At 40.8% G+C, this 1,153,433-nt stretch overlaps 1 protein-coding gene and 1 pseudogene across 3 annotated transcripts; both read left to right on the plus strand.

Moving 5' to 3' along the window:
• Window positions 1–13,900: 13,900 nt before the first annotated feature.
• Window positions 13,901–777,090, plus strand: grid1b (glutamate receptor, ionotropic, delta 1b). 3 transcript variants are annotated; one of them, XM_051667788.1, is made up of 17 exons: window positions 13,901–14,219; window positions 18,094–18,249; window positions 403,542–403,826; window positions 501,421–501,626; window positions 631,367–631,420; window positions 644,399–644,572; window positions 655,716–655,877; window positions 659,377–659,496; window positions 697,622–697,723; window positions 701,591–701,792; window positions 705,474–705,800; window positions 708,951–709,089; window positions 742,329–742,524; window positions 747,483–747,649; window positions 756,174–756,414; window positions 762,894–763,032; window positions 774,750–777,090. In XM_051667788.1, the coding sequence occupies exons 1-17, from the start codon at window positions 14,141–14,143 to the stop codon at window positions 775,139–775,141; spliced, it is 3,141 nt and encodes a 1,046-aa protein (XP_051523748.1). In that variant the 5' UTR covers window positions 13,901–14,140; the 3' UTR covers window positions 775,142–777,090. The 3 variants fall into 3 exon arrangements, with proteins under 3 accessions (XP_051523748.1, XP_051523749.1, XP_051523750.1); XM_051667789.1 differs by lacking the exon at window positions 762,894–763,032 and having other exon boundaries at window positions 756,174–756,429; XM_051667790.1 differs by lacking the exon at window positions 762,894–763,032.
• Window positions 777,091–949,685: 172,595 nt separating this feature from the next.
• Window positions 949,686–1,004,746, plus strand: LOC127422851 (uncharacterized; annotated as a pseudogene).
• The last annotated feature ends 148,687 nt before the right edge of the window (window positions 1,004,747–1,153,433 follow it).

Raw genomic sequence — 1,153,433 nt, forward strand, 5'->3', positions numbered from 1 at the left:
GGTGGTGTGTGGCTTGCCGTGAATGTCAGCTGGTGAACCCACCGGCCACCCCAAAAGCGCCATTGCACCCCCTTCTGCTGATCGAGGTCCCCTTCGAGATAATTGGCATGGACCTCGTTGGGCCATTAGAGCAGTCAACACGCGGACATAGCTTTGTATTGGTCCTAGTGGACTATGCAACACGTTATCTGGAAGCAGTGCCCCTGCGCAACATCTCAGCACACAGTGTTGCGGAGGCACTCTTCAAAATAATCTCCTGGGTGGGGATTCCGAAAGAAATCCTCACCAATCAGGGCACAACATTTATGTCACGGACACTACGCGAGCTTTACGAATTATTGGGCATTAAGTCAATTCGCACCAGCATTTACCATCCACAAACAGATGGCCTGGTGGAGCGATTTAATAAAACCCTTAAAAATATGATTCGTAAATTCGTGCACGAGGATGCTAGAAATTGGGACAAATGGCTCGATCCCCTCTTATTCGCAGTATGAGAGGTCCCGCAAGCCTCCACTGGGTTTTCCCTATTCGAGCTGCTGTATGGGCGGCGCCCGCACGGCGTGCTTGATGTCATACACGAAGCTTTGGAGGAGGGACCTACAGCCAGTAAGAATGAAATTCAATACATTCTTGATCTTAGAGCAAAACTCCATACCTTGGGGCAACTAACACAGGAGAATTTGCTCCAAGCTCAAGAACGACAGAGACGACTGTATAACAGGGGAACTCGGCTATGGGAATTTGTACCGGGAGATAAGGTACTCGTATTACTCCCCACATCAAGCTCCAAATTACTCGCCAAGTGGCAAGGACCCTTTGAGGTCACACGACGAGTGGGGGACCTTGATTATGAGATAAAGCGAACCGATAGAGGGGGTGCGTGTCAAATTTATCACCTCAACCTCCTGAAATTGTGGAGGGAGGTGGCCCCTGTGACGTTGGCTACGGTAGTTCCGGAGAGGGCGAAGCTTGGGCCAGAGGTAAACACAAAACACAATCACGTCACACCGGTCACTTGCGGAGACCACCTCTCACCATACCAACTCGCAGAGGTTTCCGAACTACAACAAGAATTCATAGATGTGTTTTCCCCTCTACTAGGTCGCACAAACCTTATCCAGCACCACATCGAGACCAAGCTGGGGGTGGTGGTACGTACCCTTCCCTACCGATTGCCCGAACATAAAAAAAAAAAAAATCCTTCCAATAGGAAGAATTGAATGCAATGCTCGATATGGGAGTAATAGAGGAATCACACAGCGACTGGTCCAGCCTGGTTGTTCTAGTTCCTAAGAGCGACGGGTCTGTAAAGTTCTGTGTGGATTATAGAAAAGTCAACGCGGTGTCTAAATTTGACGCATACCCAATGCCTCGTGTTGATGAGTTGCTCGATCGGTTGGGCACTGCTCGATTTTATTCGACACTGGATTTGACAAAGGATTATTGGCAGATCCCCTTGACACCAATTTCCTGTGAAAAAACAGCCTTTTCCAAGCCGTTTGGATTACACCAATTCCTGATGCTTCCGTTCGGTTTGTTTGGAGCCCCGGCTATGTTTAAGCGTCTCATGGACTGAATCCTCAAACCGCATTCGGCTTACGCCGCTGCCTACTTAGATGACATCGTAATTTACAGCAATGAATGGCAGCGGCAAATGCAGCATCTGAGGGTGGTTCTGAGATCGCTGAGATGAGCTTGACTCACAGCAAACCCCAAGACGTGCGCAATTGGGCAGGTGGAGGTAAGGTATCTGGGGTTCCACTTGGGCCATGGGCAGGTGTGTCCCCAAATTTTTGCGACCTGCCCAAGGCCCAAGACCAAAAAGGGGGTGAGACAGTTCCTGGGGCTGGCTGGCTATTATAGGAGATTCGTGCCTAATTATTTGGATGTCACCAGCCCGCTGTCTGATCTCACTAAAAAGGGAGCTCCAGACCCGGTCCAGTGGACGGAGCAGTGTAAACAGGCGTTCATGCGGGTTAAAGCCGCACTTTGCAGGGGGCCATTTACATTCACCCGATTTCTCTCTCCCATTTGTCTTGCAGATGGACACTTCAGACAGAGGGCTGGGGCCGTGCTCTTGCAGGTGGTGGAGGGGGAGGAGTGCCCAGTGCTGTACATTAGCCGCAAGCTCTCGCTGAGGGAGACTAAGTACAGCACTGTAGAAAAAGAGTGTCTCGCCATCAAGTGGGCGGTCCTCACTCTCTGGTACTACCTGTTAGGGTGGGCCTTCATCCTCTGCTCGGATCACACCCCACTCCTATGGCTCCACCGCATGAAGGATACCAACGCGTGGATCACCCATTGATATCTGGCTCCTCAGCCATTTAATTTCAAGGTGGTCCTCAGACTGATAGCGCAGATGGCTGTCGCCGTCTTCCTTTCCAGAATTGGGGGGGTTGGTAGACAGGCCGGATGTCTCCCCGGCCTGAGTCGGGTGGTGGGGATATGTGGCAGCAGGGACGTGGACAGGCATTCATCTGGAGAGAAAGAAAACGGTAAGCGGTCGCTTGCATCTGAGCTAGATTTTGTTTAACACCTGTTTCTAATTCCAGTAAGCATGGGGAGAGCAGCATATAAGCAGCCACGCCACCAGCAGAGAGAGAGAGAGAGAGTCTGGCACAAGGAAGGCCACAGTGCTCCTGAAGCTGCTACATTTAATCTGTTATGTTTGTGAAGCCGATGTGTTTAAGTTACTACGTGCCTGTGAAGCTAATGAGTTTAAGTCTATGTGCCTGTGAAGCCAACGAGTTTGTGGAGTTGTAAAGCATTGAAGTGGCCAATTAAAAGTCCTACCTGAGCCTGGAAAACCTGCTTCCCTGTGTTCTCTTTCCCTTCTGTTTGTGAGCTGTGTTACAGTGTGTAATCCAGAGAGGCTAGCAGTTAGCAAGCTAGCTTTGAAAGCATAGAGCCCGCCCTTGCTTCAGAGGTGTCTCCAAAGCCATGCCTCCTCTACCACACATGAACACACACACACACACAGAGCAGAGTTAATTCTGCTTTTAGCACACTCTTGATCCAGACGTTTTTTCATTGTAGAAGTTTCTAACGTGGTCTTTCTTTTCTTGTTTCCTTTTACTGGTAGTTCAGGAGGAACATATGGTAGCTGCGGTTCGCCTTCCATTCTCGCGCTCGCTCTGCACAGCGTCAAGGAACCCATGCTGATGATGTGTGATTGTCTGCGTGAACAAGTTGCGCAGCAGTATGCAAATATAGATTGACAGACAGGAAGGACATCCTATCATTACGTTTGGACCGAATGCAATGATTGGTCGATCATTTTTTAGTCCTGTCCCTTCCACAGAAGATATATATATATATATATATATATATATATATATATATATATATATATATATATATATATATATATATATATATATTACATTTAGACCACTTAAATTATTGATTGCTAACAGGATGTGAAGAGACTTTCAAGCAGCATAACAAAACAAAAAATTCTGGAAAAGATTGCACACCCTAGCTTTAAATGTGCTTACAAATATTTTGAAGACTGTGCTGCTACTCAAATTGGCATCAGTCAAACGTGTTGGGGATCTTCAGAACCTTTCGGTCAAAGACTCTTGTTTTAAGCTGGGACCTGGCATATCAAAAGCCGCTCTTAAGCCCAGAGAAAGTTCTGTGCCCAAAGTGCTGGCCACCCCCTTTAGGGCTTGTTGTTACCCTGTAAGCCTTCTATCTTCCTGCCTTTGAGTGGGATGAGGTTAAGAGACCGCATATGCTTTGCCCTGTGAGGGCATTAAGCATGTACATTGACCAAACATGTCAATTCAGGCTGTGTGAACAGCTCTTTTTATGCTTTGGAGGCCGTTTAAGGGGTTTGGCTGTCTCCAAGCAAAGAATTTCCCACTGGATTGTGGAGGCCATTGCGCTCGCGTATAAGTCACAATGCCCATAGTGTTAGGGCTCATTCTATTAGGAGCGTGGCTTCCTCCTGGGCATGGGCAAAGGACGTGTCCTTAGAGGACATCTGTCTGGCTGCAGGCTGGGCTTCCACTAACACCTTTGCCAGGTTTTATAACTTGGATGTTTCCTCCCTCCCTTCCCAGGTTTGGCTGTGAAGGATGATTTATTTATATCCATGTTTCACTACTCTGCCGGATTGTGTCATGGCATTACATTCATGGTCCATGACCGTTTTTATCTCTTCCTTTCCAACTATGTATGAAGTAGAGATTTCTGCAATGTTTCCCTACCCTGGATGGCTAGTGTTATTGCTTATGTTTACAGACAGGTTTTAACCATGCCATCCTCTCTTTTCTGCAACTTCATTGCAAAGAGTGTTATTTTCATTGGTCCATGTGGCATGGGGGGTGTGGTCATGTGTCGGTCTGCGGGAGAGGGAGAACGGTAAGGCTCGTCACCTAGGTTGTGAGTACTCTAACACTTCTCTCTCCCACACTGACGCTCTGGCGTGCCTTTTCAGGTCTCCCTCCATCATCACTATAATTAGAGACAGGTGTTAGAGTACTCTAACACCCAGGTGACAAGCCTTACCACTCTCCCGCAGACTGACACATGACCATGCCCTCCCATGCCACAGTCCACTACCTTATCGACTAGTGCCATTGAATCACATTCCGTTTTTTCTCTTCTCTTCCCACTTTGTGTAAAGCAAAGCAATTCATGCAGTGTTCCACTACCCAGACTGGCTAGTGGCATTGTTATACTATTAATATAAATGGTATATTTTTGTCACTCTTCCTTCCTGTTTTTCAATATGAAGGAGAGGTAATTTCAATGCCGTTTACTACCCTATTGTCTAGTAGGGATTGTCACATATGTGTAGATCAGTAGTACGCTGTTATGGTATATGGCTCCCACAGCGTCAGCTACTGATTTCTCGCTGTTAACGGACTAAGAGATGCACTATTCTGATTATGTGCCATTGTGCCTCAGCTTATATGCATGTGATATGTGTGCATAAGGGCTTAGTAATGAGGGCCACCTGCCAATACGTAATTGCCATGATTGAATAGGGTTTTAGAGATCGGTACTCCTGGGAGAAGCTCCCACAACTTCAGCTACTGATGCAGCATCTTGTTTGCTCCTCTTCAGGGAACCAAGGTTACATCAGACATTTTCCTAGTACTTGCTGCCATCTAGTGGAATGAACTAACACTTTTTGCAAGGACATAGAGCAAACAGAGCCTGAATCACAGGCTTTCAAAGACAGGATTTAAAAAATTATGTTCATCACAAGATTGTACACATACACAATATGTAATATATAAAGTGTGTAAGGTGAGATTTTAAATTTGGGTGTGAAAAACTGTAGGCAACAGACAAAATATGCAGCAGAGTTTAAAGCTTTTTTGTAATTTCTCAGCTTGACAGAGCCCATTTCCATTCACTGTATATGGAAAAGGTTAGAGTAAACATTCTACTAATTTTTTCCTTTTGTTTTTCAGCAAAGAAAAGTACTATGGGTTTCAAACAACATGAACGAGTAAATGATGACAGATTTTGTTTTTATGATTAAGATTTATGTTTTACGCTAACTTTAGGCCGAATCATTTTAACCTTTTAAAATCACCTTCAAAAATTAATTAGATTGAAGAATTTGTGATTTTGAGTCAGTGTTTATAAATACATATTGGATATAAAAATCACACAGACAGATAATGCCGACTTATTCATTATTTGCCCAGAGAGTGCTGACCTGTAGCAAATCTAAAGTCTTTCTTTTCTTATTGTTCTTTCTGCTTCAGTAACAGGATCTGTGTAGAGAGTAATAGACCCATCCGCTTGTATTCTTCTTCAAAGCACCAAACAAATTGTCAAGTTCTTTCATGCAGCAGGCACACTGATATGTCACAACTATTCCAGAGTCATTTTGAAGCTCATTTCATATTCTTCCCTGCATTCCCACCCAGCAGAACTTGGCAGGCAAGTCTTTGGATGATCGAACAACCACACTGCATAAGCTTAATTTAATTAAAGTGTTGAGGAGACAAAAAGAGTGTGCATATGTGAATGTCTGTTTAAAGGTAAAAATACTACACCACAGTGGATGACATGCTGCAGAAATGTACTGTACTACACTTAAACGGTGTAGTATTTTGTTGCATCATTTATAAAGGTCTGACAGGACGTCCGATTAGCAAAGCGGCCTGAGAAATGAAAAGAAAAACTGTTAAGAAGCTCTTAGTGAGTTGAAGCGTAAGAAGCCACGCACTACAGCCAGTGTTCATGATAAATATATTAAAATGTTAATGGAGATTTTAAAGTTATTAATCATCTCACACCAGTGGTTGCGTCAAATGTATTTTGTAACACTGTGAAGTTTTATGTGTTCAAGATCCAATAACTTTGCCTATATTCTTTCTTTCTGCCACTGTATCTTTCAGGTTTTTCTACAGAAGTGGTCCTTAGTGAATTTTATAATATGCATCAAGTGGCAATCCAATGCAGTAACAAAATTGCTTAGTGTACAAAATAAATAAAAACGTCATAAAAAGGACATGTTTTTAGTAATATGCATCATTTATTTATTTATTAACCATATTCATATTCATACAGTTTAGCATGTCACACAACCTGTTCCTTTTGGCATCTGCCTAATTAGTGACAGTATAAGGCTGATTCTAACAAAACCTGTCAAGAGATGTCCTGGTCCTCAAAATTAAAAGAAACAAATAAGAAATTACATTTTGCATATAGAAAATGAAGCCTATTTTTAGGGTGTGACGGAAAAACTCTCCCCTCCTGCTCGTCATCGCCGCATCGTCAAGGCCGTTCTTCAGCCAGGTCCACAACAGGGGTGGGCTGGAGAGAGGAGGGGCGCAGTGACTATCCCTGTTTGGCAGTGAAAGATGGAGAAAAAGAGAAAGACGGAGAGCACGGTTGAAGGACCTCAGGCAATCAAATGGCAGAGCAAGGATGTTTCAATATTACTTCGCAGAGGGTTTATTTAGATCATATGCACGTGAATTTACATAAATCATCTTTGGACTGGACTGGCATTTCCTTTTGCTGTTATTAGTTGCATTCACATGGTAGTTAATTCAATTGGGGAACTCTATTACCGGCCTTCTTGCCCCATATATTCAGACATTAATCACAATTAAGTTTATTTTTAGGATGTGACGGAACAACACTCCCCGTTCTTCAGCCAGGTCCACAACAAGAGTGGGCTGGAGAGAGGTGGGCGCAGTGACTATCCCTGTTTAGCAGTGGGTGAGAAGGGCGCACCTGATGTTAATACAGTCTCATTACATATTGTATGCTCCCTGTCACAAGGGCTATTAATATTTTTTGCATTGACATTATTTTCAAGACAGTTACGCACATTTAACCCCCCAATTTTTTATCACTGCAATGCAAAACAGATGGCCATTATGATATTGTAATCTTTTTTTTTTTTAAATGTAAAGTCTTTTTATAATCCCTTGATATTATTATTGCAATGATTAATATATAATAATAATAATAATAAAAAATTAAAAAAAAATCATTGTTCAAAAGCAAAAAAAAAAAAAAAAACAAACAAAAAAAAAAAAAAGCAAAAAATAAATAAATAATTATATATATATATATATATATATATATATATATATATATATATATATATATATATATAGCTGGTTGACATGATTACTGACAGCTGTTTCTCATTACAGTGATAGCGGAGAGACGCTTTAAAACCACTGAACACGCCAGAAGAGGGAGAGACATTGCGTGCCGAAGCTATTGAGCGTTTGTGAAAAACGTTTGTTTATTTTTGAGAGTGAATTAATGAACTGAGTGAACAAACCTGAAAAGAGTGCATCTGCTGCACATAATAAAGAGAGAAATAAAAGCGTTACCTAAAGCGTGTCACTGCTCCCCGTCTCCTCCTTCCCATAACCGAACCTGGAGTACAGTTACAACTACTTAAAAAATAAGAAATGGCAATGAGAGATACCAAACTTCTTTATAAAAAATGTACCCCAAAAATGTTATCCTTTTAATAAGATTTTTTTCTTTATAACAACATCAGGATGGATATACCACCCCGACCTTATACACCACAAAAATATCTAAATCAATATTAATTCAGAAATTTAAATAATCCTCATCATAGAGGAGGTGTATTCATGTCATTGTCTGTATGGATTGCATTTTTTATGTATTTCTGAATGATTTTTATGCAAAAAAATAGATAAAAAATGAGTGTCACCTCATTGACCCATTAATCACATGATTGACAATTTTAATGTCCCTAAAAGCTCTTGAAAAAAAGTGTCTTCTTACTTTCCCTCTGAAAAGGTTTGGCTTTGATTGTGATATTACGGCTCTTCAGTCCATTAGAAAAAATGAGTGAATTTATTGCCATAATGCAAATTATGCAAAGTGTAATTGTCGTTTTTTCAAGATTTCAGGTCCTGTATTTTCTAGATAATAGAATGAAAGACATAAATACATAGTGCAGCCATGCATTACAGTAACTGTGATTTTGTGGATCAACATCAAACAAATATAGTCCCTAACCACAAAGCTATCCCAAACCATATGAATGTAAATGAACCTGGCATGAATATCCCTGACTCTCAACTCATGACAGTTTTGTTGCATTCATATGGGCCAATAATCTCCTAAGAGCTGACATTTAAACAATACCCAATGCAACAGGTATGGTCACTGAAGCATACTAAATGCTCAGTGCTGATTGACACTCATTCAGATGATCTTTTACCCCAACAAAATAATTCATACAAGCTCAACATGCCATTCCATGCTTTCTCCATCAGTTTGGTTCAAATTATGGTGATTTGTGCATTCATCACTAAGCAGTGGCAGGAATTGTCACCCAGCATCATAGAGAGGCTTTGTGCCTCTTACAGTGCTGAGATTCATTGACAATGTGTGAGCAAGTTGTAATTTGTTTGGTGCAGATATGGAGCTCACAACACCCCGGTACCTTTCTAATTTAACACCTCTATGGTGTTCACTCTTGGAACAGTGACTAGGTTGACTTTTAAAATGAAAGGACAAGAAAGGAGGCTTATTCATGTGTTTGAAAAATAAAGTGAATTGAAAGAGAATTTGTGGTAACACTTAACACTAATAAGACTAATAAGTCATTTACAAATGCATTATAAATAAAATATTTGCAGTTATGACATCATGAATAAAAGGTAGACTTTCATACAATACATAATTTTACCTTATTTTATAAATACTACATAACAATTATCCAAAATTAGTAACCTATGAAAATGTACCTTAATGTAAAGTGGACACATATGAAGCATTTATTGAAAAGTTGCCAATATTAGAAACCTGTATACATAAAGTTCAGTATAGTTGAATGATCATCAGGCTTTATTATATGATATATTCTGTGAATGAGCATAAAGACATGAAAAGTGTTTTTGCAGAGGACTTTAGGTAACTAGGATTAGGTAAATTGGGACAGCACTCTAGTAGCACCATTCTTTTGACATCAACGTGACAAGGAAAGTGACAACACAAGTGAACCAAGACATTGCAGTCATGAATATAAACACAATGGCATAATCCCTACTTTAATATCATTATAATAATCTATTATTGATGCATTGTGACATAAATAATGAATCAGAGCATTTGTTTATGAACAAGTGTATTTATTAACGATTTATAACATGTAAGTTAAATGTAAGCTCAGTATTTGGCAATTATTACATGAAAGTTGCCCCCTTTTATCCATGTTGTTATCACTGAAATTCAACGATTTATAATGCATTTGTAAATGACTTATTATTCATTTATGAACCCCTTTATAAACATAAAAAGTGAACATTAACATAAAGTGCTACCAAATTTGTTTTGGGTGCCAAAAGCACAAGATATTGCCGATGTAAGACAATGTGGACTTAACTATAAATCTTTAGAATATATGAGAAAATATATGAAAAAAGCAATAATTTTTTCATTTCCAAGGATATTTGAAATTGCAAGTGATAGTTAATGCTGCAGTTGTCCATGGCCCCAATTACACTAGTATAATCCACTTCCCAGAGATGGAGAAAAAGAGAGCGACGGAGAGCATGGTTGAAGTACCTCAGACAATCAAATGGCAGAGCAAGGATGTTTCAATACTACCTTGCAGAGGGTTTATTTAGATCATATGCACATGAATTTACATAAATCATCTTTGGACTGGACTGGCATTTTCTTTTGCTGTTATTAGTTGCATTCACATGGTAGTTAATTCAATTGGGGAACTCTATTACAGGCCTTCATGCCTCATATATTCAGACATTAATCACAATGCTGTCACAGGTTGCATACACTGCCACAACAGCAGTGTGCAAACAGACAGACAGACTGAAAGTTGGACTGATCGATAGATACACAGATTTAAGGGCCACAGATGTATTTGGTAATTAAATAATACTGACAATTTATGTTAATGTTTTTGCCATGCTACAGCCGAAGATTTAAAAAGTCAAGTGTCAATAGGCCTATATATCCCTTTATGGTACAGTGTAGCCATATGGTAACAATTTATTTTCTTTCTCACTTTTCAGATAAACGACAACATAATGCATGGTTGGAAATGAGAGGGCAATTTTTAAATTAACCAATAATATGCTGTTTTTAAGGGACATTACATTTGATTTTTCATCTAAGTCTGTTTTTCCTACGGTCACCCTTACAGTGGAGACACCTGCTGAAGTGGTCCACAAATTGCTCTGTTAAACTGATTTCTGTAGGTTTTTTTTATTTTCAAAATCACGAATTATGCTTAAATTTTGAAAAGTTAATGTTATTAGGTGTTGTTGTTTTTGTTAACTGACTGACTTTATCTAACATGGTTTTACTGCAAATTTAGAAAATATGAACGTTGCCATATCACAAGTACCACAATGGAAAAATTGCTCTGTTTTTACAATGCAATTGCACTAATGCATTTTCTCATTGGGATATGTTCTATAGATAGTGGCATGGTATCAATTATATTATTTCATTTATTTGGAAATGTTCACCATAATATAATTACATTTATGCATAAACAGCACAGTTGTGATTTGTATTTCTTCTTTTTTAGACAAAAATTAACACGGCAATGTTTTGTGAAAAGGGCAAGAGTGCACAGTAACCTCTTCTGAATGACAACAGTGAGGAGACAGTAAAATGACAGATAATTTACTATTTATAAGAATTCAAGATAATGATACACTCAATAGTAGTTCCAAGTGTTTTTTTTACTAAATAATGTTTTTTTTTTTTTTTTCATAAAAACAAATGTGAAAAAATATTCAACTGTTAGAACAATGCGTACTATCATCTATTTTGTCATGGCACATAGTTTTTTAACATATGACTGGGGTCACTCAAGAAAGGGGGTTGTATTGTGAATGTATATATGCAGTGGCATCTCTAGCTTGTTCCAAACTGGAGTAAATATACAAATACTGTACATTCACACACACACACACACACACACACACACACACACATATATATATATATATATATATATATATATATGAATTGTATATATATATTGCAATAATCTGTTTCATTTTGAACTTTCTCCCTTAAAATGTGACCTCTGTTTACCTGATTGTTAGTAGCAGGGAGTGTAAAAAAAGCTGTTTGCATCCTTCAGATGTCTGTCTGATATCTGCAGCAACCACTTGTTACCTCAGTCCATCGACGGCGCACTTTCCTCTCCACAGCACAAACATCACAAATCTGCTACATGACAACATTTCTGATCTGCTATATAACATAACAACACGGATCTGCTAGATGTAGCCTATATAATATCTCACTGATCGGTTATATCGTATTTTATATCACGAACCTACAATATGATAAATAACATTACTGATCTTCTAATATCACCGATCTTTTGTGAATTTTAATCATTTCATTTCTGCTGAATCTACAGTAACTGCATTACGCAAGACCCTGCATTCCGTGCGATCAACATATACAGTAGCCTTCATGTCATGTCAAAAGCACAAGAGAATGTTAGCACTGCTGTTTATCTGTTTTTTTTTTTTTTTAACTGTATGTCACCATAAGCGTCACCCACAATGCAGAATTGAGCTCTTAAACATAATAATGCAATAATAAATTTCCTTTGATAGCTCCCATACAATCTCAGAGCATCTTTGTGACTTATTGTAAACATTACACGATAATACTGGTTTGTGCTGTATAGAAAAAACTATGCTGGATGGAGATGTGAATATGAGTGGGAAAGCGTCCAGTGCTTCTTCAGTCTTGATTGTAGACCATTGTAATTCTGCTCGTGACCGACAGAGCTGACGGGAGCTGTCCACCGGTGTGTGGTGCTGAAAGACTTCAAATACACTTAACCAAACAATTAAGGGACATTTCTGTTCTCATATTCAGCCGCAAGAAATATCCTTTAATTGTAAGAGTAAGAATATCATTTTTTTCCCCGTCTTTGTCGAAGGAGTCTTCAGTGACGTGTTTGTTTAAAGTCAACCCAATGCTGCTCATTTCTCCGCTTTACTTTCCCGTCTCCCCAAATGTTCCAAACACATTGTCTAACATTTGTTCTTATTGAAAAAGCACCTGGCTTTAGGTTATATAGCTACATTGCAATCTATCTATATAGTAAAAGGCATAAACAAGTGTCTTTTTACACTTGAAGTGAAAACGTGCAGTTGTTACCTTAAGGAATTATTTCTACCTGATCTGACTCTTTGAAATGACTTTCGTTGTTGTAATCCAAATTAATCAGGTTGATTCGGTCATATTAAATATTATTTTTTGAATTTAACCAATCGATGTACTATATGTTACCACATGAAAATCAAGTTTTTGTTACCTCACAAAGAAATTTTAGTCTTTACACTGAAAAGGCAGCCTGTGCAGTCAAATAACTACTTGAAAGGTGTGCACGGAGCATGCTGATATCATGCAGAAATCAGTATATCGTACACGCCTTTACCTTCTGGGACGGTCCTGTGCTTTTTATAATACAGAGTTTGTAACTGAACCCTTGTTCATAAGGAGATATTAGCCGTATGTCCATATTCCACGGGACTTCTGACAGCATCCCTCCGTCTCGCGCCGACTCCTGCTTTCCGCGCGCGCAGCGGGATTGACGCGTCCTCTTCTTGACATTGCACAGCGGTTAAGTGTACGTCTTCTATTAAAATAATCAATCATAATCGAGAATGAATCGAGACCACACCTTAAAAAAAAAAAAAAAAAAAAAAACGTTACCGGTTTGTTCTGTGCGCGAGGTGTCGGTGAACCAGCTTTCCACATTCCTCTCTCCACACTCGTTTAGCTCAGGTTTTCATATATGTCGTGTATACTGTTTATTAACTGCACTTCGTTGTCCAGGAAAGCCATTGATCAAAATCGAGAAACAAATCGACAGCACACTTGAACACTCGAAAGTAAGTTACCGGTTCGTTATGCGCGTGATGAGTCGGTGAACCGCCAGCTCTCCATATTCGTTTTTTTCACGTTTTCACTGGTGGATTATCTGTAATTATGGCTAGCTACATATATGTCTACTATCGTCCAGTAAACTTATCGATCAAAACCGAGAACGAGTCGAGACCACACTTGAACATTCGAAAGTAAGTTGCCGCTTCGTTCTGCGCGCGATGAATCTGTGGTGAGATTTCCGCATTCGCCTCTCCATTTTCGCTGTCCCCGTGTTTTCACGGCTAGAAATCTCTGTAAATATGTCGTTGGTGAAGCTTAACGTCCTCATGTATGTCTCGCGCCGCCGCCTGCCCTCTTCTCCGGCTTCGCGCCGAATTCAATCTCTATCCGCGTGCGCGCGTTCTCCCTCGCGCTCTCGAGGTTGCGCGCGCGCGCGCGGGCGTCCCTCCTCCGCAGTTTGGAGTTTGTGATGTGTCTCAGACTCCGCGAGCGCCGCGCGAGAGCGAGACCTGCGGAGAGAGAGCGCCGGATCCTGAATCGACCGTTACCCTCTAACAGGCGACCGTTTTCCCTGCTCTTCTTCTTCCCAATCCCCGCCGTATTCCTTGGCGTTATTCCTCACACGAGCGCTATCCTTCAACGCCGCCGCACTTATTTTCTTCCTCACAGGTGCATTTGTTCTCCTCTTGACGTACTTTTCTCACTCATTGGGAATTAACGGACATCTGAGGATCGTGTGGATGCGCGTGTTCAGAGGGACGCGGAGATGGAATTGCTGATAATATGTCTTTCTGTTGGGATATTGCAGTGCAGTTCGGTGGGAGCGGACTCCATCATTCACATCGGTAAGAGTGAGCTGTTCAAAGCCGTTCTTTGAGACCAAAATGAGAATGAGTGCGCCATTAATACTGAGGGACTGTGTTGTTGAGGTTGATGTGAAATAACCATTGTTTATGTCCATTGAAAATTTGCCATGCTCATCGGGCTGAATATCAATTGAGCAGACCACTTGTGATAACGTCCCTCTTGATCAAAACGGAGATTGCATTGACAGGTGCAGGGAGATGTCTAATCTAATCCCAGTCTGTGTAGGTTGATCTCAAGAAATGCCTAATTGTGTAAATCATACATTTCAGGTAAGTTGGAAAGCCAGGAGGCGTGTGTCATAAGGCAAAGTAAGCCAGTGTGTGTGTGGGTTTCTCTCCCCCTCCCATCCATAAGATTGAACTTTGTATGAAACGTGAGGGAAATCTTAATAAAGGATGCTGAAGTAAATAAATGACAAGAGGACAAATGCTCATTCTTAGCTATCCCAGGCTGTAAATGCCATTTTAACCAGTCCCCTTTGCATCTGCCAGACACCCTCTGCATTCAGATCATCTCCCCAAATGTGAAGAAAGAAATATTTGGGCTCCCTACAGCAGCAGAGAGGAGGGCTGATGGGGAGGAGGGTTGGCGCTCTGTTCAGTTGGCATGAAGGACTCCAATCCAAACCCTTGCAAATACATAAACCCAGTCACACATTGGAATCTGTCGTCCAGATAATGAAATTACAGCAAACAGGGAAATTCAACCCAAACAGGGTGTGCTTAACTTTACTAGACTTGCTTGCCATGTTGGCAAGTTTATTTGGCCTCCAACAAAATCTAACTGAATTTGACCAACAGAACTACCAGTCTTTTAAAAAATCTATATTATTATATCAGTCACATTGGATTGTGCTGGACTGAATCACAGCTCATGTATCTAACCCAAATAAGCTTTGACATATCAGAATAAATGATATTGGCGAGTCTTACCCAATCATTTGTCTGTGTTAGGTAGCTTGCTGCCTGGAAGGTTTATTAAGACCTTGTTAATGATTCAAGACAGTCAGAAATGCATGCACAGACAAGATCAGTCACCTCCTGACTATCACTCATTGAAATCATGTATATTTCAGATGTTCTGAACTGGTCAGAATGCAATATCTCAATGTCCAAAAATCTCACGGATACACACAAGAATGAATTAAATTGAATTAAAAAATCCACTTCCATCATCCAGTGCTTGACTTTTAGTGAAGACCTGACTGTTTCTGTGGCTGTGTAATAGGCAGGGCTCACAGGTGCACGATGTGAAATATCTAATGCCCACCTCTCCGGTGCCCAATACTTCCACTTTGTCACATCCACTCATGTTATCATCCAGACCAAATTCTGCTTCAAAGAGCAAAAGAAAAATAGGGCCGTCCTTGTGACGTGAAGTGATTTTCCGGGCAGTGTGGTGATTTACAGAGGCAATGGCCATCCAAAACTGGTAATTGGACAGCTAGTACAGGCAGTGTGACTCAGGGCGCCTCTCACTTGCAACTGGAATGAACAGATGTGACACCCTTATTTCGGCTAAATAAGACAAACACTGCAGCGATACATCAACCACATTCTACCTGTCTACCTGCCCATCCTATAGGCTGCACCTAACACAGGTAGAGAGGATGGGTCCTCTCAATTTCACTAATACCATTCCCAAATTTGATGTGTAAACATGCTTAGATAAATAAATTAATCTTATATACAGGTTCATGCAACTTGTTACACAACTTTCTTGTAAGTTGGTTTGATAAAAATGTTAATGTAACAATGTTTTTGACTCTTGTGCTACTTTTTTGTTCATCACTAAACTAAAAATGAAAATACTTTCATTTACTCACCCTCATGTTGTTTCAAATCTGTATGACTTTAACTCCAAAAAGGATGGGGAAAAAAAGGCACCAGAAAAGTAGTCCATAGTACTTATGAACCTAATTCCAAGTTTTACAGTATGTAGCCATATAATAGCTATGCATGAGGAACAGGCTAAACTTTGAGTATTTATTCACTAAAAATCTTGCCTTAAAAAAACCTGTGAGCTCCATGCACTTTCATTGTGTGGAAAATGTTACTATTAAATTTAATCTATTTAATTATTAAAAAACACATAGCAAATGCAATTCACACAAACCAGTCACTTGAATACAGCTTTTATACGATGAACATGTTTTCAATTTCTGAGTTCAAAGGGCTTAAGGTCAAAATTGTCATGTGGTCTAACCATCCGTCATGAAAAGCAGAATAAAAAAAAAGAAAAAAAAAAAGAAAAAGTTGTGCAGACAAATATTTTATTATAAGTATTTTTTTTTTTTAAATAAGCAAAAGGCAGTGAAACAATTGTATTTAAAAATATGATTAATACAAAAAAACAAAACAAATCAAAGTCATGTAGTGTAACAGACATGTATGTAGCCGTTTTGTTGTCATGTGACTAAAAAAACAAACAAAACCCTTTTAGACCCTCATGATGAATGTGTTTGAAAACAAATATATATATATATATATATATATATATATATATATATATATATATATATATATATATATATATATATATATATTGTAATATCATTTAAAAGTATAGTTCACCCAAAAGTGAAAATTGCCTCATCGTTTACTCACCCTCATGATATCCCAGATGTGTATGACTTTCTTCTGCTGAACACAAATGAAGATTTTTAGTAGAATAATTCAGCTCTGTAGGTCCATACAATACAAGTGAATGGTGGCCAGAACTTTGAAGCTCCAAATATCACATATGTCCATTTAAAAGTAATCCATACGACTCCAGTGGTTAAATCAATGTCCCCATAAGATATATGATAGGTGTGAGTGAGAAACACATTTTACTATAAATTCTCCTCCCTGCTCAGTTGATTTCCACTTTAACTTTCACTTTCACATTCTGCCACATTTTATAAGCAACACTTTAAATGAATGTTCCCTTCATTAAGGGGTTATAAAGGGGTTCATTAATGACTACTAAGTCATTTACAGATGCATTATAAATTATTTATATGCAGTTATAGCAACATGCATTAAAGGAATCCAAGGAATTATCCAATACTTGACAAATAGTTAGCATTTTAACTTAAGATGTTATAAATGTTTAATTAATACAATTATTCATGCTTACAGTATATAAATAAAAAACATAAAATGGTCTAATTCATTATTTATGTCACAATGCAGCAAAAATAGACACTTGTGTTGTCACTTTCCTTGTCACATTGATGTCAAAAGAATGGTGCTACTAGAGTGCTGTCCCAATTTACCTAATCCTAGTTACCTAAAGTCCTCTGCAAAAACACTTTTCATGTCTTTATGCTCATTCACAGAATATATCATATAATAAAGCCTGATGATCATTCAACTATACTGAACTTGATGTATACGGGTGTATAATATTGGCAGCTTTTCAATAAATGCTTCATATGTGTCCACTTTACATTAAGGTAAATATTCATAGGTTACTAATGTTAAATTAGTGTTATTTAGCATTTATAACATGATGTAAAATGGCTCACTATTTGGCAGGTATTGTATGAAAGTCCCCTTTTTTATGCATGTTGTTATAACCGCATATCAATTATTTATAATGCATTCGTAAATGAATGTTTTTTTCATTAATGAACCCCTTTATAATCCTTTAACAAAGGAAACGTTAATGTTAATAATTTCCATGTTATTTCCTGTATGCTATACCACATCTTGTTAAGATGAAATCCTTTTTAGATATATATTAATATAATATTGAACCTGAACAGATGGCATGAGTTAGTGAGTTTTCATTTGCCCTCAGTATGCAAACTAACCTCATTTTGGACACTCCATTAAGACCCAGATAACTATCTGCACATGCCCGCAGGTGCCATTTTTGAGGAGAATGCAGCTCGGGATGATGAGGTGTTTCAGTTGGCTATCTCTGACCTCAGCCTCAACGATGACATTTTGCAGAGCGAGAAAATAACCCACTCCATAAAATATATTGAACCCAACAACCCCTTTCAGGCAGTCCAGGAAGGTGAGTGAATCATCGTGTTCAGTCTCATAACTCTTGAACTGCATAATTCCCTGACGTCTGTGTGTTTGTGCTAAAAAATTTACATTCAACTTGTTATCTGGTGGTTTGAATAGCATTCGGTCTACTGCGTAATGCGATGGCAGCTAGACATCGATGTGAGGGAATGGCGTACAGTGCTGGGGTTTCTACTTTTATCCTGAGCATGCTAATGGTGACCAAGTGTGTCTCCAAAGTGAACATGTATTTGTTTCATGCTAGTATGAAAGGTGACATTTGGTTTCTAAGACTTCTACCTGAAGCTCCTCCACAGTCTACTGTCTTCTGTGAAAGAAGAGCTAGGTGGAGGTATTGAGTCAAGCTGGACTCAATAACAATTTTCCACATAATTGCAGTTGAGGATGAGTGCTCTGAAGCCTGAACTTTCCAAAAGATCATTTTGAAAAGCCAGGAGAAAGAGAATGTCTTTTCTGAATGGACTAATGGCAGTTAATGATGCTGGATTTGAAGAAGAAGATGATGATGATAACTTCCAATGAAAATATCCTCCATCGGAATATTCTGTGTTGGTTTTTTATATCTTATCCAGGAATCAGTCTAAGTGAGCTATTGACGTAGATGTAATCTATGCTGCCGTTTTATTTCTTCTTCATTTACCATTACTTGGACCTTTAACAAATAGTCTCTAATCATCTAGTGCTCTCTATTTTCTGCATTCAGTGTAATATGCCTCTTTCGGGTTGATTGGGTGAGGTTTTATTTCCCATATGTCCCCATATCAACCTAAAGAATAACACTAACACCCTTGTGACCTCACGAATGGCACAAGGGAACTTAACTCTCTTTAATACTGCTTGTGCTAACAGCAGGAATGAAACTTTCACAATATATGTTTGATTTCTTTCACGCATCAGTGGTGACACCAGGGATCAACCTTCATAAATATATCACTTATTATATGCAAAGAATGTCTGCCATTTGTTTCACATTCTCAGGGAAATAGAAACCTATATGTTTTACATAGTTTTGCTCATGGTAAAGAATATATCTAATCTATTATCTCACAAACAATTACCTTACCCTTTCTTACATACAGTACAGTAGTCATCAGCAGTGTTGGGTTGTATACCAATAACAAATTAATTAGTTATTGTAATCTAGTAAAAAAGTACTATTGTGCAGAAAAACAAAAACTCTTCTGTTAAAAGTGTTTGAGAAAGTAATGTAAAAGTAAAGTCATTAGTGTTATAATCAGTAATCTAATCAAAAATGTACAAAGTAATTTGTAGTGGATATTTTTTTATTTTTTTATTGAGTAACTTACCCAACATCAGCATAATTTGCCACATGATTGTATTAAAAAAGTGGTAAGAAAAGAATGAAATGGTGAAATCGTAAGAAATCATACGAGTTGGGTCGTACAAAAACAAACAACTTTTAGACCAACCAATCACATATGCTTCCCTCATCTCATTGTAAACCCTGAAATTTCCTTCCTTTCATGGTACACAAAACCTTAACCTTACATTAAAGTCTAACACCTAACACAGACCCTTAACATAATCATGTTAGTAATCCACGGAAGAAAGAGAAACTCCCAGATTTTGAACGCTCGTTTGTGCGATTTTTCCAAATTTGAACCCCAAACCCCATACCTAAACCTAACCATAAAGTCAAACCCCTAAGGATTACTTTAATTCAAAAATATGTTTTGTGTACTACAGAAGAAAGGAAATATCAATGTTAGGAAGGAGACGTGGGAAGCATATATGATTGGTTGGTCTATAAGTAGCTATCTTGTACAAATTGTCATGAGACTGTTGTTTTATCTTATAATTTCATATTAGATTAGAATTGTGGTTAATAAATCAAGATTTATGATCAGGCAGTCATTTATCTGCCTTCATCGTGTAAAGTTTCATCTTTCAGCAGTTCTTTTGGAAAGTGTCATGACAGTGGTGTTGTTGAAATGCAGTGTTGTGTGTAAATACCTCAGCGCTGTGATGCTGCGCTCTCTTGTCTGAATGCCTGTTGATTTAGGCACTGTGAATAGATTCCACACTATTCAAGTAAGCTGACGTTCTTTTTAGTGGTCACAGTTACCATCTCAAAACGGTAATAGTAGCCTGCATTGTGTGCTGGTTTGTGCTGGAGAAAAGCATTGGGACTCATTTTATTCAGCAGTAGAGAGACTTATTCATGCCTTGGTATAACTTATTCATGGTATGGTAAAGGGTGACTCACAAAACCTGTCAAAAACACTTCCAAAATCAAAAAAATATATATATATTGCTTAAAGAAAATTAGGCCTCTTTAGGATGATTTTTGCATTGAATTTTTCATTATTTTCATGACAATTAAGCATCCCCCCACCCCCCATGCCCCCCAGTTCACATTATGTGAAAAAAAATATATCCATTGCAGTATTAAATATACATATTATTACATCATGGTATTATTTGTCGTACTGCCTTTGATTTATGCTGATTTATTAAAGTGTTGCATTACAGTAATAAGAATCATCACTAATAATAATAGGAATTAATATTTTTTTTTTTAATTGTGCTTAGTCGGCATGAAAATAATTTCACAAACAAACAAAACAAAACAAACCTTAATGGTCATAAAATATGATGTGTGATTCACTCTATTACAGTAAAAATAGATGCTTGTTGTTCAATGAACATTTCATTAAAATTTGTGAAAATGAAAGGCAGTACCAAGGGAGTAATACTATGATGCTATGATACTATACATTTTTTACTTTACAAAAAAATATTATTTTGTTCACACTGTTGTAATGAGAATATTATAATCTTTTTAACATTGCGGTAATGAGAATTGGGGGTTGGGAGTATAACTAGGAACTTCTACCTTGGTACCTAAATTTTTTAGGTTGCGAGAGGACACCATATGCCTTGTTGAAAGTTTAAAAACCTTTCACAAAATGCATCATAAATTACAATAAGTGGTGCATATCATGGCCATGCATTAGCACCATGAATCTTTTTTCCTTTTGAATTTTTATTACTTACTGAGTGTTCCTTTCTAATTGACAAAAGTTTTCATGCTGTATCCTCAGGCTTTCATCTTACACTCTGTAGTAAGTGCAAAAATCTACTAAAGAAACTAATGGAGGTGTAATGAAACTCACTAGATGAATTCCAAGGGATCTTTTAGGGTGTATGAGGAGCTTTCACACTAGAGCTTTTGGTGCACACCCAACTCATTTCGCTGTTGGAATAAAAGCATTCATCAATAGCAAGTTAACTGCTTTTGATGACATGGCGTTTGTATCTATGCATGCCCCCGGTCAAACTTATTATAGTATAATGCAGTTCTCATAGATTCTTGTCTGTGATTAAATTGTCTTTGGAGAGCAGATTGCATTCTTCACATCTCTTGCAATGGATTCAGACCCAAGAGTGCAGTGGAGACCAATGGGGCAGCAGGAGAGGGGCGGAATCAAACTCACATTCAGATCCTCAAACCAAGTGTGAAAACAGCCTGGGATGTCAGGAAGGATTTGGAGATTTAGCTAAACTGCTCTCTCACACGAGAATGACACACTTAGCTGGGTGAAGACATGCAGTTCCACTCCAAATTCCCTAAATGAAGCAAGACCTTTGATTCATTGTAGCATAGCTGGTGTTTTCAAAATCTGTCTTTATTAGTTAATCACTAATTTCCCAATTTAGTCTCTTTTCCTCTCAGAAGACTCTTAATGAGGCATAATGAGATTTTAAATGGCACATGTGTGCAAGTAACAATTTGTCACAGCACTCCAAATGGTTTATTAGCGGAAAAGCCCGAGCATGGGTACATACATCTTTTTTCTCCCCAATTTGGAATGCCCAATTCCCAATGCTCTCTAAGTCCTTGTGGTGGCGTAGTGACTCGCCTCAATCTAGGTGGCAGAGGACGAATCTCAGTTGCCTCCACGTCTGAGACCGTCAATTCGCGCATCTTATCACGTGACTTGTTATGTGCGTTACCGTGGAAACATTGCACGTGTGGAGGCTTCACGCTATTCTCTGCGGCATCCATGCACAACTCACCACATGCCCCACCGAGAGCGAACCACATTATAGCGACCACGTGGAGGTTACTCCATATGACTCTAGCAAGCAACCGGGCCAATTTGGTTGCTTAGGAGACCTGGCTGGAGTCACTCAGCATGCCTTGGATTCAAACTCGCAACTCCAGGGGTGGTAGTCAGCGTCTTTACTTGCTGAGCTACCCAGGCTCCCCAGGTACATACATCTTTTGATTTGTTGTGTCATATTATCATAGGACTGTTAGAGTGTTAGTTTCATTATGCATGGCCTTCACCTTTGCTTTGTTTATTTACATAATTCAATTGATTGAATGGATTGTGGTTAATCTGGGACTGAGGAACACCTTTATTTTAATTCTAAAAAACATACTAACATACAATATACTCATTAGGGTTTGCACATCTACTCATTTTTACTAATCAGGTTGTTGTCTGGAAAAGTAGTTAACTAATCAGCGATTCAGTGTTTATGTTATGTAAGTGACTCACCAGACACTGTGCAGCATCAGCGGTCTGACGGCTAGCTGGAGAGTGTGTCCGCACAGCTGAGATGATGCGGGTGGGGAAACGAAAGCTTGTATGTTCCTACTGCTATCGCCGTTAAGAACAAGTGCAACTGAAATCATGTGATCCATGACTAGTCAGCTCAGGCCCAAAACTTTGAATGGTGGAAGAACTACAGTAATCAGCTAGTTGGTGCAACCACTAATACTCATGTGATCATTACAGACACAAAAAGTGACATGTAATGCCTTTAACCTTCTGGGGTCTGAGGGTGTTTTGGGCCCTGGAGAAGTTTTGTCATGCCTTGACATTTGTGCTTTTTTCAGTTGCTTAAAAACATATTAATGGCTAAAGTCTGATAACACTGTATTCAGCACAAACTGGGCTACAATAATATGTGAACAACATGTATTTACATGTTTGTATTTTTGAGAAAATAATGTTTATGCATGGTTTTTGAAAAGACAAAAATTGTAAGTCACTGAAATAAGGCCATATAACACATACTAAACATTTGTTCACAAGACTTTTGAGAACTGGATCTTGTAGTCTAGAGTTTTTGCTACAAATATATAAATGCTTTACTTAAAAACTTTAGACCTACACTACCGTTTAAAAGTATTAGATAGGTAATATTTTTAATGTTTTTAAAAGAAGTCTCTTCTGCTCACCAAGGCTGCATTTATTTGATCCAAAATACAGCAAAAACAGTGATATTGTGAAATATTTTTACAATTTAAAATAACTTTTCTATTTGAATATATAGTAAAATGCAATGTATTCCTGTGAACAAAGCTGAATTTTCAGCATCATTACTGCAGTCTTCAGTGTCACATGATCCTTCAGAAATCATTCTAATATGCTGATTTTCTAATATGGGCATATTTACAGCACATTTTACACATTTACACCTGAACAGATATTTGCAAGCACAAGCTTCGTTGATGATAATGAAGCAGCATAAACGTCATGGTTACTTGTGTAACCTCCATTCCCTGATGGAGGGAACGAGACGTTGTGTCGATGTAGTGACACTAGGGGTCACTCTTGGGAGCCCGAGACACCTCTGGTCTTTGATGAATGGCCAATGAAAATTGGCGAGTGGTATTTGCATGCCACTCCCCCGGACATACGGGTATAAAAGGAGCTGGTATGCAACCACTCATTCAGGTTTTATGCTGAGGAGCTGATATAAGGTCCGGCCATTTCAGCGGGTAGTTCAGCATTGTGGCAGGAGGGACACAACATCTCATTCCCTCCATCAGGGAACGGAGGTTACACAAGAAACCATGACGTTCCCTATCTGTCACTCACTCGATGTTGTGTCGATGTAGTGACACTAGGGGTCCCTATACGAAACGCCACAATTGGCTGAACTGTGTTACATGAACTGGTGGTGTGTGGTGGGCAGACTACTGTGTGCCTCATAGCCAGCACACCAGGTCGACACGTAACCTCCCCCAACATAGTTATGTGTCGAACGGCCCTTTTTGGGGACAAGTCAACAACCCAAGAGATAGAGACAGGCTTAACCCAGTCGTGGCCTCTTTTCCCCTTCCCTTTTTTCCACTCCCTAAAAAAGAAGGGGGATTATACGACTGGGCCGCCAGGTCTAGTCGGGGGGTGTCCCTCCCAAGGGGAAGACACAACGGAGACCACACCTCGCCCAAAGAGAGGGGGGGATATTTAAGTGGAAGGATACGTCACATGGTCTTTCCAACCGTGTGGAAAGTCTTCAAGGTAGATCCTGCCCAATGGGGGAGGAGTTACTACAAACATGGAGACTGGGGCAGAGGGGCTCTGCCCAAGGAAGACGCAGTTTGCAGACAGGGAAACGAATTAGTGGAAGATATATATATATATATATATATATATATATATATATATATATATATATATATATATATATATATATATCGCATGGGGTTAGCCTTACAGGGAACTGCCACATGCGGAGCACCTACCCCAGAACAGGACTCTTAGTTAGCACGTGTACTGGGCCGGCAGCGAATCTCTCCGAAAACTTGACTGCCACAGGGCTCGAAGGAAGTCAACCAGGGAACAAACTTGTGAACACTACTGGGAATTAATGGTGCAAGTCTTCAGCTCAAAAGGAGGTGGAAGGCACTATGTGCAAGCGATACACCCGGCCGGCTATCCTGGGCTTATTCGCTTGTGTTGCGTGCCACTACCTGGGACGAAACCGGTTCCACCAGGAGGTTGTAGAACCTTGCAAAGGTGTTGGGTGTTGCCCAGCCCGCTGCTCTGCAAATGTCTGTTAGAGAGGCACCTCTGGCCAGGGCCCAGGAAGCCGCTACACCCCTGGTAGAATGGGCTCATAGCCCTACCGGGGACGGCATGTACTGGGCGAGATATGCCATAGTTATGGCATCAGTGAGCCAGTAGGCGATCCTCTGCTTGGAGACAGCACTTCCTTTCCGCTGTGCACCAAAGCAGACAAAGAGCTGCTCGGGATTCTAAAGCTCTGTGTGCGATCCAAATAGATGCGTAAAGCGCACACCGGACACAGCAATGACAGGGCTGGGTCTGTCTCCTCCTGGGGCAGCGCTTGCAGGTTCACCACCAGGTCCCTAAAAGGGGTGGTGGGAACCTTGGGCACATAGCCCGGTCAGGGTCTCAGGATTACTTGAGAGTAACCCAGACCGAAATCCAGGCACATTTCGCTGACAGAGAACGCTTGCAGGTCACCTACCCTCTTGATGGAAGTGAGCGCAGTCAGGAGGGCAGTCTTCAAGGAGAGTGCCTTAAGCTTGGCTGACTGCAAAGGCTCAAAGTGGGCTCTCTGTAGACCCTGAAGAACTACAGAGTGGTCCGATGAGGGAACGAGGCGTGGTCTGGAGAGATTCAGCCACCTGGCGCCTCTTAGGAACCTGATGATCAGGTCGTGCTTCCCTAAGGACTTACCGTCGACTGCGTCATGGTGTGCTGCTATGGCAGCAACGTACACCTTCAAGGTGGAAGGAGACAGCCTCCCTTCCAACCTCTCCTGCAGGAAGGAAAGCACTGATCCGACTGCGCATCTCTGGGGGTCTTCGCATCGGGAAGAACACCACTTAGCGAACAGACGCCACTTAAAGGCATACAGGCGCCTCGTAGAGGAGGCCCTATCCTGAGTGATCATGTCTACCACCGCTTAGGTCTTCCGCGTCCCATCCAGGGGCCAGACATGGAGATTCCAGAGGTCTGGTCATGGGTGCCAGAGGGTGCCCTGTCCTGGAGAAAGAAAGTCCTTCCTCAGAGGATTTCGCCAGGGGGGAGCTGTCACGAGGAGCGTGAGGTCCAAGAACCACGTCTGGGTGGGCCAGTAGGGTGCTACCAGGACGACCTGCTCCTCGTCCTCCCTGACCTTGCACAGGGTCTGTGTAAGAAGGCTCACTGGGGAAACGCATATTTGCGTAGGCCAGGGGGCCAGCTGTGTGCCAGCACGTCTATGCCGAGGGGAGCCTCAGTGAGGGCGTACCAGAGTGTGCAGTGGGAGGATTCTTGGGAGGCAAACAGGTCCACCTGTGCCCGTCCGAATCGACTCCAAATCAGCTGGACCACCTGAGGGTGAAGTCTCCACTCTCCCCTGAGGGTAACCTGCCGTGACAGCGCGTCCACTGTAGTGTTGAGGTTGCCCGGGATGTGAGTGGCTCACAGCGACTTGAAGTGCTGCTGACTCCAGAGGAGGAGACGGCGGTCGAGTTGTGACATACAACGAGAGTGCAGACCGCCTTGGCGGTTGACATATGCTACCATTGCTGTGTTGTCTGTCCGAACTAACACATGCTTGCCCTGGATCAATGGCCAGAACCTCCGCAGGGCGAGCAGAATTGCCAACAACTCGAGGCAGTTGATGTGCCAATGCAGTCGCGGACCCAGCGGCTGCGTGCCCATTGCAAACAGCACCCCAACCCATTTTGGAGGCATCTGTCATGACCACGACGTGCCTGGAGACCAGTTCTAGATGAACACCTGCCCGTAGAAATGAGGGGTCGGTCCAAGGGCTGAAAAGACGGTGACAGACTGGCGTGATGACCACACGATGTGTCCCGTGGTGCCATGCCCATCTTGGGACTCGAGTCTGGTGCCAGTGCTGAAGCAGCTTCATATGCATCAACCCGAGCGGGGTGGCCATAGGAGCCCCTGAAAAAATTTCAGTGGAACCGCTGTTTTCTGTTTGAATGCCTTCAAACAGGCCATCACCGACTGGGTGCGCTCATTCGTAAGGCGCGCCATCAAGGAGACTGAGTCCAACTCCAAACCGAGAAAAGAAATGTTCTGAACCGGGAGGAGCTTGCTCTTTTCCCAGTTGACCTGAAGCCCTAGTTGGCTGAGGTGTGAGAGCACCAGGTTCCTGTGTGTGCACAACATGTCTTGAGAGTGAGCTAGGACTAGCTAGTTGAGAACGCAAATGCCCACCTCCCTTAACGGGGCAAGGGCAGCCTCTGCGACCTTCGTAAAGACACGAGGAGACAGGGACAGGTCGAAAGGGAGGACTTTGTACTGATATGCCTGACCCTCAAATGCAAACCGCAGGAAGGGTCTGTGTCGAGGAAGGATCGAAACGTGAAAGTACGCATCCTTCGGGTCTACCGCCGCGAACCAATCTTGATGCCGGACGCTCACCAGAATGCGTTTTTGCACCAACATCTTGAACAGGAGTCTGTGTAAAGCCCGGTTCAGTACTCGCAGGTCCAAGATTGGCCGCAACCCACCGCCTTTTTTCGGTACGATGAAGTAGGGGCTGTAAAACCCTTTCTTCATCTCGGCTGGAGAGACAGGCTCTATCGCGCCCTTCCGTAGGAGGGTAGCGATCTCCACGTGCAAGGTGGCAGGGTTTTCGCTCTTGACCAAGGTGAAATGAATACCGCTGAACCTGGGCGGGCACCTGGCGAACTGAATCGTGTAGCCGAGTCGGACGGTCCGGATCAGCCATCGTGATGGATTGGAAATCGCGAGCCACGCGTCCAAGTTCAGCGAAAGGGGGACCAAGGGGACAAAGTCGTCGGACGTACCGGCAGGTGGGGCCTCGCGGCGGGGCGGAGCTCGAGGTGCCACACCACGTTGTGGCCGTGCTGAGTCTAGGGACATCGAAGCACTTACCTGGCTCCTTGTGACCACCCCCGGAACAGCCTGGGACGGGGAAGGAAGAGGCCTGTCCTCGTAACCTGTGGAGACTGCCACATCGGGGGCGGTTGTGTGCCACAGCTGGGTGCTCAGGGGTGGAAAGGCCACCGCTGGAGCGCCAATCCTGCAAGAAAAAAACCCGTGGACAGTAGTCGTGGTGATGACTGTACACACCGGGTATGTGACCCAGGGAGGAAGGAAGCTGCTCTTTTACTGAACTGTTGGGTACCGCAGCCACTTCAAGCGAAATCAAACAAAATGGCAACAAAAGATTTTCCGCCTGACCCTCCTGGACCATTAGTGTGGCCATCGTCCACCCGATAGACCGCGCCGTGACCTTCGTCACTCGGAAAGCGAGGTCGGTCGCCGAGTGCAGTTCCTGCATCAAATCTGGGGCGGAGCCTACAGGGCTTGGACGGGAGCTTAGGGCGTCCACGCCAGGTGGCGGCGCTCTGCGGGCATAGGTGCACCGCGAGCACCTTATCCACCGGGGGAATCGCCATATAGCCTCTGGCCGCCCCACCATCGAGGGTAGTGAGAGCGGGGGAACTGCGGAATCGGGGCTGGGCAGTAAAAGTTGCCTCCCATGACTTCGTCAGCTCCTTGTGCACTTCCGGGAAGAATGGCACTGGAGCGGGGCGTGGCTGCTTTGAGCGGAGCTGCGAGCCCAGGAACAAATCATCAAGCCACAAGGGTTCAGGGGAGAGCTGAGGCTTCCACTCTAATGAAAGCAAGCCGCGACCGCAACGTTACCATGGACATGTTCTCGCAGTGAGAACATGAACCATACACAAACGCTGCCTCCATGTGGGTCGCGCCCAGACATGAAAGACAGTGATCATGACAATCCGAAGTTGAGAGATAACGACCGCAACCAGGAATAACACACAATTGGAAAGGCATCTTTAAAAAGACGCGTCTTTAAAAAGACGTTCCGTGTGTGCCACTCTTTTAGAGAAATATATACTCTTTTAGAGGAGGAAAAACTCTTTCAGAAAATATACTCTCTTGTTTTTCTGCCAAAGCGCCCAGGGGTGTTCCCTGCAGTGCACCAGTGCAGAGGAGGGAGAAGCCGCTGAAATGCGCCGTCAGATCCAGCAGAGGTGAATGAAGAGTAGTATTCAGTTCAATGAGCATGACCGTTCGGCTCCGAAGAGAAAATCTGAATGAGTGGTTGCATACCAGCTCCTTTTATACCCGTATGTCCAGGGGAGTGGCATGCAAATACCACTTGCCAATTTTCATTGGCCTTTTATCAAAGACCAGTGGTGTCTTGGGCTCCCAAGGGTGACCCCTAGTGTCACTACATTGACACAACGTCGAGTGAGTGACAGATAGGGAACACTAGTTAAAATATAATCTAAACATTCATATTATTTTTATATCACATTACATATCATATTTATATCATACAGCATACAATTTAAATACCTGTTTTAGCCGAAACAACAGTTAAATGTAACTAAAACTTGCCTATTAGGACATATTTCATATTTCATTACTCTGAATACTGGCTGGCAAGTCTGGAAATAGTCCAACTAGTAAAATATGTCCATGTTTATATAAAATAGCATGTCAACTAATGTAAGCAAAACTAAATGACTTACTCATCCGGAATTGTATCCTCGGCTGGATCAAATCGCTCTTCAAAATGTAAACATTCATCGTCAGAGTCCCGCTCTTCTTCTGAGGAAAATGTGAACTCTTCATCACTATCCAGTACCATCTGTAGAGCTTCCTCACCTGTGTAGCGTGCCATCTTCCAAACATGCAGAAAAGTGGATGAACTTGATGCTTTTTAAGGCAATGTTTGGGGCGTTTACCATTTGCATTGATCGTCTCATCACATTACCGTATGAATAGCGCGCTCTGCTGGTGGGTGTGATCACATTAGTGATAATGAGCTGAGCCAGGAGAAACTGTACATCGCTTTGTTTCATACAGATTACATTGCAGGAGAATATTTGTTTTAAATTTGAACTGAACCCATAAAACTCTATCAAGAAAAAACATCAAAAAACGCTTTTGATACATGCTAAGTCCCAGGAAAGGTGTATACAGGTCTGAGATCAGTACAAATATTGCCAAATTTTAATTTTGAGGACATTTAAATATATTTTATCCACGATTTACCTCCGTATGCCAGTGAGTCTGATGTGTGACCGCCGAGTGCACACGCCTACCGGTACATCACAGTTAACATCTCTCATTCAGAAGTTACACATATTTTTGCATTGTTTTCTGCTTAGATTTGGTCTAAATATTGCAAAACATCTGTGATGATCCATCTGTATGAATGTAAGAGCTGTTTTTAACTCATGACGAATACACAGAAAGCAACCGAAGCATATTAGTGTTTTACATATTAGTCTGGTGGTGTGAATAAAGTCTGTGCTTCATAATCTTATGGTGTGTTGTTTATTGACTAACATTATATACTTTAAAGATGTACTATAGATTCACATTATAGTGCTTTTTTATTGATTACAATGTGTTACAATTATGACACCTTTTATACAGTCTGGGTGTTATGAATAACATCGTCCTGTGCAAATTTCCAGTTTAATTGTATTCGAATCAGTGATGTTATAAATATAACTGACACGTGTACAGATAACTGACATGTCTAAATAAATGAACAAAGACCCCCAAGTGTTTTTTATCTGTGCTCTCCCCCTTCATTGCTGCTTGTTTGGGCGAAATGAAGCCGTGTCACTTAAAAGATAAAACTTTATTGAAAGAAAAATTACATTTTGGCTCTGGTAATTAAACAGTAGCGTCACCTTTTCAGATTTATAAATAGAAACAAATATTTTGCAGACTTTTGTCGCATCCCAGAGCGCAGCACAATGAAGGGATATGGAATTTTGGTCACAAACATGGCGGCGTGGTCATACAGTTACGTCACATGAAACAGGTCAATAGAGGATACTGGGACTAGTTCTTACACTTTTTAGTCCAGTAAATATTTCTCAGGGTAGGTTTTATTCTTTAAAGTCAATTTCTGCATAGCCACATACCCTAAAGTCTTGGCTACACAAAAGCTAATGAACATTTCCACCGATATTGTCCAGGAAAAAGATAAAAAATAATCAACCTGTGCTCAATGAATTGAGACAAGTTGCCCCAATAGTGGGGCATGTTGTCACACTACATGGGGTAAGTTGTCATGGTGGAACCTTTTATGTGAACTATAGGCCCTTTTCCACTGGTAGTACTAAAGCCTGTTTTAGGTACTTTCCCCAGGGACTAGTAATTTTCGTCGCTTTCACACCTAACCCTGTTGTTTAAACCATTAACTGATTAGGCAGCTGCCTACGTTTTTGGATGCAGCCAAAGCTCATGTAATACAGCTCTAACAAAAGTGTAATTCCGATCTAGGCGTCCTCCGTTGGTGTCGTTGATTTTGTTGTTGTTGTTTGTATTGAATTGCGCGTTCCAACCTTGTCAGAAGAGAAATGGTCGATACTAGATTACGTCACTACAATTGTAACTTTTGGCAATGCGAATGCAACAGGGGAAAAGTCTCCTTGGATGTTCCGTTCCTCATATGGAGTTCTCATCTAGAAAGTTACTAAAGGAAATACAAAATCTACACCTGCTTTAAACAGCTTTTCAACTAAAGTTTTGAACAAATTGATTAATGAAACTACAAAAAAGAAAAATATCAAAACATTGATTCGGCCAACAAATATTGTATTTGATGAATTGTATTTTTTCTTTCTTTCTTTCTTTTTTTTTTTTTACATTTAAAACACATTTGAAAACCTACCCTGATAAAAATGCGACAAAATGCCCCTACCTGACTGACACCTGAGGACTCATTTAAACCTTCTGGTAAAAATCTGCCTTCATAATATAGTTGAATCTTGCCTTAATGTATGCCAGTGTGGTTTGATTATGTTAGCTTATTTACCCAAGAGCTATAACAAAAATATGATAAAAGTGAAAATGTACTCTGGAGCTTAGAATTCACCAAAAAATATTCTAGTTTTAGGAAGGTTTTGAAACAGATCTTTTGAAACCAATGTACAAAACCTCTGCTAGAGAAAACACACATTTGCTCAACTGGATGTATGACTCCAAATGATATCATTACTGAGATATATCCTTTGTGACAACTAGCCTCAGTCTTCACTATAAGACAGCATGTACATGATTGCATGAATAACTGATATGCAATTCCATGTCACCATATATGTTTGGAGTCATGAGAGCATATAGTCATCATATACAACCACATCCAGGGATCTTTAGGAATGTGACATTAAGCATGCATTACACTATAAGTGCAGTTCTTTAAGCCTGCATAGTCTTATATAGATACCCATGTTGAAAAGCAAGAGGATAGTGTTTGTGATGTGTTTATTTTGGCCTCCCTGCTGTACTAATTCATGGTTCAGAGTCTGTGTCCATTAGGAGATGCTAATGCTAGAGGTATCAGAATGACCCACCGTATATTTTGGTCTGTACTGCTCAGGTTTAAGTCAATTTGTGTGCAGACGTCAGTATGAGTGTGTAGGATGAATCTAAATGAAGGGACACACACGCACGTGCGCACACACACACATATACGCACACACCTACATACATGCCCTTATTCTGAGCTGTGTGGGCAGAGAAGCAATCCTCCATTGACCGTACATTTTTAGGTTTTGTATTAAAAGAAAACACTTGGATGTCTGCTGGCCTTTTCTCTTAAATGAAGCTTACTGATGTTCCCTCATTCACTCCTGAACTAAACTGCCCTCTATGGGGTCTTAAATGCAGTTTCAACACAAATAAATTATGTTAATTACCTTGTTACCTGGGTCAGTCACCTGATTGCCAAATTGCACAGTGTTCCTGTAAAAACAACAATTTTGTCCATCCTGGGTAGCACCCTGTTTATTTCCAAGTAGAATGTTTTCATGCTTAACTGCGTTATTCAGGCTGAAACATAATTTTTCGATCATTTACAAATATTGCCTTCATTACTTGGCTCAGTTCTGTGTCTGAAAGCTGCCTGATTAAGATATTCATATTTGACACAAGAAGCTCTACACATGGGATCAGTCACTATTGAATGTGCAAGTAGAACATTTTCCTACATATACACTTTGGTTGGTTCTGGAAGAAAAATTCCTATCAAATAATTACATTTTAGAGATACCGACAGGATTAGGGTTAGGTTTTTGGAGTCAAGGTTTGGGGCTTGCACAACCTTCTTATCAACCTATCATTTCCCCCTTTGGTTTTAGGGTTAGGGTTAAGTGTGGGGTTAGGATTTGTCTTGGGTCTGTTTCTTTCACAGTATTGTTGTTTCAGAACCAACAAAATATGGGAAAAGTGAGTGCTACATACTATGATGGCCAAGCGTTGAAAAATTAAGGGGGGGTTGTGTCATCAGTTGAAAATGAAAGTAATTTCAGTGGCGGATCAACACTTTTTTTTTTTTTTTTTTTTTAATAACGTACACTGTTTAATCATGCATAATAAGACCAGATATGCGCATTAAAGAAAGTAAATAGGGTCAGTTTTGTTTTCATGTTGGCTTTGACTAAACTAAAGACATTGATGGATAGGATTTACAGTCAGTACAATAGAGCACAACAGTCTGGTTCTGGAAGTAAAAATGCCATTCATTTTTTTCACAGGTGAACTGATTATTAATGATAACTTACCTTTAAAGACAGACCATCTGAGGTTGTTAAATGATGGTATATGCTTCTGTTGAAGACATCAAATCATGTTATTTCATCTTCATTCTTTAAAAATCATGTTTAATTGTGGAATTCCTGCTTAAAAGTGCTGTAAGCGATTTTTTCATAGAAAGGTATGCAAAACATTTTACTACTCCTTGAAAGATATTAATGAAGTAAGTGTCTTGAGATATCTCACCGGTCTCTGTGACAGCTCTAGACTCTGTAAACAGCAAACAAAAATGTGTCCACAGGCCACGGTCTATGATGCTTTCTGCCTGTCAATCATTTGGCGCGTTCTCATAGTATTGAGGTTGCAGCGAATTATTGAGGCATAATGCCATTTTTATGCCATGTTATTCATAACAGTTGTCAGCTGAAGGCGCTATTTTGCTGCTGTTGTTTCTGACAACAGTTTCTGCTTTAATAAAGATAATTTGGTATCTTTGGAGTGCGGCGTTTTGGAAAAAAGATGTCGTGGCTTATCCAACGGCTCAGCTTGTGGAAGTTCTAGAATGGCTAAAATCACTTTCAGCACCTTAAATAACTACACTACCCATGATTCACCAATTGGAGAATTGCAGCAAACAAATTGCGGTGAAAGAGCTCTGCAGAGTCGCTCTCCCTACACTCTGAACTATGTATTTGTATATATCTGAATATTTTACATTACAACAAAAATATATTGTTTCTAACTTTAAATTAAACGTTTTATTTTTTTTTAATTTTTCAATTTTTGTTTTTGATTAGTTTTAAATCCCATTTACAATGCTTCATGGGATTGTAATTCATGCCCACATTAAAGATGGTAAGTACGCAGTCTTGTACCTTTGTCGTTTTGTCTGATTTTCAAATATTTGTTTGGTTAAATTGAACATTTTTAATGTTGTGATTCACCTCTGAGCTGGTTGATTTGGTTCATGGCTTACAACTATTTTATGAAGGATCTTATAAAATCACTTTGGAACAAATGAATGGGAAAAATACTTCCGGAAACATGACAGCTGAAAAAGTGGGTATTTCGCTCTACAGAGAACGAGATTAAAGACTTTACTCACTTGTTACTGTTATGTGGACAACAGTATCAAATGCAAAATGGTAAAATAGTAACCAAGAAATTGGCATAGGCCAGACCAGCTTCATACACTATATTGCCAAAAGTATTCGCTCACCTGCCTTTAGACGCATATGAACTTAAGTGACATCCCATTCTTAATCCATAGGGTTTAATATGACGTCGGCCCACCCTTTGCAGCTATAACAGCTTCAACTCTTCTGGGAAGGCTTTCCACAAGGTTTAGGAGTGTGTTTATGGGAATTTTTGACCATTCTTCCAGAAGCGCATTTGTGAGGCCAGACACTGATGTTGGACGAGAAGGCCTGGCTCACAGTCTTCGCTCAAATTCATCCCAAAGGTGCTCTATCGGGTTGAGGTCAGGACTGTGTGCAGGCCAGTCAAGTTCTTCCACACCAAACTCGCTCATCCATGTCTTTATGGACCTTGCTTTGTGCACTGGTGTGCAGTCATGTTGGAACAGGAAGCGGCCATCCCCAAACTGTTCCCACAAAGTTGGGAGCATGGAATTGTCCAAAATCTCTTGGTATGCTGAAGCATTCAGAGTTCCTTTCACTGGAACTAAGGGGCCAAGCCCAGCTCCTGAAAAACAACCCCACACCATAATCCCCCCTCCACCAAACTTCACAGTTGGCACAATGCAGTCAGACAAGTACCGTTCTCCTGGCAACCGCCAAACCCAGACTCGTCCATCAGATTGCCAGATGGAGAAGCGTGATTCGTCACTCCAGAGAACGCGTCTCCACTGCTCTAGAGTCCAGTGGCGGCGTGCTTTACACCACTGCATCCGAAGCTTTGCATTGCACTTGGTGATGTATGGCTTGGATGCAGCTGCTCGGCCATGGAAACCCATTCCATGAAGCTCTCTACGCACTGTTGAGCTAATCTGAAGGCCACATGAACTTTGGAGGTCTGTAGCGATTGACTCTGCAGAAAGTTGGCGACCTCTGCGCACTATGCGCCTCAGCATCCGCTGACCCCGCTCTGTCATTTTACGTGGCCTACCACTTCGTGGCTGAGTTGCTGTCATTCCCAATCGCTTCCACTTTGTTATAATACCACTGACAGTTGACTGTGGAATATTTAGTAGCGAGGAAATTTCACGACTGGACTTGTTGCACAGGTGGCATCCTATCACAGTACCACACTGGAATTCACTGAGCTCCTGAGAGCGGCCCATTCTTTCACAAATGTTTGTAGAAGCAGTCTGCATGCCTAGGTGCTTCATTTTATACACCTGTGGCCATGGAAGTGATTGGAACACCTGAATTCAGTTATTTGGATGGGTGAGCGAATACTTTTGGCAATATAGTGTATGTGTGAGCTCAGCATCGCTCTGTTCTTGATTTCTTTCCAAACATCAAATATCAGCGGAAATGCAGTGGCACAGTCAGTGCCGGCTGACACTTCCTGTGAAAGATGTCCATTGTATGAGAGAGGAAACAATGCGGGGGAATTAATCAGGCAACGAAGGCAACCCTGATCCATCTACTGCAGCTACAGTTTAAACAGCCAGAAGCATCACTGAGGAAGGGATAAACATTCTATAGTGCAAGCCTAGTCCTATCTGAAGGGAGATTTACTGCCGTGACTGTGCAGAGGATTCATCCATTAGCTGGGATGCTGCTTCTAAGCTGAGTCCCCGGGATAATTAATTTGCAAACTTTCCTCACTTTCCATTGCAGTACATCTAATGTAGGCTCTGATTAAAACTCATTCTGTGTGCAGTATGGCTTCATAATGGCATCGGCATGGTGTGAGATATTGGCCAGGCATGCCATCTGATAAAATCTTTAAATCAAACTCGGCTGTGAGTGACAGCTCCTGCACCGTGACCCTTGGAGACAAATGTAGGTTCTCATGTTGGTGGCACACTACAAAGTTTTAAGCCACAATTTTGAGCACTTCACAAATATTTGAATATTTGAAAGGCTCAGCTTTGAGATCATAGTTTGTGACTTGGCTTGGACTCAAGCTGAAAAAACAAATAATTTCTTCATTGACCAAGCTTCACTTGTTTCGCTCTTTGAATGGATGCATTGTTCAGCGTTCAGTTCAGAAAAAGCTTCAAATGTGTGTGGATGAAAAATACAATCTGTCTGAAGATAAGAACATTAATCAAGTCTGGACCTGTTTGATAGCAACCACTATAGCTGATTTATATCCAATAAAAATTATTATCAAAAACAACTAGTGACATTTAGAATGATGTGTTATCTGGACTGACTACTTTCCTGTATTAAGGTTATTGCTAAAAATTTATTCCAATTTGTGGGAAACAGTCAAACTGAGTATGTATGACTGAAGTTCAGGCATAAAACTCTAAATGGCGCAAGCTTATAGGTTCTTTGAACTTGTTATCTGTTAGCAAATCAGCTTGCACACATGTGACTTGTTAAGCCAATCGGCTCTTATGGTGTAAGCTGATAGGTCCTATGACATGTAATCAGCTAGCCCATAAACTTGTGTCTCTCTATTTGTCTAACATTTAAATGGCTCAGTCTTGCAGATAAGCTGGTTTCATTGCAGTGCACTGGGAGAGCTTTCTCTAAAAACCACCTCCACTGGTCTAGATCTGCTACATGGGGATTGTATGTATGTGTATTTGTGCAGCAGGATGTCCATGTGCTAAACGCAGTATGTCTTTGCATGTTCTAGCAGAAGCAATTCTCCGTACTTTCCCTGCAGCTACAGCAGCCTAGCAGATCTTGTCTACCAAGACCAATATACTATCAATATGTCATACCCACATTAACATGCTAAATCTTTCAGAGAGTTGTCATGACTGAACTATAATTATGTGCAAAAAAAACTGCAATAAGCAATAAGGAGGCTGGGCATTGCATATGGGATCAAAATCCCGTCAAAAGTATTGCAGTCATGGATCCAAAAATAATAAGTGTGACTCAAAAAATAATAATCACAAATAAAAAAATAATAAGCGCAGATCAAAATAATAAGTGCAAATACAAATAATTAGCGCAGATCAAAAAATAACAAGCATGAATCAAAAATATATAAACACATTTCAAATATGTTGCAAAAAAAAACAAACAAAAAAAAAAACATCAAAGTCATCAGATTTGCAAACAAAATCATGTTTTCCTTGGTTATTACTGTTTTTTTGTGCTCTCTGACAATTTTGTTCATATTTTCATCTTTATTTATTTTTTTGCAGCCAGTAACCTACAAACAAGGAAGTCTTAAATAATGCCTACACTGAAGACACAGCTGACTCGATACATGTGCTAATGGACTAATGGCCTACTCGGACAACACATTGTTTCCTAGAGCTGGCAGAAAATACTCAAAACAGACACAAGCAACGTATCTATCAACCACAAATTATATAATATTGAGCAGCAGCTGTCAGAGTTGCATTGGAGTGACATCACCTCCCCTCTTCCAGTGATTAGCTAGAGGAGGAGCTGTCGATCAAGAATTTGTGGACCAATAGGGACGCAAAACGCCCCCTGATTTACATGAAACTCTACTCACAAGTTTTGGAAAACCAAGCGCAGGACTTGGAAACAAAAGCAAAGAAAAATACAGTGTAAACGTACAAAAAAAAAAAAAAAGAAAAAAGAAAAGAAAATATTAGCAAAATTGTCAGAGAGCACAAAAAAAAAAGGAAAATATGATTTTGTTTGCAATTCTGATGATTAAATTTTTCTGTAGTTTTTCTTGCAGCATATTTTAAATGTGTTTATATATTTTTGATTCATGCTTGTTATTTTTTGATCTGCGCTAATTATTTTGATATGCGCTTTTTATTTATTTTTGCACTTATTTTTTTATCTCCACTTTTATTTTTTAAAACACGCATATTATTTTGATTCACGCTTATTATTTTTGGATCTGTGACCGCAATATTTTTGACGGGATTTTGATCCCATAGTTACAGCGATTTTCATTGGCATTTTTTTGTTTGTTTTTCTATGCATTCATTTCATTTCTTGTTACATTAATGAAGAAGCATGTCACTGAAATTGACATTTCTCAGAGCCACTGTAAGGATGCTCCATACTGGGAAGTGAACCTGGCGAGAGAGGTCCTTGGTCTGTTGCCTGTATCACCAAAACATCACCCTTTGTCCGTATATTAAATGTGACTGATGATACATAAGTCATTTGGAATACTTATTAAATATAACTTCTTTTAACTTCGGAGTGCTTAATACATCTTCTATATTGTTGGCTGGTTATATTTGGTTGATTTGTTTCATTATTGGTTAGTTTAGGCATATGGGTGGGTTTAGGTGTTCAAATATATCTGTATTATAGTGTAATGAAACAAAATGATTTTGACTGTATTTGAGACCTTGCCTGTTACATGTTTTATATAGTTGATAATTGGTTAGGTTTTGGAATGGGGTTGGATTAGGGGATCTAAAATATCAATATGATAGTATAATGTATAAAACAAAACTAATATAAGTATAATGAAACATTGCATTTCACAATAAATACGATGGTTGCCAAGCCAGTGACGAATGACAAGGAAATTTTCATTAATGCAGGCAAAAACTCGCTATGGTGAAGTATTCATCATAAGACTGCTCTGCTCTCGTGCATTTGCCAGTTTCAATTGCAATCGAGTTATGACCTTGTGATGCATTGCAACCTTTTAAACCTCCTAGTTTAGCTTTAGATTTAGCAGTAATAGAGTTATTGTTAAAACCCCATTAACCATGGTAAAATCACCATATGTTATTCATGGCCTGGAGTATAGCTTTTGGAAAATGACAGCAACAGCAATATTATAAAAAACACCAATGCTCAATAAACTATTAGCCTACTGTTATAAAAAAAATAATAATCACAATAATTCTTCCACCAAAGTAAAAGTAATATAGTTCCTTAGTTCTGCTTAAGTATGGAATTCAGCTGTTGTTACAGGTGTGCATACAACAACTATTTTTAAATCATTCTGATCAGTCAGTACTAACCGTCAGGTTTATAATATACTGTGTACTGCACCCACACAATACAGCACAAGCATAACATTTGGATGACCAGATGTCCCATTTTACCCAAACCAGTCCTGTATTTTAGACCATTTTCACATAGTTAAAATTAAGAGAAAATTTTGGAGAGCAATTTTGCTCTATTATCATTCCCATTTTCTATCTTCTTTTTTTCTACTTTGTGTCTGTGACCACACTGTGTGCTCATGTACTATATCATATGAATGAAGCGTTTTTAACCCATCTCATGCTGTGCTGCACAGGCTCAGCAGCAAGTGGAGGTGCTGAGGCAGTCGCTTCAGACATGACTCATGGCGATGACGTTGCTGCAGACAGTACTGCACTGCTAAATCACACTGGCCCACAGTTTGTTGTCTAGTTTGTCTTTCTCATTGCGTTGGTTGTACAGATACATAATCAAGGAATATCTTTTGGAAAGAGCAATTTGGAAGCAGTAAATCTGTTTGTCTCTCAGATAGATAATGGTCTAATGAGGTCCCTGGGCATCAGTGTTATCTTGTTAATTAAATTAAAGAAAGAAAAATCTAGAAAGAACTGATGTTTATAAAGAAGTCAAAGTATTTTGTAGATGTCTCCGATGAACACCTGTATAATGAACTTTACTAACGGGTTAATTACCTCACTCAAACACATCCTATACTGTATATGTGACATTTATCACTATATCCACAACATAAACATAATATTGCAACTTACATCTGCACAGACAATGAACAGGTGAACTTGAACCAAGTCATGCACTCGTCAGCATGTGTAACTTGCGCTGTGAATATGCTGTTTCCTTAAAAATGTGCTACACATACACCTAAACTCTTGAAATGTGAGGAATTCACAACAGAGTCATTTCAAAAGTATCTAATACTTCAGTATATTCATTATATGATACTATTTCTGGAGCTCCGGTTTTCAGGACAGTTTAATCTTTTATAGGTTGATATGTTTAAATAATTGTAAGTAGCTTATTTTATAATTTTGCAAAATATTGAGATACCTGGTTACAGTTACAGTTTTATTCATGTTTTTGTCATTTTGCACATGCACATAATAAATATTCACTAAAATATGTTACTTTTGTCAACAAAAATTCTTTGCCATTTTAGTCAGAATAAAACTGACTAAAATTGATAAATATGACATGATGAAATATTGACTGAATTTCAAAGGACATTTTTGAATAAAGGGTGATTTGGCTAAAAAAAATATTTGGAAACACTTGTTTTGGTAAGCTAACATTAAATAACCTAGTGGTTTAGCTCACACTCTTTACTAAGGATGAAATGATTAGTCAACGTTATCGACAACGCCGACAATAAAACAAATGTCGACAAAACATTTTGTGTCAAATAGTCGTTTGATCTCATTTAACGTACCATGAGATCATATGAAACTCTAATGATGAAGAGTGAGAGCAGCACTGCAGCTCATGCCTGACTGAGGAGAGGAAGAATTACACGGCTCACAGTCCAGACGCACTCGAAACTTTCCAAACAGCCTTGTAAATTGATGTAGATGGCAAAGTATGATGGAATTATAATGCAAAAATACAAAATAAGTAAATACAGAAGCAGTGTCAGAGCATCTAAAAATGAAACACCCTGATGTTATATCTCTAATGATTCCTTTATTGAAGTTCAAATAATAAGGAAGCGGGTCATGTACATAAACTCAGAAAATGGTATTTCTTTGTGCGGTCAGCTTTTATGTGTTGCGTGAAGTGACCCGATCTAAGGAGGAGAGACTGAATCTTCTCCTGGCTGATGAACACTCTGGCGCAGGGAAGCTCGTCCCTCATGCGCGTCTCCTACAGCTAGATTATAACGTCATGGCTCGAGACGTAGTGAATCATAAAATATGTGTTACGGTGCGTATCTTATCGTGAAGAAAATTGCCGACACGCAGCTTTATTAAGAAGAGAAAGTTTGTTTTTTGTGAGTTAAAGATGGATCGAAGTGTACGTAAAGGTGATAGTGTGGCCTTAGACCATTATACACTGCAACAACAATTTGTTTTATTTATTTTTTATATTAGTCTTTTTTGGCTTGTTTTACAATATAAATATCTAAAACTCATTTAAAACAAAGCACATTTACTTTAGGAACTATACTGCAGAAGTAAAATTGTTACCGAAAAATGCTGAATACAATATTTAATATTTTAAAATATCTAAAATTCCTTTTGAATTGAATACAAGTATATGTTTTCTTTACTGCACTGGCAGAAGTATGAACAATTGAAAAAACACACTTATATACAAATTACACTTACATATTCAAGGTACATTCTCTGACAGTATGTCTAAATATCTTAGATGTTGCTTCTCAAGTCAGTTTATCTTGTTTTAAGGATTTTTAGACCCTTAATATTTATTATCCATTTTAAATGGAAAACAAGACAAAAACACCTGATAACAATAGGACTTTTTGCAGTAACTTTTTACTGAATTAAAACTTTTTACCCTGTAATTCAGTGAGTCATTTAGAGGTATTTTAAAAAGATGATTTTTTTCGTCTTTATTGTTAGTAAGCACGTTTAATACAACCTTTAAGTCGGGGCACAAGCTGAATGTCGGTAAAGAGCTAATGATTAATCGTTGCAATAATCGCCCGAATAGTTGATAATCACGCAGTTGATAATCGTACTAATAATTGTTAGATTAGTCAATTATCAAAATAATGGTTAGTTGCAGCCCTACTCTTTACACACTAGCTTTTTTGGGAAATCTTTGTCCATGAAGGTTTGTAGGCCCCCTGGAAGTCTGAGACCACTGGCCCAGTCTATAATCAAGCAATGGTTGGACCTTGGATCAAACTTGCTCAATTTAGGTAATGTAGCCATTTTGAGTCAATGTTCTTTTAAGGAAGTAACACAGAAAACATGCTTGTACACATTTGTTTCATCGGATTTCCGTGTCTTCTTGCAAGTGCACTCAAAAGACCAGAGGGAAAGGAATCTCTGGCCCTTCCAGGAGGGCCTGTCAAGGTAAAGGGTCTCAAAGGGACCATAGCTTTTATTGAGAGCCTCTTCCTGATGATGTATTGTATGGTTCCACTCTGAACTAAACACTCTTATAAGTCAAGGGGGATACAACATCACCCCTGGGGTATGCCCCGCACAGCACAAAGATGCTCTTCCTCAAATAAGAAATGTGAAGTATCTTAAAGGACAGGTATTTTATCTTATTTCTCCTTATACACACATTACACATTATTTCTTGAGAAACACAGGAATTTGGAAAAATAGTCACAACAGCTTCACAAAAACATCCTTTGTGACACTTAATGTCAGATTATGTTAACACTATGGCTTCATTAGTCCTGGTACTTGCCAATGCTTACTCTACAATTAGCAGTTAAGAGGATATAGAGACAAAGCTGTAAGCATACATCCACATTTAGCTATAAATCTATGCAATCCATATAAATCTAAATAATCCATTTGTTTTGCATGTAGTCAATAGTGCAACCATATTACATTGAAGTGTGCTTTAGCTTCCATAATGGCTCATTCTTAGCTGGCTAGGCTAACTAGTTTGCAAACAAGTTTTCATTTACTTTTTAAGACTTAAAGATCTAGTGTGTCATTTTTGTGCGAACAGGGTTGGAGCGATTTAAATGTTCTTCCAAACAGATGAGGTTTTTAAGATGAATGCTGAATCAAGTTTTTAATCAACAAAACCGACCTCCCTACTCTTATCCTTAAACCTAAAGCTAACCGATAGTGCATTTGTCAACCTAACCATGGATGACTTAAGTTTTAAGCAAAGGAACAAATCCCCTTTTAAATTGTTCATTTAGGTCTATATTTTACTGTATCATAGTGCTATAATTTATTGTATTTATTTATTTATTTATTTTATTTTATTTTTTTTTTTGTATTGTTAATCCACCTCTTATGAGGGATGCACCATTTCTAATAAAACACTTTCAAATAGCCATATTTCATGGTTGCATAAGAGGGGACTTTTTATTTTCACTTTATTTTAACAATAATCATTTTCCAGAAAGACAAGGAATTATCTGAAAAATGTACACACTTTGTCATAACACTGCTTCTTTTTACATTATAAGAGACACATTTTTGATGATGCTGCATTTCAGTGCTGTGGCATGTCCATTATCTTTTAGAGGTTAAGTTTATACTAGGGCTGAAACGGATAGTCGACGTTATCGACAACGTTGACAATAAAAAAATTGTCGACAAACATTTTCGTTGTCGAATAGTCGTTTGATCTCATTTAACATAACATGATAATTAAACTCTAATGATGACATGCAAGAGCAGCACTGCAGTTTGTGCCTGACTGAAGAGAGGAAGAATTACACAGCTCTGAGTCCAGATGCACTCTAAACTTTCTAAACAGCTTCAGGTGATGTAGATCGCAAAGTATGAGGGAATTATACAAAAATACCAAATAAGTAAATGCAGAGGCACTCTTGTTGTGGGATAAGTGGAGCCGGAGCTCTTTAAAGGAAATACCCTGGCGTTACATCTTTAATGCAGTTATATTTAATGCGTTATAGCTTTATTAAAGTTCAAATAATACGGAAGCAGATCATGTAAATAACTACAAACTCCGAAACTGGCATTTCTCTGTGCGGTCAGCGCCTCTTCTATGAGTGTCCCGATCTAAGGGGGAGAGATTGAAATTGCACCCAGCTGATGCACACTTTGTCACAGGATGCTCATCCCTCGAGCGCACATGCTTAATGCAGCTAGATTATAACATGATGGCTCGCGACTTGCTGAATCATAATACTTGAGTCACTGTGCATTTCTTATCATGAAGAAAATTGGCAATACGCAGTTTTATTAATACGAGAGAGTTTGTTATTTTTGTGAGCTACAGATGGATTGAAGTGAACATAAAGGTGAGAGGGTGGTCTTTACCCAATTATACACTGCAACAAAATACGTTTTTGATTTGTTTTGGCTTGTTTTCCAATATATAATATCTAAAACATCCTTTAAAACAATGTACATTTACTTTAGCAGCTATACTGCAGAAGAAACAATTGTTATCTGAGAATGTTGAATATAATATTAAAAATACAAATATTTTAAAATCTCTAAAAATCCTTTTGAAAAATATGCATTCACCTAAGCAGCATATAAGATATTTAGACTTGCTTTTAGAGAATAGATCTTGAATAGAAGTATATTTTGTCTTTACTGCACTCGCAGAAGTATAACCAAGTGAAAAAATACACTTATATACAAAATACACTTATATTTGTTTATTGATTATTGATTATTTAAGATACATTCTCTTAAAGCACGTCTAAATACAGTATCTTATATGTTGCTTCTCAAGTAAATGTATCTTGTTTTAAGGATTTTTTGACAATTTTAAATGGAAAACAAGACAAAAACACTTGATAACAATAGGATATTTTGCAGTGAATTTTTTTTACTGAATTAAACTTAATCCCTTTAATTCAGTGAATGTCATGTAGAGGTATTTTTAAAAGATGATTTTGTCCTCTTTATTGTTAGTAAGCACATTTAATACAACCTTTTAAGTCGGGGCACAAGCTGAATAATCGGATAAGAGCTAATGATTAATCGTTGCAGTAATTGCTGAATAGTCAAATAATCGATCTAATAATCATTAGATTAATCGATTATCAAAATAATTGTTAGTTGCAGCCCTAGTTTATATCACTTAAAAAATATTGATTCAAATAAGTTTCTGTACAATGCTAACTTATGTCGATGTTAATTATGATGAACAGTTTTTTTCTTCTTTAAACACAGATAAAAATTTGCTAAAGACCTGACAGTTATGGACACTTCATTCTGATCAAATTAATATCATTGAGAGAATCACAAGCCTTCACCGCTTGTTCTATTAAGATGATGATTCAGATAGATCGCAATAGATTGCTTTGATCTGTGACTTGTTTCAAGCTACTGCATTTATAGCCAGCATTTGGGAATTCATTTTGATAAATTTTGCAATTTGCAATTTGAATTGTAATATGATAAACGTTGGATCAAATGTTGGACCATTTGTTCATCATACTTAACATACCTAACTGTCTTGTTGTTATTGGTGCCTGTGTTCACATGATGTTGATGACCATGTGCAATCTGGCACAAGTCAAATTTCTGAGAATGAAGTATCAATCAATCAATCTGATATTGCTGTGCTACTCAATGTGTTCCACAGTACAACCACTAGAGGGCGCAACTCGCTCGCACAGCGCTATCTGAAGCGATGAATGCAGAATATCATGTATATTTTAAAACGCAGCTATTGCGACTTAGTATTCGTGCAAGGCCATATTTCGATTTCAGTCTTATTTCAGTCCACAATGCTGCCTTGATGGATATCATACCAATGTCTCTGTCAAAGTCTGCAGGTTTCAGAGTGTTTCGGATGGTTTTCCCTTATCATGTAAGTGTGGATTTCACAACTATCATGTCCGTATCGACTGTTTTTCCTTTTTATGTGAAAACGATAATAAACAAAAAATAAATGTTACATGTTCTTATGAGTGCCAACCCTCCTACAATATGTGGCTAGTACTATTTACGGATTGTACATTTCAATTCAGAGAGATTTTACAAAATCTGTGGTCTCCCAAAAACTCAGGTCCATTTTAGTCATGTCCGTAATGCAGGTTATTTCCTGGTCTAAACTGGAAGAAAACTTGTGTAGGCTGAACATTTTCTGATGTCTGGACTCTATCTGCAGGTGTCCATGACTATACACACAAATGATTCAATATACTGATAATGAGTACTTTATATGTGAAGTTCAATTTTAATTTTTCACTGCAAATGTCAATTCTGTAATGCTGGAATTGCCAATATGGTATAGTAAAAGTGTTTAGATGTCATAAAAAAGCATTGTGTGAGGAACAGGGTGAAAAGTACGTGTTTATGAACTGATAATCTGCCATTTTACTCTTGATTTGTGATGAAGTGAATAAAAGTAATTGTTGTTGTAGCGCCTCTTGTGTTCATTTCACCAGGAAACTGACATTCTACATACGACGAGCCATGTAAAAATCACTTTCCAAAAATGTAGCTATAGTAACATGATTCAATGAGACCAGGGGTGCATTTCCCATACAGCTAGGTAACTCACTCCTTAACCAGCATAGTATGATGCATCGTTGGAGAAATTAACTAGCTAGTGATGACTTTTTCCCGAAACCGTAGTAACTGCAGTATGTTGCACATCCATCATTCGAACCATGTTGGTTCAACATAATAGAGCTGTCATTAATGACGATATGCAGGGGGTGGAGTAATAACTTCTGCGGATATTAAATCATAATAGCTCATTTACATGTACTGCAGAAAGCTATTTAATGTGTGAAAGCTGCTGAAGACATGAAAGCTGCATGCACTATGTAAACGTGACGGATGCATTGCGCTGCAATAGTGGGGTTTCCCTTTACATTAAACTTCAGGATTCCCCCGACACACTTGAGCACATACTCACATGCGCAATGCTTTAACATGGACACATAAGCCATGTTCTCCAACAAATGGAAACGTACCCCAGGTTGGATTCTGCACGTTAAACTGGGATAGGAGAAAGAATTTTGACATCCAAAAATGTACACTTTAACTACCCGGCTATTTTTCTTAGCACTCAAGTGCAGTGCTACATGTAATGTGTCAATGGTGTGATTTTCTTTATAGTTCTGTGTACTGCAAATGCTGATATTCATTGATTTACAGTCCCATGTCCTTTGCATGTAAAATCTGTTATTGTATTTGTTCTAAACTTGAGTTATTTGTAAGTGTGTTTGTTCAAGATATCTCTCAGATTCAAACAATCCTCTAGTATGTGCTCATTCAGAAAGATTTATGTAATACTGGTCCAGTACAAAGCAAACATGGCATATTTTGTGTGGGACGTTTTATGGCTGATAAGATTTTCATACATCTTGATTTAATTAAGAGCATTTTTTGAAAGAAGAACATCTTGACAAAATGTTAATACCATCTGTTTTCTGAGGGGGGGAAATCACTTTTTTGGGTTAATGCGAGAGTTTGAGAGGCCAGTTTGTGATGATATAATCATTTTGACTATCTGATGTCATTCTGTGATGAATGCATCAATCTTTTACACTGATCTCAGGTCAGTGATGTCTGGCCCGACGGGGAGCTGCTGAAACACTGCATGATACTAATAAGACATTTAATCACATTAGCATCACAGTAGATCTGGAAAACATATTGTGTGAAAAGTCACTCTGTTACCCGCTGTTTTAGTATCATGCCCTATGGTATTACCCTGATTTACCCATGCGAAGAATCCTCCTGCTAACATAATTAGCAGTGATACATAGTTTTCTCTCAGGGGCCGCGCGTTTATCGTATCTTAGTCCGATGAGCTGTATTTACTGATTCCTGCTATATACAGTATTGTCATGGTAGCTAAATGGTCAGTTATTTGCACAAGTTGTACTGGGCTTGAGGAGCGCTCAGAGAATAAATTATAAATCAGTCCCACCAGGATCTCACAGAATTTTGCAGCCTAAAATGACAGAAACAGCTTTTGTCAAAAATTGCAGGACCATTGAAATGAACTGCAATAAAGGTCAAATGTGATAAAAATGCTGAAAAAATAAATGGTGACCAGTTGCAGCTCATGCATTTAAACACATTTTATTCAAAAATTTTATTCTAAAATCTTGAGATTACCAAAAATGTTAAAATGGAGATGTTATGTATCAACTACCCATTTATGTATTCTCTTATCAACACAATACGGACAACGGTGATTCTTATTTTCAGGACACTTTAGCAGACACTTTTTAGCACATTTTATCCTTCAATTTTCATTACCATAAGGCATTTTAGTTTTGCAGTAAAAAAGATGCTGATGTACAACGATGTTTTATTTATTTTTTTTATTAAAAAAAGCAAAAATTAAAGGCATTACCAAGGAAGTACTGCTATGATGTATAAATATTTAACAAATTAAATAATACATATAATTTTTTCACATTGTGGTAATTAGTATTGGGGGGTAAAATTTGCGTAACTGTCATAAGAATAATCTCACAGCGTAAAAAATCGTAATGTCCTAAAAAATAGGCTTCATTTTCTGTATGAAAAGTAAAAATCCCATAAATTTTTTCCATAGGCAAATAAATTTTTGATTTGAATATTGCAATCGAGTTCCTTTACTCTCAAACTTTATATTTTTTTATATAAAATATAAATAATATATCATTTAACTTTATAACTTTAACAGTATATTTATGTATATTTCAAAATTTTAATATTTTGCAATAAACAGAATATATATTGTTTCTATACTTAAATTAAACTATTGATTTTAAGTTGGTAATTATATTTACATCATTTTTAATTTGATTACGTTGTTTGCAATGCTTCATGGGATTGTAGTTCACTCCCTCATTAATGACATTAAGTACACAGTCTTGTACATTTTTGTCCGATTGTAAAAAAACTTCTTTGCTTCAAATAAAATTTTGTAATGTTGTGATTCACCTCGGAGCTGGTTGGTTTCGCTTATGAATTATTTTAAGAAATCCCTGAATGGGAAAAATACTTCCGAAGCTAAAGTGGCTGAAAAAGGTGGTGGGTGCTGTTGCACTATCTTGTCTTCTCTGTGAAGGAAACATGTGATGCTGCCTTACAATTTAGACAACATTATGACCATACATGTGATGTCTAATGATTGAATAACTCGTACTTAACTCCTGTTCTTGTTCTGTTTTTATTAATCAAAAGAGATCTGCAAAAATATCAAATGCCTCAAGAAGTTTACTGGCTGATTAGGAATTTCCATAGCTGTTTTCTTTATTTCCTTGAATTGTTTTTTTTTTGGGGGGGGGGGGGTGGGGGGCGGGGGAGGGGGTGATTTTATTAATTGATTTTACCATCAATAATTTCTTTATTAAGGAACATCTTCAAGATAAGGCAATGATGTCTTCTTCAGACTGCATGACAAAGTGTCTAAGAATACCATGTGTTCTGTTACAGTAATTGTCAGGAAGTTGATAGTAATTAATGGGTAAGTTTGTTTGCTTAGTAGTTTGTCGCCCCCTACTGGCTGTTCTGAAGATAATCCCTTATAAGGTTCAGAATACCATGTGACTGATCAGATGATCAATAAGGAAGTTAGTGCTTTTCTGTCCAGCTCTGTACACATATAGCAGTGAACCAGCATCCATCTGCATTCATCTTTGGCCTTTGGTAGCTTTGTCAGTATGTTTTATTACAATTGTTTATACATCTTTAATAGATTTTTCTTCCCAATTTGGAATGCCCAATTCACAATGCGCTCTAAGTCCTTGTGGTGGCATAGTGACTTGCCTCAATAAGGGTGGCAGAGGACGAATCTCAGTTGCCTCCGCCTCTGAGACGTCAAGCCACGCATCTTATCACATGGCTTGTTGAGCACGTTACCACGGAGACATAGCGTGTGTGGAGGCTTCATGCTATTCTCCACGGCATCCACCACACGCCCCACCGAGAGTGAGAACCACATTATAGTGACCACGAGGAGGTTACCCCATGAGACTCTTCCCTCCCTAGCAACCAGGCCAATTTGATTGCTTATGAGACCTGGCTGGAGTCACTCAGCACGCCCTGGATTCAAACTCGCAACTCCAGGGGTTGTAGTCAGCATCTTTATTCGCTGAGTTACCCAGGCCCCAAGAATTCTTTAATAGCATTTGATTATTTTTCTAAGTATTCATAATTTATGCAGATAGTTGTGTATGTCAGCTAAATTCCCTCATTGGATTGCATAGGAGCTACAATGTGTTCCTTGTACTTCGTTGTTGCTCTCATTTGCTCCCCTATTTAATTTGTCATTAATAAGTAAAGGCAGTGTCTTTAAAGGTGCAATATGTAAAAAAATTATGTAATATGTGCCTTTTTTTGCCAACGTGTGAACGGCTTGTAACGCAACTTAAAAAATGAGCCCTTCCCAGACTTCCTAGGTTGCCTATTAAAGCCTGTAGACCAATTTTCATGCAAAGGGAGGGATCGCTTTTGACGGGAAAATCCAAAGGATGTGAAGTTTATGCGTGCTCCCAAGAGCCTTGGCCTCAGTAATAGCTTCTAACGTTGTCTTAGAGATGGAATCCAGCAAACTTCCGACTCCCAGCACAACACCGACTCCTACACAAACTCAGAGTAAGCCAAAAAACTAAAAAACAAACAAACAAAAAAAATTATCTACTGAATCCCGTCTGGCTAAGCAGGAACGTGATCATGGTTGAGCGAAAACTAGAGTGAACATCGGCAGGACATTTGATTCCTGGAGGGACCTTCATTCGGTTTTGGGGATCAAAACTGACCCTGAATTGCCGTTCTTCTTATTGGACAGGTAAGCTTACATAAATGCAAAGCATGTGAAATATAGTGCCATGAGGGTTGATCTGTGTAAATTTGATCTTGCCTGCACAGAAACTGTTATAAACAATGTTAATCTGTAATTATTCAGCACAGTAAACTACAATAACACATGAAATGAATGCTAGACAATGTTCAAGATAATGCAAAAAGACCCATTCATTAGTGTAAAGTAACTTGGTTAAATACAGAAAATATACACTACCGGTCAAAAGTTTTGAAACACTTGACTGAAATGTTTCTCATGATTTTAAAAATCATTTGATCTGAAGGCGTATGCTTAAATGTTTGAAATTAGTTTTGTAGACAAAAATATAATTGTGCCACCATATTAATTTATTTCATTATAAACTAAAATGTAATAAAAATAAAAATAAAAAGGTTTTGAAATTGATGACTTGGACCAAATAATAAAGAAAAGCAGCCAATAAGTGCCCAACATAGATGGAAACTCCTTCAATACTGTTTAAAAAGCATCCCAGGGTGATACCTCAAGAAGTTGGTTGAGAAAATGTCAAGAGTACATGTCTGCAAATTCTAGGCAAAGGGTGACTACTTTGAAGATGCTAAAATATAACACAGTTTTGATTTATTTTGGATTTTGTTTAGTCACAACATCATTCCCATAGTTCCATTTATGTTATTCCATAGTTTTGATGACTTTACTATTATTCTAAAATGTGAAGAAAAATTGTAATAAAGAATGAGTAAGTGTTTCAAAACTCTTGACCGGTAGTGTATACATTGTATTATTATAAAACAATAGCATATCGATATATGAAAATGACAGTTGTGATGAAATCACATCAATACTAAATTGTGTCAACATATTTATAATGTACAGTCCATTTTATAAACAGCTACTGTCATCATCCACCAAAGTTAGCTAACAGCTATTGATAAAGCTGGCTAGCTAGCTAACTCCGACATAGGCTATCGTATAAATGCAGTCGATGTATCATGCAAAGAAAAGTGATCGCATAGTCAGACCTATATCCACACTTTGTTTTAGCCCTGTTCCAGCACTCTATAGTCTCAAAGTTTGTAGTAAAACAATCATAACTGTGTAATTTTAATTATGCTACCTCATCTGTCAGCATGATGCTGGTGAATCACGTTGTCTCTTTGTACGTTACGTCATTGTTTTGGCCGATGCTCGCGTCCCTATGGAGTGTGTGCACGAGCGCGAGCACGAGCAACAGGTAGCTGGCTGCAGTTCACTTAACGGCCACAGGTGTCCTTAATAACAAGGGTTTCTGAATCTTACATATTGCACCTTTAAGAGTTAAATCTATCGTTTGGTAGTTTACAAAGACATTTGTTGAAGTATTTATTTCATGTATATGTTGTGAATGGAAATTCATATTGTTTTATTGTTTTTCTTTCTATTTCATAGTTTTACCCTGTCCTTATTAATCTTTGGAAAGAGACATTCTGTGTCTGTGAAGTCTTGATGAGGGTATAGTTTAGCTTGCTGTCAAAGTATACAGAGGACAGGACACCATGGCTCTCTGTAGGAGGCACTACACTTCCAATTATCAGCTACATGGTCTAACTAATAAACTGTGCAATTAAGCGGCAATTGTCTCATCATATCAGTGGGTAGCTATTACCTCCTTATACCAAGCTTTTAGCGAGCGCTCTGGCACAGTCCAGGAACATGGCGAAAACTCCTGTTGTAAAAATTATATTAATTATGAAGGGGGTACTGATGGAAAAGAAAGAGCAACCTGTAAGTTCACAAAACACATAAGATATCAAAGCATTTTAAGTGCCGGCGTGGTGTTGAATGATTCATTATCACTCTCTCTAATGCCTGTGTAGTTTCCTCATGTTTATGTCTTCCCTTTTCTCCCCTATTTATGTTAATTGTGCTGATTAGCATAGCAGAATGCCTAAAGCTAAGTCATTTGAGACGCCTCTCTTGATTTGATGATGAAAATCAAACTCCAAACTCACGAGCATGTTTTGACGCAGTGCTGCAGGGACTTCCCCTCGGCTGATTATACACTCACACTCGCAAACTACGTATTAGCAAACTGATGTTCAACCAGACAAACACAAATCCTGCATTGGGAATGTTGTAGTTCAATGAAATGATACGATCTTTGCATTTAGCCAGTCTCTCCACGAAATTACGTTAATTAATGCTTGTGCAGGGCAATTAATAATTTTTGACTCCTGGAATTACTGTGATATGGAACACAAGAGGTTGATTATTAGTAGATTTTTAATTTGATTGCAGCAAAAATGATTGGCTTTGACCTCACATGGTCTCAAAAGTTAAACATGAATGTTTGTCACTTAATTCAGACATCTTTCCTCCAGCTCCATCTGTCTTCACCCTGATTCAAGTACTCTACACATGTATAAAGTAGTATCACCCTGAGAACATGTAATTGCTTAGAGGTTCTGTGCTATGTATCAACTTTGTGAAAGTTCCTTGTGAGGAATAAAAATAGATAATTGATGACATAAGGAGAGTGTGCAGAGCTATAAAACTTGTGGAGTTTTGGCAAATCTGAGCACACCGAGTCATTGTTGAGATACACTATATTGCCAAAAGTATTCGCTCATCTGCCTTTAGACGCATATGAACTTAAGTGACATCCCATTCTTAATCCATAGGGTTTAATATGATGTCGGCCCACCCTTTGCACCTATAACAGCTTCAACTCTTCTGGGAAGGCTTTCCACAAGGTTTAGGAGTGTGTTTATGGGAATTTTTGACCATTCTTCCAGAAGCGCATTTGTGAGGTCAGACACTGATGTTGGACGAGAAGGCCTGGCTCGCAGTCTTCACTTTAATTCATCCCAAAGGTGCTCTATCGGGTTGAGGTCAGGACTCTGTGCCGGCCAGTCAAGTTCTTCCACACCAAACTCGCTCATTCATGTCTTTATGGACCTTGCTTTGTGCACTGGTGCGCAGTCATGTTGGAACAGGAAGGGGCCATCACTCCAGAGAACGCGTCTCCACTGCTCTAGAGTCCAGTGGCGGCGTGCTTTACACCACTGCATCCGACGCTTTGCATTGCACTTGGTGATGTATGGCTTGGATGCAGCTGCTCGGCCATGGAAACCCATTCCATGAAGCTCTCTACGCATTGTTCTTGAGCTAATCTGAAGGCCACATGAACTTTGGAGGTCTGTAGCGATTGACTCTGCAGAAAGTTGGCGACCTCTGCGCACTATGCGCCTCAGCATCCGCTGTGTCATTTTACGTGTCCTACCACTTCGTGGCTGAGTTGCTGTCATTCCCAATCGCTTCCACTTTGTTATAATACCACTGACAGTTGACTGTGGAATATTTAGTAGCGAGGAAATTTCACGACTGGACTTGTTGCACAGGTGGCATCCTATCACAGTACCACGCTGGAATTCATTGAGCTCCTGAGAGCGGCCCATTCTTTCACAAATGTTTGTAGAAGCAGTCTGCATGCCTAGGTGCTTCATTTTATACACCTGTGGCCATGGAAGTGATTGGAACACCTGAATTCAATTATTTGGATGGGTGAGCGAATACTTTTGGCAATATAGTGTATCTTCAGGAAATCTAGTGAATATTTTTTTATCTCTATTTAATATCATTGCTGTCCATGAGAAACAACTGAGATACTAAAAAAGATTGATAACACTTTACAGTAATGCTTTCTTTGTTAAAATGTTACGAAGGGGTTCGTTAATGATTAATAATTAATTTACAAATGCATTACAAATTATTTATAAGCAGTTATAACAACATGCATTAAAAGGAAGATTTATAGAGAGCCATTTTACCTCACATGATATAAATGCTTAATAACACTTTTTCAACATTAGTTACCCATGAAAATGTGCCTTAAAGTAAACAGCCTGTATGTAAAACATTTATAAACATAAGAAAACTATATACACATTGTTCAGTATGGTTTAATGGTCATCAGTCGTTATTATAAAATATATTCTGTGAATGAGCATGAGGAGCTGAAATGTGTTCTTGCAGTGGACTTTAGATAACTAGGACCAGGTAAGTTGGGACAGCATTCTTTTTACATTAATGTGACAAGGAAAGTGACAACACAACTGAATCAATACAATGAATATAAACACAGTAACATAATCCCTCTTTTTATTCTCACTGCATTGTAACATATATTAATCAAAAGTGCCCTAATTTATTATTTAAGTTTGAATAAGTGTATTTATTAAGCATTTATAACAAGTAAGTATTTGGAAAGTATTATATTAAAGTCAACCTTTATATTCATGTTGTTTAGCCGAATATAAGTGATTTATAATGCATGTGAAAATGACTTATTAGCCATTAATTAACCACTATGAAAAACCTTAACAAAGGTAGCATTACTGTCAAGTGTTACCATGAGATCTCATTTGTTATTTTTTTTATTATTTTTTATTTTTTTTTTACTAAGGGCATTTTACAATCAATTCCATCAGTATCAATATTCTACAACCATAACTTCAAGCAAGAAAAAAGATTTCACACAAGATTTGTACACTATAAGAAGCCAAACGCACAGTTATTTCTGCCTAGTTACTTTTGTTGATGTAACCTAATGTAGTGAGGTTGATTCATATTAAATAATATGTTTGACTTGAATAATAACAATACATTTAGATATTACTGCATAAAGCACATTTTTAGGTTAGCTGACTAAACATTGTTAGGACAGATTTCAATTTAAAGCCCACACTTGTGCACTACAATGATGTAGTACCTGATTTAAAGTTTTAATACAAAAATTAAATGCAGACTTTTTCCAAATTTGCTAATAGTTTGATGAGAGTAGTGTTGGCTTAAAGCACATATATTTATTACATGTTGTGTTAATCACAAAAGAGGGAGAAACTAATTCCTCCATGAGCCGCTTTCAAGAATAAAGATCACATTCATGCAAGGGAGAGAGAGAGAGAGAGCATGAATATTCATGTTAAGAATACTTGTTGAAACTGAAGACTCAACCCACGCACACGGATGCTCGAGTGGGGGAGGGTAAGGAAGAAAGACAGCGAGAGTTGAGAGAGACACCACAAATTAACATGCATTTTACACATAGATGTTAAACAAATCAATAGTCTATATGCAACGCTGTTATTTACTAGGTTTTCTCACAGTCGGGGCTATAGACTATTTGGAATTCAAGAATGCCTTTTATATTTCCATGCAGTTTAATTGAGGAAGCAAACACGATGCATAACTGTAAATCGAATTTAAATTTAAGGAAGTAGTACTGAAATGGAATGAAACAAAAAAGTACATGTAACTGCTGTATGAGGATGAGCGGATGGAGGTCAGACAGCTTCTGTCACTCTTTCAGTTGGTCTGACAGCAGCAAGGGATCCCGGGTACAGAAAGGTCTGCTGAACGCATTGGGACACAGCACACGACTAGACTACAGAACACAAAAGCCTTTTGAAACCTCAAATCACCTTTCACTGGAGGAAAAAAGAACAAAACTTCTCATAACTCTCATAGAAGCAAAACAACAAGAAAAAATGTGTTTAATCTAAACAATATAAAGTTTTAATCCTCTGGATTTTAAGGATTTTTTTAGCCTGATCTCGTGAATGTACATAGCTATCATTATGTAGCATTGTAAACATATTTATTTGTACTTATTTGTTGGATATACAGTACGCTAAAATGTAAAACATTTACATATTGACAGCATCTAACATCATATTTTTTAATGTATTTACAGTTTTTGAAATGTATTTATTTTTTTTTTTTCAAATCCTTTATATTATTAATACCAGAAAAGGCACATTTAGTATTAATTATTAAAGTATTAGTTTATCATTTTAAAGTTGGTCTAGGTTAAAGTAATATAATCCTCTGAAACGAGTCAAATATGGCACCAGAAATCACACAGAACAGAATGAAACAATGTCTAATTAGATAAATACGGCAACAGTGTAAAATAAATATGATGACATTTAATTATTCTGATTAATTATAAATACAATAAAATCAACTGATTTATTCCATTCATTCATTATTCATGTATTCGATATGGATTCTTAAATATTTTATGTCTTTAAAATTGTTCATATGTAAAATGCTTTATGTTTAAATGCTGTCAATACACGGTGATGGGTGGATTACTTGTGAATTGTAATTTGTACTGGTTAAAAATTGCATGACAAAAATGCAATCAATAGCGTAATCTCATAGATAACATTTTTGTGGTAATCTAATCTGATACTTTTGGATTACTTTCAACCTAGTTCCATTGTTTTTATGTCACATGCATTTGAGTAGGATAATCATTTTAACATAAAAGTACAAAGAGGAAGAAAATGTTTTCCATTCTTTATTACTAATAAAAAGAGCCTCACAAAAAGAGCTCCTTATGACATTTTAAAAGTGCATTAAACATTACATGAATGAAATAGACATTACATCTAACAGCAATGACAGTGCATGGCCAAAGTTTATAATTCAAAACACTGAGACATCAAGTTCATTTTAAGTACATAAAACAATAGCAGCATTACGAACATTAATCACCATAGAAGCAATAATATAAAACGATCATAAAATGAAAGAAGATTAATGAAAATAAAATAAACAGCAACAACGTTGTACTCTGAATACGAGTATTTTAATATGTAATTTAATAAAAACACTGAAACACTTTTAACCCTTACTGCTTACTGATAGTCCATTGCCTATTCAAAAGATGAGGTGCATATTTACTGTGCTTTGGGGTAAGAATATGATGATATTTATATGAATATTATCAATTATTTAACAATCTAGTGTTGCCTTGTTAATATGTAATCATGTAATCTATAAAAAAGTAACTGTAGTCCGAATACGAGTATTTTAATATGTAATTTAATATAATTACAAGTACTCAATTGTAGTAATATGATTACATAATCCTGATTATGTAATCCATATTACATAATCCAGATTACATGTAATCTATTACTACCCAGCACTGTTAATATTGTACATTTCAGTGTGTTTGCAAACGTAAGCAAATGCACGTTTGCTAGAACCATACTTTACATCAGAATACATCAGAATACTCATCAGATGTTGATTCATTAGAGATGGGATTTCAAGTTTTTAATGCACACACAACAACCAATGATAAGACGTGTGATTGCTACTTTTGATAGTTTGGAAGAACCGATCTGTCTTTGAATGATGCAGCGCAAAGAAATTAACCTGAAATCAGAAAATGTTAAGTGTGTTAGGAATTGCCATTTGCTTAGACAAGCAGTACTATATTACTTTTGCTCTTAACAAGGGTTGAAGATTTAAACAAACCCTTAACCCTAAGAAGTAGACTTTGGCATGTAATTCGTCCCATGCTGTTTGTGCTATGGACATGAGTGATACCTCAAACTGTGCATTTGAGAGGTTTTTAACCTGGCAGGTGAAAAAATATCCCATAGACTTACAATGAAGGAGAGACCCGAGCCAAATGTAGAGACCCGAATATTATAGACACTTGGGGTTGGACATTTTTGACTTGGGCTAGAAAGTAACCACCTAGTAACCACCCAGAACACCATAGCAACCAAACAGCAATGCCTTGGCAAACAAACCACCGACAACCCTAGCATCACGGTGTTGAGTTTTGCACTGGCGCACATTTTCAAAAATTGTAAATATCTAATTTGTTTTCTTCTTCACTGCGTAAGTATGTGGTGACCCAACAAATCAGATACTACTTCAGAAACTTGTATCGTTCTGAATGCAGTTTTTTTTTTTTCTGGTATCTTACAGAAGGCAATATTGATTTACATATACGCTGGTTTCTATACATTGTTGTTTTGTGTGGAATGTTATGTTAATTTTATACGTTTGTACAGAATATATTCACAAAATAAGAACCTTTGTAAATTTGCTTCAGTAGGGCACGAAAGGTCAAAGGGCCACAGAATGATATTTGTGCTTTAAGGAATAAGAAAAGAGAGTTTAAAGAGAATGAGAGAGTGAGATAGTTTGATTGGCATAGCTCACTGAGTGGGGAATTCACTAAGAATAAATGAATAATAAGGAATGACAATGACTAAACATAAAAAATACTCAGGACATAGTGCTGTTTCAGTGCTCATTGTGCCTCCTTACACTACACTGCGGGTGGTTACTGAATAAGATGCAAGTTTTTGCACTACACCACGTGCAAAAGTGGCAAAATTGAGTGAATTCACCTCTAAATCTTATGGACATTTCATTTGTAAAACAAAACAAAATATCAGATGTTACTGTATGCCGATCTGTTAACTTTCCAGAGAGCATTACCGAATGCTCAATCGAATTCTCTCAATTTATAATAGGCATTTGTACATCACATTGCAACTACAACACTATTATTTAAAACCCTCTGGAGTCTGAGGCATTTTTTGGATCCTGGAGATGTTTTGACATGCCCTGACATTTGTGCTTATTTCAGTTACTTACATCATATGAATTGCAAAAGTCTCATTACACTGTATTCAGCACAAATTGTTCTTCAATAATATGTGAGCAACACATATGTACACATTTGTATTTTTGAGAAAATAAAGTTTAAACATGTTGTAGCAAAGACTTTGCTTTTTTTCTAACCATGTTGTGAAAATCATCCTGTCCATTCATTCACATTAAACAGTAAATTGATTTAACTTTTGGAAGTCACCTTTTGTTTTAAAAAGGCTGTGTGCTAGGTAGGGTCAGTGGTCATGAATATTGATATATTTCACAACTAGTGTGATAATGGCCCACCCCCTAATGGGGCTATCAATGTGGAATGCCACTATGAGAAGGCTGAAGAAAGAATGTTTTCTCTTTTTTTATTTTATTTTATTGACAACATAGTTCACATTATTATTTATATAACTATTACTAACAATATAACTTTTTGTGAAATAGTGTAAATATTAGGGAAATCGTTAAATGGCATAATTTGTCAAATATTGCAAATAGGCTTGAGACAGGAAGATGCATTTAGAGAAACAAATTAAGGTAATGCTTGTTCACAATAAAACTTTAGAAAAGGGTGCGCCATTTCTAGTTCATTTCAATTATATTTGACATTTCATTACCTCTGAAGTATTACATAAAACAAATAAACCCCCATTTGATTGAAATAATATATTGGAATAATATATAGTATGGAATAAAAAATATGCTATTTAGTGTTTTGGGAGAAAATTAATGAGCATTTTACCATGTAGAGCCTTTTCCCCATTGTACCCTTTTATCACACAGTGCATAAACAATGAATTGATGAATAAATGACTAACTCAACAAAGTATATCCTCCGCTGGATCAAGTCGATATTTAAAATGCAAGAGTTTTCATCAAAGTCATCTTCTTCTGATGAAAATTGTAATTCTTCTTCACTGTTCAGGATCATCTGTAGAGCATCATTACGTATGTAGTGTGCAATCATTCAAAGGCGATAGAAAATCGATGAATCTGATGCAGCTTGATAACATTTTTACAGCATCATTACCATATGAATAACATACTCTGCGAATGGGCATGCCTGGACCATCGCTAATGAGCTGAGATGGAAAAACGTCCTGGTTACTTTCGTAACCTCCGTTCTCTGATGGAGGGAACGAGACGTTGTGTTGATGTAATGACACTAGAGGTCACTCTTGGGAGCCCCAAACACCTCTGCTTTTTTTGAAAAAAGGCCAGTGAGAATTGGCGAGTGGAATTTGCATGCCATACGGGTATAAAAGGAGCTGGTATGCAACCACTCATTCAGGTTTTGTGCTGAGGTCCCGGCCATTTCAGCGGGTAGTTCAGCATTGTGGCAAGAGGGACACAACGTCTCGTTCCCTCCATCAAGGAATGGAGGTTACGAAAGTAACCAAGATGTTCCCTGTCTGTCACTCACTCGACATTGTGTCAATGTAGTGACACTAGGGGTCCCTATACAAAATGAGAAAAGAGATGCCTTGAACCGGGGAGAGCTTGCTCGGTGGGGCGGAGGGGCGGAGCTCGAGGTGCCACGTCAAGGGGACTTGAGCCCCATGGCCGTGCTGAGTCCAGGGACATCGAAGCATTTACCTGGCTCCTGCCGCCCACCATAAGATTGGCTGAGGAGGAGGGAGGAGGAATCTCGTCCCCATAGTCCACTGGAACCAATCCCATGTGGGCGTGTTTGTGCCACAGCTGGGCGCACAGGGGCGGGGGGGTCTGTCGCTGGTGCTGGTGTTGTTACTGCCTGAGGATGCCCTTGGCAAAGAGCAGACAGGGTGCGGGGTCTTAAGCCGCACCGGGGCAGGATATGTTGTAAAACCTCCATCTGCTTCTTCACCGCCGAGAACAGCTGGGCAAAGTCCTCGACAGCGTCGCCAAACAGGCCAACCTGGGAAATGGGGGCGTCGAGGAACCGTGCCTTGTCTGCCTCTCCCATCTCAACCAAGTTGAGCCAAAGGTGGTGCTCCTGGATCACCAGGGTGGACATCGCCTGCCCGAGAGACCACGCCGTGACCTTTGTCGCCCGGAGAGCGAGGTCGGTCACCGAGAACAGTTCCTGCATAAATCCCGGGTCAGAACTACCCTTGTGCAGTTCTTTTAGCACCTTGGCTTGGTGTACTTGCAGGACAGCCATTGCGTGCAGGGCGGAGGCAGATTGTCCAGCGGCACCGCAGGCTCTAGCCGTCAGGGATGACGTAAACCTACAGGCCCTGGACGGGAGTTTCGGGTGCCCATGCCAGGTGGCGTAAGTGCACCGTGAGCGCCTTGTCCACTTGGGGGATCACCGAATACACCCTGGCCGCTCCGCTATCGAGGGTAGCGAGAGCGGGGGAGCTGAAAGACTGGGACCAGGCAGTAAAAGGTGCCTCCCATGATCTTGTCAGCTCCTCATGCACTTCCAGGAAGAAAGGAAGGGGAGGGGCATGGCCGTGGGCAGTGCCCCATGCCCAGGAACCGATCGTCAAGCCACAAGGTTTCAGGGGAGAGTGGAGGGTTCCACCCTAGCCCGATGCTCGTGGCCGCCCGGGAAAGCATGTCCATCATTTCTGCGTCGGCGTGAGACTGGGCGACCGTTCCCGAAGGAGGAAGCCGAGCCAAAGCCTCTGTGTCAGACTGGACGAGCCCGCTCCGATGCTGCGCCCAATAACTCATCATCTTCCGGAGCTCAGAACGAGAAGTCAAACTCGCGCTGAGACGAGCTGCTGGTCTCGTGCGAGAGCCCGATCGGGGCAAGCGAGCGTGCTAGGGAATGGGAGGTCCATGGGGGGGATACCCGGCGGAGGTGGTCCCATTGATGTCCCCAAATCGCCCCCAGTGCTAACCGACTCAGCCTCAAACCCGTAGTTAGAAGGACCGGTGCGGGGAGCCGCTGGGGTGGCTTTCTTATGAAAGCAAGCTGCGACCGCAATGTTGCCATGGTCATGGTCGCAATGAGGACATGACTCATCCCCAGACACGTAAGACAGCGATCGTGGCCATCAGAAGCGGAGAGATATTGACTGCAACCAGGAATAACACACAAACGGAAAGACATCTTTAAAAAGACGATCCGTGTGTGCCGCTCTTTTAAAAAGAAAATATACAATATACTCTTTTAGTTGTTTCTGCCGAAGCGCCCAGGGGCGTTCTCTGCACTCCACAGGTGCAGAGGGGGAGAAGCCGCTGAAATGCGCCATAGAATCCAGCAGATGAGGTGAATGAGATGAATTCAACTTCAATGAATAGAACCGCTCGGCTCCGAAGAGAAAATCTGAATGAGTGGTTGCATACCAGCTCCTTTTATATCCTTACGTCTGGGGGAGTGGCATGCAAATTCCACACGCCAATTCTCATTGGCCTTTTTTGATATGAACGGTAGTGTATATTTACATCATACTTTCTTAAAATATATTTGTTTGTGAAAGAAAGTAATATGAGTTTGATATGGCATGAAGGTGAGTAAATGAGAGTATGATCATTTTTGGGTAAACTATTGTTTTTAGCAGCACTGCAATATGCTCATATCATCAGTGGGTGAGTAAATTATTACTCAATTAATTTCTTCCTCTCAGTTTTACTGTAAGAACATATAATAGCAGAAAGACATTTTGTTGGAACTTTGAAGGGCACCAAATGATCCATAGGTTGAGTTTATTGCAGTCCAATGCTTTGCTTTCACTGAATGACTGTATGCAAAAGTGCCTCAGGTTATTATCAATGTTTTATGAGCAGACTCATGACACACTGCTGTCACACTTTAACACATATATCCTGAGCTGAGTCTTGAAATAAAAACAGCACTTATCTCATGATGAATTGACAAACAATCTAGTCAACAACAGGAAACCCGATACATACTTTTCTTGCAAACACTGAGATATCCTCAAATCACTTTAGTATGATGGCTTCAAGAGGTGTTATCCAGACCCACATGGAATCTGCACCTGCAGAATTCAGCAAAGAGCCTTGCAGAGCTCTGGTGACATTAAAAGACACTTACATGCTCAAGCTGAAGCCCCCGAACAGCAGGCCACAAGCTCGGGAGTCGATTTGGCCAGTGAGGTGAAGGAAATTCGGTGACAACTGATGAATGTGTCGGCAATGCTGACTTGGAGGATCTTGCTGCAATACGTTGATTGATCACGGCCATGGAGACAAAATTCACTGAGATGGTTACAAGAGTGGGGGATGTCAAGAAATGGATCGATTACCTGGAGTCATCGGAGAGGGAATTAGCTGCTAATCCGCTAGTGACCAAGGCAGATTTGGAGCACGTCTGGGAAAACTTGGAGGACTCGGAATAACGTCCAAATTGTTGGAATTACTGAGGGAGCAGAGGGTCAGAATATGGTGGAATTCCTGGACGGGCTCTTTCTGAGTCTGCTCGACATAACAAGCCATAAGCTGTAAATTGAGCAAGCTCACAGGGTTCCGGCTCAGTGATCCACTGAGGGAGACAGGCCCCAATCAATTCTGGCCAAAATTCTGAGATCATCCGATAAAGATCTTGTGTTACGCGAGGCGATGTGTAAAGGAAGGCTTTCTTGGAAGAACCACAACATTTTCTTGTTTCCAGACTTTGCAAATTCGACAAGAGAGAAACGTGATCGATTCAAGGAATGCAAGAAGCTCTTACATCAGTGAAAGGTCACTTTTGATGTTTCTGGCCAAATTGAGAATAGATGCTAAGGATGGCTGCAAAATATTTAGGAAACTGGGTGCCTTTTTTGTTTCTTTTTGTGCTGGTTTCACCTAGCGGCTGGAGTTTGTTTTGTGGATTAACACTCCTTCAGGACAGTGTTGTAGATGAATCTTCACGTTCTTTGTGTTTATGCCTCCTATTGGTTGGAGTTTGTTTCGTGGAGTATTTTTTACAAGTCATTGGAGTGATTGGGTCATTTGTTGCACTCATGTAGCAGTCGAATGGGCCAGCTCACTGAACATTCGTTTGACTGTCCAAGGAAACTGAACGGCTTTTTTTTTTTTTTTTTTTTTGCTGGTTCCGCTAGTGGCTGGAGTTTGTTTTGTGGAGGGACACATCTTCAGGAGAGTTATGTAGATGAATCTACACATTCTGTGTGTTTATTCTGCCTATTGGCTGGAGTTTGTTTTATAGATTATCTTCTGTTGTGTAATTCTGTCTCACAGAATGTATAGAGAAACACCAGACTTGAGCAATCCGATGGCAAAGTTGTCACGGGGGCTCTTGAAGGCGTACATGGACTATTTGAGTTTAGAGGGATGGATGCCAGTCAGTGCTGTCATGCACGTTAATGTGCACATTTTTCTTTTTTCTGTTTGTTTGGTTCGGGGGGAAGTTTGCAGTTTGATTGTTGCGCTAATGTTGGAATGTGGTCTTTATAATTTTATTTTTGATACACAATCTATTTTTTCTAGTATGTCAAAATGTCAAATGTTAATATGAGTGAATTGTCTCTCTCCATGTGGAATGTGAATGGGTTGGGGAACCCCATAAAAAGAAGGAAGGTTATTTCTTTTCTTAAATGTAAGAAATATGATATAGTGTTTCTTCAAGAAACGCATCTTTCTCCGCAGGAAGCTGAATAATTTGGGAAGATTTGGGGTGGACATGTTTTCTTTAATGCTGATGGAAGTAAGAGCAGGGAAGTCATTACACTGATAAGTAGGCATCTACAATTCAAATGTCTCAAACAGATTAAAGATAAATTAGGAAGAGTCATTATTCTTTTAGCTGAAATTCAGGGGCAAAGGTTGATTTTGGCTAATATTTATGCACCTAACACTGATGCTCAGGGCTTTTTTATAGATCTTGAAGGGATGTTGCAAGCTGCTGGCACCCCTCATGATATAATATTGGGAGGAGACTTTAATCTTTTGATGGACTCAATCCTCGATCATAGTGAAGAAAATGTGAGTAAGCCCCCTAGAGCAACATTGCTTCACAGGATGTGTAAAAATCTTGTTCTTACAGATATTTGGAGACTTTTAAACCCATCTGGTAGGGACTATACATTTTTTTCATTAGTCCATAAGATTTGTTCTAGAACAGATTTTTTTTTTTATATAACTAAGTCCCTCATATCATCTGTTGTCGATTGCTCAATTGGAAACATCTTGAGTTTAGAGGTGTTGCCACATATGGAGAAAAAGAAATCATATAGTTGGCGCTTTAATGTATCCCTTTTGTAAATTCTGAATTCCAACAAATGTTAAAGGCCAACTGGTCCTCGGTGTCCTCTGTGGGCATGGCTTGGGAGGCACTTAAGGCAGTATGCAATATGCCTCATTCACCAAAAAATCCAAAGCACGAGAACTCGTGGAGTTGTAAGGGAATATTAAAAGTGTCGAGACAGAGCTAAAGTGCCGAATGTCATCAAATGGCCTCAGAGAATTGACCCAATTGAAATACAGATATGATACTATTTTGTTGTGGAAGGTGGAGATTTGGCTATTCAAGGCAAGACAGTCATACTTTGAGTCGGGGGACAAAGCAGGGAAGCTTTTGGCTAGATATATGAAGCAGAGACAGTCTTTTTCTACCATCCCTCAGTGAAATCTGCTGGTGGTAAAATATTCACCTCGGCCATTGATATGAATAATGCTTTTAAAGAATTCTATTTTGATCTCTATTGTTCCAAGTCTTCGTCTACTGATGAAGATATTAGAAACTTTGTGGAACCATTAGAACTCCCTAAACTGATGACTGAGCAAAAAAAAAAATTATCTTGATTCTGAGATAACCCTGGAGGAGCTTGGTAATATAATTAAGCCAGATGGAAGAGATGTTTTTTAGATTTTATGCTACAAAACAGGCTCCAATTTTGTTAGAAGTTTATATGGAATCATTAAAGAATGGAAAGCTTCCACCAACCATGACACAAGCCCGGATTCTTAAAAAGGCCAAAGATCCAAGCCATTGTAAGAGTTACCGTCCAATTTCCCTGATCCACCTAGACATAAAAATATTTTTAAAATTCTGGCTAACCGATTAAGTAAAGTTATGACATCTCTTATACATATAGATCAGGTGGGGTTTATTCGGGGGCCGCAGATCTTCTGATAACATCAGGCGTTTTATCAATATCATGTGGTCAGTGGCGAATGATCAGACTCCGGTCACTGCCATCTCACTTGACGCCAAAAAGGCTTTTTATATGGAAGAATAGGATTATCTTTTTAAGATTTTTGAAATATATGGGTTCAGGAATACTTTTACTGGATGGATTAAGTTACTTTATAGACACCCAGTAGCGGAGGTACAAACAAATGGATTAATTTCAGATTATTTTACTCTGGATAGGGGCACTTGGCAGGGTTGCCCTCTTTCCCCATTATTGTTCTGTCTTGCCCTGGAACCATTAGCAGCCGCGATAAGAAGGGAAGATGATTTTCCAGGGGTGGTGGCAGGAGGTATGGCACATAAGTTTTTGCTTTACGCTGATATTTTATTGTTCGTCTCCGACCCCATTAGATCTATGCCTTGCCTCCACAGAATTATTAATTCCTTTTCTAAGTTCTAAGAGTCAATTGGTCTAAATCCGAAGCTTTGGCTCTGACAGCTTACTGCCCAGTAACGGCTTTTCAATTCATTATAAGTTCCTTCCACCTTCCAGTGGCTATAAGTTGATTCTGTATATATAATTCTGTTTGTTAAGTCTATTGTCTTTGTTGGAATCAATAACATTTTTTAATAAAAAAATAAATAAATAAATAAAGAGCCCTGCAGATTTCCACAGAATTTGTGTGCCAGTCATTCACAAAGTTTACATTCACCACACCCCTTGTTGTCCAAACCCATATGACTTTGTGTCGTCTGTGGCATAATGCATAAAAAGCATAATGAAATGGCTACAATAGCTTAGTTTAAGGGAAAATACCCAAATTTAAGTTCTTATTTGCTGAAAATATTTGATCTCATTTACACTTTTGCATATTGAAACTTTGCACATCAGGTTCAGTACTGTCCAATTTGGTGTCAAAACATATTTGATGTGCAAAAACTTGATGGGTAAATGATGACAGAATTTTCATTTTGGCATGAGCTATTTCTTAAAGGCAACATCTTTACACAAGCAAAGTGATGCTTTTGGCTCCCACAAAAATAAATAAGATAAACCTGTTAGCTGTCTATAACAGTTTGAATCATTATGCATGATTTTCATCTTCAGAGATTAGTGACTTTCAAAATGCATTATTTTTAACTGGGTAATTCCATCAATTTGGTGCCTTTTTGGCTTTGAAACTTTAATATGTATCGTTATGTTTAATCATTAACCTCCTGAGATCCGAGCGTCACTGCTTTGTGCATTTTCCATTTTCCATTTCCCTTTTTGATTTGTAACTATTAGCACCTAATAAACATGTAAAAAAAAAAAAAAAAAAAAAAGAAAACAACAACAATAATAATAATAATAATAATAATAATAATAATAATATATATATATATATATATATATATATATATATATATATATATATATATATATATATATATATATATATATATATATATAAGCAATATCACAAGAGCAAGAGTGCGATATGGCCCTACATCAGCACTGCTGTGATTCAGCTGCAGGCCGAGTGCCGTAGGTAATCACAGCAGTGCAGATTTAGGGCCATATCGCACGATTGCGAGTGTGATATTGCTTATATACAACAGATCAACAAACAAGAAAATAAAAAAGAGAGAAAGAAATTTAGGACTGTCATAAAAAATGCTCTTATGCATGGAACTACTATCTTACGCCACAGAGCAGGATGTGCTGTTGTAGTTCAAACGATGCGCTTACCTCCGGCATTCGAAAACGTCATGTTAGAATTGCCAACAAGGGCTTTGGCTGTTTCTAACAAGTTATGGCATTAATGAGGCAGGGAGTGTGTGTGTGTGAGTGAGATAGAGAGAGTGTGTGTGTGTGTGTGTGTGTGTGTGTGTGTGTGTGTGAGAGAGAGAGAGAGAGGGAAGGGAGAGAAAGAAAGCGAGAGCATGTGTGGTTACCAGTGTGTGCCATGACTCATATACTATTCAACAAACAAAGAAGCTAATATAAATGACATTTCAAACACGATGTAGTTTGATAATTATTTAATTCTTATTATTTATATATTGTTTATCCATCGATGAACAAGAAGTTAACAACTGACATTTTACACGCAATATGGTCAGGTATTTATTTTATTTTTCATATAGGCTATATATTTTCCATCCTTCAATAAACAAAAAGTTAACAGTTTAACTCATAAACAATATGGTCTGATAAGTATTATCGTTTTCGTTTATATTTTTCATTCAATAAGAATTTTTTTCTGAAAGCATTAGAAAAGTAACAAACATGCTGGCAGCTGGTGACAACAACCTAGTGTGTTTGCTGGTCCTTGTGACTGATTTATCCTTACCGGCCCATCGGATCTGTTTTACAATGCCTTTAAAAACATTGTTGGCAGGCGTGAATTCGGAGTCTTGCATTAAATTCCATCCATGGCTAAGAGGCTCATTGATGTGCCGATTCAAAGCACCCCACAGACTGAGGTAACTGCTAATGCCGTACATTTCTCCCTTACTCGTCCAAATTGACGCATAAAAAAATCTCGCAACACCGAGCTTAGTTGTGACTTTTCTGTGGTTTTGAGCTGTTTTTCATCTAACCAAGTTTTGAAACAATTCACAGCCCACAGTGTTTGCTGCACAGTGTTAGGTTCATGTTGGCTTTTCTCCAAGTTGTCTAAATCAGTAGATGTGACGGTTACAATTCTTGAAGTTTGTGCTGTTAAAGCCAGTTTCCCTCTGTCGTTTTTGTCGCCTGACAAGCTTTCGTAATTTAGGTCAAATGATATATTCTTTAAAAAAGTATCATTTGCCATGTCCGTTGAGGAAATCGATCAAAATCGCTGAGGAAAACTTTAATGTATCAAGTGTGGCGAGCCTCTTGTTTTCAAAGGTTAATGTGGCGGAGTGATACACACAGTAAAGCTTCCGAGAGTGCTGATGGTGTGAAACCATCAGTACTCATGGAATGTATCTCGTCCAATCAGATTCGAGGACCGGAACTAACTCTTGTATGTGTGTATGTGTGTGTATATATATATATATATATATATATATATATATATATATATATATATATATATATATATATATATATATATAGTGCAAATAGTTTTCCTAAAAATTGATGTCCACATATGTGGATGCAGACAGACCCTTGTCGATAAATTAGCCACTACATGATCTATGAATGATATCTAGCTAACATATTTGTACACTTATACTGATGATTTTATTTTTGTTCATTTAAAAATGACAGTTTTCCCTATATCTTCATATAACAGAGCAGACATGTTATGCTTGTGTGAACAATAAATCAAGGGACACACACAAAACACTTCACTATCATATGTTTATTTGCTATACAAATAAAAATTACTTTACATCAAACTTGGCATTGTTTTACATATAATGTACATACTTTTCAAGACAATTGTTTTATATTCTCTTAAAGATGTAGATTCCACACTACATGTACATACATGAATGTTTCTAGCTGCACTAGTTTATGTATTTAAAACACTGCAAATGCTGACGGCAGACTATCTGTACTTTCGGAACTGGCCATTAAATCTCTCTTCTGGCTGAAAATCATCTCCATAACTGCCAATTATTAATGCACCGAAAAGAACAGCACTAGAAAATAATCAAATAATGGCATTATTGAACAATGTCAAATCTGGAATAAAGTAGTGGGTTGGGTTGTCACGGCAGTACGGTCCACAGGGGCAGAGATTTTGGAAATGGAAAACTGCAAAGATGAAGGAGGAGAGGGGGTGTTGTGGTACTCCTACGCTAAATATGGGCTATTACAGCTCCTGGGGTTTTATTCAGTTATGCACAGTTTTGTATAATTTGTGGTTACAGGAGAATACTCTAGCAGCCGTAAGAAATGGCTGGATTGTTTTAGATAAATGACTAAATCAAAGATTTGAATCAAAGTTTCGTTTTGCACAAGTCAATTGAGAACACAACAAATAGCCCAAACTAGTTTAATTGCATTTCGGCATGTGTTTTTTATGGCTCATTGTTCTTTTGCCGGTATTGTAGTCAGATTGCGAGTGTTTGTGGGTGTGTTTTTGTGTCGGCGGGCAGATGTGTCTCATTCCCTCTGTGGCCCACTGGAAATAGTTTCCCTGTCTGTTGGCATCAAGCGGAACTAATTGTCTCTGCTGGACTTCTGCTGGAAAATCGATGCTGAGCTTTGCTTCAAGTCCCGATGCATTGCATTTGTCCCCATGAACACAAAGTTGCACAGCTTTAATTGTGTTATTTTAGAAGTGGAGTGATCAGGGTGCAGGAGTTGGACCTGGACTTTCTCAAGTCCTCTTGGCACAGGATGTGTACTTATGTCACCTAAACACTTAACTCTGGTGCCACTGTTGGCCTTGCTAGCATGCATTATTCTTACTCAGTGTCTTGTTAACTTCTCTTCGCATAGGCGTCTTGTTAATGCCACATGAGACTCGCAGTTAGGTCTACTGAGTTCACAAGTAATGACAATGAAGAAATCTTGATAGCGGAGTTTGCTGAAGCAAGCACCTTTATTACCATTGTTTAAATTTAGGGTTAGCGATTTGAACAAACCTCTTCCTCCAAGTATTACATTTCAGTGCATGGCTCGTAAAAAACAAAAACAAATAAAAACTGGCAAAAAATAAATGTTCAACCCTAAATGCCTAGTGTTGCATCTTGCTGTGCCAAATTTTCTCTCTTTTTCTGATACCAATTTGGTCAGCACCCTCATTGAGCTTTTTTGCCATTGGATGTGCGTGCTTTTGTTAATTTTTCTTAGTGCTGCAACTTTGCAATGTTTTCCCAAAACAAAATATGTATAAAAATAAAAATTTTCATAACAAGTGGCTTCCTAAAAACACTAAAAGTGCTTGGATGTATGATGTATGCTAAAGCACAAATTAAGTTGTGACTTAGATGTAACTGAGCGAAACAATGTACAATAATGTAGTCCAAATTTTATCAAGTGTGTTATACAAATCACCATTTGGTGTTCTACATATTCATGAGGCTGCATTACTGACATTATTTTTATGTTCAGACATACGCAAGAGCTTTGCATCCATACTATAGTGTTCTACATGATATGATAAATCCTCTTCTCATTGAGTCATCACTTTTTAAGAACTCCACATCCACTCCAACTAACAGATCTTGTCCATATCTTGCTGGTTTAGTGCACTATGGTATATTATGCTAAGAGATGTTAAGGGCCTTTTCGAACTTCCCATTCAGTTGTGTGTGTTTCAGGTAGCTGGTGATACAAACATAAATGAACCTGAGATTGGCAGACAAGCTGAGGAACACTGTAGGTGTTAGTGGGATGAATAAATGGATGTTGCACAAAGTTTGGGAGAGATACTCAGTAGCAATTTGGGCAAAGGCTTAGAGGGTTTTGAATACCCTCTTGCAGCGCCAATTCTTTTGTCTGTCAAACTAGGCCAGGGCATTAGATCTGCTCCTTAAAGACACTCTTTATGGCAAAACGAAAACACAAATCATTGTACAGGTCAATTGGACATTAAATCGGAAACATTTAATTGTTACTATTCTATGGAGCCCCTTAGAGGACAGGGCAGGATTTTTTTTTCTGAAATAGTTTAGCGTTCCCTCGCAATACATTTTCCATGGTTCTACTACAGTAACCATATTTTAGCTATGATATTCATAGTGAAACCATAGTGATAATACAGAAAAACAAAAACTATGATAATGAAATCATGATTTTGTGTTTAATAATATTGTGGTAACACTTTAAAATAAGGTTGCATTTATTAACATTAGTTAACAACATAAATTAACATGAACGACAATGAATAATACTTTTACATCATTTATTAATCTTGGTTAATGTTAATTTATAATATATATATTTCGTTGTTATTGATACCTAAAGCAGTTACTAATGTTAATAAAGATAACCTTATAATAAGGTGCTATCAATATTGTAGACTGTAGTAACCATAGTTTTTGGCCGAAAACCATGCTTTTAATACAGTATACTGTATCCATATAGTAACCATGGTTCCCTATCTGTCACTCACTCGACGTTGGTGTCGATGTAGTGACACTAGGGGTCACTCTTGGGAGCCCGAGACACCTCTGGTCTTTGATAAAAGGCCAATGAAAATTGGCGAGTGGTATTTGCATGCCACTCCCCCAAACATACGGGTATAAAAGGAGCTGGTATGCAACCACTCATTCAGATTTTCTCTTCGGAGCCGAATGGTCATGCTCACTGAGCTGAATACTACTGTTCATTCACCTCTGCTGGATCTGACGGCACATTTCAGCAGCTTCTCCCTCCTCTGCATTGGTGCACTGCAGAGAATGCCCCTGGGCGCTTCGGCAGAAAAACTAGAGAGTATATTTTCTGAAAGAGCATTTTTCCCCTCTAAAAGAGTATATATTTCTCTAAAAGAGCGCACACACGGAACGTCTTTTTAAAGACGCGTCTTTTTAAAGATGTCTTTCAGATTGTGTGTTATTCCTGGTTGTGCTCGTTATCTCTCGCCTTCTAACGGTCACGATCACTGTCTTTTGTGTCTGGGCACTGCTCACGCGGAGACAGCGTTCGTGGATGGTCATGTTCTCATTGCGAGAATATGTCCATGGCAACGTTGTGGTCGCGGCTCGCCTTCGTAAGAAAGCGAGCCACCCCAGAGGCTCCCGCCTCGGTCCTTTTACCCACGGGTTTGAGGCCAGCGCGGCTAGCACTGGGGGCGATTTGGGGACCCCAATGGGACCGCCTCCACCGGGTATCCCCCCGCGGACCTCCCATTCCCCAGCACGCTCGTCTGCCCCGATCGGGCTTCCGGGTGAGTCCGCCGGCTCGTCTCACGGCGAGTTCGACCTCTTATTCGGAGCTCGCGAAAGTGATGAGCTCTCGAGCGCAGCATCAGAGAGCAGGCTCGTCCAGTCGGAAGCCTCAGCTGGGCTCCTCCCTTCGGGGTCGATCACCCAGTCACAGGCTGATGCGGAGATGACGACATGCTTTCCCGGGCAGCCGCGAGCGTCGGTTAGAGTGGATTTCACCGCTCTTCCCTGAACCCTCGCGGCTCGGTGATTGGTTCCAGGGCTCGTGGCGCCGCTCAAAGCCACGCCCCGCCCTGTTCCTTTCTTCCCGGAAGTGCATGAAGAACTGACAAGGTCGCGGGAGGCACTTTTTACTGCCCGGTCCCGATCTTTTCAGCTTCCCCGCTCTCACTACCCTCGATGGTGGGGTGGCCAAGGGTTATTCGGAAAACCCCCGGTGGATAAAGGTGCTCGCGGTGCACCTATGCCCGCAGAGCGCAGCCACCTGGCACGGGTGCCCAAAGCCCCTGTCCAAGGCCTGTAGGTTTACGTCGTCTCTGACGGCCAAGTCCTACGGTGCCGCTGGACAAGCCGCCTCCGCCCTGCACGCCATGGCTCTCCTGCAAGTCCGCCAAGGCGCTAAAGGAATTGCACGAGGGTAGTTCCGCCCCGGGATTGATGCAGGAACTGCGCTCGCCAACCGACCTCGCTCTCTGAGCGACGGAGGTCACGGCGCGGTCTCTCGGGCGGACGATGGCCACACTAGTGGTCCAGGAGCGCCACCTTTGGCTCAACCTGGTCGAGATGGGTGAGGCCGACAAGACACGATTCCTTGCTGCCCCCATTTCCCTGGCGGGCCTATTCGGCGACACCGTCGAGGACTTTGCCCAGCAGTTCTCGATGGTAGAGCAGTAGATGGATGCTAGCCGGCATATCCTGCCCCGGCGTGGCTCAAGATCCCGCACCCCATCTACTCATCGCCAAGGGCGTCCCCCTGCGGTGACTGCACCGGCTCCACCGCAGCCCGCCCCTTCGGCCTGGCCCCGGCGTGGAGCCCACCACAGGAAGCAGACGCCACCCATCTCGCGGCCGCCCAGAACCCGTGAAAGGCTTCAAAGCGGCCTTGAGACAGGCGACCCAGGGACAACGAAACCCGCTGCTCTGGAGCTGGTAAGCAGATCTTCATCTTTTTGTTACCTTTTGCATTTAATTGCGCTGCATGCCCAAGTGGCTGCAGTACTCAAGAGCTCAGCAAGAGTGGTTTCCTTGTTCCCTGGGTCACGTATCCGATGTGTATGGCTGGCATCACGACCACCGTCCACCACTCCATTTGGCATATTGGTGCTCCAGCGGCGGTCTCCCGCCCTGAGCACCCAGCTGTGGCACAAATCCGCCCCCGATGTGACAGTCTCCACAGGTCACAAGGAGCCAGGTAAGTGCTTCGATGTCCTCGGACTCAGCACGGCCACGACGTGGTTTGGCACCTCGAGCTCCGCCCTGCCGCGAGGCCCCACCTGCCGGTACATCCGATGATGTTGTCCCTTTGGTCCCCTTTGCGCGGAACTTGGACGCATGGCTTGCGCCTTCCAGTCCATCACGAGGGCTGGTCCGGACCGTCCGACTCGGCTGCGCGATTCACTTCGCCAGCAATCCGCCCAGGTTCAGCGGTGTCCACTTCACCTTGGTGAAAGACGAAAACACTGCTACCTTGCGCGGAGATCGCTACCCTCCTACGGAAGGAAGCGATAGTACCTGTCCCTCCAGCCGAGATGAAGGAAGGGTTTTACAGCCCCTACTTCATTGTACCGAAAAAAGGCTGGGTTGCGGCCAATCTTGGACCTGTGAGTACTGAACCGGGCTTTACACAGACTCCCGTTCAAGATGCTGAGGCAAAGATGCATTCTAGCGAGCGTCCGGCATCAAGATTGGTTCGCGGTGGTAGACCCGAAGGATGCGTACTTTCACGTCTCGATCCTTTCTCGACACAGACTCTTCCTGCGGTTCGCGTTCGAGGGTCAGGCGTATCAGTACAAATCCTCCCTTTCGGCCTGTCCCTGTCTCCTCGCGTCTTTACAAATATCGCAGAGGCTGCCCTTGCCCCGTTAGGGGAGGTGGGCATTTGCATTCTCAACTATCTCGACGACTGGCTAATCTTAGCTCACTCTCGAGACGTGTTATGCGCACACAGGGACCTGGTGCTCTCACACCTCAGCCGACTAGGGCTTTGGGTCAACTGGGAAAAGAGCAAGCTCCTCCCGGTTCAGAGCATCTCTTTTCTCAGATTGGAGTTGGATTCAGTCTCCTTGACGGCGCACCTTACGAACGAGCGTGCCCAGTCGGTGCTGGCCTGTTTGAAGGCGTTCAAACAGAAAACAGCGGTTCCACTGAAACTTTTTCAGAGGCTCCTGGGGCATATGGCATCCTCGGCGGTGGCCACCCCGCTTGGGTTGATGCATATGAGGCCGCTTCAGCACTGGCTCCAGACTCGAGTCCCGAGATGGGCATGGCACCACGGGACACACCGCGTGGAAATTACGTCGGTCTGTCACCATCTTTTCAGCCCTTGGACCGACCTCTCATTTCTACGAGCAGGTGTTCCCCTAGAACTGGTCTCCAGGCGCGTCGTGGTCACGACAGACACCTCCAAAACGGGCTGGGGTGCTGTTGGCAATGGGCACGCAGCTGCCGGCCTCTGGACGGGTCCGTGGCTGCGTTGGCACATCAACTGCCTCGAGTTACTGGCAATTCTGCTCGCCCTGCGGAGGTTCCGGCCATTGATCCAGGGCAAGCACGTGCTAGTTCGGAGAGACAGCACGGCAGTGGTAGCATATGTCAACCGCCAAGGCGGTCTGCGCTCCCGCTGTATGTCACAACTCGCCCGCCGTCTCCTCCAACGGAGACAGCAGCACTGTCAAGTCGCTGCAAGCCACTCACATCCCGGGCAACCTCAACACTTCGGCGGACGCGCCGTCACAACAGGTTACCCTCAAGGGAGAGTGGAGACTCCACCTTCAGGTGGTCCAGCTGATTTGGATTCGATTCGACAGGCACAGGTGCACCTGTTCGCCTCCCAAGAATCCTCCCTACTGCCCGCTCTGGTACGCCCTGACTGAGGCCTTCCTCGGCATAGACGCGCTGGCACACAGCTGGTCCCCTGGCATTCGCAAATATGCGTTTTCCCCCAGTGAGCCTGCTTGCACAGACCCTGTGCAAGGTCAGGGAGGACGAGGAGAAGGTCGTCCTGGTAAGCACCCTCTGGCCCGCCCAGACGTGGTGCTCGGACCTCACGCTCCTCGCGACAGCTCCCCCTGGGCAAATTCCCCTGAGGTAGGACCTTCTTTCTCAGGGAAGGGGCACCATCCGGCACCCGCGCCCAGACCTCTGGAATCTCCATGTCTGGCCCCTGGACGGGATGCGGAAGACCTAAGCTGTCTCCCACCTGCGATGGTAGACACGTTCACTCAGGCTAGGGCTCCCTCTATGAGGCGCCTGTATGCCTTTAAGTGGCGTCTGTTCGCTAAGTGGTGTTCTTCCCGTCGGGAAGACCCCCAGAGGTGCGCAGTCAGATCAGTGCTTTCCTTCCTGCAAGAGAGGTTGGAAGGGAGGCTGAATCCCTCCAGGCCGTGCCTCGTTCCCTCATCGGACCTCTGTAGTTTTTCAGGGTCTACAGAGAGCCCCCTTTGAGCTTTGCAGTCAGCCGAGCTTAAGGCACTCTCCTTGAAGACTGCCCTCCTGACTGCGCTCACTTCCATCAAGAGGGTAGGTGACCTGCAAGCGTTCTCTGTCAGCAAAACGTGCCTGGAGTTCAGTCCGGGCTATTCTCACATGATCCTGAGACCCCCGACCGGGCTATGTGCCCAAGGTTCCCACCACTCCTTTTAGGGACCAGGTGGTGAACCTGCAAGCGCTGCCCCAGGAGGAGGCAGACCCAGCCCTGTCATTGCTGTGTCCGCTGCGCGCTTTACGCATCTATTTGGATCGCACGCAGAACTTTAGAGTCTCTGAGCAGCTCTTTGTCTGCTTTGGTGCACAGTGGAAAGGAAGCGCTGTCTCCAAGCAGAGGATCACCCACTGGCTCATTGATGCCATAACTATGGCATATCTCGCCCAAAACATGTCGCCCCCGGTAGGGCTACGAGCCCATTCTACCCGTGGTGTAGCGGCTTCTTGGGCCCTGGCCAGAGGTGCCTCTCTAACAGACATTTGCAGAGCAGTGGGCTGGGCAACACCCAACACCTTTGCAAGGTTCTACAACCTCCAGGTGGAACCGGTTTCGTCCCAGGTAATGGCACGCAACAAAGCGGATAAGCCTGGGATAGCCGGCCGGGTGTATTGCTTGCACATAGCGCCTTCCACCTCCTTTTGAGCTGAAGATGTGCACTGTTAATTCCCAGTAGTGTTCACAAAAGTTGTTCCCTGGTTGACTTCCTCCGAGCCCTGTGGCAGTCGAGTTTTCAGAGAGACTCGCTGCCGGCCCAGTACACGCGCTAACTAAGAGCCCGGTTCTGGTGTAGGTGCTCCGCATGTGGCGGTTCCCTGTAAGGCTAACCCCATGCGATCTATATCTTCCGCTAGTTCGTTTCCCTACTGGCAAACTGCGTCTTCCTTGGGCAAAGCCCCTCTGCCCCAGTCTCCATGTTGTAGTAACTCCTCCCCCATTGGGCAGGATCTACCTTGAAGGCTCTCCACATGGTTGGAAAGACCATGTGATGTATTCTTCCACTTAAATATCCCCCCTTCTCTTGGGGCGAGGTGTGGTCTCCGCTGTGTCCTCCCCTTGGGAGGGACACCCCCCGACTAGACCTGGCGGCCCAGTCAGATAATCCCCCTTCTTTTTTAGGGAGTGGAAAAAGAGAAGGGGAAAGAGGCCACGACTGGGTTAAGCCTGTCTCTATCTCTGGGTAGTCGACTTGTCCCCAAAAAGGGCCGTTCGACACTCATAACTGTGTTGGGGGAGGTTACGTGTCGACCTGGTGTGCTGGCTATGAGGCACACAGCAAGTCTGCCCACCACACACCGCCAGTTCACGTAACACAGTTCAGCCTTGTGGCATTTTGTATAGGGACCCCTAGTGTCACTACATCGACACCAACGTCGAGTGAGTGACAGATAGGGAACGTCATGGTTACTGGTGTAACCTCCGTTCCCTGATGGAGGGAACGAGACGTTGGTCCCTCCTGCCACAACGCTGAACTACCCGCTGAAATGGCCAGACCTTATATCGGCTCCTCAGCGTAAAACCTGAATAAGTGGTTACATACCAGCTCCTTTTATACCCGTATGTTCGGGGGAGTGGCATGCAAATACCACTCGCCAATTTTCATTGGCCTTTTATCAAAGACCAGAGGTGTCTCGGGCTCCCAAGAGTGACCCCTAGTGTCACTACATCGACACCAACGTCTCGTTCCCTCCATCAGGGAACGGAGGTTACACCAGTAACCATGACGTTTTACTATAGATTAACTATGGTTAATCTTGTGGTTACTATAGTTTTACTGTAATAAAATATAAAAAATAACCACAAATTTATGATTTTTTATTACCATAGTTTTTGTTTTCCTGTATTATTTCTATGGTTTTACTACAAATATCAAGGTTAAGATATGGTTACTGTAGTAAAACCATGGTAAATTTATTGTGATGGGCGCAAGAAGGCATCCAGGACGCGTTTGTGCTTAAAACAGCAAGATGCAGCAGATGAATGAAACCGAATGGTGTCTCCTTTTCAGAGTTGTAACTTGCCACCGCGTCTTTTATAAGCGGTGCAAGATACGTGGAAATGGTCAAAGACGTCTGTATAATGCATGTTTATATACAAACATAATTCAAAATATTCCAGATGGGTTCCCTTTGATGTTCAGGAATAGTTAGCCACACTAGGCCTGTCTGTAATGCTCTCTCTTAGTTTATAAACTGAAGCACCAGTAAGCGGGGCCAAGGATGCGATGATTTAAAGTGAGCGTTGATGTTTTTTCGCTTTAGAGGCGGTCACGAATTAATGGGCCCCTAGTGATGTAGGGAAGTAGAGAACAAGGCATTTCTGCAGCTTGGTTTCAATAAATACTTTTATTGCACTGAGGATTACATTTTGAGTCTGAAATCTACAGTATGTTTTTATACACACCTGGCCAAAAAAAAAATAATTAAAAAAAATAAAAATTGCATACTCTAATATTTGATCGGACCACCTTTAACCTTTGTAACGGCACGCTTTTGTCATGGCATTGTTTCGACAAACTTATCCAATGTCACAACATTTATTTCTCTGCAGAGTTGCATTTATTTTTGGCTGAGATCTCGTATTGATGACGGGATAGTCGAACCACTTCATAAAGTCTTCTATAGCACATCCCAAAGACTTTCAATGGGGTTAAGGTCAGGACTCTGTGGTGGCCAATTCATGTCTGAAAATGATTCCTCATGCTCCTTGAATCACTCTTTCACAATTTGAGCCTGATGAATCTTGGCATTGTCATCCTGGAATATGCCTGTGCCATCAGGGAAGAAAAAAATCCATTGATGGGATAACCTGGTCTTTCAGTACATTCAGGTAGTCAGCTGACTTCATTTTATTGCCGCATAATGTTGCTGAGACTAGACCTGAACAACTGAAGCAACCCCAGATAATAAGACTGCCTCCAGAGGCTTGTACAGTGGGCACTATGCATGATGGGTGCATTGCTTCATACACTTCCCTTCTTCCCTGACGTGCCCATCGCTTTGGAATAGGGTAAATCTGGACTGATCAGACCACATGACCTTTTTCCACTGCTCCACAGTCCAATCTTTATGCTCCTTAGCAAATTTAAGTAGTTTTTTTTTCCGATGAGCCTCACTAACAAGTGGCTTTCTTGTGGATTTTACAACTTTTTGATGTCAAGGACCCCAAAATATGATGATCCCTTTGCAAGGGACCCGTTTCTTAAAATATAAAGTTATATATATATATATTTTTTTTTTTTTTTTTTTTTATCGACATGTACTATGTGAAAAAATAGTAAGCATTATATAATAAAGACAACATGTTGTATGCTAAATTAAATAATTGCCTTTTATATTGTCATTGTACTAAAGCCAAAATAAATTATTCAAATATTGTCTGAAAAATCTTTACTTTTTATTCAGTTGAAACTGCAACTTTTTTCTACCCATAATTAATGTCACATTTTCAGTTCAGTTAAAATGTATGATTTATTTGTTGTCTTTAGAAATAATTCAGGAATTATTTGTATTTATTTATTTGACTTTTTTCTCTGAAATTTTCTGCGGATTCCTTATCAACAGTTTGAAAACCCTGTCTTAGACTGTGATCTGTTCAGTGACAAACAGATTTAACTCAACTACAGGGGCCAGATTCTTGAAACGTTCTTAAGAAGAAAATTCTTCTTAATTACCATTTTTTTTCTAAATTTAATTACGAATATTTTTTATTTATATAATATTTATTAAGTTCTTATCTTTTTTTTTTTTTTAAGATTGTAAGACTGTAACTTAGGAAGAATTCAAATTCTTGAAGAAAAAAAAAATCTTAAAAATTGTCTTTAAAGTTAGGATAACCTCACAGTTGTCTTGAAGATATTTCATGAATTTACTGGGTTGTTTCATGTTGAGTCAGAAGTGACAATGGGTTGTTTATGTGGAAATGTGATTTTAGAGCAAAACACGTTTTATGCTATTTTTATTTTCAGCTTTTAAACCATGTAAATGTTATCATGAAATTTATACAATAAATGTTTGAAGCTTCTTAATGTGGTGAACAATCACGCTGGTCATTTCAAATGGATGAGCTGCATATCTCTCTCTCTCTCTCTGCAATCTTTAGAGTCCATAGAAACAAAAGAATTATATCTTTAGAAAGCTGAAACAATTAAGGTTACTGCTGTTAAACTAACACATCTTGCACACTTCAAGGTGCTTGCTGCTTAAATGAAAGGTTAACAGACAGATATATTTATTGTTATGATTCACCAGTGCTGGAGTATTGAATTTGTTGTATTAGACAATTTCTACTTTTGAGGGAATGCGGTTCTAATTTCCACACGTGTACATCATATTTATCTGGGCGCTGATGCGTGATAAATGAACAGATTTTTTAAAGCGTCATATATAAAAAAAAAAAAAAAACTCAGAGACTCTCCTCTTTACAACCAAACAGGTTTCAATGAAAAAACTTAGAGATTTCTTACCAGAGGCACTTTTGTTGGTGCTGTAGGAGCACTTCAAGGAAATTGACTGCATGCTGTTGTGTCACGTAACTCGGTGCGGCAGAATTTTAACCCTTTAAATGACAGTCTAGAGTCTTGTGAACAGTATTCAGTCAGTTTTTATTCATTTAAATTTTGCATCGCGTAAAGCGAAGCTAAAATACAAGGTCCATGTATGTGGACCCGGGGTCGCACAAGGTTATATAAAAAAATGATGTTCTTAAGAAAATATTTGAAGAATTCACTAATTACACTTAGGAATATTCATACAAACAATCTTATTATTTATCCTAAGAACTTTCTTAATTTTTTTTAATAAGAACATTTTCATGAATTCAGCCCCAGATCCAGAAAAATAAAAACATAGTGAAACTATTTTATGATCCACATTTGGCTGGGCAATCAAAAAGCTCTGAAGCCATTTTTCTCCCTTTCATTTTATTTTTGTAGGGCAGTCATGTGTATTTGAGTTTTTTGCTTATCTTAGTTCAGCAGTGGATAGCCATCCTCTTATCTTGTGTTATAATTAAGAGAAATGCATAGATGAAATGCAATATAATCTCCATTAACCACTGGCCTGACAGAAGACTATTCACTGGATTGATGGACAGTCAGTATATGTTTGCGCATTATGATAGCAGCAGTGTTTGACAGGCTCTTTTATATTAACTTCTGTACCACCTTGTTTGCACACACCCATCCGGGGAATATGTATGCATTCAGGTGTGTGTGCTGCAGAGAGCTTCAGACAGATTAATTAACTCAGACTCATGGGATGGAGACTGGCCCAACTCACAATTACTGGCTGGATTCTAACCCTGCTCAATGGATGTATGTGGTTAATGTGAAATATGCCAGTGCCAATCTTAATAATGGTCACTTCTGTTGCCCCCTGGTTTGATTATACTCCAAAACAATGAACAATGAGATAGTTTGATGTGTTCTGGTTATTTTCTGAAGGTGGGTTAAGAAGAGCCCTACCTATGCTCATATATATATACCCTGGTTGGGTTAAGATTTTGATGACATGGCCAGGGCCACATTAATGCACAGGGGAAACGTTCAAGCCCTGGGGTACCTTAACACGGTCCTAAACAAAGTACACATATTTGATACTAGTAGGCCTATTATTGTTCTAACATTGCAACAAGACCTAATCAAATCCTACAAGGCAAATAACAATCAGGGTTTTTTTTTGTGTTCAATTATGCCATTAACCTGGCATTCACAATTTCAAAACACCCATTCAATATGGCCCAGCCAGAGTTTTTCTCGGGTCCAAAAAGCTCTTTGGTGGTGGCTGAGGTACACTGTCACCCACAAACTCAAAGTGGGTTGGTTAAATAAATGAAATTAATTACTAATTAACCTAATAACATATTTACATAATTGCATTTCATGTTTACATTGGAAATCTGGAATATTTTTTAATTTGACAGTTATTGTTGGAAAATCAAACTCAACTAACTTAATTTAAATAACACTTTATTTTTAAAAAGTTAGTTATAATATTCTGACTGTACCCATCAGTAGACCACTTTACTGTTGTTAATGTTTGTTTCCATCTAAAATATTTCTGTTAGTTTAATTTATTCTTCAGCTGTGTGACAGTAATCCGCTCCGATCTGATGTGCTATTGGAAATATCCTTTGAGTATTTCACTCACGTTCAAGTGTTCCCTATCTGTCACTCACTCGACGTTGTGTCGATGTAGTGACACTAGGGGTCACTCTTGGGAGTGACACCTCTGCTTTTTGAAAAAAGGCCAATGGGAATTGGTGAGTGGAATTTGCATGCCACTCCCCCGGACATACGGGTATAAAAGGAGCTGGTATGCAACCACTCATTCAGATTTTCTCTTCGGAGCCGATTGGTTCTATTCAGTGAGCTGAATTCATCTGCCAAGTTCATTCACCTCATCTGCTGGATTTATGCTGCATTTCAGCAGCTTCTCCCCCTCTGCACCTGTGGAGTGCAGAGAACGCCCCTGGGCGCTTCGGCAGAACAACAACAACAAAAAAAAGAGTATATTCTAAAAAAAGAGTATATTTTCACTTCTAAAAGAGCGGCACACACGGAATGTCTTTTTAAAGATGCCTTTCCGCTTGTGTGTTATTCCTGGTTGCGGTCGTTATCTCCTTGCTTCTGATGGCCACAATCGCTGTCTTACGTGTTACGGACTTCGTTCGTGGATGGGTCTTGTCCTCATTTCGAGAACATGACCATGGCAACGTTGCGGTCGCGGCTTGCCTTTGTAAGAAAGCAAGCCACCTCAGCGGCTCCACGCCTCGGTCCTTCTACCTACGGGTATGAGGCCATGTCGGTTGGCACTGGGGGCGATTTGGTGACTCCAATGGGACCACCTCCACCGGGTAACCCCCCACGGACCTCCCATTCCTCAGCACACTTCCTTACCCCAGTCAGGCTCTCGGATGAGACTGCCGGCTCGTCTCAGGGCGAGTTCGACCTCTTATTCGGGGCCCGGGAAGACGATGAGCTATCGAGCGCAGCATCGGAGAGTGGGCTTGTCCACTCCGATGCGGTGGCTTCGGCTGGGCTTCCCCCTTCGGTGAGGTCGCCCAGTCTCAGGCCGACGCGGAGATGACGGACATGCTTTCCCGGGCAGCCACGAGCGTCAGGCTAGAGTGGAACCCTCCACTTTCACCTGAAACCTCGTGGCTCACTGATTGGTTCCTGGGCCCAGAGTTCCGCTCATGGCCGCGCCCCGCCCCGGTTCCTTTCTTCCTGGAAGTTCCTTTTACTACCCGGTCCCGATCTTTCAGCTCCCCCTCTCTCACTACCCTCGATGGTGGGGCGGCCAAGGGGTATTCGGTGATCCCCCAGGTGGATAAGGAGCACCACCACCTGGCGTGGGCACCCGAAGCTCCCATCCAGGGCCTGTAGGTTTACGTCATCTCTGACGGCTAGGGCCTATGGTACCACTGGACAAGCCGCCTCCACCCTGCACGCCATGGCTCTCCTGCAGGTACACCAAGCCAAGGGGCTAAAAGAGCTGCACGAGGGTAGTTCTGACCCGGGATTGATGCAGGAACTGTGCAGGTGGCTCAACCTGGTCGACATGAGAGAGGCTGACAAGGCACGGTTCCTTGACACCCCCATCTCCCAGCTTGGCCTGTCTGGTGACACCATCGAGGACTTTGCCCAGCAGTTCTCGGCGGTGAAGCAGCAGACAGAGGCCATTCAACACTTCCTGCCCCGGCGTGGCTCACGACCCCGCACCCCGTCTGCTCGTCACCAAGGGCATCCTCCTGCAGCAACAGCACTGGCTCCGACACAGCCCGCCCCCACAGCCTCGACGTGGAGCCCACCGCAGGAAGCAGATGCCACCCGTCTCACGGCCGGCCGTCAAGAACCCTAGGAAGGCTTCAAAGTTCCCCTGAGATGGGCGACCCAGGGACGAGGAGACCCGCTTCTACGGAGCTGGTAAACAGACCACTCCATCCCCCGGTGGAGGGCCGGGAGGAGAATCTTTTGTTTCATCTTTCACCACATGCCCAAGAGGCTGCAGTACCCAAAACTTCAACAAAAGAGTGGTTTCCTTGTTCTCTGGGTCACATGTCAGGTGCGCATGGCCAGTGTCATGACCATCGTCCACCATCCCATTTTGGCAGGTTTGGCGCTCCAGTGGTGGACCTCCCCCCCCTGCGCACCCAGCTGTGGCACAAACACGCCCACATCGGGTTGGTTCCGATGGACTGCGGGGACGATGTTCCTCCTCCCCCCTCCTCGACCAATCTTATGGTGGGCGTCAGGAGCCAGGTAAGTGCTTCGATGTCTCTGGACTCAGCACGGCAACGGGGTTTGAGGCCCCTCGACATGGCGCCTCAGGCTCCACCCCACCGCGAGGCCCCACCCGCCGGTACATCCAACGTGATTATCCCCTTGGTCCCCCTCACCCGGAGTTAGGACGCGTGGCTCGCGCATTCCAACCCGCCGTAATGGCTGACCCAGACCGTCTGACTCAGCTATGCGATTCAGTTCACCAGGCGCCCGCCCAGGTTCAACAGCGTCCACTTCAACTCGGTGAAGGGTGAGAATGCCGCAACCTTGCGTGCGGAGATCGCTACCCTTCTATGGAAGGGTGCGATAGAGCCTGTCCTTCCAGCCGAGATGAAGGGGTTTTACAGCCCCTACTTCATTGTACCGAAGAAAGGCGGTGGGTTGCGGCCAATCTTGGACCTGCGAGTACTGAACCGGGCCTTGCACAGACTCCCATTCAAGATGCTGATGCAAAAACGCATTTTAGCGAGCATCCGGCATCAAGATTTGTTCGCGCCGGTAGACCTGAAGGATGCGTAATTCCATGTCTCGGTCTTACCTCGACACAGACCCTTCCTGAGGTTTACTTTCGAGGGTCAGGTGTACCAGTACAAGGTCCTCCCCTTCGGCCTCTCCTTGTCCCCTTGTGTCTTCACGAAGGTCGCAGAGGCAGCCCTTGCCCCGCTAAGGGAAGTGGGCATCCGCATCCTCAATTATCTCGACGACTGGCTAATCCTAGCTCATTCTCAGGATGTGTTGTGTGCGTACAGGTACCTGGTGCTCACGCACCTCAGCTGACTGGGGCTTCGGGTCAACTGGGAAAAGAGCAAGCTCTCCCCAGTTCAAAGCATCTCTTTTCTCAGCTTGGAGTTGGACTCGATCTCGATGACGGCGCGCCTCATGAACGAGTGTGCACAGTCAGTGCTGAACTGTCTGAAGGCGCTCAGACAGAAGACAGTGGTTCCTGGGGCATATGGCATCCTCAGCGATTGCCACACCACTCGGGTTGATGCATATGAGATCACTTCAGCAATGGCTTCAGACTCGAGTCCAGAAATGGGCATGGCGCCGCGGGACACATTGCGTGGTCATCACGCCGATCTGTCGCCGCATCTTCAGCCCTTGGACTGACCTTGCATTTCTGCAGGGTAGGGGATCCCCTAGAGCAGGTTTCCAGGCACGTCGTGGTTACGATGGACGCCTCCAAGACGGGCTGGGGCGCCATATGCAATGGGCACACAGCCGCCGGCTCCTGGACTGGCCTGCGGCTGTGTTGGCACATCAACTGCCTCGAGTTGTTAGCAGTACTGCTCGCCCTGTGGAGGTTCCGGCCATTGATCCAGGGCAAGCACGTGTTGGTCCGGACAGACAACACAATGGTAGCGTACATCAACCATCAAGGCAGTCTGCGCTCCCGTTGCATGTCACAACTTGACTCCTCTGGAGTCAGCAGTGCCTCAAGTCGCTACAAGCCACTCACATCCCGGGCGACCTCAAAATCGCAGCAGACGTGCTGTCACGACAGGTTACGCTCGGGTGAGAGTGGAGACTCCACCCCCAGGTGGTCCAGCTGATTTGGAGTCAATTCGGTCGAGCACAGATAGACCTGTTTGCTTCCAGGGAATCCTCCCACTGCCCGCTTTGGTACGCCCTGACCGAGGCACCCCTCGGTATAGATGCGCTGGCACACATCTGGCCCCCTGGACTACGCAAATACGCTTTTCCCCCAATAAGCCTACTTGCACAGACCCTGTGCAAGTTCCCGAAGGACCATTTGATGCTCATAAGAGTGTTGGGGGACGAGGCACACAGCGGTCTGCCCATCTTGCACCGCCAGTCCACATAACACAGTTCAGCTAGTTGTGGCGTTTTGTATAGGGACCCCTAGTGTCACTACATCGACACAACGTCGAGTGAGTGACAGATAGGGAACATCCTGGTTACTTTCGTAACCTCCGTTCCCTGATGGAGGGAACGAGACGTTGTGTCCCTCTTGCCACAACACCGAACTACCCGCTGAAATGGCCGGGACCTTGTCTCGGCTCCTCAGCACAAAACCTGAATGAGTGGTTGAATACCAGCTCCTTTTATACCCGTTTGTCCGGGGGAGTGGCATGCAAATTCCACTCGCCAATTCCCATTGGCCTTTTTTCAAAAAGCAGAGGTGTTTGGGGCTCCCAAGAGTGACCCCTAGTGTCACTACATCGACACAACGTCTCATTCTCTCCATCAGGGATCGGAGGTTACGAAAGTAACCAGGACATTTTGTTGTCCAAGAGAAAACATGGAGGACTCCAGTTTCATTCTTGTACATTACTTGGGGAGCTCTTATTTTGACATGATACAGAAACCCTCTTCTCTGCCATGTTGAAAGTTTACATCTGCTCCCATCTCAGAAACTTGTATCAGGTAGGCGCCCTGAGCATGTTTGATTACTCCCTCTGTCACGAATCACAGCTGTGAACGGCAGTAATTCTCAAACTGTTAGTTTAACTTTATTTCTCAGCTATAGTGTAGGAATAATCTGAGTGATCATTGACACTTGCACAGTGACTAACAACACAGTCTCTCTCAATGTCAACTCACTCATAAAAGACAGTCTATACTGTATATACATATATACAATATAAAGAAAGCATATTAATTGAAGTAATACATGGAATTTGCCCATTTTGATGAAAAACTAATGATAAACAAAAAAATTAGTAAGTTTGTAATATGCCAAGAATTTATTTCACATGTAAGCAAAATGGACATCATAACTGAAATATACACAAATGAATGTGAATCGAATCAGGAAATCTGTATTAATAACCAGTCCTATGCACTATATACCAAGTGTTCTGAAGCTGTACAATAGATGTGTGTGAAATCAGACAAAAACTGAAGTCACTGAATATCTTTCATTGCTACAATGTCTTTATGAAAGAACAACATCTGAACAACCTCTGGCTATGTAGATAGAGAGCAGAGCGAAATCCTTACAAATGTGTCCAGTGCACCATGCATGAACTCCTTGTTAGTGGTGCTGTTTAATTTTAAATCGTTTAAGTTCTTGTTGTAAGAAAGTATAAATCATCTGAAACTGATTAGTGCAGGAGTTCAAATCTCTAGGCTTTTCAAGATTGAGTCCTGCCTTGCAGTAAAAGAAATAAGAAACGGCCTTGTAGACTATTGAGGCTAGGACTTGGTAAAGCTTTAGCTTTATACGTCATTCAAAATTCCATATTCTCATTTCTTGACCCTGTTGTTGTATCTATTAGAGATTTTGGTTGAAATTCTAGCTTTTTGGCTAATATGGGGTTACTGTTGGTGACAGCTAAAGTATCCCTTGATGCCAGTTGCTGATATATCTAATAATTAGGCCTATCAACATGGAAGACAGATATGAAACCCGAATGAATAACTATGATAATATATATTATAATGTCTCTATTAAGGAATTAGCACCTGCCAAGGTCTTAGTTAGTATGGTAATCCTATTTTCTATACATGTATCAAGTTTCTGAATTCCCAGAGTTCTCATGATCATTGAAAACCTGGAAATATCCAGTGAATTTTAAAATGGTGTTTGCCAGGCCTTGGAAAGTAATGGAAATTCTTATAGTGAATTTACTAAATTTTTCTAGTTATCCTCTAAAATATTCCATTGGCTAAATCTAGGAAAACTTGCTCACAAGCCCTACTACCCTGCAAAGGTTAAACATAGTAACTACACATTTAGTCAAAATAGACCAGAATGAGGTCTCTTAAGCCCTATTCAGATGGGATTCATTTTCTAAAAGATGTTTGAGTTACAATTTGTATCACCTGATGTCAGAGATTTGATGTACTGATTCGGACGTGACTAGATGTGGGCGTTACAGAAGGCTGACCACATAATTTAGGTGATAAAATTAAACTTAAACTTTTTTTTTTTTAAATTAAACATTTAAACTTTATTAGTTTACATTTAAAATTACTTATCATTTAAAAAATAAAATGAAATAAAAAATAATTATTTAATGTATTGATTACATTTGTAATTTATTAATTATACATTATAAATAACTTATAAAAAAAAAAAAAAAAGCCTATTAAATTAACATTTCCATGAGTTTATAGAAGTGTCTGCTTGAAACAAACCCAATGAAATAAACAATACTTATCTGTGAATTATATATAATTATAACATTACTTAATTGAGCGGAGAAATTAAGGTGATTATCTTACCTGATGTTACAGTGGCCAGTTTTAGCAGTTTCCGTGATTTGTTAATTTTCTTTTCTTATTTTTTCGTCGGATGGCAAAAAAATCTGTATCCAAATTGAAAGTCGAGCAGCAGGCAGAAGATTGGCGTGCATAAGTACAATCTCAATGGTAGTTTGTGTAGGTCAAAATACATGAGGGGACGTGTTGTGAAAATTCAGTATCAGCAATCACAGACATTCGCATTCGGTTGGTATTAGATTTCTCAGAGCACCCTTTAGTTAGCCGAAAAACAGTAGGTAATTTTCTCTGAAATTTTTAAGGAGTTTGTGTGAGAAAAAGTCAGATTCGAACGGGATTGCAATCACAAAGTACGAATTTCCCTAACCTCCTCAGGGAAAACTAGTCCCGTCCGAATAGGGCACAGCCACAGGTGTGACAGGGTGTGCAAGTGCCACCCAAAACGTGAGCTTGCACATCCAAATGAAACTTCCCCAGTTAAGATATATTATGCACATTATGGAATATTTGGAGAATACACTTGTATAGGTATTGTAACACATCTTTACTCGTGATGATTATTTGCTCATAAAATGTTACAGTCCTTCACCATTAAGTTGTTAATTCTGTGACTCTGATACAGGACAGATTTCAGCAGTAAATGTTCCCGGTGAACAGATTATATGCACTATTATCATCTATTATCTATCTTGCATAATCTACGGTCTGTACTTAATGTCTGTTTGTTAGTTTGCATCAAGTCAGATATGATGTTATTCTTTATTCATTTTGGGTTTGTAATGTAATGTGCTAATGTAACATTAGTATTATGTTTCAGTTTATATTTACAGTCACACATATATCACACCTCCTTGTACTCCCTAAATGCAAATAATGTTCATATTCCCGTATAGTGCAGGTTGTCCTTCTATTTACAATTGTGTCTTTAGCATATTTTGGAAAATAATTATGAATCATTAAAAATAAATAAATAGTTGAATTAAATCATGACCAAATTATAGATTTCTTAACTAAATATTAACCCTATTATTTCATTATATTAACCGGCCAAAAAGCCATTATAGTCATTACAGTTAGTATAACATAACACAGGGCTAAAATGTAATTGTATTGTCCTTCAGTACTTGCACTCCCTGTATCCACTGGCACACCCCGTATGGATATTTATCACAATATACATTTCATACCATTAATGGGGAAGAAAATGGCAGTTTGTCAAACCTCAAAAATGAATGCAAACATAACTTGATTGTTTACAAGTAAACTCCACGGGGTATGCTACCTTTTAATTTGAAGTTCAAGAAGGAAATTTCTCCAGTTTCATAATCTTCAGCAAACGTTTGACTCCACTGAAAGACCTTCTTGTGATGATCCACACTCCAGCTCAGTAGGTGGCAGTAATGCACCATAAGTTGAATTGGCAACAGCTAAAAAACATCACAAGTAAAATGCTTTCTTTTCTATGTCAGAACAATTAGCGGAAGTGACAGCGCTATGGATCAAGAAAAAACGTTTAATTAAATAGTACATTAATCAACAGCAATGGTGTTGATGTCAGAGTTATTGTTGTGTTCAGTCAATAGCTGTATTGCATTGTCAGTGCTGTTACACAACAATATCATATTAGCCGGCTAGCTAGGTAATACTTTCTAACAGGCTGATTTAATTCAGTTAGTTAGTTGTGTGTATAACTTTGCCAAACTGCTTGCGTTTTTAGCTACACACACCTAATCCGATTGTCTATGTAGAACATAGGCTAAATATTGAAAATTACTCAAAAGTTTATCATCGATATTGAGGATTTTTTGTTTTTGATAAAAATTGATATTGTTTAATCACCCATGCCTGCTAGAAAGGTCATAGATAAGTCATGAAAATTCATTAGTCAAAAAGTGTGGGTACACTAAATGTAAATGTTCAAGCCACCCTTTTTACACATCGGATTTACATCAGATTCATAGTTAAGGTTCTATTCTTGGACAGCAGGTCAAGGCTTTGAGCCTACAGACTCTCCCTGATCTGATCCAGAGTCAGTGTTGTCTCAGCCTACGGTCATATCATCTCAATAATTGTCTCATTGTTTTCTCTCGCTCTGCTCTTTAGCTTAAGTCTACTGCCGAGTCACTGCAGACCATTCTATTCTCAGTCTCTGGGTCAGCAGCTGTGCTTGGCCTTTAAAACCAGCCCTGCCGAGCACCCAAATGTCAGCATACACACACCTCTTCTTCATGTATACGTGTGTGCTTGTTTGTAAGTGTGTGTTGAAGATTGATGCAGCTCACACAATCCTTACCATACCTGCAGATACTCTTTAAGCATTAATGCTAGTGTGCGCTGAGAGCAGGATATTCTGTTCTATAATCTCATTGATATCGAAGATAACATTGCTTTCAGAGTAGGAAATTAACACCCACCACCAGGAAAATGTGGGTACATTTTGGGCAGTGGTGGTTAATTTTGCCTTAGCTACCGGTCACTGTGGCAGGCAACCTGTAAAACGTCTCAGATTTGACAAGAAACGCTGTTGCTTAGTAAAAAAAAAAGACACATGTTTATTGAAGTAACATTTTATTTAGATTTGTAAGGTATCTGACTAAGAATAGATGAGAGAAAAGCTGGTAGTAGTGTTGCCACCCATGCCGTAAAATACGGGATCATCCTGTATTTAAACTGGTCCAGTGGCATCACTGCGAAATCATTAAAGATAATTGATTTAACCTTGATATTCATTGGGTAAGGGACCGTCTGAAAAGTCCTCACATTGTGCAAAAACGTACTAAAACAGTGGAGGGTGTGGTAAGGGACTGTCTGAAAACTTCAGCCAGCAGCATTTTGCTATTGTTGTGTTTTACCACCATGGGAACACGCACTAATGCTGCTCAGTGTCGGCAAAGTCTTTCTAGCAAGTCAGTCCACTGTCAGCCAAGTTTGGAACACTCCTGAGAAGCTATTTCCAGTCATGAAAGTGCAGCTTCTATCTATTTAAATGGGGAAAGACCGAAATCTCCAAAACGGTTGGTCAAGATTACGATCAAAGAAAATGTTTCAAATCAGCAGTAAAATCTGACAACACTGGTATCATAAATTGTGCTTCTTTCCCTCAAATTACGCTAAAAAACACTCTGAAGGGATTTTTAATGATTTCGTGCTTAAATGGCATACCCAAAAGCAAAGAGGGTCAATTGCAGGGTATACATTTTTAGATAACCTTTTAAAATTTGAAGAAAATATATTTTTATCACACTCAGAGACTCGACATGATACAACACTGCTGACAAAACACACAAAACGAGTGCTAAAAATTAATGTTTCCGTTATTATTCATGTTTGGCATTATACTTTTTAGATAGTAAGTATGGATGTTTATTAAATTAACTTCGGTGTTGTTTTCCCCCAAAAAATGTTGATAGTGTAAAACCAAAGATATATAATTTGGAACCATGGTTCCCAAGGTGGACTTTTATTTATCAGAGTGTCCAAAAACATCTCCAAACAAGTTTTATTGAATATTAAACAGACTAACTGGAAATTATAAATGCAAAAATCTATCTATCTATCTATCTATCTATCTATATATCTATCTATATATATATAAGAAATACCTAAACTTATATTAAATAAGTGCCACAAATTTCAGCTCTCATGGGACTCTTATTTCATCACTTAATAAAATGTGCGTCGAGTGCCCTCTTGTCTATATACTGTATGTGCGCTCTGGGTCTGCTGACCTCAGTGGGACATGTGGTTGTCCAAATATGGAATGTAACACTCTCTAGAGAGTCAGTGAGGATGATCTTGCACATCTATGATGTAAAGGATCGTGTTCCAGTGAATCGTTCCCAGAGAAACCGTCGCCATAGAGACGCCATTAGCAATAGCCACCATAGCTTATTACACTCTTTGACTAATATTTTAGGATCTACATATCGTATTACGTCGATTGTGGGCTTGTTTTATTCTGAGCTGTCTGATGTAATTTGTGATATACCACGTTTTATATCATGTTTAATTTTCATGAAGTTATAAACCAAAATGAGACGATAATTCTGTTTTCTCTGTTTATCAAATGTGCATTTTACATGCAAATACTCACTGTAGTTTGATCTCTGAGTGAAACAAATCTGCTCGTTATATTCTACTAATCAAGATCTTTCAAAAGATATATGATATATGGCTTTTTACTGATTCTAAATATGATTGTTGCGATCACAAATTTGAATGGAATGAAAATGGAACAGTTGTACTTTATCAGCGAATTTAAAAGCAGTATTTAAGAATTGTCAGTTCAGCTATATTTATTGTAACTGAGAGTCTAAGCTTTAAAACAACACCTATTTTGTGCAGATCAAGCAACTGGTTGTTGAGTAATATCATATATACATATGGTATTAGCTTCTTACACTCGGAGCGGCCCGGTACCGGCCCGTGAGGGGGCACTGATCACTAATTAATATTAATTAGTAATCAATGCCCCCTCTCGGGCCGATACCGAGCCGCTCCGAGTGTAAGAGGCTAACTTGCTTAGGGGTCGTTCAGACGAACGTGTTCTTGCATAAAAAAAGCTAGACACTACGCATAACATAACGCAGGGGTCGCAAGATGCACTTTTAAAAGGTATCGTTCTTTTTAACCTTTCACAGCATCTAAAAATGTGGCGCTCCTGCGCAAGACGCTGAAAAAACAGCTGGCTGCAATGCAACAGTCAAAGACATCCATCTAGTGCATGGTTATATGTAAAAACAATAGGAAAAGAGCACAGACGGACACAAAACCAGTTCTGTGTGACCAGCCCTTTGTGTAATGAGACACTGACAAGAGAGCAAGATGCAACGACCAAAGACCGCCAATGAGTCATCGTCTGTGCTTGGCACATATCTAAAATTAGAATGCACAGTTTTTGCATTTCAAAGTGCATTTTATTTTAAATTCAACAAATATTCAAATTTTACATTATAATTTGACAGCCTTAATGTTTGGTGGGCAAAAAGTTATTTCCAACCCTTATCATTTGCACTAACTATCTATTTATGGGGCTGATCCTGGTATAGTCTGATTGCGGAGATGTCATATAGGGCTATGACGATCAGTCCTTGAGCTCCTTCTGAAACATTCATGTTTGTGTGCCCTACTAAGGGTACCATGAGAGCTGGGTTTGTTGTACTGAAATACTGAACGTGCTTTTAGACTGCTGTGAAGAGTGGTTCATAGTGCAGTCTGTGATGAAGGCTGTCTCTAGTGTAGTTTTTTCAAACACTTGCTGATTTTGAGCAGCGGCACTTCTCACTGATCATAAATCCTTTTTTTATGTCATCTTTTTTTATGCGGTAGCAGTTTTTCAGTTTTGCTGGTGCCCCATTGGCTGGAGATTTCAAAAGTGTCAGAGTACGCACATACATCTTCAAACACTGCTGATATTTTATTCAACCCCACAATCCTGTGTGTACTGTACATTCAGCTGCAGTTTAGTGGTTGGATCTTGGATCAGTTTAGTGGTTGCCTTCTTCACCAATCTGAAACCATGTTTCCACCTAAGAAAAGGTGGTTCTGGGCTGTAAAAAAATGTCTCAACACCACTCCGTTAAACCTGCTGGTGTTCCACCAGGAACCAGTCCCAGTATTGCTCAGATGATGCTTTTCATTGCTCATAAGACTTAATGAATGGTTGTGTGACATTCAAGTATCAACTGTTGCACATTTTTCTCCTAAAATTCCTTCCGAGAAGATAGACACAAATGAGATAGTTGTTGACACACAGTAAGAGTGTAGAGCTATAGAATTAATCTTGGTAACAGTGTTTCCTACAGAATGCTGTTTTTGCACTGGAAGAGATAACATTTCATGTGCCATGATACTGTAGATTCTAAAGCGGTGCAGGAAACACTGGTGAATAGCATAGCTGAGATAATTTGAATTTTTAGAATTTGATAAGTAGTGTTTGGTTTCATATTGAAATCAAAATTTTTATTGCAGATGTTGGAATCTTGGCAATTTTGAGCACAGTTTGAGAGACATGTTGAGATCTATTCTGAAGCTCTATAGTGGAGACACATGTATGATTACTGGGGTCTCAAGGAGGGGTCTCATTTTGCTTTCCATGTCATCTAATTGCAGTCTTGGAGAAAGAGTTGATATATAAATGAGATCCCATATGTGTTTTTTTTTTCTGTCCTATGGTTGATAGGTCCAATGGATGTGTTTAGCGTAATAGTAGAGAGCATAATAGTTAAGAGTCTTGGCTTTTCAATATACAGATTGTAGGTTTGTTTCCAAGAAGTTGAGATTCAGAGGTTACTAAACTAGCAGTCCATTAACCGATTTTTTTGATTTTCAGGCATTAGCCTCATTTCCATAGAGCCCCACCAGCTCAACTCCATGCTGAGTTAACGTCCCTACAGACTACCGAGTCTGTTACCATGGCAATAACAATAGTGACCTCCAGGTGTAAGTACAATGCCATGGTTCAAAGGTGAATTTTGCAAAGAAGTTTGTCCAGAAGATGTAAAAGAAGAAGAAGAAGAAATACTTTACTTCTCCAGAAGAATGGCTTGCTTTGGGATGTGACTATGGAGCGTACAGATGGAGGACAGGCACATTGCATTGTTCTGAGAACATGGAAGAGGCCTCAAAGCAAAATAAATGCACACAAAACAACAGAGGCATAGGATTTAGATTGTCCACTGACATCCAATATGATGTAAAACCATTAATGAAAAAAAAAAAAAAAAAAGGCTTATTGGCATGCTGTGGTATGATCCAGCTGGGGCTGTCTTTCTGCATGATTGTATTACAGATAGATTAGTATTTCTGAGAAGGACACAACTCCTCAGCTCTGAAGTCTCAGTGTAAAAGTGTGTATGTGAGAGGAATTGAATTCATGCAGTAATTGTGTGTCAATGAAAGTGTGTATGTGTCCCAGAGAGAGAGAGAGAGAGAAAGAAGAATGGAACAGCTTGTGTTGCTGCTGGCCTCATGATTGTGGCTGTGCATATTGCAGTATGAAATATCTGAGAGGTGAAGTATGAGTAATCGAGACACTACTTCCCATCACTGATGATTCTGGGACTGTTTAGAAACTCTACAGTTGTGCCATCTGTTTTAATGCTGCGTTCCATTCAAAGTCAGATGTGGGATGTTCCTACTTGATATCTTTGACTTTTGACTATGAAGGTGTTGCATTTCACTATGCACAGAAGATGATGTATAAAGAAACACAATGACAGCGCTACCGTTAACTGGCAGGTGTTCGAATATAAACAATGAAGTCTACCTGCAACCAAATTGTGAAGGATTAATTATGCTATTCAATGCAGGTGTATGAATATCAACAGAGAAGCTCAAGTATACTTCTGTTTTTACGTGTACACTAGCATTTGCGTACAGGATGCATGACATAAATTTAGTCATCAGCAGGGTACGTAAGCACTGTATGTGTGCAGCCCGATTTTTCTAACTGCGCATCCCCTGTATGCATAGTCTGTGCATGCAGCTAGAATTATTTGCACTAATAAGTGGGTCCACACGGTTGCGAAGTAGTGCAAATAGACAAAGAAAATGCTGGTGAACAACAGGACATGAATGTGGAAAGAACAACAGTAAATGTGCTTATCAAGAATATGGGTGTGAGGGGGTCAGGAGAAAGCTGCATTTCACTACTAAAATCACGACTATATGACACAGACCCAACATATCAACTATTGGTAGAAATAATCGACTAGCCAACTAGTCAGTGCAGCGACTTTCCAAGTTGAATGGAATGTAGCGTAATTGTCTGTTATTTTTGTCTGCTCACTTTCTAGTATTTTAAAACCATGCATTCTTTTCTACTTTCACTGATTTTCTTATTCTCTATCTCACTCATTGCAATGTCTTGCAGTCCATCTTCAGTTTCCTAGCTCCCCCCTCTACAGTTATGGTATTTCAACACCCTGTTTGTCTACCCGCTCAGTTTTTGCCCTTTTAGATTATGATCAGTTAAGTCTCTTTGGTTGGTTTAGCTCCTCCTGACAAATACAATATTGGCCCCTCTGACATTCCCAATAGTCCCTGTGGCCACAGAGCCTTAAGCACTAAGCACGCAGATCTGCCTTTGGGTCATCCACTCTCCCATCGATTGATTCTGCCTGCTCCAGTAATCTGCTAGATGGCCGTGTTTACTGGGATTAACCTGTTGCCAAATGAACTGTAGAGGGAACACAGAGAGAATGGCACTCTATTCCATATAGAGATGGATTAAGGCTTTCAAAGTAATATAGAGCTTTTCATTGCAATGAAGACATTAGTCTATACTTGTATTTCTTTTAGTAGTGCTTGTAACCATTACTATTAATTTTGCTCATACCGGGAGTTAAGGATTTAAACAAGCCCCTAGCCCTAAGGCCAGAATCATACTTTATGCAAGTACGTGTTCGCAGATGTGAGCACTCGGACAGTGCATTGCCAATGGGTGTTACTGGTGAAAATGCTTAAGGTGTGTTCTTGCGTTAGTGTGGCGGAAACAAACATTCATACTCTAAGGGGCGATACTGAACTGGGTGTGTTATTATTCAGGTAAGCTGCTTAAAATGTATTGACTTTAACTTACTTGCTCCTCCATGACCTTAACCTCAAAGAGAAAACTCATTGTAGAAGCAAACAGTTCAAACTATTGTCCACTATTGCACCCATTGCAGTAACGTTGAGAATTTAACACATACTTGCATTGTGTTTTGAATTGCGGTCTTACACATTTTGCAAAGCAATGATGCACAAAATTGACCTTGCGTAGTTAGAAAAAAATGGGGCAGAAAATCCCCTTTTTCAAAGAGGAACCCGAGTCATATCTAGACCAGGATATTATAAAGACTCTGAGGTTGGGCTATTTAGACTTGGAATAGTATGCAAGCACCTTTCAAACACCCAGAACACCCTAGCAACCGCATAACAACACCCTGGCAACAAACCACAACACCTTAGCATTGTGGCGATGAATTTTGCACAGGCAAGCACCATTCACACGTTCTTTAGAAAAAGTAAAAATCTAGTTTACTTGTGCTATATGAAGCAGAGCTCATAACAGAAGAATACACCAGGAACAAGCATTATCATAGCAAGTGCCTCTTATTGCAACATTCACAATACCATAAGCATGACTGGAGACTATGATGCACTAGCGTCAGCAATCGAAAGAATAAGTCCATTAGTCCTAGAAGAACTTGTACTAAAAGCCTCATATCTACTAAAAAGAAATCTTAGCAAAGCAAAACTGCAATCCCAGAAATGAGCCTTAATGATGAAAGAATCCTTATGGAATGCATTACAATCACTCACACCTCCTAATCGCTGTGTAGAAAGTCCAATTTTGTATATCCAGAAAGTTGCCTGTAGCGGCATCATTTTCCTTGCAGAGACTCCTTATCTGCCAGTTAGCAGCATGAAGGTGAGGATGAAGGGAATGATGTGACATTTAGGTAAAGAGCAGCCATCACAGTAGGGAGCTTTTGGATAAAGACATATATAATACTAAAAATAGGTCAGATAATGATACAGGTATGAAGTGTGTGTCCTCACTAGTAAATTAGGGTGTGTGGAATGAAAGAGTTATGGGATAAGCCAAATTGTTTTTGAGTAGAGATATAATGGCTGTGATCTTCTCACCTTGATGCGTCAACCATTGAAGTAAACAGATCTTATGCTCAGGTCTTGATAATTAATTGGTGCTGGTGGAAGACTGCACCTCAATCCTTTGATGGAAGTGTCTTATTCCTCTGTTCTCCACCACCTCCTCTGCTTGTTTGTCTTGTTCTCCATCACTTGCGTCATCATTGTGTTCAGGCATGCAGGAAACGGCAGGCCACTTTTTGTCCACTCACTCAAATTTGGTTGGCTGATTTTAAAATATGTACCTCTGTTAGCTTAAATAAGAAACACATTTCTGATACAGGCTATAATTCACGATAGTTTTAGCCCCTGATATTATTTAAAACTGGTCAAAGTGCCTTTTTGGCCCACACTAAAAAAGGCAGATTTGAGTATCTTATCCATAGACTTACTAAATTTCCAGAGCAGCAGTGTTGCCAGATAAAATGTGCTTGTCCAGAGAGAGGAACATCGCCAGTGTTCAGTTTGTGGGGAATCAGAAAATGTTCGGTTCTAATGCTACCTTTACATGTTATCAGAGTTAAGCTACTTTCCACTTCTGAAGTCATAATTACAAATACTTGAACAATTAATTGAACAAAGTTCAAGTGCTTTGTTGTTGGAGAGAAAAGGAAACGTGGAGGTTCATTGTTTCATATTTCTTGGGGAACTCTTATTTTGACACAGTAATAAATGTTAGTCAGCTCGCTGGTGATGAAATTCTGGTCAAATACATGTTATTTTCTCTGTGTAAAAAATTTACAATATGCATTAAATGGTTACTGATATATGTAAATATATATGACTGAAATGGAAAGCGAAAACAAGGTAGCTGCATTTAGAAAAAACATTTACTACAGAAGCCATACTTTCCTCCACCATGTTAAAAGTGTGTCTCTTACCTCTGAACTTTGAATCAAATTATCTCACAGTTTCCCGGTCATAATACAACACAACAGTGCTTGCCCACTTTTTCAGCCATCCGTGATGGAAGTATTTTCCCCATTCATTTCCTTAGATTATTTATGAAATCCTGCATAAAAGAGTTGTAAGCCACGATCCAAACCTACCAGCTCCGAGGTGAATCACAAAATCACAAACTTTGTTTTGCAGCAAATAAGTATTCGAAAATAAGACATAAAGACAATGGTACAAGACTGTGTACTTACCTTCATTCATGAGGGCACAGACTACAATCCCATGAAGCACTGCAAATGATGTCATTGAATAAAAAACAATGGGAATATAAAAAAAACTATTGATTTTAGGTTGTTGATTATAAGTATAGAAACAATATATTTTACGTTTATTGCAAAATATTCTGATATGTACAAATATATAAGTAGTTTGAGGGTGAAGGGAGACTGGATTACGTCATTCACTGTGCGTCATGGGAGTGGGCGGTTGCTCCAAGACATGTTTTGCGGGTTTCATTGGACGCAGTTCTCTGATTGGTGGATATTTCTCTGCTGTACTATGGGTAATGTAGTTGTTTACCATGAATTCCGCTATAAAACACAATTCTTAATAAAGTTGAAATAATGCAGACAGATGGCTTCAACAGAAGCATATACCATTGATGAACAACCTTGTAGATCACGGTAGGTCTGTCTTTAAAGGTATATAAGTTATCATTGAAAATCAGTTCGTCTATGGGATATATGAATGGGATTTTTACTTCGGAACCAGACTGTTGCACTCTATTGTGACTTGAGGGTCCATTCATGTACAACTTCCAAGTAGAAAACTCGTATTTTCGATAGTTCCGATAGCATGTGAAGGCAGCATAAATCTCTACACATCTAACATAAAGCAAAGCAAACTTAACATTTCAGTTTGCATATTCTGGAAGCTATACATATGAAGGCCAAATATAAAGGATTTCATACTAATTTTTTCTCATGAATTTAGAGGAAAAAAAAGTGTCACTCAAATCACTGTTATTTCAGGAGAACTAACTTGATGAACTATGTAGAGAAATAGCCAATCATTGCGCCACCGACAATTTTAATTGTTTCAGTGATTTCATTTCATTTTGATTACCACACAGTACAAAAAAAAATTAACCCACTTAAATTGAAAACGTAAGCTTAGTTGCTGCCTTAATTTGTTGAAGAAGAAAAAAAAGCAGTCATATCTTTACTGCTCTTTTTAGACAACTTTGTATATACTTGTTGATGAAAAAAATCTTATTAAAACTTTGAAAACTCATAATATCCAGTAGATATGAGAGACATTATTGTGTCACATTAAATGGTTGCAAACAAAGATGCTATGATGATTTTTATTTAATTTTTTTACACTGCATTTCTAGTATCTTGATGTTAAATTGTTGACACTTCAGTTCATTCATTTCAGTTAACATCTGAGATAAGACCTACTACAGTAATGTAAAAATATCTGTGTAAATGTTAAATTGACTTGATACAGTATTGTATCTCAATGTCAAACCACATGTGGAACATCAGCAATGTAAGCGCAAGTTAATTAATATTCATGAGCTCAGCCTTCTCCATGTAGTGACATCACCCCATCACCCCATTGCTGACAGTCGTTGGCCTGACCCAACCCAGACCATTGCCTTGAATTAAACATACGCCATTTGTGAAGATTTTCACATCTCAACACAGATATAAGGATTCATTCCCCACATCTGTCCTGCCAGGCTTTTAGTAGAAATGTTAGCGTCTAGTGCCTGTGTGGGTCATGAACACTCACGGAAGATCAGAAAGTGGGCATAGAGATTTATTCTTTCAGCGTACATCATCCAGACTGGCAGAGTTTATCTGACTCATCCAGTTTGAAGTGCTTCATCCCTCCGCTACCCAAACTGAACCCAGTGGAAATTTAGCAATTAACTATCTTGTGGCCAATATCATCAGATGAAGAGGAGAGTTTGTACCGCAGCACTTCAGTTCAAAACGCTTACATAACAGCAAATCAGATCAGTAACAATGCTGAAGAGCATTCTATGGCTCATCCTTGTATCTCTGGAGAGCTCAACATTGATGTTCGGCTTGTGCAGTGCTGTTTCATCACATTTTATACAACACACTGATTCTTTTGACATAAGACAAAACAAAACATGTCCCACAACTTTACCTACAATTAGTTTTTAAAATAGCAATATTTTCACTGTTTAATTAATCAGAGATATTCACTAGAATGTTCTTAGCTAAAATTTTTATTTAATTTTCTCTTTATTTGATCAAATGTATGATATACATTACTGTGCAAAAGTCTTAGGCATATAAGATGTTTCACAAAAGCATTTGTCTTAAGATGGTTATTTATATCTTCAGCTTTAGTGTGTCAATAGGAAATATAAATGTTAAACTCACAAACATTACTTTTGCAAATAGAAAAGATTAGAATAGAAGAACAGGGAGCTCTGCAACAGATGTCATGGCCCCCACTGAACATCGTGTCAGTCTGAGATTACATATAGAGACAGAAGCAATTGAGACTTAAATAGATAGAAGAACTGTGGTGAATTCTCCAAGAAGCTTGAACATCCTATCTGCCAACAATCAAGAAAAACTGTGTCCAGGAGTACGTACAAGAATTGCTGCTGTTTTAAAGGCAAAGGTGGCCGCACCAAATATTGATTTAGCTTTTTTATGTTTACTGGACTTTGTATGACATTAAGTGATAAATGAAAACTATTTATGCCATTATTTTTGAAGACATCCTCACTATGCAACATTTTTCACAAGTGCCTAAAACTTTTGCACAGTACTATATTATCACTGGGTCACTACCCCTAAAACCGCCTGTCCTCAGATTATGCCTCAATACTTCATAAACACTGAATTGTATTTCACTTAAAATGTATGTTTTAAAGAAACATTACTGCTATGTCCTGACAGAAGGAAGGCTTTTTTTACAATGTACACTTCAAGGTTTTAGAGCTGTTGCCCTAAATTTTGTCAGCACCATCAGATATTTGAAATCAATGAAATCAGGAAAAAACAAAGCCTCTTTCCATATTTCAGCCTGATCTCACATAAAATTCGGCAAGTATGTACCGATTTTTATTTAGTCGAAATCGGTATACGTTGACGAATTTTAAAACACTGCCTCCAGAGGCTAAAGCAGTAGGTGTTTCAGAGCATATAAACAAGTGTGACATCCATTTATATCCAGGAGAGTTCACCAGAAGCCAGTTGTAAAAATAATTATTTTCAATTGAACAGGGTGTAAAACAGTGAAGAGAAATGTTTATTTTATTTAATCTACCCCCCATTAGTAGAGACAAAATGTAATGTTAGGGATAAAAATGCAACCTCCTTATCACGCATTTTATTGTTTATACAAACGTAATTACTTCCTCATTTGAATGGGGATTGAACTGTGGTCTCCCATGCAACTGACGCAATGCACTAACAATCATGCCACGAGGGAAATTAATAGTTGTTGAGCCGTTCCAAATATATCCGATGGGAGATAGGGCATGTCAATTAGTCGGCATACTGTTGCCGATCCTAAGGTACCTGAATTTTCGGAAACAGCATGCTGACTTCCCTTGTGATCATGTTGTATATTTCACCTGCTATGACATCAACAAGGAGTTTTTTTTTAAATATAATTTTAAATAATTGTCCTTATATTTTCTGTGTCACAGCCATTAATTAGTACGTCAACTCCATCACACAAATTGTAAAGATATTGTTTTGGTAGAAAATTTCCCTAATTAGATCCTGTTAGTAGCTAGTAGTGTTGGGTTTAATTCCACCTTAGTTGAGTCCAAGTCAAGTCTGAGTCTTAAAACAATCGAGTCTGAGTCGAGTCCGAGTCCAAAAGGATCCGAGTTGTCCATAACAGGCCAAGTCTGAGTCCGAATGATTCTGTTCATGAATCTGAATTAAAATTGTAACCGTGAACTCAACATCAATATTTTAAGCTTATTTTAACCTTCACAAATAAGAAAAACAATTTGTCAATATAAATGTAACAAAAACACCTCTGCTGCATTTCATATATAGATTAGATGATTAGTATCCTGCTGAACAGACTTCAAAGTGGTTTCTGAATAAAAGTCCTGACGTTTTGTTCTTTTCACATGATATTTAGTAATAGGTGAATATAGACTTCTCCCTTCACTTGTGGTCTTCATTGTATTTTCTGACATTTTTGCCATTGAAACGCAAGTGCCAGCTTTACAGGTAACACACAGAGGTTGCGCTACAAATATGTGACAGACTGAGTTGTACAATTTCCATCATGGACTATTTCATCCGTCAAATTAGCTTAAACATTCCTGATACATAGTAAATTTAATTTTGTCTCGATAAAGTCAACATTTTCAGTTAGAAATGACATTGTGAGTGTCAATGAGTCGGCATACTGTGTAAGGCTGATAAAACATGTTTTCCATTTAATAATTTGCAGAGTTTGCGAACATACTTTTAAAAATTTACTTATGTTATCGATGTTTCTGAATAAGAGCGGCAGAGAACGTCTGCCGATCTCTTTCCCACACACACATACAGCACACACGTGGGCGAGAAAGAGTTAAAAAAATACATTGAAATACTGCGTGCTGCCGTTCTCAGCCAGAATATTCACATGTAATTACATATCATCAGTTTTTAGGTTGACATGTGAAAACTAATGCAAAGTATCAAATACACAGAATGTATGACAGTAATAACTGTAGAGAGCACATCAATATATAGACAAAGTCAAATCCCGTACATTTAGAGGTATGCTTTTTTCAGGTCTGAAAAAGAGGACGTATGGTCACCGTTTGTTACCTTATTTTTTGTTTTTTTGTTTTTTAATTGCATCACAAATTCCATGGACATGGCTGGACTCTGAAAAAAATCCAGAGTCTGAAAGGCTCGAGTCCAAGTTAAGTCAGAGTAAAAATGCATCCAAGTCCCTGACAAGTCCAAGTCCATTAAAATTGGACTCGTGACGCAGACTCGAGTCCGGACTTGAGTACCCCGACTCTAGTAGCTAGCAACACCAGTAAAATAAAATGGCAACTGCATTTAATATATGTGTAATAAGCAAAATATGGATCAGACAGCAGTTATTAATAACCATATGAAGTGTTAAAAATACTTTTTGAGAAAATGTAAATGAGTGTTTAACAGAAGGTGTTTTAGGTCATGTAACTGGTCAAGATTTCTTTTTCATTTCATTTTTCCATGATTCTAATCACCTTTTTGTTTCTACAAATTAATTTTAAATGGTCTTGTGGTACTACAAATTCCGTGAGGTCTCTCAATTAATATGAGGTCACATAAGCTGCATGCATAACGATTATGAAAAGATTAGCAAAATGCTGTTTAAAACAGTTTTAGATGGAGTATTGCAGTGTTCAGTGTCCAGTTCCCTTCATCAATAGCAAGCCAAAAATGCATTCCTTTTAACTAATATTTTACTGGATATTATTTAGCTTTTGCATTGGTGTTGTTAAAGGACCAAAAAAAAAAAAGGTTTTTCTACTTAGGTCCTGAAAATATCATGAGATTTTTTATGATTAGCTACTTTAATCTAATAATGAAAGGAACTTTCACAACAGATGCGAAAAATCAAGACAAATTGTCAAAAAATGGCCCATGTACACCAAAAGCAACACTGTTGCACATTCACGCCTTTACAATAGGTGGCAAATTGTCAGGTGGCAAATAGGTGCTGATCGACAATCAGTTTTATAATTCTCACTGCTGGTTCAGGAATACTTCCTAAATCCATGTCAAAACAGCCTTCTGTGTTTTAGCACCACCAATTGCACTGGTTTTGCTAACTGCAGCGGCTATTGAGACATATTCCAAAGCTCAAATTTTAGTGGTCAGGGCATTTCATTGCTAGGCAAGGGAAAAAAAAAAAACAACTATTAACCAATTGTAAAAAATAATAATAATAATAATTGCGGCAAGAAATTGTAACAGAAATGTGTGTTTAGTGTAAAATATGTTTAAAAAAACACAATCAAGTTTTTTACAAGTGCCCACTGGAACCTGCTTATGTACCAATGTCTGGGAATCACTGGAGTAAAAGCATGTCACACCGCAGGAAGTACACCAAAATTATTTCATGTCAACTGACCACTTGTTGGTTAGAGTTCATCTTTTAGAAATGGGAAAACTAGAAAATAAAATTGGGAATGAGTCTGATATTGTGTTGCAGAAATGCTGTGTGGGGTGCAATTAGTTTCTTCTTAGTTCTTTACATAGCTCCTCAGGTGAGAGTGCTTTCTTCTTTGATTTCATAAGAAATGTCTGAAATTGGTCTCTACACAATACACTGCACAATTGCCACAATCATGATGATGCAGTTGGGAAATAAATTACTGGGCATTGGGAAACAGCACACAGAAGAGAGTGGAAAATCGATTTCTTTCTTGGATGTCCAGCAGCACAGAGAGAAACATGGTGCTGATGTCATCTGTCATTGCGGACACTGGGGTCACACTCGCAGGGGATTGTCATTTTAATAGACAAGCGTTCCTTGTCTGTCGCGGATCATTTATGTGGGCAAAGTGCAGCCATTACCACAGTAGAGGAAGTGGGCATGGCGGCATGGCGTTTAATACAATGCCCATGACAGCTTGCGGATGGCGAGTGGAAGCTGTCCTCTTTGGTCTGTCAAACGTACAGTACGTGATGGAACACACTCCACATGAACAAGCTGCCCTTTCAATGAGATCACACACACCTCTGGGTGCATCCGCCTCCTCTTAATGCATGTTTTGACATGGAGTTGTTGACGTTCCAGCGTGATTGAGGACTTGTCAAAATCATAGAAGTAATGAGCAGTCATCTCATCAGTCAGTGTTAAACTGAAGCCCTCAAGCCTGAACAGACCTGATTACCTTCCTTTCACCCCTTTTAACTTTAAGGAGATTCATTTAAATGGTTTCAATGCTAAGTTTTTTAGTCTGTATTTAAAATTGTTAACCAGGCTCTTATTGATTTTCATTTTTTTCAAAAGATACCTACACTGCCCTGCCCACTTGATTATGATGTTTACATGTGGTCCGTTCCATCCGTTCACTGACTATCCCATGAAAATAAAAAGTCATAAGCTACTGAAATAAGTAGGTCCAATATGATTGAATAGTATTACCTAGGTTGATACAATGAGTGCTTTGAGGAAGAACTAATCACTGGATGTGACAAAGTTTGTAAAGTTAGTTACATTAAATCTTACATTGAGTGTGATCAAATTGTGTGGTAGCTCAGCATTCCACTTGTGATTTAAAGGAGCGGGGTACAAGTCCTGAGGCCTGTACCATGAAGGTCGCTGAACGAACTCAGGGTTTCAGGATTGGTTTCAGGTTGACAAATTCAAACCAATCCAATCAGGCTTAATTGGTACCATGATGCAGCTCATCAACTTTCTCTGTCAACTCATGCTTCAATCCTGACTTCAAGAATAGATTACGCGCTCGTGCACATGAATGAGTGATGTTTGCAGCACACAACCAATCGTGTGAAAGAACGCAATAAGACATTTACACAACAAGAAAAAACAGCGGCTGCTAAGAGAGCTCAAGAGGACTGCTGCAAACAAATTCTTAATGTGATAAAAAAATATAAACTGCTGGTATATCAATGCGTAAGTGAATTTATATAGGCCCAAAACAAGAACACAGACTTATTAATTTTAAAAGCTTAATTTATTTAAAATATAAAAGTTTTTATATATATTTGAATTGAAAACTTTATTTTTAATAGTTTTGTATGATATATATAGGCTACTACTGATTACAAAATGAATAGAGACTATAAAGATGAATATTCTCCCTAAGTTTATTTTTCTTTTTAAAAATCTACCAGTTAGTATATAAAAAAGTGTTTTAGACAATGGAATAAATGACTTTGTAAATATATATGGGATAAAAGGAAACCTAGAATTAGTCTTAAAATTCTTAAGTTGTCAAAAAGGCTTGGAGGACTAGAATTCCCAAATTTAATAAATTATTATAAAGCTGCCCAAATTCAGCCTATATTGATTTGGATGAACAAATAATCAAAGTGAAATGGAGGAAGATGGAAATGTATCAAATGGGGGAACCTATTAGTATATCCCTGTTCCTACCCAAACAAAGCAACAATTTTAAATCATTAGATAATATTTGTTTTAATAGTACTTTTAGAATTTGGTTAGAAAAAAAATTAAGAAAGATATAGTTAATTTACAAGAAATTGCTAAAGATCCTGATTTCATGCCAAATAGATTAGATAATACATTGAAGTTTTGGGCAGATAGAGGTCTGAAAAGATATCAGTAACTGTTCACTGATAAAGGAGTGGATACCTTTTCAAACCTAGCAAAAAGTATGAGCTTCCAAATTCACAATGTTTTAATTATTTACAGGCGAGAAGATATTTATTAACAGAAGTTAAAGTTAAACAAATAAAAAAGGAAATGCATCCATTAATAAATTATATAATTGATATATACAATACAACTAATCCAATAAAAAATGTAGGAATTTTAAAGAGTGCTCTTGAAAGAGATATACAGGACACTCTGAATAAAATTATATGTAGGTGGGAGGATGAATTATCATATAATACATCTCAGTCCAGTGTTTGGGGGGAATATGCTTGGAAGATACAAATGTGATTTTTTTTTTATATAACACCTGTTATTCAAAGTAAATACAATAGCATGTATTACAGTCAAATTCTAAACGAGTGCTCTAAATTGACAACTTATTGGAATGAAGTGATTAGACAGGTTAATTTAATATTTAACTGCACAATAGAAATACATCCAGAAAACCTTATTTTGGGTAAAATGCCATTGTCCTTAAGAAATAAAACTGAACAAAATATATTTAGGGTATTCGGTATAGCAGCTTTGGAACAGATTACAAAAAAATTGGCTTAAATCAGAACTCCAACAATTTCAAAGATGGAGAGGAACACTTTCGGAAATATATCAAATGGAGAAAGTAACAATTAAAATTAATAATAAAAGTTTGGAATGTGAACATAAATGGGATTTGCTTAAAAAACATTATAAATTAATTTAGATAGATTGTTTCCTTCAGATTCTTGATTTTTGAACAAAATTAGTTATAATATGAGCTATGATGTCTTATCTCATTTTTTAAAAAACATTTAAAAAAAGGGAGGTGATGCTTTAACTTTCTTTCCACTTTATTTGAAATAAAATATAACATGTAAATGAATTAATTACACATGTTGTTTATAGAATATGTTTTGAATGGTTATTTGATATTGTTATTCAAAATAACATCGTGTTTTTTATTTTATTAAATGTTTTTATTTCTCTTTCTTGATGTACAATTTGTACCTTGTCTTTAGTAAAAAAATAAATACTTTATGCACCCCTTTCCATAGCAATACTGAGCTTTGAATTTTTTAAAAAACAATTATTTTTTGCAGGTATCATATTAATCCATCTTACTGGCTGTTTTATAGATAGTCTAATAGAGTATGTTTATATTTTCAAAGATATTTTTTTGCTATGGCTAAAAGATGGTAAATGAAAAGCAATTACATTTTAAATAAAATACAACACTTCATCTACTGAAAAACTACATTTAGATTCTCAAATAAATATTTTATCATGAAGAGTTGATTTTGTGGATTTCTAAGATTTTATTTGTAAAGTGTGCTTTAAGAGACACGGGGGAGTGACTTGATTGCGTCAGAGATGTCATTTTACTCAAAGATGATTGGTTCAGCATCTGTTAGCGATCTGTAATCCAGAACAAAACCTGCTATGGAGCAGCACCGAACACTGCTAAAAGATGACCAACTTTCATGGTATCTAAACCCTTGGGTTGAGACAAACTAAACTAAAACTTTCCTGGCTAGCCACCGAAACCGGCTTCATGGTACAGGCCACTGAAGAGCACGCAAGTCCACACGTGAGCCCAAAGTCTCATAGAAGCACCACAAAATGACGTGGTTGTGTTTTTATCTCACATTTGCTTTTCTGACAATATCAGTTAGGTTTAAGGTTTAGGGTAGGGAGGTTGGCTTTTTTTATTTAAAACTCGAAGCAGTAACCTAAAAAACTAAATTTCAGCGCCACACAGTGGACATTTCACCTTGGAACTGCTGCGATATGTTTAAGGAATCATGTCTTTTTGCAGAAATGTTTCCACAGTCACTTAATTGTCATGAAATCAGTCTGGGTCACAACTTTACAAATCCCATGAAGCATTGCAAAGGATGTAGTTGAATTAAAGCCAATACAAAAATATAAATCTGTTGATTTTAAGTTGCTTATTATAAGTATAGAAACACTATATTTTACATTTATTGCAAAATATTCAGATATATATAAGTAGTCATTTGGACATAAACTCAGCAAATAAAGAAACGTCCCTTTTTCAGGACACTGTATTTTAAAGATAATTTTGTAAAAATCCAAATAACTTTACAGATCTTTATTGTAAAAGGTTTAAACAATATTTTCCATGCTTGTTCAATGAACCATAAACAATTAATGAACACCCACCTGTGGAACGGTTGTTAAGACACTAACAGCTTACAGACGGTAGGCAATTAAGGTCACAGTTATAAAAACTTAGGACACTAAAGAGACCTTTCTACTGACTCTGAAAAACACCAAAAGAAAGATGCCCAGGGTCCCTGCTCATCTGCGTGAATGTGCCTTAGGCATGCTGCATGGAGGCTTGAGGACTGCAGATGTGGCCAGGGAAATAAATTGCAATGTCCGTACTGTGACACACCTAAGACAGCGCTACTGGGAGACAGGAGGGACAGCTGATTGTCCTCGCAGTGGCAGACCACGTGTAACAACACCTGCACAGGATCGGTACATCCGAATATCACATCTGTGGGACAGGTACAGGATGGCAACAACAACTGCCCGAGTTACACCAGCAATGCACGATTCCTCCATCAGTGCTCAGACTGTCCACAATAGGCTGAGAGAGGCTGGACTGAGGGATTGCAGGCCTGTTGTAAGGCAGGTCCTTACCAGACATCACCAGCAACAACATCGCCTATGGGCACAAACCCACCTTCGCTGGACCAGACAGGACTGGCAAAAAGTGCTCTTCACTGATGAGTCGCGGTTTTGTCTCACCAGGGGTGATGGTCGGACTCTGCGTTTATCGTCGAAGGAATGAGCGTTACACCAAGCCCTGTACTCTGGAGCTGGATCGATTTGGAGGTAGAGGGTCTGTCATGGTCTTGGTGGTGTGTCACAGCATCATCAGACTGAGCTTGTTGTCATTGTCATCTCAATGCTGTGCGTTACAGGTGTAGGGCTTTACTGGTTGTTTAGATCAGTGTTACTATCAGAAATAATTAATAATTATTTCTGTAGTTATTAATCAATATTTAAATTAATTAATTGGATCTAACTCATTAAAACCTCATATGGGACTCCAGTAAATGTAGTGTGCTACGTTTAGGAGCAAGTTTGGTTATTAGCAATAATTAATAATTATCAAAGATAATTATTAATTATAAAAATCAATAGAACATTGATGAGAATCAATGTTAGCTTTTTTAATCCTTTAAAATCAACACTTATCAAAGATAATCGTTAATTGTTAACATTGATGAAACATTAAATTTAACACTAGCTTATTGATCATTCAAATTCAATCAAAGATAATTATCAATTATCAAAAAAATCAATAGAATATTAATAAGGATTAACATTGACGGGGCACCACCCTGAAATCAGGGACTAATAACCGAATATTAAAACAGTCTCAATATTAGATTGTTTTCTTAGGAAAATCGGCATCCGAAGAATATCGATTTTCGGGAAAAAAAACAATGAATGAAGGTTTGAATCCGAGCACTGACATCCCGTCAGCATGAGACAGGTGTATGCAAAACAAACCAAAACACTTCTCTTTGTAATATAAACAAAGTTTATTTATGCAGTAATATCAATTAATAATCAATACAATGCAGTCAATAAACTTCCGACTTACAACTACAAACTAAACAGTGATATGATTAGATATGGAAATAAAATAATCCTATAACACATAAGGTGTGTGTGTGACAGTGTGTGTGTGTGTGTGTGTGTGTGTGTGTGTGTGTGTGTGTCAGTGTGGTTAGTGAGAGAGAGAGAGAGATTATTAAGTGACAGCCCGAAAGCTGATTTCGCGATAGCTGGAGATAAAGCAGCCGTGTTCATCACTCAGAGACGCGGTTTTACGAGCGGGGCTCGTAAAAGTCCCTTGTTATTTGACTCTTTAATGGATGAACTCAGTTGCTGTCTCACCCGCGATGGCGAAAATGCACAACAGTCCAATTTGGTTGGACCACAATACAGCAAAACAAATTCGTGATAATTAATACCCTGAGTATTAATAATTAGCGGACATGGCGGTCCGTAAACTGTACAAGCAATAACCTTGAAACACAAGAATAACACGCTATAATATTCTATCTCTGCCCAGACGTAAACCTCTTACTTGAATCGCATGAGGACACAGGTAGAATGTGTTTTCCTCCGTCCTTTAACTTTGACCAGGTTCCTTGAGGCTCGGGTGATGACGGGAGGCCGTTTCCTCCCTCTGTCGGCGGGCGGTACGGCTGTTGATTCTCGGCGGGCTGGCGGAGAACTCAGAAATGTCGACTTGATTGAAGATGGAAGAGAAATCTTTAATCTCTTCACTTCTGTAGGCCAATGGATGAAGATGCGAATTGCTCGGCGGTCTCCTTCGGATCCGTCAGAGTGTTCGGTTGAACACAGAGTAATCTCAACTCGTCCAGCGAGATGGAGATTGTATGGCTACAGTTTCAAGTCGGACATTACTTCCTTATGCCACGAGGCTGCACCGGAGAGCAGCAAAAAGCTACGTCCGTATTCGGTGAACTAAGTCGCTGGAAGCAACTCTGGAAGCATTTCAGAATTATTTGAAGTCCTGATGATGTTATGTTTGAGGGACGTTCTGTGGTGTGCCTCATCCAATAGGAGTTGAGAGCTCGATCCTTTAGAGGGCAAGGCTTCATGGATCTGTAGTCTGTTTTGGACTCCCTTTGTTTGATTTTGGCGTGATTTTTATCAGTAAAATTTACGACTTAGAAGGTGGGGGCTTGAGGAATGTTTTTATGACTGTTAGGCCTGCCTTTGTCTTCTGTCTGAACACATGAGGCCCAACACAGGGAAGACATCCTCCTCCCTTATGTGGTACCCTTCCTGCAGGCTCATCCTGAACTGATCCTCCAGCATGACAATGCCACCAGCCATACTTTTCATTCTGTGCATGATTTCTCTGCCATGGCCAGCGAAGAGCCCGGATCTCAATCCCATTGAGCACGTCTGGGACCTTTTGGATTGGAGGGTGAGGGCTAGGGCCATTCCCCTCAGAAATGTCAGGGAACTTGCAAGTGCCTTGGTAGGAGAGTGGGGTAACATCTCACAGCAAGAACTGGCAAATCTGGTGCAGTCCATGAGGAGGAGATGCACTGCAGTACTTAATGCAGCTGGTGGCCACACCAGATACCGACTGCTTCTTTTGATTTTGACCCCCACCCCTTTGTTCAGGGACACATTATTCCATTTCTGTTAGTCACATATCTGTGAAACTTGTTCAGTTTATGTCTTAGTTGTTGAATCTTTTTATGTTCATACAAATATTTACACATGTTAAGTTTACTGAAAATAAAAGCAGTTGAAATTGAGAGGACGTTTCTTTTTTTGCTGAGTTTATCTTTGTCGGGAGTGTCGTCGCTGCCGAGCTCTTTTGGTGTGATTCTCTGATTGGTAAATCCTTTCTCACAAAGTTGAAATAACAGGGACTCATATATACCATCGATTAACATCCTCAGAGCTCATGGTAGGTCTGTCTTTAAATGTTTATCAGTTATTGCTAATAATCAATTAATATAACGAGAAAATGAATGGGGTTTTACTACTATTGTGGTATCAAGGATATGCCTACCCCTAAATAGCATGTAAAAACAAAACAAACTGTTTTTACATATCAGTCGGATGGTCTCTTCCTGTCTAAGTGGGCTGTTCTTGGCCTAAATAAGCTGCAAAGTGAAACAGACTTTATCCCGATGGTCGAAGTCTAGTTACATGTGACATGATGAGTGCACCTCTGAGAGAAGACTCATCATGTGCTCCACACTGCAGAACTCTGCGAGATCTCTGGAGTCCTGTGTGATTTCAGTGATGGAGTAATTGTCTTCATCAGAGATGGATCACGCTGCATAGCTGGAGCTCAGCTGTAAAGTAAAGCAGGTGATAAATGTTGATCGAGTGCTTAACCTATGAGTGCCGTTTAACCTGGCCATGTGTGTTCAGGAAAGTAGTGTGCACTGACAGAGATAAAGAGACTTTGGGAACGAATTGCGTCAGCTGATAACATTCTATATTTACATGTACTGTTTGTATTTGTCAAAAATCAAAAGTTGCTAACTGCACACTGTTAAATTTGCATCCTAAAAATCCTGTTTGTATTTGTCCCCATGAGTAATTTATTCCACAACTGAAAGTGATAATAGAGGGATTGCTGAGATAAAGTAAGTAGTATTCAGCTGGTTAAGTGATCTCAACATTTTGGCTCCAGTGAGGTGACCCACTCCATGTAGAATAAAACAGCCTTTTCTATAGACCACTGATATAACTGGAGTCTTCTTATACATGTGGATATCATTTTAAACAAATGTCAAAAGTGCTATACATTGCTTTATGTATAAAGCATTCTCTCTAGTGCACCTTTAAGATATTAAAGTGTATAACTTACATACTGGAGAAGACAAAATAGTATCACATGCACAGCTCATACTTTGTCTGTGACCACACTGCAAAAGAGTTTGTAGATGACAGATGCAGTTCCTGCGAGATGCGAGAGAGCATTAACATGTCTTTCTGTGTGTGTGTGTGTGTGTGTGTGTGTGTGAGCAGCTTCAGACAAATAAACTGCAGTGAGCAGCGGTGTGGGGAGAAGCACAGCATGTGGGAAATGTAATTTGTGGTGCTGCTTTAATACGCGTGTGGGGCAGATGGGCCTGTGTTACTACATGTGATAAAAGATACAGTCACATGGGCATACAGTGAACAAGTGTAATCTAAATGAGACGCACAGAGCTGCATATCAGCATTTCTGCATTTTTCTTCAGCGAAAGAAAACACATTAAAGCACAAATTGATAGAACTGCTACTTGCGCACGGCTATTTTCATGACCTTTACAAATGACTGATTATGTATTGAGAAATGGAGATATTTGCCCTCTCTCTCTCTTTCTCTCTATCTGAGTGTGTGTGTGTGTGTGTGTACAGGTTTAAACTCCATTGTGGGGACCGTATGTCCCCACAAGGATAGTAAAACCTGAGATCACAGACATTGTGTGGACCACTGGAAATGGCTTAGTAAACATACTAAACGATGTTTTTTTGAAAATGTAAAAATGCAAAAAGGTTTAGGGGTAGGGGTAGGGGTAGGGTTAGGGGATAGAAATTATCATTAGATCTGTATAAATCCATAGAAGTCTATGGAAAGTCCCTATGATGAAATACAATGTGTGTGTGTGTGTGTGTGTGTGTGTGTGTGTGTGTGTGTGTGTGTGTGTGTGTGTGTGAATATGATTTATGGTACAACAATGATTACATGCACACTTTTTTTTTAATCATGGTGGGGAATTTCCATCGACTCTTTTTGTTGATATTTTCAATTTCCTACCCCTTAAACGAACCCTCACACAAGCCTTTCTCCATTTTTACAGTTTCATTAAGACATTATTTAGGTGCCTATTAAGCCGTTTTCTTCCATTAGCTGCTCCACAAATTGTAGGAGGAGAATCCTTTGTTTCATTTTTTGTCGCATGCCCAAGAGGCTGCAGTATCCAAAAGTTCGACAAAAGAGTGGTTTACTCGTTTCCTGGGTCACATGTCTGGTGCACACGGCCGTCGTCACGACCACCGTCCACTGTCCCATTTTTGCAGGTATGGCGCTCCAGCGGTGGACCCCCCGCCCCTGTGCGCCCAGCTGTGGCACAAATACGCCCACATGGGATTGGTTCTGGTGGATTATGGGGACGAGATTCCTCCTCCCCCCTCCTCGGCCAATCTTATGGTGGGTGGCAGGAGCCAGGTAAGTGCTTCGATGTCCCTGGATTCAGCACAGCTACAGGGCTTGAGTCCCCTCGACGTGGCACCTCGAGCTCTGCCCTGCCACGAGGCCCCACCTGCCGGTACGTCCGATGTTATCATTCCCTTGGTACCCCTCGCCCGGAGTTTCAGTAGCATCCGCTTCACCTCGGTGAAGGGCGAGAACGCCGCTACCTTGTGTGCGGAGATCGCGACCCTTCTGCTAAAGGGTGTGATAGAGCCTGTCCCTCCAGCCGAGATGAAGAAAGGGTTCTACAGCCCTTACTTCATCGTACCGAAGAAAGGCAGTGGGTTGCGACCAATCCTGGACCTGCGAGTACTGAACCGGGCTTTACACAGTCTCCCGTTCAAGATGCTGACGCAAAAACGCATTCTAGCAAGCATCCGCATTGGTTCACGGTGGTAGACCTGAAGGATGCGTACTTCCACGTCTCGGTCTTACCTCGACACAGACACTTCCTGCGGTTTGCCTTCGAAGGCCAGGCGTACCAGTACAAGGTTCACCCCTTCGGCCTGTCCTTGTCCCCTCACGTCTTCACGAAGGTCACAGAGGCAGCCCTTGCCCCGCTAAGGGAAGGGCATATCCGCATCCTCAACTATCTCGACGACTAGCTAATCCTAGCTCACTCTCGAGAGTTGTTGTGCGCACACAGGGACCTCGTGCTCCAGCACCTCAGCCGACTGGGGTTTCAGGTCAACTGGGAAAAGAGCAAGCTCTCCCCGGTTCAGAGCATCTCTTTTCTTGGTTTGGACAACGGTCTGCCCGTCACATACCGCCAGTTCACGTAACAGAGTTCAGATAGTTATGACGTTTTGCATAGGGACCCCTAGTGTCACTACATTGACACAACATCAAGTGAGTGACAGATAGGGAACGTCATGGTTACTTTCGTAACCTCCGTTCCTGATGGAGGGAATGAGACATTGTGTCTCTCTTGCCACAACACTGAACTACCCGCTGAAATGTCCGGGACCTGGTCTCGGCTCCTCACCACAAAACCTGAATGAGTGGTTGCATACCAGCTCCTTTTATACCCATATGTCCGGGGGAGTGGCATGCAAATTTCACTCGCCAATTCCCACTGGCCTTTTGTTAAAAAAAGCAGAGGTGTTTGGGGCTCCCAAGAGTGACCCCTAGTGTCACTACATCGACACAACGTCTCATTCCCTCCATCAGGGAAAGGAGGTTACAAAAGCAACCATGACGTTTTACTATCCATGTGGGGACAGTTGATCCATTTGCTCATATCCTGCTCAGAGGCATATATAAGTTTTTGTCTATTAAAATGCTCACATGGCATTTATGGTTCAAGTATGGGACACTGACAGACAGCTGATCCAACCAATCAAAGGTGCCAAAATATAGGTTTGCAGATTGCAGATAAAGATAAACTGCATTTTGTTGCACGCAAAATAGCTCACATACAAGAACATCACCTTATTTCTGTCATAAATATAGTTCAGTCATGTCAACTATCTGAAAGATTTAGCATGTTAATGTGAGTATGACATATTGATAGAATATTGGTCTTGCCGAACTAGATCTGCTACGATGCTGCTGCTGCAGAGAAACTATGTTGACTTGGTACTGCTAGAACATACACATACATATGGAGTTAGCATGTGGACATTCTGCTGCATAATGAGACAAAACTCAAGACATGCTGCATTGAGCATGTTACATGTTGCTGCACAAATAGACAAAAACAATCCCCATGTAGCAGATCTAGAGCAGTGGTGGTGGGTTTTAGAGAAAACTCTCGCAGAGCACTGCAATGAAACTGGCTTATCTACAAAACTACCTGCCACTGTAGCGAGTGACCTGTAAAACGTGACAAATGACAAGAAATGCCGTTAGACACAAATACGCACTTTTGAAGAAGCATTTTTAGATTATATTTTGAAGAACAGATGAAAGAAAAGCAGTCGATTTGTGTCTGATTCACGGTGTGTTCAGAGCTTTATTGCCATTTTGGCACTCACGCGCAGCATCTTGGGGAACACGCATATGACGAGTTCTCACTATTTCTTTTCTTTTTCAGTAATATGGGAACAATTGGCAAGAATAGTTATCTATGTGAATGCTGCATATGATCAGACCATCTCTGGATGCAATGGCATTAGGACTAAGTGGGAATTGTCATATCTGTCATAACATCAGAAATGATTCTTGAACAAGAAGTTTCTCTTTTGTGCTTGTCTACTCTTTAGCCTCCATTCGAATGTTGCAAAATTATCATTATGATAATAATAATAGCCTGGTATTATATGTTATATATTATATTCTAAAAAAACATGAAAAATCAAAGTGACTAGTAAAAAAAAGTGGCTGGTAAAATTGGTCATTCACACGCCACCTCTGTCCTGGGAAGTCCTGATTCTCCCTTGAGGGAGGCCTCGCTTCCAGGGCTCTACCTGGTCATTCCATCACCCATCCATTGAACCAAACATAGGCCTCCTGTAACTGAACCAACCCAAAGGACTTAAAAGAACTACACATGTCAAACAAAGCACACAATGCAAGAACAGACCTCCAGACTTTCTGTGAAATCGGGTGCTTTCTTTAATATAATTTGAGTAACCTGATTTCAAATCACGGCATACTAAAGGAGTTCTCTTTAAGAGCATTGCAGGAGTTTTCAAACTCCATCCTGTTGGACTTCTCTAAAGATGTCGGAGTCATCTCTTCAAAGCCCCGCCTGATCATTCCAGCACCTAACTATCTGGCATCTATGATCTTAAACAGAGGTCCAAAACATTGATGGAGCTGTGGTGATGTGGGGATGGCTGAGCAACGTCTGTGAAGAGTGAGACCGGGAGAGGAAGAATGGTAAGGATTTACACCTGGGAATTATCTGTAACAGCTGTTTTGTGTTACAGTGAAGAGCTGGAGAGAGATAAACGGCAGCCAGAGCGGCAGTTGGGAAGAGAGAGACCTGATGTTTAGAACTCTGCGGACGGCAGTATGACGTTGTGTTGCATGAACAAGAAGGACTTTATGTTGAATTAATAAGAAGCTAATGAGTTTTGTGTGCAGGCTGAAAAGCGACACAAAATAAAATCACCCTGAAGTGTGTAAGCTGGTTCCCACTTCCTCATTTTCTCTTAAACTGACCTGAGAGTGTTGCAGGAGCACAATCAGAACTTTCTACGGACCCAGACAAAGAACAAATGCAATGCAACGAAACACAAGTACAGCATATTACATATGGGTAACCATATTGCAAATCGAGGTATACTAAATTAAGTATTGAGGGTTCTCTGGGCATGGCCTATAGAATCATAAAGTTCAATTTTCTCTGTTACACATAATTTACATTCACCTTCTGTTACAGCTCACTCACCAACCTGTTTAGTTTTATGTTGTAGATTAGCAATAAAGCCTTGTTTGTATTCAAAGAGAATTTGACTGTGTATTTTATCAAATCATATTGGTCCCTAGAAATCTGTCAATCCTAAAAGCTGCATTGCTCATAAACCGTATTTAAATCTATTTGTGATATTATTTTCAACCACATTAAAAGTAGTATTACTATAAGAATTAATCCTACATGTCAATCAACTCATCGCTGGCCAAAGACTTTGATCAGACATAAACATGAATTATTTTAATATTCTCCAAATCAATCGTTAATCCCCTTATTGAGCTAAATTCTTCGCATTAGTGGTTGGAAAATGATGCAGACATAAGCTTAAAGCCATAAGCTAATCATTATATGAATTTCCTACATATAATTGGTGATGAATGCTGGCAGTTGTAAATATACCCTGTCACAAAGTCACTAATTCCCTACAACAGTTCCCCAACCTTGCAAATTATAAAAGACAACACGTCTGGCCAGACATGCACTTGCTACGCATTGTCATTTTTAATTACAGAAAATGTTAATATTGGCTGTATCAAGACAATATCAAATAGTACTTAAAGGAATATTCTGGGTTTAGTACAAGGTAATCTTAATCGACAGCATTTATTGGAGATTACCACCAAATTTTTTTTTTAGACTTATCCCTCATTTTTCTAAAATAAATAAATAAATAAATAAATAAAATAAAAAAATTGAGGCACTTAAAGTGAAAGTGAATGGGGCCCATTTATTGGAGGGTTTAAAACAAGTGTGTGACTTTCTTCTAAGACATTTCACTTGTGTTCTGCAGAATATCTCAGCTCTGTAGGTTAATACAATGCAAGTGAATGGTGGCCAGAACTATTACGCTGCCTTTATGTGCTTTTTGGAGCTTCAAAGTAATCCATAACACTCCAATGGTTTAATCCATGTCTTCAGAAGAAATATGTTGGGTGTTGGTGAGAAACATATCCATCTTTGACCTGCCCTCCTATGCACATTCATGAGAGCACAAAGTTCTTCTGTTTTTGGCAATTTGCTTTCTTCATTCATATCACCACCTACTGGGCAGGGAGGGATAAAGGAACAGAAAATAAGAAATAAATCATATTTGCATAACTTCCCAGTAGAAATAAATAAGAACAAAAAGGAAAACCTCTCGTGAATGCGCACAGGGCTCATTTGATGGGAATGCTAACAAACAGCTCTCTCCAGAAACCAGATCATGGGGTCTTTAAAACCATGTGAGACACATTACTGCAGGTCAGTGTTTAATTACTCCTGGCTCAACTCTTCATCACCGCTCACTGATCCTCTTAAATACCAGCACACTAAAGATGACTGAAGAGATATATGAGTGCTAGCACCTTTGAGTAACCCTTGAGAAAGACAAAGAGAGAAAGCCTGTGGATGGTATATGCTTTCATCTGAGAATGCCCAATTTACTTAAAATTCTCATTGAAATGAAGGCCATACGGTGCTTAACATACATTATATGGTATTGGCCCCATGCCAGTGAGTGTTTTGAGGTTGTGTGTGTTCTAACTGCTGTGGTCATGTGACACCCTCAAGGGTATCTCCGGGTTTAGGCTGCTGAAGTCAGCAAAGCTTTGCACAGCTTTAATGGACATCAGCGTACTTGAGCCTGATTTTATAACCGGAATGGCCCTGGAGGTGCTTTTTTTTGCCTCCATTTCTTTTCTTTTTTTTTTATTTGTCAGTTGTTATGCTTGTCAGTTAACTTACTGGATGATTGGTTTACCTATTGGCAGAGGATCTTACGGTAAGTGCAGTGAGGGGGGGCTGCATCTGGAAAAGCTACTTTTAAACTGTCATTTTCCAAGCTACAAACTGCTACCTAAATTACAGTTCAACCACCTTTTTATAAAAACAGAGTTAGCTCAACTACAAACTACTAAGTAGCTAACTATATCGAAGCTACAAATTAGTGCTGTGTGTTTTTTTTTTTTTTTTTTTTTTACAATATAGATAAAGAACTGCTTTCAATGGGTGCTTTGTTTAAACTGAGCTGAAAATGCTTCAAAAAGTGCTGTTTGTGTTTTTGGCTTTTTTACATTTCCCTCATGAATCCGTCAATGAATCAGGACAAACTCAGGATTTGACATAGATTATGATATTTGGATCACCGTCATTGTTATTGTGTCTGCTCTAATAATACCCAAGTACTCAGAAGTGACAGCAATGATCAATCATGAAAATAAAGCAATTATCGATAATGATCATGCGTGACAAAAAAATGTACTGAATATGACATTTTTGTAAATACACACAAAAATTTTAAACATTTGCCAGTGCATTTTATTTTGAATGCATTAAGTAACTTTTCCAATATAAATAGTCTGTTTGCATATTGAATATGTTATTTGTTATTATGTACTGTTTGTTGAGTAATAATTGAAAAGTAAAGACGTATACTGCATGTCTGATGGTAGTTTTCATTTTTATATGCCACATTTCTGACTTTAGAAGTGTAAAGTGTGAAGATGTGTATTCATCAACCTGTTACTTGTAGGACTAAATTAAAACTGGCTTTGTCAATAGTTCAGCAAGAACCTACATATGTTTCTTTGCTTTAAACCATAGATATCGCTTTATAAATTTTATTAACATTATTATTATTAAATTATAATGGATAACCGATTATTAAAATTGCAGCACTGCCCATTTCCACCTCTGAAAGCTGCTGCTCAAAAGAACCTGGATGCAACAGTAAATTTAATAAAAAATCAGATGATATTATTATTATTTTTTTTTTTTTTTTGCTGTCAGAGCAATACTAATTAAATAAGTATCATTTAATTTATACAGATAATCTTATAAACAACTAATAAAACTAGAAAATGGTATGTATACAGTATATATATATATATATATATATATATAGTTATAACGAGCAGTATTTTATATGTCGCTACAATGCAGAATGTGTAAAATGCATACTCAAATAATTTGGATAAACTTTTTTTAATCCAGTTCATGTACATTAACCATCTGAATGAACTGACATTTTATGTGCATTTGATTTTTGCTTTACTTCCACCAGCACAGTACAAACAACCAGTGATGTAGTGTTTTATCACACTACACCACTGCTTGTTGAAGATTGTAGCTCATTACTGGAAAAGCCACACTGTTCTTAAAGCTTTGTATGATTTATACATTTTAAAAAGTCATCTCTTTGTGAGGTTTAAGGTCATGCTTTATAAGGACAAAGCATCTCCTCCTGTAGCTGCTGCCATGATTTGAGAATAAAGGTGGCAGTTATTATTTTCCACCAGGGAGCTGTTTAATTGCTTGCAGCCAATGACTTTTACCTCCCGTATCCAACGGAAATATGCCAGAGTAGGGTACCTTCAAACACTGTCCTGAAGATATCATTCTCGTCAGATCAGTGAGGTTAAATCATCCTCTAAATCCGACCAGCATTCATCTCTTTGTAGCTGCCCTTTGCATTACCTGATGATAATATATCTTAATTATTGCATGGATAATTTTTTCAGATGATTGCATTCATACATTAGTAAAAAAAAAAAAAATGGAAAGGAAAGGAAAGGAAAGGAAAGGAGATGTTAACCAAGCAGGAACAATTGAAGTGTTGGAACCGAGTTGAGGAAGTTGGATATGGATGTAAATTGTACAAGTTTTGTCGTGTGTCATGTTTGGGGGTCAAGGCACCATTCAACACTAGCGTCAAGTGTTGCTTCGATTGCCACATGAGTAGCTCTGCAGATAATGTCTTGTTTTGATTTGACATTGCCCAGGTAAAGATACATCTTTTGAATTGCCTTGTAATCATTGGCTGCCACTTCAAGAGGTCAACGGCAATGGGTTAAGCGGTGAATTTTAGCGATTGACGGAAGTGCAACATGGTGCCAGGGGTAACGTTGAAGCTGATGCTTGACTCTGTACAGCTCAATGTATTCGGCAAAGCTGATGCAAGTCATGTAAGGGTTTCGTAACAGCCATTGCTTCTATAAAAAACGCAATTGTCTCTTTTAATCTAAAGATGGAATTCCCATTCCTACAGCTGTTGTATTGAGTGTTATGATCAATTCTCTCTTGTGCAGGGCATGTAAGTGACCATTAAATAAGTTTCTGCCCATGACAAGCATTTTAAAACAGTCACTTATGAGGTTCCATTTAAGTTAGGATGCAGTCTTGGAAGGCACTTGCCTTTGTAAACAACAGAGAGCGCGAAGCTCACTAGAGACTGAAACAGAGCATGTCACTGCCAAGCTAGTACATTCAAATTGAGCTTCCGAGCACTCCAGGTGCAGAGTATTGCACCACAGCAGGACAACCAAAATGTTTATTGTTACCACTCAGTTCTTTTTTCACAATTTAAAACACATTAGTAAACTGCTCCCCAGTGCCAGTCTCTTTGAAGGATCCTGGTAGGGAGTAGGTCAAGCAGTGGGCAAAAGGTTTTGGAGGGAAAGGGTCTAACAGCCGGTGGTGACAGATCTACAGTGCCATAATGAACAAGCTGTGTGTCCCGCATTCTTATCTGCAGCCGGCCCATTGGCCCGTGAAACGTGGATATGACCCAGCAAGCTGTGCTTCTTTATTAGCAGTGGTCTTTTTGCACAGCACAAACAACTTTAATACTCCCTGATATCACATCAACATCACATTTGTCAGCTTGCACGCGGCACACAGAGAGACGGATAGACGACAGTGATAAAGGGAGGGGGCATGTAAAACTGGATGGAGAGATACGAGGGTGTGTGGGGGATTTCAGCATATTAATCATGTGTTTTGTGCACCCCTCCATGATTTATTCATGACAACTACTCCTTCTTTCCATGTCTGCTGAGGAGATGAGGATACTACAGAGGACATCATGTATACTGCAGCGAACAGCAGTGTTCTGCAGTGGAGTAGTTTAATGTGAAGCACAAACTGTCTTCAGCCAGTATCCAGACCTGAGGGGAGAAATTAACTTAGCTCACCAGGCCTACATTTATCTAATGGTGACATTCATCTACTGCTCCTGTAAAACAACAGTTGAAGTGTTTTACATGTCCCAATGCCACCTTTTGCATGTAATGGCCCTTACAAAGAAGTTCTGGGGTACCATGGTACAGTAATGGTATCAAATACCAAGTGACTATGATTTTGCAAAGTTGAACATGTTCCAGTCAAACCTTAAAGCCAAAAGTATGCTTCGGTTTTCCATTTGCTGCTATATAATAAACGTTTTGTCATTCACATAATCCCATATTATGAAATTATGATTCCTATACAGGATGCCTATCGTCCTGTATTTTAGCAGCAAACTCTCAAGGGTGAACATCTAACGTATTGAAGGTATTTTGTCCCGCACTAAAGCAAAAAAATGCTCAAGGGCCCCCCAACCCCCAGTTGGATGTTGAAATGCTTAAGGGGACACCAAAGGAGACCCAAAAATGCTCAATTGTCCTGTAGTCACATGGCAAAAATTTGGCTACTCTGCCTGTGCCTGTCTTTGCGCATCTGTGAATGTGCATGGAATTAATGTACTAATCAAGTGAGGTGGAGTATCACAAAACGGTTAAACATGCCTTTGCAAGTTAAGGCTCACTTGAATCCATGAGAAACATAACAGCAGGTTAAAAAACTATATATATATATATATATATATAATATAGCCTAGGTTTAACCCTAATCCCAACCCTAACCATAACTCCAATTGATGGGATGTTTGGTTGATCCAAATGTTGTTCAATCCCCAACCCTAACTCCAACATTTAACCAAACTCTGCAAACTGACTGGTTGATAGGAATGTTGTTCCAATCCAGCAAGGATGTAGACTGAGGAGCAGGTCCTACTTGGTGAAATCACAGGAAGCAGTAATATCATGATACTTTGATATATACCATGGTTCTAAATTATTACCTATTATTAGTGAATGATTATGCATGAACAGTCATGTTACTTACATAGTACTCCAAGGTTCTTCAAAGAACACCATGGTACTACCATATTGCTTTTCCAGAAAATTAGTTTTTCCAATGATATATGTCTAAAAACATGGTAAGTGGCCTTACCTGCATCCGTGTACACAGGGGCTGTCAATTCCAGCTTTGGAGAATGGATCCCAATTGTGACTGGCACTGACAAATGAAAAAGTCATGCTTCAGGATTTGCCCTCTGCATTCAACTGCCACAAAAGGGCATTTGGGATTAAGCTCTGCATAAACATGTGTTCTATTTTCTTGCCTGCCCATGACTGTCTGCAATAAATTGGTCTTGACTCTTTCAATGACCCCTAGCTTGTCGGGACAGCTTTATGGACATCACTTTTAACTCCCCTTACATCCATTGTATTGGCATTTCTCTTGCGTTTGGACAGATGAATTTGAGTGGGTTGTGACTGTCAGGAGGGGGTCGCTCCCCAGATCCCAGAACAGTGACCCCAGCTCAGACTAGAGTGACTATTTGGCACTGGAGACAGAAATATTCTGAAAGAAAATACAAAGTGAGTTAAAGAAGTTGGTCAGTGGGCACTTAGTAGAGTTTTCACAATACTACAATTCAAATAGTACATACCAATGCCAGTGGAATTTCATGATTCTCGATGCTACTTTCAGTACCACAGTAAAAAAGAATACTAACACACTCAACTTTAAAAAGAGTTAAATATTAATATTTAAAATTTAAATTTGAAGACCCCATGATTTAAAAAAAAATAGAGTATTGTGACTTTGAGTCCATATCTGTTAGATTTGAGGCCATCTATATGTTGGTGAACCCCTAAACATTGATGAAATTCACATTTAGTCGATATGCATAGTCTTTTCTTCTAGAATAATGATGCAATATACAGTATAAAAAACACATCTTGTCCAATGAAATGCTCTCTAGAATAAGAATGTACCATCCCCCTTATAGACCAATCCTATTGTTTACAAAAATTTCAGCGTATGTGCAGTATGTGGTGGAAGAAAGCCAATAGGCTGTTGTGTTAGATTTGACAGATTAGACAGTTAAACCAAAGTATGACACAAAACCATCATAAATACACAAATATTCTTAGCTATACAATTATTATAATGAAATGAGTTAATAACAAACCTGCAATAATATTCTCTTTGTTTGTTTGCTGCAAAGCAGTAAGTTCAGTCCAGTCAGCTCTGTTGATGGCTTGATGCCACAGCCGTCTACGAGAACCCTCTAAATGGTTTTTCAACAACGGAATCTGATGAATGTTTACTGTTTGCGGAAGATTTCTGCCACCACTTCCATGTGTGATGTAAGCGGTGATGTTGCCAAAGGATTGGTCTATACCATCTGCAACTGACAAGCAAGTAGCATCACATGCGGCTGTGATGTACATAAACGCCTGTGCGTGAAATGCCGGGAACAACAGAAACCACTCTACATCGCCTTCATAGATCTCACTAAGGCCTTTGTCAGTGTCTCCTGTGACCTTCTCTGGAAAATCCTTGCTGACTTTGGGTGTCCTAAGAAGTTGATCACTATTCTGAAGCTTCTTCGTGAGGATATGACTGCAACTGTCGTGACAAGTAGAGGCTTTACGGATACTTTTGGCATCAACTCCGGAGTCAACAAGGATGTGTCATCACCCCAACGCTCTTCACTAACTTCATCTCGGCCATGATGTACATTGTCAAATCCAGACTTCCATCTGGCATTGACATTGAGAACAGGACAGATGGCCATCTGTTTAGACTCAGTTGTAGTAACCCTCTGGGGTCTGAGGGTGTTTTGGGCCCTGGAGAAATTTTGACATGCCTTGACATTTGTGCTTTTTTCAGTTGCTTAAAAACATATTAATGGCTAAAGTCTGATAACACTGTATTCAGCACAAACTGGGCTACAATAATATGTGAGCAACATGTATTTACATGTTTGTATTTTTGAGAAAATAACATTTATGCATGGTTTTCGAAAAAAATAAATTTTTAAGTCACTGAAATAAGGCCATATAACACATACTAAACATTTGTTCACAAGACTTTTGAGAACTGGATCTTGTAGTCTAGAGTTTTTGCTACAAATATATAAATGCTTTACTTAAAAACTTTAGACCTACACTACCGTTTAAAAGTATTAGATAGGTAATATTTTTAATGTTTTTAAAAGAAGTCTCTTCTGCTCACCAAGGCTGCATTTATTTGATCCAAAATACAGCAAAAACAGTGATATTGTGAAATATTTTTACAATATAAAATAACTGTTTTCTATTTGAATATATAGTAAAATGCATTTTATTCCTGTGATCAAAGCTGAATTTTTTTTTAGCATCATTACTGCAGTCTTCAGTGTCACATGATTCTTCAGAAATCATTCTAATATGCTGATTTTCTAATATTGGCATATTTACAGCACATTTTACACATTTACACCTGAACAGATATTTGCAAGCACAACCTTCATTGATGAAAACGAGGCAGCATAAACACTAGTTAAAATATAATCTAAACATTCATGTTATTTTTATATCATATTACATATCATATTTATATCATACAGCATACAATTTAAATACCTGCTTTAGCTGATACAACATTTAAATGTAACTAAAACTTGCCTATTAGGACATATTTCAAATTTCAATACTTTGAATACTAGCTGGCAAGACTGGAAATAGTCCAACTAGTAAAATATGTACGTTTATATAAAATAGCACGTCAACTAATGACTTACTCATTCGAAATTGTATCTTCGGCTGGATCAAGTCGCTCTTCAAACGTTCATCGTCAGAGTCCCGCTCTTCTTCTGAGGAAAATTTGAACTCTTCATCACTATCCAGGACCATCTGAAGAGCTTCCTCACCTGTGTAGCATGCCATCTTCCAAACATGCAGGAAAGTGAATGAATCTGATTGTTGAACGGCATTGTTGGGGGCGTTTACCATTTGCATTGATCGCCTCAGCACATTACCGTATGAATAGCGCGCTCTGCTTGTGGGTGGGGTCACATTAGCGATAATTAGCTGAGCCAGGAGAAACTGTACATCTCTTTAGTTTCATACAGATTACATTGCAGGTGAATATTTGTTTTAAATTTGAATTATTTTATTTTAAAGTAGACATTTTAAACTTTCTTTAGACATATGTTTCATGTTTGTCTGATAAGTATTCGCGGAGTTTCAGTTCATTTTTGTGACGTGTTTCAGAAAGATGCTCACAGAGACAGAGATGGCTGAAAGCGCACCCTGTTTATTTTCTTTATTTACAAAAGCACAAGGTTTTGTTGTTATTGTGAGTGTACACAAATAAAAGTAGACTCTTTATAGTCTCTAATGATGTCTTACACTTATCTGTATGCCCAAAAATGACGGAGTATTTTAAGTTGTTTCTGCTGTGGGGCCTGGGTAGCTCAGTGGTAAAATACGCTGGCTACCACCCCTGGAGTCCGCTAGTTCGCTAGTTCAAATCCCAGGGCGTGCTGAGTGACTCCAGCCAGGTCTCCTAAGCAACCAAATTGGCCCGGTTGCTAGGGAGGGTAGAGTCACATGGGGTAACCTCCTCGTGGTCGCTATAATGTGGTTTGTTCTCGGTGGGGTGCATGGTGAATTGAGCGTGGTTGCCGCGGTGGGTGGCGTGAAGCCTCCACACGCGCTATGTCTCCGTGGCAACGCGCTCAACAAGCCACGTGATAAGATGCGTGGGTTGACTGTCTCAGACGCGGAGGCAACTGGGATTCGTCCTCCACCACCCGGACTGAGGCGAATCACTACGCCACCACGAGGACTTAGAGTGCATTGTGAATTGGGCATTCCAAATTGGGAGGAAAAAGGGGAAAAATCCCCCCCCCCAAAAAAAAAGTTGTTTCCGCTGTTATGAGGAAAAAATCAAGCAGGACGCGCCGGCGCGTCTGTCGACATAAAATATGCTTGGCAGACCTTCAGTATGCTGATGATAACAGCATTATGTCCCTCAGTGAAGAAGCTCTCAGTGCTCTATGCATTCGACTTTGCAGAATGAAATGGGGCATCTCCATCAAACTGAATAAAACCAAGATCCTCGATCAACCAGCCCCAGTGATGAACAACCTACAACCACCTGTTATTGAGCTACAAAGCCAAATATTCAAAAATGTTAACAGCTTTGGCTACCTGGGAAGTTACCTCTCCTCTATGGCTGACATTGTGAGATAGAGCATCATCTGAAATGTGTGGCAGCAGCTTTTGGACGTCTAAGAGAAGCAAAATCCTTGTGTACAAGGCAGTTGTCTTGTCCACTCTTTTATATGGATCATATAAATTAGGTTTTCCTACAGGATTAGGTGTCACCTACAGACACCTTAACCATCTGGAAGGCTTCCACCAACGCTGTCTTCGCAACATTATGAAGATTTGCTGGGAAGACTACAGAACCAATGGCAGTGTCCTTGATGAAGCCAAGTCCACCAGAATCGAAGTGATCATCAAGAAAAATCATCTTCGCTGGGCAGGACACGTGCTCCGATTGGACGACTGTAGACTTCCAAAACAGGTCTTCTATGGTCAGCTCAAAGAAGGAAAACTATCAAGAGGAGGAAGCGCTACAAAGATGTCCTTAACCTTCTGGGGTCGACGGACGCGCCAGCGCATCCTGCAGGATTTTTTCCTCATAACAGCGGAAACAACTTAAAATACTCCGTCATTTTTGGGCATACAGATAAGTGTAAGACATCATTAGAGACTATAAAGGGTCTACTTTTATTTGTGTACACTCACAATAACAACAAAACCTTGTGCTTTTGTAAAATAAAGAAAAAAAACAGGGTGCGCTTTCAGCCATCTCTGTCTCCGTGAGCATCTTTCTGAAACGTCAAAAAAATGAACTGAAACTCCACGAATATTTATCGCATAAACATAATACATATGTCTAAAGAAAGCTTAAAATGTCTACTTTTAAATAAAACAATTCAAATTTAAAACAAATATTCTCCTGCAATGTAATCTGTATGAAACAAAGTGATGTACAGTTTCTCCTGGCTCAACTAATTATCCCTAATGTGACCCCACCCACAAGCAGAGCGCGCTATTCATACCGTAATGTGATGAGACGATCAATGCAAATGGTAAACGCCCCCAACAGTGCCTTAAAAAAACATCAAGTTCATCCACTTTTCTGTGTGTTTGGAAGATGGCATGCTACACAGGTGAGGAAGCTCTTCAGATGGTCCTGGATATTGATGAAGATTTCACATTTTCCTCAGAAGAAGAGCGGGAATCCGACAAGGAACATTTGCATTTTGAAGAGCGACTTGATCCAGCCGAGGATACAATTTCGGATGAGTAAGCCATTTAGTTTTACTTGCATATTAGTTGACATACTATTTTATATAAACATGTACATATTTTACTAGTTGGACTATTTCCAGACTTGCCAGCCAGGATTCAGAGTATTGAAATTTGAAATATGTCCTAATAGGCAAGTTTTAGTTACATTTAAATGTTGTATCAGCTAAAGCAGGTATTTAAATTGTATGCTGTATGATATAAATATGATATGTAATATGATATAAAAATAACATGAATGTTTAGATTATATTTTAACTAGTGTTTATGTTGCCTCGTTTTCATCAACGAAGGTTGTGCTTGCAAATATCTGTTTGGGTGTAAATATGTAAAATGTGCTGTAAATATGCCCATATTAGAAAATCAGCATATTAGAATGATTTCTGAAGGATCATGTGACACTGAAGACTGCAGTAATGATGCTGAAAATTCAGCTTTGTTCACAGGAATAAATTGCATTTTACAATATATTCAAATAGAAAAGTTATTTTATATTGTAAAAATATTTCACAATATCACTGTTTTTACTGTATTTTGGATCAAATAAATGCAGCCTTGGTGAGCAGAAGAGACTTCTTTTAAAAACATAAAAAAAACCTTACAGACCTAAAAACTTTTAAATGGTAGTGTAGGTCTAATGTATTTATGTAAAGAAAATGTATAGTCAGATTACTTTTAACTTAAACTTGATTTTTGTGAATAAGCTACAAACAATACATTCAATCATTAAGTCTCCTCACATTCATTCTCTCTCAGGGGAGGGGTCTTTGTCTCCTCAGGTGTGAATCACATCAATATTCATGATCATCCACGCCTCCTAGCATATGGCCTTTCTAACACTAAAAGTGTCTTACAAAAGTTAAATGACTATATTGTTTTGTATGAATGAGTGATCAGGATGGTTTTCACATCATTTTTGTAGCAAAAACTCTAGGCTACAAGATCCAGTTCTCAAAAGTCTTGCGAACAAATGTTTAGTATGTGTTATATGGCCTTATTTCAGTGACTTAAAATTTTTGTTTTTTCAAAAACCATGCATAAACGTTATTTTCTCAAAAATACAAACATGTACATACATGTTGTTCACATATTATTGTAGCCCAGTTTGTGCTGAATACAGTGTTATCAGACTTTAGCCATTAATATGTTTTTAAGCAACTGAAAAAAGCACAAATGCCAAGGCGTGTCAAAACTTCTCCAGGGCCCAAAACACCCTCAGACCCCAGAAGGTTAAAGCAACATTCAAGAGCAGCAATATCAGTGTTAACAGATTGGAAACACTCCCCAAGAGAGAAATACCTGGAGATCCCTCGTTCATCAAGGAGTGGAATACTTTGAATAACACAGGAGAAACAAGCGTAAGAAAAGAGAGCAAAAAGGAAAGTGCGAGCCCTTTTGCCTGCCAGCAAGATATGTGCAGCCAGGATTGGACTCATCAGCCATATCCGAACACATCAACAAAGCCAATGATGATGGAAGACAATCATCCTCAATCACAAGGGATAGCCAAGATAGACAGAGAGCTGTACATAAAGCCTACTAGCTATTTAAGGGCCTGTTTACACTTGGCCACTTCATGCATTTTCACTGATTGGATAGCTGTCCAATCATGAAAAGACCAGGTGTAAATGCCCTCCGAAACGCATTCAAGATGCATTTATTGGGCTATCATATGACAATGTATGAATATATTTTTATCTATTTCAGTACTGACTTGGTAATGAAATACCAGTATTTTTGACATCCCCAACATGTCAAAGATAGAGGCAACACTTAAAAGTCTTTAAAAGTGACTTTTAAAAGTCCTTTGCAAGTGATATCTGAATCATTTGCAGAGATTAGCTCTTATGAAAAGTTGGCTGAAAAATATGAAGTACATTTTCGAATTTTGTTCTGACCGTTAAGCTGCCTTTTGTTGACGCTTCAAACAAGTGATGCCCTTATCTTTTTTTGTCCTCTAAGGGTTCTATCTGAACTGCAAATGAAGTATAAGACATAAGTGATTGTGCGGCTGCTTATTAATTAATCCCTTGATAATTGGAAATCAGCAGCGATTCATCTTGAAAATAAAATATGATAACATAATTAGTGTCGTTGTGGTGAAATAGTCGAGCTCAGCATGTTGAGAGCATGAGCATCAGACAGGCGTGAAAGCTCACATCAATCACTGTTCCAAACTCCTCCATCAAACCCCTGCCCCATCACTCCTTATACCTGTCAACAGCTCCCACCGCTCATTAGTATAAATTATCACAAACACTCATTAATGAGGAGTGGGGGCATTGCTACTGTTTAGGTGGATTTCTGGGTGGTTGCTCAATCGCTCCCAAACTGCTGCCCATAATTCTCTGTCAGCTTTCTCTCCTCTTCAGCAACCCTTTGTTTTTTGACCTCTCACACACTTCTGTCTCGACAGTGTATTACTCTTGATCAACATTTTTCTGGTTTTCCATTGTTTACAAAGTGTGTCAGGCAGTTCTGTGAGGTAACAGTAGACCATCATTTTGATAAAAGGCTTTGTGTCCGGCATTTCTGAATAACCAGAGCAACATTTGAGATGCTATGCCGTTACATTATATTGATGATATTGTCTGAGCAAATTATGTATTTACATGGCAAAGTCAAATGACTTTTTTGATGTGCATCAATATTTCTATATAAATCCTATAGAAAAAATATTTGGTAAATGTGTTTCATAGTTTTATACATAGATTTTCCATCAAAATACTGTATATCCACCTCAAGTGAGCATATACGTTTTTTTAACAAGATTTTATTCACATATTGGTGTTTCCAACTTCTACTGACACAAGGCCACTGCTCCAAAATAATTTTTCTGATTATATGTTTTTTGATTCTACCAGTGGCCTTTCTCTGTTTTAGCATTATTTAAAACCCATTCAGTTGAAAATAAGAAATGCAAACAAACCTGCAGCCTTCTTTTTGGCTTTTATTGTCGTAGCCAGGACGTGATTAAAAAGTAGATTCCAAGGTGTTCTGGGTGGTTTTTACCACATTGCTAGGGCATTGCTAAGTGGTTGCTAGGGTGTTCTGGGTTTAGGGTTAGGTTAGTTGTTGCTTTCTGGCCCAAGTCAAAAACATCCACACTCAAGTATCTATGATATATTGGTGACTAAATATGGTTTAGGTTTAATGTAAATCTGTAGTATTTTTTAGCCTGCTTTAACGTCCAATCACTTAGAAAATAATAGCACTCCTCCTCAACAAATTGCATGGTTTGAGGGATCGTTCATGTCTGTAGCACAAACTACTTGGGATCAAATCACTAAACTTAAGTATAGGCATTAGTAAAAGTAATGCTTGCTTTAGCAAACTGCACTAAAAATTAGAAAAGTTTTCAGTTGTGCAGTACAAGCCATGAAATCTAGGCTGTTCATTGACTGCTGTTCACCTGATTCTCAGCAGCATCATAAAGACAGCATGTCACGGTCTCTGTCAGTCCGCTGGTTTGTTCCATTTGTGTTTATGTTCTCTTCATGTGTTTCTGGTGCCACAGGCTTGCGGAATCAACGGCACATGATCGTGACTTGTTTTGTGCCTATATTTACCCCACTCTGTTTTGTGTTCATTGCTAGATTGTTGTTGTTGTTGTGTGTTTAGTTCTCTCTCTCTCTCTCTGCCCTAGTCGGTCCTGTTGTGTGTTTTCTATATTGGTTGCCAGTCTTCGCTGTAGTGCCCGGATTGTGGTTACCATCCTGATGGTTGCATCACTCGCCTTGACACGTCACCTGAGTATTCCTCATTGGTCATCTCTCTACACTGGATCTGCTCTTCACACTACCACACTGCACACAAATCTACGAACACACTCCATCTCCACGCTGCAGTCGGTGCCGGGTCCTCTCATCACGCTTCGCCAGCTCTGCTGTGTTACATTTAATTAAGTCTGTTTCTTTGCCTCCGCACTTGGATCTCTGGTCTCATCTTTTGACACAGCATGCAAATAAAGAGAACAATTTAGTCACATTCACTAAAACCCAGTTGAGGAGGAAAAACAGGTGGTGAGAGCGTCTGTTTTTGAGCATATTGCTTTCAGTGAGAAAACTTTGCTGTCAATAGACTGAAACAAAGAGCATCGGAATTGTGTCTGTACTTTTATCTGCTTGTTACGTCTTTTATATTGTTGATAATTGGTTAGGTTTAGGAATGGAACTGGATTGGGGTCTAAAATATCTATATGATCTCATAACGTAACTACACTAATATATTTTTAAGGATAAAAAAAAAACATATAGCTGTTAAACATGCGATAACAGAGATCGAGAGTGATGTCTCCTTTATGAAACAGACGCTAGAGGGTGCTTTTGGCGTACGTAGATTGAAGGGCTGGTCTCTTGCACAAGTGGCTGTATTTGAGACCTCTGGAGTGAGAACGGGTTGAGGAATCAGTAAGAGAGATTTTGTGCTTTTGCTCTGAGATGGGCTGTGAGTGATGGAGTCAGGGCAGATAATCGAATTCAAATCCCCCTTTCCAGAAACAGCCAAGTGGATCCTAAACCGAGGCCGGTGGTCCCAAGCTAATCGCATTAAAAAACATCTCTTGACGGTTTATAATAGGTGTGTTGCTCAATGGGAACATAGCAGGTGTTTATCTGACATATTAATCTCAGTCTAAGTATCTCTCATGATATGAGGCACTGCTTGAGTGGATGGCTGCCTCCCACAAGATTTTCTTTCTTCCCATCCTCTGGAGTTTAGTTTCAATGTGGCTTTGTCACTGTCATTGTGCGCTTTACAGGCTAAATGTTTTCTTGATAAAATTATAAGATATGGGTTCCTCAAAGGCATAGACTGGTATCTTTCATTTTGTTCCATCTCTACACATTCTTAGCATTTCATGGAAAAATGATAGTCTCCCCAAGCAATTTACTTTTCTTGTCCTTGTTTCATCTAATCAGTTCTGCTTTATTGAATTTAATTACTTGAAGGTGAAGTGTGTAATTTCTGTGCTGCTAGCATCACCAAATGGAATTGTACATTTAATGATTGTTTTTTAACAACTTTCCCAGACACTCTGCCTGTCTGCCATTGGTTGATTACTCCAAAATCAAAAGAAACAAATGAGAAATTATATTTTGCCTATAGAAAATGAATTTTTAGGGCCATTAAGATATATATACACTACCGGTCAAAAGTTTTGAAACACTTGACTGAAATGTTTCTCATGATCTTAAAAATCTTTTGATCTGAAGGCGTGTGCTTAAATGTTTGAAATTAGTTTTGTAGACAAAAATATAATTGTGCCACCATATTAATTTATTTCATTATAAAACTAAAATGTAATAAAAAAAAGATTTTGAAATTGATGACTTGGACCAAATAATAATTTTGTTTAGTCAAAATTGGATTTTGTTTAGTCACAACATAATTCCCATAGTTCCATTTATGTTATTCCATAGTTTTGATGACTTTACTGAAAAAAATATAATAAAGAATGAGTAAGTGTTTCAAAACTTTTAACCAGTAGTGTGTGTGTGTGTGTGTGTGTGTGTGTGTGTGTGTGTGTGTGTGTGTGTGTGTGTATATATGTATATATATAGGTATTTATTTTTCATCATCATCATATTTATTATTTATTTTTTTACATTGTGACAATGCCCCCCCCCCCCCCCCAACCCCCCAACCCCCCATTCTCATAACTGCAATGCAATGCAATGCAAAAAAAATAAATTATGGATTATGTCAATTGTTAAGTACTTATACATCATAGTAGTTCTCCCTTGGTACTGCCTTTAATTTTCTCTGATTTTAATTAAGAAAGTATCTTTCACCACAGTATCTTTTTATTGTAATACAGTGAAAACATGATTGTGCTACAGCAATAAGAATTATTATTGAAAACAATAGGAATGGTAAAAGTAAAACATCCAGACATGTTATGGTATTGAGAATTGGGGGAGAAAAGTTTCCTGACCAAATTGTCACAATGCAAACAATGTCCTGTTCTCTCCTGGTAGCCCCCCTGGGGAACTTTTTTATTCCCAGATATTGTATTCTTTTTTTATTGATAGGACGTTGACAGAGGGTGACATGAGTATATGATGCAGGCCAGACTCAAACCTTCATTTTTTGGAGGAAAGCAGCCCATATTATATGTCTAGACCATGTGTGCTAACTATGCACCACAGCTTTGACAAGATAATAGCTTTAAAGCATCTGTAATAATCATAGTGTTGGAGATGTTTCTGTCCACCCATAATGTGCATGTGCAACAAAGCATAGGGATTACCCTAGGTTGTATGCTATTATTCATATATTTGTCCACAGGAACTAATCCACTGGGATTTGAGCTTAATGGCTTCACACTCAGTTTCTTTGTGTTTTTCTCACAAATTCAGTAAATACCCAGAGGACTGAAGCCTTAATCAACACTGTTACATCAATTACATACAGTTAATTATTGATCAAGTATTTAGCACATTATACAGGACTAGAATATTTTATATATTTACTCATTTTATGTGCCACTTAGAAAGCTTTACTGTTACTATCAGTGGTGTAGTCCTAACAAAAAAAGGTGGTTTACTATTGCCCAGTCCCTGTTCCTCTGACTCGGGATGTCTATTACTATAGATTGTACTTTAATGTTACTGTAGACTGTATAATCTACTTATAGAGAGAGGCGGAACTGCAACTCTGTACATATCGTAAATGGGTCATTCCTACAATTCGGTGACATTCCGGCTTTGGAACTTTTGAAAGATAAAACATAATTTTACAAGTTTCTTCGTGTTTCATCATTACAGGGACATGTTAAAGTTTGTATTAGTCATACTGGTCATGCTAAATTACTAAAAAAATCAGATCTCCTTCCAGTTAAATGGGCAGCTTCAGGGTGGACAATAATCTAGGAAACATATTTGTAAACTAATATTTATGGTTTTATTTCTGTTAATATAAATACTGTGTATTGAAATTTTAAATTATATTAATTTCCCATATATCTTCCCATAACAGGATGGACATGTTATGCTTGACCACATATGACTAACACCACAAAATAAAGGAAAACAGAAATAAAACAATAGAGTTATAAACTGTAAATAACTCAAAGTAATTTTTCAGAATGGGTGATGTACACCTCCAGTATGTGTGATGTCATTTCCTAACACATATCTTCAATGAAAGGTCATAGTATCATGACATAACAGGGTGGTCAATAAATCAAGGGACACACAAAAAACCTCCACTATCAGTGTTAAAATTACACATTTACCACAAATGAATACATGTTAGTGAGAGAATGAAACACTAAACTCTTAAATGTATGTGGGGAAAAATAGAAATCCAATGATTTTGCATTTAATTTTGTCAAAAATGTTTGACGTGCAGTTTTGGGGACATGAGGAAATTACACTGTGCAATAGAAAAGGATTTCAATTATTTAAAATTGAACTTTGAAGCCCAAAGAAGTGTGTAACATTTTAAAAAGTCTTTATTCTTTTTAACAAGCCTATCAAAATTGTAATCTGGTGAAATTAAACAATATAAATATAAATCTTATGTCTTAACTGTCACAGAATTGTAGGAATGACTCATATTTGCAGGCATTTTTTACATTGAAAAACAGCTCGGGCGGATGCAAAAATGTGTTCAGTGCGAACGTCCCCTACTAAACTTAAAATGAAAAATGCTTTAATACAATGACCAGGAAGAAGATTGGATTGTGGATTAGTGTTGTTGTTTTGGCAGTAAATAGTGTTTATCATAAGGGAAATGTAATAAAATCATGTTAAGTGTTTTAACTAAACCTGTACTTCTGTACTTGTATTTCGAATAAATGCAGTAATGCAGTTTTTCTTACCTCTCTCTCTCTTCCAGAACAAGCTCTGACATATGCAGTAAAATGTAATGGCATGTCATGAATAGGTGCGTTTACTGGTGTTTTAAAATCCCAATGGTGGGAAACAATTAACATGCACCCAATCGCAATATGATTTTGACAAAATGATGTTACTTCTGACAGAAAACACACGCTGATTGTCACTGATCATCCGTGTAAAGCAACATCAGATATCTCACACAACTCACGCAAAAAGTGTGTGTATATTTCAGATCCATTTCTCTCAATTTGTGAAACGTTCTTAGCTGTTTGGGTGTGACACTAAAATAAGGGACAAACGACATTGCGTATGGATTTCATACGGAACGCAATTTTTTCCCTTAATTACAGGATGATTCCTTATTTTACAGGACATTTGGCATATTACGTTCATAAATTTGACCTGATACTGCTTCAGCGTGAGGGTGACACTCTTCACTCACTGTCATAAATTCTCTCAGTCGATGATGGCGGCGACAACGGTTTTCAGGAACGGAGAATTGCATAATTCAAGTGATAATGCACCAGTTAAAGCAAAGAATCTCCAGTTTCACAAAACAGCATCCAATACAGTTAAAGGGAAACTAAAGACAGTAGATTATGGATTATGGAATAAAAGCCTTTTCACACGGGACATGGTGAGAGCTAAATCACCGCAAGTTTGTCACTTTTCTTTTTTTACAGTCAATGCGGTGCTCGCAATGCAGTTTCAGGTGCACATGTTGCCATGGCAACAGTCAGAAAGGACTTTATTTTGCCTGACTTGTCTATCTGTATACCGTTTTAAAAATGAAATATCGATGGAGGAGTAAATTTGTGTCCATATACAGTATTTGTAGGATACAATATCTAACCATGAACTGATTGAATAAAATGAAACCCTTATCTATTATGCAGCTGTCTCTCTTTAACATCTGGACTATATGATCTGCATGCAGACAAGATGCTACCTTCACTATATGCGTTCAACTATTACGCAATAAATTATTATTTATGGACAGCAAATGTGTTTGAAACTTAAGGGGAATTATGTAAAATAATTGTTGTGCATAGCCTAAGTAAGGCTCTTCTAGCCAAAATTGTATTATGGTTTTTAATATTATTACATCATTTTAATAGACGGCCTTAGAAATAATAGGCCTATACCCCTTGTGAGTACCTTGGGTTTTTGGCTTGTTGTAGCCTACCAGCAACGTGATTTTCTAAGACCAGGCTGGATTAACTGGCAACAATTTTAATACACTTTTGGTGTAGGCCTATTAGATTTACCTTTTTGATACAAAAAAGTTTAATAAAACAGATGATCAATTACTCATATGAACAATAAATGAATGGCTTATATGTAGGCAATAATTAAATAAATAAATAATCTGTCGATGCATTTAAAATAAATAAAGAACTGAACAGGGCATCGAATTTTAAACCTAGGCCTCACCACGTTAAAATGAAATGTGTTTTAAATGCCAGCTTTTTATAATCCGCAGAGAGAATTTTTTTCTTTAATTATTCATGAGATAATCAAAAAGAAAATACCAAGGTTCTGCCCAAAAATGCTCATAGTAAATAATACAAATATTCTTGATATTTCACAAAAAATTTGCGAAGAAATTATACAAGGAAAGGGAACGAGGACTTACAATTTTATAAAAAGAGAAGAACCCATTGACAAGAGAGTCGCTGCATTTAGTTAATAATTAAAAAAATAATGTATAAATATTTTTCAAGGTATTTTTTAAACAAAACATTTAAAAAACTGTATTTACTACTGTATTTAATTTTTTACAAAACCAAAATGTTTTCTTAGGGTTACTCCATTTGTCCTGATTTTTTTTTTTTTTTTGCCTTTCATAAAGTATCTGTTATTTTTAATAACTTCACTCACAGTCATGAGCGTCTAAATGGATCCTCTCTGTTTTATGGCCTTATCACATGACAACAAACTGGCTACCTACATGTTGTTTACACCACCTGACTTTGATTTGGTGGACAAAATAATTTAAATATGAATATTTAAAAATAAATGTTTCGCTGTCTATTTTTCAAGAAATAATAATAAAAGAATATTCCAAACTACTTATGCCAACATTTCTTTTTGAAAGAATTTCAGCTATTAAGGAGACTTTTTATTTAGTTAGTTAGTTAGTTAGTTATACTGTCTCTGGATGGTTACACCACTTAGACATTTTTTTTTACTTTAAGCCCGAGAATAAATATCAACGTGATTTTAAACTCAGAAACTGAAAACGTGTTCATAATAGTAGAGGTTTGTTGAAGTAACGGTTTAGTGTAAATAGCATGTTTTAATGTTTTTCAATAACTTAACAGATGTGGACAAATAAAAATTAGTATATGTTTCAAAACGGTCACTTATGAGGTTAGCTATCTATGTAGGCAGCTCACTAGGTATTGAAACAGAGTCCATGAATATTCCCAGAAAACCAAACGCTCATGAACTCGACAAACATCTCAAATAAAAACATGGTATCATCCACGTGTGTAAAGTTGCTTTGAGACAATTACAACTATGCAACTTGATACACAAATCAGTTTAAATCTGTGCGGTAAAATATAACCAGTGCGAATCAGCGGGGATCAGGCAATGCAATATGATCTCAATATTGTGAATCTTTTCTGTGTGGGGAAAAATTATGTATTGGGATACATTATGATTTATTAATATTTTATTGCACTGCTGTATATAAGTAAGACTTTCAAAAGATATTGCTTGCAAATTGCTTTACGCTGTAAATCAAAGTGAGTCTACATGCATGATTTGAATGCAAAGGGGTGTTCAGCTGTGCTATAATGCTGTACTTTTCATAATTAATAAATCCATCCAAGATGGATAGATTTCGGAATAATTTCAGAATAAAACACATTTAACAGACTTGAGAAGCAATGCATTTATATACTGTATACTTAAAATGTAAAAGCCTTGAAATATAAAATAATAATAATTAAAGATCAATACTTGGCATCAGTCTGTCAACTCTGAACAGGGACAAAAGTGTATTGCAATACTTTACAGTACTGTATTGATTACTTTCCCCAACACTACTAAATATGTCATATTTATGATGGATCCCAGACCTCTTATGACACATAATGGAAGAGTCATGCCATGTGATATTTTCTTTTTTTTATTTTAGTGATATTGAGAGGATGATCTGTACTCTGAGTGTGATGTGCAGAACTGCAGTGTAATTTCACTGTGAAGCAATGTGTCAGTTCACTGCACTGCTGTAGATACAGCTTAATTAAAAAAATGCATGCTCGTGCTTGTTTCGCTGCTTGGAACAACTGCATCCCCCAACTGACATACAGTACAAGTGAGGTGTAAATGCATATGTTAATTAATGCATAGATTTGAAGTGGTGTGCATTAGAGAGTGTGTGTATTGATGTTTATGCATTCATATGTGTGCAAATACTGTATAACATCCTGGTTACTTGTGTAACCTCCGTTCCCTGATGGAGGGAACGAGACGTTGTGTCGATGTAGTGACACTAGGGGTCACTCTTGGGAGCCCAAAACACCTCTGGTCTTTGATAAAAGACCAATGAAAATTGGCGAGTGGTATTTGCATACCACTCCCCCGGACATACGGGTATAAAAGGAGCTGGTATGCAACCACTCATTCAGGTTTTGTGCTGAGGAGCCGAGACGAGGTCCCAGCCATTTCAGCGCATAGTTCAGCATTGTGGCAGGAGGGACACAACGTCTCATTCCCTCCATCAGGGAACGGAGGTTACGCAAGTAACCAGGACGTTCCCTATCTGTCACTCACTCGACGTTGTGTCGATGTAGTGACACTAGTGGTCCCTATATGAAACGCCGCAACTGGCTGAAATGTGTTACGTGAACTGGCGCAGTGTGATGGGCAGACCACTGTGTGCCTTGTAGCCAGCGCACCAGGCCGACACGTAACCTCCCCCAATGCTGTTATGAATGTCGAACGGCCCTTTGGGGATAAGTCAACTGCCCAAAAGATAGAGACAGGCTAGCCCAGTCATGGCCTCTTATCCTCTTTTTTTTCTCCTCTCCCCCCCAAAAAAGAATTAACCGACTGGGGCCACCAGGTCTAGTCGGGGGGGGGGGGGTGTCACTCCCAAGGGGAAGATACCACGGAGACCACACCCCGCCCAGAGGGGGGGGGGGTATTTTGTGTGGAAATACGTCACATGGTCTTGCCAAGCTTTGTCGGAAGTATGTCATGTGGAGAAGTCCCATGGTAGGTCCTAACCTATGGGGGAGGAGTTTCTACAAGCATGGTGACTGGGGCAGAGGGGCCTCTGCCTAAGGAAGACGCAGTTTACCAACAGGGAAATGAATTAGCGGAAGATATATGTCGCATGGGGTTATCTACCGGGAACCACCACATGCGGAGCACCTACCCCAGTACAGGGCTTTGTTAGCACGTGTACTGAGCTGGCAGCGAGTTTCTCCGCAAACTCGTCTGCCACAGGGCTCGGAGGAAATCATCCAGGGAACACAGTTTGTGAACACTACTGGGAGTCAACAGCACACGTCTTAGCTCAGGGGAGGTGAAAGGTGCTATGCGCAAGCGATACACCTGGCCAGCTGTCCCGGACCTACCTGCTTGTGCGTGCCACTACATGGGACGAAACTGGTTCCACCCGGAGATTGTAGAACCTTGCAAAGGTGTTGGGTGTTGCCCAGCCCACTGCTCTTTAAATGTCTGTTAGAGAGGCGCCACTGGTCAAGGCCCAGGAGGCCGCTACACCCCTGGTAGAATGGGCTCGTAGCCCTGCCGGGGGCGGCACGTCCTGGGCATGATATGCCATTGTTATGGGCGGTCCTCTGCTTGGAGACAGCGCTTCCTTTCCACTGAAGTGGGCATCCGCATCCTCAACTATCTCGACGACTGGCTAATCCTAGCTCACTCTCGAGAGTTGCTGTGCGCATACAGGGACCTCGTGCTCTGGCACCCCAGCCAACTGGGGCTTCGGGTCAGCTGGGAAAAGAGCAAACTTTCCCCGGTTTAGAGCATCTCTTTTCTCGGTTTGGAGTTGGACTCAGTCTCGATGATGGTGCGCCTCACAAACGAGCACGCACAGTCAGTGCTGAACTGTCTGAAGACATTCAGATGGAGAACAGTGGTTCCATTGAAACTTTTTCAGAGGCTCCTGGGGCATATGGCATCCTCAACGGTGGCCACACCACTCGGGTTGATGCATCAGAGACCACTTCAGCACTGGCTTCAGACTCGAGTCCCGAGATGGACATGGCGCCGCGGGACACATCACGAGGCCATCATGCCAATCTGTTGCCGACTCTTCAGCCCTTGGACTGACATTGCATTTCTACGGGCAGGGGTTCCCCTAGAGCAGGTCTCCAGGCATGTCGTGGTTACAACAGATGCCTCCAAGACGGGCTGGGGCACCATATGCAATGGGCACACAGCCGCCGGCTCCTGTACTGGTCCACGGCTGTGTTGGCACACCAACTGCCTAGAGTTGTTGGCAGTTATGCTCGCCCTGCAGAGGTTTCGGCCATTGATCCAGGGCAAGCACGCGTTGGTCCGGACGGACAACACAGTGATGGTAGCGTATATCATCTGCCAAGGTTGTCTACGCTCCCATTGCATGTCACAACTCGCCCGCCATCTACTCCTCTGGAGTCAGCAGCACCTCAAGTCGCTACGAGCCACTCACATCCCGGGCGACCTCAACACCGCAGTGGACATGCTGTCACGTCAGGTTACCCTCAGGGGAGAGTGGAGGCTCCACTCTCAGGTGGTCCAGCTGATTTGGAGTTGATTTGGTTGAGCATAGGTAGACCTGTTTGCTTCCCGGGAATCCTCCCACTGCCCGCTTTGGTACGCCCTGACCGAGGCACCCCTCGGTATAGATGCACTGGCACACAGCTGGCCTCCTGGACTACGCAAATACGCATTTCCCCCAGTGAGCCTACTTGCACAGACCCTGTGCATGGTCAGGGAGGACGAGGAGCATGTCATCCTAGTACCACCCTACTGGCCCACCCAGATGTGGTTCTCGGATCTCACGCTCCTCGCGACAGCCCTCCCCAGCGAATTAATCTGGCACCCGCGACCAGACCTCTGGAATCTCCACGTCTGGCCCCTGGACGAGACGCGGAAGACCTAATTGGCCTACCACCCGTGGTGGTAGACACGATCACTCAGGCTAGGGCTCCCTCTACGAGGCGCCTGTATGCCTTGAAGTGGCGTCTGTTCTCTAAGTGGTGTTCTTCCCGACGCGAAGACCCCCAGAGATGTGCAGTCGGATCAGTGCTTTCCTTCCTGGAGGAGAGGCTGGAGGGGCGGCTGTCCCCCTCCACCCTGAAAGTGTATGTAGCCACCATTTCGGCTCATCACGATGCAGTAGATGGTAAGTATTTGGGGAAGCACGACTTGATCATCAGGTTCCTGAGAGGCGCTAGGAGGTTGAGTCCCTCCAGACCACGCCTCGTCCCCTCGTGGGACCTCTCTGTAGTCCTTCGGGGTCTACAGGGAGCTCCCTTTGAGTTTGGTCCGGGTTACTCTCCCCGACCAGGCTATGTGCCCAAGGTTCCCACAACCCCTTTTAGGGATCAGGTGGTGAACCTGCAAGCGCTGCCCCAGGAGGAGGCAGACCCAGCCTTGGTGTTGCTGTGTCCAGTGCGAGCTTTACGCATCTATTTGGATCGCACACAGAGCCTTAGAAGCTCCGAGCAGCTCTTTGTTTGCTTTGGTGGACAGCGGAAAGGAAGCGCTGTCTCCAAACAGAGGATCGCCCATTGGGTAATTGACGCCATCGCAATAGCATATCAGTCTCAGGATAAGCCACCCCCTGCGGGGTTACGAGCCCACTCTACCAGGAGTGTGGCGGCCTCCTGGGCCTTGGCCAGTGGCGCCTCTTTGGCAGACATCTGCAGAGCAGTGGGCTGGGCAACACCTTTGCGAGGTTCTACAATCTCCAGGTTGAGCCGGTCTCGTCCCGTGTATTGGCAGGCACAAGCAGGTAAGTTCTGTGTCAAACTGGCCGGGTGTACCGCTTGCGCATAGCACCTTTCCCCTCCCTTGAGGTGAAAACTTGTGCTCTTGACTCCCAGTCGTTTTCACAGACTGTGACCCCTGGATGACTTTCCTCCTTAGCTCTCTGGCAGTTGAGTTTGTGGAGAAACTCGCTGACCAGCCCAGTACGTGCGCTAATGAGACCCTGTACTGAGGTAGGTGCTCCACATGTGCTGGTTCCCTGAAGGCGAACCCATGTGATATCTTCCGCAAAATTGTTTCCCTGACGGAAAACTGTGTCTTCCGGGCCTCTGTAGAAACTCCTCCCCCTTCGGGTAGGACCTATCATGGGACCTCTCCACATGACATACTTCCAACAAGACTCGGTAAGACCATGTGATGTATTCCACTCAGAATACCCCCCCCCCCCTTTGGGCGGGGTGTGGTCTCTGCGGTGTCCCCCCAACGCAGACACTTATGGCTCACAGTCAGTTAACAAATTCCACTCTTTTTGGGGAGAAAAGAGAGGTGAAAAGAGGCTTCGGCTGGGCTAGCCTGTCCCTATAGTTGGGCAGCCGACTTGTTCCTAATGGACCATTCGATGCTCATAAGAGCATTGTGGGAGGTTACGTGATGGCCTGGTGCGCTGGCTATGAGGCACACAGCAGTCTGCCCGTCACACACCGCCAGTTCACGTAACACAGTTCAGCTAGTTTTGCCATTTTGTATTGGGACCCCTAGTGTCACTACATCGACACAAGCGTCGAGTGAGTGACGGATAGGGAACGTCCTGGTTACTTTCGTAACCTCCGTTCCCTGATGGAGGGAATGAGACGTTGTGTCCCTCTTGCCACAACGCTGAACTACCCGCTGAAATGGCCAGGACCTGGTCTTGGCTCCTCAGCACAAAACCTGAATGAGTGGTTGCATACCAGCTCCTTTTATACCTGTATGTCCGGGGGAGTGGCATGCAAATTCCACTCACCAATTGTGTTTGGGGCTCCCAAGAGTGACCCCTAGTGTCACTACATCGACACAATGTCTCATTTCCTCCATCAGGGAACGGAGGTTACGAAAGTAACCAGGATGTTTTTCACACAGATATTTCAGATAATATAGAAACTGTTGTATTGATCAAGTGCATCTAGCTCTGATACAGCTCAAGCCTTCATTGCTAATTCGAAAACATGATGTTAGAACTAGAAACAGAGGATGCGCTGCTTTTCGGCATAGAAGTAAAAAGGTTGTGTGTGTGTGTGTGTGTGTGCGAGTGCAAGCGTATGTGTGTGTGTGAGCGCGTGTGTAAGTGTGGGGGAGACAAGGGAGCATGAGGGCTCATTTTAATCGAAATTGAAATAAATGTAGGATATTTTAGACATTGTATGATGTTCTTAAACGATTTACTTTAACCAATGACTTTGTTTATATGGTTATTTAATAGTGGTAGCCTGTAGGGCTCTTTGAAATAACTGAAATCATTTGGCGAAGTGATATGGAACCATTATGCGGTCAAGACCTGGAACTACTGTATAACCGTGCGTTTCCTTGAAAAATAATTGCACACCTTAGAACGTCCATGATCCAGTCAGAATCAAGCATTTAACAGACCCGTGATATAAGCTACAGTAATGGCACACATTATGTTTTCTAGTCTTTTCCTCATCAGTGCTGTTTAGAATATCATGGCTGGCTGTCTGTAGTGCTTCAAAGTAGGGAATTCTTGGTCTAATTAAACTGTGCCACACTGTAGTGCCACACTTTAGTGTAATCCGCTTCACATGATCCCGTTAAGCCTAGTTTATGACGCGCCTCACAAGTGTGAGTCACGCTGTACAAATGGGAAGCGCATTTAGCACTTAAAAAAGCACTTTTGGGATAAACTATTAAACGTCTTATGGGGGATCTTTTTTTAACAGGTAAGAGCAGTATTCATTTTACCAGTGCCTAACAGTGCGAAGTGGTCATTTATCACAAAATCATGTAGGAATAGAGTCTGGAGTTCTGCTGGGTCCACTGTAGGTCCAGGGCCCTTAGAATCGTCCAAACCTTCCATGCATTACGGTGCCCCTGATAGATTGGCAGCTGAAAGATGATACATTTTGAAGTAAGTGAGTCTGTGTGACAAAAGTGCCTTTGGACACATCAGCAGTCATTAGGTGACAGTAAGTCTTTTCCACACTTGGGTTATGTGTATGCTGATTAGATTTTGGAGTGTGCCTGTAAATGCAAAACACAGAGCAAATGAAGCATACTTTACAAAGAAGAGTAAAGTATTCCCACCACCTCTGATACTATAAAAACTATAATCTCCTGTCACTCAACTCTAATTCTAATCCATGTGCTGTGAAGCTTCAGTTGGAGGATTAAAGGTAACAGTGACACCAGTGAAGGCCATGAGCTTGTGAGCTTTGTCTAATTAGCTTTCATTTGTCAGAGAACAGTGACTGAATGTGTGAAATGAATTTGTGAAAGCATTGATGTGTTTTACTTTAATGAGCCTGTTTTTAAAGAAATGTGCAAAAATTTGCACACACATGTCCCTTTTACACCTGGCATTAACATGCATTTCATACCTGGATAGTCTCTGGATTGTAATTTGCATTTCAATGCATCTCCAGTGTGATTGGATAATCGTTTGATCATAATAACTCACAAAACAATAGAAGTACCACTTAAATAGGCAATTCTCACGAAATCTGTCAAGAAAGGTAGTCATAATAAACTTTATCGATACCAAAAAATTAAATAAAAATAAAAATGAAATGATACTTTTGAAGCTTATTTTTAGGGTTAATAAAGGAATATTCCAGGTTCAATACAAGTTAAGTTCAATCGACAGCATTTGTGGCATAATGTTGATTACCTTAAAAATGAATTTCGACTCGTCCCTCCTTTTCTTTCAAAAAAGCACAAATCTGTGTTCCAGTGAGACACTTACAACTGAAGTCAATGGGGTCAATTTTTAGAGGGTTTAAAGGCAGAAATGTGAATCTTATAATTTTATAAAAACACTTGCATTAATTCTGTTAAAACTCATGTATTATTTGAGCTGTAAAGTTGTTTAAATAGTTGTTTTTTCGATCGTTTTAGGGTTTTAGTGTTTAGTAAATTAATTTTTGTGGTAATCAACATTATGCCACAGATGCTGACAATTGAGCTTAACTTGTATTGAACCCGGAATATTCCTTTACATTTTTTTGAACATTATGACATTATTTTCAAGACAGTTGCGCACATTTCACCACCCATTTCAAAGTACCACAATGCAAAGAAAGATCTCATTACCGCAAAATGTAAAAAAAAATATATTGTTTAAATTGTAAAGTATTTATACATCATAGTAGTACTCCCTTTGTGCTGCCTTTCATTTTCACTGATATTCATTTTAAAAATCATTATATATAACATTTTTATTTACAGTAAAAAATGACTGTGTTGCAGTTATGACAATCATTGAAAATAAAGTGAATTATAAAAGTCAAATGCCTTGATGCATTATGGTAATGATAATTGGAGGGTAAAATATGTTTAATTGTCATGTAAATAATGTCACAATACAAACACATTTTAATCACCCTAAAAATAGGCTTCATTTGCAATGAAAAGTATAATTTAATATTTTTTTAGTATTTTGTATATGACCAGGACATTATGTTGACAGGTTTCATAAACATCACCCACATCTGAGGTTGCTTTAACTGAAATTCTCTGTCATTTACTGAATTTTAAAAACATTGATGGATAATTCAAATGCTAAATGATAATAATAATAATAAAAAAAAGGTTATTTGGTCTATGGCATTTCTATACTTTGAGAACATTCCCAAAGTAAAGGATGCTAATAGGGATGAGAAGTGAAGAGAATGGGAGAAAAGAGTTTAAAAGCATCCCGGGAGAAAGAGTCTTGACATTACATGTGAAGTCCAGTGTATTATTCAAGGGATATTGTTCATTAAATCGGGTGACCAGATCAAAAGACTGCACTGTTTGTTGTCTTCGTCACATTGTGATAGTAGAATGGCCTCCTGAGACCCAGCAAAATGTTGTTTTGTTTAACGTCAATATAGTGTCTGGTGCATAGGAATCATATGACATATACAGTATATAGTAGAGGACACTGTCTATCATGTTAGTGTGTGGTTTTCCAAACTCTGGAATTATGGAGCATGTTATGTGGCCATTACATTCAAAAAGTCCCTCAAAGACTCATTCTTTCAAGAAAATCTAAAATAACAAGATGTGAGTGACATATTGCGATGTGCCCATGGGTTATGATACAACTTGTGAGTTCGGCTAATTATGTGTGAAGAAATAGATCTAATGTAGGTGTTAGCTCCTTGACTACATAACCTTCTAACCATTCGTCTGAGTAGTAGTGTACAATTTCCCTCTTCAGCGTGTCAATGAGGGGCAAGTGGAGCGCGGGGAAGGGTACTTTCGGTGGGGTGAGAGTTTTACACCCTTCAATTAGCCTCTGTGGGTTCGGATGACCTCTATGTTTTCTCCTGACAAAGACCCCCTGGCCCTCTTCAGAGACACCCACTCGCTGTGCTCTCCAGTGGAGGCTAGTGCTCTATCACACACTGAGGGAAAGGAATTGGAGCCTTTTTTTTACACTCTTAGTTAAAGCGTCACTCAAAAATTAATCATGTTTGAGATTTTTTACATGTACAACAAAACACTGGTAGCTATAAAAAATCAGCTCATTATAAAAACAGAAAAATCAAGAAAAATGTGTTTACCGTGTATCATTTACATTCCAAGAAAACTTCATTATCAGGTTTTTATCTGGTCTTCATGTCTAAACGTAAACAGAAATGGGTGATTCTTATGAAACTGGTCATGAAAATGTCCAGGTCATATAACCCCAAATCAATACAAAAGAAAAAAAAAATGCGTGTGTGTGTGTAATATATATATATATATATATATATATATATATATATATATATATATATATATATATATATATATATATATATATATATATATATACACACACACACACACACACACACATACAGGTGAAGTCAGAAGTTTACATACACTTAGGCTGAAGTCTTTAAAACTCATTTTTAACTACACAGATTTCATATTAGTAAACTATAGTTTTAGCAAGTCGTTTAGGACATTTACTTTGTGCATGACATGAGTAATTTTTCCAACAATTATTTACAGACAGATTGTTTCACTTTTAATTGACTATATCACAATTCCAGTGGGTCAGAAGTTTACATACACTAAGTTAACTGTACCTTTAAGCAGCTTGGAAAATTCCAGAAAATGATGTCAAGCCTTTAGGCAATTAGCCAGTTAGCGTCTGATAGGCTAATTGGCTAATCGGAGTCAATTGGAGGTGTACCTGTGGATGTATTTTAAGACCTACCTTAAAACTCAGTGCCTCTTTGATTAACATCATTGGAAAATCAAAAGAAATCAGCCAAGACATCAGAAAAAAATTGTGGACCTCCACAAGTCTGGTTCATCCTTGGGAGCAATTTCCAAATGCCTGAAGGTACCACATTCATCTGTACAAACAATAGTACACAAGTATAATCACCATGGGACCACACAGCCATCATACCGCTCAGGAAAGAAACGCATTCTGTCTCCTAGAGATGAGCATAGTTTGGTGCAAAAAGTGCAAATCAATCCCAGAACAACAGCAAAGGACCTTGTGAAGATGCTGGAGGAAACAGGTAGACAAGTATCTATATCCACAGTAAAATGAGTCCTATATCGACATAACCTGAAAAGCAGCTCAGCAAGGAAGAAGCCACTGCTCTAAAACCACCATAAAAAAGCCAGACTATAGTTTGCAAGTGCACATGGGGACAAAGATCTTACTTTTTGGAGAAATGTCCTCTGGTCTGCTGAAACAAAAATTGAACTGTTTGGCCATAACGACCATTGTTATATTTGGAGGAAAAAGGGTGAGGCTTGCAAGCCGAAGAATACCATCCCAACTGTGAAGCATGTGTATATATTGAAGCAACATCTCAAGACATCAGTCAGGAAGTTAAAGCTCGGTCACAAATGGGTCTTTCAAATGGACAATGACCCCAAGCATACCTCCAAAGTTGTGGAAAAATGGCTTAAGGATAACAAAGTCAAGATATTCGAGTGGTCATCACAAAGCCCTGACCTCAGTCCGATAGAAAATTTGTGGGCAGAACTGAAAGAGCATGTGTGAGCAAGGAGGACTACAAACCTGACTCAGTTACAGCAGTTCTGTCTGGAGGAATGGGCCAAAATTCCAGCAACTTATTGTAAGAAGCTTGTGGAAGGTGACCCAAAATGTTTGACCCAAGCTAAGCAATTTGGCAATGCTACCAAATACTAACAAAGTGTATGAAACTTCTGACCCACTGGGAATGTGATGAAAGAAATAGAAGCTGAAATAATTCATTCTCTCTACTATTATTCTGAAATTTCACATTCTTAAAATAAAGTAGTGATCCTAACTGACCTAAGACAGGGAATAATTTTTACGATTAAATGTCAGGAATTGTAAAAATTGAGTTTAAATGTATATATATATATATATATATATATATATATATATTTTTTTTTTTTTTTGTGATATTTTTAGGATACTTAAGCACATTCTCACTTCTGTCATGCATCTGGATGTTTTACTTTTACTATTCACATTGTTTTTAATGATGAGTCTTATTACTAAAACAGTCTTTTTTTTTTTTACTGTATTACAGTGAAAAAGATGCTATTGTACGTTTTTTTAATTATTATTATTCAAATCAACGAAAATGAAAGGCTAATTATTACCAGTGGAGTAATAATATGAAGTAAAAATAATTTACAATTTAAATGATATAGATAATTTTTATGTTGAGGTAAAAATATTATAATTACTGTCTTTTTTTTTCGCATTGTGATAAGAATTGTGGAGTAAAATGTCCATAACTGTCATGAAAATAATGTCACAATGTAAACAGTGTTAATGGGCCTAAAATAGGCTTTATGCAAAATCAAATTTTATTTTATTTTCATGCAACATATAATTTCGTATTTGTTTCTTTTGATTTTGAAGTAAAATAGGATCAAGACATTTTCTTTAACAGATTTCATGAGAATCAACCAGATACGCATACCCACTGGACTTCATTTATGAAACATGAGCAAGTGTAAAAACGTAATTCTGTCAATTCAGTGTTACAGTTTACATAGATACAAATGCTTGTGTTGCAGATTAACAGGGAGGAATAATAATAATAATAATAATAATAATAATAATAATAATAATAATAAATCGAATGCAACTATCAGCATAGATTTTTGCAGATAAGTTCTAAAAAACAACTATCACTTCACTTTTTTACTGTCACACAACCATATACACAAGTGCAATAGTGGGTGAATGTCTTGGGTGCAGTTCTGAGCAACATAGCAGTCATGACAGTGATGAGACATAGATGAGACATATACCAATTTACAATAAACAGATTTACACCTCACAATTTACATATCTAATATACACATAATTACACACAACACAATATACAAATAATAATATACAATGTACAGTATACAATACACACAATATAGAATACTCATTATACAACAAAAATAGTATATATAGTATATATAAAATATACAGTAGGTTGTATTGTACTGTATTGATATTCAGACTGTCGGTTGATAGTAAGTTGCCAGTGTGTTGTTAAGAGAGAATATAATTTAAGACAGTCCAGTGTGAGATAATAAGATTAATAAAGTGCAGTGCAGTGCTAAAATATCAGCACTGATTAATGGGTAAATCCAATATATCTGATTTCCAATTAAACCCTGAAAACATACTTTTATAGACCAGTCCCATTGTTTACAAACATTGCAGTGCATGTGCAGTAAGGCTACGTGCACATTAATCCGAAAACATTTTTTTAAAAAATTCATTTTCAATACGCTCTCTGTCCACACTGCCGTTTTGAAGCATTTTCCAAAATGTGCTCATCCACACTAAAATGTAAGAAAACTCTGTAATCCTTTTGTAGCCGTTCCATGTACGGTCTGAAAAGCGGTTGTCCTCATGTTTCGTCGCTGGACAGCAATTCCAAGTAAACTTTGCGTCACCTTTGAAAGAATGCAATGTGAAGGTTGTACAATGTCAGTGTCACTTTATTTATAAAGCACAACTAAAACAACAGCTGTTGACCAGTGTGCTGTTCATAATAAAATAAAAGTTATAACTCATCAAAAATACATAAATAAAATAAACAAAATAAACAATCCACAGCAATACACCTCTAGGGCGTAGAAAAAATGGCAAAAAAAGAACCAACACCTCACTGATTAAAAGCTTTCGCAAACAAATATGTTTTAAGTTGTGATTTAAAATTGGATATGGTCGATGCGGTTCTGATACTCACTGGAAGACCGTTCCAGAGTTTTGGGGCTGCTACTGAAAATGCTCGGTCCCCTCTTAAGTTTTAATCTGGTCCTTGGCACTACTAAAAGTCTCTGATTTGAAGATCTCAAAGATCTCCCTGAGCAATGTTCTGACAAGAGGTCTGTGGGATAGGATGGCGCCAGACCATTGAGAGATTTAAAGACCATTAATAGAACTTTAAATTCAATTCTATTGCGTACCGGCAGCCAGTATAGTGATATCAACTTTGGTGTGATATGTTCATACTTCTTAACTGCAGTTAGGAGTCTTGCTGCTGCGTTTTGCACCATTTGGAGCCTAGAAAGGGAAACTTGACTAATATCTGTGTAAAGTGAATTACAATAATTGAGCCAAGATGTGACAAAAGCATGGATAGTCCTCTCAAAGTTCTTAAAAGACAGGTCTTCATCTTTGCCAGCAATCTTAGTTGGAAAAAGCTGGATTTGACCACAGAACTGACTTGTTTGTCAAATTTCAGTGCACTATACATATAAACTCCCAAATTTTTACACGGTTTTACATATAGAGATAGATACCCAAAATCAATGTTAGATGTTTTTTGTGTCTCAGAGGGGCCAAATACTATCACCTCAGGCTTACTTTAATTTAAATTTAGAAAGTTTAAGGACAGCCAGGCCTTTAGATCAGATAGACAGTTTAGAAAAGTGTCTAAGCAATATGTCTTTTGTTTTAGCGGAAGATAGATTTGAGTATTGTCCGCATAACAATGAAACAAAATGTGAAAATAAAATCGGTGCCAGAATGGAACCCTGTAGAATTCCACAAGTAGGTGGTGCTACACTAGATGAGAATGCACCTATATTCATTGAGAATCTTCTGTTGTTAAGATAAGATTGGAACCACTTCAAAGCATTCCCTTGGATGCCTACACAACGTTCTAAACGAGAGAGCAGAACTGTGTGATCAATTGTGTCAAAAGCAGCACTTAGATCGAGGAGCACAAGCACTGAAAAATTACCAGAGTCCACAGTCAACATTACATCATTTAACACCTTACCCAGTGCAATCTCTGTAGAGTGGTGTCTTCTGAAGCCTGATTGAAACATTTCACAAATATCATTGTCTCACAAGAAATTGTAAAGTTGCTGAAAAACTGCCTTCTCCAGTATTTTTGAAATAAATGACAGTTTAGAGACAGGTCTAAAATTTGATAAAATAGCCGTTTAAGCAGTGGATGGACACAGGCATGTTTCAAATGATCAGGTACAATTCCTAATTCAAGACTTTTGTTGATAAAATCTAAAAGGTTAGTGCCAGTTGACTTAAAAAAACATCTTTAAAAAGCCTGGGAGGAATTACATCAAATGAAGAGCCAGTAGGCTTCAGCTTATTTACAATTTCCTGCAGAGAAGATAGATAAATCGCTGTAAATTGATTAAAAACCACATGACACATAGGCAGACCAGCCAGAACATAGGTGGAGGGTGTGATGTTAAGTCTTATGTCTCTTATTTTGTTATTAAAGAATTGCAGAAAACTATCACACAAAGCTGCTGATTCACGCTGAGGAAATACACTGACAGCTGGGTTTACTACCGCATTTATGGTATTGAAAAGAGTTCTAGGGTTATTGCAGTTCTTTACGATGAGATCCGCAAAGTATTTTGACTTTGCTGCTCTCATCGCCCGCTGTAATGTAGAAAGTGAGTTCCTTAAAAAGCACCTATTATTGTTTTTAAACGTGCCTAATTTTGTTTTAAAGGTCTCATACAATAGATTTACATGCATCCAAGGTCAAAAAACACTTTAATTTGCTCATTTAAATTGCAGCATTACCTTTTTTTTCCCAGTGTCAAAAACGACTCGTTCAATGATCCGTTCTAAAGGATTCATTCTAAACTCCTCCTTTCAGAGAGCCTACTCTGCTCTGATTGGTCAGATGTCCCAGTCTGTTGTGATTGGTCTACCGCTTAGTGTAGTGTTTGAAGGCGGGTCAAAGCTGTTCACGAGCGGCCAGTGAAGACCAGAGGCAGGTTTTTTGTTACCAAATTATGTAGATTAGTACAGGAAGTAAGTCTGGAATTACTAACGACTCGTTTCAGATGTTCAGAATCGGTTCTTTCTTTTGGGAGTCAATAACTCCATTTGTCGTGCACTTTGATTTTTGAAACTTTGCAGACTTTTTTACATTCACAAACAGCTATAGAACACACTACATGAAAGGTAATATTTGAAAAACCATAATATGTGCTCTTTAATATTTCATAGGAAACCTGAAGTTTATCTTTCTTCCATTTCCTTTCTGCTCGTCGACAGGCCTGTCTTAGAACCCATATGGTCTCGTTTAACCACGGTTCAGGCTTGGGTTTTTGATATTTAGCTTTGAAAGCAGCCACTTCATCTAAAATCGTTGTGCAGGCAGAGTTAAACCATCTGAGGTGCTCAACTGCATTTACATTTTGTAGATGTATCTCTGAATCTTTAATTGCCTTATTGAAAGCAGCAGAAAATTCCTTGCCAGTTGTGGATGTCAGAATTCTTGACCGGCGCCTGGGTTTAACAGCGTTATCCGTATATGATGTAAAAGGCACAGAAAACACGATAGACTTATTATCAGAAATGCCAAAATCTCCCAATTCCATATCATTGATGGATAGACCGTGGGTTAACACCAGGTCCAATGTATGTTCGTGTAGATGGGTCGGGCCTTTCACCCACTGTAATAAATCAAAGGACTCAATGAGACTGGTGAATTAGTTTGCTAATGAGTTTGATGGGCAGCACATATGAATGTTGAAATCTCAGAGAATTAACAGTTTATCAAAATTTGGAATGATAACCCCAAGAAAATGTGAAAATTTATTTATGAAGTCTTTATTGAATTTCGGAGGATGATAAATCACGGCGATCGCCACCGGCGTGTCCATTTCTAATTTCAGCAATTGCAGTTCAAAACTTTTTAAATCATCCGTCAATAGAGTATTACACATGAGATTATCTTTAAAAATAGAAACCAAACCTCCTCCCCGGACTGATGTACGTGGTGCATTCAGGTGGTAGAAGTTCAGAAAGCAGGCTCAAATCTCCAGTCGTGAGCCACGTTTCAGTAATACATAGTCCATCCAGACCTCATAAGGCAAAAAAGTCATTTACGATAAAAGTCTTATTTACCACTGATCTGGCGTTGATCAAAGCAATTTTCAGCTTCACCAAATCATCCGGCTCTTGTGGTGCCTGACTCAACGAGCGCAGGTATCGCATATCCGCACTGCCACGGCAAAAGCGGGGTGGTAGATATAAAAAAGTCTGGGCTGTTGTATCCTGACTAAGAGAAATATTCCAACCATACGATGGTTCCAGGAAACCCCAGCAGACAGTCCGAATTCCATTTTTCGTGCAATGGAATTTCACTCCCGCTGAGCCGCCGGGATCGATCTAATTTGACGGCTTTGCCACCTCGCTTTCCACGCCGTCTTCGACGCCTCCGCCTGGTGGTAACACACGGCCGGCGATGAAGAAGGGTGGGTATCGATTCAAGTAGGGGCAGGGGAATGTAATATGATCCTTGCTGAGCTTGGTTTAGAAACTGAAATTCGGTCGTGGCTTTAATGTCCAGAAGTGCTTGTTGATCATATACTAAAAGTGCCAGAACTCCTTGCCATAAGGTACTAATAAAACACATAAAAATAAATACAAAAGGGAGCAAACCAAGTAGCTGATGGCATGCCACAACCAACGGCACCATCTTGCTTGTATCCAATGTCCAGTGTGTGTGTACAAAGTAACATTTATCTTTAGCAATGCTCTCAAAGTGAATAACAGGTGCAATAACAGTGCTACAATGTAGACTACCATCTTGATTGTTTTAGGCTGAATGGATCACATGACATGACAACAAATACATCACTGTTTTCAGGTATCTCCATTTCCTCTGTCCACACTACAATGAGAAAACTGCGTTTTTCTCCACTTGGGAGAGCGTTTTTGAAAAGCTCAGTTTTTGCAGTCAAAAACGCCTTCTCAGTGTGGACGGAAGGCCAAAAAGCAGAGAAAAAGATGCGTTTTCAAACGAAAACGTATTAGTGTGGACATGACCTAAATGTTGGCAGAAACCTGACAAACTAGTGTATCAGATTTGATAGATTAGACAGCTAGCACTAGTTAACTCCTCTGAATATCACTAAAAGATGATAGAATAAAATTAGCCTTCAGGTTCAAAGTTAGCTAGGTGTGGGTACGCTATTGCTAGTAACACAGCTAGTTATAATCATCGATTAAACGAAAGTACGACACAAAGCATCAAAAAATACAGATATACTAATCTGTTTTTGCCATTGAGATTTTGAACGCCAACAGCGCAGAATGATATTTCAGTTAGCTTAACCAGACAATTTAAAGGTAACAGCTAACTTTTTGAAGACTGTCGGGTCAGCTAACTACAGGTTTGTTTTACTGTTCGTGCTGGTCTTTTTGCCACCACTCACATCTATGATGTAGACTGTGATGTGACTGATATTTTTTTTAAATGTATCAGTGTTTTATTGTACATGCAAAAATGTTAAATTATATATTTAGATTTTAAAATGTTACATCTGTAGTTGGGGTTGTTTTGATTGTGGTTACTTGTCACAGCAGCTGATGTACAGGGAAGTCTTTGATTATTATTGTCTTTTAGAAATATGTGAATTCATTTTGATGAATTCACAGTTTGTCAGTTTGTCTTTAGTACTTCAAAAAAAAAAAAAAATAAACTATTAGAAACACATTGTTGCTTCACATTTGTCAAAAACAAATAAATCAGCTTAGTGAATCAGCTACCAACAAGGCCCCTAAAACTTTAGTGAATGTCCATCTGCAGCTAATGCAAGTAAATAAAAGTTTTTATTCCCATTCTCTTTAATACCCACTTAATCTTGAAGTTTCTAAAGATCTTTATAGTCTGTTAGAGTTGCTGTTAAAATGTTTGTGTTCTAGCAAATCTTCTGTGAAGCTCATAACTGTTGCTATTAGTAAAGTGCTGCAGCGTTATGCTCGGCTGCTGTCTGATGAGAGTCCCCTCTCCTCCTCTCCATTATCGCCCCCAGTAGCGAAAGGCACCTTTGGGTCCCCTCTGTACTCCATCACACCACGAGGGGCTGTCCAAACATTTACACTGATCACCAGCAAGAACTGGACGTGTTCCTGGAGCAGAGGAGCCCTCTCCATTAATCAGCATTTTCTCCTCCTCTGAGGAGCAGGGTAGGGAGCAGTGGTCATATCCAAAAAGGCAAAGAGCAGAGCACCGTAATGAGAAAGGTTGGACATGACATGGACAGGCGAGGTGCAAGAGAGGCCAATGACTCCGAGATTTGTCCACCTCTCAAAATGATTTGCTGAAATAGAGGACATATGAATAAACATACAGAGGCTTTGTTTCAAAAACCCATTTACACGAAAAATAAATGGGTGTTTCTTCAACTTCCGGCACTTTTAGCACTGTGGATTTCTAAAAAGTAAAGTTGCGTTAAAAAAAAACTTCCACACCCATTGTTATTTTCTTTTTTTATTATTATTGTTTCATGTAATATAATCCATTTAAGATGGCGGACAGTAATAGACAAATGTAGATTATAAACAAACATATATTTAATTCAATTAAGAACGTTTTTGATAAACAATAGTTAAATCTAATTAAAAATGTCTATTTAACTCAATATTTGTCTGCGTGACAAATTTGTATGCTTTTTAGAGTATTGTGCTGATAGTTTTGCAACATGCTATTTCCAAACTCTATTGAAATCCATTGTGAGTCAAGTGCCCAGTGCACTTCACGTGAAGAGACCATTCCAAATTGACTCCAGTTAGGATGCTGCCTAAGGCCGGTTTAACATATCCTCTGTGAGCAGGGCGTCAGCGAATGCATGAGCGGCGCATTTTCATTTTGGCGCCCATGTTAACAGATTAGACCCTTCACATTGCAAGCGTGAGTTGTGAGGTAACGAGTTTCGGCACCAAGCCTATTTTTGCCATGCCGCTCATGCTGAACTCAGTCTCTCTGGGTGTAGCAGAAAACCAAAATAATAAAGAGATTATAGAAAAGACGCTAAAGCAAAAAAAACAATATTTAAACTGAACCTACTATACACTACAATGTGTAGGTTTGCATGCAAACAAATACAAAATAACTAAATAAAGGAAATAATAAATAAACTGCAGGACTTTTGCCTGTGTTGTATATGCTGTATAAAGTAGAGACCGACCGTAATGGGATTTTTGAGACCGATACCGATTTGAGGGGGACAATTCACTGATTACCGATACGGTGGCTGATATATTACATTTTTGAGCTGGAATGAAAACAGACCTTTTCTATGTGGATTTTTCACAGATTTTGCACCGATATGACTATGCAAAGAATCTTTGAATTTTTATCAAATAATATTTGACATTATTATTATACATTGTCAACAAATTCTAGAAATGAACACTGAGGAAATAAAGAATAAATAAAAATACAATAAATAGCTTAATAAACATCAGTACTGTATGTTTAGTATAAGTCAATTGCTGACCATTATAATAAAGAATAAATAAAAATAAAACAAATAGCTAAATAAACATCAGTATTACATTTTACATTTACATATTTTCATTTGGCAGATGCTTTTATCCAAAGCGACTTACAAAAGAGGAAAACATAAGCTAATCATCTTAAGGAGACCATATTACAAAGTTTCACTAGCATCAGAATAGCATTCAAAACAGATTAAAGTGCAACAACTGGTTAAGTGCTCATGGAAAAGATGTGTTTTTAACTGTTTTTTGAAGACAGAAAGTGAGTCAGCTTCACGGATGGAGTTGGGAAAGTCATTCCACCAACATGGTATGATGAAGCCGAAAGTCCGGTAAAGTGTTTTGGTGCTTCTTTGTGTTGGTACAACAAGGCGATGTTCCTTAGCCGACCGCAGGCTTCTAGTGGGCGCGTAGCTCTGTAGAAATGATTTTAGGTATGCTGGAGCAGACCCAGTAACTGTTTTGTAGGCCAGCATCAGAGACTTGAACTTGATACGTGCATCAACCGGCAGCCAGTGAAGAAAGACAAGGAGTGGAGTAACATGCACTCTCTTTGGTTCATTAAAGACAAGACGTGCTACTACATTCTGGCTCATCTGCAGGGATCTAATTGCACATGCAGGGAGGCCTGCAATGAGAGCATTACAGTAGTCCATTCTAATTATGACAAGTGATTGAACAAGAAGTTGTGTGGCATGTTCAGAGAGGAAGGGTCTTATATTTCTGATATTGTAGAGTGTAAATCTACATACATGATCTTGCAGTCTTTGAGACGTGGTCTGTGAAATTTAGTTTGTTATTGATGGTTACCCCTAGATTTCTGACCATTTTGGAATGTGTTACTGTAGTTGCACCCAGCTGCACGGTGATGTTGTGTTCAACAGCAGGGTTGGCTGGAAAGACAAGGATGTTCCTTCATCCAGGCCGAGATGTTTGCCAGGCAGGCAGAGATTCGAGCAGTCACTGTGGTGTCATTGGGCTGGAAAGACAAGTAGAGTTGCATGTCATCAGCGTAGCAATGGTAAGAGAAACCATGTGCCTGAATGATGGGTCCCAGTGATGTTGTGTATATAGAGAAGACAAGTGGCCCAAGCACTGAACCCTGAGGTACCCCAGTAAGTAGCTGATGTGGCTTGGACACCTCACCGCTCCAGGCTACCTTGAAGGACCTACCTGAGAGATAGGAATTAAACCAGTCAAGCACAGTTCCTGTGATGCCCAGTGAAGAGAGTGTGGAGAGTAAGATCTGATGGTTGACTGTGTCAAAGGCTGCAGAAAGGTCCGGTAGAATTAGGATGGATGATCTGGATTCAGCTTTCGCTCTCAGCGACTCGGTGACAGACAGCAGGGCAGTCTCGGTGGAGTGTCCACTTTTGAAGCCTGACTGATTGTTATCCAGCAGCTTGTTCTGTGAGAGATAGGCAGAGATTTGATTGAAAACTGCCCTTTCAAGTGTTTTTGCCATGAATGGGATGAAAGAGACTGGTCTGTAGTGTTCTATTTGTGTGGGGTTAAGTGCGGGTTTCTTCAGCAGCGGGGTTACTTGAGCCTGCAAAAAATTAGTGGGAAAAGTGCCTGTAAGTAGAGAAGTGTTAATTGTGTGAGTAAATGCAGGTAAGATGGATGGAGAGATGCCCTGGAGAAGGTGAGAAGGAATGGGGTCAAGGGAACAGGTGGTGGGGTGATTGGAGAGGAGGAGTTTAGAGACCTCAGTGTCAGTCAGAGGAGAGAACGTAGCTAGTTAGCTATAAGCTTGTTGTCACGGAGAGTAAAAGACGGATGTTGTTTATTTTACTTTCCAGCAGTGTGTCTCACCAACTAGGTAATAACAGCATGAAATCAACACTCAACAGACACAATCCACTACCGCACCGTTGTCTGCTGAGCTGCAAAAAGATGCTCTGATGTTTACCTTTCAATCTGCTACATTACTTACTGAACTGACAAACTATAGCTGGCTAACATAGCAAACAATAGCAAAGATAAACATGAGTGACATGGTTGTCAGGGACAGGGTTAACGTTATATTAGTAATATTGAAAAGGGAAAATGATGGGGTATTGTTTATTAACTTTCCAGTATGTATTTCACAAACTAGTTAGCAACTTACCATGAAGACACACAGCTTAACTCCGCCCTGTCTGCAAAGCCACCGTCAGGTCAGAGTCAGCTCTGTAAACGATGGAGTCGGAGCGTGCTCTGCTGGACAAACTACGCTATGACACCAATTCTAAAGCATTGTTTTCTGCATTATATTTTCTGAAAAAAAGTTTTCATATCACTGCATATCGGTAAACATATATGCTGATACCAATATATTGGTGAAAGTCTAATATCGTTCGGGCACTGGTATAAAGAAAGAGTTTAGAAGAGACTGGTATTAAAATGAATGGGATAAATTGGAATGCCAGCCTTACAGGTAAAAGAGCCAATCACCTTTTAGATAAAGACATCATCTGTCAAGCAACTCAAGAACGCACATGTGCATTAGCTGATCCAGCCTGAAAAGCGTTTTTAGCGTAATCTGAGGTAAAGCAGCACAATTCATGATACTATTGTTGTCAGATTTTTCTGCTGATTTTAAATATGTCCTTTGATCATAATCATGACCAATCATTTTGAAAATTTCAGTCTTTCCCCATTCAAGTAGATAGGAGCTGTACATTTGTGTTGCTTGTTTACAAATAATAAGCTGCCCAGCCTGCCCGAGAGTGTTCCAAAGATGACTACAGAGTGGACTGACTTGCCTTGAAAGGGGCTTTGATATATTAACTTGGGGTGAAACGATTAGTTGACATTATCGACAACGTCGACAATAAAACACTGTCACCAAAAAATAAAAAAATAATAAATAAATAAATAAAAAAAAAAAAAAGACTTCAAAAAGTCATTTGATCTCATTTACTCAGCAGCACTGCAGCTCGTGCCTGACTGAGGAGAAGACACAGCTCACAGTCCAGATGCACTCTAAACTTTCCAAAGAGCTTCAGGTGATGTAGATCACAAAGTATGAGTGAATTATACAAAAATACAAAATAACGTCATGGTTACTGGTGTAACCTCCGTTCCCTGATGGAGGGAACGAGACGTGTCAATGTAGTGACACTAGGGGTCACTCTTGGGAGCCCGAGACACCTCTGGTTGTTGATAAAAGGCCAATGAAAATTGGCGAGTGGTATTTGCATGCCACTCCCCCGGACATACGGGTATAAAAGGAGCTGGTATGCAACCACTCATTCAGGTTTTATGCTGAGGAGCCGATATAAGGTCCGGCCATTTCAGCGGGTATTTCAGCGTTGTGGTAGGAGGGACACAACGTATCGTTCCCTCCATCAAGTAATGGAGGTTACACCAGTAACCATGACGTTCCCTATCTGTCACTCACTCGACGTTGTGTCGATGTAGTGACACTAGGGGTCCCTATACAAAACGCCACAACTGGCTGAACTGTGTTACGTGAACTGGTGGTGTGTGGTGGGCAGACTGCTGTGTGCTTCATAGCCAGCACACCAGGTCAACACGTAATCTCCCCCAACATAGTTATGAGTGTCGAACGGCCCTTTTTGGGGACAAGTCGACTACCCAAAGATAGAGACAGGCTTAACCCAGTCGTGGCCTCTTTTCCCCTTCTCTTTTTCCACTCCCTAAAAAAGAAGGGGGATTATCCGACTGGGCCGCCAGGTCTAGTCGGGGGGTGTCCCTCCCAAGGGGAAGGCACTGCGGAGACCACACCTCACCCAAAGAGAGGGGGGGATATTTAAGTGGAAGAATACGTCACATGGTCTTTCCAACCGTGTGGAGAGCCTTCAAGGTAGATCCTGCCCAATGGGGGAGGAGTTACTACAAACCTGGAGATTGGGGCAGAGGGGCTCTGCCCAAGGAAGATGCAGTTTGCCAGCAGGGAAACGAACTAGCAGAAAATATGTAATCGCATGGGGTTAGCCTTACAGGGAACCGCCACATGCGGAGCACCTACCCCAGAACAGGGCACTTAGTTAGCACGTGTACTGGGCCGGCAGTGAGTCTCTCTGAAAACTCGACCGCCACAGGGCTCGGAGGAAGTCAACCAGGAAACAAAGTTTGTGAACACTACTGTGAATTAACGGCGCACGTCTTCAGCTCCAAGGGAGGTGGAAGGCGCTATGTGCAAGCGATACACCCGGCCAGATATCCCGGGCTTATCTGCTTGTGTTGCGTGCCACTACCTGGGATGAAACCGGTTCCACCTGGAGGTTGTAGAACTTTGCACAGGTGTTGGGTGTTGCCCAGCCCGCTGCTCTGCAAATGTCTGTTAGAGAGGCACCTCTGGCCAGGGCCCAAGAAGCCGCTACACCACAGGTAGAATGGGCTCGTAGCCCTACCGGGGGCGGCATGTTCTGGGCGAGATATGCCATAGTTATGGCGTCAACGAGCCAGTGGGCGATCCTCTGCTTGGAGACAGCGCTTCCTTTCCGCTGTGCACCAAAGCAGACAAAGAGCTGTTCAGAGATTCTAAAGCTCTGTGTGCGATCCAAATAGATGCGTAAAGCACGCACCGGACACAGCAATGACAGGGCTGGGTCTGCCTCCTCCTGGGGCAGAGCTTGCAGGTTCACCACCTGGTCTCTAAAAGGGGTGGTGGGAACCTTGGGCACATAGCCCGGTCGGGGTCTCAGGATCGCATGAAAGTAACCCGGACAGAACTCCAGGCACATTTCGCTGACAGAGAACGCTTGTAGATCACCTACCCTCTTGATGGAAGTGAGTGCAGTCAGGAGGGCAGTCTTCAAGGAGAGTGCCTTAAGCTCAGCTGACTGCAAAGGCTCAAAGGGGGCTCTCTGTAGACCTTGAAGAACTACGGAGAGATCCCATGAGGGAACGAGGTGCGGTCTGGAGGGATTCAGCCTCCTGGCTCCTCTTAGGAACCTGATGATCAGGTTGTGCTTCCCTAAGGACTTCGACTGCATTGTGGTGTGCTGCTATGGCGGCAACGTACACCTTCAAGGTGGAAAGGGACAGCCTCCCAACCTCTCCTGCAGGAAGGAAAGCACTGATCCGACTGCGCATCTCTGGGGGTCTTCGCATCGGGAAGAACACCACTTAGCGAAGAGACACCACTTAAAGGCATACAGGCACCTCATAGAGGGGGCCCTAGCCTGAGTGATTGTGTCTACCACCGCGGGTGTTAGACTGCTTAGGTCTTCTGCATCCCATCCAGGGACCAGACATGGAGATTCCAGAGGTCTGGGCATGGGTGACAGAGGGTGCCCCGTCCCTGAGAAAGAAGGTCCTTCCTCAGGGGAATTCGCCAGTGGGGAGCTGTCGTGAGGAGCGTGATGTCCAAGAACCATGTCTGGGTGGGCCAGTAGGGTGCTACCAGGATGACCTGCTCCTCTTCCTCCCTGACCTTGCACAGGGTCTGTGCAAGCAGGCTCACTGGGGGAAATGCATATTTGCGTAGGCCAGGGAGCCAGCTGTGTGCCAGCGCGTCTATGCCGAGGGGAGCCTCGGTGAGGGCATACCAGAGCGGGCAGTGGGAGGATTCTTGGGAGGTGAACAGGTCCACCTGTGCCCGTCCGAATCGACTCCAAATCAGATGGACCACCTGAGGGTGGAGTCTCCACTCTCCCCTGAGGGAAACCTGCCGTGACAGCGCGTCACTTGTAGTGTTGAGGTTGCCCAGGATGTGAGTGGCTCGCAGCGACTTGAAGTGCTGCTGACTCCGGAGGAGGAGACGGTGGGCGAGTTGTGACATACAGCGAGAGCGCAGACCGCCTTGGCGGTTGACATATGCTACCGCTGCCGTGCTGTCCATCCAAACTAACACATGCTTGCCCTGGATCAATGGCCGGAACCTCCGCAGGGCAAGCAGAATTGCCAATAACTCGAGGCAGTTGATGTGCCAATGCAGTCGCGGGCCCGTACAGAGGCCAGCAGCTGCGTGCCCACTGCAAACAGTGCCCCAGCCCGTTTTGGAGGCATCTGTCATGACCATGACGTGCCTGGAGACCAGTTCTAGAGGAACACCTGCTCATAGAAAAGAGAGGTCGGTCCAAGGGCTGACTAGACGGTGACAGACCGACGTAATGGCCACGCGGTGTGTCCCGTGGTGCCATGCCTGTCTCGGGACTTGAGTCTGGAGCCAGTGCTGAAGCGGCCTCATATGCATCAACCAGAGCGGGGTGGCCACCACCGAGGACGCCATATGCCCCAGGAGCCTCTGAAAAAGTTTCAGTGGAAACGCTGTTCCCTGTTTGAACGCCTTCAAACAGGCCAGCACCGACTGGGCACGCTCGTTCGTAAGGCGTGTCATCAAGGAGACTGAGTCCAACTCCAAACCGAGAAAAGAGATGCTCTGAACCGGGAGGAGCTTGCTCTTTTCCCAGTTGACCCGAAGCCCTAGTCAGCTGAGGTGTGAGAGCACCAGGTCCCTGTGTGCGCACAACACGTCTCGAGAGTGAGCTTGGATTAGCCAGTTGTCGAGATAGTTGAGAATGCGAAAAGACGCGAGGAGACAGGGACAGGCCAAAAGGGAGGACTTTGTACTGATATGCCTGACCCTCGAGTCGGGGCTGGGCAGTGAAAGGTGCCTCCCACAACTTCGTCAGCTCCTCATGCACTTTGTGGGAAGAATGGCACTGAGCAGTGCCGCGAGCCCAGAAACCAATCATCAAGCCGCGAGGGTTCAGGGGAGAGCGGAGGGTTCCACTCTAACCCGATGCTCGTGGCCGCCCGGGAAAGCATATCCGTCATTTCGGCATCGGCCTGTGACTGGGCGATCTTCCCCGAAGGGGGAAGCCCAGCTGAGGCTTCTGCATACGACTGGACAAGCCCACTCTCTGATGCTACGCTCGAGAGCTTATCATCTTCGGGAGCTCCGAACAAGAAGCCAGACTCACCGTGAGACGAGCCGGCGAACTCATCCGGAAGCCCGAATGGGGCAGATGAGCATGCTGGGGAATGGGAGGTCCGCGGGGGGATACCCGGCGGAGACGATCCCATTGGGGTCCCCAAATCACCCCCAGTGCTAGCCGCGCTGGCCTCATACCCATAAGTAGAAGGACCTTCTTACGAAAGCAAGCCGCGACCGCAACGTTGCCACGGTCATGTTCTCGCTGTGTGCGTCGTGCCCAGACACGAAAGACAGTGATCATGACCATCCGAAGTTGAGAGATAACGACCGCAACCAGGAATAACACACAATCGGAAAGGCATCTTTGAAAAGACGCGTCTTTAAAAAGACATTCCGTGTGTGCGCTCTTTTAGAGAAATATATACTCTTTTAGAGGGGAAAAATGCTCTTTCAGAAAATATACTCTCTAGTTTTTCTGCCGAAGCGCCCAGGGGCGTTCTCTGCAGTGCACCAGTGCAGAGGAGGGAGAAGCCGCTGAAATGTGCCGTCAGATCCAGCAGAGGTGAATGAACAGTGATATTCAGCTCAATGAGCATGACCGTTCAGCTCCGAAGAGAAAATCTGAATGAGTGGTTTCATACCAGCTCCTTTTATGCCCGTATGTCCAGGGGAGTGGCATGCAAACACCACTCGCCAATTTTCATTGGCCTTTTATCAAAGACCAGAGGTGTCTTGAGCTCCCAAGAGTGACCCCTAGTGTCACTACATCGACACAACGTCGAGTGAGTGACAGATAGGGAACTAAATACAGAAGCACTCCCATTGTCAAATAGAGCGGAGCCGGTGCTGCCGTTCCACTGAAGCAAAACTTGCATGTCAGAGTGTCTTTAAAGGAAACACCTCACTATTATATATTTAATGCATCCTTTATTAAAGTTCAAATAATAAGAAAGCAGGTCATGTAAATAAGTATAAACTCTGAAACTGGCATTTCCACTTCTATGAGTCGCGTGAAGTGACCCGATCTAAGGGGGAGAGATTGAAACTGCACCTGGCTGATGTACACTCTGGCATGGGCACGCTCGTCCCTCACACACGCGTGCTCCAGTTAGATTATAACGTGATGGCTCGCCATGAAGTGAATCATAATACATATGTGTTACAGTGTGTATCTTATTGTGAAGAAAACCGATATGCAGCTCTATTAAGAAGAGAGAGTTTGTTTTTTGAGAGTTAAAGATAGATCGATGTGAACAAAAAGGTGAGAGGGTGGTCTTCGCCAATTATCTAAACTGCAACTAAATACTTTTTTGATTTGTTTTTGTTTTGGCTTGTTTTCCAATATAAATATCTAAAACACATTTAAAATAAAGTACATTTACTTTAGCAGCTATACTGCAGAAGACAAATTTGTTATCTGAGAATATTTAATATAATATAAAATATTTAAATATTTAAAAATATTTAAAAATCCTTAAAACAAGATACATTTACCTGAAGCAACATATAATATTTAGACATTCTTTCAGAGGATAGATCTTGAATATAATTATATTTTGTCTTTACTGCATTGGCAGATGAATAAACAAGTGAAAAAATACACTTATATACAAAATTCACTTATATTTAAGATACATTCTCTGAAAGCAAGTCTAAATATATTATATGTTGTTTCTCAAGTAAATGTTTTGTGTTTTAAGGATTTTTAGATATTTTTAAATGGAAAACAAGACAAAACACTTGATTACAATATGATCTTTTGCAGTTAAATTTTTTACTGAATTAAACAGTAAAAGTCATTTTTCCCCTTTAATTCAATGAATGTCATTTAGAGGTATTTTTAAAAGATGATTTTGTCCTCTTTATTATTATTAAGCACGTTTAATACAACCTTTTAATTCAAGGTACAAGCTGAATAGTTGATTAAGAGCTAACGATTAATTGTTGCAATAATCAACCGAATAGTCAAATAATTGTTCTAATAATCATTTTCAATGATAACAATTATCAAAATAATCGTTAGTCGCAGCCCTAATATTAACCAATCATGACCAAGTATGCTGATAAACAAGTGCAAGTGACTGCCTGCCATTGCCGTAGGAACCTAGAAAAGAGGTGTGGCCAATGTGAAAGCCAAAACACGACGCGTTGCTCACTCCTCGATCACACCCTGCTCACAGAGTATGTGTGAATCTGCCATTAGAAGATAACCCAAGGTGCCCGTGTAGATAGTAGACTGCAAGGCAATTGCATGTTTTAGCACAGAGCCAGAGTTTGATGCATAGGGCTAACCTTTAGAGATACCAAAGCTATCTTCTCTTGAAATTAACCATTCGCCAAACTGTGTAGGATTTATTGTTTGAAATTAGTTAAAGCTTTGAGGCCTGTGAATACAATATGTCTGATTAATAGTTTGCTGTTCTGTTGCCCATTCTAATTAGCATGCCATTGCTGATTAACATAGCTTAACATGCTTGCATGAACTCACCCAATATGACAGTGCAGGGGCTCATTTCATACTAATTATAATAGTCTTGACTTGGCGCTTTGCACTCAGATGGATTGGTAATAGTGGCTCGCACTGACACACTACATGGCACACGATCCGTCCACCTGCACTACTTGGATCCCTTTCTTTGTTTTCTTCATAAGCCCCTTTGTAAGCATGCTGAACTGATTAAACATTGCTGCCTTCACATGCCAGCATGGCAAAGGAAGAACATCATCTGTTGGGTGTCATGTGACTTTTGAGGAAAAGACCTGTCTTCACGATTCTCAATAGTAAGACTTCACAAATGCATCGCCAGTTACAACGCATGCATCTGATTAGATGGCTGCCCTACATCTGTCTATGTGGAGATATGTGATGTGCCTTTTATTATATGGAAGGTGACAATGAGATGAAGTGGCATAAACAGAGCCAGGAGAGCTTTACTATGCTTCATCAAACTCTCTACATCAGTGGGATGTGTGTTTGAGGAAAGAGAGAGTGTCAACAATGCGTTGCATGTTCGCTCAAGCACTTCGCTGATGTAGCACAGATCATATTGATAGCTTAGAGTTACTGCAGATGAAACAATACATCATATTTAACCAGCAGTAATATGTTTACTCTCGCCATGCGACACACAAGCCTGAAGAAGAACAGTTAGCTTGCGCTTGCCAATTTATCGGTTTCTAAAGCATTATCTTTGACTGCTAAATAACAGCAGTGGCAGGGATTTTACAAATGAGAAAGAGGCAAATGGGGGGATTGACAGTATTCCATTAAAGAAATCAGAAAACAGGCACAAAGAGTTTCCATAATGATCCTCTGTGCACTCACGGCAAGCTCGCCAAAGCTCCCTTGAAGTGTGTAGTTATTGCCATAAACATCCATGCGCATATCATGAATGCATCTGCATGAATCTGCCGACAGCTCGTGTGGCTTTTAAGAAGGATGATGAAGTCCCTTATTTAGCTTATTTACTGAGTCAACCACACCGCGTCCTCCATCGCTCCAACAGCTGGGTGCCGATCTGCCCTCCCATGTGGGAGCAGAACCTGGATGCCACCGGGGAAGCCAATTAACCGCTCATAATCCATTACACACTTCTTACTTTTCTGTAGCTCACTGTGACATAAGCACCTCACTTCTTTATGTATGCCAGACTGGGACTCAACACAGGCCTGCAGTCTGTTCTTTGCAGTCTGTTTAAGCATCCAAGAAGAGGACATACTGTAGGCAGACTTTTCACATTTTCTGCGCTGATTATTGGGGGAACACCTGCAGAATTATACGGAATGGAGTTCTGGGGGTACATGTAGGAAATACATTCATTGTTGAACTACATCCCTATTTGGATGGGATTAGTTTTCCTGACATATGTCTGTGAAGTAACGTCTGTAATGTTTACTGTCAATATGTCTGTAGAAATGTCTAGGATAAACGTGTCTTCATCATTTACACGTTGTCTTCATGTCGAAGTAATTTATGTATTGGGAGATATGCATATGCTAGGCTAGCTACTGCAGAATAAATCTAAAATTGCCTCAAACCTTAATCCTTTGATTCAGGTGGTCTGGGTTTTCATATTGCATATCTTCAGGCTCTGTGTCTCAAAACAGCATCCAGGTGCGTGTGCATACTTCAAAAGAGTGTGAAAATACAGGGAAAACTCCCAGTTCTTATATGAGTTTGGGTAATATTCACCCTTACATCAATTTGCACGGGATTAGTATAATCTTGGTTTATTTTTACTGGGCATTTTATTGAAGGTAAAAAAAATAATAAGTGTAATATTCACCTATTTGGGAACATGCAGTGTGTGAAAAGTCAACAAAAAAAATTACAGAAAAGATTAAAATAAAATCATGGAAATGATTTGGTAATTATTACATTAACCTATGTCCCCATATAAAACTAATGCCGTCCAAAAAGGGCTTAATCACTACCAAATTTATTTGAGAAGTCTGTTATCTTAACTATAATCTATCAGATGTTTGCACACAGTGTTTAAGGAATACAGAGGTAATGCTGTCAATCACGTCATCACCGTTTCATTTATTGGCTGTTTGTTGCGAAGTCCCACCCAGTTTAGAGCTTGCCCAAACATCATTTAGAGAAGCCGAGCTTCCAGGCGCGACAAAGATACATTAATTGAAAGCCCAATGTCCAGTAAACAATCAAATAATTTTTTCAATGCAAATAGCATCCAAGAAGCTCCCATAGATGCCCAGAGACCTAAAATGACACGTTTAGAGCCTCTTGCCCAATCAACATTGATCTTTTGTGCCTTTGATTTGAAAGGTACCGGCATCTGCCATAGACTTCCATTAAAGCATGACTTCAATAGCACTCTATGGGCCTTGCATCCACTGAACAGTGTGTTGGAGATGCGTTACACATTTATTGACTAAAATATTGAAGAAATATAGATAATTCGTACATTTAAACATGCCAGTGCTGTATTTCTAAATACATTTCAGGGGAAGTCGTGCTTCCTATGTCAAATGCCACTGCTATTTAGGCACTGTTTAAAGCTACTTTTGTAGGTAATGCAGCCTTTCTAAAATCTTGCCAATAATTATGTAACAGTAATGTAATGCTGGTATATGTTCACATAATATAGATTATGGCGATAATCGCAAATAACAATAAATCTGAAAAAGCATTACCATTGGGATACATCAAGATGCTCTTGAGGGTAAACTTGACCATCAGCCTCCATGTCCTAGTCGAAAAACCTCCTTAAAATGCCAAGACACAAACTGCCATTGAGGTCAAGACCTATGCCTCTGCAAAACAAAAATGGGGTTTTCCCAATCAGGGATGGCCTTTTTACAACTGCTTTACATGATTTGCCTACTACATTGAGATTCCCTACTTTCACTGGAAAGTTTAGAAACACCCACTGCGGTTTTAAAAAGGCCAAAGATAGTAAAACACCCATTATTGTTCCACAGAGACCTATACTTCTTGAGTTCTGGCTTCTGGTATGGAATGCCCACTTTGCTCAAGGTTGTATAAATTGCTTATGAATAAAGTAAAAGTCCAACCCTTTACTCTGAAATTTGACACATTACGGAGGAAAACTTGCTTGAGCATGCTGTATCAAGTTGACCTTAAATCATTTGTTTAGTGTGAAAGCTAATTTAGTTAGAATGCATTGTTTAGAATGTATTGTTTGCACACTTAACAAAGGCCACATTTATGTAAATTGTGTTCACTGCATAGTAAATCTTATTCAGTTTCCCCAAATAAATGTCAATTTGCAAACTTGTTTAGGGAAGAAGTGGGGAAAAGAAGCAAGGGTAATTTTTCCACACTTGAGTAGCTTATTTCCATTGTAGCTAAAGGATTTCCACACCAGGCTAATTTGAAATATATCAAAGTGAGCCTACTGCAAGGAAACCAATTTCATTCACCTTTGCCGGCTCCCCGACAAATGTAGAAATGTTGCAGAGCTAAAAGTACTGTTCTATAATTGTGCTAATTTCAGTCATTGTCCTCTTAACCCTACACAGTTAATGCTGTAGAAGAACGTAAACTCTTCGTCTCCTTCCTAAATTCAAGTCAGTTAAACACAAGATACGGTATCTCTGTTCTGAAAATTAGTGAACTGCCTACCCTACCTGGACAGCATTTTAGAGCATCATAGGTAGCTAAGGAGCAAAATTATGCTGCCTTTTAAGATATCTCATTTTTGTCCAAATCTAAGGCAGCTTTGCATGTATATTTAATGAAAAAAGCAATCTCAGAATGTATTTCGACAATATAAATTAAAAAGAATACATCCAGGATGGTTAACAATTTGAGAGACACTGATATATCAGCCCAGCCATTTTTGGCCATTTTATGATTATTGTCATCGGCTGATGACCGTGTACACTTGGCAGATTAACAGACGTGTTAACTTTGTGTCAGTTACACAATCTACCAATAGATTTGTCAAAACTTAGAAGTATTTTTTAATTTTAAATTTGAGTAAATATTGTATAAAATAAGTGTTTGTTTTTATACATTTAATTTGCTTTTGTTACATTTTATTATCAATATGGGCATTTATATTGGCTATCGGCCATCCTGCACACTAGGTATCGGTATCGGCCATTGAAAAACACATATCAGTCGACCATTAGATTATAAACATATTTACACAGCAGTTCCAGCCCTCTAATCTGACAGTGTTCTAAAAGTTCAGGATTTATTTAGCAATAATTACCTGTCCATTATCCCTTACATATGGACAATTACACCCAATGTATTTTTCATCTCATTGGAATATCATGTTGTCATGTCCAGTCTCCCGTGCGGTTCACTTGAAGAGCGCTATTTGTATGGTGCACGGAGTTGCTGCCTTTGAAAAGCAATTTAAAAAAGTAATTAAAAGATTCAATTTAATTTAGAATGCAGCCTTACAAGGTAGCTGTCTATGTAGACAGTAGGCAGCAAGGCAGCTTACTAGGATTTGGAACAGAGCTGGTGTGTAATGTTCAAGGTTTTGAAGCTTTGCCAGATCTAATTGATCTGATGTCTTGAAACTCAAGCACAGTTTGAATTTTGGTCTTCCTTTGAGGCTGTAGCAAGTTACAGGAAGTTCATCAATTCTAGGGCTGCTGTAATTAGTTGAAGTGTCAGTGATCCATAGCAAGCAGAGTTTGTCATGTGTTCACACTTTCTAGTTGTTGAAATGGATGCACTTCTCTCTTTCTGTTGCTCTATGTACCTCTGAGGTTTTGGAGTCAAGTCTAATTTGTTTCTACAGTGAAATTGTGTTCGCTTGAGAGAACCGCATATCAGATTTGCAGTCAGTGAATAAATAATGGGTGACCCTGTTTGTCATTTTAGCTTCTCGCTGAATGTTAGACTGCTTTCTAGAATTCCTCAAAACCCAAATTTTGTATTTCATGCCATTACTATGAGCTGTTTAACAGCAAATCTTGGTTTGATACGTAGAAAATTCCCTAAAGCACATGTTATTTGGTACTTTTGGTAATTTTGGTTCAAACCCAATTTGAAATGGTTTTCCCTGCATAAGATATAGGCGTATTCACTTTTATAAAAATTGTATTCCATGTAGCCTGTTAAACTATATCCATATGATGTCAGATATTCATTTTCATACAAAATTCATTACAATAGAACCTACATTTAAAATTGTATTCCACATCTAACATTTAGCTGTCTGTCTGAATGTGACCTGTAACGTCCGATTTACCTCCATAGGTGTAGGAAAATGAACATCTACATTGACAGCGAAAACACCTGCATTTATTTTCGCCTGTAAGTGTCATGCAAAAACATTATTGGCTTGCAACTGAAAATGGATTTGAAGTTACTTAGTGTACTTAAGTGTACTTCCATGATTTAATTAAAAATGTTCTGTTCTGTACACCGCTAGTCCATCTTTATTTGTTCTTTATGCCTCTTTCTGTTCATTGTATCTAAAGCATACACACATATGCTTGAGTCCATGTGGTTGGTGTTGTCATGTTTTCAATTTCAATCCTGATAGCGGACTGGATTATTTTACAAACTATGAAAATGGTCTCAAGCACCATTATTCCCTCCAGTGGTCTGAAGAAGTGCAGAGGGGAAACTGTAGCTGCGTCCCAATTCTCATACTTCTGCTCTATTCTGCACCATTTCAGGGCCAGTGCTGCTTTATGACTACATCTTACACAGTGGTGGAAATGGCCGAGATTCACTGAGGGTACTCTTCGCCGAGAATGCATAAACTTTATTGAAAATAGTTGTAAAATTACAGTTAAGGCATTTATAATGTTTACAATTGTCTATTTCTTTTAAAATAAATGCTGTACTCTTCAAAATTTCTGTTCATTCAAGAATCCTCTACTTGCAGCAATGCATTAGGGCCTGTGAAGAGACTTTTTCTCAAATTAGAGACTCTGATGTATTTGTATTCTTGTTGTTTTGCATCTGGGTTGTCCACTTCTCTCTCTATGCCGGTTTGATCAAGTTTGTTTTATTCTTTCAGAACAGAAGTGCATGGAATATTTCTAAAAAGAGCAATAGATTTATGAATTTGAGGAGAAATTTGTTTCTTTGTGGTTATTTTTAAAACCGAAATTTGACTTGCAAATGTAAAGTAACTTATAAAAGAAATGCAAGTGTACTCTAAGACACTATATTGTGATTTCCACATTAAGTAGCACAGCCATTTTAACCGTTCTAATAAAAATAAATGTTACTTTAGTACTAAGTTTACACATGAAATTATTTTTTTAAGGATTATGACACATTTTCTTGGTAGACTGGAGTAATGAGAGCTGTAAATGGGGCTTTGCCATCATGGGTAAAAATTTAATTTGATTATAAATAAGAACATGAAACACTAATTTCAAACAGTAATAATAAATGGCAACATTTCTAATGTTTTGCTAGTATTTTTGATAAATGTAATGCATATGAGGTGAAGAGAAGCATCAAGTGTTTTTTTTTTTTTCAAAAACAAAAATATCTTTTGAATGGTGTTGTGTAATATAGAGGTATAATATAGATTATATACCTGAACACATCTTTTTTTCTTTAAAAAATAGCCAAATCTAATAGATATTTCCCTTCATTTTAATGAATGGGCATTTGCTGTCATCCACGCTAATACACATCCCTCAGCATTGTGCATGTGTGTGTCAAGACTGCAGAACAGACATTCTCGAAGAAGAATACTAATACAACCAGCTCAGCATTTATTTGTGCATTAAATTACACATACGGCATGATGTATTTACTTGTGGATGGTATTGTGAGCAAAGAAAACCATATATTTGTGCATTCTTCTGGTGCATGGATTTGTAAATTGAGCGCGTGTGGATCTGTTGCGTGCATGTGGGGATCGGTTGCCCATGGATTCCCAAGTGCATTTGTCGATCTATTGCGTGAATGTGTTCTGGCCACCCACAATAGTCAACATTGCACAACCACAGAAGCAGAAGATCCCACGCATTTAGGTGCTGAACCCTCAGAGCTTTCGTAGGCTATTGATTGGAGAAAAGTATCCAAATGTATCCAGTTTGAATGGTGGACCACCTCGAACTTAAATGGCTGAAGCGCCAGATACGAACGGGTGATCCGTGCAATGGCATTCTTCATGTGATGGAGCCATTAGAGCGGGGCATGGTCCGAACAGAGGGTGAAAGCCCATCCCAGGAGGTAGTAGCGAAGGGTGAGGACTGCCCACTTGATGGCTAGACACTCCTTCTCAATAGTGCTGTACCTCGCCTCTCTTGCCAAGAGCTTCCGACTGATGTACAGCACCGGGCGTTCCTCTCCCTCGACCAGCCGGGACAACACGGCTCCCAACCCCTTGTCCGACGTGTCGGTCTGTAACACTAAAGGGAGAGAGAAATCAGGAGAATGAAACCATTCGTTTAACCTCATAATCGACTTCCCCAACTCGCCGTGTGACCTCAAAGGGCCCTTGCCACTTTAAGAGTAATTTGGAGCTTGATGTGGGTAGTAATACAAGGACTTTATCTCCCTGTGTAAATTCCCGTTGCTGAGCTCCCCTGTTATACAGCCGGGACTGGCGTTCTTGAGCCTGTAGCAGATTCTCCTGTGATAGCTGCCCCAATGTGCAGAAGAATGTATTGAATTTCGTTTTTACTGTTTGAAGGTCCCTACTCCCAGTTTTCCCTCACGACGTCTAAGACACTGCAAGACTTACGATCATACAATAATTCAAATGGGGAGAACCCCGTGGAGGCTTGCTGGACCTCTCGAACTGCGAATTACAGGGGTTCAAGCCAATTATCCCAATTCCGAGCATCTTTGTGCATGAACTTACGAATAATATTTTTCAGGGTTTGATTAAACCGTTCGACCAAGCCGTCCGTATGCAGGTGGTACACGCTTGTCTGAATCTATTTAATACCCAATAATTCGTACAGCTCACATAGTGTACGTGACATGAAAGTAGTGCCTTGATCAGTGAGGATTCCTTTTGAAATCCCCACTCGGGAGATGATTCTGAAGAGTGTTTCCACAACACAACATTCTGAAATGTTGCGTAGAGGCACTGCTTCAGGATATCACATTGTGTAGTCCACCAGAACCAACACAAAGCGATGTCCGCATGCCACCAACTCTAATGGCCTGACGAGGTCCATACCAATTCTTTCTAAGTGGACCTTGATTAAAGGAAGCGGACACAAAGGCGCTCTTTGGGTGGCTGGCGGATTCACCAACTGACATTCACGGCATGCTGCACACCACCTGCGAACATCGCTGTGAGTGCCTGGCCAATAGAAATGGGCTATTAGACGGTTTAGTGTTTTTTCTCACCCTAAGTGACCCGCCATTGGATTATTATTAGCCGTTTGGAAAAGCATTTCCTGACGGCTCTTTGGTGTCAACAACTGGGTTGCATCTTCTTTTGTCTGAGCATCCTGCGTCACTCGATACAACCGATCATTTATAATTGAAAAGTATGGATATGAGAGTGCAACGTCTGGCTGAAGACGTTGACCATCAATCACTTTCACTTGGTCGAAGGTGTGTCTAAGGGTTTCGTCTTGCATTCCTGCAGGGAATCTTTTTAAGGACTGAGGAAGCCGAGACTTCCCCCTCCCTTATGTCATCCTGCCATGGATATGACGTAGACGGCCCTGGCTCCGCCTCCCCAGCCAGTACATCCCAAACCACACACTGAGATGCTTTTTTACAAGACCCCTCACACAAATTTCCCTCAATAAAGTGGTAAATGCTGGCCAATGCGTACCCATGATTAGCGGATGGGTGAGGCAGAGACTAACCACCGCCTCAACACTATGCTTTTGTCCCCGGAATATAATAGTTAGCATCACTACCGGATAACCGTGGATATCATCATGCACACACCACACCTTCACCATGTGACTAGAACCCAAAGCCTCATCTTGAACCAGGTATTGATGGATGGAGGTTTGGTTGCAACCCGAATCCACCGAGGTCTGGTATATACCCTATACCCTTATACCCTTAATACTCACAGGTATACGGTACAATCCTGCTCGATCGGGGGGCTGCCTGTGGAGCGTTGGGGACCCGAACCAATGTCCCTACCTCCATCACCGGGCATTGGTCCTGGAAATGCCTGGACTCCCCACAGCTCCAGAAAACCAGCCCAGAATTTCCACCCACACCTGCGTTGGCGGATTCACCGACCTGGTAACCTGCAGGTTGTGCAATCTCCGAAGCCGGGGAGCCAGTTTGGGAGGGGGAACTCCCTGTTTCCAGGGAGGGACAAGAGGAAGGGGAGGAGGGAGAGTGAGGGGAAACAGGAGAGAGAGAGAAAAAAGAGGATCTCGGGGCTCGCCGGCACCTGATTACGCCGTAATTACGCCACTGGACCCACTCCGCCGTCCCTCTCAGAAGCTGAACAATAAACTGCTCCAGTACTACCAGGTTGATCACAGCCCCAACTTTGTGTTGCTCCACCAACAACCACAGTTGGCAGGCGTCCCAGAGCTGTTGGGCGAAGGCAAATGGGAAGCCATGCTCGCCAAGGGTCAATGAGCGGATGCATTGGCGTTGTTGTTCTGGTGTCCGGCCAACCCATAGCAGGATGGCTTTCTGTAGATCAGCATACACCAGGAGGTTCTCTGCTGGTAACTGCTGCGCTGCGAGTTGGACCTCCCCGGACAACAGCGGTAATAAGCTGACCACCCACAGGGTGCTTGGCCAACTGCATGCGCCTGCCGTCCACTCAAAGAGCCCCAGGAAAGCCTCTGGATTGTCCTGGGGCCCATCTTGACCAGTGAAACATGGGCCGGGGTGGTTGCGGGGTCCGGGGTCGCTGGGGAAACCCCCTCTTGGGGTAGCAAGCTCCAGAGCACCTGCCGGTCCTCTGCTTGGGTCTGGAGGAGCATGATGACTGCTGCTCCTGCTCTGTGCACAGCTCGAGGAGGAGCTGATGCTGTGACTGGTGGATGCTGGCGAGAGTGTTAAAAATTTCTTCCAGAGGTGAGGCATCCATGGCGGCGTACTTCCTCCTTCAATCCCGGGTTTCGGCACCAGTGTAACAAATTCGTGATGGGGTGCAATGAGGAAGCAGGAGTCAGCGACACAAAAAAGTATTTATTTTTCAACAACAAAAAAACTTCACTCCATTAACATGCAGGGGAGAGAGAGCTACCACTCGTCTCTGTGGGTGAGTGGTAGCTCTCTCTCCCCTCATTGGCGTCTGGCTCGCCCTTTAATCCATCTCAACTCCCACTGCAATGACAAACTGCTGTTAGAGACAATCACTGACAGGTGATGATCCTTACTGTTCTCATCTCCCGATCTCACTCTCCATTCACAATGCCAGCGCTCAACCACGCCCCCACTTCCAATTACATTTACGTAAAGCAGCATGTATTACTATTCTGGTTTACTTTTGAAATGTGGTATTGTGGCCTCACTTATTTCCACTGTAGACTGGGTGTATTGCAGAAAGTGCAAAGGAATGTCCCAGATTACCCTCATTCACCACATATTTAAAGTTGTTCATTTTATTTTCATTAAATAAATAAATAAAAATCACAGTTCATAGAAATTACAAGACAAGGCTGACATGTTGACGCTGTTAAAGCCATCTATGGTTATACCAGCTGCTCACAATAACTTAAACTGTGATTGTTCGTTCTAACAAAACTAACAGAAAAAAAAAAACGAAGTTACATTTAGATAATTGTGTTGGATGATTTCAGAGCTGCAGGGCTTGAATGTGCTGGCACTGAATAAAATACTGAATTTAACAGGAAAGAGTAGAAAGTGACTGGAAATTTTGTATATTAAGAAATACTGCTTATTGCATGTAAGAAAACTGTCAAGAAATGCCCAGGTCATATTTCAGTGTTTTACAATTAAGAAACACCCCAGATATAAATATTTAAAAGAGTTAAAAGTTGTGCTGGATTTAATTCATGCTGATTTTAGCATTTGGGCAGGATTCCATAGTGTCATGACAAGATGAGTGTGAGATTTCCCTGCGCTACAGTAATAAGAATATTGAGGAAAATGCATTTAAGGTGCACTCAGTAGCATTTGTCAGTGTCATCTTGGACTTACATCTAGTGTCTTGGATGCAGCATCGTTTAAAATCAATAGTTTTCAGATTGTAGAAATTTAGTATTCACAGTCAGCCATGAATACTTTAATCAATGAGTGAAGGTGTCAATTAACAGGACGGTTACTGAGATTAATTGAGTAGTGTTCGGCTGGTCATGTGATTCTAACATGGCAGCCCCCATGTGTGGACCCTCTCCATGTACAATAAAACAGCTTTTATAAGGTTACTGACTAGAGTCTTCATTTTAATGTGAGTGCTGAGGATTTCCTACATATATTGCAAAATTACAATTCATGTCTTTGGGAGATAAACTTTTTTAATGATGAAAAATTACTGATACACATTTAATTTTCATTAAAAAAAAAGAATTTAGGGATTCTAACAACAGGCTTCATTTTCAAGTTCTAACTTTTGTTTTATTTTTTATTTTGAGGTGAAATATGACCCAAAAAAATGTATTTATGAGATTCACCCAAACAAGGCTCATGTTTGATTAAATGTATAAAAAATAACAGGTTAAAAAATGAATGCACTGAATCATGTCACTGACCCGTACGTAAAATCTGTTATAAGGAATGTTTCTACCATTGAAGCAATTCAAGCTTGGTGTAGCACCTTGATGTTTTAGTGAATCTGTGGCAGTATGGAGCAGTCAGTACAACTCCAGCTGTACAGACAACACGTCTAGTCAAACCAATGAGTGCAGACTTGTTCTTCCACAGATGCAAGCTCTTGTGCTCAAAGACAGCTGAAACAAGCGCAACACAATGCAGGTATCTTGAGACACGTTTTCCAAAGTTTCAGTCAACATTTAACTTGACACAGTGTCCTAAAACCACAGCACTTATGACCAGAGATGCTGAAAACTTGTAAGACACGATGCAAACAAAGTGTGATGCTCCAGAAGTGTCCGGCTGATGCATGCGTAAATAGACCAAAAATTAAAAATACAGCGCATACGGAAGTAGGCCAATAATAGAGAGATGTTCAATTATATGGAAATAAAACAAACTGTATTTAGATTTTTAAAGCCACTTTTTGTATGGACTATATGCTTTACTAGTCTGCTACCACAATGTATGTATATGATTTCATAAAGTTTTCATATAATGTGGAGTTTTGTGGCTTTTAGATTATGTCTGTTAGCTTTGAGACTATTTATATGCTAGTGTACTACTAAAAGTTGACAAAAAATACATTTTAGCTGATTATACATTTAAAATTCACAGTAATCTTTTCTGAGAAAACCAATCAAAAATATTGATGACTCATCTTGCACTTATGGGGTGTATCCACATATTTGTCCAATCAAATGCTCTCAACAAGGAGAATGTCCCTCCCCTAATAAACCTGCCTAATACCTTGGCTGTAATGTAAATAAGTCCAAACTCTTCGAAATGTGTTCTGCTAAAGACTGTCTATCTAATGAGGACATTTGATTCAGCAGAGACAACACAGCATTAAAGTCCACTGTTAAACACTCGTGTGTGTTGTACTTGCAGTACATCACCTGCACCACTCACCCCTGAATCTCTCTGAGAAGATTTATTTTTGTCTGTTTCTCACAGTTTAGTGACCATTATTGCTTTATCAATTTTACTGTAATGATTTGTTCGACCTCAGAGGTGAAGCCCAACTGCCTCGGGCCAGCTCAGTAGGTCACATTCATCTGTGTGAAGATATAAATAACCGATAAAAGAAAAATCAGATAAATTATGGATAGAGAGCTTGGTGTCCTCTTTTTATCACACCTCATTGCCGCGGTCACAACAGAGATAACACCTGGGTGAAACTCCCACCTATTCTGCTGTGTGACGGCCCACACTGGCACAACAGGGACAGATTTGCTATTTCCTCCAAATAAATGGACTTTAAACTGATGAATAGGAGAGGCTGAGTTTCATTGAGGTGTGCGGAAATGCACCATGACACGATAAAAAAACAAATTAGCATAAAGTGAAATGGAATAGAGTGAGTGAGGACGAATAAGACTGCATATTTTGATATCGTTTGACTGTCTGGTGGAACATGGAACATATCTCTTTTCCCCTCACTCAAAGAAAAACAAAAAGTATACCTGTTTGGAAATCTAACGTCTATCTATTAAAATTATATTTATTTATTTATTTAGGGGAAAGTGTTTTATATTCATACTCTCATAATAAAGCTTTGTTCTACCAAAAGAAAATATGTACCTTTTTTTTTGTTGTTGTTGAGAAAAACTCTATCTGGCTATCTGGTTGCTATGCGGTTTGGAGTGGCTTTAAGTGAATTGCTATGCGATTACTGGGGTATTATGGTTGGTTGCTAGGTGCTTGCTACAGTAGGTGGTTGCTTACTAACCCAAAAGTAAACCTGATCAAAAAGTTAAAAAAATAAACATTAATTATAATAATCACACATAGCACAGATATGATCAAGAAACTGCTTAACAAAATCACTTCTGTGAGATGCACGCTGAACAGCCGCTATTCTTAAAGAGACAGAACCGTTTTAGCACTTGTACAAATGAATGTAAACTTAATGTAAATACATGTAAATTGCACAAATTATTTCAAACAGTGACAGCTCATATCATTGTAATAAATGCAATTTCATGACATATTTATTGGTATTATTTAGATTTTGTTAATCTTTAAAAGCTAAAATGTGATGAAGATAATGATGACAAAAAATTTATAAAATAAAATAAACATTTTCATACTATATATATATATATATATACACACACACTACTGGTCAAAAGTTTTGAAACACTTGACTGAAATGTTTCTCATGATCTTAAAAATCATTTGATCTGAAGGCGTATGCTTAAATGTTTGAAATTAGTTTTGTAGACAAAAATATAATTGTGCCACCATATTAATTTATTTCATTATAAAACTAAAATTGTATTTAAAAAAAAAAAAAGTTTTTGAAATGGATGACTTAGACCAAATAATAAAGAAAAGCAGCCAATAAGTGCCCAACATAGATGGGAACTCCTTCAATACTGTTTAAAAAGCATCCCAGGGTGATACCTCAAGAAGTTGGTTGAGAAAATGTCAAGAGTACATGTCTGCAAATTCTAGGCAAAGGGTGACTACTTTGAAGATGCTCAAATATAACACAGTTTTGATTTATTTTGGATTTTGTTTAGTCACAACATCATTCCCATAGTTCCATTTATGTTATTCCATAGTTTTAATGATTTTACTATTATTCTAAAATGTGAAAAAAAATTATAATAAAGAATGAGTACGTGTTTCTAACTTTTGACCAGTAGTGTATATAGCATGTCAATTTTCCTTGCCGGTTACCTCTTTTATACATTTATTAATGGTCTGTTTCACTATGATGGAACATTTGCAATTAAGAGTTTCCAACTAGTAAATACCGTTTATGTCAACCGTAAAACAAATTGGAAATCCTGGATTTTCATTCAGTGATGTCTTTATGATCTATGTGTGTTCTACAGCGCTATGCATGCAGCAATTACACTGAAATAAAGCATTAATTGCATTACTTTCTATACAAAAATAAGACATTTAATATATTTAAATAACACAGTATGTGCAGTAAACTTGAAATGTTCAGAGAGTTTTGTTGTAATTGAAACATATGCTAAACAAACCAATAACATTAGTAGGTTAAACCAAGAACTTTAGAATTGGGGGTTTTGTAAATTATGGCCAAGATAGCCTTACTCTACATTCAGTTAATTATTAATTACTGTCTTATTCATGCTTAACTAGTGCATTATTGTGGACCCTTAAAATAAAGTGTTTTATATACATATATTTACAATGCAATGAATGTACTGCTCTTCTACTGTTAGTTTTCTCCTTTAGGTCAACTACTGTAATGGCGGAGCAATAGTTTAAAGGGAATCTTGCTCAGCAAATTAAAGTTAGTTAATCTGTTGAAATGTTTATTGCTAACTACCTGAATAATTAATAACACATGCAGTTTAATGTCAGACATTTAAAGGCAACTCTATCGCCCCCTTGAGTACTGTTGTTTGTTACAGTCACAGTAGCGAAATCAGAAGTGAAAGTGTTCTTTATTAATACATCATTGCACTATAATGCAGAAGAATACTGATTTTAAAATGGCAACAAAACAGGAATCAAGTAACGCTCATGCCATCTGTTGACTTTTACAACCCACGGCCCCTGCTGTACTCAAACATACACATGAAATGACTTTAAAATGTTTTAAGAATATTTTTTCAGAGGGATCTTATGCCATTACCATGACAAGCTTTGGCAAATCCAGTGATTAATTGGATTTGCAAATTTAAGCACTATTTTGTTTCCCGGAAGCCAAATAAAAACCTGTGGACCCTGATTCCTGAGAGTTCTGTTGCAGTTGGGCTATCAGATTGGAGCACAAGTACTTTCTATTTTTTGTGCAATACGCTGCAGACGGTCTGTGAATGGTTTAGATGAATGTGTGTTTAACATCACCAGGCATAATTTACACAATTTTGAAGTGATGATTAGGTCATCAGATATTTGTACCCTGAGCCTATAAAGCTTCTGTAAAATACGCTCATCACTAATGGATGTGCCGTGCACTCTGCTCTGGCTCCAGTTTGACATATTTTTAGGGGTGTAATGTACCAGTTTATGTCTCAGCACTATTGAGTGCACTGTTTGCCATAGTAAAAAAATACCCTTCCAGGATTTTATTCACACATAAACTGTGGAAGAACAGGAGATATATTGGTATATTGATAAAGTGTAGACGGTGCGAATGTCATGCTTTCACTTTTTATTATGGAACACATTAGTGGTCGACAGAAATTCGTTTTTTAATTGCTGATGCAGATATGATGAAGATGTACACTAACTGTCATAAGTTTGGACACACTTATGCATTCTTTTTATTATTATTATAATTAATATTTTCCACATTATAGAATAATAGTAAAGTATAATAATAATAATAATAATAATAATACATTATATAGTGACCACAAAATGTAAAAATGTAACAATTTGAGCTTTTTCAGAGGATCCACCATAGATCAGGGGTTTTCAAACATTTTAATGCTCAGGGCCCACAAATATGATGATCCTCTTGCAAGGGACCCCCCTCCTAAAATAAAGGCAACTATATATTTTCATGTTAACAGATCCTTTTATGCTATTTGTGAAAAATAGTAATCATGATATTATACACTCATCCAACGTCGCTTGTCATCCAGGGGCGACTCGAGCCCTGATGCTCATTAATACCCCTAAAAATGAAGATTCTGTCATAATTTACTCAACATGTCATTCCAATCCTGTTTGACTTTCTTTCGTGGAACACAAAAGATGTTCTGAGGAATGTTCGTGTCACTGTTTACCATACCATGCAATGGATAGTGATTTTTTTGCTCGCAAAATCCAAAAAGTATTTCCCCAAAAAAGCACCATAAAGATGTCCATATAATGTGCGTTACACCTGCAGTTGAGTAAATAATGACTGGCTGAACAATCCCTTTAAAGACACAACAATGTATTTGTATTTGTACAGACAGAATATGAGAGTAAATGTTCCTGGTTTTTCTTCATTATATACTTATCAGTGAACTGCAGAGGTGGTGAATGATGTGTATTTTTGCCAGTGTGTGTGTGTGTGAGGCAGTGAGAAACCCCTCAGTGTGTGTGTGTAAGTGTAGATACACCCCGAAACTTACAGGGTCAGCTAACTTTACACAGCATGAGTGATGTGTTTCAGTCCCTGCGGCATTCTGGCTGAATCGGTGAAAACATATGAGGGACTGAGGTTTAGAGATAGCAGCGTGAGGCAAGGGCACAGGCTTTGCACTGTGTTGTAATTCAGGGCAGTGGCGCTGTGGGCCTCGGAACGACAATCACACACATTATTCCAGTGAAGAGCTTAGTGATATGCTGTGGATAATAGCCCACACACAATATTGAAATAAACATATTTCAAGTCCTCTCTCTGGGTTGTGAGGTGTCACTTAACATCTGTTTGGACACAGTTGTTTGGAAATAAGGTTCCCCTACAGTCAATTTGCAACCAGCATTGTGGAAGCTCATTTGAAACGGTAGCTTCACAAGCTGCATACTACTTCTAATTGTAAAGTAGTTGAACTACATTCAATGTATCATTTTAGAAAATGAGTTAGTAACACTACAGGTTACTAAGAAACTGAAACTATTTAAGGGGACAACATCTGTGTAAAAAACTTTCTGCTATTCCAGCTTAATATGCAGATACAACTATAAGTAAGCCATTTGTAGGTTGATTACACTGAAAAGTGTAAACAGTGTGTCTCTGTGACACTTTCAAAACAGTCTTTTTAGCATCCCGACAAGCCTAACACAGCAACATTAGCTCAACCAATAGACCAATCCCATTGTTTACAGACATTGCAGAATATGCACAATAAGTGTTGGCAGAAAGATTTGACGGATTAGACAGCTAGCACTAGTTAACTCCTCTGAATATCATTAAAAGATGATATAGAATAAAATTAGCCTTCAGGTTCAAAGTTAGCTAGGTGTGGGTACACTATTGCTAGTAACACAGCTAGTTATAATCATCGATTAAACGAAAGCACGACACAAAGCCATCTTAAATACAGATATATTCTTAGCTATATATAATCGGTTTTTGCCATTGAGATTTTGAATGCCAACAGTGCAGAATGACATTTCAGTTAGCTTAACCAGACAATTTAAAGGTAACAGTTAACTTTTTGAAGACTGTCAGGTCAGCTAACTACAGGTTTGTTTTACTGTTCGTGCTGGTCTTTTTGCCACCACTTCCATCTGTGACATAGACTGTGACGTTGCCAAATTATTGGTCTATATCGTGAATTTGGGGTGGGGCTATCTGTTTTGGGCAGGGTTATCCAACCAATGGAAGACAGCAGGAGTGTTCGAGAAACCTGTTTGTAAACAGTCTTTATTTTTGCTATTCTGTTAGGTGATGCTAGTAGTGCAGAAATGACTCATTTCACCTTTTAATATGATACTAGATCATACTTTATACATTATATTGAACAGATATGTTTACACTAAAATACTGGAAAATACAAAATTTATATAAAAGTGTTTCTTTAACTTCTGACCATTTCCCATTTTCAGTTTTCTTTTTCAGTCACATTAAAACTGAATTGGACATTTTTTACCAGGCCTTTATCATTTATTTTTGGTACTTTGAAATGTCTTTTATATATAGATTTGACTGTTTTAGCCTTGTTCCAGACCCAGACTATCAATATTAAGGCTGAAGTATATCATTTCTGTGCCACCAAATGGAATTGCAAAAATAAAACTTTGCTTTCAAAACAGCTTTCTAAATACACCCCCCGCCTGCCATTGGTCAAACAAAGTGATAGTCCTGCCCCAAGCTCACGCCATTGGTTGAGTAACATTGTTGGGGCAGGTCTAAGTGGGTCGCTCAAAACAAACAGAGCAATGTTCATAGTGCCACAGAAAGACAGTGCTTAAAGTTTTTGAGAAAATTAACCTATGAATGGTTAACTAATTGTTGTCTCCGCATTTTAAGCTGGGATAGGATAAAGTGTTTTAACACTGAAAAAGTTATATACTTCAGCTTTAAGCTTTGAAAATCCATTATAAAAATAAAAATGATTACATGTGTAAAACTGTGATCATCTAAACAATGAGTGAAATAAACATAAATCATTTCAGTATTTATTGTGCGAAAAAATATCACTAAACATTTTTCAAAAATGATGACTATCCCACAGTTGTGGTATCATTTCCACCACACCAAACAATTTAGCCCCTAAAAAAGTTTGTTCAAAAGTAAGTGTACTTGTTAACCAAGTGGACAAAAGTGTCAGTGAAGAGCATGCTTGAGAGGAAACGTGAGACAAAACAAAGAAAAATCAAGGGAAATAGCACTTTTTAATGGCCATCAGTTCCAATTAAGCTGACAAACAAAATGTTAAAATATGATTTAATTGTGTGTATTTAGGATCAATTAAACACAAAACAGAATTTGTGATGTGCTGAAAATTAAACAAAAATGACAAATCTCTGCTGATGTATGTACATACTCTGTTGAACATTGTTAGTAGACAAATTACTGTAAATAAACTAGTGAAATTGTGAAAATATTTTAACGAGACTTTCTAGAAGTTCACAGTCCTAAAAATGCCTGAAGTTGAAGAAACACCCATAAATAAGTTGAAACATTGTTTGTTTTTTTTTTTTTTTTTTTTTATGTTATTCTGTCTGAGCAAACTGGTTCACTAAAAATAATTGAACTTCTTAACACTACACTTGAGAAAGAGAAATGTTTTTGTGAGTGTGTTAGTTTTAAGGGAGAATACAATGTGACAGCATTTAATAATGTTACACTGCTGCTTGAAAGCTAAATTATCTTGAAAAAGCTACTGTAATGCTCCTGAAAAACATAGTTAAAGGGTTAGTTCACCCAAAGATGAAAATTCTCTCATGATTTACTTATCTTTAAGCCATCCCAGATGTGTATGACTTTCCTTCTTCAGCAGAACTGAAATGAAGATTTTTATAAGCACATTTCAGCTCTTTTTGACCATAAAATGCAAGTAAACAGGTGCCATTAGACTGCTGGCTATTTGACGGTCCAAAAGTTATATTTAGGCATCATATAATTAATCCACACTGCTCCAGTCGATCAATTAATGTCTTGTAAAACAATAGGTTTGTGTAAGAAACAAATCAATAATTAAAACGTTTATAACTTTAAATCGTTACTTCTCAGCAAGCACTGTGATGCTGTTTGAAATGACCTAACTTTCACGTGACGTTCGTTCCTCTGTTGTAAACAAAGAGCGCGCTTCCGACTTCTCACGTGAATGCACCATGGCGCTTATGTCGACTGCTTTTTTTTAAAGTTAATAAAGTTTTAAGTAACGCTGCTACTTATAGTTACTCTCCAACACTTTTTGCCACAGTGAGCATCAGAGATTATGGTAGTGATGTAATCAGCTGTTCTGCATTATGCCTGACGTGGGATCTCTCTGTCTCTCGCCAGCGTGAATTACTGGCCGGTCAGATGTGGTCCTCCTCTTCCTTGCATTATTTAGACATCCTGATTAATCCTCATTTATCACTAGAATTTGGCTGTGGGAACATCTGCAACTTGGCCTTGAAACGTGATTCTTTAGTTCAAGCTGTGGTGCAGTTGTTAATGCATGCACTTGTGACATTTTGGACCAGGTTACTCATGGGAGTGGTGCAGGCTCAAGTCTGGCCTGCGACATTTTACTGATCCCATTCCCCCTCTAATACTTTCCAGTCACTCTCTACTATATCTGCCAAATAAAAGAGGCAAAGAATGTTGCATTGTTTTCTTCATTATAAGCAGTCTGTAAGCTTATAGCCATAAGGGAATGTAGGTTGAGATAAACACATGGTTTATTAAGATAATGTGCATTTTTCAGAGGGACTGGCAACTGGATGCCACATTTCCCTTTAGCAGATTGTTCCAAAATAGTCTTTTCTGCCTCCTGCTGTTTTCCTGGCCTAGTTGTTAAATTGGGATCAATGGGAATTGTACAATTGGGAAAACTGGAAATAGCAGCTCTTTTGAGATGTAAATGTTGGCCTGGCCTGGAGATGTCATCTATAAGGATCCAGAGACCCAGCTGGCATCAGAGGGCATTAGACAGATTTTCAGGAACAATTATCACATTATCGCTAAGTATGCCAATCAACTCTACAGCCATGGACAGAAAGGGAGTGATTGTGTTGGGGATAGTGTGAGCTATTTTGTGTATGTGAGAATAATAAAATATCAGTGGTAAGAAACCGATAATAGGCCTCATTCCATATAGATCAGTATAAGTGTATTTGTGCTGACAGCATATACAGTAGATGACTAAAGGTGTGGTCACACTAGACTTTGTGTTCTTTTTTTACTTCCTTTTATACACATAAAACAGACTGATATCACAGTGAATTCGGTAACAGTAGGTGGAAAGTTCTTCAGCCAATCTCGGTCTGTGCTTACCAAAGCTGGAAGTATTGTTGAACACTTTGGGTTAGGGTGTATGGTTAATAAAATGCATTCCTCTTCAATATTACATTATTTACAACTAAAAACAACTCGCTTTTGGCACCACTCTGGAGCTCACGTGTGCTCATACGTTCAACATATGAGCACATGTGAGCTCCAATTTTCAGAGAAGTATATAGCTGCTCTAAAAAAGGGATGGATTCCAAACTGCCATTAAAGATTACCATAACCTTAACTGTGAGTGGAATGGCACCCCCTTTTGGACTAACCCTGCCCTCTTCTGGGGTAATTTCACACTCTTTTGGAGATTCCACCCACATTTGGAGGTCTCCGGCCTGCAGCTATTCCAACTTGAGTTTTCCGGGGTAGACGTTCACAGAGTGGTGCCAAAAGCGTGTTGTTTTTAGTTGTAAATAATGTAATATTGAAGAGGAATGCATTTTATTAACCATACATCCTAACCCAAACCCCAAGCCTAAACCTAACCATAAGTGGAGTAAAAATGTCATCTAACACCATGTCCTAACCAGATGTGATGCGTCGGCATGACACGTGATAAAAGGTATCTTTTCCCTGTTAATCAGAGTTTTTGTCCATGACACATGACAAGCAACAGGGACAGGGATTTCTATTTTTGGAATGGCTACTATTTCTGTGAGGTCGCGCTGGCCAGCGCAGTAAACAAATGGGTCTAAATTATTCTTATTGCAGTATATTAAAGTCACCATCTCACTAGCTGGTTTACAATAACAGCCGAGGACGTCACAGTCACACACCTACCGAATGTTGTGCTTGAGGTCTCACTCTTTTCAGCCGGAGCTCTGTCTCACACACACACACACACACACACACACACACACACACACACACACACACACACAAATGCACACATGTTGGTGCAGCTATCATTATGAGGACTCTCCACAGACATAATGATTTTTACACTGTACGAACTATAGATTCTATCCCCTAACCCTAACCCTAACCCTACCCCTAAACCTAACCCTCATAAAAAACTTTCTCTCTAAATGATGTTTTAATTAAACATCATTTAGTATGTTTGTTGCTTTTTTTTAAGTGATGTATGTCCTTTAAGTGAAGAAATGTCCTCATAAACCACATTTATAGCATAATACCCTTGTAATTACCAGTTTGTAACCAAATTTATTTTCCTTGTAAACCACTTAAACTTGCCCACACATACACACACACACACACACACACACACATACACACACACACACACGCACACATACACACACTCACACAAACAGACATGCACAGACACATACACACATACATACACACACACACACACACACACACACATGTTGTTGCAGCTATCATTATGAGGACTCTCCATAGACATAATGATTTTATACTGTATGAACTATAAATTCTATCCCCTAACGCTAACCCTACCCCTAAACCTAACCCTTATAAAAAACACACATCTATACAAACTATAAATTCTATCCCCTAACCCTCACGAAAACCTTTTTGCATTTTTACATCGTTTAGTATGTTTTTAAAGCGATTTGAATTATGGGGACACTAGAAATGTCCTCATAAACCACATTTATAGCATAAATAAACCCTTGTATTTACCAGTTTGTAACCTAAAAAAAAGTCCTCATAAACCTCTTAAACCTGCCAACACACACTCACACACACTCACACACATACTCACACATACACTCACACACATGCATACACACACAGCAGAATGGGGTTGATGTCCACTGGAACATTCAGAAGAAACATGTCGACTTCCTGTCTGATTATGTTGGCATGGGAGAGTAGGTATGTATCTTTCGCTGTGTAGAAAATTTAAAGTTCCCTATCTGTCACTCACTCGACATTGTGTCGATGTAGTGACACTAGGGGTCACTCTTGGGAGCCCGAGACACCTCTGGTCTTTGATAAAAGGCCAATGAAAATTGGCGAGTGGTGTTTGCATGCCACTCCCCCGGACATACGGGTATAAAAGGAGCTGGTATGAAACCACTCATTCAGATTTTCTCTTCGGAGCCGAACGGTCATGCTCTCTGAGCTGAATTCCCACGACTGTTCTTTCACCTCTGCTGGATCTGACGGCGCATTTCAGCGGCTTCTCCCTCCTCTGCACTGGTGCACTGCAGAGAATGCCCCTGGGTGCTTCAGCAGAAATAAGAGTATATTTCTAAAAAAAAAGTATATTTCTCTAAAAGAGCGGCACACACGGAACGTCTTTTTAAAGACACGTCTTTTTAAAGATGCATTTCCTTTGTGTTATTCCTGGTTGCGCTCGTTATCTCTCGCCTTCTGACAGTCACGATCACTGTCTTTCGTGTCTGGGCACTGCTCACGCGGAGACAGTGTTCATGGATGGATCATGTACTCATTGCGAGGACATGTCCCTGGCAACGGTGCGGTCGTGGCTTGCCTTCGTAAGAAAGCAAGCCACCCCAGAGGCTCCCCGCCTCAGTCCTTTTACCCACGGGTATGAGGCCAGCACGGCTAGCACTGGGGGCGATTTGGGGACCCCAATGGGATCCATCCCCCGGTGGATAAAGGCGCTCGCGGTGCACCTATGCCCGCAGAGCACCGCCACCTGGCGCGGGTGCTCAAAGCCCCCGTCCAAGGCCTGTAGGTTTACATCGTCTCTGACGGCCAAGGCCTACGGTGCCGCTGGACAAGCCGCCTCCGCCCTGCACGCCATGGCCCTCCTGCAAGTCCACCAAGGCACTAAAGGAACTGCATGAGGGTAGTTCCGCCCCGGGATTGAGCACCTACCCCAGAACAGGGCTCTTAGTTAGCACATGTACTGGGCCGGCAGCGAGTCTCTCCGAAAACTCGACTGCCACAGGGCTTGGAGAAAGTCAACCAGGGAACATAGTTTGTGAAAACTACTGTTTGTAGTAACTCCTCCCCCATTGGGTAGGATCTACCTTGAGACTCTCCACATGGTCGTCAACCATGTGACGTATTTTTTCCGCTTAAATATCCCCTCCTCTCTTTGGGCTAGGTGTGGTCTCCGCGGTGTCCCCTCCTTGGGAGGGACACCCCCCCCGACTAGACCTGACGGCCCAGTCGGATAATCCCCTTTCTTTTTTAGGGAAGACTTAGAAAATCAGACATGAACATGACTTTAGTTTTGGTGGCTGTGCATCAAACATTTTGTTTAAAAGAATGAAAACTTCAATTAAGAAGAATGCATTGTTCGCAGTGTCACAGGAAACTGAAGTAGATGTAATATTTTAAAGACCCCATGAAGTTTTGTGGCTTTTAGTTCAGATCTTTTAGCTAACATCTTTTAGCTAACATGAGGCTAGTGTACTAATAAAAGTTGACAAAATACAGTTTTAGCAGATATATGCATTTAAAATTGACTGTCTTTCTCTTCCTGTAAAATGGATGAAAATATTGATGACTCATCCTGCACTAAGAATTAGCCACACACTTTCACAGATAAATCATACAGATTCATACGAGTTGGCTACATAGTATAAAATCGTGTCAGGTCATACAATTCGTAAGACTTTTGCAACAACCAATCAAGTGACTCTCCCTCGTCTCCTTCTAAATGTGACGATTACTTTCTTTGTCATTCAGAACATACTCTTTATCCTTCAAATCATCCTTACAGATGCTACTCTATGGTAAGGTTTAGATATAGGGTTTGGGTTAGGGCATACAATTAACAATCATGTACACAACATCCAACACGCAGAACTTTCGCTTACTTTCACATCCAGGTATTTTCACTTCTAGAATTTGTACAAATTCATACAAACGAACTTGTAATTTCATACGTTTTCAGCAACTCGCATGAGAGAGCCACTTAGAATTGAAGTGAATGGGGTCAGTCCATTAACATTTAAATATACACTTTTTTTTTTTTTTTGAAAAGATAGCCACAAGACATGCAATTATCTTAACATGTATAATCTTTGCGTCTTGTGAGGGTTGCACAATAATGGCGAAAAATGATAATCAAAATTTTTTGCTCATAATTTCAGGATTATTAATCACCATTATTCTGTCATTTGAGGGTTTTTTTAATTGAAAGAGTGTCTAAACATCACAGTTTGTCATGCGTTGTGGTCTTTGGTGACATCTGCTGGAATAAAAAAACAACAATTACATGAAATAACAACTATGGCCAGTAGATGGCTCCAGTTCTGCATGCATTGGATGATCTCTATAAGCCAGTGTTGTAACAAACTTAATTTCTAGATATTATCACAAGTTATAAAAACTATTTTTTGTCAAATTGTAGCATTTTTTCTAAACCACTTGTTTTGAAGTGTCAGATTTTGAAATGATGCTCCAATATGCGGTCAAACATAAAAATGCTGCCACAGTCAAATCTAATTTATGTCCTCATTAAAACAAAAAAAGTTCTTCAATGGGCCAGATGATGTTGATCTTTAAATCTAGTGATGTGCACATGTTTGTGTGATGGTTAGGTTTAGGGGTAAAGTTTGGAAATATCATTAGCCTGATATGAAATCAATGGAAGTCAATGAGAGATCACTAATATAATCACACAAACCTGTATGTGTGTGTTTGTGTGTTATGTATTGTGGATGTTTTATAGTCTCACCCCTTCATTGTTGTGTGGTTGTTTTCTGCATTGTGTCTGATTTATCGATTGTTTTTTGACATACAAATAAATCAATAAAAAAAACCATCTCTTTATTTTAGTATTTCCCATTCATTTCCTACGGCGGGTCAATTTTGATCCAAACACCACAAGTGTCACTTTTTTATGACCACTTACACTTATTGAATCAAGTCCAGATTTTTTGTATGTGTTCAGATAGCTAGTGGAGGAAAAGTCACCAGGTCTTGTTCCACTCAGATAAAGGATAATTGTTTTTTTTAAAAGAATCAAAATGAGTCAAAAATACCATGGACACCACTAGAAGGTTACATTCATATCCTCCACAATATGAATCTGCCGGTAGACTGTGGCTATATGCTTTGTTACAGCAATTGTGAAGCTGTGTTCATGATTTGCGTCAGTGCGTCAACGCCAGTGTCGAGCACCGCTTTGAACTCACCATGAAAAGCTTTTGCAGACAAACAGTGCTTCTGTGGTAATTATAATGAGCCTTACATAGGCTCAGAGATTCTTTTATTTACTGAGATAACAATCGCCCTGTCTCTATCATAGGAGAGAGCATAACAGTCAACTAGCGTGTTAAGACAGTATCGCCCATAGAATGTCTATGGGACCGCCGTGTTATGCTAATTTATGCTAAGCATGTAGGCTGGAAGAAGGGCTCTGGCACTGTTGCGTGTCTGTTTGTGGCATGTGCATCAGTGTAATGATGCATTAACGTGTTAATTCTGACAGCCCTAAAAAAATACAATTAAATTAAACAGCAGCTCTCATGTTGAGCAAGTAAATTATTTATTTTGACCAAAATTAAGTCATGTTTTGTCCATGCTTTGCTACCAATAGAAAGAGTTACTCTGTAGGATGTTTGCACTTGAGTTCTCTTTAAGAGATCCCTTTTAAATGATTAAATTATTACTTTTGGCGGAAACTGAAGGAAGAAGGTGTGTTGTTGTTTCTGTTAACAGCTTTGTGCTCCTCCTCCATACTGTACATGTTGAAATGCTCTCATCTCCTCCTCGCTCCATAAACCCACAGTGCCATTGTGTTACTTTAGATTTGTTTAAATCGTTTAATGGCCAAAAATATTTAAAATTGTCCAAATGTTCAACTGAAGTAAATATGGAGCGCTTTAAATATAACGCACGTTAGCTCAGATCACAACTGTTCTGTACAAAACGCATGTAATCAGAGCACGAGATGGAATTCATCTGATGTGTATCGAGCACAGACCTCTGCTCTGAGACCGCTGAAACACTGTATCATTAACCTTGTGTGTGTTTCGAGTGTGTCTAACACACTACATATCAGAACGTCGGACATATGAGACATGATTCTCATAGACATCAGCAGCTACATATTTCAGAGCGTGCTCATAAGTGAAATGGTGATTAGTCAGTAGTGAAGAAAGCGTGAAGTGTCAGTTGAGTTTAAATAGACTTGAAGAGCTTGTGATTTGGTATATTATCTGTAGACACAGCCTATAATGAAAATGAACAACAATTTGCAACTTTGCCTGGCTTATAATTTCATTAATATCGCCCTAGTCTTGTGGCTATACTTTTGAGAACAGTGTGCATTTTAAAGTTTATGGATCAGCCCCATTCACTTCCATTGAAAAGATGAATAAGAAAAAAAACAATAAAAAAAAACAGGAATGAGCTGAAATTAAGGTAATCAACATTATGCCACAAATGCTGTCAGTTGAACTTAACATATTGGCACTATCCATACTTAATAAATACCACATGCAGAGGTCTAGATATCAAACTTTTTACCCTCTGTCAAATCCCTATGACGAATGAACACATTATACTTATTTCAGAGGTGCTATTTTTGTCTGCAAGCTGTCTGCTATGCAATATTTAGCACCTTTGAAACATTGCAGTTGTTAACTAAAGCTGCTTTATGCTAAATAGAAGATTCTTAAAAGAATAAAACAGTTTTGTATATTAAAGCATCACAGTTCCATTTATTCTCACAGCACAATCTTTGTTTTACACAAGGCTTTGCAGAAATAAATCACTCTGCTGTCAAAGGGAATGCGAAACATTTGGTCTCCACTTATCTCTGGTGGATGAATAGGTTCGGCTCGTAAGTCACATTTGTGGAAAAAGCTTCAGAGATATCTGCAGATAACTGGAAAACATCTGTATCCGTATTTGTCTCTGATGTGCCATGCATAGTCAGTGGGAGAGTGCGGTTGTGTGACGGATCGCTCGGCTTGCTCTCAGTATGGCATGAAGAGCCACTGTTGGCATGGGTTCAGCCCTCCCAGGTGGCAAATGGAGGGTAATTGGTCCTGCCTGCTCTATTTTTAGTGCGAGTTTAAAGGAATACATTAATCAGACCACAGTCGTTTTGAGAGGAACTGTTTATATTATCATGCATTAGAGTTTAATCCATTAGTTCAATTTAGTCAATTTCTTTGCGCATTGTTCTCAAAATGACTACAATAATACTTCTGCGTAATAGCACAATTAGACTGGGACTGAATGCTAATACATAGTCAATTGCAGTGAAGTATTCCATCATCATATTTCGATCAGAGATGCTCTTCACCACAATGATGGCTGTTAGTGTTTTGTGTTAAGTTTGTACTAATCTCACCCTCATGCCATCCCAAATGTATATGACTTTCTCTCTTTTGCTGAACACAAACAAAAAATTTTAGAAGAATATCTCAGCTATGTAGGTCCATACAATGCAAGTGAATGGTGACCAAAAGTTTGAAGCTGCAACAATCACATAAAGGCAGCATAAAAGTAATCCACATGACTCCAGTGGTTAAATCTATATCTTCAGAAGAGATATGATAGGTGTGGGTGAGAAACAGATCAATATTTAAGTCCATTTTTCCTTTAAATCTACTTTCAAACAGTTCTCCATTGCGTGTTAATGAGAGGTCTTCTTTTGTTTTTCGGCAATTCATATTCTTTGTGCATATCGCCACCTACTGGGCTCTTATGCAAATATGATTTATTTATTCTTTTCCTTTCCTTTATCCCTCCCTTGTATTTCTTTCTCTTGCCTGCCCAGTAGGTGGCGATATGCACAAATAATGCAAAACGCTACAAAAAAGAAGAACTCGGCCCTCTCGAGAATGCACATATTAGGGCTGTTCATAGTGTGTATTTGTAGTAAAAAGGGATTTAAATATTGATCTGTTTCTCACCCACACCTATCATATCTCTTTTGAAGATATAGATTTAACCACTGGAGTCATGTGGATTACTTTTATGCTGCCTTTGTGATTTTTGGAGCTTCAGAGCTCTGGTCACCATTCATTTTTATTATTAGGACCTACAAAGCTATTCCTTTAAGCGCATTGGTTGATTGACAGGTGAGTAGGTGGCGTTTCGCTGCTGTTTAAACATATTCAGATGGGTGAGCATTTACACTACAAGCCCAATGCGGTCACATGTGTTTTCACAATGTGATTGATGTGGACAAATCTCAAAATGCTTTGGACCACGTTTACACCTGTCTTTAGAGTCGTCCTGAGTGGCCAAGATTTCATCAGCCGAAAGAAAAAGTCATTTCAGAGGCAGAGCTAGTTATTACATTGTGATTAAAGATTACAAAGACAAACATGGAACGTTGGAATACACTAAGACCAGGAACATGTAGCCTAAAAAGTCAATTTTGATTTCATGTTGACGTTAAGATAGTGGAGTACTCATGCACTTAGCTTTCATAAAACCTCTTTATTAAACACCCTACTTTTGTTGCAAATGTATGAGATCTGGAGCCATTATTTAAGATTTGTATGCATTATTAAGTGTCTCCTTTGTGCGTCTTTCAGTGGGCGACATTGCTGTAACGTACTGTGCTAAATCAAAGCCAGCTTCATCATACAGCTACACTAGGTCAACTTCATCACAGCGAGTAATACGTATAAAACATGCTACTTATGCATTTTATTGTTTCATACATTTACACAAGATAAAAGGGGTTAAATATGGGGTCTAATGAGACTAGCCTGACAGGTTACACAGTTGACTTGGTGTCAAAAGTGGGAGAAATCTGTCACCCTCATTAGTGGTCAAATGCATTATTTATGAGCACCCATTGTATGTCGAGGCTAGATTAGTCTCCGTCTGACATTTGGAGTCGACGTCAGACATCATCAATATTTATAAATGCTTGTAAATGACATCACATCATGTGCTACCACTTTTTGTAGACACGCCATCAGTAAAGTGTTTTTTAAAGTTGACTTAAAGCCAAAAACTGCTCAATAGCGCATGGCAAACACTGACTTACAATCATTGTACCACACTGGGACAAATTTCTACAGCATACGTCAAGAATGCTTAATGGTTTTCATAAATCATATTCTATCAGACACACCAGGGATTTATGCTCTCAGTCTCTTATTGTTTGCAGATATTACACTTAATATTTAAACATTTGTTCCATTTTGTTCAATTCTTACTCTTAAGCACGTTTGAAACCATTTCGTTTTGGCTGGAATTACTGCCACACATTATCTTCCTTTTCTTGAGCTGAGAAACATTTCATTTAAAGTAGTGAATTTATTGAATTATAATGTTCATTGTTCAAAGCGCCTCTCCGGTGGGTTTGTGAAAGTCTTCCACATATAATGGAGGGGAAGTATACGAGATATTGGGAATGTGGGAGCATGTGAAAGCTTATGAGGATGTAAGTTATTGATTTTTACACTATGATCCCAGTTAAAGCTGAAGTGCATAATTTCTGCACCACAAGTGGCATTAGACTGAAATTGCAAAAATAATGATTGGTTTCCCGAAGACTCCAGCCATCTTAAATTTGTTAGACAAAAGATAGCCACGCCCCAAATTCACACCATTGGTTGAGCCAATATGGCTGTGTTTGGCTGGTCAGTATGCTCAAATAAACAGAACAATGTTCTGGTAGCATTGTAGAGTTACAGTGTTTGGGTAAATGACATTTGTTGTCCTATTAAATTATTAAAAAATATATTACAAATGCAATTCACACACAACAATTACTTGAATCCACCTCTTCTGTGATGAACATGTTTTCAGTTACTGAGTTTTTTCTGAGGCTTAAAGTAAAAAAAAAGAAATGTGGTGTAACCTTCCGGACGCAATAAAATAAAAAAATAAAGGTCTCATTAAAAGCTGAAACTATTGAAAAAACAAAATATTGGCATGAGTCTCTTTTATTATTATTTCTTTTAAAATATAAGCCGTGAAACAATTTTATTTTAAAATAGAATTAACAAGTCATGTGGTGTAACTAACATGTAGGTACAGTAGTCATATGAAAAAAAAAAAAAAAAGAGCCCTTTGGACTCTCATAAAGGCTGATTTCTGCTTTTGCGTCGAATCTACGGCATATACTCTGCGTGCTGGCCAACGCGTTGGTTGTCATTTATAGTTCTGCGTCGTTCTGCGGTTACACAGCCAAAATGCAAACTATACATTCGTAAATAAACAAAAGCAATGTCATTTGTGGATACAAAAGTATTCATTAAATTATTGTAGCATAAAAAACGAGTTGAAAGTATGTGAACATGTTGAAATTTAGGTACATATGATTTATTATACATGTATAAATGAGAAAAATACTGTATGCTTGCTCTTGAGTCTCTTAAATAATAATAAATAAATATTTTGGCATACATTTGATTAATAACTATACCTCGCTTGTCTTTTTAAAGACTTTACAATACATATAGGCAATATAACCAACTCTTATCAGGTGCTTTTTAATTTGCTGACAAATTAGAATTGTTCCATTTCCATAACTTATGAAATATGATTATTTACTGTCAAACATACGGTCAAATCATCATGTAGATTGTATCACTCACACATCAAATTAATATCATGTAAAAGCCCGGATAAAAAAAAAAGCTTTTAGAGTTTATAAACTGTAAACAGATACATTTTGCTGCGTTTCACTTGTAACTTCATGAAAAACAAACAGAACATAGAAACAGCAGATGCTCCCGATTGAGACAATTGTTTTAATGGTCTCGAGTCCAAATACAATGTCATATGATGAATAGATATTAAAATAATCTAGGTAAAATTGGACGCTACCTCAGATATCGTTGTTATCATCCTGGGGGCGGTCTCTGGTTACAAAGTGCACCAATCACAGCTGTTGAGGTTTGTGTCGACAGAACGCTCAGTTAAATTTTTTAAGAGCTGCACATCAGCCTATGGCATAGGTTCGACGCAGGAGTATAAATCGGCCTTTACTGGGTGTGATATATTAAAAAAATATATCATTATTTTGTCATATCATTATAAACTTGTTGACATTTTTCATGAAAAGGAGCATTTTGTTCAGGTCAAATGGTGTAACCCTAAGAAAACATCTTTCTTGATATTCTTGACACAAAGATTCATGATATTTTCAAATGTAAAAATATTTTTTTAAAGAATAATGTTGTGAACACTCTCATGTCTTAAACATTTCTTTTTAATTTCACTGCATGATTATACCACATGACATCTTAAAAGTCAATATATTATTATTTATTTTATTTGTAAAAGCAAGGTTATACATGTTTCTAATTTTCTTTATCACTTCGGACAATCTTATATGTCAATGACCCATTTACACTTTTCAGATATGAATGGCTTACCTAAAGTTGTTTCTGCATATTACACTGGGAAAGTATTTTAGCACTGAAAAAAACATACAGTACATATGGTTTATGAGTGAATTGGAAAAATAAAATACAAAAAAATCTAATGGCAACTCAATATGACAATTTTTAACTGTTTTGGCCAGTGCATTTCTCTAGGTTTATTACATAAAGGAGTGTTCACACTGATAGTGGTTTGCAGCAAAAACAAACAAACAAACAAACCTAAAAAAAAAAAAAAAAAAAAACGTAAAAAAAAAAACCCATTATTTTTCAGTGGGAACTGCCGATTTTTGGTGACATTTGCGACAACAACCATTGGTGATGTGTCAAAGTTCATTTCAAACTTTGAGTTCAACTTTTTGTGTTCAACTGTAAGCAGCAATTACCAATGAGAGTGCAGACAGTGATCTGCTGCCTGATATGATGGATACTGCATTGAGTAGAAACTACTAACAACCAACATTACGGAAACTCTGCAACCTCTAGACCTCGATTAAATCGCTGTAAACACCCCCAGTAAACACCCCTGAAATGTTAAGAGCCTGGTCCTTTGGTGAGACAACTTTACAGAATCAGTTGTGATTTTAGACAGTGATGAATGTCTGTCCTGTGACTCCCTTTGAGAAACCCAGACAACACGCAAACCATTATTCCCATAAGAGTGCATTTGGAGAATGTTTTTAAGGGGATACCAAAGTTTCCGTCTCTGCAGCCATATGGCATGACAGTGACTTTGAAGTTGGTTTTGCTCAACTTGCATCCTCCAAATCAACCTCCCTGAGAAAGTTCACAAACCGTATGGAGATGAAACTTTGAGCACTCTCTGAGCAAATGGACACAATGAAGTAAATGTGGACTAATGTTTGCCTCTCAGCTATAATCAACTCTTTCACACAACAATTTTCCAAGCATCTAAAACGTCAACCTTAGGGGGGTGGGGGGGTGGTGCCTCGTGCCTCCTGCTGCCCCCCCGCAAGATGCCGCTCTGGGCAACTACACATGTCGCCCATGCCTAAATCTGCTACTGGTTTATGTAAATGAACTAGTTCACATAAATGATTCACTGATTCACTTGAGCCCCTCTCAGCCTTAAAAGAACTTTTTCTTTTTCTTTTTTTTTTTTTTTTTTAAGTCAAATGTTTAGTGTATTGCTGCTGTTTATCACTATATTTCGATTCAGTTTTATAAAGTATGGTGTTCACTAGTTTTATTAGTTTATATTAAGTATACATTTTAAGCTTGGGATCAATCACTTTTTTATGCATTGATAATCAGAAGATTTTATTTATCTTATAAAATATATTTATATATTTTAGAATATATCTCAAAAAAATTTCAGATATGTATAGGGCTGCTCGTTGCACAATAGTCTTTGTCTTTTCAAATATACTTCTCAACACAACTTTGGTAAAGTGTGAGGGGCAGTTTAAATTAAAAGGGGTTGTGTTCTAAAATTCCTAACAATTATTTTCTACAAAGATACGTACACACCGCAAACGGTCAGCGTCAAAATTCTCAAGTGCCATGGAGGGCAACTGCATAGCTTTCCATTAAATTTGACCCAAATCATTATCAAAGAACAAAGATTATTTACTCTAGCCATCAGTGGATGATATATTGTGTATATGTATCTTTCATATAGCCTACACAATGTATTTTCAGTTACAAGTATGTCTTTTTGCAGTTTGTCAGCTTGAATAGAAGACCTATTCAAAGCTACATACAGAGAAATTGCATAATAAATATTTATTCGTTCAGTTTGCACAGTTAAACCAGTTTCATACACTAACCTGCAAACTCATCAATGTCACTTTTTTAATTCTTAAAGAAGTACAAAAACCTTTGTAACTTTGGACTGCCATCTGCTGCGCTGCATCAGCTCGTCCTGTGTGTGTGTGTGTGTGTGTGTGTGTGTGTGATGTGTGTGTGTGTGTGTGATTGTGACCTCGACCGGCTTCAGTAAATAGTATATCACCCTCTTGTGGTCTCCCAGTGCTGTTAAACAGGCCATCTGACTGAACTGGAAAGCAAGCAACTTAGGCTTCTAGTTTAAATGTCAGCTGATTTTAATATATCCATGCCTCACAAATATACACTACCGGTCAAAAGTTTTGAAACACTTGACTGAAATGTTTCTCATGATCTTAAAAATCTTTTGATCTGAAGGCGTATGCTTAAATGTTTGAAATTAGTTTTGTAGACAAAAATATAATTGTGCCACCATATTAATTTATTTCATTATAAAACTAGTTTTGATGACTTTACTATTATTCTAAAATGTGAAAAAAAAGTGTTTCAAAACTTTTGACCGGTAGTGTATAGATAAAATAACGTGCCAATCAATTATCGATATTGTATGACATCCCTAATACATTTGTTCAATGTAATGTTTTCACCCTATTTGTTTAACTCTTACAAAAATTAACCATGGTTCTACTATAGTAATATTATAGTAACCATAACTCGAGTAAAAATTGTTTTACTACAACAATACTGTATTATCTTTATAGTATCCATAGTATTACTATGGTAATATTGTAGTAACCATGACTAGTATCCATGGTTAATTTTGTGGTTACTATGATTTTAATACAAACACCAAGGTTAAACTATGGTTACTGCAGTAAAATCATAGTTGATTTTTGTAATGGATGACAAATAAATATATAACTATCAGGTGATATTACTGAATTCTGCAATCAGAACAGTCAAAATATATTCAATAAAATCATCAGATTTATATTTATTTAAAATAATTTTCTTATTTAAATAGATTTAATGTAGTTAGATGCTTTTTGTTAGTGGCTTGCAGTGTAGCTAACTACTTTTTTAAAGATCATCATGACTATTTAACTACATTAAGCTATGAGTAGCTTATAGCTTACCAAACTACAGTTTCAAAATACTAAAATAGTGCAGTATTTTAGTATGCAATTTCAAAAAAAGCTACCTGGGAGAATAGCTAACTATCTCCACCCGGGAGACATACCCGACATCACTAACTGAATAAATTTCAAAAATTACTCCATTACTCTTAGTAATGTCTCCAGTCACTGCTGTTGCCTCAATGTCTCAGTGACTATGTTTACATGGACACCAGAAAGCGGCGTATTACGAAAAAGCAGCATTACTGTTTACATGCACTGTATAAGCGGTGTACTATTTACTCTCGTATACATGCGGCTTGGTGAGTAAGCAGCTTTCTCCACAGCAATGTCATTTCCCTGTGACACTTGTGTAAATAAAAAACATGGCATCCAAGGAAGACTTCACTATATTATTCCCCGTTGCTTCGCTTTATTTCCAGATATTCCAGAGGTGTTGCTTTGTTTTCTTAACTTTCTATCACGACCTGCAGCTGAATTGTTCTGCAATAGTGGGGTTTCCCTCTTACCTAAAACTCTGGGATTCCCCCAATGTAAGAGCCCATATATGCGAACGTAACGGAGCGTCGATATTTTACATTGGTGTGTATACATGTGTATAGTTTATATTGTATGTGCTTTTCCCACTGTACTCCCAGAAAGTTGAATTCTTTCTGCTTTATTGACTTTATTGTTGGGCTCCATCCTATGACATTTGTTCTCTGGTCTGTTCCACACACTCTTCAAAAATCTGTTAGAATAGCGCTTACATTTAAAGTCAGAAGTTTACATATACTTAGGTTGAAGTCATTAAAACTCATTTTTTAACCACTCCATAGACTTAATATTGGGAAACTATAGTTTTAGCAAGTCGTTTAGGACATCAGCTTGTATGACAAGTAATTATTCCAACAATTGTTTACAGACAGATTGTTTCACTTTTAATTGTCTATATCACAATTCCAGTGGGTCAGAAGTTTATTTACACTAAGATAACTGTGCCTTTAAGCAGCTTGGAAAATTCCAGAAAATTATGTCAAGCCTTTAGAACAGGGGTGTCAAACTCGGTTCCTGGGGGGCCACAGTCCAGCAGAGTTTAGCTCCAACCCTAATTAAACACACCTGAAGCAGCTAATCAAGGTCTTCAGGAGTGCTTGAAGATTACAAGGATGCATTTTGGAGCAGGGCTGGAACTAAACTCTGCAGGGCTGCGGCCCTCCAGGAACTGAGTTTGATACCCCTGCTTTAGACAATTAGACATTTAGCTTCTGTTCGGAGGTGTACTCAATTGGAGGTGTACCTGTGGATGTATTTTAAGGCCTACCTTCAAACTCAGTGCCTCTGTTTTTGACATCATGGGAAAATCAAAAGAAATTAGCCAAGATCTCAGAAAAAAAATTATGGACATCCACAAGTCTGGTTCATCCTTGGGAGCAATTCCCAAATGCCTGAAGGTACCACATTCATCTGTACAAACAATTGTATGCAAGTATAAACACCATGGAACCACGCAGCCATCATGCCACTCAGGAAGGAGATGCGTTCTGTCTCCTAGAGATGAACACAATTTGGTGCAAAAAGTGCAAATCAATCCCAGAACAACAGCAAAGGACCTTGTGAAGATGCTGGAGGAAACAGGTAGACAAGTATCTATATCCACAGTAAAATGAGTCCTATATCGACATAACCTGAAAAGCAGCTCAGCAAGGAAGAAGCCACTGCTCCAAAACTGCCATAAAAAAGCCAGACTACAGTCTGCATGTGCACATGGGGACAAATATCTTACTTTTTTGAGAAATGTCCTCTGGTCTGATGAAACAAAAATTTAACTGTTTGGCCATAATGACCATCGTTACGTTTGGAGGAAAAAGGGTGAGGTGAAGAACACCATCCCAACCGTGAAGCATGGGGGTGGCAGCATCATGTTGTGGGGGTGCTTTGCTGCAGGAGGGACTAGTACACTTGATAAAATAGATGGCATCATGAGGAAGGAAAATTATGTGGATATATTGAAGCAACATCTCATGACATCAGCCAGGAAGTTAAAGCTCGGTCGCAAATGGGTCTTCCAAATGGACAATGACCCCAAGCATACCTCCAAAGTTATGGCAAAATGGCATAAGGACAACAAAGTCAAGGTATTGGAGTGGCCATCACAAAGCCCTGACCTCAATCCGATAGAAAATTTGTGGGCAGATCTGAAAAAGCTTGTGCGAGCAAGGAGGCCTACAAACCTGACTCTGTTACACCAGTTCTGTCTGGAGGAATGGGCCAAAATTCCAGCAACTTATTGTAAGAAGCTTGTGGAAGGTGACCCAAAACATTTGACCCAAGTTAAACAATTTAAAGGCAATGCTACCAAATACTAACAAAGTGTATGTAAACTTCTGACCCATTGGGAATGTGATAAAATAAATATAAGCTGTAATAAATCATCCTCTCTACTATTATTATGACATTTCACATTCTTAAAATAAAGTAGTGATCCTAACTGACCTAAGTCAGGAAAAGTTTTCTACAATTAAATGTCAGGAGTTGTGAAAAACTGTGTTTAAATGTATTTGGCTAAGGTGTATGTAAACTTCTGACTTCAACTGTATGTGTTTACATGACCACATTAAGCTGCGTTCTCCAGGAGAATCCTGGGTGTTAAACCGCTTTCTCTTCATTTCTTAAATGGCATAAGGAAATTGACGTTCTTGTTGATATTTCAGAATGCCGCTTTCTACAAAAAACCTGGAATAAACCATTTTCTAAAGTGCATGTAAACATGGTCAGTGTGTCTGAGCTGTAGTCTTCTCCTGCAGTCTGTACAGCTAACCCATCATTCCTGCAGACACTGGCAGTGGTCACGCATGACGAGCCATATAGGTCTATAATGGCCCATTAAGAGGCATATTGTTGGGAACTAATGAGACCAGCTATTACTGATCAGCAACTCTCATATCGGACCATTTATCACTGTACGTCACTGCATATCTGTGAGGCTCAATGTTTAACTACAGGCTGTGTGGCTTTCTCAAGCAGAGTGATCCGATTAACATTTGATATTGAAAAGTGGTGTTGGTTTTTATGGAACTTTTCGTGATAATCTGTTACAGGGACAGTTTCACGCAGCTTTTTTCTGTACAACAACAGATAGTGACAGTGTATGTCAAGCTCCAAAAATGACAAAAAACACAATAAAAGCACCTTAAAAGTAGTGCATAAGACTCATGATCTATATTATGTCTTTTGAAGACATACTATATCTTTGTGTGAGGCGTAAACAGAAAATTGCTGATAATCTTCCCAGCTGCCGAAGCTCTGAAATGGACTACACATTGACAAGCCAAGCAAATATGTTTTGGTCAATAATGACTTCAATTTATGTCTGTTCCTCACACAAAGCTATCATATGCTTAAAAAGACTTGGAATACAGCACACAAGTCATATGGACTGCTTTATGATGCTTTATTTTGTAATTTTTTAGCTTGACGGGGTGGTCACTATAAACTATTATTTTATGGAAAAAAGCAGTTTGAAAAATCTTGTTATGAGGAGTAGTAATGAGGGTAAGTAAATGATGGGAGCATTTAAATTTCTTGGTGAACGATTTGTTCAAGTCAGATGCTCTGAGGAGAAAAGACACTTTCATCCAACTGTTTAATATAATTATAAACTGAGTTAGAGAAGAAATGGAATTTAAATGGCTAAATAGGAAGTTTAATAAAGAGTTCATATTGAGGATGGAATTCATCAGGAAGGCCTAGAGGAGTTTTGTTCCATTGTGTCCAGAAGGCTTTCCATGGTAAAAAACCGGTGAGAAGTGTTTGCTAAATTTCCATGGTTGAACTTTCTTAAACTTGTCCAGGTCTATTCAGGCACAAAATCAACAAGATGTACCACAATGGAATCCCGCTATATCTGCCTATTATATAATCTCTGTCTCAAAGTCTACTGTCCCTTGGTCACATTTTTATAATATATATATATATTTTTTTTTTATCACAGTGCAGAATTGCTTAGGGTACAGAGCAATAACTCAAAGGAGTTAAGTAGTTTATATTCGTGCTTATCATTTAATGAACTATTTTTCTGTGCACCTTGACAGTCGCCAACACAGACTCCAGTGACCTCCATCTACATTAAAGGCTTCTTTTTACTTTTGCGTGACCTTCTGTACTGCATACTTAATAAAATTTCTCTCCACTAATCAAAACAACTGCATGCAAATACATGTGTGTTTTAGAGCTGTATTAAATTAAGATGCGCTACCATCACCAACCATTTCACACTCTCCTCAGATGTAATTCTGATTAATTAAAAGCCATGGTTTGGTCCATTTCATATACATTTGCCTTTCCTGAAGGAAACTGCACCACAGTTTAAAGGAGTTTGTATGAGCAATAGTAGTAGTGATACTTGCCTTAGCATGAATGAGGAAACTGGGCTTATAGTTGCATTCAGACAGTCAGACAAACTGCGAAGACCATGCACTAGTATAGCAAACACAGCTATCGATCATGTCTGCAGAACTGACGTGGCCTTTTTTATAGACATAAACTTACCATGCCACAATTCTTTACTCTGCCTTCATCCTGCAAACACATGCAGTAATCAGATTTGTAACTCTCAGAACACTTATAAACAATTTCCAGATAAATCAAGACCATTCCACAGGGAGCCAGTGATCTCCAAAAATGGGCCCTAGTGTAGTTACACAGACGTTTGTTTTGCCCTTGCTGGCTGGGCTTCCTAATATGTTCAACTGCTGTAGTCTGTAAGTAAATCCACAAAAGCGCTTACTGCACAACATGCATGCCATAAATCACTTTCCATTTCGATGAGAAGCTTGTTGACTGTGCATAAATCAATCGCTTGCTTTAGAAAAGTACGTAGATTGCCATCGCCACTGCCGCAACAGAATGCTTCAATGCAGCATGCTAGAGCAGTGTGCTGCGTGCATGTGTCACATCTGAACAACGCATCTTAACATGCATGGCACATAATTGAAAGATCTTCTACAGTGTGCAGTCAGCAATTTGTAACTCTGCAGACGTTTAATGCTGGTTCAGTAGCGGCTTTTTTGCTAAGCATGCTCATTATTTATCTATTATAAAAACAGATTGCAATAAGCATGTCTGGTGTCACGATAATTTTTGGAACTCTGCAATTTTTCATTAACAATTTCCAGAATTATCTGAGGAGAATTTTATTGCTCAGAGGTTACTATTCATAGTTCAGGAGACTTAGTTCAGAGTTCTTATCAAAGATAATTTCATAACTTGAAAGAATTTTATGAGAAATGTTTGCGTTTTTGACATTAAAAATCTCTGACTTTTGATTGCAGACTTTGGTATCCTATTAAATCTAAGCACATGAGAGATTACTGAGATCTTTTTCTCAGGAAAAATCTGAGAAGCAGGAGGAGTCTCAGTTTGATCTACATTTAATCTCTTTGCTGTTCAGGAGAAACAGTTGAGAATTATAATAATTAAAGTGAAATAAAACTGCAAATAAGAAGGGCAATTTTAAAAAAAAAACTTTCAAAGACATAAAAAATACTCAGATTAATTTCCCTTTGGTACATAGCTTCTCCTATGAAACTGATACATTGTGAAGTTATGTGGGATATAATTGTTTGAAATTGTTTTAATTATGAATCTAAGAATCCAACACTAATCAATTTATGGTGTTGCTGTGTTCAAAGGAATGCTGAACATTTGTGAACATTTTTGATTTTCTTCTGCAGCTGTTGTCACTGTAGAGTAGGGATGTGCAAAACTACCCATTTTTATAATAGACAATCGTCGGTGTTAAGGATAATAATGTATAAGTAGGCTCTGTTATGTTCGCATGACCTCAGTAAGATGCCTTTTACAGGGATACAGTATATGGACGCTAAGTGCAGCACTCTAACATGGTAACTTATGGATATTCACAAATAAATAGGCTAAATAACTACAACATATTATTCCACAAAACTATCAAAGTAAAAAAAGAAATATGAAAGGCTCCAATACAGAGCGGCACAAAACCGTTTATGCACATCCTGAACACAGAATGTCACACTTCAATAGCCGCGTTTCCACTGTTGGGGCAAATGAGGACGTGCTAGTGTGTGCCAGGACCAGGACAGTCCCACTGTTACTTCCAGGGCTTCATCATGCCTCATCGGGGCCAGCGGCCAAGCGTTCTGGCCCGACGATTACCCTTGGGCCAAAGAAGGCCAAATGGGGATTGAGATGGGGTCAATGTCGAAGGCGGAGTTTCGCAGTCAGGTTTTCAGCACCAAGATACTCATTTCCCAATTTTTCATATCTAGCTACCTGCTTACTTCAACAGATCAATGGAGAATGGACAATTGTCAATACTGGTTAGTAGATGGAATCAGGGCTCTTCTGATTATTTGGGCTGATGAAAATGTGCAACGTCAGATCGGCAGCATCTGCGAAAATGAAGACTTGAATAAGTATAGCATGGTACAGGTTTAGAAAAAAAAAATTGCAGGCACAGTACAAATCCATGTTCATTTCGAGGGCTAGCTAGTCTCCAGAGTCTGATACCTCAGCTTGAGTATCCCTCTTGCTTGTGAAATGGGCAGGGTGTGTGTGACGTTGGCATTAAGGCGGCATATTAAGGGCAGACTTTAGGGCCACGCTGCGAGGCTATTGGCCCGATGGTGGAAATGCAGATCGATTTTGGTGGCTTGAGGTCCCAGGCTATTGGCTCCGGCTGACTAGTTGATAGACCTGGCTCGCACTGGCCCAATAGTGGTAAAGCAGCTAATTTAACTGGAGTGCTTCAGGGCGATCCTCACTGCACATTCAAAAGTGCAGAATTGCTAGATAATATTTCGGGTACACATCTAATTCATGACAGCAATCAGTTTAAACCTTTTTTACTGCAACTGTTTATTTAAGTAGTGTCAGACAGAATCAGCAAAAGATTTTAATTTCTCCACAAGACCTCACAAATACAGGAATATAACTCACAGCAGAGCAATTAACATCTGACAGTGATAGTCTTGAAATGTATTGTTGATTCGACACTTTGATTGCTGTAACAACAGTGCATAAAAAGACAAAACTTAAAGCATTAAAGAGAAGAAAGTTCTAGCAGAGGGTTTACTGTCCTGACTGTTATTCACTGTTAAACACAGCAAGCTATAATTACGCAGAAACACTCTCTAAGAAGTCAATTAATTTGAGAATTGCATCTACCATTTTTTATGTTTGTTTCTTGTTTGTGATCATAATAAAGAACTCATCAACAACATTAGAATGTTAAACAATAATAACTGATTCTATACTGAAACTTAAACATGTTCTGCATCACATTTATATGCACTACATATGTTTTACATTTACTTCTCATGCTTCTTAGAATTAGAGATTCAATCTGCCAGGCTTCTTTACTGTGCGGCTTGATCGTCTCAGCCCAGGTAAAGCAGATTGCTAATTGTATTCCACTGATGGTTTATGTGTAGTTTGGCAATCATCCATTGGATGAAGCTCATCTTGTGGGCCATTTAAAGTTTCTTGAGTCTTTAACAGACTACAACGAATTCTCTGAGCACTTGACCAGTCTCTGATCTGGAATGAATTTCTTCTAACACTGTTGCTTTTCTGCTCCATGTGTTTGCATCATCAACTCTCACTACATCCTGCTTAAAGAGAGGTGGGAGGATTTGGGCTGTTCTGTCATAATAACTCTTTTGTTTGTGTTTTAACAGCTCTTTTCTGTGCAACAGATACTTGTTTGGTTTGGTGTTAGCAAGATATGGAAGTGTGGTAAGTATCTTACAACCCATTAACAGTTCAGCTGGTGATTCACCACAGTCCAGTGGGGAGGCTCTGTAGCTTTGCAAAGCAAGGTAGGGATCTGAGCCATCATCCAAAGCTTTCTCAAGCAGTTGCTTGAGGATTTGAACTCCTTTTTCTGCTTTGCCATTTGCCTGTGCATACAATGGACTTTACGTTACATGCTGAAATTCATTTTGCCTCGCTAATTGCTGGAACTCCTTACAATTGTAACAAGGCCCATTGCCACTGACTACCGTTCTCGGAATCCCATGTCTGGCAAACAGTGACTTCATGTGGTGTATTGCATTACTAGCTGATGTGCTCACCAGTAAAGCCATTTCTGGGTAGTTGGAATAATGATCTATTACTAACAAATAGTCTTTTCCATTGAATGAAAGAGGTCAGTGCCAACTTTCTCCCAGGCTTCTGAAGTCTGATCAGCTATGATCATTGGTTCCTGAGCTTGCTTGTTTTGATATCTGAGGCATGTTTCACACCCGTTAACCATCTTATCAATATCAGTATTAATACCTGGCCAGTAGACTGCTTTTCTGGCTCTCCTTTTGCATTTTTCTATTCCCAAATGTCCTTCAAGGATCCTCTTAGGCATGTCAGAACACATGGACTCTGGGATGACAATTCTGTTCTTTCTAAGCAACAATCCATTGACAATAGACAGTTCTGAACATATGTGAAAGTACTGTGAACTTGAACCTCTTGGCCAGCCTTGCTGAATGTTGAAAATTACTGCCTGCAATGCAGCGTTTTTCGCAGTCTCATCAGCAATCTGTTTTGCTTTGTAGTCCAACACAGGTAAGGCAGCAGCTATTATATTCACATGTAAAGTGGCATCCTCTTCTGTAGAGCTCAGGTCACCCTGTGTGCTTTGTACAGGGGTACGAGAAAGTGCATCTTCTTGTACTAAATATTTGCCCGGTGTGTAAGCCATCTCAGTGTCGTAGTGCTGCAATTTCATCATGAGGTGCTGGATATGTGAAGAAATGTCATTCAGGTTTTGTTTTATTATGGTGATCAATGGCTTGTGATCTGTTTCAGCTATGAAAGTAGGTAAACCATAAATGTAGCTGTGCAATTTTTCACATCGAAATACTAAACCAAGACATTATTTTTCCATATGTGCATACCGGCATTCAGCATTAGTCATGGTCCTTGAAGCGTATGCCACGGGTTTCCATTCATCACCAACAGCTTGTAGAAGCACCGCACCTAACCCATCTTTTGAAGCATCTGTGGATATCTTCAGTGGTTTTGTTGACTCAAAGAATGCAAGTACAGGCGCTGTAGTCAACATCTCAATGTTCAGGTTAGTCCATTCTTTTTCATGTTTGGCAGTCCATGTAAACTCGTTGGTGTGCTGAAGTAACTTTCTGATCCATTCACACTCTGATTTCACCATTCTTTTTCTTGACACAGACCATTAAGTTGACCCAGTCCATTGGCTCTTCAACCTTATGGATCACACCCAATGCTGTCATCCTGTCCAACTCCTTCGCACAGCCTCAATTTAATTAAAATTCCTCAAATGTCATAATTTCTGTGATTTGAAGGCTTATTACGTCAAGTCAGTGCACACATATTCATACTGAGGTTCCTAAACAACAGATTAGGACCAGCACTGGCAGTGTGTGGTTTTCCACTAGGGGATTGGGAGTTTAGACCAGGAGTTTGGACCCCAGATATTTTAAAGGGTGGATTTAGGAATAGTAAAAGGGATACACATTTCCATGGTGTCCCAAATGGTCTCTCCACTAACAGCAGGACGATGTCCCAGCACAATGTCCATGATTTCGAACCATGGAAAGTTCTTCCTCTGGGCACCGCTTTGTCAATTGTGCATTTTAACGGATTTGTACTGTGCCTGCAATTTGAAATTTTTTCCCATACCTGTACCATTGTGCACTGGAAACACAACCTTACAAGTTCGTAATCTTGGTGCTGAAACGTCTGACCTGACTCAGCAAAACTCTGCCTTTAACACTGACCCCACCTCAATCCCCAGTTGGCCTTGTTTGGCCCAAGGGTAATTGGCAGGCCTAAGGTCATTGGCCGTTGGCCCCAAGGAGGCACGATGAAGCCCCGGAATGCACTAGCACGCCCTCATTTGGCCTGATAGTGGAAACATGGCTAATGCTAGAATTAAGGATTAGAGTTAGGATTTAAGATTTGGGGGGTTAGTTGTAGGAGGTATGGTGGATCTATTGGGTTTTTGGAGTGCTTCAGGCCAAGATAGGAGCTTACGTTTTAGACAATTAGTTCTTCATCTCCAAGGAAGTTAACACAAAATAAAGCCAATTTGGCCTTTTATGATGATTTGTTGTAGTACAACACCTGTTAAGAAAGTGAATGAAAGCTTGTTGCGGTGCAGGAAAAAATCTGCCCCTTCCATGTCCATATATTGAACAGAAACAATTAGGCGGAAATGGTAAAAGGAAGGTAAAATGGAGAAAAGAGGGAGTGGAGAGGATCTAGCAAAAAGAGAGGTGCACGGATTACCTGAGGGTTTACAAGATCAGTTCCTGAGCTAGAGCGGGATGCACGCTGTGTTTGGCTGGTGTTAACGCCAGAGTGAAGGGGTTATGCACCGCACTTCCTGATGCCGGCTGCAGAGTATTGTCATCTTCTAATGCTGAAGAGCGTTAGTAACAAATTCAGGTATTCGACTTGTGTCTGCTTCTCTGGAACCTCAAGCTCCCCTGGAATAGTTCCCCCTGCCATCCATGGTCAGTTGTACACACACACACACACACACACACGCACACACATTTTTTTTTTTTGTTTTGTTGGATGGTTTTATTTTGGAGTTGATACTTTTGAGTGAAAGGGACACTCGAAATCTGCCGATTTTGATTTAAAAATACAGGTGCAGGAGTCCAGCATCACCGATAGACTTTCATCTATATTTTTTTAATTTTTTTATTTATAACTATATTTTGTTGAACATTGTGATTTTGATTGTGTTATGGATGGGGTAAAAAAACTATATATCATATTGAACTGCATTCAGTTGTTTGTGATGTTTGAATTTTGTTTGGTATATGTAACTGGTGGTTTTTGTGAGCTATTCTTTAGGGTTTAAATTCTACCAGTTGACAGGCTTAGACCTGTCTGGCGCCCGAATTATTTTGTAATTATTTAAATTTCAAAGTTTATTCTGGTTTTCGTGCACGCTACTGTTACAAGCTTATGCTTTGCCATGTATTTCCATGATTTCACCTTCATAAAACTACATGGGGAACAGTTTATAGCAGCTGTTGCAATGAGGAAAGCCAGAGTACAATTCCTTAAAACCAAAAACGCAAGTCCATTACATTGTAGTTGTAGTAGTGTGCAGTGTGAAAGTCCGATGTTTTGAAAACACATATTAAAAGCTGAGAGTTGTTGGGTTGTGTATTAAAGTATAACACCCTGATAATTCTTTAATTTCTGTAGCTGTAAACAATGTACATAAAAGTTATTAAAGCAGGAATGAAGTATTAAACTCAGTATTACAGCAGGAACTCATTAATAAAAAGTCCAACAGCAAACAATATGCCTTTACCTGGCTAGAATAGTTTTCCTATGTTTTTGTGTGTATTTGTGTGTGTCACCAACATGAACACACGCAAAGTTGTTTCCGATAGTTTGTGTACCCTGGTATCAGTCACACTATTCGGACTCACAGACAAGTGCCATCAGATATTTTTGCATCGGCTCCAACATGTTGACTTTCCCCTTTGGCGTGACCGGAAGCGCGTTGTATCAGGAATAATCACATTCACAGAATCAGTGACAAGCATGATTCAGAAGTTGCATTTTTCCCTCTAACGTTCAATTTTTACTTCACTGATGGTTAGGTTTAGGATAGGGGTTTGGGTTGGGGGGTTCAGCTTATAAAATATTAATTCCTCTTTACTGTATTTCATTCTGTACAGCTGAAAACAATTCGCTTTTTGCGAACCTCTATTGACATTACACTAGGAAAATGGAGCTCACACGTGCCCATACACCCTACAATACTTACCGCTTTGGCCACCGGGGGCAATGTTTTCAATTTCGGTAAGCACAGACCGATTTTAGCTAAATAAAAGTCAACCTACTGTTTCCGATTTCACTGTGTGATCAGTCTGGTGTGTCATATGCATAATTTGTTTAGATGTAAAAATGCTTTTTATGCCTGGTGTATCTGAGTTTAATGTGAAGTGACAAAGTTGACACTTTCAAACATTGCATTGTTTCTTTGAGTGTTTCGACATCTGGCTCAACCAATGGCCTGAGTATGCGGGGTGGGGGTTTAGGTGTTTTGGGAGCCCTGTTTTACTAAAACTAGAAATAAAAAAATACTAGTACTAGAAATAACAGACTGCCGCTGTAACAAGTAGTAAGAGGCAGTTTTTTGTGTACATCAATACTGAAGTGTACTGAAGCGAACGAATGATGAGCTAAGATTGGGTCAGAGGAGGGCAGATCTATACTATTGTAGATAAGTGAGTCCTGTTAGAAGTTCAGACATGTTTCCAGTGAAGCCCAGTGCATCTTGTTTACTCCTTCATGGCAGCAGATCATCAGAGACAGGAAGTGAGGTTTTCTAGCCCAACCAATGGCTTGTGGGGCCATCAGGATTATGAAGGACTCTGATGGAGATCTAAAATTAACTCATCCCATCCACAAATCAATTGAGCATCAGTATTCATTAGACAGAGGGGCTCAAGAGAAGGGAAGATTGATGATCACGGCCCAGTGTGGAAGTAAGCGTGAGTGTCTAACATGATGAAAATGGAATAACCATGTTTCACTCCAATTCAAGAGGCAGCTGCCTTTCTCATATGAGTAGAGAAGAAGGGAGGAATTAGCTAGTATCTTTAGCCTTGTGTTGTTTCTAGAGTTGGGGTACTCGAGTCTGAGTCTAGAATCCAATTTTAATGGACTTGGACTTGTCACAGACTCGGATGCATTTTTACTCTGACTTGGACTCGGATTAGAACCTTTGGGACTCTGGATTTGGAGTCCAGCTGAGTTCATGGCATTTGTGACACAATGAAAAAAAAACAAAAAAACAAAACAAAATGAAACATAAATAAATGAACACATCTCTGTCTGCATGCAGCTGTAGCACCCCCTGATGTTGTAGATGTTTAAGCAAGCACACACACATAAGCACTCGCACAGTCAGACTCATCAGTCTCATCACGAGACTCATCACGCTTGAATGTTCCTACATAGTCTACTGCATAACATTGATTACCGAGGTGGCTGGCACTACAAAAACATAAAGAAAGGTATGTAGCCAATGTACTAGAAATTAAACAAGGCAGTTTCGAACGCGACAGGAACTGACAACTAGTAAAATTGCATGCACCATTTGTGCAGTCAAGATGGCGCTCGCATCGCAGTTTCATCGTGGTTAAGAACATTAAATAAAGAAATTAATTAAGTCAAGTCACCCACATCATGTCTTTCAGTTTACATATCAAAATAAAATAAAAAATCTGAAAAATACTATTAATATTGGGCTATGAAGTCTTTTTAGGAGTAATGTATCCACACATGTAGGCTTCAGTAGTCTTTGTGGTCCACTCAATGTTGTCAGCTTGAACTGGTCCATAATAGCTTGATGAATTAATGGTGTAACTTTTTAAGTAGTCTGAAAAAAATAAAATAGTTATTGCTAAAGCAGACAGCAACTCTAAACAGATAAACAACACCTATTTATTATTGATTTACTATTTTCAAAGCACTGACAAGCTGCTTAAAGTGTTCTTTTACAACATTTGTCCACCATTCACATTATCCAACTATGCACAATAAAATATTAGGATATTAGGAAATGTTTTGTTTATAATTTAATTATAGACTATAAAATCTATTATTCAATGGCAGATTTGTGTATGAAGCTAAAAATCATGTAACGAGTTGAATTTATAATAATTATAATTATAATTTTTCTTTATTTATCACACATTATACATTTGCACATATACAGTGAAATTCTTCTTTTTCACATATCCCAGCTAGGCTGGGGTCAGAGTGCAGGGTCAGCCATGATACGGTGCCCCTGGAGCAGATAGGGTTAAGGGCCTTGCTCAAGGGCCCAACAGTGGCATCTTGGCGGTGCTGGGGCTTGAACCCCCGACCTTCTGATCAGTAACCCAGAGCCTTAACTGCTGAGCTACCACTGCCGCAATTTAGTTGGTTATGACATTTTCATTTTTATTGTAAACCACTAAATGGACTCATTTACTCAGTTCATTTAGTCCGACCAATCACACAGCCAGAGCAAGAGTATACAAACAGCTGCTTACATCTATATGGCACTGAGAGTTTTCGGTATTTGGCCCTGCCCAATGCCAACAAATAGACCCATGCAAGTGAATCGGATCATCAGATGCAACTTTGCTGCAAAGCATTCGCCTTCATCAGAACATCTCTTCCATCTAAATCATCCGTTTTTCAATAGAAGCTGCTGCAGCAGCTCATTCGTTTTACAACATTGATGGCTACCACTTTAAGTGTTATTTTACTCTGTCTTTCCTCCTAATCTCTATTCGCCGAAGCAGATTATTGTGCGAAGCTGCTTCCGCAAACTGGCTGCTTCGGCACTGTATACATGTGAAAAAGCTCTCTACGACTGCTCATATGTTCTCTTATCTAAATTTCCCACCCGGAGTGGCCCACTGCATGAGCCCGCCCCCGCACTCCAACCTCTTATGCGCTGTATACATGTGAAACAGCTCCCTTCAATTGCTCATATGTTTGCTTATCTCAACTTTCCTCTTGGAGTGGTCTATCGCGCGAGCTTCCTCCTTGAACAGGCACCATTCCAGCTTCATGCCATTCGTGCTCCATAACAGCTTTATTCGAAAGCAAGAGAAACAAAGATTAACTATTTAATTCAACCACCATTTTAACCCACTCAGTGTTTTAATCTGGTTCTTCCGCACAGGTGATTCCTGTCAGCTTCATTACCTCGTCGTGCAGCTTGTTTATGGCGTGCTTTATTCAGCGATTTTGCTACTTCCAACATGACTATCACTATTGTTTCTCCCTCCAAAGTGCCCTTCGGAGTGTGATTTATTCCATTTGGAACACAGGGGCAATCATGCAACAAGCGAACTCCCTCCCAAATGACCGCTTCTCTAATTACAACATCTTTTCAAATCAGCACAGACATTTTAGCGTGAGCACGCTGCCGCAGCAGTACCCACTCCAACCATGCTACAGCTCACTACAGCTATATACAGCTTCTGTCCGAACAGACACAAGCCGAATGCGGCTCCGCAAGAGGCGGACTGTGTGCCGCGTCACAACTCATTCATAATCATTCCGCAAACATGTCTCGCCTCCTCACAACATCAGAGTTTGCCTTGCCACGCAGCCTGATAACCATGAAGCAAGCGATTCAACAAACTTCTACTTATCTTTAGACTATAACACAACTTTCCTCCCGCCCCGAATAAACGCTTCACGCAGGTAAACCATTAATTATTTTTATTCTTACAGACAAGTCTTCTCTAATTTTGCTTGAATCATTGGATTACAAACCTTTAACAAGTTTGATAATAGAACCTAATTGCTGCATGCCTTTAAAAGCGTTCAACTATCTGTCAATCTCATGCTCCACCCAAGTTTAAAAATAATGGGTTTAAATCAACGCTGGATGATTCGGCTTTACACTTTGCTTCATACTCACAATATTTAAGTTTTTCTGTAGAATTTATTATAGGTCATCAATCTAAAGTTCAAATGGCGCCCATATAGTATTTTTTAAATCCAACTCCCAGGCACAAACTCCAAATGATTTCATACGTCCTTGTCAAATAAGAATGTGATGAGGAGGAGGGCGGGGCCAGGCCGGGCCTCCAGTCTGGCTAATCAGCCGAGGAGAGGGATAAGTGCAGTGGAATGTGGCAGTTCGGGAGAGAGGAATAACCTGGTTCACCGGCGCCCAGATATGCTGTCGCCTGGCCCTCAGCCACTCCCCAACCTCTGGCGGACAACAGCCGCTCCTCCCCGGGCAGACCAGAGCAAGTGCTCCAATCCCTGGTGGATGGAATGACCCTCCACATTTTGGCGGGCAGTAGGGAGCCCCTCCGCCCCTGGCAGTGGCTCCACCGCTCCAGGCGGCCGGCAGTGAGCCCCTCACGGATGGTGGCCATTCCTCCGTATGACTCCTCTGTCCCCCGGAGGATGGCTGCGGCTGCTCCTTTGGGTTGGCTAGTAGTGGCGAGGACTCCACGACAACGCATCCCTCCTCCTTCCTTGGTTTCAGCACCAATGCAACAAGGTTACTAGCTTCATGGGAAAGGAGGAGGCAGGAACCGGCTGAACTATCAAAATAATAGTTTAATGAAAACTTTTAAAAAAAAGAGCACAAATGCACACACTGCAGCTGCGTGTGGCTCTCTCTCTCTCCCGAACTGCTGCATTCCGCTGCACTTATCCCTCTCCTTGGCTGATTAGCCCGATTGGGGGCCGGGCATGCATAGTCACAGCCCGGCCCTGCCCTCCTCCTCGTCACACTGACAAGTCATCCCATGACAATAATACATGAAGTCATGAAGTTACTCACCTCGCACTGGAAAACAAAGCACCAAACCATACGTTTAAGTTAAATAAACATCAGACAAAGGCATTTATCTGGATACGTTGTTTCAGGTGCCTTCTAATTTCTTGATAAACCAACCTTAAATGGCGTTGTATGTACGCACACACAAGCATGTTTCCTGACATTGCTTCACATATGTTCCTGACATTTAAACTAGCAATCAATTATGTACAGGTGTCCACAGACTCTATGTTTACCAAGTTACCATGTTTACCATTGGCTCAATACATCCCTAAGCAGCACAAACATGCTGTCCAGGTGCAGCAACTGCAGCGTCTCTCGGGCCGTGTGACTAAACATCCCACTACATCGCAAACAGCACAAACGTGCCGTCCAAGCGCCACAACTGTGGCGTCTTTCAGGCCATGTGACAAACTCCCATATACACTACAAAAATCTGCAATGCACCATCCAAGCATGCAGTCCAAGCACCGCAACTGTGGTGTCTTCGGGCCATGCGACAAACTCCCACTACACTGCAAAAAGCCACAACGCACTGTCCAAGTGTGCGCTGTCTTTGGTATTTAAAGATCTCATAATGATTGCAGACTAATGCGGTTGCTGCTCAAGCAAATATAAAATATTTTTCATATTTGAAGTCAGCTGCTGCGAGACGCACATGGACACATGAGAGTTTTAGGTCCTCGAACAGTGCGCAGAACAGCCCCACATTGTGCTGTTTCCCGCTAATTAACTATGTCTGTGTTAAATGGCCCTAATATTAGCAGTAGGCTTTTCCAGTGTTTTTGGATGTAGCATTTGCAGTCAAATTGTGAGATGTAACTTTTTAGAGAGTGCTAGTTACTACTATGAGTGTTGACTCATTTGTATGTATTTTCCCAAACCTGTTGGCAGATAGAGACTCAGAAAGAAATCTCAGTATAGACTATTATTTCTTTAGATGGGGATAATTTAAGAAAAAAACTAAACTAAATTGAAATGGACAAATTGAAAATTTTGTAGAAATAAAAACAAAATTAAAATTCAAAACAATAATAGCCCTGGTTGTAATGACTAATGCAGCTTTCACTTTCTTTAGTCTGTTTGTGGATGAGAGGACAAGCAAACATCTTAAAATCAATGCGTTTTCAAACTAAAATGGATTAGTGTGGACGTTCTGCCTCACATCTCTTTTTTGTTCCCCTGGAAGTGTTCTGTAAATGACAGGCTGTTGGGTGGGGTTGAAATATAAGAGGGCATGGTGAGCTCTACTGAAAAGGAATGTCATTTCAGAGACAGAGCAAGTTATATTTTGATGAAGGATTACAAAGCCAAACAGGTTTTTTTTTTTTTTTTTTCTATAATTTTTGTTTTGTTTTTTGGAATACCATTCACTAATGAATTGTGCACAATAAGACCAGGAACGTGTATTAAGAAAGTAAATAGGGTCAATTTTGATTTAATGTATATTTCTTTTCTTTTTTCTGTTCAGTGTTGCACCAAAATCAGTCTCTTTATTATTTATATTGCTTCTTAGAATATGCTATTGGCACATCTGACTTAATAAACCAAAAACACTTGCTATGTTGGCCGGGCTGCTTAACATGATTAAAAGGGCCCTCCAGTTTGATTAAAAAGACCCTCCAGTCTGACAGATTATTGAGCTATCTCACATCTTACCTACAGCATAGACACAAATCAGTATGCAAATCACATGCCTTTCTAAGATGTGAGCATATCATTACTTATTCACCATATTAGAGCATATTGTTTCGTTTTCGTCTACAGTGCACGCTCATTTTTGTGCAACAGGCGAACCTGCCACCCTGAAGGCAAATACTAATCAAGCGTGGCCACATTTCTGCCCACCAGTTTAGTTCAGCTATGCGAGTGGATTCTAACGTATTCCTGAAATTACACATTACAAAACACAAATTACCCCTGCCTGAGCTTTTTTTGTACGCCCTGAACCGCAAAACTGCTATTTTCAAATAAAAGTAAAAAAGAAATGACAAGGCTTTGTTTGTGTCTACGTAAGAGTACAAGAGTCAATGCTCAAGTGTTTTCTTTCACACAGACAGTGTCAACACCCTCACGATTCCCTGCAGACCCTGTTTTGGGGGCCAAATGAAGCGTGTTGCTATGGTAAATGTTTAATTTTTCATCTCAGGACTTCACTTGTGAACTGAATCCATTTTATTTCACAGTTCAGAGGAGAACACACACAGATGTAATGGGCTTGTTGTTAAATCTTTTTTGGTATGAAGCCAAAGTAAATGAATAAAGAAAATAGAAAATAAGGGAAAGAAAACAACAACAACATGCCAATAGAAACAGAAAAACAATCAAACTTTTTTTTTTAATCAAACTAATAATAATTTGCATACTACTCTTAAATTGGTGTGGATTACATTACATGCTTACTGTAGCTGAACATTTACAATATATGGATGCCTCATTTTGGTATATGGGTTATGCCAGTTATGCAGTACCTTTCAAGCTCTGTAACTTTCAAAAATGCTGTTGTTGTCATCTAAGGAATTATTTCTATAAAAACGTATGGCTTTTAGAAATACCGTATGTTCAGGTCAAGATCAGGCACTTCAGATTTTTTAAATGATAACTTATGTACACAATGGCTATGGGTCGTTCCTGCTATGTAGTACATTTTCATGTCTCCATCTAATGTCTTTATAATAGTGGATAAATACTGAACTCAAAATTTTATAAAGATGAAAATAATATGAGGCTGTTTTCTTTTTTTCACAATATCACAATAAGGTAAACATGTGGGTGAATTGTAATATTTTCAATCAATAATAACTTCTAACATGAAAAACTGGAAACTTTTTAAGAAATATTGCACTTTAATATAACACTTATAATTATAAATAAAACACTTTATTATAAGGTTCTATTTATTTCATTAGCTAATGTGTTAGGTATCATGAACTAACAATTAACAATCTTTTTCAACATTTGTTCATTTTAAGTTTATCTTAACTGATCAAAATATGTGAAAATAGTTTGTAGTCAGTTCATGTTAGTTCATAATGCACTAACTAATATTAAAATATACAACTTTTCATTTTAAAAATGTATGATTTTACTCTCTCTTATAGAATTGTTTTAAACATGTTGGGAATATTCCTTTAATTGGTAATCAATTTGTAAACGTTTTCCTGTGTCCTTAATATCACTTTCCATCATTTTTGGTGGGAAAACAACAGCACAAACATCAGTATTAGCAATGTATTTGATTATTCTTTGATGTTTTGTGGTATAAGTGTGTTTTTCTCACTTTAAAATAAGGCCAGTTAGCCACATGCTAGCATACTTTGCTAGCCTTAGTTAAATTTTTTATATTTACATAACATTTATACAACTACAATAAAACCATGACCACACACACACTGTTGTTCAGAATCAAAGTGCACCTCACAGATTATACCTTTACCTTCTCCTCCCTGCATGCATTTGTACTGCTTTGTCATTCTACACGCCCCGAGACATCGCAAAGAAATTGTTTTTTCTCCTGCTTTCATCCGACCTTCTTTTCTTTGTGAATTTGTGTACATATTAAATTTAGTGGAGACATTGTGAGGCATATTGTGCACTGGTGAATGACAGTCAAACCAGGGAACACTATTTTCCTGATATACAGATTAAATGAAAGAAAGCAAAAAGATGTTTTTAAATTAGCATATCAGAATCTTGATATAGTACAGCAGGACATGATGAGGAATTCATGTGTCCATATGGTTGATGTGGCATATGGATGGTTATTGTAGAGTTTATGTACACACAGAGTGTGTAAGACTGGAGGCATTCATTAAGTCCATTTTAAGGCAAATCAGGCAATTTTGGCAACACCCTTGCAGCTTTTTCCAATCATGCAACTACAACTCCAATCTACTTGAAAAGAGAAAATGTTGTCTGTAGAGATTAAAGTAAATGTTCACCCAAGAATGAAAATTTGCTGATAATTTACTCACCCTCAGGCCATCCAAGATGTATCTGAGTTTCTTTCTTCATCAAAACAGAATTTAAGACTTTTAGGATTTCATTTCAGGCCTCCTCCTCTAAACACTGCAAGTGAATGTCCTCCATTTTTTGATGGTCCAAAATGCATATTTAGGGTGCATCAAAATAATCCACACGAAAACAATATTTATATACTTTTTAACTACAAATGTTCGCTTCCATACAGCTCTGTGACATGACGCGCTTCCTGCCTCCTCCTCCACGTGACGCGTGACCTTACCAACGAGCTTACATCATCCATCTCATGAGCGCACGTCACAGAGATCTACGGAAGTGGATTGTTTTGATGCACTCTAAATATGCATTTTGGACAATCAGAAAATGGAGGACATTCACTTGCATTGTTTAGAGGAGGAGGCCTGAAAATAAATCCTAAAAGTCTTAAATTCGGAAGAAAGAAACTCAGATACATCTTGGATGGCCTGAGGGTGAATAAATTATCAGCAAATTTTCATTTTTGGGTGAACTATTCCTTTAAGGTTTAATAACATATTTCAAATGAGTAAAATCTGAGAACTATTGTAAATTCTGCTTTTTCAACTCAAACCATGATTAAAAGAGAAATTCAAAAAATATTTGAATCACACCCAACGATATGCCCAAATAATTCTGGGACTGTAGAGCATCGCTCCACCACTGTGATCCAGGCAAATCGGCTCTTTTAAAAGGCAAAAATCCCCTTGACTGCAAGACTGTGATATTTGCCCAATTAAAAAGGCAATTATAAAAGCAAATTAGAGCTGACTAGAATATGATCTACACTATATTGCCAAAAGTATTCGCTCACCCATCCAAATAATTGAATTCAGGTGTTCCAATCACTTCCATGGCCACAGGTGTATAAAATGAAGCACCTAGGCATGCAGACTGCTTCTACAAACATTTGTGAAAGAATGGGCCGCTCTCAGGAGCTCAGTGAATTCCAGCGTGGTACTGTGATAGGATGCCACCTGTGCAACAAGTCCAGTCGTGAAATTTCCTCGCTACTAAATAATCCACAGTCAACTGTCAGTGGTATTATAACAAAGTGGAAGTGATTGGGAATGACAGCAACTCAGCCATGAAGTGGTAGGCCACGTAAAATGACAGAGCGGGGTCAGCGGATGCTGAGGCGCATAGTGCGCAGAGGTCGCCAACTTTCTGCAGAGTCAATCGCTACAGACCTCCAAAGTTCATGTGGCCTTCAGATTAGCTCAAGAACAGTGCGTAGAGAGCGTCATGGAATGGGTTTCCATGGCCGAGCAGCTGCATCCAAGCCATACATCACCAAGTGCAATGCAAAGCGTCGGATGCAGTGGTGTAAAGCACGCCGCCACTGGACTCTAGAGCAGTGGAGACGCGTTCTCTGGAGTGACGAATCACGCTTCTCCATCTGGCAATCTGATGGACGAGTCTGGGTTTGGCAGTTGCCAGGAGAACGGTACTTGTCTGACTGCATTGTGCCAACTGTGAAGTTTGGTGGAGGGGGATTATGGTGTGGGGTTGTTTTTCAGGAGCTGGGCTTGGCCCCTTAGTTCCAGTGAAAGGAACTCTGAATGCTTCAGCATACCAAGAGATTTTGGACAATTCCATGCTCCCAACTTTGTGGGAACAGTTTGGGGATGGCCCCTTCCTGTTCCAACATGACTGCGCACCAGTGCACAAAGCAAGGTCCATAAAGACATGAATGAGCGAGTTTGGTGTGGAAGAACTTGACTGGCCTGCACAGAGTCCTGACCTCAACCCGATAGAGCAACTTTGGGATGAATTAGTGTGAAGACTGCGAGCCAGGCCTTTTCATCCAACATCAGTGTCTGACCTCACAAATGCGCTTCTGGAAGAATGGTCAAAAATTCTCATGAACACACTCCTAAACCTTGTGGAAAGCCTTCCCAGAAGAGTTGAAGCTGTTATAGCTGCAAAGGGTGGGCCGACGTCATATTAAACCCTATGGATTAAGAATGGGATGTCACTTAAGTTCATATGCGCCTAAAGGCAGATGAGCAAATACTTTTGGCAATATAGTGTGTAATAAGCTGGATTTACACCGAAAGGAGGTGTATTTTGGCTGAAGACGAATGACAAGAATGTAGTTTTTCAGGTTAGTCCAGCTAATGCACATGTAAGCAAATATAAAAAGCTGCCATATTAAGCATTGCTATTCTGACAAAAAAATTGTGTGTCATGCTCTTCTTGTTGAACTACAAGAACAAAAAAATATCACACATATTTTTTGACCTATCTCCTCCTCTTTATACTGTCTCTGGCATTCATCTGTGTTTGAAATGTGGAAAAGAGCTCATTTAATTAACACATCTTTTTATTGCAGTGCAGAGAAAACCCTTCACCAATCACACTTGTGCTGCCATCCGGGCTGTTGTCCAATCAGTGCTCCTCTACAGCTCAACAACCTCACACCCTCTTTCTAACATGTGGCACTATCATCACAGTGTTCTTTTTTAGGTTGTTTACAGGTGGCCAGATGTGTCGCTGTGTCCAATAGCAAGGGAGAAGCTTTGGAATTCAGAATTGACATATTCAGCTATGATCATCAGCTATGGGCAGTTAGCATGATTTAAAGGGGACACGACATGGGAAACATAAATGAGTTTGGTGTACTATGTAGATTTTCCACGGACCATTATTGATAATAGATTATAGCTTATTATGTCAGAATTATCAGCACTCACATACAGTATAATGCGAAAAAAATTATAGTTGATTAACGCATATTTTTTACTTAATATTATTAAATATATCAAACTATTATTACAATAAATGTCACATTTAGCTTGGTCGGTATTTAGCAGAGTGAATAAACTCCAGATGATGTTTCTCTGTCTGTCATTAGCTTGTGACTTGAGTCTTTTGAATTCATTCAGTAGATTAGTTTAGATTTGTTCATTTTTATATTTCGTTCAGTGACCATTTTTTAAAATCAGACATTTACGGAAACATCTTTTGATGAAGCACAGAGTCTAATTGTACTTTATTAAAATGTGTGTGTATACAAATCTACAAAGAGAAGTCAGCAGAGTGTTTAAGCATCATAGGCGTTTCCCCAGTAGCAGATTTAGGCATGGGCGACATGTGCCATTGCCCAGGGCGGCATCTTGCGGGGGCAGCGGCATCTTGCGGCATCATGAGGCACCCAGACAGAGCCCCCCCCAGTCAACAACTTTTGGGGTGTGGTGAAGCGGGTTTCACCCAAGGCACCATACAACCCCCCCGTCAACAACTTTGGGGGCGTGTTGAAGCTGGTTTTGCCCAGGGCGCCATACAAAAAATAAAATAAATAAATAAATAAATAAATAAATAAATATATATATATTACCCTAAAAATAATTATAAGTTTCAATTACATCCTGATGTCATAGTAATGTCATCAGTCACTTTTACTCATACTTCATCCAGCCACTTTTCTCTTTGTTAAATGAGATTACTGAACTAAATGACTGACATACCTCCTCTCCTTCAGCCGGTCAATTAAAGCTGATCCTTGCTTGTTCACGAGTTGTCTCGTTGAAACTTAAATGACCAACTAATTAAGTGAAGGGACGTGTTCGTTCAGTATGGTAAACCAATGATATGCTCCTTCACAGCCCATACGCCAATGCTATTGGCTCATGCTACAGTCAGTCTTTACAGGTGGGAAAAACCACCAAAGCAGTCTTGCGCTTCAAACTAGTGCAGTGCTGCCGCTTTTTACAGATCTCACAATGGGTGATCACATATTTACATGCTGATTACGAAGTCAGATTTTTAGGGGGGCTGAGATTAAATTTAGGGGGCTGAAGCCCTTCTAAATAGGTTCTAGCAACACCTATGCTTATAGACCAGAAATACAAGTGTTTGGCCTATGGATTGCTAATGTGTGGTCCTGTTGTACATATTTAATGTGTGCTCTTGTGTTAATGTGGAAGTAACAAACTTCGGTACTTCAGTTTAACTTTAAATTCCTCAACCAGATTTTCTCCAAACTGTTGCTCTACCACCTTAGAAGACAGTTTACGCTGTGTTGTATTATGAAAAACATTCTGATGCATTTCGTGAAATTGAGCTTGCATAGCTAGAAGCATCTGTGTTGACGTACTTGAATAGTTTCGGGCCTTAGACCATCAAGCCATTTAGATAGCGTTGATACCGATAAATCATGAGTACTTCTGAAGCTCTTAAACTGATTTATATACTGCACTTGCAGCACAAACCACCATAAATGTGATGATATAAATCTGCTAGTCAAATGCAGAAATTACTTTGAACACACTTATCTGCACAGATGCATAAATAGCCAAAAAAAAAAAAAAAAAAAAATGTCCAGGTCTTTGCTGTTTTCTTTTGTTTTTTTGTTTTTTGGCATGAGATCAGCTTTTAGAAAACATGCAAACAAGGCTTTGTTGATGACAGCTTTCTTTGTTGAGTGCAACTGATTTTCTTGTGTAATTTTCAACTCCCTGCTGCATTTGCCTCAACACCCTTGAATGACTTTCATATTGTTGATGGCACTCCACAGGACTCATCAGTGAAGGACAATAAACCCAAATAATAACAGCAAATTTGAGCCCACACACAACAATTTAATAATTTCTTGGGTTATTATGACTATCAAAGGCACTGCGATTTAAATGCCTTTTGCTCATTTTACCTTTTCTTCTACTTTCTCAACACAGCGAGCTTAGAAGATAGATTTATCTGCTTGCATAAAAGCCCCCTAGATTACACTATTTGTTATCACATCAAATTAAATCCATTGAAGCCAAGAAACACAATTCTGAGGCTAAATTACAATGTTTTCTTGTGATGGAAATGAACATGCAGTGGCCGTGGGGAAATACTTCACACCCAGAAACTGAGAGAGCTTCATGTTGAGTAGTAACTCATGCGTTATGACACAGTCAATGGGTTACTCCAGGATGAACTGACTCATAATATGTTGAAGGCAACTTGGTCAAGAGCTTTGAGGAGCTTTTCTTCTCTGTGAGACTGTTACCACAGGGAATGATAAGGTAAGCTATACAGAGGGGCTTTTTTACCCCCCCAATTCTCATTACCACAATGTGAAAAAAAATGATTTTATTTGTAAAGTATTTATACAACATAGCAGTACTCCCTTGATACTGCCTTTTATTTTTTTGCAAATTATATATATATATATATATATATATATATAAAAGAATAAAATAAAAAGGAATAAACATTTGAAAACAATGGGAATAGTAAAAGAATAACATCCGGACATGTTACGTTAATGAGAATTGGGGTGTAAAATGTGCTTACGTGTCCTAAAATTTTCACAATGCATAAACTCGTAATGGTCCAAAATTAAGGCTTCATTTGCTTTATTCACCATATAAATTAATATTTTTTTGTTTTGATTTGGGGTTAAATATGACCAGGACATTTTCTTGACAGGTTTCGTGAGAATCACCCAGGAGCTGTGCTTGCCTGATTGGAAAACAGCTATCTGGGGGTGTTGCCAAGATTATTACCAAGTGAACTGTCTTGTCTTAAGGGGACTTTGTCCACAATCAGTAATCTACTTCTTCCAAAGTTTATGAGTTTATATGAGGAAGACGTCTGTCTAAGTTCCCCTAATGGATTGTCCGTGTTCAAATCCTTTAGATGGACGTTATCAAGCTCTGCGCAGGGGGCGATCATCAAATGCTTCCCAGTAACTTTGGCTCGTGTGATTGCTATCGGTGCATTTAGCGCACAGCCAATCTCTCTTATCTCGGTGGAAGCACCAGGGAGCCAAAATGGCACCTCTCGTATTGACTACACACTGATGCTTGTGTTCTCCCTGACATTTTTCTCTCTCCTCCACAAACGCCATGGTGTCAACATGAGGATCTATCACAAGGACTTTTTCAATATTAGCCTTTGGTTTGCACCTTATGATGAGCCAGAACATGCTTCCATGGCTGATTGGTATGGGAGAGGTGATTGAATCAAGGGGATTTAACTGGCTTACGAAGCCATGCTGAAAGTACGAGTGGATGTTAAATAGCCCAGGCTGAAAGGTTCAACTTCCTTGCTCTCAATGGCCACAGCTCAGATTGTTGACAGTTAACCATAAATAAACACAGCAATACTTGGACAATTCCCAGGACTTTTCAAAGACACTGGCAACTGCTCAAGTCCAGATCAATGTACAAAATGCAGCGAGCGAGAGAGGCAGAGGATGGCAAATTTGAGATTATTAAGCACAAATCAATGTGCAACCACCCTTAATGACTCACTGAATTAAATGGCATGTATTTTTCTCATAAATGCAATGTTTTTAAAACGATTAGAGAGCCGACAACAGTCCAAAACCAGACAAAATGTTGTCGATTGAAGGACCTTGCTGGAGTCTCATTTACTGAGGTCATTCACACTTCTGCAAAGCATTTTGGATAATCACAGTAGGAAACATATTAGCGAGAGCATCAGATAACAGTTACAAGACTTCGGACCATTTGTAAAATAAATGAGGCATTTCGATTCCGTGGAAGGGTGTGCCAGCAAACTGTCAAACTTGCATATGATATTTAGGTTAGAATTTATTTTTTTAATAGAACTGTATTTTGTGTTACTGTACTGGCAAAAAAAAAAAAAAAAATCACTTATTTACTTGTTTATAGTCAAAACAAGTGATCAAATCTGCCAGTGCTGAAGAAGTAATCCAAAGTATTTATATTATGTTACTGACGATGAGTAAGTTACAAATTACATTTTACAGCATGTGTTCTGTAATCTGTAGTGGAATACATTTCAAAAGTAACTCTCTGAACCCTGATCATGGCTATCTGACGTCAAACAGGTTAAACTTGTGGTATCCATGTTTCTTGGGCAAGACTCAAAAAGTCGTTATGGCTATCATGGAAACACTTTGTGAATGCTTTATAAAGGGGTTCATTAATGACTAACAAATAGTTTACAAGTGCATCGTGAATAACTGATATGCAGTTCTAACAACATAAAAAGGGTATACTTGCCAAATAGTGAGCATTTTAACTTACATATTATAAATTCTTAATAATTACACTTATTCATACTTATATTAATCAAAAACATAAAATGCCCTGATTCATGTTTTGTTTTTGTTTTGTTTTTTTCACAATGCAGCAATATTAGAATATTACAGTTAGATTCTACTAATTCACAACATATATCATATAATAAAGCCATAAACTCACATAAACATTTTTTTCTGTATGCAATTTTTCAGACTCAAATTTAAAAGCTCACCATTCACAAAAAATGGTCTAATTTTTTTCAGAAATCCACCCAAATAATAAAAAGAAAGACTCTATATTATTCATAAATAATACTGAATGTGTTTATAATCTTATGCTAAACAAAGTTTTTTTTTTTTGTTTTTTTTTTGTTTTTTTGTCCTAACTTTATAAACATTTAATTTTGGTACTGTTCACTCTACCTCACTTTGAAAAGTCTCATTTTATTGCAGTAGATGGCAGAAAGCACTAGAAAAATATTTTTTTTCTCCATCACATTCCATCACAGTATACAGATCTGAAATGTAGGTGGCGCTCTAATTAATTTTGGCCCTCAAAGATGTGCTCGTCCATAGACATTCAGTTTAATTTTCAGTCCGCTGGCGGGCCCATCCGAGCAGAAAGTTTTAACTACCAAAAGAAAACCATGCTAACAAGAAAGTTAGTCATTTTTGTTTTATAGGTTTAACAAAGAGAAATTTGTATCTTTCCAAGTACACCTGGTTGGAAATCACTGATTTTAGGGATTCACTCCCACATTTAAATGTTTGTCACTCCCAAAACAGCAGTATGTATGTGCCGGTTAGGGAAGTCAAAACAGCATCTCTAGCAGTGTTGGGGGTAACACGATAAAAGTAATGCGCATTACGTAATCAGATAACTTTTTTTGAGTATCGAGAAACAGTAATGCAATATTTGTATTTTTATTTTAGACCATAATATCTGAGTTACTTTTTGAATAAAGTAACGCGTTGCATTTGTACACCTCTACTGTCCCTGTATTGCGAGAAATCAGGAGTAAAAGTGTGAAACTTCGGGAAGGAGACGTAGTGCATGATTGGCATTGTTGTTCTATAGAGTGTGAGGCCAGAGACTATTTAGCAGGAAGAGACGAGTCACTTCCATTTAAATGAATGGGAGAAATTGGAACACCCAACCAAGAAGCTCTAGCACCCAGCAGTCAATGGATTTAGAAAGGAAGTCCCACCTTGCAGGTAAAAGAGCCAATCTCCTTTTAGATACAATATCGCCTGTCAATCAACTCGCTATTGTGCATGCGCATTACATGTACATGTTACATAGAGTAATATGAGGTCAACATTCAGTTGAGTGAAGTGTGGTTGATTCATGTGTTAATACACACTACATTAAAAAAAAAAAAAAACAGTAAATGTGTTTAGGCAGAGGGATTATAAGACTAGTCTTCCACTGGCCACGACATGATACACATGGTGAAGTACTCGCTCAATTCACTGACTTATGCAGCTGAACTGCTCCGTGTTAGAGCTCCCTGTAACTGGGAGAATGGAATGAGAATAGCTGAATCTGGACCAGTGACTCCAAGCAAAGTTCTACATTGTTTGTGTATGCAGAGAAAATGTCTTAGTTTCTAAAATATTCTACATTTTTGTTTTATATAAACAAGTAGTTTGATTCATGAAACAAAATTTTTTTTATGACATTTTGGTAGCATTAAATGATTCCAAGTTGTATCAAAATGCACCTTTGAAGTTGTGGCGTCTGTACTTGAGTTCTGCACTGGCCTTAAAATGAAACCCGACCCGTAACAGAGACCGTGTGGCCCGGCCCGAACGATACCGTCAGATTTTAAGCCAGAACCCGAAATCGCTTACTATCTAATTTCTTCTCCTTGCAAGTACTGTTGCAATAGGCTATATTTTATGTAAGCATATAGGCAACATTCGTAACAGTACTAAAACAGTAAGCATACACAGTTTTAAGGCACAGCAGCTCCTTAGTACACTAGAGCAGAAGGGTAAAAAATGCATTGCCTTAGCGTTTATTTGCTGAAACTTCACTTGGTGCAGAACAATCTGGAATAATATGAAACACTGCAACAGTCCCCTCTATGCAGCCTGAACTGTTGAATCTTTGTGACAAATGCGCTAAAAACGCAGATCTAGATGCAGGGCAAAGAATGAAACAGAGCGCAAGTGTCTCAAAATGCATTTTTGAACTTGGCATGGTGTATAAAATATGCCAGTCCTGCACCAGACATTGAAGAAAAAGTGAGAAAGCGGTGCAAATGTCAAAGACATTTGTCCAGCATGTGTCTATACAATGGGAAAACAGAACAGACGTTCGCAAAAATAAATTTGGTGTGAACAGCCCCTAACTCGTCCGTTCGCGTGTCTGTGAGTGAGAGCGCATGTGTGAAACAAGTTCGGTAAGCCTGTTTATTTTTTCATTAATTACAAACCCAACACAAACCCGAAGTCCTACTTGAAAAAAAGTGACCCGAACCTGGCCCGAAACCCGTCTGGTTCTCAGGTCCCGTTGGGCATGGGTCGGATTGCAGACCTCTAGTCTGTACGCACCGTGGATCAACTCAAAACAAGCATTCACTGAGATGACTTAAGTGAAAAATAGTGTGCATGTTCCTTGAACATGATAGACTGGCATTCCCCACTGAATTTTATCCTGACTTCTGAAGAACATCTCAAGTTGACTCTGGCATTGTCAATGGGCACCGCATATGATGACATATATGATGCAGGTTCAAGTGTTGGACTTTGCTGCTTTAGGTAAGACATTGGTTATTCTTCATTATTAATATTGGCTGCCATGTTGATGGAAAAACAAATAATGCATATTCATGTTATTGATTCTTTATTATAAATATGATGTGAGGACCTACTTTCTAAATATCTATTTGTTTACTATGTTGTTTTGACATGAGACATTACAGGTCATGCTAGCTACTGTACAGCACTCTTGTATGGAATGCATGTCTTATTTGTATGGAATGCATAGCATAGCAGAAGAGAAAGTGGCTGTGAGAATAAAGTAATGCAAAAGTAACGTAACGCTTCACTTTTCATAAAACAATTACTTTTTAATTAAGTTACTTTTTTAAGGAGTAACACAATATTCTAACAAGTTATTTTTAAAAGTAACGTTACCCAACACTGAGTGCCGTGGGATTTCTCCTGAAGTCCACTATCATCTCCACTGTTTTAAGCATGTTCAGCTCAAGGATGTTGTGACCGCACCAGAGAGCCAGCTGATTAACCTCCCGTCTGCATGCAGACTCGTCACCATCGTGGATAAGGCTGATGACCGTGGTGTCATTTGCAGACTTCAGGTGCTTGACAGTGAGGTCTTTTGCAGTGCAGTCATTCGTGTACAGGGAAAAGAGCAGTGGAGAGAATGCATTGCTGAGGAGCATCAGTGAGGGTAATAGTGACGGTCCCAGATGTGAATTTGTCCAGTCTCACTAGTTGCTGCCTATCTGTCAGAAAGCTGGCGATCCATCGACAGATTGGGGTGGGCACAGAGAGCTGGGTCAGTTTGGTTAAGAGAAGATCAGGCATGATGGTATTGAAGGCTGAACTGAAGTCCACAAATAGGATCTTTGCATAAGTCTCAGGTCTGTCGAGGTGTTGCAGGATAACGCAGTCCCTTATTGACAGCATTATCCACAGACCTGTTTGCTCGGTAAGCAAACTGAAGGGGGTCCAGCAGGGGTCCAGTGATGTCCTTCAGGTAGGCCAAAACCAGTCTCTCAAACAACTTCATGACCACAGACGTGAGGGCGACAGGTCTGTAGTCATTAAGTCCTGTGATTTTGGTGTTTTTGGGGACCTTAATGATAGTGGAGCATTTGAAACAGCAGGGAACTTCACACTGCTCCAGTGATCTATTGAAGATCTGTGTGAAGATGGGGGCCAGTTGGTCAGCGCAGACTTTCCTACAGGCAGGTGAAACACCATCTGGGCCTGAAGAATTCCTAGTCTTTTTGTTTCCAAAATACCTGGCACACATCCTCCTCACAGACCAAAAGTGCAGATTGAGTTGCAGGAAGGGGGAGGAGGGGGGTTCCAGGAGGTGTGGGTGTTTGCACGCTTTTCTCTAGATTAAAAATATAAAAACTTGAAAAAAGTACTGGTCATCTTGGAACATTTTTCCTTATGTGTTTTCTAGGACTAATGCAGGTTTTTTGATGAGTGATGTTGCTGTTATTGTCCTGAACACTGAGTCCATGAAGGATGCAGAAGGTGTGCATTATTTTCCTTGTTGAAAATAATGAGAACTTTCTAGAAAAATTATTTTGTTTTTCAGCCTCCTGCAATGCAGTATCAAAATGAGACTTTTATAGTCAATAAGAGATATGTTTTGTTAGGCTTTAATTGCAAGATTACTTTAAAAACTGACTCAAGTTTTTACGTGAGGTATGGCACAGAGGTAGATATATTGAACTGAGCTCCAGAGGATATTTTAGAAGCCGCACAATAGCATGTTGGGATGATGACTGGATTTTGCTGGAGGTATTCATAGGAAAGCGTTTGCAGAAAGAGGTAGAAGCAGAGAGCGAGGGAAGGTGAACACTGCAGTGAAGTACTTCTTCTAAGTCTCTTAAAAGTGCTTATGGGAAAGGTAAACACTTTATTTTGTTCTGAGAGGTTGTAACGATCCGCTTCACTAGTGTAGCTACACGAGAAATAAAGGACTTTCCTACTGTGAATGAATGTTAAAATGTACAAAGAAGAAGACCAGACACAAGCAGTACGAAAAATCCAAGGTGTATTAAACATGTAAATACCATCAAACAAACAGTGATCACAACAATTACCAATACCGTACACAAAGTGTGTGTGTGTGTGTGTGTGTGTGTGTGTGTGTGTGTGTGTGTGTGTGAAGCTTTTCAAAGTCCCAGTGCACAATATATACAAGGTGAGTTAGTTTCGGTCTCACCGTAATGACAGTTTATGTCCAGGGAGCGCAAAATCCAACTAGCGCAGTGATGAATGTTCCTCTCAGTTAAGTAATCCAATACGAAAGAAAACTCCACAAAGAGACGAATAGAGTCCTTTATCCTTCAACTCGAATGTGCCAAACAATAATCCTACGAACATACGTAGAATCAATATCACTCATGAATGCAAACACCACTTGCCGCTTTACTGGCTTCTTTTATAACCTTGTTTAAGTAACGCAGGAACAAAACACCATATTAGGGCAAACAGACAATGACAGGAAAAAACTGTATAATTATGTTTACCACAAATGGACACATTTATCCATGGTTATACTAGTTAATCCCATTATGTGGCTTCACTGCAAGGTTATCTGCGGTTTTGTGATCTTTAACGTGCTCCATTTCACTTTGTTCAGACATATTCCTTCTTTTCCAGAGCTCTGTTGTATCCTGTGGGGATAGATAGTATTTCAATAATTGTGTTATTTCCATACACAATTCTCAAATAATATTTTATATTGCACACACAAATTAAATGGATTATTTTTAGGATACATTTTTAAGCTTTAAAGTGAGCCACTATCCTCTTCCAATATGTTGAGAAGACGGGATGTGATTCATTAAAACATCTCCTTTTGTGTTCCGCATAAGAAAAAAATGTCATACAGGTTTGTAACGACATAAGATGAGTAAATTTAAAAGTAAAACTTTCCCTTTAATTGAAATGCAGGACTCCCATTTCTACAGCTGCCATATTAAGTGTGCAGATTTCTTCCAATCAGTTTTCTACGAGTGGTCCATCTCTTCTTCCTATGAAATTTATTCACAGTAGAGCCATCTTTCATTTTTTAAGGGAATGACAATGGTTGAGATTGGTTATAATGTTGTTTAAAATGCTTTAGATCATTCAGCTGACGAAACAAACACACACACACACACACACAAAAACATCTTTCCAAGACATGTCTTTATTTCTTCAACTTTATTTAAAAAATAGACAAAAGATTCAGAAAACATAAGTTGTAGAAGATGTGGTCTAGGAGCTTTATAAAGCTATATACAGTGCATGTCATTAAATAAACCATAAGTTTATCTCTTACAGCCTCGTTTTCATTCATGTCAAAAATCAAATATGACAAAATGAATGGGATTTTTACTTCTGTAACCTGGCTGTTGTGCTCTATACAGATGATCTAGCAAAGAATCCTTGATATTGTCAGTCCTGGACACCCTCTCACCTCACCGCCATTTAATATTACCAGAATTTTTTGCCCTTCTAACATCAACGTCAATGTCAATAAGGAAAAGGAAGTAAAGCATGTCAGTGCATGAAGGGCATGCTTTCGTATCCACTATGAATGAATCTGATAGAGAAAACCTACTGGCAAGGAAAATTTGATCCCTGCTCCTGAAGTGAATTTATTACTTCACTGCTTTATATGCCATTCATAATCCAAATGTAATGAAATTACATCAACATATGATGGGAGAGCTCTGTTATGGGAAACAGTCATTTCAAAAACATAATACTTGGCTGGCGTACTCCGTCTGGGAAGAATTAGGACCGCTGCTCAAATAAAGGCCTTTAAAACAGACGTGTGTGTTCAACAAAAGGTGTGTGGATTCTGGAGAAGTGTTATCAATCACAGAATAAAATGAACAAGTTAATTAAAGCACTAATGTGCCAATGGATGTGATGCGATGCAAATGTCACCTTCAACAATAACTGCTCTCTAGAAGAAAGAAGAGGAAGAACAGAGAATAGATCAAGAGAGAGAGAGAGAGAGAGAGAGAGAGAGAGAGAGAGAGAGAGAGAGAGAGAGAGAGAGAGAGATCTGGTTTGTAACTAGAGTAACTAGAATTTAGGATCCTATAAAATCATTTGACTAGCATTGTTTTCTGTCCTGTGTTAATGTATTTTCTATTTAAACCTTTCATTTGGCCAGGACATATTTAAGAGCTTAAGCCTTCTTTTTTATTTATTTACTTTTAAAATATCCAATAGGATAAATCACTAGGCCTGAGTAAATATATTGATTCTCCAATGAATCTCGGTCTTCATTTGAATGATCCCAATATTGATTCTTACAATTCCAAGGTCAATCTTTTACTCTATATGCAACCCTCTACAATGCAAGTAAATTACTCGCATATGCGATCAAATTTCAAACTATGCATTTAAACTGATTCTCCACTGGTTGGTAAATGTTCAGATTTTATTCAGCAGTGATTGAGTAATATAGTGGAGAAGAAGTTCAACAGTGAGATCCTTTCATATATATATATATATATATATATATATATATATATATATAATATATATATATATACATTGTATATAGTGTATATACACAGATCAGCCACAACATTAAAACAATCTGCCTAATATCATTTAGGTCCCCCTTGTGCCACCAAAACAGCTCTGACCCATTGAGGAATGGACTCCACAAGACCTCTGAAGGTGTCCTGTGGTATCTGACACCAAGACGTTAGCAGCAGATACTTTAAGTCCTGTGAGGTGCGAGGTGGGGCCTCCATGGATCGGACTTGTTGGTCCAGCACATCCCATAGATGCTCAGTCGGATTGGGATTTGGGGAATTTGGAGGCCAAGTCAACACCTTGAACTCTTTGTCACGTCCTCAAGCCATTCCTGAACAATGTGTGCAGTGCGGCAGGGCGCATTATCCTGCTGAAAGAGGCCACTGCCATCACGGAATACCGTTGCCATGAAGGGGTATACGTAGTCTGCAACAATCTTTAGAACCCAAGGTTTCCCAGCATAACATTGCCCAGAGCATCACACTGCCTCTGTCGGCCTGCATTCTTCCCATAATGCATCCTACTGCCATCACTTCCCCAGGTAAATGACGCACATGTGCCCGGCTGTCCACATGATCTAAAAGAAAACGTGATTCATCAGACCAGGCCACCTTCTTCCATTGCTCTATGGTCCAGTTCTGACATTCACGTGCCCATTGTTGCCGCTTTCGGCGGTGGAGAGGGGTCAGCATGGGCACTCTGACTGGTCTGCGGCTAAGCATCAAGCTATAATGCACTGTGTGTTCTGACACCTTTCTATCATGGCCAGCATTACTTTTTTCAGCAATTTGTGCTACAGTAGCTCTTTTGTGGGATCAGACCAGATGGGCTAGCCTTCGCTCCTCGCGCGCATCAATGAGGCTTGGGCATTCACCGGTTGTCCTTTCTTGGACCACTTTTGGTAGGTAATAACCACTGCATACCGCGAACACCCCACAAGACCTGCTGTTTTGGAGATGAGCTGACCCTGTCGTCAAGCCATCACAATTTGGCCCTTGTCAAAGTCACTCAGATCGTTATGCTTGCCCATTTTTCCTGCTTCCAACACATGAAATTCAAGAACTGACTGTTCACTTGCTGCCTAATATATCCCACCCCTTGACAAGTGCCACTGTAACGAGATAACGAGATGTTATTCACTTCACCTGTCAGTGGTTTAATGTTGTGGCTGATCATGTGTATATATATGTATATATATATATATATATATATATATATATATATATATATATATATATACACATACATACACAGTATATACATTATATATACCTTTTCAAAAAAGCTAAAATGTGACAAACTTATGATAAAATACAATTTGTAAAATATATAGAAGTAAAAAGATATTTCCGTAGTGTACCAAGTTAGAAAATCCCCTGTATAATTAACAGCATTAATTTAAAATGTATTTCATATGTAAGCAAAACTGATATTACACATCACCGGAAACGCATCTAAATGGTCAAAAATGTCCATCCAGCACACGTTTTCATACACCAACAATTAAATATAGCACAGATGGGTGAAAGAACACATCCATGATGCATTTGTGCTCAAAACAAGAGGCAGCAGCTGAATGACAGAAAATAGCTTCTCCACTTCAGAGTTGTAACTTGACATGCTTCTTTTAAAGCGTCCGTGATATGTATCAAGTGGCCAAAGACGTCTGTCTGTGCATGTTTAAATACAGAAATAATTTATGGGTCCCCTTTGGTGTTCAGGAATAGTGAGGCCACAGTAGGCCTTGTTTGTCTTCCTCTCACTCTGAGTACGAACTGAGCACCAGTGGGCGGGGCCAAGCGTGCATTGATGTAAAATAGTCGTTAATGTTTTTTCGCTGTAGAAACGGTCATGAATTAATGAGCCCCCTAATGACGTAGGGTTGTCGCGGAAGTAGAGAACAAGGCATTTTTGCAGCTTGGTTTCAATAAATGCTTTTACTGCATTGGGGATTCAGTTCTGAAATTTTCAGTATGTTTTTATATTAGAAAGACCTCTTATTTATCAAAATATCAAGGAAAATTTGATTCCTCATGTCATGACCCCTTTAAATTGAGAGCATGTGAATTGGAATCGAAACGATTCTTAAAATCTGTGTCAATATCCAGCCCTATATGTCACAGCCATAAATCTACTTGTTAGTTGGTATTAGGGGGAGGGGCATTCTCATTCTAGAGTAGGATTGCGTGGTATACCGGTACTAACGAAATATCGCGATACCAAAAAATTTTAAACGGTATGATATCATCTTGTTGTTAATTCCAGTACCATTTTAAAGTATGCTGCCATTAGAAAAATGTAATGTAATGTGAGAGTTTTGAGATTAAATCAAAGACTATTTGAAAATAATAATAAAAAAGTTGCGATATGGCCAAGTGTGATCATTAAACAGCAGGAGGATGTCATTTAATGAAATAATATACAGTCACATGTGCACCACAGAACAAATAAGAGGCGCCGTCCTGTTCCGTCATCTCCTTCACACACACACTTAAGCAGGCGTGCACACAAACACCACTAATGCTTGATGTTCATGCAGTGTGTCCAAATAGTATCCATCTGTAGCCGCAGAACAGTATGTTTAGTGTATAATCAGTTGTGAACTCGCAAATTACCGTTTTCACCGTTGCAGCTCAGAGATTTCAGCTCACGAGTCGCGGGAAGCTTGATATAACAAACCCTTCACAAACAAGAAGACCTTCAAAGGTCTTTCAAAATAAAAGTCCCTCTAAAAGAAGCGCTCTATTCAACCGGATTCGTGAAATTGAAGACATTATGACAGAAAAAAAAAATATATATATATATACACACTATCGGTTAGAAGTTTTGAAACACTTGACTGAAATGTTTCTCATGATCTTAAAAATCTTTTGATCTGAAGGCGTATGCTTAAATGTTTGAAATTAGTTTTGTAGACAAAAATATAATTGTGCCACCATATTAATTTATTTCATTATAAAACTAAAATTTAATAAAAAAAAAAAAAAAGGTTTTGAAATGGATGACTTGGACCAAATAATAAAGAAAAGCAGCCAATAAGTGCCCAACATAGATGGGAACTCCTTCAATACTGTTTAAAAAGCATCCCAGGGTGATACCTCAAGAAGTTGGTTGAGAAAATGTCAAGAGTACATTTCTGCAAATTCTAGGCAAAGGGTGACTACTTTGAAGATGCTAAAATATAACACAGTTTTGATTTATTTTGGATTTTGTTTAGTCACAACATCATTCCCATAGTTCCATTTATGTTATTCCATAGTTTTGATGACTTTACTATTATTCTAAATGTGAAAACAATAATAATAATTATAATAAAGAATGAGAAAGTGTTTCAAAACTTTTGACCGGTAGTGTATATATATATATATATATATATATATATATATATATATATATATATATATATATATATATATATATTGCTGAAATATTATTACTGGCTCTATATTGTTGAAAATTACTATATTTTCATTGATTAAAGCTATACAGTATATATTTGATTAATCACAATTTAATCATAACATTTAATTAAAACATTTAACATGGAATCCAGAAGAATTAAAAAAGAAAAGGCATAATTAGTATCTATAAAACATTATGCAGTTCTTTTACTCAAGTAATGTTCTGTGTAATTTCATAACCAATATTTAAATTATATATATATATATATATATATATATATATATATATATTTTATGTGTTGCCTAAGTATCAAGTTAGTGTCGATTCAGAGGTACCAGGGCTGGTATCATACAGAAGCCAAAATTTTGATATCGGAGCAACCCTATTCTAGAGAGTCTTTGATTGGACAAAAATCTGTGTAGTGCACAATGATTCATCAATATTTTTTGTCTGTTTTTCCAGAAGAGAATTTGTTTGTATTTTCAATTTGTTTTCATAATAAGAGTAGCTTCTCATGCCACTTATCACCATGAGTATCATTGTAGCATGACAAAATGCTACATTGCTATTTTTGTGACATTGCATTTGCAACTTTACAGCCAACTGAACTGAAGCAATTATCCAATGTGCTTTGTCCAATCTCTCGTATGAAGCATTGGAAAGTCTGATTCCTTTTTGGTGAATCAGTTTGTTCAAGTGGTTCATTTCAGAATCAGAATCAGATGAGCTTTATTGCCAGGTATGCTTACAGGTACACATACAAGGAATTTGTCTTGGTGACAGAAGCTTCCAGTGCACAAACAATAAAACAAAAAAACATAGATATTAAAAAAATACAATAAAAATAAAAAGCGAATAGACAATATAAGTATATATAGAAATACACAATAAGACTATATATATATATATAAGGATGTTTATTTTATATATATATATATACACACACAGTAAGAGTATACACACACACACACACAAATATGTACAAATACAAATCTGTTATATACAGATAGTGCAAGGGAATGTAATGGCAAATGAGGTAGGATATGTTGGATAAATATAAATAGACTAAGTTGTGTATTGCACATAATTATTGCTCAATGGGGCAGTTTTAACTGTTCATGAGATGGATAGCCTGAGGGGAAAAAACTGTTCTTGTGCCTGATGGTTCTGGTGCTCAGTGCTCTGTAGCATCGGCCAGAAGGCAACAGTTCAAAGAGGTAGTGGGCTGGATGAGTGTGGTCTAGAGTGATTTTTCCAGCCCTTTTCCTCACTCTTGAAGTGTACAGTTCTTGAAGAGAGGGCAGGGTCAACCAATATGCCGATCAGCAGTCCTTTGTAGTCTTCTGATGTCCGATTTCGTATCTGAACCAAACCAGACAGCTACTGAAGTGCAGAGGACAGACTCAATGACTGCTGAGTAGAACTGTATCAGCAGTGCCTGTGGTAGGAAGTACAACCTCTGCTGGGCCTTTTTCACAGTGGAGTCAATGTGGGTCTCCCACTTCAGGTCCTGTGAGATGGTAGTGCCCAGGAACCTGAATGACTCCACTGCTGCCACAGTGCTGTTCAGAATGTTGAGCAGGGTCAATATTGGGGTGTTCCTCCTAAAGTCCACTATCATCTCCACTGTTTCAAGCATGTTCAGCTCCAGGTTGTTTTGACTGCACCAGACAATCAGCTGTTCAACCTCCCTTCTGTATGCAGACTCATCGTCATCCTGGATGAGTCTGATGACAGTAGCGTCATCTGCAAAATTCAGGAGTTTGACAGAGGGATCCTTGGCGGTGCAGTCATTTGGGTACAGGGAGAAGAGTAGTGGGGAGAGCACACATTCCTGGGGGCACCAGTGCTGATCGTACAGGTGCTGGAAGTGAATTTCCTCAATCTCACTAACTGCTGCCTATCTGTCAGAAAGCTGACAGACAGAGGTGGGAACAGAGAGTTGGTTTAATTTAGTCTGGACAATAGCTGGGATGATGGAGTTAAAAGATTAAATGAAGTCCACAAAAAGGATCCTTGCATATGTCCCTGGTCTGTCCAGATGTTGCAGGATATGATGTAATCCCATGTTGACTGTATCATCCACAGACCTGTTTGCTCGATAAGCAAATTGAAGGGGATCCAGAAAGGGTCCAGTGATGTCCTTCAGGTGGGCCAACACCAGTCTCTCAAATGATTTCATGACCACAGATGTCAGAGCAACAGGCTGTAGTCATTAAGTCCTGTAATTTTGGGTTTCTTTAAGACAGGGATAATGGTGGAGTGTTTGAAGCAGCAGGGAACTTCACACTGGTCCAGTGATCTGTTGAAGATCTGTGTGAAGATGGGGGCCAGCTGGTCAGCACAGAATTTTAGACAAGTGGGTGAAACACCGTCTGGGCCCTGTGCTTTCCTTGTGTTTTGTTTTCAGAAGCCCAGCACACATCCTCTTCGCAGATCTTAAGTGCAGGTTGAGTAGCAGAAGGGGGGAGGAGGGTGGTTGCAGGAGGTGTTGATGGTTGTGTGAAGGTCAGAGTGGGTGTGGGGTGTGAGACTGGGCTTTTCAAATCTACAGTAAAACACATTCAGGTCGTCAGCCAGTTGCTGATTCCCTACATTATTGGGGGATGGTGTCTTGTAGTTGGTAATGTCTTTCAGGCCACTCCACACTGATACAGGGTCGTTAGCTGAAAACTTATTGAAAACTCAGAGTAGCTTCTTTTAGCCACTCTTGTCAGTGTTTCTGCCTGATTGTACAAGATTTTATCCCCACTTCTGTAAGCATCCTCTTTGACCTGACAAGGTTGCCTCAGTTTTGCTGTAAACCATGGTTTGTCATTGTTGAATGTTAAATAAGTCCTAGTAGGAATGCACATATCCTTACAGAAACTGATATATGTCACAGTATCTGTGAGCTTGTCCAGACTGGTGTCTGCAGCTTCAAAAACACTCCAATCAGTGCAGTCAAAGCAGGCTTGTAGTTCCAGCTCTGCTTCATTGGTCCATCTTTTTACAGTCTTTAATACAGGTTTTGCTGATTATAGTTTCTGCCTGTAGGTCGGAAGAAGTTGAACCAGACAGTGATCAGAGAGTACCAAAGCTGCTCTAGGGACAGAGCGATATGCATCCTTTAATGTTGTGTAGCAGTGAGCCAGTATATTTCTGTCCGGTATGGCTTCACAAGGTTTCTGTGAAGCACAAGGCAGCAGAGTTTGAAAAGTCATTGTTTGTACGGGTGAGGAGGTGTAGTTTGGTCATTTTGTTAGGAAGAGAGCGGAGATTTGCTAGATGAATACTCTGCAGCGCTGCTCGAAAGTCACACTGGAGCTTGACAAGTGCGCCGGCTCGCTTCCCTCGCGTGCGTCTCATAGCGCGCTTAAACAACACAAATGTCAAGCAAAACATAGTCAAAACCAGGAAAAGATTTTCTGGTGTGTGCTGCCGAATGTTCAGCAGTTCGTCCCTGGTAAAACTGATTGGAAAAAAATAACTAATCACAGGACAAACAAACAAAAACAACAAAAGAATTGGAGAGCTCCACACCGAGGCTGCTATCTGCGGCACCATCTTAGCGGAATACGCTATTTCAGTTAGCCATTTGACAAAATAATTCACTCACCTACCCGAACATCAGTGCTGTTGTAGTGATATACAACATAACATTATACAATTTCTTACAATAATTTACATTTTTAAGGCTGCTGTTCATCACTATGTTTCTGATTCACTCAAAAAAATATTTCAGTCTGTTTTTAAGAATTATTCATTTCAATTGTATGACAAACTTCCATCAAAATGAATGGCTCCATCATCAAATGGTGTAGATATTATGAATTTAGAATAAATGAGAAGTATTTAATTAAAATTAATGAGGAGTATGAACCTTTAAACTTAGTAAACAAAGTTCATAATTTTTAAACAATATAGTCTGGTAAATATCAAAGGAACTACATTTTTTGGCATTAATTTTATTGTATACTTAGCAAAAGTAGCAAATGTTACACGTATGTAAATATTTAAAGCGTTTGTTTAAATCGTACTTTTTTTTACTTCTTTTTTTTTTTTTGAGTGCTATTGTATGATAAATAGTGTGTATATTGCCCCCATAGCTTCAAAGGAGTGCCGGCCCGTGTGTTTGTGAGGCCCTAGGCGAAATCATGAAAATGGGCCCCCTGGTGTGAAAATTGTCATAACTTTAAAACATCCATAGAACCACTGCAAATGTGATGAAAACACTTAAAAAGAAGAACTATACTATATAGCTCGGTAGATGACAAATAATGTGTCCAATAGCTTTTTTCCCCAACATGATGTTAGGTTAAAATGTACATGCAGGAATAAGGGAATATGTGTATTTTAGGTGCTGTGACAAGTCACTATTTTATCTTCTTATTTTGATCACCTTTCAACTTTTTTCTAGGAGTACAAATAAACCAATGTCTCAATTAATATGAGGTCATGGAAACTGCAAGTATGATAATTACTGGTTAACATATAACATTAGGTATAATTAACAAAGTATAGTACAATTTTCCAGCATTTATTTATCTTGTCTAATGTCAGTTTATAATATATATATATATATATATTATTGTTTGTTCATGTTAGTTCATATTGTATTTACTAATGTAAATCTTACAATTTGACTAGTATATATAGAAATTAACATTAACTAAGATTCATTGTTAGTTCATGTTAACTAACATACAGTAGTTAACTAATGTTAACAAATACAACCATAAATGTTACCCATTAAAGTAAAACAAAATAAGAAAATATTGCTTCAAATAGTTTTAAATAGTTTTAATAGTGTAGGACACGGCTGACAATGGTTGAAATTCAATTTCAACTACCCACATATGTGTAAATGTTTATTTAGAGCAACAAAATATAAACACAACACCTCGAAATATACATTTGTAAACAAATGTAAAGAATAAACACATAATGAGAGCAGAGATCTTTGCAGATAGGATGGTTTGGTTATTTTCCAAATTAATTACTCATATTTTCACTCTATGTGAGTTTTTTGCATCTTTATATAGGCAGTGTCTGAATTTCTTCCCCAGCAGATTATTCTTGAGAAAACGTGATAAGCCAAATGATTTGACTAGTGCTGTTTCTGCTATCCTTTACACAAAATAAGACTCAAATAGCCACAAAGCAACTATAGCTTATTTCCTGCGTATCTGTCAGGCGTGCATTATTCAGCAAGGTGTGCGATCTGTGTCTAGTAATACTGTTATAAAAACCACACTCCAGTTCCCAGCAATGCTTTGCATTATGAATAAATTATGCCGATTAGTGTGTACTGATTAGATTTACTGTCACAACCTTGGTCTCTCCTTTCTGTTGTGTTTGAGCACATGGCTCTGTTGTGTTTTCTATCTGCCATGTGCTCTCCTTACCCTGCCTGCTTATTTCCTCTTGCCACACCTCCTCTTTTAGTCCTTGTCATGTTGATTGTCTACACCTGTCCCTCATGTATGTTCCTCTATATACTGTGCCTTCTTCTTGTCTTTGTCAAATAATTTTGTTAGTAAGTTTGTTTGTTCCAGTTCTGTTCCTGGTCAGTCCTAGTTATTTGTCTTTATACTAGTTATGTTTTGGTTCCCTATCTGTCACTCACTCGACATTGTGTCGATGTAGTGACACTAGGGGTCACTCTTGGGAGCCCGAGACATCTCTTGTGTTTGATAAAAGGCCAATGAAAATTGGCGAGTGGAATTTGCATGCCACTCCCCCGGACATACGGGTATAAAAGGAGCTGGTATGCAACCACTCATTCAGATTTTCTCTTCAGAGCCGAACGGTCATGCTCACTGAGCTGAATTCCCACAACTGTTCATTGACCTCAGCTGGATCTGACGGCGCATTTCAGCAGCTTCTCCCCCCTCTGCACTGGTGCAATGCAGAGAATGCCCCTGGGCACTTCGGCAGAAATAAAAGAGTATATTTCTCTAAAAGAATATTTTCTCTAAAAGAGTATATTTCTCTAAAAGAGCGGCACACACGGAATGTCTTTTTAAAGACGTGTCTTTCTAAAGATGCTTTTCCGATTGTGTGTTATTCCTGGTTGCGCTCGTTATCTCTCGCCTTCTGATGGTCACGATCACTGTCTTTTGTGTCTGGGCACTGTTCACGCGGAGACAGCGTTAGTGGATGGTCATGTTCTCATTGCGAGGACATGTCCATGGCAACGATGCGGTTGCGGCACGCCTTCGTAAAAAAGCAAGCCACCCCAGAGGCTCCCCGCCTTGGTCCTTTTACCCACGGGTATGAGGCCAGCGCAGCTAGCACTGGGGGTGATTTGGGGACCCCAATGGGACCGCCTCCGCCGGGTATCCCCCCGCAGACCTCCCATTCCCCAGCACGCTTGTCTGCCCCGATCGGGCTTCCGGATGAGTCCACCGGCTCGTCTCACGGCGTGTTTGACCTCTTATTCGGAGCCCGCAAAAGTGATGAGCTCTCGAGCGCAGCATCAGAGAGCGGGCTAGTCCAGTCAGAAGCCTCAGCTGGGCTCCTCCCTTCGGGGACGACTGCCCAGTCACAGGCTGACGCGGAGATGACGACATGCTTTCCCGGGCAGCCGCGAGCGTCGGCTAGAGTGGAACCCTCTGCTCTTCCCTGAACCCTCACAGCTCGATGATTGGTTCCTGGGCTCACGGCGCCGCTCAAAGCCACACCCTGCCCCTGTTCCTTTCTTCCCGGAAGTGCATGAAGAGCTGACAAGGTCGTGGGAGGCACTTTTTACTGCCCGGTCCCAATCTTTTCAGCTTCCCCGCCCTCACTACCCTAGATGGTCAAGGGCTATTCGGCAATCTCCGGTGGATAAAGGCGCTCGCGGTGCACCTATGCCCGCAGAGCGCCGCCACCTGACGCGGGTGCCCAAAGCCCCCATCCAAGGCCTGTAGGTTTACGTCGTCTCTGACGGCCAAGGCCTACGGTGCTGCTGGACAAGCCGCCTCCGCCCTGCACGCCATGGCTCTACTGCAAGTCCGCCAAGGCGCTAAAGGAACTGCACGAGGGTAGTTTCGCCCCGGGATTGATGCAGGAACTGTGCTCGGTGACCGACCTCGCTCTCCGAGTGACGGAGGTCACGCCGTGGTCTCTCGGGCGGATGATGTTCACATTAGTGGTCCAGGAGCGCCACCTTTGGCTCAACCTGGTCGAGATGGGTGAGGCCGACAGGACACGATTCCTTGCTGCCCCCATCTCACAGGCTGGCCTATTCGGCAACACCGTCAATGACTTTGCCCAGCAGTTCTCGACGGTGGAGCAGTAGACGGATGCTAGCCGGCATATCCTGCCCCAATGCAGCTCAAGATCCCGCACTCCCCCTGCAGTGACACCCCTTCGGCCCGGCCCCTGTGTGGAGCCCACCGCAGGAAGCAGACGCCACCCATCTCATAGCCGTCCAGAACCCGTGAAAGGCTTCAAAGTGCCCTTGAGACGGGCGACACAGGGACGACGAAACCCGCTGCTCTAGAGCTGGTAAGCAGATCTCTCCATCTTTTTGTAACCTTTTGCATTTAATTGCGCTGCATGCCCAAGTGGCTGCAGTACTCAAGAGTTCAGCAAGAGCGGTTTCCTTGTTCCCTGGGTCACGTATCCGGTGTGCACGGCCGTCTTCATGACCACCGTCCACCACTCTATTTGGCAGGTTTGGCGCTCCAGCGGCAGTCTCCCGCACCTGAGCGCCCAGCTGTGGCACAAATCCGCCCCCGATGTGACAGTCTCCATGGGTCACGAGGACAAGCCTCTTCCTCCCCCGTCCCAGGCTGATCCGGGGGTGGTCACAAGGAGCCAGTTAAGTGCTTCGATGTCCTTAGACTCAGCACGGCCACGACGTGGTGTGGCACCTCGAGCTTCGCCCCGCTGCGAGGCCCCACCTGCCGGTACGTCCGATGACATTGTCCCTTTGGTCCCCCTTGCGCGGAACTTAGACGCGTGGCTTGCGCTTTCCAATCCGTTGCGATGGCTGGTCCAGACCATCTGACTCGGCTAAGCAATTCACTTCGCCGGGCATCCGCCCAGGTTCAGCGGTGTCCACTTCACCTTGGTGAAGGACGAAAACGCTGCTACCTTGCACAGAGATCGCTACCCTCCTACGGAAGGGTGCGATAGAACCTGTCCCTCCAGCCGAGATGAAGAAGGGGTTTTACATCCCCTACTTCATCGTACCGAAAAAAGGTGGTGGGTTGCGGCCAATCTTGGACCTGTGAGTACTGAACTAGGCTTTACACAGACTCCCGTTCAAGATGCTGATGCAAAAACGCATTCTGGCGAGCGTCCGGCATCAAGATTGGTTTGCGGCGGCAGACCTGAAGGATGCGTACTTCCACGTCTCGATCCTTCCTCGACACAGACCCTTCCTGCGGTTTGCGTTCAAGAGTCAGGCGTATCAGTACAAAATCCTCCCTTTCGGCCTGTCACTGTCTCCTCGCGTCTTTACGAAGGTCGCAGAGGCTGCCCTTGCCCCGTTAAGGGAGGTGGGCATTCACATTCTCAACTATATCGATGACTGGCTAATCCTAGCTCATTCTCGAGACATGTTGTGCGCACACAGGGACCTGGTGCTCTCACACCTCAGCCGACTAGGGCTTTGGGTCAACTGGAAAAAGAGCAAGCTCCTCCTGGTTCAAAGCATCTCTTTTCTCGGTTTGGAGTTAGACTCAGTCTCCTTGACGGCGCGCCTTACGAATGAGCGCGCCCAGTCGGTGCTGGCCCGTTTGAAGATGTCCAAATAGAAAACAGCGGTTCCACTGAAGCTTTTTCAGAGGCTCCTGGGGCATATGGCATCCTCGACGGTGGCCACCCCGCTCGGGTTGATGCATATGAGGCCGCTTCAGCACTGGCTCCAGACTCGAGTCCCGAGATGGGCATGACGCCACAGGACACATCGCGTGGTCATCACGTTGGTCTGTCACCGTCTTTTCAGCCCTTGAACCGACCTCTCTTTTCTACGGGCAGGCATTCCTCTAGAACTGGTCTCCAGGCGCGTCGTGGTCACGACAGACGCCTCCAAAACGGGCTGGGGCGCTGTCTGCAACGGGCACGCAGCCGCCGGCCTCTGGATGGGTCCGCGACTTCATTGGCACATCAACTGCCTCGAGTTGTTGGCAATTCTGCTCGCCCTGCGGAGGTTTCGGCCGTTGATCCAGGGCAAGCACGTGTTAGTTCAGACAGACAACACGACAACGGTAGCATATGTTAACCACCAAGGCTCTCCTCTGGAGTCAGCAGCACTTTAAGTCACTGCAAGCCACACACATCCCAGGCAACCTCAACACTACAGCGGACGTGCTGTCATGACAGGTTACCCTCAGGGGAGGGTGGAGACTCCACCCTCAGGTGGTCCAGCTGATTTGGAGTCCATTCGACAGGCACAGGTGCACCTGTTCGCCTCCCAAGAATCCTCCCCACTGCCCGCTCTAGTACGCCCTGACCAAGGCCCCCCTTGGCATAAACACGCTGGCACACAGCTGGCCCCCTGGCATGCGCAAATATTCATTTTCCCCCAGTGAGCCTACTTGCATAGACCCTGTTCAAGGTCAGGGAGGACGGGGAGCAGGTCGTCCTGGTAGCACCCTACTGGCCCTCCCAGGCGTGGTTCTCGGACCTCATGCTCCTCACGACAGCCCCCCCGGCGAATTCCCCTGAGGAAGGATCTTCTTTCTCAGGAACGGGGCACAATCTGGCACCTGCGACCAGACCTCTGGAACCACCTGCGGTGGTAGACACGATCACTCAGGCTAGGGCCCCCTCTACGAGGTGCCTGTATGCCTTTAAGTGGCGTCTGTTAACTAAGTTGTGTTCTTCCCGTAAGGAAGACCCCCAGAGATGCGCAGTCAGATCAGTGCTTTCCTTCCTGCAGGAGAGGTTGGAAGGGAGGCTGTCCCCTTCCACATTGAAGGTGTATGTTGCCACCATAGCAGCACACCACGACGCAGTTGACGGTAAGTCCTTAGGGAAGCACAACCTGATCAAGCTGAATCCCTCCAGACCGCACTTCGTTCCCTCATCGGACCCCTCTGTAGTTCTTCAGGGTCTACAGAGAGCCCTCTTTGAGCTTTTGCAGTCAGCCGAGCTTAAGACACTCTTCTTGAAGACTGCCCTCCTGACTGCGCTCACTTCCATCAAGAGGGTAGGTGACCTGCAAGCGTTCTCTGTCAGCAAAATGTGCCTGGAGTTCGGTCCGGGTTACTCTCACGTGATCCTGAGATCCCGACCGGGCTATGTGCCCAAGGTTCCCACCACCCCTTTAGGGAGCAGGTGGTGAACCTGCAAGCGCTGCCCCAGGAGGAGGCAGACCCAGCCCTGGCCAGGGGTGCCTCTCTAACAGACATTTGCAGAGCAGCGAGCTGGGCAACACCCAATACCTGTGCAAGGTTCTACAACCTCCGGGTGGAACCGGTTTCGTCCCAGGTAGTGGCACGCAACACAAGCGGATAAGCCCGGGATAGCCGGCCGGGTGTATCGCTTGCACATAGCGCCTTCCACCTCCTTTTGAGCTGAAGTTGTGCGCCATTAATTCCCAGTAGTGTTCACAAGTTTGTTCCCTGGTTGACTTCCTCCGAGCCCTGTGGCAGTCGAGTTTTCGGAGAGATTCGCTGCCGGCCCAGTACACGCGCTAACTAAGAGCCCTGTTCTGAGGTAGGTGCTCCGCATGTGGCGGTTCCCTGTAAGGCTAACCCCATGCGATATATATCTTCCGCCAATTCGTTTCCCTGTTGGCAAACTGCGTCTTCCTTGGGCAGAGCCCCTCTGCCCCAGTCTCCATGTTTGTAGTAACTCCTCCCCCATTGGGCAGGATCTACCTTAAAGACTCCCCACATGGTTGGAAAGACCATGTGACATATTTTTCCACTTAAATATCCCCCCCTCTCTGTGGGCGAGGTGTGGTCTCCGCTGTGTCTTCCCCTTGGGAGGGACACCCCCCGACTTGACCTGGCGGCCCAGTCAGATAATCCCCCTTCTTTTTTAGGGAGTGGAAAAAAAGAAGGGGAAAAGAGGCCACGACTGGGTTAAGCCTGTCTCTATCTTTTGGGTAGTCAACTAGTCCCCAAAAAGGACCGTTCAACACTCATAACTATGTTGGGGGAGGTTACGTGTCGACCTGGTGTGCTGGCTTGAGGCACACAGTAGTCTGCCCACCACACACCGCCAGTTCACGTAACACAGTTCAGCCAATTGTGGCGTTTCGTATAGGGACCCCTAGTGTCACTAAATCGACACAACGTCGAGTGAATGACAGATAGGGAACGTCATGGTTACTGGTGTAACCTCCGTTCCCTGATGGAGGGAACGAGATGTTGTGTCCCTCCTGCCACAACGCTGAACTATCCGCTGAAATGGCCGGACCTTATATCGGCTCCTCAGCATAAAACCTGAATGAGTGGTTGCATACCAGCTCCTTTTATACCCGTATGTCCGGGGGAGTGGCATGTAAATACCACTCGGCAATTTTCATTGGCCTTTTATCAAAGATCAGAGGTGTCTCGGGCTCCCAAGAGTGACCCCTAGTGTCACTACATCGACACAATGTCTCGTTCCCTCCATCAGGGAACGGAGGTTACACAAGTAACTATGATGTTTTCTCTCCCCCGTGAGAGTTTTGTGTTGCCTGTTTTTCTGATGTTTCAATAAACATATTTACTTTAACTCATTCCTGCGCTAACGTACCGTGAACTTTACTGCTTGCCGATTTTAGATATACTACTGTTATTTTATTTGTTGTAACTAAGTTATTTGTCTTTAATTCAGAGCTCGTTTTATACTTGATGTTGTTTTTAGTTTTCACCGTCATTGTGATTTGTATGTTAAATGATCAGGGCCATGCGCGTTACACTCTCTCCTGAAGTAAATGCGCAGTAGAAACCATTGGACTGCAGAGAATTTCTAAATAAAAGTCATCACTGTTAATCTTTTGATTTGTTCGTTTGTTCGTTTACACATGTTCGCGCCTTCGCGGGGCCCCCCCAGGCATGTCGGGGCCCTAGGCGGCCATCTGTTTTTGCCTGTAGGATGGGCCGGCCCTGATTAAATGTTGTTTGCTACTTTTAAAAGTAGTATAGCTAACTGCTTTTTTTAAATTTTACAGTTTCAAAGTAGTTTCCACAACTTTGATAGTTAGCAATGTTAGCCTCAAGCATTAGATATGGACAAGATTGAAATATGGACAGGAAAATATTTTCCCATTGGTGTAGGACAGCAGCTTGACTTCCATGCACAGTACATTTCATATGTCATCTGAGCTCATTTACTCATTTGTTTCTGCTCCAAATTGCATATTAATACATGCATTACTTTTTTTGTTGAGGTTCATGTCCTTCCAGTTAATTACATTACATTATGCTTATTTAGCATTAACAAGATTTTAGTCTTCAGAGTCCTCCCCCATGTCGACAAATGAACCAGAGATGTCCTCTCCAGGCAGTGCCTATTAATCCCAACCAATCAGCTCAAGGTCAGGAGAGGGCTGCTCCACTAATTAGAGCAAGGCTGGGGCTTTACTTATTTCAATGATCAAGCTTTCATTAAAGATTAAAAAAAAATGTGGATAATCATCTAGGAGCTTTATACATCAAGCATATCTTGAACATCAGGTTTTATACATGCCAACACGAGTGCATGCTTTATTTAAGCAAAAGGGTACTTTTGGACCCCATTCTATGTTTCATTTATTTAAAAAACAATATCTTTATTTACAATATCTTTCTCGTAAAGAAGGTGCTTGTTGAAAGCAGAAATGTGCCAAAAGTGTCATGTAAGCTACACTAATGGAAATCCAGGAGTAGTCAGTGAAGTTTGCCTACAGCTAATGGGTGATTTCTCAATCCAGTGACTCTCAAATGAAAGACTGACATTTTCTTTAGTTCTATATTCTTTCCTCCACCCAAGTACATCTTGCTTAATGTTATTTAAAAGCAAAGAGCTTATGGTCTTTTTTGTTGCTTTGCCTAGCAAATAGCAGAACCCAGCCATAAGTCTTTTGCTATAAAAGTTTATTCACTCTGATATAAGGCTATACCAACATTTTTTAATCACTAATACTGTTAAAAAGCAAGAGGTCAGGGTTTGGCTGGTTTGACCCTGCTGGTAGATGCTGTAACTACACCATTCTGCAGGAAAAATACATCTTTCTCCATTGACGGCCATTCAAAAGTAGCCCATATATATACTGTATATATATATATATATATACAGTATATATACACACACACAGTATGTATACAGTATATATACAGTACATATATAGCTATATAGATATATGCAGAGCCTAAACTCATAAAAAAGTAAATGGACTGTAACTGTGGTGACATTTTTGCAAAATTATATTATGTGGCTCCTTACACATATTGCGGCAGTTCCGAAGTGAAATGGAGTATTTTAAGGTTAATGTTCTATCGAGTTTTAAATCAACAAAACCCACCCCCCACCTTAAACCTAAACCTAACCGTGACATAAAAAGAAAATGTGAAAAAAAATAAATAAATAATAAATTCAACTCACATGTCAACCTGGGTACTCTTCAGGACTCTGTGTTTTGCATCGCAAGTGCAACACTATCAGTTAATCAATTTGATCGCACTCGAACAAGAGAGTCTGGTTAATGTGTAAATGTAGTTGGTTATGTAATGGAAACGCTAAAATGTAGCACCAAAAGTCCTGTGCTGTAGTAAAAGTGTTTAGATGTCATTTGATAGAATTGTTTGAGGAACTGGGCGAAAAGTGTTCATGAACTGATGATCTGCCATTTTACCTGTGATTTGTGTGAAAGTAAAAGTCATTGTTGTGGCACCTCTAGTGTTAATTTCAACAGGAAACTGTCACAATTCATACAATGAGCTTCATCAAAATCATTTTGCAAAAATGTAGGTATAGGAACAAATGCTAGAATGCTAATGGATAGCTTTCTTTAGTTTTATAGGCCTCCTTGGTAGAAAGACCAAAGTACCACAGCACCAATACTTTTAATACTACTGTTCTTGATTAAAAACTGTTACCTTTCAGGTCGGTCATTTCGATGCTGCATCAGTAGCTGACGTTATGGGAACTCCTCCCAGGAGTGACGATCTCTGAAGCCCTTTAAAATCACGGCAATCTATTGGCAGATGACGTTTGATGCGCCGCCCTGATGCGCACGTCATCGTGGGCATATAAACCAGAGCACAGCTTCATTTCATCAGAATCTTTCTTTTCAGGGTCGCAACGAGATCTCTCGTTCTCTGAGTGCTGAAATCTTCACTTCATCATTGAATCTGCACACATGAAAAGCAAGTGGACTATTTTCTATTTCCTGTCTGTGCACGACAAACAGCGTATCCTTTATAACTTCCAAATTTGATACGCAATTGCATTGGGATTGCTATTGCATTGTGATTGTTGTGTTTTATTAAGGGGAAAGCACATAAAAGAGTCGTTTTCTTAACTACATCTTTTTCAAGAAGTAGTTTCCCAAATGTTTTCCACCTTGTGAGTGATATACTGTATCCCTCTGTTTGACAGGCATGTGCATGTTTTATATAAGTGGTGCTCATTGAGACTGATTGGCTTCACTGTGATTGCACGAAACTCATGCCACTTTGCTCTCGGCTCGCTTTTGTTCTGAAAACCGAGCCACTCCTCTCTTCTTCTGCTATACTTCTTCTGTGGCTTTCAAGGAACCACACGAGGTAGGTGCACAAGGACAGGAATAAAGCTTGGATATTTGAGGAGGATATGTCGCTGACCCAGCCTTGCGTGACTTCTCCATATCAAGCGGCTTCGCCTGTTCAGTATGAGCACTGTTATCGCCTGGGCTGAGCGCACACTGGCACAGCACTCTCTGTGATTTATTGTGTTCATTGTGCGCATAACACCCGAAACACTACAAGGGAGGTACAGGAGGACAGGAATAGAGTGTGGATATTTGAGGAGGATTTGTCGCTAGCCCAGCATTTGAGTGCCTTCTCTCCTCCATATCAAGTGGCTTCGCCCATTTAGGATGAGCGCTGTTATCGCCTGGGCTGAGCCCACGCTGAAACAGCACTTGCTGAGATTTATTGTGTTCATTGTGTGCATGACAACAAGAAACGCTCTCGGCTGCATAACTTGTTCTGCATACTAGTTTGAAGTCCTGCTCTTCAGCTTGTCCCTGACTCTCTGCACATTTAAAAAAAAAATGTGTCAATGCAGGACTCACTCTTCTGAGGCTGAGCGGTGTCCATGTATTGAACTACCTCACTGATTGGTTACTTTTAGCACAATCCGAGGAACAAACATCAAGCACAGGGATCTGCTGCTTTCACATCTGCAGCATTTGGGCCTCAAAGTTATCTGGGCGGAAAGCGTAATGGTGCATGTCGGCAAGATAACTTAAGAATGAATCTTGACTCAGTGGCCAGGTTGGCGTGACTGACCAATAAATACACTCAATCTATACTCTGATGATTGATGAGTTCAAGCCGGGGGTAGCCTTACCACTGCGACAGCTCCAATTGGTTTGGGATTGACGGTCGCCAAAGGAAACAGCTGCTGAAAGCCCTCTGGGCTTATTACATATGAGGTCTCTCCAATGTTGGGTCAACACAGAGTCCCTCATTACATGTGGCGACATGGTCTCTCACATCACCTGGTGATGTACTATCTGTTAACCATGCTAGCTATGTGGAGAATGCTCACATTTCCCCCAAGAAAAAATACCATGTGGAGAGACCTGCTCAGCACCAAGTCACAGGTCAGAGCCCCTCAGTGAGGTGGCTATATGCCCTGAAATGGTGAGTTTCTGTTGACTGGTGTTCCTCCCAAGGTGAGGAACCAGCGCATTGCCCTGTGTGTACGATGCTTCACTTTTTGCAAGAGTGTTTGGATGCAGGACTCACGCCATCCACGCTCACAGTGAATGTCGCTGTTATTTGACAGGTCATGACCCTTTGGGCGATTTTGTCTGTGGGTAAGCACCTATAGGTCATAAAATTCTTTTGGGGAGCAAGACGGCTGAGACCCTCTCACCCTACTTCGGTATGGGACCTGTCGCTTGTGCTAAATGCGCTTAAGGTGTTCTCTATTCAAGCAGCTTTAGCGGGTAAGTTTGTGCATACTCTCTCTCTCACTTTGGCTTCAGTCAAACATGTTGGTTCATGAATCTTGCTTACAATTCAGACCTGGCTTGTAATGAGCTGTTCTCAAGCCTAGCAAGGTTTTGTGCCCCAAATTTTGGTCACTCCCTTTAGAGCTTAGGTGGTAACCTTTCATGTTTCTTCCCTCCTCTATTTGAATTGGAAAAGGCACAGAGACTACACACACGGTTATTGACCATTCTGAACTCTTTTCCTGGCACAATGCAGGTGAGCATTTCTGAACAATGTTTCAGTAGCCTGCGTGGAGTGTCATTGTTATATTTTCTAAAGTGTTTATTAAAAATTTTCTCTTTCCTCCTATTTTTAATATGAAATGCATATTAATCAGTAGCACAATACTGTGGTATACAGTTCCCATATCATCGTATGCTAGCTGCACAGCTGATTTTTTGCTGTTAAGAGATGTGCTCTTTCCCTCCAGTCAAAAAATTCTTATGAAATGGCACTGTGCTCCGGTTAATATGACAGAGATGACATTTTAAAGGGCTTCAGAGATCGTCACTCCTGGGAGGAGTTTTCATAGTGTCATCTACTGACACAGTGTCTCGCTCCCTACTTTCAAGGAACCAAGGTTACATATTGAAACCGAGACATTTTTTGTGTAAAATCTCCTATAAGCATGTTTCTGGAGCTCATTATGGATGTTGAATTTCTGCTGGCTTTACTTGTGCTGCATGTTGCTGTGTTATTGGCATGAACTTTATGGGTTGTTCGTTTCAGTGCTAAGTGCTCCCCCAGGGCAAGAAGTGTGCTAGTTTGAGAGTATCATTGAGAATTCATTAGCGGGGACACTTCCTCGGTTTGGTTTGTATTTATGCATTCGAGTGTGTATGCGTTTGTCTTTAGAGTACAGAGCAATGCCTCTTGTGACTTTGACACTTTACATAATGCATTGCTGCAAGCGAAGTCATCAATAAAGACACATGTCTGTGTACATTAGCATAGCTCTTAGCTCTGTTAATCACTGCTGGCCTGCTCGGGTGAGAGAAGTGCTTATAAATTCTTCATGGCCATGGATCATTAGCATGCCAGTTAAATCTGAATATCTTGTACCTTAAATTCAAACAAGCCCCTCTATGGCCCTGATTTACTAAAGGATTGCATGTAGAAAAATGTGCAAACTTGATAGCATGCTAAAAAAAGTTCTAAACTTATCTGCTAATGTAGTCTTTTAAAGATTGCGTCTTTCAGAAGCGCAAAATAGCATGTCCGACATGAATGTGCAATTTAGAGGCGTGCCTCCAAATGCACATAATAAAGGACGGTCTTGATGCAAATGAATCAAATTGCACCCTCAAAGTGATTTATCAAGCCTGAACGTAATTTCAGTATCGGAAACTACAAGAGCAAATTAATATGAATGAAAGGCAGATATTAATCTGATTGACACTGTGCATCATGCTGTCATTGTGACAAAAAGGATACATTGAGAACAGATAATATGCAGAACACCCTTTCTTTATTGACACACATTAATATGAAATTAAATTAATACTAATGAAAAAACTGTTTTATTTGATTATTTTAAAACTCAATATCATAACTGATAACATTGTAAGCCTACTAACAATTTATGCCCAAATTATGTTGTAATTTCACGTATTAAACTTTATTTTTAACTGCCGAAATATTGCGAAATATTTTAAGTGGCATTTCTTTCGAGTAGGCAGGCCGGTACGCAGCTGTATGTCTTGATCCCATAAAATGAAAAGGGAGCCCTTAGTTCTGTACCGTGCAGCTTCCCGTGTCTATCTCGTGCACAACGAACTTTGCCATAGTCAAGATAATAACGGTTTGAAATTCAGATTGAATTTACATCAGTGGTGCGATGGCTTAACGTGTACATAATATTGTATTTTCTTTGTGAATTATGAACATATCAAGTGAAGAGTGTCAAGTGCATACTTAACAACTACTCTTACACTTGTTAAATAGCAGGAATTTTATGATGAGATACGTTCCTATAAATAAACATATAAATGCCATATTGAATAAAAATAAAATGTTTTTTTAGTGAGAGCTGTACTGTAATTGCATTTGGTGCAAGTACCACATGCAAAAGCCTCCTTTTGGAGGGTGTGTCCAACATATTTTCACGTGTAGTTATTTGCACATTATTGCTTAGTAAATCACTCGCCAAACGCCCATGATGTGCAAACACAATTTCATAGACTGCACAAGCAAATTAGCACCCGTTATTTGAGATCTTAGTAAATCGGGGCCAATATGTTTAAGAAATGTGCTTCGCTTTCAAAATAAGAGCTAATGTTATCATTAGGGATTTCAAAAGTATGTTTTTTTTGCTAAATCAATACTAATAAATCAATAAATAAAGATACCAGTTTTTTATCAGTAGTGGAAGGAGTAAGTACAGATTCATTTTGGCATCTGGTTTCAAATGCTTACTTGCATATTTGCATGCATACTTTATGAGGATATGAGTGAATAGTCAAATTGTTTGGTCAAAATTCTTGTCTTGGTTTAGGTACTTTACATAGTCGTGATGACCGTCTTTCAACAGTGTGTAGCAAATTAGCTTAAAAGGGAATTATTTATAATTAATTATAACTGGTTATAATTAATAATAAATATTTAGATTAGATCTTAGAATTAACTGTAGCAGAATCGATATTACAATTACTTGATCTGTCCGTCCAGCGAGCAGACAATATAATTATTTATCAACTCTTTGAAGATTACTTTCCTGGCCAAGGAACAATAGCCTTCCTACTTATACAGTGCTAGCAGTAGTTTAGCATGTAGCAAGGAGCAACATTCAGTGACTTTGAATTGTGAGCGGAACACAGAGACAATCAATTGTGAATATAAGGGATTTAATAAATGAAACTATAACTAACATACAAACAAACTAAGCAAAACATACATATATAGAATGAAGGAAAGTAAGGAAAAGAGAGAGAGAGAGCAAAGAAGGCAGTATTTCACGTCAGTTAACCACAACCTAAATGAGAATCATCAGAGGCACAATTCACCTTAAAAGGGGTTCAAACTTAAACGCGCATCTAATCAGTTGTAAATGGTTACTTGCATTGGTTTGTTGCTGAATAAGAGTCTTGATGCGGTAGACGAGGTTCTCGACGATTTCTTTAGGAGTGAGTTGAAGAAGTCCACAGGAAATCCACAAAGTTACTTGAAGGTAAACACTGCCAGAAGGTTAAACTCAAGAGGAGAGTTTTTGGAGTGTGTTGGTCTCAAGAAGAAGAGTTTTGAGCGATGATTAGTCTGCACTCTGGAGTTTTGATAGTTCATTGCCGCACCCATTTTGTGGGTGGAGTGGCCAATCAGAGGCATGCATTTTGAGCGGGAGAGACATCCTTTGTCTCCGTTTATGGCCCATTCGCATTTTATTGCTGATCTGGACCGCTAGTGCAGCTTTTAATTCAAAACATAGTAAGAATTGTTCGATGCATTTCACGATCACATGGTGTACATTATTGTGTGAGAAATAAAGGGAAGATCATTTTGATACCAAGAAGGTAACCTCCAGACGATATTAAAGCAGAGATACACTCATACACTTGAATATAGGCATTTAACGTCTAACTAATACAAGTAAAGGGTTTTAACTAAGTTAATATGATAGGGGAATATACATACAACACATGCATATAGCAGATACATTTATAACTGCTTACTATGGCCTAAATAGAGAAAATGTCTTTAGGTGTGTGTGTGACGTGTATTGGAATTACTGGAGACAGACAACTGCTCTGGTGCCTGGCACGGGGGGTCACCCCCTTTCTGTGGAATGTGTTTGAAGCTTGATGGAGACACTTCAGAGGAGACCTGTTTTAGCATCCTTTTGATAGTGATAAAGACCATCTGCAATTTAGCACCCATATAAATGTAAACGCGGAGGCCAGGTCAGTAATTTATATGCAAATGTCAAAAGGCTAAAAGGTTTTTTTTCAAACGAAGTGTAATTAGCCATCACTGATCTTACACAGACGTTACAAGTGCCTCACCATCAAAGTTTAAGGAGTGAGTGAGTAGATGACATGAAGCGATCGCAGCTTCATGATTGCTGTAGCAAAGTGGATAGTCATATCATGCATGCTGATTAATGTTGCGGAGGATGAGGGTTTAAGAGATTAAGGTTCTGTTCCAAAACCTAGTGAGCTGCCTCTGGAGGCAGCACTTTAAGATATCATAGGCTCACTCCCAATGTGAAGGTAGGTATCTTAATTATACTGCCTCCTAAGATATTTTGTTTTGCCAATTTCTAAGTTATCATCGTATCTATCCTTACTCAGGTAGGCGATCCTAGAATGCACCGTGATGAGTTTGGTGAAAAAATGAATCCAAGATGGCGGACGTAGCAAGAGATGATAAATATACTTACAAGTTGACATCAGAAGTTTACATACACCTTAGCCAAAAACATTTAAACTCAGTTTTTATTTTAAGAATGTGAAATGTCAGGGGGCCTGGGTAGCTCAGCGAGCAAAGATGCTGACTATCACCCCTGGAGTCGCGAGTTCGAATCCAGGGCATGCTGAGTGACTCTAGCTAGGTCTCCTAAGCAACCAAACTACCGGTTGCTAGGGAGGGTAGAGTCACATGGGGTAACCTCCTCATGGTCACTATAATGTGGTACTCGCTCTCGGTGGGGCACGTGGTGAGTTGTGCGTGGATGCCGCGGAGAATAGCGTGAAGACTCCTCTATGTCTCAGCGGTAACACGCTCAACAAGTCACGTGATAAGATGCACGGATTGATGTCTCAGACGCGGAGGCAACTGAGATTTGTCCTCCGCCACCCGGATTGAGGCGAGTCACTACGCCACCACGAGGACTTAGAAAACATTAGGAATTGGGCATTCCAAATTGGGGAGAAGATAAGAAAAAAAAAGTGTGAAATGTCAGAATAATAGTAGAGAGAATTATTTATTTCAGCTTTTATTTCTTTCATCACATTCCCAGGGGGTCAGAAGTTTACATACACTTTGTTAGTATTTGGTAGCATTGCCTTTAAATTGTTTAACTTGGGTCAAACATTTTGGGTAGCCATCCACAAGCTTCTCTCAATAAGTTGCTGGAATTCTGGCCCATTCCTCCAGACAGAACTGGTGTAACTGAGTCAGGTTTGTAGGCCTCCTTGCTCGCACACGCTTTTTCAGTTCTGCCCACAAAATCAGATTGAGGTCAAGGCTTTGTGTAGGCCACTCCATTACCTTGACTGTTGTCTTTAAGCCATTTTGCCTTTGACTTTGGGGGTATTCTTGGGGTCATTGTCCATTTGGAAGACCCTTTTGCGACCGAGCTTTAACTTCATGGCTGATGTCTTGAGATGTTGCTTCAATATATTCACATAATTTTCCTTCCTCATGATGCCATCTATTTTGTAAAGTGCACCAGTCCCTCCTGCAGCAAAGCACCAGCTTCACCGTTGGGATGGTGTTCTTCGGCTTGCAAGCCTCACCCTTTTTCCTCCAAACATAATGATGGTCATTATGGCCAAAAAGTTAATTTTTTGTTTCATCAGACATTAAATGGCATTTTTATGGCAGTTTTGGAACATTGGCTTCTTCCTTGCTGAGCAGCTTTTCAGGTTATGTCGACATAGGACTCATTTTACTGTGGATATAGATACTTGTCTACCTGTTTCCTCCAGCATCTTCACAAGGTCCTTTGCTGTTGTTCTGGGATTGATTTGAACTTTTCACACAAAACTATGTTGATCTCTAGGAGATAGAATGCATTTCCATCCTGAGTGGTATGATGGCTGCTTGGTCCCATGGTGTTTATACTTGCGTACTATTGTTTGTACAGATTAACGTGGTACCTTCAGGCATTTGGAAATGACTCCCAAGGATGAACCAGACTTGTGGAGGTCCGCAATTTTTTTTCTGAGGTCTTCTGATTTCTTTTGATTTTCCCATGATGTCAAGTAAAGAGGCACTGAGTTTGAAGGTAGGCCTTTAAATACATCCACAGGTACACCTCCAATTCAGTACACCTACTATCAGAAGCTTATAATTGGCTAACTGTCTAAAGGCTTGATATCATTTTCTGGAATTTTCCAAGCTGCTTAAAGGCACAGTTAACTTAGTGTATGTAAACTTCTGACCCACTGGAACTGTGATATAGTCAATTAAAAGTGAAACAATATGTCTGTAAACAACTGTTGGAATAATTACTTATGTCATGCACAAAGTAGATGTCCTAAACGACTTGCCAAAACTATAGTTTGCTAATATTAAATCTGTGGAGTGGTTAAAAAATGAGTTTTAATGACTTCAACCTAAGTGTTTGTAAACTTCTGACTTCAACTGAATCCATTCAATACTGAAAAGTATAGATAAAAAATAGTTAAATATGATAGAAAACTGACTAATTTACCCAAAAAGTGTGTGTGTGCTATGTATATTTATTCTCATTAGTGTACTGTCATTCTTCTCGCTTCACCTGTGTTGAATTCAATTGAGAGTCAAGTCTTTTGTGCGCTGCATGTGACGAGCACTATTTGAATGATGCAAGGAGTTGCTACCAATGAAGAGTGTCCAAATCGCTCTCTTGTGAGGCTCCATTTCAGTAAGAATGCTGCCATAGAAGACAGCTGCTTATGTAGGCAGGAGACAGCAAGACAGCTCACTAAGTTTTGGAACAGACCCTTAATGTGCATTGCAAATACGTAACCTATGGGGACTAGTTTTTTCAATTAGTCAACCTCCCACTTAGACTTTGGGAAATATTTAATGTTACTTGGATTGGTGTTATTTTAGTGCATTTCTATCTTTATACTGTGGAAGACTGTGCTTGTAAAATGTTAATAAATCATTATATTGTTACATATTGTTTTCTTTTCTTTCATAAGAATGAACTGAATGTATTTTGACAGATAAATAATTATATTTATAAATATATATTATATTATATTATATTATATTATATTATATTATATTATATATAGTCAAATTTGAGCACTTTCAAAATCTGCGATTAATCACAATTAAATATTTTTATCAACTAACAGCACTTTATTTAACATTTAAAAATAAAGAAATGTGTCCAATTGCAATAGTTTTTGCTGTGGTATCAAATTGTATATAGAGAATTTAGAAATTCCAGTGGTGTTTGTATTGACTACTTAAAGGTGCAATATGTAATAATTTTCATGTAATATTCGCCCCTTTTTTTGCCAATGTGTGAACAGCTTGTAATGCAACTTAAAAAATGAGCCCTTCCCGGACTTCCTAGGTTGCCTATTAAAGCCTGTAGACTGATTTTCATGCGAAGGGAGCAGGTTGCTTTTGCTGGGAAAATCCAAAGGACGTGACATTTATTCGCGCTCCCAAGAGGCTTGACTCAGTGCTTCTCTTCCGCTATTCAACAGCGACAACAAACTGCAACACTAGGTAACGTTATCTTAGAGATGGAATCCAGCAAACATCCGGCTCCCAGCACAACACCGACTCCTACACAAACTCAGAGTAAGCCAAGAAAAAGAAAAAAAAATAATAATAAAATGTATCTATTGAATCCCGTCTGGCTAAGCGAGAATGTGATCATGGTCAAGCGAAAACTAGAGTGAACATCGGCAGGGCATTTGATTCCTGGAGGGACCTTCGTTCGGTTTTGGGGATCAAAACTGACCCTGAATTGGCGTTCTTCTTATTGGACAGGTAAGCTTACATAACTGCAAAGCATGTGAAATATAGTGCCATAAAAATTGATCGGTCTAATTTTAGCTAAACTACAATAACACATGAATGCTAGACAATGTTCAAGACAATGCAGAAAGACCCATTCATTAGTGTAACGTAACTTGGTTATACAGAAAATATATACATTCTATTATTATAAAACAATAGCGCATCGATATATCAAAATGACAGTTGTGATGGATTCACATCAATACTGAATTGTGTCAACATATTTATAATGTACAGTCTTTTATAACAGCTATTGATAAAGCTGGCTAGCTAGCTAAGGCCAACATAGGCTATCGTATAAATGCAGTCGATGTATCATGCAAAGAAAAGTGATCGCATAGTCAGACCTATATCCACACTTTGTTTTAGCCCTGTTCCAGCACTGTAGAGTCAAATATAATATACAGTCTCAAATTTTTAGTAAAACAATCATAACTGTGTAATTTTAATTATGCTACCTCATCTGTCAGCATGATGCCGGTGAATCACGTTGTCTCTTTGTACGTTACGTCATTTTTTTGGTCAATTCTCGCTCGCCCGCGTCCCTATGGAGTGTGTGCACGAGCATGAGCAACAGGCTGCAGTTCACTTAATGGCCACAGGTGTCATTAATAACAAGGGTTTCTGAATCTTACATACTGCACCTTCAAATTTTGGTATTATGACATCCCTAGATATCATTGTTCTTCAAGATTTTCTGTATACAAATTTGCTGTCCATTTGTATCTAAAAATCACATGTGCCAAAATACTAATTACCGAACAAAGGGCATTTAATTCAGATCTTCTCATTTGTCATTGAATATTGTGCAAAGCACAAGTGCCAAAGACTGATCCTAAATGGAATTTGGTTGAAAGTTCTTTATCTGAAATTGGTCTGTACTAACCAAAATTCAAATCACTGCCCCCAGTGGCTGAAGCTGGAAGTGCTGTTTAACACATGGGCACGTGTGAGCTCCAGTTTCCAGATGACATTTCATTTTTGAGGAAAAAAATGCAACCTCAGAATCATGCTTCTCTTTGATTATGTGAATGTGATTACTTCCTGGTTTCCATGGGACCAGAACTCGTGTCTCTCAGAAGCTCCACAGGAAAAGGTAAACACACTGGAAACGCAAAATATCTGATAGGAGATGGTGCTTGTCAGTAATTTGTCAAAATGGGGTGGATGTCAGCGTACTGGAACATACAGTAGCAACATGTAACAGTAACACCTGGCACATACCTGAAACTCAGCAGCAGCAATGGAAGGGAACTCTCCTTTTCCTGTAGCTCCTGATAATCAAATTTTGTTTAACTGAGGACTGAGGGGAGATTTTTTCCCCACTGTTGCTGATCTAATTAAAAAGCGGTAGAGGCCAGTCGCTGCCCATATCATAATTTGCAGAAAGCCCCATGATTTCTTTTCTAATTACCGTTTCTTTAATAGGGATACCAGAAAGACCCTCACCCACCCCCCACCTCCCCTTCTCTCTCTCTCTGGTGTGATAAGGATGAAGGAAGGAGATTAATTGTCTCTCGTCCATGGGCTGGCAGCTGTGCCCTTCCTGTTGTGCATTTTGTAAGTGGTGTCAGAGAAAGAAAACCTTGTGTAGGGGAATTAAACTCGGCTAAAATTAGGATTGGACATGCAACAACAGGAGATGAAACTTGGTCTTGGCAGTTTTTTTTTTTTTTTTTTCATGATGAAAACCTGATAAAATACCTCTATATCTCCTTTGACCCACAAAACATATCATGGCCTGCCTCCGGTTAAGCATTGTGTATTTGAGATATGTTGAAGTAATTAAAATGTAGCGATAATGCTGGTCTTTGATATGTTCTCTGTTTGCCTCAGTAATCTGTCTGGAAAATCGAATTATCCTGTCTGCTAATTTAAGATGAGCTTCTTAACATCTTAACCACCAACTGGGAAAAAAATAATCGCAGTTTAAATTTGTTTCCTTGTTTTTTTCTTTAAACCTGATGCATGTAATATGTGTGCCACTAGTGTTATGACAGAATTGGAAAAAAAAAAAAAAGAAAAAAAGAAAATCCTAAAAAAATATAGGTTTCCCTGTCTTCCTTTGGTTGAACAAACAGAGATTGTACCAAACTCATTCAATCCTGACACAGTAACACTAGCTCAACCAGTCACTGCAGAGTCATGATGTCATGGCTTACTTGTAGGTGTCTCTGCATATTAAACTGGGATAGAAGAAAGTATTTTAACATTTAATAAATGATATGCTTTAACTCAGTCACATTCACAATGTAAAAGAGAAGAATTGTGGTGTTTTGTTCTCTTTGCTTATTTGTCTCTGAGGTCGTGTGTAAATAGTTCATGAATTGTACACTGATGTAAATAATTAATGCCCCATACTGCTATAATGACCTTGTAAACTCAGTGTTTTACAATTGTTTAGACTATGTAACACATGATAAAGTATTTTAGAGCTTTTCAGCTCTGTTCTTGAAAGATATAGGGGTGAAGAGAGGCTTAAAGAAAAGTTAGGATGCTCACATTAACCACATGTTTTTAATGCAGGCTACTGACCTGACCTTTTTTTTTTTTTTTTTTTTTTTTTTAAGATGATTCGATTATATTCAAGTGTGATTTACTGTGTGTAGAGAGAAACATCAAGACTGGGCTGGTACAGCAGTACAGAAAACAAACCCAGATTATATATCTTAATATTTTTCAGTCATTCAAATCTTGACAACTCACTGCCTGTTTTAGACGTCTTAGAACAGTAAGGCATTTTTTTTTTTTCTTTCAGCTTAACAATTTTTATTGATTCTCATAAATGAAAACAGAAAAACAAAACAGATATACACAGAATCAATCTTAACCCCCACTATTACCCCTCCCCCTCCCAATCCCCAACCCTCAACCCTGCCCTGGCCCCAACAACATCCCAGTGGTCGACAAGTTTTTATTCTTAATTTTTCCAAACAAATTCTTTTAACCCTCCCATTGCATTCAGAATCTGCATACACCTTTTGCATTTGCGGGTCAATCTTGACCCAGTGGAATTCAAGTTTATAAATCATATTTTTTGTGGAAATAATAAAAAGTAGAAATTCTTTGACATTTCAAAATATACATGAACTACCACAGAACCAGTGTGATACATGTGAAGACATCTTTTTTATCAACATTTCTGTGAAATGTTTATCTAAACATAACACAATATACAATATTTATTTTAACATCTAATATGAGAATTATTAATAATTTGAATGCATTTCCTATTACTCATAACTGCTCAATACAACTTGGTGGTCAAAAGTTATGAAAGCAACATATTCATTTTCAATTAAAAATCATCAAAACAACTGTACAACTCAAGTATACAACATTAATACTTCTTTACTATGTTTTTAAGCAAAAATATTCTATTTACATGCATGAACTGCCAAATGTTGATGCGTCAGTATGCTGAAAGGTGCAGAGTAAAATGTGGACAATTTCCTCTTTCAAGGCTTGTTTAGACTAATATGTGCATGAACTCTTGCTGTTGTCACACCCCCTTTAGACAGTAGTACCTTTGATTTAGTTGATTTGTTATGTTTGTTTCGTCTGTCATGTCTGTTTTGTACAGGAATGTGTGTGTGTCTGTGTGTGACTGGATGTGTGTGTTTGTGTGCATGTTTGTAAACAAGATGCAGGCGCAGTGAGAGATAAAAAAAAAAAGTGTGTTAGAGAGTATGGAAAGTGTTTATAAGAAAAAATCAAATTCATAGATGTAAAAAAAAAGATAAATCTACATAATATCATGTGTAAAGCCACAATTAATGCCTGGGTCAAAATTGACCCTCGAACACAAAAGATGAACAATTAAGAAAAAAAAAATGGTTATATCTCAAACAATTGTATTGTAAATTGTATTGTATTGTAAAATATATTATGTGTATTTTGATACTCTTGGCAAAATCCCAAAGTTTAGTTCCCGTACTAAAAACGATGTGGTACTTAACATTTTTTATCTACCTCTCCCGGGTAAAAAATGGCCTGAACACAATAGGAGGGATAAAGGAGTAGTTAACTCCAAAATTTAAATTCTGTCCCCAAAAAGTAAAAAATAAATAAATAAATAAAAAATCATTGTAAAATGGTATACTGTATATGACACTATTTTCCAAGTCTTCTGAAGCTATACGATGGCTTTGTGTGAGGAACAGAGCAGTGTTGATGTTATTCACTGAAAATCTTCCCATTTGCATGAGCTCTCAAATCTCATTCCCGCTTGAACACATATAAACACTTCAGGGTGTGGTGCACCAGGTTTGATGTCAGTGATGTCACAAATCATAGGTTCTTGTGACTGATTGCAATGAATGGAAAGATTTTAGCCCGATCTTATGAAAAGCATGTGACTTTATATGCTCATTATACGTTTGCTGCAGCTCCGAGGTGAAATGTCCACGGTGTGGCGCTAAAAGCAAGTTACTGTACATTTAGTCATTTAGCAGACATTTTTATCCAAAGCGACTTTGTGGCAAGGAGGAGGGCGGGGCCAGGCCATGATGACACATGCCCGGCCCCAAATCTGGCTAATCAAGCCCACGAGAAGGATAAAGGCGGCCGGAGGCAGCAGTTCGGGAGAGAGAGAGCTACAGGCAGCTGCCCTGTATGCTTTTGTGTTATATGTCTTTTGCTTTAAGTTAATCATTAAATGATTATTTATATTGTCAATCCGGTTTGATTAGCCTCATTAGTGGCCGGACGTGCATCATCACGGCCCGGCCCCGCCCTCCTCCTTGCCATTGTCTTACAAATGAGGAACATACATACAATTTGTCATACAAAGTTCAACAACATCTGCAGCGTTGTACTGCCAAGTTTTCAAGGTGGCTGGAGTAGTATAGGTGCTAGCACAGAAGAAAGTTTTTTTTGGTACAGTAAGTGCAAGTTCAATAGTAAGTGCAATTAGTGTGGTTTGTTTAAGTGTTCGCGGAACAGATGTGTTTTCAGCTGGTTCTTGAATGTTGAGAAAGTAACTGCAGATCGTGTGGATGTTGGACGTTCATTCCACCACAGAGAAGCAGAGAAGGTGAAAGAGCAAGTTGGAGCATAGACATGAGGAAGTGAATTGAAGTAAGAGGGTGCGGTTCCATTGGCTGTCCTGAAATCCAGAGTCAAAGCCTTGTATATGATGCGGGCAGCTACAGGTAGTCAGTGGAGTGAAATCAAGAGTGGGTGACATGAGCCCTTTTTGGCTGATTGAAGACCAGATGTGCTGCTGCATTCTGGACCATCTGCAGTGGCTTAATTGTGTTAGCTGGAAGGCCAGCCAACAGAGCATTGCAGTAGACCAGTCTTGAAATGACTAGAGCTTGGACTAGGAGCTGTGTAGCATATTCATACAGAAAATGTCTGATTTTCCTGATGTTGTAGAGCACGAATCTGCAAGACCGGGCGGATGATGAGATGTGGGCGGTAAAATTACGCTGGTCATCTATCAACACTCCCAGGTTCCGGGCTGTCCTGGTTGGTGTTAGTGTAGTTGAACCAAGATGAATAGTGAGGTTGTAGTCAACAGATGGGTTGGCTGGGATAACGAGGAGTTCTGTCTTGGCAAGGTTGAGCTGAAGGTGGTGTTCCTTCATCCAGGCCGAAATATCCGAGAGGCAGGCGGAGATACGAGCTGAGACAGTAGGGTCATCAGGTTGGAACGGCAGTTAGAGCTGCGTATCATCTACATAACAGTGGTAGGAAAAGCCATGTGCCTCAGTGAATGGTCCGAGTGATGTTGTGTACATCGAGAAGAGGAGGGGTCCAAGCACTGATCCTTGAGGAACACCAGTGGTTAGCAGGTGTGATTTGGAAACCTCTCCTCTCCAGGAGACCTTAAAAGATCTGTCTTAAGTATCACTTCAGTTTCCTGATATAATGAACACTAGATGCACTACCACTGTAAAAGTTCTCTTAAACAGATTAAGTTGTTTACGTAATGCAAATGTTAAAATGTGTCATGCGCTATAGTAAAAGTGCTTAGATGTCATAAGATAGCATTGTGTGAGGAATCAAGCAAAAAGGAAGTGTTTATGAACTGACAATCTGCCTTTTTACTCATGATTTAAGTGAAAGTGAATAAAAGTAATTTTTGTTTTAGTGCCTCTAGTGTTCAAATCACCAGGAAACGGATGTAAAATGTACGACGAGTCATGTAAAAATCACTTTGCATAAATGTGCTTCTATGAGACCAGGTTGGAAGATTTTCAGCAAATAACTTAAAAGCCATAATATGGCCTCAAAAGACTTGGAATATTGTGCACAAGTCACACTTGTATGGTTCTTCTTTTTTTCTTCAGCTTGACAGTAAAAATCACAATCCACATTCATTTTCTTTGTCACATACCACAATACAAAAACCGTTTTAATATAGTTTTTCATGAACATTATCCTGATATAAAAGGCATAATTACTTTTAATGAAATCATATTCTTAGTACTCCTTACCGTGCCCTTAAAAAATTGGTAACCTGCAATTGTTACCTCAAGGATATTTTTATGCATGATCTAACCCATTCAAATGACATTTATTGGTGTAATCTCATTTGTCAGGTTGATTTAGTCAGATTAAATAACAAATTAGAATTAAAAAACAGGTAATTTATAAGTTACCACATGAAACACATTTCAGTTATCTGACAAAACATTTTTTTAAAGTGTGGATTGTTATAACAGGAAACTGTAATGTTAATTGCAGGTTAAGCATGTTTTCCAAGCTCTCTAAAACTGAATGCTGTAATGCTCCAGTACTCTATAGATAATCTACAATTTAACCTTAACCTAATAGGGACCACTATATATATATATATATATATATATATATATATATATATATATATATATATATATATATATAATTTATCTAATAACATTTTTATTGATTTTGAATTTTCGCAACACACAAATAAATAAATATATACAAACAATTCAATAATTACAAAATTCATTAATTAAACAATTCATTAATAAAATAAATGAACATTATAAAACATACAAATGAATACACAAAGAATAAAAAAAATGGCCCAAATGTAATTACATGAACAAAATAAAAGTGATGTACCCTGATTGTGTTCTGCTTATGAATATTAATGGAACAAATGTGTTAAAAACATTGCATCTCAGTTTGGCATGCTGTGTCTGGCAGTGAGTTATGAGCTATAACATGGTGGTTTGTGGTGGTATAAAGCTGTCTGGTATGCAGCAAATAACTGAGGAGCTGGAGTGAGCTTGGCACAGGCCAGCAATATGATTAAACCTGAGCAGGCCATAGGGAGCTCACCTGTAATCACATAATATCCACCTATCTTAGCTCGACAGCTGTCTTTCAAAACTCCAATTACACTCTGCTTGAAATTGTTTTCCCTATTCCTCTATATCCTTCTCTCTTTCCCATCACTCCTTCACTTGTACTCTTACATCAGCTGCACCACTTTTATACCCACAAGGCAACTGAGAGAAACATAATTACATTTATTTTCCTTTTCCTACTGCAGTTTTTCTGCTTTTAACATGTTTATATGCATACAGGTTTATTAAAAAAAAGGCTTGAAAATTGTAATAACTCTGAAAAAGTGCCATTAAGTGAAGGTGCCATTATTTGTCTGTTAGGTTTGTAAAGTAGTGTGCATGGGATTTGATATTTGGTTTTTATAGTGACTACGCACCACTGTCAAAAAACAGTAAATTCATTGATTTAAATGAAAATGGTGCATTATATACACATTTGTGTAAAATACACTACACTATATATATATATATACACTATACTGCCAAAAGTATTCGCTCATCTGCCTTTAAACGCATATGAACTTAAGTGACATCCCATTCTTAATCCATAGGGTTTAATATGATGTCAGCCCACCCTTTGCAGCTATAACAGCTTCAACTCTTCTGGGAAGGCTTTCCACAAGGTTTAGGAGTGTGTTCATGGGAATTTTTGACCATTCTTCCAGAAGCGCATTTGTGAGGTCAGACACTGATGTTGGACGAGAAGGCCTGGCTCGCAGTCTTCGCTCTAATTCATCCCAAAGGTGCTCTATCGGGTTGAGGTCAGGACACTTTGCAGGCCAGTCAAGTTCTTCCACACCAAACTCGCTCATCCATGTCTTTATGGACCTTGCTTTGTGCACTGGTGCGCAGTCATGTTGGAACAGGAAGGGGCCATCCCCAAACTGTTCCCACAAAGTTGGGAGCATGGAATTGTCCAAAATCTCTTGGTATGCTGAAGCATTCAGAGTTCCTTTCACTGGAACTAAGGGGCCAAGCCCAGCTCCTGAAAAACAACCCCACACCATAATCCCCCTCCACCAAACTTCACAGTTGGCACAATGCAGTCAGACAAGTACCGTTCTCCTGGCAACCGCCAAACTCAGACTCGTCCATCAGATTGCCAGATGGAGAAGCGTTATTCGTCACTCCAGAGAACGCGTCTCCACTGCTCTAGAGTCCAGTGGCGGCGTGCTTTACACCACTGCATCCGACGCTTTGCATTGCACTTGGTGATGTATGGCTTGGATGCAGCTGCTCGGCCATGGAAACCCATTCCATGAAGCTCTCTACGCACTGTTCTTGAGCTAATCTGAAGGCCACATGAACTTTGGAGGTCTGTAGCGATTGACTCTGCAGAAAGTTGGCGACCTCTGCGCACTATGCGCCTCAGCATCCGCTGACCCCGCTCTGTCATTTTACGTGGCCTACCACTTCGTGGCTGAGTTGCTGTCATTTCCAGTCGCTTCCACTTTGTTATAATACCACTGACAGTTGACTGTGGAATATTTAGTAGCGAGGACATTTCACGACTGGACTTGTTGCACAGGTGGCATCCTATCACAGTACCACGCTGGAATTCACTGAGCTCCTGAGAGCGGCCCATTCTTTCACAAATGTTTGTAGAAGCAGTCTGCATGCCTAGGTGCTTCATTTTATACACCTGTGGCCATGGAAGTGATTGGAACACCTGAATTCAATTATTTGGATGGGTGAGCGAATACTTTTGGCAATATAGTGTATATATATATATATATATACTTATTCAAGTAAAAAAAGAATATTTAATATGACTAAATCTTCCTGACAAATGAGGTTACACAAACAAAAGTAACTTTGTCATGGGTTAGATCAAGCAGACATACTGTAGATCCTTATGGTAACAATTGCAGGTTACCAATTTTTTTCAGTGAATCCTGATATATTCAACATAACATTATCAACAAATTTTCTAATATCACATAATATGATTATTATATTTTATTAAATTAGTAGAACTTCCAGTCTTTAAAAAATATATATTTTTGCACATTATATATACAGTGTATATATATATCCTCCTGAGACCCCTGTGTGACTGATGTGTGCATTTTCCATTCCCGTTTTTTGATTTGTAACTAGTAGCCCCTAAGGAACATGCAAATAAATAAATAAATAAATAAATAAATAAAAATAAAAAAGATGTATGGACTAAAAGTGCATGTCCTCATATGTGGACAGTGGGACTAATTTGTGAAATTTTAAATAATATCAAGCTATACAAAGTCAGATTTTTTAAATCAGATTGTTTATTATGTTTCCAGGAATGTTAGTATTCATGTTTTTTAGATGTTACAGACATTACATCAGAAATAGGTATAAATAAATCAGATTCAAAGTAATGTCCAGCATCTTCCAATCACTGCCAACCATGTTAAAATAAAATGATACATTATAAATTCTGAATCTATGTACTATGTACTGATTATGTACCCATGTCTGTCAAACATGTTGAGTGATCCAAACATCATCTGCAGCCTGAAACTGAACTTTAAATAGGAAGTTTGTTTTGAATGCACTTAGAGAGCTATAGGATGATCCCTTGCTCCCTATTTAGTGAATGACTCAAGCTCCAGTGTGCTGTCTGTCTGCACTGGTCTCAGAACAGTTTGAAATGCACCTTATTTTCATCTTAACTCCATAGCCAAGCCTCTGAAAGCAACATTTGCCAGTTTTTGGATGAACCTGTTAATTCTCAAAGTGAATAAAGGATATTTTAACTGAAACTGAGCATACATTCCACAAATGTGGTCACTGTGTTTAACAGCGCGCCGTTTCATGATAAATTGCTCAAATTTAAAAAATGGCATATCGTATGAAACTAGAGACTCTAATCTTTTAACTCAAACAGGTGTCAGCGTAAAAACATAATTAAGTATTTTACCAGATGTAGTTTTGTAGGTGTTTCTCCCAAACACAAACTCTCCTGTGATCGATGCCATATTGTTTGATCACATAACTCCATGCATAAAAAGTTTAACCATTTACTGACAGCCCAGAGTCTCCTGAAATTAAATTATGCGTTGCATATAGCAAAGCCAAAACGTAATGTCCATGCGGGGTCTCAGGATGTATATATATATATATATATATATATATATATATATATATATATATATATATATATATATATATATATATATATATAGATATATATATATATATGTATATATATACACTGATCAGCCACAACATTAAAACCACCTGCTTAATATTGTGTAGGTCCCCCTCGTGCCACCAAAACAGCGCCAACCCGTGAAAATCCCAGGAGATCAGCAGTTACCGAAATACTCAGACCAGCCCGTCTGGCACCAACAATCATCCATGTGATTATCTAATCAGCCAATCGTGTGGCAGTAGTGCAGTGCATAAAATCATGCAGATATGGGTCAGGAGCTTCAGTTAATGTTCACGTCAACCATCAAAATAGGGAAAAAATATGATCTCAGTGATTTGGAGCGTGGCATGATTGTTGGTGCCACATGGGCTGGTTTGAGTATTTTTGTAACTGCTGATCTCCTGGGATTTTCACACACAACAGTCTCTAGAATTTACTCAGAATGGTGCGAAAAACAAAAAAACATCCAGTGAGCAACAGTTCTGTGGATGGAAATATCTTGTTGATGAGAGAGGTCAACAGAGAATGGCCAGACTGGTTTGAACTGACAAAGTCTACAGTAACTCAGATAACCGCTCTCTACAATTGTGGTGAGAGGAATATCATCTCTGAATGCTATTCTGATATGCGGGTTGGCGCTCTTTTGGCAGCACGAGGGGGACCTACACAATATTAGGCAGGTGGTTTTAATGTTGTGGCTGATCGGTGTATGGTTTTTTTGGGGTTTTTTTTTTTTTTTTTTTTGGTGGTGGTGGGGGGGGGGGGGGGGGGATTAATTTGAAAGGAATTTGATCTATAAATGGCATAAATGCCAGCATGGCTTTTCACATGTATTATATCCACATATAAAAGACTTTAGGACTTTAAAACATTATGATTTTTATTAACTCAATCCAAACAACATCCATATGTGGTTTAAATTCAGATTAAATCTGAATTAGCTTTTTACTCCCATTCATCAACCATCAGGCATTCATGATGTACTGCGTTTTTAATGAGTTTCAGATAACTCACATGCATGAATGTGTAAATACAGTAATGTCCCTGACTTACCAGTATGTTGGGTTCAGCAATGTGGCTATATGTCATGAAGGACACAAGTGGAGGTAAACATTTCCAGTTTTCCGTCCTCTTTTTCCACACTGGCAGCTCTCAGATGTTTCTTGGCATTGTGCTGATTTTTAAGTCATTACTATAATGTAGATATATTGGATATTTACTACACTGAACAAACATTTTACATTGTAAAATGGCAGTGTGGGCAGTCAGTCCTAAAGATCAGATTTGAAAAACAAATAAAAATTGAGTGCAAAAAGCCAAAGTGGCCCAGATTTAAATCAGAACATTTTAAAAAACAGCACTTTTAAAAACACTGATTAGGTTTGTAACGCGGCCTTCATGACACTCCAGGGTTTTCGAAAGTTACAGATGTTTATCACAAACTTCATTTGGAGATATCTGTGATGTTCTTGTTCAGAGACGTGTGGAATGCCCAATGAGGAGACAAATTTCTCCTTAAATGTGGCTTGAACCAAATGCATGTGCTGAATTCAACACACTCTCACAGCGAAATAGTAAAGATTCGTATGACTTTTCTAAATTTGTAAATGTCGTTGGATATCGTTTCTATCTAATACCCGACAATTACTTGCTTCTGTCAGTCACACACAACAGCTTCCTATCATGTTTACACACTCTACTGATCAGTTAGGTTTAGATAAGGGGTTTGGGAAAGGGCACAATGTTAATAAGCATGTCCATGACACCTCACATGTAGAACTCACACTTACTTCCACATTACATACCCTGGCATTTGCACGTGATGAAATCGTACAAATTCATACGAACGAAATCGTATGAAATCATACGAAATAGCCAACTTGTAAAATATGTATGAATTTTCATAAGATCGGGTTGGCTGAATTTGATTTTTTAAAGTCTGAGAGCCATCAGGGGTCCATATTTAGAAGATGTCACATCCATTAATTGCCTCTCTCATAAAATCTCATGTCTGACAGCATCTATCTCCACCATGCTAGCATTCAGTGAGTAATGGAGGTGGCCTTTAACTTTAACATGAAATGTAGACATCCACCTATTCATTCCCCTGCAGGGCTTCAGCAATCCTTTTTCAGAGGATTAGCATGCATCTGTGAAAAAGCAAAGCCAAATTGCTTCATTCCTTACAGAACTAGTTTATATTTTGCATTTCAATACGTATGTGCCCTCTTTTCTGTTTTCAATACAAATTTTTCGTTAGCATCTGCCTTAAAAGCTGCAGACTTCTTCTTGAAGTACCATACAGTACAGTGTGTATTTGTCCTGAAGAAATTGGCTAATTTCTTGACCAGCTGCCAGCAATGCCGGTCTCTCTCTCAGATGGGTAAATGGTGGAAATCTCCATGACTAATTTACAGGGAGGGATCTTGACACTAAGGTCTCTTTTGTCCTCCATTGGTCAACTTGACCTGAGTTGGGATGGCCTGGGATTTACATTCTAGTTTCCCAGTTCCCAGTACCCAGAGGAGTGCTATTATTCTTCTAAACAACAAGACTTGCGATTTTTAAACTGCAAATCCCATAGGCCAATACTGACACAGCAAAAATATCGTCTTTAATTCCACTATCGGTGCAATTAGTAATATTTTGAATTTTCCTATTATAGGCCAGATATATATTGGCCACCAATATATCATGAACCCCGAGCCATATGTAGACACCAGAATATCAAAGAGACTTATGGGTGGGCTCTGGTGAATTGGGCCAGTAAGCATCCACCCAGAACATCCTAGCAACCACTTTGCAATGCCCTGGCGTTCACCCTCAACACTAGTAAATTGCACAGGCTACAATTTCTTCACAAAATGTAACAATGTAGTTATTTTTCAGTTTGGCACTAGCATCTGTTGACTCTAAGTTTGTCATACACATGAAGGAGAGGTGCAAAATTGTTGGTCTGAGCTGAAACAAGTAAACAACAGTGGCTTCTAGTAGTTTAATGACATGCAACAAATGCAGTAAACAAGTCTCTGAGACGTCCTGAAAAGATGCATGCTGAAACAGGTCACATAGTGGGAAATATTGCAAAACTACAAACCATAAACAGTGAAAGAACAACTGGCAGCAGACATCACCTGTACAGAGCTTTTCACTGCTACACAGTATCCAAAAAGCATGAATAGTATGTCCGAAAACTCAGACGAAACACAGAGAACCTGCTGCATCTGCTGAGATGAGCCTATACATACACTGTGCATAGTCTGAAAGTATGGGAATTCGGACGCAGACCGAGAGGTTGTTTTGGTTCATACCTTTCCTTAGACAACCTTCTCTGCTACAACAATGTACTGTATTATCTCATCAGAGATGTTTTATTAATTCATCTGTATTAATGCAACATCCTATATTAAAGAATTTGAGATCTGTTGTGCACAGCTCTTGTACAATCTCTCTGAACAGCCATTCATCATTCACTGATTTACTGATGTGTCTCTTGTGTGGTGCATGGCACTATTTCTGGCCTCTCTGCCTAGTGTAATTGAGTTTAGTGAAGCAGCCCTGTACACTTACCCTCAGCTGTCCCACATCACTGTAGCCCTCCAATGACTATTTTGCATCACTGTGGCATTTCTGTATGCCTACAATGAAGTCTAACTGGTTCTTGGAAATGTATAGCCCGGTGAAATATATAGTTCAAGTTATTTTTTGTTGTCATTATACAAGTACAACAAAATTGATTTTATCTTCCACAAGGTGTTGCATCAAATTCAATACAGAAGGATAATAATAATAATAAAAAAGGTGATATAAAAAGAAATGAAGTGAGAAGTACATAAGTTTAAGTTAAGAATATGTTTAAAGGTCAAGAAATATACAAAGACACTAAGAACATATACATTTTAGATATAACTTTAGGATTGTATAGCATTAGCTGGCTACATGGATAAAACATTTAAAAAAGATAATACATCAAAAGCAATATCTGGAGATTCAAGAGAAAAAATATTGATTTAATTACTTGATTTTTAATATTTTATTTTTTGATAATATTTAATCTGCTTTTGAAAGAGTTACAAAAAATAAGGAGACAAAATCACCTGGGGACCAGTGTTGGGCATAATCAGATCACAAAGTAATTAGTTACTGTATTCTAAGTTTTCAAGTCAAAAGCAGTGTAATTCATTACATAATTATTGTAATCAAATTACAGTTACTGAGTTTTAATTAAATTACTTTTACTGTAAGTACATTACATGGGTCACAGATATTTCTAAATAATATCATTTATTTAGAATATATTTAAGACATGATTTATGTTCATATGTACGTCTGTTTGCATTCCTGTGATAGCTGAAGGGCATTTATAGACATTATAATAAAGACTTTATAATAATTGTTTTGAATTCACTGAGAGGAAAAATAAAACTTTTCAGGGAAGTGTTTTAAAAAAGTAACTTCAAAGTAAAGTAATAATAATGTTATTATTTTGTGATTAATTAATCAGTAAAGTAATCTGATTACAATTCTAGGAAAGTAATTAGTAATCTGTAATGGCAAAAACATAATATTTGTGTAATTTTTAAGGCTGGATATCGATACAGTTTTTCCAATTCAGTTCGATACTGATTCGCAAGCTCTCGATTTGTTTCAATTCCGATAAATCTGGGTATACTTCTGTTATAATGTCCATTTTGCCTACATATGAAAGCAATTGGATGATTCTCAAAACCAGTTTTACTGCCACAATAAAATACCAATTTAAGTAAACATTGTGCCAAGTTATACAACAACCTAAATTACTGATCTTCTCTGTATGATTATAATACATTGATACTTAATAAAGCTACTAATGTTATCTAGTCAACAGCAGTGAGCGGTTTTCTCATTTTATTATTATAGTTGTTTGACAAATATAAATTACATGCTAGACAACGGCATGTCTGTTAGACTGCATTTTCACTTGTAATCCAATATTTTGATGCAAATCCACTTTTTTGTCCTGCTATTTATGTTAATACCCCACCAAAACGACGAGCTTGTATGTGCGTTACCGAAACTCCGTGAGAACTCTCGGATTACATGCACACATAAAGTGCACACACATAAGCCACCTGTCAGTCAGCCAAACAGCGAAGAAATAAAAAGTGATCGGAAGCACTTTATTTTACAGTACGTGCACTTTCCTAGTACTTACATGGTAAATGTGTTGTATCTACAGAAAAATGTGTAGTAACAACAGGTACTTACCTCAAGTTTTTGTAAATGGTAACTAATATGAAACATTAAGATACTTACTGTACTGTACATACATGGTATTTATGTACCTCAGACAAGTGTGGGGTAATAACAGACACTTACTTTTAGAATACATACACGGTAACTAATATGAAATTTTACAGTACGTCTCAATGCTGCACACATTGTAAATATGTAGTATTCACAGACAAGTGTGGGGTAATAACATGCACTTATTTATAGTGTACATACATATTAACTAATGTGAAACATTACGGTACTTACCAATACTTTAAAAATGATAGGTATTAGTAAGTACAAGTCCTCATGGTACATGCTTTGAAAGTTGGATGAGATTTTACACAGAACCTAATACAATACAGCAGTAACTATACAGTACTTCATAGGATTAGTACTTAGTCATTTTAAGCAAGGCCTTCTTCACATGACAACTTTTACAGTCAACTGCAAATATGAATCTGGTAGCTACTGCATATGTTCAAAATGAGAACTGTCAACACACACATAATTATTAGGTATGTCATCAAAAATCCCTTCTTGAATTGCCAGGAATGACAAGGATGTAAGGAGGGTAATTTCATGGTACATACCAATCAGTTAGGAAAAGCAGTGTTCAGTTTAAGATGTTTGGTAAGGTGAACTACAGTGATATTTACCAGTAAGTATCTTCCTCCACACTTGTATCCAACCTCTTATTTTAATTAACAACCCCCTATTTTAATTATGCATTAACTACTAGATACATTCACCAGTACATCCATAGTAATTCCATGGAAAAGGAATGTAAAATAAAGTGCACCATGGTACATAACCATTACATAGGAATTACCAGCTCTTTAACCTTTGTAATATGTGTTTTACATATACATATATTTAAAATACAAAATAATATTAACTATATTCCACTACAGTTACAATTCGTTCATAATCAGAATACAGTTACATTCTGAAAGTATTTTGATTACTGAAGATATTACTTTGCTTTTTATTATCATTTGTTTAATATTTAGTCTATTCAGTTGGAAAACATGTTTGCATATAAATTATGTGATCCAAAGCCTGTTTGAACAGCGGTGAAACACTTTAAGATGTGTAAATTCATACGAGCAGACAGAGAAGTTTGGAGCATCAGAAATAAAAATAAACCTTGTGTAAATTGTCATGTGAACATTTAGCTTTATGCTAAGATAAAATTCTATTTCTAGCCATTTTAAATACACCTGTTACCAGGCACGGTAATTTTTTTTAATCAAGCAAATTCACGTTAGATCCTATATATATATATATATATATATATATATATATATATATTTCTTTTCTCTCTGTTAATACTTCTGATAATAGGGAAAAAAATTGTCTTAATTTTTTTTAATTGTTTAATACATAACCACTGCGGAGTCTGGATACTAATAACTCTGTGCTGATGTGCCAAAACACCAAGGATTTCTTTATTGCAAAATCCTATCCTATAATATGATTTAACGACATCCTCCACATCCATCTCTTGCATTAATGAAGCTGCAGGCTCGGCGTCCGTTCTATCGTTGTGATAATGACACTCTGTTTAGCCTAATATTGAGATTTTCTTTCTCTATAATATTTCTAATTTATTCACACAATTATTTTCACAGTGCTACGACTTTATTCTTGTAATTTTGACTTTACTCTCATACAAAATTTAATATAATAATGCTATGACTTTTTCTCAAACTATTACGACTCAAACTAAACACATCTCGAAACACCTGTGTTGGGTTTCATGACTGTTCGGCTATTAAACATAATTCCAGGTTGTTTCTAACAAAGCAGAGTTTCAGTGCTTTATAAACGGTAAGAGAGTGGTTCCCCCTTTTGCTCTGGTGTGCAGACTTAAGCACAATAATTTGACAAGTTCAATGTCATTTTATTTCAAACCATTTAAAAATCAAGGCACCCAAAAGAGGCTATTTAACTGCAACTGCATTTAAACACATGACATGGAAATGTGAACTAGCATGGGCAGACCGCATATACAGGCAGTTGTTTTTGTTTGATTTAATGTGATATTTTATCATTTTAAGACCTATGTATTGTGCTATTTAGGCTTATATCTCACTGTGCTGCTATTCTGAGTTACATTTGAGGAAACTGCATTGCAATAATTATTCTTCATTCCTGCTTCCCTACTCCCGATTAAACCTGAATAACCGAACAAGATGACTGGCGCATGCATTAAAATCTACTTGGTGTGTGGATTGTTAAAACAAATGAAGATTAGAAATAAGGCTTATAGATTATTATTATTAAAGGCTTGCATAATAAAACCTCAGTGCATCTGATACTGAAAAGCTGTACCTCCATGAGAGAAAATAGGAAGCTCCCGCACGAGGTGTTCGTAACGATGAACTTGAGCATGAACAGCAGGTAAAAGTCAAATTGCAAACTGTCAACTGTCAAGTTGGGCTCACTGATCAGAATTAATTTACATTTAAAGCCAGATTTGAAGCCTGCCTTGTTGCTTTTATACCCTTATGTAATTAATATTAAGCCTTACTTTTTTTTTTTCTTTTCTTTTTTTATCACAAAAAAACATTTGGGACTTTTAACAAAAGATCTGGTGCTTCAGCCCTGTCAGCCAGGGTCTAGCTACGCCGCTGCCATGTACGTATATTGTAAAGGTACATAATTATCATGTATTTACAGTACAGTAAGTACCTTAATGTTTCGTATAGTTACCATCTAAGAACACTTCAGGTAAGTACCTCCTTGTTACTACACATTTGTCTGTAGATTCAACATATTTACCATATGTACTATGAAAGTACACATACTGTAAAATAAAGTGCCACCAAGTGATCTTTAAGATTCCTCTTATTTGTGTAGTTTCTCCCTCTACTCTCTTTTCCTTTTGGCATGTAAATGAGATCAACCAGTGGTTGTCTTGTGATCAACTTTTCAATCGCGATAGACATAATGAGTACTCCTGGCATAGAGGAAAAGAAAGATCTTGTGATTTTAAAAATCAATATCGAGATTGTTTAAATAAAGATTGTGATTTAGCAGAATACTCAGCCCTAGTCATTATGTGTAAATACTACTAAATGACTAACTAAACCTAATGATTTCCTGTGGGCAGAAAAGGCACACACAACAAACCCCATTTTCAGTCTGACCCATTATTAGATACTTTAAACCTTAACGACAACACAGTCGTTAATTAGTGTAAATGACAGCACATCAATGACGATTACATAATTTTGTAGAGACGCCACCATGTTATTAGTATAAAAAAGGAACTTTGATATAAAGAAATCTATACAGAGTGCACTGCAATCACACCTACAGAATTCATATTATTAATAACTGGTGAAGAAAAACACATTACATCACTAATTATTCTGCATCTGAGAAACACTGAAATCCCTAATCGATGGCAGTTAAGACTTTCATCCCTAATTACCAGCATTTATTTCCATCTATATATATATATATATATATATATATATATATATATATATATATATATATATATATGGGAAGGGAGTTTGTTGCGAGTAGGAGATTTTAAAGAGTGCAATTTATCATAAATAGTATATTTGTTATAAGCAATTGATTTTTGCTTTGCATTTTACAAATGGTGTTCACAGGAGTCATTCGTAAAAACACTTTCAACAGTGTGAATAATCTGTCAAATTAACTGTCACTATTTAAAATATATTAACAAATATATAAACATGAGACTGAAAACTCTAAATCAAGAAACTGTTTCTTTATACATATAGAATCAGCATACATTACAACAAAGTATTAAAAACCTGCATTTGTGAGGTCACGTGACGCCATGCAAGAAGCAGACGTGTGAGCGACGAGCTCTGTGCACTTTGCAAATTTTTTTTATATTTTCATGTTATAATCTGGTGAAATTTGATACACCCAGTTACACATGTGCTCTTTGAGGTAAAACATGGCAAAGAAATCAAAATCCTCGGGCTCTGGAGACATTAAAAGACACTTACATGTTCAGGATGAAAGCCCCGACAGGCCTACAGACCGGGGACTCGATTTGGATGGCGCAGCTGGAGAGCTGGTCCAGCGTCAGTTGTGCAACATGTTGGTGATGTTGATGAAGTTTCTCGCTGACTCGGAGGATCTCGCTGTAATACGTCGATCGATTACGGCAATGGAAATAAAATTATCTGAGTTAGTTACAAGATTGACTGATGTCTGGAATTTGTCTCGATTGTCTGGAATCTTCGGAGAGGGTATTAACCATTAATCCGCCGGTGAACAAAATTGATTTGGAACATCTCCTTGAAAAGCTTGAAGATCTTGAGAATAGAAGCCGCAGGAATAAAGTTCGAATTGTTGGAATTCCTGAGCATGAGGAGGGCACAGATATGGTGAAATTCCTAGATGAGCTTTTCCCGAGTCTGCTCGACATAACAGGCCACAAGCTGGAAATCGAGTGAGCTCACAGAGTCCCAGCTCACAGATTTGCTGAGGGAGATAGGCCCTGATCGATTCTGGCCAGATTTCTGAGATCATCCGATAAAGATCTTGTGTTGCGCCAGGTGAGGAGCAAAGGGAAGCTTTCTTGGAAGAACCATAATATTTTCTTGTTCCCGGACTTTGCGAGTTCGACAAGAGAGAAACGTGGTCCGTTCAAGGAATGTAAGAAACGTCATGGTTACTGGTGTGACCTCCGTTCCCTGATGGAGGGAACGAGACATTGGTGTCAATGTAGTGACACTAGTGGTCACTCTTGGGAGCCCGAGACACCTCTGGTCTTTGATAAAAGGCAAATGAAAATTGGCGAGTGGTATTTGCATGCCACTTCCCCGGACATACGGGTGTAAAAGGAGCTGGTATGCAACCACTCATTCAGGTTTTACGCTGAGGAGCCGATATAAGGTCCGGCCATTTCAGCGGGTAGTTCAGCGTTGTGGCAGGAGGGACCAACGTCTCGTTCCCTCCATCAGGGAACGGAGGTTACACCAGTAACCATGATGTTCCCTATCTGTCACTCACTCGACGTTGGTGTCGATGTAGTGACACTAGGGGTCCCTATACAAAACGCCACAAGGCTGAACTGTGTTACGTGAACTGGCAGTGTGTGGTGGGCAGACTTGCTGTGTGCCTCATAGCCAGCACACCAGGTCGACACGTAACCTCCCCCGACACAGTTATGAGTGTCAAACAGCCCTTTTTGGGGACAAGTCGACTACCCAAAGATAGAGACAGGCTTAACCCAGTCGTGGCCTCTTTTCCCCTTCTCTTTTTCCACTCCCTAAAAAAGAAGGGGGATTATCCGACTGGGCTGCCAGGTCTAGTCGGGGGGTGTCCCTCCCAAGGAGAAGACACTGCGGAGACCACACGTCGCCCAAAGAGAGGGGGGGATATTTAAGTGGAAAAATACGTCACATGGTCTTTCCAACCATGTGGAGAGCCTTCAAGGTAGATCTTGCCCAATGGGGGAGGAGTTACTACAAACATGGAGACTGGGGCAGAGGGGCTCTGCCCAAGGAAGACGCAGTTTGCCAGCAGGGAAACGAACTAGCAGAGGATATAGATCGCATGGGGTTTAGCCTTACAGGGAACCACCACATGCGGAGCACCTACCCCAGAACAGGGCTCTTAGTTAGCACGTGTACTGGGCCGGCAGTGAGTCTCTCCGAAAACTCGACTGCCACAGGGCTCGGAGGAAGTCAACCAGGGAACAAATTTTGTGAACACTACTGGGAATTAACGGCGCATGTCTTCAGCTCAAAAGGAGGTGGAAGGCGCTATGTGCAAGTGATACACCCGGCTGGCTATCCCGGGCTTATCCGCTTGTATTGCGTGCCACTACCTGGGATGAAACCGGTTCCACCCGGAGGTTATAGAACCTTGCAAAGGTGTTGGGTTTTGCCCAGCCCACTGCTCTGCAAATGTCTGTTAGAGAGGCACCTCTGGCCAGGGCCCAAGAAGCCGCTACACCACGGGTAGAATGGGCTCTTAGCCCTACCGGGGGCGGCATGTTTCGGGCGAGATATGCCATAGTTATGGCGTCAACGAGCCAGTGGGCGATCCTCTGCTTGGAGACAGCACTTCCTTTCCGCTGTGCACCAAAGCAGACAAAGAGCTGCTCAGAGACTCTAAAGCTCTGCGTGCGATCCAAATAGATGCGTAAAGTGCGCACCGGACACAGCAACGACAGGGCTGGGTCTGCCTCCTCCTGGGGCAGCGCTTGCAGGTTCACCACCTAGTCCCTAAAGGGGTGGTGGGAACCTTGGGCACATAGCCCGGTCAGGGTCTCAGGATCACATGAGAGTAACCTGGACCGAACTCCAGGCACGTTTCGCTGACAGAGAACACTTGCAGGTCACCTACCCTCTTGATGGAAGTGAGCGCAGTCAGGAGGGCAGTCTTTAAGGAGAGTGCCTTAAGCTCGGCTGACTGCAAAGGCTCAAAGGGGGCTCTCTGTAGACCCTGAAGAACTACAGAGGTCCGATGAGGGAACGAGGCGCGGCCTGGAGGGATTCAGCCTCCTGGCACCTCTTAGGAACCTGATGTTCAGGTCGTGCTTCCATAAGCACTTAAAGTCGACTGCGTCGTGGTGTGCTTCTATGGCAGCAACGTACACCTTCAAAGTGGAAGTGGACAGCCTCCCTTCCACCCTCTCTTGCATGAAGGAAAGCACTGATCCGACTGCGCATCTCTGGGGGTCTTCCCGACAGGAAGAACACCACTTAGCGAACAGACGCCACTTAAAGGCATACAGGCGCCTCGTAGAGGGAGCCCTAGCCTGAGTGATCATGTCTACCACCGCAGGTGAGAGACAGCTTAGGTCTTCCGCGTCCCATCCAGGGGCCAGACATGGAGATTCCAGAGGTCTGGGCACGGGTGCCAGATGGTGCCCCTTCCCTGAGAAAGAAGGTCCTTCCTTAGGGGAATTTGCCAGGGGAGAGCTGTCACTAGGAGCGTGAGGTCGGAGCACCACGTCTGGGCGGGCCAGTAGGGTACTACCAGGACGACCTGCTCCTCGTCCTCCCTGACCTTGCACAGGGTCTGTGCAAGCAGGCTCACTGGGGGAAATGCATATTTGCGAATGCCAGGGAGCCAGCTGTGTGCCAGCGCGTCTATGCCGAGGGGGGCCTCGGTCAGGACATACCAGAGCGGACAGTGGGGAAGATTCTTGGGAGGAGAACAGGTGCACCTGTGCCTGTCGAATCGACTCCAAACCAGCTGGACCACCTGAAGGTGGAGTCTCCACTCTCCCCTGAGGGTAACCTGTTGTGACAGCGCATCCGCTGTAGTGTTGAGGTTGGCCGGGATGTGAGTGGCTTGCAGCGACTTGAAGTGCTGCTGACTCCAGAGGAGGAGACAGTGGGCGAGTTGTGACATACAATGAGAGCGCAAACCACCTTGGCGGTTGACATATGCTACCATTGTCGTGTTGTCTGTCTGAACTGACACGTGCTTGCCCTGGATCAACGGCCGAAACCTCCGCAGGGCAAGCAGAATTGCCAACAACTCGAGGCAGTTGATGTGCCAATGCAGTTGCGGACCTGTCCAGAGGCCGGCGGCTGCGTACCCGTTGCAAACAGCACCCCAGCCAATTTTGTAGGCATCTGTCGTGACCACGACGTGCCTGGGGACCAGTTCTAGAGGAACACCTGCCCGTAGGAATGAGAGGTCGGTCCAAGGGCTGAAAAGACGGTGACAGACCAACGTAATGGCCACGCGGTGTGTCCAGTGGTGCCATGGCCGTCTCGGGACTCGAGTCTGGAGCCAGTGCTTAAGCGGCCTCATATGCATCAACCCGAGCGGGGTGGCCACCGCCGAGGATGCCATATGCCCCAGGAGCCTTTGAATAAGTTTCAGTGGAAGCGCTGTTCCCTGTTTGAATGCCTTATAAAGATGCGAGGGGACAGGGACAGGCCGAAAGGGAGGACTTTGTACTGATACGCCTGACCCTCGAACGCGAACCACAGGAAGGGTCTGTGTCAAGGAAGGATCGAGGCGTGGAAGTACGCATCCTTCAGGTCTGCCGCCGCAAACCAATCTTGATGCCGGACGCTCGCCAGAATGCGTTTTTGCGTCAGCATCTTGAACGGGAGTCTGTGTAAAGCCTAGTTCAGAACTCACAGGTCCAAGATTGGCCTCAACCCACCGCCTTTTTTAGGTATGATGAAGTAGGGACTGAAAAACCCCTTCTTCATCTCGGCTGGAGGGACAGGTTCTATCACGCCCTTCCGTAGGAGGGTAGCGATCTCCGCGCAAGGTAGCAGCATTTTCGTCTTTCAGCAAGGTGAAGTGGACACCGCTGGACCTGGGCGGATGCCCGGCGAAGTGAATCGCGCAGCCGAGTCGGACGGTCCGGACCAGCCCTCGTGACGGATTGGAAAGCGCAAGCCATGCGTCCAAAGCAAGGGGGACCAAAAGGGACAACGTCATCGGATGTACCGGCATGTGGGGCCTCGCGGCGGGGCGGAGCTCGAGGTGCCACACCACGTCGTGGCCGTGCTGAGTCTAAGGACATCGAAGCACTTACCTGGCTCCTTGTGACCACCCTCGGAACAGCCTGGGACGGGGGAGGAAGAGGCCTGTCCTCGTGACCCGTGGAGACTCTCACATCGGGGGTGGATTTGTGCCACAGCTGGGTGCTCAGGGGTGGGAGACCGCCGCTGGAGCGCCAAACATACCAAATAGAGTGGTGGATGGTGGTCGTGATGACGGCCGTACACACCGGATACGTGACCCAGGGAACAAGGAAACCGCTCTTGCTGAGCTCTTGAGTACTGCAGCCACTTGGGCATGCAGCGCAATTAAATGCAAAAGGCAACAAAAAAGATGGAGATCTGCTGACCAACTCCAGAGCAGCAGGTTTCGTTGTGCCTGGGTCGCCCGTCTCAAGGGCGCTTTGAAGCCTTTCACGGGTTCTGGGCAGCTCGCGGCTGCCCGGGAAAGCATGTCATCATCTCCGCGTCAGCCTGTGACTGGGCAATCGACCCCGAAGGGAGGAGCCCAGCTGAGGCTTCCGACTGGACGAGCCTGCTCTCCAATGCTGCGCTTGAGAGCTCATCACTTTTGCGGGCTCCGAATAAGAGGTCGAACTCGCCGTGAGACGAGCCGGCGGACTCACCCGGAAGCCCAATTGGGGCAGACGAGCGTGCTGGGGAATGGGAGGTCCGCGGGGGGATACCCGGCGGAGGCGGTCCCATTGGGGTCCCCAAATCGCCCCCAGTGCTAGCCGCGCTGGCCTCATACCCGTGGGTAAAAGGACCGAGGCGGGAGCCTCTGGGGTGGCTCGCTTTCTTACGAAGGCGAGCCGCGACCGCAACGTTGCCATGGACATATTCTCGCAATGAGAACATGACCATCCACGAATGCTGTCTCCGCATGAGCAGTGCCCAGACACGAAAGACAGTGATCGTGACCGTTAGAAGGCGAGTGATAATGAGCACAACCAGGAATAACATACAATTGGAAAAGCATCTTTAAAAAGACGCATCTTTAAAAAGACGTTCCGTGTGCGCTCTTTTAGAGAAATATATACTCTTTTAGAGGGGAAAATGCTCTTTCAGAAAATATACTCTCTAGTTTTTCTGCCAAAGCGCCCAGGGGCGTTCTCTGCAGTGCACCAGTGCAGAGGAGGGAGAAGCCGCTGAAATGCGCCGTCAGATCCAGCAGAGGTGAATGAACAGTAGTATTCAGTTCAGTGAGCATGACCGTTTGGCTCCGAAGAGAAAATCTGAATGAGTGGTTGCATACCAGCTCCTTTTATACCCGTATGTCCGGGGGTGTTGCATGCAAATACCACTCGCCAATTTTCATTGGCCTTTTATCAAAGACCAGAGGTGTCTCAGGCTCCCAAGAGTGACCCCTAGTGTCACTACATCGACACCAACGTCGAGTGAGTGACAGATAGGGAACTCTTACATCAGCGAAAGATCACTTTTGCTCTGATGTTTCCAGCCAAACTGAGAATAGAATAGACGGTCGCAAAGTATTTACATGTCCCAATCAGGCAATGTCTTTTATTGAATCAATGGGTGAGTAAACCATTGGGTGTTTTTCATGTGAGTGGGTCGACTCGCTGTACTTACTCTGGCTTTTGAGGAAGCTGGGCATCATTTTGGTGTCTTTTTTCTTTTTGCGTTGGCTCCGCCGAGCGGCTGGAGTTTGTTTTGTGAATAACACTTTTCCTTAAAGAAACTTTTGCAATGATGAAAGATTACTTTTGCATTGAAGCCAGTTTGAGAGTGGACACTACGGATGACTGCAAAATATCTACATGCTCACACAAAGAATGTCTTTTATGAAGTTGACGGATTGTGTAAGTCATGTTATATACTTTTATGCGGCCTCCGAGTGACTTGACTCGACCACCCGGGGAATCGGGATGGTGGTTTTGTTTCTTTTTATATTGGTTCCGCCTAGCGGCTGGAGCTTGTTCTATTGAATAACACTCCTTTGGAACAGCTGTAGATTAATCTGTTCGTTCTTCGTGCTTATTCCTCCTGCTGGCTGGAGTTTGTTTTGTTGAGTATTTTTACGGGACATTGGAATGATTATGCTGAACTCATAACAGCCGGCTCACTGAACATTTGTTTGTCTGTCTGAAAAATCTGAATGGTTTTATATAATCTGTAATTTGTTTTGTGGAAGATCACACCCTTGAGACAGTTCTGTGAATGAATCTACATGTTCTTTGTGTTCATTCTTCCTATTGGCTGGGGTTTATTTTACAAAGTATTTTCTGTTATGTAATTTTGCCTCACAAATTTGTGTGGCAAAATTGAGCAATCCGATGGCAAAGTTGTCGTGGGGGCTCGTGGGCGTTCATGGACCTTTTGAGTTTAGAGGGATTGTCGCCGGTTGGCGCTTTCGTGCGAGGGGTTAATGCGCATGTTTTTCTTTTTTCTGTTTGTTTTGTTCAGGGGGAAGTTCGGGGTTTGATTGTTTCACTAATGGGGAATGTGGTCTGTATAATTTTGTTTTTGACACACAATTTATTTTTTCTACTATATCAAAATGTCAAATGTTAATATGAGTGTACTGTCTCTCTCCACATGGAATGTAAATGGGTTGGGGCACCCCATAAAAAGAAGGAAGGTTATTACTTTTCTTAAACATAAGAAATATGATATAGTGTTTCTTCAAGAAACACATCTCTCCACGCAGGAAGCTGAAAAATTTGGGAAGATATGGGGTGGACATGTTTTTTTTTAGTGCTGGCTCAAGTAAGAGCAAGGGAGTCATTATATTGATTAATAAACATCTACAATTCAAATGTCTCAAACAGACTAAAGATAAATTAGGGAGAGTTATTATTGTTTTAGTTGAAATTCAAGGGCAAAGGTTGATTTTGGCTAATATTTACGCACCTAACGCTGATGATCAGGGCTTTTTTATAGATCTTGAAGGGATGCTGCAAACTGCTGGCACCCCTCATGATATAATATTGGGAGGAGACTTTAATCTTTTGATGGACTCAGTCCTTGATCCCAGTGAAGCAAAAGTGTGTAAACCCCCTAGAGCAACATTGACGCTTCACAGGATGTGTAAAAATCTTGGTCTTCTGGATATTTGGAGACTTTAGAACCCATCTGGTAGGGACCAAAAAATTTTTTTCATCAGTCCATAAGATTTATTGTAGAATAGATTTTTTTATATATATCCAAATCCCTCATTTCATCTGTTGTTGATTGCTCAATTGGAAATATCTTAGTCTCAGATCATGCCTTGGTGAGTTTAGAGGTGTTGCCATATACAGAGAAAAAGAAATCATATAGTGCCTTAATGTGTCCCTTTTGCAAAATCCTGATTTCCTACAAATGTTAAAGACTGAAATCAGTGTTTATATGGAGACCAACTGGTCCTCAGTATCCTCTGTGGACGTGGCTTGGGAGTCACTTAAGGCCGTTCTTAGGGGTCAGATCATACAGTATGCCTCATTCACCAAAAAATCCAAAGCACGAGAACTTGTGGAGTTGGAAGGAAATATTAAAAATGCAGAGGCAGAGCTGAAGTGCCGTTTGTCATCTGATGGCCTCAGAGAATTGACCCGATTGAAATACAGATATAACACTATTTTGTCGCAGAAAGTGGAGTTTTGGCTATTCAGGGCAAGACAATCATACTTTGAGTCGGGGGACAAAGCAGGAAAACTTTTGGCTAGATACATAAAGCAGAGAGAGTCTTTTTCTACCATTCCCTCAGTGAAATCTGATGGTGGTGAAATATTTACCTCAGCCATTGATATTAATAATGCTTTTTAAGAATTATACACTGATCTCTATAGTTCCATGTCTTCGTCTACTGATGAAGATATTAGAAACTTTGCGGAACCATTAGATCTCCCTAAACTGATGACTGAGCAAAAAAATTCTCTTGATTCTGAGATAACCTTGGAGGAGCTTGGTGAGGTTATTAAGGCCTTACCTACAGGCAAGGCTTAGGGGCCTGATGGCTTTGCTGCTGAGTTTTTCAAATCTTATGCTACAGAACTGGCTCCACTTTTGCTAGAAGTTTATACTGAATCATTAAAGAGTGGAAAGCTCCCGCCAACCATGACACAAGCCCTTATCAGTCTGATTCTTAAAAAGGACAAAGATCCAAGCGAGTGTAAAAGTTACCGTCCAATTTCCCTGATCCAGTTAGATGTAAAATTGTTGTCAAAAATTCTGGCTAATCGATTAAGTAAAGTTATGACATCTCTTATACATATAGATCAGGTGGGGTTTATTCGAGGCCATAGCTCTTCTGATAACATTAGGCATCTCATCAATATCATGTGGTCAGTAGCAAATTAACAATCTCCGGTCGCTGCCATCTCACTTGACGCTGAAAAGGCGTATGATATGGTAGAATGGGATTATCTTTTTAAGATTTTGGAAATGTATGGGTTCGGGAGTACTTTTATTGGTTGGATTAAGCTACTTTATAGACACCCTGTAGCGGCAGTACAAACAAATGGACTAATTTCAGATTATTTTACTCTGGATAGGGGCACCCGGGAGGGTTACCCTCTTTCCCCATTATTGTTCTGTCTTGCCCTGGAACCATTAGCAGCCGCGATAAGAAAGGAGGATGATTTTCCAGGGGTGATTGCGGGAGGTATGGCACAAAAGCTTTTGCTTTACGCAGATGATTTTTTATTATGCATCTCTGACCCTACTAGATCTATGCCTTGCCTCCACAGATTTATTAATTCCTTTTCCAAGTTCTCAGGATATAAAGTCAGTTGGTCTAAATCCGAAGCTTTGGCTTTGACAGCGTACTGCCCAATAACGGCTTTTCAGCCGGGCGCTTTCCAGTGGCCCAAACAGGGAATTAAGTATTTGGGAATTTTATTCCCAGCAAATTTTTCTGATTTAGTTAGAGTTAATTTTGACCCCTTAATAAAAAGGTTTTCGAATGATGTGGACAGGTGGGCTTCATTACATTTATCGATGATTGGGAAGGTTAATGTTATTAAAATGAATTATATTCCAAAATTCAACTACCTACTACAATCTCTCCCTGTAGATGTCCCCCACTCTTATTTTAAGCAATTTGATAGTATAGCGAAGTCCTTCATTTGGAATGGAAAGTGTCCCAGGTTACATTGCAACAAGTTACATTGGCCGATTGACAAAGGTGGGCTAGGCCTACACAAGATTTTGTTTTATTATTATGCGTTCAGTCTCATACATTTAGCTCATTGGTCACTTCCACCTGAGAGAGCCCCTCCCTGGTTTGGAATTGAACAGAAAGTTATTGCCCCTATTTTACTATTACAAAGCCTTTCTATTAAATTAATTGGAGAAGTTAAGTCACACCCCATTATCTCGCATCTGCAAGCGCTATGGACAAAAGTGTCCAGAGTGTTTAATTCAGACATTTATTTAAATGTTGCCTCAAGCATATGGCTAAACCCAGAGTCCCCTTTCTGTTGGTTAGAGTGGATTGAGAGGGGTGTTAATATACTCGGTGACCTATATGAGAGTTGTGTGTTGAGATAGTTTGAAAATTTGGTCCAACATTTCAGGATTCCTAGATCTCAGTTCTTCAGGTACTTACAGCTGCGCCACCTGCTTTGTACTATTTTTGGGAGTAGCATACACCCCCCTAAAAGGGCAGATACTCTAGAAGTGGTGATTACTGCTTTTGGAAAAGGTCATGAGGCATCAGTGTATTACTCCCTGTTAATTCAGAGTCTGGGGGATGGAGCTTCAACTTCTCTCAAGAGATTATGGGAGTGAGATTTAAATTTGGTATTGGAGGAGGGAGTGTGGGCTAAGTTTCTAAAAAACTTCAAGTCTACATCTAGAGATTCGAGGGTGCGTCTGATGCAATTTAAGATTTTGAATCGATTATATTGGACCTCCTCTAGATTGTATAGACTTGGTCTTAAATACACACCAACCTGCTGGTGATGCCAGTCAGATGATGGGGACACAACCCATGTTTTTTGGGGATGTGTTAAAATTTAGGAATTTTGGTTAAAGATTCAGGGATTCCTCCTTATACCACCTGCCAGCAATACAAAATCTTTTTTGTATTTTGAGTTTATTTTGAGGTTAAATATAACCTGACAATTTCTTAATGTGATTCACCCACTGGTTTTGTAATTGTTGCATTGAAATTTTTATTATGGTCTTATTTATTTTACAAAAATTAACTTTGTTGATGTAATCTAATTGGTCAGGTTGACTAAAGCCCAAATTATACTTGACGTGAACACTTCATTTGACAGTGTGTGCATACACAGTGTCACGAACGCCGGTGAAGATTCCTCAATCGGCCACCGGAGGTCTCCCTCGCCTGAGTATTAACATTGGACTACATTTCCCAAGTACCCGCATACCTGGACTGATTACTGCGTACCTGTTCCACATCACTCAGACTATTTAAGCCCTGGGTGTTTGTTCACTCGTTGCAAAGTCTTGTTTGCCCCGGCTACATTTCTGAGCGTTATTATTTCCTGTGTTGTTCTACCCGTGTATGACTGCCTTGGATTACCTATTTACGTATCTTTGCTGCCTGCCTACCATTGTATTTGCCTGGACTATTTCTATTGATGTTTGCTGCCTGCCCCAATCCTCTGCCTGTTTCACCACGTTACTGCTCTGCCTCTGATATTGTTGATTGCCCTGGTTATTCGACCCATGCTTGTCTGTACTCTGAACTTGCTGTATTAAATAAACCGCACATGGATCCCACTCAACCTGAGTCATTGTTACACACAGGCGGTCGACACATGCGCTACAACTGTTATGAGAGACTGGACTATTTCTCTTCAGGTGTTTAGTCCCATAAACATGTCTTTATATTCCCACAGACTTGAGTTATAAAAATGCAGGGGTCTCCAGACCTCCTCACATATGCGCTGTTGACGTGCACATCCACAGTTGTCATTTCCACATTCATCTCCTGTTGTTCACTGCTGCTTCTTCGTGACAGCAACAACTCAAATGTTAGTGTTGCCACCTTAAGGACCCACTCATTAGTACAAATAATTTCAGGCACATGCAAATACTGCATGTGCAGAGTACACGTGATTGGAAAAATTGGGACACACGCGTTCAGTGCTCGAGAACTCATCTGATTAGAGGTCGACCGATAGTGGATTTTGCCAGTACCGATAACTAAGGTGGTGGGAAATGTCGATAACCAATAAATCAGTCGAGAATTTAAAAAATCGATTTATAGAATTATATATATATATATATATATATAAAAATATTCTTTCTTTACTATGGATGAAAAAAATCCCAGATGCAGTTTTTTGTTTGACCAAAATCCCAATAATAATCAGAAAAAAATGAAGATTTGGTGCATAACTCAGGACATTTAAGTATAAACAAGCCCAAAACACACCATGGACTGTTATTTTGAAATGCCGAAATGATGAAAAACCTATCTGCAATTATCGACATAGATTTTTGTTCATAACTGATATTTCCAAAAAGCAACTATCGGCACGATTAATCAGTGAAACCGATATATCTACCTCTACTTGTGATGATGGAATTTACACCAGGCATCCTGTACGCCTAGCATATGTGTCTGACTGCTTTGGGTTTTAAGTGGCAGTCACACTAGGCTTTGAGCATGCAAATATTTTTCGTACAACTCAACGGACCAGGGTATGATGTCACGCGGGAGGACTTCTGGTGTAAGTAAATAATACATCACAAATAACATAATATTAAAAAAGGTCAAATATATTGTCTACTTTCCTGCAACGATGAAACATGCAGTTTTAAAATATGTATTCTTTGTATTGAGCCAAGAGGTCAGCATGTGACATTTTGATCTTCAATTGGTCATGCGTCCTCTCGTTGTACGAATTCACGCTTCAAAGTTCACCAAGCTTGAAATTTGGTATGCAGCATCGTACGAAATTTCTTCGCATGAGGTTGCATTTCCGGTCTCCTGCGTTCGGATGCAATTGAATGGGAGTAAATGGAGTGCAAAGTGTAGTGTGGCCGCCCCATTAGTCAGATTAAATGATATTTTAACTTGAATATAACCAGATAATTTAGATCTCATCACATGAAGCTCATTTTAAAAATATTAACCTGAAAAAATGTGCTTCATGTGGTGACATTAATATTAACTGGTTTTATTCAAGTCAGAAATATGATTTAACATTTATTTATATATATATATATATATATATATATATATATATATAAACTGAATATATTAGGTTACAACAACACAGAAGGGTTTGGTTCAGATAGAAATAACAGTTGCAGGTTATCGTTTTTTTACAGTGTATGTTGTGAGTTCTGTGTTGTTTTTTATCACTGAATTACATGTAAAGTCTGTTTTACTGTCTTTGTCAAGGGCAGACACAGTATTAAGCCATCAGAAGTGTTTGACTGTAGATTTGTGTCTTACTGTTTTTAAACAGCATGTTTTATGCAGGGAACAGTAATTACCCTCCTCCTGAGACTGCTGTTCTATCAGTGACATGAATAAACACACACACACAAACAGAGGCAGCAGTGGCCCTGTCAGGCCTCTCATCACATGTGATTACATGACACTCATGCCGGGATGTCTTTGATAGTTGCCTTTGATGTGTGCTGAATCAATGTTCGCCGGCTCCTCTCAAATACATCTGATGAGACACTTGATACAGTCACATAACACAGACTCGCCAAACAATAGCTAATGAGCACTTGCTGAGGTGCGCTTGAGATCTTCATCCGAGGCCTAAACAAACTGCAGGTGAGCGGGGGAGCCTTCATTACTGAATGGAGGAAAAAGACAACACAAACTATTTAATATCACACAGAGACTACTTTAAAGACTGCTTCCTTTTCAACTTTCAGCTCTGACACAATGTGATTTACTCAAGAGAAGTTCCTGGATAAACATGCTTTGATGTTCCTTAAACAACATGGCTATGAACCAATCACAGACTTTACCAATGGCGTCTCTACATTAGGGGCAGGTGGGGCAGTGCACCACCAGATGTGGCAGTGTTTTAGTGGATGAGCGGCTTCACACATTCACTTTGCAGCACGTGCTGACTAAATCGGTTTAATAACACTGTAACACAATTTTCGTTCCTGGGTAGTAAGTGTTATTTCCTAATTGCTTATGCCTCAACAGTATAGAAAATGGCTATTATTCCCCACAAACTTTGCTTTTGTGACCAGGACAGTGATATTTTGAAATGTACCTATTTCCAATGAGAAAATGGGTGAATTTGTGTCTTTTCGTTCACATAAAGTCAGAAAAAAATAACGTCCAGTCGTCCAGAAAGGTCTTGATGCTGTTGTAATACTCTTTGAGGTGCACCGAGTGAGCCAGAGGAAGAGACAGGTACTTGTTACCATTTTGGACCAGCACGGCTTTGAATATTACTTTAGTATAAATACATGTTAATTTGTATTCATATGTTGTTCTTTTCTGACTTTATGTAAACGAAAAGACACAAATTTGCCCGTTTTCTCATTGGAAATAGGTAAATTTCAAAATATCACTGTCCTGGTCACAAAAGCAAAGTTTGTGGGGAATAATAGCCATTTTCTATACTTTTGAGGCATAAGAAATTAGGAAATAACACTTACTACCCAGGAACAAAAAATAAATAATAAAATTGTTACACAGTGTGATCACACTAGGACATATCCTGCTTTTAATTTAATTAATTGTGTATTCATTATTTTACCAAATTAATCAAATTCATGTGTCAGTCAGAAGGCACGGGTATCTCGAATTGAGTCACTACTACTGGTCATGCAAAAACGCTGGAATGGTGACATCTTTTTTAAGTATCGACTTGGTACTTTTTCCAATATTACCTAAACAAATCTGGGATTTGGTAAAAAGAGGATCATGAAAAGTTACTTCCTTCCAGTATTTAGTATTTAGTTTGCTTTTGACTAAAGGTAGGACAAATCCTAAGCTTTATATAAATGTATATTATCAGGTTATATAGTATTTAGCTCATTATTAAAAGAACCAGGAAAGTCAAATTTCCAAAAGTGTCACACTTTATCCATATTGACTCGATTCACAATCTTCTGAAGCCGTACAATAGCAAATTTCTCATTCTTTCATTTTTCAAATGTCATTCCGCATGTATTACATTCAAAACATTCAAAGTAAGGCTGGTTAAAAATACTGATTTCCTGATTAATCGTGATCTTCATTTGAACAATCCCGATATCAGTTCTTAATGGTGTTGTATTAACAAAGTTCGGGAGGAGCAAGTTCATTTTATACGACCAATCACACAGCCAGAGTAAGAGTATATAAACAGCTGCTTACCTCTATGTAGCATTGAGAGTTTCCGGCATTCGGCCCCACCCATTGCCCATGAACAGACCCATACAAGTGACTCGGATCATCGGATTGCAACTCTGCTGCAAAGCATTTGCCTTCATCAGAACAGCTCTTCTGTCTAAATCATCTCGTTTCAACTGAAGCTGCCACAGCAGACAATTCGTTTCACAGCATCGACTGCTGCCACTTTAAGTTTTACTTTTATTCTGTCTTTCCTCCTAATCTCTATTTGCAGAGCAGATGATTGCATGAAGCTGCTTCTGCAACTGCTTGCTTCAACGCTGTACACATGTGAAATAGCTCTCTATGACTGTTCATATGTTCTCATCTAAAATTTCCACCCGCAGTGGTCCATTCACGTGAAGCTGCTTCCGCAAACCAGCTACTTCGGTGCCTCATACATGTGAAACAGCTCTCTGCGTCTGCTCATATGTTCTCTCATCTACTTTTCAACTCGCAGCAGTCCGTCACGAGAGCTCACCTCCGCGAACGGGCGCTGCTCCGGCTTCACGTTATTCAAGCTCTATTACAGCTCTATTTAAACATGTGAAACAAAGATAAACTTTTTAATTCAACCATCATGTCAATGCTCCCCAGTGTTTCAATCCGGTTCTCCTGCACAGGTGATTCCTGTCAGCCTCATTACCTCGCTGTGCAGATCGTTTAGGGTGTAATCCATTCAGCGATTCCATTCGTCATCTTTTAGCATGAATATCATGATTGTTCTCCCTTCGAAGTGCCCTTCAGAGTGCGATTTATTCCATTTGAACAGAGGGGAAATCATGTAACAGCGAACTCATCCCAGTCAACCGATGCTCTAAATTACAACTTCTTTCCAAACTAACGCAGACATTTTTAGCGCAAGCTAGCTGCCGCAGCAGCTCCTGCTCCTGACCACTCTCAGCTCACCACAGCTATACACTGCCTCTGTCCGAACAGACACGACCCAAATTCGGCTCCGCAAGAGGCAGATCACGCACCACGTCCAACTCATTCATTATCATTCCGCAAAGTGTCTTGCCTTCTCACAGCATCAGAGCTCACCTCGCAGCCCTGTTAACCATGAAGCAACCACTTCTACAAACTTCTATTCATCTCTAGACCATAAAATGACTTCTCTCCTCCCGCCCAGGACAAACACTTCATGCAGGTAATCATCTATTTTATTTTACAGTCTTTGCCCGAATCATTGGATTTCAAACTCTTAACATGCTCGACCACAGAACCTAATTGCGCATGACTTTAAAAGCGTTCAACAATCTGTCATAATCTTATGCTCCACCCAAGTTTATAGTAACAGGTTTAAATTGATGCCAAATGATTCAGCTTGACACCTTGCTTATACTCCAATATTTCCGTTTTCTGTAGTATTTATTACAAGTCAATATAAACAAGTCACTTTTTTTAAGTCATTCTGTAGCATTGATTACAAATTAATCAATATAAACAAGCCATTTTATTCACCACACTACTGCAAACTGTGCCCCTATAGTATCTATTAAAACCAACTCTCAGGCACAAACTCCTACGATTTCATATGTCCTAACCAAAACGAGACTAGTCACCCCATGCCAATAATACAGAGTCATGAAATGACTCGCATTACATTAGAAACAATCTACAAAGCTCCAAACCATACGCTTAAGTTTATAACATCAGACTATGTTATTCATCTGGGCACTCGGTTTCAGGTGCCTTCTAATTGCATGACAACCAACTTTAAATAACGTCATTCATATGCACATGCAAGCATGTTTCCTGACATTGTTTCACATATGTTACCAACATTTAATCTAGCAACAGTTATGTTCAGGCGTCTGCAGTCGCTACACATACCACGTTTTCTATTGACTCAACACATTCCTTATGCAGCACAAATGTGCTGTCCAGGTGCCACGACTACAGCGTCTTTTGGATCGTGCGTCTAGACCTCCCACTACACCGCAAGCAGTGCAATACGCTGTCCAAAAGCCACAACTGTGGTGTCTTTAGGGCCATACGACAGACTTTCACTACATCGCAAACAGCGCACGCGCTATCCAAGTGCTGCAACTGCAGCATCTTTCAGGCTGTGCAACCAAACCTCCTACTGCACTGCAAACAGCACAAATACATTGTTCAAATGACACAACTGTGGCATCTGTAGGGCCATACGGCAAACTCCATCTACATGGCAAAAAGCGCAAACGCACTGTCCAAGCGCTGCAACTGTTCACGTGCCACAACCTTGGCACATCTTTCAGACCATGCGTCTCAGCCCCCATGGCTCCGTGACCCATACTATGCCACTCAAACTATATGAACCATCACCACCTAGTGATTGACAGTCAGGCTGCTTTAGGTCTTCCCTAAACAGTCCACCACAAGCCGGCATCTCCGCATCAATAAATTTCATTCAAATATCGCCTACTATACACCCTCACGTCGAACACCACGCTTGACGGCTCAACCCATTCGTATCGGAGAGTGAGTTCTTGCTTTTATGCAGCGTGAACTGTTCACACAAAAACACCGTGCTCGAGAATTTATCCCTTTTCGCATAGGGAGTTTCCTTAAATGCATCATATATCACTTCCACAAGAATCTAGTGTCCTACCGTTGTATGCCATGCGGGCCGAATGCCTACTGATTCAGCCGCTCGCAGCTCCGAGCAAGCTCAGTATAATACAGTTAAAATATTCTCACACGAATCGCATGCTCTCCCATTGAACGCTGTGTGGTCCAGCGCCTGAGTATTCAGCCCGTTCATATCACAAACGCACATGCAAGCATGTACCCTGACATTGCCTCTAACGTGGGCATTTTCATTTTCATTTTCAATCTGCCAACTCCAATCCAGCCCTTCCAATAGCTAACACACTATCTCCATTACAGAGGATCCCACCTAAATCTGGCATCTCAGAAAAAAAAAAAAAAAAACTATACTCAGGCCAAATGCGCTCACTAGGCCAGTCATCTGACGCATTCAATAGTTACATACATACAAACCATCTCCAAACCAAGAAAACACACCTTGCCCTTATAAAATAAGAGGGGGAAGGGGCCGCTCGCTCTACCTTGTCCATATTTCGGGGGCCTTCCCGTTCTGATGCTGCGAGGGTCCACCCCGGCCGGCCTGGAAGCCCTCCCATTCGTACTGCTGCGAAGGCCCTCCCAGTTACATACATTCAAGGGCTGTCCCGTTCAAAACACAGGTGGGTCCTCCCATGCGAATGCTGTGTGAGCTGTGTGGCGAAGCCCTCCAGTTGCAATTACAACAGCTCTCCGCGAGAGCACATTTCTATGCGGCCACAACTGCCACTGTCTTTCAGTGTTTCAGCCTAATTTCACTCTCTAATTCCTCCCTATCCTGCACCTATTGGTTTCCTTTTCCCCATGCGGACCCTAGCATTAGGCTTCCTCTGCCCATCTGGCACACAAGGCTTGGTGGACGCCCTCCCCCTTTCCCTTCCAGTACATCGTTTCAGGTTCCATTCTTTTGGGGGAGGGGGAAATATTATCATCAAAATCAATCGGTTTCTCTTATTCTTTCCAACACATCACTTCCACACCTCACGTGGCTACAATGCCAGCGACTTGCTGTTCCGTTTCTTGGCTTCTTTTGGAGGGCATTCGAGTTCAGGTCAAGTCTCGAACCTCGAGCCCTCCACCATGGACAGCAAGCCACATATGTTTATGCTATCCTCACTGCAGGATTATATTAACTTGCGAACTACTGAAATGGTGTTTTATTAACAAAGTTCGGGAAAAGCAAGTTAATTTAATCTGACCAATCACACAGCCAGAGTAAGAGTATATAAACAGCTGCTTACCTCTCCGTTGCATTGAGTGTTTCTGGCATCCCACCACCTCCCCATCTCCTCCTATCTATTCCATCAAAACTACTCCAGTCCAGGGGACATTTGAGCTCAGGTCAAGTATTGAGCCTCGAGCCCTCCATCAGGAACCGCAAGCCACATATGTTTACACTATCCTCAGTGCATGATTACATTAACTTGCGAACTACTGAAACCCTTTAAGCTCTGAAGGTGTTTTTAATGATTTCCTGTTTCAGTGGCATACCCAAAATTAAAGGCTTATAACTTGACATAAAAACTCAAGGAGGGTCAAGTGTTTGGTATCATTGTAAAGAAAACTTTCAAATTCTTATATGATATAGATCAGTGGTACCCAACCCTGTTCCTGGAGGCCCCTCAACACTGCACATTTTGTATATCTCCCTTATCTGACACACACAATTCAGGTCTTGGAGTCTCCACTAACGAGCTGAGTTGAATCAGGTATGTTTGATTAGGGAGATATCCAAAATGTGTAGTGTTGGGGGGCCTCCAGGAACAGTGGTGGGAACCACTGATATAGATTATGATACATTCTGAGACTCTCAGCATAAGAAACTGCTGAAAAAAAAAAAATAATAAAATAAATAAATAAATAAAATTAAGCCAAAAGTTTACTGTATTTCTTATTTTTCTTATTTGACATTATATATCTCTGGGGATAAATAAGAAAACTGCTTTTGTGTTGTTCCCAATCATGTCAACTGTATCTAAGAAAAATGTTGTGTTGATATGACAAAGTAATCAAAAGTTATAGCATTACAGATTTAATTTATCCAAGTGTCCAAAAACGTCTCCAAGTGTCCAAAAGCCTAATAATATAATAATTGTACATTAGATCTAATTACACATGCAAACACAACAATGACTATAGGTTTGCATAACATGCAGACATGATTTTAGTAGTGAGATTTCACAGAATGAGTTTAATTCTGTGCCATTTGAGTCAGTGTCATGTATTTGGCACCATCTGCTGATGGCCATATGTAACATTGTGCTTCGTGTGGATTATCTAATGATCTATGCATCTGATTATCTTGTGTGTGGGCTCGTTTGAAAGATAATCACCTCGTCTAAGTAAGGGTATGTTATATTTTATGTTCCGTTTATTTTTTTGTGAAGTTATAAGTGAAAAAGCAGCATATAAGCAACACCATCATAATTGTCAAAGACATACAGTATACTTAGTTATTACTCGCTATATGCTTTCCAAAAACATATGACACATGGCTGTTTGATGAGTTTGATGCTTTTACTGTGCAATTAAAAAAAAAAGAAAAATGATCAAAACGGAACACTGATTTGTCTGCAGATTTCTTTAGTTTTGGTCATAATGCCTACATGCATTGTAAAGAAGAGCTTCTAAGCATTCAAACGATACATATTTTATGTTGGTAAAGACTGCAGTTATTAATATTTTGACAATTCTATTTTTTTTTCTATTGTGAGCTTAGGGTTAAAATCACAAAATCAATCATTTACTTTTACTTTAAAGTTTACTTCAGTTTTGGTTGTGTTGATTATTATACCTGTTAAATAAATAGCAATTAAACCACATAGTTTGGGCTCTGTTATTAATTTTTTTATTAATATTTTTATAATGTATTTAGTATTGAGTGTATAATTTACAGCATTAGGTGAGAGAAATTTGTTTCATTTCTAAGCAAAATGTACATTATAACAGAAATATACCCAAATAAATCCAAATCTAATCAGAGACAAATCAAATCAGTAAATATGTATTAATACCCAGGGCTTGTGATTGGTTACAAGTGTTAATAATGTTTGATGACATTGAATCATCTTGAGGTTTGATATCCACATGCACAAATTATATTTGAGAAGATTATCAGTGAATAATGACTTAAATTTCGGTCCAGTCATCATACAGTGATATTGTATGGATTTATTGGAATATATCGTATAAGTCATATTGACTACTTTTAAAGAATTTTTGTTTTTGTTTAGCTATTTTTGAGTTTGGCAGTATAGATTACCATCCTAAAAGAGAAGTTTGGATATCTTTGGAGGAGGATTCAACAATGGTAAACAGGATTTCCTAATTAGTTGGAAGGTTTGGTTTCCACATTATGTCTATGGAAGTTATTTGGCTTATGAATATAAATGTGGTTCATTGACTTGGTGGCAGTTGTCTCAGTTTCTCACTAAACTCTGATATAACATCTCTACACCTCATTCCTGCTTTCATTCCAGAGTTCTGGCTTCCATGCACTCATATTCCATTTAGATAAATGAACTCTTCTCTGAGAATAATATGCAGCAAACAAACTCATTTTTAAACAACACTAAACCTTCAGGCTACCTTCAATGCATATACAGTGTGAAATCACTCAGAATTTTACTCTGGCATGAGATGTTTCCAGATAGAGCCCATTTGCCCACAAAAACACTAAATTCAATAGAAAGAATTTTATTTCGTAGCTGACTGATGGCAAAGTGGCACGAATCAGTTACACAGTGAATCAGATCACCCGAACAGGGAAATGTTTGTCTGGCTTTATACTTTATTGCAATTTTTCTGACCTATTCTGGTGAATCATTTGTGCGAACAAGATTTAATCAGAGGAGACGTGGACTTTTAAGATGCGTTTCCAGTGTACAGTTGTAGAGTGAACATTGTGACCCCCAGTGAATTAAAATGTCATGTTCTATTAGCGTTCTCTGGGGAGAATAGATGGCTTGTTTTGTCATACAGTCATTTGGTGTCACAACTGGCCGAGTTGTCTTTAGTAAACCTGCGTTATGAACAAGGGTCTCTGGTTACTAGTCTGCTTGCTCGCTAACTTGGTGAGGTGACATGTTTGGAGCTTTTATAGTTTCACTCGTCTCTGATTTATATAGATATCAAGCAAAGCATCTTATACACATCTTCTAGCGATACCCTTTCCATGTCTTATGTAACAGTTTTTACGGATCAACTTGTACTTGACTTTTTCCAATGAATGAAGATTATTTATAGAGAATAAATATCTTTGAGAAGGATGCATCTCACTAAATAAAAATAGCAGAGTTTTTTGTCTTAAAAATACTTTTATTGCATAGCGTTATGATGATATACAGTAAGTATATATATATATATATATATATATATATATATATATATATATATATATATATATATAGGTATTTTTAAGACAAAAAACTCTGCTATTTTTATTTAGTGAGATGCATCCTCCTCAAAGTTATTAATTCTCTATAAATAATCTTCATTCATTGGAAAAAGTCAAGTACAAGTTGATTCTAGCTGTCAGTTTGTCCAGATACTCCGGTGACATTTCACCCCATGCTTCCTGTACACTGTAAAAAATAAATAGATGAGAAAACTTAAAAATGTAAGGCAACATGTTGCAGTAAGACTTTTGAGTTGTCCAAACTATTGTTTTATAATTGTCCTCAGTAATGATACTTTGTTTAGCGAACATGGATTTGTTTGTTCATGCAATGTGCATTTTCTTATTCTGGCAATTAAGATATTATTGTCACAACAATTTCAACCAATGTATTTATTTTTTTGTTTATAGAGGTAACAAATTGAATTAGCAAAACAAAGTTGTCACCATATTGCCCTTATTTTAAAATTTTAATCCATTTACAAATGAAAAACATGGACTTGTTTCATTATACATTTATTTCTGTATGAACACTGAAATATTGAAACAACTGGGAAGACTCGCCCAATTTTCTTTTTTTTTTCTTTTTTTTCTTTTGAAGAAAAGCATAAGCTGGGTGAATCCAGACCCCGGCTCCATGAAAATAGTCTTAACAGTATCAAGTCTTTGATTTGACAAACAGTCTTGATTGGGCTCTAATAATGGCAAAAAAAAAAAAAAAAAAAAAAAAAACAGAGCACTCTAGTTCTGCAGTACAGAAACAGTTTAGATACATTACAAATGTAGTTGCAATACTGCACACATTTACACAACTTTGACAAAGCTTCATTAAAAAATAAAAGGCATGTTGCCTTTAAGATGAAGTTTTAATATTTAAAACAGTATCATCAACAGTGTGATTATTATCATTTTTTTCATTCCTAAAGTAAAATGGTCCCATTAAATTGTTTCAATTAAAATTGAGGGTTTTTGTTTGTAAACAATCTGTATTCATTAAAAGAAGATTGTTGTTTGTAACCAACAATGAAATGCAGTGTACTGTAATGTCAGGACAAAAAATCCATGAACAGTCTAAAATCTAAACAAATTGTAAACTGAAACATTTAAACAACCAAAAACAGTGGTCTGAATATGCTTGCAAAATTTTAAAATGAAAGCACATCTGGGTATATCCAAAAAAAAAAAAAAAAGGTCTTCAGGTCTTTCTTTGTGACAAAAATGATATACCACAGAAGTTTAATTACAACAACAGTTTGTTTTTAAGAGAAAGCACACACTTGGTGCATCCAGAGCCCAACTCCATGAACACACACTGAATGGTATCAAAGGTGTACTTGAGATCTTTAGGGTAGGAAAGGTTTAGGGCATAGAGAAGGCCAAAAAGGTATGCCAGAGCAGTGGAGAGTCCTGTGAGATGCTCCAGAATGACAACCTCCTCCAACACAACAGCAATTTTCTGAACTGATGAAGATGCTGCTTTATCCTCCAAAACAAGAATGCCAATGGACACATCCTTTGTCCCATCTTCAGTGTCCTGACAAACACACACACACACACACACACACACACACACACACACACACACACACACACACACACACACACACACACACACACACACATACACACACACACAGAGCATTTTAACTACAATAAAATAGTGAAACAAAGTTATAATGTTTTAAAAAAAAATGCTTTAAATACTATGGAGAGGCCATGCATAACACTTGTTTTTAACTTTGTAGATTTCTGTAGTTTTATCATGTAAAATCATTATGCAAAGGTGCATATATTAAAATGTCCCTGCTCCTGGAGACCCACTGTCCTGCAGAGTTTAGCTCCAATCCTAATCAAACACAACTGAAACAGCTAATCAAGGTCTTCAGGGTCACTTGATAATTACAGGCAGGTGTGTAGCAGGTTGGAACAAAACTTTGCAAGACAGTGGGTCTCCAAGTGCAGGGTTGAAGATCCCTTATCTAGATCATACCATAAAATCACAAACACTAAAACTAGCCTTTTCATCAAGTCTTCCTAGCAGCACTTCCATATCTTGCCCAAAAGCTCCTTTTCTGGCACGGTACAATTTCAGGAGTTTTGGTGTGTCCATGGCTGCTCTGAAGATTCCCAGGAGGTCTTTGTTGGTGATCCGTAAAAATTCTTCACAGATCTGTTTATTACAATCAATGCCATTGTATTAACACTGGTAAAACAGAGGAATAGTTCACCCCGAAATGAAAGTTGTCATCAATTACTAACCATCATGTTGTTCCAAATTTATGACTTTCTTCCAAAGAACACAAATTACAGTCTGCAGGATAAAGCGTCATTTCATTTTTTACAGTGTAGCTCTTGTCATAGGTGTGGCTGTCTTGTCGGGCACTTCTCACGCACCTTACAGTCTAGCTGATCCCACAAAAGCTCAATGGGGTTAAGATCCATAACACTCTTTTCCAATTATCTGTTGTCCAATGTCTGTGTTTCTTTGACCACTCTGACCTTTTCTTTTTGTTTTTCTGTTTCAAAAGTGGCTTTTTCTTTGCAATTCTTCCCATAAGGCCTGCACCCCTGAGTCTTCTCTTTACTGTTGTACATGAAACTGGTGTTGAGCGGGTAGAATTCAATGAAGCTGTCAGCTGAGGACATGTGAGGCATCTATTTCTCAAACTAGAGTCTCTGTTGTTCTTATCCTCTTGTTTAGTTGTACATCTGGCCTTCCACATCTCTTTCTGTCCTTGTTAGAGCCAGTTGTCCTTTGTCTTTGAAGACTGTAGTGTACACCTTTGTATGAAATCTTCAGTTTTTTGGCAATTTCAAGCATTGTATAGCCTTCATTCCTCAAAACAATGATTGACTGACAAGTTTCTAGAGAAAGCTGTTTCTTTATTGCCATTTTTGACCTAATATTGACCTTAAGACATGCCAGTCTATTGCATACTGTGACAACTCAAAAACAAACACAAAGACAATGTTAAGCTTCATTTAATGAACCAAATAGCTTTCAGCTGTGTTTGATATAATGGCAAGTGATTTTCTAGTATCAAATGATCAATTTAGCATGATTACTCAAGGATAAGGTGTTGGAGTGATGACTGCTGGAAATGGGGCCTGTCTAGATTTGATCAAAAATGACTTTTTTCAAATAGTGATGGTGTTGTTTTTTTACATCAATTATGTCCTGACTATACTTTGTGATCAGTTGAATGTCACTTTGGTGAATTAAAGTACCAATTTCTTTCCAAAACAGAAAATTCTGTACATTATTCCAAACTTTTGGCCACCAGTGTACATATATACAGTACAGTGCAAAAGTTTTAGGCACTTGTGAAAAATGTTGCATAGTGAGGATGTCTTCAAAAATAATGCCATAAATAGTTTTCATTTATCACTTAATGTCATACAAAGTCCAGTAAACATAAAAAAGCTAAATCAATATTTGGTGCGGCCACCTTTGCCTTTAAAACAGCAGCAATTCTTGTACATACTCCTGGACACAGTTTTTCTTGGTTGTTGGCAGATAGGATGTTCAAGCTTCTTGGAGAATTCACCACAGTTCTTCTATCTATTTAGGTCTCAATTGCTTCTGTCTCTATATGTAATCTCAGACTGACACGATTTTTTGTGGGGGCCATGACATCTGTTGCAGGGCTCCCTGTTCTTCTATTCTAATCTTTTCTATTTGCAAAAGTAATGTTTGTGAGTTTAACATTTATATTTCCTATTGACACACTAAAGCTGAAGATATAAATAACCATCTTAAGACAAATGCTTTTGTGAAACATCTTATGTGCCTAAAACTTTTGCACAGTACTGTACACACACACACACACACATATATATATATATATATATATATATATATATATATATATATATATATATATATATATATATATATATATATACCAGTGGCATGCAGGGGCAGAATGAGAGCTGCTCACACAGGATGTGATCTTGACAGATGGATGGAGCACAACAGAATGCAGGGATCTCGAGACGCAATATTTAAAGTTTCAACTACTTTTAACTTGACACATGTGTACATAGACTGACAATCTAATTATAAATAGTGCAGACAGAATGTAAGAACACGTCTGGTAAGAACAGGAATGATTGGCAAACTTAATGCAGAATGGTTTGCTGTGGACTGTAGGCTTGTGTTCAATTATATGAGAATACAGCAAACAATATATAGATTTCTAAAGCCACTTTTTGTATTGTCTAATCAATGCTTTACTGACACATTTGATTAAATACAAATTAAAACTATTGACAGTCCAGTAATATAATATTAGGGGTGTAACGGTTCACTCATCTCACGGTTTGGTTCTTTAAACTTAGTACGAATCAAGAAAAGTTAAGATGGAAAGTTTTTATTATTATTATTATTATTACTTTAAAGACTTATGCAAAATAGTTATTTTTCCTTTAAAAGTTAGTTAAAAGTACTGTTGTTAAAAATGCTAAATGACCCATCAGTGATGTAGTGGGACTAAAAACAGCCCAGAACAAGGCAATGGTGACACCAAATGAAAATATTAGCTAATAATTCTGCTTACTGAAAATACAGAATTATGTTAGATATATATATGCTGCTTACACACTGTCACTGATTACACAAATTTAAAATATTTTAAATAAAATGACATTTTTCTAAAATAGTATAGTCTCTGATTACATCTAAATATTCTTTTCAAAAATACATATTTAATGGAAGTGCATGCTTATCCAGTTAAATAATAATAATTTACTGATGAAATCAAATCAGACATGACGTTTGTAGTAATTTTAGCTCCTTATTGGTTAAAAGAGGGAATAATGATATAATCTCTAGGGAATCTAACAGAATTCATATTTAACACCCAATCAGTATGTTGAAACTAGCGTCTTTATAAATTCTGGAAGGAATATCACCTCATGGCCAACGAAATAATATCCTAAATTTAGCGTAAACACTGTTTATAAGCAAGTAACAGGATCAGACAGTTGAAGACATTAAACTTATGAGCATGAAGTACAAGACATTTCTCTCTGAATACAAAATAGAATTTATTAAACTATTCTAAACCTAATACATAAACTAATCTAATTAACTTTTCTGACTGGGCACAACCCAGAAGACTTCTGACCAGTCAGAAATTAACTTGACCACGGGGCGTAAACAGCTTTTCCCACCTCAAGTTAATTAGCATATCATTCTCTTGTTACATGCTTTCCCATATTTTCCTGCTCTGACTAAAAGCATTTCAGTCCTAAACTTTGATAGCAACTATACAATGCAAGTTATGAGATTTTACCCAACATCAACATTCTGGAAATTAACTATGGACTTCATAGATACCAAACAAGAGGGTAATGATAATAATAATTGCAATGGTAATAACATTCATGATAAGCAATTAATAGAGTAATAAGAATAAATCTTATGGTTCAAGCAAGGATAACATTACATGAGGTAGTCTGACAATATCTAAGGTAGATACTGTATACATATGACAGTCTCTGTAGCGGATGTAACCCGATCCTTCCGACGGATGAATATCCGCAAAGCCGCGGGTCCAGATGGCATTCTGGGCCACGTCATCAGAGCGTGTGCGAACCAACTGGCTGGTGTTTTTACAGACATCTTCAACCTTTTCCTCTCCTTGTCTGTAGTCCCCACACACTATAAAACGTCCACCATTGAGCCTGTTCCATAGCAATCCAAAATCACTTGCTTAAATAACTGGCGTCCTGTTGCTCTGACCCCCATCATCAGCAAATGCTTTGAGAGACTAATCAGAGATTACATCTGCTCTGTGCTGCCTCCATCACTAGACCCATTGCAGTTTGCTTACCACAACAACCGCTCCACTGATGATGCCATTGCATCCACAATACACACTGCTCTCTCCCACCTGGAAAAAAAGAACACTTATGTGAGAATGTTGTTTGTAGACTACAGCTCAGCATTCAACACCATAGTGCCCTCCAAGCTTTATGTGAAACTCCGGGCTCTGGGCTTAAACAGCTCGCTGTGCAGCTGGATCCTAGTGGTTAGAGGTGGTTAGAATGGGCAGCAACATCTCCTCATCACTGACCCTCAACACTGGAGCCCCGCAGGGCTGTGTTCTCAGCCCACTCCTGTATTCTCTGTACAGACATGACTGTGTGGCAACACACAGCTCCAATGCCATCATTAAGTTTGCTGATGATACGACGGTGGTAGGTCTGATCACTGACAATGATGAAACAGCCTACAGAGAGGAGGTGCACACTCTGACACACTGGTGTCAGGAGCACAACCTCTCCCTCAACGTCAGTAAGACAATGGAGCTTGTGGTGGACTTCAGAAGAAAAGACAGAGAACACAGCCCCATCACCATCAATGAAGCACCAGTGGAGAGAGTCAGCAGCTTCAAGTTCCTGGGTGTCCGCATCACTGAGGAACTCACATGGTTGGTCCACACTGAGGCTGTTGTGAAGAAGGCTCATCAGCGCCTCTTCTTCCTGAGATGGCTGAGGAAGTTTGGAGTGAACCGCCACATCCTCACACGGTTCTACACCTGCACTCTAGAGAGCATCCTGACTGGCTGCATCTCCGCCTGGTAAGGCAATAGCACAGCCCACAACTGCAAAGCACTGCAAAGGGTGGTGCGAACTGCCAGACACATCATCGGAGGTGAGCTTCCCTCCCTCCAGGACATATATACCAGGCGGTGTGTGAAGAAAGCTCGGAGGATCATCAGAGACTCCAGCCACCCGAGCCATGGGCTGTTCTCACTGCTACCATCAGGCCGGCGGTATCGCAGCATCAGGACCCGCACCAGCCGACTACATGACAGCTTCTTCCCCCAAGCAATCAGACTTTTGAACTCTTGATCTCTCACGATCAAATACATCAGCACTGCACTTTATTACTCTTATTATCTCACACCAGCCTGTCATAAATTATATTCTCTCTTAACAACACACTGGCAACTTACTATCAACCGACAGCCTGAATGTCAATACAGTACAATACAACCTACTGTATATTTTATATATACTATATATTCTATTTTTATTGTATAATGTGTATTCTATATTGTGTGTATTGTATACTGTACATTGTATGTTATTATTTGTATATTGTGTGTAATTATGTGTATATTAGATTTTAAATTATGTTGTGTAAATCTGATGTTATTGTAAATTGGTATATGTCTAATCACTGTCACGACTACTATGTTGCTCGGAACTGCACCCAAGAATTTCACACACTATTGCACTTGTGTATATTAAATAAAAGTGATTTGATTTTGATTTGATTTTGAGAAGGACAAGAACACTGTTCCATGTGTTAGTAAATCCAGATTAAAAGTTATAATGGTTGCTCCATTAATTTAGAGTATGGTGATGCTTGATTATCTGTTATTGTAGATGATATAGTCAGACTAAGCCTGGGTATAAAATGATCTCGAACACATTGTCCAACACGCATAGAGAGTTCAAAATTTTGGCGCCTGTGTGGAAATAATCAGAAGGTCATGAACTGAGAACTGAGTCTGCCCTATATCACTGTCCTGTGGGTTAAAGGGGCCTCCCTGATTAATGGCCCTTTTGTTTTAAATCATGCTGTTTTATTGCCTGCAAAGGCCTAAGGTTATTCCTCCAGAAGGTTCCACTTATTGCTTTGTGTGTCCTTTGAAATGTTTGATGCCTGGTGCACTTAAATCCTACATGTTTGACATTATATTCCCCCATAGCAATATTATACTGTACATAATATTCAGCATTATACTGTAGTAGATTTATTAATTTGGCACTCTCATTAAACCTCTGTAAACTTTCATTTTCTCTCGTGCCGTCAGAGCAGATCACTTGCACGCTTCAAACAGACATTCGATCCCTCGTGCTGAAAAGTCACATCTCTTTCCCACTGCTGGTTTCACTTTCAGTTTCCGCAGTTTCAGTTTCAGCCAAACTCATTGTACAACACCTGTGGCTGCTAGTGTGGAATCGTATTTTAGTGCTCCTTGTGTGCAATTAAGTGATTTCAGTTTTTATGCACACGTTATGGAGGAATAGGACGTCACGTGTATCGGATAGAACAGATGCGAAAAGAGGATATATATAAAATTTACTCTATACACTACTTTTTTCTGTTAAAATTCATTTATTTCCTTCTTAGGGAAGAAAACGAAACAATATGTAACAGAAATGATTCTTAACATTTTCCAAAGACCGTACAAAGGAGAACAAGCCAGCCTACCACAGCAGTCCCTCATCAGTGCCATTTATCATATAGTCAAGACCTGTAGTGTTCCTGTGGTTATTCAGTTCCACCTTACAAAGCAAGTGTGATCTGTGCTCAAATGCTACTGTGCCATTTGTTTCCGATGACTTTTCAAGCAACTGGTGTCATGGTTTTTAGTGGATTTACTAAGCCATTTTCCCTCAAGATCACACAGGTGTCCTAGCAGAGTAACCACAATGACATAATCCCTCCTTTCAATCTCATTGTTATAGTCTATATTTTGTAGCAGTGACATAAATATTTGTATGAATAATTTTTAATAATATAAGTCAATAGTGTACTTGTTAAGCATTTATAACATATGCGTTAAAGTGCTCACTATTTGGCAAGTATTGCTTGGAAGTCACGCTTTTATTCATGTTGTTATAACCACATAGAATGTGATTTATAATGCATATGTAAATTACTAATTAGACATTAATGAACCCCTTTATAAAGCCTTAACAAAGGGGACATTAATGTAAAGTGTTACCAATGATTGACTTAGCAAAATATCAAAGCAACTGGCATTTCTTTTTTTTATCTAATGCAATAGTATTCACATATTTTTGTTTTGATGTGTCTAAATACTTTTTGGGGTCATTGTATGTGTCATCTCGCTGATCATAGCAGCTTTGAATTCAGTCCATTCATCTGAGATTTAAGAGCCATTTCTGAGGTTTTTCTCCAAACGGCCTCATCCAGTCAATGAAGAGATTCCTGACAAATCCATTCTGCCATCAGCTGGTACAGCTCCTCTAAAATGAACTCAAATGTTAATTTGGCCAAAGAGATAAACAGCGTCTTCTGTGGAAAGACACATGCAGGTCTCATGAATGTCCATTTGCTGGTTATAAATGGGAAATACGGCCACCTTGACTATTGACGGACTTCAGAGACCGTTGTTTGAGACAGAAATGGGTGTCTGAGGCGAGTTCAGTGGACAAGATCTATTGATCCTCTAGTCCTTTACTTAAGTCATGAATTGGTAATTGGCCCCTGAGCTCTCAATATGGCAGACATGGTGTTGTCACTGGTGAATTAAGGAATTATAGTTTTGCAATTATAGCCAGCCAGAAATTCATAAAAACACCATTAAATATTTTATGCAGATAAGACATGTGTTGGAAATAACATGTTTGATTACAGAGCACTTCTGGGTTCTTCAGGCACCCTGGAAAAAGAGCCTTTTAGCAGTGTTTGGGAGTAGTTTAGAGTGGCGACATTACTAACTTGACTACATTAAAGAGTAGCATGACAGTAGTTCAGCTATTTTGACATGGTTATTTCTATAGCAACATTTTTGTAAACATATAATTTCTTTGATGGAAACCATGGTTTTGAAGGTCGCAGAGGCTGCCCTTGCCCCGTTAAGGGAGGTGGGCATTCGCATTCTCGACTATCTCGATGATTGGCTAATCCTAGCTCACTCTCAAGACATGTTGTGCGCACACAGGGACTTGGTGCTCTCACACCTCAGCCGACTAGGGCTTCGGGTCAACTGGGAAAAGAGCAAGCTCCTCCCGGTTCAGAGCATCTCTTTTCTCGGTTTGGAGCTGGACTCAGTCTCTTTGACAGCGGGCCTTACGAATATGTGTACCCAGTCGGTGCTGGCCTGTTTGAAGGTGTTCAAACAGAAAACAGCGGTTCCACTGAAACTTTTTCAGAGGCTCCTGGGGCATATGGCTTCCTCGGTGGTAGCCACCCCACTCGGGTTGATGCATATGAGACCGCTTCAGCACTGGCTCCAGACTCGAGTCCCGAGATGGGCATGGCGCCACGGGACACATCGCATGGTCATCACGCCGGTCTGTCACTGTCTTTTCAGCCCTTGGACCGACCTCTCATTTCTACGGGCAGGTGTTCCTCTAGAACTGGTCTCCAGGTGCGTCATGGTCACGACAGACGCCTCTAAAACGGGCTGGGGCGCTGTTTGCAACGGGCACACAGCCACCGACCTGTGGACGGGCCCGCGACTACATTGGCACATCAACTGCCTCGAGTTGCTGGCAATTCTGCTCACCCTACTGGCCCACCCAGATGTGGTTCTCGGACCTCACACTCCTTGCAACAGCCACCCCCTGGCGAATTCCCCTGAAGAAGGACCTTCTTTCTCAGGGACGGGACACCCTCTGGCACCCGCGACCAGACCTCTGGAATCTCTATGTCTGGCCCCTGGATGGGACGTGGAAGACCTAACCAGTGGTAGACACGATCACTCAGGCTAGGACCCCCTCTATGAGGCGCCTGTATGCCTTTAAGTGGTGTCTGTTTGCTAAGTGGTGTTCTTCCCGACGGGAAGACCCCCAGAGATGCGCAGTCGGATCAGTGCTTTCCTTCCTGCAGGAGAAGTTGGAAGGGAGACTGTCCCCTTCCACCTTGAAGGTGTACGTTGCCGTGCCGCCCCCGGTAGGGCTACGAGCCCATTCTACCAGAGGTGTAGCGGCTTCCTGGGCCCTGGCCAGGGGTGCCTCTCTAACAGACATTTGCAGAGCAGTGAGCTGGGCAACACCCAACACCTTTGCAAGGTTCTACAACCTCCGGGTGGAACTGGTTTCATCCCAGGTAGTGGCACGCAATACAAGCAGATAAGCCCAGGATAGCTGGCCGGGAGTATTGCTTGCACATAGCGCCTTCCACCTCCTTTTGAGCTGAAAGTGTGCGCCATTAATTCCCAGTGGTGTTCACAAACTTTGTTCCCTGGTTGACTTCCTCCGAGCCCTGTGGCAGTCGAGTTTTTGGAGAGACTCGCTGCCGGCCCAGTACACACGCTAACAAAGAGTCCTGTTCTGGGGTAGGTGCTCCGCATGTGGCGGATCCCTGTAAGGCTAACCCCATGCGATATATATCTTCCGCTAATTCGTTTCTCTGTTGGCAAACTGCGTCTTCCTTGGGCAGAGCCCCTTTACCCCATTCTCCATGTTTGTAGTAACTCCTCTCCCGTTGGGTAGGATCTACCTTGAAGACTCTCCACATGGTTGGAAAGACCATGTGACGTATTCTTCCACTTAAATATCCCCCCCTCTCTTTGGGCGAGGTGTGGTCTCCGCGGTGTCTTCCCCTTGGGAGGGGCACCCCCCGACTAGACCTGGCAGCCCAGTCAGATAATCCCCCTTCTTTTTTAGGGAGTAGAAAAAAGAGAAGGGAAAAAGGGTTAAGCCTGTCTCTATCTCTTGGGTAGTCGACTTGTCCCCAAAGGGCCGTTCGACACTCATAACTATGTTGGGGGAGGTTACGTGTCGACCTGGTGTGCTGGCTATGAGGCACACAGTAGTCTGCCCACCACATACCACCAGTTCATGTAACACAGTTCAGCCAATTGTAGCGTTTCGTATAGGGACCCCTAGTGTCACTACATCGACACAACGTCGAGTGAGTGACAGATAGGGAACGGCATGGTTACTTGTGTAACCTCCGTTCCCTGATGGAGGGAACAAGACGTTGTGTCCCTCCTGCCACAGTGCTGAACTACCCGCTGAAATGGCCAGACCTTATATCGGCTCCTCAGCGTAAAACCTGAATGAGTGGTTGCATACCAGCTCCTTTTATACCCGTATGTCTGGGGGAGTGGCATGCAAATACCACTCGCCAATTATCATTGGCCTATTATCAAAGACCAAAGGTGTCTCGTGCTCCCAAGAGTGACCCCTAGTGTCACTACATCGACACATTGTCTCGTTCCCTCCATCAGGGAACGGAGGTTACACAAGTAACCATGATGTTTTACAACAGCAATACTGTAGCATCCATATATTAACTGTGGTTTTACTGTAGTAACATTGTAATAACCATGGTTAATTTTGTGGTTATTATGGTTTTACTACAAATACCATGGTTAAACTATGGTTTCTGTAGTAAAACCAAAGTAATGGCAGTGTCACCCTATTTACATAACTATCAGGTGATATTGAATTTTGCAATCAGAACTTACCCAACACTGCTTTTTAGTTTAACACTTCATTCAAATCAAGCTGAAAATGACCCAAAAAGTGTTGTGTGTGTTAGGATGAAAAACCATGTTTTCAAAAGACTGGTAGAGATTTGTAGATTTCCATTTCTATCAGTGGGTCAGGACAAACTGAAGATTTTAAATACTGTAAATTATGATAATTCACAGATCCTGGTCATCATTGTTGCCTGTGCTCTTTAAGAACTGATTGCCCTGTGGTTATTGTTGGTAGATTTGTATTTCACAAAGGCAATTGGCTGATTTTACCTTTTGACTGTGGTGCTTACTGGCTTTTTGTGAAAGGATATGCAAATGAGAATCATGCAATACTTTTCAAATTTGTTTTTGCATTTATTCTGAATGTAGTGAGGAACTAGAAAATCAGTGGTTATTATGTCTGATATATAAGTCTGATGAGTGTCAAATATTACTTTTGTGATTAAATGTGTACTTAAGCAATAAAGACACATGTCTGCTGGGTATTACACTTTCACTTTTTACTTCAATATGCCACATTTCTCAGACATAAGAAGTGTCAGGCCTAATAATAAAATTAATAATGTTCGACAACTTGTCACACATCTAACACATTTAAAGACTGAATGAAGTTGAAACTGATTTTGTTCATTCAAAAATACCCCATGTATCACTTCAAAATAACTTTCATTAACTTGAACAAGCATTATTACATTATATAATGTTTAACAGATCACTAGAACCACTTTATCGGTGGATTCTAAAAAAAGAAAGATAACTAATTAAGCACTAAAATGTAAATATCGGTTAAAAACATTGGTAAAACAATCATAGGTTGATCTCTTAAAGTATCTTACAGTTAATGATGCCAGTCTGAAGACGTGGAGATGTTGGATGTAAACGCTGCCTTAATAAAATAACTCAAATAAAACAAGAGACTAGAAACACAGGCAATCAAAACAAACCACAACTTCTGCCTACAAATTATATACACAGGTACTAACAAGGTTAACAAGACATGGGTTGAGAACAATCAGGGAGGGAATCAGGAACAGAGACAAGAACCCCAAAACTATATTGTATGTTACACTTATTTAATGAATTGTTTGCATTAAACATTCATAATAAATATTATCAAAGTCCCTTTCAAGGCAAGTCAGTTCACTCAGCGGCCATCTGTGGAACACTCCCGGGTAGCTGTTTTTAATGTAAACAAATGGCAAAAAAGTGCAGCTACTATCTACTTGAATGGGGAAAGACCGAAACCTCCAAAACGGTTAGTCAAGATTACAATCAGAAAACATGTTTCAAATCAGCAGTAAAATCTGACAACAATAGTATCATGAATTTGCTTCTTTAGTTCAGATCACGAAAAAAAAGAAAAAAAAGAAAAGAAAAAAACTGTTTTTCAGGCTGGTTTAGCTAATGCACATGCGCTTTCTCGAGTTGATTGACAAGCATTGATTTTCTTGTCTGTATCTAAAAGGTTATTGGCTCTTTTACATGTAAGGCAAGACTTTCTTTGCTACATTTGTTGGGCATTCCAATTTCTCCCATTAATTTTAATACCAGTGGTTCATCTCTGCTAAGCTATCTCTGATATAATCCTTTTATTGTTGTGGTCTAATGATTATTAATATATAACTATTGTGTCAAAATAGTGAAAACTAGAAATGTGGTGCCTCGGGCAGTTAAGCTGGAAAATAATTAATGTGGAAATTCACCCTTTCATACGCCAGCACATGGACCTCTTACGCCTACCAATGATGAAATAAAGATGAGTGGGGTTGAGATAATGAAGCCCCTTTGTTACTGACTGATGTGCGTCTGTTTGAGAACAGGAACACAGGCTGTGCTGCAGAGGTTCAGGACTACAGTTGTTGTTTGAGTGTGAAGCATGCCTCTAGGACGCAGTCAATATTTGCAGTCAGTATGTTCAGACATCTGTTGCAAAGACATCTAATGTCTACCTACACATCAACTCATGCCATTATAATATTCTGGAGCATTTTTTATTTTGACAGGAGCTAAAATGACTTACTAATCATGATAATGCAATGCAATGATGTTTGTCAGGGTTGTGTCAAAAAAATCACACTGTAATAATTCATAATTTTGCTGTGTAGGCTGAACTGGGATATGTAGTTTTCACCATCGAACCTTAAAAAATAAAACATTTATTTATAAACATTATTAAACATTTATATACTATAAAGTAGTTGACTGATATGTTTTTTTTTTTTTTTTTTTTTTTTAAATACCAATGCTAATACCAATATCTAGAGAGCAAGGTGACCAATGGCCAATATAATGCCATTTATATGTATATATACTGTGTAAATAGTTGTAAATCTGAATGTATAGTTACAAATAAGATATGTAGTTGTAAATTGATTATACCATGGTATATTTGAATACTCTATTCTGATTGGCTGACTAATTCATAGATTAAAACTGTTTAATGCACAAGTAGTTCCAGTCAGTTTTAATCACATTCTGTATTAATGTGTCTACTCTGCTGTCCTCCTTAATGAGACATTGTGAGTTTTATGTCTGTGTCCAAACGACCTCTGGATGTGAATATTGTGTATCAATTCTGATGAGTCTCAGAGTCGGGATTAACCATCACATCACAAAACACAACATCATCAAGTCATGCAATGCCATCTTTAAATCAACTGTGAAGCGCTACAGGAAACACAGAAGAGACACCAGTGTTCATCAGCCCTGTATTACTAAGTCCCACCTGGAGATAATTAGAAATGCACCTGAACTTTCCTATTAAACACCCATAAGACTTGTAAGGAAAGTATGGTTTGACATTTAACTGTGTTCTATAACAGAGAGAAGTCACATCCGCAATGCCGGTTTTTCCTCATTAATGTGAAAATTACAAAGAATAGGAATGAAATATTATGTTACAGGTGCCATTCCCGTGTGTGCTCAGGCACTCAGGCACCCACAGGAATGTGGAGGGCACAAGATATTCCCCATTAATTTTCTCTATAGGCATTTAAATAAATAAATAAATATTTCTCAGCCTTGACCCAAACCAAAAAACATTTGATTTCAAACAAATGATTTTCAAAAATCTAAAAAAGCGATTGGTAATTGGGAACTTCTATGATTGGTGGATCTCACTTAGAGATTGCGGTTCCGGCGGGAGATCTGGACGCAGAGGAATTATTCATCAGATTTTACGAGACACAACTGCAGATTGAACTCTTGAATAATGAATTCAACAAGTGCACCACCGCACGGAGTAAAAAACGTTGTAATTTAACAGGCTGAGCATGCACAATCTTATATTCCTTCCTAGTACTTAGGATAAAAATGTTTATAGTTAATGGGCATTTGTTGCATGCATAGAAGTGTTTGTGCTCACACCGTGCTGAGCCTAAATCACACTGCTTTGTTCACACTGCAGGAAAATCCAATTGTAAATTTTTAAACTGACTTTTCAAATTGCAGGTTTTTTCTGTTCTGATTGCAGTCGCTTTTGCTAGCACGCCCATATTAGTTGTCATAGTAACAATGCAAACTTGCATATATTCAACATGTGTGAGAGGTTATGGATGTTTTTCATGAGGGCATCCAAATATTAACACATTCTTCACAAAAAAAACTGTTTAAAAACGGGAGAGGTGACATTTGCCATGTTTATTTTGCTGCTAAGGTTTACAACTGTCCCATTTTTGTTAGACGCCCATGTTTGTGAGAGACAGACATAAAGATTTTATCCCATACAGAATGCCTAATGTCCCATATGGAAGGCTTTGTGTCCTGTATTGAAGCAAAAAAGGGTCTGACAGCGAGACTCTTGAAGAGGACTCCCATCCTTAATTGAAGCACTCAAAGTGCTCAAGTGTTCCGCATTGTGTGAAACTTTCAACTATTGTGGCTCGCAGCCGGTGTGTGTTACCACATATTAGCACATCTCTTTGGGTGAGTAAAGCCAATGTCTGCATTATTTTAAAAGATGTTTTCACTGCTTTGTCTGCCTTGTAACATACTTGACATAATGGGTGTGTTCCATTCAGAAGTGATCATCTTTATGCCTCTCATAGACTTTAACTTCCACTGTCTGAGGCCTGAAAAATGTAATTAAACGTTCATTCTAAACTAATTTTTTAAGTCATTTTTTATTGAAAATTGTCTTGTAACGAACCTGCTGTGTTGCCATCATTACAGATTCCCCTTCTAAGTGCACTTTGAAGGCATCATTGATGCCGTTTGGAGTGCAATATATGTCTTCTCGTCACAACACCTTATGAAACAACTCGTCGCACACATGAATGATAAAAAAACAAAACATAAAAATCCGATCTGACCCCCCTACCACCCTAGACCTAGAACTCTAGATCTAACAACGCATAGATAAAGTTAACCGTTATTCTTCCAGTCGAAATTTTCAATGACAGCTGTAACTAATCAATGCTGACAAGTGACCACGGTATAAGCGGGATAATCCATGGCTAGGTGTGCATTAAACAATTTGAAAGCCTAGCCATGGTTTGTCGCTTACATACAGTATACTGTATAATTGTAAATCAGAAAATATAGTTATAAATCTGAATATACTGTTATAAATTCTAAATATATTGTAAGTCTGAATATATAAAGTAGTTTTAAATCTGAATGTATAATTGGAAATCTGAATATAGTATATATATATATATATATTTAAGATACAACATGATAGCAAATTAGACATACACAAAATTCCACTTATTTTCCATACATTTTCTCGAAGTTGATGAATATTTGAAAACGTTTCGACGATTGGTTCCTGGGCTGTTCCCCGAAGGCAACCCCATTTGATATCTTCCACAAAATTGTTTCCCTGACAGCAAACTGCGTTTTCCTTGGGCAGATGCCACTCTGCCCCTGGTCGCCATGCTCTGTAGAAACTCCTCCCCCTTCAGGTAGGACCTACCATGGAACCTCTCCACATGACATACTTCTGACAAGACTCGGTAAGACCATGTGACATATTCCACTTAGAATACCACACCCCCCACCCCCCGCCCCGAACCCAGGAACCAGTTGTCGAGCCACGAGGGTTCAGGGGAGAGTGGAGGGTTCCACTCTAGCCCGACGCTCGCGGCCGCCCGGGAAAGGTCATTTCCGAGGTCCGTGGGGGGATACCTGGCAGAGGTGGTCCCATTGAGGTCCCCAAATCACCCCCAGTGCTAACCGGCATGGCCTCATACCCGTAGGTAGAAGAACCGAGCATGGAGCTGCTGGGGTGGCTTGCTTTCTTACAAATGCAAGCCACGACCGCAACGTTGCCATGGTCATGTTCTCGCAATGAGGACAAGACCCACCCACGAATGATGTCTCTGCGTGGGCAGCACCCAGACATGTAAGACAGCGATCATGGCCATCAGAAGCGGAGAGATAACGCAACCAGGAATAACACACAAACGGAAAGGCATCTTTAAAAAGACGTTCCGTGTGTGCTGCTCTTTTAGAAAGACAATATACTCTTTTTAGAATATACTCTTTTAGTTGTTTCTGCCGAAGCGCTCAGGGGCATTCTCTGCACTCCACGCAGAGGGGGAGAAGCCACTGAAATGCGCCGTAGAATCCAGCAGATGAGGTGAATGAACTTTGCGGATGAATTCAGCTTCAATGAATAGAACCGCTCAGCTCCGAAGAGAAAATCTGAATGAGTGGTTGTATACCAGCTCCTTTTATATCCTTATGTCCGGGGGAGTGGCATGCAAATTCCACTCGACAATTCTCATTGGCCTTTTTTCAAAAAAGCAGAGGTGTTTGGGGCTCCCAAGAGTGACCCCTAGTGTCACTACATCGACACAACTTCGAGTGAGTGACAGATAGGGAACATTTTTATTATCTATTGACAAGAATGTCAGAAGATTTTGGAATGTTTACACAATTGAAATGCTACTATTGTTAGTCTGACAATCAGGCAAAACATATTTATTTAAGATATATAAACATTGATCAAATGAAAAATGAAATGTTTTACACATTATGAGCCGATAATAACATAATAGACTAATAGCAGCCTGGCCAATACATCAGTCTATCACTAGAGTCTAATTTATATTTATTATTTTATTATATATTTTTACAACAATAATATTCACCATTGCCTGTGGAAAATTGTCTAGGATGACATATTATTGTCACGGATTGAGAGGCTCAGGACCCAAAAGCAGAGTGAAAAAGAATGGTTTATTTAATACAAAAAGTAAAACACAAAATCCAACAAATTGGAGACAGGACAGACCACACTGAAACAGGAAAAGGCAGGGGAACAGAACCAACAAGGAATGCGACCGACCAACTAGACCGACTGAAACACACAAGGAGACTACAATAGGGAAGGAAATCAAACAGGTTAATGCAGGGCAGGTGTAACAAATGAACTAATAATGGGCAAACAAGGAGGTGGGGTATGATGTAAGACAGAGAGACATGCAGTGATACAGAAACAAAACAAAGCCACATGCTCTCACAAGACAAGACACCCGAATGGCATGAGCACACATCGCCAAGACAATAAGGCAATATATGCTCATGCCAACCGACAAACAAGATGAGAGAATGCATAGCAACGGCAAACAAAGCGACGCCATGCACTCTCACACTAAACAAAACCTGAGCGTACATTGCCAGGCAAATGCCACACAATTCATGCAACAGGTGACAAAAACAAGACAGGACACCTGTGCGAGAGTTCGGCCATACACAAACCCGAAACCTCAGACCGAAGTGACTGAACCTCAGCACAACATGAAGACAGCTCGCAACCTGGGCATGCAAAGCGAGCGCAACACACGTCCGTGAGAGACAGACACAGAACATGGAGCATAAGTGTCCGGATCCCGACACAGACCGAAACTGAACCAGACAGGGAAGTCGGGATCCAGACACCATGCTCCTGACATGAAACACAAGACAGCTCGCGACCCGGGCACACAACGCAACGTGAGCACAATGCGAGGCGCACCCATGTTTGCGAGAGACAGACATAAACTATTGATGTGAGTGCATGCCACCAAGATGACATAAGTGTGATGCACTCACATCAATAACAGACAGAACATGAAGCACGAGTGTCTGGATCCCTACACAGACTGAAACCGAAGTCAGGAACAGGGAGTCAGGGAGTCAGGATCCAGACACCATGCTCCGGACAAGAAACAAGACAGACCAAAGAGCGCACGGCAGGGAATTCAACCGTAACCGTGTGCTCACACAAAGACAGACAATGAAACATGAGACAGACATGGGACGATGCTGCCACGGTCCACCATGACTTTTATATTATTACTTACAATAACACCATATAACACACTAGTCTTTCAGATGTATTTTAATTACAAGTGACCTACTGCATTTATTGTGTAGACTAAAACAGTGATTAAAAGCAAACACTCACTTTTGTATCTAGTACACTCCATAACCCTCTATTTTCTGTAAACACACAATCACTCTGTCACCCCACTGTTGATGTGAGGTACTTAGCTTTCAAACTGATGCCTGACTGAAGATGCATTTAGTGGCTGTGTGCTTCACTCCCTACACACTAAGTTCTCAGCTTAGTCATAACAACTGAGAACAGACGAGCATCCTCATCATTACATGCTGTCACTCTTACAAGGATATTTCTAATGATTAGTAGGATGTATTTACTGTAACGTGAGTGATGATGTTTTTACATAGCACTTTTGTTTAATCATAATTATGGCTGTAATTGGAATTTAATACTAATAATAAAAAAATTGTATGTGAAATAGAATGCATCATGCAACGCATCAGGTTTTATAACAAGAGTTGTTGCCTATATAGAGAGTTCCAAGTCAGTCACTTATTAGGTTCCATGATGGTAAGAATGCTTTCTTAGAAGGCAGTTTCCTCACCATCAGACAGCAAGGCAGCTCAATAGATTTAGGAGAGCAATATATATACTGTATATATATATATGAGAGAGAGAGAGAGAGAGAGAGAGAGGGAGGGAGGGAGGGAGGGAGAGAGAGAGAGAGAGAGAGAGAGAGAGAGAGAGAGAGAGAGAGAGAGAGAGAGAGATAGCATGAAATAACTAATTTTAAGTCAGGACATTTTATCTCTTGATGTTTTTTTTTTTTCTTTTCAGAAATAGCTGTGACCTCTTGTCGTGTTGGGTTTCTCTCACTAGAGGAACATTGGATTTGACAGACAGCATGATCAAAAGCTATAGCATGTCAAGTCGGCCGTCCAGGCGTAATTTGTTTAATGGAGATGATAGCTCACAGGCAGAACGTTATAAACGACACCAGCTGAGACTTTTTAATTAGCAATTGCTTACACACTGATTATTACCTGCTTTGCAATTCTGAATCATATACATCACAATTTCTCCTTGGCTTCCTCGCCTAATTAAATTAATTTAGCAGTCTGAAAGCGGTTTGGTTTCAATATTGAAAAGAAAAAAAGAAATCACCAGGAATTATACATTATACCGGGGAAGATAATATTCTCGAAAAATTTGAGGAACAGCTCCCGATTTCATTTATATTTTATCATGTTTCTTGAAGTGAGAAGTTCCCCGGGAAAAGCGCACTCAGGTGACGCACCTGCTGTTATAGAGTAAATCAAAGGCTCTGCCTTCCTGAACAGTCATTTTCTTTTCTTTGACAAACTGATATAGAGATTTTTGAGGCTGGGAAGAGAGGTAATGATGCAGTGACCCTCCACCGATCACATCTCTCTCTCTTAAATGACTAGTTCGCCCAAAAATAATAATTCTGTCATCATTTATTATTTTATCTCATGTCATTCCAAACCCATATGATTTTCCATTCTCTGTGAAACAAATAAACAACATTTTGAAGAAGAACCTGGCCGCTCTTTTTCTTATAATGAAACTAAATGGGGATTTGGGATGTGGGGCTCCAAAATGATGATTCATTATTCCATTAAGTGCCAGTGGAAACTCTGCATATGGTGGAGTAGACAGATAATCGGCTTAACAACTGCATCTTTCTGTTTTCAGCAAAGGAAATAAACCAAAACTTGTTTGTTAGGCTCTTCATAAAGAAGCGGCACCTGCCATTAAATCTAAGGTTGATAGAAAAGCTAAACAAAAGCATGAACAACGGATTTAAACATCTACTGATGATGCCCTATTCAGTGCAAACTTTGATGAAAATCTCAGTAATAGTGATGAGGAAGTGTTAAAAATTTTTTGGAACATACAATTAGAATGTTTTGTTTAACTCAACGGGGCTTAATTTAGCAAAATGAATTCATCTATTATTTTGTTTTTAATTAATTATTGACAGTTTAATTGCTTGACATTTTTTAATTAAGTAACTGTGACTTTGTATCCAGTGATCTTTGGAGGGAGTGATCCACCACTATTGGTGCTTCATACTCACAAGCACTCTGAATTGAAGCCAAAAAAGCTGCTTGTTTCTCTGTCAATACAATGTAAATATGTTAGGAAAGGTAATCCATCTAATTAACTTCATCATTCCATTGTCAGTGTTTCGTGCAATGCTATTCATCGGCAGGGCTGAGCTCCTATTGGTAGTTGCCATATGGCATCCCTGCTTATTTGTAGGATGCTAAAGTGGTCAAGACATACTCTTTTTTTATATAGTTTTATTATCTTCTCTGAAGTCTACTGATTGTGTTATTAAAGTTTTTTGCACCAAAACAGTCATAATTTAGTAATATATGAATTTCCCACCCTGTCTCTGGCCCTCTGTCTGAAACGCTCGGTTTTGACCTCAGCATCTCCTTAAAACTACAATGTAAACGCCCACTGTTATGATTGGCTAACATCATGCAGCCCCTCAAATACAGCCATATTTGAAACTCAATCTGAAGAGAATGAACAAGCTCCACAACATTATAAAACTTAATTTCAGGGTTTACACAACGCACATCCAACACATTGCATCCAAATATATTAAACTGTTCACTCAAGCACATTAGTGCCATAAAATATCAAACAGTCATTACATGTGAAATATTAGTGAATTAAACTCTTTACTCACAGATTTGCAGTCGGGTCCAGTAGTGTTTTTAATTCAGCCCCATCCTTCAATAACTGCTCCTTTACAAAGCTTGAATCATATTGTGAGCCAAAAGCAAAAGTGAAACAGACCAAATGATATGCGTTTTAAATTTTTTTGCTTTTACCCCTCTTAAAATGTGGGCACATTGCTGGAAACAGATCAAAACGATCAAAGAAATCCATCTAGTGCATGTTTACATAGTTTACATAGATCAAGAATTTAAAAAAGCGCAGATGGGTGTAAAAACGCGTCCAGGACGCGTTTAACTCAAAACAGCAAGACTCTCTCCTTTTAAGAGTAATAACTTGACATCACGTCTTTTAAAAGCAGTGCGAGATGCATGCTAATGGTCAAAGCAGTTCATCGGGTGCATGTTTATTTAGAAAAAAACATTTAGGAAGGTGTCCTGTATAAGTCCCCATTGGTGTATGAATCTCCCATGACAGATGAGGCCCATCTCTCTCTTCTTCAACTGTTTGACTGAGTGCCAGTGGGCGGGGCCAAGGCGAGTGGGCATTGATGTCTTGCTGTAGAGTCTTTTGCTGATGTATTGCTCCTTATGACGACACAAAATCCACAAATTCCAAACGAGCCATTTTTGCAGCTTAGTTTAAATAAATGCTCTTTTTCTATTGAGAAGGAAGTTTTCAGTTCTGAAATGTATAGTATATTTTTATCAGTACAGTGACCACTTATATGTCAAAAGATGAAGGAAAATTGTATTCCTCATGTCATGACCCCTTTAAACATTTAAATCCACTCATCCACATAAGATATGAAGCCTTGTTTTGAGTGAAATTGAACACAGTTTAGTGAGGTTTATGTTTCCCTTTGACTTAAAGCTGAAGTGTGTCATTTCTAGCACCATTGAACAGAGTGCAAAAATAAACAGTGTTTTCAAACAGCTTTTCGAAAAGTTTGTAGGGCTGTTAGATTCCTGAAATTTTGTAATCGACTGCGATTATGATTCCTGGTTTCAGAATCGATGGAATCAATTCCAAGAGTCGATTCCAGACTCATTTTCTCTATTCCTTTTAGATCCCCCCCCCCAAAAAAAACTGGTGGTAAAATTAAATCTCTTAATAAACAGTGCAATAAAGCGTTCTTTTCAATATTTATGACTGTATGAACAACAAGAGATTCTGACAATTTCTATTAATAGGTCGATTCTAAAAATACATATGGGCCTATATGCACATCCTAATGTGCAACGCTTCAATCCCATAAGATGAATTTGAGGGAAAGTTAGTTGAGCAGATGTGCCTGTATTTTGAAGGACTACCACGAATAATGTTAAATAATTGCTTATTACAATATCTCATGTAATTTTTCTTTTCAAGAAAATGTTTATTGCTGTATGGATATTTAGCTATTTTTAATGGAAATTAAAAATACAAATTAAGAAAAAAATTTGTTTTCAAACATCTAGACATTTTCATTTGAATTTCTCCATTAAAATATTGATGAAGTTAAAATGGACGAACAGGATATGTAAATAAAAATAAATATGTCTTGTAAGTAACCTGTTTAATCTAAATTGGATGTTTGCATATTGAACATGTCATATGTGATGTACTGTATGTGAAGCAAGTATTTAAACATTAAAGACACATATTGAACTTCATTTTAATATGCCACTTTTCTCAGGCTTTAGAAGTGTGTTAAACGTGTAAGGCATTGTTTTACTAAATCACATTTAGTCATAAATAGTAAGCTTGACCCATTGGTGCTTGCATCAGTACCTCTTTAAATGACCTTTCGGGCAGTGCACACTGTGTTCCCTGATGTTGACTTCATCACTGCCTGCCCCGCTTCCCTTCACCTTTCACATCTACATAATCACACTTATGAGATTAACGGTGATATTGTCACATTCACTTAGCCTTGTTTTGCACCTGAAACCAGTCCTCACTTTCTGAATAATGTTTGTGTCTGCCTGTTATCTTGAGCTGTAAGGTTTAGAGGTGGAAAATCACAGACATCCAAGGGCATCTTTCCCAAAACCATTAGCACATCAAACTACGAGTGTACACTGATACTAATATGACAAGGTGGTTAACGAATATTAAGCACATAGTGAGCTAATTCAGTTCTGGGAAAGCTAGGAAGAGAGGTGCCATTTGTTCCCCTTCTGTCACTCACTCGACATTGTGTCGATGTAGTGACACTAGGGGTCGCACTTGAGAGCCCCAAACACCTCAGATCTTTGATCACTCCCCTGGACATACAGGTATAAAAGGATTTTTATCTTCGGAGCCTTGCGGTTATACTATCAGCGAGCTGATTACTACTGCTGTTCCATTCACCTCTTAAGAAGCGTATGCTGTTGGATATACGGTGCATTTCCAGTGGCTTTCTCTCCTTCTGCACGACGAGTGCAGATTTCGCTCCTGGGTGCTTCGACAGCGCTAAAAGAGTGCACACATTCCTGCTAAAGAGTATATTTTCTCTATTAGAGCTCACTCATTGATGTTGAACGTCTTTTTAAAGACACGTCTTTATAAAGATGCCTTTCTGTCTTTGTGTGATTCCTGGATGCGGTCGCTATCTCTCCTCTTCCGACGGCCACAGGCGCTGCCTCATGTGTCTGGGCAGTGATCACACTGAGGCAGCGTTCGTGGATGGTTCATGTTCTCATTGCGAGAATATGACCATGGCAACGTCGTGGCTTTCCTTCTTCCAGGGGAAAGCCACTCTAGCCGACCCCTGCGCCGCACCTTTTACCTCCGGGTATGAGGCCGGCCCGGCTGGGGCTGGAGGCGATTTGGGGGCTTCAATGGGCACGGCTTCGCTGGGTAAATCCCCGTGGACCTCCCATTCCCCAGCACGCTCGTTTGCCCCTGGTGAGTTCCGAGAGACTAGCTCGCCCTAGGGCCAGTTTAGTGTCCCTTTCGGAGCTCCGGAGTGGGATGAGTGCTCGATTGCTGCATCGGAGAGCGTACTGCCGATGTCAGACGCCAAGGACTCGACTGGGCTGCCACCTTCGGGTCAGACCGCCCAGTCTGAGGCTGACGGTGAGATGACCGCCATGCTTGCCTGGGCCGCCGCGTGTGTCAGGTTGGAGTGGGACCTTCCACCCTCTCCTGAGCCCTCGCGGCTAGATGATTGGTTGCTGGGTTCGGGGCGCCACTCACAGCCACGCGTCCCCCCCGGTCCCTTTCTTCCCGGAAATGCACGACGAGCTGACGAGGTCATGGAGGGCACATTTTTCTGCCCGGAATTGACCTCCCAGCTCGTCCGCTCTCACTTCCCTCGATGGCAGGGCAGCCCACGGGTATATGGAGGTCCCTCAGGTGGATAAGGTTTGCTTTCCCAACGCCCCCATCTCCCAGATCGGCCTATTCGGCGACACCGTCAAGGACTTCGCCCAGCAGTTCTCGCTGGTGAGGAAGCAGACAGAGGCTATACAACACATCTTGCCCAGGCGCGGCTCAATATCCCATATCCCGTCTGCTCGCCGAAGTCATCCCCCTGTGGCGGCGAAAGCCCAGGAGGCTCCGCCTCAGCCCGAGCCCAGTTCTCGGCCCCAGCATAGAGCCCCCTGCAGGAAGCTGACGCCCCCTGCCTCACGGGCCAGCATGAGGACCCGGAAGGCTCCTAAGCGCCCCTGAGATGGACGACCCAGGGATCGAGATGTCTGCTGCAAACCCAGAGCTGGTATCCAGACCACTCCATCCCCCGGTGGAAGGCCGGGAGGTAAATCCTTGGTTTCCTTTTCTTTTATGTTCGCCGCAGCCCATTCACCCACATTCTCAAAAGAGCAGTTTCTTCACTCCCTGGGTCACATAGCCAGTGTTTACGACCGCCGTTATCACGGCAACACGGAAAGGATCACTCAGGCCAGAGCTCCCTCCACGAGGCAGCTTTATATCCTGAAGTGACGTCGGTTCACAAATTGGTGTTCTTCCAGAGCCGAAGACCCTCAGAGATGCGCAGTCAGGTCAGTGCTTTCCTTCCTGCAGGAGAGGCTGGAGGAACGGCTGTCCCCCTCCACCGTGAAGGTGTATGTGGCCGCCATAGCGGCACACCATGATACAGTGGATGGTAAGTCCTTAGGGAAGCACGACCTGATCATCAGGTTCCTGAGAGGCACCCAGAGGCTGAATCCTCCTAGGCCATACCTGTTCCCCTCGTGGGATCTCTCCTTGGTCCTCCTGGGCCTTCGCAGAGCCCCCTTTGAGCCACTAGAGTCAGTCGAGTTGAAAGCCCTCTCCTTGAAGACGGCCCTCCTGATTGCGCTCACCTCCATTAAGAGGGCTGGGGACCTGCAAGCGTTCTCTGTCAGCGATAACTGCCTGGAGTTTGGTCCGGGTGACTCTGACGTAATCCTGAGACCCCGGCCGGGCTATGTGCCCAAGGTTCCCACAACCCCCTTCAGGGATCAGGTGGTGAACCTGCAAGCGCTGTCCCAGGAGGAGGCAGACCCAGCCCTGTCATTGCTGTGTCTGGTGCGTACTTTGCGCATCTACTTGGATCACACGCAGAGCTTTAGACGCTCTGAGCAGCTCTTTGTCTGCTTCGGTGGACAGTGGAAAGGGAACACTGTCTCCAAACAGAGGCTTGCCCACTGGATCGTGGATGCCATCACTATGGCATACCAGGCCCAGGCCGTGCCCACCCCTTTGGGAATACGAGCATACTCCACAAGGAGTCTGGCATCCTCGTGGGCACTGGCCCATGGCACCTCTCTAGCAGACATCTGCAGGGCAGCGGGCTGGGCGACACCCAATACCGTGATATGTCAGGTACGAACAGGTAAGTTCGGGAGTACGGACAGTGCCTTTCCCCTCCAAAGAGACGAAGATGTGTGCTTCTTTAACCATGCAAGTTCATGAACCCATGAACCCTGGATGTCCTTCCTCCACAGCCCTGTGGCTCACGAATTCAGTGGAGGAATTCACAGCCGGAACCAGTACGTGTGCTAATATGACCTTACTGAGGTAGGTGCTCCACAGGTGCCGGTTACTCCGGTAACCCCCTGTGATGTATTTTCCGCAGTAAGGTCCCCCTGTTGGTAGACCTGCATCTCCCTTCGACAGAGCCCTCTCTGTCCAGGTTGCCATGTTTGTAGAGCTCCTCCCCTTTCAGGCAGGACCTACCACCGTGCCTCTTCCATGTGCGGCTCTGAGCCCACATGACGTGCTTGCCACATGTTACCTCCCCTCCGTGCAGGATGTGGTCTCCGCGGGGTCTTTTCTCCCTGAAAGAATAGGATAGGAAAAGAACACCTTCCCCAGCGTATATATTGAGCGTTAAAATGGCCCCAGCCGAATAACTGAATACTCTGTGGAGAGAAAACATAGAGAGAGAAGGCTGCGGCTGGCGCGGACTGCTTCCATACTAGATACGTCTCTCCCCCCATGGGATTTGGGGAACTATACGATGTTTTTTGGGGTGTTGGGGGAGGCTACGTGCAGACCGGTGCACCTGCTACTACGCACGCAGCAGCTTGCTTGCACCTGCACTGGCAATCCACGTAACACGGGTCAGCTAGTTGTGGCGTTTCGTATAGGGACCCCTAGTGTCACTACATCGACACAACGTCGAGTACGTGACAGAAGGGGAACGTCTCGGTTACTGTCGTAACCTCCGTTCCCTGATGAAGGGAATGAGACGTTGTGTCCCCCCTGCCACAATGCTGTACTACCTGCTGAAATGGCTGGGACCCTATCTCGGCTCCTCAGCACAAAACCTGAATGAGTGGTTGTGAGCCAGCTCCTTTTATACCCGTATGTCCGGGGGAGTGGCATGCAAATTCCACTCGCCAATTCTCACTGGCCTTTTCTCAAAGATCTGAGGTGTTCGGGGCTCTCAAGAGCGACCCCTAGTGTCACTACATCGACACAACATCTCGTTCCCTTCATCAGGGAATGGAGGTTACGACAGTAACCGAGACATTTTGCCTGTTTGGGTGTCAGAAAGATGGATTTGGACAGAGTGGTTGTACAGGTACATCTCTCAAAGGATAATGTCAATCCACCAATGTCACATTTCACATTTGTTTCAGCTCTGCAGAGTATACACAAAACAAAACATACTGATTTTCTTTGTGTGGATTGTGTTTCATCATTATATGAAGTGGTCAAGAATTCAACCTTTTGATGCACACAATTATTTTTGCAAAAATGTGATGTCTTTGCAAATGTCTCAGGTGTGTGACTGTTTCAACTTGTCATTGACAATAATGCTGTGGATTGGAAACATTGGCGAATTCCGATATAGTTTTCACTTTAAATTTAAGATGTGCTAAAAGCACTGATGATGACTCAGTGGAGGTCTTTTGTCGTTGCATCTTGCTCTTTTATCAGCATCTCATTGCACAAGGGGCTGTTCACACAGAACATTTTTCCCATTGTTCCCATGTAAGCATGTACTTTGACTGTTGCGCCATGGCCAGCTGTTTTTGTTAAGACGCTGTGCGAGGTAAAAAGAACATTATCTTTTAAAAGTGCATCTTGAGACCACTTTTGAAGTGTTTCTTTTCTCGCTTATACTTTTTTTTTTTTTTTTGTTAAGATATGACCATATGAGCTGGCTAAAAATCCTTTGATTTTATAATTGTATGCATTATTTGCATTGAATTCATTTTTGTTAGGTATTACTTTATACAATATAACACTGTGCTGTTTGGTTTATATGTTTGTTTTGCTCTCTTGTGGACTTCAAAGACGACGTTGATTTAAAAATCTGGTTATTGCTGATGTCCTGTAGCTTTTCCCATAACTGAAATAATGCTTTTAAATACTACCAAAACGTCATGGTTACTGGTGTAACCTCCGTTCCCTGATGGAAGGAACGAGACGTTGGTGTCGATGTAGTGACACTAGGGGTCACTCTTGGGAGCCCGAGACACCTCTGGTCTTTGATAAAAGGCCAATGAAAATTGGCGAGTGGTATTTGCATGCCACTCTCCCGAACATACGGGTATAAAAGGAGCTGGTATGCAACCACTCATTCAGGTTTTACGCTGAGGAGCCGATATAAGGTCCGGCCATTTCAGCGGGTACTTCAGCGTTGTGGCAGGAGGGCCCAACGTCTCGTTCCCTCCATCAGGGAACAGAGGTTACACCAGTAACCGTGACGTTCCCTATCTGTCACTCACTCGACATTGGTGTCGATGTAGTGACACTAGGGGTCCCTATACAAAACGCCACAAGGCTGAACTGTGTTACGTGAACTGGCGGTGTGTGGTGGGCAGACTTGCTGTGTGCCTCATAGCCAGCGCACAAGGTCGACACGTAACCTCCCCCAACATAGTTATGAGTGTCGAACGGCCCTTTTTGGGGACAAGTCGACTACCCAGAGATAGAGACAGGCTCAACCCAGTCGTGGCCTCTTTCCCCTTCTCTTTCCCCTTCTCCCTAAAAAAAAGGGGGATTATCCGACTGGGCCACCAGGTCTAGTTGGGGGGTGTCCCTCCCAAGGGGAGGACACAGCGGAGACCACACCTCGCCCCAAGAGAGGGGGGAGGGGATATTTAAGTGGAAGAATACATCACATGGTCTTTCCAACCATGTGGAGAGCCTTCAAGGTAGATCCTGCCCAATGGGGGAGGAGTTACTACAACATGGAGACTGGGGCAGAGGGGCTCTGCCCAAGGAAGACGCAGTTTGCCAGCAGGGAAACGAACTAGCGGAAGATATAGATCGCATGGGGTTAGCCTTATAGGGAACCGCCACATGCGGAGCACCTACCCCAGAACCGGGCTCTTAGTTAGCGCGTGTACTGGGCCGGCAGCGAGTCTCTCCGAAAACTCGACTGCCACAGGGCTCGGAGGAAGTCAACCAGGGAACAACTTTTGTGAACACTACTGGGAATTAACAGCGCACGTCTTCAGCTCAAAAGGAGGTGGAAGGCGCTATGTGCAAGTGATACACCCGGCCGGCTATCCCGGGCTTATCCGCTTGTGTTGCGTGCCACTACCTGGGACGAAACCGGTTCCACCCGGAGGTTGTAGAACCTTGCAAAGGTGTTGGGTGTTGCCCAGCCCGCTGCTCTGCAAATGTCTGTTAGAGAGGCACCTCTGGCCAGGGCCCAAGAAGCCGCTACACCACGGGTAGAATGGACTCGTAGCCCTACCGGGGGTGGCTGGTTTTGGGCGAGATATGCCATAGTTATGGCATCAATGAGCCAGTGGGCGATCCTCTGCTTGGAGACAGCGCTTCCTTTCCGCTGTGCACCAAAGCAGACAAAGAGCTGCTCAGAGATTCTAAAGCTCTGCGTGCGATCCAAATTGATGCGTAAAGCGTGCACCGGACACAGCAACGACAGGGCTGGGTCTGCCTCCTCCTGGGGCAGCGCTGGCTGGTTCACCACCTGGTCCCTAAAAGGAGTGGTGGGAACCTTGGGCACATAGCCCGGTCGGGGGTCTCAGGATCACGTGAGAATAGCCCGGACCGAACTCCAGGCACGTTTCGCTGACAGAGAACGCTTGCAGGTCACCTACCCTCTTGATGGAAGTGAGTGCAGTCAGGAGGGCAGTCTTCAAGGAGAGTGCCTTAAGCCCGGCTGACTGCAAAGCTCAAAGGGGGCTCTCTGTAGACCCTGAAAAACTACAGAGGTCCGATGAGGGAATGAGGCGCAGCCTGGAGGGATTCAGCCTCCTGGTGCCTCTTAGGAACTTGATGATCAGATCATGCTTCCCTAAGGACTTACCGTCGACTGCGTCGTGGTGTGCTGCTATGGCAGCAATGCACACCTTCAAGGTGGAAGGGGACAGCCTCCCTTCCAACCTCTCTTGCAGGAAGGAAAGCACTGATCTGACTGCATACCTCTGGGGGTCTTCCTGACGGGAAGAACACCACTTAGCGAACAGACGCCACTTAAAGGCATACAGGCGCCTCATAGAGGGAGCCCTAGCCTGAGTGAACACGCCCCGTCCAGGGGCCAGACATGGATTTTCCAGAGGTCTGGGCGCGGGTGCCGGATGGTGCCCCTTCCCTGAGAAAGAAGGGCCTTCCTCAGGGGAATTTGCCCGGGGGGAGCTGTCACGAGGAGCATGAGATCCGAGCACCACGTCTGGGCGGGCCAGTAGGGTGCTTACCAGGACGACCTTCTCCTCGTCCTCCCTGACCTTGCACAGGGTCTGTGCGAGCAGGCTCACTGGGGGAAAACGCATATTTGCGAATGCCAGGGGACCAGCTGTGTGCCAGCGCGTCTATGCCGAGGAAGGCCTCGGTGAGGGCGTACCAGAGCGGGCAGTGGGAGGATTCTTGGGAGGCGAACAGGTGCACCTGTGCCTGACCGAATCAACTCCAAATCAGCTGGACCACCTGAAGGTGGAGTCTCCACTCTCCCTTGAGGGTAACCTGTTGTTACGGCATGTCCGCCGGAGTGTTGAGGTTGCCCGGGATGTGAGTGGCTTGCAGCGACTTGGTGCTGCTAACTCCATGGAGGAGACGGCGGGCGAGTTATGACATACAGCGGGAACGCAGACCGCCTTGGCGGTTGACATATGCTACCGCTGCCATGCTGTCTGTCCGAACTAGCACGTGCTTGCCCTGGATCAACGGCCGGAACCTCCGCAGGGCGAGCAGAATTGCCAGTAACTCGAGGCAGTTGATGTGCCAACGCAGCCACGTCTAGAGGCCAACGGCTGCGTGCCCGTTGCCAACAGCGCCCCAGCCTGTTTTGGAGGCGTCTGTCATGACCACGACACGCCTGGAGACCAGTTCTAGCAGAACACCTGCTCGTGGAAACGAGAGGTCGGTCCAAGGGCTGAAAAGACAGTGACAGACCGACGTAATGGCCACGCGGTGTGTCCCGTGGCGCCATGCCCGTCTCGGGACTCGAGTCTGGAGCCAGTGCTGAAGCGGCCTCATATGCATCAACCTGAGTGGGGTGGCCACCGCCGAGGATGCCATATGCCCCAGGAGCCTCTGAAAATGTTTCAGTGGAACCGCTGTTTTCTGTTTGAACGCCTTCAAACAGGCCAGCACCGACTGGGCGCGCTCGTTCGTAAGGTGCGCCATCAAGGAGACTGAGTCCAACTCCAAACCGAGAAAAGAGATGCTCTGAACCGGGAGGAGCTTGCTCTTTTCCCAGCTGACCCGAAGCCCTAGTCGGCTGAGGTGTGAGAGCACCAGGTCCCTGTGTGCGCATAACCCATCTCGAGAGTGAGCTAAGATTAGCCAGTCGTCGAGATAGTTGAGAATGCGAATGCCCACCTCCCTTAACGGGGCAAGGGCAGCCTCTGTGATCATCGTAAAGATGCGAGGAGACAGGGACAGGCCGAAAGGGAGGACTTTGTACCGATACGCCTGACCCTCGAACGCGAACCGCAGGAAGGGTCTGTGTCAAGGAAGGATCGAGACGTGAATGTACGCATCCTTCAGGTCTACCGCCGCGAACCAATCTTGATGCCAGATGCTCGCTAGAATGCGTCTTTGCGTCAGCATCTTGAACGGGAGTCTGTATAAGGCCTGGTTCAGTACTCGCAGGTCCAAGATTGATCGCAACCCACCGCCTTTTTTCGGTACAATGAAGTAGGAGCTGTAAAACCCCTTCTTCATCTCAGCTGGAGGGACAGGTTCTATCGCGTCCTTCTGTAGGAGAGTAGCGATCTCCGCGCAAGGTAGCAGCGTTTCCGTCTTTCACCAAGGTGAAGTGGACACCGCTGGACCTGGGCGGATGCCCGGCGAAGTGAATCGTGCAGCCGAGTCGGACGGTCCGGACCAGCCCTCGTGACGGACTGGAAAGCGCAAGCCATGCGTCCAAGTTCCGCGCAAGGGGGACCAAAGGGACAACATCATCAGATGTACCGACAGGTGGGGCCTCGCGGCGGGGCGGAGCTCGAGGTGCCACACCACATCCTGGCCGTGCTGAGTCCGAGGACATCAAAGCACTTACCTGGCTCCTTGTGACCACCCCCAGAACAGCCTGGGACGGCGGAGGAAGAGACCTGTCCTCGTGACCCGTGGAGACTGTCACATCGGGGGCGGATTTGTGCCACAGCTGGGCGCTCAGGGCGGGAGACCGCTGCTGGAGCGCCAAACTGCCAAATGGAGTGGTGGACGGTGGTCGTGATGCCAGCCGTACACACCGGATATGTGACCCAGGGAACAAGGAAACCACTCTTGCTGAGCTCTTGAGTACTGCAGCCACTTGAGCATGCAGCGCAATTAAATGCAAAAGGTAACAAAAAGATGAAGATCTGCTTACCAGCTCCAGAGCAGCGGGTTTCGTTGTCCCTGGGTCGCCAGTCTCAGGGGCGCTTCGAAGACCTCCGTGGGTTCTTCGGTGCCGGCTGTGAGACGGGTGGCGTCGGCTTCCTGCGGTGGGCTCCACGCCGGGGCCGGGCCGGAGGGGCGGGCTGCGGCGGAGCCGGTGCAGTCACCGCAGGGGGACGCCCTCGGCGATGAGTAGATGGGGTGCGGGATCTTGAGCCGCACCGGGGCAGGATAAGCTGAAAAGATCGGGACCGGGCAGTAAAAAGTGCCTCCCGCGACCTTGTCAGCCCTTCATGCATTTCCGGGAAGAAAGGAACAGGGCGGGGCGTGGCTTTGAGCGGCGCCGCGAGCCCAGGAACCAATCACCGAGCCGCGAGGTTTCAGGGAAGAGCGGTGAAATCCACTCTAACCGACGCTCGCGGCTGTCCGGGAAAGCATGTCGTCATCTCCGCGTCAGCCTGTGACTGGGCGATCGACCCCGAAGTGAGAAGCCCAGCTGAAGCTTCCGACTGGACGAGCCCGCTCTCCGATGCTGCGCTCGAGAGCTCATCACTTTCGCGGGCTCCGAATAAGAGGTCGAACTCACCGTGAGACGAGCCGGCGGACTCACCTGGAAGCCCGATCGTGGCAGACGAGCGTGCTGGGGAATGGGAGGTCTGCGGGGGGATACCCGGTGGAGGCGGTCCCATTGGGGTCCCCAAATCGCCCCCAGTGCTAGCCGCGCTGGCCTCAAACCCGTGAGTAAAAGGACCGAGGCGGGAGCCTCTGGGGTGGCTCACTTTCTTACGAAGGCGAGCCGCGACCGCAACGTTGCCATGGACATATTCTCGCAATGAGAACGTGACCATCCACGAACGCTGTCTCCGCGTGAGCAGTGCCCAGACACGAAAGACAGTGATCGTGACCGTTAGAAGGCGAGAGATAACGAGCACAACCAGGAATAACACACAATCGGAAAAGCATCTTTAAAAAGACGCGTCTTTAAAAAGATGTTCCGTGTGTGTGCTCTTTTAGAGAAATATATACTCTTTTAGAGGGGAAAAATGCTCTTTCAGAAAATATACTCTCTAGTTTTTCTGCCGAAGCACCCAGGGGCATTCTCTGCAGTGCACCAGTGCAGAGGAGGGAGAAGCCGCTGAAATGCGCCGTCAGATCCAGCAGGTGAATGAACAGTAGTATTCAGCTCAGCGAGCATGACCGTTCGGCTCCGAAGAGAAAATCTGAATGAGTGGTTGCATACCAGCTCCTTTTATACCCGTATGTTCAGGGGAGTGGCATGCAAATACCACTCGCCAATTTTCATTGGCCTTTTATCAAAGACCAGAGGTGTCTCGGGCTCCCAAGAGTTAACCTTAATGTCACTACATCGACACCAATGTCGAGTGAGTGACAGATAGGGAACTAGAATTATTAGAATTCTAAAAGAAAGATTAGAATTTGGTTTCTTAGCCCTTTTGACAGCCTTATTATAATCTCATTTAAAAGTAATTAGGGGTGTTTGCCAGTGTCACTCACCACCACAATGCTAGGCTGCCAGGGCATTGCTATTTGGTTGCTAGGTGTTCTTACTTGCACAAGTCAAAAGAGCCTACCCCAAATCTCTTTATGATATTCTGGTCTCTAGATATGGCTCAGGTCCCTCCTTCAGTTTAAGTCTATGGGCTTTTTCTCACTGTTTTCTCACCTGCCAGGTGAAAATTGTACGTTGATTTAGGGTTGTCACGATATCAAAATTGTATTCGGCACAAGTTGTTTTAATTAATAACTCAGGTAAACAGTTATAATGATATATAACTAAGTAAACTAAGAACAGTCATAAAAACAAAGAAGTTAATTAAGAACATTGAGTTGTTTTTCTGTTTAATATTCTGATCACTTCTTAATTCCTCTGGTTGTGCACCAGATCTGACGCAACAATCAGCAGCATTTTGGTGGAGTAATTGTGTGAGGATTTGAATGCACATTTGACAGACAGTGTGCGGGGTCTGAATTGAGTCAGTGCTCGGTACTTCAGGGACTGTAGAAACACTGGTATCATTACATCTTTTTTTATTTTAGAACTGACTTGGTACAGAAGCACCAATACTTTTGACATCCCTAGTCTGATCGCTTAAAAAAATAAAATAAATAGCACAATTTGAGGTATCATATACTGTCGGTAGCACAAATGGTGTTTGACGAGTTACAAGCGATGTTTAATCCCTAGTAAATACCTAGTGCCTCAACGGCTGTAACACACGTAAATGTAATAATTTTTTTAATGACTTATGATCCAATTAAAATGATTTAATGTGCTTTATTCCTCCTAGTCATACTGTTGCAACACTCACTTCAATTCAGGTACTGAGGTGCTAATGTAGTCCATTCGCATGGGCGTAAAGTAAATATCATATCACCCATAAGCAGAAGACAGCCCGACTGCTAATATTATAAAAGGCTGCCTCTGAAGCGTCCCTGCAAGGTAAACTCCATCTCCTGTGTGTGTGTGCATATCACTGAGCTGTGCGGATATCTGACTCATTCACTTCATCCCAGCAGCGGGGGAAAATGTCAGCGCTCAAATAGTAGCTAATTAGATGATGCTGTCTTGTGGCAATGGCCACCTCAACACTCATCTGAGGGTTTAAGGGAAATAGTGAATGGGAATTGCAGACGGTAATAGGCTTTAAAGTTTCATGACCCAAGAATAAGGTCAGGAACACAATAAGGGAGTATGTAATTTATTCAATTCAATATATATATATATATATATATATATATATATATATATATATATATATATACTTTATATATTTAAATGCCTATACTATAAAGCTTACCAAATAACCAAAGAACAAATGTAAAACTATACTGAAAATAACAGTTTTAATTTAAATTAGGTTAATTATGTATAAATTAAAGTCAAGTTTCCATCCATCCAAAGTCTCACAGAAAATGTATCAGCTACTTAAAACAGATATAAAAATGTGTTGACGGGATTTCACATTGCTATTGCTAAGGTGGTTGCAGCAGGGATGTTGCATACCACTCAACAACTATGTAATTGCACCCCAGAGTAGCTGAATGAAAGAAAGCCTGTGCAATGTTCTTTTAATCTTTTGAAATATTTTATCATATGACTGCAGTCTTTGTTGTATTTTCAGAACAGCTTTTTTTTTTTTTTTTAACAGTATGCACCGATATGAAGAGTACCAGATTTGTATTTGAAAGGGCAAAACTCACCGCCACAGTACTAGGGTGGTTACCAGGGCACTGGATTTTAGCATGTTGCCAGTTGGTTGCTAGGTGGTTGTTCACTGTCCTAAGTAAAAAAAAAAAAAAAAAAAAAAAAAAAAAAACAATAATTGCAATAAAAGCAATATATTCCATGTGAGTCTTAAGGGGCTCATCTTAGAAAAAAATCAATATATCATCATCAAATTGTATATTTTTCTTAATGTGAGTAAAAGTCGTACATATTGTATTTGTATGAACCAGCTGGAATGATTTCTTACGGTTTCACTATCTAGTACTATTGTTACAACTTTTCATTAGACCAGGTCGCAGCCGTTTCGTTTCAGTGTTTTGTTTTGTTTTGCACTGGATAGCCCTACACACAGTGAAACCTGATTGGCATAAAATATTTCTCCTCAAAACTGCATATACACATTAAATATGTTCTGACTGGCTGTAATTGTGTCATGTCATGCATAATTATAGTGTAAAGTTTAAACAGACGAAATTACTTCTTGCTGTTAACTCTTCACACCTGGTGTTACAGTGAGCAATAGCAATAGTGTAAGTATGGTGTAAGTATGAGTAATAGTGATGTTTGTCTTAGAAAACACCAATAATCACTCATCAATGTTGAAACTAGCATAGTTGAGCATTAGTTCATCATTAGTGTAACTCATGTGTATTTTACCTTTTGGCTTTGGCTTACCAAGGAAAGGGAAATACTAACCAAGAAAGGCTCTGATGTTAAAAACAAGCCTCTTCATATATCACTGCTGAGGAAAATAGCTACAACATCCTCATCCATTATTAGACACAGCAAGTCAACATCTTTGCTAATGTCAACTGTCCGCCACCACATGGATTTTTCTACAGCGGTCAGGTTTTTTAAAATCTTTAACAGCAATTACTCTGAATAGTTTCCACTGCGCAATTTCTTAATTAAAACCATTGTAATAAATGGCATATAGGTTAAGGAAAGTTAATATGTTTAAATAGTTTAAAGAGCATTTTCAAGGAAGTTGGGCTATTTTCAAAGTCATTGAGTGTCAGTAATGATGAATTGATTCTTCGAGTGTAAATTGCCTCAGGCTGATAAAACACATCAAATCTGATTTCTTGAGATGAAAAAAGTTACGGGGGTGGATATCCATTTTTATGCCAGAAATGAATCCTTGGAATTAACAGGTGTGTGTGTACATATATATATATATATATATATATATATATATAAACAGTATATATTTAAAAATGTATGACTATATTTGTAAGTTTACTAATGCCTCCATAAAAACAAACAAAAAATGTCCTGAGATTTGAATTCAGCTTTCTGAGCCACCATGCAGAGCACAACCAGAGAAATTTACATTCACTACCCTGATAGAACACATATATATCACCCAGATGTCTGTTTGATATGTGTGTATATCTGGAAGACATAATGTTTTTTTCCTCTCAGATATCAATAAGACATTTAGCAGATAACTTTGAGCTGTTTATGATTTTTAATGTTTGTAAAACTGATCTTTTTAAGATGTTTAGCAGATGTTAATTAGATTGTGATACTTTACAGATGAAAAGATTTAAACGGACATCTCAGAGGTGTATATGTGTGCTATCTGGGTATACTGTAGACTTGTCTTTGACTTTTCCAAACCTGGAAACCAGTTTTAAAATTCCCTGAAATATCCAGGTTTTTCATGACTGTGGGAATCCTGACACATAAAGTATAACTTAAATTTTGTCTTAAAGACCTGCCAAAACCACCACTGATGGTGAAAAGCCTCCAGCAGTGACACAAGCCTCCATCAGCTTTCCAGAGCTCCTATAAAGCTCCCATCTAAAGCCGCACGATGATGAGGCACAGCTGACTGCCTTTTTCAATCAGCTCTTTTTTCATTGAAAGAAGCAGCAATATTGAAAGTGACCCTTAAAGCCATTTAATGTGGTTTTATCACATGTAATAAGCACTTTGACAAGTGACTTAGAATGGCTGTTTTAATGGCTGTTATTAGATTCACGTCACATTCAATGCTTTTCAGGACATGTAGTGATGTGATCTCACTTTTGTCACCCATTACATTAATATTAGTCAGTAGTCATTGTGCAGATGCTTTTATCTAGAGATAAAGCAGCAACCTTCTGATTATCAAGCCCTTTTAGCCATTACGCCACACTACACCAACCCAGGGGATCAGGGTTTGGCTTGTTAGCACTGACAATTAGCTCCTGCTGGTAGATGCTGTAACTACACCATTCTGCAGTCAAAACAACATGATCACACAAGAAATGCACGTTGCTTGTGAAAGTACCCTGAAATCGACCCCCTTCTGACAAATTGCTGAGTGCCATCCCCTATCAGACATTTTTGCATCAATTCAAAAATGATCACCTTTCCCTTTTGCGCTTCCTCCGAGACACGGGTTCTGATTCCATGAAAACCACTAAGTAATTGCCTTCACAGAAACAATGGTGAGTGCGATTTGGTGGTTGCCTTTTTGCTCTAAAATTGCATGGTGTTCTTGGGAAATCATCTGTACATCGCAATCTTTTGAGCTCATTAACTCTTGACATTATTATGTGTTTCATAAAGCCCACATTACACATAAACAGTTTCTAGTTTAATATCAAATAAATCATGGATGTTTTTGTAAGTAATAAAGTGTTTCTTCCCCCTTCTTTTCAAACCCTGAGAGGAACATTTTGATTCTGTTTCAGTTTCATTCAGACAGTGATGGGCTGTTTTGGTGGATGTAATTGCTTCATTTCTCATGGTCAGAGCCCTGATGATATTTTCAGCAGCTGCACTATGCTATCCTGAACAGATTACATGATTTACTAAGAATTTAGACAAGGGCAACACTATAGATCCATTTTGGTTCATGATATATGTTGTGCCACAGTTGATTTCAGGTGTAGAAGTTTGTATTGTAGTACTTAGAGACACACTTTTATTTTATACACTGTAAATGTGTGTGATTGTGTATTTGTACCTTCAGGACTTGCTGTAGAAAGTATATGTTCATGTGCAGATTCAGTAAGAATAAGATTTACATTCAATGAACAGACTGTCCTGCCTTCACTTCTTATTTTACTACTCATTTAAATGCCGGATAATACAGAAAAGATGGCACCGCAGATGGCTGCTTTGGTGTGGAGTTCTCTAGTGTTTTTGTCACTTTTGTTTGTTTGTCATGTTTTTTGTCACTCTTTCCCGATCAGTTTCACCAGGGATGAACTGCTGAATATTCGGCAGAGCATACCTGATAATTTTTTGCCGGTGTTTGATTATTCTGACTTTTTATAAGACATCTTAGTTGGAGGCACAGCGGTGCTCTACAAGCAATCCAAAAGATGCACACGAGGGAAGCGAGTGGGGGCGCTTGTGAAGCTTCGTCAACGAGTATTCATCTGCCGAATATCCGCTCCCTCACCAACAAAACAGATGAACTGCTTCTGCTCACTCAAACAAATATGGACTTTTCTAGCTTCGCTGCTCTGTTTCATGGAAACCTGGCTGAGTGAAGCCATCCTGGATAGCACGTTTCATCTGCTGGACTTTCAGTTGTTCAGAGTGGATCACATCACTGAGTTATCGTGGAAAACGAGAGGTGGTGGTAAATGCTTTTACATCAACGAAAGTTGGTGTACAGATGTAACAGTGTTGTAGAAGATGTGCTGTCCTAATTTAGAGATGCTCTTCCTCAATTGTAAGCTTTTCTACTCACTACGGGAGTTTTCCTTGTTTTTTCTGGTGAGTGTTTATATCCCTCCACAAGTATGCATGAACACAGCATTGCAACAGCTGGCTGATCACATCACAGACACGGAGCAACAACACCCGAACTCTCTTATCATTATTCTGGGAGATTTTAATAAAGCTAACCTCACCGCTGAACTACCAAAATACAAACAACACTTCACATGCCCCACCAGAGAAAAAAATATACTGGACAACTGCTACACCACTGTAAAGATGCAAATCGCTCTGTCCTACGTGCAGCTTTAGGACTCTCTGATCACTGTCTGGTTCATCTTCTCCCGAACTACAAGCAGAAACTAAAATCAACTAAGCCTGTAGTAAGGACTGTAAAGAGCTGGACGAATGAAGCAGAGCTGGAACTACAAGCCTGCTTTGACTGCACTGATTTGAGAGTTTTTGAGGCTGCAGCCACAGACCTGGATGAGCTCACAGATACTGTGACATCATATATCAGTTTCTGTGAGGATATGTGTATCCCTACTAGGACATTTTTATCAATCAATAATGATAAACCATAGTTTACAGGAAAACTCAGACAGCTTCTTCATGCCAAAGAGGATGCTTACAGAAGTGGGATAAAACATTGTACAACCAGGCCAGGAACACACTTACTAATGAAATCAGAGTGGCTAAAAGAAGCTACTCTGAAAATCTGAAAAGCATCACCAAATACAAGACATCTCCCCTCGCTCTGTAGAGAGTCAACTAATGGCTGATGAACTGAATGTGTTATACTGCAGGTTTGAAAAGTCCAGTCTCACACCCCTCCCCCGCTCTGATCTTCACTTCACACACACCAACACCTCCTGGAACCCCCCTCCTCCTCCCTCCTGCTATTCAATCTGCACTTATGATCTGTGAGGAGGATGTCTGCCAGGTATTTTGGAAACAAAAGACTAGAAAAGCTTCATGCCCAGACAGTGTTTCACCTGCCTGTTTGACAGTCTGCGCTGACCAACTGGCCCCCATCTTCACACAGATCTTCAATAGATCACTGGAGCAGTGTGAAGTTCCCTGCTGCTTCAAATACTCCACCATCATTCCGGTACTCAAAAAACCCAAAATCACAGGACTTAATGACTATAGACTGTTGCTCTCAAGTCTGTGGTCATGAAGTCATTTGAGAGACTGGTTTTGGCCTATCTGAAGGACATCACTGGACCCCTGCTCGACCCCCTTCAGTTTGCTTACCGAGCAAACAGGTCTGTGGATGATGCTGCCAATATGGGACTGCATTATATCCTGCAACACCTCAACAGGCCTGGGACTTATGCAAGGATCCTATTTGTGGACTTCAGTTCAGCTTTCAATACCATCATGCCTGATCTTCTCTCGACCAAACTGACCCAGCTCTCTGTGCCCACCCCAATCTATTGATTGATCACCAGCTTTCTGACAGATAGGCAGCAGCTAGTGAAACTGGGGAAACTCACCCTCACCATCCTGAACAGCACTGTGGCAGCAGTGGAGTCATTCAGGTTCCTGGGCTCTACCATCTCTCAGGACCTAAAGTGGGACACCCACATAGACTCCATTGTGAAGAAGGCTCTGCAGAGGTTGTACCTTCAAGGAAGTTTAACCTGCCACAGAAACTGCTGACACAGTTCTACTCGGCCTCATTGAGTCTGTCCTGTGCACATCTGTAACTGTCTGGTTTGATTCAGCCACCAAATCAGACAGAAGGAAACTACAAAGGCCAGTCTGGACTGCTGAGAGGATTATTGGTGCCCCCCTGCCCACCCTCCAAGACCTGTATGTCTCCAGAGTGAGGAAACATGCAGGTAGAATTACTCTGGAGCCCACACACCATGCCCACTCCCTCTTTGAACTTTTACCCTCTGGCCAGCGCTACAGAGCACTGAACACCAGGAAATCCAGGCACAAGAACAGTTTTTACCCTCAGGCCATTTTCTGCATGAACAATTAAACTGCTTCAGGACTCCATCCTAGTGCAATAATGTAAATACACATCTCATGTACATATGTAAATTCACATATTTAATTCAATAACTGTACATACCCCTACCTTGCACATGCATTATCACTTGCACATGTTCATACAACATTCTGTTATATGTCCTATTATTTGTATGTCTATTTATACTCTTACCTTGTTTTATATTCTGTCTCACTGTAATGTTCTGTGTGCACTTGTTTCTCCTATCTCCAAAAAAATAAAAACATAATTGTGTACATAAGAACACTTGGCAATAAAGCTCATTCTGATTCTGATAACTCTAGAAAAAAAACATGTGATTACAAAATCACATGGATAACAATTGTCATGTGCGATAGGAGGGTTTGCATTTGCTGAGGAAAAATGTTTGATTAGCTGCGAGCAGCACAATGGCTTGACAGTTTTTCAGTGTGAGTGGAAGCTCATTGGTCACTGCCACGGCCACGAGAGTTCACATCACTGACTTAATAATAAGAAGTTGTGTTTGTGTCTGCAGGGTCATTAAATCAACAGGTAGAGTCCCTGCGACTGTTAAAGGAATAGTTCACCCAAAAATGAAAATTATCTCATGATTGACTCACCTTTAAGCCATCCCAGATGTATGTCTTCTTCAGCAGAACCAAAATGAAAATTTTTATTAACACATTTCAGCTCTTATTGTCCATACAATGCAAGTGAATGGGTGACATCAGGCTGCTGGCTGTTTGATGGTCCAATAGGCATATTTAGGCAGCATAAAAATAATCTACTCTACTTCAGTCAATCAATGAATGTCTTCAAAAGCAAACCGATAGGTTTGTGTAAGAAACAAATCAATAGTTAAAACTTTATTAACTTTTTAAGCACAATGATCATTCATGCGATAAGTCAGAAGAGCATGCTTTGTTTACAACAGAGGAACGAACGTCATGCGAGAGTTAGTTCATTTCATACAGCATCCCAGCACTGGCCAGAAGTAACGATTTAATGTTAAAAAACATTTTTATTATCGATTTGTTTCTTACACAAACCTTTCGATTTGCTTCTGAAGACATTCCTTAATCGACTGGATTACTTTTATGCTGCCTAAATATAACTTTTGGATCGTCAAACAGCAGTCTAATGGCACCCATTCATGTTCATTGTATGGACAAAAAGAGCTGAAATGTGCTTATAAAAATCTTCATTTCGGTTTGATTAAAGGTGAGTAAATCATGAGAGAAATTTTATTTTTGTGTGAACTAACCATTATAAACTCCCTCGCCAAACTCCCTCGCTGAGATTCGCGGTAGCACCAGCCTGGTTTCATGATGTGTCGGGATAAAAGTATGACATGGTGAAATCATAGAAATTGGACGATTTGTCAAATATAAAAACATAAGAATTTACTTCCATAAAGAAAAATACATGAACCAACAAACAATGTTATAACAATTTGACTTAAGTGTAACCCTTAACCCAAGATTGTAATAGAAAAATCCCTTTTGTGTACTACGGAAGAAAGAAAACATTGGGGTTGGATCAAGGGAAGTGTATTACAGGATATTAACATACATAATTAATTTGTATTGCATAAATAAATATGTAATGAGTAAACAATTTGTTCACTGATGTTTCCTTTTTTATATAATGTGCTGGATTGGAGGCTAGCTAAAATCTGATGCCTGTGTTGTATCGATTTTAAATTATTTTTGTTGATTTGCTGGTCTCTATGGGAATAAAAGTTGTACCTTTTCCTATGAGCCAAGTTGTACAATATCTTACAATTTTGCCTTCTCCCCAGATTCTCCAATGATTTGTAAATAAAGCTTAAGATGAAGATCGCTAGTAGGAAGCCAACATTACTGGTAACTTCATCGTAGAGCCATATAAGTAAAATGTCAATACAATAAAATAAAATTTCATGATAATTTTAAATTTAATTTTTTCCTCTAACTTCTAGTATTAAACTGTTTGTACGCATCATTAATGGATCCGGTGGCCTGTTGGAATCGCTAAAAGTTGTTACAGTCTCAGTGTAATGAAACTACAGGCCATTCATTCACTGAAGTAGGTTTTAAGTTTGTCTTTAACATCATCTAAATGTTTTTTACTTTTGTTCAGCTAATATCCAAAGTAAACTTTTCAGACAGGTAAAAGATTGCATTTCATGCAGTGTTTACTTAGAAACATTATGACAAAGCATTATTTTTTCATCTCTTTCATTTTCTCTTGATCTTTTACTTTAGTTTTATGTCTTCATAAAATGTAATAACATTCTAGAGGGAGTTTGTGTAGCGACACTCTTTTGCTGTCAAACGGCACTTTTTGAAACAGGCATGACCGACAAATCTCTCAGGCGAGAATGTTTTTATCCCACGCACACTATTAGGAACTACTGAATTCCCCAGTTACTGGTTGGGATGTTCCAGTAGTTTTTTTTTTTTTTTTTGGATACATTGTGAATTCTCAGCAGTCCACGCGGTGGAACAAAAACAGCCTGTTGGTGCAGTGCTTGGCTTTATAACAGGTCATTTTAGCATCAAAGGCACAGCAATAAACTCAGACCAATGGCGTAGATTTGGTATGAACATTGAGAGGGACCAAATGTGGGTCCGGTGGGGGTAGGGGTGGTTTGGTTTGGGAGGGGGGTTGTAAAGTTTCATTAAAACACATTACACAATGCAAACAGTTCAAATGAATCCACAGATAAATAAAAAAGTATATTCAATGTAGGGATGCCACGGTGTGAGTTTTTGACAGTTAGATTACCATCTGAGAAAAAAAATGGCAGTTAACCGGTTTTACAATTATTTGCACATTTTCTTATTATGCAACAGCACTGATGCAAAAAAATGCATATCATATAACAATTGTCTAAACGTCTAAGTGGATGTGTTTCTGGGGGATATGTGGACGCTAAGGGAAACCTTATAATAAGAAAACTGATAAATACACACACACACACACTTACAAAAAAGAAAAAAAAAAAAAGAGGTAATAAGAGACGCTTCAATCTAGGACACAACACTGCCTATGAGCATCCCGAGCTCAGTGATGTGCTTAAGTGTAAACAGAGTGCTTCAAAAGTGCATAATTGTAAGATTATTGTGGGTACGCAACATGTAGTTCACGGCATGCATCAGTTTATTAAAACAATCCGTTGTTCTGTCAGACACCCCAACATAAAGAATCGGCAACAAATACTGTCCACAACACAAATAAACCTTTGGACTATGAATAATAACGGGAACATTGCTTACAGCAGGCAATTTAAAGTCCAATCATGACTAAAATTCACATTTATTATTGAATGCGGTGAATATGTACAGAAGCAATGCTTAAAATAATGAGGATGATTTAAGACGCAACTTTTCAAAGTTTACTCGCTGATAGTAACTACACACACATGCACCGCACGCTGTCAGCATGCTTAAACAATACAAAAAGTGGCATCTTTAATTCATCACTTTAAAATCAACACAGCTAAAAATATTAAACTTACTAGTTTGTTGTTGGAGGACTAGTGGAGCATCCTGTCTCATTTATAGAATGTTTCTTTCTAGGACTTCTGTCTGCTTATTTTACTTCCGTCGTCCTCAGTCAGTCGTTTAAATGCTCCCAAACAGCCAATTTAAGTTGCTTAGATCTGGTAGATCTGATATATTTTGGAATTTGTGTGTTTAAGCTTCAGTTTCACGTGAATTTATGCTTCATATCAAACATTCAGAAAAAAACATTAGGGTTAATGTTCCAGAAAAAATTACTCTTTCAGAAAATTACAATTCTTACCTGCTCATCTGAAATGAGTCTCCCAATTCACAGCATGGGGAGTGTACGTGTGCCCCTCCTGTCTCCCCCAATTCTATGGCAGTGACTCAGACTAAATATTCAACCTCACAGAAGATGCTTCTGCGATTTCAAGGACTCCAGAGATTCAAAAACAGATTCAAACCTCTGATTTTTTTGCCGTCACTCTATTTTGCCTCTTCATATATTAAAAACAAGCTTTCATGCCCTCTGGCTCATGAATACAAGCCGTTTTCCAGGCTTGCCAGCGCAAACTATCATCATCTGCCATTTTACTGTATTGTTGGGCGGTCAATAATAATGTTCTCGGGCATTTGTTGGTTTTTGGGAAATGTGGGTTGTAGACAGATTCTCACAAACAGAAGCGGTATTATCCAGCTGGTCAAATAACAAGAACTGCAGAGATTTTGAAGTCTCTTATAGGCAGAAGTGCTTAAGTTATCGACTGTTTTATACTCCTCACGCTCAGCTATTTTCTCACTAGGGGCACTATGTATAAACACAAAATGCGCAGCAAAAATTGTGTATGCCATTTCTCATGCACGCATTGGGATTTATAAAAGTAAACTTACACACTGTCCACACCAAGAGGGCAATGTTTGGCTGGCTAGCATTGGTAGCTGTCTGCTGGTAGATGCTGTAACTACACCATTCTGCTGGCAAAAAGCATCTTTCTCCATTGATGGCCATTCAATAGTAGCTGTGTATGCAGATGAAATACATTGTTCATGATATTATAGTTGATGTTTCAGCAGTGCCGATGTCTTAAATGTACTTTTTATTCCCCTGTATACTGCCTCTGATGTCACATTTCAGAAGGGCTTTGGACCAAGGGCGGCACTAGGATGCAGTGTTTGAGTTGGCATTTTGATCTTTATGGTGGGCAACTGGTTGTCACGTTAGGGTGCCTGGGTGTAGGTGATAAGTCAGTATTCTCTTGGGGTTGCATGAGAAAAATCACCCATAAAACTGGAATTTATGAAGTGAACTTTGAGATGTTGTGCATACGGTTTTATAAGCCTGAAAACTGCTGTGAGTACACAAATCCTGTTGTTCATGCATATGCATGTTTTTAGGAAGAAATAAATGTAAAGTTTTATACATGAGTCCCCAGGTTTAACTCCTGTTAACCTCAAGTAGATGTTTTGGCATTAATCATCCATCCGCTAACAATGGCCTGCTTCGAGTTCAAGGATTTACATGATTGTTTTAGTGAAGTATGTACTAGAGAGATTTCTATAGCTCAAGTTTCAGCTTTTTGTAATCCTTGAGTATGCTGTTGAAGGTGGGTGTGTGTTTGTGATGGATCTATGGAAAGTGTTTTATTTTAGTCGCTGTGTTGTTATTGGCATGGCAGTCTGGTGTGTACTCTGTGCCCTCCTACTCAAACTGCCTTAGCTGCCAATACATGAAATGAATTGAAGTGACAGTGGCCATCTTGTTCTGCAGGAGGAAGATCCTGATCAAATTAGCTTATCTTTACAGCTCTGTTGTCCAGATCTTACCCAGTCTTCAGACTGTCACAGGTGGGAGGTGTCTGATGGGACAGATTCGAGCTTTTATTTTAAAGGGGTCATGACATACTCTTTTTTTAAATAATTGTATTATCTTCTTTAAGGTCCACTTATAATGTTAGTAAAGTTTTTTTTTTTTTTTTTTTTTTGCACCAAAAACAGTCATAATTTAGTCATATATAATAATTGTCCACCCTGTCTCTGACCCTCTATTTGAAACACTCTGTTTTAAGCTGCTTGGCCTTTTAAGACTTCAACATAAACGCCCACTGTTGTGATTGGCTAACATCGTGCAGCCTTTCCAATACAGCCATTTTTTAAATCAGAAGAAAATAAACAAACTCCACATAACTACATTTCAGTTTTAACACATAACGTACACCCAACACATATTATCAGAATGTATCAAACTGTTCACTCAAGCACAGCTTAAACTATCAAACAGTCATGAAATTGGTTACTTAAGTTTTTTCATCCAATTGTCCAATTTTAACTGCCCCATCTTTCAATAACAGTTCCTTTGCAAAGCTTGAATCATATCGTGACTGGTTTATAAGCAATCCACACTGATATGAGCCAAAAACACATACAGTCCACGATGAAATCTTTTGAATACACAAATGTAATACAATCCATGGTGATGTTGGGTGTTTCAACTGGCCAAAGCAGAGACGCTAGCAATAATTGGCAGCAGAAAAGTTGTGCTTGTACCACTCTTAAACCACGAGCACATCGCGGAAATGCATCAAAACGATTGAAGACGTTAATGTTTACAGAATACAAACAATTAAAAATAGCTCAGATGGGTGCAAAATTGGCCCAGGATGCCTTCAAAACAGCACAACAGCAAGACACCAAACAGCAAGATGAAAAAGAATGGCGGTCTCCTTTTTAGAGTTATAACTTGACATTGCGTCTTTTAAAAGCGGCACGAGATGTATAATAACAGTCAAAGCCAAGCATGTTTATGTAGAAAAACATTTAATTACAGATGTGCAAATGAAAGTGTCCTGTGTAAGTCCACTTTGGATAAATCTCCCATGACAAGCTCATCTCTCTTCTCTGCACATGTGTGAATGAGCACCAGTGGGCGGGGCCAAGGGTGCAATGACAAAAATTAGGCTTTGATGTCTTGCTGAAGAGGCAGTCATATGCAGATGTATTTGGTCCTTGCGACGTCACAAGTTCTACAAATTCCAAATGAGACATTTTTGCAGCTTGGTTTTATTTAAACCAAGCTGCAAAAATGTCTCATTTGGAATTTGTAGAACTTGTGACGTCGCAAGGACCAAATACATCTGCATATGACTGCCTTTTTTTCTATTAAGGAGGAAGTTTTCTGTTCTAAAACTTGTAGTTTGTTTTTATAGTACAATGACCTCAATGACAATGTCAAAAGATCAAGGAAAATTTTATTCCTCATGCCATGACCCCTTTAAAGAGCTTCTTATTTCTGGGCCTATTACTTACCATTTTTGAAACTGCTGACCAAAAGAAAGAAAAGGATTTTTTGGACTACGACAGTTCATAGTGACTGTCAAGCTCCAAAAAAAAAAGACAAATCAACTTTGTGTGAGAAACAAACTGAAATTTAGGACTGACATTTCTGAAAATCTTCCCTCCCGCTGGAGCTCTCAAATAGTGGTTTACCAATATAGTTTTTTCAATGGCCGATGCCGATATCAAGCAAGCAGGATGGCCGATATAAATGCAGATATACAGTACATCATACAGATTAACAACAGCAAATCAGATGTAATCAGAACTGACACAAGGGAAAGATAACACCTCAGTTAATTGGCCAAGTAACACGGTTATTGGACAATTGCAAAATAACCAAATATCGGTTTATCACAACTCTCAAATTAAATATGGCGCCTATTAGGGCTGCACAATTAATAAAATAAAAAAAAAGATACAATTAACTAATCGTGAATAGTGTCTAAACCCTACCCCTAAACCCACCTGTTCCTCAATTTCAGTAAATGTGAATCATGTGAGAATTTTGCAGAACAACATTGCTTTGTATGTATTTCATGTTAGTACATAATAGTTACAACCCATTTCCACCTGGTATTAAGATGCGTCTCAGGTGATCCGATCACATGTGGTCATGTGATACACATCACTGTTTACACCTGGTCACTTAAATGCGTCTCCTGTGACCACTTGTGTTCGGATTTGGAGAGGAGGGTCTCTGTTTCATGATGACATACATCAGTCACTCTGTCAGTGTGCTACTGCATGATAATAAAAAAAAAAATTACATTTTCAAATCGGACGATTATTTCCTTTTAAAGCCGCTCGTAAACCGGCAAAGTATAAACTCTTGATTTAAGTTGTGAAAAATTTTAACCATGGCAACATTTTTGTAAAATGAAATTAAGTGCTTTAGTACACGTTTAGCTGCAGATTTCCGGTGAAATGTCCAGTGAGGGGGCGCCAAAAGTGAGTGAAATTGTATCGTAATTAGGCAAGGTTTTTAAGGTGAATGTTAGATGGAGGTTTTAATAAATAAAACGTACCTCCCTATCCTAAAACTTTAACCTTAACCTAACCAATAGTGATTTAAAATGAAGTGAGAGGTATACACAGAACCGACATCCTTACCCTAAACCAACACTTAAACCTAACCAATAGTGTTCTAAGAGCAAATGCAATGAAAAGCACATTTTCTGAAGCAACTATGTAATTTTGTGTCACTTCTATGACACTTTCGTCTCACTTGTCAGCTTGCATGCTTCACTGGGCTCGAGCCGCGGTCTTCCAAATACAAAGTCCAACACTCTATCAGGTGAGCTACTGCACAAGATAATCATGCTGAAATAAGTGTGTAAATTTAGGTGAGTCTGTAATACAAGCGTTAAAATGTATAGTTTTTCAAATTATGCATTTGAGTAAAAGTGTTTTGATATCATTACATAGTAGTGTGTGAGTAATAGTGCAAAAACGAAGTGTTTATAAAGTCATAATCAGCCACTGCAGTTGTGATTTGTGTGAAAGTGAATAAAACGCACAGTTGTTGTTAATTTGTGTTAATTTCACCAGGAAACTGCGGTTGAAACGTAATAGATGGCACATAAAACTCAGTTTGCAAAAAAAAAAAAAAAAAAAAAATTTATAGTAACGTTCATTCTATGAGACTAGGTTGGAATGTAAATTGGGACCAAAATTGTAATTTGTTCCACTGGAAAAAGAACAGCATATGGGTTTGTAACGACATGAGGGTGAATAAAGAATGACAGAAGTCTTAGGTGAAGTAGCGCCAAATCAACACTAATACTTTTCTGTTGAAAAGTATTGCTGTTGCCAATCTGTCATCAGCATTCAGTGGGCACCAGACCTTTGACGGATCACTGGATTTGTAATGAAAGACAGAAAATGGAGATTGCATTCATACCAAGGACACCGTAATAATGGATGGAAGACACGCAGTCTGCTCCTACATCCCCCTGCCAAGTAGAAACATGGCCTCAAGTTTATTCCTTCATGTTCAATCCAGATGCAGCAACACATCTCAAGACCTCATTTACTGTAGATCCCTGTGCTCTGAGACCACCAGAGAGGACCATGATAGCAGGACAATATGAATAAGATTAAAATGAGTTAATGTGAAGCTCTCTATTGAGAATACAGTTAGTGTATCTGTAAATGCTCCATCATAAAGCTGTTTCCTGTCTTTATATTCAAAGGCAAAGCATCATGCAACATCTAAACACATCAGCAGCACTGCTTTGACTGTACAAATGATGACAGGAAACCCTAGTCTACTGTTTTATTGTCTATGAGAATTGTAAGTCTGATTGCTCAGAAAATGTACAGGACAGTGTGATTTAGTATGAACACTAGTTATTTTGGTGTCAAAAGAAAACATACAGTTTTTGCATACATATTCACATGATTTACTATTTTCTATTTTATGCATAATTAAGCATTATGCCCTACCTCTAAATTCCCACTTTAACCCCTGTCCTGAACTTATTGAAGCACATTCTTGCAGACCACCATTTTTTTTTTTTTTTTTTTTTTTAAATCAGATCAGTAAAAAATCTGATCTGATTCTATCATAATAGAAAATAAGTGACATTTAGCAGTTTCTGTGTTATTTAATAATGAATGTGGGTGATTCTACTGTCCTGATCTTCGAGATGAGCCACCCCACTGTTTTCACAGACCGACAACACATCCGATATCAGGGTCACTGTTAATGACCCTATTGCTCTGCTGTGATGGCTTCTATTTGTTTGATGTAGCAATGGTGACAGTGTTGTTTATCCAAGAAAATGGGCACATCGAGTCGAGAGGTAATCACTCTCCTGTGAGACCTCAACCAATACCAGCCAAATGGAAAAGGTGAGGACGAGTTTTTATAGTTTTATTCGTGATTATGTACCAAATCGTTAGAGAGCTGTGACCGCTGGAGTCAATTGCATCACATGGCCTAAGTTTATCACAGTGATTGAAAAGGCTTTATAGTGCAATGCATGAATCTCCTTTAAGAAGGAGTATTTAAGGACTTTAAGAAAAGTATTTTGCACCAATTTCCCCAGAAGTGACGATTTTGTTCTCTTGAACATATGGGGTGGAAAAGCTATTTATATATATATATATATATATATATATATATATATATATATATATATATATATATATATATATATGTATATGGTGTAACAGTTAAAGAATGGGCAAGAAGGAGAGGCGGGAACCGGCTGAACAGTCTGCGTAAAGTTTAATATCAAACTCAACATAGAACAAACATAAACACACATATGCAGCGCGGCCACATGCGTCTCTCTCTCGAACTGGCGTCTCCGGTTCCCCTTTATCTCACTCTCCTGCTGGCCGGCTGTGCACCCTCATGGACCGGCCACGCCCTCCTCCTCATCACATATGGTCTGCAGCATTTTTTAATCTTTGTTAATGTTTGTTGATAAAATACAATTGTTCATTGTTAGTTCATAGTGCATTAACTAATGTTAACATATACTGTTAATGTTAACTGGGAGCATCAAACTAGCTACCAAGACTGTCTGCCCTGTCACTATACAAGAACTGTAATTATATATATATATATATATATATATATATATATAATCATTTTATTGTGGAAAGGAGCCATTCATTCAGGTATGAGGGAACTTTCTGAACACGTTTAACCACTGATCAAACTTCACTTGTTTTTAAGGTAGGCAATGTTTTAACTGTCAAACATTAACACAATGCAGTTTGACATATACTGTATGTGGGGATATCTTGTGTCAGGAGGCTCGATTGTTCTGCCAGGAAGGATGAGACAAAAGATCCAAGTGCGGAGACAATGATCTGATATTTATTTAACAGACACAGCAATGCTGGTAAAGCCTCAATGGGGGAACCCCAGCACCGACTGCAGCATGGAGAAGGATGGTGTGTTCGTAGGCTTGTTTGCATAGTGGTCGTGTAGTGCAGATCCTAGAGGAATCCAGAGTTAGTTGTATGTTCGTAGGCTTGTGTGCGTAGTGGTCATGTGCAGAGCAGTTCTGGTGCAGTGAGGTATCGCTGAGGAGAAACTTAGGAGAAGCGTGAGGCAGGATGGTAACCACAATCCACAATCCCGGCATACACAGTGCAGACTGGTAACCAATAAACATAATACGATACTAAGACAGAGGGAGAGAGTGGTAAACAACAGGACTCAAACAAACAATTGAGCAATAAACACAAAACAGAGTGAGGTAGATATAGCCAGGGAACTCATGGCGATCAGGTGCTGCTCGCTCACAGCAAGCTAGAATTATCAGCGTTACCATGGAAACAATCAAGGCTTCCATAGCAATGCTGATTACATGAACCAGCGACACCTGAACCCAACAGAGAGAACATGTAATCACAAACTAGAACAAATCAGCGGACTCACCGAGACCGTGATATCTTGTTTACTTGCTTCTATACGTATGTCTAAAAAACATTTTTAAATACCTTAGAAAAATACAATGCCAATAGTGTCGGAAATTAACGGGGACTCGGGGCAAAAATACCACAGAAATTAATAAAAATATCCCCAAAATTCTAAATATGGAGGCAAAAAATGCCCACGCAACAAGTTCCCATGTCTTATTAGTAATATCTGATGTAGTTACAATTACATACATTGCAATCTTCTTTTGACTTTTCACTGAACATAATTTTTTACCCGCCATCCAGTTCCTCGCACCATCACGCGCACAGATGGGCTCTCCACTTCTATCGGTCCGCATCAGTTCGGTATTGTACTCCTGCGTTAAATTCTGTTACCGTTCGCCGCTCTTATTCAAAATAAACTGTCGCTCATGGTGCTGTACTGTACTTTCCTGCCCTGTCTCACCCACTAGAGGCCAAAAGTGTGCAAGGGATGGATGTTATATAAAGAAGGTATTAGAAATCACAAAACATAATATAACCAAATGCTACAATTTACTTAATAATAATATCTCAATATGTTAAATAACCATAATGTTAATTAAGACTTTAATACAACTGAAATACAATAAAATGTATACAGAATCAATCATATCTCTCACTAAACACTGTGTGATTTTTATTTTTGCCTTATTTTATTCAGTTGGCATGTAGGAGTTGATAACAGTTTGCTTTATAATCTCATTCCATATCTGGATAATTGCTGCAATATCATAGAGGATAAATTTCCTCCTCTATGATATTGCATTATATTAGTTTTATACAGTATGTTAACTTAATAGCCAAAATACTTGGACATACGTGTATGAGAATAAACCTGAAATAGGAATGTGTTTCAGTCACAATGCACATTATGTAGTTTAGAGACAATTTAGAGACATTTAGAATGTTACAAATGGCTATTTTTATTTAAATAAATGTATTCTTAAAATGTTCTATTTGTCCAAGAATCCTCTTGCAGCAATGCAGGTCTTTGGCATTTAGAAGCTGCTAGTTTAGGACCTGTGAGGAATCTGTTTCTCAAACTAGAGACTGTGATTTACTTGTCTTTTTGTTGTGCATCTGGCCGTCTACTTCCCTGTTTATCCTGGTTAGAGATATTTTTTTTTTTTCAAAACAGTAATGCATGGAATAGCCTTTATCTCTCTACAACAATAGACTTTAGGAGAAAATAAAATTTCAGGAGAAATGTGTTACTTTTTGCCTATTTTTAAAACCAAAATTTGACTTGCAAGTGTAAAGCAACTTGTAAGAACTCAACACCTCAGCAAATGGGGAAAAAAACCCACTGTATTGTGATTTCTGCATGATAACGCAACCATTTTCAATTATTCTAATAATAAGAAAGAGTACCAAATTAGTACTTTAGAATGCTTTTGTAAGAAATAGGTGACATTGCCAAATAGGTGTTTGCCATCACGGGTAAAGAAAAAATGGAATAAATACCACATTATGGCCAGAATGTAAAATTTTTGTTTCATCCATGTGCACTTGCAAACTGAAGTCTGACTGTAGTAGACTGTTTATGGTGGTTTTGGAGCATTGGCTTCTTCCTTGCTGAGCAGCCTTTCAGGTTATGTCGATATAGGACTCGTTTTACTGTGGATATAGATACTTGTCTACCTGTTTACTCCAGTATCTTCACAAGGTTCGTTGCAGTTGTTCTGGGATTGATTTGCACTTTTCACACCAAACTACGTTCATCTCTACATCTATACGTCTCTTTCCTGAACGGTGTGATGGATGCGTGGTCACATGGTGTTTATACTTGTATACTTTTGTTTGTACAGATGAACGTGGTACCTTAAGGCATTTGGACATTTTTCCCAAGGACGAACCAGACTTGTGGAGGTCCACATTTTTTTTTTTCTGAGGTCTTGGCTGATTTCTTTTGATTTTCCCATGATGTCAAGCAAAGAGACACTTAGTTTGAAGGTAGGCTTTAAAATACATCCACAGGTACAACTCCAATTGACTCCAATCAGCCTATCACATAGGTCGGGATCCTATGGCTCGCGAGCCACAAGTGGCTCTTTGTTAAAAATCAAGTGGCTCGCCGGGTGTCTCACAATTCACCAACACATGATCATTTAAAACTTTCTAGAGATCATTTTCCTGCAGAAAGTGTGGGTGCAATTGCAGAACTTGAAGTCAATGACACTGTTTTCAGAATCAGAATCAGCTTTATTGCCAAGTATGCTTACACATACAAGGAATTTGTCTTGGTGACTGAAGCTTCCAGTTCACAAAAATACAAAACAGCAACAATACAGATAATAATAAAAAAATAATAATAATAATTGAAAAAAATTATTGAATAGAATATAGTATATATAGAATATTCAATAACACTATATATATATATATATACATATATATATATATATATATATATATATATATATATATATATATATACATACACACACACACGCACACATACACATATACATATACATACATACATACATACACACATATATACATTACAGTTCAAAAGCTTAGGGTCACTTACTCATTCTTTATTTGTTTGTTTTGTTGTTGTTGTTTTTTTTCACATTTTAGAATAATAGTAAAGTCATCAAAACTGTGGAATAACATAAATGGAACTATGGGAATTATGTTGTGACTTAAAAAAATCCAAAATAAATCAAAACTGTGTTATATTTGAGCATCTTCAAAGTAGTCACCCTTTGCCTAGATTTTGCATAAATGTACTTTTGACATTTTCTCAACCAACTTCTTGAGGTATCACCCTGGGATGCTTTTTAAACAGAATTGAAGGAGTTCCCGTCTATATTGGGCACTTATTGGCTGCTTTTCTTAATTATTCGGTCCAAGTCATCCATTTCAAAAACTTTTTTTTGTTTTATTTTGTTATAAAATTTTAGTTTTGTAATTAAACAAATTAATATGTTGGCACAATTATATTTTTGTGTACAAAACTAATTTCAAATATTTAAGCATATGCTTTCAGATCAAAAGGTTTTTAAGATCATGAGAAACTTTTCATGCAAGTGACCCCAAACATTTGAACGGTAGTGTACATACATACATACATACATATATATATATATTGTTTGCTGTTCACGAGTGCAATGAAAGTGCTTCTCCAAGACACGCACATTCATAGAGTTCTTGTTTCCCAATAACTATTGTCTTAGGTGTTAAGAGCATTTTCTATGAGTGATTTTATGAACCTTCGTTATTTTTGATGTGCGCCTAGGGTGCGAAATAGCACCTGCCACACTCCAAATGCGATGAGGCTCAATCCAGTTCACAAGCTACTCGTTCAAATGCAGGTATTTCATGCACGAGTAATTTTCTCATCTACCTGCAACAGGTGGGTGACCTGTAAGACGTCTCGGAGTGACACATGACATAATGCTGTTAGTCAAAAAGACACATGCGTGAAGAATCACAGTTTATTATATTTTTAAGAACAAACAAAAGAAAAGCTGTCAATGCTTGTGTCTGTTTTGCTGTTTGTTCAGAGGCATGCAAAACCCTGTCTCGTGGAACAAGCGCATGTAAAGAGTTATCACCCCTTTTTCTCTGTTTCATTTGACTGAAAATTGTTTGCAAGTATAATGTAGTCTATGAGAATGCTGCAAATGATCTTCGATCATCTCGTGACGTACTGTGAGTTTAGTTTGTTTTATTTCCACGGAGCAGTTCGCATTGTGAACGCTTTTACACATTGTGAACGCAACTCTACAGGTTCATTAATATATACAGGTAACTTTGTATTAAAGAAACAAAGACTAAAGTGATTAAATCATAAAGTAATACAAGACACGTTCACCTTGAACCTAAAATTACATTCAATTTCATTTTCTTTAGGCAGCATTAACTGTATTACCAAAACGCAATACAAACACATTCGATAAGAACACACATTTGGCAGCATTTTTTGGGAACACAAGTGAATTTATTAGGTTTATTTATTTAATTTAGAAATGTCTTTTGAGTTTTTTGTGTTCCAATACATTTATTAAATTTTTAAAGCAAAATCAATAAAGCAAAAATATTCACCGACCCTTGGCAGGGCAGTTGACCATATAATCAGATATCGCAATATTTTAAAGCCGATTATTGTTAAAATATTTTTTACATTTCGCCCAGCTCAAAAGGGAAGTAAAATTTTTCATGAACAATTGTAAAATGAAGTCATTTTATGGAGACCCGCACAAACACGTGTACTCAATTCCAAATTGCAACGTTACCTATTAATTTTTGCATATTTGTTTTTGTGTTTTTGAGTAGTCTATGGGAAATATAAACATCATATTTTATTGAAAAACTTTGTTTTTGAAAATAGTAAGTTATTTGTTTGTACTATGGCTCTTTCGAAAAAATGCATCAACCAAAAATTGAAAAAAAAAGTCTCCTTAGTAAAGAAAGGTTCCCGACCACAGGTACACCTCCAACTCAGTACACTTCCTATCAGAAGCTAATTGGCTAATTGTCCAAAGGCTTGACATCATTTTCCGGAATTTTCCAAGCTGCTTAAAGGCACAGTTAACTTAGTGTATGTAAACTTCTGACCCACTGGAATTGTGATATAGTCAATTAAAAGTGAAACAATCTGTCTGTAAATAATTGTTGGAAAAATTAATCATGTCATGCACAAAGTAGATGTCCTAAACAACTTGTCAGAACTATAGTTTGCTAATATAATAATAATAATAATAATACATTTTATTTGTAATGCAACTCTCTTGTACTCAAAGCGATACAGTACATTACAATCACAATTTTACAACATAATCTACAATAACATTAACAACAATCAGAGCACATAAAAAATAAATTAATTAAAAAACCTGATTAAAAAGTACGTTTTAAGCAGTTTTTTAAAACATTCAAATGAAGGAGCACTCCTAATGGAAACAGGTAATGACTTCCACAGCTTTGGAGCAATGCAAGAAAAGGTCCTACCACCCATAGATTTCATATGAGATCTATGGAGTGGTTAAAAAATGTGTTTCAATGACTTTAACCTAAGTGTATGTAAACTTCTGATTTCAACTGTATATATAATATAATTTTCATAAAGTAACTTGTAAAGTAATTACTTGAGTAGTTTTTCGGTAAACTACTTATTTACTCTTACTTGAGTCATAATATTTCTCAGGACTTCTACTTGTACTCAAGTGAATTATTTCTTCAGTAGCAGTACTCTTTCCAACACTGCACGTCACCACATAATCATGTTCTTACTTTATTAAATAAAGGTTAATGACAAATATTACACATACTGTATATACACAAAAAACACAGTAATACACATCTTGGCCTTCACTAATGAAACATAAGCAAAATGCATTGCTTTTTTAATTGTTTGTTAAAGCATTGTAACAGGGTAAGTTGGGCAAGGAAGAGGTGGGAACTGGCTGAACATTAAACGTAAGTTTTAATGTCATACATGAACTTAAATCAGTTTAAACACAAACACATGGACACACACACACACAGCAGTCGCATGTAACTCTCTCTCTCTCTCGAACTGGTGCCTCCTGCTCGTCTTTATCCCCCTCCCGGCTGATTAACCCAACTCAGGGCCGGGCGTGTGTCATCACGGCCCCGCCCTCCTCCTCGTCACAAACATTATGCTAATTCTTGCATTTAATTACTTAGAAGTGGAAGCCTAAGGGATAATTCTCGGAGAGGACTCGTAGTAGGATTATGCCATTCATTTATTTTCAGAATCTCATCCAATCATTATCTAGCCTTATAAGGTCCCACATCTGTGTCTCATAGCTTGTATGGCGCATTTCTTTCTCCCACCGCCACCCCATCACCACCAGTGGGACGGGGCTTACACCAAGGGAAACTAGTCTATAACTAACCCGTGTTATTCCATACTATCGAGCTCTCTGAGAGAAATGGATTTGCAAATATGAAATTTGTTCTACTCATGCTTCACGCGTTCGGCATAATATTAAAACTGTGAATGGCCGTTTCTTGAACTTTAGGCAATTTCATGTCATGATTTTTATTAAAACAAACAGATTTACACTTTTGTGAAGGTCACATTAAATCTGAATTAGAAATGTTTCACCAGGCCTTTATCATTTATTTTTGGTACTTCCTTTTATGTTTAGAATTTACTGTTTTACTCTTTTCACAGACCCAGACTTTCAATAATAGACTATGAAAATCCATTATAAAAATAACAGTTATTGCATGTTTACAACTATGATCTTCTAAACAAGGAGTGAAATAAACAAACCATTTTAATATTTATTGTGTGAAAATGAAGTGACAGTGAAGAGCATGCTTGAGATGAAATATAAGAAGTTTTGTTTGAAGAAAACAAATAAAATTCAAGGGAAATATCACTTGTGAGCAGAATATTTTGACGCATTCAATGCAGACATGGTGTGAGACTCATTTATGTTGGTGGAAACCAGCATGTAGGTGTTAACTAAGAGAGCTAGCTGTGACAGGAGCAAGTGAGTGCATTCAAGCAAACATAAATGAAGTTTACGCCCCTGGCATTAAACTCTAATGAAGCTACATCTTGTGTAAAATGGACTTACACACACCTAAGCTGCGTGTTCTTACCTGAAAGACTGACCACAAGCATATGAAATATAAATAACCCCAGAGTGTGCATGCAAACATATCTGTGGAGTCACAGACCGTGGCTTAGTCACCACAGGAAGTGTCTTTCCCTGCTGTAGAAGAGCACTATCAATGTTTTTAGTTTGTTTCCAGATACTCTCTGACCTCTCTACTCTTATCAGACTGCTCAGACAGACTGTGGCCTTTTTAAAGTCTGCCCTTGTGTCCTCTGTCCACACTAATGTGACTTCTACAAAGAGCTAAGGCATGTATCTGCCACAAGAAATAGCAACAGTGACAGGACTGTAAAAGGAGGATACTTCCTGGAATAGCTGTGTTACAAAGCATAGTGAGCTACCTACCTAGACAGCATTTTAAGGAATAATAAATACACTTCAGACACAAAAGCTGTTGCAAAAGGTAGGCAGCAATTTTATACTGCCTTCTAAAATACTTTAAAAAAAAAAAAAAAAAATCAATAAAGGGGGTTTCTGTATGTTTACTAAAATAGCAACATGCAAGTCGAGTCGAGAGCGCTTCATGCACTCTTTGTGTGATGCAGAGAATCTGCCTTCGTAGTGTTACAAATGAGTCACTTTTGAGGCTCCATTTGAGTTAGGATGTTGCCTTGGAAGGTAGCTGCCTATGTAGGCATTCGACAGCAAGACAGCTGTTAGTTTTTTGAACAGAGCTAATTTCTGACTTCCTTGCGATTTTATTGACATCATCCAGAGCTTTCCTCTGTCCACAAAGTATTGTTTTTCACTTTTATGTCATCTATTGTTTTATTAATATTTGTTTGCCCTCTTCAAATTATTATTATTATTTTTATTTATGTATTTATTTTTTGGGTGTATTTCATCAGAACATTAGGGGGGATCTCAGAGCTCAAGCCCAGTCCTGTACTTGAGCCCCTCCATTATGGACAGCACAGCTAATTTAATGTGCTCCAGGACTATATGAACCAGTGAAATTGTGAATTGTTAAATGTCTTGTCTGTACTAGTGTAGAATGTGTGTCTGGTCTTAAGGTTATGGCACAGCATAAAGGAACATCTTTGAATGAGCTTTACTACTCATATAAGAAACAGGTGACCGTTACTGCATTTATGTATAAATTTGTCTTAAAATCTGATTTGATCTTCATCTAAATTACAATAATGAACAAATACAATCTGTTTTAACTAATAACACACAAATTTTGTTCTTTTACACACTGAATACATCATTCAAACCCCTAAGCTAATGACGTCAACAAAAGCTTAATTAGAGTCAGGAGTTTGCAAACATGGCATCTAATTAATGAAACCATTTAGGAGGTGTTAGCTAGAGCTACTTTGACTTATAAAAAGCACTAAACATATTTGAGTTTGCTATTTACAAGAAGCATCTGCTGATGTGGACCATGCATCGCAAAATGGAGATCTTAAAAGATCTATGATCAAGAACAGCATAAACTGCATAAAGATGGAAAGGGTTACAAAGTTATCTCGAAGAGCTTAGATATTCATCTGTCCACAGTTGGACAAATTTATAAAGACGATTTAGTACTGTGGCTACTCTCCCTAGAAGTGGCCGTCCAGCCAAGATGACTCAAAGGGCACACTGCAGAATGCTCATTGAGGTCAAAAAGAACCCTAGATTGACAGCTAAAGACATGAAGGAATTATTGAAACTGGTAAAATTCTCTGTTCATGAGTCTACTATATGGAAAAAATTACACAGCCAAGGTGTCCATGGCAGGACACCACCAAGGAAGCCGCTGCTTTCCAAAAAAAAAAAAAAAAAAAAATTTCTGCACACCTGAAGTTTGCCACAGACCGCCTTGACACTCCATAACACTACTGGTAAAATGTTTTGTGGACTGATGAAACTAAGATTGAATTGTTTGGGAAGAACACGCATCACTACGTGTGGCGTAAAAAGGGCACCCCAAACCAACATGAAAACATCTTCCCAACGGTGAAGTATGGTGGAGAGAGCGTCATGATTTGGGGCTGCATTGCTGCTTGGGGGCCTGGACCACTTGCCATCATTGAGGGAAAAATTAATTCAAGATATCAAGATATCCTACAGGATAATGTCAGGGTGGATTTGCGCCAGCTGAAGCTCAGTAGAAGTTGGGTGATGCAGCAGGACAATGACACTAAACATCAACGTAACGTGTATCAGATGTCATTTGTGCCAACTGCAGTCAGATTATTAAACGCGTAGTTGTATATGTGTGTAAATATGTGGGTTGGTATTTGAATATGCCTGAAGAGGGTATACTTTTAATGGATTATATTTATGTTTTTTATGCTGTTTTATGTGATGTGTTGGTGTTTTTATAGTGTATGGTGAAGCCAAAGACAAATTTCCCCATTGTGGATAATAAAGTTCAGTGAACTGAACTGAACTGAAATCCACTACAGAATGACTTTAAAAAAAGAAAATCCCTCTTTTGGAGTGGCCCAGTCAGAGCCCAGACCTTAACCCAATAGAGATGATGTGCAATGACCTCAAGAGAGCTGTTCACACCAGACATCCTAAGAATATGGCTGATCTGAAGCTGTTCTGGAGGAAGAATGGTCCAAAATTCCTTTTGAATGTTGTGTAGGTCTAATCCGCAGCTACTGGAAACGCTTGGTTGAGGTTATTGCTGCCAAAGGAGGATCGACCAGTTATTAAATCCAAAGGTTCACTTACATTTTCCACAGCACTGTTAATGTTTAATGGGATGTGTTCCATAAAGACATGAAATATTATAATTGTTTGGGTGTTGTTAGCTTAAGCACATTGTGTTTGTCTTTACTTGTGACTTTAATGAAGATAAGATCACATTTTATGACCAATTAATGCAGAAAACCAGCTAATTCCAAAGGGTTTACATACTTTTTCTTCCCACATTATGTTGTTCAGAGCACCAAATGAATGCAATGGGCATTAACTGATCAATATTTTTATTGTTTCATGCTTACTGCTTAACATGGACTAATCTTGTGTCCTGTTTTCAGCTCAGTACTGTAGAATACTGTGTAATCTTTTCCATGAATGACGTGCAGCTTCAGTGAATGTGGAGTGTTCTGTGGGCGGTATGGGTAAAATCTTATATCACAGTATGAGTAATTTTATGTCAAACTAGCTATATATATATATATATATATATATATATATATATATATATATATATATATATATATATATATATATATACACACACACACCGATCAGCCACAACATTAAAACCACCTGCCTAATAATGTGTAAGTCCCCCTCATGCTGCCAAAACAACGCCAACCCACATCTCAGAATAGCATTCTGAGATTATATTCTTCTCACCACAATTGTACAGAGCAGTTATCTGAGTTACCGTAGACTTTGTCAGTTTGAACCAGTCTGGCCATTCTCTGTTCACCTCTCTCATCAACCAGGCGTTTCCATCAGCAGAACTGCCGCTCACTGGATGTTTTTTTGTTTTTGGCACCATTCTGAGTAAATTCTAGAGACTGTTGTGCATGAAAATCCCAGGAGATCAGCAGTTACAGAAATACTCAAATCAGCCAACAATCATCCATGTCATTATCTAATCAGCCAATCGTGTGGCAGCAGTGCAGTGCATAAAATCATGCAGATACAGGTCAGGAGCTTCAGTTACTGTTCACATCAACCATCAGAATGGGGAAAAAATTTGATCTCAGTGATTTGGACCATGACATGACTGTTGGTGCCAGACGGGCTGGTTTGAGTATTTCTGTATTTGCTGATCTCCTGGGATTTTCACGCACAACAGTCTCTAGAATTTACTCCGAATGGTGCTAAAAACAAAAACAAAAACAAAAACATCCAGTGAGCGGCAGTTCTGCAGATGGAACTTGTTGATGAGAGAGGTCAACAGAGAATGGCCAGACTGGTTCGAACTGACAAAGTCTATGGTAACTCAGATAACCACTCTGTACAATTGTGGTGAGAGGAATATCATCTCAGAATGCTATTCTAAAATGCGGGTTGGCACTGTTTGGTGGCACGAGGGGGACCTACACAATATTAGGCAGGTGCTTTTAATGTTGTGACTGATTGGTGTATATCATGATTTATTATTAGGGCTCTCAATCGATTAACATTTTTAAACAAATTAATTACATGGCATGCCAAATAATGAATACAATTAATTGCATTTATATCAACATTTGCTGAGAAAGGCTACCAAATAAAGATAATTCAATATAAATAGTACAGAATAATTCAAATAATTATAAATGGGATTCATGCTAAATACTATATATATATAGTATACTGTGTATATTTAATCAGGCTACTTGTCCGGTTGGGCAAGTAAAATTCTCTTTCAATTGCCCCTTCAAAAATGTTCTGGAGAAGTGTTCATGTCAAGCCCTGCTTGCACGTGTGATATCACTTTATCATACCGCCCAGCCTATCTTCATCATTTTTTCTGTAATTGCAGTACAGAACCAAAAATGACAAATGCATTGGCAACAAAGAGAATCACAAGGGGAAGATTGTGAACTTTCTTTTGTAGCCCCACTGTGCCGCTGATGTAATTAATAGGCTTAATTAGGCCTCTATATGGACATGGGGGTTGAGGGCAAACTAATTCATTAGATTCAGGTCTTTGTGATCTCAGAGTCCACAATGCAGCTTCTCGCACCTGTCTCTGCCTATTTTATCCAGTTCATCTAGGCCTTTGTGAGGTAAAACTCATCATCTTACTGCATTGAGGCTGTGTACGGCTTTGATTTAGATTCACAGGTGCTGTCACCTCCTCCTCTTCTACTGCCCACGCCAACTGCAGAAACTCTCCGGGTAGATGGCATATTCTCACAGAGAGCGGCAGGATGTTTCATCTCGCCATCATATTAGCATGAAGAGCTCGCTATTCCAACAACCATTCACTCACGCTGTAATCAGAGTGTTGCTTGCACGCCGTGGCAACTGTTCCGTGAAGGGGATTTGAATACTACAGGCAGCAAACAGAGTGAACAAGAAAATAAGGAAGCAGATTAAAAAGGTGTCTTTTGATTTGCCATGTCTGTGTATGAGCACCAGTACTTACCAATACAGATACACATGAGGCAAGAATATTAGGAGGATTTACTGCAATACAAGATGCTCATCGCTTTTGTGTGTTCCCTTTAATGCAGCCACATTTCATAGCTCATTCTTCTTACAGCTGAAGAAGAGATTTTTACAGAGTTACGGAATTGTTTTCTGCCCAAAATAGTGTATTGGGGTGTTTTAGTAAAGCATGCAGTAGCTATTAAAGGAAGTCTTCACATAGAATAAATTGCACCCAGTAGGGGATCACCAATATAATATTTTTTAAATACTGTTCAAGTACTTAGGGTGTCTATGGGTTTTGTGTTTGTATGTGTATGCCATTCCATTTGTGTATGTAGGCCTACGTTTGATATCTTGATTGAACCAATATTAGTGTTCCCTATCTGTCACTCACTCAACGTTGTGTCGATGTAGTGACACTAGGGGTCACTCTTGGGAGCCCGAGACACCTTTGGTCTTTGATAAAAGGCCAATGAAAATTGGCGAGTGGTATTTGCATACCACTCCCCCGGACATACGGGTATAAAAGGAGCTGGTATGCAACCACTCATTCAGATTTCTCTTCGGAGCCGAACGGTCGATGTTTACTGAGCTGACTGTTCATTCACCTCTGCTGGATCTGACGACGCATTTCAGCGGCTTCTCCCTCCTCTGCACTGGTGCACTGCAGAGAATGCCCCTGGCCGCTTTGGCAGAAAAAAGAGAGTATATTTTTCTGAAAGAGTATATTTCTATAAAAGAGCGGCACACACGGAACGTCTTTCTAAAGACGTATCTTTTTAAAGATGCCTTTCCGTTTGTGTGTTATTCCTGGTTGCGGTCGTTACCTCTCAACTTCTGACGGTCACAATTGCTGTCTTTCATGTCTGGGCGCGACCCACGTGGAGACAGCATTCGTGGATGGATCATGTACTCACTGTGAGAACATGTCCATGGCAACGTTGTGGTCACGGCTTGCTTTCGTAAGAAAGCAAGCCACCCCAGCGGCTCCCCGCCTCGGTCCTTCTACCTATGGGTATGAGGCCAGTGCGGCTAGCACTGGGGGAGATTTGGGGACCCCAATGGGACCACCTCCACCGGGTATCCCCCCACGGACCTCCCATTCCCCAGCACGCTCGTCTGCCCTGATTGGGCTTCCGGATGTGTCCGCCGGCTCGTCTCATGGCGAGTTCGACCTCTTGTTCGGAGCCCGTGAAGCTGATGAGCTCTTGAGCGCAGTATCGGAGAGTGGGCTCGTCCAGTCAGATGCAGAAACCTCAGATGGGCTCCCCCCCTCGGGAATGGATGCCCAGTCACAGGCTGATGCGGAAATGACGGACATGCTTTCCCGGGCAGCCGTGAACGTTGGGCTAGAGTGGAACCCTCCGCTCTCCCCTGAACCCTCGCGGCTCGATGATTGGTTCCTGGGCTCGTGGCACCGCTCAAAGCAGCCACGCCCCGCTCCAGTCCCTTTCTTCCCGGAAGTGCATGAGGAGCTGACAAGATCGTGGGAGGCATCTTTTACTGCCCGGTCCCGATCTTTCAGCTCCCCCGCCTTCACTATCCTCGATGGCGGGGCGGCCAGGGGCTATTCGGCAATTCCCCTGGTGGATAAGGCGCTTGCGGTGCACCTATGCCCGCAGAGCACCGCCACCTGGCATGGATGCCCAAAGCTCCCATCCAAGGCCTGTAGCTCTCCTGCAAGTCCACCAAGCCAAGGCACTAAAGGAACTGCACGAGGGTAGTTCCGCCCGGGATTTGATGCAGGAGCTGCGCTTGGAGACCGACCTCGCTCTCCGGGCGACGAAGGTCACGGCGTGGTCTCTTGGGTGGGTGATGTCCACCTTAGTGGTCCAGGAGCGCCACCTTTGGCTCAACCTGGTCGAGATGGGTGAGGCCGACAAGGCACGGTTCCTTGCTGCCCTCATTTCCCAGGTTGGCCTATTCGGCGACACCATCGAGGACTTTGCCCAGCAGTTCTCAACAGTGAAGCAGCAGACGGAGGCTATCCGGCACATCCTGCCCCGGAGCGGCTCAAGATCCCGCACCCCACCTGCTCGTCACCAAGGGCATCCCCCTGTGGTGACTGCACCGGCTCCCTTCGGCCCGGCCCCGGCATGGAGCCCACCACAGGAAGCAGACGCCACCCGTCTCACGGCCGGCCACCAAGAACCCTCGGAAGGCTTCAAAGTACCCCTGAGATGGGCGACCCAGGGACGACGAAACCCACCTTGGAGCTGGTAAGCAAACCGCTCCATCCCCCAGTGGAGGGCCGGGAGGAGAATCTTTTGTTGCTTTTTCATTTAATTTCGCCACGTGCCCAAGTGGCTGCGGTACTCAACAGTTCAGCAAAAGAGCGGTTTGCTCGTTCTTAGTTCTTCAGGGTCTACAGAGAGCGCACTTTGAGACTTTGCAGTCAGCTGAGCTTAAGGCACTCTCCTTGAAGAATGCCCTCCTGACTGCGCTCACTTCCATCAAGAGGGTAGGAGACCTGCAGGCGTTCTCTGTCAGTGAAACGTGCCTGGAGTTCGGTCCGGGCTACTCTCACGTGATCCTGAGACTCCGACCGGGCTATGTGCCCAAGGTTCCCATGACCCCTTTTAGGGACCAGGTGGTGAACCTGCAAGCGCTGCCCCAGGAGGAGGCAGACCCAGCCCTGACGTTGCTGTGTCCAGTGCATGCTTTACGCATCTATTTGGATCGCACGCAGAGTTTTAGAGTCTCTGAGCAGCTCTTTGTCTGCTTTGGTGGACAGCGGAAGTGTTGTCTCCAAGCAGAGGATCGCCCACTGGCTCATTGATGCCATAACTATGGCATATCACACCCAAGACGTGCTGCCCCTGGTAGGGCTACGGGCCCATTCTACCAGGGGTGTAGCGGCCTCCTGGGCCTTGACCAGGGGTGCCTCTCTAACAGACATTTGCAGAGCAGCGGGCTGGGCAACACCCAACACCTTTGCGAGGTTCTACAATCTCCGGGTGGAACCAGTTTCATCCCGTGTAGTGGCACGCACAAGCAGGTAAGTCCGGGACAGCCGGCCGGGTGTATCGCTTGCGCATAGCACCTTTCACCTCCCCTGAGCTGAATACGTGCGCCTTTAACTCCCAATAGTGTTCACAAACTGTGTTCCCTGGTTGATTTCTTCCGAGCCCTGTGGCAGAAAAGTTTGCGGAGAGACTCGCTGCCGGCTCAGTACACATGCTAACTAAGCCCTGTACTGGTGTAGGTGCTCCGCATGTGGTGGTTCCCCATAGGTAACCCCATGCGACGTATATCTTCCGCTAATTCATTTCCCTGTTGGCAAACTGCGTCTTCCTTGGGCAGAGGCCCCTCTGCCCCAGTCACCATGCTTGTAGTAACTCCTCCCCCATAGGGCAGGACTTACCTTGGGACTCCCCCACATGGCATACTTCCAACATAGCTCGGCAAGACCATGTGACGTATTTCTACTTAAATACCACAACCACCCCCCCCCCCGGGCGGGGTGTGGTCTCTGCAGTGTCTTCCCCTTGGGAGGGACACCCCCTCGACTAGACCTGTTGGGCCCAGTCGGTTAATCACCCTTTTTTTAGGAAGTGGGAAAAAAGGGATAAGAGGTCACATCTTTTTGGGTAGTCGACTTGTCCCCAAAGGACCGTTCGACACTCATAACTGTGTTGGGGAAGGTTACGTGTCGGCCTGGTGCGCTGGCTACGAGCACACAGTGGTCTGCCCGTCACACACCGCCAGTTCACGTAACACAGTTCATCCAGTTGCGGCATTTTGTATAAGGACCCCTAGTGTCACTACATTGACACAGCATCGAGTGAGTGACAGATAGGGAACGTCCTGGTTACTTGCGTAACCTCCTTTCCCTGATGGAGGGAACGAGACGTTGTTTCCCTCCTGCCACAACGCTGAACTACCTGCTGAAATGGCCAGGACCTTGTCTTGGCTCCTCAGCATAAAACCTGAATGAGTGGTTGCATACCAGCTCCTTTTATACCCGTATGTCCGGGGGAGTGGTATGCAAATACCACTCGGCAATTTTCATTGGCCTTTTATCAAAGACCAGAGGTGTCTCGGCTCCCAAGAGTGACCCCTAGTGTCACTACATCGACACGTCTCGTTCCCTCCATCAGGGAACGGATGTTATGCAAGTAACCAGGACGTTTTCAGTAATTAAAAATGCCAATTTATGACCCTTACCCTTAAAAGTAACCCAGCTAACATGTATGATACATTATTCATGTTGTAACAGTGTTACTTTATGCATATTCTTGTGTCCACTCAAGAAGTGGGCAATGCGGCATCAGAATTGATTGATTCTTCTGGGTTTGTTGTGTTGTGCCTGACAGCGTTCAGTGTTCAGTTTTTTTGTCCTATGTTGTGGTTGGGCTAAGTAAGTCACAGACAGTAACTGCTATCACCTTGTCCAGCGTCCAGATATGCTAGCTTTAAATGGTTTATACACACTTAATCACTGACATGTTTTAAAATTGGTTTTATCCAAGCACCAAGCACAGAAGGTTCAACCACCTCATTATGTTAACATACTCGTTCTCCGAAACATTAAATGATGATACTGATACTAATTATGAGTATTTACCTCCTAGGATCAGTCTGATATGAGTAATAGTGAGTAGTGTTGGTGTGTACCTTGTGCCCACTGATAGCATCATTTATTTACATGTCTGTGCTGTTTTAGCACCCCATTTAGTAAAATAATTATGCAAATCAGGCAATGCCCCAAACACACCCAAAAAAAGTTGTGCTAAAAGCAATTTGAATGGCACAATTTTCAATCTTACAGGTCGTTCTGAGTGCTAAATTGTGGAGGATGCAGCAGATTACCGCCACGTGGAATACTTGGTGAATTACCCCCATAAGTGTCTTAATTGGAGTATAATTGCTCAATCTCCAATTTGAATATCACATCAAGAATATTCATATTATGCCAAATAAAGCTATCTATGTAGGCAACTGACTACATTTTGAGACTTAGCCATGGCCTAAATAGTAACTAAACAGTCTTGGAATAATTGTTCTCTGATTAAAGACAAAACAAATCTTCCAACAAAGTTTTGATTAAAAATCTCAAAATGAATTAAAAAAAAAAAAAAAAAAAAAATTATGCATGCAACCAGGATGCAAGAAAAAGAAAAATACAAAGGATGAAACTCACAAATCACTTTCATATTCCCAAAACTGCATTAATTCTTCTGGCAAACAGTCCAAATCCAGAGAGGGAACTTGAAACTTTCAATCCATCAAGCTTACCAAGTTTCCCCCAAAGCCAAAACTGTTTGAGAACCACCTCTCTTTCTCCAGAGGTCCCGTTAGGTAACTCACAGCCTTTATAAATCCTTCCCTGATGTAAAGTTCCACTACTTTAAAAATGAAACAGAAGAGAAAAATATAACCATTCGTAGAAAAAAAGTCTACAGCTTTAGCAAGGCTCATCCATCTCTAATATGAAGGTGAAAAGATGAGGTGAAAAACAAAATCTTTTCACTCCTTCAATGCAGATTTTCCCCCCTGTGCTCAGTATATATTATGTTATCAAACTATAAAACTTCTCCACACTCTTTTTGCTGCGTCATACCCAAATGGCGAGCATATGTCATTCTCTCTGGACCGTTTAGCTCTTCAAATTGTTCTTCGTTTTTCAAAGGACTGCAGCTGTATTGATGGAGCATTTTACTAGTCCACTAAACAGATGTCTTTATTGAGTTTTCTATAAAGCTTAAACACAGACTGAGATGTAGTCTTAATGCGTCATTTTAACATTCTAAGCTCAGAAAAACGTAAAATAAATTATCTAAACAGACACATATGTTAAATAAATTCAGCTTAAAACTGAGTGGGTGTTGTGGTGAACTTCTACGAGGTTGTGAGGTAGGCTAAAATTGTGCTACACAAATGCGAATGCTTGGCCATCACGTTGCAAACGCATGGTCCTGTTGTAGATGCTGAACAAGCATATAGTACTCCAGGGGGCGACAGAGTTACTTGAAATGTCTGTGCCATTAAACCAGACATCGACAGTTTACCTAACTTTAACAAACTTGCACAATAAGACTCTCTTCAAAGTGTTGCTCTGCCATGATGGTAAACGGCATGAAAGAGAAAACAGACATTATACACACATTTGTTTTACGTTAACAATGTTTGCAATTTTTATTTATTTTAATTATGTTTTTCATTTTAATAAAAAAATAATGCATTGTTTTAAATGTGTTCTCTGAGATTTTAGCAGACATATTTCAATTATTTACAGTCAATTAGAAGAAAATGAGTTCTGAGTTGTCTTTGGGGGAGTGGCCACATGCTCTTGCACCTGCATTTTTTATTATTTGTGTGAGGAATTAGGGCTCGTTGTTGTTGGTAATTAAGGTTTATAGTTGTGTTTACAGTTCTTTTGAGTGTTAACCATGCTGTTTTGTGTGAAATTATGGTGTTTTATTTGAAGACATCATCATTCTTCTACACCTTCTAAATAAAGTAAACCTTGTTCTAAACATGTGGTCAGCATAGAAGAGCAGATTCTTGAGTATTTGAGAGAAAGGTGATAAGATAACCAAATTATCCTCACATTCTACTACAGTTAGACCCTGCTGGACAGTACATTGAAGTGGAAGAAGACAAAGTTTACCTAAAAAGATTACACAAAGGCAAACCCTCATGCATGCCTTTTAATTAAATAGAATGAACATGATTAGATTATTTCTGATTTACTCAATATAACTGAGCTGTAATGAAAAAGTAACAAGTATTTTTAATTCATAAAATATCTTAAATGTAGATGAATAAATTTTGTGCAACCACTTACCTTAAAAAAGTACATAATTGTTTTCAGTGTAAAAAAGTTAGTACACAAATGTTAGTTAACATATTTAAATTACACACAACACCTTTAATAATGTTTATATTTAAAATGAATATGAGAAAGGCACAGCAGAATAATTATGCATTGCAATGCACATTCTATAAATCAATCAGTTTTGAATTATTTATTTCTTTTGCAAATCTGTGGTCATTTTTAAAGTTTGATTGAGATTGGTGGTTGCCGTTTTACGCTTAATGATCTTTCTCTTTTGTTTAGTGTTTGTCATGTCAGTAGTCTGTGAAGGTTGATAATATGGTATCATTTCAGTTGTAGCCAGTGCCTCAAAATGACCTTTCATTATATCTCCACTAGAAAACACGATTCTCTGAGACACATCCATTTATTGATCGGCATTGTTTTAAGCAATTCTTTCTGTTTTCACCTCAAGCTGTGAAAAAGGGTTTGAGTTTTACAAAAATATGATGTTGTGTTTTCTTTGTCTCTCAAAAATAAATGTGCAATTTTAAAAGTCAACATGAAATAAAAAAATGGAACAAATGTTTGTCTATGCAATCTTTAAACAACATGTAATAACTTGATCCACCTTTGGAACAACTTTTATTTTCAGCTCACATCACAAATCCCTCTTACCTCCAGCCACCTGGTTTCATTCTGTTATATAATGCCCACTTTTAAATGGGTTCTGAATGCTGTAATATTGACTTTAAAGACCCAGTGAATAATATATAAGGTTACTGATATGACTGTGAATGTGAGTGCTCATGATATTGCATAAATTCATGTCTTTAGAAGTTAAACTTTTTTAATGAGGAAAACAATTACTGAGTGCACCTTTAAAGAACAATTATATATATATATATATATATATATAATTATCTTCAGTTAAAGAAATGTTACAGGTTCAATGCATGTTAAGCTCATTTGTGGCATAATGTTGGTTACCACAAAAATTTATTTCGACTCATCCCTCCTTTTCTTTAAAAAAGGCAAAAATGGAGGTTACAGTGAGGCACTTACAATGGAAGTCATTGGGGCCAATTTTTGGAGGGTTTAAAGGCCCTTTTATAAAACATTTATAAAAGCACTTGCATTAATTCTTCTGTTAAAACTATTATTTGAGGTGTAAAGTTGTTTAAATTGTCATTTTTACAATAATTGTAGGGTTTTAGGGTTTGTTGACATCACATCGTCATGGCAACGAAGTTGTAAAATTGTCTATAAGTTTCCACAGATGTGGTTAGTAAGTGATTTTATGACAGTAAAATCATGTGAACACACATATTGTTTATGTCTTGTGTCTATACTTTTGAAACAGTGAGTATTTTAATGTTTACAGATTGACCCCATTGACTTCCACTGGAAGTGTCTCACTGGAACACACATTTGTGCTTTTTTTAAAGAAAAGGAGGGACGAGTCGTAATGAATTTTTGTGGTAATCAACATTATGCCACAAATGCTGTCGATTGAGCTTAACTTGTACTGAACCCAGAACATTCTTTTAACCCCAAGAACAGATTTATGTGTTTTATAATATAATTACAATCACGCACATATATAATTGATAACAGATTGTTGAACATAAGTGTCTTAAAAAAAAGAAACACACTATAAAGCAATAGAGTTTATGAGTTTACTTATTTTTAAAAGACCCTACAAAAACTACATTTGAGTTTTGTGACTTTTACTTCATGTCTGTTAGCTTTGAGGCCTCTATATGCTAGTGTACTCCTAAATGTCGACCTAATAAAATTTTAGCAGATATATAGTTTATGCATTTAAAATGTACAAGTTCTCACTTCTGGATAAATTTACTTAAATATTGTTTACTCACGGTGGTGTAAAGTAACTGAGAACAAATACTATGTTACTGTAATGAAGTGTTTTTTTTTTTTTTTTTTACTTCAGTATTCAAATGTGTTGCAACTTTTACTTTGCTACATTTTTTATTTAAATAAGCCTAAACATGTGTAGGACTTTAAGTGCACCAGGCAGTGAAACATTCCAAAGGACACGCAAAGCAATAAGCAAGAACCTGAACAATGAGAATAGAGAGCTCGAGTTTGCCTCTCAACGCATGAGAAGGCACCAGAATAAAATTAAACTGTTTGACAAAACATCAGTCATAGTTTGTTTTAGTTGAAACTGCAGTCATTTCAATAAAAACGCACCTGTCAGGAAGAAAACCCCTCACAGTGCAGGCGTAAGAAAGACTCTGAGTGCTGTGCCTCTTTGTCTTTCTGTAAAGGCCTTATTGCAGCCAGATTGATGCCATTGCGATGCTCTGATGACATTCAACTGAGTTGAGACTCCCTAGGTTTTATCTATTAGAGTAGCTGACTAGCAGATTGCCCATTGTATGTGCTCACTGACTGGGTGTTTTAAGATTGAAATTTACAGTAAATCTTGGTGTCCAGAGTAACTGGCATAGAAATTTGAGATCCGCTGAGATCAAATAGATTGTTCGTTGAAATAGTTGCAGATCTGCCACATAAGATATTGCTGTGAGAGGTGAGAATCTGAATGCCGAAATTATAAGCACTCCGATGCTTTGAATTAATGGAATAGCAAGTACCTGTCAGGAAGATGTGCACTGACAGAATGAAATTGCAAGCGTGCCAACACTTTGAAAGTATTAAATAGTAAGCGCTACGTCAACAAGACCCACATGCACTGAACTATTGAAATTGTAAATGATTTAACGCTCTGAATGAATAACAACACATGCACCACATTATTAGACCTGCTCTAAATAAAATAATATGGTCCGCGCCTCGGCATAGAAGTGACAGTATTATTTGTGCATTGTTGAAAACATGACCGTTTTTCTGTGTTGTGCACTGTTTGAAATGCACCGAAGTTTTTGGCTTCAGTTGTTGCTCCCAGGCACCAACGAGGGCGTGTCCCACAATATCGAGTGGTGTCAATTGCCATGACAACCAGTGGTCACGGGAAGTCTGAGAAGGCTCTTCTGGGGAAACTCCCAATCGCACATGTGCAACCCATCAATGCCACATTTTTGTGAACAAACATCCATCGTAGCTAAGCTAACAGAGTGGTCCTCTATATTTAAACATAAGCTAAAGCCATTAGCCTTGAAGTTTAGTGGTTAGCATCCTATATCTGTAGCATTTGAAATCAGCTTGTGTGTGTGGCAATCTGGGAACATTAAAGCTTTTCTATACATTTCAAATAAACCTTTGTTGGTCTCTTCTCTATTCTGTATTTCAACCATTGTTCCTTTCCATTGCTTTGCTTTCATTCTATTAGATAAATTCTACAAACAATTTCTTTATTAAATTCAAGTTTAATAAATAAATGAGTTAATAAATAAAATGATGAAAACTGGAAAACAAAAAGCATTCTATTTGTCATTTGGTTGATTTATGGCTACTTTATTTCTTCTTTGAAGTTTAATTATATCAGATAATAATATGTTGTGACGCATTTTAAGCAGAAAGACTTATTACTGCTTGTTATTACTGTTAGTATCCACATTCTGTTATTCTATGATCCATTATTATCCCTCAGTTTCGGTTTGTTATCTCAGTTATTTACTTTTTTGTTAGGATTTAATCCTGATTGACAGCAGTGTTTTTTCCTTCCCCACTTTCCATTATTTTTCTTTTGTTTATGCGCTTTCCTGTTTTGTCTGTGTTGCTGTGGCATTGAGGTGATTGTTTCCGCCCTTGTGAGTTTCTGGCAACCTGGCTCATCTGACTCTGACTCACCCCAGACACCTGTTCTTCGGTGCCTTGCGTACCGCTGCCACTGATCCAACAGTCCAACCCCATAGGCGGATATCAGCAACTGGACACTCCAATTTGTTGAGTCAGCATACCACCCGGCTGGGCCCTGACTGCTCCATTTTGAGTGTTGTCCCTTTGTGTTAAAAGTCCCTATGGTGGGGGGCCTGGGTAGCTCAGCAAGTAAAGACACTGACTACCACACCAGGAGTCGCAAGTTCAAATCCAGGGCGTGCTGAGTGACTCCAGTCAGGCTTCCTAAGCAACTGGCCCGGTTGCTAGCATGGGTAGAGTCACGTTGGGTTAACCTCCTCATGGTTGCTATAATGTGGTTCTCATTCTCAGTGGGGCGCATGGTGAGTTGTGTGTGGATGCCGCGGAGAATAGTGTGAGTCTCCACACGCGCTAGGTCTCCGCGGTAACGCGCTCAACAAGCCACGTGATAAGATGCGCAGACTGACTGAGTCACTACGCCACCACGAGGACTTAGAGCACATTGGGAACTGAGCATGCCAAACTGGGGAGAAAAGGGGAGAAAAAAGTACCTATGGTGCTTCTGCTGGCACTCAGCATCCCAAACTCATAGACAGACATCAGCAACTGGACACTCCAATTTGTGGAGTTGGTATACCACCTGGATGGGAACTGACTACTCCATTTTGAGTGCTGTCCTTTTGTGTTAAAAGTCTCTATGGTGTTGTTGCTGGGGAATGGTGAATAGTGATCCAAGCCCTCTTAGCTGCGTGTTCGGGAGCAGCCAGGTGAGGTAGCCTTGCTTGTTGGATTCCACTCGAGTGAGAGCAATTTCTCCTTAAGGCTCTGCAATATAAGATACAATAATAATTCACCATCACTGGGCTTTCAGAGTGAAATGGAAATCACCTTCCGCTTGTTTTCATTGGTTTTGAAAAAAATTTCCAAATTTAATTCTAAATCTTTTGTGGGATATGAAGCATTCGCTCCCAAAAATTACCCACAATACATCTAGATTATAACCCAAATAGCGCGGTTGAGCAGCGCGCGAATAGTGAAATTTCACTACGTAATTACTTCACCTATTCTACCTTGACCTGTCTGCTCCTCTCTTATTCCTTTAAAAGTCAGGGACTGAACCTGTTGACAAACCATCAATCAATCCTGAGTAACATTGCACCATTAAGAACTGGGTTGAACATCAAGTCCCATTACGTGTGTTTTACCTCATCTATTCCCACTCCAATAGTCCCTCTCCTTGCTTCCACCAATGCAAATTCACAGCATCCTACCCGTCCATGGCTCAGTGGTAAGCAAATACATTTCTTACTCTTTGATTCAAAAATATTTTCAAAAATATATAGTTTCAAAAGGAACGAATATTTCAGTTGTAGAAAAAGAATCACATTGTTTTCTCCTGAGTTGAAAAAAAAAAAAAAAACATTTTTTTTAAACACAATAATAACACACCTCATTCGTTACTCACACCCATTGAAAACCACACTGAATCACCACTACATTTCACTAGCTGTCCCACAACACCTAGACCCTAAACCCAGTAAAGATCTGTGTCAGCTCTTTCTCGCTCAAAGCTTTTCAGCACAGCTCGCCAACATGTCTCAGTCAACCAACCCTGCTGCCCACTGGAAAGACTTGGAGGCGGGACTGAGTGTCATGCTGGAAAAATTCACCAGCTCCCTGGCTCACAGCCTCATAAGCCAGATGAAACTGAGTGACAAGAACGCCGCCCATCTGACAGTTGCTAATGCATGCAATGTGCCGCAAAGACCAGCTAGAAGCTGAAGCCCAAGATCGATGCAAGGTGTCCGAACAACTGGAACAAACATCAATGAGAGAAATCGAACGGCTCCAAGAAGCCCTGACAGCTGCCAAGCACAGAGAGGAGCAGGCTAAAGCTGCCCAAGAGGACATGGAAAAGAAACTCCAGCACACCGAAGTGCAACTGGAAAAAAAAGGTTTGATTTGAAAGACATGAACTCTCGAAACAAGGCCTTGGAAGGCCATCTGGAAATGTCCAGACACAATGGGTATGCACAAAATGGGCATTGAAATGTGCGTAAGCAATTTCCCACGAATATATTGTGATTTATAAAAAATAAACTTGCCGTAAATATGTGCGCACCATCCGGACACTCTTGACTGTGTGTATGCACTCTTTTGCTTGTGTGTGTGAATTGGCGACTCCAGCTGGACAAATAATTAACTGATCAGACTGATTATAAACTCTGATTTTCATTTAATTCACATTTAGAATAAAAAAGTATGTAGTTAAGCACTTGAAACAGAAGTAATCGTTATCAATCCAATAGTAGACTATACAATTTTTATGTAACTAATTAAAAAGGCATTCAAATATAAGCTGTAAAAGGGAAATATTGGTTTGGGATGCGTTGCGTTTGGAGAAATTTCCCGTGTCATCATAGAGAAGGAACATAGAGTAACTAAAAATGACAGCGAATATTTCTTAGTTTGAGATATTTTCTGTTTTATTACAATCATGTATTGAGATAAGTACAGCATTTGAATAAAGATTATCTGTAATGCGATGCGCACTTGACTCTGACTGACGTGAAATGGCTCGGTAAAATGGACAGTAGCAGACAGGCACTGCTGGCCACATTCAGTAGTTGAACGGACCATTGGAGAGACATGTCTCATCAGAAACAGTATTATACATCTGCAAACAGGTACAGCAATGCACATAAAATGCGCATCAAATGCGCTGCCTGCTCCACTTCATCCCGACCCTCATCGCAATGAAATCCCCATTCTAGTCTAATAAAAACTTTATGAAAAGTACATTTGCCGTTCAGCTGTTTTTTGAATATAAAATACCAGTCAAATATAAAATCTTAGTAATCTGATGATGTCACACAATGCTGCACAAAGAATTTTAATAATTCTCGTTTTGTTTCCAGTATTAAATATTTAACTTTTCAATAAAAACACCCTTAAAACGATTTAAAGATTTTCTGAGAAGCAAAATTGCTTAGGTTAGATTTATGTCTGCAAAGATAAAAAACATTTTGCCAAGGGATATTCAAGATATATTCTTTGAAAACAAGTTCATATCTTAATAAATAATGTTTCTTCATGGTGCAGCATCTAAACTTTGGGCACACGTGACATTTACAGCCTTATCTCTTATAATACAGTTAATCGTACTGTTAAACGCAGTAATCACATGTCTGAATGGTATAATGCTTATGTAATTGTATGCAGATGAGGATATACATAGTAAAAACAGGTGCTGTACACTCCATATATGGTTATTATAGGGAAGAGGCGGGGTGGGGAATGAATCACGTGCATGTACCCACAATCTTCTGCTAGCTGAGATTTATTAAGGGAACTACGCACAGGTTCTGGCGTACGTACGGTTTTATAAATCTGAATTATTTGTGCGTACGCAAAATCTGACTTTTATGCTTATGCACACTTTTAGGAAGAAATCTAAGCAGAGTTTTATACATGAGGCCTCTGAAGTTGAAACCCGGACCCAACAACTTGACCTCACCAAAGATAAGCTTGACATGGTCAGAGATGAAATGAGACTCTTACGTGTTAAGGCGAGAGCTTAAAATGGACAGGCATCCCATAGCAGCACCCCTGTTCGATAAAGCAACGTCCTTCAAACAACAGCTGCCATATGATGAAAGAAACAAGGGTCCACAGCACAAAACCTCACCGGCCCTCTTCCAAGAACCCCTCGCCAACAACAGTGAAAGGGTGAACATCCCAACGAACCCTGAAGCAGCACCTGGAATGGATTTTAAAGACCTCGACAAGCAGGCAAGGACATTGACAAGTTCAAGACAAATCCTGATGAGGGTCACGATATCCATGCTTACCTGCATAACATAGACTCTCACCTGAATATGAGGCCTCAGATTACTATTACTATTACTATGGATAACACCCAGTCTTGAGGTGTGAAGTTTTCTTGACAGACAGCCAGACCACACAAAGTCTGACTACCAACCAAGAGGCCCTGATTAAAGAATTTTCAGACCCAGAGTCTGAGCAAGAACTGTTTACTGCCCTGAACAACAAATAGTGTTGGAAAGAGACCATACAAGCCTTCCACATCTTCGACCTCACCATAACTGTCATTGTCCCCCTTCCATCAGCCCTAGTGCCAGCCGAAAGCTTCAATAACATGGTATTTATGGCACCTTTCAGAACAATTGCCATTGCCTCTATCCTGACTGTAACCAAGGAACAGGTGTGTCGAACATAAATGACGGATGATATACACCTCTCAGTGTACACTGTCTCTCCCCAACCTGCACCAGAAGCCAACCAACAAGTTACCTCCATGACCGGGACTATATTGTATACCCCAATAGTTGAAGAACTGGGATTCAATGCACAGGTTCAACAAGTTCTGCAGGAAGCGAATGCCATACGCGAAGATGCAGATCGCCAAAGACTCTCTGGACTGCGGCCTCACCAACAACCACATGGTACGTATACCAACACATCCAAATGCACCCCCCACCTTCATGAGGCAGTATAAAATCCCAATCGCTTCCTATGAACCTGTGCAGGAAGTCATCGAATCAATGCTAGAGAAAGGAATCTTCCATCAATGCAACAGCACCTACTTGACTTGATTTGGCTTGTCCTAAAACCTAATGGCAAATGGCTAAGACAATTGACTACTGTAAACTGAACCAACAAGTGCTACTGTCATGATGGCCAACGACACAACTTGACCAGGAAATTCTCAAAATCAAAGATGCAACCATCTTCTGAACACTAGATATCGCATCAGAATTGTGGACCATTTCTGTACACCCCGATGACCAACACAAACTGGCATTCACCTTCGAAAACCAACAGTACACCTTCACCAGATGTCCCTTTGGCACCAGCAGAATTCAACATTTTCCTAAACAAAGCATAACCTGAAGCCAAAGCCAAAGGACTACTGTGGATGACTACTTGAAGGAGATAGACCACATCCTAGGTCAGCTCATAGCTACTGGGGTTAAAATTGCTCTTCACAAAGGACAATGGTGCAAGACCAAGGTGAACAACATGGGCCTACTCGTGGGACCACATGGCATCGAACCTCAATCCAACTACATCCAAACAATCCAAAACATAAAGCCACCCACAAACATTTCAGAACTGTGCAGTTTCCTGGGCATGTGCAACTACTCACGTCAGTTCATTGAGAATTACTCAGACATCGCACAACCCTTAACCTCACCTCTGAAGAAAGACAATCCATTCGTGTGGACAGAGGATCAGGATAATGCCATGAAGGAACTCAAATGACACCTGTGCTCTGCACTGTAGGGAGGAGGAACATTGTCCCCGCAGTCCATCAGAACCAACCCGGTGTGGGCATGTTTGTGCCACAGCTGGGCGCGCAGGGGCGGGGGGTCCGCCGCTGGAGCGCCAAACTGCCAAAATGGGATGGTGGACAGTGGTCGTGATGATGGCCGTGCGCACCTGACATGTGACCCAGAGAACAAGGAAACCACTCTTTTGTTGAAATTTTTGGTACCGCAGCCTCTTGGGCACGCAGCAAAAGATGAAACAAAAGACTCCCGGCACTGGGGGACGGAGTGGTCTGTTTACCAGCTCCGTAGAAGCGGGTCTCCACGTCCCTGGGTCGCCCGTCTCAGGGGTGCTTCGAAGCCTTCCTAGGGTTCTTGGCGGCTGGCCGTGAGATGGGTGGCATCTGCTTCCTGCAGTGGGCTCCACGCCGGAGCCAGGTCGCGGGGGCGGGCTGTGGCAGAGCCGGTGCTGTTGCTGCAGGAGGACACCCTTGGCGATGAGCAGACGGGGTGCGGGGTCTTGAGCTGCGCCGGGGCAGGATGTGTTGAATGGCCTCCGTCTGCTGCTTCACCGCCGAGAACTGCTGGGAAAAGTCTTTGACGGTGTCGCCGAACAGGCCAACCTGGGAGATGGGGGCGTCAAAGAACCGTGCCTTGACAGCCTCTCTCATGTCAACCAGGTTGAGCCAAAGGTGGCTTCCCTGGACCACCAGGGTGGACATTGCCTGCCCGAGAGACCGCGTCATGACCTTCATCGCCCAGAGAGTGAGGTCGGTCGCCGAGCGCAGTTCCTGCAACAATTCCAGGTCAGAACTACCCTCGTGCAGCTCTTTTAGCGCCTTGGCTTGGTGTACCTGCAGGAGAGCCATGGCGTGCAGGGCGGAGGCAGCTTGTCCAGTGGCACCATAGGCCTTAGCCGTCAGAGACGACGTAAACCTACAGGCCCTGGACGGGAGCTTCGGGCGCCCGCGCCAGGTGGTGGCTCTCTGCGGGCACAAGTGCACCGCGAGCGCCTTATCCACCTGGGAGATCACCGAATACCCCTTAGCCGCCCCACCATCGAGGGTAGTGAGAGCGGGGGAGCTGAAAGATCAGGGCCGGGTAGTAAAAGGTGCCCCCCACGATCTTATCAGCTCCTCATGCACTTCCGGAAAGAAAGGAACCGGGGCGGGGTGCGGCCAGGAGCGGCGCTCTGGACCCAGGAACCAATGTAGGACTTTCAGTGCACCAGGCAGTGAAACATTCCAAAGGACACACAAAGCAATAAGCAAGAACCATCTGGAGGAATAACCTTAGGGCCTTTCCAGGCCATAAAACTATGAATCTATACATTTGGTGCTGAAAGTCTCTCCCAGCTGCATCCTGTGACCCATCACTGAACAAAAGAACTGTGAGAAAGAGTGCACTGTTGAGAGACTGAAGCTCCTTTCAGGTTGTTGATTTGAGATAATTAATGAGTACCAAATGGCTGGTCAGGAGACAGCAAACAGCATGGTTTAAAACAAAAGTGCCATTGGTCAAGGAAGCCCTGCACCCCACAGGACAGTGACATAGAGCAGACTCAGTATGACCTTTTGAACTTTTCCACACAGCACTGAACGTTTCACTCTCTATGCATGTTAGACCAAATGTACAAGATCGTTGTATACACCAGGCTTAGCCTGACTATATCATCTACAATAACAGATCCATGCTCTAAGTTAATGGAGTAACCATTATAACTTTTAATCTGGTATGCTATTAGGAAGCTCTCAGTCTAGAAACAAAGGAGGTCCCCCTCCCTCTCGTAGTTACACTCAATAGAGCGAGATCTGAAGCTATGAATTTCCAAGACTGGGTTTACTAACATTTTACCCTCTTAAACACATGGAACTAACGTTGTTCTTGTCTTTCTCATATATATATCTACCTTAGATATTGTCAGACTACCTCATGTAATGTTATCCTTGCTTTAACCATATGATTTATTCTTATTACTCTTTTAATCACTTATCATGAATGTTATTACCATTGCATTTATTATTATTATCCTCATGTTTGGTATTTATGAAGTCCATAGTTAATTTCCAGAATGTTGATGTTGGGTAAAATCCTATAACTTGCATTGTATTGTTGCTATCAAAGTTTAGGACTGAAATACCTTTAGTCAGAGCAGGAAACTAAGGAAAAGCATGTAACAAGACAATGATATGCTAATTAACTTAAGGCAGGAGAAGCTGTTTATGCCCTGCAGTCAATTAACCTGGTCAAAGACTGGTCAGAAGTCCTTTGGGATGTGCCCAGTCAGAAAGGTTAAAACCTCATGACATTGAACGAACCATTGAGTCGAGTCGATGCTGAACACAGTCCACGGCTAAGAGTTGATGCTAAACACAGTGTCCATGCCTAGTAAGAGTCTACGCTGAGCACCGAATCTACGCTGAACACCAAGTCTACGATGAGTCTATGTTTTCTTTTGAGCTGTTAGTATTATCATCCAGTCTTTGTTTTCCACAAAGTCTTTCACGATAGTAGTTTACTTCACCGCCACTGCCTTCGGCCCTTGAACGCACCGCAGCAACCCGCCCGTGAATGAAACCCGGCTCATTAATCTCTTGACTCTTCATTCCTGATTGGCTTCTCTGACCCCTCACGTCATCTTTGGCTTGACTCCCAGACCGCCGACACAATGAAAGAAACAACTCTTCAACTGACCAAGTAACCAAGTATCCATGTCTCGCTAAACTGGTGTATTAGATAAAAATCGATAATGCTATTGCAGGCTAATACCGAGGTGAAATGGATAGATTGATGGTTCGTTCTGTCATGGTTTGCTAAATTTCATATATTGCCATAACTCAATATTCTGCATTTCCAGTATTCCAAATCTTGTTTTCTTTACCGTTTACTTTGTGTGTTTGTGTGTGCGTGCTAGATTAGTTTATGTATTAGGTTTAGAATAGTTTAATAAATCTCATTTGTATTCAGAGAGAAATGTCTTGTACTCCATGCTCATAAGTTTAATGTCTTAAACTGTCTGATCCTGTTACTTGCTTATAAACAGTGTTTACACTAAATTTAGGATATTATTTCTTTGGACACGAGGTGATATTCCCCAGAATTGATAAAGATGCGAGTTTCAACATATCGGTGGACGAATACGTTGTTTGGGTGTTAAATATGAATTCTGTTAGATTCCCTATAGATTAGATAATTATTCCCCCTTTTAACCAATAATGATTTAAAATTCCTACATAATGGTGGAGAATGCGGGAAGTTTAATCTAAATTTATGAGCATACAGCAAGTCATTTTTAGTGTTTATCTTTTCTATTATTTTGAGTAATAGATCAGAAACAGATAAAACGTGTCTGATGTTTCGTATGAGATGTGCACCAGCCTGTAGTTAGTGTTGTTGTGTGAATGAGAATAGAGAGCTCGAGTTTGCCTCTCAACGCATGAGAAGGCACCAGAATAAAATTAAACTGTTTGACAAAACATCAGTCATAGTTTGTTTTAGTTGAAACTGCAGTCATTTCAATAAAAACGCACCTGTCAGGAAGAAAACCCCTCACAGTGCAGGCGTAAGAAAGACTCTGAGTGCTGTGCCTCTTTGTCTTTCTGTAAAGGCCTTATTGCAGCCAGATTGATGCCATTGCGACGCTCCGATGACATTCAACTGAGTTGAGACTCCCTAGGTTTTATCTATTAGAGTAGCTGACTAGCAGATTGCCCATTGTATGTGCTCACTGACTGGGTGTTTTAAGATTGAAATTTACAGTAAATCTTGGTGTCCAGAGTAACTGGCATAGAAATTTGAGATCCGCTGAGATCAAATAGATTGTTCGTTGAAATAGTTGCAGATCTGCCACATAAGATATTGCTGTGAGAGGTGAGAATCTGAATGCCGAAATTATAAGCACTCCGATGCTTTGAATTAATGGAATAGCAAGTACCTGTCAGGAAGACGTGCACTGACAGAATGAAATTGCAAGCGTGCCAACACTTTGAAAGTATTAAATAGTAATAAAATAGTAAGTAATTATACTTAGGCTTGAGTGTGAACCCATTATTATATGATGATTAAATCAAAGCAATATGAATGATTAGCTTTAGTTTATTGCAAAACTTCCAAGGAGGCTAAAGGGGCGAAACTTTTTGGTTCCCAGAGAGCTTGTTTTTTGGCTTTGCTCCTGTAGCTGAATAAGACATGTAGATCTCAATTCAGAGATTAAATGAAATCCAGTCAGCAGTTTGGCTGTATGTTTCAGGTAGGGTCAATTTACAGGTCACGTTTCATTAAACTCATGAAACACAGAGATTATTAACACAAAACCAATGATTTTAAGAGGAAGTCAAATTAAAACTCAGTTGGCCTTGATTAATACAAAGGCTGACAAAGTGACTGTCCTTTTATAATTTCAGAAATTAAACATTACACAAAATTCTCTCTGCTTCTTCAATGATGTACGGTTCCAGATTTTAATCTAAAAATTAATTATTGGCTGCATTAAATGGCTTTAAATTAGGAACACACAGAGCTTTGGTAATCTATAAAAAGACAATATCTTCTCTGCCTTTATACTTGTGCATTACTTACAGTTGTTTAAATACTTGTTTAACACACACAACTCTCATATACACTTGATTAATAAGAGCAATTGTGCCACTCCAGAGTCACTGCAAAAAATGAAACTCTAATGTATCCTTTGAACATCAGTCTATCACAACCCTGCTAATATATATATATATATATATATATATATATATATATATATATATGTTCTGTATATATAAATGTACTTACAATTTTACTAGGGTTTTGGTGCTAAGGTGTTGCTATGTGGTTGAGCCAGCGGGTCCTAAGGGGGCACTATATCACGAAAAAAGTTTATGCTTAAAACGTTAAAGTTTCCGTACACATAAGTCAGGCATATGAGGTATCGTTTGAAAGCTTAGAATCTGAAATTTTTAGATAGAACCATCTCTTCTGCATTTATGTTACTTAAAATAACAAAATAAGGCCTCAAAGCAATCGCGTTGAAAATCAGCGATCCTTCACATAGAACATAAATGAACAAGTCATATATCAAATAAAAGCTCCCCTTCTCAGGAATGTAACTGTACAGTTTATTGTTGCCCTAAACTTCAGTTTGAAAGATTTTCTGTAAGTCATCAAATACAAGCATCTTTTTATGCATGGATTACTGCTGCTGTAAGCCCCAAATAGCTAAAAACTTTATATCTGCTTTTACCTTAGGAAGTTTTCTAAAAATGAGCCATTTTTTACTTGTCTGTGAGCTTGCTTGTATGAATAATCCAATGTTATATCTTAGATATCCAGAACAAAATATGCCATCCAGCAGGAAATGCTAAACAAATCATCAGGAAAAATATGTTATCGACTATTGATGATAAATTGTTATACATCATCATAATGGGGAGGATCTCAGCTTTCTAATGACACTTAAATTGAGCTTCTAGTCCACTCAGAGACCGGAATATTCAATGAAATAATGAGGGTGGTGCATGAACTGAAAATTAGACTGAATGTCTATGGACAAGCACATCTGCGAGGACTAAAATGCATTTGAGCGCCACCTACATTTCATTTTTGAAAAAATGAGACCAATTTTTTTGCAATTAGTCCACAGTATGTGTGAATGGTGAGCTTTTAAATTTGAGTGTGAAAAATTGCGGGAGGCAGCCCAAAAATGCACCAGAGTTTAAGGGGTTAAGTGTTCTGATTGATTTTATACATATGATAAGGTGTTCTATATGGAAGCTGGTTGGTTGCTAGAGTGTTCTAGGTGGTTGTTTACTGGCCCAAGTCAAAAGAGTCCACCTCCAAGTTTCTGTGATATTCTGGTCACTAAATACAGCTTGCTTTACTCCCACCTGTTTTATTGTGAGACAAAAATCAATTCAAATCAAGTCTTGACCTGAATCATCTCGGCAATGGGGAATTTCCTTTCAAAATGCTTGTTAGTGTGGCATGAAACTTTTGTCTGTGTTTAGGACACTAGAGCTGCCAATAGCTTAACCAAATTATTCCTAAAGCTCCTACATTTACAGCCAAATTCTTTCTTTCCCAAAGAGCAGTGTTCTTCCTCACTTCAGACTGCTCAAAGGGTCATCAAAAATTAATAACCTCCTCACAAATATTGCACTCATCCATATCCTGTTTTATACAACCAAATTGATGGAAGGGAATATTTTATGCTAACTGCTCTTCACTGGGCACATATTAAGCAGATTGTAGTATAAATGGAAAATATCGACTCTACAGTAATTGGCACACATTGTTTTCTTTTCCTTACACCTTGCACTGTTGTTTAATAGAGCTGAACAGTGACCACCTACTTCTTCAGCAGCCAATCATTTTCTCCACAGGGATTTCAAAACAAAGTACCCTTTTTCACAGACTGTGTGATGACACGTTTCCACCTTATTTAGCAGCGTATATCGAGCAAACTTTTTTATATTTGCAATTTTCTAATTATTTAGTGTAAAAGTATAGCATTATACTTCGTATTATATTACCCTGGAATCAGTTTAAACAGTTGTGATGTGGTTTCTAATATAGCTGCTGAGGGAGTGACAGACAATTTGTCCTCTTTCTCTCTTCTGACTGCTGTAAATGTTCTAACCCTAACCCTGACTTTTTCTTCTTATGGAAAGTTGTGAAAGCATAATAGTGGATTTTTTCTTTTGCTGTTGGAGCAAACCGTTAAGCAAAAATTACATTTGCTGTGGTTTTCCATTCACCGCTAAACAAGTTTACCCTGTTATCATTTAATTCTGCATTCCAAACCCAGATACGTGAAAAGTGTCCATTCTTCAATAAAGAGTTTTTGAACCAAACCAACTAGCTTGGATGAATCACAATATTACAAACTTTGATTTGAAGCAAAAATGAAAAAAAATAAGGAACACAAGGTACATGGCTGTGTACTGAGGGAATGAACTACTTTTCCAATGAAGCATTGCAAATAATGCAATCAAATAAAAAAATGACAGTACAATATAAAACTGTTAACTTACAGTCATTAATTATAATGTATAAAAATCTAATTAAGCTTTATTGTTTAATATATATATATATATATTTACATAGAGTGTAAGGAGACCAACTCGAGTGCTTCATGGGTGACTTCTCTGATTGTTGGATCTCTCTTCAGGATTATGGGTAGTGTAGTTCTTCATCAGGAATTCAATAATGTAACTTTTTTAATTTTATTGAATTGAACCAGAAACTCCACCGACTGCCCTTACTCGCACGTTATTCAAGGACCCGAAAACAGTCGCGGAACACAGACAATCGATTCGCGCACGCATCGTACCAACCCCCACACTCGCATCGCGCACCACGCCCCCACCCCATCTGACGATTGCAGCACTCTGCGTAGGGCATCAGATTGACTAGCGATAGCCCTGGCAAAAATCAGTGGTTTGACACTTCAAACTTTCCATGAAGCATTGCAAATGATGCAATAAAATAAAAAAATAATGGCACAATATAAATGTGTTAACTTATAGTCATTGATTCTAAGTTTAAAAATCTATTTAAGCTTTTTTAATACATATATTAAAGGGGTCATGAAGTGCTATTTTATTTATTATTTATTTATTTATTTATTTTTTAATAATTTTATTATCTTCCCTTAGGTCACAATAAACTATGAAACAGTCATGACATTTGAAATGTGAAACGGTTTACTTACATTTTTGATCGGGTCCAAGTGTTTTTAACTGCCCCATTCTTCAATAACAGTTCTTTGCGAAGCTTGAATCGTATTATGACTGGTTCACAAGCAATCAACACTGACATGAGCAAGAAAAAGCACACTCATATAGTCCAAAGCACGGTGAAATGACACACACTTGTAGTCACACTGAGGCACACATCGCAGGAACACATCGAAATGGTCAAAGACGTCCATCTAGTTCATATTTACATACACCAAGAATTAAAAACAGTGCAAATGGCCTAAAGAACGCATCCATGATGCGTTTGTAATGAAAACAACAAGAGGCAGCAGATGAATGACAGAGAAATGCTTCTCCATTTCAGGGTTGTCTTTTAAAAGCGGCAAGATACATAACAACGGTCAAAGACGTCTGCTGTGGGATGTATAAATGCAAATGAGCAATGTCTCGTGATGTCATGAACAGACAGATTTCAAAACGAGACTTTTCAGCAGGGTGGCAACTATACATCCTCTTTTTAGACTGGGGAGCAAGTTTTGAGTTCTGAAATGTACAGCATGTTTTCATAGAACAGTGACCTCTTATTTTGTGTAAATATAAAGGAAAATATGATTCTCCATTTCATGACCCCTTTAGCATATACTATATATGTAGTTAGAGAGTGTAAGGAGACGGACTCGAGTGCTTCATGTGTGACAACAATTTATTTATTTATTTATATTTTATTAAATTGAAATAACATTGACTTGTGGCTTCTACAGAAGAATACATCATCCCTTTACAGTCTTGAAGCTTAAATGAATAGTTCTCCCAAATATGAAAATTTGCTGATAATTTACTCACCCTCAGGCCATCCAAGATGCATATGACTTTCTTTCTTCATCAGAACAGGATTTATGATTTTTAGAAAAGTATCCCAGGTTCCCTATCTGTCACTCATTCAACGTTGTGTCGATGTAGTGACACTAGGGGTCACTCTTGGGAGCCCCAAACACCTCTGCTTTTTTGAAAAAAGGAATTTGCATGCCACTCCCCCGGACATACGGGTATAAAAGGAGCTGGTATGCAACCACTCATTCAGATTTTCTCTTCGGAGCTGAACAGTTCTATTCATTGAAGCTGAATTCATCTGCGAAGTTCATTCACCTCATCTGTTGGATTCTACGGTGCATTTCAGTGGCTTCTCCCCCTCTGCACCCGTGGAGTGCAGAGAACGCCCCTGGGCGCTTCGGCAGAAACAGCTAAAAGAGTATATTCTAAAAAAAGTGTATATTTTCTTTCTAAAAGAGTGGCACACACGGAATGTCTTTTTAAATATGCCTTTCCGTCTGTGTGTTATTCCTGGTTGCGGTCGATATCTCTCTGCTTCTGACGGCCACGATTGCTGTCTTATGTGTCTGGGCGCTGCCCACGCGGAGACATCGTTCATGGTTGGGTCTTTTCCTCACTGCAAAAACATGACCATGGCAACATTGCGGTCACAGCTTGCATTCGTAAGAAAGTGCCACTGGACAAGCCGCCTCCACCCTGCACGCCATGGCTCTCCTGCAAGTACACCAAGCCAAGGCGCTAAAAGAACTGCACGAGGGTAGTTCTGACCCGGGATTGATGCAGGAACTGCGCTCGGTGACCGACCTCGCCCACCCAGGTTCAGCGGCATCCGTTTCACCTCAGTGAAGGGTGAGAACACCGCTACCTTGCATGTGGAGATTGCTACCCTTCTGCACAAGGGCGCAATAGAGCCTGTCCCTCCAGCTGAGATGAAGAAAGGGTTCTACAGCCCTCACTTCATCGTACCAAAGAAAGGAGATGGGTTGCGACCAATCCTGGACCTGCGAGTACTGAACCGGGCTTTGCACAGACTCCCGTTCAAGATGCTGACGCAAAAACACATTCGAGCGTCCGGCATCAAGATTGGTTCGCAGCGGTAGACCTGAAGGACGCGTACTTTCACATCTCGGTCTTAGCTGGACACAGACCCTTCCTCCGGTTTGCCTTTGAAGGCCAGGCGTACCAGTACAAGGTCCTCCCCTTCGGCCTGTCCCTGTCCCCTCGTGTCTTCACGAAGGTCGCAGAGGCTGCCCTTTTCCCCGCTAAGGGAAGTGGGCATCCTCATCCTCAACTATCTCGATGACTGGCTAATGCTAGCTCACTCTCGAGAGTTGCTGTGCACACACAGGGACCTCGAGCTCTGGCACCTCAGCCTACTGGGGCTTCGGGTAAACCGGGAAAAAAGCAAGCTCTCCCCGGTTGAGAGCATCTCTTTTCTCGGTCTGGAGTTGGACTCAGTCTCAATGACAGCGCACCTCACGAACGAGCATGCACAGTCAGTGCTGAACTGTTTGAAGGTGTTCAGACAGAGAGCAGCGGTTCCACTGAAACTTTTTCAGAGGCTCCTGGGGCATATGGCAGCCTCAGTGGCCCCCACACCGCTCGGGTTGATATATATGAGACCGCTTCAGCACTGGCTTCAGACTCAATTCCCGAGATGGGCATGGCACTGCGGGACACATTGTGTGGCCATCACGCCGATCTGTCGCCACCTCTTCAGCTCTTGGACCGACCTTGCATTTCTATGGGCAGGAGTTCCCCTAGAGCAGGTCTCCATGTGTGTCGTGGTTACAACAGACGCCTCCAAGACGGGCTGGGGCACCATATGCAATGGGCACACAGCCGCCGGCTCCAGGACAGGCCCACGGCTGCATTGGCACATCAACTGCCTAGAGTTGTTGGCAGTACTGCTCGCCCTGCGGAGGTTTCGGCCATTGATCCAGGGCAAGCACGTGTTGGTCCGGACGGACAACACAGCATCGGTAGCGTACATCAACCGCCAAGGTGGTCTACGCTCCCATTGCATGTTACAACTCGCCTGCCATCTCCTCCTCTGGAGTCAGCAGCGCCTCAAGTTGCTATGAGCCACTCACATCCCGGGCGACCTCAACACCACATCAGATGCGCTGTCACATCAGGTTACCCTCAGGGGAGAGTGGAGACTCCACCCTCAGGTGGTCCAGCTGATTTGGAGTCGATTCGGTCGAGCACAGGTAGACCTATTTTCTTTCTGGGAATCCTCACACTGCCCGCTTTGGTACACCCTGACTGAAGCACCCCTTGGTATAGATGTGCTGCCACGCAGCTGGCACCCTGGACTACGCAAATACGCATTTTCCCCAGTGAGCCTACTTGCACAGACCCTGTGCAAGGTTAGGGAGGTCAAGAAACGGATCATCCTAGTAGCACCCTACTGGCCCACCCAGACATGGTTCTCGGATCTCACGCTCCTCGCAACAGCGCCCCCCGGCGAATTCCCCTGAGGAAGGACCTTCTTTCCGTCAGGGACGGGGCACCATGTCCCCCTGGAGACTGTCTCCCTCCACCCTTGAAGGTGTATGTAGCTGCTATTTAGGCGCATCACGATGCAGTACATGCAACATATTTGGGGAAGCATGACTTGATCATCAGGTTCCTGAGAGGTGCTAGGAGGTTGAATCCCTCCAGACCGCACCTCGTCCCCTCATGGGACCTCTCCGTAGTCCTTCGGGGTCTACAGGGAGCTCCCTTTGAGCCCTTGGAGTCAGCTGAGCTTAAGGCACTCTCTTTGAAGACTGTCCTCCTGACTGCGCTCACTTCCATCAAAAGGGTAGGGGACCTGCAGGCATTCTCTGTCAGCGAGTCATGCCTGGAGTTCGGTCCGGGTTACTCAAATGTGATCTTGAGACCCCGACCGGGCCATGTGCCCAAGATTCCCACGACTCCTTTTAGGGATCAGGTGGTGAACCTGCAAGCGCTGCCCCAGAAGGAGGCAGACCCAGCCTTGGCATTGCTGTGTCCAGTGCGAGCTTTACGCATCTATTTGGATCGCACACAGAGCCTTAGAAGCTCTGAGCAGCTCTTTGTTTGCTTTGGTGGACAGCGAAAAGAAAGCGCTTTCTCCAAACAGAGGATTGCCCACTGGGTCATCGACGCCATCACGATGGCATATCAGGCACAGGATGTGCCACCCCCGTGGGGTTACGAGCCCACTCCACCAGAAGTGTGGCGGCCTCCTGGGCCCTGGCCAGTGGCGCCTCTTTGGCATACATCTGCAGAGCAGCGGGCTGGGCAACACCCAACACCTTTGCGAGGTTCTACAATCTCCGGGTTGAGCCAGTCTCATCCCGTGAATTGGCAGGCACAAGCAGGTAAGTTCCTGGCCGGGTGTACCGCTTGCACATAGCGCCTTTCCCCTCCCTTGAGGTGAAGATGTGCGCTCTTGACTCCCAGTCATGTTCACAGACTGTGATCCGTGGATGACTTTCCTCCTTAGCCCTCTGACAGCTGAGTTTGCGGAGAAACTCGCTGACCGGCCCAGTACGTGCGCTAATGAGCCCCTGTACTGAGGTAGGTGCTCCACATGTGCTGGTTCCCCGAAGGCGACCCCATGTGATATCTTCCACAAAATTGTTTCCCTGATGGCAAACTGCGTCTTCCTTAGGCAGAGGCCCCTCTGCCTCTGGTCGCCATGCTTTGTAGTAACTCCTCCCCCTTCGGGTAGGACCTACCATGGGACCTCTCCATGTGACATACTTCCGACAAGACTCGGTAAGACCATGTGACGTTTTCCACTCAAAATACCCCCCCTCTTTTTCTGGGTTGTGGTCTCCACGGTGTCTTCCCCTTAGGAGGGACACCCCCTGATGCAGACACTAATGGCTCCCATTCAGTTAACAAATTCCACTCTTTTTGGGGAGAAAAGAGAGGGAAAAAGGCCTCAGCTGGGCTAGCCTGTCCCTATTGTTGGGCAGTCGACTTGTTCCTGTTGGACCGTTCGATGCTCATAAGAGCGTTGGGGGAGGGTACGTGATGGCCTGGTGCGCTGGCTACGAGGCTCACAGCCGTCTGCCCGTCACACACCGCCAGTTCATGCAACACAGTTCAGCTAGTTGTGGCGTTTTGTATAGGGACCCCTAGTGTCACTTCATCGACACAACGTCGAGTGAGTGACAGATAGGGAACGTCCTGGTTACTTTCGTAACCTCTGTTCCCTGATGGAGGGAACGAGACATTGTGTCCCTCTTGCCACAATGCTGAACTACCCGTTGAAATTGCCGGGACCTGGTCTCGGCTCCTCAGCACAAAACCTGAATGAGTGGTTGCATGCCAGCTCCTTTTATACCCGTATGTCCGGGGGATTGGCATGCAAATTCCACTCGCCAATTCTCATTGGCCTTTTTTAAAAAAAGTAGAGGTATTTGGGGCTCCCAAGAGTGACCCCTAATGTCACTACATCGACACAACATCTCGTTCCCTCCATCAGGGAACGGAGGTTACGAAAGTAACCAGGATGTTTTTAACTTCATTCAATGCAAGTGAGTGGACTTGAAAGCATATTTAGGTAGCATCAAAGTAATTGACATCCAGTCGATCAAGTAATGTATTCTTAAGTTAATCAAAACCTTTGTGTGAAAAAAAAAATGTTAAAATGTTTTTTTACTTTAAATCGCTGCTTCCGCCAGCTCTCTGTAGCTGTTTGAATTGACCTAACTAAACAGAGCGGAACTTCTGAATTCTCGCGTGAATTGAGTGTTTACAGGAATCGATTTTTTAAAGTTAATAAAGTTTTAATTAGCAATTAGTTTTTCACACAAATGAATCGATTCACTTTAGAAGAAATTACCTGATCGGCTGGAGTCGTGTGGATTACTTTGATGCTGACTAAGTGTGCTTTTTGGACCATCAAAAATTGGTGTCCATTCACTTGCATTGGATGAAGCTAAAAACCTGGGATACTTTCCTAAAAATCTTAAATCCTGTTCTGATCAAGAAAGGAAGTCATATACATCTTGGATGGCCTGAGGGTGAGAAAATTATCATCAAATTTTCATTTCTTTAAGGTCGGTCTGTCTTTTTTTTTTTTTTTTTTTTTTACTCCCCTTTTTCTCCCCAATTTGGAATGCCTAATTCCCAATGCACTCTTAAGTCCTCATGGTGGCATAGTGACTCACCTCAATCTGGGTGGCAGAGGACGAATCTCAGTTGCCTCTGCGTCTGAGACTGTCAACCTGTGCATCTTATCACGTGGCTTTTTGAGCGCGTTACTGCAGAGACATAGCGTGTGGAGGCTTCATGCTATTCTCCACGGCATCCATGCACAACTCACCACATGACCCACCGAGAGCGAGAACCACATTATGGCGACACGAGGAGGTTACTCCATGTGACTCTACCCTCCTTAGCAACTGGGCCAATTTGGCTGGAGTCACTCAGCACGCCCTGGATTTGAACTTGCGACTCCAGGGGTGGTAGTCAGCATCTTTACTCGCTGAGCTACCCAGGCCCCCAAGATTGGTCTGTCTTAAAAGTTTTATACCTTATTGCTAAAAATCAGTTTCTTTATAGAGAAAATTAATGTGATTTTTACAGGGTGAAAAGTGTTGATAATGTACAGTTTTACTCATGATTTGTGTAAAAACTGAATAAAAGTCATTATTGTTGTAGCACCCCTAGTGCTCATTTAACCTGGAAACACAATATGTGCAACGAGCAATGGAAAAATAGTTTGAAAAAAAAATGTAGGCTTATTAATGTGATTCTTTGAGACCAGGTTTTTACTTTTGGAATCAGACTTTTGCACTCTAAGACCAGGTTGTGTTTAAACTCCATTAACAACATGACCTTTATTGTTTTTTTTCCTCAGAAAACTCTTCAGTACTGGCTAAAGTAGCCAAATTGATAATTTCCCTCTCTTTTCTTTCACTTTGCAGCATGTGAACTGATGACACAGGGGATCCTGGCACTGGTCACGTCTACAGGTTGTGCATCTGCTAGCGCACTGCAGTCCCTGACAGATGCCATGCACATACCACACTTGTATGTCCAACGGAATGCTGAGGGATCGCCCCGTACCACCTGCCAGCTCAATCCAAGCCCCGACGGAGAGCGATACACCCTCGCTGCACGACCACCCGTCCGGCTCAGTGATGTCATGTTGACGCTGATCGGTGAGCTACGCTGGCAGAAATTCATCGTCTTCTATGACAGCGACTATGGTGAGTAATTTACTTCACATCGTAGAGGAAATATTACATTTTGGAAAAAAAATAAATGTAAGTGGAAACCATTCACAAGTTTTAAGCTGTATGTATGGTTTTTGGTTGAAGTTGGACCAGAGTTTAGAATTTGTTGGATTCTGTTGAACGGTTAATGTTAAGCAGTGGTCTGATTGATTTCTGCTGGTATTAGAAGTGAACCGATATATGGTTTTTGCCAATTAATTGGTGCCGATAGCTATTTTTGCAACTATCGGCCTCTAAAAGTGAAATATAAACAATCATTTACACCTCGCAGTGAGTTGCAGTCTCTAAATCTGTCTATATTGACAATATTCATTAACATTTATTTCCCCACTTTAACTCATAATTTGTTATTTTGATTAGAGAATCATTCAGTTGTTCTAATTTAAAGCGAGGGCATGCACAGAAAAATGCAAGAATACGGAAAAAGCTATTTTCAGTACATACATTGCATTTCCAACTTCATACCTGGTGAATAATTATCAAAAATCTAATCTGGTGAATGTTTACTTGTAGTGCATTTTGAAGTTTATGGACTGATGCATGACTATTAATATGAGATTATGTTTTAGAAAAGACAGATATGAAACACAGACATTATTGAATGTTTATTTATACAACCATTATTAATTGTTTCATTCATATTGATTTTGATAAACGCTGTACCCAAAGAAAAGTGGGAAAAAAGTCTGTTTTAAAATGAACAGATTACCTAAAATGTATTTACGCGATCGCTGATGATCCACTTCAGATGAATTAATACTCATATTTGTTTTATGACAATGTTTATTTTATAATGTTTATATTGTAATATGTTGTAGATGATTGTAAATGTGCATATTTTGTTTTCCTTATCTGTTTGTGTGACATCTAGAGCAGGGTTTCTAAACTGGTGGGTCACGGCCCAAAAGTGGGTTGCAGGTCTATTCGGACTGGGTGATAGCAGGGAAAGAACATCCCACTGAACATTATTCGGTGGCCGCCCAAGTGAAATTTAGAGCTGGCAAGGACAATGTTATAATAATCTCGCGTTCAGCTAAAAATTCTCATCTGCAATGCAATATTTTGCTGTGCGATTAAAGCTTGGTTTTCACGTGGGTGTAAAGGAACCACTCACGCCAATGATCTGCTCTGCTCTCTGCCGTGCGCACGCATCAACCAGACTTCCCTTGATATTGTGGCGCGCAGACCACAATACTGATGTGACCCATTTTAATTCTAGTGAGAATGTTCAAGTTTAAAGCGCTATGGAGGAAGTCAAGTCAAACCTCTCAAACAGTAGACAGCCCAGACATGCTAAACAGCACTGAGGCAAAATGCTAAACACTGTGCTATGCGGCAAAATAAAGTTTCACAGTTTTACAGTAGCAACAGTAACTGTGAGATTTAACACAAATTTTATAGTTTCAGATTAGATAATCTATTAGGTATCTAGACTTCACTTTTATTACAACAGTGGCATTTGTAGTTAAAGTTTCAAAATGTGTTTCAACTACAATTTTTTTTTAAATAAATACTATAATTATGGTTATTATTATTATTAGCATTATTTGAAAGACTAGACACATTGACCTAATTACAGTAATTAGTCTTACCTGTGCTCATTGCACTGTAAATAAAAGGGCAAGTTCATGAAGGGCTTTGGACCTCCAAGATTTATGGACAAATTATGGACAGTTTTCCTCCTGTGTGATATATGTTTGAATGATGTTTGCTATTAGGAAATAAACTGGATAAGAAATGTAATAGGCTCAAATAAATACAGTAAATAGGCTCATCAACTTTTAAAAGGGGGGAGAGAAAACGTATTTTTGTTGTTGATATAAACAACAAAATAATGTCACTAGATACATGACCTTATATTTTAAAACCATGAACAAAACAATGCAAGATAAATCAAAGTGCAACCCAGGCTAAATTTAATACAATTTATGTTTTTTTTAGCTATGGTGGCTCACCACTTGATGTCCAATGTAAAATCTTGGTCCCGAAGCAAAACCAGTTGAGAACCACTAATCTAGAGCACAGACATTACCAAAATAAGAGTCCCAGCTGTATTTTGGGCTTGTTTACTGTATGTTTTTTGTCTCTATGTCTGTGACTGTCACAGTAAGGAAAGACTAAGAAAATTATCTTAAAGAAAGAAAACCCATTTAATAAATCGATTTTAAAAACTATCAGTCACTTAATCAGTTATCAGCTTTTTCTACCACCTTACTTAATCGGTAGAGGTGAAATTCAATATCGGTCAGCCTTTAGTTGGTATAACTCACTAATGATTCTAATACTGGAACTTGTGGACTGAAATGCCACGTTCAGCAACATGGTTGCAACATCACAATTGACACAAAATTATGCTATGAGAACAACTTGTGCAGCACAATTTTATTAAAGGCCCCATGAAGTGCTTTGACGAGTGTGGTTCGATTTGGTGTTTTCACATTTCCCTATCTGTCACTCACTCGACGTTGGTGTCGATGTAGTGACACTAGGGGTCTTGGGAGCCCGAGACACCTCTGGTCTTTGATAAAAGGCCAATGAAAATTGGCGAGTGGTATTTGCATGCCACTCCCCCGGACATACGGGTATAAAAGGAGCTGGTATGCAACCACTCATTCAGATTTTCTCTTCGGAGCCGAACAGTCACGCTCATTGAGCTGAATACTACTGTTCATTCACCTCTGCTGGATCTGACGGTGCATTTCAGCGGCTTCTTCCTCTTCTGCACTGGTGCACAGCAGAGAACGTCCCTAGGTGCTTCGGCAGAAAAACTAGAGAGTATATTTTCTGAAAGAGCATTTTTCCCCTCTAAAAGAGTATATATTTCTCTAAAAAAGCGCACACATGGAACGTCTTTTTAAAGACGTGTCTTTTTAAAGATGCTTTTCCGATTGTGTGTTATTCCTGGTTGCGCTCGTTATCTCTCGCCTTCTGACGGTCACGATCACTGTCTTTCGTGTCTGGGCACTGCTCACGCGGAGACAGCATTCGTGGATGGTCATGTTCTCATTGCGAGAATATGTCCATGGCAACGTTGCGGTCGCGGCTTGCCTTCGTAAGCTGGGCTCCTCCCTTTGGGGTCGATTGCCCAGTCACAGGCTGACGCAGAGATGACGACATGCTTTCCCGGGCAGCCGCGAGCATCAGCTAGAGTGGAACTCACTGCTCTTCCCTGAACCCTTGCGGCTCGGTGATTGGTTCCTGGGCTCGTGGTGCCCCTCAAAGCCACGCCCCGCCCCCGTTCCTTTCTTTCCGGAAGTGCATGAAGAGCTGACAAGGTCGTGGGAGGCGCTCTTTACTGCCCAGTCCTGATCTTTTCAGCTTCCCCGCCCTCACTACCCTTGATGGTGGGGCGGCCAAGCGCTATTCGGCAATCCCCCAGTGGATTAAGGCACTTGCGGTGCACCTATGCCCGCAGAGCACCACCACCTGGTGTGGGTGCCCAAAGCCCCTGTCCAAGGCCTGTAGGTTCATGTCGTCTCTGACAGCCAAGGCCTACGGTGCCACTGGACAAGCCGCCTCAGCCCTGCATACCATGGCTCTCCTGCAAGTCCACCAAGGTGTTAAAGGAACTGCACGAGGGTAGTTCCGCCCTGGGATTGATGCAGGAACTGCGCTCGGCGAACGTCCTCGCTCTCCGAGTGACAGAAGTCACAGCGCGGTCTCTCGGGCGGACGATGGCCACACTAGTGATCCAGGAGTGCCATCTTTGGCTCAACCTGGTCGAGATGGGTGAGGCCGACAAGACACAATTCCTTGCTGCCCCCATTTCCCAGGCGGGCCTATTCGGCGACACCGTCGAGGACTTTGCCCAGCAGTTTTCGATGGTAGAGCAGTAGATGGATGCTAGCCGGCATATCCTGCCCCGGCGTGGCTCAAGATCCCGCACCCCGTCTACTCATTGCCAAGAGTGTCCCCCACCAGCTCCGCCACAGCCCACCCCTTCGGCCTTGCCCTGGCGTGGAGCCCACCGCAGGAAGCAGACGCCAGCCATCTCGTGGCCGCCCAGAACCTGTGAAAGGCTTCAAAGCGCCCTTGAGACGGGTGACCCATGGACAACGAAACCCGCTGCTCTGGAGCTGGTAAGCAGATCTCCATCTTTTTGTTACCTTTTGCATTTAATTGCGCTGCATGCCCAAGTGTCTGCAGTCCTCAAGAGCTCAGCAAGAACGGTTCCCTTGTTCCCTGGGTCACGTATCCGGTGTGCACGGCCGTCATCACGACCACCGTCCACCACTCTATTTGGCAGGTTTGGCGCTCCAGCGGCGGTCTAGCTGTGGCACAAATCCGCCCCTGATGTGACAGTCTCCACGGGTCACAAGGACAGGCCTCTTCCTCTCCTGCCTCAGGCTGTTCTGGGGGTGGTCACAAGGAGCCAGGTAAGTACTTCGATGTCCTTAGACTCAGCATGGCCACGACGTGGTGTGGCACCTCGAGCTCCACCCCACCGCGAGGCCCCACCTGCCGGTACGTCTGATGACGTTGTCCCTATGGTCCCCCTTGCACGGAACTTGGACGCATGGCTTGCGCTTTCCAATCCATTGCGAGGTCTGGTCCAGACTGTCAGACTCGGCTGCGCGATTCACTTCGCCGGGCATCCGCCCCGGTTCAGCAGTGTCCACTTCACCTTGGTGAAAGACGAATCCGCGCAAGGTAGCAGCGTTGATCGCTACCCTCCTACAGAAGAACCTGGGCTCTCCACATGGTTGGTGTAGCAAATTAGCTTAAAAAGGGAATTATTTATAACTAATTATAACTGGTTATAATTAATAATAAATATTTAGATTAGATCTTAGAATTAACTGTAGCAGAATCGATATTACAATTACTTGATCTGTCCGTCCACCGAGCAGACAATATAATTATTTATCAATTCTAGGAAGATTACTTTCCTGGCCAAGGAACAATAGCCTTCCTACTTATACAGTGCTAGCAGTAGTTTAGCATGTAGCAAGGAGCAACATTCAGTGACTTTGAATTGTGAGCGAAACACAGAGACAATCAATTGTGAATATAAGGGATTTAATAAATGAAACTATAACTAACATACAAACAAACTAAGCAAAACATACATATATAGAATGAAGGAAAGTAAGGAAAGGAGAGAGAGAGCAAAGAAGGCAGTATTTCACATCAGTTAACCACAACCTAAATGAGAATCATCAGAGGCACAATTCACCTTAAAAGGTGTTCAAACTTAAACGCGCATCTAATCAGTTGTAAATGGTTACTTGCATTGGTTTGTTGCTGAATAAGAGTCTTGATGCGGTAGACGAGGTTCTCGACGATTTCTTTAGGAGTGAGTTGAAGAAGTCCACAGGAAATCCACAAAGTTACTTGAAGGTAAACACTGCCAGAAGGTTAAACTCTAGAGGAGAGTTTTTGGAGTGGGTTGGTCTCAAGAAGAAGAGTTTTGAGCGATGATTAGTCTGCGCTCTGGAGTTTTAACAATTCATTGCCGCACCCATTTTGTGGGTGGAGTGGCCAATCAGAGGCATGCATTTTGAGCGGGAGAGACATCCTTTGTCTCCGTTTATGGCCCATTCGCATTTTATTGCTGATCTGGACCGCTATTGCAGCTTTTAATTCAAAACATAGTAAGAATTGTTCGATGCATTTCACGATCACATGGTGTACATTATGGTGTGAGAAATAAAGAGAAGATCATTTTGATACCAAGAAGGTAACCTCCAGATGATATTAAAGCAGAGATACACTCATACACTTGAATATAGGCGTTTAACGTCTAACTAATACAAGTAAAGGGTTTTAACTAAGTTAATATAATAGGGGAATATACATACAACACATGCATATAGCAGATACATTTATAACTGCTTACTATGGCATAAATAGAGAAAATGTCTTTAGGTGTGTGTGTGACGTGTATTGGAATTACTGGAGACAGACAACTGCTCTGGTGCCTGGCACGGGGGGGTCACCCCCCTTTCTGTGGAATGTGTTTGAAGCTTGATGGAGACACTCCAGAGGCGACCTGTTTTAGCATCCTTTTGTTAGTGATAAAGACCATCTGCAATTTAGCACCCATATAAATGTAAACGCGGAGGCCAGGTCAGTAATTTATATGCAAATGTCAAAAGGCTAAAAGGGTTTTTTTTAAAACAAAGTGTAATTAGCCATCACTGATCTTACACAGACGTTACATTGGAAAGATCATGTGACGTATTCTTCCACTTAAATATCCCCCCCTCTCTTTGGGCGAGGTGTGGTCTCCGCGGTGTCTTCCCCTTGGGAGGGACACCCCCCGACTAGACCTGGCGGCCCAGTCGGATAATCCCCCTTCTTTTTTAGGGAGTGGAAAAAGAGAAGGGGAAAAGAGGCCACAACTGGGTTAAGCCTGTCTCTATCTTTTGGGTAGTCGACTTGTCCCCAAAAAGGGCTGTTCGACACTCATAACTATGTTGGGGGAGGTTACGTGTTGACCTGGTGTGCTGGCTATGAGGCACACAGCAAGTCTGCCCACCACACACCGCCAGTTCACGTAACACAGTTCAGCCTTGTGGCGTTTCATATAGGGACCCCTAGTGTCACTACATCGACACCAACGTCGAGTGAGTGACAGATAGGGAACGTCATGGTTACTTGTGTAACCTCTGTTCCCTGATGGAGGGAACGAGACGTTGTGTCCCTCCTGCCACAATGCTGAACTATCCGCTGAAATGGCCGGACCTTATATCGGCTCCTCAGCATAAAACCTGAATGAGTGGTTGCATACCAGCTCCTTTTATACCCGTATGTCCGGGGGAGTGGCATGCAAATACCACTCGCCAATTTTCATTGGCCTTTTATCAAAGACCAGAGGTGTCTCGGGCTCCCAAGAGTGACCCCTAGTGTCACTACATCGACACCAACGTCTCGTTCCCTCTATCAGGGAACGGAGGTTACACAAGTAACCATGACAATTTCCTACTGAAACAGGAAGTGGGGGCATGGCATGTCAAACAACTCATAGCCTTTAGTTTACAGACAGACACCCACACACCCCTTTCCACCATACTGTTAATATCAGAGCCGCTTACAGGAGAAACTTGAGAAACAATCTCAATATTGGCCAGCTTATCCACTGACTTTTAGAACCAGATGATGATCTGACAGCATTAATACATAGAGAGCACATAAATGCACACAGCACATCATGGTCTTTGCTTTCGACGAGGCTGGAACCATTTTGCAAGATGAATGACAAACACGTAAGTAAAAGATAATATATCTATGTTTTGAATCACAATACACTAATCATAAAGAATAAAGAACACCTACTGGTGCTCTATACCCCTTAAGCTGCACACAAAATATAAATAATCTCCAGCTACTTCTCTCGCGTCCAGCTCCCGCGTTGGCAAGCCCCATTCACAAATGATCATCCCTATGCCCTATTCTCTTCTAAGACAAATACCCTCCACTGTGAGAGCTTCAGATGGCTGAAATGGGATAACGTTCAGTCAGAACTCACTTTTTAAGCAATTCTTATTGGAAAATCTATTTGGAACAACCCAGCATTGATTGTATTCCCTTCGACGTGTCCTGCGAAGGCATTATCAGCGCCAGTTAGAACACAGACAGGAGCGCTGAACAGATGTAGCAGGAAGGTCCGTTTTAGTTCTAGAAAGCATTTGATTGGACAAGGTTTCTGAACCTCTATGTGACGTCATGGGTGTTGCTGCGTCTTTTTAGCCAGAAGCAAGAGACGGCAGATTTATAATGTTTATAACTTCTGAAAATGAATTTTGTCAACATTTAGAAGTACACTAGCATAAAGATGATCTTAAAGCCTGTGGATATGAGCTAAAATATTTTTATTTCATGGGGCCTTTAATGAGTAGACTTCTGTTTCACTATTTTTAAATCTTTGGAAAGACTTATGTTACTTGCCAGAGTTAGTTTTCGGCTTTATTTAATTTATTAATATTTTTACAATAAACTACAATGTTTACAGTTATTACTATTGTTTCCATTTGTGACTGATTTGTCCATGAGCAACATTTAATTATATTGGTCTGATAAGATGAAAAAAGATATGGGTGTTTACTCAGAGTATACACATTCAATATTCATATATAATGACTTGTACAAAGACAAGTACAAAACTATTTCACTATTTAAATAATATAGTGCCTCAACCTTATCTTGCAACATGGAAGTAAGCAAGCAGTTGCATTTGTGGAAAGTGTGAAAAAGTTTGGTTGTCATAAACTGCAATGTAAATAACTAGGAGGATAATAATACCAGAATTTAGTGCTGTGGGTTTATAAACTGTCACACAACCACAGGATTTACCGCAGAGTAATATGAATAATTTTCTAATGACAACAAAGTAGATCATTCACTTGCTGTGTTAAAAAGATGATTATAAAATCTGCTTCTTACTTTACTGAGAGTGTGACAATGCTGTATTTTCATGTCTCCATGTAAATCTCCATTAATATGTACCTTCTTTATTTAGTTATTTCCAATGCTGATGTTTCATAAGCCATGCTGAATGTGAAATCTGCATGTCTATTCACTGTACACCGTAAAGAATGAGAGAATGTTCTCTGCCAAGAAAGGAGAGGGTATTTATGATTTTGCCAGGATGAAACAAGATGCAGTTTTGGTGCAATGAAAGATGAAAAAGCAATAAAAGTGCATGCTGAGTCAAGCTGCTTTTATTGCACCAGCTTACAGCTCTTTCTCTCTCTCCTGTTTGTGGTAGTCATGTCAGACAGAGCTGAAAACTGTCCATTTCGGCACCTTGATAATGTTTAGTTACAAAACATTTTAATGGTCTTAAAAATAGGCCAAATTTCCTTCTTATGTCTTCCTTTTCATTTTGGAGTGAAATATGACTTTGAAATTTTTCTGTGATATTCACTTTAGTCATTTACATTTATAGCAGCTGTACTAGTCTGAAATTGGTGTGTTCAACACATTTTCAGAAAGGTAATTCGTTTGAGGCTTTGAGGATCACAAAATGCTATTTGTTGAGTAGAAGAAGAAAATGACATGGAACAGACTTTTCCCCACAGAAGTTAAATGTAAATGTCTCACCCATAAACTTGTGACAGGGTTTCCATGACAATGGACAACAAGGAAATATCTGGAATACGTGGAATTGTAATATCAGGGAACAAGTCTGGAAAAGACATGGAATTTCTTTAGTCAAAATAAAATTTTCTTATGCTCTAAAATATTTAGTTGGATAAATACTTTAGTGTAAATTAAAGCTTGCTTAAAAGCCAAAGTTATAGAGATTTTGAGGGAATTGTTCTTTTAAAGTCACTTCATTTCAATTAATCAATGAAATAGGTTTAGAAATTACTCTTAAATGATTCTATGCCCAGCCTATTTTTTTTTGAACACAGTACTTGGAAATCAAACTGAAAAATAGAGGAGGCTACTGGCAGCCACAGTCACACTGTGTCCTAACCTGACGGCAAACGACACGCGATGAAAGGTATCTTTTCTATGTTAATCAGAGTGGTTGTCCTAATCAGCGGTGACGAGCAACTGTACATTTTATCGATCGCTTGTTTTCTATTTTCGGGCATCATGCGGGTAACTTCATCCACTGTGAACTAGCACCAGTCCAAAAACTTTCAAAAACATAAGGCTGGGCATAGAAATGCATCAATTCTTCAACTACAAACTGCAGCTGTGTTGATTTCTATTGTTAGTATCGCTGTGGAGGACCTGTTTTTTGATAAACAAAATGTGATTTTGCATAAACTGGAGTTCAAAAAAATAATTTATTAGATTTCGGTTTGTTTCTAACCAAATCTTATCTAATGCTTTCATAACAATCATGAGTCTCATGGAATAATTTATTAGACTTCTGAACTATATTTTTGTGTCCTTTTGAAGTTGAAGAGGTGGTCACCATAAACTGCCACTGAATGACATCACTGAGCACACTTTTTTTCCACAATTTCTTCATTTGTGTTAAGAAAAAGAAAGTCATATAGGGTTATAAGAACACAGGGAGTAAACAGTGACTGAATTTTCATTTTTGGATGAACTAATCTTTAATGATTAATAATAATCGATCTGAATCAAAATGTTTCATGCATTTATGCACATGTGAGTTTCCAGGGGAAATGTCCACAGAGTGGTGCCAAAAGTAAGTTGTTTTTAGTTGTAAATGGTGTACTAATACAGCCAACTGAAATTAATATTTTATTTATTCTACGCCCAAATTCAAACTCCAACCCTAAACCTAACTGTCAGTGGAGTACAAATGTAATCTTATAGAGTGAGAATGCAACCTCCGAATCACATTCATCATTGAATATGTCAGAATCAGAATGAGCTTTATTGTCAGATATGCTTACACACACAAGGAATTTGTCTTGGTGACAGAAGCTTCAAGTGCACAGGCAATACAACAATAAGAATTTTTATAGAATAAAAATAAAAAGCGAATAGAAAAGTATATTTAGAAATACACAATAAGACATATATATATATATACATACACACACACACACTACCGGTCAAATGTTTTGAAACACTCATTCTTTATTTTATATATATATATATATGTCTTATTGTTTATTTTTTTTTTATTTTATTTTTTACATTTTAGAATAATAGTAAAGTCATCAAAACTGTGGAATAACATAAATGGAACTATGGGAATTATGTTGTGACTAAACAAAATCCAAAATAAATCAAAACTGTGTTATATTTTAGCATCTTCAGAGTAGTCAGCCTTTGCTTAGAATTTGCAGACATGTACTCTTGACATTTTCTCAATCAACTTCTTGAGGTATCACACTGGGATGCTTTTTAAACAGTATTGAAGGAGTTCCCATCTATGTTGGGCTCTTTTCGTTCCCTATCTGTCACTCACTCAACGGTTCCACTGAAACTTTTTCAGAGGCTCCTGGGGCATATGGCATCCTCAGCGGCAGCCACACCGCTCGGGTTGATGCATATGAGACCGCTTCAGCACTGGCTTCAGACTCAAGTCCCGAGATGGGCATGGCGCCACGGGACACATTGCATGACCATCACACCGAACTGTCGCTGCCTCTTCAGTCCTTGCACCGACCTAGCATTTCTATGGGCAGGGATTCCCCTAGAGCAGGTCTTCAGGCGCATCGTGGTTACAACAGACACCTCCAAGATGGGCTGGGGCACCGTATGTAACAGGCACACAGCCGCTGGCTCCTGGACTGGCCCGCGGCTGCGTTGGCACATCAACTGCCTAGAGTTGTTGGCAGTACTGCTCGCCCTGCGGAGGTTTCGGCCGTTGATCCAGGGCAAGCACGTGTTGGTCTGGACAGACAACACAGCGACGGTAGCATACATCAACCATCAAGGCGGTCTACGCTCCCGTTGCATGTCACAACTCGCCCGCCGTCTCCTCCTCTGGAGTCAGCAGTGCCTCAAGTCGCTACGAGCCACTCACATCCCGGGCGACCTCAACACCGAAGTGGACACACTGTCACTTCAGGTAACCCTCAGGGGAGAGTGGAGACTCCACCTTCAGGAGGTCCAGCTGATTTGGAGTCGATTCGGCCGAGCACAGGTAATACCTGTTTGCTTCCTGGGTATCCTCCCACTGCCCGCTTTGGTACGCCTGACCGAGGCACCCCTCAGTACAGATGTGCTGGCACACAGCTGGCCCCCTGGACAATGTAAATACGCATTTCTCCCAGTGAGCCTACTTGCACAGACCCTGTGCAAGGTCAGGGAGGATGAGGAGCAGATCATCCTAGTAGCACCCTACTGCCCCACCCAGATGTGGTTCTCGGATCTCACATTCCTTGTGACAGCCCCCCCCCGGCGAATTCCCCTGAGGAAGGACCTTCTTTCTCAGGTACGGGGCACCATATGGCACCCGCGACTAGACCTCTGGAATTTCCACGTCTGGCCCTTGGAAGGGACGCAGAAGACCTAAGTGGCCTACCACCCACGGTGGAAGACACGATCACTCAGGCTAGGGCTCCCTCTACGAGGTGCCTGTATGCCTTGAAGTGCCGTTTGTTCGCTAAGTGGTGTTCTTCCTGACGCGAAGACCACCAGAGATGCACAGTCGGATCGGTGCTTTCCTTCCTGCAGGAGAGGCTGGAGGGGCGGCCTCCACCTTGAAGGTCTTTGTAGCCGCTATTTCGGCTCATCACGATGCAGTAGATGGTAAATACTTGGAGAAGCACGACTTGATCATCAGGTTCCTGAAAGGCGCTAGGAGGTTGAATCCCTCCAGACCGTGCCTCGTCCCCTTGTGGGACCTCTCTGCGGTCTACGGGGAGCTCCCTTTGAGCTCTTGGAGTCAGCTAAGCTTAAGGCACTCTCTTTGAAGACTGTCCTCCTGACTGCACTCACTTCCATCAAGAAGGTAGGGGATCTGCAGGCATTCTCTGTCAGCAAATCGTGCCTGGAGTTCGGTCCAGGTTACTCTCACGTGATACTGAGACCCTGACCGGGCTATGTGCCCAAGGTTCCCACAACCCCTTTTAGGGATCAGGTGTTGAACCTGCAAGCGCTGCCCCAGGAGGAGGCAGACCCAGCCTTGGCATTTCTGTTTCCAGTGTGAGCTTTACACATATATTTGGATCACACGCAGAGCTTTAGAAGCTCCGAGCAGCTCTTAGTCTGCTTTGGTGGACAGCAGAAAGGAAGCGCTGTCTCCAAACAGAGGATCGCCCACTGGGTCATTGACGCTATCGTGATGGCATATCAGGCTCAGGATGTGCCACCCCCTGTGGGGTTACGGGCCCACTCTACCAGGAGTGTGGCGACCTCCTGGGCCCTGGCAGAGTAGCAGGCTGGGTAGCACCTAACACCTTTGCGAGGTTCTACAATCTCCGGGTTGAGCCGGTCGCATCCCGTATATTGACAGGGATGAGCAGGTAAGTTCCGGGACAGCTGGCCGGGTGTACCGCTTGCGCATAGCGCCTTTCCCCTTCCTTGAGGTGAAGACGTGCGCTCTTGACTCCCAGTCATGTTCACAGACTGTTATCCCTGGATGACTTTCCTCCTTAGCCCTCTGGCAGTTGAGTTTGTGGAGAAACTCACTGTCGGCCCAGTGCGTGCGCTAATGAGGCCCTGTATTGAAGTAAGTGCTCCACATGTGCTGGTTCCCCGAAGGCGACCCCATGTGATATCTTCCACAAAATCGTTTCCCTGTCAGTAAACTGCGCCTTCCTTGGGCAGAGGCCCCTCTGCCCCCGGTCGCCATGCTTTGTAGAAACTCCTCCCCCTTCGGGTAGGACTTTCGATGGGACCTCTCCACATGACATACTTCCGACAAGACTCGGTAAGACCATGTGACGTATTCCACTCAAAATACCCCCCCCCCCCTTTTTGGGCAGGGTGTGGTCTCCGCGGTGTCTTCCCCTTGGGAGGGACACCCCCTGACGTAGACACTTATGACTCCCAGTTGTTTAACAAATTCCACTCTTTTTGAGGCCTCAGCTGGGCCAGCCTGTCCCTATTGTTGGGCAGTCAACTTGTTCCTGAAGGACTGTTCGACGCTCATAGGAGCATTGGGGGAGGTTACGTGACGGCCTGGTGTGCTGGCTACGAGGCACACAGTGGTCTGCCCATCACGCACCGCCAGTTCATGTAACACAGTTCAGATAGTTGTGGCGTTTTGTATAGGGACCCCTGGTGTCACTACATCGACACGTCGAGTGAGTGACAGATAGGGAACGTCAAGGTTACTTTCGTAATCTCCGTTCCCTGATGGAGGGAATGATATGTTGTGTCCCTCTTGCCACAACACTGAACTACCCGCTGAAATGGCCAGGACCTGGTCTCGGCTCCTCATCAAAAAACCTGAATGAGTGGTTGCATACCAGCTCCTTTTATACCCGTATGTACGGGGGAGTGGCATGCAAATTCCACTTGCCAATTCCCATTGGCCTTTTTTCATAAAAACTGAGGTGTTTGGGGCTCCCAAGAGTGACCCCTAGTGTCACTACATCGACACAACGTCTCGTTCTCTCCATCAGGGAACGGAGGTTATGAAAGTAACCATAACGTTATTATTTGGTCCAAGTCATAAATTTAAAAAAAATTACATTTTAGTTTTATAATGAAATAAATTAATATGGTGGCACAATTATATTTTTGTCTACAAAACTAATTTCAAACATTTAAGCATACGCATTCAGATCAAAAGATTTTTAAGAACATGTGAAACATTTCAGTCAAGTGTTTCAAAAGTTTTGACTGGTAGTGTGTATACACACACACACACACACACACACATACTATGTACAAATACAAATCTGCTTTATACAGATAGTGCAAGGGAATGTATTGGCAAATGAGGTAGGATATGTTGGATAAATATAGATAGATTAAGCTGTGTATTGCACATAATTTTTGGTCAATGGGGCAGTTTTAACTGTTCATGAGATGGATAGCCTGAGGGGAAAGAAACTGTTCTTGTGCCTCATGGTTCTGGCGCTCAGTGCTCTGTAGCGCCGGCCAGAAGGCAACAGTTCAAAAAGGTAGTGGGCTGGGTGAGTGGGGTCCAGAGTGATTTTTCCAGCACTTTCCTGACTCTGGAAGTGTACAGTTCTTGAAGGGAGGGCAGGGGGCAACCAGTAATCCGCTTAGCAGTCCAAACTGTCCTTTGCAGTCTTCTGATGTCCGATTTCATAGCTGAACCAAACCAGACAGTTACTGAAGTGCAGAGGATAGACTCAATGACTGCTGAGTAGAACTGTATGAGCAGCGCCTGTGGCAGGTTGAACTTCCTCAACTGGCGAAGGAAGTACAACCTCTGCTGGGCCTTGTTCACAATGGAGTCAATGTGGGTCACCCACTTCAGGTCCTGTGAAAAGGTAGTGCCCAGGAACCTGAATGACTCCACCGCTGCCACAGTGCTGTTCAGAATGGTGAGTGGGGTCAATGTTGGGGTGTTCATCCTAAAGTCCACTATCATTCTCCACTGTTTTGAGAGTGTTTAGCTCCAGGATGTTTTGACTGCACCAGACAGCCAGCTGTTCAACCTCCCTTCTGTATACAGGCTCATTGTCATCCTGGATGAGGCCAATGACAGTACAGTTGTCTGCACACTTCAGGAGCTTCACAGAGGTGTCCTTGGTGGTGCAGTCATTTGTGTACAGGGAGAAGAGTAGTTGAGAGAGCACACATCTCTGGGGGGCACCAGTGCTGATAGTACAGGTGCTGGAAGGGAATTTCCCCAGTCTCACTAACTGCTGCCTATCTGTCAGAAAGCTGGTGATCCACTGACAAAAAGAGGTGGGAACAGAGAGTTGGTTTAATTTAGTCCGGAGAATAGCTGGGATGATGGTGTTGAAAGTCGAACTGAAGTCCACAAAAAGGATCCTTGCATATGTCCCTGGTCTGTCCAGATGTTGCAGGATATGATGCAATTCCGTGTTGACTGCATCATCCACAGACCTATTTGCTCGATAAGCAAATTGAAGGGGATCCATAAAGGATCCAGTGATGTCCTTCAGGTGGGCCAATACCAGTCTCTCAAATTACTTCATGACCACAGATGTCAGAGCGATGGGTCTGTAGTCATTGAATCCTGTGATTTTGGGTTTCTTTGCGACAGGGATGATGGTAGAGCATTTGAAACAGCAGGGAACTTCACACTGCTCCAGTGATCTGTTGAAGATCTGTGTGAAGATGGGGGCCAGCTGGTCAGCACAGGATTTTAGACAAGTGCGTGAAACACCGTTTGGGCCCTGTGCTTTCCTTGTCTTTGTTTCCAGAAAACCCGGCACACATCCTCTTCACAGATCTTATGTGCAGGTTGAGTACCAGGAGGGGGAGGAGGGTGGTTGCAGGAGGTGTTGATGTTTGTGTGAAGTGAAGGTCAGAGAGGGTGTGGAATGTGAGACTGGGCTTTTCAAATCTACAGTAAAACACATTCAGGTCATCAGCCAGTTGTTTATTCCCTGCAGTGTTGGGGAATAGTGTCTTGTAGTTAGGAATGTCTTTCAGGCCTCTCCACACTCATGCAGGGTCGTTAGCTGAAAACTTGTTTTTCATCTTCTCAGAGTAGCTTCTTTTAGCTACTCTAATATCTTTTGTCAGTGTGTTTCTGGCCTGATTGTACAAGATTTTATCTGCACTTCTGTAAGCATCCTCTTTGGCCTGACGAAGCTGCATGAGTTTTGCTGTAAACCATGGTTTGTCATTGTTGAACGTTAAATAAGTCCTAGTTGGAATGCACATAACCTCACAGAAACTGATATATGATGTCACAGTATCTGTGAGCTCATCCAGATTGGTGTCTGCAGCTTAACAAACATTCCAATCAGTGCAGTCAAAGCAGGCTTGTAGATCCAGCTCTGCTTCATTGGTCCATCTTTTTACAGTCTTTACTGCAGGTTTAGCTGATTTAACTTTCTGCCTGTAGGTCGGAGGAAGATGAACTAGACAGTGATCAGAGAGTCCCAAAGCTGCTCTAGGGACAAAGCGATATGCATCCTTTAATGTTGTGTAGCAGTTAGCCAGTATATTTCTGTCTCTGGTGGGGCATGTAATGTGCTGTCTGTATTTTGGCAGTTCACGGGTGTGGTTGGCTCTGTAAAATCCGCAAGATTTGTTGTTGTTTCATGTCTGTGATCAAATCAGCCAGCTGTTGCAGCGCTTCACTCACATGCTTGTGGAGGAATATAAACACTCACCAGAATAAATGAGGAAAACTCCCGTGGTGAGTAGCAAGGCTTACAGTTGATAATCAGTGTTTCCAAATTAGGACAGCACATGTTATTTATCATTGTTACATCTGAACACCAACTTCAGTTCCACTTCCTCTCATTTTCCCCATTAACTCCGCAATGCGATCTGCTCTGAACAGCTGAAAGCCCAGCAGATGTCAAATGCTGTCCAGAATGGTTTCACTCAGCCAGGTTTCTGTGAAGCACAAGGCAGCAGAGTTTGAAAAGTCCTTGTTTGTATGGGTGAGATGTAGTTCGTCCGTTTTGTTAGGAAGAGAGCGGAGATTCACAAGATGAATACTCGGCAGTGAAAGCCGTGCTGTTGGAGCTTGACCAGCGTGCCAGCTCACTTCCCTCGCTTGCATCTTATAGCACGCTTGAACAACACAGCTGCGCCTCCGACTGAAATGTCCAGCAAAATGTCTGAATAGTCAAAAACCAGGAAAAGATTGTCTGGTATATACTGCCCAATGTTCAGCAGTTCATTCCTGGTAAAACTGATTAGAAAAAAAAAATATTAAACACAGTGCAAACAAACAAAAACAACAAAATAATTGAAGAGCTCCACACTGAGGCTGCCATCCGCGGCACCATCTTGAAAACAAGAATATGTGAATGTGATTACTTCCTGGTTTCCACGAGGGACAAGAAGCTGTGTCTCTGAGGCTGCTGATGCAATCAGTAGCACCACAAGAGAAGGTAAACAGATTTGAATTGCTGAAAAATGTCTGATGGGAGATGGCGCTTGTCAGTGTACTGGAACATTCAGTAGCAACATGTCAACTTCCCGTGTTATCAAGTTGTAACTTCATCATCATGTGGCCATTGATGGGTATCAAAAGTCTCTCTCCAGGTATTACAGACCTCCCTGATTCAGTGGGTGGGAAACATAAAATGACCCCCACAGTAACCTAGTTTCCATCCACTTTTCGCGCTGTTTTTTTATCGACAAAGTGAAAATGCGTGACAAAATGTTTGCCATCTTTTGCTTGTTTCCATTCAGGTGGCCTTTTATCGATAAGAAATGGTGTGCGTGATGACATCATGCTTAAAAAACACTTTGTCACATAAGTTTTGGTTTATCGCAAAAGAAATCTGCCCTTAAGCCGTTTCTATACAGAAATGTGTGTTTATCGCTAATGGTGTACCTTTCACCTCCCAGATGTCCCTAATTTTGTTCTTTGTAAATCTTTGTAAAATGGGGAGAGTATTGAGAGAATTCATTGAAATTAATCAGCTTACTGTCATTTTAATTTCACAAATAAATGCAATCAGAAGAGGAGGAATTGCAATCAAAAGGGAGCAGTTGCATTTCTGATAGGACTGTAATATTGGTCCTGATGTTGCTGCCTATCACAGGTTGCCACCGGTTCTGACCCGAAAGCGAATCTTCATGGCCCTGTTCAAGCTGGAAAAGTGCACCAAGTAGTGGGGGAAACTTTCAGTCTTAGTATAAGGACCATCCATCGATGTGTATATGCTGTGTGCACAACTATTAAAGAAACATTGATGCGGTGTATCAGGGTTTACATATGATACATTCCTGATATTCAATTGGCTATTTTGAACAATCATCTAATCTAAAGCATTGCCATCACAACTGCATTATGTCCTGGATATTTGTCCAGCAATTTTTAACGACCAACTGAACTTGATTGTCATCTAAAATTAATTTTGCCATCATAATGCAATTTACATTTTCTGAAGAAGCTCAGCAATTACGATCCAAGGTAAAGAGGGTTAGATTTAAAATATTTAAAAGTTTTTAAAGTTCAAAAGCTAGTTTTCTGAAAGTGAACTCAGCATTGGAAAAATAGTTCTGATAGTTTGATAGTCTTGAAAAAAGTCTACAGAACAGGGTAAGGCTAATTTAAGCAATTATATATACCTAACAATATTATTTTTTTTGTTTGGCAATTAATTTTTTTTAATTTAATGCTTTTTTCGTTTCGTAATTTATTTAATTTAATACGGGGAATTGTGCCGGCATTTTTTCAAAAGTAAGCTAAACAATAATTTTATAGAATTGGGCTATATGTTAGTGTTCCAAAAAAGCACACTGATGTTTTTCTCCTAGTATTGTGTATTTATTTTTAATTTAAAACATCTTTGTGCACAGAAATGATTTTTTTTATTTTTTATTTTTTTGTATTGTGGGCTAATTCCATGACTGTTGTCTATTATTTTGAATGGTGTGGAAAAGCAACTTTAATAAATAAATGGGATTAAATTAAATTAATCGCAAAGAGTGGCCATTCATTTGTTCTCCGTGCACTTGTCGATGACAAGTGCATGATACGAGATATTTGTGTTGGCACTCCTGGAAGTGTCATGACGCAGATGTGTTTGCAGCATCGGATCTGTGCAGGTATGCCATTAAGACCAATCCTTAACAGTGCGAGTAATGCTTCACGTACAATAAACTGGCTTTCAAGGATGTATACCTTGTTGTCGTGATTAACACAGGCTAACGATTGGGGTAAATTCTGTCATGTGACACTATATTTTTGCAGTAATGCCAATTTTCTCGACAAAAAATGTTTCCAAACCAGTTTTTCGTGACATTTGAAGTATCGACAAAGAGTTTATGCGCTAGAGTTAAATGGAAAAATATTATGTCGACACGTGAAATTTTAGTGATAATTTGCGTTTCCATCAGCTATAATAACTTTTTGATGCGTTACACCTTTTGTTGCAAAAAAAAAAAAAACTCTTGGATGGAAATGTAGTTAGTGAAATGGCTTCCATTAAGACAATAAACCCTTTCTAGAGGGTCAGCACAATATTACATTTCTGTAGAAAGTAAAAGCACTCATAGAGAGGCTGTTTATTCTGTGCTGCAGATGTACCATTTTCCTCCCTCTCATTTCTTGCACCTTCCTTGTTTTTCACCAGAGGTGTGTTTGAAAGTTTGAATCTCTCAATCAGTCATCCTCTGAGTTCTTTCATCGCCTGCAGCATTCTGTAAAGAGTTTGTAAAGATCCCATTAAGACTTCTTTTCTCTCTTCTCTAAATGTGCTTCCATCACTGCAGATGTTACTTTAAATACTGTCATTTTGTGACGAACCACTTTTAAACTTTACGCTTGTCCCTTCCAGTTGTAAAACTTTATAGAAGAACTACTTTTTTCTTAAATGAGGAATCAAATGTAACTTTAACTTTTGAGATAAAAGAGCTTCATGTACACTGAAAACAACAACCTGGTCTCATAGAATCACCTTACTATACCTACATTTTTTAAAACAAAATTTGTATGTGGCTAAATATTGCAGCTTTTTCCTGGTGATTTGAACACTAGAGGTGCTACAACAATTACATTTATTTAATTGAACTAAAATTATGACTAAAACAGCAGATAATCAGTTCATAAACACTTTTCACTCTGTCTTATGACATCTAAACACTTTTACTATAGTGCATAACCAACTACATTTACAAGCTTGTTTGAGTGTGATCAAATTGTGCGATAGTTAGGGTTGCCACTTTTGAAGTTTTAAAATAAGGGACACTTAATCTTATGTATACATTTTGGTTGGTTTATACGTATTTTCTTTCCTTCCTTCACCTGTACTTGTTTTTATGACTCAGTGATTGTATTCATACATTATTTGATCTTATTGAACATTTTTATAGAAAAAAAATCCACAGTTTTAGCACCATTTGTGGACTTTTCAGACGGTCCGTTACCCACCATAGGTATATTTTCCAACTTATATCAGTGTTGTTGTGCGTTTTCTGACACTGTCGGTTAGGTTAAGGGTGCTAGATTTAGAAGTAAATTTGGAACAAAACATGTCACCAATTAATTAGTATGATTTGCTCTATACTTTAAAACACAAAAGAAGGACAGTGTCTTAATTAAGGAGAATTTTCAGAGTTGCCACATACAGATATTAAACACCAATTAGTATTAAAGACTTTGACTTCTGTGGATGCTTCTAATTTGATTATTATGTTCAAGGATAATCCTGATGAAAGACAGACCTCTTACACCAATACTGATGGATCGAACTCCTGATAAATGCATACACACTTAATAGACAATATACAGATGAACAGTGGTAGATAATCTACTCAAAAAATAATGCTAGCTAAACTACCAACTACTTGACAGAAAAATTAGTTAAGCTAAGCTGAAAGGTACACTTTAGAGAAAGTAGCAAGTTACACAAGCTACACAGCAAAAGTAGCTTGTTACATTTAAGCTACTTAAATGAGAAGAATCTTAAAGACTTATCCACATAACGTTAATCAAAGCCATGGTACAGTATCGTATTAGCGCAATACCATGTACAAGTATTCAGTATGGTGCAAAATAAAATGTATGTGCATGCAAAACAAACTAGGGCTGTCGATTTAACATGTAAATTTGGTGCGATTAGTTATATAAAAAATTATGTTTTAAAAAAATTAACGCAATGAATCATTCCCCTGGACTGTATTATAGAGCTTTCCTACCATCATAGCAATTCAAGTTTGAAGTACCACCTTCATGTTTTTAGGAGTCTCAGTCAGCAGGGGGCAGTAAGAGCAACTCCAGCTGCACAGATAACAAACCACAATCACTGGGCGAATTCCAAATGCATTTTTGCATCCTTGAAAGGCACTTCGGGATGCCACATGAAGGGGCGTTCCAAATGAAAGTGAGCAATTCAACCCCTCCACGAAGGGCCCTTCCACAAGGCCGTTAGCAAAGGGTACATGCGATGGTCACTTCAAGGAAGTAATTTTACCATTTATGATCACGTGACCCTGGGTGGCATGTTGTAAAAGATGAGGCGAGAAGCAGTTTTCCTTCTTAAGGTGAGGCTTTATTTTTCCCCTCTTCGCGACACCACTTTACAGTTTTCCTTTAAGCACTAAGCTAAACACTATCACACACTGCTTTCACCAATAAACTTTCACTACTAGAAATCCTTGCTCTGGCTCGGCTCTGTTGTGTCCAGTCTCTCTCCCCGACTAAGTGCTGTGTCGCTCTATTTATGCCGCTCTCCCCGTGCTCACTGAAATTAGAGAGAGGTGTTAGACATAATTTAGCTCAGGTGTAAGCGCCCTTACTGCTTTCTCTCTCTCCGGAGAGATGCTTGACCACGCCCCCGCTGCCACACATGTCCTTGCAATATATTTAGAAGGTTGTGAGTAAGAACATAGTACATGTTCAAATGCTTAGGCAAGCACTATAGCCCTTTTGTAGCAGATATGTCTCCTCCTCCGCAGTTTACCTTTGTCCTCATACATAAGATGACAGACAGCAGAGATACTCCAAAAACATGGTCCGTTTTTGCTCTTGTCTAAACACAGCAGGTAATCTAATTATTAAGACCTCTCGTGCACGCACCAAATAACTTTCTGCGGGAAATGTTCATTCATGTATTTTATATACTGTATACATTTATGTAGTACAGCTATAAATTCTTCTTCTTATTATTATTATTATTATAAAAACAGCAATCGGGGAGAGAGTAAGCAATTTCAAATGAGACACAAAAGGCAATGTTTGAAAAAAAAATGTAAAAAGCGTATTTATTTGCAACAACAAATTAACAGCAATAAATAAGAGATTCCTGCTGTTAGAACAGCTAAAGGGATGATTAGGAGGAACATTTTCGGTGAAGGTTTAGAGGAAGTGACGTATGTCTTTCATTACTCCCTTCAACAGAGGTGTTCCAAACGGCCATATATGAGACGCGAGTGCACTGCTCCCTCCAGAGTTCCCACTTCAGGGCTCTGCCCGTCGGTCGAGTAGGGCATTGGGATGCTCACTTCCATTTGGAAATCACCCACTGAAAGCAGACAGCACAAGATGAGGATGCATTCAAACACAGGGGTTGGAGATTTGATTTTCTAAGTTTCAAATTTAACTTGACACAGCATCCTGAAAACACTGTTTATGATGCAGCCAGGGTTTGAAATTAACTTTTTGGCTTCCCGGCCACTGTGGCTAGTAGTGTTCCGAGGTCACTAGCCACTCAAAATCCCCCACTTTGCATAAAGTGACAAAGGTAACTGCAGACTTTAACTGCATACATTTTCTTGGACATTTTATTTGAATGAAAATGAGTTTAGCAGGACACAGACCTAATGATTTAAGCCACCTTTAGTAATATCTGAAGGAAAACATGGCCAGTTAGAACAGGAATATGATAGAACAGGAAGAAAACTTGTCAATAATTTGTCAATATATGTTGTTCTTAACTCCTTCATTCTAAATTTTACTTGCCTTTATGAATCTGAAAAGTTAACAGTTAGTGTTACTGCAGTAAAAAAAAAATATATATATATATAATTTTTTTTTAAGTAAGGATGATGACGTCTATTTTAAAAACCGATTGTAACAAGGAGGAGGGCGTGGCCGAGCTGTGATGACGCACGCCTGGTGCTGAGTTGTCTAATCAGCGGGAGAGAGATAAGGAGGAGCCGAGACGCCAGTTCGAGAGGGAGATGCATGTGTTGTGTATGCGCGCGCGCGCGTGTCTGTGTTTTGTTTGCTGCAAAGCACTGTTATATTATGTTTGAGATATGTTCTGTCATTAAAGTTTACATTGCTGTTCAGCCAGTTCCCGCCTCCTCCTTGCCCATGCTGTGAAACGTATTACACCGATGATGTGTATTTGTCGTCTCTTTACCTTGCCAGTGCTGTTTATAATGAAGGGGCTGTCTTGCAGTTTGAGAGGTTCAACTTCCTCCATATAGAGATTTAGACTAGAATGTTCTCTGTAGAATTTAAATGAGTCACATACGTTTTTTGGTCTCCACAGGCCATCATGATATTGAGTGAAGCCCGACTGAATTACACAGTTTCGCTCTGCCCTGTACCAGAGCTCTGGCAATCTTATCTCTGGAGTATGCTGATGTGCGCTGCAGTGTAAATTAAGAGAAGCATATTTAGTGCTTATAAAGCACTAAACTCTAGATGAATACAATTAAATTTGCCTCAGCAATGGCTCCGAGTTGCCCAACATTCACAGAATTTTCAATGCAAGAGCAAACTTAGAAAACGTCACCTGCCAAAGTGGCTAGTAAGAGTGACGGAGTAACCTGCATTTGGTGGGTTGGAGGGTGTTCATTTTAAACCCCGGATGCAACGCAACCAAAGCGAGATGCTCCAAAAGTGTCCATCTGACGCATACACATATACTCATTCTTAGAAAAGCCCTTATTATAAGTCTGCCTCGGAGAGATTGGCGAATTCAATGTAGGCCAGTGATAGGCTTGTTCAATAATATAGAAATTACATAGAAAAAACGATATATTGACTTCTACAGCCACTTTTTGTGTTGCCTAATCAATGCTCTACTTTTCACAATAATGTAATGTAACATAAAAATAAATAAATAAAAAAATCATAGCATTATTATTTTTTAAATGTGTTTTAAAGATCACAGATTTTTATCTTGTGCAGTGTCTCATGAACAGAGCTGCCATCTCCATTCAGCCGCCTCTCTCGCTATCCCAAAATGAAAAGGGAACTCACGGTTACAATATCCCATGTAAAACCCCCATTAAATGCTACTAATAGATCGTTTTTAATTATATCACCCTGCTCGATTATACATGGATCTTATCTGCCTGTACACGAGATATTTCATTTGTAATTATCGGTGCAATAAATATTAACTTTACATATTCAAATCTATTATGTTTATTCCACGAATTATATACCATCTGTTTGTGTGTGTTTGCATCAGACATTATGTTATCCTTTATTCATATCAGATACATATGTACCACATTATGTCTATAACATGTCAGTCATACCTATAATGCATGTAACACTATTTTTCTGCCACACATATAAGCCAAACCATCTGTTACTCTAGTGCTGAAGTCTGGTGCATGTCTGTGCTGTCTAATTTAAAAGTGTTTAGTAAAAATGTTTAATCTTTTTGGCATATTTTCTTCTAATAATTATGATTTGTTCCAAAATAATGAAATCGTATTGAATCGTGCCCAAATTTGAGATTTCACGATGCATTGTAATCGTTTGGTAAAGAAACGTAATCTAATCAAATGGTTGTCAGAACAAATATTTACACCCCTAATTCTTTCCACATAAGTTTTATAGACCTATTCTCTTACTGTGTGTCAACAGTTTTCTATTTGTATTTGTGTTTCTCCTAAGGAATTATAAGAGAATAATCAAAGACAAAGTTGACATGTAACACAACTGAAAACTCCAATAAGTCTCCAGAGCTATGAAAGAGACATTTTTCTCTTGATTCTCTCAATCAATTTGAACCTTATTTCCATTATTTTGGTCAAAATATAAATCTATTTAAATGTCAAGTGGCAAAGTTAGGTAATATATTTACACAAGATGTAAAAGCTGACGTTCTCTTGCCCCCTGGTGGAGGTCGGATTATACCTCCATATCTCTCTGTTTTGAATAATAAGCCTATCCAATGGGTTTGCCAGCTGTCACCTTATGAAAATCACACAATGCCTCCTTGTTTGAGGAACAAAACGGTGAGGTTCTTTATTTTGGAGGGCTTTTTACCTCATCTAACACAATCCTCCACCGCAGCCCTGCCGTAATGCCAAAGCTTTTTAGATCACTGAGTGAAGTAGACGTCTGTTCAGTGATGGCACACAATGTGCCTAGAGCCTACAGTTAACACTCTGAAAGTGCCAAATGCAAATAAAATCTAAAGAACACATCAGTCTTTTAGAAGGAAAACATCTGTTGTGTCTTGAAAGTCTAACTTTTGTCTTCTAACTTTAGTTTAGTTTAGATTTAATCCCCCTTTATTAACACCATGCAGCAATATACTGAAAGTCCTTTGAACATGTAATCTGTAAGCCAATCAATTTCAGCACTTTATCTTTGTCAAACATTTAAATTGCCTCAGTTGTTTGCAGGTAAGCCGGTTTCACTGCAACACACTATGTGAGTTTTCTCTCTGAAACCCTCTTCCTCCCCTACACCTAATGTGCCTAGGACCTTTGCATAGTACTGTATGTATTGCCAACATTATTCTGTTTTTGCATTAGGCACCTAAGTATTAAAATTCAATGTGTAACTTTGTGCTACGAACTTGAATGATATCTCTAATCCTGCAGCTTGTTGAAGAAAGGTGTGCTATTAATTACCTAAGCGATCTATTGAACTTACAATGTGTCTGGCCTGTGATAAAATAGGTATAAAAAAATCCAATTGACTTCAATTGTGGAGGGACCTGATTAATTTATTTTGAAAAGAATACAGCGCATACTTACTTTTTCAGCCATCTTGGTTCCAGAAGTATTTTGCTTATTAATTTCATTTATATCAGAGATGCCCAAACTAGGGCCTGCGTTGGCCCATGATGACCTTTGATTTGGCCCGCCTTGAAAAAATGCTATTGATGCAGCTTTTCGTTGCATTCATTTAGCAGATTAATTCGACATGCAAATGGTGTTATACCACGTCTCCCTAAGCGAGCAACGCGATAAAACTATATATTTCCTGTTTATAATCAAAAAAGATGTTAACATTGCAAGTGCGTGGGCCTTTCATGTCTTGGCGCTCCCTCATTTTTCATAATGCAGCATATTTGCAAGGAAAGCAGAAATAGCAAAAATACTTTGTGAAATGTACCAGCTGTTACATCTCACATCTCCATCTATGTTCCATCCAGGGTTGGAACATTATTTGTTTTATGCTGTCCGTTGTGCAGATATTGCTGAGTCAGTGGAGGATTCTTGCACCATAAATGTGCACAGAGGGGGACTCCGCTTCTCATGCTCCGCATCAGTTCCGTGTCATTCTCGTGCTAAAATTATCAAATGTTTCAATGTAGTTAATAATAATATTAACAAAAATAATATCTGGATGTGTTAAATAGCCTTGCTGTTAAATAAAACTTTATTAATGATACAATATTATTTTTTTTTACAGAAAATTAACCACTTCATATCTCTGACTAATGTTCATTGTTTTATTAAATTGGCTTGAAGGGTTTGCTTCGGTTTTTTTTTTTTTTTTTTTTTTATAAGCTCCTCATTCCAAATCCGGATACTGTCATCTACATCTACTGTCTCTGTGTATTTGATTTGTAGGCTATTAATTTAATAGCCAAAATATTTTTAAATATGTGAATGAGAAAAAATAAATAAAAAAGTTTCAGTATCAATGCAAGTTATGCAGGCCCCTGTTAATTCCAGGCCCTGAGTTTGTTATAATGTAATGTTCCCTTTTGGCCCGCGGCTCTCAATCAAGATTGATTTTTGGCCCTTCGTAAGAAAAAGTTTGGGCACCTCTGATTTATATGGATTTCATAAAAAAAGTAGTAAGCCATGAACCGAACCAACCATCTCTGAGGTGAATCACAACATTACAAACTTTGATTTGAAGCAAAAAAGTAGTAGAAAATCAGACAAATACACATAGGTACAAAACTGTGTACTTACCGTCTTTCATGAGGGCATAAACTACAATCCCATGTAGCATTGTGAAAGACTTAAACGAATTAAAAATGATGGAAAAATCTAAAACAATTTATTTAAAGTTGTTGATTAGAAGCATAGAAACAAAATATAGTATAGTAGTTTGAGAGTGTACTAGGGAGACCGAGTCGATTAAAACATGGAAATGGGCGATAGCTGGCGAGGAATTGCGCTTTGTTCGCCACAACTCTCTGATTGGTGTATCTTTCTCTTCAGGATCATGAGACCACTTTTTTTAAGAATAAAGTTGAAATAATGCAGACTGGTGGCTTCAACAGAAGCATATATCATCGATTACCAACCTCAGAGCTCACGGTAGGTCTGTCTTTAAAGATTTATAAGTTATCATTTATAGTCAGTTTGTCTATGGAGAAAATGAATGGACTTCTAACTTCCGGAACCAGACTGTTGTGCTCTATACCAAAGAGACTTGGGTTTGGTCAGTAAGCAACCCAGAACACTGTAACAACTGCATAGCAACACCCTGGCAACCATCACAGCACACAATGAATTATGGCATTGACTTTTGCAGAGGCAAGCACCACTCACATTTACTTCATAAAATGTACAAATGTTTCTTTTTGGTATTGTGCTGTAGATTCAGCACTGGCATGTTCTGTTCTCTAGTTACATGCACATGGTTGCTCACTGTGTCCTCCAAGCATTCTCAATAACAGTGTCTCCAATGAGCAAAGGCATTTAAAATTAGGGGAATAAATGGGACATTTATTCAAATAAAGCTTGTGTTGGGCTTTACTGGGAGCAGATGGGGATGGGTTCTGGTAGTCAAGGGCAGAGCCGAGACTGGAGACCCCCTATGACAATGGAATGATGATGATTAAAGAGAGACCTTGGATCACCGTGCCGATTCCATCTCTCCTCTGTGTCTCCTTTCAGCACTTTCTCTTCTCATTCTCTCTGTTAACTGTCATACACTCACTTTCTGTGATTCTGCTATCTGCTCTGGAGAGCGCTCACAATGTCTCGCTTTCTCGGCACAGCGGGGTGGACGATGCATCAGACCTCTGTCCATTTGAGAATTATGACTGTTTGAAACGCAATGTTTTCTGTTTTTGCTTCATCACCTACAAATGAATAAAAACGGAAATAAAACACTAACAGCATTCAGATCTAACTATGGTCGCTGAGGCATCCACAGTGCTATAATCCTCACAGTTTGCTGTTGATGTTTTCCGACACTTTCTCTCACACATGACTTCACAGTAGGGCCTGTTTTCAATGGCTGTCATTCACTTTTTGACCTGTGTGCTCCCTTTGAAATGAATGGATACTGTGCTCATAGACACCTCCTGTACAACTTCCCATTCTCAAACCCTCCTTCTGTCAAGACCGAGATCCCCAGGCCTGAACATGGACTGGATGTACATTAGCTGTGTTTTGTCTTCTCTGACAGCTGTCTGGGGACTGTTCTGTGTATTAGCCAATTAATGACTGTACAAAGAATTACAGGTCCCACTTTATATTAGGTGTCTTTATTTACTATGTAGTAACATTAAAATTCATACAGTACAGTGTATTTATTGTGTAACTATATGTTGTTCTGCAAAATTCTCACAAGATTCACATTTGCTGCTACTGAGATTGAGGTACGGGTAGGTTAACAATTAGGTTTAGGATTTAGATTAGGGTTTAGGGCCATTTAACACGGATGTGATTGTTAACTCATGGAAAACTTGGGGCAGTTCTACGCACTGCTTGTGCACCTAAAACCCTAATGTGTCTGTGTGTATTCATTTAAAAAAAAAAAAACAAGAGGTATCATAATTTTTTTTTAGCACTACCTTGAAGAAGCTATTTGACAACAGATACTCTCAAATATTCCACAAGACAAAATAGTAACTGAATTTAAACAAATGATCCAGTTCTATAGTTTACATTCCCTTGGTTCTAAAAGGATTAGTTCACCCAAAAATGTAAATTCATTCATTGTTTACTCACCCCTGTGTTGTTATAACCCCATATGACTTTCTTTCTTTTTCTTAACACAAAGGGAGAAATTGTGAAAAAAAAAAAAAAAAGAAAAAAAAATTGTTCTCAGTGATGTCATACAATGGCAGTTTATGGTGACCACTTCTTCAAGCTTCAAAAGGACACAAAAGTATAATTCAGAAGTCTAATAAATTATTGTATGTGACTCATGTTTTGTTCTCAAGGAATATGATAAGGTTTGGTGAGAAACAAACTGAAATGTGATGTGTTATTAAGTGAAACTCTTCACCGACCGTTGATCTCTGTGTGCATTCATGACACAGACTGCACGCGAGCTTTAGAGCTCCTGGCATGAGAGCAAACCCTTTAATATAGTGTGTTGCTTTCTCGATGATCAATGACTGTTTGTGTAATAATTGTTCATGAGTCCCTGCATTGTCCTGAGCAATGAAGAAAAATACTGTACATTCTTTGGTTTTCCAGCATCTTCTGCACATTTCAGCTCTTCCCAACAGTGGCTACATGATAATGAGATTCAGCTTTTGACACTTAGGACAATTGATGGACACATACACAACTATTACAAAAGGTGCAAACTTTCCTTGATGCGCAAGAAGGAAACACAAGAACCAAGGGGGATGCAAACTTTCGAACAGGATGATCTGTGTAAATTAGATTAAATGTTGTGTTATGTTGCTTCTGAAAGGCAGAACTACATAAAAATATGATCTTGTATCTCTTATATTTGTATACATTATGAAAGGAGTGTGAAAACTTATAAAACAAAAGGAGCATGCAAACTTCTGCACTTAACTGTATACATAGTTTGTGAAAATATATATTTTATTTTATATTTAGTTTTTCACGATTTAACCACATTTGAGCTTTTTTTAATTTACAAATTCCATGTAGCCTATTCTATACATATGATTTCATATTGCATGTGTAATAATGAGTATACTTGTCATGTCAGGTGCACATTTTAACACAAAATTCACAACATTGGAACCTAAAATTCAAAACACAATTCCCACATCTCAACATTTAAAGGAATATTCCGGGTTCAGTACAAGTTAAGCTCAATCAACAGCATTTGTGGCATAATGTTGATTATCACAAAAATTAATTTGGACTTGTCCCTCCTTAAAAAAAGCACAAATGTGTGTTCCAGTGAGACACTTACAATGGAAGTCAATGGGGCCAATTTTTGGAGGGTTTAAACAAAGAAATGTGAAGTTTATAATTTTATAAAAGCACTTACATTAATTCTTCTGTTAAAACTCATGTATTATTTGAGCTGTAAAGTTGTTTAATTTGCCATTTTTACAGTCGTTTTAGGGTTTGTTGACATTACATCATCATGGCATCAAAGTTTAAAATTGTCTATAAGTTTCCACAGATGTGGTTAGTAAGTGATTTTATGACAGTAAAATCATGTGAACACACATATTGTTTATGTCTTGTGTCTATACTTTTGAAACAGTGAGTATTTTAATGTTTACAGATTGACCCCATTGACTTCCATTGGAAGTGTCTCACTGGAACACACATTTGTAATTTAAGTTGTAAAAGGAGGGACGAGTCGAAATAAACGCTGTCCTTTTCTGCATATCACTGCCCCCTTTGGCATATCGTGGTGCCGTTTTGTGGCCCGTTCTGCATAATGCGGCGGCCCATTTCAGCTTATCGTGGCCCATTCGGCCCCGTTTCACGGCTGGCCCATCAGGAAACGTCTCGGATCTCCCAATGGCCAGTCCGCCCCTGTCAGGGGGGTGATACAAGTGCTTGCAGACAGAGTGTCCATTTATTTCTGTTTTGTTATTTGTATTTATTTATTTTGTTCATTGCATCACAAATCAAATGCCATGGACTCGGCTGGAGTCCCAAATTCTTAAGTACATAGTAATTAAAGACACCTAATATAAAGTGGGTCTGATTTACAGTTATGTTCAAGTTGGAATTTAGAATGCGCCATAACAGCGGAAAAAGGTAGGACAGATTATATATAATCTATATATTACATAGTAATTCATAAAGTGTGTGTTTGTCTGTTTGTGTGAAGAAGAAAAAAAGGGGGGTAAATGTAAAGGTTTTTGGAGACTTTATCATTTCATTGCTTAGTAATGCCATTAAGGTTGTACAGGCTATGCGTTGGTATTGAATTTCATATAGACTATTTGAACAGTCTCACAGCCCATTAACTTTGAAAACAAATGTTAGTATATGCTTAAATATGTGGGCCCCACAGCTCAACAGGGCTCTGAACTATGAGGGCCCCCAGCCTTCTTATAGGACCCTTTTGCCTTCCTGTTTCTAATAAAAAATGTTGAGCCACTCTTTAATCTTATAACGCAGCCTGGTGTAAGTTTCCATGCTCCTCTGGAAGTAGAAGACCTTGTAAAATAATTTCCAAAATAGCTACCTTCATATTTTGATGCACTCATCTTTTTTATGTGAAATCTCTGCTGATTTTGATAATGTAAAATTAACAATAACGTTTATATTGTTACTGATATTTCAAAATGAGTATTTATTGAATTCAAGCAACATGTGCTTTAAATTCATTATTTTACAGAAAAATAGGTTTAAACAGGTTTAGAAATATATAATTTTCTGACTATCATTTCATATGTTAGGCTTTATAGGTTAAGCTTTATTCTTTGTATAAAAGGGCTGTCGAACAAAAACATTTATTATACTATTCATTACTACAACTGCATGTTTGCCCTACATTACAAAAATAACTTGGCTGTGGTGGTTGGGAAAAAGAAAATGTTGATATTTTAATTTGTGCTCAAAAGTACTGATTAAAGATACATCAAATTTGCTGAGACACACTATAATGTTGGTAAAGTTTTAAATAGTTTTAAATGCTTGAAGTTAGACATTTTTTACAGGTTTAACAGAAAGAAAGAAAGCACCTTAAAGCAGATTTTTTTATCATGGAAAAGTATGCAAAAAATGTTCCTACTCCCTTAAAAATGTTAATGAAATACATTTCCTGAGATATCTCACTGGTCTCTGTGACAGCTGTAGACTTTGTAAACAGCAAACAAATGTTTTTCTGCAGACCGCTGACATCATTGACACTTTTCAACTGTCAGTTATTGTGCTCGTTCTCGTAGTGTTGAATTTGAAGTGGATCATTGAGGCTGTGATACATGTTTGTCAGTTGAGGGTGCTATTGTGCCACTGTTGAATTTGACAGCCACAGGAACAAACAACGCTGCTCTTTTGCTCGGTTTCTCAAAATTATCTTTGGAGGGCGGGGTTTTGGAATGAGGGGGCATGGCTAATTTAATGGCTCAGTCACTTGAAAGCTTCAGAATGCTAAAAGCACTTACAGCACCTTTTAAGGGCTTGTGTGAAAGTTTTGACAGCTGAAGTTTGAAATTAAGAATATTCCAAAACAGACTCATAGCTCAAATATTCTGTCAAAGTTATGTAGTCTAGGGGATTTTTGGACATTTTGAAAAGGCTTAAATGATGCCTTAGCAGGGTTTTTTTTTTTTTTTTTTTTTTTTTTTTTTTTAATGGAAGAATAATAATGGTAGGCAAGCCAAACAGAATTTCCCCAAAAATGACCAAATTACCACTATTTTTGAGCCCCACACCTTTCAGCCCTTCAAAGCTCTCACAAGGGAGGATAAAGTCTTTGTAGGAAATAGGGTGTAGGGATGATCACTTCTTAATGGAACGCACCCCATCATTCAGATGAGTTGGAAAATATATACAGCCAGAACTGCCTGAACTGTTTGCAGAATTTCACCAAAACCTTGCTGTAGGAGCCTACTGTATTTGTTAAATTCATCAGTATTTAAAGTGTTTGATGAAGTTAACATATTTCATAATTTATTATGGCCCCTTTAAATATATGCATTTTGTATGCATAATTTGTAGTATAAACATTGAGTTTACATTATGTATAACAAAAATTAAAATGGTACTGTCTCTTTAAGAACAGTGGCTGTTCAGCAAACGTTTTTCGGTTGAGCGGTTTCTTTACCACATCCGTACTGTGTGTTTGAATAAATCTGACTGTAAATAATATAGCAGGTATTAAAAGAGACTTAAAATCAATGAAAATGTATTGCGTAGATCTCAACTTTAAAAGAAAATTGGCCCCGGGTCCCTTGCTAGTCATAATCCACACCTGAGTATAATTCAGCCTTAAAATAACCTGTTAGCATATTTTCATACACACACACACACACACACACACACACACACACACACACACACACACACACAGACAAACACTCACACACAAACACTCTCACACACACACACACACACACACAAACACTCTCTCTCACACACACACACACTCAGACAAACACTCACAAACACTCTCACACATACACACACACACACACACACAAACACTCACACACTCACACACACACAGAGACAAACACTCACACACACAAACACTCTCTCACACTCACACACACACACACACACACACACACACAGACAAACACTCACACACAAACACTCTCTCACACTCACACACACACAGACAAACACTCACACACAAACACTCTCACACACACACACACACACACACAAACACTCTCTCTCACACACACACACACACACTCAGACAAACACTCACACATTCACACGCACACAGACAAACACTCACACACAAACACTCACACTCTCTCTCTCTCTCTCTCTCTCTACACACACACACACACACACACACACTCAGACAAACACTCACACACTCACACACACACTCTCTCTCTCTCTCTCTCTCTCACACACACACACACACACTCAGACAAACACTCACACACTCACACACTCTCTCTCTCTCTCTCTCTCTCTCACACACACACACACACACACACTCAGACAAACACTCACACATTCACACACACACACAGACAAACACTCACACACAAACACTCACACTCTCTCTCTCTCTCTCTCTCTCTCTCTCACACACACACACACACACACACACACACTCAGACAAACACTCACACTCTCTCTCTCTCTCTCTCTCTCTCTCTCTCACACACACACACACACACACACACACTCAGACAAACACTCACACACTCACACACACACAAACACTCTCTCTCTCTCTCTCTCTCTCTCACACACACACACACACACACACACTGTTGACAAAACTGTTCAATAGTCTCCAGGTAGTTCATCCAAAAGTTGTTTTTATTATAACACTTGTGAAGAAATCTTCTGAGTATGCAACATTCAAAGACTTAGACAAAATGAAAGTGATTACAAATCGTTCAGTACTAAAGTCTGTTTTGAACCTTTACATTGAATAAAGGAAAAAATGAATGTGACTTTTACCCAGAAAAATTGAAATGTAACATTTTCTCTTCTGCTTTCAAACAGGATTATTTGGGGAATGAAGTATATAATACACACACTGCTTTCCATGTTTTATGGGGACTTTCCATAGACATAATGGTTTTTATACTGTACAAACTATAGATTCTATCCCCTAACCGTAACCCTAACCCTACCCCTAAACCTAACCCTCACAGAAAACTTTCTGCATTTTTACATTTTCAATAAAACATTGTTTAGTATGATTTATAAGCTGTTTTCCTCATGGGGACCAACAAAATGTCCCCACAACGTCAAAAATTTCGGGTTTTACTATCCTTATGGGGACATTTGGTCCCCACAAAGTGATAAATACCCACATACTGTTAATGATGATGCTGATGTCTTTGGTGGAGCTTATATTGAAAGGAATATTTTTTTTTATCCCCTTTTCTCCCAGTTTGGAATGCCCAATTCCCACTACTTAGTAGGTCCTCGTGGTGGCGCGGTTACTCACCTCAATCCAGGTGGCGGAGGACAAGTCTCAGTTGCCTCCGCTTCTGAGACCGTCAATCCGCGCATCTTATCACGTGGGTCATTGTGAATAACACCGTGGAGATTCACAGCATGTGGAGGCTCATGCTACTTTCTGCGATCCATGCACAACTTACCACACTCCCCATTGAGAGCGAGAACCACTAATCGCAACCACGAGGAAGTTACCCCATGTGACTCTACCCTCCCTAGCAACCGGGCCAATTTGGTTGCTTAGGAGACCTGGCTGGAGTCACTCAGCACACCCTGGATTCTAACTCACGACTCCAGGGGTGATAGTCAGAGTCAATACTCGCTGAGAGACCCAGGCCCCCTTGAAAGGAATACTTTAAATCATTAGGCTTTTTACTCACTGGCATGTTTTTCCAAACACGTATGACTTACTCTCTTCCGTAGAACACAAAAAGGTGAAATAGAAAAGAATGTTCATGCAGCTTTTTTCCATGCAATGAAAGTAAATAGTGACGAACGCTGACCAGCTCCAAAAATAACAAAAGCACCATAAACGTGCCATTAAAGTAGGCCATACAAGTCGTATATCCTCAGTCTTGCTATACAATACCTTACCATACGATACAATATCCACACGATAGCTTTTTTTGAGGAACAGACCATAATTTAAATTGTTATTCAAATGTTAAATGTCATTGGTTCTCACATGTCTCATGACCAATCGCACATACATTACCCATGGCACTTTTGGATCTGTGCAGATTATGTAAATGTTTCTCACTGGTGTTAATTTCTTTTTTTTTTTTTTGGAGACATGGCAGAAAATGATACTGTAGGAAATGGATGTGATTTGGCAAATTGCGTCAAACTTGTGTTTCTAATCTGTTTTTACCCTTTTGATGCTGTTTCTCCTGCATCAGAGGTTTGTTTATGTTTCGAGGTATCTCAGCATCACTGTAAGTGAGGTGAACTTTTAGCAATTTCAGCAGGTTGATGATCATTTTCACCAGGTGGGCTTTCTGCTCTAATTACACGTACAGTAAATGAGGGCATTGCTCAGCACGGAATTATTGAATTGCTCATTAACACCGTTCACTCTTCCTCATCTCTAATTCTTAATCAGATGTTATTTACAGAATCCACTTACATATCATCTGACAGCTCATGCACATTTAGGCAAATGTGTATAGGGGCAAGTTAACATATGTATATGTATATATATATATATCTATCTATATCTGTCTATCTGTCTATATATATATATATATATATATATATATATATATATAAATCAGTAATGACTCAATAACATGGGATAAGCCGCAGCTCTGTGCAGTGTAATTAACAAGGTTTTCACGTTTAAAAAGTATATATATATATTTTATAATAAACTAGACTGGTTTGTTTATATGTCCACATAACTCATTTTTGGTTGCAGGTTTAAAACGGTTAGGATAACTAGACCTTAAATTTTCTGAAGAAAATTTGAGAGGTGCTTGCTTGTTCAAAGCTCACTACCATGATGCGGTAGTTGTGGCTGCCAGGGTTTTTCTACAGTATATGGTTGCTAAGGTGTTTTGGGTGGTTGCTTACTCAACATGATCACACGTCAAGTCGACATGTTGCTACCACATGTTCCAGTACCCTGACATCAACCCCATTCTGACAAGCGGCATCTACAATCTGACATCTTTGCATCAGTTCAAATAAGGGTTGCCACCCATCCAGGATTTTACAGGATCGTCCTGGTTTTGGCCATCTGTCCCAGAATTTGAGCATTTTCCAGATGCGTTCACCCATATGAGCACTTGTTTTTATGCACACCTTTCAAGGAGAAGAAACCGATCAAACACGTTCTCCTAAACCACACTCTCATATGAATCACTATAAAGTCTGCTTCATTTTAGTGAACTAGTTCATTTGGATGATTCATGTACAGTATAACATTTTTTTATTAAAAAATCGTAAATTAAAAATCATATTAATGATTCATTCACTCTCAGAAAAAAAGGTACTGTTTAAGGCCATATACATATTTGAACCCTTGAGGAGAGTTTTTTTGTTCCCAGGGTTACAAAATACATACAGTAAATGTACCTTTAAAGGCAGATGTGGTTTTGGGGGGTGCTGGGGTGGACTTTGCAAGTGAAAGTGAAGCAAAGGGTCGAATCGTATGGTCGTGGCACTAAACTTAACCCAAAAATTCAAAAGCTCCACGCACAGTATGCGTGACGCAAATTTCGTCATCAGCACTGTCTGCGCAGACTTTCCACGTGTGGCCCAGATTTTCTCGACCAGCATCGTAGATGCATGTGCCTGTTGCTGACTGTACTAAAAGAAACTTTGTCTCGTTTCAAAGGCTGTAGCTAGTTAGGATGCGCCCTCTGTAGGCAGCGGTATACCGAGCATCCTTAACTTCGAAGTTGCTTCATTTAAAGAGATGGTCTTCGTTGGACAAACAGAAACAGAAAGTATGGTTGCTATGACAGCATGAATCGCTTTAGGAGAGTTATAATGATGTAAATCTCCACTTTCACATTCTTTCACATTTTGAAATTGAAAGTGGAGATTTATTGGAAATTTATGGATTTATGGACTTAAATATTGATCTGTTTCTCTCCAACATCAATCATATCGCTTCGAAAGATATGGATTATATTATGAAAAATAAATAAACATGGAATAAATAAATATTTAAAAATAGATATAAATTCAAGTGGCCACTATGTCTTATAATATTTCCACACTTCAGATTTTACCCTTTTTAGAAGGGGGAAAAAGGGTTGTGAACTTTCCTCCTTCAGCCATGCTTCTCATCCACATTGATTTTGTTGTTCAATTTCTGTTATTCTCAATCTCCATAAATATTAGAACATATTTATAGATTATAATAAAATGAACCATCCATAAATAATTCTTAGCAGCCATATAAATGTATTTTACATTATTATTATTTAAAAAAAAAAAATAACAGTCGTTTCTTTATATCAGTGCAAGTCACTTGAGATGATTCAGTCTGTGTCTTTCTGAAACGGCACTTGACACAAAAACATGAAGACACATTGTGATTTTGTTACTTAAATTTTAGTTTTGGTTCCTAAATGCGAAGAATTTTCCACATGTGTGTCAACACGTGGAGTTTTGGAGAGAAAGTCTAGGCATCCTAGGTAAACTTTCGGTGATAAATTTTCTTTGAGGTAAGCTTTTAGAAGACACGCGACTCATGACAGATGTTTCCTTAAATAGACGGTTTTTGAATCCCTCATGTCACTTACATCAGCGAGGGTCATAAGCGAGGGATATTAATCTTACAATTTGACCTACACCATCTATTATGTTGCAGTCCCTTATAAAGTTATGAAGTCTCTGGGGACTTTATAAGGTTTATAAGCTATGTCTTTGATTTGAATAGCTCACCAACACATTAGCAAGGGTCCAACTTACAGTCTGACTTATGTATTATTTTGCAGTATAAAGTTATAGGTCGCTGCCAAATAATATTTATTTACTTGCTAAAGCAAATAATTATTCACATTTGGTGCTTAGTGAGGGTTATTTTTGGTCCCTGGTTGTAAATCTTTACTCATGGACAGACAATACGGTCCTTTGGCTACAGTGTATTGAGAAACAATTATTATTATTTTTTTTACAATTTGACTAAAAGATTATCTCGTTTTAACTTTATTAAGAAGTGTCCACTATAACATACCTGTGCACATTAATTATTGCATTACTGTATTACCGAATACTGGCACATGTCTAGCGTTGACCAATATGAATTTGCTTGGGTCAGCAGTGACCTCTGTTTTGTACTTATCTACACACTGAATATTCGCAATAGCCGAGGAAGTCATTTTATTGGTGAGTTTCTTTATAACTTCACTCTCCCAGAGTATATAGTGTAGCATTAAAAAAGAGGCTGCTTGGCAAGTAGTTTCTGCGGGTTTCACACTTGCTGAACATCCACCCATGCCTTCATTGTCTGCAGAATTTCACCATGCAAAGTTAAAAGTTCACATTCATGGTTGACAAGTTTTTACCGTGCAAATACAGTACACATTTCGCCATCTGACCTGCGGGTGGGGGGTTGATTATGGAACGGGATGTCTTTATTTCCGCCAAAACATGGGACATTCCGGCTAATACAGGGCATTTAGCAATATACTTGTTACCACCCTTCTGACGTATAAATGACAAATGGGACACCCTACGGCCTCGATGACTTCACAAACACACACACATACATGACAGCCATTGCAAGACTGCAAGTCCACATTGGACTCAGAACACCAATGGATTAGAAAATACTGGGAAAGTTGTCAGACCAACTCCAACATTGCTATGCCAAATTTTGCATGGACAAGCACGGCTCCTTCTAAAGAAAATTGAAAAAATCCATAGTTTTTATGACTACAGTGATTGGAGGCTGTCAACTCATATGATATCCAAGGTGATCTCTCAGCTCTCACTGATTGCTGGATTATTCTGAGAAAACTAAATTTACCTCTACATCTCCATGTTCTTGAGTTGTTATCAAAGAGGCAAAGCCTCATCAGACTGTTATTTTAATTCTATATCTCACCCTTTCTGGATCTTCTCAACCAATATTTGAAACCCATGTTGTCAATGCCACATTGAGATACCCAGTTCGCTTCAACATCTTTTCTCCATCCATCTCTTGTGACTAACCGGAGAGTAAACCAACTTGATCTTGTTTATAACGACAACATTGCACCATCCGTGATCTCTGCTGCGCCTCTACATATGTTGGATCACTTATTTGTTTCATTCCTTCTATTAGCACAACCCCTCTCCTGCCCATCCACTGTCAGTTCAGATGGATCTATGGACCCTCTCACTTACAGTGATTTTTCCAAGTAAGACATGTTCCTTGTTGACATCCTTGTTGGTCCTGGAACAATATTCATATCAATCAATCAGGTGCTTTTCCATTAAAAACTACATAACTTACTTCTTAACCACCATAGTATGATGCATCGTGTGACAAATTAACTAGCTTAAAACTATGAAATCCATCCATTGTTTGGACCACATTGGCTCGGTCCAACAATATAAAGCTAATGACATTACACAGGGAGTGGAGTTATAACCTCTGCGGATATCAAATAATAATAGCTTATTTGCACATACTCCAGAAAGATGTTTAATGCAAGATAGCTGCTGAAAACACAAAATCTGTGTTCACTATGTAAATGTGACAAATACATTGGCTGCAATAGTGGTGTTTCTTTTACATCAGAATTGAGGGTTTCCTGACACACTTGAGCACATGCACACTCTTATAACCAACAAGGACACCACTCAGTGTTAACATGGACACATATGCCATGTTCTCCGACAAAAGCTGTGTGTTAAAGTGCTTTCTCTTAACACTCTTTAATTAACACTCGCCTGCATTCACAGTTCTGTGACGTTTGAATGTCACTTTCTGCAAAACCCCGTAATAAGCAGTTTCACCAAAGTAAAATGATGTCCACATAGCAAACTAACAAGGAACTATGTTTCTAACCACAGGTGGAGAGCTGTAGCATTTTCGGGAAACTCCAAATTGTTGAACTATGTTTGTAACAGTGGAGCTTGGGACCATAGTTGGCTAACAGTGCTTTTGGGAAACGCACCCCAGGTTGAGGTTAGGTCTGGGGTTGAAGCTTCAACAACATTTTTACTTATTATTCAATCAGCATATATTCCCCTCTGATTTTAGGGGTAGTTTATGCTTGGGGTTGGGGTTTGGGACAGTGTTAGATCTATGTCTCATTGCTTGAAATGTTATTCCAGAACCAACAAAATATGTTGATCCAGAAACTTGTCCTACTTGACAAACTCTTGGTCACCGGACCATCGCTTGTGCATTACATCCCCTATACACTGAGTTGCAGTTTGAGTGCATTCTTTCCACAGAAAGGGTCTTCAATTTAAACCCTGGTCCCTTGATGTTGAAATGAACTCTCAGTCATTACCAGAACAAAGGGGTCCAGGTTTGGCTGCTCAGCGTGGACCAGTTACCCCTGCTGGTAGATGTTGTAACCATACTCTTTTGTGGGCAAAAAGCATCTTTCTCTATTGACAGCCATCCAAAAGTAATGTTCAAAGTCTAAAGTCAATTCAAAAGTCACTTACAAGCTTCAAATGGATTATTTTTCCTGTCTGCTACCTTTGACGTCAACATATTCTAAAGTTATCTCAAGATTTTACATATACAATATGACAACACAATGACAGGACAGTAAACATGATGGATCCAATGGAAGAGCACTTGAGAAATGCTCCTGTATGCTCTTAAAAATCAGGGGGTAATTTGTTGTCTCTAATTAAGCATTCAATGAGCCTGCGAGTGACATTGTGTGGACACCTGCAGCTCCAGGATCTGGCCTGTTTATTGTTCCTTTGTGTTCTGCTTTGTGTCCCTTTGATGTGTTTTTCTTATTATGAGTCCTAATAGGCCAGGCAGAACATTGTTTGAATAAGATGAGAGTGAGATGAAGGGATGTGTGTTAATGACCATGGATTATTGAGAAAGTCAGACTTTCGTCAAGGAGAGCAGCGGTGTCAACGGGCATGCTTTCGATAGATCAAGATGATTTGAGTTCTTTGAAAGATGTTATGAGCATATTATTAAATTTGACTATGATAGTAATACCAGGGAAGAGGTCTACTCTACTCTGAGGTGTCAGCAATGGTTGACTTTATTTATACATTTATTTTTTTGGTTTTTAATGTGAATGTTACAATGGCATATTGGGTGGTGACTTGCAATTCAGTTGGTAGATTTGGTCACAATAACCAAAATGCATATCCCTAGATACTGGAAAAACTCTAGCTCTACTACCTAAACCATATTGGAAATGAACGTATTTTATCATAAAAGAAAATGACTCAAGGTTTCTGCACTCTGTTTCTGTGTTCTTTCTGTCAAACACCCTGGAACCATTTTAACTTTCAAATCTTTTACTTTCACCTTCATCTGTGAGTTTTAGGTGGATTCAAACATCCGACACATCTGTATTCACCCAAGGTAAAGTAATACAACCTGGTCGTTTCCTTGCATCCCATGACAACCCAGTGATATGAATGAAACTTCTCCCAAACTTGAATCTAGTCCAGATCTCCTCTAAAAAGCATAAGCAATGGAAATTATTCCATCAGGGTGGCTTTGAGAAGTGGATTGTTGCTCATGTGTCTTTCTAGTACTGGTTGCTCCTGGTCTTGGTCTGACTCCACTTAGTGAGTAGAATCGACAGCCATGCACAAGGAGACAGGATGCCAAACTTGTTTAGTAGTCTTGCTAAGGCTAACATCACTATTATCATTGCTCACACTTTAAGCAATATTTATTTTTGAACAAACCCCTAACCCCTAAAATTAAAAGTATTAAACTTTGGCGCATACCGTTTGTGTTAAAGAGATTAATGATTACCTCAAATTACACAGCTTGTTGATTTTCACCTGGTGGATGGTAAAATGGGTGAAAAAATGACATGGACTTCCACTGAGGGACCCAAGCCATATCTAGAGACTAGAATATCATAGAGACTTGGGGGCAGGCTCTTTTGACTTAATAAGCAACCACCTAATAACCACCTAGCAACTACCCATTACCCCTAAGCAACTCCATAGCAACGCTCTAACAACCACCCAAAACACACTAGCAATTGTCCAGAACACCCTGTTAACCACCTAACAATGATTGTGCATTATGCAGTGATTTTAAACAAATATACTAAACATAAGGATATACAGTATAATTGACAGTGGCATATAATTATTGTTCCAAATGATAACATGTTTTAAGTGTATATATTATTTTTTACACTCAATTCTTTCTAATCACCCCTCAGACTGTGTATACATGATACTATTGTCAGTCAACTTGTCCAGCAGGTAAACTGAAATAGCTTGTGAAGTGTCTCGAAAGTTTTCTTTCTCATTGAGCAAATCAACAACACACTCGTCATCACTGCTTCAGCTGGAAGAGAGATGTGTTTTATTTTTTTTTATCTGCTCCCTAGAGAACTTGTTTGCTTGTCTTGTTTGTTTTGCAAATTGTTTAGTTGTTATTTCTTCTCACCCGGTGATGGGCGGAGTGTGGAGAAGCTTAAAGGTGCGTTGATAATATCAAAACTGATCTGGTACTGTTGCAAATTCTCATTCGGGGTAATAGGGTCATGTTCACATATAACCTCTAGACTGAATAAAGCTGTATGTGTGAAAGTGACTAATGTAGAACAAGTACTAAAATGGTACTGTCTTTTTAAGATTAGCATCAGTTCAGCGAGTGTCTTACAGAAGTGTTTTGGTTTAGCACACATTAACGAGAGAGGAGTCACATGGCTTCTTTACTCTATCTGTGACTCCTGTGTGATTGTAATCAGTGTTTCTTTTTCTTTTTAATCAACAACTGACTGTAAAGAACAAAAATGATATTTCAAGAGACATTATTCAGTGACAAATGGATTGTGTGGATCTCGTCTTTGGACGCACATTACACGTAATGAGTCAAATCATACTTTTAATCTCCTAAAGTCTATTGAATTATGTCCTCAAATTCCAATCTTCCCAAGCTCTCAAATTTTGCAACACAGTCTAAACATTTACTGGCCAGTGGTTAATAACAGACAAATTTCAGTCAATTTGTTTAGTGTTTTACTCTGTTTTCTACACAGTGTAGAGGGGTGCAAGTTGAAGTTGCTATTAGGAAATTGTAAACAAAGCTATTAACATTAGGGATGGAATGATAAATCAAATTTCGATATATTGCCCAAAAAAAAAAAAGACTAACCATATTGTGGCATAACTCGATATTTAGACATTTGCAACATTATTTTCTATCCATGTGATCATAAGTGCAATGAACCATCAAACATCATAATCTCTCTATCGCTTGACTTTACCCCTACTGTGCTTTTTCCTACAGTGTTAACAGGGTTCACACAAGGTCCTTAAAGTGCTTGAATTTAGCTTTTAGAAATTTAAGTACTGGAATACCTTGAAAATCACCTTGTTTTGGAGTCGTGTAGCGCCATGCGAGGGTCGGAAGTGCTCTGCACACTTTGCTAGTTTTTAATACTTTTTGTGTCATAAACCAGTGAGATTCTATACACCCTGTTCCATAATTGTTCTATGAAGACAATATGTCAAAGAATTCAAAATCCTCGGGCTCTGGAGACATTAAAAGACCTTTACATGCTCAAGCTGTTACCCCAGACAGGGCTGCAGACCAGGGACTCAGTTTGGACAGTGCAACGGGAGATATTCAGGGTCAACTGTCGAGCATGTCGGCAATGCTGGCGAAGGTCATTGCTGACTTGGAGGATCTTGCTGACTTGGTCGATCGATCACAGCCATGGAGATGAAATTCTCTGAGTTGGTTACAAGAATGGGGGACGTCGAGAAACGGATCGATTACCTGGAGTCATCGGAGAGGGAATTAGCTGCTAACCCACTAGTGACCAAGATAGACTTGGAGCGTGTTTGCGAAAAGTTTAAGACTTAGAGTGTCGTAGCTTGTTGGAATTCCTGAGAACGAAGAAGGCTGAGATATGGTGAAATTCCTAGATGAGCTCTTTCCTAGTCTGCTCAACATAACAGGCCATAAGCTGGAAATTGAGTGAGCTTACAGAGTTCCGGCTTGGAGATCCGCTGAGGGAGACAGGCCCCGATCAATTCTGGCCAAATTTCTGAGATCATCCGATAAAGATCTTGTGTTATGCAAGGAGTAAAGGAAGGCTTTCTTGGAAGAACCACAGCATTTTCTTGTTCCCAGACTTTGCGAATTCGACAAGAGAGAAATGTGATCGATTCAAGGAATGCAAGAAATTCTTACATTAACGTAAGGTCACTTTTGCACTGATGTTCCCGGCCTAATTGAGAATAGGTACTAAGGATGGCGGCAAAATATTTACATGCCCACAGCAAACAATGTCCTTAATAAAGTCAATGGAATGAGTAAGTTACTGTATGATACTGTCTATGCAGCCGAATGGGCCTGAATCACTGAATACTCACCATCCGAGGAACTGAGCATCTTCTTTGTTTCTTTTTGTGCTGGTTCTGCCTAGTGACTGGAGTATGTTTTGTGGAGTAACACTCCTTCAGGACAGTTATGTGGATGAATCTACACGTTATTTAATAGATTATTTTCTGTTGTGTAATTCTGTCTCAAATTTGTACAGAAGCACCGGACTTGAGCAATCTGACTGCAGATTTGTCACGGGGGCTCTCGTAGGCGTACATGGACTATTTGAGTTTAGAGGTGTAAGGGGGAGCCACCCAAAGACCCAAGGACGGTATCCAATGGCGTGGCTGAAGGTCTCCTGCGCGTTCTGTCTTATCGTGCGCATTAAGTTTAAGTTATTTCGTTCTGATTAAATAACTATATTATTCGTTTTATGATCCCCGTTTATTTTATCTGACTCCAATTATAAAAGTTTCCATGGATATATTAATGTTACAATCTTAATTATTATTATTACATTTGGTTTAACATTTGATCATCATATTTAAATCTTTATTTTATATTGTACTCGTTCATTCGGATTCCTATGTCACATAGAGAGTCTCGCGCCGCCCATGTACGTGGATCTCACGATCACAAACTCGTCAGTCTTGGTCATTAGACAGAGGTAATTGACTAAAGACTATTTAGATGGCTGCTCATGCTTGCTATTTTATCTAAAAGTATTTTGTTTAGTCCCCTTAGATAGTAGACACTTAATTAGAGTAACATTATTTCTACTCAGAGGTCATGACCACTAAAATTGACAAAGATAGACCAACATTACCTAAGTTAAAAATAGCTTTATATAATCATGCCATAGTTTCCTATGTACACTTAGCTAGAAAAAATATTACAATAACCAGAGGTTTTGACTTCACCCTATTTAGGCTGGTTGATCAATTTCATGTTGTCCTAAACGGAAATTCCATATCGAGCCTGTACACTCTAAGTACACTTGAACTAATGCCAGTTTGTTAGTCGGCGCTCTAAAGTCTCAGTCGGTGTGCTCCATGAACTGAGAACTGAGCTTTAGTCCGCTACTAACATGGTCGTAGATTTACGTAATCTAACATCAAAATGTCAAAAGTTAATATGAGTGGATTGTCTCTCTCCACATGGAATGTGAATGGGTTGGGGCACCCCATAAAAAGAAGGAAGGTTATTTCTTTTCTTAAACGCAAGAAATATGATATTGTGTTTCTTCAAGAAATGCATCTTTCCCTGCAGGAAGCTGAAAAATTTGGGAAGATATGTGGTGGACATATTTTCTTTAGTACTGGCTCAAGTAAGAGAAGGGGAGTCATTACATTGATAAGTAAACATCTACAATTCAAATGTCTCAAACAGATTAATGATAAATTAGGAAGAGTCATTATTGTTTTAGCAGAAATTCAGGGGCAAAGGTTGATTTTTGACTAATATTTACGCACCTAATGTTGATGATAAGGGCTTTTTTATAGATCTTGAAGGGATGTTGCAAGCCGCTGGCACCCCCATGATATAATATAGAGAGGAGACTTTAATCTTTTGATGGACACAGTCCTTGATCATAGTGAGTGTGAAAGCCCCCTAGAGCAACATGGATGCTTTAAAGGATGTGTAAAAATGTTGGTCTTATAGATATTTGGAGCCTTTTGAACCCATCTGGAAGGGACTATACATTTTTTCATCAGTCCATAAGATTTATCTAGAATAGATTTTTTTATTTATTATCATTATTTTTTTATTATATCTAAGTCCCTCATTTCATCTGTTGTGGATTGCTCAGTTATATACAACCCCATTTCCAAAAAAGTTGGGACAGTATGAAAAATGCTAATAAAAACAAAAAGGAGTGATTTGTAAATTATATTCACCCTTTGCTATATTGAAAGCATTACAACAACACATTATGTACAGTACAGTAAATGTACTGTACAGTAATTTCAAATCAGATGATTGCAACATGCTCCAAAAAAGTTGAGATGGGCAATTTAAGACTAATACAAATTTGACGAGTTAAAATAACAAGGTGATGTGAAACCAGAGATTTTAAACAGGTGAGGCAATCGTGTCATAGTATATAAGGAGCCTCCAAAAACAGCCTAGACCTTCAAGAGCAAGGATCATTCGAGACTTGTCAATTTGCCAACAGATTCTTCAGCAAATAATCCAGCACTTTGAGAACAATGTTCCCAAAGACAAATTGGAAGGATTTTGGGTATTTCACCCTCTACAGTGCACAATATAGTTAAAAGATTCAAGGAATATGGTCAAATCTCTGTGCGTAAAGGGCAAAACGAAAACCACTTCTGAATGTGCGTGATCTCTGATCCCTCTGACTTAAAAAACATCATTCATCTGTAATGGATATCATGAACATGGGCTTGGGATAAACCTTTGTTAGTCAACACCACTCGCTGCTGCATCCACAGATGCAAGTTAAAACTTTACTGTGCAAAGCAGAAGCCCTACATCAACACTGGCCAGAAGCTCTGCCAACTTCTCTGGGCTCAGTCTCATCTTAGATGGAAAGTAGAACAGTGGAACTGTGTTTTTTTGGTCTGAAGAGTCCACATTTCAAAAAAGCTTTTGAAAAACAAAGCTGTTGTGTTATCCGGGCCAAAGAGGAAAAGGGCTATCCAAGCTGTTATCAGCATCAGGTCCAAAAGACAGTGTCTGTATAGGTCAGAGGTGTGTCAGTGCCCATGGGTAACTTGCACATCTGTGAGAACACCATGAATGCAGACAGATATATAAAAATTTTGGAGCAACATATACTGCCATCCAGCACCGTCTTTTCCAGGGATGACCCTGCATTTTCCAGCAGGACAGCTTCAAACCACATACTGCCCGGATTACAAGTGCATGGCTGTGAAGCAGAGGGTGTGGGTGCTAGATTGGCCTGCCTGCAGTCCTGACCATCTTCAATTGAGAATGTGTGGCGCATTATGAAGCACACCATACGGCAACGAAGACCCCGTACAATTATGCAGCTAAAGACTTACAGAATGGATGAATGGGGAAAAATTCCACTTTCTAAACTTAACAAACTTGTGTCTTCAGTGCCTAAATGCTTAATAAGTGTTATTAGAAGAAATGGTGATGTTACACAGTGGTAAACACTCGAGTGACCCAACTTTTTTGGAGCGTGTTGCAATCATCTGATTTGAAATTACTGTACATTTTCAAAAAACATTGAAATTCACAAGGAAAAACATCATATAATGTGTAGTTGTAGTGCTTTCAATATAGAAAAGGGTGAATATAATTTACAAATCATCCCTTTTTGTTTTTATTAGCATTTTTCGTACTGTCCCATCTTTTTCGTAATTGGGGTTGTAGTTGGTGCTTTAATGTATCCCTTTTGCAAAATCCTGAATTCCAACAAATGTTTAAGGCTGAAATCAATGTTTATATGGAGACCAACTGGTCCTCAGTATCCTCTGTGGGCGTGGCTTAGGAGGCACATTCTTTGGGGTTGGATCATACAGTATGCCTCATTCACCAAAAAGTCCAAAGCACGAGAACTCGTGGAGTTGGAAGGGAATATTAAAAGTGCAGAGGCAGAGCTGAAGCGCCATCTGATGGCCTCAGAGAATTGACCTGATTGAAATACAGAAATAATACTATTTTGTCACAGAAGGTGGAGTTTTGGCTATTCAGGGCAAGACAGTCATACTTTTGAGTTGGGGGACAAAGCAGGGAAGCTTTTGGCTAGATATATAAAGCAGAGAGAGTCTTTTTCTACTATTCCCTCAGTGAAATCTGCTGGTGGTGACATTTTTACCTTGGCCATTGATATTAATAATGCTATTAAAGAATTATATCTTGATCTCTATAGTTCCACATCTTCGTCTACTGATGAAGATATTATACATTTTGTGGAACCATTAGAACTCCCTAAACTAACGACTGAGCAAAAAACTTCTCTTGACTCTGAGATAACCTTGGAGGAGCTTGGTGAGGTAATTAAGGCCTTGCCTACAGGCAAGGCTCCGGGGCCAGATGGCTTTGCTGCTGAATTTTTTAGATCTTATGCTACAGAACTGACTCCACTTTTGTTAAAAGTTCATACGGAATCATTAAAGAATGGAAATCTTCCGCCAACCATGACACAAGCCTGGATCAGTCTGATACTTAAAAAGGACAAAGATCCAAGCAAGTGTAAGAGTTACCATCAATTTCCCTGATACGCTAGATGTTAAGAAATTTAAAAAATTCTGGCTAACCAATTAAGTTATGACATCTCTTATACATATAGATCAGGTGGGGTTTATTCGGGGCCGCAGCTCTTCTGATAACATTAGACGTTTCATCAATATCATGTGGTCAGTGGCGAATGATCAGACTTCGGTCGCTGCCATCCCACTTGATGCCGAAAAGGTAGAATGGGATTATCTTTTTAAGATTTTGGAAATATACGGGTTCGGGAATACTTTTATTGGATGGATTAAGTTAATTTATAGACACCCAGTAGTGGCGGTACAAACAAATGGATTAATTACAAATTATTTTACTCTGGATAGGGGCACCCAGCAGGGTTGCCCTCTTTCCCCATTATTGTTCTGTCTTGCCCTGGAACCATTAGCAGCCACGATAAGAAGGGAAGATGATTTTCCAGGGGTGATGGCGGGAGGTGTGGCGCATAAGCTTCTGCTTTATGCAGATGATATTTTATTATTCGTCTCCGACCCCAATAGATCTATGCCTTGCCTCCACAGAATTATTCATTCCTTTTCTAAGTTCTCAGGATACAGTGTCAATTGGTCTAAATCCGAAGCTTTGGCTCTGACACCGTACTGCCCAGTAATGGCTTTTCAGCCGGGCGCCTTCCAGTGGCCCAAACAGGGCATTAAGTATTTGATCATTTTATTCCAAGCAAATTTGTCTGATTTAGTTAGTTAATTTTGACCCCTTAATAAAAAGTTTTTCGAGCGATATGGGCTTCATTACATGTATCTATGATTGGGAAGGTTAATGTTATTAAAATGAATTGTATTACAAAATTCAACTACCTGCTACAATCTCTCCCTGTAGATGTCCCCCTCTCTTATTTCAACAATTTGATAGCATAGTGAAGTCCTTCATTTGGAATGGTAAGCGTCCCAGGTTAAATTTCAATAAGTTACATAGGCCGATTGACAAAGGTGGGCTAGGCCTACCCAAGATTTTGTTTTATTATTATGCATTCAGTCTCAGACATTTGGCTCATTGGTCTCTTCCACCTGAGGGAGCCCCTCCCTGGTTTTGTACTGAACAGGAAGTTCTTGCCCCTATTTCGCCATTGCAAAGCCTTTCTATCAATCTAACCGGAGAAATTAAGTTACACCCCATTATCTCGCATTTACACTCGGTATGGACAAAAGTGTCCAGAGTGTTTAATTCAGACATTTATTTAAATGTTGCCTTGAGCACATGGCTGAACCCCAAATTATGTATTATTAAGTCCCCTTTTTGCTGGTCAGAGTGGATCGTGAAGGGGGTTACTACACTCGGTGACCTATAGAGAGTGGAGTGTTGAGATCCTTTGAAAATTTGGTTCATCATTTTGGGATTCCCAGATCTCAGTTCTATAAGTATTTACAGCTGCGCCACTTGCTCTGTACTGTTTTTGGGAGTAGATTTTTTTTTTCTGGGGGGGGGGGGGGGGTAATAGTGGGGGTGAAGTATTTATTCCGTTTTTATATGTTTTGCTTTTCTTTGTTTAATAGATGAATCAATAAAAAAATGTTAATCAACAAAAAAGAAAATCACCTTGTTTTGATGAAAAGTGCTTGAGATCCTCCATGTAATGTGTAAAGATGAGGCAACTCTAATTTCATTGAATAATGAGTCTTTTTTTCCCCTTTTTTTTTGGATTTTCTCCCCTTTTCTCCCCAATTTGGAATGCCCAATTCCCAATGCGCTATAAGTCCTCGTGGTGGTGTAGTGACTCGCCTCAGTCCGGGTGGCAGAGGACGAATCTCAGTTGCCTCCGCGTCCGAGACAGTCAATCCGTGCATTTATCACATGGCTTGTTGAGCACGTTACCGCGGAGACCTAGCGCATGTGGAGGCTCACGCTTTTCACGCTCACCACGTGCCCCACCGAGAGCGACAACCACGTTATAGCGACCACGAGGAGGTTAACCCAATGTGACTCTACCAGTTGGTTGCTTAGGAATCCTGACTGGAGGAATAATGAGTCTTAATATCCTTTCTGTTCTTTACAGTCAGATAAAAAAGTAAATTTTAATCTCACGCAGCATGGATGCGCTAAAGAAACCGAGAGATTCTCGTTAATGTTTGCTGAACCGGAACACTGTGAAATGCACGTTGAAACTCTTAAGGTGATTGTAACCTTTTAGCATTTTTTATACACATTAATGTAAACTCAGTGTTATTAATTGTAAATTATACACATTATTTCAAACAGTGATTGCTCATATCATTATTGTATATACAATTTCATGATATAATATTAATTAATATAATGTAGAATTTTTGTTTTTACAAAGTTAAAATGTGATTATAATAATGATGACAAACAAATAATAAAAAAATAAAATATTGACATTCACATACTTTTTTCAGGACAGGTTCTGTTCAGTTCTATTCCTTGCTTTGCACTTGATCAGCCTGAATGTAGCCCACTGTTTTTAAAGTGTATTTGTTTGTGATCTTTTCTTATAGAGAACGGTATATGAGCAACTCTTATGATTTAAACCTCAATCATTTATATTATGTATTAAAGAACTTTATTTTGATGATAAATTCTTATGTGTATTTTGCTCAAACATTTTTTCAGAAAAAAAAAAAATCTGTAATATTTTATCATTTAAGTGTTATTATATCGAATCGAGATTATATATAATTGTGAACCTCATATTGTATATCGAACCAAATCATGAGATAACCATATCATCCCATACCTAATTAAATTTAGTCTTTTTACTAAGAAACTGTGAAATATATTTTACAAAGAGCTCATCAGTATTTTGTTTTTAGATTTAATAATGGATACCAAGAGACTATATGCACCTTAATCATCTTCAAATCTCTCAGTTCATAGTGTCGCTCTGTTCTAACATACAACAGCACTGGTTATTACTGAGGATGATGTCTATTGTGTCACATTTGATAACTGCAGTCTTGTCCTTTTTATTATCCAATGCAGTAGCTTTGACACTCTTATAATAGATGCGAGTCACCTCAAAGATGACCTTGAAAAACCAAATGTATGGGATGTTCTCATACTATAAGAACAGGAGACCCCTGGAACTCGCACTGCTGGAAATCCTTTAGATGAGCATGAGGAACTGCCATTCACCTTGTGAGGATGGATCCAGCTTAAAGAGCTAACTAATTTTCTTTTGCTGAACCTAACCCAATGAGAAGAGGATTAAGTCTGCCTCTTGAGTGGCCTGGTCCACAATCTTCATGGATCCTTCTCAGAACCTTGGAGTAGCAGTTGACTTGTTGGACATGTACTTACCCTATTGCTTGCTTACTTACCCTAAGTCAGATATCTCAATATGTTCTAAACCAGTGATTCTCAAATGATTTTGCTTCAGGACCCAGATTTTACATTTGACATCAAGTGGCGACCCAACACAGTAAAAAACATGAACTGAAATCAAAATAGTGTAACCAAAATCGTCAATTTTAACTCCTCCTAGAGCTTTCAAGATACATCCACCAAACTTGGCACAGATCCTCAGACTGTTCTTACTAAAGCCTTGTTTATACTTTCGCCAGGCACTGCAACATGTCCTGCGTGCGCAGCTCTTGATGGCCTAGGTCATTTATACTTGACGCGCACCGCGGTTGTACTCTTCTCCAAACAACTGCAGGGCAGTGCAGAGTACTTTCTCAACTTATCAAGCCAAAAAAAAAAAAAAAAAAACAGTGAAGAAGCACTTTGCTTAACTTTACATTTACCTAGCCAGGTATGTTAATAATAGTTCATGATCACTGGTCATATGCAAGAGGTGAACAAAACAAAAACACTTAAAAACCAGTAGTAGTCTTTCTGTAGTTAAACTCAAGCACTTACGTTTACAGTTAAAATTATAGTGTTTTATACTGAAAGACTAGTCAAGATGATGACTTTTACATTTGAAATAATTGTCTGAACTCCAATTACATTTAAACACGTTAATAAAAATGCTTTTAATACAGTATTAACTAAACAGCTGTTCAATTATATATTAATTAAACCAAACTTTAGCGTATTGTTTAGACATTTTTGTTCAGTGTGCAAAAGGAAGTGGATAAATACTGAGCCTTGCGAAAGCTATGTGACAGCTACGATGACGTCACTTTGTGTGTGCGAACCCTCTCGAACAAGCAAGGGATTCAAATATAAACCAGACGTTTGTGTGCTATGACTTTTCCAAAAGATCGGACTTACAGTTTTCCTGTAATAAATGATCAAATATCCTATAAACTTCCATTGATGGAATGTTCAAACGGGACTTCTATCACAGAATATATTTAAATTTAAAATATTTAAAAATAATAATAATAATAAATCTGTCTGTCTGACAGTAAGGCCTTTGTAAACTAAATACAAAAAAAAAACAAAAAAAAAAAAACATGTCAAGCCAACATCAAAGTTTGTCCTGACAAATCTTCCCTATGTAGTTGATTACTCCAATGTTTCCTTAGCTACGGAGAATCAACCTCTGATCTAAAAGCTTTCCTCAGCGTATGCAAATATATGGAGTGGTGGTGGCGTAGTGGACAAAAGCACATAACTGGTAATCAGAAGGCTGCCGGTTTGATCCCCACAGTCACCACCAATGTGTCCTTGAGCAAGGCAAGTTGCACCAGGGGGATTGTCCCTGTAATAAGTGCACTGTAAGTTGCTATGGATAAAAGTGTCTGCCAAATGCATAAATGTAAAAAAAACAAGGAAGACATTTTTTTAAAATCTTTGTAATGGCGAACCATCTGTGCACAATCAGCAAATCAGCGGACATCTACACCAAGTGCAATCACAACTAAGTACAAGAGAAATAGCGTCCAAGGATTTAACGTTATCTCATAAGAATTCATATGTATTCTTACATAAAGTTTGGTTCTAGCAAACGTACATTTTTTACATTTGCATAGACACTGAAACGTACAATATTGACATATTGACAGCAACCTCATTATTTTACGTAATAATACCTATAGAAACATACAAATGTTTATGTGTACCATTTCAATTGATTGATATTGAATTCATAGAATTAATCATTTAATTACATTTAATTTATAATCAGTGAGATTAGTTAAATGCCATCACATTTATTTAATGCAGTTGGCATTATAAATTTACATTTTAAGGGTTTCATTCAGTTCTGTGTGATTTCTGCTGCCCTATATAATGTTTTAAAGGATTATATCACTTTAACAATGACTACACATTTAAATATTAAAATAAATAAAAACTCTGTAATCGTTTAATCATTTATTAAGCATTTTATTTTATTTTATTTTATTTTTGTTTGCCATGGGACACAAAAGGAGTTTTCAGAATATACCAAAAAAAAAAAAAAATACACCACAAAAAGCACCATAAAACAATAATAAAATGAATTCACAAATATATTAGATATTATCAAAATTTTCAGATTGCTTTCTGTGAAGAACAGACCCAAATTCAAGCCTTTTATTCAATGATCTCCATCTCCATCTGCCGTTGTGTCGGCCATAACCATCAACCTACATTGGTTTCATTTTCAAAATTGCCTCAAGAAGCATTATGACCAGCGGTTTTACTGTAGTGAAGTCGCATGCACATTGGCTCTCAAGTGTCTCGTGACCATTTGCAACATGCCATATTCTATGTTTGAATGAGATATGACAGTGCTGTTACGGTGTAATATTTTAAATTCCACTCTCTACCTCACACAAAGCTATTGTATGCCATCAGGGAGCACATCGGATGCAGCACATCACCCTTTGGACTACTTTGTACTTTTTGCCATTTTTCTGAATAAATTATTGCGATAAATGTATCTATCTGTTACTTTTTATATGCTTAATAAATGGTTATGGTTGGGTTTAGGAGTAGGTGTGGGATTGGCGGCTGTATATATATATATATATATATATATATATATATATATATTAATAAATATTAACAAAAAATGTTACTGTACATTAATCTACTTGTTACATGTTTTTATATTGTTGAAAAGTGCTTATGTTCAGAGGTTGTGGTAGGGTTAAGGGATCTAAAATATCTATGAAACAGTAAAAATGTTCAAATATATTTGTAATGGATTTGTCAGTATTTTACGTTTCTAAAGCTGTAAATTCTATATAGAAATGTTTCCATTTTAGATGCTTTCAAACATCCATATTGAATGTTTCAGTGTCTATCCAAACATACAAACATGAACATATATTAATGAGATCAGGCTGAAGGATCACATTCTGCAATATGTCTGTTATTCCTGATAGGAAGTGATTTACATTTATGCATGTAGCTGATGCTTTTATCCAAAGCAACTTACAGGGACAATCCCCCTGGAGCAACCTGGAGTTAAGTGCCTTACTCAAGGACACGATGGTGGTGGCTGTGGGGATTGAACCAACAACCTTCCACTTACCAGTTCAGTGCTTTAGTCCACTACACCACCACCACTCCATAAATAAAATAAAGTGATCTGTCCTCACTGGCACTGCTTGCCTCACACCTGGACTACACACCTGTCTTTTGAGTTTTCTTCTCACCTTCCTGCACCTGGATCCATTGTTGCAATGTGAAAATGGAAAATACACATTATTGAAGCAACTCCATTCTCAGGATGCATGTTCGTGAAAGATGTAGTGTTAGATTCATCTTTTGCTCTGATGAGGACCATCATGCTATGATCACAGACAAATGCAAGGAAACTGGCTCACATGGCTAAATGGCACTATGCAGTCTTGTTCCTGATTAGATGATAGTATTCAGGACTTTTTGTAGGCAATAATTAGACTACTGTTACACTAAGGCCTAATGCTCAGATCAGATAGTTTGATGCATATCCACTGTGTGTTTCAGTTGAGTAGTTTTGTCTCAATTTAAATGTATTATCATTTTTTTACCTTTAAAGCCTCCTCTCTTCATAGGCCTACATGATCTTCAGATGTGTTGTAATCTCTCTGTTACATTCCAAGGGAGACTTCTGATGGTACCTACAACTTTGATGTATAGTACCTTGTTCCACACATCAGTAATAGAAATCTAATTTAATGCAAATCTGACATTTGCTTTGTAGCCACTTCAAACGGCAGCTGAAACTGCAAAATATTTCAGCTTGTGTGAATACAGTAATCTAAATGACCTCTGTTTTGTGCATGGACAGCATGCAGGGAATATTAATAGTGTTGAAACACAGGCCTATGTCTCGTTCCCTTTACTCTTTGTGACCCAGTGTGTGTTTAAATCAGCCAATCTGGACTCAACGCCACTCAAACTGCCATTCATCAGATGGTGTCTCGGACACACATGACGGTGATATTCATGGTTGAAATGTGTCATCTTCTGCCTTGATATAGGATCAGGTCAGGATTTGGCTGGTTAGTGTGGTACAGTCAAAGGCTGTCAAATTTAAATTAAAATATTGGTTGAATTTAAAACTATACAGGTGTCTGTATCAAATAACAAACTCTGTATTTTAGACATCCTTGATAGAGACAATTAAAAGAGAAAGCAGAAAACTGTTCAGATCAGTGGAAAAGGTCAACTTCCTGCACAACCCCAGCTATAACATTTGTTCATCTGCACCATGCTCTGCTGGCGGGGCAGACCAAATGAATGCCATGTGAAATAGTTTACCCTGGCATTCCCTTGGCATTAAGCAAAGGGTAAGCTATAAGTTTCCATAAGTATAGAAAGGACACAGTGTGTACATTCCATTTGGGCTTAAGATCAGAAATGAAAAGGAAATAAGGAAAGGGAGATGGAGAGTAAACCAGTCACAAAGGTTATATTATTCAAAGTGTGACCACAGCACGACTGATTCACTCCACTGCAGCGCACTCATGCTGCACATGAATAAGGCATCTGCAGATGGTATCCTAAAATCACTCTTGAGGGACTAACATATTTATGTGGCACATATTGCAACCGCAGTTTGTTCCTGATGGTCCGACACCAGATGAGTTCAGCTTGAAAGTTCCAAAAGTCTTGACTGAGTTTATGAGGTGCATGGTGTGAATATCCTTACATGTCCCGCTGGAACATGAAATAGATTACATGTTTTCCAGGACATTTGAATTTTTTTTTTTTTTAAGACCATCATTTGTGGGGGGCCTGGGTAGCTCAGCAAGTAAAGACGCTGACTACCACACCTGGAGTCAGGCTTCCTAAGCCACCAATTGGCCCAGTTGCTAGGGTGGGTAGAGTCACATTGGGTTAACCTCCTCGTGGTCGCTATAATGTGGTTCTTGCTCTCGGTGGGGCGTGTTGTGAGTTGTGCGTGGATGCTGTGGAGAATAGCGTGAGCCTCCACACGCGCTGGTCTCCGCGGTAATGCGCTCAACAAGTCACGTGATAAGGTGCGTGGATTGACTGTCACAGATGCGGAGGCAACTGAAATTCGTCCTCCGCCACCTGGATTGAGGTGAGTCATTACGCCACCACGAGGACTTATAGCGCATTGGGAACTGGGAATACCAAATTGGGGAGGAAAAAAAAAGACCATCATTTGTGTACTTACATGTCCACCGCTGCCATCAGAGAGAGTGTAGTGTAAGTATCTGCTTTTTTTCATTTTCCGATTGGACGGTTATTTCCTTTTAAAGCTGCTCATAACCAGCAAAGTTTCAAAGTTTAGTGCAGCAGTTGACTGACAGGTGAGGAGCGGTGCTTCAGCCGGGATGCATACAGGATGGATTAGTGTTTACACCTCAAATGTGATGTGGACACATGCATATTTGACCACATTCATATGTGGTTTCTGTGATCCAATCACAAAATATTTTAGACCCCGTTTAGACCTTTATTTTCATCTGACCACATGTGATCGGATTACCCGAAACGTATCTTAATACCAGGTGGAAACGGGGTCATAGAACTACAGGAGAGATTGGCCCAAGACGCACGACAACAGTCAAAGTCTAGTTCATGTTTATATTGGTTGGAATGAAACTGGCAGGAGCAGGCAGGGAAAATCAGTCTTGCGCAGACCTCTAGCAGCTCTGACTGTACAGAAAACCACATGCATCATTTTTCAGGCACAAGCACTCTTAGCTTGCTTGCTTCAGTTCAGGGAAGTGGCAAACCTAATCTTAATTCAAGTCTTTTGTTTTGTTTGCTTTTCTCAAGTGTTTTGTTGAATGCATTGGGTTCAGTGCAACAGTGGTCATCTGACATCTGCTGAGAGCACTTATTACATTTTCTCATTTTAACAAATTAATTTACTTACTTTGATTGGAGGTGAATATGCTGTTATTGGGATGGTTTTTTTTTTTCTTTTTTTTTTTCTTTTCTTCATTTTGTGCTAGTTAGATTCTGAACAGATTGTAAGTATTTAATTAAATATCGCTGTTTGTTTTTAACTCCTACTGCTAAGAAATTACATTCTCCAGGCAGTGAATGAGTTCTTCTGTCCACTCTTGTTAGATGCATTATGACGTTTGGTCAACCTGAAGGCCTTCATCTTTACATTCAAAGTTAATTTTTTTTTTTTTTTTTTTTTTTTATTTAGCAGTTTTTTTATGGCTTAGCTTTCAAATTACACATCTCCTCATCATAATGTTCTAAGAGCATTGCTTGAAGCTTAACATTGTCTTTGTGTTTGTTTTTGAGTTGCCACAGTATGCAATAGACTGGCATGTCTTAAGGTCAATATTAGGTCAGAAATGGCCAAAAAGAAACAGCTTTCTCTAGAAACTCGTCAGTCAATCATTGTTTTGAGGAATGAAGGTTATACAATGCTTGAAATTGCCAAAAAAAAAACTGAAGATTTCATACAAAGGTGTACACTACAGTCTTCAAAGACAAAGGACAACTGGCTCTAACAAGGACAGAAAGAGATTTGGAAGACCAGATGTACAACTAAACAAGAGGATAAGTACATCAGAGTCTCTAGTTTGAGAAATAGATGCCTCACATGTCCTCAGCTGACAATATGAACCCATATGAGGATTTTTTTTTACGTTTTTAAGACATTTGATGTAAATGAAATACACATCCTCACTGCTGATTCAGGATTTATTCCTCGAGTTTATTCAGCATTTAATGTTGGTGGTCAAAACATCATTCTGTGCTTTAGTGCCACCTGTAGCGCTGGTTCTGATAACTGCAACAGTTTCTGAAACGTGATCTAAAGCATATATATTGTTGGCCAGGGCATTTCTTCGCTGGACGAAGAAAAACAAATCATCACACTCGCCGTGCATGTTCACTCCAGGTGAGAATGGCTCATTAGGAATCTACTGTTTTAATTCAAATTGTTGATCACGGCGAGAAATCATGCTGAACATTATTGTTTGGTGTGCAGAGGCCTTAAGTGAGAAGTATTCGGCTGGTCATGTGATCCCAACATGGCCACCCCCATGAAGGCATCCTCTCCATGTAGAATAAAATATATTTTAGAAGAGTCTCATGTGAGTGGTCATGATTTTATTCATGTGTTTCAAAATTATTGAAAAATGAAACACTTTTAAATGACGAAAATATTACTGAGTGCACCTTTAAGCAATGTTGCTCACAAAAATGTGTTATAAAAGTGGTCCATGTGACTTAATCATATTCCAAATCTTCTAAAGGTGTATGGAAGGTTTTGGTGAGAAACAAACCGAACCTCAAGTTATTTTACAGTGAAAATCTTGACTTTGGCCACAACTCTCGTTTGTTCATTCGTGCATGAGAGAAGTTAATTCACAATGATTCTGTGTTCTTTCGCAAGGTTTAAACGCGACACATTGCGGATGAGCTGCTCTGATGCACTCAAGAAACGCGCAAAAGGCAGCCATGGCAGAAGTCGTCATGGTTACTTGCGTAACCTCCGTTCCCTGATGGAGGGAATGAGAAGTTGTGTCGATGTAGTGACAGTAGGGGTCACTCTTGGGAGCCTGAGACACCTCTGGTCTTTGATAATAGGCCAATGAAAATTGGCGAGTGGTATTTGCATGCCACTCCCCCGGACATACGGGTATAAAAGGAGCTGGTATGCAACCACTCATTCAGGTTTTATGCTGAGGAGCCGAGACAAGGTCCGGCCATTTCAGCGGGTAATTCAGCGTTGTGGCAGGAGGGACACAAAGTCTCGTTCACTCCATCAGGGAACGGAGGTTACGCAAGTAACCATGATGTTCCCTATCTGTCACTCACTTGATGTTGTGTCGATGTAGTGACACTAGGGGTCCCTATACAAAACGCCACAACTGGCAGAACTGTCTTACATGAACTGGCGGTGTGTGATGGGCAGACAACTGTGTGCCTCGTAGCCAGCGCACCAGGCCGACACGTAACCTCCCCCAACATAGTTATGAGTGTCGAACGGCCCTTTGGGGACAAGTCGACTACCCAAAAGATAGAGACAGGCTAGCCCAGTCGTGGCCTCTTTTCACCTTCTTTTTTTTCCACTCCCTAAAAAACAAGGGGGATTATCCGACTGGGCCGCCAGGTCTAGTCGGGGGGTGTCCCTCCCAAGGGGAGGACACCGCGGAGACCACACCTCGCCCAAAGAGAGGGGAGATATTTAAGTGGAAAACTATGTCACATGGTCTTGCCGACCATGTGGAGAGTCTCATGGTAGATCCTACCCAATGGGGGAGGAGTTGCTACAAACATGGAGACTTTGGCAGACGGGGCTCTGCCCAAGGAAGACGCAGTTTGCCAACAGGGAATCGAATTAGTGGAAGATATACATCGCATGGGGTTATCTTACAGGGAACCACCACATGTGGAGCACCTACCCCAGAACAGGGCTCTTAGTTAGCATGTGTACTGGGCCGGCAGTGAGTTTCTCCGAAAACTCGACTGCCACAGGGCTTGGAGGAAGTCAACCAGGGAACATAGTTTGTGAACACTACTGGGAATTAATGGCACACGTCTTCAGCTCAGAGGAGGTGAAAGGCACTATGTGCAAGCGATACACCCGGCAGGCTAACCCAGGCTTATCCGCTTGTATTGTGTGCCACTACCTGGGATGAAACCGGTTCCACCCGGAGGTTGCAGAACCTTGCAAAGGTGTTGGGTGTTGCCCAGCCTGCTGCTCTGCAAATGTCTGTTAGAGAGGCACCCCTGGCCAGGGCCCAGGAGGCCGCTACACCCTGGTAGAATAGGCTCGTAGCCCTACCGGGGGTGGCACGTCCTGGGCGCGATATGCCATAGCTATGGCGTCAGTGAGCCAGTGGGCGATCCTCTGCTTGGAGACAGCACTTCCTTTCCGCTGTGCACCAAAGCAGACAAAGAGCTGCTCAGAGATCCTAAAGCTCTGTGTGCGATCCAAATAGATGCGTAAAGTGTGCACCGGACACAGCAACGACAGGGCTGGGTCTGCCTCCTCCTGAGGCAGCGCTCGCAGGTTCACCACCTGGTCCCTAAAAGGGGTCGTGGGAACCTTGGGCACATAGCCCGGTCGGGTTCTCTGGATCACCTGAGTGTAGCCCGGACCAAACTCCAGGCACATTTCGCTGACAGAGTACGCTTGCAGGTCTCCTACCCTCTTGATGGAAGAGAGCGCAATCAGGAGGGCAGTCTTCAAGGAGAGTGCCTTAAGCTCAGCTGACTGCAAAGGCTCAAAGGGGGCTCTCTGTAGACTCTGAAGAACTACCGAGAGGTCCCATGAGGGAACGAGGCATGGTCTGGAGGGATTCAGCCACTTGGCGCCTCTCAGGAACCTGATGATCAGGTCGTTCTTCCCTAAGGACTTACCGTCCACTGTGTCATGGTGTGCTGCTATAGCAGCAACATACACCTTCAAGGTGGAAGGGGACAGCCGCCCTTCCAACCTCTCCTGCAGGAAGGAAAGCACCGATCCGACTGCACACCACTTAGCGAACAGATGCCACTTAAAAGCATACAGGCGCCTCGTAGAGGGGGCCCTAGCCTGAGTGATCGTGTCTACCACTGCGGGTGGTAGACTGCTTAGGTCTTCTGCGTCCCATCCAGGGGCCAGACATGGAGATTCCGGAGCTCTGGCACGGGTACCAGATGGTGCCCCGTCCCTGAGAAAGAAGGTCCTTCCTCAGGGGAATTCGCCGGGGGGTGGGGGGGGTTCTGTCGCAAGGAACGTGAGGTCCGAGAACCACGTCTGGGTGGGCCAGTTGTGTGCTACCAGGACGACCTGCTCCTCATCCTCCCTGACCTTGCACAGAGTCTGTGTAAGTAGGCTCACTGGGGAAAACGCATATTTGCGTAGGCCAGGAGACCAGCTGTGTGCCAGCGCGTCTATGCCGAGGGGTGCCTCGGTCAGGGCGTACCAGAGTGGGCAGTGGGAGGTGAACAGGTCTACCTGTGCCTGTTCGACTCCAAATCAGATGGACCACCTTAGGGTGGAGTCTCCACTCTTCCCTGAGGGTAACCTGCTGTGACAGCGCGTCCGCTGTAGTGTTGAGGTTGCCCGCGATGTGAGTGGCTCGCAGCAACTTGAAGTGCTGCTGACTCCAGAGGAGAAGACGGCGGGCGAGTTGTGACATACAATTATTCAGCATGGTAAACTACAATAACACATGAAATGAATGCTAGACAATGTTCAAGATAATGCAAAACCATTCATTAGTGTAACGTAACTTGGTTATACAGAAAATATATACATTGTATTATTATAAAACAATAGCGCATCGATATATCAAAATGACAGTTGTGATGAAATCACATCAATACCGAATTGTGTCAACATATTTATAATGTACAGTCTATTTTATAAACAGCTACTGTCAACATCCACCAAATTTAGCTAACAGCTATTGATAAAGCTGGCTAGCTAGCTAATGCCGACATAGGCTATCGTATAAATGCAGTCAATGTATCATGTAAAGAAAAGTGATTACATCAAACTACAGTCTTGCATAGTCAGACCTATATCCACACTTTGTTTTAGCCCTGTTCCAGCACTGGAGAGTCAAATATAATATACAGTCTCAAAGTTTGTAGTAAAACAATCATAACTGTGTAATTTTAATTATGCTACCTCATTTGTCAGCATGATGTCAGTGAATCATGTTCAGTCTCCTTGTACGTTACGTCATTGATTTGGTCGATGCTCACTCGCTCACGTCCCTATGGAGTGTGTGCACGAGCACAAGCATCAGGTAGCTGGCTGAATGGCCACAGGTGTCATTTAATAACAAGGGTTTCTGAATCTTATATACTGCACCTTTAACAACGAAATCAAAGTGAGTAACAGGCACAATAATGCCGCTACAATGTGTTCCACTATCTTGATTGTTTTGGGTTGAATGGATCACATCACTGCGTCACATGACAACAAATACGTCATTGTTTTCAGATATCTCCGCCTTCCCCGTCCACACTACAACGTGAAGACGGCATTTTCAAATTTATCCACTTGGGAGAGCGTTTTCGAAAAGCTCAGTTTTTGCTGTCAAAAACACTGAGACATTGAGACAGAGAGGATAACAGCTGATTGTTTGAACTTCCTCATGCTACACTGCTGTGCTCTTCTCTACAAACAACATCTGCAAAGGCCAAAAATAGTGTACTTCAACTCATTTATCGCTTTGGACCACTAGCTGTGACTGGAGTGTTATTGAGCTTGGCATTCTGCTGGCTGACAAAGAAATCTCTTATATGAAGAAAACATTTTTCTTGTAAATGTTTTCTATATGTTACATGAATATCCCTTTTCTAGATAACACTCAAACAGTGTTTTTGACAGCAAAAACGCTCTCCCAAGTGGATAAATTTGAAAATGCCGTCTTCACGTAGTAGTGTGGATGGGGAAGGCGGAGATATCTGAAAACAATGACGTATTTGTTGTCATGTGACGCAGTGATGTGATCCATTCAACCCAAAACAATCAAGATAGTGGAACACATTGTAGCGGCATTATTGAGCCTGTTATTCACTTTGATTTCGTTGTTAAAGGTGCAGTATGTAAGATTCAGAAACCCTTGTTATTAATGACACCTGTGGCCATTAAGTGAACTGCAGCCTGTTGCTCATGCTCGTGCACACACTCCATAGGGACGCGGGCGAGCGAGAATTGACCAAAAAAATGACGTAACGTACAAAGAGACAACGTGATTCACCGGCATCATGCTGACAGATGAGGTAGCATAATTAAAATTACACAGTTATGATTGTTTTACTAAAAATTTGAGACTGTATATTATATTTGACTCTACAGTGCTGGAACAGGGCTAAAACAAAGTGTGGATATAGGTCTGACTATGCAAGACTGTAGTTTGATGTAATCACTTTTCTTTGCATGATACATCGACTGCATTTATACGATAGCCTATGTGGCATTAGCTAGCTAGCCAGCTTTATCAATAGCTGTTAACTAAATATGGTGGATGTTGACAGTAGCTGTTTATAAAATAGACTGTACATTATAAATATGTTGACACAATTCAGTATTGATGTGATTTCATCACAACTTTCATTTTGATATATCGATGTGCTATTGTTTTATAATAATAGAATGTATATATTTTCTGTATAACCAAGTTACGTTACACTAATGAATGGTTTTGCATTATCTTGAACATTGTCTAGCATTCATTTCATGTGTTATTGTAGTTTACCATGCTGAATAATTACAGATTAGCTTTGTTTATGACAGTTATTGTGAATCAGCATACCTGACTTTTTGTATAAAGAGAAGATTGTTGAAATTATTTGAAAGTTACGAAGCAAGGTAGCTTGCAATTCGTCAGCGTTAGCAGGCAAGATCAAGTTAGCTAAAATTACACAGATCAATCCTTATGGCACTATATTTCACATGCTTTGCAGTTATTTAACCTTACCTGTCCAATAAGAAGAACGCCAATTCAGGGTCAGTTTTGATCCCCAAAATTAAATGAAGGTCCCTCCAGGAATCAAATGCCCTGCCGATGTTCACTCTAGTTTTCGCTTGACCACGATCACATTCCCGCTTAGCCAGACGGGATTCAGTATATAAAAGTTGTTTTGGCTTACTTGGAATTTGTGTATGAGTCGGTGTTGTGCTGGATTCCATCTCTAAGATAACGTTACCTAGTGTTGCAGAGAGTTGTCGCTGTTGAATAGCAGAAGAGAAGCACTGAGGGAAGGCTCTCGGGAGCGCACAGAAACGTCACATCGTTTGGATTTTCCCGGCAAAAGCGCACCGCTTCCTTCGCATGAAAATCAGTCTACAGGCTTTAATAGGCAACCTAGGAAGTCCGTGAAGGGCTCATTTTTTAAGTTGCGTTACACGCTATTCACACATTGGCAAAAAAAAAAAAAAAAAAGGCGAATATTACATAATTTTTTTTAACATATTGCACCTTTAAAGATAAATGTTACTTTGTACAAGCTTCAGAATCCATTCCTTCTTTGGCGATGCAAAGTTTACTCTGAGTTGCTGTCCAGCGACGAAACACGAGGACAATTGCATTACAGCTGTACATGGAATGGCAATTGTTCGCATGCACAGTAAGGGAATATAAACATTTTCATGTTTTAGTGTGGACGTGCAACTTTTGGAAAACTCTTGAAAACGGCAGTGTGGACGGAGAACATTTCAAAAACAAAAACACAGTTTTCAAACGTATTGGGATTAATGTGGACGTAGCCTTAATCAGAATGAATTAATCAGATTCAGGTAGAGCATAGTCGTGCAGAACCAGATTTTGTCTGTCGGCTAAAGTCTGGTCCACTTGGCTGCTTATTTTGCCAAGAAGAAATCATCTGACTCGCATGGAAATCGACCAATGACAGGTTTATTTTTATGTGACGTTTCATGCTGAGTAACTCCGAAATCTACAGTATTAGTACATTGGAATAATTAGACACATTATTTTTTTCTTTCTGTAAAATCTCTGTTGACTTTGTGGTCAGAGTTTCTGTCCATCCAAAATGAATAAATACTAATTATTCAACATAAATAACTCAGAAGACAAATCAGAATATACAGTTCTACCAAAATAGTCCCATTAAAACACAGGCATTAAACTTTAGCTAGCCTCCAATCCAGTGCTTTACTTTAAGAAAGGAAATGTCAGTGAACACATTTGATTTCTCATATTTATTTATGCAATACAGATGACTGATGTTTGTTAATAACCTGTAATGCGCTTCCCTTGATCCAAACCCCAATGTTTTCTTTCTTCCGCGGTACACAAAAGTTATTTTCCTATTAAAATCATGGTTCGGTTTAGGGTTTAGGTAAGGGGTTAAACTTTGGAGAAATCATAATATCACAATTTGTTGGGTGTATTCTGATTACAATGTAATTAGTTACTGTAATCAAATTACTTTTAAAGAAGTAATGTAACGTTAAATTTTGTATTATTGTAATCCAACTACATTTACTGATTTTCAATTAGTAATTACTTTTAAGTACATTACTTGGGCTGCACATATTTCTAAAATAAAATTATGTAAAATACATGTGAAATATGAATTCATGTGTTCATATGTAAAAGTGTTTTATAAAGTAACAAAGTAATTAGTAATATGATTACATTTCAGAATAAGTAATAAGTAATCTGGTTAAATCTTAGAGTAAGTTTGTTGTGGATTGCTTGTTTTGAATAACTTACCCATCACTGTTCGTTGTTTTGTTTATTTTTCTTTATGGGAGTAAAAGTAAATGTTTTTGTACGAGGTAACTTATACGATTTCTTATGATTTTGCCATCTCTAACTATTATTCTGACTTTGTCAAATCCAATGGCTGGTTTTTCCTTAAAAGCTCTTATTTTAGTAGCTTGGTAAACACAACATTTTTCCCCAGTGAACAGATATAAACATACGCACCCTGACTTTGTAATTAGATTGAAGTTTGTTGTTTTCAAAAACTCTGTGAATGGAAGGTGTGCAGCCTTTGGGTGGTCCATCTTGGCTGAGACGAGGTAAAACAGCTTCACTAGTCTTCCTGTTTTCTGATGCATGAAACATGAAATCATTTGTATCACCTGGGACATGCTCTGTCCGTGCAAGATATTAATATCTGACTCATGCTCCATTACATTTGTCATTATATTTTCTGATAGCTTATCATTCCTTCAGTCTCATCTCATAAATCACTAAACATCACGCTAAGCAGACCGTTTGTGACACGGGTCTTTGCATATGCCTAGCTAGATGTCTTGAGTAAGCTAGTTGTCTTAACCTCATCATATCTTTGTCTATCACTAAAACAAGCAGTGCTCTTCCTGTGGGTGTATGTAAGCATGTCTCTTGGCCTCTAAGTTTACGTCTTCATTGGATACCAAAGGTCTCACTAGATGATAATATGCTTTATAAATCACTTTTGACCGCATGCTCATGGCTGTGGTTTACAGAGAAAGCCTGTGACAGTTTATTGTGATTCCAGCCTTCACAGCCTGAGCTTTTTTCAGATCCAAAGCGAAGGATGAAATCAAATGTGTAACCTCCTGAAACCCCTGTGTGACTGATGTGTGCATTTTACATTCCCCTTTTTGATTTGTAACTAGTAGCCCCTAAGAAACATGCAAAAAAATCATTTTTTTTTTATTTATTTTTTTTTAGACCAAATAGTTTTCTTAAAAAAATGTATGTCCTCATATGTGGACAGTGGGACTTAAGTTGTGAAATTTTAAATAATATCAAACTATAGAAAGTCAGATTTTTTTAATCAAATTGTTTGTTTCCAGGAGTGTTGGTAATTTATGTTTTTGAGACATTGCAGACATTACATCAGAAATAGGCATAAATAATTCTGATTTAAAGTAATGTCCAGCATCATCCAATCACTGCCAACCATGTTAAAATAAAATGATACATTATAAATTCTGAATCTATGTACTGATTATCATTGTCCCATGTCTGTCAAACATGTTGAGTGATCCAAACATCATCTGCAGCCTGAAACTGAACTTTTGATCTGATTTTTGTATTGAATGCTCTTAACTGCATAGAGAGCTACAGAATGTTTACTCCCTATTTAGTGAATGACTCAACCTCCAGTGTGCTGTCTGTCTGCACTGGTCTCAGAACATTTTGAAATGCACCTTATTTCATCCTAACTCATTATAAAGCCTCTGAAAGCAACATTTTTCAGCTTTTGGATGAACCCGTTAATTCTCAAAGTGAATAAAGGATATTTTAACTGAAACTTGAACATACATTCCACAAATGTGGTCACTGTGTTTAACAGCGTGCCGTTTCACGATAAATCGCTCAAATTTACAAAATGGCATATCGGATGAAACTAGAGACTCTAATCTTTTGACTCAAATAGGTTTCAGTGTAAAAACTTAATGATGTTTCTTACCAGATGTAGTTTTGTTGGTGTTTCTCCAAAACACAAACTCCTCTGTGATCGACACCACATTGTTTGATCACATGACTCCATGCGCCAAAAGTTTAACACTTTATTGACAGCCCAGAGTCTCCTGAACTAAGATCAGTTGGTTGAAATGAAATTATGCATTGCTTATAGTGAAGCCAAAATGTAATGTCCACGCAGGTGGATGCGGGATCTCAGGAGGATAAATCACTGTTGTCTCTACACTGTAGAAATTGGCTGTGAAATTATGCTGTGAAGCTACGGACCAGTGTGCAAAAAGCCCAATAAAACAGATCACACATTAGCTCCTAGTTCCTTCTGAAACTGTCTTCCAAGGTGGCCATTTCCAAAGTGTAAACTCATACAGTATGTTGCTAATTTGGAACACTCTACGAGTGTTGGGGAAACTACCTTGAAACTATCACTTCCAAAGCTACTCATAACTTAAAGTAGTCAAACTACTCTTTAAATAAGTAGTTAGCTACACTACAAGCTACTAACAAAAAGTAGCTAACTATATTGAAGTTAAAGAAGAAAATATTTAAAAGGGGAAACACGTGGATTTGTCTTACCACATTGGCAAATACTTTATTCTTGTTTTAAGCTTACTACATTTTGTTAAGATATTAAGTATTGCTTTCAGTGAAATTTACTGTATGTCATTTTGTTTCTCAAATAAATATTTTTATTTTGCACTGCATCATTTATTCACCCTCATACCATTTCAAACCTGTATGACTTCTCTTCTTCTACATAATGCAAAAGGATACATTTTAAAGAACCATCCCCACTTTTCAATACAATAGCAGTGGATAGTGATTGTGAAGAACAAGTCACTATAAAAAAATTAAAAAATAAAAATAAATAAAGTTTAAAAAAGTTTTAAGTGAACAAGTTTCTCTCATGCATTCTCATCAATGCGCAACAAATATCAAGAATTTAGCTGAATAATGATTTAAATTTCGGGTTGTTTTTCACCAAAACCGTGCGCCATCTGAAGACTTGTAGTATGATGCACTAGTTACATGGATGACATTTATGATGATGCTTTTGCGTCATTGTTTTGTTGAACTGTCTACATGGTGAGGCTACCTTCGGTTTTGGCCAAAATGAGGTATTTTGTGAGGCAGAAAGATGTTGCTGTCTACCTAGAAGTGCACCTATAGCATGATACCTACAAAGGCTGTCTAGGTCAGTGTTAACCTCATCAACGAAATCACTGACAAAATGTTAGTTGACGAAAGGTTTTTTGATTTAATCAATGATATCGAAGACGAGACGAAAAAGGCGCAACATGACGATAATGATATGATTTTATTAAAGCATAATATTGACGAAAATACGATACTGCAAGATATTAACAGTGTAAGATATGAAAAGGAGAAGAAACATCATAATTGGGGATTTCTCCTATTGAGCTGTGTGAGTTGAACACCGGCAAAATGAACAGCTTTAAAATGGAGTAAAAGCCTCTTTCAAACGCATCCTATTTATACATGATTTTAATCACTATAGTAGCTTATATCCACAACATATATGTAATATAACAACTTACATCTGCACAGTGAAGTGAATGAACAGGTGAACGAATTAAATGACGCACTAGTCAGAATATACGTAATTTGCATTGCGTAACTTGCGTTGTAAATACACTGTTTCTGTAAGAAACACACTACACGCACTGCAATATCCTTTCACGGAAAATTAATAAGCATGAAGAATTCAGAGTACAGTAGGCTAACTTCTAAAAAGTAGCTAATACTTCAGTCTACTCATTATTATTTTAGGAGCTCAGGTTTTTTAACAACAAGGACAGTATGTATATTTATATGTTTGATACATATTTACAGATATGAAAATGTTTATTTTTTTTTTTTGTAAAAAAAGTTTTGAATATTTGATTCAAGTTTGGTCTGTTATAGTCTGACACACTTTTAAAATTGACAAACTAATGAATATGATATGACTAAATGCTGACTAATTTTAAAGGACATTTAGACTAAAACTATGACTAAAACAAAAAAACTGTGAAAAAATGAACACTGGTCTAGGTAGAAGGTTGTTGAACAGTTATTTGAAACTTGTGCAAATGTCACTTGTCCCATTTCCATACAGGCAATTAAGGGCAATTATGCAGTTACCGTTACCATTCCCATTCTCTAAAAATATTCTCCAAACTTCAAACATTCCAGCAAAGTAAGATTGAGCACCTGTTAGTCCATCAGAGACATTCTCATCCATCAATAGCTCTGTATTATTCTACACACCTCTGATTTCTACCACCTAGATATGAAAGTTTAACTAATGGCTAGATGCCTGCCAGCCTAACGGTCAGACACCTGCACGACTCTTCTTGCCAGCTGTGGGATATGAGGTAAGGGCTTGTTTCGTCTTCTCTGTGGTGAAGTGAATGGCCTGGCAGGCTGCCCCGGTCTAAGCATAGGCCTGTCCTTCAAACCCATCATCCCTGCAGTGGAGCTCTCTCTCCTTCAGACGGCAGAGATAAATCACTCTTTTCAACAGCCGTAACTCGGAAACGGACAGATCTTTGTGGTTAGCAAAATCCCAGCTCTTTCTTCACTCTCTCTCTCTACTTTTCCTTCTCATGCTCCATGACATCTGTCTCAGGGTGTACATTTCGAGAGTGTCTATGTCTTAACAAATCTTTAAATTGATTGAATTGTTCCATACACAGACTCGTATTTCTCATTCACTAAAGTCTCTCACTTTTGAAGCATGTGATTATGGCAAGTCGCATTTACTTAATCATGTGCAGGATATTACAACCTGGTCTCATAGAATGAACGTTACTCTATATACAGTTTTGCAAATGGACTTTTACATGCTGATCTCTACGTTTGCTGCAGTTTCCTGGTGAAATCAACACTAGAGGCCCTACAACAACTGTGCATTTCACTCATTTACATTTACGCATTTGGCCAAATCTTTTATCTAAAGCAACTTATACACAAAATAGGAATTATACATCATAAGCGATTCATCTTAAGGAGACAGCAGTACGAAAAGTGCTGCACTACAAAGTTTCACTAGCATCAGAATAGTAGTATCCAAGACAGATTAAAGTGCAACAAGAATAAATATATAATCAGTATTTATGAGTACACATGTAAAAGATGTGTTTTTAGTTGTTTTGTGAAGACAGAGAGTGAGTCTGCTTCACAGATGGAGTTGGGAAGGTCATTCCACCAACAAGGTACAGTGAAACCAAAGGTCCGGGAAAGTGAATTGGTGCCTCTTTGTGTTGGTTCTTATTGTCACACAAATCACAAGTACAATTGCTGATTATGACTTTATAAACACACTTACAGTACACTTACAAACACTTATTATTACAGACCCACTTATTCCAACATGATTAGCTTGCTTGGTAGCTCAGCAGATAGAGTGTTGGACTTTGGACTCGTTGACCATGGTTCAAGTCCAGTAAAGACGCACAAAGGTGAAAGTGGCATAGAATTGACACGCAATGACATGGTTTCTTCAGAAAATGTTCTTTTCATTTCGAATTTGCATTTTAAAACACAATTAGCTATGGTTAGGTGGTTAACGTGTAATGAAGCATGTAATTTTAGTTTTGTAACGTTGGGAGGAAGTCAAGAGAGCCGGATCTAAATGCAGCTAGTTTAATGAAAAATAAATTAAATACAAAACAGGGTAAACACTGGAACAAGGCAAGACTCAGAACTAGGAAACAAAACAAACATTTACAAACAAGATAGCAACCGGTAAATGAACTGGAGAAAAACACACAACAACTGACAAAGACTGGCATCACTAGCTCTGGGACGGACGAGGCTTCAAGCTTGGTGGCCGTGGCAGGTGTGGCTGTGACCTGGCATGGAGCAGACTCAGGCGTGGAGCAAACTCAGGCGTGGCTGTGACCTGGCGTGGAGCAGACTCAGGCGTGGCTGTGTCCTGGCGTGGAGCAGACTCAGGCGTGGCTGTGTCCTGGCGTGGAGCAGACTCAGGCGTGGCTGTGCCCTGGCGTGGAGCAGACTCAGGCGTGGCTGTGGCCTGGCGTGGAGCAGACTCAGGCGTGGCTGTGGCCTGGCGTGGAGCAGACTCAGGCGTGGCTGTGGCCTGGCGTGGAGCAGACTCAGGCGTGGCTGTGGCCTGGCGTGGAGCAGACTCAGGCGTGGCTGTGGCCTGGCGTGGAGCAGACTCAGGCGTGGCTGTGGCCTGGCGTGGAGCAGACTCAGGCGTGGCTGTGGCCTGGCGTGGAGCAGACTCAGGCGTGGCTGTGGCCTGGCGTGGAGCAGACTCAGGCGTGGCTGTGGCCTGGCGTGGAGCAGACTCAGGCGTGGCTGTGGCCTGGCGTGGAGCAGACTCAGGCGTGGCTGTGGCCTGGTGTGGAGCAGACTCAGGAGTGGAAGTCTTGGAAGCGGGGATCAGGGTAGGGAGAGGAGGATCCTCTCAAGCAAGAGTTTCTAATGTTAGCTTCACGTATTCCTCCCAAGTGTAGTCTCCTGTCTCCGGCATTTCCCTCCACCGGTGAGCTGTGAGTACAATCTGGTAAATAGATTTCAGGTGGGAATCAGCAAAACCTGTGTAGCTGGCAACGGTGCTGAAAAGTTGGAAGTATTCCCTTATGTGTAAATCTGCCTGTCTCAATTGAATGAAATACACCGCTAGATCCATTTGGTCAGTTGTTCTGTAACGTTGGGAGGAATCAAGAGAGACGGCTCTAAATGCAGCTAGTTTAATGAAAAATAAATTAATGCAAAACAGGGTAAACACTGGAACAAGGCAAGACTCGGAACTAGGAAACAAAACAAACGTTTACAAACAAGATAGCAACCGGTACATGAACTGGAGAAAAACACACAACAACTGACAAAGACTGAGCAGACATCAGGGCATTATATACACAAGGATAAACGAGGTAATGGAAAAAAGGTGAGAACAATTGGGAACAGCTGGCAGTGATGAGGGCAGTGAATTATGGGAAATGTAGTCTGGAGAAAACAGAAGACAGAGGCTAAACACAAGGCAAAACAACAGTGAATCATGACAGGTTTGGCAAAAACAATGCAATGCTCATGTAAATTTCATGAGTTCAGGCTGGGATATTAACACTTCAAACTGTTCACAATTATTATTATTGTTAATTATAATTTCACAATTATCTGCCATTCACTCCTATTCAATGATATATATATATATATTTGATTAGTTTCTTACTAGTTGAAATTCCAGTTTACCTCTTACTAGTAAAAATTATATTTATTTAAATCAATAATTTAATAGTTACTAGTCCATTCCTGATTTCAACAACTGAATAGCAACTAGTAAAAATGCTAATTTGTGATATCTGTAATCTGGTTTTCACTAGTGGCAATGTTAATTTTAGATATCTGTAATGTGATTGTAACTAGTAAGAAAGCCTTAAATCTATTTTCAGATTTAGCATGTTCACTAGTTGTATTTCAATTGTTCATATCAGAAATATATATTTGTACTACTAACAATGTAATTATTGATATCAAAAATGAATATATTTACTATTAAGAAGTCCATTGCTGTTTTGTGAAATTGGACATTCAACTAGTAAGGAATTAATTACTGATATCTGTAATTGTGGTTTGAACAGGAGTGAATGACAGATCACTGTGAAATTCTACTAGTGAAAATTATGTTACAGATATTTTTTTTTACTAGTTGAAATTTAAATTTTTATATCAAGAATGGATATTCCCACAATTAATGATGTCATTTTTTATATTAAGAATTCACTTTTTTACTAGTGCAAATGTAATTAACAACCAAATCTCATGAAATGTCATAAGAAAAGTATGAGATGGCAAAAATGTAAGAAATCATACGACTTCTAGACCAACCAATCACATATGCTTCCCTTATCTTGTTGTAAACCCCGATATTTCCTTCTATGGTACTCAAAACATACTTTGATACAAACCTAAACCTAACAATAAAGTCTAACACCTTAACCCACACCCTAAATATAACCATGATAGTAATCTAAAAAGCCACGTTGTGTACCATTGAAGACAAATTTACTTCAGGTTTTTGAATGTGAGTTTTTGAATGAGCTTTTTCCAAATTTGAACCCCAAACCCCAAACCTAAACCTAACCATAAAGTCAAATCCCTTTTTTAATTGGAAAACATGTTTTGTGTACCATGGAAGAAAGGGAATATCAGGGTTTAGAAGGAGATGAGGGAAGCGTATGTGATTGGTTGGTCTAAAAGTAGTATGTATTCCTACAACCCAATTTGTATGATATTGTACGATTTCGCCACCCTGTACGAATTAGTAAGAATTGTCATGAGACTGTGTTTGTAATTACTGATAACAAAAATTTGCACTTTCACTACTATTAATTCATTTCCTGATATCAAGAATTTACATTTTAACTAGTGAAACTTAATTGTTGATATCTATAATTTATTAATCCTGCACTTATATAAATGCAGAAAGGGTTTGCGATAGCGTGACTGCTTCTGTGGCTTTTCCTGTCTGTAAAGACTCATTATAGCGTGAGCAATAATGAAGGAGTATATAACTGGTTGGACGTACTAAGCGAACACTATGTACTATGACCCTTCACTGAACGGGTTTGAACATGAACAAACTGAATAAATGGCACATATTGTTAGTGATCAAAATGAGCAAATTGGGCATCTCGTTCTGTTCGGCTTGCGAGTCAGTTTTGCTTAACAGGGAGAGAAAGTGAGCAGAAAAAGTATGAATGTACATAAATGACTGATGATCTCACACAAGATTAGAATTTATATATAGCTTAACAATATTTATATATAGCTTTGGTGTAACAAAGTACTATTTTTAAAGGGTAGCTTGACTGTAGTTTAAGTACTTCTTTATTACTACTAGTTATTACTACTTGTTTAGCTTCTGCAACACCCCATTTTGTCTTCAACCCTCTTTTGAAATCCTCATAATTGAAGGGTATAGTTCATGTAGTATGTGAGCTCCCAGTGACATCACTGTACCCGTTGACTCTGCAGTTCATCTCATCAACATGTTTGCTTTTGAGTGATTGCACCTCAGCTGGTGTGTGACCGCATGCAGTGTGACACGTGAGTGCACCTGCATGACCTGATGGATGGATGAATTCATGTGAAATGTGATTTCACTGCAGCTGATGAGCCATTTCTCCACTGCATTCGTCAAGTGTGTTTAAGCTGCATTGTGCAGCACAAATCATCATATTATACTGAATATATCGCAATGAATACAGCCACAAATCAGTTCACCAGCACTCTGTTAACTTGGGATGGATCTGTTGGAAAAGTATTTTTTATTTTATTTTGATTTGCCCACAGGGGTGTAAATATTTGCTGTGATAATGACTCGATACATCATGAAATATATTTAAAAAAATGTCATGATTTGGTTTGATCAGGTTTAATTAGAATATTTTTGGAGTCATATTTGTTAATCTTAAAGGGGTCATGTCGTGAAGAATCAAATTTACTTTGATATTTTGACACATAAAAGGGTCATTGTACTATAAAACATACTGTAAGTTTCAGAACTCAAAACTTCCTCTCCAGTCCGAAAGGAGCATTTATTTTTTCGACTATGCAAAAACGACTAATTTTGAAATCAGCCCCATAATGATGTATTCGAGCAACAGTGTGCCGACTTTGTTCAGTTTTCAATCGTTATTTCAGTCAGACCAACTGTTGTAGTTCGATTGCATGCTTCTCATAAATTGAGACATACAGCTATTAATGATTACCTGGACTAAATGCTTTCAGGCGATTTTGTAAATCACTTGCATGTTTTCATTTTTATATTCTTGGAAAGAAACCATTCCACGAGTGTTGACTGGGGTGTTTGCTTCAAAGATTTTAGACAGTCATAACACAGTGGGTGTGTATATTGAAGTCTTAAAGGGGTAGTACACAGACACTGAGTGTTTCAAACACTTTTCATTTTTGTAAAGGACCTTTGTCATTTCAGTTTTCCTTTACATGCCATATAAGTAAATCTTGGGGTATTTTTAAATTGGCATGAAATCGAAATTTTTATTTTTTTAATGCATGTTACTGGTATTATTGTGAATGATTCATCCGTCCATATTTTTTTTTATTTTTTTTATTTGACTTCCTAATCTATAAAATCAAAATGTCATAGCTTGCTCTTCCACTGATATGACTGACTCTTTTCTGCTGATGTTTACACGATGGCTGGACAATTCAGCCAATAGGCCTTTATCACACTTCTGCATACGCAGAGCGGAAGCTTCGCTTAGTAGCGTAAAACAACATCCGCTGCAGTCTGTTTCAATGACAGTGCCCACTGCGGAACTATTATGGACTATTTTTTGTACAATTCATCTCAAATACTTAATCTAAACAGACCTACCTCACCATACAATCATTACTCAGGGATGATGAAGTAAAGAGAAACGGTGTCATGTTATTTTATTATTTTAAACATGATGTATGTGAGTAGGGAACACTTCACAGTGTAAGTGTGCAGTAAGTACGTTTTTTAATTAGATGAATGCAAGAATATATACAAACAAATGTACCTTTACACATTAAAGAGCATTAGAACAAGACGGGTATACAGTGTCACAATATATATATATATATATATATATATATATATATTCCGAGTAAAGATTATACAGAGTATTTGCGATGATAATGATCACATTGCTTTCATGTACTTACTTTATATAATCTCCATGTATGACATAAGATCCATTGAACATTTTTAAAATAAAGAAACATTTCCATCCCAGAGTCTGGAAAAGTTCTTCTGGAAGTGAGGTTAAAAGTTGTTCTCTGTTGCAGGCTGTTTTTTAAACAGATAGCTGTTTATGAATTTCTTGAGGAATGCACAGCAAGCAACCCTGCTAATCCCAGTATGTCCGTTATCCATTTAACTCAGCATGGAAAACTACAGGGATTACAACCAAGAAATAATCCAGTCACACAGAAATTCGGACACTGTGCAGTGATGTTCTTCTTGAGAAATATCTGAGTTGCAGAGGAAGTCCTTGTAAAAGGGTCGCCTGTAGCCTCACATCTGTAACTTGTCTTGCAGTGCTCCTGTCTGCATGTACCGCAGTACACACTGATGATGACTTGCACAAGTCCTAATATATCAGACACAGTGACACACAGCTCACCAGTGACTGCTTGAGATATTTCAGATGCTCCAATAGCAGTAACATTTAAAAACAGTCAAGTGTAACCAGGTTCTTTAAAGCTTAACAGCTGATTGTGAATGCAACAACCAGTAATAATGAATCACTTGACTTTTTGAGAGATAAATGCCCCTTCAAGCACTCTAATAGGCAGACAAACAGTACACTTGTGAAGTATGAATATCTCCACTAACCTTTGAGTGGCTCTTGAATGCAGATCTGATCACTTCATCATTTGAGAATATTAATGGACATTTTTAACATGTGTGCATAAACACTTGTCTTTCACAATCACAGCAGAAAACAAAAACAAAACAGAAAGAAAGAAGGGACAAATATTATGGGACATAGTTTACTCCAGACACAAAGGCTGTTCCAAATACATATTCAACTAAGGGTGCTCCATTGTTTGTTTGAGGGTGCTTGGCAGCTCAAGATGAGGGTGCGTTCGAACACAGCTGGATGGAGCACAACTCTGAAATCAGGGATCTCGATTCATGTTTTTCTAAATTTCAAACTACATTTAACTTGACATAGCATCCTAAAATCACTGAAGTGAGATGCTTCATAAGCATCTATCTGACGTTTATATACATGAATGTATCCTTAGAAAGACCCTTGTAATAAATCTACCTCGGACAGACTGAAAAATTCTGTTGCAAAATGGATTGCTGTAGACTGTAGGCCAATGATCCCAGATAGCACACATACCTGTACATCTCTGAGATGTCTGTTTTAGATATTTTCATCTGGAAAGCATAACAATCTAATTAGATTAAAATGTTTGTGGACAAACTTTAGGTTGGCTTGATAAAGCCTGGTCTGAAAGTTTAGACTGACAGACAGACAGACAGATAGATAGATAGATAGATAGATAGATAGATAGATAGATAGTTAGATACAGTAGATAGATGTTTTCACATATACTGTAACTAGGCTTGCATGTTTTAGCACTAAGCTACGTGTTGCTAATAGGGCTGAAATGATTATTCAACGTTATCGACAAAGTCGACAATAAAACATTGTCGATAAAAATTTCCGTTGTCAAATAGTCGTTTGATCTCATTTAACATAACATGACATCAGATATGAAACTAATGATGGCGCACAAGAGCAGCACTGCAGCTTGTGCCTGACTGAGGAGAAGAAGACACAGCTCACAGTCCAGATGCACTCTAAACTTTCCAAACAGCTTCAGGTGATGTAGATCGCAAAATATGAGGGAATTATACAAAAATACCAAATAAACCGGAGCTGCCGCTGAAGCAAAACTTGGATGTGAGAGTGTTGTTTCTCAAGTAAATGTATCTTGTTTTAAGGATTTTTAGACAATTTTAAATGGAAAACAAGACAAAAACACTTGATAACAATATGGTTTTTTGCAGTGCATTTTTTTTTAATGAATTAAACAATAAAAAGTCATTTATTTCCCTTTAATTCAATGAATGTCATTTAGAGGTATTTTTAAAAGAGGATTTTGTCCTATTTATTATTAGTAAGCATGATTATTACAGCCTTTTATGTCAAAGTACAAGCTGAATAGTCATTTAAAAGCTAAAGATTAGTCGTTGCAATAATCGACCGAATAGTCGAATAATCGTTCTAATTATCGTTAGATTAGTCAATTAACCAAATAATTGTTAGTTGCAGCCCTAGTTGCTAACATGTTTTAGCACTTAGATAGGTGTTGCTTGCATGATTTAGCATGTTGCTAGCATTTTGATAGCATGTTTTAGCACTTATCTTGCTGTTGTTAGCATGTTTTAGCACTTAGCTAGGTGTTGCTAGCATGTTTTACCATGTCGCTAGCATGTTTTAGCACTTAGCTAGGCATTGCAAGCATGATTTAGCACTTAGCTAGGCATTGCTAGCATGCTTTAACATTTAGCTAGGTGTTACAAGCATGTTTTAGCATGTGACTAGGTGTTGCCAGTATGTAATGTGCCCTTCAAGTGGAGTCGGAAATATCCAATGGCACCAACAATCATCCATGTGATTATCTAATCAGCCAATCATGTGGCAGCAGTGCAGTGCATAAAATCATACAGATACAGGTCAGGAGCTTCAGTTAATGTTCATATCAACCATCAGAATGGGGAAAAAAGGTGATCTCAGTGATTTTGACTGTGGCATGGTTGTTTGTGCCAGACGGGCTGGTTTGAGTATTTCTGTAACTGCTGATCTCCTGGGATTTTCACACACAACAGTCTCTAGAATTTACTCTGAATGGTGCAAAAAAAAAAAAAAAAAAAAAAAAACATCCAGTAAGCGGCAGTTCTGTGGATGGAAATGTCTTGTTGATGAGAGAGGTCAACAGAGAATGGCCAGACTGGTTTGAACTGACAAAGTCTATGGTAACTCAGATAACCACTCTGTACAATTGTGGTGAGAAGAATATCATCTCAGAATGCTATTGCAGGTTGGCGCTGTTTTGGTGGCACGAGGGGGACTTACACAATATTAGGTAGGTGGTTTTAATGTGTGGCTAATCGGTGTAGATAAACCAAAACCAAGTGTTCTGTTGAAGTAAAAATTACACTGTCATAACATTTCTCAAAGGTACGAGAAGAAACAGATTTGTGTGTTTGAAGAAAAGAGCAGCAAGTTGTTAAGCGTGAGGGTGGATCTTTATACTTTCTGACGTTGTGGCAGCCAGCAGCTATTATGACAGAAGAAGGAAGAATGTTTCCAATTAGTATCAACAGAACCTGGAAGATAATGTTCTATAGTCAGTGATAAAGAAGAAAAAATGAAGCTGAAACTTAGAACTGTGGATTGGTGGTTAGCACGTAAATCCCTGTTGTCTTTCCACTTCATCTATCCAATAAAAGAGGCAAATGAACCAAAACATTATCCACATCATACCAAAATAAAAAAGTATTCTCTTTAAATTCATCCTATCCTCTTCATACTATTCATTTATTTTTTAATGCTCTTTGAAAGCCTGTGTGTCAGGCTCTGTTTGCTCTGTGTACCTGATAAAAGTGTTAGTTAATTCAACTAGATGTCAGCAAGTACTAGGAAAATTCACCTTCCATTCCACAATTTAGAGATGTGAAATGCAGGTGGCGCTCAAACGCAGCTGAGCACTCACCATGTGCTCATCCATAGACATTCAGGGCTCTATTTTCGCGAGTGCGCAAAGCGCGGCGCTACATGCACAATGTCTTATCCAATTTTCCTGAGAGCGCTAATTTCTAAGTGCAATTTTCGTGCCAGCGCAAAGCACAAGTGGACATGGGGTGAGAGTGTTTGCACTACTGTGGGTGTATTGTATGTTAATGAAGTGGCCCAAAGTGCAATTTGCTATTTTTACTCAGAAATATGTTGTTGCGCTAAGACGTTTCAGCAAAACCTCTTAACTCAGCGCAAAGTCCAAATTCAGTTCCTGCATTTGCAGTTTGGAGATTTCACCAGCAGATGGTAATAAAATTCATGTCCAAATTCTGAACGTACAGAACAACAAATTATGTCCCTTCAATCACTGTTGAAGCCATTTGTTGAAACAAAAAATTATGAGATTTGTTACATTTTCTAGAGTTCATGGTTTGTTTGAATTATTATCATTATTATTATGTTTATATGTATTATTATTATTGTTTATTTACAGTTGTATTTATGATTTAATTTGTAGCGTACTAGTAATTTTCCACCTGTTGTTGAGAGTGAGTCACTGCAAAAGGGGCCGGTGGAAGGAGTAAAATGTTTGGATTTGGTATGATTTTTTTGACCACTTTGTTATTTTGATTATATTTTAATTTGTTTGAAGTGCAATTTGAATTTAGAAATATTTTTGGTTTCATTTTTTCATGTTACAATAAATGAATTACATTTTTCAAAATTGACTTGGAGAAGTGAAGTGCATTCAAGTACTGTTAATACTAGCCATGATTTGTGTGTCAGTAGATGAAAATGATTAATAATACTTACATTCTTTGTAATTTAATGGAGCCTACATCAAAATTCTGACAAGAATCACATTTTCCATGTGTATTAAAGGAACGTGTCGCTTTCATAGAAATATGCCTGGCATTCATCAAGGACGCAGTTAATGCACAAAAGAACATCATTTTCAATTCTTCTAATTCATTAATTGCAGTCAATTTACACTACCAACTTCTTATAAATGTGCTGTCTTTGTTTATATCGCTAGTGCTTGAGGGAATGGACTATATAATATGACACAGACACTGGAATAACTGGAGAAGAAACATCAGAATTAAATTGCACTTGACCCAGCCCATTTGCATGTTGCGTGGGCGATTTCACCAAACCCACTTGCATGAAAATACCAAAACTTAATGGCCATACCAATTGACTTTGTGCTCATGACTTAAAGCATTGCGCTGCACTTACCACTAGCGCTCTTAAAATAGGGCCTTCAGTCTATTTTGTATTCCCACACACCTTCCCCAGTGTTTCGTCAAATATCTCGGCTTCTGAGTTGACTTGAGGCCTAATCTAGGTGTCGTCGGAAAGCTGATTTAATGTATATTTCATCATCAGTAGTAGAAAAACATGTTTTGACAATGATTTGTTTATCATGCTTTCTTTGCTGGACTGCATATTTTGTTCTGGACATTTGAGATATAGCTTTGGATTATTTACCCATGCAAGCTCACAGACAAGTAGAAAATGGCTAATTTTGAAGAAAACAGCCTAAGGTAAGAGGTAATATAGAGTTTGAGGCTACTTGGTGCTTACAGAAGCAGTTATCAGACATGAGACATTTGTCTTTGTTGTCTTACAGAGATCATACTTTGTGATTCTTTTGAGCATCATTCGAATTGTGTTGTTATGGCAACAAAATAACAGTATACAACAAAACTGTGTCCACAGTTTTCCTGACCAACCACTGGTTGACGCCATTATGATTCTAGTTGCCTGTTTTCTGTTTCTGGTCTTGAGATGCACTTTAAAAACTAAAAAGACTAATGTGATAGAACTATCAAAATGAGTGATCCAGATGGAGAGCAACAGCCATTTAAGATTTATTTGAGTAAAAATGTATTTGTGCTGTTGCTGGTTGTCATTACAACTCAAAGTAGTTAATGATATCAACGTAACTAACCTTGGACCATCGCTTCATGACATCTACACACTCAGGTGAGGCACTGTCATTAAACAATGGTCATCTTGACTCTGTAAAGTATTGGCACTATACAGCCACGTGTTTTGTAAACATTACATTACCACTAAGAATATACGCTGATGCGAGTGATAACACTGGAGACCGGAAACTGAAAACAGTCAAATCGGGGAACACTTCCGCGTTCAGGAAAAAGGTGAATAGTTGCATTCATGAAAACGATATTTTATTTAATATATGACTTGGATATTTAAGTGCTATTTGAAAAGGTTTTATATTCATGTTCATATTTCTACATGCTTAATTTGTAGACATGGGCTTATTTGAGACGTAGAGGTTTTCAGGCCTTATCTTGTGATTTTACACTGCCTGGCCAAAAAAAAAAAAAAGTTGCCGTTTGGATTTAAATAAGCAGATACTGAAGAGGCTATGATTGGATTATTATTGCAGTGATTAATATATTTCAGCTGGCAACAATTATTTTATCCCTAACTGATGCAGTGTGTAGCTTCTCATTTCTTAAACAACCATGTCAGAAGACGTATACCGTGGTCGTGGAAAAGATGTTACTGTGTTTCAGAAGGGGAAAATTATTGGCCTGCATCAAGCAAAGAAAACAACTAAGGAGATTGCTGAAATCACTGAAACTGGGTTGAGAACTGTCCAACGCATTATTAAAACCTAGAAGTATAGTGGTCGGAAAAAAGTCTTGAGTGATTGTGATCGGAGATCATTAAAATGCTTGGTGAAGTCACATCGTAAATAATCGACAGTAGAACTCATGGCTATGTTTAATAGTGAAAGTAAGTGCATTTCCACACGCACAATGCAAAGAGAACTTACAGGATTGGGACTAAACAGCTGTGTGGCCACAAGAAAACCACTTGTTAGTGAAGCTAATTGGAAAAAAAAATACTTCAATTTGCTAAGGAGCATAAAGATTGGACTGTGGAGCAGTGGAAAAAGGTCATGTGGTCTAATCAGTCCAGATTTACCCTATTCCAAAGCGATGGGCACGTCAGGGTAAGAAGGGAAGTGTATGAAGCGATGCACCCATTATGCATAGTGCCCACTGTACAAGCCTCTGGAGGCAGTCTTATGATCTGGGGTTGCTTCAGTTGGTCAGGTCTTGGCTCAGCAACATTATGCGGCAATAAAATGAAGTCAGCTGACTACCTGAATGTACTGAATGACCAGGTTATCCCATCAATGGATTTTTTTCTTCCCTGATGGCACAGGCAAATTCCAGGATGACAATGCCTAGATTCATCGGTCTCAAATTGTGAAAGAGTGATTCAAGGAGCATGAGGAATCATTTTCAGACATGAATTGGCCACCACAGAGTCCTGACCTTAACCCCATTGAAAGTCTTTGGGATGTGACGGAGTGGTTCAAGTGGTTCGACTCTCCCATCTCAAAACAAGTTCTCAGCCAAAAATGAATGCAACTCTGGATGGAAATAAATGTTGTGATGTTGCATAAGGTTTTCGAAACAATGCCACGACAAATGCACGCAGAATTAAAGCTTAAGGCAGTCCAACTAAATATGTATGTGACTTTTTTTTTGACCAGACATTGTATGTAACAAATAAGTAAATACAAATCTGATGGATTTATGTGAAAAGTTAAGATTCTAAGCTTTCAAACAGTATTACATCACTATTTATGTATGGTTAGGATAAATAAATAACTAACTAACTAGTGAAAAGCTTACTGCTTTTTCAAATGACACGTTTTGTTGATTTTCTGTCATGTCACTGTCATGATCCAACTGGGGCCTGAAGACATTTTTCTAAAAACTTTCAACTTTCTAAAAAGAATCAAACCCATCCAGCAAGAGCCTGCAGAGTGAATATTATCTGATGGAATGTCATCTCATCTTCTGATGATGTGTCACAAGGTTTGGAGTGGAAAGATTACAGAATGACATGGAGATAAGATACTGTTCTTCACACAACCCAGGGCTGAAAAATAAAATAAAAGTTATTTTATAGGAGTGTTAGGATGAGGTTAAGACAAAAATCACTAGTGCAGGTTCCCTGAAGGGCCTGTATTGATGGTGAAATTAATGTAAAATAGCTCAATTGGTCAATGACAATGTATCACGTGGTCTAGAGCAGATGGGGACCGAGAAAACCCTAAAAGGGTTCCACACATATCTGTATGTTTTGACAGAGACTTCTGGAACGTGCCAGAGAACCTTTTAGCTTTGCACTGTGTTACCTATGAAAGGAATAAAGGTAATAAAGATCAATATTGGAAGAATGCAAAAGTGTATGTGAAGTGATTTTGTGTTTCTTGTTTGTGGTCAGTTGTCATGAGAGAGGCTGCACATCTCTGTTGGTTGTAAATGAACATAAGTGGAATCATGACACATTGTTGAGTGGATTGTTGAGTTTCCTAATGAGCTAGTGCTAATGGCTGCCAGTGGTGCATTCACTATGATTGCCAGTATTTTAATCAATCAAACTCTGTGCATCAACTAAATAATTAACTGTAACAGAAAATGTAATCAGATATTAGGTAATGACATTATGAATATCTGTGTGTCACTGTGGCGTATATTTCTGTATTTTGTAATTAAAAGGAATAATCTGGATTTAAAAACCCAGAAGGGTTTAAGAAGATTGAGTTTGTAAAAAAAAAAAAATAAAATAGCATTTACAGTGATGCACTTTCAATGGAAGTCTATACACATTGTTAAAATATGCACTGTTTCAAAAGCATAACCACAAGACATGTAAATATAAGACTAATGTGATAGAATAACTTTGCTATATCCAATATTTCATCTCTTGTCATGACCATGTAAAGCCTCTAAAACCTGAAACATTCACATGAAACACATATAGACACAAGAAGGACTTTTTACATTGTGAAAGCTCCACAAAGAGGAATTATGTCTGTAACGCATAACTAAAAGTTTATCCACTTCTCAAAGTAGTCCCACCACTAAAAGGACAATTTGAATGAATTTCACAGCTCAAAATAACACATTTTTGTAAAGGAAAAAAATTTTATCTAAGTGCTTTAATGAAAATAAAAGCTGCATATTTCTGCTTTTAAACCCTCTGGGATGCTTGCCCCTTACACTTCTTTTGTAAATGCATTTCTGTAAACATAATTCTTGTGAGGGGTGTCAAAAGGATTTTCTGTGGTAATTAACAGCATGTCACAGATGCTGTCCATCGAGCTTACAGCTGAAATGTTTAATTTGTTCATTATTAAAATTAGTGTTGTCAGTAAAATATTTAATCACGATTAATTGCTTGTTTTTTTTTTTTTATAGTTAATTGTGATCAATCGCAGATTTTGAAAGTTCTGAAATTTGACTTCATATACTTCTTTTTCTGTCAAAATGCATCTTAAAATAAAACAAAGCAATATGTAACAATAATGTTTTATTAACATTTTCCAAACAAAGTCTTCCACAGTATAAAGATAGAAATTAACTAAAATAGCACCAATTCAAGTATCATTAAACCTTTCCCAAAGTTAAAGTGGGAGGTTGATTAATTGAAAGAACTTGGTTCCATAGGTTGCGTATTCATTGCACTGTACATTAAATCTCTTAAACTCTCATCCTACACAATATGATTCACTTTAAACTCTACATGAAAAATGCTGTAAAGAACGTCTTGTTCTGCTTTTAGCTCTGGCACTACCCACGTAATGATACTTGATCTGAACTGTCATTGCTAAATGCATTAATCGTGTTTTAAAAAATTAAAGTGTTAAACGTTTTAAATTAATCACAAGCATAAATGTGTTCATTTTTTGACAGCTCTAGTTAAAATACTTTGTTCTATCTCAGTTTAATATGCAGAGACAACTAAAAGTAAGGCTGATTGTCCAGAAAAGGATCAACTCTGTTGTGCAATCAAAACATTGCTCTTCAACATTGGCTCAACCAATGGGATGAGTTTTGGGCGGGACTATCTGTTTATCTGATCAATTGCAGACTATAGGAGTGTTCTTGAAATTCAACCGTTTCATGACAAGTCATAATAGAATGAGATGGCGAAATCAAAAGAAACTGTACATGTTGGCTTCTACAAAACTAAAATAAACCAATGAACAAAGTTATAAATTTTTTTCCAAAATCTAACCCCTTACCCCTACACTAAACTTAATATCATTACATTTCCATCCAAGGGCTTTTTGCGACAAAAATTGTAGCGCATCAAAAAATTTACCGATTTAGCTAATGGAAATCAAATTATCTCTAAAATTTAACAAGTGTCGACATAATATTTTTCCAGTTTAACTCTAGCGCATAAACTCTTTTTGTCGAGAAAATTGGCATTAATGCAAAAATATAGTGTCACATGACATAATTTACTCCAATCATTAGCCTGTGTTAATCATGACGACAAGGTATACATCTTTGAAAGCCAGTTTATTGTACGTGAAGCATTACTCGCACTGTTAAGGATTGGTCTTAATGGCATACCTGCACAGATCCGATGCTGCAAACACATCTGCGTCATGACACTTCCAGGAGTGCCAACACAAATATCTCGTATCATGCACCTGTTATCAACAAGTGCACGGAGAACAAATGAATGGCCACGGTTTGTGATTTTGTTAATTTAATCACGATAGTCATCCGTTTATTTATTAATGTTGCTTTTACACACCATTCAGAATATTAGACAGCAGTCATGGAATTAGCCCACAATACAAAACATATATCGTTTCTGTGCACAAAGATGTTTTAAATTAAAAATAAATACACAATACTAGGAGAAAAACATCAGTGTGCTTTTTTGGAACACTAACATATAGCCCAATTCTATAAAATTAATGTTTAGCTTACTTTTGAAAAAATGCCGGCAGAATTCCCTGTATTAAATAAAATAAATTACCAAATGAAAAAAGCATTAAGTTAAAAAATTTAATTCCCAAATGAAAAAATATTGTTAAGACTAAATACTTGCCTTTTCTTTACACAAACTTAAATGAGCCTTACCCTGTTCTGTAGATGAATAAAGTCGGCTGAATGACATTTTCTACACTTCAAGACTATAAACTATCAGAACTATTTATCCAATGAGTTCACTTTCAGAAAACTAGCTTTTGAACATTTAAAAACTTTTAAATATTTGAAATCTAACCCTCTTTACCTTGGATCACATTTGCTGAGCTTCTTCAGAAATTGAAAATAAATTGCATTATGACGCTAAAATTAATTTTAGATGACAATCAAGTTCAGTTGGTCGTAAAATGTTGCTGGACAAATATGCGGGACATAATGCAGTTGTGATGGCAATGCTTTATATTAGATGATTGTTCAAAATAGCCAATTGAATATCAGGAATGTATCATATGTGAACCCTGATACACCGCATCAATGTTTCTTTAATAGCTGTGCACACAGCATTTACACATCGATGGATGGTCCTTATACTAAGACTGAAAGTTTCCCCTACTACTTGGTGCACTTTTCCAGCTTGAACAGGGCCATGAAGATTCGCTTTCGGGTCAGAACCGGTGGCAACCTGTGATAGGAGCAACATCAGGACCAATATTACAGTCCTATCAGAAGGACAACTGCTCCCTTTTGATTGCAATTCCTCCTCTTCTGATTGCATTTATTTGTGGAATTAAAATGACAGTAAGCTGATTAATTTCAATGAATTCTCTCAATACTCTCCCCATTTTACCAAAGCTTCGGAGGAAAACAAATTAGGGACATCTGGGAGGCGAATTAGCGATAAACACACATTTCTGTATGGAAACCATTCCAATTCAGATTTCTTTTGCGATAAACCAAAAGTTATGCGACAGTGTTTTTTAGGCATGACGTCATCACGCACACCATTTTTATCGATAAAAGGCCATTTCAATCGAAAAAGGCAGAAGACGGCAAATTTCGCAAAACATTTTATATGCATTTTCATTTTGTCGATAACAAAACAGCACAAAAAGTGGATGGAAACTAAGTGTATGAAATGTTTATATGAAAATAAATTTTGTGTACAACAGAAGAAAGAAAATGTCAATGTTCTGCGGGAAGGGGAAGCGTTTTACAGATTATTGACACACATCAGTCATTTGTGTTGCATAAATAAATATGGAATGACTAGCCAAATTCTGAAAATAAATTGTTGGATTGGAGGCTAGCAAAAATTTGATGCCTGTATTGAATCCATTTGAAATTATGTTTGTTGATTGATTGGCTGGAAATAAAAGTCGTACCTTTTTGTATGAGCCCAGTCACACAATATCTTACAATTTCGCCATCTCGTACAAATTATTACAAATTTAGTCATGAGACTATGTTGGCAAACCTGTTTGGAAACAATCATTATGTTTCCAATTCCGTTTGGTGACACTGTGGTGCAGGCATTACACACTTTAACTTTCTTGTGACTCTTTTTGAAATGTTTATTTACAAAAAAGTAATAGTAAGTAACAGTTTTTTTGTGCTTTAAAACATGCTTAGGGATTAGACAAAGACATGTCAGCAATCTGTCAGAAGGGAAGAGCACAGAATGTGTGTACAAAGCCAGGATTATCTGAACAGCATCGGATCATGCTGCAGTTGAACTAAAGGGCAGCTGAAACCTGTACAAGGAGAGCAAGACAACACCACACTCTATCTTAAGCAGGACATATCTGCAGGGCTGTAATGAAACAAGCGCCAACAAAACGTCATTGTTCGGCTTTAAAGGGCACAGCCAAAACCCACAACATCAGGGAGAACAGAAATACATTTGAGCAGAGAGCCACTGCTGTCTCCTCCGAGCTGATGTCGCCAAAGTGCAAAGGGTGAGACAGGCACAAAAGCACAGCTCAGAGCGCCACCCCCACCTGCGGATGATTCAGCTGTGGACGCTTCACTCTCTGAAGTGTTTCTCCCTGAGGGGTGGCCGCAGGGGTCAGGAAAGTTTCTGTGAGCATTAAAGAACTCAGTCTCACCTCGATGCAATGCAACAAGGGGAATATACAGAGCGCTGACATATAAATCCCGCTAATCCTATTATGTGCAGACACTCCCCTCGGCCTAGCTTTGTTTGATATATCAGGTCTGTGGAGGGACATACAGAGCACGAGCGAGAATGTACTCATTTCACTTGAGGAAAATTGCGTTCAGTGAGCATCTACATCTTTTCTGTATTCATCTAGCCCCGCCCCTCCACCTAATTCACCATTGCCCCGCCCAAACCATCCAAAATTACATCAGATATGATGTCACATTCTAGGGATTCTATTTTTAATAAATAATAAATGAACAATATGAAATAATGAATTCCAAATGTCAAAACATACTCTGCGCTTTTCTGAATCACTCTAAACCCAGCAGTTTGAAGTTGTTTTCTTTCATATTGAGCCAAGAGGTAACTCTGCCTTGACTAGATCATCTATTGATAAACGTCTTTTAACAATGAGTTGTCCAATCAGAGTTCACCATACGTGAACTTTCGTACACAGCAGAGGATGAAACTTTTACCCCGCCCCTCCAAATAATTTACCCTAGCCCACCTCCTCCACTTAGTCCATATAGCCCCATCCTTCTACTTGGTGTTGGCGACTTGCACAGCGATCCCTGTCATTGGTGATCCCATCAGCCAGAGCAATCTCATCATTGGTCGGCTTACGCATTGGCATCCCCACCCCCAGCTGATGCCGCCCTGTGCCCAGAAATGGATTCATGATCATCAATCTGGAATGATACCATTTAAAGGCAGATTTTTATGTCTTAATCGACACTCTTCCGGGTCTAGTGTAAAATTATATCAGTAATTTATTCATAGTTATTGATTTAGCTAATTTTTTTGCCTTGATTGATCTCCCAGGCCACACTTACATTACTATAGCCTACCATTACCACATACATGTTGTGTTAGAGTGTTGTGAGGACGTCATTTTCCTGCGGATGCAGAGCTAGTCACATGATAACTGGTGCAAAGATTGCAAATACTTTCAGTGTAAGCCGGAAGGGACCCTGCGTCAGCTAAACACCACAATAGAGATGAATGGGAATGCTAACTGATACCTCTCTCCAGGTATTTTAAAATTCCTTGCCTTCACATAATTCCTCTAGCGCCATCTCCAACCCATTTCATCATTGCTCCACCTATCCACCTAATACATCTAGCACCATCCCACTACCTATTTCAATATAGCCCCACCCCTCCACTTCAGAAGATATATAGCCACACCCCCTGCATAGTTCTGCCTCCTTCACCTAATCCATCTGGCACCACCTCTCAACCCATTTTATCATTGCCCCACCACTCCGCCTAATTCATCTAGCCTCACCCTTTTATCTAATTCGATATAGCTCTGCCCCTCCACCTAGACATCAAGTTCTGCCCCTCTACCTAATTCAATATAGCTCTGCCCCTCCACCTAACACATCTAGCTCCAGATCTGTACCTAATTCAGTATAGCTCTGCCCCTCTACCTAATTAAAAATAGCTCTGACCTTCCACCTAGACATCTAGCTCTGCTCCTCTACCTAATTCAATATAGCTCTGCCGCTCCACCTAACACATCTTGCTCCACACCTCTACCTAATTCAATATGGCTCCGCCCCTCTACCTAATTCAGTATAGCTCTTCCCCTCCACCTAGACATCTATCTCCGCCCCTCTACCTAATTCAATATAGCTCTGCCCCTCCACCTAGACATCAGTCTCTACCCCTCTACCAAATTCAGTATAGCTCTTCCCCTCCACCTAGACATCTAGCTCCACCCCTCAACCTAATTCAATATAGCTCTGCCCTTCTACCTAATTCAATATAGCTCCACTCCTCTACCTAATTCAATATAGCTCTGCCCCTCAACCTAGACATCTATCTCCACCCCTCTACCTAATTCAGTCTAGCTCTTCCCCTCCACCTAGACAACTAGCTCCGCCCCTCTACCTAATTCAATATAGCTCAGCCCCTCTACCTAATTCAATATAGTTCTCCCCCTCTACCTTATTCAGTATAGCTCTGCCCCTCCACCTAAGACATCTATCTCCACCCACTACCTAATTCAGTATAGCTCCACCCCTCTACCTAATTCAATATAGCTCCACCCCTCTACCTAATTTAATATAGCTCTGCCCCTCCACCTAACACATCTTGCTCCACACCTCTACCTAATTCAATATAGCTCCACTCCTCTACCAAATTCAATATAGCTCTGCCCCTCTAGCTAATTCAGCATAGCTCTGCCCCTCAACCTAGACATCTAGCTCCACCCCTCTACCTAATTCAGTATAGCTCTGCCCCTCTACCTTATTCAATCTAGCCCTGCCCCTTTACCTAATTCATCATCAGTCATAGTCTACCCAGTCAATCTAGTGCCACTTTTTGGTTGAAAGAAGAATTATGGCTATCATAGCCCAGCCTCATTCACCTAATTCATCATAGCCTCTTTCTCCTCATTACCTCTTTGGCCAACCTTCTCTATCTATTCCACCTAGGCCCATCCCTGCTCCTTATTCAACACTGGCCCTAAAGATAATTTCAAATACCATTATCGTCATCTGTTTGCTCAGAGAGTCCAGATCTTTTAATATGAAATAATTACATCAACCTGCATGCAGTATTTGACTGTTACTCTCACCATGGAGTGACAGATGGTGTTCTTACCGGGCAAACCCAAAGCCTGCTTCAGTGACTTCACAGACAGACAGATGACATCACAGCGAGACTACATGTGTCCCCCAGACTGCTCTCAGTCTTGGCCAGATGGACCTGACAGCTTGTCCAATGCGGGACTACATGTCTTTGCAATTTCATCTCAAGCCTTGCTTTAGTACACAGCCGACACAGAGGAGTGATATTTCATGAGACAGCTTCATTTGCTTTGCTCACATTATGTGACACTCAGTTACTATTATCACTATAAAATTGTATAATGCAGCATAATATTTTGAACGACAGATGTAAAAAATGTCAATGCTGATCTGAGGAAATGTCAAAGTCATCTGCAATGAGAATAACAATTGAGACATGGTCTCAATTATTACTCTAAACAGAAACAAACTGTTCAGCGCCTTTTGATACAGAAAAGCATTTTGGTTGAACACTGCTGTTATAATTGAAACAGTGTCTTTGTTTATCTATTAGTGCAACATTCACCTGAATAAATTTTAATATGCTGTTACAACATTGCTGTCAAAACAAGTGCCACTTTACCCCCCCCCCCCCACCTTTTTTTAACTTTATTTTAATCAGCATAATCACTACAATAATAAACTCCTTGCTGTGCAAGTACCAGACAATAAAAATGTAAAGAAAGTCTCCTTATTGAGAATGAGCTATTTGCGATTTGTTGTCAAGCAATGTGTCATGTCGCTCATTTATTAAACATGGGGGTTGTGGAAAGGAACGGCCTGCGATGCTCAAACCAATGCCGTCCCCTGAGAGGAAAAGAAATGCCTCCCTCTTTGGATTGATCCTGTTCCTCCCGGTGGCTACATTGTTTTGCTATGTTAGTAAAGTTTATTATGCTCAAAGACTGCCCACAATTCCCTGCACACTAGACCCTCCGGCAAGAAATGACACAAAATGTCCTTCTCGTGTTTGGGGGACCTTTGCCTTTGAACGCTCATAGTAAAGTGTCATCTGTGTCTACACTGATATATTTACATTTCTTCACTTGGAAGATGCTTTCATCGAAGTGACTTCCTGTGCATTCAAGATATTTTTATTAGTGTTTTTGTTTCCTGGGAATTGAACGTATGACCTTGGTGCTGCGAGTCCATCAAGTCCAAGATTCAGGCAGTGGCCAGTGAAGTATCCCTTGTTATATGGCTGGAGTTGGCAGCAGTTCATCCTCTGAAGTCAATCGTTGTAGACTGAAGTGATGCAGACATTGATTATCGAAGTGCCATTCACTGTCTGGTTGGCGCAGGCTGCAGTTTCACATCGCCTAGCGACACATAGCGGTGGGAGTGGGACAATCGGGCTGTAAGTTAGTTTGATAAGTAGTAGTAAGCTTGTTTTTGTTAATGTGGTTAAAACTTTTTGCATTCGATTAATACTTAGAGCATTGCAAATCTACAAGCAATATAAAGCTGGGTGAAGTAATATTTTTAGTAATAAAAATATACAATTACATCAACAAGGAATTAAAATATATGTGGTACTACATATGACATTAATCTTTAGTTCACTAGCACCAGTGCAAACACCTAAAAAAGCGTACAGCCCTGACTTGATCAATGCTGTCAAAGTCTTAGCTAAAATGTATTATCGTACAGTCTGACATTAAAGACTGCTGTATCACATCTTATTGCACAGCGGCCTGGAATACTCGACACTGATTGGTCAGTGGTGCCATCTAGCGGTCAATTATTGCTCTGTAACAACCGCAGCTCCATGTATCAGACCGCTCATCCGGGGTCTGTGAGCCGTCTCTCCTGCTTCACGAAGCACTCTGTGATCTCTACAAGTAAGCTAATAAAATAATCTAAACTCAAATCAATGTTTCATGTGTATTAATTTATTTATTTGGCAAGTAGTCTTGTAATAAGATGCATACTAAGCAGTCAGACGTTCATTAATAAAAAAATAAACAACCGAATAGCTGGAGTTTCAGCTGTTCAGTGATTTATTTCTTTTCACATAATTACACACTTTTTAATGCAAATAATTGTTTCATGTCCATGTATTTGTTTATTTTGCAAGTAGTCTTGTAATAGGCTGAATATTGAGGAGTCAGATGGTCATTTTCACAAAATAAATACCAATAGAACTCTGATACAAACTGGAGTTGGATTTTAGCGGTTCAGCCATTTCCTTCTGCTCAAATTACTTATTTTCAACGCAAATCAATATTTTATTTCCATGTATTTATTTATTTGGTTAGTTGCTTTGTAATAAGCCTGATAATGTACAGGTGATCAGGACCCCGACACGAAGCGGTTTATTGTGCAATAACAACAGGCTGACTGTACATTATCCCTTACATTCTGATGAGCTACAGTCTTAAAAACAACAGAACAAACCGTGCAGTGTACACAGAACTTTAAAGAGACCATTTCATCTGCTGTTCTAAATAAGTCACCCATCCTTTATATCGACAGGCATTTTATTCAGTGTAATGATTGGTTTGAGGTGAAGAAGTGTATGAATATGCATCACATGCACTTGTGTTTCTTGTTACATCCTTTCCTGTGTCCGTCACCCCACCAAAAAACAAAACATATTTGCTCTGTCAGTCTCTGTGTTACACAGCCCTCATCCCATTGCTGAGATTGAGCTGTGTGTGTGTGTTTGTGAGACAGTGCCGTTATCCATCGCTTTTATTTTTTTTTCTGTATGAGGAAAGAAAATAGGAGAAAAGTTAAAAGAAAGGGAATGCCACTTGCTGTTGTAAAAGTCTGAATGTCACTTGACTTCCCCTCCTCAGAGAATATTCCTCCGGAGAATGAAAGCTGTGCTTCAGCACTTTGATTATCTCTTATGCTGCTCGTTATGATTCTCCCAGAAGTGTCTTTGTTAAATTTCACTGGGATTTCAACAGATGGTACTGAAGCTCTGAGCTGAAGCAGTTAGCACACTCTCGCCTGTCAAAACCATCCACAAATACTGAAACATAATGAACGAAAACTCAACATTCTTTACTGCAGAATAAACTGCACACTGAGCAGACAATTGTACATTGAACATCTTTAATTCTGTCCAGATGGCAGTTTTTATTTACTTTGTACAAACAAAAGCTTGCATTTTTACATCTAAAGTGTTCAGCAGTCATCTTTATCAAGTCATTTCCATTTTCCTTATATCAAAATACAATGCATTCCTTTCCCTTAAAGGGACAGTTCACCCAAAGATGTAAATTCTGTCATTATTTACCCACCCTCATGTTGTTCCAAACCCGTATGATTTTCTTTCTATTGTGGAACACAACATTAGAAATCTTGCTGAATGTCCTGGCTGTTTGTTTCTTCTTCCATGTAATGAAAGTGTCATAAAAGTAGTACGATTCATGCACAGTGTTATATTACATATTACTAATTACTTCTCTAAAATTATAATCAGATTACTTTATTTAGTACTTAATTAATACTGAATTCAAAAAGTAATCACATTACTAATTCATTTTAAGTTACTTTCTAAAACAGTTTTCACAGAAAGTTAACTTTTCAAAATGATATGACGCATTTCTCCCTTATGTTAGGTCACGCACACTTCCGCTGTCACAGAAACACAAACAGACTTACATTTAACATATTTCATGCTCATACACATACACATATGAAGATGTTACATTGTGTTCTACATAATATTATTTAACAAATATTTGTAAATCCTGTAGTGTTCTTAAAAGTAATTACTTAATTGAAAGTCAGTTACTGTAATCAGATTACACCCAACACAGCTCATGCATTTTATTCCAAGTCTTCAAGTTATACGATAACTCTGTGTAATAACTTGCATGTGTCTTAATTGACGTCAAAGCTATCGCAATCTAAATAGATGCAGACTTAAAATTGAGACTCCAATTACAACATTTTTTACTTAAATTTGGGTTTGTTCCTCACACAAATCTATTGAATGTCTTCAGAAGACTTGGTAAATAGCACATAAGTCTTATGGGCTACTTTTATTATTTTTAAGAAGCTTTAATGTCATTTTTGGAGCCAAACACAGTTGAAAGCTATTTGTTTTGTTAAATGAAGCTTAACATTGTCTTTGTGTTTGTTTTTGAGTTCCTACAGTGTGCAATAGACTGGCATGTCTTAAGGTCAATATTAGGTCAAAAATAGCAAAAAAAGAAACAGCTTTCTCTAGATACTCATCAGTCAATCATTGTTTTGAGGAATGAGGCTATACAATGCTTGAAATTGCCAAAAAAAAAAAAAAAAAAAAACTGAAGATTTCATACAAAGGTGTACACCTCACATGTCCTCAGCTGACAGCTTCATTGAATTCTACCCGCTCAACACCAGTTTCATGTACAACAGTAAAGAGAAGACTCAGGGGTGCAGGCCTTATGGGAAGAATTGCAAAGAAAAAGACACTTTTGAAACAGAAAATCAAAAAGAAAAGGTTAGAGTGGGCAAAGAAACACAGACATTGGACAACAGATAATTGGAAAAGAGTGTTATGGATCTTAACCCCATTGAGCATTTGTGAGATCAGCTAGACTGTGAGGTGCGTGAGAAGTGCCCGACAAGACAGCCACATCTATGGCAAGTGCTACAGGAAGTGTGGGGTGAAATGTCATCTGAGTATCTGGACAAACTGACAGCTGGAATGCCAAGGATCTGCAAAGCTGTCATTGCTGCACGTGGAGGATTTGTTATAAGAACTCTTTGAAGTAGTTTAAGAAGTTCTGAAATTTGTTTTTAAAATTGTAATAATTTTTCACATTATTAATGTCCTGATTATACATTGTGATCTGCTGAATGACACTTTGGTGAATAAAAGTACCAATTTCTTTCCATAAGAGCAAAATCTGTACATTAGTCCAAACTTTTGGCTGCCAGTATATATATATATATATATCATTTTGTTCAGTATTAATATTTATCATGATACACATTTTCAAGAATTAATTAAACATAGCTTGATTGTTTACAAGTAAACTCCAGAGGGTAAACTACCTTTAAAGTATTAGGATTTAATCCTACATAAGGTGTGTGTGACCTCTTTGATTAAATTTAGCCAATTTCATCATCTTCAGCTGATGTTTGACTCCACTGAAAGACTTTCTTGTGACGCTCCACACTCCAGCCCAGTAGGTGGCGGTAATAATCTGGATTGCCAACCGCCAATAAACATCACAAGAAAAAGAAATACTTTCTTCCTTGTGTCAAAAAATTGACAAAAAAAAAAAAAAAAAAAAAAAAACAGACGTGACAGCTCTAATGGTCCTACAGAGCATGGTTTAATTCACTTTTAGTGCCACACAGTGGACATTTCACCTCGGAACTGTCATGATACGTGCAAGGTACCATATAATGTAATTCTGTAAAAATGTCGTTGCAGTCATGTCATTTTCAAGAGATCAGGTTGGACAGTCTTAATGTCCAGTGATAAATCTGGGTCCTGAAGCAAAAGCAGTTGAGAACCACTGGTTAGACCATCACTGACCAGATTAATGAAGACTTCTGTATGTCTGTGTGTTACAGATATCCGTGGACTGCAGGTATTTCTGGACCAGACCTCTCGGCAGGGTTTGGATGTGTCTCTGCAGCGTGTGGACAGAAACATCAGCGGCGTGTTCTCTAGTCTGTTCACCTCCATGCGCACAGAGGAGCTCAACCGCTACAGAGACACCCTCAGAAGAGCTATACTGCTGCTCAGCCCGCGGGGAGCCCAGGTCTTCATACACCAGGTCTGTCATTTGAGCCCATATTACAGCACACACAGTTGTGGGGGTAAGATGAGCCACCCCCTTTATTTAGGGTACTGTGTACAATTTTTGTATATGACCATATATCAAAGTCCTTATTGGAGCGAGTCACTCATAACTCTCCAAAACTCTTTGATTATGTTTCAATAACATGTCACATCAGTAAGCAAATCTGACAATAATGGTATCGTGATCTGTTCCTCACCAATGTACTGGAATCAGAGTCACTTACACTGGCCGAACGCCAATGACTGCTGAGCGCCAGTGATATGTTTTCATGCATATGGATAAATAAGGTGATCGTGAGCTACCCATAATTTCTGAATTCTCATAATTTTCATGGGTACTCGTCTGAAATGAGACGATCAGCCATTAAATTAAATATGAAAGAGAACACTAACTGAAAAAGTAGTTTAGAGAATGTGTGAGTGAATATACACAGACAGACTTTTCAGTGTCTAGGTATAAAAAGGCTTGGGATTAGCATAGAAAACCAATGACTGATCGATGCTATTTTAGGCTATCATTGTTTTTATCATTAATATTTTCACAATTTTAGCCAGTAATTGTTCATAGAGCAAGTGTTAAAGGAATAGTTCAGCCAAAAATGAAAATTCTCTCATAATTTTAACCCTCATGCCATCCCAGATTTTTTTTCTTCTGCTGAACACAAATGAAGATCTTTAGAAGAATATTTAAGCTCTGTAGGTCCAAGTGAATGGTGACCAGAACTTTGAAGGCTAAAAAAGCACATAAAGGAGGCATAACAGTAATCCATAGGACTTCAGTGGTTAAATCCATGTCTTCAGAAGTGATACGATAGATGTGGGTGAGAAACAGATCAATATTGAAGTCAATTTTTACTATAAATCCCCTCTTTCACTTTCACATTCTTCTTTTTTTCTTTTTGGTGATTCACATTCTTCATGCATATCGCCACTTACTGGTAAGGGAGGAGAATTTATAGTTAAAAGGACTTAAATATTGATCCGTTTGACATTGATATTTACTTTCGGAACCCATTGTAGGCAATAGTCACAGTTTAGCTACTATTTACTTGTATTGCAAAAGACCCAAAACTCCAAAAGTATTTAAGATTATGTTTCAGTAAAATTTTAAATCAGCAAATAAATAAATAAATAAATAAAATAATAACAACTGTTGTATCATACATTTAGCTTAAAATCACGTTAAACAATATTTTTTTATGGACATTTCTTACAATAAGTTTTCTGTGATGTTTGTTATAAGTTTATTTAAATTAAAAGTTCTTAAAACATTGAAAATGTTATGTAAGAAAAAAAAAATACATTTCTGGTTAGACCTATAAATGTTTTTAAAAATATGCCTTTTAAATATAATATTTAAAATTGAAAAAAGAATTAGCCAAAAAATAAATACATTTTCTGTCTTCATGTTGGTGTTACAGGCCACACACTTCCCAGAGATCAACACACTGATGCCACTTGAGGTCTTTTCCTAAAGACATGTTCTGTTTAGTCCATGATGGCAGTGGAAACCCTGCTAAAAAGAGCAGAATAATGAAATATATAGTGCTTCATTTGTAACAGTATTCCTTACATGTGGAAGTGTTGATGAGGCATTCTGTCATGTGGAAACAATGGGATGCTATTGGGATGCTGGATGATGTGTTGATTGCTCAGGGTGACTTAACACATTCTGTAACGACTCACTGTTTCATGTTCATTTACCTTTACCATGAAATGCAAAGCAAGATAAAATCATTGCTTTGCATTTCATGGTAAAATTAAATGAGAATACATGCACTGACCCTGAAAGCAAGTGCATAGATTTATTAGAATTATTTTAACATTGTATGATCTTGGTGGAGGACCAGCATTGCCATGTTTTTCACCAGCATAAAAAAAAAAAAAAAAAAACATGCCCTAAAGCATTGTGCCAGTGTGTCCTGTTGTTAGGCCAGTCTTTTGCCTGCTTCCTGAGCCAAACGTTCACTTGTTTTGTGGCACTCAGTTTTTCTGTTAAGGGAGAGGACAAGTGGATGGGACCAAGGAGCTCTAAAATACCTGGAGAGAGCCATAAGTTAGCAATCCCATTAATCTCTATTGTGGTGCTCAGCTGGCACAGGATCCACCCGACAGCTCAGAATTATTGCTGTCAACTGTAGACCAATGATAGGTTAATGTTCAATAATATGGAAATAATCAATACACTGCATTCTAAAGCCACTTTTTGTATTGTTTTTTGTAATGCTTAACTTGTGTGCCTAAAAAATGTAATGCATTTTAATTATCTGTATTATTTATAATTATTAAAATATAACTTTTTATAATTATTTAATCATTATATATTAAATTATTGTTATTTGAGGGGTTTCTCAGCAAATATTTATATATGCGATTAATTGCGATTATTTCGATTAATTAATCGGCATACCATGTAATGAATTCCATTAAAAAATGTAATCGATTGACAGCCCTAAAAAAAACAACTAAATATATAACTATAAATAAATTACTGATGGAAGAGTGGCGATTAGTGGCGTCATTCCAGATTAATGTATAATGAATTATGCATTACAAATTAATTCACATGTTTTTAACACGTTGCTATAATCAATATTGTTTAAATATTACAAATACACATTAAGGTATAGTTCCCAGACTAGCTAAAAAGGATATTTATTGACAAAATATTATACAAGTAATATAATGATATATTATATGATTGTTAATGTGTTAGCTAGAGTACTACAGGTGCATCTCAATAAATTAGAATGTCGTGGAAAAGTTCATTTATTTCAGTAATTCAACTCAAATTGTGAAACTCGTGTATTAAATAAATTCAATGCACACAGACTGAAGTAGTTTAAGTCTTTGGTTCTTTTAATTGTGATGATTTTGGCTCACATTTAACAAAAACCCACCAATTCACTATCTCAAAAAATTAGAATACATCATAAGACCAATAAAAAAAACATTTTTAGTGAATTGTTGGCCTTCTGGAAAGTATGTTCATTTACTGTATTTGTACTCAATACTTGGTAGGGGCTCCTTTTGCTTTAATTACTGCCTCAATTCGGCGTAGCATGGAGGTGATCAGTTTGTGGCACTGCTGAGGTGGTATGGAAGCCCAGGTTTCTTTGACAGTGGCCTTCAGCTCATCTGCATTTTTTGGTCTCTTGTTTCTCATTTTCCTCTTGACAATACCCCATAGATTCTCTATGGGGTTCAGGTCTGGTGAGTTTACTGGCCAGTCAAGCACACCAACACCATGGTCATTTAACCAACTTTTGGTGCTTTTGGCAGTGTGGGCAGGTGCGAAATCCTGCTGGAAAATGAAATCAGCATCTTTAAAAAGCTGGTCAGCAGAAGGAAGCATGAAGTGCTCCAAAATTTCTTGGTAAACGGGTGCAGTGACTTTGGTTTTCAAAAAACACAATGGACCAACACCAGCAGATGACATTGCACCCCAAATCATCACAGACTGTGGAAACTTAACACTGGACTTCAAGCAACTTGGGCTATGAGCTTCTCCACCCTTCCTCCAGACTCTAGGACCTTGGTTTCCAAATGAAATACAAAACTTGCTCTCATCTGAAAAGAGGACTTTGGACCACTGGGCAACAGTCCAGTTCTTCTTCTCCTTAGCCCAGGTAAGATGCCTCTGAAGTTGTCTGTGGTTCAGGAGTGGCTTAACAAGAGGAATACGACAACTGTAGCCAAATTCCTTGACATGTCTGTGTCTTGATGCCTTGACCCCAGCCTCAGTCCATTCCTTGTGAAGTTCACCCAAATTCTTGAATCGATTTTGCTTGACAATCATAAGGCTGCGGTTCTCTCGGTTGGTTGTGCATCTTTTTCTTCCACACTTTTTCCTTCCACTCAACTTTCTGTTAACATGCTTGGATACAGCACTCTGTGAACAGCCAGCTTCTTTGGCAATGAATGTTTGTGGCTTACCCTCCTTGTGAAGGGTGTCAATGATTGTCTTCTGGACAACTGTCAGATCAGCAGTCTTCCCCATGATTGTGTAGCCTAGTGAACCAAACTGAGAGACCATTTTGAAGGTTCAGGAAACCTTTGCAGGTGTTTTGAGTTGATTAGCTGATTGGCATGTCACCATATTCTAATTTTTTGAGATAGTGAATTGGTGGGTTTTTGTTAAGTGTGAGCCAAAATCATCACAATTAAAAGAACCAAAGACTTCAACTACTTCAGTCTGTGTACATTGAATTTATTTAATACACGCGTTTCACAATTTGAGTTGAATTACTGAAATAAATGAACTTTTCCACGACATTCTAATTTATTGAGATGCACCTGTATATTTCCCTGATGGAAAAGGTGAAAAATAATGTTCTATTCTAGTTAAACCATCATCATGAAATCATGAAGATACACCAAACATACACATTTTATTTTTATTTTTATTTATTTTTTATGAAAGCTGTTTTGTTTCTTTTTGTCATGTGGAGGTCACATTAAAACTGAATTGGAAACGTTATTTATTTTTGGTACTTTTCAAATGTCTTTTATGTATAGATTTGGCTTTTATTAGTCTTGTCCCAGACCCAAACTATCAATATTAAACTATGAAAATCCATGATAAAAATACAATTTATTACATGTTTAAAACTATGCTCATCTAAACAAAGAGATAAACAGAAATCATTTTAATATGTATTGTGTGAAAATTATTTACATCAATTTTCCAAAAATTGCAACCATTTCCAACACCAAACAATTTTAGTAAATTTGAAATTTTTAGATAAATATCACTTGTGTGCATAACATTTTTTTATTTTATTTTTAGGTTGAAGAAAAACCCATACATGCTTATGGAACTGTGTACTGTTTATACAGCCAAACTGTCCTGTAATTTCATGAAACAATTTCACCATCATGTTTCAACAGAATTTTGCCAACTACAAAAGAAATCAGACTCTATTAGATCTAAAAACAGGCAGAGATTAAGATTCCTCAAACAACCAAAGTACGGTAACACTCCTGCCGCCTCTCTTTAAACTCACTCGTCAGTTTTGGACATCACATCAGCATTTAAAAAAGATATTTCATCTTTAGATGTCTTCAAACTGTTTCTTTTTTTAGAGGATTAAACTTCCTGCTTGTCTATTTTAGAACTCTTAGTTTTCGTGGTTTGAAGCATCTGATAAGCTTGTATTGAAATATTAATAGTTCCAGCTGCCTGAACTCAAACCGAGAACAGAACTTTTAGAAAGTTGCAGCATTTTTATTATCTTTTCACAAGCCGGGAAAAGGCAGAATTTAAGGCTCACGTGGTAACGATGTAGCTGTGCTCTTTCTTGCCATACTGTATTTGCTAATATTATACCCTTTAATCAAAGACGTTCGTCCATAGATAGATTCTCACACTGCCAATCAGGTCCTCGGTTCATTAGACTTCATTATTATTTTATAAATACACAGATGAATAAACATTGGTGCTTAAAGCTCCAAGATCCTTGGTGAAAGATCAAAAATCAAAATGAGACTTTTGTGGCTCTTAGCTCATGTCTGTGAGCTTTGAGGCTAACATCTACTTATATGCTAGTGTACTCGCTCCTAAATGTTGATAAAATAAACTTTTAACAGACACAGTGTTTCTTATCCTGAAAAATCAAGCTGAAATATTACAGACATCATCTCCTGCTCAGGGATGAATACAGATCTTTTTCATGGGGGTTTTCAATGGAAGTGATCTCTTGGACTATTCCCCATTCTCTGGTTCAGTTGTGTTTGAGGTCACAGGTTGGAGGTAAAATTCTAAGCCCCAGGGAAGCAGCACTGCCTCACTTTGCTGTCATAGTTCTAGTCATGTTTTTGTGGAGAGGATTGTTTCTGTCCTCCACTGCCCGCAGAGACTGCACTTTTGCTATAACTCTCTTCAGCTTCAGGGTTCTCATGTTTCCTCTTGCACTTCTGCGTGTGTCCGTGTGTGTGAATGTGACCCATTGTGAATGTCCCATTAATGCTCATATCTCCATGATTTCTCCTCTTTTATTACTGTGGCTGTTTCTCATAGACACAAGGGTCGGAGTGCCGCGGCTGTTGCTACAGGGGTCGGATTGAGTGGCATCAGATATCAGGTGTGATGGATGACAGTCAGTGGGGAGGATGTTACTGTGTAAGGTGGGACACAGAAAGACTCTTCAGGTGTAGGCCTAGTTAGAGCTTTTGTATTACGTGCCATCTGATGTTGACTGCTTGAACATGAAAGAGAGGTCCAATGGGTATCAGGATAAGTAAAGGTCTTTTGCAGACAAAAATTGTAACGGGTCATGACATATTTATGTTTGTTTTTTTAGGACTATGTTTTCTTTTTGATTCGCTGATAATGTTAGTTAAGGTATCTTGCTCCAAAACAGTTATAATTTATTTGTTAATTCATAGAGGTCTGCACAGGCATTCAGGGTTTTTCCTGGGTCAAAAATTATCTTCAGTGGTGGCTGACGTACACGGCCAATACACACAAAGTCAGTTTATTAAATAATAAGTTTTTTTTTTAATTATTATTATATTTTTATTATTATCTAAGCATCTGCAACATTTTGAATTTGACAGTTGTTATTTCACTTCATGAAGCTATGGGAAATCAAACTGAACTAACTCTAAGTGTTTAATTAACACTTTATTTCTATAGGGCTAGTTATAATATTCTAACTGTACATGAATACAGCACCTTACAGAAGTGGGACTGTGCTTGAAGTGAAAATGTTTGCTCCTACTCAACAATTATTAATTATTTTCATTTGGCTCTTAATGATTTAAGACATCTCTATAGAGCAAACATGGCTGGTTTGTTCAAACATTATTAATATAGAATTTTAGTAAGGGTGATGATTAGTTCAAAAACCTGTTATTTTGGCGCATGACTCTGTGTTGTAGCTGTTTTTCTCATCAGAGCTGTTTATAATGTCGAGGTTGTCTGTTTGACTATATTATCAAAATATTTACAATATTAATAATAATAACAATTATTATAATAATTTATTTTTAACCCAAAACAGACTCGAAACAAACCCAAAGTTATACTGACCCAACAGCCTGATCTCACAGTGAAATCAGAAAGAGTAGATCGACTTTTCTTTCATCAAAATCGGTATACGTTGACCGAAATTTCGAAACGCTGCCCCCAGTGGCCAAAGCGGTAAGTGTTGTAGGGCATATGGGCACGTGTGAGCTCCATTTATGTCCAAGAGAGGTCGCCAAAAGCTAGTAGTGAAGCAAGTTGTTTTCAGCTTTACAGGACGTTATACAATGAAGAGAAAAGCATATATTTATAGATTCTATCCCCCAACCCAAACCTTACCTTAACCATTAGTGGAGAAAAAAGTAATGTTAGAGGGAAAAAAGTGAAACCTCCGAATCATGCTTGTCATTGATTATTTAAATATGGTTGCTGCCTGGCTTTGAACCCTAGTATCCCACGCAGTTGATGCAACACGCTGCCAATCACGCCAGTAAACACATTGAAACCACTGCAAACATGTCTGAAAGAAAGCTGCATGTCAGCACATCGGCATACAGTCACCAATCCTAGGGTACCAAAACTATCGGAAATATCATGCGTGATCATATTGGACCCAAACCCGTCCCAATTTGTCAGGTCCCATTGGGCTCAGGTTAGGGAGCAGACCTCTATTAATTAATTTATGAATTATTTAAACATAATTTCATTTTCATGACCATTTTCCACCACATTTTGGACCCTAACAATTAAATAGGATAAACCCATTTTTTTTTGTGTGTGTGTGTGTGTGTGTGTGCTGCTGTACCTTTAAGAATTCTATTTACAGTAAATGCCCCCTTCACATGTGAAATGAGAAACAGTACTTATCTATGAGCTGTGGGTTTGCTGTTGGGTCCAATCTAGTGTTTAACTGCCCCATCCTGCAATAACAGCCTCTTTGCAAGCCGCATGACATTGTGAGAGTCGAGATTCCTAAAACAATCTCTGCTCTCTGCAAAAGATGCTCTATTTGGGCTGGGAAGGACATTTTCTGTTCTGCTTTCATAGATCAGTGAAGTCTTTTATCTCAGAAGATCATGATATGAAATTTCTCATGAAAGTCAGAGATATCAATGTAAGCTGAGAAAATAAGTAGCCCACACGCACAGTGCAGCAGGTGTGGGGTTATTGCTCTTGACTTGAGTGACTCAACAGTTGACTGCCTCACTCTAGTGTTTATAACTTTGCCATGTTCCAATTTAGTTAGCTTGACATTTTCCACACTCAGTAAGTGGTCAAATAACAGTCTTTAGCACACTTCAAAAAGCTTACTATATTTTGCAACTCCTGAGACCTGAGCGTGACTGCTGTGTGCATTTTCCATTTCCCTTTTGAATTTGTAACTAGTACCACCTAATAAACAAGCAAAAAAAAAAAAAAAAAAAAAGAGCAAATAGTTTTCCTAAAAATTGATGTCCACATATGTTGCCTAAGCTGTGAAATTTTAAACACTGTAATACCAAGCTATAAAAAGTCAGTTTTGTTTTATTTGTATTTTTTTTTTTTAATGAAATTGTTTATTATGTTTCCATGATTGTTGATTATTCATGTTTTTGAGATGTTACAGACATCACTTGATTTAAAGTAATGTCCAGTATCATCCAATCACTGCCAACCATGTTAAAATAAAATGATACATTATAAATTCTGAATCTATGTACTGATTATCATTGTCACATGTCTGTCAAACATGTTGAGTGATCCAAACATCATCTGCAGCCTGAAACTGAACTTTTGATCTGATTTTAGGAGTGAATGCACTTAGCTGCATAGAAAGCTACAGGATGCACCCTTGCTCCCTATTTAGTGAGTGACTTAACCTCCAGTGTGCTGTCTGTCTGCACTGGTCTCAGAACAGTTCAAAATGCACTTTATTTTCATCCTAATTCCATATAAAGCAACATTTTTCAGCTTTTGGTTGAACCCATTTATTCTCAATGTGAAAATGTACAGTAAATATATAGGAATGCATTCACTAATGTTAATGAACAGAATTGTATTGTACAGTGATAACAAAATTAAACATAACAAAATGTATATTAAAATGAAGCGAAATGACCCACAGATGTGTTAGAGTTGAAAGTTATTCAAAATAACTAACATGTTTTTTCAACTTTTGAGGGTCTAATGTCCCAAAATTCACGTATGTGGACATAATGTTTATCTGTGCGCTGACGTGTGATTTTTCTTTTTTTATTATTTTTAAGTGGCATATCTAACGAAACTAGAGACACTGCTCTTCACAACTAAACAGGTTTCAATGAAAAAACATAAAGAGATTACTTACCAGAGGCACTTTTATTGGCACTGCGCACATAGAAGCGCTTCAAGGAAATCAAATGCATGCTGTTGTGTCACGTGACTCGGTGCGGCAGAAGTTAACCCTTTAAATGACATTCTATAGTCTTGCGAACAGAATTCAGTTGGTTTAAATTAATTTATGCGTTGTGTATAGCGAAGCCGAAATACAACGTCCATGCATGTGGACGCAGGGTCTCACAAGGTTAAATTGAGGACATAAATGCTATTTATGTCTTTTATGTCTTAATAATTTAAAGCATGCTTGAATAAATCTTCCATTTCTGTCAAGTAAAAGTCAGAATGTTTTGAAATCTTTTGAGGCATTATTTTTTTTTCAGCAAGGTTTTCTGACAGCCATCCTTTAAATTATTATATCTTGACAACGGTTTGGGATATAAACATACAATTGTTACCATTAGTAAGCTGAGACCTTCTTTTTTACTTGGTGTAAATATCTCAACATGTGATTCTGGGTGAATGCGACCCTAAATTATGGAGCAGGTCAAATATTAAAATGATTTATATATATATACACACACACACACACAATATAATACGGTACATACGTATATTACCTGTCAAAATAACAGAAAGCATTTTGAATTATCCATCAATGTTTTGCTAAATTTACTACAAGATAGACATTTTTCAATTTGTGTCATTGGTCCCACTTAATATAATGTGTCTTTAACTAATATGTACTTTTGTTAAGATTAAAATACATACAATACAATGTAATTGTAACTACATGTTTTTCTCAAAAGATTCACATTTGCTGCTACTGTGGTTAAGGTATGGGTAGGTTTTGGAGTAGGTTTAGGGTTAGGGGTTAAGTTTAACAGTGTAACTACAGATGTAATTAACCCTTTCCAGCCGGAGTGTTCAAATTTGGGAACAATTATTCCCATGGTTCCTGTCTCAACATCTTTGCCGTCCAATCACCGATTTTATTTCTGAAAACTGCCAGATACTCATGACAATATAAGCTAAAAGCACATATGATTGGTTAAGGGGTTACTGGGCGTGAATAATAAATGTATAGTCATCAGCGTCATCCTCCATTTGCCTGAGCGGAGCCAGAGTTGGACTTACTGCTTCAAATTGAAAACTGAGGCGTTCTTTCGAGGTAAGACAAGTTATTTAACATGTGTTGTCAATATTGTCTATTGACAGTCAAAACATTTTAGTTACAAAGCATTTATTTGTAGGAGTAACACTAGTTAATTCTGGAAAAAATGACATGACCGTCGGCATTCATTGGACAGGCAGCTAGCCTCTATTTTTAAGCAAATTTCTGTGAAACTTGCTAAATAAACATCAGCTAGCAATACTATGTACATTTGTAGCTAAATATCAATAACTTTTTTGGCCAGTTTTGTTGCTTGTGAAAAATCTGCCTGAAGCAATATAAGGTAGAGAGCAGACACTGTTCAGACTTTTTTTTTTTTTTACGCTGTTCAGACCTGCCTGGAAACTGGCCTGCTAGTTAGGTAAGTTGCATGCGGAGCACCTACCCCAGTACAGGGCTTGGTTATCACGTGTACTGAGCCGGCAGCGAGTCTCTCTGCAAACTCGTCTGCCACAGGGCTTGGAGGAAATCAACCAGGGAACACAGTTTGTGAACACTACTGGGAGTTAACAGTGCACATCTTCAACTCAGGGGAGGTGAAAGGTGCTATGTGCAAGTGATACACCTGGCCAGCTGTCCCGGACTTGACTTGTCCTGGTGCCTCTCAGGAACCTGATGATCAGGTCGTGCTTCCCTAAGGACTTACCGTCCACTGTGTCGTGGTGTGCCGCTATAGCGGCTACATACACCTTCAAGGTGGAAGGGGACAGCCGCCCTTCCAACCTCTCCTGCAGGAAGGAAAGCACCGATCTGACTGCGCACCACTTAGCGAACAGACGCCACTTAAAGGCATACAGGCGCCTCGTAGAGGGGGCCCTAGCCTGAGTGACCAGTTAGGTCTTCCTCATCCCATCCAGGGGCCAGACATGGAGATTCCAGAGGTCTCATCGCAGGTGCCAGATGGTGCCCCGTCCCATCCTCAGGAAGGTCCTTCCTCAGGGGAATTTGCCAGGGGGGCGGAGGGAGGGCTATCGCGAGTAGCGTGAGGTCCGAGAACCACGTCTGGGTGGGCCTGTAGGGTGCTACCAGGACGACTTGCTCCTCGTCCTCCCTGACCTTGCACAGGGTCTGTGCAAGTACGCTCACTGGAGGACACGCATATTTGCGAAGACCAGGAGGCCAGCTGTGTGCCAGCACGTCTATACCGAGAGGTGCCTTGGTTAAGGCGAACCAGAGCGGGCAGTGGGAGGATTCTTGGGAGGCGAACAGGTCTACCTGTGCCTGTCCGAATCGACTCCAGATCAGCTGGACCACCTGAGGGTGGAGTCTCCACTCTCCCTTGTGGGTAACCTGCTGTGACAGCGCGTCCACTGCAGTGTTGAGGTCGCCTGGGATATGGGTGGCTCGCAGCGACTTGAGGTGCTGCTGACTCCAGAGGAGGAGACGGGGTGCGAGTTGTGACATACAATGGGAGTGCAGACTGCCTTGACGGTTGATATATGCTACTGTTGCCATGTTGTCTGTCCAAACTAACACGTGCTTGCCCTGGATCAACGGCCGGAACCTCCACAGGGCGAGCAGAATTTCCAGCAACTCAAGGCAGTTGATGTGCCAACGCAGCTGCAGGCCCATCCAAAAGCCAGCGGCTGCGTGCCCATTACAAACAGTGCCCCAGCCCGTTTTGGAGGCATCTGTCGTAACCACGACGTGCCTGGAGAACTGCTCTACAGGAACGCCTGCCCGTAGAAATGTGAGGTCAGTCCAAGGGCTGAAGAGGCAGTGACAAATTGGCGTGATGGCCACGCGATGTGTCCTGCGGCGCCGTGCCTATCTTGGGACTCGAGTCTGAAGCCAGTGCTGAAATGGTCTCATATGCATGGAGGATGCCATATGCCCCAGGAGCCTCTGAAAGAGTTTCAGTGCAACCACTGTTTTCTGTTTGAACGCCTTCAAACAGGTCAGCACGACTGTGCACGCTCCTTCGTGAGGCGTGCCGTCAATGAGACTGAGTCCATTGCTCTGAACCGGGAGGAGCTTGTTCTTTTCCCAGTTGACCTGAAGCCCTAGTTGGCTGAGGTGCGAGAGCACCAGGTCCCTGTGTGCACACAGCATATCCCAAGAGTGGGCTAGGATTATCCAATCGTCAAGATAGTTGAGAATGTGAATGCCCACTTCCCTTAACAGGGCAAGTGCTGCCTCTGTGACCTTCGTGAAGACACAAGGGGACAAGGACAGACCGAAAGGGAGGACCTTGTACTTATACGCCCGACCCTCGAATGCAAACCCCAGGAAGGGTCTGTGTCGAAGTAGAATCAAGACGTGGAAGTACGCGTCCTTCAGGTCTACCGCCGCAAACCAATCTTGATACCGGACACTTGCCAGAATGCGTTTTTGCATCAGCATCTTGAACGGGAGTCTGTGTAAAGCGTGGTTCAGTACTCGCAGGTCCAAGATTGGCCGCAACCCACTGCCTTTTTTCAGTTCAGTGAAGTAGGGGCTGTAAAACCCCTTCTTCATCTCGGCCGGAGGGACAGGCTCTATCGCATCCTTCCGTAGGAGTTTAGCGATCTCCGCACGCAAGATAGCAGCATTCTCGCCCTTCACCGAGGTGAAGTGGATGCCGTTGAACCTGGATGGACGCCTGGTGAACTAAATCACATAGCCGAGTCGGGCGGTCTGGATCAGCCATCGCGATGGATTGGAATGCACAAGCCATGCATCCAAGCTCCGAGCGAGGGGGACCAAGGGGACAATCTCATCAGACGTACCGGCAGGTGGGGCCTCGTGGCGGGGCAGAGCTCGAGGTGCCATGCCATGTTGTGGCCGTGCTGAGTTTGAAGCACTTACCTGGCTCCTTGTGACCACCCCCAGAACAGCCTGGGACTGGTGTTGGAAGAGGCCTGTCCTTGTGACCCATTGAGACTGTCACATCGGGGGCGGATTTGTGTCACAGCTGGGCACGCAGGGGCGGGGAGACCGCCGCTGGAGCGCCAAAACTGCAAGGATGGAAAGGTGGACGGTGGTCGTGATGACGGCCGTGCACACCGGGTACGTGACCCAGGGAATGAGGAAACTGATCCTTTGCTGAACTGTTGGGTACCGCAGCCACTTGGGCATGCGGCGAAATTAAATGAAAAAGCAACAAAAGATTCTCCTCCCGGCCCTCCACCGGGGGATGGAGTGGTCTGCTTACCAGCTCCAAGGTGGGTTTCGTCGTCCCTGGGTCACCCGTCTCAAGGGCGCTTCGAAGCCTTCCGAGGATTCTTGGCGGCTGGCTGTGAGACGGGTGGCATCTGCTTCCTGTGGTGATCTCCAGCCGGTGCAGTCACCACAGGTGGGGTGCGGGATCTTGAGCCACGCCAGGGCAGGATGTGCCGGATAGCCTCCGTCTACTGCTTCACTGTCGAGAACTGCTGGGCAAAGTCCTCTACAGTGTTGCTGAATAGGTCAACCTGGGAAATGGGGGCAGCAAGGAACCGTGCCTTGTCAGCATCACCCATCTCGACCAGGTTGAGCCAAAGGTGGCGCTCCTGGACCAATAAGGTGGACATTGCCCGCTCAAGAGACCGCGCCATGACCTTCGTCGCCCAGAGAGTGAGGTCAGTTGCCGAGCACAGCTCCTGCATCAAATCTGGGGCGGAACTACCCTCGTGCAGTTCCTTTAGCGCCTTGGCAGGAGTGCCATGGCGTTCAGGGTGGAGGTGGCTTGTCCAGCGGCACTGTAGGCTTTGGCCGTCAGGGACGACGTGAACCTACAGGCCTTGGACAGGAGCTTTGGGCATCCACGCCAGGTGGCGGCGCTCTGCGGGCATAGGTGCACCGCGAGCGCCTTATCCACCGAATAGCCCCTGGCCGCCCCACCATCAAGGGTAGTGAGGGTGGGGGAGCTGAAAGATCGGGACCGGGCAGTAAAAGGTGCCTCCCATGATCTTGTCAGCTCCTCATGCACTTCCGGGAAGAAAGGGACTGGAGCGGGGCGTGGCTGCTTTGAGCGGCGCCACGAGCCCAGGAACCAATCATCGAGCCACGAGGGTTCGGGGTAGAGTGGAGGGTTCCATTCTAGCCCGATGCTCTCCGATGCTGCGCTCGAGAGCTCATCAGATTCGCAGGCTCTGAATAAGAGGTCGAACTCGCCATGAGACGAACCGGCAGACTCATTCGGAAGCCCGATCGGGGCAGACGAGCGTGCTGGGGAATGGGAGGTCTGTGGGGGGATACCTGGCGGAGGTGGTCCCATCGGGGTCCCCATATCGCCCCCAGTGCTAGCTGCGCTGGCCTCAAACCCGTAGGTAGAAGGACCGAGGCGGGGAGCCACTGGGGTGGCTTGCTTTTATACGAAAGCATGCCATGACCACAACGTTGCCATGGTCATGTTCTCGCAGTGAGTACATTGTCTCCGTGTGGGTCATGCCCAGACATGAAAGACAGCGATCGTGACCGTCAGAAGTTGAGAGGTAACGACCGCAACCAGGAATAATACACAATCGGAAAGGCATCTTTAAAAAGATGCATCTTTAAAAAGACGTTCTGTGTGTTCCACTCTTTTAGAGAAATATACTCTTTTAGAAAAATATACTCTCACAGTGGTCTGCCCATCACACACCGCCAGTTCACGTAACACATTTCAGCCAGTTGTGGTGTTTTTGTATAGGGTCCCCTAGTGTCACTACATTGACACTACATCAAGTGAGTGACAGATAGGGAACGCCATGGTTACTTGCGTAACCTCCGTTTCCTGATGGAGGGAACGAGACGTTGTGTCCCTCCTGCCACAATGCTGAACTACCCGCTGAAATGGCCAGGACCATGTCTCAGATCCTCAGCATAAAACCTGAATGAGTGGTTGCATACCAGCTCCTTTTATACCCGTATGTCCGGGCATACCACTCACCAATTTTCATTGGCCTTTTATCAAAGACCAGAGGTGTCTCGGGCTCCCAAGAGTGACCTCTATTGTCACTACATCGACACAACGTCGAGTGAGTGACAGATAGGGAACTACATTATCCAATTAGATCGATCATTACCCTATTTGGAAAGAGTTACATAAAGATTCTGCATTAATTATGTAAATGAAACCAAATGTTCTAGAATAGAGGAGTGATGTTCAACTTTTGACCTCAGACACTCAGAGGAGTAAAACAGGGAACCCTTTCCACATGATTTCCGTTACTGACACACACACACACTATGAAAATAGGAACTGAGTACTAGCTGTGAAATGTCAGCTTGCTTAAATATATATCAACTAAAACTAAAAGGTCAACTTTTCTCACAATGCCTGCTTTGATCCTGGAAGGATCACTCAGAATCTCAGTTGACTTCGACAGTGGGTAAGTGTACATAATGAAACATATCAAAATTCCAAAGTTTTCATCCCTCCTCTGGCCCTCCTAATTCTCAAGTTCCCGGTTAGGCCCTGGTGCTGTGTGTTCAGCTCCTCCAGTACTTTCACCATTCGCTTTTGAAATAGTCGGACTCTCCTTAGGTGCAGGCTTCATGCGGCTTGCGTGTATCCACTGTGGTTGCAGATCCATTAGCACTCCAGTTCTGGTAACTGCCAGGACAGTAGCTGGGCCCAGATACTTTGGCTCCCCCAACTTAGTAGGTTTTAGGCACCTGATCAGGGCCTGTTGACAAATGGGAGAGTTGGGCTATCTGCAGGCAGAGGGAGAGAGAGACATCACCATTTATGCCACTTAATATCTTAATGAGGGAATCTACATATTCTGCAATCATCACCTCAGTGTCACCTGTGGAGATAGAGCAAGGGCGGCCTTCGACCCATGGGGTCGAGAAAGGCCTACCCATTAGTATCTCAAATTGAGAGAACTTATGTAGAGTATGGTGACATTCTGAGCTCAGTCAAAACAGCCGACAATACATCAATTCATGTTCTTCCTGTTTCAGTACAGGCCTTGTGTAGGCATTCTTTCAGAGTGCAGTTAGTTCTCTCCACCACTCCAGCTGACTGTGGATGATAAGGTATGTTAAAATGCTGGTTTATGTTTAGTTCTTTTACTAAGAGCTATGTTACCTTTGAAGCAAACAGTGTGCCATTATCACTTTCAATGACTGACGGGATACCGAACCTCTGTATTATTTCTTTAGCTAAAATTTTAACCACGGTCTTAGCATTTTCCCTCACACACGGGAAGGATTCCATTCACTTGGAGAAGCGGTCCACAAAGACTAATAATAGTTTATTGTTTTGACACGGTGGCATGTGGTTAAAATCAATTTGCAGACGTTGGAATGGTAGTGCCGGATGCGGTAACAAGTCATGTTTTATAGGCTTATGTCTGTTATTCTGTGCACACATTAAACATGAATCCAGGATTAAATTTACTGCGTTCCATACCCCATTTATGCAATAAATTTGATTAATCGACTGGATTACCTTTTCTTTTGGCACATGAGAAATACCATGATAATGTCGGCAAGGTACTACTATGGCTGTTTTTGGTAAAGCTAGGTGGCTTTGTTTGTCTCGTAACAAATTATTTTGATCTGGTTTTACTTCATTAGAGGCCCAGTGTTGGAGATCAGATTCAATGGATTAGCCTGCAACAATTTGATGTCAACATCTCTGACTAAAGTGGATTGCATCATCAAAACAGTTTCATCAGCTTGATTTAGATCAGGGCTTACCACAACTTCCTTCGCTGCCCATTTCGCAAACTCATCAGCTAATCTGTTTCCCCTTGCCTCCTCAAACTCTCCTATCATGTGTCCTGCTACTTTTATTACAGCCAGTTTAGCAGGCAATTGCGCTGCTCTCAAGAGCTCTGCTACTAGGTTATGATGGGATATTTGGCTTGCCCTCGGCTGTCTTAAAATCTCTTTCTTCCCACATAGGGGCAAAATTGTGCACCACCCCATATGCATATTTTCAGTCTGTGTATATATTGATTGATTTGTCTTTAGCGATTTGGCATGCTTTGATCAATGCATACAGCTCAGCTGCTTGTGCGGATTTGTATGGAAGCAAATATGCTTCGATAATACAATTCGGAAGTTCAGTTATGGCATAACCACACCAGTATACAGCATCATTCGGTTTTGAACACGACCCATCTGTGATCCCCCTCCTCCAGGGCGGATGAAGAAACGTCCGGCCTGCAAGAGGTGGATGCATGCAGACGATCCAAGCAATCATGTTAGTCATCAGAAAACTGGCCATTGTTTAACAACTTATGCAATGACAAAGTTGGACCATGCACAACGGATGTTGGTTTAATAGTCAGATTAGCAGTAGCCAACAAAATAGCCTCATACCCCGAACAGTGTTGTGCTGTCAGGTGTTGTGTAGTAATATTATGCATAATTGCTCCTACCTGATGCAAGGTGTGCACAGTCATAGGGTGTGAAAGAACAATGCGTTCTGCATCTTGTACCATCAATGCCGCAGACATGAAGGGAGGCCTTTGGCGATGTCTTTGACAAATACGCCACCGGTCTATATGTTCCACCATGGGACTGGGTGAGGATTGCTTCTGCTGTGCCTCCAGCCTCATGCACATACAGATGGAAAGGTTCACGATAGTTTGGCAGACCTAGAGCTGATGGGGAACTTAGACTGTTTCACAAGTGCTTGAAAGCCATGTCCATTTCAGCAGTCCATTTTATGGGCTCTTCAGCCCCTGAGAGTGTGGCCTCTCTCAATACCTTGTAATTCAATGAGCAGTTCAGGATCCAGGCTTGACAATAATTAACTAAGCCCAGAAAACTTTGCATTTGGGTCTTTGTTGTCGGACGCTGAAAGGTGGTTATTGTTTTGACTCTGTCTGTGGAGAGACGAACTGTTCCTTTCTACGGCTCATAACCCAGATAATCAACTCTCGGTTTCACCCATTGCAGCTTGTCTTTTGGCACCTTGAAACCAAGATGTTGTCAGCGTATTGCAGCAGACAGGTCTGTGGTAGCAGCTTGGGGTCTTTCAAAGCAGTGTGCACTACAGCAGAGAACACAGCAGGCAAGTCTCTAAATCCCTGGGGCAGTCTTGTCCATGTGTATTGTCGGCCTCCATACGTGAATGCGAACAGGGGCTGCGTGACAGAAGGCAGAACACAGATCAATAACAGTAAAATAAATGTGGTCTGCTGGAACAGAATTGTTGTGTACACATCTGGCACCAAAGGAGACAATGGTACAATTAAATAATTAATTTTCCTCAAATCTTGTGTTAGTCGCCATGTACCATTAGCCTTTTTGACAGGATTTATTGGTGTGTTATATGGTGAATTGGTTGGTTTCAATATACCTTGTGAAAGCAACCATTGTTTTATTGGACCAATACCTTATTCCTTTTCTTTTGAGAGTGGGTAATGTTTGCAGTATACTGGTATGTTAGACCAAAGATTAGCCATGTATTGCCTAACATGAATTAGGTCAGCCTCATCTTTGTGGGCAGCTCATAATGCTGGGTTGACATTGAGTAGTTCCTGTTTCACATCAGAAGACCTCACAGACATTAAGCTGAGCACTTCACCACAAGTTCCTGTACACACAGACTGAAAATACACTGAAGAAAATATAAGTTTCAAAAAGTTAGATTGAAATGATATCTTAGCACCAATTTTGAGCATCAGATCACTCCCCAATAAGCAGAATAGAGAGTCAAGTAAAATGACAAAATCATGCATTTTGAACAGAGTTGGGTTGTCTGGGGAGGTAAAGGGCAATTTTGGTGTCATTTGACATTTCACAGGGACACTGTTAATTCCCAATGAGTTTATGGTGCGTTCCGTAATCGAGCCTTTGTAACAATGCCCCACAAGGGAACTTTTAGAAGTGCCAGTGTCTACCAAGAATGTATAAAGTTAAGGATCAACATACAGCTCAAGAAAGGGCAAGGTAGAATTGTCAAAATGCAAAACAGAAGGTAGAAAATATAACGAGGGCTCAGTACTCTGCGGGCATCCCTAGCGCGGGGTCCACTCAGTTGGGTAAGCAAGCGCAGAGTGCTCTGAGAGTCGATTACACGGAGCAGTTTGGTTGTCATTACGATTTCCACGGTCATTCTGTCGGCGATCGTACCCGCTTTTGCACTTTTGTAAATCATACTGTCTTTTTCGACATTCACGCTTAAAGTGTCCCAGCTTGCCACAGTAATAGCAATTTCTATCGTTCTTACCTTGTACGACTTGTGCCATTACTGGGGTTGTTTTAGGTTTAGTCAGGAATCCCATTGTGGATCTCCCCACCCACCTTTTACCATCGATTTGGCCTCGCTCATATATCGATCTTCAAATGAGCTGTCTCTAGGGTACAGATCTAATTGTGTTTTTTTTTTTTTTTTTTTTTTTTTTTGACCACCCAGCCAAATTACTGATATATGGCTCGGTATTATAACCTTGATTATTATGAAACATCCATTGTTTTGGTGTTTCCTCCAGTAAAGGACGGCTTATCTCCTGTCCCACAATGTCACCACAGTATGAGTATTCAGGTATGTAGTGGTTAGTCAAGAGGAATGAAGCAAGTTAGTAAAAATGCTATCCAGACAGAGAACAGGATGGCAGACCAATATCTATTTTTTCTGAGAATATAATCTCCTTCCTATTCAGTCCGAATAGGGCAATCGTCCACTCCACTGAGGAGGACACCCAGAGAAATTTGACCTTGAGATTGATCTCCTTACTATTTATCTTTCAAAATAGGGAAAACCCGACTATAGTCGTAAACTTAAATAAGAAGGACAATCTAAATCTTATCTTTCAAAATAAGGCAATCGTCAACTCTACAAAAGAGGACTCCCGCCTATAGTCGTGACTGAGTTTAGATACTCCTTCCTATTTATCTTTCAAAATAAGGCAATCTTCAACTCTACAAAAAGAGGACTCCCGACTATAGGCGTGATACCAAATTCTCTACCAAAATTTGCATGTAATATTTCAGCAGACAGGAGTTCTTAAAATTGTATAAAATCTTGTCCTCCCTGTCTGGAAATATCCCACTTCTGACACCAGGGCTGTTAGGAATTTTCAGGATTGGCCCCTAAGTACCAAGTCAGGTCTGCAGTCGCTGCCTCGATCCGGATCCTCGCGAGGGGAGAAATGAATGACACGGACACTTAAGTATGCATCAGAGACTTCTCGTACTTTATTGTTCAGCACAGCATTATATATCTTTGTAAGAACAGTAAAAGCAGTTCATTAACTACATTATCCATTGAGATCAATCATTACCCTATTTGGTAAGACATACATAAAGATTCTGCATTAATTATGTAAATGAAACCAAATGTTTTAGAATAGAGGAGTGATGTTCAACTTTTGACCTCAGACACTCAGTACTAGCTGTGAAATGTCAGCTTGCTTAAACATATATCAACTAAAACTAAAAGGTCAACTTTTCTCACACCTTTGCCTGTTGTGACATTACCATGGTACAGTGATGGTAATATCATGGTAATTTGATATATACCATGATTTTTGCATAATACTCTTAAGGTGCATGTCCAAAAAAACAAAACAAAACAAAAAACACACATTGTAATGATGGTACTTTTTGGAACTCCATGCATTTGTGTACTGTGTTTAAATGCTCTTTTGGTTGGAAAATACGTCCGAATGATTCAGAGTGAAAAAAGAACCAATTCAGACCATTTTGCCAACCCATTTGAGCAATTCATTGAAATGAATCGACTTGAAAGAGTGATCACTAATTCTCATTCAAAACATGTGATTATCAACAACCCGTCTTTATGAAAGAGCATCTTACAATAACTAACATTACTTATCAACTCCTGCTTTAGTTTCTCTGAACACTGGGCAGTTTTAAACGAAAAAAACATTTGGTTAAAATAATTTGCCCTAGTGACGCCCATGAATACAAGATCCCTCAGGGCAGCATATACATAGGGCAGGCCGATAAAACATTCACAATATTTATCACGATAAAAAAATCCATGATATGGATGATAAGCTTTGAGTAATTTTCTATATTTAGCCTGTGTTCTACATCTAGACGATCAGGTGTGTGTCGCTAAAAACGCAAGCATTTTGACTTTCAAAGGTTAGTTGCTAACGTTAGCTGCCTTGCTAACACTTGGGCCAGTCACTGTGGTTCGGGTCCAGAGTCCGGACCCCGGATTGATCCATCTGGACCGCAATACATCATGACGATGGTTGCATCCTCTCATCGTCTCTAATGAACAGCGTGACAAAACAACAGTACACCAGATCTGATCTTTCTGCGCTGTATTCTTGAATATTTTTCTCTAGCACCGAACACACTTCATTTATGGCCTGTCCTGTTCTGCACATGTTGCTTCTTTTCCCCACATGTGAGTAGACATGAGGCGCCGCATAAGTTAATGTGGTTCTAGAGCGCCTTTAGACCATAAAGAGTTTTCCTTCTAAAGGATTATTTGCCTTTATTATTTGCCTTTAATAATAAACAAATAGATTTCTGTTCTAATTTTGTGAAATTAATCAGAGGTCATCATCTCTGGCATGGATGACAAGGAAAGACAATAAAATGACTAGTTTGTAGCCTAGTCTTTCTCACTTTAATAAAAATATAGAAATGGTCCATTCAGACTTTTACATTTTCTACTTTGTCTCTTAAGGGATATCCCTGAACCCCCAAACAGTATCATTCCGCAGTCACAAGGGCTTCTATGCCCCTATACTTGCTATCTGAATGTAACGCAATATAAAAATAATTTGAATATAAAAATGATATGCTGTCATTATTCTTCAAAACTAACAGATGCTCTTTTAACATTCATATCCAACTGCACTTGATTGATAAACTCTATAAAATATTTTAATATTTTGGGAGAAGATCCCTCAGACATCACTGCTTTGGCTGTCTCTGGGCCCCAGTGTAGTTTTGTTTAGACTATTTTGACTGTATAGGACATCTTTTGCCAACTTGGAAATAAAAAAAAAAAAAAAAAGTGCAATGTGCAAATGTAAATATATATCGTGATAAATATCAATATCGAACAATATGCAAATGAATACTGTGATAATATTTTTAGCCATATTGCCCAGCCCTACATGTACATTACACTCCCTGAGAGGTAGTAAAAATAAATTGACAAGATGAAGGTGACCGGTAAAATTCTGTGCCATATTCCCCTTCAATAACTATAACTCCTCCTTCGTTTTATTCATTTTCAAAATGAATAGCCTCCATAATGCCCTATGTATCATGTGATAATGCAATGTATCATGTCCCAGACACTATTTAGACATTAAAGTCCACATTAAGCACCCTTAAGACATCTGTATCTCATTCACTACACTGTGCTTTTCCTGACTAATCAGAGATGTTGTCCTACTGCACCAGCAAGGACTTATTTGATGAGAAACAAATCCTTATGATTAACAATGATTATCACCAGTGTGAGAGGGATATAAATGTGGCAAGTGTCCTGTCTTAAGTCCTCTAATCCAGGTTTCTTCTTTTACAAGATACAGTGTTGTCATTTACACAGAGTGACGTACCCTCCTTCTTGGTTTGAATGCTAATGAGGCTAACTCAAGCTAACTGAGAGAGTTTTGACATCCCAAAGCTGTAAAATTGGCATATATTTGCAGAGCTGAATGCAAAACAGGTGAACAGTTCCACAGTATAGGGAAAACTTTTCTCAGATGAATTAAAGAACCCCATTAAGGTGGATGTTGATTAAAATAGCAAATTGAGATCTCATGCTAGCTTTTGTCCGAGCTGTTTTGTTAGGGCATTTGTATGCCAGTCACCTTGGAATAAATGTGAGCTGGATATTGGACTGATGAATGGGGTCGTTTGTCATGTGGAGAGAATATGCCATTTATATTGCCATTGGATATGCCACTGATAAAAGACATTGTTGTAGTATCTGCTATCAGTCACCTGTCTGACATGTCTAATCTTGCTTCCTGAAAAGTTGGACAGATAGCAAAATGCAGCAAAATGCATGTAAATGTTTCCAAAAACAAAAACTCATTTCATATACCAAGATTTGCCACAATCTTTTGATTAAAACTTTTAAAGTTGCACCAAGTAATTTTTTTGGATGTGTCATCTTGGACTTACAGTAACACCTAGTGTCTTGGATGCAGCATCATTTAAAATCAATAGTTTTCAGTGTCAGATGCCATTGTAGAAATGTAGTATACACAGTCAGCCATGATTACTGTAATCAATTAGTGAAAGTGTCAAATAACAAGACGGTTACTGAGATTAAGCGAGTAATATTCAGCTGGTCATGTGATTCTAACATGGCAGCCCCCATGTGTGGACCCTCTCCATGTAGAATAAAACAGCTTTTATAAAGTTACTGATATGACTGGAGACTTCATCTCATGTGAGTGCTCATTTAAAACATTCTTAAATATAAAAACTGTAGATTCATAATCAGGGTTGGAAACCAGTAATAAGGGTTATTCAGAACTGGTTCCATTTAAAAAAAAACAAAAAAAAAAACAGAACCAAATGATTTTCATGATTTTGGTTCTTGAACATTGCGGACAGGACACCCTACTAAAACACTCCCATAGTGTTTTCAGTGTGGTTTTTAGTGACACTGCAATACCATTTTTGAATTAGCAGCAAGAAACATGCAGCTAGACCAGTGTAGTACGATTCTCGAATGAATGATTCTTATGTGTGCGAACAGTGTGAAACAAAGGCTGAGTCTTAATTCGCCTACTTATACTACACCCTTAAATGATTTACTTTTTTTTTTTTTTTTTTTTTTTGGGAAAAGTAATCACTTTTGAATGTGTAGTAAAAGAGTGCATGAATGAGACATACTATTACGTCATAAAATTGCGTCTTGAAAACACATACCCCTTGGTCACATACATGTAGTTATGTGCACCCGGTCACCGCAGACTGACCTGTCAATCATCCTGTTACAGTTATCATGACATACACGTTCCTCATTTAATTTTTACTATCATTCATTCACTATTCCCCATTCTATTTAATTTACGCTATCCTACAATGCTTTCTACCATATTGGAGAGAAGCAGCGAGTCGTTGAAGATCTGTCACAGGTCTTTTTTTGTAGAGATCCGCTGATGTTATTACAAATGGTGCATGTAGTAATGTGTATTTAATGTAAGCCCACTTGATATAATTCGCTATCGTTATCTTCATTGAATGTGTGAAGTTCACAATGTGTTGCAGATTAAATATAACACAGTAAATAAATCTTTTTGATCAAGTTAACAATGTTTTTTTTTATGATTCATCAAGTAAAAATCTAGGATTATCTACCACATATTGAATGATATTCCAAGTCAGAAAGACAGAACATTTGCATGACACTGTGCTGGATCACTGTTGTTTTTGTCCTTTGCAGCGTCATATTACGACCCTGATAGCACACGTGCATCACCCTGATGTCTATTTGCTGTGTGTGTTTACATCTGGAAGATCCTTTTTTTTTTCATTGTTCGCTCATCTGCAATACATCTGTAAGACGTATGTCAATAAGACATTCAGCAGATGTCTTTGAGACATTTAAAATTTAAAATGTTTGTAAATATGATCTTTTTCAGATATTTAGCAGATGTTAATTAGATTGTGATGCTTTCCAGATGAAATGGTCTTAAACAGACATTTCGGAGATGTATGTGTGCTTTCTGGGGATTACATCATTACAACAGTCCATTCAAAGAGAATCTGACCTCTGCTATATTTCAGTGATACTGTATATTAAATGGCAAAAATAAAATAAGTACAGACAGTGTGTTCATTTGATTTATGTTTTTGTTTGGGGGTTTTCCCTTTAAATCCATATGGACACTTTTCCTTAACCTCCTGAGACCCCATGTGACTGCTTTTTCCATTTCCCTTTTTGACTTGTAACTAGTAGCACCTAATAAACAAGCAACAAAATAAATACATATATTTTTAGGAAAACTATTTGCTCTAGAATATATGTCCTCATATGTGGACAGAGAGACTACATTGTGAAATTTTAAATAAAACCAAGCTATAGAAAGTCAGATTGTTTTCATCAAATTGTTTATTATGTTTCCAGGTGTTGGTTATTCATGTTTTTAAGACATTACAGACATTACAGCTGATTTTCTGTAAAGCTGAATTAATAATTCTGATTCAAAGTAATGTCCAGCATCATCCAATCACTGCCAACCATGTTTAAATAAAATGATACATTATAAATTCTAAATCTATGTACTGATTATCATTGTCCCATGTCTGTCAAACATGTTGAGTGATCCAAACATCATCTGCAGCCTGAAACTGAACTTTTTGTCTTTTTGAACTTTTAGGAGTGAATGCACTTAACTGCATAGAAAGCTACAGGATGATCCCTTGCTCCCTGTTTAGTGAATGACTTAACCTCCAGTGTGCTGTCTGTCTGCACTGGTCTCAGAACATTTTGAAATGCACCTTATTTTCATCCTAACTCCATATAAAGCCTCTGAAAGCAACATTTTTCAGCTTTTGGATGAACCCATTTATTCTCAATGTGAAAATGTACAGTAAATATATAGGAATGCATGAACTAATGTTAATGAACAGAATTGTATTGTACAGTGAACAAAATAAAATATAACAAAATGTATATTAAAATGAAGCGAAATGATCCACAGATGTGTTAGAGTTGAAAGTTATTCAAAATAACTAACATGTTTTTTTTCTACTTTTGAGGGAATAATGTCCCAAAATCCACGTATGTGTACATCATGTTTATCAGGGCGAAAAATGAATGGATTTTTTAAAGCTGCACATCAAATGAATCTAGAGACTCTCCTCTTTACAATCAAACAGGTTTCAAAGAAAAATCTTAAAGAGATTTCTTACCAGAGGCACTTTTGTTGACGCTGCATCTGTACGAGCACTTCAAGGAAATCAATGGCATGCTGTTGTGTCACGTGACTCGGTGTGGCAGAAGTTAACCCTTTAAATGACACTCTAGAGTCTTGTGAACAGTATTCAGTCACTTTTTATTCATTTAAATTATGCGTTGCATATAGCGAAGCCAAAATACAATGTCTGCACATGTGGACGCGGAGTCGAGTGAGGTTAAAGATTATTTTCAAGAAAGAAAGCTCTTAAAACCCACAGAAGCATTCACAGTAAGCAATACATATACACCAAATGGACGTTTGCTTACAAGCATGCAGGTAAGATGATAATGCTTATTAATCATAACTTTGGCATACCTTTTTTAACACACTATGATTTGAGGCACTAATTCTCATCTCACACGCTATTTAGGATGGGTAATGTGCATATTGAGATGCAGGGATACAGTGCGACCAGTGTAGTTCGATTCTTGACTGTTTAACTGTTAAATCAGATTACTTACTGGATGCTTTTTGAAAGGACAATGTGTAGTTAAGGACAGACATCTTTAGCCATTGCCCCACATCTCACTTAAAAAATAATTCTGACAACCCACTGACTACTCAGTTGGAGAAATATGTAATTTTGCACATCCCTAGTTCAAAACAGCCAGGGCTCCATCAAGAGCTTTCTAGTGTTTATGGCGCATTCATGAGCAATGACTGAACCAATCTGAGTTTAAAGCGCTCTTTTCACCGATATTAAGGCATCATATTCCTGACAAAAGTAGAAGTGCCTCCCCAACCCAACAAAAGAGTTGTTATCCAACTGTAAGTGTCTGATAAAAAGCTATATGTCAGAACACTCGCAACAACTGGTTTGTGCAGAAAGATGTTGCCGATGGATGAGAAGCCGAAATTCAAACTTTGAGTGCTGACAAATGCAAAATCACGCTGCTTTTTGGAATCTTAAATAGCTGAGTGTGTGTTTTTTTTTTTTTTTTTTTTTAGCTGGAAGTGTGAGGGGATTTAAAGGAAATAACTCTGTGTGGTTGTTGGTGGGGCATGAGATCGGGCTATAAACCCCTCACAGTCTTATAGCTGACTGCGTGATTAACCTCAGCTAAACACTCAAGGCTTTTTGGAGCAAGTTATTATTGCTTTTCTATTAATTATGTGTGTAGATTTTATGTTTGTGAATGTTTTAATATAGACTATCAAATTTTAACGCCATGTGATCACAGGTGGGTAATTCTTTCACAGAGAGAGTATAAACAGGTTGCTAGCAAAGTTGGGAAGAGCGGGGCTCGTTGTTGCAATTTTTTACTAATTTTTTACTAATATTAAGTCAATTTCTGCATTGCCACAACCTTTACCCTGAAACATACCCTGTTGTAGGCTTCTTTAGCTAAATGTAAACATTAAAACAATTATGAATCACAAAACAATTCATTAAAGAGCAAAAAAAAAAAAAAAAAGATTAATTCAACTTTTAAAAAGCAATGCAAACTTTCCTTAAGCTCCACAAACACATCTCTTTTTACAGTATTAATAATCAGTAATATATATATATATATATAATAAAACGTAATAATGTTCAAAATGCCACCTATAGACATTTGTATTTCATTTATTTCAATACATTTTCATTTATGGAATTTGGTGGAAGAACACTTCATTTCCAAATTTGCTCAATATATTCAAATTCAAAATTGTTTTTAATCTATTTTTATCTGAAACAAGGTTGTGGGTGATTTCTGGTGCATTAAAAACAACAGTAAAAACAAAATCTTTTCATCACTATATTTATTTATTTGTTCTACCTTTTAGGGAATTAATAGGCATACTTGGTCAAAAATATTAACGTTATGATTTATGTCACAAAATGTGTCTTGGACTAATGAAATTGTGTAGAATGACTGTTGAATTTCTTTGAATTCCAGTTCAGTAAATTCCACTTCCTTTCATTCCAATTCCAATTTATCTTCCTGTGGGGCATGGCCAATTCAATTCAAATTCCAACTCATCAGGGGCGGATCTAGACATTTTTTTATGGGGTGGCAACACTAAAGCAAGCACCCAAGCATAGTTCTTATAGATTAAGGTACTAAGCTTCATTGCAACAATTACTAGTTCATTAATTGGAGTCACTATCAAATTACAAATGTTTATGAATTTGTGATACAACAGCATTTCCACAGGAACCACACAGTAACCATTTAGCTACTGATTTGCCAACATCTAAATGTTCCTAAGCTTCACACAGAGAACTGTCAATCTGGACTAAACATCACTACCTTTGTTAAGTGTTCCCATGGATGGAAAATGCATGCATATCCCATGTTATTCTGCTGATAAAGTCCTGTAGGCCTATCACCTTTGTAATAGCTGGAATAATCCATTTGAAAGTGAAGATTAACGCAAAGTTAGGCCTAAACAAAACATAAACTGTACAGAAAATTGTACTGTGTGGGGCAGTGCTGCAAAACTCATGAATATTAATTATTTTATGCAAAGTAAAATATTCTTTTAAATGACCTGTTTTGACCAACAGTCATTCTTAATGACCGTTTCAAGCACCCAAATAAATATTTCACATAATATGGTCATTTAATTTCTACATCTGCCACTATCAGTCTTGGGATTTTGTTAATCAGTAGATGAACACATAGATCAGCACTTTGATTAAGAACATGACTGACTGATCTAGTGGTAACTTGTTGCCTTTAGTTTTTAGACATTTCGGATTCTAATTTGCCCAAATATAACTTTTTATTGTAATAAACCAAGATTGAATCTGTATGTCAGTGGATGGGTGTTACACTTTAAGAATAAAATGCAACAACAGATGCGGGGAGACGAGAGTAGCGGAAACACAGACACATTTATTGACAGTTCTGTACATGAAAAAACAGCAAACTCCGAAATTCAGGCAGCGACATCCACAAACTCTCCGCTCCAGCAGCGGGAACCCAGAATGCGCCTGAGCGCTTGTGAACGAGATGACACAGCTCACGAACACCTGTCTCCCATCACACAACTCAGCCATGAAACACTCAGTATATATAGGGAGGAAACACACTGCGCACTGATGCACCCCATCAACAATCAGCTCACCTGGTTACCCCACACCTGAGAGCGATTAAGAGAGAGGGAGAGAAAAAGAAAAAAGACAACACACACACGCACTACATACACACAAACAATACGGTCGAGAAGGCCATCACAATGGGGAACATGGAAAAGAGCATAGCTGCGGCAAAACTGCTGACACTAAACGACACTGATAACAGCCACAACGAACACTTACTGTATCGTAACATTCAAAAATAACACATTCCAGCACCTGATCGCCAGTCAAAACACACACACTGAAGCAGCGCGTGAGTCTGAGCTCCACCCCATCAGGCCTTCAGAATTTCCAGAGAATCCCTCAACACTGCAGTGAATAGGCATCTAAAGTCAGATTATCAGATTCATCAGCCAATCAGATTGATTTATTTGTTCTTGGTGGGTGTGGTCTTTAGGATATGTCCCAGTCGAGGCCTTCTAGCTGGACTTGAGTGATGCAATCATGCTTTAAGTGACGTACGTAATTTGAAAGCGAAGAGTGCGAGATCGTCATCACTGCTGTTATTGCCGTTGAGAAAGAGATCCTTATGGATTTAAAAACCTGAGATGGTCTGCATGATCGTGCGATTGAATAATTAAACAGGATAGGAGGACTGATTTTCACTTCAAGCAAATTGTTAAGTGCTTTTTGTATTGTTATAGCAACATCAGGAGTTTTCTAAGTGTAAATTAGGCTGCTGGAGCATTCAAGTTTTGAGAAGTAACCATGTACCCTGACGAAACAAAATGTATTGCAAGCAAAATTTAAATCGCAAATATTATTAGAGAGTTTTTCTTGGTATTAGACCTCCTTGGTTCTGGCTTTCGTGCATGGACGTGTTTTTAAAATGTCAATTGGTATTATTAGTTGACTAATGTATGATAGGCATTCGAGCATGAATCACACTGAAGGCCTAGACTTAAAATGCACGGGCTGCCACTGGGTTTTACTGTGTGCACTTGTTTAACAGCAGCTATTACAATAATTTGATTAAGAGCATTTTGAATTACGTATGTGTTTTAAACCAACATACAAAACCTCTGTAAGTGAAAACACACATTAACATAAGTAATTGGATTTTTATATTTACTGAGGGTGACAACTAGCCCTGGTCTCCGCTATACAATTTTGGAGTACTTTACTGCCGATCTTTACTGCATTTGTTTCCACAAGTATAATGATTTGTTAATTTATTGACTTATAACAAAACATAAAGAAACTAAAGTTGTCAACCTCCATCCTACAGTGTAGCACCAGTGTTCTGAAAGCTGTCCGGCCAATGTTCCCCAACATCAGTCGCTGACAGACCCCCCTTCTACCCAGGAGCAAACGAGCTGGGCCAGGGATAATTAACCGTGTCTGATATTGTTTTTCCAGCTGAATTTTAAGTACAGAGACAAGTCTATCCCTGTTTCTGATTAAAGGCAGATAGGCCCCTGCCCCATTAGAGTGTTCTGGGATGCTAATGGCCTCAGTTCAGACATTGATCACATCAACCGTGATGTCATTATCTAGACAGGGTCAGTGAAGTGTGCGCACACCATACTGATTGAGCAGTGCTAGCTATTAGATTTTGTTTTAAAAGAGTAACCTAGTTTAGACAATATATATATATATATATATATATATATATATATATATATATATATATATATATATATATATTGTAGGACTAAGGAACATACAGTATGTAGTACCCAGAGGAATTTTGTATTGTTCAGATGTTGCTCTTTCAAAGCTCTAGAGACATATTAGAGATCTTCGTTATGTTTTATTTAAGTATCAACTTTGTATTTCTCCTAAAGTCTAGTGTACCTTTTGATGTTTTCAGTTGGCAACTGGTCTGAGAATTGTCGGATCTCACAACGAAAGTTCTTGTTGTGTGTGCACTCTTGCAACAGGCCGAGACGAGTCCCAGATGCTACGACTGTTTTCAAAACAGCTTGATATCTTGATGTCTTGTCCTCAGGTGTGCACACTGTCCCGACGAGTGGGAGATGACAATGATCCACAGCCAATTAAATATAGAGAGAGCGCAAGAGGAGGGCAAGTTATTAGGAAGCGGAAGACAAACGATTATTAGAAAATAAAATAAAATATCATCCACATCTCCCTACCCGCTGCCTTTATTATTTTCAGCTGTTTATTATTATTATTTTCCTTAGTAAAAAGAGGTGCGAACCTTTCTTTCATGTTTGTTGACATGGTATCAAGAGTAAACTGCGTGAGTTTGTGAATGAATTTCGTTATCGTAATTTTAAGATGCATTTTGGGCGATCCGTTTGAAATTGGACAACGCTAAAGGCAGCTGTAACGGCCAGTTTTTCGCCAGCTATGTGAGGATTTAATGGGAAACAAGCATACCATCTGAAATTTTAAAAAAGCGAATGCATGAACATGTACAATAGGGATACAGAAATGAGCAGCATGCACATTAGAAACTCAATTACAGGTACTGCACTAAAATAACTCAGAATTCTGCTCTAAACATCATGTTTGAGAATAATTAAGAGAAACTGTGTGGCGGTTTTTAGAGCTTTCTTTCTCGTCTTTTACTTTTTTGCGCTTTATTATCATTTAGTAAAACACAGACAGAATGATTGATGTATGTCCTCATGAAATCAAAGACTCTCCCCTCTAAATCTGAACACAAGTGGTCAAAAGAGATGACCCGGTATAATGATGACGTCTCGCGTGTACATTTTTGATCGGATCACGCACCAGTGTACATATGGCCTCAGTCGGAGACGAATGGTTGTGTAGATGATTCACTACAGTCCTGTAGTGTGTGCACAAGCACGATGGAAAACAAGACTGTGAGTCGCAGGGTGCCGACTTCAAGTCGTGTAGTGTACACGTGGCTTAAGGAGACTTTGGAGAAACAACTGAGACAAAGAGCCAAATGTTGAGACAATTACTGACACAGTTAAAGTACAGAGCCAAAAAAGTAATGTTGATGGCAAAGAACATGCAATTTGGTCCTGGAAGAATTTGATGAGAAATGTTTGAGTTCATACTGAGATCTCTGGCATTGGAAGGCAGACTTTGGCATCTTTGCAAGTGTGAACAAAGTTAGTTGAGATTTACTTGAGATCGCTTCTGAAAATCTAGTGTCAAGTCTTCCTTTGAGCTCTTTTAAATCTTATTGCTGTCTAGGAGAAAACACTCACATAATAAAGACATATCATGCATGTGTGTGTTTTTTTTTTTTTTCTTTCTTTCTATGGGCTAGGCAGGCTATGAAAAAACATTTTTCCTCTCTATTTTAGGAAGTCTATTTTGAGATCACAAAGACAACAGTCAATGCGAAATCATCATCAGTGAATGTTATTACAAAAGAAAAGTTTGTAATCTTGAATTCAATGTAATAACTTGTTCCACCTCTGAAACGACTTGCCTTTTCTGCAGATTATATTCGAGTTAACCAATAGCCAAATAGCTATTTAGGCATTGTTTTGGCTACTGTTGTAGGTAATGCAACCTTTCTAAAGTCTTACCAGTGGTTAACACAATAATTCAATAAGAAGCATTCATCTCCACAATAAACTCCACATCCCAGCCTAAACCCTTCTTCAAAAGCCTTGTTTCAGGAGGGGAGTAGTACTCCACGATCACAAATGACCACTTTTCACTATCCAATCAGTTTCAGATGGATAATCTGCCCAAATTATTCTACCCTACACTTGTTTCTTGTTAAAAACACTGCAATATTCAATTTTCACTCAGAGTATGTCACATTACACCAAGATTAAATAAAGAAAGAGTTCAAATAGGGGAAAATAGGATTTTAGTTTTATTTTTGAATGTATTAGAATGTAAAATACAGTTTTTTCAATTTAAAATTTTTAAAGTAATGAAAAAGATCCTGGAAAAGAAAAGTTAAGCCATGGCAACACTATAAATCAGCAACTTAATTCACATTTTTGGACTTTATTCACCCTCAGAAAAAAGTACTGAATGTACTTTTTAAGGTACAAAGGCCATCACTGGGGTGGTCCCCTTTAGGGGACCTTCTTGTACCTCATTTATAACTTCTTTTATAAGAATGTCAGTCATTTGTTTTGGGTACATAATTATGCCCCAAGGACCTATTGTGTGTTTTTTAAAGGTATTTTTATATATTTTGTTACTCTGGGAACAAAAATGTACCTCCTGCACCGCTTCTTAATGAACTAGAGGTCGACCAAAAGTGGATTTAACTGATACCAATAACTAAGGTGGTGAAAAAGGCTGATATCTGATTAAACAGCAGATAGTTTATAAAATCTATCTAAAAACTATTACTGGCACAGACACAGAGGCTACAAGAGTCCAAAATTATCGTTCACCAGATTAGGTTTAATAAGGAATAAAGTTGATTAATATTCACAAGACATGAAGTTGTATACACAATGTATATTCTGACGGCACGTCGCATTTTTCTTTGCATGCCCTCATTTCAATTTAAAAAACTTGATTATCTTATCAAAAAAACTAAATATGCATTGAAATGAGGATAAAAAAATTGATGAAAATTGTCAATGGTGAAAGATTTAGATACAGCAAATTCCTACGAGGTGTAAGTGATTATTTTTATTTCACCTCTAGAGGACGCCATCCTTACCGTAGAATCCTCTAGCGCCGGCCACAGAGGAACACGGAGGAATACACAAAAATCTATCACAACTATCGTAATAGATTTTTGCAGATACAGTAAGTGATAGTTTCAAAAAGCAAATATTGCCACTGATTAAGCAATAAAACCGATACATCGGTCTACCTCTACAATTAACTACTACTGCTTGAAGGATACTGGACCTGGAATGAGTTAGCACACATCTCGAGCCCAGTGGAGTTGGGAAGAGTCAAGGTACTTGTGTCCATTGATGAAAGCAGTTTCTTAAATGCATTTGAAGCTCAGACTTTTGAAGTAAAGATGCACTGATGTGTTCAACCTCAAGAAGTTCAATGCTGGTTTAACTGTACCAGTGGTGGAGTTTCTTCTCCAATAACTTCGATTAGAGGCAGCAGATTGGAAATAAAGTGGACCTGGAGCTGGAGTGAGTGTTGAAGGTATCTGCGGTTGAGTGTTTTGCTGAGTAAGCAGACAGACTGCCATGCTAGAGAGGGCCGTGTCAAGCGAGCTGCAGTTGATTTACTGTGCCATCACCTCTACGCAGGGTGGATCAGTGGGCCCTATGGCTCATTGGCTCCCTCAGGTGGCACTGTGCACCTCAAAGAGTCTGGAAACTTGTCCACTTGCTCCAATTCAAACACTGTCATTGTTCCAATGAGTTATTTGAGATACATTGCTTATAATGGTAGTAGTTCAGCAAGCAATGGAAGTTCCCCACAAGCTGGTCAACAGCATATTTTGTGTTTTGGATGTTGGCATGCTGGTCTTGCTGCATCTTAATCAGCAAGATTATCTTGGTCAATCAGCTTCAGCATAAAAAAGACCAGCATTAACCAGCGTAGACCAATATGGAATGTGCTAACATGCTGTTTTAAACTGGTCTTATTTTAAGTTTACTTTTAAATGAAAGTCTTTATTTACTTACCTTACTGCCATTGTAAACTTGTGTTATTGTCTTCCTTTGGAACACAAAAGGAGTTCAAGTCTTCAGTCTTTTTCACTGAAAATCCACATATTCAAACTTCTCGCGTTGGTTATGAGATCTATGAGAACCAATGTCTTTTAGTGTCAATGGCTTGGTGCAGTTTAATGCGATGTGTCTTGCAATGCAAGTTTTAATGTGCACAAGCGCAAAAGAGATTTGAGGACTGCAGCAGAGGGGAAGAATGATGACACATAAAGATGGGTAACTGTTGACAGAAGTGTCATTTTTTGGGGAACTATTCCTTTAAATTCAGGGTCTTCAGTCATGACGAGGGAGTCACCAATACCACTTTTTTCTCTCATTCCAATTCCAAAACCTGAACACCCAGTATCGGCCAATCCCGACCTGACACCAATGTTGATACCAATGTTTTTGTTAATCAGTTTAAAATATATGTACCTCACTGTGTGGAACTGACTGGAAATTCTCTTTATGTGTAAATAAACAAAAACCTCTAACTACACATTATTTCATTATAAATGATTTCATAAAAAAAAAAAAAATTGTAGACTATTAAGAACCTTTTTTGTTAATTACTCAGTTGCAGCAAAATTAACACACTGCAAAAAAGTCATTTTCATAATTAGTATTTTTGTCTTGTTTTCCAGTAAAAATATATAAACATTCTTAAAACAAGATATATTTACTAAACACGCAAAATAGCCTACGATAATTCCAGTAAAAATCTTCAGAAGCCAGTTCTCTTTGCACATTATTACTATAATTCTTTTCACATTGTACAGTATCTGTACAAGATCTGGATTCAGATCTTTTTTGTGTTCACTTTAGTTGTGACAGGATATCAGTCCACTTTTCAATAACATGGTTATTTTTTGGAACTCAATCTACTTAATATTATTGTAACCTGTAAAATATGTATTATTAATATTATTATTAGTAGTAGTAGTAGTAGTGGTAATAGTTATAATCATCCTAATCACATTAGTGATATTTTACATAATCATATATTTCAGTCGTAATGTCTTAACTTTTAAACCCTCAGGCTTTTATATTGGTGATACACTCCAGGAAGACCTTTGAGTTTCTACATGTAGTTCACAGTAGTTTTAATATGCTTCTCATTGAAAATCTAGATAAAATCATTGCCATTCTCAAAGCATGTTATAAGTGAACTGAACTATCAAGCATCTACATCTGAGATGGAGTGCGTGTGGAGCGCTCACATATTGCGAGAGACATGTTGAGAGCGTTAAAAAAAGCAGCACATCACAAGCTCCGTGTGTGCTGTGAGTGTGTTATTCACTAAACGATACTGCATCCCTAGTCATGACAACTTTCTAAATAAGTTTTAAAGTATTATGATGGAAGTTAGTAGGATTGGCTTTGGCGGACTATATCAGTTTATGATGCAGGACATAGTGTAAAAAGTATGAGGTCATGCACACTGATAAGCCACAACATTAAAACCACTGACAGGTGAAGTGAATAACATTTATTATCTCATTACAGCAGCACATGTCAAGGGGTGGGATATACTAGGCAGCAAGTGAACAGTCAGTTCTTGAATTTCATGTGTTGGAAGCAGGAAAAATGGGCAAGCGTAAGTATCTGAGCAGCTTTGACAAGGGCCAAATTGTGATGGCTAGACAACTGGGTCAGAGCATCTCCAAAAGGGCAGGTCTTGTGGGGTGTTCCTGGTATGCTGTGGTTAGTACCTACCAAAAGTGGTCAAAGGAAGGACAACCGGTGAACCAGCGACAGTGTCATGGGTGCCCAAGTCTCACTGATGCCCGTGGGGAGCGAAGGCTAGCCTGTCTGGTCCAATCATACAGAAGAGCTACTGAGGCACAAATTGCTGAAAAATGTAATGCTGGCCATGATAGAAAGGTGTCAGAACACACAGTGCATCATAGCTTGATGCGTATGGGGCTGCACAGCCGCAGACCGGTTAGAGTGCCCATGCTGACCCTTGTCCACCAACAAAAGCCCCTACATTGGGCACGTGAGCGTCAGAACTGGACCATTGAGCAATGGAAGAAGGTGGTCTGGTCTGATGAATAACGTTTTCTTTTAGATCATGTGGATGGCCGGGCGCGTGTGCGTCGTTTACCTGGGGAAGCGATGGCAGCAGGATGCACCATGGGAAGAAGGCAGGCCGACAGAGGCAGCGTGATGCTCTGGGCAATGTTCTGCTGGAAAACCTTGGGTTCTGGCATTCATGTGGATGTTACTTTGACATGTACCACCTACCTAAAGATTATTGCAGACCATGTACACCCCTTCATGGTAACAGTATACCATGATGACAGTGACCTCTTTTAGCAGGATAATGTGCCCTGCAAAGAGTTCAAGATGTTGACTTGGCCTCCAAATTCCTCAGATCTCAATCCGATTGTGCATCTATGGGATGTGCTGGACCAACAAGTCCGATTCACGGCGGCTCCACCAACTTACAGGACTTAATGGATCTGCTGTTAACGTCTTGGTGCCAGATACCACAGGACACCTTCAGAGGTCTTGTGGAGTCCCTGCCTCGATGGGTCACACAATATTAGGCAGGCAGTTTTAATGTTGTGGCTGATCCGTGTAGATAAAGTGAGGTAAAAGTAGTAATTTAAGAAACTTGGTCAACACTAGTTTAATAAACAAACATTTAATACATTTTGCTCATGTTATTAATGAAAGCTATTTTACCACTCCTGCTTCAATTAATAAAGTTTCATCAGTTTCTCTTTTCAAAGCCTTTATGTAGTTTAAATTGTTAGCAAGGTTGCCTAGTTTGAAATCCATTGTTTATTGCTCATTCTCTTGCTACTTTTTAATGTCGTTACCTTTGTTTACTGTAATCTACTACACGCACATTATTGTTGAGATGACATGTTTTGTGTGTTTGGTGATCTCTTCAGTGGTATCGTTGACATGCTCTTGGGGCACAATGCTAAGCCACAGTGGGCACTGGGGTCAGAGGTCACAGCCGCTATAATAGTGACACTGGCAGTGTGGTGTGAAGTTGATCTAGTTAGCTGTCCACTCTTATCTCTCAGCACTGGCCTCAAGGTCTTTGCCTTCCTCTGTCTTTGTTTGACCTCATTATACAGCCCCTCTCTTCCATTTTCCACCATATTCTCCCAGAAAATTGTGGCTGCCAAAAGATCATCTATCTCTGTCTGCGGTCTCATCTTCCATTTCCTTGTGCAGAATGCCTCTCTCTCTTTCTCTCTCTCTCTCTCTTATTTGCTCGCATGAGACACACACACAAATACTATCACTTTCTCACAAACACAGAAACAGAACAGGACCCCCAAGTTTTTTATTTTTTTATTTTTAGGGTGGGTGCCTACCTCTTAAAGGGGGTCTGTGACCCCCTCTAGCCCCCGAATATTCGAATAATAATTTCTGATTGGCTGGAATGCATGCATGTGATAAAATCATTGAATGCACAGGTAGTTCCAGTCAGTTTTACACCATTCTACATCAATGTGTCTACACTGCAGTCCTTCGTAAAAAGACATTGAGAGAGTTTTATGCCACTGTTTAAACTACCTTTTCTTATTTTTGGATTGTACATTTAAATTCAGAGTGTGTGGTCTCTAAAAAGCTCCTGTACATTTTCCAATTATTGGTATATCTATCTATCTATCTATATATGTATATATATGTGTATATATATATATATATATATATATATATATATATATATATATATATATATTATTTTTATTTATTTTTTATTTTTTTTATTTTTTTTTATTCATTCAAATAAATGTAATTTGGAATACTTTACTCTGATTGGTCAATGGTGCCATCTAATGGTCTGATATATCTGAGTTGCAACCGGTCATACGGGCATTGCAAGTCCTACTTCTCGTTTCACTCTGCGATCTCTGTAAGTAAGCTTATAAAATAATTTCAACTCAAATTAATGTTTCATGTCCATATTTATTTGGCAGGTAGTCTGGATAATGAGCAGTCAAACAGTCATTTTCATAAAATAAACACCATCAGAACTCTGACACAAACCAAATGTGGAATTTAGCTGTTTAGCAAATTCTTTCCTCTCACATAATAACATAATTTAATCTCAAATCAATATGTCCATTTTTTTTATTTGGCAAGTAGCTGCGTAATAAGCGGGATAATAAGCTTTGCAGTCTGCACTATTTTTACATTTTATTTTATGTACACGTGCAGGTGGACGTCTTGACCAATGTGTCACATCTTGTGCTGTTCTTTCAGTGTTTCATGCCATAAGCATTTAATTTTTAAGACAGAGTGTTAAGTTAAAGATAGTTCACTGCAAAAAATATGTTTTCTTGCTGAGTATTTTTGTCTTATACCATTTACATATAAACATTCATAAAACAGGAAAAAAAATACTTCTGAATCAGAATGACATAATATTTCAAGTCTTGTTTTCAGGGAAATCTAACAACATTCAAAAATTACAGTATCTGTAAAAAAGTTTATTTTTCTTACCCCATTGGCCATTTTTTTTTTTTTTCTTGTTTTGAGCATAAACCTCACCAAAATGTATTAGATGTTAGACTTAAAATATTATGTAGCTCTTATTCTCAAGTAATTTTTTTCTTGTTTTAAGGATTTTTAGATGATTTACTGGTAAATAAGACCAAAAATAAAAAATGTATTAGCTTAGTGCAAGCAAAGCCCAGCACTCCTCGATATACGTTCTGTTTTCGCTGCATGGTTTGTGGAGAGCGATGGATAAACCAGTAATTGCTCTAGCTTCTAGCAGATGAGGAGACTTTTCCTATGGGCAGACACACTGTAGCAGAGGTGGGAGGCGGTTGGTTGGGGGGGGGGGTGGTTGTTTGGCGTTGGCTGCTCAGAGAAAATACAGCTTATTCTGACTGAGGAAATGAATGATTCTCTTGTTTCTCGTCGCTTATTTCTCATGATAGAAAAAGCACAAAGCACAGCATTGTCAGTTTCATACAACATATCAGCTAAGACGGATTATCGGGACAAAAGGCATCCCGACGGAGGTACTGTTTTATTCAGTGGGACGTGGCTTGTAAAAATGGGGCGTCTGGTTACCCCATCCACACTAATCCATTTTCTTTTGAAAATTCTGTTTTCAGTTTCCTAACGTCATCACTTTGAGTTAATGGAGAGCGTTTTTGAAACACTTTCGGTGAAGGAATAACACCATTCTAGTGTGAATGAGTTAGATAAACGTAGCAAAATTCATACATTTTCTAACGAAAACATATTAGTGTGTTAACACATAATAACACCCCTTAAGAAATGTGTCTGATTGGTGTGTGGTGGCCATGAATTTGAAATGAAAATATGGTTATGAAATAATATAGTTTTGCTCATTCCTAATACAAACCTGCATTAGCAAACATCGCACATGCACAGAATGACCCTCAGAGGCTGAGCACATCAATAAATGTGCATATACATGACATAAATGTGGTCTTGCAGATCCTTAATTTATCATTTAGACTAGCCTTCAATTTAGATGAATACTTGCCATATCTTATGAGGCTAGTCAGTGTTGCTTCTCGACATCGTGACAGGAAACCATAAGAAGATACATCAATAATTGACTTTAGCACACATGAAACGTCATGGTTACTTCCGTAACCTCCATTCCCTGATGGAGGGAACGAGACGTTGTGTCGATGTAGTGACACTAGGGGTCACTCTTGTGAGCCCGAGACACCTCTGGTCTTTGATAAAAGGCCAATGAAAATTGGCGAGTGGTATTTGCATGCCACTCCCCCGGACATATGGGTATAAAAGGAGCTGGTATGAAACCACTCATTCAGGTTTTATGCTGAGGAGCTGAGACAAGGTCCGGCCATTTCAGCGGGTAGTTCAGCGTTCCCTCCATCAGGGAACGGAGGTTACGGAAGTAACCATGACGTTCCCTATCTGTCACTCACTCGACATTGTGTCGATGTAGTGACACTAGGGGTCCCTATACAAAACGCAGCAACTGTCTGAACTGTGTTACGTGAACTGGCAGTGTGTGACGGGCAGACAACTGTGTGCCTCATAGCCAGAGCACCAGGCCGACACGTAACCTCCCCCAACATAGTTATGAGTGTCAAACGGCCCTTTGGGACAAGTCGACTACCCAAAAGATAGAGACAGGCTAGCCCAGTCGTGGCCTCTTTTCCCCTTCTTTTTTTCCACTCCCTAAAAAACAAGGGGGATTATCCGACTGGGCCACCAGGTCTAGTCGGGGGGTGTCCCTCTCAAGGGGAGGACACCGCAGAGACCACACCTCGCCCAAAGGGGGGGGGGGAGATATTTAAGTGGAAAAATACGTCACATGGTCTTGCTGACCATGTGGAGATTCTCATGGTAGATCCTACCCAACGGGGGAGAATTGCCAACAACTCGAGGCAGTTGATGTGCCAATGCAGTCGCAGGCCCGTCCATAAGCCGGCGGCTGCGTGCTCGTTGCAAAAAGTGCCCCAGCCTGTCTTGGAGGCATCTGTCGTGACCACAACATGCCTGGAGACCTGCTCTAGGGGAACACCTGCCCATAGAAACGAGAGGTCGGTCCAAGGGCTGAAAAGACGGTGACAGACCGGTGTGATGACCACGCGATGTGTCCCGCGGCGCCATGCCCATCTCGGGACTCGAGTCTGAAGCCAGTGCTGAAGCAGTCTCATATGCATCAACCCGAGCAGGGTGGCCACCGCTGAGGATGCCATATGCCCCAGGAGCCTCTGAAAGAGTTTTCTGTTTGAACGCCTTCAAACAGGCCAGCACTGACTGTGTGCGCTCGTTCGTGAGGCGCGCTGTCAAAGAGACCGAGTCCAACTCCAAACTGAGGAAAGAAATGCTCTGAACCGGGAGGAGCTTGCTCTTTACCCAGTTGACCCGAAGCCCTAATCGGCTGAGGTGTGAGAGCACCAAGTCCCTGTGTGCACACAACATGTCCCGAGAGTGAGCTAGGATTAGCCAATCATTGATATAGTTGAGAATGTGAATGCCCACTTCCCTTAATGGTGCAAGGGCTGCCTCTGCGACCTTCGTGAAGACGCGAGGGAACAAGGACTGGCCGAAAGGGAGGACCTTGAACGATACGCTTGACCCTCGAATACAATCTGCAGGAAGGTTCTGTGTCGAGGTAGAATCGAGACGTGGTAGTACGCGTCCTTCAGGTCTACCGCAGTGAACCAATCTTGACGCCGGACTCTCGCCAGAATGCGTTTTTGCGTCAGCATCTTGAACGGGAGTCTGTGTAAAGCCCGGTTCAGTACTCGCAGGTCCAAGATTGGCCGCAACCCACCGCCTTTTTTCAGTATGATGAAGTAGGGGCTGTAAAACCCCTTCTTCATCTCAGCCGGAGGGACAGGTTCTATCGCACCCTTCCGTAGGAGGGTGGCGATCTCCGCACACAAGGTAGCAGTGTTTTCGTCCTTCACCAAGGTGAAGTGGATACCGCTGAACCTGGGCGGATGCCTGGCGAACTGAATCGCGTAGCCGAGTTGGACGGTCCGGACCAGCCATCGCAACGTATTGGAAAGCGCAAGCCAGGCATTCAAGCTCCACACGAGGAGGACCAAAGGGACAAGCTCGTCGGACGTACCGGCGGGTGGGGCCTCGCGGCAGGGCGGAGCTCGAGGTGCCACACCATATTGTGGCTGTGCTGAGTTCAGGGACATCGAAGTACTTACCTGACTCCTTGTGATCACCCCCGGAACAGCCTGGGATGGGGGAGGAAGAGGCCTGTCCTCATGACCCGTGGAGACTGTCACACCGGGGGCGGATTTGTGCCACAGCTGGGCGCTCAGGGGTGGGAAGACCGCCGCTGGAGCGCCAAACCTGCCAAATAGAGTGGTGGATGGTGGTCATGATGACGGCCGTGCACACCGGATACATGACCCAGGGAACAAGGAAACCACTCTTGCTGACCTTTTGGGTACTGCAGCCACTTGGGCATGCAGTGCAATTAAATGCAAAGGTAACAAAAAGTTTCTCCTCCCGGCCCTCGACCAGGGGATGGAGTGGTCTTCTTACCAGCTCCAGAGCAGCGGGTTTCATCGTCCCTGGGTCGCCCGTCTCAGGGGCACTTTGAAACCTTTTACGGGTTCTTGTGAAAGGTTTCACAGGAACGCTATCTCCGCGTGAGCAGTGCCCAGACACGAAAGACAGTGATCGTGACCGTCAGAAGGCGAGAGATAACATTTGCAACCAGGAATAACACACAAAGGAAAGGCATCTTTAAAAAGACGTTCCGTGTGTGCTGCTCTTTCAGAGAAATATACTCTTATTTCTGCCGAAGCGCCCAGGGGCATTCTCTGCAGTGCACCAGTGCAGAGGAGGGAGAAGCCGCTGAAATGTGCCATCAGATCCAGCAGAGGTGAATGAACAGTCGTGGGAATTCAGCTCAGTGAGCATGACCGTTCGGCTCCGAAGAGAAAATCTGAATGAGTGGTTGCATTCCAGCTCCTTTTATACCCGTATGTCCGGGGGAGTAGCATGCAAATACCACTCGCCAATTTTCATAGGCCTTTTATCAAAGACCAGAGGTGTCTCGGGCTCCCAAGAGTGACCCCTAGTGTCACTACATCTACACCACGTCGAGTGAGTGACAGATAGGGAACTGCTGTTTTAATGGCCATTCATATTCCCTAGGACCAAACTTTCAAAATATACAGATCCCAAAGTCTGAGACCACTCATGAAAAATGCCTCTAATTAGATTAGATTTTCTCTATTGTAATACACAATGTTTAAAAATTATATTAGCGTAACAATTTGAGTACAAATCTGAATAAAGAAATTCTCAGTATTTGGTTTGTCCCCCTTTTGCTTTAATGCCAGCATTAAGCTGACATGGACTCGACAGGTTTGTGCAAAACCTGATGATCCATGTTAGCCCAGGATGATTCGAGAATGTTCCAGAGCATGTGTGCTTTAATGGAAGTAAGGAAATCTGACCTTTTGTACAAAGGTCAATGCAGGGTTGCCAACTCTCACGCATTTGGCATGAGACACATGCTTTCAGATTCTGTCTTGCACTCATAATCTTCCCAATAAATCTCACACCAAATAACAAGAAAACGTAATTCAATAAAATAATTAAAGCATAGCAACAAATCTTCAATTCAGATTTTTCCATCAGCACGAGACTTGAATTTTCGGGCCGCTGAAGCAAATTTTCCACCGCAACGTACATCAGCGTGCCCCAGAGACAGGATAACCAGAGCTCTGGTGTAGCACAGAGCACACGACTCAACACGCATTCGATATCTCGGCACGTGGACACCACAAAAATAATGCACCTAATATAAATTCTACAGAGAATCATCTAATTTAAATCGCTGGGAAGAAGACAAGCCCCAACATTATAAACAGCACTGATAAGGTAAAGAGGAGACAACTCCATGCATCAACATCAATTATAAAGCTTTTTAAAATGCACATCATCACCCTTACTAAAATGTTTATTCTGTAAAACAGTGACAGAAATTTTATAGTTTCATAGTAAATCTATTAGGAGGAATCCGTTTAACTTCATTTTTATATTATTTTAAGTATTTTATGTACGTGTGTTTAGGCTATTATTTTTTATTAGAAAGACTAGCTACATTGTCCTAACTAATGGGGATATGCAGCCAATAACTTACAAACAAGGAAGTCTTAAATAATGCCTACACTAAAGACTCAGCTGACTCGATACATGTGTTAATGGACTAATGGCCTACTCGGACAACACATTGTTTCCTAGAGCTGGCAGAAAATACTCAAAACAGACACAAGCAACGTATCTATCAACCACAAATTATATAGTTATATTCAATTACCTGTGATTGTCCAGGATTTGCCAGCTGACGGTTATCCATCTTCATCTACCATCGTGCGATTGAGCAGCGGTGTCGCAATGGAGTGACGTCACCTCCCCTCTTCCAATGATTGGCTTGCAGAGGAGCTGTCGATTAAGAACTAGTGGACCAATAGGGATGCAAAATGCCCCCTGATTTACATGAAACTCCACTCACAAGTTTTGAAAAACCAAGCACAGAACTTGGAAACAAAAGAAAAGAAAAATACAGCGTAAGCGTACAAAAAAAAAAAAAAAAAGAAAAGAAAAAGAAAATATGAGCAAAATTGTCAGAGAGCACAAAAAACAGTAATATAACCAAGGAAAACATGATTTTGTTTGCAATTCTGATGACTTTGCTTTAATATTTCTGTTGTTTTTGTTTTTTGTAGCATATTTTAAATGTGTTTATACATTTTTGATTAGTGCTTGTAATTTTTTTATCTGCGCTAATTATTTTGATCTATGCTTTTTATTTATTTTTGCGCTTATTATTTTTGGATCCATGACTGCAATACCTTTGATGGGATTTTGATCCCATAGCTTTCTGCCTCATTATATGAATGGAATCCACATGACATCAGTAAAATACACTACTATAACGACTCGATTATAATCGGAAGTAAGAAATATGCACTAGATGATGTGTATTTTGTCCTGTTTACCATTCTGCATTTAGGCGGCAATAAATTTGAGCTATTCTAACTATTTTCCTCATGACTTACTAATTCTGACTGCTGAACGACAAACTTTAATGTGTCTTATTTCAAAAGAGACAGCAATTATGTTTGTAATACAAAGGAGTGATGAACTACTGCCCTTGAATTTTGAGTTGGAATTTTTAACTTGTGGTCAAAACAAGGGGGCACAGGTTAACACGTTTAAATGAATACAAAGTATACAAAGTTGTCCAGAAGAAGCTTAGTGTCATAAAAAGATAAACATTTCCAAGAACAACAACTTCCTCTTTAATGAGGTTTTGTTCTTTTTTCCTAACATTGGGGGCAAACCATTGTGGGAAAATTTATTTGACAGACATCTTGTTCAGCATAGAAAAAAGGATATGTCCTCCATTTGGTGTACTGGTATTTAAGAGTAGAAAGGTTGCTGTTGACAGCCTTTTTAAGAGATGGATTATCATTACACTTGCTAATATGAAGCGTCTGGGAAAGACAGAGGAGAGTTACGCATATAAATTGTCCTTTAATGGTAATTACTTAAGCTTAATTCACCACCTGAAAGGCCTATTTTCTCTGTTCCCTTCCAAACACTAGAAATCGTTTATATCGCTGAATTTCACATCAGCAAATTTGGGGTTTTCTCAAAGGATAAAAAAAAAAAAAAGCATAAGGCCCATGTGTTCTCTGCCGATAATTGCTATTCATTTGTATTCTTAATGGCCCAAAGCTTTTTAAAAGCATTTTATGTCTCTTAAAGTAGCTCATTAGAACATAGTTTTGAAAGCAGGACTGCAAATTATGGGATATTCTCAAGAACTGATCGATGAAGAACTCTATTACACTAAACCAGATGAAATCATTAGAGGGCCCAATACTGACCCCTGCGACACTCCCAACAAAACTACATCCAAAACCTTCCAACCGAGCCCCCCTGTGGGAAAGTTAAACATGTGTGGAGGAAAACACATCACCTCCTCAAGGTCACTTTACATGCGGACTCTGTTCAGTGTAAATCAGCTATTCTCTATTCTTGCCTGCCACTTCATCAGGATTTGTATATTCCCAGCGATAAACATGTCACACATAATGGAAAGTGATGCCCTTTACTGGTTGAATCGAGTGGATTTCGTGTAAAGAGCATGCTTTTTTGGGTTGTATTTGTTTATTCATGTCTCATAGAGCCGAGCATCAAGGGAGATGAAATGACAAGGGGACAGCAGGGAGAGGTGTGATGGTGACTTGCACAAAAAAAAAGACTCAAAAACCAGCTCACGTATGCATGCAAACACAATATAGAGGAGGTAAATGCACATCTCCTCAAGAAAAATAAACACATATTCACATAAAACCTTTTGAAAACATGTAACATGTATGTCCGACATGTGATCATAATGTATCCACATACATTGTGTATGAATGGACTTGCATTGTGTGCAACATGTCAACTGCAGAACTTATCTACTTCAAATCGTTTGTAAGTAAATGGTTAGCACCATTTTTTTAAACTTTGAAGAAGAATTACAAAAACTTAATTTGTAACTGTATGTTTAGAAGCAGATTTGGACTGCATTTACAAAGTAAATTTACAGTCTAGAAACTCTGGAAGATGCTGCAATACAGCACAAATCCTCATAAGCTATGTTTCACGTAAATGTATGCGAAAAATTTGCAAATAAAGCAGTGTTTCCATCCATTTGTTGTTGTTGTTGTTGTTTTTTTTTTTTTTTTTTTTTTATAAAAACAAAATCTGCGTTTTTCTGAAAATGACCACAAAATAAACACCTCATGTTTACTGGTGACTTTGGCATTTCAGTGCAACATTTGAGATGCTATGCAATAATATTGAGGATATTCTCAGAGCAAATTATGAATTCACATGGCTTGTTGAGACAAATTCACATAACTTTTTTTGATGTCAGAGCACATTATATTTGTTAAATGTCCTTTCATCGTAATTTATGCACATGTCTTCTTTTCCAATAAGAAATGTATCTCAGGTGAACTTAAATGTTTTTTTTATGCATATTTTGGAGATTTAATTCCATTCTTGGTGTTTCCATGCAACATTTTTTATGCAATATCCCACTGCATTCCCAGAACAAATATGTGGATGGAAACCAGCTAGTGACGCTAAGTTAACCTTTCCTCTTTTCTGCAAGTCTGACAGTGTTTTGAATCAGCAGTAATGAGCATATGGCTTAAACCCATGACAACAGAGATGAGCAAAATGGCACGCTTGGCAGTGGTGCACGTTGCCCATTGCGTTGACATGCACTTCATCTGTCGGCTCTGAAACACTGATGTTGTACCGTGTCAGCATGCTTTGGATAGCATGCTAGTTGGACAGGAAGAGAGGAAGTAGTGAGCAACATACAAGGGCCGGCGTGCTGAAGCAGGTTGGCTGTATTGAAAATAGCATATGTTCCTGCACAGATGAAAACATAATGAGACCCTCGTGTTCTTCTGTTGACCTGATAAGATGTTCTTATATGTTCAGATACATGTTATGCTGCTTGTGGAGGAGTCTGTAGTGCTGTATTCACAGGCTGTGTCTGGAAATCCAGGAGAGTACAGTAAAGAGAGAACTGCATTTGTCATCAGACTCTGAGGAAATGGAACCAGTCAGTGCTCAGGTGTATGAACAAGAGAGGGTTATTAGCAGGCCCATGCAGAATCTGTATTTATTTATTTTTGTCTGTGGTGATATTCTTAGGAATGATTGGAATGATGGATTTAAATATAGTACAAAGTGTTAAAAGGAGGACTGCACCTATTTACCTGCCCATAAACAGCATGTAAAAGCAAAATGAACGGTGGTTGTTTCAGTCAGATGCTCTTTTAAGTGGGTGATTCTTAGCCAGAATAAATGCCTGATCTTATGAAAACTGCGTGACTATGGCAACAGTTTTGCTAAATGATATCATGTAGTTCATTAGATGTATTGCAACAGTTTTGAGGTAAAATATCCACTTTGTGGCGCTAAAAGCGAGTTAAACGTTTCTTTAAATCAACAAAACCGACCTCCTTATCCTAAACCTTAAACCTAACTGATAGTGTAGCAATGTTGACAATTATGATTACTTTTTGGAATAGCTTTTTTATAGTTATATTTATTATAAAAATGAAATTTTTGCTTTTGTTGGCAGCCCCATTTTCAGCCATCATTACTCCAGTCTACAAAGAAAATACAGTGTCACCTAATAACTGTGAAATTATTGTAATGTGTTAATTTGGTACTTAGGAAAGTTTTCTTATTATTAGAACAGTTGAAACAGGTTGTGCTATTTAATGACATCTGAACTTTGCAATACAGTGTCCTTTTTCAGTTGCTGAAGTATTGAGTACACTTGCAAGTTTGCACTTTCAAGTCAATTTTTGGCTTGAAATTTTTTGAAGCACTTCTGACTTCAAATAAAAAACAAACTGGATCTGACCAAGACAGAGACTAAAGTGAACAGCCCAGAAGCACAACAACAAGAGGACAAGTCCACCAGAGTCTAGTTTGAGAAACAGACTCATAATAGGAGCTAAGCAAGCAGCTTCAGTGACCAGTACATGCCAAACACCAATGTCATCTGCAACAGTAAACAGAAGACTCTGGGATGTTGGACTTTCAAAGAAAAGGCCACATCTATCACTGACAAATAAGAAGAAAAACATAGAATGGAAACAAGAATTTAAGATTGGATGGTAAATGATTAGAAATGAGTATTATGGATGGATGGGCCTTTTTTAAGGTGAGGTGTTGGGCTAATGTCAAAAGAATCCGATCACAAAGTCTGTGAAAAGTGCCCCTACAAACTAATTAAACCTTTGAGAAATGCTACAGACAGTATGGGATGAAAATTCATCTGAATATCTTATTAAACTGACTGCTAGAATACCTAAGGTGTCATTGCTGCAATGGAGGATTATTGGATGAACAGAAAGTTTGAAGACAACAGCATTTATTTAAATAGAAATAGTCGTTTCTAACATTAGAAATGCCTTTACTATAATTCTTGATCAATTTAAAGCACCCCAAAAGCATAAAAATTCATTGATTTTAAACTTTTGAATGGTAGTGTATCTCCCTACCCTTAACCTTAAACCTAACTGAACAGTTATAAAAGCAAATGGGAGATGAAAAACATAACTACATCATTTTGTGGTTCTTCTATGAAATTTTAGGCTCACGTGCCGATTCATGTGCTCTCAAGTGCCACACTCTATCAGTTGTAGTGTAAAGCCTAAAAATATGCAAACGTACTGCGCTCTATCAGTTGAGCTACCATCCAATTTGATCACGTTTAAACAAACTTGTAAATGTAGTTGGTTATGTAATGCAAACGTTAAAGTGGTTAAAATGGTTGAAACGTAAAAACATTAAAGGGGTCATGAAATTTTCTTTTTATAGTTGTATTATCTTCCCTGGGGTCCACTGATAATGTTAGTACGTTTTTTTATTTATTTTTATTTTTTTTTGCATTAAAACAGTCATAATTTAGTAATATATGATAACTTTCCACCTTGTCTCTGTCCCTCTGTCTGAAACGCTCGGTTTTGGCTTAAGCGCCTCTTTAAAACTTCAACATAAACGCCCACAGTTATGATTGGCTAACATTGTTCAGCCCCTCGAAAGCCATTTTTGAAACTCAATCGGAACAAAATGAATAAGCACCAAAATATAATAAAACTAAATTTCAGTGTTTACACAACGCACATCCAACACTGCGTCGAATATATTAAACTGTTCACTCAAGCACAACTGTTATCACTCACACCCTGTCTACACCGAACGCGAGAGTCGCGCCAAAAGCAATAGAACCCATTATAATCAATGATGCTGTCTACCATGGAAGCGTCCGTAGCGTCGCATCGTGTTGACAGTAAATAGATGTCCCATTCCATTTTGTGCTGCACACGCTGATGCTACTATTGCCAACAACACAAATAAACAGTTTAGAAAGTTGGTGTCAATGCGCCCGGTGTAGACAGCCTCAAGCTGTTGCGTCGCATCAATGGATGCACCTGGTGTAAACATGGTGCCAGCACCATAAACTATCAAACAGTCATGACATTTGAAATATTCATGAATGGAACTGTTTACTTACTGTTTTGCGATCGGGCCCAAGTGTTTTAACTGTACCATCCTTCAATAACAATTCCTTTGCAAAGCTTTAATCGTAGTATGACTGGTATGATATGGGCCGAACATACAATCCACGCTAAAATACACTGAAGACACATCCACATCCATTTTCTAGTATCACAGTATTTCCAAAGAATTGCTTCCCCCTTACAGAGTTGTTACTTGACACCACGTCTTTTAAAAGCGGCACGATATATGTATCAAGCAGTCAAAGATATCTGTCTAGTGCATGAATATATTCAAAAATAATCCAAAGTAGTCCAGATGGCTCCCCTTTGGTGTTATGTTTGGAATAGTTTGTCACACAAGGCCTGCTCTCTTGACTTGAACTGCACACCAGTGGGCGGGGCTAAGGGTGCGATGACGCATGTTGTGGGATGAGTAAATACAATAGCCACACAAGGCCTGCTCTCTTGACTTGTACTGCACGCCAGTGGGTGGGGCTAAGGGTGCGATGACGCATGTTGTGGGATGAGTAAATGCAAATTAACATTGTTTGCATGACATCAAGAACAGACTGATTTCAAAACAAGACGTTTCAGCAGGTTGGCAACTATAAATGCTCTTTTCAGACTGCGGAGGAAATTTTGAGTTCTGAAAATTACAGTATGTTTTTATAGTACAGTTACCTCTTATTTGTCTAAATATCAAGGAAAATGTGATTCTCCATTTCATGACCCCTTTAAAAATGTTAAAATGGTTATGTAATGCAAAATGTTAAAAATTTGCAAGTGCAACGCTCTATCAGTTGAGCTTCTGCAAATTTAGACGACACTTGAACAAGCTTGTAAATGTAGTTAGTTATGTAATGTAAACGTAAAGACATAATGTTAAAAACATTAAAATGGTTGGGGCCTGGGTAGCTCAGCGAGTATTGACACAGACTACCACCCCTGGAGTCATGAGTTCAAATCCAGAGAGTGCTGAGTGACTCCAGCCAGGTCTCCTAAGCAACCAAATTGGCCCGGTTGCTAGGGAGGGTAGAGTCACATGGGGTAACCTCCTCGTGGTCACTATAATGTGTGGTTCTCGCTCTCGGTGGGGTGCAGGTTGAGCTGTGAGTGGATGCCGCGGAGAATTGCGTGGGCCTCCACACGCACAACGTCTCCGTGGTAACGCGCTCAACAAGCCATGTGATAAGATGCACGGACTGACAGTCTCAGATGCAGAGGCAACTGAGATTCATACTTCACCACCTGGATTGAGGCGAGTCATTACACCACCACAAGGACTTAGAACACATTGGGAATTGGGCATTTCAAATTGGGGAGAAAAAGGGAGAAATGGTAAATGGAAAAATTTTAATTTGTCATGCAAATGCTAACTTAAAAACGCTCCATCAGTGGAGCTGCCGCCCAATCTGATCACGTTTTGACAATCTTGTAAATGTAGTTGGTTATGTAATACAAACTTAAAGGTGGTTAAAATGGTTGAAATATGTCAAAACATACAAAATGTTCAAATTGTTATGTAATGCATACATTATGTAATGCAACATGTAAAAAAATCGCAAGGGCAACACTCTGTCATTTGAGCTACCGTGCAATTTGACCACACTTAAACAAGCTTGTTAATGTAGTTGTTTATGTAATGCAAACGTTAAAATGAGTCATGTGCTATATAGTAAAAGTGTTATGTCATAAGGTAGCATTGTGTGAGGAAGAGGATGAAAAGTATGTGTTTTTGAACTTATAATTTGCTGTTTTACTCGTGATTAGTGTGGAAGTGAATAAAAATCTAGTGTTCATTTCACAAGGAAACTGACGTGATACGTTCAGCGAGCCACGTAAAAATCACAAAAATGTTGGTTTAGTAACGTGATTCTATGAAACCAGTTTGCAAAATAAACTGAAAAAAGGACCAGACTTCATGCTGATAGTGAAAACTTGGCCTACACAAGACAGAGTTCTTCTCTTCCTCATCCCTTTTGTTCTCTTCTTGCCCTCTTAAAGGGACACAGGTAGTAAAGATGACTGTGATTTTGATGTGTTGCACCTCTGTCATGCTCTGACATTAATCTCTTTGCTCCTGTACTCTCCCCACTCACTTTCCACAGGAACACTGCACAGCACAAGGACATTTACAGAACATCTCCATGATAAATCACCATTTATCTCTCCACACTCACCTACACTGTATGCATGCAGTCTGTTCAGCCGTCTTTGGCCACCTTCACTGCGAGAGAGAGAGAGAGAGAAGAGAGAGAGAGAGAGAGAGAGAGAGAGAGAGAGAGAGAGAGGGAGGGAGGGGGGGAGAGATTGAGCCAGGAGAGCTGCTTTGCATTGGAGCTGTCATGAAGATGAGCTGCTAGTCTCTCTCTCTCTCTCTCTCTCTGTCTCACATAAATACAGCTGGTCATGGAAACTGTACTGTACTCAACACTGACACAGAGATCCCAGAGTTCATGTGCTGTAAACAGTGTACGCTCACCGGTCATGCACTCAGCAACTGTGAATCTCATAGGAATAGTCAAGAGTGAAGTTTATTTTTGTAATCTCTCTTTTTAATCATTATTTCACAACAAGAACCATGGCAAACATTGTTTTGAGTGTGATGTATCCATTTCTATTGGTTCATACCTATTGTACATTTTGGTTTCATTTATGGTCTTTTGCTACTTTTAATACAGAGGGAATTAGATAGGGGATTGAACATAGTCATATAGCCAAAAATCTGGTCCAAACTGCATCTTATTCTGGCCAAGAACTGCCCACTTTGACTAGAAGAGACCATTTGAGCTACATGTAAAATGACCAAACACAGTTTGTTTAGTTTTTATCTAGCATTTTAATGACCCTTTCGCTGTGTCCAAATAGCCATACTTCCCTGCTATACATTAGTATGCCATAAACAGTATGCCAATGGAATATTATGTCTGAATCCTCAGTATTCATGAAGCAGTAAGCGAGAAATACCCGGATGACCTACTTTTTTCTGCGGTTGTTGTTATTGCATCATATATTGGGGTCAAGAGTCGATACCCACATCTCTGGATGAAGTATGTCCGAAATCTATTCATACTACTCGCATTCATACCTAAAGAGTGTATTGTTTTACCGGCCAAGAAGTGCATTCTTCATCAAATAGAGTACATAATGTGACAGTACGCGATTTCAGATGCAGCGTTTGTGTGTGTGAACATGTATGTATGCTTATCAGAGAAATGAAATCAGAAAATCAAACCACTATTATATAGACAGTATAAGGCTATGGTCAAGCATCTGTATAGAGATGTGTGGGAGTCATTATGTGATAATGAAGTAGCAATAATCACCTCTTAAGTCTAAGTGATATGACCATGAACCCAAACAATCAAACTTTATTAATACATCAGAGTTGTTTCATATTATTAGTTAGCAGTGCGAAGCAGATATTGATGTGCACATGTCTCAGGTATAGGGAAAGCATTTTACAGAAGGATATTTTATTGGTGTAGCTGTCGATGTCTTTAATTAAGTGGTACAGTTGATGCAAGGATATCACTGTGGAGACCTGTTTGACTTTGGGAGGTTCTTTGAGAGGCGCAACAGTGACCACCCACTTTTGTTTTTAGCCGTCTTTGTTCTGGAAGTATTTTTCCCATTCATTATTTCCATAGGGATTTCATAAACTCCTTCATAAAAGAGTTGTAAGCCATGAACCAAATAAACCATCTCCGAGGTGAATCACAACATTACAAAATTTGATTTGAAGTAAAACATTATTTGAAAATCGGACAAAAAGTCAAAGGTACAAGACTATGTATTAACGTTTTTAATGAGGGTGTCACGTATAACTTCCCCAAGCGGCCAGTAGGTGTCGCTAGAGGGCTGGACTGAAATTTGATTTCCCTGTTTTTGCCTTGTCATTTTTCCTTCCTAATTGTTTACAGGTGTTTCTAGTTTGTCATTTAGTTCTGTGTATATATAGCCCTGTAGCAGCCAATTGTAGCAGCCAATAATGTAATAAAACTCGATAATGTAATAACTGCCAATAACGTAATACATTTTCTATTCTTAATGTAATAAAAGTCAATAATGCAATAATTTGTTACATTATGGGCAAAAAGTTATAACATTATCGACTTTTATTACATTAAGAATGGAAAATGTATTACATTATTGGCAGTTATTACATTAACAGTAGTTATTACATTATTGGCTGCTACAAACCCTCATGTTCTCCCTGACTTTTGTCTTGCATTGTTAATTGTATTGAGTTGAGTTTGGTGAGTTTTAGTCTTGTTTCTTTTGTGGTTCCTCTTGTTCTGGATTATTTTCAATAAAGAAGTCTCTGCAACTGGGTTCTAAAAACCTTCACTCGCCGGTCTATCTCCATGACAGAATGCAAGAACCTACCATGAACCCAGCAGAGCAAATTGGCCAAATTTCTCAGGGATCCAGGTTGGCAGTGGAATACAGCTTGGAATTCTGGAGGTTGGCATCACAGGCCATTATGCCGTAGAGGGCACTTAGAACAATATTCTGGTTGGGACTTAAAAATTCTTTAAGGGAGTCTGTGCCACTGTATTGCGATTCCCTGCCACTGAGGGAGTTTATTACCAGCATCTTGCAGGCAGACCAGCAGGGGGGTGGAGCAGCTTCCCCAGAGACACCCTGTTCTCTCTTACCAGAGGTGGCAGGCTCTAAGAGGAGGAGGAGGAAAAAGCCCCCTTCATCAGTGGTCCCAGCTTAGGTAGTCCCAGCTTCAGTGGTCCTGACCTCACTGCCTGAGTTCTCAGCTTCCTGAGGCCTCCTGCCGTCTTGACCTCTGCGTCCCCAGCTGCCTTAACCTCTACGTCTCCAGCTGCCTTGACCACTGAGCCCTCGGCATCCCCAGCTGCCTTGATCTCTGCATCCCCAGCTACCTTAACCTCTGCATCCCCAGCTGCCTTGACCTCTACATGCCCAGCAGCCTTGACCTCAGCGTCTTCCACGGCTCTGCCCTCTGATTCTTCCACAGCTCTGCCCTCCGATTCTTCTACGGGTCTGCCCTCCAAGCCCTCCGTGGCTCCTTTGGCTCCTCCTCCTCCGGTTTTCCCTCCTGCTACTCCATTCCCTGAGACTTCTGTGGCTCCGTCTCCTGAGCCGCCTGTGGCTCCACCTCCTACTGATATACTCCCTGAGTCTCCGCCTACTGCGGCTCTGCCCCCCAGTCTCCACCTCCTGAGGCGCCTCCTCCACGAGTCTGTGGCTCCGCCCCCTGAGTCTCCACCTTCTGCACTCCGTCCGCTCCGCCTTCTGAGCCGCATACTGCTCCTCCTCCTGTGGCTCACCCTCCTGAGATTTCAACATACCCCTCTGCCTTGTTGGGCCCTGTTCCACAGCCCAGGCCTCCTCCAAGGTCTCCGGACACCACTCCCTTCCTAAAGTCACCTCCCTGGCCTCCAAACCCCGCTCCCTTCCTAGTACTACCTCCCTGGCCTCCGAACCCCACTCCCTTCTTGGAGTCACCTCCCTGGCCTCCGGACCCTGCCCCCTTTCTGGAGCTGCCACCCAAACCGCTGGACCCATTCTTTCTTGTTGTTTTGTTTTTGTTTTCGGCATCAGGAGCCGCCCATTAAAGGGGGGACACTGTCATGTATAACTTCTCCTAGTGGCCAGTAGGGGTCTCTAGAGGGCTGAACTTCTATTTTGATATTTGATTTCCCTGTTATTGCCTTGTCTTAGTTCATTTTCCGTTCCTAATTTTTTACAGGTGTTTCTAGTTTGTGTCATTTAGTTATGTATGTATATAGTCCTCATGTTCTCCCTGTCTTTTGTCTTGTATTGTTAATTGTATTGAGTTGAGTTTGGTGAGTCTTAGTCTTGTTTCTTTTGTGGTTCCTCTTGCTCTGGATTATTTTCAATAAAGAAGTCTCTGCAACTGGGTTCTAAAATCCTTCACTCACCAGACTATCTCCGTGACAGAGGGAATGAACTACAGTCCCATGAAGAATTGCAAATGACTTGATCCAATAACAATGAAAACAATTATTGATTTTATGTTGTTGATTATCAGTATAGGAAAAAAATGTTTATATATTTCCAAATATATAAGCAGCATTTGTCTGATTGGTGGATCTTTCTGTTCGGGATCATGGGTAGTGTAGTTCTTTACCAGAAATTCTGCAGAAAAAAAAAAATGAACAATTACGTTGAAATAGCCTGGACTGATGGCTTCAATGGAATCAGATACCATCGATTAACAACCTCAGAGCTTACAGTAGGTCTGTCTTTAAAGTTATCGTCAAAGTTATCGCTATTAGTTATCGTTAAAAAACAGCTCGCCTATGGAGATAATGAATGGTATTTTTACTTCCAGACCCAGACTGTTGTGCTCTATTGCATACAGCAGAGTGGCATTAGTATTTCCTTCCCCATACTTCCTGCATGCAGTCGCTGCAATCCACTTTGTATCTCAGTGTGTTACACTTATTTTTGAACATCGTTTTCTCAGTTTGATAAAGGTGATGTGGTTTGTTTAATATTAAAAGACTTTACCTACAAGTAATTTATCTTTAACTCTTATCTCAGTTTAATGTGTAAAGACAACTCATAGGTTGATTCTATATTCCTATATAATTTCTACTGAACTATTTTCGCTAAATGTGTTTCCATCTTAGTTTAAGTCTTAGCAAATAAAAAATGTATCCACCTCAAGTGAGCGTGCACATTTTTATGTACATTATGGAGATTTTATTGGCATCTTGGTGTTTCCATCCAACATTTTTTATATCCCAAAATTCGCATGAAAAACATTGCTATAAAAACATTGTTCAGTTTGTTGGAACGGTCGGATATTGAAACAACAATTTGCAACTATCTGTTTGTTCGACCAATGGAAGATGGGGGAGTGTTCAGGAAACCTGTTTGAAAACAGTCATGATTTTTGTAGTTCTGTTTGGTGATGCTAGTGGTGCAGAAATCACACTTCACCTTTATTTTTCCAATGTGCTAGAAATGTAAGTGTTTAAGCGTATTTCTAGTAGAAGACTCGCAGCTGTACACCTTCACGGCATTATCTAGTAAGCTCCTAGCCAATCATACATCAGCCATTGCTTTAAAAGACTGCTTTAAATCTACCTCTTTGCTGTGATAACACGGCAACCTCCACCTCCCCACCGCCACCAAGCGAGTCCCGTCCTGCACGGGGGTAGGCTCCTCGCCCCTTGCCTCCTATCTCCGGCAGGATCTGACGGTTCAAGTAGCAATCTCATTGTACCGCCAGACGGGGCTTACACCAAATGAGAAAATATATACTGTGGTTCAAAATCACTTCATCAAATAAATGTCATGTCAATTTTACCAAGTCTTTCTGATAGAAACAAATGTTATGGACTACATGGCTCTTTAAGAGAGTGAAAATCAATAGCTGATACTAAACATTTACTCTCCATGTGACCCAATGTGATTTCACATTACAGCATCTACACTTCACGCCCTGTTTCACACGTTGATATGTGCAAATACATATGTAACAAACCCACCTTTGACACAAACACCAGCATTAGTTTTGTTAGAGTTAACCTCAGAGGATTCCACATCTTTGCGTTACACACATTAGCAACGACAACTTTCCAGCATGCACCTAACGGCCATATCTCTGCTGCTCCCCTCCTTTCTTGTAAATTACTGCTCTGTGCTTATGTTAAATTTCTCCACCCTCTCTTTCTCTCCTCATGTTGGTTGCTGTTCGTAATGTCGCCATTGATTGGCCACTGCAGAAGTCTTCATTATAAGAGATGCCATGGAGGTAGAATACTAATGAGGAGCCATTGACATTCATAGAGCCTGCAAATAAGCACACACACACATACACACCAACCCTTTATCTTCTCTGTGAAGCCATGCATTAGTATTATCATTATTTTCCCACCCTCATGTCTTTCCAAACCTGTTTGCTGTTATTTACGTTTTCAATCCAGTTACCATGTTAAGAATGTGTTAGTTGATTGTTAATTTAATTAGGGGTGTCCCGATACACGATACTGGTATTGGAATGGGTTCAATACTGCGCTCATGCACTTGTACCCATGCTAAAAACCGAGACCATCTGATGACTGAATGTCATTTTGTAAACATTTAGCACACAATTTAAAATCGCATTATGTCCTAGTGTGATTATTAAACCACAAAGGCTGCAATTTAATGAGATAAATATATAGTTTGCATGTGCAATGTGCTTCAAAGTGAATGTACATTATTGTGCCATTCTGAGGCTAATTTATACCGATTGGAATGCAGAGTATGCCATGTAGTGACCTGCTTTTCCAGAGGTGAGAAGCTACCATCAAAAAGAGCTTCATTTCAAAATAAAAGTGTCCGCCAAAATAAAAGCTCAATTTAAATGGAAAAAAGTTAGACAGAAATAGATCACTAGTGTAAAGTTATGTAATATTCACTGTTATACTACTACTACTACTACTACTACTAATAAAAATAATAATAATAAATCAGTAGTAATTGTATTATATTTAAGCAATATAACTCCAATGTAGTATTTTGGATTGTGCTGTAAGGTTCTGTATAAAAGCACTTAATTTTATAAAAATAATACAATGTTATGTTAAAAATGTTTTGTTCTATTTTCATTTGATGAAAGGGAGGATAGGTATAGGTATCGGTATCGACGAGTACCGAAAAATAAGTACCAGTACTAGTATTTGTTCTAAAAATAAATGGTATCGGGACATCCCTAAATTAAAATATTTGACACCATAGTTTTATTTGGTATTAAAATAATAATAATAATAATAATAATAATAAAATCCCCATAAAAAGGTACAAAATGCAGCTGAAAATTAAAACCAGGGGGCAAATATTGCCTCTTAATAGAAAAAATGTATTTCTAACCCTGCATATGACTTCAAATATAGTGTAAAAGTTGTATTGTATGTACTACGTTTGTGATATTTTTAAGGTGCTCTTTGGTCCTTTTTGGAGATTGATGGTTTTAGTCAAGCCTGTTAGTCCAGCCTAATTTGACTAATCGTGTAATTTGACCCTCCAATAAGGGTGGGGCAGAGATTCCACTCCCCTACACATTAAATATTAAAGTATACAATGGAAAGTTCTAAGTTTGCTACAATGTAATACGTTTAAGCTAGTTATATGTAATCTAAAAAAATAGCAACGTAGCTACTTGTCATCAGGCATTAGATAGCTAGCTAGGCTGTGTTTGGAGTCCTAAAGATTAACATGGAAGCACGCGTATTTAGGTTGACACCTGAGGAGAAAATTGAGCGATGGTCTGAGCGTTGTTTTGTATGTGAACGGAGTAAACACCAACCATTACATTATCTCCTGGTAAGCAAAAGGTAGGCATATGTTGAGCTGTGACATAGCTAAAAGTTAACATAAGTGTCTGAACATATTTTAGTGTAGCCTGGACTAGCTGTAGCTGCTGGTGATTCCTCCTTCTCTTGCAGCCACTTGTACAGATGATTACGGGCGGACACGAGATCTCGTTAATATGATTGAGTCTTCCTACATTTTGGAAATCTGCCACCAGCTGTATGACCAACAGACGTGTTTTGTTCATCACGTGAAGTCAACTTAAGGCTGACAGTGTTGACTACATTAGTTATATTCAACTAATCTATGCAACCCCTAGTTAATCTGAAAAACACAATAAACTGTTGTTGTATGGAAGAGAGCTGCTGGAAGACTCTTCTGAAAAGTAGATTCTCCTTTTGTGTTCCACAGAAGAATAAAATAATAATAAAATGAAGCTTATGCATTATGAGTACATTTTTCAATTTCTTCAGCTGTAAATAGGGATGTACAGTTGGTGCAATACGTTTTAGGATGGAGACCTGACTACTGATACATTATTTGCAACCGGACTAGGCTGCAGTGTTTGGTGTTTATTATTTAGCAACAAATGCATAATATATGATGCGACTCCTTATGATCATATTTGCTGTAAGATAGTGTTGTGTGAATTCTGCCCTGGTCTGTCTGTGGGTATCGTGTGTTGCCTGAGGCATCAAAACATCAAACTTTGGAGGCTGTATCTGTTTTCCTGTCTCTCGATTAGATCATGTCGACCATCCGTACTGGTGTTCTGGAGAGTTCCAGGACTGCATTTTCTCTGCTGATCAATATGAGAGCTGAGGGAAATGTGAGAGGATGGAAACAAAGTGTGTTTTTGTGCATTCTGTGGTCTCTCTGCCCTGGATGCAATAACACATGAGCGGGCAATGCAGAACCAGGAGGGCACTGAATTTTCATGCCCCTGCAGACATGAAATATAGTGAGCTGGATGGGAGTTTGTATTTAGAGTATTCATGATGCATCTTTACTAAAACTCAAAATATTGATCCTAAAATATGTCTTAGTTTCACCATCTCTAGCACATGCTTTTTCTTCTATCTATTTATTTATTTTTTCACAGCAAAAACAAGAAAGGCGTTCCAATTGATATCATTCTTCTGGATGATTTTGATGGCTTATTTAAGCACTAAGGTACGAGAGACTGTTTTATGCCCATTTTATGAATGTTGTCACAGCTAAAGGATTTTGTTCATCATGACACAAAGTACAATATATCCCTGAGTGTGTTATTGTGTACTGTTACTACATAACAAGAATATGAAATCTGCATTTTTCATTTAAACATTTTGCTTTATATAAGATTCCATAAAGTGCAGTTTTCTTTGCAGTGTTGAAACAGAAAGTTGGAACAATACCCGATACTAAGGACTGTTTCACACTGCAAGTGAAAGCAGCACATAAGTTGAGCACTGAAAACCCTAATAAGTTGACTTTACTCAATTGATTAAATAAACTTGTTCCCTCAATTGAATTGAGTAGTAGCGTCTCCAAAACTTGCATAATTCACTTGGTGATCATATTGAATGAACTTATCTATTTAAGTTAAGGTAAATAGATGCATGTAGACTTAACTCATATTTGCTATTTAAATGTTGTTGTTTCTACTTAAAAATTTTAATTGAATGGACTCAAATTTAGGTCATATGATAACACAGCTTAAATATACAAGATTATAACTGATTCTAGGTCAGTCATTAGATGCATTTATTTCACCACAGAAATGCATAGACACCTGCACTTCAGTTGTACATGCATAAGGAGAACTGAGATAGTGTTAACAGGGTCACACCTGACCAAAGGGGACACGGATCACCCTAATGGTGACATCATACAAAACAACTATTTGCAACAAAACAACATAAATAATACTACAAAAGAGCTAAAACCTCTATGAATTCTAAATACCAACTATTTAAATGCCTCCATAAGTTCCCATTGACCAAGGAAACATAATTAAATAATTCAAGTGCAAGGCATTGTGGGTATTCCCCATAGCCTCAGTTTTGTACTCAATAGTTTGAATTATTAACACTTAAAAGTCCATGTATTTGTTTTTAGAAAAATAGGTTCAAGGAACATAGATATTTGAGTTATGAGCCCAAAACTTGACATTTCAAGTAATGTTTAATCAAGACAACTTGATTTTTCCAGTAATGACAGCATTAGGGTTTACAGTGGGCATAAGTTTTTGCCTCCCATATTAACAGGTTTCAGTATTCACACTTGACGCATGAGCAGCGCGTCGTGGCTTAGCAAGAAAAAACCCAGACCTGAAACCCAAACCCAGACGTGAAAGTTTTGGTGCTGAGCATATTTTTGATGTGTTTAGCATGTTTAGCATGCAGAAAATACAGTTAAAATGCACTACAATACTATTTTTCCCACATCATCTTTAGCAATATAGCCTGGAGAAATATACTGGCGAAAACTACTCATCCATTGTTTAAAACAAGACATCTGTTAGGCTTGATGCAAGTTTCACACACAGTGACAAGTACAGAAACACTTTCTATTCAGGACAACTGAATGAATCCAGATGATAGTTGAACTTTGGGGTTCATGCAGGGGCATAGCAGTCATTTTAAAAGTGGGGGGACACAGCTGTCAATAGGTGGCTTGCACAGACCCAACACTTACAGTGCAGTATTAATATATTACAGTAAATATTAATATGCAAGTATGATATAAATATTATATTAATATATATGTATTATTTACTTTTAATATTTGTAGTATTTTAAAGATTCAAGTATTGCTAAATTTGGCTAAATTAGCTGCAAAAATAAAGGGCATCTTGCGGAGCACTTGCTTCTGTTTCACACATGACAATAAAATACTAAGCACAAGCTGGTCCTGAATAAACTATATAATGAATTACAATATTGACAATTGTGAAAGTGCACACTTTTATTTTTTACTCTGTGCTTGTGCATTGTGGGATTTAAATATATCCAAGTGGCTCGAGTGTTTTGACTACATTCACCAAAATCCGTTCAGATCCATTTAATGATTCAGTGACCATTTCTTGTGATGACAGAAGGTGGTGACAAATGAGTGTCTTGTGTGAAATGAGAATTAAAAAAAAAAGAAAATTTTAATCCTTTAAAATTTGTATGACTACAGATCTACAAAGAGGCTTCAGTAGAAGTTTTAAGCAGAGGTGGGAAGAGTAGCCAAAAACTTTCCTCAAGTAAAAGTACATGTACTTAAAAAAAAATACTTAAGTAGAAGTAAAAGTAATAATGTAAAAAATTACTCAAGTAAGAGTAAGAAAGTATCCAATACAAATAATACTCAAGTAGTGAATAAATAGTTACTTTCACATATAATGTAATGGATGTTTGCTCTCCTATATTCCAGTATATGATACACATTTCACATGCATTACAGAATGATTAATAGTAATAATAAAACTATTATTAATATTACTGTTAATAATGGAATTTGTCATCATTCACCACCATGTTGTTCCAAACACATGACTTCTTTCTTCCATGCATCAAATTAAAGGGATAGTTCACCAAAAAAATTAAAATGCTCTCATTTTCTCACCCAGATGTGTATGACTTTCTTTCTTCTGCAGAACACAAATGATGACAAAAAAGATTTTTAGAAGAATATTTCAGCTCTGTAGATCCATACAATGCAAGTTCCAAAAAGCACATAGAGGCAGCATAAAAGTAAATTATACATCTCCAGTGATTTTCAGAAGCAATATGATAGGTGTGGGTGAGAAACAGATAAATATCTATAACTTTATAATATATAAAGTCCTTTTTTTACTATTAATTCTCCTCCCTGCCCAGTAGGAGGCAATATGCACAAATAATTGAATCACCAAAAACACAAGAAGTCTTCTTCTTGTGAAAGTGGAGATTTAGTAGTAAAAAAGGATTTATATATTGATCTGTTTCTCACCCACACTTAGCATATCTCTTCTGGAGACATAGATTGAATCAGTGTCATTTGAAGTCCTTTAATGCTGCCTTTATGTGCTTTCTGAGCTTCAAAGTTTTGCATTCTAGTATAAACTAACAGAGCTGAGATATTCTTCAAAAAACCTATGTGTTCAGCAGAAGAAAAAAACACACCTGGGATGGCATGAGGGTGAGTAAATGATGCAAGAATTTAATTTTGGGAAAATTATTCCTTTAAGGAGATGTTAGACAGAATGCTAGCCTTAATCATCATTTACTTTCACTGCATGTTTTTTCCCCCCTCCATATTTTGAAAGGGAATGGTGACTGAGACTGTCAGTCCCTAACATTTTGTCTAACATCTTTTGGGTTCCACAGAATACAGAAATTTGGAAGAACATGAGGGCAGGGAAATGATGAAGGCTGAACTATCTCTTTAAGGATTCTTCTTAGATTTGGACGAATCTGTCGAATAGAAGAGAACTTTGGAAACCTTTTTCTAGTAATTTTAATGGTGAAAAACGTGAACAATGTCACACAGTCCAAAGTTATATATAATGTTTAATTATACACTGAAGCAAGATCATGATTTATTCATGCTTTCTGTCGTTATTTCACAGCTTTTTACGTCCTGCGTGAATTTAGTTCAGTGATGGTCCAGCATTTTCAGTGTTGAAAGAATTTAGATAATTAGTTCTGTACACTGAGGGTAAATTGCACCTTCTCTCTGTGTTTGGAAGCATGTTTTCTGTAAGACAAAGCCGCCCGCATCTGTCAAAAGCTGTGGATGCGCCATCCTTGCACATGTAGAAATGCTGGCAATTGCGATCGGCAGTGCAAAACATTTGCACTTAACGCGAATGTTTACAATGATTTATACAGGCACTGATATGTTGCAGCTCTGATATAAAAATGTAAACTTAGAAACTGAGGTCATAAGAGCCCATAGTTACATATTCACGCTGAAAATGAACGAGTATCACCATGACACAGACAAGCCCACACTGTCACAATCTCTAAAACTTACCTCACCATGTTTTTTTTTAAGTTGGAGCTGCAATTTAAATCTTGATATATCCTTGTCTTGGTGTAAAATGAAGGCATTGTGTGGAGTGAAGAAATGTTGTGTTCCCTTCCATTTAGATTAATCACAATATACATGTAATATAAACCCTCACCTTGGGTATATTAAATTTCATGATAAACAAGTTAGTAATAATTCTCAATGGCCAACTCCGATAATCATTTTATAATTTATGTCTCAGTGTAGTAACCCAGTGTGTAAGCTGATCACAAGCTTGCTGTTGTAGTTACGTGTTAGTTTTGCATATGGTCTTTGGCATGTGGTGTGAAACAGGTACTGGTACGAGTATTAAACTCCATCTCGTTACTCATTCCGCAAAGTCGGGTCTCGTAGACTAGGATCTGGCCTGTGAATGACAGATTTGACTCGACTATACTCTGAGTCAGAAAAAAATGGAGTGCGAAATTGTAGTAACATCAAAATCCACAGTAAAACCAAGGAACATTGAAGCTATTTTTCTCAGTTTCAGTGGTGTCTTAAGTACTGTTTTTTGCCTTTGTAGGGCATTATGGTGTACCAGCAGTGACATGACACATGAATGTCTGAGCAGGTGCTGCCCTGACATACAAGAACCTCTCTTAAACCCTCGACACAGAGGAATAAGGTCAGATTATTCCATTGGCAGTGCTTCCACATCTCCAACACTGGCCAAGATCGTCAGGGTAAAGGATAATATATAAAGTGCTACAGGTCTTCTGCTCTACATTAGCATTTACATTTGCTTCTAACATTAGGAACATTAATGTTTCATTTAAGACTATCCTCAGAGTGTGATGCTATCATTCATATTCCATGAAGACTCCTGTCTTGCCATGGGCTGTCTGCACTATCATTTCATCAAGTTTCATTTAACATTTTGCAGTTCAGTGTTCTGGAGTTACTAATTAAAAGTAGTTTTCATTAGCATGACATTAGCTCATCTATAATCAATAATGTAGCTTTTCCAGTAACAAACGTATTTTCCCAAAAAGTAGCGATTTAGCACTACTAATTGCATTGCAGTCTTTCATCTGAGGAAACTGACAAACTAATCTGACATTAGTTGTAACTAGTAGCCCCTAAGAAACAAACATTATATTAGACCAAATAATCTTCCTAAAAATGTATGCCTCTGAAAGCAAAATTTTTCAGCTTTTGGATACATCATTATCCTCAATGTGATAATGCACAGTGAATATAGGATATTTTAACAGAAAATGAGCATTCAGCCCACGCACGTGGTCATTGTGTTTACCAGCGTGCCATTTCTCCATTAATCGCTCAAATTTTAAAAATGCCATATCAAATGAAACTAGAGACTCTAATCATTTGACTCAAACAGGTTTTAATGTAAATACTAAATTAGGTTTCTTACCAGATTTTTTGTTGGCATTTCTCCCGAAGACAAACTCTGCTGCGATCGACGCCATGTTGCTTTGTCACATCCATGTGCAACCCCGCGTCCACATGCGTGGATGTTATATCATAAGGAAGGGAAGACTGAATCATTTTAGTGAACCTGTTATTTTTGATCATTCATTTAAATGTACCGTTCGAATGAATGATTTACCAATTCAATAGTTTTACAAAGAAACATAATATTTAAATGCTTTTGTTCATGACTCATAAATTAGGGTATTTGCTTCACTGTAGTTGGCTTCTTCTTTATTAGCAGCTTGTAGAGTAGATAACTACTTTGTTACTCCTGTTATGTTAAGAGTTGGAACAGTGAAAAACGAATCTTAATCTTGTATTTGGTCAAAATGCCTTTGGATTCTCCACAACAATTAATAAATAAATGAGGACTTTTTTTTTTTTTTTTTTTTTTTTTTTTAATAAAATGTTTATTATACTTGTTTATATTTTTGCAATGACAGGGTGTTTTGGGTGGTTACTAGGGTATTGCTAGGTAGTTTCTAGATAAATACTAAATGGTTTCTGGATGGTTACTTTCTGGACCAAGTCAAAAGAGACCATCTCCAAGTCTATATGATATCTTGATCCCAGATACTGTATGAGCGAGGACCATTTCAATGGAAGTCTATGGAATTTTCCATCTGCCGGGCAGACAATAATATTCTGACATAAGAAAATATTTTCAAATATAAACCATTATTCTGTATTTGTTTCAAACAGATACAGTGTGTACATATCCCAATTATTAGCTTTTTTCACTTAATAAAATAAATTTCTACTGTAAAATAATAGTATCACCATTGATATATAGGTGGCGCTCTTTCCAGATGAAATGCTACTATAAAAGCTCAATGTGTTCTGTGTTAAAAACAAGCCTATGACAATGTTCATGTTTATAATCAAAAGGGAGGTGCTGTACATCTACTAGTCTCTACTGGCTCTTTTTTTTTTTTTTTTTTACCTTAACAGAACAGTTGTTAGGAATTTCCTCACAGGGTTAAAACACCAGCTTTACTATACTGAGTTATGACTTGATTCGGAGAAAAGTGTGAAAAAGACATTAAGACATGATTTCTAGAAGGTTATTCCATGTCATATCAATGTCAGAAACTTCCCCAGTTGACTTTTTTTTTTTTTTTGATTTTGTTAATACTTTATTTTAAAGTATAAAATAATATTTACTGAGCAATCCATTATCTAGTGTGTGTGTGTGTGTGGGGGGGGGGGGTCAAAATGATGATGGTGTGAGTTTTTCGAAAGTTGGAGTACCTGTAACTCCTGAAGTATTAAAGATATCTTAATATCCTTTTAGATTCTGGATCAGAACAAACTGTCCATTTGGTATCTTTTAAAAAAAAATAAAAAATAGGGCCCTTGAAACTATCCAAAAACTAGATATAGCTATTGCACTTACTGAAGAGACAGATCCTTATTCTTAATCATTAGATTCGTATCATGTGACCCACATTTGGTTTTTAAAAAGTAAACAATTTACAGATGGATCCCCATTGAGAGCCCCATATCTCTGTGATTTAACCATGTAGAGCCTTAAAAATAAAAATACAAAAAGAAAAGTTTGTTCTGAACCAGAATCTAAAAGGACATTAAGATATCTTCTAGGCACTCCAACAATTTTTTTTTTCTCCCATTTTTGGACTTGACTTGACCATTTATCTGTTTCAGAAAAATATAAATAGCTTGTAGTTTGACAAACTACAGTTTCAAAGTAGCTTCCACAACACTGCTGCAGTTTAAGTGAATACAGCCGTGAGGGTGAGAGTTCAGCTTCTGTTCAGTCTCTGTTGAGACTCTGGCCTTGCCTTCATCCCTAGTGATCTTTATTCCACCCCTGTAATCCAAAACCCAGACTGTTTGTTGACTGTCAATTTCAAACCTGTTTGCTGTTTCTCACAGCCCTGTATGTGTTGCTGGTTGACACCGGTGCTTGAGTGTGGTTGATAATCGGGTCACTCTTTGTACTCGATGGGCATAAGTGTGAAATAACATTTGAGAGTGTGTTTGAAAACTCTCAATTCCCTGTGTGCCTCATTCTGTCTTGTAGAAACCTGCATTAGCCAGGACAGGATGTTAGAATGCAATACACGGAGGTCGTGGATGGATTTTGTATCACGCTGAGTCCTGAGCGAGAAAATGTCTCTCTAAAACATAGTAATTTAAGTTGAGGGAGAAATCGTTAAACCTGAGGTATTTGATCTGTAATGATGATCGGGTGGCTTGACTGTAGATGCTCTAGATCTTGAAGGATATTTGACTTTCTTCTCTGAAAAACCATTATTTCTTACCTGATCTGTGCATGTAACATGAGCTCAGCGGGTATGGGGTGCTTATTATAGTTAATTATCAAATATCTACAGACTTTAAAGTGTGCTCTATTGACCCAGTAAGCAACCACATAGCAACACCATAGCAACCACTAATAATTTAAAAAAAATCTAGTTGCAGTTTTACATCTAACTACTCTCATATGTTGCTCGCCTGAAAACCTCAAGTCATGTCTGATTACGTTTGCCTTGACACACTTATGATATGCAGAAATTTAAAGCATGCTGGTTTTCTCCATCGCTCATTTTCATAATCTCAAAAATGAATAAGTTCAGGCATGCAACTCTGAATGGCGCAAGCTTATAGGTTCTTTGAACTTGTTATGTGTTAGCCAATCAACCTGCTCACATGTGATATGTTAAGCCAGTCGGCTTACATGGTGTAAGCTGATAGGTCCTTTGACATGTAATCGTGTAGCCAATCCTCTTGCGTACTCTTTCTTTGCCTAGCATTTAAATTTGTTCAGTTTGCAACCGGTTTCACTGCAGTGTGCTGCAAGAGTTTTTCTCTAAAATCCACCTCCACCCCAGCTTCACTTGTCTAGATCTGCTGTATGGGGATTTTTCATATGTGTATCTGTGCAGCAGTATGTCATACAAGCTTAATACAGCATGTCTTGTGTTTTTTAAACTGTGCAGCAGCAGCAGCATGTCCACATGCTTAACTCAGTATATGTGTATATGTTCAAGCAGAAGCAAGACTCGGTTCTTGTTCTGCAGCAGCTTAGCAGATATTGTCTGTCAAGTCCAATATACTATCAATATGTCATACCCACATAAACATGCTAAATCAAAACTAGTTTTAACTTGATTCAGTATGCCTGTATGATCATGTAACAGGTTAATGAATACACATCCTCACATGCTTGAATGGGTCATGAAATGCTCTTTTTTTAATAGTTTCATCTTCCCTGAGGTCCACTGATAATGTTAGTAGCTATTTTGAGTAGTAGTAGTAAAGTTTGCATTAAAACAGTCTTTTGTTATTAAACAATTTAAGAATACATGATCATTTTCCACCCTGTCTCTGGCCCTCTGACTGAAACGCTCAGTTTTGGCATAAGTGCCTCCTTTAAACTACAATGTAAACGCCCACTGATATGATTGGCTAACATCGTGCAGCTCCTCAAATTCAGCCATATATAAAACTCAGTCTGAAGAGAACGAACAAGCTCCACAAACTAAATTTCAGGGTTTACACAATACGCACATCCAACAATATATTAATATATATACAATATATTAAACTGTTTACTCAAGCACAGCTGTTATCACTCACACCCTGTCTACACTGAACACGAGAGTCATGTCAAAAGCAATAGAACCCATTATAATCAATGATGCTGTCTACCATGGAAGTGTCCATTGCGGCGCGTTGCGCCTACAGTAAACAGATGTCCTGTTCCATGAAGTGTTGCACTTGCTGACGCTACTACTGCCAACAATACAAATAAACGGTTTAGAAAGTTAGTGTCAATGCACCTGGTGTAGACAGCCTCAAGCCGTTGCATCGTGTTGCATCAACAGACGCGCCCGGTGTAAACAGGGTGTCAGCACCATAAACTATCAAACAGTCATGACATTTGGAATATTAATGAATGAAACTGTTTACTTACTGTTTTGCATCGGGCACAAGTGTTTTGAACTGCCCTTTCTTCAATAACAGTTCCTTTGTAAAGCTTGAATCGTTCTATGACTGGTTCACAAGCAATCCACACTGATATGACCTGAAAAAACTTGCAATCCATGCTGAAATGCGCTGAAGACAAATCCACATTACGCACAAACATAGTCAGAAATAGTCAGGTCTCAGTAGGCCCTGTTTGTCCTTCTCTGTCAGTTTACGAACTGAAGCACCAGTGGGCAGAGCCAAGGGTTCAATGATGTGAAGTAGGTGTTGTTTTTGGCTGTAGAGGCGGTCATGAATTAATGTACCCCTAGTGATGTCGGGAAGTCGTGGAAGTAGAGAACGAGGTGTTTCTGCAGCTTGGTTTCAATAAATGCTTTTATTGCAATGGGGATTAAGGATTGAGTTCTGAAATTTACGGTATGTTTATAAAGTAGAAAGACCTCTTATATGTGAAAATATCAAGGAAAATTTAAACACACAGGACATCCTGAAAGTACTTCATGTCAACGACTCATACGCCCTGCGAACAAGATGAGTCTGAAAGTCTGATTTGTAAATGTTTAAAAGTACATAGTATAGATGTTTCCCTTGAAGTTAACAGGCATGAACTAAAAGCCACCAAACTCCAACTTGGTTTCATTGGATCGCAAGTTAAAGCAGATGTCTTTGTTGAGTATGTACTGCAGATGAGGATGAGCAGTGTCTTGTGTGCTTTCAAGAGGCATGACAATGTAATGGCTCCCTCACGCCAGTCCAGACCGTAGCAGGAGCAGCACGCACACGTGAGAAGAAAACTCATTGAAGAAAACAAGACCAGCACAGATGGGCTGGTAAATATTCACCGCACAGCTTCGGTCTTCAGCTGTCTCGCCCGTGGGCTTGTCTAGTGCGAGTCTTGATAAACACGGGCACTGAGCGGACCCCCCGCCGCGGCGCCAGCTGAGCCTGAGATTTGAGGCCTCGTCACAGCGCTAAACTGCCAGCGTTCTGCTCTTCTGAAGACCTGCTCACTCAGCCAATCCATTGCCCCGCAACTTCATTTCCCCAAGGTACAAATCCATCCATTCCCATCCCCCGTTTATTTCTTAACCAGTTTCTGCACTCCGCGCCTCTCTACTGCACCAATATGTCTTAACCAATCAACTCAAAGCAGCCCAATTTCCTGCCACATACGAGTGACTGATAGAGACGGACTGACTGAGTGCATGTCTAATACAAAAGTCTGCATCTGCCTGTCAAGGGTCGAGTGAAATACCCCACTGGCCCCCAGATCACACACACACACATCTGAGGATTGGAAGATACATATAAACTGAGACGTGACGTATAATGAGAACTCTTTTATGAGTTTTTAATGCCGTTATGATTCACGGCTCCAGTGCGTCTTTTAATATCAGGGGAGTGAATATGAATGATTCGAGGGAAACTGTGTGTCTCTATGTGTGTTGCTGCTCGTAATTTAAAGTAGTTAAATTCAGTACTACAAAAAAAACAACAACAACAAAAAAAAAAAAAGAAAAACAAAAAAACAAAACAAAAAAACAATTGGTTTAATCATTATGTTTGTCTTGTTTTCTCAAGAAAAAAAATCTCTTTAAAGAAGATATTCATTTACTTAAATTGTTTAACATTATAAAATCTTTTTTTTTTTTTTTTGAAGTATAAACATCTAAATATAAATACTATATTCAGGTATAAATTGTTTAACATAATACACTGCAAAAAATAATTTTCTTCCTGAGTGTTTTTTATTTATTTATTTTATCAGGTATAAATATCTAACAGTTTTTAAAACAATATAAATTGACTTAAAAAGAAGGATGGCATAAGGTATGTAGTCTTGTTTTTTAGAGAAATCTAACACATTTTGAAGGGGTTATGTTTTATACAAGAAACAATAAATGCTTACGGGGTAAGAAAGATAAACTTTTTTTTCCTTAAATGATTTTCTTTTTACAAGCTTAAACATTAATACATTTTGTTAGATTTCTCTGAAAATAAGACATTTTACTTCTCAAGTAAATTTATCTTGTTTAAAGAATGTTTACATATTTTTTACTGGAAACAAGAAAAAAATATACAAATAACAAAAAACTTTTTTTTTTTGCAGAGTAACATTTGTTTGCATATTTTATTTCTGACAACATACTAAAATAGCTTCAGCAAACCTTTTAATAAGCATAAATCTAATTTAATAAACTACATTTAGTGATGCTTATCCTAAAAACAAGAAAATTTGCTAATGGGTAAGAAAAATTAACTAACAATAAAGATCTTAATTATAGTGGCAGCATTAAATGCACTCTTAAATTCACACACACACACACACACACACAAAATAAAATAAAAAAAACACTGAATTAAAAACATGGTGATGATAAACAACAGTATTTAGAGGTGAAATGTGTCATTTTTACTCTGTTAAATACTTTCGTGATAGTTATGGCTGGATTACACGAGATTATCCCATTTTAACACCGACTTTAGCCCTGATTTGCAATTGGACCGAGTTGGTGCTCATGGGCTCAAGTGTAGTGCAAGAGATCTTTACTGAACCTGTCTGGATGAATGATTCTCAAAGATGTAATCTGTTTATTGTTATGAAATTATAGAAATGGGAAGAAGCCAGAAATAGGAAGGACAAACAGAAAATGTGCAAGCTGTCTCTTAGCATATGACTTAGAATTAATTCTGTGAATAGAGACTGAGAAAAGTCCAGATGGCAGGTGCAACGGTAACCATTAAACCTGGAGTTAGGTTTCTAAAGAGAGAGGAAAAACAGCAGGTGGGTCATGGTCTCTCTCTCTCTCTCTCTCATTTAGTCTGTTTATATGAGCTTCCCATCTACAATGATGGACACGTTTCTGCAGCAGCTTCTACTCCAGTGATTCTGCAGTTTTCCACCAAATTAAGCATCTCAGGTTTGGCCAGGACCTCATGAATGACTGTTTCTCCAGCTGTTTCGGCCAAATTGTCTATGAAAAATTCAATTAGCAGGTTATGACTCTGCAATCATATACTTGGAGCTTAAACCCTATTGATGTGTTCAATTCCAAATAATAAGTTTTAGTGAAACGTTAACTCCCTTAATGGTGGTGTTTAAAATTCTCATTGTAGGGCAGCACTGCAAAAGGCACTTTTAGCATTTTTCATCTCACATTTGCATTTTTGACACTATCGGTTAGGTTTAGGATTAAGGTTTAGGGTATGAAGGTCGGTTTTGTTGATTGAAAACTCGATAGAATAAAGCATTAACCTTAAAAACCTCATCGGTTTGGGAAAACATTTCACACACTTTTAGCGCCACACAGTGGACATTTTACCTTAGAACTGCAGCGATATGTGTCATGAACATAATTTCATTTTGCATAAATTTCACCACATTCACATTTTTTGTTCTTGAGATCAGATTTAAAAACCTTTCAATTAACTTATTTTAATTACTACTAATGTAAAGTTTGCCTGTGCCTCACATTTTTTACCAGGGTTGTTACCGCATGATTTTCTCCCATTACAAAAAAAGGAACATTTCTTTAAAGGTGCACTCAGTAAAAATGTCGAAGTGGCTTACACTGACACCTAGTGGTCTGGATGCTGCATCATTCAAACACAGAAGATTTAAGTTACCAGTGCCATTGTAGAAATTCAATGAGCACAGTAAACAGGATAATTAAATCCATGAATGAAAGTGTCAAATAACAGGATGGTTACTGAGATTAAGTGAGTAGTATTCAGCTGGTCATGCGATTCTAACATGGCAGCTCCCATGAGATGACCCTCTCCATGTAGAATAAAACAACATTTATAAGGTTATTGATATGACTGGAGTCTTCCTCTCATGATTTTATAGATATGTTTCAAAATTATTAGAAGTAAAACAACTACTGAGTGAACTTTTAAAGTGACATTTTATTACATTTTCTTATTTGTGTACTCAAATGGCAGTGTTGACTGTATTCGTCAAGCTCAGCCTTTCAACCCTGTTACCTTTTGGTCCCAAACCTGCTAGCCCATACTGAGTAATTTGGTTAATTTAGGCTAAATTTGCAACCCTAATACCAATTTATTTATTTATCTTTCATTTAATTGATTTATCTGTTTTTATATTATGAGATTATTTCTTTTTATATCATTTATTTGTATTTAATTATTTTTGCTGGAAAATCGCACAAATCAGGTTTTTAAAACGTCATGGTTACTGGTGTAACCTCCGTTCCCTGATGGAGGGAACGAGACGTTGGTGTCGATGTAGTGACACTAGGGGTCACTCTTGGGAGCCCGAGACACCTCTGGTCTTTGATAAAAGGCCAATGAAAATTGGCGAGTGGTATTTGCATGCCACTCCCCCGAACATACGGGTATAAAAGGAGCTGGTATGCAACCACTCATTCAGGTTTTACGCTGAGGAGCTGATATAAGGTCCGGCCATTTCAGCGGGTAGTTCAGCGTTGTGGCAGGAGGGACCAACGTCTCGTTCCCTCCATCAGGGAACGGAGGTTACACCAGTAACCATGACGTTCCCTATCTGTCACTCACTCAACGTTGGTGTCGATGTAGTGACACTAGGGGTCCCTATACAAAACGCCACAAGGCTGAACTGTGTTACGTGAACTGGCGGTGTGTGGTGGGCAGACTTGCTGTGTGCCTCATAGCCAGCGCACCAGGTCGACACGTAACCTCCCCCAAAATAGTTATGAGTGTCGAACGGCCCTTTTTGGGGACAAGTCGACTACCCAGAGATAAAGACAGGCTTAACCCAGTCGTGGCCTCTTTACCCTTCTCTTTTCCCACTCCCTAAAAAAGAAGGGGGATTATCCAACTGGGCCGCCAGGTCTAGTCGGGGGGTGTCCCTCCCAAGGGGAGGACACCGCGGAGACCACACCACGCCCCAAGAGAGGGGGGGGTATTTAAGTGGAAGAATACATCACATGGTCTTTCCAACCATGTGGAGAGCCTTCAAGGTAGATCCTGCCCAATGGGGGAGGAGTTACTACAACATGGAGACTGGGGCAGAGGGGCTCTGCCCAAGGAAGACGCAGTTTGCCAGCAGGGAAACGAACTAGCGGAAGATATAGATCGCATGGGGTTAGCCTTACAGGGAACCGCCACATGCGGAGCACCTACCCCAGAACCGGGCTCTTAGTTAGCGTGTGTACTGGGCCGGCAGCGAGTCTCTCCGAAAACTTGACTGCCACAGGGCTCGGAGGAAGTCAACCAGGGAACAACTTTTGTGAACACTACTGGGAATTAACAGTGCACGTCTTCAGCTCAAAAGGAGGTGGAAGGCGCTATGTGCAAGTGATACACCCGACCAGCTATCCCGGGCTTATCCGCTTGTGTTGCGTGCCACTACCTGGGATGAAACCGGTTCCACCCGGAGGTTGTAGAACCTTGCAAAGGTGTTGGGTGTTGCCCAGCCCGCTGCTCTGCAAATGTCTGTTAGAGAGGCACCTCTGGCCACGGCCCAAGAAGCCGCTACACCACAGGTAGAATGGGCGGCATGTTTTGGGCGAGATATGCCATAGTTATGGCGTCAATGAGCCAGTGGGCGATCCTCTGCTTGGAGACAGCGCTTCCTTTCCGCTGTGCACCAAAGCAGACAAAGAGCTGCTCAGAGATTCTAAAGCTCTGCGTGCGATCCAAATAGATGCGTAAAGCGCGCACCGGACACAGCAACGACAGGGCTGGGTCTGCCTCCTCCTGGGGCAGCACTTGCTGGTTCACCACCTGGTCCCTAAAAGGAGTGGTGGGAACCTTGGGCACATAGCCCGGTCGGGGGTCTCAGGATCTCGTGAGAATAGCCCGGACTGAACTCCAGGCACGTTTCGCTGACAGAGAACGCTTGCAGGTCACCTACCCTCTTGATGGAAGTGAGCGCAGTCAGGAGGACAGTCTTCAAGGAGAGTGCCTTAAGCCCGGCTGACTGCAAGCTCAAAGGGGGCTCTCTGTAGACCCTGAAAAACTACAGAGGTCCGATGAGGGAACGAGGCACGGCCTGGAGGGATTCAGCCTCCTGGTGCCTCTTAGGAACCTGATGATCAGATCATGCTTCCCTAAGGACTTACCGTCGACTGCGTCGTGGTGTGCTGCTATGGCAGCAACGTACACCTTCAAGGTGGAAGGGGACAGCCTCCCTTCCAACCTCTCTTGCAGGAAGGAAAGTGCTGATCTGACTGCACACCTCTGGGGGTCTTCCTGACGGGAAGAACACCACTTAGTGAACAGACGCCACTTCAAGGCATAGAGGCACCTCATAGTGGGAGCCCTAGCCTGAGTGAACGTGTCCCGTCCAGGGGCCTGACATGGATATTCCAGAGGTCTGGGCGCGGGTACCGGATGGTGCCCCTTCCCTGAGAAAGAAGGGCCTTCCTCAGGGGAATTTGCCCGGGGGGAGCCGTCACGAGGAGCGTGAGGTCCGAGCACCATGTCTGGGCAGGCCAGTAGGGTGCTTACCAGGATGACCTTCTCCTCATCCTCCCTGACCTTGCACAGGGTCTGTGCGAGCAGGCTCACTGGGGGAAAATGCATATTTGCGAACGCCAGGGGACCAGCTGTGTGCCAGCGCGTCTATGCCGAGGAAGGCCTCGGTGAGGGCATACCAGAGCGGGCAGTGGGAGGATTCTTGGGAGGCGAACAGGTGCACCTGTGCCTGACCGAATCGACTCCAAATCAGCTGGACCACCTGAAGATGGAGTCTCCGCTCTCCCTTGAGGGTAACCTGTTGTTACGGCGCATCGGCCGAAGTGTTGAGGTTGCCCGGGATGTGAGTGGCTTGCAGCGACTTGGTGCTGCTAACTCCGTTGGAGGAGACAGCAGGCGAGTTATGACATACAGCGGGAGTGCAGACTGCCTTGGCGGTTGACATGCTACCGCTGCCGTGCTGTCTGTCCGAACTAGCACGTGCTTGCCCTGGATCAACGGCCGGAACCTCCGCAGGGCGAGCAGAATTGCCAGTAACTCGAGGCAGTTGATGTGCCAACGCAGCCACGGACCCGTCTAGAGGCCGGCGGCTGCGTGCCCGTTGCCAACAATGCCCCAGCCCATTTTGGAGGCATCTGTCGTGACCACGACGCGCCTGGAGACCAGTTCTAGCGGAACACCTGCTCGTGGAAACGAGAGGTCGGTACAAGGGCTGAAAAGACGGTGACAGACCGATGTAATGGCCACGTGGTGTGTCCCGTGGCACCATGCCCGTCTCGGGACTCGAGTCTGGAGCCAGTGCTGAAGCGGCCTCATATGCATCAACCCGAGTGGGGTGGCCACCGCCGAGGATGCCATATGCCCCAGGAGCCTCTGAAAAAGTTTCAGTGGAACCGCTGTTTTCTGTTTGAACGCCTTCAAACAGGCCAGCACTGACTGAGCGCACTCGTTCGTAAGGTGCGCCATCAAGGAGACCGAGTCCAACTCCAAACCGAGAAAAGAGATGCTCTGAACCGGGAGGAGCTTGCTCTTTTCCCAGCAGACCCGAAGCCCTAGTCGGCTTAGGTGTGAGAGCACCAGGTCCGTGTGTGCGCATAACCCATCTCGAGAGTGAGCTAAGATTAGCCAGTCGTCGAGATAGTTGAGAATGCAAATGCCCACCTCCCTTAACGGGGCAAGGGCAGCCTCTGCGATCTTCGTAAAGATGCAAGGAGACAGGGACAGGCCGAAAGGGAGGACTTTGTACTGATATGCCTGACCCTTGAACGCGAACCGCAGGAAGGGTCTGTGTCGAGGAAGGATCGAGACGTGAAAGTACACATCCTTCAGGTCTACCGCCGCGAACCAATCTTGATGCCGGACGCTCGCTAGAATGCGTCTTTGCGTCAGCATCTTGAACGGGAGTCTGTGTAAGGCCCGGTTCAGTACTCGCAGGTCCAAGATTGGCCGCAACCCACCGCCTTTTTTCGGTACAATGAAGTAGGGGCTGTAAAACCCCTTCTTCATCTCGGCTGGAGGGACAGGTTCTATCGCGTCCTTCTGTAGGAGGGTAGCGATCTCCGCGCAAGGTAGCAGCGTTTCCGTCTTTCACCAAGGTGAAGTGGACACCGCTGGACCTGGGCGGATGCCCGGCGAAGTGAAGCGCGCAGCCGAGTCGGACGGTCCGGACCAGCCCAAGCCATGCATCCAAGTTCCGCGCAAAGGGGAGCAAAGGGACAACGTCATCGGATGTACGGGCTGGTGGGGCCTCGTGGCGGGGCGGAGCTCGAGGTGCCACACCACATCGTGGCTGTGCTGAATCCGAGGACATCGAAGCACTTACCTGGCTCCTTGCGACCACCCCCGGAACAGCCTGGGACGGGGGAGGAAGAGACCTGTCCTCGTGACCCGTGGAGACTGTCACATCGGGGGCGGATTTGTGCCACAGCTGGGCGCTCAGGGCGGGAGACCGCCGCTGGAGCGCCAACCTGCCAAATGGAGTGGTGGACGGTGGTCGTGATGCCAGCTGTACACACCGGATATGTGACCCAGGGAACAAGGAAACCACTCTTGCTGAGCTCTTGAGTACTGCAGCCGCTTGGGCATGCAGCGCAATTAAATGCAAAAGGTAACAAAAAGACGAAGATCTGCTTACCAGCTCCAGAGCAGCGGGTTTCGTTGTCCCTGGGTCGCCCGTCTCAGGGGCGCTTCGAAGACCTCCGTGGGTTCTTCGGTGCCGGCTGTGAGACGGGTGGCATCGGCTTTTGCGGTGGGCTCCACGGCGGGGCCGGGCCAGAGGGGCGGGCTGCGGCGGAGCCGGTGCAGTCACCGCAGGGGGACGCCCTCGGTGATGAGTAGATGGGGTGCGGGATCTTGAGCCGCGCCGGGGCAGGATAAGCCGGCTAGCATCCATCTACTGCTCTACCATCGAGAACTGCTGGGCAAAGTCCTCGACAGTGTCGCCGAATAGGCCTACCTGGGAAATGGGGGCAGCAAGGAATCGTGTCCTGTCGGTCTCACCCATCTTGTCCAGGTTGAGCCAAAGGTGGCGCTCCTGGACCACTGGTGTGGCCATCGTCCGCCCGAGAGACCGCGCCGTGACCTCCGTCGCTCAGAGAGCGAGGTCGGTCACCGAGCGCAGTTCCTGCATCAATCCCGGGGCGGAACTACCCTCGTGCAGTTCCTTTAGCGCCTTGGCAGACTTGCAGGAGAGCCATGGCGTGCAGGGCGGAGACGGCTTGTCCAGCGGCACCGTAGGCCCAGGAACCAATCACAGAGCCGCGAGGGTTCAGGGAAGAGCGGTGAAATCCACTCTAACCGATGCTCGCGGCTGTCCGGGAAAGCATGTCATCATCTCCGCGTCAGCCTGTGACTGGGCGATCGACCCCGAAGGGAGGAGCCCAGCTGAGGCTTCCGACTGGACGAGCCCGCTCTCCGATGCTGCGCTCGAGAGCTCATCACTTTCGCGGGCTTCAAATAAGAGGTCGAACTCGCCGTGAGACGAGCCGGCGGACTCACCCGGAAGCCCGCTCGGGGCAGACGAGCGTGCTGGGGAATGGGAGGTCCGCGGGGGGATACCAGGCAGAGGCAGTCCCATTGGGGTCCCCAAATCGCCCCCAGTGCTAGCCGCGCTGGCCTCAAACCCGTGGGTAAAAGGACCGAGGCGGGAGCCTCTGGGGTGGCTCGCTTTCTTACGAAGGCGAGCCGTGACCGCAACGTTGCCATGGACATATTCTCGCAATGAGAACGTGACCATCCACGAACGCTGTCTCCGCGTGAGCAGTGCCCAAACACGAAAGACAGTGACTGTGACCATTAGAAGGCGAGAGATAACGAGCACAACCAGGAATAACACACAATCGGAAAAGCATCTTTAAAAAGACGCGTCTTTAAAAAGACGTTCCGTGTGTGCGCTCTTTTAGAGAAATATATACTCTTTTAGAGGGGAAAAATGCTCTTTCAGAAAATATACTCTCTAGTTTTTCTGCCGAAGCGCCCAGGGGCGTTCTCTGCAGTGCACCAGTGCAGAGGAGGGAGAAGCCGCTGAAATGTGCCGTCAGATCCAGCAGGTGAATGAACAGTAGTATTCAGCTCAGCGAGTATGACCGTTCGGCTCCGAAGAGAAAATCTGAATGAGTGGTTGCATACCAGCTCCTTTTATACCCGTATGTTCGGGGGAGTGGCATGCAAACACCACTCGCCAATTTTCATTGGCCTTTTATCAAAGACCAGAGGTGTCTCGGGCTCCCAAGAGTGACCCCTAGTGTCACTACATCGACACCAACGTCGAGTGAGTGACAGATAGGGAACTGTATTTACACATGTCCCAAGTGTTGGTAATAGGGTTGCAAAAATTGCAAACCTCATATAAATTAAAAATAGCTATAGTGTGACCTGCTGACCTTATCCATTTATTTAAGGTTAAGCACCTCCTTTCTCTGACCTTTTGCTGGGGAGTTTCTGACCCTCTTTTATGGAAAGCATCACAGATCAGTACCACAAATCTGCTTGCTATCAAGCATGTTTTCTAATATTCTGCTTCCAAATACAGCTAATACAATCATCTCAAGTCATGGTCTCACAGAAGAAAAGATAGTATCTAATGTTATCAGATGCTACAACTCTCTCTTTGTTGTAGAAGGAACCAAAAGAGATAAAAGTGTTGGAAATCAAATGTAAGAAATGTTTCAATCCATAATTCATGGCAAAGAATTTTGGCAATCGTGTGAAAGTGGAACATAAAAGTGCAGCTAACAAAGAGCAATGCAAAAGCGTTTGATGTTCTGAAATCACCAACAAACTAACACTGATGCAACAACAAGAATATGTGCAGACATGTTCTCTGTGTGCCGCAAGTACAAAACCGATAGTGTCTAATTTGGAGGCTTTAAAATGAGATCTCAAAAAGATTGTAATCACAACTGTTGATAATAAGCCGCAGTGCAAAAAGATTCAGCTCTGGTCAAAAGAGATAGTAGTTACACAAGCCGCGGTCTATTTCAAAGGCCGGTATGTGTGTGTGAATGGATCTGTTCAACGTTACAAGCAAAGCTGCAAAAAGCCAATAGTGTGTCTCTGTCTCATTTTGATGCACACTTTTCTTACTGCACTTTTCCATCACACACCCTGCTGCCTGCCATTTGTTCCTGTGACCCAGTTTGTTCATTATCTCAATAATTATCAAAACAACCTTGATGAGATGGGCAGTAACTCACAGTGTGAGTTCGTTGAGGCTGCAGGGATGATGTCATCATGCTGTTTCACTTGCAGCTGCAGTATGTAGACGAAAGCTTTTACCTGCATGCTAAAAATAGATGTGCATCTCACGAAATGAAGCACTCACTGCCAGATGCTTTGCACTATGACAGGTAGTTTTGAAAAGTAGCATGTTGTGTTGATCACTTATGCACAGAGTTGCAGCCAGTGCAGACAATTGGTTAAAAATCACTCTGTATCTTGATGTGTAACGAAACAGAGGGCTGGTGAAAGTCACAGTGGTGCACAGTTAAAGTCTATCCAAACTGTTGTTTTGCTTTAAAAAGCAAGCTACAATTTCTAAAGTAACATTCATAATTTAACCTCTTTTTTTTTGCATACAAATACGCAAAAATTGCATCATCGCAATTGGGAAACATATGGAAAAAACAACCTGCTCTCATAGAATCATGTTACTATAGCTACACTTTTGTAAAATGATTTTTACGTAGCTCATTGTACATATCGCAGCAATTTTCTGGTGATTTGAACACTAGAGGCTCTGCAACATCCATGATTTTTGTTCACTTTCGCACAATTCATGACTAAAACAGCAGATTATCAATTCATTAACACTTATTTTTCACTCTGTTCCTCACACAATTCTATCTTATGACATCTAAACACTTTTACTATAGCACATGACTCATTTTAACATTTGCATTACATAAGCAACTCCATTTACAAGCTTGTTCGAGTATGATCAAATTGTGCGGTAGCTCAACTGATAGAGCATTGCACTAGTGATGTAAAGGAGCGGGTACAAGTCCTGAAGAGCACACGAGTCCACACTTGAACCCAAAGTGTCATAGAAGCACCACAAAATGACGTGGTTGTGTTTTTCATCTCACATTTGCTTTTCTGACACTATCGGTTAGGTTTAGGGTAGGGAGGCCGGTTTTGTTGATTTAAAACTCATCTGTTACGGAGAAAATTTAACGCACTTTCAGCATCACACAGTGGACATTTCACCTCGGAACTGCTGTGATATGGTTAAGGAACCACATAATGTCATTTTGCAAAAAGGTTGCCACAGTCACACAATTAAAATTATGAGATCAAGCTGGGAATAACATGCTATTCAGTAAATTTCTGTAAATATTTTTGTTTATAATAATTGACACATTACTCTATAGCTCTGTACCAAAAACTAGTGAGCTTCCCACCTAGACTGCATTTTAAGGCATCAGACATGCTCCCAACACATCTCGTTTAAGAGGTTGTGTGCTCCTGAGGTCGCATTTGTCATCCGCATCCATCATCAAGTCTCGTTTTCTGAAATGCAAGTGAGGCACTTTGTATGCAGCCTTCGAATGCGACCTTCTTCCACAAGAAGGTGTATCGTTCACTGGCACTCACAAGCTATAAATTCTTCGCTTCAACGAACATTATTTGATGCCGCTTTACCCAAAGATATGATGTTCAAATGTTATGTTAATTTTCAAGTTGAAGTACCTCAGTAGATGGGTGTAAAATATGTAATATGTAAAATAATAATAATGATAATGGTAACAATGTCTGAATTAGTTTTTTAAGATTTCCTGTTTCAGTGGCATGCCCAAAATAAAAGGCTTATAACTTGACAAAAAAACAAGAAGGGTTAAGTGTTTGGTATTTTTGTAAAGAAAACTTTTCATATATATATATATATATATATATATATATATATATATATATATATATATATATATATATATATATGATACATTCTGAGACTCTTAGCCTAAGAAACTGCTGAAAAATCACAAAAACAATTATGCCAAAAATGTACTTGTTTTCTTTTTTCTGATTTGACATTATTTTGATATGACAAAGCAATCAGAAGTTATAGCATTACAAAAATAATTTATCATAGTGTCTAAAAATGTCTCCATGTGTCCAAAAGCCTCTCCAAACAAATAAAACATAATAATTGTACATTAGAACTAATTACACATACAAACACAACAATGACTAAACGTTTGCATAGCATGCAGACATGATTTTAGTAATGAGATTTCACAGAATGAGTTTCATTCTGTGTCATTTGAGTCATCACTGAGTCTGTGTCATGTATCTGGCGCCATCTCCTGGTGGCCATATGTAACATTGAGCTTCATGTGGAGTATCTAATGATCTATGCATCTGATTACCTTGTGTGTGGACTCGTTTGAAACATAATCACCTCCTCTAAATAATGGTATGTGATATTTTATATTCCGTTTATTTTTTGTGAAGTTATAAGCAAAAAGGCGGCATATAAGCAACACCAACATAATTGTCAAATACATATATTTAGCTATTACTCGCTACTTTTTTGTCTGTGAGTAAAACTAATAGGTGGGTTATATTCTTATCTTTGAGAGCTTTCCAACAACATATGACACATGGCTATTTGATCAGTTTGATGTTTTTACTGATTACAAAAATATGTACAGTGCAATTTTTTTTAAATAATAATCAAAACAGAACACTTTTGATTTGTCTGCAAATTTCAAAACACTTGTTCAGTTGTGGTCATAATGTCTGCATGCATTGGAAAGTAGAGCTTCTAAGCTTTCAAACTATATCTATTTTGTGTTGGTCAAGACTGTAGTAATATTTTTTTTTCCCTTGCAATCCGGCCGGTGGGTGTTAAAAGTACAGCCACCAAATCCATTTCTTTTATTCTGCATCAACTCTCCTAAAGTTTACCTTAGTGATTCCCTTCTCACTCAGAGTGCTTGTGTAAGTTGAGAGCGATGCATGCTGCTGTCCTAGCAACAATGATACATTCTGATTCCATTTGTCCCATGGAGGTCATGTCGTTCAAACAAAGCTAATTCAAAGTTGAGAACGCTCGGTATCCTCTGCAAATGGCATTTGTAAGTTATAGTTAAGTTTGAGAGTGAGAGTGTTTTTTGAGTGGTGCACATGGTTACTTCCCATGTACTGTGTGCCAAATAATCCAAATAGAATAGAATAGAATAGAATAGAATAGAATAGAATTAGAATTCTGCCTTAAAGGGTTGCTACCTATGTATACATCAAGGCAGCTAACCAGGTTCTTGAATAAAGCTTATGTGTTTCATGCACTTCTGCATTTAATAAGTATTATTAGCAAAGCTCGCAAATCCCCTGTGCATCGCTGTAATGTAAAGAGTATTCAGAGTTGGACAGTGGTCATGAAATGCTTCATCTACAGTTGTGAGTGGGAGAGTGAATCAGAAAGTGCAATTTCACTCCCAAACGCCCTGCGAGCATCGTACTCTTTGCCATTGCGAGCAGGGCTTCCCCTTTTCTATTCAAAAAGTGGTAATTGCATCATTTTTCACGCAGGGCCCCCGTCTGTGACATACGCTGGCCACATTAATCATACTAATGGAGAAGTAAGTGATGTGAAATATAAGCTTTAATCATGTTTTCCTGTACCCTCGTCATTCAAGCCATTGGGTAGTTTAGCTCCGTACACATTGACAAGACGATTATTTTAAAAAAGAAATGTCCAGGTCATCTTTTTACCTCCCAAATAAAAAATACAAAAATAACTATATTATGGGATGAATCCTATTTGTAGGACCATTAAAACCCTAGTTTGTGACTTTACTTTCATGACATTTAAACACATTTCCCCAAATTCTCATTACTGTAATGAAAAGAAATATTATTCTCATTCTGATCTTTTGGGTTATAGGGCCCTATTTTAAGAGTGCTAGCATTATGTGCTGCGCAATGCTTTAAGTCATAAGCGCAAAGTCAGTTGGCATGGCCATGAAGTTTTTTGATTTTCGTGCAAACATGCGCTAAGTCGAGGCGTAAATGGGTCTGGTGAAATCGCCCACGCAACACACAAATGTGCTGGGTCAAGTGCAGTTTAATTCTGAGGTTCTTCTCCAGTTATTCCAGCATCTGCATCCTATTATATAGTTATATATTATATATTCCCTCAAGTACCAGCAATACAAACAAAGACAGAACCTTAATAAGAACTTGGTAGTGTAAATTGACTGTATGCAATAAATTAGGAAAATTAAAAATAACTTACTTCTGTGCATAAACTGCGTCCTTGACGAATGTCAGGCATACAGTATTTCTATGAAAGCGACACGCTCCTTTTATATGCATGGAAAATGTGATTCTTGTCAAAATTTGTATGTATGCTTCATTAAATTATAGAGAATGTAAGTATTATTAATAATTTTCATCTACTGGCACACAAATCATGGCATGTTTACAGTGATTGTATCGGCACACACTTCACTTCTACCAGTCGATTTTGATTTTTTTTATTCATTTATTGAAACAAATATTTCTAAATTCAAATTACACTTCAAACAAAACAAAAATATCATCACACTAAATCAATCCAAACATTTTACTCTCTTCTTTTTAATAACTTCTTCCACTAGCCCCTTTTGCAAAAATAATAGTAGGCTACAAATTAAATCATATATACAAATCATAAATATAAATGTACAATGATAATAATAATAATAATACATAAACATAACAATAAAATTATAATAATTTAAACAATAAACCATGACCTCTAGAAAGTTTAACACAAATCTCATTATTTGTTTCAACAAATGGCTTCAGCAGCGGTTGCCAGGGACATTATTTGTTGTTCTGTACTTTCAGAATTTGGACATGAACTTTATTACACCTGCTGGTGGAATCTCCAAACAAGTTGAATCTCTTGGAGTTAAGAGGTGGTATTACAATGTCTTAGCGTAATGACATATTTCTTAGAAAAATAGCAAACTGCGCTTCGCAACACTTTATTAACAATACACCTACAGTTTGCGTGCATACACCCACTTTAGCGCAAACACTCCCACCCATGGCCACTTGCGCTTTGCACTGGCATGAAAATTGCACTCAGAATTAGTGTTCTCACAAAAATTGGATAAGACATTGCACACGGTCGTAGTGTGTTGTGCTGTTCTTTGTGCACTCATGAAAATAGAGCCCATACTGTCAATCTTTTAGAAAGAAAAGACAAAAAGAAAAGAAAAAAAAATACAATAAAAGCAGCATAAATTAGTCCATATGAGTATATGTCCTCTGAAGTCATACAGAATTTTGAACTTTATGAGAAAATTAGAATGAAATTTATGTCAGTATTCACTGATAATTCAGCTTTAATCCAACACTGCTGTTCTCAAATTTCATTTGTGTTTGTGTTCAGTTCAAAATGGTGTATTTAGATCAATAAAGCCAGGTTTTTGTCATCATTTCACACCAAATGCCATTGGTTGTCACATGTCATGCGATCAATGCGATCCAGCAAGTTTGAAAATCACAACTACAGCAGAGGGGATCTTACATTTCCGTCTGTTCATCACACAATGATATCATATGACTTCAGAAGACTTGGAATATAGCATATATAGCCATATGGAATACTTCTATAAAAATAAACAGCATAAAAAAATTATATATATTTTTTTATTCTTCTTCTTCTTATTATTATTATTTTTATTTTTTTGTCAGTGCAATATGCTACTGAGAATTGGAAACATTTGCCTAATTGTTCTGAAAATAGGTAGGGCTGTCGATTTAAAGTTAATTACATCAAAAATAATCATGTCTCCTGTCCCGTGTGTAAATTCTGCAATACAAGGGTGCATTTTCCTACCATCGGAGCAATTCAAGCTTAGACTACATGTAACTTTGCATTTTTATGAGCCGTGTCAGCAGGGGGCAGTCAGCACACCTCAGCAAACCTCACAAGCAGCGCAGCCACAGAATGAGAGCCGGTGTCCTGAGAAATCGAGTCCCTCCTGAAAATCGGGTTTCCCTCTGACGTCACAGAAATTCCATTGACTGAGAGACCTATTAATAGGTACTATATTCACTGCTTGAGTAAAATTCCTTTAAAATCATTTTATGATGTATGTCGATATAACTTTGTAAATACGACATTTAATGACTTTTAAACCATAAGTTACACATAATAGTATATAACTGAAGTTACAGATTGTGAAATTAAATTTGTGTCATTGTTTGTGTTTTTCAGTTAGCCTAGACTTCAATGACATGATAACATGATAGGTTTTTGCTCAGTCATTACAAACAGTTACCCCCATGGAGACTCGATTTAACAGGCGGACTCAATTTGACACCGATAACACAGGATGCATTCATGACAGCTAGACAAAGCACAACAGAATGCAGGGATCTCCAGACGTGATTTTCATAGTTTCAACTACTTTTGATATGACAAAGTGTCCTAAAATACTCAGCATTTATGATGCGGAAAACCAGTGAGATGTTAAAAAAACGTCCGTCTGACGCACATATACTGCACATAGACAGACAATTAAAAATAACGCAGACAGATCACAAGAACAGGACAGATTGATCAACCCAATTGCAAAATGGAATACTGTGAACTGTAGGCTTGTTCACTTATATGGGAATAAAACAAACAATATGTTGACTTGTTAAGCCACTTCTTGTTCTGTCTAACTAATAATGCAATATATTTCAATCTGGATATCTGAATTATTATATTTATTATAGGCCGTACATATATAATTATTTGAATTGTTATGTATTATTTATAATATCTTTATTTTGGGGGCCTATTTGTATTTATTTATTTATTTTTAGCTAGTATTGATATATGTGATTAATTCGGTTAATTAATAATCTGCATGTGATGTAATTGATTCTATTATAAACTGTAATCGACAGCCCTAAAAATAGTGTTATAACTGGCGATGCATGTTTGCAATAAGTATGCAGCTGTCAAGGACAATGAAGATGACATTATGGCTAGTGCAGGTTTGATATCCAGCAGGCCGCCTCCCGAGGGTCCAGACTGCAGAATAATGATGTGTTTATTTCATCTAATATAGATACGGGCCAGTGAACAAAGCCACTCCCTGCAGACGGTCTTAACGCTATAGACAAACCTGTTTTGTTTCCTCATTTGCTCTCTCATGCTATAAGGGATTGAGGATTAGCTCACCCCTCGCCCCTCAGCCAGCGGTCCCGACCCAAACCTGCTCTGACCAGCCCTGTAATCCATCACTAAAGCCATACCAGCTTCATTGAGTATTACTCTGCATGACTCTGTACTCTCCTTTTTTAGTCTTTCAACCCCTACATTCATTTTTATTATCCAAAGCAGGGGCCAGAAGTCACACTGACCCGCTCTACTGTAAGTGTGGCTTGGTGAGGAGAGGTGCGCTAATACTTTTCTAAGTGATCAGTCATTTCATTTTTACCAGGTGGACAATACAGTGGGTGAAAAAATCCTATAGACTTACATTAAAGGAGGGACCTGAGCCAAATCTTGAGACCAGAATATCATAAAGGAGTGGGATCTTGGGAGTGGGATCTTCTGACTTGGGCCAATTAGTAACCACCTGGCGACCACCCACAACAGCCTATCAACCAGTTAGCAATGGCCTAGCAACCACCAATTATTCCCTTGCAAGCACCCATAACTAGGGTTGCCACCTGACCCGTAAAATAAGGGATTGTCCCTTATTTAACCTCGTGTGACCCCATGTCCACATGCGTGGATGTTGTATTTTGTCTTCGCTATACGCAACGCATAATTTAAATGAATAAAACTGACTGAATACTGTTCACAAGACTCTAGACTGTCATTTAAAGGGTTAACTTCTGCCGCACCAAGTCACAACAGCATGCAGTTGATTTCCTTGAAGTGCTCCTACGGACACAGTGCCAACAAAAGTGCCTCTGGTAAGAAATCTCTTAAAGATTTTTCACTGAAACCTGTTTGATTGTAAAGAGTAAAGTCTCTAGCTTAGTTTGATATGCGCTTTAAAAAAAATCTGTTAATTTTTCGCACGTCATCGCCCTGATAAACATGATGTACACATACGTGGATTTTGGGACATTATTCCCTCAAAAGTAGAAAAAAACATGTTAGTTATTTTGAATAACTTTCAACTCTAACACATCTGTGGATCATTTTGCTTCATTTTAATATACATTTTGTTATGTTTAATTTTGTTATCTCTGTACAATACGATTCTATTCATTAACATTAGTTCATGCATTCCTATATATTTACTGTGCATGTTCACATTGAGAATAAATGGGTTCATCCAAAAGCTGAAAAATGTTGATTTCAGAAGCTTTATATGGAGTTAGGATGAAAATAAAGTGCATTTTGAACTGTTCTGAGACCAATGCAGACAGACAGCACACTGGAGGTTAAGTCATTCACTAAATAGGGAGCAAGGGATCATCCTGTAGCTTTCTATGCAGTTAAGTGCATTCACTCCTAAAAGTTCAAAAAGACAAAAAGTTCAGTTTCAGGCTGCAGATGATGTTTGGATCACTCAACATGTTTGACAGACATGGGACAATGATAATCAGTACATAGATTCAGAATTTATAATGTATCATTTTATTTTAACATGGTTGGCAGTGATTGGATGATGCTGGACATTACTTTAAATCAGAATTATTAATTCAGCTTTACAGAAAATCAGCTGTAATGTCTGTAATGTCTCAAAAACATGAATAACCAACACCTGGAAACATAATAAACAATTTGATGAAAATAATCTGATTTCTATAGCTTGGTTTTATTTAAAATTTCACAATGTAGTCTCTCTGTCCACATATGAGGACATACATGTTTAGGAAAACTATTTGCTCTAGAAAAAAAAAATTGCTTGTTTATTAGTTGCTACTAGTTACAAATCAAAAAGGGAAATGAAAAAAAAAAAAAAAACACAGCAGTCACGCTCGGGCCTCAGGAGTTTAAAATTGAAATGATGCATCAATTATTGAACCAACGTAGGGCACGAATTGTCCCATATTTTAAATTCGGGCCCAGGCAGACCCTGGCGAAAGCATCCATGTTGCCAAATGCCAAAAGCCTGTGGTGGAACGACCCACCCCTCTCTCACATCATCATCGCTGTCCTTCAGCGAGGCTCACAATGGGAGTGGGAAGGAGAGAGGAGAGGCACAATTTATTAAGCCTCGTTTGGCAGCGGATAATAAGGCACACCTGATGTGAATAGAACCTCATCACTGCCATTAAAATGTAGAACGCTTCTCTCCTCGAGAGACCGGTCTCTTGTCCCCTGTGCATGCACGCTGGCATCCTAGCAGGTTTTGGAATGGAGCAGGTACGTTAACGGCGCGAATTAGATGCATTGCCGGACCCGCTACCCAGAAATCCTTGGCGTGAGTTAAATATGTCACCAAGGACTGAAGCACGTGTTGTGGCTGATGGGCCAGATATGCCAGATATGCGTTCCATTCATACGCCGTGGGCCCATCCAGGAAAGCTGAGTCGCTCAGAGAAATCCACCATCGGACCCCACCCATTATATACCTGGAACTAACCCTCTCTTCACTACCTTCCTTCATATAGCCCCATTTCACTGCGAGGATGGCAGACTCCCCTTTATGTTGGACAATTTTACCCTTTTGTAGGAAATCTGGGTACACTTTGGACACTTTATTCTCCCTTTTTTGATTTTTTATGTTGTTTATTATGTAAAATAAATGCCTCTTCGAGGCCTGACACCACACCCACTGTGTCTGTATCTTGCTCACACTACCACAAACTACTCACAGCATGTTAGTGACTGTATAGCCACCAAAGTAGAAAAACACTTAGAAAACTTTAGTTACCATATAGCAGCATCATAAAATATACTCAGAACATCTAAGAAAACTGCACAGCAACAGACTGGCAACAATCCTTTTTCAATCCAATACAAGTTTCCAATCTTGTATTTTGGCTGAAATTATGATGTCCCATAAGGGACGCTTGTTGTCCCATATTTGCTAATCCACCACACCTACAAAAGACGGGATAATTTTCTGGGGGGCTCACTGGGTTTCTTTCACCATAATTCCATAATTGGTTTTGAACTGGAATGATTTGTGACATTGAAAAGCATTTTTATCTGCCATTTTTCTTTAAATATTTTTTTTTTTTTTTTAATTACACAGTAGTGTGATAAAACAAATGTGAATCAGAATCATGGCAAACACAATATCACAGTCAACTGAAAAAAAGATTTGTAAATTTCTAAATGGGAAAAAAATTAAATGCAGTGGGTTTTCTCTCTGGATACATCATGTCGTTACTGGAAGTGCCCCAGCATCATCGTTTTACCATGCTTTTTTTAATTTATTTATTTATTTATTTATTTTTATATTTTCTGCAAAATTCTGTTTAAAATGATCTAAACACACATGACTTCCATAGAAAAAAAAAGAACAAAGTTGTGTGGGATAGTTAGTGTTGGGTAAGTTATTTAAAAAAGTAATCCACTACAAATGACTAATTACTCCACTAAATTGTAATTAGATAACATTATTATTTCATAAAAAAAGTAATCAAATTACAAATTACTTTAACTTTCTTTTTTAACTTTCAATTTCATCTAAAAAGTTGTTTTGTTGAATGAATTCAAAATTATGTCTATAATTCCTCCTTGTTCATTGTCAAAAAGTCATACAGCCACAGAAACACAAACAGAGGTACATATGAGCATAATTCATGTTGTACATGTATTATACAGAAATAATATTATTGTAAAAATATGTGTAACCCAAGTAATGTCCTTAAAATTAGTTAATTGAAAGTCAGTAACGGAAATCTGGTTACACAAATTTAAAAGGTAATGTTTTAGAGTACTTTTGACTTGAAACATAATTCAATTATGGTAACTATTTTGTAATCAGATTACACTCAACACTGCTGATAATATGTCAGATGTCAACAGTTGCTAAGGTAGAACTGGTCAGTATGTTTTTAAGACAGTGCTTAGTGAAGGATCAAATCCTCTGAGAAACACCTAAAAATGGTTATATTCTTCTCACACAAACCTCCCATCTGATCTGTTACTGTAGCCGTGTAATGCAATACATTTTCTTAATCAGTATTTTTGATGTTTTTCTTAAAGGGGTAATGACCTTTTTTATATAGAGTTTTATCATCTCCCCTGAGGCCCACTGATAATTTTAGTAAAGTTTTATTTTTTATTTATTTATTTTTTTTGCACCAAAACAGTCATTATTTAGAAATATATGATCATTTTCCACCCTGTCTCTGGCCCTCTGTCTGAAATGCTCGGTTTTGGCCTCAGCGCCTCCTTAAAACTTCAATGTAAACTCCCACTGTTATGATTGGCTAACATCGTGCATCTCATCAAATACAGCCATATATATTTGAAACTCAATCGGAAGAGAATGAACAAGCTCCACAACATTATAAAAATAAATTTCAGGGTTTACACAACGCACATCCAACACATTGCATCCGACTGTAAACTGTTCACAACTGTTATCACTCAGCACAATAAAATAACAAGCAGTCATGATGTTTGAAATATTCATGAATGAAACTGTTTACTTACGTTTTTTTAATCGGGTCCAATAGTGTTTTTAACTGCCACATGCTTCAATTACAGTTATGACTAGTTCACAAGCAATACACGCTGATATAAAAACACACATACATATTCCAAAGCAAGATGAACAAGACGCACACACATACTGTACAGAATCATCGTGCACTGAGATACACATTGCCGGAAACACATCAAAACGGTCAAAGATGTCCATCTGGTGCATGAATTAACGGGCCCCCTAGTGACGTAGGGAAGCCTCAGAAGTAGAGCACAATGCGTTTTTGCATCTTTGTTTCAAAAAATGCTTTTATTGCATTGGGGATTAAGTTTTAAGTTCTGAAATTTACAGTATGTTTTTATAGTAGAAAGACCTCTTATATTTCAAAATATCAAGGGAAATTGTGTAATAGATAGTAAGACTTGTTTTCAGAAAATATATCTTGAATTAAGTATATCTTTCTTACCCCATTGGAAAAAAAAACAAACAAAAAAAACAATTCTTTCTTTTTTCTTGTTTTAAGCATAAAGCTCTCTTAATATTGTTACATTTATGCTTTAAACAAGTTAACTTAATACAAAATATATCAATGTCTTAATGTTTTATGCAATTTTGCTTCTAAACTGAACTCATTTTGTATTAAGTATGTTAAGATATTTTTACTGAAAAACCAGATAACAATACTGATTAATAAATGATTATTTGCAGTGTGCCTAACGTGTCTTCTGCGACCTCTCCTCAAAAAAGATTGTTTGGTGGACATTTCTGTCCCATATAACACAGAATCAGTGGCCTGTCCTTCTCAATAATTCATATCGTTCTTATTGATAATAATCTTTCTAGCGGTTTAATGGAGGTCTCGTCAGTGATGGGACCATTGCGAGTCCTTCAGCAGTCACAAATACATGATGATTAATGCATGGCTCACGGTCAGTTTTCAGGGCCAACATACATTCAAACAAACCAATTCAAACACAAATCTGCTCCGAGCACTGCTGAAGACGATCTGAGTATCACTGTTGCCTGATGGTGTGTGTATTGTACAGCTTCTTCTATCTGCATACTGAAATTGAGGTCAGTCTCTTTCGCTTTCTTGTTCATACTCTCTTTCTCTCACACTCTGTCTTTCTGGGTTTTCTTCCTCTGCCAAACTCTGTTTATTTCTTGGCAACCATTTTAATGCATCAGTTGCAGCCGTTCAATCAGTGCCAGTGCATTGAGTGCTAACTCACTCTAATGGATACATTTTTAATTATATTTTTTCTTTCTCTGTGTGTGTTCCATTCACCTGATAGTGCCCTGCAAAGTACACTTCACAGAATATTCGGCCATCTTCAAGGAATAGTTCGCTCAAAAAAAGAAAATTCTGTAATTATTCACCCACCCTGTTGTTTCAAACCTGTATGCTGTTAATTTATACAAAAAGTAGAAACTTTTGAAGAATCTTCTCGCAGGTCTTTTCAGTGCAACAGCTGTTCATATTGACCACATCTATCAGTGGGCAAAAATAAAAGAGAATAAAAGTAGTGCATTTTACAGTATTTAAAATGGTAACACATTACATACATGTTTCCTTGATTAAGGGTTTATAAATGGGTTCCTTAATAACTAATAAGCCATTTACAAATGAAAATGCTATAACAACATGAATAAAAGGGTGACTATCATGCAATAGTTGTCAAATGGTGAGCATTTTAACTTACATGTTATAAATGCTTTATAAATGTTACCTTTAAAAAGTGTATTATGTATTTTATGTAAATAAACTATCTAATGCAATGACATTCAGTTTAAGTAACAAATAAGTAACACATGTTTAAGTAACTTAAGCACCCAAAAGTGTCCAAATACTTTTTTGTGGCCATTGTATATAAATATACAGTCTAAACAAAAACCTTCACAACTCTGGCATCGTCTGTGCTTCATGACACATTTGTCAAGCGAAGTGAACTTCTACAGATATTCCCTGCTCAGTGTGTAGGGAGCGGTGACCACTGCATAGGGACCTAGAAGACTTAGAGCTTCTTTCTCCTCATCTATCTTATATGTCCTCTTATGTAAGCTATGAAATGCCAGGGCTTGTAACATTCCAACCAAAACTTTAAAGCTTTCCAGAGGGAGTCTGTCCTATCCCTGCCCTCTTCAACAGCATCCGCACTGGTGCACATATCAAGAGTTGAACAGGAAAAATAATGGATTGCGACAATGCAATAAATCTGTGATAGGTGGAGTGGAAATAAGCGTGTTTTAGGCTCTGCTCTTGGAAGGTAGGCCACAGGTTTAACACAGACCATCATTCTAAATTCAGCTGTATAAGTTTAATTGTATATAGAATAGCAGTCCTTAATTTAACTGCCTGTTATTGCAGAGCAAGGAAAGTTGATTACTAGAAGGCGATAAAGCGAGAGTAAATACTCTAGGGAACTCAACTCATTTAAAAACACTCTAAAAACTCTGGCAAAGTTGCGGAAGAACTTCAGTTAGCTGTTATAGACTCATTCTCAGGTGCCATTTGTGTCCCTGTGACTATTAATATAATTATCTAAAGAAAAGGAAAAAACACAGACAGGCCTATTGAACTTGGAACTTTTAAAGCCATGTCATTTTTATAGATTTAACTAATCTGTTTTATGTGTAAAGCAAAAGAAATGAAATATAACATTTGAAAAAATAATTTTCATCAGAATATCTACCTCTATTAATCACTATTACATTCTGTAAAGAATACAATAATTCTAAATAGCTCCCATTTTGAGCACTGTGTGACAGTGATACTGTTTTAAACAGTTTAACACATAACCCTGTGTGCAGGGGTATTCAATTAAAGTTCCAAGAGGTCCAGTCCAGACAATAATAACTTGTATATATACACTACCGGTCAAAAGTTTTGAAACACTTGACTGAAATGTTTCTCATGATCTTAAAAATCTTTTGATCTGAAGGCGTATGCTTAAATGTTTGAAATTAATTTTGTAGACAAAAATATAATTGTGCCACTATATTAATTTATTTCATTATACAACAAAAATTTAATAATAAAAAAAAAGGTTTTTGAAATTGATGACTTGGACCAAATAATAAAGAAAAGCAGCCAATAAGTGCCCAACATAGATGGGAACTCCTTCAATACTGTTTAAAAAGCATCCCAGGGTGATACCTCAAGAAGTTGGGTGAGAAAATGTCAAGAGTACATGTCTGCAAATTCTAGGCAAAGGGTGACTACTTTGAAGATGCTAAAATATAACACAGTTTTGATTTATTTTGGATTTTGTTTAGTCACAACATCATTCCCATAGTTCCATTTATGTTATTCCATAGTTTTGATGACTTTACTATTATTCTAAAATGTGAAGAAGAAAAAAAAATATAACAAAGAACGAGTGTTTTAAAACTTTTGACCGGTAGTGTGTGTGTGTGTGTGTGTGTGTGTGTGTGTGTGTGTGTGTGTATATATATATATATATATATATATATATATATATATATATTTTTTTTTTTTATAGTTATAATACATTTCCAAGTTGGCAGCAATAGTACAGAAGAAGAAAAATAAAAATAAAGATCCAAAACAGTCAAACAGTCTCTTCGTATCTGGGCAAGGATGATGATATTGGGGTCCTAGAGACTGCCAAAGTAGTGGGGTATGGGGGATAATCTACCCAAAAAATACAATAGTTCAGGGTTCATCAGTCGAGTGCCCTTCTATATAATCATTTGGAGATAAGATCAACTGTTCATTTTGAAGCTGAGTGATAGTAGTCCAGTATGTGTTTGAATATTTTTTTCATTCAGAATATACGTGTATATATTCTTAGTCGAGTCCGAGTCAAGTCCGAGTCTTAAAATAATCGAGTCTGAGTCGAGTCCGAGTCCAAAAGGATCCGAGTTGTCCATAACAGGCCAAGTCTGAGTCCGAATGATTCTGTTCATGAATCTGAATTAAAATTGTAACCGTGAACTCAACATCAATATTTTAAGCTTATTTTAACCTTCACAAATAAGAAAAACAATTTGTCAATATAAATGTAACAAAAACACCTCTGCTGCATTTCTATATAGATTAGATGATTAGTATCCTGCTGAACAGACTTCAAAGTGGTTTCTGAATAAAAGTCCTGACGTTTTGTTCTTTTCACATGATATTTAGTAATAGGTGAATATAGACTTCTCCCTTCACTTGTGGTCTTCATTGTATTTTCTGACATTTTTGCCATTGAAACGCAAGTGCCAGCTTTACAGGTAACACACAGAGGTTGCGCTACAAATATGTGACAGACTGAGTTGTACAATTTCCATCATGGACTATTTCATCCGTCAAATTAGCTTAAACATTCCTGATACATAGTAAATTTAATTTTGTCTCGATAAAGTCAACATTTTCAGTTAGAAATGACTTTGCGTGAGTCTGATAAAACATGTTCCATTTAATAATTTGCAGAGTTTGGGAACGTACTTTTAAAAATTTGCTTATGTTATTGATGTTTCTGAATGAGAGCGGCAGAGCACGTCTGGCGATCTCTTTCCTGCACACACATAAAGCACACGTGTGGGCGAGAAAGAGTTTAAAGACTGCACGCTGCTGCTCTCAGCCAGAATAATCACATGTATTGACATATACGCATGAAAACTGATGCGCAGTATCAAACACACAGAATGTATGATAGTACTGTAGAGAGCATATCAATATGAAGACAAAGCCAAACATTTAGAGCCAGTTTTGAAATCCTGGCTGGATGCTTTTTTCAGGTCTGAAAAAGAGGACATGTCCGGGAAAAAGAGGATGTGTGACCACCCTAAGTTGCCTTATTTTGTTTGTTTGTTTTTCATTGCATCACAAATGCCATGGACTTGGAAAAAAATCCTGAGTTAAAGGCTTGAGTCCGAGTCAAATCAGAGTAAAAATACATCCGAGCCCGTGACAAGTCCAAGTCCACTAGACTTGTGACTCTGCGTTGAGTCCAAGTCCGAACTTGAGTACCCCAACTCTAGTCTGCAGCTCTACTATGCAGTGCCTCACGTCTACTCACATTAATACGGGGAAGAGTGGCAATGCACGCAGAGTGGGAAAGGGTATAAATATTTTCTTTTTGCTTGTTCATACGATCCTGTTGCAGGCATTTAACACACTAGTTTAAAGGGCCATTCACACCAAGCTTTTATACACATATACTTACACAATCAAGTAGCCAAGTGTCAAATAACTAGCACAAAGATTTAGATCTCGGTCTGGATTGAATTGTTCTTCTGTCCGAATCTGGACTGGAGTCCACCTATTGAGTACCCCTGCTGTAGTGGTTCCTCAGTGTCTATTGTGGTAATGGCTCTGGTTCTTTGGGCCTGAGGAGGGAAAATATGATTTCTTAAATGTTCTTGAAAGCAGTACCTATTCAAAAGTTTCAAAAGAGAATAACCTAATAGAAACCTCATCATTTTACAATCACAATACAATACCTACATTTTTGCAAAACAAAATATATATATGTTTTTACATGACTCGCTGTAGGTAATGCGGCAGTTTCTTAGTGAACTGAACACTAGAGGTGCTACAACAACAATGACTTTTATTGACTTTAGAGCATTGCACTTGTGATGTACAGGACCAGGGTAGGAGTCCTGAAGAGCACACAAGTCGACATTTGAGCCAAAAGTGTCATAGAAGCACCACAAAATGACATGAATTGTCAATATTTCATCAATATATACAGGTGCATCTCAATAAATTAGAATGTCGTGGAAAAGTTCATTTATTTCAGTAATTCAACTCAAATTGTGAAACTCGTGTATTAAATAAATTCAATGCACACAGACTGAAGTAGTTTCAGTCTTTGGTTCTTTTAATTGTGATGATTTTGGCTCACATTTAACAAAAACCCACCAATTCACTATCTCAAAAAATTAGAATATGGTGACATGCCAATCAGCTAATCAACTCAAAACACCTGCAAAGGTTTCCTGAGCCTTCAAAATGGTCTCTCAGTTTGGTTCACTAGGCTACACAATCATGGGGAAGACTGCTGATCTGACAGTTGTCCAGAAAACAATCATTGACACCCTTCACAAGGAGGGTAAGCCAAAAACATTCATTGCCAAAGAAGCTGGCTGTTCACAGAGTGCTGTACCCAAGCATGTTAACAGAAAGTTGAGTGGAAGGAAAAAGTGTGGAAGAAAAAAATGCACAACCAACCGAGAGAACCGCAGCCTTATGAGGATAGTCAAGCAAAATCGATTCAAGAATTTGGGTGAACTTCACAAGGAATGGACTGAGGCTGGGGTCAAGGCATCAAGAGCCACCACACACAGACGTGTCAAGGAATTTGGCTACAGTTGTCGTATTCCTCTTGTTAAGCCACTCCTGAACCACAGACAACGTCAGAGGCGTCTTACCTGGGCTAAGGAGAAGAAGAACTGGACTGTTGCCCAGTGGTCCAAAGTCCTCTTTTCAGATGAGAGCAAGTTTTATATTTCATTTGGAAACCAAGGTCCTAGAGTCTGGAGGAAGGGTGGAGAAGCTCATAGCCCAAGTTGCTTGAAGTCCAGTGTTAAGTTTCCACAGTCTGTGATGATTTGGGGTGCAATGTCATCTGCTGGTGTTGGTCCATTGTGTTTTTTGAAAACCAAAGTCACTGCACCCGTTTACCAAGAAATTTTGGAGCACTTCATGCTTCCTTCTGCTGACCAGCTTTTTAAAGATGCTGATTTCATTTTCCAGCAGGATTTGGCACCTGCCCACACTGCCAAAAGCAACAAAAGTTGGTTAAATGACCATGGTGTTTGTGTGCTTGACTGGCCAGCAAACTCACCAGACCTGAACCCCATAGAGAATCTATGGGGTATTGTCAAGAGGAAAATGAGAATCAAGAGACCAAAAAATGCAGATGAGCTGAGCTTCCTGGGCTTCCATACCACCTCAGCATTGCCACAAACTGATCACCTCCATGCCACGCCGAATTGAGGCAGTAATTAAAGCAAAAGGAGCCCCTACCAAGTATTGAGTACATATACAGTAAATGAACATACTTTCCAGAAGGCCAACAATTCACAAAAAAAATTTTTTTTATTGGTCTTATGATGTATTCTAATTTTTTGAGATAGTGAATTGGTGGGTTTTTGTTAAATGTGAGCCAAAATCATCACAATTAAAAGAACCAAAGACTTAAACTACTTCAGTCTGTGTGCATTGAATTTATTTAATACACAAGTTTCACAATTTGAGTTGAATTACTGAAATAAATGAACTTTTCCACGACATTCTAATTTATTGAGATGCACCTGTATATATATATATATATGTTTTTTACATTTGAAAGTCTTCCTTCACCTGTCGTGTTGTGTTAACCCCAAGCAGTCTTGATTATGCGCTAACGTGACACTGAAAGCTGATTGGCTTGACAAGCTACCTCTGATAATGATTGCCTGTATATGCGGAAATAGGCAAATTTCATTTTGCCACTCTTTTGCCTTTTTCGGTTGCTTTTTGGATGGAAGTAAATGGCTTTGCATTATTTGAATCTCCATTCTGATTGGTCAGTTTACTAATGAGAGGATGCTTTATGTTGTCAGCCTCCTCTGGCATTCATACCAATTCATACCAGAGTTTCTGCTAAGAAAATTTGGTGCCGGCCAACAAATTATGTTTACCGGACAAATTGGGAAAAATCTGATTATCTCATATTGGTGTTTATTTTGCGTTGCAACACGATGGACTATACATAATATGTGATATAACTATGACACAGTCAGGTAAAATGAACAATATACGTTTGATCTTTGTAGCTGCTTTTCCATTAAAAAAATGGCGCCATGGAATTATTAGTGTCAAATTCAAAGGGCATAGCAAAATGCTAAACTACAATTTGCCAAATATCTTTTTGTTTACAAAGAAATATTAAAACAACAAAAATCTTTAGGTTATTCTCACCTTGGCTAATTTCTTTCTCTTTATTTTTATGATAAAATGATATTATCTTCAGAAAGCTGACTAACACACTACAGCATCATCAACAGGTGATCGCACATGCTCCATCTCTCTCTCTCTCTCTCTCTCTCTCTCTCTCTCTTTCGCACACACACACACACACACACACACACACACACACACACACACACACACACATCCTTGTTTCTCCAATGACATGTTAGAAACAGCCCTAGCTGTGATACTAGTAGTGCTGAAGTTATGTTTTTGAGAGGCTTGAATGCATCATTTGGTTTGAACTAGCAACGGCAGATTCTGATCTGTCGCGTAAGAAAGTAGTTCCATGCACAAATGCGTTTTTTTGTGACCGTACTCAGTTTTTCCTAATTTTTTTAACATTTACTTGGCCCTAAATCAGCACTGCTGTGATTACCTACTCATGCCTGCGGCCGAATCACAGCAGTGCTGATATAGGGCCATATCGCACTCTTGCTCATGTGATATTACTTAAATATATATGTATATATATACACACTGGCGGCCAAAAGTTTGGAATAATGTACAGATTTTACTGTTTGGAAGGATATTGGTACTTTAATTCACAAAAATGGCATTCAGCTGATCACAAAGTACAGTCAGGACATTACTGATGTAAAAAACAGCACCATCACTATTTGAAAAAAAGTCATTTTTGATCAAATCTAGACAGGCCTCATTTCCAACAGACATCACTCCAACACCTTATCCTTGAGTAATCATGCTAAATTGATCATTTGATACTAGAAAATCACTTGCCATTATATCAAACACAGTTGAAAGCTATTTGGTTCATTAAATGAAGCTTAACATTGTCTTTGTGTTAGTTTTTGAGTTGCCACAGTATGCAATAGACTGGCATGTCTTAAGGTCAATATTAGGTCAAAAATGGCAAAAAAGAAACAGCTTTCTCTAGAACAGGGGTTGGCAACCTATGGCACGCAGAGGGGTAATCACTGGCACGCCAGCAACAGCGTGAGAGGAGTAGACTATTTTATTTAGATGAAATTCCGCACCTGCATTCCAATCTACATCTTGATGTAATTCTTCCTCATGATCACACAAAATGTTTTCATGAGCTGAATGGGAGACTAAACAAAAAGTTAAAATGTGATGAGACTGCAGTATAACCGCAGCACGTGCAAGCCATTCGCTCATCACAAGCTGGCAGCGCTTCACGTTCACTTAATCACACGAGCAAATGCACCCGCTTCGTTTCGGTCAGGCTGCGAGGATGACAGCCTACATTCAGTGTTTCATTTGTTTCTTAATGCTTTCAGAACAACACGTGATGTAATAATGAATACACCACTATGAATCCTTGAGATTTCCAACCCAGCACACAGGTATACCCTCCTTTAACCAGTCACACTTAAAATAACATTAAAAGATTAAAAAAGAAAACATAAAAATATGAGTCTAATCAAAATATAAATTAAACCTGGAAATAAAGTTTTAGGATTTTGCAGGTGCGATTCACCGAAAAGGGCTAAATAATTGATCAGCTTGTGATGTGCGAATGGCTTGCACGTGCAGTGCGAGTCTTGTCACACTCTAATACGGTTTAGTCTCTGATTCAGCTGATGAAAACATGTTGCGTGATCATGAGGAAGGATTACATCAAGATGTAGATTGGAATGCAGGTGCGAAAAACTTCATACAAGTAAAATAGCCTGCTCCACTCTCACTGTTGCTTGTGTGCTAGTAATTACCCCTCTGTGTGATTTTGAAAATGTAGTATGACATAATATAAGAAATATTTAAGATTGCACAAAATTTTGTGATCCGTAATCAAATAAGCATATTTGTGACATTAACTGTAACTCATTTACTAGCCTACAAAAGGACAGGTTTTACATTTACATTTATTCATTTGGCAGACGCTTTTATCCAAAGCGACTTACAAAAGAGGAAAACATAAGCGAATCATCTTAAGGAGACAGTGGTATGAAAAGTGCCATATTACAAAGTTTCACTAGCATCAGAATAGTATTCAAAACAGAATAAAGTGCAACAGGAATTTTTTTTTATTTTGTTTTATTTTTTTTATGACTGGTTAAGTGCTCATGGAAAATATGTGTTTTTATTAAATTCACTAAAGACCAGATGTGCTGCTGCATTCTGGATCATTTGCAGGGGTCTAATTGCTCATGCAGGGAGGCCTGCAATGAGAGCATTACAGTAGTCCAGACTAGTTATGACGAGTGACTGAACAAGCAGTTGTGTGGCATGTTCAGAGAGGAAGGGTCTTATCTTTCTGATATTGTAGAGTGTAAATCTACATGATCTTGCAGTCTTTGAGATGTGGTCTGTGAAATTTAGTCTGTTGTCGATGGTTCCCTATCTGTCACTCACTCGACGTTGGTGTCGATGTAGTGACACTAGGGGTCACTCTTGGGAGCCCGAGACACCTCTGGTCTTTGATAAAAGACCAATGAAAATTGGCGAGTTGTATTTGCATGCCACTCCCCCGAACATACGGGTATAAAAGGAGCTGGTATGCAACCACTCATTCAGATTTTCTCTTCGGAGCCGAACGGTCATGCTCACTGACAGGACGGCTTCTCCCTCCTCTGCACTGGTGCACTACAGAGAACGCCCCTGGGCGCTTCGGCAGAAAAACTAGAGAGTATATTTTCTGAAAGAGCATTTTTCCCCTCTAAAACAGTATATATTTCTCTAAAAGAGCGCACACAAAAGCATTTAAAGATGCTTTTCCGATTGTGTGTTATTCCTGGTTGTGCTCGTTATCTCTCGCCTTCTAATGGTCACGATCACTGTCTTTCGTGTCTGGGCACTGCTCACACAGAGACAGCGTTTGCGGATGGTCATGTTCTCATTGCGAGAATATGTCCATGGCAACATTGCGGTCGCGGCTCGCTTCATAAGAAAGCGAGCCACCCCAGAGGCTCCCGCCTCGGTCATTTTACCCACGGGTTTGAGGCCAGTGTGGCTAGCACTGGGGGCGATTTGGAGACCCCAATGGGACCGCCTCCGCCGGGTATCCCCCCGCGGACCTCCCATTCCCCAGCACGCTCGTCTGCCCATCGGCAATCCCCCAGTGGATAAAGGCGCTCGCGGTGCACCTACGCCCGCAGAGCGCCGCCACCTGGCGCGGGTGCCCAAAGCCCCCGTCCAAGGCCTGTAGGTTTACGTCGTCTCTGACGGCCAAGGCCTACGGTGCCGCTTGACAAGCCGCCTCCGCCCTGCACGCCATGGCTCTCCTGCAAGTCCGCTAAGGCGCTAAAGGAACTGCACGAGGGTAGTTCCGCCCCGGGATTGATGCAGGAACTGCGCTTGGCGACCGACCTCGCCCTCCGGGCGACGAAGGTCACACTAGTGGTCCAGGAGCGCCACCTGTGGTTCAACCTGGTCGAGATGGGCGAGGCCGACAAGACATGGTTCCTTGCTGCCCCCATTTCCCAGGCGGGCCTATTCGGCGACACCATTGAGGACTTTGCCCAGCAGTTCTCGACAGTAAAGCAGCAGACGGAAGCAATCCGGCACATCCTGCCCCGGCGCGGCTCAAGACCCCACACCCCATCTGCTCATCACCAAGGGCGTCCCCCTGCGGTGACTGCACCGGCTCCGCCGCAGCCCGCCCCTCCGGCCCGGCCCCGGCGTGGAGCCCACTGCAGGAAGCCGATGCCACCCGTCTCACAGCCGGCACCGAAGAACCCACGGAGGTCTTCGAAGCTCCCTTGAGACGGGCAACCCAGGGACGAGGGAACCCACTCATGTGGAGCTGGTAGAAAGACCATTCCATCCACCGGTGGAGGGCCGGGTGAAAAATCTTTTGTTGCCTTTTTGTTTGATTTCGCCACACGCCCAAGTGGCTGCGGTACCCAACAGCTCAGCAAAACAGCGGCTTCCTTCCTCCCTGGGTCACATACCCGGTGTGTACGATCGTCACCACGACTACCGTCCACGGGCTTTATCTTGCAGGATTGGCGCTCCAGCGGTGCCCTTTCCGCCCCTGAGCGCCCAGCTGTGGTACAAATCCACCCCCGATGTGACAGCCTCCACGGGTCGCGAGGACAGGCCTCTTCCTCCCCCGTCCCAGGCTGTTCCGGGGGTGGTCACAAGGAGCCAGGTAAGTGCTTTGATGTCCCTAGACTCAGCACGGCCATGATGTGCTGTGGCACCTCGCGCTCCGCCCCGCCGCAAGGCCCCACCTGCTGGTACGTCTGATGACGTTGTCCCCTTGGTCCCCCTCGCACGGAATTTGGACGCATGGCTTGCACTTCCCAATCCATCGTGGTGGTTGATACGGACCGTCCGACTCGGCTACGCGATTCAGTTCGCCAGGCGCCCGCCCAGGTTCAGCGGTATTCACTTCACCTTCGTCAAGGGCGAAAACGCTGTTACCCTGCGCACGGAAATCGCTACCCTTCTACAGAAGGGCGCGATAGAACCTGTCCCTCCAGCCGAGATGAAGAAAGGGTTTTACAGCCCCTACTTCATCGTACCAAAGAAAGGCAGTGGGTTGCGGCCAATCTTGGACCTGCGAGTACTGAACCGGGCTTTACACAGACTCCAGTTCAAGATGCCGATGCAAAGACGCATTTTAGCAAGCGTCCAGCATCAAGATTGGTTCGCGGTGGTAGACCTGAAGGACGCGTACTTTCACATCTCGATCCTTCCTCGACACAGACCCTTCCTGCGGTTTGCATTCAAGGGTCGGGCGTATCAGTACAAAGTCCTCCCTTTCGGCCTGTCCCTGTCTCCTCGAGTCTTTACGAAGATCGCAGAGGCTGCCCTTGCCCCATTAAGGGAGGTGGGCATTCGCATTCTCAAATATCTCGACGACTGGCTAATCTTAGCTCACTCTCGAGATGTGTTATGCGCACACAGGGACCTGGTGCTCTTGCACCTCAGCCGACTAGGGCTTTGGGTCAACTGGGAAAAGAGCAAGCTCCTCCCGGTTCAGAGCATCTCTTTTCTCGGTATGGAGTTGGACTCAGTCTCCCTGATGGCGCGCCTTATGAACGAGCGTGCCCAGTCGGTGCTGACCTGTTTGAAGACATTCAAACAGAAAACAGCGGTTCCACTGAAACTTTTTCAGAGTGGCCATTACGTCGGTCTGTCACCGTCTTTTCAGCCCTTGGACTGACCTCTCGTTTCTACGAGCAGGTGTTCCCCTAGAACTGGTCTCCAGGCACGTCGTGGTCATGACAGACGCCTCCAAAATGGGCTGGGGCGCTGTTTGCAACGGGCACGCAGCCACCGGCCTCTGGATGGGTCTGCGGCTACGTTGGCACATCAACTGCCTCGAGTTACCGGCAATTCTGCTCGCCCTGCGGAGGTTCTGGCCGTTGATCCAGGGCAAGCACGTGCTAGTTTGGACAGACAGCACGGCAGCAGTAGCATATGTCAACCGCCAAGGCGGTCTGCGCTACCGCTGTATGTCACAAATCGCCCGCCGTCTCCTCCTCCCACCTCCATCAAGAGGGTAGGTGACCTGCAAGCGTTCTCTGTCAGCGAAACGTGCCTGGAGTTCAGTCCGGGCTATTCTCACGTGATCCTGAGACCCCGACCGGGCTCTGTGCCCAAGGTTTCCACCACTCCTTTTAGGGACCAGGTGGTGAACCTGCAAGCGCTGCCCCAGGAGGAGGCAGACCCAGCCCTGTCGTTGCTGTGTCCAGTGCGTGCTTTATGCATCTATTTGAATTGCACGCAGAGCTTTAGAGTCTCTGAGCAGCTCTTTGTCTTCTTTGGTGCACAGCGGAAAGGAAGCGCTGTCTCCAAGCAGAGGATCGCCCACTGGCTCATTGACGCCATAACTATGGCATATCTTGCCCAAAACATGCCGCCCGGTAGGGCTACGAGCCCATTCTACCCGTGGTGTAGCGGCTTCTTGGGCCCTGGCCAGAGGTGCCTCTCTAACAGACATTTGCAGAGCAGCGGGCTGGGCAACACCCAACACCTTTGCAAGGTTCTACAACCTCCGGGTGGAACCGGTTTCGTCCCAGGTAGTGGCACGCAACACAAGCGGATAAGCCCGGGATAGCCGGCCGGGTGTATCGCTTGCACATAGCGCCTTCCACCTCCTTTTGAGCTGAAGACGTGCGCTGTTAATTCCCAGTAGTGTTCACAAAAGTTGTTCCCTGGTTGACTTCCTCCGAGCCCTGTGGCAGTCGAGTTTTCGGAGAGACTCGCTGCCGGCCCAGTACACGTGCTAACTAAGAGCCCGGTTCTGGGGTAGGTGCTCCGCATGTGGCGGTTCCCTGTAAGTCTAACCCCATGCGATCTATATCTTCCGCTAGTTCGTTTCCCTGCTGGCAAACTGCGTCTTCCTTGGGCAGAGCCCCTCTGCCCCAGTCTCCATGTTGTAGTAACTCCTCCCCCATTGGGCAGGATCTACCCTGAAGGCTCTCCACATGGTTAGAAAGACCATGTGATGTATTCTTCCACTTAAATATCCCCCCCTCTCTTGGGGCGAGGTGTGGTCTCCGCGGTGTCCTCCCCTTGGGAGGGACACCCCCCGACTAGACCTGGTGGCCCAGTCGGATAATCCCCCTTCTTTTTTAGGGAGTGGAAAAAGAGAAGGGGAAAGAGGCCATGACTAGGTTAAGCCTGTCTCTATCTCTGGGTAGTCGACTTGTCCCCAAAAAGGGCCGTTCGACACTCATAACTGTGTTGGGGGAGGTTACGTGTCGACCTGGTGTGCTGGCTATGAGGCACACAGCAAGTCTGCCCACCACACACTGCCAGTTCACTTAACACAGTTCAGCCTTGTGGCGTTTTGTATAGGGACCCCTAGTGTCACTACATCGACACCAACGTCGAGTGAGTGACAGATAGGGAACATCATGGTTACTGGTGTAACTTCCGTTCCCTGATGGAGGGAACGAGACGTTGGTCCCTCCTGCCACAGCGTTGAACTACCCGCTGAAATGGCCGGACCTTATATCGGCTCCTCACCGTAAAACCTGAATGAGTGGTTGCATACCAGCTCCTTTTATACCCGTATGTTCGGGGGAGTGGCATGCAAATACCACTCGCCATTTTTCATTGGCCTTTTATCAAAGACCAGAGGTGTCTCGGGCTCCCAAGAGTGACCCCTAGTGTCACTACATCGACACCAACGTCTCGTTCCCTCCATCAGGGAACGGAGGTTACACCAGTAACCATGACGTTACCCCTAGATTTCTGACCGATTTGGAAGGCGTTGCTATAGTTGCAGCCAGCTGCATGGTGATGTTGTGTTCAACAGCAGGGTTGGCTGGAAAGACAAGGAGTTCAGTCTTGGCTGGGTTGAGTTGCAGGTGGTGTTCCTTCATCCAGGCCGAGATGACTGCCAGGCAGGCAGAAATTCAAGCAGTCACTGTGGTGTCGTTGGGCTGGAAAGACAAGTAGAGTTGCGTGTCATCAGCATAGCAGTGGGTTTTCTTTCATTAAAGCATTTAAGATGCTCTGTGAAAATTCACATGCAGGATCATGATTATATCATAATCATCGGGTTTTCACTCAAACTGTTATGCTGATAATATCATTCGTATGATTAAATTAGAAAAATGCAAAATAGAAAAATTTTCACAAGTGGACTCAAACTTCAGAAAAACACATACATGCAGATATATATATATATATATATATATATATATACAGCTCTGGAAAAAATTAAGAGACCACTCCATACGCTTCTTAAATCAGTATCTCTACACAGGGGTGGAACTTTTCCTGGTAGGCAGGCCGAGAAACGGGGTGAACGGGTTGAATGGGTCATGACAGGCTGAAGAGGGCTGCAAAACGGTGTGCGATATACCATTCCAGTGTCTGATGAATTCCTGCTTGAATCTTTGTGCCAGGAGTGGCATAAAGTCAGCAATGTGAAAGACTGGTGGAAAGCGTGCAAAAACACATGAAAGCAGTGATTGAAAATCAGGGTTATTCCACCAAATATTGATTTCTGAATTCTTCCTAAGTTAGAATGTTAATATTGTGTTGTTTAAAAATGAATAGGAACTTGTTTTCTTTACATCATTCGAGGTCTGAAAACACTGCATCTTTTTTTTCTTTTTTTTTTTTTTCTTTTTTTTTGACCAGTTGTCATTTTCTGCAAATAAATGCTCTAAATGACAATATTTTTATTTGGAATTTTTATTTGTCAGTAGTTTATAGAATAAAACAAAAATGTTCATTTTAATCAAACACATACCTACTGTATAAACAGTAATTCTATCAGGAAGTCTCGCAGACTTGAGTGAAATTTAAGATGACATTTATTTGATGAATATAAAACAGAAATGTAATGTCTCTCTTTGGTGTAAGCCCCGTCTGGTGGTCCGAAGAAGTTGTATTCGGAACTGTCATATCCTGCCGGAGATAGGAGGAGGGGGCGAGAAGGTGGTGGGGTGGTGGAGGTTGCCATGTTAGCACACTGAAACAGCAATGTGATTGATAGATTGTGAGCAGACTTATAAAGCATTGGCTTACATGTGATTGGCTAGGAGTTACCTAGCTAATGGTGCGATGATATACAGCTGCTAGTCTTCCCGCTAGAACCACACTGCGCTTACATATCCAGAGAAACTGAACATTTGGAGTGGTCTCTTTTTTTTTTTCCAGAGCTGTATATATGGGCCATTTTCCAAACTGAATTTTTGCGCCCTAGAAGGGCACTTCGGGAAGGGGACGTCACTTGAAGAGTTGTTACAAACAAAAGTAAGAAAGTTTATTTTTTCACAAAAGGCCCTTTTACAACATTTTTTTGTGATGGCTAAAATCAAATTGTAATTCCATGCTTTCTTTAGAGATCCTTTGTCCTTTGTAGTGAGTAGGGCATAGGGACGATTACTTTCGAATTAGCCCATATTGTTTTGTTAGGGAGTATGAAGATTTCATACAAAGGTGTACAGTACAGTCTTCAAAGACAAAGGACAACTGGCTCTAACAAGGACAGAAAGAGATGTGGAAGACCAGATGTACAACTAAACAAGAGGATAAGTACATCAGAGTCTCTAGTTTGAGAAATAGACGCCTCACATGTCCTCAGCTGACAGCTTCATTGAATTCTACCCGCTCAACACCAGTTTCATGTACAACAGTAAAGAGAAGACTCAGTGGTGCAGGCCTTATGGGAAGAATTGCAAAGAAAAAGCCACTTTTGAAACAGAAAAACAAAAAGAAAAGGTTAGAGTGGGCAAAGAAACACAGACATTGGACAACAGATAATTGGAAAAGAGTGTTATGGATCTTAACCCCATTGAGCATTTGTGAGATCAGCTAGACTGTAAGGTGTGTGAGAAGTGCCCGACAAGACAGCCACATCTATGGCAAGTGCTACAGGAAGTGTGGGGTGAAATGTCATCTGAGTATCTGGACAAACTGACAGCTGGAATGTCAAGGATCTGCAAAGCTGTCATTGCTGCACATGGAGGATTTTTTCATGAGAACTCTTTGAAGTAGTTGATGCATGGTGGTGGCTCACTGATGTTTCGGGGGTGTGTGAGCTCTAAAGGCAGGGGGAATCTTGTGAAAATTGATGGCAAGATGAATGCAGCATGTTATCAGAAAATACTGGCAGACAATTTGCATTCTTCTGTACGAAAGCTGCGCATGGGACGCTCTTGGACTTTCCAGCATGACAATGACCCTAAGCACAAGGCCAAGTTGACCCTCCAGTGGTTACAGCAGAAAAAGGTGAAGGTTCTGGAGTGGCCATCACAGTCTCCTGATCTTAATATCATCGAGCCACTCTGGGGAGATCTCAAATGTGCGGTTCATGCAAGACGACCAAAGACTTTGCATGACCTGGAGGCATTTTGCCATGACGAATGGGCAGCTATACCACCTGCAAGAATTTGGGGCCTCATAGACAACTATTACAAAAGACTGCACGCTGTCATTGATGCTTGAGGGGGCAATACACAGTATTAAGAACTAAGGGTGAACAGGGGTCATTTCATTTTTTACTTTGTTGCCATGTTTTGTTTTATGATTGTGCCATTCTGTTATAACCTACAGCTGAATATGAAGAAATGTGTTTTGCCTGCTCACTCATGTTTTCTTTAAAAATGGTACATATATTACCAATTCTCCAAGGGTATGCAAACTTTTGAGCACAAATGTATAATATACACATAATTACACACAACACAATATACAAATAATAATATACAATGTACAGTATACAATACACATAATATAGAACACACATACACAATAAAAATAGTATAGTATATATGCAATAAAAATAGTAAATATAAAATATACAGTAGGTTGTATTGTGCTGTAGTGACACTCAGGCTGTCGGCTGATAGTCAGTTGCCAGTGTGTTGTTAAGAGAGAATATAATTTATGATGGTTTAGTGTAAGATTATATTTGTAGACATTCTATTTATATCTGAGTTATGCAGATTAGTAGATACATTAATTAAACAACTGTTTATATAAATGTTGTTTTTACGTTCATTTTGAATACAGTATATTTTTGAGAACTCTCAGCCTCCAATGCATCCTCTGATGGGCCGCCACTGCTAAAACTAGCCAATCATCTTAGGCTGGTTTTAGCTGTTTTTTTAAGCAGGTTAATAACGGTGCCACTGTCAAGTGATTTTCACGAGATCAGGCTGAAAGGAAATGGTGAAATCTTCAGACTAAACTGGCACAGTTCTTGGGTCATGCAGTTGATTTTTCACTGTTTCTTCCCACAGTGATTAGAGAGTTTGAGACAGACCCTCCACAGGTGAACTAGATGGTGATCTAAAGGTGCCATGATGGGCGGCCCAGGCATCATCGACCTGATTTCCTCTTCTGATACATAAACAGCAGTCTGATCATAAACACATCATTCCATCGTTGTCACTCGAAACCTGCTCTCTGTCATGCCACTATCAAACACTACACGCCACAAATCACCCAGGTGTAGTTATGGAGGAAATGGCAAACCAATGTCAATAGCATGGTGTGGAACACAATGATATGACATTGATGGGGTGATAGAGTCCAACTGGGATGAATGGAAGTTCAATCAATGGCTTGTGTAAAGTTTGGCCAAAAGAACCAAAGGTATTTTATGACCATTTTTTTCCCATTACTTTTCTATTCTGAAAATAATTGTACTGACACATCTGGGGAACCTGGGGGTCAGTCTTTGGCTGTTCAGCATGGGCAGTTAGCCACAGCTTGTAGATGCTGTAACTGCTCAGTTATGTGGGCAAAAAGGATCTTTCTCCATTGTACGGCATTCAAAAGTAAAATAATAATAATTAAAAAAAAAAAAAATATTGCATGATGTGCCAATTAATTAATAAAAATAAATAACAATTAAAGACATATATCAATATTGACTGAGACAGCTGCGTGTTGCCTATTCAGTTGGAGTTTGGCTTACTGCCACCTGCTGAAAACAGGTACTTCAAATAAAGAAGTGTCTCTAAAAGTCAAAATATAGTTGTTGGTCTATGTACTCGTGTCAGCTTGACACTTTTGGAGCATCTCATTTTGTTTCAGCGTCTCTAGTCATAAGCACTGTATTTTTAGGATGCTGTGTCAAGTTAAACGCAGTTTGCAACTTTGAATAATATGTCTCGAGATCCCTGCATTTTGTTTTGCTCGGTCCAGCTGTCTTTGAGGGCGCCATCTGTGGAAGGCTGAATTGCCTGTTGTGCTCATTGGTTTGACGGGGCGCGTTGTCTGTACAGGTGGAGCGCTGATTGCCCCCGACTGCCACAGATTCACAAAAGCAAGTTGCTGCATCAAGCATGATGATAAGAACATTCCTTATTACAGAATTAACGTACCAGTCCGGGGCATGATTAAGTGCATCTAGTATAGTCGATGGTTCACCTTTGACGTCATAGCTCAGGCTAATCACTGGTGAAGGATGCACACAGATGTGTACTTGTAGGACTACATGGGCCAGCCGAGCAACTGCCATTGAGATGAATGAGAATGCAAACAGAGTTGTTATAGAACTCCTTAAGTCTTGTTCTTTTGTTTATTCAGCCACCTTTGAGCATCCCAATATGTAATTGTGTTGAAATGTAAATCAGAGGGGTGATCGCAAAGTTGAGCAAGTGTGTGGGTATCTCGTGTAAAAATGCTATGTGTCTTTTGTCATATTGGCATTCATAACCTCAGGCTTTACAGACTAATAGTGTGTCATATAATTTATTTAAGCTCAACAAACCTTTCTCCAGCTATGTGGAAAAACACAGAACTCAAGTAGACTGAGAAGTCTCTTTTACTTCGAGAGGACTTTGTGGGTGACAGGAGAGATGGCAGACCCTTGAAGAAGCCTGTGGGGGGTGTAAATAAACAGGCGGCATATAAAGTATGTGAAAGAAGCTTGTATGATCTAAGATACTTTCTATCCCTTTGTCACGTCTGGAATTTCCTCACTGGCTTCAGGGTCCAAAAGGAACTTTTTGCCACACCTGCCAATGCAGGGTGATTTGAGAAAATGAACTTTTACTATTGAAATATTGCCATAAATATTTCTTACCAGTCCAAAACTGTATTGTGCATTATTATTATTATTACTTTTGGGGTTTTGCCACTTTTATTGACACAACAGTGATGTCACAACAATCCTTCGTTAGGACCGTCAGTGGTGTGTTTCACTCATATGTGATATTTGAGACGTGTTGAGCTTCAATAATAATTCAATTCTGCTATACAAAGACTATAAATGACTATAATTTTTTTTAAAGTCCCACCAGGATATGATTTACGCAACAAATAGTTTTTCTCCAACATTTACTGATAAACGAAAGCTCTCTGCACTACTGTTCATTACAGATAAATATCTGCTGTTTGAAGATTTAAATCTGTGCTCCAGTATGCTGATTATACGTTTTGTATTATAAATATTTATGAAAGGCTCTTTTAGATTGAATATGATTAGATAATATCATTTTCAGTAGACTAATTAAGAGTGGAACTTCATTTAGATTTATGGAAAGATATGAAAATCAGGAGATTTTTGCCTGTATATTTTAAAGTGAATATATGAGCTCACCTACTCGAGTGTAACTGAGCTTATGATTGACTAAAATGCCAAACCGAAACCCTACTGTAGAGATTTTCTGTTTTTTTACACTATTTAATTATAATGTTCATACCTTGGTAAAGCAAATTTAATTAAAAGATAAAAATATAAGCGTTGGATTTTCCAAATAGACAATGTTTGATTAATATTTTCAAATGTCCCAATAGCTGTGCAAGTTCTACGTCCATTCTGTTGTCAGATAGTGACTCACAGTAGATTAGAGGGCTTGTTTAACATTAGATTCATATTCTAAGAATGAGGTTTTCTTTCTTTTTATCAGACTAAAACATGAAAGTCTTCTTGCAGATTCTACTGTCAAATGTATTTTTAATACTTGCTTGACATTTGAACAGAATGTCAGGCTCATTATACTGGCCTGTAATGAACAGAAATGAAAGGCCGTGGATTTAGTGAGGAAGACAATAGTGAAGGCCAATGGATCAATTTTGCTTTCGTCTTTAAACAAGATCTGAGGTCAACACTGTGATTTTGTATTAAGCAATGCTAATACTGTGGTTTATATTAAAATATCATAATGAGCAAAATGAGCATAAGCATACAGTGAGATTAATTGACGCTGTGTACTGGTGTACACTGACCCCTAAAAGTATCTGGACAAGACACATTTAAAAATATGTACATATCATTGCGTTAGTATCAATGCAAGTAAAATACAGTATATTTAAGAAAGAAAGCTCAATTGCACTTTTTCTTAAACAAAACATTTCACAAGAAGTTTGTAAGGATTCAAATGACAAAACAGTAAATATATTGTGGTAATATGTGTTTGTCAAAAGTTAGTCTGTGGAGCAAGTACAATGACTAAAGTATTTGAATCAGATTTTCTAGATGTTACATTTTGATTGTGGCACATTTTATAAATTTGTACTTTTTTATAGGTGGAATTGGCTGTAAATATTCAGATTTTGAAAGTATAGGTAAAATTTTTCAGATTAAGAAGAAATATGAATCTCTTAAATTCAGGTCTCTGAAATTCAGATTGTAAACAAACTAGCTCAAAGTTTAAGCTTCCGTGTTCCACAGAGAAAAGTAGAGGTTGTCAGAATAGTCGAATGTAGCATATTAATCGATGACAGAGCTACCAGTATTCTCTTGGAACAGTCCCATGAAGTATTGGATTGAGTAATTATTAAGCCAATGTTCATTTAGAAATATTATTGTTTATTGTTAGTTCATAAACATTTTGGGGACACTGTAGTTTAACCTTCCTATTCTGTTCGGTCATGTTTGACCGAAATCAATTTGCAAATGTAATAAAAATGGTTTCGTTTATCTGAGTGGTACAAGACCTTGTGACTTGTCCTCCACTAGCCATCTGAACACACACACAAACAAAATGTAGACTTTATTTGATAAGTCTAAGTGGTTGTCAAACAAAGCGACACCTTTGCTGTTTGCTGTCAAAATTGACCCTAACCCTAACCCGACCATAGGAAATGAATGGGAAAGACTAAAAAACAGAGCATTTTTTTTAGTTATTTTGTCAAATAAAATCTATAAATCAGCCACAATGTAGAACACACACACACATAAACGAGGGGGTAAGAACACACAAACACGCACAGAAATAAATGGGTGAGACTAAAACAGCCAGAAGGCAGAATGCAGTACACAACGCATACAAACACACGCACTTCTCTTTGTAACACCAGCTCAGATTTGACTGTAAGCATAATGTGACATACAGTGCATCCAGAAAGTATTCACAGCGCTTCACTTTTTCCACATTTTGTTATGTTACAGCCTTATTCCAAAATTGATTAAATTCATTATTTTCCTCAAAATTCTACAAACAATACCCCATAATGACAATGTGAAAGAAGTTTGTTTAAAATCTTTGCAAATTTATTAAAAATAAAAATACATAAGTATTCACAGCCTTTGCTCAATACTTTGTTGAAGCACCTTTGGCACCAATTACAGCCTCAAGTCTTTTTGAGTATGATGCTACAAGCTTGGCACACCTATTTTTTGGGCAGTTTCTCCCATTCTTCTTTGCAGGACCTCTCAAGCTCCATCAGGTTGGATGGGGAGCGTCAGTGCACAGCCATTTTCAGATCTCTCCAGAGATGTTCAATCGGGTTCGAGTCTGGGCTCTGGCTGGGCCACTCAGGGACATTCACAGAGTTGTCGCGGAGCCACTCCTTTGTTATCTTGGCTGTGTGCTTAGGGTCGTTGTCCTGTTGGAAGATGAACCTTTGCCCCAGTCTGAGGTCCAGAGCGCTCTGGAGCAGGTTTTCATCAAGGATGTCTCTGTACATTGCTGCATTCGTCTTTCCCTCGATCCTGACTAGTCTCCTGATCCTGATGCTGCCACCACCATGCTTTACTGTAGGGATGGTATTGGCCAGGTGATGAGCGGTGCCTGGTTTCCTCCAGACATGACGCTTGCCATTCAGGCCAAAGAGTTCAATATTTGTTTCTCATGGTCAGGTGCCTTTTGGCAAACTCCAGGCGGGCTGTCATGTGCCTTTTACTGAGGAGTGGCTTCCGTCTGGCCACTCTACCATACAGGCCCGATTGGTGGAGTGCTGCAGAGATGGTTGTTCTTCTGGAAGGTTCTCCTCTCTCCACAGAGAAATGCTGGAGCTCTGTCAGAGTGACCATTGGGTTCTTGGTCACCTCCCTGACTAAGGCCCTTCTCCCCCGATCGCTCAGTTTGGCCAGGCGGCCAGCTCTAGGAAGAGTCCTGGTGGTTCCAAACTTCTTGCATTTATGGATGATGGAGGCCACTATGCTCATTGGGACCTTCAATGCTGCAGAAATTTTTCTGTACCCTTCCCCAGCTCTGTGCCTCGATACAATCCTGTCTCGGAGGTCTACAGACAATTCCTTGGACTTTATGTCTTGGTTTGTGCTCTGACATGCACTGTTAACTGTGGGACCTTATATAGACAGGTGTGTGCCTTTCCAAATCATGTCCAATCAACTGAATTTACCACAGGTGGACTCCAATCAAGTTGTAGAAACATCTCAAGGATGATCAGTGGAAACAGGATGCACCTAAGCTCAATTTTGAATGTCATGGCAAAGGCTGTGAATACTTATGTACATGCAATTTTTTTCATTTCTTTATTTTTAATAAATTTGCAAAGATTTCAAACAAACTTCTTTCACATTGTCATTATGGGGTATTGTTTGTAGAATTTTGAGGAAAATAATGAATTTAATCCATTTTGGAATAAGGCTGTAACATAACAAAATGTGGAAAAAGTGAAGCGCTGTGAATACTTTCTGGATGCACTGTAATTGCAAAAACTTCAAAACAGTAAACAACAAAAAACTCTAATATTTTGATACTGTCTAAATATACACTATATTGCCAAAAGTATTCGCTCATCTGCCTTTAGACGCATATGAACTTAAGTGACATCCCATTCTTAATCCATAGGGTTTAGTATGACGTCGGCCCACCCTTTGCAGCTATAACAGCTTCAACTCTTCTGGGAAGGCTTTCCACAAGGTTTAGGAGTGTGTTTATGGGAATTTTTGACCATTCTTCCAGAAGCGCATTTGTGAGGTCAGACACTGATGTTGGACGAGAAGGCCTGGCTCGCAGTCTTCGCTCTAATTCATCCCAAAGGTGCTCTATCGAGTTGAGGTCAGGACTCTGTGCAGGCCAGTCAAGTTCTTCCACACCAAACTCGCTCATCCATGTCTTTATGGACCTTGCTTTGTGCACTGGTGCACAGACATGTTGGAACAGGAAGGGGCCATCCCCAAACTGTTCCCACAAAGTTGGGAGCATGGAATTGTCCAAAATCTCTTGGTATGCTGAAGCATTCAGAGTTCCTTTCACTGGAACTAAGGGGCCAAGCCCAGCTCCTGAAAAACAACCCCACACCATAATCCCCCTCCACCAAACTTCACAGCTGGCACAATGCAGTCAGACAAGTACCGTTCTCCTGGCAACCGCCAAACCCAGACTCGTCCATCAGATTGCCAGATGGAGAAGCGTGATTCGTCACTCCAGAGAACGCGTCTCCACTGCTCTAGAGTCCAGTGGCGGCGTGCTTTACACCACTGCATCCGACGCTTTGCATTGCACTTGGTGATGTATGGCTTGGATGCAGCTGCTCGGCCATGGAAACCCATTCCATGAAGCTCTCTATGCACTGTTCTTGAGCTAATCTGAAGGCCACATGAACTTTGGAGGTCTGTAGCGATTGACTCTGCAGAAAGTTGACGACCTCTGCGCACTATGCACCTCAGCATCTGCTGACCCTGCTCTGTCATTTTACGTGGCCTGTCATTGCTGTCATTCCCAATCGCTTCCACTTTGTTATAATACCACTGACAGTTGACTGTGGAATATTTAGTAGCGAGGAAATTTCATGACTGGACTTGTTGCACAGGTGGCATCCTATCACAGTACCACGCTGGAATTCACTGAGCTCCTGAGAGCGGCCCATTCTTTCACAAATGTTTGTAGAAGCAGTCTGCATGCCTAGGTGCTTCATTTTATACACCTGTGACCATGGAAGTGATTGGAACACCTGAATTCAATTATTTGGATGGGTGAGCGAATACTTTTGGCAATATAGTGTATATCCAAATGCATAACTTGTGATAAAATGTAGAATTAATACACAGTAGATGGCTACACAGAACACTGCAGCCATCTACTGGCTATTATTGTCATAACATCCTTTTCGAGTCATGTTTTTTCTTTTATTCACCAGATGGCAGAAATCTGCCCTGAATACATGACACATTCTCATATTTCCTTCATGTTTCAACTAGGTTTTTACTGTAGTAAAGTTACATAAGCTTGCAAATTTGAATATGCAAATGACTGGTACAATTTAGAAATGTAAATAAGATCTAAAAAAAAAAAAAAAAAAAAAAAAAAAAAAAAACATAAAATCCCAAAAGAAGTGCATAATTCAATAGTTTTTACTTCAGGGATGAAGAAATGTTATCATTTATTAAAAAACAAAGTTACACCTGTACTGTCCATGACCACGAACAGCAAAGTAGGCGGCCCTACTTGATCAGAATAGGAGGGTTAAGCAGGGTTCCCACAGTCATAGAAACATTGGTATCACTTTATTTTAGGGATCATAAATTAGACAGTAATTCATGACAAATAATTAGTTACAAATAGTTATGGACATGTTTGGCATTATAAAGTATTTATTAAGCCTTTACTGGCTAATTTCTTATTCTTGCTTTATAGTACTTTACATTTGCTTTTGTCATAACAATGAATTTATTAGCTAAAAACAAAACATATCAGTAGCTAGTATGATGCAAATGACATCCTTTATAGGTTCTTAGTACTCTGTGTGAATGTGCAGCTTATAAGTATAAAATACATGTAGAAAGCATATAGTATTTCAACAAAGCAGGATGAAGATTAGGGTTAGGTTTGGGGTGTCTGTGGGATTCTAAATAAACACAATAAACATGCTGATGCCCCTATACATATGGTAGTACTTAATTAGGGGTGCAAATAGCATCTGACACTATTAATATAAACATATATTTTATTTTATTTTATAGGGTTGCCTACTTATAAGCTACTGGTATATTTTCTTTTTACCTAATAAGTTCATTGTTATGAAAAAATAAATGTAAAGATGCTAGTAGGCAGGGATAAGAAATCAGCGAACAAAGGCTTAATAAATACCTCATAATTCTAAACAAGTCCGTAACTAGTCCCTTACAAGTCCAATTATAAGGCATTAATTACTGTCTAATTTCTGATCCCTAAAATAAAGTGTTACTGAAAACTTTAATTATTAGAGAATTGTACATTTGTAGTTTTCAGGCCTGGAAAAGTCAAATTAACAAAATCTTAAAAAGTCATGTGGATTTCTATAGTGAATACAATTTTTTTTTTTTTTTTTTTTTTTAGTTGTGTTCTGCTCTAAAATCTTTCACAGGATAGATTTTAGTCTTTGTGAGTGTGTATAATAAAACACAAGCCAGAATGAAACATCAGTCTGTCTGTTGAAGGTCTTATCGGGACATTTGTACACTTATAAACATCTACATCTTTTCATTCTAAAGACTAGTACATGACATACAGTACGAGTAGAAATCGGCCCAATCACTAGAAACATTTTTTATTTTTATTTTTTAATCCTTATCCAGTAATCATGAACTATTAATATGACTGGAAATGTCATAGAAACATGGAAATTCATTGGTGAAAAGCGTGCGAACCCTGTGTAAGCCTCCAGTCTTTATCTGCAGTGTGCTATGATGAGTAACTGGAGTCTGACAGTCATATTTCAATATATACCAAAGCATATTTGTTTGTGTATAAAATGTATTTTCTGACCATACATTTAGATGGATCTGAATCTTGCAGTACTTGAGCTGCTGTATCCTGCTCTGGTCAAGCATTATAAACAGATTTGCTCCCAGTCAAGAAACCTATCATGTTTTTGTATGCATATATATCAACAGGCACTACACCATCAGCACTGTGGTCTGTTACTATAGCAACATGCCACATAACTTTACAAGGTCCTGCTGTGAATTGAACACGAATGAACAGATGACATCAGAGATACAACAGGCGAAATCCAATTAATCAGCACCTGTCGCATGTGTATAAATATATTGATTTTATAATGCTGACTTCCATTCAAAAAGATGTAATGGTAAAAGCATTTTGATGTATTATTTTCTCTTCATGGCATTACAGTGATTTTCTGCTTGTGTATTAAGTCTCACCGAACCAGAGTTTTGACATCTGGTCCACATTGCATCTAGTTCTGGCCAAGAATTGCCAGCTTTGACATGACTGACACATAAAGCGGCCAACAGTTCACTTTATTCTCATGTGCCATTTAAGTGATGAAATCAACGATACCATAATGAACAACTCAGTCGAAAAATATCATATGTAGTCTTTGCGACCAGTACAGAAAACACTAGATGTTATAATCTTGTCATAATGTAAATAAACTTGTAAACTAGTAGTTTGTTCAACTGTTCTTTTATATTTCGGTTCTTAGCACATTCCTGGTCTCATTCCACTGAAGTGTACTTTTATATTTTGTATGAATATAAAGCAAGAATATCCCAGTGTCAGAAACAACAATAGATGTGCGTAATGAATGGAGTAACTTGTAATTCCTATATGATACATATTATTCATTCTTGTTTTCCCTGAAGGCTTCAAAGCTCTCAGAGTCTTATTACTCCATGCTACATTAAGTTTATCGGCTACTCGTGATCACACAGATGGGATTTTTTTTGTAAACAAATAATGCATTCTTTTAGTTGCTAAGGGACTGATATACATTCACCAAAAGTCCAAAACACAATTGCAAGATCTCCAGAGACAATTAATATTTGTTTTCCACCCACTTGTTTTGAACATCAAGGGGAATTAAAATGGATTTATGAGTTTTCCTGGCCACACACAAAATACGCCTCTTCAGTCAAAAGTAGGCCATTATGCAAAATATCCATTATTTACTTTTTATAATACAAGCTTCCTCAAATATTTAATGTACACTCAAAAAACTAAAATGTTCATTGAACTCAGTTAAACTGAGCAAAACTTGTCCATGCAATTTAACAAAAATGTTGTATTTATATGAATGGTTTTGATACAAACATAAACTCATTTTGTCATGTCTACTGGACACAAATGTGTCTAAGTCTTCATTTTAATTAGACGTATGTTGAGGAAAGTAATTTTCACTGTTTTCAGCTTTTTGCCAAACATTTGTTGTTGTAGGCTATACACTGATGAGCCAAAACATTATGACCACTCACAGGTGAAGCGAATAACGTTGATCATCTCCTAACAAGGCCACATGTCAAGGTCTGGGTAGATTAGATGGTAAGCGATGATAAGCGAATAATCAGTTCTTGTAGTCAACATGTTGAATGCAGGAGAAATGGGCAGGAGTAAAGACCTGAGTGACTTTGACAAGGACCAAATTGTTATGGCCAGTCGACTGGGTCAGAGCATCTCTGAAAAGGCAAGGCTTGTGGGGTGCTCCCAGTCAGCAGTGGTGAGTACCTACCGATAGTGGTCCGAGGAGGGACAAACCAAAAACCGGCGACAGGGTGTTGGGCGCCCAAGGCTGATCGATGCACGAGGGCAATGAAGGCTATTCCGTCTGGTCCGAACTGACAGAATGTCTACTGTGGCACAAGTCACAGAAAATGTTAATGATCATTACGGGAGGAATGTGTCACAACACAGTGCATTGCACCCTGCTGCTTATGGAGGTGCGTTTACCTGGGGAAGTGATGGAACCAGGATGCACTGTGGGAAAACGACAAGCCAGTGGAGGGAATGTGATGCCCTGGGCAATGTTCTGCTGGGAAACCCTGGGTCCGGCTATTCATGTGGACATCAATTTGACACGTGCCACCTACCTAAACATCGTTGCAGACCAGGTACACCCCTTCATGGTAATGGTATTCCCTGAAGGCAGTGACCTCTTTCATTAGGATAATGCGCCCTGCCACACTGCACACATTGTCGGGAATGGTTTGAGGAACATGATGAAGAGTTTAAGGTGTTGCCCTGGCCTCCAAATTTCCCAGATCTCAATCAGATTGAGCATCTGTGGGATGTGCTGGACCAACAAGTCCGATCCAATGCAGCTCCACCTCGCAACTTACAGGACTTGAAGGATCTGCTGCTAATGTCTTGGTGCCAGATACCACAGGACACATTCAGGGGTCTTGTAGAGTCCATGACTTGGCGGGTTGGCACTGTTTTGGCAGTACGCGGAGGACCACATAGCGTATCAGGCAGGTGGTCATGTTTTGGCTCATCGGTGTAAGCTCATATTCTCGGAAAGAGAAGATGACATCATGCAGATGATCTTTGAAACAAGGTTTTCAACATTGCATGTATTGTCCTTAACATCACAATGTAAACGGATTAGGTGAACTTTATTTATTTGTATTATTATTATTATTATTACAAATGTAAAGGGATTGCACTCAAGACTAGTTTATTTTAATTAACTAAATCCAGCAAGGAGCTAAACATTTTATTTATTTATTTTTATTTATTTTTTTGTGTATAAGCCTGTATTAAAAGTGAATTAGTTTCGATTCGAGCTTGGCTTATCCTAATGGATTATGTTTCACAAATAAAATCAAACATTTAATATTAATACAGCTTTAAATATTCACATATTGGATATTTTACCCGATTACATACCTGTTTTTTTTTTTTACCATAACTGCATTATGTTTTTTATTATCCATTCTAAAGGCTGGATGTCTTCGTAATTGTTCATAAATGCTCACTACATTACTATAATTTCATAACTGCATTCCTCAGTGATGATATATTGACAAGCTGCCTGTGCTATAGCAGCTTTAAATGAAAGTAATGTATTCTGTCCTGTTATGCGCACTAAATACACAAGAGAAAATACATGATAAAAGACTAGACAGCTGTCTGCGACTGAGAGCATGATTGAAGCAACACAACAGCGTGTTTTCTGAGAGAGCAAAATGCTTTACATAAATACAGTCAAACACTTCATTTATATCCATTTACAGTACATATGCTTCAGAGAACAACATGCAGCACAATACTTTTAATTGGATAGTAAGTGTTTGCAAGGCAGCGTTGTGTTAATGTTCCTCAAATACTCTGTATAATGTGGTTCTAAACCTTTAACCCTAAATATTAAACTTCTGCAATTCATTCAGCCCGCTGAATGTACACACTCCATTCGAACTTTGTGTTCAAGGGAATGTCTTAGATGTACTATCTGATCATTTTGACAAGATGGCGCCGTGGATGGCCGCCTCGGTGTGGAGCTCTGGATTCTTTTGTTGTTTTTGTTTTGTTTTCCTGTGTTTAGTCATTTTTTTCCAATCAGTTTTACTAGGGACAAACTGCTGAACATTCTGCAGCACATACCAGACTATCTTTTCCCAGTTTTTGACTATTCAGACGTTTTGCTGGATATTTTAGTCGGAGGGGCAGCTATGTTGTTAAAGCGCACTATGAGATGCAAGTGAGAGAAGCGAGCCGGCACACTGGTCAAGCTCCAACAGCGTGGCTTTCGAACAGTGCTGCAGAGTATTCATCTAGCGAATCTCTGCTCTCTTCCTAACAAAACGGTTGAACTACATCTCCTCACCTATACAAACATGGACTTTTCAAACTCTGCTGCCTTGTGCTTCACAGAAACCTGGCTGAGTGAAGCCATTCTGGACAGCACATTACATCTGCCGGGCTTCCAGCTGTTCAGAGCGGATTGCATTACAGAGTTAACAGGGAAAACAAGAGGTGGTGGAACATGTTTTTACATGTGTACAGATGTAATAACATTAAAGAAGATGTGCTGTCCTCATTTGGAAGTGCTGTTTATCAACTGTAAGCCTTTCTAATCGCCAGGGGAGTTTTCCTTGTTTATTCTGGTGAATGTTTACATTCCTCCACAAGCATGTGTGAGTGCAGCTCTGAATCAGCTGGCTGATAAGATCACAGACACGCAACAGCAATACCCGGACTCACTTATTATTATTCTCAGTGATTTCAACAGAGCCAACCTCACCCGTGAACTGCCAAAATACAGACAGCACATTACATGCCCCACCAGAGACAAAAATATACTGGATCACTGATACACAACATTAAAGGATGCATATCGCTCTGTCCCTAGAGCAGCTTTTGGAATCTCGGATCACTGTCTGGTTCATCTTCTTCTGACCTACAGCAGAAACTTAAATCAGCTAAACCTTTAGTAAAAATTGTAAAAAGATGGATTCTTGAAGCAGAGCTGGAACTGCAAGCCTGCTTTGACTGCACTGATTGGAGTGTGTTTGAAGCTGCAGAAACCAATCTAGATGAGCTCACAGATACTGTAACATCATATATCAGTTTCTGTGAGGATATGTGCATTCCTACTAGGACTTATTTAATGTCCAACAATGACAAACCATGGTTTACAGCAAAACTGAGGCAGCTTCGTCAGGCCAAATAGGATGCTTAAAGAAGTAGGGATAAAATATCGTATAATCAGGCCAAAAACACACTGGCAAAGGAGATTAGAGTGGCTAAAAGAAGCTACTCTGAGAAGCTGAAAAACAAGTTTTCAGCTAACGACCCTGCATCAGTGTGGAGAGGCCTGAAAGACATTACTAAATATAAGACTTAATCCCCCAACACTGTAAGGAATCAACAAATGGCTGACGACCTGAATGTGTTGGACTGTAGATTTGAAAAGCCCAGTCTTACACCCCACACCAGCTCTGACCTTCACTTCACACAAACACCAACACCTCCTGCAACCACCCTACTCCCCCCTCCTGGTACTAAAGCTGCACTTAGGATCTGTGAAGAGGATGTGTGCCAGGTTTTCTGGAAACAAAAGACAAGGAAAGCACAGGGCCCAGATGGTGTTTCACCCACTTGTCTTAAAGCCTGTGCCAACCAGCTGGCCCCCATCTTCACACAGATCTTCAACACATCATTGGAGCACTGTGAAGTTCCCAGCTGCTTCAAACACTCCACCATCATCCCTGTCCCAAAGAAACCCAAGTTTACAGGATTTAATGACTACAGACCAATCGCTCTGGTGTCTGTGGCCATGAAGTCATTTGAGAGACTGGTGTTGGCCCACCTGAAGGACATCACTGGACCCTTTCTGGATACCTTTCAATTTGCTTATCGAGCAAACAGGTCTGTGGATGATGCAGTCAACATGGGATTGCATTATATCCTGCAACATCTGGACAGTCCAGGGACATATGCAAGGATCCTGTTTGTGGACTTCAGTTCAGCTTTCAACATCATCATCCCAGCTATAAGTTTGCAGATGACACTACTGTTATCAGCCTCATCCAATATGACGCTGAGTCTGCATACAGAAGAGAGGTTGAACAGCTGGCTGTCTGGTGCAGTCAAAATAACCTGGAGCTGAACATGCTCAAAACAGTGGAGATGATTGTGGACTTCAGGACAAACACACCAACATTGACTCCGCTCACCATTCTAAACAGCACTATGGCAGCAATGGAGTCATTCAGTTTCCTGGCCTCTACCATCTCACAGAACCTGAAGTGGGAGACCTACAATGACTCCATTGTGAAAAAGGCCCAGCAGAGGTTGTACTTCCTTCATCAGTTGAGGAAGTTCAACCTGTCACAGGTGCTGCTAATCCAGTTCTACTCAGCAGTCATTGATTATGTCCTCTGCACTTCAATAACTGTCTGGTTTGGATCAGCTACAAAATTGGACATCAGGAGACTACAAAATACAGTTCGGACTGCTGAGCAGATTATTGGTTGCCCCCTGCCCTCCAAGAACTGTACACTTCCAGTGTGAGGAAAAGGGCTGGAAAAATCACTGCAGAGCACTGAGCACCAGAACCATCAGACACAAGAACAGTTTTTCCTTCTCAGGTTATCGATCTCATGAACAGTTAAAACTGCCCTATTGAGCAATAATTATGTGCAATACACAGCCTAGTCTATTTATATTTATCTAACATATCCTACCTATTCTGCCATTACATTCCCTTGCACTATCTGTATATAACATATTTGTACATACGTATGTATATATGTTTTGTCTTATTGTGTATTTCTATATACTGTATACTTATATTTTTTATTCACTTTTTATTTTTATTCTATTTCTCTGTCTTGTTGTTGTATTTTTTGTGCACTGGAAGCTTCAGTCACCAAGACAAATTCCTTGTATGTATAAGCATACTTGGCAATAAAGCTCTTTCTGATTCTGATCTGTTTTTGTTTTTCATAAACGTTATACTTCTTAATAAATTTAAGATTACATTTGAAAATCTTCCTTTGACTTACATTGATAAAATGTACCCAACAGTGACAACGTAATCGCAATATTTGGATAAACATCCTTGTTGGTCCTGGAACAACATTCATATCAACCATTCATATTTCGGGTTAGGTTTAGGGTTAGAGTTTAGAGTTAGAGGCTTGATAAACAGCCTTATAAACCTACAATTTCCCTTTGTTCATAGGGTAAGTTTAAGGTTAGTACTATGTTTGTTTAACTCGAATATAGTTTCAGGACCGCCAAAAGATGATGAGGAACATGTTCTACTTGGCAAAATCCGGTCACCCATAAAGTATTTGCATTTAACTTCGTTACCAGTAATACAGACTGTTCACACTGTGAATTCGTCGAAAGTAGGTCGAAAGTTTTGCTGCTTAAACTGGCCTGTGCTTACCGAAATTCAAACTACTTCCCCCATTTGCTGAAGCTGAAAGTGTTGTTGAATGTATGTGCACATGAAAACTCTAGTTTCCACACAAAAACCAGGCTTCAGTCGTGCCGCGCAAAAGTACCTGCCTTTCAGACGAGAAGAATATTTAGTGCTTCAAAAGCACTGAACACAAGATGAATATACTTTAATTTGCTCCAGCAGCCTGACATTCACAGAATTTTCAATAAAGGAAAAACCCTGAAAATATCACTCATCAAAGTGGCTAGTAGGAGATTCCTGCCACTGCCGATTTCTACACGCATTTGGTGGGTAAGCTTTTGATCATGTCAAGTCCTGGTTTTAAATGATGTAATACTGTAAAGAGGGATAAATATTTTGTTAACTCTAGCCCTTAACCCAAACCCCAACCCTAAACCTAACCATCAGTGGAGTAAAAATGAAATTTTAGATCAAAAATACAATCTTTCATCATTGAATAGGTGAACACTAATACTTCCAGGTTCCTGCTGGACCAGAACCCATGTCTCTGAGGTTGTATTCGCAGTGTGCTAGCATTAAAGCTAGAGGGAAACATCATGCTTGAATAGATGCAAAACTGTCTGAGAGGGGATGGCACTTGTCAATAATTCGGCAGAATGGATTTCCTGTGTGATCATATTTCACTCCACTTTGTGTAACACCCCTTACTCATGGTAAAATCACTCTTATGCTTGGCTTTATTATTACGTGGCTCTCTAGAATACTTAATTCTGATTGGTCGGTCACGCCATCTAGCAATATTTCTGAAAAACAACCGCTCATTTGAGTATTGTAAGTCATCTTTTCTACTTCTCATGTCACTCTGCAATCTCTGTAAGATAATAAAATAATTCAAACTCAAATCACTGTTTCATGTTCATTTATTTGGCAAGTAGTCTTGTAATAAAAGATAAAGATAATGAGCAGTCAGAAGGTCATTTTCGTTAAATGAACACCAACAGAACTCTGATGCAAAACGAAGGTGGAATTCAATTGTTTCTGGTGACTCTGTGATTTCTTTCTTCTCACATAATAACATTATTTCAATGCAAATCAATATTTCATGTCCATTTATGTATTTATTTGACATGTAGCTGTGTAATAAGTGGGATAATGAGCAGTCAGCCGGTCATTAATGCAAAATAAGCCCCTTCAGGGTGATACAAGACCCTGATCCACCCTGTCTGGGTTTATTTTACAATAGCAACCAGCTACATTATCCGTTACTTACAGTATACTGCAGTAGGCCAGTATATGTACAGTAATGCTGTAATGTGGTCTATATGTATAATCTTTTAGCAAGTTTAAGTCCAGATCTACAGAAGGTAGGTGTAGTTCTTTTAACTAGCAATCCGATGTTTGCCGATACGCGATGCAATTTTTATTCGAAACAGGGGCCTGCGATCGATCTGAAATTATATTTTGTGCCTATTTTACATAATTAGTTACATTTCTATTAACTCAAAAATGCATCCAAAAATATAATTTGAAATTTTATTGAGCTCTCTGAAAAGTGCAAATCCAGTATCCACAATGGGACATCCACAACAAAATTTGGTACTTCAGTTGTTTTAAAAAAAAAAAAATTGCAGAAAAAGTATTTTGAAGTGGGAAAAGGTTGGTCAAAGCAGGTGAGGTGGTCTCTTTCGCATTAACGGAAGCACTAGCATCAACATCAGGTTTCTTTTTCAGGGGTCCTGACAAGTTTGTCGTATTTCCAGTTTTCTAATTCATACTGGTATTCTTTGCAAATGACATGGGTTCTGTCTGTCCATCTTTTCTTCTAAATCCAAATACTTCCATACCCATGGCTGGCAAAAATCTATTTGACTGAAGTCAGATCAAGTGTGCCTTTTCATATTCGTAGTTAATGGCTGTGAATAGCTTTCACCTACATGAACAGATAGAACACCTTCTGTCCATCTCTTTCAAATTGAAATCCCATGAAATCTCGTGGCCTTTGGTAATATATTGGAATTTCCAATTATGGAGTTGTGACATGGAAGTTGTTAGGAATAATGATAATGACCCACATGGATGGGGGTCGAATGCAATGAAGTGCCTTTGAGATGTAGTTAGTCTTAAAGCTAAAATCACATGATTTCTTATGCGTGATGAGGTTCTCTGCTAACATTAATTGTGAATAATCACAACAGTAGAACACCATGTTTATGCTGTGACAAATTTAATGAAAAACTGAATTTTATGTATTGTATACTGTGGGAAATTTATATGGTATATTTCTGGAAATTAGTGGTAACGCAAGCATTTAATTGGAGTGGCAATGTTGATTTTCTTACGTTCTTATTAATTTTCTCATTGATGTTCTTTTAGTATTCTTTAGTACAACTTTTATTTGTATTTTTATTTTATTTTTTATTTCTAGTATTAGTACATATTTCTAGTGGGTAAAATGTTGCATTCTCTAGGCACTGTGGCTGAAGGGCAAAAAAGTATATTTCCCACACACCCTGATTGTAAACTAGACAGACATGACTTATTAGGCAGTATAAACTGTTGTCTATAATTTGAGACATAAATATAAATTTCCTTCCACATTAATGGTAAGAAATGTATATTGTGATAAATATCGCTATTGAACGATATGAAATAAACAGTGGGATAATATTTTTGGCCATATCACCCAGCCCTATATGTCAACACAGTAAAGCAAAAGAGAAGTACAAGCCATTTCATTGGGTTTAAAATTAGTAAGCTCACTTATTTTGAGAAAGAGCCGTTATTTCAACAAATGAGCCTTCACTAAGCCTTGCGTTAAAAACATGACTTTTACTGTTGATTTAATTAGCAAAGGGTCAATTCAAAGGCAGCAGTGCACATTAGTTAGTCTTATAAAAGTCAGGTAATGTTCTTTATTTTGGCTGTGTCCATCTGGGTGTTTTTGCAGTTTGAACTCTTCTCTGTAATGCCAGACAGCTCATTCACTCTAGCCACCAACAGCTCACATTGATTTATTCTCTTTTCATCTCTCTATAGGCTGTGGAGACTAACCTGGCATCCAAAGACAGTCACTGGGTGTTTGTGAATGAGGTAAGGGAACATTTATTTAATCTTATTTCACATTCACATGCTTCCTTTCTGTATTAAAGAAACAGTTCACCCAAAACTGATCATTGTTTACCTTCATGTTGATTCAAAACCTTATGACTTTCTTATTTCTGTGAAACATAAAAGGAAGCCCGCAAGAACTTGTGTTTTTTTAGTGCAAAACAACTCAAGTTTTCGCATAATTGCGCAAGCCATTGTGAACGAGCTTCTCTCATAACAAACTGAAAAAATTAATTTGCAAAATTTGCAGTGAAAAATTAATTACATTTTGGGTTGTTTCTCACCAATACCTTTTGAATGACATCAGAAGACTTGGAATATGACACACGAGCCAGATGACTACTTTTATGATACTTCTTAAGCTTTCAAGTGAGTCCCTATCCACTGCCATTGTATTTAAAAGATAACGAATAAAAAGTAAAGTTTTTTTGATGATTCATCTTCTGTGAATTCATTTACAATTACATTTATGTGTTTGGCAGGTGCTTTTATCTTAAGCGACTTACAGTCAATGAGTCAAGCTTTGGCACAGGTGATTGCCTAAAAAATGACTATTGTTTTGAATGTGACCTGTGCTCTAACTTTGCACAAAAATGTATTTGAGAGCAGAAAATGTCATTGTGATTTAATGATGTGTGTTGTGCGTTCAGTCTCAACTCATTTATTAAGGTGTGCTGTCATGCACAGAATGAAAAGTTGCTCGTATAGTCATTATGTAGTCATTAAAGTACTATTGTGAATGATGGAATGACACCTGGACATGATGCACACTAATAAAACACTGTGTAGGAAGAGAGTGTGTGATAGTAGGAAGTGTAAATGATTTACCATTTTATTATAAAGTCTCTCCACATCAGCTGTGATGAAATGATGCCGTTTTGTTTGACCCATCCAGACACAGTGTCCAGATCAGTACATGAGCAGAGGTCCCTTCCCACATCTCACACTGCATTTTCCTCGGGTAACTCGATCTGTCAGTACAGGGAGCATGAATTATTGAATTATGAAGTATTTCCAAAATTACCAAATCATTTTCATGACGTTCAGATCCATTTACGGTCCTTGAATGTCTGCATTTTTTTCATGGATGAGGACAGAGCACCATAAAAAATACTCAATTGAATCTACAGCATGACGGTAATAAATAAATAATATTTTACCCTTGTTATAAGTCAAATCGTTCTCAACTGAATGTTATGAGAAAGACTAGCCACTGCAAAATAATACAAAACAATAATTAGAAAATACATCTGTCTATTTCAATGTCATTAAACAAAAATACAGCACAACAAGTGGCCTGTTGCACAAAGCTAGTTGAACAAACTCAGAGTTTCAGAGTAAGTTTCAGGCTGACAAAACTAGATAGAGCCAAACTGGTTTAGATCGGGTTCAGCGATCTGAAGAAGGTACAAAAATTCTCTGTCAATTCAGAGTTTGATCCCAAGTTTGTGGTTAATCCTGAAGCTCGTGCACATGAATGAGTGACGTTTGCTACGAACCGCCAATGGGTGAAGATTGGAGAGTGTCGGAATGATTTACTTCTAATGAGACATTCAGCGTGATTTACCACTGAAGATCAAGAGATCGTTAATGAAAATATAAATAATTTAAACATTTACACAGCATGAAGAAACACCGTTGCTGCCATTTTTGTTGTTTGTTTTTGCTAAATAAAGCCCTTATCCCTGCCTCACTGCATTTGGGTCCTGCATTGCTCTCTTTGATTGTGACAGAACAATTTGACCAAAATATGGACCCAGCAGAGAGGATTTTTTTTAATGGTTCTCCTGCTTGCCAGCGCACTGAGCGCGTAAAGTGGCTTTATGGGCTACGGCAGGAGGACATGTCCATGTGGGGGTATGCCTTTGAGTTTCTGGCCGTATCCTCGAGTCTGGGATACAATCAGGCCTGCCTTATTGGGCTCTTTAGGGCAAGTCTGACTGAACCTATTAAATCTTGTGTCCCAGGCAGGGATGGGGGTGGGAGTCTTCTCTAGGCTATCAGGCTGGCCACGAAGTTTGTCACAGCCTGTGTCTCTGAGAACTTTCATTTCTCATCCCGACCTGAGGACGAGGGCACCCCCACACGGAGGTGGAAACCTCGGCCACTGCCTCTGCACCTCAAAGGAGGAAACGGAGAAGAAGGAAGACCAGCCCATCGGCCACACCCACCGCTGCTGACCGCCATGAGGCGAGGGAGCCCGCTGCTGACCGCCATGACCCCTGTCCAGCATCCACCACCCAGTCCTCTGACCCCTGTCCAGCAGCCACCACCCAGTCCTCTGAACCCTGTCCAGCGGCTACTGCCCAGTCTGCTGCCCTTCCTGTCCTTGCCACCCTTCTCTCCTCCCTTGTTACCTACCTCAGACTCCTCCCAGACCACCGGACCCAGGCCCCTCCCCTCCTCGTAGCCAGCGCACCTGGCTGTCACGTAACCTCCCCCAATGCTCCTCTGAGCGTCATACGGTACCCCGCACCTCGGGGACAAGTCGACTGCCCAAAATGGGGACAGGCTGCCCCAGCCATGGCCTCTTCTCTACTTTTTTCTCCCTAAAAAAGAATGGAAATCATTCAGCTGGGGGCCATAAATGTCCGTGTCGGGGGGTGTCCATTCCCAAGGGGAAGACACCGCGGAGACCACATCCTGCCCGAAGGGCAGGCAATTATGTGGAAATATGTCACATGGTCTTATCGAGTCTTGTCAGCAGTGTCGCATGTGGAGAAGTCCCCTTGGTAGGTCCTACACAGAGGGGACAGGGCTATACAAACATGGCAACCGGTGGCAGAGGGAAACTCTGCCCAAGGAAGACACGGGTTTACCAACAGGGAAACCGTCTCATGTAAAATACATCACACGGGGTTACAAACAAGCAACCAGCACATGTGGAGCACCTACACCAGTACAGGGCCTAATAGCACGCGTACTGGTGTGGCATTGAGTTTCTCCGTGAACTCGCCTGCCACAGGGCAAAGGAGGAAGGACATCCAGGGTCCATGACCTTGTGAACACGGCTGGGGGTAACAAGCACAAATCTCCCCCTCCAGGAGGGGACAGGCGCTATACACAAGCGGTACACTCGGCCAGTTGTCCCACCAACTTACCTGTTCGTACCTGACAACACACGGGACGAATCGTCTCAACCCGGGGATTGAGGAACCTCGCAAAAGTATTGGGTGTTGCCCAGCCTGCTGCTCTACTGATGTCTGACAAAGAGGTGCCATTGGTCGGGGCCCAGGAGGCCGCCACACTCCTGGTGGAGTGTGCCCAAAGACCCAAGGGGGGCGGCACATCCTAGGTGTGGTATGCCAAAGCGATGGCGTCAACAACCCAGTGGGAGATCCTCTGTTTGGAGGCAGCGCTCCCATTCCGCTGTCCTCCGAAGCAGACAAAGAGCTGCTCAGAGTCTCTAAAGCTCTGCGTGCGATCCAAGTAGATGCGCAAAGCACACACCGGACACAGCAACGAAAAGGCTGAGTCTGGCTCCTCCTGGGGCAGCTTTGCATGCAGATTCACCACCTGATCCCTAAATGGGGTAGTGGGAGCCTTGGGCATATAGCTCGGTCGGGGCCTCAGGACCACGTGAGAGTATTCCGGACCGACCTCCAGGTGTTGCTGACAGAGAACGCCTACAGGTCCCCTGCCCTCTTGATGGACATGAGCTCAGTCAGGAGGGCAGCCTGGGAGGATTCAACCTCCTCGCGCCTCTAAGGAACGTGATGATCAGGTCGTACTTCCCTAAATACTTACCGTCAACTGCATTGTGGTGCGCCGCCATAGTGGCCACATACACCCTCAAGGTGGGGGGGACAGCCGCCCCACCAGCCTCTCCTGCAGGAAGGAAAGCACCGACCCGACTGCACATCTCTGGGGGTCTTCGTGTCAGGAAGAACACCACTTAGTGAACAGACACCACTGCAAGGCATACAGGTGCCTTGTAGAGGGAGCCCTAGCCTGAGTGATCATGTCTACCACCGTGGGTGGTAGGCCACTTAGGTCTTCCGTGTCCTGTCCAAGGGCTAGACATGAACATTCCAGAGGTCTGGTTGCGGGAGCCAGATGGTGCCCTGTCCCTGAGAGAGGAGAACCCTCCTCAGGGGAATTCGCCAGGGAGGGGCTGTCGCGAGGAGTGTGAGGTCCGAGACCCAAGTCTGGGGGGGCCAGTAGGGTGCCACAAGGATGACCTGCTCCTCGTCCTCCCTGACCTTGCACAGACCCTGTGCAAGTAGGCTCACTGGGGGGAATGCATACTATTGCGGCCCCCGGGGCCAGCTGTGTGCCAGTGCATCTGTGCTGAGGGAAGCCTCGGTCAGGGTGTACCAGAGCAGGCAGTGGGAGGATTCCCGGGATGCGAACAAGCTTACCTGCGCTTGACCAAATCAACTCCAAACCAGCTGGAGTCTCCACTCTCCCCTGAACGTGACCTGTCATGACAGCATGGGATGTGAGTGGCTCACAACGACTTGAGTCGCTGCTGACTACAGAGGAGGAGGCGGCAGGTGAGTTGCAACATGCGATGTGAGCGCAAGCCGCCTTGGCGGCTACTGTACACTACCATCACTGTGTTGTCCGACCGGACCAACACGTGCTTGCTCTGGATCAACGGCAGAAGCCTCCGCAGGGAACTCGAGGCAGTTGCCCGCAGCTGCGTGCCCGTTGCACACGGAACCACAGCCACGTGCCCCAGCAATGCTCGGAGGCGTCTGTCGTAACCACGACACGCCTGGGGTACTTGCACTAAGGGGACTCAGGAATACAAGGCCCATCCAAGGGCTGAACAGGTAGCAGCAGATCGGCGTGATGACTACGCGATGTGTGCCGCGACACCATGCCCACCTCGCGACTCGAGTCTGATGCCAGTGCTGAAGCGGTCTCATATGCATCGACCCGAGCGGTGTGACCGCCATTGAGGACGCCATATGCCCCAGGAGCCTCTGAAAATGCTTCAGTGGCCGAACAACTTCATGCAGTTCAGCACTAACTGCGTGTGCTCGCTCATCCGGGCGGGTGTGTTGTGCCGCAGCTGGGTGCGCAGGGGCGGAGGGTCTGCCTCCGCAGCGTCATGCCTGCCATAAATGTGCGGTGTCCGGCGATCGCAATAACAGCCGTAAACACCGGTGTGTGACCCAGGAAATGAGGAAACCGCTCCTTTTCTGAAAGTGTGGGTACTGCAGCCTTTCGGGCATGCGGCGAATCAAAGAAAAGGCAACAAAGGACTCTCCTCCCGGCCCTCCATGGGGGATGGAGTGGTCTGCTTACCATTTCTAGGCCTGCAGCAGGTCTCTACATGCCTGGGTCGCCCATCTCAGGGGCAGCTAAAAGCCTTCCTCGGGTTCTTGGCGGCAGGCCATGACACGGGGGGCGTCTTTTTCCTTCTGGCGGCTCTACGCCGGGGTCAGGCCGCTGGCTCGGGTTGCATCGGAGTCGGTGTCGTCACCGCAGGGGGAAGCCCCTGGCGATGAGCAGCCTCATTCATCTCAACCAAATTGAGCCATAGGTGGCGCTTCTGGACCACCAGGGTAGACATCGCCTGCCCAAGAGCCTGTGCCATGACCTTCATCACCCGGAGGGCGTGATCAGTCACCGAGCGCATCTCCTGCATCAATCCCGGGTCAGAACTACCCTTGTGCAGTTCTCTTAGCGCCTTGGCTTGGTGAACCTGCAGGAGAGCCATGGTGTGCAGGGTGGAGGCGGCCTGTCCAGCGGCACTGTAGGAAAATCTACAGGCGCTGGACGGAAGTCTCGGGTGGTTCCACCAGGTGGCGCCGTTTTGCGGGCACAGGTGCACTGCAACTGCCTTATCCACCTGGGGAATCGCCAGGTACCCCCTGGCAGCCCCACTGTTGAGGGTAGTGAGAGTGGAGGAGCTCAGAGACCGGGTCCGGGCAGTGAAAGGTGCCCACCATGACCTCGTGTGCTCTTCATGCACTTCTGAGAAAAAAGGGTCCGGGGCGCGGCTGTGAGTGGAGCTCCGAGCCCAGGAACCAATCGTCAAGCCACGAGGGTTCAGGGGGGAGTGGAGGGTTCCGCCAGCTCTGCGTCGGCCTGTGACTGGGCGACCGCACCCGAAGGTGGGAGCGCAGTCGAGTCCTTGGCATCAGACTGGACCAGCCTGCTCTCCGATGCTGTGATTGAGAGCTCATCCACTTCGTGAGCGCTGAATGAGATCGTAAACTCGCCATGAGACGAGCCGGTGGTCTCATCCCAGAACTCGACCGGGGCAAACGAGTGTACTGGGGAATGGGAGGTCCGTGGGGAGTTACCCGGCAGAGCGGCTCCCATTGGAGTCCCCAAATCTCCCCCAGTGCTAACCGACGCGGCCTCAAACCCGTCGGTAGAAGGACCGAGGCGGGGAGCCGCTGGGGTGCCTTTCCCTCTAACGAAGGAAAGCCGCGACCACAATGTTGCCATGGTCATGTTCTCGCAGTGAGAACATGACCCGTCCATGAATGCTGTCTCCGCATGGGCAGCGCCCAAGCACGTAAGACAGCAATCGTGGCCGTCGGAAGCCGAGAGGTAATGACCGCAACCAGGAAATAAACACAGACGGAAAGGCATCTTTAAAAAAACGCTCTCTGTCAGTGCAACTCTTTTAGTAGGGAAAATATACACTTTTATCGCAAGAATATATACTCTTTTAGACTGTTGAAGCACCCAGGGGCGTTCTCTGCATTCCACCGGTGCACGAGGGGGAGAAGCTGCTGTAATGCGCCGTAAATCCAACAGTTTTTTTTAGAGGTGAATGGAATGGCAGAGGATTCAGCTCGCTGAACACAACCGCTTGGCTTCGAAGAAAAAATCTGAATGAGTGGTTGTGAGCCAGCTCCTTTTATACCTGTATGTCCGGGGGAGTGGCATGCAAATTCCACTTGCCAATTCCCATTGGCCTTTTCTCAAAGATCAGAGGTGTATGGGGCTCCCAAGGGTGACCCCTAGTGTCACTACATCGACACAACATCGAGTGAGTGACAGATAGGGAACCAGAGTTTGCTCAAACTAAACTCAAACTTACCTGGGTAGCGATTAATTATAAAAAAAAATAACGCATTAAAAAATGTACTCAATTAATCATGTCCCCGGACCGTAATAAGGAATATTCCTTCCATCTGAGCAATTCAAGCTTGGAGTACCACCTGATTTCTCCAGGGGGCAGTAAGCAAATCTTCAGCTATAGGCCAGTGGTTCTCAACCAGGGGGCCTCAGCACACTTCCAAGGGGGCCTCAAGATGACTTAAAATTAATTTAAATTAAGAAATATTACAATAATTAAATAATCCAACTTAATTAAAATGCTAAAAATACTTTAAGATGTATGCTCACAAATTATAACCAGACTCTTTCTGAAACTTCTAGAATACCAAATTATCCATGATTAATTATTTTAATCAGACACATCTAGTTTTGGGCGAGGGGGCCTTCAAATATTGTCTTGGACAGTGGGGGGCCTTGGAGTCAAAAAGGTTGAGAACCACTGGTATAGGCAACACACAGCTTATACAGAGAACAAACCACTCTTACCATGAGCAGACAACACAAGATGAGAACAGTTTCTTGTGTTCGAACACAGTTTGATGGAGCACAAATCCGAATGCAGGGATCTCAAGATGTGTTTTTCTACGTTTCAAACTTCGTTTAACTTGACACAGTGACCTAAACGGTGTGTTTATGACACAACGCAACCGAAATGCTCCAAAAGTGTCCGCCTGACGCAGTTGTACATTGGCTTATAATAAATCTCGGACTGATTGACAAATTTAGTTGCAAAATGGATTGCTGTGAACTGTAGACCAATGATAGGCTTATGTTCAATAATATGGAAATAATCAATACATTGCGTTCTAAAGTCACTTTTTGTATTGTCTTATCAATGCTTAACTTGGGTGCCTAAATAATGTAATGCATTTTAATTATCTGTATTATTATTTTTTATAATGGATATATTTTATTTATAATTAATATAATATAATAAATATAACTTTTTATAATTGTTTTATAATTATCCTCATTTGTGTAGTCACCAAGATTTCTCACTTCTACCACAGTACCAGTCAGGTTCAACTCTCTCTCCCCAGATGCTTCAGACATGGGGAGCATCTCAAACCCATCAGGGCACTCTCAACACTAGTAGGCTTTTAGTGTGAACATACAGTATATTCTTTGATCCAGAAGTTACACGGGGCACATGAGACCACATACATTCAAATGGGGGAAAAGATGTCAACCTCAACACGAGTCATGTGGATCTGGCTGTTTTTATTCATGCAGAAGTACATTTTCCATCAGCTTTACATGTCAGTATCTTGCTTCATTTTTTTAGTCTACCTGTGAATCTTTTCAGCATGCATGACCGCATCATAAATAATGACTGAACAGCATCTTGACAATGAATATTCTAGTAACAGAGCTGTTTAGTCTCATTTATTTACGATGTATCTGCCATCTTAACTTTTCAAGCTATCAGTCTAAATGAGAAGACACGAATCGGGACAAACAGTGCAGTGTCTCCAGGGAAAATAAACACATACAGAACAATATTTCATATGCAGTTTGCTGCTGTAAGTTATTTCAAGTACAACACTGTAATGAAATGATGTTTTTATTATTATTTATTGCTGGTCCAGCTGTGAATTTTCAACATGTTTGTACTTTACATGGAAATGCTTTAAATTGATCATTTCATTTATTCACTCTGCATTTAAATGTATTCTGTAGCAAAGTGTAATAATAATGCACGTCTATGAACTTGTAGAGTTTGGGTTCAAATGTTGTCTATGAAAATCTGTAAATGAAAATATTGGACTTAATTTGGGTCTTGTAAAGAGGAATTAGGCCTGGTTTTCTGGTGAAAATGTTGTGGAACACTACAAAAATGTTTTGTCAGGCAACCTAGAAAATGGTCTGTATGGTAACATAAATTAACTGCTTTTATTTAAGTCACAAATATTATATAATACAACTGAATCAGCCTGACTAGCAAAATATATTTTTAAGGGTCAAATCTAGGAGAAATACCTCTATAAAGGAGTCCACCAAAGGACCATAAAAAGCAGTCCACACAAAAATGTAAATTCATTCATCGTCTCATGTCACTCCAAACCTGTATTGTGGTCAGGGTGGCATTAACGCACGTGCTTACCAGGGCTTAAGCCCTGGGGCCTGTGGCTGCAGGGGGGGGCCCCGAACTGCATCTGCCACCCTATTCTCCCCCATTGATGATCACGGGAGGACGTGGATGTAAACGCGTCCAGCGGAAGACATGAATGTAAACAGAGATGGTGCTTAAGGGCGAAAACTGTTCATGTAGCGCATAGTCACAGAGTAACAACATCCCCGTAACTCAATTTTGACAAAATGTGTAGTTACTGCATTTTGTCTTTGCGGGTCAGTATACTGTTACTTAAAGAGAATGTTTCTTGAGAGGAAGTTAATTTCTGCTGAACAGTGTCTCTGCCTCAAACGTCTGCACTCAAAATATCTCAAAGGGCTTTAATCCTTATTCTTCCTTTACTTTTTTTCTCCTATTCAAAAGCATTTCCATTGCCTTTAACTTGGCCATTATATGTACAGTATATATATTTTTTTAATTACCCAATTTGTTGTAATAATACCCAGTTTACCTAACCCAACCCTCCTGATACTGCTCTGAGAAATTGCATGTGTATTCATTGTTTCTGTGTCCTTCACTTCCAATGTCCTGTATGCTTGAAAGAATCATTATGCCATTTTATTTTCTGTTTTTTCCCTGATGGGGTTGTTCATGGAGTTCAGGCATTAAGCATTTCACAATCCCTCTCTCCTTAGGTCGGTTTTTGTAAGACAGTCAACATAAAAGTCCAAACTTATGATAACATAATAGCTGTGTTCCTAGTGAACTGCCTACATAGACCACTATCTTTTGAATGGAACCTCATAAGTTATTTGGAATGCACTACATAGGCAGTAACTGGTAGTATATTAGAGGGGGCGTAAATTAGAAGAGGAGGGTATGCAAACTTTTGGATACATGATGTATCTTAGAAGGCAGCATAATATTGCCGACTACCTTTTGGGATGAACTTTGCAACAGAAGTGCAACTTTGATGCCTTAAAATGCAGTCTAGGTAGGCAGCTAGATTTTAAAACCATTTTGAACCTAATGCTGCAAGACAGAATAAGGCACTGTTAAAAAGTATAGTTCACCCAAAAATGAAAAATCTCTCATCATTTACTCACTCTCATGCCATCCCAGATGTGTTTGACATTTTTTCTTCTACAGAACACAAACAAAGATTTTTAGAAGAATATCTCAGTTCTGTAGGTCCATAAAATACAAGTGAATGGTGATCAGAACTTAAAAAGGTACAAAAAAATATATATAAAGGAAGTATAAAAGTAATCCACACAGCTCCAGTGGTTAAACCCATTTCTTATGAAGCAATATGATAGGTGTGGGTAAGAAACAGATCAATATTTAATCCTGTTTTACTATAAAGTCTCCTTCCTGCCCAGTAGGTGGTGATATGCACAAAGAATGTGAATTGCCAAAAATAAAAGTACTATGTGAAAGTAGAGATTTATAATAAAAACGGACTTAAATATTGATCTTTTTCTCACCCACACCTATCATATCACTTCTGAAGATGTGAATTTAACCACTGGAGTCTTATGGATTACTTTTATTTGGACATATGTGATTTTTGGAGCTTCAAAGTTCTGGCCACCATTCACTTGCATTGTAAGGACCTACAGAGCTGAGATATTCTTCTAAAAATCTTTATTTGTGTTCTGCTGAAGAAAGAAAGTCATATACATCTGGGTTGGCGTGAGGGTGAGTAAATGATGAGAGAATTTCATTTTTGGGTGAACTGTCCTTTTAATAAACCTAAAAATCTCCCCATATAATCCTAACAAACCCAAACATATCAAGGGAGCATGTATCTTGTTTTTTAAAGGGACAGTTGTTCCAAATTCGTATGACTTTATTTCTTCTGTGGAACACAACTGAAGAAATATGGGATCTCCTTCTGTGTTCCAAGGAAGAAAGAAAGCCATACAGGTTTGGAACGATAAAAGGGTGAGTAAATTATGACAGAATTTTCTTTTTTGGGTGAGCTGGTGAAATGGTGATGCATTTGCACTTAACATTTTTATTAGTTTATATACAGTGTGTGTGTGTGTGTGTGTGTGTGTCTATATATATATATATATATACAGGTGCATCTCAATAAATTAGAATATGGTGACATGCCAATCAGCTAATCAACTCAAAACACCTGCAAAGGTTTCCTGAGCCTTCAAAATGGTCTCTCAGTTTGGTTCACTAGGCTACACAATCATGGGGAAGACTGCTGATCTGACAGTTGTCCAGAAAACAATCATTGACACCCTTCACAAGGAGGGTAAGCCACAAACATTCATTGCCAAAGAAGCTGGCTGTTCACAGAGTGTTGTTAACAGAAAGTTGAGTGGAAGGAAAAAGTGTGGAAGAAAAAAATGCACAACCAACCGAGAGAACCGCAGCCTTATGAGGATTGTCAAGCAAAATCGATTCAAGAATTTGGGTGAACTTCACAAGGAATGGACTGAGGCTGGGGTCAAGGCATCAAGAGCCACCACACACAGACGTGTCAAGGAATTTGGCTACAGTTGTCGTATTCCTCTTGTTAAGCCACTCCTGAACCACAGACAACGTCAGAGGCGTCTTACCTGGGCTAAGGAGAAGAAGAACTGGACTGTTGCCCAGTGGTCCAAAGTCCTCTTTTCAGATGAGAGCACGTTTTGTATTTCATTTGGAAACCAAGGTCCTAGAGTCTGGAGGAAGGGTGGAGAAGCTCATAGCCCAAGTTGCTTGAAGTCCAGTGTTAAGTTTCCACAGTCTGTGATGATTTGGGGTGCAATGTCATCTGCTGGTGTTGGTCCATTGTGTTTTTTGAAAACCAAAGTCACTGCACCCATTTACCAAGAAATTTTGGAGCACTTCATGCTTCCTTCTGCTGACCAGCTTTTTAAAGATGCTGATTTCATTTTCCAGCAGGATTTGGCACCTGCCAAAAGCACCAAAAGTTGGTTAAATACCATGGTGTTGGTGTGCTTGACTGGCCAGCAAACTCACCAGACCTGAACCCCATAGAGAATCTATGGGGTATTGTCAAGAGGAAAATGAGAAACAAGAGACCAAAAAAATGCAGATGAGCTGAAGGCCACTGTCAAAGAAACCTGGGCTTCCATACCACCTCAGCAGTGCCACAAACTGATCACCTCCATGCCACGCCGAATTGAGGCAGTAATTAAAGCAAAAGGAGCCCCTACCAAGTATTGAGTACATATACAGTAAATGAACATACTTTCCAGAAGGCCAACAATTCACTAAAAATGTTTTTTTTTATTGGTCTTATGATGTATTCTAATTTTTTGAGATAGTGAATTGGTGGGTTTTTGTTACATGTGAGCTAAAATCATCACAATTAAAAGAACCAAAGACTTAAACTACTTCAGTCTGTGTGCATTGAATTTATTTAATACACGAGTTTCACAATTTGAGTTGAATTACTGAAATAAATGAACTTTTCCACGACATTCTAATTTATTCTAATATACTGAACTGACAAAATCTACATTAACTCAGATAACCGCTCTGTACAATTGTGGTGAGAAGAATATCACCTCAGAATGCTATTCTGAGATGTGGGTTGGCACTGTTTTGGTGGCGCGAGGGGGACTTACACAATATTAGGCAGGTGGTTTTAATGTTGTGGCTGATCGGTGTATATGTATGTATGTATATATATATATATATATATATATATATATATATACACACAAATTAATAAAAATACATTTATATTGAATGCTAATTTCTGATTAATGAAATGTAATTGCAAATATTACATTTAATTAGCAACAAATAAACCTTGTGCATTAACTAATGTGTCAAGTTAATTGCTAAAGAAGTATGCTGATGATGTGTATTGTGTGTGTGTGCAGGAGATCAGCGACAGTGAGATTATGGAGCTGGCTCACAGTTCTCTGGGCAGGATGACGGTGGTCAGGCAGATCTTCCCACTGTGGAGAGACAGCAGTGTAAGCTGTATGAGAAACAACCACCGCATCTCATCGCTGCTCTGCGACCCTCAGGAGGGATACCTGCAGTCGCTGGAGGTCGGTAACCATAGCAACAGCATCACACTGCTGTAGAACTGTGGAAGCAGTCATCACTGTAGATCAGGGCTTTTCATCATTTACAGATTTAGAGACCCCCAGTATTGTCACTTATAAGCTAGTAACATTATTGCCTTCTTTATCATGAATGTACTCCACTTAGAAATACATTTTTAGAAATAAATTAATGATTGAAAAGAAAGAATGTTCTATGTTTTATATAGTGATTTCATCAAATCCTTCATAAAAGAGTTGTAAGCCATGCAAGGGCGTAGGTTTTGTTTGAAAATTGGTAGGGACATATAGTCAGGATAATATTAAAAAATGTTGGTATTAAGAAAATGCAAGAAAGTCAGTCTGGTAATGTAGGCAAAATAACATTATTACCTCATATAACATCTTATTTCTTCAATTAAATTAATTTCTTATTTCTCTGCCTCACAATAATAAACATTAGCCTTTTTTTAAGAATTTCTAAAGAACAAATAAATTAAGTTTACTAGGGCTGCACAATTAGAGTTCAAATGTGATCTGCCATAAAACTGGATAAAGTGACAGTGATATGCGATGCAATAAACCTAAGATTAATGGGTCAAAATCAAATGATATCTTTTTTAAGAAGATTTACCTCGAGAAAATGATATCCAAGGGACATAAAGTGACATTCTGTAAAATGTATTATCCAGCATTAAACAAATGGAAATCTAAACAAAGGGTTGGGGTATTGAAGTTTTTCCTCACTTTCTGCTTCCCAACTCCCCCCACTCCCACATAATCTTTTCTCATATTGATTATTTATATGTTCTTGCATTTTTATCTAACAATGTAGGCTTTAGGCAGGTGGTTAAAACTAATTACATTTTTGATCACAAAAACATTTATTGGGAGTTATACTGGCATCTTAAAATCCTGCCCCTCACTCACAACCATTCAAATTTGTCTTCCTCAAGAGGGCGCTTATGGGCCAAAAAAGCAATTCCCAATTGGGCTGCATACAAAACTCAGGACATTTTTGACCTAGACATGAAAACATTTGTACACGAAAAGTATGCTTGTTTAAATCTATTAATTTCAAGGATAGGTCATTAAATTACCAATGGAAATCTGCCTGCGTAATCTCCAGAAAATGTTTATTTAAAAATCTTACAAATGACTGTGATTGGTGCATCCTGAACAGCGCTGAGAAAAGTAACAGATGCCGGGTGACAACACCGTTTATGCCCTGCTTCAGAAGAGGCAGGAGGCAGGACAAAAATTTCTGCTTGTAAAATTGCACAAATGTCGGTCGGGACATTTCCGATTTTCTGAAAGTTGATTGGGACATGTCCATAACATCCCTACCTAAATCTACGCCTATGAAGCCATGAACCAAACCAACCAGCTCCAAGGTGAATCAAAACTTTACAAACTTTGATTTGCAGCAAAAAAGTATTTGAAAATCAAACAAAAAGACAAAAGGACTGTGTACTTTAACATCTTTAATGAAGGAATAAACTACAATCCCATTAAGCTTTGCAAATGACATAATCAAATAAAACATTATGGAAAAATATAAAACTATTGATGTAATGTTGTTGATTACAAGTATAAAAACAATATATTTAATTGTATTGCAAAATATTTAGATATACACATATATATAAGTAGTGTGAGAGTGTGGGGAGAGCGACTCGATTGCGTCATTCACAGTGAATTATGGGAGTGGGCAGAGGTCTTCTCTGATTGGTGCATCGTTCTCTTCAGCATCATGGGTAGTGTAGTTCTTCACCAGGAATTCAATTAAACACAATTTCAAAAACAAATGAAGATGAAACCTCTGGGGGTTTACCCATTCAATAATTCATGAAAATCAGGGTTAAATGTTCTTTGATGTTTAATCACCTTGACAAGCAAACCACTAGTGCACAACGGTGACAAACCTGTCAGCTTTCCTTTGCAAAACTACAGTGTCAACACAAACATCCATCTTTGTGTGTCTTTCCCTGTCACTCAAGAACCCCGCATTCACCGCAGTCGCCCAACGTTTGCTAAAATGCCTCAGTTGATGGTCAGTTGCAGTTAAATGTGACAAATGTCTTCCTGTAAGGTCCTGTCAGCTTAACTAGTGTGACCATCACTCACTGCTCAGGAAGTGGCTGTTGGTACAGTACGGACAGGTTTTATGTATTATACATCAAGTGGAGTGGTGACTGACACCTAGCAGCTGGTCACTGAGCAAATGTAATTTCTTCCATACTTGGATGGGAAATGGCCATGAAAGTTTGATATGAATCAGGTGTGTCAGGGAAAAGTGGGACTTCCTGATGCACAGTCAGCACACCAGCGGCCTGAAGTGAGTGTCAGTCACAATTACAACTCAAAACTTAAATAAAAGCTAATAAAGACTCTTAAATAGATTTTTTTTTTTTTATTATAGATTTTGTTTTTTAGATTTTTTTTTTTTTTTAAATTGTGTATTGTTTGTTATTATGTGTTATTGTTTTATAATGTGTCATTCCTTGAAACAGATGTCTTTTCCTTTCTGAAATGGTGATTTAATAAGTCAACTGATAAGATTTTTAAACATATTATTGAGAAAATTATATCTTTGTAAACAATTTTGAATATATGTTTTGATTTAACTACACCTTCAGAAAGGTAAACAGGTTGATATGGTCATGACTCAACAGAGTGCTTTTTAGAAAATTAATTTAATGCTAATTTATACAAATATACACTTTTCAATTGTTAATTTGTTTACTAGAATATCATGGCAACTGGGTTGACATTTAATACAATACTGAAGAACAAATAAGATAAAGTAATGAAAAACTAGACATACTTCCTGAAAGAATTTCATTTTGACAGAATTCTTTGATTTATGGTATAGTACATTATTTTTATATATTGATAACAATGATCCATGGCTTGGGGATATGACTTCAAAACTTTTAATAAGTACATTTTGTCAACCTAAACCTAATTCAATGAAGCTGTCAGCTGAGGACATGTGAGCCGTCTATTTCTCAAACTAGAGACTCTGATGTACTTATCCTCTTGTTTAGTTGTACATCTGGTCTTCCACATCTCTTTCTGTCCTTGTTAGAGCCAGTTGTCCTTTGTCTTTGAAGACTGTAGTGTACACCTTTGTATGAAATCTTCAGTTTTTTGGCAATTTCAAGCATTGTATTGCCTTCATTCCTCAAAACAATGACTGACTGACGGGTTTCTAGAGAAAGCTGTTTCTTTTTTGCCATTTTTGACCTAATATTGACCTTAAGACATGCCAGTCTGTTGCATACTGTGGTAACTCAAAAACAAACACAAAGACAATGTTAAGCTTCATTTAACAAACCAAATAGCTTTCAACTGTGTTTGATATAATGACAAGTGATTTTCTAGCACCAAATTAGCAATTTAGCATGATTACTCAAGGATAAGATGTTGTAGTGATGACTACTGGAAATGGGGCCTGTCTAGATTTGATCAAAAATGACTTTTTTTCAAATAGTGATGATGCTTTTTTTTTTTTTTTTTACATCAGTAATGTCCTGACTATACTTTGTGATCAGTTGAATGCCACTTTGGTGAATTAAAGTACCAATTTCCTTCTGAAACATCAAAACCTGTACATTATTCCAAACTTTTCGCCGCCAATGTATACTGATGTGCCAAAACACTATGAGCACCTACGTAATAAACTGTTGGTCCTTTGCGTGCCGCCAAAACAGTGCAGACCCACCGAGGTATGGGCTCTACAAGACCCCTGAAGGTGTCCTGTGGTATGTGGCACCAAGACATTAGCAGCAGATCCTTCAAGTCCTGTAAGTTGCGAGGTGGAGCAGCCATGGATTGGACCTGCTGATCCAGCACATCCCACAGATGCTCAATTGAGATCTGGGGAAGTTGGAGGCCAGGGCAACACATTGAACTCTTCATCATGTTCCTCAAACCATTCCTGAACAATGTGTGCAGTGTGGCAGGGTGCATTATCCTGCTGAAAGAGGCCACTGTCATCAGGGAATACCAATGCCATGAAGGGGTGTATCTGGTCTGCAACGATGTTTAGGGAGGTGGCACATGTCAAAGGGACATCCACATGAATGGCCGGACCCAGGGTTTCCCAGCAGAACATTACCCAGGGCATCACACTCCCTCCACCAGCTTGTCATCTTCCCACAGTGCTTCCTGGTGTCATCACTTCCCCAGGTAAATGGCACACACGTACACGGTTATCGACGTGATGTAAAAGAAAATGGGACTCATCGGACCAGGTGAACCTCTTCCACATGGGCACTCTGACCTGTCTGCGGCTACGCAGCCCCAAACGCATCAGGGTGTGATGCACTGTGTGTTGTGACACATTCCTCCCGAATCCATCATTAACATTTTTTGTGACTTGTGCCACAGTAGACCTTCTGTCGGTTTGGACCAGACGGGATAGCCGGGTGCCCAACACCCTGTCCCTGGTTTGTGGTTTGTCCCTCCTCAGACCACTGTCAGTAGGTACTCTCCACTGCTGAACGGGAGCACCCCACAAGCCCTGTCATTTCAGAGATGCTCTGACCCAGGCGTCTGGCCATAACAATTAGGCTCTTGTCAAAGTCACTCAGGTCTTTACTCCTGCCCATTTCTCCTGCATTCAACATGTTGACTATGAGAACTGATTGTTCACTTACCATCTATCTATCCAGACCTTGACATGTGGCCTTGTTAGGAGATGATCAACATTATTCGCTTCACCTGTGAGTGGTCATAATGTTTTGATTCATCGGTGTACATAAAGAGAGTAAAGACATAATTCTAGCTTGTATTTCTTTATATTTGTTTTTTACCAAAATATACATATTTGCTAATACAACAAGGAGACAAACAGTTCTGAGACAAATCAAAAACATCATCATTATAAAGCAAAAGAAGGAAAAAAATAACATTTGATTATAAAAGAAAGTTTTGAAGTGTTTTGAAACATTTTCTCTGAACAAAATTCTCTTTGATGACAATTTTGTGAAAGTGGGTTTCTCAAATGTTACACGAAAGGAAATATATTTTCTTAAAGGGCTCAAATAAACCCTGCCATCAAATAATTTTGGAATCACAAATCCTCAAATATAGCTACAAGCAGCAATTATTGGGGTGAAAAAAACAGATTTGTCAGTGGCAAATTAATTTCATTACTTAGTACTCTAGTTCCCTATCTGTCACTCACTCGACGTTGTGTCGATGTAGTGACACTAGGGGTCACTCTTGGGAGCCCCAAACACCTCTGACCTTTTTTTTAAAAAGGCCAATGAGAATTGGTGTGTGGAATTTGCATGCCACTCCCCCGGACATATGGGTATAAAAGGAGCTGGTATGCAACCACTCATTCAGATTTTCTCTTCGGAGCTGAGCGGTTCTATTCATTGAGCTGAATTCATCCGCCAAGTTCATTCACCTCTCTCTGCTGGATCTTACGGCGCATTTCAGCGGCTTCTCCCACTCTGCATCTGTGGTTTGCAGAGAACGCCCCTGGGCGCTTCAGCAGAACATTTAAAAGAGTATATTCTAATAAAGTATATTTTCTTTCTGAAAGAGCGGCACACACGGAACGTCTTTTTAAAGACACGTCTTTTTTAAGATGCCTTTCCGTTTGTGTGTTATTCCTGGTTGCAGTCGTTATCTCTCCGCTTCCGACGGCCATGATCGCTGTCTTACGTGTCTGGGCACTGCCCACGCAGAGACCCTGGACTCAGCGCGGCCACGGGGCTTGGATCCCCTAGACGTGGCACCTCGAGCTCCGCCCTGCTGCGAGGCCCCACCCGCCGGTACGTCTGATGTGATCATTCCCTTGGTCCCCCTCGCACGGAGTTTGGGCACGTGGCTCGTGCTTTACAACCCATTGCGATGGCTGGTCCGGACCATCCGACTCGGCTACGTAATTCAGTTCGCCAGGCGCCCGCCCAGGTTCAGCGGTGTCCGCTTCACCTACCTTGTGTGCGGAGATCGCTACCCTTCTGCACAAGGGCGCGATAGAGCCTGTCCCTCCAGCCGAGATGAAGAAAGGGTTCTACAACCCTTACTTCATCGTACCAAAGAAAGGCGGGACCTGCAGTTTGCCTGAAAAGGCCAGGTGTACCAGTACAAGGTCCTCCCCTTCTGCCTGTCCCTGTCCCCTCGCGTCTTCACGAAGGTCGCAGAGGCAGCCCTTGCCCCACTAAGGGAAGTGGGCATCCGCATCCTCAATTATCTCGACGACTGGCTGATCCTAGCTCACTCTCGAGAGTTACTGTGCGCACACGGGGACCGCGTGCTTCAGCACCTCAGCTGACTGGGGCTTTGGGTCAACTGGGAAAAGAGCAAGCTCTCCCCGGTTCAGAGCATCTCTTTTCTTGGATTGGAGTTGGACTCAGTCTCGATGACAGTGCGCCTCATGAACAAGCATGCAAAGTCGGTGCTGAACTGTCTGAAGGCGTTCAGATGGAGAACAGCGGTTCCACTGAAACATTTTAGAGGCTCCTGGGGCATATAGCATCCTCAGCAACGGCCACACCGCTCGGGTTGATGCGTATGAGACTGTTTCAGACTTTGGACTCGAGTCCCGAGATGGGCATGGTGCCACGGGACACATCGTGTGACCATCACACCAGTCTGTCGCCACCTCTTTAGCCCTTGGACCGACCTGGCATTTCTACGGGCAGGGGTTCCCCTAGAGCAGGTCTCCAGGTGCATCGTGGTTACAACAGATGCCTCCAAGACGGGCTGGGGTGCCGTATGCAACGGGCACACAGCAGCCAACTCCTGGTCTGGCCCATGGCTGCGTTAGCACATCAACTGCCTAGAGTTGTTGGCAGTACTGCTCGCCCTGCGGAAGTTTTGGCCATTGTTCCAGGGCAAGCACGTGTTGGTCCTGACGGACAACACAGCGATGGTAGCATACATCAACTGCCAAGGAGGTCTACGCTCCCAGTGCATGTCACAACTCGCCCGCCGTCTCCTCCTCTGGAGTCAGCAGCGCCTCAAGTCGCTACGAGCCACTCACATCCCGGGCAACCTCAACACCGCAGCGGACACGCTGTCACGTGAGGTTACCCTCAGGAGAGAGTGGAAACTCCACCCTCAGGTGGTCCAGCTGATTTGGAGTCTATTCGGTCAAGCACAGGTAGACCTGTTTGCTTCCCGGGAATCCTCCCACTGCCCGCTTTGGTTCGCCCTGACCGAGGCACCTCTTGGTATAGACGTGTTGGCACACAGCTGGCCCCCTGGACTACGCAAGTATGCGTTTCCCCCAGTGAACCTACTTGCACAGACCCTGTGCAAGGTCAGGGAGGACGGGGAGCAAGTTATCCTAGTAGAACCCTACTGGCCCACCCAGACATGGTTCTCGGATCTCACGCTCCTCGTGACAGCCCCCCCTCTGGCAGATTCCCCAGAGGATGGACCTTCTTTCTCAGGGACGGGGCACCACCTGGCACCTGCGACCAGACCTCTGGAATCTCCACATCTGGCCCTTGGATGGGACGCGGAGGACTTAAGTGGCCTACCGACCGCAGTGTTAGACACGATCACTCAGGCTAGGGCTCCCTCTGTGAGGTGCCTGTATGCCTTGAAGTGGCGTCTGTTTGCTAAGTGGTGTACTTCCCGATGCGAAGACCCCCAGAGATGTGCAGTCAGATTGGTGCTTTCCTTCCTGCAAGAGAGGTTGGAGGGGTGGCTTTCCCCCTCCACCTTGAAGGTGTATGTAGCTCATCACGATGCGTTAGATGGTAAGTACTTGAGGAAGCACGACTTGATCATCAGGTTCCTGAGAGGCGCTAGGAGGTTGAACCCCTCTAGACTGTGCCTCGTCCCCCCATGGGACCTCTCTGTAGTCCTTCAGGGTCTACAGGGAGCTCCCTTTGAGCCCTTGGAGTCAGCTGAGCTTAAGGCACTCTCTTTGAAGACTGCCCTCCTGACTGCACTCACTTCCATCAAGAGGGTAGGGGACCTGCAGGCATTCTCTGTCAGCGAATCGTGGCTGGATTTCGGTCCAGGTTACTCTCACATGATCCTGAGATCCCGACCGGGCTATGTGCCCAAGGTTCCCACGACCCCTTTTAGGGATCAGGTGGTGAACCTGCAAGCGCTGCCCTAGGAGGAGGCAGACCCAGCCTTGGCGTTGCTGTGTCCGGTGCAAGCTTTAAGCATCTATTTGGATCGCACGCAGAGCTTTAGAAGCTCCGAGCAGCTCTTTGTCTGCTTTGGTGGACAGCAGAAAGGAAGCACTGTATCCAAACAGAGGATCATCCACTGGGTCATTGACACCATCACAATGGCATATCAGGCTCAGGACGTGCCATCCCCTGCAAGGTTACAAGCCCACTCTACCAGGAGTGTGGCAGCCTCCTGGGCCCTGGCCAGTGGTGCCTCTTTGGCAGACATCTGCAGAGCAGCGGGCTGGGCAGCACCCAACACTTTTGCGAGGTTCTACAATCTCCGGGTTGAGCCGGTCTCGTCCTGTGTAGTGGCAGGCACGAGCATGTAAGTTCCGGGACAACTGGCCGGGTGTACCACTTGCGCATAGCGCCTTTCCCCTCCCTTGAGGGGAAAATGTGCGCTCTTGACTCCCAGTAGTGTTCACAGACTGTGATCCCTGGATGACTTTCCTCCTTAGCCCTGTGGCAGTTGAGTTTGCGGAGAAACTCGCTGCTGGCTCAGTAAGTGCGCTAATGAGGCCCTGTACTGAGGTAGGTGCTCTGCATGTGCTGGTTCCCCCGAAGGCAACCCCATGAGATATTATCCGCAAAATCGTTTCCCTGTCGGTAAACTGCATCTCCCTTGGGCAGGGACCCCTCTGCCGATGGTCGCCATGCTTTTTAGCAACTCCTCCCCCTTTGGGTAGGACCTACCATGGGACCTCTCCACATGACATACTTCCGACAAGGCTCGGTTAAGACCATGTGACATATTTCCACTCAAAATACATCCCCCTTTTTTGGGCGGGGTGTGGTCTCCGCGGTGTCTTCCCCTTGGGAGTGACACCCCCCCGACGTAGACACTTAGGGCTCCCAGTCAGTTAACAAATTCCACTCTTTTTGGGGAGAAAAAAGAAGGAAAAGAGGCCTCGGCTGGGCTAGCCTGTCCACCTATTCGTTGGGCAGTCAACTTGTTCCTGAAGGACTGTTTGACGCTCATAAAGAATGTTGGGGGAGGTTACGTGACGGCCTGGTGTGCTGGCTACGAGGCACACAGCAGTCTGCCCGTCACACACCGCCACTTCACGTAACACAGTTCAGTTAGTTGTGGCTTTTTCTATAGGGACCCCTATTTTCACTACTTTGACACAACATCGAGTGAGTGACAGATTGGGAATGGAGGTTACAAAAGTAACCATGACGATACTTTGCAGGTATTCTGCCCATCATTTAGATTTTTCCGAAAAACCTACTTTTTCAAAGTCCTCTTAGACCGTTGGTCAGATTTGCACAAAAAGTTGCATGTACCATCTAGAAACCCTCATGACAAAAAGTCATCAAAATAATTTTGATTTGTCAAATATTTCAGAAGATATAGCTTGATAAGTGAATTTGGGCCACAGTTAAAAATGCATTGGCTTGTGTCCTCTAAATGATTTGACAAATCAGGATACTTTTGTAACTTTTTTGTCATGAGGGTCTCTAGAGTTCTACCAAAGTTGGTGTCTCTGGACTTTTTTTTTTTTTTTTTTTTTTACTGCCCAGACACTTTTAGGGAAGAAGAAGAATATGTGGGAGAATATTACATGTCTTTTTTTAGGTTATAGAAATGTGTTGATCTCTAACCAAAATGTGATATGTGTTTGTTTCTGTTTCACCTATATTTTGAGAATGTCCCGACTGTCCCCACAATTCAAGCAGCTTAACAAACATAATGAATAATGATTTAAAGGGTTAGTTCACCCAAAAATGAAAATCCTCTCATGATGTACTTACCTTTAAGCCATCCCAGATGTGTTTGTCTTTCCTTCTTCAGATGAACCGAAGGGAAGAGTTTTCTAAGCACATTTCAGCTCTTTTTGACCATACAATGCAAGTAAACAGGTGCCATTAGACTGCTGGCTGTTTAAGGTCCAAAAGTCAGATTTAGGCAGCATAAAAGTAATCCACACGACTCCAGTCAATCAATGAATCTCTTCAGAAGCAAATCGATAGGTTTCTGTAAAAAAATAAATAGATAATTAAAACTTTATTAACTTTAAATCACTTCCTGCCACCAGTCGACGCATCAGTGACTCAAGCACAATGGCATGTTCACGCGAGAATTCGGAAGCGTGTGCTTTGTATACAACAGAGGAACGAATGTCACGCAAGAGTTAGGTAATTTCAAACTGAAATACAGCGCTGGCCAGAAGCAATGATTTAATGTTACAACTGTTTTAATTATTTATTTGTTTCTTACACAAACCTATCGATTTACTTCAGAAGACATTAATTGATCAACTGGAGTCATGTGGATTAATTTTATGATGCCTAAATATGACAGCCAGCAGTCTAATGGCACCTGTTTACTTGCATTGTATGGTCAAAAAGAGCTGAAATGTGCTTAGAAAAATCTTCACTTCAGTTCTGCTGAAGAAGGAAAGTCATAAACATCTGGGATAGGTTAAAGGTGAGTCAGTCATGAGAGAATTTTTAATTTTTGGGTGAACTAACCCTTTAATTAAAATCTAAAACTGCCAAAATTTTTCTATGAGGGCTAGGTTGAGGGGTAGGAGATAGAAAATTTTGTTAGGCTAATTAAATAAAAAAAATAAAAATAAAAATAAAATAAAAAAGAAAGAAAAACGAAACAATAGAAATCATTCTTTTTCAATGAGAGTTGGCAATTTAAGCTGACATAAGTAACAGCAACCCTTAGCGATGAAGTGGATAGTTAGCTACAGTCATTGAAATCATTCAATTGCCAGTGATGAAGGGTTTTTTTAATTCAACATATGAACAACTTTTCTTTCTTTCTTACTAAAGAGCCATAATGGTACACCAAATTAACCAAAAAGTGCCAAATGTTCTTTGGAGGTGTTATTCAGTACCACAGTGTGATGGTATTGCCATCTGATGCTCTCACTGTACCATGGTACACCCACAGTACTCTTTTGAAAGCTTCTAGAATAACTAGCAACTTGCTGTACCGCATTATAGTCTTATATTTTTGTATATTTTGATTTCAGGTGTCCAATCTCTACCTGTATGACAGCGTGCTCATGCTGGCCAACGCCTTCTACAGAAAACTAGAAGATAGGAAGTGGCACAGCATGGCCAGTCTCAACTGCATCAGGAAGTCAACGAAGCCCTGGAATGGAGGCTGGTCCATGCTGGAGACCATCCAAAAGGTACTATCCAAAATGTTGGAATAATCTCGATTACTCTCTGCAATCACATTACTCTTGAACACAAACACAGTGGTCAAGCTGAGGTCTCCGGAGGACCAGTGAAAGCTGGCGTGGGGGCCGATGCAGTTCATGTCCCACGGTGTGAGCTGATGTCTGTGTGATCTCTCAGAGGCAGCGGGTGGCCTTCTGTGTGTTCTTTAATTTCATGCTCTTTTAACATTATATGAGGCACAAAGAACAACACAGAGACTGTAATCGGCCCCAAGAGTTCTGGCCAAAGATAGATCTGTCTCTGAGACTTCAGCTGGCCCTTTACAGTCAGAGCTTTGGCTGGTGTAAAGTCACAGCTGTAAGTCTTTCATAAAAGCATGAATGCCATGCGGGCAGCTTTTCACTTTGAGCAACACATGACCACTCTTCCCTTTCATTTTTGTTCTTGCTGAGCAAAACCTATTTCTATTGGTCAGACCAATAGATTTTCACACCTTAATTTAAAATAAAGCTCAGTTTACACACATACAGTGGAATAATTGCAAAACAATGGTGTCATTTAAAAAAAAAATAAAAAATAAAAAATAAGATTCCAATAATTCAAAATAATATTGAATATGTTTACAAACTTATTTGTTATCCTCTCGTTGAAAGCCTGTGATTCAGGCTCTGTTTGCTCTATGTACCTGGTAAAAGTGTTAGTTCATTCCACTAGATGACAACAAGTACTAGAGAAAATAAATGTTACTCTGTTACCTTCCATCACAATATACAGATGTGAAATGCAGGTGGTGCTCTAACACAGCTGAGCACTCATCATGTGCTTGTCCATAGACATTCACTCTATTTTGTGTTCCCACACACCTTCCCCAGTGTTTTGTTGAATATTTCAGCCTAAATGGACTAGAAGCTTAATCTAGGTGCCGTTGGAAAACAAAACTTTGTTTGTAAGCTTTGCGATGATATACAGGCAATTCCACGAAAATGTCAACCATACCTTGGAAAAGTGGCGAATTCTATCTTATTTCAATTCATCATGCAGCCTTGATGGGTACTGTATTAAAACATGATATAATGTGTCTCAGATGTTAAAGTCTGCAGATTTCAAAGCATTTTGGATGGTTTTCCCTCATGATGTAGGTGCTGCTTTCACAACTGTCACATCTGTAATGAAGAGATGTCACGTCAGTAACGCCAGTCCCCATTTATGTGAAAATGACAATGAATAAAAAATAAATATTACATGTTCTTAGGAATGCCAACCCCTGTAAATTCTGTGGCTATTATTATTTCTGGATTGTGCATTTCAAGAAGTTCACAGAGTTCACAGAGTTTTTACACAGTGTGTGGTCTCACAAAGTCTTTCCCGATCTAAACTGGGAAAAACTTGTCTTTACTGAAACTTCTGATCTCTGGACTCTATCTGCAGGGGTCTATGATAATACATATAAACTGTTTGATATACTTGTATTGAGTACTTTATATATCAAGTTTAATTAAATATTTTCACTGCAAATGTCACATCCATAACACTGGAATTGCCCATATACAACTAACATAATGTGTTACCATTGATGTGTTTATCATGCTTTTTCTGTGGGACTTCATATTTTGTTCTGGACGTCTGAGATATAACAGGATTATTTACCCAAGAAAGCTCACAGACAAGTAGAAAATGGCTCATTTTGAAGAAAACAGCCTAAGGAAAATGCTGATAAGTGTTTTTGGCTATGTGAGGCTTACAGAAGCAGTTATCAGAGCAGATATGAGACGTTTGTCTTTGTTATCTTACAGAGATCATATTTCACTTCATGATTCTCTTGATAATCAACTGTGGTGTGGCAACAAAATACGCAAGGCAAGGCAATGGCAAATAATGTATTCATATTTTCACATACCACAGGGTGGCGCTCATTCGCGACGCAGAGGGTTTCAGGTAACACAATGCAAAATTAATGGAGTTCTGTAAAATATCTGATTCTGACCTTGAAAATAGTACAACACATGACTATTGTGTATCCAGACTATTTATTACATAGCCCAGGCACCACCCACAAGGGTTTAAAATTAAAATCAATTTGGTACAGCTCTCTTCTTTATTGGGCTATTGATCACAGTTTGGTAGACCACCTCTTTGATGAAGTTTCATTTATTAAATGAAGATTACATTAAAACTGAATTGGAAACTTTTTTCCAGGCTTTCACATTTATTTTTTGTACTTGTTAAATAAATGCCTTTTATGTGCAGATTTGACTCGTTTCAGCCTTGGCCCAGACACTATTAATCTATGACAATCTATTGTAAAAATACAAATTATTACATGTTTAAAACTACTGTATGATATTCTAAACAAATATTGAAACAAAATATTTTAATAAATTACAACTGCCCCACAGTTATATCGATACTTTCACCACATCAAAAGAAAATGTTGGTCCCACTTTAAATTGGGTGTCTTTAACTACTATGTACTAACATTAAAATGCCTACAAAACAATGTACTTATTGTGTAACTACATTACATGTTGTTCTGCAACATTCTCATAAGATTCACATTTGCTGCTACTGAGGTTGAGGTACGTGTAGGTTTAGGAGTAGAGTTAGGTTAAGGGTTAGTGGTAAGCTTAACAGTGTAACTACTGATGCAGTTAAATGGAGGCACTTTACATGTAATCAAATTGTATCAAATTGTATTTGTATCAGATTCTTAAGTGCATAGTAGTTAAAGACAACTAATATAAAGTGGGTCCAATTTGTTATATATTTATTTATTTAAAAAAATGTAAGTGAAGAACATGCTTGAGATGAAATATGATACAAGCGATGTTTGACGAAAACTAAGAAAAATCAAGGTAAATATTATGTTCGCCAAATTCTACAAAAAGTCTGAAAATATTAATTTATTGTTTTAATTTAAGATACATCAAATGCTAGCTATGAAATTAGACTCAGCAAGACAAATGAGTCAGACATTTTATTTCAAAAAGTTTAAAAATGTCATTTCCATCAGCATCATTTAAGCAGAGAATTCTGTTAAACACAATACAGAATCTGAGATGTGCTGGAAATGACACTGTGGTGGGTGATCTTGAGACACCAAGATGGAAAAATACTGATGCATGACCTCTGTGGGCTTCTGTATGTTCATTATTTTAGTTTAATTCTGTTCGGTGCAACAATGAACTTGAAGTCCCTGTACTATTCTAGGATGCTGCCCTTGTCTCACAAATGAAACAGTGCTACTTATGCACAAGACTTCTAACAGCTTCAGTTCCAGATGCATGACATATCTTCAGGTCAGCTAGCGGGAGCATTGCTCATGACACTAAATTAAACAGGAAAAAACGGAAAGATACAGCACAGAAAGGTGTACATATGATCACTTCAAGCCTAAAGTTTTGGTGCTGTAGTAAATTGAAAGTATAAAGGCTACAGCATATTACACATTGATCTTTGGCTTTATTTGATTTTTTATTGATTGAAAGATATATTGGTTTGTTCCCACAGGGCCGTATAACTGGTCTCACGGGAATTATGGACTTTATGGACAATGGATCAAATTCCCATGTTCAGTTTGAGATTTTGGGAACCAGCTTTAGCGAGACATTCGGAAAAGACATCAAACGCGTGAGTAAAATTGCATGGGCTTTCATTTCTAGGAGCTGGTGTAAAAGCTGTCTTTTGGCATGATTTTTTATTTAGGTAAAATGCAAGCTGAAATTGACTTCCCTACCATTCCTCTGTCATGAGTCACAGGGCAAGTAATGTGGTTTGTTGAAAGGTTTTCCTTAAGAACAACTTGACTGGATGTAAACTGTGTGATTGTGTACCCTGCCTGCCATTTTGACTGCTCACATCTGTGTCAGATGGCGAGAGGCACGAATAAACAGCAGTGAGGAGTTGTGCTGCGGCAGCCCTGACAGGCAGGGACAAACATGCTATAATGCAGCCTGCGTGGCATGCAGATATGACATTGCACTGCGTCAACAGTTCCCTCAGAGACCGCATGAGCCCGGCTCGCTCCCCGTATTGACATACTACACTACATACTGTCCAGCCAATGTTATGTCTACTTTTACATGGCTTATTTTGTGCATGCTTGGACTTTTTCTCCAGGTGTTGCTGTACTGAAAACTAAGAGTGAGTTTCTTTTTCGTAGAATAATGAATGAACCTGAGTCCTCTTGGCAAGAGTTAGCAAGGTGATTATTTATCATCAATCAGCTTCTGGTTAAAGCTGAAATGTCTATTTGCACACCCAATGGCAGATGGGGGGTGTGTTTAGGAAACCTATTTGGAAACGGTCATTATTTTTGCAGTTCTATTTAATGATGCTACTGATGCAAAAAAATGCATTTTGTTTGCATAATCTGAGGCTATAAATGTGCAGTAAAATCAGTGTTAATCTCATCAACAAAATTATTGATGAAAATGTTTGTTGACAAATGTTTTTTTGATTTTGCCGATGACAACAAAGACGAGATAAAACAGACGAATCATGACAATAACTAAACAATTTTAAATGAAACATACTATTGACAGAAATATCACGAGAAAAAAATAATAATAATACTACAATACTACAATAATACTACAAGATATTAACAATGCACAATGCAAAAATAAAAATAAAATAAAAATGAATAAAAATATTCATTTTTATTTTTAAAAGAAAGAAAAATCTAAAGAAATGATGTTAATAATCCAGTTATAGTATGTTGTGTATTTCCCAGCTGAACACCTGTACAAGTTCACTGTTCACTGTTCACGAGTCACTTCTAAAAGTCGCTCATACTTCGATACTAGTATTGTACTGTATGATATTATTTTCAGGAGCTCAGGTTTTGCATGTTGTTAAATTTGACATATTAAACATATTCATCTTCAATATGTTTAATACGTTTAAATATTTGTAAGTAGTTTATATTTTGATTAAAATTACTTTTTAACCAAAATAATTTTAACCAAACTTTTTACTTTTTGCCACTACTTTTTAAAGAGGCCCTATTATGCTTTTTGGGATTTCCCTTTCGTTTAGTGTGTAATATAGCTGTTTGTACATGTAAAAGGTCTGCAAAGTTACAAAGCACAAAGTCCACGCCAAAGGGAGTTATTCTCTCCCACAGACAACACTGCTCCTGAACTGTCTGAAACACCTGGTTTGCAGTCCAGCTGTTACTTCCATAACATAGCTACGTCACTGTGTAACACATCTGCATAATGCCCGCCTCGGGAATGTACTGCTCAGAAAGTCTCGGGAGCTGAAACTCGGTTATGGTAAGGGGTGTTACATTTCCGACACACGCTCTAAGCGGTTGACCAATCACAACAGACTGGGCCAGCTGACCAATCAAAGCAAACTGTGCTTTTCAAAAAGGGGGGCTTTAAAGAGACAGGAGGTAAATCAGGGCGTTTGAGCCAGAGGATGAACAGAGGGGAAAAGAAATGTACAGTATGAGAAAAATTATGTTTTTTGAATATTAAAGCATGTAAACCTATTCTAGTAGACCCCCAAAATAAAATCATGAACCTGTAAATGACCATAATATGGGCTCTTTAAAAAAAAGTTTATTTTGGTTGTACTCAAATTTGGTTAAAGTTTGGTCTGTTACAGTTTAAAACATGTTTTTGGAATTTTGCACATTATTGTCAATTAAAATGTTTTTTTTTTTTTTTTTTTTTTTTGTCAACTAAAAATGATATGCTAGTAAAAGTAACATTTACTAAAATGTATGAATATGTCAAAAGACAAAAATTTGGAAAATTAACACTGATTAAAACAAAAAATTAATTACAGAGAAAACGACTGAATGAATCGCTAAAAACTTCAGACTATCAGTGTATTCTGTCGAAAAGTACCACCCAATTAGACAAGCGGCCATCTGATTTACATGCACAGCAACCAACCACAATTCACTTGTTGCATTTTCTGATAAAATGTCCTATGTATCGTAATAGACAGATAGAATGATTTGTGGTGCTGTGGAATTAAATCTAAAACACTCTTAAAATGGAAAATATAGATAATAAATTAATTACCAACTTAAGCCTTCATCAGCAAGATGACAAAGGACAATGCATCTGTGTGCACTTCCGCAGTTAATTCAGGATGGACTTTAAAAGACATTTGAGTCATTAATCTTACAGTTCATACAAAATATTTTTGTTTACACATTGGCCCCTAACACTTACTTAGGTTTATTAATTTTTAGAGGTGTCCCGATACCGATACCAATACTGGTATCGGAATCGGGTCTGATACCGTGCTCATGTATTTGTACTCATACTCATAAAAAATCTCAGATACCAAAAACTGATACCATCTGACGTACGAATGTCATTACGTAAACATTCAGCCCACAAATTAAAATCACATTATGTCCTAGTGAGATTTAATGATATAAATATATAGTTTGCATGTGCAGCACGCTCCAAATGTGAGCACTTGTGAAAGTGTGGAGACAGTGTGGTGCCGACACCGGCTGCACGTACCTTTTAAAGCTCCATCTCGTACAGGGAAAACCATCTTGTGCATCAAGCACTGTGTTTGTAGCAAATGACAGTGAACAGAGCGCAAATTCACTTTGACGGAAATGTAATATTCACTGTTATACACTGTTATTCTACTACTACTATTAATAATAATAATAATAATAAATCAATAGTAACTGTATTATATTTAAGCAATATCTCATATCTGTGATGATCTGTTATGCAGCACTTTATTTGACAAAAATAACTCCAATGTATTTTAGATTGTGCTGTGAGGTTCTGAATAAAATCACTTCATTTGATAAAAATAATTAATATCATGTTGAATATTAATTGTTATGCTTTCATTTAATTAGGGTGACCATATAGTTTTCCAAAAAGAGGACATGGCGGGGGGGGGGGTCTGATTGGGGTGGGTTGGAATAACTTTAATACAGTGAAAAAGACTGTTAGCATAACATAAATATATATAAATAAATAAAAATGTACAACATTCTTTTGAATGTCCATGTACTAAAATAAAATATTTGATGCCATGAGTTTTACTATTACTATTATTTTGAATGGCCATGGAAAATGAAGCAATGTGATAACAATTTTACCTGGTCGCAAAAAGTAGTCCGTTAATTTACCTGATGAACTTTCACATTTTGCTGACCCTAATGAGAGCTAATATGTGCTTCTAAAGCACTTGCACCTTTATTAGCAACTGACACATAAGTGCCAGCTTTACATGTCATACATTCTGCTTCCAACAGATCTCGACCTGGATGAAAGCATGGGAATTTTTTGCGCAAATCTTCTGTAAATTTGCACTTTCGTTTGGGCATTGTTTCCACTCAGCTGTCATTTGCTGCTACTGTCAAGCAACTGTTTGATGCCGAACACAACAGCGCTTCGTGCGTTTGCGGAGAGATTGACAGGCAGGAATTTGGCCAATATTTGCTGCAAGCCTCTTATAATCAAGCAATTGGTGTGCGGGAAGGCGGGACATATAAAGAGGGGTTAAAGCATTAAGTATTAGACCAGATGCACATAATAATGCAACTAAAGCCGAATCTCGGACATTTTCGCAAATTTAGAAATCCTGGCCGGATGCTTTTTTAAGGTCCAAAAAAGAGGACATGTCTGGGAAAAAGAGGACGTATGGTCACCCTAATTTAATTAAAGTTTTATTGAATTTATTTCTTTAAACACTTTAAACAAATGTATTTCTTTTGATATGCAGTTCAGAAAAAAATTATCAGTACTCATACTCTGTCTCAAAAATATGGTATTGGACATCCCTACTAATTTTAAACTATGACTTGTACTACATTTAAATAACTAATATTGGCATTATATTCATGATGTTAGTCAGAGGGGAACTGGCACCCTCAGTAAGTCTGGTTTCTCCCAAGGTTATTTTTCTCCATTAATCAACATCTTATGGAGTTTTGTGTTACTTGCCACAGTCGCCTACGGCTTGATCACTGGGGTACTTTACAATTACTATTTACTTATTTATTTTATTATTTATTTTAAAGCTCAATTTACATTCATGTTTTTTTTTTTTATTTTATTTATTTTTTATTAAACTGTTCTGTTATATTTGAAGACATTACTATATTATAGGTTTTTCTGTTAAAGCATAATTTTCTGTAAAGCTGCTTTGAAATGATGTGTGTTGTGAAAAGCGCCATACAAATAAAAATGACGACTTCAAACTAATATTGAAACAAAATCTGGTAACATTTACAATAAGGTTCCATTTGTTAACATTAGTTAACAACATTAGTTAACATGAACTAACAATGAACAATAGTTTTATAGCATTTATTAATCTTAATGTTAATTCCAACATGTAGTAATCCATTTTTAAAATCAAAAGTTGTATATATTAACATTAGTTAATACATTATGACCTAACAATGAACAATTGTATTTTTATTAACTAGCATTACCTAAAGCCGGGCGTACATAGTGCGAGTTCTGACACTCGGGAAGTCGTGAGCCCCTGCACGTTACAAGTCAGTTTATCTGATAATCGTACAGATGCAGTGGTACATGACACAATGACCTGGCGAATTCCGAAGCAATCGCACAAAGTTTTGCGGTATTTATCATTAAAAGACATAAAGCCAGAGAAGGACATTCCTTTCATTCCTTTTAGCTTGCGATTTAGAAATATAAATGAAGACTGGCATGGCCAGGGGCTGCATTATCTGAAAACTCATCTGCCGATTAAAATATATATATATATAGATAGATAGATAGATAATTATTACAAATGCTGTTACAGTTAGACAGTGAGTTGCTGCTGCCAGTTACTTCATGATAATAAAGTGCACAAAATGAACAAGTTTAAAAAGAAAGTGCGCAAAATTCACGCACCGTTTCTAACGGTTATACTTGGATTTAAACTAAGTGCAAACATGACGTTTAGTGCAGAATTCAGAGTTATTTTAATGGAGTAGGCTACCTGTATTATTCAGCTTTAGATATAGGCTACGTCCTTCTCATCTGTGTCACACTGTCACTGCTTGCATGTTGAAAGCAGACGTGCTGAAGAAGTCTTGTCCATGTAAATGCGCTTTAAAGCCGCACATAGCAAAGTTTAAAAATCTTGTTTTAGCGCTGCGGTTGATTGGCAGGTAGAACTTTCATCCTTGGTTTCACCAGACTTGCACTTGGGGAGTTGAAAAATATCTCTCACATATCCACTATCATGTATATACAATTATAACAGATGCTATAGCCCCCTAAATGTCGCCCTTTGACGAATGCAAGTATGATGAATAAAAACAGACCATGGCGTAAATTTGACAACTTTTTTCCGTCAGAGTGAAGATTGTTTTCTAGGGCAACCCTTATGGAAAATGATTTGTTTGAGGAGCAGAGAACAGCCTTTCTGTAGAATCCTTTTCAGTGATGTGGTTGTGAATAATGTGGGAAAAACACAGTTTTATACCAAATGGGTTAAAGCTTCATGATCATGTGAGTTGTAACACCTTCTGATTGGTTAACTTCAGGTAGATCTCCAAATTGGCTCGTTCAACCGCACACACCTCACGAATTCAAGCCGACAGCGGCCGAATTTTTTAGATAGTTTTAAAAAATATCGGGAGGTTGTGAGCTGCTCGTAAGCCGCTCGGCTCCGCTCATAATTCCTCTCACACGATAGGAGGCGCGACCACAGGAGCACCAACGACTTCCACGCGATCTCTCCCAGCTGGAAAAAATCGGTCGGGAGCTCGCACGACTGCCAAAAAATCTTGTTTTTGTGTGCGCCCGCCTTAAGATTAATAAATACTGTAAAAAATGTGTTGTTCATTGTTATTTCATGATACAAAATGCATTAACTAATGTTAACGAATGGAACTTTATTGTAAAGTGTTACCCAAAATCTGAAATCTAAAAATGAAACCTTAATCTGAAATTCAAATTAAACTAAAACTAGTCATTTTCCAAAAATACAATTAAAATGAAAACTATGTATGGACTATTACATCTAACTAAAACTAAACTGAAATAGAAAATCAACATATGAAATAAAAAATAAAAAAAAATAATTAGTGACATTTTCAAAACTATAAAATCCCTGCTTCATAGCTTGATTAGCTTAGCTTTGTTTTTGTAGCCATAGACTGTTTGAGTCCATCCGTTTTCAAAGAAATAGTAAAACAGTTTGCTGTTAATGAAGATTTAATCACCCAGCTTCCCAACCTGAGTTATGAACCCACTGTAACACATTATGGCCATTAGGATCCACAGCACCACAGCCATTTACTCTCTGCTCACTCACACACACACACACACACACACACACACACAAACACACACAAACACACACACACACACACACACACACACACACACACACACACACACAGTACATTTATTAGCCGTAATGAAAGGCAAGGACAGCTAATGGTACGTCAAGTGCACTCAGTGCTGTTGTTGTTCATTATTAGAGCGCCAGCTTCAGTCTTCTAACCGCTGCCACCCAACAAGAGATTAATACAGCCAACTGCATTTTCACCCTGCTATGGAGACAAATAGTGAGCCGTGCTGTTAATTTGACATATGTCATGCTTTGAAGGCAAAGGCAAATACATTTCCTGGCTAAATGAGAAACCCTTTGGAGGTGAATGCAGGCTGGGAAGTTTTCTGTAAGTTGAAAGTGATTTCTTCAGTAGTGACTCATTGACCTGTTTTAGTGTTTGCTTTTGTCTTATCTCAGTCTTTAGTCTCTCTGTCTCTCTAAATGGCTTGATTCTGCCTGCTGCTCTTTTCTGGAAACACATTTGTTCTTTTCTAATGCCCAGTGAGCTTTCTAAATAGATAGCACATTTCCAAAAACAAGGATATTCAAAAGCATAGGCAGCATATTTATGTTGCCTTATAAGCTACTTTCTTTTTGCCAAATTGTAAGGCAGCATTACGTGTATCCTTTCGTGGATATATCAAACCAATAATGGGTTGCGACAAGCTCAGTTTTTAAAAAAAGAATCCAAAATGACAGCAATAAAAATGCTGATTATTAAGAGGTAGACCAGGGCTAGTTATCACAATTCTAACTCTAGTAAATATTTATTTTCAAAGGTCAACTTTTGGATAGCCACATACATTAAAGTCATGGCAAAAAAAAAAAAAAAAAAAAAAAAAGAAAGATTTTGAACATCATTACCGTTATTGCCCAGGAAAAAAGATACAGTTCATTGAACACACATTGACCTTTTGTGACAACATGCCCCTGTCATGAATCCCGCCTTTGTTGTTCCTCCCGCTCACCACCAGAGGGCTACATCACCTGGGGTTTGACTTTAACTCTCTGGACTCAAAATGGACTCTAATTTCCCATAATCCCCGTACCTGTCAATGATTACCTCTTCACCTGTTTCCAATTCACTCAGCTATTTAAGTCTCACTCTCACTCGCTGTCATTGCGAAGTCTTATTTTACCCAAGCTGACATTTCTGAGAGTTTTCTTAGTTTGTTGAATTACCTGTGTATTATCCTGGACTGTTTACCCTGTCTTTGATCCGTTGCTGCCTGCCTACTAATACTGCCTTGTTTTACCTGGAAATAACCTGGTAAGTCTGCCGCCTGCCCAATCTCTTGCCTGTTTATTGAATACCCCTCTGGATTGCCTTTGATATTACTGCTGCTGGTGATTTACCCCGCCTGTCTGTATTACTATGTTTTTTGTTATTAAAAGCTGCACTTGGACCTCAACTCTGTTGACTCATCATTACAGAAGACTTCGCCAAAAACAGATCCAGCGGCTTTTTTCAACTAACCACCGAGGTTTCAGCTCCTTCAAAAAACCCAGTGGCACACCCGGCCTCAGCAAGAACAATTCACCGCACCATGGATATAGCAGCATTTTTTGTTCAATTATGCCAGGCAGACTTATCAATAAGGGAGTACTCCCATTTCTTTTCCACCGTTGCCGCCCACACTGGTTTTGATGATGCCGCTTTGAAATCCATATACAGGATCGGACTCACAGCACGCCAGTGGAGGGAATTGGCAGACTCCGGAGATAAACACGTGGGAAGTATAAGTGAGGCTAGTACTTGAAACACTCACTTCGGGGGAGCCTCCTCTCTCAATCCCGATCCCGGATTCTAAGGGGGCTTTCACACTGGGCACGTTTGCTGTGGTCCGATTCCGAGTGCGATTGTTCCCGGTGCCCCCCGCAGCTTTGGTCTGGTTTCACACTCACTTGATTCTACTGAACCCCGGTCCATTTGCGTTCATCTTACATCATCACAAACACGCATGGAGAACACAACGCGACTCATCATACTTTTTGTTTTTTTGTTATTTTGGTGCCATTATGCACAGCTGAGTGAACGACAACTGCGTATATGTGCGCTTCATGGTGTAACTCATCAGATGTCCAGGGGAAGGCGGCTTGCTGCTCGCAAACTGCGTTTTTTGAGGAGACAGCTGATTGCAAGGAATTAATTTGCATCTTTGTTTACACTGCACGCTTACACTCGTGTCCAAGGTGAAGTTATCGCCACTGTCATCTCCTATTATACCCTATATTTATAACCTATAATAGTATTTATATATAGTATTTATAAGGTGTATAGATAGAGAGATAGATGTCGTCATCGGCTAAAACACATGTGCAGATTACTTTACTTCCTGAACGAGTGCGCACCCGAGTCCGAGTTGCTTTCACATTCACGCGATTTGTGCTACAGTTCCATTGCAACCGAACTCGGACCACCTCCTACAGGTAGTCTCGGGTTCGGTACCATGGTGCGCTCCCCAGTCCGCATGACAGCTTTCACATTACCAATTTTTCATGTGAACCGTGCTGTGTTTCAAACTAAACTGCCAGTGTGAAAGCACCCTAAGTCTTCTATGTCAGAAGCCTTCCCATGCCATGTCACAGCCACGTCTGAGTCTGCTCCACACCATGTCACAGCCGCATCTGAGTCTGTTCCACGCCATGTCACAGTCAGATCTGAGTCCGCTCCACAAAATGTCATATCCACATGAGTCTGCTCCATGCCATGTCACAGCGACGCCTCAGCCTGCTCCATGCCTTGTCACAGCCACGCCTCAGCCTGTTCCATGCCATGTCACAGCCAAACCTCAGCCTGCTCCATGCCATGTCACAGCAACACCTCAACCTGCTCCATATCATGTCACAATCAAACCTCAGCCTGCTCCATGCCATGTTACAGCCACGTCTCAGCCTGCTCCATGCAATGTCACAGCAATGCCTCAGCCTGCTCCATACCATGTCACAAACAAACCTCAGTCTGCTCCATGCCATGTCACAGCCACATCTGAGTCTGCTCCATGCCATGGTGTGGGAATGCTTCAGACGTAGTAGACTTAGGGTGCTTTCACACTGGCAGTCCCTCCACGAGTCTCTGCCCATTTACACGACCACAGAGGTCGTTTCCAAGTCTCTGCCAGTGTTCTCGACCACACAGGTAGTTTCCAAGTCTCTGCCAGTGTTCTCGACCACAGAGGTCGTTTCCAAGTCTCTACCAGTGTTCGCAACCACAGAGGTCGTTTCCAAGTCTCTGCCAGTGTTCAGGACCATAGAGGTCATTCCCAAGACTATGTCCATACCTACGACCACAGAGGTCATTCCCGAGACTATGCCCATGTTCAGGACCATAGAGGTCGTCTCCGAGTCTCTGCCTATGCTCATGACCACAGAGGTCATTCCCGAATCTCTGTCTATGCCCACAATCATAGAGGTCGTTCCCGAGTCTCAGTCCATGCCCACGACCACAGAGGTCATACCCGAGTCTCTGTTTACGCCCACGACCACAGAGGTCATTCCCGAGCCTCAGTCCATGCCCACGACCACAGAGGTTGCTCCCAAGTCTCTGTTCATGTTCATGACCACTGAGGTCATTTCGCAGTCATCCTGGACTCTTAGCCTCGAACTTCCCACGGCTCCGCCTTCTACGGCTTCGCCCTACAAGCCTGCAACGGCTCTGCCTTCCATGGCTCCGCTTCTCGAACTTCCCATGACTCCGCCTTCCATGGCTTCGTCCCTCGAGTCTCCCATGGCTCCGCCTTCCATGGCTCCAGTCTCTAGTCTGTGGTCACCACCCAGCTCTCCTGACTATTTTTCAGCTCGGGGGCCATCAACCAGGCCTCCTGATCCAGTCCCTACCCTGAGGTGGCCTCCTGGGTCTCCTGGCCAACCACCTGATCTGCTCTGGTCCTCTGGGTCTCCTGGTCATCCACCTGATCTGCTTTGGTCTTCTGGGTCTCCTGGCCATCTGCCTGATCCGCTCTGGTCTTCTGGGTCTCCTGGTTGTCCACCTGATCTGCTCTGGCCTTCTGGGTCTCCCGACCATCTGCCTGATCTACTCTGATCTCCTGGGACTCCTGGCCATCCGCCTGACCTGCTCTGGTATCCCTGGTCTCATGGCCATCCTCCTGGTCTGCTCTGTCTCCCTTGGTCTCCTGGTCATCCACCTTACCTGCTCTGTTATCCCTGGTCTCATGGCCGTCCGCCCGGTCTGCTCTGGCTCCCTTGGTCTCCTGGCCATCCACCTGACCTGCTCTGGTTTCTTTGGACCCCGGCATCGCCTGCCTTCTCGCGGGGGGGGGGGCTCTGTCATGAATCCCACCTTTGTTATTCCTCCTGCTCACCACCAGAGGGCTCCATCACCTGGGGATTGACTTTAACTCTCTGGACTCCATTTCCCATAATCCCCATACCTGTCAATGATTACCTCTTCACCTGTTTCCAATTCACTCAGCTATATAAGTCTCACTCTCGCTGTCATTGCGAAGTCTTGTTTTGCCCAGGCTGACATTTCTGAGCATTTTCTTTGTTTGTTGAATTACCTGTGTATTATCCTGGACTGTTTACCCTGTCTTTGATCCATTGATGCCTGCCTACTATTACTGCCTTGTTTTACCTGGATATAACCTGTGATTGTCTGCTGCCTGCCCCAATCTCTTGCCTGTTTTTTGAATACCCCGCTGGACTGCCTTTGATATTACTGCTGCTGGTGATTTACCCCTGCCTGTCTGAATTATTACGTTTATTGTTATTAAAAGCTGCACTTGGATCTCAACTCTGTTGACTCATCATTACAGCCCCAATAGCAATGCATATTGTTGCACTACATGGGGCAAGTTGTCACTATGGAACCTGCCATCTGCAGCGTAGGTTTCATGTGGACATTAGTGGTGACAGGGGAACGTGTCTTCACCATCATAACCACCAGAACAAAATCATCACTTCTCTTTAAATCTAAACCTGTCTTAAACAGCCTATCACAGGCTTAATTCATTAATTAAATACAAATGGGTAATATAAAAAAATATCAGAATGTTGTTTCAACAAATTGTATACATTTGTGACAACCTGCCCCTGAAAAAATATGACAACATGCTCTGACCTTACTTGACCTGACTAAGAAGACATTTAAACATTTTGGTAAAAATAATCGGCCTTCATAATATAGTTGACTTTTGTCTTAAATGAAAATTCTCTCATGATTTACTTATCTTTAAGCCATCCCAGATGTGTATGACTTTCCTTCTTCAGCAGAACCGAAGTGAAGATTTTTATAAGCACATTTCAGCTCTTTTTGACCATACAATGCAAGTAAACAGGTGCCATTAGACTGCTGGCTATTTGACAGTCCAAAAGTCAGATTTAGGCATCATAAAAGTAATCCACACGACTCCAGTCGATCAATTAATGTCTTCAGAAGCAAATCGATAGGTTTGTGTAAGAAACAAATCAATAATTAAAAGTTTGTAACTTTAAATTGTTACTTCTCAGCGAGCGCTGTGATGCTGTTTGAAATGACCTAACTTTCGCATGACGTTTGTTCCTCTGTTGTAAACAAAGGGCGCGCTTCTGTCTTCTCGCATGAACACACCATCACGCGACAGCTATATGATGCGTCAAAGTTTTAATCACCGATTTATTCTTTACACAAACCTATCGATTTGCTTCTGAAGACATTAATTGATCGACTGGAGCCGTGTGGATTACTTTTATGCTGCCTAAATATGACTTTTGGACTGCCAAACAGCCAGCAGTCCAATGGCATAAAAAGAGCTGAAATGTGCTTACAGTATACAAATCTTCACTTCGGTTCTGTTGAAGAAGGAAAGACATACACATCTGGGATGACTTACAGGTGAGTCAATCATAAGAGAATTTTCATCTTTGGATGAATTATTCCCTTAATGTATGCCAGTGTGGTTTGATTATGTTAACTTATTTACCAAGAGCTATAATAACAAAAATATAATAATAGTGAAGATTTACTTTGAAGCTTAGAATTCACAAAAATGATTCTACTTTAAGAGGATCAACCAGACTGAAAACATAGAAAACTTCTGCCCAGGGGCGTTACCAAGATGGCCGCCGAGTTAACTGACTCACCTTAAAGGAACTTTGGATGCTGCCTACTGTATATTAAGCATTCCAGATAAGTCACTTGTGAACTTCCATGATGGTTTGGATGCTTAGAAAGTAGCTGTGTATGAAGGAAGCTCATTAGATTTTGGAACAGAGCCGCTATTTTCCCATTGCTCTGTCTTGCATATCGCACCATAACCACAACTAACATCCTCAATTAGACTACTTTTCCATCAACCACAACAAAAGTAGAGAGAAAATAAAAGATAAAACACATACAACAGAAATGTATGTGTTTATCAGTATGTAGCTTGGTGGAGGGCAGAGCAAAATTAACTAATGAGACCAATTGAGGTTTTTACATTAGAAAAAACAAAAACAGAGTTTGACTATGCCACCCTGGGAATTTCACCCAGGGAAATACAAACCCAATAACAAATAGAAAAGGGCACACAGGTTCGTTGTTTCACAACAAAAGTGGAAGAGACTTGGATACCAAAGTACAAAAATATTTTCTTTTAACAACAGATTAGTCAGATGGGAACTGGACACGCATTCCATCATTTAAAAGCGTATTAAAATTATAATGAGCACTGCAATCAGCTGCATGGTTCATAATAGGCTTCACACACACACGAGAATAAAACAGTGTATACACTTGCTGAACACAATGGGCTGAGGCTTACCAGGAGCAGCTAGGCTAGCACTCTCACTCACACAAGCACAAAGGTGAATCAGTTGTGAATACACAGCACTCAGCACGTGACAGGGGCACTACCACCATTTAGTGGGGAACAGCTAGCCCCCTACACAGGGCCCTCAGCTCCTGAGAACACAGAAGAGAAAATAAAAATAAATAAAACAAAATAATCATATAATAAACCAACTCAACAAGAAGACAAAAAAAACAAAAAAAAACACTGGCCACCATTAAGAGGACACAGCGCTAACAAAACTCAAACAAGGGTTTTAACACACATAAAATTAAATATGTTAGTGTGAAGGGCAGGGGAGAGCTGATGATGAATCACCCTGCTAAGATCAACTTCACACAAACAATAACAAAATAAAATGGTTTCAATCGGAACAAAATAACACTATTTTCAAACTCTAATGATGATCATGTTGGCTCAAGACATGCACATACAGACAGAATGATCACACTTCTCTCTGTGAGTCCCAAAACAGCACTTTCGGAGCCAGAGACAGAGTTGTAAATGTAAACATGCCAAAAACCAAAATGTAAAACAAAACAAAAACAAACAGAACACAAAACAAAGAAAAACAAAATAGTAAAACAAAACAGCAGCATCGGAGTTTAGCCCTGCAGCTTCAATGCAGACAGACTTGAGCAGTTTATTTCACCTATAAAAGGACAAACAATTACAGAAAGCTAAAAACATTAAACCCACACATGTTTTAATCTCCATCGTATTTAATGATTTCACATACAAAAAGTGTTGGAGCTACAGCCATAATTACGGCCGAGTGATGAAACTAAGGTTGAATTGTTTGGGAAGAACACACAGCACTATGTATGGCATAAAAAGGGCACCACATACCAACATGAAAACATCTTCCCAATGGTGAAGTATGGTGGAGGGAGCATCATGATTTGAGGCTGCTTTGCTGCTTCGGGGCATGAACTGCATTGAGGGACAAATTAATTTCCAAGATTATCAAGATATTCTACAGGTACTGGGAGTAGCCCAAGCCGCTGCTCTGCATATGTCTGTTAGAGGGGCACCCCTCGCCAGTGCCCAGGAGGATGCAACACCTCTAGTGGAGTGCTCCTGGCACGGCCTAGGAGGATTCAACCTCCTCACACCCGTGAGGAACCTGATGATCAGGTCGTGCTGCCGTGAGGGTCTCCCATCCAGTGTATCATGATACGCTGTTATAGCAGCCACGAACACCTTCAGGGTAGAGGGAGATAGCCGTCTCTCCAGCCTCTCCTGTAGGAAGGACAACACAGACCCGACTATGCATCTCTGTGGATCTTCCCCTCGGGAAGAACACCAATTTGCGAAGAGAAGCCATTTTAGAGCATACAGCCACCTCATGGAGGGGGCTCTGACCTGAGTATTCATGTCTATCACCGCTGGCTGAAGGCCTGCCAGGTCTTCCGCATCCGGTCCAGGAGCCAGACATGGAGGTTCCAGAGGTCTGGCCGCAGGTGCTGGAGCATGCCCTACCCCTGAGGGAGAAGGTCCTGCCTCAGGGGAATGCGCCAGGGAGGGGCTACTGCCAGGAGCATCATGTCTGAGAACCAAGTCCGGTTGGGCCTGTACGGCGCAACCATTAGGACTTGCTGCCCATCCTCCCTTACTTTGAACAATGTCTGTGCAATGAGGCTCACTGGGGGAAACGTGAACTTGCGCAGCCCCCAAGGCCAGCTGTGCACCAAGGCATCCGTGCTGAGGGGAGCCTCGGACAGGGAGTACCAAAGGGGGCAATGAGGGGACTCTCGGGAGGCAAACAGGTCCACCTGCGCCTCTCCAAATCTCTCCCAAATTAGCTGGACTGTGCGGGGGTTGAGTCTCCACTCTCCGCGGAGTGTTACCTGTCGTGAGAGCACATCTGCTGCATGGTTGAGGACATCCGGGAGGTGAGTGGCTCGCAGAGGCTTCAACGTCTGCTGACTCCGGCCAAATCGCAGAGGCGGTGGGTGAGTTGCGACATGCAACATGAGCGTACGCTGCCCTGGCAGTTTATGTACACAACGGTCACTGTGTTGTCCGTCTGGACCAACACGTGCTTGTCCTGAATCAACAGCCAAAGCCTCCACAGGGCCATTGATACTGCCAGCAACTATAGGCAGTTGATGTGCCATTGCAGGCGGGGCCCTGTCCAGAGTCCCAATATTGCCTACCCATTGCATATGGTGCCCCAGCCCAAATTTGAGGCATCTGTCATGACCACAACGCACCTCGAGACCTGGTCTAAGGGAACCCCTGCCCGTAGAAATGCCAGATCTGACCAAGGGCTGAAAGTATGGCAGCACCGTGGCGTGATAGTCACACGCTGGGTGCTGTGGCGCCATGCCAACCTCGGGACTCAAGTCTGTAGCCAATGCTGGAGCGGTGTTCATATGCATCAACCCAAGGAGGAGTACCACTGCCAAGGATGTCATATGCCCCAGGAGCCTCTGAAATTGTTTCAGTGGCACCGCTACCTTCTGCCTGAATGTTTTCAGGCAGGCCAGCACTGACTGTGCACGCTCGTTCGTAAGGCGTGTCATCATGGTGACCGAGTCCAACTCCATACCGAGAAAGGAGATGCTCTGTGCAGGGGAGAGCTTGCTTTTTTCCCAGTTGACCTGAAGCCCCAGTCGGTCGAGGTGCTGAAGCACAAGGTCCCTGTGTGCACACAATAGATCTTGTGAGTGAGCTAGGATCAGCCAGTCGTTGAGATAATTGAGGATGCGAATGCCCTTCTTCCTTAGCGGGGTCAGGCCTGTCAGAGTCAGCAACCTCGACCCTGGGTCGCCTGTCCCAGGACCACTTCGAAGCCTGTCCGGGGTTCTTGGCGGCCGGCTGACGGGCAGGCGGTGCCGCCTTCCTGTGGGAGGATCTTCTTCTCAGAGGCCGGCATGCGGGCTCCGATGGTGGGAGATCCAGGGCCGACGCCACAGGAGGACGGCCTTGGCGAGAGGCAGACGGGGCATGGGACTTCGGAGGCCTGTAGGTGGCCGAATCGTGCCACGGCAGAATGTGTTTAATGGCTCAATCTGCTTCTTCACTATCGAGAACTGATGGGCGAAGTGCTTGACATTGTCGCCAAAGAGCCCCCCTTGCAAGATGGGCGCATCGAGAAAGAGGACCTTCTCGGCCTCATGCATCTCCGCAATGTTGAGCCACAGGTGTCACTCTTAGACCACCAAAGTGGACATCGTCTGACCCAGGGTGCGCATCGTGACTTTCATCGCCTGTAGAGCGAGGTCGGTCGTGGTGCGCAGTTCCTGCATGAGCCCTGGTCGGTCCTACCCTTGAGCAGATCTTTAAGTGCCTTGGCCTGGTGAACCTGCAGGATGGCCATGGCGTGCAAGGCGGAGGTGGCCTGACCCATGGCATTGTAAGCCTTCACCACTAACGACGAAGAAAACTTACACACCTGGGAAGGGAGCCTTGGTCGGTTCCTCCAGGTGGCTGCGTCCTGCGGGCACAGGTGCACCGCCACGGCGCGCTCGACCTGGGGAAGCTCGACATATCCCTTGGCTGCCCCACCATCAAGGGTAGTCAGTGTGGACGAGCTCCCAAAGTGTGTACGGGTGGAGAAAGGTGCCTTCCATGCCTTCGCAAGCTCCCCGTGCACTTCTAGGAAGAAAGGCACCGGGGCGGGGCATGGCCGTGAGCCACGCTCTGAGCCCAGAAACCAATCATCCAGCTGTGAATGATCAGGGCAGGGCGGAGGGTTCCACTCAAGCCCGTTGTTCGCAGCCGCCTGGGCAAGCATGGCTGCCAACTCAGCGTCTGCTTCATCCTGAGCTCTACCGCCCAAGAGCGGGAGCTCAGTAGACTTGTCCGCTTCCGAAAGCAGGAGCCCACCCTCTGATGCTGCGACCGATAACTCATCCTCGTCACGAGCCCTGAATGAGACATTAAAATGGCCCTGAGGCGGATCGCCTGCCTCACTCGTGAACTCTACCGGGCAGAACAAGCGTGCTGGATGATGGGAAACTCCCATATCCACATCCAAATCGCCCACCCAGCCGCCTGAGTTTCAGTGCAGGAAGAACCGGGTCAGGAAGCACCCATGGTGGCTCTCTGCTTCACGAAGAAGGAAGAGAGCCGCGACCGCAAAGTTCTTATGGGCATGTTCTCACAGTGAGAACATGACCCCTCCACAAAAGCTGCCATGGCGTGCCGGTGACCCAAGCACTCGAGACAGATTTCGTGGCCATCCGGTGGGGAGAGATAACAGCCACACCCAGTAGCACAAAGGCGAAATGACATCTTTAAAAAGACGGCAAACGTTTGTGTGAGCTATTTTAGAGAAAATATACTCTTTTTGAATATACTCTTTTACACCTGTGGACTCAGCCGCCGAAGTGCCCAGGGGAAGCACAACACTCGATCGTGCGATGGTGACCGCTGATACGCACCATAATTCCAGCGGCAAATAGCAAGGTGATGGGACGAACACGCATATGCGCTCGGCTCCGAAGAACAAGTCTGAATGAGTGGTGCACGCCATCTCCTTTTATACCCGTATGTCCGGGGCGGAGAGTGGCATGCAAATTCCACTCGCCAATTTTCATTGGCCTTTTCTGAATAAAGCAAAGGTGATTGGGGCTCTCAAGAGCGAACCCCTAGTGTCACTACATCGACACAACGTTGAGTGAGTGACAGACAGGGAACTGCCCTTAAGCCGTTTCCATACAGAAATGTGTGTTTATCGCTAATTCGCCTCCCAGATGTCCCTAATTTTTTTCCTCCAAAGTTTTGGTAAAATGGGGAGACAATTCATTGAAATTAGCAATTAATTTATTTTTTTAATGTAATGCTTTTTTTCATTTGGTAATTTATTTAATTTAATACAGGGAATTATGCCAGCATTTTTTCAAAAGTAAGCTAAACAATAATTTTATAGTATCGGGCTATATGTTAGTGTTCCAAAAAAGCACACTGATGCTTTTCTCCTAGTATTGTGTATTTATTTTGTATTTAAAACATCTTTGTGCACAAAAATGATATGTTTTTTGTATTGTAGGCTAATTCCATGACTGCCGTCTATTATTTTGAATGGTGTGGAAAAGCAACGTTAATAAATAAACGGATGGCTACTGTGATTAAATTAATCACAAACAGTGACCATTAATTTGTTCTCTGTTAACTTGTCAATGTGCATGATATGAGATATTTGTGTTGGCACTCCTGGAAGTCTCATGTTTGCAGCATCGGATCTATATGCCGTTAAGATCAATCCATAATCACGTACAATAAATTGGCTTTCATGGATGTATACTGTCATCAAGATTAACACAGGCTAACGATTGGGGTAAATTCTGTCATGTGACAATACATCTCTGCATCGATGCCAATTTTCTCAACAAAAAGTGTTTCCAAACCAGTTTTTCGCGACATTTGAAGTATCGACAAAGAGTTTATGCGCTAGAGTTAAACAGAAAAATATTATGTCAACACTTGTGAAATTTTAGCAATAATTTGCATTTCCATCAGCTTTATTTTGATGCGCTAAAACTTTTTTCACAAAAAATCCTTGGATGGAAACTTAGTTAATGTAGCAATGTTAAGATAAGCTTCTGGCTCGCTCCCAGTCATGTATCAGGGCAAAAGCATAGCTTAGATCCATTCTCGCTATTGAATTAGAAGCTATTAGAGGCCTGGTACAGCAAAGGAACACACAGATGGTCTTGATGCTGAGAAAAATATCACTCCACTTTACCTAGAGAGGGGTTGAGGACATGAAATTTACCTTTTAATGGAACTGACTGTTAGTGTTTCATAAACAGGAGTAGTTTGAAATGCCAAACACTGTTTCAAAACATTTTGGCTGAAATTGAAGTTCTTGTTCTCTGAAAACCTTGTGCTCCTATCATAGCTGTCAAATTTAATTTGCATTTGCTCATGTTAAAACTTGATAAGAAATCCCTCATTACCTACAAAAGTAACTAGAGTTCTAATGAAATGACAGCACTTTGCCCCTGACAGATCTGTTCTTTCAAACTTGCCAAAGTTTGGTAATTTTCTCCACTTTTCCAGACTGCTTGGACTGTAAAATTAGCTGCTTTTGCTATATTTTATCTAGGTTTTTGTCTTATTTATTTATTTATTTTAGTTTTTAAATTTTCAGCAGCAGTGCTTTAATTAGACAATCAGTTGATAGAGTGCAAAAGTCTGGTTGCGGAAGTAAAAATCTAATTCATATATCCCATAGACAAATTAATTTTCAATGATAACTTATAAACCTTTAAAGACAGACCTACCATGTGCTACGAGGTTGTTCACTGATTGTATTTGCTTCCGTTGAAGCCATCTACCTGTGTTCTCAACTTCACTGTTTAAAAATCGTGTTTGATAGCGGAATTCATGGTAAACATCTACATTACCCATGTGCCTTGGCGCAACCGGCCTCTCCCATGACACACTATGAATGCAGTGAGTATGAACTGTTGTCTCTTCACCTTTAAACTACTTATATATTTGTACATATCAGAATATTTTGCAATAGACATAAAATATATAGTTTCTATACTTATAATCAACAACCTAAAATCAATAGTGTTATATATTCCCATTTATATATTTCTTTCAATGTCATCATTCGTAATGCTTCATGGGATTGTAGCTTGTGCCCTCATGAAAGATGGTAAGTACACAGCCTTGTCTGACTTTCAAATACTTTTTTGCTCAAAACAAAGTCTGTGATGTTGTGATTCACCCCGGTGCTGGTTGGTTTGGTTCGGTTCATGGCTTCCAACTGTTTTATGAAGAATTTTATAAAAGGTCTATGGGAAAAAATATTGGGAAAAATACTTTCTAAAACCCAGATGGCTGAAAAAGTGGACAGGCAATGTTGCACTCTATTCCCCAAACCCTCTTGGAGAAGTTGTGTCTTTAAATTCCCCTTAAAAGCACCACTATTACTTTGAGACGGATAGCTTTGCCCGTTGCTTAATGTCTCATGCTGTTCTTTGAGCATCCTGTCACAAGTGTTGTGTTTTTAAGATGTTGTGTGAAGTTAAAAAATAGTCACAACTATCACAAACATGTATAGAGACCTCTGCATTTTGTTCCATCCTGATACTTCATCTCATGTGTGTACGTCATTTTAAACCTATTTTTCAAAAATACTATAAAAATGACTTTGTGGACCTTTAAACTCCTGAGACCCGAGTGTGACTGCGGTGTGCATTCATTCCCTTTTTATACCTTTAGAACTAGTAGCCTCTAAGAAATGTGAAAAAAAAAAAGAATTATATATATATATATATATATATATATATATATATATATATATATATATATATATATATATGTGTGTGTGTGTGTGTGTGTGTGTGTGTGTGTGTGTGTGTGGACAGTGGGACTAAGTTGTGAAATTTTAAATAATACCAAGCTATATACAGGTGCATCTCAATAAATTAGAATGTCGTGGAAAAGTTCATTTATTTCAGTAATTCAACTCAAATTGTGAAACTCGTGTATTAAATAAATTCAATGCACACAGACTGAAGTAGTTTAAGCCTTTGGTTCTTTTAATTGTGATGATTTTGGCTCACATTTAACAAAAACCCACCAATTCACTATCTCAAAAAATTAGAATATGGTGTCATGCCAATCAGCTAATCAACTCAAAACACCTGCAAAGGTTTCCTGAGCCTTCAAAATGGTCTCTCAGTTTGGTTCACTAGGCTACACAATCATGGGGAAGACTGCTGATCTGACAGTTGTCCAGAAGACAATCATTGACACCCTTCACAATGAGGGTAAGCCACAAACATTCTTTGCCAAAGAAGCTGGCTGTTCACAGAGTGCTGTATCCAAGCATGTTAACAGAAAGTTGAGTGGAAGGAAAAAGTGTGGAAGAAAAAGATGCACAACCAACTGAGAGAACCACAGCCTTATGAGGATTGTCAAGCAAAATCGATTCAAGAATTTGGGTGAACTTCACAAGGAATGGACTGAGGCTGGGGTCAAGGCATCAAGAGCCACCACACACAGACGTGTCAAGAAATTTGGCTACAGTTGTCGTATTCCTCTTGTTAAGCCACTCCTGAACCACAGACAACATCAGAGGCGTCTTAGAAGAAGAAGAAGAAGAAGAACTGGACTGTTGCCCAGTGGTCCAAAGTCCTCTTTTCAGATGAGAGCAAGTTTTGTATTTCATTTGGAAACCAAGGTCCTAGAGTCTGGAGGAAGGGTGGAGAAGCTCATAGCCCAAGTTGCTTGAAGTCCAGTGTTAAGTTTCCACAGTCTGTGATGATTTGGGGTGCAATGTCATCTGCTGGTGTTGGTCCATTGTGTTTTTTGAAAACCAAAGTCACTGCACCCGTTTACCAAGACATTTTGGAGCACTTCATGCTTCCTTCTGCTGACCAGCTTTTTAAAGATGCTGATTTCATTTTCCAGCAGGATTTGGCACCTGCCCACACTGCCAAAAGCACCAAAAGTTGGTTAAATGACCATGGTGTTGGTGTGCTTGACTGGCCAGCAAACTCACCAGACCTGAACCCCATAGAGAATCTATGGGGTATTGTCAAGAGGAAAATGAGAAACAAGAGACCAAAAAATGCAGATGAGCTGAAGGCCACTGTCAAAGAAACCTGGGCTTCCATACCACCTCAGCAGTGCCACAAACTGATCACCTCCATGCCACGCCGAATTGAGGCAGTAATTAAAGCAAAAGGAGCCCCTACCAAGTATTGAGTACATATACAGTAAATGAACATACTTTCCAGAAGGCCAACAATTCACTAAAAATGTTTTTTTTATTGGTCTTATGATGTATTCTAATTTTTTGAGATAGTGAATTGGTGGGTTTTTGTTAAATGTGAGCCAAAATCATCACAATTAAAAGAACCAAAGACTTAAACTACTTCAGTCTGTGTGCACTGAATTTATTTAATACACGAGTTTCACAATTTGAGTTGAATTACTGAAATAAATGAACTTTTCCACGACATTCTAATTTATTGAGATGCACCTGTATATATATATATATATATATTTTATTTTATTTATTTTTTTTTAATCAAACTGTTTATTATGTTTCCAGGAGTGTTGGTTATTCATGTTTTTGAGACATTACAGACATAACATCAGAAATTAGTATAATTAATCCTGATTCAAAGTAATGACCAGCATCATCCAATCGCTGCCAACCATGTTAAAATAAAATGATACATTATAAATTCTGAATCTATGTACTATGTACTGATTATGTACCCATGTCTGTCAAACATGTTGAGTGATCCAAACATCATCTGCAGCCTGAAACTGAACTTTAAATAGGAAGTTTGTTTTGAATGTACTTAGAGAGCTATAGGATGATCCCTTGCTCCCTATTTAGTGAATGACTCAAGCTCCAGTGTGCTGTCTGTCTGCACTGGTCTCAGAAAAGTTTGAAATGCACCTTATTTTCATCCTAACTCCATATAAAGCCTCTGAAAGCAACATTTTCCAATTTTTGGATGTATCCATTAATTCTCAATGTGATAATGCACAGTAAATATAGGACATTTTAACTGAAACTGAGCATACAGACCACAAATGTGGTCACTGTGTTTAACAGCGTGCCGTTTCATGATAAATTGCTCAAATTTAAACAATGGCTGATCGGATTAATTTAGAGACTCTAATCTTTTGAGTGATGTAGTTTTGTTGCCGTTTCAACCAAACACAAACTCCTCTGCGATCAACGCCATGTTGTTTTGTCACATGACTTCGTGCTTCGAAAGTTTAACCATTTACTGACAGCCCATATTCTTCTGAACAGAGATCAGTTGGTTTAAATTCATTTAAATTATACGTTGCATATAGCGAAGCCAAAAAAGTTATTTTACTTGTAACTAGTCATGTGTGAGTAAATCACAGTGTTTTATAAAATGTTAAACTTTTCCTTCCCATAGCTTCTGTGTTAAATAAATTGATGCAGTGAGATCCAGCAGATGGAAATAACTTCAATAAATCAGATGATTTGCAGAAGGAATAACAACATTAATTTGTAAAAATATATAAATGAATAAAAATGAAATAATGAATACTGAGAATAAATGCGATAATACAGAAAATAAATGTTTAATTATAAATGTTAAGTAGATATATCTTAAGGGTATATCCAAGGACTAAGTCCTGGAATAAACCTAACAACACAAAGTCTTGTCTTTGTCTAATGAACTAAGTAAATGGAAAAAGAGATGAGTTGAGATGAGGCCTCAAAGTTGGAGATCAGATGCCAACGGAATAGAGAACTGAGGTGTTAGTCTGACACCCAGATATTCGTTAAGGTCTCTATACCCTCTTGAGACTGTGTCAGCAGGCATTTCCTTTTTAGGTACAGAAAGTTCTGCACAATCATGTAATAACCCTAAGTGTCAGATCAGTCGGTTATGACTTATAGAAGTGTGAAAACTGCGGTTTGAGTGGAAAGATTGACTACAGAACCACTCGTACATGTATTTATGCAAACGACAGGTGTCTCGAAACATATCCTGTTGTGTACTAGGTCTATGTCTGTACTATGTCTACAGAACAATAAAAGTCATAAACTATGCTCTCTCTTTCCAGCTCTGAAGCCTCATGAGGTCAAAAGAGTAACCAACAGATCAAAAGGGTAACAAAATACATGTCTCACACATGTATTTTGGATACATAAGGCATCAAGCATGAATATAATGATAGTAATACAGTGATGATATAAAACTGAGGACATAAATGTGAATATATGAATATGATTGCATAGCTTCTGATTATAGATGATTTCAAGCTTAATGTCAATAAGCAAAAATATCAAATATAGAAAAGACTCTAGCCACATGCATCATAAATGATTACTTGTTTTAGCTTTGAATTTCAACCTTTAGGGCCGTCAACAATGCTGAGAAACTACTTCCTAAGTTTTCATTTAAATATTACCAAAATTGTATTTATATTCAAATTTTGAAGACATTATTTCAGATAGGGAGTCAAATCTACAAGAAATCAGATTTTTAAATCAACGTTGTACTTATGTCTACAAGAGTGCACAACAGTTCAAAATAAACCAATCAGCACCGTGTCATAGCAATTGTTTATCGCAAAGAACATGTCCATTTTTTTATCAAATGTGCGTAAAATGATAAATTCAAAAGATTAAGCCAGTTCATATTCTCAAGTAAAACAAGAAAATAAATGCTTCAATAGATGATTCTAGGTTAACTTAGTGTTGCACATTATCCTACACCCCATAGTACTACCACAGACTCAAGCTTCATAATACCTGTGCCGGTAGTTTTTTATTAAATACAGTTGTATGTACTGTACATACCTAATGTTTATGCAGCGAGACGTTAATAAGAGCAAGCCAAGGCATAGTCAAGACACAACTGAAAAATACCTACACCTCTGGGGGCCATTCACTCCGAACGTGTACGTCTTTTTCTATGTAAGCATGCACTAAACGGACGTCTTTGTCTTTTGTGCCGTGTTTCGTGCAGGGACTATGCATTTTTTAAACTTTGTTTAAAACGCATCTCAAGACACCTGCGTTGTTTCATTCATTGCACTTTGTCCGTTTTAGCCCAAGAATGTGCTTGACAAACATCTAAAATTTTAATGTTCATTTAAGCATTCGAATGTACATTTTTATCTTAAAATCGATGAAAATGTGAATTTCAAATTTTTATTTGACAGCCTTATAAAGCATAAAACAAAACACAGGCTCGGCATATAAAAAATGACAAGATAGATGGCCTGTCCAATGAGCTGACTAAATTTAGCCCTCTTAGTCTGTCTCAGTCATTGTCTAGAATTTCAACTTCCCATTTTATACAACAAGGATTAGCAATAAACCACCTTTATCCAAACATTTATTATTTAAAAACCTGTTATCCTGTAGTTAGTGTGGACACAGCAAACAGATAAATGTTCCTGTAGTTTGAGGGTCAGGACTGATAAGACATTAAAGAGAAGATGAAGGATATGTTTCTGTTTGTTAAGTCTCTTGAGCCCTTGGATTAGATGGTCATCCATCATGTCATCCATTTATTTTGTCATCTGAGAGAAAAGTTTGGCAGGAAGTGCACAAATCTGACAGTGTTTGATGAATCGGTGGGCAGCTCATGCTGCTCCACACTCTTTAATATCAGTACTCTAATCAGAGCTGTGACAGACACAGACAGACACTATTGTTTAACACAGCTGATGTATTTTCGGTCTGAGGTTTATATGTGGGGCCAGAAGAGTTCAGTGATCTTTGTTCAGTTTATTTATACAGACGATTTACTTACTGTTAGCTGTTCGTGTACAGTAGGGTGCAAACGTCTCAGGCCACTAGTAAAAATTATTATATTTTTCCATTTTAATTTAATACTAGGGCTGTCAATCGATTCAGTTTTTTATCGAATTAATTATCTGTTGTGCCCAATAATTAATCGAATTAATCGTAATTAATTGCATATATCAATATATACAGAGAAAGGCCCCTAAATAAAGATAATTTAGTACATAATCATTAAAATAATTATAAATATAATATAATATATAATAAATATAATAAATCAGATAATTCAAATACATTACATAATATACATAAATTGTGGGAGCAGACAAGTTAAGCATTTAGACAATACGAAAAGTGTCTTTAAAAGTCAAAATATAGTTTGTTTAATTTCCACATCATTGAACATAACCCTATTATTGGTCTAATTCTGTTGGCAAATTGTATTTGTTGGTCTCATGTACTCATGCTCATTTCAGTTTGGTTGCATCATGTCTCACTATTTTTCAGTGAATCTGGTCATAAATGTTGTGTTTTTAGGATGATGTGTCAAGTTAAATGCAGTTTGAAACTTTGAAAAACTCGTCTCGAGATCCCGGCATTCTGTTGTGTTCAGTTCAGCTGTCTATATCCTTGTGCGACCCCGTGGCCTCATGCGAGGACTCGCTATTTTGGATTCGCTATATGCAACGTATAATTTAAATGAATAAAAAGTGACTGAATACTGTTCACAAGACTCTAGAGTGTCATTTAAAGGGTTAACAGCACGCCGTCGATTTCCTTGAAGTGCTCGTACAGATGCAGCGTCAACAAAAGTGCCTCTGGTAAGAAATATTTTTACATTGAAACCTGTTTGGTTGTAAAGAGTAGAGTCTCTAGTTTCGTTTGATATGGCACATTAAAAAATCTGTTAATTTTTGGCGTGTCAGCGCGCTGCTAAATAATGTGGACACTGGCACCGCATTTCCTCAGAAGTAGAAAAAACATGTTCGTTATTTTGAATACCTTTCAAATCTAACACATCTGTGGGTCTTTTACTTTATTTTTAATATACATTTTGTTATGTTTAATTTTGTTATCACTGTACAATACAATTCTGTTCATTAACATTAGTGAATGCATTCCTATATATTTACTGTACATTTTCACATTGAGAATAAATGGGTTCATCCAAAAGCTGAAAAATGTTGATTTCAGAAGCTTTATATGGAGTTAGGATGAAAATAAAGTGCATTTTGAACTGTTCTGAGACCAGTGCAGACAGACAGCACACTGGAGGTTAAGTCATTCACTAAATAGTGAAGCAAGGGAGCATCCTATAGTTCTCTATGCAGTTAAGTGCGTTCACTCCAAAAATCAGATCAAAAGTTCAGTTTCAGGCTGCAGATGATGTTTGGATCACTCAACATGTTTGACAGACATGGGACAATGATAATCAGTACATAGATTCAGAATTTATAATGTATCATTTTATTTTAACTTGGTTGGCAGTGATTGGATGATGCTGGACATTACTTTGAATCAGAATTATTTATTCAGCTTCACAGAAAATCATCTAATGTCTGTAATGTCTCAACAACATGAATAACCAACACCTGGAAACATAATAAACAATTTGAAAAAAAAATTGACTTTCTATAGCTTAGAGTTATTTACAATTTCACCTTCATTACAGTAATGAGAAAATGTCCTAAAGGGATAGTTCATCCAAAAATGAAAATTATCTCATCATTTACTTTCTTTCTTCTGAAGAACGTAAACAAAGATTTTTAGAAGAATATTTCAGCTCTGTAGGTCCATACAATACAAGTGAATGGTGGCCAGAACTCTCAAGCTCAAAAAGCACATAAAGGCAGCATAAAAGTAATCAATAAGTATAAGTGGTTAAATCCATGTCTTCAGAAGTGAGAAACAGATCAATATTTAAATCAGTTTTTACTATAAATCTCCACTTTCACATTCTTCTTCTTTTGTTTTTGGCGATTTGCTTTCTTTGTGCATATCGCCACCTACTAGGCAGGGAGGAGAATTTATAGTAAAAATGGACTTAAATACCGATCTGTTTCTCACCCACAATTTCTATAGTGAATGTAAAATTATCTGGTTATTCTCTCCATGAGGGCTTAGAAAGCTGAATCTTCTGAACTGAGCTGCATTCAAATTCTAATCTATATTAATTTGCAAAAAATAAAATAAAAGCCTATTAATCCTATTAAGGTTTATTTGCATTGTGACATTACTTTTATGACAGTTACCCACATTTTACCCCCTCAGTACTCATTACCATAATGTGTTCTGATGTTTTACTTTTACTATTCACATTGTTTGCAAATATGATTCTCATTACCATAACAATATTTTTTTATTTGCTGTATTACAGTAAAAAGATGCTGTTGCACAATTATTATTATTTTTAATTACCAAAAATGAAAGACAGTACCAAGAGAGAACTACTATGATGTATAAATACTTTAAAATGTACTGTAAATATACATATACATTTTGTTCATATTGCTGTTGCACTACAGTAATAAGAATGGGGGGTAATTATCATGAAAACAGTGTCACAATGTAAAAACAGGCTTCATTTTCTACATGCTAAACATCATTTCTAGTTTGTTTCTTTTAAATTTGGAGACTGGGACCAGGATCTTTTCTTAGTTTCGTGAGAATCAGCGAAAAGGTGATTGAAACCTGAAAGGACATGTGTTTTTAACAGCTCCAAAAGATTTTATTAGGCTATCTCAGTAAGCCATACCACAATACATTACATTCTCCAATGATTCATTTAAAAAATAATAACAGTAGTCGCAGTTTCAGCATGTGACAGTGTTCAGACTTAAAATCAAGAGCAGTCTCCACTGTCATCAAACTACTCTGAAGTTATGAAACCGAATAAAGCAGACGATATACTGGCTGTGGCTGTTATCCACTTTATTTTGTAGATTTGTTTCTGTTTAGAGCAAATGTTCACACAGAGAGCACCAGCCAGCACAAAAACACACTTACAGAGGTTTAATTTGTCATTAATTTCCCTCTGTGCCTGTTTTACCTGCCGCTCACTCAGGATATGAGGAATCTGATCAATTATTCAGCATTTCAAGCATTCCCCCAGTGCCACCGTTGTTGGGCTGTTTGTGTATAATGAAGAAATCCCTTACGGCTAAGGCATCATTCAGGGGTTGACTAAACAATTCTGCGTATGAAAAATGGGATTCTGGGGCTGGAGGTGAGTGACGGCACAGCGTGCTGACTGCTGAGTGTCAGATGCATTTTAATTTGATCCAGTGCCACCGCCTGGAACCAAACCAGTGTGCTACTCTTCCTCATGGAATAGGAATGAAGGGAACATACTGTACTCGAAAAGTGCATGCACTTCTGCTTTATGCATGTATGCAAATTTTCCTTTTCTAAATACTTATTACATTCAGTGGTTTTCACCCACTTCACTTGAGTAAAACAAATTAGATGTGTTTACAGCTAACACAAACACCTAAAAGGAAGACATTTTACACCACAAGTGAATCACACTGAAATGTGCCAAGTTCTCGGTTGTTAAATGATGTGATTAAACCTCATTATCACCTGTTTCTTTGAGTAAATTAATGATTAATGAGATTAATATTAAAAATCAGGTCATTAAATATAGTTTCATTGGTACTGAAAACTGAGAATTTACATTGTCGATGTGGATTGCGTAAATACATTTTTATATGTGAGCCGTTTTAGTGTTTTAATTTGAATCTAATGGAATTTCATTTTAATAATTCACATTTCATCCTCCCACTCAAGGCAGCTGGATATTTGTATATAGCCTTCCTTCATATAATATAGAGACAGCAGACTCACATGTTATTGAGTGGGCTGTCACTGTTCCCTATAGGCCTTCTGCTGCTTATGTTGGGTTCCTTCTTTGAAAGGATAAAAACATTATTCATTGTTTTGTGGCCAAATATAATAAATTAAGTATGGAACCATCAACAACAGTGCTCAAGAACTATGTTAAAGTCAACATGATAATAAAATTGATCCGGTTTAACTACACGTTCCTGGTCTTGATGTGTTACAATTCATCAGTGAATGTTGTTGCAAAAGCAAAAAAAAAAAAAAAAAAAAAACTTTGCCTTTGTCATATTTTATCTGAAACGACTTTTTCTTTGCAGCTGGCATCACCAATAGTCAAATAGCTATGTGGGCAACTACTGTTGTAGGTAATGCAGCCTTTCTGAAATTTTGACAACAGTTACATTTTCAGTAATTTAATGTCATTACTGTAATGTTAATGTAATAAAGATACAGCAATAATGGGTTATTTAATGTCAAATCAACCACATTACAGAAAGTGTTGAAAGACAAAATATGAATTGATATGGCTCAAGGCTAAGGACCATCATGGCTTTTTATCATCATGCCTTTAAAAAAAAAAAAAATCTGAAGCTAACTAATTATTTTTTGTATCTATACAGTGGCAAGAAAAAGTATGTGGAATTAGCTGTTTTTGTTTTTGTTTTTTGGATTAATTGGTCATAAAATGTGATCTCATCTTCTTCACATGTCACAAGTATAGACAAACAACACCCAAACAATTATAATCTTTCATATCGTTATTGAAAACATCCAATTAAACATTCACAGTGCTGTGGAAAAAGTAAGTGAACCCTTGGATTCAATAGCTGGTCAATCCTCCTTTGGCAGCAATAACCTCAACCAAGCTTCTCCTGTAGCTGAGTATTAGACCTTCACAACGTTCAAAAGGAATTTTGGACCATTCATCCTTACAGAACTGCTTCAGCTCAGCCATATTCTTAGGATGTCTGGTGTGAATGGCTCTCTTGAGGTCATTCTTTTTTTTTTTTTAAGCCATTCTGTAGTAGATTTACTTCAATGTTTATGGTCATTGTCCTGCTGCATCACCCAACTTCTACTGAGATTCAGTTGGTGCACAGCCACACTGACATTATCCTGTAGGATATCTTGATAAACTTGGGAATTCGGCACACCTCCATTAAAGCAGGAAATGTTTGGAGCATTGTTGTCACGCTGTTGTGCAAAGATGCTCTGGTTGGTAAAGTGACATTTCATGAATTTTTGCTATAGTTGCCAGGGTGTCTAGGTCTTTGCACAATTTTTTGGTATTTTTATTTTTTTGCTTATATCACGTTGAGATAGACGAGTCTTACTGGTATATAGTGTTGGGTTCAAGTCCACCTTAGTCGAGTCCAAGTCAAGTCAGAGTCTTTAAACAATCAAGTCCAAGTTGAGTCAGAGGCCAAAAGGGGCCAAGTCAGACTCAAGACTTAGTCCATAACAGGCCGAGTCGAGTCCAAGTCTGAATGAATCGGTTCATGAATCTGAATTAAAATTGTAACCGTAAACTCAAAATCAATATTTTAAGCTTATTTTAAAATGCACAAATATGAAAAACAGTTTGTCAATATAAATGTAACAAAAACACCTCTGTTGCCTTTCATATATAGATTAGATGATTAGGATCCTGCTGAACAGACTTCAAATAGTCAGCTTCACCCTGCAGCTGAACAGCTCAAAAAAATATTAATAGCCATAGTGATTTAGCTTTTTTTTTTTTTTCATATAAAACACCATTAGCATGTCAAATAAATGTTTAAGTTTTGAAACATTACTTAGTTGTTAAATGTATACTTAAATATTTGATACTGAGCAGCTCATGATATCCAGCCACATGTATAACCGGGGTTTAACAAAAATTAATTACGCTTCATCCAGCACTTCATAAAAATGAGAGAAAAGGCTGCCTTTTGTTTTACTGTTGGAACGTAGCAAGGATAGTGCTCAGTGCTCGTGCTTGTCTGTATGAATGCTCTTGTGTGCTCGCTCATCTCTGCATGCTCTGTTAGAAGACTGTGTTTGCTCCATTGAATTTTTGTGCTCTCTCACTTGTTGACTGCTTGCACTAAGAATACAAACGTAGCAATGGCCTGAAAGGGCAAGTGACAGTTCTAGCCAATGGCCCGAATCCCTCTCACACTGGCTTTCCAACAAGGCCATCAGCAGTCTTTTTTGTCAGTCCTTGCCATGGATCAATATTTACGGAGTAATCCATTAATTTATAGAGGGGGTAAAAATTTAAATTTTTGCCTATAATTTGGAGCAAAACTAAAGGCAATAAATAAATAAATTTAGAAAGGTGGCAGCATCATTATTTTATTTTTACTCAGAGACACTGTGGGTAGGTGTATACTCAAAGAATGAATATTTGCTCCTTGTTGAATTAAGAAAAATAAAATAGCTAATGTAACACAATTCTTGGATTTTTTTTGTCAGAACTTAATTTCATTGTGTGCAATCAGTTTAAATTTGTAAAATGGAAGGTCGCTTAATCCATTTGCATTGGGACAACTTAAATAATTTTCATTGGCCATAACCAGATGTACATGTGGTGTCAGGCTCCCAGAATGCACCGCAACATGAGTAAAAACTGTGAATTAATGTCTTAATATTTGCTTTTTATTGCAGTATTTGCACTAGTGGTGTTGTGTTTATTGTTTGTTTGGGTTTTGTGTCATGTGAGTGCATCTATTTTTTAAAATATGATGAGTGTCACCGTCATTGTGGTTTGTGTGTTGGATGTTAAGGACCCTGCATACCTTGTTGGAAAGCTTGACTTAAAACTCACTGGCAAGATGTCATACTTTATTGCTGAGACTACAAGCTTACAGCTTTTTACACGTACAACAACACGTTTTTGACAAATAAAAAAATGGAAATGGTATAAATGAAGTTTCCTCATTGTAATAAAAATTACGATTTTGACAAATTTCTATCTAAGACTGTAATGTCTGAGGAGAGATGAGGCAAGAGAGCAGGATCTAAACACATCTTCTATTAATGGAAAAAACAAATCAAGAACCAAGACACTAGAAACATAAGAACTGAACAAACCATTACAGCCTAGTATGGACAATGAGCTGCAGGAGGCGGAGGCTTAGGGAGTGGAACTGAAGGAGTCTCAGGGAATGGAGTCTCAAGGGCAGAGCCACAGGAGGCTCAGGAGGAGGAGCGGCAGGAGGATGAGGCTCAGGGGGTGGAGCCGCAGGAGGTGGAACCACAGGAGTCTCAGGAGATGGAGCTACAGGAGGCAAGGGCTCAGAGGTCAGAGCTGCTGGGGACTCAGAGGGCTCAGAGTTCAGAGCAGCTGGGGACTGAAACAGTTCAGGGCAGCTGGGGACTCAAAGAGTTCAGAGCAGCCGGGGGCTCAAAGAGCAAGGCACTAGGGGACTCAGAGAGCAAGGCACTAGGGGACTCAGAAATCAAGGCACTAGGAGAGTCAGAAAGAAAGGCACTAGGAGAGACAGAGAGCAAGGCACTAGGGTACTCAGAAAGCAAGGCACTAGGGTGCAAGGTACAAAGTTAGAGAGCATAGTACTGGGAAACAAGGGACTGGGAAGCATGGAAAAGGGAAGCATAGCACTAGGGAGCAAGGCTTCTGGGAACTCAGAGGGCTCAGAGGCCAGGGAAGCTAAGGATTCAAGGGGCAGAGCCATGGGAAACTCAAGGAGTGGAGCCATGGAAGACTCGAGGGATGAGGCCGCAAGAGGCAGAGACTCAGGGGACTCGGAGAGCTGGTCAGACTGGGCAGGGGCCTCACAGAGCTTGACAGACTGGTTGCAAGTGTCTCACGGGTGCTGGTTTCTGGGCTGAGAAATAGACTGGTAGCTGGTGTCTGACAGGTGTTGGCCAATGGACTGAGCAACAGACTGATCGACAGCTGCTGGGGACTGGACAGGATCATCAACGGTCTCAGGGGACTGGACAGACTCGATGACTACAGGGAATTGGACAGGCTCGTTGACAGCCTCAGGGAACTGGACCTTGGAACTTTTCCCTGAGGCTGTCGACGAGCCTGTCCAGTTCCCTGAAATCCTGTCTGCCATGAGGCAGATGTGAACTTTCCTTGGTTGAATTCACTGACTATGCTTTGAGGCTCACATTTTCCCTTACACTGTGGGGTATGACAGTGACCCCATGCCGCTGCCAGCGCCCACACTTGCCACGGTCAACGAGCCAGCACCCATGCCTGCCATGGTCAACGAGTCATCGCCCATGCCTACCATGGTCAACGAGCCAGCGCCCACGCCTGCACGGTCAACGAGCCAGTTCCTGAAGCCTTGTCTGTCCCAGAGCCAGCACCTGAAGCCTCGTCTTTCTCAGAGCCAGCGCCTGAAGCCTTGTCCGTCCCAGAGCCAGCGACCGGAGGCCTTGTCCATCCCAGAGCCAGCGCCTGAAGACTTGTCCATCCCAGAGCCAGCACCTGAAGCCTCGTCAGTCCCAGAACCAGTGCCTGAAGCCTCATCAGTCCCAGAGCCAGTGCCTGAAGCCTCGTCAGTCCCAGAGCCAGTGCCTGAAGCCTCGTCAGTCCCAGAGCCAGTACCTGAAGCCTCGTCAGTCCCAGAGCCAGCGCCTGAAGCCTCGTCAGTCCCAGAGCCAGCGCCTGAAGCCTCGACCGTCCCAGAGCCAGTGCCTGAAGCCTCGACCGTCCCAGAGCCAGTGCCTGAAGCCTCAACTGTCCCAGAGCCAGCGCCTGAAGCCTCATCCATCCCAGTGCCAGTCTCCTCAGCCACAGAGGCCATTCCCACAGCAGTGCTCCCTGCCGACCGGAAGAGAAGGAGAAGGGCTCCTGCTCTCCAGTCACTGCCTGCATTCACAGCCACGGAGGACATTCCCAAGTCACTGCCAGTGCTCTCGGCCACGAAGGCTGTTCCCCAGTCACTGCCAGTGCTCCCGGACATGGAGGTCATTCCCCTGCCACTGCCTGCTCTCCCGCCCACAGAGGTCGCTTCCCTGCTGCTGCCTGCACTTACGGCCATGGAGGTCGTTCCCCTTTCCACTGCCAGAGCTCACAGCCATGGAGGTCATTCCCCGGCCACTGCCAGCGCTCACAGCCATGGAGGCCGTTCCCCAGTTGCTGCCAGCACTCCTGGACACGGAGGCCGTTCCCCAGTTGCTGCCAGCACTCCCAGTCACGGAGGCTGTCGACAAGCCTGTCCAGTTCCCTAAGGCTGTCGACGAGCCTATCCAGTTCCCTAGGGCTGTCGACGAGCCTGTCCAGTTCCCTAAGGCTGTCGACCAGCCTGTCCAGTTCCCTGAGGCTGTCGATGAGCCTCTCCAGTTCCCTGAGGCTGTCGACGAGCCTCTCCAGTTCCCTGAGGCTGTCGATGAGCCTTTCCAGTTCCCTGAAGCTGTCGACGAGCCTGTCCAGTTCCCTGAAATCCTGTTTGCCATGAGGCAAATGTGAACATTCCTTGGTTGAATTCATTGACTATGCTTTGAGGCTCACATTTTCCCTTACAGGATTTCACAGGCTCGTTGAGTCCAAATCTATAAATGTCCTTCAGCGCAATGTCTCACCAATTAACACAGCTTGCCAAGGTGCAGAAAATCTCTGTGTATTCTGTGAAGTCTGTCCCCTGCCAGAGAGACAGAAGCTCTAAAGCCGTTAGATCCATGTGAAGAGGTCAGTTCTTCTGTAATGTTTGAGGAGAGATGAGGCAAGAGAGCAGGATTTAAACGCAGCTACTTTTAATGGAAAAAAACAAATCAAGAACCAAGACAATAGAAACATAAGAACTGAACAAACCATTACAGCCTAGTACGGACAAGAACTGACAATGAATAGAGGAAAACACAGGGATTAAATACACAGAGTCTAGCAAACAAGGGACACCTGACACTAATGAACACAAGAACCAATGAACAAAGACATGGAAAAAAAACTACAAAACCTATAATTAAACACAAGACAAGGGATAGACAATAAAAATATATGGTGACCTCTAGTGGTCAGTCTGTCAGCCCACTGGGAAGTTACTACAACTTTTGGAATGTGAAAATAATGTTTTCCTTAATTTTAGTGATTTTTTTTTTTTATAATATAAGTGAATACTGCACATTCATATGCACAGCTCTGAAATGTTTCTTGTTTGTTTGTTTATTTGTTTTATTTTTTAAATAATTTTTTTTTATATTTATTTTTTATGATAGAACATGCAAGTCTATAGTCAAATAAATGACTGCTCTGACGCCAGTGACATTTTAGTTGTAGGTGGAGTTTTCAGACTGTCACTTACACGATAGGCGAATATCTAATGAATATTGAACCTAAAAATAACTTTACCCTGCACTTAAACATGTCTTTACAATGTAGGCATATACTTCAATAGTCTTATGAACGTATGGTTATTTTTGTCATCTCATTTAAAACAAAGACAGCAGTTTTATGTGTAGGGCTGTCTGATAAATCTGGATACTTGATGAGAGAGATAGCTCAGCTGCAATACACGTGGCGAGTTTTGGAGAATAAATGGTAAAGAATTTAATATTAACTGAGACGAATTCATCGGAACAATTAAACAGCAGGGAACTTTTATTCTGTCTCACAGCATTGAGGAAGATGACGGTGCAGGTTGACCAACCAGAAGAAAGGGTGTTTCAAGTCCACTCATATGTGTGAATCAAATATTCAAGCCATAAATTCGTGAAATCAAATAATTAAAATGCACAGTGTCCCATGGCTATATTTCCAATTTCCTATTTTTAACTTGAGCATTAAATCGAAATTACGAAAAACAAGTCATTATTTGTTTTTTAATATTAATTTTGTAAACGAATAATGAAATAACATGTAATTTTTTGTTTCTTTGATTTTGAATTCCTAATTGAGTATGAAATGAACGAATGATACACGGATTACTTGATCAAATTCATTCAAATTATTTTTTGTTGAAAATTTTGTATTTAATTGTGCAGAAAAGTTTTCCTTCATTTTATTACATGTATTGAGCATTTTTATTTTTTGAGTATATTGTTAAAATCAGTTAAGCACCCCTTTTCTGCATTATATGCCAATGGTGTGAGTCCAAAAATGTAATCTTTTGTGTTGTTTTTGCAAAATTGGAATGCCTGTAACTCCAGGGGTACGTCTCAATCAGCTCTCTAGTTTACTAGTCAGGGCACTGATCAGGGAGTCGGCCATTGGGCCATTAGGGCTGTCTCAATCGCAAAATGGTTCCAGTGCACGGAAACTTTCTCTCCCTAAAAACTCCCCGAATGGACTGTAAAAACCAGGGAGCATCGTTGCTCACCATGTTCCCTTACTGAAAACGTTGTCATGTCTTCTGAAGTCTTTCAAGTCCTTAGAGGACGAGCTCAAGTGTAAAACAATAAAGTCAAAGCCTTATTTTCTAATTTTCTAATATAGATGTTGTTTAATTTGTTGTTAATGTCTTTCATCCATAGTGACCATGAAAGGGAAATCATCTATTAAATATATTAGTGTTGTTAAAAGAAAGTTAAAAATACATTCCTTTATATTTGTATTTCTTTATTTATGTCAGTTACGTATCTTCATAATAACACTATATGTTTGAACATCTAACATGAAAATGCAGTGTCAATTATATAGCTATGTTGCTGATTAATAACAACTGCGTTTAAACGCACAAGCTTGTTATCGTGTCGCAGGTGATTAGGTCATAATTTGTGTTCACGGTATACTGATTCATGACATTGGGAGCTAGGGAACTGATTGAGACACAAGGCAGAATATCTTAATATCCTTTTACATTCTCTTTTGAAAGGCTTTATATGGTTAAATCCCAGAGATATGGGGCTCTTTATTTGGCTCCATGCATAATTTGTTAAATGTTACGCTTTCAGTGGTTGAAAACCAGATGTGGGTTACATGGTATGAAGCTAAATTTTCTTGTCCAACAAAATAAAGGTCGAAATACATAATTTGACCTTTAATTTTGTTCCAAATCATCAGCCCCCCTCTACAAAATAATGGATTACTCAGTAAATATTGATCATTTAATATTTTGGCTTTGATCATCATTTACATATTTCTTTCACCAGAGAAAAAAAATATAAAAAACTAAATTTTGAGCAGGGGATCTATGGTTGAGTTGACATGGAATGACCCTAATAGCAAAACAAGATAGATTTGAAAAAGAAGCGTTGCCACTGGAGATGCTCTGGTAGGTGAACTTGACTCTCAGCCTCCACGTCCTCTTCAAAAAGCCTCTTCAAAAGTGTGTTCAGGCAGTGTTTCAGGAGGGGAATCTACTGCAAACTCACATTCAGCTCTGACTCACCCACTTTTTACCATTCAGTCAATTCCTGATGGAACATGATAGTAAAACTCTAGTCAAGTCCTGTCCTACATTTATATATTTTTTTTTTCTCTGTGAATATTCTGTTTTACTCTGAAATACATCACATTATTTAAGTAAAGTGGGTTTTGAATGCCATTTAATGTTGACTTTTTGCACCCTAACCTAAAGTGGTTAATAAAACAACACACTTACCACACAATCTAAATCAGCAGCCATGAACACAGATTTACAATACAGCATGTGACTGTGATTAAACTGTGTTGACTAAATGTGATCTGTATGTTTTCTGTTTGTTTATTTTGCAGTTGGCCATGTGGGATTCTGTTCATGGGCTCAATGGCAGTCTAAAAGAAAGTCGTATTGAGAATGGCATGCAGGGAGTTACTGTCAAAGTAGTCACGTTGTTGGTAATACTTACTTTTCTCATTTCAACTTTTTATAATACAGCTCTGGGAAAAACTAAGAGACCACTCCTAATGTTTCTTAAATCAGCATCTCCACATGTATAGCAGCCATTCCATTCCAGTGTCTGTTGAAATCCTGCTTGAATTTTTGCACCAGGAGTGGCATAAAATCACCCAACAGCAATGTGAAAGACTGGTATAGAGCATGCCATGATGCATGAAAGCTGTGATTGAAATTGTTCCACCAAATATTGATTTCTGAACTCTTCTTAAGTTAAAACATTAGTATTGTGTTGTTTAAAAATGAATATGAACTTGTTTTCTTTGTATTATTGGAGGTCTGAAAACACTGCATCTTTGTTATTTTGACCAGTTGTCATTTTCTGCAAATAAATGCTCTAAATGACAATATATTTATTTGGAATTTGGGAGAAATGTTGTCAGTAGTTTATAGAATAAAACAAAAATGTTCATTTTACTCAAACACATACCTCTAAATAGTAAATCCAGAGAAACTGAACATTTGGAGTGGTCTCTTAATTTTTTCCAGAGCTGTATTGTGGGTATGGACGTTGATGTGTAAATGTGTGGATATTTAAAGGAATAGTTCACACAAAAATTAACCTGAATGTTTTATTTACTTTTCTGAGGAGCTCAAAAGGAGATGTTTAGCAGAATGTTCATGTGCCAGTGTGGCATGCCAAATTTTATTGTATTGAAGCACTAGTGAAATTTTAGCCCTACGATGGTGGTCTCAAATATGTGTCAAGATCCTGCCACCTCTGTTTGCTTTTTATTTTACACTTTAGTGGTACTGTAGGATCCTGTCATTCCATTTTAGTCTTTGGTTGTGTTTTTTCACTTACTTTTTAATTTGTTTTGGTTTCTCATGTGTTTCCCTGTTCTGTCTTGGCCCCTCCCCGTTCATTACCCTATTATTCCTGTATTAGTTTCACCTGCTGTCCTTGTTTTCCCTTCTATTTTTTTCTCCTTTTCTTTATATTCTGTCTGTTCTGTCTGTGTTTGTCAGTTCTCTGTCGTTGTTTTTGCTTGCGGATTTACCCTTTGATTTTCTATGTTGTGGATTATCCATTCTGTCTGTCCTGCCTGTGTTGTTAGCGGCCTTTATTTTTGTCTTTTTGCAATAAAGATTCATTTTGTTTGCCCCAATCCTGTCTGTGACTGAGTCCTGTTCCCCAATTTTTGACAGTATGGGTCTGTTCCTCACAGAAAGCTTACAAACCACATGAACATTTTTATGGAGCTGTTTTGTCCTTTTTGATTCCATATTAGTTTAAAACAATATGGTTTGTAAAAGATGACAGGATTAATCTTTTTTCAGTGAACTATTCCTTTAATGATGTCAGTTTTGGTTGGCTACTATTTTGTGAGTTAATAATAGTACTGCATAATTTTAAAGTTGTCATTGCAACACTTTACATTAATGTTCCCTTTGTTAAGGGTTTATAATGGGGTTTATTAATGACAAATAAATTATTTACAAATGCATTATAAATCACTGATATGGTTATAACAAAATGAATAATGCAATACTTGCCAAATGGTGAGCCATTTTACCTCTCATATTATAAATGCTTAATAAATACACTTATTCATACTTATATTAATGAAAAACATTGTTTTTGTCACAATGCAGCAACAAAACATTAGTATTATAGTGAGATTAAAATGAGGGATTATGCCATTGTGTTAATATTCATGACTGCAATGTCTTGACTCACTTGTGCTGTCACTTTCCTTGTCACATTAATGTCAAAAGAATGGTTTTACTTAGTCCTAGTTACCTAAAGTCATCTGCAAAAACATTTTTCAGGCCTTCAAGCAAATTCACAGCATAAATCATATAATAAAGCCTGATGATCAATAAACTATACTGAACTTTGTGTATACAGGTTTCTAATGTTGGCAACATCTGAATAAATCATTCATATGAGTCCATTTTACAGGCACATTGTCATAAGTTACTAGTGTTGAATAAGTTTTATTAAGCATTTATAACATGTCAGGTAAAAAAGCTCACCATTTGGTCAATTTCAAGTCACCCTTTTTATGCATTTTGTTATACCCACCTTAAATGGTTTATAATGCATTTGTAAATTAATCATTAATCAATAATGAACCCCTTTATAAACCCTTAACAAAGAGAACATTAATCTAAAGTGTTACTGTAGTAATTTACCCCTTGATTCGTATTGAGATTGTTCTCCATTCTTCATAATTGATGCAATTTTGCAATATTCTTGTCTTATGCCTGTTATAAACATTCTAACAATGTGTGGGAAAGCACAAAACGTCTTGGTTACTTATGTAACCTCTGTTCCCTGATGGAGGTAACAAGATGTTGTGTCGATGTAGTGACACTAGGGGTTCGCTCTTGAGAGCCACAATCACCTTTGCTTTATTCAGAAAAGGCCAATGAAAATTGGCAAGTGTAATTTGCATTCCACTCTCTGCCCCGGACATACAGTAATAAAAGGAGATGGTGTGCACCACTCATTCAGATTTGTGCTGAGGAGCCGAGAGAGAGTCCCAGCCATGTCAGCGGTCAGTTCAGCATCACGGCAGGAGGGACACAACGTCTCATTGCCTCCATCAGATAACAGAGGTTACATCAGTAACCAAGACGTTCCCTGTCTGTCACTCACTCGGCATTGTGTCGATGTAGTGACACTAGGAGTTCCTATACGAAATGCCATGTATGGAGCACTGAGCCCAAGTACATGGGCTCACCTGAAAAGGGGCATACCACGAGTACTGGGTCTGGCGGTGTTACTCCTCCGCCGAGTTCGTTACCAAATAGTGTTTAAGGAATTAAAGAGGCTTCTAGTGTCCACCAGTTGTGGGGAACTGTTGTGGACAAGATAGCATACATTATCACCTTAAAAGGGGAAAGGCGCAAATGCAAGTGATACACCCAACCGGCTGCCCGGCCTACCTGTTGTTACCCCGTAACACTTGGGTCGAAACCGGTTTTATGCGCAGGTTGTAGAACCTAGCAAATGTATTGGGTGTAGCCCAACCCACTGCTCTGCATATGTCTGTTAGACATAGCCTCACGAAGAAGGAAGAGAGCCGCGACCGCAACGTTCTCATGGGCATGTTCTCACAGTGAGAACATGACCCCTCCACAAAAGCTGTCTCGGCATGCTGGCGACCCAGGCACTCGAGACAGATTTCGTGGCCATCTGGTGGGGAGAGATAACGGCCACACCCAGCAGCACAAAGGCAAAAGGACATCTTTAAAAAGACACCAATCGTTTGCGCAAGCTCTTTTAGAGAAAATATACTCTTCTGAATATACTCTTTTAACACCTGTGGACTCTGCCGCCGAAGCGCCCAGGGGAAGCACAACACTTGACCGTGCAAAGGTGACCGCTGATATGCACTGTAATTCCAGTAGCAGAAAGTAAGGTGATGGGATGAAAACACATGCACTCGGCTCCGAAGAAAAAGTCTGAATGAGTGGTGCACGCCATCTCCTTTTATACCCGTATGTCCGGAGCGGAGAGTGGCATGCAAATTCCACTCATCAATTTTCATTGGCCTTTTCTGAATAAAGCAAAGGTGATTGGGGCTCTCAAGAGCGAACCCCAAGTGTCACTACATCGACACAACGTCAAGTGAGTGACAGACAGGGAACTATTTATTCCGCTTCTGATGTGCTTGATATATATTTTTTTATGTTCCTTATGATCTCAATTTAATGGCTCTCTTGGGCCATGTGCAGTAATCTTCTACTACAGAGAGGTTCCCCAGTGTGCCCTACAAAATCTTGAAACAAGTTTTACTATCAGCTAGGCTGTTTGAAATGTGTCTGGAAAGGTTGATAGTCAATATTCCCCTTTAAAGGAGGATCCGTTTGTGATGGTGGCAGAGAATATCCTCGGACAGCCCAAGAGATATAAGGGCTTCTCAATTGATGTGCTGGACGCCTTGGCCAAGATCCTCGGATTCAAGTACGATATCTATCAGGTGGCAGACAGCAAATATGGTTCTCAGCTGTCCAATGGCTCTTGGAATGGAATGATCGGGGAGCTCATCAACAAGGCAAGTGAATTAAACAATGGCATTGACCTTTCAGAAGGTCAAAATATTGTTATGTGAATTAATAAAATAAAAAATAAAAAATTGTATTAGAGTTGTCGAAATTAACTTGTTAACGCATGCGATTAATTATTATTTTTTATTTTTTTTACTCTATTAATGCACTTACCTATTTGAAATTTGATTCTGACATTTCATTCAGCTCCGTGTGAATTTTGAACACTGGTTAGAATAAGGGGGAATCTTTGCGATGTATCCAGGGTCATTCAGTGACATACACACCACAAACACATACACAACAGCTATTTTGTGTCAGTGATCAAGTGATGGAGAAAGGACCTCTTACAAAACAAACCCAGATGGAACTTGTGCAGGTGTGGCTGGTCTATTTTGGCAGGTGGGCAGAGTCCAGTCTAAATATTCATCTTCTTGAAAACATAGATCCATACTATAAACTGCCATTAATGTAATTTGTTTGCCCATAAATTTGTTCAAAATGCTGACATATGTATTTAAAAGCAGGCCTAGTATATGTTTTTATCCTATTTTTAAGTTATTAGCTGAAAGCGTTCTTGTTTAGAATATTAGAATCAACATTATTATGGAAGGGTGCCGCTTTGTGGTGGAAAAATGCAAGGACACCACATATTGTGTCAGCACATATGTGTGTGAATAATGAGTTGAACGAGTTGAATAATGTAAAAAAATAAAAATCTGCCTCACCTATATCTGTAGTCATGAGCCACTACTGGACTTGTGTTAAGCCACATTCACATGACCCTCTAGAGTGAAGCATCAGCATTTCCTGGGTGGTGCTTTGCACTTACATCTTACAATTTCAGATTAAGTATCATTATGTGTGCCGGCACAAAAAGCAAAAGAAGACGTTCTCTGCAGCGCTTTTCATGTGGAGTTCAAAGCGTCACAAATCATGTAAATGCAGATTCACGATTGCTGTAGGAAAGCGAAAAGCCACAGTCTGTCTGCTGATTAATATTGTTGAGGATGAGGGTTTATGATATTTAATGTACATTGCAATGAAAATGCAATCTATGTAAGGACTAGTGCTTTCAATTAGTCAACCTCCCACTTAGACTTTGGGACAAGTTTAATGTTACTTAAATTGGTGCTATTTTAGTGCATTTCTATCTTTGTACTGTGGGATGCTTCGTTTGGTGAATGTTAATGAACATTACATAATGTTACATATTGTTTTCTTTTCTAAGGAGGAACTAAATGCATTTTGACAGGAAAATAAGTATAAAGAGTCAAATTACAGCACTTTCAAAATTTGCGATTAATCGCGATTAACTATGAAAAATTATTTTATTCATTGTTTTAAGTTTCACTAATCAAATTTTCATTCTTAACATTGCTTTCATTGAGGGAGTTATATGAGTTGATTCACCAAAGCAGTGGTTTCCAACCCTGTTCCTGGAGGCCCCCAACACTGCACATTTTCACCTCCCTTTTCTGACACATCCAATTCAGGTCTTGGAGTCTCCAATAACAAGCTGATGATTTGAATCAGGTGTGTCAGATTAGGGAGACATCCAAAAATTTTAGTGTTGGGGGGCCTCCAGGAACAGGGTTGGGAACCACTGTACTAAGGAAATGAGCTGACTGACTGATTCAGTCCATGATTCAGATCAGATCGATGACTTCTATGATCGATTCAGTCTATTTCAGCTAATCAGTTTGACTGATTCATTAAAAAGCATTAATCAAGCAATTAATTTACTAATTGAACAGCATGTTATGCTGTAAATTAATAGTTGTGTTGACTAAATATCCTAAATATATCCCTTTCATGCACAGTGGTCACTACATAATGTGATGTTGCAGCCTTGTGGAAGTAGGTAAGTCCAACTACAACCAATGAAAAACAAAATGACTGACAAATGGTCAGATGTGCTGAGAACCTCTTGTATATCTGTCCAGTCCTTCAATAAAAAATGCCCCACCATGTAAAACAAAATTGATGGCACAAAGTAGCATCCAAGAAACATAATAGAGTGAATCAGTGCATGCCCACTTTTTCAGCCATCTTTGTTCCAGAAGTATTTTTCCCATTTATTTTTCCATAGGCTTTTCATAAAATCCTTCATAAAAGAGTTCTTAACTATGAGTCAAATCAACCAACCCAATGATGGAAACATAAAATACATATAGAAACAATTTTGTTTCATTTTATTGCAGAATATTCAAATATTTGCAAATATATAAGTAGTGTAACGTGGGTGTCTTGAAAAGGAAGAGAGGAGGCACAGGAGTAGATTCCTTTTAATCTTTTAATTACAAACTTTGGAGTAGGACAATCGCAGGAGTGGAACAATCGCTGGAGTGGAAACAGAGAAAAGGCTCAACAATAGTAAACGTTGGAGTGGGACAAACACTAAATCTTTAACATTCAAACTAAGCTCAACATAACACCTCATAATGAAACACTTCAAGGACTGAGAAACTAATGAGGGAATAGAAGTCAGGTGCAGATGATGAAGAACTGATAGAAGTGATTAGGGCAGTGAATCCTGGGAAATGGAGTCCGGGGGGGGGGAAACTTCAAAATGAGAGTCCTTGAAGAAGAATGAGGGAGAATATGGGAGTGGCAATAATATCAGAGCTCTTTTGGTGCACTTTGTTCGCTGCCATTCTCTGATTGGTGGATCTTTCTCTTGAGCATCATGGGTAGTGTAGTTCTTCACCAGGAATTTTGCTATTAAACATGACTGTTTTTTAAAATTTGGGTAAAAAAGTTGGTAATCTTATGGCTTTAACAGAAGCATATACCATCAATTAACAACCTCGGAGCTCACAGTAGTTATGTCTTTAAAAATGTATAAGTTATCATTAAAAAATTATTGGATTTTTACATCCAGATCCGACTTTTCCTCTCTATTGCTATATTTTTCAAATATTGATTTTACTTAAGTAGCCAATTGCGATTAACCATGTGTCCACTAAATTGGATACAATGCATCAGTTTTTAATTGTTGACAACAAATCGTATAATACTTTATTATTGCTTTACTCTTTATGTACAGTAACATTTCCTCTATATACTTAATTACTCTTTTCTTCTAAATATGTGCATGTATAAAAAGTTTCCTCGCAGTTCAATATTCGAGGCTTATACAACCATAGCACAGAATATAGTGTGTTGTATACTATAGTATAACACTGAATACCTTTTAAGGACCTTTTTTATTTATTTTATTTTTTTTTTTAAGTAATATTTGTTGTAAAACATGACAATTAAATACTGTATTCATAGTTTTTAATAGTTTAGGACTGTTCTGTTTGTTAATCTTATAATATATTTTACATGAATTTAAACACTTAAACACTTTCTGTCCACTATAGTGGATACATCTTCAATATATTTCTGAAAAATCCATGTTACAACAAAATGATGATTCTATCTCTTAAAAAGATTCAAAACAATCCATTCAATTCTATTTTTACAACCCATGGTTTCCAGACATTTTATCCACTGGCAATGTTTTGCAAAGTCATATTTTCAAATGTTTTGGCTAAATGATCAACATCAGGGTACACAACAGAGCAACACATTGAACAGGCTGTTTATATATTTCTCACAGCCTCATTTTCATGTGTGTCAAACAAATGAGCCCCTATAGATAATTCATACGAAATATTCTGGCTAACTTCCTGTCTTTGCAGAGAGCAGATCTGGCGGTGTCCGCCATCACCATCACACCAGAGCGAGAGAACGTGGTGGACTTCAGCAAGCGCTACATGGACTACTCTGTGGGGATCCTATACCGCAAACCAGAGGAAAAGATCAACATCTTCTCACTGTTCGCCCCGTTTGACCTGGCTGTGTGGGCCTGTATCGCAGCTGCCATCCCTGTGGTGGGCGTTTTGATCTTCCTGCTCACACGGATGCAGATACTCCGATCCCAGAATCCACCAGGAACCCATCCAGCTTCGTCCATGTCTAACTCGCTGCACAGTGCCATATGGATTGTCTATGGGGCCTTTGTGCAACAAGGTACTGCAGTGTATTTCTTACTCCTGCATCCATTCAAAGGCACCTTCACAAGAGACTTATCAGCTTATAGTCTGATTTTTAGAGCAGGCAAGAGATCAGGTGACGCTATGACTCTAGGCTTTGAGAGATGACAAGAATAAAACTGCAGTGTGGTGATAATACATTGGGGCATCAATACATCAATCCCTCTAAGACATGTTTGCATACAAACTGCTTATGCAAGCATTGCTTAGCAGCTGAAATAGGCTTTTATGGGAATTGTGTATTCAAAATTCAAGTTTGGTATAGTTCACCCAGAAATAAAATTCGGTCATCATTTTTTTTTTCCATTCAAAATCACAACTGGAAAAGTCTGAAGAATGTCTAATCTGCTTATTTTTATGCAATGAAAGTGAATAAGGACTGGGGCTGCACTACAAAAAAATATTTTCATACTTTCTTATATTTCAGTAAAAATATCTAACAGAAATATCTAAACAGAAATCTAACTAAATTAGCAGAGTGTATGCTTAAAACATTTGCCAATGGTGTAAGAAAAATAAACTTGTTTTCCCTTTGAATCATTTCTTTTTTTTTTCTTACCCTACTGGCAATTTATTTATTTTTTTTTATTAGTTTGAGAATAAACATTACTACATTTTGTTAGATTTCTGTAAAAAAAAAAAAAAAAAAAAAAAAAAATCACAATTTCATCATCAAGCCAATGTCATTTTGCTTCTCTATTTAATGTATCTTTTTTAAAGAATGTTTAGGTATTTTTACTGCAAAACAAGAAAAAATTCTCAATTAGAAAATGATTGAGCTCCAAAACAACACCATATAGCATTAAACCAAGATTTGGTATATAGCACACGAGCTGTACAGACAAATGTTATGAAACTTTTATGGTGCTTTTGTCATTTTTGGAGCTTGACAGTGTCTGTCCCCTTTCAATTTCAACGCATGACTTGCTGCCTTATCAGTTAATGCCTTAACTGACAGCGTTTTTGAATGAATGAAACTATTTAGGAAACTGGTCCCAGAACAGTTTAAAAAGCACCTTATTTTCATCCTGTCTCCGTATACAGCCCCGAAGGCAGCATTTTCCAGTTTTCGGACGCAGCCATACTGAGTTTAGCATGTGGACATATGCTGCTGCTGCTGACCAATTAGAAAAGCACAAGACATGCTGCTGCACAATTAGACATAAATACAATCCTCATGTAGCAGATCATGACAAGTGGAGCTGGGGAGGAGGGGGGTTTCAGATAAAAAATCTCATAGCACGCTGCAATAATTGCAAACTGAGCAAGTTTAAATGCTAGATAAAGAGTGAGTATGCAAGTGGACTGGCTACCCGAATACACCATGTGAGCTGACTGGCTTGACATGTCACATGTGAGAGAGCTGACTGGCTAACAGATAACAAGTTCAACAAACCTATCAGCTTGTGCCATTCAGAGTTTAATGCCTGAACTTCATTTTTTACTTTCTAAAACACTTTTCACAGAAAAAAATAAATTAAATTCTCGCAAATAATGTCTATATTTCATTGTTGCATGTCACAGAAACACAAACAGATGAACATATGAACATAATTAATATTTTAAATGGATTCTAAATCAATTATATCATTTTCAAAATATGTGTAACCCAAGTAATGTACTCTAAAGAAATTAACAAAGTCAGTAACTGTAATCTGATTACAAGAATTTGAAATGAAATGTGTTACAATACTTTTGACTTAAAAAGTCATTATAACAGTAACTAATAATTTGTAATCGTAAGGGTGAGTAAATTATGACAATGTTTTTTTTTTTATTTTTTTTTTTTATGTTTTTTTAAGAATGTTTAGAATCTTTTCAGGAACTTTGGCACTCTGGCATAAGAATATGTTGATTTTTTATGCAGTAGTTCTTGGTAACCTGAAATCTTGTGTTTCAATTCAGAGGTGCTGAGAAATATTTCAAAAGTGTTGTATGTCAAAAAGAATGGTCTATAAAGGATTACATACTGATACTTGCTTCAAATATGAAAATAAACACTCCTGGCAGGCTATCTAAAAAAGAAAACGGAAACTCTAAAATTACCTCAGCTGCCAATCTAACATGATTTTTGCTAAACTGATAAGCCACAGTGGCACACTTGCTTCTCAAGTGTGTTAAGTGTACTAAAACAGTGTAAAAGTGCCTTTGAATGAAGCACAGAATGCTGGTTCTCATTCAAGAAAGACAAAATGGATAAGTTACTATCTCAGCAACTAGCACACTAAACTGCAGCTGCCTCTATTAATGTCTGGCATACTGCCTACCAGCCCTTTTAAGCCAAACAGCTTGTGATTAAATCTGCGCAGTTCCTGTGCCATACTTTTGAGTTTACCACCATATTAAATTAACAGTAGATTGTACAAAGATTTTACAGTGTATTTTTCCTTGGTTTAATGTGAGGATAGCATGCATGCTAATAACAACACCTTTTCTGCTCACTCTAAAGACAAAGGTTAATGATGTGAAATTGTGTTCTTATGGATTATTCACATCTGTAATGCAATTACCATATGTTAATCTCTTAATACTCTTTCATAGGGGTCTGCCCTCCTAATTGTTCCCTTCTAATTGTAGGCTTTCTCATTACACGTTCAGAAACAGGATTATGTGAAAACCTTGAAAAGAATCGATTTAAATGTATGGAACAATACAATATGGAGGGAACTTGCTGCTGTAAGCGATTGTAGCCGTCTTGATAACTTCCTGTGACATGAATCGAACATTGCTAGTTCTGATTCAGTGTGAGTTGTAAGACTGTTTCAGGCCAATTTACTCAGTGGTTTGACTAATTCACTTGAAAAAAAAAAAAAAAAAAGACTCAAGAGTGATTCAAAACCATGCCTAAATAGCTATTTGCAGTGTAAGTGCCATCAGTGGAAAATAAAAGTTGTTTCAGAGGTGGAGCAATTTATTGCATTTTTATACAAGGTTACAATGAGAAGCATTTGTCTTTGGTATAACGAGCACTGATAAATTGTGCACAATTAAACAAGGAACGTGTATTAAGAATGTAAATAGATTTTCAGTGTATGATTTTATACATTGATATGAAGACATACTGTAGGAAACATTATCTCATTTCAAAATGCATTTATATTTTCGGTTTTCTGACTCCTCATTATAGGTGGCGATTCAGTGGTGGGGTCTGTGGCATTGAGGATCGTCATGGGCAGTTGGTGGTTGTTTACATTGATTGTGTGTTCATCTTACACCGCAAACCTGGCTGCGTTCCTAACCGTGTCCCGCATGGACAACACTATAAGGTAAATTACCATTTCACAAATAGTCTAACACACAACGCACCATATGCTACACTGTTGATCAATGTTTATTAATAGATTTTCTGTCTTTGCATTAATCTTTGCATAATTAGTGTTTCCTTGTGTTCAGGAAGCTTTGCACCTGGTTTGGCCACATGTCAGGCAATATGCAATTAAATATTGCTGCAGTAGTTCAACATTCTGTATTTCATTTTTTTTTTTTATTATCACTTTTAAAATTAATTTATTTGTTAGATGCTTATATTCAAAGTGACTTACAGTGCATTCCAGTTAACATTATACACAAATAAGTGGATTCTCTGCCAATTAAAGCCATAACCTTGATGTGGCTAGTGGCATCCTCTGTTGGATGAGGTACAGGGACTTCAGCCACTGATTAATCGTTCACAATAAGACCAGAAATGTATATTTACAAAGTAAATACGGGGCCAGACTTTTGACTAACAGCACATATGCCTGATCCATGAATTTAATTGAAATCAATGATACCACAATAATAGACAGTGGAAAACAATGAAAACAAAGAAAAATAGTGGATAATGTGTATTAACTTATGTGTATAGTCTAAACATGTGTAAGTATTCAGTAATGCGGTACTGTATATATGATAATAAACATGCATGCTTATGTTATTGTGGATATTTCAAAATACAGTGAAAAAAAAAAAAAAAATTGAGAGAATCTATAGCCAGATTGTTTAGATTTTTCTAAACACACTGTTTCCTCCATACAAATTAACACTTGCCAAGTGCCAATGGGAGAAATGATTTGCTTTAGCAAGTAAATAAAACAGTTACTTGCCAGTGACTGGTCAAATCGTGAGATTGATGTCTCTTGCTATTGACCTTCACTGATGTAATGATTCAAAATAAAGACATTTAACCTCCTGATACCCGAACGTGAATGCTGTGTGCATTTTCCATTTCCCTTTTTGATTAGTAACTAGTAGCACCTAATAAAAAAGCAAAATAAATAAATACATTCTAGAGCAAATAGTTTTCCTAAAAATTCATGTCCACCAGGCATGTGCTGTGGGCATTGAGACTGGGCAAGCATCAAAGATTTTTAATACACATTATTAAACGCTGTGCCCAAAACACATTATACAGGTGAGTGTAATGTCACGGAAATGTTATAGACGTAAATTGTTTCCTTAGAACCCATCAGTCAATGGAAACAATTGTCACAGTGGCGAACTTCATGACCAAATTGTTTTAAATTCAGGACAGTAATATTGTTCATATCACACAAATTCAAGATTGCCATATATTGAGCCGAGCATGTTTATGTCCATTAAATCATACAATGAACCATAGTGCTGGAAGAGCTTGTTTTGACATACAAAAACAAAACAAAAAGAAAAGAAAATGATTGCCAGTTAATACAGTAATTTCAACATCATAGGCCTCACAAGTCACTATTCCCACAGTTTAGAAACACTGGAATGTATGGCGGCTATTAACTAATCCGACCACAAAAGACAACAATCTTAACCTGAATGCACAAGATTTTTTAGACACTGCGCCTTGATGTTAGAACTATAAAACAGACATAACACAAGAAGGACATGATTGCCAGATCACCAATTCATAGCCTCAGACTAACCAGAAACAATGACCTAGTATATATGACCTAGTATCAATAATACAGATTTTTAATAAATACATTAATTTACCTTTACATGAACACAAAATCCATGTGTCTCTCCTTGTGAATGAACATCTCCATCACTTTGTTGTAAAAGTCTCCCATATGTTGAAGTTTCAATAGCCTCTTTTTCTCAATTTTTTATTGAAATTAACTTTTCCAAATCCGCGTAGGTCTTCGATGCTTACACTGCAGATATCCATTTTAGTGCTTAATAATGCATACGTGAACTTGACCGTGTTGACACAAAACTAAAATCTAGCCAATCAGATAGCGTGACTGAAGGAAGTAGCTTCTGATTGGCTTACTCATTTTGGTAAGCATGCTTACCTTGGCCAGTTGTACTAGGGGGCGTGATTCAATTTGAATGAATGTACAGTGTTGAATAAAAGGGCGGTAAACAATGCTTTGAATCAGAGAAAGCATAACATAAAGTGCTTATACCTAAGGGTGGTGCCAAGGTGAATAAATTAATAACTGTCTGTGCTGCACAAGTGAGAGGAATTCTGACAAATTCTGCAAATATCTCCTCACAGTCTGCTAGCTGTCCGTTTTGTGGGTAGGCTGAAAAAAATCTAGTATTTGTACACAGCCCTGGCTCTGTAAATGGGACAAAAAAAAAGAAGGTCTGATCCACACAACACCACTCCAGCCAACAGCAACACGAGGTGGTTCTTGCGCGTGCACAGGATGGGGGGTGGGGGCAGCGCGAGAGGGAAATTCATTAGAAGAGCGATGTAAAATCTGGCTGATGAGAACTTTCTAAATTCCAAGGAGGACAAATGGCTGAGAAACAGACCAAGAGAAAAAGGTCAGATGAATATAAACTAAAAAAGAAGGATTATGATAAGTCAAGGGCTAGGAGTCACATCAACATCGGCGAGGTTCTTCAGCGGTGGAGAGACCTCCGAGAGGTAAAAGGCTTGAAGACGGATGCAGAAGTTGCTCTTTTTCTTCTCGATAGGTGGGTAACATAAATTTTGCTGTGTTTCACAGACCCCATATATGCTGTTGTTGTGATGTTAGATTAGTAGCAGGAGAGTTGTGAGTGTCTGGAGCTGGTGTGCGTAAAACCGTCCCGCATGCATGAATTTGGGGGCGGAGCTTCCAAAGGAGCACTGAAGGGAGGGGTGTGTTTGTTTTGGCAGTTGATTTCGAATATCAACAGTGTTTCTCAGGAATCGCTTTAATGCACCTTTAACAATTATATTTAAATATTTCATAAATGTAATTTTTCTTTTCACCCTTCTGTTAGGTGAGCACTGCTTACCCTGCTTATATGGACGGCACATCCCTGATGTCCACATACTTTGTGAAATGTTAAATAATACCAAGCTATAGAAAGTCAGATTTTTTCATCAAATTGTTTATTATGTTTCCAGGAGTGTTGGTTAATCATGTTTTTTTGAGACGTTACAGACATTACAGCTGATTTTCTGTGAAGCTGAATAAATAATTCTTATTCACAGTAATGTCCAGCATAAACCAATCATTGCAAACCATGTTAAAATAAAATTTAGTATTATAAAATTCTGAATCTAAGTACTGATTACCATTGTCCCATGTCTGCCAAACATGTTGAGTGGTCCAAACCTCATCTGTAGCCTGAAACTGAACTTTTGGTCGGATTTTTGGATTGAATGCATTTAGCTGCATAGAAAGTTATAGGATCTCCCCTTGCTCACTATTTAGAGAATGACTTAACCTTCAGTATGCTGTCTGTCTGCACTGGTCTCAGAACAGTTCAAAATGCACTTTATTTTCATCCTAATTCCATATAAAGCAACATTTTTCAACTTTTGGATGAACCCATTTATTCTCAATGTGAAAAAGCACAGTAAATATATAGGAATGCATTCACTAATGTTAATGAATAGAATCATATTGTACAGAGATAACAAAATTAAACATAACAAAATGTATATTAAAATGAAGCAAAATGACCCACAGATGTGTTAGAGTTGAAAGTTATTCAAAATAACTAACATGTTTTTTTCTACTTTTGAGGAAATTAGGTGCCAGTGTCCACATATGTAGACATAAAGTTTATCAGCGTGCTGATGTGCGAAAAATGAACAGATTTTTTAAAGTGGCATATCAAATGAAACTAGAGACTCTACTCTTTACAACAAAACAGGCTTTAAAGACTTAAAGATATTTCTTACCAGAGGCACTTTTGTTTGTGCTGCGTCCATAGGAGTGCTTCAAGGAAATCGACGGCATGCTGTTGTGTCACGTGACACAGTGCGGAAGAAGTTAACCCTTTAAATGACACTCTAGAATCTTGTGAACAGTATTCAGTCTATTTTAATTCATTTAAATTATGTGTTGCAAATAGCGAGTCCTCGCATGAGGCCACGGGGTAGCACGAGGTTAAACCTTATATTTCAGGAAACATCTGTTGCTTGTCACACCTCTTCTAATGGCTTACCTCAGTGGAAAATGTATTACCGGAAGTTTCTCTAGGATGCCTAAAGTTTTCTCCAAAACTCCATGTGTAGCGACACACATGTGGAATATTGCTCTCATTGAGACACCAAAACGAAAATATGAGGAACTAAAACATGTGTCATCATGTGTCTAGTTGTAATGCGCTTTTTAATGGGGATAGCTCACCCGATTATTTGCAGCAAAGTATCAGCTTGGCTGTGAAGTTTGCTAGGGCATCTGATTTGGAGTGAGTTTTCACCCTGACCAAGTCATCCACAGAATAAGAAACTGTACACTGCTTCAGATCGTAGTAATGTTTTCTACTCTTATGGCTGGAGTCCAGAGCTCTGGCATGATCATGAGCATCTTGCAAGGAAGCTCTCAAGCTCTCTGAGTAAGGCACTTTGGGGTGATCCATTCCATCAACACTTGGTTGTGTGATTAAATAAAGTGGGGTCTCTAATTCACGTCCATATAACATCATCAACAGAGATGGGCCTGTGCTCTCATGAGGTGCAGCATGAAGAGTGAAACAGATCTGGGGTATGAATCTGTCCCTTGAAGTGTGTCTGTCTCCAACATATGCGCAGATGGCAGTTTTCAAGGTATGGTTCACTCTCTCTGTGGTGTTTGTTTGTGGGTGATACGCTTTTGTTTGAAGAGGTTTCTCACAAATGGCGTGCCTCGAACCGATATCAGGTAAGTTGGTGCGCCGTGGCAGGCAAAGATCTCGCTGAGGAATTTACTTGCTGCGATCCATGCTGTCACTTTCCTTAATGCATTTACTTTGACCCATTTAGAGCAATAGTCGACAAAGACGAGTATGTACTCGTTTCCATTCCTGTATATTCCCAAGGTTTCTATGGTTTGATTGGGACCATCAGACCTGCTGGTTTTCTTTGGCTTGGCTTTGTCAACAGACACGGAGCAGGAAACAACGTATCTTTTGACATTTGCTGCCATTTTTGGCCAAAAGAACCTGAGCTTAACCTGATCAACTTTTTTGAGATGCCGAGATGGCCAGCTGTAGGGTAGCCATGGTAGTATTTCAGTAGAGTACCTCGAATGGCTGTTGAGGCATAAAGTTTGAGCTGCTTCATTTGATGCAGTCCACAAGTCATCGTAGAGTCTTTGAAATAAAGAAGACCATCTTGAATGATGTACTTTTCATCTGTGTCATCCTTTTCATTAGTCTTATGGCATAGTCTAGTAGGATGCCAACGAGGTTGTCATCATTTGGAAGTGGGCTGCGGGACAGAGCATCTGGGACTTTGTTTTGAAAACCTTGCAGGGTGATACTGAAATCAAAGTCCTGTAGGCGCAAGGACCATCTTGCTAGTCATCCTGATGGGTTTGGGCGGTTCATCAGCCATCTCAGGCTGTTGTGGTCTGTATAGACTGTCACATGAAGGCTTTCTATGTAAGGTCTGAAACACATCAGAGCCAAATCACTCCTAAGCATAGTTTCTCAGGTTTTAAGGTTTCTCAGCCTTGTGTAAAGCTCTGCTTGCAAAAGCTGCCATCTTTTTGCATTAAGGCCGCCCCAAGACCTAGGTTGCAGGCATCTGTGTGAATGAAAAATGGGTGGTTGAAGTCTGGGAAGCGCAAGATTGGTACAGATGTGAGGCACTCTTTCAAGGAATCCATGGAAGCTTGACAACTCTCATCCCAGCTGAACAGTATCTCTTTCTTGGTGAGATTGAAAAGTGGTTCTGCTTTGTGGGCATAATTTGGTATGAAATGTCGATAATAGCCTATGAGGCCAAGGAATCCTCTGACTTGTTTCAAGTCTTTTGGTGTTTAGAACTCAGTCACTGCTTTCACTTTTGCCGGGTCTGGTGATATACCCTCTGATATGACACAATAGCCAAGGAATATTAGCTCACTTAAACAGAAGTGACACTTGCTCAGCTTCAGAGATAGACCCGCTGTATCCAGTCTTGACAGAACTTCCTGAAGGTCTTCCAGGTGTTGTTCAAAGGCCGGTGAGGCGATGACAATGTCATCCAAGTACACTGCGCAGTATTAATAGATCAGGCTAGTGAGAATTGTGTTCATGACCCTTTGAAATGTAGCATTGCTAAGCCCAAAAGGAAGACATGTGAACTGAAAGAGGCCACAGTGTGATATGAAAGCTGTTTTTGGTCTTGACTTCTCCTCAACAGACACTTGCCAGTACCCTCGAGCTAGATCCAGAGTGGAAAGGAATTTCCCATGAGCAAGAAAGTCCAAGGATTTGTCAATTCGAGGTAGAGGGTATGAATCTTTCAGTGTGAGTTGATTTAGACCCCTGTAGTCAATACAAAACCTGGGTTCACCACAAGGCTTTTTAAAGATCCATGGTCCTGGAAATGGCTTAATAATGTTCTCTTCCAGCATCTTTTGAATCTGGTCTTCTAGCATTTGTTTCTTGGCTGGGGAAGTGCAGTAGGGTGGGAGGTTGATAGGCTTAGCATCGCCAGTATCGCATGCTCTGCTAATGAAGTGTGGCCCAGGAGACCATTGAACATGCTCCCAAAGTCCTCAAGAAGGTTTATTATTTGTGCTTTTTGCTCCTTTTTCAGGCATGCCTCCTCAACTTTATCACATAAAGCAGATGGCTGGACATCCTGAAACATTAAGCTTCCAACCTCTGGCTCCTCTATCCACTCACTCACTAACTCACATGGAAGGGGGGGGGGGGTGTTGTTTCACAGAGAGAAACAGTCCTGGATGGAATATGAATGCTAACTGATGTTCTTAACATGAAATCCATCCCCAAGAGGAGTGGTGAAGAAACATCGGGAATAATGGCAAAGCCAGATAATGCCAGTTGGACTGCAAGCTGCACTGTTAACAAGTTGAATTAGGGGTGATGTCCAAGCTTGAAATTTTTCTGTGTTTTCCAGAACTTCAGAAATCATATTTGTTCAAACCACCGAGAGGGAAGCACCTGTATCAAGTGTTGCATCTACAACTTTGTTATTGAGGTTGACTTTGATGATGAATGGTGTGTTCCAGAATGATGGAGACATTGGATCCTCCACATGACCAAAGACAGGTGGCTCAGAGGGGTATTCCTGAAAGCAAGGTTAACTTACCGTGACATAAACCCTGAACTCTCGGTTGATTAACCCAACTTGCGGTATGTGGGTTCCAGAACAGCTGCGCAGGGTTAGTTCACTCAACCGTGAGTATGTGTTTGTGTGCATTCACGGTGAACTCAGAAAGGCATTCTCAGCAGATCACTGAATTATCGAGTCACCATGGAAACAGACACTAAGAAGAAAGGCGAGCCATATTTCATATTTCAGTGATGCAGAACATGAGTTTTTTTCTGTTTTTTGTTTTTACATTATTCTCCCCTGAGACTCATGACACTGCGGAGACTCCCAGCATGTGGAGGCTCATGCTACTTTCCGCGATCCACGCACAACTTACCACACACCCCACTGAAAGCGAGAACCACTAATCGTGACCACGAGGAGGTTACCCCATGTGACTCTACCCTCCCTAGCAACCGGGCCAATTTGGTTGCTTAGGAGACCTGGCTGGAGTCATTCAGCACACCCTGGATTCAAACTCACGAATCCAGGGGTGGTAGTCAGCATCAATACTCGCTGAGCTACCCAGGCCCCCGAACATGAAGTTTTAATGACTGCAAATGAGCAGTCATCTTCATCTTCATTCATAATAGCAATAGAAGCTGCATCGGTTTAGGACTGAGAGTTTGCATGACAGAAAATATACTGAATCATTGCATGAATTTTTAAATGAATAAAACTATAAAGTTTTACGGTACATGGAAAAGCTTAATTCAACATTAATATTAGACATCTCTAGCCTACATTAATGTTTAATAGGGCAACCGTTATGTTATTTGTTTGCACTGAACTTCATTATAGGTATTAACATTCATATTCTATTAATATTATGATAATAGGCTATAGGTTTACAATATATTTTATTTTAAGATTAATTTTACTGGTATTTACCATGTTCTGTGCATGCTAATTTTACTGTATGTCATGTGAACTGAATGTATTTCCTTTATTTTTAATACCATTTGATGTACCCAGTTGGGGTTTCTAAAAATGTAGAATCATATCGCCTTTAATTTCCCAAAGTTGCTGATGGTGTCATAGACCCTCTTTCAATTGTAGGATCTCCCACAGTTATCATAATTTTCCGTAAATTTAATGTAATGTTTTTCATTAGGCCACACATGATAATTCACGTGCATTATAAGATGAAGATCTGTTGTAACAGAGGTGGACATTGATAGGAGTTACATGTCCATTATGTTCTTTTCTTATTTTATGTGGCATTTAAAACTTGCTTGTTGTCTTGTTCCCTAAAAGGCAATGGCTGTGCAGTCTCATGTACAGTAGGGTCCATCTGCCTCCAGCAACTTGGTACCGAATGAAATGACATTGTTTTAATTGAATTTCATGTGTCTGATTATACATTACAGATGCATATGTTTATGATCTCAGCATTAAAAGAAAAGTAACTCATCTCTTCCTTGTTAATAGGAAGCTGTAAAAGGTCCCTGTTGAAAGGCAGAACAAAAATGCCATTTAGAGATGGACCATGTACAGCTTCTGATGGAGTAGAGGAGGCTGAGCATCAGAAAGATACAAATTTTCATTGAATCACCTGACAACCAGCTAAATGAGGGCACTGTGTGTGACTAAATGACAGCATGTCTAATTTATATGTTCAGATAATAAAGAGAGTACAATGAACAAGTCTGGAAATGTGGAGGCCTTTCCAATGTGTTCTGCATTAATAAAATTACAGTATTAAAAACTTCCCATTAAAAGTAAAAGCACAATATACACAATTTGTTCACTTTTGAAAGCAAATCTGCGGTGTATGAGACTGGAAATGCCAGAGTAAAGAAGATTTGTGAGGTAAAGAATGCAGTTTACCGTAATATTGCGTTAAAAGTATAATATTGTTCTATTAAAAAGGGCACGCATGTGCTGACAGCCTCTGAAACTTACTGACATCTACCTGAAATATACAACTAACTCTGGAACATTACATCATAGCAATAGGACTGCCTCTGTATAACGTCCTTCCTTCCCTGAAGTTTCCTTTCTGCCAGTCAAATGTTTTGCCCCGCTCACCCCTGTTGGCATTTGTTGATGTCTCGCCATCTTGACTGGGCTTTTGTGCATCATTTGATATTGGAGAGTTCTGCTTTACCATGGCAGGGAATGCACTGGCTTGTGGTTCAATGCTGCAGTTTGGACTGTTTCGAGACGTGAACCCATGTGCAGAACATTTAAAGCAGTAAGTTTCCCGTACTTTTTTGATATTTGATACATGTGTACGCATAAGGAGGTCTATAACTGAAGTAATCTGTGTGCCATAAAGTGTGACTCTGTATCGCTCGAATGCATGCTTACAAATGAGGTCGTTTTTGTTCTTGTTCTGGTGATGGAGACTTTAGCTTTTTGAATCCGCTCAATAAGTGTGCCACAAACATTGGAAAAGGTTCGTCAGGGGCTTGAACACGGTCAAGGATGCCTCTCAAGACATGTTCTTGGTTGTCTGATGGAAGAAACACAGTTTTGAAGAGAGTGCAGAATTGTGTCAAAGCTGTGATGTGTGCACTCAATACTGTAAACCACTGCCTGGGCTCTATGGCTAAGAAGCAATGTAGTTCAAGGAAAATTTGAGCAATGTTCAGGCCCAAGGAGGATCTGTAGACATCCACATGTTGAAGCCAATCATCAGGTTGAACTTTCCAATCACTCATGAACACAGGCAGCTCTAGTTTTGATTAATTCAGGACTAAAGCTAGAGCTCTGGTTGTGTTATTTAGCTCCAAGGAACTGTGAGCAAGGTATGTCACATTTTCAGGTCTGACGTTCCTGTCTGTGGCCACTATTGGAGGTTTTGGCATGCAAACAGTTTGAGCCTGAATATACAGAGTAGAAGAGGCCACTGGATCAGCCTGTACAGGTATGGGGTTTGAAGTGGGCGTGTACATGTTTTGAGTGCATCGATCAATGATACCTCTCTGTAGATCAAGGGACTCATTTAAGCATTTTCGCAGCACTGCCACTGCAGCTTGTAGTGACACAACCTGTCAGTTTTGGCAACTCTCTGTCTAGGTAAAGACTAAAAATGTACAGTCAAATCAATCATATCAGTCATATCATCAACATGTCTGTCCATAGTACTCAAAACAGTGAATAACAGCTCAGCTTAATATGCAACAGTAAATCAAAGTAGTTTCAAAGAATTTTACATTTTCCCTTTTCACATGCAGAGAGTAATAGCAAATGCAAAAAGTAAATTAAAGTATTTGAACACTCTTGAAAATCAACAATAAATCAAGCAATTCCATTTATATGAATGTTCCCTTGAAAAAGTAAATGACAGCAGTGCAGTATATCTCAACAATTAAGAATGAAACAGAGAAACAGATTTATTTATTTATTTTTACAAACTTTGGGTTGAATATGTACTTCCGCGGCAATTAAATACAGTGAACAGTTCAAATGATGAAGCAACAGCTTAATTTCAGTTCGAATCACAACATTTTTGTTCATTTTAAATCCGCTGACTCAATCCATGCAGTTCCCAAGAGCAAACAGAGAAAAGAGAAGAAAAATCACCAGAAACTATGTTTCAAGTTCAAAGACAGGAAAATTCTCCTTTACCTCAATGAACCACAAACCAAAGTGTTCAGTAAACCTTTTGTAGTCGGTTCCCATATCCAAACGAATCCTTTATTCTCCCAATTAATCTCTTCACATGTCTGGTTGAATCGCTGGTGTCCAATTGAATCTTCTCATGTGTCTGGATGAATCTCACGTATCGCTCATGTCTAAAGCACAAAATGTCCTCTTGTGCTGTGTAGCCAGTCTCGCAAACATGTAAATCAGCAGTGGGTAGCATCGTACATTGCCGACACGAGGCTCCCAGATTTGCTGACACCGGCTGCCTCATACACACTGTACATCCATGCAGATATAGCCATAGATCCAAGGCCAGAGATAAAATGTTCGGGTGCCACTAGTAACACACTTTTTAATGGAGATAGCTCGCCCAATTATTAGACAGTGACTAATAACGAGGCTGGCATTCCACATGTGGCATTTATTTGCAGCCTCACATGAAATGTGCAGTTATCAAGCACTCTACTGACAACAGCATTACTTTATAAACAAAATAACTTAAAAAGAGCAACAGAAATGTGAAAAGCTCCTGTGCCCCGCAGACGTGAGGTGTGCACAGATTGTGTTCACTACTTAGAATGAACGCTCAATGGAAAAGGTAACAGTAAAGAGCGCACTGCTCTTAAAGAGGCAGTACCAAATTCTACCTGTTACAAAGTACAGAGAGACGGAGACTGGCTACTCCCAAGTGACCCGCACTTTAGACCCGCTCCCGGCCACTCCCGCAAGATTCTGTCCTATTCCCGCCCTCTCCTGCAAAAAATTTAATTTAGTCCCACCCGCAACTTTCACATTTAGTCCCACTCCCGTGAGATTCTCTCCTGCTCCTGCCCACTCCGGTGTCATAGGCTATTTTTTCGAATTCCCACACATTAAAAAAATTTAGAGAGAGAGAGAAAGAAACATCATTAACACATTGCCAAATATCTGATTTATCTGTGGTTGGTTTCAAAGTTTTGTTTGTACAGTACCTAACTTTAATAAAGTGTTAACATCTAGCACTATCCGCCTTCATGCTCAAACATTTTACCTCAGAGTGGTACTTTCCACCACATGGAGCAGAAGGAAGAATTTCTATGAATGAGCCACCAACCCTGCGCCTGTAAATCGTTTATTTTTGTTGTTCTTGCGCAATAGAAGAATAACACAAATAATATTCTGTACCTTAAAAACATCAAATAAATTTGAGTAATTTTTAATCTATGTTTAGATATGTATATTTTGTTGGAGACCAATGATTAATTTCTTTCTCCCGCTTCCCTCGCGCACATCAGTTTCTTTCTTCCCACACGCGCACTCAGCAATCAAAACTTGTCCCGCGCTACACTGTTGGGTTCCGTGGGAGTGCAGGCTTCTACTGCGCTGTTATAAGGACATGACTTATTTTTTTCTTTCTTTCTTTTTTTTTTCTCTTTTTTTTTTATAATGTCAAATACATTTTAATGGCCTGTAGGAATTGTTTATAGAGGGTGGATTTTATTATAATGTAAAAATATTATATAACATTGAGAATGTAAAAAAAAAACAACAATGTGGACAAGAAGCATGGCTGAAGAAGGAACATTTCTGACCCTTTATCCCCCTTAGTGAAAGTGACCACTTGATTTTATATTTATCTATTTAATGTGTATTTTAGGGCTGTGAATCAATTAAAAAATTGTAACTAATAAATCACACAGTGTTCTGTGATGAATCACGATTAATCATAGTAAATTAAAACAAACATTCAAATACAATCATATATATATTTCCTTTATACTCTCTCAAAGAACGTGCAAGAATATTAATTTATTTTAATTATTTAAATATGTACTGTACATGTCAAAATGTTACATTTTTACAGATATAATTAAAATAGACATATTGTTACAGGTATAAATCTTTGATACAAGTATACAGTATGTAAACATGCAATAAAATCAGTGGACATGCTGTAATTAAAAGTTGGGCAAAATCTTCTGGTGTTTTCCACTGAACTTTTTTAATAATAGGATCAAATGGGCAGATTTAATTTATATCCAGCCTTACTGGCAAGATAATCTTAAGTGTACATTGCCAATGCAATATTAAACACTATACATACAGATATAAAACAAATTGAATGCTGAAGTTTAATTTGCTAAAGTTTAAAATCTCAAAACAATTATTTTCTCTGGCTGCCATTCAGTCTCTGTCGTGCACACACTTTTTTGGGGGAGGCATAGAGATACGGCAGCTTGCCTGTGTCTCTCCCACACCTGGCTCACCACTTGCGGGTGAAGTCTCCATTCATATTTGCATACCACTCCCCCGGACATACGGGTATAAAAGGAGCTGGTATGCAACCACTCATTCAGATTTTCTCTTTGGAGCCGAACGGTCGATGTTTACTGAGCTGACTGTTCATTCACCTCGGCTGGATCTGACGGCGCATTTCAGCGGCTTCTCCTTCCTCTGCACTGGTGCACTGCAGAGAACGCCCCTGGGTGCTTCGGCAGAAAAAAGAGAGTATATTTTTCTAAAAGAGTCTATTTCTCTAAAAGAGCAGCACACATGGAACGTCTTTTTAAAGACGCATCTTTTCAAAGATGCCTTTCCATTTGTGTGTTATTCCTGGTTGCGGTCATTTCCTCTCAACTTCGGACGATCACGATCGCTGTCTTTCGTGTCAGGCCGCGACCCATGCGGAGACAGCGTTCGTGGATGGATAATGTACTCACTGCGAGAAAATGACCATGGCAACGTTGTGGTCGCGGCTTGCTTTCATAAGAAAGCAAGCCACCCCAGCGGCTCCCCGCCTCGGTCCTTCTACCTACAGGTATGAGGCCAGCGCGGCTAGCACTGGGGCGATTTGGGGACCCCAATGGGACCACCTCCGCTGGGTATCCCCCCACGGACCTCCCATTCCCCAGCACGCTCATCTGCCCCGATCGGGCTTCCGGATGAGTCCGCCGGCTCGTCTCACGGCGACTTCGACCTCTTGTTCGGAGCCTGCGAAGCTGATGAGCTCTTGAGCGCAGTATTGGAGAGCGGGCTCATCCAATCGGACGCAGAAGCCTCAGCTGGGCCCCCCCCCTCCTCGGGGACGATTGCCCAGTCACAGGCTAATGCGGAAATGACGGACATGCTTTCCCGGGCGGCCGCGAGCGTCGGGCTAGAGTGTTAATGTTAGTGTAAATGTTCCACTCTCCCCTGAACCCTCGCTGCTCAATGATTGGGTCCTGGGCTTGCGGCACTGCTCAAAGCAGCCTCTTTCTTCCCGGAAGTGCATGAGGTGCTGACAAAATCACGGGAGGCACCTTTTACTGCCCGGTCCCGATCTTTCAGCTCCCCCGCCCTCACTACCCTCGATGGCAGGGCGGCCAGGGGCTATTCGGTGATTCCCCCAGTGGATAAGGCGCTCACAGTGCACCTATGCCCGCAGAGCACCGCCACCTGGCCCAGACGCCCAAAGCTCCCGTCCAAGGCCTGTAGGTTCACGTCGTCCCTGATTGCCAAAGCCTGCAATGCCGCTGGACAAGCCGCCTCTGCCCTGCACGCCATGGCTCTCCTGCAGTTCCACAAAGCCAAGGTGCTAAACCAGCCTTCTGGGTCATGTTCAATGGGAAAGGAGGTGAATTGGAGAAATAAATATATTATTTATGTGCTGTGGCAGTCTGCCTGAAATGACAGAGGTAGAGGACATGCCAGACATGAAAGTACCCTGAAACATCTCACAAACTATGACTCTCACAAAGTCTGTATTCATCTTTACTCAGTCTATGCCTTTGGTCACAGATTCTAGATGTACTGTAAATATTTAGGGGCTTGGTACATTTACATACATTGTCAAGAGGACGAGTGTTCAACTTGCAGCTGTATGTTCTTAAAGGCATACGCATAATAAGACTATTTACTGTGACTGAAGCCAAACAATTTAGAGATCACTCATCTAGACCAGTCAGAGTTTGTGAAGTAAAACTCCATGTATACGTTTGTGTAAATAGCTGATATAATGACAGGATGTGTCTGACGTGCTCAAATGTTCTTGTAATGAGATCTCTCACTGCAGATTTTTTATCTAAATCTGCTTCATGCTGAGATCCAGAGGAACATTCGATTAGCATTCTAGAATAATTTTTAAGTCTTCCTACGAGCTTTTTGGTGTCTGTGATTACTGTTACTAGTGCTATCTCATTAATTTAATTAGGAAACCCTAATGGGAGGAGCTCATTAGCTTCTGCTGTTTCCATGCAAGAATAATCCAGACTACTGCTTGACAACTTTCACCAATATTTTTTGTAAACAATAGACTGGTTTACACAGGTTGAGATTTTGATTAGGTTTTAAATTATGTTTTTCACTTTATCAATTATTATTTCTCTCCACATCTACTGTTTACAATAGGGAACATAAATATTAAAAGCTTAGCAATTTTTTTTTTAGAAAAGAAAACTATATTGTGTGAGAGGCTGTCAGATATTGTGAATTAAATCATGACTAAAGGGACACGCAGTGTTTTGCAAGCTTTTATATTCTATGGATGTCCTGATACAATACTGGTATCGGAATCAGGTCCAATACTGCGCTCATGTACCTGTACACCTGCTCGTAAAAATCCTCCAATACCAAAAAAACGATACCATCTGACGTATGTCATTCCGTAAACATTCAGTGCACAAATTAAAATCACGTTATGTCCGAGTATGATTATTAAACCGCGAAGGCTGCGATTTAATGGGATTAAATATATAGTTTGCATGTGCTGCACGTTTAAAAGTGAATGTGTGGCACTGGTGTTGTGCTGACATAAAGACACAAAGTGCTCATACCATATAGAGATCTTTGGCTCATACACGGACAAAACACCATCCTGAGCATCGCGCGCTCTTGTTTGTAGTGGATGATAGCAAGCAGATTGCTAATTCACTTTGTAGCCAGGCACATACAGACTTCATATTTATTTAATGAAATAGCAGCCTGAAGTGGTGGCTCAGCGGTTAAGGCTCTGGGTTACTGATCAGAAGGTCAGGGGTTCAAGCCCCAGCACTGCCAAATTGCCACTGTTGGGCCCTTGAGCAAGGCCCTTGACCCTATTGGCTCCAGGGGCACTGTAACATGGCTGACCCCAGCTTAGCTGGGATATGTGAAAAAAAGAATTTCACTGTAAATGTGTGATAAATAAATAAAATTATAATTATTATTATCACAGTATTGGATGACATTACAAAACAGGTTGAAAGATGAACAAACTTTATTATTTTTCTTAATGACAAGTTTAATTGCTTTTTAACCACCAAACTGGAATTTTATGTTAAGAAAGTAACATTGAAAAGAACCTTATAAATTTAAGATACAAAAAATATTTCTATATATACAGTGCTGGGAAACATAAGTATTTCTGCAATTAAAAATATTTTCTGTGTGTGTGTGAGACAATCATCATAATGTGAAAATATCATACTGTTACACCCCTAGTCTATTGAACTAATGACCTCAAAATGATGACTCGAATGGTTTTTAGATGCTCCTGTTAATGTACCATCCTCAGGATATGCTAAAAATAAAATAAAAAAACACACTGATAAATGGACTCATTTATTTTATGCTCTTCATTTACTCTCGTATGGGCAGTTTGGCCTTCTGAAAATGCTATGCCTGAATAAACCTTGAGAAAAACAAATAATAGCACCTTAGAGAAGGCATATGGCAAAAGACGACTTGATGGCTTCCTAATTAATTTAGCATCATTTATGGGGGAAAAACACCATAAAATATTATTATTATTATTATTAAAATTCACAAAAAAATGGAAATCTTTTATTCTCACCCTCATGTTCCAAACATGTTCATTGTATTAAACAGAGCAGCTCACATTTTTTGTTGTGTTGTGTGTTGTCACATGTGTAAATGTTATCCAGACTTCAGGTATGATCACAGCTACAGTACTGACATTTGAATATGTTTGATTATGTTGATGTTGAGCAAACGCTGTCAGAGGGAGTGTGTGGACAGACCTGTGCTTTGCTCTCACACACACATGCTTGTGAGTTGTGATGGAAAACAAATGTTGCACATTCCGATCCAACACAGTATTTGGACACTTTTTAACATTTTAGTCACAGCATGAACTTCATTTCATTAGATAACAAAATATCAAAGCTAGTGTCTTCTGCAAACAAATGATTCTAGAGCTTTTCTACGAACTTACTTGACTTTTCTGAGCCATCTATTGAATTAGTTTTACCAAACTGCTCTGAAGGATATTTTTAGTGGATGTATATGAAGCGAGTTCTCCTCAAGTTCAGCTCATTAACTATCAGCATGGTCTACTAACATTTGACAACCACAAAACACTTTGTCTTTTACATTTTGAACAATATATCTATTGTTTTATTTCCTAAATTCTGAATTCCTGTTCTTCTCAACTGTTAATACCTGCCTATTTAAAAGGTGCTGGCCGCACTTAATGGCTGCTGCTGCCCCAGGAAACCTGTTCCTGTGTTTAGCGTTTGTTGTTGTTTTTTGATTTATTTTCTTTATTTCCATGTAAATAAAACCATACTCTGGCCATTGCCACTTTTGTTTTCTACTTTTGACAGCTTCTTATGTTGGTACCAAACTTGGGTCATGATATACAGTAATTGGGGGCTCGTCCGGGATAGATCCAACTTTGCTGTGTTTTGTATGGCTACTTTGTTTTCTGTAGCATGCTTCATTTCTGCTACCTGCCTGCATCACTACTTGTGTTCCGTAGCATGCTTGATTTCCACCATTGTCCATCATGCTTTGATTCTGCCATCAGCAACCATTGCTACATTGTTTCCCCTAGAATTCTTTGTTTCTGCTGCATTTTGCTTATTGACATATGATAGTTTTAAGTGGTGTTCTTCATGAACACTGACTTGCCATCATTTTTAGGTTGCTTCTGTCTGGCCATAGTTTTGGATGGTTTAAGGGGTAGAGTTGGTTGTTTTTGCCTAATTTTTTTCCACAATATGTTTTGTTAGGGTAGTTCTCCTGTGTCCGAAAAAAATGGAAATGGAGACCCTGCCTTTTAAAAGTGCAAGAACTTTTAGCTCAAGTGAAACTAATGCTACTCCTGCTACTTTTGCAGTTAATGTTGAATTCAACATCAGTAGGAACATTTGTTTGGTCATTCCTTTTGTAGAAAAGGATGTGACAGAAATATTTTACTCAGTTTGTGGATGCAGCTTCTTTAGGTTGGCCTTAGCATGTTTTGGAAATTATTTTAGCAATGTGTTTTAGCAGATGCTCAGTTTTTGCTCTTCTGCTCAGACCACTTCTGTGTCCTGTTGCTGAACTGCCTTTATCCCTTTGATATGTCTCCATTGTGCTTGTGCTACTTTTGTTACAGACTGTTGGTACAGTATATGGCAGGTATTGCAAATTGTTTTATCTATACTTGGTGGGCATCTTCATTAAATAATTTTGGATTATTTCATGTTTTATGGGGGTGGGTTGTTACATGCCCCCGCTCTTTTGCTTTTGTTTTCCTTTGTAAGGCTGCCAATAAGACAGGAGTGGAAACTTTAAAAAGCAACATCTGAAGTCCTGCCTATTTAAAAGGTGCTGGTTGCACTTTATGGCTGCTGCTGCCCAGGAAACCTTCTCGTGTTTAGTGTTTGTTGTTCTGATTTATTTTCTTTATTTTCATTGTTAAAAAAACCTTTCCTTTTTACCCTGGCCATTGCGACTTTTGTTTTCTATTTTTGAAGGCTTCTTATGTTGGTTCCAAACTTTTGTCGTAGCATACAGTATTTTTTTTTTCAGGGTAAAAAACAGCAAAAGAGAAGGGAACATAACACCCCACCCATAACAAATGTGGTGTATCCAAGTGCCACCTTCCTTTTAGCCATCCAAATGCATGCTCCACATTTACATGGCAACAATTCAAGTGACAAATTAATGATTCCTGTTCTTCTGACAGACTGGGTCCAGAATAACCTTTGATGAGCCAAGGGAGTAGGGGATAGGCTGGATCTCTTGCCACTAACAGAGACACCTGAACTCCCTCCATATCAATTGTAGCATGAGGGTGTCTCTCAGGGTGTCTGAGTAACACAAAAACAGCAAACCTGATTTACTGTGAAAATCAAAAGATTTGGCACCTTGTGAGGGCTAATGTTTTCATTATATAAACATTTTGATGTTTAAATGGAAAATATTTCAGTCTATGTTTCAAATTCCTTCCCTATGTTATAAACTTTAAATATTTTAACCTTTTCGCACATGAGTTTATCCTGTACTGACAGATCTCCCAGCGTGAGTTCTTTAATGTGCACTGCAATTAAAATAAATCTTAACTTACACTTCACAGCAGGTGCACTGAAGATCAGATTAAATATTATCAAACATATAATGTGGTTTTTAGATGTTATAATGATTGATTATGATAGATAAGATGCGATTGCAAATGCACTTGCCAGCTATGCACGCCGCCATATTTTCGTTGCAATGTAAAATGGGATTCTAAGTTTGTACTGTCATAGAAGCATTCAAAAGGAGGAGCATAGAAGGTTTTAAAAACCTAGCCCTTCCACTCTCCCAGCCCTGGAAGTGGTTGTGATGGACGGAATGGGAGAAGGCTCGAGTGGACTGACTAGTTTGTATGTTCCTTGACGTCAGAAAACATGGCTGCAGTGCTGCATCTAAACAGTGCGCTCTGACGGTAACAGCTGGTTCATTATGACAACTGCTTCAGTCATTATGACAACCGATTTTGTCGGTAAACAGCAGCATGAATGGAGATCACACCGGTTTGATCGTACGCGTCTGAGCCAAGCCTATTGTAATCATGCCAGTTTGACTGTACGTGCAAAAGGGTTGTGTACCTTGTGCAGATGGGGGCATGGCCGAGCAATGTCTGTGGAGAGCGAGGCCGGGAGAGGAAGAGCGGTAAGGATTGACACCTGTGGAAAATTATCTCTAACAGCTAAAACAGCTGTGTTGCAGTGAGAGCTGGAGAGAGAGCAACGCACAAAGCCGTATTGTGTGTTTGTTTTGTTGTGCTGAAAACCAAACCATTGTGTGTTTGACTGAAAAGTGCTATCAATAAAAGTCAACTGTTTACCTGGCGCCCGCTTCCTCCTTCACAACCCAGCAAGAGATATATTACAGTGGTGCCGAAACACGGGATTATGAGGAAGGATAAGTCCTTGCCGCTGGCCAAAGTAATCAAACCCTCGCCAGCATCCACTAAGTCCAACATCAGGCTCTGCTTGTGCTGCATGTGGAACAGGAGCAGTGGTTCCAGGCACTCTTCCAGGCTCAAGCGGAGGACTGGCAGATACTACGGAGCTTGGTACACCAGTAGGGATCTTCAGCCGCGACCCCGGACCCACCTATGGCTGTGCCGCATGTCACACTTGTGAAGATGGGACCTCAGGACCACACAGAGGCTTTCCTCGAGCTCTTCAAGTGGACAGCTGGAGCACGGAACTGGCCCAGCACCCAGTGGGCAGCCCGCCTAGTGACGCTGTTGTCCAGGGCAGCCCAATTCATGGCCCAACAACTTCCCGCATCCAACCTCCTGGTGTACGAAGACCTGAAGAAAGCAATCCTGCAACGGGTCGGCCAAAGCCCAGAGCAATATCGGCAACACTTCCACTCACGAGCCCTCTTTTTCTCTCTCTCTCTCTCTCTCTCTCTCTATCCTCCCTCCCCTTCCACTTCCCCCCGTTCTGTTCCTATTCCCCGGAAATGGGGAATTATGTCCCCAAAACCAGAATCAAATGCGTAAATACTGCTTATGACATGCAGGATGCAGGACAAAGCGCACTGATATATTGCTGCAGATTTAAAAATGTACACTTAAAAACTGATGTCACAAAAGCCCATATTTACAGAATCACCCTGAAAATTACCATCACCATGCCACAGAAAAGCCAGCGTTATCATTAGAGCCACAACTTACCTCAGAGTGATGCCTTAAAGATTGCAATTTAAATCTTGAAATATCCACTTGACTTGGTGTTAAATGAAGGCATTGCATGACGAAACTATACTTTTTTCACTGTGTAGAGCGAAGAAAGTGTTTCACTTTGAAGAGCATGATCCTGCAGCAGTGAATGACTCGGCTTGAGTGACAGTCTGTGACAGCGCACGCAGCTGAACTTCCGCTCTCGTAAAAGTCCCATTAATCTCTCAATAAATTAAGCATAAATTACAATTAAACCCAGTAATGTAACGACAGGAACACCGCCCATTGTAAAGAAGTAAAAGTATATTTTTTTCATTAGAAATTTACTTGAGTGAGAGTAAAAAGTACCTACTTTTAAATCTACTTTAAAAGTATTTTTTTTTCCATAAGTTACTCAAGTAAATGTAACAGAGTTAATGTTGTGCGTTACTACCCACCTCTGCCGCTCACACTTTACCAGAGTTCTGCTAAAAAATATGCTTGAAAACACAAAGACTATTGTGCAACAGGTAGCCCTATTTATATCTGAAAAAAAATCCTGATATATGTCATTAATCATTGGGAAAATCTTACGATTACCGATGAGTGCAAAAGGCATAGATCCCAAGCCTATTGAGAAGGTACACCTAAAAGGTATACAATTTGCAATATACACAAAATTCTGTATGGAAATGGCTCAAGGGCAGATTTATTTTGCAATAAACAAAAACTTATGAGACAATATGTTTTTTTTTTTTTAAGGATGACATCATCACGAGCGGTAAAATGTCAATTGGATGGAAGCGAGCAGGAAACAGCAAATTTTGTAAACATTTTTTAACGCATTTTCACTTTGTTGAAAACAGAACAGTGCAAAAAATTTGATGGAAACTTGGCTATTTTGAGGGAGTGGAAATCTATTGCTTCCCCTACAGTAGTTTTCAGAGATAGCTTGGTGAGATAAATTCACTGGTCTGTTTTAATGAAACTAAGTGCTCTACATTTTTATTTATTTTTTTTAATCTAGGGCCTCTTCCTCAAACATCTACAAGGCAACGGAAATTAAATAATATTTATTATTATAATTTATTTTTTATTAAATAATATTTTTTTCTTATTTGTGTACTACTGTTTTGTCCCCTTTTCTACATGATCACTGTTAAAACTTGGTATTGTACATAAGCACGCATATGTTATTATGAAATGTGGTCTGGCTTGTATGTTGTTTTGTGCTCTTATGAAAAACTGAATAAAAATAATAATAGTAATAATAATAAAAATAATAAAACATGTGCAACATTGTCCAGGAAATCCAAACAAGCTGATTTATCTTGTCCACTCTCGGTCTTTGCAGTTTAATCTGCATTAATGCAGCATTTGTCTCATTGAGTGCCTGTGCTTTTACTCTATGGGAGTCTGAGTTGTGCTTTATCTGCCTCAATAGTGTTGTTCCCTCCAATTGTTCTCATGCCTTATTGATGGAAATGCTGGTTTGATGGGCCTCCTGGCTTTCTAGCGATCTATCTTTCCATAGCCTGATGAAATGAAGACTGGCCTGAGGCATTAGGATTCAGAGCACTCACATGACAAAAAGAGAGAGACATTTTCCATGAGTAGCTCTGTTTATTTCAGTCTAAATGCTCTTTAAATGCTTACCACAACTTTGTCTTAAATGGGAAATCTATTCTACAGAACTGCTAATCTAAACCACAACAAGAATAACTGATTGCAGTTATCAGTAAGGCATGTGAGGCATTATACAGTAAATCATGCCAGTATACACACTAATAAACACATGCTCACAAAACATTTATTGATTTTACCATTCATGGGTGTTTCTTTAACTTTGTGTTTTATTTAGCACTGTAGATTTCTAGAATGTAAATTCTCGATCAAAATGTTTTCACACACTCAATTTTTGTTATTTTATTTTTTTGCTAATAATGTCCAACAGTATATGTACACGCATCACAGGACATTTATGTAATTTTTCAAATGTCAAATTCCCACCACAGTGTCATTTCCAAATTCTGTATTGTGTTTAGTACAATTCTGTGCTGGAAATGACACTGATTGAAATGACATTTTTAATGTTTCTGACATAAAATGACCGTCTCCTTTGTCTTGCTAAGGCTAATTTCATAGATACCATTTTATGTGTCCTAAATACACTCAATTAACCTAAATACACTCAAATAACCTAAATACACTCTGCACGGTCCGGTACCAGGCAGAAAGCTGGTGCTGATCACAAAAAAAATATATACAGTTGTGCTCAAAAGTTTGCATACCCTGGCAGAAATTGTGAAATTTTGGCATTGATTTTAAAAATAGGACTGATCATGCAAAAAAAAACTAGTGATCATATGAAGCTATTTATTATCACATAGTTGTTTGGCTCCTTTTTAAATCATAATGGTAACAGAAATCACCCAAATGGCCCTGATCAAAAGTTGACATACCCTTGAATGTTTGGCCTTGTTACAGACACACAAGGTGACACACACAGGTTTAAATGGCAATTTAAGCCACACCTATGGCTTTTTAAATTGCAATTAGTGTCTGTGTATAAATAGTCAATGAGTTTGTTAGCTCTCACGTGGATGCACTGAGCAGGCTAGATACTGAGCCATGGGGAGCAGAAAAGAACTGTCAAAAGACCTGTGTAACAAGGTAATGGAACTTTATAAAGATGGAAAAGGATATAAAAAGATATACAAAGCCTTGAAAATGCCAGTCAGTACTGTTCAATCACTTATTAAGAAGTAGAAAATTTGGGGATCTCTTGATACCAAGACAAGGTCAGGTAGACCAAGAAAGATTTCAGCCATAACTGCCAGAAGAATTGTTCGGGATACAAAGAAAACCCACAGGTAACATCAGGAGAAATACAGGCTGCTCTGGAAAAAGACGGTGTGGTTGTTTCAATGTGGTTGGTTTGATAAACAGAGAAAACAGAATTATCGTCTCATTTTGGTTTATAACTTCATGAAAAATAAATATGATATAAAAAGTGGCAAATCACAACTTACATCAGACAGCTCAGAATAAAACAAGCCCACACTCGACATAATACGATATGTAGATCCTAAAATATTAGTCAAAGAGTGTAATAAGCTATGGTGGCTATCGCTAATGGTGTCTCTATGGTGACGGTTTCACTGGGAACGACTCACTGGAACACGATCCTTTACATCATAGATGTGCAAGATCGTCCTCACTGGCTCTCTAGAGAGTGTTACATTCCATATTTGGACAACCACGTGTCCCACTGAGGTCAGCAGATATTTCATCTCCAGCATGCTCTTCACTGACACTTTTGGCCACTTGGTTAGCAAGTACACTTACTTTTGAAAAAACTTTATTTGGGCAAAAATAGTTTGGTGTGGTGGAAATGATACCACAACTGTTGAATCTTTTTTTTTTTTTTTTTTTTATGATAAATCATTTTCACAAAATATTTTTTTTTTTTTTTTTTTTTTTTTCGCTTTTTGTTTAGATTATCATAGTATTTTTTTATTTATGGATTTTCATAGTTTAATAATGGGACAAGGCTAAAACTGAAACTTGGTACTTTTATGTATAGATATTACTAAGTCAGTTTTAATGTGACCTACATACTGTACAAACAGAAAGGAAGAAAAAAAAGTGAAATCTCTTAATATTAAAAAAAAAAAATTATCCAGTGTCCTTATATTTGAATGTTGCCTTATGAAAAGTGGTAACATGCAAATGTTAACTCGAGGATCTAATTTAACTTGATCTAATCCATAAAAATGACTTTATTTAGTGTAACTGGTAAAACTTTATACTAACTTTTATTAATAAATCATTAACAAATGATATATAATGCTTAACAGATGATTAGTTAATTAATTTTTAAAGAGTTTGAAATTAATACACTTTGTTAACCAATGATTGGTTAAGCTTTATGTAATGTAAATTCTAATACTTATAAACATTATTAAACTTTCATTCCTATATGGCATTGCACATTTTAACATATATATATATATATATATATATATATATATATATTTTAACAAATGTTATATAATGATTAACTATGATTACAGGTTTGTTCAAATTACAACAGTAATAGTGATGCTTACCAATGTATCGAAACCTAAAAATTGTCTCAAACAACAAACTTTAGGCAGTGAGTGACAATTAATACAGCAAGTGAAGTTGTTGAGATTAATTCTTGCTGGTCTGGCTCATTTCTTTCTTTCTTCATAACATTTATCCTGTTAATGGTGCTACAAGATTCAACTCTAACTCCTCTGGCATACATCATCAGGACAGGGACATAACTTGGCAAGAGCCAACTTCAAATTCCAAAGACAACTGAAATAAGTAATGTGAGATGTTGTGCCATCTATACTACTAATGTAGCTGTCAGGACTGGCCCATGAAACATTATTGAGTGAAAGGACATGTTCCACTCCTTTATGACTGTATGCTTGTCATCCTACTGTAAGGACATCAGGAAAGTTGATATACACAATATGGCCAAAAGTATGACCTGCAAGTGTTACTTTAAGGAGCTATTTCCACCTGATCTAACCATTAAAATGAGTTTTGTTGGTGTAAACTAATGTAGTCAGGTTGATTAAGTGATGTTAATATTTTTGGCTTCATTTAGTTCATTTAGATGACCACATGAAGCACATTCTCAGGTTAACATTTTTTATTTTATTTATTTTTTCAGGTTGGTGACATGAAATACTTTTGGAAAGCTAGTATGTCTTGCAGTGTAACATGCTATATTCCATATAAAACTATTTTAAACACTTTGCAAATTATTCAGTAATTATGAATGCAGCTTTTATGACCTCATGTGACAAAATATGTGACATTTAGTCACATAAATGTATTTATTGTGGCTAAATGGAATATTTGATGAATTTGTCTCATCACATGGCCATTTTAAGAACTAGTAATGGCAAAAAGGTAATTTAAAAGTGAAACAGAACTGAAGATGTTATATATATATATATAAAATATACACATACGTGTTTCCTTTAGCATGAATTAAATGTTTTGCTTGAGGTACTTTTAGTGTGCTTGTCCCTTTGTATAAATCACAATGTAATGACACATGTGTTTTTATGATCAAATTTATTAGATTAAGCTTTGCCTAGTTGAACAGCACATGTGTAATGTGAACCTTTAAATGACATGCAATGGTTAGACTTGTGTCATCTTAGAGCTGCTTAATACTTTCTCACGCTGGCAAGTTAAATGGAGATCATTAACTCAGTTTTCTTTTATTGTTTCAGTTGAGGGTTAGAGTGGTAATTCTGACTAGGATTCTGGCTACTTTTAAGACAAAAGAAAAGGTTTAGGCAGAGATTAAAGGTAGTAAGAGTGATCAGAAGTCAAACTTCAATCTTCAGTTCTCTGTATTGTCTTTATAGTGGTCATATTTTTATCATGTTATTATTATATATTATTTTTCATGAAGTCGACATAATTTACTTTTTATGACCATTTTCCACCCTCTCTACAATTCTTAGCAAAAAACTGGTCATTATTTGCTGCTTTTAAGACTTCTATGTAAACGCCCTCTTCACATGTGAAATGAGAAACAGCACTTTTCTGTGAGCTGCGTCTTTGCTGTCGGTCAAATATAGTTTTCTTAACTCCGCCCATTCCTCAATAACAGCCTCTTTGCAAATCTGTATTACGCTGAAATGTAACGTCATTTCACTTCATTTTAATATAAATTTTGTTATCACTGTACAATACGGTTCTTTTGATTAACATTAGTTCATGCATTCCTATATATTTACTGTGCATTTTCACATTGAGAATAAATAGGTTCATCCAAAAGCTGAAAAATGTTGATTTCAGAGGCTTTATATGGAGATAGGACAAAAATAATGTGCATTTTGAACTGTTCTGAGACCAGTGCAGACAGACAGCACACTGAAGGTTAAGTCATTCACTAAATAGGGAGCAAGGGAGCATCCTACATCTCTCTATGCAACTAATTGCATTCGATCCTAAAATCTGTCCAAAAGTTCAGTTTCAGGCTGCAGATGATGTTTGGATCACTCAGCATGATTCAGATGTTTTGCTAGACATTTTAGTTGGAGGCGCAGCTCTGCTGTTCAAGAGACGCAGGTGAGGGAGACGAGCCAGTGCGCTGGTCAAACTCCGTCAGCACGGATTTTGAACAGCGCTGCCGAGTATTCACTTAGCGAATCTCTGCTCTCTTCCTAACAAAACGGATGAACTACATCTCTTCACCCACACAAACAAGGACTTTTCAACCTCTGCTGCCTTGTGCTTCACAGAAACCTGGCTGAGTGAAGCCATTCCGGACAGCGCATTACATTTGCCGGGCTTCCAGCTGTTCAGAGCGGATAGCATCACAGAGTTAACGGGGAAAACAAGAGGCGGTAGAACATGCTTTATATCAATGAAAGTTGGTGTACAGAAGTAACAACGTTAAAGAGAATGTGCTGTCCTATTTGGAAGCGCTCTTTATTAACTGTAAGCCTTTCTACTCACCACAGGAGTTTTCCTCGTTTATTCTGGTGAGTGTGTATATCGCACCAAACGCGTGTTTGAACACAGCGCTGAAACAGCTGGCTAATCAAATCACAGACATGGAACAACAATACCCGGACTCAGTTGTTATTATTCTTGCGGATTTTAACAAAGCAAATCTCACACGTGAACTGCCCAAATACAAACAGCACATCACATGCCCCACCAGAGACAGGAACATACTGTATCATTGTTACACAACAATAAAGGATGCATATCGCTCTGTCCCTAGAGCAGCTTTGGGACTCTCTGATCACTGTCTGGTTCATCTTCTTCCAACCTACAGGCATAAATTAAAATCAACCAAGCCAGTAGTAAGGACTGTAAAGAGATGGACCAATGAATCAGAGCGGGAACTACAAGCCTGCTTTGATTGCACGGATTGGAGTGTTTTTGTGGCTGCAGCCACAGACCTGGACGAGCTCACAGATACTGTTACATCATATATCAGTTTCTGTGAGGATATGTGCATTCCTACTAGGACTTATTTAAAAGTTCAACAATGACAAACCATGGTTTACAGCAGAGCTCAGGCAGCTTCGTCAGGCCAAAGAGGATGCTTACAGGGGTGGGGATAAAGTCTTGTACAATCAGGCCAGGAACACACTGAACAGGGAAATCAGAGTGGCTAAAAGAAGATACTCTGAGAAGCTGAAAAACACGTTTTCAGCTAACAACCCTGCATCAATATGGAGTGGCATGAAACAACTCACAAATTACAGGACTCCTACCCCCAACCCTGTGGTGGACCAACAACTGGCTGATGACCTGAATGTGTTCTACTGCAGATTTGAAAGGCCCAATCTCACCCCACACCCACTCTGACCTTCACTTCACTCAAACACCAACACCTCCTGCAACCCCCCTCTCCCCCCTCCTGCTACTCAACCTGCACTTAAGATCTGTGAAGATGATGTGAGCCGCGTTTTTTGGAAACAAAAGACGAGGAAGGCTTCAGGCCCAGATGGCGTCTCACCAGTGTGTCTTCAATTCTGTGCTAACCAGCTGGCCCCCATCTTCACACAGACCTTCAATAGATCACTGGAACAGTGTGAAGTCCCATGCTGCTTCAAATGCTCAATCATTATTCCTGTCCCAAAGAAACCAAAAATCACAGGACTTAATGACTACAGACCTGTTGCCCTGACGTCTGTGGTCATGAAATCATTTGAAAGACTGGTGTTGGCCCACTTGAAGAACATCACTGGACCCTTTCTAGATCCCCTTCGATTTGCTTATCGAGCAAACAGGTCTGTGGATGATGTAGTCAACATAAGATTGCATCATATCCTGCAACATCTGGACAGACCAGGGACATATGCAAGGATCCTTTTTGTGGACTTCAGTTCAGCTTTCAACGCCATCATCCCAGCTATACTCCAGAATAAATTACACCTACTCTCTGTTCCCATGTCTATCTGTCAGTGGATTACCAGCTTTCTGACGGACAGGCAGCAGTTGTGAGACAGGGGAAACTCACTTCTAGCACCTGTACAATCAGCACTGGTGCCCCCCAGGGATGTGTGGTCTCCCCACTACTCTTCTCCCTCTACACCAATGACTGCATCACCAAGGACCCCTCTGTCAAGCTCCTGAAGTTTGCAGACGACACCACTGTCATCGGCCTCATCCAAGATGACGATGAGTCTGCATGCGGAAAAGAGGTTGAACAGCTGGCTGTCTGGTGCAATCAAAACAACCTTGAGATGAACACGCTCAAAACAGTAGAGATCATTGTGGACTTTAGGAGAAACACCCCAACACTGACCCCCTCACCATTCTAAACAGCACTGTGGCAGCAGTGGAGTCATTCAGGTTCCTGGGCACTACCATCTCACAGGACCTGAAGTGGGAGACCCACATTGACCCAGCAGAAGTTGTACTTCCTTCGCCAGCTGAGGAAATTCAACCTGCCACAGGCGCTGCTGATACAGTTTAACTCAACAGTCATTGAGTCTGTCCTCTGCACTTCAATAACTTTCTGGTTTGGTTCAGCTATGAAATCAGACATCAGAAGACTACAAAGGACAGTTTGGACTGCTGAGAGGATTATTGGTTGCCCCCTGCCACCCCTCCAAGAACTATACACTTCCAGAGTGAGGAAAAAGGCTGGAAAAATCACTCTGGACCCCACTCACCATGCCCACTACCTTTTTGAACTATTGCCTTCTGGCCGACGCTTCAGAGCTCTGAGCACCAGAACCATCGGGCAGAGGAACAGTTTTTTTTCCCTCAGGCTATCCATCTCATGAACAGTTAAATTGCCCCATTGAGCAATAACTATGTGCAATACACAGTTTAGTCTTTTTTATATTTATCCAACACATCCAACCTCTTCTGCCATTTCATTCCTCTGAAAAACAAAAAAACAAAAAAAAAAAACATTTGCACTGTACATAACAGATTTGTATTTGCACTGTACATAACAGATTGTATTAGATTTGCACTACCCATGTGTATGTATATATGTGTGTGTCTGTACGTGTGTATAATTAGTTTTATTTTTTACTATTATCTATGTCTTGCTGCTGTTTTTGTATTGTTTTTGTATTGTTGTACACTGGAAGCTCCTGTCACCAAGACAAATTCCTTGTATGTGTAAGCATACTTGGCAATAAAGCTGATTCTGATTCTGATGTTTGACAGATATGGGACAATGATAATCAGTACATAGATTCAGAATTTATAATGTATAATTTTATTTTAACATGGTTGGCAGTGATTGGATGATGCTGGACATTACATTGAATCAGAATTATTAATTCAGCTTTACAGACAATCAGCTGTAATGTCTGTAACGTGTCAAAAACATGAATAACCAACACCTGGAAACATAATAAATAATTTAATTAAAAAAAATAAAAAAATAAATAATAATAAAAAAAAAAAAACTCTTTCTATAGCTTGGTGTTATTTAAAATTTCCCAACATAGTCTTGCTGTCCACATATGTGGACATCAGATTTTAGGAAATTTTTTTTTGTTTTTGTTTTTTTGCTTGTTTATTAGGTGCTACTAGTTACCAGTCAAAAAGGGAAATGGAAAATGCACACAGCAGTCATGTGGGGATCTCAGGAGGTTAAAAGCCATTCTAGTGTAAAATATAGGCATACACGTAACAAAATCAATGTGTTATCAAATAAAAGTTATTAGTGAGGACATGGCCTGAAATTATCAGGGGTCTTCAGCAGCTTGTTTCTATATTTGAGATCCTTCAGAAGGAACTGCAGAGTGGAAGGTGCTACACAGCTAGGAACAGCACATACAATTGGTAACATTTATACACATTTAGACTTTATCATTTTAGAATAGTAGTATCTACCCAACTCAAGAAAGTTGCTGAAGCATGGATCAAGCTGTTTTAGCAATAAGGGGCGAAACATACTTTACGCAAGTATGTGAACGCAGACGCATCTCGCAACGCAAGCTCGATTTCACACGTTTTTGCTGCAAGGTATATCGAGATTAGTGTGAACTGTCTGCTTCTATGATGAGTTATCACTTTCATCTTAACTACTGTAATGGTGGAGCAACAGTTTGAAGAGTATATTGCTGAGCAAGTAAGTTAAAGTCAATATATTTAGAGCAACTTACTTCCAGTTTAACCCTCTGGGGTCTGAGGGTGTTTTGGGCCCTGGAGAAGTTTTGACATGCCTTGACATTTGTGCTTTTTTCAGTTGCTTAAAAACATATTAATGGCTAAAGTCTGATAACACTGTATTCAGCACAAACTGGGCTACAATAATATGTGAACAACATGTATGTACATGTTAGTATTTCTGAAAAAAAAAAAAAATAAATAACGTTTATGCATGGTTTTTGGAAAAACAAAAATTTTAAGTCACTGAAATAAGGCCATATATCACATATATTCAGCATCATTGCTGCAGTCTTCAGTGTCACATGATCCTTCAGAAATCATTCTAATATGCTGATTTTCTAATATTGGCATATTTACAGCACATTTTACACATTTACACCTGAACAGATATTTGAAAGCACAAGCTTCACTGATGATAATGATGCAGCATAAACACTAGTTAAAATATAATCTAAACATTCATATTATTTTTATATCATATTACATATCATATTTATATCATACAGCATACAATTTAAATACCTGCTTTAGCTGATACAACATTTAAATGTAACTAAAACTTGCCTATTAGGACATATTTCAAATTTCAATACTCTGAATCCTGGCTGGCAAGTCTGGAAATAGTCCAACTAGTAAAATATGTACATGTTTATATAAAATAGTATGTCAACTAATATGTAAGTAAAACTAAATGACTTACTCATTTGAAATTGTATCCCCGGCTGGATCAAGTCGCTCTTCAAACGTTCATCGTCGGATTTCCGCTCTTCTTCTGAGGAAAATGTGAACTCTTTGTCACTATCCAGGTGCTTCCTCACCTGTGTAGCGTGCCATCTTCCAAACACGCAGAAAAGTGAAAGAACTTGATGCTTTTTAAGGCACTGTTGGGGGCGTTTACCAATTGCATTATCGCCTCAGCACATTACGGTATGAATAGCATGCTCTACTGGTGGGTGTGGTCACATTAGCGATAATTAGCTGAGCCCGGAGAAACTGTACATCACTTTGTTTCATACAGATTACATTGCAGGTGAATATTTGTTTTAAATTTGAATTATTTTATTTAAAAGTAGACATTTTAAGCTTTCTTTAGACATATGTTTCATGTTTGTGTGATAAATATTCGCGGAGTTTCAGTTCATTTTTGTGACGTGTTTCAGAAAGATGCTCGCGGAGACAGAGATGGCTGAAAGCGCACCCTGTTTATTTTCTTTATTTACAAAAGCACAAGGTTTTGTTGTTATTGTGAGTGTACACATATAAAAGTAGACCCTTTATAGTCTCTAATGATGTCTTACACTTATCCGTATGTCCAAAAATGATGGAGTATTTTAAGTTGTTTCCGCTGTTATGAGGAAAAAATCCTGCAGTGCACGCTGGCACGTCCGTCGACCCCAGAGGGTTAATGGCACTGACATGTGAAGGTAACTCTGAGTACTGAGGTTTGTTCCCACCACGGTAACGCAAGAATGCTGAGTGATTAATCATGTTTGAACAGACAGCGATGGCAATGCAGTGTCAAAGAGCTAGAATCTGTGTTCACGTACTTGTGTAGATTATGTTCGGCCATTAGTTTCAATAGATGCTCTTTTTGGACTTGGGAGGAAGATTTGAGTTCTGAAAGAACCAGTGTTTTTTCATTAAGTAGATCAAGGTAAATGTTATCCTTCATGATATAAACCTTTTAATTTTGTAATTAATTCACAAGTTTAATTTATGTGTGGATTCTTGATGTGAAACATTTGTTCACCATACAGTATATGCTTGTACATATACATATTATACATGCTATTTGTTCTTCAAGGTGGCACTGTTGTTTCAGTGATTGACTTGATTTACATTTGACATTGTTATTTGATGAAGAAACAACATGGAAGTAAACTATAGCAAGTGCATAACATGAACAGTATGATATGATGGCTGTTGACATTTGAACTGAAATTATGCAAGATGTACATCTATTTAAGTTGTACGACTAAATAAGTGCCTGAGAAAATACATATGTGTAGTCTGTGTTATGTGTAGCTTCATATGCTTTTGAAAAGGGTTATATAATGCAGACTTTATTTTTTTCACTGCTTTATCACTCAAATTTCTGTCTATAGGAGTTTCCCTGTATGTTTAGTTCCATCTAAACCCTTTCTAAGTCACATATTACATAATTGAATCAGTATTTTCAGCTTAAGGGTGTGGTAGTGCTAATGCTAGTTTTTCTTGAAAGGCACTACGAACTCAAAACACTTTATTCTGCAAATTCAGAATACTGTCACATCACTGTGTGTGCAGTGATTAGAACTGATGTAAAACTGAGAACACAATTGTGTTTTAGTGTCTAATGGAACCACACCGTACACAATGGCGAGCATCCTATGGACATCTGACATGTCCTTCACTCTTTATTTCCCTCATCTTGTCTATCTATCCAACAGAACATTTCAGGGTCTTGTGAGGCAGATGGACTATTCCTACGGCACTGTCAGGGACTCGGCGGTGTACGATTATTTCAGAGCCAAGGGCACAAACCCACTGGAGCAGGACAGCACATATGCGGAGCTGTGGAGGACCATCAGCAAAAACAACGGACAGGACTTCTCCGTGTCCAGCCCCTCTGAAGGCATACGCAAGGTGCATGATCTTATTGTATAACAAACTCTTTAACACATTTGTTTAATTTATTTTAAGGAACAAATTAGTAGGGCTGGGTATTGATAAAGATCTATAGTTTTGGCAAGTCGTTTAGGACATCTACTTTGCATGACACAAGTAATTTTTCCAACAATTGTTTACAGACAGATTGTTTCACTTTTAATTGACTATATCACAATTCCAGTGGCTCAGTCCAGTGGCTCAGAAGTTTACATACACTAAGTTAACTGTGCTTTTAAGCAGCTTGGAAAATTCCAGAAAATGATGTCAAGCCTTTAGACAATTAGCCAATTAGCTTCTGACAGGCTAATTGGCTAATTGGAGTCAATTGGAGGTGTACTTGTGGATGTATTTTAAGGCCTACCTTCAAACTCAGTGCCTCTTTGCTTGACATCATGGAAAAATCAAAAGAAATCATCCAAGACCTCAGAAAAAAAAAAAAAAAAAAAAGTCTGGATCATCCATGGGAGAAGTTTCCAAACGCCTGAATGTACCATGTTCATCTGTACAAACAATAGTACTCAAGTATAAAAACCATGGGACCACACAGCCATCATACTGCTCAGGAAGGAGACACATTCTGTCTCTTAGAGATGAACGTAGTTTGGTGCAAAAAGTGCAAATCAATCCCAGAACAACAGCAAAGGACCTTGTGAAAACCACAGTAAAACGAGTTCTATATCAATATAACCTGAAAGGCTGCTCAGCAAGGAAGAAGCCTATGCTCCAAAACTGCCATAAAAAAGCCAGACTACAGTTTGCAAGTGCACATGGGGACAAAGGTCTTACTTTTTGGAGAAATGTCCTTTGGTCTGATGAAACAAAAATTTAACTGTCATTATGTTTGGAGGAAAAGGGGTGAAGCTTGCAAGATGAAGAACACCATCCCAACTGTGAAGCATGGGGGTGGCAGCATCATATTGTGGGGGTGCTTTGCTGCAGGAGGGACTGGTGCACTTCACAAAATAGATGGCATCATGAGGAAGGAAAATCATGTGTATATATTGAAGCAACATCTCAAGACATCAGTCAGGAAGTTAAAGCTCGGTCACAAATGGGTCTTTCAAATGGACAATGACCCCAAGCATACCTCCAAAGTTGTGGAAAAATGGCTTAAGGATAACAAAGTCAAGATATTCGAGTGGTCATCACAAAGCCCTGACCTCAGTCCGATAGAAAATTTGTGGGCAGAACTGAAAAAGCGTGTGCGAGCAAGGAGGCCTACAAACCTGACTTTTGTTATACCAGTTCTGTCTGGAGGAATGGGCCAAAATTCCAGCAACTTATTGTGAGAAGCTTGTGGAAGGCTACTCAAAACGTTTGACCCAAGTTAAACAATTTAAAGGCAATGCTACCAAATACTAACAAAGTGTATGAAACTTCTGACCCACTGGGAATGTGATGAAAGAAATACAAGCTGAAATAAATAATTCTTTCTACTTTATTTTAAGAATGTGAAATGTCAGAATAATAGTAGTGATCCTAACTGACCTAAGACAGGGAAAGTTTTCTTTGATTAAATGTCAGGACTTTTGAAAACTGAGTTTAAATTTATTTGGCTAAGGTGTATGTAAACTTCTGACTTCATATCTATTGTTTAAATGCATAATTTGTACTATTTAAAAGTATTAACATTGATTTGTAGAACACATGCTAAACAGGTAATTTATCTTTAGGAAAAGCGTCAGTTCAGTGAGTGTCTCAGTAGTAGTGTTTCGGTTGAGCACACATGAACAACAGTGGAGTCATCCGTGCTATGTGTGATTAGAAATAAATGTGTTTTGATCAACAACTGACTGTACAGAACAGAAAGGATATTAAAAGAGACATTATTCAATGGCAAATGGATTGTGTGGATCTTGTCTTTGGATACACACCAAACCAAACTTTAATCTCAACACACAGTGAAAAAATCTCGCTGCTGAACTACTTTTGTACTTAATCACCGGTGAGTGAAATCTTAACTTTAACCACCCAGTGGCTAATTACACAAATTTTTAGCTGCCAAAATTTGGTTGCATATGTGAGTGATTAACTTGCATTTTTGAGGGTTGCGCATAGATTCAAAGATGGGATTTTAAGAATGGATATCGAATTGTTTAAATGGAGATAGTGATTGATCTGAAAATCTATATTTTTACCCAGCCCTACAAATTACATATCTACATTACTGTCTAGTTAGCTGTTTTGTATGATGACAGAGATTTTGAGTTTTCATAAATCATTGACATGTTGGTTGTGAGTGGCTAAATGTCTGTCTGTTTCTACACAAGACACTTTTCTGTAAAGTTATCTTTTAAAATCACTTAATGTGACAATTTACATACTGTGTCAGTTCTTAAAAAAACAATAATTTAAAAAAATCTGAAATTATCAAAGAGAAAGTCTCAACATAGAAGAGGATGTATCCACCTTTTTCACAGGCAGCGAAATTACCCATTATGCTTAGCGTGTTCTTCCAATGCGGATGCAACAGACTTCCGCTTCGCAACTTATTCCCATTACTAAGCACTATAATATCACTAACAACAGTTAAAAACGGCAGAACAGTCTGTGTTTAGTTAACGTAAATCACTTTCTCACTAATATCAGCGTATGGACATTAGGTTTCGACGGCAATCCCGAATAGATATGTACACAATCACACACATTTGATTGGTAAAGTTACTGGTCTCTAGCACTCGCTGCACATGCCCTGTATGTGTGTGTGTGAAAGAGAGTGAGACACAGACATACAGCACGCAGAGAGAGAGAGAGAATCCACGAATATGATTGCGCTAGACTGCGTTTCTTGTTGTGCACTTCAATATGAAAACAGCCAAATCCCGGACATTTAGGGAATCTAGAAATCCGACCGGATGCTTTATTAAGGTTCGAGGGTGTATGGTCATCATAGGTTCCCTTTAAAAATCTTCCGATTTATGGCATACACACAGCACGACATGAGATATGAACCTCGTAAAGATGATTAATAATAATAAAAAAACAACAAAGAGCTTGGTTTAAAAGTTTTTCATCTTTGTTATCTTCCAAAATGTTGGAGATCATTTGGAATTGTCTGTCAATGTTTTAAAAAATAGGCAAGTGACAGATAATTAGTTTAATGCAACCTCTGCTTATTACATCTGGTTTGACTCTAAATGTTTCAGCATTGGCAGCTTTTGTGGGGGCTTATTGTTGTGACATTAATTTTGCAGTAGTTTTTAAGCCACCTGTAGTTGTTACAGGTATAACACCCTATAACAGCGCATATTCATCCAGACCCTTAGCTGCTCGCCATCACCAGTAACGTTAGTCTAGCTGATAACAACAACAAAGCGGAAGTGTGGAGCATCCGAGAGGAAGTCTCTCACCGTAATGGCGCCGCCCATGGAGAAGTCAGGAAAAAGGTGGATAGGAAGAAAGTTTTCAAGTGCATAAAGAGTTCAGAATGTGAAATTCTTTGGATGGGCCCATGAGGGCTGGTTTAGATTAATGGAGCTCCTTTGAGAGAGACAGAACTCAGATCTTCTCTAGAGCAGCACTACTTTACACACGGGCCGCACACATAATTTCATCACCAAAAATATATTTATCAATAGCCTGTCAAATGTATATGAATTGTGAGGTGTCCATTTATGTGTTCAAAAATGATAATTCTCTCATCACACTGCAAAAAGATTTTCTTACTGAGCATTTTTGTCTTGTTTTCCAGTAAAAATATCTAAATGTTCTAAAAACAAGATAAATTTACTAGAGAAGCAAAATGACATAAGATATTTTGTCTGGTTTGCAGATAAATTGGACATAATTAAGAAACCTTTATGCTTATAACAAGAAAAAAACTCCCATTTTTCCAATGGGATAAGAAAAAAAAAAAAAAAACTGTAAAGCTTTAAAGGGGATTCAGAGTGAAAACTTGCATTTTTCTGACCCCATTTTCTTGTTTTAAGTGTAAAACCCACCAAATGTTGTTCGATTTCTCTGAAGACTAGACTTAATATCTTATGTCATTCTGCTTCTCAAGTAATTTTTTCTTGTTTTAAGGATGTTTAGATAATTTTACTGGAAAATAACTCAAAAACAATTGGTAAGAAAAGGATATTTTTACAGTGCATTTACTCGTCTTAAACTCTTTCTTTCTTCCACGGAACACAAATGAAGATTTTTCATAGATGTATGATGTGAATATATTCATACAATGTAAGTCAGCGGGGTCCAACGCTTAAAGGACATAAAGGCAGTATAAAGGTAATCCATACGACTCCAGTGGTTTAATCCACGTCTTCCGAAGCGTTATGATTGGTTTTGGGTGAGAACAGACCAAAATGTGACTCCTTTTTTCACTATAAATCTCGACATCTGCAGACCCCTTGGAGTGATTGTGGTTTGAAGCTTTACACTGTAAACGGTTTAGAAGACATTAATTAAATCACACCAGGGGATCACTGTTTTGAGGTGAATTTCTGGGGCACTAGCATCACCAAACGGATCAATCAGTTTCAATCAATCAGTTTATTTTGCTTTTTAAAATACTCTGGAAGTGTTTTAAGACCAACCCACTCTCTTAAGTGGCAACACAGTTCTTTAAGACAAGTATTTTTTTTTTTTTCTCTCATTTCAATCTGCATGTAAACACCTTTACTGGGGATCTGCTGGCTTATTCAGTGTGCGCATGTCTGTTTAGATAGGATATAAACCCAATAATTTAATATAAACACGGTTTTCTTGCATTGTTGGGTTTTTAGAATGAGCAGATTTTTGATAGTTATCAACATACTGCTGTGCAAGTAAACGCACTTAGTATTTACTTTTTTCAGGGAAATCATGGTAATCTTATGGTTTACTGATACTGTAGTTGTCTCTGCATTTTAAGCTGGGATTGGAGAAAGTACTATTATATTGGAAAAATAATGCTCTCTTCAGCTTTAAAAATGAGGCTGTGTGTTTATCCACAGGCCAAAAAAGGTCCATATGCATTCCTATGGGATATGGCAGTGGTGGAGTACGCAGCGCTGACAGATGACGACTGTACCATCACTGTATCCGGCAACAGTATGAGCAGCAAAGGCTACGGCATCGCCATGCAACACGGGAGTCCGTACAGAGACCTTATCTCACAAAAGTGAGTATATGCCTGTCACCAACAACTTTTTCACTTTTTATAAAAATTGGAATACAAGTTGAATAGATAATTGTCCAGGCAAACTTCAGTGTTCTTTGCCATCCAGCCAAATTATGAAAATATAAAAGAATAAAATATTGACAAAAAATGAGGACAGTATAATTACATGCCATGTCAACTGCCTGTATATAGTATTATAGTATAGTATTTGTTTAACTGCCTTTCATTTATCGTGCTTTAATTGAAAATTATTGTATACAAGTATTTATTTTACTGTAATACAGCACAAAATTACTGCATGTACAGTAAAGAGAATGTAAAAAGAATCTTTATTGTAATTACAAAAAAACTCAAAAGATGTCCAGACACATTCATGAGAATTTTACTATACTATAGTATACTACTACCTATTCAGAATACAAAAATGAAGAAACTGTATTCAGCCCCATTATGTTTTCAAGCACCTGAATTCAGAATACAGTTACTTAATAAAATTTTGTTAGATAAAATGGAATGGCAATGGAGGTGTGAGATCTAAAAGGGATTTTGTGATGAGAAAGGACTTTGCCAGAAGAGGACTTCTTTCATAATGATCACAAAATAAGACTGAAACAGTGTGAAGTGAGAAACAGCGTGCACACTTGTCCTCACGCTCTCTATTCCCCAGAGCAGCACGTGAGCAGTGTTGCCAGGGTTTCATGCCAAATTGGGCTAATCACGGGTTAAAATTATACCATCATGGGTTGTGGTTTTTTTTGGGATGTTTTTAATGGTAGACATAGTAAGACATATGAAAATATGGCTTAGTCATGTATAATGATTCTGGGATTGGATATCTGGCAACTGCACCAGAACGTTGTTGTCTTAATCAGCGCACTGTCAGCTGTGCACCAGAATCAATACAGCCACAAATAGCAAATATTACATTCAAGCATATGATACATTGTTTCCAGCAATTGTTACTACTCTGGAAATACATGTATATAACATATAATATATAACTGACAACTAAAATCAAAGGAGTAAAAGAATTAAAAGCACCCAAAAATAATAAAAGTGTCAGTAATAAAAGAAGTTGAACATACAAAGAATTAATAGGCCTAAATATGAAAGCAAGCCTAGTTAAATTATTCATACACTACATTGTTGTCACAGGCCCTCACAATGCTGTATGCTTAATTTTTGCATGTGGCATCCAGTTATCATCTCGAAAAATGTAGGTAATTTGCATGTTGTATCCAATTCTGTGTCAAAATGTATTAATCTTTGTTGGTTCAATCAAATAATGGGTTAAGAAGAAGATTAAAATACAAAAAATAATTAAAAACATTCAAAATTCCATTCAAACAACCCTGCTTGTTAGCTACAATGTCACATCTAGGGGCTTTTGGGTCTTGGAGGTACAGGCAGCATTTTTCTTTGGAAAGTGGACGAGATATTGTAGCCGACCGCAAACTGCTATCTGTTTGCCTTCTGCCTTCCGTTAAAGAGTATATCAGCATCCAACTCCACATCTAATTTAAAGAAATAAAGACAGTACTAACTTCATGAAATTTGCTGACAAATAGCTAGCTGGCTTTTTAGAATAACTTAGATGTTAAAAGTGGAGATGTAGCGGTTCAGAAAGGATAATGATGAAAAATCATACATAATTCTTCCAATTGTGCCTTGCCTTTATAAATATGTATTCTAAAAGTATTATTGTCTTTCTTTTTTATGTGATGTATTGGAATACATTGCTGAATAAATTTAAGAGAGAGTATTTAGTATTATGCCCAACGCTGTCTCGATCCTATACTTCCATAATATACTATACTCCCAAATGTGTGAATAAAACAAACCTACCTAGTTTATATTCTCATCTCTCTTCTTTTCATCTACATATTTTTACATACGGCTTAAGGACCATCTATTGTTCAGGGACTCTCTGGAGTTTGTGAAAGCTATTTTCATAATTTTTACAATCTGACGAGACTTTGGGGAATTTAACAGCCTGTCTGGTGGGTTGTACTCTAGCAACTGCAAAAAGCCTATGCAATGTAACTGCTTCAAATACAATAAGAAAAATATATTTAAGTGTAGGTGTTCAAGAAAAAGCAATAACATGTTTTAAGATTCGACAGGTTTATATTACCACTCACAAATATTTAAATGGCAAGTTTTACAATTACCTGAAACATGAAGATAAAGGTGTAGCAATGATACGGGAGCAATGAATATACCACAATTCAGTGCCATTTCACACAAATCCTTCATTCATTAGTTGCAGTAACGTTGGTTCAGTTTCCTACATTACAAATTGATTCCTTTGTGAAAGGACCAGATGCCGGCAGCCTGTCTAAAGCTCCACATAATCACTTGTAACCAATTAAGACTGTATAATTATATTGCAGTGGATTGGTAAAGCAAGGAAATTATCTCTCTAGTTGACTGAGTTCTCATGCGCTCTCTCTTGATCCGTAAAGAACATCTTAACATGATTTAACCATTAGCAATACCAAACTCTGGTGAAGTTTGCATAGAAAAACATGATGTAATTTATAAAATGATGCCTTTGTTTTATACCAAATATTAATGGAGAGTCGATGGATTCAAAGACTGGTAAACAAATTTTCAGCTGTTTTGTCTATCAACAGCTTTCATGAAGGGCAGCTCAAGTATTTTAGCTTGATTTTATCACACTCATTTTACAGCTGAATCTCACAAATACTTTCAAAAATCTTCTGGCTCATATGTCACTCCAAAATAAATCAATACAAATAATAATAATAAAAAATAAGAAATTATATTTTGCATAAGGCAAAATTTAGCATATTATTTTTTTTATTTTTTTTTTGCATTGCATTGCAACATCATTTTCTCCACATTTTCTGCCCAAATACTCATTAACATGAAGGGAAAATGTTCTCTTTACTGTATTTAATATATATGTATATTTATTTATATAGTTTAAATCATAGACTATTTATACATCATAGTAGTGTTTGGGTAGTTGGCACATAACATGTCAATGGACTTTTATCAACATAAAGATTGTTGGTCATTACATTCTTTTATAAGACATTTGCCTAACTAGTTTATTTTATGTTTTCACCATTTTTAATCTTTTCTCTAACTAGTTTATTTTCAATGGTACTGTTTTGTGACAAATGTAAAGTACAAATATTCCATGACGTCTCTCTCCATTAATATGAGTTCATACAATAAAAGCTGCATGTGTAATAATTCTGAAAGAATTAGTAACATTTTGGTTTAAAATAGATTTAGATTGTGAATAGCTTATCACACCACAGTACATGACAACATAACTACTTTATAAAGCTTTCCAATTGAGAATTACTTATTTTATATACTGTATACAGTACATACTGTGTGTATATATACAGTGCATTCAGAAAGTATTCAGACCCCTTAATTTTGTTATGTTGCAGCCTTATGCTAAAATGCTTTAACTTTTATTATTTTGTTCACATCAATCTACACTCCATACCCCATAATGACAAAGAAAAAAACAGATTTTTGATAACTTTGCAAATGTATTAAAAAGAAAAAATTGAAATATCACACTGACATAAGTATTCAGACCCTTTGCTATGACACTTGAAATTTACCTCAGGTGCATCAAATTTCTCTGGATCATCTTTGAGATGTTTCTACACTTTGATTGGAGTCCACCAGTGGCAAATTCAATTAATTGGACATGATTTGGAAAGGCACACACCTGTCTATATAAGGTCCCACAGCTGAAAATACATATCAGAGTGAAAACCATGCCATGAGGTCAAAGGAACTGCCTGCAGAGCTCAGAGTCAGGATTGTGTCGAGGCACAGGCAATTCAGCTATACAGAATGTTCCCAAGAGCACAGTGGCCTCCATAATTCTTAAATGGAAGAAGTTTGGAACAACCAGCACTCTTCCTAGAGCTGGCCGCCCAGCCAAACTGAGCAATTGGTGGAGAAGAGCCTTGGTAAGAGAGGTGACCAAGAATCCAATTGTCACTCTGGTTGAGCTCCAGAGATCATGTGTGGAGATGGGAGAAACTTGCAGAAGGACAACCATCACAAGATTCTCTTGTCTGATGAAACGAAGATTGAACAGTTTGGCCTCAATTCCAAGCATTATGCCTGGAGGAAACAAGGCACCGCTCATCACCTGCACAATACCATCCCAACGGTGAAGCATGGTGGTGATAGCATCATGCTGTGGGGGTGTTTTTCAGCGGCAGGGACTGGAGGATTGGTCAGGGTTGAAGGAAAGCTGAACGCAGCAAAATACAGAGATATCCTTAATGAAAACCTGGTTCAGAGTGCTCAGGACCTCAGACTGGGCCGAAGATTCCAACAGGACCATGACCCTAAGCACACAGCCAAGACAAAGTAAAGAGTGGCTTAGGGATAACTCTGTGAATGTCCAGAACCCGGACTTGAACCCAATCGAACATCTCTGGAGAGACCTGAAAATGGCTGTCCACAGATGGTCCCATCCAACCTGACTGAGCTTGAGAGGATTTGCAGAGAAGAATGGCAGAAAATCCCCAAATACAGGTGTGCAAAGCTTGTTGCATAATACACAAACACGCATAATACGTAATCGCTGCCAAAGGTGCTTCAACTGAGTACTGAGTTAAAGGAATAGTTCACCCAAAAATGAAAATTTGCTGATAATTTACTCACCCTCAGGCCATCCAAGATGTATCTGAGTTTCTTTCTTCATCAAAACAGAATTTAAGACTTTTAAGATTTAATTTCAGGCCTCCTCCTCTAAACAACGCAAGTGAATGTCCTCCATTTTTTGACAGTCCAAAATGCATAATTGGACCGTCAAAAAAGGACATTCACTTGCATTGTTTAAAGGAGGAGGCCTGAAATGAAATCCTAAAAGTCTTAGGGTGCTATCACACTGGCAGTTTAGTACGAAACAGAGCACGGTTCGCATGAAAAATTGGTAATGTGAAAGCTGTCATGCGGACCGGGGAGCGCACCGCGGTATCGAACCCGAGACTTCCTGTAGGAGGTGGTCTGAGTTCGGTTGCAATGGAACTGTAGCGCGATTCGGACTCGGGTGCGCACTCATTCAGGAAGTAAAGTAACCTGCGCGTGCATTTTAGCCGATGACGACATCATTAGTTTCGACTAATAAATATAGGGTATAATAGGAGATGACAGTGGCGATAACTTCACTTTGGACATGAGCATAAGCATGCAGTGTAAACAAAGATGCAAATGAATTCCTTGCATTCAGTTTTCTCCTCAAAAAATGCTGTTTGCGAGCTGCAGCAAGCCGCCTTCCCCTGGACATCTGATGAGTTACACCATGAAGCGCACATATATGCAGTTGTCGTTCACTCAGCTGTGCATAATGGCACCAAAATAACAAAAAATCAAAAAGTATGATGAGTCGCGTTGAGTTCTCCATGCGTGTTTGTGATGACATAAGATGAACGCAAATGGACCGGGGTTTGATAGAATCAAGTGAGTGTGAAACCAGACCAACGCTGCGGGGGGCACCGGGAACAATCGCACTCGGAATCGGACTGCAGCAAACGTGCCCAGTGTGAAAGCCCCCTTAAATTGTGTTTTGATGAAGAAAGAAACTCAGATACATCTTGGATGGCCTGAGGGTGAGTAAATTATCAGCAGATTTTCATTTTTGGGTGAACTATTCCTTTAAGGATCTGAATACTTATGTCAGTGTGATATTTCAGTTTTTTCTTTTTAATCAATTTGCAAAGTTCTCAAAATTAGTTTTTGCTTTGTCATTATGGGGTTTGGAGTGTAGATTGATGTGAAAAAAATAATAATTTGAAGCATTTTAGCATAAGGCTGCAACATAACAAAATGTGAAAAAAAAATGAAGGGGTCTGAATACTTTCTGAATGCACTGTATATACATATTTTATTCATTTCATGTATTGCACTTCATAAGCGCTAAACATGGCTCCCGTCTGAAACATGTTTCTGTGCCATGTGGTTGAAGCCTGGTTTTATCACAGAAACCCTTGCACCAATGCAGTGATCTGCTCTGCGCTATCTCTGGAGCATGTAGGTGTGCACAAATCCATCAGGATTCCTGATATTTGTGCTCCAGAGACAGGGGAGTGCAGAGCCAATCACTCGTGCAACAAAATTGGGTGGCACAGACGACAAAACTTACGTGACCAATTTCTGTTCTACTGAGACTTTTTTCTGCTTTAAAGCACTATGGAGGACGTCAAACATCTCAATTGGCTAGACAACCCTGACATTCTAATCTCTTCTGATGAGGAAAACAGTTACAATACTGTGCCATGCTCCAAAATATATATAATTTAAACTGCAAATCATAATATATTTAAAATGTTATGTTCGAATGACATTTGATATCAGGAAACAAACTGGACATGTTTGCCATCAGATATTCATAGAGATAGATGACTTAAATCATTAAGAGCATGATGAATAGAATTTCTGTTAAGGAGTAGTAACAAACATTTTCAGTAAAAGCACAGTCTGGACAGCCAGAATATTATAACTTACCCTATAGTAATAATTTATTAATTAAATTTAAGTTCGATCAGTTTCATTTCCCATTGCACAATGAAGTAAAAAAAAAAAAAAAAAAAAAAAAAAAAGTCAAATATTTTTCCACATGCTTTGATGATCAAAAACTAACTTGTGTATCCAATGCATACATGATATGTAACTACATAATTATGCTACATTTTAATGAATTGCATTTGCACTTTGCGTGTGTGGATGACCGTGTACGTTAGTCACCACCAAAGACCATTTCTGAACCAGGAAAAATGATATACTTTATATAGGGCTAAAAATAATTATATAAATTCGAATATATAGTTATTAAATATAAAATCAGGTTTACAACTATATATTCAGGATTTATAACTATATGCTTCTATTTACTACAGTTGTGGGGTGAAATGAGATCTGACCATGTTTTGGTGAGATTCACCCACACACAGAATGGCAGTGATATATTTAAAGATTTCCTTACTCATATCTGCGACTCTTTATTCTCCTTACTGAAAAGCTCTTGATGGCTGGTGCTCATCCTCTCTGACCTCAGATCAGTTTAGCTGCTCTTTAAAGAGAATGTGAAGGGCAAAGCTGGTCATGAGTCAGTATGAGGAGGGTGCTTGTTTTCAGAAGCCCTCGGGCACTGGTAGTAAAGCAGTGGGCAGCTGTGAGGACGCTTGCGGGTTATTACACACTAAAGCATAATGTCATCTCCTCTTGAGAGAGGAATTCATCTTACTTCTGTGCTTTGTGGCCAATCATCATCTGTTTCTCCAGTGTTCTCGTCTGCTGGCAGGCCTCTTACGTGTCTCCATATGTGATGCTTTTCATTGCAGAAACTGAAACCACTGTATTATTTTTGATGTGCCCTTCCCTGACAACAGAGACACATTGTTCTAACCTTTTTCTCTTCTTAAACACGTCCTTACCTTCCATGTCAGTATATATAATATACTATGATATATATATATATATATATTAAAGTAATAAAAATGTAAGTTGACATAAGTTGAAATTTAATATGCTTGCAGGAAATAATGTACTTTCCTAATTACCTGTGGCAGGTGGTATTAGGGGGAGGGGCATTCTCATATGAAATGAAAGCTTTTGTTCTCAAGAATGTGGTTATGCAAAGGGAAATATGATCTCTGTAAGACAAAAAAAAAAAGACAAATGTCTCATCTCTTCTCTGATAACTGCTTCTGTAAGCACCAAGTAGCCACAAACTCTTATCAGCAGTTACCTTAGGCTGTTTTCTTTAAAAGAAGCCATTTTCTACTTGTCTGTGAGCTTGTTTGGGTAAATAATCCAATGTTATTTCCCAGATGTCCAAAACAAAATATGCAGTCCTGCAGAAAAAGCTAAATAATCTGCTAAATGGACAAATATGTTCTCTACCAATTCTGCTGATGAATAATACTGTGTGTATATATATATATATATATATATATATATATACAGTATATCATCGTAGAACTGAGGATCTCAGCTTTCCAACAACACCTGCATTAAGCTTTTAGTCCACTCAGAGGCAGGATATATGACGAAATATTGGGAAAGATGTGTGGGTTCGCAGAATAGACTGAATGTCTATGGACGAGCACATGACGAGTGTGCATTAGGGCGCAGCCTGCATTTCATATCTATTTACTGTAATGGAAGGTAATAGAGAAAAAATTATTTTTCCTAGAACTTGCTGCCATTTAGTTGAATGAGCTAACAGTTTTGGCAGGGACAATGATACAAAATGGAGCCTGAATCACAGGCATTCAAAGACATGATAAAACCATATATGTTTAGCATAAGATTGTAAAAAATATACAGTATTATTTATGAATTATTTGGTAACCAAAATATGCAGCACAGAGAAAGTGGTTAATGAGCCTAAAACTGTCATAGAGACAGGTGTTCCTGATTGAGAGGAACCAGGAACCTGAGAGGAACTAGATACAATTCTTCACATAAAATAATCACACTGTGTTGTTTGTTATTCTTTCATAACTAACAGGATTCTGGAGCTGCAAGAGAAAGGAGATCTGGACGTATTAAAACAGAAGTGGTGGCCTCGGACGGGTCGCTGTGACCTCGACAGCCACAGCAACGCCCAGCCGGACGGCCGCTCGCTCAAACTTCACAGCTTCGCTGGCGTCTTCTGCATCCTCGCCGCAGGGCTCCTGCTGGCCTGTCTGGTGGCCGCGCTAGAGATGTGGTGGAACAGCAACCGCTGCCGGCAAGAGCAGCCGAAAGAGGTGACCGAGCTCAGGGTGCGGAAGACAGAGCAGGGCGACGACACTACCACACTCTACTTTAAGGATTCTGCAGCAGACGCGAGCCCCGATTTAGTCGAGCTCCAGTACACTGAGTTATAGGTGTGCCCTGATGAAATCAAAGTTGGTCCCCCCTTCGCCCACTAAACATGAAATGTGCCCTTGATTAAGCAGGCTTTAGGCTTCAGAGTGTCACTTTTCACTAATTTCATTTTCATAGTTTGTGGGGGTTTAAGCATTTTCAGGGGCTATAAACACATTTGCTCTTTTCCAAAACCTATTAAGCTGCTATTTACATTGGCAGGTTCTTTCTAAGGCAGCATTCTAACTGTCATGGACTGATTTGGAATGCTCTACATAAGTAATGTTGCTTTCACATGCTATAGAGCTGTTCAGCCATGACAACAATGTGTAGGCGAACATAGAAGTCTAATTCGCCATGGGTTCCGTTTGGAATTTCCTGTGGGTTTTTATAATGAGGTTTTTCAATTTTTGAGTAAAATAACGTCTGTAGTGAACATTACTTGAAGACACTTAAACGTAAAACATAAATTACACAGTCATACCTAAAGTGTTCATTTTGAAACCGACGTGTGAATGTATATGCCTGACGAAATGGGAAACCATTGTGGTCCTTATATAGCAGCTTGTTAGTCTTGTTAATGCTTGCCATTTTGTTCATTTTGCACATTCAAGGATATCAGAAACCATTTAATACATACTGTCAATTTTGTACACAGAGAAAATAGCATATATTATAGTGTCAAAATAAGAGTACCCCAACAATTATGCAAGAATGAAACTTTTATCCTCTATGTTCCCTCTTCTCTCCGACAACAAAACATTTAATTGTGACGCTATCTTAAAATTACGACTTCAGAAGTGGGAAGTAGGATATTTCCGATAGCACATGAAGGCAGCATAAGATGATAGCATGTTGCTAAGCAAATAACACAATACTCTATTTTGCTCAATATTTGTTGTGCTAAGTATTTTTATGTTAATTAGTCAAGTTTTAATTTGAATAAACTATTTCTGAATGAAACATATTTAACATCCTGAGACCCATGGTGACTGCTGAGTGCCTTTTCCATTCCTTTTTTTTTATTTGTATTTAGTAGCCCATAAGAAACATGCAATATGTATGTTTTATTATTATTATTATTTTATTTTTTTTTTCACATTTTAGAATAATAGTAAAGTCATCAAAACTATGGAATAACATAAATGGAACTATGGGAATGATGTTGTGACTAAACAAAATCCAAAATAAATCAAAACTGTGTTATATTTGAGCATCTTCAAAGTAGTCACCCTTTGCCTAGAATTTGCAGACATGTACTCTTGACATTTTCTCAACCAACTTCTTGAGGTATCACCCTGAGATGCTTTTTAAACATTATTGAAGGAGTTCCCATCTATGTTGGGCACTTATTGGCTGCTTTTCTTTATTATTTGGTCCAAGTCATCAATTTCAAAAACCTTTTTTTTTTTTTATTACATTTTAGTTTTATAATGAAATAAATTAATATGGTGGCACAAATATATTTGTCTACAAAACTAATTTCAAACATTTAAGCATACGCCTTCAGATCAAATGATTTTTAAGATCATGAGAAACATTTCAGTCAAGTGTTTCAAAACTTTTGACTGGTAGTGTATATAATTTGTATTTTTTTTTTAGACCAAATAGTTTTTCTAAAAATTGTAAAAGTTGTGAAATTTTAAATAATACCAAGCTATAGAAAATATGATTTTATTATGTTTCCAGGAGTGTTGGTTATTCATGTTTTTGAGACATTACAGACATTAAATCAGAAATTAACATAATTAATCCTGATTCAAAGTAATGTCCAGCATCATCCAATCACTGCCAACCATGTTAAAATAAAATGATACATTATAAATTCTGAATCTATGTACTGATTATCATTGTCACATGTCTGTCAAACATGTTGAGTGATCCAAACATCATCTGCAGCCTGAAACTGAACTTTTGATCAGATTTTAGGAGTGAATGCACTTAACTGCATAGAGAACTATAGGATGCTCCCTTGCCCCCTATTTAGTGAATGACTCAACCTCCAGTGTGCTGTCTGTCTGCACTGGTCTCAGAACAGTTTGAAATGCACCTTATTTCATCCTAACTTATTATAAAGCCTCTGAAAGCAACATTTGCCAGTTTTTGGATGAACCAGTTAATTCTCAAAGTGAATAAAGGATATTTTAACTGAAACTTGAACATACATTCCACAAATGTGGTCACTGTGTTTAACAGCGTGCCGTTTCACGATAAATCGCGCAAATTTAAAAAATGGCATATCGGATGAAACTAGAGACTCTAATCTTTTAACTCAAACAGGTTTCAATGTAAAAACTTAATGATGTTTCTTACCAGATGTAGTTTTGTAGGTGTTTCTCCCAAACACAAACTCCCCTGTGATCGACACCACATTGTTTGACTCCATGCGCCGAAAGTTTAACACTTTACTGACAGCCCAGAGTCTCCTGAACTAAGATCAGTCGGTTTAAATTAAATTAAATAATGCATTGCGTATAGTGAAGCAAATGGACGCGGGGTCGCACAAGGTTAAAATAAAATTTTCTCTCAACTTGTCTGCCATCTTGGATGCATTATTTCACTGAGATTTTTGCCTTCTTTGTGAAGGATACATGCAATGCTGCCTTAGATTTTGGCCAAAAGAAGATCTTCTGAACAGCTATCAGACTGATCACCTACTGTAGGATTCCTTAAAATGCTGCCTAGGAAGGTTTTGGAACAGAGCTTCGTGACTGCACTACTTACAAGTCTCTTTGAATGAAAAGAGTTACTGTATGTACTGAGATCTAATCATGTTACTCTATTATGCCAAATAATTTGAATAATCAAATGCCTTCCAGACATTTTCAGCTCAAAAATACCTCATAGAAATACCTCAAATACCTAACCTGGTCTCATAGAATCACATTACCTACATTTTCTCATTTTTTTGTACGTATCACGGCAGTTTCCTGGTGAAATGAACACTAGAAGCACTACAACAACAACAACAAATTGTATTCACTTTCACACAAATCATGAAAAAAATGCAAATTATTAGTTCATAAACACATACTTCTCGCCCTGTTCCTCACACAATGCTATCTTATGACATCTAAACACTTTTACTATAGTGCATGACCAGGGTTGGGGAGTAACGGATTACATGTAACGGGATTACGTATTTAAAATACAAAATATAAGTAACTGTATTCCACTACAGTTACTATTGAAATCATTGGTAATTAGAATACAGTTACATTCAAAAAGTATTTAGATTACTGAAGAGATTACTTTGCATTTTATTGTCATTTGTTTCATTTAATATTTAGTCCTTTCAGATGGAAAACATTTATACATATAAATGATGCGATCCAAAGTGCATTTGAACAGCGGTGAAACACTTTCTTATGATGTTTTACATTCATACAAGCAGACAGAGAAGTAAGATTGAAGTAAGTTTGGAGCAGAAGAAATATCTTTTTTTTTTTTTTTTATTGTTTTCCAGTAAAAATATCTAAAAATCCTTAAAACAAGATCAATTTGATTTATCTTGTTTTAGAAACAACACTACATAAGATATTTAGGTTTTTCAGAGAATGTATTTTTAACAGGTGTATTTTGTCTTACTGTACTGCCAGAATTTTTATAGTCAAAACAAGTGAAAAAATCTACCAGTGCTGAAGAAGTAATCCAAAGTATTTAGAATACATTACTGACCTTGAGTAATCTAATGGAATACGTTACAAATGACATTTTACAACATGTATTCTGTAATCTGTAGTGGAATACATTTCAAAAGTAACCCTCCCAACCCTGTGCATGACTTATTTTAACGTTTGCATTACATAATCAACTACATTTACAAGCTTGCTTAAGTGTGATCAAATTGCGTGGTAGCTCAACTGATAGAGCATTGCACTTGTGATGTAAAGGACCGGGGTAAGGCGTAGTGGTCTAAAGCACAAAACTGGTAAGCAGAAGTTTGCCGGTTCGATGCTCACAGCCACCACCAATGTGTCCTTGAGCAAGGCACTTAACTCCAGGTTGCTCCAGGGGGATTGTCCCTGTAATAAGTGCACTGTAAGTCGCTTTGGATAAAAGTGTCTGCCAAATGCATAAATGTAAATGTAAGAGTCCTGAAGAGCACGCGAGTCGACACGTGAGCCGAAAGTGTCATAGAAGCACCACAAGATGATGTGGTTGTGTTTTTCATCTCACATTTGCTTTTTCTGACACTATCGGTTAGGTTTAGGTTGAAGGTTTAGGGTAGGGAGGCCAGTTTTGTTGATTTAAAACTCAATTGAACATTAACTCAAAAAACTTATCTGTTTTCATCTGTTTGGGAGAACATTAAACATACTTTAAGCACCGCTAAGTGGACATTTCACCTCGGAACTGTTGCAATATGTGTAATGAACCACATAATGTCATTCTGCAAACATATGGCCACAGTCACACAATTTTCATGAGATCGGGCTGCAAATACCATATATTTGCAAAATACTATGCACCTTGGCATAGGCTAAACAGTTAAAATGGTTTCCAATACTCTACAATTCTAAAATTCTACAAAACTTTTTTGTTGTTTAATATGCTCTTCTGTCTGTTCAGTTTTGGACAACACTTTATAGTATAAGTGCTATTTCACTGTGGCAGTTAAGTGCCCAGTTTGCTGCTCTGTTCAAATTTACCCAATCCTAAAAATCTGAATAATTAGATCACATTATTACTTCTCTTTAAAAAAAACCTCTTCCACTGCCAATGAGAAATGTATGTAATAGACTGGAAAAGTGTTGCCGTGGATCCGTAAATTAAAGTGTGGGAAAATCGGGTGCTTGCATGAGTCTGTCTGCTCAGTTACACCAAACAACAAATAAGAGCCACCCTAAAATCAAATGCCCAACAGTATAATCCCTAGAAATATACTGTGTGACATCCGGTTGCAGTTATACAGTTGTGCTCAAAAGCTTGCATACCCTGGCAGAAATTGTGAAATTTTGGCATTGATTTGGAAAATAGGACTGATCATGCAAAAAACTGTCTTTTATTTAAGGATAGTGATCATATGAAGCCATTTATTATCACATCGTTTTTTGGCTCCTTTTTAAATCATAATGATGACAGAAATCACCCAAATGGCCCTGATCAAAAGTTTACATACCCTTGAATGTTTGGCCTTGTTACAGACACACAAGGTGACACACACAGGTTTAAATGGCAATTAAAGGTTAATTTCCCACACCTGTGGCTTTTTAAATTGCAATTAGTGTCTGTGTATAAATAGTCAATGAGTTTGTTAGCTCTCACATGGATGCACTGAGCAGGCTAGATACTGAGCCATGGGGAGCAGAAAAGAACTGTCAAAAGACCTGCGTAACAAGGTAATGGAACTTTATAAAGATGGAAAAGGACATAAAAAGATATCCAAAGCCTTGAAAATGCCAGTCAGTACTATTCAATCACTTATTAAGAAGTGGAAAATTCAGGGATCTCTTGATACCAAGCCAAGGTCAAGTAGACCAAGAAAGATTTCAGCCACAACTGCCAGAAGAATTGTTCAGGATACAAAGAAAAACCCACAGGTAACCTCAGGAGAAATACAGGCTGCTCTGGAAAAAGACTGTGTGGCTGTTTCAAGGAGCAAAATATGATGATACTTAAACAAAATGAGCTGCATGGTCGAGTTGCCAGAAAGAAGCCAATGCCATAAAAAAGCCCAGTTACAATATGCCCGACAACACCTTGACATGCCTCACAGCTTCTGGCACACTCTATTTTGGAGTGACGAGACCAAAATAGAGCTTTATTGTCACAACCATAAGTGCTATGTTTGGAGAGGGGTCAACAAGTATTGTGCTCCTTTGGATATCTTTTTATATCCCTTTCCATCTTTATAAAGTTCCATTACCTTGTTACGCAGGTCTTTTGACAGTTCTTTTCTGCTCCCCATGGCTCAGTATCTAGCCTGTTCAGTGCATCCACGTGAGAGCTAACAAACTCATTGACTATTTATACACAGACACTAATTGCAATTTAAAAAGCCACAGGTGTGGGAAATTAACCTTTAATTGCCATTTAAACCTGTGTGTGTCACCTTGTGTGTCTGTAACAAGGCCAAACATTCAAGGGTATGTAAACTTTTGATCAGGGCCATTTGGGTGATTTCTGTTACCATTATGATTTAAAAAGGAGCCAAACAACTATGTGATAATAAATGGCTTCATATGATCACTATCCTTAAATAAAAGGCTTTTTGCATGATCAGTCATATTTTCCAAATCAATGCCAAAATTTCACAATTTCTGCCAGGGTATGCAAACTTTTGAGCACAACTTTATGTCAATGTGCACAAGCTTTCTGGATTTATTTCTCTATACTTTCTTCCATGTACTCTTCATTTGTTTATGATCTCATGCAGGTTACTAAGGATTACAGAGTGGCAAGGGTTTCTGGTCCATTGACATATAATGATATTGCTACTGCTTCATCGGAGGAGAGCAATGACATTTGGACAGACAGACAGAGAGACTGGGATGAAGCAGAAACTATTGACACAGGTTAGAATAGATTTGTAGGCCTCTTCTGTGATTGGCTGAATTATGAGGACCAGATATAGTAGCCATCTAACATTAAAGAATTCTGTCTTAGTTTCTTTTAGTTTTCATTTCATTTTGTTTAGTCTCATTTAGCAGATCCATTTTTTAGTTGTTGTGTTGGGTTTAGAATGATACTTCTCCTTATTTCCAGCTGAGAAGACCAACATGAATTTCCAGTTTTTGGTCTTGTGATTCTGGCTGACCATGGAATTATTTATTGTTAAATAGTGAAGAAACCTGGTGGGGCAAACCAGCATCCAAAACCCAAAATGTGCTGGCGACCAGGAATGCTGGTCTTTTCAACAGGGTTACGTGCATTTTCTCAAACAGTTAGCATAATGATAATAAATGATTTTCAAGTTCAGTCAATTCAGTCAGTTATTTAATTGGTGCAGTTTATTTGTTGAGAAATGAAGTGTTAATATAAACTTCGCTCTTTGTGTTGTTGTTGACCATGATTTAATTAGTGTGGGTGTCTTTAATGAATCAGTGAGGTATGTATGCATAATAACTCCATTAAAATTGCTTTTAAAATGATGCATGGCACATACCTGCAAACAGAGGTCAAAATGCATTTTTTAGAATTATGGTTAATCCTTTACATTAATGTTCCCTTTGTTAAGGGTTTATAAAGGGTTTCAATAATGACTAAAAAGGCATTTGAAAAAGCATTATAACTCATTCTTATGCAATTACAGTATAACAACATTAATAAAAGATCATGCAATACTTGCAAAAAAGTGGGCATTTTTTGAGCAATTCATGATTTATGTCACAATGCCGAAACAATTGACCATTATAGTGAGAATAAAAGGAGAGATTGTCATTTTGCTATAGCCCGCTGTGTATATTAATTACTTTAATATCTTGACTCACTTGTGATTTCACTTTCCTTGTCACGTTGATGTCAAAAGAATAGTTTTACCAAGTCCTAGTTATTTAAACACTTTTCAGGTCTGCCTGCTCATTCACAGCATATATCACATAATAAAGCTGCATAATGTTGGCAACTCCATAAATGCTTCACAGGTGTCCACTTTATATTAAGGTATATTTTCATAGGTTATTAATTTTAAATAATTATTATTAAGCATTTATAACATGCAAGCTAAAATGGCTCATTGTTGGCAGGTATTGCAGAAAAAAAAAGTCACCTATTTATGCATGTTGTTATAATGAATTTGTAAATGAATTATTAGTAGGGATGTCCTGATACCATTTTTTGGAGACTTAGTACAAGTCTCTTATTATTATTTTATGTTGCACTTTTCAAATACAATACTGTGAGAGGACAGCGTGTTTATTGTGTTTAAGCAACGGTTACTCAAAAGACTTTATCAAAAAATTCATTTTTAGCTGTCACAAAATTATCAAAAATCACACAAAAAAAAACAAAAAAAAAAAGTATATAAAAACAATCACTAAATAAACAAAACCAACAGAGCTAACCTGCAGACTTTACTGATTTTATTAACTTTAACTCAAAAGACACTATCCAAAAAAAGAAAAGAAAAACAGTAATAGATTTTGAATGCTTACATTGTCAAAAATGGTCAAAAATTTAAAAAGAAATCACAGGAAAAAACAAAACAAAACATAATAATAACCAATCTGTAAAGGCTGTCTATCAATAAGAATTGTTTTGTAAATTTAAAGGGTAAGTTCTTTTCCATGAATAGAAGGCAGACGTGCTTTTATACAGAATCTCACAGCACAATCCGAAATACAACACTGGAGTAATTTTTGTTAAATAAAGTGCTGCACAACAGAGCATCACAGATGTGAGCTGCTTTATACAATTACTATTGATTTATTATTATCATTATTATTAGTAGTAGTAGTAGTAGTAGTAGTAGTAGTAGTAGTAGTATTACAGTGATTATTACATAACTATACAGTAGTGAGTCATATTTGTTTTTTTGTTTTTTTACAGAATAAAGAAACTTTTATTTTGGCGGAAAACTGGGTGAAGCTCTTTCAGTTTCTGGGTGTTTTTTGATGGTAGTTTCACACATCCAGAAAAGCAGGTTGCTACAAAACCCAGTAGCTGATTCGCAATGTTTATTATGTTCTTGTGGACTTGTTTGTTGTCATCACCCACCTCTAAAGAAAGGAAAATCGTTGAGGGGTTGTTGAATCTACATATCGCAGCACATCTCAAAACTCGCATTGATATGTTTTACATCCTCTTGTCTTCCGAGTTCCCTCTTTCAAGGTAGTTAGGCAAGACTTATTTTCACAAGAACAAGAACATGTTCTTAGCATTGAGAAACACCCAGTGTATTATTACACAACAAAATGCTGTGATTAAATTAAATACATAGTCTGTATGTGCTGTACACTTCAAAGTGAATAAGCTCTGCTCTCTGTCATCTACTAAACACACAAGAGCATGTGATGCTCATGATGATGTAATGGCTCCACACATTCACTTTGAAGCATGAAGCACATGCAGACTGTTTATTTATTTCATTAAATCATAGCCTTTGCAGTTTAATAATCATAATAGCATTTTTATGAGTACATGAGTGCAGTAGCTGATCCGATACCAGACATCCTTATTAGTCATTAATGAAACCCTTTGTAAACCCTTAACAAAGGGAACTTTAAAATGAAGTGTTGCCAGATTATGAAAATCGATTCCAAAATAGTGACTTCACTATTACAGTGAAAAGTCTCCAATGACTTCTTGTATTAAATGTCTGAACTGAGAAGTTTTACAAACTGTTAAAATCAAAAGGTTGGATTTTGTTGTTGAGAGAGAATTCTCAATTCTTAATTATTCATAACTCGATGCAGATGTTGACATAGATGACACTAAAAGACGCAACATGATTCCACGAGTATAAATAAACCCAAATAATGCATTACATGCCCTGCAGTTCAGATCTCAAATCTTAAAGGATTCCCTCATTTATATGTGTAACTAGCAGTGAATTCACAACATCACAATCATAATAGGACCCTTCACACTTTGAAACAATAAGAAATCTTACCAAGAACCTTGAGTTAGAGGTTAAAGCCAGAGCACTATCTCCTATAAGATTTTAAGACTCAATGCTGTGGATTTTGGCTGAGTTACGGTTATCTTCACCAGCGGAACATACGTTTACAGTGATAAATTGCATGCTAGGTCTCTTTTCACTGTCTGTGATCTCTAGATATGACTGTTGCAATTCAGCCTCTTGTGGCAGTCATGATGTACTTTAAATTTGTACATAAAGCATTGTTGATTGTAGTCATAGCATAAGAGAGAAGTTTACAAGCAAGCAAGTTTACCATCTTTGATTATTTTTGCAATTCTGTTTGGTGACGCTAGTGGCATAGAAACGATGCACTTCACCTTCAAACAATGTTAATGATAAACACTGTATTCTTTACATAAGCAATAAGGTACAAGAAGCCGTGCTATATTGTGAATATAGTTATGGCTGAAAGGCGTTGTTAGGCGTGAAGCGGAGCCCCCTTCAGCCGTGACTATATTCAAATATGGCACGGCCTCGAGTGCCTTATTGCTTTTATAAAGCGGTTACCACACAATACAAATATTAAGGAGAACATTTTTTTTATCAAAATGTTATTATTGTTTTACGTAAAATCATTAAATGCCATCCTTCCGCGAGAAGAAATAGTCCCTGTCCCTGAGCTGCAGCAAGTTGCTATGAGGAACACGCTTCATCTGATGGAGCTCAAATAAAAACAGAGATGATGAACTGCATTTTTGTGTGGTGTCATTTATTTAGGAACACAATAAATAATCTTCCATCTGTACACTAGCCATTCAATTGGCAACCAGACGTATTATCTGTTAATCTCCCAGCATTAGAAAACTATCTTTTAGTTTAACCAAACTGGATCATCACAGCGTCTAAAATAAGCATCATTTCACTATATGAACAGATCGTAACATACCCGAAACACCAAAATGAAATAATATTTCCTCTACACATCAGCAACTCAGTGGCCATCCACACAAATATACTGTATATATTTTAATCTCCCAGCATTAGAAAACAGTGTTTTAGTTTAACCGAACCATAAACCATTCAAGACTTAAAACGTTAAACAATTTTGATGATTATTAAATGGTTTATGGTGATAAATGGTTTATTTCTAAAACAGTTACCACAAAAAATAAATAAATAAATAAATAAATAAGGGCAAAAAATTTTTAATTAGCATATTTTATTAAAGAAAGATCATTTACTGACATTAACTTAAGGGTATAATGTAACTAATAGGATGTTGCCAAAAAATAAAAATACCAAGGGCAAACATTTTGATTAAATGTTTTGTTGTTTTTGTTTTTTGACAGAAGAAGAGAAGCAACAGGACACATTTTTTTGGATACAAGTAAAATGTACCCAACAGGCATGTGGCATGCCTTTATTGCGTATATACACATTTAGTCAGATACATATTATTATTTGATATAGTCAATTAAATATTTTCAGCATTAGAAGGTTTTTATTTGCATATCTTTTGACAAAAAAGCCAGTTTGCGCCACAACTGGTGTATTGTAATATCTGAAATTATACCTTCATTGTATTTGGTCTTATACTTTTATGCGTTTAAACAAGTTTCACACGTCTCCACAAAACCTTTCAAATATTTTATGTTAATGTTTATTAAAAGAAAGAGTCTGTCTTAGCTGCTGACATGAGATGGGAAGAAAAGTGGATTTGGCAAATGGTGGCAATTTCCTCCAATCGAGCAAGAAAAACATTTATTTTCACAAATAACTCACTCCCTTTAAACATTTTTTCCAAGTTTAAAATACTTTTAACATTTATTAAAAATAATGTGTGCGTCTTCGATGACAAGAAATGGGGTTGAAAGACTGGGTTTGGAAAAAATGATTGGAACACGGATCACTCGCAGCTACCCTGTGGTATTGAAAAATCTTCCTTTGGTATTTGCGGCCATTTTTGAGTGGAAGGGTCAGATGTGTAACCTTTTTTAATTACATGATTTGAAAACCATGTCATGCCAGTAACAGCCAGTAGATTCTGTAGCAACCTACTGTGTAGTCTGATGACTTGTTGTAACCTAATTTTATATTTTTATCACAAGATATGCATTTCGGTATATATTTAAACATTATCAAACTATTATTTGTCAAAGTTAGCATTTTAAATTGATTTGAAGTGTCAGTTTTTGCAGTTTAATGTCATTATGATTGCAATCAAACCTGACCATGGTGTTACAAAGAGATGACACAGAATAAACATTTTTCTACCAATAATTTACTTCAAACATAAACATTTAATTACTCAAAGTAAATGCATAATAATGTCAAGAATATGAACATCGAGAAACAGAAATGAACTACAAAAATCTGAAAAATCACTTATTTAAGAAGGATCAGAGTAAAAATTTAGCAATTTCAAACTTTCTATAGTAAAAATTTATTTTGCAAACGTGTGTGTGTTTGTGTGTGTGTGTTCTACATTGTGAGTGTGTTATCGTCTCACCCCTTCATTTCTGAATGTGTGTTTAGCATTGTGACTGATTTATTGGTTTTAGTTTACAAATGTAAAAAAAAGGCTTCTGTGTTATAGTCTCAACAGTTCATTCTGTGTGTGTGTGTGTGTGTGTGTGTGTAAGTGTGTTTGTGTGTGAGTGGGTGTGTATGTTTTGCACTGAGGATGTTGTAGAGTCTCACCCTGTCTGTTTTTTTTTTGTTTGTTTTTTTTTTATTTATTGTGGCTGATTTATAGATAAAAAAAAAATATATATATATATATATATTTGTTTTTTGGTCTTTCCCATTCATTTTCAATGGTCGGTCAATTTTGACCGTGAATACCAAAGGTGTCGCTTCCAATTAATCAAAACAAAATTGCAAAAAAACAAATAATAAAAAAATAATCAGAATAATCATAATTTATATATATATATATATTCTTAGGTTGGGTCTCTAGGCTGTTTCTTATTTTTATTAGCTTGATAAAGAATGGAAAAACGTAAGCAATGTTATCGAGCTTCGGAGCAACATTGGTTAACAGCAAATATGAATTACTAATAAAATACTATGACAGATAAAGAATAACAAAGCATGTAACCTACAATTTTGAACTGCGTAACGTTTCTGGTTATTACATGTTTCTGGTTATTGCATAAAGCTCAAACGCATATATTGAGACAAATATTATACAAATAATGTGGTCACAATACTTCCAGCCTAATCATGTAATGTAAAATTGATTCTTCAAATATTTTATAATATTTCATTTGATAATTATTCTGCCCCGATGAAGAATAATTCTGGAATAAATTTGGTACTAGGCCTATTGTGGTCGACTACCATCTGAAGTAGCATCGCTAATATTAATGTACAACCCAACACTGATAATAATATTTCAATGCCTCCAAAACTTTAATTGGAGCCAAAAATCTGGCATCCCCAAAGAGACTTTTAATTGGAAATGAATGACTTCTGTTCTATTGTTTGTCGGAAGCAGTGAAGGTCGACTTTAGTTTAGGGAAAATACATTGTTGAGTGTGATAATTTGAGGAGGCATTTTCCTTCATTAACAGTCTGCATTTATAAAAAGTTGTTATAAAATCCTGGTAGTTTTTGCTTAGTATTGTTTCTTATCATCTTAAGTTTTTGCATGGATTACCATCATACTTCATTATACCTTAAAATCTCACCCATTCTTCTCTTCATTAGATAAGACAAATAGGATTTCTACACTGCGAGAAATGTGTGGAGGCATGTTTCCCCTTGGAAATCTCTGTAATGAAAAGTCTGCTTCCAACGTGACAGACTAATTTACCCAGTGCAATTGCTTTGCAATTCCAGCCCTAACTCCTGCCCAACCCTTCCAAAGTATTATTACTCTCCCATGTGTCTTTAAATTTTATGCTGCAGTGCTTCATTAATCTTATTGTTTGAGGATGTTTTCAGATCTTAAGAAATAATTGTGTATAACATTGTGTATCGTTACTGTGGCAGTGGACTCTGGAGCCAAGCTGTATTTCTGTTGCATTATTCCAAATAGTATCAGGACTTAATTATAAAAGTTGGGTCCCACATATTTGCATTGAACTACTGTGTTCAATGCTATTTTGTTCCATCAAAGCAGCCATTTCCACTTATTCTCTAATATGCAATAGTTGAATGATTTGACAAATGACAGATATAGAGATTCAGTTGGACACAAAACCGTTCATACAAACACCACGTCTAAACATTGTACACATTTTATGATTTGCAATGGTAACTCTTTACAATAATATTCCCTTTAAGGAATTATAAAGGGATTTATTAATTACTAATTTACAATTGCATTATAAATCATTTATATGCAGTTATAACAGTATGCATAAAAAGGGTGAAATCTATATCATTTGTTTATTAGTAACTCCTTCCAGCTTGACCACTGATTTTGACAGAGCTTTTATGTTTAAATATGTTTAACCTTTTTGAAAAATGTAGCTGTCCATCTTTTAATCATAATAGTTATTACCGCCTCTATATTGATATCCTTCACAATGTTGGGTCAATAACTTTATCACAATGATAGACATATTCTTCCTCCTCCTCCAATAACTCTCCAACAAGTGAAGATGTTCTCAACAATAAATGCCAATAATAATTTTTGTTTTCTAAGAAATCTGCAAAATTAAGCAAGGTTTACACTTAAAACAAGAAAAAAGATAAGATTTGCAAAAATATAAGAGAGATAAGCTTATTTTCCCTTTCAAGTAATTTAATATTTCTTACCCCTATTGCAGCATCGGCGCTGTGGGGTGGGGGCCTCGGGAGGTTGTGCCCCCTCACTTTGACCACTGTAGTCCCCCTCCCAGCTAAAATTTTAAATTAGACCAAACTATTATTTTGCTATATGAAATTAATAAATCTGTAAGCTAATTTGCTTAAAGAACACTGCAACACTAAAACGTGCATGTATCCATAAGTGTTCAAAAACAACAGTGTTTAATTTAATTTGGGTGTAGTGACAAATGTTTGCCCCCTTTAGGAATTTCAAATGCCCCTTTAGTATTTTATGCTAGTGGCAACTCTGTCCTACTGGCAGATAGTTTTTTCTTGTTTTAAGCATAAACCTCACAAAATTATGTCAGATTATTTATTTATTGTGCAGTATAGCTGGCCCTGTAATGGTGTTGGAGATGATCTAGGAATACTATCAAGCAGTGTTGGCTAAGTTGCTCAAAAAAGTAATCCACAACAAATCACTACTTATTTCCTTAAAATTGTAATCAGAGTACACTGCACATTACTAAAAGGAAAAAGTCACATTAATAATTAATTTAGTTTGAAGTCACTTTTTAAACAATTTTTGTTTTGTTCTTCTGCTCATCGAATTCAGAATAATGTATATATTTCCTCTTTGTTCATTGTCGCACACAAGTGATACACTCAGCACCACTTGTTTCTCCCTTACAATGACTTGTGACTGTTGTGCTTTCACAGAAACACAAAAAGATGTACATATAAACATAATTTATTTTTTAAATGTATAGTACATAAATATTACTTTAGAAATCTTTAATCCTTGTAACGTACTTAAAAGTAATTTACCTAATTGAAAGTCAGTAACTAATCTGATTACACAAATTTAAGATGTAATGTTACACTACTTTTTGACTAAAAAGTAATTAAATTGCACTAACTAATTACTTTGTAATAAGATTACACCCAACACTGCTAACCAGGGGTTCATTTCCCATACAAAAACATAACTTACTGCTTCACCACAACAGTACGATGCGTTGTTGGAGAAATGAACTAGATAGTCATGACTGTTTCCCAAAATCATAGTAACTATGTTGCACATCCATTATTCGAACCACGTTGGTTCAACAATATAGAGCTGTCGTTAATAACATAACACAGGGGTGGAGTAAAAAGTTCTCCGGATATCAAATGGATATAAAATTAAAATAGATTATTCACACATACACCATAATGCCGTTTAGTTCGATAAAGCCGTTAAAGACACGAAAGCGGCATGTAATGTTGCAGATGCACTGCGCTGCATTGGTGGTGTTTCCCTCTACATCAGACTTCAGGGTTCCCCAGACGTAGTTAAGCACATATGCACATGTGCAGTCTTCAAAAACATATATGTACTTCACTTATGCATTAACACATAAGCTGTGTTCTCCTTGTTAAAGCGCTTTCTCTTAACAGCCTTTAATCCCTAAAACGGCTTAATGAAGGCTACTATCACATTTACATGATGTTTCAGAACACCGCTTTCTGCAAAACTCCGGAACAAGCAGTTTTCTTTAGTGGTTGTAAACGTGGTCAAAGTGTTGATTGAATGAAAGATATAAACTGCATTCAGAAAGTATTCAGACGCTTTCATTTTTTCACATTTTGTTATGTTGCAGCCTTATGCTAAAATGTTTTAAATTGTTTGTTCTACAATCTACACTCTATACCCTATAATGACGAATTAAAAAACAGATTTTTGATAACTTTACAAATGTATTAAAAAGGAAATATCACATTGACATAAGTATTCAGACCCATTGCTATGACACTTGAAATTTACCTCAGGTGCATCCCACTTCTCTGGATTAGTGGTTCCCAGCCCTGTTCCTGGAGGCCCCCCAACACTACACATTTTGGATATCTCCCTAATCAAACATACCTGATTCAACTCATCAGCACTTTAGTGGAGACTCCAAGACCTGAATTGGGTGTGTCAGAAAAGGGAGATATACAAAATGTGCAGTGTTGGGTGGCTTCCAGGAACAAGGTTGGGAACCACTGCTCATCTTTGAGATGTTTCTACACTTTGGAGTCCACCTGTGGCAAATTCAATTGATTGGACATGATTTGGAAAGGCACACACCTGTCTATATAAGATCTCACAACCGAAAATGCATATCAGAGCAAAAAGCAAGCCATGAGGTCAAAGGAACTGCCTGCAGAGCTCAGAGACAGGATTGTGTCAAGGTACAGATCTGGGGAAGGCTACAAAAAAAAAAAAAAAAAATTTGGGCTGCATTGAAGGTTTCCAAGAGCACAGTGGCCTGCATAATTCTTAAATAGGAGAAGTTTGGAACAACCAGCACTCTTCCTAGATCTGGCCACCTGGCCAAACTGAGCAATCGGGGGAGAAGGGCCTTGGTAAGCAAGGTTACCAAGAACCTGATGGTCACTCTGGTTGAGCTCCAGAGATCATGTGTGGAGATAGGAGAAACTTGCATCACTGCAACACCACCGATCTGGGCTTTATGGCAGAGTGGCTAGACGGAAGCCTCTCCTCAGTGCAAGACACATGAAAGCCCACTTGGAAGGACTCTCAGACTGTGAGAAACAAGATTCTCTGGTCAGATGAAATGAAGATTGAACATTTTGGCCTCAATTCCAAGCATCATGTCTGGAGGAAACCAGGCACTGCTCATCACCTGTGCAATACCATCCCAACGGTGAAGCATTGTGGTGGTAGCATCATGCTGTGGGGGTGTTTTTCAGTGTCAGGGACTAGGGGACTGGTCAGAGTTTACGGAAAGCTGAACACAGCAAAATACATAGATATCCTTAATGAAAACCTGGTCCAGAGTGCTCAGGACCTCAGACTGGGCCAAAGGTTCACCTTCCAACAGGACAATTACGCTATATTCACAGCCAAGACAATGCAAGAGTGGCTTAGGGATAACTCTGTGAATGTCCTTTAGTAGCCCAGCCAGAGCCCAGACTTGAACCCAACTGAACTTCTCTGGAGAGACCTGAAAATGGCTGTCCACCGATGGTCCTCATCAAACCTGACAGAGCTTGAGAGGATCTGCAGGGAAGAATGGCAGAAAATCCCCAAATCCAGGTGTGCAAAGTTTGTCGCATCATACCCAAAAAGACTTGAGGCTGTAATCGCTGCCAAAAGTGCTTCAACTAAGTACTGAGTTAAGGCTCTGAATATGTGTCAATGTGATATTTCAGCCTTTTCCTTTTTTTATACATTTGCAAAGTTATCAAAATCTGGTTTTCTGTTTTTTTTATGGGGTATGGAGTGTAGATTAATGTGAAAAAAAAAAATTTAATAATTTCAAGCATTTCAGCATAAGGCTGCAATTTAACAAAATGTGAAAAAAAATTAAGGGGTCTGAATACTTTCTGAATGCACTGTATATGGAATGCATGATACTGAAGCCTCGGCAGAGTGCTTTTAACCACAGGTGGTGTGCTGTAGTTCCAACCACACAACTTTGGGATGCTGTTTGCGAATGTTCATTGGAACAATGGTTTTTGGAAACACCAAATTGTTGAATTATGTTGTAATGTTGGAACTTGCGACTAAATATTTGTTTTTTGTTTTTTGTTTTTTGCAGTGTAGGGAACTATATTATTGATGATATTGATTGCTGTAGGTTTTAATATAGATGTATTTTATGAAATGCAGGTTGGCTCCAGCACTGGTGATTTTATCTGTAATGGCAGTGCTGGTCTCACTCAAGAGTTATTATTTTAAATGCCCACTGGCCAAATTTGATTTCAAGGTGCACATTCTATACAAATTATCTTTCAAACTTTGTCCTTGTAGCTGAACTTATAATTTGGCCTTTTTAGTAGATGCTCAACTAAATTTAAACCGCTGCAGTAAAGCTTTCTTGCATGGAGCTTAAAAGAAGAGTAGCTGGTCCAGGAAGAGCAGGTCTCAGCCTCTCTGTCCCTCCCTTCTTCTCTCGCTCTCTGTAGGACAAGGAGGTGAACCTGGAGCAGGTGCATCGGCGTATGAACAGTCTTATGGACGAGGACATGGCGCACAAGCAGATTCCCGCACCATCTATCGAGATCTCTGCCCTGGACATCGGCAGCATGCCGCCCAGCCAGCAGCGGGAAGCTGTGCGCGATTACCCGGGCACGGGCCTGTCTGTGAGCACCTTCCTGTCGGAGCAGGCTCATGGGGTGGGCCGAACGCTGGCCCCTGGCAGGACCCTGACCCTCCCTCTCAGCAGTTCCACCATGCCCTCAATCCAATGCAAACACAGGGCTCCGAACGGGGGGCTGTTCCGACAGAGCCCCGCCAAGACGCCCATGCCAATGTCCTACCAGTCAGTAGCAGGAGGACCCATCCCCGAAGCTATTGAGCCGACTCACAGTACATCCATCTAAGGCTGGCGTGATCACGGGACGCCTCGTATTTGCTTTTCAAAGGAAGACAAGAAGGCGAAGGTGTGGGTGTCGGGGCTCGGGAAACTGAAAATGTGTAAAAAGAGTTTAAAAAAAGATAGTACGTGGAGATTTTTATTATGAGGAAAAAAAACGAAAATGTGAAAAATCATTTTTCTTGTACATATTTGTAAATACTGAAAGAGCAAAGTAAGTAAATTGTATTTTGAATATTCTCAATTTTTGAAGTTGAGTTACAAAAACAAATTAAAAACAAAAAAGGACATAGAAAAATAATTCAAAAACGACTGTTTGAATGGCTTTGTGAATTTTGTTCTCTATGGGTAAAGACTCCAATTCATTGTGATTGTTTTCTAAGTGCCGAAATAAAAGATGTCTCTCCACATTTTCTTACTAGATTATCATACACGACCCCAAAAGCAGAGCACTGGTAATTATGCACCCCTTTTACACTCAGAAACATTAATCATTCTCCAGTACCTGCAAACAGTGTGGCTATTTCAATGCTGATTCATTTTCTGTAGTGGTTGACCAGTGTGGGTTTTTCAGTGGCCGATACTGATATCTAGAGAACAGGATGGCCGATATAAATGCTGATATACATAATACAATTTAGCAACAGCAAATCAGATGTACACAACATTTCTAAAGTAAAATAAAAAAAAAATAAATAAATAAAAAAAATAAAAAAAAACACTTGTTTTATAACATATATAGTCAAATTCGCTCAAACTTAATTGTAAAATTGCCAAATACTTGCTGATATATCGGTCAGTCACTAGTTTTCTGATTTAAGGTTGTTGATTATTGATGAAGATTTCTGTGTTTGCATCAAGTTGTTTATGGTTCTTTATTAAACAAGCAAAGGCGATGTGAAATTGCATTAGCTTCGTTGTCACAGACAAAGGAAACCATCTCAATCAAAGCAACAGCACAGAAACAACTGTTTGTTTTTTTTGTTTTTTTTTGTGTGTGTCTTTGGATCATTATGGTTATGTATCTGGTGACACCATATAGTCGTGAGCACAACCCACCATACAAGCTGTAACTTTAATTTGTTGCATATCAAACAGGCTGATGAATCGATACCGTTTGTGAAAGAGCTGTAAATGTACAGTTATTTTTATTTATTTTATTTTATTATTATTTTTGCCTTTTTTTTTTTTGTTTTTTGTTTTACTGTAGTGCACTTCACACTGAAAACAGACAATAAAAAACTTGTACATGAAATGATTTTCATAATATACATGTTGTGATATCTTTTTTTTCTAATGAAAACACGTGATTGGTGTAAAATAGTATGTACAATGTTGGTATGCCCACCACTGGATTAATACCACATGCAGACAATCCTAAATACTCCAAACACACCTATAGAAAATGTTTTACTGTCAACTAAGCTTTTTTTAATTACTTCATATTGTTTTTCACATTTGTATCAGGAGGTTCGGATGAATTCTGAATCTCAATTGCATTGTGATTTAAACCAGAACGACCTTATACATTAACCTGTGCGTATTACCCTGTTTCTGACATTCCTCAAATCACAAAGAAAAGGACATTTGTCAGCGTGGAGCACATCAACTAGTTTCCGAGGAGATTTCACCCTGCAAATGCTGGTCAGTCACTACTCTACACTAGGTTGTATCCTGTATATTATGTACAAGTAGTTACTAATGTGAACCAAAGTGATATATTATACTGTGTAACACAACCTGTGGCTTTGAGATGCCGATAGCAGTGGTAAGGATGTCCTGCGTCATTTGTAGGGTTATGTGTGTTCACTGCCTTATGCTTGTGCGCCTTTGAGTTCAGAGAATTACCTCCAATATCTCATGAAATATAACGGTATCATAGTATAGTCTGTAACATGACATCTAAGGGAGACTCTTATTTTATTTATGAATATGCTGCTTGGAGTTTCTTAATCTTTAATAAAGAAATATGGTTTACATGGTTTGATTTATGTTTCAGTAATGTTATGATTGTAATCGGGAAACCTCCACAGTGAAATGTCCAACATCCACTGTGAAATATTTTTGGTCTAAAATCACACTCCACAGAACATTCTTGTATCACCTCTCGCAGCTGTTTTACATTTAGTGTGAACAGACAAATAACTAAACGCTAGAAACTTGTCATGTTACACATGGTTAGGACACAATGTGTGCCTTAAGACAGTGAACAGCGGCGCACAATCTGGTAGCTTTATGTACTATTGTCATAATGTGCTTGTGTGCTTTATTTTTTAGCTTCGGAATTTCAAAGAAATTTTTTGGATTATTTGCATTCCCAAGTTAAGAACCTTAAGAAAATGAAGCATGGGCAAAATGGTGAATCAGATTAATCATATGGAGCCCTTCAGAGGCTCAGTTTTTGAGTTCCCTCGCAATAAGTTTTACATTCCCTCTCAAATATTTTGGGTTTCTTCAAAATAGCTTTATCCATCCCTTATAAAAATATACAACGCTAAATGTAATGGGCAGATTTAAACATGCCCACATACCCACAAATTATATAAGAATCTTATAATGTAAATAATTGGTTTAAGAATCCTTGGCCACGTTCAACCATCAGCAGTCGCGTCTCGATTGCGTGGTCTCGTTTTCTCCACCGTGTTTTACACGGATTATTGCATCAATCTCAAACCACTGCTGATCAGGAAACACATCAATCCACATAGATCTGAAACCCTTGCCACTCAAGAACAACCATAACAACAACAAACAATTGCGGTAAGTTATGGTATCCTCTCATGTTATTTCTTCCTGCATTGCATGCCACATGTTTAATATAGCTTCTTCTGTCAGCAGTGAGGGATTCTCATTGATAAATGCAAGGAATTAGTCAAACTGATGGAGAAGGTTAATGAGTTAGAGACATGCATCCAATCACTAGTGGAGGTCAGTGAGAAAGAGAAGCCGGTAGATACTGTTTTGGATGCGGGTAGAACAGCAAGAAACACACACACTTTAATTCCGGGTTCTCCCCACTCGGTGATGCACTCACTGAGAATCATGTTGAAAAAGCCTTAATAATAGGTGATTCTATTGTAAGGAATTTGTGGAAATAGAGACTCCAGCCACCACTGTTAAATGCATTTCTGGGGCTCGAGCATATGACATCAGATCAAATTTACAAGTTCTTGCTAATGCTAAATGTAGATGTTCTAAAATTGTTATTCATGTTGGCACTAACGATGTCTGGCTTCGCCAGTCGGAGATCACTAAAGATAATGTTAAAGAGGTGTGTGAACTTGCAAAAACAATGTCAGACACTATAATATGCTCTGGCCCCTCCCTGCTCGTGGTGGTGACGAGGATTATAGTAGATTAGTGTCACTGAATGACTGGATGTCTGAGTGGTGTCTGGAGAATAGCATAGGATTTATAGACAATTGGAAGAGTTTTTGAGGTAGACCTGACCTGCTAAAGAGAGACAAACTCCATCCCTCCAGGGAAGGTGCCACTCTTCTCTCTAGTAATGTGGCTAATATTCTTAATAGTGATAGTATTTGACTAACTGGGGCCCAGGTCAGGAAGCAGATAAACTTGTTGATCCGAATGTCTGCTAGCTGCCTTGAGACATCACACAGGTCACATAAACTATAACACAAAGAGACTGTATCACCTAGATATCATATAGAGACTGTGTCTTTTCCCCGAATTATCAAACACAAAACTCTCACTAAATCATAAAAAAAAAAAAAAAAAAGATTGATTATGGTCAAACTTGAAAAAACAAATCAAAAACAAAAAACATTGAAGATAAACATACTATCAACCAAAGCATTAACTGTAAATGAATTTATCATAGTTGGGATGTGCTCTGTTTGAATGAAACCTGGCTTAAACCAGATGAATATATTAGTTTAAATGAATCTACTCCCCCAGGTTATTGTTATAAACATGAGCCACGTCTGAAGGGTCGAGGAGTTGCTACAATTTACAGTGAAGTTTTTGGTGTTACTCAGAGGACAGGAAATAAGTTGAAGTCTTTTGAACTAATAATGCTAAATGTGACACCGTCAGATATAAATGAAAAATCTCATGCAAAACCTTGGTGAATTTGCACATTTTCTATCAGATCTTGTAGACTGTAGAGAGCTTTAATTGTTGGTGACTTCAACATTCACATAGATAATGAAAATGACACATTGGGATTAAAATGTATTGATATTCTCAACTCTCTTGGAGTCAAACAAAATGTGATAGGACCAACTCATCACCATAATCATACGCTAGATTTAATCCTTTAATATGGAGTTGATGTTGATACTATAAAAATTCTTCCGCAGAGTGATGACATCTAAGATCTTTACCTCGTCTCTTGTTTGCTGCGATCAGCTAATGTCACTCAACCTACACCACACTATTGTTCAGGTAGAACTATTCTTTCGACCACTAAAGATAGCTTCACTAATAATCTTCCAGAATTGTCTCACATACTCAGTAAGCCAAAAAGTCTAGAAGAACTTGATGTAATAACAGAAAATATAAATACAGTCTTCACTAGCACTCTTGATAGTGTTGCCCCTTCGATTAAAGAAAAAAGTCCCGCACCATAGTACAATGATCACACTCATGCTCTCAAGAGAACAGCTTGGAAAATGGAGCGCAAGTGGAAGAATACATAATTAGAGGTATTCCGCAGTGCATGGAAGGATAGTGTCTGTAGCTACAGACAAGCACTAAAAGCTGTGGCTAAATTGGTTAGAAATAAAGCATTAACTGAACCAGATATTCCGTCGCAGCACAATAGTAATGACTTCATGAATTTCTTTACTGATAAAATATAGATATTCTTAAATAAAATTGGGATTTTGCAATCAACTGTCACCTCACCTCAGAAAACAGTGTCTTATAATTTTCCTCAAGAGCAACTTCAATCCTTTGCTGTCATAGCATATGAAGAGCTAACAAAACTTATCAAAAAATCAAAAGCCACAACATGTACAGGTATGTTAGATCCAACACCAACTAAGCTCTTAAAAGAGGTATTCCCTGTAATCTCAGAACCACTTCTTAATATTATTAACTTGTCGCTATCTTTAGGACATGTCTCAAGAAACTTTAAAATGGCAGTTATCAAACCGCTTATTAAGAAGCCACAGCTTGATCCTGGAGAATTGGCTAATTACAGACCGATTTCAAATCTACCATTTATGTTGAAAATACTAGAAAAGGTAGTGCCCTCCCAACTATGTTCATTTCTACAGAGAAATGGGATATATGAACAATTTCAGTCAGGATTTAGGCCCAATCACAGTACAGAAACTGCACTTATCAGAGTAACAAATGACTTGCTATTTATCTTCTGATCTTCTTCTAAACCCAATGAAAATTCACAATTCTCCAAATTAGCAGAGTGTATCAATGAAATCAAAGATTGGATGGCCAGAAATGTCCTTCTACTCAATTCCGCCAAAACAGAGGTACTAATTATTGGACCAAGAACCTTTAAAAATAAGCCGCTTAAATATAATTTGACTCTTGATGGATGTACTGTTACATTGTCTTCTACAGTGAAGAACTTAGGGGTTATATTTGATACCAATCTGTCCTTTGATAATTAAATTTCCAATGTTTGTAGAACAGCATTCTTCTATCTCAGAAAAATTGCTTACGAAGTTACGACACATAATCACTGTTGCTGATGCCGAAAAACTAACTCACGCGTTCATGACCTCAAGATTAGATTATTGTAATGCATTACTGGGAGGATGTCCAGCAAGTTCAATAAATAAACTTCAATTGGTTCAAAATGCAGCTGCCAGAGTGCTGACTAGAACCAAGAAATATGATCATATTAGCCCCATTTTATCGTCGTTACATTGGCTACCTGTTAAATTTCATATTCATTTTAAAAATTCTATTAACTACATACAAAGCTTTGAATGGTCTAATGGCTCCACAGTACTTAAGTGACCTTCTGACACACCTCCAGTTGGCGGGTCGGCGGTGATGGCCAGTCACTGCCCATCTTCTCCTGGCTTCCAGCTCAACTCATCCTGCCTATTCCAGAGCCAGCAAGAGGCCCTTTCAGCTGCCTCCCACAACCTGCGCACAGCTGTCTTCATCTCCCTTCCTTCTACTCCCAGGGCTGTGAGCGTCTTCCACACAGATTGTGCAGGGAACCCCTTGCAGCCAACCTCAATTGGAAATAGCCAGGCCTGCTACCCTTTGTCCCTGCATTGTTGGACCAGGTCCTGGTACTTGGTGGCTTTCCTCTCCGAGGCCTCTTTGCATCCGTCTTCCCACAGGACCGTTAGTTCAATAAGGATGATCCTCCTTACCTTTGCTCTCCTTGGCCTCCCGGATCAGCTGGTTGAGGGCACCGGTATGTTCCAAACACCTAGAGAAGCCTGGGATGCCGCTCTTCTGGATTAATGTATCAACATACTTGTTGCTCACCATATAGGTAGTCATCCTTTTGGCCAGGACAGAGAAAAAGATCTTTCCTCTGACACTCAAGAGAGAAATTGTTCAGAACTGGCTGATCTCAGAGGAGTCCACATCCTTCAGTATGAAACAGCCCTCTGCTCTTTTCCAGGACAGTGGGATGATGCCTTTTGCCCATACCCTCCGTAAAAGTTTCCATAGCCTGCGGAGTAACATCGGACATCTCTTGTATACTTTATAAGGCATACCAATTGGTCATGGGGCAGATGCAGATCAGGCTTTCTGTACAATTCCTTGGACTTCTCTCCATGTTGGTTCACTGGTGTCGAGCTCTTCCTCAGGAGTTTCAGTTCTGCTGACCTTTGGGTGTGCACTTAAAGCCTGGCGCCTAAGAATGTCACTGTGGCTCTTTTTGAGGAACTCCTCCACAACTTCCTTAGGGCTGGTCAGTCTCCCGGATCTTACTTCACCCAACAAAGTAAATAACTCTGCATTAAACTGAATGCCATCTACACTAATATTATTTTATTTGTTTTCATGTCAGTATTCATATCCCGAGGTTACCAGAGCCGGCCAGATCCAGCTCTGTTCCTGCTTGGTGTCGGACTCCACTGCTATGTGTCGCTGAGTGATGATGACAAACTACAGCTGGTTCTAGCCAGACATCACTCCAGTCTTTTACAATGGACTTCAGAGGATGAACTGATGCCAACACCAACTGTAAGACATTGGATACTTCATATGCCACTGCCTGAAACTTGGATTTAGGATTGACCCCACCGAACTTCACTGAAATGACCAGCCGGTTGAACTGCGATGCACCTCACAGATCTCTGCCTGCATCACCTTGGTCTAATGATGGACTACACCCTTGAAATGGAATACATAGACTATCATTTAATTGTCAACAAAAGCCTTCATCAGCCAACTAACAAAGGACAATGCATCTATGTGAATTTATGCAGTTAATCCGGGATGGACTTCAAATACATTAGTTATTAATCTTACAGTTCATACAAAATCTTTGTTTACAACTGGCCCTGAACACTTAGTATACACATTTTAAACTATGACCTGCACTGCACACAAATAACTAATATTGGCATTATATTCAGGTTGTTTTGCCAGAGGGAAACTGGCCCCCACAGCGAGTCTGGTTTCTCCCAAGGTTATTTTTCTCCATTAACCAACATCTTATGGAGTTTTGTGTTCCTTGCCACATTCGCCTTCAGCTTGCTCGCAGGGGTTCTAAATACAATTGTTATTTAATTATTAAATTTTTATATACAACTTAAAATCATATTTAATCAAACTACACAGTGATCACTCTAAAACGTTATAGATATTGCAGTTTCATTTTCTGTTAATGCATGATTTTCTGTAAAGCTGCTTTGAAACAATGTGTGTTTTGAAAAGCACTATATAAATAAAAATGACTTGACAACTGCCAGCATTCATCACCAATTATATGTAGGGAATTTGCATAATGGTGAGCTTATGGCTTTAAGCTTATGCCTGCATTATTTTCCAACCACTAATGGAATTTAGATCAAAGGGAATCTTGATTTGGGGAATAATATAAGAATTAATCTTTGCATAAGATCAAAGTCTTCGGCCAGCGATGATTTGATCTGAACATAATGTTAATTCATACAGTAATACTACTTTCAATGTGATTGAAAATAATCACAAATAGATTTAAACAATGTTCATGAGCAATGCAGCATTTTAGGCCTGACAGAATTCTAGGGACTGATAGGATTTGATACAATACACAGTCAAATTCTTTGAATACAAACAAAACTTTATTGGTAATCTACAATATAAAACTAAACTAACACACATAGACAAACATAAAACAGGTAACACAAGGTAAATGGAAATGATCTGTAACAGAGAAAATTGAACTTTATGGAGTCTATAGACCATGAAAACTCCCGCTTAGTGGAATGACCAGGTTGAGCCCCGGAAGCAAGGCTTCCCGCAAGGGAGACTCGGGACTTCCCGGGACAGAGGTCAAAGTGTGTGTACGCCGTACACCAGAGAAGAGAGCCTTGAGGTGGTCAGGCATGGCCTTTTTAACTATTTCTGTTTGGTCACACCCTAAAGAGACTCTAAGCCAGTCAGAGGCAGCTTTTCAGAGGGCCTGTGGTCAAAGTGTCCTCCCCTCAAGATAATTAACTAATGACCCTTTGTACTAAATTTCCACAGTTTTCCCACTCGGAAAAAGAGCATACTTTTATCCTGACTTTTATATAATGAAATCAGTGCAAGATACATGACATTTGTTTACATCAACATTCTCTACATAAACAGACAAGCATTTACATATGAAACATGACATACTTTTTCTTTGTGGTTACTTTACTACACATTCAAATTTGAACATACATTATTATACATTGTATAAGTGTGCATCATGTATGCACAAGGTCAGAATAATGCATTCTATGATTCTAACCAAAGTTAGGCATCATGTGATGCATGTTAGCATATAAAACTTGGTTATGTGCATTGTGAAGTGTAAAGTCAGATTTGAGTGAGTCCAGCAATTGTGTCAAAGTTCATAGATCCTTTTTAGCTGTTGTTTCCAGAATAATGATCAGAGACGATGTCTCATGATTCCTCTTAGTTTAATTTTAAGCATAGAAATTGGTTATGAAACAGAACAAAGAAATCTGTGTTGTCCATTGCAATCATGAGGGTTTCTTGGGAGAGTCTGCTTTAGCTCTATGTCTTCTACTGACCATCACCTCTGCCCTTTAGGGGTGAGAGGTCTCCTTACTGAGATGGCCATATAAGTCATGTGATGACCATTAACATGAAGTTTTCATGGTCTTACCACAGGAACTAGAAGGAGGTGTAAAATAAGGTTTTGTGCTATCCTGGACAAGTTCCCTTTGTTCTCAAGATGGTTAAGGTTAGGCAGATGTGCATTTTGTCTCATTTCCACAGGGTTGATTCAGACTTTAGGGCACCATCTTGGCAGAGTCTTTAAATGTATTGCCCTGAGGAATTCCAGTGTGACTGCGGGCCTCTGATATTTAATTCCAAGTTATAAAAACTAAGACACAGTGTAAATCCTGGATTCAAGTCATTCTGCATAGAAATTGCTCATTCTTCTGCCCATAAGCCCTACAAAAATTAACCATGGTTTTACTACAGGAACCATATTTTAACCATGATATTCGTAGTAAAACCATGGTAATAATACAGGAAAATCAAGTTAATAAAGTTTTACTATAGTAACAACAATGTTAAGTTTTAGTACAAACACTATGGTTTTTAAAAAAGACACATGCAAAAAAAAAAAAAAAAAAAAAAAAAAACTGTACTGTAAAACTGTAGTAACTTTTTTTTTTTGGCAGAATGATTATGATTTTTATCACTCTGGCAGCTGCATTTTGAACAAATTGAAGTTTATTTATTGAACTTGCTGGACATCCTCCCAGTAATGCATTACAATAATCTAGTCTTTAGGTCATGAATGCATGAATTAGTTTTTCGGCATCAGCAACAGAGATCATATGTCGTAACTTTGCAATAGTTCTGAGATGGAAGAATGCTGTTCAACAAACATTGAAAATAATCATGGTTTTCCTATATTATTACTATGGCTTTACCATGAATGTCATGGTTGAAATATGGTCACTGTAGTAAACCATGGTAAATTTTGTAGTCGCTATGGTTTTACTACAAATCCCAAAATTCAGCTATAGTTATTATAGCAAAATCATGGTTAATTTTCTTAAGGGATGGATTAAAGCTGTTGTGGGGGAACACAAAAACACATTGTGAGGGAACTAACTATTATGAGGGAATGCAAACAATTGTGAGGGAACAAAATCTTTTATGAGGGAGTAAATAAAATATTGCAAGGGAACGCAAAGTATTATAAGGGAACAAAAAAACGTATTGCAAGGGAACGCAAAGTATTATGAGGGAACAAAAAAACGTATTGCAAGGGAACGCAAAGTATTATGAGGGAACAAAAAATGTATTGTGAGGGAACACAAACTATTATGAGGGAACAAAAAACGTATTGCGATGGAACACAAAAACACATTGTGAGGGAACAAACTATTATGAGGGAACAGAAACTATTGTTTGGGAACCCAAATATATTGCGAGGGAACACATACTATTACGAGGGAACTCAAACTATTGTGAGAGAACACAAACTGTTACGAGAGAACACAAACTATTAAGAATTCTCTGAAATAATTTTTCATAATACCTTAGTATAGTGCTGGTCCTGCCCCATTTGACACCACAAATAACACATCTTGAAATGTTCAATGTATTAACCAGTACTATAGAAATATTTACTTTACTCTCATATTATGTACCAGAATACTATCATGTATTTACTTATAAGGTCATGAATGCTTAAATGATTTATCAGTCTTATCTCCTCGTTCTGACATTTTTTTTATTTTTTATTCTATGTTCTTATATAGCTTAGATATAATTAGAAAAGTAGCGAATCCACTGACATTGCATTTTTTGTCTTGCTATTGCTTAGCACACCTTGGGAATGTGCCTTTAGCAGCATGCTTTGATATGCATGAGACAATCTCCAGGTCTGTTCATGAACAGCATACAGCAGGGCTAAGGGTGTCACGGTGTCATCTGCCTGCTATGTTTAACATCACTCAAGCCGTCTCCACAGACAAGCATGTCAGATCACACCAGCTGAGGAAGAGGGAAATATTCCTGTTTGTCACAGCTGATGTGACATGTGAAAGACCATTACTGCTAAATGCATTTATTTAATCTTATGCATAATTGCTGTGCATTCCTATTCTTTTACTTACATGCTATGTTTGTTATTTTTTTCACTTCTATGTGGAGCTTTATTTTAATTGTCTTACATATTGACGTCAGTTGCAAGTTCATGAGCGCTATAAAAGAAGTTTGTGTTGTTTAGTGCTAAAAAACAAAGTTCTCCCATGAACAAAATTCTCTCATAGTGCACAAGAACGCACAACGGACGTCAAGATTTTCACAGGAAAATGACTTAAATATTGGGTTCTCACCAAAATCTATTTTATTCCTCCAGAAGCATTTCAAAAAAGTATCTAAAAGTATCATAAAAGATCTAAAAGTATCATAAACGTCCTTCATGCCACTCATGTATAATTTTTTGCAGTCCCTGTTAACAGCTATTGTTTTGAAAAGACAAAACTGGAATATTCATTGAAAAAGTTTTGTGTCCCACATCAAAAAAAAAAAAAAAAAAAAGTTAATATGGATTTAGAATAACATTAGTAAATTATGACAGAATTTTAATTTTTGGGTGAACAGTGTTGATGGTAACATGGTTGACATTCATACAGTTTGACATTACTAGCCTTGTACATTCCAGTACAGACCAAACTTTAACTAAAAATGTATAAACTACTTTTTGTTTTTACAATTATTGTATCAAAACTTATTAAAGATATTATTATTATTATTATTATTATTATTATTATTTACATGTATCAAGCATATTTAAAGATTACCATGTTTAATATGCATGATTAAACAACTGAAATATTTGCATTTAACGAATATTACATATACTATGACTGGATTATTTCAATCAATTTTTAACTAGATTTATATTTCTTTAAAAAATGAAGGTTTATTCGTAACACGTAAATAAAACGTGAAAAAAAAAAATGTGTAAAGCACTTGAAGCACATCGGTGATCTGAATAGCTCGCTCTATAGCATGCTGTAGAAATGCTGCTATATTGTGGATAAATGCGACAGCAGGCTCCAAAGGACCAGCCGGAGGTTCGGGTAACTCCTTTTTGTGGACACACACTGGCCTTTCTGGCCTGTGAGCTTCTGATTTTTTGTGCCTAGTGACAGACTCAGGATGATGGGAAATTTAAAGTGACGAGACAGGTAACAGCACGATGGAAGCAGTCTCGCATCCTCCACCTGTCAGCAGGATTAAAGAAACAAATCCTGCAGCAGAGTCCCTGACTTCCAATGAAACATCCCCATAATGTCACGCCCACGAGTCAGGGGTTCTAGCGATAACTCTGCACAAGTGAAATGCACAAAGAAGGTTGAAAGAGCAGTGAAAAATGAACAACACTTCCCCTTGAAGACTAAGCATACCTGTGGGGCGGATTGACAGAGACAACTTAAAAGATTTTCTCTTCACATCTCTCAGTTTCATATCCAGATGTTCCTTCCTCTCAACAGCAGATGCAGGCATTCACCTGGACATTTGTTACATTAGAAAGCAGATGTGCTCTGTGGGTGAACAGCAGACGCTGTTTCCTCTAATCTCTCTAATGACCAATCTTCGCAATTCAGCTTGGTTATTAAAGGGTCATTCAGAGACAGTCCATTTCTTGCAGAACATTTCAGGGTGAAAAAAAGCTATTTATTTAATATTTTCAGTCGATTCATTTAAAATTAGCACAGCACAGCTTTCAAGAAATCACATTTTCCCACCTCTGGCCCAAAGTACCAGGGTCATAACCGCATAATGGCAATGACTGGGGACATGTAAATTGGCTGATATTCAGATGAAAATAAACATCTTAATTTCAGCATTATAATTATAATATTACAATCTAGTGTTTTCCACAGAATTCCGCTTTTGCAGTGGTGGAGCATCCCATGTGTGGCCAGTGGCGCCTGCTGATGTAAGGCTGTACACACTGTGTGTAGCACAAGCTTTTTGGTCTGAATGGCCTCTAAGTATTTTAGAAATGCTTTAGCCAATATTTACATAAATGCTGTACATACTCTAGAAAATAATAATTACAAAATGCTTCTCTCAAAGTCACCAAACTTAGCTTTGGTGTTGTTTTTGAAAAATAATAATAAGAATAATAATAACAATAATAATAAATAATAATAATAATAATTACCTCCCTACCCAATAATGGCACACTTCTTTATTCGGACAGGTTTTCTATGTACACCCTGACATGAAATCCTGCAGGCACTCCTAAAGTTGGCCTACTGTCTTGGTAACATTTTTATTTTAAGGTTTAAAGTTTCTTTTTTATTATTATTATCAAATGCAAATGTGTATCTTTATTTACACAAACATGAACAAATACAATTCTTGTTTCGGGCGTGACTGATGTATAGACTCGCAATTTCCTTAAATGAGTCACTTTAATTTAGTTACTGCTCTGACAGATTCAGTGAGTTCATTCAGTGAAGGATTTATAAGATTTAAACCAATAACTTTTTAGTAGATGAGTTGTTTGGATTGATTCATTAAAGAACTGAATGATTCTTTAGAATCATTTGTTCATGAATAACACTGCTGTGTTTGTTTTTGAGGGCAACCGCCGAACACAATGCAACAAAAAGACGGTTTGTTATACTGTTGTTTAATGGTACTCGCTCTTTTTATGTCACCAAATTCAAACTGCAAGCTCACAACTCGGGTAAAAAATCATTTCTTTTGTTGCTGGAGATTCAGTAATGGCGGAGCTCCACTGCTGAACAGTGATGTAGGAAACATTTTCAGAATCCCTCCATTTCAGCTTAACTTGTCAGACATGTTAAATATTATATGAATTCCTTTTTTTAAGCAAACAAAATCCTTTAAAAATGTATGCAGGCAGGAATAATGCAGTATGTTTTTTTTTTTTTTTTTTTTTCTGGATCCTTGTTATGAACAATAACTCAGGAAACTTTGTATTAGTGTCTATGTATAATTTATCTGCCGAAATGTCCACAAAAAGACCACTAATTTTAGCAGTCAGCCACTAAAACACACAAAATTCAGTTTCATACTAATAGCAGTGTAACAAAATTACAGTGGTACTCATGTAAATACATGAATGTTCTCTTTGTTTAGAGGTTTATAAAGGGGTTCATTAATGACTAATAGGTAAGTTGCAAATGCATTGTAAATACTTTATATGCGGTTGTAACAACATGAATAAAAAGGGCAACTGTCATACTTGCCAAAAAGTGAGCCATTTTACTTTGCATGTTATAAATGCTAACAATGTTTATTCAACATTAGTAACCAATACAAATGTACCTTACTGTAAAATGGACACATATGAAGCATTTATTAAGGAGTTGCCAACATTAGAAACCTGAATCATTCATCAGACTTTATTATATATGCTGTGAATGAACATGAAGAGCTGAAACGTGGTTTTGCAGAGGCATTTATGTAATTAGGACTAGGTAAGTTAGGACAGCATTCTGTTGACATCAACGTTACAAGTGACAACACAAGACATTACAATAATAAAAATAAACACATAACCTTTTCAATCTCACTATAATAGTCTATTTTTATTGCATTGTGACATGTATGTATTAAGCATTTATAACATGTACGTTATAATGCTCACTGTTTGGCAAGTATTGCATGAAAGTTTCCCTTTTTATTGACATTTATAATGCATTATAATGCATTATTTATAATGCATTTGTAAATGAATTTTAGTTGTTAATTAAACTATTTATAAACCGAAACAAAGTGTTACCATTTCAGTTCAGTGGTTGATACATTTGAAATCTGGATGGCTGATTATTTTATACTATGACAGTAAACTTTATTATTAACTGTATTATCAGTACTACTTTTTATAACACTTTTATGGTGATTTTTGTCCTGGAGCTTGACAGGTGTGATCATAATGTGTTGTCAATGTATGAAAAAGAGCTGTATGAAGATTCTTAATAATGCTTTACAGGTGAGTATAAACAAAATATACATTTTATGACATGTTCCATTACAACCAATACTGTTTCTTCTGTATGGCTTCAGTCTGCAACCAGCTAGTATGTAGCATGTGTGACACAGGCCATCCGCAGCCTTATCTCAAACAACACACTTGTAGCAGTCGACCTTGAGAAGTCATTTGCTGGATCAATATTTGCCTGGATTTGAGACAGAAGAACACAGGATTATGAGTGAATTTTTTTAAGGTTTGTGGAGAGCCACACATATGGAGCATCACACCACATCTGTTTCATTTCTTCTCGTACTGCATACTAAACCGAGACACACATGCACATTTGCATGTGATCCATTTATGAGCTATGTGACAGCTCCCAGTGCTTCTGTGTGTTAATGTCAAATCCATCATATCCAATATGGTAAATTAATCAAGGTGAAAGGGTTGTTTGTGGATGCCACAATCATTTGAATCAACACTGGAGTCTTTTAGGCATTCTGATGATCTCTCAATAATTAAAGTTACATGCGGTTTGATTCTGCTCAGGTACCAGGTGTCTGTTTGTTGACATCATATTGGTCTGGATGGACAGAGACATTGATGTTACGACCTAATCCAAATTTCTAAAAGGATACACATGTTCAGAACATTCAGGCTCTGAGGTTGCAATACAATATAACCCTAACCCTAATGTCTAGTTGGCAAATAACCAATACATCACAACTCAAACACGCTCTTTCCTCTTTCCTTGTTTTCATTTCCTTTATCCTTTGTCAACAAACAAAAGAATAAAACAAAACCAGTAACTTACTTTTCCAAAACTAAACTCATTGAAGATAATACTCTGTACAACAAGCAATGCGTATGAGATCAATGGGTTACTCTGCTGAGTTTGTTGCAAGCCTTACTGAAGTACAGAGATACAACCAGTAACACACACTCTAGCAACCATGCGGCTGAGTGGCAGACCACATATCAAAGATCATGAGTCGCCCCGAGGGTTTATACAGTGGAGGCTTTATATTCGTCTGCTCATTACGTCACCACAGCTACTGAACCTCACAAACAGCCAATCAGGAACAGAACTGTTAACGTGCCCACAGAGATCGACAGGTGGAGAAAGAGAAGATAGAGGAGAGAAAATCAACAACCTCTCCCCAAATATCTTTACAAGCTGGCTCATAACACCCAACCCTAAGAACATTTAAGCAAAGTGCATGCATATAACGACATTTCCTTTTTCATACCCTGCACCAACAATGTCCAACACCTCAATCTCTGACTGGTGTTACACATTAACTGAGAAAAACAAGGGGATTATGGCCGGTATAAACAATCATGGGTATCAACATAGAACCAATATATATTCTGAAGTGTTCCAAAGCCAATAAAAGTGCCATTGTCTCTTTTTCAATAGTGCTACAATTCACTTGGTGACATTTAAATTTCGATGATCCACTCTCTCCATATCTTCAACACTGCCCTAGATACCAATGCACTAGCATCAATCTCTAATTTAAAGGGTTTGGTATAGTCAGGGGCAGCTAATAGGTTTTTAACCCTTTCCTGAATGAAAGAGCATTTAAAATGGATTGGCGTGCTGTTTGATAGGTGGGTGAGCATTTATTTCAGTGGTCACCAATTAGTGGGCCGCGGTCCGGGTCCGGAGCCCGGATTGGTTCACAAGACATCATGAAAACGGTTGCCCCTTCTCATGTTTCTATACTTTAATTGAGCAGCGTGACAAAACAACAGAGCTGTGTATACCACAAAAGCTAACTGATCTTTCAGTCCTAAATCCTCAAATATATTTCACGGTTCATTTATGCCTTTTTACGCTCTGCAAATGTTGTCTCTCTCCCCCGGCCAGTGACATTAGGTGCTGCATAGTAGAGCTATAGACCTGATTATTTTAATGACAGTAGACCATTGCGGAGACATACTGTGAGCAGCAATATACTGTAGATGGATACTGGCATCATTCACTAAAACACACTGCAGAAAATGAAAATGAAGCAAAGTGAAACAATCGTCTGATATGACTCTGATGCCAGGTTTGCGACAGGACAATTTATCGAGGTTCCAGAGCATCTTTAGACTATAACAATTTGTTCCAGTCTAAAATTAGCTTTATTATTCAACATATTTTGAGCCTTTTGATAGCAAACAAAGAGATTTTTGTTTTAATTTTGTGAAGATTAATCAGAGTCAGAGATGACATCATCTATGGCATGGATGGCAAGACAACCAAAACTTTGAAATTACAAGTTCTCTGCTTATGATAACAAACATTTCCATTATTTGCTAGTCAGCCCATTTATACTTTACTTTAGCAAAGAGTATTTTTAAACTGCACTATTTTGATGTACAGTGGGCATCATTAATGAAACCAAAGCAGAACAAATTTTTGTGTAAATCATTCATAAAGCCTTTCTGATGTAAATTTTCAGATTAATGAAAGTTTTGGTATTTTCAAAACATTAATCAAATCACTTTATTGTCACACAGCCATATACACAAGTGCAATGGTGTGTGAAATTCTTGGGTGCAGTTCCGATCAACATAGCAGTCGTGACAGTGATGAGACATATAAAATTTGGTTGTTAGTTGGTACAACCAAAATTTGCACCTGCTTCCGACCACATGTAAATCATGCGTAAGACATCCAAATGTGTCGTGATCTTTCAGGCAAGCTGTCTTGACTACGTTTTGTTAGAAGTGAAATTAAATTAAAGTATAGTTTTTTCCCAACTCTGCTTATAATTTTTCCAGCAGAAGTGCTTGATTTTTCTCGAAAAAATTAATGCCTTCTAACGTGTCTGGTTGGACATTTTTTTTTATTTGATATGAGCTCTATAATTTAGGTTTCATAATTTAGTATAGGCATAGGTAAATCGCATTCAATTTATTACGGATGGTCAATGCTAATGATGTTAAAAAAACACATAAACACATTGCTGGCAGATTCGTACACAATAGAAAGGGAAAAAAAATAGAAAATGCCCACACACTGATCTACTTCACTGTCACTGTTACCATCATGATTTACCCGAGAAGTTTCACAAATGATGCTGGTGATGGTTCAGGTTTGTTTGCTTTTGGTAGATTCCCATTCATGGTCTTCCTGTGTTCTGTGGCTGCTTCAAGATGTGCCATCATCCGACTGCATATAACTCTCATTGACTCCTGATGCTTGGCCACCGAATCCTCAACTCTACCCATGGTGGGCTTCTCAACAATTGCAAGCAAATAATCTATAGGGAGCCTAGGAACCTGACCAAACATCAGGAAGTTAGGGTACTAACCCGTATTATGATGTCAAGTGGTGATATATGTAAAATTCACATGTGCCAAGTGCAGGATTGTTTCTGTTCTTCTGGAAGGGTATGGAGGAGATCATGCAGTGTCCAATTGAAGCACTCACACTGCCCATTCCCCTGAAGATGATACAGGGTGGTGTGAGTCTACTGGATTTCATAAAGATGGCACAACTGGGCAATTACTGCGCTCTCGAAATTCTGACCCTGATCAAAATGGATTCTAGCTGGCACACCCAACTTATAGAACCACTCCTGGACTAAAACATTGGCTACAGTTGCCGCCCTTTAGTCCCTGGTTGGCACAGCCTGTGTATATTTTGAGAACACATATGTCATAATTAAAACATTCTCACCCCAATCACTAGACAATTCCAAATTAGTAAAGTCAATGGCCAATATTTAATTTGGCTTGGATGCTAGTAAGTGGCCCATAGCTAGCTACATGATGATTATACTTTGAAATGGCACACTGACTACAATTTTGACATTGTTCCTGGGTATAAGTATCATAACAGGCCAATATCACCTTCTACGAATCAACTCATAGGTACGATCTTGGCCTTGATCACCATGCCCATCATGCAACTGCCTAAATACCTCTTCCCACAATGCATCTGGTATCACCAGCTGATCTACCTCCTCTCCTCCATCAGGCAGTTGGAGGTGACGATATAGGAGTCCTTCCCTTTGGAACAATCAGCCCCATTGTCGCAAGATCTCCAGTCCTAATTTGGACATTGACTGCAGTTCAGTCTTGGATGGATACTTCTTCCTAGAAAAGAACTCAAGAAAAACCCCAAGTGTTGGATCATTCAACTGCAACTGCAAAAGCTCCTCTCTTGAGCAACTTGGAAAGGCTGAAAGGGTATGTTGTTCTGCACCAACTCACTTCCTATCTCCTGACAGATACTGGATGTGAGAAATGTCTTTGGGAATGAACAAGTAGTCATTATTACTGTTGACACAACCTAGGCAAAATATTATCTCAGTCAAAAACTGCTAATTGGGACAACCCAACACTGTTCAGTTGTACCCAGCTTAGCCAAATTCAGGTAACTCAGTGGGTTGTTATTTGTATAAACTTTACATATATGGCCTAAGAGATAATCCCTAAACTTCTCTGCCATCACCCACTTTAGGGCAAGAATCTCCAGCTTCATAGAGTTGTGGGTCTCCATATTTTTCTCTGTTGGCCTCAGTCATCGACTGGCATATGTCACCCATCAAAACTTTCCACTGTGCTCCTGACTAAGCACTGCCCCTAGTCCCAAATAACTGGCATCAATGTCAAGTTCAAATAGTTAAGTAAAATCAGCATATGCTAGCTACCAGTCTTTCTTTAAGGCCTTGGAACCCTTGCTCATATTCTGGAGTCCAGGAACTCCCTATTGGTCTTCTTGAGCTTTTTTTTTCTTTGTGTCTGCCAACTCTGTGACCAGGTGGTGCAGAGGGGCAGCCAACTTAACAACCCCTCCACAAAATGCCTATAGTAGCTTTCAAAACCCAAAAAGGACCACAATTCTACAACATTACTGGGCCACCTCCACTCTACCAATGTACTCATTTTACCTGGGTCAGTTGAAACTACTTCCTTTGAGAAAACATGCCCCAAGTAGTTGACCTCCTGACTTCCCTAGTTTAGCTTTAAGCCCTCCTGCTGCAACCTGCAAAACACCAACTCCAATAGCTCAAGATGTTGAGCCACTGTGGATAAAAAGACAATAATATCATCCAGGTACAACAACATTTGGAACCGCTGATCCCCAAACATATATTCCATCAATCGCCGAAACATACTTGGGACATTTCTCAACCCAAAGGGCATTCAATTAAACTTGAATAACCCAAAGGGCATGCAAAAAGCTGTCTTACCCTTAAAAATAAAGATTACCTTTCAATTTGCACTGACTCCTAAAACATTACTCTCAGAGCACCGCATTGATGCAACCCAAATCAGTATAAATTGCAAGGGGTAGGGGCACCAACATTAAACTGAGCAAAGACTCACACAAATCACCATTATAATGGGCAGGTCTCCACCAAACTACTTGGTGTTCAGTGAATGTGTGAACAATATTTAGCAGAAAACATACCTTAACAGCAACATAACATGCAGACACCATAGACACCACCACACCACAGAATGTCAAGGGAGAACAAAAATGTCTCACCTGTGCTTATATAGTTATGTGATTGCCTGGCATGGCAGCCAACGATGCAGTATGCACACTACTCTTAAAAGAGCCATCCCATAACATGTATATAGACTGTATATATATACAGTGCATCCAGAAAGTATTCACAGCGCTTCACTTTTTCCACATTTTGTTATGTTACAGCCTTATTCCATGTTGGGCCTCATGTATTCAGATAGAAGACAAAGGCAGGCCTAATACAGTCATAAAAACCTAACTCAAGCCCCCACCTTCCAAGTCGTAAATCTTACTGATAAAAATCGTGCCAAAATCAAACAAAGGGAGTCCAAAACAGACTACAAATCCATGAAGCCTTGCTCACTAAAGGATCGAACTCTCAACTCCTATTGGATGAGGCACACAACAGGACGTCCCTCAAACATGACATCATCAGGAGTAGAAATACCACTGAAATTCTTCCGGAATTTGCTTCCAGCGACTTTGTTTGCAGCGTGTGGATGCAGCTCTTTGCTGCTCTCAGGTGCAACCTCGTGGCACAAGGAAGTAACATCCGACTTGAAACTGTGGCCATACAATCTCCATCTCGCTGGATGAGTTGAGATTACTCTGTGTTCAACCGAACACTCTAACGGATCCGAAGGAGATCGCCGAGCAATTCGCAACTTCATCCGTTTGCCTACAGAAGTGAAGAGATTAAAGATTTCTCTTCCATCTTCAATCAAGTCGACATTTCTGAGTTCTCCGCCAGCCCGCCGAGATTCAACAGCCGTGCCCGCCGACAGAGTGAGGAAACGGCCTCCCGTCATCACACAAGCCTCAAGGAACCGGGTCAGAGTTAAAGGACGGATGAACACACATTCTGCATCCTCATGCGATTCAAGTAAGAGGTTTACGTCTGGGCAGAGATAGAATATTATAGTGTGTTATTCTTGTGTTTCAAGGTTTTTGCTTGTACAGTTTACGGACAGCCATGTCCGCTCATTATTAATACTCAGGGTATTAATTATCACAAATTTGTTTTACTGTATTGTGGTCCAACCAAATTGGATTGTTGTGCAATTTCGCCATCGCGGGTGAGACAGCAACTGAGTTCATCCATTAAAGAGTCAAATAACGCAGGACTTTTACAAGCCCCACTCGTAAAACTGCGTCTCTGAATGATAAACTGAGAGCTGCTTTCTCTCCCACTATCACGAAATCGGCTTTAGGGCTGTCACTTCTCTCTCTCTCTCTCTCTCTCTCTCTCTCTCATACTAACCACACTGACACACACACACACACTGTCACACACATACCTTATGTGTTATAGGATTATTCTATTTCCATATCTAATCATATCACTGTTTAGTTTGTAGTTGTAAATCGGAAGTTTATTGACTGCATTGTATTAATTATTAATTGATATTACTGCATAAATAAACTTTGTTTATATTACAAAGAGAAGTGTTTTGGTTTGTTTTGCATACGCCTGTGTCATGCTGACGGGATGTAAGTGCTCATATTCAAACCTTCATTCATTGTTTTTTTTTTCCCAAAAATCGATATTCTTCGAATGTCGATTTTCCAAAGAAAACAATCTAATATTGAGACTGTTTTACTATTTGGTTATTAGTCCCTGATTCCAGGGTGGTGCGCCGTCAATGTTAATCCTTATTAATATTCTATTGATTTTTGATAATTGATAATTATCTTTGATTTTTGAATGATCAAGAAGCTAGTGTTAATTTTAATTAATGTTTCATCGATGTTAACAATTAACGATTATCTTTGATAATTGTTGATTTTAAAGGATTAAAAAAGCTAACATTGATTCTCATCAATGTTCTATTAATTTTAATAATTAGTAATTATCTTTGATAATTATTTGTCAGAGCTGGGATTCGAACTTGGGTCTCTGGCGCAAGAGCCTTAATTTCCACTACTGAACCACAGAAGGGAGTTGAACCCATTAGTCAGACGCGTTCTTAAATGAACTCAGAAGAGTTTATTAACAAAAATAGCAAAAAGGGTACAAAAAGAAATTTCTTACTGACAACCACAAAACAGAAAAATCTTTAGTCCAAAAAGGATCCAAAAGGAGGAAAAAATAATCTCCAAAGAACTCAGGAAAAAGACACCAAAAAACAGCAAAAATAAACACAGGGAAAAAACAATCCAAAAGGCTTTCAAAGTTTAGTACTTAGAACTAGAGCAGACTTACGGCAGCAACTGGCTAGGAACATCAGTAACCAAGCAAAGAAACAAAAAGGAAGTGATCAGTTTAAATACACAGCCCAGAACGAGGCACATGTGAAAACAATGGCACTGATTACAAGAGGCACAAGATAGACATGTGTACCATAGGGACCTCTAGTGGCCAAAATATAACATTAAAGCAAAAACTCTGACAGGACCCCTCCCTCTAGGAACGGCTCCTGACGTTCCCTCCTGGATGACTGGACTTGCGAGCATGAAATTCTTGAATTAGTTTGGGGTCCAAGATGTCCTTTGCAGGAACCCAGGAGCGCTCCACAGGGCCATAGCCTTCCCAGTCCACAAGATACTGCCGGGACCCACGTACTCGATGGGCATCCAGTATTCTGTGGACTGTGTAAGCTGGCTGGCCACCAATGATACGAGGAGGGGGAGGTTTACCTGTCGCAAGAAAAGGAGAAGACAAAACAGGTTTTAACAGTGAGACATGAAAAGTGGGATTTATCTTCAAAGACCTAGGCAAGTATAAATGATAAGTAACTGGGTTTACGTTCCTGGCAATCTTGAAGGGGCCAATGTACCTCTGGGAAAGTTTATGGGATTCCACCCGCAAAGGAATGTTCTTAGTGGAGAGCCAGACTCTTTGGTCGGGGCACAGAGTGGGGGCAGGTCTGCGTCTGCGATTGGCCTGGTGCTGATACTGCTGAGAGACCTTCAAGAGCTTGAGTCGGGCTTTTTTCCATGTCTGGCGGCAACGTTTAATGAACTGTTGAGCAGAGGGAACTGCAACCTCCACTTCTTGCTCAGGGAATAGTGGAGGGGTGTATCCCAACTGGCACTCGAAAGGGGACATGCCTGTAGCAGAGGAGCGAAGGGTATTGTGAGCGTATTCTGCCCACATGATGAAGGAAGACCAAGAGGATGGGTTGTTAGCTGCCATACACCTCTGTGTAGTCTCAAGATCTTGGTTAAGCCTCTCCGTTTGTCCATTGGACTCCAGGTGGAACCCAGAAGATAGACTCACTGCAGCCCCCAGAGATTGAAAAAATGCCTGCCAGAATCGGGAGGAAAATTGGGGTCCTCGATCAGAGACGATGTCTTGTGGGATGCCAAAGACTTGGAAGACATGGTTTATAACCAGTTCAGCAGTTTCTTTAGTGGTGGGTAGTTTGGGCAGAGGAATAAATCGGGCAGCCTTGGAGAATCTATCAACTATGACCATGATAGTGGTGTTGCCTTGTGATAGCGGAAGTCCAGTGATAAAATCCATGGAAAGATGAGACCAAGGTCTATGAGGTATGGAGAGAGGATGCAATAGCTCCTGAGGAGAACGGTGAGGGACCTTACTTTGGTTGCACGTGGGACATGCGTTTACAAATGTTGTCACATCCTCCTTGATAGTTAGCCACCAAAATCGTCTTTGGAGGAACTCAAGAGTGCGAGAGGTACCAGGATGACAAGTGAGACGAGAGGAGTGTCCTAACTGGAGGATCTGGGAGCGGACAGCTTTAGGGACAAACAGGCAGTGGGTTGGCCCCCCTCCTGGGTCAGGTTCTCGGGCTTGGGCTTGTTTTACAGTATTTTCCAGATCCCACCTGAAAGGAGCTATTATCTTGGAACTGGGGATAATCGATGCAATAGAATCTTCCTGAGGAGTGTTTACATACACTCGGGACAAAGCATCAGGTTTTAGGTTCTTAGAGCCGGGGCGGTAGGATAAGATGAACTTGAATCGGTTGAAGAATAAGGACCAGTGTGCCTGGCGGGGGTTGAGTCGCTTTGCCTGCTGAATGTATTCCAGATTTTTGTGGTCTGTGAATACTTGGAATGGGTGTTTGGCCCCCTCAAGCCAATGCCTCCACTCTTCAAGCGCTAGCTTAACTGCCAGTAACTCTCGATCCCTACATGATAGTTCATCTCAGTCGGTGTAAGGTGGTGGGAAAGGAATGCACATGGATGCAACTTGTTGTCCTCCCCCCTTTGGGACAGCACAGCTCCAACCCCTACGTCCGAAGCATCGACCTCCACAATGAAGGGTTTATCTGGGTTAGGGAGAATGAGAATAGGTGCAGAGGTAAAATGGCTTTTGAGTTTGCTGAAGGCCAACTCTGCTTCATGTCCCCAATTAAAGCTGGTTGTGTTCCCCTTGGTGAGGGCAGATAAAGGAGCCGCCACAGTACTGAAGTTCTGGATGAACTTGCGATAAAAATTGGCAAAGCCAAGGAAACGCTGTACTTCCTTTACCGACGAGGGGGAGGGCCAATCCACAACTGCTTGAACCTTTTGAGGGTCCATTTGTATCTGGCCAGGCTTGATAATGAACCCCAGGAACTGAACTTTGGTCACATGGAACTCACATTTCTCAGGTTTAACATAAAGATGGTTATCAAGAAGACGTCTGAGAACCTTGCTGACGTGTTTTACATGCTCTTGGAGGGAACTCGAGAAGATGAGGATATCGTCTAAGTAAACAAACACAAATTGGTTGAGCATGTCTCTGAGAACATCATTGATGAGAGCTTGAAATACTGCAGGAGCATTAGTGAGACCAAAGGGCATAACTAAATATTCATAGTGCCCAGTGGGCGTGTTGAAGGCGGTCTTCCATTCATCTCCTTGTCTGATGTGCACGAGATGGTAGGCATTGCGCAAGTCAAACTTAGTGAAGATGGAGGCTTCTTGCAGAATTTTGAAAGCAGTGGCCATTAGCGGCAAGGGATAGCGGTTTCGAATAGTGATCTTATTAAGGCCCCTGTAATCAATACATGGCCGGAGTCCGCCATCCTTCTTCCCAACGAAAAAAAATCCAGCTCCAGCAGGTGAAGTGGATGGTTGGATGATACCGGCCGCAAGAGATTCGTTAATGTATTTGTCCATAGCAGTTCGTTCGGGGAGAGACAAAGAGAATATACGACCTCTGGGGGGACAGGTTCCTGGGAGCAGCTCAATGGCGCAATCATAGGGGCGATGAGGAGGTAAGGAGGTGGCCTTCCTTTTGCTGAACACTGCTTTGAGGTGGTGGAACTGAGCAGGGACTTGAGACAGATCTAGGGCTTCTTGAGACTCGAGAACAAGATCAGGGGAGTTCTGGGCCAAGCATGTAGTCTGACAGGTGGGACTCCAACTGAGAACAGCGCCAGTGGACCAGTCAAAGTGTGGGTTATGCTGGAGGAGCCAGGGGTGACCGAGGATAATAGGGAACTCTGGAGTCTGTATAAGGTGAAAGCACTTCTCTCCTGGTACTGTACGTGACGAGACAAAGGAGAGAGGTGAGGTGGGTTATTTTCCCTGGAGCTAACGGTCTTCCATCCAAGGCTGTCGCAGTTAGGGGGGCAGGAAGGGAATTAATAGGAATCTGGAGACTTTTGGCAAAGGAAATATCCATGAAATTCCCGGCAGCACCAGAATCAATCAATGCCTGGAGTTGCTGTTTTTGATCTCCCCAAGTGAGTGTGATGGGAAGGAACAATCCAGAGTTGGAAGGTGAAGCTGTGCGTGTAACTCCCATTACAGTCCTTCCTTGCCTGTATGGGACTGGCCGTTTCCCGAAAGCTTGGGGCAGGCGGAGTGAAAATGACCATACAATCCACAATATAGACAACAGCGCTCTCTCATGCGATGGTCTTGTTCAGATGTGGAAAGCCTAGTCCTTCCCAATTGCATGGGTTCCGAGGACTCGTGGGGCACTGGTAGCATTTGAGCAAGTGCTGGACTGGCAGACAATGTGGAAACAGATGGCCGGTTCAGTCTTCTCTCCCTCAGGCGATTATCCAGCCGGATTGCTTGATCCATGAGGGTCTCAAGATCACGAGCAGGTTCTCTGGTAGCCATATCATCCTTGATTGCCTCAGACAGACCATTCAGGAAACACACCATGAGGGCCTCGTCGTTCCAGCCGCTCCCTGCTGCAACTGTCCGAAACTGTATGGCATATACAGCCGCGCTGCCATTACCTTGTCGGAGGATGAGAAGTCTCTTAGAGGCTTGCCGGCCACTGAGGGGGTGGTCAAAGACTCGCTTGAACTCATTTTCAAACACAGAATAACTTGAACAGAAGGGTGCCTGTGCCTTCCAGACCATTGTTGCCCAAGAACGAGCCTTACCAGAAAGGAGGGTGATAACATATGCGATCTTGGCCCGATCTGAGGGGAAGGAAGATGGTTGTAATTCAAACGTGAGAGAGCATTGAGTCAGGAACCCATCACATGCACTGAGATCACCTGAGAAATGTTGGTGGAGGTAGGTGAGGTTTAATCAGAGGAGAGAGCACTCGAGAATCCAGAAGGGGTACCGAGGCAGCAGTAGAAGCAGTAGCTGAAGTAGAGGGCAGCCGGTCCAGGATCTGATGGACAGAAATCATGAGATCAGACAGCACTTGTGAGTGTTTAGCCATCACAGTCTCCTGCTGAACTAGTGCTGACTCATGGTGTTGGATTGTGGACTCCTGCTGAGCAATTGTGGCCAGGAGTTCTTGAGCATTAGGCGTCTCTGGGTTCATAATGTTGGCTTGGTTATTCTGTCAGAGCCAGGATTCAAACTTGGGTCTCTGGCGCAAGAGTCTTAATTTCCACCACTGAACCACAGAAGGGGTTTTAAGCCCAATAGTCAGATGCGTTCTTAAATGAACTCAGAAGAGTTTATTAACAAAAATAGCAAAAAGGGTACAAAAAGCAATTTCTTACTGACAACCACAAAACAGAAAAATCTTTAGTCCAAAAAGGATCCAAAAGGAGGAAAAAATAATCTTCAAAGAACTCAGGAAAAAGACACAAAAAACAGCAAAAATAAATACAGGGAAAAAACAATCCAAAAGGCTTTCAAAGTTTAGTACTTAGAACTAGAGCAGACTTACGGCAGCAACTGGCTAGGAACATCAATAACCAAGCAAAGAAACAAAAAGGAAGTGATCAGCTTAAATACACAGCCCAGAACGAGGCATATGTGAAAACAATGGCACTGATTACAAGAGGCACAAGATAGACATGAGTACCATAGGGACCTCTAGTGGCCAAAATATAACATTAAAGCAAAAACACTGACATTATTAATTATTGCTAATAACCAAACTTGCTCCTAAACATAGCACACTACATTTACTGGAGCCCCATATGAGGTTTTAATGAGTTAGACTCAATTGATTAATTCAAATATTAATTAATAACTACATCCAAAATTGATTAAATTCATTATTTTCCTCAAAATTCTACAAACAATACCCCATAATGACAATGTGAAAGAAGTTTGTTTGAAATCTCTGCAAATTTATAAAAAATAAAAAACGAAAAAAAAAAAAATCTCATGTACATGTATTCACAGCCTTTGCCATGACACTAAAAATTGAGCTCAGGTGCATCCTGTTTCCACTGATCATCCTTGAGGTGTTTCTGCAACTTGATTGGAGTCCACCTGTGGTAAATTCAGTTGATTGGACATGATTTGGAAAGGCACACACCTGTCTATATAAGGTCCCACAGTTAACAGTGCATGTCAGAGCACAAACAAAGCCATGAAGTCCAAGGAATTGTCTGTAGACCTCTGAGACAGGATTGTATCGAGGCACAGATCTGAGGAAGGGTACATAAAAATGTCTGCAGCATTGAAGGTCCCAATGAGCACAGTGGCCTCCAACATCTGTAAATGGAAGAAGTTTGGAACCACCAGGACTCTTCCTAGAGCTGGTCGCCTGGCCAAACTGAGCGATCGGGGGAGAAGGGCCTTAGTCAGGGAGGTGACCAAGAACCCGATGGTCACTCTGACAGAGCTCCAGCATTTCTCTGTGGAGAGAGGAGAACCTTCCAGAAGAACAACCATCTCTGCAGCACTCCACCAATCAGGCCTGTATGGTAGAGTGGCCAGACGGAAGCCACTCCTCAGTAAAAGGCACATGACAGCCCACCTGGAGTTTGCCAAAAGGCACCTGAAGGACTCTCAGACCATGAGAAACAAAGATTGAACTCTTTGGCCTGAATGGCAAGCGTCATGTCTGGAGGAAACCAGGCACCGCTCATCACCTGGCCAATACCATCCCTACAGTGAAGCATGGTGGTGGCAGCATCATGCTGTGGGGATGTTTTTCAGCGGCGGGAACTGGGAGAATAGTCAGGATTGAGGGAAAGATGAATGCAGCAATGTATAGAGACATCCTTGATGAAAACCTGCTCCAGAGCGCTCTGGACCTCAGACTGGGATGAAGGTTCATCTTCCAACAGGACAACGACCCTAAGCACACAGCCAAGATAACAAAGGAGTGGCTCCGGGACAACTCTGTGAATGTCCTTGAGTGGCCCAGCCAGAGCCCAGACTTGAACCTGATTGAACATCTCTGGAGAGATCTGAAAATGGCTGTGCACCGATGCTCCCCATCCAACCTGATGGAGTTTGAGAGGTCCTTCAAAGAAGAATGGGAGAAACTGCCCAAAAATAGGTGTGCCAAGCTTGTAGCATCATACTCAAAAAGACTTGAGGCTGTAATTGGTGCCAAAGGTGCTTCAACAAAGTATTGAGCAAAGGCTGTGAATACTTATGTACATGTGATTTGTTTTCGTTTTTTATTTTTAATAAATTTGCAAAGATTTCAAACAAACTTCTTTCATGTTGTCATTATGGGGTATTGTTTGTAGAATTTTGAGGAAAATAATGAATTTAATCAATTTTGGAATAAGGCTGTAACATAACAAAATGTGGAAAAAGTGAAGCACTGTGAATACTTTCCGGATGCACTGTATAAAGAGTAGAAGATCCCCCATACCCCACTTCTTTGGTTGTCTCTGGGCCCCCAATGTCCTAATCCTTGCCCAGTTATTAACAGACATTTTTTTTGACTGTTTAGGATTTATTTATTTTTTAATTATTTTACAAAGTACTATTGCTGCCAACTTGGAAATTTATAATAACTATTCAAAAAAAAAATAAAAAAAAATACATTTAAAAAAAATGCACAATTACAATGTGCATTACTTACACATTGTCAGTAGTCAGTATGGCTATGAAATGATATAAATTATTATTGTCCGGACCTTTGGTGGGAAGTAAATATTAAGACCTGACCTCTTGGAACTTTAATTGAATACCCCTGATTTATTTCAATATCATGCCTAAGAACAGTGGAAACTTCAGAGAATAGGACTTATAATACATAATTTATGTCACAATATCTTGCTGACCTGCTTCTGGAAGATAAAACATGAGGGATTGTAGATTATGAAATATCTCTGAGTTTTAACTTAACTGAGGTAATCGACTCACCACAGGAATTGAATACATCATATTCAATACGTCTTGGGAGGATCTGAGTGAGATACAACAGATACAGAAACAAGTGGAACCACAACATTTTCAGCAGAAAGGCTTGAGGCTATCCCTTAAAATATACTCTTTCAGTATGTTGACATGACAGAAGTGAGTTTTGCGCCTACAATTAGGCGTACGCACAACATAATCTGTATCACCCAACTATGCCTCCACACAATAAGGTTCAGAAAATGTTGCACAGTTTTAAAGTATGAGATATGTTAGGGTTGACTTTGCAGGCAAAAGTTTTTAAACCTCAATGTGTTGAGGCAGTTCTTCGATCAAAGAGTGTTTTAACTTTTGGCAAAGACAGTGTAGCTACAGCAGGGTCGCAGGTATAATGAAGATGCTCCCGTAAATAACTAACATATTCAAGTAAATTTTTACAGTGCTTCAGCTGTGAATCTGTCCAACTCTCTTGCAGCATCTTCAATGGGCACCACACGGTACGCCCAAATACTGACTCAGCAGGACTAAACCCCAAAGATTCCTGAACTGTTTCCTTAACGGCAAACAAAACCAAAGGAACTCCCTCGTCCCACTTATGCTCTGAATCAAAACAATAAGTTCAGGCACTAGGGGTCGATCTTGGGAGCCCGAAACATCTCTGGTCTTTGAAAAAAGGCCAATGAAAATTGGCGAGTGGCATTTGCATACCACTCCCCTGAACATACGGGTATAAAAGGAGCTGGTATGCAACCACTCATTCAGATTTTCTCTTCGGAGCTGAACGGTCGATGCTCATTTAGCTGAATTCTCACGGCTGTTCATTCACCTCTGCTGGATCTGACTGCGCATTTCAGCGGCTTCTCCCCCTCTGCACTGGTGCACTGCAAAGAACGCACCTGGGCGCTTCAGCAGAAATAAAAGAGTATATTCTGAAATAAAGAGTATATTTCTCTAAAAGAGCGGCACACACGGAACGTCTTTTTAAAGATGCCTTTCTGTTTGTGTGTTATTCCTGGTTGCGGTCATTATCTCTCACCTTCTGATGGTCACGATCGATGTCTTTCGTGTCTGGGCGCTACCCACACGGAGACAGCGTTCATGGATGGGTAATGTACTCATTGCGAGAACATGACCATGGCAACGTTGCGGTCGTGGCTTGCCTTCGTAAGAAAGCGGCACGATCTCTCGGGCGGGTGATGTTCACCTTGGTGGTCCAGGCACGACATGGCATGACATGGCACCTCAGGCTCCGCCCCGCTGCGAGGCCCCACCCGCCGGTATGTCCGACGAGATTGTCCCCTTGGTCCCCCTCGTTTGGAGCTTGGACGCGTGGCTTGCACTTTCCAACCCATCACGATGGCTGGTCCGGACTGTCCGACTCGGCTATGCAATTCAGTTCGCCAGGCATCCACCCAGGTTCAGTGGCATCAACTTCACCTCGGTGAAGGGCGAGAATGCCGCTACCTTGCACGTGGAAATCGCTACCCTCCTACGGAATTGTGCGATAGAGCCTGTCCCTCTGGCTGAGATGAAGAAGGGGTTTTACAGCCCCGACTTCATTGTACCGAAGAAAGGCGGTGGGTTGCGGCCAATCTTGGACCTGCGAGTACTGAACCGGGCTTTACACAGACTCCCGTTCCAGATGCTGACGCAAAAATGCATTCTAGCAAGCGTCCGTCATCAAGATTGGTTCGCGGCGGTAGACCTGAAGGACACATACTTCCACGTCTCGATTCTACCTCGACACAGACCCTTCCTGCGGTTTGCATTGGAGGGTCGGGCGTATCAGTACAAGGTCCTCCCTTTTGGCCTGTCCTTGTCCCCTCGCGTCTTCACGAAGGTCACAGAGGCAGCCCTTGCTTTTCCCTTGTTAAAGGAAGTGGGCATTCGCATCCTCAACTATCTCGATGACTGGCTAATCCTAGCTCACTCTCGGGATGTGTTGTGTGTGCACAGGGACCTGGTGCTCTCACACCTCAGCCGACTAGGGCTTTGGGTCAACTTGGAAAAGGGAGCAAGCATCTCTTTTCTCGGCTTGGAGTTGGACTCAGTCTCGATGACAGCGCGCCTCACGAACAAGCGCACAGTCGGTGCTGACCTGTTTGAAGACGTTCAGACAGAAGACAGCGTTTCCACTGAAACTGTTTCAGAGGCTCCTGGGGCATATGGCATCCTCAGTGGTGGCCACTCTGCTCGGGTTGATGCATATGAGACCACTTCAGCACTGGCTCTAGACTCGAGTCACGAGATGGGCATGGCGCCGCGGGACACATCGCGTGGCCATCACGCTGGTCTGTCGCCACCTCTTCAGCCCTTGGACCGACCTCACATTTCTATGGGCAGGCGTTCCCCTAGAGCAGGTCTCCAGGTGCGTTGTGGTTATGACAGATGCCTCCAAAACGGGCTGGGGCACTGTATGCAATGGGCACGCAGCTGCCAGCTCCTGGACGGGCCCGCGGCTGTGTTGGCAGATCAACTGCCTCTAGTTGTTGGCAATTCTGCTCGCCCTGCGGAGGTTTTGGCTGTTGATCCAGGGCAAGCATGTGTTAGTTCAGACAGACAACACGGCAACGGTGGCATACATCAACCGTCAAGGTGGTTTACGCTCCCGTTGTATGTCTCCTCCTTTGGAGTCAGCAGCACCTCAAGTCGCTGCGAGCCACTCATATCCCGGGCGACCTCAACACTGCAGCGGACGCGCTGTCACGACAGGTTACCCTCAGGGCAGAGTGGAGACTCCACCCTCAGGTGGTCCGGTTGATTTGGAGTCGATTCGGGCAGGCACAGGTAGACCTGTTCGCTTCCCGAGAATCCTCCCACTGCGCACTCTGGTACGCCCTGACCAAGGCACCTCTCGGCATAGACGCGCTGGCACACAGCTGGCCTCCTGGACTACGCAAATATGCATTTCCCCAGTGAGCCTACTTGCACAGACCCTGTGCAAGGTCAGGGACGACGAGGAGCAGGTCGTCCTGGTAGCACCCTACTGGCCCACCCAGACATGGTTCTCGGACCTCACGCTCCTCGCGACAGCCCCCCCTGGTGAATTCCCCTGAGGAATGACCTTCTTTCTCAGGGACGGGGCACCATCTGGCACCCACGACCAGACCTCTGGAATCTCCATGTCTGGCCCCTGGACGGGACGTGGAAGACTTAAGTGGCCTACCACCCATGGTGGTAGACATGATCACTCAGGCTAGGGCCCCCTCTATGAGGCGCCTGTATGCCTTGAAGTGGCATCTGTTCGCTAAGTGGTGTTCTTCCTGATGCGAAGACCACCAGAAATGTGCAGTCGGGTCGGTGCTTTCCTTCCTGCAGGAGAGGTTGGAAGGGCGGCTGTCCCCCTCCACCTTGAAGGTGTATGTAGCCACTATAGCGGCACATCACAACACAGTGGACGGTAAGTCCTTAGGGAAGCACGACCTGATCATCAGGTTCCTGAGAGGCGCCAGGAGGTTGAATCCCTTTAGACCGCGCCTCGTTCCCTCATGGGACCTCTTTGTAGTTCTTCAGTGTCTACGGGGAGCCCCCTTTGAGCCTCCAGTACATGTGCTAACTAAGCCCTGTACTGGGGTAGGTGCTCCACATGTGTTAGTTCCCCATAGGGAACCCCATGCGACATATATCTTCCACTAATTCGTTTGCCTGTTGGTAAACTGCGTCTTCCTTGAGCAAAGGCCCCTCTGCCCCATTCACCATGTTTGTAGAAACTCCTCCCCCGTAGGGTAGGACCTACCGTGGGACTTCTCCACATGACATACTTCCGACAAGGCTCGGCAAGACCATGTGACATATTTCCACTCAAAATACCCCCCTCTTTCTGGTCAGGGTGTGGTCTCCGCTGTGTCTTCCCTTGGGAGTGACCCCCCTGATGTAAACCTGGTGGCCCCAGTCGGTTAACAAATTTCACTCTTTTTTTGGGGAGAGAAAAAAAAGAGGATAAGAGGCCACGACTGGTCTAGCCTGTCTCTATCTTTTGGGCAGTCATCTTGTTCCCAAAGGGCCGTTCAACACTCATAACAGTGCTGGGGGAGGTTACGTGTCGGCCTGGTGTGCTGGCTACAAGGCACACAGTGGTCTGCCCATCACATAACGCCAGTTCACGTAACACAGTTCAGCTAGTTGTGGCATTTCGTATAGGGACCCCTAGTGTCACTACATCGACACAATGTCAAGTGAGTGACAGATAGGGAACGTCCAGGTTACTTTCGTAACCTCCGTTCCCTGATGGAGGGAATGAGACGTTGTGTCCCTCCTGCCACAATGCTGGACTACCCGCTGAAATGGCCGGGACCTTGTCTCAGCTCCTCAGCACAAAACCTGAATGAGTGGTTGCATACCAGCTCCTTTTATACCCGTATGTTCGGAGGAGTTGTATGCAAATACCACTCACCAATTTTCATTGGCATTTTCTCAAAGACCAGAAGTGTTTCGGGCTCCTAAAAGTGACCCCTAGTGTCACTACATCAACACAACGTCTCGTTCCCTCCATCAGGGAACGGAGGTTATGAAAGTAACCAGGACGTTTCTTAATGGCATGAACTGAAGCCTAGACTTAAAATGCATGGCCCGCCACTGCCTTTGAACTATCAGCATCTTGCAGTGCCGTAGATCTGCTCATAGATAATATAGGGTCATATTGTTAAGCCAAGATCAGTTCCTCATGAGTTACTGATAATGGCAATTTGAGGTCTACTTGCAACTTCACAGCAGACTAGGCAAAACCTGAGGAGCTTAATTTTCCCTAAGATTTATCTGATTTCTGTATTTTAGACAGAGTGTTAGTTTCATTCATAACATATATTCTATTATCCAATGTAAACATTGAATCTGACAAATCAATTTGTTTAGAGAATTTGAGCTTTTAAGCACGAGTTACAGCACACACAGGAAATTCAGAGGGAAAATCTGTATGTCTGAATCCTCAGTAGTTAATGAAACAGTAGCCAGTTAACAATACCCAGATACCCTACTGCATCCGCAGAGATTCTGAAGTGTGCCATGGGAGCTGAGGAGCAGTCAGGTCAGTGTTCATTTTACACTGTTTTTTATTTTTATTTTATTTAAAAAAAAATTTTGTCTTTTGTCGAAAATGTCCTTTAAATTTAGTAAACATTTCATAATGTCATTTTCATAAATTTTTGTCAGTGCTAATTTGTATAAAATGGCAAATAATTGTTGTTTATAATAATAACATTTTAGTTGACGATCATATGCAAAATGACAAAAACATGTATTATACTGTAACAGACCAAACTTTAAACTAATATTCAAATATTTTTAAAAGTGTACAAACTACTTACAATTGTTTAAAAATCAATCAAATAATTATTCAAAAGGAGACTGTCCTGAAAACCTGAGCTCCTGAAATAATAACATATAATGAATATTCTGAAATATTAGCTACTTTTTACAAGTGACTCCAGTACGGTTTTCATTTTAGGACATGCTCAGACCTCATTGTCAGTTCTCAGACATCAGAATGGCATTGATCCTCAGAATAAAAGGATTCAGGTCTCAGGAAAAGCATTGTCATGTCTAATGTCTTGTACAATAAGGCATCAGACCAAAAGGCATCAGACCAAAAGGCATCAGACTATAATGCATCAGATCAAAAGGCATCAGAATAAAAGGCATCAGATCAAAAGGCATCAGACCAAAAGGCATCAGACTAAAAGGCATCAGATCAAAAGGCATTGGCTCAAAAGACATCAGACTAAAAGGCATCAGAATAAAAGGCATCAGACTAAAATGCATCAGACCAAAAGGCATCAGACCAAAAGGCAACAGACCATTCATTCTGAGGATAGGATTATATTAATAATAATAACAACAATAATAATATATATTTAATTATAATATGATGTTTTTGTGTTTACCTTGAGTGCATGTTTAATGTTAATTTATCAAAATACTATTGTTCATTGTTTGTTCACAATGCATTAACTAATGCTAATTAACTAATTAACATATAGGCCTATCTTGGGGAAAATGTAATACCATGTGTAGAAATTAGCATTTATCAAGATTAATACAGTAAATGTTGAAAAAGTATTGTTTATTGTTCGTTAACTACTGTTTTAACTAATGTTAACGAGTACAACCTTTTTCTAAATTCTTAAAATTTTTAAATAATTTAAAATAGTGTAAGTAGTTTATTGTCAGGGTTGTATGTGTTTTGATGCATGCCATGTTTGTTCCTGTTTCCTTGTCATGTGATCTTGTAATGTGGGGATCTTGTCATGTGGTCCCCTGGTCATTTGATTTCTTGTTTCCCTCCATGTTCATGTGTCTTATTTTCATTGGTTTATTGTCTAGTTACCTTGTTATCAGTTCTGTCTTATCATTGGTTATCATTGTCATGTTTCTCCCTTGTCCATGTATTTAAGCCTCATGTTTTACATTGTCCATTGTTAGGTATTGTTTGTGTAACGTTGTGTTATTGTTTATGCCAAGTTCATAGTGAAGTCATGTTAAGTCAAGTCAAGTTCATGTTTTTGTTTTGTTCACGTTTGGAGTTATGGTTTTTTGGATATCACGTTTGTAAATAAAACTGCACTTGGGTTCATCACACATCATCGTTTCTTCGACTACGTTACAGAATACCTCACCGACCAAAATGAACCCAGCAATCCAGCTTCTGCATCTTCACCAGGGGTATCGATCCCTGGAAAATTATGTGGAGGACGTCTGCGCTCTGGCCTGCCGGGTGGACTTTAATGAAGTCGCCTTCAAGGACATTTTCGGGGTGGGATTGAATGAGCCAATTTCTTACCTGATGCCTGGCGGTCGCAGTCCCCTCAATCTGGCTCAGTATATCGACCTTGCCCTGCAGATAATTGGTTCTACATTCACTGTGGGGGAGGCGGATGCCAAGCCAGAGTCCCACATCATGGCCGCCAAGCCCGAGTCCCATGTCATGGCCGCCAAGCCCGAGTCCCACGTCATGGCCGCCAAGCCAGAGTTCCTCGTCATGTTTGCTGAGCTAGCGCCATCTTTTGCCCCGGATCCTGAGTCTGCTCCATGCCATGTCACAGCCACGCCTGAGACTGCTCCATGCCATGTCACAGCCAAGCTTCAGTCTGCTCCATGCAATGTCTCAGGCTCACCTCTGGTCAACGAGTCAATGCCCAAGTCTGCCACGGTCAACGAGCCAAAGCCCACGTCTGCCACGGCCAACAAACCAGCGTTGCAAGCCTTGTCCGTCCCAGAGCCAACGTTGCAAACCTTGTCTTTTCCACAGCCATCTCTCACTGGGCTATTTGAGTTGGAATTGGTTCCCACCCTTGTGCCCACCCTGAGTTCTCCTGATCAGTCAGTTCGCCCCAAGCCACCAGCTAGATCATCGCCCTCTGATATATCCTCATGAGATAGCCTCATGTTTGCTATTGTCCATTGTCAGGTATTGTTTGTGTAACGTCATGTTATTGTTTATACCAAGTTCATAGTCAAGTCATGTTAAGTCAAGTCAAGTTCATGTTTATGTTTTGTTCAAGTCAAGTTTAGTCAAGTTCATGTTTTTGTTTTGTTCACGTTTGGAGTTATGAATTTTTGGATATCACTTTTGTAAATAAAACTGCACTTGGGTTCATCACACATCATCGTCTCTTTGACTACGTTACATTTATACTATTTATAATCATTTAATAATAAGTCCTTTTAGGTGTAATTTACACACATTTATATTATTTCTGTAGTCTCTTGAGGTAATGTTGCTGCTAATGATATTCAGAGTGTTATCAGCTTGCATTAGAAGCCCCATCTGGGAGATTAGTTTCATTAATCATGTTTAACTTTGAAAAGAGTCTGTAAATCGTTATTGCTGAAGGAGACAGCAGCTCTAAACTGATTATACACAATGACACTTATTTATTATTTGTCTTCAACACTGACAAGCTACTTAAAGCTAATATTTTCCCAGCATATCTCCACTACTTACAACATTCAGCCATGCACCAAATAAAATATTAAGATGTTATGGACAGCTTTTTATTTATAATTTAATAGCAAAGTTTGTGTATGAAGCTAAGCTTCATGTAACAAGTTGAATTTGTTATGACATTTTTTTGTTTTGCTTTGTCTTATACAGTATTTTAGTAAACCACAGGATACCTTCTTCATTTGATGCTTTATTTATAAAATCAGATGCTTTAAAAGGACAATTTTGTTAAATTAATGATTCAATATCATTATCATTCAACAACAAAATTTGAAGATGCCTGTAAACAAATATATAAACAGTATATATATATATTGTAAATACAGTAAAATAATAATAAAAATACTAATAATTATTATTATTGTTATTATAATCATCCTATCCTGTAGTAAAGCAACAAAGTCTAAACGAGTCCTGAAAAGACAAATTCATTAAGTTTAAAATTACTCTGTTCTCTGTCTTAATCAATGAAAGGGGTGGCTCAAAATCAAAGAAAAAAGTTGCCAGTTATTATGACTTTTTCAACAACAAACAAAAAAATATCAATTAAATGAATAAAAATGAAATAAAATAAAGCAGTCCTATTAATAAAATAAAAATAATTCAGTTTAGACAAACAGCAAAATTAAGCTCTCTCTTAGATGTTGTATAGATCCAGGGCAACCAATATGCCTTATGGTCTGATGCCTTTTGGTCTGATGCTTTTTGGTCTGATGCCTTTTATTCTGATGTTTTTTGGTCTGAGGCAGTTTGGTATGATGTCTTATTGTACGAGACATTAGACATGACAGTGTTTTTCCTGAGACCTGAACCCTTTTAGTCTGAGGCACAATGCCATTCTGTCTGATGTCTGAAAAATGACACTGAGGTCTGAGAATGTCCTAAAATTAACCATGTATTCCTGACAAGTGATTTCCTCATGCTTACACATTCTGGGATATTGCATTATGTGTAGCGTGTTTTTAAGGAAACAGCATATTCACAACGTAAGTAATGTATTTTGACTAGCATGTGACTTAGCTCCAGTTCACCTGTTTATTGGCTTCATTGTCAGTGCAGTTGTCTGTCTGTAAGTTGTAATATGTTGTTTATGTATAGCTGATTAATGTTACATATATATGATGCGTTTGACTTAGGTTATTAACCCTTTAGTAAAGTTCATTGTACAAGTTTCCACCTGGGAAAGCGCAACATTGTAGATGAATTAAAATAAATATTTCTCGGTTTTTCTTTCTTGAAAATTAAATAAATAAAAACAGTGTTAGTGCATTGTTAAAATCTTGCAGTATTATTTTTTATCGTCATAATTTCATCAACAGTATGTTTTAACTATAACCAGTAGATTATTGTCATGAAGCAGCTTTTTCGTCTCATCTTCGTTTTCATTGAAAAAAAAAAAAAAAAACTTCTTCAACAAACATTTTCACCAGTAATTTTATTGATGAGATTAACACTACATCACATTCAAAAAGTCAAAATATAAAAGCGAACTGTCAGCCAAGCATCTCTTTTAAATTATAAGTGCTAGATTTACCAAGGAAGTTGTTCCTTATGGTTAACTTGAACATGGTTAAATTGTTGACTTACCGAAGGTTTAAGCAAGGGAGATATGGAAACCTAAGCGATACTTCTATCAGGAAGACTTATAGTAATGCTGCATTCAACTCGGAAAGTCTGAATTTCCAAATTCCTACTAGGAAAAGTGCAATGGAATGCCCCTTGAAGTCTGACTTCCAACTTGGAAACTTGAGCAGAAATCTAAAATCCAATTTCACAGAGATGCGGGTGGTGACATCACACAATTATGTCAGCATCTAGGGAGATTTACATGGTTACATGGAGAGTCAATGATAAACATTCACTTTTATTAAATAATATCCATCAATGAGTCAAAAGTCCTACATTGCATGATAATAAAACTTGTTAAGCAAATATTTGCAGAGACAGCCCTTACAAAAAACCTAGAGTTCTGGCAAACTAGCCACAAACTTGCCACAAATGTGCCGCAATGTCGCCATTAATTAACACTCACTGAGCACTTTATTAGAAACACCTGTACACTTTCTTATTCATGCAATTATCTAATCAGCCAGTTGTGTGGCTGCAGTGCATAGCATCATGCAGATATGGGTCAGGAGCTTCAGCTAATGTTCACATCAACCATCAGAATGGGGAAAAAAATGTGATCTCAGTGATTTGGACCGTTGCATGATTGTTGGTGCCAGACGGGCTGGTTTGAGTATTTCTGTAACTGCTGATCTCCTGGGATTTTCAAGCACAATAGTCTCTAGTGTTTACTCAAGAGTGGTGCCAAAAACAAAAACATCCAGTGAGCGGCAGTTCTGTGGATGGAAAAGCCTTGTTGATGAGAGAGGTCAACAGAGAATGGCCAGACTGGTTCGAGCTAACAGAAAGGCTACGGTAACTCAGATTACCACTCTGTATAATTGTAGTAAGTAGAATAGCATCTCAGAATGCACAACACGTCCAACCTTGAGGTGGATGGGCTACAATAGCAGAAGACCATGTCTGGCACTTTATTAGGACCATAGTGTTCCTAAGTGCTCAGTGAGTGTATTTTTACATGCAAAATCAATATTTGTAAGGGATGTGTTCAAAACACGTTATTGCTGCGTTCCATTCAAAGTCAGATGTGGGAACTTCCGACTTTACATCTCAGATCTCTGGCAATAAAGACATTCCATTGCCCAATGCTCGGAAGAAGACGTATAAGCAAACAAAACTGCAATGCTCCTGTTAGCTTAGCAGTTGTTTGATTGTCACCAGATACATCTCCTAGCAACCAAACTGATAAATGATGTGACAATATGCTTTTGTTGTATAGGTGCACGATTATAAAAAGACAGTATAATTTTTCCATTTTTTGAACACCTGTCTCTGCAAACGTTTGTTAAACAGGTTTTATTATGATGTAGGAACCTTTACTCGTTAATGGAAATTATTTAATAAAAGCTAATTTTTATCATTAACTTTCTACATCTCCATGCGTGCAGACATGTTTGCGTGACGTCTCGCACCTGCATCTCGACAAAATCAGAGTTTAATATTTCCACATGAGTTTTTAAGTTGGTAGTCTGACTTCAAGGGGCATTCCACTGCACTTTTCCTAGTAGGAAGTTAGAAATTCTGACTTAATTTAAGCTTCACACAGCTGTCCCTCACATGTAAGAGAAACGCACACGCATGTCACATGCAAAGCCATCGCTTTTCCAAGCAAACAATAACGCTTACAATAGCGTTTGTATGCCGAAGTTTACTCCTGTATTGGGGAATAAGGATTCACCATTCATGCATGTTGATTTATGCACAAATATGTTCAGTGTATGTAGTCTGATTATAATCTCTCCATTACATTTAGGTATGTTTTGTGCATTGTTTGTGGCTTGTATTTTGTTAGAATTTAAACGTGAATTTATACAGTACATGATCACTTGCATTGATTTGGTTCAGATGACAACAGTCGCTATTCTCGCTAAAAGGGGAAGTATAATTTGTTGCTATGTGCCTACTGACACCTAGTGGTAGGTAATTGCACAACAACATTAGTGAATTTCAAATATCAGCACAGACTGCACTTTGCTGCTCAAATATAAGAAGTAATCAAAATAAAACGGCTGTTATTTACTACATATTCCATGTGTTGCTAATAGGTTTTGTGTTTATTAAGAGGTTATTTTGTCAACATTACTAGTGTAATAGATTGTATTATAGGGTAAACTGTAATACTTCTAATGAAATGATTTACCTTTTTGCATGAAAACATCACAAAGCAATGCCACCAGTTCACATGGGCAGTCTGTTTGCTCAGACACATTGCAAAGCAATGTCATCTTATCACATGGGCAGTCTGTCGCACAAACACATCGCAAAGCAATGCCACAAATTCACATGAGCAATCTTTTTGTACAGACACATTATAGGCAGCAATGCTTCCCTTCGTAAGGGTAATTTGTTTGCACAGACAAATCGTTCATGCTTTCATGCATCGCCCTTGTCAAGAATAGTCTGTCCACATAGACATACTCATACTTTCAGCCATTGCCCCTTTAAGGGTTGTCGGTTTCCACCAGCTCATCGCATGAAGCAATGGCCCCTTTTCAGAGGCTGTTGGTTCGCACCGATGCATTGTCCAGGCATTGCTTCCCACTCGCAGGGGTCATTGGTTTGCACCGTCATGTCGTTAAGCATGGCCCCTTTTTGCAAAGATAATCACTTGACACAGTATCTTTGTTCACTTTCTTTTTCAAAGTAATGGTACGTTTTTAGCTAAATCATTCCCTGGGTAATCTTAGGTATGGAAAATTTCACTAAAGCTAGTCTACCCATTTGCAGGGCATGACATAATTACGTGCACATTTTACAAGGGTAGTATGTTTGCTCAGTCATATACAAGGTTGTATTCGTATCATTAGGGGCCAAGCACTGAATTGTATCCAATTATCCATTATAATCTGTTATTATTATTCTTCCTCCCCAATGGGAGTTTATGGCAACCCATAGAACTGAACATGAATAACCCCATTCCAAATTTGGGGTCTCCAGGATAAACTCTATAGCGCCACCACCAGATCAAAAACAAACTTTTCTTTTGTGCTTCTCTTTTGAACCATTTGTCCTAGAAACTATTATTAAATAATATTATTTGCATCTGATTACTCTTCTCCTGATGATTCAATTGGACCCCTTACATTAAAACTCTGCACATTACAGTAGCGGACATCTTGGATTGTGATGTTTACAGTTTAAATTTTTTATGGCCTTTAAATTTAGTCCAATTTGCCCAAACAATGTCTCAAAATAAACTCCAGACCGAGCAGCATAGAAATGGCAATACAGAATTTAGATTTTTGCCTTTCTTTAAATGTTACGGCATTGTGAATTTAAAATGGTGGCAGTAAATTGAGACTCAAGATGGCGCCAAGTATGGCTGCTGCGTTGCGAGCTCCAACACTACATGGTAGTGTTTTGTTTGTTTTGTTCACAATTCTTATGTTTTTTTGTCTTGGATGTTGTCTGCCTTATTGTCTACGACAGACAAACATTTTTGGACATTGGTTCAGCAATTTCACACCGTAAACCAGACTTCAAATTCCTCAATGCCGACCCGCTGTTTACAAACACGCAAGCGGAGCCCTTTGTCTGAGCAGTCCGGACGCGGAAACGCAGGAGGAAAAGGGGAAACAGAGCCAGCGTTCTCATCAGAGTAAGACACCGCGCAAATCGACCCATGCTACCCACTATTCTACTGGCAAATGTTCAGTCTCTGGATAACAAGCTCTGCGAGCTGAAAGCACAGATCTCTTTCCAACGAGAGACGAGGGACTGCTGCATTATCTGCCTAACAGAAACTTGGATGTCTGCGGAGATTCCAGACTCAGCCATTGAACCCGCGGGGTTCTCCGTGCACCGAGCGGACAGAGCGAAATACCTCTCAGGTAAAAGCAGAGGTGGTGGTGTATGTTTTATGATCAACAAATCCTGGTGTGATCAGAGGAACGTACATTCTATCAAGTCTTTCTGCTCTCCTGATCTGGAATTTCTCATGCTTCTGTGTCGACCATTCTGGCTACCGAGGGAATTCACAGCGGTCATTATTACAGCTGTGTACATCCCCCCACAAGCCGACACAGACCGGGCACTCAAGGAACTGTATGGGAGTATAAGCAAGCAGGAAACCGCGCACCCTGAGGCCGCGTTCATTGTGACCGGGGACTTTAATAAAGCCAGTTTCAAATCAGTCGCACCAAAATACCACCAGCACATTAGTTTCAACACACGAGGGGACCGGGTTTTGGACCATTGCTACTCTCCCTTCCGGGATGGCTACAAATCCCTCCCCCGCCCACCATTTGGCAAGTCGGACCACTCTTCCATTCTGCTTCTGCCCGCTTACAGGCAGAAACTGAAACAGGAAGCACCCACCCTCAAAACGATCCAGTGCTGGTCAGACCAATCAGACTCTAAGCTACAGGACTGTTTTGATCACACGGACTGGGAGATGTTCCGGTCCGTCTCCGATGACGACATCGAGCTTTACGCTGATAGCGTAATGTGTTTCATCAAAAAGTGCGTGGAGGACGTCGTTCCGACCAGAACAACACAGATCTATCCGAACCAGAAGCCATGGATAAATAGTGATGTTCGCGCGGCACTTAATGTACGGGCCTCCGCTTTCATTCCGGGAACGCGGAGGAGTATAAACAAGCCAGTTATGCCCTCCGAACAGCAAAATGCCAGCACAGGAACAAGATTGAAGGACAGTTTAACGCCACCAACTCTAGAAGCATGTGGCAGGGAATTAACATCATCACGGACTTTAAAGGGAATAAAAACTCTGCCATGAACACCGCTGCCTTTCTCCCGGATGAGCTAAATACTTTTTATGCTCGTTTTGAGGGAAATAACACCGCCCTCACGGAGAGAGCTCTCGCGGCTGAAGCTACAGAGGTTAGTTAACTCTACGTCTCTGTAGCGGATATAACCCGATCCTTCCGACAGGTGAATATCCGCAAAGCCGCGGGCCCAGACGGCATTCCGGGCCGCGTCATCAGAGCGTGTGCGAACCAGCTGGCTGGTGTTTTTACAGACATTTTCAACCTTTCCCTCTCTTTGTCTGTAATCCCCACATGCTTTAAAACATCCACCACTGTGCCTGTTCCAAAGCAATCAAAAATCACTTGCTTAAATGACTGGCGTCCAGTTGCTCTGACCCCCATCATCAGCAAATGCTTTGAGACTAATCAGAGATTACATCTGCTCTGTGCTGCCTCTCTCTCTAGACCCATTGCAGTTTGCTTACCGCAACAACCGCTCCACTGATGATGCCATTGCATCTACAATACACACTGCTCTCTCCCACCTGGAAAAAAAGAACACTTATGTGAGAATGCTGTTTGTAGACTACAGCTCAGCATTCAACACCATAGTGCCCTCCAAGCTAGATGAGAAACTCCGGGCTCTGGGCTTAAACAGCTCGCTGTGCAGCTGGATCCTGGACTTCCTGTCATGCAGACGCCAGGTGGTTAGAATAGGCAGCAACATCTCCTCATCACTGACCCTCAACACTGGAGCCCAACAGGGCTGTGTTCTCAGCCCACTCTTGTATTCCTTGTACACACATGACTGTGTGGCAACACATAGCTCCAATGCCATCATTAAATTTGCTGATGACACGACGGTGGTAGGTCTGATCACTGACAATGATGAAACAGCCTACAGAGAGGAGGTGCACACTCTGACACACTGGTGTCAGGAGCACAACCTCTCCCTCAACGTCAGTAAGACAAAGGAGCTTGTGGTGGACTTCAGAAGAAAAGACAGAGAACACAGTCCCATCACCATCAATGGAGCACCAGTGGAGAAAGTCAGCAGCTTCAAGTTCCTAGGTGTCCACATCACTGAGGAACTCACATGGTCCATCCACACTGAAGTCATTGTGAAGAAGGCTCATCAGCGCCTCTTCTTGCTGAGACGGCTGAGGAATTTTGGAATGAACCGCCACATCATCACACGGTTCTACACCTGCACTGTAGAGAGCATCCTGACTGGCTGCATCTCCGCCTGGTACGGCAATAGCACAGCCCACAACTGCAAAGCACTGCAAAGGATGGTGCGAACTGCCAGACACATCATCGGAGGTGAGCTTCCCTCCCTCCAGGACATATATACCAGGTGGTGTGTGAAAAAAGCTCGGAGGATCAGAGACTCCAGCCACCCTTGGGCTGTTCTCACTGCTACCATCAGGCAGGCGGTATCGCAGCATCAGGACCCGCACCAGCCGACTTCATGATAGCTTCTTCCCCCAAGCAATCAGACTTTTGAACTCTTGATCTCCCACAATCAAAATACATCAGCACTGCACTTTATTACTCTTATATCTCACACCGGACTGTCATAAATTATATTATTATTATATTATATTCTCTCTTAACAACTTACTATCAACCGACAGCCTGAATATCAATACAGTACAATACAACCTACTGTACATTCTATATATACTACTATATATACTTTTTTGTTTTTTATTGAATAATGTGTATCTCTGTTGTGTGTATTGTATACTGTACAGTGTATGTTATTATTTGTATATTGTTGTGTGTAATTATGTGTATATTAGGCTTTAAATTGTGCTGTGTTAATTTGATGTTATTGTAAATTGGTATATGTCTCATCACTGTCATGACTGCTCTGTTGATCGGAACTGCACCCAAGAATTTCACACACCATTGCACTTGTGTATATGGCTGTGTGACAATAAAAGTGATTTGATTTTGGTTTGATTTGAAAATGGATTTGAGGCTGTATCTTGGCAACGCTTTGTTCTATCGAAACGAGACTTGGTATGCTTAGTCAAGATCATGATCTGAGGGTACTTGCAAAGTTTGGAGACATTGTCACCTATAATTTTTATTTTTGCCAGTAACTTTTAAATGTATGTCCAAAAATCATGAGCTTGGTGCCTATGGATTCCTTAGGTCAAGTTTCCAATATCATTCATACTGCCTCTACACCAGAGCATGTGAGTGGAGTGGAGCGAGTTGTCACACCGCTCAAATATTCGCTCATGTGCGATCACTCAACTCCAACACTCAAGTTCAAAAGTCATCACTTGAAAATTAAATGAGAATGAAATTAGACATAATGTCTTTGTCAACATTCTTGTTTATTTCTTTTTTTCATCAGGTATAACAAAATCCCTTGTCATATTGGCATACAACCCAATATTTCATGGCGCAACTGCACAAACAATGCCTTGATGTAGGCTGCTTAAAAAATAGCCTTGTTCTTTCTGCCCTATTTTGACGTGGTTATTTTATATGGGGACGTGGGGTAATGTAACAGCCTAATAAACAGAGCTTCTCATTCATTTTAATCCCGTGAGAATCGTTCATGTCAGTAATTTTTCCGGACTTTTTGTGGGCTACGTGTTCCAGCACCGGAAAAGATAAATGTTGACTGTACTTCACTGCATAATTCCTGCTTCAGTTTAAAACTTAGCTATTACAATATTTTCTCAGCAACTGTTATGTACTCTCAACTTGGAATGTCTCTTTGGCATCAGTCAGACTTGTCGATTTGTGGTGCAGTGGTTAGTGCTATGGACTACTATTCCAATGAATGTGAGTTCAACTCCACCAAAGGCTGGTTTTAAAAATTTTACTTTGGTTGACCTTTGAGTCTTCATGTTTTGCTTACTATAAATGTAACCCTTACTTCACTGTGTAATTCCTGCTTCAATTCAAATCACTTTGATGTACCAAAAACATTTTCTCAGCAATCATTTGGTACTCTTAATTTTGAATGCTTATACGAAGCTGACTGTGACCACTGTGCTTAGGTGTGCTGATTCACAGCTTGGTATGTCGTATTACCTTGTGGCAGCATGGTGCAGTGGATTGTGTGCATGCAATGTGTTATGCTTACTATGGTGCAATACTTGCTGTTTCGGTGCTTGGCCTCATAATTATATTTCTTAATTATTTCTACTTCTTTCAGATTTTTCTTTCACCTTCTGAAGACCTGGTTTGTTGTTCTGAGTTGAATTAATTGGTTTTATTCTTCTTTAGGTTCTAATTTCCTTTTCGTCTTCCGGCAGGATCTGACTTTCAAGCAAGAATCTAAGTGCTGAACCGTAGGACATTGCTAGCACCAAAAGAAAAAATTCTCACACTTAATTTTGATTCTTATATTCTCAGTCTTTCTGATAAAACTATTTGACTGTGTTTTTCTTTTTTTTTTTTTTTTTTGCTTGCTTTTTTGTGAACACACTGAATTTGGATCGGGCTCTTTAAGTTTTCACGGTTGTTATTAGTACGTCATGGGTCAAAGAACACACTGGTCAAAAGACTATGACCCCTTTACACCTGGTATTAAGATGCATCTCGGGTGATCCGATCACATGTCGTCGGGCGAGACACATCGCTGTTTACACCTGGATGCTTAAATTGGTCTCCTGTGACCACTTGTCTTCAGATTTCGAGGGCAGGTTCTCTGACATCATGACGACATACATCAATCACTATGTTAGTGTGCTACTGCATGATATTAAAGCACAACAAAGTCAGAAAAGACAAAGAAAGCAAAAAAAATAAAAATAAATTTCAAGCAGATTTATTTCTTGTTTTAATGCAGTACCTATATTATCTTAGAATTAGATGAGTACTTCTCGTCTGTGTCTCAGCATGTTGATATTAGACACACTGAAGAAGATCCGTGATATTCTTGTGCATATATCCTCTTTTTAAAATGTTCAGATCGGATGTTTTTTCCCTTTTAAAGCCGCAAAGTTTAAACTGTTTTTTCCTGTTTTAGCGCAGTGGTAGATTGACAGGTGAGGGGCGGCGATTCACTGCTGTCTAAAACAAATTCAGGACGGATTAGCATTTACACCTCAAATGTGATGTGGTCACTACCATAGTATGTTTTTTGTGATTGGATCACAAAATGTTTTAGAAGCCGTTTACACCTGTATTTAGCACTGACCATTTGTGATCGGATCACCAGAAACGCATCTTAATACCAGGTGGAAATGGGGTTAATGTCAACATGGGGGATGTAGTATGTCCTTGAATGTAATTGTACTACACACCTGTATACCTTAAGAATGTACTTAATCAATGGTCGAGAAGAAAGTTCTTCACTGAATTGAGTACATACACTGAAGGTATGGGAATTTAGATGCGGAGATGCAGAAATGGTCATGTATAGATCAAAGACCAGACAATCCCTAGATTGAAAGAACAGGTCTATATAGAAGCAGGTTTACATCTTATGTGTACATGTGTGTGTGTGTGTGTGTGTGTGTGCGCCAGTATCAATGTGTTGTTGATTCTGCAGCAAACATTACGAGATTAATCACCATGACAGAACTGATGTATGGCTCTCGTCAGAAAGGCCAAGTGTGCGCAGCATGAACTCGGTAAAGACTGTCATTAATTATCATTCACTGTGGCCTCGTGGCAAACAGATCCGTCACTAGTCTGCCAGATCTGCGGCTAACCCATTCTGAGAAGAAATCTAGTCTTGAGTCCTATTCTAAAGGGAATAGTTTTCCTTGAACAGGTAAAATTTTATTTTACAGACATACTTTGTGATTTTAATCCCATCCGAATCGTACACGTTTTGTGTGTGTGTGTGTTTTCACACAGCCCCATACAAATTATAGAGAAAATATAACCCACTGTTTTTCATCCTCTAAAGCCCTATTCTGTCGATTAGTGTTTTTCTCCCAATACCTGCAAGAAAATTCCTGGCCGAACTACAGACTGTTTTTTGATAAAAACCAAGGTCATGTGGTAATTTCATTCCAGTCCAAATACACATCTCTGAGTTTGACTTTGGAAATCCTTTTTGACCACTGCTGTATGGTTAGTATTTGATAGGTTGTGCTGTGTGGTAATGTGCAACAATGGAGGCTTGTTTCACAGAAATGTTTGAAATTATTCTCATTAATAAAGTTATGTCACCGTTCCACCACAGTGAGTGGGGGCTCTCAAGTAGAAGAAAAAGAAAATGGCCATTATTATGACAGCAACAGGCTTGTAACAAAATAACATATAATATTTTAATATATAAATATGTATTATTTTACATAAATATATACATAGTAGGGCTTCCATGACTACTCATTTTTACTAGTCGCCCAGAAAAGTAGCCAAAATGTACCTTATGTAAATGATTGAGATGTTTTTAACCCAACTTTTTTCCGCTATTTTCCACATTTTAAAAACAGATGAATAATTCTAAATGAATTCTGTCATTTTTACAGGTAAAATACAATAAATAAAAAAATGTAAAACTATAAAGCATGATGTTTACTGTATGTGGTATATGTGTGGCTTCACTCTCTCCCTGAGCACGCTTGCATGACTGCAACTAAGATGATAGGAAAAATGTTAAAACATTTTATTAAATTAAATAATTTGCAAAGCGCAAAATTAAATAATTGCCGTTTTTATTGTAATGATACTAAAGCTTAAATAAATTATTAAAATATTAACAGGAAAATATTTGTATTTAGATGACATTTAGTATATGTATTTAGTATTGTCTGCACTATTAAAGTTATGTTACATATATTTTTCTCGAAACTATCAAAACTATTAAAATTAATTAAACTGTAATTATCTAAAATTTTGTGTTAACTATTTTACTTTTTTTTTTTTTTCGCTGATATTTTTCATCGACCCTCTAGCACCCCCTTGCGTCCCTCTGGGGGTCCACAGACCCCAGTTTGAAAACCTCTGGTTTATAAATCTAATCCAGTCAGAATAGCACTTTGGATTTTAGTGTGCGCATGTTTTTCAGTTGCCTGTTGTGCTTTTTTCTACGGTAAAATTGTACTTATGCCCTAATCGCTCTCCGGTTCTGGATGCATGCACACTTGATTGTAGACAATTTCCTGCAACAGCCCTGTGAATAACTTACTGCCATTTATTAATCAAATCAGCTAAAGGATTGTAGGAAGATCTGGCTGTTCTTTGCTTTCGGCCTGTTACATTGGCTCTGTAATTTAACTACTAAATTGTCACTAAATCAGGGTTGTGACCCATATTACGCTTTGGGGTTAACTGGAAATGAAAACAAAGTCTTATTTCAGTGATGCAATTAGATGGCCGGACATGTGGTATTAACATGTGGTATTAACTCAGTAATTCTCTCTTCAGACGCTCAAATGAGCTAAATGAATCCGGACACATATTTGTGTGGCAGATGAAACATTATATTGTGCTGACAAATGGCTAATTATACCATGCCTCTTATTCTTCATATTACACAATGACAAAGAAGCTAGGAATGAGTTTGCGTTTGAAACTAGGAAATGACATATGCTACAAAACAAGAATAATTCTGTGATGAGTGTGTAATCTTTTATTTGTAAAAAATTACCGTGCACACCTGAAAAATGTGTCTATGCAATTTCATAGGTTTCTTTGTACACTACCAGCCAAAAGTCTGGACACACTAGACTGAATTTATTTTTCTTAATAACTGTTTGATCTAAAACAGCGGTATTCAATCAAAGTTCCAAGAGGACCGGTCTTGACATTTACTTTCCACCAAAGGACCGGTACCTAAATACCTTATAACTGGGTTCCGCAAAGTATTGTTTGATCCACACTGGCATTTGTAATAATCACTCACTCACACGTGAGCGATAGTGAGGGAGGGGAGTATGTATTTTAATCCATCGACATTTTAAAGTCCCTCACAACTGAATGGCAAAAGTGAGTGAGGTGATTGCCACGACCAAAGGTCTGTTGTGGAATCTTAAAAGCCATATGTCCAGAAAACATAATAATATCCGTTCACACATGGAAATAAAATATAAAGGTTAGTAACACATACAGGTATCTCTCTCTCCTATTATATATTTTGAATAATCATATCATATTCTTATCTAAATCATTGTCTTCTCAACTGTATTATGTCTCGCATTAAATAGAATTTAACTTTTAATAAGCTTAAACACCAACTTAATTTATCAATCTGTTGATAGTTTGACTTTAATTGCCATCTAAACTTTATTTTAGACCCATAACTTATTCAGTTTACATGTGCAGATGAAGCTCAGCAAACACGAGCCGAGGTAGAGAGGGGTAAAATCATGCCTAATGAACAACAAGCCCTTACCAGGTTCTTCCGTTCGAACACGGGAGGACCCCCATTCGAATGCAGGCTGGGCTTACCCATTCAAATTGCCATGCAAAACTTACGTCTGTAGGATGCAGGATATGTAGCAGAGTAAATCATTTATGTGAGTCAGATCAACAAAAGAGGACATTCAATTTACATTTTGAACCTGCCGAATTCCGTCCAGCTATTCTAAGTAGTTTCAGGATTCTGGTTCCAAAATCACCTCAGCAAAACTATACTCAAGCCATTCCTTCCGCATCGGCACCATGACCACAGCAGCCCACAAAGGCCTGCCTGAGCACCAAATCCATTTACTGGGCCATTGGTCATCCGATGCATATCACAGCTATATCCATATCAACCATCTCCACATCAAAAAGGAACAACAAGCCCTTACCAGCTAATCACGAAATAATTTATAGTTGGAGCCAGGGGACGCTTGCTTCATCCTTGTCTGTTCACTAGGACGCCCTACTGTTTGGACACCGCGAGGGCCCCCCGGCCAGTCCAGGAGCCCTCCCGTCTCAAATCACCGTGAGGGCCCACCTGCTTAAGTGCATCAAGGGCTCTCCCATTTAATTTGCAGTGAGGGTTCTCCCATTTGAATGCAGTGTGAGCTAACTCACGTTTATTTGTATCGTGGGCTCTCCCATTCGATGCACTGTGAGGACTCCCCCGTTCGAATGCAGTGAGGGCCCCCGTTCGATCGCAGGTTGGGCTTGCTCACTCGAGCGGCAGCCGAGCCCTTCTCCTACGGGGTTCGCCCATTCGCTGTATGCTGCCTCTGCTCGGAGCGGACCTGCCCGACTATGGGGGCGGCTCACACATTCAGGCGTAGCAGATCCCTCCAGCGCAATAACAGCTCGTGCAAGAACTCATTTCTATGCAGCCATATCCGCCACTGTCCCTTCAATGCTTCAGCCTATTTTCACTCTCCATTTTCTACTTATCCTGCACCTTCCAGTTTCCTATCCCCCAAGCAGACCCTAGCGTGAAGCTGCCTCTGCTAGCGGCTCCGCTCGTTCTATCATCTTTGGAATCTCTGCCCATCTCACACACACAAGGCCTAGCAAGCGCCCCCCAGGTCTTTCTTTTTTTTGGGGGGGTGTAATAAGAGGCATCATAGTAAATTTGATCTCTTCCCAAATATATCACTTCATACTACAAGGCTCCATAGCTAACGGTTCACTGTCATTGTTTTTTGGGGGGTACTCTAGCTCGGGTCAAGTCTCATGGCTCGAGCCCTTCACCCAGGACAGCGTAACATGTTTACGCTATCCCCAATGCAGGATTATATTAACTTGTGAACTACTGAAATAGAGTTTCATAAACAAAGTTCAGGAGGAGCAAGTTCATTTAATCTGACCTATTACACTGCCAGAGCAAGCGTATATAAACAGCTGCTTACCTCTACGTGGCATTGATTCTTCCGGCATCCCTCCACCTCCCCATCTCCACTTATCTATTCATCAATAACCAATCTAAGTCCGGGGGGTATTCGAGCTTGGGTCAAGTCTCGAGACTCGAGCCCTCCACTCAGAACAGCGTGCCAAACACGTTTACACTATCCCCAATGTAGGATTATATGAACTTGCTAACTACTGAAAGGGAAATAAGCGTACGATCTGAAATTGTAAAAAAGGCGAATGCATGAACATGTAAAATAGGGACACAGAAATTAGCAGCATGCACATTAGAAACTCAATTACAGGTACTGCACTAAAATAACTCAGAATTCTGCTCTAAACATCATGTTTGAGAATAATTAAGAGAAACTGTGTGGCGGTTTTTAGCGCTTTCTTTCTCGTCTTTTGCTGTTTTGTGCATTATTATCATTCAGTAAAACACAGACGTAATGATTGATGTATGTCCTCATGAAATCAAAGACTCTCTCCTCCAAATCCGAACACAAGTGGTCAAAAGAGATGACCAGGTATAACAGTGATGTCTCGCTTGTACATTTGTGATCAGATTACCCAAAACTAAAATTAATAGGCTACCAGTGAACATTTGGTCTCAGTCAGGGACAAATGGTCATGTAGTTGACACACTACAGTCCTGAAGTGTTCACACCAGCACAATGACAAACCGGACTGTGAGTCGCAGGACGCTGACTGCAAGTCATGTAGTGTACACTTGGCTTTAGCTAGATTCTAAAAGTATGTTAGTCATTTTACTTTGACAGTTCTGGTTTAAAATGCCACTACAAGAAATGCTTCAGGATCAGACATGCGCAGCAGGGTTCTAATTCCTTTATTATTGTTTATGTCCATGAAATGCTCTTTAATCCATAGATGAACAAAGAGAAATAAAAAAAAAAAACTATCAGCAACTATATGCATAGATTTTTGCTGATAACAGATAATTCCCAAAAGCAACTATTGGGACCAGTTAAATGGTATAACTGATATTTCGGTCGACCGCTATTTTGTGGGCAGGTTGTTACAGATGGCCTTTTGGCCTCACTAGGTGAACCAAGGGGATCTATTTCAGTAGTGTGTGTGTGTGTGTGTGTGTGTGTGTGAGTGTGTGTGAGTGTGTGTGTGTCATTAAGCAAATAACACTTCACTTTAAAAGTTTTAAAAAATTCACCAATGTCTTTATTAACATGTGCACTGAGAAATACAAACTACCAACATGAAACCATATATGCCCATTAATTTTCAGTCCATTGAAGGAATAAGAGTTTTTGGAAGTCTCAATTTATAGCTTCAGCAGTCTTAGCATTAGGACAGTTCTCACCAGCCTTGGGTTTAGGCACAGAAACCTTAACCCTTGCCACAGATCATTATAATCCTAATGGAAAGAAATCCTTGACACATTAAACTCCCAAGAATGGAGCAGTCACTCTACAATAAGGATTAATCCATTGATTGTGTTTGTTTGTAGTTGAGACTGTAATGGAGGGAGCTCCCCAAGATGGCATCTAGGGCTGAGTTCGGAATGGCATACTACCATACTAATCTCATCATTTCTGCCATAGAAAGATATAGCAGAATTAGTAGTAGTAAGAGAAGTATGGGTAGTATGCCATTCTGACCTCATTCTAGGTTCTTTTTATCCACTTCCTCCTTCCTTCACATGACCCCATCAGACAGGAACTCTCAAGAAAGTACAGAAGAGTACTAGTGTCACAGAGACATATTGTTTACAGTTTTTGAGAAAATTAACCTATGCATGGCTTAATATGGCTGTCCACGATGCCTCACCTGCAAAACATTACGCTCTATGGTAATATATCTTTCTTTTACTTCTAAATAATATTACATATATAAATAAAGTTGGTATAACTTAATACATGTTTTTCTCTCTATCCTAAGTCAAATAAAATACTTGTACAGTAAAATAGTCTGGTCTTTATCTTCTAGACCTCGAATTCAACTCTGTGCAGCGGCAGTCATCTTCCTGCACCTGGCTCATAAATCTAACTCTGCCAACCATTTTCTCTCTCAGGTCTTAGCCCCAATTATCTCCTCTGGCCGACATTTTGTCTGAACAACATGTTCAGACATGTCCTTTGTACAGTAACATGTTCACTCAGGTCTTAACTATATATGATAAATTGTTGACCTTATTTAATACATACAACACTAATGGGTAAACATACAGTAGTATATACATTTTATACTCATAGTTTAAATGTGTAAAACACTTTACAAATAACAGCAGTTCACTCATAGTTTCATTGCATTTCTTGTAAACAAAATATGATATTTAATACAGTGGCTAAATATGTGTATCAAAACACATATACAATAATTACAAGGAGGCAGGGTAATTGCATTTTCTCCACATTACACAACAAGATATCAAAATAGGATGAATAAGATGAACTTGTTTATTCTGCAATTTAAATTCAATGTGTTTTCTGTGATTAGTTTGAGCTTCAAAGAAATTGCCTCTGGCCTACTAACTTTTAATAATGAAATATTCAGTCAATAAGTAAATAAAGATAAATCATCATCATTTACTGAAACTGTGAATGTGTGCTACTTAATATTGTTAGCATCAAATATTTATAATTTCATTCATTTTCATGCTGTCTTTGTTGTTTTAGCACCAGAATCACTAAATTATACAAATCAGTGATCATCATTTGATTATTTGCTGCTGTCATGATCAACAGAAAAAGTAAACAAGCAACTCTATCTACCATCTGCTAACCCTGGAAAGAAGATTTTGTGAATAAAGCACAATTTATGATACGCCTAAAAACTATTAAAAGCCTAATTTATATATAAGAGATATATTTGCTCGAAAATAATAACAACAATGACTTATTCCAAATGCTTGCAGTGCGGCACTGTTTTTTATTTTTAGAGCTTGATTTGGCTTGATAGCTGGTGTTTAGTGAAAAAAAAAAAAAAAAATCACGTTTTTGCAATGAAGCTAGGCAACTGTTTAGTGAATTCACTCCATGTTCTTCAAGTTCTTAAAAATGATACCATTGTAGTTCAGAAGATTTCATTATGAAGCATGGTACAGTACAAATTATGCTCTTGTATTTCCAGTGGTAAGTCACGATTGTAGACAAAACTTTCAGCATTATTCAACATACATATGTCTATAAATATTCGTTGCCATGCTTTAGTTGTGAACTTTGAAACAGAAGTGCATATTAATTCCATCAGTCCAGACATTACCTTTTCATTATTATATTTGTCCATATTATGTCTAAATGAGCTTTTGTAGCAAATGAAAGGATGTAACGCTTTAAAGGCAGCGCGATTGATCACTAGCGTGATGCTGCGGTGAGGAGTGTGGTCAGGGAATGGTAATTATCCAGATGCGTTCATCCGCAGCATTGAGTACACACACTCATTCATTACAGACATGCTGAAATGAGATATGGCGCAGTAGATCAATCAATATTACACATGAAAAAACTATGAAGCCCAACACATTGATTGATCACTGCATCAGAGGAATCTGTTAGGAGCAAAATGCAGGGTTAGAAGTTGTTAGACATATTAGCAAATGACAAGGATTTTTTTTTCTGTGTGAAATGCATTATCTAGCTCTTGTCTTACACCGGGTTCACGCATCCTCCGTCAGCGGGGCGTGAGCGGGGTGGTCACATTGGACGTTCAAATTGCCCGCGTCTCTTCTGCGAGAAACAGCAGCATCTCTGCACAGGAAATAAAGTTATCTATGGGGTCCTATGCCAAATGTTTTCTTTTTAAATAGGTCGTAAAAAGCTGAGGTTATTGCTGCTACCAGGACAAAAGCGGACAGTCACTTGCATTTATGCAGACATATATATTGTAGTGTACTATAGGTTCGGTTTGAATCATTTTGATTTGCTTTTGTGTCTTTTCAATAATCTCTTGATTATTTTAGTGTTGTACTGCACCCAGAGCCGCTGAGCTCGGCGTGAGCCATGTGGCAAAAATAGGCTCAATGCCAAAACTATCTGCTCACTGCCGCGTCTGGGATGCTTAACCTCGCGACTCACGCTTGCAGTGTAAACAGTGTCATCTGTTAATATGGGCGCCGAAACGAAAACGCGCCACTCACGCCTCGCTCACGGAGGATGTGTGAACCCAGCGTTAAATTAAAAAAATAAATAAATAAATAAAATCACCATTAACGTTACACTATAGGAGTCGCGTGGCGCCATGCGAGAGTTGGATATGTGAATGGCGAGCTCTGTGCACTTTGCTTTTTTTTATTTTATTTTTTTTTATTGCCCAATTCTCAATATGCTCTAAATCCTTTTGGTGGCGTAGTGACTTCCCTTAATCCAGGTGGCGGAGGACGAATACCAGTTGCCTCCGTGTCTGAGACCGTCAACCTACGCATCTTATCACGTGGCTTGTTGAGCACATTACCGCAGAGATATAGCGTGTGTGGAGGCTTCACGCCATCCACCACGTCAAATATAAAAATGTCAGATGTTAATATGAGTGGATTATTTCTCTCCATGTGGAATGTGAATGGGTTGGGGCACCCCATAAAAAGAAAGAAGGTCATTTATTTTCTTAAACGTAAGAAATATGATATTGTGTTTCTTCAAGAAACGCATCTTTCCCTGCAGGTGGACATGTTTTCTTTAGTGCTGGCTCAAGTAAGAGCAGGGGAGTCAATACATTGATAATTAAACATCTACAATTCAAATGTCTCAAACAGATTAATGAAAATTAGGAAGAGTCATTATTGTTTTAGCAGAAATTCAGGGGCAAAGGTTGATTTTGGCTAATATTTATGCACCTAACGCTGATGATCAGGGCTTTTTTATAGATCTAGAAGGGATGTTGCAAGCCGCTGGCACCCCTCATGATATAATATTGGGAGGAGACTTTAATTTTTTGATGGACTCAGTCCTTGATCATAGTGAAGAAGTGTGTAAGCCCTCTAGAGCAACAGTGATGCATCACAGGATGTGTAAAAATCTTGGCCTTGCAGATAATTGAAGACTTTTGAACCCATACGGTAGGGAATATAATTTTTTTTCATCAGTCCATAAGATTTATTCTAGAAGTCCCTCATTTCATCTGTTGTGGATTGCTCAGTTGGAAACATCTTAGTTTCAGATCACCCTGGTGAGTTTAGAGGCGTTGCCTTATGTGGAGAAAAATAAATCATTTAGTTGCCGCTTTAATGTATCCCTTTTGCAAAATCCTGAATTCCAATAAATGTTATAGGCTGAAATCAATGTTTACACAGAGACCAACTGGTGGGTGTGACTTGGGAGGCACTTAAGGCGGTTTTTAGGGGCCGGATCATACAGTATGCCTCATTCATCAAAACATCCAAAACACGAGAACTCGAGGAGTTAGAAGGGAATATAAAAAATGCTGAGGCAGAGTTGAAGCGCCAAATGTCATCTGATGGCCTCAGAGAATTGACCCGATTGAAATACAGATATAATACTATTTTGTCACGGAAGGTGGAGTTTTGGCTGTTCAGGGCAAGACAATCATACTTTGAGTCGGGTGATAAAGCAGGGAAGCTTTTGGCTAGATATATAAAGCAGAGAGAGTCTTTTTCTACCATTCCCTCAGTGAAAACGGCTAGTGGTGAAATATTTACTTTAGTCATTGATATTAATAATGCTTTTAAAGAATTCTCTCTTGATCTCTATAGTTCCACATCTTCATCTACTGATAAAGATATTAGGAACTGTGTGGAACCATTAGATCTAACTAAACTGATGACTAAGCAAAAAATTCTGTTGATTCTGGGTTAACCTTGCAGGAGTTTGATGAGGTAATTAAGGCCTTAGCTACAGGCAAGGCTCCGGGTCCAGATGGCTTTGCCGCTGATTTTTTTAGATCTTAGGCTACAGAACTGGCTCCACTTTTGTTAAAAGTTTATACGGAATCATTGAAGAATGGAAAGCTTCCGCCAACCATGACACAAGCCCGGATCAGACCGATTCTTAAAATGGACAAAGATCAAAGCGAGTGCAAGAGATACCGTCCAATTTCCCTGATTCAGCTAGAAGTTAAAATGATGTCAAAAATGTTGGCTAACCGATTAAATAATTATGACATCTCTTATACATATAGATCAGGTGGAGTTTATTCGGGGCTGCAGCTCTTCTTATAACATTAGGCATTTCATCAATATCATGTGGTCAGTGGCGAATGATCAGACTCCGGTCACTGCCATCTCACATGACGCCGAAAAGGCGTTTGATATGGTAGAATGGGATTATCTTTTTAAGGTTTTGGAAATATATGGGTTTGGAAATACTTTTATTGAATGGATTAAGTTACTTGATAGACACCCGGTAGCGGCGGAACAAACAAATTGATTAATTTCAGATTATTTTACTCTGGATAGGGGCACCTGGCAGGGTTGCCCTCTTTCCTCATTATTGTTCTGTCTTGTCCTGGAACCATTAGCAGCCGCGATAAGAAAAGAGGATGATTTTCCAGGGGTGATGGCGGGAGGTGTGGCGCATAAACATTTGCTTTACATAGATTACATTTTGTTATTCATCTCCAACCCCACTAGATCTATGCCTTGCCTCCACAGGATTATTAACTCCTTCTCTAAGTTCTCAGGATACAGAGTCAATTGGTCTAAATACGAAGCTTTGTCTCTGAGAGGGAACTGCCCAGTAATGGCTTTTCAACTGCGCACCTTCCAGTGGCCCAAACAGGGCATTAAGTATTTGGGCATTTTATTCCCAGCAAATTTGTGTGATTTAGTTAGATTTAATTTGGACCCTTTAATAAAAAGGTTTGAGTGATGTGCGTAGGTGGGCTTCATTACATTCATCTATGATTGGGAAGGTTAATGTTTTTAAAATGAATTGTATTACAAAAATTCAACTACCTACTACAGTCTCTCCCTGTAAATGTCCCCCTCTTTTATTTCAAGCAATTTGATAGCATAGCGAAGACCTTTATTTGGAATGGTAAATGTCCCAGATTGCATTTCAACAAATTACATAGGCCGATTGACAAAGGTGGGCTAGGCTTCCCCAAGATTTTGTTTTACTATGCATTCAGTCTCAGACATTTGGCTCACTGGTCGCTTCCACTTGAGAGCCCCTCCCTGGTTTTGTATTGAACAGGAAGTTCTTGTCCCTATTTTGCCATTGCAAAGCCTCTCTATCAAACTAACCGGAGAAGTTAAGTTACACCCCGTTATCTCGCATTTGCACTCTGTATGGACAAAAGTGTCCAGAGTGCTTAATTTGTAAATTTATTTAAATGCTGCCTCGAGCATATGGCTGAACCCAAAATTATGTATTAATAAGTCCCCCTTCTGCTGGTCAGAGTGGATTGTGAGGGGGGTTTCTGCGCTCGGTGACCTATAGGAGAGTGGAGTGTTGAGATCCTTTGATAATTTGGTTCAACATTTTGGGATTCCTAGATCTCAGTTTTTTAGGTATTTACAGTTGCACCACCTGCTCTGTACTATTTTTGGGAGTAGCATACACCCCCCTAAAGCAGCAGACACTTTTGGAGTGGTGACTACTGCTTTTGGAAAAGGTCATGAGGCTTCAGTGTATTACTCCCTGCTAGTTCAGAGTCTGGGGGACAGAGCTTTAACTTCTATCAAGAGATTATGGGAGAAAGATTTTAATTTGGTATTGGAGGAGGGAGTGTGGACTAGGATTTTAAAGAACGTCAAGTCTGTATCTACAGATGCAAAGGTGCGACTTATGCAATTCAAGATTTTACATAGATTAAATTGGACCCCCTCTAGATTGTATAGTCTTGGTCTTAAAGACACACTCACCTGCTGCCGTTGCCAATCGGAGGATGGAGACACAGCCCATGTTTTTTGGTGGTGTGCTGAGATCCAGGAATTTTGGTTGAAGGTTCAGAGTTTTGTGTACGTGTTGGGCACTTGGGTTTCGTTTTGCCCCAGACTCTGTGTTTTGGGTGATGGGGTGGTCATCGACGTAAGAGATAAATACATAAAAAATTGGGTCCTGACCAGTGCTATGATAGACAGGCAGATTGTTTTAAGGGGATAGAAGTCGGTTGGAGCGCTTTCAATTCGGGAGTGGTGCGAGGAGATGGGGAGGGTGGCAGCCTTCGAGGAGGTGTTGTGTAGAAGGCTGGGGATCTGGGATTCATCTGGGTCTTTGCTGTAGTAAAGACACCTCTGCTTAAATCTCCAGACTCTTAAAGGCACCTCCGCTTAAAAGGGCACTTTTACATTTGTGAAGGACACCTTTAGATTTGTGAACAAAAGGGGCAGCCCCCGTTCTGTGCACATCAGTGTCTCACTGTATATGTAGTGTTTTCTAAAAGTGCTTTATATATTTTCTGAGAAAATGCAGAATTTGTCTTAGTCCATTCACTTCTTTTTAACTCAGTTATGCTGTGACATTTCTTTCTCTTGATGTATAATATTGACATTTATTATTTCACTCCACCTGAGAGTGTTGTGTTTTTGATGGGAAAAGTTTACTTCTAAAGATATTTGAAGTTCCACAGTGGTGCAAAATGGTGCTATCTTGCAAGAATTGCTAAATAACCAGCAATACACTTTGTAGTTTTAAATTTTACAGGGGATTTTTATGCCAAAAAAAGGCATGTAAAGTTTAAAACTACAAAGTGTATTGCTGGTTATTTAGCAATTCTCGCAAGATTGTTCTGTGTTTTCTCTCATACGCACAAACACTTACACACATTGTTACAATCCAGAGAGTTTCAGATCTTAAAAGTTAACATTTAAAAAAAAGAACACAAACAAAAGGGTCTGTTCACCACACCATTAGCTCATTACTATGGGATGAATATAGTATCAAAATTATTCACAAATGCATTAAGACTTATCCATCAGTTTGATAAATGTCATACATGCATCTTACTATCCACACACAAATGCCTTTCAGCTTGTGTCTGTGAAATTCAGAATTAAATGAATGTGCAGCAGTTTGTACAAATACAGACATATTTGTGAATACAAATGTTCCCTTTTGTATTAATGTAACAATTTGTGTGTCTAACCAAAGGAAGTCATTCCAAATTAAACACAAAATGGCCTTGACACATGTGCATTCACTGACATGTTTTTGTGTCTATTCTGTTTTATTTATTTTCATTTTGAGACTTTTGGTTCACTGTTTTTTCCATGGCCGACCCACACACAAACAACTACCAATGAATAAGTCCTAAAATCATCCATAAATGTGGGAACATCTACCCATCAATTTGGGAAAACTTCACAAATGTGTGTTATAAGCCTTATACAAATGCCTTTTTACTTGTGTCTGTGTAATATATTATTAAATGAATGTGCAGCTATTTGTACAAATAGAGACATATTTGTGAATATAAATGTTCCCTTTTGTACAAATAAAATGAAGTTTTATAAAATTAGGTTTGGGAGGAGCAACGTCCTTTAATCTGACCAATCACATCGTCAGAGTAAGCGTACATAAACAGCTGCTTACCTCTACATGGTGTAGAGTCTTCCGACATTCGGCCCCGACCATTGCGCATGAACAGACCCATGTACAGGTGCATCTCAATAAATTAGAATGTCATGGAAAAGTTCATTTATTTCAGTAATTCAACTCAAATTGTGAAACTTGTGTATTAAATAAATTCAGTGCACACAGACTGAAGTAGTTTAAGTCTTTGGTTCTTTTAATTGTGATGATTTTGGCTCACATTTAACAAAAACCCACCAATTCACTCTCTCAACAAATTAGAATACATCATAAGACCAATAAAAAAAACATTTTTAATGAATTGTTGGCCTTCTGGAAAGTATGTTCATTTACTGTATATGTACTCAATACTTGGTAGGGGCTCCTTTTGCTTTAATTACTGCCTCAATTCAGCGTGGCATGGATGTGATCAGTTTGTGGCACTGCTGAGGTGGTATGGAAGCCCAGGTTTCTTTGACAGTGGCCTTCAGCTCATCTGCATTTTTTGGTCTCTTGTTTCTCATTTTCCTCTTGACAATACCCCATAGATTCTCTATGGGGTTCAGGTCTGGTGAGTTTGCTGGCCAGTCAAGCACACCAACACCATGGTCATTTAACCAACTTTTGGTGCTTTTGGCAGTGTGGGCAGGTGCCAAATCCTGCTGGAAAATGAAATCAGCATCTTTAAAAAGCTGGTCAGCAGAAGGAAGCATGAAGTGCTCCAAAATGTCTTGGTAAACGGGTGCAGTGACTTTGGTTTTCAAAAAACACAATGGACCAACACCAGCAGATGACACTGCACCCCAAATCATCACAGACTGTGGAAACTTAACACTGGACGTCAAGCAACTTGGGCTATGAGCTTCTCCACCCTTCCTCCAGACTCTAGGACCTTGGTTTCCAAATGAAATACAAAACTTGCTCTCATCTGAAAAGAGGACTTTGGACCACTGGGCAACAGTCCAGTTCTTCTTCTCCTTAGCACAGGTAAGACGCCTCTGACGTTGTCTGTGGTTCAGGAGTGCCTTAACAAGAGGAATAAGACAACTGTAGCTAAATTCCTTGACATGTCTGTGTGTGGTGGCTCTTGATGCCTTGACCCCAGCCTCAGTCCATTCCTTGTGAAGTTCACCCAAATTCTTGAATCGATTTTGCTTGACAATCATAAGGCTGTGGTTCTCTCGGTTGGTTGTGCATCTTTTTCTTCCACACTTTTTCCTTCCACTCAACTTTCTGTTAACATGCTTGGATACAGCACTCTGTGAACAGCCAGCTTCTTTGGCAATGAATGTTTGTGGCTTACCCTCCTTGTGAAGGGTGTCAATGATTGTCTTCTGGACAACTGTCAGATCAGCAGTCTTCCCCATGATTGTGTAGCCTAGTGAACCAAACTGAGAGACCATTTTGAAGGCTCAGGAAACCTTTGCAGGTGTTTTGAGTTGATTAGCTGATTGGCATGTCACCATATTCTAATTTTTTGAGATTTTGAGGGTTTTTGTTAAATGTGAGCCAAAATCATCACAATTTTAAGAACCAAAGACTTAAACTACTTCAGTCTGTGTGCATTGAATTTATTTAATACACAAGTTTCACAATTTGAGTTGAATTACTGAAATAAATGAACTTTTCCACGACATTCTAATTTATTGAGATGCACCTGTAAGTGACTCGGATGCAACTTCACTGCAAGCATTCGCCCTCACCAGAACAGCTCTTCCATCCAAACAATCTCGTTATTCAACAGAAGTTACCACAGCAGCTAATTTGATTTTTTGCAATATTGACATCTACCATGTTAAGTGTTATATTCTTACTCTGTCTTTCTTTCTATGCTCCATTCGCCAAAGCAGTTTATAGCGTGAAGTTGCTTCCGCAAACTGGCTGCTTCGGCACTGTATACATGTCAAACAGCTCTCTACGACTGCTCATTGGTTCTCTTATCTAAACTTTCCACCTGAAGCAGTCCATCGCGTAAGCTTGCCTCCATGAATGGGCGTTGCTCCGGCTTTATGCCACTCGAGTTCTATTACAGCTTACAGTAATTTGAACGCTAGGGAAACAAAAGATTAACTATTTAATTCAATCATCATTCCAATGCTCCCCAGCGTTTCAATCTGGTTCTCCCACACAGGTGATTCCTGTTAGACTCATTACCTCACCGCGCAGCTCGTTTAGGTTGTGATCCATTCAAAGGTTCTGTTCGTCATCTTCTAATATGAATATCACGATTGTTCTCCCTTCAAAGTGCCCTTCAGAGTGTAATTTATTCCATTCGGAACACAGGGGCAATCATGCAACAGTGAAACAAGCGCTGCTACAAACTTCCACTCATCTCTACACTATAACATGACTTTCCCTCCTCCCATCAGGACAAACGCTTCACGCAGGTAAAATCAATCTGTTATTTTATTTTACAGAAAGTCTTCTCTACTTTGTGCAACTCATTGGATTGCAAACTTTTATTTACAAGCTTGACCATACAACTTAATTGCTGTATGATTTTAAAAGTGTTCAACAATCTGTCATAATTTAACGCTCCACCCAAGTTTAAAGGAACAGGTTTAAATCGATGCCGAAAGATTCAGCTTGGCACCTTGCTTTATACTCCAATATTTCAGTTTTCTGTAGAATTTATTACAAGTCATCAATATAAACTAGTCGTTTTATTCACCACTCTGCTGTAAACAGTGCTCTTATAGTATCTATTAAATCCAACTCTCAGGCACAGACTCCTACAATTTCATATGTCCTCATCAAAATGAGACAAGTCACCCCCTGCCAATAATATAGAGTTATGAAATGACTCACATTACGTTGGAAAACAATCTTCAAAGCTCCAAACCATACGCTTAAATTAATAAACATCAGACTACAATATTCATCTGGGCACTCAGTTTCAGGTGCCTTCTAATTTCATGACAAACCAACTTTAAATGACGTCGTTCGTGTGCACACCAAGCATGTTTTCTGACATTGTTTCATATATGTTACCGACATTTAATCTAGCAAACAATAATGTTCAGACGTCCACAGACGCTACGTTTACCATGTTATTATGTTTTCTTTTGACTCAACACATCCCTAAGCAGCACAAATGTGCTGTTCAGGTGCCGCAACTGTGTCGCCTTTCGGGCCGTGCGACTAAACTTCCCACTACACCGCAAACAGTGCAATGTGCTGTCCAAGCACCGCAACTGTGGCATCTTTTGGGCCATGCGACAAACTCCCACTACACTGCAAACAGTGCACGTGCTGTCCAAGTGCAGCAACTGCGGCATCTTTTGGGCCATGCGACAAACTCCCACTACACTGCAAACAGTGCACGTGCTGTCCAAGTGCAGCAACTGTGGCATCTTTCGGGCTGTGAGACCAAATCTTCTGCACTGCAAACAGTGCAAATATGCTGCGGCATGCATTTCAGACCATGCATCTCAGCCTCCATGGCTCCGTAACCCATATTATGCCACTCATACCAAATTAACCATCACCCACCTGGCATCTGACAACAATCGGGCTGTTTCAGGTCTTCCCTAAATGGTTCACTAAAAGCCTGCATCTCCACATCAATCAATTTCATTCGAACATAGTCTACCATATCCCTCACGTCAAATGCCGTGCTCAACCCATTCGTACCACAGAGTGAGTTATTGCTTATTTGCATCGTAAACTTTTCACACGAAATCATGGGCCCTTCCTGTTAAATGCCGCGTGAGTCCGCGCTCGAGGATTCATCCCATTCATCCTACCACTGAATGCTGTGCAGGCCCATGCCTGTGGATCATGCCAGCTTTGAGCGAACTCTTTAAAATTCAGCATAAACATTTTCACAGGAATCGTATGCTCTCCCATTGAATGCTGTGCAATCCCGAGGATTCAGCCCATTCATATCACAAATGCCCATGCAAACACATATCCTAACATTGTCTCACATATGTTCCAGACACCTTAGTTTTTCAGCGCAACCTATTCTCTCTTCCAACATCCATCCCTCTACTCCTTATCCATGGGCCACTAGAACAGATTCCCATGTGAGGCTGCGTCTGCTGGAGAACCCCGCTCCACACCCATTCCCCTCTTCACTTTATCCCCCTCCCTTCTACCATTTTAATCTCTTCTACTCCGGAATCATTCCCTGCATGAGGCTGCCTCCACAAGCGAACTTCATCCAGAGTAAAACAGACTAGACCAAAAGAGGGCATCCAATTTTCATTTTCAACCTGCCCACTCCCATCCAGCCCTTTCAATCACTAGCACTTTACCTCCACTACAGAGGTTCATAATCCAAAAACCCTCTTGATCCACTCTTCATAGATGACAAAAAACAAGCAGTTTCCTGATTCTGGTTCCAAAAACACCTCAAATCCGTTCAGATTAAATCTGGCATCTCAGAAAAACTATATTCAAGCCATTCCTTCCGCATCAGTGCCGCAACCACTGCAGTCCAAAAAAGCCTGCCCGAGCATCAAATTTGATTAATAGGCCATTGGTCATCCGATGCTTAACTTAGCTACATCTGTACCAACCATCTTCACATCAAAACGCTCAACAAACCCTCATTAGCCAACCACAATACATTCACAATCAGGGTCAGGGGGACGCATGCCTTATCCTTGTCAAACCACCAGACCCCCCCCCACCCACCCATTTAGGCACTGCAGGGGCCTGGGAGCCCCCCTGTCTCATATTGCTGGACGGGCCTGCCTAAAACACTCAAGGAGGAGCTCTCCCTTCTGAAGTGCCTCAGGGGGTTGTCCCGTTTCGAATGCGTGCAAGCTAACTCATGTTTATTTGTATCATGGGCTCCCCCTTCGAAGCCCAGTGGGGACTCCCCAGTTTCAGTTGCAGTGAGGGCCCCCACATTGTGTTTGGAGGGAGGGCCAGGTCGCCTCCGTTCGGAGTGATCCTTCCAGACCGCGGGGGTGATCCTTCCAGACCGCGGGGGTGACCCTCGTGGTAGGGCGTTACAGACCCCTCCAACACAATTATGCCAAGGGTTCTCCTCATTCGATCCACGGTAAGTGATTCCCTGTCCGAAAACAGCGTGAGCCATTCATGTTCATTTGAGGGCCATTCCTGCCGAGTCTTCTCCTAAGGAGCTTACACAGTTCGCCACATGAGCCCACCCATCGAACAACCTGGAGGGAGACTTAAGGTCAATCTGGGCGGTTAGGATTCACACCTCGGTCCAGGGAGACCCTGCCCTACCGCGGGGGTGTAACGATCCCTCCAGCACATTTCCATGTGGCCAATATTACCACTGTCACTTCAGTGTTTCAACCTGAATTCACTCTCCAATCTCCTCCTATCATACACTATCCTACTGACTTCACGATAGCTTCTTTTGTGGACGATATACTGTCCCAGAAATAATTGCAATTAAACGATATTATTATCATTTTAAGACCATTTTATGCCACTGATATAATGATAAAATAATAGCATAATAATGCAAGTACACCCTTTCAAAGAGCAATGAACTTTTAATTCTTAAGAATATTCAGACATTGAAATCGGAATGTAAAAAACATAAAATAATAAAAACTTCATCTCCAACTGCAGTTTTTGTTCCCAGCTCAGAAAACTGGATGGGATGGTTATGTTTTAAATGAGCTTTTAGGTTAGTTATATTGCCACTTTTTGTTACCACTGTTTTTAAACAAAGTCGGCATACTGGCTCATTCACGTTCTCTCATTTGGTTTAAAAGCTAAAATGTTCCCACACCGGAACTGTGGAATGCGGCTTTGAAACCAAGTCCATTTGAACTTATTCTTTCAAATTTTCTGGCTGGAATAATGCAGTCGTCGGGAAAACACCTATTACAGGGCTCGACATTAAGCACTGTCCTGTGCTTGTCCTTCGGACAAGTAAATTGGTCATTCACTTGTCCGAGTAAAAAAAAAAGTTACTTGTCCGGAGACAAAAACAAAAGAAAGGACGTAAGAAAGAAAAAAAGAAAGCCCCCATCGTCATCATTTACACCTGATAGGGATTAAGAAAACAGTGCAGATATGGTAAATCATTACTAACCCGCAAGCCTGTATGAATTTCTCTCTTCTGAGGAACACATAATTAGATTTTTGGCAGAATGTTAGTCACAGTCACTATTCACTCTCACTGCATCTTTTTTTCTCTCCATAAAATAAGTGAATTGAGACTAACATTCTCACTTACATCTTCTTTTGATTTCCATGGAAGATAGAAAGTCAGACAGGTTTGGAACAACATAAAGGTGAGTAATGATGGCATAATTTTGGGTAACACTTTACAGTAAGGTTCATTAACATTAGATAATGCATTAGCTATCATGAACTAACAATGAACAATATTTTACAGCATTTATCAATCTCAATTAATGTTAGTTACTAAAAAAAAAAATACAACTGTTTGTTGTTAGTTCATAGTGCTTGAACTGATGTTAGCATATACAACTTTTTATTTTAATGTATTTGAAAATGTATTAATATACTGTATGTTGGAATTAACATTAACCAAGATTAATAAATTATATAAAAGTGGTGTTTATTGTTAGTTCATGTTAACTGATGTAGTTAACATTAACAAATGGAACCTTTTTGTAAAGTGTTACCCAATTTTTATTTTTGGGTAAATCATCTCTTTGAGAGTACAAATCACTCACCAGTTGCATTAAAAACGGCTGTTTAATATTGACAAAATGCATTGAAAATGTTAACAGATAAAATCCTGAGAGAACCTTGCTGCTAAATCAGTTGTTTATGTTATATAATCAAAACAGATTTGCATATTAAAGATACGTAGATAATGTTTTCATTGTGTGTGTAATTTATTAATGTTACAGTGTTAATATTCTTATAATGTATATTGTTATATACTTATTAAAATTGACTGATTCACATGGCAGAAAAAATACCTGGGATACATACATTAGATGGAGCTCTAGAAAGATGAGAGATTTAACGGGTGCATAAGTCTGTTTTAAGCATTTCTCTTCACTCTACAGACGGTATTATTTCACAAAGCGTTTTTGCTATTTCTGCCTTTCTTGCTATTTTATGAAGGAGCGCCACAATGTGACGATACAAAATTAGATTTGCGTGCTTGTGATGAAGACAGCTTTGTTGATTATAAACAGAAGCAATAGAGATGTGGTACAACACAATTTGCATGTCAAATTAACAGGTTTATACCCGTTTATATATGTAAAATCTAAAGTTCAGTAGATACGCACACTGCTCGCACTCACAAGTTGCTGAACGCTGCACCACGAGTGAAGGTGAGAGGGAGAGAGGGCCACTGCCGCATCTGGGATGCTTCACCTCGTGACTCATGCTTGCAGTGTAAACGGTGTCATCTGTTAATATGGGTGCCGAAACAAAAACGTGCCGCTCAGGCCCCGCTCACGGAGGATGCGTTAACCCAGTGTTAGGCTTAAAAATGTTAACCAAAAGGACACGGGACATGGCAGTGCTGAATCTCTTAAAGTGAGTGCAATTGAAGTTGTGAAGGAAAACAGATGGGGGAGGGGGAGATAGATTAAAACATTAAAACTTAGTCGTGAATTGACTAGTTTACTGTAAATAGAATAGCAGCATTCTTTAGATGCATTTATGTTTTGTCCGGTTAAAATCAAACCTTACTCTGCCAAAGCGTTGTGTTTAAAAAAAAAAAAAAAGAATGTGGCAACTTTCAGTAGTATTGACTCCTGCAGCAGGTGACAATGGCACTAGAACTTAAGATGCCATAACGAAACATGTGTGGCACGTCTGGTAGTGACTGACACATGCCTTTGTATTTTGAGATGCTTGGGTGACACTTGTGGAGTCGGCAGCTTAAACTGACTATTTCATTAGGGAAAAAAGGGAAGTGGCTGGTGGAAGCAAAGATTAAGTGGCCACCAGCTGTTATGTCAACATTCAAGACTTCTTCTAGCAGCACGTTTTTGCAATGCTGTTCTAAATACCAGGGATACTGTCATGTGCATTGTATGTATTGTTTTTAATGAGTTGAACCATTTTTAATGTATCTGTATTTTCTAGGGTACCACAGAGACCTCTGCCGAAAAGGACATAATGGCATTTGGTTTTCCTCTTGTAAATAACACTTTATTTTATGTTGTATTCTTGGTTTAGACACTGCTCACAGTTAGGGAGAGGTGAAAGGTATAGTTCTGTATTTGGAAGGGTACTAATGTCTCCCTGCAACAATATCTACCTTCTATATCCATTGCATGTTTTTGCAACAGAATACATGAAACTGTATTTAAGCACTCATTCTCTCTTAAGCATTTGACAAAAGTGCACATAACATCTATGTGTGTGCGCGAACAGGTAAAGGCACAGATAACATCTCAGAGTGTGAAGACACATAATCTCTCTTTGTATGATTTGGTAAAGATAAATAAACGCATGTGTCCCAAACTTCGTCTCCAACTTTCTTCTCTTCAAACTCGACTCCCAGAAAACAGGTACTCTGTTCTTATTGACACACAGTGACATTATTTTACATATACATTTCTTGTGCCCATTTCTTTTCTTGTCTGCTGGATAGGTTATATATAGTAATGGAAGTACTGTTGGCTAAATGGAGGAGTCTCAATGTAGGAATGATTACATGCTAATTTAATATACAGATAAATCGAAGATAATTAATACGTGGTTAAATATTGGTGGCTTTAAATATCCTTTGTGCAAACAATTTGGAGGAATGATGGATTAAGATATATATTTCTCTTTTGCTATTCTTTTTTAAAATGTGAGAGGAATGGAAGTATTCATTAAAAAGTATGCATTAATTAATTTGCTTCTGGAATAGACATAATGTGTTAAATGGATATTAATATTTGTCATCCTGTTTTCACATTATGATGGACAGGCTTTTGGTTGTAGATGGCATCTCTAGACCTATGTTTACACAGAATTGTGAGGTGCCAGTTCATAGATGTCCAGGACACTTGTGATTTCAACAGCCTTTCATACGTAATTCCAGACAAAGGACAAAAGGTGCCACTGTATAATCTTGTCATATTATCAACATTGCTAGTCTACAAATGATCCAAGCCAAACCTAATTGTAAATTATGGAAATTGTCCTTTGTCTTTAAATTTGACAGATGTAGCCATAACTCTACATAGACTCCAATCATAGAATACAGTCACACACTGGTGATCACAATGACATCTCTTAACCACACAAATATAATGAAAAGTGGTTTAAATAGTTAAGCTGTCAGAGCACAGTGACCATTTTCAAAATAAAACACCTATGTTGTTTAAGCAAAGTAATAAAAGACCAATATAGGTTATTAAATGACAATGGCTTGATTACAAGAAAACACTACATGCATAACGTGTATTCCAGAAGAACACGAGACAGAATTAAACTACAGTGTAAAACAATCCTCATCATTTTCAAGGCTTTGGATATCTTTTTATATCCTTTTCCATCTTTATAAAGTTCCATTACCTTGTTACGCAGGTCTTTTGACAGTTCTTTTCTGCTCCCCATGGCTCAGTATCTAGCCTGTTCATTGCATCCACGTGAGAGCAAACAAACTCATTGACTATTTATACACAGACACTAATTGCAATTTAAAAAGCCACAGGTGTGGGAAATTAACCTTTAATTGCCATTTAAACCTGTGTGTGTCACCTTGTGTGTCTGTAACAAGGCCAAACATTCAAGGGTATGTAAACTTTTGATCAGGGCCATTTGGGTGATTTCTGTCATCATTATGATTTAAAAAGGAGCCAAAAAACGATGCGATAATAAATGGCTTCATATGAAATAAAAGACAGTTTTTTTGCATGATCAGTCATATTTTCAAAATCAATGCCAAAATTTCACAATTTCTGCCAGGGTATGCAAACTTTTGAGCACAACTATATATATATATATATATATTATCTATTGTGTATTCTATATATACTTTTTTCTTTTCAATATTTATGTATTTTTTTAATTTTTTATTCAATTTTTAATTATTTTTTAAAAGTCTTGTTGCTGTTTTGTGTTGTTGTGTACTGGAAGCTCCTGTCACCAAGACAAATTCCTTGTATGTGTAAGCATACTTGGCAATAAAGCTCATTCTGATTCTGAAAAGCTAATGTCTGGATGCAACATACTTTATACAGTATGTCAGTGTTCGATCACTACCGTTGACTAAAACGGCACGTATCGTTGACAGCATCTACAATATGCCTTAAAATATAGTGTCAAGTGTCAGTCAACCAGATGTGCCACACATTTCAGTGGCACATGCCTCTAACGACCAGAAATGCTACAAAATTCAGTGGAATGTGCCATTAAAAAATGAAAATGCCACTGGATGTGCCACAACGTCCGGCGGCATGTGCCAGAGGCACCAAAATGTAATATGCCATACCACTAAATGTTAATACCTCTTTTCCATTTTAGGTACACACACAAACAATAGAATAGAATATCATAGTTGGAACTTTACTTAAGATTACCCTTCCTAATTGCTACTGCATGGTGTAGTGTCAGTTGTCTAGGACTGGTATCTGTAGTCAGGGCAAGAGCAATTTGGACAGATTAAAATAATAAGTACATTAAAAATCTAGATAATTCCTGTATAAAATATAATAGAAAGAAACAAGATTGTTGCCATGAAGCCTTGTTATGTTTTACCAGTTGCACAAAAGCCCTGCAGCTGTCCATATTTTTGTGATGCAGAGACCACAATTTCTCCAATCTTTGGTCCTGCTGTCACTCAGCCATATACCTCCTGAGTAAATAAATGCAATATACATTGTTTACAAGCTTAATATAACATTTGTATTTCTAATAACACTAATAACACTGAACTTGTCTGCCATCACAACATAAAAGTAATAAAGAAATTCATTTTTGTAGGCTTATTGGAAAAATAGTTTTCATTAAATACATTTACATAACATAAAAAAAAAAATGTTCTTACAACAGCAGATCTTGTACAAACCTTAATATAAAGGTATTTATGGTATGTCTGTTATCATGATTCATGTTGTGTAAAGGCACTTCTAGCTGTGCTGCTGTTCTTCTGCATTAATGCTTTTTATTTCTCTCAATAAAAAAATCAAAACAATGCAGTATGGTTTGGAGAATCTTTGTTATTGTGTTATATGAGCCCAAGAAACAGTGCCAGGTGTTTGGGTAGGGGTGGGCGATATGACCAAATTCTATATCAAGGTAACGGTACAATGTAATATTTTTTTCTCGAAAAAAAAAAGGTCAAATAACCACGTGATAGGTGTGGGTGATATAAGCAACAAAGTATATGGTAATATTATTTAAATGTTTGGTCAATAAAGATATGTATGATTATGGAATATAGCCTACACATTTTGATGGAAGTGATTCAAAACCTTATGAAAAAATAATAAGTTCCTTTTTTATTTACAATGATGCCCAATGTTGCCTAATGGAAGACCTGTCATGTCCATTACAATTAAAAACTTTATCAATGTATAAATATTAAAAATAATATTTGATCTCTTTTGATTATCTACTCTGCATCACTTTTCAATACAAGCACAAATAGGTTTTTCTATTTGAATATAAGCATTTGCTTTGATTCTGAAGTAAAGCCCTCAATCACAGATTTGTTTTGGATTTTGTCGTCCATTAGATACTGGAAACCGTTTTGGTCACTATATAGTCTACTTGATATAAATGCACTGTTGGCAATGGTGTTATTTATTAATTACTAATGTAATTGCGATCGCTTCTCTCTCCTTGCTTGCAGGAGAACAGTCAGTAGGAAAGCTTGAAGGTGTCAATGATAATTAATTAACAGCAGCTGAGGCGCGCAGTGTTTTCATGCGCGTCATAAACAGGGCTCTCATCCAATAACATGAGACCACAACTTTTAATGCAAAAATATATTCCTTCTGTGTTTGACTTGTTTTGGAGTCATCCTGCATTCTGTTTGTTCATATATCTCCATGTTTGTTTGTTTGTCTCTCTCACTATCAGTCTCACTGTGGCGAGCAGGGTGGGGCCGAGCGGCATCTGGGCAGAGCGAGGCTGGAAAGATAAGTGGTGAATGAGTTCCACCTGTGTGCCACACCGGTCTCACGTTCCAGTGAGGGGTGGTGGGAGTATTTATGGAGAGGAGACATCGGCAGACGAGAGAGACAGAGACGCACAAAGCTATCTGAGTGTAGCTTTGGAGTCCTCACCATTGGCGGAAGTTATCCAGTCCCTCGCCAGCATTCATCATGCTCAACATCAGGCCCTACTTGAGCGGCGTCAGGACCAGGATCGTGAATCCAGGAGGTGCTCCGGGCTCAAGAAGAGGACTGGCAGGCTATCCGGAGCTTATTGCACCGGGAGAAAGCCCCAGCTGTGACCCCGGACACAGCAGCCCCCATGCCTCCGGTTGCCCTCATGAAAATGGTGATCCAGAGGCATTCATAGACCTCTTCGAGAGAACGACCGAGACCTGGAGCTGGCCGCGTGTGCAGAGGGCTGTTGTCCGGGGAAGCCCAGCTTGCGGCACATCAACTACCGACGGCAAGTATCCTGGTGAACGATGATGTGAAGAAGTCCATCTTGCAGCGGGTCGGTAGCAGCCCCGAACAACACCAACAACACTTCTGTTCAATAAAGATGGATGCGTGCGGCCGCCTGTTTGCCTTCACGCAACAGCACTGTGACGCCTGCCGGAAGTGGCTTCTGGCTGAGAACCGCGACACCGAGGGAGTCATCGATATCGTGGTGCTGGAACAGCTGATCCGTCATCTGCAAGGAGGAACGGCAGTGTGGGTCCAGTGTCCCCGCCCAGCGCCACTGGAGAAGGCCGTGCAACTGGCTGAGGACCATATGTAGGCGTATCCAAGGGCGGATCCCTCCCTCGCTCTCTCCCCTCCCTCTTTTGTCCTCCCTTCTCTCCTCTCTCACTCTGTCCCTTTTATACAGCCCGTCCTGGTTCCCTGAAGGTGAGGAACTGTACTGCTCTCCCCTCAGGTGGTTGAACCTGCTGTCGCAAGTGCAGGTGTAACACCTGGGCCAGCCTGCTGGAGTTGCAGGGAACCCGGGCATTTCCGGGACCAATTCCCCACCGTGATGAATTTGGGAACATTGGTCCGGGCCCTTGACACTCCGTGGGCTGCCCCCAATCAAGTGTACAGATTACCTGTGAGTATTAGGGAAGGTACATATTAAGCCTTGGTAGATACTGGCTGTAATCAGACCACTATACACCAATGTTTGGTTCAAGATGAGGCTTTGGGCACCTATAAAAAGGTAAAGGTGAGGTGTGTGCATGGGGATGTTCACAATTATCCTGTAGTGACACTTGTTATTAAATTTTAGGGGCAAAGGCATAGAGTGGAGGCTGCGGTTAATTTCCGCCTCACCCATCCACTAATTTTGGGAACTAACTGGCCAGAATTTGAGACTCTATTAAAAGGAACATGCATGGATAGGATAGATGCAACAAGGAGATTCGGTGTGTGGTATGCGATGAGCTGGCTGGGGAGGCGGAGCCAGGGCCGTCTACGTCAGCTCCGCGTCAGGATGATGCAAGGGAGGGGGAAGTCTCCCACGAGCAGACGTGAGATGAAACCCTTTGGCACGCCTTCAAGTGAGTGACAGTAATTGGTGGTCAACGTCTTCAGCCAGAAATTACACTTTCATATCTGTATTTTTCTATTATAAATGATCGGTTGTATCGAGTGACACAGGACACTCAGACAAAAGAAGATACAACCCAGTTGTTGATACCGAAGAGCCGTCGGGAAATGCTAGTCCAGACAGCTCATCATAATCTGATGGCAGGTCACTTAGAGCGAGAAAAAACACTAAACCATTTAATAGCCTGTTTCTATTGCCCGGTCATTCACGGGAATGTTCGCAGGTGGTGTGCGGCATGTCGTGAATGTCAGCTGCTCCAAAACTGCCATAAAAAAGCCAGACTACAGTTTGCAAGTGCACATGGGGACAAAGATCTTACTTTTTAGAGAAATGTCCTCTGGTCTAATGAAACAAAAATGTAACTGTTTGGCCATAATGACCATTGTTATGTTTGGAGGAAAAAGGATGAGGCTTGCAAGCCGAAGAACATCATCGCAACTGTGAAGCATGGGGGTGGCCACATCATGTTGTGGGGGTGCTTTGCTGCATGAGGGACTGGTGCACTTCACAAAATAGATGGCATCATGACGAAGGAAAATTATGTGGATATATTGAAGAAACATCTCAAGACATCTGCCAGGAAGTTAAAGCTCGGTCGCAAATGGGTCTTCCAAATGGACAATGACCCCAAGCATACCTCCAAAGTTGTGGCAAAATGGCTTAAGGACAACAAAGTCAAGGTATTTGAGTGGCCATCACAAACCCCCGACTTCATTCCGATAGAACATTAGTGGGCAGAACTGAAAAAGCATGTGCAAGCAAGGAGGCCTACAAACCTGACTCAATTCCAGCAACTTATTGTAATAAGCTTGTGGAAGGCTACCCAAAATGTTTTGTCCCAGGTTAAACAATTTAAAGGCAATGCTACCACATCCAGTCGATTAAGTAATGTCTTTTTAAGTTAATCGAAACATTGTGTGAAAAAAATAATTGCTAATTAAAATGTTTTTAACTTTAAATTGGTGCTTCCGCCAACTCTCTGTAGCTGTTTGAATTGACCTACGTGAACGTCTCACGTGAAGTAAACTGTGGTAAACAGAGAGGAATTTCTGAATTCTCACGTGAACGTGCCAACGTGATGAATTCCTGCGACAGCGACAGCAGGCATTGAATGTTTACAGGAAGCGATTTTTTAAAGTTAATAAAGTTTTAATTAGCAATTCGCTTTTCACACAAACATATCGATTCACTTTAGAAGACATTACTTGATCAGCTGAAGTCGCGTGGATTACTTTGATGCTGACTAAGTGTGCTTTTTGGACTGTCAAAAAATTGGTGTCCATTCACTTGCATTGGATGAAGCTAAAAACCTTGGATACTTTCCTAAAAATCTTAAATCCTGTTCTGATGAAGAAAGAAAGTCATATACATCTTGGATGGCCTGAGGGTGAGTAAATTATCAGCAAATTTTCATTTTTGGGTGAACTAATCTTTTAAGAACAAAAACAATAGAGTAAAACAGTGCTTGCCCAATTTTTCAGCCATTTGGGTTCCGGAAGTTTTTTCCCCATAAAATTCTTCCATAGACTTTATGAAATCCTTCATAAAAGAGCTGTAACCCATGAACCAAACCAACCAGCTCCAAAGTAAATCATATCACAAACTTTGTTTTGAGGCAAAAAATTACTTGAAAATAGTACTGAGACAAACTGTGTACTTAATGTCTTTCTTGAGAGCACAAACTACACTCCCATAAAGCATGGTTTTCCAAATGGGGGTTTGCGAGGGAACTCCAGGGGACTCGTGAGAGAGTATAGGGTTGTGTATGAAAATATTTCCTTTATTTACCAATTTTTAAAAACATTGATGGATAATTCCAAATGTTGTCCATCATTTCACAAATAATAAAAAAAACAAACATAAAAACAAAAACAAAGAGAGACTGCAACTTAAACCAAGCGCGTACATTTTTTTCTTTTAACCATCCTTGTATCTATGGCTTCAGTGCCATTTTTTCACCGTCAGTCATTTGCATGAGTGTGCGCACACTCTCTCTCTATCTCTCCCTGCTCACACTGCGTGTATCAGTGAGAAAGAGAGCAAGAGTGTGCGCTCTCATGCAACTGACTGATGGTGAAAAAAATTGCTCTTTTTAATACAAAGTTATTTATTTATCAACAACACAATCATGTTTTAAAATATATACTTTATTAACCTGACATTGTTTGCCCTGTAGTCCTGAAAAGCAATAAGTGATGCACCTTCTTTGCCTGTACTGTTACTGCTTGTGCGTTGGTACTGTTCACTGCCAAACAGACATTTAGGCGCCCGCCAATATTTTAATTCACAGCTGCCAAAACTTAAAATATAGGCTAATGTTTAATTTCCTAAAAAATATAAATGTTTCATTTCATAAAAAATATTTGTAGAAGTAAAGAGGACATGTCGTCCCCCCCGTACAATAGTTACAATAGTTGCTACAGCCCGATGACATTTTTTTTTACTACTGTGCAATCTCTGATTGGGATAGGAATTAATTAAATTAAATAGAATGTATACATTTTATAAGAAGAATAGATGTAATAAAGGCTCATTAAAATATAACAATAATAAGAAAAATAAAGTGCAAAGATGTAAAATAAAATATTGTATTTCAAAGGTTTACATTACTTTAATTATCAGGGGGTACTTCAAGTAGTCATTCAGGTCAAAGGGTTCGGCCAACAAAACATTTGGGAACCCCTGCCATAAAGCATTACGAATGATGTAATTGAATAAAAAAAACGACAGGAATATATAAAACTAATGATTTTAGGTTGTTGATCATAAGTATAGAAACAATATATTTATGTTTATTGCTTCTGCTTTTGCATCATATCAGAAAGAAAAGATTATGACATGTGCACACTGAATACGCTAGTAGATGTGTTTTCAGAGCAAAATTACTGTTATGTGCAAAACATCTACATCTACCAATTGGATTTTGCATAGTGTTTTATGATATATTTTCTCCACCTTTAACATGTTCTTAGGAAGCCAATGATTATAAAAATCTTGATTTTTAGAATCTTTTGTTTTGGGGTGAATTTTGTGGGACTTCATATTACAATGGGAGTCTAGGTGAAAATCATGAATTTTAAGCACACGTCCTTCCCTTTCGAATCCAATGAGCTCTACTGCTTTTCATGCCTATGAAGACTTATTATAGCATGAGCCAATAGCACTTGAGTGCAGGCTGTGAGGCAGCATATTATTGGTTTCACCCACTGAACGAATACACCCCTTCAATGAACCAGTCGGTCGTTTGAGTCTAAATGAGATGAGATGATGTTAATGAATGAACTGAATGTAATAGTAAACTCGTTCGTGAACGAAATGAATCACAGTAATCTCATTTGTGATCGAAGATCTGCTGAACGACTCAACAAGAGGAAAGTTGTTTGTGCAGTTCAACATGTGAGTCACTTGTGTGCAACAAGGAGAGAAAGGGGTGAAATGCATAAAGACAAGTTTATAGGTTTGCACAAAACATAATCCCCAATTTTGAATGTGTAAAAATGAATGAAGACCACACAGTTAAAAGGACATTAATTACAGATGGAAATGTTTTGCTTTGGTGCACAGTGTAGATATTACTAGGCTTTTCTTGAAATGTTTTGGTAAAAGTTAAGCCTAGCATTTGAAAAAAAATTATTGTGTTTAAACTAATTTTTAAAGTGTCTTTGTACATTTGTGGACATGCATATTCCATATGTGTTGCTTTTATTGACCAGTGTGAGCCAGCAGCATTCGAGAGTAGTGATGTCCGATTCTTGAACGAATCGTTCTTTTGAGCTGATTCTTAGCAAGTAACCGGTCGAGCCGGTTCACAACATTGAACTGAATCGAACTTTAGTTCCAGGTTGATGACGCAAGACACACAGCTGAAGTAAATGTACTGGATATGCAGCACGTCGAACTGTCCGACTCAGAAAGAACCGAATGAGCCGAATAAGACATTTAAAAACAAATAAAACAGATTTATAAAACATATGTTTCTTTCTGTGTTATTTTGAATCATTATAAAAATATCTGCAAATGAAGTTATCGAGAATTAAGTAGGCATTTTTACTCGATGATGTTACTAATACAAATTATTAATAATATATATTAGTTTTCTAGTTGTATTTTTTTCATTAGACTTCATGAATTATGTTGCTAACTGTGATGGACATTTACAAGAACTGAATTTCGTTAATTAAATGCAGATGACTAGTAGCCTGACACAGAGTTCGAAATGAACGTGTTGGAATCATACAGGCAGGTGGCTCTTATGGGTTCCTAGACTGGTTATTGAACCAAAGAACCCGTTCGAAATGAAGGAATCAAACCTACAGGCAGAATCGAAAGTCAGCCCTTTGGTCGTGTCCGACTCAAAAAGAATCGAAAGAGACGGTCCACGAACTGTCAAAGTTTGCCGAGGATTACCGAGGAGCCTGATGAGTGAGCTGCTCCACGTTTGGGCACAGTGTCTGTATTGGGTGCTTTAGGTGCAAAACTTTAATGTAGGAAACTTATCCAAGATGTAATCAATATCAGTCGCATTCGACATGCAGGATCACAGAATGAAACACTGATGACAATAAACGGCATTATTATTATGACTTAAATGAATAAAAAGTAATAATTAGCTATGTGCATTCACATATGGCTTTATTTAAATGTTTGAGCGTGAAAACCATGACTCTGGGATGTTAGAATTACATGCTAGAGACGTCATTACATAGTGATGTAAAAGAACCGCTGAATTGGTATTTGAACCGGTTCATGGAAACAAACTGTCCGAAAGAACTGGTTCACGGAAATGAATCAGACTTCCCATCACTATTCAAGAGTGGGCTGTGAAGGAGCATATCATTGGTTTGACCCACTGAACGAATACATCCTTTACTGAACCAGTTGGTCATTTCATTTGTGAATGAACTGAATGTACTGGTGCACTTGTTCGCCAATGAGATGAATGAATAACATCATGAATGAGGTTCATATGGTCAATCTCGTTGAACAAGAAAAGGGGCCGAATTAATTATGAATAAAAGTGAGTGATGACCACAGATTACAAAGACATACAAACTTCATTGAAACTTATTTATTTTGTAGGCTAGAATTGTTGTTTTTTTTTTTGTATAGCTTGATACATTTTCAAGCTCAGCAGTTCACAGAATGATAGATATGCTTTTGTTGTCATTTGGGGGGAAATGCTTATGATGCTTAAACACTCTGCAGTGCTGAAGTCTCTTAGTAGAATTGTACACACATTTTAATTAAGGATAATTAGACTTGTTCTGGTTGTGAATGAATGCTTTTGGTTCAATGCAATTCATTAAAAGATGGTCATTTAGCACCATCTACAGGCACAAAGGTGTAACTTACAAAATAGTCAATGAACGAATCTGAATGAATCTTTTCTGGTGAATGGAATCAAATGAATCAAAATCACCACCACTACTGGCACCAGGGGAAGAGCTGAAGCATTGATAGGAGTCCTGCCCCTCCTAGACACCACGGGAGGAGTCAGAACCCTCAGAGACCAGGGAGGTGGCTACCAGGACAGGACCCTCCGAGACCACCCAAAACAGGACCCTCTAAGACTACTAGGATGGGACTCTCTGAGATGGGGCTGCCCCGAATAAGATTACCAAACACTACCCAAACTCTCCTTCAGAGAATGCAGAATGTAAGGGGAGTCAATTCTCTCTAGGGCAGGGGTATTCAAAGTTCCAAGAGGTTCGGTCTCTACATTTCCTTCCCAGCAAAGTTCCGGATAATAATATGTGTCCTATAGCTATGAAATTATATAATATATATATTTTTAATAGTTTTTTATGACTTGCCACGTTGACCACAATAGTACTTTGAAAAAAATAAATAAAAGGAATTCCTAAACAGCCAAAACAGTCTCTTCTAAACTGGGCAGTGATGAGGACACTGGGGGCTCTGAGACAGCCAAAGTAGTGGGGTCTGAGGGATCTTCTACCAAAAGATTAAAATATTTCATCAAAACTTCATCAGTTGAGGGCACTTGGATATGAATATTAAAAGATAAGATCAACAGTTCATTTTGAAGCTAAATGACAGCAGTCCGGTTTTTGTGTTTAAATATGTTTACATTCAGAATATATGCACATAGGAGGCCTTTTGACAGATAAAAAAACACTGTATGGGGGTTCAGGAGTGTCCCCTGAATTTTATTTTTTATATTTATAAAAATATAAAAGTCTGAATGGACCATTTTTATATTTTCCTTAAAGTGAGAATCTACTAAAAAACAAACAATTTACATAAGAGTGAAGCATTAAAATACTGTTTGCTTAATTTCAAGTATAAATAGGTTTTCCTTGCCACCCATGCCATGATGATATCTGATTAATTTTCAAAGAATTAGATCAAAAATCTGTTTGTTTATTATGAAAGTCTCATTAATAAATTTAAATTAAATAAATTTGATTAATAAAGCTAAATTTAGACACCAAGGTGCCACGTTACTGTAACTTGTCCTGACACATACCTGAACAGTCTGAATGACATATCAGACAGATGAAGATAGTTTCACTTTGCTTAATTTTTGTTTTCTGCCGTGTGTTTAAGTGATAAATGCCAGTATTGGTAACGTTGTCTCCTATAATACGGTGCATGCAACTACGTACAGTAAATTAGGCTTTATACTGTGCCTCTTTAGCGGGGAGAGGCAACGCATGGAGAGCATGAATAAAAGCGCGTTCAGCGCCTGGGAATACTCGAGTCGCACTGGATGCGTTTTATTCCCGCCCTGTGCGCATACACACGTATTCTTACACAATCACTTGGCCAGGTGTCAGATAACTAGCACAAAGATTTAGATCTCGGTCCGGATTTAATTGTCCTTCAGTCCAGATCCGAACCGGAGTCTGCCTATTAATTATGTTGTGGCTGCCTGGTCAACATTAGGTAAACAAGAGTAACCCTGTGGTGTTCAGTGGGGGAGAGGATGTGATTACTTAAAGACGTCACATCTGACAAAAAATCCTCACAGGTGTACGGGTTCCCATCTAAGAAATTGGAGGCTGAAGGTCCTGCCCTGCTGATTGTTGTGTTTTGTGTGTCTATGTTTCTTTGTGTGCTGGTCCCTCAGTATGGAATGCTTGTGTGCTGGTGACCCCACCAGGCTTTTAAACTAGCTTAACCACTTTCATCAGAAAGACCATGCTGGTCAACCAGCTTTACCAGCTAGGTTTTGCTGGTGAAAAGCATGGTTATGCTGGTCCTCAGCTAGACCAGAACTAAACCAGCACTAACCAGCATAAACCAGTCTAGACCAGCATGGGAATTGCATGGTGGTTAAGCTAATCTTCTCAGCAGGGTGGAGATAGATCCGTAGAGACAGGTGAATGGGGGTTACATGGGATGAGGGATAAGGTGGGTCCATCATGTCTGCCAAAGTGCTATGTTGACTAGATCGTACTGTCGGGGTTAGGTGGGAGGATAGGACTCAGATGCAGACAGAGTTGACAGTAAGGTGAAACTTTATGATTCGTCCAGAAAGTCCAATCAGCAGGCAAAAATCAGGGTCATAAAAACATAACAAAGGTCAAAACAGGCAGGGAGGCAGAAAATCAGATGACAAATCCAATACAGAAGGCAAAAGCTTAATTCAGAGACAGGAATTAAACTCTCTTCCCCCTCCCCCCACCGAGAGTAGAAGATAGTTTACGCTACTGCCCACTATAGCGCCTGTGACAATGCTGATAATATAACAAGTACTGTACAATCAGACAGAATGTACAATCCATTTGGGCATTCACATTACAATTTCCTTAAATTCAGAATTGAATTCAGAATTGCTGTGGTGGTATTTTGTATTCATTTGATAAGTTATTTTCTAGTTTAGGTGAGATGAGTCTATTTAACATTGAGATGAGACATTTGTATTCTGTCTACTGTGATAAATGTATCTCACACAAGACTTCACCCTACATGCAAACAATGCATGCTGGACAAGTTCACTTGTTTTGTGGATTATTAACTATGCGCTGTTTTTACTCACATATCCATGATTGTACACATAATTATACACATTCATGTTATAGGTGACGAAAGCTTGCAATTAAATCAAATTGCAATATAATTATTTTAAAAGTGTATAAATGTGAATTGACAGAGTAAATAGATTTTCAAGGGTGAGATGAAGTGTGTAAAATGATTAAAGGTTAAGTTCAGATGGATTAATGTAACTGATACAATTGCATGTTTGCACATAACATAGTTCTGAACCTCATATACTCATGGTGTTACTTCTAAGTATCTTAGAAGACAGCATAATTTTGGTGCCACCTGTTTGGAATAAACATTGCAACAAGAGTGCATCTATGATGCCTTAAAGTTCTGTCTAGACTGGCAGAATACTAGGTTTTGGGAAGGAGTCGGTGTGCTCTTACACTGCCAAGCCCCACAACACATACCTAAACACACACAACATGATACAGGAGCTCTAAGCAAAGGTCATGTGAAGTTTTAAACAGTTTGATGCTTAGAGAGAGAAAGGTTATGTGTGAAGATTATAACAAGTGACAAATAATTCCACACAGCTGTCAGAAAAGGTGTTAGAGAATATGAAATCTAAATGCAATCAAGGCTGATGGCAAAATATGACACATTTGTGAGACGCTCTGTTTCTCACTCACTGTATTTCTGGGATTGTTTGGTTCTGACCTTTAATTTATGGCACACATTTGGGAATTAGGGAGTCGAGAAACCCCCGCTGGTGAGGGCAAATAGCATCTTTATCTACTGACAGCCATTAGAAAGTTGTCATGTATTCCGCTGAAATAATGTTTTGCAAGCAAGATGTAAATCACAAATATATAATTGTACAGTTAGGGCTGTCGATTTAATGCATTTTTATAATAATAATAAAAGCATAATTTTTTTGTGCTACTGTGGGTGTGTAAGGTTTTGTGTAAGGATGAGGAGAGAGAGAGGATCCAAATGCAGAACTTTAATTTGAACAAAAGAAGAGGATACAACGAAGGAGGTAAACGTACAAAGAAGAAGGTAACAAAAACTCAACAGCAGTATGCTGGAAACTAACTCATACATACAAACAAGAACCGAAGAAAGGAACAAAGAAACTGAGGATATATATATATATATATATATATATATATATATATATATATATATATATATATTGTTCCTTTGTCCTTTGAAGGAACTGAAGACAGAGAAAATGGAGGGAAATAAAAAAACTTTCAAAATAAGAGTCTTAACAGGAGCCAATACGTAAACAGTGGGCGGAGCTTCTGGAGGTGGAGCGGACAAAGCCGTTAGAGGTGGAGCGCAGGAGGAAGAGTCTCAGAAGAAGGAGTGGGCGGAGCCGTGGAAGTCTCGGAGGGTGGAGCCATGGGAGACTCGGAGAAGGAGCGGACGAAGCCGCTGGAGAAGTGGGCAGGGCCGATGGAGGACCGGGTGGATCCACTAAAGGAGGAGTGGGAAGCAGAAGGGCCTCCGTTGAGGGGGAGACAAGAGACAGACAATCACAGTCCAAAGGGACCATCATCCTCACAAGGTACATAGTCCCAACCAGAACATAGCTCTGAGGAATCTCTCATTCCAGTTCAATTGGGCTGCCAGATTCCAAAATTTTAGGCAGTACTCCGCCACAAGAGTGGACCCTTGGGAAAGTCTCTTGAGTTGGTTCTTCTGTCACAATTTTGTGTAGGGATGAGGCGCACAGAGGATCCAAATGCAGAACTTTAATTTGAACAAAAGAAGAGGATACAACGAAGGAGGTAAACATACAAAGAAGAAGGTAACAAAAACTCAACAGCAGTATGCTGGCAACTAACACTCTACATACAAACAAGAACCGACAAAGGAACAAAGAAACTGAGGATATATATTTATATATTATATATATTCAAAATAAGAATCTTAACAGGAGTCCAATATGTGAGAGGGTGTAGGCGCGCAAACTGTGGGTGTATTGTATGTAAATGAAGTGGTGCAAATTGCTATTTTCCTAAGAATTTGGTCAAGGTGTTTCAATACCAGCGCAAAGTCCAAATTCAGTTCCTGCATTTGCAGTTTGGAGATTCCAACAGCAGGTGCTAATAAAGTTCATGTCCAAACTGAAAATATAGTGGAACATTAAATTAAGTCCCTGACAATCACTGTCTTAGCTGTTTTGAGAAAAAAATTATAATTATAAGATTGTGTTAAACTATCTAAAGGTCATGGCTTATTTTTCATTTACTATCATTAATTGTATCTATGATCTAATTTATATTGGTATTTTTATGTCACTGCAAAAGTGGCTGGAGGAAGAAGTTGGACAGAGTAAATTGTTTGGATTTGGTATGGTTTTTATTTACCACTTTGTTATTTGGATTATATTTTCATTTTGTTTGAAATGTAATTTGAATTTAGAAATATTTTTGGTTTCGTTTGTTCGTGTTTCAATAAATGAATTACATTTTTCAAAATCAACCAGTGGAAGTGAAGTGCTTTCCGATATAATCACTGTTTATACTTGCCATGATTTGTGTGTCAGTAGATGAAAATTATTAATAATACAAACAATACTTATCATTTAAAGGAGCATACATCCAAATTCTGAAGAGAATCACATTTTTCATTCATATAAAAGGAGTGTGTGTCATTGTCATAGAACTATGCCTGACATTCATCAAGTTCACAGTTAATGCACGGAAGAATGGAAGTCCATCTGTTCTTTTAATTCATTGCATACAGTCCATTTACACTACCAAAAAAGAAGAAACATCAGAATTAAATTGCACTTGGTCCAGCCTTTTGCATGTTGCATGCATAATTTCGCCAAACCAACTTACGCCTAGACTTAGCACATGCTTGCACGAAAATACCAAAACTTCATGGCCATGCCCATTGACTTTGCGCTTATGACTTAAGGCATTGTGTAATGCTTGCCCTCTTAAAATAGGGCCTGGGGTTTCGTAAATTATAAAGACTCTGCAGTTTTTACAGACATTACTTATTTCGTGAAATTGATGGTAAACATTACAGACATATGTCTGGATAACAAATCCTGTCTGAAAAGGGCTAATAACTTTAAAGGGGTCATGTCATGAGGAATCAAATTTTCCTTTATATTTTGACACATAAGAAGCTATTGTACTATAAAAACATATTGTACGTTTCAGAACTCAAAACTCCCTCCCCAATGCAAAAAAAAAAAAAAAAAAAGCATTAAAACCAATCTGCAAAAATGCCTCATTTTCTACTTTTGCCATTTTTTTAAAAGTCATGCAGGGACCCATTAAATCATGACCACCTCAACAGCAACGACATCAATGTAAACTTTTTCATCATTGCACCGTTGGCCCATCCACTGGCTTTAGTTGGCTGAAGAAAAGAGAGTAGTACAGATAGGCCTTCTTGTGCCCATCTGGACTATTTTCTATTATTTTTGTATATAAAAAAGCACTAGACAAATGTCTTTGACCATTGTCATGTGTCTCGCACCACTTTTAAAAGATGCTGTGTCAAGTTATAACTTTTAAAAGGAAACCCCATTCTTTTTCATTCAGTTGCGTCTTGCCGTTTTGTGTATGAAAGCGTCCTGGCTAAGTTCCTGATCTTATCAGTGCAGGATGATATGTGTGTGCAGCTCATTACAGAGTGGATTACTTGTAAATAAAGGAAATGTTATTTAAAGATTAAGGGCAGTTAAATACACTATTGGACCCAACCGCAAAACTGTAAGTAAACAGTTTATTTCATGAACGTCTCATCTGATGATGACTGTTTTATTTTTGTGGTTTATGGCACAGCTGGGCTTATGTAAACAGAAGCACTCAGTTTCAGTCAGTTTCACTGACTTTGTTGCTATAGTTATTTTGTGCTGAAATAAAGTTTTCGTAGAGCTGATTAATTTTCTCTTCTGAGTGAGTTTTAAATGTATATGGCTGTATTTGAAGGGTTGCACAATGTTGACCAATCATACCAGTGAGCTTTAACATTGAGGTCTTAAAAGGTAAGAAGGCCAAAACCGAGAGTTTCAGTCAGAGGGCCAGAGACAGGGTTTTAAAGGATCATATAGAACTAAATTCTGACTAATATTAAAAAAAAAAGCATGGCATGACCCCTTAAAACAAAGGGAGTTTTTTCACACACAGACACACACACACACACACACACATATACACAAAAAAACCCCAAAAAACAGCTACTTCATAAACTATTGATTCTGCTGCTTAATAATGTGTAAAAATGAAATGCCATTAACTAAGACTAACATTTGTTAAAAGGTCAAATGTCGTTAGACCATGTACATGCATGCATAATCAATTCATCGAACTTGAGCATTCACTATTGATTAGCTGCAGCGTGATATAGATTTCCTATCTATCTGTTCAGTCTGTTCATGAAAGGTAATTGACCACTCTGAGAGCAGAGATATGGCTTACATGACTCATTTCACCATGTTAAAGATAATGGTAAGTTTAGAATGGCTGCTAAGAGCAACAGATTCACATTATAGATGCTTTTATTAACTTATCATTACTCTTCCATGTTAAATGCCATGGTAATGGCATACTCTGGACATGACATAAGGAGAGCATATTGTCAGGGTTGTTCTTCTCTGCCCTATTATAGTGTAACCCATTAGCATCAGACACATAATCCTAAAGCAGCTACATTATACATCTAAATGACAAGATACAATAATTTTTCTCAAGATCTTGGTTCTGTTAAGTGAGTAAACTAATGAGCTGCCTATGTAGACAGCATTTTAAGTTATCATAGGTGAGCTCCAGCTCCAGCTCCAGTTAAGAGAAGTAATGATTAAAAATACTTAATTCATTTAATACTGAAAAGCACCATAAAATAGTTTAGTCTAATGAATGGACTATTTTATCCAATATTTACACTGGCGGCTAAACGTTTGGAATAATGTATACATTTTGCTCTTATGGAAATAAATTGGAACTTTTATTCACCAGAGTGGCATTCAACTGATCATAATGTATAGTCAGGACATTAATAACATGAAAACATTACTATTACAATTAAAAAAAAAAAAAAAAAAAATCCTCCACGTGCAGCAATGACAGCTTTGCAGATCCTTGGCATTCCAGCTGTCAGTTTGTCCAGATACTCAGGTGACATTTCACCCCATACTTCCTGTTGCACTTGCCATAGATGTCTTGTCAGGCACTTCTCACACACCTTACAGTTTAGCTGATCCCACAAAAGCTCAATGGGGTTAAGATCCATAACACTCTTTTCCAATTATCTGTTGTCCAATGTCTGTGTTTCTTTGCCCACTCTAACCTTTTTGTTTTTCTGTGTGGCAGTGGGGGCGTGGTCAAGCATCTCTCCGGAGAGAGAGAAAGCGGTAAGGGCGCTTACACCTGAGTTAAATTATGTCTAACACCTGTCTCTAATTTCAGTGAGCACGGGGAGAGCGGCATAAATAGAGCCACACTGCAGGTAGACGAGGGAGAGAACCTGGGCACTAGAGACCTTATTGTGAAGCCAAGAGCTTATGAGTGCAAAGCTGAGAGTTTATTTTTCTGAAGTTGTTGTTTATTTTAGAGTGAATTATTGAACACTGTGAAAGCCCTGGAAGAATGCAGTTGTTGCAGTGAGAAAAATAAAACGCTTACCTGAACCAGGAAATCTGCTTCTCGCCTCCTCCTTCGACTGAGAAGTGTTACACTGGTGCTGAAACCCGGGAAAAAGGTTTGAAGATGGACGGAAGTCGCCCCGTAGAGTCCTCCCAGTTGGCTGAGATCCTCCAAGCCCTTGCTGGCTTACATCGGAGCCACCAGCAATCCCTGCCTGAGCTCCAGCAAGATCAAGACCGCCGGTTTTTGGAGCTCGTGCGCGCTCAAGCAGAGGACCGACAGGCTATCCGGAGCCTCCTCAGCCAGGAGGCATCCCCAGCCTCAACCCCGGACACCCACATGCCGTTACCCCCGCCTGCGTTACAGAAGATGGGGGCGGTGGATGACCCAGAGGCGTTCCTGGATCTCTTCGAGCGCACCGCCGAGATCTGGGGCTGGCCTCTCGGCCAGTGGGCAGCCCGACTCATACCGCTACTGTCCGGGGAAGCCCAGCTCACAGCTCAACAACTACCAGCAACGAGGCTCCTGGCTTACTGAGACTTAAAGAAAGCCATCCTGCAACGGGTTGGTCAGAGTCCGGAAGAAAGTCGTCAACTCTTCCAGAGCCTGAAGCTGGAGAGCTCTGACCGCCCGTTTGCCTTTGCCCAACGGCTCCGCGACGCCTGCCAAAGATGGTTGCTAGTGGGGGACCGCGGTGTCGACGGGATCATCGACCAGGTGGTACTGGAGCAATTAATACATCAACTGCCAAAAGGGATGGCGGAGTGCGTCCAATGCCACCGCCCGGCGTCGCTGGAGGAAGCCATCCGGCTTGCGGAGGACCACATGGCGGCGATCCCAAGGGCGGAAGAGCCCTCCCACTCTCTCCCTCTTCCCCCTGTCTCATTTCCCTCCCCTCTCTCCTCTCGTTCTGTTCTCTCTCCAGGTCCCGTTCCTGCCCCACACAGACGAGGAGGACTTCAGCCACTGAGACCAGTTCCCCAGGTGTGGGAGCCGACACCTTCCCCTATCCTGATGCCCCGCCGCTCTCCCCCTCAGGGGGGGGCACCCGCCGATGCAAGTGCAGGCGTAGTACCTGGGCCAGCCTGCTGGAGGTGCGGGGACCCGGACTACTTCCGGGATCAGTGCCCTCTGATGGAGCTGGGGACGGTGGTGCGGGTCTCTGACCTCCCGCAGGCTGCCCCCAACCGGGCCGGAGCGTACCGGATACCGGTAAGTGTCAAGGGGGGTACTCACCAAGCATTGGTGGACACCGGGTGTAATCAAACCACTATCCACCAACGCATGGTTCAACCCGAGGCATTGGACACAACTAAAACGGTGAGGGTGAAATGTGTGCATGGGGATATTCACAAGTATCTGGTGGTGACCCTGACGATTAAATTCTGGGGGAAAAAGCATAGAGTGCAGGCCACGGTTAGTTCCCGCCTCACCCATCCGCTGATTTTGGGGACTGAATGGCCTGATTTTAGAGTTTTATTAAAGGGAATTTGCACGGATGGGTCCTGTATGAAGTTAGGGAGATGTGCAATGTGCGATGCTCTGGCAGGGCCTCCCCTGTCCTCGACAGCTCCGCGTCATAATGACGAGAGAGGGGAAGAGGCTGCAGCCCCTCCCCTTCTCAGGGAATTCCCTGAGTGGGATTTCCTTTGGAGCAGTCACAAGACGAAACCCTCAAACACGCCTTCGACCAAGTGAGAGTCATCGATGGTCAACGTCTCCAGCTGGACATCGCCCTTTCATATCCCTATTTTGCAATTATAAATGAGCGGTTGTATAGAGTGACACAGGATGCTCAGACTAAAGAGGATACAACCCAACTTTTGATTCCAAGGAACCGTCGGGAAATGGTATTCCAGGCAGCTCATTATAATCCCATGGCGGGTCACTTAGGAGAAAGGAAAACACTGAACCGTCTAATAGCCCGTTTCTATTGGCCGGGCATTGGCAGCGATGTCCGCAGGTGGTGTGAGGCATGCCGCGAATGCCAGTTGGTTAACCCACCGGCCACCCCAAAAGTGCCATTGTGCCCTCTCCCTTTGATCGAGGTCCCCTTTGAGAGAATTGGAATGGACCTCGTAGGGCCATTAGAACGGTCAGCACGCGGACATCACTTTGTATTGGTCCTAGTGGACTATGCAACGCTCCGGAAGCAGTGCCTCTTCACAACATCTCAGCACGCAGTGTTGCGGAGGCACTCTTCAAAATATTCTCCCGGGTGGGGATTCAGAAAGAAATCCTCACCAATCAGGGCACAACGTTTATGTCACAGACACTACGCAAACTGTATGAGTTGCTAAGTATTAAATCGATTCGCACCAGTGTATACCATCCTCAAATGGATGGCCTGGTGGAACAATTTAATAAAACCCTCAAAAACATGATTCGTAAGTTTGTGCACGATGATGCTAGAAATTGGGATAAATGGCGCGACCCCCTGTTATTTGCAGTACGAGAGGTCCCGCAAGCCTCCACTGGCTTCTCCCCATTCGAGCTGCTGTATGGGCGACGCCCACGCGGTGTGCTTGATGTACTGCGAGAGGCCTGGGAGGAGGGACCTTCAAACGGTAAAAATGAAATTCAATACGTTCTTGATCATAGAGCAAAACTCCACACTTTGGGACAGCTAACACAGGAGAATTTGCTCCAAGCTCAAGAACGACAGCGCCGACTGTATGACAGGGGAACTCAGCTAAGGGAATTTGCACCAGGAGATAAAGTGCTTGTATTGCTCCCCACATCGAGCTCTAAATTACTCGCCAAGTGGCAAGGACCCTTTGAAGTCACACGACGAGTGGGAGATCTCGATTATGAGGTTAAACGAACCGATATAGGGGGCGCACATCAAATATACCACCTCAATCTCCTGAAATTGTGGAGGGAGGCAGTTCCCGTGATGTTGGCTACGGTAGTTCCCGAGAAGCCGGAGCTCGGACCGGAGGTGAGTTCAAAACATAAACAGTTCACCCCGGTCACTTGCGGAGACCACCTCTCACCGAGTCAACTCGCGGAGGTTGCTAGGTTGCAACAGGAATTTGTGGATGTGTTCTCCCCTCTACCGGGACATACAAACCTCATCCATCACCACATCGAGACCGAGCCGGGGGTCATGGTATGTAGCCGCCCCTATCAATTACCCGAACACAAGAAGAAAATAGTTCGGGAAGAATTGGATACAATGCTCGATATGGGGGTAATAGAAGAATCCCACAGCGACTGGTCCAGCCCAGTTGTTCTAGTGCCTAAGAGCGACGGGTCTGTACGGTTCTGTGTGGATTATAGGAAAGTCAACGCGGTGTCTAAATTTGATGCGTATCCAATGCCTCGCGTTGATGAGTTGCTCGATCGGTTGGGCACTGCTTGATTTTATTCGACATTGGATTTGACGAAGGGTTATTGGCAGATTCTCTTGACACCAATTTCCCGTGAGAAAACTGCCTTCTCCACACCGTTTGGATTACACCAATTTGTGACACTTCCGTTCGGTTTGTTTGGAGCCCCGGCTACGTTTCAGCGTCTCATGGACCGAATCCTCAGACCGCATTCAGCTTACGCTGCTGTCTATTTAGATGACATCATCATTTATAGCAATGATAGGCAGCGGCACATGCAACATCTGAGGGCGGTTCTGAGATTGCTGCGCCGAGCGGGACTCACAGCGAACCCAAAGAAATGCGCAATTGGGCGGGTGGAGGTACGGTATCTGGGGTTCCACTTGGGCCACGGGCAGGTGCGTCCCCAAATTGACAAGACAGCGGCGATTGCGACCTGCCCGAGGCCCAAGACCAAAAAGGGGGTGAGACAGTTCCTGGGGCTGCTGGCTATTATAGAAGGTTCGTACCTAATTATTTGGACGTCACCAGCCCGCTGACTGATCTCACTAAAAAGGGAGCTCCAGACCCGGTCCAGTGGACGGAGCACTGTCAGCGGGTGTTCACGCAAGTTAAAGCCGCACTTTGCGGGGGGCCGCTTTTACATTCACCTGACTTCTCTCTCCCTTTTGTTTAACAGACAGATGCTTCAGACAGGGGGCTGGGGGCCGTGCTCTCACAGGTGGTGGAAGGGGAGGAGTGCCCGGTGCTGTACATTAGACGTAAGGTCTCGTTGAGGGAAACTAAGTACAGAAGGGTCTCGCCATCAAGTGGGCGGTCCTCACTCTCCAAAACTACCTGTTGGGGCGGGCCTTCACGCTCTGTTCCGATCACGCCCCACTCCAGTGGCTCCACTGTATGAAAGATACCAATGCCCGGATCACCCGTTGGTATCTGGCTCTTCAGCCGTTTAAGTTCAAGGTGGTCCACAGACTTGGAGCGCATATGGCTGTCGCCGACTTCCTTTCCAGGAATGGGGGGGAGTGGTAGGCAGGCCGGATGCCGCCCCGGCCTGAGTCGGGCGGTGGGGATATGTGGCAGTGGGTGTGTAGTCAAGCATCTCTCCGGAGAGAAAGCGGTAAGGGCGCTTACATCTGAGCTAAATTATGTCTAACACCTGTCTCTAATTTCAGTGAGCACGGGGAGAGCAGCATAAATAGAGCCACACCGCAGATAGATGAGGGAGAGAACCTGGGCACTAGAGACCTTATTGTGAAGCCAAGAGCTTATGAGTGCAAAGCTGAGAGTTTATTTTTCTGAAGTTGTTGTTTATTTTAGAGTGAATTATTGAACACTGTGAAAGCCCTGGAAGAGTGCAGTTGTTGCAGTGAGAAAAATAAAATGCTTACCTGAACCAGGAAATCTGCTTCTCACCTCCTCCTTCCACTGAGAATTGTTACATTCTGTTTCAAAGGTGGCTTTTTCTTTGCAATTCTTCCCATAAGGCCTGCACCCCTGAGTCTTCTCTTTACTGTTGTACATAAAACTGGTGTTGAGCGGGTAGAATTCAATGAAGCTGTCAGCTGAGGACATGTGAGGCGTCTATTTCTCAAACTAGAGACTCTGATGTACTTATCCTCTTGTTTAGTTGTACATCTGGCCTTCCACATCTCTTTCTGTCCTTGTTAGAGCCAGTTGTCCTTTGTCTTTGAAGACTGTAGTGTACACCTTTGTATGAAATCTTCAGTTTTTTGGCAATTTCAAGCATTGTATAGCCTTCAATCCTCAAAACAATGATTGACTGACAAGTTTCTAGAGAAAGCTGTTTCTTTTTTGCCATTTTTGACCTAATATTGACCTTAAGACATGCCAGTCTATTGCATACTGTGACAACTCAAAAACTAACACAAAGACAAGGTTAAGCTTCATTTAATGAACCAAATAGCTTTCATCTGTGTTTGATATAATGGCAAGTGATTTTCTAGTACCAAATTAGCAATTTAGCATGATTACTCAAGGATAAGGTGATGAAGTGATGGCTGCTGGAAATGGGACCTGTCTAGATTTGATCAAAAATGACTTTTTTCACATAGTGATGGTGCTGTTTTTTACATCAGTGTTGGGCCTCATGTATTCAGATAGAAGACAAAGGCAGGCCTAACAGTCATAAAAAACATTCCTCAAGCCCCCTCCTTCTAAGTCAAAAATCTTACTGATAAAATCACGCCAAAATCAAACAAAGGGAGTCCTAAACAGACTACAGATCCATGAAGCCTTGCCCACTAAAGGATCGAGCACTCAACTCCTATTGGATGAGGCACACAACAGAACGTCCCTCGAACATGACATCATCCGGACTTCAAATAATTCTGAAATGCTTCCAAAGTGGCTTCCGGCTACTTCGTTCACCGAATACGGACGTAGCTTTTTGCTGCTCTCCGGTGTAACCTAGTGGCATAAGGAAGTAATGTCCGACTTGAAACTGTAGCCATACAATCTCCATCTCGCTGGACGAGTTGAGATTACTCTGTGTTCAACCAAACACTCTAACGGATCCGAAGGAGACCGCCGAGCAATTCGCATCTTCATCCGTTGGCCTACAGAAGTGAAGAGATTAAAGGTTTCTCTTCCATCTTCAATCAAGTCGACATTTCTGAGTTCTCCACCAGCCCGCCGAGAATCAACAGCCGTACCGCCCTCTGAGAATCAACAGCCGTACCGGCCGCCGACAGCGCGAGGAAACGACTCTAGTCATCACACGAGCCTCAAGAAACCGGGTCAAAGTTAAAGGACGGAGGAAAACACATTCTACCTGTGTCCTCATGCGATTCAAGTAAGAGGTTTACGTCTGGGCAGAGATAGAATATTATAGCGTGTTATTCTTGTGTTTCAAGGTTTTTTTTGCTTGTACAGTTTACGGATCGCCATGTCCGCTCATTATTAATACTCAGGGTATTAATTATCACGAATTTGTTTTGCTGTATTGTGGTCCAACCAGATTGGACTGTTGTGCATTTTCGCCATCGCGGGTGAGACAGCAACTGAGTTCATCCATTAAAGAGTCAAATAACAAGGGACTTTTACAAGCCCCGCTCGTAAAACCGCGTCTCTGAATGATGAACGCGGCTGCTTTATCTCCAGCTATCGCGAAATCAACTTTCGTGCTGTCACTTAATAATCTCTCTCTCTCTCTCACTAACCACACTGACACACACACACACACACACACACACCTTATGTGTTATAGGATTATTTTATTTCCATATCTAATCATATCACTGTTTAGTTTGTAGTTGTAAGTCGGAAGTTTATTGACTGCATTGTATTAATTATTAATTGATATTACTGCATAAATAAACTTTGTTTATATTACAAAGAGAAGTGTTTTGGTTTGTTTTGCATACGCCTGTGTCATGCTGACGGGATGTCAGTGCTCGGATTCAAACCTTCATTCATTGTTTTTTATTCGAAAATCGATATTCTTCGGATGTCGATTTTCCTAAGAAAACAATCTAATATTGAGACTGTTTTAATATTCGGTTATTAGTCCCTGATTTCAGGGTGGTGCCCCGTCAATGTTAATCCTTATTAATATTCTATTGATTTTTGATAATTGATAATTATCTTTGATTGAATTAGAATGATCAATAAGCTAGTGTTAATTTTAATGTTTCATCGATGTTAACAATTGATAAGTGTTGATTTTAAAGGATTAAAAAAAAGCTAACATTGATTCTCATCAATGTTCTATTGATTTTAATAATTAATAATTATCTTTGATAATTATTAATTATTGCTAATAACCAAACTTGCTCCTAAACGTAGCACACTACATTTACTGGAGTCCTATATGAGGTTTTAATGAGTTAGATCCAATTAATTAATTTAAATATTGATTAATAACTACAGAAATAATTATTAATTATTTCTGATAGTAACACTGATCTAAACAACCAGTAAAGCCCTACATCAGTAATGTCCTGATTATACTTTGTGATCAGTTGAATATCACTTTGGTAAATTAAAAGAACCAATTTCCTTCCGAAACAGCAAAATCTGTACATTATTCCAAACTTTTGGCCGCCAATGTAGGTGTTGTGTATTTTTAAGTAATTAGCTTGTAACACTCGGGCCTTATCGGTGGAGCTAAACACAATAAAGATAAATTATTTAAACCAAACTGTTTGTAATTAATTAAGCAAGAGGAAAACACCAGTAAATAAAATTAAGTCCTTGTGTTTTTGTTCTTAAAGGTGCCGTAAACAATTTTAGCTGTTATACTTCCACGAGACTGAGCCAAAACCCCCAACTCCAAAGATACCAAATGAGCTTTATTGAGACCAACATCGTGCAGAAACAGTTGTCAAAAATAACAGCAGCAAATAGTGCCCTCAACTGACAACTGTTATGAACAATATGGCTTAAAAATGGCATTATGTCTCAATAATTCGCTGCAACTACAACACTATGAGAATGTGCAAGATGATTGACAGGTCGAAATCGTCATTGTCCGCAGTATCTAGAGCTGTCACAGAGACCGGTGAGATATCTTACAACACTCATTTCAGTAGTATCTCTCAGGAGGTAGGAATTTTTTTGCATACCTTTCCATGAAAAAATTGCTTTCAGCACCTTTAAACAAACCTAAGTGTATTAAATCAAAAGTGCAACAATTAAACAGCCCACAAATATATAATTATCAATATTTACAATATGAATGTCCGATGATAGAGTCCTTGTCTCGCTCCTACTGGTCTCTGTTGCTGGTGAACACCATCGACCATGCAATACACAATTCAAGTTGTGGCTACTAGAAATAATCCACTCTGATCTGTGAGGCAAACAACAAAAGTAGGTCCCTCCTATACAGGTGAACAGCGCTTCATGATCACACTATTGGAAATAACCAACTGGAGGTAACTCTCCCAGGATAGGGTCTCTTTCTCTTTTTATTCAGTTATGGCTTTGATCAATCGATGTCACATGATCAAGTTTCTCAGTCACGTGATTGTAATTATGCAGTAAAAGTGTTGGGTGTGTTAGACTTAATGCAGCACTGTGCAGACCAATTGCTTGAAGCAGTGAATGTCGGTTAGGAATTGTATTTCTGATTTTAGATGGCGCCACCGCCACATCACTTTGACGTATACCATCAAAGAACTGTGAGAGTGGAGACCAGACACCTGGCTCAGTCAGCGCAGTTGCTCCAGAACAGCTGCACAAGCTCTCATGACGACACAGCTTATTCGCAATTGGCCAGACTCACCGATAATGATGGTGACGTGTTTCATGGGCTAAGTTTGCAATGGCATACTACACATGCTACTCTTACTACTTCTGCTATGTCAATATATGGCAAAAATATTAAAGTTTTCACACTGTGTCAGTTTCAGGAGTCTGAGCGTGATTCGAGGGATTTTTGTCCCATTTGTAAAAACGTTTTCAGACCTCGCAAACCGAAATGAGCTGAGTACAGTCCGCTTGCAGCCTTGTTGGTTAGCTAATAACGTGCAGTGAACACAAAGCGCTTCCGGCTCACTTGATTTTCCCTTTAGCGTAATGGCAAACATGTTTGACCCTTTCAGGTTACAGTACACCAGTAATGATGATGTGCAGAGAAGAGACGTGACAAGCCGCTTATTCTGTTTCTATGGAAATGAAGGAGTAAGTTGCTGATGAAAACTATTTAAAATCCTCACAAAACAAACTCAATCTTTCTTCAGTGTTCTGTGCAAATTAGGACTTGAAGGTTTAACCTGACTGCCTTGGAATGACAGTTAAGAGATTACAATATGAATATACAATATTACTATTGTTTTCAATGAATGGATGTTGCCCAAGGCTGTCAATAGACAAAACCATGATCAATCATTATTTTTATTTGGTAATATGACTAATATACCAAAATGCATGATAGAATTTCTTGAATTTTGCCTATAAATACAGTATTATTTACATTAAAAAATACAATGCATTCAGTTTGATGCATTGATTTTCCCTCTTAATGTATAAAAAACAAGATGTTATATATTTACACTATGTAATACAGTTCTTTTATTATGCAGAAGATCATTAAAATGTTTTATTGAACAAAGACACCTGTACTCATTTGGTGCAGTGGGCTGTGCTGTGATACTCAGGACATATAAGAGCTGTTTGCTCACTGGGACCCAGGTTTGAGTCCGACCTGGGTCATATCCTGATCCAACTCCCTCTCTCTTTCAACACTATTTCTGTCATACCCTACTGTCTTATAAAATAAAGAAAGACAACCCCCCCTCCCCTTAAATGGTATTATTGGACTTTCTTCTTGTACAGACAGCAGGCACTGTCTTAGGCAGCACATTACCCTTTCAAATGAATAATGTTCCTCATTTTTATATGTAAAATTCAAACCTCTGAATTCCGCTTCATCTGCAATAAAGCAAAGATCGCGCGATCTTCTGTGACTGATGTAGATTCAGACCACGACTGGAAGCGCAGTGTCTGGCTTAACAGCTCACTTTTCAACTCCTCCCCTGACTGCCAATTGGTAAAGGAAAGGCGCAGTTCAAGAGGTTTTGTTGCAAAGCAGATTTATACATTAATTATCCGTAGTAAATAATAATTAAATGTGAATGTTATCCTTATGTGAAAATGCTGCCCGAGTTTTTGATTTTGCTCAGCTGTTCACTTGCATCAGAAGGCCAAGCACGAGCACAGTAGCTATATTGCGTGAATGTACATGCTGGAACAGTTATTTATATATATATATATATATATTTATTATTTCTCAAATTTATATATTTTTTTAAACTTAGTGAAAAGTTTATTCATATTATAAATATTTTTAAAAAAAATATTGGCTGATTAATCGGCCATCAGCCTGTTTTCCCACCTTAATTATGGGTATCGCAAAACCCACTATCAGTCAACCTCTACCATGAAACACAAGTCACCATTGTCATCGGTGAGTCTGGCCAATCGTGAATAGGCTGCGTCATCATCTTTGTTGTCATTATGCTTTTGAGTAACTGCTATGGTTGAGCTAGGCGGCTGGTCTCTAATTGCTCTTGCGGTACTTTGATGGCATACGTCACGGCGGCAGTTGCAGCGTCTAAAGCCGGACAGAAAATGTTAACTGACATGCACTGCCTCAAGTCCGATGCTGATTGGTCTACGTATATTACTCTTACTATTTCTGCCATAGACAGACATATCAGAAGTAGTAAGAGTAGTATGGGTATAATGCCATTCCGAACTCAGCCTAAAGGGGGCCGCACACCGGATGTGTCTGGTGGAAAACACCACTATTAATCCTTGAGATTTCAAACCCAGCATAAAAGGTACACCCTCCTTAAGCCATGATCACACTCAAAATTACATTAAATGATTAAAAGAGAAAACATAAACCTACATCGTGGGGTTAAAAATATAAATTAAACCTGGAAATACAAGTTTTAGGATTTTGCAGGTGCGATAACCGAAAAAGGCTAAATAGTTGATCAGCTTGTGATGTGCTAATGGCTTGCACACACAGCATGTCTCGTCACTGTCACAGTCTGTCTCCCTCATTTTCTTCAAGGACTCTTATTTTGAAGTTTTCCCCTGCACTATGTTTCCCATAGTTCACTGCCCTAATCACTTCCATCTGTTCATCGTCATCCCCACCTGCCTTCCATTCCCTCATTCGTTTCTTGTGTATAAATACCCTCTAGCTTTCTTCATCATTTGACAGTCCTTGAAGTGTTACGTTGAGTTATTGAAGTATTGCATTGAGTTTATGAAGTGTTAAATTGTTTAGCTAGTTTGTAATGTTTAGCGTTTGTTCCACTCCAGCGATTATAATTAAAGGATTTAAAGATTCCACTTATGCGTCTCCACTCTTCCTCTTCCACTCCAAGACACCAACGTTACAGTCACATTCAGCTGATGAAAACACGCGTGTGATCATGAGGAAGGATTACATTAACCCTCTGGGGTCTGAGGGTGTTTTGGGCCCTGGAGAAGTTTTGATATGCCTTGACATTTGTGCTTTTTTCAGTTGCTTAAAAACATATTAATGGCTAAAGTCTGATAACACTGTATTCAGCACAAACTGGGCTACAATAATATGTGAACAACAATATGCATGGGTTTTTGAAAAAACAAGTCACTGAAATAAGGCAATATAACACATACTAAACATTTGTTCACAAGACTTTTGAGAACTGGATCTTGTAGCCTAGAGTTTTTGTTACAAAAATGATGTGAAAACCATCCTGATCACTCAGTCATACAAAACAATATAGTCATTTAACTCTTGTAAGACACTTTTAGTGTTAGAAAGGCCATATGCTAGGAGGCGTGGATGATCATGAATATTGATGTGATTCACACCTGAGGAGACAAAGACCCCTCCCCTGAGAGAGAATGAATGTGAGGAGACTTAATGATTGAATGTATTGTTTGTAGCTTATTCACAAAAATCAAGTTTAAGTTAAAAGTAATCTGACTATACATTTTCTTTACATAAATACATTAGACCTACACTACCATTTAAAAGTTTTTAGATCTGTAAGATTTTTTTATGTTTTTAAAAGAAGTCTCTTCTGCTCACCAAGGCTGCATTGTGAAATAATTTTACAATTTAAAATAACTTTTCTATTTGAATATATTGTTAAATGCAATTTATTCCTATGATCAAAGCTGAATTTTCAGCATCATTACTGCAGTCTTCAGTGTCACATGATCCTTCAGAAATCATTCAAATATGCTGATTTTCTAATATGGGCACATACACATTCATACCAGAACAGATATTTGCAAGCGCAAGCTTAGTTGATGATAATGAGGCAGCATAAACACTAGTTAAAATATAATCTAAACATGCATATTATTTTTATATCATATTACATAGAATATTGATATCATACAGAATATAATTTAAATACCTGCTTTAGCCGAAACATTTAAATGTTACTAAAACTTGCCTATTAGGACATATTTCAAATTTCAATACTCTGAATCCTGGCTGGCAAGTCTGGAAATAGTCCAACTAGTAAAATATGTACATGTTTATATAAAATAGCATATCAACTAATATGTAAGTAAAACAAAATGACTTACTCATCCAAAATTGTATCCTCGGCTGGATCAAGTCGCTCTTCAAAATGCAAACGTTCCTCGTCGGATTTCCATTCTTCTTCTGTGGAAAATGTGAACTCTTCATCACTATCCAGTACCATCTGTAGAGCTTCCTCACCTGTGTAGCGTGCCATCTTCCAAACACACAGAAAAGTGAATGAACTTGATGCTTTTTAAGGCACTGTTGGGGGCATTTTCCATTTGCATTGATCGCCTCAGCACATTACTGAGGCGCTCTGCTGGTGGGTGTTTTAAATTTGACATTTTAAGCTTTCTCTTTAGACATATGTTTCATGTTTGTGTGATAAATATTCACAGAGTTTGTTCATTTTGTGTTTCAGAAAGATGCTCACGGAGACAGAGATGGCTGAAAGCGCACCCTGTTTATTTTCTTTATTTTACAAAAGCACAAGGTTTTGTTATTGTGAGTGTACACAAATAAAAGTAGACCCTTTATAGTCTCTAATGATGTCTTACACTTATCTGTATGCCTAAAAATGACAGAGTATTTTAAGTTGTTTCCGCTGTTATGAGGAAAAAATCCAGCAGGACGCGCCGGCACGTCCGTCGACCCCAGAGGGTTAAGATGTAGATTGGAATAGCCATTGACCAGGAAAGTAAAAAAATGGCCCTCCATGTCAAAAAGTTGCCGACCCCTGCTCTATATGCTGTAGTTCCAGGGTGAAATATACCAAACTATTCACACTGTTGGATGCAATTAACACATCAAGATATAATTGTTTAGACCCACAACAGTCTGCGGTGAATAAAACAAGTAATTAACAACACAATTAGTTTTGATAGTTCAATTATATAAAAAAGCACAAAAAACTAAATTAAATAAAAAGGCATGAATACTAACATTAAAGGATTAGTTAATCCAAAAATTTAAATTCTCTCATGATTGACTAAACTTTAAGCCATCCCTGATGTGTATGACTTTCCTTCTTCAGCAGAACTGAAGTGAAAATTTTTATAAGCACATTTCAGCTCTGTATGTCCATACAATGCAAGTAAACAGGTGCCATCAGGCTGCTGGCTGTTTGACGGTCTAAGTCATATTTAGGCAGCATAAAAGTAATCCACATGACTCCAGTTGATCAATTAATGTCTTCTGATGCAAATTGATAGGTTTGTGTAAGAAACAAATCGATAATTAAAACGTTTTAACTTTAAATTGTTGCTTCTGTAAGCGTAGTGATGATGTTTGAAATGACCTAACCCTCGTGTGATAAACAAAGAACGCACATCCGACTTCTTGCGTTAACGTGCCATTGTGCTTACGTCACGCGACAGCTCTGTTTGGCAGGAAGCATTTTTTCCAAAAGTTAATTTTTAATTATAGATTTATTTTTTACACAAACCTATCGATTTGCTTCAGAAGACATTAATCGGTCGATTGGAGTTGTGTGGATTACTTTTATGCTGCCTAAATATGACTTTTGGACCATCAAACAGCCAGCAGCCTGATGGCACCTGTTTACTTGCATTGTATGGTCAAAAAGAGCTGAAATGTGCTTATAAAAATCTTCACTTCGGTTCTACTGAAGGAGGAAAGTCATACACATCTGGGATGGCTTAAAAGGTAAATAAATCATGAGAGGGTTTTCATTTTGGGGTGAACTATTGATCTATTTTTGGATTGAAAATTCATACACTACATGGCTGAGTGCAGAGTGTATAGTGTGTCTAGACAGCTTATGCCTATCAACATTAGCATGTTTCAGCCATATGAATTGTGGTTGCAATTTAATGGTCCAAAAAATCTTAGTAAATCTATAGAAACGTTTTTCTGAATACAAAGACAGCCAGGGCTTGGCAACCCAAACCTTGCTGAAAAATAAATGAATACAAAATAATAGCTTTAATCAGCCTAAGCCCTGATAGCACACATACATCACTCAGACGTCTATTTGATGTCTCTGCATGTTTACATCTGGAAGATGGATTTTTTTTGGTTGTTTGCTCATCTGCAATAAGTCTAAGACTCTTGAATGTCAATAAGACATTCAGCAGATGTCTTTGTGAAGTTTTTGATTTAGAATGTTTGTAAATCTGATCTTTAAGATGTTTAGCAGATGAATGTCATGCTTTCCAAATTAAATGCACTTAAACAGCCATCTTGGATATGTTTGTGTGCTGTTTTGGAGCTGGTTTGCTGGTCTTAGCTGGTCTCCCAGCCTAGTATGGCTGGTCTGTTTTACTGCTTAACCAGCTTAAACCAGCCAAGACCATTTTTCAGCAGAGAAATTACAGGAGAGACATTGCAAACAAACAAAACAATGATGCCGTCAGTGTAATTGGATTTTGTCAATACAGATGTAATTAGCCTAGCTTGCGTAATCAAAGCATAACTCTGCATCATTGACTTGCTACTAACTAATTTAATTCAATATTTGCTGCCAGCACTATTCTAATGATTATTATATTATCTTATAACGACAGATTCGTGACTATTGCTTTAGGTGTGTAAACACATTGTTGTGATGTATGATATTATTTGAGTCGCCATCTGTTCGCTGGTAAATCATGAGGGGCAGGATGCTAGTGGAATGCTAGCACAGCAGAGTGGAACAGCACGAATTCAGCTCATAAACAAATCTGGTTCATTCCTGCTCTGAAATATACATGATTGAACTTGTCACACTGCCCTGCTGCTGGATAAAGTAGATCAACAGTTAGGACAAATGGCATTTCAGTGGCGTTATTATTATACTGCCCATTCAAAACCATTCAGAGTCATTTGAGGAAATACAATTGTCTGAAAAGGTACTTAATCATGGAAAGCACATTACAATATAGAATTCTCTCTGAAACACAAAACTGTGTGGCATTTCTTTAGAATATATTAGACTCAATTTTAAATACAGTTCATATGTTTACAGACTCCTTGTTGAATCTGTAAGACTATTTGCATAAAAAATGAAAAAGAAAACAAAAATCCATCCTGGTCTCAAAATTAATATACCTGCCATTTTTACATGGCTTGTTGTACATACAGAAGCAGTTTTTTGGTGAAATGCACACTCTAAAGTGACAACAATAATTATTTTTATTCAGACAAAATCACAAATAAAACGTCAGATAATCAATTCATAAACACATTTCACTCTATTTCTCACACAATGCTATCTTATGACATCTAAACACTTTTACTATAGCACATGACTTGTAAGGCAATACACTTTAACATTTGTGCTACATAACCAACTACATTTACAGGCTTGTTCGACTGTGATCTTATTGGGTGGCAGCTTAACTGATGGAGCGTTGCACTGGCGATGCAAAGGACTGGGTTACGAGTCCTGAAGATCACTCATAATTACGCAGTCTTGCAGTTTTAATAAGATCAGGCTAGAAAATTGTATTTTGTCACTGATACTCAAGAAAGCAACACACAATATCAAGAACTAAGAGCATTTCAACTTCGGAACAGGATAATTTGTTATTTCAGTTATTATTTAGTCTTGTGGATCAATTATACCACGGGACTGTTGAACGCTTGATTCCAAAATGTTGACAGATGTTCTAAAGGTGTGCAATTATTTTTTTTTTTTAAACGCACAGCTATAAAGTAGTTCCAGGTCTTGACCACGTAACCGCTCCATTTCACTTCAACAAATTAGTTTTTTTAAAGAGCCATCCAGCCAGTCACAGCAAAAGAACCACAAAGACAAACAGATCGAATAAGAATGACAAACAAATGTCTATAATATCCAAAGTTTATTTTAATATCTGTGGAAATGTATTTTAATATCTGATCTCTCTCGCTCGGTCTCACACTCAAATATATGCACACACAGATACTCACGAGCAAGACACCAAACCTAAATTTCAGTCCACCCCCATGACTTAATCAATACAACAATTCTGCAGCTGAAAAGCTAAATACAAGAATAGCAATGCAACCGCCCAGCAACAAACACAATTGCAACAAACGAACAGCCTGGCGATTTGAAGCAGTGTCACTAGCTGGGTTTTCAGCCACATTTTTATGCACATTTTGGGATATCACATAAAAACTGCTGGATGGAAACACCAAGATGCAAATAAAATCTCAAAAATGTGCTTAAAAAAAAAAAAAAAACGTAACGCTCACTTAAGGGGGATACATTTTTTATTCGATAAGAAATTAGGGCTGGGCAATATGGTTAAAAAATTTTTTAAAAAATTCTCGGTATTTGTCAGCCTATTAATGATTATATATATCTTGATAATTATGTATTTGCACTTTTAGGCTTAAGTGATTTTTTTTTTAAATCCAGAGGAACCATTTAATCCAAACAGCCATTGTAGCCAAGTAGATTCAATTTATTAAAAGGTACTGAATAAAAATCTAAAAATAAAAGGCATGTTTCCTCACAGTTGTTCACTAAATTAACACAAGGCAGAAGATCTAATCATTTTCATTGATGTGCACATTTATATTTCATATACAATGATACACAGTAGCTTAATAAAAAATATGATTGTAAAGGAGTTAAAGGGAAAGGAGGTGAGAACCGGCTTGAAGGTGTAACTCAATTTAATAGTGAATTTAAAGCAAAAGCCAAATAACAAACAAACACGCAGGACAGCTGCCTGTAGCTCTCTCTCTCGAACTGCCATCTCCGGTCACCTTTATCCCTCGCTCACCTCATCAGGCTGATTGGGGTCCAGGCATGTGTCATTCCAGCCCAACCCCACCCTCCTCCGTGCTACACTCCTCCCTGCGTTGCCTCAGGCCAAAAAAAAAAAAAAAAAAAAAAAAAAAACAGGCGAGGGAAAGGCCAACACGGAGGAACATCGAGAGAGAGAGAAAAAGAAACTCACTCACTGGTTCTCTGATGCGCCATCGTGTGGCCCTCGATCGCTCCTCCACCCTCTCAGCCCGGAGTCAAACCTCCAACCCCCAGCGGACAGAACGCCCCTCCGCGTTTCTGGTGGCCCGTGGGGACACTCCTCTGCCCCTGGCAATGGCCCTACAGCTCCAGGCAGTCGGGGAGTCCAGTCCCTCCTCACCTCGTGGATGGTGGCCATTCCCCACATCTGGGCGGTCGGGGTACTCTGTCAGCATTTGTATCAGAAGGGCCAGACGAGCAGTATGAGAAAGTTTGGTTTGAAAAGCGAGTGAGGTCTCATTGGTTGAAAACAGATTGGTTATTTTGGACTAAGGATAAGTGTGCTGTTGGAGTCCAGCTGCCCAGCCTCGCAGAAGAGCAGCAGTATAGGGTACCCAATGCCAGACTACATATGATGTGGAACTGCTGAAAAATGTTGAACTGGTTGTGATCACTCCTAAATCATAATATAAGCCGTGCAAATATTTTTTTTTTTGAATAATTATTAAAGTCTGGCATAATTGTTCCATGTCCAACATCTCCAGTATGAACTCCAATTTTTCCTGTCAAAAAGATTTGGGATACTGGCCAGCCAACAGAATGGAGATTTGTACAAGATTTGAAAGCAGTTAATGCAGCTGTACACACTCAAGTTCCAAATGTTCCAAATCCACACACCATATTATCACAAGTGCCGGCAAAGAGCAAATGGTTTTCTGTTGTAGATGTATCTAAAGCTTTTTTTAGCATTCCAGTTGATAAAGGCTCGCAATACTGGTTTGCTTTCTCATTTGAGGGAAAAACATACTCATGGACCCAACTGGCTAAAGGGTACTGTGAAAGTCTAGCAATATATAATGCAGCATTGAAAGACAACCTTGACAGGTTCACATTAAAAAGAGGAAGTGCACTTCTACAATATGTGGACGATTTGATGATTTGCTCTGACTCAGAGGAAGCATGTAAACAGCATGTAACATTTTTGGGTCATGTGATCACAGCTGAGGGCAAATCCCTCTCACCCAAGTGCACTGAAGCTATACAACTTGTGCCAAAACCACTGTTTTGTTCAGTTAAAATTAGCTCTGCAATCAACTCCCACATTGGTCCTACCAGACATGACAAAACCATTCACTCAGAGAGTAGATGAAAAAGAGGGCTACATGACTTCAGTGCTATTGCAAGAGCATGGGGGTAAAATGAGTCAAAATTAGATGTGCATGCAGTAGCAGCAGCAGAAAAAGCAGTACTGGCTTAGAGGGACTTAGTTCGTTACCAAGATTTGACTCTGTTAGTACCATATTCTGAGTCTATGATACTATTAGAGCAAAAAACAGCTCATCTGTCTGCAGCTAGATGGTTAAGGTATAATACAGTTTTGTTAGGTATGCCACATTATCAAAGTTAAAAAATGTACGGTCTTAAACCCAGCTACCCCTCTTCCCATAGCTGACGACGGAGAACAACATGACTGTGTAGCCGCAATAACTGCCGTTTGTTCCCCTAGGCCAGACTTGAAGGACCCGCCACTGCAAAACATGGATCTGGAATTGTTTGGTGATAATTCAGCTTCAAGAGACCCAGCCACTGGTAAAACTAGAATAGGGTTTGCTGTAGTGACTTTACATGACACAACTGTAGCACAACCATTGACATCTCGCATGTTTGCGCAAGCTGCAGATATAATAGTTCTAATAGCTGCATGCAAATACGCAAAGGATAAGATGGCTAACATTTACACTGACAGCAAATATACATTCGGTGTAGTACAGGATTTTGGGGCAATTTGGAAACAAAGAGATTTTCTAACATCAACTGGCAAACCCATCTCACACAGCACCCTAGTGGCTGAGCTGTTGAATGCTGTTTTGTTACCAGGCATGGTGTCTGTTTGTAAATGTGAAGCTCACACCCACTCCTCTGACCTGATTTCACAGGGGAATTCCAGAGCAGATGCAGCTGCCAAGAGAGCTGCTCAACAGGAAACAATTAACCACCTGACACACACACACACACACACACATACACACACACACCACACAAACACGTCTGAGCTTCAGAAGAGAGCTACGCTGAAGGAGAAAAATAAAATGGAAGAACGGTTGTGTGTTCAAAAATGGGGTGTGGTATGATCCAAACAATATACCATGTTTACCACAGTATTTATTTCCATATTATGCCAAAGAAACTCATGATAAAGACCATGTGTCAAAAGGAGGGATGATGGCGGAAATAAAAAGACACTGGTTCACAAAACGGTTTTCTAATTACGCTCAAAAATACTGCTAAGTCCAATGTGAAGATGAAATGTGTTATTGGGGTGTTCTTTCAGTGAGCATTCGTCCTGGCCCCGGTGAAGAAACCAACAATGCTCAGAGAATATAGGAGGAGAGCACGGAGGGGGAAGGAAGGCAACAATGACGCCAACGAGGAAACAGTGGAACCCGTATAGACGCTTGGGATGTGGTCTAACCTATGGAACAGTAATATTAACCATATTAGCATTGGTGATAGTAATCCCCATCTAATAACCCACCAGCGACATGGGATGACGGCTAGTAACAACGTGGGAACTAACAGCAGCGTGGCAGAAGAGACAATGAACAAAACATGAAAGACGCAACGGGGAAGGGGGGGGGGTGTATGTCCCAACTGTGATCCCAGTGCCAGTCTCTGATTGCAAATTGGAAAATAAAGATCTGGGTGCCTGAACGTGTCCTGTATGCATCCCATTCAGACTATGGACAACAATGGCTGAGGGCCAGAGATGACTACTGTGCGACATTCCTGAGAGCAGAAGGGAGTAAATCACCACCCATTGAATATATCCACAAACAAGAAACTACATATGATCTTTGTACCTTTAATATGAATGGCACACAAGATATAGGGATGTTCAGATGTAAAAGTAGTGTTACCTACCCACATCCAATTATACCACGTCCACGATCGAGCAGAAAGCCCTGTCTGATCATACCAGACCTATACAATGGAATGGAGCCAGTAGCAGATGTATTCTGGATCTGTGGTGACGACAAATTGATGCTGGAGAGGGTGCTGCAGTATAACGCTGCTGACTGGTTCCTTAACAGTGATTCCACTGAATGAGTATAAAAACATGACAAGGAAGAAATGGCAATTAGGAGCATTCAATAATAAAGGGGGAGTATGGGTAAATTGGGCTGGAGTGCCAGTAAATATTCCTCCAGAATATCGACCGATGTCATTGAAATCAGTGGATGATTTATCAGATCTGCTGCCTTGGGTCCAGATCAGAAGGAATGCGGAATAGATAAGCTATACATGGTATAACCAACAGCGGTTTACGAATTTCACAGTAAAGGGACTTGAACTGTTTAAAAAGGAATTACATGCCACTTCAGTCATGGCAATGCAAAATCGGTTAGAGACAATGAGAGCACCTGGAGATTGGAAAGCTGGCATAGTTAGGATAGGAGCAATACAGATGACCGTCATAAGTTTACTGATGGCAGTGTCATGTTGCGTAATACCATTACTTCAGGGAATGATTAAGAGACTAACTAGTGCCATGATGGGACAATATGTAAAATATATGAGAATTCTTAGGGTAAATTATGACTATGACCACTACGATCCAAAGAAGCAACCTGATCTTTTCCCGGTCAAGATTATGATGATTGAAACATGTCTGTAAAGAATTGAGGTTTAATAGCTTGCTCAATATATTTAGAAAAAAAAACACGTCTAGCGATATAGGTTTTAAAGAATTAGTAGATAAGAGTTCAAGATATTCATATAAATGATTGAATAGTTTTATTTGTGCACTTTGAAATTTTGATTGAAATTTACTTTGAATCAATGAATCATTTTCATGATGAAGATTTGTGAGCATAAAATGCTCAAAAGGAGGGAACTGTAATGAAAAAAAATATATATATTCTATTGTTTCTCTTCTGGGTACTTTGTGTTCTCTCTGTCTGTTCCCTATCTGTCACTCACTCGACATTGTGTCGATGTAGTGACACTAGGGGTCACTCTTGGGAGCCCGAGACACCTCTGGTCTTTGATAAAAGGCCAATGAAAATTGGCGAGTGGCATTTACATGCCACTCCCCTGGACATACGGGTATAAATGGAGCTAGTATGCAACCACTCATTCAGATTTTCTCTTCGGAGCCAAAAGGTCATGCTCACTGAGCTGAATTCCCACGACTGTTCATTCACCTCTGCTGGATCTGACGGCGCATTTCAGCGGCTTCTCCCTCCTCTGCACTGGTGCACTGCAGAGAATGCCCCTGGGCGCTTCGGCAGAAATAAGAGTATATTTCTCTAAAAGAGTATATATCTCTAAAAGAGCAGCACACACGGCTCATTATCTCTCACCTTCTGACTGTCACAATCACTGTGTTTCGTGTTTGGGCACTGCTCATGCAGAGATGGTGTTCATGGATGGGTCATGTACTCATTGCGAGAACATGTCCATGGCAACGATGCAGTCACGGCTTACCTTCGTAAGAAAGCAAGCCACCCCAGAGGCTACCCACCTCGGTCCTTCTACCCACGGGTATGAGGCCAGCGCAGCTAGCACTGGGGGCAATTTGGGGACCCCAATGGGACCACCTCTGCCGAGTATCCCCCTACGGACCTCCCATTCCCCAGCACACTCGTCTGCCCCGATCAGGCTTCCGGATGAGTCCGCCGGCTCGTCTCATGGCGAGTTCGACCTCTTATTTGGAGCCCACGAAAGTGATGAGCTCTCGAGTGCAGCATCGGAGAGTGGACTCGTCCAGTCGGACGCGGAAGCCTCAGCTGGGCTCCTCCCTTCGGGTGCGGTCACCCAATCACAGGCTGACGCGGAGATGATGACATGCTTTCCTGGGCACCCGCGAGTGTCGGGCTAGAGTGGAACCCTCCGCTCTCCCCTGAACCCTCGCGGCTCGATGATTGGTTCCTGGGCTCGCGGCGCCGCTCAAAGCCACACCCCAGCCCCGTTCCTTTCTTCCCGGAAGTGCATGAAGAGCTGACAAGGTTGTGGGAGGCACTTTTTACTTTCAGCTTCCCCGCCCTCACTACCCTCGATGGTGGGGCGGCCAAGGGCTATTCGGCAATCCCCAGGTGGATAAAGGTGCTCGCGGTGCACCCGAGCTCCTGTACAAGGCCTGTAGGTTTACGTCGTCTCTGACGGCCAAGGCCTACGGTGCCGCTGGACAAGCCACCTCTGCCCTGCACGCCATGGCTCTCCTGCAAGTCCGCCAAGGTGTCAAAAGAAATGCACGAGGGTAGTTCTGCCCCGGGATTGATGCAGGAGCTGCGCTTGGTGACAGACCTCTCTCTCCAGGCGACGAAGGTCACGGCACGGTCTCTCGGGCAGGCGATGTCCACCTTGGTGGTCCAGGAGTGCCACCTTTGGCTCAACCTGGTCGAGATGGGATAGGCCGACAAGGCACGGTTCCTTACTGCCCCCATTTCCCAAGTTGGCCAGTCTGGCGACACCGAGGACTTTGCCCAGAAGTTCCCAGTGGTGAAGCAGCAGACGGAGGTTATCCGGCACATCCTGCCCCGGCGAGGCTCAAGATCCCGCACCCTGTCTGCTCGTCACCAAGGGCGTCCACCTGCGGTGACTGCACTGGCTCCGCCACAGCCTGCCCCTGCGGCCCGGCCCGGCTCCACCGTGGAGCCCACCGCAGGAAGCAGATACCACCCATCTCACGGGCGGCAAGAACCCGTGAAAGGCTTCGAAGCACCCTGAGACGGGTGACCCAGGGAAGACTAAACCCGCTGCTCTGGAGCTGGTAAGCAGACCACTCCATCCCCTGGTCGAGGGCTGTGAGGAGAATCTTTTGTTACCTTTGCATTTAATTGCGCTGCATGCCCAAGTGGTCAGCAAGAGCGGTTTCCTTGTTCCCTGGGTCACGTATCCGGTGTGCACGGTCGTCATCACGACCACCATCCACCTTTTTACCCTTGCAGGACTGGCGCTCCAGCGGCGGTCTCCCCGCCCCTGCGTGCCCAGCTGTGGCACACATCCGCCACTGATGTGACAATCTCCACGGGTTGCGAGGACAGGCCTCTTCCTTCCCCGTCCCATGCTGCTCCAGGGGTGGTCACAAGGAGCCAGGTAAGTGCTTCAGTGTCCCTTGACTCAGCACGGCCATGACATGGTGTGGCACCTCGAGCTCCACCCTGCCACAAGGCCCCACCTGCCGGTACGTCCGACGAAGTTGTTCCTTTGGTCCCCCTCATGCGGAACTTGGATGCGTGGCTTGCGCTTTCCAATCCGTCGTGATGACTCGTCCGGACCGTCCAACTCAGCTATGCCATTCAGTTCACCAGGTGTCCGTCCAGGTTCAGCAGTATCCACTGCACCTTGGTGAAGGATGAAAACGCTGCTTCCTTGCACGCCGAGATCACCACCCTCCTATGGATTGGTGCGATAGAATCTGTCCCTCCGGCCGAGATGAAGAAGGGGTTTTACAGCCCCAACTTCATCATACCGAAAAACAGTGGTGGGTTGCGGCCAATCTTGGACCTGCGAGTATTGAACCGGGCTTTACACACTTGAACTCCCGTTCAAGATGTTGATGCAATAACACATTCTGGCGAGCGTCTGGCGTCAAGATTGGTTCATGGCGGTAGACCTGAAGGACGCGTACTTCCACATCTCGATTCTACCTCGAAGCAGACCCTTCCTGCGGTTTGCATTCGAGGGTTGGGCGTATCAGTACAAGGTGGGCGTTCGCATTCTCAACTATATCAACGATTGGCTAATCCTAGCTCACTCTCGGGACATGTTGCGTGCACACAGGGACTTGGTGCTCTCGCACCTCAGCCAATTAGGGCTTCGGGTCAACTGGGAAAAGAGCAAGCTCCTCCCGGTTCAGAGCATCTTTTTTCTTGGTTTGGAGTTGGACTCAGTCTCATTGACAGCATGCCTCACGAATGAGCGTGCACAGTTGGTGCTGACCTGTTTGAAGGCGTTCAAACAGAAAACAGCGGTTCCACTGAAACTCTTTCAGAGGCTCCTGGGGCATATGGCATCCTCAGCGGTGGTCATCCCGCTCGGGTTGATGCATATGAGACCGCTTCAGCACTGGCTTCAGACTCGAGTCCCAAGATGGGCATGGTGCCGCAGGACACATCGTGTGGTCATCACGCCGGTCTGTCACCATCTCATCAGCTCTTGGACCGACCTCACAATTCTACGGGCAGGCGTTCCCCTAGAGCAGGTCTCCAGACGCATCATAGTCATGACAGACGCCTCCAAAATGGGCTGGGGTGCTGTTTGCAATGGGCACGCAGCCGCCGGCTTATGGACGTGCCCGCGGCTGCATTGACACATCAACTGCCTCGAGTTGCTGGCAATTCTGCTCACCCTGTGGAGGTTCCGGCCGTTGATCCAGGGCAAGCACGCGTTAGTTCGGACAGACAATACGGCAACGGTAGCATATGTCAACCACCAAGACGGTCTGCACTCTCATTGTATGTCACAACTTGCCCGCCATCTCCTCCTCTGGAGTCAGCAGCACCTTAAGTCGCTGTGAGCCACTCACATCCCAGACGACCTCAACACTGCAGCGGACATGCTGTCATGGCAGGTTACCCTCAGTGAAGAGTGGGGACTCCACTCTCAGGTGATCCAGCTAATTTGGAGTCGATTTGGACAGGCACAGTTAGACCTGTTCGCTCCCAAGAATCCTCCCACTGCCCACTCTGGTATGCCCTGACTGAGACACCTCTCGGCATTGACGCACTGGCACACAGCTGGCCCCCTGGCCTGCGCAAATATGCGTTTCCCCCAGTGAGCCTACTTGCACAAACTCTGTGCAAGGTCAGGGAGGATGAGGAGCAGGTCGTCCTGGTAGCACCCTACTGGCCCACCCAGACGTGGTTCTCAGACCTCACGGTCCTCGTGACAGCCCTTCCTCCTGGCGAATTCCCCTAAGGAAGAATCTTTTTTCTCAGGGACAGGGCACCATCTGGCACCCACGACCAGACCTCTGGAGTCTCCATGTCTGGCCCCTGGACTAGGCTAGGGCTAGGGCCCCCTCTACGAGGCACCTGTATACCTTTAAGTGGCATCTGTTTGCTAAGTGGTGTTCTTCCTGACGGGAAGACCCCCAGAGATGCGCAGTCGGATCGGTGCTTTCCTTCCTGCAGGAGAGGTTGGAAGGGCGGCTGTCCCCTTCCACCTTGAAGGTGTACGTTGCTGCTTTAGCAGCACACCACGACACAGTTGGTAAGTCCTTAGGGAAGCACGACCTGATCATCAGGTTCCTGAGAGGCACCAGTGGGCTGAACCCCTCCAGACCGTGCCTCGTTCTCTTATGGGACCTCTCTGTAGTTCTTCAGGGTCTACAGAGAGCCCCCTTTGAGCCTTTGCAGTCAGCTGAGCTTAAGGCACTCTCCTTGAAGACTGCCCTCCTGACAGCACTCACTTCCATCAAGAGGGTAGGAGACCTGCAAGTGTTCTCTGTCAGCGAAACGTGCCTGGAGTTTGATCCGGGCTACTCTCACATGATCTTGAGACCCCTTTTAGGGACCAGGTGGTGAACCAGCGAGCGCTGCCACTGGAAGAGGCAGACCCAGCCCTGTCGTTGCTGTGTCCGGTGTGTGCTTTATGCATCTATTTGGATCGCATGCAGAGCTTTAGGATCTATGAGCAGCTCTTTGTCTGCTTTGGTGCACAGCGGAAAGGAAGCGCTGTCTCCAAGCAGAGGATCGCCCACTGGCTCATTGACACCATAGCTATGGCATATCACGCCCAGGATGTGCCACCCATGGTAGGGCTACAAGCCCATTCTACCAGGGGTGTGGCGGCCTCCTGGGCCCTGGCCAGGGGTGCCTCTCTAACAGACATTTGCAGAGCAGCGGGCTGGGCAAAACCCAACACCTTTGAGGTTCTACAACCTCCGGGTGGAACTGGTTTTGTCCTGCGTAGTGGCACGCAATACAAGCGGATAAGCCTGGGATAGCTGGCCAGATGTATCGCTTACACATAGCGCCTTTCACCTCCTCTGAGCTGAAGATGTGCGCCATTAATTCCCAGTGGTGTTCACAATCTATGTTCCCTGGTTGACTTCCTCCGAGCCCTGTGGCAGTTGAGTTTTCGGAGAGACTCGCTGCCAGCCCAGTACATGTGCTAACTAAGAATCCTGTTCTGGGGTAGGTGCTCCGCATGTGGCGGTTCTCTGTAAGGTAACTCCATGCGATGTATATCTTCCGCTAATTCGTTTCCCTGCTGGCAAACTGCGTCTTCCTCGGGCAGAGCCCCCTCTGCCACAGTCACCATGTTTGTAGTAACTCCTCCCCCATTGGGTAGGATCTACCATGAGACTTCTCCACATGATCGGCAAGACCATGTAACATATTTTCCACTTAAATATCCCCCCTCTCTCTGGGTGAGGTGTGGTCTCGGCGGATAATCCCCATTTTTTTTAGGGAGTGAAAAAAAAAGAAGGGGAAAAGAGGCCACGACTGGGCTAGCCTGTCACTATCTTTTGGGTAGTTGACTTGTCCCAAAAGGGCCATTCGACACTCATAACTATGTTGGGGGAAGTTACGTGTCGGCCTGGTGCGCTGGCTACGAGGCACACAGCTTTCTGCCCGTCACACACTGCCAGTTCACGTAACAGTTCAGCCAGTTGCGGCGTTTTGTATAGGGACCCCTAACGTCACTACATTGACACAATGTCGAGTGAGTGACAGATAGGGAACGTCATGGTTACTTGCGTATCCTCCGTTCCCTGATGCAGGGAATGAGACATTGTGTCCCTCCTGCCACAACGCTGAACTACCCGCTGAAATGGCCAGACCTTGTCTCGGCTCCTCAGCATAAAACCTGCATGAGTAGTTGCATACCAGCTCCTTTTATACCCGTATGTCCGGGGGAGTGGCATGCAAATATCACTCGCCAATTTTCATTGCCCTTTTATCAAAGACCAGAGGTGTCTCGGGCTCCCAAGAGTGACCCCTAATGTCACTACATTGACACAAAGTCTCGTTCCCTCCATCAGGGAACAGAGGTTACGCAAGGAACCATGATGTTTTCTTTCCTGCATAACATATAATGTGAGTGGGTGGGTCCATTAGTTGACCTCTCCCTCCTTATTCTGCCCAGCAACAGCATTAGCAGAGTAAGACACGTGATGTTCATGCAATTTCTCCAGAAGTGACGATTTCATTTTTTGGAATACATGGAATGGAAACACAACTTTAGTCACACATTGTATTGGCAATTGTTTTTTTTTTTTCTCAACTTGAAACTGAAACCGCTGACCAGAGCCAAAACGCATCCCCAAAGAGTCCAAACTGGCTGGACTGTTGTCAGGTATAGCAAATGGGAAAAGGAATCAATTGCAGGGCAGGGATCAGTGAAAATGTAGATAATAAGAATGCAGAATAGAACCAAAATAGAACACAAATATAAAATAGACAGGAGATCTGACATGACAGTGATACCAGACAAGGAGTATAGCACAAGACATTCCAGCAAATAACAAATTAAACAAGGCAGGAACAGTATATAGACAGGTATAAATGCAGTAGGGTAATGGGGAACATAAAAAATAAAAGAGATGACAGGATCCTACTACAAAAAGTAAAAAAACAAAACCAAGATTGCAGTATCCAGACAATCGTGTGACTTCTGAGTACTTTAAAAAGGAGTTAAAAATACTTTTATGGTGACTTATTTTTGGGGATCAATTACTACTTTTATCGGCTTGTGATTGTGGCAAATTGCTGAGGTGACACTACTAATACGAAATCTTTGACAAAAATGCAGAATAGGAGAGCTGACTATGCCACCCTGTTTTGTTTTTATAGACAGGGAAATACTAACCCAATAAGAATAAACGGCACACAAGTTTGACATTCCAAGGAAAATGGGTCAAGAGACATGGATACAAACATACAAAACATTTCTCTTAATTAATGATGCACACATAGAATAAAAAAAAAAAAAAAATAAGGTAATAGACACTTATTCCATAATTTAAAATTACATTAAAATCGCAGTGTTAACAGGCACTTAAAAAAATAGAGACAAATAGTGACAGAACAAGTGTAGTTGCTGCACCACACGGAGGGCTGAGGCTTACCCAGAGCAGGTAAGCTAGCCGAACTCAGTGATCCACCTATAAGGACACTTCATTCACAAGTGTACACTCACTCACACAAGCACACAGGTGAATCAAGTGTAAATACACAGCACTCTGTGACAGGGACACCACCACCATAAACAGAACGGCTAGCCTCCTACGATGGGCTCTCAGCACCTGAAAGAAACACAAAAGAAAATAAATGACAACAAATAAACATCCTATAATAAACCAACAAAAGAACAAAACGCTGGCTGCCAAGGAGGACACAAAGCTAACAAACTCAAACAAAATATGGTTGTGAGCAAAGTAGGGGAGAGGGAGGCTGATGGCAAATCACTCAGCTAAAATAAACTTCACAACCAAAACCTAGGAATAAATTTAAATTAAAGCAAAATAATTCAAATCAACACAAAACACTGCTTCCAAACCCATGGCGATCTCACTGGCTCTAGGCGTTCACATTCAGAAAGAATTCACATTTCTCATGTTTTAAGAGCCAGTCACAGGATTGGAGGGAAATCAGCAAAAAAAAAAAAAAAAACAAAACAAAACAAAATGCACGTTTCAAATCGCTAACGAGTTCACATCCCAGGAATACTGATGCCACACTCATGACTATGGCCGCAAATTCGCAGACACCAAACTAAAACACGACAACATGACCTCACATGCTGCAAACACATATCAAAAACACATACAGACTAAACAGCGACATACCTGGGAGGAAGGCATCAGGCAGCCAGTGACACTCTCTACAAATCACGCATGAGGAAACACTCAATCCGAATCATACACAAATAAATGCTATCATACAAAGAGAAACTAACATTAGCCCTGAATACAAGAGCTAGCCTGTTAGCCTAAAAACAACAACAAACAACACATACCTTCAGCGTGGTAGCAAGTAAAGCCAGAAAGGGGTGGTCAATTGACAGTGATGCATTTCCAGGTGACACAGAACTGCCCTAATAAACCCCATGAGTGCATCCTGATTGGCTACCAGGCTCACCTAATGCTAAAGGGGAGTGGTATAATGAAACACATCACTCTGAGAGAAGCATGCAGGGATAGACAATGGTCTGTCCCATTACATTATGTATTTTATATCATTGGTTTTATTATTATACTATTGTTTATGTTTGGTGTTCAAATATATCTATATTTTAGTGAAACGTAACTAAAATGGTTGTGACTACATTTACCTGTCTGTTACATGTTTTATATTGTTGATAAATGGTTAGGTTTACAGAAAATCATGCATTTAAAAAAAGAAACTGTAATATCAATAAAGTTTTAGTGATCATTGTGTAGTTTTTAAGATTAACATTTTTATTTGAGTCATAGAAATGACAAAGAAAAACAAAACATACATACAATGAATTAACATTTAACTCCCACTACTCCTGCGAGCAAGCTTAAGGCGACAATGGCAAGGAACACAAAACTCCAAAATATGTTGGTCAATGGAGAAAAATAACCTTGGGAGAAACCAGGCTCACTGTGGGGGCCAGTTCCCCTCTGGCTAACCAGCATGAATATAATGCCAATATAAGTAATTTATATGCAATGCAGGTCATGGTTTAAGACTAGTAAACTAAGTGAACTAAAGATATTTTTTATGAACTGTAAGATTAATGACTAATGTCTTTGAAGTCAATCCAAGATTAACTGAAGAAGTTCACATAGATGCATTGTCCTTTGCAAGTTGGCTGATGAAGGCTTTTGTTGGGAATTAAATGATAGTCTATGTATTCCATTTCAAGAGTGTAGTCCATCAATAGACAAAGGTGATGCAGGCAGAGATCAAGGTGCAATGCAGTTCAACTGGCAGGTCATTTCAGTGAGGTTCAGTGGGGTCCATCCTAAGTTCAAGGTTCAGGCAGTGGCATATGAAGTATCCAATGTCTTACAGATGGAGTTGGCATCAGTTCATCCTCTGAAGTCCATTGTAAAAGGCTGAAGTGATGTCTGGCTAGCACTGGCTGCATTTAGTCATCATCACTCAGAGACACATAAAAGTGGAGTCCAACACCAAGTATAAACGGAGCTGGATCTGGCCAGCTCTGGTAACTTCGGGATTTGAATCCCAAGGTTGAGACATGGAAACGAATAGAATAATATTAGCGTATAAGTCATTCAATTTTATGCAGAGTTATTGATCATGACAGATGTTTCTGGTTCCGGCAGACCTAACTGAGGCAGTCTAATTGTGAGTTGATGGATAAATTAGGTGTATGCCTGGCTAAATAGATAAGTCTTTAGTCTAGACTTAAACTGAGAGTGTCTGCATCCCGAACAGTGTTAGGGAGACTATTCCATAGTTTAGGAGCCAAATAGTTAAAGGATCTACCTCTTTTTGTGGACTTTGATATTCTAGGATCTATTAACAAGCCATAATTTTGTGATAGAAATGAACGTGATGGAATATAGCATGTCATAAGGTCACTTAAGTACTGTGGAGCCATTAGACCATTCAAAGCTTTGTATGTAGTTAACAGAATTTTAAAATTGATATGAAATTTATCAGGTAGCCAATGTAATGATGATAAAATAGGGCTAATTTGATCATATTTCTTGGTTCTAGTCAGCACTCTGGCAGCTGCATTTTGAACCAATTTAAGTTTATTTATTGAACTTGCTGGACATCCTCCCAGTAATGAATTACAATAATTTAGTCTTGAGGTCATGAACGCATTAATTAGTTTTTCAGCATCAGCAACAGACAGCATGTGTTGTAAATTTCTGAGGTGGAAGAATGCTGTTCTACAAGCACTGGAAATTTGATTTTCAAAGGACAAATTGGTATCATATATAACACAGAAGTTATTTGCTGTAGAAGACTATGTAACAGTACATCCATCGAGAGACAAATTATATTTTAACGGCTTATTTTTTAGAGGTTTTTGGTTGTTTTGGTTGTAATTAGACAATTCTCCAGGATCAAGCTGTGGCTTCTTAATAAGCGGTTTGATAATAGTTTCTTGGGACATGTCCTAAGGATAGTGAGGAGTTATTAATATTAAGAAGAGGTTCTGAGATTACAGGGAATACCTCTTTTAAGAGCTTAGTTGGTATTGGATCTAACATGTTGTGGCTTTTGAATTTTTTCAAAATTTGTTAGCTCTTCATGACCTATGACAGTGAAGGATTGAAGTTGCTCATGAGGAAAATTATTTTATTTCTGATTATTTCAATTTTATCAGTAAAGAAAATCATGAAGTCATTACTATTGTGCTGCGATGGAATATCTGGTTCAGTCAATGCTTTATTCTTAACCAATTTAGCCACAGTACTGAATAAACAGCTAGGATTGTTGTGGTTAATTTCTATGAGTTTGCTAAAATATGCTGACCTGGCAGCTTTTAGTGCCTGTCTGTAGCTACAGACACTGTCCTTCCATGCACCGTGAAATACCTCTAATTTTGTATTCTTCCACTTGTGCTCCATTTTCCTAGCTGCTCTCTTGAGAGCATGAGTGTGAACATTGTACCATGGTGTGGGGCTGTTTTCTTGAATTTTCTTTAATCGAAGGGGGGTGACACTATCAAGAGTGCTAGAGAAGACTGTATTTATATTTTCTGTTATTACATCAAGTTCTTCTAGGCTTTTCGGCTTACTGAGTATGTGATAATTCTGGAAGATTATTAGTGAAGCTTTCTGTAGTGGTCGAAAGTATAGTTCTACCTGAACGATAGCGTGTTGTAGATTGAGTGACATTAGCTGATCGCAGCAAACAAGAGATGAGGTAATGATCTGAGATGTCATCGCTCTGCAGTAGAATTTCTATAGTATCAACATCAACTCCATATGATAGAATTAAATCTAGCGTATGATTATGAGTTGGTCCTGTCAAATTTTGTCTGACTCCAAGAGAGTTGAGAATATCAATAAATGCTAATCCCAATGTGTCATTTTCATTATCTATGTGAATGTAGAAGTCACCAGCAATTAAAGCTCTATCTACATTAACCACCAGATCTGATAGAAAATTAGCAAATTCACCAAGGAAATCTGAGTACGGCCTGGGTGATTAATATACTGTAGCAAGGGCAAAAGACGACAGAGATTTATCTCTGAAGGTGTCACATTAAGCATTATTAGTATCTGTCCTCTGAGTAACTCCAAAAACTTCACTGTAAATTGTAGCAACACCTCCTCCTCGACTCATCAGGCGAGGCTCATGTTTATAACAATAATATGAGGGAGTAGATCCATTTAAACTAATATATTCATCCGGTTTAAGCCAGATTTCAGTCAAACAGAGCGCACCAAAACTATGATCTGCAATAATTTAATTTACAATTAGTGTTTTGGTAGAAAGAGATCTATTGTTTAGTAGCCCTACCTTTATATGATGTTTATCTTCAATTTTTTTTTTTCAAATTTGACCTTAATCGCAGTTTTTCTAAATTATTTAGTGAAGGGTTTGTTTTTGGTAGTTCGGGGAACAGACAGTCTCTATATGATATCTAGGTGATACAGTCTCTATGTGTTGTAGTTTATGTGACCTGTGTGACGTCTCAAGGCAGCTAGCAGTCATTCAGATTAGCCAGTTTGTCTGCTTCCTGGCCTGGGCCCCAATTAGTCAAATACTATCACAATTAAGACTATGAGCCAAATCACTAGAGAGGAGAGCGGCACCTTTCCTGGAGGGATGGAGTCCATCTCTCTTTAGCAGGTCAGGTCTACCCCAAAAACTCTTCCAATTGTCTCTAATCCTATGCTATTCTCCGAACACCACTCAGACATCCATCCATTCTGTGACACTAATCTACTATAAACCTCATCACCACAATGAGCAGGGAGGGGGGGCAGAGCATATTACGGTGTCTGACATCATTTTTGCAAGTTCATACACCTCTTTAACATTATCTTTAGTGATCTCCAACTGGCAAAGCCAGACATCGTTAGTGCCGACATGAATAACAATTTTAGAAAATCTACATTTAGCATTAGCCAGCACTTGTAAATTGTATCTGATGTCAGCCCCTGAAATGCATTTAACAATGGTGGCTGGAGTCTCTATTTCCACGTTCCTTACAATAGAATCACCTATTATTAAGGCTCTTTCAACATGATTCTCAGTGGGTGCATCACTGAGTGGGGAGAATCGATTGGAAATCCTAAAAGGAACAGGAGAGTGGTGTTGTTTGGCTGAGCGAGTATGCTGCTGAGACGTCACCCAAATGCCCTACTGCGGGGGCTCTTCAGCCAGAACCAAAGTGTGTGTGTTGCTTGCTGTTTTACCCGCATCCAAAACAGTATCTACCGGCTTCTCTTTCTCACTGACCTCCACTAGCGTTCAGATGCATGTCTCTAACTTATTAACCTTCTCCATCAGCCTGACTAATTCCTTACATTTATCACATGTAAACCCTTCACTGCTGATGGAAGAAGCTATAGTAAACATATGGCATGCAATGCAGGAAGAAATAACATGAGTGTATGCCATGACTGACCGCAGCTGTTTGTTGTTGTTTTTTGTTATTAACAATTTCTATTGATTCCATTCACAAATTAAATAAACATAACAGAAAATATGGAATCAAATTATATAAACTAAGCCCCTCCCCCCGAACATTCCCCAGAAAGAAAGAAAGGCTTTGCAATGATGAAATAGGGGCAAGAACTCCTGTTCAATACAAATCAAGGGAGGGGCTCTCTCAGGTGGAAGCGACCAATGAGCCAAATGTCTGAGACTGAATGCATAATAATTAAACAAAATCTTGTGTAGGCCTAGCCCACCTTTGTCAATCGGCCTATGTAACTTAATGAAATGTAATCTGGGACGTTTACCATTCCAAATGAAGGACTTCGTTATGCTATCAAATTGCTTGAAATAAGAGAGGGGGACATCTACAGGGAGAGATTGTAGCAGGTAGTTGAATTTTGTAATACAATTCATTTTAATAACATTAACCTTCCCAATCAAAAATAAATATAATTAAGCCCACCTGCCCACATCGCTCGAAAACCTTTTTATTAAAGGGTAAAAATTAACTCTAAATAAATCACACAAATTTGCTGGGAATAAAATGCTCAAATACTTAATGCCCTGTTTGGGCCACTGGAAGGCGCCATGCTAAAAAGCCATTACTGGGCAGTACGCTGTCAGAACTTCTAAAGCTTCAGATTTAGACCAACTGACTCTGTATCCTGAGAATTTAGAGAACTAATAATTCTGTGGAGGCAAGGCATAGATCTAGTAGGGTCGGAGATGAATAATAAAATATCATCTGCGTAAAGCAAAAGCTTATGCGCCATACTTCCTGCCACCACCCCTGGAAAATCATCCTCCTTTCTTATCTTAACTCTTACACTTGCTTGGATCTTTGTCCTTTTTAATAATCAGACTGATCCGGGCTTGTGTCGTGGTTGGCGGAAGCTTTCCATTCTTTAATGATTCCATATAAACTTTTAGCAAAAGTGGAGCCAGTTCTGTAGCATAGATCTAAAAAATTCAGCGGCAAAGCCATCTGGCCCCGGAGCCTTGCCTGTAAGCAAGGTCTTAATTACCTGCCAAGCTCCTCCAAGGTTTTCTCAGAATCAAGAGAATTTTTTTGCTCAGTCGTCAGTTTAGGGTTCCACAAAGTTTCTAATATCTTCAACAGTAGACGAAGACGTGGAACTATAGAGATCAGGACAGAATTCTTTAAAAGCATTATTAATATCAATGGCCGAGGTAAATAGTTCACCACCAGCAGATTTCACTGAGGGAATGGTAGAAAAAACTCTCTCGGCTTTATATATCTAGCCAAAAGCTTCCCTGCTTTGTCCCCTGACTCAAAGTATGACTGTCTTTCCCTGAATAGCCAAAACTCCACCTTCCGTGACAAAATAGTATTATATCTGTATTTCAATCGGGTCAGTTCTCTTAGGCCATTAGATGACATTTGGCGCTTCAGCTCTGCCTCGGCACTTTTAATATTCCCTTCCAATTACATAAATTCTTGTGCTTTGGATTTTTTGGTGAATGAGGCATGTATGATCCAGCCCCAAAGAACCGCCTTAAGTGCCTCCTAAGGCACATCCACAGAGGATACTGAGGACCAGTTGGTTTCCATATAGACATTGATTTTAGCCTTTAGCATTTGTTGGAATTCAGGATTTTGTAAAAGGGATACATTAAAGCGCCAACTATATGATTTCTTTTTCTCTGTATGTGGCAACACCTCTAAACACACCAGGGCATGATCTGAGACTAAAATGTTTCCAATTGAGCAATCAACAGATGAAATGAGGGACTTATATATATATATATAAAAAAAATCTATTCTAGAGTAAATCTTATGGACTGAAGAAAAAAGTTAATAGTCCCTACCAGATGGGTTCAAATGTCTCCAAATATATGTAAGACCAAGATTTGTACACATCCTGTGAAGCATCAGTCCATCAAAAGATTAAAGTCTCCTCCCAGTATTATATCATGAGGGGTGCCTGCAGCTTGCAACATCCCTTCAAGAACTATAAAAAAGCCCTGATCATCAACGTTAGGTGCATAAATGTTCACCAAAATAAGACTTTGCCCTTGAATTTTAGCTAAAACAATACTGACTCTTCCTAATTTATCTTTACTCTGTTTGAGACATTTGAATTGTAGATGCTTACTTATCAGTGTAATGACTCCTCTGCTCTTACTCGAGCCAACACTATAAAAAAAATGCCCACCCCATATCTTTCAAACATTTTCAGCTTCCTGCAGGGAAAGGTGCATTTCTTGAAGAAACATTATATCATATTTCTTATGCTTAACAAGAGAAATAAACTTCCTTCTTTTTATGGGGTGCCCCAAGCCATTCACATTCCACGTGGAGAGAGACAATCCACTCATATTAACATCTGACATTTTGACATGTAAGAAAATATAGATTGTGTGACAAAAACAGGATTATAAAGACAACATTCCAACATTAATGCAACAGTCAAACACCGAACATTCCCCAGAACCAAACAAACAGAAAAAAAATGTGCGCATAAACCCAGCGCACGACAGCGCCAATTGGCGTCCATCCCTCCAAACTCAAACAATCCATGAAATCCTACGAGAACCTCCATGACAACTTTGCCGTCGGATTGCTCAAATCCAGTGATTCTATACAAATTTTGTGAGACAGAATTACACAGCAAAAGGTAATCTATAAAACAAACTCCAGCCAATAGGCAGAATAAACACAAAGAGCATGTAGCTTCAGCCATAAAACTGTCCTAAAGGTGTATTATTCCACAAAATAAACTCCAGCTGCTAGGCGGAACCAGCACAAAAAGAGCGTACAGATTCTTCAGACAGTCAAACGAATGTTCAGTGAGCCGATCCATTCGGATGCAACATGAGTACAAGCAAATGATTTAATCCAATGACTTTGCAAGAAATACTCCACAAAATAAACTCCAGCTGATAGGTGGCACCAGCACAAAAAAAAAACATGCAGTTTCCTCAAACTGTCAAGCGGATGTTCAGTGAGCCGGCCCACCGGCTGCAACATGAGTGAAAGCAAATAACATACTCCAATGACTTTGCCAGAAATACTCCAAAATAAACTCCATCCAATAGGTGGAATAAGCACAAAGAGCGTGTAGATTCATCCACAAAACCGTCCCAAAGGTGTGTTGCTCTACAAAATAAACTCCAGCCACTAGGCAGAACCATCACACAAAGAGTGTGCAGAATCTTCAAACAGTTAATGTTCAGTGAGGCGGTCCACCCGGCCGCAAAGTGAGCACCACAACACGACCTACTCACTCCATTGACTTTATGAAGGACTGTGGGCATGTGAATGTTTTACGGCCATCCTTAGCATCTATTCTCAATTTGGCCAGGAAAATCAGTGCAAAAGCGACCTTCCATTGATATAAAAGTGTCTTGCATTCCTTGAATCGATCAAGTTTCTCTCGTTGAGTTAGCAAAGTCTGCGAACAAGAAAATGCTGTGGTTCTTCCAAGAAAGCCTTCCTTCACCCTTCACCACGCATAACACAAGATCTTTATCGGATGATCTCAGAAATTTGGCCTGTCTCCCTCAGCGGATCGCAGAGCCTGAACCTGTGAGCTCGCTCGATTTCCAGCTTATGGCCTGCTATGTTGAGCAGACTCGGAAAGAGCCCATCCAGGAATTCCACCATATTCTGTCCCTCCACTCCCTCCGGGCTCCCATCATACAGACGTTATTCCACGGTTTTCCATGTTCTCCAACTTCTTCCAGACACGCTCCAAATCCACCTTGGTTGCTAGCAGATTAGCAGATAATTCCCTCTTTGATGACTCCAGATAATTGATCCATTTTTCGACATCCCCCATTTGTGACCACATCAGTAAATTTCGCCTCCATGGCAGTGATCAATCGACATATCGATCGACAGCAAGATCCTCCAAGTCAGCAACGACCTTCGTCAGCATTGCCGACATATTGAACATCTCTCACCTCATTTCCTGTAATTCTCTGACCAAATCGGCTCCCTGGTCTCTCAGGGGTGTCAGCCGGAGCACGTAAGTGTCTTTTAATGTCTCCAGAGCCCGAGGATTTTGAATTCAGTTATGGAACAGTGTGTATCGAATCTCACCGGTTTATGTCATTAAAAAGTATTAAAACTAGCAAAGTGCAGAGCTCGTCGTTCACACGTTTGATCCTCGCATGGCGTCATGTGACTCCCGTTTGTTGTTGTTGTTGTTATGGTTGTTCATGAGCAGCGAGGGTTTGAGATCGATGTGGTTTCACAAAACGAATGCATGCAGTCGAGATGCGAGATGTAGACAAGTGGGGTGGGGAGGTGGTTAAAGCAGAGAAAATAGGTGCACATGATAAAATACATGCATTTGAAGCAGTAGAAAAGTGGAAAAACCTGAAACACACAGCAAAATGGCAAAGGATAAAATGATGAACGTATAAGAATAAGAATAAGCAATGTTAAGCAGGCTAGTAAGCTACAAACACTCGTGCAGCATGCCGGCAGCAACCGAAACAGGAAGTGACAGCAGGACAGAGACACATGGTAAAATTTGCATAATTTAATATTTTCATAATTAAGCATTTTTATAACTTTTGCTATCTACAGTTCGCCACTAACGCAGGATTATTCTGCATAATTCACATGGATCATTCTTATAAAATGTAGAAAAACATAATAATTGCCACCAATAATATGATCTCAACCTGTTTTGTGTGATTCCCCATCCCTTTCCCTTCATAATCACCCTACCACTGTGGGTCCTACCACTCATTCTAGGACCGGAACTAACAGTTGTATATTGAATATGTAGAATTCAACAGGCATATTGTTTTACTTACAGACTTAAAGCTGTTTATTTGTGCACAGCATAGTTACAACAGATTTGGTTTATTTGTTGCATTTTTCATATAAGAAAAATGTTACACACACTTAAAGCAAATTCTCCCTCTTAAAACAAGGCCAAATACTGTGTGATACGATGTATAGATGCTGAGATAATTTCTTTACAGAGTGTGTCTGACATGCTTTTGAATGGCTGAAGATACTGTAAGTCGGGTGGCTGCTCCCAGGTCCTAATGCCTGCCACATACATTTTCTGTCAGTGCAACTTATATACAGATGCAACTTATCTGTGTTTTTGTTTTTCTCAACAATGCAATTTTGACCCGGTGCAACTTATAGTCAGGTGCGAATTTCAGGTGTGACTTTATTTTCAGAAAATACAGTACTCAGAACTCGTGAATATTTGTACATTTGTTACAGTTTTACCGGCAAACCTTTGTGCTAAACACTTCGCCAATCCAAACTGTAAACACAATGCAGACTGTTCGACTCATTAAAGCATGACAAAAAATATAAGCATCCACAACATTAATGGAAAACATAACCAAGCAGTTTACAAATAACTTCTGCCACGTAAAGTCTGTCCTCGAATGCTGCTGGTCGGAAACTTACTGCTGTGATGTACGACTTTAGCTCCTCCCAACTTCTGCCCTCCCAAGCTCTTCTGCCCAGAAACTGCAGGTGCTGCAGCATAGCAGCTGGATACTACTGGGGACCCCTTCTCCACAGCCGGCACAGTGCTTACTGTTTGTTGAAGGATATGCAAATAAAAATAATTTAATAATTCTCAAATAATTTCTGTGCATTCATTTTGACTGCAGTAGTCGAAACAGGCTGTTATTAGGTATAAATATTGAGTATGATGATTTGATGTCAGGTATTTTTATTTACTGTATGTGAGCAATAATTTAAGCAGTAAAGCTGCATATTTCATGTCTCATGGTCGTTTTTATTTTTATATACCACATTTCTCAGGCTTTAGAAATGTGTGAGGATGTGTATTCATCAACCTGTTACCTGTCTGATATAATCATACAGGCCTATTGAATTAAGTTATATCTTGTTTTGCTGAAAGTTCAGAAAGAACCTATATATTCGTCTTCATTATAAACTGTAGATGTATATTTATAGTAACTTTTATTGACATTAACAAACATAATTACATTAAATAGTGTGCTGTCCACATTCACCATTAAAATCTGTTGTTCAAAAGAATCCGCAATCACGGTTGCCTATGGCAGTGATTCAGAGACTATTTAGCAGAGACGGACCAATTCTTTTAAAATTAATGGGAGAAATTGGAACGGCCAACAGATGTAGAAAATGAAGTCCCGTCTTACAGGTAAAAGAGCCAATCACCTTTTAGATACAGACATTGCCTGTCAGTCAACTTGAGAACACACATGCGCATTAGCTGAACCAGCCTGAAAAATTGCTTTTTTAGCATGATCTGAGCTAGAGAAGCACAATTTATGATACCAGTGTTGTCAGATTTTACTGCTTTGAAATAGGTTCTTTGATTGTAATCATGACCAACCATTTTGGAGACTTCGGTCTTTCCCCATTCAAGTAAATGGGAATTTTCTTGTTCTACATATCAGTGTAAATACTTTTAAATTGTAAAAATTTTGCTTGTAAACAATAAACATTTAATTAAAACGTGTATGCAATATAACATCAAGACATCATTTTTATTTATAGAATACATACAATTTGAACCTTTTTAAAAAGCTAGAATGTGAACAAAATTATTGCAAACTAATGTTAAAGCTACACTATGTAACTTTTGGCCCTCTAGCGGTTAAAAAATAAAACTTCATGCGTCTTGCGGAAGGGCACCGGTGTACACATGAATACAGGACATCTTATATCACAAATAAATAATGAAAGAAAGGAAAAGACGGATATCCGGAAACATGTCATCTGAACAGGTAAGTGCCATATCTTATGCTGTTGTTTTGACTTATTGGAAACATTGATGTTTTGAAATAAATTACGTTACAAAAATTAAGCAACGATCGTTAATATTAGACATAGTCTGATAAGGTGAAACGTTGTAAAGTTTTTATAACTGCAGGATATTCTGGCCAAATAGACCACGGTAGACCAACTAATTTATAGATTGTCATTGTTACCAACCAGTGGTCAACATCATTTCAAGACTCACGTGTCCTTGGCAAGCCTAGTGCTAGCAAGTGAAAAGTTCTGCAACGATTACAGTATAATTATTGTATTTCACCCCACCTACACAGACATGTGTATGTGTGTGATTACACAAGTATACATAAACCATATCAATAAAATATCTCACCTGTTGAGTAAGAAAAAAGCCATCTCTGGGTCGCTTTTAAATCCTTTCAGATCTCGGAGTTGTTGCCACCTCTGAAAAGCCAAGCCGATGTTGATTCGGGTTTTATTACGGACTCTGTCGCTTCCCTTTTTGCTTGTAGACTCTGCTCTGTTTGGGGTTTCTTTGTTTTTACAAAGTGATTCTCTGGAGGTTTGCCGTTTTGAATGATCCATGGTCAATTTTTCTCATTTGTTGTGACAACAAACTTTCAGCTTCACGCTACTCCCACACGCGTGCTACAGTAGCCAGAGCTTATTTTCTCTGTATGGATGTGATGTCAACACGCACATATGTATGCAATTTCCCGCAAAATCTGTCCCAACAGCTCTTAAATATTTATAATATAATATTATTATAGGTTTATCAAAGTGTATTTGGGGAAAGTAAATACATGGTTTGGAAGATGGATTTTTGTTGCATTTTCTCATTAATAACATTTTGTTATTTTTTAACAAAAAAAAAGTTACATAGTGTAGCTTCAAAATATTAACATAAAAAAGTATCTTATTTAGTTTGGATGTCCAAATGTAGATACTGGATTTGCACTTTTAAGAGAGCTCAATAACATTTTCTAATTATATTTTGGTTGCATTTGTGAGTTAATAGAAAACTAACTAATTGTGTTAAACAGGCACATGATATCATTTCATATCAATTGCAGGCCCCTGTATCGGATCGATTTGAAACTGCATTGAGGCAGACTTTGAGGTATCGGCAAACATTGGACGCAGGCTAAGATGATATAAAACTGCATTGTGATGAAACTTGTGATTTACACCCCTATTATAATTGATGTGCCCCTCCAAGTACATTCATAACATTATGCTACATTAACAAATCATAAAACACATGTACTAAGAACCATGATAGCACAGGTACATCTCCCAGATGTCAATTTGATGTATGTTTACATCTGGAAGACATATTTTTTAGGTTGTTTGCTCATCTTCAGTATGTCTAAAAGATGTTTCCTCTCGGATGTCAATAAGACATTCAGCAGATGTCTTTGAGACGTTTATGATTTAGAATGTTTGTAAATCTGATCTTTTTACGATATTTAGCAGATTTTAATTAGATTATGATGCTTCCCAGATGAAAAGATCTAAAACAGACATCTCAAAGATGTACATGTGCTATCTGGGAAGGTAATCCTTATCCTTTTGCAGCAGTAAAATAACCAAAGTCAAAGATTATTTTAAGATCTACTGATTAGAAAATACAAATCCACCAGCATATATTGTAATGTCTGACAATTAGAAAATTCAAAGGAAAAAAACACCTTCAAAGGCAAGGACGGATTAAGAACTGAGAGGCCCATGGGCTGGTACACCTTGGAGGCCCCCCATGACATGTCACGTGACTACGTTCACCTTTATGTGCTACAGGACGCATGATTTGGTTGGATTTTTCAAATTGATGGAAGAAACGTTTGGAGCAATGTCAATTATATATACTTTTTAATTATGAACCAATCCAAAATCATGCATTATTAATAGGGATGTGCATGGTATTCAAATACCAAAATCACTATTCAGTTATTCTGCATGTGTTTAGAGGTCTTCAACCCATTCTGAGTCCGATGGTACCCGACAAACCTACAGGTTTTGGGCCAAGTTCAGGTCAGTTTTTCAAGTAAGCTACAGAGCGAGTTATTGGCTGTTCACACGTGCGTCGAGGCCATGTAAACACGCACTGGATGGACGTCTTTGATTGTTGTGCCACAACTCATTTTTTCAGCATACCGCGCAGGACTTTTGCATTTTTTTTAGACAGTAGCCTAGTTTCCATCCACTTTTCGTGCTATTTTGTTATCGACAAAGTGAAAATACATAAAAAAAAGTTTGAGAAATTTGCTGTCTCCTGCCTGTTTCCATTCAAATGGCCTTTTATCAATAAAAATGATGTGCGTGATGACGTCATGCCTAATAAAAACACTTTGCCACATAAGTTTTGGTTTATTGCAAAAGAAATCTGCCCTTAAGCCATTTCCATACAGAAATGTGTGTTTATCGCTAATTTGCCTCCCAGATGTCCCTAATTTTTTCCTCCGAAGTTTTGGTAAAATGGGGAGAGTATTGAGACAACAAATTGAAATTAGCCAACTTACTGTCATTTTAATTTCACAAATAAAAGCAATCAGAAGAGGAGGAACTGCAATAAAAAAGGAACAGTTGCCCTTCTGATGGGACTGTAATAATCCCAGGTTGCCACCGGTTCCGACCCAAAAGCAAATATTAATGGCCCTGTTCAAGCTGGCAACCTGCACCAAGCAGTGGGGAAATCTTTCGGTTTTAGTACAACGACCATCCATCAATGTGTATATGCTGTGTGCACTGCTGGGTTCATGATTCTTGATGGTCTGGAATCCTGTTACAGTAAACCAGACTCAAAGATGATGGTGAACCCAAAAGCAGGTATTTATTGAACAAACACAAACAACAAATGGCAGGTGAGTGAGCAGATTGGTTCTGGAACAGACAACAGTACTTGGAGGTTATTATACTATTTGCAGGTAGAAGAATTAATCGGGTAGGAGAATAACACCAAGAGAAGGAGATACAGGAAAGGAGACTTAGAACAAACTTTGGAATAGTGCTGGAGAGGTATCATCAAGGAAGCACACTAGAATGGCACCTGACAAGTCAGATAAGTAGAAGGTAAGTGAGTCCATATACCACTTTGACACCAGACGAAGACTGAAGAGAGAGTGACCATTATATAGAGGAGCTGATTGACACGGTGATTTGAGACAGGTGCGGGTGATCAGTATTCAGGGGAGTGGGAAGGTTGAATGTTTGTGGAAGTAAGGTCAGGCGGATCTGTGACAGATGTATACTGTCGTCATGATTAACAGAGGTTAACGAGTGGGGTAAATTCTGTCATGTGACACTACAATTTTTTTGACAAAAAGTGTTTCCAAATCAGTTTTTTGTGACATTCGATGTATCGACAAAGAGTTTATGCGCTAGAGTTAAGCAAAAAATATTATGTCAACAATTGTGAAATTTTAGTGATAATTTGCATTTCCATCAGCTTAATTTTGATGCGCTAAAACTTTTTCCGCAAAAAATCCTTGGATGGAAACATAGTTGGTGTTAACTTAAAAATAATTTCAATATTTTTAAACTCATCTCAAGTCGCCTGCGTTCTGTTTCACCATTTGTTGCGCTGCATCAATCTTTTCTAGCACTGTTGTCACAAATCAACATTCTGATGAAGTTCAGGTTGCAAAGAGGACTGTTACACATGATTCCAGATTTTTTTTCACCTGGCAAAGTTTCAGCACTTGATAAACAGTAAGTGTTTTTCCCCCTTTTGCTGTGATGTGCAGACAGTAATTAAAGTTAAATTCTGAATCATTTAAAAATCAAATTTGTTCTGGGTGTTTTATTTTCTGTCCCTCATGTCTCGCATGCCAGCATGCATGATCAGCGTTTCCATGGGAACATTGATTGTTCCCATGGAAATGCTGATCATGCCACTAATTAGCATGCTAGCAGCACCTGGTTCTCCACTAATTCACTCTTTTCTTAAGCCCTTCTTGTTCTCAGCTTTTTTTTATTTTTTTATATGTGAAGTATCTTACCTCACTCTCTCTGCCTAGTTGTTCCTGTCTTGTGTATCTGTTTGGTTACCCATCTCTGCCCACGTGTGGTGAGTGTGGTTGCCTTCCAGTTTGCGCTACGCTTCTTCTCTGCACTCAAGTCTTCAACGGAGGACTCCTCGTCGCTGCCAGTGTGTCTGGAGATTGATTGCCTTCCAGTCTGCTGGGTGTTGTTCTCTGCACCTCACTATGCTTCTACGGATGATTCCTACAAATCTGCTCCTGATTTCTACAACACGCACACTTGCCTACGAACACACACTTCATGGATTGTGCATCCACGGTGCGCACATCCTCAAACCCCTCCCCGCAACTGCAGCCGGTGCTAGGATCCTCAGTCTTTGCCAGCACAGTGAAAGATAATTTTTGTTAATAAATCCTTTTGAACTGTTTCTCTGCTCTTGGGTCTCTTTGTCTCTCTCTGACAACCTTTCCATGAAAACAAATCGCATACAGCAACTTTGTGACACCTATTCTGAAAGACACGTTCCCATCTTCTATCAAGATGCTTTTAAAAAAAATAAATGATTAAATGCAAGCTGTATTGAATGAAATCTTTTAAAATGTATACAGACTCGAAAGAAAAGCCAAACATACCTGTAAAGACATACAGGACATTTTAAGCTAACGTATACGGTGCGTTTCGTCTTTCCTTATCTCTCTGGGTGCCAAATCGGAAATGGTAGTAGGGTAATGTTAGCACATACGTTCAAATAAAAAATCTATTTAAATGCTGCCCATGACATCAAAAGAAAATTATATTATGAACACTTTGACTGCATTTAATTCGGTCCAACAAAACAACCAATGTTTTTAGATTAAAAATGCCAGCATTACCATAGGAAAAAGTGGCAAACAACCAATACCAAAGGTGCGTCCCAAACTGCATACTTCTGCACTATTGTAAGTAATTTTGAATAGTGAGTAGTATGTTAACACTGAAAATGTAACAAAAAAGTACTTTGAGTACCCGAATAATTTACTACTACACTCTCTTCAAAATGGAGCTTGCGGCTTGCCGTATGTGGCGGAAGGGGCAGAGTTACCTGGCTGCGATGCTGGTCTGACAAAACCGATGTAAATTATGGAGAATGTGGTAATTAGCGAAACTTCAGTGAAGACAGCACCTTACAAATGTAAGTTCAATGCTTTATGTACATTGTTTAAGATTGCATTAAAGCTAGCCGTAACACATCATGTGCGTTTGAAACATCACTTCCATCAGTTGTTAAATAGCGAATGCTTCCGTGTCATAAATTGTTAAGTGTTCCAATTTGGATTCTACTCTTTAAAAATTCATGCACTAGTGTGTTTTGTATTGTAAGTGCAAAGCGGCTTGAGATAAAATTATTGGTGGTAATTATTAGTGTGTTTTTCTATGTGTTTTACGTACATGTAAAAAATGGCAGAATAATCCTGCATCATCCAATGACGTATGTTTGCGAAACTGCAGACAGCAAAATGAATAAAATATTTAAAGATGACAATATTAAATTATGCACGTTTAATTTAAGGTTGAAGTATTTCACATTATTTCTTAAAAAGACTGTTTGGTTTAGTTTATTCCCAAATTAAAAAGTAAATTAATGCATTATCTAACATGCTAACTAGTGTTGGGTGTAATCTAATTACTTTAGTCCAAAACAATTACTGTAATTCATTACACTTTAAATTCTTGTAATCAGATTAGTTACTGACTTTCAATTAATTACTTTTAAGTACATTATAGGGTTATGCTTATTTCCAATATATTATTTATGTAGGATACATAAATGATGGCCCCTATCAAGTCATTGTGAAGAAGAAAAGTAATGTGTTGAGTGTATGACTTGTGTGTAACTATGAACAAGTAATAAATATAGACATTATTTTGAATTTGTTGAGCTGAAAAGTGTTTTAGAAAGTAACTTTAAAGTAATTAGTAATGTGATTACTTTTTCAATTAAGTAATTAGTAAAGTAATCTTATAATTTTAGAGAAATAATTAGTCATTTGTAGTGGATTACTATTTTTAAGTAACTTACCCAACACTGGTGCTAAGATGTATTTAAGGTTGCCTATATTCATGCATGAATCCATATGACTTCGTTCATAGTTAAGGTTAGCTCTTAGTTATTGATTAGTCCATTCCTTAACTCATCATTAATTCATGCTAAAGTAAGTATTAATTTGGGTATTAATTCATGATTATTCACGTACCTTTATAAAATCTCGCATATGCACGTCAAATCACGTTATTTAAATCATCAGCAGTGTTTGTAAGAGGAGTGCTGAGAACTTGGCAACGACAAAACCAGCTTCTTTGGACAAAACACCCAAGTAAGCAATGATGCAACATATTTCACCAAATGTTTACCCTTGTAAAAGAGGTTTGGTCTCCCCAGGTAAACCAAAAGTGTTTGTCTCTCTGGAACTCTGAATATGAAATCTGATGTGAGATGAATTTATATTCCATTAACAATTAGTAATGGTTTCGTTTAGAACAGAATTAAGAATTATTATCTTAATAATAATTATTATTATTATTATTCCTACTTTGTTTCCTATTCATCCAAGATTGGTTCCACAACATTGCGTTTCTTCTCGATGCAGAAAAATGGAGCATCCAAAGCGTCATATGGTTTACAATGAAAAGGTGAGTTTCACAGACTATGCACAGTGGCGGTATAAATATAGATTTAAACAGGAATTACAATCGCGGAAAACAGTGAATCAGTTAACCTATGGCTTGTTGATTCTTTTTTTTTTTTTTTTATAATTATATTTATTTATCACACATTATACATTTGCACATATACAGTGAAATTCTTTTTTTCACATATCCCAGCTAAGCTGGGGTCAGAGTGCAGGGTCAGCCATGATACAGCACCCCTGGAGCAGATAGGGTCAAGGGCCTTGCTCAAGGGCCCAACAGTGGCATCTTGGCGGTGCTGGGGCTTGAACCTCTGACCTTCTGATCAGTAATCCAGAGCCTTAACTGCTGAGCCACCACTGCACAGTCAGCTACTTCTGTTTGCCCAGTCACACATGTTAACCTATAATACAGCAGCCAGACAGAGCAATTGTTAACACTCAAGTGAAAGGAGACGCTATGGTAATCTAACATTATGCTATTGCCTTTCTTTTATGAAAAGAGCGAGTTTATCACCATAATCACCATTTTTATTATCAACCTATTATTATTAATACTAGGGAGTGTTTCCTTGTCACAGATTATTCAAGACCTTTGGCTTGCTCACTGGGGTTTTGAAAGGCACCATTTTATTCTCTGTAAAGCTGCTCTGAATAGTTTGTTTATGAAGAGTACAATACAAATACACTAATTTAAATTATTGTTGAATTATAAATATATTGGCTGCTGAAATAGTGAAATAGTGTAAGTTATGATTGTTCAGACTTTACTGGGAAGGAAATTTAGAAACTGGACCTTTTACAATGTTAATGGAATACCCCTGCCCTATTTGACTATTTTGTTTTACTTGGTATCACATGATACATTGTGATTCGTATGTATACAGTATATATACATATATACATACATACATACATACATATCACAATGTATCATGTGATACCAAGTAAAAAAAAAATTGGTCCCCCTCATGCCGCCAAAACAACGCCAACCCGCATCTTAGAATAGCATGCTGAGATGATATTCTTCTCGCCACAACTGTACAGAGCGATTATCTGAGTTACAATAGACTTTGTCGAACCAGTCTGTCCATTCTCTGTTGACCTCTCTCATCAACAAGGCATTTCCGTCCACAGAACTGCCACTCACTGGTTGTTTTTTTGTTTTTGGCACCATTCTGATTAAATTCTAGACTGTTGTGCATGAAAATCCCAGGAGATCTGCAGTTACAGAAATACTCAAACCAGCCAACAATCATCCATGCGATTATCTAATCAGCCAATCGTGTGGCAGCAGTGCAGTGCATAAAATCATGCAGATACAGGTCAGGAGCTACTGTTCACATCAACCATCAGAATGGGGAAAAAATGTGATCTCAGTGATTTGGACCGTGGCATGACTGTTGGTGCCAGACGGGCTGGATTGAGTATTTTTGTAACTGCTGATCTCCTGGGATTTTCACACACAACAGTCTCTAGAATTTACTCCGAATGGTGCCAAAAACAAAAACAAAAAAAATCCAGTGAGCGGTAGTTCTGCGGATGGAATGGCCAGACTAGTTAGAACTGACAAAGTCTACGGTAACTCAGATAACTGCTCTGTACAATTGTGGTGAGAGGAATATCATTTCAGAATGCTATTCTGAGATGCGGGTTGGCACTGTTTTGGTGGCACGAGGGGGACCTACACAATATTAGGCAGGTGGTTTTAATGTTGTGGCTGATCGGTGATATAGTAAGGGTGTCATTCAAAATTCTAATGGTTCAGTTTGTATAACGGTTTCTGTACTTGCTATGTTCAGGAAAAAAAAAAAAAAAACTGTTACAACTTTTTTGTCTGTTCTCACCTAAAACCAATTAGATTGCTTATGAAGATGTGGATTAAACCACTGGATTTGTATGGATTACTTTTATGCTGCCTTTGTGTTTTTGAGCTTCAAAATTTTGGTCACCATTCACTTGCATTGTAATGACCTACAGAGCTGAAATATTCCAAAAATCTTCATTTGTGTTTAGCAGAAGAAAGAAAGTCATATACATCTGGGATGACATGAGGGGGATTAAATGATAAGATCATTTTTGTTTTTGGGTGAACTATTCCTTTAAGAGTGAAATGAACAAGATTCAGAACACAGCGATAAATTAAAATCAATAAATTGGACTTAAAATATTGTTTATTGTACAATCTTGTACTCACTTAACTTCAGCCTAAAGCTCACACTTCTGACCAATTAATTGTCATGACTTTTCCAGTTGTCAACAGTTGTTTTATTTATCATTTGGACAGCTTACACAGGGTATTGAAATGCTTGCAAACAAGACACAGACACAAAGAATATAAATACAAAGTAAAGCATAGTATAAAGTACTTAGATGTTATTATTAGTAGTATTATATGTAACAAAGAAAGAGAAGGCATATGTGCTATTGATAAAGTATGGATTTTATGAGACACATTGCAGTGAAAGTAACATACTGTTAACAGTAAAGCAACAATAAATAAGTAGCAGACATCAATAATGATTACGGAATAAAGATTTTCTTAAACTTGCCAGACGCATCGCAGATAGTCTTTAGAGACAATACATTTTTGCATTTCCTTTTTTGTGCACCTTGTACATTTTTTGGCTTATCACATGTATATTTTATAAAAACTCTTGTCTGATCTCTAAAAATGTATCTGATCTTGTTGTAAAATCTTTGGTTCTCCACCAGACTACAGCTAACAGCCTCATTTACTGGGCTGCATTATGGATGTGGGCTCTGTGCTGTTGCTATGGACACCGTCAGACTCTTTTACAATGCTGATAATTATTCAACTCAGAAACAAACAGAGATTCAAAGTAGTGAGCTGGACTCACATTACCTGACACCTCTATCACCCATCAAAATGTCTTCTCTATTCTCTAAAACAAAGAGGGGATTGAGAAGGACGAATTCACTAGACATTGAAAGGCAACCTTAGTGTTTGGCAGAAAATTACTCGCCTAGTTCAGCAAAAGGTGATTTGATTTGGAATTCGGTCAGTCGGTGTTGTGAAAAGAGTTGAAGAGCTAAAAAGATGGGAAAAATGTGGATCCTGTGTGTGTATGTATATAGCTATGTTTTTTGGAAACATTATTTATAAATATATAGACAAAAACTTTTTTTTTTCTTCGTTTTTTAGGCGTAGGGTTAGAGTTAGTCTGTATTAATTAGAATAAGAAGTCAGTGGTCTTTTTTAGATGGCTAGATGAATATTTGTTTGTTTGTGTGGTGCAAATAAATCACTTCAACCTTTCTGATTATAGCTGCATAACTAATAGAAAAACAGGGTGAACAATTTTAAGCCCTTGTGCTGCTATTTTTTCAATGGAACACAAAAGGAGAAACAGGCTGCTTTAAGAACTGCCATTGTATGAAAAGGAACATAGTGCGGCTATTTGCACTGAAATAGTCTGATAAAAATAAAGAAATGAAAGACAAACTGCTCCTTTAGTGTCTCTGCAATGGCTTAGTGTGATAAGACGTTGTAAATGTGCTTTTTCTATGCGGATGACCTGAGTTTAATCCTCCTTTTGACCCAGTTTTCCCCATCCTGTTTCCTGTCTCCACTCTTAATATTTTTCTTTAATACTACTTATAATAATTAATAAAATGAATATAAAGGTTGATTTCCTCGCAGTGATAGGTTGGTGTAGGGTGTCTGTGGGACTCTAAATAAATACACTGCAGTGAAGCCCTGTTAGTATTTAATTAGAGGTGCAAACAGTATCTAGCTGGGTCCCAAACAACAAACTATACACTATGCACTCAGCCATGTAGTGTATGAATTTTCAAAGTGTAGAATTGAAGCATTCGCCGTTTAACAGCTGGCGGAAGTGATGTTTCAAACCCAAGCATAGTGTTGCCGCTAGCTTTAGCATGTTAGCCAATCTCATTTCAACACTTATATCTCAATAATAATATACATATTCATATTCATGGTATGATGGGAAAGCGTTTTACAAACTTTTGTAAGGTGCTGTCTTCACAGAAGTTTCGCTAGTTGTCATATTCTCCATTATTTACAATCATTTTGCCAGATCACCATCGCTGCCGATAACTCTCTAATATATAGCCCCTTCCGCTATGTATGGCAAGCCGCGTGTGCTGAGTAGACGAAATGTCCAACATTCCACACTCCGTTTTTGACAGTTGAAAAAGTGCATCATCCAGGTACTCATGGTACACTTTTTTGTTGCATTTTCAGTGTAAACATACTACTCACACTACTTACACTTCAAAATGATGTAAAATAGTGCAGAAGTGTGCGGTTTGGGACGCACCTCATGTCTAACACTATTTGCACTTAGTGCAAAGATGTTGCTATTTACACTTAGTGCAGTGCCTCTGCCTTATTATTATCCTGTTATCTTCTTGAAATCTCATATAGCATCCCATGTTTCTTGGATACAGTAATATTTTGACATAAGTTCATGTTAAGGCACATATTACTTTAAATCTTAGATTCTGTTATTGTGACTTAATTGACATTAATAGAAATTCATGAATTAAAAAGTGTTTGTGTTGGAAAAAAAACAGCTGCCTTTTAAAGACGTTTAACTCTTTTAGAGCTTGGAAATGTAAAACAAATCTTGTGGATATTTTGTTTGTGTTCTGCAGCTCGCACTCCTTTCCAGCTGAATCGCAAACAAATGTGTCCCCACTCAAGATATACTTTATGTCCACTGAAGTGCAGATGCAATCTTTGTTTATGAAAATATAAAGTTACATCTGAGTGAATTGGAACCCAGGGCTTCTTGTACAAGAGGCGAAATGTTATCAGTTGACCACCCAGTTAGACTCTCAACATCTGAGCTGATTGATGTAATTCTGACTAACAGTATCTCATGACCGAAAGTAGCAGACGTAGAGCTAAAGTTATGAATTTAATATGTGAAATATTTATTTTAGAGCTTGAATTGATCGTCAAAACTGACTGTTCATCAAAACAGACAATTTGAAATAATATTTTACAAGCGCTTGCTGTGCGACTTCAAATTAATGCTGTGTAAGAATCTTGCGAGATTGACGAGAGCGGGATCCCTTCTAGACACAACCATCTGATAGCTCTACTGCTTTTGAACGCACATTTAATCTGCACGCACTTTATTCAGCCACAGAATTACACTTTTCTGCAATTTAAAATTAACGGTCATTCAGAGACATACCATCCCAGTGGTCCGTCCTGCCCTCTTTGCAGTGACCGTCGAGCTAAGCCTGGCTCTCCTGTCTGCCCAGGTCCCAGTCCAACTCTGGAGCCGCTGACCTTCTGCCCGCTTTAGCGCTGCTTGATCTCGTCCCCACTCTGGAGCCACCCAAATATCCTCCCACTCCTGCTTTGGAGCCACCCGGCCCTCAGTCTGCTTTGGCGCAGAGTCCCTCTGCGTAGTGTCCGCCCTGAGTTCATCTAACCCAACCTCTACCTTGGAGCCACTTCTGTGGTTTCCCCCACCCGCCCCCCTCGATTGGTACTACCTGTACCCCCTTGGTCTGTTTCCAGTCTTCCTGCCACACTGTGTTCTGTCCTGCCGGTCCAGCCCTGTTCGTCACCTGCGCCCCCCTGGATTTTTCTGCAGGCTTTCCCTTGGTCCACACCTTGCCTGCTCCTCCAGCCCACCCTTTAGTGTGTTTGTTCCTCCGGTGCCCCCCTGGACCCAGACACGTTTGCTGGCTTATGTTGGACCCTTTTATCTTCTGTTTGTTTGTTTGGTTTTGTATTGATCAGGTTGGGACGCCAGGTGGCATCCCTTAGAGAGGAGGGTAATTTCAGGATCCTGCCACCTTGGTTTGGTTTTAGTTTTTTACTTTTTGTTGTAGGATCCTGTCATCTTTGTTTTTTTTTTTATTTGTTTTTTTGTTTTGTTTTTTTGTTTTTTATTTTTATATGTTTTTGGGTTGTCTTGGTTTTCCTGTTTATCCTGCCCTGTCATTTGGCTTTGTGTTTTTCTATGTGCTGTCCTTACCCCTCCCTGCTTGTTTGCACCTTGACCTCTTATCAGCCCTCATTTGTTTTTTGTTTTTTGTTTTACCTGTTCTCCATTATCTTTCTGTGTTTATATACTTGTCTTTTTTTTATTTGTAACTTGCTGGATTGTCTTGTGCTAAACTGCTTTTTGGTATCTCTGCAATGTCAATTTTCCTGTCTAGTTTGTATTTTTGCTCTGTTTTGGTTCTGTTTTGCATTTTTTTTATTAAATACATTTTCATTGATCCCTGCTCTGCAATTAAGACCTTTCCCCTTCCACTGTACCTGACAATGATAGCTGTGTGAGGAACATGAACTGAATGTTTTAATAACTGAAAATCTTCCTCTCCATGAAGGCAGTTACATTTCATTTAAAAATATACATCTGAACATTAGTAACTTATGCTGGTGCTGGTGCTGGCAATGACAGCCATGGCAGGTGTGACCACTGGCTCGTAGAGCAGAGGCGGGCCTGGACCATGGAGCAGAGGCAGGCCTGGACAAAAGGCTTGTTTGTGACATGGCATGGAGCAGTCTGGGACTTGGCTGAGACATGGCATGGAGCAGACTGAGGTATTGCTGTGACATGGCATGGAGCAGGCTGACTCTGGTGTGGCGTTGACATGGCCTGGAGCTGACTCTGGCATGGTTGTGACATGGCCTTGAGCTGACTCTGGTGTGGCTGTGACATGGCCTGGAACTGACTCTGGCATGGCTGTGACATGGCCTGGAGCTGACTCTGGCGTGGCCGTGACATGGCCTGGAGCTGACTCTGGCATGGCCGTGACATGGCATGGAGCACACTGAGGATCCGGGGCAGAAGATGGCGTAAGCTCAGCGACCATGACGTGGAACTCTGGCTTGGCGGCCATGACGTGGGGCAAAGTTGTGGAAGGTGGAGCCGTGAGAGGCTCGAGGGGCGAAGCCGTGGAATGCGGAGCCGTGGGAGATTGGACTCCTTGGTAACTGCCTAGCAACCAAATGATCGATCGATCTATCTATCTATCTGATAGACTGAATGGTCTTATAATCTTTAAACTTTGAACTTTTAAAACTACTACTTAAACTTATAACTACTTCAAACTTAAAACCTTCAAACATTAAGCTTTTTCAACTACTTCAAACTTTCAGGCGAGGCTTTCTCAAGCCAACCTAAAGTTTGTCCACAAGCTTTTCAATCTAGTTATTATTATTATTCTGAGACTAAACTTTCTGACTCTAACTCCTCCTAGAGCTTTTAAGGTACATGCACCAAACTTGGCACAGACCTTCAGACTAATCCAAAATAGTGTGCTATATCTTTTCTAACTGATCAGAAATATGGTATTCCAGTATCGGACTTCCGAATAGGCCTCATGTCTCTTTCACTTCCATTCAAGGAATGAAAAATTTTTCCTGTAATAAATCCTTTAGAGGATTCAAGCTACATCCTATAACTCCACCACTCATACTTTCTATCTATCACTCCATCTTTTTCTTTTTATATCTTTATATCACTCTTTTTATTCTTTCTTTCACTCTATCACTTTAACACCCTAGCAACTGCATACAATCTAGCAACCATTTAGTGCACCCTAGCAACCAAAACCAATTGACTGCCATTCAAAATGGCTTAGATGAATATCTCTAGATCAGAATGTCCTACAGACATGAGATTTGGCTTGTTTGAATTGGGTGAGCAATCAGTCTTCAAGTATCATCATGGAAACTACTTAGCCATGCCCTAGCAACCATTTAGATCACCCTAGCAACCAAACACCATTGACTTCCATTCAAAATCACTAAGATGGGTATCTCAGGATCAGAATGTCGTAGAGCCTTCCGGGTTGACTTATTTCACTCAGGATAGCAAGGAGCCATGTTAAGTATCACTCTGGTAACTGCCTAGCAACCACATGGGGTTACCCTAGCAACCAAGTAACAAATCATATATCTCTGCACCAGAACATCGTAGAGACTTCCGGTTTGACTTATTTCACTCAAGATAGCAAGGAGCCCCATTAAGTATCACTCTGGTAACTGCCTAGCAACCGCATGGGTTACCCTAGCAACCAAGTAACAAATCACATATCTCTGCACCAGAACATCATAGAGACTTCCTGGTTGACTTATTTCACTCAGGACGGCAAGTAGCCATGTTAAGTATCACCTTAGTAACTGCCTAGCAGCCAGATGGGTCTACCCTAGCAACCAAGTAACAAATCACATATCTCTGCACCAGAAAATCGTAGAGACCTCCGGGTAGACTTATTTCACTCAGGATGTCAAGGAGCCATGTTAAGTATCACCATGGTAACTGCTTAGCAACCAAGTAACAAATAACATATCTCTGCACCAGAAAATTGTAGACACTTCCGGTTTCATTCATTGGACTCAGGGTAGCAAGAAAGCTTTTGAGTAGCACCTTGGTAACTGCCTAGCAACCATATGGGTTTACCCTAGCAACCAAGTAACAAATCACATATTTCTGCACCAGAACATCATAGAGATTTTGGGTTGCTTTCATTGGACTCAGGGTAGCAAGGAGCCTTTTGAGTATCACCTTGGTAACTGCCTAGCAAACAAATGACCTATCTATTGATCTATCTATCTATCTATCTATCTATCTATCTATCTATCTATCTGATAGACTGAATGGTCTTTTAATCTTTAAACTTTGAACTTTTAAAATTACTACTTAAACTTATAACTACTGCAAACTTAACACCTTCAAACTTCAAGCTTTTACAACTACTTCAAACTTTCAGGCTAGGCTTTCTCAAACCAACGTAAAGTTTGTCCACAAGCTTTTCAATCTAGTTATTAAATTCTGAGACTAAAATTTCTGACTCCAACTCCTCCTAGAGCTTTTAAGCTACATGCACCAAACTCGGCACAGACCTTCAGACAAATCCCAAATAGTGTGCTATATCTTTTCTAACTGATCAGAAATACGGTATTCCAGTATTGGACTTCCGAATAGGCCTCATGTCTCTTTGACTTCCATTCAAGGTATGAAAACTTTTTCCTGTAATAACTCCTTTAGAGGATTCAAGCTACATCCTATAACTCCACCACTCATACTTTCTATCTATCACTCCATCACTTTCTTTTTATATCTTTACATCACTCTTTTTATTCTTTCTTTCACTCTATCACTTTAACACCCTAGCAACTGCATACAATCTAGCAACCATTTAGTGCACCCTAGCAACCAAAACCCATTGACTGCCATTCAAAATGGCTTAGATGGATATCTTCAGATCAGAATGTTCTACAGACATGAGATTTGGCTTGTTTGAATTGGGTGAGCATCACCCTAGCAACCAAACACCATTGACTTCCATTCAAAATCACTAAGATGGGTATCTCAGGATCAGTGTCGTAGAGACTTTCGGGTTGACTTATTTCACTCAGGATAGCAAGGAGCCATGTTAAGTATCACCTTGGTAACTGCCTAGCAACCACATGGGCTTACCCTAGCAACCAAGTAACAAAACACATCTCTGCACCAGAACATCATAGAGGCTTTGGGTTGCTTTCATTTGAATAAGGGTAGCAAGCTGCCTTTTGAGTATCACCTTGGTAACTGCCTAGCATCCAAATGATCTATCTACTACTTAAACTTATAACTACTTCAAACTTAAAACCTTCAAACTTCAAGCTTTTACAACTACTTCAAACTTTCAGGCTAGGCTTTCTCAAGCCAACCTAAAGTTTGTCCACAAACTTTTACATCTAGTTAGTCTTGTCTTTTCATTGGTTTAAGTTCAATTAGTCTTGTTATCTTGTTTATAGTTTAGTCTTGTGATTGGTTGTCTTGTTTACCTGTTACCCATGTCTTTGTATTTAAGCCCTCATGTTTGCCATTGTCTAGTGTCAAGTATTGTGTATGTAACTTTGTTGTATCTTGAAGTCAAGCCAAGTCAAGTTTTAGTCAAGTTGTGTTTTGTTTATGTCAAGTCAATAGTCAAGTCTAGTCTAGTCTAGTCGTTCATGTTTATGTTTTGTTTTGTTCACGTTAGTAGTCAGGGTTTTTGGATCTCACGTTTGGAAATAAACTGCACTTGGGTTCATCACTTCACCATCGTCTCTTCGTCTGCCTGTTTCCAGCATCGTTTCAGAATACCTGATTGCCCATAATGAACCCAGTAGATCAGCTCCTTCATCTACGCCAGGGGAGTCATCCCCTGGATGAGTATGTGGAGGAATTCTGCGCTCTGGCCTGCAGGGTGGATTTTAATGAGGTGGCCCTCAAGGACTGTTTCCATTTCGGGCTTAATGAGCTGATTTCCTCTTTGATGCCTTACGATCGGTGTGCCGACGGCCTTGCTCGGTATATCGACCTTGCCTTACTGATGGGTGGTTCACCATTCACCATAGGGGAGACGGCCAACAAGCCAACGGCCATGCCTGCCACGGCCAACAAGCCAACGGCCACACCTGCTACTGCCAATGAGCCAACGCCCACCACGGCCAACGAGTCAATTTCCACGCCTGCCATGGCCAGTGAGCTGGAAGCTTCGTCCGTCCCAGGGCCAGCATTGCCAGCCTCGTCCGTCCCAGAGCCAGCACTGCCAGCCTCGTCCGTCCCAGAGCCTGCGCTGCCAACTTCGGGCTCCCAGAGGAGGAGGAGGAGGAGAAAGGCTTCTGTTTCCAAGTCTCAGCCCATGTACATGACCACAGAGGTCGTTTCCAAGTCTCTGCCCATGTACATGACCACGGAGGTCGTTTCCAAGACTCTGCCCATGTTTACGACCACAGAGGTCGTCTCCGAGTCTCTGCCCATGTACACAACCACAGAGGTTGTTTCCAAGTCTCTGCTCATGTACACGACCATGGAGGTCGTTTCCAAGTCTCTGCCCATGTACATGGCCACAGAGGTCATTTCCAAGTCTCTGTCTATGCCCACGACCACAGAGGTTGTACCCGAGTCTCTGTCTACACCCACGACCACATAGATCATTCCCGAGTCTCAGTCTATGCCCATGACCCCAGAGGTCATTCCTGAGTCTCTGTCTATGCTTCATCCCTTGAGCCTCCCATGGCTCCACCTTCCACGACTTTGCTCCACATCATGGCCGCCAAGCCCAAGTTCCACATTGTGGTGCCAAGCCCGAGTTCCATGTCATGGCCGCCAAGCCCGGTTCTACATCATGGCAGCCACGCCAGAGTCAGCTCCAGGCCATGTCACAGCCAAGCCGGAGTCAGCTCCAGGCCATGTCACAGCCATGCCTCAGACTGATCCCTGCCATGTCAAAGCCAAACCTCAGTCTGCTCCATGCCATGTCAAAGCCAAGCTTCAGTCTGCTCCATGCCATGTCTCAGCCAAACCCCAGACTGTTCCATGTCACAAGCAAGCCTCTGCTCCATGGTCCAGGCCCGCCTCCGCTCCACTGGGGACCTCCATCCCTGCGGTTCCGCCTTGGTCCTCATCCCCATCAGCTCCGCCCCTCGAGCCTTTCAGGGCTCCATTGGCTTTGCCCTGTTCCCACGCCCCACTCCCTGTCTTGCTGGGCCACGTCCCACACCCTGTCTCAAACATGGCCATAGCCTATCAATAATTACCTTTCGACAATAATACGATCATTATAAATTATGTAATTAAAAGTTATATAAACACATGTTTGTCATTTGAGAATCTAATAACACATTTTTAACATAGTAAATAAGATGATGCTTTGTATAAAAACTAAGAATCTGAAATAAAGGATTGACATCAGTAATGCATTAGTTTTCTTTTCTTTTCTTTTTTTTTTTTTTGTAATGCTTCATAGTCTTCCCTTTCCCCCGGTGACAAGGGTCACAGTATGTCATCTTTACCTCAGACTCACACTGGCACTAGTCACAGATTTTACACACACAAATTCTTTAGCTAATTGCATTTACAGTTTTATTTGCACAATTGCCACAGAAAAAAAGATGTCTGCTTTTAAAAGAAAACAATTAACAGATGAGGAGATCAGAGAAATAGTTTTTAATTCTCAAGATGTCTACACCACTGCTTCATCACCTGCACACATACACACACACAACACCAAAGGAGGTGGAGGAGGTAAGCTCTTCCTGCTGGAGGACTACAGCAATACATGTGTGTGCCATGCAACACTTCCTTGTGTGTTACTCCATGCTTTGAGGAGTACCACATACTCAAACATTATTGAATCTATAAAAGGTTGTTTAAATGTTCTTTATAGTTCAAATGTAATGTTATTTGGGGCCTGGGTAGCTCAGTGAGTAAAGACACTGACTACCACCCCTGGAGTCAAGTTTGAATCCAGGGTGTGCTGAGTGACTCCAGCCAGGTCTCCTAAGCAACTAAATTAGCTCTGTTGCTAGGGAGGGTAGTCACATGAGGTAACCTCCTCGTGGTTACTATAATGTAGTTCTCGCTCTCGGTGGGGGGCATGGCGAGTTGTACGTGGATGCCACGGAGAAAAGTGTGAAGCCTCCACACCTGCTATGTTTCCACGGTAAAGCGCTCATCAAGCCACGTGATAAGATGCATGGATTGCCGGTCTCAGATGCGGAGGCAACTGAGATTTGTCCTCCGCCACCCGGATTGAGTCACTACGCCACCATGAGGATGTAGAGCGCATTGGGAATTGGGCATTCCAAATTGGGGAGAAAAAGGGGAGAGAGAAAAAAAAGGTAAAATGTTATTTCATACTGCTTAGTAAATTTTATATATATATATATATATATATATATATATATATATATATATTGTAAGTAGTTCTTATTTGAAATTACTATGGTCTATGGAATTTGTGTTTTTTGTTTAACCATAACTGTAATAAAACTGTTTGCATCATTATGTCATTCATTATGCCTCTTGATAAAGCAGAGCCAAGTTACATAGTACTTCACATCATGCACACTCAGGACATATACAACTTACAAGTGAATAACACTCCTTTCAGCATGTTTTTGTTCCTCTCCATGGATGAATCATTGACAAAGTGGAAGGGTAGGCTGGCATGTCAGCAGTTTATAACTGCAAAAAGAAACAGATGTCACATTTGTGTGTGTGTGTGTGACATGCACAGTGAGTATTTGTATCGGCATTCACCATTATGAGAGGCTTGGGATCTCTGTGTCTGTTGTAATGACCTTACCACTGCCTTGTGTGAGGAAGAATACTGGTATACCAGTCCCACATTATCCCAACAATGATACATGGCCTGTGGTACAGTGGGGCAAATAGGATGAGAATGACCATGATAACCTACAAAATGACCAAAGAGAAAGCAGAGTAGTAAAGTAGTGAGGTAATCACCAAATACATGAGAGCTGTGCAACACTCCCTTTTGTGTTAGCCCATGTTTTCAGGAGTACCACACACTGAAGCATTACTGAGAACTGAAATAAAATAAGCAAATGTTTAATTAACAGTTGTTATGACATTTGTATTAGTTATTGTTATATTTCAATTGTTATTTATGGTAAATTGTGTATTTTTTTCCCCTTGTAATTGGTTTATGCATTGTGGGCTTTTGTTTACCACAAATGCAATGTAACTGAAGGTTATGAATGCCATTTAGTAGCTGTTATGGTTATGTTGCTTGTATTTATTAAAATATTTATATTGTTATTCATTATATTGATATTTATTAAAACATTGTCTATAAACAAATGCATATAAAAAGCATAGATCAATAGATAAAATTCAATAAAATCTAATTTTAAGAATAATGCTAATACTGAACATATATCTGGTCTCTCACATAGCAAATATATATATATATATATATATATATATATATATATATATATATATATATATATATATATATATATTTCATGTGGTTATTTCTCTATATTCCCTATATACTCTAGTAACACATTTGAGCATCTAATGGTGATGGAAGGAAACAGTGTGACTATACTGCATTACAAATGTCAAACACTATGCCAAGACAGAAACAAAAATGGCTTCAAAACTTTAATTGTCCAGCCAATTGTCACACTCTGTTTGTTGGAATATGAGCATAGCTGAGCCAAACCCATCTGATACAAGACAGATCATAATCCAAGAGACCCGATTTCAGTCATAACTAAATTTTGTAAAATGTGTATTTACAGCTTTTTGCCTTTGCATTAGAGTATATTGCTGATGAATTACATATCATGCTACTTTCAATTGCAACCCATTACTAATATTAGCATAAGAATATAGGCTATACCTCACAATAGCATTTGAACAACTCGAGCATTACGTAAACTACAACAACAATTGATACAGATCATAAACATTATTCATGCGTTTATCATGGTCAACATGTGTTTGCAAACAATTTTGGGAGCTTCGCAATCAAAAAAAGACTTAATGTACTCACCAGTAGCAATCCTGTAACATGTTGGCAGAAAAATTGCACGTGGGAGCGAAATTCAAAGCCCGAGAAAATAAATCATGTAGAATTTACGTTCAAAAGGGTTAACTTTAAAGGGTCCAATAACAGGGTGTATACTGAAATTGAGTAGTGTAATGAGCGATAGCAAGACAAACAGACCCAAATGCAGAGGAACAGTTCAAAGGATTTATTTACAATACATGTGAGCAGTCACTGTGGATGTTGAGGATCCCAGCACCGGCTGCAGCAGCGGAGAGAGATGACAGAGAAGCGCGCGCGCTGTGGCCGCGCCTGGAGCAATTCGTGAAGAGTGTGTTCATAGAATGAGTGTGTGCATTATGAAAGTCAGGAATAGATTAGTGGAATGCTCTGTTGAAGCTTAGTGAGGTGCAGAACAACGCCCAGCATGGTAGAGCAATCAAGCTCCTGACACACAGGCAAAGACGAGGTATCCTCTGTGGAAACCCAGCTGAAACACAGTGAACAGCCAACAGATACATGAGACAGGCCCAACTAGGCAGAGAGTGTGAGGTTAGTTACTTCACACCAAACAATAATCTAGCAAAGATACTGAGAACACAAAGGGCTTAAGAAGGGAGTGAATTAGAGGAGAACAGGTGTTGCTCGGCACGCTAATCAATGGCAAGAGGAGCGTTTCCCCGGGAATAATCAATGTTCATGAGGGAGAGAAAATAACAAAACATACAAACTCGTCAGAGCCATGACAAGTAGTATCTGGCTGGTCATAGTAATATGTGGCCAGATCTAATTAATTTCTGTTCAGACTGCAATTGCTTTTGCTAGCATGTCCACATTTGTTGTCATAGAAACTATACAAAAAGAGTTTAGCAATGGATTTTTTGCCATTGATTATGTTTTTTATGAGAGCAGTATCCAAATATGAATACATTTGTCACAGACAACGACATACAAAATGGAAAAGTAGCATATGCAATGTTTGTTGCTGCTAGGGTTGACGCACCTGAGGAGAACTCACTGTAAAAGAGGTTTGTACTGCTTTGGCTGCCCTGTAACTTATACTGTATATGACATATTGGTGCGTTCCATTTAGAATTTATCATATGCCCTGTTCCCATAAAAGACTTTCCTGTCCACTGTGAATGTTTCGGGCTGAAATGTTTAAAAAAACAGTCATTTTGAACTCACTTTTTAGGTTTTAATTGAAAATTCTGTAACGATTCTGCAGTGTGGACATCATTATTGTTTTCCTTTTAAAATGCATTGTGAATAATTTATACTGTTTGGAACGCAGCAAATGTCTTCTCAAAAAATCTGACATAACTCTCTGCACACAACAAATGATGAAAAATGTAATTTGGAAAATTAAATCTGTCCGTTCAGACTGAGATGCATAAACAAAAATCAGGTTTTAATTGGATTTCAAACCACCTACGAATGTGGTTTGGATCAGGCTTGTAAAAATCAGAATTTATGCATTTTTGTCCTGTTCAGACTACAAAAACCTAAATGGATTTGTGTCAGATAGGTAAAAAAAAAAATCGTCTTTTTCTGCCTGTGTGAACATAGCCTTAGAGCAACTGATAGGAGCTAATATTATGCAAGCTAGAGTTGATTATCAGTATTATTTTCATGCAGAAGCGGGTTTTCAAATCATTTGCTTCATTGATGTGTGGATTGCATGTCTTGAGAGAGTTCTTGTCTGGTGATACAAATGACTAGCATTTAAAGCATGGTGTTTTAATCATATATATAATGAATAGCTGGAATGTAATAAATTAAGAACAATACAGATTACACAGTACACAGCTGAGTAAAATAAGCATACTGCTGTATCATGTCTTTGCCACCTGTGCAAATGAATGGAAAGTTAACTTTCTTATTAAGTGCTGTTGTTGTTTGTTTGTTTTTCTTTGTTTTCTTTATATATATATATATATATATATATTTGTTTCCTTGTCAGGTATTTGTATATAGAACTCAAGCGCAGATAGTCAGAAACTCTTAAAAGTTTTATTGTTAAAAGTTTTGCCAGAGTTATATGAGAGAGAGAGAGGACGGTTTAGGTGAGTGTGTTTGATTACTCCCTTGGCTTTATTGCTACGTTCACAATATAATGTGACAAATGTAGCATTTTGTGACACTACAGCGCTGCTCGTTGGAAATTGTAGCTTGTTACTGGAAAAGCTACACTGTTGTGAAAAAAAAATAATTAACTACTGTCTAACTACTAACTAAGTTAGAAGCGTTGGTACTTTTAGTTACAGTAACTATTTCCCAACACTTATTCAGACCTAGGCCATATTTATGTGGTCTTGAGAGGTCTCCTTCTGAAATGAATGACTCCTTTGTCAGATGTTCTGGACAAACCTGCAAAGGAAAAATGATAAACTTAATTAAACCAGAATCCCATGGCCTCTCAGGTCCAGGCATTTCAAGATTAAACTCATTGAGTGTCTTGCCTTCCTCCAGGAAAAGAGAACAACACATGCACACACACCATTTTTACATTACCACAATGGGGTTATTGGCAGATTCCTTGTTTAACTTTCAATTAGAATGACAATTGTGAGTTTATAAACAGGCACGTTATTTGAATTCATTTAAAACTTGGTGAGACTGAAAATTGGCCTTTTGCAAAAGAATTTAAGCATTGTTTGGTGTCACAAAATGTTTTCCACAACCTGTTCATTGATCCCAGGTATATTTCTGGCTAAATTAAAATGTAACAGCAAACAGTAGGATGGCATTGATGCATTTAATTAAAAGTCAGCAGACAACAACAAACAAGTTCATGAGCATGGTGTTGCCACAGCTCCTATGACATTAAATATCTTTGATATAATACAGCACATCTCCTCCTCGCAAGCTCCAGCATGCTAAAAAAGCATATGGCTCATTTTAATACTAATTAAATATTCAGTGCGAGCTTCTTGCCTAAGGTATGTTGGTTGTTGTTCACTGCAGTGAAGGTTTCAGAGTTTGGGTCAGTGGGAAGAAATGCACACAAATCAACCAGTGGAAACAATTAAAAAAGGGACGCCGTTTTACATGCTAATTAGCACATGCCTCTGATGCAAGGTATTTTTCAGTCATAACAAGCACTGTGGGGACTAAGGGGTCAGTACAGTCGACACATTTTCCCACAGACATAAGTGCGTCTGAATGTCAAAGAACATGTATTTATCAGAGGTGGGTAGAGTAGCCAAAAACTGTACTCAAGTAAAAGTACAATTACTTTAAAAAATATAATTACTCAAGTAGAAGTAAAAGTACTAACAAAAATAATTACTTGAGTAAGAGTAAGCAAGTATCCAATCAAAAGAGTACTCAAGTAGTGAGTAATTCATTACTTTCACAAATGACATAATAAACATTTACTTCCCTATATTCCATTACATAATACTGTAGGGCTTTACTGGTTGTTTAGATCAGTGTTACTATCAGAAATAATTCATAATTATTTCTGTAGTTATTAATCAATATTTAAATTAATCAATTGAATCTAACTCATTAAAACCTCATATGGGACTCCAGTAAATGTAGTGTGCTATGTTTAGGAGCAAGTTTGGTTATTAGCAATAATTAATAATTATCAAAGATAATTATTAATTATTAAAATCAATAGAACATTGATGAGAATCAATGTTAGCTTTTTTAAATCCTTTAAATCAACAATTATCAAAGATAATCGTTAATTGTTAACATCGATGAAACATTAATTAAAATTAACACTAGCTTATTGATCATTCAAATTCAATCATCAAAGATAATTATCAATTATCAAAAATCAATAGAATATTAATAAGGATTAACATTGACGGGGCACCACCCTGAAATCAGGGACTAATAACCGAATAGTAAAACAGTCTCAATATTAGATTGTTTTCTTAGGAAAATCGACATCCGAAGAATATCGATTTTTGGGAAAAAAAACAATGAATAAAGGTTTGAATCCGAGCACTGACGTCCCGTCAGCATGACCAAAACACTTCTCTTTGTAATATAAACAAAGTTTATTTATGCAGTAATATCAGTTAATAATTAATACAATGCAGTCAATAAACTTCCGACTTACAACTACAAACTAAACAGTGATATGATTAGATATGGAAATAAAATAATCCTATAACACATAAGGTGTGTGTGTGACAGTGTGTGTGTGTGTCAGTGTGGTTATTACGAGAGAGAGAGAGAGAGAGAGAGAAGTGACAGCCGTAAAGCCGATTTCGCGATGTGGGAGAGAAAGCAGCTCTCAGCTCATCACTTAGAGACGTGGTTTTACGAGCGTGGCTCGTAAAAGTCCCGCGTTATTTGACTCTTTAATGGATGAACTCAGTTGCTGTCTCACCCGCAATGGCGAAATTGCACAACAATCCAATTTGGTTGGACCACAATACAGCAAAACAAATTTGTGATAATTAATACCCTGAGTATTAATAATGAGCTGACATGGCGGTCCGTAAACTGTACAAGCAAAAACCTTGAAACACAAGAATAACACACTATAATATTCTATCTCTGCCCAGACGTAAACCCTTACTTGAATCGCATGAGGACACAGGTAGAATGTGTTTTCCTCCGTCCTTTAATTCTGACCCGGTTCCTTGAGGCTCGGGTGATGACAAGAGGCCGTTTCCTCGCTCTGTCGGTGGGCGGTATGGCTGTTGATTCTCGGCGGGCTGGCGGAGAACTCAGAAATGTCGACTTGATTGAAGATGGAAGAGAAATCTTTAATCTCTTCACTTCTGTAGGCAAACGGATGAAGATGCGAATTGCTCAGCGGTCTCCTTTGGATCCGTTAGAGTGTTCGGTTGAACACAGAGTAATCTCAACTCGTCCAGCGAGATGGAGATTGTATGGCCACAGTTTCAAGTCGGACGTTACTTCCTTGTACCACGAGGTTGCACCGGAGAGCAGCAAAGAGCTGCGTCCACATCCTGCAAACAAAGTCGCTGGAAGCCAATCTCTGAAGCATTTCAGAGGTATTTCTACTCCTGATGATGTCATGGTTTGAGGTACGTTCTGTTGTGTGCCTCATCCAATAGGAGTTGAGAGTTTGATCCTTTAGTGAGCAAGGGTTCATGGATTTGTAGTCTGTTTTGGACTCCCTTTGTTTGATTTTGGCGCGATTTTTATCAGTAAGATTTACAACATGGAATATGGGGGCTGAGTTAGGTTTTACGACTGTATTAGGCCTGCCTTTGTCTTCTATCTGAATACATGAGGCCCAACAATACACACTGAACATGTATTACAGAATTATTATTATTATTAATGGAAATTCTGTCATCATTCACCATCATGTTGTTCCAAACCCGAATGTCTTTCTTTCTTCCATGCAACACAATGAGATATTAGACAGAATTTTTGCTTGAGTCAATATTTACTTTCAGTGAATGTTTTTTTTTTCTCCATATTTTGAAAGTGAATGTGACTGAGACTGTCAGTCCCTAACATTCTGTCAAACATATTTTGTGTTCCACATAATACAAAGCATCACACTGGTTTGGAACAACATGAGGGTAGGGAAATTATGACAGAATATTAAATTATGGCTGCGCTATCATTTTAAAGAGATAGTTTACCCAAAAATGAAAATTCTCTCATCATTTACTCACCCTCATGCCAACCTTCCTTTCTTCTATAGAACACAAATTAAGATTTTTAGAAGAATAATGTAGCTCTGTAGGCCATACTTTTGATGCTCCAAAAAGCACATAAAGGCAGCATAAAAGTAATCCATAAGACTCCAGTGGTTAAATCCATATCTTCAGAAGTGATATGATAGGTGTGGGTGAGAAACAGATCAATATTTGTCATGTTTTGCTAGACAGCAGGGGTGATATGCAGAGAATGTGAATAACCAAAAACACAAGAAGAAGAATGTGAAGGTGACCTGTTTCTCTGTTTCTCATCCACACCTATCACATTGCTTCTGAAGATACTGATTTAACCACTGGAGTCTTATGGATTACTTTTATGCTGACTTATGTGATTTTGTTTAGCTCTAAAATGTTGCCACCCATTCACTTGCATTGTAAGGACCAAATGAGCTGAAAAATTCTTCTAAAAATCTTCATTTGAGTTCAGCAGATGACAGAAAGACATACACATCTGGGGTGGCATGAGGGTGAGTAAATAATGAGAATTGTAAGTTTTGGGTGAACTATCCCTTTAAGGGCTCTTGTCAGATCTGGATGAATTTGTCCATAAGAGAGGTTTGGAAACATTTCTAGTAATTAGTATAGTGAAAATGTCCCACAAGGACATTATATATAATGCTGAAATATAAACCAAAGCAAGATCATGTTTTATTAATGCCTACTTTAGCTATTTCATAGCTTTTAAAGTCCTGTGTGGATTCTCATTTCAGTGTAGTTACAGTTTTCAGTGTTGAAAGAATTTAGATCATTAGTTCTGTACAGCAGTACTGCCACTCTCTAAATGAGAGTATGCAGCCTAGTGCATAGGGCACCAACCCTGGTCGTGGAACATTCGCTGTGTCTGAAACCGCCCCCTATCCACTATATAGTGCACTATACTGGGTGTCTGCCATTTTGTAGGAGTGTCTGAATTCTGAGTGAGCCACTCATTCCCTACATTTGTTCACTCATTATTACCCACAATGCACTCTAATTTCGAGTGTACATTTGATGTACACTCGACAATGGTTAATTGCCCACAATCCACCATGGGGAAGACACACGAGCTGGGAGTTTACTGCTTCCTTCACTCCTGCAATATTATTTCTTGCTGAATGTAGTAAATTACTTTTTGACAAATCATTACTTGATTAACATAATAACATATAGAGAGACAAAAATACAGATACATTTTAAAATGTACTCTTTATTTGTTCAAATGTGTTTACTCTTTATATTAACACACAGTATATATTAAAAATGAAAAACAGAATGAAGATTTATTGTATTAATATATTATTTAATGAGAATAACAAGTTAGGCACAAGTATTTAAAAATGTAATATGTGATATTGTTTCTGCGACAGCCCCAGAGCTCCGACACTCAGTGTATACGTCAGTATCCAAATTCACTCACTCATTTCGTTCACTTACTGCTGAGATATAGTGCACTAACTGCCATTCACTATACAGGAAATAGTGAATGAGTGGACGATTTCGGACACAGCCACTCTCTTAGCCATACGAACACCTCACGCCCGCACATCTCTCACGCACGCGCCCCGCGCCCCTTGCTGTGCACGTGCAGAAATGCTGTCTGTTTGTGCTCCAGTTGTCAATCAGAAGTTGTCAAAGAATGGCAGAGCAAAAGGCATTTATTTACACTTAACTTGGATGTTTACATGGATTTATAGTTAATCCGCCTGAAGTAGCTGCGATAATTGCCAGTACCCCTGCGAGGCGTGTGGAAAATGCATAAATACTGCACATGACATGCAGGATGTGGGACAAAGTGCACTGATATATTGCTGCACTGATTTAAAAATGTACACTTAAAAACTGATGTCATAACAGCCCAGTTACATTATCACCCTGAAAATGATTACACATCTCATTACACAGAAAAGCCAGTGTTAGGATTAGATCCAAAACTTACCTCAGCAGTTGGAGCTGTGATTTTGATCTTGAAATATCAGCTTGTCTTAGTGTTAAATGAAGGCATTGCATGACGAAACTATTTTTTTTTCACTGTGCGGAGCGAAGAAAGTGTTTCACTTTGAAGAGTTTGATGCTGCAACAGTGATGACTTGAGTGACAGTCTGTGACAGTGGCTCAGCACACGCAGCTGTGTGAACTTCCGCTCTCATAAAAGTCCCATTCAATAATCTCTCAATAAATTACACATTCATTAAAATTAAACCCAGTAATGTAACGAAAGGAACGCCACCCACTGTAAAAAAGTATAAGTAAAAAAAAGAAATCATTAGAAATGTACTTGAGTGAGAGTAAAAAGTACCCACTTTTAAACCTACTTTAAAAGTTAAAAAAAAAAAAATTAATAAAAAAGTTACTCAAGTAAATGTAATGGAGTAAATGTAGTGCGTTGCTACCCACCTCTGGTATTTGTATAATGGATGGTGAATTGTGGAGCACAGACAGCAGCACTTATTCCTGAATACAAACCATTTGAAACCCATGAATCCAGGCACAAATGAAAAAGTGTGATGGCAGCAGAAGCACCTAAGTGCATTCTCTGAAATATGGCCTTGAATTTAAAGGAATAGGCTTCCATTGTGTCAAACGCATGAAAATCCATTTTCAATAAAAGTGTTGCAGTTTATTTTACAGTCCTCCCAACACCAGCACACTCAGTTGTCAGGGTAATTGTTTATAGAACAATACTTAAACAAACCAGTTCTTATATTGTCTATCTATACCAGTCATTCCTTGCAGGTAAATTAACTTTACCTATCTACAAACTTTGTCTATTCTGTAGTGAGTGAGATGTTCATTTTAGAGAGTGTGCACGTTTCAAATATCATGTGGATTCAGACCTATCTCATTGGTTCTGTGTGCTATCAAGGAAAAGTGAACCAGAGAGAACATGTTACTTCTAGGCAACTTCAACTATTAATTTTTACCATTATAAAATAACATTTGACACTTCTCATGAACAGGGTGCAAAACAAGGTTTGAAACTCTTCAAAATATACTTCTTTCAGTGAAAGGAGTTGCTTATGCTGTGTTGCATTCAAAGTAGGATGTGGAATATTTCCAAAGGCGTTGTTTATGGGTGGGGCATGTCTCCACCACTTTTGCCATAGGCAATTTTGTCCCTGACACTTTTTGAAACTGCTTACATTTACATTTAGTCATTTAGCAGATGCTTTTATCCAAAGTGACTTTCAAATGAGACACATAGCAAGCAATTTGTCATACAAAGTTTAACAACATCTGCAGTATGGGATTTCCAATTTCTCACAATGCTGGAGTAGTAAAGATGCTAGCACAGAAGATAGAGACAGATGTTTTTTTGTTTTTTTTACATTAAATGCAGGTTAAGTGCAGTAGTAAGTGCAGTTAGTGTGGGTTGGTTAAGTGCTCGTGGAACAGATTAGTTTTCAGCTGGTTCTTGAATGTTGAGAAGGTAACAGCAGATTGTGTGGATGTTGGAAGTTCATTCCACCACAGAGGAGCAGAGAAAGTGAACAATCGTGAAATAGACTTTGAGCCCCTTTGTGATGGTACCACCAGGCGTCGCTCGTTCATAGACCGCAGAGAGCGAGTTGGAGCATAGACCTGAAGAATTGAATTGAAGTAAGAGGGTGCAGTTCCATTGGCTGTCCTGAAATCCAGAGTCAAAGCCTTGTATATGATGTGGGCAGATATAGGTAGCCAGTGGAGCGAAATCAAGAGTGGGTGACATGAGCCCTTTTTGGCTGATTGAAGACCAGATGTGCAGCTGCATTCTGGACCATCTACAGTGGCTTAATTGTGTTAGCTGGAAGGCCAGCCAACAGATCGTTGCAATAGTCCAGCCTTGAAATGACCAAAGCTTGGAACAAGAGATGTGTAGCATATTCAGACAGGAAAGGTCTGATTTTCCTGATGTTGTAAAGCATGGATCTGCAAGACTGGGCGGTTTATAAGATGTGTGCAGTGAAATTAAGCTGGTCATCTATCACCACTCCCAGGTTCCAGGCTGTTCTGGTTGGTGTTAGTGTAGTTGAACCAAGATGAATAGTGAGGTTGTGGTCAAGAGATGGGTTGGCTGGTATCAGGAGTTCTGTCTTGGCAAGACTGAGCTGAAGGTGTCGTTCCCTCATCCAGGCCGAAATGTCCGATAGGCAGGCAGAGATACGAGCTGAGACAGTAGGGTCATCAGGCTGGAACGACAAGTAGAGCTGCGTATCATCTGCATAGCAGTGGTAGGAAAAGCCATGTGCCTCAATGACCGGTCCGAGTGATGTTGTGTACATCGAGAAAAGGAGTGGTCCAAGCACTGATCCTTGAGAAACCCCAGTGGTTAGCTGGTGTGTCTAGGACACCTCTCTTCTCCAGGAGACCTTGAACGATCTTCCAGTGAAATATGACTCAAACCATCCAAGCGCAATTCCAGTGATGCCCAGGTCAGAGAGTGTGGACTGGAGGACCTTGTGGTTCACCGTGTTGAAGGCAGCAGACAAGTCAAGGAGGATGAGGACGGATGATTTGGAGTTAGCTCTCGCCAGTCACAGGGTTTCAGCTACTGACAAGAGGGCAGTTTCTGTTGAATGTCCTTTTATAAAGCCAGACCGATGTCTGTCGAGTTGATTGTTCTGTAAGAGAAAAGCAGACAACTTGAATATGACCCTCTCAAGAGTAGTAAAATACAGAAAAGTAAAAAATACAGTATATACACAGGATCAACATTTACTCCCACTACCACCCCTCCCCAACCCCACCCGACCCTCAACAAACACCCCTGTGGTCACACATGAACATAAACACACACACACACAAAAAAAAGAAAACATAAAAAAATATATAATAATCACACACATTAACAACTACCCCTCTCTCTCCACTGCTCCACTCTGAGAACCCTCCAAGAACTCCAAGTATCTGCCCCATTTCCCAACAAACAAATCCAAATTCCCTAGTCTTCTATATGCTCCTTTTTCGAAAGCCGCCACCCTCCCCATCTCCGAGCACCACTCCTGAAATGGGGCCGCTCCAGACAACTTCCAACCCCTTAAAATCACTTGTCTGGCGATCATAACACTGGTTAGGACCCAATTTTTTACGTGTTTATTCCCTATATTGATGACTGCCCCATCGCCTAAAATACAGCGTCTCGGGCACAATGAAATTTGAGTTCCCAATACATCACACATAAAACTCTAAACCCTCAACCAAAATTCTTGGATCTTAACACACCACCAAAAGACATTTTTGTTGTGTCTCCATCTTCTGATTGGCATCACCAGCAGGTGGGTGTGTCTTTAAGACCAAGCCTATACATTCTAGAGGGGGTCCAATAGAATCAATGTAAAATCTTGAATTGCATAAGGAGAACCCTTGCATCTCTAGATGCAGACTTTTAGAATCTGCCAGCCAGCCTTCTACAATCGCTGCCTATCCCTCAGAGACCCTAGTCCCACCTGTCCATCGACTTCATCACTGATCTGCCAAACTCCAATGGGTATACCACCATATTTGTTATCATTGATTGTTTTCCAAAGTCATGTAGATTAATACCCATGAAAAGTCTACCCACTGCCACGGAGACCACTAACACTCTTTTCCACCAAGTTCTCAGGATCTATGGCCTGCCAGAAGACATTGTGTCTGATCGGGGACCCCAGTTCACCTCCAGAGTCTGGCAGGCCTTCTACAAGCAGCTAGACATCAACATCAGACTCATGTCTGGATATCATCCTTAAGCAAACGGACAGGTGGAGAGGCTGAACCAAGAGATATCTCAGATCGTTCTGCAGTCGTGAGCAGCAGAAGTGGAGCGACTTCCTCCCATGGGCAGAATATGCTCAGAACTCCCTCACTCACTCCTCTACTGGACTCACTCCCTTCCAATGTGTGCTGGGCTACCAACCTCCAGTGTTCCCTTGGTCAGGTGAACCCTCTACAGTGCCAGCAGTGGATGATTGGATCAGGTGGAGTGAGCATGTGTGGGACAGCACGCACGTCAGACTGCAGCAGGCAATTCGGGTCCAACAGATCCAAGCTGACTACCCCAACTACCAGCTTGGTCAGAGGGTCTAGTTATTCACATGGGACCTCAAGTTGTGGCTACCCTGCAGGAAGCCCAGCCCCAGGTATGTTGGTCCATTCAAAATTATTAGACAGATCAATCCTGTAATATACCAATTAGAGCTTCCTGCTAACTACCGCATCTCTCCCTCCTTTCATGTGTCCTTGCCAAAACCGGTCCACCTGGCATCTGGCCCTGGATCCACAGATCCTGAGCCTCCTCCTCAATTGGAGATCGACGGATCACCTGCGTACATGGTCAAGGAAATCATAGACTCTCTTTGACGAGGGGGCCAGATGCAGTACCTGGTAAACTGGGAAGGCTATGGTCCGGAGGAGAGATCATGGGTAGCCACCAAAGACATACTGGATCCATCCTTGATCCATGACTTCCACCAAGGGCACCCGAATCGTCCTGCACCACGACCAAGGGGATGACTCATAAGGAGAACACCGGGAGTTGTTCGTGGGGGGGGGGGTTCTGTCACAAATGAGAATGGCATCCATTCAGCCGACCACCAGAGGGAGCCATCTCCCGAATACTAGCCATGAACTGTTTCTTCTACATTTACTTCCTGTTTGCACTGTATATATAGCCATGTCTTTCCATAGATACTTTGCAAAGTATTGCCAGTTATTTCACTGCCTTACCGAGCATTTTTCCATTGCCTGTTTCATTGCCTTCTTGTTATGACCATTGTGCCTGTTTTATTGGATTACTGATTGTTATATTACTGTTTTGCTTTGTTTGCCTGGTTGGACTGATTACTTGTCACTACTACTTTGCCTACTTCATTGACTACGTCTCTGCCTTGTGTTTTGGATTTGTCTGCTGAGTTTATTAAACTTCCTGCATTTGGATTCTACCTTCGTCTCTATGTCGAGTCCCTCACACACAGATTTGCTGAGAACAAAATACCCAAATACTTAATGCCCTGTTTGGGCCACTGGAAGGCGCCCGGCTGAAAAGCCATACCAGGCAGTATGCTGTCAGTGCCAAAGCTTCAGATTTAGACCAATTAACTCTGTATCCTGAGAATTTAGAAAAGGAATTAATAATTCTGTGGAGGCAAGGCATAGATCTAGTGGGGTCGGAGATGAATAATAAAATATAATCTGTGGAAAGCAAAAGCTTATGCACCACACCTCACGCCACCACCCCTGGAAAATCATCCTCCTTTCTTATCGCGACTGCTAATGGTTCCAGGGCAAGACGGAACAATAATGGGGAAAGAGGACAACCCTGTTGGGTGCCCCTATCCAGAGTAAAATAATCTGAAATTAATACATTCGTTTGTACCACCGCTACAGGGTGTCTATAAAGTAACTTAACCCAACCAATAAAAGTATTCCCGAACCCATACATTTCCAAAATCTTAAAAAGATAATCCCATTCTACCACATCAAATGCCTTTTCGGCGTTAAGTGAGACGGCAGTGACCGGAGTCTGATTATTCGCCACTGACCACATGATATTGATGAAACACTTAATGTTATCGAAAGAGCTGCGGCACCAAATAAACCCCACCTGATCTATATGTATGAGATGTCATAACTTTACTTATTCGGTTAGCCACAATTTTTCATAATATTTTTACGTTTAGTTGGATCAGGGAGATTGGATGGTAAACTCTTACACTCGCTTGGATTTTTGTCTTTTTTAAAAATCAGACTGATCCGGGCTTGTGTCATAGTTGGCAGAGGCTTTCCATTCTTTAATGATTCTGAATAAAATTCTAACAAAAGTGGAGCCAGTTCTGTAGAATAAGATCTAAAAAATTCAGTGGCAAAGCCGTCTGACCCCGGAGCCGTGCCTGTAGGAAAGGCTTTAATTACCTCGCCAAGCTTCTCCAAGGTTATCTCAGAATCAAGATAATGTTTTTGCTCAGTCATCAGTTTAGGGAGTTCTAATGGTCCCACAAAGTTTTTAATATCTTCATCAGTAGATGAAGACGTGGAACTATAGAGATCAAGATATAACTCTTTAAATGCAATTATTAATATCAATGGCCGAGGTAAATATTTCACCACCAGCAGATTTCACTGAGGGAATGGTAGAAAAAGACTCTCTCTGTTTTATATATCTAGCCAAAAGCTTCTCTGCTTTGTCCCCCGACTCAAAATATGACTGCCTTGCCCTGAATAGCCAAAATTCCACCTTCCGCAACAAAATAGTATTATATCTGTATTTCAGTCGGGACAATTCTCTGGGGCCATCAGATGGCATTCGGCGCTTCAGCTCTGCCTCGGCACTTTTAATATTCCCTTTCAACTCCTCAAAGTTCTTGTGCTTTGGATTTTTTGATGAATGAGGCATACTGTATGATCCAACCCCTAAGGACCACTTTAAGTGCCTCCCAAGCCACATCCACAGAGGATACTGAGGACCAGTTGATCTCCATATAAACATTGATTTCAGCCTTTAACATTTGTTGGAATTCAGGATTTTGCAAAAGGGATACATTAAAGCACCAACTATATGATTTATTTTTCTCCGTATGTGGCGACACCTCTAAACTCACCAGGGCTTGATCTAAGACTAATATGTTTCCACTTGAGCAATCCACAACAGATGAAATGAGGGACTTAGATAAAAAAAAAAGAAAAATCTATTTTAGAATAAATCTTATGGACTGCTGAAAAAAAAATGTATAGTCCCTACCAGATGGGTTCAAAAGTCTCCAAATATCTGTAAGACCAAGATTTTTACACATCCTGTGAAGTGTCAATGTTGCTCTAGGGCAGGGGTGTCAAACTCAGTTCCTGGAGGGCCACAGTCCAGCAGAGTTTAGCTCCAACCCTAATTAAACACACCTGAAACAGCTAATCAAGGACTTCAGGAGTGCTTGAAGATTACAAGGAGGCATTATGGAGCAGGGCTGGAACTAAACTCTGCAGGGCTGCGGCCCTCCAGGAACTGAGTTTAACACCCCTGCTCTAGGGGGCTTACACCCTTTTGCTTCACTATGATCAAGGACTGAGTTCATCAAAAGATTAAAGGCTTCTCCCAATATTATATCATGAGGGGTGCCAGCGGCTTGCAATATCCCTTCAAGATCTATAAAAAAGCCCTGATCATCAACGTTAGGTGCATAAATATTAGCCAAAATAAGACTTTGCCCCTGAATTTCTGCTATAACAATAATGACTCTTCCTAATTTATGTTTAATCTGTTTGAGACATTTGAATTGTATGTTTGTATATTGTGCATTATCAATGCAATGACTCCCCTGCTTTTACTTGAACCAGCACTAAAGAAAACATGTCCACCCCATATCTTCTGAAATTTGTCAGCTTCCTGTAGGGAAAGATGCGTTTCCTGAAGAAACACTATATCATATTTCTTATGTTTAAGAAAATAAATAGCCTTTCTTCTTTTTATGGGGTGCCCCAACCCATTCACATTCCACATGGATAGAGACAATCCACTCATATTAACATTTGACATTTTGACATATGAGGAAAAAATAGATTGTGTGTCAAAAATAAAATTATAAATAACACATTCCAACATTGGTGCAACAATCAACCCCCAAACATCCCCAGAAAAAAAAAAAGAAGAAAGAGAAATGTGCGCATTAATCCCATGCACGACAGCACCAACCGTTGTCTATCCCTCTAAACTGAAACAGTCCATGTACACCTACGAGAGTCCCTGCGACAACTTTGTTATCGGATTGCCGAAGTCCGGTGCTTCAATACAAATTTTGTGAGACAGAATTACACACCAGAAAATAATCTATAAAACAAGCTCCAGCCACCAGCGGAACCAGCAAAAAAAACAAAAAAACAAACAAAAAAAAACATTCAGTTTCCTTGGACAGTCAAACGAATGTTCAATGAGCTGGCCCATTTGGCTGTAACATGAGTGTAATAAATGCCCTAATCACTAATGATTTGTAAGAAATCTTCCACGAAGGCATAGGAGGCATAAGCACAAAGAACATGCAGATTCATCCACAAACTGTCCCAAAGGAGTGTTATTCCACAAAACAAACTCCAGCCGCTAGGCTGAACCAGCACAAAAAGAAACAAAAATGTGTTCAGTTTCCTCGGACAGTCAAGTGAATGTTCAGGGAGTCAGGCCCACTCGGCTGCATCGAGAGCATCACACAATGACTTACTCATTCCATTGACTTTATGAAGGACATCGCTTGCTGTGGGCATGTAAATATTTTGCGGCCATCCTTAGTATCTATTCATAATTTGGCCAGGAACATCAGTGCAAAAGCGACCTTCCGTTGATGTAAGAGTTTCTTGCATTCCTTGAATTGATGACGTTTCTCTCTTGTCGAATTCGCAAACTCTGGGAACAAGAAAATGCTGTGGTTCTTCCAAGAAAGTGTTCCTTTACTCCTCGCTTTGCGTAACATGAGATTTTATCAGATGATCTCAGAAATTTGTCCAGAATTGATTGGAGCCTGTCTCCCTCTGCAGATCTCCAAGCCAGAACTCTGTGAGCTTGCTCGATTTCCAGCTTATGGCCTGTTATGTCGAGCAGACTCGGGAAGAGCTCGTCTAGGAATTTCACCATATCTCAGTCCTCAGGAATTCCAACAATTTGGACGTTGTTTCGCTGGTTACGATTCTCAAGGTCTTCCAACTTTTCCCAGACACATTCCAAGTCCGCCTTGGTCGCTAGCATTTTAGCAGCTAATTCACTCTCTGATGACTACAGATAATCCAGTTTCTCAACATCCGCCATTCTTGTAACCAACTCAGTGAATTTCGTCTCCATATTAGTGATCGATCAACGTATTACAGCAAGTTCCTCAAAGTCAGCAATGACCTTCGTCAGCATTGCCGAGATGTTCAACAGTTGACGCTGAATCTCTTTCACCTCACTGGCCAAATTGAGTCCCAGGCTTTCGACCTGCTGCTCAGGGGTGTCAGCTTGAGCATGTAAGTGTCTTTTAATATCTCCAGAGCTCTAGGATTTTGAATTCTTTGACATATTGTCTTCATAGGCCAGTTATGGAATAGTGTATGGAATCTCACTGGTTTATGACACAAAAAGTATTAAAATTAGCAAAGTGCGCAGAGCTTGCCATTCACATGTCCAAACCTCGCATGGCACCACGTGACTCTCCCCTCTAAAGAGTTTTAGACAGAAAGGGTAGGAGAGAGACCTGTCTGTAGTTGTTGACTACTGTGGGGTTATGTGTTGGTTTTTAAAGCAATGGGGTTACTTGAGCCTGCTTGAATGTATTGGGAAAGTTTCCAGTTGTGAGAGATGCATTGATAATGTGTGTGAGTGAGGGTAAGATCAATGGAGAGGCAGCTTGCATAAGATGGGAGGGAATAGGGTCAAGTAGACAGGTGGTCGAATGGTTAGAAAGAAGCACTTTGGAGACCTCAGTCTCGGAGGGAGGAGAGTAAGAGGAAAACAGAGGATGGAATGTTGGAAGAGAGTAGCTGTGGGTTAGGTGTAGAGAACTGGCTGCTGATGCTTACTACCTTGTCAATAAAAAATGTGGCAAAGTCATCAGCAGTTAGAGAAGTAGAAGGATGTGGTGGATGAGGATAAAGAAGAGATGAGAAAGTATAAAATAGTTTACAGGAATCAGGGTGTGAAACGTGCTGGCCTGGAGGTAAGAGGACAGACACTATCAAGGCAAGAAGTTAATGTTGAGCAAAGAGCATTTGTAGCTTCATTTAAATAAAGTGAAGAGAAATGGTTAGTGGAGGGAAGGGAAGCAGAGACTATGGAAGAGAAGTGAGTGGGTAAGAGAGAGTGAAGATTGCGGCAGAAGGAGACCATAGGTGGAGTAAAATGTAAAGAAGAAGAGAGAGTAATAGAAAATGTCCTGGTTACTTTTGTAACCTCCGTTCCCTGATGGAGGGAAAAAGATGTTGTGTCGATGTAGTGACATTAGGGGTCACTCTTGGGAGCCCCGAACACCTCTGCTTTTTGAAAAAAGGCCAATGGGAATTGGCGAGTGGAATTTGCATGCCATTCCCCCGGACATACGGGTATAAAAGGAGCTGGTATGCAACCACTCATTCAGGTTTTGTGCTGAGGAGCCGAGACAAAGTCCCGGCCATTTCAGCGGGTAAATCAGCATTGTGGCAAGAGGGACACAACATCTCATTCCCTCCATCAGGGAACGGAGGTTACGAAAGTAACCAGGATGTTCCCTATCTGTCACTCACTTCACGTTGTGTCGATGTAGTGACACTAGGGGTCCTTATATAAAACACCACAACTAGCTGAACTGTGTTACATGGACTGGCGGTGCGAGATGGGCAGACCACTGTGTGCCTCATAGCCAGCGCACCAGGCCATCACGTAACCTTCCCCAACACTCTTATGAGCATCGAATGATCCTTTGGTAACAAGTCGACTGCCCAACAAATAGGGACAGGCTAGCCCAGCCATGGCCTCTATTCCTCTTTTTTCTTCCCAAAAAGAGTGGAATTTGTTGACCGACTGTGGGCCATAAATGTCTACATCAGGGGGGTGTCACTCCCAAGGGGAAGACACCGCAGAGACCACACCCTGCCCAGAGAAGGGGGGGGGGGGGTATTTAGAGTGGAAATACATCAAATGGTCTTACCGAGTCTTGTCGGAAGTATATCATGTGGAGAAGTCACATGGTAGGTCCTACCCGAGGGGGTAGGATTTTCTACAAGCATGGTGACCGGGGGCAGAGGGGCCTCTACCCAAGGAAGACGCAGTTTACCAACAGGGAAACGATTTAGCGGAAGATATATCACATGGGGTCACCTATGGGGAACCAGTGCATGTGGAGCACCTACCCAGTACCAGGCTTAGTTAGCAAATGTACCGGGCCAGCAGTGAGTTTTCTCCGCAAACTCGTCTGCCACAGGGCAAAGGAGAAAGTCATCCAGGGATCACCACTTTGTGAACACTACTGGGAGTCAACAGCACACGTCTTCACCTCAAAGGAGGGAAAGGCGCTATGCGCAAGAGGTACACCCGGCCAGCTGTCCCGGAACTTACCTGTTCATACCTGACAAAACACGGGATGAAACCGGCTCAACCTGGAGATTGTAGAACCTCACAAAGGTGTTGGGTGTTGCCCAGCCCGCTGCTCTGCAGATGTCTGCTAGAGAGGCGCCATTGGTCAGGGCCCAGGAGGATGCCACACACCTGGTAGAATGGGCTTGTAGCCCTGCTGGGGGCGGCACGTGCTGAGCGTGATATGCCATCATATGGTGTCAATGACAAATGGGTGATCCTCTGTTTGGAGACAGTGCTTCCTTTCCGCTGTACACCAAAGCAGACAAAGAGCTGCTCTTAGTTTCTAAAGCTCTGCGTGCAATCCAAATAGATGAGTAAAGTGCGCACCGGACACAGCAACGCCGAGGCTGGGTCTGCCTCCTCCTGGGGCAGTGCTTGCACCTGATCCCTAAATGGGGTCGTGGGAACCTTGGGCACATAGACCGGTCGGGGTTTCAGGATCACGTGAGAGTAGCCCAGACCGAACTCCAGGCACGTTTCGCTGACAGAGAAGGCCTGCAGTACCCTACCCTCTTGATGGAAGTGAGCGCAGTCAAGAGGGCAGTCTTCAGAGAGAGTGCCTTTAGCTTGGCTGACTCCAACGGCTTGAAGGGAGCTCCCCGTACTCCCCGAAGGACTACAGAGAGATCCCATGAGGGAATGAGGTGCGGTCTGGGGGGGGTTCAACCTCCTAGCGCCTCTTAGGAACCTGATGATCAAGTCTGCCTCCCCAAATAATTACCATCCACTGCATCGCGATGTGCCGAAATGGCGGCTACATACACCTTCAAGGTGGAGGCGGACAGCAGCCTCTCCGACCTCTCCTGCAGGAAGGAAAGCACCGATCTGACTGTGCATCTCTGGGGGTCTTCGCATCGGGAAGAACACCATTTAGCGAATAGACACCACTTCAAGGCATACAGGCGCCTCGTAGAGGGAGCCCTAGCCTAAGTGATTGTGTCTACCACCGCGGGTGGTAGGCCACTTAGGTCTTCCGCGTCCCATCCAGGGGCCAGACATGGAGGTTCCAAAGGTCTGGTCGTGGGTGCCAGATGGTGCCCAGTCCCTGAGAAATTAGGTCCTTCCTCAGGGGAATTCGCCAGGGGGGCTGTCGCAAGGAGTGTGAGGTCCAAGAACCACGTCTGGGTGGGCCAGTAGGGTGCTACCAGGATGACCTGCTCCTCATCCTCCCTGACCTTGCACAGGGTCTGTGCAAGTAGGCTCACTGGGGGAAATGCATATTGTGCTCGACCAAATTGATTCCAAATCAGCTGGACCACCTGGGGGTGGAGTCTCCGCTCTCCCCTGAGCATAACCTATCATGACAGCACGTCTGCTGCTGTGTTGCGGTCTCCCGGGATGTGAGTGGCTCACAGCGACTTGAGGTGCTGCTGACTCCAGAGGAGGAGACGGCGGGCGAGTTGTGACATGCAGTGGGAGCGTAAGCCACCTTGGCAGTTGATGTATGCCACTGTTGCCGTGTTGTCTGTCCAAACCAACACATGCTTGCCCTGGATCAACGGCCGAAGCCTCCGCAGGCCGAGCAGCACTGCCAACAACTCGAGGCAGTTGATGTGCCAACGTAGCCACGGGCCAGTCCAGGAGCCAGCGGCTGCATGCCTGTTGCATACGGCGCCCCAGCCCGCCTTGGAGGCGTCCGTCATAACCATGACGCTCCTGAAGACCTGCTCTAGGGGAACCCCTGCCCGTAGAAATGTTAGGTTGTTCCAAGGGCTGAAGAGGCGGTGACAGATCAGCGTGATGACCATGCGATGTGTCCCGCGGCGCCATGCCCATCTCGGGACTTGAGTCTGAAGCGGTCTCATATGCATCAACCCGAGCGGTGTGGCCACCGCTGAGGATGCCATATGCCCCAGGAGCCTCTGAAAGAGTTTCAGTGGAAGCACTGTCTTCCGCCTGAATGCCTTTAGACAGTTCAGCACCGATTGTGTGGGCTCGTTCGTGAGGCGCCCCGTCATCAAGACTGAGTCCAACTCCAAGCCGAGAAAAGAGATGCTCTGAACCGGGTAGAGCTTGCTCTTTTCCCAGTTGACCCGAAGCCCCAGCCGGCTGAGGTGCCTGAGCACCAGGTCCCTTTGTGGGAGAAACAAACAAACAACAAAAAGAGTATATTCTAAAAGAGTATATTTTCTTCACTAAAAAAGCGGCACACAGGGAACGTCTTTTTAAAGATGCCTTTCCGTTTGTGTGTTATTCCTAGTTGCGGTCATTATCTCTTGGCTAGGCTTCCATGCAATTGAAAATGAGCAAACCGGTTCCCCCACCCCGCCCAGTTAGACGTGGGGTGTACTTGGAATCTTGGAATCGTGTCTAATACAGAAGAAACAAATCCAGTTCTTGAGCAAGAGTTTCCATTTCATTTGTGTGTGAAATGGTGACCTGGCACTAGAATTAGTTATTTTTAATGTTATGATGAATGCTCGTTGCAGTTGTTTTTAGTGGCGCAACGAGCATGGTCAAATTTAAATTTAAGGCTGTCAAATTAAAATAGTAAATTCTAATATTCAGCTAATTTAAAATAAATATGTGCATATGTGCAAATGTGCATTCAAATTTTAGATGTGTGCAAACGCTAAGACTTACATCTTGCTGTCCTATCAACGTCATTTAAAAAGGCATCTCGAGACAACTGCATTCTGTTATACTGTATGTGTTGTGCTCCATCTAGCTTTTTTAGTGCAAGAATGCTGTTGGTTTGAACAGCTCCTAAGCAGTGCATTTTTAAAGACTCTTTGTGCCCTGTCTAACATCCTGTTTAAACAGCCCCTGTTGCAGCACTGGTCTCAGATACATGCCATTAGGCAGAGTCTGAACTGAGTTCAGTCGAATACTACTACTACATTCTAATATTACCACAGTTCATATAACTGCGTGTTCATACCGGTGTATACCGTGCAACACTAAGGTAACATAAAATGGTCTATGAAGCATTTATTTTCTCACTTTACTTTTTTACTTCAGATATGAGAATTTGAACTGGCTAAAAAAATATTTTGATTTTATAATGTTATGAAATATAGTTGTAACGTGGGTGTCTTGGAGAGGAGGAGAGGAGACACGCAGGAGTAGATTCCTTTTAATCTTTTAATTATAAATGTTGGAGTAGGACAATCGCAGGAGTGGAACAATTGCTGGAGTGGAAACAGAAGAAAGGCTCAACAATAGTAAGCATTGGAGTGGAACAAACGCTGGAACAAACACTAAATCTTTAACATTCAAACTAAGCACAACATAACACCTCATAATGAAACACTTCAAGGACTGACAAAGACTTAACAAAACTAGAGGGGAATGGAGTCCGGGGGGAAAACTTCAAAATAAGAGTCCTTGAAGAAGAATGAGGGAAACAGACTGATAATAGTTAAATGGAATGTATTTTTATTAGGTATGTTCTTTGCAATAATACAATATAACACTGTGATGTTTGGTTTATGTATTCATTGTGCCCTCTAGTGGACTTAGGTGACAATGTCGATTTAAAAATCTGGTGATCACTTATGTCCTGTAGCCTTTCCCCTTACTGAAATAATGTCTTTAAAACTCGAAATAATTCAAATATAAGTAATATTTCAGTGAAAAATGCACCATTGTCAGCCCTACGCAGATGTGTGCTTAACTCACTTTTCTGTTCTGAAGCTCGCTCTCCGTACCAGTGAAATCACAAAAGAAAATGCAAACAAATGTGACCTGCTCATAAAATAAATCTTGGTTTATTCAAATAAAGAATTATATTAGGGTGGATTAGAACCCTCAAAGTTAAATCCCAGGACAGATAGTGACAAATGAAAGGATTAATTTTTCAAATTAAATCTCAAATGTGCATTGAAGCACTTGAATAAGTCAACAACAAAGCTAGAGAAAACACAAATTTTGTAATTAGACTTTCAACTCAAAACCTTATTAAATATAGCCCCTGTGACAACTTCCCCTATACAATTAGCCCCAGTCTCCCTGTATCAAAATAATATTGCTTTAATAATTATATCCTTTTACAAAAATAATTAAAGAATCTCACATACAGAACTGGCAATATAAGGTCAATGAATAGACCACACTTATTAAGCATCATTGGGGTAGGGGCTGGGAAAGGCAGAAACAAACTATTGTAACCAACCAAGGTTACCTAGGTGCCTAAAAGTGGTAATTTTATACCCCAGCTACTAGGGGTATCATAGTGCTTAACTGTCTATTGATATTTGAGAAACCTGTTGTTTTCTGCTCTTGACGATGTGAATGACGATTGATTCCATTCATTGTTTGGATTAACCTATATGGATGTGAATGATCAACCTTGCAGATCTAAAAGACATGATTTTTCTAAGAATATTCTCTATCTTCATGTCTTGAGTATACATATTTGTGAAGGTATTAGACACCATTGGAGATAATTAAACGAATTCATATGCAATTTTTGCAGTATTTGTTTTTATTAAACCTTGGTTTTCCCTCCCTCCTGTTATTGCTATGGTGTTTACTGCAAGTAACAGTTTAATGGTTGCAGAATTGGCACCTGAACAGGGACCTTGGTTTAATAAAAATGTTCTCTTGGTCGTCTATATATATGAATTTTTGCAGAAAAGCGGCAATCAGTGACAATGGAGGAAATTCACCTTTTGCTGGACTTTACTGCTGGGCCCTTTGTCACCTGTCGCGGTCCAGTTAGAAAGGTCATTGAATCCTTAAGCCAGTTATAAATTGGAGATGAAGATGTACAGCATATCTCTGCAGATGGAAACAATGAACCGCAGGAATGGCCCTTACCACCACCTCCGTTACCGGAACATTTGATTGTCCAGGAATCATGACGTTCCAGGATATAGAAGGCAAGCTTGAACAGCTCAACCATAAAAAGGTGAAGTGAATCAGGAAATGGATGGCACTACACCAGAGTTAACAGACATTTACATTTATTCATTTAGCAGACACTTTAATCCAAAGCGACTTACAAAATGAGGAAATATAACAACATAAGTGACTCATTTTAAGGAAGCTGTAAGTGCTGCTTGAAAGTGCTGCATAACAAAGTTACAATTACATTACAAAAGTATTAGCCCAGACAGAGATTAGAGTGCAATTTATTTTTTTATTTTTTATTGTATGGTCAAGTGCTCAAGGAAAGATATGTCTTTAGTCATTTTTTTAAGATGGAAAGGGAGGCTGCTTCATGGATTGAGTTGGGAAGGTTGTTTCAGCACAGAAGTACAGTGAAGCGAAAGTCCGGGAAAGTTATTTGGCGCCTCTGTGTTGGTACCACAAGGCCCTGCTCATTTGCAGACAGCGTCCTTCTGGTGGGAACGTCACTTTGCATGAATGATTTCAGGTAAGCTGGCACAGACATGGTGACTGTTCTGTATGAAAGCATCAGAGCCTTGAATTTATTCTATGCCAGGTTGAGTTGAAGGTGGTGAAAAGTGGCAAAGAGATCTGCTGTCAGATAGGTGGTGGGAGGTGGCAGGGGAGGACAGAGAAGTGTGTTAAATTTCCTAAATAGGCTGCAAGCATCTATAGTGTTGTTGATCTTGTCCTGATAATAGGACATTTTTGCAGATGAGACGTTATCGGAGAAGGAAGCAGAGACTGATACTTAGATCAGCAGGATTTTTAGATTAATTTCCTCTGCCGATATTAACGAAGAACGTCAGAGAGCCAGGGGTTGTGGGGTGTCATATGTGGTGACCTGGAGGAGAGAGGACAGATGCTGTCTAGACAGTTTGTTAAAGTGAAGCATAGAGTGTCTGTAGCAGTGTTTACTTCCATAAAGCAGGAGTTCCCAAACTTTTTTTCAGCCGAACCCCTTTGATCTAAATGATTTATTTGAAGTACCTCTTGATATTTTAAGTAATGTTAACCTTTTCAAATATAATTAATGTTACATCTTTGCACTTTATTTTTCTTGTTATTGTTATGTGTGAATGAACCTTTATTACATCTATTATTCTTTTCTTATAATATTTATATATTTCATTTCATTTCATTACACACACACACACACACACACACACACACACAAACAAAAGAAAAGAAAATCTTGTCAAATGATCTGTTATTATCTGTCTTTTTCTAATGGTCTATTTTATTTCTTTATATATTTGTTTTAATTTCCCTGAAAATGCTATAAATCTATGCCATTCTGTTTGTGGATATAGCCTACCTTTGATATCTTGATATGATATAGCCAATTTTAAAATTTTCAATAATTAAAATTTATTTTCATTGACGTAACAAATCCAGGGCTGTAACAACCATTACATGTCCCCCTTACTTCTAGAAATTTGTTTAGGAAATGAAACATTATACTTATATTTTTAAAGAAATTAAACATGATTAGCCTATATTTTAAGCTTCGGCTGCCGTGCAAGGAAATTGTAGGCGGCCACCTAATTGACACCTTTAAGACCATCAGAAGCCACCGTCAACCAGTTGGTTCGGCGGTGAACAGAACCACCGCACAAGCGGTTAACAGTCCTGGCAAGGAGGTACAGCCATCACCTATTGCTTTTCAGGACTATAGGGCAAACAGTGTCAGGTTAATGAAGGTTCCTTATCTGTCACTCACTCGACATTGTGTCGATGTAGTGACACTAGGGATCACTCTTGCGAGCCCCAAACACCTCTGATCTTTTTTTAAATTTGCGAGTGGAATTTGCATGCCACTCCCCTGGACATACGGGTATAAAAGGAGCTGGTATGCAACCACTCATTAGGTTTTATGCTGAGGAGCCGAGACAAGGTCTGGCCATTTCAGCAGGTAGTTGCCTTCGGGGATGGTCGCCCAGTCCCAGGACGATGCGGAAATGACGGACATGCTTTCCCAGACGGCCGTGAGCGTCGGGCTAGAGTGGGACCCTCCACTCCCCCCTGAACCCTCGCGGCTCAATGATTGGTTCCTGGGCTCAGGGCGCCACCCACGGCCATGCCCCACACCCGTTCCTTTGTTCCCGTAAGTGCATGAGGAGCTGACAAGATCGTGGGAGGCACCTTTTACTGCCCGGTCCCGATCTTTAAGCTCCCCCACTCTCGCTACCCTCAATGGCGGCGCGGCCAGGGGCTATTCGGTAATCCCACAGGTGGATAAGGTGCTCGCGGTGCACTTATGTCCGCAGAGCGCCGCCACCTGGCGTGGGCACCCGAAACTCCAGTCCAGGGCCTGTAGGTTTATGTCGTCCCTGACGGCTAAGGCCTACAGTGCCACTGGACAAGCACGCCATGGCTCTCCTGCAAGTACACCAAACCAAGGCGCTAAAAGAATTGCACAAGGGTAGTTCTGTCCCGGGATTGATGCAGGAACTGCGCTCGGCAACCGATCTCGCTCTCTGGGCGACGAAGGTTACGGCACGGTCTCTCGGGCAGGCGCTTTGTCCACTTTGGTGGTCCAGGAGTGCCACCTTTGGTTCAATTTGGTCGAGATGGGAGAGGCAGACAAGGCACAGTTCCTTGATGCCCCCATTTCCCAGGTGGGCCTGTTTGGCGACACCATTGAGGACTTTGCCCAGCAGTTCTCGGTGGTGAAAAAGCAGACAGAGGCCATACAACATATCCTGCCCTGGTGTGGTTTAAGACCCCGCACCCTGTCTGCTTGTTGCCAAGGGCATCATCCTGCAGCAGCAATAACACCGGCTCCGCCACAGCCCGCTCCTGTGGCCTGGCTCTGGCGTGGAGCCCTCTGCAGGAAACAGACGCCGCCCATCTCGCAGCCGGCCGCTAAGAACCCGAGAAAGGTTTTGAAGCACCCCCGAGAAGGGTGACCCAGGGGTGAGGTAGACCCACTTCTCTAGAGTTGGCGAACAGACCACTCCATCCCCCGTTGGAGTGCCGGGAGGAGAATCTTTTGTTGCTGCATGCTCCAGAGGCTGCGGTACCCAGAAGTTTGACAAAAGAGTGGTTTTCTCGTTTCCTAGGTCACAGGTCCGGTGTGCACGCCCGTCGTCACAACCACCATCCATCGTCCCACTTTTGCAGGTATGGTGCTCCAGCGGGGGACCCCCCACCCCTGTGCACCCAGCTGTGGCACAAACACGCCCACAAAGGCCACTACGGGGACGAGGTTCCTCCTCCCCCTCCCCTCGGCCAATCTTATGGTGGGCGGCAGGAGCCAGGTAAGTGCTTCGATGTCCCTGGACTCAGCACGGCCACGGGACTCGAATCCCCTTGACGTGGCACCTCAAGCTCCACCCCGCTGTGAGGCCCCACCCGCTGGTACGTCCAACGTGATCATTCCCTTGGTCTCCCTCGCCCGGAGTTTGGCCGCGTGGCTCGTGCTTTCCAACCCATCGCAATGGCTGTCCCAGACCGTCCGATTCAACTACGCGATTCAGTTCACCAGTTCACCAGTCCAGCCAAGGTTAAGAAAGGGTTCTACAGCCCTTTCTTCATCAAACCAAAGAAAGGCGGTGGGTTGCAACCAATTCTGGGCCTGTGAGTACTGAACCAGGCTTTGCACAGACTCCCGTTCAAGATGCTGATGCAAAAGCACATTCTAGCAAGTGTCCGGCATCAAGATTGGTTCGCGGCGGTAGACCTGAAGGACGCATACTTCCATGTCTCGGTCTTACCTCGACACACCCTTCCTGCGGTTTGCCTTCAAAGACCAGGCGTACCAGTACAAAGTCCTCCCCTTCGGCCTGTCCCTGTCCCCTCGCATCTTCAAGAAGGTCGCAGAGGCAGCCCTTGAGAGAAGCCCCTTAGCCCCGCTAAGAGAAGTGGGCATCTGCATCCTCAACTATCTCGACAACTGGCTGATCCTAGCTCACTCTCGAGAGTCACTGTGCGCACAAGTCAACTGGGAAAAGAGCAAACTCTTCCTGGTTCAGAGCATCTCTTTTCTCGGTTTGGAGTTAGACTCATTCTCGATGACAGCATTCCTCATGAACAAGCATGCACGGTCGGTGCTGAACTGTCTGAAGGCATTCAGACAGAGAACAGCGGTTCCACTGAAACACTTTCAGAGGCTCCTGGGGCATATGGCATCCTCAGCGGCGGCCACACCGCTCGGGTTGATGCATATGAGACTGCTTCAGCACTGGCTTCGGACTTGAGTCCGGAGATGGGCATGGCACCGCGGGACACATCGCGTGATCATCACGCCGGTCTTTCGCCACCTCTTCAGCCTTTGGATCGACCTGGCATTTCTACAGGCAAGAATTCCCCTAGAGCAGGTCTCCAGGCACGTCGTAGTTACAACAGATGCCTCCAAGATGGGCTGGGGCACCGTATGCAATGGGCACACAGCCGCCGGCTCTTGGACTTACCCGCGGCTGCGTTGGCACATCAACTGCCTAGAGTTGTTGGCAGTAATGCTCACCCTGTGGAGGTTTTGCCCGTTGATCCAGGGCAAGCACGTGTTGGTCCAGACGGACAACACAGTGACAGTAGCATACATAAACCGCCAAGGCGGTCTACGCTCCCATTGCATGTCACAACTCGCCTGCCATTTCCTCCTCTGGAGTCAGCAGTGCCTCAAGTCGCTACGAGCCACTCACATTCCGGGCAACCTCAACACTGCAGCGGACACACTGTCATGTCAGGTTACCCTCAGGGGAGAGTGGAGACTCCACCCTCAGGTGCTCCAGCTGATTTGGAGTCAATTTGGTCGAGCACAGGTAGACCTGTTTGCTTCCTGGGAATCCTCCCACTGCCCGCTTTGGTACGCCCTGACCGAGGCACCTCTCGGTATAGACACGTTGGCACACAGCTGGCCCCCTGGACTATGCAAGTATGCGTTTCCCCCAGTGACCCTACTTGCACAGACCCTGTGAAAGTTCAGGGAGGACGGGGACCAGGTCATCCTGGTAGCACCCTACTGGCCCACCCAGACATGGTTCCCGGTGAATTCCCCTGAGGAAGGACCTTCTTTCTCAGGGATGGGGCACCATCTGGCACCGCGACCAGACCTCTGGAATCTCCACGTCTGGCCCTTGGACGGGATGCGGAGGACTTAAGTGGCCTACCGCCCGTGGTGGTAGACACAATCACTCAGGCTAGGGCTCCCTCTACGAGGCGCCTGTATGCCTTGAAGTGGCATCTGTTCGCTAAGTGGTGTTCTTCCCGACGCAAAGACCCCCAGAGATGCGCAGTCGGATTGGTGGTTTCCTTCCTGCAGGAGAGGTTGAAGTGGCAGCTGTCCCCCTCCACCTTGAAGGTGTATGTAGCCGCTATTTCGGCTCATCTCAATGCAGTAGATGGTAAGTACTTGGGGAAGCATGACTTGATCATCTGGTTCCTGAGAGGCACTAGGAGGTTGAACCCCTCTCTGTAGTCATTCAGGGTCTACGGGGAGCTCCCTTTGAGCCCTTGGAGTCAGCTGAGCTTAAGGCACTCTCTTTGAAGACTGCCCTCCTGACTACGCTCACTTCCATCAAGAGGGTAGGGGACCTGCAGGCATTCTCTGTCAGCGAATCGTGCCTGGAGTTCAGTCCGGGTTACTCTCACATGATCCTGAGACCCCGACCGGGCTATGTGCCCAAGGTTCCCACGACCCCTTTTAGGGATCAGGTGGTGAACCAGCAAGTGCTGCCCCAGCAGGAGGCAGACCCAGCCTTGGTGTTGCTGTGTCCGGTGTGAGCTTTACACATCTATTTGGATCGCACGCAGAGCTTTAGAAGCTCCGAGCAGCTCTTTGTTTGCTTTGGTGGACAGCGGAAAGGAAGCACTCTCTCCAAGCAGAGGATCGCCCACTGGGTCATTGATGCCTCACGATGGCATATCAGGCTCAGGACATGCCACCCCCTGCGGGGTTACGAGCCCACTCTACCAGGAGTGTAGCGGCCTCCTGGGCCCTGGCCAGTGGTGCCTCTTTGGCAGACATCTGCAGAGCATCTGGCTGGGCAGCACCCAACACCTTTGCGAGGTTCTACAATCTCCGGGTTGAGCCGTTCTCATCCCGAGTAGTGGCAGGCATGAACAGGTAAGTTCTGGGACAACTGGCCGGGTTTACCGCTTGCGCATAATGCCATTCCCCTCCCTTGAGGGGAAGATGTGTGTTCTTGACTCCCAGTAGTGTTCACAGACTGTGATCCCTGGATGTCTTTCCTCCTTAGCCCTGTGGCAGTCGAGTTTGCGGAGAAACTCGCTGCTGGCACAGTAAGTGTGCTAATGAGGCCCTGTACTGAGGTAGGTGCTCCGCATGCGATGGTTCCCCAAAGGCAACCCCATGTGATAATTTCCGCAAAATAATTTCCCTGTCTGTAAACTGCGTCTTCCTTGGGCAGGGGCCCCTCTGCCCCCGGTCGCCATGCTTTGTAGAAACTATTACTATTGCATTACTATTTAACACAACAAAGGAGCTAAATGTGGCTAACCGAAACTGAAAGTCGCGTGAGATATCAACGCAAGAACAAACACAAGTTCACAAGCCTGATACTTCGCATTGTTTAATATGCAGTTTTCTTCCTCGCCGATAAGGGGCCCTGGAGAGCTCTGTGTAGGATATAAGTTGTGAGAAAGTGTAGAGCAAGATAGAACAGCATGATTTACCTTGGCTGTGTCTCGTTTGGAAGGCTGCATCCTCCGGAGGTCACATTTGTCGGTATATGTCACATATGTCATTGAGGCTGTCTCCTTTCATAATAGTGATTAGAACACTTCGAATGCAGCCTTCGAATGCGACCTTCTTTCACGGGAATTCTGAGGATGCATGAGGTGTATCGTTCGTGGGCACTCACAACCCACAATTCTTTGCTTCAACGGAAATGTCTAAAAAAATGTTCAAATGCAAGGAATGTTAATTCCCAAGTTGAAGTACCTCAGTAGATGGGTGCAGAGTATATAATGTGTATAATTAAATTAATATATTAGACTAAAAGTACACCTGTAAAATCTATTTTCTTTTCTCTTTACATCATTATAACTCTCCTAAAATGTACCTCATACATTCCCTTCCAGAGGGACTTTGTTCCCTTCTCACTCAAAGCGCTCACGCTTGTTAAAGAGTGGCGTGCTGTCATAGCAAACATGTTACGTTCCGTTTCCATTTGTCCTAGGAAGGCCATCTCATGTAAACGAGGCTTGTTTAAAGGAGGACACTCGGTATACTGCAGCCTTCAAAGGACGCATCCTACCTAGCATGCAGCCTTCCAAACTTCCAAAACTGGTTTGCTGTTCAGTTGTAAGTAAACACGTTTGATTTATTTGTTGTTCAAGAAATGTTTATATTTTGGATTAGTAATCTGAATTGATTGAGAAAGAGATGTTTTTGTGACCACATGTTGCATACTATCAGGAGTTATTTATTGTTTGTTAGAGATCTTCATGCACTTCTGGCCTCGTTTGACTTGGAAAGACTGAGCACTACAGCAACTCACAGATCGGGCAACCAGCTGGACCTCATTTTTACACGTTAACTGTACCAACTCAAATATTCTTGTTACTCCTTTACATGTCTCTGATCACTACTTTGTTCAATTCAACATGACTCACCCATCTATATTAAAACAGACTCCACCTTTGGTTTCCTTTCGCCATAACCTCCATCCTCTTTCACCCTCACGCCTTTCCTCTGCTGTCTCTACCTCTCTTCCCACACAAAACTTATTTTCCACCCTGGATGTAAACACTGCCACAGACACACTAAGCTCTACTTTAACAACCTGTCTAGACAGCATCTGTCCTCTCTCCTCTAGGCCAGTGCGTATGATACCACCCAGCCCCTGGCTTTCTGATGTCCCTCATGAACATCGGACTGACCTCAGGGCGGCTGAGAGGAGATGGTGGAAATCTAAAGATCCAGAAGATCTGGGTAAGTATCAGTCTCTGCTTGCAACTTTTTCAGATAACGTTAAATCTGCAAAAACTTCCTATTACCAGAACGAGATCAACAGCACCACAGACACTCGCAGCTTGTTTAGACACTTTTCTGTCCTCCCCCTCAACCACCTGACACGTCACTGACAGCAGATGTCTTTGCCACATTTTTTACTAATAAGGTTACAGCCATCAGCAATACATTCTCAGCACCACACCCTGTCAAACACCAGCCTCCTGTATGCAGCTCTTCTGTCTCTATGTTCTGTCCTCTGACTGACACTGAGGTCTCTAAACTCCTCTCCAACCACCCCACCACCTGTTCCCTTGACCCCATTTCTTCTCACCTTCTCCAGGCCATCTCTCAGTCCATCCTACCTGCACTCACACACATAATTAACATCTCTACTTACAAGCATTTTTCCCACTACATTTAAGCAGGCTCGAATAACCCCCCTGCTGAAAAAATCTGCACTTAACCCCACACAAGTAGAACACTACAGACCAGTCTCTCTCATCCCATTCATCACAAAAACACTTGAAATTGCAGTTTTCAATCCGATCTCTGCCTATCTCTCACAGAACAAGATGCTGGATGACAATCAGTCAGGCTTCAAAAGTGGACACTCCACCGAGACTGCACTGCTGTCTGTCACGGAGTCGCTGAGACAGGCAAAAGCTTGCTCCAGATCATCCGTCCTGATTCTGCTGGAGCCTACTTCCTGATTCTACATTCTGCAGCCTTTGACACAGTCAACCATCAGATCCTGCTCTCCACCCTCTCTACTCTACAATACAATTCAAGGCTCTGATACTGGCATTCAGAACAGTCACTGGGTCTGCTCCAGCACAACTAAAATAATTTATGCAGAGCTACGTTCCCACCAGAAGCCTGCGGTCGGCTAAGGAATGGCACCTTGTTCTACCAACACAAAGAGGCACCAAAACAGTTTCGGTTTCATCGTACCAAGTTGGTGGAATGACCTTCCCAACTCCATCTGTGAAGCTGACTCACATTGTCTTCAAAAAACGGCTAAAAATACATCTTTTCCATGAGCACAGTTACACATTAACCAGTAACTAAAAAAATAAATAAAATAACAATAATTCTTGTTGCACTTTAATCTGTCTTGAGTACTACTATTCTGATGGTAGAGAAACTTTGTAATACAGCATTTTTCGTACCACTGTCTCCTTAAGATGACTCACTTATAATGTATTCCTCTTTTGTAAGTCGCTTTGGATAAAAGCTTCTGCCAAATTAATAAATGTAAATGAAAAATGTATATGATACAGCTCTCATCTCATCACTTTACTATTGTAATGCCCTGTACATGGGTCTTGGTCATTCATCTCTGTATCGCTTGCAGTTAGTCCAAAATGCAGCTGCTAGGTTGCTGACTGGAACAAGGAAGAGGGAAAGTATTTCACCTGTTCTAGCATCTCTTCAATGGTTACTAGTCCCATACGGGCTTCATTTTAAGATTTTGTTATTTGTTTTTCAAGCTATAAATGGTTTAGCCCCATCTCTCTGAACTCCTTAGTCAACATCAATCCTCCAGAACTCTCAGATCCTCTGATAAACTTCTCCTGCATACACCACACTCACGCTCGAAATTGAAAGGGGATCGTGCCTTCTCTGTAGTCGGCCCTAGACTATGGAATAACATACTATAACACATGTAGATAGAGAAAAAAAACATACTGCAATTTCTAAATTAAAAGCTAATGAATAAAAATAGGTCATTAAGCTGGATTTAAAAGTACCACTTGTCAGGGATGATCTAAAATGGATTTAAAAGTAGAAATTGACAGGAATGATCTAATATAAAAAAGGAGACACTGAAAAGGCCCGGTCACCCTTAGACTTAAACCGTGAGTGAGGGACATAAAGGAGTAACTTATTAGATGACCTACAGTGCATCCGGAAAGTATTCACAGCGCTTCACTTTTTCCACATTTTGTTATGTTACAGCCTTATTCCAAAATGGATTAAATTCATTATTTTCCTCAAAATTCTACAAAAAATACCCCATAATGACAACGTGAAAGAAGTTTGTTTGAAATCTTTGCAAATTTATTAAAAATAAAAAAACGAAAAAAATCACATGTACAAAGTATTCACAGCCTTTGCCATGACACTCAAAATTGAGCTCAGGTGCATCCTGTTTCCACTGATCATCCTTGAGATGTTTCTACAACTTGATTGGAGTCCACCTGTGGTAATTTCAGTTGATTGGACATGATTTGGAAAGGCACACACCTGTCTATATAAGGTCCCACAGTTGACAGTGCATGTCAGAGCACAAACCAAGCCATGAAGTCCAAGGAATTGTCTGTAGACCTCTGAGACAGGATTGTATCGAGGCGCAGATCTGGGGAAGGGTACAGAAAAATTTCTGCAGCATTGAAGGTCCCAATGAGCACAATGGCCTCCATCATCCGTAAATGGAAGAAGTTTGGAACCACCAAGACTCTTCCTAGAGCTGGCCACCTGGCCAAACTGAGCGATCGGGGGAGAAGGGCCTTAGTCAGGGGGGTGACCAAGAATCCGATGGTCACTCTGACAGAGCTCCAGCGTTTCTCTGTGGAGAGAGGAGAACCTTCCAGAAGAACAACCATCTCTGCAGCACACCACCAATCAGGCCTGTATGGTAGAGTGGCCAAACGGAAGCCACTCCTCTGTAAAAGGCACATGACAGCCCGCCTGGAGTTTGCCAAAAGGCACCTGAAGGACTCTCAGATCATGAGAAACAAAGATTGAACTCTTTGGCCTGAATGGCAAGCGTCATGCCTGGAGAAAACCAGGCACTGCTCATCACCTGGCCAATACCATCCCTACAGTGAAGCATGATGGTGGCAGCATCATGCTGTGGGGATGTTTTTCAGGGGCAGGAACTGGGAGACTAGTCAGGATCAAGGGAAAGATGAATGCAGCAATGTACAGAGACATCCTTGATGAAAACCTGCTCCAGAGCGCTCTGGACCTCAGACTGGGGCGAAGGTTCATCTTCCAACAGGACAACGACCCTAAGCACACAGCCAAGATAACAAAGGAGTGGCTACGGGACAACTCTGTGAATGTCCTTGAGTGGCCCAGCCAGAGCCCAGACTTGAACCTGATTGACCATCACTGGAGAGATCTGAAAATGGCTGTGCACCGACGCTCCCCATCCAACCCGATGGAGCTTGAGAGGTCCTGCAAAGAAGAATGGGAGAAACTGCCCAAAAATAGGTGTGCCAAGCTTGTAGCATCATACTCAAAAAGACTTGAGGCTGTAATTGGTGCCAAATGTGCTTCAACAAAGTATTGAGCAAAGGCTGTGAATACTTATGTACATGTGATTTTTTTTTTTTTATCTTTTTTTTTTTTCTTTTTTTACATTTAATAAATTTGCAAAGATTTCAAACAAACTTCTTTCACGTTGTCATTATGGGGTATTGTTTGTAGAATTTTGAGGAAAATAATGAATTTAATCCATTTTGAAATAAGGCTGTAACATAACAAAATGTGGAAAAAGTGAAGAAAAAAATTTAACCACGGGGAAGTATATATAACTAAAATAGGGCCCAATAAGGAACCTTGAGGTACCCCATAAGTGAAAGGTGCAGAGGGAGAGGAAGAATTCCCAAATTAACACTCAGTCCTATCTGAGAGGCATGATGTAAACCTGATCTAAGGCTGTGCCATTAATACTGACTTCACACCTAAGATGGTTTAGGAGGATAGTATGATCAACTGTGTCGAAAGCAGCACTAAGATTGAGAAACATTCAGTTTGCAGGTCTACCAGAATCCAAAGTGAGCAGTAAATCATTTGTCACCTTGAGTAGTGCAGACTCTGTGCTGATGAGCTCAAAAACCAGACTGAAATTTATCGAAAAATGTTTTTTTCAGATAAGACTTGGTCTCAGCTCCTTAATTGTTTGAGTGCTGGAGAGGTATCTTAAACTAGTTAGGAGTAGTGTTCCACATAGACAACAAACACTACAACAAAGAAACAATGTGTTAGACTTATGAATTTGGACAAATGTGTTTTGCAGTTGAATAAAATATTTTTTTTTAATTGCAGCACATTCTTTTCATTTAATGAATATATTGAAACTCGTAAATTAAGCATTTGAAAAATCTGATGGGCTACATGCCTAAACTTTCAGAGGGCTGCAACAGGGCAATTCCAGCATTGTGGATGTGACATTTTCAGTGAAAATGTGAAATTTAACTTCATATATAAAGTATTCATTACAGTATATCAAACAATTTTTATGTATAATCATAGACCCCTGCAGATAGAGTCCAGAAATCAGAAAAGTTTCAGTATGGACAAGTTTGTTTTCCAGTTTAGATCAGGAAATGAGCTTGTGTTATGGAATGGACACAAGTTTTTGGGAGACCACACCCTTTGTAAAAACCATATCAGTAGACCACTATTATGAAGATTGGGTGGGACATGTCCCTCTCAATGTCTATGGTGGTTACAAACTCACAAACGACTGCTGTTGTCAATCCACATAAAACGATGTATTAGAATATTATGACATTGACTGTTTAAAAACGTATCGCCTGAATTACAATTAAGTCAATGTATTTTAATAATATAATATTGTAGTAGTATAAATATTATAATGTTGACATTGACCTTTAAAAGGTAACGCCTGAATCGCACAGGTGTTTTCTAGGGCTGGGATGATACGTTTATGTCCCGATTCGATACTATCACGATACTTGGGTGCCGATTCCATATGTAGAATCATACAAGTATTGCGATTTGATATTTCAGTTTATTGAGGTTTTTGTTTGCTTTTTATAACACTAGACCATGAGAAAGTTTAACCATACACTTATAGAGACTGTATATGATGAGTCAGATTTACAAAAACAATGCATCACAACTTCAGGAGCATCATACAGTACTGTATATTTGGTAAATAAAATACATTTTGAAGGACAGTGCTACGGACGTGAGAGGACAAAGACCAGTCATCTGTAATGTGATGGGCTGTTAGGGTGATATAAGACTCCGTAGCTCGTGAGGTCCATGTGTCACAGGTAAGAGCAACTTGTTGAGCTCTGCTTAGTGATTCTTTTACTTTTGACTTAACCTCGTTGTAGATTTTAGGCACGTTTTTAGGAAGTTTTACCTGGTGTATCGTTAGATGGGATGCAAGCTCATTTCATTGCATCAACTGAAAGAAAATCTATATGTGTGTGTGTGTGTGTGTGTGTGTGTATGTGTGTGTAGATTACCTTAAAGCTAACAGATATAGACAAAAAGCAGTAAAACTTTAATTTTGATTTCACTGGGTCTTTTAAAACAGCGCTCCCAAGTAACACCAAGCCAGGAGTTGCATGAACAAAATGAATTTACAATAGATGAATTTGGATCTGTAGGAAGTATGAGACAAAAGTTGCAGAAGGAGAACTGTTTTGTGCTGTCAACATCTTAACATTGCATTATTCATCAAAAAGCTGAGTTTTTGTTGCTCAACTGGTAGAGCATGGCACTAACAACAGCAAGGTCATAGGTTTGATCCACAATGTAATTTTGGATGCACGGTAAGCTTCTTTGGCAAGATTTCAAAGGATTGGAAAGTTCATTGACACTTCTTACACTTTTTGAGTTTGAATTTTCCCACTGGCCAAGGTTGATAATCGAAAACCATTTCTTATTTTATACCAGATCTGTTTATAAAATAATACAGGAGCTGGATGATTTTCATGATGTCTGGTTCCCTTCACAGTTCTTGAACGTTTGTATTCTTCTTCAATCTATGCGAACAGAAGACCATACCAAAACACTGATCACCCCCCCCCCCCCCCCATCACACCCCAGACTGTGATATACAGGTACATGTTCAGGTGGATTGAAATGATTTGTGAAAGAATCTTGAAGTGGGGTTTTTTTGTTCAGCAATCCACAACAAACATGTCATTGCTGCTACAGCTTGCAGAGAAATCTGTTTTTTATTTTCTTTCTTCTGAGGGGTATTCCAGAAAGCAGATTAAGTGACTTAACCAGGTAAGTTTACTCAAGTGGATGACCTCAACTTTCAGTTCCAAAAACTGAGGTAACTTTCAGGGAATGTTCGTAGCCATAGCAACTTACTCTCTGAACATAACCTTCTCCGGTGTAGGTTATGTTCCAGAGTTAGTTTATTTCGGGTCGATGTCAGTAAGTTTCAGAGGTGGTCAGCGCATGCGTGCCATTTTAACAGGGACACAGTGGGCATGGAAACTCAGATTATGCACACAATTATACTTTTAAAGCATTATTATGGTAAAATGCAATCTTTACATTGCAAATCATCATGGTTACTTGTGTAACCTCCGTTCCCTGATGGAGGGAATGAGATATTGTGTCGATGTAGTGACACTAGGGGTCACCCTTGGGAGCCCGAGACACCTCTGATCTTTGATAAAAGGCCAATGAAAATTGGCGAGTGGTATTTGCATGCCACTCCCCTGGACATACGGGTATAAAAGGAGCTGGTATGCAACCACTCATTAGGTTTTATGCTGAGGAGCCAAGACAAGGTCTGGACATTTCAGCAGGTAGTTCAGCGTTGTGGCAGGAGGGACACAACGTCTCGTTCCCTCCATCAGGGAACAGAGATTACACAAGTAACCACGACATTCCCTATCTGTCACTCGACGTTGTGTCGATGTAGTGACACTAGGGGTCCCTATACGAAACGCCACAACTGGCTGAACTGTGTTACGTGAACTGGCAGTGTGTGGTGGGCAGACCACTGTGTGCCTCATAGCCAACACAACAGGTCGACACGTAACCTCCCCCAACATAGTTATAAGTGTCGAACGGCCCTTTGGGGACAAGTCGACTACCCAAAAGATAGAGACAGGCTAACCCAGTCGAGGCCTCTTTTCCCCTTCTTTTTTTCCACTCCCTAAAAAAGAAGAGGGATTATCCGACTGGGCCGCCCGGTCTAGTCGGGGGGTGTCCCTCCCAAGGGGAAGACACTGCGGAGACCACACCTCTCCCAAAGAGAGGGGGGGATATTTAAGTGGAAAAATACATCACATGGTCTTTCTGACCATGTGGAGAGTCTTCAAGGTAGATCCTACCCAGTGGGGGAGGAGTTACTACAAACATGGAGACTGGGGCAGAGGGGCTCTGCCCAAGGAAGACGCAGTTTGCCAACAGGGAAACGAATTAGCGGAAGATATATATCGCATGGGGTTAGCCTTACAGGGAACCGCCACATGCGGAGCACCTACCCCAGAACAGGACTCTTATTTAGCACGTGTACTGGGCCGGCAGCGAGTCTCTCAGAAAACTCGACTGAAACAGGGCTCAAAGGAAGTCAACCAGGGAACAAAGTTTGTGAACACTACTGGGAATTAATGGTGCACGTCTTCAGCTCAAAAGGAGGTGGAAGGCGCTTTGTGCAAGTGATACACCCGGCTGGCTATCCCGGGCTTATCCGCTTGTATTGCGTGACACTACCTGGGACGAAACCATTTCCACCCGGAGGTTGTAGAACCTTGCAAAGGTGTTGGGTGTTGCCCAGCCTGCTGCTCTGCAAATGACTGTTAGAGAGGCACCCCTGGTCAGGGCCCAGGAGGCCGCTACACCCCTGGTAGAATGGGCTCGTAGCCCTACTGAGGGCGGCATGTCCTGGGCGTGATATGCCATAGTTATGGTGTCAATGAGCCAGTGGGCAATCCTCTGCTTGGAGACAGCGCTTCCTTTCTGCTGTGCACCAAAGCAGACAAAGAGCTGCTCAGAGATCCTAAAGCTCTGCATGCGATCCAAATAGATGCGTAAAGCACGCACCGGACACAGCAACGACAGGGCTGGGTCTGCCTCCTCCTGGGGCAGCGCTTGCAGGTTCACCACCTGGTCCCTAAAAGGGTGGTGGGAACCTTAGGCACATAGCCCGGTCGGGGTCTCAGGATCACGTGAGAGTAACCCGGACCGAACTCCAGGCACGTTTCACTGACAGAGAACGCTTGCAGGTCTCCTACCCTCTTGATGGAAGTGAGCGCAGTCAGGAGGGCAGTCTTCAAGCAGAGTGCCTTAAGCTTGGCTGAGTTCAAAGGCTCAAAGGGGGCTCTCTGTAGACCCTGAAGAACTACAGAGAGGTCCCATGAGGGAACGAGGCACAGTCTGGAGAGATTCAGCACCTCTTAGGAACCTGATGATCACGTCGTGCTTCCCTAAGGACTTACTGCATCGTGGTGTGCTGCTATGGCGGCAATGTACACCTTCAAGGTGGAAGGGGACAGCCTCCCTTCCAAACTCTCCTGCAGGAAGGATAACACTGATCCAACTGCGCATCTCTGGTGGTCTTCCCGTCGGGAAGAACAGCACTTAGCGAACAGACGCCACTTAAAGGCGCCTCATAGAGGGGGCCCTAGGGACACGTCCCATCCAGGGGCCAGACATGGAGATTCCAGAGGTCTGGTCATGGGTATCAGATGGTGCCCCGTCCCTGAGAAAGAAGGTCCTTCCTCAGAGGAATTTGCGGGGGGGGGGGTGTTTGTCAGGAGGAGCGTGAGGTCTGAGAACCACGTCTGGGTGGGCCAGTAGGGTGCTACCAGGATGACCTGCTCCTCGTCCTCCCTGACCTTGCACAGGGTCTGTGGAAGTAGGCTCACTGGGAGAAACGCATATTTGCGCATGCCAGGGGGCCAGCTGTGTGCAAGCACGTTTATGCCGAGGGGGGCCTCGGTCAGGACGTACCAGAGCAGGCAGTGGGGAGGATTCTTGGGAGATGAACAGGTGCACCTGTGCCTGTCTGAATCAACTCTAAATCAGCTGGACCACCTCATGGTGGAGTCTCCACTCTCCCCTGAGGGTAACCTGTCGTGACAGCGTGTCCACTGTAGTGTTGAGGTTGCCCGGGATGTGAGTGGCTCGCAGTGACTTGAAGTGCTGCTGACTCCAGAGGAGGAGACGGTGGGTGAGTTGTGACATACAATGAGAGTGCACACCGCTTTGGCGGCTGACATATGCTACCATTGCCATGTTGTCTGTCTGAACTAACACGTGCTTGCCCTGGATCAAAGGCCGAAACCTCCGCAGGGCGAGCAGAATTGCCAACAACTCGAGGCAGTTGATGTGCCAATGCAGTCGCAGGCCCGTCCACAAGCCGGCGGCTGCATGCCCATTGCAAACAGCGCCCCAGCCTGTTTTGGAGACATCCGTCATGACCACGATGCGCCTGGAGACCAGTTCTAGGGGAACACCTGCCCATGGAAACGAGAGGTTGGTCCAAGGGCTGAAAAGACGGTGACAGACCGGCGTGATGACCATGCGATGTGTCCCGCGGCGCCATGCCCATCTCGGGACTTGAGTCTGAAGCCAGTGCTGAAGCGGTCTCATATGCATCAACCCGAGCGGGATGGCTACTGCTGAGGATGCCATATGCCCCAGGAGCCTCTGAAAGAGTTTCAGTAGAACCGCTGTTTTCTGTTTGAACGCCTTCAAACAGGCCAACACCGACTGGGTGTGCTCGTTCGTGAGGCACGCTGTCAAAGAGTCCAACTCCAAAAGAGAAAAGAGATGCTCTGAACCGGGAGGAGCTTGCTTTTTTCCCAGTTGACCCGAAGCCCTAGTCGGCTGAGGTGTGAGAGCACCAAGTCCCTGTGTGCGCACAACATGTCCCGAGAGTGAGCTAAGATTAGCCAGTCATCGAGATTGAAAATGCAAATGCCCACCTCCCTTAGTGGGGCAAGGGCTGCCTCTGCGACCTTCATGAAGATGCGAGGAGACAGGGACAGGCCGAAAGGGAGGACCTTGTATGGCTGACCCTCGAATGCAAACCGCAGGAAGGATCTGTGTCGAGGAAGGATCGAGACATGGAAGTACGCGTCCTTCAGGTCTACCGCTGCAAACCAATCTTGATGCCGGACGCTTGCCAGAATGCGTTTTTGCGTCAGCAACTTGAACGGGAGTCTGTGTAAAGCCTGGTTCAGTACTCGCAGGTCCAAGATTGGCCGCGACCCACCGCCTTTTTTCGGTACGATGAAGTAGGGGCTGTAAAACCCCTTCTTCATCTTGGCCAGAGGGACAGGTTCTATCACACCCTTCCGTAGGAGGGTAGCGATCTCCGCGCACAAAGTAGCAGTGTTTTCATCCTTCACCAAGGTGAGGTGGATACTGCTGAACCTGGGCGGATGCCTCATGAACTGAATCGCGTAGCCGAGTCGGACGGTCCAGACCAGCCATCACGACGGATTGGAAAGCGTAAGCCATGTGTCCAAGTTCCGCGCAAGGGGGACCAAAGGAACAACGTCATCGGACGTACCGGCGGGTGGGGCCTCACGGAGGGGCGGAGCTCGAGGTACCACACCATGTAGTGGCCGTGCTGAGTCTAGGGACATCGAAGCACTTACCTGGCTCCTTGAGACCACCCCCGGAACAGCCTGGGATGGGGGAGGAAGAGGCCTGTCCTCATGACTCATGGAGACTGTCACATCGGGGGCGGATTTGTGCCACAGCTGGGTGCTCAGGGGCGGGAGACCACCGCTGGAGCGCCAAACCTGCCAAATAGAGTGGTGGACGGTGGTCGTGATGATGGTCGTGCACACCAGATACGTGACCCAGGGAACAAGGAAACCACTCTTGCTGAACTCTTGAGTACTGCAGCCACTTGGGCATGCAGCGCAATTACATGCAAAGGTAACAAAAAGACTCTCCTCCCGGCCTTCAACTGGGGGATGGAGAGATCTGCATACCAGCTCCAGAGCAGCGGGTTTCGTCGTCCCTGGGTTGCCCGTCTCAAGGGCGCCTTGAAGCCTTTCATGGGTTCTTGGCGGCCGTAAGACGGGTGGCATCTGCTTCCTGCGGTGGGCTCCACGCCAGGGCCAGGCCAAAGGGGCGGGCTGCGGCAGAGCCGGTGCAGTCACCGCAGGTGGACGCCTTTGGCAATGAGCAGATGGGGTGCGGAATCTTGAACCACGCCGGGGCAGGATATACCAGATAGCCTCCGTCTACTGCTCCACCATCGAGAACTGCTGGGCAAAGTCCTTGACAGTGTCGCCGAATAGGCCAGCCTGGGAGATGGGGGCAGCAAGGAACCGTGTCCTGTCGGCCTCACCCATCTCGACCAGTTTGAGCCAAAGGTGGCGCTCCTGGACCACTAATGTCGACATCGTCCACCCGAGAGACTGCGCCGTGACCTCCGTCGCTTGGAGAGCGAGGTCGGTCACCGAGCGCAGTTCCTGCATCAATCCCAGGGTGGAACTACCCTCGTGCAGTTCCTTTAGCGCCTTGGCGGACTTGCAGGAGAGCCATGGCGTGCAGGGTGGAGGCGGCTTGTCCAGTGGCACCGTAGGCCTTGGCCGTCAGAGACGACGTAAACCTACAGGCCTTGGATGGGGACTTTGGGCACCCGCGCCAGGTGGCGGTGCTCTGCAGGCATAGGTGCACCGCGAGCACCTTTATCCATCGGGGGATTGCCGAATAGCCCTTGGCCGCCCCACCATCGAGGATAGTGAGGGCGGGGAAGCTGAAAAGATCGGGACCGGGCAGTAAAAAAGTGCCTCCCGTGACTTTGTCAGCTCTTCATGCACTTCCGGGAAGAAAGGAATGGGGGCGGGGCGTGGCTTTGAGCGGCGCCGTGAGCCCAGGAACCAATCATCGAGCCGCGAGGGTTCAGGGAAGAGCAGAGGATTCCACTCTAGCCGACGCTCGCGGCTGCCCGGGAAAGCATGTTGTCATCTCCGTGTCAGCCTGTGACTGTATCATTGGGTGACTGGTGAGTAAATCATTGGGTGTTTCTCATGTGAGTGGGTCGACTTGCTATACTTTAGCTTTCTGGGCTTCATTTTGGTTTCTTTTTTCATTTTGCGTTGGTTCCGCTGAGCGGCTGGAGTTTGTTTTGTAAATAACACTTTTCCTTAAAGAAACTTTTGCATTGACGAAAGATTATTTTTGCATTGAAGTTCCCGGCCAGTTTGAGAGTGGACACTATGGATGACCGCAAAATATCTACATGCTCACACAAAGGATGTCTTTTATAAAGTTGACAGATTGTGTAAGTCATGGTATATACTTTTATGCAGCCTCCGAGTGAATTGACTCGACCATTTTGTTTCTTTTTGTATTGGTTCCGCATGTGGCTGGAGCTTGTTCTATTGAATAACACTCCTTTGGAACAGCTGTGGATTAATCTGTTTGTTCTTCATGCTTATTCCTCCTGCTGGCTGGAGTTTGTTTTGTTGAGTATTTTTACGGGACATTGGAATGATTACGTCATCCACTGAACTCATAATGGCTGGCTCACTGAACATTCGTTTGTCTGACCGAGGAATCTGAATGGTTTTATATCAGCTGGAATTTGGTTTGTGGAAGATCACACCTTTGAGACAGTTCTGTGAATGAATCTACACGTTCTTTGCGTTCATTCTTCCTATTGGCTGGGGTTTATTTTATTTTCTGTTATGTAATTTTTCACAAATTTGTGAGGCAAAATTGAGCAATCCGATGGCAAGGTTGTCGTGGGGGCTCGTGTGTCAAATGTCAAATGTTAATATGAGTGGATTATCTCTCTCCACATGGAATGTAAATGGGTTGGGGCACCCCATAAAAAGAAGGAAGGTTATTACTTTTCTTAAATGTAAGAAATATGATATAGTGTTTCTTCAAGAAATGCATCTTTCCCCACAGGAAGCTGAAAAATTTGGGAAGATATGGGGTGGGCATGTTTTCTTTAGTGCTGGCTCAAGTAAGCGCAAGGGAGTCATTATATTGATTAATAAACATCTACAATTCAAATGTCTCAAACAGACTAAAGATAAATTAGGGAGAGTCATTATTGTTTTAGCTGAAATTCAAGGGCAAAGGTTGATTTTGACTAATATTTGCGCACCTAACGCTGATAATCAGGGCTTTTTTATAGATCTTGAAGGGATGCTGCAAACTGCTGGCACCCCTCATGATATAATATTGGGAGGAGACTTTAATCTTTTGATGGACTTAGTCCTTGATCATAGTGAAGCAAAAGTGTGTAAACCCCCTAGAGCAACATTGACGCTTCACAGGATGTGTAAAAATCTTGGTCTTCCGGATATTTGGAGACTTTTGAACCCATCTGGTAGGGACTATACATTTTTTTCATCAGTCCATAAGATTTATTCTAGAATATATTTATATATATATATATATATATATATACAAATCCCTCCTTTCATCTGTTGTTGATTGCTCAATTAGAAATATCTTAGTCTCAGATCACGCCCTGGTGAATTTAGAGGTGTTGTCATATACAGAGAAAAAGAAATCATATAGTTGGCACCTTAATGTGTCCCTTTTGCAAAATCCTGATTTCCAACAAATGTTAAAGACTGAAATCAGTGTTTATATGGAGACCAACTGGTCCTCAGTATCCTATGTGGGCGTGGCTTGGGAGGCACTTAAGGTGGTTCTAAGGGGTCGGATCATACAGTATGCCAAAAAATCCAAAGCACAAGAACCTGTGGAGTTGGAAGGAAATATTAAAAGTGCCGAGGCAGAGCTGAAGCACCATATGTCATCTGATGGCCTCAGAGAATTGACCCGACTGAAATGTCGCGGAAAGTGGAGTTTTGGTTATTCAGGGAAAGACAGTCATACTTTGAGTCGGGGGACAAAGCAGATATATAAATATTTGGCTAGATATATAAAGCAGAGAGAGTCTTTTTCTACCATCCCCTCAGTGAAATCTGCGGGTGGTAAAATACTTACCTCGGCCATTGATATTAATAATGCTTTTAAAGAATTCTACTTTGATCTCTATAGTTTCACATCTTCGTCTACTGATGAAGATACACTATATTGCCAAAAGTATTCGCTCACCCATCCAAATAATTGAATTCAAGTGTTCCAATCACTTCCATGGCCACAGGTGTACAAAATGAAGCACCTAGGCATGCAGACTGCTTCTACAAGCATTTGTGAAAGAATGGGCTGCTCTCAGGAGCTCAGTGAATTCCAGCGTGGTACTGTGATAGGATGCCACCTGTGCAACAAGTCCAGTCATGAAATTTCCTCGCTACTAAATATTCCACAGTCAACTGTCAGTGGTATTATAACAAAGTGGAAGCGATTGGGAATGACAGCAACATAAAATGACAGAGCGGGGTCAGCGGATGCTGAGGCGCATAGTGCGCAGAGGTCGGCAACTTTCTGCAGAGTCAATCGCTACAGACCTCCAAAGTTCATGTGGCCTTCAGATTAGCTCAAGAACAGTGCATATAGAGCTTCATGGAATGGGTTTCCATGGCCGAGCAGCTGCATCCAAGCCAAACATCACCAAGTGCAATGCAAAGCGTCGGATGCAGTGGTGTAAAGCACGCCACCACTGGACTCTAGAGCAGTGGAGACGCGTTCTCTGGAGTGACGAATCACACTTCTCCATCTGGCAATCTGATGGATGAGTCTGGGTTAGGCGGTTGCCAGGAGAACGGTACTTGTCTGACTGCATTGTGCCAACTGTGAAGTTTGATGGAGGGGTGATTATGGTGTGGGGTTGTTTTTCAGGAGATGGGCTTGGCCCCTTAGTTCCAGTGAAAGGAACTCTGAATGCTTCAGCATACCAAGAGATTTTGGACAATTCCATGCTCCCAACTTTGAGGGAACAGTTTGGGGATGGCCCCTTCCTGTTCCAACATGACTGCGCACCAGTGCACAAAGCAAGGTCCATAAAGACATGGATGAGCAAGTTTGGTGTGGAAGAACTTGACTGGCCTGCACAGAGTCCTGACCTCAACCCGACAGAGCACCTTTGGGATGAATTAGAGCAAAGACTGCGAGCCATACCTTCTCGTCCAACATCAGTGTCTGACCTCACAAATGCGCTTCTGGAAGAATGGACAAAAATTCCCATAAACACACTCCTAAACCTTGCGGAAAGCCTTCCCAGAAGAGTTGAAGCTGTTATAGCTGCAAAGGGTGGGCCGACGTCATATTAAACCTTATGGATTAAGAATGGGATGTCACTTAAGTTCATATGTGTCTAAAGGCAGATTAGCAAATACTTTTGGCAATATAGTGTATTAGGAACTTTGTGGAACCATTAGATCTTCCTAAACTGACGACTGAGCAAAAAAATTCTCTTGATTCTGAGATAACCTTGGAGGAGCTTGATGAGGTAATTAAGGCCTTGCCTACAGGCCCCCCCCCCCCCGGCAGATACTAAGTGGTGATTGCTGCTTTTGGGAAGGGTCATGAGGCATCAGTGTATTGCTCCCTGCTAATTCAGAGTCTGGGGGATGGAACTTTGAATTCTCTCAAAAAATTATGGGAGAAAGATCTAAACTTGACATTGGAGGAGGGGGTGTGGGCTAGGATCCTAAAAAATGTCAAGTCAAGGGTTCACCTTATGCAATTTAAGATTTTACATCGATTTTATTGGACCCCCTCCAGATTGTATAGGCTTGGTCTTAAAGACACACCCACCTGCTGGCAATGTCAATCAGAGGTTTGAGACATAACTCATGTCTTTTGGGGGTGTGTTGAGATCCAGGAGTTCTGGTTGAAAGTTCAGAGTCTTATATGTGATGTATTGGGCACTTGGCTTTCACTTTGCCCCAGACTCTGTATTTTGGGCGATGGGGTGGTCATCGACATTGAGAATTGGCACACAAAGTGTTGGGTCCTAACGAGCGTCATGATCGCCAGACAGGTTATTTTAAAGGGTTGAATGTTGGTTGGAGCACCCTCATTTCATGAGTGGTGCTCGGAGATGGGGAGGGTGGTGGCCTTTGAGGAAGAGATGTATAGAAGGCTGGGAAATCTGGGGTTATTTAATAGGAAATGGGGCAGATATTTGGCCTTTTTGGAAGACTTTCGGTGAGGGGTAGTGGAGAGGGATCTCTAGTCTTAAATATGTGTGTGCAATTTAATTGTTTTTTGAAAATATGCTTTTTATTTATTTATTTATTGTGTGTGCATGTTTTGTGTTTTTTTGTTTCCAAATATTTATGCCCACTGGGGTGTGTTTGTGTCGTGTGGGGGTGTTCGGTGGGAAAGGTTTAATTGTACATAAGTTGATTCCGCATTTTCTGTGATGTTTATTTAATTTGTTGAATGGAATCAATAAAAATTGTTAATAACAAAAACAAAAATGCTGAGATCATAAACATATACATCTGTAATGTTTAATCAGACAATGATCTTCAATTAAAACAATATCATTTCATTCAGTACCAAGTTGCTGGAGGCAGATGAACCCTATTGTACATGAGACTGAACAGCCATTGTCTTTTAGGGGACGAGACAACAGGCAAGTTTTAATGCCACATAAAATAAAATAAAAACTTGGGAACATTACTTGCATTTGAACATCATATTTACGGGCAAATTGGCGTTATTTTTTTTTAGACATTTCCGTTGAAGCAAAGAATAGTGGGCGGTGAGTGCCCACAAAGGATACACCTCATGCATCCTCCGAATTCCCGTGAAAGAAGGTTGCATTCGAAGGCTGCATTCGAAGTGTCCTACTCGCTTTTATGAAACTAGACAACCTCGATGACGTATGCGGCCGACAAATGCAACCTCCGGAGGATGCAGCCTTCCAAACGAGACACAGCCAATATATAGGGAAAAGGAAGATTGGATACAGGTTGTAGCAGGGTGGAATGCAGGGCCGGGTCGTGATTCCGCACACCCGGCCCCTAATAAGGCTGATTAAGCCCGAGAGCGATAAGGCTGACCGGAGACGGCAATGTGTCAAAGAGAGAGAGTTACGGACAGCTGTCCGACACCTGTGTGTTTGTGCTTTTGTTTTAGTTAATCATTAAATATTATTTATATTGTCAAGCCGGTTCTCGCCTCCTCCTTTCCACTGATGTGTTACACTGGTGCCGAAATCCGGGAAAGAGGAGGGATGCGCCGTAGTAGAGTCCTTGCCACTACCATCCACCCCAGTGGAGCAGCCGCGGCCATCCACTGGGGGACGGAGGAGCCCGGCTGCCTGAGGGTGGAGGAATGGCTGCCGACCGCGAGGGGAGGAGGGGCTCCTAACCGACCGCCTGGAGCGGTCAGGGCCACTGCCAGGGGCGGAGGAGACCCCTACCAGCCGCTGAAATGTGGCGGGATCTGAGACCGCTGACCGCGAGCAGGGAGGGGCTCCTGGCTGGCCACCTGGAGCAGAAGAACCGCTACCAGGGGTGGGGGAGACCCCTTTTGTCCACCAAAAACGTGGCGGGGTGTTCCGTCCGCCAGGGGCCGGAGGACTGCTTCCGATCTGCCTGGGGAGGCGCGGCTGTCATCCACGAGAGGGTGGAGGAGTGGCCGAGGACCAAGCTATGGCGTATCAGAGAACCGGTGAGTAAAATGTTTTTTTTTTCTCTCTCTCTCCTGCTGCCGCTCCGCGTTGGCCTTTCCCTCTCTTTTTAAATATTATTTATATTATATTAAGTTGGTACTGGCACCGTTACGGTGTGTATGTACCGTGTTTTTTTGTTACTGTGTCCGTCTCCTTGTCCCCTCCCTCATCCAGGTAGGTGGGGATGACCTGCCGGCAGACAGGGTGGAAAGCACGCCCCCCCCCCCCCCCCCACAGGGAAAGAGGAGGGGGGATGTACGTCATGCCGGGGGCTCTCCGACCTGAGAGAACGAGGGAGGAATGTAGGAGGGCGGGGCCGGGTCGTGATTCCGCACACCTGGCCCCTAATAAGGCTGATTAAGCCTGAGAGGGATAAGGCCGACCAGAGACGGCAATGTGTCAGAGAGAGAGAGAGTTACGGACAGCTGTCTGACACCTGTGTGTTTGTGCTTTTGTTTTAGTTAATCATTAAATATTATTTATATTGTCAATTGCCAGTTCTCACCTCCTCCTTTCCATTGATGTGTTACACAGGTGCTGCCAGTAATCACAGGCATTGTGCTGCTGAGCAGCACCTGTGAGAAACACAAGGGAGAGAGGGAAACAACGCCTGTGTCTCGTTTGGAAGGATGCGTCCTCAGGTGGTCGCATTTGTCGGCCACATACATCATCGAGGCTGTCTCGTTTCATAAAAATGTAGGACACTTTGAATGCAGCCCTCGAACACGACCTTCGTTCATGGAATTCGGAGGATGCATGAGGTGTATCCTACATGGGCACTCACAACCCACAATTCTTTACTTCAACGGAAATGTCAAAAAAAAATGACGGCAATTTGCCCGTAAATATGATGTTCAAACGCAAGTAATGTTAATTCCCAAGTTGAAGTACCTCAGTAGATGGGTGCAGATTATATGTATAATTATATTAATATATAATTAAAATAAAGTATTAGACTAAAAATACACCTGTACAATCTATTTTCTTTTCTCTCTACATCATTATAACTCTCCTAAATTTTACCTCATACATTCCCTTCCAAAGGGAATTTGTTACCTTCTCACTCAAATCGCTCGCACTTGTTAAAGAGTGGTGTGCTGTCATAGCAACCATGTTACATTCCATTTCCGTGTGTCCTACGAAGTCCGTCTCGTTTAAAGAGACTTGTTTAAAAGGAGGATGCTCGGTATACCGCAGCCTTCAAAGGACACATCCTACCTAGCATGCAGCCTTCCAAACGAGACACAGCCAACAGCACATGGGACAGCCTGAGAGATGAGCAGAGGAAACTGTCACAATCCTGTCAAAACAGGAATAAAACAAGACAGAAGAGGCAGGATCATGACACTACTGAAACATTACATTCAATCTATGAAAAATTATGACAACTGTGGGAGATCCTACAATTGAAAGAGGCTCTGTTAATACAATGACACCATCAGCAACTTTGGGAAATTAAAGGTGATATGATTCTATGTTTTTAGAAACTCCAACTGGGTACATCAAATGGTATTAAAAATAAAGGAAATATCTTCAGTTCACATGATATTCAGTAAAATAAAATTAGCATGCACAGAACATGGTAAATACCAGTAAAATTAATCTTAAAATAAAATACATAGTAAACCTATAGCCTATTATCATAATATTAATAGAATATGAATGTTAATACTTATAATGAAGTTCAGTGCAAACAAATAACATAATGGTCGACCTATTAAACATTAATGTAGGCTAGAGAGGTCTAATACTAATGTTGAATTAAGCTTTTACATGAACGGTAAAAGTTTATAGTTTTATTAATTTAAAAATTCACGCAATGATTCAGTATACTTTCTGTCATGCAAACTCACAGTCCTAAACTGATTCAGCTTCTATCGCTATTATGAATGAAGACGAAGTACTGCTCATTTGCAGTCATTAAAACTTCATGTTCTGCGTCACTGAAATATGGCGCACCTTTCTTCTTGGCGTTTGTTTCCATGGTGACTCGAATTCGACGATCTGCTGAGAATGCCTTTCTGAGTTCACTGTGAACACGCACAAACTCATACACACGGTTGAGTGAACTAACCCCACGCAGGTGTTCTGGAACCCACATACCGCGAGTAAGCGAGTTCCCTATCTGTCACTCACTCAACGTTGTGTCGATGTAGTGACACTAGGGGTCACTCTTGGGAACCTCTGCTTTTTGAAAAAAGGCCAATGGGAATTGGCGAGTGGAATTTGCAAGCCACTTCCCCGGACAAACGGGTATAAAAGGAGCTGGTATGCAACCACTCATTCAGATTTTCTCTTCAGAGCCGAGCGGTTGCATTCAGTGCACTGAATACATTCAAACTCAGTTCTCTTTACCGTTCACCTAAAACTGCTGGATTTACAGCACATTTCAGCGGCTTCTCCCCCTCTGCACCATGGAGTGCAGAGAACGCCTCTGGGTGCTTCGGCAGAGCAAAAGATTATATTCTAAAAGAGTATATTTTCTTTCTAAAAGAGCAGCGCACACGGAAACGTCTTTTTAAAGATGCCTTTCCGTTTGTGTGTTATTCCTGGTTGGGGTCGTTATCTCTCCGCTTCTGATGGCCACGATCGCTGTCTTACGTGTCTGGGCACTGCCCACGTGGAGACATCGTTCATGGATGGGTCTTGTCCTCATTGCGAGAACATGACCATGGCAACGTTGCGGTCACTGCTTGCATTCGTAAGAAAGCAAGCCACCCCAGCGGCTCCCTGCCTCGGTCCTTCTACCTACGGGTATGAGGCCATGCCGGTTAGCACTGGGGTCGATTTGGGGACCTCAATGGGAGCACCTCCGCCGGATAAACCCCCATGGACCTCCCATTCCCCAGCATGCTCGCTTGCCCCGGTCGGGCTCTCGGATGAGACCGCCGGCTCGTCTCACGTTGAGTTCAACCTCTTATTCGGAGCCCAGGAAGATGATGAGTTATTGAGCGCAGCATCAGAGAGCGGACTCATCCACTCTGACGCAGACACCTTGGCTGGGCTCCCTCCTTCAGTCTCAGGCCAAAGCGGAGATGACGGACATGCTTTCCCAGGCAGCCTTCTTCACGGAAGTGCATGAGGAGCTTACAAGATCGTGGGGGGCACCTTTTACTGCCCGATCCCGATCTTTCAGCTCCCCCACTCTCACTACCCTCGATGGTGGGGCAGACAAGGGGTATTTGGTGATCCCCCAGGTGGATAAGGCGCTCGTGGTGCACTTGTGCCCGCAGAGCGCCGCCACCTGGTGCGGGTGCCCGAAGCTCCCATCCAGGGCCTGTAGGTTTACATCATCCCTGACGGCTAAGGCCTACAGTGCCGCTGGACATGCCGCCTCCACCCTGCATGCCATGGCTCTCCTGCAAGTTCATGAAGCCAAGGCACTAAAAGAGCTGCACGAGGGTAGTTCTAACCCGGGATTGATGCAGGAGTTGCGCTCGGCAACCAACTTCGTTCTCCGGGCGATGAAGGTCACAGCGCGGTCTCTCGGGCAGGTGATGTCCAGGGTTTGTCAAGTGAGTGACAGATAGGGAATGTCCTGGTTACTCTCGTAACCTCCATTCCCTGATGGAGGGGACGAGACGTTGTGTCCCTCTTGCCACAATGCTGAACTACCCACTGAAATGGCCGGGACCTTGTCTCGGCTCCTCAGCACAAAACCTGAATGAGTGGTTGCATTCCAGCTTCTTTTATACCCGTATGTCCGGGGGAGTGGCATACAAATTCCACTCGCCAATTCCCATTGGCCTTTTTTCAAAAAGCAGAGGTGTTCAGGGCTCTCAAGAGTGACCCCTAGTGTCACTACATCGACACAACATCTCGTTCCCTCCATCAGGGAATGGAGGTTATGAGAGTAACCAGGATGTTTTGGTTTAATCAACCAAGGGTTCAGGATTTATGTCATGGTAAGTTAACCTTGCTTTCTGGAATACCCCTCTGCTCACTACAGAATTATTTCTTGTATAGTTGTTTTGCCAATTTGTCAAAGTAATTGTTCTCATCTGTGATATGCAGAGGGCAGAACAGTTGAAAGGTGTGTTGCACTGGGAGTAAAACTGAATGTCAAGCAGCACCACCTATCATAAAGTAGTGGATGTGCTAATAGCAAGTATTCGTGTTGCTTTTAATGTGAAAAGGCCACTGGTCTGCGACGTGTCTCGCTTCTTGATGCTGCTTTCGGTGTGAAAAGGTCTTTAAAGGTTGGTTCACCCAAAAAATGAAAATTCTCATAACTTACCCTCATGCCATCCCAGGTGTGTATGACTTTCTTTCTTCATCCAAACACATTTGAAGACAAATTTAAAAATATCTTAGCTCAGTAGGTCCTTTAAAATGAAAGTGGATGGTGACACGACCATTGAAGCTCATAAAATCACAAACAGTCAGATAAATGTCATCCATATGACTCCACTGGTTAAATTAATGTCTTGTAAAGTGAAACGATCACTTTTGCTGTGAAAAAGATCAATTTAAGTACAAGTTGTCACTTCCAGTCAGCAGCAGTACACGCGTGTGACTTAATCGCGTTGGCATGTTCACGTGAGAACAGACGCATGTGCGACAGCCGGAAGAGCAGCGCTGTTTACAACTGAGGAGGAATGCTGTAGAAAAGCTTTGTTGGTATCTGTATCTATTTGTTTACTCAAAATAGGGCATTTGTATGCTCATCCTGGATGTCTCAACCAAGAAAATGTGAGATTACATCCATATGTCACATGAGACCACGTGAACTCCGCCCTCTCGTGAATGCACATAGGGCTGCTAACCTGAAGCGATGATTTAGAGTTAAAAAGTACCTAAATATGGACCTTTTTTTTTTTTTTTTTTTTTTTTTTAGCAAAAGCGATTGTTTCACTTTAGAAGACATTATTTTTACCAGTGGAGTCATATGGATGATGTTTATGATGACTGTCTGTTCTTTTTAGAGCTTCAAAGGTTGGATCACCATCCACTTGCATTAAGGACCTACTGAGCTGAGATATTTTCCTATTTTTATTTAAATGTGTTCTGATGAAGAAAGTTGTACACACCTGGGATAACCTGAGGGTGAGTAAATAATATGAGAATTTTGAAGAAATGAGTTTATTAGAAATGTACAGTATTAGAAAAAATGGGAAGAGGTCAGTTTAAATAATGATGTATACAATGTCATTGGCTGTAGACACTCAACATGAACAATGTAAAGCCATAGTAATTCTAATGTGGCAGTCTGTATTAGCATGTCGAAAATTGCATTTGAACACTACAATGTGTCACGCCATCACACTGGCAACAGAATGTCATGAATATGTGATGTTTTCATGTTTTATGCATCTGTTTCCTGCCTTTCGGCATTGCATCCTAAAAATTTGGGCCCTCATGTCTTTGTTCATGTCTAAGGAAATGCTGACTCTTATCTTAAAGGAAAACAATTTAGCATACACATCTGTCCCCGAATACAAATTGCTCTGGACCAGGCACACAATATGTGCTATTATCCCAATCTTCATGATGTAAGTGGTGATCCAATTTTCTTTTATACCTGTTTGCCGCACCGTTGTGCCGATTTCATGCGTAATGGCCCCGGTAATCAAAAAAGTATGCAAATTGTTATTGACTAAGAGAGAAGCGTGTCTCGGTTGCAATTTGTGAAAAAAAGCATGTGCTATTCTTCTTTTGAAACTCAACACAAAATGACAAAAGTGCAAAAACAACGAGTCGTAATGTCTGCATCGATGTACTTCTCATTCAAATAATGCTAAAGTTTTTACTTTCGATCTTGTCTCAGAAATTATATGTTGCACTTTTATTAAACCTTATTGAACATGACAGCTCATCACCAAAAGTTGTTTTTTTATATTGTATATGTAATTGTATTGTAAATTTGTTTCTCTACTCAAATATAAATTGTTTTGGTTGTCTGAGAGTCTCGACACATCCAGTGTACTTCAGGGCTATTAAATATTTTGTGATAAGCTGACCTGGGCTGACTCACTGTGTTTGTAATACATTTTTTATTGCAGTTGTTTACATGTTCTCCTCTCACCAGAGCAGTTGGCCACATCAGAGGCTGTGCAAACCTTGGAAACAGAGAGAAATAAACTGCAGGTATGAGACAGGTTAAGGCAAATGATGAAGAACTACAGGGGAAGAATTTCATTTTAGTCACTCTATGAAATGCATTTTGGAAAGGTGATTTAAAGTAAATGTCTTTTAAGATTTTAATCATTCTGTCAGACAAAAAATAAATGGCTTTAAATGTCAATAAATTTCATTGTGCCATTTTAAGCTAAATTTACAAAATGTTGGAATTTTCTAAACTTGTAACAGGGGGATTGTGGCGGGATGGATTTTTAAGTAAAATTCCTGTTATCAGGCATGTAGTCTCCCATAGCTAGACTTTTGACTAAATGGAGAAAAAAATCTGGTCCAGATTGCAGCTTATTCTGGTTGAAAACTGCCACTTAGACATAAATAAGACAGACATGTAAAAAGTCCAAACACAGTTTGCTTTATTTTTACATAGCGTTTTCACTTTGTTTTGGCAATTACATTGATTTTATTAAATATTATTGAATATTCACAATATAATCATGATGCATTTACCGGTTAAGTAAAATTTCAATAATTAAATGCATGATGATTTTTATTTGGCCACTACAATGTTTCATAAAGAGTGCATCATTAGACTGATTTCACAATCCTTCAGGGCTGCACAATTAATCAAAATAACACATCGCAATATGGTCATATGTGAGTATTAAACGGCAAAAGGCTGAAATTTACTTAAATGTATTAATGGTCTGTATGTGCTTCAGAGTGAACGGGTGACACGCTTTCTGTGTGCATGTGTGGGGATCATGATATGCTGTTTTCAGCGCTCTGAGTGGTTCACGTGCATTGTAAAAGTAAAATGCTTTAGGTTCATACATTTACACAATTCGAAACATCTATAACTGCTACAAGTTATTATACAAATCTTTAAACGACATCCTATCCATAAAAAAAATAAAGAGATGACAGCATTTCACCAGATGTTTAATAAGGAACAATGAGCACGTTAACATGCACATTCTTACACCGGTTATGTTTAATGTGCAGAATGTGCATTATATGACCATTATATGAATAATGTCCAATGTGTGTGGTCATATAAACGGTGTTCTTTTATCGGGGTAAGGTCATAAACAGTTTAAGCATAAACCGCCCATTACAAGTACATTTTTGCCCATTTCAACGATTTTGTATTGCATGTAAAACACCTTTAGCAGCATTCTTACCAGCTTATTCAATGTAGGCATGACAGTAAGTTTTGACGTCAAAAGCAGAGAATAACCCAATGATTTCATGTCTCATGTAAACGTGGTTCCCTATCTGTCACTCACTCGACGTTGGTGTCGATGTAGTGACACTAGGGGTCACTCTTGGGAGCCCGAGACACCTCTGGTCTTTGATAAAAGGCCAATGAAAATTGGCGAGTGGTATTTGCATGCCACTCCCCCGAACATACGGGTATAAAAGGAGCTGGTATGCAACCACTCATTCAGATTTTCTCTTCGGAGCCGAACGGTCATGCTCATTGAGCTGAATACTACTGTTCATTCACCTGCTGGATCTGACGGCGCATTTCAGCGGCTTCTCCCTCCTCTGCACTGGTGCACTGCAGAGAACGCCCCTGGGCGCTTCGGCAGAAAAACTAGAGAGTATATTTTCTGAAAGAGCATTTTTCCCCTCTAAAAGAGTATATATTTCTCTAAAAGAGCGCACACACGGAACGTCTTTTTAAAGACGCGTCTTTTTAAAGATGCTTTTCCGATTGTGTGTTATTCCTGGTTGTGCTCGTTATCTCTCGCCTTCTAACGGTCACGATCACTGTCTTTCGTGTCTGGGCACTGCTCACGCGGAGACAGCGTTCGTGGATGGTCACATTCTCATTGCGCGAATGTGTCCATGGCAACGTTGCGGTCGCGGCTCGCCTTCGTAAGGAAGCGAGCCACCCCAGAGGCTCCCGCCTCGGTCCTTTTACCCACGGGTTTGAGGCCAGCGCGGCTAGCACTGGGGGCGATTTGGGGGCAATCCCCCGGTGGATAAAGGCGCTCGCGGTGCACCTATGCCCGCAGAGCGCCGCCACCCGGCGCGGGTGCCCAAAGCCCCCGTCCAAGGCCTGTAGGTTTACGTCGTCTCTGACGGTCAAAGCCTACGGCGCTGCTGGACAAGCCGCCTCCGCCCTGCACGCCATGGCTCTCCTGCAAGTCCGCCAAGGCGCTAAAGGAACTGCACGAGGGTAGTTCCGCCCCGGGATTGATGCAGGAACTGCGCTCGGCGACCGACCTCGCTCTCCGAGCGACGGTGGTCACGGCGCGGTCTCCCGGGCGGACGATGGCCACACTAGTGGTCCAGGAGCGCCACCTTTGGCTCAACCTGGTCGAGATGGGTGAGGCCGACAGGACACGATTCCTTGCTGCCCCCATTTTCCAGGCGGGCCTATTCGGCGACACTGTCGAGGACTTTGCCCAGCAGTTCTCGATGGTAGAGCAGTAGATGGATGCTAGCCGGCTTGTCCTGCCCCGGCGTGGCTCAAGATCCCCCCATCTACTCATCGCCGAGGGCGTCCCCCTGCGGTGACTGCACCGGCTCCGCTGCAGCCCGCCCCTCCGGCCCAGCCCCGGCGTGGAGCCCACCGCAGGAAGCCGACGCCACCCGCCTCACAGCCGGCACCGAAGAACCCACGGAGGTCTTCGAAGCACCCCTGAGACGGGCGACCCAGGGACAACGAAACCCGCTGCTCTGGAGCTGGTAAGCAGATCTTCTTTTTGTTACCTTTTGCATTTAATTGCGCTGCATGCCCAAGTGGCTGCAGTACTCAAGAGCTCCGCAAGAGTGGTTTCCTTGTTCCCTGGGTCACTGCCTCGAGTTACTGGCAATTCTGCTCGCCCTGCGGAGGTTCCGGCCGTTGATCCAGGGCAAGCACGTGCTAGTTCGGACAGACAGCACGGCAGCGGTAGCATATGTCAACCGCCAAGGCGGTCTGCGCTCCCGCTGTATGTCATAACTCGCCCGCCGTCTCCTCCAACGGAGTTAGCAGCACCAAGTCGCTGCAAGCCACTCACATCCCGGGCAACCTCAACACTTCGGCGGACGCGCCGTAACAACAGGTTACCCTCAAGGGAGAGTGGAGACTCCACCTTCAGGTGGTCCAGCTGATTTGGAGTCGATTCAGTCAGGCACAGGTGCACCTGTTCGCCTCCCAAGAATCCTCCCACTGCCCGCTCTGGTACGCCCTCACCGAGGCCTTCCTCGGCATAGACGCGCTGGCACACAGCTGGTCCCCTGGCATTCGCAAATATGCGTTTTCCCCAGTGAGCCTGCTTGCACAGACCCTGTGCAAGGTCAGGGAGGACGAGGAGAAGGTCGTCCTGGTAAGCACCCTACTGGCCCGCCCAGACGTGGTGCTCAGACCTCACGCTCCTCGTGACAGCTCCCCCCGGGCAAATTCCCCTGAGAAAGGCCCTTCTTTCTCAGGGAAGGGGCATCATCCGGCACCCGCGCCCAGACCTCTGGAATCTCCATGTCTGGCCCCTGGATGGGACGCGGAAGACCTAAGCTGTCTCCCACCTGCGGTGGTAGACACGTTCACTCAGGCTAGGGCTCCCTCTATGAGGCACCTGTATGCCTTTAAGTGGTGTCTGTTCGCTAAGTGGTGTTCTTCCCATCAGGAAGACCCCCAGAGGTGCGCAGTCAGATCAGTGCTTTCCTTCCTGCAAGAGAGGTTGGAAGGGAGGCTGTCCCCTTCCACCTTGAAGGTGTACGTTGCTGCCATAGCAGCACACCATGACGCAGTCGACGGTGAGTCCTTAGGGAAGCATGATCTGATCATCAGGTTCCTAAGAGGCGCCAGGAGGCTGAATCCCTCCAGGCCACGCCTTGTTCCCTCATCGGACCTCTGTAGTTTTTCAGGGTCTACAGAGAGCCCCCTTTGAGTTTTGCAGTCAGCCGGGCTTAAGGCACTCTCCTTGAAGACTGCCCTCCTGACTGCGCTCACTTCCATCAAGAGGGTAGGTGACCTGCAAGCGTTCTCTGTCAGCGAAACGTGCCTGGAGTTCGGTCCGGGCTATTCTCACGTGATCCTGAGACCCCCGACCGGGCTATGTGCCCAAGGTTCCCACCACTCCTTTTAGAGACCAGGTGGTGAACCTGCAAGCGCTGCCCCAGGAGGAGGCAGACCTAGCCCTGTCGTTGCTGTGTCCGGTGCGCGCTTTACGCATCTATTTGGATCGCACGCAGAGCTTTAGAATCTCTGAGCAGCTCTTTGTCTGCTTTGGTGCACAGCAGAAAGGAAGCACTGTCTCCAAGCAGAGGATCGCCCACTGGCTCATTGACGCCATAACTATGGCATGTCTCGCCCAAAACATGCCGCCCCCAGTAGGGCTACGAGCCAATTCTACCCGTGGTGTAGCGGCTTCTTGGGCCCTGGCCAGAGGTGCCTCTCTAACAGACATTGCAGAGCAGCGGGCTGGGCAACACCCAACACCTTTGCAAGGTTCTACAACCTCCGGGTGGAACCGGTTTGGTCCCAGGTAGTGGCACGCAACACAAGCGGATAAGCCCGGGATAGCCGGCTGGGTGTATCGCTTGCACATAGCGCCTTCCACCTCCTTTTGAGCTGAAGACGTGCGCTGTTAATTCCCAGTAGTGTTCACGAAAGTTGTTCCCTGGTTGACTTCCTCCGAGCCCTGTGGCAGTCAAGTTTTCGGAGAGACTCGCTGCCGGCCCAGTACACGCGCTAACTAAGAGCCCGGTTCTGGGGTAGGTGCTCCGCATGTGACGGTTCCCTGTAAGGCTAACCCCATGCGATCTATATCTTCCGCTAGTTCGTTTCCCTACTGGCAAACTGCGTCTTCCTTGGGCAGAGCCCCTCAGTCTCCATGTTGTAGTAACTCCTCCCCCATTGGGTAGGATCTACCTTGAAGGCTCTCCACATGGTTGGAAAGACCATGTGATGTATTTTTCCACTTAAATATCCCCCCCTCTCTTGGGGCGAGGTGTGGTCTCCGCGGTGTCCTCCCCTTGGGAGGGACACCCCCCGACTAGACCTGGCGGCCCAGTCGGATAATCCCCCTTCTTTTTTAGGGAGTGGAAAAAGAGAAGGGGAAAGAGGCCATGACTGGGTTAAGCCTGTCTCTATCTCTGGGTAGTCGACTTGTCCCCAAAAAGGGCCGTTCGACACTCATAACTGTGTTGGGGGAGGTTACGTGTCGACCTGGTGTGCTGGCTATGAGGCACACAGCAAGTCTGCCCACCACACACCGCCAGTTCACGTAACACAGTTCAGCCTTGTGGCGTTTTGTATAGGGACCCCTAGTGTCACTACATCGACACCAACGTCGAGTGAGTGACAGATAGGGAACGTCATGGTTACTGGTGTAACCTCCGTTCCCTTATGGAGGGAACGAGACGTTGGTCCCTCCTGCCACAACGCTGAACTACCCGCTGAAATGGCCGGACCTTATATCGGCTCCTCAGCGTAAATTAGTGGTTGCATACCAGCTCCTTTTATACCCGTATGTTCGGGGAAGTGGCATGCAAGTACCACTCGCCAATTTTCATTGGCCTTTTATCAAAGACCAGAGGTGTCTCGGGCTCCCAAGAGTGACCCCTAGTGTCACTACATCGACACCAACGTCTCGTTCCCTCCATCAGGGAACGGAGGTTACACCAGTAACCATGACGTTTTCTTGCGTTGTCAGATTTTGAATAAGCTGATTCTTGGCATTTATAAGTGTGTTGGTGTACATGCGACCACACTCATTGTAAACTGTAAAATACACACTGCACTTTTAGTTTTCAGCCAAAAATTAAGGCTCCGGGTTAAGGTGAAGTAAATATGACAGAAATATATTACAATTGTAGGCTACTGTGTGTATATATATATATATATATATATATATATATATATATATACGACTGTGTTTTAGTGCCACGTAAAAAAAAAAAAAAATCTACGATTTTGAGAATAAAGTCAAAATGGGGGGCCTGGGTAGCTTAGCGAGTAATGACGCTGACTACTACCCCTAGAGTCGCGAGTTCGAATCCAGGTTGTGCTGGGTGACTCCAGCCAGGTCTCCTAATCAACCAAATTGGCACAGTTGCTAGGGAAGGTAGAGTCACATGGGGTAACCTCCTCGTGGTCGCGATTAGTGGTTCTCGCCCTCAATGGGGCACGTGGTAAGTTGTGTGTGGATCGCGGAGAGTAGCATGAGTCCCCACGTGCAGTGTCTCCGTGTTGTCATGCACAACGAGCCATGTGATAAAACGCGCGGATTGACGGTCTCAGAAGCGGAGGCAACTGAGACTTGTCCTCCGCCACCCGGATTGAGGTGAGTAACCTCGCCACCATGAGGACCTACTAAGTAGTGGGAATTGGGCATTCCAAATTGGGAGAGAAGGGGATAATAAAAAAAAAAGAGAGAATAAAGTTAAATTACGAGATTAAAGTCATAATGTTTTGAGAATTTGGTCAAAATTATGAGAATTTAAAAAATATATATTTTGAGAACAAATCGTGAGGAAAGAAACTCTTGGGTCTGCCTCTTGAGTATTTAAATGAAGTCATTGTCATTCCTTTCTGTGCAAATATAATAATTTAATATTATAATAATTTTAACCCATCATGTCAGATGTAATTCATCAAACACTGATCAAATGATGGAGTTATAGCTTGGCATATATCCAGATTCGTGTAGTCATGCACACTTTTTTAGCATGTTTAAAGGATAGTTACCCAAAAATGAAAATCCAGTCATTGTTTACTCACCCCTGTGTTGTTATAACCTCATATTACTTTCTTTCTTTCTTTTTCTTAACACAAATGGAGAAATTGTGAAAAATGTTGTTCTCAGCGATGTCACAATGGCGCTTTATGGTGACCACCTCTTCCAGCTTCAAAAGAACACAAAAGTATAATTCAGAATTCTAATAAATGATTCCGTGAGTCTCATGATTATGAAAGAATACGATAAGGTTTGGTGTGAAACAAACCGAAATCTAATGTATTATTTAGCAAAAATGTTCACTGACCGTTATTCTCCTGAGCTCTTTGCACGAGAGCAACAAGACACAAGATGCCGCTGAGTATGGCTGCTACGTTGTGAGCTCCGACACAACATTGTAGTGTTTTGTTTGTTTTGTTTACTATTCTTATGTTTTTTGTCTTGGATGTTGTCTGCCTTATTGTCTATGACAGACAAACACTTTTGGACATTGGTTATGCAATTACACACCGTAAACCAGACTTCAAATTCCTCAGTGCCGACCCACTGTTTACAAACACACCAGCGGAGCCCTTTGTCTGGGCTGCCCGGCTGCGGAAACGCAGGAGGAAAAGGGGAAACAGAGCCGGCGTTCTCATTAGAGTAAGACATCGTGCAAATCGACCCCCACTACCCAGTATTCTACTGGCAAATGTTCAGTCTCTGGACAACAAGCTCTGTGAGCTGAAAGCGTGGATGTCTTTCCAACGAGAGACGAGGGACTGCTGCATTATCTGCCTTACGGAAACTTGGATGTCTGCGGAGATTCCAGACTTAGCCATTGAACCCGCGGGGTTCGCCGTGCACTGAGCGGACAGAGCGAAAGACCTCTCAGGTAAAAGCAGAGGTAGTGGTGTATGTTTTATGATCAACAAATCCTGGTGTGATCAGAGGAACGTACATTCTATCAAGTCTTTCTGCTCTCCTGATCTTGAATTTCTCATGCTTCTGTGTCGACCATTCTGGCTACCGAGAGAATTCACAGCGGTCATCATCACTGCTGTGTACATCCCGCCACAAGCCGACACAGACCAGGCACTCAAGGAACTGTACGGGATTATAAGCAAGCAGGAAACCGCTCACCCCGAGGCCGCGTTCATTGTGACCGGGGACTTTAACAAAGCCAGTTTCAAATCAGTCACACCAAAATACCACCAACACATTAGTTTTAACACACGAGGGGACCGGGTTTTGGACCATTGCTTCTCTCCCTTCCGGGATGGCTACAAATCCCTCCCTCGCCCACCATTTGGCAAATAGGACCACTCTTCCATTCTGCTTCTGCCCGCTTACAGGCAGAAACAGAGCGAGAGAATACAGAGGTTAGTTCACTCTCCGTCTCTGTAGCGGATGTAACCCGATCCTAGAATAGATGCATTTCAATGTCAGAGTGGTGCCAAAAAACAAAAGAACATCCAGTGAGCGGCAGTTCTGCAGACGGAAAAGCCTTGTTGATGACAGAGGTCTACAGAGAATGGCCAGACTGGTTCGAGCTGACAGAAAGGCTACGGTAACTCAGATAACCGCTCTGTACAATTGTGGTGAGAAGAATATCATCTCAGAATGCACAACACATCCAACCTTGAGATGGATGGGCTGCAACAGAAGAAGACCACGTGGAGCATGTTATTAGGACCATAGTGTTCCTAATAGTGTTCAGTGAGTGTATGTATTACCTTATATTGGTGCATATAAGTGAAAATAATTAAAAATTATTTTTCCTTGGGTTCATTTAGTGAAAAACTGGAAAACATGCCTTCATTAATTAGATTTGTATTTTATGCATTAAACATTTTGAATCTGCTTGGGTACAGTATCTGTTTGGTTGAAGTTATGGTCTCTGATTTCTTCAAAAACAACAACAAAAAACACTTAAGCCATATATATATATATATATATACACACACACACACTTGTAAACATGACTTTGCAAGAGCATTCAAGAGAAGATAAGTAGGCTTACAAAACACATAATAGCAGATATTTGTTCTTAGTGCACTGCATCAAATGATGGTATTTCTTTCATGAAATGACTGCTTAGTCTATAGTATATTAGATTACAAACGTATTGTAACATCAGACACTTTATAAGACTACTTCTGCATTCACTTCTGTCTTTCTTTAGCTAGTAGTCTCATTTTAGGTCTACATTTGCTGTGCTGTTTTGGCCTGGGATGATTATTTCTTTTCACAGCTCACCAGTTATTATGACTCTTTCTCAGTTCTTCCCTGGGGAGCCCATTAGAGCAGCAGTTTTGAGTTGTCTTCCTCAAATGCATTATATCTCTGTGCTGTCCAAATTGGCTGCTGCAATGATGAATACCTTGTCCAGAAGAACTTACTGCAGTGTTTACAATTTGGCAAAAACTATTCTGCAGACCTGCTTAAACCAGCCTTAGGTGGTTTTTGCTGTTCTCCCAGCCTGTCCAGTAGATACAGTAAATGCCCAAAACCCCTCTAAAACCATCTAAACAGACCAGCTTAGTCCACTGGGGGACCTGCTAAATTTTGGGGTTTCAGGCTGATTGGCCTGGTTTTTGTCTTGTCCTGTGTGTCCGCGTGCTTTGTGTTGCCCTCACATGTCTGTGTTTGAGGACAGGTGCCATGTGCTGGCTGTGAACTGGGTTTTTCTTGCAGAGTTCCCCATCTCCCTAATTACTCCTATCACTATATGTGTGTTCAGTTCAGTATCCATACATAAAGTACATACATTTTCATTCATTCGCGTGTACCGAAACGTGGGGTGCAACTACCCATTTTCGAGTATGTATGCGACACTAACATTTGCCCCCCATTATCTGTCAAATGGGTGGTGGTGAGTGCCCCCTTTAGTCAGCCAACGGCACCCCGTTTACACGGCACCCCAATCCATTGCATATATATGGTTTTTGCGCCTCTGCCGAAACGTACAATATCAATGTATTGACAGCATCTGAAACTTAAAGCCTTTTACGTTAAGACTACTTTAGTAATGTATAAAATGTTTAAGAATCCTTTGAGGTGCGGGGGCCTGGGTAGCTCAGTGAGTATTGACGCTGACCATCACCCCTGGAGTCGCGAGTTCAAATCCAAGGTGTGCTGAGTGACTCCAGCCAGGTCTCCTAAGCAACCAAATTGGCCCGGTTGCTAGGGAGGGTAGAGTCACATGGGGTAACCTCCTCGTGGTCACGATTAGTGGTTCTCGCTCTCAATGGGGCGCGTGGTAAGTTGTGCGTGGTTCGCAGAGAATATCATGAGCCTCCACATGCTGTGAGTCTCCGTGGTGTCATGCACAGCGAGCCACATGATAAGATGCGCGGACTGACTGTCTCAGAAGTGGAGGCAACTGAGACTTGTCCTCCGCCACCCGGATTGAGGTGAGTAACTGCACCACCACAAGGACCTAGTAAGTAGTGGGAATTGGGCATGCCAATTTGGGGAGAAAAGGGGATCAAATTTAAATATATATATATATATATAAAGAGAATTCTTTGAGGTTCATAGAATTAATACGAAGAACTGTGGTTCATTTTATTTTCATTCTAGTGTCATTTTAGGAGAAGATTTTGAGTATACAACGACTTAAATTTGGGTCTGTTCCTCATACAAAGCTATCGTATTGCTTTAGAAGACTTGCGACATAGCACATGAGTCAAACAGACTACGTTTAAGATACTTTTATGATAAATAGTCCTAAATGGAGCTCGACAGTGTCCATCCCCATTCACTTTCATTGAATGGAAAAAGCAGCTTGATCATTAAACGTCTCCTTCTGCATTCAGTGGAAGAAATTCATGTGCGTTTGGATCAACATGTGGGTGAGTTGTCATTTTGAGTACACTAATTAATTAAGAAGTATTAGGTAGTCTAGTCTAAAAGTAATGAGACTGCTGTCTATCTCTTAAGGTGTGATTTTGTTCCATTGTCTTATTGATGTGTATGGACAATATGTAGACTTACACTTGCTTCTGGATATTTGTGTGGTCTTTTAAAATAGTCTCATGGCTTTTAGGGACAATAGCTCATCTAATGACAGATATCAACACACAATTTGACTTTCCAGCATAATTACATGTAAATAGAAATTAAGTTGAATAATAAAAAAAAAAAAAAAGAAAAAAAATGCATAGAAAGAACAATGTTATTTAGAGATTAAGTTATTCATAAGGGTCAAAATACATGCAACACTGAAAAAAGAAAAAGGTAACTCAACACCAAACAAGAACACAGAAAAAGGTAAATTCAGAATATTCGCAATGATAAATTTGCTGAGCAGAGCACACAATGAGAGGTTACAAGAAACAAATCAGGATTTTTCTAATACTTGTAATGCGGCTTAGTGACAGGTTTAAAGTGACTGCGATGGGGTGAGCAAGAGACAGAAACAGTGGGTGTGGTGTCAGGCCTGGGAGAGGTGTTTATTTCAAACAATAAACAAAAGAAAAAAGTCAAAAGGGGGGAAATAACATGTCCATGGGCAAAGTGTCCAAAACAAAGGGGGAATCTGGCATCCTCACCAAGAAATTGGGCTATGTGAAGGACAGGGAGTGTCAAAAGGGCTGGTTCAGGAATAAGGGGTGGGGTCCGGGGTGTGATTGGTCCACAGGGTTCCCTGGTCCACAGTGCTGGCAGCCTGTCTTCCTGGCCCTTTGGCCGCAACGCTTGCTCTCATCCCCGTCGACTCATCTAACCCAAGGCTAATGAGGATTGTTAAATTATGCCTCCTATCTCTCCTGCCCACTCCCGTTGTGAGCCTGGCTGTAAAGACGGCCCTCAGAAGAGGTGGAGCAACGATAATCAAAGCTAGGGGCATGTTGTTCCACCACATAGGCTTGAAGCCAGTTGATTCAGACGATCTTTTTATTTATTTCATTTTCAAGTCTCTGCATGGACCGCAGGCCACACTGAATATACAGCACGTATCAAAACATAATAGCATATTGTCATGATTCAAGAACAGTCGAAAACAACACCAAAGGCATTCATACATGTATTCTAGATGGCTTGTCTAGTTTTGTGTTCTTGTTCACAGTCTCTAACTAAATTGTGACATTAACTAATTTTTTCTGTGTTTCTGCACACTAGGATGAGAAATAAAGTGTGCCAAAATCATCTTATGAACTATCTTGCCAAAGACAATGCTATCCATTTCAAGAAGTCAATAAGCATCAGTTGAGCACTTTAATTAGTAATTTATATCCTGATTGGCACTTTCCATGAATAGTGTGCAAAACAGGGCATTGGACTCAGAAAACAGTCATTTTTTTAAAACAAAGTATCAATGAAAGGTGCTTTACGTTCAGAAAATTTTGTTTGTTCACCTCAGAAGGTCAAACTAAATTTGCTAACGTTTTACATTAATGTTTCCTTTGTTAAGAGTTTATAAAGGGGTTAATTAATGACTAATAATTAATTTACTCATGCATTATAAATCATTTATGTGCATTTATAACAACAAGAATAAAAAGGCAACTGTCATAAAATGTCTGCCAAATGCTTGCATTTTGACATCGTCGTGAAAAGGAAAGTGACAACACAACTGAGTCAAGACTTTGCAGTAATGAATATAAACACAATGACATAATATCCCTCCTTTTAATTTCACTATAATTATCTATTTTTGCATCATAGTGACATACTATAAGGTTATATTAATCGAAAACATAAATGCCCTAATTCAGGACTTAAATATTTATAAAAGTATTTATTAAGCATTTATAAATGCAAGTTAAAATGCTCACTACTTGGCAAGTATTTTATGAAAGTCACCCTTATTAGTCATGTTGTTATTACCACATAAGAATGATTTATAATGTATTTGTAAATTACTTATTAGTAACTAATTAAAAAGTTACTTTTTATGGAAAGTAAAGTGTTATGTTACGTTTTGCGTTACTTTTCCTCATTGACACTCCTCTTCTATGCTATGCATTCCATACAAATGTCTTGTATGCATTGCATACAAGAGACATTACAGGTCATGCTAGCTACTGTACAACACTCGTGTCAAAACAACATAGTAAACAAACAGATATTTAGAAAGCCTACAGTCAGTTCACTGTAAAAATTTGCCAGGAATTTACAGGATTAAACATTATTATTTTACAATAAAATACTGTAGACAGAAATTTACTATGAAATCAGTGCATGCTGGATCAATTTCTGCCAAATGACTATGAAAAAACAGCACAACCAAATCATGATGCATTGTGGGATATGATACAAACTGAAACATATATGGCGCAACAGCACTATTTTTAGAATACTGTAATTCAATGTCCATTCACACTGGCAAGCAAACTTTTTAATGTTTTTTTTTTTTTTTTTTTTTGTCATACGCAAAGGTATGAGATTGTATACTTAATTTTGAAGTGTGTATTTTTTCTATGTTACATTGTAAGTACAGTGGAGCTTTTAAAACATTTCTCTGTTTGTTTTGACAAAATTTGTTGGTTGAAATCATGTGACTTGGCCACTTGATATGCGATCTGAACAGAACCAATGATTCGAAACATTCCCCAGACACTGCAAACTCAAGCATGGTTGGAAACAACTCACTGATGATGCAGCTTAATACTCATTGGCTTAAAAGAATCATGGTGTATGCTCTTGTCTAAAATATTAGGCATTAAACTGTATCATTTTGAAATTGGTTTTAAATCTGTATGAAAACGTCCTACTCAATGACATGCGGTAGGCTATATGTATTGAATATGATGTTTTAATCATATTAGAGAAAACATCTTATTGAAAACAGATTCTGGCACACTTTAATAACAGAGACACTGGATCACATTGATCATCACATAAAAGCAGCAGCTAGCCTATTTAAAATTTGTCCACTTCATTGGCAGCCAACGACGCAATCATGGTGTTTGGCTTTGTTTACGTAGACTGCTGGGCCACACATGAACTTGAAACTGTCCGAATTGATAGCTCTTTTTTCATTTTTCCCCTACTCCTGTCTACATTTAAGGTGAGGCGTATAGGGTGTAATTGTTTCCTTGTTTTATGTTCATGTTTGTGTGTTACAATGTTGGAATCCCTGTCTTGTGAAGTAAATGTGCAACAATAAACAATAAAAAAGGTGAGGCGTTTGCCATCTCCCATCACTAGAGAAGCATCTGTGCAGAGTGGCCGCTGTCTTCGGTTTCTCCAAGCGCTGCGGCGCTAAAAATCACTCCTTACTTCAAAGCGACATACACTGTAAAACATTATTTGACCAGTTAGTTATGGTCAAATAAATAATCATCACCCATCAATGTGATTTTATGAGTTTCAACTTGATTTTAAGTCAGTTTAATATTATTTAATTGAAAGGACTTGTAAAGCAACTTTGATTTAACTAAACATTTTAAGTCAACTGAGAAATGTTACTGTTTTACTTTTTTACAGTGTATTTGCATAGTGTCACCGCGCTGAATCGATCTGCACAGCTTCATTAATCAATACATTTTAATAGGTCTTAAGCAAGATTAATAAAACGTTGGTCACCTTTGGTAAAAAATAAATATATATATATATATATGATATATATATATATATATATATATATATATATATATATATATATATATATATATATATATATATATAATGTCTAAAACTGATAAACGAATGTAATCTACTCTTGGAATTTACATTTACATCTCATAACACATTATACTATTTTATTTCTATGTGCAGAGACGACTAAATCAAATGCTGTGCTGATTTCAAAACATTGCTGTTTATTCGAGGGATTATCATGTCACACACACAGGATTGTTTTGAAACAGTGTTTATAAACATAATATTGAACAGTTCCATTCAATAGTCCTGTCAATAGAAATTACATGTACACACAGTAACTTTAAAAGCAGTTTATTTATTTAATAAACTAGCATTTGTGTGGCAATACGATAATAGTGAGTGTTTGTATTGGTTTTCAAATTGCTTTTTAAACTCTGTATGTTGATGGCTTTGTGTACATCATTTTTATATTTACTGCTTTTATGGTTCTAAGTGTCAATGTGGCATAAAGAAATACTTTATAGGGTTTTGGAAAATGCCACAACTGCAAGGAAGCACAATTAAAGAAATTAGTAGAACCTGTGATCTCTGGCTCCCACAGCTTAATTATGTTGAGAACCAGGTGACTGATATCAGTATATGCAAATCAGCTTGAATTCAGACTGATTTGCAAACAGCGGTCTCACATGCATCAACCCGAACAGCGTGACCGCCGCCGAGGAAGCCATATGCCCCAGGAGCCTCTGAAATTGTTCAGTGGGACCGCCGTTCTCCACATGAACGCCTTCAGACAGTTCAGCACTGACTGCGCGTGCTCACTCGCTCGTGAGGCACGCTATCATAGAGACTGAGTCTAACTCCATGCCGAGAAAAGAGATGCTCTGAACCAGGGAGAGCTTGCTCTTTTCCCATTTGACCCAAAGCCCCAGCCGGCTGAGGTGGCTGAGGACCAAGTCCCTGTGAGCACACAACAAATTCCGAGAGTGAGCTAGAATCAGCCAGTCGTCGAGATAGTTGATGATGCGGACGCCCACTTCCCTTAGTGGGGAAGGGCTGCCTCTGCGACTTTTGTGAAGGCGCGAGGTGACAGAGACAGACCGAAGGGGAGGACCTTGTACTTGTACGCCCGGCCCTTGAAAGCAAACCGGGCACTCCCTAAAATGCTTTTTTGCATCAGCATCTTGAACGGGAATCTGTGCAAGGCCCGGTTCAGTACTCGCAGGTCCGAGATTGGCCACAACCCACCGCCTTTCTTTGGTACGATGAAGTAGGGGCTGTAAAACCCATTCTTCATCTCTGCAGGAGGGACAGTCTTTATCGCATCCTTCCGTAGAAGGGACGCAATCTCCTCACGCAAGGCAGCAGCGTTCTCACCCATTACCGAGGTGAAGCGGACGCCGTTGAACCTGGGCGGACACCTGGCGAACTGAATCACGTAGCCGAGTCGGACGGTATTGGTCAGCCACCACGACGGGTTGGAGAGCTCAAGCCATGCCCCCAAGTTCCGGGTGAGGGGGACCAAGGGAACAACCGTGGGTGGGGCCTCGTGGCGGGGCGGAGCCTGAGGTGCCATACTGGGGGGGCTCGTGCCCCGAACTTGTGGCCGTGCTGAGTCTGGGGCATCAAAGCACTTACCTGGCTCCATATACCCACCATAGGACCGGTCCGGGACGGGGGAGGAGAGAAATCATCCTCGTGGCCTGTTGCAACCATTTTGGTGTGGGTGCAATTGTGCCACAGCTGGGCACGTGGAGTGCCATACCTGCCATAAAGATGCGGTGCCCAGCGGTCATGATAATGACAGCCGTGGACACCAAATGTGTGGCCCAGGAAGTGAGGAAACTGCTCTATTCTTGAAAATGTGGGTACCGCAGCTGGCGAAATTATAAGAAAAGGAAAACAAGGATTCTCCTCCCGGTCCTCCACGGGGGGATGGAGTGGTCTGTTTACCAGCTCCAGGTCTGTAGCGGGTCTCCGTCTCCCTGGGTCGCCCATCTCAGAGGCGCTTCGAAGCCTTCCTCAGGTTCTTAGTGGTGGGCCATGAGACAGGTGGCGTCTGCTTCCTGTGGGTGGCTCCACGCCTGGGCCGGCCTCCTGGGGCAGGCTGCGGCAGAGCTGGTGTTGCTGCCGCAGGGGGATGCCCTTGGCGACGAGCAGATGGGGTGCATGATCTTGATCCGTGCTGTGGCAGGATATGCTGGATAGTCTCCATCTGCTTCTTAACCATCAAGAACTGCTGAGCAAAGTCCTCGATGGTGTTACCGAATAGGCCAACCTGGGAGATGGGGGCGTCAAGGAATCGTACCTTGTCAGCCTCCTTCATCTCGACCAGGTTGAGCCAAAGGTGGCGCTCCTGGACCACCAGGGTGGACATTGCCTGCCAGAGAGACCGCGCTGTGACCTTCGTCATCCGGAGGGCAAGATTGGGCGCCAAGCGCAGCTCCTGCATCAATCCCGGGTCAGATGGTGGTGGTGTAGTGGTGGTGTAGTGGACTAAAGCACAGAACTGGTAAGCGGAAGGTTGTTGGTTCAATCCCCACAGCCACCACCATTGTGTCCTTGAGCAAGGCATTTAACTCCAGGTTGCTCCAGGGGGATTGTCCCTGTAATCAGGGCACTGTAAGTCGCTTTGGATAAAAGCATCAGCCAAATGCATAAATGTAAATGTAAATGTAGAACTACCCTCGTGCAGTTCTCTCAGCGCCTTGGCTCGGTGCACTTGCAAGACAGCCATGGCATGCAGGGCGGAGGCGGCCTGTCCAGTGGCACTGTAGGCCATAGTCGCCAGTGATGACATAAGCCTACAGCCAGTGATGACGTAAGCCTACAGGCCCTGGATGGGAGTCTCGGACGGTTCCACCAGGTGGCGGCATTTTGCAGGTGCAAGTGTACCACAACCGCCTTATCCACCTGGGGAATCGCTGAGTACCCCCTGACAGCCCCACCGTCGAGGGTAGTGAGAGCGGAGGAGCCCATAAATTGGGTCCGGGCAGTGAAAGGTGCCTGTCACGATCTCGTGAGCTCATCATGCTCCTCCAGGAAGAAAGGAACCGGGGGGCGCGGCCGTGAGTGGCGCTCTGAGCCCAGGAACCAATCGTCAAGCCACGAGGGTTCAGTGGGGAGTGGAGGGTTCCATTCCAGCCCCTGCTCGCAGCTGCCCGGGCAAGCATGGCCGCCAGCTCTGCGTCAGCCTGCGACTGGGCGACCGCACCCGAGGGTGGGAGCCCAGTCAAGTCCTTAGCGTCAGACTGGAAGATCCTGCTCTCTGATGCTGCGATCGAGAGCTCATCCTCTTCGCGAGCCCCGAATGAGATCGCGAACTCGCCCTGAGATGAGCCGGTGGTCTCATCCCAGAACTCAACCTGGGCACATGAGCGTACTGGGGAATGGGAAGTCCATGGGGGGTTTTCCTGCGGAGAAGCTCCCATTGAGGTCCCCAAATCGCCCCCAGTGCTAACCACCGCGGCCTCATACCTATAGGTAGAAGGACCGAGGTGGGGAGCCGCTGGGGTGGCTTTCCCTCTGACGAACGAAAGCCACGACCGCAACGCTGCCATGGTCATGTTCTCGCAATGAGGACATGACCCATCCACGAACGATGTCTCCGCCTGGGCAGCGCCCAAGCACGCAACTCTGCACACCACCAGTGCAAGAGGGGGAGAAATCACTGTAATGTGCTGTAAATCCAACAGCTTTCGAGGTGAATGGATCGGCAGATGAATTCAGCTCGCTGAAACACAACTGCTTGGCTCCGAAGAAAAAATCAGAATGAGTGGTTGCAAGCCAGCTCCTTTTATACCCGTATGTCCGGGGGAGTGGCATGCAAATTCCACTCACCAATTCCCATTGGCCTTTTCTGCTCATGAGATTAGCTTGTCACATTCACTTAAGATTCTGAGCGAGAAATTGGGGGCTCTTGGAATACTAGAGACCACTGTTGACAGCATAACTCATGAAATAAATAGAGGGGATCTACTTAAGTTGTACAACAGTGGACTTCTGAGTACAGACCAAAAGTGAAAGATGGTTTTTAAACAGTATTTTAATTATGTTGAGCCAGTGCAATTGTTCCTGATGAAAATAACAAAGAGTACTTTGCTCAGTATATTCCAGTACTTGATACTTTGGCTGCATTGCTCAAAAGTCAGTCTGTACAGGAACAGTATGCTGCAACACATTTGCAAATCCCTTCTGAGAATGTATATTGTGATGTTAGAGATGGAATGTTCAGGCTAATATACTGTTGAAAACAGAACCTTCTTCTGTTGGCCTGATTTTATACCAAGATGCCTTTGAGGTTGTTAACCCACTTGGTTCAGGAAAATAAATAAATAAAGTTGTTGCTGTATACTTAACCATGACTGATATTTTGCCACACAATAGATCCGCTACAGACCCAATGCAACTATGCCCTATGCAAGGAGCAAAGCTTAAAGTACTTTGGAATGAACAAAGTTTTTGAATGTCTAATCAAAGATTTAAAATTTCTAGAGGACACAGGCATTATGGTAAGTGATGGCAGAATTGTAAAAGGTGCTCTGGTTGCTATTTCAGGAGACAACTTGGGATCCCATGCTATTGGAGGCTTTGTGGAGAACTTCAGTAGGGCTGATCATTTTTGCTGCTTTTGTGATTTCAACAAAGAAATGTTTATGATTGAACCACATTTATGTGGCAATGCAAGAACAGTACACTCATATAAAAGTTATCTGAATGATTTAGACACTGCCGCCACACAGACTGTATGTGGCATCAAGTCTGACTCTCGTTTTAACAAGCTTGCATTATTTCATGTTTGCCAGCCTGGACTTGGTTGAGGGTGTTGTATCTTATGACCTTGCTTTGTGCATTCGTCAGCAAGTAAAGGAGAAACACTTCACATATATCCAATTAAATCAATGCAAAAACCAATTTTCATAAAATGGAAATGACGCCAATGACAAACCAGCAGACCTCTCTCAAGGAAGTGAGAGATTAAGTGGACACACAGTTCAAAAACTGGTGCTTTCTCAGGTTGCCGCCTCTCTTTATGGGTGATAGAATTATGAATCCCTGTGAAAATGAGGCATGGCAGCTCATCTTGCAACTAAAAGAGATAATGGAACTGGTTTGTGCACCAGCGATCTCAGCTGGCCAAGTAGCATACCTAAGAGTATATCTACAATAAGAAATAAATTTTCCCTAATCATCCCTTAAAACCAAAGCACCATTATATGTGTCATTATCCTGAATTTATTCGTCACTTTGGTCCACTTATTTACTTGTGGACTTTAAGGTTTGAAAGCAAACACACCTTTTTCAAGCAATGTGCCAGAAAACTATATAACTTTAAAAATCTGTGCAAAACTCTGGCAGAAAGACATCAACTTCTACAAGTGTATCTGAGTGCAGGCAGCCTGTTCCCTCCAACTGTGCAAGTACAAAGAGGTACAGAGTTTCATGTGGCTGATTACAGTGAAAAGATTAGGCAATTGGTGGCCAGTTTCAATTTTCAGTCACAGTCTGCAGTGGCATGTAATGAAGTCACAGTGAAAGGCACTGTGTACAGGAAGGGGGTGTTTATTTTGCTCAGGAATAGTGATGAAGAACTTTATGTTAGGAAGATTATTCTTGTTAGTACTGTCCATGAATCTGTGTTGTTTATGACAGAGAAATATACTTTTGTTAAGTTGAGAGACATGGGTGTCTACTGTGAATCAGGTGCAACTGAAAAAAAAGATATGTCTACATCAGACAAGAGCATTTGCTTGATTATTATCCACTTCCAGCTTATTAATTGTGTAACATACTTCTAATCTCTCTTCATCATTCCTTTTTAGAAACTTTGTGAGAAGGCAGTGATGGAGCAAATTCAACAACAGAGGCAGCACAGTCAGGTAAAGAAAACATCCACATATTTAGTGATGTAAAAGTAGTATGGTTGCCACTCATATGTAACTGAATAATGCTTTGACTCTGTTCCAAACTGTCTTGAATCAATGAATCAAACCATAAAGGAAGTTGTTTTGTCAGTTTAACCAGGCCTCTCCACTAAATCCCTGACATCTCTACATGAAAGGTTAGAAGACCTTGCTGTGGAAAGCAGGGAAGACCTGGCTTTAATAGAAGAAAAGGACCTGTAGAGGTATTTAATACCAATCCAGTATCGAAAGTTACTCAAAGCATTTAAAAATGAAAGTAAATTTAATAATTTTGACTCTCTGCTTTCCACAATAATTTTTTTAAACTAAATATTGCATTGTAAATGTCCCAAAATTATGGTTAATCTTACTGTCAATGCCCATAGGCTAAAAACAATTAGAGGTATAGCAAAGGAATCTGTCACAATTTAAGATGATATACTGTCCCTCTTCCTCTTCAACTACCATTTCTAGATCAAACAACAGTTCAGTCACAAGAAGTTATTGACAACTCTCCATCTGTCTTCACAAGCAGTTTTAGTACTTCTCATGCACTATCCTTCTGCTCCCAGAGCACTTCTAACTACTCGTTGTCATCCACACTGATTATCAGCCCATGGTATGTAGACTTTCATGTCAACTGGGATTGGATGCCAACTGGAGTTTGTAATGTTATAGCAAATCAAACAAGGCCATCACCTGGTGACAGGAGAGATATGGTAAAGGCAGTTGTGATCAGATGTTACATCATGATCCTAACCCTACCAGAACTATGTGTCAGCGTTGTTCGGTCTATCGTGAAGGATTACCCCAAATGTTTGCTGACTCTGGACAAAAAGGTGACATGGTGGGAGATGGCTGTTACTCCCTTCTACGGCAAATTAAATCAAGAGTGGAATATAAAAACAGGAAAAATACTTTTGCATGATGATGCAGAGAGAGGAGACTTCACACTGATGAAGAAAGATGTGTGACTATAGAGGCCCAGTGGACATGTATGGATGTGTGAGGTGGTGTCCCATGAAACTTCCTTTGGGAGAAACAACTATCATTAGAGAACAAGAAAAGGCAGCTGCTCAACATCTTTTCTGAAGAAGGATTGACTGGGACAGAAAGAGCTGAGCCACTAATGAAGAAGACCTATATTCTCCAATGCCAATACATTAACAATGTCCCTGGACCATCCATTTCAGAGATTAAGGAGGAATGGCATTTTTCTCTTCTCTCAAAGAGGTCTGTTCTTACATTTTAGGCTTTTAACTGATGTCCTCATCCTCAACCATTTGAGAGAGGCTCTGAGCAGCAGAGAAAATACAGTTGTGTATACAAACTCATCATCCAGGCATCAAGGGCGTCCTGAATGAATATGAACCAGAGGCTTCAGACAGCCTGCATGCATCCTTCTGCTTTTGATGTGTTACATGAAAGAGGCCACAAATGCCATCATACTTAATTCAGATGTAAGTGCTTTTTCATTGTCATAGACATTGAGACATACTAATTGATAGCTTGCCTCATTTGTGTTATGGTGAAATATGTGGTGTCATAAATATGTGATATTTACATTTTGTTTTACAGCCGTGTGCCTCACCTGCTGATGTTGAGAGTACTTTGATGCTACCAGAGACCCCCCGCTTGATTGTCCAAGGTAATGTTGAAATAACTGAATTAGACCATACTTTGTATAATTGGCCAAAACTTACAACACATTTTGGAGTGTTATGTTAGCCATCATTTACTCACCTTCATTTCATTCCAAACTTTTATAACTTACATTTCATGAAAGTCAGTGGTCACTGAAACAAAATCTTTCACTATATGGGAAAAAACAAACATTATTCAAAATATCTTCATTTATGTTCCACAGTTGTTTATATTTTTGGGAGAACTGTCCCAAGGGGAACAATCCATCATGATATGGTTATTAAAAAACCTTTTAAAAAGCTGTCCATTGAAGGACAAGTGGTCATGGGACCACACAAGGAGTTTACCAACGGCATAGCTGCAATTTTTGCAAGCTATTAAAACTTCAATTTGCAGTATCCCAAAGATTCCTCATGCATTCTGGAGTTTATACAGAGGTAATCAAACATCATGTTATCATTATATATATGGAGCACTTGCAATAGTAATAGTAACATTGGTAATCACTGCATCCCAACTATGCTGAAGGAAGAAAATGTTTATTTCATCTCCTCAGCCCACAAATGCTAGCTATGCCTGCAGTTAAAACTGCCCCACTGAGCAATAATTATCTGCAATTCACAGTTTAGTCTCTTTATTTTTATATTTATCCAACACATCCTACCTCTTCTGCCATTACATTCCCTTGCACTGTATATAACAGATTTGTATTTGCACTACGTATATATATATACAAATTCCTTGTATGTGTAAGCATACCCGGCAATAAAGCTGATTCTGATTCTGAACAGTAACTTTGAACAGAGAATCTTAACAAAGTAAACAATACTGCAGTGTCTATAATGTATTAGAAGTAATATGGGGCTTTTCCACTGCACGGTATGGCTCGATTCGACTCGACTCTGCTCGCTTTTTTTTTTTGTGGGTTTTCCACTGTGGATAGTACCTGGTACCTGGTACTTTTTTTAGTACCACCTCGGTCGGGGTTCCAAGCGAGCCGAGCCGAGCCAATACTAAATGTGACGTCAAAACCCTGCAGATCACTGATTGTTCAGAGAGAATCGTCACTACCAGCGTCACTGGATTTGCGACACGGGACATCAACCCGCTAGTTTTAAAGTTAGCAACAGCGATAGCAGTATCATTTGTCCACGCAACTTTCGAATTGTAAAAAGAAATGGCTGTGCGCATAACCACGCCATGGTCAATAAACGAGGTGCAGACGTTCCTCTCGTTAGTAGCCGAGGAGAGGATCCAACGAGAGCTGGATGGGGTGACGCAACTATGACGATCAGCCTATAATCCCACCCACGTTGAGGCTGCACTAAACTGCAGTGGAAAAGCAATCTCAGAAAAGTAAAGTGAGCAGAGTCGAGTCGAACTGTAACGTGCAGTGGAAAAGTGCCATTAGAGATGCACAATACAAATGCTATGAAGTCCTATACTTAGGACATCTCAAAGACATGTTTTGACCAAGATTTTACTAAGTAAAGTATAATTTGAAATGGTTTCTGCCCAATTAGTCAATTTAGTGGCAGCTATATATGTTTTGCTTTTGCATGATAGCAGTTTGCAGAATTTTTATTTTATTTATTTTTTTATGTTATCTGCTGTCAGGGTCTGTTCAAACAATCTGTCTAAAATAACTAGCAGGCTTTAATTTCTATGTTATCTTTGAACGTAATCAACAAAACCCTTTTCTTCTCAGGCATTTCATGAAAAGCAGGGTTTGTGTTTCGTACAGACATGAACATTTTTGGATGTTCTTTCTGTTAAAAATATGCATTCAATCTTTGTTTTTATTGTGTTTCTTTGGGGTGCTACTAAAATATTTGTATTAACCTTTAATATAGATGCTTCTTGGGAATTAATCCGCAAACAGGCTCTAAATCAAGAAAAAAGCATGGTGGCATCAATCAGAAAGTTTGCAGTCTTCTGCGGAATTTTTATTTTTATTTTGAGTGGCTGTCAACATAGACAACATGAGAGTTAAACATTAAACATGTGTATGGTGAAGGAATGAGATACATTTAATATGATATATTTTATGTATGAATTGTTATTTGTTTGCATTTCTGATCAACAATGTGTCCTAAGTTCTGCTGTATTCTGCCAGGAATATGTGGCAAAAGTTTTTATTTGTAATGTTGTTTATTTATTCTTTTGATTATTTATTTATTTATTTTTTTTTTTGAAAGTAGTAGTACCAGTACTTTTGTGTTAAACCAGATTATCAATGTATTTCTGATTAAAAAAAAAAAGTGCTGAATAAATGTAAGAAATGCAATGTTATGGTTATTACTTGTGTGAAAAGGGATATTCATTGTATCATTTTAATTCAAATGTGAATGAATTAGTGACCTATGAATGGGAAAACTACTGTATGTTATATTGTGAAAATGCAAGATATAAGGTATTAGTCACATGTAGTTACTGTGTTTGTGCAGCAGAATGTATCACAGCTGTCATGGTACTTTTTAATGTGAATTCAGTTTTTCCATGTATGTTCATATCGATGTACTGTAGAAATCTTAACATGAAATACTGTGAAAGTATGGTAAGTAGTAGGCAATATTGCAAAGTAAAATGAAAGAATCGACCACGCCTCTCTCCCGCCAAAATAAAATGCTGCGGTCCCACCAAGAAAGCCCTCCTCTTTTCCTCGCCCCACGCAACACAAGATCTCCATCGGATGACCCCAGATCTCTGGCCAGAATTGATCGGGGCTTGTCCCCCTCAGCAACTCGCGGAGAAGAAACCCTGTGAGCTCGCTCAACCCCCAGCCCACGGCCTGCCATGTCAAGCAGACATGGAAAGAGTCCGTCCAGGAACTCCACCACATCCTGACCCCCCTCAGCCTCAGGAATTCCAACAATACAGATGCCACTCCACCAGCCATGGTTCCCCATGTCTTCCAACTTCTACCAGACACGCTCCAAATCCACCCCGGTCGCCAGCAGACCAGCAGACAACTCCCCCTCCGATGACTCCAGACAATTGATCCGCCCCTCGACACCCCCCACTCCCATGACCACCCCAGAGAAATCCGTCTCCATGGCAGTGACCGATCAACTCACCACAGCAAGATCCTCCAAGTCAGCAGTCAGTTGGATAAAGCTTTCATTGCTCACTCACCGATGAATCACCTGTGGGTATCAGGTGTTTGAAGAAGGCATCCAACGACTGAGTGATTGGACCATCCTGATGCTACAAGGTGTTTGCCCACTTCAGTGCATGTCCGGAGAGGAGAGAAATGACGTAGGCAATCTTGGCTCTATCTGTCGAAAACCTCTGAGACTGCATCTCGAGCATCAGCGAACACTGCAACAGGAACCCGCTGCAATCCTCTGCCACACCTGAATAAGGAGATGGATTGACCATGGGACTGACTTGTTGAGAAACCAGTGATGGAGATGTGGATGTGGAAGGAGAAGAAGAACTGGCATTCGAGGCTCCAGGTGGTGAGATGACTTGTTGAAGCTCATTCACCAGCTCCTCTAAGATGGTGCTTGTTGGTGGTGGTGGTCAATTGGAAACCCCAGATGAGTCCATATTGGTGGTCTGTTCTTCTATCACGGAGAGAATTCTCAGAGGCAGAGGGATAAAAGGTTTAACAAACAGGTGAGGTAATCCAGACACAGGTATGACATGAACAACAGGTGAATAAACTCCAAACAGGGATAATATAACAATATGCAGATGAAGGGAAAACTCACAACAGTCTTTTGGTCTTTGTAGGAAACATAATAAACATAAAAGAGTCCAATTGCTGGGGAAACAAACGGAGGAAGAATAAACACTAAGCTCAGATGAGGGGAATAAATAACAATGTAAGTAAACAAAAAGGTAAGTATAGAACAACTAGGGAGTCCGTAGTCTTAGAGAGAACATAGACAAGAACAGACAGTGAATGTGAATGTGAGTAGGGTTTAAATGCAGTCCATGATTAGAGAACTGCTGTTGCGTGTAATCAGAACTCGGGGGAGAGTGAGCGCAGTGTCGGCAGTGAAGCAGAGGGAGAGGGAGAGAGAGAGAGAGCCCAGCCCGGTGGATCTGCGACAACTATAATCCACCTTTTTGTTTTTCATATGTGAATGAAGTTTGTCATTTTTGGGCCACAAGTCTTTTTATTTTCACAATAAAAATTTGCTTGAGGTAGCTAATTATTACTCTAGGCTACCTCCCGTTCATTCTCAACATCTGTAATTTTTTGTATTTGTGATCAGGCTGTCTTATTAAAGGCCTATTTGACAAATCCATCTTTTTTTTATATGTTAGCCCAGGGGTTCTCAACAGGGGCATTCAAAGGATGCCAGGGGGCACTGAGAGCAAATTAGTAGAGAGGGGGGCGTTAGGTTACAAATGGGGGGTGTTTATCAGTCATAATAATCAAATCTATTGTAAAGTTCCTCTTTGCATTAAAACGTTTATCTAGACTTGGAGTATATCAGTTGGTTCTCAATTATATGGGTTGGTACGCATTTGTACCGCAGTCCATCTGATTTTGAAGTCAAGTGACACATCTGAAGTATCTGGTTTAGCAGCATCAAATACACAGGCAGAGGCACAACCTCGGCTAATGCACCTGTATGGCTCTGTAGATGGATATGGCTCAATGGACAGAGCAATGCGAGCGGATGTTCATCAATAAAAGGTTGAGAACCACTGTGTTAGCCTATGCTCTTGATGGAGTGGTACTGCAGCAATGAAAATGCTGATGTCCTGACTTTCAGAAAACAAATGCTCCTCCGGAGCAGGCAAATATTGCCGTTTCGCTTCTATTCCGCAATGCTCCTGTAATGTGAGTCACGTTCACTGATCGGGATGATTGGGACCACAGTCGGCTACGATGTGTATCATACAGTCTGACATAATGTCGCACAGTGTGCCATGGTGATATCAATGCATTCGTATCGTACAGTCTAACAAGCAACAATCTGTAGGAAATTTGGTAGTATAAATGTACATGGGATGGGTTAAAGTGCCTGCGTACCTCCACCATTATATGTAGGAAACAGTATGTGTGAGCTAGTAATTAATTTAAACTGTTCTTATTCTACATCATTGTGTAAGGAAATTTATAATGGAATTAGTCGTGTTCGACAACCATTATAAGCTAGATAAATGACAAATAACTAGATTATTTGTCAGAATAAAATTCTCCACCATTAAAATCATAATACGTCTTGTTGTATCTGCTCACAATTTCTATTGTAAGGAATTAGCTTTAATAAGGGAATTATGATTAATTCACTTATTGGATTAATATTATTCTCATGGCTTATTGAAAATAATATCACACATATTTAGGTATAGTTTTGAATCAAAATCTTTTAAAAACAGGGATGAGATTATTTATCAAAATATACCACAGTCAAATTATCTTTGAATACAGACAAACTTTATTGCTATTCTAAACATAAAACTAATCTAACACATACAACGTGAAACAGGTTGGTGAGTAGTGACAGAATGTGAAGTAATATGATCAATACAGAGAAAATGAACTTTATGGAGTCTGTTGACAATGCCTTAAGAACCATTTATCCTTCTTTGAGTCTAAATCGATTTGCAATCAGATTACCCAAAGTATTTAACTAATACACCAGCACTTTGAGCAAAAGTCTGGAGATGTACTTGCATGTCGTTGCATTTCCTTGCGTTGCGTTCTTTGTGTTGCTTGGTTCTTTGGCATTTGAAGAAAGTTTGTTCTGTTGATGTCTTGGACTCTGTTATGATCGCTGTTAGTTGTTTTCTGTATGGATGATGAGGTGGCTTTGAAACGAGGCCTTCCGCAAGGAGGACTTGCGACTCCCATTGGGTGTGTGAACCGTGGAGCAGAGAGTGAGAGGCTTCCTTGGGACTTTTGTGTCCCGAGTTTTCCTTGGACTCTATATGGCACAGAGGATTAGAAAGAAGCAAGAGAGACGAAAAGAGGAGACAAAGCAACGGTTCCAAGAGACCGTTCCAAGAGGCAGTTGTAAGAGACTTTTTCTAGAGTGCATTCTTCCGTGGTAGGGACGTGTTGAACTGAAATGGCCACACCCCAAAAGTGTCCTGAGCCAATCAGAAGTGACATGGTCGACTGGTCTGTCCTTTTCAAAGTTGATTTATGATCCTTTGTGTGAAGGACTCTTACACTTCCCACTCATACCAGTTAATGTCTAATCATGAACTTTTATATCTTGGAAACGGTGCAAGAGACATGACATTCATTGTCATCAACATTCTCTACGTAAACAAGCAAGCATTTACATACTAAATGTGACATGCTTTCATGAATATTACACGTGTAAGTAACAAAACATGAAAAATCCCCGGTTACAAAACATACTGGTCAATTCATTGGTTTTACAACATGGATAATACATTACACGTTACGAGAAACCTGATTGTCGGGGTATATTATCAAGTTAAGCCTTGAATAGTTACCATTCTTAGTAGAATGAGATGAATCATACAAGATTAAATATTATAATCATCGATTTGTCAGTTATAAGTGATTACAAATCACTACACATATTTTAAAAGGTACATCAGGCTATAATCATTAATTTGTCAGTTATAAAAGTGATCACAGGTCATAAAGTCATTTTCAGGATAATCTAGCAAGGCTCGGTTTTGTATACATTGTGGGTCCATGTGGTTTCTGTTGAGCTAAGAGAGAATGTCTTTGAAATGTGCAGATGGGGAGAGTAGGTGTCCCGGAGGAGGAACTAATGTCACTGTGTTAGGTCTATGTTGATTTCGGGCCTTGGGACTGTCTTCACGAGTCTCCATTTCCTGATATGGCTGCGGATTTATGCATTAAGGTCACAAGGTGTTACTTGGCCATTTGGTCTTACAGAGGGTTTAAGTTTGTGGAACAATGAAGGGTTTTCTTTATTGGTCATCTTTGTCATTACAAACCCTAGTTTGAGATTAAGCAGGCATGGGAGACGGTCTCCTTCAGCAATTTAGGTGCCATGGATTTGTTTTTATGACTCTCTAATGGCTCGGTGGGGGATCTCTCTGATCTGTAGAATGTGGTGTTGTGTTCATTTGATGGCTTCGTTCATGGATAATCCTACATATTCCCCCCTTCGATTGCGGAAGTTTGAAGTGGAAGCAAACATCTGCAATTGCTGGAAAACAAGCAGAAGAAGACAAACACGACAAACAACAAGACAACACCTCCATCAAAGCTAAAGCACTGGTGCAGAATAATGAATTATTCAGTAAGTGTTTTAGCGTTCAAAGTATTCTTGGGATGTTTTGGCATTATTTGGACTCTTCTATGATTGTTTGTTTTAGAGTCACAGTTAATTATCCTTAGTGGTTCAGAAACCAGTAAAGGGTAATTCGGATTTGATTGAGGTGAATCATCGTGAATACGAGAGGTCGTTCAGTTCAGTTAGGTGAATTCCTTCTGCCTTGTTTCTATTGCGATTCAGAACCAAGGGTGAAGGAGTACCCATTTAAAACCAGAAGAATTGAATTCCGTTTGACATTCTTCACTTGGGAAGTACCGAAGGCTTAGTCACAAACATGAAGGATTGTGTTCTTTTGGAAATTGATCCGCATGGTTCAATTGTGTAGCATAACGCGGTAAGCTCCTTCAATTTAGTTAGGACAGTTTTTTTTGTCCACAATATCATGGCATGTCATGGATAAATGTCTTATTCGCACGAGGTTTTTGAATGCTCTATGAATTCATGGTGGCTCTTGAACTAAAAGCATAAGGAGTCAATCCTGATATGATGCCATTTACTTTCTTGCTGGCTAATTGGATTAGCATTAGCATTTTGCCTATTGAGTGTTTCCTATCATAATGTGTGGGGAAGTTACATAACCAGTGTTGAGTGGCTAGTGTGACCTTGTATGAACTTAGTGTAGGGTAGCTAGGGTTTGAGTACCTTAAAGTAATGTTGGGTGCTTTATCTATGAGGAAAACAGTTTGATATTTCCCTATAGTGTATAGAACAATTTGAACTTTGTCAGACTTTTTTAGCTGTAGGTGAGACTGTTGTAAACTGTGTCAGACTGTTTCAGGTTCCCCCTTTTCTGGTCTTGGAGCTCGTTTCTGTCATATTGGATTAATATTATTCTCATGGCTTATTGAAAATAATATCACACATATTTAGGTATAGCTTTGAAGCGAAATCTTTTAAAAACAGGAATGAGATTATTTATCAAAATATACCACAGTCAAATTATCTATGAATACAGACAAACTTTATTGCTATTCTAAACATAAAACTAATCTAACACATACAACATGAAACAGGTTAGTGAGTAGTGACAGAATATGAAGTAAAATTATCAGTACAGAGAAAATGAACTTTATGGAGTCTGTTGACAATGCCTTAAGAACCATTTAGCCTTCTTTGAATCTAAATTGATTTGCAGTCAGATTACCCAAAGTATTTAACTAATACACTAGCATTTTGAGCAAAAGTCTGGAGATGTACTTGCATGTTGTTGCATTTCCTTGCATTGCATTCTTTGTGTTGCTTGGTTCTTTGGCATTTGTCTTGGACTCTGTTATGATCGCTGATAGTTGTTTTCTGGATGGATGATGAGGTGGCTTTGAAATGAGGCCTTCCGCAAGGAGGATTCGCGACTCCCGTTGGGTGTGTGAACTGTAGAGCAGAGAGTGAGAGGCTTCCTCTGGACTTTTGTGTCCGAAGTTTTCCTTGGACACTACATGGCACAGAGGATTAGGAAGAAGCAAGAGAGCCGAAAAGAGGAGACCAAGAGACGGTTCCAAGAGAGCGTTCCAAGAGGCAGTTGTAAGATACTTTTTTCTTTTTGTAGGGCTTTACTGGTTGTTTAGATCAGTGTTACTATCAGAAATAATTAATAATTATTTCTTTAGTTATTAATTAATATTTTAATTAATTAATTGAATCTAACTCATTAAAACCTCATACGGGGCTCCAGTAAATGTAGTGCGCTACGTTTAGGAGCGGGTTTGGTTATTAGCAATAATTAATAATTATCAAAGACAATTATTAATTATTAAAATCAATAGAACATTGATGAGAATCAATGTTAGCTTTTTCTAATACTTTAAATCAACAATTATCAAAGATAATCATTAATTGTTAACATCAATGAAACATTAATTTAAATTAACACTAGCTTATTGATCATTCATATTCAACAATCATCAAAGATAATTGTTAATTATTAAAAATCAATAGAATATTAATAAGGATTAACATTGACAGGGCACCACCCTGGAATCAGGGACTAATAACCAGATAGTATAACAGTCTCAATATTAGCTTGTTCTCTTAGGAAAATCGACATCCGAAGAATATCTATTTTCGGGGAAAAAAACAATGAATGAAGGCTTGAATCCGAGCACTGACATCTCGTCAGCATGACACAGGTGTATGCAAAACAAACCAAAACACTTCTCTTTGTAATATAAACAAAGTTTATTTATGCAGTAATATCAATTAATAATTAATACAATGCAGTCAATAAACTTCCGACTTACAACTACAAACTAAACAGTGATATGATTAGATATGGAAATAAAAATAATCCTGTAACACATGAGGGTGTGTGTGTGTGTGTGTGTGTGTGTGAGAGAGTGAGTGTGTGTGTGTGTGTGTGTGTGTGTGTGTGTGTGTGTGTGTGTGTGTGTGTGTGTGTGTAAGGAGGGACGCGCACAAAATGGCGGACATGACTCTCGTGGAGAGTGTCACGCGAGACTTCTGGCCAGAGAATATGGCCACGAATGTGGGCAGAGAGAAACCAGTCAATGGAGTCTACCAGTTACCGTGTGTATCCGCTTGTACGATAGCTTAGGGACAAAGCTGAGCTTTATCACGATGCAATCTACTAGCCAAAAATGTGTCCGAGAATGTTTGTGAGGTATTGCGCGTGCACGTGTGTGTGTGTGTGTGTGGTTAGTACAAGAGAGAAAATAAAGTGACGGCCCCAAAGCCGATTTCGCGATCGTGGGAGAGAAAGCAGCTGTTAGTTTATCACTCAGAGACGCGGTGGACGGCTCGTAAACTGTCCCGCATTCTTTGATTCTTTAGTGGATAAACTCAGTTTACCGGTCTCACCCGCGATGGCGAAAATGCACAACAGTCCAATGTGGTTGGACCACAATACAGCAAATCAAATTTGTGATAATTAATACCCTGAGTATTAATAATGAGCAGACATGGCGGTCCGTAAACTGTACAAGCAATAAACTTGATACACAAGAATAACGCACTATAATATTCTATCTCTGCCCAGACGTAAACCTCTTACTTGAATCGCATGAGGATGCAGAATGTGTGTTCATCCATCCTCTAACTCAGACTCGGTTTCTCGTGGCTCAGGTGATGATGGGAGGCCGTTTCCTTGCTCTGTCGGCAGGCGGTACGGCTGCTGATTCTCAGTGGGCTGGCGGAGAAATCAGTAACATCGATTTGATTGAAGATGGAAGAGAAATCTTTTCTCTCTTCACTTCTGCAGGCAAACGGATGAAGATGCGGATTGCTCGGCAGTCTCCTTCGGATCTGTTAGAGTGTTCGGTGGAACACAGAGTAATCTCAACACATCCAGCGAGATGGAGATTGTATAGCCACAGTTTCAAGTTGGACGTTACTTCCTTGTGCCACGAGGCTGCACCTGGGAGCAGCGATGAGCTGCGTCTACACACGGCGAGCAAAGTTGCTGGAAGCAAATCCCGGAAGCATTTCAGAGGTATTTCTACTCCTGATGATGTAATGGTTGAGGTGCGTTCTGTCGTGTGCCTCATCCAATAGGAGTTGAGAGTTCGATCCTTTAGTGAGCAAGGCTTCATGGGATTTGTAGTCTGTTTTGGACTCCCTTTATTTGATTTTGGCACAATTTTTATCAGTATAATTTATGACCTGGTATGTGGGAGCCTGAGTTAGGTTTTACAACTGTGTTAGGCCTGCCTTTGTCTTCTATCTGAATACATGAGGCCCAACATTTTACATCATTTATTCTCATTCTACTTTTTGGCTATGTATTTTCAATCACTTTCCACTTCTAATTCATCTACAAACGAATAGGGAAAAACGTTTATCCAATCAGAATGTATTCCTTGATGCTTACAAGCAAAGCGTGAAGGCTGCTTCACAAATCGCATTCTGAAGCAATGCATGTGTCTGAGCCAGATGTGTATGACTGTCTTTTTTTCAGCAGAACACAAACGAAGATTTTTAGAAGAATGTCTCAGCTCTGTAGGTCCATGCAATGTAAGTGAATGGGTGCAAACTTTTTGAAGCACCAAAAAGCACATATTGTATTCATAAAAGTAATCCATACGACTCCAGTGGATTAATTAATGTCTTCAGAAGCGAAACGCTAGGTGTGTGTAAGAAATAGATAAATATTTACAACTTCTTTATTAAAAATGTACGCTTCCAGCCAGCTCATTGACGAGGGTGGAGTTTAAACTGCCTCTCGTTTGATGTGAGCACGTAAGCCTCCTCTGCATAGATATTCATATGTAGATACCTTATTAGCAGCTGTTCCTATGGACTGCAATACTGTTTCCACACAAAAACAGTTTATGTAGCGGTCTGAGCAAGAAGCTCAGTCTGAGGCATCTCCTCCACTAATTTTCCTTCAAACCGATTCAAACAGCTCTCCTTGTTGACCGTTCCAAGATGGCGCAGCAGTTGATGTTTCCAAACCAGCCGAATGAGGCATCTATGTATGAATATCTATGCTCCTCTGTTGTAAACTACATTGCACTTCAATAATTTTTTGTATTTCACACATCAGTTCTCCCAGAGAAGCGAGAGGCTCATGAATTTTTAGTAAAAAAAGTTTTGAATTTTGATCTATTCCTTACACACAGCTAGTGTTTCGCTTCAGAAAACATTAATTAAACCACTGGAGTCATGTGGATTACTTTTATGATGGCTGAATGTGCTTTTTGGAGCTTCAAAAATTTGGAACCCATTCACTTGCATTGTATGGACCTACAGAGCTGAAATAGTCTTCCAAAAATCTTCATTTGTGGTCTGCTGAAGAAAGAAAGTCATACACATCTGGGATGGCATGAGGGTAAGTAAATGATAAGAGAATTAAAATTTTTGGGTGAACTATTCCTTTAAATGATGTATGTAATTTGAAGGCAAAGAGTGCGAGATCTCTGCTAATGAATCACTATCGCCATTAAGAAAGAGAACATTATGGATTAAAAACCTGAGATGTTCTGCATGACCGCGTAATTGCTTAATTTATTTAATAGGAAAGGAGGGCTGATTTTCAGTTCAAGTAAATTGGCATGTGATTTTTGCATTGTTATAGCAACATCAGGAGTTTTCTAAGTGTAAATTAGGCTGGCTTGAGCATTCAGTGTCGGTTCGAATTTTGAAAAGTACCTTTACAAAAATCGAGAGATCTGGCAAACTTGTTGCAAATTTGTCACTCATTTTCACATGCAAATGTGCTTTGCGGCAAACTCTTCATTCTCGCCAAAAGTTTGCTGCAGGTTCACCACTACTGGTCTACAGCTGCGAACTTCGTGCAAACATTTGCGGCGAATCACAAGCTCATTTGCATGTGAAAATAATGAGTGACAAATTTGCGGGAAATTTGTGGCACGTTTATCAGAATTCTGGATTTTTTGTAAGGGTAACTGTGTACCCTGGTGTAACAAAATTTATTGGAAGCAACATTTAAATTGCAAAAATTATTAGATAGCTTTTCTAATTTTGATTTTTTAAATGTTGAATGTGAAATTTGGGACATTTGCAAGGGACTGTGGGTGATTGAAGGCCACGAATGATGCATTTGATGCATCCTCCAAAATATGGCAAATGAAGGCTGTGAAACAAGTCTGCATTTCAAGGGTCCTCACAATTGAGATGGCCTTTGGTGGTGATTGATGACATAGCAGTCGAGATATCCAGCATAACGAGGCTGCAGCCTTTCGATTGAGAAGCACCCACTGTTTCGAAAGGTTTTGAGATTTCGTTGGTTTGCCACTATGGGGAGTTAAAACCTTAGTAAACCCATGAACCTGTGTGTGACAAGGAGGAGGGTGTGGCTGGGTCATAAGGATGGACGCCTGGCGCTGACTTACCTCAATAAGCCCTGAGGGGGATTAGGAGGAGCTGGAGAAGCCAGTTAGAGAGAGAGATGCACGCAGAGCTGTGTGTGTGCGTCAATGTTCTCGCGTGATCCTCTTCCAAAGTCCTGGTTTTGGCACCACTGTGGCAGAACTCACTGCCATCTCTACAAAGAAGGAAGTGGGACTTGGGTTCACAGTACATGTAGAGTTTAATAACAGACAGTTTCAACTTAACAGAACATAAAAAGTCCTATGCAGCACACACTCGCCGGCAGACACATACACAGCTCCGTGTGAAGCTCATACTGTTGACCTTCCCGGCACAATGCAGAATGCACACGTTTGCAAGCTGTGTGCAACTCTCTCTCTCGAAATGGCATCTCCGGCTCCTCCTTATCCCCCTCCCAGCTGATTGGGGTAACTCAGAGCCAGGCATCCATCCTGACGGCTGTAGCATCTGAACCAATCAGACACACAAATATTCATTATTTAATGAATAATCCAACAGACATCTCAAGACCGTAACAAGCAAAGGTCCAAGTAGGCCCAAGCAAACTCTGAGATGTCTGCTCTCCCACTGATCATTATCAGCTTTTACTCCCCCTTGCTGACACTGGTCCAGCAACTTATGGACTTCAGAGACATTCCAGGTGGGGAAAGGTAGCCACATGCAAAAGCAAAGGAATGTGGGGAATTTTCCGGTTCAATCTGATAACAGCACAACACATCACAGACCTTCATGTAAACAAACAAACCGCATGTAGCCAAAAGCTAGCTCTTTAGCAGCCCTACATGCATTCAAGTTAAAGCCCTTGACATCAACCGTTAGCTGTTAGCATCCAACTAACACTTAGATATGGTGTTAGTGTAATGTGTTAAACCTCTCCTCTCTCTCTGCCCCTCCTCACTCTTGGTTTCACCCTCTGTTTGAGCTCTCACATGCTTCTCTGTCTGAAATAGGTCGGTCCTTCCCCATATACATTGGGTTTATTTGTGTTATTTTTATTTTATTCCTCCTCCATTTTATTTCATTTATTTACTTTTGTTTTAGCCTGAATATCACTATTCAGCTAAGTTGAATTTAATTACATTTGAAATTTAATTAAATCAATTTGTTTATTTACCTTTCCTTTTAGTTTCCTAGAGCTATAAGGACATTCTACTTTTACTTTTACCTTATTTTAGTTATTTTACCATCACCATCTTCCCTCTCAGTATAGGATTACGGTAATTCTAGCAACTGTTGTTTCCTTAATGAGCTATACAGGTTATTAGAAGCCTAATTCCTGTCTCTTCTCTACCCCTCCTCACTCCTTAGCGCCAGGCCTAGTACATGGAGTATGGTTACCGTTCAACACACTGTAGGCCCCAGAGAGAACTAGAAACACTTCCTATTGTTTCTGTTTATTGACCTTGAGGTGTTTGGTGTATCCCTGCTAGCTTAGTTAACAGTCCCCCTAGGATTTATGAGTCTACTGCAGCATCAATTGAACCAGTGACACCTGCTTAGCCATATCTCCTAGCTTAAACTAAATAGGGAAAACCCTCCTTTCTTCCTTTCTCTTTGACATGAAAATCCCCCCCCACCCCCCCGAAAAAAATAACATTATGAAAATAACTAAAAATGGCTATATATTATGGGTTATTACATAGCCTGAAACTATGCACATTATAAAGACAAAATGTAAGAACTTCACACTATACAGTGTAAGAAGTAATGATTTTATTTATTTTTATCAGGAAGGCAAAAGGACATTAAGGAGTCTTTGGTGGACATGATCATCAAGGATTCACAGACATTTTCAGTGGTGGAGGATGAGTAACTCAGGGCATTTGTCAAGAAGCTTTTTCCAACATACTGTATGTGCTTTCTTCAAGGAATGGACTGAAGGACATGGTTGCTGAAAGGAACAACACAACAAAAGTGAAGTTGGTGGCAGAGGTGAAGAATGCAAACTGTGTTTATTTGACATGTGGATTCATATCTTGCAGTAACTTGCCATTACATCAATGATGAAACCAAGCTGTCCACTGTTGTACTGGTAGCTTTAAAGTATACTGAAACACATGCTGCAGAGCACATTAAAGAAGCAAAGACAGTTCCCTATCTGTCACTCACTCGACATGGTGTCGATGTAGTGACACTAGGGGTCACTCTTGGGAGCCCAAGACACCTCTGGTCTTTGATAAAAGGCCAATGAAAATTGGCGAGTAGTATTTGCATGCCACTCCCCCGGACATACGGGTATAAAAGGAGCTGGTATGCCACCACTCATTCAGATTTTCTCTTTGGAGCCGAACGGTCATGCTCACAGAGCTTAATTCTACTGTTCATTCACATCTGCTGGATCTGATGGCGCATTTCAGCGGCTTCTCCCTCCTCTGCACTGGTGCACTGCAGAGAACACCCCTGGGCGCTTCGGCAGAAAACAAAGAGAGTATATTTTCTGATAGAGCCTTTTCCTCTAAAAGAGTATATTTCTCTAAAAGAGCGGCACACACGGAACGTCTTTTTAAAGACGTGTCTTTTTAAAGACGTGTCTTTTTAAAGATGCCTTTCCGATTGTGTGTTATTCCTGGTTGCAGTCGTTATCTCTCAACTTCGGATGGTCATGATCGCTGTCTTTCGCGTCTGGGCGCAACCCACACGGAGGCAGCGTTTGTGGATGGTTCATGTTCTCATGGCGAGAACATGACCATGGCAACGTTTCGTAAGAAAGCAGCGGCTCCCCGCCTCAGTCCTTCAACCTACAGGTATGAAGCCAACGCGGCTAGCATTGGGGGCGATTTGGGGACCCCAATGGGATCGCCTCTGCCGGGTATCCCCCCGCGGACCTCCCATTCCCCAGCACGCTCGTCTGCCCCAGTTGGGCTACCAGATGAGTTCGCCGGCTCGTCTCAAGGCGAGTCTGGCTTCTTGTTCGGAGCCCGCGAAGATGATGAGCTCTCGAGCGCAGCGTCGGAGAGCGGACTTGTCCAGTCAGACGCTGAAGCCTCAGCTGGGCTCCCCCCCTCGGGGACGATTGCGCAGTCACAGGCTGATGCCGAAATGATGGACATGCTTTCCCGGGCGGCCGCGAGCATCTGGTTAGAGTGGAACCCTCCGCTCTCCCCTGAACCCTCGCGGCTTGAAGATTGGTTCCTGGGCTCGCGGCACCGCTCAAAGCAGCCACGCCCCACTCCAGTGCCTTTCTTCCCGGAAGTGCACGAGGAGCTGATGAAATCATGGGAGGCACCTTTTACTGCCTGGCCCTGATTCCGCAGTTCCCCCGCTCTCACTACCCTCGGGGCGGCCAGGGGCTATACGGTGATTCCCCCGGTGGATAAGGCGCTCACGGTGCACCTATGCCTGCAGAACACCGCCACCTGGCACAGACGCTCTAAGCTCCCGTCCAAGCCCTGTAGGCTCATGTCGTCCCTGACGGCTAAAGCCTACAGCGCTGCTGGACAAGCCGCCTCTGCCCTGCACGCCATGGCTCTCCTGCAGGTCCACAAAGCCAAGGCGTTGAAAGAACTGCACGAGGGTAGTTCCACCCCAGATTTGATGCAGGAACTGCGCTCGGCGACCGACCTCGCTTTCCAAGCGATGAAGGTCATGGTGCGGTCTCTCGGGTGGACGATAGCCACAATAGTGGTCAAGAGCGCAACCTTTGGCTCAACCTGGTCGAGATGGGTGAGGCCGACAAGACACGGTTTCTTGCTGCACCCATTTCCCAGGCTGGCCTATTCGGTGACACCGTCGAGGACTTTGCCCAGCAGTTCTCAGCGGTGAAGCAGCAGACGGAGGCTATCCAGCACATCGTGCCCCGGCGCGGCTCAAGATCCCGCACCCCGTCTGCTCATCGCCAAGGGCGTCCCCCTGCGGTGACTGCACCGGCTCCACCGCAGCCCGCCCCTTCGGCCCAGCCCCGGCGTGGAGCCCACCGCAACAAGCATATGCAATTCAGTTCGCCAGGCGCCCGCCCAGGTTCAGCAGTATTCACTTCACCTTGGTCAAGGACGAAAACGCTGCTATCTTGCATGCGGAGATCGCTACCCTCCTATGGAAGGGCGCGATAGAACCTGTCCCTCCAGCCGAGATGAAGAAGGGGTTTTACAGCCCCTACTTCATCGTACCGAAAAAAGGTGGTGGGTTGTGGCCAATCTTGGACCAGCGAGTACTGAACCGGGCCTTATACAGACTCCCGTTCAAGATGCTGACGCAAAAACGCATTCTGGTGAGTGTCCGGCATCAAGATTGGTTCGCGGCGGTAGACCTGAAAGATGCGTACTTCCACGTCTCCATCTTTCCTCGACACAGACCCTTCCTGCGGTTTGCATTTGAGGGTCAGGCGTATCAGTACAAAGTCCTCCCTTTCGGCCTGTCCCTGTCTCCTCGCGTCTTCGCGAAGGTCGCAGAGGCTGCCCTTGCCCCATTAAGGGAGGTGGGCATTTGCATTTTCAACTATCTTGATGACTGGCTAATCCTAGCTCACTCTCGAGACATGTTGTGCACACACAGGGACTTGGTGCTCTCACACCTCAGCCGACTAGGGCTCCGGGTCAACTGGGAAAAGAGCAAGCTCCTCCCGGTTCAGAGCATCTCTTTTCTCGGTTTGGAGCTGGACTCAGTCTCTTTGATGGCGCACCTCACGAACGTGCGTGCCCAGTCGGTGTTGGCCTGTTTGAAGGTGTTCAAAGAGAAAACAGCAAAATTTTCAGAGGCTCCTGGGCCATATGGCATCCTCGGCGGTAGCCACCCTGCTCGGGTTGATGCATATGAGACCACTTCAGCACTGGCTTCAGACTCAAGTCCCGAGATGGGCATGGCACCACGGGACACATCGCGTGGTCATCACGCCGGTCTGTCACCGTCTTTTCAGCCCTTGGACCGACCTCTCATTTCTACGGACAGGTGTTCCTCTAGAACTGGTCTCCAGGTGCGTTGTGGTCATGACAGATGCCTCCAAAACAGGCTGGGGTGCTGTTTGCAATGGGCACGCAGCCGCTGGCCTGTGGACGGGCCTGCGACTGCATTGGCACATCAACTGCCTCGAGCTGTTGGCAATTCTGCTCGCCCTGCGGAGGTTTCGGGCGTTGATCCAGGGCAAGCACGTGTTAGTTCGGACAGACAACATGGCAATGGTAGCATGTGTCAACCGCCAAGGCGGTCTGTGCTCTCGTTGTATGTCACAACTTGCCTGCCGTCTCCTCTTCTGGAGTCAGCAGCACTTCAAGTCACTGCGAGCCACTCACATCCCGGGCAACCTCAACACTACAGCGGACGCGCTGTCATGGCAGGTTACCCTCAGGGGAGAGTGGAGACTCCACCCTCAGGTGGTCCAGCTGATTTGGAATCGATTCGGATGGGCACAGGTGGACCTGTTCACCTCCCAAGAATCCTCCCACTGCCCGCTCTGGTGCGCCCTCACCGAGGCTCCCCTTGGCATAGACGCGCTGGCACACAGCTGGCCCCCTGGCCTGCACAAATATGCGTTTCCCCCAGTGAGCCTACTTGCTCAGACCCTGTGCAAGGTCAGGGAGGATGAGGAGCAGGTTGTCCTGGTAGCACCCTACTGGCCCACCCAGACGTGGTTCTTGAACCTCACGCTCCTCGCGACAGCCTCCCCCTGGCGAATTCCCCTGAGGAAGGACCTTCTTTCTCAGGGATGGGGCACCATCTGGCACCTGCGACCAGACCTCTGGAATCTCCATGTCTGACCTGCAGTAGTAGACACGATCACTCAGGCTAGGGCCCCCTCTATGAGGCGCCTGTATGCCTTTAAGTGGCATCTGTTTGCTAAGTGGTGTTCTTCCTGACGGGAAGATCCCCAGAGATGCGCAGTCGGATCAGTGCTTTCCTTCCTGCAGGAGAGGTGGGAAGGGAGGCTGTCCCCTTCCACCTTGAAGGTGTACATTGCCGCCATAGCAGCACACCATGACACAGTCGACGGTAAGTCCTTAGGGAAGCACAACCTGATCATCAGGTTCCTAAGAGGCACCAGGAGGCTGAATCCCTCCAGACCATTCCTCGTTCCCTCATGGGACCTCTCTGTTGTTCTTCAGGGTCTACAGAGAACCCCCTTTGAGCCTTTGCAGTCAGCCGAGCTTAAGGCACTCTCCTTGAAGACTGCCCTCCTGACTGCGCTCACTTCCATCAAGAGGGTAGGAGACCTGCAAGCGTTCTGTGTCAGCGAAACGTGCTTGGAGTTCAGTCCGGGTTACTCTCACGTGATCCTGAGACCCCGACCGGGCTATGTGCCCAAGGTTCCCACCACCCCTTTTAGGGACCAGGTGGTGAACCTGCAAGCGCTGCCCCAGGAGGAGGCAGACCCAGCCCTGTCGTTGCTGTGTCCGGCGCGTGCTTTACGCATCTATCTGGATCGCACACAGGGCTTTAGGATCTCTGAGCAGCTCTTTGTCTGCTTTGGTGCACAGCGGAAAGGAAGCGCTGTCTCCAAGCAGAGGATCGCCCAGTAGCTCATTGACACCATAACTATGGCATATCACGCCCAGGACATGCCACCCCCGGTAGGGCTACGAGCCCATTCTACCAGTGGTGTAGTGGCTTCCTGGGCCCTGGCCAGGGGTGCCTCTCTAACAGACATTTGCAGAGCAGCAGGCTGGGCAACACCCAACACCTTTGCAACCTCCGGGTGGAACTGGTTTCATCCCAGGTAGTGGCACGCAATACAAGTGGATAAGCCCAGGATAGCCGGCTGGGTGTATCGCTTGCACATAGTGCCTTCCACCTCCTTTTGAGCTGAAGATGTGCGGCATTAATTCCCAGTAGTGTTCACAAGTTTTGTTCCCTGGTTGACTTCCTCCGAGCCCTGTGGCAGTCGAGTTTTCAGAGAGACTCGCTGCCGGCCCAGTACACGTGCTAACTAAGAATCCTGTTCTGGGGTAGGTGCTCCGCATGTGGCAGTTCCCTGTAAGGCTAACCCCATGCGATATATATCTTCCACTAATTCGTTTCTCTGTTGGCAAACTGTGTCTTCCTTGGGCAGAGCCCCTCTGCCCCAGTCTCCATGTTTGTAGTAACTCCTCCCCCATTAGGTAGGATCTATCTTGAAGATTCTCCACATGGTTGGAAAGACCATGTGACGTATTCTTCCACTTAAATACCCCCCCCTCTCTTTGGGCGAGGTGTGGTCTCCGCGGTGTCTTCCCCTTTGGAGGGACACCCCCCGACTAGACCTGGCGGCCCAGTCAGATAATCCCCCTTCTTTTTTAGGGAGTGGAAAAAGAGAAGGGGAAAAGAGGCCACGACTGGGTTAAGCCTGTCTCTATCTTTTGGGTAGTCAACTTGTCCCCAAAGGGCCGTTCGACACTCATAAATATGTTGGGGGAGGTTACGTGTCGACCTGGTGTGCTGGCTATGAGGCACACAGTAGTCTGCCCACCACACACCGCCAGTTCACGTAACACAGTTCAGCCAGTTGTGGCATTTCGTATAGGGACACCTAGTGTCACTACATCGACACAACATCGAGTGAGTGACAGATAGGGAACGTCATGTTTACTTGTGTAACCTCCGTTCCCTGATGGAGGCAACAAGATGTTGTGTCCCTCCTGCCACGACACTGAACTACCCTCTGAAATGGCCGGCTCCTCAGCATAAAACCTGAATGAGTGGTTGCACACCAGCTCCATTTATACCCATATGTCCGGGGGAGTGGCATGCAAATACCACTCACCAATTTTCATTGGCCTTTTATCAAAGATCTGAGGTGTCACTACATCGACACAACGTCTCGTTCCCTCCATCAGGGAATGGAGGTTACACAAGTAACCATGACGTTTTGCTAGAGTCATCAGGAATAAGAGTCAAAGTTACTGTCTCATTACGGACCATGCTTCAAATATGATTCTGTGTGCAAACCTCCCTCAGATGAAACACATTCCATACTTTGCACACACCTTAAATCTGGTGGTGAAAAAAGCCCTCTCACAACCAACAGAGCTCAGTGCATTAGAGACAAGTGACGCAAATTAGTCACCTTGCTGCAGAGAAACTGTCTGCAATCCAGCAGCAGATGGGCAAGCCCAAGATGAATCACCTTCAGGAGGTAGAAACAAGGTGGAACAGTACATTTTTCATGCTTCAGAGACTATAAAGAACCTGAAGCTGTTGGTGCCATTTTGACCTCTTTGAACACCAACATAACTCCCTTGAACAGTGGATAGTTTGAAACCATCTCCCAGAACCTCCATGCCCTTTCATCCTTCAATTATGCCACAGTTGAGCTCTCTGCAGAGAAAGTGGTCACAGCATCAAAGATAATACCAATTGTCTGGATGATTTTTGATCAAATTAATGAAAAAGCAAACAAATTGACATCACCAACATCAATTTAACTAATAAATAACTTAATGATAAACCTAAAACAGTGCTTTGGAGCCACTGAGTCCATAAGGATTTTGGCCAAGGCAACACTTAGACCATAGCATTTGGCAGTGTATTTTCCCTTTTAGACACATTATATTTAAAAAAAATTACAAAATAAATATGTGTAAAACTTTGTTATGTTCTTAAAATTTTTACCTGTATGTAAAAACAAAACTTAAAAAAAGTAGATATAAGCACATTCATCACAAAAAAATTATAGCACTACTGAACGTCCTCCTCACTGATTACACTGCTGACTGCTAGTTTTTTTTATATAGATGCTTTTCATGACAAACACGTGTGTATAATGAAAAAGGTAGAGTGATAGTTAATTGTCTATAATTGACCTGATTAGTAAAGACCTCCCAAAAACACACAAAACAAGAAGTACAAAATAATAAAAGAACACATATATACAGATGGTATTTAATGATTTGTACATTTCTTTTAATAGATTACACTTTCATGAAACATTTGCATTTGGTTTCTACAGAGTGTCATTTGACATGTTTGGGCTGTGTTCTCATTGCATTTACACTGTTTTGACCAGCAGGTGTGGCCAGTGGGCAGTGTTTCGAGAGCTTTGTTCTTACGTTCTCATGGAACTACGTCATCATCCACTGCCGAAGTTCGATTCCAATCCTCAAGAACGCAAGTACTGAGAATGCAGGAAATTACCCAGATGTGTCCTTAGCTTGAGCTTCCCCTCTTGTTTGCCAGTGGCCGGGTGTGTGACGTTGACTTTAAGGCAGTGTATTAAGGGCGGATTTTAGGGCAACGCTGTGGGGCTGTTGGCCTGATGGTGGAAATACAGATCAATTTTGGTCTCATGGATCAAGGTCCGAGGTTATTGGCCCCAGCTGACCAGTTGATAGCCCTAGCTCACACTGGCCTGATAGTGGAAACATGGCTATTGAGGTCTAACACCCTGTCCTAACCAGACGCGACATCGCGACACACGATGAAAGGTGTCCTTTCCATGTTAAATAGAGGTTTTGTCCTAACCACACACGACGAGGGACAGGGCATTCTATTTTTGAAATGGTTTCTATTTCTGCAACGTTGCACCGAGCAGGACAGTCAACAAATGGATCTAAAATTATTCTTTTATTTTAAAATTGTATTCTCTATATTACAGCCAGCATCTCACTAGCCAAACTTGAGCTTAGCTGAGGGTGTCACACACCTACTGAATGTTGTGCTTGAGGTCTTGTTTTCTTCAGTGAGAGCTCTGTGTCACACACACACCAGTTCAGAATGGCAGAGTAGTGATATACCGGCTCATTCTGACTTTCTCTCAGCTTCCCTGTCATGTGGAGATCAGTGAAAAAACAGGAGTAGTGCGTTAACATAAACCATTGTAACAGACTGAATTTGGAAATTATTTATAACTTAACTTTGCTCTTTGTACTGTATGTGTGTGGTTGTGTATTTATCCCCTCGTGGTTTGCCGTAGAAAGTGTATCCCCGTACACAGCTTCAGTGAGAAAATGAGTTGCATTCAATAAACACACTGTTCCATCTGTGATTGCTTGATTTCTACATTATCCTCATTTTAGTGTATGAATATCACGGTGTCGCGTTTGGTGTGGACAGACAAGATAGCTTGCCGCTGGAATCTTACTGCATCGCATCTGGTTTGGATGAGGTGTAACATATGATGACAGGTATGGTTTGGTTAAAGTCCAAAATTGGTGTCATAACAAAAATGATTGTAAAGTCTAATACAAGTGTTATAGCTCTTGTCATTGTTAGGCCTAAAAATAATTACAGTTTAGGCCTGGATTGACTCTAAAATTAGAGTTAAAGCTTAATTTAGCTTAAAGAACATTTGATTTACAGCTGGAGTTTGAGTCAAGTTTAAGGTCATACCACATATTAATATAACATCTATGACCAACGTTGAAGCTAGAGTTAGAGTTAGGCCTCATATTATAGTTACACCTTAGGTTGTAATTAATATAACATTAGGATTCAAGCTAAATTGAGCTTACATTTGATGGACAGCTGGGGTTTAGTTTAAGTCCAAAACTGGTGTCATTACAAATATCACTATAAAGTCTAATACAACAGTTATAGCTATTGTCATGGTTAGGCCTGATTAAATAGGTTTGGATTGATCAATTACATTTGGTGCTACTAGATGTGCAACTCTCGCCACCTCTATGGTAACAATTGCTCAGTTTCACTTTTAACATTTAATGAACACAGCTCTCCTTTATACATATATTAGCTCATGGTGTGAATCACATTCTTGCAATCTTTGAACTCCTCAGTGGCACTAAAATGGGGGTTATTACTGGAGATGGTGGGGTCACAGCTCTGTGAGAATTGCTGATGGAAAAACTGTCTTGCAAATCAAACCTGGGAGCTTTGCAATCATTAAAGGCCCCTAAAGCAGGACAACAGGTCCCAGAGGTGGTTGGCAATGGATTAATACAGAGTCATCAAGTCTATGCAATGACTATATTGAAAGCTATTGCTCGTAATAACGTTGGTTGCATTTTTTTTTTTATGTTGTACAGCAGGGATAGAAAATATACTAGACAAAACAGGCGGTGGTCATTTATCACGTTAACAGCCGATGAGATCTTGTGTTCCAACACAAACATAGATTCATATATGTTTTGTTCAGCTAACACTCATATGATGAAGAATGTTCTGTTGTCTTCTTTAAAATCCTGCAATATGATCACCACTGTACATTACAGATGCCATAACAGTCTGTATTCTGTTGTGCTAGATAAACACAGCATATGTTGTTACATTGATTTATTGTCTTTCTATGCTTCAAGGAATAAAGATTATAGTATGAATGGCTTCTTATGACATCACTTAACATATCTGAAAACCGCACCGTAAAAAGTGGAAACTTGCAATTGTTTACCATAAGCAACTACTGCTACCTGATTTGACCCTTAAAAATGTTTTCGTTGGTGTAACCTATTGTATTAATGTTAACACAGTGATGTTAAATATTTTGATGACACTAAAACCATAAAACCACAATAAGACCAGTTAATATAGATGTTACCACATGAAGCTGATTTTTAGGTTAGATCACAAATTAATTGTGATCTTGTGGATATCTTTTATCAAGCAGCGTCCTGTTTTATTTTACCACTTTGACTACTATCTGTCTGCACCACAGAAACACGATAGGTGATCTGCACACTGGAAAAGTCTCTTGATATGCTAAAAGCATAATAGCACCTTACAGTCTAGGTCAAGTTATTTAAATAACAAAATAAAATGTGTCCTGCTCCTAAAATACATCCACTGCTGTACATTTGCAATTTTATTAGGTTAAAACTAAAACAGCTAAAATGAACAGTTCCCCTTCTGTCACTCACACAACATTGTGTCGATGTAGTGACAGTAGGGGTCGCCCTTGGGAGCCCCAAACACCTCAGATCTTTTATACCTGTATGTCCTGGGGAGTGGCATGCAAATTCCACTCGCCAATTCTCATTGTGTTTTCTTTAACAATCAGTCATTCATAATTTTTCATTGCATTTCATTTACGATATGCTACGATGCTTCCAACCTTATTGGAGAAGAAACAGCGTGTCATTGAAGATCTTTCGGGTGTTTCAAGTGGAGAGCCACTGATGTTTTTAATTATGCACATAGTAAAGTGTAGTTAATGCAAATCAAACTTATCTCTTTTCACTTGAATGACATTGTTCTAGATTACTTTATTTATTGTTTTTATTTTTCCTTTAGCAGTGTTACATACTACATCTTTACATCTTGAAAGAGAATCTGACCTCTGCTGTATTTCAGTGATACAATAAATTACAAAAATAAAATGAGAACAGACAATTGTGTTCATTTGGTTCAATTTTGTTTGTGTTTTTAATCTATATGGTGCTGACACATTTCCTTAAAGTTTATTTGCGAGAAATAAATTTAAGAATACACGAGCATCCACAATAAGCAGTACAAATATTGTACATGGACATAAAAGAATATGTTGGGCCTCATGTATTCAGATAGAAGACAAAGGCAGGCCTAACACAGTCATAAAAACCTAAATCTGGCCCCCACATTCCAAGTTGTAAATTATACTGATAAAAATCATGCCAAAATCAAACAAAGGGAGTCCAAAACAGACTATAAATCCCATGAAGCCTTGCTCACTAAAGGATCGGACTCTCAACTCCTATTGGATGAGGAACACAACAGAACGCACCTCAAACCATGACATCATCAGGAGTTGAAATACCTCTGAAATGCTTCCGGGATTTGCTTCCAGCAACTTTGTTCGTCCTGTATAGACGCAGCTCATCGCTGCTCTCAGGTGCAACCTCGTGGCACAAGGAAGTAACGTCTGACTTGAAACTGTGGCCATACAACCTCCATCCCACTGGACGAGTTGAGATTACTCTGTGTTCAACCAAACACTCTAACGGATCCGAAGGAGTCCACCAAGCAATTCGCATCTTCATCCGTTTGCCTGCAGAAGTGAAGAGATTAAAGATTTCTCTTCCATCTTCAATCAAGTCGACATTTCTGAGTTCTCCACCAGCCCGCCGAGAATCAACAGCTGTACCGCCCGCCGACAGAGAGAGGAAATGGACTCCCGTCATCACCCGAGCCTCAAGGAACCGGGTCAGAGTTAAAGGACGGAGGAATACACATTCTACCTGTGTCCTCATGCGATTCAAGTAAGAGGTTTACATCTGGGCAGAGATAGAATATTATAGTGTGTTATTCTTGTGTTTCAAGGTTATTGCTTGTACAGTTTATGGACCGCCATGTCCGCTCATTATTAATACTCAGGGTATTAATTATCATGAATTTGTTTTGCTGTATTGTGGTCCAACCAAATTGGACTGTTGTGCAATTTCGCCATCACGGGTGAGACAGGTAAACTGAGTTCATCCATTAAAGAGTCAAAGTACGCAGGACTGTTTACAAGCTGTCCACCGCGTCTCTGAGCGATGAACTAACAGCTGCTTTCTCTCCCACGATCACGAAATCGGCTTTAGGGCCATCACTTCTCTCTCTCTCTCATACTAACCACACACACACACGCGCGACCCCTCACAAACATTCTGGCACTCATTTTTGGCTCCTAGATAGCTTAATGCTAAAGCCCAGCTTTGTCCCTAAGCTATCGTACAAGCGGATACACACGGTAACTGGTAGACGCCACTGACTGGTTTCTCGCCGCCCCCATTCGCTGTCATATTCCCTGGCCGGAAATCTCGCGTGACATACTCTCCACGAGAGTCACGTCCGCCATTTTGTGCACATCCCTCCTTACGTACACACACACTGTCACACACACACCTTATGTGTTATAGGATTATTTTTATTTCCATATCTAATCATATCACTGTTTAGTTTGTAGTTGTAAGTCGGAAGTTTATTGACTGCATTGTATTAATTATTAATTGATATTACTGCATAAATAAACTTTGTTTATATTACAAAGAGAAGTGTTTTGGTTTGTTTTGCATATGCCTGTGTCATGCTGACGGGATGTCAGTGCAAGGATTCAAACCTTCATTCATTGTTTTTTTTCCCGAAAATCGATATTCTTCGGATGTCGATTTTCCTAAGAAAACAATCTAATATTGAGACTGTTTTACTATCTGGTTATTAGTCCCTGATTCCAGGGTGGTGCCCCGTCAATGTTAATCCTTATTAATATTCTATTGATTTTTGATAATTGATAATTATCTTTGATGATTGTTGAATTTGAATGATCAATAAGCTTGTGTTAATTTTAATTAATGTTTCATCGATGTTAACAATTAACGATTATTAAGGGGGCCTGGGTAGCTCAGTGGTAAAATACGCTGGCTACCACCCCTGGAGTTCGCTAGTTCGCTAGTTCGAAACCCAGGGCATGCTGAGTGACTCCAGCCAGGTCTCCTAAGCAACCAAATTGGCCCGGTTGCTAGGGAGGGTAGAGTCACATGGGGTAACCTCTTTGTGGTCGCTATAATGTGGTTTGTTCTCGGTGGGGCGCGTGGTGAATTGAGCGTGGTTGCCGCGGTGGATGGCGTGAAGCCTCCACACGCGCTATGTCTCCGTGGCAACGCGCTCAACAAGCCACGTGATAAGATGCGCGGGTTGACTGTCTCAGACGAGGAGGCAACTGAGATTCGTCCTCCGCCACCTGGACTGAGGCGAATCACTATGCGACCGCAAGGACTTAGAGCGCATCAGGAATTGGGCATTCCTGGGAGAAAAAGGGGAAAAATCCAAAAAAACAAAAAAAAAACAATTAACGATTATCTTTGATAATTGTTGATTTAAAGGATTAAAAAAGCTACCATTGATTCTCATCAATTTCTACTGATTTTAACAATTAATAATTATCTTTGATAATTATTAATTATTGCTAATAACCAAACCCGCTCCTAAACATAGCACACTACATTTACTGGAGCCCCATATGAGGTTTTAATGAGTTAGATTCAATTAATTAATTTAAATATTAATTAATAACTAAAGAAATAATTATTAATTATTTCTGATAGTAATACTGATCTAAACAACCAGTAAAGCCCTACAAATACATGATGACAAAATGAGGATTATTAGTCATTCATACTGATCATCTGATCAATGTAAATGGTGCCGCTTGATTGTTTGCAATTGAATAAATCGATCAGCATCTTTGTCCAACCGCGAGAAAAAAGTTGTTTCTCTTTACAGCATTCAACAAAATTTACGTAACGTTTAATGTTGTTTTATGTTGTAAAAACATGATGAAGAAATGATGCGTTGTCACTCTCATCGCCATGTTTGTAGTTTTTCAAGTATGACAATTGTAGTTCTGAAGCGAACGGTCAAACTCCTCTTCCGTGGGCAATATTAACCAAAAGATTGCTCATGGATCCACACTTCAAAAATTTACCAGAAATAGTAGACCATCCGGTCAACTCTGGGACACTCATTTGCACATACTATGATTTGGGACACCCAAATTCTCTTCTCGGGTACCATTTAGGATGGATAGGGTCCGGATTGTGACGCAGTGTTAATTTCTCGTACCGCGTTGAAACCAGGAAATAATCGGATTTTCAAAATCAGTGACAAGCGCAAGGTTAAATTTACCCCTCCAAGATTATATTTTTACTCCACTTATGGTTATGTTTGGGGTTATGTTTCAGGGCTAGAGTTCATTCCTGTTGACTGTTACTTCATTTACAACTGAAAACAACATGCATGACAACTCGCTTTTGGCGCCCCTCTGTGGGCATTTCACCCAGAAACTGGAGCTTGCACCTACCCTCACGTTCAAAAATACTTCCTGCTTCAAATTTCAATAAGCAGAGACTGACTTTAGCTCAAGAAAAGTTAACATACTGTTTCTGAATTTAGATTAGACTGGTTATTGTTTTTTTTTTGTTTTTTTTGAAGTATTATTTATGTAAAAAACTTTTGAATTATGGTAACATATACATCTCTTGCGTACATCAATTCCAAAATGTCAAAGGCCCTTAAGTATTTAATTCTGGCACTGACACTGTTTTTATTAAATGAACTGTGTACTTGCTATTTGAAACTGTTGTGATAGATTGCCTACTTTGACTACTGAAGGGGCATGTCTGCTTACGGAAGCAGAAGTATGCAGAATGGTAAACCTTTGTTAATGACCTATGGGTTTTAATTACTGTAGCTGTAAGTGCACTCTGTGTTGCAGTGAGCTAAAAAGCCTTGGCATTGGGAGAGTGATTTTAACAGCAGTGGCTCTTTTATTATGTCACTAATAACAAGACTGAAACTATTTCCAGCACTACATTTTCAGAAATTATCGCTCCATTGTAAGAAAACTTTGTGTCTCCTTGAAAACAGTTAGTGGCTGAAAAGTTTTGCAGTTTCTGTCTGTACCTTATACAAAGCTATCGTATAACATTTAAAAGCTTCCAATTCACTACCTTTAAAACATGGCAAACATAAATCTATGCCTATGCTAGGGGCACAAAGGGATTTTAATCCAGCCTTGATAAATATGCGTCATTCATAGGTTATGAATATATGTAAGTAGAAATAAACTTCAAAAGTTAAGGTGATCGAAATGATAAAAAAGTTAAATAACCATCTTTCTTAATAACTATGAATTATATGTATATGTTACACATATCAGCCTGTCATCATTACTTGGGACACGGGACCTACATCAAGTAAAATAGTGTTAATTATTAAGTTCAGGCATGAAACTCTGAATGGCTCAAGGTTCTTTGAACTTGTTAACTGTCAGCCAATCAGCTTGCTCACATGTGAAATGTCAAGCCAATCGGCTCACATGGTGTAAGATCTCCTTGTTTGGGGGTTGTATGTGTTTGTCCAGCTTTCCTGCTTTGTTGGGGGATTGTATATATGTCTCATTGTGCAGCAGTGTAACGTTGTTGCTGGTGCTGGCAATGACAAAGACAATGACGATGAAGTGAAGAACCCAAGAGCAATTTTATTAACAAAAGTGAAATCCAAAAACCCTAACTACAAACGTGAAACATAAACATGAACTTGACTAGACTAGACTTGACTTGACTTAAACTTGATTGACATAAACTTGACTAGACATAACAATGTTACCAAACACATACAATACTTGACAAAGGACAATGGTAAACATGAGGGCTTAAATACATGGACCAGGGGTAAAACAACGATGAGGGAACCAATGAACAGACAGAACTGATAACAAGATAATCAAACAAGGCACATGAAGCTGGAGGGAAGACAGGACATCACATGACCAGGAACACATGACATGAAACAGGAACTAGAATATTAAAATAAAAGACACGAAAAACATGAACAAACACATCAAACATTACAAGCAGTATGTCACACACTGACGTTTAATCTGGTAGCCAATCAACTTGCATACTCCTTCTTTGCCTAACATTTACATTTGCTTAGTTTTCAAGAAAGTCGATTTCACTGCAGCATGCTGTAAAAGTTTCCTCTGAAACCCAGCACCTCCCCAGCTCCACTGGTCTAGATCTGCTACACGGGGATTGTATCTATGTCTAATTTTGCAGCAGTATGTCATACATGCTTGATGCAGCATGTGTTGCTTTTTTTAAATTGTGCAGCAACAGCAGCATTTCCACATGCATAACTCAGTATGTCTGTGTATGTTCTAGGAGTAGCAAGTCTCTGTACTTGCTCTGCAGCGGCGTAGCAGATCTAGTCCGCCAAGACCCACATTAACATGCTTAATCCTTCCGAGAGTTGTCATGACTGAATTATTTTTACAATTTGAATTACTTTTTTTTTTAATAGTAAAATATTGTAAAATACTTTCCTGAGTAGGAAATACTTTCAAATGATTCAGGCCCTGATTTACTAAGCTCCCAAATAACGGGTACTAATTTGCTTAGTAAATCACACAAAATTGTATAGATTTCATAAGGAAAACTGGACAAATAATTACACATGCAAACATTTTGGACACACTCTCCAAAAGGAGGCTTTTGCGTGTGGTAATTACACCAGTGCACATCTCTGCTGTTTAACAAGTGCTGTTGTAGTTGATGAGAATACCTATGTATGACACTTTTCTTTTTAAATGTTTCAGAAAGATTGCGGAGTGGAGGACTAAATCGCTTCAAATTATAATTCACATAGAAGAAAATACAATATTATATACACATTAAGCCATCGCACCGCTGATGTATACTAAACCAAAATCTGAATTTCAAACTGAAATTATCTTGACCATGGTAAAGTTAGCTGCGCTTAATATTTTTGTAATGCTCCTATCCAGAAGGCGGTTTGGGTTCCAAAATTTAAAAATGGTTTATAAAAATGTCTTTGTACCCATGGCCATTAGATTATTTAATGGAGGAGTGCAATTGCAGTTTTGTCTGTTTAATTTGGCTACGTACCTGTGATCATTTGAGATCACTGTATGAGATTCTATAACCATAATGATGTACGATGCATTTTATTATTGGATTTTATGTAGATTAACTGTGTTTTTTATTCCTTCTGTGTATGTGTACTCTTTTGAGAAGCCAAAGGAAAATATCCACATCAGAGGACAATAAAGTATAAAGTAAAGTAAAAAGACACTGAGGCTGCACATGAGAAAACCAGCGCTTACTGCTTGTTTCGGAGGAGCAAGACCTGTTAAGATACCTGTTCGGCATACTGGTGCATACCAGCCAGCCTACTTTGATTGAACACTGGATTAAACTGGCATTTAAAATATTTAGGAATATTTCGGCTGTTCAAAACAATGTTTAAAACATTGAAATATGACATAATTTGGGCTATTTATATCTTAGCGTTATAAGAGTTGTATGATTATCAGTTATGATTCTGAGTTCTAAAATAACCGAATAAAGCGTCTTCGTTACTAATGTAACCTCTGTTCCCTGATGGAGGGAACGAGACGTTGTGTCGATGTAGTGACACTAGGGGTTCACTCTTGAGAGCCCCAATCACCTTTGCTTTATTCAGAAAAGGCCAATGAAAATTGGCGAGTGGAATTTGCATGCCAATCTCCGCCCCGGACATACGGGTATAAAAGGAGATAGCATGCACCACTCATTCAGAGTTGTGCTGAGGAGCCGAGAGAGAGTCCCGGCCATGTCAGCGGTCGGTTCAGTGCTGCGGCAGGAGGGACACAATGTCTCGTTCCCTCCATCAGGGAACAGAGGTTACATCAGTAACCAAGACATTCCCGGTTTGTCACTCACTCAATGTTGTGTCAATGTAGTGACATTAGGGGTTCCTATCCGAAACGCTGCAGGCATTGAACCGTGTCGTGAGGTACGGAGGAGCGGACACGGGCAGGCTGCTGCATGCCTCGCAGTGAGCACTCGACCATGTCGTGTCCTTCCAGCGAGTTAGGTAAGGCGTCTCCTGGGTCCCAATAAGGGTGGGAGGAGGACTTAACCGAGGAAGCTACAGGCGATGGCCTTTCCTGATTTTTGTATTAAGCAATTTCCTGCTGAGCACCTGCTAGAATAGCGCTGGGGAAGTGCTCTTCCCTCTCCAGGAGGGAGAGCACTACGGAGACCACATTCTACCGGAGGGAGGTTAACATATGGAGAATACCTCACATGGACTTACCGATGGGGAAGTTCACATATGGAATGATACCACAGGGAAGACCCTATCTACGGAGAGGGTACACAGCCACAGTGGCCGAGGCAGAGCAGAGCTCTGACTGATGTGGAAACGCATCATACGGGATTACCGAGGGGGGAATCACCACATATGCAGCACTGAGCCCAAGTACATGGGCTCACTTGAAAAGGGGCATACCACGATGTGGCAGCGGGGGCGTGGTCAAGCATCTCTCCGGAGAGAGAGAAAGTAGTAAGGGCACTTACACCTGAGTTAAATTATGTCTAACACCTGTCTCTAATTTCAGTGAGCACGGGGAGAGTGGCATAAATAGAGCCACACCGCAGGTAGAAGAGAGAGAGAGCCTGGGCATCAGAGACCCGATTGTGATACTGAAGAATTTAGTGCAAAGTTGAGCGTTTTGTTTTATGAAGTAGTTTGTGTATTTTTAGACCAAATCATTGAACAACGGGAAAAGTCCTGTGAGTGTGTATCGGCCACAAAGAGAAAAAATAAAAACATTTACCTGAACCAGGAAATCTGCTTCTCGCCTCCTCCTTATACTGAGACGTGTTACACTGGTGCCGAAACCCGGGATTTGAAGTTTGGCTTGAAGATGGATGGAAGTCCCCCCTTAGAGTCCTCCCAGTTGGCGGAGATCCTCCAAGCCCTCGCTGGCCTACATCAGAGCCACCAGCAGACACTGCTTGAGCTCCAACAAGATCAAGATCGCCGGTTTGTCGAGCTCCTGCACGCTCAAGCCGTGGACCGGCAGGCGATCCGGAGCCTCCTCAGCCAGGAGGCATCCCCAGCTGCAACCCCGGACACTCACACGCCGTTACCCCCGCCCGCATTACAGAAAATGGGGGTGGCGGACGACCCCGAGGCCTTCATGGATTTATTTGAGCGGACCGCCGAGATCTGGGGCTGGCCGCTCGGCCAATGGGCGGCCCGACTTATCCCACTGTTGTCCGGGGAAGCCCAGCTCGTGGCTCAACAACTGCCAGCGACGAGCCTCCTGGCCTACGTAGATTTAAAGAGAGCCATCTTGCAATGGATTGGTCATACTCCGGAGGAAAGTCGTCAACTCTTCCAGAGCTTGAAGTTGGAGAGGTCCGACCGCCCATTTGCCTTCGCCCAGTGGCTCCATGACGCCTGCCAAAGATGGCTGCTAGCGGGGGACCGTGATGTCGAAGGAATTATCGACCAGGTGGTACTGGAGCAATTAACACACACAACCCAACTTTTGATTCCAAGGAGCCGTCGGGAAATGGTATTCCAGGCGGCTCATTATAATCCCATGGCGGATCATCTAGGAGAAAGGAAAACACCGAACTGTCTAATAGCCCGTTTCTATTGGCCAGGCATTGGCGGCGATGTCCGCAGGTGGTGTGCAGCATGCCGCGAATGCCAACTGGTTAACCCACCGGCCACCCCAAAAGCGCCATTGCACCCTCTCCCTTTGATCGAGGTCCCCTTTGAGAGAATTGGAATGGACCTCGTCGGGCCATTAGAACGGTCAGCACGCGGGCATCGCTTTGTATTGGTCCTAGTGGACTATGCAATGCAATTTCCAGAAGCAGTGCCTCTTCGCAACATCTCAGCACGCAGTGTTGAGGAGGCACTCTTCAAAATAATCTCCCAGGTGGGGATTCCGAAAGAAATCCTCACCGATCAGGGCACAACGTTTATGTCACGGACACTACGTGAACTGTACGAGTTGTTAAATATTAAATCGATTCGCACCAGCGTATACCATCCTCAAACGGATGGCCTGGTGGAACGATTTAATAAAACCCTCAAGAACATGATTTGTAAGTTTGTGCACGACGATGCTGGAAATTGGGATAAATGGCTCAACCCCCTGTTATTTGCAGTACGAGAGGTCCCGCAAGCCTCCACTGGCTTCTCCCCATTCAAGCTGCTGTATGGGCGACGCCCACACGGCGTGCTTGATGTATTGCGAGAGGCCTGGGAGGAGGGACCTTCAAACAGCTAAAATGAAATTCAATATGTTCTTGATCTTAGAGCAAAACTCCACACTTTGGGACAGCTAACACAGGAGAATTTGCTCCAAGCTCAAGAACGACAGCGCCGACTGTATGACAGGGGAACTCAGCTAAGGGAATTTGCACCGGGAGATAAAGTGCTTGTATTGCTTCCCACATCGAGCTCTAAATTACTCGCCAAGTGGCAAGGACTCTTTGAGGTCACACGACGAGTGGGAGATCTCGATTATGAGGTTAAACAAACCGATAGAGGGGACACACGTCAAATATACCACCTCAATCTCCTGAAATTGTGGAGGGAGGCGGTTACCGTGACGTTGGCTACGGTAGTTCCCGAGAAGGTGGAGCTCAGACCGGAGGTGAGTTCAAAACATAAACAGTTCACCCCAGTCACTTGCGGAGACTACCTATCACCGAGTCAACTCAAAGGAGGTTGATAGGTTGCAACAGGAGTTTGCGGACATGTTCTCCCTTCTACCGGGACATACAAACCTCATCCATCACCACATCGAGACTGAGCCGGGGGTCGTGGTACATACCCAAACACAAAAAGAAAATCGTTCAGGAAGAATTGGATGCAATGCTCAATATGGGGTTAATAGAAGAATCCCACAGCGATTGGTCCAGCCCAGTTGTTCTAGTGCCTAAGAGCGACTGGTCTGTACGGTTCTGTGTGGATTATAGAAAAGTCAACGCGGTGTCTAAATTTGATGCATATCCAATGCCTCGCGTTGATGAGTTGCTCGATCGGTTAGGCACTGCTCGATTTTATTCGACATTGGATTTGACGAAGGGTTATTGGCAGATCCCCTTGACACCAATTTCCCGTGAGAAAACCGCCTTCTCCACACCGTTTGGATTATACCAATTTGTGACACTTCCATTCGGTTTGTTTGGAGCCCCGGCTACGTTTCAGCGTCTCATGGACCGAATCCTCAGACCGCATTCAGCTTACGCCGCTGCCTATTTAGATGACATCATCATTTATAACAAAGATTGGCAGCGGCACATGCAACATCTGAGGGCGGTTCTGAGATCGCTGCACCGAGCGGGACTCACAGCGAACCCAAAAAAATGCGCAATTGGACGGGTGGAAGTACGGTATCTGGGGTTCCACTTGGGCCATGGGCAGGTGCATCCCCAAATTGACAAGACAGCGGCGATTGCGACCTGCCCAAGACCCAAGACCAAAAAGGGGGTGAGACAGTTCCTGGGGCTGGCTGGCTATTATAGAAGGTTCGTGCCTAATTATTCGGACGTCACCAGCCCGCTGACTGATCTCACTAAAAAGGGAGCTCCAGACCCGGTCCAGTGGACGGAGCACTGTCAGCGGGCGTTCACGCAAGTTAAAGCTGCACTTTGCGGGGGGCCGCTTTTACATACACCTGACTTCTCTCTCCCTTTTGTTTTTCAGACAGAGGGCTGGGGGTCATACTCTCGCAGGTGGTGGAGGGGGAGGAGCGCCAGGTGTTGTACATTAGCCGTAAGCTCTCCTTGAGGGAAAGCACCGTAGTACAGCACCGTAGAAAAGGAGTGTCTCACCATCAAGTGGGCAGTCCTCACTCTCCGATACTACCTGTTGGGGCGGGCCTTCACCCTCTGTTCCGATCACGCCCCACTCCAGTGGCTCCCCTGCATGAAAGATACCAATGCCTGGATCACCCATTGGTACCTGGCTCTTCAGCCGTTTAAGTTCAAGGTGGTCCACAGACCGGGGGCGCAGATGGCTGTCGCCGACTTCCTTTCCAGGAATGGGGGGGAGTGGTAGGCATGCCGGATACCGCCCCGGCCTAAGTCGGGCGGTGGGGATATGTGGCAGCGGGGGCGTGGTCAAGCATCTCTCCGGAGAGAGAGAAAGCGGTAAGGGCGCTTACACCTGAGCTAAATTATGTCTAACACCTGTCTCTAATTTCAGTGAGCACGGGGAGAACGGAATAAATAGAGCCACACCGCAGGTAGAAGAGAGAGAGAGCCTGGGCATCAGAGACCCGATTATGATACTGAAGAGTTTAGTGCAAAGTTGAGCATTTTGTTTTATGAAGTAGTTTGTGTATTTTTAGACCAACTCATTGAACAACGGGAAAAGTCCTGCGAGTGTGTATCGGCCACAAAGAGAAAAAATAAAAACATTTACCTGAACCAGGAAATCTGCTTCTTGCCTCCTCCTTATACTGAGACGTGTTACACACGAGTACTGGGCCTGGCGGTGTTACTCCTCCACCGAGTTCGCCACTGAATAGTGCTTAAGGAATTAAAGAAGCGTCCAGTGTTCATCAGATACGTTGTGGACAAGATAGCACACATTATCACCTCAAAAGGAGAAAGGCGCAATGCAAGCGATACACCCGACCGGCCGCCCGTCCTACCTGTTGTTACCCCATAACACTCAGGTTGAAACTGGTTCTATGTGCAGGTTGTAAAACCTCACAAAGGTACTGGGTGTAGCCCAAACCGCTTCTCTGCATATGTCTGCTAGAGAGGCACCCCTCGCCAGTGCCTAGGAGGACGCAACACCTCTGGTGGAGTGCATGCAGACTCCCAAAGGGCATGGCAGTTCTTGTGATTGGTAAGCCAGAGAAATGGCATCCACAATCCAATGGGACAACCACTGTTTGGAGACAGCTTTCCCCTTCTGCTGCCCTCCAAAGCATACAAAGAGCTGCTCCGAGCATCTAAAGCTCTGCGTGCGGTCCAGATAGATGTGCAGGGCGTGAACTGGAAACAACATCGACAAGGCCGGGTCTTCCTCCTCTGTAAGGAGCGCTTTCAGGTTCACCACCTGGTACCGGAAGGGAGTGGTGGGAACTTTGGGCACGTAACCAGGCCAGGGTCTCAAGATCACGTGAGAGTGTGCCGGCCCGAACCCCAGGCAGGTAGGACCACAGAGAGATCCCAAGAGGGAATCAGGCGCAGTCTAGAGGGATTAAATCTCCTCGCGCCTTTGAGGAACCTGGTGATCAGGTTGCACTGTTGAGAGGGTCTCCCATCCAGTGTATCATGATATGCTGCAATAGCAGCCATGTACCCCTTCAGAGTAGAGGGAGACTCTCTAGTTCTTACAAATCTCTAGTCCCTCCTGTAGAAAGGACAACACAGACCCGACTGCGCATCTCCGTGGATTTTCCCTGCAGGAAAAACACCAATTCACGAAGAGACGCCACTTCAGAGTGTACAGCCGACTGGTGGAGGGGGCTCTGGCCTGAGTGATCGTGTCTACCACCGCTGGCGGAAGGCCTGCTAGGTCCTCCGCGTCCCATCCAGGAACCAGACATGGAGATTCCAGGCACCACAGCAGGACAGCCCTGGCGAGAGACAGACGGGGCACGGGACTTCAGAGGCCTATAGGCAGCCTGGCTACAGACTCGAGTCCCCAGGTAGGCATGGCGCCATGGCACCCGGTGTGTGACCATCACACCACAGTGTCATCAGACTTTCAGCCCTTGGTTGGACCTGGCATTTTTCGGGCAGGTGTTCCCCTAGAGCAGGTCTCAAGGCGTGTCGTGGTTACGACGGACGCCTCGAACTCGGGCTGGCAGGCAGGCAGTGTCGGGGCTCTGGACGGGGCCCCGACTCCAATGGTACATCAACTGCTTAAGTTGCTGGCAGTATCGCTGGCCCTGAGGAGGCTCCGGCTGTTGATTCAGGGCAAGCATGTGTTGGTCCGAACCGACAACACAGTGACCGTAGCGTACATAAACCGGCAAGGCGGCATGTCGCAACTCGCCCGCCGCCTCCTCCTTTGGAATCAGCAGACCTTGAAATCTCTGCGAGCCACTCACCTTCCGGGTGCCCTCTCACAGCAGGTAACACTCCGCGGGTAGTGGAGACTCCACCCCCGCTTAGTCCAGCTGATTTGGGAGAGATTCGGGGAGGTGCAGGTAGACCTGTTCACTTCCCAAGACTCCTCTCACTGCCCCCTGTGGTACTCCCTGTCTGAGGCCCCTCTTGGCACGGATGCCTTGGCGCACAGCTGGCCTCGGGGGCTACACAAGTATGCGGTTCCTCCTGTGAGCCTCATTGCACAGACTCTGGCCCATTCCCCTGAGGCAGGACTTTCTCACTCAGGGGCAAGGCACGCTCCAGCACCCACGGCCGGACCTCTGGAATCTCCACGTCTGGCTCCTGGATTGGGACACGGAAGACCTGCTAGGTGGTAGACATGATCACTCAGGCCAGGGTCCCCTCTATGAGGCAGCTGTATGTGACAAGGCTTGAAGTGCTGTCTTTTCGCTAACTGGCGTTCTTCCCGTGGGGAAGACCCACAGTGATGCACCGTTGGGTCTGTGCTGTCTTTTCTTCAGGAAGGGTTGGAGAGACGGCTGTCTTCCTCTACCTTGAAAGTGTACGTGGCTGCCATAGCAGCTCACCACGATACACTTGACGGCAATCCCTCACAACAGCACGACCTGATCAACAGGTTCCTCAAAGGCACGAGGAGATTGAATCCTCCTAGACCGCGCCTGATCCCCTCTTGGGATCTCTCTGTGGTCCTACCTGCCCTACAGAGAGCCCTGTTTGAGCCACTGGAGCAGGCCGAGCTCGGCACTCTGTCTCTGAAGATGGCCCTCCTGGTGGCGCTTACTTCCATCAAGAGGGTGGGGGACCTGCAGGCACTCTCTGTTACCAGCGAATGCCTGGAGTTCGGGCTGGCACACTCTCATGTGATCTTGAGACCCTGGCCCGGTTACATGCCCAAAGTTCCCACCACTCCTTTTCAGGACCAATTGGTGAACCTGCAAGCACTCCCTTCAGAGGAGGAAGACCCGCCCTTGTCATTGCTGTGTCCAGTTCGCACCCTGTGCATCTATCTGGACCACACGCAGAGCTTTAGATGCTCGGAGCAGCTCTTTGTCTGTTTTGGAGGACAGCAGAAGGGGAAAGCTGTCTCCAAGCAGAGGTTGGCCCATTGGATTGTGGATGCCATTTCTCTCACATACCAGTCTCAGGACTTGCCGTGCCCCTTGGGAGTCCAGGCGCACTCCACTAGAGGCGTTGCATCCTCCTGGGCACTGGCAAGGGGGGCCTCTCTAGCAGACATATGCAGAGCTGCGGGTTGGGCTACGCCTAATACCTTTGTGAGGTTTTATAATCTATGCATAGACCCGGTTTCGGCCCCAATGTTACATGGTAACAGCAGGTAGACTGGCAGGCCGGTTGGGTGTACCGCTTGCATTGCGCCTTTCCCCTTTTTTCAAAGGTGATTATGTGTGCTTTTTGTCCACAACAGTTCCTCGTACCGGTGAACTCGGGATGCCTATTTAATTCTTTAGCACTGTCCAGTGACAAACTTGGTGGAGGAGTAACGCCACCAGGCCCAGTACTCATGGTATTCCCCTTTTCAGGTGAGCCTGTGTGCTTGGGCTCAGTGCTCCATGCGTGGCGATTCCCCTTTGGTAATCCCGTATGATGAGTTTCCCCTTAGGTGAAACCTGTGTTTCCCCTCATCAGAGCTTTCTCTGTCTCGGCCACTGTGCTGCATTCCCTCTCTGTAGATAGGGTCCTCCTGTGGTATAATTCCATATGTGTACTTCCCCACTGGTAAGTCCATGTGAGGTATGCTCCACATGTTAACCTCCCTCCGGCAGGATGTGGTCTCCGAAGTGCTCTCCTTCCTGGAAAGGGAAGAGCACTTCCCAGCGCTATTCTAGAAAGTGCTCGGCAGGAGATTGCTTAACAGCAAATTAAGAAAGGCACCGCCAGTAGCCTAATTGTGTAAGTGCCCTCTCCCCCCTTAATGGGACTAGGGAGATGCCTTACCTAACTCGCTGGAAGGTCACGCAGCAGCTTACACGTGTCCACTCCTCAGTTCCCTGTGACACGGTTCAGCACCTGTGGCATTTCCTGTAGGAACCCCTAGTGTCACTACATCGACGCAACGTAGAGTGAGTGACAGACAGGGAAAGTCTTGGTTACTGATGTAACCTCTGTTCCCTAATGGAGGGAACGAGACGTTGTGTCCCTCCTGCTGCAGCGCTGAACTGGCTGCTGACATGGCCGGGATTCTCTATTGGCTCCTCAACATAAATCTGAATGAGTGATGCACACCATCTCCTTTTATACCCGTATGTCCGGGGCGGAGAGTGGCATGCAAATTCCACTCGCCAATTTTCATTGGCCTTTTCTATTTTAAGCAAAGGTGATTGGGGCTCTCAAGATCGAATCCCTAGTGTCACTACATCGACACAACGTCTCGTTCCCTCCATCAGGGAACAGAGCTAACATCAGTAACCAAGATGTTTCAGCCTTGAGCCTTGCGTCTCTCCTCTTTTCCATCTAAAGCAGCTTAGCCTGTTCAGAATATCCCTGTACTTATTTGAGGCTAGCTCCTGCACAAATCTATTGTTAATTTTAGGTGGTGATGATGATGTCAGGGATATTTTGATGCTGGGCTTTCATTAGTGGGACATGTATGCACTCAGGTTTTCTCTCACTTTTCCCGCCAACAGGAGCCAGAAATGAGAACATGTTCACTGTTTGTGTTGCTGTTGGCTCCGTGCCATTTTTGTCACTTTTGAACAACTTCTAAAACCATGTTGCGGTTGCATGAGGCACAAAACTTCACACAACAATGATAAATATTCAGGAGGTACAAACTCTCCTTGCTAAAGATGCGACCAGCGTGCAACACACAGAAATGCTTCACAGCCGCTATTTTCTGGTCACCAAGAAGGACGGTGGGCTGTGACCTATACTGGACTTGAGATGCTTGAATCGGACACTCTGGAAATCTCCATTTAAGATGGTTATTTAGAGACTTGTTTAGATTTAGTCTCACGTCCGCCCATTGAACTGGTTTGTCAATCAATCTGAAAGAATCATACTTTCATGTGTGAATAGCCCTAGCCACAGGCCAATTCTTGAGATTCACCTTTGAGGGTACTGCCTAACAGTTCAACATCCTTCCTTGTCCCTGGCACCCCGTGCATTTACCAGATGTGTTGATGCGGTTGAGAGGTGTCCTTGTCTTGAACTACCTCCATGATTGGTTGCTTTTAGCACAATCTGAGGAACAAGCGTGCAAGCACAGGGATCTGCTGCTTACACATCTAGAGTATTTGGGCCTCAAAGTCAATTGGGCAAAAAAGTGTATCAGTGCCCAGTCGGGAAGTTTCCTTTTCGGCCCTTGGTCAAATGGCCAGAAGTAATGTTGTCATGGCAGATGTGTCCAACACAGGCTGGGAAGTTGGAGAATGTAACATGGATTTGGAGTTCCCTTCTCCTGTCTCAGGACTCAATGATAAAAACAGTTTTAATAACAATATTTTTTATTAATAGAAAGCTACAAAAAGACTTAGGAGGGGATATAGCCAAAATAACAAACAAAGAGATACAATATCTGGGAAGACAATAATCCTACACAAGGCCCTTCTCCCCTGATTGCTCAGTTTGGCTGGGTGGCCAGCTCTAGGAAGAGTCCTGGTTGTTCCAAACTTCTTCCATTTAAGAATTATGGAGGCCACTGTGCTCTTGGGAACCTTCAATGCAGCCGAGATGTTTTTGTAGCCTTTCCCAGATTTGTGCCTTGACGCAGTCCTGTCTCTGAGCTCTGCAAGCAGTTCCTTTGACCTCATGGCTTGGTTTTTGCACTGATATGCATTTTCAGCTGTAAGACCTTATATAGACAGGTGTGTGCCTTTTCAAATCATGCCCAATCAGTTGAATTTGCCACAGGTGAACTCCAATTAAAGTGTAGAAACATCTCAAAGATGATCCAGAGAAATGGGATGCACCTGAGCTAAATTTCAAGTGTCATTATCAAAAATCTGTTTTTTGCTTTGTCATTATGGTGTATGGAGTGTAGATTGATGTGGAAAAAAGAATAATAATTTAAAGCATTTTAGCATAAGAGTGCAACATAACAAAATGTGAAAAAATGAAGGGGTCTAAATAATTTCTGAATGCACAACATTAAAACCACCTGCCTAATATTGTGTAGGTCCCCCTCGTGCCAACAAAACAGCGCCAACCTGCATCTCAGAATAGCATACTGAGACAATGTTCTTCTCACCACAATTGTACAGAGAGGTTATCCGAGTTACCGTAGACTTTGTCAGTTTGAACCAGTCTAGCCATTCTCTGTTGACCTCTCTCATCAACAAGGCATTTCCATCCACAGAACTGCCGCTCACTGGATGTTTTTTGTTTTTGGCACCATTCGGAATAAATTCTAAAAACTGTTGTGCGTGAAAATCCCAGGAGATCAGCAGTTACAGAAATACTAAAACCAGCCTGTCTGGCACCAACAATCATGCCATGGTCCAAATCACAGAGATCACATTTTTCCCAATTCAGATGGTTGATGTGAACTTTGAAGCTCCTGACCTGTATCTGCATGATTTTATACACCACTGCTGCCACATGATTGGCTGATTAGATAATTGCATGGATGATTGTTGGTGCCAGATGGGCTGGTTTGAGTTATAACTGCTGATCTCCTGGGATTTTCATGCACAACAGACTCTAGAATTTACTCCGAATGGTGCCAAAAACAAAACATATCCAGTGAGGGGCAGTTCTGTGAATGGAAATGCCTTGTTGATGAGAGAGGTCACAGGGAATGGCCAGACGGGTTCAAACTGACAAAGTCTATGATGCCCCTAACTCTGATTGTGCTAGCAATAGCTGTCATGTGTATTTTGTTGATTCTTGTATTTCATGTCTTTTTTAAATTCTAGTTCCTGGTTCATGTCATGTGGTTCCCTAGTCATGTGTCTTGTTTTCATTGGTTTATTGTTTAATTATCTTGTTTAGAGTTCTGTTTGTTCATTGGTTTGTTCTCCCATGTCCATGTATTTAAACCCTTATGTTTTCCATTGTCCTTTGTGAAGTATTGTATATGTTTGGTACGCTGTTAATGTCAGGTCAAGTTTATGTCAAGTTCATGTTTACATCTTGTTAAGTTCATGTTCATGTTTATGTTTCAAGTTTATAGTTAGGGTTTTATTGGATTTCACTTTTGTTTAATAAATTGCACTTGGGTTCTTCAATTCGTCTTCGTCTTCATCATTGCCAGTGCCTGCAGCAACGTTACAACAGCCATTGCCAAGGTAGTTAAGGATGCGAACGGTGCATAGCTTCAGTGGAGCCAGTACTGCCTTGACACATTTTGTGAATATGCAAGGAGCTAGGGAGAATCCAAAGGGTAGGAACTTGAACTGGTACACTCAATGTAACCAGGTTGGGTAAAGCTGGAAATTTGCCTGATTTTGTGAAATTGACAAACACAAACAGACATTTGTTCTCAATCCTGACTTTGCAGGGACACGCTGCATGTGAGACCCCACATCGTGGGGGGCCTGGGTAGCTCGGCAAGTAAAGACGCTGACTACCACCCCTGGAGTCACGAGTTCAAATCCAGGGCGTGCTGAGTGACTCCAGTCAGGTCTCCTAAGCAACCAAATTGGCTCGGTTGCTAGGGAGGGTAGAGTCACATGGGGTAACCTCCTCATGGTCGCTATAATGTGTGGTTCTCGCTCTCTGTGGGGCACGTGGTGAGTTGTGCATGGAGAATAGCGTGAAGCCTCCACACGCGCTATGTCTCCGCGGTAACGCGCTCAACAAGCCACGTGATAAGATGCACGGACTGACTGTCTCCATGCATCTCGGGATTGAGGCAAGTCACTACGCCACCACGAAGACTTAGAGTGCATTGGGAATTGGGCATTCCAAATTGAGGAGAAAAAAAAAGACCTCACATCGCAGGCGTCCGACCATCAGGAATGCTTGGGAAACCCATAATGGCTTTGACTTCACTCTGAGGGAAGGCATAGGGTTAGTCCTGGTAACATATTTGGATGTATGCTGTCACAAGGTACAGCGAATTACAGACATACTGTGCATCTGCAGGATGTGCTTGTAAGCCAGCAATTTCTTTTCACTGCCGAATGAAACCTCTTGGTTAAAACATTAATGGCATCAACAAAGATGCCCTGCCGACACTGGGGCATCAAGCAGGACTGCTTTGTTCATGTCACTCAAATCTGACAAATTTAGCCAATGACACCAGGCTACCCATAGACCTGCCGATGGTTATGGCAGTGGTCTTGATAGCCTGGACTGCCAGATCTGAGGTGGACAGAGCTCTTGGACAGCCTCAGGGTCTGGACCATTTTCAACCAATTAAATCATCCAAGCAAATCTGGTAGGCCTATAACACAGCCATGATGTTCAGTGCCGCACCAGCCTGACCTGCTGAAAATTATGCTTTATCCAACAGTGTGGATGTGAGCCTACAAGGCTTGGATGGGTGTACTGGCTTAGATTTCCATTCCAGCATGGAGAAAGGGCAAAAGTGTGCCACTTCTGGCTCTTCTTATGGGGGAAGATGTGCATATTCTCTAAGCTTGGCACGGTTCAGCAATGAGAAGGATGCTGTACTAGTGGTATAGGTTCTTGCCTAGTCATCGAGCACCATGTTGTGATCAGCTAGTCATCCAGCTCAAGCAATACCTGATCACGTCTGCTCGGTAAAAACTGTTCGTCCAGTCGAGAGCATTCAGGTACGTCTGGCATGGGCCATTCGAGCTAAAGTCTCTCAACTGCCTGACCGAGAACCTTGATCAGCTCAGTTTCTGAAGCAGATATGGCTTTGTTTTCCACCGCTTGATGGGGAATACAGGCACTCTTCTCATCCACTAACTGGCCACATCTCAGCATCTGAGGCCTCCAGCGATAAGGCATCCCCATCATCATGCTCGCCACCAAGCATGATCAAACTATGTACATTTATCTTAGGGTGCAGGTCATCACGGATGATCCACACTGGGGAAGATGCTGCGCTTAGAGGATCGGAGGTGTGCGAGGCTTAAGCCAGCACCATATCCTCCTCTAACTCAGCATACTCAAAATATGGAGAAAAACGGTAAGGAAATGGATGGGCTTCCACTTTCTCTATGAAGGCAAGCCGCAAGCCCAGTGTCCTGAGCTTTATGCATTTGCAGTGAACGTATTCAGACCCCACAAGGGCTCTATTTCTATAATGAATCCTCTATTCTCATGACCGCGCTAGGCACAATGCTATGCACAATGACCGTGCACTACGTCTTATCCAGTTTTCCAAGAGTGCAAAACGCAAGTGGGTGTGGGTGGGAGTGTTTGCACAATTTGTGGGTGTATGCGTGCAAACTGTGGGTGTTTTGTATGTTAATAAAGTGGCGCAAAGAGCAATTTTCTATTTTCCTGAGAAATTGTGCTAAGACATCTAAGAAGTTGTCTGACCTCCGTTCCTGCATTTGCAATTTGGAGATTCAACCAGCAGGTGGTAATAAAGTTCTTGTTTAAACTCTAAAAATACAGTGCAACATCAAATGATGTCCCTGACAATCATTGTTAATACTAGCCAGGATTTGTGTGTCAGTAGATCAAAATGATTAATTATACTTACATTGTATATGATTTTTGTATATAATCATTGTATTCTTAGTTTTCCATGCATTTATAAGGAGCGTGTCACTGTCATAGAGATATGCCTTACATTTAACAAGGACGCAGTTAATGCACAAAAGTCCATATTTTCCGTTCATGAGGTGGCTTGCGCAACACATGACTTCAATCGTGCCACACAGAAGCGTGTTTCAGATGAGAAGCATATTTAGCACTTACAAAGCAATGAATGCGAGATCAATATAGTTAAATTTGCTTCAGCGAATCTGACATTTTGTTTGGGTGGCTGTTGAAAAATGTTCAGTGCAGGGAAAACTCTGTTGAGGCTCATTTAAAGGGCATCTGGAGTATCTCCAGAGGGTTTTGACGGTGTGGCAAATGAGGGACCCAAAATAGTGCCTTGAGTATCTTTTCATTTTTACAGTGAACAGTGATTTTACTACAGTTAGGGTTGTCTTAGACATGACACAAATCAGATTACTCTATTTAAACATTGACCTAAACCATAAACCTGTAGATAACCAGGAGATAATGAATCTGTGAGATAGCAGAAACACATTTTTAACACAAAACAACTATTTCCAAAACTGTAAAATCCACTGAATCCATCTCCTCATGATCAAAAGTGCTGCGTCTTGAGCACACAATGTGCGCGGTCTCTTTAAAAGGACTGGGGAATCCTCAGAGGGAATAACCTGCTGCGCAAATGTCATTGTGCATTTCTAGCACACTCAGTGTCTAATCACAGTTTTCTCATGAAATCACAATAATTTACAACAAAAAGCCAGATCACACTCTCCATTAGGTCAGCCATACACATTTACATTATTATTACATCCAAATTACATTCAGTTTTCTGTGCCATTCATAAGTACCAAAAAAGCCATAGTGAACTCTGTGGCCATAGATTTTTTGGTGTGGCATCAAAATATAGTAAATAAACATTTATATATTCAAAGAGATCTAATTAAAACATTTGCTATACAGTATAAGAGGAGTACAAGAGCCCAACCAGTGTTAACCCTCAGGGGTCGACGGACGCGCCGGCGCGTCCTGCTGGATTTTTTCCTCATAACAGCGGAAACAACTGAAAATATTCCATCATTTTTGGGCATACAGATAAGTGTAAGACATCATTAGAGACTATAAAGGGTCTACTTTTATATGTGTACACTCACAATAACAACAAAACCTCGTGCTTTTGTAAATAAAGAAAATAAACAGGGTGTGCTTTCAGCTGTCTCTGTCTCCGCAAGCATTTTTCTGAAACACGTCACAAAAATGAACTGAAACTCCGCGAATACTTATCAGACAAACATGAAACATATGTCTAAAGAAAGTTTAAAATGTCTTCTTTTAAATAAAACAATTCAAATTTTAAACAAATATTCCCCTGCAATGTAATCTGTATGAAACTAAAGAGATGTACAGTTTCTCCGGGCTCAGCTAATTATCGCTAATGTGATCACACCCACCAGCAGAGCATGCTATTCATACGGTAATGTGCTGAGGCGATCACTGCAAATGGTATACACCCCCAACAGTGCCTTAAAAATATCAAGTTCATCATCAGATTCATTCACTTTCCTGCGCATTTGGAAGATGACACGCTACACAGGCGAGGAAGCTCTACAGATGGTCCTGGATAGTAACGAAGAGTTCACATTTTCTTCAGAAGAAGAGCGGGACTCTGACGATGAATGTTTGCATTTTGAAGAGCGACTTGATCCAGCTGAGGATACAATTTTGGATGAGCAAGTCTTTACTTACATTAGTTGACATACTATTTTATATAAACATGTACATATTTTACTAGTTGGACTATTTCAAGACTTGCCAGCCAGTATTCAAAGTATTGAAATTTGAAATATGTACTAATAGGCAAGTTTTAGGTACATTTAAATGTTGTTTCGGCTAAAGCAGGTATTTAAATTGTATGCTGTATGATATAAATATGATATGTAATATGATATAAAAATAATATGAATGTTTAGATTATATTTTAACTAGTGTTTATGCTGCATCATTATCATCAGTGAAGCTAGTGCTTTCAAATATCTGTTCGGGTAAATGTAAAATGTGCTGTAAATATGCCCATATTAGAAAATCAGCATATTAGAATGATTTCTGAAGAATCATGTGACACTGAAGACTGCAGTAATGATGCTAAAAAAAAAATTCAGCTTTGATCACAGGAATAAATTGCATTTTACAATATATTCAAATAGAAAACAGTTATTTTAAATTGTAAAAATATTTCACAATATCACTGTTATTGCTGTATTTTGGATCAAATAAATGCAGCCTTGGTGAGCAGAAGAGACTTCTTTTAAAAACTTTTTTAAAAATCTTACCGATCTAAAACTTTTAAACGGTAGTGTAGGTCTAAAGTTTTTAAGTAAAGTCTTTATGTAAAGAAAATGTATAGTCAGATTACTTCTTTTAACTTAAATTTGATTTTGTGAATAAGCTACAAACAATACATTCAATCATTAAGTCTCCTCACATTTATTCTCTCTGTCACATTCCTCATTGAGGCCCAGGAGAGGGGTCTTTGTCTCCTCAGGTGTGAATCACATCAATATTCATGATCATCCACGCCTCCTCGCATATGGCCTTTCTAACACTAAAAGTGTCTTACAAAAGTTAAATGACTATATTGTTTTGTATGAATGAGTGATCAGAATGGTTTTCACATCATTTTGTAGCAAAAACTCTAGGCTACAAGATCCAGTTCTCAAAAGTCTTGTGAACAAATGTTTAGTATGTGTTATATGGCCTTATTTCAGTGACTTAAAATTTTTGCAAAAACCATGCATACATTTTATTTTCTCAAAAATACAAACATGTACATACATGTTGATCACATATTATTGTAGCCCAGTTTGTGCTGAATACAGTGTTATCAGACTTTAGCCATTAATATGTTTTTAAACAACGGAAAAATGCACAAATGTCAAGGCATGTCAAAACTTCTCCAGGGCCCAAAACACCCTCAGACCCCAGAGGGTTAAATGAGTTATATTACACTGTTTTATTTTGAAACTCTTGAGCTTATAAAAATGTCTCCGTGGCAACGCGCTCAACAAGCCACATGATAAGATGCGTGGGTTGATGGTCTCAGACGCGGAGGCAACTGGGATTTGTCCTCCACCACCTGGACTGAGGCGAATCACTACGCGACCACGAGGACTTAAAAAGCGCACTGGGAATTGGGCATTCCAAATGGGGTGAAAAAGGGGAAAAATCCAAATAAATAAATAAATACATAATATTACTTTAAATTAAATAAAATAAATTCTATTATATTAAATAATAAACAGCATGTGTGGTCCATAAATTCAGAACTTACCTCAGTCTTCTATTGACGATGGATGACACAAGACTGACTGTTGAGAAACATAGTGCTCTGTGACCCTCAAGTTACTTTTTATAAGGATTAATTAACAAAGGAAAAGCGTGGAATGCAGTTACCTCAGCTGGTAAATTCAAAAATATTTTTGGAGGTGCAACCTTTTTGTGAGTAAAGTACTCAACACTTAAAAGTTTTAGCTGGTGTTTGAACAAAGAGATATCTCTATCCAATAGCTGTAACAAGCCCAGGAAGCCATGCTCCTGGTAGAATGGGCCTTAACACTAATGGGACAATGCATGCCTTGTGAATCATAAGCGTGTGCAATGCCGTTGATAACCCAGTGAGAAAGTCTTTGCTTGAAGATGGACAAACCTTTTGAATAGCCTCCAAATCAGCCAAAGAGCTGATTCGTCAGCCTGAACTGAATTGTAAGGTCAATGTACAGAGCATGTGCAGTCTCTGTGCCTCATCTGATTCAAAGGAAGGAAGAGAGGAACCATGTAAGATTACAACCTGAGCCCTGAAGGAAGTGGCCAAAACCTTGGGCACATAACCTTCCCTAGGCTTGAGGATGGCTTTTGGCAAGACAGGTCTGAATTCTAAGGAAGAATCATGGACCGACAGATTTTTGGCTACAGACTGGCTACCGTTACACTCACCCCCCTAAACCTCACTCCCATCCGGGTCACGGTACCATTGTAACCGGTCCTACCATGAGATAAAGGTATGTTTTAATTAAAACATTTACGTAGAACAAGTAACTCAGAATGAACACTTCGATGTTTGCAAGAAATATGTATGAAAATGTTAACCTGTATCTTACCTCAGTTTCTGTGAACTTGTTTCATTCAGCTGATCTGTTCGCCACTGAAATTTGTTAGACATATACTGTTTGATATAGATAAACAACTCACTCAGGCTTTCAAGAAATAGTTTAAATAAATAAATAATTACATTTCCGAGATGTTTGCATTATAGGGATTTACTGGCAGATTTCAAGGGATAGTTCACCCAATAATAAAAATTCTCTCATCATTTACTCACCCTCATGCCATCCCAGATGTGTATGACTTTCTTTTTTCTGTGGAACACAAACAAACATTTTTAGTAGAATATCTCAGCTCGTGCCTTGTGCCACCCCCCCCCCCCCCCCCCGCAAGATGCCTCCCTGGGCAACTGCCCATGTTGCCCATGCCTAAATCCGCCACTGCCTTGCTGATACAGCACTTGCGGAGACTGATTACTTTCATTATGAGCGCATGAAACTTGAAACGCTTTGTTCTTGGCTCGCTTTCGTTCTTAAATCAGAAGCCTCTCCCCTCTCTTCCCACCACACTCCTGCCACTCTCGAGGGGTGGTGTGCGAGGAAGGTACGTGAGGTCAGGATATAGAGCAAAGAGAGCTTGAGGATGATTTGTCACTGGCTTGGTCCTTGCGTCTCTATTCTTCAAGCCCATAGACAGAAGGATATATTGCTTGTTTTTGCATGTGCTTGTGAAAACCTTTGCAAAACGTCCTCTTTAAAAAGGTTTTTTTAATTTCAATATATTACAATGCAAAATATCAACAAAGAAGTGTGAAAATGATAAGATATTCCTTGGAGCACAAGCAGGGAGGTAGAAATAATCCACTCACTTTTAAGGTGTGCAGTTTCAATAATGAAGTGAATATTTGGGTGTCCAGAGCACAAGAGATGAATTCATAACCCTGAAGAGGAAAATTCTGATGAAATGGTTCTGTGCTCCGGTTTATATTCCCGCAATAATGTATGCATCAGGAGCTGAGCGTCAAGAGTCATCTGCCAAATAGATTGGCTTGATTTTTATAAGACTTCATAGATTGTCAATCCTGTGAGGAGATTCCCATAGTGTCAGCTACTGACGCAGAGTCGACAGTGACTGACTTGAAAGGGAACTCTGCCAACACTGGCAGTTCACAAGTTGGAACAGAGCAATTGTGAAAGTGCCATTATTTAAAACACAGAAAAATATATTTTTCAGTTCTTTATTCCCAGTTCTTAGAGTATTGTGATGCTCTCAATGCCAACCCACCCAGTAAAAACTTGTTGAAAAGACGTTGAAAAGACAATTTTGCCTGACGTCTCAACAACGTTGATATTTGGTTGAAAAGTGAAAGGTGAAAAGCTGTCTTTTTCAGGTCGCTGAAAAGACGTCTATAAAAAGATGTCCCTCAATGTCTAAATTTGGTTACAAAGTTAAAGTTGAAAAGACATTTTTTTCTGGCTGTTTCAATGACTTGAATTCATGATCATATATAATATTCATTATATTATTATATCATCATATTATATTCATAATTACTCTCAAAATAAGACAATTGACAAAAACGTACCAATAAAACATTTACTGACAAGTCAGATACATCCGCCAGACCGTCCAAGGGCATGTTATTGTATGTGCAATAAAAAAACACTTCAAAATATTCTCTGAGCATATCTTTAGTAACAGCCAGGAGATGAACACAACGGCGATTGAAAACGAGAAGTGGAGCGTCTTCTATCAATTCCATGATGTGATTGGTGACTGGAAGAGTTGGAGCACTCCCTTATAGAGCTTGACTGCCCTGTAACACCAAGGGAGACAGGACAATTTTTAGATTGATTATGTACTGAACTAAGAATAAATTGCAGTGCAGTTATTTGTATTGATTGCTGTTATTGTGTTTTAATCAATCACAGTCATTGTTGTTTTACAAGCCCCTATTTCAATCTGATTTAAAGACAGTCTGGCATATGTAGATGCATGTCCTTTCAGATGCAATGGCATCTGCATGGGTATGCACACACTAGGCAGCACTGCTTATGGGGCAATATGTGCACACCGATCAGCCACAACATTAAAACCACCTGCCTAATATTGTGTAGTTCCCCCTCGTGCGGCCAAAACAGCACCAACCCGCATTTCAGAATAGCATTATGAGATGATAATCTTCTCACCACAGTTGTACAGAGCGGTTATTTGAGTTACTGTACACTTTGTCAGTTCGAACCAGTATGGCCATTCTCTGTTGACCTCTCTCATTAACAAGTTTCCATCCACAGAACTGCCGCTCACTGGATGTTTTTTGTTTTTGGCACCATTCGGAGTAAATTCTAGAGACTGTTGTGTGTGAAAATTCCAGGAGATCAGCAGTTACAGAAATACTCAATCCAGCCTGTCTGGCACCAATTATTCAGTATAACAGCACTCCATCTTGTGTGATATTGCTTAAGAAACCTCCATGGCTTATCCCATCAGAATAGTGCAATAGTGTAATGACTGCTACACAACATATCTTACCATGTCTACCAGGAATTTCGTATTCAGAGTCCTCTGAGGATGAATCTGGCAGCCGTCTACTCCAGGCCATCTGGTCATTATGATCCGTGGATGATTCTGCAATCAAATTTCAAACGCAATGAATGAAACTTACCTTTGACACCAATTCAGATGACTTGATTTGTATTCAAGCTTTGCACCTGACAAACCTTGTAGGCAGAATTATAGGAAACTTCTAAAATGTAATCAGTCGGTGAAGGGGTTACTAATTATTAAAACATTAACTTGCATAGTGTAGTTTTCCTGGCAAATAGAGAACTTATATATGCAATGTGATTATTTTCACTACAGTATGTATGATCTGTCATTCATACCAACTGTACTGCTCTATTTCTGCTGAACACTGGTCTAATAAGGTAGATCTGTTAAGATTTGATTTATAGTGCAGAACTTTTAACTTTAAAGGCTGACATACAGCAGGGACTCTTATTTTGAAATGTTTGCGCTTCACTGCTCCCAGCTGCTACAGCATATTACAATATAAACAATTAAAAGTAAACATTGTCGTATTTTATCAACATTACAGCATCATCATCAACAGCTGATCTATAGTGATAGCTTGTCATAAATTTCCTATATGGCTTAATGATTGTGAACTGCTCTACAACAGCTGAAAACACTCACAAGCCCCCACGTGATTGGAGAAAATACAACAGTGCCGCATTTTAAATCTGAAGGACGCAGTGCATGCATTTATTTAAATAAATCGTATTCTTTTGAAGTTTGATAATCATATTAGGCTGTATCCTATTCTCCCTGATGCTGAGGAGACGAACCTCCCCTGTGGGGCAATTAAAGTTTTACCCAATCTTTTCCAACTGGACAGAAATTAACATAAGAAAAAGACAAACGGTTGGACAGTGCAGGCCTGCCGGTGCCTTTAAAAATGGGGACACAAACAACATGCACTGCCTGTCTGTGCTCCATTCAAATGGACCAACTTCACACTACAAACCCAGCTGCCTCAGAAATCCAGTTTAACTACAATGTGCTAGCTAGGCTAACATGGTGCAATAGCTGCTAACTGTCACAGATATTCACCGTTTTGTTCTATGGACTCTTATTTTGTATTGGTTTTGTCATCCCTCCTTAGTTTCCCTGGACTACACTTCCCATAATTCACTGCCCTCATCATTAAGTTCCTTATCTTCCTCACCTGTCCTCCATTTCCTCATTAGCACCTTTTGTATAAATATCCTCTGGTTTTATCCATTCCTTTGTCAGTTCTTGAAGTGTTACGTTGTGTTGAAGTGTTACATTGTGTTGTTATTTTGTGATGTTAAGCTTAATAGTTTGTTCCACTCCAGCGTTTGTTCCACTCCTGCATTTACTATTAAAACATTGAAAAGTATCTACTCCTGTGTCTCCTCTCTTCCTCTCCAAGTACCCAACATTACAGAAGAACTGACTGAACTAAATGGATCTACTGCCTGCAGTAGCAATCCTCCTCCTTGAACAAGGAGACTGTCCAGTTGAGGATCACGTGCGTGAGTTTCTCCATCTCGCGAATTTGGTGCACTATGATGACCACGCTCTGGTGAGTTTCTTCAAGGCTGGCCTGAATAGTGCATTGAAGGAGCTGATGCATCCATCGGGTCCTCACTGGACGAACTCCGAGCCTTCCACGGCCCCTTGCTCCACACCTTCCATGGCCCCTGTTTCCAAGGTAACTCCTTTCCATACAGTTTCCCTAAATAATTTTTTTGGGGGGGCTCATCCTCTCCAAGTTCTGGTGGTCGATTCCCCACTGCAGTCAACAGTAGTGACCACGGAGGTTGCATTTCCCCGTATACTGTGAATTATGGTGGGAACCCCGGGCCACAACCAGTGCCCGCACCTGCCATGGTATATGAGACAGTGCCCGCAGCTGCCACGGTATATGAGCCAGTGCTCGCACCTGCCATGGTATACGAGCCAGTGCCCGTGCCTGCCACTGTTAACGAGCCAGTGCCTATGCCTGTAGCCTCAACCTTCCCAGAGCCAATGCCTGTAGCCTCGACCGTCCCAGAGCCATTGCCTGTAGCCTCGACCGTCCCAGAGCCTATGCCTGTAACCACGTCCATCCCTTTAACCACACTCCCTGCTGGCCAGAAGAGGAGGAGAAGGAAAAGGGCACCATCTCTCCAGTCTCTGCCCATATTCATGACCATGGAGGTCATTCCCCAATCTCTGCCAGTGCTCACAACCACAGAGGTCGTTCCCTAGTCTATGCCCATATTCACGACCATGGAGGTCATTCCCCAGTCTCTGCCCATGCTCACGACCACGGAGGTCACTTCCCAGTCATCCACAGCTCTTAGCTCTGAGCCTTCCATGGCTTTTAGCCCCGATTCTTTCATGGCCTCATCCCTTGAACCTTCCACGGACTCGTCCCTCGATCCTCCCATGACTCTGCCTTCCATGGCTTCGCCCCTCGAGCCTTCCATGGCTCTGCCTCCCTTGGCTCCGCCCCTCATGCCTTCCTTGGCTCCACCTTCCATGGCTCCATCCTCGAGCCTCCCACGACTGCGCCTTCCACGGCTTCGCCCCTTGAGCCTCTGATGGCTCCGCCTTCCGAGCCTCTGATGGCTCCGCCTTCCGAGCCTCTGATGGCTCCGCCTTCCGAGCCTCTGATGGCTCCGCCTTCCACGGTTTCGCCCCTTGAGCCTCTGACGGCTCCGCATTCCACGGCTTCGCCCCTCAAGCCTCTGATGGCTCCGCCTTCCATGGCTTTGCCCCTCGAGCCTCAGACGGCTCCGCCTTCCACGGCTTTGCCCCTCAAGCCTCAGACGGCTCCGCCTTCCACGGCTTTGCCCCTCGAGCCTCTGACGGCTCCGCCTTCCACGGCTTTGCCCCTCAAGTCTGATGGTTCCGCCTTCCACAGCTTCGCCCCTCGAGCCTCTCACGGCTCCGCCTTCCACAGCTCCACCTGCCTTCGTCGACCTTTCCTTGGCTCCGCCCTCTGTGTCTCCTACTGCTCTGCCCTCAATCTCTGGATCTCCATCTCCTACGGCTCTGCCCACTCCACCGCGGCCTCCACTACCTGTGTCTCAAAACCCCGATTCTCCTGTGGCTCCGCCAGCTCCTCCTCCAGTTCCTCCTCTTGAGACCCAAATCCTCCATCCTCCTGTGGCTCCGTCTCCGGACCAATCTCCGGCTCCGCCATCGAGCCCTCAAGTCCCTGCTCTGTGGCTGCCTCTCAGGCCTCATGACCCTGTCCCTGTCCTGCAGCTGCCTCCCAGTCCTCCTGACCCAGTCCCTGTCCTGTGGCCACCTCCCAAGCCTTCTGACCTGGGAGGTGGGGGGGGTAGGTAATGTTACAGTTATTCACCGTTTTGTTCTATGGACTCTTATTTTGAATTGGTTTTGTCATCCTTCCTTAGTTTCCCCCAGACTACACTTCCCATAATTCACTGCCCTCATCATTAACATCTGTTCCTTATCTTCCTCACCTGTCCTTCATTTGCTCATTAGCAGCTTTTGTATAAATATCCTCTAGTTTTGTCGATTCCTTTGTCAGTTCTTGAAGTGTTGTGTTGATGAAGTGTTACGTTGTGTTGTTATTTTGTGATATTAAGGTTTATAGTTTGTTCCACTCCAGCATTTGTTCCATTCCTGAATTTACTATTAAAACATTGAAAAGTATCTACTCCTGCGTCTCCTCTCTTCCTCTCCAGGTACCCAGCATTACACTAACGGAAACCTAGCTTCTTCAGCTTACCTTGCAACGGATTATCTCGACTAAACTTCAGTCAAACATGCATATCTGTATTATCCAAATAAATGATAATTACTTAATACTTACCCAGTTCAACATGTGTCTGTGTCTCCATCTCCATCGCTCTCAGTTTCATAACTTATGTTAGAGAGTGAGAGTCTTGTCCGCTGTTTTTCAGTACCGTGCCCTTCTCTTCCTCCATGCCCACCTGCAACTATTTTGAAATGTTTTTGTCTTTTTTGGTAAGTATTTTTATTAGAATTTTAAGTTATACAACAAACACAAAGCAAAACAAAATAAAATAAAATACAAAAAAATATACAAATAATTTAATAATAATAATAATAATAAAAAACCTAAGAACAACAACCAGGGCATATAGGCAGTTTCAGTGGTGAAGCGCACCTCAGAACAAGCACTCAATAGAGGGCAGGCAGCATACTATGCACTACATTGCTGGTCAGAGTCAGCATTAGACTGGGCAAGATGATCCAGAAATGGTTGCCATATACTGTAAAATTTATCAAGGTTATCCATAACTCCATACCGGACTCTCTCCATGTGCAATATTCCAGTAAAATGAGTCAACCAGGTCTTAAACTGAGGAACAGTATCCGACTTTCAAAGTCTTAGAATGATATTCTTAGCGATAATCATTCCATAAATAATGGTGCTTTGTACAGAGACATTATGGTCCAACAGAGAAGCAGAATATCCAAATAATGCAATCTCTGGATCAGGATTAAACACACAACCATACATGTTAGGAAACCACTTAAATATGTCACACCAAAAAATTTAATGTTTAGGGCATGTCCAAAAGAGATGGGTCAGAGAGCCCTCTGCAGATTTACACCAGTCACACATGGGAGAAATAGTAGGGGAAATTCTATGTAATTTAGATTTTGAATTGTGCAGTCTATGCATCACCTTGAATTGAATTAACTGATGCCTAGAATTAATAGAGCAAAATCGAATCCTGCTAAAACTCTTCTCCCACACATCATCTCCAATCTGCATGCCCAATTCCTCCTCCCAAGCATTTTTCAAAGACTGCATAGAATATGTTACTTCTTCAGAAAATACATTTACACAATCTGAAATCAAATGTTTAGAATCAGGTGAGCCCAACAATAGCCTATAAATCCCTCTTTCCTCTGGGAGAGACTCAAAATTAGGCACTGCGTGACATACATAATTTCGAATCTTTAAATGTCGAAAGAAGTGTGTTGTGGGGAGAGAAAAAGAGGCAAAATGTTTGTTAACATATAAATCCTCCAGGGTGACTATACCACTCAGTCTCCAGATATTGAATGTCACGTCTGAGAGAGAAGGGGGAAATGCATGGTTGCAATATACTGGGGCAAAATAGCAGTTTCAGGTAATCTGCAACCCTTTTTAATTTGGTGCCATATTTTCAAGCAGTTTGAAACAATAAAATTATCCACCTTAACAGATGCAGGTAATCCAGGAGCTGAAAAGAGAATTTTTTTCAATGGCAACCCAGGGGGGAATATCAGTTGAGATTTCCATTTTATAATCCTCCTGCCAATAAACAAGGGCCCTCACATTCGCTGCCCAGTAGTAATGGAAGAAGAAAGGTAGCCCTAGCCCACATTTCTCTCTTGGTTTCTGCAAACCAAGTGATATTCTGTGATATTCTGTTCTTATTTGTGATATTCTGTGAGCTTTAAAGCGCCCGATAAAAGGCAGGATTATTGAATCTAATGTTTTGAAAAAAGCCTTTGTCAAAAAAAAAAAAAAATTAGGTTTTGAAAAAGATATAAAAATCTAGGCAGAGAGACCATTTTAACAGCGTTTATACGGCCTGTCATAGAAAGAGGTAGAGTCCTCCATTTGCTAATATCTATCTTCAGATCCTCCAATTTCTGAAGGAAATTCAGCTTAAAAATTAATTTGGGGTTTTTGGGCAGAACAACTCCAAGATACTTAAGTCTATCTGTGATTTTGAAAGGGAGATTATGCAGGAATTCAGTATCAAGATCGGCACCTAAAGACATGAATTCACTCTTCTGCCAATTAATTGTATATCCAGAGACTGTATCAAAAGATTTTATAAGATCTAACAGTAAAGGGACCGACCGTTCAGGGTTCGACAGAAAAAATACTACATCATCTGCATATAAGGAAATGTAATGATCTACATTTCCCAGACTTACAGACTTGATAAATGGATGATTTCTAGTACTGATCGCAAGGGGTTCGATCGCAATTGCAAAAAGCAAAGGGGACATCCTTGATGTGTCCCATGATGTAATAAAAATGACTTTGACTTTTCTTGATTTGTGAATATGGAAGAGGTTGGGTGGGCATATAATGTTGTAATCCATGACACAAAATGACTACCAAACCCACATTCCTCCAAATATTTCACCATATAAGGCCATTCCAGCTGATCAAAAGCTTTCTCTGTGTCTAAACACAGAGCAGCCACTTTAGAGCCTTTCTTAAACGTATGGTACATTATATTCATTAATCTTCTAACATTGAAAAATGAAAATCTATTAGGAACAAAACCAGTTTGATCCATATGTATAATGGATGAAATGTATTTATTTACTCTATAAGCTAATAATTTTGTAAACATTTTTATGTCAGAGTTCAGTAGTGCAATAGGCCGATAAGATGAAGGCTCAGTCTCGGTCTCATCCTTACCCTCTTTCAGAATTAGTGAGATATTAGCATAGTATAATGTATCAGGGAATTTTTGTGTTTCAAGAGAATGAGTGAACATCCTCAGCAAAAGGGGATCCAGCTTCCCAGAATACTTTTTATATAATTCAATACCGAAACCGTCTGGCCCTGCCGCTTTGCCATTAGGAAAGGATTTTATAGCACCAACAATCTCTGGAATAGTAATGTCAGAGTTTAAAGCCTCACAAACAACATCACTCAGTTTAGGAAGATTCAAAGGACCTAACCAATTAGAAATGTCCCCTCTTGCTCTTGATGTACAATTGATCCCATACCTATGTATATAATTGTTCATAATATTCTCTAAAGCGATCATTTATACCCTTAGGATCCACAATCATATCCCCAGCTTTTGATTTAATTTTGTGTATGGCTTTATTTGTTTGTAAGCTCCTCAGTTGTCAAGCTAGCAATTTATGAGATTTATCCCCTAACTCAAAATGTTTTTGTCTTATCCTCAACAATTGATCCCATACCTGTCCAGATAAAATAGTATTATATTCATACTTTAATTTAAGAATATTCTGTAAGGTAGAAGGGCTAGAGGAAGTTCTATAAGAGGGTCCCAACTGAGATGATTCCCATTCTATTTCTGAAAGGCATCTAATTCTGTCTCTTCTGGCCAAACACTCAAAAGAGATAATATGTCCCCGGTCACAGCCTTAAAATATTCCCACAAAGTGGAGTCTGTGATTTCAGAATTATCATGATCTCTAGAAATTCTGAAATCTTTTCAGATATAAATTGGCAAAATAATGCATCAGAAAGTAGAGAAGGGTGAAAACGCCAACAATGCCATTTAATCTTATAGCCAAGATCAAGAACCACTGAAGTTGGAGAGTGATCAGAAATTAAGATGTTGTGATAATTTGAGGCGATCTCATTTTATATAAATTTGGAGTAAAAAATAATCTATTCTAGAGAAAGACTTGTGCCTTTGTGAAAAAAAAAAAAAAAGAATAATCTCTACCTGTGGGACGTATCAGTCACCATATATCAACCAGGTTCGTGGAAGACATTAGGTTATTTAAAACTATGGAGGCAGAAGGCAACTGGCTTAATTGAGCTGACCTGTCCAAAAAATTATCAAACACACAATTGAAATCACCACCTACAATCACATGTGAATCAGTAAAATCAGACAATAAATTCAATATTTAAGTAAAGAAAGTAGGGTCATCAAAATTTTGTCCATATACATTAAGAAGCGTAACATGAAATGAGTAAATGTAACCAGTTACCAAGATATATCGACCATTTGGATTGCTCAGAGTGGAAACATGTCTAAAAGGAACCATCTTACAGATTAAGATTGCAACTCCTCTAGCCTTACTAGAGAACTTGGACTGAAAGATATGGCCAACCCAGTGGCATTTGAGCATCTCTCTCGTGGGCCTAATATGGGTCTCGGTGTAAGTACATAACATCGGCAGACAGAGATTTCAAATGTGAAAATACTTTAGCTCACTTAAGCACATGACCCAGGCCACGCACATTCCAGCTGGTAAAAGTAATGCCGCTGCCCCTTGAAGGTAAACTAGGATTCATACAAAAGTTGAGAATAAACAATGTACATACATACAGCCCTTTTAAAACCCTTATTAATAAAAAAATAAAAAAATAAATCATCCAAAAAGAAAATTAAGAACATTACCCCCCTACCCCCATCCCACTTTCCCAAACAAAGTGAGAACACACATCCCAGAAAATCACTGAGGAGTTGCCGGACCATCGGAACAGCGAAACTACTGTCACATGAACAAATACTTATGAACAAAAAAAAAAAAACGGTCATATAAATGTCCCAGTCTAAGCGACTACTGAATAAGAGTAACATACCAAAGCATGCCATGCCTGTATACATATAAATTATTTTCATGACAGCGGCCCAATGAAGGCCTCCGTCTCCTCGGGCGAGGAAAACACTTTGTCAGTAGTACCGTGGGTGACGCGCAGTCTTGCTGGGTAAATGAAGCCGCTCCTCACACCGGCTTCCCTGAGATACTTCCTGACATCATTGAATGCCTGCCACTGCTTCAATGAAAGATCAGGAAAGATGTGTATCGGCCTGCCCTTGTAGCACAGAGGAAACTGTTGATGAGTCATTTGAAGTTTTTTTTCCTTCGTTTGAAAATGATGAATCCGGGTTATCATCACACGCGGCTGCGCGTCTTCTCCGGAGAATTGCCTCCCCAGCCAATGAGCTCGATCCACTTCCAACGGCTTAGAGAAGTTGCTAGTGCCCAGCAAGTCTGGAATAAACTTAGTCAGAAATTCCGTGGGGTGCCCATTCTCTATCTTCTCAGGTAAGCCAACGATTTTAATGTTTTGCCGCCTGGAGTGAGCCTCCAGATCGATCACTTTCTCATGGAGCGCTTTGTTCTCTGACTGTACTTTTGCGCACCTCTGCTCGACGAGGGAAATGCAGCGGTCATAATCGGCAGTAGCATTTTCCACCTCCTTAATTCTATCCCTGAGGCTCACTAAAGATGCTTGAGTGGACGCCAAAGATGCTTCCAGGAGATCAAACTGATCAGTCATCATTTTGCTCATATTCTGTATTGCTAGAAGAATACTAGAAGATTCTGCGTCAGCCTTGGCAATCGACTCCGAGGCTGTCGCGGCCTGTTCTGCCATCTCCGGCGGCGACTGAGCAGGGGACTCATTCAATGGTTTATCCAACTTCTTTCCCCTTTCAGCTTTTGGCTTAGTCATTATACAGATCTTCAACAAAGAATATTATAAAATAATGCCAGTGAAAAAAACGAGAAATTAAAATAATAACCGAATAATTTGAAAAATGGAGAGGAGCTCAGTAAAACATGTCTACTCCATGAGATACTCACTACATTTTATATTAAAGAGCAGTAATGTCAAGTTATTTGTATGGCATGTTTTATACATATTTATATAAATATATTTCAGTTTTTGAACAGCATTATGTAAAACATTTTTCTGAAAGACTAATTTGGGTTTAGTGTACACAACACAACACACGTTTTCATTGAGGTATAATTCCCCACTTGCTGGAATGTGGTCTTATTTTGATGTCTGTGTAAGGGCTATATGTGGTCCAAAACAGACGTCTGTCTTGAGATAAATTTGCACCAAATCAGATGGACTAAACAAAGCAGAATTTTAAACTACTAATTTTGGGCTAACTTAAGGCCATTATGGGCCGACCAGATTTAGCCTAAAAAACAACGTCCATATGACATCTGATGCTTGGTGGGAATACTCTCAACCCAATGCTAAAGTCCATGAGCATTAATCTAATTTGCCCATACAATTTGCATTGGTATTCCAGCTCCAATGTAAGAGAGTGTATTTTTAACAAGGCTTCACTTTGGCAACTTACTAAAAAAACTACATCCCCACCGGATGGACTAAATGTACATTTATTCTTTATTACATTATGAAAAGCCTGCATGCTTCATTAAATCAGTATGTTTCTGCTCAGGGCTGTTCTGCCAGGACGAATCAAGCCAGTGCCCATCCACTAAATACTGTAGCTTAAACCTTCCTCTTCCATTCACTGGTCAGTTAAACTAACCACCATTCTAGTTTAATATAAAGGACCATGTCCATTTAAAACTGAGTCGGGTCTCTAAATACATGTAATAAGAATCAGCAGAGTCCAAAAGTCTGAGACCAGTAGTGAAAATGCTTCTATTTCGCATTTGTCTAGTATAATAGATTATAATTATAATTTATAACACAAATAAATTATTGTGTTTCTTAACACAAAGAAATTAATAATTATCAGCATAATAATTTGAGATAGAAAAGTTCAATTTAAAAAATTTATAATTTCTTCGTATTTGTTTTAATGACAGCATACACTCGAGTTGGCATGACCCCCATACAATGGCGTAGATTTGGTTTGAACATTGAGGGGGACCAAATGTGGGTCCGGATGGGGGTGGGGGTGGTTTGGTTTGGGAGGGGGGTTGTAATGTTTCATTACAACACATTACAAAATGCATAATAACAGTTCAAATTAATGCACAGATAAATTAAAAAAAAATTATAATCAATGTAGGGATGCCGCGGTGTGAGTTTTTGACAGTTAGATTACTGTCTGAGAAAAAAAAGGTCACAGTTAACCGATTTTACAATTATTTGCACATTTTCTTATTAGGCAACAACACTGATGCAAAAAATGCATATCATATAACAACTGTCTAAATGTCTAAGTGAATGTGTTTCTGGGGGATATGTGGACGCTAAGGGAAGCCCTATAATACGAAAACTGATAAATACACACACACACACACACACACACATAGAGGTAATAAGAGACACTTCAATCTAGGACACAACACTGCCTATGAGCATCCCGAGCTCAGTGATGTGCTTAAGTGTAAACAGAGTGCTTCAAAAGTGCGTAATTGTAAGATTATTGTGGGTGCGCAACATGTAGATCACGGCATGCATCAGTTTATTAAAACAATCCGTTGTTCTGTCAGACACCCCAACATAAAGAATCGGCAACAAATACTGTCCACAACACAAATAAACCTTTGGACTATGAATAATAACGGGAACATTGCTTACAGCAGGCAATTTAAAGTCCAATCATGACTAAAATTCACATTTATTATTGAATGCGGTGAATATGTACAGAAGCAATGCTTAAAATAATGAGGATGATTTAAGACGCAACTTTTCAAAGTTTACTCGCTGATAGTAACTACACACACATGCACCGCACGCTGTCAGCATGCTTAAACAATACAAAAAGTGGCATCTTTAATTCATCACTTTAAAATCAACACAGCTAAAAATATTAAACTTACTAGTTTGTTGTTGGAGGACTAGTGGAGCATCCTGTCTCATTTATAGAATGTTTCTTTCTAGGACTTCTGTCTGCTTATTTTACTTCCGTCGTCCTCAGTCAGTCGTTTAAATGCTCCCAAACAGCCAATTTAAGTTGCTTAGATCTGGTAGATCTGATATATTTTGGAATTTGTGTGTTTAAGCTTCAGTTTCACGTGAATTTATGCTTCATATCAAACATTCAGAAAAAAACATTAGGGTTAATGTTCCAGAAAAAATTACTCTTTCAGAAAATTACAATTCTTACCTGCTCATCTGAAATGCCTGTCTGCTTTCCTCACCTTGAAAAACAACTGATATGGACACCTTTAACATCTTCACTGACTCCATATATGACTCATGTGATATATTTCTTGTTTTCTAAATTCATATGAAAGTTTTGTGTGGGTTATTGAGTTTTATTCCTGCAGGGGGCGCTTGGCATTCTGAAAACCGAATTCTCCATGCATCCGCATTTAAATCTAAAAACGCTTTATATCCATTTGGAGACATTTAACACTGGATGGTTAGTTTTAATAAAAACTGATAATTGCAAGGATTCATACCTGTGAATGAAAATCCACCTCAGCATTATCTATAAAAGCTTTTTTTTAAAATCCTCATCCAGTAATAATAAACTACTATGAGTTCATGCATTCTGGCCAGCACTGAGAAAATTAACAGGTACCACGTGACACTGCCATCTAGTTGGGCGATACCAACTCGTACAACGGAGGGGGTACTTCAGTTTTTTGTCTCAATATGACAGACTTAGCCATGCAATTGCATGGTATCTCATACAAAATTATTTTCAGCATTGATAAAAATATTGAAAACAGTGCTGTGAAGGGTGTGAAATCACCCCTTCACAGCACTGGGGGGTCGTGTGCCCCCCGTCTCCCCCAATTCTATGCCAGTGCCTCCACAAGTTTCTGAAAAACCTGACAATAAATGTTATCCAGTGGATTAGAAAATGACCAGAGTCACAGATTTACTAATATTTGATTAGTGACCTAGAAATAATGCAGAATTTTTTGCTTTACACAAGAACTTTTCTTTGTTTTACATTTAACCCTAAACATTTCTGATAATTTCCAGGTTAAAAGGAATCCTTCGGTTTCAATATGAGTTAAAGGATTAGTTCACCCAAATTTGAAAATTCAGTCATTGTTTACTAACCCTTGTGTTGTTATAACCCTATATGACTTTCTTTCTTTTTCTTAACACAAAGAGAGAAATTGTGAAAAAATGTTGTGCTCAGTGATGTCATTCAATGGCAGTTTATGGTGACCACCTCTTCAAGCTTCAAAAGAATGTAAAAGTATCATTCAGAAGTCTAATAAATTATTCAATGAGACTCATGATTGATATGAAAACATACGATAATGTTTGGTGAGAAAGTCAAGTTTTTTTTACAACACACATAATTTCAAAGCAACTTTACAGAAAATCGTGCATTAACAAATTTTCATTTTTGGGTGAACTAATCCCTTTAAGTTTAAACGACAGCATTTGTGGCATAATGTTGATTACCACAGAATTAATTTCCACTCATCCCCCGTTTCTTTAATAAAAGCAATATCTGGGTTACAGTGTGACACATGTTAAAATTCTCATCATTTCAAAAGTATTGCCACAAGAACACGATTTTAGTGTGATAAAATTGATTACTAACCTTTTCTGAGTAAAGTTATATACAATTTTGTTGCCATGACGATGTAACATTGTAAACCCTGTAATACTATAATTTAGTAGTCCTCCACAAAAATGACAATTTAATCAACTTTACAGCTCAAATAATTCAAACGTTTTAACAGAAGAATTAATGCTTCATATTTTTCAGTGTAATGGACTTTATTGTTTTACATCTGTTTGGGGTCTCAGAGACCCTAAGCATAAAGCATTTATGAAAGCAATTCATGTTTTCACAAGCTGAGATTTTCTGTACACACCCACCATTTGTTTATTTGATTTGTTTTATTGTGTTCTTCTACAATTTAATCTTTCTGGGGTCAAACTGGCTCTGAACACAAATGGCATTCCTATACTGGATATTGATAACATACAATTTTATCATACATTTTATTTGGCTGACAAAATAAATGGTTTATTATTCATGTACAACCCACATCAAATATAAAACAATGGATGATTTATGATAATTTATGGATTTCATCACCCTACTTACAAAAGTGGATGTTTTGTTTGGTTAAAAAAATGGTTAACTACTGGGTTGTATTTGAATTGGAGGGAAAGATTCAAATTATTAGAAGGATAATTACTCAGTCAACCTAAATACATTAAATTACTCAAACAAAACAAATTGAAGGGTAGGGATAGTTCCTTAAGGTAACAATTACAGTCCATTCCACCCAAAGCCTGATTCCTGACTGAGATCCTCAAAAACTTATAAACGTCCACTTTGCTGCTTTCTGCACATATTGGCTGTCTGATGCGAGCCACTCGGGTTGCTTAGCAACAGCACAGAGCAATTAGAGGAATTGGTCTTGTGTGCTGGTGAGAATGTGTGAGTGAGATTCACTGAAGCCTTTAGTGCCTGCAGTCTCTCCATACAACATTCCCATATTATCACTCACTATTATAAGGGCAATGACAGGGATCATTAAACTGAAAGTGCAGGGAATAATCATGACACATTTTGTATTTTCATAGCTTCAAGATATTTTGCAACAGTTACTTTTTATTTTGGGGTTTGGTAGGCATTACAGTTTGGTTGGTAAGCATTACAAACTGTTAATTCACAATGAAAGATTCACAAATATTTTTAAAAAATGCAATAAGTTGTACAGGCTCACTTAAATGGTTTGTGTAATTTTAATAACAGTCGATACAAAATATATTTATTTCCTGACAGTGTAATTATTATACAGAACAGTGGGTGTCAACTGGGGGAATGTGACCCAAAAATCTAATGTTTGCAAAATGATTTTACGGGGCTCGTTGTACTTATTGCAGCACTTTCCAGATAAATTATACACTAGGGGGACTAGAACAATGATTACTTTTATTCCCTTTCACACAAATCATGCGTGAAATGGCAGATTATCAGTTTATAAACACTTTTATAAACTGATGCTATTTTATGACATCTTAACACTTTTTCTAAAGCGCATGACTTGTAAGGTGACACATTTTAACATTTGCATTACATAGACAACTACTGTATTAATCAGGCAATGGCAGTAAATTCTTCATAATTTATTTATCTCCCTAATTCATCTTTCTTTTTTACTTTTACATTTTTCATTCTATCAGCCTACCACTGACATACAATAGACCATGCCTTGTCATGATGTATAATTGTGCAAGTTACGAAAAGTTGATGTTTAGCTGTGAAATAAAATGTCTATCATATCTAATGACCTTTACTAATGATTAATTCTGAAGGTCTGGACAAAATAAAGTTCCAACCTGGAAGACAATGGTTTAAAATAGTTAAAATAGTAACACACACACACACACACACACAAATAATTTTAATTCTCATATTTTGATTCATTAAGTAAGTTTTCTTAAATGCATTTAAGCAACCTTATTTTAAAATAGTAGGGATTATACTACACAAATGCATCAACATCAAATAAACAAGAGTTAGGTCAAAGGTAATCCAAAAATAATCAGATTAGAGATTATGTTTCTGATTGCAATTTTAGTCATGTTATTTGTAATCAGTACTGGATTAAAATTCTGAAATAATCTTCCCAGCACTGCATTGTAATATTCAGAATCATTAAATCAGAACTTTTATTGAAAATTGTATAATTTATAATGTTTTCAAAAACCAAAAATACTTATTTTTCATTAACTTTTTTTTTTATTTTATTTTTTTTAAACACAAAGCAAACATTTTATTATTATTTTGGCTTGACAAAGTTTAACTCAGTGGCAAATATTGGCCCAATTTACCTGAATTCACCTATTAAACAGGTGAAGAATGAAACTCTTCTGGACACTGAAGGAAGTAACAGTAGTTGATATTTTAAACATCACAAGGAACTTTAGTTGTATTTTGTAATTATGTTTCCCTGTCTGTCACTCACTCGACATTGTGTCGATGTAGTGACACTAGGGGTTCAATCTTGAGAGCCCCAATCACCTTTGCGTAAAATAGGAAAGGCCAGTGAAAATTGGTGAGTGGAATTTACATGCCACTCTCCGCCCCGGACATACGGGTATAAAAGGAGATGGCGTGCACCACTCATTCAGATTTTTTCTTCGGAGCCGAATGCATGTGTGTTCGTCCTCTCACTCTTTGCTACGCTGCTGGATTCTTACGGTGCATATCAACAGTCACCCTAACACGGTTGAGTGCTGTGTTTCCCCTGGGCGCTTCGGCAGCCTGAGTCTGCAGGTGCTAAAAGAGTACATTAGAAAGAGTATATTCCCCCCTAAAAGAGCTCGTGCAAACGCTTGGTGTCTTTTTACAGATGTCTATCCGTGTTGCGCTATTGGATGTGGCCGTTATCTCTCCCCTCAGGATACACATGAAATCTGCCTAGAGTGTCTGGGGCGCCAGCACGCCGAGGCGGCTTTCGTGGAAGGGTTATGTTCTCATTGTGAGAACATACCCATGAGAACGTTGCGGTCGCGGCTCACTTCCTTCTTCATGAAGCAAATTCATGGGCTGACGCTCAGCCGGCCGGGTTGGCAAGCTCCGCGGGTGATCTGGATGTGGAGCGTTTCTGCCGGTTCAGCCCCCATGGGCCTCCCATCCCCCAGCACGCTCGTTCTGTCCGGAACTGATTTCGCCAATCAGTTCTCGATGGTGAGAAAGCAGACCGAGGCAATTAAACACATCCTGCCTTGGTGTGACCCGGCCGCCTTCAGGCCATCGTGTCCTGCACCTGTCTGCTTCTCACCAGAGCCATTCCCCTGTGGTGCCGGCCCTGGCTCCTGTACTATCGGAGCCTGCAAGCCGGCCTCAGAGAAAAAGATCCTCCTGTGGGAAGTCGGCTCCACCTGCCCGTCAGTCGGCCCCCAAGAACCCCAGATGGGCTTCGAGGCGGTCCTGACATGGCCCATCCAGGGATGAGGTGACTGCTCCTGATCTCTCTAGCCCCACCATCACCCATGGGCCAGCGTGTGGGGAGTATGACATCGCCGAATGCCCTCTGGGCCTCGGCACCCACATGGTCAATAAAAGAGCAGTTTCCTCATTCCCTGGGCCAGCGCACTCGCAATGGCCAGGCGCTGGAAGTCTTTCCGGTTAATCAGGCGAACGCAAGTACTTCCCGTTCCCTCGTTCTGTTTGCCCGCCGCCTCCTCCTTTGGAGTCAGCAGACCTTGAAGTCTCTGCGAGCCACTCACCTTCCGGGTGCCCTCAACCGTGCAGCAGACATGCTCTCATGGCAGGTAACGCTCCGTGGGGAGTGGAGACTCCACCCCCACATAGTCCAGCTGATTTGGGAGAGATTCGTTACCAGCGAATGCCTGGAGTTCGGGCCGGCACACTCTCATGTGATCTTGAGACCCTGGCCTGGTTACATGCCCAAAGTTCCCACCACTCCTTTTCGGGACCAGGTGGTGAACCTGCAAGTGCTACCTTCAGAGGAGGAAGACCCGGCCTTGTCGTTGCTGTGACCAGTTCGCGCCATGAGCATCTATCTGGACCGCAAGCAGAGCATTAGATGCTCGGATCAGCTCTTTGTCTGTTTTGGAGGACAGCAGAAGGGGAAAGCTGTCTCCAAGCGGAGGTTGGCCCATTGGATTGTGGATGCCATTTCTCTCGCATACCAGTCTCAGGACTTGCTGTGCCCCTTGGGGGTCCGGGCGCACTCATGTTGCATCCTCCTGGGCACTGGTAAGGGTGGCCTCTCTAGCAGACATATGCAGAGCTGCGGGTTGGGCTATGCCCAATACCTTTGCGAGGTTTTATAACCTACGCATAGACCCGGTATTGACCCGAGTGTTACACGGTAACAGCAGGTAGACCGGGCGGCCAGTTGGGTGTACCACTTGCATTGCGCCTTTCCCCTTTTTCAAAGGTGATAAAGTGTGCTTTTTGTCCACAACAGTTCCCCGTACCGGTGAACTCCGGACACCTCTTTAATTCTTTAGCACTGTCCGGTGACGAACTCGGCGGAGGAGTAACACTACCAGGCCCAGTACTCATGGTATTCCCCTTTTCAGGTGAGCCCGTGTGCTTGGGCTCAGTGCTCCATGCATGGTGATCCCCCTTTGGTAATCCCGTATCTTGAGTTTCCACTGTGAAACCTGTGTTTCCCCTCATCAGAGCTTTCTCTGTCTCTGCCACTGTGCTGCGTACCCTCTCTGTAGATAGGGTCCTCCTATGGTATCATTCCATATGTGTACTTCCCCATTGGTAAATCCATGTGAGGTATGCTCCATCTCCTACGGAGATGTGGTCTCCGTAGTGCTCTCCTTCCTGGAGAGGGAAGAGCACTTCCCAGCGCTAGAAAGTGCTCGGCGGGAGATTGCTTAACAGCAAATTAAGAAAGGCACCGCTGGTAGCCTACTTGGGTAAGTGCCTTCTCCCCCCTTAATGGGACTAGGGAGACGCCTTAACTCACTGGAAGGTCACGACATGGTTGAGTGCTTGCTGTGAGGCACGCAAGTAGTAGTTTGCCCGTGTCCACTCTTCCGTGCCTCGTGACACGGTTCAGCGCCTGTGGTGTTTCCTATAGGAACCCCTAGTGTCACTACATCGACACAACGTCGAGTGAGTGACAGACAGGGAACGTCTTGGTTACTGATGTAACCTCTGTTCCCTGATGGAGGGAATGAGACATTGTGTCCCTCCTGCCGCAGTGCTGAACTGGCCGCTTACATGGCCGGGACTCTCTATCGGCTCCTCAACAAATCTGAATGAGTGATGCACGCCATCTCCTTTTATACCCATATGTCCAGGGCAGAGAGTGGCATGCAAATTCCACTCGTCAATTTTCATTGGCCTTTTCTATTTTAAGCAAAGGTGATTGGGGCTCTCAAGATCGAACCCCTAGTGTCACTACATCGACACAACATCTCGTTCCCTTCATCAGGGAACAGAGGTTACATCAGTAACCAAGACGTTTTCAATTACAATAGTTGTTGACCAAAACAATGTTTTTATTTATTTTTTACATTACCTTTTTCAATTTTGTTGCTTTTTGAATCTTTTTGTACCTCAATTGTTTTCCTGTTAAAATGTAAATAATAATAAAAACTATATAGGCTGTTTAATGCAGGCATCATTTTGAAGGGAGTAGTGTTGTTATGGTACCACAATTTCAGTAGTCGGTACTGGTACCAGTGACATTTCACTGTTCTTGATACCAATTTCAGTACCATAGAATAAATATGCTAATATGACAATGCGCTATTGAACACACCCATTTAACTTATTTAAAAAGTTACATTTCAATGTAAATAATAAACTAAAAGAAATGCATGTTTCCTTCAAGTGTTTTTCAATCAAGGATGCATTGCTTAAGTGTGTAAGTAGCACCCTAGTGAAATCTGTTTTATTCTTTACCAAATCATGTTTTCCTTTTTGCTATTATTATTATTATTTTCCAGAACTCCATATTTTAGTTTCATTTAATTTCATCATCAAAATAGTGTCTAATCAATTCATTCTTAAAACTTTTAATTAGTCAAATAACTTTTCAACATATCATTGTATTTTTTTGTCAAACTTTTATTCAACAGCAGTCTTGCTTGTGATATATTGCTTAGTTATTACTATTTATTATTATTATCATCATTACAATGAATGTTACATTTTACTGTACAGTTGTAATATATTGCTGTCATAATTTCTTCAATTTCAGGGCTCTAACTTATATTTTGAAATGTGCTTTTATTATGACGTGTATTTTTTGCTAGAAGCTTCACTTTCCGGATAAACAGTTTGCACAACTGAGACTTTTTAGTCAAGTCTGAAATCTCATTTCTTTACACTGGCCTTTGATTCTGACAAATGAAATGTAGGACATAGTTTTGGAGTGTTTGTATTTTGTTTGTGTTGTGTTGTGTTTGTGTTTTAGATTACTGGTGTTTGTATATGGTAATTTTTAATTGTTAGTTTAAAATTGTATTACTGTGAAACACTTTGGTCAACTCTGTTTTAAATGCTATATAAAGTTGAGTTGAGAGATTAATGAGCAAATGCTGTGATTTAATTATATAAATATATTGTTTACATGTGCTGCGTGGTTCACAATACAGGTGCATCTCAATAAATTAGAATGTCGTGGAAAAGTTCATTTATTTCAGTAATTCAACTCAAATTGTGAAACTCGTATTAAATAAATTCAATGCACACAGACTGAAGTAGTTTAAGTCTTTGGTTCTTTTAATTGTGATGATTTTGGCTCACATTTAACAAAAACCCACCAATTCACTATCTCAAAAAATTAGAATATGGTGACATGCCAATCAGCTAATCAGCTCAAAACACCTGCAAAGGTTTCCTGAGCCTTCAAAATGGTCTCTCAGTTTGGTTCACTAGGCTACACAATCATGGGGAAGACTGCTGATCTGACAGTTGTCCAGAAGACAATCATTGACACCCTTCACAAGGAGGGTAAGCCACAAACATTCATTGCCAAAGAAGCTGGCTGTTCACAGAGTGCTGTATCCAAGCATGTTAACAGAAAGTTGAGTGGAAGGAAAAAGTGTGGAAGAAAAAGAACCGCAGCCTTATGAGAATTGTCAAGCAAAATCGATTCAAGAATTTGGGTGAACTTCACAAGGAATGGACTGAGGCTGGTGTCAAGGCATCAAGAGCCACCACACACAGACACTACAGTTGTTGTATTCCTCTTGTTAAGCCACTCCTGAACCACAGACAACATCAGAGGCATCTTACCTGGGCTAAGGAGAAGAAGAACTGGACTGTTGCCCAGTGGTCCAAAGTCCTCTTTTCAGATGAGAGCAAGTTCTGTATTTCATTTGGAAACCAAGGTCCTAGAGTCTGGAGGAAGGGTGGAGAAGCTCATAGCCCAAGTTGCTTGAAGTCCAGTGTTAAGTTTCCACAGTCTGTGATGATTTGGGGTGCAATGTCATCTACTGGTTTTGGTCCATTGTGTTTTTTGAAAACCAAAGTCACTGCACCCGTTTACCAAGAAATTTTGGAGCACTTCATGCTTCCTTCTGCTGACCAGCTTTTTAAAGATGCTGATTTCATTTTCCAGCAGGATTTGGCACCTGCCCACACTGCCAAAAGCACCAAAAGTTGGTTAAATGACCATGGTGTTGGTGTGCTTGACTGGCCAGCAAACTCACCAGACCTGAACCCCATAGAGAATCTATGGGGTATTGTCAAAAGGAAAATGAGAAACAAGAGACCAAAAAATGCAGATGAGCTGAAGGCCACTGTCAAAGAAACCTGGGCTTCCATACCACCTCAGCAGTGCCACAAACTGATCACCTCCATGCCACGCCGAATTGAGGCAGTAATTAAAGCAAAAGGAGCCCCTACCAAGTATTGAGTACATATACAGTAAATGAACATACTTTCCAGAAGGCCAACAATTCACTAAAAATGTTTTTTTTATTGGTCTTATGATGTATTCTAATTTTTTGAGATAGTGAATTGGTGGGTTTTTGTTAAATGTGAGCCAAAATCATCACAATTAAAAGAACCAAAGACTTAAACTACTTCAGTCTGTGTGCACTGAATTTATTTAATACACGAGTTTCACAATTTGAGTTGAATTACTGAAATAAATGAACTTTTCCACGACATTCTAATTTATTGAGATGCACCTGTAGATTAGTTCTCTGCTCTGTCATCTGATACAACATGTCGTGAATGATTCTCAATATCTGTGGAGATCTATTTTGACCTCACTCAGACTGTCACCATGGTCTATCCTGAATGACGCCATTCTACTACCTATCCTTGAGACCTAATGTCAATAAAGTCAGGTGACTTACCTTAAGGGGTTGGCTTACTATATAAACATACGGATGAGCTGACCACTACCTGTTGCCTTTCTCTCCTCATCGGAGACCAGATCAGTAGCTCATGTTTAAATGCTATCACAGGAGGAATCGCTTTTTCAATCTGTCAGACTGTGTGCAGGCGCCTCGTGTCCCTGAGGATTGCGGTGGATTTCCCCTTATATCTATTTTTATCTCTATGCTCCGTTTGGAAGGGCACATGTTGGTGAGTATCTTTATCATTCTTAATATTAGTTAAGTTTGTGTTCCCGACACTTTGTAAACAAAGTGGATGGTTTTTGATTTGTAGTCTTTGTTTTCATTTAACAGGGACAGTTCTGTTTCCCTTTAAATAAACTGCAGTTTGGAGAAGGATTTTGTGTTTAGGTGGGTAGCTAACTATAGGAGTTTTCCTCCTGTTTATACACCTCCAAACTAATTGTTTTCTGGTGTTATAATTTCTATTCTAGAAGAGTTCTGTCCGCAGACTCAATTACCAGAGGATAATTAATAGAAAGTGATTCATCACAGCCCATTTATCCTTTTACTACAGGTGAGTTTTTGTTAAAAGTATTCTTATTATCTGTAAAATAACTAGTCTGTGCACTTTGATATCAAAATATTTAGTCTGGAGAGTTTGTTTTTGTTTGCAGACTTTGTTTACAGAAATCAGTCAATAAACAGTGATTTGTCACTAGCTGAGCTGAATTGTTTTCAAGCAACTTTACCGGTTGTCATTTTCACTAGCTTATTCTCATGAGCTCACCGCAGTGTTGTGTTTGCCGGGCTGGCATGCATCCATGTGATGGCCACCGGGAATGCCCTTCTTGTTTAGGTATGCACACTTATGATGATATTGAATATCTCTGCAAGAAATGGTGCAGAGAGCCAGGCTTGGTAGTCACACAATTGGTGGTCAGAAAGATTTATCTTCTTTCAGTACCTTGGTTGAAGGGCATTCTCGTAAGTGCAGGAGGGAACACACACCTGATGATTCTCATGGGATGTCTACACAATCACCTGCAGTACTCTCTGCAGCCTCCTCTGGGGATGAAGTACCATCATATCAAGAGGAGAAGGATGATTTGATGGATACCATCTCACTTCATGCCAATAATTCCCTTTATGGTAGTGATGAGCAGACTGAGGAAGACCAGAAGGATGAATCCAGGTCTGGCACATCAGAAGATGGGAGCACGTACTCTGACATCCTTACCAGCATTATTAGTGTGGCAAGAATCCTTGACCTTGATACTCAGGAGAAAGCACTCAGCCTTCTGCTTCCATTCCTGTGGCTGAGGATTATTCTCAGATGTTAAAGGAAGGCTTGGAATAATCCTAAAATTGCAACCCAGTTCAATGCAGATTGTAGATGATTGGCTAAAATGCTCTATGACCCTGAGAGTGGTATGGGGGACATGCCCTCAGTTGAGCGTGAAATTGCTGCTCTAACCACCTTGGGTCCAGACCGGCTTATGGATAATCCTCTCTGTCTTGGCAGAGAATGCCAGAAGACTGATAGTTTAGTGTACCAAGCATATAACACAGCCACTCAGGCAGCCCGATCAAGGAACACCCTGGCAATAGTTTTAGCCACTTTGAGAAAGGTGGTTAATATGGAAAATTGTGATGTTATGAGCCTATTTGAAGCAGCCCTCTTCACACATTCACAGCTTACCAGGGACATCAGTGCCTCTATGTCCTCAATGATCTTGGCTCGGAGACTGATCTGGTTAGCCCAGACATCTCTGCCTGAAACCATCAGAAGAGAATTGACTAATATGCCAGTTGTGCCAGGTCAGGTTTTTCACCCTGATTTCCAAACCATACTAGATACTGCAGAACAGGCAAGATGCAGGAGGGAATCAGTACAGCAGACATTTGACCATACTAGGGCTACCAGGTATGGTTATAGAGGCGTTCAACACCCCCAGCCTCCTCACTTCCCCCGTTCGGAACCATGGGGGTACAACAGAAGACAAAATAGAGGCTTCCAGCCACCTGAAAGAGGTTCCAGACAGTATTATCAGGTTCCACAAACTGGCCAGTCTCACGGTTCAGTTAAGGGAGCACTTTGAACTCCCAGAGGTTCTGGACCCGAGGAGGCCCCACATAGCGGTCTCGGAAAAGTCATCGAAGCATGTTGTCAGCTATGCCTAGACAGCTGGGAAAAAACTACATCAGATCCTTGGGTACTCAATACCATCAAGAGAGGATACAGGATACAGTTTCTGCAATGTCCTCCCACCTTCTCAGGGGTCTGTATGACTATGGTCAAGGACCCAGTCCAGGCACAAGTTACAGTTATGCTACAGAAACAAGCAATCATACAGGTCTCACTGGGTTTTATTCAAGCTATTTCCTTGTGTCGAAGAAAGGCAGCAGGCTTCAGCCCATCCTGGACCTAAGACAACTAAACACGTTTGTAAAAGAATTGCCCTTCAAGATGCAGACCACAGCATAAATTCTGGAATCCATAGCACCAGCCGAGTGGTTCACATCCATAGACCTGAAAGATGCGTATTTCCATGTACCCATCTGCCAAGAGCACAGACGGTTCCTTCACTTCACCTTTCAAGGCCAAGCTTACCAATTCAAGGTCCATCCATTTGGCCTTACCCTTTCTCCTAGGGTCTTAACCAGAGTAGTGTCAGCAGCCCTTTGTCCTCTTCAGGTTGCAGGCCTGAAAATCCTGCCATATTTAGAGGACTGGTTGATTTGTGCACCAAGTCATGAAGGACATGGAGACAGTGATCCAACATGTCCAGTGTCTCAGCCTCAAGATAAATTGGGAAAAGAGCAATTTAAACCCCCGACAGCAGACAGTGTCCGTTGGGCTCTCCCTGAATTCTCTGCTAATGACTGCATCCTTAAAATGTAAAAATTGTCAGACATAATTGTAAAATTGTCCACTCTGGCACAGTCCTTCCACCTGTGCAAGCAAATGAAGTTGGTTCAATTTCAGTGATTGCTGGGTATGATCGCGTTGGCAATAAACGTGATCCCATTCAGTCTTCTCAGAGCCCTACCATTACAACGGTGGCTGAACAGCTTCCAACTTCACCCCAAAGTGCACAGACAGGTAAAGCTGAAGGTTACATGAAAGTGCATTCAAGCCTTACGCCCCTGGAACAGCAAGAGGTTGTTATCGCAAAGGGTCCCATTGGGGAACCGGCGAGATGTACAGTGGTAACAACGGACACTTCCCTGATGGGATGGGGAGCAGTGTGGGAAGGGACAGCCAAGACAACCCATTGCAGCATGTGGTTCTCTCTGAACGGTCAGGGAGGTCCCTCGGGAACCAAGAGTGGCCGGGAGGGTTGTTGTACACTTTCTCTTCCCTGCCATTAATTCCAATTGTACTCATGAGGGTGGCAATGGGCCATCACAAGGTTTTACTGGTGGCTCCCAGGTGGCCAAAGAGACATTAGTTCCCTTCCCTCCTATGCCTGGTTCAGGGTTGCCCTTGGCCATTACCAAAAAGAGCAGACCTTGTCTCCTGGGAGATCAAATTTGGCACCCAAGGCCGGATACACTGCAACTTTGGGTATGGCCACTGCTCAGTCCCTCTCTCAAAATGTAGATTATTCGATCTTGAGGACAATAAGTAGTTCTAAAGCATTTTCTACTTGGAGTAACTACTCTAACAAATGGAAAGTATTTTCAACATGGTGCCAAAACCAACAGCGGCATCAGTTTTGTCCTTTGCTTCCTTCCAATCACAATTGGATTTGGGAAGAGTGACTAATACCATAAAGGTTTATGTTGCAGCCATCTCCCTCTTCCATGCTTTAGTGGATGGTATGAGAACTGGCTAACATTCTTTGGTGTCTCAGTTTCTTAAGGGGGCATACTGATTGCAGCCAAAGAGAATTGTGAGAGATCACCCTCATGGGACCTCACCGTAGTTTTGCAGTCACTGACTAAAGCCCCGTTTTAACCTTAGGAACAAGCTGACCTTAAGTCGCTGACACTGAAAACGGTCTTTCTCCTTGCAATTTCCTCAGACAAGAGAGTAAGCGAGTTACATTCCTTGTTGGTCAGTGAAGACTGCCTGAAATGGAAGACCTTGGAAGACCAAGGTCCTTAAGCCTATCACAATGAATCAGGTAACTGAGCTTGAGGCTTTTCATCCTGACCCCCTCTATTTGGGGACAGGTCTACATATTTCATCCTTATGTCTTGTTAGGGCATTGCGTGCCTATATTGAGCGCACTCAGCCTTTGAGACAATCACACACACTACTGTTTGTTTGTTTTGACAGAAAGTGTATTGGTCAGCCAATATCTAAACAACAGTTGTCTCATTGGATAGTGGACACAATTCCACATGCATGTTCTAGCCAGAACCTATCAATCCCAGGTGATCTGGTGGCTCATTCCACCAGGAGTATGGCTATATTCAGGGTGGCACTTAAGGGGGTGGCACTCTCAGACATCGGTGCAGCAGCTTCTTGGAGTACTCCATGCACTTTCACAAAGTTTTATAGGATCAATGTGGCAAACCCAAGCTCTTTGGGGTCCACAGTTTTATCCGCTGCTAAATGGGGTGATTGTCCCTCATGACCCTGATGGTGCTAGTCATCCAGGATAGACTGTGGTGACTGTCTGAGTGAGTTCAAAATAGATTGTAAGTTATGTCCATAACTATGGATCTATGAGACCGAACAATGACGTCACCATCTCTTGTCACTCAGGATGAGTTGAGGCATTCCAGTCAGATCATCTGGATGTTTATATAGTAAGCCAACCCCCAATGGTCAGTCACCTGACTTTGTTGATATTCTGTCTCGAGGATAGGCAGTAGAATGGCGTCATTCAGGATAGACTGTGGTGATGGTCATCGTTCGGTCTCATAGATCCATAGTTATGGACATAGCTTATGTTTCCAGTGTATGAGCAGTCGGATTTATATATTCAAAGTACGCATCTCTTCCACACTACGTTTGCAGCCTTTAGCGGTTTAATAAATCACACTAGGACATGTCACGATTTTAATTTGATAAATTATCCATTTCAGTGCAAGGAGTAACAGAGCACGCACTCAAAACAAGCATTTTAAAGCAGTCGTGTGTCAGTCATACTGTACGCTGGTACAGGATTGATCCGGTGCACGGTACTACCATTACTGCAAAAACACTGGTATCTTTACATCTTTTTTATTTTAGTATAGACTTGGTACCGAAGTACCGGTACTTTTGACAATACTAGAAAGGAGGTATAGGCCTATCATTTGTTTTGGTGGTTGTGATGGGGAGGTGACAAGGATGCGTCTCACACAATGTTCACATGAAATCTACAACTCTGGTTGCATGGTGCAATTTACCCCATATAGTCTGAAAACAAGCCCGGCTTTTGGTATTCAATGAACAGTATCTTTATTCCTGCATTAAAAGGTGAAAATGTTCAAAGACTTTTTATTTATTTATTTTTTTTTTTTTGTAGCCAAGACTTTATGGTATGTGGCTATACAGAAATTGACTTGAAGAAATATTCACTGGAGTACAAAGTGTGACAACTAGCCCTGGTTTCCCCTTTACTTGCCAAAAAAAAAAAAATATTGACAAGCTTAACCAACCTTAAAAGTTACAAACTTAAATTTAAAAGAAGGGTTTCACTTTAAATGTAAAAATCTTTGATAAATTGTATTAATGTTAGAGCAATTAACATTAATTGCTTATTGACCCCACCCGTGGGCCTGGCTTTACTTTGCTTAAATGAGTTCACATTTACTATATAGTCTGCTGTTCAAAATTGTTTATAAAAATCAACATTATTCACCTTTTTTTTTTTTTTTTTACTAGACTTGTCTAGCTCCACTATTATTATTGTTGTTTTTTTTTTTATTAGATTTCAGAAGTAACAACAAATAACAACAGTCACAACAAGCCAGGATGACTGAGGGAAAAATAAATACATAAATACTTGAATTTATGCACTTTGAGTCCAAATTCAGGTATTTGCCCATCATCATATAAGTTCTTAAATTTTTTAGATTGAGTCTATTTTTCAAAGTAAATTTTTGATTCATGTTTATAGATCATAAAGAGCTGTTTGCTTCTGAGAGTTTACTTTATGAATAGGCTTTAGCTAACAAAATGTTTTTATTTATAATAAAATAGGCACAGTTTCTTTTTATCATATTCAGGAAAACAAAAATTGGCATTTCTCTAAAGACAAAACTGAGATTCACTTGTAACACGAAGTGAATGCAAGAATGTCAGACCAGAATTTCACTGGATGGGCACAACTCCAACACTGTCCTGAAGCTGATGCACCGCCCTGCAGATGGGGATGTGTCGTGCGTGCTCCTCTGGCCAAATGTATGTCTCATGTATTATTAAAAAATGATCTTCCAGTCACAAGGTAAAATATACAGTATATAATAACCTTTTACTTAAGTAAAATAAAACATTTGTCTGGGTTGTATTTTGGTATTTTCATGGATGTATTTTCAACGTCTTATTCAAACGTACAAATTACGTTATTTTAGCACCTAAATAAAATGTCCTACAAATGTTATAATTTGGCCTGATTGAATTTTGGTATTTTCATTACATATTTTAAATGTCTTATTCAAATGTTCTAATGTTTGTGGCTACTTAAAGAAAACATTGGTATTTTCACAACATTTTTAAAACGTATTTTGGTTATGTTATTCAGGGGTCATTTCTAGGACGTTTTTAAAATGTTGGACTGTAAACATTACCTAACTGCAACCAAACTACAACGTTGAGAAAGTTTTGTGTTTGTTGGGTTGTTTCAACATTACAGGCCTCACACATCACTCTTCCCACAGCTCAGAACCACTGGAATGGACAGCGGCAATTAACTAATCTGACCACCAAAGACAACAATTTTAACCTGAATGCCCAAAGCAAATGTAACAGACACAGCAGTCTACATTCTTATTTTTTTTAAAACAGATACTGCGCCCTAACTTTAGAACTATAAAACAGACAGAGCTTAACACAATGGTTGCCAGATCACCACTTCATAGCCTCAGACTAACCAGAAACAATGAACTAGTATCTATGACCTAGTATCAATAACACAGATTTTTAAAATATATTAACTTACCTTTACTTGAACACAAAATCCATGCATCTCTCCTTGTGAATGAACATCTGTCACTTTGTTGTAAAAGCCGCCTGCTTGTTAAAGTTTTGATAGCTTCTCTCTCGATTTTTAATTGAAATTAAATAAATCTGCGGTGCGAGAGTCAATGGTGGGAAGAAGGGGGTTCTGGTAAATGTAGTCTGGTTATGGGTTAATACTCAGGGGAAGGAGATCTTGTGTTAACAGACTGGGAAGATGTGACGGTACTCCCCCTTTGAGGACCCCCTTTAGAGCATCCGGGGGGTCTGCCCCGGGGCCTGGGGGCAGGGCGGTCCGGTGAAATTCAGAGATGAGGGAAGAATCCAGAATGTCTTCCAAAGAGACTTAAGACTGTTCCTCAGGTCCATAGCCCTCCCAGTCTACCAGATATTGTAGGGCTCTGCGTCGAGAGTCAAAGAAAGTGTTGATTTGGTAGGCAATCTCCCCGTCGAGGTCAAGAGGGGGAAGGTTGTCAGTGGGGGTGCTGGCAGACTCGGCAACAGGTTTGAGAGAGACAGACACATGGAAAGGAGAGATGTGGTAGTGAGAAGGCAGTTGAAGTTTGTAACACACTAGATTTATTTGTCTGATGAACGGGTCAACATACCTTGGGTAGAGTTTTTTTGCAGGGTAGCTGCAGGCAGAGGTCTCGGATGGACAGCCACACTCGTTGGCCTGGACGGAGAGTGGGGGAGGGTTGACGATGTCGGTCAGCATGTATCTGCTGTTGATGGACGGCTCTCTGAAGGTAAACATGGACAGACTCCCAGACTTGGTTGCTGCACTGCATCCAGTGATTAAACACAGGTAACTCTGATGGTTCTCCCAACCAGGGAAAGAGCGGAGGTTGATATCCCAGGATACACTGGAAAGGGGTCAAACCAGTAGAGGAACTGGGAAAGGAGTTTCTTGCATATTCTGCCCAAGGGAGAAATTGACACCAATCATACTGGTTAGAGAGACAGAAGGTGCGGAGATAGCGACCTACTTCTTGGTTGATGCATTCAGTCTGGCTATTCGACGGAGGATGATAACCAGAAGTCAGGCTGACATTGACATTCAGAAGCTTGCAGAATTCTCTCCAGATCCGCGAAGTGAATTGAGGTCCTCTGTCTCAGACAATGTCATCTCAAAAACCATAGAGCCGAAATACTTGGAAGATCATCTCAGCCGTCTCTAGAGTGGAAGGCAGTTTTTTAAGTTGGATGAGACAGCAAGCTTTGGAGAACCTATCCACCACCACCACTATGATGTAAGTCAGTGAGGAAATCTATGGCAATGTGAGACCAGGGATGTTGTGGGATGGGTAAGGGGTGGAGGAGTCCTGCTGGAAGAAGTCTGGAGGATTTAGCTTGGGCACAGATAGAACACCCCTTTACATGCTGGGCAATATCCCAGGATAGGGAAGGTCACCAGGACTTCTTCTGAACTAGTTATGTGGTGCGGTTCTCACCTGGGTGACCAGAGCTCAAGGAGGTATGGAGCCACTGTATGATTTGAGGATGGAGCTTGGTAGGAACGTAGACACAGTCTCTAGGGCAGTTGGGTGGAGGTTGTTCCGTCAACGTGGTTTGTTCAATATCCTTCATGATGTCCCACTGGACAGGAGCAGCGATAACTGATTCAGGCAGGACGGTCAGAGGGTTTTCAGGAGATTCAGGGGAATAAATCTGAGAGGGCATCAGCTTTAGTGTTCGTTGACCCAGGATGATACGTCACCGAGAAGTTGAATCTGGTGAAGAACAGAGCCCAACGGGCTTGTCTAGGGTTGAGTCATTTGGCAGAACGTAAATGCTCCAGATTGCGATGTTCAGTGTGGATGGTGAACGGGTGTTGGGAACCCTCTAACCAGTGGTGCCATTCCTCAAGCGCATCCTTCATAGCCAGAAGCTCACGGTTTCCCACATCATAGTTCTGTTATGCGGAGTTGAGTTTGCGAGAGAAGAAAGCACAGGGATGCATCTTGGCTAGGTTACAGTGTCATTAAGAGAGAAATCGCTCCAATCCCAATGTTAGAGGCATCCACCTCCACTATGAAAGGCTTGGAAGGATCAGGATGATTGAGTGGTGAATCTTACTTTAAGATCCTGTCAGGCCCTTATGGCCAGAGAAGTCCACTGAAGAGTTTTAGGTTTTCCTATGAGGAGAGAGGGGCTGCTATGGTGCTGAAGTTGTGAATGAATCATCTGTAGAAGTTAGCAAAGCCCAGGAAATGTTGGAGTTCTTTGGTTGAACCCGGTCGAGGCCAGTTTTTGATGGCATCAACTTTGAGACGGTCCATGTGGGCCCCCTCGGGGCCGATCACGTAACCCAGAAAAGATGTGGTTGAGACATGGAACTCACACTTCTCAGCTTTCACGAAAAGGTGATTATCTTGGAGGTGTTGGAGGACTTGGTGTACGTGCTGAACGTGAGCTTCAAGGGAAGGGGAGAAAACCAAGATGTCATCGATGTAAACTACAACACTTCGGTGCAGAAAGTCCCAAAAGATCTCATTCATGAAGGATTGGAAGATGGTAGGCGAGTTGGCAAGGCCATAAGGCATGACCCGGTATTTGTAGTGCCCCGAATGAGTGATGAAGGCAGTCTTCCACTTGTCCAACTCCTTGATGCGAATGAGGTTGTAAGTATGACGCAAATCAAGTTTGGTAAAGACCTTGGCATACCGTAGCTGTTCGAGTGCCGCAGGCACTAGCTGAAGAGGATAGGGAAACATTTGACGGTGTTTAACCCTCTGGGGTCTGAAGGTGTTTTGGGCCCTGGAGGAGTTTTGACATGCTTTGACATTTGTGCTTTCAGTTGATTAATAACATATTAATGGCTAAAGTCTGATAACACTGTATTCAGCATAAATGGGGCTACAATAATATGTGAGCAACATGTACGTACAAGTTTGTTTGAGAAAATAACGTTTATGCATTGCTTTTGAAAAAAAAAACAAATGTTAAGTCACTGAAATAAGGCCATATAACACATACTAAACATTTGTTCACAAGACTTTTGAGAACTGGATCTTGTAGTCGAGTGGTTGCTACAAAATGTGAAAACCATTCTGATCACTCAGTCATACAAAACAATATAGTCATTTAACTTTTGAAAGACACTTTCAGTGTTAGAAAGGCCATATGCGAGGAGGCGTGGATGAACATGAATATTGATGTGATTCACACCTGAGGAGAAATGACCCCTCCCCTGAGAGAGAATGAATGTGAGGAGACTTAATGATTGAATGTATTGTTTGTAGCTTATTCACAAAATAAAGTTTAAGTTAAAAGTAATCTGACTATACATTTTCTTTATGTAAAGACTTTACTTAAACTTTAGACCTACACTACCATTTAAAAGTTTTAGATCTGTAAGATTTTTTAATGTTCTTCTGCTCACCAAGGCTGCATTTATTTGATCCAAAATACAGCAAAAACTATTTAAAATAACTTTTCTATTTGAATATATTGTAAAATGCATTTTATTCCTGTGATCAAAGCTGAATTTTCAGCATCATTACTGCAGTCTTCAGTGTCACATGATCCTTCAGAAATCATTCTAATATGCCAATTTTCTAATATGGGCATATTTACAGCACATTTTACAAATTTACACCTGAACAGATATTTGCAAGCACAAGCTTAGTTGATGATAATGAGGCAGCATAAACACTAGTTAAAATATAATCTAAACATTCATATTATATCATATATCATACAGCATACAATTTAAATACCTGCTTTAGCCGAAACATTTAAATGCCTATTAGGACATGTTTCAATACTCTGAATACTGGCTGGCAAGTCTGGAAATAGTCAAACTAGTAAAATATGTACACGTTTATATAAAATAGCATGTCAACTAATGTAAGTGAAGACTTACTCATCCAAAATTGTATCCTCGGCTGGATCAAGTCGCTCTTCAAAATGCAAACATTCATCAGAGTCCTGCTCTTCTGAGGAAAATGTGAACTCTTCGTCACTATCCAGGACCATCTGTAGAGCTTCCTCACCTGTGTAGCATGCCATCTTCCAAATGCGCAGGAAAGTGAATGAATCTGATGAAATTTAAGGTCCCCAACAGTGCGTTTACCATTTGCATTGATCACCTCAGCACATAACCGTATGAATAGTGCACTCTGCTGGTGGGTGGGATCACATTAGTAATAATTAGCTGAGCCAGGAGAAACTGTACATCTCTTTAGTTTCATACAGATTACATTGCAGGAGAATATTTGTTTTAAATTTGAATTGTTTTATTTAAAAGTAGACATTTTAAGTTTTCTTTAGACAATGGTTTCATGTTTGTGTGATAATTATTCGCAGAGTTTGTTAATTTGTAACGTTTCAGAAAGATGCTCGCGGAGACAGAGATGGCTGAAAGCGCACCCGGTTTATTTTCTTTTTTTACAAAAAGCATAAAGGTTTTGTTATTGTGTGTGTACACAAATAAAAGTAGACCCTTTATAGTCTCTAATGATGTCTTACACTTATCTGTATGCCTAAAAATGACGGAGTATTTTAAGTTGTTTCCGCTGTTATGAGGAAAAAAATCCAGCAGGACGTGCCGGCGCAAGAGAGGAGGTGAACACAGGGTACGACCTCAGAATGATCCCTCAGAACGATCCAGTGCTGGTCAGACCAATCGGATTCTACGCTACAAGACTGTTTTGATCACACGGACTGGGAGATGTTCCGGTCCACCTCTGATGACGACATCGAGCTTTACGCTGATAGCGTAATGTGTTTCATCAAAAAGTGCGTAGAGGATGTGGTTCCGACCAGAACAATATGGATCTATCTGAATCAGAAACCATGGATAAATAACGATGTTTGTGCGGCACTTAATGCGCGGACCACCGCTTTTAATTCCGGGAACGGAGGAGCATAAACAAGCCAGTTATGCCCTTCGAAAAACTATCAGAACCACAAAACGCCAGTACAGGAGCAAGATTGAAGGACAGTTTAACACCACCAACTCTAGAACCATGTGGCAGGGAATTAACATCATCACGGACTTTAAAGGGAATAAAAACTCCGCCATGAACACTGCTGCCTCTCACCCGGATGAGCTAAATACTTTTTATCCTCGTTTTGAGGGAAATAACACCGCCTTCGGAGAGAGCTCTCGTGGCTGAAGCTACAGAGGTTAGTTCACCCTCCGTCTCTGTAGCGGATGTAACCCGATCCTTCCGATGGGTGAATATCCGCAAAGCCGCGGGCCCAGATGGCATTCCAGGCCACATCGGAGCTTGCGCGAACCAGCTGGCTGGTGTTTTTACGGACATTTTCAACCTTTCCCTCTCTTTGTCTGTAGTCCCCACATGCTTTAAAACATCCACCATTGTGCCTGTTCCAAAGCAATCAAAAATAACTTGCTTAAATGACTGGTGTCCTGTTGCTCTGACCCCCATCATCAGCAAATGCTTTGAGAGACTAATCAGAGATTACATCTGCTCTGTGCTGCCTCTCTCTCTTGACCCGTTGCAGTTTGCTTACCGCAACAACCGCTCCACTGATGATGCCATTGCATCTACAATACACACTGCTCTCTCCCACCTGGAAAAAAAGAACACTTATGTGAGAATGCTGTTTGTAGACTACAGCTCAGCATTCAACACCATAGTGCCCTCCAAGCTAGATGAGAAACTCAAGGCTCTGGGCTTAAACAGCTCGCTGTGCAGCTGGATCCTGGACTTCCTGTCAAGTAGATGCCAGGTGGTTAGAATAGGCAGCAACATCTCATCACTGACCCTCAACACTGGAGCCCCACAGGGCTGTGTTCTCAGCCCACTACTGTATTTCTTGTACACACATGACTGTGTGGCAACACATAGCTCCAATGCCATCATTAAGTTTGCTGATGACACGACGGTGGTAGGTCTGATCACTGACAATGATGAAACAGCCTACAGAGAGGAGGTGCACACTCTGACACACTGGTGTCAGGAGCACAACCTCTCCCTCAACATCAATAAGACAAAGGAGCTTGTGGTGGACTTCAGAAGAAAAGACAGAGAACACAGTCCCATCACCATCAATGGAGCACCAGTGGAGAGAGTCAGCAGCTTCAAGTTCCTGGGTGTCCACATCACTGAGGAACTCACATGGTCCATCCACACTGAAGTCGTTGTGAAGAAGGCTCATCAGCGCCTCTTCTTCCTGAGACGGCTGAGGAAGTTTGGAATGAACCGCCACATCCTCACACGGTTCTACACCAGCACTGTAGAGAGTATCCTGACTGGCTGCATCTCCGCCTGGTACGGCAATAGCACCGCCCACAACCGCAAAGCACTGCAAAGGGTGGTGCGAACTGCCAGACACATCATCGGAGGTGAGCTTCCCTCCCTCCAGGAAATATATACAAGGCGGTGTGTGAAAAAAGCTCAGAGGATCATCAGAGACTCCAGCCACCCGAGCCATGGGCTGTTCTCACTGCTACCATCAGGTAGGCGGTATCGCAGCATCAGGACCTGCACCAGCTGACTCCATGACAGCTTCTTCCCAAGTAATCAGACTTTTGAACTCTTGATCTCCCATGATCAAAATACATCAGCACTGCACTTTATTACCCTTACTCTTATATCGCACACCGGACTGTCATAAATTATATTATATTCTCTCTTAACAACTGACTATCAACCGACAGCCTGAATGTCAATATAGTACAATACTGTACATTCTATATTTACTACTATATATACTTTTTTATATATTTTTATTGAGTGCGTATTGTATACTGTACAGTGTATGTTATTATTTGTATATTGTTGAGTGTAAATATGTGTATATTAGACTTTAAATTGTGCTGTGTTAATTTGATGTTATTGTAAATTGGTACTGTCTCATCACTGTCACGACTGCTATGTTGATCGGAACTGCACCCAAGAATTTCACACACCATTGCACTTGTGTATATGGCTGTGTGACAATAAAAGTGATTTGATTTGATTTAGCTGGAATGTGGCTCCGCTTCAAATTGTCCAGTTTGATGGAGAGGGTAATAACCTCTCTCGACCAGTTTTTCGTCTCAGTTGGCCATCTCTACCTGAAGAGAAATGAGAGTCCGTTGGGGTAGATGGTAGAGTGGTGCATCAGCCCATCCGGTTTGCGCTGCGAGAGTACGGAATGGGAGTGCGTAGTCAGCTGCCGTTGAACTCCCTTGTGTAAAGCGAATGATGCGATCACACACACGTCTTCGCCACCCACAGGATTCTGGAAAACACTCTTGAAAAAGAAAGCTTCAAGAGTTACGTATCTCACTATTCTGATTCCATACTGTCGTAGCCCAGTCCCCGACCTGTGAGTAAGGAGGTCATAAAGGCCACCTTGGACTCCTCAGTGGGGAAACAGGAGGAAGCTTGAGCGATATAGATGCTACATTGTAACATGAAACCATCACACTGACCTGGCGTGCCGTTGAATCTCTCCGGGAGAGCGAGATGAGGGGTTCGGAGATTCGGCTGATGCAAAGAGGTTTCCGAGGGAGTGGTTAACGATGGTGTGAGGGCTGGATTTGTAGTTGGTGCTGGAGACCTGGCTGGGGAAGCGGTGCGCAAATAACTTAACACCTCTTCCATAGCAGAGGAAAGCTGTCCCAGTTGACGGTGGTGAACTGCCAGCTGTTCAGCTTGAAACGTGAAAGCAGCTTAAAGAGAAGGAAACTCCGCTGGATCTGACATTGGTAAAGTCTTCTGTAATGAGTCAGAGGCAGACACCGAGTGAAAATCCATGTGCAGAGTTTAACGCAATAGTAGTTAAACAGGCAGAGGTCAAAACCAGGTAAGGAATCCAAACAAAGTAACAAAACAAAGTTGGTAAACAAAGGGGTAATCCAAGGAACAGGCAAAAATCAAACACAGGCAGGCAGTAGATAAATATAACGCTCAGAAATACAAGACAATGGGTGAACTGGCAAGACTTCACAATGAAGTGAAGTTTGAGTGGGGATTATATACACAGAGAGTTTGATGAATGAATGGCAATCAGGTGTGAGAGTCAATGGCGGGAAGAAGGGGGTTCTGGGAAATGTAGTCCGGTTATGGGTTAATACTCAGGGGAAGGAAATCTTGTGTTAACAGATTGGGAGGATGTGACAATATGTGAGTGTACATAATTATTTTTGACACATTTTTACACATTTTTACAAAGTAGTACTGAAACATTTCTCAAAGTAACAAAAAAAAAATCTGTGTTTTTTTATGTTTTTTCCTTTGGGTTGGGGTCATATCATATGACAAACTAAAGACTGATTCATACTCGACGCAGAAGTATATTTCGGAAATAAAGGCCTTTTCTCAATATACTAGCACTTGGCTGTGTACTCACAGAACGACACACACACACCAACGCAGAACTATAAATGCAAGCCTATGGTGTAGGTTTAATGCAGAAGTATAAACCAGCCTTAATCCATGTCATAAAAAGGTCAAACGATGTGATATTTTTAAGTCATGATATCTCCACCCCTCCAGGTTACACCGTTTGGGAAGTCACTGTTATACTGTTCTTTGTTCTTTGTATTGAAGAGGAAGTGTTTTATTGGAGTTGTTAAATTGAAGTCCTACTGTAGTATTTCTGTAGAACTTCCACACTTTCTTCCCCCATTAGAGGCTATTGATCCCTGCCACCCCTTGTGTCTCCAGTGACCCTATAGCCTGCTGTGTGCTCAGCCCACCAGATTGAGATATTGTTGTGCCGCCAGCAGCTCCATTGACAGATTGATTTGTGTGTTTGCGTTTTTGTGCTGGTACAGACAGAGCTGTGGAGCTTCACCCCTTCTCTCTCTCTTTCTCTCTCTCTCTCTCTGTCTCTCACTGGCTGCAGTTTTTACACTTATTAATTTCACATCATCCATGATGAAGCTGTCGCCTTGCAAACAAACAAAATACAATACATATCGCTGTATAAATCATCCAGTTGTTGGCCATTTTTCGCACAGTAGGGAAAAGTATGTTAGCTTCTACAGTACTTCATGTGGTTTCATCAGTTTACTCAGAACAGGTGTTGCATTTGAGGTGTGCACATGGATCTATAACAACTTTTGGTGGCAGATTCTGCAGTTTATTCAGGCCAGGGCAGTCTCATGATGTTCTCACCTCAGTTTGAAGAATTCTGTCACAGGCTTGGCAATCTTTGGATATTATCGTGTGTTTTTAACCCCAGTGTTTTATTATACTTAGAAATACATTATTTTAGTTACATTATAATATTATATTGATATTTTAGATACCCTAATAAAACCCCATACCTAAACCTAACCGCTTATCAACAATATTAGACATGTATTTATATATAAACATTGATTTACATTACACTATTATACAGATTTTTTGAGCATCTATTCTCAACAATATAAAAAATATAAGCAGACACAAGTAGCTCTTCTGTATGTCCTGCCCTTTCTTTTTCAATACACATTTTTTTTCATATTTCCAGGTTTGTAATGCAGATGTAAACTATAGAAGGGTAAACGGCACCACTGGGATATTAAGGTAAATGGGAGACCAGATAAAATGTCACTGTGCTGTTCTCATTAAAAAAATTAAAAAAAAAAAAAAAAAAAAAAAACATCTAAAAGAGGACTAAAAATAGAAGGAGATGGATTACAACAGTCAGATTTTCTGTAATTCGTAAAATAACACAAAGTACATTGACATTAAGAAATAATAATAATATTACAAAAAATAAAAAATCTTGCTAGATTTAACCTTCTAAATTGTGACAAAAATACAATATTAAACTCTGTGAAAAGGGTCCGAGGGAAATATGTCAACACAGAAAAGTACATTACTCAAACCATTTCATGCCCATTAGATGCCCCAAATTGTGCCTGACAGGCTGATGAGGCCCTAACTCTAAATCAGTTGAACGTGTAAGACTGATCAACCTGTCACATTTCTGCCCATATCAGCCCATTCTTGCTGTCTTTATCCCTAAAATGCATATGTGACTTTACAACCTTCGAAAGCATATGTGGGTCAAAAATGTCACATGTTAAAAATAGATGTTTATTCTTTATAAAAGAAAATTATAATTGTAATAATAGTTTACCAATCAGCAAATTGGTAAAAACACATACACAGAAACATATACATAAAAGTACAAAGCACTAGGATCACATGTTTCTTACTATTAATTAGGATACTCCACGAGAACTGTCCCTGTAATGGGTATAATGTCATGCCCTTTGGATAAAAGCATCAGCTATATGACAACTTGTTATACTTATATACTATATATATACACATGTTTATACTAGGGCTGTTGATTTAATTTAATAATTTAGTGTGATTAATTATATATCAAATAATGCATTAAAAAATGAACTTAATTAATCATGCTGCCTGACCTGTACGTAAATTCTGTAAGAAAAGTGTGTATTTTCCTGCCATAAGGTCAATTCAAGCTTGAAAGGAGAAGTATGTATCTTTTTTATATCAAAATTCATTCTACTATCCCAGTTTATCAGTCAGAATCAGAATGAGCTTTATTACCAAGTATGCTAACACAAACAAGGAATTTTTCTTGGTGACAGAAGCTTCCAGTGCACAAACAATACAGCAACGAGACAGAGATAATAATAAGTAAAAAAAATAAATAAAAAAAAAAGCTTAAGAAGAAATAAAAAAAAGGATATATAGAAATACACAATGAGACAAAAAAAAACAAAAAACAATTATATATATATTATACACTACTGGTCAAAAGTTTTGTAAAACTTACTCATTCTTTATTATATTTTTTTTTCACATTTTAGAATAATAGTAAAGTCATCAAAACTATGGAATAACATCAATGGAACTATGGGAATTATGTTGTGACTAAACAAGATCCAAAATAAATCAAAACTGTGTTATATTTTAGCATCTTCAAAGTAGTCACCCTTTGCCTAGAATTTGCAGACATGTACTCTTGACATTTTCTCAATCAACTTCTTGAGGTATCACCCTGGGATGCTTTTTAAACAGTATTGAAGGAGTTCCCATCTATGTTGGGCACTTATTGGCTGCTTTTCTTTATTATTTGGTCCAAGTCATCAATTTTAAAAACCTTTTTTTTTTTTTTATTACATTTTAGTTTTATAATGAAATAAATTAATATGGTGGCACAATTATATTTTTATCTACAAAACTAATTTCAAACATTTAAGCATACGCCTTCAGATCAAAAGATTTTTAAGATCATGAGAAACATTTCAATCGAGTGTTTCAAAACTTTTGACCGGTAGTGTATATACGTATATACAAATACAAATCTGTTATATAAAGTCCAAGGGAATGTAATGCAGAAGAGGTAGGATATGTTAAATAAATATAATAAATAAATTATTGCACAATGGGGCAGTTTTAATTGTTAATGAGATGGACAACCTGAGGGAAAAAAGTGTTCTTGTGTCTAACGGTTCTAGTGCTCAGAGCGCTGTAGCGCCAGCCAGAAGGCAACAGTTCAGAAAGATAATGGGCAGGGTGAGTGGGGTCCAGAGTGATTTTTCCAGCCCTTTTCCTCACTCTGAAAGTGTACAGTTCTTGAAGGGAGGGCAGGGGGCAACCAATAATCCACTTAGCAGTCCGAACCGTCCTTTGTAGTCTTCTAATGTCCGATTTCGTAGCTGAACCAAACCAGACAGTTATTGAAGTGCAGAGGACAGACTCAATGACTGCTGAGTAGAACTGTATCAGCAGCGCCTGTGGCAGGTTGAACTTCCTCAACTGGTGAAGGAAGTACAACCTCTGCTGGGCCTTCATCACAATGGAGTCAATGTGGTCTCCCACTTCAGATCCTGTGAGATGGTAGTGCCCAGGAACCTGATTGAATCCATTGCTGCCACAGTGCTGTTTAGAATGGTGAGCTGGGTCAATGTTGTGGTGTTCCTCCTACAGTCCACAATCATCTCCACTGTTTTGAGCTTGTTGAGCTCCAGGTTGTTATGACTGCACCAGTGAGCCAGCAGTTCAACCTCCCTTCTGTATTCAGACTCGTCATCTTGGATGAGGCCGATGACAGTGTTGGGCCTCATGTATTCAGATAGAAGACAAAGGCAGGCCTAACACAGTCGTAAAAACCTAACTCAGGCCCCCACATTCCAAGTCGTAAATTATACTGATAAAAATCGTGCCAAAATAAAACAAAGGGAGTCCAAAACAGACTGCAAATCCCATGAAGCCTTGCTCACTAAAGGATAGAACTCCCAACTCCTATTGGATGAGGCACACAACAGAACGTCCCTCAAACATGACATCATCAGGAGTTGAAATACCTCTGAAATGCTTTCGGGATTTGCTTCCAGCAACTTTGTTTGCAGCGTGTGGACGCAGCTCTTCGCTGCTCTCAGGTGCAACCTCGTGGCACAAGGAAGTAACGTCTGACTTGAAACTGTGGCCATACAATCTCCATCTCGCTGGATGAGTTGAGATTATTCTGTGTTCAACCGAACACTCTAACGGATCCGAAGGAGACCGCCGAGCAATTCGCATCTTCATCCGTTTGCCTACAGAAGTGAAGAGATTAAAGATTTCTCTTCCATCTTCAATCAAGTCGACATTTCTGAGTTCTCCGCCAGCCCGCCGAGAATCAACAGCAGTACCGCCCGCCGACAGAGCAAGGAAACGGCCTCCCGTCATCATCCAAGCCTCAAGGAACCGGATCAGAGTTAAAGGACGGAGGAAAACACATGCTACCTGTGTCCTCATGCGAGTCAAGTAAGAGGTTTACGTCTGGGCAGAGATAGAATATTATAGTGTGCTATTCTTGTGTTTCAAGGTTTTTGCTTGTACAGTTTACGGACCGCCATGTCCGCTCATTATTAATACTCAGGGTATTAATTATCACGATTTTGTTTTGCTGTATTGTGGTCCAACCAAATTGGACTGTTGTGCAATTTCACCATCGCGGGTGAGACAGGTAAACTGAGTTCAACCATTAAATAGTCAAAGTATGCGGGACTGTTTATGTACCGTCCACCGCGTCTCTGAGAGATGAACTTACAGCTGCTTTCTCTCCCACGATCGTGAAATCGGCTTTAGGGCTGTCACTTCTCTCTCTCTCTCATACTAACCACACACACACACACACACGCAGGCACGCGACCCCTCACAAACATTCTGGCACACATTTTGGCTCGTAGATAGCTTAAATGCTAAAGCCCAGCTTTATCCCTAAGCTATCGTACAAGCGAATACACGCGGTAACTGGTAGATGCCAGTCGCAGTTGACTGGTTTCTCTCCGCCCCCATTCGTGGTCATATTCCCTGGCCGGAAGTCTCGCATGACATACTCTCCACGAGAGTCACGTCCGCCATTTTGTGCGCGTCCCTCCTTACACACACACACACACACACACACACACACTGTCACACACACACCTTATGTGTTATAGGATTATTTTTATTTCCATATCTAATCATATCACTGTTTAGTTTGTAGTTGTAAGTCGGAAGTTTATTGACTGCATTGTATTAATTATTAATTGATATTACTGCATAAATAAACTTTGTTTATATTACAAAGAGAAGTGTTTTGGTTTGTTTTGCATACGCCTGTTGTCATGCTGACGGGATGTCAGTGCTCGGATTCAAACCTTCATTCATTGTTTTTTTTTTTTTTGGAAAATCGATATTCTTTGGATGTCGATTTTCCTAAGAAAACAATCTAATATTGAGACTGTTTTAATATTCGGTTATTAGTCCCTGATTTCAGGGTGGTGCCCCGTCAATGTTAATCCTTATTAATATTCTATTGATTTTTGATAATTGATAATTATCTTTGATGATTGTTGAATTTGAATGATCAGTAAGCTAGTGTTAATTTTAATTAATGTTTCATCGGTTAACAATTAACGATTATCTTTGATAATTGTTGATTTAAAGGATAAAAAAAAGCTAACATTGATCCTCATCAATGTTCTATTGATTTTAATAATTAATAATTATCTTTGATAATTATTAATTATTGCTAATAACCAAACTTGCTCCTAAATGTAGCACACTACATTTACTGGAGCCCCATATGAGGTTTTAATGAGTTAGATTCAATTGATTAATTTAAATATTATTTAATAACTACAGAAATAATTATTAATTATTTCCTGATAGTAACACTGATCTAAACAACCAGTAAAGCCCTACAACAGTAGTGTTGTCTGCAAACTTCGGGAGCTTGACAGAGGGGTACTTGGCTGTGCATTTGTTGGCATACAGGGAGAAGAGTAGTGGGGAGAGCACACATCCCTGGGGTGAATTTCCCCAGTCTCACTAGCTGCTGCCTGTCCATCAGAAAGCTGGTGATCCACTGACAGATAGACATGGAAACAGAGAACTGGGTTAATTTATTCCGTAGGAGAGCTGGGATGATGGTGTTGAAAGCTGAACTTAAAAACCACAAAAAGGATCCTTGCATATGGCCCTGGTCTGTCCAGATGTTGCAGGATATGATGCAATCCCATGTTGACTGCATCATCCACAGATCTGTTTGCTCTATAAGCAAATTGAAGGGGATCCAGAAAGGATCCAGTGATGTCCTTCAGGTGGGCCAACACCAGTCTCTCAAATTACTTCATGACCACAGATATCAGAGCGACGGGTCTGTAGTCATTAAGTCCTTTGATCTTGGGTTTCTTTGGAACAGGGATGATAGTGGAGCCTTTGAAGCAGCAGGGAACATCACACTGCTCCAGTGATCTGTTGAAGATCTCTGTGAAGGAATATGAATTTAGCTTCGCCTACAGATGTTAAAGCCAAAATGCGAATACTTGCTTAAATTCGAAGACTTTAAAACACAGAGACAGAGTACGGAGTAAAACCAGAGTGAACATTATTGTTGCATTTACAAGGTGGAAGACACACACCACCAATGATAAGATCACTCTGGCAAACAGGAGTGCCAATAACGAGATCGCCACCCAAGTCACTAATACACCACCGCCTCCCTCCTGTCAACAACAGCGTTCTCGCCTAGGGTGCCAAAATGGTCAGAAATGGCACTGTTGTTACACTTAACCCAGTGATCGCCATTGATGGCCATTGATGTTATCGGATGACCCGATTCTTCTGCCACGCTTTCTGTCCAGTGTGTATATGTTATAATGGCCTTGTTTAGAACAACATTAAACGTTTATAACTTTTTATTTAGTATGGCCTATTAGTTCACAGAGAATCAGAGAGTGCAAAAGGGCGTGATGAGTCTAAGGGGTGTTGGCAAAGGTTGTTTGAAAACATACTTTATTTTTGTAATTCCGCTTGTTGCCACTAGTAGTGCAGAAATTACACACTTCACCTTTAAGTACATGTAACTTTGTGTTTTTACGAGGCGCGTCAGCAGGGGGCAGTCAGCGCGCCTCACCAAGCCTCACAAGTAGCTCAGCCACAGAATGAGAGCTGCTCACACTGGACGGGTTCATGATAGCTGGACAAAGCACAACAGGATACAGGGATCTCGAGATGAAGTTTTCAAAGTTTCAACTACTTTTAACTTGACAGCGTCCTAAAAATGTGCTGTTTATGATGGTGAAAAGCAGTGAGATGCTCTAAAATCATCCGTTTGACTCATATGTACATAGACTGATAATTAAAAATATCTCAGATGGAATGCAAGAACGCATTCCTTGAGAACAGGACAGATTGATTTAATTGCAAAATCAACTGTAGGCATATGTTCAATTGTATGGGTATAAAAACCAATATATTGACTTCTAAAGCCACTTTTTTGTATTATCTAATCAATAATGCAATATATTTCAATCTAAATACCGAAATTATATATATATAATTATTTGAATGATTATGTAATATACTTATGTGTAATACTTACATTAGTTGACGGATGTTCTAAGGTGTGCAATTATTTTTCAGTAAACGCACAGCTATGAAGTAGTTCAAGCTCTTGACCGCATAACGGTTTCATATCACTTATTATTTCAGTTACTTCAAAGAGCAGTACAGGCTACCACAGCAAAATATCCATATAAAACAAAGACACTGGTTAAGTAAATCAGATAAGAACGACAAACAATGTCTATAATATCCTAAATGTATTTCAAATTCAGTTGAAGAGCACCTGCGCTCCCTTTCAACACTCACACACACTGACACACACACACACAAAAATACTTGGGAGCGACAAACAAAGCCTTCATGTCAGCACGCCCCTGTGACTCAGTGGGGTTGTAAACAGTTGTTTAGCAATGGAAAAGCTATACAAGAATGGCAACACAACCACACTGCTGCAGAGAAGTATACTTAAATTTACATCTTGGCAATTTGAAACGATGTAACTGCTGACGAGAGCTGCAGTAAACAGAGGCAACCCCAGACACAATCTTTCTCAGTTTCACTCTCTCGCTCTCTCTCATTCATACGTGCGTGCGCGCGCACACACACAGACACACACATACACACACACACACACACACACACACACACACACACACACACACACACACACACACACACACAAACAACCATGTTGCACCAGAAAAGCCACAAGTGCCTGAAAGCAGCACAAGCCTCCGTTACTAGTTCTAAAGTGGCATTTTCGAACTAGCAATTAAGGCTTGGGCTGTATCAAAGCAAGACAATGAATTCATGGTGGAAGAAAGTAGTTCCACTCACAAGAGCGTTTTAGGGATGAAAACCTGAAAATGTCTTGAGATAAAACTCTGAACTATTTCTCAAGGTGTGGTAACCTTGGTATAAGTGGGATAATTGACGCTGGCCTGTTAAATTGTTGAAAAATAATGCACACCCAAGGTGTAACAGCCGCTTCATGTCATGACCGCATTACCACCTCGGGGTGTGCATTATTTTTCAGTAATTCAATGGTCCGTCGTCAATTATTCCTTCCTGATTATCTTTACTGGGGGCATTTCTCAGTAACCTATTTAACCTATATTGAATAACATAACAGATAGAAAATAAATAAATAATATATGTATTACCAGTGTAATACCAGTTTAACTGTATTGAATACCATAGTTGATGCGTATGGGTCATATTTGAACCACATATGGAAACTAGGGGTAGTGATGCAAACTCTCTTATAATTTCATTTTTGGGGTTTGCATTTTAGGGTTTAGCTGGTTACCAGCTGGTTACCAGCTAAACTAGCTTGTTTAAGCTACTGTTTTCAGCACAGCCATCATTATGTGATAGACTTAACATGAGATTCAAAGAATAAGAGATGCAAATTTGCTTAACAATGACTGATTCACGTCTGACCGTGATCATTGTTGATGAAACACTGTGACGCCAGAAGAATGCAAATTAAGTGTGGAGCAGCTTTTCACACATTCTGAAATATCAAAACACTTGAAAGGCATTCTGTTCTGATAAGAGGCTGATTATTAAAGCAATATCACTCGATCAAGAGTGCGGCCGAGTGCCGCAAGTAATCACAGCCCTGCTGATAGATGGACAATGTAGTACGATTGCAAGTGTGATATTGCTTTTATACAACAGTTCAACTAACAAGTAGATAAATAAGTAGGGAAAAACTAAGGGCTGTCCCAAAACAAATGCTTGTGTGTGGAACTACTTTGTTACTCTACATGATCTGCCGTTGCTAGTTCAAAAGATGCACCCAAGCCTCCATTACTAATTTGAAAACCACACTTTAGAACTAGTTAGAAACAGCCCAGGCTGTCGTTACAAGTTATTGGAGAAACAAGGATGTGTATGAGAGAGAGAGAGAGAGAGTGAGAGAGACTGAGCATGTGATTCCTTGCGTCTTTTTGAGTAATGTACATACTGAAGTTGTTAGTTTAACTCTATTCCTCAGCTGTAGTGTGGTAGTAATCCACTGCGATCGTGGAGTTATACTGCCATACGGATGTTCTATTTCACTCAAATTCAAGTATTCTGCTGTCGGAGAGAAAACATGCAGGACACCAGTTTCATTCTTGTAACTTTCTTGCAGAACTCTTATTTTGAAACTGACAAAGAAAGCTTTTTTTCTGCTACATTGAAAGTTTACATATTCTCCCAACTCCCAACTCCCAATTCTGGATGACTTCAAAGAAATTCAGACAACATATTTTGTCAATGTTAGCTCAACTCGCTCATAGCGCACACAAGACTCTCTTTTTTTTCACCCAATTTGGAATGCCCAATTCCCTATGCGCTTTTTAAGTCCTCAGGTCACGTAGGGATTCGCCTCAATGCGGGTGGTGGAGGACGAATCCCATCTGCCTCCGCGTCTGAGACCACCAACCCACGCATCTTATCACGTGGCAGGTTGAGCACGGTGCCACGGAGACAAAGCGCATGTGGAGGCTTCATGCCATCCACCGCGGCATCCACGCTCAACTCACCACGCGCCCCACCAAGAACGAACCACATTATAGCGACCACGAGGAGGCCACCCCATGTGACTCTACCCTCCCTAGCAATTTGGTTGCTTAGGAGACCTGGCTGGAGTCACTCAGCACGCCCTTGCGAACTCCAGGGGTGGTAGCCAGCATCTTTTACCATTGAGCTACCCAGGCCCTCAAGACTCTGTTTTGTTGGCCCCTGCTGGCTCAAATCTTTAATGTCATCAGGATGAATGAAAATTCACTCATCTAGCTGTTCTTACACATCTGCACTGCTCTTACATGTTTGTTTTTTTTGAATGCCACGAGCATAAGCGGAGTGGTACAAACAGTAAACCATCCTAGTGCTGATGGTGAAAGCTATCACCTCTTTTGAATGCCTCTCATCCAATCAGATTTGAGGACCGGAACTAACTGTTGTTTAATACATTACAGGCAACATCACATGTTTGCTGAGTGTAACACAGGGGTCAAATCATGAGTAATCACATTTTCCTTGATCTTATGAAATAAAGATTAAAAAGTAAAAATGAGTCCATTGTACTATGTACAATATACATCAGTCTGTCATAATGTAATGTAGCTTTGGAAATTAGCCGAGAGGGTTAACCATTATATCAATTGCATAATAAATTACATTTACATAACATAAAGAATCATGTAAAGTATACATTTAATTTATTATAATTTAATATTTATTTAATATCGAATTTTTTATTTCTTAAATTAAAAGTAACATTTAAAATAAATTAAACATTTAGATATTAGACATGAATTTTTAATAATTTATTTTTTATATTTAATTTAATTATAATAAAATAAATGTACTTAGTGTTACATAAAACATTATATAACATTATATAACATTACATAAACATTTTATTATATTTGACTGCTGCATTTACACAAGCTGTGGGTTTGCTATAAAGCACTGTTTCTCATTTAACATGCAAAGGGTGCATTTCTTAAAGGCACAGCAGCAAAACAACAGACTTTAAAGGGATAGTTCATCCAAAAAAGAAAATTCTCTGATAATTTACTCACCCTCATGCCATCTGAGATGTTTATGACTTTCCTTCTTCTGCAAAACACTTTTGAAGATTTGTAGAAAAAGTTCCAGGCTCAGCAGTTCCTTAGAATGGGAGAGGATGTTGATTATATATTTGTAGGTTCAAAAAGCACAGACAGTCAGCATATAAGTAATCCATCCTGTCTCCAGCAGTGACATTAATATCTTCAAAAGCAAATCAATCACTTGTGTGTGAAAAAGAACAATATTTAAGCACTTTTAACTATAAAAAGTCGCTTCCTGTCAGGCGTTGATGAACGGCCGAATTTACCCGAGTGCTCCCATGACGTAAACGCGATGGCACGTGAACTGATGCGTGACAGACACACAACCAGTGAGTCGAAGGAACATGCCAATACGCTTGCGTCACAGGAGCACTTGGGTAAATTCGTCCTTTTGTCAACTCCTGACTGGAAGCGATCTTTTATAATTAAAAAGTGCTTAAATATTGTTCTATTTCTCACACAAAGTGATCGATTCGCTTCAGAAGACATTAATGTCACGCTGGAGATAGGATTGATTACTTTTATGCTGACTATCTGTGCTTTTTGGACCTACAAATTGACACCTAAGGGTGTCAATTGACCCTTCGCTTAGCCCTGCCTTAAAAGCGTTTCTGACCAATCCTGTCTTAGCAACTGTTGCCCTGCCACCATTTCTCTCACAAGCGCTTGCCTTTTTACAATGAGAGCCTACAGAAGTAATGTGTGTTTGAGTAGTTTTAAGTGGGATTTTATCAAAATGATCCAAAAAATGTACAAAATTACAACTGTTTTAGTGCAGAAACTTTTCTTCTTTTTTTTTTTTTCAAAGGCACATTTCCTCAAGTTCTTCAGTTGGTATACAGCAGGAAACTTTTGTTATGCCTCTATTTTGAACGTGTGTGCTAGCATGCACAGCTCAGCCAAGAGCGATGATTTTTCCCCTCTGGCTGTGCTTTCAAATATTCACGTATTGCAGGATGGAGGTTGGAGAGCCGCAGCGATTGGGGAACAAGTTTATAATCTGCTCCCTGGATATTTATTAATTCAGCTTTTCCCTTCTCCTTTGGTTCCGTGCAACTTTTACAAATGTGATCTATGCATGAGAAGCATATGGGGAGATGTGTGAATTGGGGGTCCTGGCAGGATGTTGCATACTAAAGCTGCCTGAATACAGATAACAGGCATGTTGTGTGTAATTACTGTGGGTGGACATTCATTCAGAAATATGCAGTGTGATCACATCTGCTAGGTCAATTCCTCCTAACACCATATGGAGTCATTGTCTGGCAGCCACAGTTGGGTGTGCCGTCTCTGTGAAGCGCTGCATTTTAGTCAGTCTTGTGATGTTTTCTTAAACTGTATAAATAAATAAATAAATAAATACAAATTCTTAGCTTCTATATGTTCTGTGTTCACTGCTGGTTCCGTCCAGCATGTTGGCCCCTTCTCCTCTGTTGCCTCCACCCAGGACATTAGCAGCACCTCCTCCTCCTGCTTCTGATCAGCCAGTTTCCCCAGGTCACCGGCTCAACCATCGCCCCCAGTGACTTCCCAGACAAGGGGATCTCTCGACCCTCCGACTCCACTTTGGCCCTCTGATCCCTCATCATCACTTCGGCTCTACGTCCCCTCGTCTCTACTGTGGTCCTCCAGCCTATCGGCATCACTGGGGTCCCTCATCCCCCCAGCTCTGCTTTGGTCCATCAGTCACCTGGCTCCACCTTGGCTCTCCGATCCTCCGGCTACGCCTCGGCTCTACGATCCTTCGGCTCCACCAGAGACCACCATCCCTACAGCGCCACCTTGGTCCTCAGTCCCCCCAGCTCTGACTCAGACCTCCAGTCCTCCGAGCCTACGGCATTGCCTTAGTCCTATGAGCCTCTGCCCCTTGAGCCTCCCTCGGCTCCGCCCTTACCCCTTGAGACTCCTCCTCTGACGGCTCCACCCGCTCCATCTCCGGACCCATCTCCAGCTCTGCCATCGGGATCTCAAGTCCCTACTCCTGCTGCTCTGCCTCTGGATCCGCCTTCTAAGTTTCCACCTCCTGCGGTCAGGCTGCCTGACCCTGTCCCTGCTCCGTGGCCACCTCTAAGTCCTCCTGACCCTATCCCTGCCCTGAGGCCACCTCCCAGGCCCCCTGACCCAGTCTCTGCCCTGTGGCCGCCTCCCAGGCCTCCTGACCCAGTCCCTGCCATATGGTCACCGCCCTGGCCTCCTAATCATCCACAGACTCCTCCCTGGCCACCGGATCGTCCACCAATTCCTCCTTGGCTTCAGAATAGCCTCCTGGATCCTTCCTCATCATCTGTGTTTTCCTGCCCTCCTCTTCCATCTTTGGGTACCAGGAGTCACCCTTTGGGTTTGGGTTCTGTCACAGTGTGTCACTGTTATGTTCTCAAGGATTCTTATTTTGATATAGTTTTTTGTCTTATTTCATCAGTTTGCCATAAACTCCGTTTCCCATTTTGCCCTGCCCTCATCACTGCCATCTGTTCCCCATCTTCATCACCTGTTCTCTATTCCTTCATCAGACTCCAATGTGTATATATGCCCTCATGTTTGTTCACTCTTTGTCAGTTCTTGTCCGTTTAATTATATGTTAGTTTGTAGTTGATAGTTTATTTATTCTTTGCATATTCTCATGTTGAGTTGTATTACCATCTTCATTAAAAGCCTGTGAATGGATCCATCGCCTCCCGTCTCATCTCAGCTACAACACATTACAATATTTTTTAAGAGTATTATGCTTTTCTTGTAAATTAATATAAAAGCTTATTTTTCCAGGACATGCAGCCAAGAACTGAGATGATCCTGGAAAATCCTGGACAGGTGGCATCTTGAGACGAGCACTCTTTACAGCACACAGAAATATGCACGCAAAACCAGGAAGTAAAACCGTGTGCGGGTTACCGAATTAAGTCGATATTAGGTGCTACTATTCCTGTAGGAAGAATAAAAAGTACCTGGCATCCAGTTTGGAAGCCCTTGCTATAAATAATCATTACTATAGTTAATTTACTTTCACTCTTGTGCCTCTAAAACATTCTGGGCTATCCAGAAAAGACCCGGGGCTATAGTCCCCTCAGCCCATGTATAGCAACACTGCTCAATATATAGATTATCTGAATTATCAGTGAAGCAAAATCATGTGGTATAAAACACCTACTAACATTTTAGAAGAGATTTCTGTGTTCCTCGTATTCTGTGGTTTATATGCAGTTTTGAATACATTTAGATCATCAGGTTTATACACAGTTAAGGTAAATTGCATCTTATTTGTGTGTTTGAAAGCATGTTTAGGCTTATTTATGTAAAAATGACCTTGCTGGTCAGATGCAGACACCGTGAGCGCATGCCACTCCGTCTGTGAATTTTTGGGTTGCTGTCAGTAGGGATGGGCGGATCGATCCTAAAGTATCGATACTTCCGATACTGATGTTGTATCAAAAATATTGATCCTCACACAAAAATATTGATTTTATTTTTTTTAAACTAGGGATATTATTATTTGGTTACCATGAACAATAATCATAAGCTTCAAAGTGAAATAAAAAGGATTAGGCTATATTAGCAAATACTTTTTCAGGATGCTATTTCTTCTTCCACTCATCTTAACATGCATGCTGAAAGACACAAGCAGACATATGCCGTATGCCCACCTATTTTTCTTAGGTTTTTGCGTATGCCCACCTGAAATAAGAGATGATACATATGGCCGCTAGAACAACGAATAGTCTTTTGACCCGGAACTTTTTCAATCTACTAACGCTATACCGCAGCACCGTTGAGTGAATTGTGTGTGTGTATATATATATATATATATATATATATATATATATATATATATATATATAATTTTTAAGTGTTCAGAGATTCTTTCTGAACGCGCACGGAGCTGATGGCACTGGCAAGACAGACCATCCGACTAAGCTGATCCACCAATCAGAACGTTCATTTCAGACATGATTGTATATTTGCTAACCAGTAATATATTCCGTTTCAGTAAGGGGCGGGACATTTCCAGCATCTAATGCTGATGCACAAGCACCCCTGGAGAAACCATAATTTGCACTGTAAATGTATTTCCCTGCTAAACGTAAATATATATATATATATATATATATATATATATATATATATATATATATATATATACTACATTAATATTGTAGTAGTAACCATGGTTAATTGTGCGGTAACTATGGTTTAACTAAATCCCATGGTTAACTATGGGTTAACTAAATCCCATGGTTAAACTATAGCTACTGTAGTGAAACCATGGTTAATTTTTGTAAGGGTAAACAAAACAGAAGTCTAATAATTTTCTGTTTAGGCTCACAAATGTAAAAAAAAATATATACAGGTGCATCTCAATAAATTAGAATGTCGTGGAAAAGTTCATTTATTTCAGTAATTCAACTCAAATTGTGAAACTCATGTATTAAATAAATTCAGTGCACACAGACTGAAGTAGTTTAAGTCTTTGGTTCTTTTAATTGTGATGATTTTGGCTCACATTTAACAAAAACCCACCAATTCACTATCTCAAAAAATTAGAATATGGTGACATGCCAATCAGCTAATCAGCTCAAAACACCTGCAAAGGTTTCCTGAGCCTTCAAAATGGTCTCTCAGTTTGGTTCACTAGGCTACACAATCATGGGGAAGACTGCTGATCTGACAGTTGTCCAGAAGACAATCATTGACACCCTTCACAAGGAGGGTAAGCCACAAATATTCATTGCCAAAGAAGCTGGCTGTTCACAGAGTGCTGTATCCAAGCATGTTAACAGAAAGTTGAGTGGAAGGAAAAAGTGTGGAAGAAAAAGATGCACAACCAACCGAGAGAACCGCAGCCTTATGATTGTCCAGCAAAATCGATTCAAGAATTTGGGTGAACTTCACAAGGAATGGACTGAGGCTGGGGTCAAGGCATCAAGAGCCACCACACACAGACATGTCAAGGAATTTGGCTACAGTTGTTGTATTCCTCTTGTTAAGCCACTCCTGAACCACAGACAATGTCAGAGGCGTCTTACCTGGGCTAAGGAGAAGAAGAACTGGACTGTTGCCCAGTGATCCAAAGTCCTCTTTTCAGATGAGAGCAAGTTTTGTATTTCATTTCGAAACCAAGGTCCTAGAGTCTGGAGGAAGGATGGAGAAGCTCATAGCCCAAGTTGTTTGAAGTCCAGTGTTAAGTTTCCACAGTCTGTGATGATTTGGGGTGCAATGTCATCTGCTGGTGTTGGTCCATTGTGTTTTTTGAAAACCAAAGTCACTGCACCCGTTTACCAAGAAATTTTGGAGCACTTCATGCTTCCTTCTGCTGACCAGCTTTTTAAAGATGCTGATTTCATTTTCCAGCAGGATTTGGCACCTGCCCACACTGCCAAAAGCACCAAAAGTTGGTTAAATGACCATGGTGTTGGTGTGCTTGACTGGCCAGCAAACTCACCAGACCTGAACCCCATAGAAAATCTATGGGGTATTGTCAAGAGGAAAATGAGAAACAAGAGACCAAAAAAATGCAGATGAGCTGAAGGCCACTGTCAAAGAAACCTGGGCTTCCATACCACCTCAGCAGTGCCACAAACTGATCACCTCCATGCCACGCCGAATTGAGGCAGTAATTAAAGCAAAAGGAGCCCCTACCAAGTATTGAGTACATATACAGTAAATGAACATACTTTCCAGAAGGCCAACAATTCACTAAAAATGTTTTTTTTATTGGTCTTATGATGTATTCTAATTTTTTGAGATAGTGAATTGGTGGGTTTTTGTTAAATGTGAGCCAAAATCATCACAATTAAAAGAACCAAAGACTTAAACTACTTCAGTCTGTGTGCATTGAATTTATTTAATACACGAGTTTCACAATTTGAGTTGAATTACTGAAATAAATGAACTTTTCCACGACATTCTAATTTATTGAGATGCACCTGCATATATATATATATATATATATATATATATATATATATATATACTTGAATTATGACTAAAAATTATATTTTAAATTACCCATTTTATCCCAATAAAAATAAATAAATAAATAAAATGAATAGAAGTATCAATATTGTTATTGGTATCGACGATACTGGACTTTAAATGATTGGTATCGGATCAAAAAGAAAATAAGTGGTATCACCCATCCCTAGCTATCAGTCAAACATACTGCACATTTTTTACATACTGCTCCACTCTGATCTCTTTTAGCAAATAATGAAACAAACCTTTTTAAATCCGGGTATGGAGTAACAAGAGGGTCTGTCCCTGCTGAAAAGACCAGCATTGCTTGTCACCTGCTTATGTTGTGTTTTTGGTGCTGGTACCCCAGCATTAGATGCTGGTGTCCCCACCAGGCTTTTAAACTAGCTTAACCAGCTTCATTATAAAGACCATTCTGGTCAACCAGCTTCAGTAGCTAGTCAAACCCTGACTCCTCATATGTTTGGGAGTGTTGTGTATTGACCTGTTTCATGTGACGTCACTGTATGACCGCGCCGCCATGTTTGTGACCAAAAGTCCACATACCTTCAGTGTGTTGTGCTGTGGGATGCTGCAAAATTCAGCAAAATTTTGGTTTAAATTTATAAATCTTGAAAAGGTGACACTGCTTTTTAATTACCAGAGCCAAAATGTAATTTTTCTTTCAATAAAGTTTTATCTTTTAAGTAAAGCAGCAATGAGAGAACACGGTCTTTGTTCATTTATTCAGACATGTCAGTTATCTATACACATGTCTACTATATTTATAACATGATCGAGTCGGATACAATTAAACTGGAAATGCACTTAGGATGATGCTATTCATAACACCCAGACTGTATAAAAGGTGTCATAATTGTAACACATTGTAATCAATAAAAAAGCACTATAATGTGAATCTATAGTACATCTTTAAAGTATATAATGTTAGTCAATAAACAACACACCATAAGATTATGAAGCACTGGGACTTTCCTGGGACTTTGCATGGATCAAAAGCATTTTTTAAAAGTTTTTCTTGAGATGATTTTACGGGTATTTTTCCATTCACCACCATTGTTTTCTCACACTGATGGTCACAAATATTCCGGCTGCGCGGAAAAAGTGACGTCACTGAAACAGGTCAATTCTGTCTTTGGTCTGATAAAGAGCATTTACTTTAAAGTGCCACATATACACTCACTGAGCACTTTATTGGGAACACTATGGTCCTAATAAAGTGTCCGACGTGGTCCTCTGCTGTTGTAGCCCATCCGCCTCAAGGTTTGACATGTTGTTCATCCTGAGATGCTATTCTGCTCACTACAATTGTACAGAGTGGTTATCTGAGTTACCGTAGCCTTTCTGTCAGCTAGAACCAGTCTGGCCATTCTCTGTTGACCTCTCTGTTGTGTGTGAAAATCCCAGGAGATCAGCAGTTACAGAAATACTCAAACCAGCCCATCTGGCACCAACAGTCATGCCATGGTCGAAATCACTGAGATCAAATTGTTTCCCCATTCTGATGGTTTATGTGAACATTAACTGAAGCTCCTGACTCGTATCTACATGATTTTATGCACTGCACTGTAGCCATACGACTGGCTGATTAGATTATTGAATAAGTAGGTGTACAGGTGTTCCTAATAAAGTGCTCAGTGAATGTGCACGTGATAGGATTTTTTTATGATAATTATTCATTTTTATAGTCCAGAACCCGCATTAACATCATTCTGGATGAGTGCATTTTACATGGAGTGCGATTAAACTGACTTTGAAAAAAAAAGATAACGTCCATTAAATGCTAGGTAACACTTTACAATGTATTGTACCATCATTCATTTCATACGTTTCAGCTGATCACGCTCCTTATATCATCCACTGGATGCATCAGTCTAATCAATAACCTTAATCAGTAGGCATCAGTATTGGAGTGAGGATGATGAGAGTCCATTTGAAACATTCAGCATCCAGTCAGCATCCATTTACAATTGCAGGGGCATAATGCCATATTACACATGACACACATTCCTTTTTAACAAACTTAACTAAAAAAGTATGTTTAAGGAGTGTTCTTTCTCTTTATGTTTTCTAATGAAGATTGTAGTATAATTGTTGCCTGTGGTGTCGGGAATTGTGCTTAACTTTGTTAAATGTTTTAAAGGGGTCATTATTGGTATTGTTGGATGTGACTATATCTACTGTAATGCAATCATTTTAATTGCATATGGACCCCATCTTGGCCATTTTGTTTTCCCTCCAGGCAGAAATAGAAATAGGACATGGCTACTGAAATGCCCTAAGTACATACAATTCTACATAAATGTCTTTACATACATAATTCACTGTAGATCCTCTTTTATAGCTATAGAAATATACAAACCTACCCTCTTGTGCCACAGGGTGCTTCTTCCTGTAAGCTGTGCATTATGATTCCTTTTCCCATCTGTAAAACCTGTTTTAAAAGCATTGTTCTGTTTGGGCTGTGATGCTGATGCCATTTTCAGGTGTAATGAAATGTAATTACAGGCATAAATCTGCTGCCTGCAGTTCTGTAGAATCAGATAAAGAGATGGCACCACACAGCACAGCAGCTAATGAGAGTCAGATCTGAATACTGTAAAGAATCAAAGCCTCGTAAAATGAACAAATCAGCTGTTGTCCATAATTGCTGTATCGAGTGCATGGAGACAAAATGGAGAGATCCATTCACAGTATTTTTGTTTGTCCAGTTCTATAACAGTCATTTTTTCTATATGATCTTTATATAATTAATGAATAAGGTATGAATTTAATCAGTACTATGCCTTAATTAATGCCAAAAGATTTTCTTGTGGCTCGTTGTACATATCGCTGCAGTTTTCTGATGAAATACTAGACACACAACAACACTGACTTTTATTCGCAATAACAAATCACAAGTAAAACAGCAGATCATCAGTTCATTAACACCTACTTTTTGCCCTGTTCCACACACAATGCTACCTTATGGCATCTAAACACGTACTATAGCAATTACTTATAAGGGGATACATTTTATCGTTTTCATTCTACATAACCAATTACATTTACAAGCACTCATACATTTTTCATCTTACATTTGCTTTTTCTGACACTATCTGTTAGGTTTAAGGTTTAGGGTAGGGAGGTTTTGTTTATTTAAAACTGACAGCATTAATCTTAAAAACCTCATCTGTTTGGGGAACATTTAAATTGCTTTAGCGGCACACAGTGGACATTTCACCTTGGAACTGCCGTGATACATGTCATGAACCCCTAAATATCATTTTTGAAAAATTTTGCCACAGTCACGTAAATATAGTCACAAGACTATAATCTGCTGAAGATGTTGCAGTAAATCTCAAACACATGTATGTCGTAGTCACTGCAATGCAGCATATAGCCTAGCTGTATATATTGAAGCATTAACACTAATATACGTGTAATGTAATGACTGGAGTAAGCAGACAGTACACACAGTGTGACATGCACAATACATACAGAACTTTCCCTAAATATCTTTATCCAATGAAACGTTCTCCATCACCAGTTGCAGCACTATCAGCCTTAATTCACTGTTGCACAAAACTAATCTTGTGATTTCAGGGTTTGTCGTTGTTCGCCTCTGAAGCTGACAAAAATAATTCTTGTTCCCAGCAGCTATAGGCACTTCAATCAACCTTTCAAAAGGTCTAGCAAAGTGTAAAATCACAACTTTTCTTAATCTCACACGTTCGTTTTGTTTGACATGCATTATGGGTAGTCTGCTACTCCTGGGATTTCAAGTCTTGAGTGAAAAATATCAAGCTATTTCCTGCCTTTAACAGTGACAAAGCTTGCTTTTTTTTATTTTTTTTATTTATTTTTTTTTTTTGGAGTTCCTGCTTGGGATTCCAGCCAGCCCAAACCTCATCAAAAGGAAGGTAACTCATTAGTTGTAAACATATACTGTACAAGGATATGAGACTTTATATCTTGAAACATTCAATAAGGGTATTGTGTTCTACACTGATGAGCCAAAACATTATGACCACCTGCCTAATATGCTGTTGGTCCTTCACGTTCCACCAAAACAGTGCCGACCCGCCGAAGCATGAACTCTACAAGCGAGGTGGAGCCGCAGTGGATCGGACTTGTTGGTCCAGCACATCCCACAGATGCTCAGTCAGATTGAGATCTGGGGAATTTGGAGGCCAGTTTAACACCTTGAAGTGTGGCAGGGCACATTATCCTGCTGAAAGAGGCCACTCCCATCAGGGAATACCATTGCCATGAAGGGGTGTACCTGGTCTGCAATGATGTTTAGGTAAATGGCACGTGTCAAATTGATGTCCACATGAATGGCTGGACCCAGGGTTTCCCAGCAGAACATTGTCCAGTGCATCACACTCCCTCCACCGGCTTGTCATCTTCCCACAGCGCATCATGGTGCCATCACTTCCACAGGTAAATGGCGCACACGTACATGGACGTCCACGTGATGTAAAAAGTAAACGGGACTCATCGAACCATACAGTCTTCTTCCACTGCTCCAAGGTCTAGTTCTGATGCACGCTTGCCCATTGTAGGTGCTTTCGATGGTGGACAGGGGACATCATGGGCACTCTGACTGGTCTGTAGCTATGTAGCCCCATACGCAGCAGGGTGCGATGCACTGTGTGTTGTGACACATTCCTCCCGTAACCATCATTAAAATTTTCTGTGACTTGTGCAACAGTAGACCTTCTGTCGGTTTGGACGAGATGGGATAGCCTTCGTTGACCTCGCTCGTGAGCCTTGGGCACCCAACACCCTGTTGCCAGTTTGTGGTTTGTCCCTTCTCGGACCGCTGTCAGTAGGTACTCACCACTGCTGACCAGGAGCACCCCACACCCCACTTGCCGTTTTAAAGATGCTCTGATCCAGTCGTCTTGTCATAACAATTTGGCCCTTGTCAAAGTCGCTCAGGTCTTTACTCCTGCCCATTTCTCCTGCATTCAACACGTTGACTACAAGAACTGATTGTTCGCTTACCATCTAATCTACTCAGACCTTGACATGTAGCCTTGTTAGGAGTTGATCAACGTTATTCGCTTCACCTGTGAGTGGTCATAATGTTTTGGCTGATTGGTGTATAAGGACAAGCCAACCCGGTGACAAGTCATAATAATAGTATGAGATGGCAAAATCATAAGAAATCATACAAGTTGGCTTGTTGTAAAGGACATAGACCAGCAGAGTGCCCTAAAGGATGCTCTCTTTGAAGAGCTGCGGCCAGTAGAGCGCAACAGTGCTGGCTCACTTTTTCAGCTGTCTGGGTTCCGAAAGTATTTTTTTCCATAAATTGTTTTGCTTAGGCCTTTCATAAAATCCTCCATAAAATAGTTGTAAGCCATGATCTAAACCAACCAGCTCTGAGGTAAATCACAACATTACAAAATTTGTTTTGAGGCAAAAAAGTATATGAAAATTGGACAAAAAGACAAAGATTTTGATCACTGTTTACTTACCGTCTTTCACAAAGGCATGAACTACAATCCCATGTAGCACTGCGAATGATGTAATTAAATTAAAAACTGATAGGAATATATAAAACTACTGATTTTAGGTTGTTGATTATAAGTATGGTTCTTACCACAAAAACAATTGCTACAGTCATGGTTACTGCAGTTTTACTAAAGTGAAACCATGGTTAAGTTTCGTTAGGGCATGTTGTTTTGTGAGGTACAAAAATATTTCTAAAAAAAAAAAAAACCCTGCAGATAAAACATGGCATAAATTCAGAACAACAGGTCTTTCTGACAAGGATTTGTTGGCTCTTCAATAAATTATTATGTGCGCTATAACAGAATACTGTCCAGCACTAACAGGTTCAAGGCACAATACATAGCAAGTGCACATTCTGTCAACATAAATCATCTGAATGTTAGCCTGAGCAAACCCATACATTTCATGTACAGTATATTTTGATTTTTTACTTTTCAAGTGCAGACTAATCCCCAAAAGTCAGCCTTAGAGTGAGAGAGACTCTCCATGCGGGGGTGGTGTTGTGATGCATGTCACTGATTCCCTTTTTAAAATTCAGGCATACACTGGAGCCAAGCAAAGCACCTGTTGCGGCCTACTGTGAGCACAAGTTGACATCAAAAGGTGAGCCTGTCCCACGCAATTCGATGTGGCGCGCCACTTGTGCAATTTGCATGATTATAAAAGGGAATTTCAAATGGTATGAAATTTATATCTGAATTCCAAAGTGACTCTCCAACGCCTGTCAGGATTTATCAGCCAAATTGCTTGTTAGGGGTTGCTTTTTGAAAGTGGGACACAGCCAGATTTTGTGGGTATAGAGAGCTTGGAAAAGTTTTGGAAAAAGAAGAGAGGACAAAATGACTAAAACCATCTTCATTACTGTAAAAGCCAAAAGTGTAGGGAACCAGGTGTCATGACTGACAGTGATTTGACATTTAAAACCCATATTAGCAATGTTTCTACAACAGCCTCACAGAAATACTACCAAGATAAGAAACATGCTCTCAGTTCATGATGCATTAAGTTAGTTTATACGTTAACAACTCTAAGAATAGATTATTGTGATGTTTGACTTAAAAAACTGTATGAATTCGAAATTGGAGTTCAGATGTTTAGTTCATGTTTGTTAGCTCTGAGGCCATCTATATGGTAGTGTATTCTTAAAAATTGACATTATACAGTATGCATTAAATATTGATAACATTGTCTCCTGCTTAGGGGCATGTACAACTTTTCCTCCAGTGAAATTATTTCTAGGATGATAATGACTTTCCCCCTTATACCAACTGCCACAAACTAGCAATAGCAATCAGCAAATCTTGGTTTTGTCATGCTGTGATGAAAACGTGAGTTACAAATTTAACTATGGTTCTATGAATGCCGGATGACCGCCTGCTGCGTAGTGGGGATTGAAACATAATACCAACAAAGAAATGCAACGTAACTCTGGCAGTCATCCAGCATTCATAGGACCACAGTTACATTCGTAACTCACGTTCTGTTTCATGCCTCCTGACCACCAGAGGGCGGCTCAGACTATGGATGACTAATATCAACAGTGCCAGGAGGACAACTCATCTCAACATGGCTATTCAGGCACAGACAAAACAGCTGCTTCCAAGCCTGAGACTGTAAAAATGTTAAGGCGGTAGAATATGACGAAGGCAGAGGGGGATGACCACATCACTGCTGCACAGATTTCCATGAGATAGACTCCTTTAAGGGCAGCCTATGATGCCGTGACACACAGTGAACTCATTAAATCATCTCTGTCACACAATGCGACAGCTGCTGCTTTGACAGCAGAGACCCCAAGCCCCACACTCCAAAACAAACTATCAGCTGATCCATTTTGTAGATTGACATGGTAAGAGAAATATAATGTCAAAACGCATGCACGGGGCACAATAGTGAACTGCGCTCATCCGCCACATCACCAGAAAAGATGGATTAGGCCAGAGTGTCACACCTGCGAACTCATGTTTCCATTGCAAACATTGTGGGCTCACCGAAAGTGCATGGAGCTCCCCAATGCTTTTCGCTGAAACCACCGCTAACAGAAAAGCCGTTATCAACGAGACTCACTATAGTTCAGTTTACGTTAATGGCTACACACAGTGATTTTAGGACAGCATGCAAATCCCATAGCGAAGAAGGTACGCACCTCTAAGGAAAGAAGACACAACTTTGTGTGACCCATGGGGCAGCCCATTTACCCTTTCGTGTCATGCAGAGATCATGGCTACGTAAACTCTCAACGTGAAAGGAGATCTCCCTTAACTGTAGGAACAGTGCCACTGAACACTGCGTTGCGATAGTATTTCACTCAATATACCAAGCCGAAAATATTTTCAACCTACTCTCATACAAGGCTCTAGTTTTTGGCCTCCTAAGTCAGTCAAGGACTCAGCCCCAGGGGCCACACCCAGAGCTGTAGGCGGTGAGGCTGAGGGTGCCACAGCTGACCCTCCAACTGAGACAACAAATCTTTCCTTAATGGAAGAGGCCATAGAGACCCCATATAAGAGAGAACAGAAGAGCAAACCAGTGTCTGGCTGGCCACCGGGTAGCTATCAGGAGGACACGATGTTTGTGCTGGCGAATTCTGACTAATACTTGTAGAAGGAGCAGTATTGGCAGAAAAGCATAAATTAAAGTTCTCAGCCACATGGCTTGGGAGGCACTTAAGGCAGTTCTTAGGGGTTGAATCATACAGTATGCCTCATTTATCAAAAAATTCAAAGCACGAGAACTTGTGGAGTTGGAAGGAAATATTAAAAGTGCCGAGGCAGAGCTGAAGGGCCGTATGTCATCTGATTGCCCCAGAGAATTGACCCGACTGAAATACAGGTATAATACTATTCTGTCGCAGAAAGTGGAGTTTTGGTTGTTCAGGGCAAGACAGTCATACTTTGGGTCAGGGGACAAAGCAGGGAAGCTTTTGGCTAGATATATTAAGCAGAGAGATTCTTTTTCTACTATTCCCTCAGTGACATCTGCTGGTGGTGAAATTTTTACCTCAGCCATTGATATTAATAATGCTTTTAAAGAATTCTATCTTGATCTCTATAGTTCCATGTCTTGGTCTACTGATGAGGATATTAGGAACTTTGTGGAACAATTAGAACTCCCTAAACTGACGAATGAGCAAAAAAACTCTCTTGATTCTGAGATAACCTTGGAGGAACTTGACGAGGTAATCAAGTCCCTACCTACTGGTAAGGCTCCGGGGCCAGATGGTTTTGCCGCTGAATTTTTTAGATCTTATGCTACAGAACTGGCTCCACTTTTGTTAGAAGTTTATACTGAATCATTAAAGAATGGAAAGCTTCCACCAACCATGACACAAGCCCGGATCAGTCTGATTCTTAAAAAGGACAAAGATCCAAGTGAGTGTAAAAGTTACCGTCCAATTTCCCTGATCCAGCTAGATGTAAAAATTCTGGCTAAAATTTTGGCTAACCGATTAAGTAAGGTTATGACATCTCTTATACATATAGATCAGGTGGGGTTTATTCGGGGCCGCAGCTCTTCTGACAACATTAGGCGTCTCATCAACATCATGTGGTCAGTGGCGAATGATCAGACTCCGGTCGCTGCCATCTCACTTGATGCCGAAAAGGGATTAACTTTTTAGGATTTTGGAAATATATGGGTTCGGGAGTACGTTTATTGGTTGGATTAAGTTACTTTATAAACACCCTGTAGCAGCGGTACAAACAAATGGATTAATTTCAGATTATTTTACTCTGGATAGGGGCACCTGTCAAGGCTGCCCTCTTTCCCCATTATTGTTCTGTCTTGCCGTGGAACCATTAGCAGCCGCGATAAGAAAAGATGATGATTTTCCAGGGGTGATGGCGGGAGGTGTGGCGCATAAGCTTCTGCTTTATGCAAATGATATTTTATTATTCATCTCCGACCCCACTAGATCTATGCCTTGCCTCCACAGAATTATTAATTCCTTTTCCAAGTTCTCAGGATACAAAGTCAATTGGTCTAAATCCGAAGCTTTGGCTTTGACAGCATACTGTCCAGTAATGGCCTTCCAGCCAGGCGCCTTCCAGTGGCCCAAACAGGGCATTAAGTATTTGGGCATTTTATTCCCAACAAATTTGTCTGATTTAGTCAGAGTTATTTTTGACCCTTTAATAAAACGGTTTTCGAGCGATGTAGACAGGTGGGTTTCATTACATTTATCGATGATTGGGAAGGTTAATGTTATTAAAATGAACTGTATTCCAAAATGTAACTACTTGCTACAGTCTCTCCCTGTAGATGTCCCCCTCTCTTACTTCAAGCAATTTGATAGCATAGCGAAGTCTTTCATTTGGAGTCGTAAGCGCCCCAGACTACATTTCAATAAATGACATAGGCCGATTGACATAGGTGGGCTAGGCCTACCCAAGATTTTGTTTTATTATTATGCATTCGGTCTCAGACATTTGGCTCATTGGTCGCTTCCACCTGAAAGAGCCCCTCCCTGGTTCTGCATTGAACAAGAACTCCTTGCCCCTATTTTGCACAGCCTTTCCATCAAACTAAATAGAGAAGTTAAATCACACCCCATTGTTTCACATTTACACTCAGTATGGACAAAAGTGTCCAGAGTGTTTAATTCAGATATTTATCTAAATGTTGCCTCGAGGCTATGGCTAAACCCCAAACTATGTATTAATAAGTCCCCTTTTTGTTGGTCGGAGTGGATTGCGAGGGGGGGTTAATTCACTCGGTGGTCTTTACAAGAGCGGTGTGATGAGATCCTTTGAAAATCTGGTTCAATATTTTGGGATCCCCAGATCTCAGTTTTTTAGGTATATTCAGTTACGCCATTTGCTCTGTACTATTTTTGGGAGTAGCATACACCCCCCTAAAGCAGCAGATACTCTAGGAGTGGTGATTTCTGCTTTTGGAAAGGGCCATGAGGCATCAGTGTATTACACCTTATTAATTCAGGGTCTGGGGGACGGAGTCTCAACCACTTTCAAGAGATTATGGGAGAAAAATGTAAACCTGGAATTGGAGGAGAGAGAATGGGCTAGGATTTAAAAAAACATAAAAACTGCATCGAGAGATGCAAGGATGCGCCTTATACAATTCAAGATTTTACATCGATTCTATTGGACCCCCTCTAAATTGTATAGGCTTGGTCTTAAAGACACACCCACCTGCTGGCGATGCCAATCAGAGGAAGGAGACATGGCCCATGTTTTTTGGTGGTGCGCTGAGATTCAGGAATTTTGGTTGAAGGTACAGAGTGTTCTGTGTGACGTGTTGGGCATTCGGATTTCGTTTTGCCCCAGACTCTGTGTTTTGGGTGATGGGGCGGTCATCGACATAGGTGATAAATACATAAACAATTGGATCCTCACTAGTGCGATGATAGGCAGGCAGATTGTTTTAAAGGGTTGGAAGTCGGTGGGAGCACCCTCAATTTGGGAGTGGTGCGAAGAGATGGGAAGGGTGGCAGCCTTCGAAGACATATCATGTAGAAGGCTGGGGATATGGGATTCTTTTATTGGGAAATGGGGTAGATATTTGACGTTTTTGGGGGGCTCTCGCAGTGGGTCTGTGGAGAGAGAGGTATAGTTTAGAGTTGTATGTTTATTACAGGTGTATGTGTATGTATATGTGTATGTGTGTATGTGTGTGTATATATATATATATATATATATATGTGTGTGTGTGTGTGTGTATATGTGTGTGTATATGTTTATGTATGTATGTGTATGTGTGTATGTATATATATATATATATATATATATATATATATATATATATATATATGTGTGTGTGTGTATATATGTATATATTTGTTTATTATTTTATTCTTTGTAAATGTGTGTACTTATGTAAGACCACTGGGATGTTCGTTTGGGGTGGGGTTCTTGATCAGGGAGGGGAAGTAGTGGGTGTTAATGTAGATTCACTGTATATATGTTCTGTTTTTCTTTGTTTTGAAAATTAATAAAATGTTAAACCCAAAAAAGTTCTCGGCCACACATGTGCTAGCGCGTCCTAGCCGAGAGCGCCAGTCTTATGCGTTCGGGAAAACCACGTGACAATGAGTGGATTCCTTCAAGGCAAACAGGTCCACCAACGCTGTACCGTAACATTCAAAAATTTGATGCACCACGTCCGTGTGCAATCTCCATTCCCCCGGATCGAGCTGATATATCGAGAGAAAATCTTCCTCTTGTGTTCAGCACTCCTGGTAAATGGGCAGCTCTCAATGATGCTATTTCGGAGAGAACCCCACACAAAATGCGGTCTGTGAGTTTCTAGGCCGGAATAGAGCACATACCGCCCTGGTGATTGATATTGTACACCACTGACACATTGTCTGATCGAACAAGGACATGTTTGCCACAAAGATGGGGCAAAAAATTCCTCAAGGCCAGCATTACTGCCCTCAGCTCTAGTAAACTGATATGATCCAATGCGCAACAGGGATCAACAAGACTCCACAAGCCACTCACTGACCTGTGCTGCCAGACTGCACCCCAACCCGAACAGGAGGCTTCCGTAGTGATTACTGCGACATGGCACCACACCCATCAGGACTCCCGATTCCAGGAAGGCTGTAGTCACCATGTCTTGACATTGGGACACATTGGGACAGCGTTTGTTCATCCAGATCTGCAGAGTATAAAGCTCAAGTAGTCCCAGGGGCAGGAGCTGCATTAGTAAGTATGCCTTGTTGACAGGCGAACAGGTTGACGCGCACCCTCTGCTTTATTTGAATTTGCGACAAAAGTGCCAGGATATCTAATATGCAGCGGTGTGTCAATGTAGCAGTCATCGAATGGGAATTTAGGACCATGCCAATGAACTGAATGGACTGGCTCAGAACAAGGGATCTTTTCTCCATTTTCACTGTGAGGCCAAGCATGTTTATATGGCTGCGCAGCGCAGAAATGTCTACCAGAGCGCCTGCCTGTGCTGGGGAACAGACAAGCCAATCGTCCAGGTAAGGCAATATCTTTAATCCTGTTTCCATTAATGGTGTTAGAGCTTCCTGCATACATCTTGAGAATACCTTTGGGGCCAGAGATACACAGAAGAGTCGGACTTTAAACTGAAATATACGGTCTTGAAAGGCAAATCTGAGAAATTTGCAGTGGAACGCTACTATCGGAATGTGAAAGTATACGTCTCTTTGATTGAGCATAGTGAACCACTTGTTTTGGGAAACTTGTCGAGAATGTCTGATATTTTGAAATATCAATGTCTGATCTTGAAACGTAATCTCTTGCGATAACGATTTAATCCTCTTAAATCCAACACTGGACGGAAACCGCCGTCTTTCTTTGCACGAGGAAGTAAACAGAACAGAACACCCCTTTTATGGCTCCTTTCACCAAGAGGGCACAAATTTTGGACATTAACGCTTTTGTTTGAACAGAACTTTTTACAACAGTTTGGTTTAACCTTGTTCGCGGAGGAGGCCAATGTCTGAACTGCATCCATACCCCTGTGTCAGCGTAGAGAGGACCCACGGGTCCCATGTAGCCATTGCCCATACTGCCAGTTGGTGTTTCGAGTATAGTCCAGCCATCCGCCTTTGACCTTCACGTGGACCATGGCGTGGTTCGTGTGCAGGTGGTGGATGCTGCCAGACAGCCGAAAAAGATTTTGACAGAGGCCCTTTCACTCTGCCTGCGGGATTGACAGCACCACATTCACAGGGATCTGAAGGTTGTGTGGGGCAAAATCTATCTGACCTGCGAGGTTCTAACTGCTGCCATCTAGACTCAGACATGTGCGTGCGGCGCCCTAAAGAATCAGCGGCTGCGGGTCTAAATAAGTGACCAGGTACGATGGGTAATTCCAAAAGCGTGAACCTACAAGCATCCAAGAGGGGTGTCTGAGCAAGCCATACTTTGCGTCGTGCTCGTATAAGCACGGTCATAAGGCGCTCCAACTCTCTGGTTAAGCCCAAACCTTGCAGTGCCAACCCAATCGCATCTCTTAAAAAGGGCTCGGCACCTGACTGACTCACAGCCGAATCCACTGCGAGTAGGAGATGAGAGAGAGTGTTATCCATGAGGCCGATTTGGGCATCGTGATTGTACGCTCTCGTGATGTCGTCATCAGTGCATCTACACGCCATGCTGGGGCAACGAACTTTGGTACAAACTGCCTCATCCGGTGAGACCATCAAGGAGGCTGCACATGCGGCATTCGATCCAGGCCAAATTGATCCACCATATTCGTCATAGCACGAGTCACAGACAGCAGGTGAATTGTTTGAGCCATTGTTTGAAAAGCTGTAACAAATTCCTCCACAAATGCATCACATTTGGGAATAGAAGTCAGCGCTTGTTTAGATGAGTATCGGAAATGTGTATTCGTACTAGGCACGGGCTGCACTGGGTCCAAACCCAACTGTGCCAGGGCTAAAGCAATAATAGCTGATACTGGGCCATAGCCACTCATTTGTGTATCGTTCACTTCGTCCACGCTTGCAGTGAGATGCGTGTCATTGAATGAGGGAGATGACAGGTGAGTAGAGCCCGGGTATGATGTTGGGGTCTCAGTTTCCTCTGGAGTGAAAAAAGAATTAGTAGCAGCCATATAGATGGCATCATCATCCGCTTTGTCCTCGCTGTCTTATTCATCTCTCCCGGGCTGCAAGGCCATGTCGTGAGCAGATGAAGTTGTGGTTTGCGTCCCTGGATCAGGCTGGAGCTGCATCAGCAGACGTTCCATCCGAGACATGGCTGCTGAGAGATCATCCACTTTTCTGCTCAATAAGGCAGTGGAATGAGTTTAAGCACTCTTCTTAGGCGGGGTGCCAGCGTCGCATCCGCAGCCATCCATTTCCACTTACTCACCCTAGCTGTAGTCCCAGACAGAGTGAACATAGTGTCGTTAGTCACTATGATGTCCACCAGCCGGTGTTCTCGCACCTCTAAGGGCATAGGCCATGCGTGCATGGGACTGACTAGGCCTCCCGGAGGTGTTTGGGACAGAGACACAAGGGGCATTCCATATGCCTGTCATCAAGCTCTAGGGGAGTGGAACAGCCACTGCAGCTGGATGTGAAATAAAGTCATACTCATCTGGGATGAGTATGAGTAACACGTCACACAGAACACTCTGTACCTTCAACCAAAATTCCTGAATCTCAGCGCACCACCAAAAAACATGGGCCATGTCTCCTTCCTCTGCGTCAGCAACTGAGGGTGAGTAAATTATAAGAGAATTTTCAGTTTTGGGTGAACTATCCATTTAAGTGTGCATCACAAATTCATATTTATTTGAATGCTGCCTTTTACCTCAGAATGTGATTTCTCTAACCAGAACACAGTTCCAAGCGGATGGCTTCTGGGAATCAAAAATATAATGAGCCAAGAAATCCTCACTGTTATTAAAAGTACACTCTCTCCGTAATAATGTCATGAGAAAAGACTTCCAAAAGCGGTGCATCCATAATCAATTTTTCCTTTTTACAGCTTATATTTTAATGCCTTTCCATTTAGTTACCTGAAATTAATATAGCCTAATATTGGCTGAATAACAGTTACTTCTGATCTGGGTGAAAAGAAGAATTTGGAATCAGTCTGTTCAGTTCATTACTTGGCACGTTGGAGTCGCCAATTCAAGAGTGTGTGGACGCCCAAATTTCCCAGAGTTGATTTATTTTGAATACCAATGTGTGCATGGGTAATTGTGTACACACATTTCAGTGTTCATGCGCAACGTTTATACATCAGGCACCTGATGTCTTCAGTTGATTCAAAAGGCAGCTGCCAGAGTTCTTACCAAATCTAAAAAGTTTGAGCTTGTCTGTCCAAACTCCATAACACTACACTGGTCTGTTGGGTTCTTCACAAATATACAGTACTGTTACTGACATATAAATCTCAAGAAATACACACAGCAAAATACACAGCAGGAGGTAAAGTCTTCAAAACTTTTCCAACTTCAAAACTTTTCAATAATCTTCTTGCCAGTGTTTGGATTTCACATACACTCCCTTGACCAATGACTTACCTGTTCAGCCAGGCATATAATGTAGTTAACTTCCTATAGTCATAGTAAGTGGATCATGATCAATGAGAATTTTGACAAACTGAGATACCAGTGCTGGCAGATCACTCATAAATCTTTCCATGTATTTACATCGATAATCAGGCCATTATGTACAGTGTATTTTTTCCTTAATATGTTGACCTTATTCTTAATTAGTGGCATTCAACAAGACAATTTTCACATTCACTTTTGTGCATACTTTGAACAAACCCATAACCTTAAGTATGAAATACCAATTTCTCACAAAAATGTTTGGGCTGTTTGCAGAGGCTCATGGGAAACATCATGGTTACTTTCGTAACCTCCGTTCCCTGATGGAGGGAACGAGACGTTGTGTCGATGTAGTGACACTAGGGGTCACTCATGGGAGCCCCAAACTTTTTTGAAAAAAGGCCAATGGGAATTGGCGAGTGGAATTTGCATGCCACTCCCCCGGACATATGGGTATAAAAGGAGCTGGTATACAACCACTCATTCAGGTTTTGTGCTGAGGAGCCGAGACCAGGTCCCGGCTATTTCAGTGGGTAGTTCAGCGTTGTGGCAAGAGGGACACAATGTCTCATTCCCTCTATCAGGGAACGGAGGTTACGAAAGTAACCATGACATTCCCTATCTGTAACTCACTCTACGTTGTGTCGATGTAGTGACACTAGGGGTCCCTATACAAAACGCCACAACTACCCGAACTGTGTTACGTGGACTGGTTGTGCGAGATGGGCAGACCGCTGTGTGCCTCATGGCCTGCACACCAGGCCTTCACATAACCTCCCCCAACGCTCTTATGAGCATCTAACGGTCCTTCAGGAACAAGTTGACTGCCCAACAATAGGGACAGGCTAGCCCAGCCGAGGCCTCTTTTCCTCTTTTTTCTCCCCAAAAAGAGTGGAATTTGTTAATGGACTGGGAGCCATAAGTGTCTATGTCTGGGGGTGTCTCTCCCAAGGGGAAGACACCATGGAGACCACACCCCGCCCAAAAGGGGGGGGGGGTATTTTGAGTGGAATATGCCACATGGTCTTACCGAGTCTTGTCGGAAGTATGTCATGTGGAGAGGTCCCATGGTAGGTCCTACCCAAAGGGGGAGGAGTTTCTACAAAGCATGGTGACCGGAGGCAGAGGGGCCTCTGCCCAAGGAAGACGTTTACCGACAGGGAAATTATTTTGCGGAAGATATCACATGGGGTCGCCTTCGGGGAACTAGCACATGTGGAGCACCTACCTCAGTACAGGGCCTCATTAGTGCATGTACTGGGCTGGCAGCAAGTTTCTCCACAAACTCAACTGCCAGAGGTCTAAGGAGGAAAGTCATCCAGGGATCACAGTCTGTGAACACGACTGGGAGTCAAAAGCACACATCTTCAACTCAAGGGAGGCGAAAGGCGCTATGCACAAGCGGTACACCCGGCCAGCTGTCCTGGAACTTACCTGCTCATGCCTGCCAATACACGGGACGAGACCGGCTCAACCCGGAGATTGTAGAACCTCGCAAAGGTATTGGGTGCTGCCCAGCCTTCTGCTCTGCAGATGTCTGCCAAAGAGGCACCACTGGCCAGGGCCCAGGAGGCCGCCACACTCCTGGTAGAGTGGGCTCGTAACCCTGCAGGGGGTGGCATGTCCTGAGTCTGATATGCCATTGCGATGGCATCAGTGACCCAGTGGGCAATCCTCTGTTTGGAGACAGCGCTTCCTTTCCGCTGTCCACCAAAGCAGACAAAGAGCTGCTCGGAGCTTCTAAAGCATGCGATCCAAATAGATGTGTAAAGCTCACACCGGACACAGCAACGCCAAGGCTGGGTCTGCCTCCTCACGGGGCAGTGCTTGCAGGTTCACCACCTAATCCCTAAAAGGGGTCATGGGAACCTTGGGCACATAGCCCGGTTGGGGTCTCAGGCTCACGTGAGAGTAACCCAGACCGAATTCCAGGACGATTTGCTGACAGAGAACGCCTGCAGGTCCCCTGCCCTCTTGATGGAAATGAGCGCAGTCAGGAGGGCAGTCTTCAAAGAGAGTGCCTTAAGCTCAGCTGACTCCAAGGCCTCAAAGGGAGCTCCCCGTAGACCCCAAAGGACTACAGAGAGGTCCCACGAGGGGACGAGGCATGGTCTGGAGGGATTCAACCTCCTAGTGCCTCTCAGGAACCTGATGATCAAGTCATGCTTCCCCAAGTACTTACCATCTACTGCATCGTGATGAGCCGAAATAGCGGCTACATGCACCTTCAAGGTGGAGGAGGACAGCCGCCCCTCCAGCCTCTCCTGCAGGAAGGAAAGCACCGATCTGACTGCGCATCTCTGGGGGGTCTTTTCGTTGGGAAGAACACCACTTAGCGAACAGACGGCACTTCAAGGCATACAGGCACCTCGTAGAGGAAGCCCTAGCCTGAGTGATCGTGTCTAACACTGCGGTTGGTAGGCCACTTAGGTCTTCCACGTCCCATCCAAGGGCCAGACGTGGAGATTCCAGAGGTCTGGTCACGGGTGCCAGATGGTGCCCCGTCCCTAAGAAAGAAGGTCCTTCCTCAGGGGAATTCGCCAGTGGGGGGCTGTCGTGAGGAGCGTGAGATCCAAGAACCACATCTGTGTGGGCCAGTAGGGAGCTACTAGGATGACCTGCTCCTCGTCCTCCCTGACCTTGCACAGGGTCTGTGCAAGTAGGCTTACTGGGGGAAACACGTATTTGCATAGTCCAGGGGGCCAGCTGTGTGCCAGTGCATCTATACCAAGGGATGCCTCGGTCAGGGTGTACCAAAGTGGGCAGTGGGAGGATTCCCGGGAAGCAAACAGGTCTACCTGTGCTCGACCGAATCGACTCCAAATCAGCTGGACCACCTGGGGGAAGAGTCTCCACTCTCCCCTGAGGGTAACCTGTCATGACAGCGTATCCACTACGGTGTTGAGGTCGCCCAGGATGTGAGTGGTTCATAGCGACTTGAAGTGCTGCTGACTTCAGAGGAGGAGAATGCAGGCAAGTTGTGACATGCAACGGGAGTGTAGACTGCCTTGACGGTTGATGTATGCTACCGTCACTGTGTTGTCCATCCGGACCAACACGTGCTTGCCCTGGATCAACGGCCGGAACCTCCGCAGGGCGAGCAGTACTGCCAACAACTCTAGGCAGTTGATGTGCCAGCGCAGCCGCTGGCCATTCCGGGAGCTGGTGGCTGAGTGCCCATTGCATACAGCGCCCCAGCCCGTCTTGGAGGTGTCTGTTGTAACCACGAAGCACCTGGAGACCTGCTCTAGTGGAACTCCTGCCCGAAGAAAGGCGGTGGGTTGCGACAAATCCTGGACCTGCGAGTACTGAACCGGGCTTTGCACAGACTCCTGTTCAAGATGCTGACGCAAAAACGCATTCTAGCGAGCATCCGGCATCAAGATTGGTTCGCAGCGGTAGACCTGAAGGACGTGTACTTCCACGTCTCCTTCGAAGGCCAGGCATACCAGTACAAGGTCCTCCCCTTCGGCCTGTCCTTGTCCCCTTGCGTCTTCACAAAGTTTGCAGAGGCAGCCCTTGCCTAAGGGAAGTGGGCATCCGCATCCTCAATTATCTCGATGACTGGCTAATCCTAGCTCATTCTCAAGAGTTGATGTGCGCACATAGGGACCTCGTGCTCCGGCACCTCAGCTGACTGGGGCTTCGGGTCAACTGGGAAAAGAGCAAGCTCTCCCCGGTTCAGAGCATCTGTTTTCTTGGTTTGGAGTTGGACTCAGTCTCGATGACGGCGCGCCTCACGAATGAGCGTGCACAGTCGGTGCTGAACTGTCTGAAGGCGTTCAGACGGAGGACAGCGGTTCCACTGAAACTTTTTCAGAGGCTCCTGGGGCATATGGCATCCTCAGCGGCTGCCACACCGCTCAGGTTGATGCATTTGAGACCGCTTCAGCACTGGCTTCAGACTTGAGTCCCGAGATGGGCATGGCACCATGGGACATGTCACGCGGCCATCACACCGATCTGTCGCCGCCTCTTCAGTCCTTGGGCTGACCTTGCATTTCTATGGTAAGAGAAGTGAACAAGAACCCAATGGTCACTCTGGTTGAGCTCCAGAGATCAGGTGTGGAGATGGGATAAACTTGCAGAAGGACAACCATCACTGCAACACTCCAATGATCTGGGCTTTATGGCAGAGTGGCCAGACTGAAGCCTCTCCTCAATGCAAGACACATGACAGCCTGCTTGGAATTTGCAAAAAAGCACCTAAAGCACTCTCAGACTATGAGAAACAAGATTCTCTGGTCTGATGAAACAAAGATTGAACTGTTTGGCCTCAATTTTAAGCGTCATGTCTGAAGGAAACCAGGCACCGCTCATCACCTGTGCAATACCATCCCAACGGTGAAGCATGGTGGTGATAGCATCATGCTGTGGGGGTGTTTTTCAGCAGCAGGGACTGGCCAGCGTTGAAGGAAAGCTGAACACAGCAAAATACAGATATATCCTTAATGAAAACCTGGGCCAAAGGTTCACCTTCCAACAGGACAATGACCCTAAGCACACAGACAAGACAACGCAAGAGTGGCTTAGGGATAACTCTGTGAATGTCCTTGAGTGGCCCAGCCAGAGCCCAGACTTGAACCCAATCGAACATCTCAGGAGAGACCTAAAATGGCTGTCCACCGATGGTCCCCATCCAACCTGACAGAGCTTGAGGGGATTTGCAGAGAAGAATGGCAGAAAATCCCCAAATCCAGGTGTGCAAAGCTAGAAAGTACCCAAATACCCAAAAAGACTTGAGACTGTAATCGCTGCCAAAGGTGCTTCAACTGAGTACTGAGTTAAGGGTCTGAATACTTATGTCAATGTGATATTTCAGGTTTTTTTAATAAATTTGCAAAATTATCAAAAATCTGTTTTTTGCTTTGTCATTATGGGATATGGAGTGTAGATTGTTGTGAAAAAATAAATAATTTAAATAATTTTAGCATAAGGCTGCAACATAACAAAATGTAAAAAAAAAAAAAATGAAGAGGTCTGAATACTTTCTGAATATATATATATATATATATATATATATATATATATATATATATATATATATACACACACACACACACACACACACACATATGGTAACACTTTATTTTAGGGATCAGAAATTAGACAGTAATTAATGCCTAATAATTGAACTTGTAAGGGACTAGTTACGGACTTGTTTAGAATTATGAGGTATTTATTAAGCCTTTGTTCCCTGATTTCTTACCCTTGCCTAATAGCTTCTTTACATGTATTTTTTCCTAACAATGAATTTATTAGGTAAAAACATATGATACCAATAGCTAGTAAGGTGCAAAATACATCCTTTATAGGTTCTCATTACACTTTGTGAATGTGCAGCTTATAAGTATAAAATAAATATAGAAGGCAGAATCTTTTGTTGCTTAGTGTAAATAGCATCAAAAAGCATCTTCTCTGCACTAAGTGCAAAGTGTTGGATGCTATTTGCACCCCTATTTAAACACTACCATACAGAATAGGGGTATTAACATGTTTATTGTGTTTATTTAGAATCCCACAGACACCCCAAACCTAACCCTAACCTTCCCTGCTTTGCTGAAATACTATATGCTTTCTACATGTATTTTATACTTATAAGCTGCACATTCACACAGAGTACTAAGAACCTATAAAGGATGTCATTTGCATCATACTAGCTACTGATATGTTTTGTTTTTAGCTAATCCATTCATTGTTATTACAAAAGCAAATGTAAAGGGGCTATAAAGCAAGAATAAGAAATCAACGGAGCCCTTAAAGGGCCAAGGTGGTGGGGAAAAATTAGTGGCATGGGGAAAAAATAAGCAAATGCTTTTGCGTTCTATCGCAAAACTTTGCGTTCCCCCGAGAAACTTTGCGTGCACTCACAAAACTTTTGCATTCCCCCTAGAAACTATGTGTTTTCTCGCAAATTATTTTGCGTTCTCTCGCAAAACTTGTGCTCTCGTATATGCATTATAGCTCCTGAATGCTCTGCGGGCTATTGCATTTATGAGTGGTAAGTCGAGATGACAGGTGCCGGTGCCAGCTTTTTGTGGAAAACTGTATCTTGTAAACATGTAAAGAGTGAGAAGATACAGTGACCCCTTTCTGTATTGCATCATTATATCATACATAAATCTGATATGCACAACAAATGATGGAATATGCACAAAAAAAAAAAAAAGAAAGAAAGAAAATATATGATTTAAATGTAATTCAAAATGCAATGTAAACTCAGCAAAAAAAGAAACATCCCTTTTTCAGGACACTGTATTTTAAAGATCATTTTGTAAAAATCCAAATAACTATACAGATCTTTATTGTAAAGGGTTTAAACAATGTTTTTCATGCTTGTTCAATGAACCATAAACAATTAATGAACATGCACCTGTGGAACGGTCATTAAGACACTAACAGCTTACAGATGGTAGGCAATTAAGGTCACAAGTTATAAAAACTTAGGACACTAAAGAGACCTTTCTACTGACTCTGAAAAACACCAAAAGAAAGATGCCCAGGGTCCCTGCTCATCTGCGTGAACGTGCCTTAGGCATGCTGCATGGAGGCATGAGGACTGCAGATGTGGCCAGGGCAATAAATTGCAATGTCCGTACTGTGAGATGCTTAAGATAGTGCTACAGAGAGACAGGAAGGACAGCTGAACGTCCTTGCAGTGGCAGACCATGTGCACACCTGCACAGGATAGGTACATCCGAATATCACACCTGCGGGACAGGTACAGGATGGCAACAACAACTGCCCGAGTTACACCAGGAATGCACAATCCCTCCATCAGTGCTCAGACTGTCCGCAATAGGCTGAGAGAGGCTTGACTGAGGGCTTGTAGGCCTGTTATAAGGCAGGTCCTTACCAGACATCACCGGCAACAACGTCGCCTATGGGCACAAACCCACCTTTGCTGGACCAGACAGGACTGGCAAAAAGTGCTCTTCACTGACGAGTCATGGCTTTGTCTCACTAGGGGTGATGGTCGGATTCGCGTTTATCGTCGAAGGAATGAGCTGTTACACCGAGGCCTGTACTCTGGAGCGGGATTGATTTGGAGGTGGAGGGTCCATCATGGTCTGGGGCGGTGTGTCACAGCATTATCGGACTTAGCTTGTTGTCATTGCAGGCAATCTCAATGCTGTGCGTTACAGGGAAGACATCCTCCTCCCTCGTGGTACCCTCTCTGCAGGCTCATCCTGACATGAACCTCCAGCATGACAATGCCACCAGCCATACTGCTCATTCTGTGCGTGATTTCCTGCAAGACAGGAATGTAAGTGTTCTGCCATGGCCAGCGAAGAGCCCGGATCTCAATCCCATTGAGCACGTCTGGGACCTGTTGGATCGGAGGGTGAGGGCTAGGGCCATTCCCCCCAGAAATGTCAGGGAACTTGCAAGTGCCTTGGTGGAAGAGTGGGGTAACATCTCACAGCAAGAACCAGCAAATCTGGTGCAGTCCATGAGGAGGAGATGCACTGCAGTACTTAATGCAGTTGGTGGCCACACCAGATACTGACTGTTACTTTTGATTTAGACCCCCCAACCCCCCCTTTGTTCAGGGACACATTATTCCATTTCTGTTAGTCACATGTCTGTGAAACTTGTTCAGTTTATGTCTTAGTTGTTGAATCTTTTTATGTTCATACAAATATTTACACGATAAATTTGCTGAAAATGAAAGCAGTTGAAAGTGAGGACATTTCTTTTTCTGCTGAGTTTATTTAAAAAATGCTACAAAAATGACCATTTTTATATCTGTAGTATGTTTTCCCAACTACAGGCCTAATGGAATTTGAATATCATATGCTCAAATATCAACTATTATTTTATGTGTATGTTCATTAGGCCATTTATCATGCGCAGCAGATGGCAACAATTGTGTTATGAGTGAGTCAATCATTCAACACTGACACATACCAGTGTAATGTTTGTTCATGTGTTTCATGTCATGTGGTCCCCTGGTCATGTGATCTCATGTTTCCCTCCATGTTCATGTGTCTTGTTTTCATTGGTTTATTGTCTTGTTACCTTGTTATCAGTTCTGTCTTTTCATTGGTTATCATTGTTATGTTTCTCCCTTGTCCATGTATTTAAGCCTCATGTTTGCCATTGTCCATTGTCAGGTATTGTTAATGTAACATTGATTGTGAGTGTAACTTTGTTGGATGGATCATGTCATGTCAAGTTTAGTCAAGTCAAGTTAAAGTCAAGTTCATGTTTTTGTATTTTGTTCACATTGGGTGTCACGGATTTGGAATTTCACATCTGATAATAAAACTGCACTTGGGTTCATCACACGTCATCGACTTTGTCATTGCCAGTGACAGCATTACAGAATACCTGACCATCGCAAGATGAACTCAGCAGTTCAAATCCTGCGTCTTCACCAGGGGAATCGATCCCTGGAAAATGATGTGGAGGACTTCTGCGCTCTGGCCTGCTGGGTGGACTTTAATGAAGTCGCCCTGAAGGACATTTTCCGGGTGGGAATGAGTGAGCTGGTTTTCTCCTTGATACCTGGTGGTTGCAATCCCCTCAATCTGGCTCAGTATATCGACCTTGCCCTGCAGATAAGTGGTTCTACATTCACTGTGGGGGAGCCGGATACTGAGCCAGAGTTCCACGTCATGGCCGCCAAGTCCGAGTCCCATGTCATGGCCGCCAAGCCAGAGTTCCGCGTCATGGTCACTGAGCTAGTGCCATCTTTTGCCCCGGATCCTGAGTCTACTCCATGCTATGTCACAGCCACAAATCAGTCTACTCCATCCCACCTTGCCATGTCACAGCCACACCCAAGTCTGCTCCATGCCATGTCACAGCCACACCCGAGTCTGCTCCCTGCCATGTCACAGCAACACCTCAGCCTGCTCCATGCCATGTCACAGCAACACCTCAGCCTGCTCCATGCCATGTCACAGCAACACCTCAGCCTGCTCCATGCTACGTCACAGCCACGCCTCAGTGTGCTCCATGCTACATCACAGCCATGCCTCAGTGTGCTCTGTGCCATGTCACAGCCAAGCTTCAGTCTGCTCCATGCAAGGTCTCAGGCTCACCTCTGGCCAACAAACCAGCATTGTAGGCCTCGTCCATTCCAGAGCCATCTCTCACTGGGCTATTTGAGCTGGAATTGGTTCCCACCCTTGTGCCCACCCTTTCCTGATCAGGCAAGGGGAACTTTCGACCCTCCAACCCCGCCTAGACCCTCTGAGCCCTGGACTCCGCCTTGGTCCTTCGATCCCTCAGTCCCACCTTGGCCCTATGTCCATTCAGCTCCACCGAGGTCCTTCAGCCAATCAGCTTCTCTGGGGTCCTTCGTTCCTCCAGCTCTGCCTTGGTCAGTTGGTCACCTGGCTCCACCTGGCCTCTCCTATCCTCCAGCTTTGCTTCATCAATCCGAGCCTGCAGCTTCACCAAGGACCTCCTTCCCTATGGCTTCACCTTGGTCCTCAGTCCCACCGGCTCCGCCTCTGTCTTCTGATCCCCCAGCTCCACTTTGGTCCTCCGAGCCTACGGTGCTACCTTGGTCCTCTGAACCTCCAGCTCCACCATGTCCCTTCGAGCCGTCGGCTACTCTTCGGGTACCAAGTTCCCTGGTGTTGCCCTTCAAGTCTCTCTTGGCTCCGCCCCTTGAGCATCTCATGGCTCCACTTTCCACTGGTGTTGCCCTGATCCCATGCTCCATGCTTTGTCTTGCCAAGCTACACCTCAAGGACCCCCCCACCCCCCCAGCCCCCTACAGAACTTTATGATTATGTCATGTTTCATGTGTTTGTTCATGTGTCTTGTTTTCATTGGTTTATAGTTTTGTTACCTTGTTATCAGTTCTGTCTTGTCATTGGTTATCATTGTCATGTTTCTCCCTTGTCCATGTATTTAAGCCTCATGTTTGCCATTGTCCATTGTCAGGTATTGTTAATGTAACATTGTTTGTGAGTGTAACTTTGTTGGATGGTTCATGTCATGTCAAGTCAAGTTTAGTCAAGTCAAGTTAAAGTGAAGTTCATGTTTTTGTATTTTGTTTACATTGGGAGTTACGGCTTTGGAATTTCACGTTTGATAATAAAACTGCACATGGGTTCGTCACACGTCATCATCTTTGTCATTGCCAGCGACGTTACAACCAAACTGCATAAATGATGCCTCCACAGGGCACTCCGATGGGAGAGCAATCATGGTGGCTAAACTAAAGGGTTAGTGAAAAAAGTGAGTTCCGATTTTGCAGTTACTTTAAAGCCCAAAACCTTCAGTCGCCATACATAATGAAGCATTTATTGCTTTATTAATAGAGAGGGAAACACCATCACCACAAAAACAATAATACTATGTATTCAATTGCGTGCCACAGCATTCCATGTCAATTAGACCACTCACATTTAATGTAATTTGAACTGTGTTGTCTTTATTTTCACACATTCACAAATTGAAGTTAATAATTTGTGAATTCCCTAAGTATTGTCTTTTGGGCTTCACTTTTTCATTGCACTGGCTTTCTCTTTTTGTTGACCTCAAAAGCTGGAATAATTTAGGAATACACATAGGAGAGCAAGCAGAAGACTGTCATTATGACGCACATTTTGCCAGAGAATGCAAAATAATTTGCTAGAGAATGCAAAGTTTTGCGAGAGAACGCAAAATAATTAGCAAGAGAACACAAAAGTATTTGCTTATTTTTTTCCCCACCCAACAAATTTTTTCCCCACTACCTTGACCCTTTAGGGGCTCAGTAGAAATCAGCCAATAAAATTTTAATAAATACTTTACAATGCCAAACAAGTCCATAACTAGTCACGAATTACTGTCTAATTTCTGATCACTAATATATATATATATATATATATATATATATATATATATATATATATATATATATATATATACACTGTTCAAATAGGTCATTTAACATTGTACATTTTCTTCCCAGTAAAGTCCAAAGTCAACTTGGTGGTTTCACATATAGAATGTTTTAAGTTAACCAAACCCAGTTCGGTTAAAGTGAACCAGAAAGGGAACCAGCCGCAAATGACCTCAGTGCTTTTGGTGTTCACAATGTAAGTGGACATAAAAGAGGACCCTGTTTCTTTTTTGGTCCTCTTCACATTATTGTGGTCTCAGACCTCTTGTTGTTCACACCACAGCTTCTTAAGAACTCAGACCCCATTGCAGCTAGGGCTGTCACGATTATGAAATTTAGCTGACAATAATTTTTCATAAATAATTGTGATTATTATGATAAGCAATTGTCATACAAATTGTCATACTTATTAAAGTGTACATATGCTTATGACAGATAGGCCTACACCTTAAGTGGTAATTTATTGATATTTAACTTGAAATCATATAATAAAATGGGGCTATATAATTACTTAAGGCTTTAAAAAATATTGAATTTTTCATTAAAAATGATTGCACAGGGATAGAATTAAATAAAAAGTAATATTTCATATGTTATATAATTTATGAAACCCAGACAATACCGCCAATTATATTACATTATGCAAAAGTAATAATGTAAACTGTATTTCTGTCCTAAATTCTTCACTCTCTCACGTTATGTTAAGGCTCTCCGATAAAACCTACAAGCCCTTATTTCGCATGAATGAAAACATTTGAAATTCTATGTGCATTTGAAAATATGTTCTTGAGAGTAATGGAGCAAGCAAGCGTATATATATATATATATATATATATATATATATATATATATATATATAATTTATTTGTATAGTACTTTTCACAAACAAATTGTTCCAGAGCAGCTTTACAGAGAATAAAATGGTGTCTTACAAAATCCCAGTAAGCAAGCCAAAGGTGAATAGTCTGTGACAAGGAAACACTTCCTAGATTAATAATAGTAGGCTAATGATGATGATTTTCATAGAGGCAATAGCATAATGTTAGATTACCATTGTGTCTCCTTTTTACATGAGTGTTAACAATCACATTGATTGGCTGCCACGTTATAAGTTATCATATGTAACTGGGCAAACAAAAATAGCTGTCTGTAAATGCCTCTTAGCACCTTTCAGATTCACTGTATTGTACAACAGTATTGTTACTGTAAACATGCACAGTTTTAACAAGGCACAGGCATGAAGACCCTCAGTATACTAGAGCACAAGGGGGGAAAAATTGCCTTACTGTTTATAAAGCACTGAAACTTTGCTTGGTGTAGAACAATCTGTTATAATTTTACACAATGTAACAGTCACATCTTTGCAACCTGAACTTGTTCATAACGTTGAATTTTTGTGACACCTGTGCTATAAACAATTTGGATGCAGCGCACTGAATGAAATGGAATGCAGGTGTCTCGACATGCGTTTTTGAAACTTGAAGTTATTTTTAAACTAGACGTTACTGTGACATGGCATGAAGCAGGCTGTGGCGTTGCTGTGACATGGCATGGAGCAGGCTGATGCTTGGCTGTGACATGGCATGGAGCAGGCCGAGGCATGACATGGCATGGAGCAGACTCAGGCATGGCTGTGACATGACATGGAACAGATTCAGGCGTGGCTGTGACATGGCATGGAGCAGGCTAAGGCGTGATATGGCATGGAGCAGACTCAGGCATGGCTGTGACATGGCATGGAGCAGACTCAGGCATGGCTGTGACATGGCATGCAGCAGGCCGAGGCATGTGACATGGCATGGAGCAGGTCAAGACGTGACATGGCGATGACATGGCATGGAGCAGACTCAGGCATGGCTGTGACATGGCATGGTGCAGACTCAAGTGTGGCTGTGACGTGGCATGGAGCAGACTGAGGTTTGGCTGTGACATGGCATGGAGCAGGCTGAGGAGTTGCTGTAACATGGCATGGAGCAGGTTGAGACGTTACTGTGACATGGCATGAAGCAGGCTGAGGCGTTGCTGTGACATGGCATGGAGCAGACTCAGGCTTGGCTGTGACATGGTGTGGAGCATACTCAGGCATGGCTATGACATGGCATGGAGCAGATTCAGGCTTGGCTGTGACATGGCATGGAGCAGAATCAGGCGTGGCTGTGACATGGCATGGAGCAGAATCAGGCGTGGCTGTGACATGGCATGGAGCAGACTCAGGCATGGCTGTGACATGGCATGGAGCAGGCCGAGACGTGACATGGCGATGACCTGGCATGGAGCAGACTCAGAGTGGCTGTGACATGGCATGGAGAAGACTCAGGCATGGCTGTGACATGGCATGGTGCAGACTCAAGTGTGGCTGTGGCGTGGCATGGAGCAGACTGAGGTTTGGCTGTGACATGGCGTGAAGCAGACTGAGGCATTGTGATGGGCTCAGGCGTTGCTGTGACATGGCATGGAGCAGGCTGAGTTGCTGTAACATGGCATGAAGCAGGCTGAGGCGTTGCTGTGACATGGCGTGAAGCAGACTGAGGCATTGTGATGGGCTCAGGCGTTGCTGTGACATGGCATGGAGCAGGATGAGGAGTTGCTGTAACATGGCATGAAGCAGGCTGAGGCATTGCTGTGACATGGCATGGAGCAGGCTGATACTTGGCTGTGACATGACATGGAGCAGGCCGAGGCGTGTGACATGGCATGGAGCAGGTCGAGACGTGACATGGCATGTATTAGACTCAGGCATGGCAGTGACATGGCCTGAAACAGACTCGGGCATGGCAATGACATGGCATGGAGCAGACTGAGGTTTGGCTGTGACATGGCATGAAGCAGACTGAGGAGTTGCTGTAACATGGCATGGAGCAGGCTGAGGTGGCATGGAGCAGGTTGAGATGTTACTGTGACATGGCATGAAGCAGGCTGAGGCGTTGCTGTGACATGGCATGGAGCAGGCTGATGCTTGGCTGTGACATGGCATGGAGCAGGCCAAGGCATGACATGGCATGGAGCAGACTCAGGCTTGGCTGTGACATGGCGTGGAGCATACTCAGGCATGGCTATGACATGGCATGGAGCAGATTCAGGCTTGGCTGTGACATGGCATGGAGCAGACTCAGGCGTGGCTGAGACATGGCATGGAGCAGACTCAGGCATGGCTGTGACATGGCATGGAGCAGACTCAGGCGTGGCTGAGACATGGCATGGAGCAGGTCGAGACGTGACATGGCGATGACCTGGCATGGAGCAGACTCAGAGTGGCTGTGACATGGTATGGAGAAGACTCAGGCATGGCGATGACCTGGCATGGAGCAGACTCAGAGTGGCTGTGACATGGTATGGAGAAGACTCAGGCATGGTGATGACCTGGCATGGAGCAGACTCAGAGTGGCTGTGACATGGCATGGTGCAGACTCAAGTGTGGCTGTGACGTGGCATGGAGCAGACTGAGGTTTGGCTGTGACATGGCGTGAAGCAGACTGAGGCATTGTGATGGGCTCAGGCGTTGCTGTGACATGGCATGGAGCAGGCTGAGGAGTTGCTGTAACATGGCATGAAGCAGGCTGAGGCGTTGCTGTGACATGGCATGGAGCAGGCTGATGCTTGGCTGTGAGATGGCATGGAGCAGGCCGAGGCATGACATGACATGGAGCAGACTCAGGCATGGTGGTGACATGGCATGAAGCAGACTCAGGCGTGGCTGTGACATGACATGGAGCAGGCCGAGGCATGTGACACGGCATGGAGCAGGTCGAGACGTGATATGGCATGTATTAGACTCAGGCATGGCAGTGACATGGCCTGAAACAGACTCGGGCATGGTGATGACATGGCATGGAGCAGACTGAGGTTTGGCTGTGACATGGCATGAAGCAGACTGAGGCATTGTGATGGCTCAGGCGTTGCTGTGACATGGTATGGAGCAGGCTGAGGCATTGCTGTGACATGGCATGGAGCAGGCTGAGGTGGCATGGAGCAGGTTGAGACGTTACTGTGACATGGCATGAAGCAGGCTGAGGCGTTGCTGTGACATGGCATGGAGCAGGCTGATGCTTGGCTGTGACATGGCATGGAGCAGGCCGAGGCATGACATGGCATGGAGCAGACTCAGGCGTGGCTGTGACATGACATGGAACAGATTCAGGCGTGGCTGTGACATGCCATGGAGCAGGCTGAGGCGTGACATGGCATGGAGCAGATTCAGGAGTGGCTGTGACATGGCATGGAGCAGACTCAGGCATGGCTGTGACATGGCATGGAGCAGGTCGAGACATGACATGGCAATGACATGGCATGGGGCAGACTCAGATTGGCTGTGACATGGCATGGAGAAGACTCAGGCATGGCTGTGACATGGCATGGTGCAGACTCAAGTGTGGCTGTGACGTGGCATGGAGCAGACTGAGGTTTGGCTGTGACATGGCGTGAAGCAGACTGAGGCATTGTGATGGGCTCAGGCGTTGCTGTGACATGGCATGGAGCAGGCTGAGGAGTTGCTGTAACATGGCATGGAGCAGGCTGAGGTGTTGCTGTGACATGGCATGGAGCAGGCTGAGGTGGCATGGAGCAGGCTGAGACGTTACTGTGACATGGCATGAAGCAGGCTGAGGCGTTGCTGTGACATGGCATGGAGCAGGCTGATGCTTGGCTGTGACATGGCATGGAGCAGGCCGAGGCATGACATGGCATTGAGCAGACTCAGGCGTGGCTGTGACATGACATGGAACAGACTCAGGCGTGGCTGTGACATGGCATGGAGCAGGCCGAGGCGTGACATGGCATGGAGCAGACTCAGGCGTGGCTGTGACATGGCATGGAGCAGACTCAGGCATGGCAGTGACATAGCGTGGAGCAGACTCAGGCTTGGCTGTGACATGGCGTGGAGCATACTCAGGCATGGCTATGACATGGCATGGAGCAGATTCAGGCTTGGCTGTGACATGGCATGGAGCAGACTCAGGCGAGGCTGTGACATGGCATGGAGCAGACTCAGGTGTGGCTGTGACATGGCATGGAGCTGACTCAGGCGTGGCTGTGACATGGCGTAGAGCAGACTCAGGCGTGGCTGTGACATGGCATGGAGCAAACATAGGCGTGGCTGTGACATGGCATGGAGCAAGCTCAGGCGTGGCTGTGATATGGCATGGAGCAGGCCGAGGCGTGGCGGTGACATTGCATGGAGCAGACTCAGGCGTGGCTGTGACATGGCATGGAGCAGACTCAGGCATGGTTGTGACATGGCATGGAGCTGACTCTGGTGTGGCTGTGACATGGCATGGAGCTGACCCTGGTGTGGCTGTGACATGGCATGGAGCAGACTCTGGCATGGCTGTGATATGGCATGGAGCAGGCCGAGGTGTGGCTGTGACATGGCATGGAGCAGACTCAGGATCCGGGGCAGAAGGTGGCACAAGCTCCGCAACCATGATGTGGGACCCTGGGTCGTCGACCATGACGTGGGACCCTGGCTCGACGACCATGATATGGGATGCTGGCTCGTCGACCATGACGTGGGACCTTGGCTCATCGACCATGATGTGGGACCCGGGTTCGTCGACCATGATGTGGGACGCTGGCTTGTCGACCATGACGTGGGACCCTGGCTCATCGACCATGATGTAGGACCCTGGTTCGTCGACCATGACGTGGGACGCTGGCTCCTCTACCATGACATGGGATGCTGGCTCGTCAACCATGATGTGGGACGCTGGCTCGTCGACTACGACATGGGACGCTGGTTGGCAGCCATGACGTGGGACTCTGGCTTGGTGGTCATGACGTGGGACTCTGGCTCGTTATCCACCTCCCCCACAGTGAACGGTGAACTACTTTTCAGTAGGGCAAGGTCGATATACTGAGTCAGGCTGTAGGGACTCCAACCGTCAGGCATCAGGGAGGAGACCGGCCAAGCTACATATTCCTCCAGGGGACAATTCCCCTGACGTAAACTAAGAAGCTGAACTGCTGGGTTCATTTTGCGGTCAGGTATTCTGTAATGAGGCTGGCAATGACAGGCAGACGATGATGATGAAGTGTAGAATACAAGTTTAATACAAATGTGAAATCCAAACGTGAACAAAACATAAACATGAACTTGACTAGACTTGACTTGACATAACATAACTTGACATAACTTGACCTGACTTGACTACCAAACAATGTTACAACACACAATACCTGACAAAAGACCAAGGCAAACATGAGGATATGAATACATAGACAAGTGTAACAAGACAACCAATGAATAAACAGAACTATAAACAAATAACAAGACAATAAAGCAAATGAAAACAAGACACATGATCATGGAGGGAAACAGGATGATCACACAATTTGACATTGAAACAAGGAATCACATGACATGGCAGAGAAACAGGAAATAACATGACATGGAACACATGACTATAAAACAGGAACTAAACTTCCTAAATAAAAGACATTAACACAAAACTTGAACAAAAACACATAAAACCATGACAGTATTCCATTTCAATAGTGTAGTCCATCTATAGACAAAGGTGATGCAGGCAGAGATCAATGATGTGCATCGCAGTTCAACCGGCAGGTCATTTTGGTGAGGTTCGGTGGGGTCCATCCTAAGTCCAATGTTCAGGCAGTGGCATATGAAGTATCCAATGTCTTACAGGTGGATTGGCATCAGTTCATCATCTGAAGTCCATCGTAAAAGACTGAAGTGATGTCTGGCTTGTGCTGGCTGTAGTTTGTCATCATCACTCAGCGACACGTCGCAGTGAACTCCGACACCAAGCAGGAACGGAGCTGGATCTGGCCGGCTCTGGTGAGACATGGAAACAAATAGACTAATATTATCGTAGATGCCATTCAATTTTAGGCAAAGTTATAGATCATGATAGATTTTTCTGGTTCTGGCAGACCTAACTAAAGCAGCCTAATTGTGAGTTGATGGATAAATTAGGTGTATGCCTGGCTAAATAGATGAGTCTTTAGTCTAGACTTAAACTGAGTGTGTCTGTGTCCCGAACAGTGTTAGGGAGACTATTCCATAGTTTAGGAGCCAAACAGGAAAAGGATCTACCACATTTTGTGGATTTTGATATTCTAGGAACTATAAACAAGCCAGAATTTTGTGATCGTAATGAACGTTATGGAATATAGCGTGTCAGAAGGTCACTTAAGTACTGTGGAGCTAGACCATTCAAAGCTTTGTATGTAGTTAACAGAATTTTAAAATGAATATGAAATTTAACAGGTAGCCAAGTGACTTTGGAATACCACTAGCCACAGTGGCCAGAGAGCCCAAAAGTTAATGTCAAGCCCTGTATTCACACACACACACACATACACATGAACAAATCTTTATTCAAGTCATTTCGTTCATTTGAGCAGAATTAAATTAAAATTTTACATTTTCAATAGCCAAACAATAGCCAATTCCCCCCAACACGTCTACTTACACAAACTTTGATTATAGTCCCGATAAAGAAAAAAATTATAACGCAGCCAAGGGCAAATTATGAGAAACAGAAAGATTATTTCACCTCTGGATTGAAACTTCTTGTCCAAGTCATTCGTGACAGCAGTATACGCTATGCAGTGCATAGCGTATACGGCTGTCACCTGACAAAAGAATGAACGACTTGGACAAGAAGACTCGAGAGGTAAACTAATAATTTCTGTTACCTGTGTGAGCAATGCATAGCATAAACGGCTGACACGTGACAAAAAAATGAATGACTTGGACAAGAAGGCTTGAGAGGTGAACTAATCATTTCTGTTTCCTGTTTGAGCAATGCATAGTGTATACAGCTGTCACGTGACAAAAGAATGAACGACTCGGACCAAAAGAGTTGAAAGGTGAACTAATAATTTCTGTTTCCTGTACAGCACCTCTGCGGTTTTCACATAACAAACAAACGGAGGTTGCGCAATGCGCATGCGCGGCCAACACAAAATGAACGTATAACTCTCTGAGACTACTCGTTCTTCTACGTCATATAAAATATTAGTTCAAAATAAATTAATCGTTCATGAATGACCCATCACTATCTGGTTGCTGCCGGCACACTGCATGAGTCTGTTTGTTTGTAGATTGCCTGCTTAGCATTTTATCCTTTGCTATTTTGCCATGTGCTTCGGGTTTTTCTGCTTTTCTAATGTTTCAACTGTGTGTCTACTGTTTCTCTCCTTTTATCCCCCCTGCTTGTCTACATCTCACATCTCGACTGCACGTATTTATTTTTTCCACTGTTTTACACAGATTATTGCATCAATCGCAAACATCTACTGATCAGGAACCACATCGAACCACATCGATATCAAACCCTTGCCACTCAAGAACAACCATAACAACAACAACAAACAATTGCTGTAAGTCATGGCATCCGCTCATGTTATTTCTTCCTGCATTGCATGCTACATGTTTACTATAACTTCTTCCGTCAGCAGTGAGGGGTTTACATTTGATAAATGTAAGGAATTAGTCAGATTAATGAGTTAGAGGCACACTCCGAACGCTAGTGTAGGTCAGTGAGAAAGAGAAGCTGATAAATACTGTTTCGGATGCAGGTAGAACAGCGATCAACAAACACATTTTGGTTCCGGCTATAGAGCCCCTGCAGCAGGGCGTTTGGGTGCTGCTTGGCAGCATATTTGCTCAGCAAGTCAACATCACTCTCCTGTTTCTGTTAGGGTTTCCAATCAATTCTCCCCATTCAGTGATGCACCCACTGAGAATCAAGTTGAAAGAGCCCTGGTTATAAGAGATTCTATTATAAGGAACATGGAAATAGGGATTCCAGACACTATTGTTAAATGCATTTCCGGTGCCAGAGTGTCTGACATCAGATAAAATTTACAAGTGCTGCCTAATGCTAAAGGTAGATTTTCTAAAATTCATGTCCGACATAAAATTAATGTTGGATATCACTAGAGATAATGTTAAAGAGGTGTGTGAACTTGCAAAAATGATGTCAGACATTGTACTATGCTCTGGCCCCCTCCCTGCTCATCGTGGTGATGAGGTTTATAGTAGATTAGTGTCACTGAATGGCTGGATGTCTGTTTATTGTCTGGAGAATAGCATAAGATTCATAGACAATTGGAAGAGTTTTTGGGGTAGACCTGACTAGCTAAAGAGAGATGGACTCCATCACTCCAGGGAAGGCGCCGCTCTCCTCTCTAGTAATTTGGCTCATAGTCTTAATAGTGATAGTATTTGTGTAACTGGAGCCCAGGTCAGGAAGCAGACAAACTGGCTAATCCGAACGTCTTCTAGCTGCCTTGAGACGTCACACAGGTCACATAAACTACAACACATAGAGGCTGTATCACCTAGATATCACATAAAGACTGTGTCTATTCCCCGAACTACCAAACACAAATCTCTCACTAAGTCATTTAGAAAAAATTTGATTGAGGTAAAACTTGAAAAAAAAAATTAAGATAAACATCATATAAAGATAGGGCTACTAAACATTAGATCTCTTTCAACCAAAGCACTATTTGTAAATTAAATTATTACAGATCATACTTTGGACATGCTCTGTTTAACTGAAACCTGGCTTAAACCGGATTAATATATTAGTTTAAATGACTTTACTCCCCCAGGTTATTGTTATAAACTGGACAATTTACTGTGAAGTTTTTGGTGTTACTCAGAGGACATGATATACGTTTAAGTCTTTTGAACTAATAATGCTTAATGTGACCATCAGATGCAAATAAAAAATCTCTGTCGTCTTTTGCCATTGCTACAGTATGTAGATCACCCAGGCCGTATTCTGATTTCCTTGGTGAATTTGCAAAAAAATCTGATCTAGTAGTTACTGTGGATAGAGCTTTAATTGTTGATGACTTCAAGATTCACATAGATAATGAAAATGACACATTGGGAATAGCATTTATCGATATTTTCAACTCTCTTGGAATCAGACAAAATGTGACAGGACCAACTCATCGCCATAATCATATGCTAGATTTAATTCTGTCATATGGATTTGATTCTGATACTATAGAAATTCTGCTGCAGAGCGATGACATCTCAGATCATTACCTCATCTCTTGTATGCTGGGATCAGCTAATGTGACTCAATCTACACCACACTATAATTCAGGTAGAACTATTCTTTCGACCACTAAAGATAGCTTCACTAATAATCTTCCAGATTTATCTCATATACTCAGTAAGCCAAAAAGTCTAAACAAACTTGAAGTAATAACAGAAAATATAAATACTGTCTTCTCTAGCACTCTTGATAGTGTCGCCCCTCTTCAATTAAAGAAAATTAAAGAAAAAAGCCCTGCATCATGGTACAATGATCACACTCATGCTCTCAAGAGAGCAGCTCTGAAAATGGAGAGCAAGTGAAAGAATACAAAATTAGAGGTATTTTACGGTGCGAGAAAGGATAGTGTCTGTAGCTACAGACAGACACTAAAAGCTGCCAGGTCAGCATATTATACCAAACTCATAGAAAATAATCACAACCATCCTAGGTGTTTATTCAGTACTGTGGCTAAATTGGTTAGGAATAAAGCCTCGACTGAACTAGATATTCCATTGCATCACAATAGTAATAACTTCGTGAATTTCTCTACTGATAAAATTGTAATAATCAGAAATTAAATTGGAATTATGCAATTGCCTGTCACAGTACCACAGAAAACAGTGTCTCATAATTTTCTTCACAAGCAACTTCAATCCTTCACTGTCATAGGTCATGAAGAGTTAACAAAACTTATCGAAACATCAAAAGCCACAACATGTATGTGAAATCCAATACCAACTGAGCTCTTAAAAGAGATATTCCCTGTAATCTCAGAACCTCTTCTTAATATTATTAACTCCTCGCTATCCTTAGGACGTGTCCCAAAAAACTTTAAAATGGTAGTTATCAAACCACTTATTAAGAAGCCACAGCTTGATCCTGGAGAATTGGCTAATTATAGACCGATTTCAAATCTCCCGTTTATGTCGAAAATACTAAGAAAGGTAGTGTCCTCCCAACTATGTTCATTTCTACAGAGAAATAGTATATATGAACAATTTCAGTCAGGATTTAGGCCCCATTACAGTACAGAGACTGCACTTATCAGAGTTACAAATGGCTTGCTCTTATCATCTGATCGCGGATGCATTTCTCTTCTCGTGCTTTTAGATCTTAATGCAGTCTTCGACACCATAGATCACGACATTCTCTTGAATAGGCTTGAGAATTATGTTGGCATTTGTGGACTTGCATTAGCATGGTTTAGGTCCTATTTAGCAGACCGCTACCATTTTGTCTGTGTAAATGACGAATTGTTAAGTATGGAGTTCAACAGGGATCCGTTTTAGGGCCTAACGGAGATACTAATTATTGGACCAAGAACCTCTATAAATAAGCAGCTTAAATAATTTTACTCTCGATGGATGTACTGTTACATAGAATACTACATAGAATGCTACAGAGAATAACTTAGGCATTATATCTGATACCAATCTGTCCTTTGAAAATCACAGAAGTAGCCCAGACCGAACTCCAGGCACGTTTCGCTGACAGAGAACGCTTGCAGGTCACCTACCCTCTTGATGGAAGTGAGCGCAGTCAGGAGGGCAGTCTTCAAGGAGAGTGCCTTAAGCCCGGCTGACTGCAAAATTCAAAGGGGGCTCTCTGTAGACCCTGAAAAACTACAGAGGTCCGATGAGGGAACAAGGCGTGGCCTGGAGGGATTCAGCCTCCTGGCGCCTCTTAGGAACCTGATGATCAGATCATGCTTCCCTAAGGACTTACCGTCGACTGCATCATGGTGTGCTGCTATGGCAGCAACGTACACCTTCAAGGTGGAAGGGGACAGCCTCCCTTCCAACCTCTCTTGCAAGAAGGAAAGCACTGATCTGACTGCGCACCTCTGGGGGTCTTCCTGATGGGAAGAACACCACTTAGCGAACAGACACCACTTAAAGGCATACAGGCGCCTCATAGAGGGAGCCCTAGCCTGAGTGAACGTGTCTACCACCGCAGGTGGGAGACAGCTTAGGTCTTCCGCATCCCGTCCAGGGGCCAGACATGGAGATTCCAGAGGTCTGGGCGCGGGTGCCGGATGGTGCCCCTTCCCTGAGAAAGAAGGGCCTTCCTCAGGGGAATTTGCCCGGGGGGAGCTGTCACGAGGAGCGTGAGGTCCGAGCACCACGTCTGGGCGGGCCAGTAGGGTGCTTACCAGGACGACCTTCTCCTCGTCCTCCCTGACCTTGCACAGGGTCTGTGTGAGCAGGCTCACTGGGGAAAACGCATATTTGCGAATGCCAGGGGACCAGCCGTGTGCCAGCGCGTCTATGACGAGGAAGGCCTCGGTGAGGGCGTACCAGAGCGGGCAGTGGGAGGATTCTTGGGAGGCGAACAGGTGCACCTGTGCCTGACTGAATCGACTGCAAATCAGCTGGACCACCTGAAGGTGGAGTCTCCACTCTCCCTTGAGGGTAACCTGTTGTTACGGCGCGTCCGCCAAAGTGTTGAGGTTGCCCGGGATGTGAGTGGCTTGCAGCGACTTGGTGCTGCTAACTCCGTTGGAGGAGACGGCGGGCGAGTTATGACATACAGCGGGAGCGCAGACAGCCTTGGCGGTTGACATATGCTACCGCTGCCGTGCTGTCTGTCCGAACTAGCACGTGCTTGCCCTGGATCAACGGCCGGAACCTCTGCAGGGCGAGCAGAATTGCCAGTAACTCGAGGCAGTTGATGTGCCAACGCAGCCGCGGACCCGTCTAGAGGCCGGCGGCTGCGTGCCCGTTGCCAACAGCGCCCCAGCCCATTTTGGAGGCGTATGTCATGACCACGACGCGCCTGGAGACCAGTTCTAGCGGAACACCTGCTCGTGGAAACGAGAGGTCGGTCCAAGGGCTGAAAAGACGGTGACAGACCGACGTAATGGCCACGCGGTGTGTCCCGTGGCGCCATGGCCTCATATGCATCAACCCGAGCGGGGTGGCCACCGCCGAGGACGCCATATGCCCCAGGAGCCTCTGAAAATGTTTCAGTGGAACCGCTGTTTTCTGTTTGAACGCCTTCAAACAGGTCAACACTGACTGGGCGCGCTCGTTCGTAAGGTGCGCTGTCAAGGAGACTGAGTCCAACTCCAAACCGAGAAAAGAGATGCTCTGAACCGGGAGGAACTTGCTCTTTTCCCAGCTGACCCGAAGCCCTAGTCGGCTGAGGTGTGAGAGCACCAGGTCCCTGTGTGCGCATAACCCATCTCGAGAGTGAGCTAGGATTAGCCAGTCGTCGAGATAGTTGAGAATGCGAATGCCCACCTCCCTTGACGGGGCAAGGGCAGCCTCTGCGATCTTCGTAAAGATGCGAGGAGACAGGGACAGGCCGAAAGGGAGGACTTGTACCGATACGCCTGACCTTCGAACGCAAACCGCAGGAAGGGTCTGTGTCGAGGAAGGATCGAGACGTGAAAGTACGCATCCTTCGGGTCTACCGCCGCGAACCAATCTTGATGCCGGACGCTCGCTAGAATGCGTCTTTGCGTCAGCATCTTGAACGGGAGTCTGTGTAAGGCCCGGTTCAGTACTCGCAGGTCCAAGATTGGCCGCAACCCACCGCCTTTTTTCGGTACTGTACCGGCGGGTGGGGCCTTGCGGCGGGGCGGAGCTTGAGGTGCCACACCACATCGTGGCCGTGCTGAGTCCGAGGACATCAAAGCACTTACCTGGCTCCTTGTGACCACCCCCGGAACAGCCTGGGACGGGGGAGGAAGAGGCCTGTCCTCATGACCCGTGGAGACTGTCACATCGGGGGCGGATTTGTGCCACAGCTGGGCGCTCAGGGCGGGAGACCGCCGCTGGAGCGCCAACCTGCCAAATGGAGTGGTGGACGGTGGTCGTGATGCCAGCCGTACACACCGAATATGTGACCCAGGGAACAAGGAAACCACTCTTGCGGAGCTCTTGAGTACTGCAGCCACTTGGGCATGCAGCACAATTAAATGCAAAAGGTAACAAAAAGAAGATCTGCTTACCAGCTCCAGAGCAGCGGGTTTCGTTGTCCCTGGGACGCCCGTCTCAGGGGCGCTTCGAAGACCTCCGTGGGTTCTTCGGTGCCGGCTGTGAGATGGGTGGCGTCGGCTTCCTGCGGTGGGCTCCACGCCGGGGCCGGGCCGGAGGGGCGGGCTGCGGCGGAGCCGGTACAGTCACCGCAGGGGGACGCCCTCGGTGATGAGTAGATGGGGTGCGGGATCTTGAGCCACGCCGGGGCAGGACAAGCCGGCTAGCATCCATCTACTGCTCTACCATCGAGAACTGCTGGGCAAAGTCCTCGACGGTGTCGCCGAATAGGCCTGCCTGGGAAATGGGGCAGCAAGGAATCGTGTCCTGTCGGCCTCACCCATCTCGACCAGGTTGAGCCAAAGGTGGCGCTCCTGGACCACTAGTGTGGCCATCGTCCGCCTGAGAGACCGCGCCGTGACCTCCGTCGCTCGGAGAGCGAGGTCGGTCGCCGAGCGCAGTTCCTGCATCAATCCCGGGGCGGAACTACCCTCGTGCAGTTCCTTTAGCGCCTTGGCAGACTTGCAGGAGAGCCATGGCGTGCAGGGCGGAGGCGGCTTATCCAGCAGCGCCGTAGGCTTTGACCGTCAGAGACGACGTAAACCTACAGGCCTTGGACGGGGGCTTTGGGTACCCGCGCCAGGTGGCGGCGCTCTGCGGGCATAGGTGCACCGCGAGCGCCTTTATCCACCGGGGGATTGCCGAATAACCCTTGGCCGCCCCACCATCGAGGGTAGTGAGAGCGGGAAAGCTGAAAAGATCGGGACCGGGCAGTAAAAGGTGCATCCCACGACCTTGTCAGCTCTTCATGCACTTCCGGGAAGAAAGGAACGGGGCGGGGCGTGGCTTTGAGCGGCGCCGCGAGCCCAGGAACCAATCACAGAGCCGCGAGGGTTCAGGGAAGAGCGGTGAAATCCACTCTAACCGACGCTCGCGGCTGTCCGGGAAAGCATGTCGTCATCTCCGCGTCAGCCTGTGACTGGGCGATTGACCCCGAAGGGAGGAGCCCAGCAGAGGCTTCCGACTGGACGAGCCCGCTCTCCGATGCTGCGCTCAAGAGCTCATCACTTTCGCGGGCTCTGAATAAGAGGTCGAACTCGCCGTGACACGAGCCGGCGGACTCACCCGGAAGCCCGATCGGGGCAGACGAGCGTGCTGGGGAATGGGAGGTCCGGGGGGGATACCTGGCGGAGGCGGTCCCATTGGGGTCCCCAAATCGCCCCCAGTGCTAGCCGCGCTGGCCTCAAACCCGTGGGTAAAAGGACCGAGGCGGGAGCCTCTCGGGTGGCTCGCTTCCTTACGAAGGCGAGCCGCGACCGCAACGTTGCCATGGACACATTCTCGCAATGAGAATGTGACCATCCACGAACGCTGTCTCCACGTGAGCAGTGCCCAGACACGAAAGACAGTGATCGTGACCGTTAGAAGGCGAGAGATAACGAGCACAACCAGGAATAACACACAATCGGAAAAGCATCTTTAAAAAGACGCGTCTTTAAAAAGACGTTCCGTGTGTGCGCTCTTTTAGAGAAATATATACTCTTTTAGAGGGGAAAAATGCTCTTTCAGAAAATATACTCTCTAGTTTTTCTGCCGAAGCGCCCAGGGGCATTCTCTGCAGTGCACCAGTGCAGAGGAGGGAGAAGCCGCTGAAATGCGCCGTCAGATCCAGCAGGTGAATGAACAGTAGTATTCAGCTCAATGAGCATGACCGTTCGGCTCCGAAGAGAAAATCTGAATGAGTGGTTGCATACCAGCTCCTTTAATACCCGTATGTTCGGGGGAGTGGCATGTAAATACCACTCGCCAATTTTCATTGGCCTTTTATCAAAGACCAGAGGTGTCTCGGGCTCCCAAGAGTGACCCCTAGTGTCACTACATCGACACCAACGTCGAGTGAGTGACAGATAGGGAACTAATATTGGCATTATATTCATGCTGTTTAGCCAGAGGGGAACTGGCCCCCACAGTGAGTCTGGTTTCTCCCAAGGTTATTTTTCTCTATTAACCAACATCTTATGGAGTTTTGTGTTCCTTGCCACAGTCGCCTTTGGCTTGCTCACTGGGGTTCTAAATACAATTATTATTTAATTATTTATTTTTAAACAATTCACAATTGTATTTTATCAAACTACACAATGATGATTCTAAGACATTATAGATATTACAGTTTTATCTTCTGTTAATGCCTGATCTTCTGTAAAGCTGCTTTGAAACGATGTGTGTTGTGAAAGGCGCTATACAAATAAAAATTACTTGACTTTTATCATAGTATTTCTAATTTACTTTGTTGTATGTTTTACAATTTTTACAATTTACAATGTATGTTTTACAATTTTTACAATTTACAATCACATTTAATCAAACTAGACAATGATGACTCATGATTTTCTGTAAAGCTGCTTTGAAACAATGTGTGTTGTGAAAAGTGCTATGCAAATAAAAATGACTTGACTTTCACACCAATCTACACTCCATACCCCATAATGACAAAGCAAAACCAGATTTTTGATAAGTTTGCAAATTTATTAAAAAGAAAAAATTGAAATATCACATTGACATAAGTATTCAGATTTAGCTCAGGTGCATCCCATTTCTTTGTATCATCTTTGAGATTTTCTACACTTTGATTGGAATCCACCTGTGGAAAATTCAATTGATTGGACCTGATTTGGAAAGGCACACACCTGTCTATATAAGGTCTCACAGCTGAAAATGCATATCAGAGCAAAAACCAAGCCATGAGGTTAAAGGAACTGCTTGCAGAGCTCAGAGACAGGATTGCATCAAGGCACAGATCTGGGGAAGACTACAAAAATATTTTGGCTGCACTGAAGGTTCCCAAGAGCACAGTGGCCACCATAATCCTTAAATTGAAGAAGTTTGGAACAACCAGGACTCTTCCTAGAACTGGCTTCCTGGCCAAACTGAGCAAATGGGCCTTGGTAAGAGAGGTGACCAAGAACCCGATGGTCACTCTGGTTGAGTTCAAGAGATCATGTGTGGAGATGGGAGAAACTTGCAGTAGGACAGCCATCACTGCAACACTCCACCAATCTGTGCTTTATGGCAGAGTGGCCAGAAGGACGACTCTCCTTAGTGCAAAACACATAAAAAAGCACCTAAAGGACTCTCAGACTGTGAGAAAATATATCCTATGGTCTGATGAAACGAATATTGAACAGTTTAGCCTCAATTCCAAGCACCATGTCTGGAGGAAACCAGGCACCGCTTATCACCTGCACAATACCATTCCAACGGTAAAGCATGGTGGTGGTAGCATAATGCTGTGGGGGTGTTTTTCAATGGCAGGGACTGGGGGACTGGTCAGGGTTGAAGGAAAGCCGTATGCAGCAAAATACAGAGATTTCCTTAATGCAAACCTGGTCCAGAGCACTCAGGACCTCAGACTTGGCCAAAGGTTTAACTTCCAACAGGACATTGACCCTAAGCACACAGCCAAGACAACACAAGAGTGGCTTAGGGACAACTCTGTGAATGTCCTTGAGTGGCCCAGCCAGAGCCCGGACTTGAACCCAATCGAACATCTCTGGAGAGACCTGAAAATAGATGTCCACAGATGGTCCCCATCCAACCTGACAGAGCTTGAGAGGATCTGCAGAGAAGAATGGTGGAAAATACCCAAATGCAGGTGTGCAAAGCTTGTCGCATCATAACCAAAAAGACTTGAGGCTGCAATCGCTGCCAAAGGTGCTTCAGCTTAGTACTGATTTAAGGGTCTGAATGTGTCAATTTGATATTTCAGTTTTTTCTTTTTCATAAATGTACAAATTTGTCAAAAATCTAGTTATTGCTTTGTCATTATGGGATATGGAGCATAGATTGATGTGAAAAATAAACCATTTAAAGCATTTTAGCATAAGGCTGCAACATAACAAAATGTGAAAAAAGGAAGGGGTCTGAATACTTTCAGAATGTGTGTGTTTGTGTGTGTATATATATATATATATATATATATATATATATATATATATATATATATATATATACACACAGTTGAAGTCAGAAGTTTACATACGCTTAGGTTGAAGTCATTAAAACTCATTTTTTAACCACTCCACACATTTCATATTAGCAAATTATAGTTTTGGCAAGTCTACTTTGTGCATGACATGAGTAATTTTTCCAACAATTGTTTACAGACAGATTGTTTCACTTTTAA

This window comes from Myxocyprinus asiaticus, chromosome 32 (genome assembly GCF_019703515.2).
Source record: "Myxocyprinus asiaticus isolate MX2 ecotype Aquarium Trade chromosome 32, UBuf_Myxa_2, whole genome shotgun sequence".
Lineage (NCBI taxonomy): Eukaryota > Metazoa > Chordata > Actinopteri > Cypriniformes > Catostomidae > Myxocyprinus > Myxocyprinus asiaticus.

Bases quoted from the DNA above. Each gene is read 5' to 3' on its own strand.
- grid1b (XM_051667788.1), top strand. From the start codon at position 14,141: ATGGAATTGCTGATAATATGTCTTTCTGTTGGGATATTGCAGTGCAGT. The intron at 705,801-708,950 runs GTACTGCAGTGT...TCCTCATTATAG, and splicing joins TGGGGCCTTTGTGCAACAAG to GTGGCGATTCAGTGGTGGGG. The intron at 742,525-747,482 runs GTGCATGATCTT...GTTTATCCACAG, and splicing joins CCTCTGAAGGCATACGCAAG to GCCAAAAAAGGTCCATATGC.